At 50.3% G+C, this 895517-nt stretch overlaps 5 protein-coding genes and 2 non-coding genes across 22 annotated transcripts; 1 reads left to right on the forward strand and 6 right to left on the reverse strand.

Moving 5' to 3' along the window:
* Positions 1–30364: 30364 nt before the first annotated feature.
* MTSS2 (MTSS I-BAR domain containing 2) lies at positions 30365–113705 on the reverse strand. Of its 7 annotated transcripts, none has more exons than XM_050922371.1 (15): positions 113298–113704; positions 91209–91270; positions 87563–87636; positions 59614–59698; positions 59187–59278; positions 58065–58139; positions 52642–52799; positions 51069–51176; positions 47308–47405; positions 45094–45304; positions 38712–38759; positions 38236–38301; positions 35877–36053; positions 35388–35553; positions 30365–33409 (listed from the first exon to the last, which is right to left on the reverse strand). In XM_050922371.1, the coding sequence occupies exons 1-15, from the start codon at positions 113364–113366 to the stop codon at positions 32637–32639; spliced, it is 2262 nt and encodes a 753-aa protein (XP_050778328.1). In that variant the 5' UTR covers positions 113367–113704; the 3' UTR covers positions 30365–32636. The 7 variants fall into 7 exon arrangements, with proteins under 7 accessions (XP_050778328.1, XP_050778326.1, XP_050778332.1 ...); XM_050922369.1 differs by having other exon boundaries at positions 38685–38759; positions 113298–113703; XM_050922375.1 differs by having other exon boundaries at positions 38685–38759; positions 45094–45220; positions 113298–113696.
* Positions 113706–131219: 17514 nt separating this feature from the next.
* On the reverse strand, positions 131220–337469 carry VAC14 (VAC14 component of PIKFYVE complex). Of its 4 annotated transcripts, XR_007769263.1 has the most exons (21): positions 337274–337372; positions 324508–325043; positions 321403–321553; positions 318033–318200; positions 316432–316494; positions 315077–315184; positions 314311–314420; positions 312941–313047; positions 309617–309751; positions 308599–308748; positions 300910–300970; positions 286673–286817; positions 284638–284703; positions 258350–258503; positions 224784–224916; positions 160058–160232; positions 155371–155489; positions 151073–151152; positions 141683–141833; positions 139844–140740; positions 132071–132164 (listed from the first exon to the last, which is right to left on the reverse strand). XR_007769263.1 is itself a non-coding variant. In XM_050922364.1 (20 exons), exons 2-20 carry the CDS (start codon positions 324720–324722, stop codon positions 132002–132004), a joined length of 2454 nt encoding a protein of 817 aa, XP_050778321.1. In that variant the 5' UTR covers positions 324723–325043; positions 337274–337372; the 3' UTR covers positions 131220–132001. The 4 variants fall into 4 exon arrangements, 2 of the variants coding, with proteins under 2 accessions (XP_050778321.1, XP_050778322.1); XM_050922364.1 differs by lacking the exon at positions 139844–140740 and having other exon boundaries at positions 131220–132164; XM_050922365.1 differs by lacking the exons at positions 139844–140740; positions 324508–325043 and having other exon boundaries at positions 131220–132164; positions 337274–337469.
* TRNAG-GCC (transfer RNA glycine (anticodon GCC)) lies at positions 302846–302916 on the reverse strand. The gene has a single exon. It is a non-coding gene; the product is annotated as a tRNA-Gly (tRNA).
* Positions 337470–340878: 3409 nt separating the features above from the next.
* Positions 340879–340949, reverse strand: TRNAG-GCC (transfer RNA glycine (anticodon GCC)). Its single transcript has one exon. It is a non-coding gene; the product is annotated as a tRNA-Gly (tRNA).
* A 4672-nt stretch (positions 340950–345621) lies between these two features.
* HYDIN (HYDIN axonemal central pair apparatus protein) lies at positions 345622–727746 on the reverse strand. Of its 5 annotated transcripts, none has more exons than XM_050922316.1 (86): positions 727656–727746; positions 709535–709677; positions 707961–708086; positions 703960–704079; positions 697303–697437; positions 686919–687118; positions 679963–680087; positions 654773–654974; positions 644755–644938; positions 631837–631936; positions 626063–626181; positions 614306–614529; positions 605413–605480; positions 596295–596530; positions 590550–590650; positions 588507–588642; positions 586386–586550; positions 582048–582200; positions 534391–534629; positions 525547–525802; positions 522197–522340; positions 518996–519139; positions 514059–514372; positions 485613–485726; positions 485222–485324; positions 482046–482165; positions 481009–481218; positions 478768–478905; positions 472927–473104; positions 471377–471507; positions 468589–468722; positions 467194–467330; positions 463370–463497; positions 463020–463211; positions 460694–460843; positions 458978–459217; positions 458112–458280; positions 454866–455069; positions 453102–453272; positions 447796–447969; positions 445669–445904; positions 443010–443147; positions 442362–442545; positions 440165–440306; positions 438771–438939; positions 437209–437883; positions 434989–435204; positions 433371–433564; positions 431169–431351; positions 429512–429631; positions 427669–427828; positions 427391–427563; positions 424638–424836; positions 423307–423406; positions 422573–422672; positions 419195–419363; positions 417084–417322; positions 416592–416712; positions 415676–415880; positions 413652–413887; positions 412432–412583; positions 412144–412333; positions 410699–410807; positions 409734–409994; positions 409120–409262; positions 407609–407827; positions 405781–405941; positions 393828–393943; positions 390451–390685; positions 382396–382608; positions 381631–381769; positions 378039–378204; positions 376269–376416; positions 371791–371998; positions 369638–369859; positions 368852–369021; positions 367717–367915; positions 367390–367548; positions 363719–363999; positions 363028–363247; positions 362117–362329; positions 355670–355833; positions 352395–352545; positions 351830–352060; positions 349417–349641; positions 345622–346966 (listed from the first exon to the last, which is right to left on the reverse strand). In XM_050922316.1, the coding sequence occupies exons 2-86, from the start codon at positions 709652–709654 to the stop codon at positions 346478–346480; spliced, it is 15447 nt and encodes a 5148-aa protein (XP_050778273.1). In that variant the 5' UTR covers positions 709655–709677; positions 727656–727746; the 3' UTR covers positions 345622–346477. The 5 variants fall into 5 exon arrangements, with proteins under 5 accessions (XP_050778273.1, XP_050778272.1, XP_050778275.1 ...); XM_050922315.1 differs by having other exon boundaries at positions 363719–364035; XM_050922318.1 differs by lacking the exon at positions 727656–727746 and adding an exon at positions 709349–709391 and having other exon boundaries at positions 363719–364035; positions 707961–708062; positions 709535–709613.
* A 31807-nt stretch (positions 727747–759553) lies between these two features.
* On the reverse strand, positions 759554–779045 carry CMTR2 (cap methyltransferase 2). 3 transcript variants are annotated; one of them, XM_050922368.1, is made up of 3 exons: positions 778411–778432; positions 773323–775538; positions 759554–760261 (listed from the first exon to the last, which is right to left on the reverse strand). In XM_050922368.1, exons 2-3 carry the CDS (start codon positions 775517–775519, stop codon positions 760206–760208), a joined length of 2253 nt encoding a protein of 750 aa, XP_050778325.1. In that variant the 5' UTR covers positions 775520–775538; positions 778411–778432; the 3' UTR covers positions 759554–760205. The 3 variants fall into 3 exon arrangements, 2 of the variants coding, with proteins under 2 accessions (XP_050778325.1, XP_050778324.1); XR_007769265.1 differs by lacking the exons at positions 759554–760261; positions 778411–778432 and adding an exon at positions 771123–771441 and having other exon boundaries at positions 772919–775538; XM_050922367.1 differs by lacking the exons at positions 759554–760261; positions 778411–778432 and adding an exon at positions 778995–779045 and having other exon boundaries at positions 771123–775538.
* A 59373-nt stretch (positions 779046–838418) lies between these two features.
* Positions 838419–891536, forward strand: CALB2 (calbindin 2). The gene is made up of 11 exons (XM_050922444.1): positions 838419–838579; positions 867259–867335; positions 873479–873568; positions 878683–878763; positions 881867–881923; positions 883828–883905; positions 886050–886105; positions 887038–887077; positions 887177–887230; positions 888185–888256; positions 890960–891536. Exons 1-11 carry the CDS (start codon positions 838489–838491, stop codon positions 891074–891076), a joined length of 813 nt encoding a protein of 270 aa, XP_050778401.1. The 5' UTR covers positions 838419–838488; the 3' UTR covers positions 891077–891536.
* Positions 891537–895517: the final 3981 nt, after the last annotated feature.

Raw genomic sequence — 895517 nt, forward strand, 5'->3', positions numbered from 1 at the left:
GTTGGGAGACTCCAGGGGCTGGGGCTTAGCATGGTCCTGCTGGGGGCTGAGGGCCCGTGTCAGACCTGTCCATGCTGGAGATGGCCTGGGTGGTTTCCTGGGAGCCTCACCCCGCCCCTATGCTGCACCATCAGTGAAACCTGCTGGAGCTGTAATACACACCGCTGGGAAAGAGACCCATGGCCAGGAGCCGTGGCGACACAGGGGAGTTACTAGGGAAAAGACTGGTTGCAGGCCAAGGGGCGGCTCTGCTGGGAGGAGGGAAGAATCTGTTAAAATAACATGCAGACGCCCCAGGGACACGTTGCAGGGTGGCAGGTGGCTGCCAACCAGCAACTGGTTCGCACTCTACACGCAGCGGGGAATTCAGCCCATCCTTGGGAGTCACATCCTGTGTGGCTCAGCGTAGCCGGGGTGCTATAACACACACCACCCACTGGAGTTACACTTACAAGCAAAATAAATAAGACAAAGGATGGGAAGGGAAACTGAGCCATGGGGCAAGGAAGGGGCACGCCCAAGTTCACCCAGCAGGTCGGCTGAGCTGGCATAGCATGCAGATCTCCTGATCCCTAGCCCAGGCCACTGGCCCACAGCACTGGCTCTTTGGAAGCCTTTGCCTCCAGCACTCTAGGCAGCCCATCCAAACGTTGGTGAACGAAGCTGCCCCACCGCCGTGGGAGGGGGAATCTGACAGGAAATGGAAGCACAAAGAGAGAGGGGCCCAATGGGGCTACAATACCCCTGAGAGTTCCACTGGCTGCGGGAGGAGACTCTGAGGGCCTGACTCCCCAGCGTGCTGTGCCCCAACCATCAAGGCTCAGTGAACTGGTGCTCCCAGAGTCAGAGGCCACCACTGAAGATGCTGGTCCCAGTGATCTGCCCAGCGTCTCACAGGCAGGCCATGCCGAGCTGGGTCTCCTGACTCCCAGCCTGGGCCTCGATCACAAGGTGCTGTGTTTATCGGGGTGGGGGACTAGGAGAGACACTGAGCCCCTGGAACACCCCCTCACCCACTACCACTAGGCCTTCAACATCCCAGCACCTGGGAACATCAGAGCAGCTGCACCTGAACCCTGGGCTCCCTTGGGCCAGCTAGTCAGCTCCTGGCACTCGCCCCTTGGTCGCACAGCCGCCGTGCTCCCCTTCGGCTGTACGGCCTCCCCGTGAGCGAGGCGGGCAGGTCGCCGAAGCTGCAGCATTTGCCAAAGAATCCATCCCTTGCTGCAGAATTGTGCCCCAGAAGCTAATGTCTCCTCTAAAAGAAATGCTAGGCAGCTCCTCAGCTGCTGTGATTGGCACGTCTCCACTGGCGCCAGTGCTAGGCTGCCATAGCCCAGTGGAGTGTCAGGCTCTACATTTTCTAGCCCTTGTGGTTGATGCCAACTCTGTTAGCTGTTTCTCTGTTGATCATTTTAGCAAACGAGCCAGCCAATGTGCTTATCTCACAGTCCCAAAGGCCAGGGGCCAGAACAAGCCGTTTCCCTAAACCTCCAGCTTACCCGTCAGATTCCGGAAGGCCATGGTGTATTTCAGTGCACAATTCTGCAGCCCCTGGCAAATTCGACCTCACGGGGCAGCGTGAAACCAATCGACTCGGATGGCAGATTAAACAACAGAAGGGGGACCCTGCTGACTGTATCAAGAACTTTCAGATGGAATCTCACTGACGTTTTTCTCATTGGTGGTGCAGAATGAGGGTCACTCTTTCTGCACAGCATGTGGGGGGCCTTGCTCTTAGGAACGATGGCTAAGCCGTGGAGTCCGAAGACATGAACACCAGCACGGGCTTCCAGAAGCATGTGTCCAGTTTGCGTTAGGGGCTCTGGCACCTGCAGGGGGCACTATTCTCTCTCCTATCCCACATGCAGCTGCCCATACACAACCTGAGCAGCCTGTGGGTGGGTTGGTTATTTCCGATTGAACAGACCATGCAGCACCCAGAGGGCATTGGGCAAAGCGACACCCCAGCTGAGTCCTCCCATCCTGTGTGCCTGTCCCATGCCCATTGGCCCTGAGATGAAGCTGGAATGTTTTCAGTCTGGGATTGGGGGGGGGGGGGCGATGTCAGAAGCTAACAGTGTAACGATTGCCTGGACTCTGATCATGCAGGGATCCCCCAGCCTGGCTTGAGAGGTGTCAGGTCCCACAAGAGGCAGATAATTCCCTATTCATGTCCCTGTATTCAGGGCCTGGAGTAGTGCTTTATCTGAACAGCACTTGGCCACACTAGCCGTCAATCAGCCCCACCTGTGCTCATTAACAGACTCTTAGCTAAGAGGGGGGCAGGACTAACCGGGCTCAGGTGATGGCCTGATAAACCCCTGGGCAGAGAACCCAGTTTGGAGGGGGAGTCCAGGGGGTTCTGCAGTAGGCCTGGAAGAAGCTGCCCTGTCCCAGAGGCTGGAAGCTGCAAAGGCAGCCCAGAGCGGCTGAGATGCGAAAGGTCACTAGGGAGTCGGACCCTGAGAGGCCAGGAGAGCAGCAGAGAGCATTTGCCTGCTGGCCTCTTGGAGCTGGAGGTAGACAAGGCAGGCAGAGGCCTGTGGGAGGACTCCAGCTAGAAAGGGCCGGGAGTGGTTCTCTGGGGATTGTGCCTGGAAGATCATTTTGCCAATAACCCCCCAGGGGAATTACAGAATAGAAAACTGCTGTGAACCAGTGAGAGGAAACTGAGGTGGAGCCATACTTGGCCAGCAGGGGGTGCTAGGGTCTGGAAACCCCACTGTGCTCCTGGTCCATCAAGCTGACTTGCTGGAGAGCTGGCTGCCTGCTGGAGTGCTGCCCTGCTGTGGCTGATGAAGAGGCAGGGGGGCGTCTGCTGGAGGAGGGGTGTCAATTGCCCCAAATGGCTGTTTGGGGCCCACTGTGCCCGCTTGTTGCAGAGGCCTAAGTAGTGGCTAAACCGGGGCTCCCATGCAGCCCATATGGCTTCCCACCTGGCCTGTCCCTCCTTCGCTCTGCTGCTGGGCCAGTCAGGGCATGCATGAAAGCTGTGACGCTCTGGCTGGGCTTGGCCCCTACCTTGACAAAGGGCTGGAGCAACCCCCTGCATCCAATGTCCCTCTGGACTTCAGATCGGCGTCTCCATGGAGACCCGCTGCAGGGCGGTTCATTAGTGGTGCCTGGTACCAGAGGGTACCAGCAGCCATGGGGCTGCAATTAGTGATATCCTGCAGCTGGCAGTGTGACTGTACTTAGAGACCCTACCCTTGGCTCCCTGTTCCACGTGCCATGAGTCCAAATGCCAGCGGTGGTGCCAACCCCAATGCTACCTACTCAGGCGTTTGTCCCTTTAAACGATGCCTGTCCTCATTTAAAGCCACTCCCTCCCCCATCCTTGCCCCTGAGAGCCATTCACCACCCAGGGGGCTGAACTGGCAAATACAGACTTTGCTACCCAAAATAGAGTCCCCCCCCACCCACTGGAGTGTGGGCAGGGTATCCATGCCGGTCAGGGGGAGAAATGATTGAGAAGTCAGGGGATGGCCCAGTGCAATGGGTCCAGGTTCCCATGAGCCCAAGGGGGGAGCATTCACAGCATGGCTGGCCCCTTTAAATGAAGCCAGCCCAGCACCCCCTGCCATGCAGCTGCTCCCAGTTTGGCCAGGTAAGCAGGGGGCCAGCACCTGGGGCTCTGAAGGGTCGGGGAGAGTCAGAGAGGGAGGCCCTCAAAGGAAGCTGTAGGCGGTTCCTGGGGCAGAGGGCTGAAGGCAGCAGAGGGAGTTACCTGCTGACTCCAGAGCTGGAGCTGAGAACATCTGAGATGGGAGGTTAATGGAGCAGCGGGTGAGGGGTGCCTGCTCCCAGGGGCCCGTTCCTGCAGGAACAACTGGGGTGGCACTCTGGTGCCGGGGCAGGCGTAGCTCTCCAGCAGACAAGAGCCCAGGTGTGGTGTTGGGGGACTATCTGGGCTCTTTGGGCCAAGAGTGAGATGTGGTCTCTGCCCTGGATTATTTACTCTGGGTTTGTGTAATGAACCAGCCCCAAGGAGGGGTGTTACTGAGGTGGGGGAGGCCCTAGGTGCCCGAGGGGGAAGGAGGGCTGTAACCCTGGCCTTAGGGTGCCCGGGCACAAGAGGGCACTCGGAAGAGGGGGAATCACCTGCTGAGCACAGACTTGCTTCAGGGGAGAGGCAGCAGCTCCTGTGACTGGTGTTCTGCACCACCTGATTGCCTGGCCTGCCCTGGCGAGTGAGTGGGGAGACCTGGTCTTTACTGCCCCGTATGGGCAGTGCCTGGGCAGCCCTCACACCATGGTAGGGGGGCCATGAGAGGGCATTTATGCCGCAGGTCTCTGCTCTCCCTGGGCCTTAGTTTCTCTGTGCCTCAGTTTCCCATTTGCCCTGCCTCTCAGGTGCATGTGGGGATAAATACATTGAGGATTGTGTAGTGCTTTGAGTTCTACTGACGAAAAGTGCCATGTAAGAGCTGGGGAATATTATTATCCAAGTACCCACTGCCTGCATTTCTTTCATGAGGAACTTTTGTGTCATTTTGTGTCCTCTCTGCAGTTTGCCTCTCCTCCCAGTTTAGTGTCCTCTGGGAATTTCATTCAGCCTCTTCTGGACCATCAAGGACTGTATCTGAAACGGGTTCCTGCAGTAGCTCCATAAAGACAGACTTCCCTGCAAACCAGCCCTTGGCCCTCTTCCTACCAGTTTGGTTATGGGCCATTAGTCTTGTGAGATATTTGCTCACATGCCTGACGTCTACAGCTCCACACTTCTCCACTAATGCTGTGGTTTACAAAAGCAATCCATGATCATTCAGCAGCATGGTCTGGCCAGACAAATGTAATTGCTTTTTAAATCAAGGCTGCTGAATGCTCATGGCTACGTTATCCTCCAGACGGTCAGTGATTTTTACCCTCTAAATAGTTCTCCATTGTTTTCTTGGGGATGGAGGTTAGATTTATGGGACAGTAATTGCCAGCATCTCTCTTCCTACCTTTCTGAAGCTCGGGACCACCTTTGCGTGTATTCAGTCTTCTAGCTACCCCCTAGACCTTTACAGAAATAACTTCCAGTTGTATATTGAGTTCATTTGTTAATTCTCTTACTCAGGAACCCGGCCTGACCAGTACATTCGTATTCCTATTTTCCAAGTTTCCCCAGGCTTCCTCTTTATCGAGGCTGCATTCATCAGATCTTCCTTGTGCTGCAAGGGCACGATTGTCAGAACTCGGTATGCTGAATGCTAGATTCTCCTGCCACTCGGGCCCAATGGGGGCTGCAGAGCCCTTGTGATAACCTGCCCGTATTGAGATCCCTACCGAGGAGCCTAACTCTTTCCAAATCTGGCTTGGACTGTGGGTTCTCGACACTCCCCCACTTTTTCTGCCTTGCAGGACAGAGTTTAAATTGGCGCCAGGTGCCTCCACCGCCTCGGAGTCACTAACTTCACCCCTTCGTCATTCATTAAGGGTGATCTCCTTTGACTGCGTCTCCCACTGGGTATATGTGTAAAAGCCCCTTTGCGCATTCACTTGCTCTGTGTTTGTGCAGCTCTGGTGGGTCCGTGGGGGCTCACACCTAGTGGGAGGTTTCGGTTCTTCACCATTTATACAGCACCATGTGCATGGCGCTGTACACAAATAACAGCTGGTGTCTGCGAGCTCAGGGTGTGATCCCAGGAGGCGGCTCTACAGTGGGAGCTGGGGTGAGCTGTTGGGCTGGGAAGACATGGGAATTGTCACTGAAAGCAAAGGGTGGGCAGGGGCAGCCTGGGAAATGGCCCAAGGGGCGCCCCTGCCCGGGCACTGGTTTCTAGCTTCACATACTGGTGTGAGCAGCACCTCGCCCAGGGATCCTAGAGCTCTGAGTCCCTCGGGGAAAGCTGGCATCTGCCCGCTGCGTGACCCGCATCAGCAACAGGCTCTGCAGATGAAAGGTCCGAAATGTTCTGATCTGGAGGAGGGAGAGAGGGGCTGGTGCCAAGGGAAACGTTTCCTACCACCCTCTGCTCTCCCTCCCCCCGAGCCAATGGAAAAACCAACAAACACATGGCTGGGAGGATAAATTGCAGCCTGTGGCCAGCAGGCGCGAGAGTAAGGGGTTGCAAGCCAGGAGCCTGCATCTTACAAACAACCTCTGCTTCTCTGCCTGGCCTTCCCCTGTGCCAGGGAGAGGCCCCCACTGCTGCAGCAGGTGCTCTCTCTTCCCAGGGGCTGCAGGAGGCTCTGAGCTGAACCTTCCCAGAGACTCAGCCACAGCTTGCTCAGTCGGTCTGCCTGTCACTCTGGCTAAAGTAGGGGTCTGCAGGGGCCCCAGACACAAGGGAGGGGAGCAGAATGCAGCATCTTCCCGCAGGGCTCTGAGAGGGAGAAGACAGGCCCCCTTGTGCAGGGGCCGCCTGGGCCTGCAGGAGCACTAGCCACATGGGGGCAGCTCCTAGCCCGGGAGCAATGCAGCGAGCATGCCTGCTTGTGTGGGAAGGAGGCTTGGATCTTCTCCATGCTGGCTCCTTCTAAGGGAGCAGGGCTGTTCCCACGCCTGGGGGTGCTGGCACCTCTGCCATATGCCAGCCTGCCCCTGTCCTCGAGAACCGCCCTGAGGGCTCACACCGGCCCTGGTGGCTGGGGCAGCAGCAGGTTTGGGTGGCGGGCATGGAGCAAAAGGGCATCCTCAAAGGCTACTTTCAGCCACGCTCCTGGTTCACCAGGACGATGCCATTGCAGGGGAGGAATGCCAGGGGGCAGTTGCTGGGAGGATCCTATCATGGGAGAGTTGCTGAAGGGATGCCATCTCCGGGGGATGCCATCATGGAGGAATGCTGGGAGATGCTATCACCGGGAGGCGTTTGCCAGGGGATGCCATCATGGCGGAATGCTGGGGGATGCTATCACCGGGAGGCGTTTGCCGGGGGATGCCATCATGGGGGAATGCTGGGGGATGCTATCACCGGGAGGCGTTTGCCGGGGGATGCCATCATGGAGGAATGCTGGGGGATGCTATCACCGGGAGGCGGTTGCCGGGGGATGCCATCATGGGGGAATGCTGGGGGATGCTATCACCGGGAGGCGGTTGCCGGGGGATGCCATCATGGGGGAATGCTGGGGGATGCTATCACTGGGGTAGGGGGTTGCTGAGGAGGATACTATTGCTGGGGGATGCCATCACAAGAGGAGGATGCTGGGGGGATGCCATCACAGGGGGACTGCCAGAGTGATGCCATTGTGGTGAGGGGAGGAGGGTTTATCAGGGGATGCCACCACAGGGGAGTTGTCAGGGGGATGCGATCGTGGGGGTTGTTTCTGGGGGATGTCATTGCAATGGGAGGTTGCTGGGGGGATAGCACCGCAGGGGGACTTGCCAGGGGTATGCCATCACTGGGAGGGTTGTCGGAGCCATTGTCAGGGGGATGCCATCATGGGGGAGATGCCGGGGAGATGCCATTGCATGGGGGGATGACACCATGGGCAGAGGGGCTTGGGGGGGGGTTCAAGGGAGCCATTGCAAGGGGAGTTGGTGGGGGGATGCTATTGCTGGGGGGGGTTGCCAGGGGGATGCCATTGCTGGGTGGATGCCATTAGCGACTGGTTGGTTGGTGAATTCTGAGCCATATTTGGGGCGTTCTAGTGATTTTTCTGCCTCCAGCGAGTTATTTCTGAAGAGCCTCTGGTGGGGAAGCCCCATGGAGGGGGTGGTGACTGCAGCAGGAGGGGGATGATGGATTGGGTGTTGGGCAGCAGGTGACAATGCAGACCACAGGGAAACCTTGGGGGGAAAGCCCAGGGGTTGGTGCCAGGGCAGATGGGGCCAGTGGGACTGACCCTGGCCCACCAGCTGCTGTTCCCGTTACTCCATGTGTTCCCTTGTTCCCATCTGTGTAGTGGGTTGAGCCATTGCCAGGGAGGAGCCAGCCCTCAGCTCTTCTCAGGTGTCACAGGATCTTCACCCCAGCTCAGCTCCCGCCTTATGCGGCTCCTTGCGGTGCAGGCCCTGGTGGCCCTGTGCGTCCTGTACCTGCCGCTCAGCAGCACCCAGGTAAGGAGACCGACCAGAGAATTGCTAACAAAGCCCCACTTTTAAAGAAAGGGGAAAAAGTGATCCAGGAAACTCCAGGCCTGTTAGTTTGACCTCAATTGTATGCAGAGTCTTGGAACCAATTTTGAAAGTGCAAGTAGTTAAGGACATAGAGGCGAAAGGTAATTGGAATAAAATACTACACGGGTCTACAGCAGGTAGATGGTGCCAGACCAACCTGCTCTGCTTTGAGATGAGATGGATGTTTTTAGACTAAGGAAATGCACTAGATCTAGTCTGTCTGGATTTCAGTGCCGTGCTGGGTATAGCTCCACTTGGGAAATATAGTTAAACTTGATCTTCAATGTATACCCCAAATTAAGAAACACAGTAAAAGAGCTGAAAAAGAGCCACCGTGGCTTAACAACCATGTAAAAGAAGCAGTGAGAGAGAAAAAGACTTCCTTTAAAAAGTGGAAGTCAAATCCTAGTGAGGCAAATAGAAAGGAGCACAAACACTGCCAGCTTAAGTGCAAGAGTGTAATAAGAAAAGCCAAAGAGGAGTTTGAAGAACGGCTAGCCAAAAACTCCAAAGGTAATAACAAAATGTTTTTTAAGTACATCAGAAGCAGGAAGCCTGCTAAACAACCAGTGGGGCCCCTCGATGATCGAGATACAAAAGCAGCAAAGAATCCTGTGGCACCTTATAGACTAACAGACGTTTTGGAGCATGAGCTTTCGTGGGTGAATACCCACTTCCTCAGATGCATGTAATGGAAATATCCAGGGGCAGGGATATATATGTGTGCTAGCAAGCAAGCTAGAGATAACGAGGTCAGTTCAATCAGGGAGGATGAGGCCCTGTTCTAGCAGTTGAGGTGTGAAAACCAAGAGAGGAGAAACTGGTTCTGTAATTGGCAAGCCAGATCCAGACTAACACGGCTACCCTCTGATACTTGAGATACAAAAGGAGCGCTTAAAGACAAAGTCATTGCAGAGAAACTAAATGAATTCTTTTCTTCAATCTTCACGGCTGAGGACGTTAGGGAGATTCCCAAACCTGAGCCGGCTTTTGTAGGTGACAAATCTGAGGAATTGTCACAGATTGAAGTGTCACTAGAGGAGGTTTTGGAATTAATTGATAAACTGAACATTAACAAGTCACCGGGACCAGATGGCATTCACCCAAGAGTTCTGAAAGAACTCAAATGTGAAGTTGTGGAACTATTAACTAAGGTTTGTAACCTGTCCTTTAAATCGGCTTCGGTACCCAATGACTGGAAGATAGCTAATGTAACGCCAATATTTAAAAAAGGGCTCTAGAGGTGATCCCGGCAATTACAGACCAGTAAGTCTAACGTCGGTACCGGGCAAATTAGTGGAAACAATAGTTAAGAATAAAATTGTCAGACACATAGAAAAACATAAACTGTTGAGCAATAGTCAACATGGTTTCTGTAAAGGGAAATCGTGTCTTACTAATCTATTAGAGTTCTTTGAAGGAGTCAAGAAACGTGTGGACAAGGGGGATCCAGTGGACATAGTGTACTTAGATTTCCAGAAAGCCTTTGACAAGGTCCCTCACCAAAGGCTCTTAGGTAAATTAAGCTGTCATGGGATAAAAAGGAAGGTCCTTTCATGGATTGAGAACTGGTTAAAAGACAGGGAACAAAGGGTAAGAATTAATGGTAAATTCTCAGAATGGAGAGGGGTAACTAGTGGTGTTCCCCAATGGTCAGTCCTAGGATCAATCCTATTCAATTTATTCATAAATGATCTGGAGAAAGGGGTAAACAGTGAGGTGGCAAAGTTTGCAGATGATACTGAACTACTGAAGATAGTTAAGCCCAAAGCAGATTGTGAAGAAATTCAAAAAGATCTCACAAAACTAAGTGACTGGGCAACAAAATGGCAAATGAAATTTAATATGGATAAATGTAAAGTAATGCGCATTGGAAAAAATAATCCCAACTATACATACAATATGACGGGGGCTAATTTAGCTACAACGAGTCAGGAAAAAGATCTTGGAGTCATCGTGGATAGTTCTCTGAAGATGTCCATGCAGTGCGCAGAGGCAGTCAAAAAAGCAAACAGGATATTAGGAATCATTAAAAAGGGGCTAGAATAGAGGTATATAAAATCATGAGTGATGTAGAGAAAGTGGATAAGGAAAAGTTATTTACTTGTTCCCATAATATAAGAACTAGGGGTCACCAAATGAAATTAATGGGCAGCAGGTTTAAAACAAATAAAAGGAAGTTCTTCTTCATGCAGCGCATATTTAACTCTATGGAACTCCTTGCCTGAGGAAGTTGTGAAGACTGGACTATAACAGCGTTTAAAAGGGAACTGGATAAATTCATGGTGGTTAAGTCCATTAATGGCTATTAGCCAAGAGGGGTAAGGAATGGTGTCCCTAGCCTGTGTTTGTCAGAGGGTGGAGATGGATGGCAGGAGAGAGATCACTTTGTCATTGTCTGTTAGGTTCATGCCCTCTGGGGCACCTGGCATTGGCCACTGTCGGCAGATAGGATACTGGGCTGGATGGACCTTTGGTCTGACTTGGTATGGCCGTTCTTACTTTAGCTCCAGGATGACAGGGTGAGGAAGGGCTCTGGGGACAGAGGGAGGGAGGCAGAATCCAAAATCACTGTGACACTCCATGCATCCCCCTCCGCCTGCACACATGCCACCCCTTCTCTGCCTGTGCAGCCCCCTAGGGCTCGGTCCCATCCCCCCAACAGCCCAGTTAGCAGCCTTGCTCACACCAGCCTGACCCAGCACGTTCCCGCACCCCTCACACAAAGCTGCTCCTGTGTGCAGAGAGTGCACAAACCCGCCCACAGAGGTCTCCTTATATAACACAGAGCACTTTGCTCCAGGCCAGCCAGGTGCCCACGGTGGGCCGGCTCGGCCAGCGTGCCTGCCAAGGACAGGGCATCCCCTCCAGTGTGTAGCAAAGTTTATTTACTGACAGGGAGTGGCCTGGCGCCAGGAAGAGATGCGCTGCTGACAGACACGCAGACCGTTATGCAGCTACCGGCGCCTTTACTTCACCCCCCCAGCACAAGACTAGCCTGGCCCATTTCTAGTCAGTGTCACGGCCTGCCCCAGGATTGAATTAAATGCCCCACTCCTAACAAGAGAGATGGAGGCAGTTGATGCGTGATGTTTAATAACAAGGCATTCAGTATTGCAGGGGGTCTCAAACTTCACTGCACTGTGACCCCCCCACCACAACAACAACAACAACTACACAACCCCGGGATGGGGGAATCGAAGCCTGAGCCCACCTGAGCCCCATGCCCTGGGTAGGGGGGCCCAAGGGCTTCATCCCCAGTCAGGAGGCCTGTAACCTGAGCCCCACCATCCAGGGCTACAGCGCTCGGGCTTCAGCCCCAGATCCCAGCAAGTCTAACGCCAGCCCTGGTCACCCCATTAAACTCACTTTGGATTCCTGACCCAGCTTGAGAACCGCTTCAGTATTGTCACCAGCCCCCCCCAAAATCACAGGATTGGCTTAAAACCAGGAGAGTTTGAAAAATAATAATACATTTTAGGTGCTTCTGATTTGTCTTCTGCGTTTTGAACCTGTAAGGTTGATGTTTTCTGGCTTTCCCCCCACACCTGGGAGGGTTAGCAAGGTCCCTTGCTACTGGTGAAAGCAGAGCTTCTTGGTTAATCACGGGACTCCAGGGGCTGAGGGGTTTAAAGAAGCTCCCACTCAACTCACCTGAGTGTGCAATACTGTGCCTGGAGTGAGAGCGGCTGGGGCATGCTCAGGCCCAGAACCCTCTCACCAGCCTTCATAGCCTGGCACTTGAGCGCTGGGCAGAAGAGCCCCAGCCCTGCGCTAACCGCCGCTGCAGGCAGCCAGCTCAGGCCAGCGTGGGTTCCGGTTGCTTTGCTCCAGGTTCCTCTCTTGGGGGCAGTACAGGCGCCTGCAGCAGAGCAAGCCCCAGCCAGTGCTATGCAGCTGCCCACTGGGGCTCTGGCTGCTTGACCCAGCGCGTGTATGTGTGAATGGGGGGTGGGCCCACTATGGTGGGGAACTTCCCTGGCTTAGCCACGACCCCGATGAACTGGGCTGGCGAAAGGCTCCGATTCCTTGCTCCCACTCCCTTTACCCAGAGGCTGCCTGACCGCGAGGGCTCCCCTTCCGCCCTCCTGTCCAGCAGAGGCCTCGTAATCCCAACACGGCTGGGCCCAGGGTTCCTGGGGGGCTCGACCCCCAACCTTGTTGTGGTCACTTAGGGCAGGGGGTAGGGTGTCCCCACTCTGGGGGGGGGGTCTCTCTGCACGGGACACTTCCCTGACCCACTGATCACCGCATACAGTTCAAAGCAAATACAAATGATTAAACAGCAACTAATTAAAAAATAAGGAGAAAATGGCAAAGGAAAACCCATCACCCCGCTCTGTGTCATGGGGATGTCACACCCAGCATCTCTGGAACGTAAGGGAAGTTCAGTCTGTTCCTCACACATCCCAGGCCCCTGCCCAGGCCCTAGCTGTGCTGCAGGGATGCTGTGGGTTGGGCACTTGCTCTGGTGGTGGCCACACGCCCTCAGGCTCTAGGTGACAGGACTCTTCTTCCCAGCATCGCCCCTGCTCTGTTGGGGTTACAATCCCCCTCCAAGTCTGGCCTGTGCTGGGCCTGCTGTACAGGGTCCCCCTCGTCCTCCCCAGCTGCTCACTGCACCCGGCTCCAGAATTCCCCAGCTCCAGCTCCATCCTGTCTCAGCACTGCTGCTGCTGCTCTGCCTCCAGCTCCCTGGGCTGCTTCTCTGGCCTCCCCTGGCTCTGGTTGCTGCAGCTCTGCTCCCAGCACAGGTTAGCTCTCCGGGCTACATCTGTGGCTCTGCTCCCAGCACTGACCTGCTCCCTGGGCTGCTTCTCTGGTTCTCTCTGGCTGGTACTACCCTGCTCCCCCCGACCCTTCCCCTTCCTTTTGGTACTGGGAGCTAGCAACCAGAACACCCCATTGAGTGTTAGCAAGGGGCCAACAGCCCCCTTTCATATGCCCAGCACTGGAAGTCAGTGCTGCCGTGTGCTGTATCACCAGCCCTCTTAGAGCTGGGGGCTCCAAGCTGCCAGCAACAGACGCAGGGTCCCACTCCAGGGACAATAATATGCCCCTCAATAGTTCCTCCCATAAGAGGGTCGCAAAGCACTTTACTGGTACAAATGACTGGATCTGCTTAGCCCCCCTGGCAGCTGGGTTAGTAGTATCATCCCTGTTTCACAGATGGGAACCACAGCGAAGCCAAGGCAGAGCCAGGAGTACAGCAGTGCGCTCAGAGCTCACAGGCCTGTGCCTGGCCACTGCAGGAGGCTGGGAGAGCTGGAGGAAGAGGATCAATCCGGTTTCAGAGGGGCCCTAGCTTGGTGTGACACGAGGGCAAGCTGGAGCCATGCGTTGGAGCCTCAGTACTTAGCCCTGGCCTCTGGCAGACTCCATACTGATCTTGTTCCTGTAGCCGGGTTGCCCCAGGAGGCCATGTCGTCCCCAGCCCGTGTAGGGTTTGCCTGGGCAAGTCCACGGCTCGGCTCATAGTCCGCTGCCACAGCAGAGTCGCCTGGTTCTCCCAGTTTGCTGTGGGAAGCCAAGCATGTGCTGTGATGCTGGAGGCCCTGTTTCAGCTGTGCAAGGAGGGGCTCTGGAGCTGGACAAGGCAAAGCCTAGGAGCCACGCGCCCTGCTCGGCTGCTTTGCGCCTAGCACATCCCTGGCTAGGCTGGGCTCTGCCACCCACCATGTTTCCATGGGTGATGGGTTTTCCTTTGCCATTTTCTCCTTATTTTTTAATTAGTTGCTGTTTAATCATTTGTATTTGCTTTGAACTGTATGCGGTGATCAGTGAGTCAGGGAAGTGTCCCGTGCAGAGAGACCCCCCCCCCGAGTGGGGACACCCTACCCCCTGCCCTAAGTGACCACAACAAGGTTGGGGGTCTGCAGCATCATGGTGCCATCTGCTGGGCAGCAGAAGCTGTTGGAATAAGTCCAAAATGTAACACTGGCTAGAAATATCTGCGGTTAAAGAGTCTATCGCAGGTTTAAAAGGACCAGGCCAGTCCTGCTCCCCATTGCACGGGGATGAGTCAGGATTGGCTCAGGCGCAGCCAATGGAATTACAGCACCTAAAACCTAATGTATGCAAATAATGCAAGTTCCCCCATCTCCGTGGTTGACATCGCCCATTATTAGCAGGAGAGATTTAACAATCGGATTCATTTTTCACCAGTGAGGCTGTTAATTCCTTTGTACAATTTCTCTTGGCCTCCCCAGAGAAAACAGACTAGTCAGATTTTAGGCACATTCTAGGCACTAGCTGCAGTGTTTGCATTGCAAACCGGAAAGGGGGAATATATATTTTTTTAATTTCTAGTTTGACTGTTGACAATAAATGCGGGAACCATAGCTGCTGGGCTGAGCATCTGGCAGACCTTTGTACAAACCAGCCTTTTGCAGCATGGTTCGTTTCCTTTACCCCCCAGCCCTCCCCTGGATAGTACAAGCCTGTACAAAGTCTGGTGTTTGATTAGTAGAAATGCTGTGCACACATGTTGTTACCCAAATGGCATTTCTCAGCACTTCAATTCAAACACACTGGATTAGATAAAATGAGTTTATTAACTAGAAAGAGGGAGATTTTAAGTGAGTCACAGTAATGAGCATACAAGACAGACATGGTTACAAGAAAAATAAAGATAAAATACAACTGATTTCTAACTAAAACGATGGTAAATTCGCAGGCGTGCGCGGTTTTTCTACCCTTCCTCAGCCACAGCCATCTTGCAAGGAAAGAGAACAGTCAGGCTGGAGCTCTAGGTGCATGAGACCAACAAGGGCACTGCTCTGGGAAGCAAAAGTGCTCACACTTTCTGTAGGACTATCTAGCAGCTGCTTCCTGCCTTTCATCCAGCCGGCTTCTTCCCCACCATGAGCCTAACAGCACGGAGGTGCCATAGGGCCAGGAGCTCACTGACATCAGGAGGTGAGATTCAGCTGGCTTGACCAGTTCAGCCTGCCCCAATTCACTGATGTCACACTCTGTAGCTAATAGGTGTCATGTAATGCCTCCCCGATCCTTACTGTTCTTGCATGCTGTATGCACACAAGGGTATTAGGAGTTGGGGGCTGTATGCTGGAATTATGACTAAAGTGTGTTTATACCAGGCATGCCAGGGGAAGTGGCTAAACAGCTGTGCCCTAGACAAAAGCACGTGTATTTGCTTCCCTAGCCAGTGCGGTCATCAGGCAGAGACAACAAAGGTCTATTTACATATTAGGTAAACAAAGCTATCACATGGGGGAGGGGTCAGCATGGCAGCTACACTCGAGCGAGAGCCAGAAGTTTGGTCTGGTTTTTTACATTGCAAAGGTTTACTGCTCTATAAAGATGGGGTGAGGGGTGCTGAACCTTAAGTGACGAGCAGTTGATTCAGCGGATTGGACACAACGTTACTGTATTATAAAAGCATGGCGAGGGAGGTGTGTTCTGCCAGCCTATGACACACTGGGGATTAATATCAACATCAAATGTCGCTCTTGGTGGTTGATCTGGCCTCATGGCTACATGTTGATATTAAGCTTTGCAAACAAAGGGTGAGCCAGTGTCTCCCAAAGAGGAGGGCATGTCACTGCTATTCACTCATCTGGTGGAATCAAAACAATGGCCGTCCACTGAAACCAGGTCATTGAACTTGGGCAGACCTAGGCAAAGACCAAAGCCATCTTTGGCACCCTCACTAGCCAGACACAAGGGATCAGAGCTCTCTCAAGCTGAAAAAGAAGGGCCCTTCAACTAAGGGGGAGGGCTGAAATCCCTGAATATTGATGCTAGGTGAGAAACCTGCCTAGGCCACGATCCTTCACCTAGCAAGCCAAAGGGAGCCAGCCCCTTGTTCCTCTGTGGAAGGTCCCGATGAAGGAGAGTCAGCCATGGCTGGGAAGAAGGAGGATTGATAAGAAAGCTGCCTTGAACAAGACTGTAGTTTGTTAAGTCTTAATCAGTAGAAAGTGTATTTTGGTTTGTTTTACGTCTAACTCTTTCTGGCTTCAATTCTGATACTGGAACTCACTTTATCCTCAGTATATTTTGGTACAACATCTGTACCAAACCAGATCAGTGCTGGGTTTGACAGGAAAGGGGTATTTACCTCAGTTACGTTAACAAGCTGTAATGTGCTTTTGTCTCCTTAAGAAGGAACCAACCCCATTATTTCCCTGAGTGCCCAGGTGAGGGCTAGACACTGCACACCGTTTGGGGAATTCAGGCCTGGGAGTGTGCTGGGGACACCCTGCTGGTGGCAGCCAGCATGGGGCTGTAGCCATGCTGCTGACCCAGGGCTGTCTAGCACACAGACACCCGGCAGTCTGGGCTAGGAGCTACAGCAGCAGAGCATTGCTAGGCACCCAGGGTTGCTGGCCTGGATTGTGCCCCCAGAAGCGTGACACCTACTCAGAAGCAGTCACTCTCCGCAGCTCCCCCAGGAAAGGGTGCAGCTGCTGTCACAACAAGAGCCTTCCTTTGGCTAAGGGAGGTTCACAAGGCTATTGATGCCAAGCACCGAACCAGGGATCTTGGAGGTTACACATTAGCAGCCTCCGAACTGAGTTACTCTGGCTGCTGTGCGCTCCTCAGGGTGTTCCTTCAGGGCTCACACAGACAAAGAAAGATAGTCAAGGCAGCTCTTGTGTGGCTGGGTTTATCAGAGCAAAGGAACGTTTTCTGCATGCTCTGTGTCACAACCCCAGGTTTCCTGTACCCAAGACTGGAGGAAAACTGCTACTGCCCCCAACTCTGCAACCTGCTCTTGTGTCATGCCCCTCACTCCGCTCCCTTTTGCAAAGACCCTGGCCCTGGAGTCAAGTGACTGCTGAGGAATCCGGAAAGTGCTCCTTGAAAGCCGCTCCAGGAAAACCCTGTCACCACATCCCCACCAGGCTTGGCTAACACACTGGCTGTATCAGTTACAACTAACCTTGTTAGGGAGCTTATACCTTCACCCTCTCGCTTTCCTGGTCCTTCTCGCATGAACAGAGAGCAACAATACCCGAAGTCCAAAGGCACAAACAATTCAATGTTTATTGGGGTGAACTTCCAGCAAACATGATTCCAGTTTCCTTCCTCAGTGTCCCCCTTCCCAGCTCTGACACCACAGAGCCTTGCCTGTGTCCCTGTTCCTGTTCCCATCCCCTGTTCCCATTCCCCCTTTAGCAAAACATGATCCCAATTCCCCCACCCCCATCCCCAGTCCCTGTTCCCATTCCCCCTTACTTCCTGATTGACTGCAGACTATGCAGTAAAACTTGAGTTCTGCTTAGCTAGACCTTAACCAATTTCAGTAAAATGATTGAATCAATCTTAACATACTGTAACATGATTATTTAACCAATTATATCCCACCACCTTAATTGGTTTACGCCCAATAAAATGAGTTATACAGCAGCCAGAAACAATCACAGAACCAGACAGATTATACAGACAAACAATAGGGAAGTGGAAACTACGGGGATAGAACAATACAGAAATGAGGATTTCACATCCTAGCTATTGATAAGTGAGTTCTTGTCAGACAGGATGTTATCAAACTTAAGTTTCCTTTTACATCTTCTAGGCTCTTCTCTGTCTCTGGAGGTGACAGGAATATCAGGACAGGACTGTATTCCTAACAGCCCAATAGCACCTTATTTCAATGTGACTAGTTTAGAATGTGAGGATGTGACCATACACTTCCCAGCTTATGGCTGCCTCTGCTGCTTAGCCGAAGAACCAGGCCTCAGACTGTCACAGTAAGAGAAGGCCATTACACAGACAGACAGTGATTTTGATTCTTTCTTTTATACCTCTATGACTAGCTAAGTGATAAGAATACACCTAAATTCTTAAAGTGTAGGCCTTTGCAGACAGGCCTAAATATTTATCCTAACAAACCCCACAAGTGAACTCCTGTAGTATTCATCTAGAGGTGCCCTCTTCACCTTTTCAAGCCCTGGAAAGTCTTATGACAGAGCCCAGGTCAGACGTCCTCTTCAGAAGCTTCTGGGTCCTATGCTCCCAGCCCTGGTCTCAGTGCCGCTTTCCTGGATGGACAAGTCTCTGGTGTCCTGAGCATCCAGCCCAGGATCTTCAGCCAGGTCCTGGAAAAACCCAATTCTAGATGCCCAGCCTCAACTACCTCTCCTCCCCAGGCCTCTCCCACCAGCCAGCATTTGAACAAGCAGTCCATGGCAGCTCCTAGCAACTGAACAAGTCTGGACAGAGTCCTCAAATGTCAGGTTGTGGGCTGACGGCCAATCCCAGCTTTACTTCCCACAGCCTCATGCGAAAAACAGCAGTAACTCCCTGTCATGTGACCGAGACATGGGTGGTTGGAGCAGGAGTCAGGGCTAGAGACTGGAGCAGGACTCAGTGGCCAGGAATAGAAGCCCAGGGACAGAGTCAGAGGCCAGAGCCCAGGGTCAGAGCTGGTTACCTGGAGTGAGGCACGGCGGGTGAGGTGGGCACAGGCATGGTCCTAGCCAGGCCAGATGCTTTGACCAGGTGTTGAACTGCCTGCTTAAGAGTCAGTCTGCTGCCTCCTCCAGCCAATCACATGGCCTAACCAATCAGGCAACCTACAATGGGCTGGCTGTGCCCAGAGATGGTTCTGCTCCAGGCCCTGAGGCCTGAGTCACCATGTTACCTACGCACAGGCTGTATCAACTGCTGTAATTCTCCACCAGGGCTAGCAACAGTGGAGGCTGCAGCACAGATGGGGCCTGGGTACTTATCCCTCCACCCTGTGTAGCTTATCCAGAGCAGCTGCAGCGACCCAGTGACAAAACCGCCGCAGAGCTATCTGTGCCGCAGGGTCTGGCGGTGGTATTGCTGTGCTGGTGGAGAGTGACGCCCTCAACTTTGCTAGACAAGGTCCACAAGGAAGGACGGAGGGGCTGCAGCACCGATGCACATTTTAAGAAAGCTGTGGCCAGACTAGAGCGTGTTCAGAGGAGAGCCAGAAAAATGAGCAAAGGTTTAGAAAACCTGACCTGCGAGAAACGGGGCCAAGACCTGGGCATGTCTAGTGTTGAGAAAAGATAACTGAGGGTGGGGACCGGATAACACTCTGGTAAGGGCTTTTACAAAGAGGCCAGTGAGCCATTGTTTTCCAGGTCTACAGAAGATAGACATGAAGTAGTGAGCTTAATCTGCAGCAAGGGAGATGGAGGTTCAATATTGTCACAGAGTGTGGGGAAGTCAGGGCCCTGTACCTCCCACTTCCTGCGATTTACCGTGGCTCTCAGCCAGCCAGGAAAACAGAAGGTTTATTAGATGACAGGAACACAATTCCAAGCAGGGCTGGTAGGTACAACCAGAACCCCTCAGCCAGGTCCCTCTGGGGGGCAAGAATCTTAGACCCCAGACTTGGGGTTCCCTGCCTCTGCCCAGCCAGCCCAAAACTGAAACCAAAAATACCCCTCCAGCAGGATCTCTCCCCCATCGCTTTGTCCAGGTTCCCAGGCAATGGTCTTAACTCACCCCACTCCCCTTCCTGACTTAGTTACAGTTCCTCACCTAAAGTCATCCCCTGCTCGCCCATCCCCCATGCAGACAGACCCATTAAAACTAAACGACATTCCCAGGTCAATTCACCCTGCTCCCTATTGCAGCACAGACAGTAGAAAAACTTTCTAATGCGAAGGGTAACTAAGCTCTGGAACAGGTGTCCAAGGTTGGGTGTGGAATCTCCGCCGCTGGAGGGTTTGAAGACCAGGTTGGACAAACACCTCTCAGGGCAGGTCTAGGTTTAATGGGCCTGCCTTTGCGCAGGGGGCTGGCCTAGAAGCCCTCTCGCGGGCCCATCCAGCCCGACGTTGCTGTGATGCTGAAGGGTTGGCTCTAGCTCAGCTGAAAGCCAGGGGCTAGCGGCAGGACTAGGCACTGAGCGACATTCTGGTCTGTGTTCTGCAGGAGGTCAGAGGGCTCTGGCAAAGCAAGTATGACTTGTCATAGTGCCATTGACTTCAATGGCGAGCTGAGAGCCACTGTGAACGTGTGACCAAGCCGCCTCATCTCTCACTCCGACGCTGCGCCCCTGGGTGAGCCTGGCCTGGAAGGTGGCACATGCAGCCTGCTGGGCTGCAGCCACACATGGGCAGCAGCGAAGGACAAGGAAGAAGCGAAAGCAGGATGGAGAATTAAGGTGCGTGAGAGAGAGAGGAACTAGGGTGGGTCATTTCTCTATTTTACAATTCAGTGTTTTGCTCTCTATGGTTTGTAATGGCCACCTAGAACTGAGACTGGGTTCTTTACTGCACTCTATTCTGCTGCCCCACCGCATGCACACCCATTGGCTTATTAGGGTATGGTTCTGCTCGAGAATGGGGCTGCGGCTTATCGATAGGCTCGTTGTACGTGTGGGGCGACACAGCCTGTTCTTGCGGGGCTGCTCACGAACGCCAGCTGTGCCTCACCTGGTTTGTTACTGGAGGGCTGAGCGGCTGGGTCCTTGCACCCTCCCACCCCCAAAGGCGTACTGGCCTTTTCCCAGAGCAGCTGAGGGTGCGGTCGGTGACCCGGCTGGGTCTCTTTAAGAAACCAGTGAACTTCCCGGCCTGCCTGAGCACAGGGCAGCAGTCTGACGGGAAGTTTGTCGTGGTTCATGGGGTGGTTCAGAGGCCTGCCTGGAGATGTAGGTGGACACTGGGGCTTGACTCACCGCTAGGCTGGCGTCTCCTCCTGGCAGCTCTGGGGATTCGCTTCGCGAGGTCCACGCACCTTCCCGCGGTTGCAGGCTGGCTCTCCAGCGCTCTCTCTGAGTCTGCAGCTATGTGTTTTCCCCTTCTGTGACACCAAAGGCTTGTTTCTGCAGCCCTAGGCAGACCGCCCATTCACTGCCCCAGGTGCCACCCCCTCAGCAACGGACAGGGAACCTGGGCCCACCCTCTGCTCTGGATCTGACTCAGGGACCCTTCAGGCAGCAGCCAAGGTCTGTTCCCTCTGGACTCTCACTGTCTTTCCCTGAGCCCGTTCCTTAATGCCTGGCACTCGAGGCTTGCCAGGCTCCTAACGCCCTCTTCCCAGGGTGCCTCTGCAGCCTCCAAACCCTCCCCCCGGGGAGTGACTGCAGCCTTCCCAGCAACCCCCTCAGCTGCCAAGCTCCTGGGCTCCGGCCCTCCCACGGGGCCTTGCTGAACTACCTGCTTCCCCAGCTGTGCCCTGCTGGGTTAATTAGCCCCTTTCTCAATCTACATTTACCTCTTCAGAGCAAGTGTGGGGAGAATCCTGCTTCTGCCCTCATCCTGGCTTAGCCTGCAGCCATAGCAAGATCAGTGGTTTCCCCAGGAATTGAAATTGGGGGGGTGTTCAAATTTACAGGGGGGGTGTCAGGTCCAATGAGATATATAAAAGAGATATGAATAAAGTAAATGTTTTGTTAGGATTATGCAAATTTAACATAAGGAAAATGCAAGTTACACCAAAACACATAACAGATCTAGATTTCTAAAAAAAAAAAATAATTAAAAAAATATATTTAATTTAAATTGACTTTTGAAAAGTAAGCCATCATGGGATAAGAGGGCAGTCCTCTCATGGATCAGTAACTGGTTAAAAGATGGGAAACAAAGGGTAGGAATAAATTATCAGTTTTCAGAATGGAGAGAGATAAATAGTGGTATCCTTGAGGGGTCAGTACTGGGACCAGTACTGTTCAACATATTCATCTGGAAAAATGGGTAAACAGTGAGGTGGCAAAATCTGCAGATGTTACAAAACTATTCAAGATAGTCAAGTCCCAGGCAGACTGCGAAGAGCTACAAAGGGATCTCACAAAACTGGCTGACTGGGCAACAAAATGGCAAATTAAATTCAATGTTGATAAATGCAAAGTAATGCACATGGGAAAGCAATCTCAACTATACATACAAAATGATGGCATCTGAATTAGCTGTTAACACTCATGAAAGAGATCTTGGAGTCATTGTGGATAGTTCTCTGAAAACATCCACTCAATGTGCAGCAGCAGTCACAAAAGCAAACAATGTTGGGAATCATTAAGAAAGGGATAGATAATAAGACAGAAAATATCATATTGCCTCCATATAAATCCATGGTACGTGCACACCTTGAATAGTGTGTGCAGATCTGGTCACCCATCCTAAAAATATATATATTGGAATTGGAAAAGGTACAGAAATGGGCAACTAAAATAATCAGGGGTATGAAACAAGAGGAGAGATTAAAATGACTGGGAATTTTCAGCTTAGAAAAGAGATGACTAATGGGGATATGATAGAGGTCTACAAAATCTTGACTGGTACGAAGAAAGTGAATAAGGAAATTTTATTTAATCCTTCACGTAGAAGAACTAGCAGTCACCCAATGAAATTAATAGGCAGCAGGTTTTAAAAAAACAAAAGGAAGTACTTCTTCACACAATATAAAGTCAACCCAGGGAACTCTTTGCTAGGGGATGCTGTGAAGACCAAAACTATAACAGGATTATAAAAAGAACTAGGTAAATTCCTGGAGAACAGGTTCATCTGTGGCTATTAGCCAGGATGGGGAGAGATGCAATACCATGCTCTGAGGCCATGTCTACACTTACAGTTTTGCAGCGCTGGTAGTTACAGCTGTGTAGGGCCAGCACTGCAGTGTGGCCACACTGACAGCTACCAGCGCTGCAGTGTGGCCACATTTGCAGCACTTGCAGCGCTGTTGGGAGTGGTGCATTGTGGGCAGCTATCCCAGCATTCAAGTGGCTGCAATGTGCTTTTCAAAAGAGGGGAGTGGGGTGGAATGTGACAGGGAGCGTGGAGGAGACAGACAGAATGGATTTTTGGAGTTGACACTTTTCTCAGCTCCCTGCCTTGCAAGTTCTAAGGACTGGAAGACACACAGTGCCTACCTTCAATCATTTTAAAAGTTCTAACTCCCTTCCCCCACTCCTCTCTCATTCACTAAATGCAAATTATGTACTTCTAAATACCCGTCAGACCAGATAAGCAACTGCTGAACACGGACTTCCCCCTCCCCCTCTGCCGTGTGAGAGTGCTGTTTCTCTCTTCAAGCAAACAGCTGTGAACATTCCAAAGTAATTCCCCTGCCTGCCTCCGCTCGCTCAGCAAACAGGAGCTGTGTTTGTTTTTTAAATAAGCAGTTTGGCTGAACTCCGAGCTCTCCCTTTCTTCTGGTTTGTTGTGGACAGGAATTCTGGGATACTTCCTTCTACCCCGGAGGTCAATAAAAGCGCTGGTGGGCGTCCACACTTGCTGACCGGCGCTGGATCACCAGCGCTGGAATCCCTACACCCGAGGCTCGACCGCGTGTACAGCCAGCGCTGCAACCAGGGAGTTGCAGCGCTGGCCGTGCTTTGCAAGTGTGGCCACATCCTAAGTTGCAGCGCTGTAACCCCCTCACCAGCGCTGCAACTCTCTAGTGTAGCCATGGCCTGAGTGTCCTTAGCCTGTTTGCCAGAAGCTGGGAATTGGCAACAGGGGATGGTCACTTGATGATTACCTGTTCTGTTCATTCCCTCTGAAGCACCTGGCCTTGACCACTGTTGTAAGACAGGGTACTGGGCTATATGGACCATTGGTCTGACCCAATATGATCATTCTAATGTAAAAATTAATTATAATAATAAAAATGTTTAGTACAGAAACTCCCCAATATAATGACCTCCCAAGATAGCAACAATGTGAGATAACAACCTTGGCAAATAATGCATTTTAAAAATCTTGGCCTACTAGGAAACATATTTATATAAGTTTCCATTCCCAGTCACAAATCTAGCACTCTCAAAAGTCACTAAAATATAGTCCAACAAACAAATGTTTATTTAACATGCCCCTTGCTTTTCCCTCCGCCGCACTCCACTCACCGCTGTTGTCCTTGGTTAGTGGAGACTCAGAGTTCAGAGGTGCTTTCACGTGAGTACACCTTCCAGGTGGGGGACAAGAAGGCACCTTGCTCGTTTCTCCAGCTGCTCACTGTTCGCTCTGGCCATAGCTGTTTGTTGTGCCACTGTTCACTCCACCACTCTGTTGCCAATGGCCCTGCACAGTAACCTTCGGCTGCCACATGCCACTGTGACCTCTGCAAGTTGGTCTTTTGAGGTTCCACCAGCTCTCAGTGATTTCAGCTGAGCTGTCAGTGAGGGAACCTCGCTGCTAGTGCAGTCTGGGCTGTCTCTTACACAAAAACACTGTCCCCACAGGAGCACTGTCCCCACTGCAGGACTAAACACTTAGACCTGATTATCAGTGATTTCAGCTGCAGTGGTCACTTAACAGAACAAAAGACTCTCTATGGAGCCTAATCAGCTCTGTCTTTAAACAGTGGAGAGGGACAGGTCCCCACCCTCTCTCTTGATATCTTCAAATCATCACAGGCTACAGTTCTACTGCCCTTTACTCATACAATAAGAACAACATGTCATCCCCCAGCCCCCACATTCAAGTGGTTTGTAACCCAACCCCAGCCAAAATCTATCACTTGGACAACACAGCTCTGTTTGCTGGATACCTAGGTAGATTAGGTGTGAATGTAAATATAATCTGGCCCTGAAGCCTTTCTCCGCAGCCCCAGCTCATTACTAGCTGTCAGGGAGAGCTCATTTAGACTTTGCTTACAAATCATCATTTGAAATTATTAGGTTGGCCAACACCACCAAAATGAATGCACTGACATCATAAAAAACAGCTGTATAAGGAAGCAAGGAAGCTAGTCTATGTTCAAACTTTTCAAATCTATTCTACTTTTTCAGATACACATATTTTATCATACACTGTATAAGCTTTTAAGGTGTGTATTAATGTTTCAGTTTAAATTCAGATTTCCAAACGGTCACTGAATTGGTATGTAACTAGCTCAACAAAACTGGGGGGAGTGTTGGGGAAATTCAGGGGGGGGTGTACACCCCTCCCCCCCGGTGGTGTGTAGGGAAATCACTGAGAGACATAGACCAACCTCCTAAAAGATGGGGGCACCCAGTTATTTGCACGACCCCCCCTTTTACTGGGCACCTGGGTCTGGGCTGTTTGGTCCATTGTGTTTGGTGATTCATCAGCCTGGAGGCCTCCCTGAGGAAGAAGGGTCCCACAATCTCCCCAGGAGGGCCTGCTCCCCTGGTGAGGATGCTGTCAAAGCTGCTGCTGCTGCCTCTCCATGAGGAATCATAGCAAGGCCCTGGCACGCATAGCTGGAGAGGTGAAGGGGGATTTTACCTGGGAAGAGACCAGAGTTTCCCATTTCAGGCCTGAAATTCACCGAGCAGCTGAACTGAAACTGTCACAAGCTGTGACATGCTGCATGTCTATTGACCTGTGCAGAGAGACCCAGCTCCGCGGGAGCACCAGGCAGGGAGGTGGTGGCTCTCCAGGGCAAGCAGGCTGGGTTCTTTACACTCCCTCTGTGAACTGCGCTTCTCTTCTGAGAGGTGGCAGTGGGTGCAGGGGCACGCCAGTCTCGGCTTTCTCCATGCATCTCACTGCTGACCTGCCTCACCCTAGTTCTGACAGCATTCCCCATCCCTGACCTGCCAAAGCTGCTGTGTGCAACACAGGCCTCCAAAATCCTTCTCCTCTAGCCTGATCCGCAGCATCACCCTATTATTCCAGTGCTGGGACCCCCACCCACATCGCCTGGCCAGTGTGTTAGCCCCAACCTGCAACAGGGACAATGGGCATTAGGCCCTCATCTAGCCTGTCAGCCACATATCTTTGTGAAGAGCCTTCAGTTCAGCAAATAGGCTTGTCTCTGTTTTGACCATATCCATGGCATGAGCGTGGTGCATTTCACCTCCGTTTTGACGCTGAGCACTCCTCGGCATTGAGATTATCACATTAAAAAATTGAGGCCAAGAAGGCGAGAGCCAAAGAACCCAGTGGCCCCGGGTGAGAAACGAGGAGAAAGAAGAAGTGCCATAATGGAACTAGAAGAGGGGCAGGCCCAGGAATAAGTAGTTACGGATTGTGTGGACTATGCCTTAATCATCATGCCAATTCAGATAGGAGAGTGGCAGCTCCTGATAGACTAGGATATGAGCAAATCTGCCAGTAGTTACTGTGATGAACTGGGAATGTTCTTAATGTTTTCTCTGAATACTGTCTTGGTGCCTCAGTGTCCCCATGGCAGTTCTTAAGTATCTGGCAGAGCAAAAGGCCAGTGCACCTAAATTCCTAGCACTCTGTCTCCTAGCAACTGATGGCCTGGGCCCCTCCTCTGCAAAGGTGCCAGCTGAAGGTGTTGGAGACAAAGAGATCAGGTGACCTCCTGGCCCGGGAAAGGGGCTGAGCAGAAAGGAGGGGCTGGAGGGGGTTGTTAGTCTGGAGCTGGCTGGGGACGAGAAATGTAGTGCAGATGTGGGGGTCTGGCTCACTGTCCCCCAGAATGGACCCGGCCGAGGGGTCCTGTTCGCTGTACCTACAAGCTCTGTTTTAGAGCCTGTTCCTGTCATCGAATAAACCTGTTTTACTGGCTGGCTGAGAGTCACGTCTGACTGCAAAGTGGGGGTGCAGGACCCTGTGGCTTCCCCAGGACCCTGCTGGGGTGGGCTCGCTGTGGGAAGCGCACGGAGGGGCAGAGGATGCTGAATGCTCCAAGGAGAGACCCAGGAGGTGAAGCCATGTGAGCTTCTTGCCCTGAACAAGTCTGCTCCAAGGGAGAGGAGGCTCCCCAAAGTCCTGAATGGCTTGGTGGGGAGCAGTTCCAGAGCATCGCCCGGGGACTCCGTGACAGTTACGCGTCCAAACCAATTGATGTCCCACAATGTTTTTGGTGTCTCAGTTCAGAGAAGTCATCAAAAAACGAAAAGGCCTCAAAAGTTTTACACTAGAATATTGCAGCAGGTAAAAATACAAAAATAAAAATAATGCTAATTGTGTCTTTTAAGCTTTGGAAGGCAACTCTTGCATGAATTGACCATAATTAAATTTTAGAATTTTTTAACCCCTGGTTTCCCATCACTTAACCACTCAACACTAGCAAAATGAGACACTTGTTTGGTAATACCATCCCAGCTACGGTTCAGGCACTACCCTAGGCTAGAACCAATTTGCTGGCAAGCCTTCAAAAAGAACAATCACCCCAATGAAGCATGTCCAGATCAAGTGACACATTGTCTCCTGTTCGCTAACAAGAATCAGCCACCTCAGCAGGACGCGAGGAAGGAGGACAGGCGAAAGAATAGGTGAGACACAAAAACACACATGTGAGTCCCTGGTATTAATTACAGTACAACTTTTATTAATACTGGAATCTTCACAGTGCATTCGTTACTTGTAGCAGTGACTATTTAAATCAAGGGCGGGGTGGGGAACAGGATAATTGTCCGAAAAAGAAAAGAAAAAGAGAGGGTGAGGAAAGGGTAGCGGAGGGGGAGAGACAGGAGCACAGGGGGAAATAAATTAAAAAAAGGAACAAGTTAACAACAGCACCAGAAAAGTTACTTCAGTCAAAAGACATTTTTTTAAAGGAAATTTTTCTCTGTACAAAATGAAAAATAAAACCAAAAAACAAACAGTTGTCACGTGTCGTCATCAGCTCTGGTCACAATAAGAGGGGCGGGAGAGACGGGATGGAGAGAGGTTATAACTAATCTTTATTACACAGTGTCAGAGTAACAGGGTTGAGATGCAACACACACACACACACACACACACACACATCTGGGCTGGTGGGGCAGACTGGGATCTCCCATTTCGAGCTATGTACATCGTGGTGATCTGCTGTGCTTTGCATGAGGAGTGGGAGAGAGGAGAAAGAAAAGGTCAGGGAGGAAGAAGACGTTGTGCTTTCTTAAAGGCCTTTTACAGATCCCTAAAAATAACCATTTTCAAAGACTGACTAGGGCCTTCGGCGCCCAGGGACATGGCTCCTTGGCTGCAGTTCAGAGACCTTTGCTTTTCACATCAGAGTTGGACTGCACATGCTACTAGCTTGGCCTTTATTCTTAATGTAATCCCTCCTCTCCAGCCCCACCCATCACACATCTGCTTCAGAGAGGCACAGGATTGCTCTGCTTGGCCGAAGTGTTTCTCAAAGACCAGGAGAGCCAACCCCCTGCATGCTGCTGAAAGCTTGGCAGGCTACAGGAGAGATGAACAGTAAGATCAAAACCACAGGAGTCAACGATAGTGCAACTCCACCAAAATCAAAGGGATCTACTCATCCCCAGTGCGACTCACTGAAATCAACGGGCCCTGCGCATCTCCGGTGCAACACACTGAAATCAATAGGTCCTGCTCATCTCCGGTGCAACACACTGAAATCAACGGGCCCTGCTCATCTCCGGTGCAACTCACTGAAATCAACAGGCCCTGCTCATCTCCGGTGCAACTCACTGAAATCAACAGGCCCTGCTCATCTCCGGTGCAACTCACTGAAATCAATGGGCCCTGCTCATCTCCGGTGCAACACACTGAAATCAATGGGCCCTGCGCATCTCCGGTGCAACACACTGAAATCAATGGGCCCTGCGCATCTCCGGTGCAACACACTGAAATCAACGGGCCCTGCTCACCTCCGGTGCAACACACTGAAATCAATAGACCCTGCTCATCTCCGGTGCAACTCACTGAAATCAACGGGCCCTGCTCATCTCCGGTGCAACACACTGAAATCAATAGGCCCTGCTCATCTCCTGTGCAACACACTGAAATCAATAGGCCCTGCTCATCCCCGGTGCGACTCACTGAAATCAATGGGCCCTGCTCATCTCTGGTGCGACTCACCTAAATCAATGGAGATCCCCAATCATTGGGTTATTATATCCATAGTAGCTCAGTCTGCGTATCCAGGGTCTGACATGGCTCCCATCGCCGTAGGATCCCCTCTGCCCAGCTACTGTTCAGTGCAAAATACACCAGGCCAAGGGCAGCCCTCGTGTGGCTCCCTTCGTGGTTCTCTGTCCCCATCCCACTGTGGTCAGCCACCTGGTGACGATGGTACCACTGAGCTATTGGTCCTTCGGAGGGTGTAAGGCCAGGGCTTCCGGCTGCCTAAGGTAAAGGGGTGAGGAAGGGAGGGGGGTGGACTAGACCAGCTCTCAGCCAATCATAACTCAGCATTTCTCTAGCAAGCTGGTTGAGTACTATTCATTCCTAGCCAATCAGATACAGGGAAAGACCAGCTCTCCCCTTTCCAAACCCAAACCCTATAGACCACATGGCCACTGCTGTTCAGCCAGGACACCCTGCCCCAGCTTCCTCCCCTCCAGTCACGCATCCACTCATCACAAATCCCTCCACCTTCCTGACGGCACCTTCCGTTAGCCAGCACACATGTTGTAGGTTGGGGGGGGGAGGGCAAGAGGCAGACAGCTTGAGCACCCGCACGCTCTACCAGCTCGACATGCATGGCAGGGGCATGGAGGAGGCCAGGCATAGATTCAGATTCCAAGGCCACAAGGGCCCACTGGGATCACCTGGTTTGAAACCTCAGCACGGCACCAGCCATAGGACTTCCTCACAGTAATCCCTAGAGCAGAGCTTTTTTGAGAAGCAGCCAGTCCTGATCTTAACATTATCACTGACGGAGAATCTACCTCCACCCTTGCTAAATCGCTCCAATGGCTAATTACTCTCCCCGGGAAACACAGAGACCTCCTCTCCAGTGTGCACGTGTCTAGCTTCAACTACCAGCCACTGGCCCGTGTTAGACCTTCATCTGCTAGATGGAAGCACCCATTCTTCAATGATTGTTCCCCATGTAGATACTTACAGCCTGTGATCAAGTCACCCCTTAACCTTTTCTTTGTTAGCGAAATAGACTGAGCTCCTTGAGTATGTCACTCCAAGGCAGGGTTTCTAATCCTTTAATCAATCTCATGACTCTTCTCTGACTCTTCTCCAATTTACCCACATCCCTCTAGAATGGTTAGCACCAGACCTGGACACAGGATTCCAGCTGTGGTCTCATCAGTGCCAAATACAGGGACAAAAGAACCTCTCTGCTTCTACTCGACATTCCGTTGATGCATCCCAGGGTGACATTCGCTCTTTTGGCCACAGCATTGCACTGGGAGCTCACATTCAGCTGATTATCCACCCCCACATCTCTTCCAGAGCCCCTGTGTACCAGGAGAGAGTCCCCAGGCCACAAGCATGGCCTATGTTCTTTGTTACCAGATGTGGACATGGACATTTACCCTTATTAAAATGCACATCGTTTGCTTGCACCAGTTTACGAAGTGATCCAGATCACGCGGAATCAGTGAACCCTTCCTTTGGCACAGCTGCTGCAAGGTCTTTATGGGAGTGCACTGGCCTGGTTCTCCCACTGTATTTATCCAACCAACACGGCAAAGCCCTGCTTATAAGTGAGGGAGATGTATCTATCAGACCAGGTTATGAACAGAACACAGATAGTCATCCCTAAATCTGTCCCCACCCCCCCAATTAATGGGGGGGATAGCTCAGTGGTTTGAGCACTAGCCTGCTAAACCCAGGGTTGTGAGTTCAATCTTTGAGGGGGCCACCTAGGGATATGGGGCAAAAATTGGTCCTGCTAGTAAAGGCAGGGGACTGGACTCAATGACCTTTCAAGGTCCCTTCCAGTTCTAGGAGAGTGGTATATCTCCAATTATTATTTTATTATTATTATTTATTAATGCTTCTGTGGCTCTATTGCCTCTGACTCGAAATCCAGTTAATAGGGGGACAGTGATCATGCCACGGTCTATGGTTTTGCCATTGATTTCTGAGGAAGGATGCAGCACCCCATCAGGGTGGCAGGAGTGGGAAAGCAGATTCCCAGGAACCTAGTGCTGGGAGATGCCAAGAGGCCATGATTATTGGGACACTCATGACCATTAGCTCTAGGTGGCCTTGGGCGAAGCAGCGTTACATTTACCATCAGAGCTCAATGACAAGGAGCTGTGACCTAGGGCCCCCATGTGTCCCAGTGAGAACGGTGTCCTCACTGAGGCAGAACTCCAGTGGGGCTCGTGGGCTCTGGCTGCCAGCTCTGCTCACCTTGTAACCACTGAAGCTAATGGGTGTTTTGTAAAAGAAGCAGGTCTCATTCTGCCACCTTTATTCCCACTGAGTAACACCTTCCTGTGTGAGGAGTCCCCATGCTTTTCAATGGCACTGTGTGTGGAGTAGGTGTGACTGGCTGTGAGTCTGGGAGGGTCTGGGGGAGAATGGCCCTGAGCAAGACCTGAGATTCCCATTCCTCATGGGACAGCATCTTACTGGGAAAGGGACGGTTCAGGGCACCAAGTCCCAGCGGCACAGCCCTGCGTAGCGTAATGCCAGCGATGGGCCTCTCAGCTCCAGGGCCCTTTGCCATGACACATCCACTGGGGCCTGGTGCTGACCGTCCCGGCCCTGTGCAGCTGAACCACTGATGTCAGCGTGCTGTGTTTGTGCTGATCTGGTGGCTACGACTGTTGTGGTGAGCAGGAGTGAGTGTGGGCAGATGCACTCCTCGCCACACTGCAAAATCCTGCATCCACCCCCAGCTGGGCACATGTGCACCCCCCCCAGCCTGACACACACTCATTCAAACACCCAGATGGGGACTATATTGCACAAACAGCTTCAGGACACCCAACCCCAGATCCCCTGGGACACTCGCGAGCACACCGAGCAGAAGCCTGCTGGATTCATAGCTATCTGGCAGCCCCTTTACCCTGTACTTGGGTTACCAGTCCCAGGCTAAGGCCGACTGCGAAGCTGGATGCGGGGAAAAGCAGGCCGGTTCCTTTAAATTACCAACGCTGCTGTATCTGAGCACCTGGCACAGAGCTGTGACTGGGCACCCTGACCCCTGCCTTGTCGCTTTATGGCTAGAGACCCACACAAGCAGTCTAACCTCCTGAGAAACACCTGTACCCCATGGCCACTGGCCTGAAAGCTGGACACGCTGGACAGAGCCGGGGAAGTCCTTCCGCAGCTCAGCTAATCGGGAGGGGAGGAGAGCCTGGCCTTTTGCACATTGCCAAGTTTTCAACAGGAGACTGTGAAGTGCTAGCCCCAAAACCCGCTCCCAGGGGGCACACGTGTGGGGGCAGCTGCTCCCCCAGCAAAGGCCTGTGACACCAAAGCACCTCAGAGTGTGCCAGGAACGCTCTCCACTCCGCTGGTGCTCTGGTGACTCTTTTCACTGCAGCCACGAGGGAGGGAGGGAGGGAGGAGAGAGGAGGGAGGTGGTCAGATGCTCAGCACAGGACTCCGTGCATCTTCCGTCCAGAGGAAGAGGAGGGAGGTGGCTTGTGGAGGACAGCAGCTAGCGGTCCTTGGCGTTGTGTGTGTGTCTATCTGTGTGTGTTCTTTATACTTATTATATAGCTACTTATTCGAGTCCAGGTTTGTGCCCCCCCAACACACAGTGGGGGTGCCCCCTCTTGTAGCGCTGACTCCTGCTGGCAGCGAGGAGTCTTTAACAGCCAGGAGCAAGGTGTGGGCAGGGGATGGGGAACGACGAGGGCGTGAGAAATGAAATATAAAATAGGCTCCAAAACCAGTTCAGTGCCTCCTAGGCGGCGCCTTGTGAGTCTGTTAGCAAAGACTTTTAATTTCCATTTAAATCTAAATTGGTCTCTAGCTCCATAAAGTGGCTTTGCCTCTGTGATTCTTTACTGGATTGATTTCTCTTCTACACTCAGCCCGGCCCTGTGTTTGCTCTCTTCCCATGGGGTGCGCTGGGAGGGAGGGGCGGCAGCGGGGTGTCATCACAATATCCGGGGGGCGGATCTGTCGTTGGTGATGGTTCTGCGCAGGCGCACGCCGCGCCGGATGGCTACCAGCATGTCTTCAGCGGGGGGCTCGCTGGATGCAGCTGGGGGCAGAGTGGGCGTCTCCTCTCCAGGGCCAGGGACAGAGAGAGCGGTGGGGAAGGGGAACTGGCCCTCGCCCAGGGCATGGGCACTGGCCACCAGCTCACCAATCTTCTCCACCAGGCTGTGCCGGTTGGCGGCCAGCTGCTGGTCCTCCTCTTCCTCGGCAGAGAGGTGCTGCCCTGGCCCCGGGTACACCGAGATCTCCATGGCGTTGCTGCCCCAGGCCGTGTTGGGGAGGCTCAGCCTCTTGGGCGAGGCTTTGGCGAAGTCCATGGCGTTTGGTGAGGCGTCATCGGCGTAAAACACACACTCTTCACTGCCCACCCGGGTGGGCCCAGTGTAGCCAGGGGAGTCGGGCACCGTGGGGGTCTTCACTGGGACAATAGGGGGCCGGATGGGGATGGGCCCAGCGTTGGAGAGGGTGCGACGCACTGAGGGCTTGGTGGAGGGCGTGCGGCGGATGGTGGCCACGCCGGGGGGGGCGCTGGCCGGCAGGGGGGTCCCGGTGGGCAGCCCGGCGGTGGAGGCGGGGCGCTTGGTCTGGATCATGCGGCGGTAGTTCTGGGCGATGTTGCTGTTGCGTGGGATGGTGGAGGATTTGTCAAACTCGCTCTGGCTGTCACACTCCACATCGCCGTTCACCGAGTAGCAGTCGTAATCCGAGCCTGGGGGCAACACGCAGCGTCAGCGTGACACAGGCACAACAAACACATGCAACACAATCACCAGCAACGTGCAGCGTCAGTGCGACACACCACCACAACCAACATATACAACACAATCACCAACAACACAGCATCAGTGCGACACAGGCACACCCAATACATTCAACACAATCACCAACATGTAGCATCAGTGCGACACAGGCACAACCAACACATGCAACACAATCACCAACAACACGCAGCATCAGCGCGACACACCACCACGACCAACACATGCAACACAATCAACAACATGCAGCATCAGCGCAACACACCACCGCAACTAATATGTGCAACGCAATCACCAACAATATACAGTGTCAGCACGACACAGGCACAACCACAACAACTAACCCATGCAACACAATCAACACCATCTAGCATTAGCATGGCACAAACACATCACAAAACCGCCAGCAGTAACACAACCACAGCCGCAACATGTGCAACATGACCACCAGCAACACAAATGACACCACATATCATCAGCATGGCACACACACACCACAACCACACCACCAGCAACAACGCAACCACATGTGCAACACAATCAACACATAACATCAGCATGACACACAACAACCACCACACCACCGTGAGCAGGAACTCAACCAGAGCCACAACACAATCAATACATAGCATCAGCATGTCACACACATGCCACAACCACAACACCAGCAGCAACACAACCAGAGCCACAATACATGCAACACAATCACCAACATCAGAATGACACACAAACCACAACCTCCAGCTACAAAACCACCAGCCACAGCATGCACAACACAACCACAAAACATGAACCAGCAAGAGAACCACAACCGCATTACATACACAGAACCACCAGCAACAAAACCATTCCAGACACAATGACCACCAGCAACTCAATGACACCACAGAGCCAAAACGCCGGCACCTATAATCAGCATGATCCAAAATACACATCATCACACATAACACAACCACAACTTCCGATAAAAAACACAATACAAACTTAACAACCAGACTACACGCCACACAATCAAAGCATCACATCACACACCAACAACCACATTACACACAACACAAACATAACACAATGCAGAAATAAGCAAACAAAGCACAACACAAAAATCATACAAAACACACACACACCACTTACAACACAGCCACAACACCCCACCCCACAGTCAAGGGTGCAAATATGCCCAAAGCCCACCCACCACACCATGCAAACACAAGCTGGTGGGCAAACAGAAAAGCACATTTTGCAACAAATGTTGAAAAAGCTGAAGCCATTGTCTCCTCCGGCTTGTGACAAGGAACCGTTATTTATTTATTCAATACCAAGGTCACCAAGCAAACCCCACCTCTGGGGGTTTAAAGAGCAGGTAGGACAAACCCCTATGCGGGCTGGTCTCAGCATACCCGCTGGTCCCTGCCTCTGCGCAGGGGGCTGCACTCTCGAGGTCCCCTCCAGCCCCCCAGTTCTATGAATCTAGAATACATTTGCAGAACTGGATGTAGAGAATGCCCTGCAGCATGATGGGAGCTCCCGGCTCCCTCCCAGATCGGCCCCCAGCTCGGCCCCAGCCTGCAGCTCCAGAGCAGCATCTGATTTATTCTCCCCTGTTTGATCCCTTCAGAAGGAACCCACAGGGCTGCCTGGGGGGGGCAGGGAGTGGGGCAATTTGCCCCAGGCCCCGCAGGGGCCCCCACAAGAATATAGCATTCTATAGTATTGCAACTTTTTTTTATGGAAGGGGCCCCCGAAATTGCTTTGCCCCAGGCCCCCTGAATCCTCTGGGTGGCCCTGGGAACCCAGTGGCTCCATCCTGAGATCCCTGCAGCAGTGACCTGGCCATGCGAATGGTGGATCTCAGTGAGTCCTGGGATCAGCCCTGGCTGAGCACTTAGCTCCAAGGCCTGGACAGCCCAGCCCCCTTGCCGGCCCGGCTACCTTGAGACGGGATGGTGTCTTCTGAGCAGGACGGAGTAGTGGTCTGGGTGCTGTAGCCACTGGAGTACTGCAGGGAATCCCGGCTGCTCTTCTGGTGTTCGAGGCTCAGGCCGCGGGTGAGCACCATGGCCAGGTCGCTGGCAGCAGGGGACACCTCCTCGCCATGCTGTTGGCGAATCAGTGAGACCCGTCACAATCTGCCTCAGCTCCCAGTCAGAGAAGTTTGCTCCTCTCACCCTGGTCTCTGGGCACGACTGGGAGTCAGGAGCAACTGACATGAATACTGCAAGTTGGGTGGGGCCGATTCCCAGCCAGCAGGTCTGTGCACACGGCCATCCCCAGCGACGGGGAGGGCAGGGTCTGGCCATCCAGGCCCTCCCAGGGAACTGCAATGGAACTGCGCAGGAGCAGAGCTCGAACCCGGCACTCAGTGCTGTAAACAGTCGCCTTGGTCCCATGTTGCCCTCCCCTCGCTCCTAACAGCTGTACCTTGGCAGCGATGGTAGCCGGGGACATCCTGGGCCTGGGCACATCTTCCAAGTTAATTCCCGGATACCCCACGCTGGCAGTGCCCAGCTCGGCCTCCCGCAGATGCTCCACACGGTCCTTCCTCCGCTGCAGTGTGCTGACCACCGGCTGGTCATAAGGACTGGCCTTGGACCAATCCTGCAAAGGCAACGCAGGCCTGGTAAGGCAGGGGGCTCGGCCACAGGGGGACAAAAACGTAGCAACAGATTAGTGAGCATGGAAAGAAAAAGAGGAGAGTGTGGGGATGGGGGGGAGGGAGGGGTCCTGGTGGTAACTGAGGAATGACTGGCTGGCTGCTTTGGAGTGACCCCTGCAAAATGAGGGAGACCACATTAGCAGAGGCAGCGGCTGTGTGAATCATCCTGCCGCTACCCTGGATGGATGGGCTGCTACACCAAGGTCTTGCTTCCCTGTGTACCAAAGCCTCTCCGCGGCCACATGTAGTGTACAAAGGCTGTGCATGTGCACGCGTGTGTGCGTGTACAGGGAGTCCCGAGGGGGATCTAGCCTGGACCATTCAGCCCAATGCCTAGTAATAACCTCCAGCCACAATCACACCATCATCTGGGCAAGATACCAACCCCTCCCATTCCTTCCACCCTCTTCCCCACTCATCCTTGCCCACCCCTCTTCCTGCCCATCCCCCTCCCCGCCCATCCCTCTGCCTGCCCATCCCCCTCCCCACCCATCCTTGCCCATCCCCTTCCCCGCTCAACCCCCTCCCCACCCATCCTTGCCCATTCCCTTCCCCGCCCAACCCCCTCCCCGCCCATCCTTGCCCATCCCCCTGCCTGCCCATCCCCCTCCCCGCCCATCCTTGCCCATCCCCCTGCCTGCCCATCCCCCTCCCCGCCCATCCTTGCCCATCTCCCTGTCTGCCCATCCCCCTCCCCACCCATCCTTGCCCATCCCCCTGCCTGCCCATCCCCCTCCCCACCCATCCTTGCCCATCCCCTTCCCCGCCCATCCTTGCCCATCCCCCTGCCTGCCCATCCCCCTCCCCGTCCATCCTTGCCCATTTCCCTCCCTGCCCACCCCCTTCCATTTTCCTCCCTGCAAATTCCCACCCATCCCCCTCCCTGGCCTTTCCCACTGACCCCCATCTATCTCCCTCCTGGCCACATTTCTATCCATCCTTTGCATTCCTTACCCCATGTCCCATCTGTCCCCACACGCCTGCTTAGCCCCTTGTGTGAGCCCCACTCCTTGGCACCGCAGAGCCCCTGTTCCAGCCTCCCGGCAGTCAGTGAAATGACCAGGGCTGGGCCCCTTCAGGGCAGTCCCCAGTGTCCCCCGTGTCTCAGCTTCCCTCTGAGGTTGGCCTATGGAATGGCCTGTGACATCCTGCCAAGGCCAAGCTCAGCCGGGGTGGGAAGAAAGGAGGCATTTGGTGGCTAGAGAAAGGAGGAAGGGGCTGAGAGGGGGGGTGGCTGGAAGGAGGGATCCCCCCACCCCCTTGGCAGCAAGTCTCAGAGCCCGGACCTACAGACCTGGGCTGAGGCCCCAGCGCTGACACTAGCTGTGTGGGTGTTTGGCTGGGCTGGAGCCCTGGAGAAGGGGTGGGTTTGTGAGCACCAGCCCGAATGTCTGTACAGCTATTTGCTGGAGCGTAGCGCGAGCCGGGCGGCAGAGTTGGGTTCCAAGACTCGCTGCCGTTGCTCCTGGAAGGCCAATGTGTCCTGGAGCTCTGGGTGGAGCCTGGCCCCCCAGCCCCACAGGAGCCAGAGAAGATGTGCAGAGAGGATGGCCTGACCCCCAGGCAGCCGAGTGACAGGGCCTGGGCTGGAGACCCCAGGGTAAGGGCTGAGAGGTGACCCACGGGGCAGGCAAGGGGAATGCAGCCCCACTCCCTGTCATACGGGAAGCCATGGGGAGGCCAACTCTGCTGTCACAGCCAAGGAGCACAGAGGGTGAAGACCCCAGGCCAGTGGGCCAAGCAGCGGGTTTGCTGGCCTGGAGCTCCAGGCTGCTCAGTGAGTGCTGGGGTAGCTCAGGGAGCGAGAGAGACAATTATCAACACTTAACGTGGCTCTGCTCATCCATCCCTGCTGCCTCACTGCCCCACCAGCGCAGCGTCGGAAATACCCAGCACACAGCCAAGACCCATCGTGCGGGCTGCCCTGACACTCAGGTACAGCAAGTACACGTCCCGCTGCTCCACCCGCTGGCCTGCCAGCCTCACCCCGGTTGGGTCAGCGCGGGCAGCATAGCCTGGCCCAGGTCCGGCCCGGGGACGGAGAGCCAGCCCTCCAGACACAAAGCACAGGAGAGTCTCCAGCCAGGGAGGGCCCTGCCCACTGACACGCTGGGAAATACACACCAGGCTCAGGCTTCTTCGGGAGCTTCTGTCAGTCCTGGCCACATGAGCTACATTCATAGGTTTCAGCTGAAACACAGCAAGAAACCGGTGGTGAAGAAAATCCTGCGCTCACCTGCGTGCCATGTCCCCCCAAGCCTGGGAGCTGAGCAGCATGGCGGGCGGGGGGAGGGAAGCCAGATGCACGCCAGGGCTTCAGAGCCGTGACAAAGCACAAAGCCAGCCGAGAGCCAGGGCAGCCCAGGGGTGGAGATGGAGGGGGAGATTAATGGGATGGGAGGGGTGCGTCTCCCAAGAGCCCCACAGGTGCCCTGGGGATCTGCATGGGAAACGTAGCCCCCGTGAGGTGAGAGACAGAGCGAGGCAGAGGGACAGAGAGAGGGGGACATTGCTGATGAAGGCTTCACCTTTTCACCGCCTGAGCACGCCCCTGCGGTAGAGCTAGAACTAACCGAGGTGGGGGAGCTGCATTCACTAACTGATTGGCAGGTTTCCGAGGCCTCGGAGGATGCGGAGCTGGAGGACTTCTGCCATGCCCAGAGTCCGGCAGCAGGAGCGGCAAACAAACACACAGAGAAGGAAGACAATAAACTGGTTACAAAGCCAAAGGCATGCGGCAGGAGAGGAGAAAAACGCCACCCCCAAGCCCGGGAGCGTCTCGACCAGCCCCACAGCCAGCAGCGCAGACACAGCTAGAGTGCCCTGCAAGTGTTAGGTACAGACAGCCAGCCTACAGGCACATGCGCACACCCCCTTCCCTGTACTTACACACAACCATGCACACATACCCTCCTTCCTTGTACATACATACATACATACATACACACACAGACACACGCACACATACCCTCCTTCCCTGTACATATGTACACACACACAGACCCTCCTTCCCTCTGTACACCACACACACATATCCCCCTTCTCTGTACGTGCACACACAGACACACACACAAATCCTCCTTCCCCGTACATACAAACACACTCTCCTTCCACATGTACGCGCACACACACATCCTCCTTCCCTGTATGTACATATATACACAAATACCCTCCTTCCCTCTGTACACGCGCACACACACACACTCACATCATAGAATCATAGAATATCAGGGTTGGAAGGGACCTCAGGAGGTCATCTAGTCCAACCCCCTGCTCAAAGCAGGACCAACCCCAACTAAATCATCCCAGCCAGGGCTTTGTCAAGCCGGGCCTTAAAAACCTCTAAGGAAGGAGATTCCACCACCTCCCTAGGGAACCCATTCCAGTGCTTCACCACCTTCCTAGTGCAATTTGTTTCCCTAATATCCAACCTAAACTTCCCTCACTGCAACTTGAGACCATTACTCCTTGTTCTGTCATCTGCCAAAACTGAGAACAGTCTAGATCCATCCTCTTTGGAACCCTGTTTCAGGTAGTTGAAAGCAGCTGTCAAATCCCCCCTCATTCTTCTCTTCTGCAGACTAAACAGTCCCAGTTCCCTCAGCCTCTCCTCATAAGCCATGTGCTCCAGCCCCCTAATCATTTTTGTTGCCCTCTGCTGGACTCTTTCCAATTTTTTCCACATCCTTCTTGTAGTGTGGGGCCCAAAACTGGACACAGTACTCCAGATGAGGCCTCACCAATGCCGAACAGAGGGGAATAATCACGTCCCTCGATCTGCTGGCAATACCCCTACTTATACAGCCCAAAATGCCATTAGCCTTCTTGGCAACAAGGACACACTGTCAACTCATATCCAGCTTCTCATCCACTGTAACCCCCCTTTTCTGCAGAACTGCTGCCTAGTCATTCGGTTCCTAGTCTGTTACAGTGAATGGGATTCTTGCGTCCTAAGTGAAGGACTCCGCACTTGTCCTTGTTGAATCTCATCAGGTTTCTTTTGGTCCAATCCTCTAATTTGTCTAGGTCCCTCTGTATCCTATCCCTACCCTCCAGCGTATCTACCATTCCTCACACTTTAGTGTCATCTGCAAACTTGCTAAGAGTGCAGTCCATGCCCTCCTCCAGATCATTAATGAAGATATTGAACAAAACCAGCCCCAGGACTGACCCTTGGGGCACTCCGCTTGAAACCGGATGCCAACTAGACATGGAGCTGTTGATCACTACCCGTTGAGACCGACGATCTAGCCAGCTTTCTATCCACCATATAGTCCATTCATCCAGTCCAAACTTGCTGCCAAGAATACTGTGGGAGACCGTATCTAAAGCTTTGCTAAAGTCTGTCATAAACAGATAGCTAAGGGTTAATGTCTCTTTCACCTGGAAAGGAGTGACCTGAAACACCTGACCAGAGGACCAATCAGGAAACAAGACTTTTTCAAATCTGGGTGGAGGGAAGTTTGTGTGTGAGTCCTTTGTTCTGGTCTCTCTCTCGGCTATGAGAGGATTTCTGTCTCTTGCCTTCTAATCTTCTGTTTCCAAGTTGTAAGTACAAATATAGTAAGGCAGTAAGGTTTATATTGTTTTCTTTTGTATTTACATGTGTGTAGTTGCTGGAGTGTTTTGAATTGCATTCTCTTTGAATAAGGCTGTTTATTCATATTTCTTTTAAGCAATTGACCCTGTATTTGTCACCTTAATACAGAGAGACCATTTTTATGTATTTTTCTTTCTTTTTACATAAAGCTTTCTTTTTAAGACCTGTTGGAGTTTTTCTTTAGTGGGGAACTCCAGGGAACTGAGTCTGTGCTCACCAGGGAATTGGTGGGAGGAAGAAGTCGGGGGAAATCTGTGTGTGTTAGATTTACTAGCCTGACTTTGCATACCCTCTGGGTGAAGAGGGAAGTGCTTGTATTTCCAGAACTGGAAATAGGAGAGGGTGGAGTCCCTCTGTTTAGATTCATGGAGCTTGCTTCTGTGTATCTCTCCAGGAACCCAGGGAGGGAACACCTGGAGGGGGGAAGGGAAATGGTTTATTCCCCTTTGTTGTGAGACTCAAGGAATTTGGGTCTTGGGGTCCCCAGGGAAGGTTTTTGCGGGGACCAGAGTGCCCCAAAACACTCTAATTTTTTGGGTGGTGGCAGCTTTACCAGGTCCAAGCTGGTAACTAAGCTTGGAGGTTTTCATGCTAACCCCCATATTTTGGATGCTAAGGTCCAAATCTGGGAATAGGTTATGACAAAGTCAAGGAATAGAGCCAATTATCTCCTCATAGAAGGCAATGAGCTTAGTCAGGCATGACTTGCCCTGGGTGAATCCATGCTGACTGTTCTTGATCACTTTCCTCTCCTCTAAGTGCTTCAGAATTGATTCCTTGAGGACCTGCTCCATGATTTTTCCAGGGACTGAGGTGAGGCTGACTGGCCTGTAGTTCCCTGGATCCTCCTCCTTCCCTTTTTTAAAGATGGGCACTACATTAGCCTTTTTCCAGTCATCCGGGACCTCCCCTGTTCGCCATGAGTTTTCAAAGATAATGGCCAATGGCTCTGTAATCACATCTGCTAACTCCTTTAGCATCCTCACATGCAGCGCATCCAGCCTCATGGACTAGTGCTCGTCCAGCTTTTCTAAATAGTCCTGAACTCCTTCTTTCTCCACAGAGGGCTGGTCACCGCGTCCCCATACTGTGCTGCCCAGTGCAGCAGTCTGGGAGCTGATCTTGTTTGTGAAGACAGAGACAAAAAAATCATTGAGTACATGAGCTTTTTCCACATCCTCTGTCACTAGGTTGCCTCCCCCATTCAGTATGGGGCCCACACTTTCCTGTACGTATGTATGTATGTGTACACACACACACACACACACTCCTTCCTTGTACGTACATATACACAAACACGCTCCTTTCCTGTGTGCACACACACCCACATACACCCTACTTTCCTGTACGTACGTACACACACACCCCCTCCTTCCCTGTGTACACGCACAAACCCTCCTTCTCCCCGTATGTACGTGCACACATACACACACACACACTCTCCTTCCCTGTCTACACACGCGCACGCGAACACATACACACACACACACACACTCTCTTTCCCTCTAGGTATGTATACTCAAACTCCTTCCCTGTGTACACACACACACACATATTCTCCTTCCCTGTATGTACGTACACAAACGCACTCCTCTTTCCCTGTACATACACACACACCCTCCATCCCTGTACGTACGTATACCGACACTCTTTCCTGCCGTGTATTCACACACATGCACACACATGCACACACACTCCCTGTGTATGTACACATGTACATGCTCACTGCTTACGCACCCCCACCCACCATATGTCATACACCCAACACACACAGATATAAACACCATAAATATACTCCTGCACACGTACCCAACCACACTCTATATACACTTCTCAGACAGGTACACCCTCCATGCACCATCCAGATACACCCATGCCATCCCCACACAATCAAACAGTACAACGCCCGCCTCCCTCCATTTACCCATCAAATACCACAGCGGATACACACAGGCCATGCACATATCACACTCATACATACACACTCCCCATCCCTGACACAGACAACACACCATATGCACCACCCCGTACCCGTACCCGGTTGCTGCATCACACCCAAACCAAGGCACAACGACACAGTCACAGCACTGGCTGAGGGGGTGTGTGTGGCGCAGAGGCTGCAGTCTCTTTCCGAGGAGCCTCTCCTGCTGCCATCTCACAGGAGGGAGGGACAGAGCTGCCGCTCCAGACTCCATCCTGAGAGCCCACACTGGGGAGTGTACCCTGCACTGACTGGCCTCCAGCTCCTTCTCCAGGGGACAGAAATCAAGCGTGGGATGCTGCGCCCTACTCTCTCCCCAGCCTCAGCTGCCTTCCCTCTGGGCTTGCCTAGGATTCCCGAGGGACAGCCCTGGCGTTGCCTGCCGCACTGGCCCTGCCCTGGCTGAGAGCAGACTCGCGGAAAGGATGATGGGCAGGTCCCCTACCCCTACCGTAGTGGGGATGGAACCTGCTTCTGTCTTGTTCACGCAGGCGGTGTCCAACCCCCAGCCGGACCAGCAGGAAAGCTGCACAGTGTTAGTGAGACTGGCTTAGCGCATTCACATTGCACGGTACCGCCCGGTTCTGAGCTCAGACACACCCAGCTGGGTTAGAGCCAGAGCCAAGGGCATGAGCAGCTGTCTGAGACGTGTGTGCAGCCTGCGGGTGCCTTGCCCTTTGCCCAAAGTGTCCCCGATCATCCTGCAGGAGCCACGTCACTGCCAAGCCAGGGCAGGCAGAGAGCGAGCCAATCACCACATGTGGAAACTCAGCACAACGCCAACCCTGGCTGACCTAGCAGGGCCAGCTCTGCAATGTGGGCCTCGTGCTGCTGACAACATGTACTGCCCTTAGCACGCTTTGCACACCTACCATGCCCAAGCAATCCAAGCGCCAGGGCTGCCTGTTCAGTGCTACAGACTGAGGGCTTCTGGCTTTCACACTTCAGACTTGAAAAATTAGAAGGAGGGTAACTACTGGCAAATAAACCGAGTGGAGAGCAAGCCCAGCTTCCTAGGGGCTGCTCCTGAAGCCAGCAGCCCCAGGTGAAGATGCTGATGGGCAGGGAAGAGAGCAGGAGCTATGCTACACCCGAATCCCGTGCACCACTGGAATTCCATGCCCAGAACCCGGAGCCTGAAGGCACAGCAGGGGCAGTTGCCTAAGCCATCTCATCCCTCCCTGATGCCGGCTCTTCTGAGTCCTTTGCAGTTCCATGCTAAAGGCAGGATGCCTGTGGCATGGGTCACTCTGAATATTTCAGGGCATGTCATGGTGAAGTATGGGTCCTCTCCAGAAATTGTCATTCCAGGGCTCCAGGCTTCCCATCTCTCCCTGATGCAGACAGAAAGTGCTCAGCTTAACAGTAAAAAGATGTTTCTTGTCTACATCCAAATTTGCACTGGGGTAGTTAAATCAGTGCAAACCCACGTGTACGCTCTTATTCCGGATTAATGGTGGTTTATTTAGGTTAGTCTTAAATTTGTTTCTAGGTGACTGACTTCTGCTGACTAGAAATAAGCCTGGTTCCAACCAAAACAAGAGCGTCCACACAGCCCTTGGCACTTATGTCAGTTTAAATTTATACCCGAGGCCAACACGGTACAACTGCCCTACTGCCCTGCCCTGCTGAGTCACCCTGGGCTGGGCTCGGCTCGGCCGTGTCCTCAGCAATACAAGCTGCCCGTGGCTGGGAGGCGTTCTGGGGACGGTGCAGAAACCCAGCCGCCCTCTCAGGTCCAGTGCCAAGGGCTCGTGTCTGCCACTAAGGTGAGCAGGTCGGCCTGGGGCACACAGGGACTAAGAAGGGGCCACGTTTTCTGACTCTAATGCAAGTGTGATTCTGTCTATTTCCCCTCCCATGGTGCCTGAGATTGTATGGCAGTGGTTTCTCCCCTAAATCTCCTTACTGGGCTTCAAAACGGCTTGTTCAGCCAGCTGGCACGAGAGGCACTGGGGTCAAGAGACCGCCCAGAAATCTGCCCAGTTATCTCGCATGGATTCACTGCCATGCTATGAGCTTCCACCTCCTGGCGCTGGACAACCCCTCCCTAGTGGGAACCGGGTCAATGTGAATTAAAGCCATGCCCCACCTCATCTGCATTAACCCTCACTGTGCCCGAGGCGGTCAGCGAATGTTCCCCTCTCTGGCAGATGGGGAACCTCAGGCACTGACCAGTGGGCGCAGCTTGCCCTGGATTACATGGCAAATCGGTGGCAGAGGCGGGAATAGAAGCCAAGAGTCTCGAGGTCCCTGTGCTCTACTCACTACCACCCGCTGCTTCGCTCAGGAGGCTTGAGCACATGTGATCTGACATGGATCTCTGAAACGGCGACTTTCCCTCTCTTTTTAAAGGGATGTGTGGAATCCAGAGGGCATTCACTCACCATGGCCCCCTTACCTGACTAGTGATGTCAGATGGCATCGGCGAAGGTGGCTTGGAGTATGTGGCATCCTGGGAGATGAAGCCAGAGTCATGGGAGGAGACGCTGGACAGGCGGGTGTTGGCGTTCACCGGCTGCGCCAGGCTGTGGTAGCGATAGGTGGAACCTGGTGAGTATGTTTGGGACGTGCTGGACCAAGCGGTGCCACCCTTTGTACTGTTAACACTGCTGGGGGGCGGTGGGATGAGAGGGAGGAGGGGTGGCAATCAGGAGAGAGATGCATGTTGTCAGGGTGAGAGGGGTTACGAGGAGGGCAAAGGAAGGAAAAGACAGTTTCAGACAAAGGTCCGCCACACAGATTTATACACGACAGGACTAGAGTTACAGACCAGGGGGGTGGCAGGGGCGGGAGGGAGGGTGAGGGGCAGGAAGAGGGGTGCACTCCTGCATTTCCGTCTCTGGGGCAGGCCCAGTTTCTGCCCCCATGCAGCATGCACTCTCCAGCACACACTCATTCTGTGGGTCCCCCTACTCACTGGCCCCTCTCTAGCCCTGGCTGCACCAAAGCACATTCTGGGGTGAAGGGAAAGAGCCAGCAATGGAGGTGCTATGGAAGGCCAGCGGCTCAGTTCAGATGTGCACCCACAACAGCTGGGGAGCTGTTCGTCCCTAGATCTCACAGCACCTCCCCAGAGGAGCCTAGATCTTCTCTAGGAATTATTTTGGGGAAGTTCTGTGCACTGTGCTCTAAAGGAGGCCAGAACAGGTGAGCACAAGGGTCACTTCTGGCCTTAGAATCTATGAATGAAAAGGTGGGTCGGTATCGTTACCCCCATGTTTACAGATGGGGAAACTGAGGCAGAGGGACACACCCATGGCCAAAGACTCTCTTAAAGCACAAACAAAGAATCTGTGCAAACTGGCAGGGGTGCTATGGGCCCAGGAGACTTCATCTCCTCCTCAGCAACCCTTGAGCACTCCCTTAGTGTGTGATGGTGCCTGGGAGAGCTGGTGCTCCTGTGATGTACCCAGCCTGGCTCCATTCCAGTACATGATTATAAAGACTTGAGTATTGACCAGAATTGGCCCTCAAAGCTGCAGGATCGGGGATCACCGCTGGCAGGCCTCTCACACTTGCCTCTCTACATTCTGCAGCGCCACGGGAAATCTTGCAAGCTGTTTCAGACATGTTTTTAAAATGCAGGTTTTCACTAAGTATTAAGATGAGTAAGACGCTGGGTGCCCAGGAGCCCTGGGGAGGCTGACTGGGAATTCAGTTCCATTTATTGGGTGTCTATCTCTAGGTTCCAGGGCCAGCTGATGGGGCCAGTTCACGTCTGGCAGAGTGATCGCTTCAGGCTGTTGGCAAACATCTCTGAGTGGGTGACACTCAGGTCATGTTTTCAAGCTTTTCTTTGCAACCACCAGGGCAGGAAACAGTCACTTTTAAGTATCAGAGGGTAGCCGTGTTAGTCTGGATCTGTAAAAGCAGCAAAGAATCCTGTGGCACCTTATAGACTAACAGAGGTTTTGGAGCATGAGCTTTCGTGGGTGAATACCCACTTCCTCAGATGCATGTCATCTGAGGAAGTGGGTATTCACCCACGAAAGCTCATGCTCCAAAACCTCTGTTAGTCTATAAGGTGCCACAGGATTCTTTGCTGCTTTTACAGTCACTTTTAAGAAAGCTGAGATTCTGGATCCCAATTTGGTGGCAAAGGGGGAATTCCAGGGCAATTCCTAGCCCACAGGATGGCGGAATACATGGGGCCTGACCCTTATACTTCTGATAAAGGCTCAAAGCCTTGCAGGTGTGTGAGTGAGTCGGGTCCAATCATATACTCCAGGAGGGAGAGAAGAGGTGGACAGTTCAATTAACCATTCTTCGACCCCAAGTGTTCCACAAATTCTCCCTCCACCGGGGCCCTTCCTATTGTATTAAGATTCTCACATAAGCAACTCCTCTGGGGTTACACAAGCACTGATTGTGAAAAGCAGTTCATCTGACAGAGGATTAAGCCGCATGCCACAGATAGGGATCTATGCTAACCCTCAGTGCAATGCTTTGATGATCAATTAGCATCTGATCCACAGGGAGTCTTGGGGACATTTATCAGCGTTACCAGCTGAGCACTCAAGCACTTATACAATGAGGTTGTGAGTATTAAAGCAGAAACTCCTTCGTCCCAATCCCAGGTGTGTGTGAGGTCCCCTGTACACTCTGTACATACCTGCACATGCTGGACTTGCGGGAGCCAGAGCTGCTGGGGGAGGATGGAGGAGTCTGGTAGGACCAGCTGTAGTCAGAGCCTTTCAGGTCTTTGATTACCTGAAGGAGGAAGGAGCCCGGCCACGTTAGCCTTGTAGCTTATCAAAGAGCAGGCAAAGGGGCGACTCACTCGCTGTCTGTAAGTACCTCCATGGGGAACAAATATGGAATACTGGCCTCTTCGTCTAGCAGGGAAAGGCCACACATGATCCAATGGCTGGAAGTTGAAACTAGACAAACTGAGCCTGGAAACATGGCATTACAGGTCTAACAGGGAGGGTAATTAGGCACGGAAACAACTTCCCAAGGGTCACGTGGAGTCTCCATCACTGGCCACTTGTCAGTCCCAATGGGCTGTTTCTCTCAAAGCTCCACTCTGGGAATGATTGTGGGTCTGGCCTCTGGCCCCTTCCATGCACGAGGTCAGTGTGACACTCTGCATTCGGGGGAATACCCTGCTCCCCATGTTCATCCTTATAATAGGGTTGTGCGGTATCCAATGCAAAGTTGGTCATGTCAGGTGTCTTCAGAAGGCTCATGATGTACTGAGGATTGTTCTTATAGTGATGTCATAGTGAGGTTACAGGTTGTAATTTCATGTATATAGTTATGAGGCTGCAAATATGCCCTCATGGCTTAAAACAAGCCCAGGCAAAGCTCTCCAGGATCAGAGGGGCAGTTCACACCTCATCAGGGCATGGACGGGACAAACCCAGCCCAGCCTCAGTAAAGCAGTGTCTATGGGATAAAAATGCAAAGACTGGGGATGAGATGGCTCTTAGAGCTGATGCCTTTGAACAGACTCAGGCATCTACTGAGGGCAGGCCACAGAGAGAGGGGTTTAAAGCTGGTGGGATGGGAAGATCCTGTTTTATCCCTAGAAAGACGGAGAGTGGCTGGGAGGCTGGGTACTCACCTCCCCAAAACCATTCCTCTAACCCCCATGCCAAACCTCCTGTGAAAGCAGAAGAGCCCCAAAGGTGCTATTGGTGTAATTCCACTGATCACCTGAGGAATAAATGCCCTGTGCTAGGAGGAAGCAGGCAACCAATAGCTCATGTCAGTTCTGCTGTCCTCAACACAGAACCCCCCAAGCAATCGAAACCTATCATATTGGTTTTATGAGATTAGCCTCTGCAGAACCAGACATCGAGTATGTTAAGGTTGTTGTAATTAATGGCAGGGAGGACTTGGGGCAGAGGGATACAGGGGCCCAGATCTCTCTGGTTAAGCAGCGAGTGAAACCTGCTTTCGACTACCCCCACAATCTCTGCCATTTGACCAGGTAACTTGTGACCCAGGTTTTGAGAAGGATCTGTGTACCTGACCTCCAGGGGGGCAGTCACATAGCTGACTTCTCAGGGACAGAGAAATGGGGGCAGAGGGTACCCTAATCCAGGTCCCAGTTTTTCAGGATGCTATTTCTGAGAAGTTTTTGGAAAGTAACTGTGTCTCTTTAAATGAGGATGCAGCTCCAATGCCTGTGACAACAGAGGAGTTGAGAGCAGGAAGTTGCCAGGTGGTAGTTTGTGAGAAAACAAATGGCCCAGCTGACAGCCAATGTGCAGGATCCCCCTAGAACACATATCTTGCCAGATCCTGAGGCACTAAAATTCCAGAAACATGATTAAATTAAGAGTCCACACAGAGGGGAGCACTGGAGGGAAACAAAAGCCAGTGACTGATTACAGGAACTCCTCACTTAAAGTCGTCCTGATTAAAGTTGTTTCATTGCTGATCAATTATGGAACATGCTCATTTAAAGTTGTGTAATGCTCCCTTCTAACATCGTTTGGCAGCCTCCTGCTTTGTCCACTGCTTGCAGGAAGAGCAGCCCGTTGCAGCCAGCTAGTGGGGACTTGGAACCAGGGTGGACCGTCAGCCCCCCATCAGCTCCCCCCTCCCCTAAGTTCCCTCTACAGCAGCTGCCTGCAATTCAGCTGTGTCCCTCCCCTCACTGCCATGTGCTGCTCCTGCCCTCTGCCTTGGAGCTGCTCCCCGAGACTCCTGCTTGCTGGGGGGTGGGGAAGGGGAGGAAGAGGGAAGCTAATGTCAGGGTGTCCCTCACCCCCCTGCTCCTGCACCCCGCTTACCCCATCTTCCCTTGAGCAGGGGGGACAGACCAGGACTCAGGACAGAGGGAGCTTGCAGCAGCTGTCTATCAGCAAGCTGATCTAATTAACAAGGCAGTGTACTTAAGGGAAATGCGCATATCTCCCTCCATTCCTGCTGCCTTGTGCAGAGAGAGAGAGTTAACCCTTGAGGGCTCAGCCAATTGCTAGTTCATAAATTAGCAGTAAGGCATTCCCTGGGAAATATCCCACCCTCTGACTCTTCCACCTCAACCAAGCTTCACAATCATCATCACTGTGTACTAGTATTAAATTGTTTGTTTAAAACTTTGTGTGTGTGTGTGTGTGTGTGTGTGTGTGTGTAAAATATAGTCTCTTGTCTGGTGCAAAAAATTTCCCTGGAACCTAACCCCCTCATTTACATTAATTCGTATGGGGAAATTGGATTCGCTTAACATTGTTTTGCTTAAAGTCGCATTTTTCAGGAACAGAACTACAGCGTTAAGTGAGGAGTTACTGTACATACCAATTTCTTTGTTAAATTGATGAACTGATATAAGCTTGTGGTGTCCAGCAGGCATAACTGGACACTGCAAGACGGAGGTTCCTAGGGTTGTGTCTGGGACCGGAGATACTGGCTAGTGTCATTTGGTTGCACAATCCAAGGAACAGCTTACATGCCAGAGGCTGTGCGTGAACAGCCCAGGAGTGGGGGTTCTCACAGCAGAGCAGGGTAAGGCTGGCTACCAGAGTCAAGGATAGGGGTGACCTAGCAGATCACCGGTCCGGATAACACCAGGGGAACATCACAGTCAGGCTAGGTCAGTGGTTCCCAAACTAGGGTTCACAAAATGTATCAGGGGGTTCTCAGAAAAAATTCTGTAATGGTGGACAGAACCTTCCCTAGGAACTCCGGGTGCGGGGAGCCCCATGACCATGACTTCCTGGCAGAACAGGTTTAAGCTTTGTTGTAGTCCTGCATTGTTCTCCTGGACTGCTCAAGACTCTAATGCTTGTGGGAGGAACTCTTTAATTGAGTTGGAGCCTTAAATACCTTCCCGCTGTTTCACGGCTGGTACTCCTTGATGAAACATGTAGGAGGCTTAATCCAAGTGATATGAGCTACATAAGTGAAATCTTGGAAGTATGTTGCCATTTTCATAATGTAATAAAATTAATACTGAAATGATAAATAATAATGTAATATCAAATAGTGTGTAATAAGCATGTAATTAAAAAAATCATTTCCAAGATCACTGCTTCTATCATTTATGCTCAGGTAAGGGAGAAAATCCCTGGAGATATTCATTTTTAGGAGGGAGTTTGTGAGATTTTATATTTTCATGAAAGGGGTTCGTGGGTTGTTAAAGTTTGGGAACTACTGGGCAAGGTGATTGCAATGGTCCTTTCTGGCCTTGGCATCTATGAATTGATGAAACTGTTGATTTAGAACAAAGTGCTTCTGTTCCTCTCCCCTCTCTCCAGCAAGACCCTCGATGGACATCTGGGTTAGCGCTGTCGGGGCCAGCTGCTCTCTGCTGCCAGTGGACATGCTGCTGTCTTTCCTCCTGGAAATATCCCCCCCCGAACATTCCCATCCCCCACCCATGTACTCCCTCCCCCCGGCACAACCCATCTCTGCGCCCCTCACCTGCTCGCTGGCAGGCGGCAGCTTGTGCGGCTCTGCCGTCAGCACCACCAGGTCCTCCATGATGCCCTGCAGGTGAGTGATCTCTCCCAGCATGGTGATCTCTCCAGTCTAAGTGGCAGGAGGAGGAAGCATCAGCAGTCGGTGTCGTGGGAACCAGGGCTTTCCCCTTCCCTTCCTGCCCTGCTTGGCTTCCTCCAAGTCAGCAGTGGCTTATGGGACGTGTGTGAAACCCGCTCTGCCTGCCAGCCGGCTGGCCCTGACTGTTCTGCCAGCCCCCCAAGCAAAACATCTGCAAGACCCAGCATCAGAGAGGTGGGGCAGCCAGAGTAGCTCATCAGCCCCTACTTGGCAAAACCCCAGCAAAGTAAAGAGAATCCGGATCCCAGCCCCACTCGCAAAGCCAAGGGAGGGCCGTTGGTTTACATCAGTGGAGGATTTGGCTCTGGAAGTGTAACTGGAACCTGCCATTGCACCAGCCCCTGAGTGAAGTGAGACTGTCTGGCCTCCTGGGGAGAAGCAGGAGCATCGAGCCACTTCAAATTCCCAGCCACTCCATGGAGCAATTGTCCTTTCCTCCGCCACCAGAACCCTCCTGGCAGCACAGCTCCAGGAGATCCGCAACCAGGGAGGGGCTAATGTCAACCCCTCCAGCATTCGCCTCCTTGGCATTTCGCCTCGGAGCTCTGCAGCCGGGGATGGAGTTCGATCCATCAGTCACCATACACCCAACACAGCCAGTTCCAATCCATTACATGGGACAATAAAACTGATCAGTATCAGCCACTGCCATGCGTGGCTCCTGGCAAGCTGAGACAGGCCAGCACCCTAGATACATACTGGGAGGGCTCGTCTACCCCCGCCATGGAAGTGCAGCCAGCTCAGGGGGAGAACAATGCCAGCAGCTGCCGTAACGGGGCCGGCAGCACCGCTCAACAGCATAGAGACAAGAAGGGAAGAGAAGAACATGTCCGGTTCATGCTAAAGGCCCTGGGGAATCCGAGAGGGCAGGTTGTAACTGCCCCGCTGGAAGGGGCCAGGACATGGGCTAACTTCCCTACTCTTGTGAAACGTCTCCTAGCATCTTTAATGCCCTCACCCCTCCCAATTTTTCACACGTGCTAGTTGGTCACCCTAACCTTGGCTCACATCTCCCAACGGTTCCAGCTTTCAAGGGACTCTCACGCTGACCCCCAAAGACCCTGTCCTGGTTGAAGGACAGTTTTCCCTGAGACCCTCATCTGAGGGTCCACCCCTAAACTGAGCAGAGGGCCTGGCTTGGCTCCCTCTACGGAGGGCAGGACAGGTCAAACCTGCGTGGCACCATGTCCTGTTGGGAGGGATGCCGTAGAGACGCAGAAGCCTGCCTCCTCGCATCTCTAGGATGAGACTGCAGGTTCCTCCACGCTTGTGAGAGGGTTTGTTGCTGGGGAGACAGTTGTGGGCAGTGGGGAAGTGGCTGTTGGAGGATCCAGAGCAGGAGCTGGTTGGCTTCTGGCTTGCTTGGCTGGTTGATCTGAAAACCAGCCCGCTGAGCTCTAACACACCCCTCCCCAGAAGGGCCTGGAGCACTTACCACCACTGGCTGCAAGAAGGTGATGAAGGTGCAGAAGCGGCCCCGCTCCTCAATGAGGGCCTTGCGGACAGCCTGCTTCTCAGTCTCTTCCATCAGGAGGTACATGTCATTGACGTCTTGGAGAGCACTGTCCAGCTGGGGCTGTAGGTCCCCCTTCCCTGCAAGGAGACAAGGACACAGAGACATCATCCCCTCTTCACTCACCGGTCCCGAACCTGCTGCCTCCCAGAGATTGTCCCTCTTCCATGCTCTGCTGCTGTGAAACTGAGGCAGGCAGTGGAGGACATCAGCCCTTGCGCGAAACACTGCAGAATTTTACCCGAGCAGCCGCCAGCACAGCATCTTGCAGAGCATTTAGGGTGACTGCTACCAGACTGCAGATGATTACAGCTTACGAACTGCGGAACGAGCTCCCCCACTGCAGGCAGCCCGCCATGCAATCCCAGTTCCGCTGAACACCCAGCGCCAGGTCACTTGTGGGAAAGTCCCTCAAGGACCGGAAAGTAACGTAACTCCAACAAGCCTTCTGCCAGCATGTCAAGGGCTCTCCTGAGACACAGCCTGCTGTGAGAATCCCCCTCTGCTGGGCTGCTCTGGGCACACTGAGGGATGCCACGTTTGTCTACGTAAGGGGGAATCAGCACAGAAAAAAGCCAGTGGCTGGCTTTGCTCAGGATCCCCACGGGGCAATACAGCTCTGGAGTCCTTCCCGAGGCCTACGAAGGAGCCCTTCTGCCCAAACAAGGAGGCTGCGGGTTACCTCCTGGGCTAATCATCCACCATGACAGACACAACAGGCCATGTGCCATCTGGCCGGTGAGTGGAGCTGCCCCAGAGAAGGACATCGCTCAGCCTGTTCCTAGCTACAGTGCTAGAAAAGAACCACAGGACAGGGAAAGGTGCTGGCTCCATCTGCTGGGTTCAGAGATCTCCAGGATCCATGTGCCCCTCCACTGGCTTCCTTCTCTTGTGAATTTCACAGCAGAGGCAGCGGCTGACCAGTATCCCAGCTGCCTTCCCCAGCTCAGCGCTCTGAACCTCTCTCGGCGTGGGCCCCAGCAGGGGTCGGTCAAGCTGACCTAGAGGCTGGGTCATGCGGCAGAAAGCCCCGTCCTCACCTGTGTGGTCTGGCCTCCGTGTCAGGCTCCAGCCCTACCCAATCAACCCTGGGGTTTTGCTTTAGGTTGGCAGATGCAGAGCCCTGCTTTGTCCAGCTGGACATAGCAACCGGACCAGAGTCATAACCTGGCACGCTGGCTCTGCAAACGGATCAGCTATCCTCCTCCTTCCAGCCTCCACCCCAGCCCTCTCCAGTCCACGTCGGTTCCACACTCACCTTGCAGGAGTTTCCCTTGCTGGATTCCCCCTCCACCCCGATCCCCCCAACATCACATTTAACAACATGGGTCTAAATTCATCCCTGGGGCAGCCCCACCAAAGCCCTGGAGTTGCACCAGGGAGGAATTTGCTCATCTTGTGGCTGGAGGAAGGCACAAGCCAGTGGAATGTGGAGAGCTGCGAGGTCTGGGTGAATCAGTTCGTCCAATGGGGGCAGAACGTGACCCATGCAGTGGGTGCAGGAGTGCCCAGGCATTAGTCCAGGGTGGGAAGATGAAACACACATGCATAGACAGAGCAAGCCAAGCGAAGAGGAGCCGAGGAGTGAGCGCTTTAGGTGGGCAGGGCTCCCAGCTTCCCTGCTTAGGGGCCACGGTGCCACCTGCATGAAACAGAGCAGATGGCATCTACCCCAGCTTCACTCTGTAGGGGCAGCCTGTGAGGATGACCAATCCCAGCTCAGAGGCTTGATCCAAGCAGACCAGGCTGAGCACTGGGTGTGGGGCTCTCTCTTGTGCATGGGTTTCCCCAGTCATTGATATGAGGGGGCCCAGGGCGGCGCTGGGGACATTAACTTCATGGAGTTCTAACAAGCCACCGCCCCTCAGCGATTCCCATGAAGAGAGGGTAAAGCCGGACGACCGAGAGGCTTGGCAGGCGGAAAGACCAGGGGAACGGAGGAGAAAGATGGTGACACAAGGAGCTTCCAGGATGAAACAGTTAAGAAGCTAATCAGGCCAGGAGGTGGAGAGATGCAAACTTGCAGTGGGTGAGTGCTGAGACCGCGCTGCACAAGGGGGCAACAGGCAGGAGGCAGAGTGCCAGAGAGGGCCTGCCTGGGCACAGAGAGACGGGTCCGAATCAGCCCCCTGGCCAAGTCTGTGGCAGCTTGGAATGTAGACCTGGATCCCAGTCTGAATTTCCCGTCTGGCCAGCCCCAAAGCCCAGAGCCAAGCCGCCAGGAACGTGGGCACAATGGCCGGAGTGAAGAGCTGGCCTGGGCAGTTGGAGTGGGGATCCCAGAACAGACCTCTGGCTGGGAGGGCTGGGGGTTCTCTGACACCCAACGGTTTAGAGACAGGTCAGCGGAGGGGACTCACAAGCCAGTCCTGCTGGTACAAGCACCGCAGGTCAGCTGTCACCGGAAGGATTACTCGGGGAAAACTCCTGCCTCCTTGACATCAAAAGCCCAGCGAGGGTGGGAGGAGGCAGCAACTAGAGACCCTGCTAGTGGGCAGCAGACACCAGTGACAGAGCCACATGGGAGCAGGGCAAGGGGAAATGGCTTCCCCTAGGCCCAACTGGGGCTGGAAATTGGTGTCACTCTCCAGGAGGGAGCTGGGCCTCCGGCAGGGAAATCTCAGCATTCACCACATGGCTTACAGCATGTGAACCCTGGAGGAACAGGGCAGAGAGAGAGAGGAGAAAGCCAGGGCGGGAGGGCTCGATATGAAACCCACACTTGCTGGGTGTAGATGGGGGCTCTGACCCCCTAGAGGGGCTGCCATGTCCTCCACGTTTCCAATGTACCACAGGGAGGTCAGGCCTGCTCACCTGGCAGAGGGACGTAGCCAACACAGGGGGCAGGACTCCAGAGGCTGGGGCATGCGGGGGACCTTGCTATCTGTGGGCGCTGTTCCTCGCCCGCACACGAGCGGGCACTCTCTCCCTGCAGCCTTTGGGGGTGGAGACGGGGATTCTCCGGGATCCCCCAGCTCTCAGCTGGAACCTAGACATGGCACCATTGTAGCAGACAGCACACAGCCGAGGTGCCACAGGACGGAAGGGGCCACCCCACAGCCCGGGAACCAGAGCTGAACGCCTGGGCCACCCCCTGGACCAGGCTCTGGAGCGAGCACACGGCACGTGCCTTGCTGCAGCCACCCAGAGATCAAGGCCCCACTGGGGCGAAGCTCCACGCCCACCCCAGCGAGGGGGCATCAGCCTAAGAAGCAGGCAGGGAAGGGCTGGGATGGCCATTGCCGGGTATGACAGCAGCCTGGGCCAGTGCGATCTGACTCAGGTTCGTTTCATTTCAAGCTCAGGCAGAGGGGAGACAGAGCTAAATGAAGCGCAGGTCACAGGAGAGGGCGGGGGGGAGCGGGATGGAGCTGGCTCGCACCGATTGACTTACCAAGTAGCTCTACAGGAAGGATGTGGAAGGGAGGAAAGAGGAGAGAGAGAGACAGAGAGAGAATGTGTGAAAGCCAGGCTGACGTCCGGACACTCTGCCCCCCTCACCCCCTCCAGGCCGGCAGGTCAGTCCCCCTCTTCCCAGACATGGCTCAGACACGTGTGGGCCCCCCGCATGCCCCCATCCTCTGTGTGTGTGTGGGGGGGTATTAACTCCTTGTGCGTTGGGTTGGAGTGTGAGGAATTGAAGGGAGCTAGGGGGAGTGGCTGGACTGTGTGATCCACCCCCACCCCTGGGTGCCTGAGGGTAAGGGAAGGTTCCCTGCAGGGAGTGAATTGGGCCATCTTTCCCTGCAGAGAGCCTTTGGAGAGGATATTTAAGGGTGCTGCTGGTTCTTATCATTGCAGTAATGCCACAGGCCCCAACTGGGGGTTGGCGCCCACGGGGTCCCCGTCTCCAACAAGCCTGCGTACCACTGATCTGCTACTAAACCCTGTGCTGAGCAATGCTCTGTCATGCCCAGCAAAATTCTTCAGATAACGTCCTCATGCAGTGCTCTGCGAGTGCCCGGCTGGGACTCCCCAGCCTGAACTTCCTCACAAGCAGTGCTCATCGGTAGGGCCGGCTTTAAGCTGATTCACCTGATTCCCCAGAATCAGGCCCCGCGCCTAATGGGGCCCTGCTCCGGGGGTTTTCAGTGGTATTTTGGTGGCGGGGGGTCCTTCGGTGCCATGGAAAACCCGGAGCAGATGCCTCACTGCCGAGTATTCTAGTCGGGCCCCGTGGGTCATAAAGCCGGCCCTGCCCATCGGTGCCAGCCGGATCCCCAGTGCCTGAGCCACCTCCGCTCCCTGCCCTTCCCAGCCCACCTGGAACCCTCCCAGCGCGTCCTACTTCATTTGCGACTGCTCCTCATGGCCATCTCCACCGCAGGATTCTTCTGATGGGATCCAGGGGCAGAGACTGTGCTGGGGTCATGGCCACAGGGCGTGGTGAATGCAGCAGGGTTGTTCACCCACTGAATTTTGTCACTGAGCCCACAAACCCCCAAAATGGATCCCCATTGTCAGCATCAAGCCACCTTTCCAACACCTAGAGGTAAAGAACCAGGCTGGTCTGCTACCCTCTGCCCCAGGAGCACTAATGGCGGCAGCACTTGTTAATTAAACCTCCTCACTGCCCTGTGAGCTACAACAGAATGCAGCCAACTCTGGGGCGGAGCAGACTGGCTGCTTCACAGCACACACACTGCAACCTTGGGGGCAGGAGCGGGAGGAAGAATCCTGGTCCCAGCTCAAGCTGCAGAGGGAACCGAGGGAGGCAGGTGTCACTGTCTGAGCTGGAACGTAGCTAGCAGGACGAGGAGCTCGCTTGTACGCTCAATCCCGAGCCAGGATGCCCAGGTGGCACTGGGGTCTCTGTCCTGCCTTGGAGGGGAGACCGTGAACTGGGGTCCTGACTACTTCCTCGCCATCAGAGCCCCCGGCCTCAGGGAAGGTCTCAAGTCGAAGGCAGCGCAGTGATCCCTAGAGCCATAGGGCACCAGGGCCTCTCCAGCCATACCTGACCCCAGGGCTGCCCAGAGGGGGGGCAAGTGGGGCAATTTGCCCCAGGCCCCACAGGGGCCCCCACGAGAGTTTTTCAGGGCCCCTGGAGCCGGGTCCTTCACTTGCTCCGGGGGCCCCGGAAAACTCTCGCGGGGCCCGGGCCCCTGGAGCTTCTTCCATTCCTGCTACAATTTGGCGGCAGGGGGTCCTTCTGCTCCGGGACCCGCCACTGAAGACCCCAAGCCCCCTGAATCCTCTGGGCAGCCCTGCCTGACCCAGCTCAGCCTTGCTTCGGTGTGAAAGCAGATGAGACCCCCACAAAGGGGCAGGCCCATAGCTCATGGAGGGGCAGGCTGTCCTTCCAGGCGCGGGCACTGGGCGGGGTGTGTGTGCAGGGCTCTTACCTTTGCGGGCCTTCTTCTGCAGCTTCAGTGTGTCAGAGGATTTCTTCTTTATCTCATGGCGGGCTCGCTTGTACTCTGAAGACATACAACAGATCCTGAGATGTGTCATGGCCGCCAGGCGGGGGCACCAGTCCCCTCCACCCAGCCAGCGCACGATTCCTCCTGCCCTGACCCAAGACACTCCCCTAACCCACCTCTCCTGGCACGGCACGGTCCCTCTCCCTTCCCAGGCACGGCATGGTCCCTCCCTCCTCTCCCCTCCCAGGCACGGCATACAGTGCATCCCCCCTGGTGGATAGGGCATGCCCCCTCACCCCCAGGCACAGTGCACACACCCCCAGTGGATATGGCGTGCCCCCTCCCCCTGGGTACAGTGCATCCCCTGTGGTCAATAGGGTGTGCCCCCTCTCCCCGGGCACAGTGCACATACCCCCAGTGGATACGGCGTGCCCCCTCCCCCTGGGTACAGTGCATCCCCTGTGGTCAATAGGGTGTGCCCCCTCTCCCCGGGCACAGTGCACACACCCCCGGTGGATACGGAGTGCCCCCTCCCCCTGGGTACAGTGCATCACCCCAGTGGATAGGGCATGCCCCCTCACCCCCAGGCACAGTGCACACCCCCCCGGTGGATACAGCATGCCCCTTCCCCCCGGGCAGAGTGCACACACCCCCGGTGGTTACGCCATGCCCCCTCCCCCCGGGCAGAGTGCACACACCCCCGATGGTTACGCCATGCCCCCTCCCCCCGGGTACTGTTCATCCCCCCTGGTGGATAGGACGTGCCCCCTCCCCCCGGGTACTGTTCATCCCCCCTGGTGGATAGGACGTGCCCCCTCCCCCCGGGTACAGTGCATCCCCCGCTGGTGGATAGGACGTGCCCCCTCCCCCCAGGTACAGTGCATCCCCCCCCAGTGGATAGGATGTGCTCCCTCCCCCCAGGCACAGTGCACCCCCCCCGGTGGATAGGGTGCACCCCCTCCCCCTGGGCACAGTGCACCCCCTCAATGGATAGGGCGTGCCCCCTCCCCCCGGGCACAGTGCATCACCCCCGTGGATAGGCTGTGCCCCCCCACTATCCCCTGGTGAATAGCATATCCCCCCCGCCTGTCACCTGGGCTTTACCTTTCGCATGGTCCTTGTCCAGTTGGTTGGCCGTTTTCTTCCAGTCCTCAATCCTGTCCTGCAGGGGGTTGACGAGACTCTCCATCAGGGCGCTGCACCAAGGAGACACCGGAGTCAGCCCGGTTAACGAGGCCGGTGGGAAGGAGGTGGCTAAAATGCCTTTGCAGACCCGGGCGCTGGCCTTGCAGTGCTGAGCAGGGGAACCCCTAAAATACCTTTATAGCTGGGGGCCTAAGTCACCTCAGAAATGCGGAGCTCCCAGCTGCACCCAAGGACTGTACTGGGGGCTCCCTGGATCAGGTCCTGGGCGCGACAAAGCTGTCTGGGTGCCTGACGCAGTGTGAAGAGACTTACTGCCACGTCCTTCAGCCTTAGGCGGGGAGGCTGAGGCTGGCAAACTCGTGTCACTGGTGCCCATCAGACTTACTTGGTGAACTGCCTCAGCTTGGCCTCGATGCTGCGGTGCCGCATGCACATCCGGGTCAGGGCCGAGCCGATGTCTCTCGTGGCTCCTGCAGGGAGAGGAAAGCTTTGTCATGGGAGCATCTTCAGTGAACCACAGGGCAGCCCCTTGAACCTGGGCACCAGCCTGGCACTATGGCTGCACGCCATGAGGCAGCACATGCACCTGAACGAGGCGCCACCGTCCGTTCCTGTTGGGACATCGGAGTCCAGGGCAGGATTTCCATGTGGCTGTTCCAAGCGAGGCGTGACCAAGGAAGGTTTCAGAGGAGCAGCCGTGTTAGTCTGTTTCCGCAAAAAGAACAGGAGCCCTTGTGGCACCTTAGAGACTAACAAATTTATTTGAGCATAAGCTTCTGTGGCTACAGCCCACTTCATTGGATGCACAGACTGGAACATATAATGAGGAGATATATACACATACAGAGAACATAAAAAGGTGGGAGTTGCCCAACCAACTCCAAGAGGCTAATTAATTAAGATGGTCTATTATCAGCAGGAGAAAAAAAACTTCTGTAGTGATAATCAAGATGGTCCATTTCAGACAGTTTGACAAGAAGGTGTGAGGATAATTAACATGGGGAAATAGAGTCAATGTGTGTAATGGCTCAGCCATTCCCAGTCTCTATTTAAGCCTCGTTGATTGTATCTAGTTCGCATATTAATTCAAGTTCGGCAGTTTCTCATTGGCGTCCATTTTTGAAGCTTTTCTGTGGCAAAATTGCCACCTTTAAATCTGTTACTGAGTGGCCACAGAGGCTGAAGTGTTCTTCCACTGGTTTTTGAATGTTATGATTCCCGATGGCAGATTTGTGTCCATTTATTCCTTTGTGTAGTCTCTAAGGTGCCACAAGTTCTTTTTGAAGACCAAGGCACAGCGCACTAGAGTCAGATGGGAATCAAGGTGGGGGGGGAATGTAAGTACTGGAGCTGGATTTTCCTTTCCAGCTGGAAGAGACTCGGTGCAGGGACTCCCCCCACATTGGGCTGTCCAGCTGCAGAGCTCTCTGGGTGCAGCCCAGCTTTGCTGAATCAGAGCCCAGGATATACATCATAAAAAAGCAGCAAGGAGGCTCTGGCTTTGAGGGGTTTACAGTGACTAACGCCATGGGCTAGGCTGGGAGCACCCCGACACTTGAGTCCAGACCCATCCCATTCTCACAGTAGCCTTCACTGGCAATGCCCCTGAAATCTGCTGCAAATAGCCTGGCATTCAGGGGCTGAGGCGGAGCAGGGGGCACAGGATGAGCAGCAGGACAGACGGGCAGTCTCACCTGCTCCCTACTGTAAGCCAGACAGTGCAAATCCTCTCATGTAGCCACAGCAGGAACCAACCCCCTGACTGGGGAAGGAGGTCTCCAGAGCCTCAAAACCCGTGGGGAGCTGAGGGCTGAGCCCATCGGGGCACTGGTGTTATGGGGATGGATGGTGTTACTCTAGGGATAGATTTGGCCCAGGGAGTCTATCTCATGGGCCAAGACAGAAGCGCCTGCTTTATCCCAGCCTTCCTCACTCGAGAGCCCCGTTCATGGCCACCAGGGGGCAGCCCAGGCCCGGAGATGGCTGGCAGCCGGCGCCCAGCATCCAGGCGGAGACCGTGAGAACAGGCGAGGAGAGCCAGAGACTGCTGGGGGAGCGCGAGGCTGTTCTGGGGCTCGCTGCCTGGGAAGGGGCAATGTGATCTCAGGCTGCTCTCCAATCCCACCGCTGCAACCAGGGGTGTGCAGGGAGGGCCTCCCGCGCTCTGCCTCAGGGACGGGGCAGGCACCGGGGGCTCCCACTTCTCCTTGTGCACCCAGCTGGGAGAGCTGAAGTGCCCCAGCAATCGGGGGTTAACCCCCTGCTCGATTCCCCATCCCCAAGTCTCTCTGACCCAGCGGGGGAGTGGGGGGAGAGGGGCCAATCCCATTCACACCCAGGGCACTGCTGGGGTCTGACACAGGCTTTAGAGACACTCACAGGCTTAGCCCATGATTCCCACCAGCAGCCCAGTCCCTCCTCAGCTGCTCTGTGCCCGAGCCTCAGGCCTGCTCCCGAGTCCAGCTGTACAGGGGAAAGGCCCATCTCCCTTCCCGCAGCAGGAGACCCCCCCCCCCCCCGCTGCCTCCCCACCAACCCACCTACGCCTCCGCCCAGCAGGGAATCAGCATCTGCCCCTTGAACTCTCTCCTAGCCAGTGCCTACCTGTCCCCAGCCAGACTCTGCCTCCTTGTGGCCTTCGCTCCTTTGAGCCGGGTTTAACGGCCCTGCCTCAGCACAGGGGACTGGACTAGCTGGCCTCCCCAGTCCCTTCCAGCTTGACATTTCTAGGATTTTGGCATCAACTCCTAGCCCCCGCTGCTGGGCTTCACCCCACATCCACCCAGGCCTTTCCAGCAGACCAGACTCAGATACTCGTGCTCCAAAACAGGCCCCTTCCTGCTCCTGGAAAAGCACTGGCAGGGAGGAGCAGTATTGGGCCTATGGCACACAGCTGACCAGTCTCCAGTACAGGGCAGCATCACCCAGACTGGGGCTGGAACACCCACATGGAAAAATTAGTGGGTGCTCTGCATCCACTGGCAGCTAACCTCCCCCAACCCCCCTCCCCAAGCGCGCAGCGTTCCCGCTCCTCCTCCTCCCTCCCAGTGCTTCCCGCTGCCTAACCTGCTAAACCCAGGGTTGTGAGCTCAATACTTGAGGGGACCAATTGGGGATTGGTCCTACTTTGAGCAGGGGGTTGGACTAGATGACCTCCTGAGGTCCCTTCCAACCCTGATAATCTATGATTTTGGGGAAGGGGTGGAATGGGGGCGGAGCGGGGGTCAAGCACTCACCGGGTAGAGGGGAAGTCGGTGCCTATGTCAAGGACTCAAAAATCATGGGTCTGGCCCCCAAAATCACAAGACTGGGCTTGAAATCATGAGATTTCAAAATACAATCAACGTTGGGTTCTCTATCAGCTTTCTGCTGTTGGGGACTTAAAGGGAACCTGTCACAGACTTTAAGGCTAGATAGGCACACCAGGTCATCAGTCTGACCTCCTGTATCTCACAGGCCTCCCGCACCATGCACTGACCCAGCAACAGAAAGTAAACCAAGTATCACAGCTCTCAGGGACTAAACTGCTGCCTAGCACAGGCAGAGACCAGGAGGGAGCAAGGTGCACCAGTGCCCGTGGCCCCTGCAATGCCTGGATATAGCTCAGCTGAGATACACCATGACCCTGATGATCCCAGCAAACAACCCACACTTCACTCTGCAGGGGAGAGAAAAACATCTGAAGGTCCCAGATAATCTGACCTGGGGAAAAATTCCTTCTCAATCCCAAGTATGTTTTTAAGCTTTTCTCTGCAACCACAGGGGCTTTTTCTGTTGAATGAAAGCTGAGGTGATGGCTACACATAAAACACAACAGTGGCACCACTGCTTCACGGGGAGGGGATATCTTCCTGTCCCGGGGAGATGTAGGGAGGGTGGTCTCTTTTCAGTGTAAGCCAGCTCTGAGATTCTCCCCAGCTCACATGGGGCTTTCAGAAAAACACCAAATCTTACAGAACTCCTGATAAAATGGACACAGTTGGCAGCACTGCGGTGGGGAGTGAACAAAACTGCTCTGTAAGGCACACAAAACTGGCACGGCTGGCTCTGGTGCGGAGCCCTCAAGGAATATCAACGACCAAAACGATCTCATTGTGCTCTGCTGACCTGGAGCGGCACTATGCAGATGACACTTCCCCACTGCGAGAGAACCTCCATGGGGCTGCAAGGCAGAGAATGCAGCAGGCGGCTGCGCTGTCCCTGTCCCTGCAGCCCCTGCAGAACGCAGCTTTCTGCAGTTTAGCCTGACCAAGGCTCGCCTGAGGCCATCCACGAGTCAAGAGAGACTCGGGACTTGCAATGCTGTTCACAGCACAGGGCTGTCTGCGCAGTGACTGCACACACACAAAGCCCCAGCAGAAGGGTCCCTGGGACACACTGTGCTGCTGCAAATCTTGTCCAGAGTCGGAGACAGTTTTCCTGTTTAAAACTAAGCAGGGTTTGTTTATAGGGAGATATTTCTCCCACGGGAGGAGGGCGGCTGGGGCTGGTTGGAGTAGAGGATGGAGGTGAACCCAGGGTTTGTCAGCACTGGAGAGGAGAGGAGAGAAAGCTGCTCATTCCTTTCTCCTCTGTTTTCTCTTTTCTTTGCCTCCCTTTCTCGTCTCTCCTCCTCCCTTCCTGCCATCCTCTCCCACTCTTCAGCGCCAGTCTTGCCTATGCTGGAACTCTCTGCAAGCGGAAAGCCACTCGGGGCTGCATTCCCTCTCAGCCCTTGGTTTCCTCCTGGTTCTCACCCAACACCCCACCGCAATCCAGTGGGAGCAGGGGAGGAGAGAAGAAAGGAGACCACGGACTTCCAGGCCTGATCAGTAGCCACTTGCATGGGGCTAGCCATAGGCTCGCCACCTGCAGCCTCCCCATGGATCTGGTGCTATGGGGCCGTCTCCATTTGAGTGGAGAGGGCTGATTCCCAGTTCACTTAGACGTCCCCGCGCCCTGCTCAAGCTGGCATGCTAAAAATGGCAGTGTAGCTGAGCTAGCACAGGCAGCGCTCCCACTAGCCCCGGAGTCCAGGCCTGCCCAGAGCCCGGGTACACACCGGGGCAGCTCGCCAGAGCTGCTGCCACAGCCACACCACTAGCACAGCTCCCGCTGCATACGCTGGGAATCACAGAGCCCAGCTCACATGCCAGCCTCCCTGACGCGCAGGGCAGGGCTGGCGGGAGGGAGGAGCTCGCTCCCTGGCAGGGCATCCGCAGGCTGGGTGGCAGCATCTCTGTGCGGTTGATCTGGGGGGTTTCTTCTGGTGCAGCCTACTAGCAGTAGTACCAGCTAAGCTACCAGAGGCCCCTGCCTGGGGGCTAGGCTGCTGGGCCTTGCAGCCAGCCAGAGTGAAACCCTCCAGGCCACAGACAGGCCTTGAACTAAGGGACATCTGGTTCTCAGATCCATCCATAAATGCCAGCGATGGGATTCCCTCCTCCACTGGCCCTAGCTGCTGCGACAGGGAGAGGAGTGTGGACTGTGGGAATACGCGTGCTCAGGTCCCCCGAAGCTGAGGGAAACGCCAGCAGGCCGGCCTTGGTGCAAGATATGCGAGGGCTGGGTGGAAAGGACAGCCCAGGGGCTGTAACTTCAGGAGGCAGCCAGGCACAAATGGATCTTTGTCCCAGATGGATGCCGCTCTACACAGCGCATACACTACAGAGGGAGAATTCATCACAGCACGGCCTAGGGGAGGTAGGAACTCCTGTGTCCAATCCCGGCCGACTCCCGGCTCGCTGCAGAACCATTGCTCCGGGGTCAGCTTCCCTACCTGTGTAACCGCAAATACCAACCTTGGGGACACCGAGCCTTGAAGGACAAAACAACCGGGCTTGCCTCCTCCTGACGGAGACAGGCCCCACAGAAAAGTGCTTGTTTTTAACCTTTGGAAATTCAGGGTCTGTCTAGGCTACGAGATTCCCCAGTGACATGAGAACTCGTGAAGAGCCAAGAGAGAAAGTGAGCAAGTGAATGGAGAAACGATTTTCCGTCAGACTGTTTCAAACTCTCCAGACCTGGTTCTCCTCTGACTCTCACTGGCGTAAATCAGCAGTAACTGCACTGAATTCAGTGGAGTTACACCGGGTAAAACTGGTGTCAAGTGAGAGGAGACTCAGGGCCTTTGCTTTCAGTTTGTTTTTGTTAACACATGATTAACTCCAATGCCTAGTGCACACTTGGGCGGAAGGGCGTCTTTGCTAAATCACAGCTCTTGGAGGGAGCCCAGGCTGTGGGACATTCAGGGGGTTTGAGCAAAGCCAGACTGGAATGCCTGAGATTCTGACGGTAGAAAAATAAGCAGGATTGATTTTATTTTTCTACCACGCCCGTTTCCGTCTTCATTGTAAAGGAGGAAGCAAAAGGGCACAAGCTCATTTGCACAAACCCATATGCAGGCTCCCGTTGGTTAACAAATGTCCAAAAAGGGCTTTGAGATTCTGTGCTGAAAGGTGCTAGGTGTTCTTCCTGGGAAGTGTCCTGCCAGCACCGGACAGATCGCCTAACAGGCTCGCCTACCCGTGCACTGAAAACATGGCGGGATTTGCAACACTGCCTCCTGCTTCCCACATTCCCCTGCAGCCGCGCACCCAGCCCCTGCCGGGCTGATCGGCCTCAATGCTCTGTTTCCAGGCAAGTTGCCATCTTCAGCCATGGTCTCTATTCTGATTCAACAGTGACAGGTGCCCCTGAAATGCACATCAATAGATCAGATCCCCACAGAGTTGGCTTCTCTATGGATGTTGAAGAGGTCACCAGACCCTAGTCCCAGAGCCACCACAGACAGGCGGTGATGATGTCCTGAAGCATGGTACCCTTCCTGGGGTGGAGATCTGGTGCATCTTGGTTCCCTGGGTTTCAGCCAGGACACCAGCTCCTTTTGCAATTGGTTCTACATGATCTCCTTTGTGCAGCCTCTCTCTCCCCCACATAGTTGGGGATTTCACCATGTGACCAAGCAGGCAGTCTGTGGGGGATGTGGCGGGGAGGAACTGGAAGAGGGAGAGTCCAGGATGTCTGGTCCAGGACTCCCAAGACGGACTTGGCTGAAAGTCACTGATGTCTGGAATAGCAAGCTCTGTTCTACACTGTGTTCCTGTCGACTAATAAACCTTCTGTTTTACCATCTGGCTGAGATTTGCATTCGACTACAGAACTGGGGTGCAGGGCCCTCTGGCTTCCCAAGGAGCCACATCCAGGCGGACTCGCTGCGGGAAGTGCACAGTGTGGAAGGGGATGCCGAATGCGCCGAGATCAGATCCAGGAAGGTGAAGCTGTGTAAGCTACTTGCCCTGGAGACAGTCCGCTCAGAGAGAGGAGGCTCCCCCAGAGTCCTGGCTGGCTTCTTATGGAGCAGTTCCAGAGCATCACCCCGGTGACTCCGTGACATCTGGTGGTAAAGGTGGGATCAACTGCATCCGGTGGACAGAGCATCCTGCAGTAAGTGACTTGGGAGCAGTAGAATGAATGGGGATTAGCTGGCGTGCTGAAGGCTCAGAGAGGTGCAGTTCCAGGAGGCAGAGGAACCTACAGCTTAACCCTGAGAGAGAGTGGACCCCCAAGAAGAGGAGTCGCACTGAAGTGGTTCCTCCCAGGGATCATGGGGAGCTGAGAGAGCACAGGCCTGTGAGTCTGTGACCACTGGCAAACAGCGTGGAGAGGGCCTATAACCATCTCCTTAAGAATGACATTGTAGAGCTGTGCAGAGAGAGAGAGGGTTGTACGTTAGAAGATTCACCAAGGCACAGCTGATTGTCGAGTGGAAGAGAATGATCGCTGTAAGGAGCTGGCTCCTGACCCAGCTGGGGCCGCAAGAGAGGCTGGGAGTAGCCAGGAAGCCCCAGGGGTCACCCCAGCCACCGACCCAACCAGGGACGCGGGAGGGGCTGAAAGCAGCCAGGCAGCCCCAGGATCCACCTACCCGATCAGCAGTGCATCTTCATGGCCGAGTTCCCTGCTGGTGGAGCTGAGACGGCTGGAGTTGGAAATGGAACTGAAACAGAAGGAGTGGAGGATCGTGAAAGACAGAGGCAGCATGAGCTGGTGATGGCGGAGCTGAGAAGCAGAGAGACCCCTACCGTGGTGAGTGGGGATGAGCCCCGGGTGGCTAAGCCCGCAGAGAACTCCGATATCAAAGTGCTGCCTCGGTTTAAGGAAGGGGATGATCAATCCCTGCTGTGCAGGTCTGAGCTGACCCCTGAGGCGTACAGGAAAAGGTTCCAGAGTGTGCAGAAGACCCAGGGGATGACATATCTGGAACTGATCACGCTGATGGGGGAAATACACCCCAAGTGGGCGAATGGGCAGGGGTCCAGACCAAGGAGGACGTGATTGAGCTGGTGGGGCTGGAGCGATTATACGAACACTGTCCCCTTGAGCTGAGGATGTGGCTGGTTGACAAGAGGCCAAAGGACCTGCGCCGCATAGGGCTGCTGGCTGGCGAGTTTGTAGACAGCAGGAATTCAGAGTTTAGAAATGGACCAAATTGCCAGCAGTCAGCTGTTTCCCCCACAAAGTAAGCTTGAGTCTGAATGACTTAACACTGCCATACATCTGTGTTATCACCTGTTTTCTACCCTGAAGCTTCAAGCTCAGTGCATTCAGGTGATCAGTTACATCTGTTAGAAAAGCAAGGCTGCAGATAAAAGTGGAATCAGCAAGCTGTGGAACCTCCTTGTTTTTCATTTTCATGAAGGAATCCATCTCCTCTCTAAGTGCAAAAAAATGCTTCAAAACATCTCCAGGACTCAGCCATCTAACTTGAGTGTGATACAGAAGTTCCGCATATTTGCTATCCATACTTGCTAGAAAAGAAGTGAATAGTCTGTGATTCAGCCCTTATGCATGTATAAAATTAACGGGTTTAACAACTACACCCATAACTTCCTTCATTTGTAGACTTTTACCACACAGGGCTTCTTAGTGTAAAATGCAGTGTATACTGCTGAAGCTAATTCCTGGCATACTGAGGCTGTTCAGTTTGGTCTTCAATAATCCAACCACACCAACGTTTTCAGAGCACATTGATGGCGAACCGTCCGTAGCCAAAGATACAAGTTTGTTCCATGGCAGTGCAGCTTTTTCAATGCACTCTTCCAGTCCCTGAAATATGTCCCGTCCCATTGTGGTATCCTTCAGTAGCATTAAATCTACAATTCTTCAGTTACATTCAAATTACAATCCACACCTCTAATGAACACTGCACACTGTGCAGTATCTGATGCATCTGTACTCTCATGAAGAGCAACTGAAAATGCTTCCAAGTCTTTTGCCATTTGAATCAATTGTTTTTGCACATTATCTGCTAAACCCGTTATCCTGAAGGCAACTGTATTGGCAGACAAGCTTACGCCTTCAAAAACTTTCTTCCTATCAGGACATAAAATTTTGCTGGCCTTCACAAGACATTATTTTACGAATAGGCCTTCTGTAAAAGGTTGCGATGATTTAGCTGTCATTTCGCTTGTCGCAAAACTTCCTCTTCCTGCATCTTCGCTAGACTTGTTAATCTCCGAAAAGAAATGTCTTTGCTTGGCAAATGCTGCTTTAAGTTGCTGACCTTTTTCCTCTCAGATTTTTCCAGTGAATGCATCATATTTTTCACAGTGCATTGTGTTGGAGTGCCGACGCATGTTATACTCCTTGGGAACAGCAATCGTTTGCTGACAAATTATCTTTCACCTCTGTGAAAAAATATAAGTTCTCCCATTTGTCTTGGAAAACTCTCTTTTCTTCCATGAGTGTTTTTTTTTGTTTTTTTTTTTAAACACCAAAGTCATTTCCGAAGGGTTTTAATAAAATATAAACACCTGGTAATGCACCTCCTTCAAACGACAAAACACACATTTACCTTTAGATTACTTCCATTCAAGATGGCGGTATCATCAGAAAGACAAAGATTAAGTAAACAAACACATTTTAAAATAATTAAAAATAATTTCAGTTAATGTTATGTGCATAAATTCGTTGCTACAAGCCATTGTTCACAGTATTTTTGCTAAGAATTGGTCCAAGGCTGTTCGAAAGTTTATCTGTTCTATTTTTAGAATGATCAGTGACAAATGAGCCACTGGGGACAGGTCTTGGTGGGGCTGTGGCCTCGGACCCAGTCACTAAGAAGGAGCAGGTCCCCACCCCTTCCCCCACCGCTGAATTCCAGGCCGAGCTGCGGAAGGATCCATCCTTAGAAAAGCTGAGGGAACTTGCTGGCCACAGCATGGCGGAACCCCTGGGGGAAGGCTGCCGGGAGAGAGTCCTGTGGGAGAAGGGATTCCTGTACCGGGAATGGGCTCCCCAAGGGGAAGTGGAACCGTGGGGGATCAGGAGACAGCTAGTGGTCCCCCAGAAGTACTGCCACAGGCTACTGTACCTGGCCCACAATATCCCTCTCTTGGGACACCAGGGGATCCAGCGCACGAGGCAGAGGCTGCTACGGAACTTTTACTGATGCCATCCAGCAGTACTGCAGGTCTTGCGACCCCTGCCAGAGGGTGGGGAAGGCCCTGGACAAGGGGAAAGCGGCTTTGAGGCCCCTGCCCATCATAGAGGAGCCTTTCTAGAAGGTGGCCGTGGACATAGTGGGACCCCCCAGCAAGGCAACTCGGACAGGGAAAAAATACATTCTGGTGGTGGTAGATTTCGCTACTCACTATCTTGAGGCAGTGGCTCTGTCTTCTATCTGTGGCAGACGCATTGCTGACCATTTTCAGCAGAATGGGGTTCCCCAAGGAGGTCCTTACAGACCAGGGCCCTAATTTCATGTCAACTCTGCTCCAGTGCTTGTGGGAGAAGTGTGGGGTCCGACACACCTGGGCCTCAGCGTATCACCCTCACTCCAATGGGCTGGTGGAGAGGTTCAGTGGGACCCAAAAGATGCTGCTGAAAACCTTTATGAACCAGCACCCACAGGACTGGAACAAGTATTTACCCCACCTGCTGTTTGAGTACTGGGAAGTGCCCCAGGAATCAGCCAGGTTCTCCTTTTAAGTTGCTATATGGGAGGAGAGTGAGGGGACCCCTGGACTTGATGAGAGACGAATGTGAGGGGAAGGCCTCCCGCGATGGAGAATCAGTGGTAGAGTATGTATTGACTTTCCGTGAGAAGCTTGCTGAGCTCATGGGCTTGGCTGGGGAGAATCTAGCCAGGGCCCAAGGGAAGCAGAAGGTCTGGTACCACCGCTCACTGTGTGCCCGCTCCTGTGCCACCGGGGACCAGATGATGATTCTCATCCCTGTGAGAAAGAACAAACTACAGGCTGCCTGGGACAGGCCTTTTAAGGTCATCGAGCAGCTGAATGAGGTGAACTATGTGGTAGAACAGCCACCGGGTGTACCATGTCAACATGACGAAGCCACACTGGGACAAGGAGGATTTGGTACTGGCTGTGTGTGGCCAGTGGGAGGAGCAGGTAGATAATCCCTTAGTGGATCTATTCCCTGAGATGGGGCCGGCCCTTGGCTGGAATCATTTCTCCTCTCTGACCAGCTAACCCCCGCCCAGCAGGCAGAGATCCGAGAGGTGCTGGGTTCCTACCAGCAGCTGTTCTCCAACTGGCCTGGGCTCACTAACCTGGCTGTCTGCCAGGTGGAGATAGGAGCCAACCCTCCTGTACGATGCTCCCTGTTCCGGGTCACTGGGAAAACAGCCCAGACCTGGAGAGAGAGGTCAGTGACATGCTGGCTTTAGGGGTGATCCAGCCATCTTCCAGCCCTTGGGCCTCTCCTGTGGCACTGGTCCCCAAGAAGGATGGGTCAGTCCAGTTTTGTGTGGATTACCAGAAGCTTAATGCCATCACCAAGCTCAATGCCTACCCCATGCCTAGGCTTGACGAGCTCGTTATCTCACTACTATGGATCTCATCAAGGGCTACTGGCAAGTACCTTTGGATCCGGATGCCCGGGTGAAATCTGCTTTTATCGCCCCTCTGAGCTTATACGAGTTCCTGGTCCTACCTTTTGGCCTAAAGGGGGCACCTGCCACCTGCCAGCGCCTGGTGGAGGTGATCAGAGACAGTCTGGGAAGCGGGCCAAAGAAGCAGGTCCAGGCTTTCACTGGGATGGCAGGCTACTACCGGAATGCTCCGAGGCCAGACCCAGGAAGGTGAAGCTGTGTGAGCGTCTTGCCCTGGCGACAGTCTGCTCAGAGAGAGGAGGCTGCCCCCAGAGTCCTGCCTGGCTTTGTAGGGAGCAGTTCCAGAGCATCGCCCGGGGACTCCATGACACACCATACTGCCAATGGATAGAAAAGGTGAGGCTAGGGCAGAGACCAGAGGGCCTGAAGGCGCTATGGACAAGCGATAACCCAGCCGGTAGCATGCTGAAGTTGATGAGAGCTGAGTCATTGACTTAAATGGGGATACGAAGCAAACACACGTGCACCCTGCCTCATGGAAGCAGTCTCAGTGATTTCAGTCTGACCTAGTCACATGTGTGAAACTGAGCAGACGTGTGGCTGTTTGCAGGCTCAGGGCCCACATCAGGTCCCCTCTCTTTGCAGCACCATGCAGAGCTAGTGCTAAGTGCTACGGAAGCTGTGCTACACACATCCACCTGCTAGAATCGCCACTCTTTCTGAAAAGAGGTCACAGCCCTAAGGGTTGCTGAGCAAACCCTGACAGCCTGAATCAAATGTAACCAATGCAGAGTTGTCTTCCTGAGTCTACATACAGCCTGAAACAAGAGCTCATCGAGAGAGAGAGATGAACTGCTCCCATTAGCTTAATGGACATTGTCTCTGAAGTCTAATGATGATCACAGCATATCAATATAGTTCATTCTTTCACCCCCATCTGTTAGCAAACACATCCAGCTAGTGCACTGAGTAGGGGGCTGGTTGTTGTCCAGGACTGCGGAGGCAGTGGGCTAGGAATTTCAGGCTCTGAGCCTTCTTGGGAAGGGCAGAGATCCATCACATTCCCCTCTCCCCTACTCAGACCAAAAGCTCCCAAAACCTCAAACTGACTGCTGACCCCTTCCAGATACCAAATGCTCCAGCTACCAACAAGTCCAGCTTTCCCGACAACGTCCCCAGCCAAGCTGTGTGCTGTCAATCCAATACGCTGCAGCACACCAGCAACTTGCACTGAATCTTGTAGTCATGGGGCCACCACAAGGGCAGGACGGTGAGGATTGCATGGCTCGATTCCCCCCAGCGGACGATAAAAGCCTGTGATTTGGAATGCAGCCCCAGCTGCTGCAGGGGGTCCGGTGTGCGGCTAAGCACAGTGCCCTGACAGCACAGAGCTCAAAGACTTGGCTGCATAGCTGAGGTCTGGTTGTAGCAGAGCGCAGACGGCCCCAGCGGACACAGCAATAACGAGCACACCTGAGCCTCGTATCTGTTGGGTTTCCGGGAAGTGGGCGGGCAAAGCCCGCCCACTGCTAAAGGATCCTCCCCCAGCCTAAGGGGAGGACCCACAGGACCACACCTGAGCCTCGTAGGCACGAAAGTAAAACTGCTGCATCGGTCACAGGGGCTGAGGCATTCCCCCTTGACTTCCATGGAAATTAGATCAGGCCCTTAATTTCCATAGCATCTTTCAGCGCAAAGTGCTTTTTTATGTTGTAGCAGAGTGGACCCCTGCTCCTGCCCTGAAGGGGTTAAAAACAGCCCTGGGAAGGGGCGGTAGCTGGAGAAAGCAGCCTTTAGGCTGGGGCAAGAAGCCTGGGCTGATTGGGGAAAGTAGGCTCAGCTGTGGCCATGCTCTAATCAGGCCCAGCTGGCCCCTATAAGAGGCTGTGAGACAGAAGCCCAAAAGTGAGTCTCTCTCTAGATATAGAGGGAGATGGGCCTGGCTGTAGGGAGCTGGACATAAGGTACCTAAGTGAAGCAGGGCTGGGGAAAGGCAGAGGAGCTGGGGAGCTCTAGCCTGGAAAGCCCCAGGCTGTGGCCTAGCATTGGGCTAACAGGTACAGGGGTTGCAGAGAGCAGCCCGGGGTAGGCCAAGGCAGCAGGTCCAAACCCAACCTTGCCAGTGATGAGCAGGCTGATACTGCAGTCTGCCCCACGGCGTGGGGCTAGACAATGACTGGCAGGAGCCATATACTGAGGCAAGGTGGGGATAGAGGGTGGGGGTTTCCCGGGGAGGGGAGACCCAGAGAGAAAGGGGTTACTGCCAGGGGCAGCAGCCCATGTAAAAGCGCACCGGGTCCAGGGAGGGACACGGGGGCCAGAGGACAGATGGATCACCGGTTTGCAGAGGGCGCTCCAGAGCTGGAACAGAGCTAATTCCCATGAGTCACCAGCAGGAGGCGCTGCAGGGGTGAGGCCGGCCACTCTACATATGTACATACAGCATTACTGAAATGCAGTCACCCAGGGGAGGAGGACAGCAGCCACCCAGGCAGAACAATGCACAGCTGTGGGGGAATAAGGGCATTGGTCAAGCATGGTTGGGCAAGTCCCTCCTTTACAGACAGTGCTGCAGGATCTCTGATATACACACCACACAAACATGAACTCAGTTTTTAAGTCTCCACCTATGGTGTGATAAAGCACATATAAAATGCCCTGCAAAGCCTCAGAGCATGTGTCACAAATATTAAGCACACTGGCTGGATCTGCACTGGTTTAAGTTACATATTTCAGACACATGCAAAGCCAAGAAATAAACCCATGTATGGAGACAGCGTTGTTTCTGCATCTCCCCTCCCCCTCTGCGAGTCTTTTCGCTTGTGCTCCTTATTTCTGACCCATCCCAGACTCTGCAGATGCCAGTGGTAGAGCCCTGTGCTGCATTCCCAGTGATCCTAGAATAGGGCACTGGGATCCATTGTGCCATGCAGCAGCAGGACTGCATAGGGGATCGTTTCCATAACTCAGCACAGCCCAGCTCCCTGGCTGGCTTTCTGTCTGATGGAACAGCTGGGGGATTGAGGGGCGCGGGTCGCAGGCAGACTGGGGTGCAGGAAGGAGCACGTGGACTGCAGGGGAGGGGAGAACATGAACCATGGGGGGGGGGAAGGGCTTATCATATTTTCCACCCCCCAGGAACCAAAATACCCCGAGGAGACCAGATCTCACATTAATCCAGTTACATCCATTTGGCATTAAAAACAGACAGTGAAAAATGCAAACACCGTTACAAACTCCCAGACATCTAGGCACAGGCACTGTGGGCCTGGGGAAACATGCCCCCCCCTCATCCCCTCAGACTTTTGAAATATATTTCTTTACTGAAATGGGCATCCAAGGCATATCGGAGATTCCTGCTCCAGCGAGCTGGACTTCACTTTTCCAAGCACAGGCCCTGCTCCTACCTTGCTAACACAGGGATAACCCAACATTTGCTCATCTCTGGTACATATTACGGTTTCCCTTTTGTTGGAGTTCAATACAGATCACAAATCAAGAATGAACGTGGTACAATTATTTTTCATGATGATTATTTCTTGGGATGTTTTCCTTTGGAACACAAGAGCCTCCCGTTCTTCTAGCCCCAGTAAGGTTTCCCATACATGGTTTCAGGGTCCAGTGTTATTTAACCCATTCCAGCAAAACATGAGTAACAAGTGTAGATACAGCAGGTGCATTTAGCATAAAGGATCATAGCCAAAGAGCAAGAGGTGCTTTCTGGCAGGGAGCTCCGGGTCATGAAGTCCAGACCCCTGCTATCACAGGCAACCCCTCAGTTCATCCCCTTCATACGTTTATCAAGCTCCATCTTCATACTAGCTGGATTCTTTGCCCCACTACTCTGTTTGGGACACTAGTCCAGCACCTCACTCCTCTGACAGCGAGAAATCTCCTAATCCCATGTGTACAGAGTCACAAGCCAGCAAGTGCTTGAACTACTGCCCTCTACTGGGCAGGATCAGGGCTGCGCCAGTGTGTTAATGGAAGGGACAGAATGGACACCGGCTTTCAAGCACCTTGCTGAAAGCGCAGGGTGCTCTGACCTGCCATTTGTGGTGCGACAACAGAGTGATGGGCACTGGAAATTACAGACTCAATGCTCAGATTCCATGTTCCAATAACGGCACTGGGGCAAATGTCCCAAACTCTGGTGGAGCTCCATCTGCAAGTCATTTGGGGAGGGGTGGGGGGCCTCTGCATGTGTGCAAATCCTCTAGCGAGCACCTTTACGCAGCTGCATAAGGTGGGTCTGTGCCCTCTGGGTACCAGCCAGCAGATGCTTTGCACAGTGACCCAGGGCTGTGCGAACCCTGACAATCCCCAGCGTTCAGCAGCCTGGGGGGGATGGGCCTGGTTGTACAGGATCCGTTTGAGCTTCGCAGCTGCACTGTAGATGCCATTGACCGATGGGAGATGTAGGTGCTCAGCCTCTGCTCCAAACCATGACCACAGCCACGTCTCTCCCCCAGCCCGGCCTGCTGCTGTGTCTAGCACAGAAGCAGCAGAGCCACACCTGCTGTAATGATGGGCAGGGACAGCTGGATGTGGAGGCAGGGCACGGGCACAGCGGCAGGATGCAGAAACTGAGGCAAGGAATAAAGCCTGCTTTCAGTTGGGGTTGCTGACGTGCAGAGACTGCCCTTCCCGCCTGCCTGCTGGCTGGGCTGAGAACTTGCCAGGATAGCTCCTTTGGGGAGTAAGTACAAGTGGCAGCCCCCGCCCCTTTTCCCTTCAGGGCTTGGAACCCAGGCAACATCCAGCTCAGTCACTCTGGGTAATGTGGCCACCCCCAGTGAGGCCCCATCACCCCCACCATGCCAGCCAGGAGTCAGAACTACAGCTCCCAGTCCCCCTTTCCTGGAGCGCTGGGAATTAACATCCGGGTTGGAGCGGGGGTTGCGTTCAATAACCCCCATGCTCAGCCAGCCAAGAGCCGGTACCGTGCATTTACAAGCGGCTGGGGCACATCTAAACGCCATCACTAGCGTCCTCCTCAGGCTGCAGGAACACAGCAACGGCTGTCACAACTGAGCCTCTCTGGCTCCTGCCATCGCAACCCCTCCCCCTCAGGGGGCTGTGGTGGCACTGTGTGAACCCTGCCCCCCACGGGCTGCCCCTTGTAGGCCTGACACGCTCATCCTCATCAGCCCCCAGGCCCAGACAGTTGCCATTTTCACACTAGGGTATCACCACACCACCCCCTCCAGGGCCAGCTTCGCTGGGCATAGGCCCCCTTCCCCCTCTCCCATCTGTGCCCTTCATCCCTGTCGCTGGGACCTCCCCACCCAGTCCCGTGCCCCGTTCCCTGCCTGCACTCTCCACCTCTGCTCCCTCTGCAGAGCAGCTCGGCGCCTGTCCCCGGGGCTGTGCTAGGGGCTCCAGGGCAGGTGCTGGTTAAGGGCAGCCCACTGCCTGGCGGAGAGGGGCTGGCGAATGACCGATGGGCTGTCAGGCAGCGCTCCCCACTCCCACTGCGTGGCAGGTCTGAGCTGGGGCTGGCCCTTCCCACTGCTCCCTGACTCTGCCCCGTTGGTCCTTATGTCCATCTGGTGTCTCCTCTCCATCCCCTGCCCCCCCCCTTGGTCACTTGCTCCTCGCTGTTCTCACCCTTGTCCCGACACTCCTCTTTCCGTCTCTCTGCTCCCACACGGGTGACTCGCTCAGACCTGGTGCTGGGTTCCATGCCTAGACTCAGCCTGTGTTCCCATGCTGCACGCCCTGGGTTTCTGCTGTGCCCTGGCAGCCAGGCTGTGGGGAGCAGCAGGCAGCAGCTGGCATCCTGCAGGGCATCCCGAGATACGGCAGGCTCAGAGAGGGCCAGGCGCATGCTGCCGAGAGGAGTTTAGTGTTTAACCAATCTAATCCATAGCAGTGCAGTAGGCTAGTGTGTCTGTAGACAAATCTGATTCCAGCTAAAGCTGCCTCCTGCCTGCACAGCTCCAGATGGCCTGGATACCGAGTTCTGGAAAACAGGCTGAGACCATCTGCTGTGAACAAGCCGAGCAGTGGAAAGCGGGGCTCTGAGCTGCCAAAAGCGGGAGCCAGGCGCCCCAGAAATGCCCATCCCCCAGATTGCCAGCTGGGTAGCTGACAGCAGAGGAGTGGGCAGTTTGGAGCACTGGGGTTTATGCTTTTCACAGGGGTTCATTGTCTTAGGGAGACATTTCGAGGGGGGGGCGGGAACTGAGGTGAAAGCTGGTCTCCTCACAGCATTTCTGTGCCTGGGCAGAGGAGGTCCCCTAAGGAGGCTGGATCCCACACGCAGCCCTCAGAAGGCACAAAGCTCATAAGGACAATCAGCTACTGACCTACAGAGACCAGTCCCAGATTATTATGGGACCATGATGATCATCCAGTCTGAGCTCCTGCACAACACAGACAACACACCTGGGAAGCCAAACCTAGAACCTCGGTTCTTCTGCTCCAAACTACAAACCCCTCCCCAGGATCTCCATGCCCAGCCCTGCTGGAGAAAAGCAAGGCTGCCCAGACGGGGGGGCAAGTGGGGCAATTTGCCCCAGGCCCCGGCCCCCACGAGAATGCTCCAGCTCCAGCCCCGCCTCCCCCATCACGCCACGGCCAGGAGCAGCCCTGGACAGAGCTAAAGCAGTGTGGCTCCAGCAGGGCCTGAGCTCCTCTCCGCTCAGAGCCGCATGGTAAGGGGGCAGAGCTGCGATCTCCAGTCCCCCCGAGCCATGCTGCTGCAGCGCTGTCCGGGGCCAGGGCAGCTCCTGGACGCAGCGCTCCTGAGGCTCTGAGAGAGGGGAGAGGCGGGGGAGAGCGACCCTGCACAGAGCTAAAGCAGTGTTGCTCCAGTGGGCTTTGAGCTCCTCCTCGCTCAGAGCCATGTGGTAAGGGGGTGGGGCTCAGGCCCTGCTGGAGCCATGCCGCTGCAGCGCTGTCCAGGGCTGCTCCTGGACACGGTGAGCTGAGGCTCCAGGAGAGGGGAGAGGCGGGGGTAAGCAGCATGGCAGGGAGCCGAGGGTTTGGATAAGGGGCACAGAGTCCCAGGGACAGTCTGGGGGGGGGGCCAGTCAGAGGACAGGGAATAGGGGGTTGGATCATGGGCATTCCAGGGGTCTGTCAGGACTTGGCGGGGGGGGGGGGGGTGGATAGGGGTCGGAGCAGTCAGGGGACAGGGAATGGGGAGGTTGGTGGGGAAGGGAGTCTCGGGGGGGGGGCAGTGAGCAGACAAGGAGCAGGATGGGTCAGGGATTCTGAGGGGGGAGCAGTCACGGGGCAGGAAGTGGGTGGGGGTCAGATAGGGTGTAGGGCCAGGCTGTTTGGGAGGCACAGCCTTCCCTACCCTAAAGCTCATTCAGCATTTGAGGCTTGCAGATAGCTATTTAACACAAAGAGACAAGATGTTATCTTTTCCATGGGGGAGGGATCACATGAGAAGAGCAATATCCTACACCACCTATCTCCTTCCCAACCCTACCAAGGGAGACCCCCCCCCACATTCCCTGAGGCTCCAGAGGGGTTAATTCAGTGGTTCTCAAACTTTTGTACTGGTGACCCCTTTCACATAGCAAATCTTTGAGTGTTCCCCACCCCTTATAAATTAAAAACACTTTTTTACATATTTAACACGATTATACATGCTGGAGGCAAAGCGGGGTTTGAGGTGGAGGCTGACAGCTCGTGACCTCCAGTAATAACCTCGTGACCCCCTGAGGGGTCCCAACCCTCAGTTTGAGAACCCCTGGGTTAATTTAATTTTAGCACCCTGTGTCCATTCACATGCATGTGCTATTTTAAGCATTTCAGTTTTCACAACATAGGCTCATCCCAGATTCTGGAACAAGCTCAAATGCTCAGTTCGTGGAGTATGTCCATAAGCTATACTAAAGACAAACCCACAGTACCCGTCTCCAGTTGGTGAAGGATCCCACGGAGCCAGTCTCTAGGAAACAGATGCATTCATGGAGCTAAGTCCATTAATGGCTATTAGCCAGGATGGGTAAAGAATGGTGTCCTTAGCCTCTGTTTGTCAGAAGGTGGAGATAGACGGCAGGAGAGAGATCACTTCATCATTACTTGTTAGATTCACTCCCTCTGGGGCACCTGGCATTGGCCACTGTCGGTAGACAGGATACTGGGCTGGATGGACCCAGTACAGCCGTTCTTATATTCTAAGCTAAATGAACCCAAAGTTATGGAGACAGATATGAGTCAAGGAAGCCTGCAGAGTATCAGAAACCTGGAAAAATCTCTGACTGGATGGGCTCAGGCAATTGGTCACAAACTGAGGTGGTTCAAAAGTTTTGGATTTTTTTTTATGCAGAATTTTTTTATTGTTTCTTTAAACAAACACAGCAAGCAGCATGTATTTGGCCACACACTTCTGAAACCCCAAATCAAGTTCAGGTTTTGGCAGACTAATTTCAGCTTTTCAATTAAAAAAAACACAACAAATTTTGAAGGAAAGCAGACATTGTCCGTGATTTTTTTCTGTTTTTTAAAAACCCCTTGTTTTCGATCCAAAAAAAGTTTTGACAGAAAATATTTGTCCAACCCTTTTAATGAGCTTTAGTGCCTTTCAGCACTAACTGATGCTGAGAACCAGTGATACCTTGTAAAGGTGACTTGAAAAGAAGTTTTCTCAAAATTAGGTTTGCGCCGAGATGTGGAAGGTTTTTAAATGTTTATTTTTCCCAGGGCTGCCCGGGGGAGCAAGTGGGGCAATTTGCCTCAGGCCTCACAGAGGCCCCCACGAGAATATAGTATTCTCATAGACTCATAGATTCTAGGACTGGAAGGGACCTCGAGAGGTCATCGAGTCCAGTCCCCTGCCCTCATGGCAGGACCAAATACCGTCTAGACCATCCCTAATAGACATTTATCTAACCTAATTCTATAGTATTGCAACTTTTTTTTAATGGAAGGGGTCCCTGAAATTGCTTTGCCCCAAGCCCCCTGAATCCTGTGGGCGGCCCTGGAAAAAAAGGGGCACGTCCTGCCCACACCAAAGGCAGGAGAATGTGTTCATTCAGCCGTAGCAGCACCTAGTCCATGAGCCCAGCACCTCCCTTCTGGCACCTACACAGCAGCCCCAAGCCAGCACTCAGCCCTCCAAAGGCAAAAATCAGTTCTCCCAAACCCCAATCCCATGATCCTTTCCGTCCCCAAAGCACTGCTGGATTGGGCTGGGCCTTGGCAAGCCAGCACAGATGGTTTGGGTTCTAGCTTGCTAGAGGTGGAGAACCACTGCCCTATCCTATGGTACTGATCCAGGGCCTAATCCTGCCTGGTGCAGAGCATCCGCAGTGCCAGCGAAGTGGGCTGCGCCCGTACTCACAGCATCAGGCCTCCAGGGCTGGGAAGCCCAGAGCCTCGCTGCCACCCATGGGTCTAGACAGCCACACGAGAGAGGGAGAAAGAGAGCGAAAGACAGTAGCTCCAGCAGGGCTGGGAAATAAGGGAGTCGGGGAAACGGCTGCTGCCTCTTGTGGGCAGATCACTTCAGGTGACGGGAAGCCGTGCAAGGAGACACAGGGCGTAGAGAGAAGCTGTGTGGCAACGTGGGGCATTTCAGCAGCATCTCCTGGACTGTGCCACATGCCACTAACTCGGCTCCTGAAGCACCCCGGGGTGGGAGGGAGGCAGAGCCCTACAGCTCCATGTGGTTGGGGCCAGACGGGAAGAACGCCGTCTCTTGTTACACCAACCCTCTGTGGTCGGAGGTGGGAGCCCTGCGAGAGGCCACAGACCCGGGTCTGGCTCACCTTGCCCGGGTCTCTTTGGAGGGTCACACTTCAGATGGCGCTTTCTGTGGGCTAGGGAGCCAGAAATGGGGCTGTGCGACCTTTCCCCTCAGTGCTGGCTCAGATCCAGGCCAGGCCTGGCCACCCATTGTCACCATCTTGATGGTTGGTGGCCAGCGTGAAACAAGCTGGGAGCCTGTCCCACACCAAGCAGCTGCCTCAGCAGAGCGGCCTGAATGGGCCATGCAGCCTGCGTCCTCCAGGGCAGGGCTTCGGCAGGGGCGTCTTTCCACGACAGCGCATGCTGCGCCTCTCCTGTGGTATGTGACCCGGTGCTCTACTCACTGCAGGACAGCGTCTCCTCCTGGCCCTTCTGGGGATGAGCTCTGCACGGCCGATACCACTTCCGGCAGTTGTGCGCCATCTCTTCCTCCCTCTGCGGCCCTGCTCTCGCTTCAGGAACCGCAGCACCTCTGCATGACTCGGCCCTCTGGCCAGGTCACTGTGTAACAAAGGCCGGCAGCCCTCCCGTCCCAGGTGCTGCTCTCTCAGCAGCTAGCTGGGCCTGTCCTCTACTGCGGGTTCCAGCTCAGGCACCCTCCAAACAGCAGCCAAGGTGTGGGTCTGCCCCTGCCTAGGGTTGTGAACTTTCCAATGGTACAAAAACGAACATCCCTGCCCCACGCCCTGCTCCTTCCCCGATGCCTCATCCCATCCCTTCCCTGACACCCTGCCCTCCCCCTTCTCCAAGGCCCCATCCCTGCTCGCTGCATCCCCTCTCCCTCCGTCGCTTGCTCACCCTCTATTCCCACTCACTTTCACCACTGCGGCAGGGGCTTGGGGTGCAGGGGGAGGTGAGGGCTCCAGCTGGGGGTGCAGGTTCTGGGATGGGGATGAGGGGCTTGGGCTGCAGGAGAGGGCTCTGAGCTGAGGCAGCGGATTGGGGTGTGGGAGCGGGTATGGGCTCTGGGCTGGGGGGTGCTGGCTCTGGGGTGGGGCAACAAATGAGGGGTTCAGGGTGCAAGAGGGGGCTCTGGGATGGGGTAGGGGCCTGGGGCGCAGGGGGAGGTGAGGGCTCTGGCTGTGGGTAAGGCCTCTGGGGTAGGTCCGGGGATGAGGGGCTTGGGCTGCAGGAGGGGGCTCCGAGCTGAGGCAGGGGGTTGAGGTGTGGGAGGGGGTACAGGCTCTGGGCTGAGGGGTGCGGGCTCCAGGGTGGAGCCAGAAACAAGGGGTTCAGGGTGCAGGAGAGGGATCCAGGCTGGGGCAGGGGGTTGGGGTGAGGGCTCCGGCTTGGGGTGTGGGCTCTGGGGTGGGGCCAGGGTTTAGGGTGCAGGGGGGGCTCCAGGCTGGGGCAGGGGATTGGGATCCGAGGGGGGGAAGTGAGGGATCCGGCTGGGGGCATAGGTTCTGGAGTGGGGCCAGCGTTTGGGGTGCAGGATGGGGTGTGGGGTTCGGGCTCCAGTTAGTGCTTACCTCAGGCGGCTCCTGGGAAGCTGTCGATATCTTTCTCCAGCTCCTAAGCAGAGGCGTGACCACATGGCTCTCTGTACTGCCCGTGCCTGCAGGCACCGGCCCGTCAGCTCCCACTGAACACGGTTCCCAGCCAAAGAGAGCAGCTGAGCTGGCGCTGGGGTCAGGGGCAGCGCACACAGCCCCGGCGGTGGCTGTCCCTCCACCTAGGAGCCAGAGGGAGATGCAGGCAGCTTCCTGGGAGCCATGCGGAGGTAGGTAGGGAGCCTGCCTGCGCTGCCAACCGGACTTCTAACGGCCTGATCGGAGCTGCCAGGTGCCTTAACCCTGCTGCCTTTCCATGATCCGTTTCCTCACCTTCTGGCCCTCACCTCCCTTCTCCCCAGAGTAACCGTGGCCTCGTTTCTATAGCCTCCGACTCACCTCCCTTCCCCCAGGAGTGACTGCAGCCCCTCCTGCTTCCACTCTCCTAGAAGAAGATAGAATATTAGGGTTGGAAGAAGCCTCAGGAGGTCATCTAGTCCAACCCCCTGCTCAAAGCAGGACCAGTCCCCAACTAAATCATCCCAGTTAGGGCTTGGTCAAGCCTGACCTTAAAAACCTCTAAGGAAGGAGGTTCCATCACCTCCCTAGGTAACTCATTCCAGTGCTTCACCACCCTCCTAGTGAAAAAGTTTTTCCCTTCCGCACCGCAACTTGAGACCATTGCTCCTTGTTCTGTCATCTGCCACCACTGAGAACAGTCTAGATCCATCCTCTTTGGAACCCCCTTTCAGGTAGCTGAAAGCAGCTATCAAATCCCCCCCACCCTTCTCTTCTGCAGACTAAACAAGCCTAGTTTCCTCAGTCTCTCCTCCTAAGTCATGTGCCTCAGCCCCTTGATCCTGTCTTTATACAAGCCCTGCCTGCTCCTCATAGGTGAGCTCCCCTAATCAGGGCTTTCCTCCAGGCCTGATTTGCCCAGATTGCAGCCAACTGGCCCAATTCAGCTCTCGCAGGACCAGCGTGGGGAGCTCACTCTGCCATGGGCTAGCGCAGGCTCCCGTGCTGGCACGTTTCACTAGCTGTTCACTGAGAGAAGACAAGGGCCCAACAGAAGAAACGCTGCTTTCTTTAGAGGAAAGAAGGGGAGGTGGGCAGCGCTAGCATGTGGAGTGTGCGATAACTGGTTATAGTGCAGGGGAATGTGTCTCCTTCATCCCTAACTCACACACTGGTGCTGAGAGACTTTGCTCCCCAGGCTGATGACTCCCAGCTTCTGGCCTCAGAGAGACTTTTGCTTTTCTGCTCACGCCCTCTGTCACTGCAGAGGATCGGGCAAAGGCAGAGTCCATTACATGTCGGCCCAGTGATCTAGTTCATGGTCTTCGCCTCTCAAAGGCTACCCCACAACCCACTCCAGCCGAGCACCAATATTCAGGTTCTCCTCTTTGTAGTAATACCCAGACTTCATTCCACGTGGAGGTCTGAACCCATTTCCGGCTCTTTTTCCAATGACATAGTGACACATGCATGAATTGACTCGTGAACTGCTTTCACAGCTGATTCTCACAAGTGAACTTGGCCTGGATTTTCTTGTCCTCTTAGAAGAGACCCCAGGGAGCCAGATGGCATACTGATCAGTGACAGCCAGACAACACAATGGGCCAAACCGAGCCCTGCCGCCACTGCGGAGCTCCATGGCAGAGCAAACCCCAGCTCCAAGTGCCACCTCTGTGCCTTAGTTGAGAAGACAGGGGTCAGATTCAGCCCTGGTGTAGCCTGAATCCAGCCAAGGCGCAGCGCCCCGCAGCTGGCATTAGCAGTGTCTTGTGTGGTCCGAATGTGTCAGAACCACGCCGTCCCCAGAAAGCAATCTGCCCTGTCCCCTCCGGCCCTGTCTGCCATTGCAGCTCTTCCATGCCCTGCAGGGAAGCGTCTGTGCTCCGAGAGCTCACCCGAGGGTCCCACCGTGTTCGGGAGCAAACCTAACAAACTATGGGGAAAAACACACTATTGGCCCCAGCTGCCAGCACAGCCTGGCCATGCCGCCCGTCAGCCCTGCCCAGCCGAGTCTAGCGCTCTGGGAGGAGCAGCTGCCCCACGCAGTCACGGTCCACACTGCTTCCCTTCGGCTGGGCCAGGGAGACAGCCCCACCGCATGGAACTGCACTGTAGCCCTGGTGACCCAGTCCAGAGCTACGCCTCAGCCACGGACCCCAGCCCTGCTTGAGAGACCAGGCCCTGGCCTCAAGGAGGCAAGACAGCTTGGGTTCGCAGACTGGTTACCAACGAGGGTTTTTAACTGGTCTGACAATCCCAGCCCTCGGCACACCGTGTCCTGGGTCTTAGTCCCGTCCGGTTCTCCTCAGCCCACCCCAAACCGCAGCGCCTGACCGGGTCAGAGTACTGGGCGCATTGTAGGTTAAGCCTCAATTATATTCTCTCTCTTCAATCTGGGTTTGCTGGCTACACTGAGGGTAGCCGCTGTCACAGGGCCAGGCGCCGTCGGACGCAGATCAAATCCAATCAGATCTGGAGAGGCCAGTGCTGTAGTCACCTAGTTTCCCCCCTGGGGGAGGAAAGTATGGATCTCATTTGCCTATGCAAATGATCACCCATAATGCACTCTGCCAGGCCCACCCCTGGCACACCCAGATAGGTGTGTCAGGAAGTGCATGTCACTCGAAGGGTCCCCTCCCCACAGCTGCTCCCTCACAGTTTGCATTGACTACCCCTCAATGGTATCACTGGCAGGGCCGGTGCAACTCATTAGGCAACCTAGCCAGTTTCCTAGGGTGCTAACATTTGGGGGGTGGCGGCCGCCCCGGTCGTCAGCGGTATTTCGGGGGCGGGACCTTCCACCACCTAGGGTGCCACAAAGCTGGCGGCGCTCCTGATCACTGGGCAGAGATACAGTGAGCAGGAGGCCAGTGGGGTGTGAGGATGAGTAGGAGGTAAACACACAGGGATGTCACAGGAGATTAGTGATGTCCTCATGCCACTGGCCTCTCCCCTCCTGGTCGAAAACCAAATCAGCCCATGGATCAGGCGCCAAGCAGCTCATGCACCCAGGCTATCCGGGAGAGCAACCCCGGGATAACTCGGAACAACACAAGCTCTGTGAAGAACAAGTCTCTGTGTTTTGGGTTGTCCCCATCTCTATGACTCCACCCAAACCTCAGGGCCCAGCTAGGAGCTGCTGGAGCCAGCAGCCTTGGCCTGAGCCCTCCCCCCAGTCCTCAGTGGCATCAGACCTCCTTTCTAAATCCCAGCCTTGCTTTGCTGGCTTTTCTATTTCCTGTGCCCCAATCTCCAGTAATCACACTGACATCTGTGCACGGCTTCGCTTCCTGCCCCTTCGCAGGGGGTCCTGCACCTTGACTGCAGTCAGGGAGGGGGAAGGAGGCGGTGAGGCGGGGCGTGGGGGGACAAGACACACAAACATCTGTAGTGTGGTGCAGCCCAACTCTCGTTAGCACTGCAGAGAGGCCAGAGGGCCTCTAAAGGTGAAGGAGCCTTCGCGAGTGGAGCCAGTGGGGGTCAAGGCAAGCTGAGCCCAGCTTCCAGCCAGGCTCCTGGGAGTGGGTCAGTAACTCCCAGGGGGCTGGCGAACCCCCTGCCCAGCGAGATCCTGACACCGGCTTCCACTCTTTGCTTCTTAATGTTGAAGTGGCTGCTCAGGTGAGAGAGGCAGGAGAACGGGGATGCTGCAAACATCTGATCAGCAGTAGAGCACTGCCCTGCCAGCCCCCGCTGCCCTCATCACCAGGCAATCCCACTGTCATCGCTCTGCCCAGCCCCAGCCGCTCTGCCCGGGGAGCCCAAAGCACCTGGCAAACATGAACAAACTCACATTGCAGGCGGGCACCATTGGCCCCGTTTTACAGATCGGGAAACTGAAGTGCAGAGACGCTCAGGCCTGAAGCCAGGCAGCACATCAGTCAGGAAGAGAACTCAGGAGTCCTGGCTCTCCTGCTCTACGCATACAGCGCTGCCTCTCTCACACACAGGTGGGGAATCCTGTGTATGGCCTAATGCAGTTGCTCCTCCCACCGCTCCCTTCAACAGCCATTAGGCATAAAATGACGGAGCAGGTGTTTGAAGTTCACGCTCGTCCTCGGTGATGCGCTCTAGGGTGTGCGACTAGAGCAACACAGAGAAAGAGACTCACTTATAGCCCGACCTGATACAACACATGCCAGGCACAGTTTGTCCACTCACCCCGTTCACTGCATTATATTTGTACTATGACATTTGTTCTAAGAGATCATTCGAGCGACCAGCAACAACCCACTGCCCAGTAGCTGGTCTTTACCCAAACTGAGGAATTCAAGCCTTGTCTACACTAGGAAATTGACTAACTGCTGAAGGCAGATGTCAGCAACGGGTCCCCCAAACCAGTGCTGCAAACACTGAAATTGCTCATTTGGATGGAACAAAACCCTCCCAGCACCTTCACAGAACATGTGACTGAGACTTGGTCTATGCAGTCAAGGGCCTGAGCTTTAGAGATGCTGAGCAGCTGCAGCTCCCGTGGGCTTCGGCTGTAGATGTGAGTGTTCAGCACACCTGAAAATCAGGCCCTACATTCCTTTGGGGAAAATGTCCCAAGTTTTCTCTCCAGCTCTCTGAAAGGAGCGCCGCTGCATAGAGACCGTGTGGTCTGTAGCATCCCACAGTAACATCCAGGGACAGCCCAGCCAGCTTCCTGAGCAAGAGGTGCCACCAGAGAGAATCCAGGCTGGGTTCACAGGATGCCCCGGGCATGTCAGACTTTTGGAGCACAGACAGTGCTGCGTGCATGCCCATGTAGTGCGCCAGCATCGATAGAGCTCACAAGGGCGAGGTTCAGTGCCTTGGGTGGAGGAGCCCCGCGGAACCTCAGACCCAACACCTACCTCTGACTGCTCTTCTTTTCAGCCCTGCCTTGGTCTCTCCTTCCTCTCCCATCCTCCTGTTTATTGCAATCCTCCCATCCCCATGTCCCCATTCTCCCCTCATCTGTCCATCCACTGCCTCTCTGCACTTCGCCCATCCTTCCTATCTGATCTTCTCTCTTCTTCCCTCCCTACTGAGGGACAAAGTCGCTCTGTCTGGGCTCCCTTTCACTCCCCAGTAGCCTCAGAGCTCTGTCCCCTGAGGTCCACGCTTCACGCTGGGTGACGGACCAGCTTCATGACCGGTCTTCCATGGACAATATTCCTCCCCATCGCACCACACACACACTGAAAAGCCCCGTGAAAGCAAATCTCTGGGCAGGGAGTCTGCTACGGGCGTGTCAGTCCTACTGGGTTTGAGTGTGCTGTCTGCAGGGGGGTTTTGAGCCATAGTCCTACCTCGTGTGTTGGTGGCCATGTCTGCCACTTTCTGGAAGGCATCCAGGAAGGCGACTGCTGCCAGCACCGTAGTCCTGAGGCAGAAAGAGATGGATACGTAAGTCAGCTGGGAGTCCGAAGGACTAATGCAGTGCACCTTCTGCTGATCCCTACACACAGGAATGCCCACACACTCAAATCACAACGGGCCACCCCACCATATCCTGTCTCCAGCAGTGGCTATTATCTGATGCTTCAAAGGAAGCATAAATAACATCCCTTAACAAGTTGTCCAGTATTGTACATAGGGGAAATGCCTTCTCGACTCCTGCTGTGATCGTCCTTCGCTCTGAAGGGCAAGATTAGCTCATCCCTGCCCTAGCCAGCACAGCAGCTACCTTTGCTAACAGCCATGCCGTTATGCAGCCCCAACCTTTGGCTCAATGTTCTGATGCAGCAGTGAGTTCCACATGTTGCTTGTCAAGAGAATGGCTGTGACCCTAGGCACCCTTGTATTCACATCCTACGCACAACTGCAGTAATATCTGAACAAAATACACCTTGTGAGATATCCTATGAAAGCTAACAACGCATTGGTTACTAATATCACTGTAACATGCATGTGTTAATGTTATACGTGAAGTTATGGATTCCCTCTGTATGATGCGATTAGAACATGTTTAAGATCAGCAGGCCTAGCCTTGGTAAAGGTGACAAACTGGTCAGTCCTAGACACAGGAATGGGGCTTTACCTCAATTTACCTATTAGCAGTAAACAGAGCCCTCAAGCTGAACCGAGGGTTATCCCGTTCCTGACCTCCAGCGACAGGGAATTAACATGGCTCCAGCACCCCAGGGAGACACAGGAGGCTGAATCCCCAGCAGCCTTCCTGATTTGTAAGACAAAGGGCTAGTCTACACTAGAGTTGCTACATCGGTGCAGCTAATCAGAAAAAGGGGAGCTCCCGACCGCTTCCCAAGCTGCCTGCATCAGCGCTGGCGGTGCCCATAGCACGCCAGCGACGTCTGACTCCCCAGCTGACGCTACAGCCTCACAGATCCCCCAGATCGCCGCTGGTTGGCACCCTCTGCTGCCTCATCACCGACACCCCACCGAGGCTGGAACCCTACAACGTCAGCAGCCTGCGCTGGCTGCTCCAATCCCGGGCTTCAGCCCCCACACAGCTGGCCCCATGGCAAAGCCCCTCCCTGCCTTGCACCTGGGACTCTGCTGAGCAGCTCAAGCTGAGAGGACCGGGGACTAGATGCTACCTCACAGGCAACACCCAGCTGGGTTACAGCTGGTCAGAGACACAGGCAAGCTGCTGTGAAGGAGGGAGTTGGCACCGACACCGGCCAGCACTGCGGTTGGCGTCGCTGATTCAGGATAGCGCTCCAAAGGAATCAACTTTCGGGCCAGTAAGTGATCAGGAAAAAAAGGCTCCACTTGCCTGGAGAGGTTGGGGGGCGGGGGGGAAGATCTTCTCTGCTAGAGAGGAGGGCAGAGACCTGAAGCTGCTCTGGCTCTTACATTGGTTGAGGACAGAATTTCCTGAGTTTATAACAAACCGTCCAGGCTGTGACTGCTCCTTTAACTCCATTTCGAAGAGTAGCGCTTCCTGAGGGCGGACAGGGGAGGGGATTTTTCTATCAGACGTCGGAAGCAGAGTGGAAAACAAGGTGACAAGGCCTGATGGTAATAAATAAGGCCTTCCATGGCCCTGTCCATTGGCAGATCTCAAAGCGCGTCACAAAGTTGGGTAAGCAGCATTACTACCCCCAAGTCACAGATGGGGAAACTGAGGCACGGAGCGGCCTATGGCCTCAGTTTCAGATGGGCTGAGCTACTATTGACTTCAGCTGACACTGGGGAGATCAGCACATCTGAAAATCAGTCCCTACGGCCCAAAGCCTCAAAAGTTTTTAACACCCAATCCCCTGGGGATTCAAGGAACCCTTGGAGGAGCTGGTTTTAGGGATTTGCCCAAGGGCTCCTGAGGCCCAGCCCAGCAAGCCACGCTGCTGCCCGTGTCTGCAAACTGGGGTGCGCTGCGTGACTGTGGCAGGACCTGCAGGAGCCAACCAGGCCTGGCCCCAGAGGTGTGTCCTGGAGCAGCAAGACTGGCAGATCCAAGGCCTAACAGGAAACCTCCCACCTCAGCGTGAAACACAACACACACCCCTGCCCCAAGCACATGCTCCTGTGCCCCACACGTGGGCATCACGGCACCCTCGCAGCTAGCACTCTGGCCCGAGAGGAGCCAAACGCACAGAGCAAAGGGCCCCTGTCTGCCCACACTGCTTCCCCATCACCAGTGCCTGAGAGCCTCACCTCAGCATGTTGGGGTGGGGAATCAGCCAGGTCTGGGGACTCAGCCCCGGGGGTAGTGGTCCCCCACCATCAGCCACTCGAAAACCCGTGGGAGAGAGCCACGCTGTGGAGAGTGAGCACTGAGAGGCGCCGCAGAGCGCAGAGGACGAGTCAGAGCGTCCTGAGCAGAGCAGGCAGGCGCACAAAGCAGGCAGAGGAGGAGGCCAGGCAAAGCCCAAACAGCCAGGAATATCAAATGCCCCTTTATGTGGAAGGGGGGCCGGGAACCACGGCCATGGGGCTAATAGCCTGGGGCTATTAGTGGGGCGCTGAGGGAGGCATGACTGGGAATAAGAGACGATGAGCTAAATGCGCCCTTTGTATGGAACAAAGTGCGCCCAGGAGAGGGGGTTGGGGCTCAAGGGAGATCGGAGGAGCCAGGCACCCTGAAACCAAGGTAAGCAGGTGTTCAGAGAGCACCCAAAGGACTGGGCAGCTCTGTGTAATGCTTCTGGGTAACTGGGCACTGGGAGAGCTGATCGGGAGGGCAGTGCAGGAGGGCACAGCCCGGGGCAGCAGGGAAACGGTGCTTTAAGCCACCCTCGTGCCCTCGATGCTGGGCTGGTTGAGGGCCAGCTGGTCGCTGATGTAGCAGACAGGACACGGAGCCACTCTGACTCCTAGTAGCCCTGCCTGGGCAACCCAGAGCAGTCCAGTCACCAGAGCAGTGTATGCCATGGCTCCGCCCCAGCCACTCTGCCCCAGGGCTTCCATCGGGTCCTGCATCCGGCTGCCTCTAGGAACAGCACATGGCGCTGGGCCGGCAGTCAGCCAGGGGCTGTACGGCCACAGTACAGCTCAGGGGCCTAGAGGGGGAAATCCTTGGCTTCTAAGCCTGTGCCTTCCACTGCCTTGCTCTGTATCCTTGGTCAGCTCCCTTATCTTCTCTGTGCCTCTGTTTCGCCATCTGTCCCGGGAGGCTATTGAGACTGGGAGTGCTTGTGAAGCTCTTGGAGCTCTCGCCTTTGCAAGTCACTAGTTCAGTCTCTGTGTCGCATGCCCAGCACATGGGGGGGTTGGAATGACAAGTTCCTGGACCCTCCTGCTGCCTGGTGTGTTGGGCTGCAGAGCCGCGGCCAGCCCCTGCGCTGGGGCTGGAGCTCGACTCTGCAATACCCGGGGAGGCTTCGCCACTTCTCTTCTTACGTTCGTCACCCAAATTCCCTAGCAGCTGGCCCTGGCCTGGCTGGAGAGTGGAGCTGCTCTGCACTGCCTCCTTCAGTCAGCTCTGTGGGACAGCACGGTCCTTCCCAGCTGCATTCAAACCACCCTGGTGCAGATCCTGGGATGACTCACCTGAGCTGGGAGTGCAGCTTAGTTGCCTTGGAGTTGAAATCTTCCCAGATGGGGTAGGAGCTCTGAAACAAGAGAAAGCAGAGAGCCATGAACCACCAGAGGAGAGTTCTCAGAGCCCCGGATGCATCCAGCGCCTCACACCGGTCCTCAGGGATGTCCCATACAACCCCAGGCACTTTTATGTGCACAGCTTCCTCCTGGGAAGGGAGGGCGCCTGCCCCGGTGCGGCCTGGCTCTGGCTTGGCCTGCTCCTCGCTCACACAGCAGCCTGGCCATGCGGAGTGATTCGAGAGAGATGCTCATCTGGCCCCCAGCCCCATAGGAGCAGAGCTGCTCACCCAACCCGGGAGCAGGGCAGGGCTGTTCCCCCATGGGGCACAGCGAGACTGAGCGACTTGCTCCTGGTCACACAGGAAATCTGTGGCAGTGCGAGGAACTGAAGTCAGGCCTCACAAGGCCAAGGCTCTTGTCCTGACCACCAGCACCCCTCCTCCGGGCAGAAAGCTGAGCTCCCATCAGGTATGTGGCTCACAGCATTCGTTCCCAAGGGTCCCCCAAGCTGCCCTCTCGTTAGCCGAACAGCAAGCTAGTTTTGTGGCAGAGACGACCAGTCTGGGGCTGTTTCCCTTCCCCACCCCCGTTCAGAATCCCAGGGTCTCCTCTGTACAGTGTAACCCCCATATCACTGGTGGTCCTGTCACCCCAGAACCATCCCACTGCACTCCACAGAGCTACCCCAGGGAGGACATTGACCCCAGAATTTGATCTCACAAAGAGCTCCGACTCCCGGGTGCTGCGGAGCGAATACAAGCTCAGGATTTCTGCACAGGCCCCTGAGGCCAGAGAACCCAGCAGATCCTACAGGAGAGCTCAGGGCTAGACCACAGCAGGGGCTGCTTTACGGCAGCCAAGGGCAGGGATGCAGGAGAGACAGGGCCTGAGACTGGAATGATCCATGAATTGCCATTCAGGAAGGGTCGATCCCTCCAACTCAGGGTTTGCTTCGTCACACTCACAGCAGCAACTCAATCAGCCTCTCCCCCGCCCCAGCAAGCCCAGCCTAACCCAGCTCAGCAGCCTGGCCAGCCGCAGGTTGGCACCGCCAACGTGGTGGTGCATGGGGTGAAAGCGGACAGCAGGAGCAGTGATTTACAAGTGGGGAATCCCAGCAAAGGGTTCCCCGGACCCCATAAGAGCAAAGCCCCCTCCTCTGGCTGCACCTGGCCTGTGTGTGTGGGGGGGTCTTAGAGTGCAGGGAGCCAAGAGGGACTGGGTGTTTTAAAACAACTCACACAAGCAGAGGCACTTAGTGCAGAACAAACCTGCAGCTGGCTGATTAACGCTGCAATCAGATTACAGCGCACTAAGCACAGGGAGAGCTGGGGGGAGACATCTCCCCGGCCCACTAACATTTTCGAGTGTTTGAATGTTTTTCCCATCATGAATCAGCAGGAAAAGATGAAATCTCAAACATTTTTGGAAACTGAAAATCCCCCCCCACCACCACCATCACTTCCCCCTCCCCAACCCTCTGACCCCCCACAAAAGATTTTTTTTTTAATTTGGGTCAACTGAAACATTTTGCTTCAATTATGACTATTTTAAAAAGCAATTTTTACTCCCATTCACTTATGTTTTGACATGAAAAATCATTGTGAACTGGAAACCAGTTCTGAACGGGTCCAAAGGAAACGACCATTTCAAAACTTAGTTCCGAGTTGAGAGCTTTGGCCAAACCGACCCTTTCCCGCAAAACGGTTCACTGTCTATGCGACATTCCCCTGGTGTTGTCTGGACCGGTGATCTGCTAGGTCACCCCAATCCTTGACTCTGGGAGCCAGCCTGACCCAGCTCTGCTGTGAGAACCCCCACTCCTGGGCCGTTCTCACACAGCCTCTGGCATGTCAGCTGCTGCCAGCTACTTGCAACCGAATGACACTAGCCAATATCTCCGGTCCCAGACACAACCCTAGGAACCTCCCTCTTGCAGTGTCCAATCATGCTCACTGGACGTTGCAAGCTTATACGAGCTCATCAATTTAACAAAGGGGAGTCTCTTGACAAACCTCAAACCAAACGCACTGCTTCAGGCAGAACAAACAACAGACTTATTAACTATACAGATAGATTTTAACTGATTACAAGTCAAAGCACAAGAAGGCAGATTTGCTTAGATGAAATAAAAGCAAAACGCATTCTAAGCTGATCTTAACGCTTTCAGTGCCCTTACAAACTTAGCTGCTTCTCACCACAGGCTGGTTGGCTGCTCTTCAGCCAGGCTCTCCCCTTTGATCAGCACTTCAGTTGCTTGGTGGTGGTGTCTGTAGATGGAGGTGGAAGAGCCTGGCAAATGTCTGTCCCTTTTATCATGTTCTTTCTTCCCTATTGGCTTTGCCCCCTTCCTCGGTCAGGTGAGCATTACCTCACCGTAGTCCCAAACTGACCAAGAGAAGGGGGCTGACTCACTCGAGAGTCCAACAGATCCTTTGTTGCTACCTAGGCCAGTGTCCTTTGTTCCTATGAGGCTGGTCTGGGTTTGTCCCACACATGCCCTGATGAGGACTGAACTTCCCCTGCTTCTGGAGAGATTTTGCCTGGGCTTGCTTTAAGCCACGAGGACACACTTTCAGCCTCATAACGACATACATGAAATTATAACCTAGAACCTCACTATGACATCACTGTAACAACCATGCTCAGTGCATCACGAGCCTTCCGAAGCCACCCGACATGACAAACTTTGCATGGGATGCCACACAATCATTTTACAAGGATGAAGATGGGGGCTCTGGGCGTTCCCTCGAGGTACAGAGTGTCACAGTTTACAAACAGGTGTTCCCGATAAAAGGCATTTTTGATGAACAATTTCCCAGGCTCACAATCCATGAGACCGTACTGCCTCTCCCGTGCTGAGCACACACAGCTCCCATTGCAATCATCGGACACTGTGGGGGCTCAGTTCCTCTGAGAGCCAGGCCAGACCAGACACCGCAGGGAGAGGCAGGGCTGGGACATCGAATGGCTTGGGTGAAGCAATGGACTATGAAGTCTTTTGTCTCTAGGTCACCGAGTCCAATTTAGCCCACATCAGTTCCAATGGGCCGGCTCTCTCCTGGCCTATCACCTCTGTGCCTGGAGCCTGTCTGTTGGGATGTACCGATTCCCTGCTTGGGACCTGTAATGCAAACCATTCTAGCTGGCCCAGTCCCGGCCAAGCTCCAGCTTCTGCAGTAAGGAATGAGGGGTGGGTGCGTTCCCAGAAGGCCTGGTCCTGGTGCCCCATGGGGCTTCTCCTGCTGCAGAATGTCTCAGCATGAGCCGGTGCATCAGAGTGTGGCCAGAGAACCTAAGCAAGGAGCAGACCTGGCACCACGCCGGCAGGAGCAGCTCCTGGGAACAGGCCAGGGCGCAAGGAGAGACTGTTTATTCCTTGGTCCCAGGCACACGACCCAGGTAGGAGTTACAGCCACGGATGGACACAATGAAAAGCCCAAGGAAGACTGGGATGGCAGGAGGCGTGTTTCCTTGCCTTCAACTCAGCCACTCTGCAGTTCCAGCCTGACAGCAACAAGCCGTGCACAGCTGGCAGGTCAGCCTGGGACAGAGGTGCTTTTGGGTCTGCGTGAGGGTGACCAGGTGTCTGGCTTTGGACTGGAACGCCCAGTTGAAAAGGAATCCCGACGGCTCCGGTCAGCACCGCTGCCTGGGCTGTTGAACATCTGGATCGCGGTGCCATAGCAGGGCTGGCAGGCTGCCTGCTAGCACCACGCCATGGCCTGTGCAGCTCCCAGCTGGCACGTCCGGCTCCCAGCCTTAGGGGCTGCCGGGGGCTCGGCGCAGCTCCCAGTGGCTGGGTCAGGGCAGGGGAGGAACTAGCACCACTGGGGAGCGCTCAGCAGTCGGCTGTTGAGTGGTCGCGTGGTGCACGCTTCTCCCACCACTGCCCGGCCTCTTCTCCTTGCGCTCCTCATGTGGCTGGGCTCGAGCTGCGGCACGTGTCCTGCTGCGAACTGCGGTCTGTAGCCCCAGCGCCAGCACCCAGGAGTTGGAGGTACGTGTATCTCTGTCTCTGAGCGCTGGGAATGCAGCTGCACACCCATCCTCCTCACTGCATCCTCTGCATTCAACCCCCTCCCATACCCCATCCCCCTCACTGCATCCCTCTGCATCCTAACCCTCCTCACTGCATCCAACCCCCTCCCGCACCCCATCCCCCTCACTGCATCCCTCTGCATCCCAACCCTCCTCACTGCATCCCTCGGCATCCCAACCCCCCCGCACCCTATCCCCCTCACTGCATCCCTCTCCATCCCACCCCCCCAAACCCCCATCCTCCGCACTGCATCCAAACCCCCTCAGTACCCCCATCCCCATCACTGCATCCCTCCCCATCCCACCCTTCTCCCCACACCTACCCATACTAGCCCTGTAACCCTTACAGCGCTCTCCCACCCATCTTCTCCACCCCATGTCCCTCACCCCCTGCACTTCATTCACCTCCATACACTGCTGCACTCCCATTATGTCCCTAAACACCACTGTGCCCCCCACATCCTCATGCACCTGCAGCCTTCTGCTTCCCCCTGCATCCCCATCTACCACACATACCCGCCAAGTCCCCTCCTCTCTCCTTCATTGCCCCCTCTCACCCCCGCCCTGCTCTTGTCCTTGGCCTCTTTCCCTCCCCATCCTCTCTCCCTGCCCCCACTCCCACCCATCTTTTCCCCTCCAGCCCACCCTCCTCCCTTCCCAGCTGGGTAATTTAGACACTCTTCCAGGGGCTGCCTCTGTGTGTGCAAGTATGGATTGTGCATGTGTATGAGACTGTCTTTGGGTAGCGACGTGCGTGTATTGCTGCATGTGAGCACACCTGTGTGAATAAAACTTGCACCTAACTCTGCCTTGTATTCCTTTTGCTGGCTTGTGCACGAAAACCCCATGACATAAAATGTGTGGGTAGAGTATTAATTTCATAACAAGTTTTTAAAGGAGACGGGAACTCTAAATGAAATGTATCATTTCTTAAAAAGTGAATGTTGTTTACTAGTAATTGCAGAAGAGTTAGTGTATCAGACATTTCTCCCCCCTTTCTCTAGCTCAGCAATGGGCAAACTACGGTCATATCTGGTCCGCAGGACCGTCCTGGCCTCCCCTGCTGTCCCCCCTCCCCTACAGCCTCAGCCGGCGCAGTGCTCTGGGCTGCGGGGCTGTGAGCTCCTGGGGCAGCACAGCTGCAGAGTCCGGCCTGACCCGGTCTCTGTGCTGCACGGTGGTGGCAGCGTGACCTGGCTCCAGCTGGGTGGCGCAGCTATAGTGCCACCAGCCACTGGTGCTCCAGGCAGCACGGTAAGGGGGCAGGAAGCAGGGGGGTAGGATAGAGGGCAGAGGAGTTCGAGGTGGTGATCAGTGGGTGGGAGTGTGGATAGGGGTCAGGGCGGGGAACAGGAGGTTGAATGGGGGTGGGAGTCCCAGGGGGGCAGTCAGGAAGGGGGGGGTGGATGAGGCAGCAAGAGGCAGTCATGGGCAGGGGTTCCAGTGGCAATCAGGGGACAGGGAGAAGGGGTGGATGGATGGGGCAGAGGTTCCAGGAGGGCCGTCAGGAATGAGAGGAGGGGTTGGATGGTGCGGTGGGGGTCCGTGGGCAGTCAGGGGACAGGGAGCGGGGGTGTGTGGATAGGCAGGGATCCCAGATGGGGCAGGCGTCCAGGGGGGAGGGGCAGACAGGAGGTGGGGGCAGACCACGACCCCCTCCTGTAATGGGCCCTCCATAAAATGTATGAAACCCGATGCAGCTTCCAGGCCAAAAAGTTTGCCCACTCCTGGTCTAGCTACTTTATAAACTCTTTGTTGCAGACTCTCTCTTTTTAGGTGTAGCACTAAACAACAACTGCAATATTAAATAGTGTGGCAGTCTGTGTGTTAGTGCACGCGAGCTGTGTACACACGAGTACACGTGTGGGTCTGCATGGAGGGTGGGAGTCCGTTTCTACAGATTTATTTATACTGGTCTCTGGGCAGGTGCATTTCTGTGGTTGTGCTCTATGGATTTGTATTTGGGCTTCAGGAACTGGCCTTTAATGGACCCACAGCAGCTGTGATAATGTACGGTCCTAATTCCACACACAAAATTATAATAACAATCTAAAAAAACAAAAACAAAAACCAAACCCCATCATGGAGCTGGTTATGAAACATGGGAAGAGGGGAGGGAAAGAATCATGAAAATCTTTGAGAAATTTCATTTTTTTTAAATGACCCTTTTTGACTATTTTGCTGCCAGCTCTAGTGTCCTGTAACAAATAAAACCTGAATTTAGCACAACACAATAATATGCCTGTTTGGGCCCTGCAGTGAAAATGAGCACGTGAGAGGGTGAGGGAGAGCAAGTGATGGAGGGAGGGGGGATGGAGTGAGCAGGGGCGGGGTCTCAGGCAGGGGCAGGGCCTCAAGGCAGGGGCAGGGCCTCAGGCAAGGGCAGGGCAAGGGTGTTTGGTTTTCTGGAATTGGAAAGGCGGCAACTCTAGTGATGTCCCGGTTAAGCGGGCAGAGCTAAGAGGCGCAGCTGGCACCTGGCCGGCCCCTGTGAAGAAGACTGCAGGTTACTGAACTGCAGCGAAGACACACCCTGACTTGGCAATGGTGAGAGGGATGGCCCATGCATCAGGGAAAGCTCCTTGGCTCTTGTCACCTTCACAAGCTCTTTATGTCCCACGGCTTCCTTGGGGGGCAGGCATTAGCCCCATTTTACAGCTGGGCAAACTGAGGCAGAGAGAGGTGTTAAGCCACTAGCCCCATGGAACACTGATGGTCACTGTCAGAGTTGGGATTAGAACTCAGACAACTCTGCTCATGGTGCCTTCCCCGCCCCCCCCACTACATGGATGTAAGTGTCACTGACTTAAAGGGAGCTTCCGCCGTTCCCACCAGCTGAAGATCTGGCCCCAAATATAGCAGCTAACAAAGGATTTTCAAAAGAGCCTTTAAGAATCATTTCACATGGGGGTGGGGGATTGGCTGGTTCAGATGGGGGATTGCTGACAGGCCATGAAGTCTTCCCCCCACCTCCCTCCAGGTCTAATCCAGCCTAGATTAGCAGTGAGTGAGCACAGGAAGGCCTTTGTGAAACACACATGGGAGTCTCGATTCAGATCCGCATGGGCAAGGGTACATCATAAATAGCACTGCCGCAACGGGCACCAATCGAGACCCTTGTTGCCAGTCTCTCTGGAGAGCCCAAGGGTTGAATGGGCCTTGGAGACAGAACCATTTCCTCCCTCCAGCACTGACGCAGCGTGCAGAAGCCTGCACTGTCACGGCCTCTGCACTGTACCTGATTTGAGGATAGAGGACTCCGGCTCCAAGTCTGTGGATCTGGCTCTGAATTCCCCTCCACCCCCCTGGATTATTCATCTAGAGAAAACAAGAACCATCTGTCACTGCCTGCATAACTCACAGCCACCAGCTCCCTGATTTTTCCGGGTCAGAAGTCCAGGCAGCCCACCTTGCTGAAAACCCAGCGCGCCGGGTAGACCATGCAAGCGCGAGCCCCGGACGCCCCAAGCAGCCGAGAGGGACATTCCGTCATTCACCTGACGAGAGCTGCGGCTAGCAGCAGCAGTTTCCATTTAACGCTTGTGTGTTTCCAACACAAAAAGACACGGCCTTGAGCAGTGCTGCAGCGCAAGACAAACTCCCGGAGCAGCTCAGAAAGGCCCTAGCTACACTCCAGCCTCCCGCTGGGGAGCCGGCAGCTTCGCCAATAACCGCTCACCTCTACCATAAGGAAGAGTTTGAGCAGAGACGAGCGATATCACAGGAGGTCAGAGGCTCAACCAAAGCCCCGGATGCAATGGAGATCCTTTGGATCTGGAAGGATAGAGCGGGTTCAAAGCTGTCCATAGCACACGGCAGCCTATTGCACAGGATCCCCTGTACAGACATCGTAGGGCAGCGGAGATGATCGCTCAGTGGAAACCAGGTCTGGAGAAGCCAGTGACTTAGCTAAACTCATGGCTCATGTAAAAAGCCACAACACTAATTAATTAGGCCTAATTAACTCAAAGAACTACAGTCCATGGGGCTGTGACTGCCGCTCCCGGTCTGGACCGCCCCAAATACCGGGGAAGCTTGGACCCAGGGCTTCGGTTCGAGCCCATCGCTAATACAGCTGGACTGGCTCTCGCTCACTTCACTATATTGCCAAGGCTTCAAACGGACTGGACTAGCTGACAAGGGGAAGCGACCCCAGGATGTGTAACCTGCCTCCCCTGATCACAACTAGCAGTCTGCTCCGCTGGGAGTGCCACGGTCCCTGAGAAGGGAAATCCTGCAGCTCATCTGACACCACGAGGGGCAAGGCACCAACTGCCTGTTATAATTCCACTGTGGGGGGCCTCAAAGCCTTGGTGGGGGCTCCATTGTGTGACTGCCCCTGCCCCAAAGTGCTGATGCAGTGCCCCGAGCATGGGTCAAACATAGGGGCAGCGAGATGCTGAGCAGCCACTGTGATACGAGTGCTAAGCATTGTGTGCAGCCAACCTGCTGTCCCATACAGCGAGCGCATGAGAATCAGTCAAAGCTGCTTTGTAATAACTCCATGGGCTGCAGGCAACAGACAATTATTAGATGAATCACACACACACACACACCCCAGGCGTTCAAGAATCATGAGTCAGGCCCCCCAAAAATCATGAGACCAGCTGAAAAGCAAGGGCAGTTTGTTTAAAATGCATTTTAAACAATAATAAATGTTGGTTCTTTGTGTTTGCCTTCCCGGGCTGAGCCCAGGTTACCCTTGGGGCACTTTCCCAGCCTGCCCTGGCAGCCGGCAGGGCTACAAAATGAAAGCTGTGGGTCTCATGAAGCCAGGAGCTGGAGATTTAAGAGCACAGCAACCATCAGGCAAGAGCTAGCAGCACTAGGCAGAACCACCACTATCATTTGCAGTACTGTATTGCAGTAAGTACCCAGGGCCCTACGGTGCCAGGGGCTGTACAGACACAGAACAAAGACCATCCTTGTCCTGAAGAGCGTCCAATCTTGGTAACAGCTCACACTGGAGCCTTAGGCCTCGATCCTCAAGGGCATTTCAGCCTGCACTGGGTTTACAACTGCTAGGCTGGGAACTCATCACCGAGCTGACATATTCACACTGCACTGCGCAGACCTGACTTGGGTCCGCCACCTGAGCTGTGTCCACACTGCACTGCGCAGACCTGACTTGGGTCTGCTGCCTGAGCTGTGTCCACACTGCAGAATGACAGGGCTTGGAAAGCTGGACCCGCCTCACAGCAGGACCCACCCCCAGACAGGCTCCTAGGACCTAAGTCCTGAATAACTGCTGATCCGAGTCAGACTGATTTGTGCGTGGACAGAAGGGAGGCTTGAGCTCAACCCTGAGTCAGGGCCCAAGCTGAGCATGCAGCGTGGACATAGGTGCTGAACTGGCCTGGATTTCAATGGGAGTTTGGAACCGCAATGCCTGTGAGGATCCGGGTCCTAGCTCCTCCACTTCCCCACATGAGCTAAAGGAGAACTCCCACCGGTGGCAGCGGAAGTGAATCCTTTATCTCGCCCGGGGCCCACACAAACACAGTCACCCACAGCAAGCACAACACCAGTGCATTGTCCTACCATGGCCCTTCCGTGGAGACAGACATATGGGGAGCAGAGTCCAGCCTGTCTTCCACGCTTACACCAAGCTAGCCAATCTATCCAGCTGGGTATCTGGGTACTTCCAGAGCAGCTGAAGGGACGGCAATAGGATTATTTTCTTGAACACAGGATTTGGCTCAGTCTAATTTAAAAAAAATCAAGAGAAGGAAAATAAGCAAGAACATAGAGAATCTCTCTCTTGCCCGCAGCACCGCCAATGGAAATATTTTCCAAGCCTTTCCATGGAGAGTCAGCGGCTCTTTATGTGCCTCATGGAATATTCCACCAAATTCACTGATTATTAGGGTTTTTTTTTTAAAAATCAACCTAATTAAGGTAAAAGCAAAAAATAAACAACTCTCTCTCCTAGTGACAGCCACAAGGTTGGCAATGCAGCGGCGCTGGGGAACGTACTCTTCAGCAAAGCCAGCTCGCCATGGGCAGCTCTGCCGCATGCCAGAACGTGAAGGCACCAGAGGCCAGCTCTGAAGTCTGGTGGTCGTCTGTGCAATATTTGGAAAAAGAGAGCTTGTGCCAGCCAGGAAACCGGGCTCTGCCGAAACGCTGGATTTTGTAAAAAACATCTAATAGCATGTTCAAAACCCTCAAGCACTAAGACGCGTGGAAGCGATTCTATCGGTTCTAAGGGCTCGGGAAGCTAGCCGGAGTCTGACGACAGCTGTTAATTACAGCACTACTATATCTCTTTGTCTCTGCAACTCAGAGCCTCTGAGTCACATTCCCATTTTACCCAGGGGGAAATCGAGGCAGGGAGCGGGGACGTGATTTGCTCCAGGTTGCACAGGAAGCCAGTGGGAGAGCTGGAATAAGAATCCAGGTGTCCTGAGTTGCAGCCTGATCTATGTTGCCACTCGCACGGCAGCTCCCACCACTAGGTGCCAAAGGACTTGTTTAAAAAACAAAATGAGGAAAAAACTAAAAGAAAAAAATATCCAATCCAATCCAGCTGGAGCAATGGGTTGGCGGGCGCCCACCACCCCAGCCAGGCCCAGAGGTAGAGATCGCAGGGCGCGGGAAGGGCTCACACAGGAGGATACCCCTCGAGGGGAGGGTGCTGTCTAACAGCTAGGCCCCCATGCCAAGAGACCTCCTTGGCTAGCTCGTAGCCCTCCTCTCAGCAGACGGGGGGAGGGCAGAGCAGGGCTGCGGGCTCTCCCCTTTTCTCTGCGCATTCCCAGGCTCCGGGGCATCCTCCCCCCCGACCGGCAATGCACTGGAGTGGGGTTTGTTCTCTCTCCTTCCCAGCTCCAAGCGGCTGTGGTTTTCCAAAGGCTCATTCAGGCAGCCTGCGCCGGGCCCGCGGGCACATCGAGCTGCCTACCCCTGAATGAGGCGGTTGTGCAGGGCACAGAGACATCTCTCTGCACAGTCCCTTCCTCACTGCCAGGGGCAAACAGCAACTCTTTCATCCGCAGATCCCTGGCAGGTCTTGCATCCAGAGCCAGCTCCATGGAACGTGTGAACATCTCCCCTGGGGACTGAATAGTCATGCAGAGCCCGGCCCTCCCCATAGGCCGCAGCAACTGCCACAGCCCTGGGAAAGGCCAGTGGGGCAGCAGGACGAGACCCAGCTCATGCGGGGTCAGAGGGGCAGGACTGGAGGTCAGAGCCCCCAGCAGGGTGGGAAATGGGCCAGGAATGGGGGCTGGACTCTACTCTCTGCCCAGGGATTAGAGGCCGTGGGCCTGGTTTACTGAGACTCCTTAGCCTGCTCTGACTGTCAACGAACCCCACCCTGCCAGGTGCCATCCCGGGTGCTGAGTATGCTCAGGAGCATGGAGGATTGGGCCCCTGCCGCAGGTCCCGCTCAGTTTACTTTTCTCTTCTCCGCTAATCCCGTAAGTGTGAAAATGGGAAGCGCTCAGCTGTGCAGCTAATCCCTTGCCCTGGAGCTGGTTGAGGGTCGGACCGTGGGACCCTGCCTGGCCTGTGTGTTCTGGGGCCCAAACCGTGGGTCAGCATGCGAGGGACTGAGGGCAGCTGGCCCCCGACGGCCGGTCAGTGACTTGCACAATGGAGGCTGGTCTGGTTTCTAGCTGGACAAGTGTCCTCGTCTCTTTGCAGGCACCGTGTGGGCCATGAAGACTGAAGTTCTGCAACCCTGCCTGCGAGCAGCCTGAGCACAAAGCCAGGGTTGTGTCCTGCCTTTTGGCCACGTTGGATATTCCCCCCGTGCCTCTGAGGACAACACGGATCTGTTCCTTCGCATCCTCCTGTGTGCATCGCCCTCACCACCACCACCAGCATGGCTCTGTGCAGAACGCTTCACTTCAGAGGCTTGGAATTTCCCAGCAAGCTTTCTGAGGTTCTGGGGCTTTTTTAGAATCAGGAGGACAATTGCTCTGCCCCGGATTCCTAACAGCTTCAAGGCAGGTCAGACACTGAGCCCAAACTACATGCCAGCGTTCACCCTACAGAGCACAACCCCCCCCCCGCCCCCGCCAAAACGGGAAAATGTACAGCAAAGTTGCCCCCTCCACTTGCTTGGCCGGGGCTGCAGCAAAGATGCGAATGATGCAGAGACTGATGATGCATGCCAGACAGCCTGCAAAAGACATTGCTCCTGAATACAAGCCAGGAGCATGGGACATTGCATGTGCAGGGGATTTGGGATCTTCCTGCTACTAAGGACACAGGCCTCAAGGTTTGCTACAAACAATCCACTCTGCTGTGTTTTCCCATTCCCCTTCCTGCTAGCCCCCAAAGCTATTTTCTCCACCAAGAAGTATCATAATTCAATCTTCCACTAGAGGGAACACCAGCCACTACAGGCCAGACCCTGCCACCCTTGTGGGGTGCTGCAAAGCGACCTTACCACTGCCCTCCAGAGCAGGTGAGGATTCCCTGGTATGCGGAGACTCACGGCTGGCATAGCTGACCAGCCCCTCCTGGGCAAACCCCATCCCATGAAGGAGGCATGCTGGCGGCAGGGCCAGCGTGCACAGCACTCCGGTGCACCTCACCAGCAGAAGTTAGAGCAGCCCACAGGCGGCTCTGACTTGCCTGCAGCAGAGTGAGGGGGTGGCACAGTTTGGCCCCACAGCCAGCCCCAGCTTTGGAGGAGACATAAAGGCAGCTTAGAGCCACCACCGCGACCAATGGGCTGTCAGCAATGCCGAGCCCAGGCAAGGCCCCAAGTGAATGCCCAGCAGTTCACGGAACGGCCCAGCACTTGAGGCTCCATGGGTGGGTGCGTGAGGCTGCCGGACAGACAAGCACAAGAGGATGAATTTCACGGCGCCGTGCGTGAGAGGAATCCTGGGAGGGGAGCGCGCCACGGGCGGGGACGGTGTCAATAAACATGCATGAAATTAAGCAAGACTTTGGCTTACTACAGTAGTGGGGTTTGGGGCCCTTGCAGGGCCCTCTGTGGGGCTGAGGAGGGAATGGCCACTTGGTCACCCAGGGTTTACTGGCAGACTGGCCGTAATCCCACACTGTGTGGCTGGGCTTTGCCTCTTCTGGCTCTAAACCAGTACGTTTCAAATACAACATTTACTTCTTTAACCAGCACAAAGCTCCAGCAGGCAGTGGAGCTCCCAGCCGAACTCCTACTGGGCCCACTCTCAAAGCTCGGCCTGAACCTCTCTGCAGGTCCTCAGCTGGCTTATTTCCTCAGCTCTCCATCCCCCCAGTGATTCCCGGCTTGACCTGCTGCTTGTACGAGGAGGAGGGAGGGAAGTGAGGAGCAGTGGGACAAGATTAACCCAAGGACAATTGCAGAGGTACAGTTATGACAGCCTCTGTGTGGGTCTGGCCCCAAAGGCCTCACCAGAGATCCAGCCCACTCAGCCAGTTCTCCAAAGGGAAGTGGTGGGAGTGACACCGTGTGGGGCATTTCAGAGAGGGCTGGGGGAACAGGATGCTGTGGGGATGTACAAAGCCTTGGTCAGGGCAGGGCTGCACCCCCCAAACAATGGAGCTCCCGTCACATCCCCGTCTTCCCCCATGGAGCCACCAGGCCTCAGGTACACACATGGCGAGCAGGTCCCCCCGCTTAGCCCATGCTCAGCTGAGCTGGCATATTGCCTTCTTTGAATCCCTTAACCCCTCTGATAGGTTTTAAAGGTCAGGCTTGACAAAGCCCTGGCTGGGATGATTTAGTTGGGGTTGGTCCTTCTTTGAGCAGGGGGTTGGACTAGAAGAGCTGCCCAGACGATTTAGGTGACCTGGGGCAAAGCAATTTTGGGGGCCCCTTCCAAAAACAAAGTTGCAATACTGTAGAATACTATATTCTTTTGGGGGGCCCTGTGGAGCCAGGGGCAAATTGCCCCACTTGCCCATCCCCCTGCTGGGCAGCCCTGTGGACTAGATGACCTCCTGAGGTCCCTTCCAACCCTGATATTCTATGATAGGTCCTTCCCATTCCCCATGCCCACCACACCGCCAGACAGGCTGTTCCTGGGGCATGGCTAACCTGGCTAGATGCAGCAAGGACCCGAGTGCTAGCCCTGGGGAGCGCAAAGACATTCCGAGAAGCAGCCTAGTTTGGGGGGTTCTTTCACAGACCTCCTGAGCCTCACCCACTGCTTCCCCACCAGCCTGGCCCAGGGAATCGGCGACTCGGGAGCGGAGTCAGGGTGCCTGGGATAATTCGCCGTGCTGCCACTGACCTACTCTGGGCAAGTCATAGCACCACTCTGTGCCATGACTCAGTTTCCCCATCTACAGTAGAGGGATAATGCCATTTACCAACCAACATAAAGCGCTGTGAGATTGGCAACCAAAACAAGGTCTATGGAGACAGTGTGGGCTGGTGGGCCAGGCACTGGATTGGGTCAGGAGAGACGTGCACTATTCCTTGTTTGGCTTGTAACCATGGGAAAGTCCCTTGCATCTCTGCTTCCCCTCCTGTCCCGCATCTCTCTCACCAAGTTAGACTGCAAGGCCCAGATCCACAGAGCTAGTCAAGCATCTAACGCCCACTGAAATCAACCACTGGGCATGGTGGGCGTTTGGTGCCTAGATACCAGTCAGGCCTACACTCTCTGAGGCAACGCCTATCTCTCACTATGCGTTTGTACAGCCCCTTGCACAGTGGGGACCTGATTCATGCTGGAGGCTCTAGAGCTAGTGTCAGACAAACAATCACTGAGAGCAAAGTACGGGAGGCCCAGGTCAGAGAGCGGGGGGACTGCAGATGGACCCTCCCGGGCTGAAGCAGTAACGGCATTTGTCAAGAACATCCACATCAGTGGGAATGGAGGGCCTGGCACGGGAAGGGTCACCTGTTATTAGAGAGAAGGAAGAATGGAGACAGAGGGGCCTGGAGAAACCTGGGTATGTCCTGAATGATGCAATTTAATGCAGGGAAAACGCAAGCGAGGTGAAGCCTGGGGAGGAAAGTAGGGTCACAAGAGCGTGAGCAGGATCAGGGTGGCTGGGAACTTGCAAACCGCTGCTCGGTGCCTGGTAGCAGGAAGAGAAGTGCACGCTGAAGGAGTGAGCCGAGGGAGAGGTTTGCTCCCACTAGAAAACAGAGCAACCTGGAGGGAAGGTGACCGATCCAAATGAAGGTGTAGAGCAAGCTGGGTCAAACGGGCTCGCAGCCACAAAGAGAAGCAGGGGATGGGAGCGGAAACAGAGCTGGACACGGCCACAGACACTGAAGTGACTCTCTCCCGGACCAGGGTGGGTGCAGCTGGAGCCAGGGCAGTGGCCACAGGCTGGAGTTCCCTCTTGGCCATGCCCTTGACCCCAGACTCTCTCGCTCACGGGTCTCCATCTCCACTCCCCCTTGCTGGCTTGGTGCCAGCACTGTGCAGGCCCTCTTTGCTTAGTGGTCTTCAAACTCTGCCTTGACTAGGAGTCACGTGCCTCGGGCAGCGATAGCCTATCCCTCGGGGGTGTCTACACTGCATTGCAAACCCCGTCTGTGGGACCCGCTCTTGCACATTCAGGGTTTCCCATCCACAGTGCATTGCAAACAGAGGTTACAGTTACTGGACCCGGATCTCCCAGTCCTGCTAATACGTCCATACTACACTGTGCAGACCTGACTGGGGTCTGTGGCTTGAACTGCGCCTAGACACAGCTTGGCCCCAAGTCACGAGGGGGTCAGATCCCTTCTTGGATGGGATCTAGGACCTGGGTGTGGACTGACCTGAGTCCGACAGACTTGTGGGAGGCTTGGGCTCAAACCTGAGGCTGAGCCCAGGTTTATAAAGCAGCAAAGCCAAACGCTGGGCTGCTCTGCGGCACCCTCCCTCGCCCTCCAAAGCTAAGAGCACAAGGAAGAAGATCCGGGAACCGTGCAGAGGAGAAGGGCGGTGGCTCGCGGGGGACTGAGGATCCCTCGGCAAGTGCAGCAGTTGGAGCAGAGTCTCACACGTTGCTTCACATGAGCCTGGCTCCCGGCTGGCTGAACGCGGGTGTGGAACCACTCCGCGGGGATCCAACCCAACGTGCACGGAGAGGGCTACCTCCTGAATGACAGCAGCTGAGAGCAATCACAAGGATCAGTCACCATTGGTGACCAATCAGGTCACACATGCAAATCTCAGCTTCCTGATTGGCCCATCAGAGGTGAATAACAGTGTTTTGCAGCCCCATTGGCTTCATTGCCTGCTCAGAATATTAATTTAAAACAAAGATTCTTCCTCCTGAGACAATCATGGGCCATACTGGAGCGACTTCCAGCGGACACCATCCAAATGTCTGTAACCATCCTAATGCAGACGCTGGCTTCGTGTTTGATCAACATCGAGTTTCCATGGAAGCAGTCACTGCCCTCAGTTTTGCATGGGTCAATATTTGCCTCCCAGGGCCAATGAACCTTAATGTTCAACTCCACAGAAGTCAATAGCCACATACTAAGCAGAAATGGCCTGGCTCGGCGAATCAGAGCCAGGGGAACTTGGACATTCACTGACTTTCATCCAGCTGTCGCAGCTTGAATCAATTCTTGGTGACTACGAGATGCAAACTCTGGTGCTGTGATTGTTGGCAGTGTGCAGCTAGCTAATCAGAGTGCTGAGATTTGCATCTCAAATGGTCGTTAATTGGAATGCAGTTAGCAATTGTACAATATGCAAATCCCAGTGCGCTTGCTATTAAGTGCACTAATTGCAGGATCTGTGCTGTATGCAAATCCTGGAGCTCTTACCTTCACCCATATGCCCACAACAAACATGGCCACTGTAATGCCCCATCCCATCCAGCTGACAGCGGAGAGAACATCTCATCTGAAATGTTGGGTCTCCAGACAATGTAATCCCAGAGACCTTTTGCGATAGCAACAACCTGAGCAGTGTCCCCTGGGCACGTCCTGCTTACAGGCGTCCATGTAGCCCCAGTCCAGTTATCTTGTAAACACGAAGCGCCTTGCATTCATCACTCGCTTGGTACAGCTCTCTGGCTTCAGATCTGCCCTCCTGTCATGAGGACTGGGAGGAGGAGCGGTGCTCGGAAGGGGGCAGCATGTTATAAAACTCTCCCCCTGCATGGAGCACTAATACCTGCAGTCTTCAGGCAAAAGCCAGGGACGTGGCAACCATTTTGCATAGTAGACCTACCGGAGATGTTGATATAGGGTTGATCGGCGTGATCCAGTGGAGAGGGTACTGGAGTGGCTTGTGAAGACCTGGGTTCTATTCACCGCTCGGTACCTCAGTTTCCCTCCCTGGCCTCTGCCTGTCTATTTAGCGAATACGAGAGAGACCCTGTCCCAAAGAGCCTACACTGCGTTTGCACAACACGGCCCTGATCTCAGCTGGAGCCTTTAGTGACTATTATAATAGCAACACTAACAGGAGCCTGGGCCTCTCTTAGCTGTGTATAACCCCCGGGGGAAGCACATGGGTTTCAGAGCGGGAAGGCCCAGAGAAGGTCCCAGCTCACACCATCTGTGCTAGTGTGTGTGGTTCTGCAAAGCAGCAGGCTGGCTGGGAACTCACCTGCAGGAGCGGTGGGGCTGAGGAACGGTAACAGAGCTGCATTGGCTTTGGGATACACAGATGGGGAGAGGATTTCCCATCATCTCACATGCAGCCTGCGTGTTCCATAGCTGGGGCCAGAGGGTATTTAGGGGTGTGTACGTGCAGCTGGAAAGCCGACTTACCCCTCCGACAAGTTATAAACAACAGCAGCGGTAGCAAGCCAGCATAAGGTAACGCAGCCTTTATCCTCCAATGGCATCTCCACAGACCCTCATGCTGTTCACACAAAAGGGTCAAGGGAAGGCCCTTCACACACGTGCTAAGCCAGAGACGCCACGATGGGCCGTGAGATCAGTCTGGCTTTCTCTGCGTGGAGCGGACACCACCGCTGAGTGTGGCAGGGATGCTATCATGTGGTCTCTATGGGGTGTGCACGTACACAGCGCATCCATACTGCACCTGAGGGGCGAGTCTGTGCTTGTGCTATTGCACACACACACAAAGCACCCGAATACCCACCGGGCAGTCTCTGCTCTCGGTTTGCCTCCCAGGTGTGGGGAAAAGCCTGGCACGGTCTGTTCACAAGCCGTAAGAACCCGCCTCACTAAAGCAACTGCCACTCACAGCCTTTGTCAGCCAGACGCCAGAGAGCAGCTGACTTGCAGAACCACAGGAATCAGAGCTGGAAAACAGCCATTAAATCAGAGCGTCTGTTCCCTTCGAGCCAATGCAGCGCTGTCCCTACATCCAGCGCTCTGCCCGGTCTGGCTTGAAGTGACTCAGGCAATGAGTCTTCCACCACTCCCCTGACAGACAGTCGCATGCTCTGCTAGACAGTAGGGGCTTTGTTGGGCAAACGTTGTTCCAGCCCTTCAGCTGGTTTCCTTGTGCTCCATCTCCTCCCAAGGTCCTGAGCGATGTCCCTTGGCCCAGCCCAGTCAGGTCCTCTTGCTCCTTGGGGAGAAGAGCAGCCAGGTAGCAGCATGGATGTGCCTTTAGTCCAGATACACTTGGGTAGTTCTTCTAATCACCTCCCCCAGCTCTTGGGTGCTTCGAGCGCCTTTCAGTTAGTCCACACCTAGGAGCGCCCCCCGGCAACTGACAGCCAGGGCTGGGCCAGCCCACAGCAGAGGCAGAGTTTCTGTTCGAGCTCTGTGCCAAGCCCACCACGTGACACAAAAATGTGCCCGGGAAATGTTATTTCAAGACTCTGAGAGAGTGATGCCAGCCCCGCCCTGGCAGGCACACCCCCGTACCACCCCAAATAAGCAGGGGGCAGCAGCCCTCGAGTGGGAAGCATTACCCCCAGGGAGGGGATTCACCACAGCTGGACCCTGGCCACTCCTGAGCCCTGCAGCCAAATGACTTGGCATGCCTCCCCACAGGGGGCAGCCCCCATGTGCCCCACCACTGGCGCTGGGCCAGCGCCCAGAGGGGGAGCAGGTGCCCACAGGAGGCTGCTGTTCTGGGAACACTGACCGTTCTGCCTGGCACTGCGTACAAAGTGAGGCCATGGTGCAAGGCAGGGCCCTGGAGGCCATGTGGATACCAGACAGAGAGAGCCAGAAGAGCAGCCAAATTCCTCCTCATGGCAGGGGCTCCTGCTGAGCTGTGAGTAACCACCCATCGGTGCCCGGGGGGGAGGGGGCACCTGCAGTGCTGTGCCGGGGTGCCAGAGGGCATAGGAAAATGCAGAGCCTTGTGGTCTCTTCCTCCCTCTATCCCCTCTGACACACACCCTGCTCCCCCTGCTTCGGCACAGCGCCTCCAAACAGGCGAGCTGCCTTTCTCGGAGCCCAGGACAGGCGGGAGAGAGAGAAGGGCGAGTCCCTCTGTGCAGGAATGACGCATTCCCTGCTCCACTGCCTCAAATCCCCTTGGGAACTTGGCTCCTTCCAGCTATTCACCACGAGCCACCTTTCTGCCACTAGCCTGGGAGAGAGCGCCAGGGGCATCTCCCCTCTCAGGCTGCCATGAGCCAATCTAACTAGAAACACCCAAGGGTCCTGGCGATGGAGGAGAGCTGGCGTGGCTGGTTCCAGGGGTCCCACCTTACTTCCCTGCGCTCAGCTTTGGAAAACCTTCCCTCGGCTCCCCCAGAGCATACAGCTCCGGGGTGCAGGTACCACGCTGCCCTGCCTGCCTACCTAGTCTGCTCTGCAAGACATCGTGGTGTAAACGGCTCCCAGTGCCCCACGTTCATTGCCTCTCACTGCCTGCAGCTCGGATGATACGAAAGAAGCCGGCTCTCCCAGTGGCCAGGCCTGCAGCTCATCCTGTGAGTTTTCCTGCTCACACAGTAGCACCTGCAGGCCTGTTATCCTCTCGGGTCAACTCAGGGCTGTGCAGATGGGTACCCAGGTATAACGGAGCAGCACCCAGCAGACAGCTCTGGTGCTCCTGCAGTCCGGCCTGGAACCCAGCTCACCTCCCCAACCCCCCAGCCCCAGGTCAGCTCCTATGGGGCTGGCTGGAGTCGCACGCAGCAGAACAATCCCCACTGCACGGGGCCCTATGCCAAGCCAGCCAGTGCTAGACGGCCTGTCTTCAGGGCAAAGCTGCACTTGCAGCATTCGGACAAGCCTGGTGCCCCTCGCACCCACTCCCCAACTGAGCTCAAGTTTCCCGTGGAGCATGGGCTGCTCCAGCGCTCAGCCCCATGGCCAGTGTGGGGAAAGGGCACAGTGCAGTGGGAGGGAGAAGCAGGCTGGAGCTGGCCCAATGCAGATCTTAGCCTACCAGGTAGGCACAGAAGAGACCGGCCTGATGGGTCTAAACCCGGAGCTCTTCCACAGTGAACTGACCGAGGGGTGCAGCCAATTCCTGAGCCCTGTCAGGCAGCTGAGCCGGCCTGCGGCATTGCAATTCACCCACCCCGTGCTGGAGAGCAGGGAGCCCAGCAGGGTGGTGGGCAGGGGGGCCTGGAGGCAGAGAAAATACACCCAGAGCTAGGGGCGGCCAGGGGAAAGAGAGATGGACTCTCAAGGCCGGGAGCATCTCGAAAGCTGGCAAGGAGGGTGCACAGGAACCAGCAGGCTACTGAAGCTGTGGAGGTTTGGCTTTAGCTTCCCAACTGGCACCTCTCTCTCTCTCTCTTTGAAGACCCCAGAATCCCTCCAGCAGCTACAGGCAGCCCTGGGGAAACACCAAGGATGACCTGTCAGGTCTCTCCTGCTCCAGCAGCACTTGGTAACAAGGTGCCTCTGAACCAACGGCTGCATTTGTCCAGGCAGCCCAGAACTCTGCACAGCAAGGGACAGACAGACAGGCATTGGGGCAGGGGGCCGAGGTGGCAACCGGCCAGTTGTACTGCTTGCCAGGCTAGCGGGACATAGGAGCTCGGACAGTGCGGGGGGGGGGAGGGGCACACGGTCCAACCTCTGTCCCACAAATGCAGTAAAAAATACAATCCACTTGCTCAGCCCATCCACCCCACTGCCCACAGGAGCCCCACAGCAAAGTGAGCCAGGGAAGACCAATGTAGTGCGGTGCCCTCTCCTCAGTCAGCTAGTTGGGGCCACTGAGGCACTAGCTGGACTGCGCTCTGAGCCAGGCTGGCCATTCTGACCTGCCTAGGTTTGAAAGTGGCCAGATCCCAGGCTAGCCGGCCCTGGGGGCAGCAGCTGGGCATGCAAATGGTTGACACCCAGACAGTCCCTCAGTGCTTGAGAATGTTATAGGCCGACATGACTGACTGGCTTCTCACAGCCCCCTGTTCTCAGTGTGGGAATTAACCACCAATTGGTTAACGTCCCGCCAGGCGACCCTGACCTGGATGCAGGCGTGGGACCCACGGCCCTCAGCACTGCAGGCCAGAGTGGGGCTCTCCCAGGTACGGGACAGAACCCTGGGATCTGCGCTACACCCCGCTGCCCCAGGGCCGTCCCTTCAGCATCCTGCGGCCTGCACCCCCAGGGCAGTTAACCGATTTCCCCCCGGCCTTGCCAGTGACAGCACTGGCCGGGCTCGGGGCTCCTCCAAACACCCCAAGTGGATGATCCCAGAGCCACAATCCGCAGCCCCTTGGCAGGGAAATCAGAGCCAGGTCGGGCTGGAAAGAGCTGGAGAACCCCCCAGGCCAGCCCCCGGCTGAGGCAGGACCAAGGGAACCCAGAGATGTTGCGCCTTGAGAACATTCAGCCCATTCTCTCTCTTCCCCCCAAGCCAGCGCTAAGCCCGATGTCAAGTGTCCCCCCAGGTCCCGAAGCGAGTCCTCAGGTGAGCTCCCGGGGACTCCAGGCTGCGAGGAACGGGCCGGTTGGGTGCCCGCTCCCCGGCAGTGCGCGGAAAGGCAGCGGTCCGGCGCGCTGCTCTGGGGCCCCTTCCGCGAGGGGCCAATCCGGAGTAAAGCCCCAAGGGGCCGAGGAGCTGCTCAGCGCTCCCGCAGCCTGGCTGCGGATTTTGTTTTTCAGTCAATATTGTTTACCGGGTTTCCAGCGCCGCAGACCCACCCGCCTCCCTTTCCCTGCCGGGGATCGGAGGCAGAGGAGATGTCCCGCTGGCTGGAGGTTTCTGACTGGGGGGGGGGGGTCCTTACCTTCATGTCATTGACGATGGCTTGGAAAAGGCCACCCAGGGCCCCGCACTCCTTTTCCACCGTCTCCATAATCAGCAAATCCCAGCGCGCCCAGCCCGGGGGGAATCGGGGGCGATCGTGCAATCCTGGGGCGGGGAAAATCCCCCGGGGAAACCACCAGAAACCGGGGCAGCCTTCAGGAGCGCTTCGGCTTCCAGCTCCTCTCCCTGGGCTCCAGACTGGGACTAAAGCAACCCCCCGCCGCAGCCAGACCGCGGCGCTTCCAGGCGAGCCGCGGCTCGGAGCGAAGTGAAGCGAGCTCACGCCTGCTCCTTTTGTCGGGCACTTTCACCGCCGGGCAGCGGCTCCGCGCCCCAGGGCCGAAGCGAGCCCCCCTTCCGCAGCCATCGGGGGGTCCGGGATCCGGGGAGCGGCTGCGATGCCCATGCACGGCCCCCGCCCCCAGCCCAGGGCTGCCCGGAGCCGGCTGGAGCGACGCAAAATGGACCCGCTGCTTCGTGCGCTGCGCCGGGCGCCGTGTGGCTCGGAGCGGGCAGCGGAGGCGCTGTAACCCGAGAGGCGCCGCGGTCACATGGGCGGGGAGGGACCGCGCGGGGCGGGGGGTGCCCGGCGCCGCAAGCCGAGGGGGTTTGCTCCGGGGATGGGGCCCTGGGAGTGTCACCCCCCCCCCAGTGCACGTGGGCGGGGTTTGGTCCAAGGCCGCTGCAGCTCCTGCCTCTTACCTCCAAGGTGCGGCGGGGAGGGGCGCAGCTGGTTATTTTAGGGCTGAATGGAAGCGCACCCGGGTGACCTTAGTCCCGTGGCAAGCTGCAGCCAGCGGCGGGCAGCCCCACGGTGAAGGCCAGGAGAGCCTGCAGGGCCTAGTGCTGACTGAGAAGTAGCCCCTGCCCCCAGGAAGGGGCTGATTGCACTGGGCCACCCGCTCCTGTCCAGGAGCAGGGGATCTGCTAAGCCTTGGAGTGTCTCTTATTAGCCACTTGGGAGCGGGAAGCCTGCAGCCGCAGCCACGAGGGTGGGGGGCAGCCGCAAACACTAGGTCAGGGTTCCAAATTCTTGGTCAAGTTTTAAGCAAGGTCCAGACTCCAGAGAAAATAATGAAAAACAACCAGTAAAAAAGATTGATGGGTCCATTCAGAAGCACCGCGTGGCTGGCTTTGGCCCACTGCCTGCCTCAGGCCTACTCCTGCACTGAGTCAGGCAGCGTGTGCTGCTTATCAGAAAATTAGCTGTGGTCTCCTCCTGAGGCCTCTTCCAACCCTGATCATCAATGATTCTAGGATTACGGTTGAAAGAGGCCTCAGGAGGTATCTAGTCCAACCCCCTGCTCAAAGCAGGACCAACACCGACGAAATCATCCCAGCCAGGGCTTTGTCAAGCCGGGCCTTAAAAACCTCTAAAGATGGAGAATCCACCACCTCCCTAGGGAACCCATTCCAGTGCTTCACCACTCCCTGAGTGAAAAAGTTTTTCCTAATATCCAACCTAAACCTCCCCAACTGCAACGTGAGACCATTACTCCTTGTTCTGTCATCTGGCACCACTGAGAACAGTCTAGATCCATCCTCTTTGGAGTCCCCCTTCAGGTAGTTGAAGGCTGCTATCAAATCCGCCCTCACTCTTCTCTTTTGCAGACTAAATAACCCCAGTTCGCTCAGCCCCCTAATCATTTTCATTGCCCTCCGCTGGACTCTCCAATTTGTCCACATTCTTTTTGTAGTGGGGGCCTAAAACTAGACCCAATGCTCCAGGTGTGGCCTCACCAGTGCCAAATAGAGGGGAATAATCACGTCCTTTGATCTGCTGGCAATGCCCCTACTAATACAGCCCAAAATGTCGTTGGCCACCTTAGCAACAAGGGCCCACTGCTGACTCATCAAGAGGAAGCAAGGCCCTGACTGTGCAACATCTTGTACCAATCACTGGGGAGTTTTGTAGGTGTGAAGATCCTCTGCTAATACAAATGCTTGAGAACGTGCAAGCCCTTTGGTAGCCCAAGCCTCAAATCAACCAAAGAGGGGAAAGAGTTCCCACTGATGTTCCCTATCAAGCCAGAAGCACTGAGCACCTGCTGCACCAGAGATTCCAGCCACCCACTGGTATCTACAGAGAAAGAGAGAAAGTTCTGGGCTGAGCAGCAGCATCTGGTTGTGGTCTCAGATCAGATAAGTTTAGGGGTCAGTTCCCCACCTGGCTCCCAGGTCTACAACAGTCTGACCCAACAGACCAGAATAGACCCTCTCCCAAGCCTCAGGGAAATTCAAAGCCCAACACCACACTGGGCTGCTATTTCAACACCAGAGCAGATCATTGTCTCTTCTTCAAACTTTGGGGAAATTTGGCTCAGGATCCATTGGCTGCAACTCTAATTCTAATGAAATGCCTCCCAGTTTTGCAATCAGCTGGTCCATCCACTAAGAGAGATGCTGTCTTCATTCTAGGCTTGGGGGAGGTAGATTTCCAAGCCTTAAGAATGCACCTCCTTGGCATCTTCTCTCTTGCTACATGTGGCCTTGTCAATCTTTTTTCTCCCCTCTTGGTGAGATTCCAGAACAGGAATTAGGCCAGGACACCTGGCTTAGCCTTCTCACTCCTCCAAAAAGTGGCCTGGGAGCAGCTGTGGTCAGGACCTCTCTTCTGAACACAGAGGAAGGGCTGAGCTATTTTGTAAAAGCCAATGATTTAAAACCCAAGAGCAGCACTGCTGTCCGTTGGTTCAGGAAATAAAAGGCAGCTGCTATTCTAGCGAGAGATGGGAAAGTTCTTAACTGTCTGGGTCCAGCAGGCAAAACTACCTGGCATTGTAGGAAACAATGGAAGGTGCCAGGACTGGATGAAGGTTACGAGGTGCCTAAGGCTAATGGGAGTAAAGGGCCTAGGTATGAATTACACGTTGCAAAAAAAATTATGGAGTCAAACCACATAGACATTTACATATTATTTATTCATGTAAAATTAACAAGTCTATTCTCGACACTCAATTCTCCAAACAGATACTTATGAGTAAGAGGTAGCATGAGGGATGCTACGCTGTCCTTCTCCTGGGCCTCCTTCCTCCTAGGTCGTGGAGTGCTTGTCTGTCTGAGGATGAACCTGCAACATTTCCCCTCCTGCTCACCTCTATGCACCTTGTGCTGCTACCCTCAGCTCTCCCCATGGCACAGCTGCAGCACTTGGCTTTGCAGTGTTTCCCCCAAGCTATGGACTTTACACCACACACCCTGTCTCACTCTGGGAGGCAGCCAGCTTTGATGATGTAAAAGAAAACCACCCAGGTGTAAAATCCACTGAAGTAGAGGAAGTAGCAGTGGGAAAATGACATTGGGTGGCATTGTATTTTAGGCTGTCTTGCTCCAAACGCTGCCTCCCAGTGTTGTGCTGGCTGAGGACAATGAATTATTGGTTTCACATTGAACCCAAATATTATTTGTGGGATGATACCCAGTTTGTGTAATTAATCTCCAGTGATTCACCACATCAGGCCATTCTGTCACCAAGCTCTGCCACAATGAGAATCATAGACTAGAATCATAGAACTGGACGGCACCTTGAGAGGTCGTCTGGTCTAATCCCCTGCACTCATGGCAGGACTAGGTATTTATTCCCTATGGCTGGCATTTGTTTGTTTTAAGCTTCCTGTAACAAAAAGGTAACAGCTAGAAGGGACACAGATCTTCAGAGGGTGCCCAGTCATAATCTTTAGCCCTTCTGTACTATGTTAGCTCTTCAGAATCACTGTACCAACATTAAACACACAATCTAAAGCCTTCCAGCTTTCAAAAGACCAGGAGCTGACAAAACAGAGCTAGTCCCTGGTGTGTTCTCTGAACAGAAAATCAGCATCTTCCAAAAGAACAGTCCAACCAAGGCTGCTGTAGTCCCTTGTTACATCAGGGCTGGCGTGGAATGAAGGGAGAGCTTTCTGTTTCGTTTGCATGTGTAAATCAAGCAGAGCTTGCTTATTTTTTCCCATTAAAGTGCTCAGAGTTTAGGAGAGGAAAGTGAATGAGATTCTGCTCATACCAGGTGTGAAAAAGCAGAAGGGACCAAAATCTATTCTTGTTCAAAAATCTGTTCTCCCTGAAGTCAATCAGGCTACACAGGTGTATCTGTCAGCAGGAATTGGCCCGTGTTCTCATTCCCTTCTCGAATCACATTCCAGGCTCACTCAACATTTTCCCCTTGGGAAAGACGTTAGTTTGAGGTGGGGCAGAACAGTGAGGCCTAACTTCAGGTTTATTTAGCTTTACGTTTTTGGAATGAAACTCAAAAGAAATCAAACGTGAGGTACTTTGATGATGGACTGAACTGCTAGAGAACCAGCAGATGGACAGAACCTGCCTTTAGCCTATCCCACCAGTCTCTGTATCACAGCCTGCTGAGAAGCGGAGTTAAAATCCTTGAGGGCGAATCCTACACCATTGTGTGTTGAGATCCCTCCAGTACTTTTGCAACCCCATATAAGTACAAAGCTGCGTTGGCCTGTGGAACTAGGCTGAGCGTGAGGAGAGAACTTGGTGACCTGTGCATCCCAATACAGAAAAATACATCAAAGAACAACGTTGGATATCTGTTTTTTTGTACAGTTCAATACAATGTTGAACACGGTGCATCATATATCTGAAGCTCCTCGATGGGAGGTCCTGTAAAAGTGAAAGGCCTGGTATCCAGAATGGGATGGTATGTTTTGTTTTTCCTACAAATGCGTGGGAATTCGTTCCTTATACTTGGGAGAGGCCATAGGTGCCAACTCCATGGGTGCTCTGGGGCTGGGCTCCCCAACCCCGTCTCATTTCCTCCTCCCCTGAGCACGTCACAGCCTCGCTCCTCTGCCTACCTCCCAGCGCTTGCCGCCACCAAACAGCTGTGGCAAGCTCCAGGAGAGACGGGGGGGAGCCGCACACTCGGGGAGGAGGCGGGGCTGGGGTGGGGATTTGGGGAAGGAGTCCAATGGGGCAAAGAGGGGGCGGAGCTTGGGAGCAGACTTTGGGGAAGGGGTTGGAATCGGGGCAAGAGGGGCAGGGCAGGGGAGAGGGGGGTTGAGCACCCATCGGTGCCATTAGAAGTCAGCACCTATGGGGGTGGCAATCGTTCTGGCTGGAGCTGGATAGAGCGTGGGTAGGTTCTTGCAAGCTTCCCACCCTACCGCTCTGGTACTGCCCCTTCCCATGCCACCCCCTTGCCCTGCCCTCCACAGGAACTCACCACTTGTCCAGAAACGGGACCCAGCACACATAGAAGATGATGGGACGAGCACTAGGACCCAGAAGCAGCAGCGTAGCTGGGGGGGAGCAGGGGAGCGGGTGCTCCCCCACTGAACACACATGGCTCCTTGTCAATTTCTTGGCACCTTTTTACTCACCTGGGGGAGCGATAAAAAAAAAAGGTGCCACCCACTGCGGCGCTTTTACTCACCCACCGGCGCTCTGGGACTTTGGCGGCGGGACCTTCAGTGCAGCAGAAGACACCCAGAGCCAGTGAAGGTCCCGCTGCAGAAGACCCGCAGCGCTGCCAGGTGAGTAAAAGCCCCGTAGCGGGTGGCACCTTTTTTTGATTGCTCCCCGTTCCCTCCACCTGGCTATGCCACTGCCCATGAGGCAGCATCCTGGAGCTGTCTGCCAGCCTCAGAGGAGGAGGGGGACAGAGGGAGCCTCTTCCCTCCCTGGCAGCTAAGCAGAGCTCCCGGGAAATCGGGGGTGGCAGGCACGGGGTGGGGGGGCAATGCCTGCTCAAACTACACCCATGGCTGGCACAGGTTCCCATGGTAACCGGATTGTTAGTGCCCCCTCACCAGTGTTAACCGGGTTGCTGGCAGCATGTTCCTGCAGTGCAGAGAGATGCAGGTGCTGGCTGAGCTCCTGCCAAGCCCCAGGGGGCTGCTTCGCCATCCCTGCTGGCAGGAGCACTCCCGACGGGCTGCGTAGGCAAGCTCGCTCCCCCCTCGCCCCACCCCAGCTGCGCCCCCATCGCCTTGTTAGCCTAATGGTTAAATCCTGCCCTGGGGAAGTGCGATCGAGGAACACTCCCTCCAAGGCCGAGGCTGACAGCGAGTCACTCCCGCTGTGCCTGGGTAGCTCTCGCTCTCCTTAGCGCTGTAGCTGACTAGGAGGCTTGAGCTCCAGCAGCTGGATTCCCCCTGCTCCAAACCACAGGCTGGAGACAGAGGAGAGCAAGTTGATTTGAGAGAGAGGAATTCAATCTGCCCGGATCATCTGTCCATTCAGTCGCTATAGCAACTTGAAATGCACCCAGGTCTGGTCCTACAATGCAAACACGGAGCCGGTGCCAGGGAAGGCAAAGGGCACCTTGTTGAGCTGGATGGGCTCACAAAAGGCCGTCTCCAGCCAAGAGCCTCACAAAGCAGTGGCCTAGCCAAAGGGGATTTCGCTTGTGTCAACGCCATGGAGAGAGACACCATCCCCCTATGCAGCCCGGCCCCCGAGCATAGGGCTGGGACAGCCAGACTCCCGGCCGAGCAGGGAAGCCATTTAACCAGCTCCCTGAGGGGAATTAGGCTCCTTTTCACAGGTGCCAAGAGCCAACTCCTGGGCCCAGAGGGGGACGGCTGGCCTAGTGGTTAGGGAGCGAGTCTGGGATGTAGGTTCAAGTCCCTGCTCTGCCCTAGGCTGATTATTAGGCAGTCGCTCGCTCGGGCTCAGCTCCTCAAAGGCCTTTGACACTGAACAGCCCGAGTTCGAGGGGAGTTAGGCATCTAAGTACCTTTGAGGGGCTGGGCCTCAGTGCTTCAGTCCCTCCTCTGTACAATGGGCACAATAGCCCTGCCCGGGGGGGCTGTGACAGTGCATTAAAGGGTGGCAGCAGCTCAGATAGTGCGGAAATGGGGGGCACGTGCACCACAGGAGCCAGATGTTGCTTTTTAAAATAAGGAGGTCACCTGTCTGTGGGGGGAGGGGCTGGACTGATGGTCTCACTTGCATCCGCTTCTCAAGTAATCCCCGGCGGCTGCTGGATGCCTGGTTGGGACACCTGCTAGGGTTGTTCAGTAGGTGATGCTCTGCCCCCTGACTCAGCACTGGGCCAACGCACCAGCGTGGGGCTGGGGAAACTGGTGCTCCAGGAGCTGTAAGAAATGGGTCCAGGCACTGGAAATTCCCACTCCCACAGCACTCTTAGCCCTGGCACTCCTGCTCTTGCAAATTCCCTCCTGGCTCGAGACTCTCCCCTGAACTGCCCCTGGCTTAACCTGTTGCCATTTTGTAGTTAAACATCCATCACCTTCCGCAGCAGGAGTGACTGCATTTGAGTGGGAGAAGCAAAGCAATTCCCAGTAGCATAGCTCCAGGTGCTGTAGAAATGGAAGAGGTTATATAGGTGGAGGCTGCAGGACAGCACGAAGCAAGCAGAGGAGGAAAGCACAGGGTTTTAGGGCAAGGGCAGTTTCCACAAGTAGCACAAGCCGCTCAGGGAATTGGGTTGAGAGGGAGAAGCTCCTCACTTCTATCTAATTAACTAACTACTAAAACAAACACTAACCAACCATTTACAGGATAATCAAAAGTCGGATCACTAGGGGAAATGCTTGCTGAGGCAAGAGGGACATGCAGCTCCAATGACCGTCACTGGCAGTAGGAAGGAACTTAAGAGCCAGCACGTCAGCAGGGACCTACATACACTGCCATGAAGGCGCGACTCCAGGGGGCTCCACAGCTGACCCAATGGGTGCCGCTAGGGTAAAAACTTTCCGATGACCGTGCACGCGGCGCGTACACCTACTTGGAATCGACATGAGCAAGCACTCAAAGGAAACGTAAAGTGATGCACATTGGAAAACACAATCCCCAACTATCCATACAAAATGATGGGGTCTAAATTAGCTGTTCCCACTCAAGAAAGATCATGTAGGAATCATTAGGAAAGGGATAGATAACCAGAAAATATCCTAACACCACTATATAAATCCATGGTACGCCCACATCTCAAATCCTGCATCCAGTTCTAGGCACCCCATCTCAAACAAGATGTATTCAAACTGGAAAAGATACCGAGAAGGGCAACAAAAATGATTAGGGGTATGGCACAGCTGCAGTAGGGGGAGAGATTAAGCTGCCTGGAAATGCTCCGCTTAGAAAAGAGACGACTAACTGGGGATATGACAGAGTTCTGATCACATCATGACTGGTGTGGAGAAAGTGAACAGCGAAGCGTTATTTACCCCTTCACAGAACACAAGAACCAGGGGCCACTCAATGCAATGAACAGGCAGCAGGTTAAAAAGAAACATGAAGTATTTCTTCACACAATGCAGAGTTAACCAGTGGAACTCCTTGCCAGGGGATGTTGGGAAGCCAAAACTATAAGTGGGTTAAAAAAAGAACTTGACACATTCATGGAGGACAGGTCCATCAATAGCTATTATCCAGAATAGGCAGGGATGCAGCCCCATGCTCTGAGTGTCCTTAAGCCTGTTTGCCAGAAGCTGGGAATGGGCGACAGGAGATGGATCACTTGATGATTCCCTGTTCTGTCCATTCCTTCTGGGGCACCTGGCATTGGCCACTGTCGGTAGACTGGATACTGGGCTGGATGGACCTGTGGTCTGACCCAGTCTGGCTGTTCTTATGTTCAGATACGGTAATTTCTGTACTATCCTGGACAAGCCTTACTGAATGACATTTGCATATCATTGTCAGCCATGTAATTCCATTGGGCAAGGGGACTGCAATCCTCCAGGAGATAAGCACAGTGGGAGTGGAGGTGATTGAGCAAACTCACTCAGGGTGTAACCTCTCCAGAGATGCTGCATACACTTGTTCAAAAAAAGGCCTTTTGGATAAATAGCCGAGTTTAAACTGACTCAGAGTTTGCTTTCGGATCTAGCGAACGGACAGGACTGTCCGTCCAAGGGGGAGCCCAATCCTGGAAGGATTGACACCAGCCGAAGTCTGAAGTGACCTCTGGGAAACTTCTCAACGGAGGGGAGAGATAGCCCAGTGGTTTGAGCATTGACCTGCTAAATCCAGGGGTGCGAGTTCAATCCTTGAGGAGGCCACTTAGGGATCTGAGACAAAAATCAGTACTTGGTCCTGCTAGTGAAGGCAGGGGGCTGGACTCGCTGACTTTTCAGGGTTCCTTCCAGCTCTATGAGATAGGTATATCGCACTATATTATGAGTGCTGGTTCTTTTATAGGTTTTCCGTACTGCTTTCACCCTAAGAAAAAATGGTTACTCACCTTCTTGTAGCGATTGTTCGAGATGTGTTGCTCATGTCCATTCCAGTAGGCGTGCGCATGCTGTGCGCACAGTCTTCAGAAAGTTTCCCCCCGCAGCAGCACCCGGGCAGGTCAGTCATGGAGCCCCCTGGAGTGGTGCCTCCACGGCATTCAATATATGCCCCTACCAACCTGGTGCCTCCTCAGTTCCTCTTTGTTGGTTACTCCAACAGAGGGGAAGTGGGTGGGTTTGGAATGGATGTGAACACCACATCTCGAGGAACAAGTTACGGGAAGGTGAGTAACCATTTTTCCTTTTCGAGTGCTTGCTCATATCGATTCCAATTAGGTGACTCCCAAGCCCTAGCTAGGCGGTGGGGTCGGAGTTATGGAATCACTGACTGGAGCACCACTCTGCTGAAGACTGCATCATCTCTGGCGTGCTGGATGATGGCACAATGAAAGGTGAACATACACACTGAGGACCAAGTCGCTGCCCTGCAGATTTCTTGGATTCGGATCTGGGCCAGGAACGCCCCTGATGAGGCCTGGGCCCGTGTGAAGTGTGCTGTAAGTGCCAGGGCTGGAATCTTGGCCAGCTTGTCCTAGAAAATATTCTTTGAGATGAGACCAGGAGACCTTTCATCCAGTCTGCTACCACAGTGAACAGCTGGTTCGATTTCCTGAACAGCTTGGTGTGTTGATATAGAAGGCTAGTGCTCGCTGAACATCCAGGGGGTGCAGCCTCCTGACATGAGGCTTTGGATTAAAAATCAGGCAGGAATATGTCTTGGCTGGTATGGAAATGAAAGACCACCTTGTGCAGAAAAGCCGGGTGAAGTCTCAGCTGCACCTTGTCTTTGTGGAAAACTGTATAAGGTGGGCCTGAGGTAAGGGTCTTTAACTCAGACACCTTGCTGATGTAATGGCCACTAGGAAGGCTGCCTTCCACAACCGGTAGAGCAGTGAGCAAGTCGCCAGTGGCTTGCATGGGGGCCCCACTAATTTGGAGACGACCAAGTTAAGATCCCAGGCAGGAACACACTGTCTGATCTGGGGACGTAGCTGGTCCAGGCCCTTCAGAAACTGGCCAACCATGGGATTGGCAAAAATGGAGCACCCCAAGAGTCCGGGGTGGAAAGCTGAGATAGCCGCTAGATGTACCTTTATGGATGACACTGCCAGGCACTGTTTCAGATGCAGAAGGTACTCCAGAATAAGAGGTAATGTAGCCTGAAGTGGGGGCATATGATGCTGGTCACACCAGCAGGCGAACATCTTCCACTTTGCCAGATATGTGGTCCTCGTGGAAGGCCTTCTGCTGCAGAGTAAGCCCGCCCTCACCTGCTCTGAGCACAGCATGGAGTTCAAGCCATGAAACTTCCAGGCTGTGAGGTGGAGGGACTGAAGGTCTGAGTGATGAAGACCACTGTGGTCCTGAGTGATAAGGTCGGGGAGGAGCGGCAACATGATCCAGAAGTGGGGTGTACCAGTGTTGTCGAGGCCATGCTGGTGCCACCAGAATTATCTCCGCCCCATCCCTTGAGTAGGACCTTGTGCAGGACCTTGTGCATGAGAGGGATCGGGGGAAGGCGTAGAGCAGACAGCCTCCCCAGGGTAGCAGGAATGGATCCGCGATTGAGCCCGGGCTGCTTTTCTGGAAGGAGTGAAACACTGGGCACTTCCTGTTACTGCAGGTGCTGAACAGGTCGACCTGCAGAAACCCAGCTCTGGAAGATGGGAGTGAATGACGTCCAGCCAGATGGAAAACTCGTGGCGGTGGAAGGACCTGCTGAGGTGGTCCGCCAGTACGTTCTGGACTCCTGGCAGATAGGATGCTTCCAGGTGAGGGGAGTGGGCTATACAGAATTCCCAGAGCCTGGGAGCGTCCTGACAGAGGGGCGAGGACTGGGTTCCACCCTGCTTGTTGATGTAAAACATTGCAGTGGTGTTGTCCGTCATGACTGCCACGTTCTGGGCTTGCAGACGAGTCACACAGCTCTCAGCTCCTTGATGCTGATCTGGTGAGAGAGCTCGTCCTGTGCCCAGAGGCCCAGCGTTTGGAAAGCTCCCAGACGTGCACCCCAACCGAGAGCTGACGCATCCGTAGCTAGAGACAAGGACGGCTGAGGGCTGTTGAAGGGGGCTCCCTCACAGACTATTCGAGCATCGAGCCACCGCTGGAGAGAGACTAGCACCTGCTGTGGCACCATGAGCACTAGACCCAGGCTGTCATGCCCTGGGTGGTATGTTGAGGCAAAGCACGTCTGCAGGGGCCTGAGCCTCAGCCTGGCACGCCTGACCACGTACGTGCAGGCCACCATGTGACCAAGGAGACTTAGACAACTCCTCACTGCAGTGGTTGTGTACTTCCTCAGGCCTTGAATGACGCTTGTCGTGGCTTGGAATTGGGACTCCGTCAGACTTGCTCTCGCCTGGACTGAGTCCAACACTGCTCCGATAAACTCTATCCTGTGGGTCAGAGAAAAGGTTGACTTGTTCACAGTGAGGAGGAGACCCAGTCTCTCGAATGTGGATCTCACCAGACGGACCTGTGACTCCACCTGCTTTCTGGAGTGCCCCCTGAGCAGCCACTCGTCGAGGTAGGGGTCTATCTGCACCTGCCTCCTTCGGAGGAAGGCTGCTACCACCGACATGCACTTGGTGAACACTCGTGGGGTTGTCGACAGGCCGAAGGGAAGGGCCGTGAACTGATAATGGTTTTGATTGATCATGAACCTTAAAAAGCATCTGTGTGCAGGGCGAATGGCTATGTGGAAGTACGCATCTTTCATGTCAAGGGCGGCGAACCAGTCTTCAGGGAAGGGATAATTGTATTGAGGGAGACCATGCGGAACTCCAACTTCACCATGAACTTGTGGAGTCCTCCCTCACAGATCTAGAATGGGTCTGAGGACCCCCCCTTTGCCGAGGAGATTAGGAAATAGCGAGAATAGAATCCCCTGCCCCGAAGAGCCTCCTCCACTGCTCCCATGGCGAGGAGCGCCTCACCTCCTGGATGAGGAGTTGCTTGTGAGAAGGGTCCCCTGGGGTCTGCCAAATGGTCCTTGCATTGCCTTGTATAGTTTTGATGAGGTGTAGAGCAACCCTGAATTGTCATTCTGGTGCCAGGATGTCCACCATAGGGTCCTCTGACTCTACCACCTCCTCAGCCAGCAGGTTCATATTCCGAGCCACCCTGCGCAGGAGTTCCTGGTGGGCACGGCTATCTCTAGGGGGTGGCCCTGAGGCAGAGGTGCCCGCCACTGCCTTGTCCAGGGAGGATGACGAGGAGACTAGTGAGGGACCTGGGTTCTCCTGACCCTCTTGGTCCCCAGCGACCTCCTGCCCTGCCTCTAGTTCCATGCCAGCCACTCCAGGTCTGGCTCAGGAACAAGGGTGGGTTCCAGAGGATGTGGTACAACCTCCGACTCCTCTGGACCCCTAGGAGTGGGGTGACTGGCCGCTGCCTCGTCATCTAGGTTCGGATGCCACCAAGCGTGAAGCCTGGGACTGTGTGTCCTGGGCCTGATGGTCTGCCCACAGGGTCCAAAATGGCCACTGCTGGATTGGTACCGCAAGCGGGGTCTGTGCAGAGAGCCGGATCTGTGCCAATATGAACGGTGCAGAGATTGGGACCTACTGCACAAAGGTGATCGGCGCCGTGAGCAGGAGCGGCGCCATGAGTCAGGCCAGCGCTGCGAGTGTGAACGGCGCCGAGATGCCGAGTGGTGCCTCGCTTCTGCAGTCTGAGTCGAGGGGAAGAACATCGCTGGCTCCACTCGAGACAGTGCCGCCTGTTGTGGTATCGGAGGCCGTAATTGCAAGGAGTTCTCTCGCAGCCTCGAAGGGTCTGGGGTGGAAGGCAGTTCTCTGTCCACCACCACCTGACACGGGGAGTCCAACTGCACCGGACTCAACGATTGCCCTCCTGAGGCCGAAGTCGACGGTGCAGGCTCCAAAGTTTTTGGCACTGGGGGCTCCTCCCTGGGACGCGCCCCATTGGCCGGCTCTGAGGGGGCGAGTCCCGAAGTGCAGGAACCATTCTTCCCCTGTTTCTGGTGCTGCTTCTGCGCCGGCGAATGGTATCAGTGCTGGGTCGTGCCCGACGGCTTCGGTGCCGGGGAGCAGCAGTGCCGTGGGTCTCGACTGGAGTCCTGCTGTGGTGCCATCACCACCACTGCTGCTGGGGCACTGCACACTGAGGAACTCGGTGCTGGGTCCTGCCACGCCGATGCGGGGTATGGTCTAAGTGCCGCCTCCATAAAGAGCTGCCTCAGTCTAAAGTCCTGCTCCCTCTTGGTTCAGGGGCTAAAGCCCTTACAAATCCTGCACTTTTCGGACTGATGAGCTTCCCCCAAACACTTTAAACAAGCGTTGTGGGGGGTCATCCATTGGCCTGGCCTTGTTGCAGGACTTGAACTCCTGGGACTTAGGCATGTAAGTCCCCCACAGAGAATGCGGTCACGGGGGGGGGGGTAACCCCTCAGCCCAACAGCTAACTGCCAACTAGAACTACAATAACTATGAACTAACCAACTAGGGAATACGAACAGTCCGAAAGAGAAGCTTGGGAAATGTGGGGACCTTGCTGAGCAAGACGCCACAGTTCCAACACCCGTCACGGGCGGTAAGAAGGCAGCGCCGGGTCGGCTGGGGCATCTACAGAGCGTTATAGAGGCACCACTCCAGGGGGCTCCACGGCCGACCCAACAGGTGCTGCTGGGGGGAAAACTTTCCGACGACCGTGCATGTGGCGCGCACACCTACTGGAATGGACGTGAACCACCTCTCGAAGAAGAAACAGGCGCTTGCTTAGAGAGCTGCGTGGTACCTTCCACGCACGGGCAGTTATGCTGTTACAGCCTCTGAGGAGAAAGCGACACGCAACCCTTGGCCTGCTCAGGCAGCCCGGCCTGCTGGGGTAACAGTGCAAACGGAGCTGTGCAGCCTGCAACTCCCTGGGCAGGAGGGGAAGAACAGGAGGTGCTGGCTGGGAGCTGGGAGTCTAGAGCGGGGGAATATGGGGGCAGCTGCCCTGAACTGTGACACGCGGGACCAGCTGCTGCTCTAGCCAAAGGCTTTTGGGAAGTCACTTGAAATGTAGATCTCATGAGGTCTAAAGCCCAGGACAGGTGGCCACAGCAATGGCCCCAAACACTCCATCTTAGAACACATGGGAACCTGGCTCCATGCCCTGGGACAGGCTCCTGCTCCATAATCCCCAGCCCGCCTCACTGCACCGCAGACAGGCCCAGGGGCTCCGGCAGGCCGAACGGCACATAGCAGCGTCACGCGCGCCCACTCCTCCTGTTCAGACACAATCCCTGCGTTACAGACCTATTGGAAACAGGCAGGGCGGGATGAGAGACCCTGTCCCCACTCCCCCAGCCAAGCCTGTCATGATCATGCTCATCAAAACTGCAGATGGCAAACCAGGCCTGACATCTGCTGTCCCCACTAAGAAGGGACACGACTGCACCATGGATGCTGGGATGCTCTGCCCCCAGGTACCACCCACCAGTGGGCAGCCCATCATTAGAGGCTGTGGCAGGGGCCTGGACCTGTCTCATCAATGTGACACACAGCGTGAAGGCCCCCTGCCCGCCCAGCTCCCTCCGCCACTGTAGCCTCAGCCCAGATTTTGGATTGGGCTTTATGCAGTGGTTGGCCCAACAGGCTATGGTCAGCGCTGGAGTGGGACATACCTGGAGCTTGGGGAGGAGTTAGGGGTCTGGTGCTGCTCAATGCTAAGGACCGGCCCTTTGAGCCTGTGCAAAGCTCTGGGTTGTTCCCATGTCGGGTGTGACTCCTTCCAGGGATGGGTAGCTCAGGTCTGGGTCTGAGCTTGGCTGATGCTCATCTGGGTTTTGCAGGCAGGTTGAGAGCCTGTCCCACTCGGGGGTGGGGGCTCACTGAGCTTTCTCCAGGGTGTGGGAACTGGTGGTTCTAAGGGCTGGTGTGCAAAACTGATCCCCACTCTCCTCCTGGTGGACAGATCCTGACCCTTTTCCCATAGGAGCCAGGCTCCTCCGAGAGTAGGGGGATATTGTACAGACGGGCTGGAGGAGGTCGCTGCATTGGGGACCCCCTGCCCCCCAGACTCCATGTATAAGCAGTTAAAGGGACACTCAGATTAACTCCCTCTGCTTTCCCTTGGCACTGGCAGAGCCGGCTTTGGGCACATGCTGCATGGGGAGGCAGGTTCAGCAGCAGCTGATGGGGAAGGGATGCGCTCATGGGTCAGGCACTAACGGCACACGGGAGCTCAGTGTGGCCGTGGGCGGGTTCCTTAGGGTGAGTTGCAAAGGGGACCCTCACGCCCACCAGGGCCATCGAACATCGGCCCCCGCCCAGCACCTCAGCAATGGAACAAGGATGACGTCACCGCCCTGCTTCCCACGAGTGCTGAGGGTAGGGCCAGCTGCACGGGGCCGGCTCGGACGCTGGGGCGACAAAGGCCAGGGCGAGGCCTGGAGAGAGAGGTGGAAAAATGAGAAAAACTCAAATGTCCCCAGAGGTGACTTCCCATCCCCCAAATGGCCAATGAGCCTGTGCTGAGCATGGGTCAGCACTCCACTGTCTGCTCCCAGGACGGCGCTGACACTGGCTGTGTGACTCAGACCCTGGGGCCTAGCCGCGGCCCTCCAGCGGCCCGCTCCGACCCCCCGGGCGCGGCTCTCCAGCGGCCCGCTCTGACCCCCCGGGCCTCTGGGTCGGCTCTCCAGCAGCCCGCTCTGGGCCCCGGACGTGGCTCTCCAGTGGCCCGCTCCGACCCCCCGGGCATCTGCAGAGCCCTCTGAAGCTTACAGTCTGATCTGAAGGCCACAGGATCTTTTCCACTCCTTTCAGTGGGCTCTGGGGCGGGCGGCTGGCCTGACTCTGTATGGTGCTGAGTGAGTTCAGCTCCCACTGGTTGCAGTGGGGGTTAGAGGAGCTTGGCACTGGCTGGATTTGGCCCTCTGCCCTTCCCCAGTCAGCAGACACTAGTGCTCTGAAGGTACCCCAGCTCCTGGAGGTGAGACTCTTGGCACTACCCCACCAGGACAGGGTTTTGAAGATCTCGCCTCAGGACTGAGAGGAATGGATTTATTTTATGCAAGCCACTCCTCAGCACAGGACTATTAGGATGAGCCAGCCCCACTCTAAACAAAGCAGCAGCCATAAAAGCAGAGGGAGAAGAAATTCCTAAGCCTCCCACCTAACTCAGGACAACTCCAAGTCATCCAGAGGAGGGTCATTTCTAGAGGAGCCGCCACCTTATAGAGGGTCCCCCTAAGCACACCTGGCCTTGTTCCATCTCTGTGCATCCCCTCTCGGCACTGCTCCGGGAAGGGCAAACTGCAGTTATCTCCTGCTGCACAGCAAGCCCCCCCCTTGCTTTGAGCTACAAGGTCAGACTGCGATAGGAGGCACTGACACAGGCCCCACTACAAACAGACACTGGGGACCCAGAACATTGTCTGCCTCCTGTTCCAGTTTCTGATTGGGGCCGCCCAGAATCCTGGCCAGTGCTGGAGGGCGTAGCAAGGGGAACCCAAGGCACAACGCCCAGGGGCCCTGCTGCTCCTTGCTAGCTTGTCACACGAGGAGGGCTGGACTTCAGGAGATCAGACCACAGGCTGCATCCTGGTGCTGCGGAGCTGGGAATGCCACCCAGCCAGCAACTGGCAGGAAGTTAAGCCCAGCAGAGCAGCAGACTGCCCAGGGGAAAGGCATTTCTGCTGCACTTGTGACCTACCCAACCATGCAAGAGGGGGGCGAGTGGGTGGGTGCGGGGTGAAGGAAATGGGCAGCCCGAGGATTAAACGTTTCCATGGATAATGAGACCATCTGGTTATATGTTCTCCTGTTTCACAGCCCAGGTCAAGCTCTGGCAGAAAGGAGCTGGAAAGACACTTCCCTGTAACGGAATAGCCTGTCCTCAGGGGCCCCTTCCCATTCCTCAGACACTGGCCACTACCAAAGCAGACAGACCCCTGGGCTCCTGGCCTGCATTGGGAATAAACACACCCAACCCTACAACAGTTTGCTCTCACTTCACAGTTTCCTCCCAGCAACTCCACCAGGGCGTCTCCATGGGCGTTTGCAGCAACTCACCGCTCAGGGTCCGTCTGTCCTGCAATCCCAGGATGTGGCTGCAGCTCCTTCGGCCTGCTCGACGCTGAGCGTTTAGGCTGACACAGCTGGAGTGTGAAAAGTCCAACCCCTGGGCACCGTAACTCTGCCAACCTCACCCGCCCTGTAGAAACAGCTTCCATTGACCCAGCTACTGGCGCCTGGGGAGGCAGAGTTCCTGGAGCGATGGAAAACCCCCTTCTGGCCCTGCAGCCAGCAGCTACATGACAGGTGCTCCAGCAGCACGGCAAAGGCGCCGAGCGGTGCCACTGCAGCACCAAGAGTGCAGACATGGCCTTAATCTAGCTGGCTCTGGCCCCAGAGCATGGGCTAGCGCCATGGTAATGAACGCAGGCCTGCCTGGCTCTGGGACCTGAGCATGTCTATTGGAGCTGCAGCTACCCCCTAGGATTTCAGACCCCACCATGCACAAGGGACACTCAGCGACCCCCTTCGCCCTGGGGAACAAATGGCAGACATGGGCCAAATCTCCAACCCACACAGGAAGTTTGGGAGATGCTGACCCAGTCAGGGGAGAGTGCCCCCGAAGGGCTCAGTGGGTGTGGAGAGCAGCCTCAGCCTGGGCAATGGCCATCCCGGGGGCCTTCCCCCAAGGAGCAGCAGATGCCAGGCAGGGACTTTGCCATAATTCTTTTATTTCAACGTGGGGAGCTTTTACATTGGTACAAATCTATTTTCAAGCTAGAACTTGGACTCAGACTGAACCCCTCTATATACACATACATGATGCTTTCAGGGGGGCCATACATACAACAGGAGCTGGGTCTGAGGGGGGTAACGAGGCAGCTGAGAGACGCACACACAGGAATGCGAGTCCACAGGGCCAAGAGAACTGGAGGATTAGATGGTGCTGTTGCCACAGGGAGGTCAGGGCAGTGCATGTCTGAGGCCGAAGGGCCAGCTTTCCTTTCGGGACTGCAGCACATGACCACTTGCCTTGAGGGAGTGATGGGGGGGTGGGGGTGGGGGGAGGTGAGGCCAGTCCAGTCACACGCCCACAGACACTCGCTTGTTTGAGGCTGGAGGTAGCAGAAAATGCTTTAACGTGCCTTCCCTTTGGCCTTACTGGCCTGGCTGTGCCATCAGCTGACTGCTGCCAGGAAGGGATTAGTAAGGCGGAGTGCAGGGGCGGGCAGGTAGCTTCATTGGTCCATCTAGTCCCCTCCTGCCACTTCCCCACACACTTGCTTGTGATGCTCTGGAATTTTGTGCAGCTGGGGTGCTGGGCTCTGGAAATCCTTCCCCAGCTGAGCATCGTGACCACCTCCACCGCCTCTCCCCTGAGACAAGCCCCCCACTGGATCAGACACCCTGGAACCCACGGCAGCAGCCAAGCCCCTCGGCTCCCCTCCCCTCGCCAGGTCACTGTCTCCATGAACGCCAGCAGCGGCTGGTGCTCAGAGGACGACCCTTCGGTCTGAGGGCTCTCCCCGGCCAGCCCGCTGGTGTCTCACTTCCAGGTGCTTGTTCTGGACTCGCTCAAAGTGCTGCAGTAGCTCCAGGTAGTCGATGTTGGTGGTGGTTGCTTTCTTGAAGCCCAGGGTGGTCTTAGTGCTGTCCCTGGGGAGAGGAAGCAGAGAGAGATGAGAGGGCGTGTGCCAAGCACCCGGTCCGTTACCACCCCCATGCAGACACCCCAGGGGCCAGACGCTCGTGCTTTCCACTACGAAGCGCTCCCCGCTCACTCCGGCCTGGGACACGGCTGGATAATGGCTGTGGAAGAGCCTACAGCTAGGACCAGGCCAAGGTTGCTTAGCAGCTGAGAAGGGGCCAGGGAGGAAGAAACTGGGTATCATGGCAGTGACCCTATCTTTCTAGTGAAGCAGCCGAGTGCACGGGGCAAGTGAAGACCCTGGTGCACGGATCTATCACCACGGATCAGAGTGCCCAGCCTGATGCTGGGCTGAGCTAACCAGGCAAGCAGCAAGAGGCTTGGAGTAGAGGGTGCTGAGCCTCTCTCCTGAAATGGGCCCTGGGCTGAAAGCTGGAGAGCACTGCCCCCACTCCTGATGGCACCCTGTGCTACGAGCCTCTCCCGCTCTGAGCAGAACTAGGCCCCAGGAGGCTGGCTAGCGTTTCGGATGCCAGAGACTGCAAGGAGCTGGAGCGCCCTGCGGAGTAACGCTCAGTACCTGCACCTGCCGGTGTTTCCTGGGGACAGTGTGCTCCAGGCTTGTGCTCTGCTCGATGCCTGCCAGGAGCCACCCCTAATGATAAGCCTGGTGGGGAGTTCAGTGCCCGGCACCTCACTGCCTGAGAGTTGAGGTCACCTGGCAACAGAAGTCCCCACAGGATCCAAACAGTGGGGCCCAGCTTGGTCTGTGGCAGAGGGATCCCAGACTGGAACCAGGGATGCCCCCCAGGCCAGGCAGGAGGAGTCTGGCAGAGCCCAGCTGGAGCACCGGAGGCGGCTGCAGAGGCCTGGTCTGACCCTGGTCTCTCAAGAGTCACCCCCACAAATCTAAGGTGGGGCTGACACCAGCAGCATTAGACAGAGCGGCTGCCCTGTAGGTGCAGTTCCTCAGGTGCCATTCGTGGCGTGTGACGCACCCTCCCAGGCCGAGGGGCCCAGCGAGCTGGGGCACCAGGCTGCTTTTCTAACCCCAGGGTTCTGTGGAGCCCCAGCTGCGAGGCTCTCCCCCGGCCGAGCAGACAGCGCGGCAGGTCAGCGCCCTGGAACGACAGCGCAGGGCGGCCTGCCTGAGCGGGAAGGGCACGCCAGGATAAGGTGCTGCAGCCAGTGCAGAGGAAGCCTGCAGGCTCCATTTCTGCGCAGCGCTGAGGAAGTTACTGACCCTATGGGACCAAGGACCAGAGCACCCAGCCGGGCTGTGGCCTCGTGTCCTTTCAAAGCCAGTCCCACACACCCACCAAGGCCACTGCCCTACAACCCTGCTGGGATGCCCCCCCCCCATGCCCATCTGGCTCTTCGCTCCTGTCTGACTGCACCTCCAGCAGGGCCGGCCAAATCCTGCCTCGGATAACATAAGAGCATAAGAACGGCCATACCGGGTCAGACCAAAGGCCCATCCAGCCCAGTATCCTGTCCTCTGACAGTGGCCAAAGCCAGATGCCCCAGAGGGCGTGAACCTAACAGGTAATGGTGAAGTGATCTCTCTCCTGCCATCCATCTCCATCCTCTGACAAACAGAGGCTAGGGACATCATTCCTAACCCATCCTGGCTAGTAGCCATTAATGGACTTAACCTCCATGAATTTATCCAGTTCTCTTTTAAACCCTGTTATAGTGCATGCACCAGCCCCCCTCTGTCTCAGGAGTCGCTGCTGCCACATGTCCCCGTCCCCCCCCCAGAGCAGGCTGCCCTTGCCTGCACTCCCCACCCTACCCATCAGCACAATGGGACAGGCTCCTGTCCCACCTCTTGCTCCCATCTCTTCCCAGAAGCCCCAAGGGTGGGGGGAAAACAGTCCAGCCCAACGTTATCCCCCAAGCCCAGCTCCAGCTGACATCACAACAATGGGGCCGGTTGTGTCGGGGTTTCTGGGTGAAGCTCAGGCACAGCCCCTCCCTACTCCCCACAGGGCTGGAGGGTTGGGTGAGGCTGCAAGAAGAGACGACAAACATACATGCTGGATCCTGTGGCTCGGAGCCAGACACGCTGCCTGGGAAGGGGCATCCGGGCAGGCTGGGGCGCTGGCCCAGGGCTCAGATGGACCCCAGATGCAGCCAGTGCCGCACAGCAGGAGAGGTGGGAAGAGCACACGAGCAGCAAATCCGTCTGTGACAGAGCCAGGAGGGTGGGACAGTCTGCCCAGGGCTGGGAGTGCTGATGGACCTTGGGCCTGGCCCTGTGCAGGAGAGAATGAGCTGCCGGAGGGGGAAGTGGTCTGAGCAGCCATGGGCTGATCTCAGCTGCCTCCACCCTCCCCTGGCAGGGGAGAGAGCCTGGCCTAGTGCCAGGAGGGAGCATGGGAGCTCTCCCTGGGGCTCACCGAAGGGGCACAGGTCCAGGCTAGTGCAGGATGGCTCAAGGGGGCTCCAGACAAAGAGGGTCAAAGCGCTTGGACTCCTGCCGCCAGCGCCCACAAAAGCCACGTGTGCTGCTAAAGACAGAGGCCGGCAGGGCGGTTCAGCGGCTCGCCAGGGTCACGCAGGGGCAGCGGTGGCACTGGAAACAGAGCCTGGAGCCTTGACTGTGAGCCAGCAGCTCTAACCACAGGCCAAGCCTCTTGCTCCGAGGGCAGCAAAGCAGCGACTGCAGCAGGATGATCCTGGGTGGGAGACTCCAGTTCTCAGGTACAAATCCCAGGACAAGGCAGTGGGAGACCAAGCCCTGTACATTTCAACTGCCAATAAGCTGCATGGGCTCCACTCAGTTACTGCTGGATCACAGACACCAACTTAGCGGCATCTGCTTTGCAATTCTGAGGCCCTGGCTACACCCAAATTGCCCCGGGTTAGTGGAACCAGAGCAAAAGGCCCTGGGCACATGCTTGTTCTGGTTTATTGAGGTTTAGTTTCAACCCAGTTCTAAGCAACTTATGCCACATGGAGATAAAAGCCTCCCCCCACGCATGGGGTTGGACTGGTTTGACTCAGGGCAGGTCTCCACTTACAACGCTGCAGTGGCGCGGCTGCCCCTGTCGTGCTCCAGTGAAGAAGCTATGACACCAGCAGGAGAATGTCTCCCACCTCGGGAGTAGCTATGGCAGTGGGGAAATGCTGCTACCAGGACAGTGCTGCCTACACTGCGGGTTAGACTAGGGTAACTGGTGGCTTTTTCCCACCCCTGAGCGACAGTTCTACCGACGTACGTTTGTAGTGTAGACCAGCCCTAAAGTCTGTTTAGACTCACACCGGAAGTGAAATCCGCTGGCACAAGGAGGGTGAGGGATCACCCACTGGCGCCATGGCACTATGCGACAAGGCTGGCAGGGCGAGATCCCTCAGGCTTAACTAACTGATTTACGGGGGTGGCAATTGTGGTGCTTGGGAAAGGGAGGGACCTAACAGCACAAACAGGCGCTGAGTGACCTGCCTCAGTGCAAGACACGAGAAGTAATTCTTCCGCTATACTCTGTGCTGATTAGGCCTCAGCTGGAGTATTGTGTCCAGTCCTGGAGACACGTCAGGAAAGATGTGGACAAACTGGAGCAAGTCCAGAGACGAGCAACAAAAATGATTAAAGGTCTAGAAACCAGCTATGAGGGAAGACTGAAAAACCTGGGTTTGTTTTGTCTGGAGAAGAGAAGACAGAGGGGACATGGTAACAGTTTTCTAGTACATGAAAGGTTGTTACAAGGAGGAGGGAGAAGAACTGTTCTTCTGAGATAGGACAAGAAGCAATGGACTTAAATTGCAGCAAGGGTGGTTTCGGTTGGACATTAGGAAAGACTTCCTGTCAGGGTGGTTAAGCACTGGAATAAATTGCCTAGGAAGGCTGTGGAATCTCCATCATTGGAGATTTTTAAGAGCAGGTTGGACAAACACCTGTCAGGGATGGTCTAGATAATACTCAGTCCTGCCAGGAGTGCAGCGGACTGGACTAGATGACCTCACAAGGTCCCTTCCAGTCCTACGATTCTACTGATGCCCCTCAATCCAGACCTGCAGCCCCTGAGTAATTCCAGCCCGAGAACCCCCCAACAGCTCTGCCAATACCTGAATCCAGACCTGGCCTCTGCTATGCCACTTAGTCCCCCCTCGAGCTCTTCTGATGCCCCTCCATTCAGACACCCCCTGCTATTCCATTCCTAGTCCCCCAGCTCTGCCAAAGCCCCTCCATACTTATGCTCTGGAAAGGCCCCACTGTGCTGGGTGCTGCCCTGAAGAACCTGCAATCCAAGTCTAAGAGCACAGAAGAGGACGATAATGCACAGCTATTCCAGCCCATGTCTCCTCCCACACAGCTCTGCCAAGGCTCTTCATGCTGTGCACCAGCCCTGCTATTTCAGGAGGGGAAAAGCGCAAGGCACTAAAACGCCAGCGTTTAATCCTTTCCCACAGCAGTACAGGAATCCCGCCTCCCAGCTCCTGCTGGCTGGCTCCGCCTCTGGCTGCACGGCTTAGGAAGCTGTACTTGGCCAGATCATAAAGAGCATTTGTCTCCTCAAGATTCATTGGAATTAGGAGCAAACCTGAGACACGCATGTGTGTCTGAGGTAGTGCTTCCCACCCTCGGCAGTGCAGAGACACTGCCAGGAGGAGAGGTTTCCCCTGGCCTGGATATTTAGGGGAGGGAGGCCAATCCACAGAGCTTGACATTTGGGAAATCAACAACCCCAACCTACACACACAAGGTGATTAACAGAGGAGGGGAAGAAATCGACAGGGCCTGTGTTTAGCTTTGAGGAGCTTAGAAGGAGAAGAAAAACCACCCCCCACTGAAGGCTTAACCCTTCAGACACCCACTACATGATGCAGAACAGCAGAGAACATCTTCGAAATGCTTAGACAGACAGTGCTGAATGGCCCAGTTTCTCCTGCTGAATCAGATGCCGCTTGAGTTCCTGTTTCCAGCCAACAGCTGGGGTATCTCCGCTCAGTATCCAGGACCTGCTCAGTGGCTGGGAAGACAGAACTGCTGGGCGAGGGGGTGGCAAGCAGCAGCCCTGGAGAGGAGCAAGGTGCCAGTTTGCTGGGAGGTCAGCACTGATTGGGGGCCCCTGGCAGAGGACAGGAACAGACACTGCCATTCTGCTTAGCAAGTGGCTAACACTCCCTTGAGAGCCAGGCATCTGAGCCAAGCAAGTGGCCTGGGCCATGTTATGCCTGGAAGCGCCATGCAGCACTTGGGGAAACTCCTGCCCTGGCTCTCGTCTCACAGGGTCCCTAGGGCCCCTGCTGATTCTCCCTCCTGGCCAGCTGAAGGCGAGCGTGTCTGCCCAAGGCCGTGTCTGCACTGGGCCAGGACAGTGGTGGGAAACATGCGGCCAAGATCCAGCTCCTAGCGCCTGCGCTGTCAAGAGTAGGCAGGGCTCAGGGGCTGACACCATGTGATTACCTGGGTTCCTATCATGACCACAACAACATACTATTCATTTTCTCTAAAGCCATAGATCTACCTGGTTTGGCTGGCTCTGCTCCCAGTCTAGTGTGGACGAGACATAACAGAGCAGGCCACGCACTGAGAATTAACACTTCCTGATCCCCCAACGCCCCACTGCTCCACCGAACTCAGGGAATGAGTTTCTGCCAAGCCCTTTGCTCCACTGAACTCGCTAGGGAAGTGTGGGGCAGCAGGCCCTTGCTACTCCCTTGGTAGGTACAGCATCCCCACAAGCCCAGTCCCACTGGCCAAGTATGGTGCACACCTTGGGTTACTGCCATGGGGCAGGACCGTAAAACAAATGCTTTGAGGCTGGGGGAATTCCTTGCCCCTGGCTTTCCAGCTGCACTGCTCAGAGGCTGAGGGGAAGAGCACAAGGCAAAGAGAGAAGAGCTCCTGCCTGGAGACAGAGGAGCACCAAAGAGAGCTCAGCAGAGTGCAACCCCACAATGCCGGCTGAGAGCTGGTCACCTCCAGTACACTGCACTGGGCTGCTGCTGGCATTTACTTGTGGGCAAGCGTCTGTGAAGCCGAAGTGCCAAGAGCACTAGCCTGAGACAAGTGTCATCTGGGCAGGCACTGAGTACTGCAGGTAGATGCCAATGGGACGCCGCACCCCTGTAGCACCACCACTGCTGTTCCAGTCCTGCGAAGGGATGGCCAAGGGGAGTGGAGAAGTCAGAGCACCTGCAATGAGCCTTTTGACACGAGGTTTGGCCTCTGATTGCTAGTGACCAAAGTGTGTTACCAGCTCCTTGGAGGCTCATGTAAGAAGAATCGATGCCCTTAGTCTTGTTCCTAGGGGACAGGTGGCCTTCTCAGCAGACAGGCTGAGATGAGGAATGGGGCACAGAATGCCCCTCAGCAGTGAGACCCTTCATGGGAGGAAGGACACGCTGGAGGCCATGGTACATTTGTTCAGGATGGCCAGTTGTGCTGCAGTTCGGAGATGTAAAGTCTACAGGAAGTGAGAGCACCCAGCTCCCTTTCCCACGCACTGTGGCACTTGCAAACCCGGCTCCCCACAGCAGGATGGCCAGCATGCTAAGCCACTGGGCTGCAGTTCTTTGAAATGTGGTGTTAGGCAAGGTTCTGGCGTGCTCTCTCTGGAGTTGGGTATTCCTCTGAAGATGACTGCCGCATGGTAGCTGAAACCTCAGGAACCACGGCTAACAGGTAGGACAGTGGATTGGCAGTCCTGGGTTCTAATTCCAGATGTGCCTCTCTCTAGGTCACCCAGCAGGCCAGTGGCACACCTCGGTGCTTTGGGTCCCCACCCCCTTGTCTTGTCTATTCAGACTGTAAAGCTGTGGGGGCAGGGATAGCCTCTCACTTTGTGTCTAGTGCAATGGATGCATTTGGGTAACAGGCTAGAACGGACGTGCAACTCTCCTGTGCCGACCCCCACTCTTGGATTAAGAGATTAATCCAAGAGTCAGTGATGGTCAGACTGGGAAACCCAGGGAAATTCAGATACAGGGATAAATGTGACAGGCTTCTCTCCAGAGACACGTTTAAAAAGAGAGCTAGTCCGTACAAGGAGTGCAGACAAAGGAGATGGGACACCTTGATGGAGACGGAAAACCTGCCAGGTATCTCTGTCCAGGCAGCGGGCCGACACCTTTCGCCCCGGCTTCCCCCTGCCACAGATGACTCTCCCAAGGGGGGCAGCTTGGTCTGTTATGAGAGTGGGTTTCGATGTTTAGTAGAATGTAGGTCACAGTTAATCAGATGCTCAGTCTGACAGCTCTGATTGCTCCAAAAGCCCAGTAATCGGGGGCGAAAGGAGGAAAACCCTCCCCCCTCCGAACACACACACACACACACACACACACAACTGCTTACACTCATAAAGAATACCCTGGCTGAGAACAGAGGCCAATACTCCTGAGCACACAGGCTGGGGAGCGTGAGGCCCCGGATAACATCCTGCCGAGGGACTAGTTAAAAGGCAAGGATCTGCCTGCGGCACATCTTGGAACACTGTCCCCATGGCTTTGCAGAGGAGGAATAAGTCTTTTATGTCTCCAGAAGGGATGTGCGGCTGCTGAGGAGCAGCCCTCCCAGCTCATTAGCCTGGACTTTGAAAGAGCTACTTCCCCAGCCCAGCCAAACGGCGATGGGGTGGGTTCACCTGGGCCAGGGCGAAGATGTCCCTAGGAGCCCTCCCCACCCCACCACAGCCAAGAGACGCCTCCTCACTGCCAAGAGAAGAGGAGAGCCACGTACACTGAGACATTTTATGCCTGGCATCGGTTTTATGGTAGCGAAGAATTAACAGCACAGGCTGGAGACCCTGGCATGCCACAGCTTTCGTCTCCCAGGAGGTCTTGCATGGTTGGCGACCTTCAGCCTTAGCTGCATTCTGCTCCAGAGATTTCATAGCATCGTGGACAGATGTCTAGCAAGGATCAGAACCTGGGTGCCCTGGGCCAGCCTGAAGAGTGAAGCACCAAGACAAGTCCTGATCTCTGGCTCCAAGTTGGAGGGCCCCAGCCACTAGGTCACTGGGTCAGCTCCCGTGCTGTGCTGTGTGCTCAGCTGGAGAGCTCGCTGCCTGCAGCAAGATGCAGAGCTGGCTGGGTATACAGTAGACGGGCATGCTGGGCTGGGACCAGTCTGCACAGCTGATTTCTAGGTCCCTGCCCCCTAAGCAGTGTCCCAGCCAGTCCGTAGAGTTAAAGCCAGAAGGGGCCATTACGATCACGTAGCCTGTGCTGCTCCCCAGCAGCGTAGGGGCCAAGAGCAGCAGATGCACCCCAGGCAGGCGACTGCTGGCGAGACGGCAGAGCAGGCAAAGACGATCGATGGTTCTCAAAGGCCAGAGTAGCGCAGGCCCAGTAGCCCACCAGACTCGCAGGGCTGCTAGCACTGGTGTGTGCGCTAGCGGCCGGCTAGAGTGAAAGGGGCTGAAGCAGCTCCCAGGGTAGGAGGCCCGGTGCTGGCGCACACCAGGCAAGCCTGGTGCAGGCAGCCCCTGGGTAGGCTCCCGGTGGCTGTTCCTAACAAGCTGGGGCAGCTGAGGGGAGCTGCGCCGGTCTCCATTCAGTGTAAATCTGCTCCAGGGCTCTGCTTGTTTCCATGGCGACCCTGCAAGTGAAATTTTCCATCCCGGATGCCAAATGCCTGTGGATGAGGCACAGCCCTCCAAGGGTTACCAAATATAGACAAAAGCTGAGCGACGCTGCACAGTGCAGGGCAAGGAGCGCGCCCAGAGCACTGGCAGGTGGCAGCGCGCGCAGGAGGAAGCCTTAGGCCTGACACCCAGCGCTGCGGGCAGGTGCCTTAGAGCAAGGCCCTGCTGCTGCTCGCACAGAGAGGGGGTCAGGTCTGGGCTGCCAAACGGCTCATGCGCCTGAACGCTCCAGAGCCCCACACGTACATGGTGCCCGCACGCTGCTCTGCCACCCTCGCCTGCTGCAGTGATGTTACCGGAGGGCGAGAGTCGCAGCCACCGCTCTGCTATAAACACATGCCCCTGCCCGTGCCTCTCGCCAACCACCCACTGCAGAGGGGGCAGCTTGAGCCCATGAGGTCCCAGCATGCATTGCTCCATCTTGATGCAAGCAGCCAAGTCTCAGGCCCTTCGGCCCCTACCGGCCACGGCTTTGCATTAAGGATAAGGGCTGCCACGCTAAATCCAATCAGCCGTGTCCCTGGTCACTGCCCCACAACTGAGCCCAGTTCAGGCCCCCCCACCCCCGATGCCACTATTCTTCCTCATCAGGATTGCCCTTTGACCTCCCCACACCGGGCTGTGAGGGCCCAGCCCATGCTGCATCACCGAAGGAGTGGAGGCAGCTCAGCACCTGCAGGACTGGACCTGCATAAGGGATGTTGCCAAGCCAGGTGCATAGTGTGTCGGGAGCTCTAGGCTTAGGACCAACGTGGGCTGTGCCCTGAGGATATCACAGACACTGCTGGCAGGAATGCAAGAGGACGGCGTGTGCTCCCAGTGCCTCTAGGTCAGGGCAGGCTCTGCAGAGGGCTGGAGTCCCAGCCTCCCTGTGACACTGTGGGAGCCATACTGAAAGGGGAGGAGTGACTCCCCCAGCTGGTGTCACTCACGTGGTCTGCAGGAGCTCGGGGTTGGGTACGCACTGCAGCCGGTGAGAGAGGAGCTGGAAGGCACTGCTCTGAGGCAGAAGCATCAGCAGTCCGTACAGAGCCTTGATCAGGTAGGGGTTATTCTTCACGTCCAGCAGCTGCAGGCGCAGATCTGTGGCCAGAACAGACAGGGAATCAACGGAGGTGAAAACAATCATTCCATCCGGCAGCCAGACCCCCCACCAAGCCCTTTGCGTGGGTGCAGAGAGACAGCTGGGTCGTTCTTTACAAACCACCCCAAACTTCTCCCAGTTGGCCCAGGAAAGCACCTCCTGGGTGCCACGCACTCATCTGCTTTCAGAGAGCCTGGCAAGCATAACCCCTGAGGTCCTGTTATTCTCTTTCATGTACCATTGCATCCAACACCCAGGGGTGATCGGCAGGAGTCCCCTTCCAGCATCTCTAATGCCACAGCAACTTCGGTGCTACCCACTCTCCCCCACTGCTAAGCATGTGGGCTTCCCGCAGCAGCACACCCAGTCTGAGTCAGGAAGAGATGCTCCCTGCTAGGCCACTGGGCTGGCACAATGGCACCTCTCTAAGCCACTGCTTTTCTCCCTGGCCTGCAGGCCCGCCACCTTCCCCAGCTCCTGCTGCAGCGTCTCTGCACGGATGTGATGGCATTTCTCAGGCACGGCCTGAATTTGGATTCCTGCACCAACTGAGGCAGGCTCAAAACAGGGTAAATGCTGCATCTTTTCAGACCAACTGCATTTACAAAGCACCCAGAATGAGATTGCTATGGAACCCCTGCAGAATGAGACCCGCCAATGAACCCCAGCCAAGGAGGGGGGCTGCAGCTCACAGACCCCTCTCCTTTTTGATTTGGGAAGCAAATCTACCAGAGTCTGCTGATTGGATGGTTTCCCTTTGCCATTTCCTTTCTAGGCCACCCCTTGCTGCACATCCCTTCACCATCTTGCAAACAGGTTGCTCACAAATTAAACAGTTTACGATGTAGTTCTACATTGCAAAGCAGCTCTTTTCTGTTCCACAGATCTACTCTTTGCTATATCCAGTCAGAATCATAGATGATTAGGGTTGCATCTGATTATGTGGGCTGTAGCCCACAAAAGCTTATGCTCAAATAAATTTGGTAGTTTCTAAGGTGCCACACTGTTCTTTTTTTGCAGATACAGACTAACATGGCGGCTACTCTGAAACCTAGGGTTGGAAGAGACCTCAGGAGGTCATCTTGTCCAACCTCCTGCTCAAAGCAGGAACAACCCCAACTAAATCATCCCAGTCAGGGCTTTGTCAAGTTGGGCCTGAAAAACCTCTAAGGAAGGAGATTCCACGACCTCCCTAGGTAACCCATTCCAGTACTTCACCACTCTCCGAGTGAAATAGTGTTTCCTAATAGCCAACCTAAATCTCCCCCACTGCAATGTGAGACCATTGCTCCTTGTTCTGTCATCTGCTACCACTGAGAACAGTTGAGCTCCATCCTCTTTGGAACCCCCCTTCAGGTAGCTGAAGGCTGCTATCAAATCCTCCCTCACTCTTCTCTTCTGTGGACTAAATAAGCCCAGTTCCCTCAGCCTCTCTTCATAAGTCATGTGCTCCAGCCCCCTATTTATTTTTGTTGCCCTGTGCTGGACTCTCTCCAGTTTGTCCACATCCTTTCTATAGTGGGGCCCCAAAACTGGACACACTACTCCAGGTGTGGCCTCACCAGTGCTGAATAGAGGGGAATAAATCACTTCCCTTGATCTGCTGGCAATGCTCCTACTAATGCAGCCCAATATGCCGTTAGCCTTCTTGGCAACAAGGGCACACTGCTGACTCATATCCAACTTCTTGTCCACTTAATCCGCAGGTCCTTTTCTGCAGAACTGCCGCTTAGCCACTCGATACCTAGTCTGTAGCAGTGCATGGGATTCTTCTGTGTTTAGAATGGTTTAGTCATCTCACAACAGAGTTAAACACACTGATTTCTACCTTCTAGCCCTGCAGAGCCAACACAGCTAAGAGAAGGAAGCTGGATTCAATTCCCTGTTGAACGTCAAAATAGAATTTAGTTAATTCCAACCATAGGATCAAATCCCACCTCCAGTTGCACAGGTGACAGGAAGGGAAGCTTGCAACCATGGATGAGGCACTGGACTAGGGGCTTGTCTATGCTTCAGAGTTAATTTGGATTAATATGTGCTGTGAATTTAAAGGTGCAATAGCTGCTCCAGAAGAACTGTATGCGTAGACAAGCTCCAAGCACTTAGCTTGACTCTCAGATTCCAGGCAAGATTGCAGCTCCAGCAATTAGGAAAAGCCATCTCTCTCATACACCGAGCATGTCTGATTTGATCCGGAGGCAGTGAGACATCACAGACATGGAATTGCACGGTGCCATTTGCAGTAGTGCTGTTCTGAATAGCATGACACTGTGAATCTCCCAGAGTGGGTGCTGAAGAGGAACAAACATACACATGTAGAAATCAAGCAGGGATTACAACTGCCACCACCTGCATTAGAAAAAATTGTTGGGAGTGCAGAAATCCTACAGAGGGCTAGGTGGCTTGTGCCATCAACAGAGACTCTTTAGGAATGAAAATCACCTCCAGGCCTACCCCAAAGCCTTGCCAGCTGTGAACACGGCACAGCCCTTCCCAGCTACTGCACAGCACAAGCCAGAAGACACAACATAGCAGCAGCAGAGTGAAGAAGAAACCAGCACTCCGATTCTTCAACAATAAAGAGAATGTGAGCAGCAACTCTGAGTCCCCCGCGGTGCTGCAATGACTCAAGAGTCAGAGTAGCAACCTCCGGGCAGACTCCTGGGCAACGGCCGCACCCCACGCTGGAGGGGAGTTCTAGCCTTCGATTTCACCAACCAACCGTCATGTTCATACTCCTCGGGCAATATAACAGCCTCAGCAGGGAGCCTCCCTCTGTCCTGCCACCTAGGCAAGCCTGCCTTTGGCACAGATGGCCCCTTAGCCAGGATCACAGCAATATTCACGTTACTCCCAGGTCCAAAGGACTCGCCACTTACCCCAGCTTCATTGCCCCTTAGATCCCACACAAAAAGACAACATTTGTAGTCAGTACGATAAACTACCTAAAGGTGCATTAACTAGGAAATAGAAACAAGAGAGGGCCTGACAAGGTTAAGGCAGGCTAACATACACACAAACCAGTTCCAATCTTAAGTTTCAAAATGAAACAGATGCTTCTGTACTAAGGAAGTGCTACCCGTCCTTCAGGGTTGACCCAGGCTAAGCACTGGGGATCTTTTGCTTATGCCTGGTAATCCCTGCCCCCCAGACTCCAAGCAGCAACTAGTTCCTCCTTGTTAGCAGTTTTTATTCCCTTCCCCCTTTCTGCTCAGAGCTGCAAACTCAACTGATGAGTCATGCAAGCGAATTCCTCCCATCTTCACGGGGCTGGGGAAAGTAAACAGCCTTTTGCCCTCTAAGGTTTCGCACTAGCCCCTCGGGTGTTGCCAGCAGAAGGTAACACCTTCCACTGGAGACCAGCACATCACACTACTTAGTGGCTCTCCCCATCTGGGGAGCTACCCAGTCACAGAGGCTTACAATGCAAACGCCCCATACTCCCTTGCAATGTGAGAGACGGATGCTAGAAGTGAGATTAATGCAGGCAGCAATTTACAATCATTCCATTCACACTAACACACACTTTGAATTGTAGCACCTATTTTAACAACACTAATACACGAGCGAGCCAGACTGGCTGCAGCTCTGTATGTGTCATTGTTCAACTGAGACTTGGGCGTGAGCTGGCACCTGCCTTGCCAGCATCACAACGAGTACCACCCACGTGGACTGGTTTTCCGGTCACTAACCTTTCTCTGACTTACAGATCTAGCTACAGGCAGGACGAGTGTTGGATCTGAAGAGCAATCCTTACTCAGCAGCGTGCCTGCGAGGCAGAGACCTGCTGCCCCTGTATTTCTTACAGATCTATGCTAGTCGTAGTCCTGGATCCCCTGGTGAACTGGCCAAATCACCCTTCTGGGCCTCTGTTTCCCCATCGGTAAAATGAGGATGAGGACATGGACCCACCTTTGTAAAGTGCTTTGAGATCTCTGCCTGGGAGGCCCTGCCAATCGCCTCTCCCCACCCACTCTGCTAACGAGCCTCCCTCCCGAAAGGGGGCAGAGCCATGGCACTCGCATTTCCGTGTCTGCCTGCCCAGCCCTGCCAGCTCCCTGCAGGGCTCATGTGCAGGTCCTTGGAGCTCTTGGAGCCAGACCCACAGGAGAGAGGGCTGGAGAGTCCCTCCCTTCCCAGCCTAGGGCTAGGCATTTCCCTGTTTCCCACTTGATGTTAACTGGTTCCCCATCTCAGGGACAGGCAGCCACCTGGAGCCCCCAGAGCTCAACAAGCTTCACTGTAGGGGGAGGGCTTACAGATGTGCACGTCCTTTCCATCTTTAAATTTAACCCATTCCCATCTCCATTAACCAGCCAAGACCATCTCTTCCCCCTCCTCACTCTATGCCGCCCTGCAGTCCTGGGCTTGTAGCATTACAGGAATTTCCATGGCAACAGGCTGGGATGCAGCAAGATTTCGAAACAAAGCCAGGCAGAGAAGGGGATAAAGGAGGAGATGGACCCAGGGACCCCGGAAGGAGATCATCTTGAAGGCAACCCGAGACTAGGACAGATTAGGAAGTGCTAGGTACTGTAGGGTTTTAGCGTGGATGGGGAGGTGATGCTGCACAGAAATCTGTATTTCACATCCTGGACCCATGGCTTGGGTGGAGCAATGGTGTGCATGTGGCCTGCTGAACTCCCAGGGGCCTGAAAGGAGGCATATTCAGCACTGACACCTGTGACGAACTGCGAAAGTTCTTAATGTTTTCTCTGAGTTTTGTGTTGGTGCCTCAGTGTCCCCATGGCAGTTCTTAAGTATCTGGCACAGCAAAGGGCCAGTGCACCTAAATGCCTGACACTCTGTCTCTTAGCAACTGGTGGCCTGGGCCCCTCCTCTGCAAAGGTGCCAGCTGAAGGTGTTGGAGACAAAGGGATCAGGTGACCTCCTGGCCCGGGAAAGGGGCTGAGGAGAGAGGAGGGGCTGGGAGGGGTTGTTAGTCTGGAGCTGGCTGGGGTCAAGGGTGGAGGGCAGACCTGGGGGTCTGGCTCACTGCCCCCTAGAATGGACCCGGCTGAGGGGTCCGGTTCGCTGTATCTACAAGCTCTGTTTTAGACCCTGTTCCTGTCATCGAATAAACCTCTGTGTTACTGGCTCGCTGAGAGTCACGTCTGACTGCAAAATGGGAGTGCAGAACCCGGTGGCTTCCCCAGGACCCCGCTGGGGTGGACTCGCTGTGGGAAGTGCACGGAGGGGCAGAGGATGCTGAATGCTCCAAGGAGAGACCCAGGAGGTGAAGACATGTGAGCTTCTTGCCCTGAACAAGTCTGCTCCAAGGGAGAGGAGGCTCCCCAAAGTCCTGACTGGCTTGGTGGGGAGCAGTTCCGGAGCATCGCCCGGGGACTCCGTGACAACGCTCAACCCAGGCTGTTCAATGGAGCTGGTAAAGAGCATCCATTTCCCAAGAACACCAAACGTTGCTATGGAGAGCCAGCGACTTCGCCACGTTTGCACTCTCTCATCAGGCAGCACCGGGAGCCACTAGTCACACTAGGGCTGAGAAACGGAGCTTAAAGTTCGACTCCATTCGCTGCTCAAGGAGAGAAGTGGGCAGGAGAAGCAGCACGAAGCAACCACTACCCACAGAACAGGGCACCCAGCCTGGTACCAGCCATGATGTGATGGTTGGAGGGACCGCAGCCCAGCTCATTTTAAGGCACTCTCCTGGTGCACGACAGCTCAGTGCAATGAATCTGCACACACGGCTTGAGCGCTACCAACCCGTGTAAGGTGCAGCCCGAGACGCTAGGGGCGAGGGCCTGGGTGCACGTGAGGTCCTTTGGAACAGGTTTCCCTGCAAGCGCAGCTAGCATCAGGCAGTCCTAGCTCTCGGCTCTGAGTGCTTAAGGAAAGCGTCTGTCACAGATCACATGTTCCTCGCTCTGCAGATCCTGCTGACCTGTCCCACTGATCTAGGCGGAACTGGGCCAATGGCACAGGCAGCTGAAATCAAAGGGCTGCTAATGCTGCTACACAGCTTGAGCGATGGAGCAGAGCAGCGGGTATGAATCAGCCAGGGTGAGCATACCCAAGCCAGTGCACCCAAAGCAGGCAAGGCCTGTGGCTTGGGGCTCCCACTCACCCTGCATGGATGAACATGCCCCGGTCAAGTTGCCATCTGCAGTTGCTGCGTGAAGTGTGTCACAAGATTTAATATGGTCAAGGGCCTGTCTCCTACATGGCACTGGGATCATGCGACACCAACACCCAGAATCGGGACAGGGAATCCTCCAAACCCACAGCCACTACTTCAGCACACGAACACCAGGACATGGAGAGGGCACCCGCAGCTCAACTGCTAGGCCCCACAGGGCATCGGTAACTGCAGCTTGGCACAGGTCCCTTGTCCATCACCCAATTCACTGTTGCCCACTGAAGTTTGCCACGTAGGCTCTCTGGTCCCTTCCTGAGCAGCTGCCGCTGGGTGTGTCAGGAATGTGGTCACAGCTCCAGCACTGCAGTGCTGCCAACTCAGGTGGTATCTGAGGTTCCACTCAGAGTTCCAGCTCCTGGAGTTGTGATCATGCAAAACTCAGTTTTCAATCAAAAGAGAAGTTTCTAGTCTCATGGTTGTAGAGAACAGCTGGACCATGAGCCTCGTGTGTACCCGATCAGCTCGGCCCAGAAGGGGAAGGACCAAGCCCAAACTACCTGCTTTTACATGTCATGATTTTAGGCCAATCTCATGATCTTTGGGGCCCTGACTCCCTATCTGTGTATGTTGGGGGTTGGCGATACCATGTGTGCACAGGCTCTGGGACATCATCATCATTTCTGGAGCAGGGCTGGACGAAAGCCTGTCATGTCACCGCTACAGCCCCACCCCTCACTCGGCAGCAGCCATGTGGGGTCTCCTTACCGACTACTGGAGCAGCAGCAGCGGGGTACCCTTCCCATTAGCACCCCTCAACCCACTCACCTCAGCAGCCAAGTGTCTCTGATGGGGGGGACAAGGATAGGCCTGCTGCACTCTTCTCCTGCCATATATGGAGTCCTCTTCTGGGGTGGGGTTAGTGGGCCTGCTCTCAGAGCAGTGGGCCTTGGAGCTGGCACCCACTGAGAAATATGGGACAGTTCATCCTCCTCTGAGCAATTATTTCAGGCTCTCTCAGACGCAGGCAGACATTGCTGCACTGGTTAAACTCAGGGCACATTTTCAAGCTTTTCTTCCCATTCACAAGGGCTATAAAGTTCCTTGGTTTTAAAATGAAAGCTGAGATTCCAGTGTAACCACATGACTCCAGCAGCTGAGGCCCCAAGCAGAGACGTGTAATACTGTGCCTTGGTCCAGCCTTGAATTTCAGCACAGGTGTTCCGCGAAGCTGACCTTTCGCTCTGCATCCACTGTGGCAGCTGTTTTCTGCAGTGAGTAACCGTATCCCTTTGTTACCATCACTTCAGGGGTTTCCCACTCCAGTGAGGCTGTTACATGTTGTGTCTTGCAGCCACATCCCTTTGTGCTGAGATCACAACACAGCTTGGAAGTTAAGCAGTGTCAGGTTGGTCCAAGAGCTGCAGAAAGCAGTTGGGGTAACTCAGCAGCCTTCTGCTCTCTGGGTCTCAGACAGGAGGGACAAAAGAAATCTGCTGGCTGAGCCAGTTCATCTGACTGAAAAGACAGTTACCTTTTCCCCCGTAACCGGAGTGCTTCGGGATGTGTTGCTCATGTCCATTCCATGACCCGCCCTCCTTCCTCAGTGTCTGAGTTTCCGGAAAGAATGAACTGAGGGTTGCAGGGAGCCGCAGCGCCCCTTATTCCGTGGCATACACGCGCCACATCAGAGGGCACCAGACCTGGTCCACTACGGATACCACAGAGGGAAAAACTTCCGGTACCGGTGCATGTGGCGAGCGCACACACCTAACACGGAATGGACACGAGCACCACCTCTGGAAGAACAGCAGCTATTTGCTTTCCTCTGATCACACTCAGTCCCATTGATCAGGATGACTACACAACTCCTAGAGAGTCATCTCTTTCCTTTATTCTATTAAAGCTCATTTCCTCGACAAGACTTCTCAATCAGAGTCTGCATGTGGATTTTAGAGCCCTTAAAATATCGCTCTTAAACCAGAAATTTTGGTCTCTGAGCAAAACTTCCCAAAGGAGCAGGCAGACAGCAAGGAACATACACAACTTACATTCTGTGGAAGCTACCAAAGGTAGGGCTCAAACCTACCGTACATGGGTTGAGGGTCAATGACCACAGCACGTCTTCTTGAGCCACATAGTTCCCATGACAACCTACTACCTGGAAATCCTTTGGCTCTGAACCGAGACCTAGACTTGCTGCGTATGAACATTTCATTGTCTTTGGCTCAAGCTACTAACATGCCAACCTGGAGTCCATTAACTTAACCCTGAATAGCTTGAATATAAATCTGCCCTCCTCCCGCAAGGAGCAGTGGGTGCTGTACACTAGCCAAACTCAATCCTGTGTGGCTGAGACAAGTTTGGGGATAATCTGAGCCCCAGCTGTGCACAAAACACAGGTGATTTTTGTAACATGATGATTTTTGGGGGGGGATCTCAGGAACCCCATGCTTAGATGACCCCAAATTTGGACCATTAACCTTACCCCACACTTCCATGAGGCATAGCAAATTTTGAGACCATCTGCATCAGCAAGTAGATTTTAGAGCACTTAGAATAGACAAACACAATAGCAGAGCTGCCACTGCACTACGCTGCTTCAGATACATTAGTTTTTTACCCACGAAAGTTTATGCCCAAATAAATCTGTTAGTCCTTAAGGTGCCACTGGACTCCTTGTTGTTTTTGCACTATAATGTTTGCCATCTCTCCATGTATACATTTTCACACAGAGACAGTTATCAGCTTTCCCATGCCACTGCCCTGAGCAGCATCACATATGCACAGACTACGTGCAGAAGCCACACACAGGAATGGGCTCCCTCTGTTCTTTCCATCTCTTTGTTCGGCGCCAACGCTCTTAGTACTGTTAACCTACATTCGGAGCGCCCGCCCTCCACGGTGCAGCGATCCAGTGTGTCCCTGATGGACCGTTCCACTGGAGGTCTCACACCGCTCACAGCAAAAAGTCTCATAACTTCTGCTCTATTTATTTGTGCAGCGCTGCCACTTGTGATGAAGGAGCAGGGAGGGGACATGCCCAGGGAGCCTGAGCATGCGGACACAGTACATGCACCGGGCGTGCCTTCCCCCACACATGTACACATGCGCTGCGACTAGAAAGCTCCATATGATCCTTACACGTGAAAATTGGACACTCAATGAGCTGCACCAGCTTGTCTACCTCCGTGAGGAAATCCACTGTGACCTCCAGGTCCCCGCTGGACATGTCTGTTAAGGAAATTCCACCATAAAAGAGGAGCAGCCTTGGTCACCGCTGACCACAGTTTAAGTAGCCACCAAAGAGGCAGATACTTACCTGTAGCAATAGGAATAAAATGCAGTGCAGATTACCCCCTGCTTCTCTCCCATGCGACTAATTACTGTGTATCTGCTGGGGTTGCACTGCACATCAGAGTCAGGCTTCCAGCTGTACCTATCACACCTGCATCTGCAGATGGGAACTCACTGCCCAGCAACCAGTGCGTGCATAGAATTACCTGGTTGGGTGCATGCAAGTGCTGACCTGGAAACGTGACCGAGTCTTTTCTAAATATGGGCAGTAAAATATTACTGAGTTGTGTGTGCGCGTGTCTCTCTCTCTCTCACACACAAACACACACACACTCTCTTGCTTATTTGGGTTTCTGCTCTAACAACCCCCCGCCCCCAAGCTCCTACATCTCTACCCCAATATAACGCGACCCGATATAACACGAATTTGGATATAACACGGTAAAGCAGTGCTCCGGGGGGGTGGGGCTGCGCACTCCGGTGGATCAAAGCAAGTTCGATATAACACGGTTTCACCTATAACGCGGTCAGGGTTTTTGGCTCCTGAGGCCAGCGTTGTATCGGGGTAGAGGTGTACTTCAATGTAACTGCTCCATTCACCACCCATCCACACATACCAGCAAGCTGCAAACAGCCGGCTCCTACGGGAAGCTGCACAACAAATGAGAAATTTGTCCTGGGTGAGGGGCAGCTGCATGATTGGGCAGTGGCTCAAAGCAGGAGATTGAAGGAGGCTGCAAGGAGGTGGCCTAGAATTCAAGGGGGCTTGGAGTCAGCTCTTTAAACCAAGAGTCTCTCTAAGCTCGGAGGAAGTCGGGCTGCCCTTCAAGCCAGCAGTGGGTTTATGAAATGTGGGCGACAGAGATCATTGTGGGGAGCTCTCTGTAAGGAAAGCAAATGTTCCCACTAATAAAGTGACAGCCTTCCCTTGCAGCCAGCACAGGGCTCTCGCGGCACCAAGCCAAAGCGTTCCCATCTCCTAAGATGAACTCTCGTGCACAGCAGAGGGGATCGCTCAGATCACTATCAAGCCTGTGCTTGGGGAAATGTACTTCGGGAGTTTCATGTTTTGCTGGCACATGGAAATAATCATTATGCTCAACATAAACAGTGATGTCAACGGAACTACTGGAGAACCACAGAAAACCGGCCTGGGTCCCGCTAGCAGAGCCCTCAGCTGCTGCCTCTGCCCAGGGCTTTCTAAACAAGAAGCATTTCTGAGGCTCTGGATGAGCCGGCCAAACAAACCAAGTGCAGAAACACTCAGCTTAACTAGCAGCAGAGGCCAAGGCGAGCCGAGAATCTCACAGGAAGGGCGACAGCTTGATCACACTTGTGCTGAAAACTAAAATAAAACAACAGACAGAGCGTGAGCCCATAGGTCCCTTCTCTGCTGCAGGAATGGCCACGAACAACCCTGGTTCAGATCCAACCAGGAGGGAGACAACCCCTCCCTCATGTTATAACACGAATGGACCAACCCCCAAGCTGCCACAGGGTGTTTCTGTAACACAGGTATGCCGCCCTGGGGCATGTGGCAGGGTCTCCACTGCTTGGTGTGAACACTCTTCGGGGCAGTGACTCTTTCTACAACACCCAGCAATAGGTGCTACTGTAACATTAATAGCGTATGAACAGCATCGCAAGCATCAGCACTAGGAACGCAGCGCAGGAGCCACCAGCCAGCGGTCAGAGCAGCAGCTGGGGGGGCCCCATGGATCCCAGGGTGCATCTGGGATCAGGAGCAGGGGAGAGGAAGGTCAGTGACATCAGCCAGCTGGCACAATGCCATCAGCTGCTCACTGTGTGGGGCTCCTCCCGAGTGAAGGGTCTGGGACTGGAGACTCCTGCCTTCGTCTTCACCCTGCCCAGGCAGCCGTGAGGCTAAGGCAGGCTCCCTGCCTTGGCTCTGCACAGCTCCCCAGAAGTGGCTGCAGGGGCGATCAAGGAAGCTCTGCGTGCTGCCCCCGCCCCAACGCCAACTACGCAGCTCCCATAGGCTGGGAACTGTGGCCAATGGGGCCTGCGGGCAGTGCACACTGCGCAGAGCCGCCTGACTGCACCTCCGCCCAGGGGCCGGACAGACAGGCCGCTTCCCGGAGCAGCGCCGAGCCAGGGCAGGGAGCCTGCCTTAGCCCCACTGCGCTGCCAACCAGGAGTCACCTGAGGTAAGCGCTGCTCATCGGGAGCCCGCATCCCAAACCCCCTGCCCCAGGTCAGAACCCCTTCGCGCACTCTAACTCCCTGCCAGACCCCACACCCCAACCCCTGCCCCAGCCCAGTGAAAGTGAGTGAAGTGGGGGAGAGCAAGCCCGGAGGGAGGGGGCTGGAGTGAGTGGGGGGCGGGGCCTCAGAGAATGGGCAGGGCAGGGGTGTTCGGTTCTGTGCAATTAGGAAGTTGGCAGCCCTACGTTATCTACCTCTGCACGGTCTGAGCATTCACCATTGTTCTCCCAGCTCCTGCGGCCGAAGGAGCTCAGGCGTGTGCTATCTAATGCACTTATAGAGCAGCAGGTGAAGCAGCGTGTCCTGCCATCCCCTCAGAACGGGCGCTCGCGCCTCTGGATGATCCTACACCCGCAACTCCACTCGCTGTCCCATGTGAGCCAGAAAGACTAGGGTCACTGGGAACTGTGGAAGGCTGGCTTCCTGCTCACGGCGGAGGTTACGGGAGCGTCATAGCCACTGGCCCAGAAGCAACGTCTTTGCTGCAGTCTGTCACCAGTCAGGTCATTCACTCCACTGTGGAGCAGGAAGGAAAATGCAGTTTCTAACCACATCATACAGCTCCTCGCTTAAAACCATCATGGAGCAGGGCAAGAATGCTGCTTGGAGCTGCCAGCTCATCTGAGGGGAGGGGAAATAATGGCAGCCAGATGAGGGGAAAGGTGGATGAATTCAAAGGAGATGCTCAAGTGTTTGCATGTGTGAACAACTCCCGCGAGCCGTGTCCTTCGTAGCAACCTGTCCTGGCAAAGAGATGAGCCCCTGGCTGGCAGCGTCTAGGCAAATAGCTGAAGTGCTGCTGACCCAACCCTGACTGCCACCTTTATGGGGCTGCTCTGGACACATCCTGTTTCTTGGGGAAAGCCATGCAAAGGGATGAAGGAGAGAGTGGCTGTAGTTGTGATGTGTGCACATCACACCCAGGAGACGACGTGTATGAAACTTGCCCTCTCAAAGAGATTCTGAAAGATGCTGATCCAGTGGTTCTGAAGGGCTCTTCAGCCAATGCCCAGGCAACAGGGCAAGCCTGCTCCTGGACGCCTCCCACCAACAGGCCCCAGCCTTGACACGCAGATCTAAGTGGGTCCCCCATTAAGAATGGGCAGAATAGGATGCCCCACGCCCTTCAAGTTCTCCCTCCCCATCCTCACAGAAGCACCATGATCGAGGAAAGAAACTGTCCAAATGAACACCTCAGTGCTCCTCTGCTCCTCAGCCTCCCCAAATGTCTTCAGGTCTAATGAACACAGCATGAAAACACTTGCACAAGGGATCAGAAGATGTCTGTGGCGGAGCAAGAACTTGAAGAGGCCCAAAGAGGAGGGGCTGGAGTGTTGGTTCACTGCTTTCTCTGTGCTCTGCTGGACAGAGAACTCGTTTCACAAGCAGGGCCCAGCAGAAAGACTATCGAAAAAGTGACCTGCTGTTCCAGTCATGAGCACAGAGCAATTTTGACCCAATTCATCCCACAGGCTGCTCTTTCAACTTGCAGATGCCCCTGTATTTGAGCTTTGTTTGTCTGAAAAGCCCCATGGGCTGGTACCACACCAGAGGAGAGAGTTTCAAACTTTTTCAGAATTATTTAGGCTTCTTGCAAGAGTGGGTGTAGGCAGTGAACTCAGGTCCTTGATGCAGTTCCCTTACACAAAGCAGCAAACAATATATCAAGGCTCCTTCCTGGCCCAGGGGATGGCAAATGACCTTGTTAGGGACCGTCCTTAATCAGCTGTGTAACTCCACCACTGTGTGTTATGAAAACAGAGGCAAGGCTGGCTCCTCAGCTCTGCCCTTGTGAGCGAGGGAGAGTCAGCTTGGCAGGTCTGCTGCCCTGTTTAGGCTACACAGTGTCACCACTGCTGCCCTCCTGCTCTTCCCCTGCCCACTCCCTCAGAGACCCCCAGCAGCACCAAAAAGGATACAACTTCTGGATGAGATCGTAAGCATGTTTGTAGTTCTGGGTGAGGAAGCAGAGGGACACGGTCGTCACAGGGTTGTGGCACCAGGAGCGATAGAGACAGCAGAACAGGTTACGACTCTCCTGGGGGAAGAGAAAGCAAGCGGGAGTTAGACCCATGGATGGAGGGGTGGTGTAGTGTGCAGGGCCTCAGGTTCAAAACACAGGGTGCCTGCAGCCAGAAGGTCACTGCTCAGCAAGACCAACTCAACCCTGCATCCATCCAAATCTGGATTCTGTGGGTCCCCTGGAACAATAGCAAGGGCTAGATTTCTGGACTTCTGAACATACCAATACACTCCTAAGTTGTGCAATGGTGCATGAAGCTGTGGTATTTATAAATGCAAATGACCATCTCCAGCTCCCTGGCTATTTGCATGTGCAATTACCATAACTGTGCACAGCTGTGGTCAATGCCAGAGAAACTCATGCACAGCTGTTCATACATTTTCATACAAGCATCTGTGGAACAGGCTGGAAATGGGGTCTCAAAGCTGTTATAAGAACACAGGGTTTGCTCTGGGAGGTTGGCAGATTGTTGTGCATCGTGGCACTAGGTTGTTGCCCTCCACACCAGCACTGGCTGCGTTTCGATCGTGTTATAGGAAAGCTCTTCGAAATAAGGGGAGTTCTATGATTGTAAAATATCATGCACAAGTTATCCAGTATTATCCAAAATTGGGGTGGAGTGGAAGAAATCTCCCTTGGGCTGGGATCTTCCGGGCCAAGTTTCAGGCCAGAGGGAATTGGTTCAACTGACTAATAAAAGGTCATGAAGGAAACCAACAGACCCTTAACTGTGGTATCATCCCGTGTATGCTATTGTGTGCGGAACCGGGGAACTCTGAGGTGGGGGACCACGGGCACAGCAAGGGGTCGAAAGGAGGGGCCGACATCTGTTTGGCTGTTTCCCTCTGCAGAAATAGCCAATAGTCGTTAGTGGTTTGGGAAGGCTGTCTATTGTGGCCGACAAGCTGAGGCATGTCGGCTCCTTCTCTGCCCTGGCCCACAGAGGAGTCGTCTGAACCCCTCAGAACAGCAGGGCATGGCAGGGGTCTGCACTATCTTGACAGACATGAAAGGCAGGAGTGCAGTGGCTGCTGACAGAGCCTGCTGCGCTCCTGTGTGTGGGCGGCAAGCTGCAAGATGCACCGAAGGACTGGGTCTGAGGGCTGTCTACCAACACAGGCCTGATTACAGAGGAGAGCTCTGAACTGAGTGTCAGGGAGACAGGACACAGACCTCACCCCAGACTGGCAGCGGGACGGAAAGGGGGACGCCAGTCCCAGACCTAGCTCTGGAGCGGAGCTGTATGCAGGATGCCCTCGGAGTGGGGACGGGTGACACCGAGGGCCCCAGAACCAAGGGCCCCAGAACCGATGCCCCCTTCAGGAGATGCTGGCTCTTTACCTAGCTCTCGGGGGCGCGTTCACCTGACTGATGGCCAACAGGAAGGCAGGGGGAGGGCTCTGAATGAATAGCTCCCAGGCCAGAGCAGCCAGCCCCTTTAGACACCAAGGAAACAGCAGTGCTGAAGAAATCAGGGCAGTCTCAGGAAAACAGATGATATCTAGAAAAGAATTCAGCTGATGCCAGTGTCCCAGGGAGCTACAGGGCGACTGTCTCCTTTGAGAGCAACGTTACAGCTGCATTAGCGCTTCCTCCATGAAGGGCAGAGGCTCAGCGCGCTCCCAGGCAGGCCTTGCTAATGCTCAGTCCCCACCGCACAGCAGCGCCCACTCCCACTAACTCTGGAGCCACAGCTGAGGCTAGGGAGCGGTCTTCGACACAGGGACAGTGCAGGGTCGAGTCTCCAGCTGGCACGGGGGAGGCTCTCCACATTTCAGTCCCCAGAACTGCCTTCCAGAGAGATCACCCCTGCACCTTGCCCCCCAGGGCCTTCATTTCCCCAGGGAGCAGCGCCTGCTTTGGGACCCAGGAAGCACAGCAAACGTCTCAGGGGTGAACAGCTGAAGCAGAGGGGCTTTGAGAGGAATGTGATAGGGTGATGCTACCACCATCACCTGTTCCCTTCCTAGCATGTGCCTGTTTTGGGAACGGGGGGGGGGGCAGATATCAGCTGCTAGGGAGTGCCCACGGCTGTGGAGGACCCATGACAGAAAGGCTCGTGTGTCATGGGATCAGCTTACACAACAAAGGCTGCTCTCTGCTCAGCAATGTGCACCAGAAACCCCCTCAGAAGAGGGGGCCGCAAAACTTGGAACTGCCTCCAAGCCCCCTCAGGCATCACCATTGGTGATTGCCTCCAGCGATTAAAAACATTTGCTCTCCAGCTTGGCAGAGAGGGCCCTGGCACCAGTTTCCACTGGGGGATTCGTGTGCACTCAGGGGTACTTTAATACCCAGCCCAGGGAGGGAGGGGGTCTGGAGCTTGGAAGATCTGGATTCGATTGAGCTCTGCAATTCTTCCTATGGGACCTCAGCTGGTCTTGGTGCACCTCCATCTCTCCCCACTTGTGTCATCTATTTAGATCCAAAGCACTTTGGGGCAGGTACTGTCTGTGTCTGCAAAGCACCAGCACAATGGGAACTTGATCTTGTTTCAGGCCTGTAGGAAGTACCCGAATACAGAACAGGTTGAATGCAAGGATCACTCCTCTGGGGAGAGACTGATCCCAGAGATTCCAATCACAGGAGACAGGGGAAGGTCCAAAACTGGATTTCAATGGAACTTGCAATGTTCAATCTGGATTCATGGCTTCCTTGACATAGTAACCTGCTTTTCTCTTCCGGCGTCATGATGCACTGTACAAAGACAAGTACACACTACCCCTAACTGCTCAGTCCCAAACTAAAGTGACTGTTTTTCCTGAGATATCAGCATCTTTCTTGGCAACAGTTAGCCACATTACTGAGGATTATGGCTTCCAATAGGAGAGGAAATGTGTATACCAGGGGTCGGCAACCTTTCAGAAGTGCTGTGCTGAGTCTTCATTTATTCACTCTAATTTAAGGTTTTGCGTGGCAGTGATACATTTTAACATTCTTAGAAGGTCTCTCTCTCTAAGTCTATAATATAGAACTAAACTATTGTTGTATGTAAAGTAAATAAGGTTTTTGAAATGTTTAAGAAGCTTCATTTAAAATTAAATTAAAATGCAGAGCCCCCTGGACCGGTGGCCAGGACCTGGGCAAAGTGAGTGCCACTGAAAATCAGCTCGGCACGCGTGCCACAGGTTGCCTACCCCTGGTGTATATGGACCCTACATAAATCAGGTCTAGTCACACACTGCTCTTGGACTCATCTTTCCTTCCAGCAATAGCAAAGAACAATGGTTACATTTTGCACACAGATAGCCCCTTCCAACCAAGGACAGAAAAGCAAACAGCCTATTAGGAACCATTAGGAAAGGGATAGATAAGACAGAAAACATCATAATCCCACTATATAAATCTGTAGTACATCCACACCTTGAACACTGCGCGAGTTCTGGTAACTCCATCTAGAAAAAGATACGCTACATTTGGAAAAGGTTCAGAAAAGAGCAGCAAAAATGATTAGGGGTATGGAACAGCTTCCATGTGAGGAGAGATTAAGATGACTGGGACCGTTCACCTTAGAAAACAGATGACTAAGCACGGATACGACAGAGGTCTAACCCATCATGAATGGTGTGGAGAAAGTGAATAAGAGTTATGTAAAGGGGTAAATAACACAAGAACCAAAGGTCACCCAATGAAATTAATAGGCAGAAGGTTTAATACGAACTTAAGGAAGCACTTCTTCATACAACACACAGTCAACCTGTGGAACTCATTACCAAGAGCGGTTGTGAAGGCCCAAAGCATGAATGAGTTAAAAAAAGAACTAGGTAAATTCGTGGAGAATAGGTCCATCAGTGGCTATTAGCTAAAATGGTGATGGATGCAACCCCATGCTCTAGGTGTCCCTAAGCCTCTGACTGCCAGAAGCTGGGAGTGGGCAACAGGGGCTGGATGACTTGACGATTCCCTGTTCTGTTCATTCCCTCTGGGGCACCTGGCACTGGCCACTGTTGGAAGACAGGATATTGGGCTAGACAGACCTTTGGTCTGACCCACTATCGCTTGTTATGACCTCAAAGCACCGTACAACTGTTAAGCCTCAACATCTACCAGGGAAAGCTCAAGCCAAGAGTAAATCAACTGAGTCAGGAGTAGGTTAGAGGACTCCCAAGGCCACACTGTCAATGGTACAGCGAAGAATCGGACTCAAGTCCTAACCCCTGCATGATGCTCTCTTCCTCCTTGAACACTAGCCCCTGGACAGTACCCTGTGGGGAACACGAGTGTGAGGCAGACACCAGGCAAAATACCAAGCAGCTCCTTACTATCAAGTCTTAAGATGGACGTCTGTTCAGGGCACCAAGAGGCAAGTATGTTAGACTGACAGGAGACGCAAAGCGGCGCGGAGGTTATGTACTGGCCAGAGAAAAAGGCTACGCATCTCCTTCCCCTCAGCCAACATTAGTCTTGTCCCTTAATTCATTCTGAGAGAAACCTGTCAGATGTCAGCCTATGTCCTAGGGGACAACTCTGCCCTAGGGTTGCTAGGGGCTCTGGGTACTTGGCAGCCTCGGTCACGTGCACACACGGAGAGGTAAGGGGTGAGGAGAGCCTGTTCAATGAGGAAGTGTTCTTGTTCAACATACCGGGGTCTTCAGGTCCTTGAGCTGGTTTCGCAGCTGGAAGAGCTCGGAGGAAGTCAGCAGTATTGTGTTGAGAGTGTGGACCATAGTCGAGGCAAACTTGAGGTCCTCTTCCCGCAGCAGGATGTCTGCCATGGAGTGGAAGATGTTTTCAGCATTGAGAAGCAGACAAAGCTGCCTGTGTGTCAAAAAGAGAGAAAAGGGGAGAAAAAGGGTTATTTACTCCAGTCTGTGACTATCATAGCAGATCCGTACACCACACCCCTCTGGGAACGTGCCCCTGTGTGGTGTAGGGACATCGGGCATGGAAGAGACTTATCTGGTCACATCCAAGTGCTTCCCACGGGGCCATGACAGCAGTGCCCCCTGCAGCCTGTTCTTCAGTGCTGTGTTCAGAACCAGCCCAGTGTTCCAACCAATGGCGTTTCCACCTCTCCCTTGGGAGAAGAGTCCACAGTCCTGTGGACAGACCTCATCATGCAGAAAGGTGCTGAGACCCTCTGATACTCGCAGAGATAGTCATGCCCACAATCCTTAGGGGTTGTTTGCCCACGTTACTCGTATCAAGCACTTCACCCCTCCCCAGGCGGTAAGTCAGCCTCTCTAATGCACTCATTTTTGTTGCCTTTTCCTGACTCTCTCTTTTGGCCGTGCCCCTTGGAGCCAAGATGCTCAGAATGGAACAGGGTATTATAGAGCCGCGGAACAGTGTTCTCTGCCCTCCCCCTCCTGCAACTCAAATATCACTTCTGGCATTGTGTGACCTGGCGGGAGCATTTCCTGACAGCTGTTCAAGGTACCTGCGTGCAGATCTAGGGGTTAGTGCTCCAGCCGAGGACTAGTTCCGCTACCTTGACTCCCATGGGGCAGTGCCTCCCACCCAGCTCCCAGAACACTTCACAGAGGCAGGTAAAAACTGTCTCCACGTTACAGGTAGGGAAACCGAGGCACAAACCAGTTATGAGAGTTCCGCAAGGACACCCAAAAAATATGTGGGAGTCAAGAGACAGATCCAGATCTCCTGACTCCCAGTCCACTTGAACATGGTGGTCGGGGGGATGTGCTCCTACAAATACACTTTCTGCCACTATTGTTTCCTTTATAACAGCCCAGCTCCGCACAGTTCTGCTGATACAGGGTGCTTCATAAGCTGTATCACGGGGGCTCAGCTGATCACAGCCGGAATGTTCTGCTTAGCAAACTGCAGCATTTGCCAGGTTTTTAACATTTTTCACTAGAAACCAAACCCCAGATTTTCCTCAGCGTTTGTTTGGATTTTAGGATTTTCTGTTTGGTCTGTGATGCCTCCATGTCTCCCTAGCTCTTGCGGTTCTGGATGGTTTGTTCAAGGACACCTGAAATGCTGCCCAACACTGGCTTTGCTATTCTGTGCAAGCAGAAGCCCTGATCCAACAGCCTTCAGTCCCTTGAGAACCTGGAGAAGGACGTGATCATTCCCTTTTCGTCACTGGGCGAAAAACAGGCTTAAAACCTTCAAATCTCATTTTATTTTCAATGTAGAATAATCCATACAACACACCTTCTGCTGGAGCCCACTCAGTGACATGCAGAGACTTGGGGGAGGAGGGGGGAAAGAGAAGAGGCTTCCCTCAACATGTACAACATTCATTAAGAATTTCTTGTCCGAGTTCATTAAAATTACAGGGAGGCATTTCAGCGCAGAAAGTCCCCAATGTCTGAGAACCACACTAGCAGAGGTCAGCTAGTTGAGCCAGCAAAGTGACGCTTTCCCCCTTGTCTACACAAGGATTTTCCACCAACATTTCCTCACTGGATCATGGACTCAACTTGACCAATATAGAAAATACCCTACAGTAGACACAGCCACTAGCAACCTGCTGGGCCAAATCCTGCCTGGTGCTGGGTTCTCTAACTTGACTTACTTCACCAGATCTGGCTCTCACCAGAATCCTATTCAGATAAGCTCTGGGTGGGATTGGGCACCAAGGATACCACTTATAGCCTGTTTGTATAGCGTGCACCGGGGTAGTGCTGAGTGCTGGAAATATGTCTCCTTTCTAATCCTTAGGCTGACAGGACCCAAGGACATGGAGAGGGAGGGGAAGGACAGTCTGAGAGTGACTTCCAAAGCTACCTATAAACAACATTCCTTAGTGCACCACTGGGACTCTTCCAAGCACTCATGCCATAACCTGGCACTGAGCTCTTAACAGTGGGGTGCTCCGTGATACAAGTGCTGTAGGGTTCTCTCAGTTGCAGTCATAAAACCCCCTTTCCTTCCCTATTAAAGTAGGGAGCAAATTCCTCATCCAAGATTTAATCAGACGGCGAAAGATGAACACATTGTCCAGCTGATTGTATGACGGCGTTCAGCACGCCGGCCGTCTCCGTGTTTGCATTCCAGTACCCAGGAAGTGACACTCACCATCAGGTAAACCAAACCAGCAACTGGAAATATCACCTGGAGGCATCCGATGAACATTTATGAAGGCAAAAGCAACAGCATGTGTGTTCCTGAAGGGGCTGGGGTGTTAGCAAACTGCTTGGCGAGTCTTTGCTTTGACTGGCTGGGGGGTCGGGGCTGTCGGTATGCCCGTGGAACACTTCCAGCAGGCACCGCAGGATTAAACGTGCCAGACGGGTGCTGCTGCAGGAGCTCTGAGCTAGTTCTCCTTGCCAGGGCCATGCCCATGCTCTCCAACGCAGCAGTGGCAGCATATGGTGACTTCTGATAGCACGTGCTGGATCCATGGCTGAAGGCTGAGGCCTCTGGCTTAGAGAACAATAAGCATCATCCGTTGTATATGGCTTCAAGCTGTGATCTCGTCACATCCCATAAGCTAAACAGGGTCAAAGTAGGGCAGTGATTTCACAGGAAAACTCAAGGGCAGTAGGAAGTGGTGACTCAATAGGTGGCATTTTTCTCTCCAATGTCCCTGGGGAACTAGTGCTCCCACTTGGCTCGGGTGAGGGGCTGTGCTGCTGGAGCGCTCATCTTTTGAATGAGATTTTAAACCATCTTACGACACTTTTTGCATGAGCAAAGGCTGACAGTTCTAGTGTCTTGGCCAAACATGCTCTGCCTAGACTCCTTTCCTGTAGTTTCAGTTAGACACCATCCTTCACTTCTTGTCCTAAGGTTGTGCAGTCGTTCATCCCCTTCTGGAGAGCCGTCCCATCTCACTCTAGGAATGGCTGCACTTCTGTACTGGGCAAAGGGATTTCAGTTTGTGATGCCAGGCAAAAAGTGCTTCAGAATCTCTCTTGGCTGAAAGGCAACCCAGCGATGCAGGATTGCTATCTCTGCTCGGTTGGGCTAACCGTCCCCTCCTTCATTAAACCTCCACTACACCTATGCCGACACAAGTTACTTGATCCAGGGCATGCTTGTGTGTTGCTACAATAACGTGACTGTTTCAACTACAATCCTGGCTTTTGTTAGAAGTTTCCTGAACAAAAAACAACAGCTTCATGGTGCTACTGTACTCCTAGCTACAGGATAGAACTGTGATATGCGTTGGTCCTTCCTTGTGATACTGCTTATTTTAGGACAATCCATATTCGATTTGATCAGTCCCTTTTGGCCTTAAAAATCTATGAAGATGGTTCACTGTAGAAAGTTACACCTCTTGGCAGGTGAAGAGCAGATTTTGCTAGTATGTTTTTTAAACAAATTCTTTAAGCAGAAGGAAACTGTCCACGAGTCAGATGAGGACATAGTCATGCAAGACTTGGGATGAGTACACAATGAAGTCAACGCAGCCCAGCTTCGAGGAGGGCAAACCCTGCCTTTCTAATCTGCTCCGGAGTCTCTGAAAGCTTTGGATGATGGAGACCCTGTTGAACATCATTTGCTTGGATTTTTAAAACGCTTTTGACAAGATCCCTCACCAGAGACTATTAAAGACAATAAAGAGCCAAGGGCTGAAGGCAGAAGTGTCCCAAGGTGGCTCAAAACACAAAAGAAACTCTGATGAACAGCTGCTACTCAAGAGTCTGGGGAGGCTAATAGCAGGATACCACAGGGAGCAGCACTTAATAGATTACGGACCTAGAGGAGCAAGTAGGCAGTGGTGAGAACACCTCTGATGACAGAGCTGTTTACAGCAGGTTTGTTAGAGCTCAGGGCGAGTGGAAGATGGGAGACTGAAGTGTACTTCAGAGGGATGAAGAGAAGACTCAGTTCAGTTGGTGGGTGATGGGCTCCCACGTCACTAAGGCACTCTTACAAGCACCCACCTTTCTGTCAGGATTCCAAGGGCTGAAGCTCTCTGCAGGGAGGAGTGGAGAAACACCAGTGGGGGCTAAGAAATCAGCCCTGCCACATTCCATCTGCAGGGCTGTCAGCCCGGCAGCTTTCACCAGCACACAATTCCTGGCAGTATTTTGGAAAACCAGTGCCACAGCATCCTCCGCACTCTCCTAAACAGGAGAAGGAAAGTAGTGCTTTCATGGCAACTTTCTACCCTGGGTCCTGCTAAGCTCAGCATGCACAGTAGAATCCCTCCACCCACGTGGCTTTCCTATGCTAGGAGCAGGGTGGCTGGGACTCCGAGGCAGCAGGAGCAGCTCAAGACGCCGCTAGTACAATTAGTGACGCAGTCCTGGCCGACAATTAGATCCTCTGTGTAGAGCTTTACGTAACCTAATCTAACATTCTTCATGGACTGTGTTCAAATGGAACAGGCAGCAATAAATAAGCCCATTGATATCAATGATTCTTGCATAACTGGCAGCAGACATGTGCTTTTGGGATTAAACACTTCCCCCCCTCGGAGGCAGAGACCAGCACCGCCACAAACAGGCCAGGAGGGCGCCTGGCTCAGGATCCTGCCCCTAATGGCACACCATGGCGAGCGGCAGCCTCAAACAGGAGCTCGTGGAGGTTGCTGGGAAGGAAGGGAGACAGCCCTGGGATGAGCTGCTTGCTTATTTCAAGTCAAGCCTGATGCAGTGCAGCAGGAAACAAACCTCAGTGCCACAGCGAACTGCCAGGGAGGAAACACAGCACTGCAGGAAGCCAGAATCACCCCAGCAACCTTCGGGAGAGGGCTGGGACTGTTAACCGAACCCAGCTGTCCTGGCTGAGAGAGATGATCAGCATTCAAGCAGGGCACAGGACTCTAGAGCCGAGGGCAAAAATATCCTTCCTCCTGCTATCAGGGGGCAGCCGTGTCAGTCTGCATCCACAAAAACAACGAGGAGTCCGGTGGCACCTTAGCGACTAACAGATTTATTTGGGCATAAGCTTTCGTGGGTAAAAAAAAACAAACCTCATTTCTTCAGATCGTCTCCTCCTCCTGCTGTTACCCCTGACTCCACACCCCGTTCCTCTGGCTCTTCCTGTATGCAATAGCCTTGGGGAATAGTTGTTTGACAGGGAATGCCATTACCACAGAGCTCTGAGCACGGAACACCAAGATCTAACCCCAGCTCCTCTGGCAGTTCTGTGCCCATCTCTCCCCACCCGTGCAGTGGGACAGAGCCCAGCTACACGGGATGCCAGTAAGTTGCTGTGCAGAGGAGACGTATTACGCCAGTACTAAGGACGAGATTTTCAGAAGCACGCAGGACTGCCCGGCTCTGCTCCCACTGAATGGAATTTTATCACCCTCTTCATTAGGAGCAGAGTCAGGCCAATACTGAAAATGTCACAAAGCCCCATTCTCTTGTAAGCCACCGAATCAAAGGGGAAGGAAGTTATTCAGGGTAAAAAAAGAGCCACATTAACTTGTCTGCCACAGGGACTGAGTGCCATTTCCGGCGGTGAGCCCGCAGCATTTATTCCCTCTGATGATGGTGGAATACGGTATTGTCACAGTTCAGGGCACCTGGCCCTGTATTTCCCCCTCTATAGTCCAGCAAGGGCCCCCTACTTTTAGGTTCCCTGCTCCTCAGACATCACCTCTCTTCGGCAGCAACGTGCGTCACTCCCGCCACGACCAGGATTTTCCCAGGCTGCACAGTTCCCTGCCTGCACTGCAAATTCCCCAACAAGCTTGCCGAAACAAGTCTGCTCTTTCCGCTCCTCAGAGTTATAAAGGTAGCACAGAGCTTTTCCTACAACGCACATTTATTCTCCAGGTGAAAGCATTACAGAGAAAACATATTAACCAAACGGAGAACCCACACGCCCGCTAATAAGCTTCCCAGAGATATGGTAGGAGTCAGTCCTTCAAACCCCACACAGAGGTTTTCCTGCAGGCACATGTTCGTAAAACCTTTGGCTCAGAACAAGCACCACCTCTGATCTGGGAGTCACCCCTGCGTACAGTTTGGGGTTTGCTCTTGGGACCCTGGGAGCAGGTGATCAGCAGGCCCTGGGTTTCTTCTCAAGGTAGTTTCACAGGAAGGGCTGGGCGATGGGAATTTGCATTTCCCACAAAACCCACCTCACCCTCAAGTTCCCTCTTGTCCTGCACATCTGGTGGGTCCTTGAAGTTCTTAACACTTCCCAGGGTTTACATTGTCCTAGATCCGCTACAGACGATCCCACAGTAACACAAACATTTGCATTTTTAATACAATGAGCTACTAAGATACTTAATTCCCTCAGGTTTGTCCAGAACATTGCAGGAAATGGCCATGCCTGTCACAGGTACAGGTTAACAACCAGGTGCCTAGGGCATCCAGGGACAAAGTCTGCAAGGAGGCTCTTCCCCTGGCAGACAAACATCAGTGCCAAGAGGGTTGCTTCCGGGCTCTGGGCCCACCCTCTAGGCACCTCGAAAATACACAAACTTCAGCTAGATCAGCAGCCACTGAGCATCTGCCCCCACGCCCCTTTTCAGGCACAAGGGACCATACTGGGCATCCAGTCTTAGTTGCATGAGGCTCAAAGCCACTCCCTCCCTCCCTCCCTCTGGGAAAGCCAAGGGCACAGATGGGCTCTGAACATGTCCCAAAGGCAGAGAGACTTGGTTCTCCTGAATCCATCACTTCTGTAAGCACAGGGGAGCACATTTTCCAGTCTATATGACAGCTTCCTGGCACCAATTCCTCAAGGAGAGATGCTGAATGGGGCAGAGGAGAACAGCCTCCAAAAGGGCCCAACAGTGTCTGACCAGGATAGAAAGGACACCCCACCCTTCAGCCTTCCTGATGGTCCATTCCACCCCTGCCATGAACGCCCAGCTGGCACACCGAAGGGATCCCCCCCTGAACGCCCAGCGGGTACGCCGAAAGGATCCCGCCCCCCCGGCTCCCTGTGAACCCCCAGCCGGCACACCAAAGGGATCCTCCCCCTCCCCCGACTCCCCGTGAATCCCCAGCCGGCATGCCGAAGGTATCCCCCCACCCCGACTCCCTGTGAATCCCCAGCCAGCACACCGAAGGGATCCCCCCCGACCTCCCAGCCGGCAAACCGAAGGGATTCCCAGGCTCCCCCAAACTCCCAGCAGGCATGGCGAAGGGATTCCCCGGCTCCCCCAAACTCCCAGCTGGCACGGCGAAGGGATTCCCCGGCTCCCCCTGAATTTTCAGTGGGCACGGTGAAGGGATCCCCCAGGCTCCCCACCCCCTGAACACCCAGGGGGCACGCCGACAGGATTCCCTAGCTCCCCCTGAACTCCCAGTGGGCATGCCGACAGGATTCCCCAGCTCCCCCTGAACTCCCAGCGGACACGCCAACAAGATCTCCCGGCTTCCCATCCACAGCTAACGTAGCATGGAAGCGGCTCCTCCGCATGCAGTTGCACAGGGCAAGTGACCCCATGCCTATCACTCTTTCCAGGCCCATCCCCACCCACTGCGGAGTTGCCTCTGGTCACAGATCCCCACATCAGCCCTGGGGATCTAACACTCTGGCTTGAGCACCTCTGGGGGCAATTATAGCCAGTCAGGGCCCAAATCCCATGATCCAGTCGGTCCTGAGGGGAAAGGAGAAGAGCCCTTCATTGCCCTCTACCCTGACGGTCTGCGCTGCCCGAGCCCTCCGCGGTGCCGCTCAGCACTGCCTTGGCCTTCAGACAAGCCTCCTCGGCAAGGCTGGGGCAGCTGAGCAGGGCTCTCCGCAGGCCACAGAGCAGCGAGGAGCCAGTTTCTATGGCTGCAGGCTAGGATGCCCATCAAGCAGCCAGGGCTGCAGAAGCAAGAATTGCCCTGGAAAGCTTCCTGGGAACCCGTGTAGGGAGCCAGGAAGGCACTTGTGACAAGCCTGGTGACCTCTGACACTCCCCTCACACGCCTACGCGCTGGAGCAGGCATTTTAAGGCCAATACAATTCTGGTTCTCCCTCCCTCCCCCCACCCTCGATCAAAACCAAGGGCTCATTTTCCATAAATAGAAACTCTGACATTTTGCTGGCCGACGCCTTGTTCCCTCTAGCAGAGTATGAAGCAAACTGCTGGCCGCTTGCAGGCCTGGTTTTGATCAGCCAGGATGGGATTTTGTTGTTGTTTTTGTGTGTTTTTGCACTATCATTGGGAAATCTGGAAACATTTTGCATTAAAGGAACAGCGCACACATCACTCCCCTGCGTGAGGCAGATGGGTGCGCCACTGCTTTGCCTCTGCAACCTTCCTAACTCCATCTCTGGGTCTGAGTCTCAATCTGTTGAGTGGGAACAGAAACAAACAGTGCTCCCACCCCCACCCCCCAGAGAGACAGTGGGAACAAACTGTTCCCTAGTGGTTATAGCGAGGATCCGTGGGAACCCAGGATCCAGCTCCTCATGGAGCAATAACAAACAGCAGCATGTGGGCAGGAAAACTTGCTCCCAGCCAGCACTTTGGTGATGTGACTGATCTCCCCCGTGTTTGAGAATCAAAAGCTTTGGTCCAATCTGGGTGCACTGGAAGGAATTTTGAGGGCTCCCCAGAGTTTGGCAAACCTACCCCCTATTTAGGTGTAGACAGCCTGCTGGGAGTCAGGGCTCCTGGGTTATATTCCAGGCAGCCAGGCAACTCCACTCCCAGCCCCTGGGTATCTCAGTTTTCCCCCAGGGAAGTGGGGATAAGCCTGCCCCACTAGGGTGTACTGAAGTGCCCTCCTGTTTGCAGGGACCCCTGAACTTGTGGGGTGGAAGGTGCTACAGAGAGGTTGTTCCAATGCATGATCGGGGGTTGTGGCAGGGAGCAGCCTCTACAGAGGGAACCATTTACCCTCTGTAAGCACATCAAAGAGCTGTGATGACCTGTCCCCATGCACTGGCACTCAGGTACAAGCCAGCCTGCCCAGCACTACAATACAGGAGTCAGTCCCTCCCAAGCTGCCGCTGGGGACGTTGGTCCCACCTGAGGTGTCCAACCCTGGTAGGTGAAGGGAATCTGCCCCCTGCAGCCACAGCTGGGGGCTCAGCTCCCCTCCTGCCTGCAGAGCAGCAGGCGGCCTCGCAGTAAGCTAAAAGCTCCACATGCTCCACCGTGAGGCAGAGCCGAGGTCAGCAGCAGGCAGACACTTTGCAGGGACACTTCCAGGAAGGGCCAGCACCTCCAAAGCTGCAGCGGCTCTTTGTTACCACACACACTTGGGGCTAAGCCCTTCAGCTTATACAGTCACTGCAGGAATTTTCCACCTCAATTGGGGGAGGGGTTGCTTTGCATTCGAGCCCATTTATAGGCACTAATATACTCTTTACAGACAAAGCCTGGGCCCCTTTCACCTTAAATGCCCACGTCTAATCTCTGCAGACCCTGGTGCATTTGCGGCGAGGAGACACGGCCTGCTGCAGAACTCCGCAGAGAGCTTCAGAGCGCGCCGGCAGTGGAGGAGCAGCAGCTGTGTTCCGCCCTCCCTTTTCGCCAGGATCGCAGCCCATGCTTCAGGCACAGCGCTTTCTCCCCTGCGGCAGTGCCCGAAAGCTTCTGAAGACAATACTGGGGGAGGGGCAGGGAAGAGGAGAGAACAACTGGCCAAAGAGCATCAAGCAACCAAGTGCAGCTGCTGGCCCCATAACAACAGCCAACAGCTGAAGCCATCAGCACAGGGACTCCCAGATCACATGCCAGGGCCATGGGAAACGCAGAGCAGATCTCCTCTGGTGAAGGGTTTCCACTGAGTGAAGGACTGCGGAGAACAGGCATCTGTAACACGGCAGATGGGGAAGTGGGAGGGGAAGGCGCATGAGAAAACAGGTGGCTTTAACTAACCAAGCAATACTGGAGATTCCAGAGAGCTGCTGGGAAGGGGTCTAGAGAAACAAGACTCTTGGCAGGAGGGCAGGAAAAGGGACAGCGTGGCCATCCTTCCATGCGTATGCTCTTTTCTGCTCTGCCATTCTCGCCCCTCACCTTGGCACCGCAGGCCAGCACACAGCTTTTCGGATTTGCTACTACTGCAGCTCACAATGAAGCAGGCTTGATGCAATCATCCAAGGAGCATCTGCATAGCTAGGGGTAAGGTGGCACACCAGGCTCTGCATCTCTGCAGACTGGGTTAAGTTCCTGCACTTCAGTCTTCGAGGGGAAATGAGTTGGAGGCTGTAATCTAGTCAGTCTCTCCCTACCTGGAGAGCAGTGCAGTGAGCTGCCTTGTGAGAGTAGACGCCCAAGTCAAGTAGGAAGGTTACAGAGAAGGATTTTGATCCAGGCGGCAGAACTGGGGGTGGGAGGAGATTGTGCTGATTCTGTCTGCACTACATCTGGTTCTAGCTGATACTCTCTGCTTCTTGCTTTCCATCAACATTGGAATCCATTCAGGGACTTGTCTGAGAATTCGAGAGTTCAATGGCACAATCACACACCCGGAGTGAGAGAGGTGGGGGTCTTCCAGCCACCTCCCCTTGCCCCCAAACGGCCTGGGAGCAGGAGCAGTGCCACAGAAACGGGAGCCGGGTGCATCTCCCTGGTGGTGGCACGTCACGCAGGAAGATGGATGGAAGTCTCAATGTCACGCAGATCCCAAAGTGCTGAGGGACAGAGAGCGGAAGCAGGACACTGCAGGATCATGCCATACAGGATCCATAGCACTAGCAGAAGCAGCTGCACTTGTTGGCAAGGTGAGGGTCTAGGAGTAGATTCCAGCAGACACCCTAATCCCTCCCCTCCCTGCAGTCAGGGCCCAGATTCTGCTAACACTGATTCCCAGGTGTCGATCCCACCACCATGACTAGATGCACTGACTACAAAGGCTTGGTAGTGTTTGCAAGACCCTTCAGGTGCGTCGACACTGCAGCTGGAGGGGCATCTTGCGTAGCTGTATTCTGCTTAGCTTGCTAAAAACAGAAAGAGGCTGCAGCAGCGCTGGGTTTGGAGCAGGCTGCACAAGCAAGTACATATGCAAGGGGAACAGGTGGGCTTGTACTGCATCCTCACTCCTAATCTTAGCAAGCTAGCTAGACTACAGCTAGCACAGGCCCTTTTCCAGGAGCTGCCATTCACACGCCTGGCTGCATTGCACATGTACCCTTAAGGCTGCAGCTCTTCGGGTTGGGACTGAGCGTTGCTGATCGGCTCCTTAGGGACTGGCACATTTTAGAACTGTACTAGGCACTAAATAACCACTGATGAGCCTTAGAAGGTCTTTTTGGGTTGAAGCTGTTCGTGCAGAGGAAGCCAGTCTTTTTCGAAAGGAGCATCAACTTCAAAAAACCAAACCCAGATGTGATTTCAAATGTACCGTTGTGACAAGCAGCACCAAAATCCAGCAGTTCTGTTCTCTCTCCTTTGTTATAAGCAGTTTAGTTGCTTGTGGATTGTACAGTGCTCTGCATCGACTCAGTGTCAGTTACTCCTTCCGTCTGCCTGGGTCTTTCATCCAGTAATGGCAGAGAGAAAAGCCGTAAAAAAATACAGGAAAATGCATCAGCCACTGAGGAGCAGGTGGAGCAGCTGAACTGTTTCGGGGGCGGAAGTGACTAGATTTCAAGTCCAGGAGCCTTTACGACAAGGTTTGAGAAAGTAAATCTATTTAGCAGGTTTGGCTGTACAGCTACAGCTGCTTATCATCTTGCAGCTTTGTAGGGCAGAGGCTGCTCCTAGAGGAAGGAACTCGTTGCCTTGAAAGCCTGTTCAGCAAACCAGTTCTTGTTCCGAGGCAGGGGCAGAGAAGGGCTGTGATGCTCGAGAGAAGCAGCACAAGGCGAGCTGATGTGAAATTGCCGGCTGGGGCATGCCGTGACAGCCAGAGGCTGGCCAGGGATGGGATGCAGCAGAGTGCCCGGAGGCGGTGCCTCGTGGCTGGCAAGAGGCAGGACCACCCAATACAAGCATTAAAAGAAATTGTAATGTGAACCAAAGTGAGGGGCATCCCTGTGCACAGGGCCCCATTGCCAGTGCACGTACCCTGTGTCACTGGTAGAGCTAGCACTGGGTCTCCTTGTCCTTGGGCTGCCACCGTCACATGGTGGAGCAGCTTGCGTATACTCAAGACCTTAAGAGCGATGCCGGCTGGAGTCCTGTGCTCCTGGCAGGGTCACCCATGGTGGTAAGGTTGAAGGCGAAGTACCAGACAAAGTGCAGCCAAGCACAACACAACCCAGTACAAGACCTCGACAGAAGAACAAGTGGATGAAGCAGGATCACCTCTCAACGGCTGCAACAGAGAAGAAACTCCCCGTCGTCTTGGACCTCCTTGCCACCAGACACAGGTGCCTCGTCTGCCAAGGTGTGTGGGGCTGCTGGTGAGCATTAGCTCCCCCTACATTAAACTACTCACACACAGGTTTCTTTCACAGGATAAACTTCTCCCCCACCCCTACCCATAAAAGTCCTGCGGCAATGGGCGAGTGGCGATGAGGATAGGTGAAGAGATCACCAGGAGTCCTTAATCACAGACCCACACGCAGGCAGTGACCACAGATGGTTGTCATGTGCCCCTGGACTGGGAGCGGGACATTTTCGGCTGCAGCAGTCATGACTGAGCAGGCCTTTTTAGGAACCCCTCTGCTCACCCCATATGGGGAAGGAGCTAGAAAATGTGTCCCAAACATAGGCTGCCCCACCATACCTGACTGGAGGACCCCGTCCAGAGGGATCACGCCCAATGCGGTCGAAAACCAAAAATGTTTCTTGCAACTTGGAATGTCTGTACCCTGCTAGATGAAATAAAAAGTGAAAGACCCAAACGCAGACCAGCAATTGTCGCCCAAGAACTCTCGAGGTACAACATTGACATCGCTGCTCTCTGCGAAACAAGATATGCAAATGAAGGTCACTTGCGGGAAGAGGGCAGCGGTTACACTTTCTTCTGGAAAGGAAAACCAGCAAGCGACAGGCGAATACATGGTGTTGGTTTTGCAATCAAAACCTTCCAGTCAGCCGGCTGACTGAGCTCCCTGTCGGCATCAAGGAGCGTTTTATGACCCTCCGCATTCAACTGATCAATAAGTCATTTGCCACTATCATGGGTGTATATGCACCAACTCTTGATGCTGAAGAACAGAAAGAATCCTTCTATACAGACCTCGATAAAATGTCATCCACTCCAAAAGCAGATAAGATAATCCTCTTAGGGGACTTTAACGCAGGAGCTGGCCAAGATTCTAACATATGAAGTAGCACCGTTGGGAAGGAAGGAGTATGCGAGACCAAATTCCAGTGTCATCCTTCTATTCAGAAAATGTGCAGAGCAAGACCTTGTGATCACAAACACAATCTACAGACAAAGCAACAAGTACAAAATCTTCACAGAATACATCTAAATACAAAGTAAGCGACTTCTAGGCCTTCTCATTAAAATACATAAGGGCTACCAAATAGCTATATTTTTGTGCAGACTCCAACAGTATCTGTCTTTCCCACTAGAAGAAAATTTAAAGCTTGGTTATAGGTGCAAGTGAAAAGTTTGCTGCCAATTTCACTTTATGTGTTGCTTTTTGGCTGGGCTGTCCATTGCTTCCTTGCTTAGTTGAGTTTCAGAAGAAACTCAAAACAGTGGTACCTGCTAGACTACGCCATTGTAAGAACACAGGATCTAAGATGTCCAAATCACTCATGTCATGAGAGAAGCTGACCATTGCTGGACTGACTTCTGCCCGGTGAGGTCAGTCATGTCCATCAGGATTGCATCAAAACATAGAAAGCATCCAAATCATACAGAGAGCAATATAATATCCAAATCACACAGACAGCAATACAACATCCAAAGACTTCAATCCTCAGTGCACCAAGAGAACTTCCAAACACTTCTCAGTGAAAAACTGGCCATATGAACACCAGAAAATGACAACACAAGTGTCGAAGACGACTGGGAAGCCCTAAAACGGACCATCCATGAGGCCTGCGAGGAATTCACTGGCCTCGCTACCTGCCGACATCAGGATTCATTAGACGACAACAACGAGATTACAGCCCTTTTGGACCAGAAGAGAAAAGCAAAAACCAACCACTATTCAGTCAGAAGCAGAGCTCTTTCCATCAAGTTCAAAGCTGAAGTTCAAAGGAGGATCTGAGAAATCAAAAACAAATGAGAGGACAAAGCAAAAGAAATCCATTATTTGCTGACAGACATGATATGTGAAGCTTTTTTGGTGAGTCAAAGGTCTTGTACAGACCAAGCTCATGTGGCCTCACACCTCTGAGCTCCAAAGATGGTAATGCCCTTCTTAAAGGTAATGAATCCATCAAAGAACACTGGAAGGAACACTACCAAAAGCTTCTAAATCAAGAATCAATTGTGACTGACGACACCATTGACTCCATCCCTCAGCACCCAATCTGGGAAACTCTCACCAACTCACCAACACTTGAGGCTGTCTGCAAAGCAATTAAACAAATGAAGCACAATAAAGCACCAGGTCCTGATGGCATATCAGCCGAAGTACTGAAAGTGTGGGGAGAAAAACTGACTAACAAGCTTCACTTGCAGCAGAATGTCCTGTGGCACCTTATAGACTAACAGACGTATTGGAGCATGATCCTTCAAGTGGGTATTCACCCACGGAAGCTCATGCTCCAATATGTCTGTTAGTCTATAAGGTGCCACAGGACACTCTGCTGCTTTTACAGATCCAGACTAACATGGCTACCCCTCTGAAGCTTCACTCGCTGTGCCTCAAAATCTGGTGCACCGAAGAAATCCCCGCTGACTTACGTAGTGCTAATACCATCATCATTTTCAAAAACGGAGACAGGGCTGACTCTGGCAACTATCGAGGCATTGTCCTCCTCTCCATCACTGGGAAGATTCTTGCTAGAATCTCACGGAATCGCCTGCTCCCTCTCTGTACTGCCAGAGTCCCAGTGTGGCTTCAGACCATCACGAGGCACAACTGACATGATTTCTGCAGCCAGGCACAAGCTAGCACAGCTCTCCTTTAGCTGAAGTAGTTGAGGCCTGGACTCAAAAGGTCCAAGGTTCTAGTCCCAGTTCTCCAGGGATATGTGACTTATACAGCTGTGCCCACTGTCTACAGAACCCAAATTAGCGACATCAGCGAAGTGTCTCCTCTCTCTGGCCAAGCTGGTAGATGTTACCAGGTCCGCCTGGGGGAGGGTAAAGAGGGCAACTGCCCAGGGGTCCGGGCCCTTTTAAATTGGCCAGACGGGCTGCAGGGCTCCTAGGCATGCCCCGCAGGCTGGCGTGATTGGCCAGTGCAGGCAGTCCCGGAAGTGACAGGTTCATCTCTTCCGCCCCAGGCCCTATCCCCCAGAGATGGCCCCAGCCCCCGGAATTTCTGTCAATGGGCCTGGATTTTACACTAAGCTTTAGTCAGCCAAACATCAATGCTGCAGAGCTTACCATACACCAGATCAACAAGCAACCCAGCAGGGCTGCTCTCAGAGATTCCTGGCTATGCATATGTGCGCTAGTCTCCATCATGCCAATTCCCAGGGAAGATTCAGTCTGCATGTGCGTTCTACCAACGTCACAAGAAAAAACACAAGTGCTGGCAGGAGCAAAATGGGCCTGAACAGGTTTTATTTCAATCCTTTATTAAAATTCCCTGGCTGCAGATCAACCCCCTTTGTTCCGCACTGATTGATTCACCTGCGTTGAAATGAGAAACTGCAGGCCCTTTGATGAGAGGATTGAAGGTCTGTCTCATTTCCCTGCAGCCTCTTATCCCTTTCCTGGAGTGACAATGCTCTCCGTGAATCACAGACAGCCCCCCTGAGGTATTCTTGCCCTTGGGGTCAGCGCAAGCCTCACCCTACTTCTCCAGCACTGGGAGATCACTACTGTCAAAACCAACCAGAATCCTTCCCACAGCAATACAAACAGGCCTCTGTACTTCAAGTGCAGAGCTACAATCCACTGCTGACAAACACTGCATTTGAGCCTAGGAAACTGGAAATTCCAGATACATGCTCTGTGCCTCACAACTCAGCTCCCTGAACGTGGTGACACAATGCTCACCACCCCATCATGCCAATACTTGGCTGAAAGGATGTGTCAGCAACACGCTGCAGCTCCTGCTGAGTTGTAGAGGGTTGGTCCCGGGAACACGGGGAAAGGGAGTGTTCGCTTGGAACCGTTGTACCAATCGATGGTAGCGAGGAGAAGGCCAGACAAGCAGCAGATAGAGCTCAAGGAAACGGCCTGCATGGAGGGGAAGGGGACATTGCCGCATACAGGGGACACACTTGGAGCTCGAGAACTCCCACTGGAGACTGCAATGGGGAAGGTCTCTCCTCACAGAGAAGGGCCAGCCAGCCTCACACTGGATTCTTGGGAGAGAGGGGAAGAGGAAAATTGCTCCGTTTCCAGTGTGCGGCCAGCCTGTAAAAGGCTCCTCATGCTGCATCCCCGTTACGGAGCAGCTGCGTGCGCTATGCAGAGCTCACAGGCACGCAACAGCAGCAGCGAAAGGCAGGCTTTAGGTCATTACAAATTAACTCCTTCCATTAAAAGGGTTATTCCTCCTTTTATGCACAGCAAGAGGGGGTGGCACTAGCCCTTCTGGCTGAGTAATGGTGCAAGCACCTGCCTGCTGTGAGCTCAGCGCCTTTTGCATGGATGTGTCTGAGGAGCGCGGGGGCACACGCTGAGGTGCAGCTCGCATGGCAGGCCAGGGCTGAACAGGGCAGCCAGCCCTCCATGGGAAGGGCAGCTCACAGTAGGACACCTACTTCTCCCCTCTCACAAAGCGGCCGTGGAACCCAGACGGGAGCTCCCTCCAGCACAGAGGATTCTGCGGCCACCTGCAGAGCCCAGGGCACAGGGAAAGGGTGGGTGTCCTCCCAGCCAGCTGCCGGCTGATTACTATGAATCAGTTCCCAGGGGGGCGGGAGGGGCTGAGAGTCGCTCACCGGAGGGTTGTTCTCCTTCGCTTTGCAAGCAGAACCCACCTGGAAATGCCACCCCAACACTGCCCAGTAATTAGGGGATGGGGGATTGTCTGTGTTGGAGGTGGCAGGTGGAATTCAATAGGATGCAGGAAACCGCTCCAGCAGGGGGGCAGTTGTGGGGCAGGACTGGTTGAAAGAACAGCACACAGGGTTGACTCTAGGCTTCGCGGCCTGACAAGGAAGCAAGTGTAGGGACACTGCTCCAAGGGAGCACATCTCCAGGCTAGCCTGAAGCCCCCTGCTGCAGGCAGTGGCCCAGCAGCCCCGAGTCCAGGGGAGTAGCCGAAGAGCCAAATGCCGCATTGGCAGGAGTAAGGGGCCCCAGGAGAGCACAGAGCAGTGGCCAGGAAGTTTGGAGCCCAGCAGGTGAGTTGTTTGTGCTGACTGACATCGTCCAGCTCCCTGCTGCTGTTCTGGACCTGGCGCTCGAGAGGGCAAATGGTTTCTTCTCCTCTCCCCCGGCCCATCCCTGCGAGGATGTTGGAACTGCTGCGCAGCAGGGAGAAAAGCAGCTGCAGTGGTTACGATTTTTACAAGGCAAACATGCTGGCAGCCAGCCAAGACAGATAACGCAGCAGCTGGCTATCAGGCGGAACCAATCAGAAGGGCCAGCGCTGCGGCTGCTGTGTGCAATGTACCCTCCTTCCTTCATTGTAAGGCTCCTGTCTCGCATTCCCTGACGTGTGCCTCCCAAGTCCATGCCGCCCCCTCCTCCCTCACAGCATAGCCCCTTCTAGCAGCGAGGTGCACGCCCACACCACCAAGCGAGACAGAGCCACGGTTCAGCAGATGCTGCCAGCACAGAAGTCATCTCCTCCAGTGGGAGCTGGACTGAAAGTGAGCTGTGCAGGGGAGTGGGGGCAGACAGAGGGAGCGGAGCGGGGAGAGGTTAGGGGACACGTCTGTTTGGGGCTAGTTAAACTATCTAACTGCAACAGCTGCTCTACTTGGGTGATGCGCTGCCCCTGCAGCTCAGAACATTCTCTTCTCTTGGTGCTCTCACCTGATCCTCCTCTGACGGATGCACTTATGAGTCAAATCTGAAACTCACATTCAACATCCTTCCTCGGGACTCCCCGCTACATCGGCGAGCCATGGCCATTAGACTGGGCGTTCCTGGCGTGGGGGAGGAGCACTACTGAGGCTGGGGTTTGCGCATAGACACTCCTGCAGACCGTTCTGGGGAACTCACAGCAGAGTGGTGCATCTCCGGGCACCTCTCCACGGCAGTTACCCCAGGCTCTTAGCTGGGCTTTAGCCTAACCCCCTAGGTCGACACAGATTTGGAGTCTCTTCAAAGCCTGGGCTAGCTGACCTGCCTGGGGTGTGGTTAAACCCAGGTTCTGCTTCAACTTGGGCTGGAACCCATCCACTTTGCAGTGAGGACACAGGCTAAATCACTCGAGAGCTGATAGGCTCTAAGGCACCTTCCCACAATCCCCCCCAGGGACTGACTGGGAAAGAACCATGAGTGCCTCAGCCCTGGGATATGGCCCCAGACACAGCGAGGGCACAGGCTCCTCTTGGCCAAAGATGGGGGGGGGGGTGGAAAGGAGGGAACAGGGAGAGGTCCTCGCCAGACTCATTTCCTGTGGGAGGGGTGGGGAAATAGGTCCAAGACAGTCCCAGTTTCTCCAGTGGGAGGGAGAGAGGTCACAGCAATGTGTGTGGATGGGGGGAGGGGACTAGCGTTGCCAACCATCCAGGATTGCCCTGGAGTCTCCAGGAATTAAAGACATTAATAAAAGACATCATGTGATGAAAACTCCAGGAATACGTCTAACCAAAATTGGCAACCCCAGGGGACCCCATCACATGCATGCCTCTCGGGCTCCCTCACAAAACATCTGGCTGTGCTGGGCACAGTAACAGCTGTTTGCACATGAGCGAGGCTAACCCGGGTTAACAGTGCAGCACAGACAAACTTATCCCAGAGGTTTACGGGAGTGCAGCCTGACTGATGTCTGCTCCAGTGTAACACCCAGATATACTATGACCACAGGACGGTGATTCAGAACCAGGAACAGCTTCATTTTCCTTAATCTAAGGCCTGGTCAAAACTGGGTGGGATGGGGGAGGAGAAATATCGATCTAAGAGACGCAACTTCAGCTACGAGAATAGCGTAGCTGAAGTCGACGTATCTTAGATCAACTTAGAATCACTTACTTCGCGTCCTCATGGCACAGGATTGACAGCTGCTGCTCCCCCGTCGACTTTGCTTCCGCTTCTCGCCAAGCTGGAGTTCAGCAGTTGACGGGAGAGCGATCAGGGATCGATTTATTGCGCCTACGCTACATGGGATAAATCAATCCCCAACAGATTGATTGCTACCTGCCGATCTGGTGGGTAGTGTAGACGTACCCTAAGGCTCCTCAATCCAGAGTCAGGCCAGAATTTCACAGCACCCCATCTCTCACTGCTCTCCGTGGCAGCGGGGGGAGTTGCACTAGTATGGATTGAGGAGCCTAACATTAGGCTTCTCCTTTTAAAAATCCCAAACATTTTGGCCAAGACAGCAAACCCCACAGCTCTGAGTTCCCCCCAACTGCCTGCCACTGAAGCCCGGTAAAACATTCTCCACCACTTCCCAGGTGAGCTGGGGTTTACATGGCACAGTCGGGTCCCGGGAAGTCTGAGGCATGGGCAGGTGGTGGGAGGCAGAGATGCCTGGGAAGAGCAGAGAATTCAGCGCAGGGGAAGGAGAACAGTGTGATGGACATGGGGGACAGAACACAGGCTGATGACAGTTCAGCAAAAGCTCTATCAGAAAGGAAAAGGGACGAGGAGACAAGAGGGTCAGGATCAGGAAGCTGCACTTGGAGATGGAGTGAGTAGAGAGATAGTTCGACACTGTGTTGCCATTAAATACAGCACCCAGCTGGTGAGTTCCTTAACACTGGAGGGAATGGGATTGCACATGCCCGGCCAGCCCTGGCGAGCAGGCTTAGCCCGGGGCAATGGGGCAAGGCCTAGCCATTAAGCCCGGGGGCCATGGGGGACTGTGTGTAAGGGGAAGACTCAGTGCACCTTTATGCATTGTACTTTATTCCACTGCTGAGCAGCTGCACAACCAAGAATCTGCCTCCCCCACACCACAAGCCAGGCCGACACACAGCTACAGCTCCTTCAGGCCGGCCTGGCCCCTTCGAAGGGCGGTGGGTTTCGTGCAGGGATTCCCGTAGAGTAGCTTGTTGGGATATCTCCTAGCTCTCCACCGAGACAGACAGACAGAGACACCTCCAAGTAAGGCCAGAACCTGCGTTTCCTCCCAGCTGCCTTGGCTGCTGCAGCTCTGTGAAGGTCTCTCTTGGAAATGAGGTTAATCTAAATACTGCTATTGCGAGTGGTCAGGGCTCCCTTTGCCTCCTGCTCCCCCTTTCACTGCTCCGTCCCCAGGCCTCCCCCATGGCTGGTCAAAGGACCATGCCTGAGGAGATGTGTTTAACTGCACAAAACTGTCACAATGGCTGTCCGGTAACTCTGGCGAGGCCTTGGGAAGACTGGAGGGTCTAGGTGGCCGCTCCCAAGTCACAGGACCAGTTCCCACAGAAGGAGACGGCTTAGAAAACTTTTGTACATTTGCAAGACAGGAAGAGAACAGAACACATGGCCGATGGCAAATGGGATCCAAAACAATCCCCAAAACTGCTGCCTCCCCACTACCCTTCTCTTCCTGCATGGTACGTCTGCGCTGGATTTGGTCTCAGTAATCCAAATTCACACCATTTTAACATTAAAATCTGCCCCTTTCCCTGGCCCAGAGGGAATTTATGCCTCTCTCTCACTCGAAAAATCAGCTCTCCCTCGCAGATCCAGCATGTGCACGGTGGTGAGCTTTCTGAGACACATGGGCAAGCCCTGTTATCAGCGCACAGCTGTTGGATGGGAATTGGGATTTAGAGACACACCACATCCATTTCAGCTGAAGGCAGAAATGCCTCCTCCTGGTGATGGAGTGGAATCTGCTGACCTCGCCAAGTACTGTGGATAGGAATGGCTGCCCCCACACCTACTAGCATTCCTTTGCATTATTTAATAAAGGCGATTTTCACTTTTAAGTAAGAGTCGCTTCTGCATTTTATTGCTAATGCACCACAACTAATAGACAGCAACAACAATAAAATATCACACTGGCATCAAATTCCACTTAAGCATCTTCCCCTGCCGTAGCCACTTAGTAAAGAGTCACTTGATTTATTTAGCAAGTACCAGTTAGCTCTCTAGGAATTTGGTCTATTGTGCGGGATACACACGTAGGCAATGGTGCAGACACCATTATTTCTGCTCCCTCTTTAAACAACTGAAACAGAGAACAGTAAGATCAGGACGTAATAATTCCCCAAGACCGACCAATGAAACGCACTTTGTGGGTGACGCTCACCCTCCTGAACATGTTCTAGATGGGCTAAATAAGGCACAAAGGTGAAAAGACGGTTACCTTTCCATAACTGGTGTTCTTCGAGAGGTGGTGCTTGTGTCCATTCCATTGTAGGTGTGTACGCTCGCCACATGCACCGGTGCAGAAGTTTTTCCGTCAGTGGTATCCGTAGGGGACTGGCTCCAGCGCCCTCTGGAGTGGCGCACGTATGCCACGGAATAAGGGGTGCCGCCGACTCCCCCCACCCTCAGTTCATTCTTGCTGGAAACTCCGACAGCATGGAAGGAGGGCAGGTCATGGAATGGACATGAGCAACACATCCCAAAGCACTCCCGTTATGGAAAAAGGTAACCGTCTTTTCTTTGAGTGCTTGCTCATGTCCATTCCATTGTAGGTGACTCCCAAGCACTACCACTGGAGGCTGGTAGGAGTTCATGGACGTGTCGATTGCAACACAGCTTTGCCAATCCAACGTCATCTCTGGCTTGCTGGGTGATGGCGTAGTGCGCTGTGAACGTGTGTACCGAGGACCATGTCGTGGCCCTGCAGATGACCTGGATAGGGATGTGCACTAGGAAGGCAGCCCTCTTTGAGTGAGATTTCATTGTCGGTGGGGCGCAGCCTGCACCAACTCATAACAAGTACGGATGGAGGTGATGATCCAATTCAAAATCCTCTGAGAGGACACTGGAAGGCCCTTCATTCCGTCTGCTGTCGCGATGAAGAGCTAGGTCGACCCACGGAAGGGCTTGGTGCACTGCAGGCAGAACGCCAGGGTGCAGTGGACATCCAGAGTGTGCAGTCACCTCTCCTCATTGGTTGAGTGAGGCTTGCCACAGCACCAGGAGGAAGATGTCTTGGTTGACATGGAAGTGTGACACCACCTTAGGCAGGAAAGCCAGATGGGGCCGCAGCTGGACCTTGTCTTTGCAGAATGCTGTGCATGGAGGCTCCAAAGTGACGGCTTTAATTTCAGAGGTAAATGCTACAAAGAATGCAACCGTCCACAACAGATGGAAAGGAAGCAAGAAGCCATGGGCTCAAAGAGGGGGCCCGTGAGCTAGGAGACTACTAGGGTGAGGTCCCATTGAGGGACCAGGTCCCGGATTGGAGGAAAGGCCCTTCAGGAACCTGATCAACATCTCATGAGAGAATATCTATTTACCCTGCATGCGAGGACGGAAGGCTGATATGGCTGCCAGGTGCACCTTGACTGAAGAGATGGTGAGGCCCTGGTTCTTGAAGTGAAGCAGGTAATCCAGGATGGACTGCAGAGACCACTGGGTCAGAGAGATGTTAAACTCCGATGCCCAGCAGGAGAAGCGGTTCCACTTTGCCAGGTAAGTCGCTGTGAGGGCTTTCTGCTCTCCAGGAGAACCTGCTGTGCATGCCTAGAGCAGGCCTGTTCCTCCAGGTTCAGCCACACAGCACTCAAAGTTGTGAGGTGGAGAGAGGCGAGGTTCGGGTACAGTAGCCGTCCGTGATCCTGCGAGAGTACGTTCGGGGGGCTGGGAAGTGGCCACAGGGCTGCCACGGCCAGGTCTGAGAGTGTGCCGAACCAATGCTGGCGAGGCCATGCCGGGGTGATCATAATGACTCACACCTTGTCCCTCTTGATTTTACTTCCCAGGGGAATAGTGGGGGCAAAAGACATATCTGGCTTTAAGACTAAACTTGATAAGTTTATGAAGGGGATGGTATGATGGGATAGCCTAATTTTGGCAATTAATTTGGCAATTGATCTTTGATTATCAGCAGGTAAGTATGCCCAGTGGTCTGTGATGGGATGTTAGATTGGGTGGGATCTGATTTACTACAGAGAATTCTTTCCTGGGTGCTGGCTGGTGAGCCTTGCCCATATGCTCAGGGTTTAACTGATCGCCATATTTGGGGTTGGGAAGAAATTTTCCTTCAGGGCAGATTGGCAGAGGCCCTGGAGGTTTTTCGCCTTCTCTGCAGCATGGGGCAGGGGTCACTTGCTGGAGGATTCTCTGCACTTGAGGTCTTCAAACCACAATTTGAGGACTTCAATAACTCAGACATAGGTTAGAGGGTTGTTATAGAAGTGGATGGGTGAGATTCTGTGGCCTGCATTGTGCAGAATGATTAGATGATCATAATGGTCCCTTCTGACCTTAAAGTCTATGAGAGGACTTTGCTGATAAGCAGAATCGGCAGGAAGGTGTGCATCAGGTCCCCTGACCATGACAGGAGAAAGGTATCAGAAAGGGAGCCTCTGCCGAGGCCTTGGAGAGAACAGAACTGATGACACTTTCTGTTCTGTCTGGTGGTGAACAGGTCCACGCGGGGAGCGCCCACTTCTGGAAGAGCATTCGGATGACCTCCAAGTGGAGTGACCACTCATGGTGAGAGAAGGACCTGCTGAGGCAATCTGTCAGCGTGTTCTAGACACTGGGGAGGCTTCCAGGTGGATCATGTGCTGAATGCAGAAGTCCCACAGGTGGAGGGCCTCCTGGCATAGAGCCAACGAACGCGCGCCCCCTTGCCTGCTGACATAGAACATGGAGGTTGTGTTGTCAGTCAACACTTGCACCACCCGACTGGACAGCTGTGGAAGGAAGACATCCCAGGCTAGACAGATGACCCTGAGCTCCCTGACGTTTATATGCAACGCAAGCTCCTCTTAAGACCATGACCCTGGAGTCCACAGTGTACCAAGATGTGCTCCCCAACCGAGGTCAGATGCATCGGAAATCAGGGAGACCGTGGTTTGTGGACTCGTGAATGCCACTCCTTCCAACACCATCATCAGGTTGGGTCCACCATTGCAGAGAGGTAAGGACCCTCAGAGGGATCGTGACCACCTGGTCTAGGTGATGTCTGGCTGGGGAGTAGACCGAAACCAGCCATGGTTTGGAGGGAGCGCAGCCTGAGTCTTGCTTGGCGGACAACATGCTGCCATGTGTGACCCAATAATCTGAGACAGACCTGGGCCATGGTGAGTGGTAAAGCTGGCAATGAGATCTGACATTGCCCTGAACCTGGCCTCTGGCAGAAATGCTCTGGCTCAGGCGGAGTCGAGTACTGCTCCGATAATCCTGGTCCCACGGATAGAGTTTAACGTTGATTTTTGTTTATCAGCAGACCAACAGCTCGACAAGTGGCTTGCAGCATCTCGATGTTGCACTGGACCTGGAGCGGCCCTCGATGAGCCAGTCATCAAGGTACAGGTAAATCCAGATACCCTGACGTAGGCTGCCACGACCGACATGCATTTTATAAACACTCTTGGAGCTGTTGCTAGGCCAACGGGGAGGACCAAAATTGGTAGTGGGTGGTCTCAACTATGAAACATAGGAACTATCTGTGAACATGGAATATTGATGTGTGAAAGTGAGTGTCTTTCAGATTGAGGCCAGTGTACTAGTCTCCTGGATCCAGGGAAGGAATGATGGAGGCCAGGGAGACCATGCAGAACATAACTTCTTGAAATACTTATTGAGGTTCCAAAGGTCAAGGATGGGGCGTAGGCCCCCCTTGGCCTTTGGGATTAAAAAAATGGCAGGAGTAAAACCCTTTCCCTCTTAAATGCCGTGGAACTTCCTCCCACCCGCAGAAGGTCTTGTACCTCCTGAGAGAGCAGATACTCGTGAGAAGGATCCCTGAAGAGGGACAGAGGTGGGGATAGAAATAAACAGGAGAATATACCCCCTTGCTACTGTGCTGAGGACTTCCCGGTTTGATGTTGTACTGGCCCAGGCAGGGAGAAAGGGGGGCAGGTGGTTGGAAAACAACAGGGGAGCAGGATCCAGGACACAGTCTGGAAGGTTGCCCTTGAGCGCACCCTTCAAATACCTGTTTACTATCAGGTTGGATATAGGTGGAGCTCGAGTGAGCAGAGGATGTCGGCTGATGGCCTTGCCGGCGCTTATACTCCTTGACCTCCTTGCAGAAGGGCTTCAACTGAGGTTGGCTCCTGAACTGTGGGTCTGCAGCAGCTTAAATGGCTTCCTTGCTGGCCCCGGCATGTACAGGCCCAGGGAGTGCAAAGTAGCCCGAGTCTTTCAGGCCATGCAATTTACTGTCTGCTCAGAAAACAGCACCAGGCCATTGAACGGGAGGTCCTGGATGAATTGTTGAACCTCCGTGGAAAGGCCTGATGACTGCAACCAGGACACCCGCCTCATCGAAACGGCCGAAGCCATGGTCCGGGCCACGAAGCTCTGCCACATCTGAGGCTGCTTGGAGGGCTGCCCTGGCCACCACCCTTCCCTCATCTAGGATAGCCACCCAGGAATTCCTTCCTGGGTTCCTCTGGCAGCAAACTGAGAACTTGGCCATGGACTGCCATGTATTAAAATCATAACGGCCAAGCAACACCTGATGGTTGACCACTCTCAGCTGGAGGCTGGACGCAGAATAAATTTATCTACCACAAGAGATCAAGCCTCTGTGTTCTTGGGCGTCGATCCCAGCTGGTCCTGTCTATCAGGTTCATTGGCTACCGACACAACCAGTGAGCTTGGCGCAGGGTGGGTATAAAGATGCTCATACTCCTTCGCGGGGAGGTACCATTTTCTTTCTGCCCACTTGGAGATGAGGGGCAGGGAGGAGGGTGTCTGCCCCAGGGCCTTAGTGATTTTCACCACTCCCTCGTGCATCAGCAATGCCACCTTGGAGGGGGCTGCCGCACTCAGTACATCAGAGTCAAAGAGCTCTGTCAGTTCCTCGGCTTCCAGCCTCAGGTTTGAGGCAACCCTCTTCAGGAGCTCCGAGTGGGCCCTGGCATTGTCCTGGGGAATCAAGTGAGAGGGGCCCACTATCACCTCATCAGGCGAAGAGGAGGCGGCGGCGGCAGGTACAGGTGAGTCTGCCAACTCTGCCACTTCTGCTATCGGAGCTGAGGCTGGATGGCCCTAGGGAACCTTCTCTGACTCTGCGTCCAAGTCAGGGGGCAGGTGGGAGACTGTCGCTGATCGTCTGTCGGATGCCACCAAGGCTTACCTATGCCACTGTGATGAATGGGGAAATTCCCAGGGGTCCAGAGTTGCCAGGGGCTGGCCACTGCCCTTGGGGCCATGCTGCTACTGGTGCCCCAGTGGGGAATGCTAATGTCCCCGATGGGTGGCCCTGGCCTGCGGGCAAGGTCTCCTCCTCGCTGTCAGAGCCTGAGGAGGGGGAGACTTGTCTGGGTGACCAGGTGTCATGGAGTCCCCGGGCGATGCTCCGGAACTGCTCCCCATCAAGCCAGTCAGGACTTTGGGGAGCCTCCTCTCCCTTGGAGCAGATTTGTTCAGGGCAAGAAGCTCACACGTCTTCACCTCCTGGGTCTCTCCTTGGAGCATTCAGCATCCTCTGCCCCTCCGTGCGCTTCCCACAGCGAGTCCACCCCAGCAGGGTCCTGGGGAAGCCACCGGGTCCTGCACCCCCACTTCGCAGTCAGACGTGACTCTCAGCCAGCCAGGAAAACAGAGGTTTATTCAATGACAAGAACAGGGTCTAAAACAGAGCTTGTAGGTACAGAGAACCGGACCCCTCGGCCGGGTCCATTCTGGGGGTCAGTGAGCCAGACCCCCACATCTGCCCTCAGCCAGCTCCAGACTAACAACCCCCCCAGCCCCTCCTCTCTGCTCAGCCCCTTTCCCGGGCCAGGAGGTCACCTGATCCCTTTGTCTCCAAAACCTTCAGCTGGCACCTTTGCAGAGGAGGGGCCCAGGCCATCAGTTGCTAAGAGACAGAGTGTCAGGCATTTAGGTGCACTGGCCCTTTGCTCTGCCAGATACTTAAGAACTACCATGGGGACACTGAGGCACCAACACAGTATTCAGAGAAACCATTAAGAACTTTCCCAGTTCGTCACATCTCTCCCCCCTTCGAGACCGAACTGAGCGAGGTCACTTCAGCCAGTGACCTGGGGAAGTTCGAACCCACCAACTTTCCCATGGATGCCCCAGCATCTCTCCCATTCCTCGGTGTGAGTTACACCAGGACAATCCAGTCTCATGCCCTCCCTTAGGTCGGGTGCGCTTGATGGCACTTGCAGGCCGCATGTGGGAAGGTTTATGCGGCTTGTACCCTTTTGCTACCCCAATACCCCTGGGGTTCAAACTGGGACGGGGTCTTCTCCCAGCACTCTGGGCTGCAATTCAGGCTCTCTTGGTAAAGAGCCCCCATCTTGGCCTTTGCCAGCTCCGGCCTTGGGCAGCCGCTTCCCACTTTGTGGCCCAGACACAACACCTCTGCCGTCCCCCCTTGCACTTTCCAGCTTTTACCGTCAGTCCCACCTCCTTGAGGCAGCCCAGCCCCTTCTTCACCTGGGACACCTGTTCCTCCCAGGTCTGGCTAAAGATGCACATGTTATCAGTGTCTGCCCGGGCCAAGTTCTCCATCGCCCTTTGCTTCTCTAGAGTCTCCCCAGGCCTAGGCATGGGGTCAGCATCAGACACTGATGGCTTTAAGCTTCTCACAGCCCCCACAAAACCAGGTCTTCCTGTCTCCCTTGGGGATCAGCCCCACAGGTGAGGCCCATGGGCTGTAAAACGGCTGGATCCCATCTAAAGCCAGCATGTACCTGACCTCTCTCTCCAGGTTCTGGGCTGCTTTCCCAGTGACTCTGAATGGGGAACACCTGATGGGGAGATTGTCTCCCACCTCAGGGAAGAGATCCCCCAGGGGGTCTTCCCCCTTCTCCTCCTCATCCTTCCTTTCCGAGTCCAGGGGTCCCCTCACTCTCCTCCCATCCAGCAGCTCAAATGGGAAGAACCCTGTGGATTCCTGGGGCACCACCAGCTGCCTCCCGATTCCCCCCAGTTCTACTTCTCCTTGGGGAGCCCATTCCCGGTACAGGAATCCCTTCTCCTGCAGGACTCTGTCCCTGCAGCCTTCCCCAAGGGGGTTTGCAGTGCTGTGGCCAGCAAGTTCCCTCAGCTTCTCCAAGGAGGGATCCCTCTGCAGCTCGGTCTGGGATTCAGCAGCTGAGGCAGGGAGTGGGACCTGCTCCCTCTCGCTGGCTGGGCCTGGAGTCACAGCCCCCCTGAGCCCTGTCCCTGGTAGCTCCCTCTCTGCTGTGTAATCACTTCCCAGCAGCACGTCTGGACCAGGCAAACCTGTTTGGCAGCTGACCTGCCCTGCCCGGGTGTCCCCCCACTCAGCTGGGGTCTCAGCTCCCCCTGTGCTCAGCGCTGCCCTTGCTGTCCCAGTGGGGGCAGGTAGCGAGCTCTCTGCTCTGGTCACAGCATCAGAGCCAGTGTGAGCCCCCTCTCCGGTGTGCAGGGAGGCGGGGAGCATCTCTCCCTCCCCCTCAGCCCCAGGGGGCTGGTTACAGGTAGGCAGGTATCCTGAGCCCAGCAGCCCCTCCCCCCTGCCAGCCAGGTTATTTGCATTTTCACTGACCATTTTCATCCTAGCCAATTGGTTCCCTGGATTTGAATTTAAACCCTCGGCCGTTACAGGAGCGGGGCCTGGATCCTGTCTCATGGGGAGACAGTCACCCCCCAACAGGGCCTCCCAGCCGATATCCTGGAGAACCCCAACTACCAGCCAGCCCGACCCCTCCTGGGTCTGCACAGGGATCTGGGCCATAGGCAGGGCGAGGGGCTTCACCTCGGGGACCTTCACCCAGGTCCCACAGTCCCTCAATATCTGGGGCTGCACCACCACAGTTCTCTCTGTCCCAGGGTCTCGCCACCCCAGGTGTGTTTCCCCACTGACCCCTGGGCAGCCCCCTATGTCTCTCCGCTCCACCATCACCAGTCCACGCTGCTGCTGCTTCTCCTGCAGCTTTTCCTCAGGCTCTTGCTTTCTCTCACAGTCCTCTCGCTCTCTCGGGCTCTGCTCCCATCCCATCCGTCTCCAATCTCCTGATAGGGAACCCGATCGTGAAGACCCTTGTCTGATTGGGGACCAGACTCCCGGGATGCCTGGCTGATGCTCCAGCTGCTCTCAGATCCTCTTGTAGCCCCATCTGGGCCAGGAATCTGCTCCTCAGAGCGGTGCTTCTCCTCCAATGGCACGATTAACTGTGCCTTGGTGAATTTCCTCATGCGTAACCCTCTCTTTGTGCACAGGATCACAATGTCCTTCTCAAGGAGATGGTGATAGGCCATCACTTCACCGTTCCCAAGTGGCTTTGGACTCACAGGCCTGTGTGCTCTTGGCTCCCCCATGGTTTCCAGGAAGAACCCCTGGTGTGCCAGCCCTTCTCGTGATCACCACCTCTTTGCCAGGGTCGAGCTGCAGACTCCTCCGCCCCTGGGACTGCTCCTGCAATCCCCCGGGGAACCCTGCTACTGCAAAAATCCTTCTCTCTCCCAGGGTCGAGCGGCAAGCTCCTCCACCCCTGAGACCGCTCACTGCAGTCCTCAGGGGGACCCCGTTACTCCAACAGTTCTTCTCGCTGGTCACACACTCCCAGAGGTTAACTGCCCCCTGAAACTGTCCCTCTCTGAGCCTTCAGCACGCCTGGTCCTCATTATCCCTCCTTTGTTTTACTGCTCCCCAGTCACTTACTGCAAGCAGTGCCATTCACGGGGTGCAGTACATCCCACCACTGCCACCAGTTGTCACGGAGTCCCCGGGCGATGCTCCGGAACTGCTCCCCACCAAGCCAGTCAGGACGTTGGGGAGCCTCCTCTCCCTTGGAGCAGACTTGTTCAGGGCAAGAAGCTCACACGTCTTCACCTCCTGGGTCTCTCCTTGGAGCATTCAGCATCCTCTGCCCCTCCGTGCGCTTCCCACAGCGAGTCCACCCCAGCGGGGTCCTGGGGAAGCCACCGGGTCCTGCACCCCCACTTTGCAGTCAGATGTGACTCTCAGCCAGCCAGTAAAACAGAGGTTTATTCAATGACAGGAACAGGGTCTAAAACAGAGCTTGTAGGTACAGAGAACCGGACCCCTCGGCCGGGTCCATTCTGGGGGTCAGTGAGCCAGACCCCCACGTCTGCCCTCAGCCAGCTCCAGACTAACAACCCCCCCAGCCCCTCCTCTCTGCTCAGGCCCTTTCCCGGGCCAGGAGGTCACCTGATCCCTTTGTCTCCAACACCTTCAGCTGGCACTTTTGCAGAGGAGGGGCCCAGGCCATCAGTTGCTAGGAGACAGAGTGTCAGGCATTTAGGTGCACTGGCCCTTTGCTCTGCCAGATACTTAAGAACTGCCATGGGGACACTGAGGCACCAACACAGTATTCAGAGAAAACATTAAGAACTTTCCCAGTTCGTCACACCAGGATGGTGCCAAGGTCACCTGTCTACCCCAATCCCGTCACTCTGGCTGCGGATCTCCACTGAGGACCTGTACAAGGGCGATTCCCTGCAAGCTGTGCAGCCACGCAGCTGGCTCTTAAGGGTCATGCAGGCAGGCGAGGAGAGGAGCCCCTCCCGTGGCCTGGCCCAGGCCCACTGGAGCTGCCGCAGCTGGGGAGAGGTGCCTCTCACGGCCCCGAGCGGCTGCAGCGAGAGAGGGCTGGGAGGCGTCCTCTCTCCCTGCCGCAGCCCTGAGGGAACCTGCACCACAAACCCCTCATTCCCAGCCCCACCTCAGAGCCCTCACTCCCTGAACCCAACTTTCTGCCTCAGTCCTGAGCCTCCTCCCACACCCCAAACCCCCACTCCCTGGCCTCACCCCAGAGCCCTCACCCCCTGCACCCAACCTTCTCCCCCAGCCCTGAGCTCCCTTCCCATACCCCAAACCCCTCATCCCCGGCCCCACGCCAGAGCCTTCATCCCCAGCCAGAGCCCTCACCCCCCCAGCACGCAACCCTCTGCCCCAGCCCTGAGCCCCCTCCCATATCCCAATCCCTTAATCTCTGGCCCCACTGGAGCCCACACACCCCCTGCCCACAACCCTCTGCCCTAGCCCTGAGCCCCAATCCCCTCATCCCCGGCCCCACCCCAGAGCCCGCACCTCCCCACATCCCAGCCCTCTCCTGCACTCCGAACCCCTGGGTCCCACCACAGGAATTTTGTTACACTCACCAATATGAAGGTGATGTGTATATCACCTTCCGGCCTTTCTTTGCTTTTCCGCCAGGACTGGGGGTGGGGACTGGCACGCCTGAGGCCGGAGTGAGGCCCGACTCCATAAGGGTGCTCTGAGATGAATGTCCCGCTCCTTTTTGGTGTAAAGCTCTTGCAGATGCGACCCTTGTCGCTAACATGGGTTTCCCCTGAGCACTTCAGACAGCTTCTCTGGGGATCACTGTCTGGCATGGTTCTCTTGCCACAGTCACAAGGTTTGAAGCTGGGGACTGGGGCATGCCCTGCCCTGAGGCTAAGTCCTGTTCAGGACTAAAACTATTACTAACATTTACACTAAGGGAACTATCAAAGTTTTTAACAACTATATACAAAACGTTCATACTGAGGCGCAGTTGAGAGGAGTAAGCTTGCCAAAGCAAGGAGACATTCCAGCACCAACACGGATGGTAAGAAGCAACTGAGGGAGGGAGGGAGCTGGCAGCGCCTCTTATACCACGGCATACACGTGCCACTGTGGAGGGCGCCAGAGCCGGTCCCCTACGGATACAGAGGGAAAAACTTCCCGTGCATGTGGCAAGCACGTACCCCCACAATAGAATGGACATGAGCAAGCACTCGAAGCAGCAACATCTTGTCCAAGGTTACAAATAGCAGAGTTAAGCCCAGGATGCAGAACCGGGTTTGAGCTGCTGAACTGCACGGTTCCCCATTTACACACGGCACTTTGGCCCACGCACTCCAGCACAGTAAGAACCCAGTGTTTGTTGCTGCCATTCTTGCTCCACCATCCAACCTCCACTTTTCTGTTCTCAATAACCACCCTCCACACTTTCTGTAACAGCTGGCAGCCGTGACCCGAGCACAGTCGGCCTGTTCTCAGAGCAGACCCCCGCTGTCTTATCCCACAGCATATCTGCAGCAGTCTCCATAGCTGGGTTCTTCATGCCACACCTCAAGGAGGGCTGCTCCCCTCCCTGCTTCCTCCCCACCCTGTGCTTCCTGCACTAATGCCATTTGGCTGGACCTCGCTTTGCAAATTCCTTCCTGTGGCCTCCCCACCTCGCCTCCAGCAGCCTTTCACCACCCTTCCCACCAGCTCTGCACAGCAGCAGAGAAAGGGGCAGACCCCTGCACCATTTCCTCCTAACTGGTCCATGCAAGATGGGTTGTGGCTATTCTAATGGTATGAAGCCCACACTGCATTAGTCTCGCCAAGGCAGCCACCTGTTGCTTCGCACCCAAGCAGCGCAACCACCACATGACATATGGACGAGCGACCCCGTCTCTGCAGCCAGCCTCCAGGACGCACTGCATCCATGCCTTGATCACCAGCTGTGGTCCTTTAGGAATTTGAAGAGGAAGCAGCTCTGTGAGCAAGGATAAAACTAGGACACCATGGGGAGCAGAGAGAGAGGAAGTCAGAAGTCAAGAGAGCTCTGAAGCTGGAGAGAGGATTTTTCCCACCCCACTAAAGTAGGAAAATTGTAATTCTCCATTTTTTAATTTTATTTACTTCCAATCAATCCTCAGAAGCGCAGCCCTTAGGGCAAATGAAACCATGGCAACCCTGTCAGCTCCCGCTTTAAAAATTCATAGTGCTCAATACAGTAGATTTCTAGGTGCACGTTTAAAGTTCCAGGAAGAGAGAATGGGGTCTCGTTTGGGGGAGGGGGAGAGCTCTCTATTCCCCACCCCCTCTTGGGGAACATGCACCGATCTGCATTTTAAAGAGAGCCTCCCATTAGACACTTCCCCAAATAAGCAGAGATGCCTAGTCCAAGCTGGGTGCCACATGCTGAGCAGAGCATGCTCAGGTTCCAGAGGGCCAGATCCACTGATGTCGCTGCACTGTTACTCCCTTACATATAGGCAGATAAACAGAAGAATTAGACAGTGAGCAAGAACGGACAGGGGGCAAATGGGCAGCAGGAAGAGAGGCAAGGACAGGACCTGCCCCAGGAAGGACCCAGCAAGAGGGCAGGACAAGAACCACTAGCTCCCATCGCACAGTATCCAGAAGAGGGGTGCTACCCCCGTTGGGGCATGGGAAGGTTAACAGTGTGACCCACCCAAAAGGAGCAATGTGCTCAGGATGAATGGCCCCTTGCTAAGGAGGCACCGGTGGGCCCCAGGAGCAGGAAGTAATTGTGGACCTCCCAGAATGGACGGAAATCAAACTAGATGCCAGACAGTGATCAAATCCAGGACCGTGGCAGTGCCTCTGTTCTTTAATGCAGCTCTTGGACAGCATTTTGATGCCTTGATATTTAAGCCCTTGGGCTTCTAACAGCTTACGCCTCACGCTTTGCAGTGTCAGGTTAACTAAGAATAAAAGTGTTCGATCAAAGGCAGATGATCAAGGGAAACGGTGAGTGTCTCCTCTGGAGCCCTAGTTTAGAGGTGGGTAGTTGAGCTCAGGAAGAGAAGATTAACTTTCCTCTCTAGAATATTTCCACACGCTCACTATCCATAACCCACTCACCATCAGAGAACTGGGGCCTGTAGTGAAGCTCCTGCCCCTGCAGCACCCAAAGCACCTCCTTTCCCTGAGGCCCAGGAACCGACATGCCCCAGCGTGTGGCCAGCGTCCAGGCAGAAATGGCCATTTATCACAGAGCTGTTGGATGACCCTCACCAGCGCCCTGCTTGGGATGACTTCCAAAGGGACTGCTGCTGGGCCAGATTCGAGCCAGCTGCCACCGACAGCAGAAACACACTTCCTCCCCCACCCACCCCCTGTCCCACCCACCCCCTGCCTGAAAGAGAACAAACCACGCTGGTCAGAGGTGCACCCGGGGCAATATTCACAGCTGGAGCAGTGACAATCTGATGGTTTAGAGGAAGCTGCATTTCCTAATATAGAGCAGAAAGGAAAGGAAACCAGCTGAGTCTCTCCAGACACACACGCACACACACACACCCACACACACACCCGCCCCCAGGACAGTGGTCAGGGCTCTGACTCCCTCGTCTCTCTCTGATTTGGGGGAAGGGGCTGGCAGGGAGCAGAGAGGCACTCCCCAGTGGCTCTGCATGGCAGCTCAGCCGGCCAGTGAGACTCCATGCTGGGCTAGCCACTCCCAGCTCAGGGTCTCACATGGCCACAAAGGTTTCCCCCAGCCTGGCATCCCTCTGGAGGCAGGGGGCATCTGAACAGGCTGGGGGAGAGCGAGAAGCAAGCTATGGCTTGTCCTCCCCATCCATTGGGTGGTGATCTTAGGGCTGGTGCTTTGCAAAGCTTCTGAAGAAGATCGGCAACTGCAACAACTGCCTGTCTGCTGCTGAGGCGGTTTAGATCCTTAGAAAGGGGACTTCGTCCAGCCAGCTGTCCCTTAATGGCAGGCCCATACATCAGCCCTCGCTTGCATGTAAGGAGCTTTGCCTCTCCAGGGGCCCTGTTCAGTTCTGAGAGATTAATGCCATCAGTGTCAAATGGAAGAGGGAGGGATGGGCCTGGAAGCAGTCCCCAGCTAAATCTGTGGGAGTCTTTCCACTGGGGCCCAGGCCAGGCTGATGTGGAGAGGAGCAGGACTCCCTGATGCGGTGTGGAGACCCCATAGGCACTGAAGAGCCCTACTCACAGCCCCTGGAGTCAGCGCCCCAACGGCTCGGGGAAGAGGTGGATCAACTGATCATGGGGGGGCGGGGGGGGTTGCTGCACAAGAGAGAACCCTCCTACGCAGCATCTGCTTGTGAGGAACAATTCATGTACGAGCTGCTGAACAAGCCGTGCTAGTCTATTCGGTACAATCTGGGATCCCCAGGACTGAAAGAGAACAATGAGGAGGAGAGAATCGTTACCAAGGAGGCTGCTGCTCTCCCCTCAGAGCAAGTTTACAGAGATTCTAGTGACTTGGGGAGCTGAGTTTACATAGGGACAGGGCTGGGGTGCTTCCCCCTCAGGATCATCTCCTCTTCCTGGCCAGAACCATCCTTTGGCAACTGCTTAAAGAGAAGTGACTCTAGGAAAACGTTAATGATTTCACGACATCCACGTTTGCTTGCAGTGATTAAAGTTTAAGACTGGAGGGGTACAGATTAGAGATCCTAGTACTATGTAACATTTGAAATACCTACATCAAAGAACTGTGGGTTCAAATCCTGATAGATCCAATTAGCTCTTAATTCTTCCATGTCGGAGACTGAATTCCATCTACAGTCTTTTGGGCATCTTCTTTAAAAACCGAGGTCTTAGCTGCTAGATGCCGATACTGGATGGCACTTCATAGGAGTATGTTTACCCCAGAGTTTTTACCCCTGCCCAGCCTAGACGTGGCTGCAATTCAGTGGTGCTGTACATTACCCGTAAAACACTTTAGGAGCTACAGAAATGCAATATACACACTTTAAAGGAATCATGCTAACGTCTGCTTGAGTTTGATAGCTTGTAAAGGAGGCAGTATGGGCCTAGTGGACAGAGCACTGGCCTGGATTCAAGAAACACGGGTTCTATTCCCAACTCCACCACTAGCCTGCTGAGTGACCTTGGACAATCCTTCTCTGCTCCCCAGGTCTCAGTTTCCCCAACTGTAAAATGGGGATAATGATACCGACCTTTTTTAAGTGCTTTGAGATCTATTGATAAAAAGTGCTACACCAGAGCTCGGGATTTGTAGAGAACAGCTATCTGCAGCAGAGAGCAAGAGAGGGGCTTGGCAGAATTCAGTGTTTATTTTTCTTGAATTTTGACTCATATCAATGTTTATTTTTCAGCTTTTTAGGTCAATTTAAATTTTCACAATTGCGTGAAATTACAAGGGAGTGGGGGTCAGACAATTATTTAATGACAGCTAATGTTGAGATTCAAAAAATTAAAGCTTTATAACCATTAAAACAAATTGTCAACATCACGTCAAAATACACAAAGTAAATATCCTTAAACTGGAATAAGAAAAATGCAACTTAAGAACCTACTTTGCCTATTTGTAAATTTTGATCATTGTCCCTGGAAATATTTTTTTATCGGTTTGCTTGTGTACAATGAAACTGACATTTATGGATGTTCACCAATAAAAATCTAATCCTTCCAAGCCTATATATAGCTGCAGTGTTTAGCTGAAGTGAAAGGCGCACACATGCTCTGCATGCTGGGAAGGGGATAGGGGGGAGTAGGACTGCAATTGCAAAATTGCTTTGGTTGGATGTTTGTTATTTCGCAATTTGTCCTTGCTGAGTCTGCTTAAAAGTGCGCTGCTCCCAAGCTCACCACTTGCAGTGTCAGTGCAAAAAACGAAGCACACTGCACGGCTAGATGGCTTGGACCGTGCGCTACTAGAGGTGGTTACTGGCTAACCTAGGCTAGCCACCTCGTGGCAGCGCTGAAGGGAGCTGGAGTCCAAGGACCCTGCTCACTGAGTGCTAGGAGATGGGAGCGCTGTGGAGGCAGGGAGTTCAATGCTCCAGGACACATTTGCTGGCTGCAGAATGAAGGATACCACAAAGCATGGCAGATCCCACCAGAGACCTCCCAAGTGCTATTCAACTGGGGAAGGGGCGGCTGGAATGCAGCCCCAGCCCGGACCTGCCGCAGCTGGGAGAGGTGCCTCTCCCCCCCAGTCCAGGTGCTGCTGTGGGGGAGTCCTTTCTTCCCACTGTAGCCCCAGATCTTCCTCTTGCACCCCAAACCCCTCATCCCTGGCCCCACCCCAGAGCCCGCACTCACAGCTGGAGCCCTCACACCCCTTCTGCCCTAGCCCTGAGCCCCCTTCCACCCTTCAAACCCCTCGGCCCCACCACATGAATTTTGTTATGTGCACTAACGTGATGGTGATGTGTCACATACCACCTCTCTATTGGTGCACAGAACAGATTTCATTCTGCACATGGGTGGGGAAAATGAGAGGGAACCCCACTGCACAAACTTCGTAACACGGCACCTCCTACATAGGACAGCTTTTACTGCATCCCAGCGTTCACTTCGACTGTTGCCTGCATCAGCATGTGGCTCCTAGTTACGGGGCACTCTTCACTCTTACCACGTGCACTCAGGGAGCCAGCTCATGGGCCCATTTTAAATGTTCTGGGGCTTGACGGGATTGTAGCCATTTCTGACCCCTCTGACAGCCCCATGACTCTGCATCTAGATCAGGGGTCTCAGTCCCGGCCCGCAGGCCATCTGTGGCCCCAGAACCTCCCCACTGCATGCATCGGAATGAACCCCGTGGCAGAGCTGGGGCTCAAAGCACTGCTTTTCTGCCTTTGCAAACTGATCGCCCGGGGCCAGGCTCCAATGAGAGTCAAAGCTTGAAGGAGGCAGCAGCTTGTTTTAGTAAGTATTTGAGAAAGCAGGATTAGGCATTCCTTCATGGAAGATCTAGCTGAACATGTGCCTTGCAGTGTCAGTCCAATACCTCCGGGAGAATTCCCGGCAGCGTATGCACACTGGCTAAGTGGAGGTCAGGCAAGTGGCTGTGTTCCCCTTGGCTAAGAGAGCCAGGGATCAAAGATGCTGCTGCATCAGGCTGCTAGCAAATGTTGGCTTGAAAGTTCTCTGGAAGCTGGCTAGCCTGCTGAGCCATCATCCCAAGGCCTTGGGGAAGTCCTTCCTGTGTTCGAGTGTTCGCCGTTCCTTACGGATGCCCAAAGAAGAGCTTTGTTCATCTCTAACACACAGCAGCTCTCCTCCAAGAAACCACTATGAAACAAGGTTTTGGATATTCAACACCTCTAGATAATTATGAGACCAGCAAAATAACCACAGTTAAGTACGCCCCAGAAAAGGAAGCGAGCACATCATATTAAGGAGAGGGAAAGGGAGAGGGAATGGAGAAGAAACTCTGCCATTGATGCTCTCGGGGATTAGTGGAGGGAAACCAAGAAGAGCTAAAATACAACGGGGGGCCAGTCAGGCCCAATGCACAGATGATCTGCTAGAGCAGCCTTGCATAGTCACAGGCATGGAGGTGCTTTGAGATTTCAGTACATTGAAAAGGCATTCAAAGCCTGCCTCCTGCCCTCCAGGAGTGCTGTGCCCCAAATCTCCCCACACCATCCAAAAACAAACTAGATAAACTAGAAATGGTCCATGACCAAAGTTACCCAAGGCAGAAGTGCATCATGACCAGCAATCAGGGATCATGCAAGCAGCAGTAGGAAAGGCTGCGTTTCTACAGGAGACTCATCTGAAAGAGAACAACTACTAAACAATTGTTACCTCCAAGCCCTGTTGGAAGCTTGAGTCACTCACCCTGCTTTTTAACCATACATCTTCACACAGCAAGCCAAGGGTCTTAACTCAGCAATACCTGTCCCCGCCCTATGGAACAGGATTTCAGACTTTATGTTACTGAGAACCCCTCGGCATTCTTACAAGGTCACTGTGAGAAAAAGGTGAAAGGCCTGCAGGTGTCATGGCCTCAACACACAGCTAGGGAAAGCCAAGCTGTGCCAATCTTACCACTGAAAATGGAGAGGCACTTTTCAGCGTGCGTTGCAATTCAGAGGGGCTGCAGGTTCCACAGAGCAGGACATGCCACTCTGTGCTTTTCAGCCGTCTAGCCTCGAGAGGGAAGAACAGATACACGTGCCTTTGAGGCTGAATCCTAGGCACAGAACAATATGCCCAAAGGCCCCTGACATGTGCAATTCAGCTCCGAATGCTCAAATGCCTTGGACCATCCCGGCAAACAGGGATGGCTTCAATGAAGCATCATCCTCCGTACACCTTTTAACTCAAGTTAGTGCTGCAGTCACCGTTCAAGCTCCTCCCTCGCTCCACGTTCCTTTTTCCGCTTCATGGCACCAGGTTGTTATTGATATTTCAGAGGGTTAAGCAGCAGCAGATCTTGGTAGATTTCTCCTTGGAGATGGATGCTCTCCTTTCACGCTGACAGCCGTGGCCTAATTTTTAAGGAAACTGACAAGCTTCTTATTTCCACCCATACAATTTCTTTCATTACAAATAAAATAGGTTAGGAGCTGGCTGCAAGCCAGGGTAACGACAGCTCATACTCAGATGTTTATCCAATTGCAGGGGTGTGTCTGAAAGGGGGTTGCTGGATGCAGCATGAGAAGGGCCAATGACTTAAGAATTTCACAGAGGGAAGGGGCCATGGTCTCGCTGTCAATGCACTCAGCACAGCCTTGGGGCTGTCCTGGTTTTTAAGAAAACTCCTCACTGCCGCTGCGGAGCGAGGAGCAGACAGCTGTCCTTAGGCAGCGTGGGCAAAGAATCAGTGTAGTCACACAGCCAGGAAAGAGTTCCATTTTCCCATCTTGAGCCCAGCAAAGAAAGAGAGGGGCTCCCTCACATCTGAAAAGGGGCTAACATGTAGACCATCTCCTCCATTTTCAGCCACACTCCCGCAGTAACCTCATGTTTGGGCTGGCTTTTAAGCTAGTGAACTCCAGTTCAGGGGGAATTGCACATGTTCTGCTTAGCCCAGCAGTATTCAAGTTCAAGCAGCAAGAGGCACTGATCAGCGTGAAGGAATTGAAATGCCCTTGACATGAAAGCTCAGGAGAGGCGCATGGTGGCGCCATGCTGGCTACTCGCTGGAAAAGGGACTTGAGGCCAGCATGGGAGCCCAGCGCTGGAAAAGGCCAGACTGGAAGCAGACAGTGCGCGGGAGGGGAGATGCGGTGGAAGGTGAAGCCAGGGGAGTGACTTTTAAGGCAGGATTTGAGGAGAGGGGCCACCTGGCACCCCACGGGTATGGCTATCCCACCCCGGCAGCGAGCCTTGAGCCCAACACAAGCTAGCTAGGCAGATGCTGTGGCTAGGCCTGGGGCTCAGGCTCAGAAGCCTCTGGCGGGGGGTGGGCTTCAGAGCCTTGACCGCAGATGTGCTGCCTGCCCAGCTATTTTTAGCGACCTGGCCCAGAGGCTGCTGCCGCAGGCTGTGCAGACGTACTCTAGCCGACCTCAGAAGGCAAAGAGAAAGGCATGAATGACACCAAGATGTGTGCAGGAGACAAACAAAGGAAACACTATGATGGGGCTGGACAGAGCTACGGCCTTGCAGCACAGGAGAGGAGTGAAAGCAGATATGGAAGCAGGACTAGGATACAGCAGCGTCAGGCCTGAGATGCACAGCTCTGATCTGGCTCCAAACTTCCCCTACGTTCGGGTTCAGGTCCATCTCTTCTGCCAGCTTAAAGAGAGAAGGTGAATTTAAGGTTGAGGAGGAAAGAGGAAGCCAGCGAATGAATTGTGGTAGGGGAGAGAGATTCAGACTGGCAGGACGAAATCTGGCACAAAGTATTCGGGGAACTGGAAAGTGAAGCAAACCGTCAAGAGGATCAGTTATCGGTTCTAGCCGAGGCTGGGGACTTTGGCAATGGGAACAGCTCAGTGCTCTGATGGCTGGAACAGCTCAGTGCTCTGATGGCTGGGGCCAGTGTTAGCCAGGAAGAAGCCTCAGTGCGGGTTGCAGAGACTTTACAGCAGTATCGAGGGGGAAATGGATAAGCCCTCCAAAATCAGTGGCTGCACGGTCCACTGCCAATGCCGTTCTGATTGCGAGCGCAGGACTCACCATCTGCGTGAGCTACTGGGAGCGTGTCTGATACAGCGCTCAGGAGAATTAGCATGACAGAGGGCAGCAACCAAGGGAAGGCAGTGCAAAGAGCTGATGAATGGGAGGCAGTTTCCAGGAGATTCCAGCTACTCATGGAAGATGAGCTGGTAAACAAGGGGAGTCCAGGCAAAGGAGGGTGAAATACTTTGATGGGAGGAGAGCATACTGCTTAGAGGTGCACTTTGGCTACACTCAGCTATAGACAAAGTCTGCCCAACTCCGTGGTGGCTACCAGCAGTAATTGGCCTTCCAAGGACATATGGGGAGGGTAAGTCAGGAGACGGGACATCAGCCACAGTGCAGACTGGGATAAGATACGAGGCTGTACTTGAAAGAAAACAAAGGAGGCGTAAAGTTGGTACATTTTAGTTCCTCACTGATCAGTGGCAGAAATCAGCAGGACCTGAGTGGGATGTAAGGAAACAGTTGGCACTGGCCAAAAATTTGGGGATTTTTATTGAGCAGCCAGGATTTCTGGAGTAGAGGGAGGCTTTGTCTGCATTTGCGGTGGCGTCTAGAGCACATGCCCTGCATGCCCCCAGCACAGGTGGAAATGGCAGTGTAGCTGGCGAGGCACTGCTCAGATGAGTGACAACGTGGCAGAACATTAGGGTCTATGTGGCTCTACATGCCCAGCAGTGCCTCTCACAGCTACCCTACTATCTTTAGCAGTGTCGTGTGCCCCTACCTCCTCCAGTGCCGGGAACGGCTCAGCACAGCTCCCTACAGCTTAAGTCTTTTCCCACGGCCTCCCCCCACCAGAGCCTGTCGCCGCTGTGTGTAGCTACACAACGCAATGGGGGCCCAGCCTACTATTCACTGCAAGGGGTACAGACCCTACACGCCCCCACTAGTGCAGATAAGGTCTTAGCATCACAGGAGAGATTCTCCAACTCATCCATTGGGGAGTTAAAAGCTAGTATCACAAGCTCGTTTGGGCCTTATTACCATAATATGTAAGCACGTCACCATCCGTCAATATTTAACCCTGTAGCACCCCTTGAAATACATAAGAACGGCCATACTGCATCGGACCAAAGGTCCATCTAGCCCAGGATTCTGGCCAATGCCAGGTGCCCCAGAGGAAATGAACAGAACAGAGTGATCCATCCCCTGTCACTCATTCCCAGCTTCTGGCAAACAGAGGCTAGGGACACCATCCCTGTCCAGACTGGTTAATAGCCATCGATGGACGTATCACCAATGAATGTATCTAGTTCTTTTTTGAACCCTCTTAGTGTCTTGGGCTTCACAACATCCTCCGGCAAAGAGTTCCACAGGTTGACTGTGCGCGGTGTGAAGAAATACTTCATTTTGTTTGTTTCAAACCTGCTACCTATCAATTTCCTTTGGTGACCTCTCGTTCTTGTGTTATGAGGAGGAGTAAACAACACTTCCTTATTTACTTTCTCTGTAGGGAAATCCCCACCTGTACAATGAGGTAAATGAGGCTCAGTGAGACTAAGTCACTTGCCCAAGGTCACCCAGGAAATCTGTGACAGAGCAGGGAATTGAAGACCCAGGCTAGCACTCTAACCACTGGATCATCTTTTCCCTCTCTCAGAGCTCGGTTGCTAAGGTGGACAGTTAGCCTGGTCAGATTTTCAAGTCTGAGGAAAGAACAGCAGTTAAAAACTAGGCTTGCTTCTAAAGGGAATGGCCCACTGAAGGAGAGAATGAGGGGGATCAGGAAACTGCAGAGCCAAGGAAACTCCCAGGCAAATGCCAGTGAAGTATGGAAGGCAGCTGGTGGAGGTGGAGGAGAAGGGCATTACATGCTTTCGAGGGCTAAGAGACACATTACTGGACAACACATGGATGGATCAGGAAAATGTCACAGGATACAAAACCAGAGAGCACAGTTTGCTAAAGGGATGGACCAAGCTGAGTCAGAACCAGCTGACAGTGGAGACCGGACAGAACTGACAGATAAAGCTGCGCCTTGGATACTAGCCAGAGGAGAAGGCTCAAACCTCCAGCACTGCAGCCCAACTTCTTGGAGAAGAGCTGGCACTGGGGGCAGGCCGCTTTCTGGTCTCCCAGCCCTAGAGCCCAGCTGGGCTCTGGGTTTCCCAAGGCCGAAGTGCAGCGACGAGCATGCTGGCTGACTGGCTCCAAAAAGGGATGCACTAGCTACAGCACATCCCATCCGGAGCCAACTGGCCCGCTGATCAGGCTGGCTCCCCGCAGAACCCAAGCGGTCAGTCAGGGCAACGGAGGTGGTGGAACAGGATCAGGGAAAGGAGTGGAGTTTACACAGTTTCCATCCTGCTGCTCAAAAGCCTTAAGGTTTCCAATGCGTTAAAACCCTTCTGCTTCAATCCTGGCTTCTCACATACCTGTACTTAACCACACTGGCCTCCGCTGCCCTTTCCCCAGCTCAGACTGAACGGGGGTACATTTTGCACTCAGCCTACTACTTAGATCACTCATCTGTGTGCCAGGCATGTCCTGAGCCTCCCGGCCCTCGAGCACCAACCAGGATTCTGGGGAACGTAGCATCTCTTCAGAAATCAGCTTTCCTAGCGTCAAAGCAAGATGGCGTTTGGCTTCCTCTCACCTCTAGTCTTTGAATTATTCAAACACGTCGGCCTGCTCACGAGATTCAACAGGCTCCTGAACTCCGCTCTGTTATTTGACTCATGCTCGGCCACTAGGCCCATTGCTACTGCTGACCTGACTAGGAAACAACCCTGCCCTGCTGCTGCACAATCCTCTCCAGCCGCATCTGCTATTACCAGGCTTCTGGCCTTGCTAACCTGCCAATGAACTAGGGAAGCTGGAGTACAGTCATGTCATAAGGGACAGGGCTGGAGAGGTTATCCAGAGTTCCACTGCACTTGGGGCTTTACTTGTGGGGTGACCACATGTCCTGGAAGGCACCACATTGTCCCCAAGACCAGGGCCCAGGAGAATCAGACAAACAGTGTTGCACGGAGACTGGGCACCTGAGCCAGCAAGATGGAGAGCAGGCTGGCTGTGTACAGGGCATCTCAGTCACACTCTCCCCCTCCATCAGTTCCTCAGTTCAGAGAGTGAACACGGGAGGGATGCTGCTTGGGTGACGGAAGGACCAGCCTCAGCCTTCCCACCTCTGCCAATGTAGCTTGTAAGTACTCCTCTGCCCTGAGCCCCTCACACTGTGCACGAGCAGGGCAGTGCTACTCTCCCCATTGTGCAGATGGGAAGCAGAGGCCCAGAGACCCCAAGTGATGTGCCCAAGGTCACACAGGAAGTCTGTGGCAGAGTAGGGAATTGAAGCCTGGGTTCTTAGGCCCAGGCTAGTGCCATAACCCCTGGCCCTTTCACCCTCACACACACACACTTCCTCCCAGGATGCCCCCTCACCCCCCCCCCCCCCACACACTGGGTTTGGTTTGACAATCTGATCAGCATTTTGCAATTCACTGCTAGTCAGGCTGAAATAGCTCTGCTTGAGTCCCCGGCCAGGAGCTCGACATTCCAGCCGCACTGAGAACACTCCTGTCACCACCATCACCAGAACCAACTGCAATGGGTCCCAGACCAGGCACCAAACACAAGATTCTGCAGACTCCATCATCTGTATTAGACGTGCTCACTGGGCACATCTGGGCCAGAAGCACAAGTTGATGACCCACCTACAGCCTTGGCTAACAGGGCCTTTTAGCCCAGGCAGTAGAGGCTCATGCATTAAGATCCAGAGGTGCCAGATTCCACTTCCACTGCCGATGAACAACCCAAGGGAACAGCATTCCACATGCAGTACCATAAACCAGTGGTTCTCCACCAGGGGTACATGTACCCCTCGGGATATGCAGAGCTCTTCCAGGATACAGCAACTCATCTAGAGATTTGCCTAGTTTTACAAAAGGCGACATAAAAAGCACTAGTGATGTCAGTACAAGCTAAAATTTCATACAGACAATGACTGGTTTATATTGCTTTATGTTTCAGTGTATAGTACATAAGTATAATATTTATATTATAATTATATGCTCAAAATGAGAAAGTCAGCAATCTCCAGTACTACTGTGCTATGACACGTCTGTATTTTTATGTCTGATTTTGTGAGCAAGTAGTTTTCAAGTGAGGTGAAACTTGGGGGTACACAAGACAAATCAGACTCCTGAAAGGGGTCCAGTCGTCTGGAAAGGTCGACAGCCACTGCCATAAACCAGTCTCCTGTCTTAAGTATGCTAAACAGGAGAGAATCACTCTGTGAGGCTGCCAGACTGCTACCACTGTAGTATCTTCAGTACTCCCTCTCCTGCGTTCGTTCTCTTGCCGCTCCACCTGACACCAAAGAGGCATCTTACCAAGTGTCTCTAGTCAAGCATTTAGCTTCTGGGCTCTTGGAAATTGTCCCTGCTTTTGCTCCATATGCTGTGGCTGGTAATATGCTGAGACTTCTCTTCAAGGAAAAAACTGGTTCTCTACCTTCTTGTAGCTGTTGTCCTTCGAGATGTGTTGCTCACGTCCATTCCATGTTAGGTACGTGCGCGCCATGTGCACAGCTGTCATATCTGCCTCAGTGGTACCCACAGGCCCGGTTGCGGTGCCCTCTGGAGTGCTGCACTCAGGCAGCCGTATAGCAGCTGCTGCCGGCCCTGTGCCCTCTCAGTTCCTTCTTGCCAGCAACTCTGACACAGGGGCAGGAGGGCGGGTCATGGAATGGACATGAACACCACATCTCGAAGAACAACAGTTACAAAAGGTGAGTAACTGTTCTTCCTTCTTCGAGCGATTGCTCATATCAATTCTATTTTAGGTGACTCACAACCAGTATCCACAGAGTTCACAGCTTAGCGGCTGCAGTACTGCCCTACCGAAGCCAGCATTGGTCCGGGCCTGCTGAGTCAGTGCACAGTGGGACGTAAAGTTGCAGGCAGTTCAGCTGAGGCACTGAAGAGGGTGCAGAAATCTCTGATAACTGTGCACATGGGTGCACACACCCCTAGAACAGAACTGACATGAGCGAGCACTTTAAGACAATCATGACACTAGAGAGTTTGGGTTCTTGCCTCCCCAGCTTGAGGACCCAAGTATCACTTAGAATGATAGGGTGGGCAGGTCTGAGTTTCCCTGCATGACAGATCCTTGTTACAAGCCTTGCAAATAAGAATTTCTCATGTTCTATAATTAGTTGAATTATCAGAATTGCTCCCACCTCAAGGAAGTGAGAGGAAGTTACCATTTTTTAAAGCTGTTTATTTACCCAAGCTAACAGCTCCAGTGCAGCCACTACACTCTTTGCTGGAAATAGGTATTTGGCCCGCACACATTTTCCCCGTCGACCACACCAGCTGCTTTGTGAGTGGTTATGAGCTGCCCTGTAAATCTACAAGGGGTTTTCCAACCAGACAGCCTGGTTAAGATCTAATCACATCAATGACTACTCAGAGACCGCTTAACTAGCGGATTATGATTTCAGAGAGACTGCTATGCATGCGCACATACCTTACATGTTATAAATCTGTACAGGGCTGAGGTGGGGAGAAGAAAATGGAGCCAAGGATCAGAAAACAAAAACTTAAGAGATTTCTCTAGGAGAACCCGGACCACATTTCAAATTCCAGTCACAGGTTCAGCTGAAGAAAACTATTCAGTTTTAGAAGCATCACACATTACTGCAAGCACAATACTGCGGAACTCAAGTGTAGCTTATCACATAGTGCAGCTTATGCATGAAGCCCGATGATCACTTTATACAGCTGAAGTGGGTGAAATCCACCAGTCCAGCCTAGGACCAGCCTGCGGCCCAGCCATCCTCCCTCCGCCAACCCAGCCCTCTCCTAGCACCCCTAGAGATCCTTGTGCTCATTGATCTGAACCCTTCTGCCTTCAATATCACCCTCCCTGCAAGCCTGTTCAGGGCAACATGGACCCCTCAGACTGTGCAGTCGATGCAGACACAAGCACGGCTGCTCTACCCACAAACCCTGATTCAACGGCCTGAAGGGTCAGTTTGATTTGCCCCAGGGGAATTGTGCCCAGGCTCTCTCATACAACCACATGAACAAATCAGAGTTCAATAGGAAACTGCACTGGGGGAGAGGCGCTGTTTCAGCTGGAAGAGAGTCAGCACGGCACAGCCATGCAGGCTAAACGAGACAGCAGCAGCAGAGGAGACGGGACGGCTCTTGTGCCAACAAGCCAACCTACTGCGAAGAGGGACAGAAACGAGGCCCCTGCTGGACGAGGAGCAGGAGGGGAGCAAAACAAGATCAGTGTGTCGGGGCAGAATACTTTGCACTAAGGTTTGAAGTCTGCAGTTGCAGCGAGACTTTCTTGTGCTGTGTTTTGGCCCAAAGCGAAGCGCCAGCGTCTAGCCTTAACCCGCAGAAAATATGACTAATGGGGATGCTGCTGCACTCTCAACAACAGCCGCCTCTTTCCTGTGTGCTGCTGGAGCTGAAGAGGCACAGAGTGAAAAAACAGATGATAAACTGACGCCTTGGGGGTACATCGTCAGCGAGGGTTCCAGAGGTACCAGGACGCACAGCCTCGCCCTAGAGACCTGGAACAAAGCGTGGTCAGTGAGTCTAGAGCCCCATGCAAGAGCAAGGCGAGACAAACTCATTCCCAGACTGATTTCCCCTCCCCTCCTCAGTCACTCTGCTGCCCAGTAACCAGACATTCCACTGGTGGCGATACAAAGCCAGGAAGTGCCTGAGATTTGCAGCAGCTCAGAGGACGACACATGACTGGCCTAGTCAGGACTGAGGCAGGTTAGACTCGTCTCTGGTACTTTCGTAGTTAATGCTTCACTTCTTCGGCCCCACCTATCCTGATCTTTCAGCACTGCTGCAACCCCCACCCCCCATGCACATTTTCCAAGGCAGGCAGAGCCAGCTGGGTCCCCCACACTTAACACAAGGGAGGATCAAAGAAGCCTTTCCTTGGTCAATCATTTAACTTGCCCTGGGTGAACAGAATTTTGCAGGGTAGCTTTAAATCACATTTGAGAGCTATGAGTAGACACTGTGGCCAGCAATCCTACTGTTTTTCTCTCCCTGCGCCGGTATAAACCGCAGTGACTCCATTGAACTCAGTGGAGCTACACTGGTGAAAATGAGAGGTGAATCAAACACAGTTTACCCAGACAGGATGCATGGGGCCAAAGAACCATGTCAGAACAGTTGTTCAGAAATTCTTTCTATCTTCCCTCTCAGTTCTCCAGGCTAAGAATCCCAATTCCCCCACTAATGCAGTCCACGCAGCGTGTGCTGGGGGCTAGGAAAACTACTGGGAAGAACTGCCCCCACCCTCATCTCCTTACCAAGGACACGCAAATAGGAATGCTGCCCTTTACAGAACTTCTGGCATATTTCGCAAGGGTTCTTTCTTCTAGCCAGCACTTCCTCTTCCTCTCCTCCACACACTCACCAAATTTAATTAATCCCAGCCCATTGCAGTGATGTTGATCACATGTGTTTTCCATTTTTCTCAAGAAAAAGACATCCAGTTCTTACAGGCAGCTTGGAGTAATCTGGGTCACAGAGCAACTTGAGCATGTAGGACAGTTAGCTAATTTCAACCGCACTCTGGAGGTATTTTTAAACGGACACAGTCACAATTCCCTGGGCACTATTGAGAGAGGGGGCGTTGGAGGCTCCGCTTTCGTTCCCCTACTTACACTCCTCTCAGAGTCTGCCAGTGGTGGCACCTGTCCCAAAGCTCCAGAGGTTGGGCATGGAGGTCTCCCAGTTTCAGTCATTGCTATGGACCAGGGGAGCCCTATAATGAAGGTTCTCCTATGCAGCGACGCTGGGCTCCTGGGGCAGGAAGGTTAGACAGTCACTGCTTGTTTCCAGCTTCCTAAATACAGGCGCCTGGTGCAAGCTCTAACCCCTGTAGAAATCTCTCCCCGTACCCTCGGCTTGCAGGTCTGGTTGGCTTCATATACACAGTAAATTTCTTACGCTACTGGCCTGCCCCCCTGTGCTCATGAAGCTTTTGCTGTGTGTAAGCAACCGTACTCAGCTGCAGTCCAGTTGTAAGAGTCCAGCTCTACAATGCACCGGGGTTCACGTAGGATATTGCAGAGATGAGAACACAACGACACTTTGGGGCTCCGAGTGACCCTGCAGGAGGAAAGAAGCCAAACTGACTGCATGGCCGACACAAGCCAAAGCCTTCTCGGGGTTCTCCAGAAATAATCTGCCAGCATCCATGCCACATATTAAACCCCCAACAGTAAGCACCGCAGCCCCTACACGCAAAGGAAGTGATACATAAAACTGCCGAGACACCAGAGCACCTGTGCCATCAGTTGCTGAGCCCATTGCATCATGGGAAGTGGGATCATTCTTACAAAAATTAATTCCGGTCACAAATTAACCTAACCCATCAAACTCTGAGAGGCTCCATCAAAGACACCTCCCTGCAGACTCAGAACAGCACGTGCACCAGCAGCAGGAGCTCAGTCCTGACGGTGCCACTTAATGAACACTGCTCTTCGTCCTCAGCTACCAGGGCTAGAGTTCAGCGCATGCAGAGGGAAGAGCTGGGATGGGGGCCGCTGGAGGAGAGACATATGGCAGGATAATTTGCAGGGGCAGGGAGAGAGGGGGATGGAACGATATCAGCTGACTGACTCCTGGTCAGCTACCATAATAAATTGGACATGATGATTAACAGGAACATCCATTCATTGCCAGAACTGACCAGTTCAGCAAAGCTGCAGTCCCTCAATTACTGCTTGAAAGGCAGGAGTTTTTTCACGTCATCTTGCAGAGCAATTAAAAATGAATCCAATTTTCAACTACATCAGTGCAACGCACGGATTACCACCAATTCCCCTGCCAAGTCAAAGGAAACCGAACAGGCCACCGAGTGCACTAATGACTCTTACATAAAGTGCACTTATGAAAATTAGTGTCATGCTGACCAACAAAGGGGGTGAAGAATGCAGAAGACGACAGACTTGGCAACTGAATTGACCATCATGCAGGTCTAAACTAGTGGTGGGCCTGGCCCAAGACTCTGCATCCAAACACCCCGGGACCTATGGGAACATTCGTGTTTGAACTTGGTGGCTTGGCCCTTTAAGTTGACTCCCTGCCTCTGCCCCAATGCACTCACAGTTTTCAACTGCCCTGAATTCAGACCGCACATTCCTAGCTCAGACTTTGTCCATCCTGCCACCCCCTGCCCTGTCCTGCAGGGAAGTCAGAGCTCAAAGTACATTTCTGGCTGCACACTGCACCATTCGGAGCCCCACAGTTCACTGAACTAAATTACACTGGGGTTGAGGATTTTTTTTAAAGGAAAAAAGATAAAAATAAAACTCTCCAGTTACTCCTTCCTGCAAGGCAACAGGGGCGGTGGGGGAGAATGCACAGTTCATTAAAGCAAAAAGGGCAGTCGGCCAGAGAGCATCTTGGCAGGCAGCGCAGAGCATTTTCACAGACTTTCTTGCTTCCCAGCACAGAAGCAACCCTTGTAAAGATCACAGCTGTTTGGATTATGCCTGAGTTCATATCACAGTTTATCAAAGAGGCTAGGGTTTTTTATTTTTTTTTCGCTTTGCCTAGTACAAGTGGAACAGTTCACATGAAAACAAACCCAGGTTTTGTTCTGCATGCATTACCACGGAGGGTGGGAAAGAGGAGGAAGAAACATGGGCCTCGTTGGAGGGATTTTCAGTGAAAGGGTTCCTGGGGTCTCTGAAAAATGCGTTGCTGTGCACAGGGCTGGAAGGGTTGACATAGCCTAACTCAGAAGACTAGGTTACAGCAGGTCAAATCTCTGGAAATCTATCGCATGTCATGAGTTTGATGTTCTCAACCTAAAATTCCAGTGGGATTTGAAGTGCATCCCCAAATGGCCAAACAAATCAACAAGTGGCAGAGCATTCCGCAGTGCGGGCAGCAGCAGCGGGACAGAACAGATGTGTCTGTGGAGAGCTGTGCACATCCATGGCTGCTGCTGACCTGGGAGAGCTGCATGAGGGAGAGAGGACTGGAAGCGCAGGTGGGGCTGAAGGGCATGGCCAGAGCTTCCCACAAGGAAGCAATACTGGTAATAGTCATCCCTAGACCCCAGTTCGTTCCAATGCACGAGGATTCTGCATTCTTTCCAGTATCATAGACGGGCCCACACCACAGGGGTCCAATGCAGATCTGTTTCCCCAGAATCTGAGGAGTTTCGATTTGGGCGCCCTCTCTATGCATGGGGCACACTAAGATTCTGAACTTGCTACATACTGAGTTACTCTGTGTGACATCTGCCCGCCCCTCCCTGAGCTTTGGGGGTAATGACCGCTCGAGCTCCTTAAACACAAGGGGATGCAGCCTGTTACAACTGGCACAAGAAAATCCCAGGGGAATTCTCCCTTTATCCAGCCTGAAGAGTCAGCAAAAGCCTCTAACTCAGGGGTAGGCAACCTATGGCACATGTGCCAAAGGTAGCACACAAGATGATTTTCAGTGGCACTCACACTGCCCGGGGCCTGGCCACCGGTCCGGGGGGCTCTGCAATTTAATTTAATTTTAAATGAAGCTTCTTAAACATTTTTAAAACCTTATTTACTTTACATACAACAATAGTTTAGTTACATATATAGACTTATTGAAAGAGACCTTCTAAAACGTTTAAAATGTATTACTGACACGCGAAACCTGAAATTAGAGTGACAAAATGAAGACTTGGCACAGCACTTCTGAAGGGTTGCCGACCCCTGCTCTAACTCAAACAAAAACTCCTGCCTTTGCCAGCTAGTTTTCAGGGGCTCTTGTCCACGTTGCAGCGCCATGGCTCTTCCTGGCCATGCTCACCAGAGCACAGAGAGCACGGGTATGGGAAAGCTCTGCAGACAGAACGAAAAACAATTTAACTCATGGCTTAGGGGGAAAAGCCCCTCTGCTCCATCCTGCCTCTGCCCAGCAAGCATCGGATGTTTTTCTACCATAGAAGCCAGTTGCTTCTGAACACCTCTGCCCCACCCCCGCCCCATTTTTTAAACACAACATCTTGGTTAACAGGTTTGGTCAACTTGTCAATCTAAGGCCTGGTCTACACGGAAGCTGGGTGTCCCACACCGCAGGCAAGTGCCCACCACACCTCTTCCTCCGGCGTGTGTGGGGCTCCAACAAGGGACAGCTTCCGAGCACACCGACTGGCTCGTGCCCCCGGGTGAGCCGGGCAGGGCAACGCCTACTTTGAGGAGCCTGCTGGTGTTCAGGTGTGAGCCAAGGGCCCAGGTCTCCATGCCCAGCAACACGTTTTGGTGCTAAGGGGGCTCGACCAGCAGAAACTTAAGGACTTTAGGTGTCTACATCCAAAATTTTGATCCCAAAACCCAGCACAGCGGTGGCTTGACCCCCTTCGTGCATCTAGCCCTGAGTGACTTGCCCAAGGTTACAAAGCAAGTGTGGCAGAGCAAGAAACTGAACCTCCCCGACCCACCAGTTATGCAAGAACTCAGTCTTCTGACACTGTGCCCTGAAGAGGGGAACTTTGTCTGCTGATTATGTGTTCCCAGAGGCCCCAGCTGGAAAAGAGAGTGACTTACAGCTGTTAAGAACAAACTTCTGGCCACAGAAAAAAGCTCAGTGACGCTTCAAAGACTGATCGCCTGCTAGAGCCCTTGCACAACGTGGGGTGATCTCTGGTAAATCTATTAGCATGCGTGTAGGTCAGGGGTCAGCAACCTTTGAGAAGTGGTGTGCCAAGTCTTCACTAATTTAAGGTTTCGTGTGCCAGTAATATCTTGTACATTTACAGGGGCCGGTGGATGGAACCCCAGACCTGCCGTGCAGGCGGCAGACAAAGCCCCAGGCCGGCAGTGGGCAGAGCTGCTCAGCCTGCTGCCAGTCTAGGGTTCCGTCCACCAGCCCGTCAGGTGGGGTCCTGGCCTCCAGCCCCGTTCAGCCCACTGCCGGCCTGTGGGTCTGTTCACGAACAAGGTCAGCTCCCAGACTGCTGCACTGGGCAGCACAGTATGGGGAGAAGGTGACCACCCTCTGTGGAGAAAGAAGGGGTTCAGGACTATTTAGAAAAGCTGGACGAGCACAAGTCCATGGTGCCGGATGCACTGCATCTGAGGGTGCTAAAGGAGTTAGCAGATGTGATTACAGAGCCATTGGCCATTATCTTTGAAAACTCATGGCGAACAGGGGAGGTCCTGGATGTCTGGAAAAAGGCTAATGTAGTGCCCATCTTTAAAAAAGGGAAGGAGGAGGATCCGGGGAACTACAGGCCAGTCAGCTTCACCTCAGTCACTGGAAAAATCAAGGAGCAGGTCCTCGAGGAATCAATTCTGAAGCACTTAGAGGAGAGGAAAGTGTTCAGGAACAGTCAGCATGGATTCACCAAGGGCAAGTCATGCCTGACTAACGTAATTGCCTTCTATGAGGAGATAACTGGATCTGTGGATGAGGGGAAAGCAGTGGACATGTTTTTCCTTGACTTTAGCAAAGCTTTTGATACGGTCTCCCACAGTGTTCCTGCCGGCAAGTTAAAGAAGTATGGGCTGGATGAATGGACTATAAGGTGGATAGAAAGCTGGCTAGATCGTCGGGCTCAGTGGGTAGTGATCAACGGTTCCGTGTCTAGTTGGCAGCCAGTATCAAGCGGAGTGCCCCAAGGATCGGTCCTGGGGCCGGTTTTGTTCAATATCTTCATTAATAATCTAGATCGGTGTTTTTCAAACTGGGGTCGCCGCTTGTATAGGGAAAGCCCCTGGCGGGCCGGGCCAGGCAGGTTTGTTTACCTGCCCCGTCCGCAGGTCTGGACGATCACGGCTCCCACTGGCAACAGTTCGCTGCTGCAGGCCAATGGGGGCTGCTGGAAGCGATGGCCAGTAAGTCCCTCGGCCCATGCTGCTTCCAGCACCTCCCGTTGGCCTGGAGCAGCGAACTGTGGCCAGTGGGAGCCGCGATCGGCCAGACCTGCGGAAGGGGCAGGTAAACAAACCGGCCCGGTCCACCAGGGGCTTTCCCTACACAAGCGGTGACCCCAGTTTGAGAAACACCGCTCTAGAGCAGGGGTCGGCAACTTTCAGAAGTGGTGTGCCGAGTCTTCATTTATTCACTCTGATTTAAGGTTTCGTGTGCCAGTCATACATTGAAATGTTTGTAGAAGGTTTCTTTCTATAAGTCTATAATATGTAACTAAACTATTGTTGTATGTAAAGTAAATTAAGGTTTTTAAAACATTTAAAAAGCTTCATTTAAAATTAAATTAAAATGCGGATCAGTGGCCAGGACCCAGGCAGTGCGGGTGCCACTAAAAATCATCTTGCGTGCTGCCTTTGGCACGTGTGCCATAGGTTGCCTACCCCTGATCTAGAGGATGCTGTGGACTGCACCTTCAGCAAGTTTGCAGATGACACTAAACTGGGAGGAGTGGTAGATACGCGGGAGGGTAGGGATAGGATACAGAGGGAACTAGACAAATTAGAGGACTGGGCCCAAAGAAAATCAGATGAGGTTCATCAAGGACAAGGGCAGAGTCCTGCACTTAGGACAGAAGAATCCCATGCACTGCTACAGACTAGGGATCGAGTGGCTAGGCAGCAGTTCTGCAGAAAAGGACCTAGGAGTTACAGTGGACGAGAAGCTGGATATGAGTCAACAGTGTGCCCTTGTTGCCAAGAAGGCAAACGGCATTTTGGGCTGTATAAGTAGGGGCATTGCCAGCAGATCGAGGGATGTGATCATTCCCCTCTTTTCGACATTGGTGAGGCCTCATCTGGAGTCCTGTGTCCAGTTTTGGGCCCCACACAAGAAGGAAGTGGAAAAATTGGAAAGAGTCCAGTGGAAGGCAACAAAAATGATTAGGGGGCTGGAGCACATGACTTATGAGGAGAGGCTGAAGGAACTGGGATTATTTAGTCTGCAGAAGAGAAGAGTGAGGAGGGATTTGACAGCAGCCTTCAACTACCTGAAAGGGGGGCTCCAAAGAGGATGGATCTAGACAGTTCTCAGGGGTGGCAGATGACAGAACAAGGAGTAATGGTCTCAAAAGTTGCAGTGGAGGAGGTTTAGGTTGGATATTAGGAAAAATTTTCACTAGGAAGCACTGGAATGGGTTACCTGGAGAGGTGATAGTGGAATCTCCTTCCTTAGAGGTTTTTAAGGTCAGGCTTGACAAAAGCCCTGGCTGGGATGATTTAGTTGGGGTTGGTCCTGCTTTGAGCAGGGGGTTGGACTAGATACCTCCTGAGGTCCATTCCAGCCCTGATATTCTATGATCCCAGCTGGCAGCAGAGTGCCACTAAAAATCAGCTCACATGCTGCCTTTGGCACATGTGCTGCAGGTTGCCAACCCCTAGTGTAGGTTATTTTATTATTGTAATTTGTTTTCTCTGTACTGCTTTCACCTTATGACTAAGTGTGCTACCTTATACCTACAGGCAATTACACCATTTATAGCCTCTGAGGGAATCCCGTCTAGGCAGTCTGACTTGCTGGGGAACTTGCAGTATAGACAAGGAGCTTTGCAGCCTAGAAAAACTTCCATCAGGAGAGAGAGAGATGTACGTCTCCACCCAAGAGGCGATGGCTGAGATCTGAATTCCTATTGGTATCTTCACTTCCTGTCCTCAGCTGCTGCAGCACATGGTGGAGGAAGGCAGTCATCCCCGAGGAGAGTATCGAGCTGAAGCTTGAAAAGGGCTTTGGGCTCCTTTGGGAGCAGAGGCACTTTGCAGAGGGGAATTTTATTGAACCTGCAAAACTGGCATCTGTGAAGAGCTCCAACAATGTGGGTAAATGGGCCCTTTCCCCACAGGCAGGCAAACTGCCGAATCAGGAGCCATCTCTTGACCTAGTGGGTCACTGCTGATAAGTACATAGGAGCCACTAGAGCGTCTAGATTTAACACACTAACAAACCTGGTTAACATCAAGTATGCCAAACAGAACAGGGCAAGCACTCCCAAACCCACTGAAATGCAGAGAAAGGTTCACTTCTCCACACAGCAACACCCCCAGATGGGCTCTGAGCAAGAGAACCGCTGTGTACATGGGGTAAGACATGCCCCTGAGGTTTTTACTGGAGCAGATGACTGCACTGCAGCCCTGAGAACATGGTGCCTTAAGGCGTGCCCATTAGAGCAACGTCCTACCTACGATGCTTTAGTGAAAGCATGGATGAACTTCCAGGAGCCATTTGCTGCCCAGAAGCCCACCTGACTCTTTGTCTGATGAGCTTTAGTGGCAAGGGATTTCATCTTGTTTTTATGGTTCAAGAATAGCTGGATGGATCCAGGGGGAAATGCGATGCTTTGGAAGCTGCTTTGCATTTTTGTGCTGCTACGAACCATCTCAGCAAGCCAGTAGTTGAATATGAATATTTTGTTCTTGCTTAATGGCACAGCCCACAGCTAGTGAGTGCAGGACTCTTTCCTTGCCACGTGTCAGGCTAGGGCAGAGGGAGGCAGGGTCGATCTCTCCTAGTTAGCCTGAAGGCTGGTATTTCTCAGGGCCACTTTCACACACTGGATGGCAATGAGAAGCAGTGAGCAAAAGGCTGTTGTGACTCCTACACCTCTCGCCGGGGCAACAAAAGCAGCCCCTTGAAATGTAAGAAAGTCTAGCAGCAGAGTGTCTGTGGGTTCAGAGGGAGAGAGGCAGTGTCTTGAGCACTAGACTGAGTTTCTGAGGTGCAGTAATCCCACAGGGTTTGGGCTTAGGGTGCTCAAATGCCAAAAGAAAACATCTGGATGAGATCCCACAGGGAAGCCATCCATCTGCTGAGACAGATGCTTGTCCAGGTGAAAAGGTGACCCACCAAGGACTCTATGAAGTTTGGTGTTTGCCCTTTGCTTCTGTAGGGTTATAAAGGCTGTCTGAAAGGGCTCGTCTTCCCCAAGGATGGGGCTGTATAAAGAAATATCAGGAATTTCAGTCACGTGTTCCCTGGAGGAAGATGAGTGGCTACTGGGAGCAGCCAGTCCTGCAGGGAAGCAGTGAGGGTGCTGAGTCTTGAATAAAATGGCCTCTCTCAAGCGTTCTTTAGACCTTGGAGACAAGTACGAGCGAATGCTGATTACAGCTCCCCCCCCCCCCCCCCCCCCCCCCCCCCCCCCCCCCCCCCCCCCCCCCCCCCCCCCCCCCCCAAATGCTCGGCTTTCATTCCCTTCTCTGCTGGAGTCAAATTCACTCACTCTACAGTCAGTGCAAGTGGGGCCCACACCAGACTTCTTCCCATGGAAGAGTTCTCTCCTTTGCTGTCACTGGGCCAGCCCCAGCGCTGGTAATGACAGGTACTGCTAGTGCAGACAGGGTGCGGCGTAACAGCCTACATTTTAACCACACATCTACTAAGGCGACTGTGCTTGGGATTTCCTCCCTGCTGGAGCCAGCCATGAGTTCTCACTCACCAACATTTGAATGAAAACTGGCCCTCCCCGTGCCACTTTCCCCTTTCGTCGCTGGAGGGAGGGAGAGGCAAGGGGGATTTTTTTTTTTTTGGAACTAAAACCCAAAGTACAGACAATTTTGGAACAAACTGTTCTGAAGTGTCCTGTGAGCCAGCTCTGATTTTCAGCCAGCTCCGCCTCCAGGTCGTCTCTGGCCCCTCGGGCCAGGCACATCTGTCATGCTGGCTAGCACAAGCCTGGGCGAGGCCTGCCTCGCTCTGGCAGTGTTTAATTGGGGGGATTGGCCTCTAGGGTCGCGCTGAGCAGCAGTGGAAGGATCGGGCTTCCTTGAAGGCCTTGTGGCAGCTAGCCAGCCTTGGACTTGAGGTGGCACAGAGCAAAGCGGGGCATGCTCAGGTGGCAGCAGAGGGGATGTCTGAGCCCACCAGCACTCGATGTAGTGGGAACATGGCCAACATGGAGGGTATTTCTGTGGCTCCTGCCAGACGTTAGCAGAGAACGTCCTGGTTGTAAGGCAAGAGGCTTCACTAAACTGCAGCCTGCTGATCTGATCTCACACCTTTCAGGCACACAGGGGCCCCAGAGCAGATGAAAAGCTCCTCTTACTGCATTTCCTTTCCCCAGACCCCTTCTGAAGAAAGCAGGACGCTAAGGAGAGCTTCACGGAGGGGGAGGGGAGACTGAGTTCTGTGTATTCCTGCAGCAATGCCCCCTTCTGTCAGGAGGGGGGTTAGGGACAGGCCTGTAAGGTACCCATAGAGGGGAAGCCATTAGCAGAAGGATGGGGAAGTGGAGCCACACAGTGCAGAAATGGAAAGGTAGCAATATTACTATTCTGTGTCCGCGGTGACTGTTCAGTTCTCCAGGGCTGATTTCCTCAGTCTCTCAAGGTCACAGGAAGCCAGGGCATAATGTGACTGAGCAGTACCCACCCTGGTTTGCTGCTAGGTCCAGGACCCAGGCACGATACCCGTCCTCTGGCCAGAAAGAAGGAAAGACCCTCCGTCAGAAGTGAATGCCAACATCACTCCAGAGACTGTCCTGCAGAAGATGCTTTGCATTTGTGACTTGCCAGAAATTCATTTGCCTCTAGGATCACTGAAGAACTACCCACCCGAGTCACATTCCCTGAACTTCATACACACAACATATCTTCAGCCTCCTGGGGAAAATGAAGACTTAGCAGAAAAGAGGTGAAAGTCTTCCATAATCATCAGCTACAAGGGGCCATTGCTGAGCCCCAGAGAGGGGTTAGGAAATAAACTATGATCATTCCAGACATTGCCTGGCAGCCTCCATCTGACCCTTTGGACTTCCTCTAGTGTGGCCAGTGTTGTCTGAGCTTGGAAAAGAGGGGAGAGTCACTGCTTTGTTTTCTGAAGCTTTCTATCCCATAATTCCTTGTCAACTCATGTTATTCTTCAGCCAGAAATATTCTTCTAAGTGTAACCATTTTGTTCGCATTCTCTGGTCCCAAGCCAGGTTCCAAGAGCGTACAGCAAGTCACTGAAATGCACCTTGAGCAACACTTCGTTTTAGCTGTACCTGGGGGTGCAGGCAATCAAAGCAGACAGAATCTGTGCCCTGTGTGGGGGATAAGGAATAAAAAGAAAGGAAAAAGGCTGGAGCCTTATGGTTAATTTGGGGTGCAACACGCACTTGTCTCTAATAATGGGGTTTGTTCTTTGGTGGCTACCTGGAGATTAATTAAGAAGATGATTGTTGAGACACACGATCAATATAAACAAAATCTTAGAACTTGAAAAACAAGATAAGAACAGCAGCAGAATCTGCATGTCTACTTACCAATCTGTGGGCTCAGGGTTACCCTTAAGGCAGGGCTGGGCAAACTATGGCCTGCGGGCTGGATTTGGCCCGCCAGACATTTTAATCTGGCCCCCGAGCTCCCGCTGGAGAGCAGGGTCTGGGGCTTGTTCCGCTCCGGCGCTCCAGCTGGGGACCAGTGTCGGGGCTGCTCCACACAGCTCCCAGAAGCAGTGGCATGGCTCCCCTCCAGCTCCTACACATAGGGGCACCCAGGAGTTGCAGGGGCAGTGTCTGTGGACGGGGAAACGTGCAGAGCCACCTGGCCACGCCTCCACATAGGAGGCAGAGAAGGGACATGCCACTGCTTCTAGGAGCTGCTTGAGGTATGCACCACGCAGAACCTGCACCTCTGAGCCTCCCCTCACGCCCCAAGCCCCGACCCAGCCCTAATCCCCCTCCTGCTCTCCAAACCCCTCGATCCTAGCCCAGAGCCCCCTCCCATGCCCTCCTCATTTCTGGCCCCAGACCAGATCCTGCACCACCAAACAGAGCCCTCACCCTCTCCCCAATTTTGTGAGCATTCATGGCCCGCCATACAATTTCTATTCACAGATGTGGCCCTTGGGCCAAAAAGTTTGCCCACCCCTGCCTTAAGGTGAGATTAAACATTAAGGTTGCCACCACCCTGCTATCCTGAGATCCTGCCATGGGTTGGGAATGAGTCCCCATTTATGCCCCTATTCTCTTACAGAGACCTATTTCTGAGACCCTATGGCCCCTTGTTCATACTTGCCATTTCTGCTACCCATGGTTGGGGTTCCGACAATTGCCGTAAGCATTTGCGCAGACAGAAGGCTCTCTACACAATGCGGTCAGGGAACTCAGGCTAAAAGGCTTTACAGTCTTACAGTTTGTCACAAAATAGATATTGTTAAATCTTATGACCCAAGGTTACTTGCTAATGCTAACTTACTGCTAACCATTGCTACCACTGGGCCTCGAGCTGAATTCTACGCTTCAGCCTCACTGCCAAACCCATTTGAAAACAATCTTAAAGTTTCTTTGCTTATTCCTATTTGCATCAGAGCATTTTCATCTACACTGGTTTAGAAAGCATCTTAACTCCTTCTAAGATACGATTATTTCACCGATCACCTGAGCTCAGGCCATGGGTTAGAGGTCAACAGGATAGTAATGGGGACACCATTCTGCGTTCTTCTGTTAATGATTCACTTGTGGGAACTACTTTGTTTATCCTTATAACCCAGTGCCCATTAGCAAGAAAGAGAAACTGTTAGGACGTCAGTGATTGTCCAACACCTGCACATCACATTCTCCGGTACCAACTTACCACCCTGCCTTCACCCTAGAATCAGCCTGGCATCTGCAGGACGTTAGCACGTTATGCAGTGGCAGGCAGGCTTGCTCAGTGAGTACAGAACTGGACTGCGGTGTTAGCCAACACACATGTATTGCACAGCACATTAATATATATGACACACCAGCTTACCATTGTGCAGCTGATATTAATCTTGGTATGTATAGTGTTGGGACATTAGGCAAACGGAATTGTATTGTGCTCTTCCCACAATTCTGTTCACTCATGCTAAGTATCCCACAACACTTTGCAAAAGTGAACTCAGCTTTAGCACTAGCAAATATAAAACCTGTCAAGACAAGATACGTTCATTCTGTGTCTCAGTACAGGTTGGGATGTGCCTCCACAGCACAACGAGAACTTGGAACGTGAAACCCAAAACAAAAAAGGTAAGGAAGGAATAGGCGGGTAAAGAAAAACAAGGTAAAGAGCTGATTGGTGGATTTCAGTCTTAGGAGACGAATAGAGAGAGCTCTCCACTACCAATATTGCCAGTCTGAATGCTTACTTTGGAGCACACCTTCTGTGCAGGATGAACTGAAACTGCAAGAGAACGGCTTCCCACGAGGATTGGAAAAGTATTAACTTGTTGCTTTCTGTATTGTAAAGATTTGTCATTAGACAATAAAATTGGCTAACCACTCAAACTACATCGAAGATTTCCAAAGTGTCCTCACTTCCATTTGAAATTTTGTAGGGGTCTGCAAATGAAGGAAGATTGAAAAACCACTGGGCGAAGGCTTGGTTATCGGTTTCTTGAACATTTTTAATATCAAACTACAATTATAGTCAAGCAACTGGCTCTACTTAAGAAAATAGTTGGAACAAATACACTGAAGACAATCTGAAAAGATTGCACTGAAGATAGCACCAGTGGTTCCTATGATCTGTGGGTCTTGGTGACAACAGAACAAATACTGACAGTCCAGTAAACTGTCCTGTGATGGGTTAGATCACAAAAACCCCCTTGGGAGCTGCCACCTGATGTGCCAGGACTACTTCTGCCTCTGCTTTCCCTGCCAGCTTGGGACTCCAGCACCCTGTCTTGTTGAGCCAGACGCGCCTGTCTGCTCCAATACAGACCCATGGTCTGAACCCCGTGCCTCAAAGCTGCAGACTTAACTGAAAGCAGCTTACCGAAGTGTTCTTGCCTTTAACACTCAGATGCCCAACTCCCAGTGGAGTCTAAACGCAAATAAATACCTTTTACCCTGTATAAAGCGTATACAAGGTAAACTCAAATTGTTCACCCTCTAAAACACCGATGGAAAGATATGCACAGCTGTTGCCTCCCCCCCCCCAGTATGAATACATATTCTGGGTTAATTAATAAGTAAAAAGTGATTTTACTAAATCCTACTTTCTGTATTTAAGTGGTTCCAGTAGTAACAGATAGAACAAAGTGAATTACCAAGTAAAATAAAATAAAACACACAAACCTGCAGCGTGGGGCATGGGCATGCTGGTGGATTCTCTGCAGCTTGAGGTCTTCAAACCACAATTTTAAGACTTCAATAACTCAGGCATAGGTTAGGGGTTTGTTATAGAAGTGGATGCATAGGGTTCTGTGGCCTGCTTTGTGCAGGGGGTCGGACTAGATGATCACATTGGTCCTTTCTGACCCTAGAATCTATGAATCTAAACCTAATACAGTAATACAACTGAATACAGGTCAAATCTCACCCTTAGAAATGTTTCCGTAAGTTTCTTTTCTCAGACTAGACTCCTTCCTAGTCTGGGCACAGTCCTTTCCCCAGTACAACCCTTGTTGCAGCTCAGCGGTAGCTAGGGGATTCCTCATGATGGCTGCCGCTTTGTTCTGTTCCACTCACTTATATATCTTTTGCATAAGGCGGGAATCCTTTGTCCCTCTGGGTTCACACCCCTCCTCACTGGAAAAGCACCAGGCTAAAGATGGATTCCAGTTCAGGTGACATGATCACAAGTCACTGTAAGACTTCAAGCCTTCATTCCTCCCAGCCTGACTCACAGGAAGACCTGGCTGCAAACAGAGCCATCCACAGTCAATTGTCCTGGTTGATGGGAGCCATCAAGATTCCAAACCACCATTAATGGCCCACACTTTGCATAATTACAATAGGCCCTCAGAGTTACATTTCATGTTTCCAGTTTTAGATACAAGAGAGATACATTTAAAGAAACAGGATGACCCCACCCAGTAGATTATAAGCTTTGTAATGATACCTTACAAGAGACCTTTTGCATGAAGCATATTTCAGTTACATTATATTCATTCATTAGCAATAATTTTATAAAATCATATAGAGTGCAACGTCATATCTCCCTCCTCCTCTTTTCTCACTTGCTTTAAACCAGTGAAAGTTAATACTAGCATTGAAACTGTCCATATTAAGCTCAAGAATTAACACTTCCTGAGATCAATGGGGCAGTTCATATCTTTCCAAGCTATTGCATCATGCTGCGTGCAGACTCAGGGAGTCATCATTGTATCGGTTACGAGAGTCACATTGTGAACATATTCTTCATAGCCATTAGGGCTGGAGACTTCATTTCTCTGTTAATTGGAAGGCTGGATTCTGGAGCCACAAGTCAGCATGAAAAGCACTGGTGCGTTAAACTGCCATGGCTTGGCCCAATTTCATCTCTGTTGGCAAACAGCACAGCAAGCCCAGCTGCAGGAACCTTTGGTCCCCATGCCATTTGCCCCACGCAAAATAGCCCAGCTGACCGTAGTTCAGAGGAATGTCTGGCAGGAAATTGTACAGCCCTCAAACCAGAATGAGACCCAGGCATAGTTCTCTACTGTGCCATGGCCCTCTAATCAGAAACCGGACCATTCTGCCGCTCCCTCTCAAGCACTGTGCACACAGGCCATGGCCTTGTGTTCCCATTTGCAGAAGGCATGGAAGAGAGAAAGCATTTGCTGTTACAAAAATCCCTCATAGTATAAACGTCTACAGGAGAAGGCCATTAGCACATGCCAACCTAGGCTTTGGGAAATGAGTTTCTCCTGTGATTCCTGAGATCAGACACTTAGCAGAACTGACGTGTAACATAAGCGTGGAGTGGGGGATATACTGGGAGAGGTGAAAAAAAATCTTACAGACCTTCCCCCTGCTGGGGAAAAAGAGTGATGGCACTCGTGCCCCACCCACAATCTCCGTGTACATGGATGTTTCATTGCTAATTGTTTTAGTAGGAATATTTAACACAGATCTAATGGCAACTTCAAACCCTAACTCCCCCTTGAAATGAATGGAGGAACTCTTTCCTCTCCTTTGTTGTTTCAGGCTGTCTGCAGACTCAGGCAGACATCGCTGCTGTTAGACACACCTTGAAGGTTTTCTTTGCAGACATAAGGGTTCGGCATGCACGTGCAGCATGCTAACTAGTGCTGCAGCCTCTGATCACTACACTCCTTGTAAGCGACATGGTTAATACTTAACCCTGGACCTTTCGCAATTATTCCATCCATCCAGTCTGCCTCTGACCTCCTCTTGCCCTGCAAGAGGGAGTTCCATGGAATTCAATATCCATGCTCATTCGGTGCCCAGTTCAAGCATACCTCAATGATGCTACACAACTGGGCTCTACCCCCATTGAATTTCCCCTTTGCCTCCCCTGTGACCTTCACATTGATTCTTTCTGAGCAAGCACAGTAGAATTTGCTGCCCCCACCCCAGATCCGGTGTGTTAAGGATACATACTGCCAGCAGTCTGTCACAAAGCATGTTTTTCCAGTATCCACCACTTAATCACAGCTCCTTGGAAACAGAAATCAAACCACACAGGGGACCAAGACACCGATCCCACAGTTCCGTTTGCCTTCCCAGTTCAAAGCTCGCTCTTAAAGTGACCAGTTTTCCCAGGCGGTGCCAACTGCTGAGTGTACACATCTCACTGCCAATGCTCTGAACAGATTATCAATGCACACAAATACTGCATCACACTGTACCCTGCATCAGCTGAAGAAAGAGGGTCCACAGACCCACAGAATAGCCTGTTTCACACTCCCACTGTTTTGTTAGTTTCTCAGCAAGATAGGATCTGAAATAAGAGCTTAATTAGGAAATATTTAACCTCAGGGGATAGGAGTGAAAAATATGGTGTCTCAACATGTGAAAAATTAATTCATTTGCTTTAAAATCATCAACTGCAATGACTGGCAAACAAAGACGGCTTGCAGAGAGGTCTTTGACCACAAAGAACCAGGCAAGTGTTAGCTAAAATGCCACATACCACCTAGAAGGAAGATGTTCTTAGCCTAAGCTATGGTCTGAGAAAGACAGAGAGAAATATGGTGTTCTGACCTGATGATGAATGCTCCTCTGGTCTCCAGCAGCTTCCGCTCACTGCTGAATCTCTTGAGGAGGTTGATCATGAATTTGTAGAAGTAGGAGTTCATGGTGGGGGTGGAGGGGGAGCACTCCATGCCTTTCATACCTGGAGGGGGAAGGAGAGCAAGTTACAGAACACAGTCACAAGTACAGCTGTCTTTGAATTGTAATTCTGTCCATGTGACATGCATTGACTCTTCTGGCATGAACCTGTCAGGGTGGGGGAAGGAGAGTGGCAGTGAGAGTCAGGTAGAGGATTTAAGGCAAGATCCAATGGTCTTTCCTTGAAGTACTTATCTATATAGCTTATTTCCATAAATGCCTGGTACCTTTATACCAAGATAACCGCATCCACACAGGAGGTTACATAGATTTACGTGGGTCAGTTTCTAAACAGATATAGTTAAATCGATGCAAAAACTATGCACAGACCAGCTCACCATGTAGTCTAAACTTTATCTTTACTATGATTCTACACACCAGTACATATACCCCTCTGCCCCACCCACGCACTGCCACTTTGAATAGATAGTTCATTCAAGTAGCTGAGCCAGGGCTTCGCGCAGGAACTGAATTAACGAAGATATTCCTTGTGCTGCTGATTTCATTTCTTTAAGTTCTCCTTCAGGAAGTTTCACGCCGGGGTCTGGCACTAGTGAACACAGCTCAAGTTGCAGCATTTGGTGATCACAAAGTGTAATCTTAAGAACTACTAACTAGCAAGCCCGAACTGAATGCTGACTTACAAGTGCCTTTATTAAGGACTTTTTCTTTTCCTCTTTACAGGGAATTTGTTGGGAGACAGGTAGGTGTGTCGGGAAACGTGCATCAGAAAGATACTTTCATTTGGTGATCAAAAGCAAAGAGGTTAGTAGTGAGCATAGAGGCAGTGCAGCCCAGTGGATAGTGCACCTCATGTTGGGCTCTGCCCTTAACCTGCTGAGACAGGCTCTCCGGGGCAAATACTGTCTTTTACTGAGTGTCTGTATAGCTCTTAACACACTGGGCCTCAATCTCTATTTGGGGCTTTAGATGTTACTACTATAATTTATTAGCATTATAAAGTTATTACCATGGGCACCATTACTTTACAAGCCTATGGATCTGAGGGTTTTTATACACTTGAGAGAATTAGAAGCCTCAATTCACATAGCCTAATCTCACTGAGAGACAAGTGATAAGTTGATAAGATACTATTTGCATGTTAATTGAACTGTGTAAGGGTGTTGGCATGCCAGTTAGCTGGAGAGGCGTGAAAAATGCACTTCCAAGTTCAAGATACCCAGACAGACAATGTTTAAGACAATTTCACCCCAGAAACAGAAACTTCACCCTCACAGAAGTTGTCCAATAACGACTGCTTTCAAGTGATGGAACTAAGGTATCTACTTCATTTATTTAATTACTAGTAGAAGTAATTAGGAAGAATTGCTGTGAGAGAGGGAGAGATCCATAATGATACAGCTAGGGCACTGCTAAAGAGCCCATCCAGAGAGGAGTAAAGTCTTCGGTACTTCTCAATAGATCGAGTGATAACTTAGAGTTTGATTTTTTTTAATCCATTTGTACTGAGCTGGGAGTTGGTTATCAGGCCATGGTGTATCCAATTAAAAGCACAGTGAAAAGTAAGACTGAAAATTTACTGAATGGTGTCTTGCTGGGCCAGCATGGTCTCCATGCCAGTGATCCAGATTTTGGCACAAGTGGGTAATGTTCAGCCTCCCAGCTGGCACAAGCTAAACACTTACAAATTCCAGGGGGAAATGAAATGGGACATCAACATGGCTGGGATGTGCAGAGGAATCAGGCATCGATTCCCACTGAATTTCACCCATTCCCTTAGGGGGCTTTGAAATCCCAGCCCATGCTCTTAAATAACCTTGAATGGCCAGCTCCCAGAAAGCAAGTGCTAACCACAGCAGTGTATTCCCTCTCAGCTGCAGGTAAGATAATCCAGATAAAAAACAAACTAGATTGCCAAAACAAAAGATTCCAGTACAAAGGTGCATGTGTTCAAGTGAATACATTAACCAGAGCTGAAATATATCCATACCCTCCACATAGCCAGTACAGCTGTTCCTCATTGTTCACAGGAGATTCAAAATAGAAACACTTCAGATGCTACCATATGCGGCAGCCCATCTTTAAACACAGCGTGTCACCCCAGTGCTCTGCAGACCGCACTGAGTAGCTGTTCGTTACCGGATCCAAATTAGAGTCCCAGCAGCAGCAGTCAAAGCTTTAAATGGGTAGAGCACCCTGTGACAGGCATGGCAAGTCCCTGCAATATCCTGGACAAGCCTTATTGAATGATGTTTGCATATCATTGTGGGCCAGGGATTGTATATAATTCCATGGGGTGGGGGGCCTGCAATCCTCCAGGAGCTAAGGACTGTGGGGTTGAGGTGACTGGGCAAATTCATGCAGGGTGTAACACCTCTGGAGAGGCTATATATTTTGGTTCAGAGTGGATTCTCACAGAGCAACAAAGAAAGGACTTTTGGATAAATAGCTTGAGTTTTAACCGACACAGGGCCAGCTTTCAGATCCAGCAAATGGACTGGACCTTCTGTCTAAAGGGGGCCCCAATCATTTCTGGGAGGGTTTGGAAGGACTTGAGCTATTCATGGGGGGTGCTTGGTTGAATTAAGAGCTGTCATGAACTTGGGGCCACAGAAAATGCCTTGGTGGGGTTTGAAGGATGATCACCTGCCAGAGCCCTTGCTGGAGTTAGGTGATCTCTGGCAAGCTAATTAACATGTATGTAAATTCTTTTATTGTTGTAATATCTTTTGTCTAATGCTTTCACCTTAAGAATAAATGTGCTTGCTTAGAAAATCTGGGTGGTACCTTATACCTATGGGAAATTATGCTGTTTATAGCCTCCAAAGAGAAGGCAAAGCTGGCCTGCTAAGACAGTCTCACTTACTGGAGAACCCACGAGGAGGCAGGGAGCTGTACAGCCTGGAAAAAAACAGGTCAGGATGGAGACAGACATGTGTTTCAGCACCAGAGAGGTTGATAGTTGGGGATCTGGAAGCTTGAAAGTGGATGCCTTCCATCCACTGAGGCAGCATTTTCCCCAACCATACTCCATTCCCATCAGGCCCTCATCTCTTCACCTGCTCAGGCAGAAATTTGGACTACGACCCTTCTTAGAGGAGGCCTCTCTCTCCTCATGACCATGTCTGCTGAGTTCCTCCAGCACTCCAGAATGGACGGTGTCAAGGACACAACGAGCCTTTGCTGGGAAGTGGTCTCTCTCAGCAGCAGGCCCCCAGATACAAGGCTCCCTTCCACAAGAAAGGAACAAACTATGATCTGCTCTTTGACTCTCAATGCAAGGCCCACCGACGTCTTAGCATTGCGTATCGCTAGGCTGATCTATTTAATGCAGCCTTCTCGAGATTATCTCGTTTTATTGCACCACCGTGTGTGCTGTTCTTCATGCTGTCCTTGTAGTGCTTTCTGGGGCAGCCTTGATTCCCGTGTCCTTGTGCCAATTCTCCACAGAAAATTTTTCTGGGGAGTCGATGTTCAGGCATCCGAATGATGTGTCCAACCCAGCATAGCTGGGCTTTTATCAGCAAGGTCTTGATGCTTGTGGCACTTGACGTTTGGAGAACACCCAGGTTGGTAATTTTGTCTTGCCAGCGCTTCCCCATAATGGCGCAGAGACCGCATATGGAAGGCCTCTAGCTGTTTGATATGTCATTTGTATGGTGGCCAGGTTGCACAGCTGTGAGCACAGAAGCATTGTAATGTTTTATTCTGGTGAGAGGGTTTTGTTGTGGGATTGCAGGACTTGGTTGCTAGTGACTGAGAAACTCCCTCCCCATGTCGCAGCAAAATTTGAGATCAAGAAGGAATGGTTCTCTCATGGTACATTGCATACGGCTGAGCTCTCACACAAGCATCACCATCAAGCATTTTCCCTTCATCTGCATTCTGCAGAGCCACTGAGATCCAAATACTGGCCCAGTTTTAACCCTAGGAATCCAAGGAAGGTAGGGTGTAACAGAGCCTCCAGGGGAAGAGCATCCAAAATGCTGATCAGGAGGGAGAAGGGAAGAAGCACCTATGTGCAGTTAGGCTAAACATACCACTTTCAGGAGCAAGCTGCTGCTGTAGGAAGTCCATGATTACATGGAGAAAAAGGGGAAGTTATCTCCCATTTTGGAGGTGGGGAAGCAGAGGTACCTTGCCACCTATCAAGGTCTTTCAGTGCTTAATTATGTGTTTAACCAAAACTGCACTGGATTTTTCTCAGCAACATAAACTTATGCAAAAAAAGGTCAATAGCTATAGAATATATCAACCATAATTTTGGACAAAAGAGCTATCCCAGCTTCACCTTCTTTCTCGCAGAGGGAGAAATATAAAGATGCCAGGTTGGGAACAAAGGCAAACTTTGAAAAATGTAGCATTACAACTGTACAGGGCCAAAGAGCTGAAAAGACCTCGCATTCTTCTCTTGAACCTTTTCAATGAAAAAGGTCCATTTGACAATAAATAGCAAGAGACTCCTTGTGTCTAGGAGCACTGTGACTGAATCAGAAAGGGAAGGGCACTCTCACTTTACACACTGGTGGAACAGATGGGTACTGAACAACAGCACATTCCCCTTAGAGAATATCTTGAGCTTACTCGGGTAGAGCACTGTTGGATCAATACCTTCCTTCCATGCTCCCTTTAATTCTTGGTAGCCCTCTCTGGGGGGCTTCATTCGGAAAGCTGTAGGGTTTTCTGACAGGCATTGTATAAGCTCTGTACATGAAGATCATTTTCACAATTAGATTTCAGAGACTTACAGGTTCAGTTGTCTCTTCTATCTCCTTTGCGGTGGAGCATCATTGCATCCTAAGTATTCCCAGCCAGCAATCAGCCACATGCCTCTCTAAGATGTCTTTAAATACTGCCATAAAGTTAAACCATTGGAGTTCTTCTTGCCAGCTCCTTATTTCATTAGCTTCCCTGCCTCTCATTTTTAGTCCCCTCCCCAGGCCACCTTGCTGAGCTTAGCTCTACAGCGAACCCCAAACATGCAGCAGCCTATTCATGTTTATTATTTGTATTTCCAGAGCACCTAGGAGCCCTAGTCACAAATTAGGACCCACTGTGCAAGGCGCTGCACAAACAGAGGACAGTCCCTGCCCCAAGGGTCTTACAATCTAAGTGGACTACAAGATGGCCATAGCTCCACAGCCAGAGAAGACATCCCATAGAGCTGAAAACAACCTACGTGCCATAAGATTTCATTTAGTTTCAGGTACGTTCCTTCATCCTGCAAACCAAAGATCAAACATTTTCCAGCCTGAATTATGTATCAATTTAGAGGCACTGCAATTGAAGCAGATTGAATAGTGTTTTCACAGAGGTATGTTTTCAGGAGAAGTGTCACCTGTCTCCAGAGTTCTCAAACCCTCTGAACATCTGTTTTGCATGAAGGTGAGTCCCCACGACGACAGAGTTCACAAGCTTTGTATATGGAGAGCTTCATGGACCTATAAGATTGCTACATGGAAACAAGATGTGAGCTAACAAGGTTAGAGAAGACAAAGCCATATCCCCACAGAATTACGCACCTACCACACAAGATCTCATTCATATTATGGTTTCAGTGCTATTTTAACTCCAGGGCCTTCCCACTCACCTTCTGTCACCGCAAGGTACTTGCACATTTTAGAGCAATAATATCCTAGGATCAGCACTCAAGTATTTATATGAAGATGCGTGAGACACAGGCGGGAAGAGGTGTTAAGAAAACTGTGGATTAATTAATTGAAGTTTACACTATTTCCTTTTTTTTTTTTTTTTTTTTTTTTTTTTTTTTAAGCCTAGACTTTGCAGACTTGTAACCTGCCAGATTGGCTGCTAACTTACTGATCATGATGCAGACAAAGATCACAAGCGCTTCGCTGCTCTTTGGTGGGAGTGTGGGTAGCTGTGTGAAAAACCATCTCTGCTCATACGCGCTGCAAACACCAGCCCTAGAGCTTGGCTTCAGTGGCATTAATTAGAGCAAACGGGAACATCCAATGTTCCTGTGGACCACAATGAAAAGTGCAGGCATTTAACATGGGTGCAGACCCTGTACTCTTCTCCTCTCTCCCAAAGCTTGGCTGAGAAGTCTCCCTGGGACACAGTAAAATCCTAAATCTTCTCTTGACATAGTTCCTAAATGGGATCCAAGAAAAATGCCAGACCTTTCCCCAGAGAGCGGAAGCATCTGCACCCTTGACACAGGATGAGTCGTGTAGGTTAGAAAAGGAAGTTGCAGCTCTGAAGAGTTCATGACCAGATATGATCCTTATAACCACTTTGGCTAAGTGCTGATGGCTGGAAGGAAGTAGGAGTGATGGGGCAGACAGCTCCTTCATTGTAGAAGGAACAAAACGAAGAGGTGTGGAAAGCACATCTTCCCCTTGAAAGGAGTGACCCTGCAAGACCTGAAGAACGCAGAATTAGAACCGCAGGCAGAGTGCACATTCTCAGCTCTCCAGAAAGTATCTGGAGAAACCCAGCCCAGATGAGGCTCTGAGCTCCCTTTCCAGATTCTCAGTACATAATGTCAAACAGCTCATTTGAACTGTAAAGCTGCAAAATCCCTGCAACAATGGCCACACCAGCTTTAAAGCACTTCCCCCTGCTGACTTGCGCACGCAAATCAAAGAAAAGACACTTAGAAAAGACACATGGTATTTGCAATGGTCAGCTGTTTGGAAGAAAAAATGGTTACCTACCTTTCATAACTGTTGTTCTTCGAGATGCGTTGCTTATGTCCATTCCACTCTAGATGTGTGCACGCCCACGGGCACCGCTGTCAGAATTTTTTGCCCTGGGGTATTCATAGGGCTGGCTCTGGCGCCCTCGAGCCCCACGTTTGCGCACCGCCGGGCCTGCGCCCTCTCGGTTCCTTCTTGCTGGCAACTTGTCAGTGGGAAAGGGGGGCAGGTCATGGAATGGACATGAACAGCACATCTCAAACAACAACAACAGTTACAAAAGGTAGGTAACCGCTTTTCTTCAAGTGCTTGTTCATGTCGATTCCATTCTAGGCGACTCACAAGCAGTATCCCTGGAGGTGAGCTCAGAGTTCGCAGTTGTGCAGCTTGCAATGCTGCTCTGCCGAAGCCAGCATCGTCCCAGGCCTGCTGGATGATCGTGTAATGGGACATGAACATATGGATGGATGTCCAGGTAGAGGCCCTGCAGATATCCTGAATTGCCGCGTGGGCCAAAAAAGGTTGCTGATGAGGCTTGTGCTCTGGTCGAAGGATCGGTTACGATCGCTGGCAGTGGCACGTTTGCCTGTTCATAGCAAAACCTGACGCAGGCGGTTATTCATGATGAAAATTCTCTGAGCAGAACAGAAAGGCTCTTCATTCTGTCTGCTACCGCAATGAAGAGCTGCATCGACTTACGAAACAGCTTAGTCCTTTCAATAGAAAAGGCTAGTGATCCCCTGATGTCAAAAGAGTGCAGTCTATGCTCCTCGTCTGACTTCTGAGGTTTTGGAAAGAAGACCGGTAAATACATGTCCTGGTTAGTATGAAGCTTGGACAGAAAGGCTGAGTCCGGTCGCAGTTGAACGTTGTCCTTAGAGAACACTGTATTTAGTGGTTCTGAGATGAGTGCTCCAATTTCAGAGACCCTACAGGCTGATGATATCGCTGCCAGAAAGGAGACCTTCGATGAGAGCCGCAGAAGGGAACAGAAGCCCATTGCTCAAAGGGAAGACTTGAGAGCCTTGACAGCACAGGGTTCAGGTCCCAAGGTGGGACAGGGTCATGGACTTGAGGGTAGAGCCACTCCAGACCTTTCAGAAACTGGATCATCATGTCATGAGCAAAGACTGAGCTGCCCTGTACCGGAGGGTGGAAGGCTGAAATAGCAGCCAAGTAGACCTTAAATCAACAAAAAAGAGACAGGCCCTGGAGCCTGAGATGCAAAAGATAGTCCAGGATTGACTGGAGTGAGGCCTGTTTGGGACAAAGATTTTGGTCTGAAGCCCAACACGTGAACAGTTTCCACTTGGCCAGGTTGGTCGCCCTGGTGGAGGGCTGCTACTCATCAGGATCTGTTAAACACTGGCCAAGCATGCCTGCTTTTCCACATTTAACCATGCAACAACCAAGCCATCAGGTGCAGAACTGCTAGATTCGGGTGCAGTAGTCAGCTGTCATTCTGGGACAGCAGGTCCAACCAGAGAGGCAGCTGCAGCAGAGCAGACACAGAGGTCCAGCAGGGTGCCGAACCAGTGCTGGCGAGGCCAAGCCAGAGCTATCAAGATTACCTTCGTCTTTCCCTGCTTGATCTTCATGAGGACTCTGTGGATTAGAAGCACTGGCGGGAAAGCGTATAGCAGATCTCCTGACCACGAGGGTACGAAGGCATCTGACAGGGAGCCTCTGTCAATCTCACAAATGGAGCAGAAGATGTGACATTTCCTATTTTGCCTGGACACGAATAAGTTCCACACCTCTGTAGATCACGCTGAGCACTTCCAGATGGATTGAACACTCGTGGCGAGATGAGAAGGTCCTGCTGAGGCAATTTGCTAACACGTTCCTGCCCCCAGAAGGTGCGTGGCCATGAGATGGATGGCCTGCTGTACACAAAAGTCCCACAACCAGAGAGCTTCTCAGCAAAGGGCTGACAAGTGGGCTCTGCCCTACGTGTTGATAATAAACATTGTGGTGGATTATCCATCAGGATTTGGACAACCTTGCCCCTCAGGTGAGGCAGGAACGCCTGGCATGCCAAGCACACCGCCCTGAGCTCTCTGACGTTTATGTGGAGAGTGCGATCATCTTGCGACCAATGACTGCATGCTGAGATCACAGAGGTGAGCTTCCCCATCCCAGGTCCGAAGCATCAGCGGCCAGGATCACTGACGGGGGAGGAACTGCAAAGAGAACTCCCTCCGACACTGAGCCAGGGGCCAACCATCACTTCAGGGATGACCAGCTGTGATCTCATACCATGACTACCTAGTCCAGATTGTGTCCGTTGGGGACACAGACCAACGCCAGCCATGCTTGCTGGGGTCTCAGCTAAAGCCGTGCACGCCCTGTCACGTAATTACAAGCTGCCATGTGGCCCGACAGCTTCAGGCTCATGCAGGGAGTAGTGAGTGCGGTGGGTCCTCACATGAGAAATTAGGTCGGACATAGCCTGGAAACAGGCCTCCGGGAGGAAGGCTCTGGCTTGTGTAGAGTCAAGTATGGCTCCTATGAACTCTACACGCTGCACAGGGGACAGAGGTGATTTCTTTTCGTTTATCAACAGACCCAGATCGTGACAGTTGGAGTGCACAGATCGAGGGTCCTATGCACCTGGGCCTGAGACCTTCCCGTGATGAGCCAGTCATCGAGCTACGGACAAACCTGAACACTTCGACACCTCAGGTAAGCAGCCACTAGTATCATACCCTTTGTGAACACACTCGGGGCAGACAAGAGGCCGAAGGATAGTGCCATGAACTGGAAATGGCGCTGGCCCACCATGAAATGGAGGAACCGTCTGTGCCCCTAGAAAATGGAAATATGGGTCCTTCAAGTGGAGGGCGGAGTACCAGTCTCAATGATGGAGGCCAGGGAGACCATGCAAAACTTCAACTTCTTGAGATATTTGTTGAGGTGGCACAGGTTCAGAATGGATCTTAGGCCTCCATTTGCTTTCGGGATTATGAAATATTGGGAGTAGAACCCTCTCCCCTTCATGTCTCAAGGGAACTCCTCTACCTCCCCCAGCCATAGGAGGGTTTCGACCTCCTGAACGAGGAGTTGTTCGTGAGAAGGGTCCCTGAAGAGGGACCGGGAAGGGCGGTGGGAAGGAGGAGTGGTCAAGAACTGCAGGGCGTAGCCCAGGGATATTATGCTGATCACCCAATGGTCTGAGGTTATTTGAGACCATGCTGACCATGGAGGGTGGATCCTGGAGTCTGACTGGGGCACTGTCCTCGTGCACACCACCAAAATGCCTGTCTGTCTCGAGCCCGTTGGATGTCTTGCAGGACCACACTGGGCAAGCAAATGGGAGAAAGAGGGGTGACTGAGTTTAAACCCCGTCTCTTTCTCTTAAATGCATTTTGCCGAGGAGGCCCCCAGACCTGGGTGGCAGAGGCAGCCAGAACTGCATCCTTGCAGCGTGTGGAGGCCAAGCGAGCGCAAAGTGGCTTGAGAATCCTTCAGGCCATGCCACCTCGCATCAGTCTGCTCTGAGAAGAGAGCATTCCCTTCTAACAGAAGGTCCTGGATGGAGGACTGCATTTCCTGGGATAGACCCAAGGATTGCAGCCAGGAACTGTGCCTCATTACCATGGCTGAGGCAACTACTCTGGCTGCTGCGTCATACGCATCTCAGGCCATCTGGAGGGAGCCCCTCATGACCATCTTGCCCTCCTTCAGAATGAGTGCAAACTCCTGGCCAAGGTCTGAGACAGGGAGTCCTTGAACTTCTTGAGGGAGTCTCATTAGTTAAAACTGTATCTCCCCCACAAGGCCTGACGGTTTGACACCCGGAAGTGGAGACTGGCCATTGAATAAATTTTTCTTCCAAAAAGGTCCAGCCTCTCAGCGTCCTTATTTTTAGGCATGGCACTTGCCTGCCCCTGCCTATCCCTCTCATTAGCCACCGATACCACTAGCGGCCCAGGGGGCGGATGGGTGCACAGGTTTTCAAACCCTTTGGCAGGGACATAGTATTTCTTTTCAGACCACTTGGATGTCAGTGGAATAGATGAAGGGTTTGCCAATGTGCCATAGCAATCCTTAAAACCCCTTCATAGGCTGGCAGTGCAACCCATGTCAGGGCTGCTGCCGTTAAGATGTCAAAAAGCGTCTAGCGGTTCCACTAGCTCTTCAGCCTCCGAACCCAGGCTGGCAGCCACCCTCTTACATAGGGCTTGGTGCGCCCTGAAGTCATCCAGACAGGTGGCGTGCCAGGGTCCCGCTACCGCCACGCCCGGTGACGAGGACGAAGACAACACTATGCGGGGAGGGCCTGGCACACTATCCCTCATTTGGAAGGGCTCCTTGACATTGGCACCTGTCCTACCATCCCTGCGTCAGAATCCGTGCCATGTTCTGAACCTGGCACCAGCAGTGCAGGCAGTCGCTTCTCACGGCAAGGGAAGAGCGGTGCTAACACGGCATCAGCATCAATGGCAGACTCCTGCTGTCAAGAGTCCACTGCAGGTGCCGTGCTGGTCCCCGGAGGCTAAGGGGGTGGGGACGTGGAAGCTTGTGTTTGGCTACTGACTCTAGGAATGGGGGACCAGTGCCTAAGAGGTGATGACTGGTGCCATGGTAGTGAAGAATGATCCTGCATCAGTGGTGACTGATGCACCAAAGGCCATCTGGGGGATGGAGACCTTCGCTGAGGCATTGGCTGACAGGAGGAGGGCGGGTACCAGGAGTGTGGAGACCGGTGCCTCGATGCAGGTGATCTGCACCGCATTGGCAGGGACTGCGAGTGCACTATTGGTAACAGGGGACATTCGGCTGGGGACCGATGCCTCTGCTCCAGAGACTGATGACTCTCCACTGCCCGTTGAGGACTGATGGCTGGCTTGCCCTTGGACTGGGGACCCTAGCTGTATCTACTGCTGGACATGGCATAGGTGGTGCCAGAAGGCCTATAAGGCCCCTAGCCGCCTCAGGTGTTGAGGGTACTAACAAGTGCCAGGGTCCCCTACCGCTCCCAGGAGTCAGAAGTCGATCTCTGGGTGGGCTGAGGGGTCCAACTGGAAAAATACCTCCTTGGAGCTCTGGGGTGGGCGAGAGGCCCAAACAAGGTCCTTTGCTCAACACCCCCTCTCCTTTTCTCTGTGCCAGGAAGCCATGCTGCTCTCTCTGGCGCTCCTTGGGCCTGTGAGAGGGACTGGGAGGAAGCCAGGAGGGTGCTCTGCACCAATGCAAACTAGGTGTTGAATTGCAGTGGGACGGCTCCCACACCAGGCAAAGTGCAGCCTCCATGAGAAGGGCTTTAAGACAAACGTCACACTCTTTTTGGGTTCTCGGCCAGAAGTTTTTGCAGATTCTGCATTTATTTTTCATGTGCAACTCCTCCAAACACTTTAGGAAACTGCTGTGGGGGTCACTAACCTACATACTTACTACATGCTGAGCACGGTTTGAAGCCCAGAGACCGGGGCATGCCCTCCCCGGGGCAAAGTCCCTGCTGGGACTAAATTAACACCTAACAACTAATTACTAATTAACTATTGTCAACTTTATACAAAAAGAACAGCTGGTAGGCTAACAGAAACCGCAATCACTCTTGCAAAGCAAGAGGAAGATGCCCCGACCAACTGTTACACGGTAAGAAGGAACAGAAAGCGTAGGGCTGGCAGCGCCTCATATACCGACGCATGAGTGGGGGACTCCAAAGGACATCAGAACCGGTCCTACAGATATCACCAAGGCAAAACATTCTGACAACAGTGCACGGGGGTGTGCATGCAACTAGAAGGGAATCAACATAAGCAACACATCGAGGAACAAGAAACAGTTCCCTACCTTCTTGTAACTGTTGTTCTTCGAGATGTGTTGCTCATGTCCATTCCATTTTAAGGTGTGCGCACGCCACGTGCACAGTCGTCGTAAGGTTGTCTCTGGGTAAGGTCGTAGCAGCGTAGTGTGATGTAAAGGTGTGGATCGACGACCATGTCGCTACCCCGCAGAGGTCTTGAATGGGGACTTATACTAGTAATGCTGCTGAGGATGCCTGCACCCTTGGGCTGTGTGCTGTCAGTGCAGGGGCAGGTATCTTTGCTAAGTCATAGCACGCCTGGATATGCGACGTGATCCGAGAAGAGATCCTTTGAGATGAAACTGGAAGCCCCTTCATCCACTTCACAATTGCAATTAAGAGTTGCACTGATTTCCAAAATGGCTTCATTCTTTCAAGTAGAAGGCTAATGCTCGTCTGATATCCAGGGAGTGGAGCATTTGTTCCCTGTTGCTAGCGTGCAGCTTATGGGGGGAGGGACGGAAGAGGAGGAGAACCACAACAGGAAGACCAAATATCCTGGTTCATGTGGAATTGAGAAACTACCTTTGGGAGAAAGGCTGGCTGCAGTCGCAACTGCACCTTGTCCTTATAGAAGGCCATGTCTGGGGGCTCCAAGGTTGAGGCCTTAAGCTCAGACACCCTCCTGGCTGAAGTTATAGCCACCAAGAACGTTACTTTCCAGGAAAGGAAGAAAAGAGAGCATGTTGCTAAGGGCTTGAAAGGAGGACCCATTAGCCTAGAAAGCACCAGGTTGAGATCCCAGGGGGGAAATGGCTGTCTTACTTCGGGGTACAGCTATCTAATTCTTTGAGGAAGCGGCACACCATGGGCTTTGCAAAAACAGAGCAACCAGCCGAACCAGGTGGAAAGCTGAGACAGCGGCCAGGTGCACCTTTACTGACGATACTGATAGACCTTGCTGTTTCAGATGCAGCAAATAGTCCAGGACAAAGGGAATTGATGACTAAGGGTGGAGTGTCTTTTTTTAACGCCCAAATGGAGAATCTTTTCCACTTGGCCAAATAGGTGGTCCTAATGGATGGCTTTTTGCTGCTAAGGAGGACCTTTCTAACAGGCTCTGGGCATGTGAGCCCTGAGGGGTTAGCCACAGAGTTTCCATGCCGTGAGACGGAGAGACTACAGATTGGGATACTGGAGGCGGCCGTGGTCCTGGGTGATCAAGTTCGGGACCAGGGGCAGGGTTATGGGCATGTCCACCAACAGATCTAGAAGCGTGGTGAACCAATGCTGGTGGGCCACGCTGCTATTAGGATCACTGATGCTTACTCCCTTCTCACTTTCAGCAGGACCTTGTGTACAAGTGGGAAGGGCAGGAATGCATACAGCAGATGATCCTTTCAGGGGAGGAGAAAGGCATCTGCAAGTGAGCCTGAGCTGTGATTCAGGAAGGAGCAAAGCTAGTGATACTTCCCATTGTACTTTGTTGCAAACAAATCTATTTGGGGAAATCCCCATTGTTGGAAGATGTTGATTACAACATCATTTCACAACCACGCATGGATCTGCTGAGATGATCAGCCAGTTTGTTCTGGGAATTTGGAAGGTATGATGCCTCTAGATGTATCAAATGGGCAATGCAGAAGTCCTACAACTTGAGGGCTTCCTAGCATACGGAACAGGAGCGAGCACCACTCTGTCTGTTTATATAGAACATCGCTGTTGTGGTGTCGGTCAATACCAATACACATCTGCCCTCCAGGTGGGCCTGGAGCGTCTGGCAAACAAGGTGGACTGCTCTTAGCTCCCTGACGTTGATGTGAAGTGAAAGTTCTGCCTGGGACAAGAGGCCCTGAGTCCTAAGTCTTCCTAAGCGTGCCCCCATCCCATCACTGACGCATCCATGACTAGCGACATCGAGTGTTGGGGCCTGGAGAAGGGCACTCCCACGCACACCGCTTGCAGGTTGAGCCACCACAGGAGGGACTTGGTAACCGGAGGAGGAAGTGTAACTAACTTGTCTAGGTGGTGCCAGGTTGGCCTGTATACTGAGGCCAGCCAGGCCTAAGGAGGCTGGAGCCGAAGTCTCACCTGCTGTACTACATATGTACAAGCAGCCATGTGACTGAGCAGCTTCAGGCAACTTTGCACCGTAGTAATGGGGGTATTGCCTTTGGTGCTCTCTGATGGTGCCCACAGTCAGCAAATAGGATTCCGGAAGGAATGCTTTGATCCGAGTCTAGGAGAGCGCCAATAAACTCTGCCCTCTGGGTAGGGGTTACAGTTGATTTTGGCACATTCAGTATTAGTCTAAGCTGTTTGAAAGTCAATCTTATCATGTGCTGGTTCCATCTGGGCTTTGGTATGGTCCCTGATAAGCCAGTCGTCTAGGTACGGGAATACTTCTACCTATTGCCTCCTCAGAAAGGCGACTACAACCAACACGCACTTGGTGAACACCCAAGAGGCCACCGATAGCCCGAAAAGGAGAACCATGAACTGATAAAGGGCGTTGTTGACCACAACGCAGAGGAACTGCCTGTGAGATGGTATTATTGACATGTGGAACTATGCATCTTTCAAGTTGAGAGTGGCAAACCGATCCCCCAGATCCAGGGAAGAAATAACGAAACCAGGGAGACCATGCAGAACTTCAGCTTGTTCATGACTCTGTTCAGGTTCCACAGGTCCAAAATTGGCCTTAGTCCACCTCTGGCTTTCGGCATTAGGAAAGATCAGGAATAAATCCTCTTCTCCAGCTCCAGCTTCCTGTATGAGAAGCTGCTCATGAAAAGGGTCCCTGAAGAGGGACTGGAAGGGGGATGAGAGGGAGGAAGGGAACAGAACTGGAAAGAATATTCCAATTATACTGTGCATAAGACCCATTGGTCTGAGGTAATATGGGCCCAGGCATGGTAGAAATGGGATAAATAATTCATGAAACAAGTAGAAGGATCCAGGATTCTGCCTGGAGTGTCACCGCCAGGTGCACCTTCGAAAGTTTTGCTTGGGGGCTGAGCATTGCCTTGCCGAGCTCCGGCCCTGGTTGGAAGAGGGCTATGGAGGCTTTCACCTATTACTCCTGCCCTGCTTCCTGTTGTAATCTTGTTAGGCCTGAGTGGGGCAGAAGTGTGGTGGATGCTGAAGCTTGAAATGCTTCCTTTCTGGGGCGGCTGGTGTAGGGAGCCCCAGTGATTTTAACATCGCTCGCAAGTCCTTGAGACTATGGAGCTTAGCGTCTGTTTGTTCCGAGAACAGACCCAAGGTGTCGAAGGGCAAGTCTTGAATTCTTTGTTGGACCTTGTGTGGGAGGCCCAAAATCTGCAGCCAAGAGTTTCTTCACGTGGCTATAGCGGTGGACATCATGCAGGTCGCTGAGTCTGCTGAGTCCAGTGTAGCTTGCAAGAAGGTCCTTGCAAGAATCTTGCCCTCTTCAAGGATGGCTCCAAAGTCGGACCAAGAATCAGCTGGGAGCAACTCCTTGAACTTGGACAAGAAGTGTCCCAAGAGTTAAAATTATAGCGGCTGAGAACCACTTGTTAGTTGGCAACCGAAGCTAAAGCCTCCCAGTGGAATAGACCTTTGGCCAAAGAGGTCCAGCTTCTTTGCCTCCTTACATTTGGGCATCAGTCCCTGCTGCCCTTGCCTCTCCTTTTCATTTGCCACCGCAACAACCAGTGTGCCCAGCTGAGGGTGAGTGAATAGGTATTCATACCCCTTCCAGGGTACAAAGTACTTCCTTTCCACTCCTTTGGCCATGGGAGGGAGAGAGGAAGGAGTTTGCCATAGAGAGTCTTGGTGGTATTTTGGATGGTCTTAATCAGGGATCAGGCCACCTATGAAAGGTCTTCGGGAGTTAGAACGTCCACAATAGGATCAGTTTCTTCTGACACCTTCTCTGCTTGGAGGTCCAAATTTTGTGCCACTCTTCTAAGCAGCACCTGGTGGGTTCTGTTGTCCATAGCTGGCAATGTGGCAGACGAGCCTACTACTGCCTCGTTTGGGGAGGATGATGCCCTTGGCAGCACCGGATCCTCGTGATCCTTCAACTCACAGGGATCCTCCCGCGCTGATACTTTTTTGCAGGGTTCCGGGGACAGCCCCAGCCCCAGTCTCCGTGCCGGCATCAGTCTCGGTGCTGGCTTGGACGCTGGTCTCAGACTCATGGAGGTTCCTGCACCATGGAGGATGATGGGGAGCCTTCCTTTCCAAGGCGATTGACAGTGATCTGGACCTCAGCTCCTGGGCTTGGTGGTATGCCCACGGGGAGCAAAAGTGGCACTGTGTCAGCACCTGCCATTGTGGTGACCATGGCACCATAGGGATTTGCTGCCCCTCCTCGTCTCGAACGGTGATGAGAGCAGTGCTTCAAGATGTAGGACTCTGTGTCTGACCCCAAAGACGAATCCGACTGTGATGACCATGGCGGTGCCAAATGGGACAGTGCCGGAGAGTTGTGCCGAGGGGAGGGCAACCGGTGTCGCATCCAGGCCACTTTACCCTTGGAAACATGGCTCCTGTGTGTGGTTCCGGTGCTGCGGACTGTGGAGCTGTCATCGCTGTCAGGTCTCTGGCCGCCTCAACCTGTCCAGGGCGGATGAAAGATCCAGCTCCTCCATCTGGCTCTCCCATTCGGGGAGTTCAATGGAACCAGACCTCGACAGACCTTGCTGGTTTCGCCAGAGCAGGGGCAGAGTGTTCCAGCACAGGAAGCACCTTGCAAGTGCTTTCGCGCTCCAGTGCTCTAACTGTGAGAAAACACCCCTTCGGCTCTCTTCTGCTTTTTGTGTGGCACCAGCAAGTGCGAGCAGTGCCAGGTAGCCACAGAGCTCATCTTCGGTGCCAGAGAGTGGTGATGCTGTGGTCTCTAGATCACAAGTCCTTTGGCAGCGTCACACCTCCCTCACTCAGCACCGAAGTGCTGGGCTTAGGGCCCGACCCACGCGGTGCCGGCTAGGGACAAAGCTGACTCCATGAGGAGAAGTTTTAACCTAACGTCCCTCTCATCATTGGTTCTTGGGTGGAATTTCCGCCTCTGCAGGTCTTACTTGTCAGTCAGGTGGGCTTCTCCCAAGCACTTTAAGCAGAAGTTTGAGGGTCTCCCCTGGGCCTAGGTTTCTGGTAGGACCCACGTGGTTTGAAGCCTTGAGACCGAGGCATAGAATCATAGAATATCAGGGCTGGAAGGGACCTCAGGAGGTCATCTAGTCCAACCCCCTGCTCAAAGCAGGACCAACACCAACTAAATCATCCCAGTCAGGGCTTTGTCAAGCCTGACCTTAAAAACCTCTAAGGAAGGAGATTCCACCACCTCCCTAAGTGACCAATTCCAGTGCTTCACCACCCTCCTAGTGAAAAAGTTTTTCTTAATAGTCAACCTAAACCTCCCCCACTGCAACTTGAGACCATTACTCCTTGTTCTAGATCCATCCTCTCTGGAACTCCCTTTCAGGTAGTTGAAAGCAGCTACCAAATTGCCCCTCATTCTTCTCTTCTGCAGACTAAACAATCCACGGGGCATGCCCCAGTACCTGGGAGGTGAGAACATGATGGGGGAAAACCCCAACAGAAACTTAACTATAAAATACTGAAACACTAAGTAAAAACTATTTAAGGGTACAGATAGGAAAAGTCTTCTAGGGGATCACTTGCCATAACAAGGAAGAGAAGAAGCAGCTCCAATGACCATTGTGGGCGGTAGGAAGGAACTGGAGAGGTGGCGGATAGGCAGGGACCTGTGTACACCGCCACGAAGGCACGACTTTAGGGGGCTCCACAGCTGACGGGTAGCACTAGGGGAAAAACCTTCCCACCACTGAGTGCATGGGCGCACACACACCTACTTGGAATCGACATGAGCAAGCACCCAAAGAATTCCTCTTTCTTACCATGCAGTGGCACATAGCACTTTTCCAGCACCTTCCATCCAAGGATCCAAAAGCAGTTTCTAAATAATGAACCAAGCCTGGTATCTCCATTTTACAGATGGGTTTTTAAGTCCACACTGAGTCGAAGGTAGAGCCAGGAACATAACAACCGAGACCTTCCGAATTGTCTGTAACCAGAGCAAGCTTCTCCTGCCACATTCAGTCACAGCACAGCACATCACACCTTGTGTTTCAGCGCGTGTCAGCTACTTGTCTCTTTCTGGAACTATCAAATACCTCCTGCTGCCTGGGCAATTCCAAACATTCATCTGCGGTCATGGCGCTGATATGCTCAAGAGACAGGCAATTAGAAATCTACATTAAAGTCCTTATAAATATATATTCTATAGCAACCCTGAATGTGCAGCCAATCAGCTCACTTGATGGACTGAGCAATCTCCATAGCTCTGGCTGGGAAGGAAATTTCCTTCAATTACTTGAGACTTTCAAAAAGTTAAAGGGATATGGACTTTGAAAGGAGAGTTTCTTTTTCTGAAAGCCTGCCGTTGTGTCAAACACCTCTGGAAGCTGAGTCTACACACGAAGTTGCACTAGTTTAACCAAAATCAGTTAAAAACCAGTACAGTTAAACTCGTTTGGACCCTTTAGAATTGCTTTAAACTGGGGTTATATCAATTTAGCTTCAGCTAATTCCTTACTGAATATCAATAAATATTTAAATCAATATAAGCCAGGTTTAAAATCAGTTTAAGAATGTCCACACAGGCATTTGCAGTGAGGTTTAACAAAAGCTATGTAAACACGCCTTAGTTGAACTGGCGCAGCGGCATGCATGCACCAGGCCTGACAGACCAGCGAAATAATTCTGTTCTTTCCAATTTACTTTATGCATTTGTCTAGTCTGTCACACTCCTCCCCTTGAGCAGTCAGCCCCGTTTCCCACTTTGTGTGGGCCGTTCACACCAGACAGAAGGTGAGGGAGACAATTACAAATCAAGGTGATTCTAAAACCATGGCAGCCACTGGTGTGTGTGGGCAGTTTCTGAAATTATGTTAACTCTTTAAAATTGGCGAGATTTGAAGTTGACAACACCTCCTCGTTTGTTAAAAGCGGAGTAGGTGTGCAGAGACTGGGATGCTTTACACTGCCAATACTGAGAGCCTGCTCTCCGATGGAGAAGAGGAGACTAGCAGGATAAGATCAGGGAGCTCCTGAGAACTCTTCCTGTTACTGGAAAAAAGGAAGAGCTGGGAACATACAAATCCGTTTATTTATGACTGACAGAGGAAAAGGGATGCAATGCTGATGGGCACAGAACAAACAGATATGGGTCAGGTATTTAGGTGCTTACGGTGCCCATTATCTCTGTACCAGTCAAGATATCTCAGGTACCCATCTGGATCCTATGACTGCAGTATCTGAGCCCCTCCAAATCTTTTATGCATATATCCTCCCAATAGCTCAGGAGCTACTATTATCCCCATTTTACTGATGGGGAAACTGAGGCACTGGCCGGGACTGGCCCAAGATCACACAGGAAGCCTGTGGCAGAACAGGGAACTGAATACCTGAGCACTCTCCTTGGCTTGTCTGATCTCAGTCGAGCTGAAAACGTGACTCTCCTTTGGGTCACACCTGGACAACTACTGCAACAGCTCAAGCAGACAGAAACCTCGTCAGGAGCACTTCACATGCACCAGGCCCAGTTCACGCGCTGTCGAAGGCACGGGAGCCAGCATCAGCAGATGTTAAGTGAAACCTGATGTGCTGGCACGAGAATCTGCAAAATGTCTCCCCAGCGAACTTCTCTGGGATGTTTTGGGTTTTAGCTTTGTAAATACAACATAGAGGAGCCTGGTGTGGCAGGATAAAAATAGATCCATTCAAAAACAAACGCAATTTGCAGTTCAGCAAAACAGATGCTAAGATGTCAGCCACTCGGCTGTGCCAGGCAGCTCCTCCCTCCCTGCAGGGGACAGGATATTCGTGAGAGAATCTAACACCCATGCAAACATCTGAACTATACCTGTACCCTTTTGTGGTCACAAAAGCGCATACATTGTATGAGCTTCCCATATGGAAAGGAGTCATGGGAAAACCTGTCCCCCTGCTCTGCCCCTCTAACGCGATCAAGTAACCCCAGCGTACTAATTGGCCTCAAGAACTGAAGAGTGGTTTCTGCAGTGTGCTCGAGAGCCTAATGAAACTATGTCAAGACCAAACTAATTTCACTTGTGATTCCTTGTACTCAGGTTACACCTCTGGGTTCTCAGAGACAAAATGGCTCCGGGGACTGGCAATAGGCTAGAGTACCTCTCGTGTCTAGAGTTCAAATCCAGCCTAGATCACCAGTGACTGAAAATACTCACAGCACGACCTGGTAGTCTATGGGTAGTCTCAGCCTGGGTCCTCACACCTCAAAGCCACCGCCTCTCTCGGCAGCCACAAGAGACACACCAAGGACCGAAGGAGCACAGGTACTAACTTACCTCTTTACCGCAGACAAGGCACCTCCCCAATCAGGGTTGAGGCATGCTGGTGTGGGGTGCTGTCCCTGCTGCTGTCCATTTTTCATCTGTTCCAGGGGAACAGCCATTTAAGGGTATGTCTACACTACAAAGCCGCAGCCGGCATAGCCCCACAGTGTAGATCTGGCCTACGCTGCTGGCAGGAGTTTATCCAGTGACATAGGAACACCAGCTCCCCGAACGATATTAGCTATGTTGATGGAAGTCCAGTGTAGACACATCGAGGTTGGCGCAGCTATGTTGGTTGGGGTGTGGTTTTTCAGGCCCCCTCCCCTGAATGACACAGCTATGCAGATCCAGCTTTTCAGCACAGACCAGGCCTCAGGCTCCAGAGCTGTCCATCCAGAACCAAATGCATATTTAAGAAAACCAACACTGGGTGGCTGTGCCTTTGAGCCCTGGGCTTCATATGCACTGCTACGCTTTTGCAAACAAGCACTGGCAAGGCAGCTACCGAATCTCTGCCATAACCAGTACCCCATAGCTTTCTCCTCTGCATTTCCTTCCCCAAATGCTCTGCTCACCAAGACTTTAACATGTCAAACTGGTGACTCTACAGCCTCCCACAATATCATCAAGCCGAGCTCAGGGCGTTACAGAGCCCAGCCACAGACCCAACGGGGGCTGCTGCAGCATCACAAGATGAGTCGGGCAGGATGAAGCAGAGCGCATGGGAGGTTTTTGTTGCTTGGACACATCTTGGCAAAGAGCAGGGAGGGCATTTTCCACAGGCTCATCTAGAGGGTTTAGTAGCATTTTAATTCAGTGTTAAAGATCACTAATGCAGCAGTGGCCCTTTCAAAGCCAAGCCATGCAGTGAGGGTGGGGGCAGGAAATAAATGCCCAAGACTCTGATTAAAAGTAGGTAGAGGGCTGTATCCCCGTCCTGCAGAAGGGAGGCCCATGTCTAATCTGGGAAAGCCGTGTGAAGCCACCACAGAGTTACTCTGTTTTGGAAGATAAATCAATAAGCAACAATAGGAACACAGCAGGAATACGTAGCAGATAATTTGCATGAGAAGAAAACATCTGGCACAGCTGTGGGAGGGCCAGCAGCCAAATTTGATAGAGAGCTTGGAGCAGGGCAGTGGCTAATACTGCCTCCCTACTATGCTTTTGTCCATATTCAGGGTGGCTCCAGTCAGTGACTGGGGATCTCAATCCTTGTGGTTTAAGGTTTCCCCCTCTTGAAACCCAAAGCAGCTCTGAGATGAAGAAGGATTGTGTCCCAGGGTTCTTTTACATTTCCTGAGGCCTTTTGGCCTGAGAAAACATTAGGCTTAACTCCATCTCCCAACCATCCTGGCAATTAGCACAGGGTAATTTATCCATTAAACCCTTCAGATACAGGTTACCACAACCTTCAAAGAGACAGAGACAATAATACTATTTCACTCAAGTATCTTCCTAAATGTTAATATTCCCTTTTTGATCTTTGAATCAAAGCTATAGCAATAGACAAGACTTGTTTGCTTACATCACAAGACCTGAGCAAACATCTCCCCTTCTACCTCTAACAATGCAGGCTGCATTTCAAAGCTCTGTTCATTTACAGATCTTCCTAACCAGTCTCTAAAATTTGGCCATGGGTCAGGTCAGTCTATGAGTTAATTAACTCTTTCTGGCCCTGTCACCTTTCAATGAGATTATATCACACTCAACGTCACAAGATAATAATGTATTAAATGTATTGATGTCTGATATGATTTGACCATATTGTGTAAAAAAATGCTTTTAGGAATGATTGGGAAGGGGTTTCAGAGAAGCAGAGGGATGCAGTGTAGTATAGAAGGGTAATTCAGGGGATATATAATGAACCCACAGAAGGAATGAAAACAGACAAATGAGACATCATCTGGATATTTCAGTTCTATATCTACATTGCATCAAAACACAGTTCTATTGAAGGAAAGGAAACAGTCAAGAAATAAATATGGTGTAGCACTTAAACCAACAGTCCCCAAACTTCTGAGGGTCACCCGCCCCTTGGCACTGTCCGTGGCTCCCCACCCGGGAGGTTGCAGGGGGATAGGACATACGAGGACAGGAGTAAGGGAGCCAAGACTGGGATGCAGCTGGGGATGGGTTTGGGAGTGGGGCCCCGGCCAGGGGCAGGAGCAGAGCCACAGCCTGGGGCCAAGGCTGGGAATGGGAGCGGAGTCACAGCTGGGCCGCCTTGGGGGCTGGTAGCTGGGCCTGGTGGCCAGGTGAGGCTCTGCTCCTGGCCTTGCCCCCAGCCTCAAACCTGGGCCGGGACCCTCACCCAGAGGAAACTTCATGAGTAGATCTCAAAGCATTTCACAATCTAATACATCAGCCCTCAACACCCCTGTGAGGCAAGGCACTGCTACTTCCCCATTGTACAGAAGGGGAGCTGAGAGTCTAAGGCCTAGTCTACACTACCAAGTTTTGTCGACAAAACAGTGAATGCGTACACACAGCAATGCAACTTTTGTTGGGAAAAATGCCCTGTTATGGTGACAAAATATTACCACCCCAACGAGAGACATGCGTCTTTTTCCTCTACATTTGTGTTAACAAAGTGCCAGTGTAGACACCACGTTTGATTCCATCACGTTAATTGGCCTTCAGGAGGTGTCCCACAATGCCCATTGTGACTGCTCTGGTCAGCAGTTTGAACTCCACTGCCCGGCAGCCAGGTAAACAACCATCCGCCCCTCCCTCGCAGAAGCTCCAGGAAATTTTGAAATTCCATTTCCTGCTGGCTTAGAGTGGAGAAGTCTCATCGCACCTTCCCAGTGCATCTGGTCAGTATATGGGGAGCTGTGCTTGAGCTGTAAGAATTGGGATATCTACGGGCAGATTTCTCGAGGCTTGTGTGCAAAGGGCTATGACGGAATACGCTGCAGTGCAGAGTGAAGATAAAGGAGCTGAGGTAGGCAACCTGTAGCTCAGGTGCTTCACCTAAGATCTCCATGTTCTATAAGGAGCTGGACGCTATCTTCAGTGGCCACTCCGCCTTCATCACCAAGAGCCCCATGGATACTTCAGCAGGCCTGGAGGTGGTGGAAAGGGGACCTAACCCAGAGGACAAAGTCATTGATGAAAAGGTGGAGTTAGATGATGTGGAGCTTGCGGCGGGGTTGCCCGGTGGGGCAGGCAGCCAGGAATTATTCTCCACTGCAGAGGTGTCTAGCCAGTCTCAGCAGTTGCTTCCTGGCAAGCAAGAAGCAGGAGAGGAGACACCTGGTAAGTGGCTGTGGCTTGTATAGTGCAGAGGTAGGTTCAGGGTATAAAAATGTGGGAGTTTGGCTGTGTTTCTGTGAGCTGCACATTTCCCTACGTAGCTATTCAGTACGGTGGAACAAGGTGTTGATGCACACTGAGATCTTACAGGAATCATCCAGAAAGATCTCCCAGAACGTCTCCTGGAGGTACTTGGTAACCTTCTGCTGAAGGTTCCTTGGCAGAGCAGTTTTGTTCCTTCCTCCATTGTAGGAAGCTTTCCTGCGCCATTCAGCAATCACTTGTGCCGGGATCAAAGTGGCACACAGGTGAGCTGCATAGGGAGCAGGGCGGAAGCCACAAGCATGGAGTAAACACACTCTCATTTCCCTGCTTATCCTTACCAGAGAGATATCTGCTACAATGACCCCCGCCTGTGGAAACGTGCAGGAGAATTTTAGAGTTTTTTCCCTAGTGGCTGCACCATGACCCTTGCAGAGTGTGTGCTTTTTTCCTCACGTGGAGAACCCCCGCCAGCACTTACCATGCTATGTGAGTTCGCAGAGATGTTTGCTTACCAAGGGTCAATGACAAAGTGATTGTTATGTTGCAAAAGGTGTATTTAACTGAAATGTTTCAATGCTGTGCGTGAATTTAACAATCCTGTTTCTGTGCATTGTCCCTTGTCCTTTGGCAGATGTGGCCTTCAGGAACACCCCACGCACCCCAGCCGAGCATCTCCGCCAGAAAAGAAAGTGCCCCAGATGCAACGAAGAGGCCATGTTCTGGGAGGTATTGCAGTGCAGAGAAAAGGGAATGCAAGGAGTGCTCGGACGCTGAACGGCAGGACAGAAAAGAGAATCAGGAGTCTGTTAAGGATGCTACTGAGCGGATGATTAAAGTAATGGAGAAGTAAACGCAGATGTTGAAGTCCTTAATGCTTCAAAGTGAGCAAATCCGTGCTTGCCCTCCCCGGCACCACATTCAGAACTCTTTTCCATGCCCCCCCATATTCCTCCTGTACAGTCCTTTCCACTTTCCAGGACTTCAGTTTCCCCTTCACTCCAGCCGCTCAGACAGCTTTCATAATGATAGCTGGACTTACACACATTTGTGAAAGTCTTCCCTTGCCTGGCTCCTCCTTTCCCACCAAGCATCTGTGTGTGCTGTTTCTTGTGCAATAAAAGCAAAGTTTTTGAATGCTAACTCATCTTTATTTGTTTTCTACACATTGAGATAGCAGGCACTACCAATACTTGCACTGGCAGTTTATTCATGTGCTTGTTGGAATGTAAGGCCCCAAATGTCACCATTACTTCCTAGAAAACTACATGTAATGTAACATTGAAGCACCAATCACCAAGATACACATTACTGGTTCTCATTTTCAAAGTGTTGCCTCAAAGCCTCCCTGATTTGAATTGCCCCCCTCTGATAGCCCTGGCATCTGGCAACTCAAATCAGCAGCCAAGTGGTCTGCCTTAGCACTCCACCCGAGTAAACCTTTCACCCTCAGCGTGCAATGTACAGCACATGGCTATGACCACGGGAATATTATCCTCATTAAGGTCTAACCTGCCATAAAGGCATCACCAGTGTGCTTTTAATCTGCCAAAGTCACATTCAACTGTCATCTTGCACCTACTCACACAGTTCCAGGAAGGTGGCTTTCCGCATCTGAAAGTTCTGTAGCCACTGCTCATCATCCCATAACTGCATGATGATACAATCCCACCATTCAGTGCTTGTTTCCCGAGCCCGAAAGCAATGGTCTACCATATGCAGCTGTCCTGTGAATGCCAAAAGCAATCTGAAGTTCGTTCTACTCATATCACGCAGAATGTCGGGCGATTGGGAGTATTATTCAGTTAGGAACTTCACGATTAAATGCACTGCCATCCACGATGTCTTCACGACAGATAAGAGAACACAGGAGAGCAGTGCAGGATCCTTCCCTTCTCACAAAGATGCTGGGGTGCACATCAAAGAAGGGCAGTTGAAAAATGCCGCAAAAGAAAGCTGAAAGCCCATGGAGTGCTGGGACAGAAAGCAATGCATCATGGGACATTGAACCCGGTCCCAAGATGCTTTGCGATCTGCTCTACCTTCACACAACACAGCGACAGAAGGTGTTGAGCTGGATTGTAGGACAGGTACCCACAGTGCATTGCTCACACTGTTGATGATAGTGTCCCTACACTGGATGTGCTTTGCCGACAGAGGAAGCGAGTGTGAACATTACATTCTGATTTTCATTATGCCGATTTTTGAGTGTCAACATCACCTTTGTCGACAAAACCTGGTAGTGTAGACAAGGCTTAAGTGCCCATGGTCATGTAAGAAGGTAGTAGCATGGCAGGGTATTGGACCTGTGTCTCCCAAGTCCCAGGCTAGCACCCCTATCCTGGACCAGCCTTCCTCTGATCCACTGCCACACCTCTCTTCGAGAGAGAATATTTGGTTTAAGGAGAGACCCATTGCAGACACACCTGCATGGCTGCACTAACCTGGGGCTGGAATCTTGCAAGCTACAGGACTTTAGGAACTCTCTGCTTTTGGTTGAGCAAACCTGTTACTGGCAGTGTGATAAACTCCCTGGTTGCTCTGTCCTGCCATGCCTGGCTTATTTAGTGCAAGTGGCTGGCTTTGTAACATCTGCTGCCTTCCTGACCTTTCCTGTGCGAAGAGGACTATGTTTTTTTTGCGCAACTGAAAATGAAGTGGGAGGAGTAGGAGCCTGGTAGTTGACATTGCATGCATCAGTCTTTTAATTATCCCCTGATTAGGCTGGCACCTGGAATGGGTTTGAAATAATGGGATGTAGTATTTGGTATGATTATGTGCCACTTCACTAGAATTCAGAAAAACAGGCCCTGATTTAATCAGATCTAGACCATTCAAGCATTTTCCACACTACATTAACCAAGTGATGCCAGAAATTGAGAGATTAGAAGAATTGGAATGAAGCCCAAGAGAGCGTTTTCATTTTGCTCTAAGGCAGGATCTACAAGCAACGAGACCCTGCATTGCATGGAAATATTCAGATACGCCTCCCCTGCCCACAATCGGTATTTTCAGGCCCTATAGAACGTTTTCTGCTCCTCTTCTAGATTAACATGGTGACAGTTGGGTTGTTGGGAATGCACCATATACTGTATCTTCTGAAGATGTTGGTGTTCTGCAAAGCCAGACATGGGATACTAGACAATCCAGTGGGGCAGAATGGCTCACGAAAATATAAGGGCTGAGGAGAAAAGTCCATGCAGACAGGAAGATATCTAGAGCATATTCATATATCAACCTACAAAGCCAGGCTAGCAGTGAACATCCCATAAGGACATCGACCCGGGGAGGGTGGAAGGCAGGAGAGGCTGGGGAAGGTTCTAGAGACAAGGGGGCTTTAGGGATCATACTGTTTCTTATTCTAATAAAGTTCCTTGTTCAGTGCTGGAAAACAGACCTACACAAACAGCTTCTCCATGCCCAGTACTAAGTACGGTACCTGCACACTTTTGTTGGAGGCCCTCTATACGCGTATGGGACACAGTAGAGGGTCTATATACGAAAGGCTGGATTTACATCTTGCGGGCCCCTAGGCATCCCCGGTGGCTGGACAGCTATGGGGGCCCCGGCTCCAAGCTCCCCATCATGACCCAAAGGGGCTCCGAGGTCCAGGGTCCCCTGCCACCTGCAGTGGCTGGGAGCTGTGGTGTGTGTGTGTGGGGGGGGAGGGGGGCACTTAACTTTTAGGCGCCCCACAACTCCCCAGCACCCACTCACAAACCCCCCACTGCCCAGCACCCCACCACAAGCACCCAGAGACCCACTCTCCCCTGCCCCTGGCTGCACTCACTGGCCTGCTGGGAGGTGACTGTGTTTGCCAGGCTAAGCTGGCAGCATGGCCAGGGATTGCCCTGGCCCCTCAGGAGCAGTGTGATCAGCTAGGCTGGCACAGGAGTGAGGCCTGCCCAGGCCAGGCTCCCCTAGAACCCACTTGCCCAGCAGGCCCCCTGCATTGGACTGCTGAGCTCTTCCCCTGCCACAGGGGCTGCTTCGCCTTCCCTGCTGGCAGGAGCACCCAGCAGGGCTGCATGGGACCGTCTTGCCCTCAGCTGGCCCTGCCCTGGGCCAGGACCCGGGACCAGCAAACTTTGGATTTTTAGGCACCCCTAGAACACCGGCACTCTAGGCACGTGCCTATTGCACCTAATTGGAAATCCAGACCCGTATGTATGGTGCAGACTTTGATGGAACACCTGAGCCAATGCATAGATTGTTAAAAACTCATCGCTGAGAAGGTTAGATGAGTAGGCCACCAATCACAACCCAGCTCTCTAGTACGGCTCTCAATAGACACGGTGGCTAAAGGCTACAATCCAGATTCTCAGTGTGTTCTTGGAAGGGTTGCTACTGTTCACACTGTTTAACCAGGAACAGGAGTCCAATGACTAAAGCCAGAAACAAGACTGAATCTTGGGCTATGACACAGCCCAAGCTTTGCCCTGGCCTACAGCAGTCACTTGCACGTTCACCTCATACAGCTGCCGGTGAAGATTTTCAGAGCACTTGTGTCCAGCAAAGTGGCTGTAGCTGATGTACAACAGAGGCTTGGGATGGGTGATCAGAAGCCGGAATACCTTCTGAGCCTGCCAAATATGAGCATGTTTAAAAAAAAACAGACAAAAACAAAAAACCCACCCAAGTTGCCAGTGCTCTGCTTCCCTGAGAATGGAAGGGCTTGTGCAAAGGACTGGCAGTCATCAGGCAGGGTGGAGCCGAGCAGTGCTAAAATAACCTTAATGCCACCCAGACCACTTGGGCTGCGTGCGTCTCCCCTTGGGGTACTCTCTGGGGCAGGGACCAGAAAGCACAGCGCACATCGTAAATAAGGGACACAAGGGAAGGAGCTTATGAAGCCAGGCTCTGCTACTCTCTGGAGAGCAAACCCAGCCACCGGCACCACTCTCTGCTCCCCTCCCGCCCCCAACACTTCCCATCTGTTCTCCCTGGGCCCACTGCAGGCCCCTTGCCTAGCATGGTCACCTCTGGCACTATCGTTCCCTGGGACTGAACCCTATCTCCCTCGCTGTGGCATCCCTCTCTGCAACAGGGATCAGACTAGCTTTCAATCCCCTCTCCCCCACCTCCTGGCTCTCACTACAGCCAGCTAACACCCCGATCACACTGGGCCCTCTCCAGTCTCTACTGATCCCTTCCACCTCTGGAGAGAAACCTAGTCATATTCCCCGCACTAAGCACCTGCCCGCACTATACTCCTCATTCCCTGCTCTCAGCTCCTCCCTGCAATACACCCTTATTGCACGCCAGCTTCCTCCCACAGCAACGCGTCACAGTTAATGCACTCCCATCCACGGCTGGCTTTACCGGCACTGCCCAGGAAGCTGCGGCACTCCCTTCCGAGCTGAGATGAAGAGTATTTGGCATGAACGATGTGCTGGCTTTTTGTATTTTGCACAGCATATTTCAGTAACTTTACTTACTTCCCTTCTATCCCCCTGCCCAATCATCAAGGACCGACCGTCGTATGCCCCCAGAGGAAGCTGTCCCTGGAGCCAGGATTGCTGAGAGCTAAGAGATGCACAGCTGTGCCAATGAATTCCTGTATCAAGGAGATCATCTAAGTCCAAGACTGGAAGATTAGAGAGAGAGAGTTCTGCCCCCACAGAGATCCAGACCCACATGTAGCATGAATGGACATAGGGGTTGTGTGAGGTGCAGTGGGACTGTGGCTTTAGCCTCCCCCCTTTATGTGGCTTAGGGCACCAATTAAATGAATTCAGTGCACCTCACTAGTCCTCTATTCGCTCACATCACAAAGCCGGCACATACTACGGCCAGTGTGGCGAAGAAAGGCCCAGAAGGCTGAGCTAGCAGGGGTCAATCAGTCTGCACTGAAGTGTATCGCTGCAGACTATGTGCATAACAGATCAGTTGCGCACCACCACTTTGCACTCTGACCAGCTCGAGCTGCTTCCCTACAACCCCCTCCCAGTTACGCAGTTTGCTCTGGCTATGCTTAGACAGTTTGCCAAATACCAGGCCATCCGCTGTGCAGAAAGCTAGCTATCGCTACTCTTCCCGGCTGCAGGAGTCTGGCCATGTGCTGAGGGGTGTGTGCGCCATAGCAAGGTCCTTCCACCTGGCTAGCAGCAGACATTCCCCTCTCATGCCAATGGGAGCTGGTCTTCCCACACACAACGCAAGTGACAAATGGGACGTCATGTGCCCCACACAGAGCAGGTCCTTAAAAGGCAGCTGCAAGTTCATTGAATGTTGAGACGGTGTAAGAGCACAGCTAGCCTTATGTCATGGGAGAACAAAGCATCTAAATAAAAGCCAATCTGGGAATGAACTCAGGAAAAGGGACGCTGCTTTCCTGATTGCAACCAGTGAATGGTTGGAGGAAGCCAATCTCAATGGCAGGGAAACGACTGCATAAACACATCCCGGGGAAAACATGAGAAAGGAAGCAAGAGCATGAACGTGGCACAGCCCATTCCCCCACACCCCTCACCACTCTCTTAGGAATGGGTGACAAGCTTGGATCAAAAATAGCCACATTGCATGAACAATGGAAATGTGCTACGACTTTCTGGACTTGCAAGAGTGCCTGACTTAGTGACCTCCAGCCACAAACAGGTACCCTAGCACTCAGGGACACTGGAGTCCTCCGCTTCCTTACCCTGGGCAGGCAGCTCCTCTCCTCCTATCCCCACAACTCCCTGATGGCTTTTCAGCCTGCCCTTCTCCTATCACAACAAATCACACAGGAAGAACATCGGCTAGAGCTCTACTGGCCCCCACCACCAATACTGAAGTTGCAGCAGTGTCCTACCTGTAAAGCTTCAGCAGTCTGAGCAGATGGCTGCAGTATATGCATCTGCCTCATGCCTAGGGGAAGTGGCACTCTCATCTCTTTGGTTTGGGGGGGGAGGAGGGGAAGGTTTGATTTCCCAGCAATCGGGATATCATGTTTGCATCTGTTCTGACCAGCCTGTGCAGGCAAGTAGCCGGGAACTAGCACACCCTGCAGACAGAGGCTGTGTCGCTGTGCTCTACCCCAGCGGAGTGCGAGGGAAATGTGAGAAGAAGCAACAACCCCAGCAGTGAGATGGGACCCACGCAGCCACTAAGGAGCATATCCACACAGACCAAAGATTTTCTATTTATCACGCTCCAAAAGGCCATAATGTTACAAATTCAAACCCCGGAGTGTCCTAGCCTAGCAGCAACCCCTCACCTCGCTAAGGGCTAATCCTGTGCTAAATCCGAGCCGTCAGTCACTGGAGCGGTGTGTGAAACATGCAGGCAGTCACAATAAGGAGAGGGTGGTACTGCCACCCTTAGAAAACTCCAGGCAAACCAAAACACAACTGGCTCAAATCTCCCCTTTCCAAAAAGTTGACTTTTGAGCAAAAGCCAAATCATGAGAATTTCAGCCCAAAAAGAGTAATTTGCCGGACAGTTATAAACAAGTGACAAAAGGCTTACAAAAGGAGACCAACCCAAACCATAGCACCCACCATTAGCACCCATTATACATGCATCCTGCATACCCTACACACACTCGACACTGTAGCGACTTGCACTCTAAATACAGAAAACAGCTAGACATGGATGTAGCCAGATTCTTCCAAACCCTTGATTTTTTTTGTACTATGCTTGAATAATTGAAGCCTAGTTTCTGTTCCAGTTAAAGGGGCCACGCAGTCTTTAGGATATGTGCCATACTGCGGGCTATTTTTAGATAATCCACAAGGAAGGAAACCTCAGACAGCCATCATCAGCATGATCTAAAATGCAGCTTTGCAGCTGTTTGGCCAGTGCTGCATAAGCGACTCCACCCACAGAGTGTCAACCTTGGACATAAGAGAGGATCAATAGCACTCGCAAAGCGCTGCATTAGGCTTCAAAAGTCACAAAAATCTCTGATGAGGAGGCAGTGTTGGCTCTCTCCAGACTAGCTCATTAGGCTCGTCAATGCTTCTAAGACTACAGGCCTGCACAGGGGAAGCAGGGAGGGTTGTGTTAGCTGAACTAGTGCAACAATTCTAGAGGGGTCTGCGTAGGCTTTTGGGCCCGTACTCTCCTGGCAATGAGGCAGTCTGTGGGCATCGAGGAAAAGAAGGCAGGAAGGCATGTAGGTGGCTGCACCACTATTTATTAGCATTTGTGCAAAGTCCCAAGGATGTGCATGGCTATTTACAGAGAGAGCAGACAGCCCCTACCCTGAGACGCTGCCAGTCTAACTCCAGCAGGTAATGGATCCAAGCAGGATATGCCTGGCTCTGAGGGTGGAGAAATGTGCTCATGCAGGCTGTCTACACTAGGAGCTAGGTGTGTGACTCCACTACTCACACACATGCTCACGCTAGCTCAGATATAAATCGTGTAGCCACAGTAGCATGGAGAAAGGCAGCGGAGACATGGCTGAGCATCTCCTCACCAGTTCCAGGCGGACTTGTACCCAGCATGGCTCAGCCCATTGAGAGCGAGCGCAAGTGAGAGCCCAGGAGCAGGGAATCACATCCCTCGCCCGTAGCACTAAGGCAGCTCCAGAGAACTGCAGCACGAGAGGGGAGTGAGATGTAAAGGTCTGGAGGAGCTGCAATGGCTGAACTGCTGTTCAGGGAAGCGGGTGGATTCCAGAGGTACATGAACAATTGTAAAAGACGTTTTCTATAAAACCTCAAAATACAAAGATTCCCCATCTCCAGTTTTAACATTTCACCTGCCCTGGCTCTCGCGACAATGTACTACTTCATTTTACAGATACATTCCAAGTGTCCTTGGCTTCATCTCTGTGTAACACGATGGACACAGGTCAAAACATTTTCAACTGGGGCCTTTATATTTTGGATGCCTCCATTTTTGGAAGCCCCCAGCTTAACATCCTGGACCTCGCTCATCTAGTGCATTTTCTGTGAGGCTCAGAAACTGTAAAAAAATCAAGGTGACTTAAACTGGGCACTCAAAAGCACAGGTACTTTTTAAAGTTTGTGGCCTCCATATTTCTATGGTATCTGATCGATGAATGGCTCAGCTCACTGGTCCTCCTTCCCCAGGTCTCCTTTCTATTAATTGTTCTGAACAGAATCAGTTCGATTCAAGTGTGGCACTAACGTGATCAGTCCATCAGATATACAAATATTGCAGGACCCGTGGATTGCTGTCGTGGCTGACTCCACAGATGGGTAGATAGGATCTGAAGTAGATTGCCATGAAGCAGCTGGAGAACAATCTTCTGCAGCCCAAAATACCCAAGTGATGTGGGGGCTGGAACTGATATATTGATTCACTACTCCAAGAGAGTCCCTCTCCGCCAAACCAAATCTGACAGGTGCCACTTTACCTCAAGGGAAATGAAGCAACTAGGAAGTGAGAGGATGCCTAGCCATTTAGATCACTGTCAGGAAGGTGTGGATGGAGGGCACTTACCAGAGGAGCTCAGCTGGCTGGCTTTGACGACGGGAACGTGTAACTCCGATTGGCCAGATCGCGTATCGGAGCCATCACATGGCCCCTGATCTTCCGTTTGACCTGCAGGAGAGGAGGCGATCTCAGCCAAAACTTCTAGGTCCTTCAGGATAACCTAGTAAGAGGCACAGACAGCAGAGAGGTGAGCAATGACAATGCAGCATGGTGAGTCTGCAGAGGTGGCAGGAGACTAGAGACTTTGAGCCTTTTCTCTTTGAAGTGACTGAAAGGAGCTGGGATCCAAAAGGCCAACCCTAACCCTACTGATACGGCCCAGGTAGAAGCGGGGAGGCCAGGACTCCTCTTCTCTGTGACGTTTCTGGCACACACCTGCCAAGGAAAAGGGCGGGGCAGAGAAATGGAAGATCTATTGTGTGACTGCAAAAGGGCAGGTGACCATTAAACTTAGCCCAAGCTTCTACAGTCAACACGAACTAGACCAGGACTTGCTGCCCTCCACCCAGAGTGTATCTGGTAAAAGCCAGTGGTTTAACTTAGCTTCACTTCACAAGAGAAGGGAAAATTTCAGGTAAAGGAGGTAATTGAATGAGGCATTTTCCCATCATGCAATGAATGCTGCAAACCAGCCTGGACAGCCAGCAAAGTTACTAGAGGGAAATCTGTGCTGAGGATTTCCAGGCACTCTGCAGCCAGCCACAGAGTTCTGCTATTCTTGAATGTAGTTTTCATCTAAACAAGAGTTAGCAGCCATTTGGTTTGCATGGAAAGTCTTTCAGGCACCAGCCAACGCAGTGCCACCTCACTGAGCAGAAGGACAGCTTAGAGAGCTATGAATTGTGTCAATCAATCTCAATGGATCAACTCCGAAGACTGTTTAAAATGGCAACATTAATCCAGTGCTGATCAACTCAAAAGAAACTTCTAGCTAATGGGCTTATCTAGCATTGGCCACCTCACTTATCTGTAAAGGAGTTTATGGTGGATTGAGGTTGAATGCTTTAACAATGAGCGTAACAGCTTTATCCAACACTGGTCATTCTCTTCCCACCACCTGCTTTCCTCTCTACCCCACCACAGTGGTAATTTACAAGATGAGGAGGAAAATTATGGTTTTCTACAGTTGTCCTGATGTCCCAACCTGTAATGATGGACCTTTCTCCACCCCTGGCTGTTTTATTGGTCACCTGCCTCTCTCTCACCAACCTCCTCCTTACTGGAGATTTGTGAAGCATGGAAACAACTAGACACATAGGCTGTAGCCTTTGGGGAGCCCTGCGGCACCGACCAGTGTGCAGACACTGGGCAGAGGGGATCCCATATATATCACAGTGTTGCCACCTCTTGCTATTTTATTGCAAGTCTGAGTATTTGGCATTTTACTTGTACATTTACAGCTCCTGGAGTAGTGATTATTTGGAAATTTCAGCTATTATTAATTATTATTAGTAGTATAATCCTTATGGCTGCAGAGAAGAGCTTGAAAGTGACCCAAAAAAGCTCCAAAGCCAGAAGGCAAATGAACACCCCAAATGTTTTTTTTTTTTTAAATCATGAATTTCAAGCGACTTGTGATTTTTTAAGTCTTGGGGGTGGCAATCCTGTGTCTCAGAGTGCTTAGACAAAGTCGCAGGGCACTCAGGCAGTGGGCATCACCCCCATTTCACAGATGGGGAAAGTTCGGTGCCAAGACTCAGGCTTTAAGGCCAGAAGGGACCGTCGTGATCATCTAGTCTGACTTCCTGCACACTGCAGGCCACAGAACCTCACCCACCCACTGCTGTAACAGACTCATAAACTGGCGGAGTTTTCGATGTCCTCAAATCATGATTTAAAGCCTTCAAAGTTACAGAGAATCTTCCATTCACTCTAGTTCAAACCGGCAATTGAGACAAGCCCCATGCTACAGGAAAGGTAACACTCCTCACCCCAAGTTCTCTGCCAATCTGACCCAGGGAGGAATTCCTTCCCAACCCCAAATCTGGCAAATCAGTTAGACCCTGAGCATGTGGGCAAGACCCACCAGCCGGACACCTTGGAAAGAATTCTCTGTAGTAACTCAGAGCCCTTCCCATCTAGTGCCCCATCTCCAGCTGTTGGAGATATCTGCTAACAGAAGTCATGGATGGGCCATATGCCATTGTAGGTAACCTCAGCAACATGTATGGAGAGTCAGGACATGAATCCAGCTCTTCTAGGCCATCCATCTCCCTTAGCCTCCAGGCCAATCTCCTGCACAACACAGCATTTCTCAGACAGGTTCTCAGGGCTGATCTACACAGTAAAGCTAGTGTGCGGAAAGCCAGGGGGAGACTCTCCAGCTCCTCAGCTTGCTGCACAGTGATGTCCCATGCAGACAAGCCCTCAGAGTGTCAGCCAGAGCCGCTCTGAGCAGATGCAGGAGACAAAACAAGCTGATTTGGGGAATGCAAATAGCAGCTCTCTCCTGATTACAGCTTCTGTTTCCTTCACAAAAGCCTAAGGAAAATAGGCAGATGAACAGGCACAGCCCTCCTCTCACTCACTGTAATTGGCGAACGCTACCAGAAGCAGCTCTGCTCACCAGCACTCTTGCGCACTGAAGTAGGCAGCAGTCAACAAAACAAACCCTGGTTGAAACCATTCCCTCTTAGTGCTGGCCAGGGGCTGGGAAGGAGTAGGGGCCAGAAAACAGAGCACCCTCTGGGCTCAGATCTCACTGAACGGATGCAGCCCCTCCAACCAACTCCCATCCCTGCTGGGCCATGTGGATTTCCAGCTCAGCGGGAAAGATGTTCAGATGGCTCTGAGGGAGGGGAGAAACACACCTACATTTGGTTTAGCCTTCGCTGCTGTGAAGCTACAGAGACCGAAGCTTGGGAAACTGGGAAAAACAAAAGGCTCCAATACACACGAGAGGCCCCTGTGCACACAAACATGGTTAAGTAATTCCATGCAACTCCCTCCGGGGGAAAATAAAGGACAACAACAATCTTAGCACTACAGAGCAACAACCGTGCACAGAAGGAGAGGAAAAGCAAGGCCCAACACAGCTGTGTGGTCACTACTACTTTGAATATAGGACAAAACCGTGGCAATGATAGAGCCAGGGCTGGGCTAGCACAGCACAGCCCTTTCAAGCCTCATTTTAAAACAATGTCCTTTTGGGGCTGAGATTTCTCATGTGTTAGCCCAACTCCGAAATACTTTATTTGGGGGCGGCTACAGGGCAGAAGGCAGGTCTCAAACCTAATCAGTCCTTTTGGAGTCATCCACACAGAGGAATATCCTCTGCACATTTTCACCTAGTTTCTCACTCTTTTGGGGGTTCAGATCACTCCAGGCTTGTCTACACTACAACCTATGGCGGTATAACTTATGTCACTCAGGGACGTGACTAAGCCGCCCCCCAAGCAACGTAAGCTACACCGACCTAAGAGCCTCTCGCGGAGGCGGTTGTATTAGGCTGACGGGAGAGCGCTTTCCTGTCGGCACAGGGCTTCTTCACCAGCTGTGCTACAGCTGTGCCACTGTAGTGCTCCTAGTGTAGACCAGCCCTCGGATACGGCTTTGTTTAAAAATAGGAAAGTGACTCAGCTCGGGTGCATCCGGAATGAGGATCGTGAGAGCAAGAGCTGCCCTCTAGCTAGTGAAGACACGGTATCTGAAAATAGAAGTTACCAGAGTTTAAGAACGGTGCTCCAAAGTCATCCCAGGTCTGTTGGAAGCCAACAAAGTCTCCCATTGACTTGAGGGCCTGGTCCCAAAGCCCACAGTGCATGCCCATAAAGACCACCCCCTTCCACGGGGAGTTAAACACACAAGGTTCCAATGACCCGTGGCGACTGGGAGCTGCGGGATTCCCCGCTTCCTGTGGCAGCCGGGAGCTGTGGGGTAACCCCACTGCCTGCAGCAGCTTGGAGCTCCAGGGGCTGCCAGAGGCAGTGGGGTACCCCGCAGCTCCCTTTCTGGGGGCGGCAGGGGATGCTGCAGCTCCCAACCGCTGCAGACTGAAGTCACAGAGATTGCTGGATGTGACGGATTCCGCGACCTCTGTGACTAAATCATAGCCTTGTGTCTCACTCCTGAACAGGAGCCGCAGTGATGCAGCGTTCCTGCATCTCAGTGACGACCGCCTGCATTTGCCCTCTGAGCCTGTATTGGCTCAGCATGCACTTCATGCACAGAACTGATGTTCTCCACTGTCGCTCCCCCTGAGAGGAGTCCATCTGGGAGGGCAGGCTGAGGGGTGTTTTGTATGCAGCACACATCCTTCTGCAAAGCGCCGCCGAAGCACTTGCTTTCTTTGTGTGAGCAAGAGAATGAAGCAGGGAGGTTATAGGAAAGCAATATCCTGCAGGAGCACAAATGCCTGCCATTGCCATGGCAACAGGCTGGGTGCCAGAGAGGCACATCAGCTGGGTCCCGTCATTCCGGAGCTTGGCTGCCATTAAAACCTCCAGCACTTGCAATGAACAGGACTGGAGCCCTCAGTCTCCCCGGTGGGGGGTGAAGACTGTGGGTTCTTACATGTGGGGGTGGGAGAGACAGATCCAATGGCATTTCAGATGGAGGATTAATCACTCAGGGATCCACTCCTGATGGATGGAGCAGCACAGCTGGGATAACCTTGCCCTCGCCTTTAACAACAGAGCCCAGAGAGCACTGGCAGCTGTGACGCAAGCTCTCTCCAGTGTGGCTTGGGGAATGAACAGGGGTTAGCAGCTTTAGTCTACAAGGCCAGATGTTCCTAGGTCTGCACTGACGGTTGGGTGACTTTGGGCAAGTCATTTTGCCTCAGTTTCCCCATCTGTAAATTGGATGATGAATGCTTAGCCATATTTAAGATAGTGTTATAACCCAGGCTCAAAACTAGCAGAGGCCAGCTGTACCTCCCAGTCAATTACCGAGCTCATTCTGGTAACAAGAAAAGCGATGAACATAGCAAAAAAATCTTTGTCCTACAATCCCTGCAAAGAAATTCTGCCACTGCACATCTCTTTGGCTACAGCCCCTGGCACCACTGGCTCCAATGGTCACTCAGACCTAGAGTCCCCTACTAGCAGAAGGGCTAAAATCATTTGAGAACGTGGAGATCTGAAGCACCAAAGTGAAGAGATGGCATTTCACCTCCACTCAGCATGAAGTGCCCCTCTCCCCCACCACACGCATCTGCCATGGTTGCTGAAGCAGAGATTTCCTTTGCTTCCCCTCCACCATGTGCGTTTCTCCTCACTCCTCACCACTACAGAATCTGAGCAGCTCACACGCTTTAATGTACTCTACCCCGCCCCCCTGCAAGAGGCAGGGACAGCTGTCTCACAGAGGAATGGAAGTGGGCACAGAAAGGTTCAATGACCTGCGGAGGAACAGAAACCCAATCTGCCGACTGTCAGTACGCTGCCCTTAGCCCAAGACCATCCTTCCTCTGTCCCTCCCATCTTGTGTGCTAGCCTATTCTCCACATAGCTGAACCAAGGGGCAACTGTTGCCACTTACAAACCTTGCCAGCCAAAAGAGTTTTCCTCGGTGGGTTTCCTAGATTCCAGGAGGCGAGGCTATCTGGAGGGTGCTCTCTGCAGTAGAAACAAGTGGAGCTTATTCTCAAAAAGGAGAACATGCCTCTTAGGAAATACGAATAGTAACCAGGTCAAAACGTTCGGCGGGCACCTCAATTAGCCAGAGCCAGCAATGGTGGGGCTGGAGAAGAAAATGACCACTCCGCATGGCTGCAAATGGGCCTGAGGGGGTGGGGACAGAGAGGGAATTGTAAGACAACAGGAAGATTGTAACCAACAACTAGATGGTTTCCTTCCTTGTCGGGAGTACAGATTTCTCTCTGCATTGCCCCCAAGCAATGGTTTTAAAGGCACAGAAACCAGGGATTTGTAGGTCTCTTCTGTTATCCAGATCTAGGTCAAGTTAATTTTTCTCTTGTTCTGGTTGAACTGATCTGATACTAGCATCACTGGTTTCTGAGGAGGCTTTCAGGCAGTGTGAGGAGAAATCAGCCCCCACCCTTCATCTTCCTCTGCAAAAGGCATCACCCGTCGCTTAGAAGTAATGTACCATGACACGTGAGCCATTCCCTAGCAACTCAGCAGCGCATCCTGCTGCCACCCAGTAACCCTGCTCACGGGGGGAGCGTACACTCTGCGGGGCAGCCCTGCTGCTCACACGCTGATTCGGGAAGGAGAATGGGAGGAGAGGAGAGTCAGCAGGACCACAGATGCTGAAAGCTGAGACACTTGATGGGTGCTGCCCCACTGCTGGTTGAGCACGTCTCCCTTTGGCACCTGGAGGGAAGGTCTCCAGCTGCTGAGGGGATGGCGGGGGGAGGACAAAAAGCCTCAATTCTTGTGGAGCCTTCCCACAGTAAAAGCGCTGAGCAGATTCCCCAGAAGCCTGCAGCAGGCAGGTCCCTTTGGGGAGCGCAGCTTCTCATTAAGGAGTTCTGAAGCCTTTGCCCTGGTGGCAAAGAGCTCATCTCCTTCTACAGGCAGCATGTGAACATCAGAGGAGCGTGTCTCTTCCATCAACCTGGAAGTGCTTTCATCACCTTGGAACGAGAAGAGCCCCACGTCTCTCATTAAGGGGATTCTGAAGAGAGATCCCATTGCCATCTACAGCTCTGCTCTCCTCCCACTCACACAGCAACAAGTTCATTCTAGCATTTGCTCTGGTGACTGACTACACTGAGATCAGAAACATGAGTGTATTAAATGCTCAGTATAAAGAAGTCAAAAGCATAAGAGAGGAGGGATCAAGATCATTTTGCCAGCACGTTTTGTACCCGCCTAAGTAACACACACAGATGTAGCCTGCGCCACACAATGTAGGTCCTGGAATGGCCTGGGTTAGCCAGACCTCCCCATTATCCAAACAGCATTACAGCCCCACATATTAGCATAGAGGCACAGGGTCCACCTCCTGCACGTCAGAGGCCACTGAACCCCAGGCAGTTACCCCTGCACTGAGCCCAACAACTTGGATTAGACCAAATTATTATAGCTGTCTGGAGACTAAGCTACAGTGTGTCACAGGCAGAGAACAGGAGGGACCAGGGTGCACCAATGCCCCTGCGATGGCAGGGAACGGATCTGGTGAGATACGACCAGATGAACTTGTATTCCAGTGGCACCTAGATACTAGAAGAGATGAGGGCCCCAATGTACACACACAGCGAGAGTCCCTGTCCCAAGGAACAGAGGCCTAGGTGACACAGTTTTTGTACAAGTATAACTGTGTCTGTTTGTGATGATATGTATTTATCAGCATAGTTACACCGGTACCACCCCAGAGTGGGCACAGTTCCACACAGCTTTAGAGTGCCCTACGCTGGTATAGCTCATTGCTGTACAAGAGGAGGAATAAGCTAGACAAATAAGGCATCTTCAGACTGAGGTCCTTTATTCCCCTCCTCACACAGAAATAAGGCATACTGGGATAATGCATCCAGACTAGGGCCTGTGCAGCTTTAATGCTACAGCTAGGTGGTACCAATCCTGCCCAGAGAAGCCTTATAGTCTAAACAGACAAGAAACCAAAGCTGGAAGAAAGGAAAGATCGTCTTGCCCATTTTACAGATGGGAAACTGAGGTACAGAGAGAGGAGGGGTATATCTGCACAGTGATTAAACAACCACGGTTGGCCCAGGTCAGCTAACTTGGGCTCATGAGGCTGTAAAATTGCTGAGTAGATGCAAGTGGGGAGGGACCCTGAGCCCAAACTTCCACACAGCAATTTTTAAGCCCTGAGAGCCCAAATCAGCAGACCTGGGCCATGGCGGCCATGTTGCGAGTTGTTTTATTCCAGTGCAGACATACATGGCAGTGGGCAGGCCACTGATGGTAAGAAATCTATGCCAGAGGCAGGAGCTGGAGTCCCAGTCCAATGCCTTAATCACGAGGCCTCGCTTCCTCACTGAAATTCCCTCGGCCAGCCAGCTTCCTCAACATCTGCAGGAAGTTCAGACAACCGAGGAACAAAGCTTCTCTACACGCATGACACATGTATGGCACAGACACCCTGCACTGCAGGTGAGACAACAGGGCTAGTGGATAGGACTCTAGACAGCCAAGTTTTACTCTTGGCCCTGCCCCCAACTCATATTTTGGGTATGTCTACACTACCCGCTGGATCAGATCGGCGGGTAGTGATCCATCTATCAGGGATCAATGTATCATGTCTCGTCTAGACGCGACACATCGATCCCCGAACGACTCCAGAACTCCACCAGGGTGAGAGGCAGAAGTGGAGTTGACAGGGGAACGGTGGCTGTCGATCCCGCACCGCGAGGACGTGCAGTCAGTCAATCTAAGATACGCAACTTCAGCTACGAGAAAAGCGTAGCTGAAGCTGTGTATCTCAGATTGATCCTCCCACCCCCAGTGTAGACCAGGCCTTTGTCTACACAAAAGTTACACCAGTTTAGTTACACCAATTTAACTAAACCAATACAAACCCGGGCATCACCACTCTTACTTCTGTTTAAGTTGATTGGGAAAAGGTTTAAGAAACTGAAATAAGCAGCTCTTAAACCAAATCCCATCCACGCAGGAGTCTGTAGGGGTTTAACTAGAGCAGTTCATGTTCACATCTGCAGCTCTCTGTGTAGACAAGCCCTCAGTGTGACCTTTAGCCTTGGACTCAGTTTCTTCAGCTGTGACTCAGGGCTAAGGCCCATCTTTGTAGAGTGCTGCGAGATCCAGCGATGAGAAGTACTTTTGATGCATTATGTATCACAGCACTGACTGTGCATAGGATGCTACATAGGCAACTGAGCTAACTTCACTCACACGCGTCCCCACCCCAAGGATTCCAACAACCTGGCAACCACAAGAGCAAAGCTCCAGTGGTTTGTGATGTTATCAGGACTAATGCGACTGTCAGAATTACCGTGTTTTATGCCTTTGAAGATCTGTAATAAAAGCACATTTTATCTGATGAGATGCCCCTCATTCCTCCTGCACATGTAAGATTCTTTTTTAAAAAAACAATGTCAGCTATGAAGAACTGTCACTACTGGCTGATGGTCTGGGACATCAGAGGTCACCTCACCAGTCACCCCTTGAATGAAGTTCGGCAGAACAGCGCAATTGTCATTCAAACACTTGGACAGCTGCTACAGTGTGAACTCTGCATTCACCTGAGTGAACAATCCTTCGTTTGCCGTGCTGGCCCCAGGATCGGAGACACACAGTGTGGGTGAGGTAACAGCTTTCACTGCAGCAACTTCTGTTGGGGCAAGGAACAAGCTTTTGAGCTACCAGAGCTCCTCCTCAGGTTCTCCACTCCTGGTGCCTCTCAGCATATGCTCAGGAAATCCAACAGCCCCCCACTGAGTCAGGACCCCACTGTGGCAGGCCCTGAATTGTGGCAAACCCCCACACAGATCAGGGCACTCCATACCAGATGCCACTCAAACCCCATCGTGCCCAGGGGGAGCCCTGCCCGGAGCTGCGGATTGAGCAGAGCACACACTGAGTGGCACCAGGAATGGGTAACCTGAAGAAGAGCTGTGTGCAGTCAAAGACTGGCGCCTTCCACCACCAGCAGCTGGTCCAATAAAAGACATTCCCTCATCTGAATAATCCTTGACAACATGCCCAGGGAACCCCCTTTCCACTATACCTGGGGCTGACCACATGGGAAGATTAATGTTTTAGGATGAACTGGAGGAACGGAGCATTCCATAGTTATTTCAGCTTTCAAACACCAGAACAAGTGCTCCAGGCCTCTGGTATTGTTCCAGTGTGTAGGGTATATCCCAGAGCAAACAGAGCTCTGCTCTCTCATTCTTAATGAGGCAGGGGGGAGCAACAGATGTCCCAGAGCCAGCTCGGGTCAACGTTGCTCAAAGGGGGGCCACAAGCCACTGACCAGGCTGTATAAAGATTACGCAAGGCTATTCAGTGATGAGCAATCCCTGCTCTGCTAAAGGAAAGGGGTCAGGGTCCCTGTAATGCTGCAGATTGCTGGGAAGTGGACTCCGCCGCTGGATGCTACCCATGTGAAATTGCTGCTGCACAGTACTGCATTTTGTTAAAACTAGCACAAGGATGCCAAAGTGTTTCACAAGCTGCAGTGGCAGCCACCTGATAGGCACAAGAGTTGTAAAAAAGATGCCCAAAGATGCTCAGTCCTTGCACAGTTAACTATGAAAGGCCCTAAAGCCAGAAAAGGAGATGAAAATCCTGCCCTCAGCATGGAGCTACTTAAGGAACCCTAAGTGTGCCTGCAGGCACATTTCCTGAAGGGTAATGGCACCAACTGCACAGTTGAGGAGGTTATTCAAGTCCCACAAGTATCCTCCAGAAAACAGAAGGGATCCGAACTACACAGGTAAGAGAGTCAGGAGGGAATCTGAAGAACAATTAGCCAGCCACGTAAAGGCCATCAGAAGTAGGAAGGCTGTGAAAGAATCTTTAGACCCACTAGATCACCAGGGAGTAAATGGAGCAACTAAGGAGGATAAGGACAACGTGGTGAAGCCTGAAGCCAAGCAGAGCGCATCAGGAAGGCACCCATCTTGCATTTGCTCTTGCCAGGCAATAAGGAGGACATGTCAATTGGACAGCATCCTGAGAGGAGATAAGAGAGCAAATGAAAAAATAAAGGCAAGGAGGGTCCAGTAGTTAGGATGCTAATCTAGAACTCTAGAGACCTGGGTTCAATTCCCTGCTCTGCCACAGACTCCATGTGTGTCTTGGGTGGGTCACTTAGCCCAGGTGCCTCAGTTTCCCCATCTCTAAAATGGGGATAATAGCACTGCCTTGGCTCAGATGGTTGGGATGATAAATAAATTGAAGGCTGCGAAGTACTCAGATACTACGGTAAGAAGGACCACGACCACCAGAGACAGCAAATGCAACAAGTAACCAGGCTTCTCCCTGGTGGATTAAAACACTGCAAAGCCGCTCAGAAAAGATGCCCTCAAAATGCAGCTGTTTTCCCCACGCTCCAGGAAGAGAGCCTGCAGCGCAGCGCTGAGACAGCCCTCAGGAGGCTTGTTGTACACTAGCAGCACTTTGCACCGTAGCACAGCCATACTGGTGCGCTACACTGGACGCAGCTTATACTGGCAAAACCGCGTATTCCAGCGCACACATCCCATCCCATCCGAACAGCTGCAGCTTTGCTGGTGTAATTCCCTCTCCACTCGGGGCTTTTGCCAGCACAGCTGTCTCACTCCATGATCGCCCCTCTTCACGCTCCTGCCCCACACAGCTAGGTGGGCAACAGTGCCTTGTGCAGACCTAAGCATCATGCTTGCAGCCTGTAACTATCTACTGGGCTCCAATTTCCCCGGCAGCCCCTGGGAAGCAGGCCTCAGTCCCTAGGACAAGCTCTGTCCTGAGAGAGGCAACTGCAGCATGTTAAGAGATGGTTCAGAGACTCTGTTCCCCTTTGTCACCTCATGCCAGACCCCTCCTGTTCTCTTTTCAGCCTGCAGTGAATGAAAGGCTGCCAGAGCCTCACTGCACAGAACAAAGCCCTCCAAGGACCCCTAGTGGTGAGATGCCAGTCAGAGCTCCACTGCACTCGGCATGGGGTGGTTAGGAATCAGGGCACATACCGTGGTGTTGAGGGCAGTGGCTATTCATCCCACACGAAAGCTGGCTGCGCTGTGACTTGAATGCAGCCTCATTCTGTAACAGTGGGCAACGAGGTTTCTTCCCGACACATTTGGAGGTTTGGGGGATTTTTAATTTATTTTCCTTCTAAATGCAGTCCGGAGGGGTGAGAGGTGAGAAGAAACCAAGGGAAGGCAGCACAAGAGCCAAGAATGAGAGCCCCATTGCTGGCAAGCCCCCACACCAAGGCAGTGTGAAAAGTAAACTTGCATTCCGTCCTCATCGGTGTTAAAAGAGAAACCCCCATCAATCTTCCCACGACAATTTCACTGTACCTCTTTTCAAACCTCCATCACCAGGGAAGAAAGGGGATGGCGACCTTTGCCCTCCAACTGAGACAATTTCACAGCTACCAAATTTCTGCTTCAGCTCAACCCTGATCCAAATTTCTTTTATAATGAAGGAGGATGCAGGAAGGGAGTATGGAGGGGGGGCATAGGAGTGGGAAGTTTCTCCCCATCCCTGACGGAATCGGTACACTTAAGCCCCCCTACCCAAAGAGCTGCACACAAGCGTGGCATGAATTCCCTAGCTGATCCTGTGTGCACAAATACCTGACTACACAACTGTGGTAGCTGTATGTGCAAAGTCTGATGCAGAAATGCACACGAGTTTGCTCCCCTCAAACTCTCTGAAACTGAAGCCTGCTATATAGTGAGACAGCGAATGTGCAAGGAAGGGCATTAGGGCTGAAATGCATAAAGCAGTGAGGCCATATCTGGGCAATACATTCAACATCAAGCAGCAATAGCCTTTAGCCCTTCAGGAGAGTGATGATGGTAGCTGGCTGATCAGGACTGAAGCCATTTTGTAACACTGACAGACCTGTCATCTCTCAGGATGGGTGCCCAGATCATTTGAGGCAGATTTTTGGAAACGTGTGTAATTAGTGCACAGAAAGTTTCACACCCCATCTGATGCCAGATGGTGCACAGAGCACCACAGAGGCTGGGTATGAATGCACTGCAACCACCAGCACTAGGGGCCCATTGATGTCTCGGTTCTACACCAGTACAGAGATCTGAACTGTAGGGTGGCCTGGAGGGGTCAGACCTTGCCCACCCTGCACTGCTGTGCAGCAGACACAGCAGGATGCATGATGCCTGCAGCGTCACATGAATCAGCAGCATGTCAATCAGCATGAGTAACCTCTTGGGAGCAGAGGGACAAGAGCGCAAGATCTGCTAAAAGCCACTTCGACTTCCCATCTGCAAACACCTGCCTTTCTCCCAGATCCCTCCTCCTGATACAGGGGCAGCATGTGACCATCATAAGAGGGAGCCTGCCACAGAGCACAGGACAACTGGGACTGAGCAAAGGCTGCTTCCATCGTAGGACGGCCAGTGAAATCGTGTGCTGGGCTAGGCAGCAGGCACTATAAAAACCAGCAGCACAAAGATGGGTCTGGGGTGGGACAGCAAGAAGCTGGAAGGCTGGAGCACCAGCTACTGACAGTACTTGACCCTTCTGCTCTGCCCAGCCTGGGGTCTCAGGGCTGCTTAGACAAGCCAGTGAATTCACATTTGTTATAGGCAAGTCACATCCTCAATGTGCATGTGGAGAAACTGCCTCATCTTTCTGTGCCTCAAAGCACCAAGCCAGTGGCAAAGGAACAGAACGAGGGATGCCGGAGTCCGAATGCCATGCTTTAACCAGCAGACCCTGCCTTGTCTCCAAAACACAAGGACACCATGACTAGGTAAGTGACACCGAAGGGCACTATTTGCAACCCCCGCAGGCTGCAGCAGCTCATTTTAAGACATGCCATGATCAGCACCTGCTGAAATCTCCCATGTCACAGGCCGAAGTAACATCCCCAAAAGTTCAAACCGAGAGCATATACCCGGCTTCTGGGCGGGGTGGGGGAAGGGTGCCTGGCTGCTTTGGTCAAATAACTGCAGCCCTACTGGCACAGCTGGCAGCTTCCTGGTCACGTCTTCCACCTGGGCCACTCCTCTGTATCGCTAGAGGCTCATGCACAGTTTTCCTGGCAGGGCCTTGCTTTGCCCTTCAGTCTCAGCGAGTGGGGGGTCTTGGGAAAGGGCATCCCCACACCCACCTCCATCAGGAATCCCATACGGAAGTGCTACTTGCAGGCGTGTCAAATTGGATTGCAAACATCTTCCAGGATCCAACTTACATCTGATTGAATGAATTTCTTTGCATTCACCAACACCTCCAGCTGCCCTTAAAAACAGCAAAGCTGGCCTCCCTGCCTCCTTGAAAGCAAATATCCCCCCAAAATCAGTCCCTAATGAGCTCAATACTCCCAGGGAAGTTTTGTCACCAAATACAATTACAACAACAGTCAGTCTCACACACACACACGTCCCTTCCTCGCCTTGCTGGTAAACACCACAACGTTCAGTTTAGAATGCCAAGCTGTCAGCATTCAGCCCCAGGCCTGGACGAAGCTGCTGTACAGAGCTGACCAGAGCCAAGAGCAGATGAGACCTGTAACAGCTGTGCCATCTCACTCCCGCAGAACTTGCGTCGATTTCCTTCTCCAGCAGACAAGGTGTTATCACACTTAAAAAGCCAGGCATTTACATACAGGCTGTCTATACAAATGAGAAATTAACAAGCCCCACATGCTAGATTCACTGATCAGTCACTTGCTACTGCGGCCCATGGACTCCCCTGCCAATCCACCCCCAGATTAAGTGCCTTGGGGCAGGCATTCTGTTTGGCAGACGTGCTTGTGAAGCACCTAGTGCACTTTGGGTGCTCTGTAAGCAATAAAGCTGAATCTGAGGCCGGAGGCTAGAACAAAGGAGTAAGGAAGTGAATCTCAGGTCATGCTAAGTTCCCTGTACTCTCCTTTTGGTGCGCCCTTTATTTTATGCTCTTTGCTTCACATGGGGTCCCATATTTTGGCCATGGCAAGTTGAAAGCTTAGAGCTGCAGCACAATGGGCCTAAAACCAACAGAGCAAAACTAAAAAGCAAACTGAACAAAGAGACATTCACTTTGGCGAAAGTTTTTGTTTAGCGTCATTGTGCTTGCAATCCGTGCTGCACTGGGAGAAGTTCTCTGGGCTTTAGAGAGACCAGGCAATGCACCAAGGTTTCTACCGCTGCAGGGCTGCAGAGACGCATGCAAGGAGAGTGGCTGGTGGTGGGCAGCTTAGCAGCATAGGGGAGCGGGGTCAGGGTTAGGGTGAGTGGGCAGGGGATACGATGTCACAAACTTAAGCAAAATGCAGAATTCTCCATCACTCATCAGGGATTCCCCTCCCCTCAGGTTTAACATTAACAGCACAAGTGGCACAATATATTTAATACAAAGCCATCACCCTTTTCACAGCTGGCTGAAAGTTATATGGCAAGTCCTCAGGTTTATTTTTTCCTCCCCAGATGTGAATATTGGAAATCTGTGGTAATGTTAAATCAACCACACCACCCACGCAAATAACTGACTACCAACTGACTTGTCAAAAACAACTCTGTTCTCTCCCTGGAGCCTCCAAAGCCCTCTCTCCTTTTGAACGGTTGGTTGCTTCATGAGAAAGGATGGATATTCTTTGGAAACTCATGCCCACATTGGAGGGGATTTCTGAAGGAGCCATTCAGAATGACTGACTAACAATCCATCTACTGACTTGGCACTTCAGTTAATAGCAGGCATCATTGACCCAAAAGGTAGGAACTGCCTGAGATACCTGTATCTTCTCCTTGCTCTTCACTGGAAGAGAACTGGAGCCAGTTTGTCCTCATGCCACACTGGGATCATTCACTTTGTGATCCCTCCTCAGTTCTGATGCCCACTCAGTTGGCTTGCCTTAGGCTGATGAATTTTAAAAGAACCATTTAGCACCAAGTAATTCTCATGTTCCAAGTGATCGAAGCACTAGCCCTCAAAGCAGCTGAGGGAGGAGGTGGGCACCATCCCTATTTTATGGCTGGGGAATCTGTGGCGATTGGTGTAAAAATGTGACTTTGTTCACACAAGGATTGGCTATAGCTCTGAATAGCCAAGGAGAAAATCTGAACAAGAAGTGCAGTCTTCACAAAGTCATTTTAACCGTATGTTACGCAGCTTCCTTTGTAGGCAATAGGACAAACCTGCTTGCTTGCAGAGAGAGATATATATTAGTTTATTGTAATAGGTTTATAGATTTATATTAAAGTAAGTTTGGCTGTAATGCAAGAGACCTACAGGCCATACCCTGTATGTTAAGCTAAGGCAAAGTTAGCATATCTAGATTAAGACCTTTTACTCAGAAAGCAAAGTTGACCTATATCTTGTTGCCTAAATAGACGAGTACCCAGGATTGTGTCCATGACCTTTTATCTAGACCAACAGACAGTGAAGAATGGCATGGGGGGGTTTCAGTGCTGTACCCATAGACTTAACAAGTACACCACCAGAGACTGATGTGCGTACATACCTGTCACCAACACACACATACATACTAGCCTATGGGGTAAGTGCACCCTAACATCTGTGGGTGAGGAAGGAAATTTGGGCATAAGAGGAAGGATTTCCAGCATTTGCCCTATAAAAGAGGTGACCCACCTCAATAGAGTATCTCCATATTTCATTTTACTCCACCTCCATTCTCACTTACTTCCTCCACTCTATCTATTCTAGCTATCTATGACGACTGCTACTATTAGTAGGCTGTACTTGTTCTTCTTAAACTTCAAGTTTCAAATGAATAGACTAAGCTTGGTTTCCCTAAGCTTTATTCTTAGTTTATTACATTGTGAGTTAAGTTAGTCAAGTAAACCCTAGTCAGCTCTGATAGCTCTTAGCATTTTCTAAGCACTGCATCCCTCACTCAAGAATTGAGAAACCTGAACTGCAAGGCTGGTCCTGTGTCTCTTACCACCAGGTTATTGAGGAAGGGTGCGAGTATGTTAACCAAAGCTTTGTTGCATATAATACTATATCATCATGTGTATCTTTTGAACAGCAGTAATGCAACTGTAACTTTGTAACTCTGGGTATTTTACCATTTACTTACTATTATTAATTTTAATAAAAAGTCTTTAAGGCTCTATCTGTCTCAGTGTCAGCTTCCTGTCATACCCCCCGGGGGTCCTTCGTAAATTCTGTGGAGACTGATTCAGGACAAGAGCTTTTATCTTCTGATCAAACAGATTGGCAAGCCTAAGACCCATACTAATTAATATTAATAATAATTTATTATTATTATTAAAATCAAATACAAATATATTAAATCCCAATATTATACAAATTAATACCACCACTACACCCTAAATCAGGCTACATCTTTTGAAGTCTCTTTGCTTCTAATAGCAGTAAAACGAAGTAGAAGTAGGAAATATTCTCTGTTGGAAGGGTGAGCATCTGAGACTGGGTGGGAATCAAAATTCTTGTTCTGTGGCCTTGGGGAAGTCAGTGTGACATCTGATTCTATCCAGACTCGCATCTCAAACATACTAACTCATTCAAGTTCCAGATTTCAGAGCCTTTGTTTCTAGTGATGATGCACTAGGCAGAAAACATATCCCAGCCAGACTCCCACCCCACAGTGACGGTGCAATGCTTTTAGTTATGCGGGAAGAAAAAATATATTTACTTGTAAAGTGAACAAATTTGATCTAGAGTCATTGAAGGAAACAAGAAACTCAGCAATGCCATTTTCACAGATTTGTTTTTCAGACTATCCCTGAACTTTAAGTTTGCCACGTTCACCTGAACAGATCATTTAAGATTTTTCTTGGGGGGTGGGGGAGGAAAGGGGAGAGTATTTAGACTCTTGAGCCAGGAAAAAATGGTTACCTACCTCATGCAGCTGTTGTTCTTCAAGATGTGCTGCTCAGGTCCATTCCATGTCAGGTGTGTGCGTGCTGTGTGCACAGTCATCAGAAATCTTCCCTCCAGTGGTATCCGTAGGCCTGGCTCTGGTGCCCGTTAGAGCCCTGCACTCATGCACCAGTATCTTGGGCAGCGCTGGCCCTGTGTCCTCTCAGTTCCTTCTTGCCATCAACTCCGACAGCAGGGAAGGGGAGTGGGTCAGGAATGGATAAGGGTAACATCTCGAAGAACAGCAGTTACAAGAGGCAGGTAACCGTTTTTTCTTATGTCGATTCCATGTTTGGTGACTCACAAGCAGTATCCCCGGAGGCGGGCTCAGAGTTAATTGTCATGGGTGCCTGGAGAGAATATGAGCCCAGCATTGGGAGGGCACCCCCAAGAAGTCCAATACACCCATTGATGATGTGGCCATTGAGTGGGTGGCTAGAGACCAGACGTCGGGCCTGCCGCAGGCTTCAGCCCGTAAGACCAGTGCCGGCGATGCCTCGGCAGCGGGGAGGGCTCACTCTCAGACCCCAAGGAGGACTCCTCCCTAGGAGACCAGGTTGAAGCAGAAGCGGTCGCGTGCTGATAGCTGTGGCTGGCTGGGGAGCGGCACTGCGAGGTTGGTGACTGGTGTCTCGGTACCAGAGGCGTACTTCACGGTGCTTGCAGGGCAGAGACTGTGAGCGATAACATGGTGATGGGGAGTGCTGGGCTGAGGATCAGTGCCATGTCAGAGGTGCAGCTAGCGGTCTCACCGCAGGTTTCTCTTTAGAGAACCACCTTTGAGGAGTCTGCTGAGGATGGGCCTGGGTATCGAGACGTGGGTGGCACAGGGAGGGACATCAAGTCTCTTGCAGCCTGAAAGTCCTCCAGTGTTGAAGGGGCCAGGAAATGTTGTGGGTCCCAACCACTCCCGGGAGTTGGTGGTGGCTCCCAATTCGATCTCGGTACCCTAGGCGAACTGACCACTGCCAGATGCGGCTCCAGGGAAGACGAGTGGCCCTGCACAGGTCTCGGCTCCTGCGGGGATCCCAGGTAGCCATGCGTGGTGCCATGGAATGACCTCCGTCAGACCGCGACTTCTTTTGCCTTCTCTTAGGCACAGGAGAAGGGGAGCGGCACCAGGAAGGTCCCAGTATCGGTGGAGCAGTTCACACAGATGCCAAAGGGCTCAGTGCCGAGTCGGAGCAGCAGAGTTCCAACATGGGGACCAGGGCAGCCTCCACCAACAGGGCTTTCAGCCAGCTGTCCCTCAGAGTCCAGGCAACATGAACTACTATGGGACTCACAAAAGCAAGGTACATTCCAACCACTATCACTGGCAGAAAGGAGGAACTGAGAGGGCACAGGGCCAGCAGGGCCCAATATACTGGCACATAGAATAATAGGGGGCCACTTAGGGATCTGGGGCAAAATCAGTACTTGGTCCTGCTAGTGAAGGCAGGGGGCTGGACTCAATGACCCTTCCAGTTCTAGGAGATAAGTTTAAATAAATTAATGCAGATATACCTATTTATTTATTTAGAATATCAGGGCTGGAAGGGACCTCTGGAGATCATCTAGTCCCACACCCTGCTCAAAGCAGGACCAATCCCCAGACAGGATTTTTACCCTAGTGCCCAAATGGCCCCCTCAAGGATTGAACTCAGTACCATGGGTTTAGCAGGCCAATGCTCAAACCACTGAGCTATCCCTCCCATCCCATGTGCATGGGATTCCAGAGCCAGCCCCACAGATACCACTAGGGTAAATATTTCCGATGACAGTGAACATGGAATGAACATGAGCAAGCACTCGAAGAAGAATGTAACTTTAACCCCTGTGAGGTTTTCCAGCTGAAGAAGTGGGTTTTTTTTGGCCCACGAAAGCTTATGCCCAAATAAATCTGTTAGTCTTTAAGGTGCCACCGGAGTCCTCGCTGTCTTTGCAAAATTTTTAAGTGAAAAGATAGAGCATATGCAGCGTCAGGCATGAAGCTACTTGTTCGGGTAAATTAGGAAATGGTGTTACAATGGGAGTTCGAAAGCTTTAATCATTTTTGAAGAACAGGTTTCCAAGACAATTAAGGAAGTCAACAGTATATTTAAACTGAAGCATTATAAAGATCAAACATACATTCTCCTTTGCTTTAAACCATTTGCTTTTTGTAGTGTTCCTCAGCTTGACAATGAAACTCGCCTGTTTCACTACTTACAGAGTTTCACTGTCAGGTTTTCATGCCCTAGCATAATGCTGCAATGTTTGCACTGTAATGCTGCAAGGAAATGGGCATGTTTAAAATTATATTTCCAGTGGAAATTAACTAAGTCTTATGGCAATAGAGGCTTTAGTCTTGAGTTCCATAAAAGCTGGGTTTTACTACACAAGATTTTAGCTCATTTAGAGAAAACATTGGATCAAATTTGATCCATGTTAAAAAATCCCTCAGCCTGAACAGGAGCAGAACTGCAAGGAAAAACATTGAGTGTTTGTGCTGAACTAGTGATACCTACAATGATAAAACCGTGCAAGGTTTTAGATCAGTGGTTTGCCCAGCTTGCTACTGTATCTGCTGCTCTGGAGTTCCAGAAAGGGAATCCCCTGCTCCAAATTCATTCCAAGTTGTTCTTCTGTGTCACAGTGCCACTGACTCTGGGCTGCGCTGTCTCTAAATATCACCGGGCTGGCTCTGCTCTACTGACTGTTTTCAGCAGGATTCTGAGAGCTGGGTCAGGGTGGGGAGAGGGAACGAAGAGATGAGAGACAACGATGATTCACAGCAAGCTACGGGGTATCCTCAGGTACTGGGCGCTGTCCTGTGGGGAACACCTGGTCTGGCAAATCCGGTTTGCAAGTCGAACTTGTGGGGGGTGAACAGCATGTAACACGATCAACTCCTACCTCACTGTCTCATCGAGTGCATTTCTTTCCTTCCTCTAGGACAGCTCAGTTGGGAACATGCAGGGAGTGATTTAGGAGCAGCTCAGGAGGACTGGGCTGCAGCAGCAAGGCATTAAATACTGTGTGGACACCTTGAACGTGCTGATCCTCAGAAGCCAGACATCCCTTCAGCGTAGGACGATCACTCCAAATCAGCTGGAGGGTGTGCTAGCAGGACAATTTCTAACCACCTGGAGGATGAGTGGCTAGCACTGCTGCTTCCTCTTTGAGGGGACAAGTACCCCTGGGCGGGGAACACTGCACTCCATTGTGTCACACTGCAGGCCAACGGGCCACCTCCCCCAGGGAAGTGTGGGGCCACAGGAAGAATGCTCAAGCTTCTAGCCGGTACAAGGCTGGACTGTGCATTTGATGTTGCACCACATGGCGTGTGCAGCCTTCTAAACACAAGGTGCCAGATTCCTGCCCTCGTGGCCTTAGAACATACTGGAGAGGTGAAAGCGAATCTCGCGATGCGAGCATACTTAGAAACCCTGGTAAGGTTCTGTGCATCTGCTCCAGATTCACGCAGACCCTACAGACAAGTCATAGCTCACAAATGGCTGCTGTGAAACGGTCTAGAACAGGGAGTAAATCTAGAGCAGCGGTTCTCAAACTGTGGGTCAAGACTCCATTTTAATGGGGTCGCCAGGGCTGGCTTAGACTTGCTGGGCCCATGGCCAAAGCCAAAGCCCAAGGGCTTCAGACCTGGGCAGTGGGGCTAAGGTTACAGGTGCCCTGCCTAGGGCTGATGCCCTTGGGTTTCGGCCCTACGGCCTGGGGCAAGGGAGGCTGGGCAGGCTCAGGCTTCAGTCCCCCCTCCTGGGGTCATGCAGTAATTTTTGTTGTCAGAAGGGGATTGTGGTGCAATGAAGTTTGAGAACCTCTGACCTAAAGACAAAGCTACCCTGAGGCTCTATAGCGCCACTTATGGCAGTGTCAGAAACTGAATCCTACTCCCTTACTGCACAGTCACATTAGCAATCTCCTCCCTCTCCCCACCCCTTCAAAAAGGCTAATTCAGGCATTCCCGTTTCCACGGCAGCAGGAAGTGAACAAAGCAGGTTAGAAGCCAGCTGAGCAGTGTTATTTAATGGACTGAATCTTCTATGGGTTTCCTAAGTAAAAATCTATTTACATAAATAGGCTGGATTAAATAAATCATCTTCAAATTACTTTTGAGCCGTTCCCAGTTATGTCACATGGAGGAAATGCATCACCAGGGTCCTTACAAGTATGTGTCTTTTTAATATTTAAAAATAAGCAATGCAGAAACATGACTCATTGCCATTTCCTGCCAAGCCAGAGTCTATCTGCAAGTTGTGGGCTTTTTAGAGCATTGCACATGCAGATGGGATGCTTTGGAAATGCTTGCCTCAGAAGCAGCCCGGTATGAAATGCAGCTATGCAGTCGCTTGGATCTGCAAGTACACCTCCACCTCGATATAATGCTGTCCTTGGGAGCCAAAAAAAATCTTACCGCATTATAGGTGAAATCGTGTTATATCGAACTTGCTTTGATCCACCGGAGTGCACAGCCCTGCCCCCCTGTAGCACTGCTTTACCGTGTTATATCGGATCGCGTTATACTGAGGTAGAGGTGTACAAGTCATTCCCTTGATATTACTTATCTTCCCCATCTCTCAACAATGCCCTTAACCAAGGATTTATTCCAGACCGGGCAACTTTGCCTTCCTAGTCATGCAGTCCAAAGCTGGTATTTCATGATTTTTAGACCTCTGATAAAGTCTGGACTATGAGTCTACCAAAGACCACTAGCAGGGCCATGTGCATTAGGCATTTAACACTGGTTGCACTTCTGGCTTCTAACACGGCTAACATTAGCATCAGAAGTTAGAAATGCTATCTGCCTCTGATGGAACTACCAGATCCGTTAGTGTCTAATGCAGAAAGTGCTTGACGAAGTAGTGAAGGGAAAGAGGTGAATGTTAGGGCCTGTGAGAATGGACCAGGGAAGGGTGAGGCAGAGAAAAGAGAAGGAAGAGGAAATGGAGACTAGACAAGGAACAGCCAAGGAGCACTCAGGAATGGGAGCATCTTGTTAGACAGGAAGCAAAGTGCCTCCAGAATGCCAAGCCAGGCACCAGGAAGTGACAAAAGAATCATAGACTATCAGGGTTGGAAGGGACCTCAGGAGGTATCTAGTCCAATCCTCTACTCAGAGCAGACCAACCCCAACTAAATCATCCCAGCCAGGGCTTTGTCAAGCTGGGCCTTAAAAATCTCTAAGGATGGAAGGTTTTGAAGGGCAGGGCCAAATTGCTGGGCCCAAGGCAGGGAGCAAAGACTGGAGCATGCATGTTCTTTTCGGAATACTGACACCTACTTTGCTCATGGCAGAGACACTCTTGCTGACAGGTGAGAGGCTAATCCTGTCTTTCCCCCACAATCAGCAGAGAGACCCAGCAAAATGCCAGGCAGAAGAGACCTCACACACTCCCGTTACAAGGTGCAGAGTCATCAACTCTGCAGCAGGAGCAGCTCAAGAAGAATCGCCGGCAGACAAGAACAAAACATTCATCTAAAGAGGTCAAAAGTGCATCACTCACCCAGGTTAAAATCCAAGCCCTCCCCTGCCTTGAGGTAAATATTCCAATTTCACAGGCAAGAGGTCAGTGAAGTGAAGCGAAGCGAAGCATCTTTCCCAATGTCCCAGGGGGTCAGCTTCAGAGTCAGAAATAGAAGCCAGGAGTCCAACACCTAGGCCCCAGTTCTTACCACTGCAGGCAGTACTGCCAGCTGCTGTATTCTCTTGGCAGTAGCAGGTTACCCTGGTATATTGGGTTAGGTGTCTGTGTTACATGGCTCTAAACCTAGAGCCTCAGCCATTAAGCAACACCATGGTAAGTCAAGACACCTGCCATTCACACGACCAGGCAGGGCAAGGCCCTCCTCAGCTCTGCTCCTGCCTCATGTTGCTAGTCAAAGTCTCAGCACACAGGCCAACACAACCCCAACGTTGGCTGCTAAGCCTGCCTCACACTGCCGCAGCACACAAGCCAGGCCCAGTCGCCCCACTCTCATGATCTCCCTCAGGCACAAGTAATGAGGTAGCGTCTGATTTCTGAGCGAAAGGATATTGAAAGCAGCTAAATGTAACACTGAGTCTGACTGATAAAATACTGGCTGCCACAGTAGCCTATACCCGCACTGCCACGAAAGGCGTGTTAACCACAGCACATCACACATCAGCCATCGAGCTGCAACATCCTGGTGGAGAGAAGGGACTGCAAGGCAGCCAGGTCAGGCCAGCCATGGGCGAGTAGAGGGTTGACCTCGAAAAGCTGCAGGGGCCTGCTCTCCGCTAGGATATAGCAGTGGGCTAGTTCCTGCATACGAGTTATCCTTTTGTAACCCTTTGCTGGGCAGTGCGGAAACCACAGAGTCAAGCAAGTAACCAACTAAGAACCAGGTAGAGGCCCCTCCATCTAGGTTGGCCTTGTGCTGGGTGACTTGGTTCCGCTCTGCCCCCTGCCACAGGTCAGTGTGGGAGACAGCAGGGGCACTCACCCCCCACGGCCAGTCAGTAACAGATTATCACCAGTCTTTAGGCTCAGCAGCCCACCGAGGGGAGTAGGGAAGTTCACACTCTAGAGTCACGGGGGTCATCTCAGGCTTGACTGTGGGAGTTGGTGAAATTACAGCTAGAGATGGGTTTGTCAGGAGACTCAGTGAGACACACTGGATTGGGTCACGTGCAGGGAACTCTCTGCAGCCACAAGGGCTATACAATCCTGCAGAGCCAGAGGCCTGATCTACACTGTGCGTTTATACCAAATTTAGCAGCGTTAAACCGATTTAACCCTACACCCGTCCACAGAACGAAGCCCTTTATATCGATATAAAAGGATCTTAAAACCGATTTCTGTACTTCTCCCCGACGAGGGGACTAGCACTGAAATCGATATTGCCATGTCGGATTAGGGTTAGCATGGCCGCAATTCGACGGGATTGGCCTCCGGGCGGTATCCCGCAGTGCACCACTGTGACAACTCTGGAAAGCAATCTGAACTCGGATGCACTGGCCAGGTAGACAGGAAAAGCCCCGCAAACTTTTGAATTTCATTTCCTGCTTGCCCAGTGTGGAGCTCTGATCAGCACGGGCGGCCATGCAGTCCCAAATCCAAAAAGAGCTCCAGCATGGACTGTACGGGAGGTACTGGATCTGATCGCCATATGGGGAGACAAATCTGTTCTATCAGAGCTCCGTTCCAGAAGACGAAATGCCAAAGCATTTGAAAAAATCTCCAGGCTATGATAGACAGAGGTCACAGCAGGGACTCAACACAGTGCTGCATGACAAGCGTAATGGAAAGCCAAAGAATCAAATGGACGCTCATGGAGGGAGGGAGGACTGAGGACTCCAGCTATCCCACAGTTCCTGCAGTCTCCGAAAAGCATTTGCATTCTTGGCTGAGCTCCCAATGCCTGAAGGGTCAAACACATTGTCCGGGGTGGTTCAGGGTATATCTCGTCAATTTACACCCCCCCCCCAAAGAAAAGAGAAAAAAATCGTTTCTCGCCTCTTTTCAATGTCACCGTACGTCTACTGGATGCTGCTGGTAGACAGGGTGCTGCAGCGCTAAACAGTAGCATCCTCTCCCCTTCCCTCCCCGGTGGCAGACGGTACAGTACAAAATGACTGATAGCCGTCCTCGTCATCATCCTGTTAGTGCTCCTGGCCGGCCTCGGTGAGGTCAGCCAGGGGCGCCTGGGCAAAAATGGGAATGACTCCCGGTTATTCCCTTCTTAAAGCTTTGTCCTGGCGATTCAGTCCTGGCAGATGGTGCAATAGGGCTGGTAAACGTCCTCATCATAGCAGTGGGAGGCTGTGCGCCTCTCCCCCCCACCCTTTAATGAGTAATGGAGATGTCCTGCCTGGACTATCATAGCAGCTGGAGGCTGCCTCCCTCTCATTTTATCTCACTAAAAAGTCAGTGTTTCTTATTCCTACGTTCTTACTTCATCACACAAATGGGGGGATAACTGCCACAGTAGTCCAGGAGGGGTGTGGGAGGAGGGAAGCAATGGGTGGGGTTGTTGCAGGGGCACCCCCTGGAAAGGCATGCAGCTCATCATTTCTGTGGCATATCTGGGGCTCTGACCCGGAGCGGCTGTGCTCTCTGGTACTCTAGTAGACTTGCCCCAAATTCTAGGCAGGGCTGACTATTTTTAGACAAAACAAAGAAGGGAATGACCTGGGAAGTCATTCCCATTTTTGTCCATGCGCCCCCAGCCAACCTCAGTGAGGTCAGCCAGGAGCACCCATGATAGCAGCAGACGGTACAATATGACTGGTAACCGTCATCGCCAATTTCCAAAGCAGCAGACGGTGCAATAGGGCTGGTAACTGTCTCTGCTATCTTGCAAAGGCAAATGAATGCTGCTGTGTAGCACTGCAGTACCGCCTCTGTCAGCAACATCCAGTACACATACTGTTACAGTGACAAAAGGCTAAACGGGCTCCATGGTTACCATGCTATGGCATCTGCCAGTGCAATCCAGAGAAAAAGGGCGCGAAATGATTGTCTGCTGTTGCTTTCACGGAGGAAGGATTGAGTGACAACATTTACCCAAAATCACCCACGACACTGTTTTTGCTCTATTATGCATTGTGATCTCAACCCAGAATTCCAATGGGCGGGGGAGACTGCGGGAACTATGGGATAGCTATGGGATAGCTACCCACAATGCAACACTCTGGAAATCGATGCTAGCCTCGCTACATGGATGCACACCGCTGAATTAATGTGCTTAGTGTGGCTGCGTGCACTTGACTTTATATAATCTGTTTTAAAAAACCGGTTTATGTAAAATTGGAATAATCCCGTAGTGCAGACATACCTAGAGAAGAGCTGATACAGCAAACTGGTGCACTGGTCTGGGCGAGCCCAAAGCTAAGGTGAGAGCATGACAGCTGGCAAGCACAGCCGAGGGGGTTTGTATACAAGATGTAATACTCACCTCGTCTGACTCATCCGACAATGTCCGTAGCAAAATGGGAAAGAGGCTGTCTGTATGCCGGAACATCTGAAACCAGAGAGACATGGCCTCAGTCACACGGAGTCTGGAATATCCCTTCCCACACACCACGAGCCATCCTCGTCATTGCAGGCTACTGCAGCTTTGCAGGCATTTTTCAGTTTTACTTGGGAAATTTCCCTCCCAGCTAGCTGACAAGCTCTTTGAAGTAGGGATCGAAACAGTAGCGCTGCTGCAAGTATCAGTAGCAAACTTATTAGGCCAACAAGAACAATCCCAGAAGGACACACGGTTGCTTGTTTGCTGAGCTGATTCCATATCTACGTAATGAGAAGGCAAGTTTCTAGTGTGGGACACTGTCACTTTCCTACCCTTCCCAAGAGAGGAAAGGCCGGAAGAGACTTACAAGTGAAGGGTTTCTTATTTAAACCATGGTTAGTTTTGGGATGAATTTTTGGGCTTCTCTTTATGAGGAGCTGCAGCCACCATGGCATTGATTCAGATTCCACCTCCTGTCTGATTAGACACATGGTCAACTAGACCTGACGTGCAGCAGGCAATGTGAATGATGGCAGCTGCTCCCGCTTGAGAACTTATGACATAACCTACTAGGACTGATCTAGGGTAGGCAGCACCCCAGGGGAAGGAAGAGGGAGTGTCTTCCACTCCACCTTCTCTTGGAAGAGCCTCGCCATCTATAAAGGCCAAGCCCCTTCCCTTCTCCTCCTCCAGAGGATTCTTGGAAACCCCTGCCAAGCCCCGATATTCACCAATACCCACGCATGGACCATTCCGCAGATGTGCTGTAACTGCCAGCCAAGCTGCTCAGGATACGGACTGCGTCTCTTGATTTGGACACCTACCACCACAGAAGCCTAAATTCATCTATAGCACCACCACCCAAGCACTCGCTCTCCTTACAATGAGTCCACTGATAGAGGCTCATCTCGATAGAAGGGCTTCCCAGGCACTTCTCCAAACCTACTGACATTTCGCTCCCCCCCCTCTCCCCAGCCTGTCTACCAGGAAGAATCCCTGTGCCAAGCACGATGCCTGTTAGGCTGGCCTGTCCAGAGTCCTACACAGTGTCCAATGGGAACCAATGACCTGCAAAGGAAGTCAGAAGTTTCAGCCCTGAAGGAAGAGCCCCAGAAACCACATGCGGCTTTAAGAGAGAAGCCAGCCCCGGTCTACCCCAGAGATGCTGGGCAGAGCAAAGTTTTCAGAGGCCTCTCGCTAGCAGTCCAGTCCCCCCAACAGATCTACAGAAGTACATATGGGAGGTCTGTGGCGGCCTTCTCCTCCCAGGGAAGGTGGTGGCAAGGGACACGAGTCTGAAGGGCTGGGAGGGTGTGATAACTGGCAGCAGAATAGGTAACGTCCAAGTGAACCCAAAGCTCGGTGTTTGGTTCAGAAACAGGGCAGAGGCTCAGCTGAGTTTTTATCCCTCACCCAGGAGCAGCGGTTTGCCTACCCGTGCTACTAAGGTCCCTAATGTCAGAAGGGCTCGTTTTGATGGAAGCCGGAGTATTGCTCATGTCTGTACGGAACAATATCTGCAGCTAGAGCCGCCTTCAACGCACTGCAGCCCAGCTAGGCTAGTGGCACTTTTAGAAAGCGCAGGAAGGCCCCCAGCTGATGACAGGACTCTGTTGAGAACAAAGACGGTAGCTAGAGCCAAGTATGCAGCACTCTGCTGAAGTCACAACCCCACTGGCTCATCCCCATGTCTGCCAATGCACCTCAATGCTAAACTGAAGCACTCCCGTTATTCTAGCTCTGCAGCAGTTCCTTGCTATTGCAGCCAAAGGCTCCCCCATACAATTCTGCCAGCGCACCTCCTCCCTACCTGCAGTGCCCCCTGCTGGTCACAGAACATCGCTGAGGCACTGAGCCAGGACTGGCTTTGCAACAGACACAAGTGGTCAGCGATAATGAGGCTGAGACCAAGCAGCTCCAACCCAGCTCCGCAAAGGCAGCAGGATATTGCCCCAATGGTTTCACAAGCCAGACTTACCTTCCGCGGAGTCTTGATGTACAAGTGATAGAGCCATTTCAGGACTGCAATTCTGGTCATCATCCCGATGGCTGTGTCGTGAAGGTGACAGTCCAACACCTGCACTATCCCATCGAGGTTAAGGGTCACCGGGACCCGCTCAGTGCTGCACAGAAAACCAGGGGCACAAAGACAGTAGTTTGTGTGTGCACGTATCCCCATAAGAACATAAGAACGGTCGTACCGGGTCAGACCAAAGGTCCATCTAGCCCAGTATCTGTCTACCGACAGTGGCCAATGCCAGGTGCCCCAGAGGGAGTGAACCTAACAGGCAATGATCAAGTGATCTCTCTCCTGCCATCCATCTCCATCCTCTGATGAACAGAGGCTAGGGACACCATTTTTACCCTTCCTGGTTAATAGCCATTTATGGACTTGGCCACCATGAATTTATCCAGTTCCCTTTTAAACATTGTTATAGTCCAGCCTTCACAACCTCCTCAGGCAAGGAGTTCCACAAGTTGACTGTGCGCTGTGTGAAGAACTTTCTTGTATTTGTTTTAAACCTGCTCCAGCCCAGAAGTGTGGCCCCAGCACCCTCTCTTCCACACATCAACTGGCAGGTGATCCCAGCTGGCTACGCTTGCTGTCTTTCAGAGCTACACGTAAGAGCAAAGGAGCAATTTCACAAAGTCCACAACTGACAAAAGCTGCTGAGTTAATGGACTGGCTAACCAGGAACCGACTGCATTGGTGTGGGGGCAGGGGTGGGGAGGCGGATGGAACAGGCAGAGCCTGTTAGGAGGAAGCTTTCCCGGGGGTGGGTTGTCCCATAACTGCCTCTATTACAGTTTCTTGAACTTTTCTCTAAAGCATCTGACAGGACACTGCACTTGAGGGACCTGCCACGGCAATTACTAGGTTGAGAAACTAGAATATGCTACAACATAGCCAAAGGCCATCAAACCCGGGCTCCAAATAACAAAGTAATGTGTGCCAGATGCATTGAGAGTCCAAGCAGGAACAGCATAGGCATTCCCACATGCTGACCCTGCCAGGTGGCTCAGAGGTGCCTTGAAGGGGCCACGTCAATGAGTCAAGGCACTTGGTCTCCATTAACCTTCCCGCCACGACTCCTAACAAGGGGCCCAACTGGTGCCACGCATGGCAGTTGTTTCTGTGATGGGGACACCTACTCAACTAGACCATGGCCTGAGAGCGCCAGCTTTTCCCAAAGGCCCCTGGCAATTGGTCAGAGGCGCAATGGCTTTCGGGTACCATCAACCTGGGCTGAATTCACAACTACTCAAGTTTACCAAATGATAATCACCACGGACAGACCAGAAAACCCTCAGCTTCCACCCCAGCATGACCACCTCCTCTACCCCAAAGGGGCTAAATGAACAGCAGGGAGATTGTGAGTCCAAAGAACTTGCATTGCAAGATTCCCAATAACGGCATTTGCTAGATAAACTTTGCCCTCCTTTGGATGTAATGACTCTCCAGTTTCCAACTAGGATCTGAAAGTCTACCTGGAGCCCTAGGAGTTCCCAGCATCTGTATTCTCCTGCCCCCAGCAGTAAAGCTTTCAAAGCTTTCTCTCAAAGAGTTCCACATGAGGAATCTTGTCTCTAGCTATTCCTGTTGGGGCTGGCTGGATCTCAGGGGTGGGGCAGAGTTGATGGCTGGGGCCCAATCTTACATTCAAGGCCAGATGGTCAAAACAGATGCCCAAGAGAAGATGCTCTGAAGATCCAGAAGGGGCGATGCGCTCTTGCCTTCCAGGACATACAGGGGATTTCTAAGAGACTGAATTATTCAAGTGTGTGCTGAACTCATGGTGGCTCTCTCATTTGCTTGGAGTTTTTCTGCAGCTTATTTTATGGGAATTCCTAAAGGGCAAATTTCTCTGCAGAAACTGCTGTTTCATAGGGTTTGATTTTCCCCCGGACAGGCAGTCTAAGGGTGAGACCGGGAGATCCTTGCCCTCTAGTAGCTATATGAATTGTTTGATCTACATCATGTCAGATGTTTGTTCAGGTTTCTGACCGAGGTTAGTGAGGATGGCAGAGGCAGCAGCCATGGCCAGCTGATCCAGCATTTCAAGCCCTCACCGAGAAGAAGTCAGGGGAGCATAAGCGAGGTAGGTCCGAATGGGGTCGCAGCACTTTTGGATATCAGGCTACTGTATTTAAGCATGCAAATTAGGTTTGGAATCTAACTTTAAATCCAAGTTCCAAAGCTTTGGTTGCAGCACATGCCAGCACGGTAAATTGCTAGAACAGCGTTGGGTAATGGATCACAGTGAGGCAAAAGCTCTTCGTGTGAAATTTTTAGAAGTCTATCTCCATTATTCTGAGAAAGCGAGCCTAATAATGAGCTCGGCCCCTTTGGCAAGGCCGGTCCAAAGCACAGACCAGTTCTCAGCCCAGGGAAGGCCTGCCATTCCCAAAGGCAAAGCTCTTACGGGGCTCCGAAATCAGGTGCCAAATCGCCAGTGAGTATGGGCAGCACCCTCCATCTGCAGTCGTGCAAGACTGAGCTTCTGCTGAGGGTCAGCCAGGCTCACTGGTCACCATCTATATCCCATGTTCATTGCTCTTGTCCTGCTGCCAGCATCCCTGGGGCAGAGCAGGGCTGGCGCAGGCTTTGGGTGGTCGCCATCTATATCCCATGTTCATTGCTCTCGTCCTGCTGTCAGCATCCCCGGGGCGGGGCAGGGCAGGGCTGGCACAGGCTTTGGGTGGACAATCCCACATGACTGGATTTAGTAACACATTGCTGCACCATGCTCTGCAGCGTGCCCACACATTTCTCTGCTCTTCCTTACTCCACAGCAAGCCTGACACAGGCGCTTCATTGCAGTAGCAACGGCATCGCTTTAGTCAGACCCTCCTCGGCTGTGACATGGGCTCTCAGCACTGAGATCTTGGCCAGGGCAGGTGCTTTGGCTAGCTCATCACCCTAGATTTCAATCCACTGCTCTGCAGCCCTGAGAAGGTGCTGTCATGTTCGCTCTGGGTACTGTATTAAGGCAAGCACATTTTCCTTTGTGAATTTAGCTCTGCGAGATGTGCCAGGCCTGAGACTAGAGCGCTCTATTCATCCCCAGGAGTGGTGTGGGCAGCCTCAGGGCAAGCTTGCCCTCGCATGGCCCTGCCAGCATGCCTCTGCCCTGACCTCGCAGGGCATCATGTAGCAGTGAGAAGTTCAGCTTCAAAGCCATTCACTCCTTCACCCCCCTCCACAGCCAGCGGGACTGCCTATTAGTGCCAGTGGCAGTGCATATTTATCAACTTGTGAAAGGGAAAATGAATGGGTTCTCAAGCTGCCTAATGGCGACTGATGCACACAGAAGCCAGCGCTCCCTCCCTGGGGAAAGCGGGGAGGGGGGTTCCCATTTGTTTTGGCGTGAGAACATCCAAGCCACAATTAAAACAGATTTAAAAACACAAACCACTAAAGTTACTCTCCCTGGTCCCACTTGTACATTAGTGTATCTTCCTCAGCCTTAGTTTCCTTGAAACAGTGTTTCCCAACCCTTCGCTTTCTTCAAGGTATTTCTGTTTGGGCCCTTCCACTCACCCTCTGTTATCTTCAGCTAGTGCTTTTCCCTCCCCTACCCCATCTGCATTCCCCTCGCTCCGTTAGGTTTCCAACCCTTTGGACGAGGGGCTCAGGGCCCAGGCCAGGCTGACCCTTGAAACGTAGGCAATCAGTGTGCTTGAGGAGAAGATGGGAGCGAGCCTGTGGTCGGTCACCCTGCTCCAGGTGCGGCTGAGCTGAGAGCCCTATGATTGTAATGATACAGGTGTTTATCCCCTGGGTACCTGGCAAGGTGGTAGCAGCTTTCACTCTCTGCTGATCTGGGCTGACTTTGAGCCAGTGACTAAGAGGTGAGTGGTCCTGTCTCTCTCCATTAGCCCGCCCGCCCGTCCCCCAGTGCTTCCCTGGCTATTTAGTTTGCTGCAATTTCCAACGCCTGAGTAGCTGACCACACTCCCTGGTCTAACCAGAAAACCATACTTTAGTCTTACAGTCATAACTAACTGCACCAGGATCGGGCTGTGGCATTACACCCCATATTCTTCATAGTAATATTATGGTAAGAGTATGGCATGATTCTGATGTCTTTCGTGCAAGATAAGCCGTGTGAGATATTGAGAAGGTTATGATTTACTGAACACGATTATCCTACTTGTATGCATGTATCATTTTGGTATCTGAAGTTAGGAATACGGTCTGTATCTATTACAAATGTGTTTACACCGGGGGAACACCCACTAGGCAAAAGATTCTCAGTCTAGATGGGTGGCTGGGAAGGGCCATTAGGGAGAATAGGTCTTAGAAGAAGCTAATCTCTCAAGCAGGAGCCTTCCTAAGGAGCCTCTTTAAGGGCAAGCAGCAAAGAGTCCTGTGGCACCTTATAGACTAACAGACGTTTTGGAGCATGAGCTTTTGTGGGTGAATACCCACTTCGTCAGATGCATGTCGGATGCATGTTGCATCCGACAAAGTGGGTATTCACCCACGAAAGCTCATGCTCCAAAACGTCTGTTAGTCTATAAGGTGCCACAGGATTCTTTGCTGCTTTTACAGATCCAGACTAACACAGCTACCCCTCTGTATCTTTAAGGACACTACAAACAGCCTTGAGTCACTGCTGCTATGATCCTACAGGGACATTTGACTAAGTCACCTGGTATTGACTCCATCTTGGAATACCAGTGTTTTTCCACTGATTGGAGCTGGGAGCCAGGCTTGGAGACAGAGTTCCAGCCACATACAAAAGCTATTTAAGGCAGGGGAATTACATCATCATAGTTCTTCACTTAAGGACAGCTTAAGAATCCCTGCAACCAGCTCAAATCACCATTTCGGGTGAGAAGTTGCTACTCTTATCCAATCTCTAGTATATTAAGCTTAGATTTGTGTTGTTTATTTGCTATGTAATGTGCTTTGATCTGTTTGCTATCCCTTATCACTTAAAATCTCCTTTGTAGTTAATAAATTTGTTTTGCTTTATCACAAACCAGTCTGAGGAAGTTTAACTTGGGGTAAAAAGCAGCTGTATATTTCTTCTCCATACTGAGGGAGGGGGCAAATTTCATGAGCTTACGCTGTACAGTTCCCTGTGCAGCACAAGTCGGTATAATTTTGGGTGTACTCTCTAGAGGAGGGTGCATGCCTAAGTAGCTGGGAAGTTCCTTAGCTGAAGCCTTCCCTTGCAGAGCTGATCACAGCGTCTGGGTGTGTCTCTAGCTGTGTGTGTGCTGGTGAAGGTGCAGACTGGAGGGTGGGAGAGGGCTTGGCAGGCTGGTCACAGCAGTACAGTGTAAAGGGAGCCCAGGCTGCTGGGTCAGGCGGGCTCAGTGGTACCCCAGTTCCAGGTGGCACCCTGGGGGGAAACCCGTCTCTGTTCTGGGCATCATACCGTCACCGTGAGACACCCTGCCCAAAGAGCTTACAGTCCAAGTACAGAAGCACAGAGCCCAAGGATCACACAGTCAAGTACAGAACCCAGATCTCCAGACGTTCAGGCCAATCCCTATACTGCGACCGTGCTGCATCAAAGCAGGAGGATGTATGCATAGACCCCTTGGTGTGGAGTGGACGTGCCCTCCATTCGAAAACCAGAACGCTGCTGTTCTCTGACCAGTGTGGCCCATTAACCTAGGTACATAAGGCCGTGATGACAGAGGAGAATTTTGGAGGAACACACGTCTGCAGAAACCCAAAGCTTTTCCTCCTCCCATTTTTTTTTTTTTTTTAAAGCCACAGCATCACAACCCTACTAAAGTCCTACTAACGAGGGATTTCACACTAGGGAGTGGATGTGCTGCGAAGTGCTCTTCACTTCCCTGGCAGGCTCTAACTGTTCCCTCACCATCTGAAGAGGACATGGAAATACTCCTGTTGCCATGACCTAGAGGCCCAGCCAGCTGAACACTAGAATGAGGATTCCTAGATATCGTGACAGGTGCATTAGGAGAACCTAGTGGGCAGGCTGCAATTATGTTCCTTCAGCACTCTCCTCTGCTCCATAAAGCCTGCTCCTCCCACCCCCGGATAACTTCTCCCACAGCCTGTCCCCACCTCACACTCCGCCAAAGGCCCTTTCAAGGGTTTCCTTTGTCTTCTTCACCAGCTTCTACATTCATTCCCCCCAGTCCCATGAAGGCAGTTCCAAGCAAGTTGTGCCGGTCATCTCAGCCCCTTATTCTGAAAGCATCGGCCTCACAAAGCATTCCAACTCCACCATGCCCCCGAGCATGGTAATGGGCCCATGTTCTTGCTTTTAGAGGGGAAGCTCTTTGGTGCATGAACTCCACCATTTGCTGCCAGCTCCCGTGCACTTATACCGCTGGACAAGCAGAAGAGGTATTTTATATGGGGGTCATCCCAGAGCTGCCCTAACAAACAGCACGCGCCTTCATGTCTAAAGGTGGGAAGAGACGTTTTGGCTGCCACGTGGCAACACTCCTCTCTGCTCTCCTCCAGGCGGAGCAGCAAATAAAACATCTGGCCAGACTGGAGAAGGCAGCATTCCCAATCCCCCAAGACATATACTGCAGATGAGTTGTGTAAGACTGAGCACTGGGAGGGTCATTTATAGCCCACGCAACCTAAACAACGTCCATGCATTGTAGTAGTCTGCAGAGCTGGGATTGGGAGCTCGCTCTCCCGCAGATCCGCAGAGGAAGGGTAAGGAGCTTGTGCTGCAGGGAGGGGTGCGAAGCAGCACCACACCACTGCTCCCAATAGCCCTCACTACCGTCAGATGAACTGGGGTGTGCAATACATGTCCTTGCCAACAAAGAAACAGTCACCTAGCCCATTATGAAGTCTGGACTAAGCCAACTAGAATGAGCTAAGACCATGACTGACTGAGGCCAAGCGAGCTGGACAGGAGGCCAGGGCTCAAAGAATGGTCAAATCTTGAATTCCGCTATCCTGTTTTATGCTATTTTACCGGTACTGATGTCCAGCCATTTTGGGAGGTGGGATAGACAAACAGGTCTTCTCTTAGCACCTAAGACTGACAGAAGGAATTGCCAGAATTATGTTCCAGCAGCCAGATTTCAACCTCCTCTTCATGGTCTGGGATCTTTGGATCAATTCTGTTGTTGTTAAGTTATGGCAGATCCCACAGTGTCTCTAGTTCTGTTCGATCAAGCCAGATTTCCACCAAGACTGAAGGCAGGGTCCCAGTCTGGTACTGACTCTACAAAATCCCTCCCAAACGTCCTTTGACCTGCCTACACATGATGTGGCTTAGCAGATTCTAAGGTTGTAGAAGACATGTTCTATTTCCATTAGAGTGCTCCTGGCACTCAGTGCAGACTTCTACATGCTTATGTAGCTGAACATAGCGATCGTCCTCCTGAGATTCTACCAAGGCCCATGATCCTTTTTCAGTCACCCGTGAGACTGGTGATTGTTGTGGAAGAGTTTTTGAATGTTCACTGAGCTTTAGGGTGGCATCACTTTCTGTTCCAACAAGGCAACACCCGCCCAGAGGTCAAACGTGCAGCCCTCCTTTTCTCTACGTTCTTGGATGGCATCTTCAGCAACCTGGACACAATACTGTGCAGCTTCTCAGACACCGAACTGGCGGTGGGAAGTAGGAACACCTTCCCCCTGCCTGAAGGCTTGTAGCCACTGAGGGCCACGTCTCTCGTCCTGCTCACCATCTTCCATTGATGCCAACACTGGTTTTTCAGTTGCTACTTTGGTTTTGCCTTTCCATTTGCAGCCCCTAGGTAGGAGACCTGCAAATTAAGTGCCGAGAGAAGTATACAGAGCAAAGTGACTGATTGCTCATTCTGTTCTATGCTTAGAGTGATATCAAAAAAGGCAGCTGGAACTTCCTGAACACATTGTTCTAAAGTTGTTCTCTTCAGCTGTTCTAAAGAGCAATTCTCTCTCTCTCGCTCGCTCATGTGGCCTTGGGTAGATACACCCAATCTGGAGCTCATCAGTTGATTTGCCATCCTGATACCAACACCCACAAAGGGGGAGAAGGAACCTTTCTAACCTGCTCCCCTCACCCTTGCCCACTTCTAAGAAGTTATGGACTTTCAGCATCTGCAGCTGAGAGGGGAAGAAACGTGGAAGCCAAGGTCAGATGGTAAAGTACGGCACTGCCTGCAACACCGGTATTGAGTCAGGAATCTGTTTTCTTCCTCTCACTTTGTTTTTTGGGAGGGACACCTATACCCAGCAGCAGGCAGTAAGAACTGAGCCTCATTACTTTCAGCTGAGCTTCACTTCCCTGTATAAAGCCAAGCGGCTACTGACTTCAGGAGTAGGAAAGCCTGCATAATTCAGCCCCCGCCCCCAAACACACTCCTCACCAGAGCACAAGCTGAAAGGCCCTTCCACTAAAGCCGAAAAGACGCAAACCAAGTAGGGCTTAAGGAAACAGCTTTCACAGATTCATTCAATCTCAAGCCATTTTGAAAGCAGCTTTTCTAAGAGCAGCCTTGCGACTATCTGCTCCTCACAGATGGCTTGAAGAGCCTCAGCCATTGCAGCTCATAGTGCTCCCAATAAGCACCTCAAAGTGTTCGTGCTCTGGCGGGTGCAGTTTGGATAAGCCGGCACAGGGCAATACTGAGTCTCACAATATTCTACTGCAACGGGTCACTCTGAGCGATAGACAGGAACACGCAGTGCGTACGCAGCTTGCGGGGTTTCCTTTGCTTAGCCTCTTCCCTTCTCTTCCATCACCTTTTCCCCTTCCTTCCTTGCATTGAGCTGAGACAGTCATGTTTTTCACTCTCCCTTCTCTGTACATGTCACACAACCCCCAGCCCCACTCTCTCCTCATCCGTTTCTAACCCTACCTCCATAGCTCTGTAACAACATTAGACAAGACCCCATCCACCCCTGGATGGAGTTCACCCCAGTCCCTGTTTAGGGATGAGAATTTTTTTTTAAAATCTTCCTTCCATGGAGGCCATGGACAGTGAATACTGGGGCCAGGGGCTTCTGCCCCAAGAAGTGGGGTGTATTGAGGGCTTCTCTCGCTGTGTCTCTGGGTTCCTGGATTCCTTCCCCTTCCTATCAGATGGGAGGGGAAGGGAGAGCCTGGAGTGCGGTGACAAGGATTGGAGGCGGATTTCAGCCCAGCACCAGTTCCAGTGTCGCTGGGCCTCTGGCAGAGCGAGCAGGGGCACTGCCTCGAACACGGATAGCTACAACGCTGCCTTGCACTCTGCTGAGCTAACGTCACTGCTCGCAAGCAGAGCTGGCATGAGGAGTGAGTAAAGTCCAGCTCAGTGCTTCCTGGCAGATGGCAGTGGTCCTGTCTCACAGTCCGAGCTAGGGACCAAGCAAGAGCCAGCCTGCCTGACAGTCCAGTTTGCAAACAGGACAGCTGGGTGCTATGCTGCAAATCACTCCCTTCCACAATCTTGGCATTCAAGTTGTGACTCCCGGCAAAGTGGCTGCAGAGGAAGTGCACGGCCCAGCTCAAGATCTGGAGCTGCACAGCAGCTGGATGGCAAAGCACTAGGAGCAAGGGGCAGTGTTGGCTGAAAAGAGGAGATCTGGCCACTGTAGTGACTGGCACTCTGTGACCCTCCTGTAAGAGCACATGGCTGAGTTACATTTGCATAAACACCCGCAGCCACCTGGAACTGGAATCCCGAGAAGCTAAACGAATCCCTTGTTATTCCTGCGGGATGGGGAAGCTGATCTAATGGTTGGCAAACCCACTGCTAATTCCTGCCCGGCGTCTCCTGTTTCAAAAGGGTTAGAATAGCTCCAAAACAAGGCTCCCTGCAAATCCTGCTCTCTGACTGCCACGCAGCTGAGACACCGCCCGTTACATCCGCTCTCTGCGTAGCCCTAGCCCCAGCGGTGGATGTCAGCTGCTTGGGAGGAAGATTAATTATTATTTGTGGTACTGTAGAGCTTAGTAGCCGGAGTCATGGACCAGGGCCCCACTGTGCGAGGTTCCGTGTACACACAACAGCGGATGGTCCCTGGCACAAGGAGCTAGACACCCCCGGGGGAGGAGAGGCAGAAGAGAATGAGTTCAATGCTGCTTCGTGGGGACAGGCTAATGTCACCAACAAGGGATTCTGCTTCTCTCATTCCAGTAATGGCTAAAAAACCAAGAGAGCCTGACTAGCACTGCAACCAGACAGCGGCAGCAGAGCTCAGCATGCAAGAGAAGGAAATGCCTGGGGAAGCCAGTGGACAATGATTACCTCTGAGCTGGCTTTGCATCAGGGCCTCGATTACCCCAGTTAGTCATTCAGTGCCGGGAAGTGGCCTCCTCACCCACTGCTAACATGTCCTTCCTTGATTTGTTGTGCATCTGTAGCACCCAGAGCACCCCAGCTTCAGGTCCTTGTAAACATCTAGCAGGGGAAAATCCAAGTAGCTCTGCCCCTCTGCAATCTTGGGTCACTTTTTAACCCCAAGTGGTGGGATTTTACACAGGAATTGCTATTGCAGATCAGCCCATCAAATCTGAGATGGTATTTCCCGCTCCAGGAGAGATACCTGCCGCTCCCAACGAAGGCAGTGGTGCACTGGGGGATGGGACACTTCAGGATTGGCCCACTGGTGAGTAGTTAACACTCGGCAGCGTAAATTAGCTTGTGTCAAAGCTGCCCAGTACTTGCTCCATACCTGGGCCTGAAGCCATCCACCTTTTGCAAACACTGCAGGATCTCGCCTCAGCAACACTGGCTCCTACGAGCACATCACACCTGTCCTCCGCTCTATGGGAAGCCAGTGGAGAGTCACCTTCGAGGTGCTCAGTACCCTGGGCCCAGGGTACTCAAAGCTCCAGGATAAAGAATGGTCAATATCTCCACTCCCCTGCTACAACGGAACTTCCTAGCACATGGGTCGAACTCGTCTGCGCAGGAGAGAGCACGTTCTAGGGGGCCACTCTCAGACTCCCCCAGGAATTAAGTAGCATCAGAAACCTCCCCACCTTGCACTTCAATGCAACCTGCCTTCTCGACAAACAGAGAGCAGCATGGACATCTGAAAACAAACAAAACCAAACACGCCACGGCGCACACATCTCCCCGGGGAGAGGCTGAGAGCAAGGGCAAGCCCCATGTGACAGTCACATCACTTAATGCACGACTGGATGACGCTCAGATACGAGGAGGCTGAAGGCAGGACAAGAACCTAGGCAGCGTTTTAAAAAGACATCCAGCTACACTGTTCTAGAAGCCAGGAATGGGGGAGGCCTGTGAGATCACCCTGTCCATCTGCCTGAGCTGATCTGCATCCCTTTGCAAGGCACTTCAGAGTAGGGGGCTAATGCTCCAGATCCATCAGCATCAATGCATCACTTGAATGTGTGTGACTGGATGGGTTATGGTACTGAAGCAGCTTTTCCTCTCTCGGGCATCAGCTTGTCTCCAACCCAGATGGAAAGCAACCAACAGCAGTTCACATCCAGCAGCTGACTCAGTCCGTTTCCTAGTTGACAAAGGCCTTTGGTACAGAAATGGACCAATGCTTGCATCCTCTCAGAATGTGGAATGGGTGCAATGGCAGGGTGTGGGGCAAACTTGCCCTGTGAACAGGGGGCTCATTTCCAGTGTCCACACACCACCTGCACTAGCTACTTAAAAAAAAAGCTCCTGAGAAATCAGTTTTACAGACTGGCAGTATCAGTAGTGGATGCTCGGCTTGAGTGGGCTTTGAAGTGACAGGCCACTAAACGAATTCTATTTAAACATCTTAAGTGCAAAGTCCAAGGATGAAACTTGCATCAGCAACAGCTTAGGTATAAAAAATTCACTGCACTATTAAAGAGACACAGTTTGGTGGTCTAGCGCAGGGGTGGACAAACTTTTTGGCCCAAGGGCAACATCTGGGTATAGAAATTGTATGGTGGGCCACGAATGCTCAAGCAATTGGGGTTGGGGCATGGGGGTGAGGGCTCTGGTTGGGGGCTCAGGGGTAGGGTCAGAAATGAGCAGATCAGGGTGCAGGAGGGGGCTCCGGGTTGAGTCAGGGGCTTGGGATGTTGGGGGGGAGGTCAGGGCTCCTGCTGGGGGTACAGGCTGTGGGGTGGAGCTCAGGCTGAGGTATTTGGGGTGTAGAAGGGTACTCAGGGCTGGGACCACGGGATTCAGAAGGCAGGAGGAGGATCAGGGCTGAGGTAGGACACTGGGTCGTGGGAAGGGGTCAGCGGTTCAGGCTCCAGGCAGCGCTTACCTCAGGCAGCTCCTGGAAGCAGTGGCATGTCCCCCTCTGGCTCCTATGTGGAGGCACAGCAAGGCAGTTCTGCACACTGTCCATCTGCAGACCTCTCCCCTGCAGCTTCCACTGGCCACAGTTCTTGGCCAATGGGAGCTGCAGAGGTGGAACTTGGGGCAGGGACAGCATGCGGAGTCCTCTGGCTGCCCCTAACCGTAGGAGCCAGAGGCGGGACATACCGCTGCTTCTGGGAACTACGGCATGTGCATACAGAATGGTCCCCAACCCCACTCCCCAGCAGGAGCTCGAGAACCAGATTAAATCAGCTGGTGGGCTGGATGTGGCCTGCGGACTGTAGTTTGCTCACCCCTGGTCTAGTGGCTTGAGATCATGCTGGAAACTCAGGGTATGTCTACACTACGCGCCGGATCAGTGGGCAGCGATCAATCCAGCGGGGGACGATTTATCGCGTCTAGCGTAGACGCATTAAATTGATCCTCGTGTGCTCTCCCGTTAACTTCTGTACTTCTCCAACGCGAAAGGCAATGGGGGAGCGGCAGCAGTCAACTCATCGCAGTGAAGACACCATGGTAAGTCAATTTAAGTACATCAACTTCAGCTACGTTATTCACATAGGGTAACCTTGGAACAAGTCACTTAACCTTGCTAGGTTTCTTTTCCCCCTCCTGCCCATCTTTGTTGTCACCTTTGGTTGTAAACACTTCAGAGCAGGGACTCTTACCACCTTTGTACAGCACCTAGCACAAAAGGGTTCTGATGTCGGGCAGGGTCTTTGGGTCCCCCGTCACCTCACTGCAGATCAGCACATCAAATCTGGGATGGTATTCCCTTCTCCAGGAGAGATACCTGCTGCTCCCAAGGAAGGCAGTGATGCACTGGGGGATGGGACACTCCAGGACTGGCCCACTAGTGAGTAGTTAACACTCGGCAGTGTAAGGTTGCTCCAGGTTAAGGATGATATTTGACAGCCCATTGGCTAGTCAGTCTCCAGGCTGTGTTACACACAGGGGAGAAGATATGGCCCAGAGCTGCACACACTGACACGTACTTCACTTAAAGCGAGTGACAAGTTGCCACTGACTTCTATGGCGACTGTTGCTGCACTTACTGTTAAGCACAGGTGTAAGTGTCTACGGACTCAGGGCCTAGGACTGTAAAGGCACAAACAAGGGGACTCTGGCAGGTACAGTACCCCATGCGATCGGGCTGCAGTTTGATTCTGTGCCTTTAAATTAGTGCAAGGGCCTACTGACACCTGAGTTACAGTGACACTCTGTGGTGAGCTGCTGGTGTTGCAGTCTATTGTTCAGGTTTTACCCTAGCATAGAACAAAGCCTTCCATTAAGCTGTGCATGCGTAACCAAGGAGCTGACCGTTCATACCCCCAAATGGGCACCCCATGGAGAGTTTCTGTAACTTCACCCCAGCTGTGCAGAGCACAAATGTAGAGCAGCTATTCCAATTCTCTCTAGGTTTCTAGAGCAGCACCTATTGCTGGGGGATCTCCTGAATGGAGCTGAGCTAACTAGACTTGCAATAGGCCAGTGATTTCCTTGGCTTCCCTACTCCCAGCCAAGCAGGCAGGGCTATGGCTGAACTTGCTTTGCCCTCTCCCCTCCTCTAGCAGGTCTCTTTGAATTCAGCTTTGAGCCCCTTTCATGCTGGGTGGAGTGAAGGAGGTGAGCAGGGAAGGCTGGGACAGGTGGGGTCGCAGTTCTGCCCCTAGAGTGTGTGAAGTGCTGAATCCTTCACCCCCTACAGAACTCCTGCCTCACAAACGCCCACCTCTCCTTGAGCATGCCAGGCTCCCAAAAGGCCAAGTGTCTTGTTTTAGTGGCCTCCAAAGGAGCAGGCACTGGTTAGAGGCAGAACCTGCATGGCCAGGCCTCCCTCTGACAGTCCACCTCTATTGGTCCTGCAGCCCCTATTGCAGCCCTGACAATGCCCCTCCATCCTTGTCCCTGCAAAGTCTCTCCCACCTCAACAAAAGGAAAAGAGGGTCTCACAGACCTATATCCCATGAACGCCATTCTCAAGCAATGACCATTACTTACTTGCTTACATTGAAGACACTGGCGCTGCTGAGGTTGGAATCACTGGAGGCCTCCAGGCAACCTAAAGGAGGATCAAAGGGACACTAGTTAGACCCTTCAATGGAGCAGACAGACATCCCCCTGGCTGGAGAACAGCACAGTACCCTGTAGATCTGTGCAATCAGGACAGTCATTCAGGCCTTTGGAAGCACTCAGCCCCAGATCCATCAGCACACTGCAGCAAGCACTTTACATTGTGTATGGGCTCATATTATATAGGAGCTATCCCATGGTCCCAGTGCCCTATGCTGAAGGAAGGCGATCATGAAGATATTTTCACTAGCACAAGCTTGAGCTATAGCTCTCCAGGTCCACCTAGCATTTAGATGTTACTCACCACCTCAGCCCAGCCTTCCTCCCCTTCTAGCCCTTACAGAAACGGAACCCAGGCAGCACTATCAAGGCTTGCAAACTGGTTTCCTAACTTCAGAGGAAGGAACGCCAACCCTGACCCCAAAATTAAGTTCATGGAACTGAACTAGATGATCTGGTCATTTCCCCATCCAGTGACTGACACATCTGAGAACAGACATGTTGGGTCTCAGTCCAATTAGTAATGGGGCAGGGCGTCCCATCCCAAACCACCCCACCTGCCACTAACCAGTCCCTCCATGGACAGGCAAGGGAAGGCCTGAATGCCATGCAGGCTGACTGTCTCAGCCCCAGAATTGGTCCCATTTGGGTTAGGGAACAGGCATGATGGGAAGTTTCGTACTGTAGCCAGTTTGGGCTTAACAAGGCCTCTGGCTGCAGGGCTCTTAACGCAGCACATATCACTAGGAATTGCGCTGCTTTTTAAGCCATTCAATAATAGGTTATGAAGAAGAAATCCAGCTCCAAGTCAGAGCCTTCCCCACCCTGGCCAGATGTGACTCTGTACAAGAAGCGGGTGATCTGAACGCTGTTCATGCTGCTCCTGATCAGCTCAGAGTCCCTGGAGAGCAGATTCTGCAGTGCCCAAACCAGCACCCTGACGGAGGGAGAGAGCAGCACCTGCTCTCCCATGGTTACCAATGGCTGGCAGCCTGTCAACCAGCAACTGACACAGCAAAGCTGGTTGAAAACCTCAGCTGAGGAAGAGCCATCTGGGGCTGTGCACTTCGCACTGCAGTCCCACGCCCCTCCACATAGACTGGCATACATTTCACAAGGCTGCTCCTGCACTGGCCAGGAATCGAACGCTGGCGGCCCCCGGGGCAAGCGAGAATTCTGCACCGAGCCACCAATCCCCAGCTGCAGGAAAAGGCTGCACCAGTCGTTTAAGGACTGAGCCCTGGTCTACACATCATTTAAAATCAACCTAGCTATGGCACTCGGGGATGTAAAACATTTACATCCCAAGCGCTGCATGTAGGCCGACCCGACCTCGCTGTAGATGCAGTTAGGTGAGCGAAGGAATTCTTCCAGTGACTTCACTAGGGCCACTTGGGGAGGTGGATTAGTGACACTGATGGAAAAACCCCGACCATCGATGTCGAGAGCATCTCTGGTGCTCGCGTGGTACAGCTGCAGATGTGCTTCCATAGCCTCCATAGCACAGAGAGGCCCTGAGTGCCAGGGATCCCCCCGGGCCAGGAACTGCTAGTCACATACACAGAAGCTGCTACACCAGCAACTGAACAGAGAAGGGCTGGGGCCATTAAAGAGCCCTGTGCCAGAGGTTTCCCTTGGGGTAAGGGGTGATCTAGTGAGAACACAGCACCATTGCAACACTAGAAGCAGTGTGATTCACAGAGGTTCTAGTATTTCATGTGAATGCTCCTCTGCCCTGGTGCTAGAAATCTGATGTAATAGGTTTCCTAATTGTTCAATCAGTCCCCTGGAAAGGACGGACTAGGACAGAGGGTTAGGTTGGCGCAGGGCAATTATTTTAATTAAGAAAAAAACACCAGGCTCTTGCATTGGCCGGGAATCGAACCCGGGCCTCCCGCGTGGCAGGCGAGAATTCTACCACTGAACCACCAATGCTGCAGCTGGTGAAAACTGCTTCTCCAGCTGTTTTGTTCACGCTGCACATATGGTGACAGTTAGAAAGCATCCGGTTACAGTCCTGCTCTGGGACCATGTCATTCTGGCCTTTTACGTCTTAACCCTTTCACCGTAGATTGTGGAAGAGCACCCCCAGGCTCAGCATTTCAGGGTCTTGCTCTTCATTTTAGGGCCTTGATTTCACTTCCCAACAGGCCATTTGCAAAAGTGCGCAGCTCAGCCAAGGACACGTTTGGCTGAACTAACAGTAGAGTGAAGGTCTCTGCAAGCCGGGATCTCTGCACTCCCTTGGGGAAGTGAGGGGAAAGGATCGTAGCCTGCAAACAACTGACAGCAAGTCTGACTGGGCCACGAGTAACACCCGAGAACATGCAGGAGCCACATGACAGACAGACAGACACACACGATGGTGACAAGCTCCATGTGACAATAGCAGAGGCTCTTGGGGGATAGGAAAGCACCCTGTGCGTGGAACTGTTGAGGCAGAAATTAAAACTGCCTCCATTGGTCTGTCTGAATGGATGCCCTGGACGCCAAGGAGGGCTCAGGCACCCTGAGGGTTACTCACTCACATGGGCTAGGACAGGGGAGGAGCTGGGCATTGTGACTCATACCCAGCCCCACCAGTGGGGAGTGTGGCACTGCCAACTAGGCACAGGCTGGCATGGAGCCATAGGTGTGAGCAGGAGGCTCCTGGGTTCTGGGAAGTTGGCAGGGCTGCGCCAGGCAGAGGAGAAAGTGCTGGGAGGTGCCTTCCCTGGCTGCAGCCCTGCAACCTCCCAGGACATGCCAAGCCTGGGCCCCCAGTGCCGGTGCAGCCTCCGTGACACGCACACATTTTAACTCTGAAAGAGCCACAGGCGGCTCGCGAGCCACTGTTTAGCCACCGCTGGCATATACCAACTACACTACCAACACCTAAATCTCAGACAAGACAAGAGCGATTACACTCCCGTGTCTTTCATGGATTTTGCTATCTTGGCTACTAGGAGAATGGTGTTGCCAGCTGTGGGTGTGCCGCCTGAAGGCCCTGTATGCACTAGAAAATTAATTTGTTTCTGACAGCAGCCAGCTGCATCAGTTTGTCCTGACCCAATGGCAAAGAGGTAACGTAAACTAGGTGAACCTATTTTCAACACCTCTGCAGAACATGTGATTGAGAGTCAGTGGATGATGGTCTTGATTGTGTGCAAGAGCATTAACTGTTTTGGCAACAGGCACATCACAGGGGACCTGTTGCTGACAGCCATTGTCAGCAATACATTAGGTCATTTTCTTAATGTAGATGCTACCTTAAAAGCAAGTAGTATTCAAACCAGTGGTGGTGAGGAGCCCTAGTCATGGACCCCACTATGCTATGCATTGCACAAACACAACAAAAAGCTGAGGAGGACTCCCTGTGGCACCTTAGAGACTAACATTTATTTGGGCATAAGCTTTCGTGGGCTACAGCCCACTTCATTGGATGCACAGACTGGAACATATAGTGAGGAGATATATACACATACAGAGAACATAAAAAGGTGGGAGTTGCCCAACCAACTCCAAGAGGCTAATTAGCTAAAATGGTCTATTATCAGCAGGAGAAAAAACAAAACTGTAGTGATAATCAAGATGGCCCATTTCAGACAGTTTGACAAGAAGGTGTGAGGATACTTAACATGGGGAAATAGAGTCAATGTGTGTAATGGCTCAGCCATTCCCAGTCTCTATTCAAGCCCAAATTGATGGTTTGCATATTAATTCAAGTTCAGCAGTTTCTCACTGGAGTCTGTTTTTGAAGTTTGTCTCTTGGTCACTGCGCCAGACCACTACGTGAGGAGGAGTTAACTGCTAAACACACCTCTGTGTCAACTGTTGGCTATAAGCAGGACAGCCCAGATAAATAACTTATTGGGTGACGATCAAGCCATATTAAAAGATCCTAAGGACCTACCATGTAGTGACTTGACAGAGGACTTGTGAAATACTGTTGCTCATCTTATGAGCATTGTGAACACTTACATGTCCTCTTACATGCTGTCCCAAAGACTCACTGAGTCCTAGGATTAAGATAGATCTGGGAAATTCGCTACACAACACCAGGTGTGATGCCATTGCCTGTGGTCACTGACACACAGTGTACTAAGGCCTGTTCTCTCTCTTGGGTTGCCCCACCAGCGATGCCAGGCAGGGTCAGAGTGTGCACCCCACGGAGATTGGAGGGCACAGTGTGCTGGGATGCTTTTGTCCATCCTGGCGCCGTGGCTGAAAAGCATGCAATGCCATTTTGGGATATGATGAGTGACTGAAGGGAAGCTGGGTTTTTGCCAGATTTTGACGTTTTGCACAAAGTCAAACCACTTTTTACTCAGGACTTGGTGCTGACAGCACATATAGAATGTCACTAGCCGCTCCAAGTCTGCCTGTAGCAGGGTATGGGTTTTTGACCAGCCTAGCAAATCTAGCAGGTTTAATAGATCCTGAAATTTGGTAAAATGTATGTTCTTCAAAAATGACTAATAGGCACCATCAAGTTGATTGTAATTAGTTTCAACAATTATTTAGAAGTAGTTTTAATGTATTTCATCTGTGTTGTGATTTCTCCAGGTAGTTTATGGTTTTACAGTCATATTTGTATTTCTTTCCTCTGTTTTTAAACACAAACAGGAGAAACAGACTATGCAGCAGAAACAGTGACAGACTATGATACTGCTGTCAAGCGTGCAAAGACAACAAAATGAAAAAGGGAGGGAGGGTTATTCTCTAACCTTTCCTCATTTATCCTAGTTGTCAGCAGACATGCCAAACGCATGGAAAAAAAATGCAGAAATTGGACTTTTTTTGGCTTAATTGGCTTGTGGGTTGCTTTTTGGCTAGTTTTTGGCTTGTAGCTTATTGCTTGTTTTTTTTTTTAATTGGCTCCCAGCAAGCAGGGGCAAGGAGGGGGACAGTGTCAGGGGTGCACAGCGGGTCCATTACAGTCCCAGAGTGCATGCTGGGCGGATCTAGTCACAGAGTGTTGGGTTCTTAGAGATTGGCTTGTTTTGGTCTTGTTTTCTTATCTTGAAAGATGCTTTATTTTCCACTGCTGCCCTGTAAGAGAAACTCTCACAAACCATACACGGGAGCCATGAAATTGACTAACCTACAAGCGCTTTGGGGCAGAGACTGTCTTTTTGTTCTCTGTTTGTACAGCACCTAGCACAATGCAGTCCCGGCCTCTGACAGGGGCTCCTGTGCATTGTCAATCACAAATACACATGGTTCTGGCAAGTGCATAAAGGAAACCGGAGAAAAAAGTCTGTCGATTACAGTGGCCTTGGGTTTTACATTAAGACCATTAGAAGGCAAAATAATTCGGACAGAAATGTGATTTTTCAGAGCCCCTTTAAATACTCCGGTAGCTGGCAAGTGACAAGGTTTAGGGACACACGCGCACACTACTTGGGTTGTGCTGGCACTTGAGTGAGGTAATTACAATTCTCATCAAGCCCAAATAACGACGCTTAGAGGGCCTATGAAGAAGGCTAGAGCCGTGTCCCTAGACTCCATGTTAATTACGTACTGACCTAACCCACAACCAGGAAGAAAGAAAAATCATTTCACTGCCACGATGTAAATACTCAAACAGCTTCCACGGACAACCACTGCATTGCAGCATTTGACTTCAGACTGAGCAAGGGCTATGCTGAGGATACTTTGCTCATTGTAAAGGGGCATGCCACGTTACAACGCTCAGTGCTGTCTGGGATTTAATTTTATGGAAGCACTCAGGCCTGGTCTACACGTACAATCGAGTTTGACATAGTAGCATCGCTGAGGAGCGTAAAAAATCCACACTGCTGAGTGCTGTAGCTATGCCGACCCAACCCCCAGTGTTAAGGTGGTTTTCCTACACCAGATGGAAAACCCCTTCTGCCGGCACAGGTTGTGTCCACACTATGTGATTAGGCCGACATAGCTATGGTGCTGTAGCTGTGCAGGTACAGTCCCTGTGGTGCAGACGCAGCCTCAAGCTCTGGTCAGGATGAGCAGATCCTCTGTACTGCGTACTGTACGACAAGAGAGATCAGAATGTCTCTCTTGACTGAGGCCACAGCTGTGAAATAGAATTTGAAGTGCCAGAGAACCCAACGTTTTATACCGCATTTAGCCGACTGTATTGCAGCAAAAAAACCGAAGCCAGTGGGGAAAGTGTTGACTTAGTTGATTCTGATTATTCTTTGACTTTGGCGAAGCTTCTGATACGGTCTCCCACAGTATTCTTGCCAGCAAGTTAAAGTATGGGCTGGATGAATGGACTATAAGGTGGATAGAAAGCTGGCTAGATCGTCGGGCTCAACGGGTAGTGATCAACGGCTCCATGTCTCGTTGGCAGTCGGTTTCAAGTGAGTGCCCCAAGGGTCGGTCCTGGGGCCAGTTTTGTTCAATATCTTCATTAATGATCTGGAGGATGGTGTGGACTGCACCCTCAGCAAGTTTGCAGATGACACTAAACAGGGAGGAGTGGTGAATACGCTGGAGGGTAGGGATAGGATACAGAGGGACCTAGACAAATTAAGGATTGGGCCAAAAGAAACCTGATGAGGTTCAAAAGGGGAGGGATAGCTCAACGGTTTGAGCACTGGCCTGCTAAACCCAGGGTTGCAAGGGGGCCATTTGGGGGCAAAAATCTGTCTGGGGATTGGTCCAGCATTGAGCAGGGGATTGGACGAGATACCTCCTGAGGTCCCTTCCAACCCTGATATTCTATGAGTAAGGACAAGTGCAGAGTCCTGCACTTAGGATGGAAGAATCCCATGCACTGCTACAGACTAGGGACCGAGTGGCTAGGCAGCAGTTCTGCAGAAAAGGGGGGTTACAGTGGACAAGAAGCTGGATATGAATTGACAGTGTGCTTTTGCTGCCAAGAAGGCTAACGGCATTTTGGGCTGTATAAGTAGGGGCATTGCCAGCAGATCGAGGGATGTGATCATTCCCCTCTATTCGACATTGGTGAGGCCTCATCTGGAGTACTGTGTCCAGTTTTGGGCCCCACACTACAAGAAGGATGTGGAAAAATTGGAAAGAGTCCAGTGGAGGGCAACAAAAATGATTAGGGGGCTGTAGCACATGACTAATGAGGAGAGGCTGAGGGAACTGGGATTATTTAGTCTGCAGAAGAGAAGAGTGAGGGGGGATGAGATAGCTGCTTTCAACTACCTGGAAGGGGGTTTCAAAGGAGGATGGATCTAGACAGTTCTCAGTGGTGGCAGATGACAGAACAAGGAGTAATGGTCTCAAGTTGCAGTGGTGGAGGTTTAGGTCGAATATTAGGGAAAAAAAATTCACTAGGCAGGTGGTGAAGCACTGGAATGGGTTACCTACGGAGGTGGTGGAATCTCCTTCCTTAGAAGTTTTTAAGGCCCGGCTTGACAAAGCCCTGGCTGGGATGATTTAGTTGGGGATTGGTCCTGCTTTCAGCAGGGGTTAGACTAGATACCTCCCGAGGTCCCTTCCAGCCCTGATATTCTCTGACAGACTGATCTAATAAACAGGTCCTATGTTGCACCTCGCAAGTGCTCTGCCCATCCGCTCTCCAAGGCCTTGACCGGAATGTGTCTCAACAGGCAGCCCGGGGACCAGAATGCTCACTATTTGGATGCCGTCCTGACAAAGCCAAGATGAAAAAGGACTCACCGCTGGAAGTCACCTCTTGCTGGGAGAGGGACTCTTCCTTGGGCTCTATCTGGAGGCTCAGGGACTGCTTGCCCTCATCTGTTTCGTCATCTTCTGGGATGACCAGCTTCATCAGGCTCTGGTTACACACATTAGCTACCTCTTTGATGCCTGAGCAGAGAGGATGTAAGGAACACTCTAATCCAAGACGCTTTACGCATCACCTTAGACAAGCCACACAGCAGGGACCCAGAAGAACACATCAGAACCATTCCTCCTCCCCTACCCCACCTAGTTCCCACTCCCGTCCAGTCATGACGGCATCCCTGTAAGCTACACATTCCGACAGCTGTCCCACCACTTTGTGGGGAAAGGTGGAGGGAACTATATATTTGTGGCAGGAGGGTTGGCTAATTCCTTATGTCCCAACTCGGTAACCCCGAACCCAGTAGCTCTCTTCTCCCACACCACACCAGAGTGCACAGCTGGAAGTGTCTGCTCAGGTGACCAGATATGTCCTGTGAAGTGATCAGATGTCAGCGCTCACACTCCAGAGATGGGGCAGCTCATCCCGCTTGGAGGCAGTGCTGCAAGGGGACTCAAGCATCACTATAGGAAGGGGCCATTCCTGAGTTCACACGCTCATGCCCCAAGATGGTGATTTTCCCAGGCTAACCACTGACTGACACCAAGGGCCAGTAGTGGCCCCATTACACATGCAACATGTGATTTCCCTCTTCCCCAACAGAGATCTTATCTAGTTGGATTCCCCTCTTCCACAGGCCTAGTCATGTCATTTAAATCACCTAGGGGTCTAAGGAGGGGTAAGATTGTAACAATTTCTGTTTCTTTCCCACCTTCCACCAAACCCTCTCTGTCCAGGAGTGCTGGAATTAGCTCCCTGAGGAGTTTTGCCAAGCCCCCAGAATACCCGTACATAGCTACATGCGCCTGGTGACGACTGTATGACCAAGAGGAAGCAGAGACCTCGGGGCTTGGCAGCAGTGCCTGCTTCCCCTGATCTGGATAAAAAGGATACTCTTCTTCCGGTCATCGTAGGATAGGCACGGCAGAACGGCAGTCAGGATCCCTGAGGAGTAGGGCAGCATCACCCGGCCAGCCAGTTGGATGAATTCCCTCATCCAGCACATGGCTGTCAGCTGAATCAGATCATCTGGAAGACAGGGACCAAGGAGAGCTGAGGAAGAGGCAGGTGGCGCCCAGATGGATCAAACTCAACAAATTACGCAACAAGTACAATGAGATGACAACTGACTTCTGGTTTTGGTGTCATCAGCAAGGGTCATCGTGAGGGATGCTCTCCTGAAGATTCATCCCCCAAACACCCAGAGCAGCTGGATGTTAAAAATGCTTAGTGAAAATGCTACATGCAGATGTGCTGGTAATCATTAGGCTTCAGTGTTAACCCCCACTGACATTCATGAGAACAGCACATGCCTCGATGCTAAGCATTTATAACATGCTCCTCACCACAGTAATTGTAGAGCTAAGTCACCACCACAACACCTCAGCCCATGTATGCGCTACATGCCTCCGTCCTTCCCCTGAGGCCGCATGGGGATTTATTGCTTAACTCTCCATGTTCTGCCGCAGAGCAGCACTTGGAGAGGCCTGTCCGCAAACACAGGCAGACAGCATTGCACTGGCTCCCACTCAGGGGGTCTCCTTCAGAACCACAAGGGCTGGGGAGGTTGCTGTAAAGAAAATTCTGAAAAAACTAATGAAACCAGCAGAAGGGTGAGTGCTGGCTGCCCACCCAGATGGCCTCCTTCCTCCCCCTTGGCCTCCAGCCTCCTCCACACTGATCCAGCCACCCACTCACCAGCAGTGTGAACACCAGTCCAGGAAGGAACAGCCTCTGTTTGCGCAGATTGTGCAAGCCCCGCTTGAGACCTGAGTAAACTGCACCCTGGCAGATCACGGCTTAGAGCAGTTTACCCTGTCTCCACCCAAGGCTTGCAACATTAGTGCAGCTAAGGCAGCGGGAGCTGCCAATGGCTGAAGTTGGGTAAATCCCCAAAGAGGCCACACACATAGCAGGATGCACGGAATCAAACGGAACCCTTTTAAACTGTTCCATCAATAACCCAACGAAACCGGATTCAGCTGCTCAAGCCTGGGTGCCACAAAGTTACACCGGTTTTACTAGAGGTGTTATTTTCTAATCAATACCAATTTAGACAGAGATGAAACTTGCCATTCTAAAACTGAGGCAGATCTAGTTTACAGGCTTAGCTGGCGTATGTAAATTCAGAGATTTTAAATAGATATAATTGCTTTCAATTCAAAATACGTGTGCCCCCATGGTTTGCAACATGTAATTAGATTGCTTGTAAAGAGATGCCACCTTTGTGCAGACAAGCCCTTTCTCAGAGTATCAAAGCGGTCTATCTGCGTCCATGTCTCGTACCTGCAGGGTCCACTGGATGGCACTTTGCCGGAGAAAAGCGTGCAGTATATTTCAGAGTTTCTTTATTTCTATGTAGATGTCCAAAAAAATCAGGGTTTTCAGGGCTCTCTCTGTACGTACAAGTAGCACTGTTTCAAACAGCACTCCTCTAAACCGCACTAAGGAACCTTTAGCGAGCACCAGGCAGGGACTACATGGACCAATTAATGCACAACACTTTATTACGCTTTAGAAAATCACAGCTCATAGTCCACATCACTGCCCTGTGTAGACCAACCCTCGGATACAAGCCACAAAGCAGGGACATCACGTATCTGAACAATCTGCATCGGGAAAGGGATGAAGCCAACATGAATTGAGTAACCGTTTTTGCTGGGTTTTGTATGGGGTGTTTTATCTGTGTTTATCAGGTAAAACCTAAAACGAGAAACTCTAAACGTATTAATTATCTCCGCCACAGAAACCCTGAGGCACTTGGCCCTAATTTTCAGTCCTTGGGACACCTAAATTCAGTGGTGTGCCATGGCATTTTAGCAAGGCATGCAATTCTACAATGGCGTGCGAGGTCACGCTGTGTGGAGGACACCATTTTGTTTTACACAGTGATAACTCCATGCATGCCTGGGGTCTGACAGAAGCGTCTCATGGCCACAGTCATATTCAGGGCTTTTGCGTTCTTGTGGCACTGAATTCTGGAGCATGCAATGCAGGCAGTACACACAGACGACACGCTACTGCCTAAATCTCTAAAAAGTGTCCTTGGTGCTCAGTGCCTGCAGATCCCATTCAGGCCTGTCTAGATTGGGGCATTTTAGGCACTGCTGGTTGGAGGGCCATATTTCCGGTGTAATGGATCAGCGATGTAATGCAAGCAGTACTTCACAGGGGTGACAGCATTAAAGGCCATGGGGCACAGCAGCATGCCCAGAGACCCAGACTTGCTGGCCATGCTTGCAAAGCTTCCAGCCCTCTGGCCACTGCCTGAGCCCACCTTCCAGCAGGGTTTCACATGGGCAGCTCCAAGGTCTTTTCATCTAATTAAGTCAGAAGGAACCTGTTTGAGCCAAGGCATGTTAGCAGAATCCTGTGCTTGGCAAGAGTGTGAAAAAGCATTTCCCAGCATGGGACAAACCAGGGCATGGATCTGCTGCAAGGTCTCCGGTCACTCGAAAGTCACTGGTCCAAACCGCCCTGCTGAGTCGTGACATTTGGAACATCATTACTGAGGGATCCTGGTGTCGGGGCAAAGCCCCTGCTACTGTCACTATACAACACTTGACACTCAGGCAGAAGGGGCTATAGAAACAGCACCCTGCTCCATTTTACTGGCGGAGAAACTTACAACTGGTAGGCTACAGTGGTGAATCAACCTGAACAGTAACCTGCCAAGGCACTCCCTGACGGTTTCACACTGTGCCCCTGAAGGCACTGGTTCCATGGGAGCAGGTGGGGGCAGTGGTGAGCGTTTGTGCATCCCACCCCCTAACATCTCTAATTCCAGACCATGCTGGTAGGTGAACGGACACTAACTGTGTATGGAGCCTGGCTTACTGAACTCTAACACACGGATCCCACGCTTCGGCCAGGAGCGCAATTCTCCGCCAGCCCGAATCAAAAAGCTTTCCAAGTATATTCCATGGTGGGAAGTTCCCCAGGACAGGATTTCCAGAGCCCCACACAAGCAGCTCATCCTCCCTTTGAAAACACAACCCTCGTCCACGGCCTGGTGCTGGTTCAGCCATGAGCGAACCGTGATCGAAAACAAGTGCTGCGCTGGTGCTGGGACTGTAGCCTGTTTTCCCTGGGCAGTGGGGAGCTGTCGAGGAGAACTGTGCCATCTACACCATTAACAGACTTCAGTCCTGAATCAAAGGTGTGATCAGAGTCACAGGGACTGTGGCTGCCATGCAGCATGCTGGGCTTCGCACTCACCAGAAGCCTGACAGTGAATCACTAGAATATTGGCCATTTCTGCAAACTTGACGCTGGAAGGATTCTTCTTGATCTCTTTGAGGAACTCCCCAAGGGCCACCTCGCACCTGCAGGGCGGAAGGACAGCCAGTTAAGAGATTCATTCTTAGTCGGCGTAGCACAGGGAGACACACAGCAACCTTTCTGGGTACATATGAACTGACACCAAGAGCGAGATCACCACCAGTTACATGCACAGACTCACTGCAGCTATCTTCTGCCACCAGCTGGGCTGGTCAGCACTCCTCATAACAGGGGGCTTGAGCGTTTCCATCACCGGTCACATGTCTGTGAGTTATCCACACTCATCTTAACTCCCCTTGAGTTAGCCCAGCCACACTACAACACAACACTGGCTGCGCCGACTTACTGTTAGCTGCACAGAACAGCTGCGTCCCCACCGCATTACTGAGCCTGAGCATCAGCAGCACTTAACCTTCAACCCACGTCCCGTGCCAGGCCAGCGAGCTGGAGTTTACAGCACTCCTGAGCTCGAGGTAGAGACGTGTGTGTGGGGACAGGAGCTGGTTACTCTAGTTACACCTCAAGCTAACTCTGCAGTGAAGACAAACCCATGGAGAGCTGCTGCCTCACTGACCCAGCAGTCAGCACCTTGCCCCTCAGACACCATCTCTGCCTGGATCAGGGCAGCAGGAGAACCATGCTCTACATCGGGGGTTCTCAAACTGGGGTCGTGACCCCTCAGGGGGTCACGCGGTTATTATGTGGGGGGAGTCATGAGCTATCAGACTCCCCCAACCCTGCTTCACCTCCAGCATTTTGTAATAGCGTTAAATATAAAAAAGAAGCGTTTTAAATTTATAAGGGGGGGTCACACTCAGGTTGGTTGGGTGAAAGGGGTCACCAGTGCAAAAGTCTGAGAATCATTGTGCTCTGCACAGCATGACTTCGCACGTATGGTGCTTGCACGGTCATGGTGTACTGAGGGCACCATTTTGCTCTTCCAAATCCCACCCTCCATCCTGTCTGGCATCCTGGAAGGAAACTGTTCATTAAAATGGGGTCATGCCAGCAAAAAGTTGGGGAACTGCTGCTCTACAGTCAACTCTGGCCAGAGTGAGCAGGAAGCAGCGGCATGATGCTGGCCTAGACTTCAGCCCATTTATTAAGACAACCAGTTTGCTCCACCTTGCAATGCACACTCCTTTGTGCCTTTGTTACATAGCTCTGGTTTGTGGACAGTGGAAGAGTCTCTGACTATGGAGCAGACAGCAGCATTTCACCCCAGCCCCAAGGCAGGGAAATATGCACATCTCCCACCAGCCCCCCAACAAGTGTTTACCCAGTGCTCCGCGCATCCCCAAACTCACATTTTCCGGATCTCTTTGCTGTTGTCTCCCAGGATCTGGAAGAGCCCATCCAGGATCTCCGGCAGGTAATCCAAGAGATTAATGTCAGGCACTGACTCTAGCACCAGGATCTAACTCAGGGAAGGGGCAAGGAAGACAAGAGTCCTGGTGAGTTTCAGAGAAGACTAGAAGTTAAATAAACTACCCCAGATCTAATGGACTCTCCATTGCAAGGGGCAGTGCTGGCCAATGGACTAAGTACCAGGGAACATGGCAGTTCTCATCCCAGCGCTGTCACCATGTCCATGACAGCTGCCCCAGCTGTAAAACAGAGGATACTGATCCTCCCTCCTGGCACTGGAAGGGTTGTTTGCTCTCTTACTTTGAACGTAAAAAGAGCTATGCAAGTTAGGCATGTGCTACGTGTTTTCATTATCTTCTAGGACTCTACAAGTCCATGGCAACAGGAATGCCAAAAGCTAATCAGCCAACAACTATGGCCAACTGCAGGAAATAAGCCAGAAGTGATTCAACCTTTTAAGAAGCAAGTGAGTTTGAGGACAAGACAAGTGAACCTCATGCATCTGCATCTGCTAAGTTAGTGCAGGACACGTGCCTAGACGCTATGATGATGGGCACACTGAACCCCAGCTGCAGTGCAGCCACCGCCGTTGGATAGCTTTCGCCAGGACAAGAGCTCGACAGCCCTGGGCTACAGCCATGTCGCCCCTCGCTAGAGCCTCAGCAGTGGAGCAGATAGCACAAGTGCTGTGCCGTACGCACTTACCCAGGATATGATGAACTGCCGGGCATACTGGTTGTTGGAATAAATCCTCTCCCGCAGCAGCGGGATGAAACCCACGAGGTCAAACTTGTTACTCTCAGTCACAATGTCCTATGAAACAAACACCATTGGCAGACATTAGGGCAGCAGTGGGACTCACCCCCCCAGCGCTCAGATCCTGTGCACCAGCGCAAGCACCAGCTGGCCACATCCTATTTTTAGCGAGTTGGGGGCTGAACATATTTTAGAAAGTGAAAAGTCACCCACAGAGGATGGGGCTCAAACCAGCCAATTCCAGGCCCAGGCGATGACTCTCAGCTATCGGTCCCTGACCCAAAGGGCCACAGGGTGTGTCCTAACTGGTCAGAGAATCAGGCATCCTCCCTCTGGCAGTGGCCAGTACTGAGGTGTCAGAAACAGGTGAAGACTCGCTCCCCACAATGCACAACCCTGAACATGGAAGCGGGGGGAAGATTTCCTTGATTCACACACTGACCAGTTCATGTCCCACAGCATGTGACTGAACCACCCTGATATGTAATGAGAAGTGTCCCGAGTCCTTTTCAGGGCTCACCTCCACTGTATGACTAATCTCCTGCAACAGCGAATCCCTCTGCTCCAGTCTGATGGGACAGTGGACAGGAGAGTGTGAGCAGGGCTGGGCTCTCCCACAGTGACCCTCTGCTACCGCCCCAGCAGGGATCTCTGCACCATGCCAAGCGCTGGGCTGGCATTTGGGAGCAGGGAAGGGAGTGGGCAAGGGCCCATTAGTCCGATGAGTGAGGAGGAGGAGGAGGAGGAGGAAATAGGAGCAGGAAGCATTTGGAGGTTTGCGCAGGTAAGAACCACACTGTGTATAGATCAGGAAATGGAATTAATGGCTCCAGACAGCAACTTCTGCTCTTCAGACAGCAGTTCAGCTCACCTGCCTGAACAAGGAACCCGGAGAAGAGAGACAAAAAAAGGTAGAGACCCCACTCTGTACTTGGTGAGGGAGATGCAACCTTCTGATCACACTGGAGCCTTCCCCTTGGGCAGCATGGTGAGGACAGGTACTCCAATAAGCTTTTCATTAACATTCACCCATTACTGTGTTCAAGGCAACTCCTCCCCGCCCCTAGTCACACGTCAAGTGTATGCAGCCTTAGCAATGAGATGGCCAGCAAAGCAAAATCTCATTCCACCAGAGCAGCAGCCAATAGGAAAGAGAAATTTCCACAGCCACAGGATGAGGTTGTGATGGTACTGGCTGGTACAGCTTCTTGGAAATGTAACAAAAGTATAACTCTGTCCCACTCCGGGGCCTTCTGACATGGGTCCCTAGGAGAGTCAGCTAAAAGAAGGGAAATGGGAATTACCTTGAGAAGTCGGTCCAGTAGTTCAGAGCCGCTTTTCACATTTGGGTCTGGATCAGCGGCAAGCTGCAAGTTACAAAAACACAAATGCCATCACAGGTTCCAGGGTTCGAGAGAGACAGACACACACAGACAGACCGACCGACCAGTGTACAGGAACTCCTCACTTAATGCTGTAGTTCTGTTCCTGAAAAAATGTGACTTTAAGCAAAACAATGTTAAGAGAATCCAATTTCCCCATAAGAATTAATGTAAATGGGGGGTTAGATTCCAGGGAAATTTTTCTCAGACTCTCTATTTTATATATGTATATGCACATACAGCATAAATTTTAAACAAACAATTTAATACTGGTACACAGTGATGACGACTGTGAAGCTTCGTTGAGGTGGAGGAATCAAAGGGTGGGATATTTCCAGGGAATGCCTTACTGCTAAATGAACTAGCAACTGACTGAGCCCTCAAGGGTTAACTCTCTCAACACTCTACAAGGCAGCAGGAAAGGAAGAAGGGCAGACAGAGACACACACCCTGTGTGTGAGAGAAAATATGTGCATTTCCCCTTTAAGTGGCTGACCCCAGGCTTAAGTACACTGCTTTGTTAATTAAATCAGCTTACCGAGACCTGAGACAGTGGCTACTGCCTAGAAGTTCCCTCCCTCCGTTGTGTGTACTCCCTGCTCTATGGAAGATGGGGTAAGTGGGGTGCAGGAGCAAGGGGGGATGAGGAGACACCTTGACATTAGCCCCCTTTTTCCCCCTCCCCCTGTACAGCAAGCAGGAGTCTGTCAGCTGATCCAAGGCAGAGGGCAGGAACAGCACATGGCAGTGGGGGGAGGGACAGCTGCTGCACAGAGAACTTTGGGGAGTGGGGAGCTGATAGGGGGGCTGCTGGTTCACCCTGGCTCCAACCACCCACCAGCTAGCTGCAAGGGGCTGCTCTTCCTGCAAGCAGTGGACAAAACAGGCGGTTGCCAAAGACGTTAGAAGGGAGCATTTCACAACTTTAAACAAGCATGTTCCCCAACTGATCAGCAACTTATCAAAACAACGTTAACCGGGACGATTTTAAGTGAGGAGTTCCTGTATTTGTGCTGGGTTCCTAGCAATGCCCAAGGTCGTTAGCCATGAGAAGACATCCCTGACACTTGCATAGGTTAAATCAACTTCATTGCTTGCCAGCAGTTTCCTTTCAGACTAGAAATTGAATGAGTTTCCAGGAAGGGACTGGGGAGATGGTTGCATGGGGCAGTGCTGGGCTCACACCACCTTGAGTGGAAGGTGTGCCCCAGGCAAGAGAAGGTGGACAGACACTAAGCCTGATCTGAAATGCCTGACCACCACTTCCCAGCTGCATCCTCAGCTCAGCTCTCTTCTTGCAACCACAGTGAGCAAGGGACAGACATGGCGAGGCTAGCAGCCTAAGCCTTCTGCAGACATTCCTACAACAGCAGGGACGAGTGTCACCAAAGCCAAAGCCTACACCCTGCCATTCGGCAGGCGGGATCTGCACTGGTGGCCCCTTTAGTAGGGTGACAGGTGAGGGCTCCCACTCTGCACTTTCGTGGGGGAGGGAAGGCAGACACAGGGGAAAAGCTACTTACCTTACTCAGGCCATCAAACAGCACGTTGAAGTGTGGGAGGACAGAGCCCCTGGCCACCTTGACGATATTATATAGGGCCTCGCAGGCATAGTACCGCAGTCGGCTGTCAGCATCGTTAAAGCACGTCAGCACCGGCTCAATCAGCTCCTTCAGGTACAGCCCAGAATCCTGATGGCAGAAGAAGGCTGGGGGTTAGGGCCAGTCCCCACTGCGGTCGGAACAAACTGACCTCTAGCAATGCACGCCATACAACAGAGCACCAGGACACGACCACAGGTGGCAGTGCCATGAGGCATCGCCTCCTTCGCGTGCATTGGCTCGTACATCAGATCATACCAAGCGAGCCTGAACCATCTCGCCATGGCTCCAGATTCACAGGGAGCTATCAGATTAGTATTGTGAATGCCCCTGGAGGATTGTAGGCCTTGTGCTGCAAGTGTCAGCACAGGAATGGAGATCACTGCATTCTGGCTCCCTGATAACACCATGATCATCATTATGATGTATCCATGGAGAGACAACAGGTCATTAAGACTTCTTTGGAATAGTGATAATCCCATTCCTGAAACCAGAGACTTCAGAACACATTCGTCCCATCACAGGAGATCACGTGGCTGAAACCTGATAGCGACAGTGTTTGGGACTACACTTAGCCCAGGCTTGTAACCAAAACTAGGCCTCAGAGGGAAATGTGACCGCATGGGTTACTACCCCCAGCTCTTGGACCCTCCTGCATTAGCTATGGTGTGACGTTATCTGATTAGAATATGACGATATGAATCCTTGTTGCCACCACGGTTATATATCGAAGCAAATATTGCACAAAGATTGTTGAATGTGGAGTCTATGAAAAGGTTATGTTTTGCTGGTTATGATTATGTTATCTGTATGCATGTATCATTTTTGTATGTGAAGTTATAAGTACTGGAATATCCACCAGCTCTATGGGGATTGTCTGCCCCATTCTTTGCAGTTCACAGTAATTGAATGACCATAGTTATCCCACACTGGGACAACGGTCACAGTCGGATATGCCATGTAAGATATCTGCAAAAATGTCAATTTGCTAGATATGAACCTTGTTTATGTTTATATCACCTGTGTATTATGGGTTATAGACATGTATGTATGCCTGTATTTCAAACCTGTGCTATGCTTCTGGGTGACAACACTCCTATTGGCAACAGCACTGTCTAGCCTGCTTGATGGCCCATTTGTGATGTTGCACTCCATATGTTTTATGGAAATATGCTTATGAATATGACATAACTGGAACATGCTTTATGCCAAATACCCCCTGTATGGTGTCATTAGAAAGCTTGTAATCTATGAAGTGTGTTCATCCTATTTGTTTGCATGTCTTATTTCTATATTGGGAGTTAGGAGAATAGGATATAAACCTGTATCACTGATGTAAACGTATTAAGTGTAGGCCATTAACGGTGCTCCAGAAACAATCAGTTGTAAATTGCCTTAATTACTTGAAAGCCTTCCTGTGTATGTGTGGGCCAGCCCACGGTGAATGGAGACTAGGGGTATTACAGTGACATGTAACCATGTCATCTGATAATGAAATCCATCTTAAATCTGGTACTTTTCCATTTAGTAGGAGGAGGAGGGACCCAGAGAGACAAACGATTCCCACCTTGTGCCAAAGCTATAAACAGGGGGTGGAGCAGGACAAAGGGGGCTGCCAGTGACAAGGAAACCCCTGCCTACCACCTGAGATGTCTGCTGGATCTAAAAGGCTGTACCCAGAGGAAAGGATTGGGCCCAGACTAGGAAGGAGTCTAATCTATAAAAGAAGCGTATTGGAACATCTGAGGGTAAGACATTATCTGTAATCAGTTTCTTAATGTATTAGGCTTTGATTTGCGTGTTTTGTTTTAATTTGCGTTGTGACTTACTTTGCTCTGTCGGTTATTACTTGAAACCACTTAAATCCTACTTTTTAAACTTAATAAAATCACTTTTTGTTTATTAATAAACCCAGAGTAAGTGATTAATACCTAGGTGAGCAAACAGCTGGGCATCTCTCTCTATCAGTGTTATAGAGGACGGACAATTTATGAATTTACCCTGTAAAAGCTTTATACAGAGTAAAATGAATTTATTTGGGGGTTGGATCCCATTGGGAGCTGCGTGTCTGGGTGCTGGAGACAGGTAACCTGCTGAGCTGTTTTCTGTTAAAGTCTGCAGCTTTGGGGGTATGGCCCACATGCTAGGCCTCTTTTGCAGCAGGTTACCATGTGTGATTTCATACAGGGATAGCTTGTCTCTAGAGTGGTGCTCTGTGCTGAAATGCAGAACGAAATGCTATAAAACCGACTGCCTGACTTTTTCCTTCCTCCCTCATCAAGACATTTTTCATAACTAAATGTGTGTCAGATGCAAAACCCATTGTGACTTCAGCCTGTGGATCAGCCTGTTCATGCACAAATCTCCCTGGTTTACTGGGCACAAAGCTGGATCCTGCAGCCATTACTCAGTGCTCTCACTGAGGAGAACAGCGTAAAGGACCTAAGGAAAGGGGAACAGACCCTTAATCTGAACAGAAGCCAGTTACGTTTTCCCTTGCACACACCCGTTACAATAAGGTGGCAGTGCAATAGCACAGCACTAGGATTTCAGTGAGTACTACAAGTAGCCTAAAGTCTTACTCTGAAGTCCAATGGAAAGATGCAGTGTAAATTGATGCAATGGTTTACCCCTGTCTGTGCAGCCCAACATGGTTTGAGTAAGCCTCTGGCCCCTGGGGCTGGCCTCTGTTCCAGCTATGTTCAGGGCCTGCATATGCTGCAATAAGCTACCATGTTGTGGAGTGAGTGGTGCAGGGCTATGTTTGATCATCAGCACGTGGCACTGGCATATAATTCACACAAAAGATTGTTTCCCTTTGGTATCTTCCAAAGCCCAGGCAATGCTGAAAGGTCTACTAAGCTCCCAGACCTGATCCCACATCTCCAGCATTTGGTGGAGTTCATGGCTTTTGCCTTGAGCATCTCATAATGAGCAGAGTAACTTCTGCTGCCTCTTCTGAGGTGGACAGAACTCAGTCTCCTTAGACATGGCTTGTCACGTGCCTGTTCACCTCCTTCCCTAGCCCAGCACCAATGTTAATTTTTCATTTTCTCCCCAGCAGCTGGAGTTTGCCAATTACAATTAAATGTTTCCATCAAGCAGCCAGGACCTAATGCAGGGCTAGGATGCACACCCCCTCCTGGGTGCACTGGTGAGCACTACCTCACGGAGCAGGGCGTTGACATCAAGGAGACTGCTGGAGGAGCACTTTCCAGCAGCCTGTAGACCATAGGGAGCAGATGCTCACATGCGACAGTGACAGGTGAAATCAAAGAACTGGTACCCCTACCTTCCCGAGAGCAATGGAGCAGGCTGCCAGGCCGATGAGCCCCCCTTTCCTGCTGTGAGGGTGCTGCGAGAGTGCGAACTCTTGTGACAGGATCTGGATGACATGCTTGATCTGTGCTGTGTTGTTCTGAGCCACAAATTCTCGCACCAACCTAGCAGAGAACAGAGGGGAGGACAGGAAGCTTTAGCTTCTGTATGACAGAATATCTTGGCCTGGCTTCCACAATGCATGAGATGCTGGCCCCAATGACATTTGCTATGGTTTAGAGTCTTGTGCACTGGCTACCAGACTCCTTCAGCCCAGGAAACATGGACAGGACGGGAAGATTCATTACAAAGAGCCTCAACTCGCTCCCCCCAGGGAAAGCCAGCAACTAGAAACAAGACAGATGAACAAGTAACTGGCTGCTCCTCATTCCTACCCCCTCATTTACCCCTGCCCTGCCTTGAACTGGTCCAATCTCTTCATGAGACAGACACACATTCTGCCATGGCAGACTCCTGAAAGCGGCATGAACTCACTTCCTCAGGGGGAACCCCGCTAAAGATAAGTGGCTCATCCTCTCTTCTAGTCCTTCAACTATCCCAAAAATCTCCCTATGCACTGGGCTGGGGCAGGCTCCCTAAAGATGCCCAATGTCTACACAGCCTTAAACCCAAAAGACTCAACACAAGCATTAACTGCTTTCTACAGTTAACACCCACTCCCCAAAGCCTTCCTAACAGCTAAAGGACTCCTTCTCCCAACCAAGTGAGGAACACGTGTGGCACTGACAAACCACAGAGAGTGGGAGTGACAAACGCTTATTTTTCTTTCCATGAGCTCTATTGTACCAAAAGTACTGCTGGCGCAGCAGTAACTGTGATGCAATGGAGCTCATGGAAAGAAAAATAAGCGTTTGTCGCTCCTATTACTGCACCCATTGTCTTTGGCATAGGAAAGAGGACATGGCAGAGTTTATGGAAGAACGGTTCAGAATACACGTGGCTCACTGGGAGAATTCTTCCCTGGCATGCAGGAGGCCAAGGTTCAAGTCCCAGTCAGTGCATACATAAGAACAGCCATCTTGAGTCAGACCAATGGTCTGTCTAGCCCAGTGGTTTTCAAACTGCAGGTCGCGACCTAGTCTGGGGTCGTGGAATATCAGGCACTGGGTCGCGCCGGCTCTGGTCAGCACCGCAGACTGGGCCGTTAAAAGTCCTGGCGGCAGCGCTAGGCTGGTCCCTACCTGTTCTGACACCGCGCTGTGCCCCGGAAGCGGCCAGCAGCAGGTCCAGCTCCTAGACGGGGAGCCACAGGGCTCAGCATGCTGCCCGAGCACCGGCTCCGCACACCCATTGGCCGGTTTCCGGACAATGAGAGCTGGGGTGGGGGCAGTGCCTGTGGGCGAGAGCCATGTAGAGCTGCAGATGCGCCTCTGCCATTGGGCGACTGCTGGTTCTTCTGTTATGTGAAGGGGGTAAATAACACTTCCTTATTCACTTTCTCCACTCTAGTCATGATTCTACAAACCACTATCATAGCCCTCCTTATTTGTCTCTTTTCCAGATTAAAAAAAGACTGGGACTATTCAATCCCTCCGCATACAGAAATTGTTTCACATCCTAATCATTTTTGTTGCCCTTCTCAGTATTTTCTCTCTTTCTAATATAACTTTTTTGAGATGGGGCTACCAGAATTTCACAGTATTCAAGGTGTAGCATGGATAAACTTTAAAAATAAAAACACCTCACACCTCCCTCTTTTTTAAGGCACTATTTGCAAATTATTCAATTTCCTGCCATGAAAACAACACTTGAAACCAAAGAGATTTTAGGACATGCACTCTGGACAGCCATGAGCAGAACCTCAACTCTTTAGAGCAAAGTGAACAAAGTTTTCATCCCCTCCTTTTCAGAACCCACGACCAAGCTGTGCTTATGCAGTTACTGTACTAGCCTACAATGGATTTAGATCAACATATTCCTACACCCAAAACCCAGTGGAACGTGACTGAACAGTCACCCAAATCCTCAATGCCACATCTGCATAAAGAGCTGAAGCAGCATTCTATAGACATCAGATGAATGGAAGGGAACTCTCTTCCCCTCATTAGGCCTGTCTCATACTCATCCCCCCTCCACTGCTGCTGATGGGGTTGCATCACTGCAGCTGGATAGATATAATGCTGCAGACTTGGGAGAGGGCTCCAGGCCAAGGATTTAGGCACCTGCACAGAGAGGTTCAAGAATTTGGACCATTGGTGATGCAGTGGTAGAATTCTCACCTGTTCCAGCACCATTCGTGCAGGCTACAGGGATATCACCACGTGCTACTCTCACTGCCAGCCCGACGGAGCAGCAATGAGTGCAGGGACAGAGAGAAATATCAGGGCTTGTTGACACTGGTAAGTTTTGTCGCCAAAAACTGCCTTTTGGTGACAAAACTGTGATTGCGTACACACTGCAAGGTCACTTTTTTTGAAAAAACCGCCTAGATTTGGCGACAAAAAACATCCACCCCTGCGAGACACTTGTCTTTTCCTCTCCCTTTACGGTCAACAAAACAGCCAGGGTAGACACCACAGGGCTTTTTCCGATTTTATTGCCTTTCCAGAAAGTATCCCACAATTCCCATGCTGCCGCTCTGGTCAGCGCTTTGAACTCCACTGCCCTGCAGCCAACCCGCCCCACCTCCTTGCAAGCCCTGGGATTTTTAAATCTCATTCCTGCTTGCTGGCTTCCCAGAGGAGCTTCCCAGGGGAGCATGGCTGAGTATTGCACCAAACGCACTCCTGCTTGGATCACCGCTGAGCTGTTGGATCTGATCAGTATATGGGGAGAGGAGTCTGTTCAGTCGCAGCTGTGAGTGACCCATAGGAATCGGGACACATATGGGCAAATTTCTCGGGGCTTCTGAGGAAAGGGCTACGATCGGGACACGCAGCAGTGCACTGTGCAGGAGGCAAGGCGAGGCCACAAGGCGCAGGAGGCAAACCATCGCTCCAGCAGTGCACCTAAGACTTGCCGCTTTTATAAGGAGCTGAATGCTATCCTCGGTGGTGACCCCACCTCCATCGCCGATTGCCCCGTGGATACTTTGCATACAGCAGAAAGAGTGGGTAACCTGGAGGCTGAAATTGTGGATGAAGAAGTGGAGCTAGAAGAGGATGTGGAGCTCCCAGTGGGGTCGCCCAGTGGGGCAGGCAGCCAGGAACTTTTCTCCACTCCAGACGTGCTCAACGGGGAGCAGGAAGCAGATGAGAAGGCGGGTAAGTTGCTGTGGCTTGTGTAGGGAATCGAAAAGTGGGAGGCAGGTAGTGTTTTCTGTGAGCTGGACATTGCCGCTTGAAGCTAATCTGCACAGCCAAGCAAGGTGTCAATAGACATCGAGACCTGCAGGGAATCCTCCAGAGAGAGGCTCTCGAAAGTTTCCAAAAGGTACTTGTTAATCCCCTGCCTCAGATTCCAAGGGATTGCAGCCTTGTTAGTTCCTCCATTGTAGGAAACTGTCCCATGCCGTTCAGCAACCACTGGAGCTGGGACCAAAGCAGCACATAGCTGAGCTGCATATAGACGGGGCTGAAAGCCGCCAGCATTTAGCAGCTGAGCCCTGGTTTCTCTGGTCACTGTCAGTAGCGAGATATCAGCCAGCAGGTTGGCCTGTGAAAAAGTGTGGGATAATTTTAGAATGAGATCCCTGCTAAGGTGCCCTGAAAGCCAAGACCTTTTTGTCCATACACACAACCACCTTCCCCCTACTCCCGAAACTCACCATGACTGGGGTGCTCACGGAGCTGTGTGCCTGCCCAGAGTCTCAGAGAGAAATGCCCTTTATACTAAAAGGTTTCAATCGTTTGCTGGAATGTAACACGCCCTCTTCTGTTCAGCACAGACCTTGAAGAACACACCCCGTACCCCCACGGACCAGATGCGGCAGACAAGAAAAAACCCTAGTGCAGCAAAGACGACATGTTCCGCAAGGTTATACAGTGTGATGAGAGAGACCCGGCAATGGAAAGTGCTGGGAAGCCGAAAGGCAGGACAAAAGAGAATGCTGCTTTTGCTAGGCAAGCGACAGAGTGGATGATAAAAATTATGGAGGATCAGACAGAGATGCTAAAGTCTCAGACAGCTGCAGACTGAGCAGATCTGAGTTCGAGTGCCTCTGCAGCAGAAGCACAATTCTTTGCCAATCCCACCCCCTCCACGCCCACACAAGTCCTTTTCACTTCACAGCACTCCTGAGTTGCCCCATCACTCCACCCCCTCTCACAGCTTGCACAATGATAGCTGGAGCTACACACATTGGCGAGGTTTTACCCTTTTTAACAATAATTAAAGGTTAAGGTATTTAATAGTATAGCGTTTTTATTCCGTGTTCTACAAAAGCGTATAGCAATCAAATCACTCTCGGGAACAGGTTCCTAAAGCGTTGTGTTGCATGGATCTTGGGCCCCAAAATTGCACATGGATGCACCAGGGAAGCAACTCCGAAGCAGACATGTAACTGCCCCTTCTTGTTCAAGTGGTTCCTCAAAGCCTCTCTGATGTTAATAGCAGCCCTCTGGGCTCCTCTGACAGCCCTAGCATCTGGGTGTGCAAACTGTGCAGCGAAGCGCTCTGCCTCAGTGCTCCACACCTCAGCCAACATTTCACCCTTAGATTCACACAGATTATGCAAAGTGCAGCACGCGGCTATGACCACGGGAATATTATCCTCAGTAAAGTCTAGCCTGCCACTGAGACACCTCCAGCGAGCTTTCAAACAGCCAAAGGCACATTCGACTACCATGCGGCACCTGTTCAGCCTGTAGTTAAAACGCTTCCTGCTGCTGTCCAGGTGCCCTGTGTAAAGTTTCATAAGCCAGGGCTGCAAGGGGTAAGCCGGGTTTCATGCGATTACTATGGGCATTTCCATATCCCCCACTGTGATCTTCTGGTCTGGAAAGAAAGTCCCCACCGGCAGCTTTCGTACAGGCCACTGTTCCTGAAGATGCACGAGTCATGCACTTTTCCAGACCAGCCTGCACTGGTGTCCGTGAAACGCCCCTGGTGATCCACAAGCGCCTGCAACGCCATGGAGAAGTATCCCTTCCTATCGATGTATTCAGAGGCAAGGTGGTTGGGCGCTAAAATTGGAATGTGTGTGCAATCTCTGCAAAGCCATCAACTATTCTATGCACATTTCCCAGAGCCATGGTCCTCCACAGCAGGATGAGATTTATTGCCCTGCACACTTGGAGTAATAACGCCCCAACAGTGGACTTTCCTACTCCAAATTGATTTGCGACTGACTAGTAGTAGTCTGGATTCACCAGTTCCACACGATTGCAACACGCTTCTCTATGGGAAGGGCTGCTCTCAATCTGGTGTCCTTGCGCCACAGGTCGGGGGCCAGCTCAGCACACAGCTCTATGAAGGTTGCTTTACGCATCCGCAAGTTCTGTACCCACTGGTCTATGCAATCCCACCAAGCAATGCTTGTTTCCCAAGCAAAAGCGATGCTTTACCGTATGCAGTTGCTCTGTGAATGCACAAAGCACTGATAAGTTGCTGCTGAACATTCTGTGAGCCCAGAAGAAAAGTCACCTAATAGGGTCATGCATTTGGTTTGTTTTGAGCAGGATTAACATTAGCTCTGGTCTCGTGCACGGGTTTCAATGAAAGCAGCTGCCCTCTTTCCATTCAGGGACACCCTGGACACTCACACGAAGAGAAGAGAAGAGAAGAGAAGAGAAGAGAAGAGCTTCCCACAGGGTCTAAATGAGGAATTCCGCTTAGAAATTGCCTTTTTAAATCAAAAGCTTCCCATTCTGCAGGGTAATGCAGTAACTACATCTCTAACGAGGGAGAGGGCTGTTTGTAACTCAAGCAGCATGAGACCACCAAGCCAGAGTAAGTGTTTTTCCATTTGGATTTAATAACCAAAAAGAATTTATGGGGGCAGGGGGAAGATCTAAAAGCTTTTCTATAGGGGGAGTCTTGGGATAGTTAAGGCAAATTAAGTGCACTAAGACTCTGTGTGGATGTTCTCCCTCAGTTTTAAGTTAGGTATGTTTGCACTGCAGCTGTTTCACTGTCGTGCTGTACTCAGAGGCAGCTCTAGGCATTTTGCTGCCCCAAGCACGGCAGGCAGGCTGCCTTTGGCAGCAGCCTGCGGGAGGTCCGCCGAAGCCACGGGACCAGCGGACCCTCCGCAGGCATGCCACTGAAGGCAGCCTGCCTGCCGCCCTCGCGGCTATCGGCAGAGCGCCCCCCGCGGCTTGCAGCCCCAAGCACGTGCTTGGCCTGCTGGTGCCTGGAGCAGCCCCTGGCTGTACTGTAGACACCCACTACCGCAACAGAAGGGGTTTCTCTGCTGCTGTAGTCAATCCAACCCCTCTAGGCCAAGAGAAGAATTCTCTCTTTGACCTAGTGGTATCTACATCAGGCCTTAACTATGCGTCTGAGAGTTGTGAATTTTTCACACCCTTGAGTGACATAGCTAGTAGAACCTACAAATTTTAGGTGTAGATCAGGCCTTAACCCCCTTTGAAAGAAGGCCACTTTACTCCTGAATGACAGCATCAACACAGGGGCTTCAAACACACTAACTTCACAATTCTACTTAATTTCCCTTAACTTTTCTGGGTTTCCCCATGTAGACAAGCCCAAAGTGTCTTTTCCCTTATCCAGAGTTTGACAACTACAGAAGAACCTCAGAGTTATGAACACCAGAGTTACAAACTGACCAGTCAACCACACAACTCATTTGGAACTGGAAGTAGCCAATCAGGCAGCAGCACAGACAACAAAAAACCAAAAATCTAGTACTGTGTTAAACGTAAACTACTGAAAAAGGAGAAAGAGGCATTTTTCTTCAACACAGTAAAGTTTCAAAGCTGTAAGTCAATGTTCAGTTGGAAACTTTTGAAAGAACAATCGTAATGTTTTCTTCAGAGTAACGAAGATTTCAGAGTCACAAACCATCTCTGAGGTGTTTGTAACTGAGGTTCTACTGTACTGACCACCGTACTAAATCTACTAGCCAGAGAGAGAGAGATGAAAGAGGTGGACAAACAACCCATCAGAAGCAACACAAGTGTGATATCAACACAAACCTCCGCCTTGCTGCAATACCCACCAGACAGGTGTCTCCCAACCATGCTTGAGGGTTCCAGATTACAGATCAGCTTCTGGCTAGCATATTTTGGATGAATTTAAAGCTTCACAATTAATTGCACTGTTAAACAATAATAGAATATCATTTATTTAAATATTTTGGGTGTTTTTCTACTTTTCAAATATATTGATTTCAAATACAACACAGAATACAAAGTGGACAGTGCTCACTTTATTATTTTTATTACAAATATTTGCACTGTGAAAATGATAAAACGAGAGTATTTTTCAATTCACCTCATACAAGTACCATAATGCAATCTCTTTATTGTGAAAAAAATCTACATTTCTAAGTTTCACTCTTATGTAACTGCACTCAAAAACAAAACAAATGTAAAACTTTAGAGCCTACAAGTCCACTCAGTCCAACTTCTGGTTCAGCCAATCACAGACAAGTAAGTTTGTTTACATTTCTGGGAGAATGCTGCCAGCTTCTTAGTTACAATGTCACCTGAACGTGAGAACTGGCATTCGCAGGGCACTTTTGTAGCCAGCATTGCAAGCATTACGTGCCAGATATACTAAACATTCATATGTCCCTTTATGCTTTGGCCACCATTCCAGAGGACATGCTTCCATGTTGATGATGCTCATTAAAAAAAATAATGCATTAATTAAATTTGTGACTGTACTTCTTGGGGGGAGAATAGTATGTCTCCTGCTCTGTTTATCTGCATTCTGCCATATATTTCATGTTATAGCAGTCTCAGATGATGACCCAGCACGTCTGTCATTTTAAGAACACTTTCACTGCAGATTTGACAAAACGCAAAGGTGGTACCAATGTGAGATTTCTAAGGAGAGCTACAGCACTCGTCCCCAGGTTTAAGAATCTGAAGTGTTGTCCCAAATCTGAGAGGGATGATGGGTGGAGAATGCTTTCAGAAGTCTTAAAAAGCAACACACCGATGCGGAAACCACAGAACCCGAACCACCAAAAAAAAGAAAATCAGCCTTCTGCTGGTGGCATCCGACTCAGATGATGAAAGTAAACATGCGTCGGTCTGCACTGCTTTGGATCATTATCGAGCAGAACCCCTCATTAGCATGTATGCATGTCCTTTGGAATGGTGGTTGAAGCATGAAGCGACATATGAATCTTTAACGCATCCGGCATGAATATTTAACATATCTGGCAAGTAAATATCTTGCCACGCTGGCTACAACAGCGCCACGCGAACACCTGTTCTCGCTTTCAGGTGACATTGTAAACAAGAAGCTGGAAGTATTATCTCCCAGTATCTTGTCATAGATTACCTTCAATAAGCAATTCTCGTAGCGGATATTCAGTAGACAGCAGAAAAGCAGAACCACAGGACAGGGTCTGGAGTTTGGCTGCAGTCAGAGAGCTACCGTAAGTAATGAAGATTTTAACTGAGACTAAACAAAATGTGCAATCCATCCTCTCAAAAGATGGGACCATAAAGATTTCTCAGCCACTCAACAGACATGGCCTTGGGGAAAAGACAGCTTTCAGACACAAGCTTCATGTTTGCAGCCTACACTCAGCATGAAGTCTGCATTTCCTATTTGAGAAACAAGGGGTATGTCTACACTACCTGCCGGATGAGCAGGTAGTGATTGGTTTATCGGGGATCGATATATTGTGTCTCATCTAGACATGATATATCAATCCCCGAACGCACTCCTGTTGACTCTGGAACTCCACCAGAGCGAGCGGCGGTGGCGGAGTCGACAGAGGGAGCCGCGGCCGTCGATCCCGTGCCGTGAGGACGGCAGGTAACTCGATCTAAGATACTTCAACTTCAGCTACACTATTCACGTAGCTGAAGTTGCGTATCTCACATTGTCCCCGCCCCCTAGTGTAGACCAGGCCTAGGGGAGTTGCTTTCACTAATCAAGTCAGCTGCTTAGAAGGATAAGTGTCATAACAAGCAGGGGGAGTGGTAGCATTACCAAGCATCATTTTCCACGGCCTGCATTCCCTGTACCCACTTTTTCATGCTCCTCTCACAGCACATTAGATCCTTGACCCCGAGCTTGTTTGTAGCCAGGCTTGGAAGGATTTGATTTTTATCGATGTGTATATGTACAAACCAACAAAAAAAATATTTCCAACAACCAAAGTTCACAGATAGGCAAACTAAGAAAAATATTGCTTGAGAACTTCTTGGAGTTTGATTTAAGGCCAAAATTTTGACATATGGCTTTGAAAGAGCTGAACACAATTATGGAACAAATAACCGGGGAGGAAGAATTTAATCAGAAAAATGTAACTGATCATTGGAGATCTTTGAAGAACACCTTACTGCATGGAAGAACAAGGCTGTGCTGGTTAAAAATCAACTGGGATCTGAGGGCAAGTGAAGGCAGCAGTATACATAATATATATTAGATGCAGGAAAGGAGACGTTGATAGTAATGAATATAAATCAATTTAGGAACAGTAGAAAATTGATAAGGGAAGAAAAGGAACATAAGGAGAAATCTATGGTGAGCAGAGTTAGAGAATAAAAGGAGTTTTTAAAATATATTAGGAAGACAAAGAATCCTGACAATGGTATTGGTCCATTACTAGACAGAAATGGTGGAATTATCAATAATAATGCAAAAAAGGTAGAAGTGTTCAGTATTTCTTTTCTATATTTGGGGAAAAAGAGAAATGATGTAGTGATGATAATACTCTTTCCATTCCACTAGTATCTCTGGAGAATGTTAAACAGAAGCTATTAAAGTCAGATTGCTTCTAAGAGCAACTTGTCCTGGAACCCAGAAGGGCTGAGGCGATTCTCCATTTAGTCCTAAGAGTAACACAGGATCTGAGCTAAGAGGTGAATATAGCTGACCCACTCAGCAATAGCAACCATAAAGTAAACTTAACACTCTAGCAGGGGGGGAAATGCCAAATAAACCCACCATAGTAACATTACCTTCTGAAAGGGGAACCACACAAAAATGAAGAAGCTAGTTAAACAGATGCTAAAAGGAACAGTCAAGGGTGAAATGTCTGCAAGCTGCAGAGAGACTATTTAAAAACACCATAATAAAGGCTCAAACTAAATATATACCCCTCCTCCCACGAAAACAAACACAAAAAAACCACAAGGACCAAAAAAAAGTGCTACAATGGCTAAACAAAGTAAAAATACGGTTAGAGGAAAAAAGCCATCCTGTAAGAATTGAAAATCATTGTGACATTGCACCCCATAGTCTTCACAATGATATTATTAGGAGTATGGCATAATGATGATGTATTTTATGCAAGATAAGTCATGGGAGACGTCATTGGAAAAGTTATGAACTGTCTAATATGATTATCTAATTTGTATGCACGTATCATTTGTGTGTCGGAAGTTATGAACTTTGAATTCGTAACTGTATTTCAAATGTAGTTACACCTGGGTAACGCCCACTAGACAAGATGCTTTCAGCCTAGAGAGTGGACAGGGAAAGGCCTATTCAGGGCAATGGACCATGAGGAAAACATAATATGCCATAGGAGAAGATCATCTCTCACCTGATGAGCCTTCCTGTGAATGCTACAGACAGCCTCCAAGTAATGGCTGCTAGGACTCTACAAGGACATGCGATGAGACCACATCTCTAGACTCAAACTTGGGATGTCAGTAGTCCCCACCCCCTCAAGACTAGTCTTGGAACCAAGCTTTGAAACAAAGGGTTCCCACCACATGCTATATCAGGCAGGGAGTGACATCATTTGTGGTTCTACTCCCCACACAAGACGACTCCGGGAAACACCTGAGGAACAAAGACTGAACTGGGAGGAGTTCTGGACCCAGGCTAAAGGGATTTCTAGCCTGTGAATGAAGCACCTGGAGATTCTAAGCTTAAAGCAAGCACAGCTTGCCCCTTAAGAATTTGTAGCCTGCTTGTATCATCTCTTAGGTTGAGAATCTGCTATTCATATCCAATCTATTTAGTATATTAAGCTTGTTTGCATTTTTTGTTTATTTGCTAGGTAAGCACTTAAAATCTCTCTTTAGTTAATAAACTTGCTTTTGCTTTATCTAAACCAGTGAGTTGGAGTGAAGTGTATGGGAATCTCGGCTCAGGGGCAAGACGCTGTTGAAAAATTCCTCCCTACATTGAGGGAGGGGGCAAATTTTAGGAGCTTACGACGTACACTTCCCTGTGCAGCACAAGACAGTATAATTTTAGGTTTATCCTCCAGAGGGGGTGCGCACTTGTGGAGCTGAGAGTTGCCTTAGTTGTAGCCTTCGTATGCAGGGGCTAGTCAGAGAGCCCGGATGCAGCTCCAGCTGGGTGTGTCCCTGCCTATATGTATGCTGGTGAGTGTGCAGACTGGAGGACTTTGCCGCTTGTGACAGCAGTGCAGTGTGAGAGAGAGCCCAAGCTGGGGTCTCAGCGGTATCCCAGTCCCAGATTGCACCCCAGGGCTGACAACCAGTCACAGTCATATCCTCCTGAGGAAAATAGAAAGGAGCATAAACTCTGGCAAGTCAAGTGTAAAAGTATAATTAGGCAGGCCAAAAAAGAATTTGAAGAGCAACTAGCTAAGGAAACCCCCCCGCCCCTACTTTGCTGTTAGTTTTTGTAAGTAGTTCAGAAGAAGGAAGGCTGCCAAACAGTGAATGAGGCCACTGGACAACCACGGTGCTAAAGGAGCACTCAAGGAAAATGAAGCTGTTGCGAGCAGAGGACATAGGCGAGATCCCCACACTTGAGCCATTCTTTTTAGGTGATAAATCTGAGGAACTGTCCCCAACAACCAGTAGAGGAGGGAAAATATCATAATGTCGTTAAATAAATCCATGATCCACCCATATGTTAGATATTGCATGCAATTCTGTTTTCCTCATCTCAAACAAGATGTATTAAAATTGGAAAAGGTGCAGAGAAGGGCTATGAAATTCATTCGGGGTGTGGAACAGCTTCCATGAAGGGAGATTAAATAGACTGGGACTGTTCAGTTTAGAAGAGAGATAACTAGGGGAGGTGGGGAGAATAGGACAGAGGTCTATAAAATCATGACTTTGAGGAGAAAGTGAATAGGGAACTGTTATTTACCCCTTTACATAACACATGAATTAGAGGTCACCCAATGAAATTGATAGGCAGCAGGTTTAAAACAAACCAAAGTAAGTACATCCCTACCCCACTATAACGCGATCCGATATAACATGGGTTCGCATATAGCGTGGCAGCAGCAGGGCTCCCTTTAAATCCCGCGGGAGTCCTACTGCCGCTACCTCGATATAATGGGGTTTCAGCCATAATGCGGTAGGGATTTTTGGCTCCCTATGACCACATTATAGTGGGGTAGGGGTGTACTTCCTCACACAATGCAGTCAACCTATGGAACCAGTCAAAAGTACAGCTGGGTTCAAAAAAGAACTACATGAATTCATGGAATATGGGTCCATCAATGGTTATTAGCCAACATGACCAGTAAGCTTAAAGTTTGTGTCACGGTAATTTTTAGTAATAGTCACAGACAGGTCACAGGCAATAAACAAAAATTCACATGAGCCCATGGACTGTCTGTGACTTTACGAGAAATAACCAGGCGGCAGGGCTGGGAGAGTGGGTTAAGGAATGACAACTGGAGCCCCCCCCCCCCCGGGGAGGGGGGGGGCAGGAGGACTGACAGTCTGAGCCCTGCTACCGAGGGGGGAGAGGGTCCAGCTCCACTCCCAGCTGCTAAGAGCTGAAGCTGAAGAAGTCACAGGGGTCCAGTGAAGTCACAGAATCCCTGACTGCCCTGGCCAGTGTTTTAACGCTCAGGGATGCAAGTCCACACACTCAGTGTCCCTACACATCCAGAAGCTGGGACTGCAGGACAGGGGATGGATCACACAAAATTGCCCTGTTCTCGTCATTCCCTCTGAAGTTTCTGACAGTGACCAGTACCAGACAACAGGGTAGTGGGCTAGAGGGATCGCTGGTCTAACCCAGTATGGTCAATCTTCTGATACATAAACAGGGGAATTTCAACTAGAAGTAGAGAGGTTATTTTAACCTCTGGTGCACCCACTGCTAGAATACCGTGTCCAGTTCTGGTGCCCACAACTCAAGAAGGACGTTAACAAATTGGAGAGGGTTCAGTGAAGAGCCACAAGGATTAAAGGGTTAGAAAACAAATCTTACAGTGATAGACTCAAGGAGTTTGATCTATTTATCTCAGCAAACAGAAGGCTCCTGGGTGACTTGATTACAGCCTAAAAGTATCTAAATAAGGAACAAATATTCAATGATGAGCCCTGCAATCTAGCAGGGAAAGAGCTAACACGATCCAATGGCTGGAAGCTGAAGCTAGACAAATTCAGACTGGAAACAAGGCGTAAACGTTTAATCCTGAGAGTAATTAACCATTGGAACAATGTAGCAGGGGTCATGGTGGATTATCCATCACCGACCATTTTAAACCTAGATTAGATGTTTCTCTAAAAGATGATGCCTAGGGCATGTTTTGGAGAAATTCACTGGCCTGTGCTACACAGAAGGTCAGGCTACGTGATCACAGTGGTCCCTTCTGGCCTGAGAATCTATGAAAGTTTGTGATTTATTGGTTATAAAGCTTTAACTATTGCAATCTCAATGTCTCCTCATTAAATAATTATTGTCTGCCCCTCCCCACTTTCTGATCCCCCATAATTTCCCACAACTATGACAATTTAAATAAATTTAAATGGAAAAATGCCTAAAAATAAACAGATCTCTCAAAATTATAAAAAAAATTTGATTTCTGCCAAGCCTGTTAATAGCCATTAGCTGGCCTGTCTCTGCTGTGCTGGTGGAATTTTTTGGGGGTCCCCCCTGATTTATTGAAAGCTTTTATTTGAAGGGGCAGAGCTGTTCAATCTTTAGCAGAGTCCTAAAGGCTTCCTGTCAGTTAAATAAGTATTCCTGACAAACAGTTTGAAGTAAGCAATCTAAGAATCCCATCCTCTCGGTTCACCTTTTACTCGATACTTGAGATGGCAGTTTCACTACTTTTCAGGATAGTGCCTTGTGGCAGAAAAGACATGAATTTCTAATGCAAAAAAAAAAATCAAGCAAAATATTTTTCGGGGTGGTGGTGATGAGGATTGCAAACCTTGCAGGGCCTTCTTTATTCAGAATAAAGTAGCACAAAAAAGAAAAGAAAAAAACACCTTAAACTTAAGTATGGCTACACTAGAGACTTACAGCTTGCACGGATTCAACTGTGCACTGTTCTGCATGGTACAGTGGTGCAGCATTCCCCCAGGAGTAAGACACAGCTTTGAGCCTCCTTCTGTCCTTAAACATGGTCAGTCCTGACAACCCACGTGAAGTGGTTTCTGAGCTCTCTTCAGCATTGCTGCTAGACACTTGCCATTGACCAATGCTCAGCACAGCCCGCACTGGCTGCCTCTGTAGTACAAAGGCTTCATAGCTGCAGTTCACCACTGACCATCGCTTACAAAGCGTGCTACTGTAAAGAAGTCTTTGGAAGATTATTACCTAGGCCTGGGATATCAAATCCCACACACATTGTGACTGCTTGGAAGGACTGAGAAAGTGAGTGAAAAGGGTATGATGCTGCCTTTAGGGTGGGGAGTGAAGGCAAATGTGAGAGCACTAAGAAAGCTTATGCTGGAGTAAGTAGAGTGGGCAGAGAAGGAAAGAAGACCGGACAAAAACAGAACTAAAGTAACCATCTGCACGTTAACATTTTACCTTCCTATAAGATCTCAGCCAAAAACCAGTAAGAAATGTCTATAACACACACCCCAGTACCCTGAAGTTTAATTCCCTGTCAAATGTGCTCCATGGAAAAGGAACACATCAATACTTAAAGAGCTAGACAAGTTTCCATCTCCAGGCAAGCAGCAAAAATGTCCGCTGGTTTCCATTGCACAGCACCTTACACTGATGAGCAATTTAACAACAGAGCAATAAATTCTTTATTGCATCATGAGAGGTTTTATGGTTTTGAATCTCCAATTATGTAATAATCGAACTGATTTTTCACAGCTGATGCTCTGCTTTGAGCACTCTACCCATGTCCTGACAGTGAAACTGGAGCTACACTGGAAATGCTTTTGTGTTTAGAATCACAGTTTCACAGGGAGACTGAACATACTGCACTGTTATGAAAGACAAAAGAATTTCTTGATCAGGTTTTACACAGCTCTGTCCTTTAACTGAGTGGTTCTCAAACTGTGGGTCACGACCCCCAAGTGGGTCACAACACAGTTTTAATGGGTTTGCCAGGGTGCGCGCTAGACTTGCTAGGGCCTGGGGCATCACCTTCAGCCCAGGGTGGCAGGGCTCAGGTTACACACCCCCCAGGACTGAGGCCCTCAGGCTTCGGCTTTGGCCCCTGCATCCCAAGCACTGGGGGTTCGGTGTCCCGCCCCCTCGCTCCTGGAGACATGAACTAATTTTTGTTGCGGGAAGGGGGTTGAGGGGCAATGAAGTCTGAGAACCGGCCTTAAACTCTGTCCCGGACTTTAGGGACACCGGCCCCTTGAGCGCCAGCTCGTGTGAACCCCGCGCTCCTGCTGCGAGCCCCCCGCTCCTCGTGTGAACCTCCCGCTCCTGCTGCGAGCCCCCCGCTCCTGCTCCGAACCCCCCGCTGCTCGTGTGAACCCCTCGCTGCTGCTGCGGCCGCCCCCGGCCGCCCCGAAGATTACAGCCCCGCCCCCGTGCCTGGCGCTGCTCTGCCACAGGCCGGACCCCGCGCCGGCTCCGGCTCAGCCCGGCCCCAGCCCCCCGGCTCCGGCTCAGCCCGGCCCCAGCCCCAGCCCCCCGGCGCTCACTTCTCGATCTCCAGCGCCGCCACCTTCCGCTTCTCGTAGAGTTTGTCGTTCAGGGCCCGCACCACGCTGGGCGCCAGGGGCGAGAAATCCTTCTCCGGGTTCATGGTCCCGGCGGGCCCGGCCCGGCCACGGCCCCGCGCCGGGGGCTCCGGGGAGGAGGAGGCGGCACAGGCCCCGCGCGGGTCTCGGGGCGGGCGGCGGCTCGCGGGCGGGCGGGCGGCGGCGCTACAGGGCGGCAGCCACGTTAGCTCGGGCACGTGACACCGACCCCCGCCCCGCCTCTTCCGCCCGCGCCCCCGCCGCGGAGCTTGGCCCCGCCCACATGGCCGCGGGCGGGTGGTTCGATCCGGCTCCTCTCGCTGAGACGCGCCCCCCGCGGTCCGTACTGGCACGTTCCTGCCGCCCGTTCGTTCCCTCGCGGCCCCGCCGCGGGGTGACTCGAGCCCGGCCCCGCCCCCGCCGCGGGGTGACTCGAGCCCGGCCCCGCCCCCGCCCCGGGGTGACTCGAACCCGGCCCCGCCCCCGGCCCCGCCCCGCCGCGGGGTGACTGGAGCCCGGCCCCGCCCCCGGCCCCGCCCCGGGGTGATTCGAACCCGGCCCCGCCCCCGCCCCGGGGTGACTCGAACCCGGCCCCGCCCCCGGCCCCGCCCCGCCGCGGGGTGACTCGAGCCCGGCCCCGCCCCCGGCCCCGCCCCGCCGCGGGGTGACTCGAACCCGGCCCCGCCCCCGGCCCGGGGTGACTCGAACCCGGCCCCGCCCCCGGCCCGGCCCCGCCCCGCCGCGGGGTGACTCGAGCCCGGCCCCGCCCGAGGGAGAGGCAGGAGAACGGGGATGCTGCAAACAGCTGCTCAGCAGTAGGGCACTGCCCTGCCAGCCCCCGCTGCCCTCATCACCGCGCAATCCCACTGCCATCGCTCTGCCCAGCCCCAGCCGCTCTGCACCTGGCAAACATGAACAAACTCACGTTGCAGGCGGGCACCACTGGCCCCGTTTTACAGATCGGGAAACTGAAGTGCAGAGACGCTCAGTCCTGAGGCCAGGCAGCACATCAGTCAGGAAGAGAACTCAGGAGTCCTGGCTCTCCTGCTCTACGCATACAGCGCTGCCTCTTTCACACACAGGTGGGGAATCCTGTGCATGACCTAATGCGGTTGCTCCTCCCACCGCTCCCTTCAACAGCAATTAGGCATAAAATGATGGAGCAGGTGTTTGAAGTTCACGCTCGTCCTTGGTGATGCGCTCTAGGGTGTGCGACTAGAGCAACACAGAGAAAGAGACTCACTTATAGCCCGGCCCGATACAGCACACGCCAGGCACAGTTTGTCTGCTCACCCCCTTCGCTGCTTTATATTTGTACAATGTGGTCATTCAAGCAACCAACAAAAACCCATTGCCCAGTAGCTGATCTTTACCCAAACTCAGGTATTCAAGCCCTGTCTACACTAGGCTATTGGAAGCGCTCAGCCCCAGGTCCATCACCACACTGCAGAAACGGGCAGCTCCAGGCCCACGCACGGCAAGCGCATGCTTGGGGCGGCATGCCACGGGGTGCACTCTGCCGGTCGCCGGGAGGGCGGCAGCCTTCGGCGGCATGCCTGCAGAGGATCCGCTGGTCCTGCAGTTCCAGTGGTTCACTGAAGCCGTGGGACCAGCGGACCCTCCGCAGGCATGCGGGACCAGCAGAGCGCCCCCTGCGACATGCCGCCATGCTGCGGGCGGCGAAATGTCTAGAGCCGCCCCTGTGCAGAAGGCACTTTACACTATGTATGGGCCCATGTTAGACAGGAGCTCTCCCGTGGTCCCGGTGCCCTCTGCTGAAGGAAGGTGACCATGAGGATATTTTCACTAGCACAAGCTTGAGCTATAGCTCTCCAAGTCCACCTAGCATTCAGATGTTACTCATCCACCCCAGCCCAGCCTTCCTCCCCTTCTAGCCCTTACAGAAACGGAACCCAGCCAGCACTATCAAGACTTGCAAACTGGTTTCCTAACTTCAGAGTAAGAAATTCCAACCTTGCTCCAAAATTAAGTTCATAGAACTGAACTAGACAATCTGGGCATTTCCCCATCGAGTGACTGAGTGGTACATCTGAGAATGGACATGTTGGGTCTTAGTCCAATTAGTAATGGGGCAGGGCAGGGCGTCCTGTCCCAAACCACACGACCCTGTCTGCCACTGACCAGTTCCTCCACGGACAGGAAAGGGAAGGCCTGAATGCCACGCAGGCTGTCTGTCTCAGCCCCAGAATTGGTCCCTTTTCGGTCAGGAAACAGGCATGATGGGAAAGTTCATACTGTAGCCAGTCTGGGGGTGAACAAGGCCTTTGGCTGCAGGGCTCTTGACGCAGCACATATCACATTGGTTTTTAAGCCATGAAATAATAGGCGGTGAAGGGGAAACATTTTCCTCCCTACACCCCTTCTGACCTATGTTCCTGCATCCTCCCCTCCCCCCACTTCTAAACCCATCTAGCTGAGCCTGGACTGTACCCTGGTAATACAATTCCTTAGCCTGTGAGATACTGGTACATCATGAAATCCAGCTCCAAGTCAGAGCCTTCCCCACCCTGGCCAGATGTGACTCTGTACAAGAAGCTGGTGATCTGAACGCTGTTCATGCTGCTCCTGATCAGGTCAGAGGCCCTGGAGAGCAGATTCTGCAGTGCCCAAACCAGCACCCTGACGGAAGGACAGAGCAGCACCTGCTCTCCCATGGTTACCAATGGCTGGCAGCCTGTCAACCAGCAACTGATGCAGCAAAGCTGCTTGAAAACCTCAGCTGAGGAAGAGCCATCTGGGGCTGTGCACTTCACACTGCAGTCCCACGCCCCTCCACATAGACTGGCATACATTTCACAAGGCTGCTCCTGCACTGGCCAGGAATCGAACGCTGGCGGCCCCCGGGGCAAGCAAGAATTTTGCACTGAGCCACCAATCCCCAGCTGCAGGAAAAGGCTACATCAGTCGTTTAAGGACTGAGCCCTGGTCTATACACCATTTAGATCGACCTAGCTATGGCACTCGGGGGTGTAAAACATTTACACCCCAAGCGCTGTATGTAGGCCGACCCAACCCCGCTGTAGATGCAGTTTGGTGAGCGAAGGAATTCTTCCAGCGACTTTGCTAGGGCCACTCAGGGAGGTGGATTAGTGACACTGATGGAAAAACCCCGACCATCGATGTCGAGAGCATCTCTGGTGCTCGCGTGGTACAGCTGCAGATGTGCTTCCATAGTCCCCATAGCGCAGACAGGCCCTGAGTGCCAGGGATCCCCCTGGGCCAGGAACTGCTAGTCACATACACTGAAGCTGCTACACCAGCAACTGAACAGAGAAGGGCTGGGACCATTAAAGAGCCCTGTGCCAGAGGTTTCCCTTGGGGTAAGGGGTGATCTAGTGAGAACACAGCACCATTGCAACACTAGAAGCAGTGTGATTCACAGAGGTTCTAGTATTTCATGTGAATGCTCCTCTGCCCTGGTGCTAGAAATCTGATGTAACAGGTTTCCTAATTGTTCAATCAGTCCCCTGGAAAGGACGGATTAGGACAGAGGGTTAGGTTGGCGCAGGGCAATTATTTTAATTAAGAAAAAAACACCAGGCTCTTGCATTGGCCGGGAATCGAACCCGGGCCTCCCGCGTGGCAGGCGAGAATTCTACCACTGAACCACCAATGCTGCAGCTGAGGAAAACTGCTTCTCCAGCTGTTTTGTTCACGCTGCACATATGGTGACAGGAAGTATCTGGTTACAGTCCTGCTCTGGGACCATGTCATTCTGGCCTTAGACGTCTTAACCCTTTCACCATAGATTGTGGAAGCAAGAGCACCCCCAGGCTCAGCATTTCACGGTCTTGCTCTTCATTTTAGGGCCTTGATTTCACTTCCCAACAGGCCATTTGCAAAAGTGCGCAGCTCAGCCAAGGACACGTTTGGCTAAACTAACAATAGAGCGAAGGTCTCCGCAAGCCGGGGTCTCTGCACTCCCCTGGGGAAGTGAGGGGAAAGGATCGTAGCTGGGCCACGAGTAACACCTGAGAACATGCAGGAGCCACATGACAGACAGACAGACACAAACGATGGTGACAAGCTCCATGTGCCAACAGCAGAGGCTCGTGGGGGATAGGAAAGCACCCTGTGCGTGGAACTGTTGCTGCAGAAATTAAAACTGCCTCCATTGGTCTGTCTGAACGGATGCCCTGGACGCCAAGGAGTGCTCCTGGGTTCTGGGAAGTTGGCAGGGCTGCGCCAGGCAGAGGAGAAAGTGCTGGGAGGTGCCTTCCCTGGCTGCAGCCCTGCAACCTCCCAGGACATGCCAAGCCTGGGCCCCCAGTGCCGGTGCAGCCTCTGTGACATGCATACATTTTAACTCTGAAAGAGCCACAGGCGGCTCGTGAGCCACTGTTTGGCCACCGCTGGCATATACCAACTACACTACCAACACCTAAATCCCAGACAAGACAAGCACGATTACACTCCCGTGTCTTTCATGGATTTTGCTATCTTGGCTACTAGAAGAATGGTGTTGTCAGCTGTGGGTGTGCTGCCTGAAGGCCCTGTATGCACTAGAAAATTAACGTTGGCTTGCAGCTTGTTGCTTCTTCTTTTGCTCGGCTCCCAGCAAGCAGGGTCAAGGGGTGGGGGGGAGAGTCAGGGGTGCACAGCTGGCCCACACAGTCCCAGACTGCAGGCCGGGGGCGGGGGGAGGGATATCTAGTCACAGTGTGTCGGGTTTTTAGGGATTGGCTTGTTTTGGCCTTGTTTTGAAATGGGATTAGCTTGATTTCTGATATATTGTGAAAGTCGGGTGCTTATTTACCATGTGAAAGTTGGCAACTGTGCTTGTTATTTGTATAGTAGATTGTTGTTTGAAAAGGAGTTTTTAAGGTTACCTACTATAATGGTGTCTAATCTTCCCAGGTTCCACTGGAGGACCTCTGCAGGGTCAGGGTCTCAGGGTTGTCTGTGAACTCTTAACACCTTAATTGAAGGGGACAGAGGTGTCCAACCTTTCAACAAACGCTTTCTTTATCCAAATTTAGTTGCTTAAAAAAAAAGGTCTTCTGGAACTGAATTGCATTGTCTCTCATTTTCCATTGGTAGCTATAATCAGGCCAAGTCAATGTTAACAAGGAATCAGTTACACACTTTGTATTCTGTTGACTCTTGTGGTGTCCCCTTTTTTCCAGCTTTCAAATAGCAGCGTTTTCCAGTTCAGACACTTCCTGGATTTTTGATTGTGGTGAGGGAGGAGACTGAAAGAACCTGTGGGAAGACAAAAAGGTAATTGGTTGATAAAGGTAATAGTGTTGATGTAGGGAATTAAACTTCTGTAAGGGGGTTGATTTGTTCAGAAAAGAACTAGATAATTCAGGCAGGATGGGTCCATCAATGGCCTTCAGCCAGGATGGGCAGGGATGCCAGAAGCTGGGAATTGGTGTCAGGGGATGGATCACTTGGTGATTCCCTGCTCTGTTCATTCCCTCTGGGGAATCTGGCACTGGCCACTGTTGGAAGACAGGATACTGGGCTTGCTGGACCATTGGTCTGACCCGTCTGGCCGTTCTAATGTGCAGCCAGAGAGAGGAGCCCTTGCAGCACTGTGGTTCCCCCAGCATCCTCGCTCCCCATGGAAAGCCCAGACTCATGTGCTGCAGCTTCCCCCACCTCTGCTACTGCCCTGCCCTCAGCTTCCCCTCTCAGCATGCAGTGCCAGGACCACAGCAGGGGCTCTGTCGCTGGACAGGGATGCAGGTGCTTCGGCTCATTACTTCCCGGTGGTAGCAGCCTCTGGCCACAGGTAGATTCAAGGGGCTGCAGGCAGGGAAGCCACATCCCAGAGCTTCCTTTCCTGCCTGCATCCCAACAAACCTGCCTTTTGTCTATTGGCCCTGGTGCCAGGGAAGGCTGCAGCCCAGAGGGGGCAGGGAGAGGTACCATGCAGTCCCAGTGTTTCCTTCCCTGGCTGCAGCCCCACAAACCTTCCTGTGGCCAGGGCCTTTCTTCCAAAAGCAGTTGTTAATAAGCAGCTTGGCTGCTGCCGATGTCTGAATCGCATTCTCTGCTGACTGTGAACCGCTCTCCACTGGTGCACTAGGTGGTATTTCAGGTTCCAGCTGAGCCTTTTGTGCCGGTGTAGCTGCTGCTGCAGGTGCAAGCTCTGTGGCGCCCTTTGGTGCTGGCTCACCGGACTCTGGTAGGGTTGTAAGCATGGGCTCTGCTGCTGACTGCTCTGCCAGTTCTGATCTTCTGGCTGGGTCCCAGAAACTGGATCTTCAACTGCTGTCATAGACTCTGATCTGGGGTCTGGTTCCACCACCTCTGGCTGGGTTCCTGTAGGATGCTCAGGAATGGAGTAGGTGTGGAGGCCTGTTTAGCCTGGCTGTGGGTGACCATCTCCACCCTTTTTGTTAGCCTCACATGGTTGGCAAAGTCTTCTCCCAACAGCATGGGAATGGGATAATTGTCATAGGCTGCAAAAGTCCATATCCCTGATCAGCTCGGCTGCAAGCAAATTAAGAGTTGGCCTTAAAGGGTTGCACCTGGGCCTCTGAATTTGGGGTCCACCAGGGATTGGTGGATAGCTGACACCTGTGCTCCAATGTCTCTCCATGCAGTAAACTTCCTCCTGCCCACAGTCAGTTTCCCCTTTGCTCTGGGGGTATTTGCAAGACATCTGGGCCTGAAGGCTCTTGGATGATTAACTGTAGTCAACTGGTGCTCTTGGCCTTCATAGAATATCAGGGTTGGAAAGGACCTTGGGAGGTCATCCAGTCCAACCCCATGCTCAAAGCAAAACCAATCCCCAGACAGATTTTTTGCCCCAGATCCCTAAATGGCCCCCTCAAGTATTAAACTCACACCCCTGGGTTTAGCAGACCAAAGCTCAAACACTGAGCTATCCCTCCCGCCACTGCCAGCTGCTGGCAAGCAGGCCAGGGACATGCAGAACATGGTGTTGGATCCCTGCCCACCCTGGCTAATAGCCATTGCTGGACCTATTCTCCATGAATGTATCTAGCTCTTATTGAAATCCTGTTATAATTTTGGCCTTCACAGCATCCCCTGGCAAAGAGTTCCACAGGTTGACTGTGAAAAAATACTTTTTTCTGTTTGTTTTAAATCCGATGCCTGATAATTCCATTTGGTGACTCCTAGTTCTTGTGTTATGTGAAGGAGTAAAGAACACTTCCTTATTCAATTTTTCCTCGCCATTCATGATTTTATAGACCTCTAGCATAACCCCCCTTAATCATCTCTTTTCCAAGCTGAAAAGACCCAGTCTTTTTAATCTCTCCTCATACAGAAAGTGTCCTATACAACTAATTATCTGTTGCCCTTCTCTGAACCTTTTCCAAATCCAATATATCTTTTTTGAGATGAGGTGGCCAAATCTGCACGCACTATTCAATATGTGGGCGTCCCATGGATTTATATAGAAGCAACATAATATTTTTCTCTTTTTATCTATCCCTTTCCTAATGATTCCCAACATTGTTCACTTTTTTAACTGCCACTGCACATTGAGTGGATGTTTTCAGAAAACTGTCCACAATGACTCCAAATCTCTTTCTTGAGTGGTAACAGCTAATGTAGACCCCATCATTTTATACGTATAGTTGGGATTATATTTTGCCAAGTGTGTTACTTTGCATTTATCAGCATGAATTTCTTCTGCCATGTGTTGCCCAGTCCCCCAGTTTTGTGAGATCCCTTTGTAACTCTTCGCAGTCTGCTTTGGATTTAACTATCTTGACTAATTTTGTATCTGCAAATTTTATGACCTCACTGTTTACCCATTTCTCCAGATCATTTATGAATATTAGAATAGGACTGGGCCCAGTACAGACCCCTGGGGGACACCACTATTTACCTCTCTCCATTCTCACCTTTTATTCCTACCCTTTGTTTCCTGTCTTTTAACTGACGCGTCTGCAATGCTTTCGGGCTCATCTAACCAGCCTTAATTTACTTTCGGATAACAAAAGGCTTGTCATTAATCACCCTGCCTCTGTTTATAAACAGACTCCCTGCTGCAAAGGCTGTCCTGCTCCCAGCTTCTGAACTCATCACATATCACACTCAAGCTATTGCAGTTAAGAGCGCTGTCTGGGGCAAGGGTGCGTAGACCTCCCCTACAAAACTCAGGGGTGGGGGGCGCTAGAGCCCTCTCCTGGCCCCCCTGCTTTGACTCCTTTCTAGATAGTCATGAAACCTCCAACTTCTCTGGATTCTTTCTCCATCCAAATTTTCCCTTGTCTTGAGGCACAGGGTGTCTGTGTGCTAACTATGGTACTATCACATTAACCAGATCCACGCCAACATATTGACCAGAATCTCTGTGTCTGCTTAACAATCTTTATTCCAAAATACATTTTCATACAACAAACAAAGAAACCATGATGCCAACAGTCATCCTAGCCTCTGATCCCAGAGGGTGAGATCAGCTGGGAGGCATGATGGAGTCCTCATATTTCTGGGATACAATGTGAATGTTTTCATGAACTCTGCTCTGTTCTGTTGGGAAAAGCTGCAGCACCTTTGGTGGCTTGTGCACAAGATGTATTTTTAATAAATCCACAGTAAGTGAATCCTCCTTCAGGCAGGAAGGTTTGTACTTTGAAGGCAATATGAAGGCAATTCTATTGGTTATCAACTGAGGGGGGATAAATGGACTGAGTCTTGACACATGCAGTCAGACATATACACAGATAGCTGGGATCTTCCCCACTGATCTTTATATTGTAACTTTCATATAATTTGACTAACAGATCAGTGACGCTATCAGGCCAAGGACAAGTGACACGATTGCCAGGTCACTTCAGTAGTAATGAGATCTGTTAGCCTGCTCTTTGGGAATTGTCAGCAACAGCCCCTGTTATATACAGGTGAGTGTGTTCTGTGCATGCCCCATACGCAATCCTGCAGTCGCCCAGTGCTTTCAGTAGGCGTGTAGATCCAATAAACATTTTCTGTACTGGCAAAAACCCTGGTGAAGAGACTCTGGAGCTGCTTTTCACTGCGAAGGCACATCTGTGTTGTAGAGCGAGTCCATTCTGTACTGAGATGGGGAGGGAAATAAAGACCAGCCAAAGTCAGATCCTAGGAGGTGCATGACTACGCTTGGAGTTGCGAGTGGCTCAGCAAAGCGGGGGAAAGGCCCGTTTAGGGACTGGGACACTGCTGCTCCGCATGCGTGCCACTAGGTCACTTCTCAGGGGTTACGCCCTTCAAGTAATAAACCCAGGAAATGCCTGCCCCCATGCCTGATGCCCGGGCGCAGGAGACGACCAGCTTGCTGGTGACGGGCATCTTGCTGCCAGTGGGGTTCCCCTCAAAGCTGACGGTGATGAAGATGTTCTTCTTGGAGCGTATGGTCTCAGCAGCCTTGACGGTAAAGGCTGGGTTCTCCACGTTGTAGGTGAAGGCTGTGTGCTGCAGGAACACGTTCTTGAAGGGAATGGCTGTGCTGGAGCCAGCCTTGATCTGAAAGGGGCCCTGAGGCTTGGGGGGCACTGACACGCCAAAGAGCGGGATGCTGTATTCTCCTCCGATGGGTGAAGACAGGATGAGAGTTCCTCTTGATTCACCCAGCTGGCAGGGTTCATAAGTTATGTCCACACTGACCTCTGTGCCCCCCTGAGAGCCCGCGGCTGCATTGATGATTTTATCCGTGTGGAAATCTGAACAGTCGATCTGCAAGGGGAGAGAAGGCATCACTCGGATTTAGAGAAGGCGTTTTAGCCTCTGTGGCCCAAAGTCTGACATACCCCAGAGCTCAGGACCAGGAACAGCAGTAGGGTAATTTAGTATCACAGGATCCTGATACAAAATGTATGGGGGGATCTTTACCATTTTCTACATGAAATGCACATTCCAGCCCCCTTCACGGGGGGCCTTTCAATGCACACAGGGACTGCTCAAACCTCCCCCTCCCAACTGAAACTCTGGGAAAGTTTGGCTCTGGGGCTGGCTTAAACATTGTGGTTTAGGCACCTTCTATTGCCTTGGGCAGTAACACCAGGACTAATGTTGCCACAAAAGGGGACATCTTCCCTCTAGACTAATAGTAGCACTAGCTAGCACATCAGTAGATCTCAAAGCATTTTACAAATAGGACATTCAACCCTTTTTAACAGATGGGGAAACTGAGGCACAAAGCAGGGAAGTGACTTGTCCGCAGTCATCCAGCAGGCCAGTGGCTGAACCGAGACTACAGCCCAAGCCTCCAGTTCAGCACTCTGTCCGCTAGGCCACACTGACGCCCTAAGCACCATTGCACTGCGATGGCAGCTCTGAGTGACCCCACAGGGGAAGATGTCCCTGCAGAAGGCTCAGCCTTGGCGTGAAGTCAGTGGGAAGGCTGGCTACATTCACCACAACCTCACCATTCACCTGCATTGGCCAAGCTAGGAAAGGTTCCAGTGGGGAGGGCAGAGCAGTGCTGAAGGGGCATGTACTGCTCGAGGAGGCTGATGCAGGGCCGGCTTTAGGAAGTGCGGGGCCCAATTCAAACATTTTTGGCTGGGCCCTGGCAGGGATGACTTAAAAAAAAAAGTGGAAAAAAAAGCCTTTAATTTCTTTCATGTATTATTTACTTTCCATAACTCTATAAATAATAAAATTATATATTATGTACATTGCATCATATATGCTGTTGATCGGTTATTAATGACTGTGGTGTCAGATGTGTGGGTCCCAGCTGCTCCCTGCCCCCCTCATTGAAGCAGGTGTGCAGGGTTACTGCCCTGGGAACTGCAGGGCACAAGTGGACATGGGGCTGGCTGGAGGCAGGGCAGGGGCTGACTGGAGGTAGGGTCTGGCTGCAGGCAGGGCAACTGGTGCGGGGCTAGTTGGAGACAGGGGGTGTGTGGGGCGGGCTGGCTTCAGGCAGGGCCGCGGGGGGATGCAGCAGGGGTTGGCAGGACTGGAGACAGAGGAGTGTGAGACTGGCTGGCTTCAGGCAGGGGGGTGCAGCAGGGTTTGGCTGGAGACAGGGCAAGGTGTGCAGGGCTGGTGTGGGCAGCAGTGTGTGTGGGGCTGGCTGGCTTTGGGCAGGGCCACAGGGGTGTGTGGCAGGGGTTGACTGGAGATACGGCAGGGAGTTTGACAGGGACTGGCTGTGGGCACGGGGTGCAGAGCTGGCTGCAGGCAGGGGGAGCGGGGCTGGTGTGGGCAGGGCAGGGGGTGCAGCAGAGGCAGCTGGAGCCCCAACCCTTTAAATAGCCCCCAAGCTCCCTGCTATCCCAGGGCTTTGGGGGCTATTTAAAGGGCCCAGGGCTCCCCAGCTTCTACCCTGCCCTGGACCTTTTAAATAGCCATGGGAGCCCTGGGGAATGCGTGGGGGTGGCGGGGCTCTGGCAGCTATTTAAAGGATTGGGGTGGCAGAGGCAGCTGGAACCCTGACCCTTTAGACAGCCCCCGGAGCCCCTCACTACCCCAGGGCTCTGGAGGCTATTTAAAGGCCCGGAGCTCCAGCTGGGAGAGCAGGGCCACGGGGCTTGCCGCACTCCAGCCGGGGCTCCAGCCAGGATAGCAGGGCCTCAGGGCTTGCTGCACTCCAGCCAGGGCTCCAGCCAGGAGAGCAGGGCATCGGGGCTTGCAGCACTCCGGCTGGGACTCCAGCCGGGAGAGCAGGGCCGCGGGGCATGCTGCGCTCCAGCCGGGGCTCCAGCCAGGGCCGCGGGGCTTGCCGCGCTCTAGCTGGAGCTCCAGCTGGGAAAGCGAGACTTGCCGTGCTCCGGCCAGGGCTCCAGCCAGGAGAGCGGGGCTTGCTGCACTCCAGCCGGGGCTCCAGCCAGGAAAGCGGGGCCGCGGGGCTTGCCGTGCTCCGGCCAGAGCTCCAGCTGGGGCCGCGGGGCTTGCCGTGCTCCCGCCTGCGCTTTGCTCAAGGGAGTGGGACCACGGAAGACCCCTGAGCAGATCGCAGCCAGGGACCCAGGGTAAGTTTAAAAAAAAAAAAAGTGTCTAAGGCACGGGGCCCCCTTAGGCGTGGGGCCCGATTCCTAGGAATCGGGCGAATCGGCCTAAAGTCGGCCCTGGGCTGATGGGACAGGTAGACCGAGTTGCCTGCTGAATGTTTGTGATTCCACCCGTGAGCACTGGTGGCTTCCTTACTCAGCCCCAGAGCAGGGGGCCCTGCTCACCTTGCAGGTGTACTCCGTTCTCTGACGGGTGTAGTTAATGAACTTGGTGGTGATGCTCTGGCTGCTGCCCAGCATGGCACGGAAGTACAGCGGCTTCTCCGGCCTAGCTGCAATGGCTTTCAGGTTCAGGTCATACTGGAAGGAGCCCAGGTCGCTGCTCTGTAGCACCAAGCGCCCACTGACCTCTCCGACTTTTAGGGGCTGGAATTCGAACACAAGCATCCCCTGGGGGGGAAGAGAGAACAACCTAGTCCAGGGGTGGGCAAACTACGGCCCAGGGGCTGCATCTGGCCCTCCACTCATTTTAATCTGGCCTTCAAGCTCTTGCCGGGGAGCGGGGTCAGGGGCTTTCCCACTCCACGCAGCTCCCGGAAGCAGAGGCATGTCCCCCCTCTGGCTTCTGCGTGTAGGGGCAGCCAGGGGACTCCTCATACTGCCCCTGCCCCAAGTGCTGCCTACGCTACTCCCATTGGCCAGGAACTGCGGGGCAGCTCCTGCAGACAGGGCAGCGCACAGAGCCGCCTGGCCGTGCCTCTGTGTAGGAGCCGGAGTGAGGAGAGGCCGCTTCTTCTGGGAACTGCTTGAGGTAAGCACTGCACAGAGCCTACAGCCCTGACTCCCCCTGTGCCCCAACCCCCACCACAGCTCTGATCCCCCTTCTGCCCTCCAAACCTCTCAGTCTCAGCCCAGACCCCTCACCCCCCCGGCACCCCAACTCCCTCACCCAGTCTAGAGCCCCCTCCCATACCCTGAGCTCCTCATTTCTGGCCCCACCCCAGAGCCTGCACCCCCAGCCAGAGCCCTCACCCCCTCCCGCACCCCAACCCCCAATTTTCAGAGCATTCATGGCACACCATACAATTTCCACACACAGATGTGGCCCTCGGGCCAAAAAGTTTGCTCACCCCAACCTAGTCCATCTGTGTGAGAACAGAAATGTTAGTGCCCAGGCCAGGGATGGAAATTAGCACTTGGTGTGCTGCATCATGGACAGTCAACAGCTGCTGTAACACCCAGCGCCCTTGCAACCCAATCAGTGCTCACTTGTGTAACACCAACAGATGCTCGTTGTCGGCAGATGGAATCAAACCTGGGACCTCTCGAGCTTAATAAATGCATCTCTACTGCATAAAAGCCAGCTGGCCCTTGGCTAGGGCTGTAGAGCGGATGCATTAATCTCTCCCAGTGGTTTCGGTGCCATTAGCTGGGACAGAGCACCGCAACCAAGAGGTGTGTGGGTTATACTTCCTCAGGGCATTTATCATCTACAGCACCATGGGTTTACATGGTGGGCATGGGGCAGACGGGGTGTGAATTCATTAATCGATGATCATTATTTATCAATTCATAAGACGAAATGACACACCTGCACCCCAGACAGGGGGACAGAAAGCAAAGAAATTGTGGAGCTAACAAAAGTTGTTTCATTGTTCTGATCACTCTGCTTGCGTGTTACATCTCTTCCCCCCATCCACCCTGAGCCTGGCTCGTCAGCATTTTGGGACGGGGATTATCTTTGATAAGTTTGTACAGGCTGAGCCACAAGGGTGCGTGTCTCCAGGAATTACTGGATATAAAGAACGACATTTCTCATACCCAGCCCTTGGGGGTGGGGGATGCATTGACGAAGTGCGTGGAGAGCTGTGGCAAACCATGTAAAGCAGGAGGGAGGGGGATGCCTGTGCCTGTCCATGTCTGTATGTTTGTGAATTAACTATTCATTTATCAGAGAGGTAGCCGTGTTAGTCTGGATCTGTAAAAGTAGCAAAGAATCCTGTGGCACCTTATAAACTAACAGATGTTTTGGAGCATGAACTTTCGTGGTGAATACCCATGAAAGCTCATGCTCCAAAACATCTGTTAGTCTATAACGTGCCACAGGACTCTTAACTATTCATTGTGTCCTTCCTGCTTGGTGGAGAATCTGCCCCAGAGAAAATGAAAAGCTCCCCACTGGCCCACAGACAAAGCGGCAACATTTTCCAAAATAAAGCTGTATTCTTCATCAACTTGTGTGTCCGTTTGCTCTTTGGGCATGGGGAGCTGGGGCGGTGAAGGAGATTGGTAGAGCAGAGAGCAGCTCAACCCCACTTCCGCTGCTCTCGGCCTACCCAGAACAAGGGTGCAGGGAGCTGGGGTGTTTAGCGCAGCCAAGGCCTGGGCAGGGGGCAGAGATGGTGCTCAGAAGGGCAGGCGGAAGCCTCGTGGGATTGCACTTGGAGAAGCAACGGAACCAGTGCACAGTGGTTAGCACAGTGATTGCTACCTGCGACAGCACTGCCCTGGAGGGGGCTGACACGGAGGTGATTGACTCAGTAGCTGGACTTGACATTCTTGAAGGTCACAGCAATTGCGCTACTGCAGAGGGAAGAGAGCAGGGGAAGCCGGTTTGCTGTGCAAGGCTTTGTCCTACCTCGGACTGGGCGGGCACAACGAACTGCGGCGGGAGGTTGACATCGGGCACTTTGCAGTCTGTAGTGAACGTTACTGGGAAGACGAGGGGGTTTTCCACCTTGACGGATGAGGACGTGCTCTGCCGAACAGGGGTAACCATCTCGATGGTGCTGACCGGACCGGAAGGGATGGCCTTGAACGTGACCAGGTAGAACAAGTACTCCTGTGTCGCCTCATTGCGAAAGGTCACCTGAAATCAAGTACAAAAGAGGTAACAGTCAGACCTAGGGGAGCTGGGAGCTCCTTCTGGGCCGGGGGCTGGTTCTGGTCAGAGGAGAAATGAACTCATCTTGGACTCTTCCCACTTGCCTCCCATGCACACCTGGCAGAGAACAGGTGCCCTGATCAGCTTCCAGGGGAGCTTTACTGTAGATGCCTAACTACCAGAGCAGTCTCTTCATTCTGGGCACCCAAAAGTTTCAGTGTTTTGGTTTAGACTCCTAGAGACACCCACCCTCATCCCCACACGCGATCAGCAGGCAACCCTTCCTTTGCAGCACCGCAGGGCCTGGGAGTGGGTCTACCTTAGCACTGAATAGTCCTTCCTTATAGGAGAAGAAGGTGAGTTTATAGTCCTTCTTGGAGGAGGCAGGCACTTCCGTGTAATCCAGCCCCTTCAGCATGGTGGTGATGTCCAGCTTTTCTGGTTTGATCATATCCACTATCACGTGGAATCTGGGGAGAGACAAACGAGAAAGGTCAAAAGGCCTCATGTCCACTGCAAACAGCCAGACATGCACCAGGTGGCAAACGTTTACGCAGGCTGTCCGACTGGTGCAGCTATAGTATGTCTACACTGCAGTAGGGACACGGGCGCTGACACATGGCTACGCCGTGCCCTAACACCCACAAAGCCCTGTGACATGCACCCGCACCCCTCATAATACAGGCTGACTGGCTCGCCCAGAGTAGAGGTCTGAGCCCACGATCAGCTGTAGTGTCACACCTGCCCACTTCCCTGAGGCTCTTGTAGCCAGGCTTGTGTTCGGATAGTCCACCAAAGCTATCCCACAATTCCTGGGCCCTGCACAGTCTGGCCCTTCTGCTCCTCAATAGTTGATCCAGTATGCGCTTTGTGGTTCCAAACCATGTGACCAGGGCCGGCTTTAGGGAAAATGGCACCTTGGGTGAACTTACATTTTGGTGCCCCTGGCTCCTGTGTACATGGCACCCCCCATTGTTGCTGGCTCCTGTGGGCTCCCCAGGCTCCCCACCCTCCCTTCCCCCCAACCCCTGTACTGTGCCCGCTTTGCCCCTAATGCCTGTTCCCCCTCCTGTACCCCTAATCTCTACACCCCCTTCATGCCCAACCTCTGCCCCCTCCTGCACCCCAACACTTGCCCCCTCCTGTGCCCCTCACCCCTGCACTGTGCCCCCTTCAGTCCTAACTGCTGCACTCCACTCCTGAGCCCCTAGCCCTGCCCTCCTGCACCCCCAAACCTGCCCCTCCTGTGTCCCAATCCCTGCACTCCACTCCTGAGCCCCAATCCATGCACCCCTTCACCCCAACCCTGCCCCTCCATCCTGTGCCCCAATCCATGCACCCCTTCACCCCAACCCTGCCCCTCCATCCTGTGCCCCTAACCCCTGCACTCCACTCCTGTACCCCAATCCATGCACTCCTTCACCCCAACCCTGCCCCTCCATCCTGTGCCCCTCACCTCTGCACTGTGCCCCCTTCACTCCTAACTGCTGCACTCCACTCCTTAGCCCCTAGCCCTGCCCTCCTACACCCCAACACCTGCCCCCTCCTGTGCCCCAACCCCTGCACTCCACTCCTGTGCCCCAATCCATGCATCCCTTCACCTCAACCCTGCCCCTCCATCCTGTGCCCCTAACCCCGCATCCCCCTCCTGCAATCACATGGGGTAACTGACCTGGATGCACACAGCAGCTAACACTGCTGCTCGCTTCCCCACTGGCCTCCTGCTCTTCCACCCCCTGCAGCCCTAGGGGGCTGGGAGGGGGGAACAAGGAGCTGTCAGTGCTCCCTGCATCCAGGGCAATTTCCCTGAAGGCAGCACAAGGGGAGAGCAGGAGAGCAGCAGCTCCTGATGCCTCAGCAGCACAGCCCAGGTGGGGAAGATACCTGGACGCAGGTAGCCCTGGTGTGTGTGTTGGGGGGAGTGTGTGTGTGTGTGTATTGAGAGGAGTGTGTGTGTGTGTGTGTGTGTGTGTGTGTGTTGAGGAGGCAGTGTGTGAAGGAGTGTGTGTGTGGTGTGATGTGGTGTGTTGTGTTGAGGGGAGTGTGTGTGCGCCTGAGTGAGTGACTGCGCTGTCTCTTTAAGAAATCACTCAGGATCAGGAGCCTGAATTCGGCTTGTTCAGACACAAGCAGCCGCCCAGCAGCACACACAGATCCCCCTGTCCTGTCACCTCAGCTTAGGGGAAATGGGGTACACGGGTGGGGGAGGGGGACACCCCACCATCTGCCCCCCTTTCCCCCCCCACAGAGCAGACAGGAGACACTCCCAGTGCGGAGTGGCCAGGGGCGCCTCCAGGGACGAAGTGCGGAGGGCGGGACAGGAACAGCAGCAGCTGAGCATGTGTAGTGGGGGGAGGGCACCCCTGCTCTGGAGGAGTCACCCAGCTCCTAGGTTGTTCCTCCAACTGCCCCTGCCCCCCGCTGCTGCTCTCCCGCCTGCCACCCCCGCTAGCCCAGCTGGCTCTCAGCAGCAGGTCAGGTGGGAATCCAAACCCTGCGCACGGCACCCCCTTGGGCGGGCTGCCCTGGGCAGGGGCCCATACGGCCCACCCCAAAGGCCGGCCCTGCAAGTGACCCATCTGAATTCTAACGAGGATGGACCAAATCCTGTTGGCTCATTTCTCTGATCTGTAAGAAACACAGATGGGGCCTTGTCATCCTCATCTGTACAGCCCATTGTTATCTAACAGGCGAGGGTCTGTGGGATCTCCTGAACCCCAGGGGGAAGTGCATAAGCTAGGGCATAGGCGCCGACTCCGTGGGTGCTGCGTGGCTGGAGCACCCACGGGGAAAAATGAGCGGGTGCTCTGAACCTACCGGCAGCCGAGCTCCCCCCCACCCCCCCATTGCCTCCTCCTCTCCCTCCCAGCACTTCCCGCTGGCCGCCTAACAGCTGTTTGGCAGCGCTTAGGACTTTCTGGAAGGGAGGGGGAGGAGCGGGGACACGGTGCGCTCCAGGGAGAAGGCAGTAAAGACGTGGAATGGGGCGGGACTTGGGGAAAGGGGTGGAGTTGGGGCAGGGTGAGAGTGGGGCAGGGGTGGGGTCAGGAGTGGGTGGGGGTCGAGCACCCACAGGGCAGAGGGCTATGAGCTAGGGCAGTGGACGCCAGCTCCAGTCCCTGGAGCACAGGGCTCCTAGGCCACAGTCTGCTCAGCCCTTGGTGTAGTATGTGATGGATCAAAGGTAGTGACTAGCCCTATGGCAGGGTGTTATTACAGATGGCGGGGATGGGTGACATCCCTGTGACAAGCTTGCTGAAGGCCTAATCACGTATTGTTTCTAGAAAGCTCTTGCCCTGCCAGACTGTTGGGCAAATTTTCCCCCAGCTACTATGGGGAGGGAGATGGAGTTTATTAGCATAAACCCCCCCAAAGCAGAGCTGATTGTCAGCCAGGTCCATGCTTCCTGAGACAGGAATAAGGGCCAGTCTGAGTGCCTGCAAACTTGTGGCCTAGACAATCTCTCAGAGGCTTTCTGGGAACCCTAGTCACAGCACACAATGACTGATGGCTGGGAGTTGTCAGGGTAACACCAGTCTGGAAAGCCCCCCTTGGTGCTGCTAGCTGTGAACAGCTAGGCCCGTCCCAGTTTACCTTTGTGGCTTGTTAAGCCAGTTCGCAATGGGGAGCAATTCAGTGTAGGTAGTTTTGCACGGCACCTCTCGGACAATGGTCCCTGAAGACTTAGGGGGCTCTGCAGTCCCCTGCAGGAGGTACTGCAAACCTGTCCCATCGGGAAGCGGAAAGAAGATGGAGCCCTAGAGACAATGCAAAAGGTTGGTAGCTTCCCCTGCCTTCAGGGTCCCCGTTCAGCTTCTCTCCTGACCACATACATGCAGGGGCCAGAGCTGCTGGTATGAGGACAACTGCTCTGTGCTGCACTGCCAGGGTAAGCCAGCCATTTCCACCAGCCCAGAAGGACGCATCCCAATGCAAGGCTGATCCTGCAACAGTGAAGAATCAACAGAGGGGGTTCCTACTCTACCGCTCATTCCTCCTGCTGGTGTGGCAGAGGAGAGGTGGCATGGCTGGAGAAAAGCAGGCGGGGTCAGGCTGTCATTGCACTATGCTGATTCTCAGCTGTGGTACAGTCACTTTGCGGCTGTGCGCAGCTGGCAGAGGGACTGGTCGTGCCCAGAGATATAGCAGCAGCAGCGGAGTGCAAAAGTGAGCTGTACTCTGTGCAGATCTGCATCCCGGGTTCTGCCCCCCAACGTCTCCAGCAGTTGCCTTAGAAGCAGTCTTGGCAGTGACCATTGCTAATAAAGCTGGGGAATGGTGAGCTTTCTCCCATGGCCCTCATTATCCCTGCCATGATGCTCCAGCTCCCAGACAAGCCTCTCTCCTGCAGATTCCCCAGGTGAGAGTGTGCAGCCTCCCTCCATCCTCACTCCTGATTTATAGCCTGCCTCCCCTGCACACCCGACCTTCTCTTCCCTCTTCAGCACTCCCAGGGAGCTGCTAGTAGGCTGCAGACTGGCATCCTTGGACCAGCAGAAAGATTCCCCAGCAAACCTCCTTGGGGCAGTGGCTGTGACCTCCAAGTATGGGGGACATCTTGGAGAGGCCTTTTAGTGGGGCACAGTGCTTAATTCAGGCAGCAACAGCAGCTCTCTGTGAAAGCTGCCACACCTGGTGCAGTCCTGGTTCAGTAGCTCAAAGTCTGTCTACACTGTAATCAGAGGGGTGACTGCGGCATGTGCAGCCATATCCAAGTGAGCTCTGAGAACAATAGCAGTGATGTCTTGGCAGCATGGACTAGCAGCCAAGTCCAGTCATGATTTTATAGACCTAAGTCATATCCCTCCTCAGCTTTCTCTTTTCCAAGCTGAACAGTCCCTGGCTTTTTCCATCTCTCCTCACAAGGAAGCTGATCCACACCCCAAATCATTTTTGTTGCCCTTCTCTGTACTTTGTCCAATTCTAGTAAATCTTTTTTGAGATGAGGCCACCAGAACTGCATGCAATAGTGGCATTATTATATGTTCTGATTATCTATCCCTTTCTTAATGGTTCCTAACAGTCTGTTAGCTGCTTTGACTGCCACTGCATATTGAGCAAATGTTTTCAGAGAACGATCAACGATGACTCCAAGATCTGTTTCTCAACAGCAGCTAATTTAGACCCTGTCAGTTTATATGTATAGTTGGGATGATGTTTTCCAATGTGCATCACTTTGCATTGATCAACACTGAATTTCATCTGCCATTTTCTTGCCCAGTCACCCAGTTTTGCAAGATCCCTTTGTAACTCTTCACAGTCAGCTTTGGACTTTACCAGTCCATCTTGAGTAATTTTGTATTGTCTGCAAACTTTGAGACCTCACTGTTTACTCCTATTCATAAGTTGACCAGCACTGGTCCTAGTACAGATACTGCTATTTAAAAACCCCAGGGGTACCCTGCTATTTACCTGTCTTCACTGTGAAAACTGACCATATATTCCTACTTTTTGTTTCCTATCTTTGAGCCAGTTACTGATCCATGAGAGGATCTTCCCTCTTATCCCATGACAGCCTACATTGCTTACAAGCCTTTGGTGAAGATCTTGCCAAAGGCTTTCTGAAAGCCCAAGTACACTCTATCCAGTGGATCACCATTGTCCACATGCTGGTTGTCACCCTCAAAGAATTCTAATGGATTGGTGAGGCATGATTTCCCTTCACAAAAACCAGGCTGACTCTTCCCAATATACTGTTGTGATGCTGAGCCTGAAAGGGTTAAGCAACCACAGGGCAAATGACCAAATCCAACCTTTATAGACATGTTAGAAAAGTATGTAAATGTTAATTAGGGCTATTACATAGAACTAGTTACTATAGCCACGCTAAGTGGACTAGCGCTTTGAAATGCAAACCTGTATTGTTAGAGAATTAGAGGTAATACTAATTGTATGTGTTTACTTAGAGCTTGCTAGAGGTTAGCCATGTAAACAGACAGCTCCTGCTGTTAGTACAGTTTGGGAGGAGGGTTAGCTCAGTGGTTTGAGCATTGGCCTGCTAAACATAGGGGTGAGAGTTCCACCCTTGAGGGGGCCATTTAGGGAACTGGGGCAAAAATCTGTCTGGGGATTGGTCTCACTTGAGTAGGGGGTTGGGCCAGATGACCCCCTGAGCTCCCTTCCAACCCTGATACACCTCTACACCAATATAACACTGTTCTCAGGAGCCAAAAAATCTTATCACATTATATTGAACTTGCTTTGATCCACCAGAGCACACAGCCCCACCCCCTCAGAGCGCTGCTTTGCCACATTATATCCAAATTTGTGTTATATCAGGTCACATTATATCAGGATATAGGTGTAGTCTATTGATTCAGCGATCAAAGGGGAATATTAACATTTAGATGGAATGTGGGAGTGATAACACCATTGTCTATATTTCATTTTAAAGTTTGTGGCAAATTGTCTATAGACTGCTGAATGGATAATTACCTTAAGCTGATGAATGCAACTAATTACTCGGGTATGCATATAAGATAGTTAGTTCTACTTCAGAGCTGCTATTCTTCACCCAAGGAATCCCTGCTGTAAAGAGGCTATCACAGCCTTCCAGAAAACGGTATAAAAACTCTTGGGACCTGATCCTTTTATCTCAGATCCGCTTGATGCTTCATGCGGGGGAAGATTGAGTCAAAAGACTGAGATATCCAGTCCCATCTGGATCACCCTGTGTATGGAACATTGGCCTGAAACTATGGACTAATTCTAAGAACTAAAAGCAACTCCAAAGCTCCCCATCTCTGCTATGAAACTGATCTCAGAACAGTACTCATGTCTGTATGGATACTGATCTCAGAACGGTATTCATCTCAGAACGGTACTCATGTCTGTATGGATACTGATCTCAGAACGGTATTCATCTCAGAACGGTACTCATGTCTGTATGGATACTGATCTTTTAACCAATACTCACTCCATTTTCTTTTTCAATAAATTTTAGTTTAGTTAACAAGCGTGTATTTGGCTATAAGCGTATTTGGGTAGGATCTGAAATAGTCATTAACCTGGGAGGTAATGTGTCTGATCTTTTGGGATTGGTAGAATTGACTGGGCTATCTGGGAGGGAGCCCAAAGGCTGGGTTGCTTTTAAGGGAATTGTGTTTTGACTTCTGTGTAACCAGTAAGATATTATAGACATTGTTTTGTGGCTAACTTGGTGGATCTAAGTATTGGAATAATCACCAGCTTTGGGAATTGTCTGCTCCATTCTTTGCAGTTTGCCCTAATTGAATCTCCTCAGTGTGGCCCCTCTGGGTCCCTGGTCACAATCGTGTTCATCTCTGTGTCTATATTTCTCTTCTTTACTATAGTTTCAACCAATTTATCTGATACTGAAATGAGACTTACCGGCAATTGCCAGGTTGTCTCTGGAGCCCTTTTAAAAAATTGGCTTTACATTCCAGTCATCTGGTATAGAGGCTGATTTAAGCAATAGGTTACATATCACAGTTAGGAGTTTTATATTTGAGTTCCTTCAGAACTGGGCCCAGTGACTTATTACTGTTTAATTTATCAGTTTGTTCCAAAACCTCCTCTGTTGACACCTCAACCTTGGACTGTTCCTCAGATTTGTCACCTAAAAAGAATCACTCAGGTGTGGGGATCTCCCCCATATCCTCAGCATTGAACACCAATGCAAATAATTCATTTAGCTTCTCCGCAGTGGCCCTGCCTTCCCTGAGTGCACCGTTAGCACCTCAATCATCCCATGGCCCCACTAACTGTTTGTCAGACTTCCTACTTCTGATGGACTTTAAAAAAATGTTGCTTTTAGTTTTTGTGTCTTTTGCTAGTTGATCTTCATATTATTTTCTAGCCTCCCTAATTATACTTTTGCACTTGACTTGCTAGAGTTTTTGCTCCTTTCTATTTTCCTCAGGAGGATCTGACTTCCAATTTTTAAAGGACGCCTTTTAGTATCTAACCACTTCTTCGACTCTGTTGTTCAGCCATGGTGGCAGTCGTTTGGTCCTCTTGCTGTTTATTTTTTTATGTGGGGAATATGTTTACTTTGAGCCTCTATTACAGTGGTTTTAAAACGTTTCTATGCAGCTTGCAGGTATTTTTGTACTCTTGTGACTGTTCCTTTTAATTTCCATTTAACTAGCTTCCTCATTTTTGTGTAGTTCCCCTTTCTGAAGTTAAATGCTACTGTGGGTGTTTCTTTGGTATTTTTCCTCCTAAAAGGATGTTAAATTTAATTACATTATGGTCACTATTAATGAGTGATTCAGCTATATTCACTGAACCAAATCCTGTTCTCCACTTATGACTAAATAAAGAATTGCCTCTCCCCTGGTTTGTTCTAGGACTAGCCATTCCAAGAAGCAGTTATTAATTGTGTCTCAAAATTTTATCTCTGCATCCCATCCTGCTGTGTCATGTTCCCAGTCAATAGGGGGATAGTTAAAATCCCCCATTATTATTGGGTTATCTGGTTTTGTAGTCTCTCTAAACTCCCTGAGCATTTCACAGTCACCATCACTATCCTGGTCAGGTGGTTGGTAGTACATTCCTACTGCTATATTCTTATTAAAGCATGGAGTTTCTATCCATAGAGATCTGATGGTACTGATTCAGATTTTTACTATATTTGACCCTATGCTCACTTTCATCGCCCATCTGCACAACCTGCTCTGTCCTTCCAATATATTTTGTACCCTGGTATAACTGTGTCCCATTGATTAACATAATTCCACCAAGTTTCTGTGATGCCTAGTATATCAATATGCTCATTTAGTATAAGGCATTCAAGTTCACCCATTTTGGTATTTAGACTCTAGGATTTGCACACACGCATGTATAACATTTGTCAATCCTATATTTAGTTGTCTGCCTTCCTGGGATGTAACTGAACTTCTTTGGTTGACGGTTTCTCTTCAGTTCCTACCTATACTTTATCAACTTCTATCTTCTCCTCTTTACTAGGAGAATCCCCATTAATAAATCTTCCTCTGTGGATGTCAGAACCATGTGCTGCTCTGCGCCTGTCGGCTTTTCCCCAACTCTTAGCTGAAAAATTGCTCTACGACCATGAATAATTTTAATTTTACATGCCAGCAATTCGGCTCTGTTTTAGTTTAGGTGGAGCCCATATTTCCTGTATAGGCTCCCCCTTTCCCCAAAGGATCCCCAGTTCCTAATAAATCTAAATCCCTCCTCCAAACACCATTGTCTAATCCATGCATTGAGACCCTGTAGTTATGCCTGTCTTCTCAGCTCTGTGTGCATTTCAGAGAATGTTATTGTGGAGGTCTTGGACTTCAATCCAAATTTTGCCTCCAGGACCTCTCTCCTACTTTTCCCTATGTCATTGGTACCTACATGAACCATGATCACTGAATCCGCCCCAGCACTGCATATAAGTGTATCTAGATGTATTGAGAGGTCTGCAATCTTTGCGCCTGGCAGGCAATTCAGCATGCAGTTCTCCTAGTCATCACAAACCCAGCTATCAATATTTATAATAATTGATTTCTTCATTACTATTGCTTATCTCTCCCTAATAACTAGTGTCCCTTCTCCCAGAGGGGTCTCCTCAGTGCAAGGGATACCATGACATGATGTGAAGGCCAAGACTATAACAGGGTTCAGAAAAGAACTAGATAAGTTCATGCAGGATGGGTCCATCAACGGCTATTAGCCAGGATGGGCAGGGACACAAAACCATGCTCTGAAGGGTCCCTAGCCTCTGTTTGCCAGAAGCTGGGAATGGGTGAGGGGGATGGATCACTCCATGACTGCCTAGTCTGTTCATTCCCTCTGAAGCATCTGGCATTGGCCACTGTCAGATATGACTACTGCGGTAGAGGGACCATTGGTCTGACCCAGTATGGCCATACTTATGACATCACCCGGAAGGATGGGGCTCATTTCAACACTCAAATCCTCTGAAAATCTTTGTTTGAAAGCTTGATACACCGGTTACTCTCTCAGAATTAGTACTCTGTGTTATCAGGTCTCTAGCAGTGGTTACAAAGGTCTGGTGCAATAAAAGAAATGGCAGCCAGTGCTCTTACACCTTCACAGCTCACATACCTGATGCTTCTTGTTCTCCATGTTCATGGTGAGGGGTCTGTAAGTGATCTCGTAGGGTTTGTTTTGCTGATGGGCCTCTACCCTGATGAATTCAGGACCTTTCCATTGTTCCCCCTCAATGATGGGCTGCAGGTTCCATGACTGGTTGCTCCGGTTGGACAGCATGATAGTCTGGGTGTGTTTTCCACGCACCTGACATGTGAAATTCATCACCTGCAACAGAGGAACACAGAGAGACCTCATCTCCCGTAGGGAATCCATTCCATTCACCTATGGCGTAGTGGTGTGTGGGGGTGCAGGTACTCCTCACCCATATGCAGAGACACGAAAGGGAGAGGTGTGGAGGACAGACAGGGAGGCAGGCATGTATAAACACAGAAACGGAGCTCTCCCTTATAAGAGCATTTTGCAGATTTTCATGGAGGGCCCAATTCTGCAGTTCTTATTAACACAAGCAGGTCTGCTGAAGGCAGTGGGGCTACTCACTGCAAGTGCTGCAGAACGGGCAGGGATCAATTACAGTCTCCTTCGTGAACTGGCTACTTGGTTTGGTTTGAGTTCTGCTTTTGGAATTCAGGAGGCCTGGGGGATCCAGCACTCAGTAAATGTCCGTCAGTGCCAGAGCTCCCATTCATGGCCTCTCCCTTCACAGGGTGCTGTCAGGCCCACACTGGAGCTACAAAGCTGGGCATGAAGTCCATGTCATTACGGAAGTTGAAGATCCTCATTTGGACCTAGTCCTAGAATTAAAGCTCTGTCCTGCAGCAGTTTCCACCTGTGCTCTTGCTGTTCCTATTTGGACACTGGGGGAATATGCTGTGCGTCCACAGGTACACTGCTGGGTTGGGAACCAAGCCAGCTTCTAGGTTGGTCTGGGGAATGGCACAGCGAGTCCCTCTCTGCTAAGTTACCTCTTTTGTCATAGGCACCACCACGCAGCATCCAGTCAGAGTGAGCCTGAGCGCTTCACTGCCCTGGATGCAGCACTGCAGGTTGTCATAGTGGATATCCGGGTTCAGCTCACAGGGATGAAAGGTCACTTCGAAGGGGACTTCCATGCCTGGGGAGAGGTAACCCTCCACCGGGCTGATGGAGAAATCTGGCTCAAAACTCTTGATGTCCCATTTAAATCTTTCCAAGAAAAGCAAAAAGAAGAAAAGGAGAGATTTAAAGCTGGGCTCACTGTGCATCCCAGGCCATGCTGGGAAAGATGGGAGCACGGTTCTCTAAGCATCTCTATGACTTTCTGTGCTGTCAGTCAGCTATAGATACAGCCCTTGGGCACAGCTGCAATAGCATGAAAGGGGCTATGGGCCTTCACAGACACGTTGGTCCACGTCTGCAGCCCTTAGACACGTGGCAGCGTGCACTGGGCACTGAGTTAAATGGGATGATTTGGCTGGCGTGTGTATCTCAACAACACTGGGGGCTACAGAACTGGGCCTGTAGGGAGGCCATGTTCCACCACCCTGAAGGCAGGCGACACACTGTTCTGCTATCTCTGGGTTCTGGGGACAGCACGACTCAAGTAAAGAGCTCCTGGGGATCAGGCTCACCACAAACCCTCAGTGAAATAGGCCTTGTACAAGGATGCTACATCACCTGACTCCTACGTCTCCCGTGTTCTGCATGAGGATGCGCCGGGAAGCCTGGCTCCGCTGCACCACTGCCCCAAAGGGGATATGATCCTGGTCCAAGCTCACTTCAATGCCCTGGCAGCAGCCCCGCACCACAAAGAAGGAACGCAGCAGCCCCATGCACTCGAGCATCACCTCCTCCATGAACTGCGGGATGCGGCACTTTGGGGAGAAAGTCACCTCTACGCTGCAGGTGCCCCCTTTGGGCTTCAGAGTTATGTCGCTGGATGGAGACAAGCTGAGAACCTGCCCAGACAGATGGCCAAAGGTGATGTTTGACAGCTGGGAACACAGAGCCCTCAAGAGCTATTGAGAGTAACAGGAGAGCTTTCCCAGAGCTACTTATGTCATTCCTGTGCTGCTCCCATCATCATTAGCCCAGTCCCAATCGCTCCCTGGAATAGTATGTCCCTACAGTGCCTCTCCTCAGCTGCCGTTACATCTATGCCAAGAATGGACCTGTTTGGTGGATGGGTGGGAAGGAGGGAAAATACTTGCTCTTCCATAGCATCTTCCATCCAAGGATCTCGAAATGCTTCACAGACCCCTGGGAGGTGAGTTAGCTTTAGTTTACAGAAGGAGATACTGAGTCACAAAGAGACTTTAAGTGACTTGCCCAAAGTCACCCAAGATTCAGCAATGAGTCAATGGCAGAACTGGACCATTGGAGGAAACTTCCTCTTCTATTTGTCAGTGTTGCATTGTTCATGTCCCATGTTGTTGTTACCTAACTTCATAAACAAATCTAACCCACAGATGGGACTGAAACTCAAAATTCAAATCCAGATCTGCATCTCCTCCAGGTTCAGTGGTGGGAGTTTGTATATGGAGCCTTTGCCCAAGCCCATCTCTACTCTAAGCAGAACCACTCTAACCCTTAATGCTTTAGAGAAGCTGTTATCAGTCCTCTGCAATATGTTTTGGTCCATTCTTTTTGTATATTCAACTCCCACTGCTCTCCCCATCCTGGAGTTCAGGTCACAGCTTTCAGGAGGGCCTGGTGTGGCGACTGTATCATATTGAATAGTCATTTCTTTATTGATCCTTAAAATGCTGTGTCTTTTCCAGGAGAATCACACCTGGAACGGGGGTGCTCAGGGGCTGGCAGCAATTCTAGTGGGGAGATGTGCCTGGAGTTTTCAGGACGGATTCTGACAGCTGGGAAATGGTTTGGAGCTCTAGTCTGGAAAAGGGGAGGAAGGAGGTAAATCTGCAAGTTGGAGATGGTTAGTGGCTGGGGAGGGAATTAGTACCAGGAGGCAGATTATGAGGTATTTGTCCAGATTGGGATTGGTAGCTGGGATGTTTTAATGTGCCTCATTCTTGACCTGGAGAAATCAACTTTAGGGGTAACAGGGTAGTTCAGTCTCCAGGGCCAATTCATACCTTAGCTGATTTGCTAAGATTGGCAATAAAGGCAACAATTTGAGCCAATTGCAGGAGTGTTTTCTTATGCTATTAACACTTGTTCATGGGAAACTGGACTGAGTCATTTCACACGTCACAAAATAGCCTCCGCTCAGCAGAGATTTCTGGTCAGTTCTAGCCGGAGCTGGATTTGAACATGCACTGTAGAGGTGCAAGGCGCCAGACCCTATTAATCCCCAGGGCCTTCCATCCCTTTCCTGCTGGCAAATGTCACTGAAACATGTAATTCAGAACAGGGAAGTGGAAACCCTGAAGAAGCTAAGGCTGGGTCACACTCTTCATGGACTGTTCGAACATATTCCGCTTTAACCCGTTAGCATCTGTGATTCATCGCTCTCAGAGTGATGGAAAATCCAAAGTCCTTAGGTCAAAGGCTTTGAGTTCATTACTGTATGAATTTATACGCTAAGCTAGCACAGAGGGAACTCTCAGGATGGGAGCCTCATTACCCTCACAGCAGATGGACTAGTTACTACTGTAGATCTCAAACTCATTGTCTTGCATGTCCAGGAAGCCTGTAACCGAACCTTGGAGTCTATATGTTCAATTAACCAGCACAAAGGAATCCAAGTTCTTGTGGGCAGGGACCAGCCTTTTAGTGTTTGTACATGTAGCCAGCTATGCTGCTATAGCTATATGGGTACATGAGAAATAAGATCTAGGTATGGCTCAAAGCAGTCATGCAAAAGCCTACAGGCCGCAAGCCCGTAATATAATAGCTTAGGCAAAGTAATCAAGGCCTAAAGACTCAACATAAGCAACCAGAGGTGATGCATGGGTGGAGGGTGCAGAGCAATGTGCCCCCCAGACTGGTCTGTTGGGTGCGGGGAGGGAGAGGGGCGCTGTCCTTCTCACGCTGCACCTGCCTCCGGCACATTTGGCTCCTGTTCCTGCAGGCCCGGACATTTCTCATGCCAGCTGCTGGGTCCCTGCTCTGTGCAGTGCAGCAGCTGCCTGAGAGAGCCTGGCTGGAGAGGTGGCAATGGGGGGCTGCCCCCCACCCAGGCCAAGCTGCTGGGGACGGGCTGAGCAAGCCAGAGCCCCCTTCCCTGGCATGCTTGGTCCATCACTGGCAGCTGAGCCCAGGAAGGGAGCAGGCTGCCGTCGCCTCCTCAGCCTTCCCAGCCAGGCACTTTCAGGCAGCTGCTGCGCTGCACAGAGCAGGGATCGAGAGTGGCCAGCTTCAGCTGTGTGAGAAGCGGCTCCCTCCTGCTCCCTGCCCGGCCCAGCTGTCTGGGAGAGCAGCCGAACATGCTGGGGGCAAGTGCAGAAGAAGGACAGAGCCCCCCACCCCAGGCAGGTAATGTGGGGTGAGGAGAGCACAGTGGCCCTGTGCTAGGCCTGGGGGAGGTCTCTGGGCAGAAGAGACATGTGGGGCAGTCACGTGCCCTCCCCTTTAGATTGTCCCCCTCTGGTATGGGGAGACATGAATCGTCTATGTAAGCAACTAACCAGTAAGTGACCCTATATCACAGGTTGTCACAAGACAGAGTGCTGTTATAAGCAAGTGTTGCTGAACTGCTGACAGGTAATGACAAGGTGCGTTTATACCAGCTTTAGATATTTTAAGTTAGGAATATCCAGCAGATGTCCAGTCATGAGAATGCCATGGTAACTGAGAGATGTTTTTGCTAATAAGCTTGAAGTAAAAGACCTAGTAATCTATGGGAGAAGGGTACCCAAACATCAGGAGGGTGAGGAAATGGATAAGGAAAAGGGGCTGAGAACCCTACTGAATACGAGTTAGGCATTAGTATCATCTGTGATTCAAGGTGGCACTCTGTCCAGGCACTTCTGCACCCTGCCAGGGCAAGGACCTCTCGTGGGTCATCTTACCTACTCAAGGGCTGTGAGCAAAGACTGGTGTGAGAATGCAAGTTCTAGGGGTTATATTCTCTCTGTCTCTCTTGCTACATTGTAGTGTTTGTGATATTGCAATAAAACAATTGCGAGTTCTGCAGGTCTTCCTAAGCGGAGCGTCTCTGCCGCATACAGCAGGAGACTCACTCCTGTACTGTACAGTACCTGTACTGCTGTGGCCTGTCTCTCAGGAGCTGAGCTCTGCCAGACCATATCATCTTGCCTGTAAACTCTAATAACAGCTACCCACTAGGTCAGACAACCTACAGCGCCTAGCCATGACTGGGCTCCTCACTACGCTGGCAGTACAAATAACAAATAATTGACAAGATAAAGAGCACTCCTTACCTTAGATTCCAGCAGCTCTGGAACAGTGAACATGAAAGTTAGGTTAAAAGTGAGAAGGGCAACGCTATTGTTCACTATTGTGACAGTCTTCTTCATAGTTTGTCCAACAGACAGCACGCCCAATCTCACCACTTTGCTGGGCGGTTCCAAGATGTCAATCTGTGGGCAGGAGAACAACAACAGGATGGGGAAGACGCGAGCATCGGTAACAGGGGTATGGGGGAAAGCGGAAGGAGAATGGCAAAGGGTGGATGACTGAGGAAAGGAGAAAGAGATTCACTCTGACTGTGTGACATATGGAGCTAGAGAACAATGGTCTGATCTCACCTTCATCTCCGTGCCCTTCCCCAGGACCTCAATAGTCTGTTGGGAGAGCCCATTGATTTCAAAGGGGATGATATCGTGGTAGGAAACAGCCTCTCGGGGATAGAAAGTGATTGGCACCTCCATCTTCCCTCCAGGACTCAGCACTTCAGCCTGGAAGCTCACCTCAAGGTGGGCCGTGTTGGTGTACAAGCAGTCTAAGCTGTGGAAGGCCAGAAAAAAACCCTTTCTGAATGTTTGCCTGGTGACCATTCGGTACCTGAGAGCTGTCCCCCCTCCCGCTTTGACCGTATCCATTCATTTTTATCCAGAGGAGTTGCTAGTGGTCCACCCAGCTCTGCTAGCTATGCAAACTGAGACAAATCCAGCCTGATGGCAATGGAAGCTGGGTTTGCTTAATGCCAGCAGGGTTGAAGTGGGTCTGTTCTGATGAACATAACCCCAAAGGGAAGTAAATATGGGCATCTTCAGGTCGTCCTGGGGGAAAACGCCTGGCAGGACTCCCCCGGCTGAATGCACTTATTTATACAGGTCAGTGATTGAAGGCACCCTCTTATCTCGCATGAAAACAGAAAAGAGGGTCTCTCACCTAGGAAAATGTGTCCTTTTCTGTGTGATTTATGTGCCTATTAGGCAATTTGGAAGCTGACTACAGAAGTACCTGTCCTCTCACCCTAGGAAAATGGCCCAGTGGCGAGGGTGCTAGATAGGGACTGGGGAGACATGGGTTTGCTTCCCTCCTCTGGCATAGACTTCCTGTGTGACCAGGTCACTGAGCTGCTGTGTGCCACAGTTCCCCCATCTGTACAATGGGAATAACAGCACTGCCCTGGTTCATGGGGCATATACGTAAGAATGGTCAGGATTTCTTTGATAAAATGGTTTTCTGTGGGAAAATTCTGATCTGTGATGGGAAAGAGTTGGTTTCCATGAAACTTCCATTGGGAAGGTTTATCAAGGCCAGGATGGAATTTCTGGCCAAATCCAGAGATAGAGACTCTCACCCCAGAATAGCCAATTGCCCGGTGATTAGGGCGCTCCTCTGGGATGTGGGAGATCCATGCTCGAACTCTGCACTCTCTGACTTGGGCCAGGGAAGGTACTAACATGGGTAGCTAGTGTCCCACTGCTGCCCTACCTAATATCCTTGGCCTCCTTGTTTGTGATGGTAAGGATGTGTCTGGCAGGGGGCATCCCGGCATAGTAGATGAAGCAGGTTCCGAAGTCAAGCTTGGTAAAGGAGAAGTGGATCGTGGGCATCACCACAGAAGCCAGGAGGATGCAGCTAAACGTGGGCCCGTTGCTGATCTGGGGAGAGAAGAGGCCACAAGGTGCCTTGCTGAAGAATCTGCCAGGAAGAGTGACCCAGTGATACAGGGGGTGCACTCACACAGATGCTGCTGCCCTGCGGTGGGAGACCAGCACCCATGGGAACCTGCAGCGGTGACAGCCCAGAAAAGCTTCTGCAGTGGGAACTGAACATGGAGTGTGAAAAGAGAGATCCCTTGGCTTAATGAGTTAACATTTAAGGGGACTTTCATCACTGTCTTTATACAGATTTTGGTAGCTGTCAGTTTGCAGCACAACAAGCCATGGCCACGCTGCTCAGTCTCAGAGCAGAGTCTTTCTCCCCAGCAGGTGTCTAACAGGAAGGTCCCAGTAGACACCGTGTCAGTGCCCCTAGGACTATGGTGGAATCAGAAACTCTGCTTTTGGTGGGTGCCATCCGCTACCTTGGACAGTCCCAGGCCTGCAGCTTGTCGTGGCATTCAGCTCCGATGCCCAGTGTGGATCCAGGTGGGGCACCCCATTTTTCAATGTCAGATCTAATTCAGGCTTTGCTCTAGCAAGCTCTCCCCTGCCAAAAGGGTTGGCTTGGCTTTTGTGCCCTGCAGGGAGGAGAGCGTAACACCCCTGCCCTGACCTTTAGCTTAAGCTCCATGTCCTTTAAGATGCATGTCTTCAGTGGGTGGAAGGTCAGCTGGGCCTGTACTCGCTCTCCTGCCTCCACAGTGCCGGTCTCGGGGGTGATGGAGAGGTAGTGCTGCAGTGCTCTGGGTCCGGAAAACTCCCATGAGAAGCGGAAATTGAACTTGCCAGTGTTCAGGACACAGAAGTTGCGGTGAGCAGATTCGTTTATTTCCACCTGTATGCAGGAGAAGAGCACACACGGGGTTAATACCTGAAGGGCTGGCAAACATAACATGAATGGACAGAAAACCAAGACACCTCCTGCCATAGGCAGCCCTGAGCCAGAGAGAGGGCTTGGGCTCTTAGTGCCTATGCAATGCACCACCACATAGCACACACATCAGCAGGGATTGGATCTAGGCATGCAGGGCCAGGATGCTTGGACGTATCTGTGAATACAGTTCTCTACAGAGCGACAGCTTGGATGGACCACAGCTGCTCAGGACAAGCTTGTCCAGGGAGCTCCGCAGCTGTGCAGTGCATGGGGCCTGGTAATGTACTGGCCTACTATGCCGAAGATCCATCGGGCAGCTAGTCCCAGAGTACGTCTACACTACAGGATAAATTCGAATTAGCTTAAACCGATTTTATAAAACAGATATTATAAAGTCGATTGTGCGCGTCCACACTAGGCACATTAATTCGGTAGTGTGCGTCCATGGTCCAAGGCTAGCGTCGATTTCTGGAGCGGTGTACTGTGGGTAGCTACTGTAAAAGAATGAGGCCAATAATGTTGATTTGCCTCCACACTAACCCTAAATCGATATAGTAATATCGATTTTAGCGTTACTCGTTTCGTTTTGTAGGAGTACGGAAATCGATTTAAAGAGCCCTTTAAATCGATATAAAGGGCAGTGTAGTGTGGACGGATGCAGCGTTAAATCGATTTAACGCTGTTAAAATAGGTTTAACAGCGTAGTGTGAACCAGGCCCCAGAGTCTCTAACAACTTGTTGCTGTCTTATAGCACACGTACTTGGTTTAAAGTGAAATCTGATCCTTACAAAATCATTGTACCGACAGCACCAATGAAAACATATGCAGGGCATGTCTCACGCACACAACTCTGTGCACCTCCATCATGACCTGCAATATTCCTCTATCTTCATCACTTCTCTTTCTGGGAAGACACCTTCTTGCCCTGTTGGTAGCATGGGATCCAGCAAGGATCTAGCATCATTTGCATTATCCTGGGCTCTTCTGCAACTGTGCTGGGTCACGTACAGCTGAGGTGCTAGGCACAGAAGGGCTTGTGAAATGCCTTGCTTAGGGCCTGATCTGAAAGGATTCCTTGGGGCAACAGCTACTCATGAGAGAAAGGGTTGCCAGGATCAGGCCCTGAGTTTGTTGCTATTTCACTGAAGACTGTGGAAGATTTTCAGAAGTGCCCAATACACTGGGACATGTGCTCCTAAATCCCTTAGACACTTCTGAAGCATCCCCCTTGGACCCGAATGCAGCAGTAGTCACCACAGTGGCCCTAACCTTCCCTCCCCCCCCCAACACTGCAGATCGGTCCATCCCTTTTATTGACTCCTTTCTCACTGCAGCAGGATCACTTTTCATGCAAGGATGCTTGGTAGGGAGCACTGGAGTTGTCAGTTTCACAGCAAAGCAGGGGCCATGCAGTATTTCACAAGCGTGGGAGCAAGATATAGTGCCACAAAGCGTGCAGAGAACACATGGACAGTGGGTCTTTGCCTCTAGGAGCTTACAGTCAAAATGGTAGATTGAGGTCTGACTAGATGACACTAATGGTCCCATCTGGCTTTAAATCGATGAGTCTAAGGCAAGACAAAGCAAGTTGGCTGGAAGTGACCATTGGGTGTGGGGTTAGCTGGGAAGGTCTGCACACCAAGAGCAAACTCACTGACAGCTGTCTCATCAAGGCATGGCAAGGACACTTCCACCACCCCCAGCTGCATGTGGCTACATCTGCTCTGTGACGAGAGGGGTGGGTGCTCTGCCTGGCGGGCCTGTTTCTACTGCCCCACAGCTGCATTCTCCTGAGACGATCTCACAAAGCACCATAGCCTGATGAGGGCTGCAGCTGTCTGGGCGCTTTTCACCTTCTCCTGCCCCCACCCCCCCGTCTTCAGCCTCTTACCTCCTCAAAACTGATGATGCTGCTCTCCTGCAGGCTCAGCTCAGTGAACAAGCCGTCGTTTTCTTCGCACCTGACGCACACATTCATGCTGTGGCCAATGGCTTTGACGTTTAAGGAGAGCGGCTGGATCTTTCTCTTGACATCACAGATGAGGTTAAAGTTCACCTCCCCCTCCAACGTTGGGGTGAAGAGGATGGTAACAGGAAGCCTGGGGAGATGAACACTCTGGCTTTATTTGCTAGCTCTTGGAACTCTATGGCACTAGAGGTTGTGAGCAAGCGAGGAAGGAAGGCCCCGAGGTTGGGCACTAGCGTTAGACTCAGGAAAACTGAGTTTAATTCCATGCTCTGTCCCAGAGGTGACCTGGGGCAAGTCATTTAGTCTCTCTCTGCTTCAGCTCCCCATCTGTAAAACAGAGATAAGAGCCCTGCCTTGCCGCACTAGGGTATGTGAAGGATAAACACGTGAAGGGTTTTGAGGTGCTCATGTATGACGGTAATGGGGCCAGAGAGATACCTAAGACAGACATGGGAGAATATTCCCCTATATTCACAGCCTCTACACTATTGTAGTAATCTTTGTACAAGGTATGCCTTGTGAGCTATCACTGGCAAACTCATAATCTGCTGGTCAGGATTGTCCTGGTAAATAATGTGCAGAAACATTGTATGTGACATTATAAGATTCACCTGTGCATGGTTATTAACACACCTTCCAAACCCCACAGCCCTGCCCACGCAGATGTTGGCAAACAGGTCGATCCTAAACAGGAATGTGGGCTTGTCTGAATTTGCACTTGAGCAGTAAACAGAGTCATCAAGCAGGAAGGGACAACAAAGGAAGTTCAAACAGGTGAAAAAAGCAGCAGGGAACAGACTCTCTGGCTCCTGGTCTCAACTGGAAATGTTTTCAAAAGAGGGACTGACACTATAAACAGGAGACAAACACCGCAAGGCACCGTCGCTCTCTCCCTTTCTATTGCATTCACGGCATCCAAAGAGACAAAGGAAGCATGTGTTGGATTCTGGGGGAGGAGTCTTGGCTGAGAGTTTGGTCACTCATGCGCTGGAGCATGTAGTGAGGGACTCTGCTCGAATGCAATATAGGTGGTTAGGTTAGGCATTAACAAGTGTTTTAGCTTTATTTTTTGTAACCATTTCTGACTTTTATGCCTCATTGCTTGGACTCACTTAGAATCTCTTGCTTTCTAATTAATAAACTTGATTTATTATTTTATCTAATCCAGTGTGTTAAATTGAAGTGCCTGGGAAACTCCATTAGGGGTAACAAGTTGTGTGGATATTATTCCCTTAAGGGAATAACAGACTCAGTATAATTGCACTGTCTAGGGGGGAGTAGGGTGCTGAGAGTACAGGACAAACATTTCTGGAGAAAATCTAGGACTGGGAGTGTGCTGGGGTCACCCTGTGGTAATTTGTAAGGCTGGTAAGGGCCAAGGCGGGGCTGGCTGGCTGCAGCACAGACCCAGACACAGCTGGGAGTGACTGGCCTGCTGGGGGCAAACCGCAGCAAGGCATCGTAAAGGGCACCCCAGGTTAGAGGGCAGGGGTGACACAGCTATTCATTGGTCTGGATTGTACCCTGCTATGTCACAATAGATAGCTCCTGGGGATTGATGAGGACTCAACTCCCATTGACTTTGATGGGAGTTCAGACTCTCCCAGGAGGCAGTCAATGTCTAAGGGCCAGGATCAAATGAGATCAAAGGTCAGGACACCCACATGCCTTCCTTACAGGTCAGCAGAAGGCTCTGAGGAAAGTGCAGTTCAACAAACTGTTCTTAAAAATAAGAGCAACTTTATTTAAACCAATGTGAGTTCACAGGTAGAATATTTCCCCATGGTACTGCCGTGGCAGTGGAGAGCCAGGGAAGTGATGGAAACAAAGGGGAGCACTGAGACTGAGCATTCTTTCCTTTTTCAATGTGTCACAAGCTCACAAAGTGAGAAGACAACACATCTAAAAGGGAGATTAAAAATCAGGCAGCTGATTGAGTGAGCGCCCTGCAGTGACTTCAGAGAAACATGCAACTCTTGAAGCGTGGGGCTGCTCTGGAAAGTGACTCGGCAGAAATGGCACCAGGATCAGTGGCTCCATTTTGTTCATCCCTCAGTAATTTCCAGATCAAATGCTTGGTTTACAAGCCAGAAGATGTGTTTTCTGACGGCAAAGTGGCAAACTCAGCCTTGCCTCAAGCTGGGATCGGTCCTTCTCATGCATCATCACCGGAAATAAAGCTTTTGCAGGCCAAATTATGGCCTTGGTAACACCTGTACAGTCCCACTGAATTCAAATGATGTCCTCAGTGCTACCTGGGCAGCCCTGCTGCTTTCAATGGGCATGCACAGGTGTAAATGACTGAATGGCCTTGTAGCGGGAAGGGAGACAAGGAAGAGAATCCAGCTTGCTCTTTCATAGGGTATGTCTATACTTGTGACCCTAGGCACCCCTGTGTTCATACCCCACACACTACTGCAATGATATTTGTACAAAGTACGCCTGGTGGTCAGTAATACCATTGTAAAATGCATGTGACAATGCAGTGTGTGAAATTGTGACTACTCCCTGAAATTAAGCTTTCAAGTCTGTAACTAAACGGTGTCTTAAGCAGGCACATCAGGGAGATTTGCCAAACAGGTTTTCTCAAGGCAAAGGAAAGAGGCCAACATCTCAAAGCAGGTGTGGCCACATTCAATGGACTATTCATTTACATCGGAGGTTACAGTGCAGGAAGAGAACATTACGGTCACGTCTACACTGTACTAATACAGCTGTGCCGCTGTAAGATTGCCCATGTAACTGCATTATGCCAACGAGAGAGAGCTCTCCTGTCGACATAATAAAAGCAGCGTAATGAGCAGTGGTAGAGCATCTCCTGCTGACAGCGCTGTACACACGAGCACTTATACCAGCAAAACTTAGGGGTGTGTTTCTTCACACTCCTGGGCAATAAAAGTTTTGCTGACATAAATGCTCGTGTAGACGTGGCCTTACGCTGTAAAACTGCAGCAGGAAGTGTCACTGTGGAACACACCAGGGGACACATTAATCAAGATGGAGTCAACCCCCCAGAGTAGATGGGAGACTGAACCTCAGGGGCTAAGTTTGATCCTTGCAATAAAGGCAGATTGGGACATAAGAACACACAGAAAGACTCTGGATCATCCTTCACCTGAGGAGACAAGGAGAACCAGCACCTTGGACTCTGCAGGGAACATAGCTGAAAGCAAGTCAGCCATTGCTGGATGAGGAAAGTACCTTGTAGAAAGGCTGTAGCTTGTTCAGTTAGGAGTTAGCCATTAGAAAGGGCATTTGTACTTCTGGCTGTCTGTAACTCTTTCTACCTTTATTCCTTCTACTTGGTATCACTTCACCTATAGCCTTTGGTTAATATACTTGTTTTATTTTTCATATAAATCAACTCTGTGCTGGGTTTGAAGGGAAAGGTGCATTTACCCCTATAAATAAGCTGTAATGTGATGACTCTTTAATAGAGCCGCAAACTTAGTAGCTTCTGTGCATGTACAGTGGTAGGGGCTGTGCATCGCAGAGAACCATCTCTGATGGGCTCAAGGGCTGGTGTTCACTGACTGTTACCTGCTGGGCGAGGTCTGGTCCGGTCTGGCTGCATCTGAAGAAGTGGGGTTTTTACCCACGAAAGCTCATGCCCAAATAAATCTGTTAGTCTTTAAGGTGCCACCGGGCTCCTCATTCTTTTTGTGGATACAGACTAACGTGACTACCCCTCTGATACCTGTCTGGGCTTGGAGGGCCTTGAGGAGTTTGCTGGTGATGGGCACAGGCTGGTGTGGCAGGGAGCTGACAGTCTGCTCTCCAGCAAAGCTCATTCTTGCAGAGGCAGAGGGGTAACAGTGGCTCACAGCTCTGGGTATCCCCAGCTGCATGTTGCAGCCCTGGAACTGGAGATGTAACTTCCGGCTTGAGTAGACATACCTGTGCTAGCCCTGACTGAGCTAGCCTGCTACAAGTAGCAGTGTCTCCGCCGAGTGGGCAGCATGACGGGCTAGTTGCCACATACGTACGTAGGCTTTCAGGGACTTGGATGGCTGTCCCATCCAGCCACCCAGGCAAGACAGCTACACTGCTACTTTTAATGTGATAGCTTGATCAGAGCTAGGTGGGTACGTCTAATGGAGCTGGAATTACACCTCTAGCTCCAGTGAGGATCCCCTAGGGCTGTGCTGGCTTTAGGGCTAACAGGAGTGAAAAGCAGCAGCAGTCTCTAAAGGCAGCAGATCTGACCCTGAATGCAAACGGGGAGCCTGACAGTGTAAGAAGACGAACCAGTGTGTCCCACCAAGAGCTGCCTGCTGGCTGGCTAAGAGCTGATGCCTGAGGTGAAACCACTGTACAACGTGGAAGGAATCTAACACAGCACTGTGCTTGGGAGCCACAATCTAGCCCTGCGAGCCCTAGACATCTCTGTCCCCCTTTACCTGGAAAGAGGTGGAATGCAGCCCTCCATGGGCTGCACTGTTAGGTAGTTAACGTGTCCCTCTGAATAGCGCGAGCGGTCTCTGAAAGCAAAGCTGAAGGCCTCATTCTCATTGTTAATCATGTGAACCGTCTTGTGGGCCTCATGTCCTTTGGGAGAAACACAGGAAGGAGACAGCAAACCTTTAGTTCTCCTGGCAGGTTGGCATAGAATCAGCCACCACTCGTCTATCTCACAGCAAAGTGCATGGCTTGTCCAAGTCTTTTCTACTAGGCCAGGTGTGCTGCAGGTGGAAAGAACAAGGCCAAAAAGCTCCCCCTACCGGAGCATAGTTAATACAGAATGTAAAATAAATTAAACTTCTGTACAGGCAGAGGGAATCACTAGGGATGCTAGTGAACAATATGGCTGTCTATCATTGAGCTGCACACGAGAAATACAGCATCTGAGCTAACCCAGAATTCGGTACCCTCATCAGTATTATTATTGGTATTTTGTATTGTGGTAGCACCTAGGAGCCCCAGTCATGAACCAGACCCCATTGTGCATAGCCAAGGACTAAGGGTATGCCTATGCTGGACCTGGGAGAGCACAAGCTAGCATGCTAAAGATAGCACTGTGGATGTTGCTGCTTGGGAAGCAGCTCAGGCCCTCCAGCTCGCTCACCCCCTGGTCTGAGCGTGGGTGGCCAGTCCCAATCTCCATCAGAGCCGCAGCGTCCACACTGCTATTTTTAGCACTCTAGCTCAAGTGGAGCTCACACGTATCTGTCTCCCTGGACTGTGAGGCTCCCTACAGCTGCAGGGTAGACATACCATCACAGTTTGACAGCAGAGCTTGGTTACATTGAATGAGCAAGGAGATGGGATGGGTAAAATAGCCTGACGAAAATTTCCAAAACTCTAAACCTTTTGCAAAAGCAGCTTTTCTCTAAAATGCACTAATGCCAGATAGTGCATGTGGCATGACATGAGTTACCAACGAAAATCGCTCACGAATGTCCCCCCACCAGGCATGGACCAATGAAACCTTTACATGGGACTGACCCCTTGACACACACTCACATACTGTACTGGTGAATGAATGGATGGACTGGGATTCAGCTGACAACAGAAACTCTATGGAACAAACTGGAAATCTTTTCAGTGGGTGACCCTGGGTGCTTGTGTTCTGTGAAGGGGTGAATAACATTCCCTTCTTCACTTTCTCCACACCAGTCATGATTTTATAGACCTCTATCAGACCCCTCCCTCTTAGTCGTCTATTTTCTGAGCTGAACAGTCCCAGTCTTTTAAATTTCTCCTCATATGGAAGCTGTTCCCTATCCCTAATCATTTTATTGCCTTTTTCTGGACCTTTTCCAGTTCTAATATAGCTTTTTTGAAATCGGGCAACCAGCACTGCACGCAGAATTCAAGTTGTGGGAGTATCATGGATTTATATAGTGGCATTAAGACATTTTCTGTCATAATTTCCCGTTTCTAAGGGTTCCTGACATTAGCTTCTTTGACTGCTGCTGAACATTGCTATTGTTTTACATGGAAGGTGCTCAGATACTAAGGTGTTGGGCAGCAATATAAATCCATAGAGAGATGGACAGAAATTGTCTTTCTCCTTTGAAGTGCTCTTTTCAGCCTCTCTTTTTTAATGCTAAATAAGAGAATTAGGATCAACAGTAACTATAGAACATTACATTTCTGAATGGAGAGAAAAGTGGAAGGTAGCAGCAATCACAGGCTCCCATTGTGCGGGACACAGTGTCTGTCCTTACCGACTAACAGAGAGAAATAGTTCAGGTGCGATCTGTCCAGCGATACTGAGGGGTCGGTGGTGTTGCCCACCAACAGGAATGGGACTGAGATTTTCTGTTCAGGGATTGTAAAGGTCCAAAACGATTCTGTGGTACCCAGGTGCTGTGGGATGAATTCAAATGTGACCTGAGGAAGAAGAGGCAAATTAAATCAGGTGCCTAGCCACAGAGTGGTGGTGAAATGGGTGATACACCAGAGTTGGATCAGGAAAGGGACAGGTGTAATACCAGATGTGGCTCTCTGTCTCCACCTAGTAGCTAGATCACAGAGAATAACTGAGTTGAAGAGCCTCTGCAGCCTATGCTGAAGAACCCGGCTTCCACAGCTCAAAGGCTGTAGCAGACTAATACACATGGACTAGCCCCCAGAGGAATACACAGTCAGACTGCGCAGGCCGGGTTACACATACATTGGGGTTGATCAGAAAGGCCATCTTCTTATGGTGTGACAGCCCCATTTTCTTGCTCTACAGGTACACTACAAAGGGTTTCTCATTCCTCTGGGCTCTTGTGCAAACCATTGCCTCAGTGAGGAATGAATGCCTGCTAGCTTTCCTGTGAACTGCAAGCCGCTTGTGAGCTCAACCAGTTGCACAAAATAGCCAGCAGCATACCTGACCAAGGCAGACATCTCTAACAAGTAAACGGAGCTGCAGGATTAGGTCATATTGATTATGCTTTGACTTTCTCAGATGCTCAGCTTAGGTGTGCCAAAAAAAAAAAAAAAAAGGCAGAGTACCATAACTCCCAGGTCAAGAGAACAGAACACCTGCTCTGGAGTGAAGGAGCAGGTGGCCAGCCAGTCCCCACACTGAGTGAGACAGACTTAGGGCTTCTCTACATAGGCGCACTCAGGAAACTTAATCCAAATAATTTTTTTACGTGGATTAGTTAAACTGCATTAAACCTGTGTGGACATTCTTATTCAGAATTAAAGTGGACTTAATTCAATTTACCTTAATTCACTAAAGTGATATAATAGTAATCCAATTAAGGTCACTAATTCTGAATAGGAGTGTCCACACAGGAGTTTAATGTAATTTAATTAATCCACTTTAAATTCATATCTTTAGTTAATGCAGATTAACTTTCTTGAGTGTCCTTATGTAGACAAAACTCTTCCCTTCCATTCAAGAATTTCCTGGTGCAGGATTTTTCCACGTGCAAAAGGAGATGCCCAAAGATGGTTTTAGCAGAGAACACTAAGACAATGGGCCAGATTCTGTGCTGACTTCCAGCCTGTGCAGGTTGACCCAATGAAAGATGTGGAGCAGTGTAGTGGGGCGCTTGCCCCACTCCTGCAGAACAGGGGTTGAAAGCAATGAGACCAGCTGAGGGAGTGGCTCACCACAGGAGTGGAGGAGTCTCGCTCTTGCTCTGGAGAGGGGAGGACCTGGCTGCCTGGGAGCTTAGGGTACTGGGAGTAGAGCAGGGCTGGGTAAAGGCCAGAGGAGCTGGGGAGTTCCAGCCTGGTAAACCCCCTGGCTGAAGGCCTTGCTAAAGGCCAAAGCAGGTACTGGGATTGGACAGTTGCAGCCCAGAGATAGGCAGAGTCCAACCTCCTTGCTGATGATGAGTGGCCTTTATGGACTGCAGTTTGCCCCAGTGAGCAGGGGCTAGATGACGACTGGCAGTAGCCCCTGAGGCAAGGTGGGTGAGAGGGTTGGGAGTTCCCCTGGGAGGGGAGACCCAAAGCGGGTGTACTGCAGGGGCAGAACCCTGAGGTAAAGGGCACTGGGCTTCGGGCAGGACATGGGGCCTGAGGCAAGTGAGCCACTGGCCAGTAGAGGGCACTCCAGGCTGAACTTGAGCTAATTCCCAGGATAACCAGCAGGAGGCGCTGTGCCAGTGAGTCCCGCACCGCTACAAGCAGGAAGTCTTCATTTCTAGAACAGAAAGTTCTTTAGGGACTCCCTGTATTTTACCCAGGCACTTCTCTGTCCTCCCACCACTATGGTTCTCTTCCCTCACCCTCGGATATGGCTATTGCTCATGAGGAGAGATACCCACACTCCCGACTGTAGTTACAGCATCCTGTCTCCAATAGTCGGCTGTCATACAGACTGGAGCCCTCCAGTTAGCCACAAAATAGGTGAGAGCAAACTTCCCCTCCAAAACGTTCTCACTTCTGACCATGGCAGCTACCCGAACAGGTCAGAGGGCAGCTTCCATGCCTGCTTAACACACAACCTCCTGGGCAGGACTGGGATGGCACTGTGCTAGTTTGTTATAGCAGACACGTGATTTGGCTAATCACAAGGATCTGAAGTGAGACAATATGTTGGCCACTAGGGCTTGCTGTCACACAGACAACAGGCAGCCCCTAACGGCTTTTGAGAGATTCAAACCAGGGGGCAATAGCGGAAATACTCTGTATCTCAACACTGCTCAGCTGGGTCATCCAATCCCTGGGCTCCACGCGTTGTCTCTGGTCCCTATTCATTTCTGTTCTTGGAGAAACCTCCTTCCTTACCCTCACCCACCTGGCCATTTCATTTCTTACTCACCTACGTCAGAGGCAGCTTGTGAGAGGCCCCCCGCCTGCCCACGTAGCCTGGGGTGAGTTCAAAAGGCTGCCTGCACTGAGGTGTTGCAGGGGAACAAGCTGCCTGTAGTCCCTGCTTAGCCAAGGCTGCTAGAGCAGGCTGGCACCGCCTACGAAGTGGGCAAGGCTGGCCAGTGAGTGGGCAGGACCATGGCAACCAGGAGATGTGCTGATTCCATTAATCTCTGGGGCAGTTTCCATCCGTGATGCACCAGTGGCCACCCAGATCGCATTTACACCTGCCCTTCCTCTGCCAGTCCGTCCCCATGCCCTCTCCTCAGGTGGTGGCAGAGCCGGTGCAAGGATGTTTTGCGCCCTAGGCAAAATTTCCACCTTGCACCCTCTCCGAGCCCCCGCCCTGAGGTGCCCCCCCCCACGGCAGCTCCCTCTCTGCCCTGAGGTGCCCCCCCTGCGGCAGCTCCTCACCCCCACCCTCTGCCCTGAGGTACCCCCAGTCGCAGCTCACCCCTGCTCTGCCTCCTCCCCGAGCACGCCGTCGCTGCTTCACTTCTCCCGCCTCCCAGGCTTGCGGCGCCTAAGCTGATTGGTGCCACAAGCCTGGGAGGCGGGAGAAATGAAGCAGCGACGGCGTGCTCGGGGAGGAGGTGGGGCAGGGGTGAGCTGGGGCGGGGAGTTTCCCTCCATGCCTCCTCCCCCCTTACTTGCTGCAGGCGGCCCTCCCCGCGCTCCCCTGCCCCAGCTCCCTCCGCCTAAATGCCGGCGGCGACTGGGGCGGCCGAAGATCCGGCCGCCACTGTCACTGTGGAAGAAAATGCCGCCCCCCAAATCCTAGTGCCCTAGGCAACCGCCTAGGTCACCTAAATGGTTGCACCGGCCCTAGGTGGTGGGGATGCAAGTTGGCACCACCTGCGCCTGCAGGATTGAAATAAGCTCAGCTCTTTCAAGTGCTTGAAAACAAAGTGCTGCGTCAGAGCTACGTGTTACAGTTCGAGCAGTACTGTACACGGTGAGACCTGCACACCACCAGATGAGACACCTCCCTCCTACCTCGGCCTTCTTCTCAGGCCGCAGCTGGCCCATTTCTGTCAGACAACTGAAGACTGACTGTTCTCGCGAGTCTTCTGGCTGTTCACAAGCCCACTGGAAGGAGTAGGTGGAATTGGTGGGGTTCACAAGCATGAAGGTCCTGGCCACAACAAACAGAAATTGCCATTAGAAAGGGAACAGTGAACAGCTCTAGGAGCTAGTGGCTTCACTGGTCTGCAGACACCAGGCACTGCCAGCTCCTCCGAGGGAGGATTCCTTGGCACACTCCATCTACCTCCACTGCTATGGACATGACAGCTCCATCCCACTACCGGTTCTGGAGTCCCCACAGCCCTCTGGGCTGGCTGGTTACCTTTATCATCTGTAAACAGATACTAAGATCAGCCCGATGTAAACCCTAGCACCAGAGTGGTGAGGATAAAATCCAACACAACAAGGCTCTTTACTAAGTGGCGTGCTCTAGAGGGGTTATTTCCTGTGCTGACTCAATCAACTATTCAAAGAGTCAAAAGAGGCCAAACCCATGGAGAGAAAGGAGAGTTACACTGGACGACACCTATGGGCTGGGGACCAGCTCTGTTTGTCGCAGGACCGGATGGTGGAAGCAAAGGCTAGTCTATGTTGCCCCAAGTGATCTACTGGGAGCCGGACCACAGGAACTGTGCAGCTATTCCATAAGAAGTTTAGAAGACTGAGATGACTGGTCTCCGGCTGAGTTGTTGTGACTAGCCAGTAGTCAGCAAGTCAAGCCTTCTCCATGCCCACCTGCTGTTCCGAGTGTGCACTCCGACGGATGCAAACTCAATCACCCTGGTGTTGGGATCCAGCGCAGTCCCCCCGGGCCCTCGCAGCTCTGGGTTGCGCCTGTTTGCGGTGAGGTAGTCAGAGTCCTCCAGCTCGAAATGGCAGTATGGCAGGAGGCTTCTCCCCTTCACAGCCACTAAGGGGCATTGGTGATTGGGCTTCAGGTTGGGGATACTGAGAAGAAATGGACCAGTCAGTGTTATGAAAGGCAGCGGGGCAGCTTTATGGCTTTGCTGTACACAGCTTTCATGTCCTCTCTCTCAGTAGGTGTACCGAGCAGTGAATCAAAGGGAAGCTCACTCTGTGGTGATGAGGCAGCAAAGGAGACACATGTATAGTAACTCCTCAGTGGGAGAAAAGTGGCACCTTTACTGATAAGCACACTGGAGGGCGTGCTGGTGACTCAATACGGCTAAGCCCTCACTAAGTTTCCATACTCATCCAAAAGCCGGTACTAGTGATTGAACCTCTTGGGGCTTAGATGATTTCTCATACCCAAGGTAAATTTGTATTAGTCATTAGGACTCCACCAGAATGGTACAAGCCAGGCAAAGGGGCTGCGGGAGGACTGTGAATTACTTACCCTCCATCTCTGAAAGGTGGAATCCTACTTTTACCCAACCCTCATTTTTAACATTTTTTTTAAAATGAGTTTTCTCAGGTTCCCAGGAAGAAGGATTGCTAGGGAGAGATGGAATCCACCTAACGAAGAGAGGGAAGAGCATCTTTGCAGGCAGGCTGGCTAACCTAGTGAGGAGGGCTTTAAACTAGGTTTGCCGGAGGATGGAGACCTAAGCCCAGAAGTAAGTGGGGGAGTGGGATACTGGGAGGAAACACAAGGAGGAGGATGCAACAGGGGAGGCCTCCTAATTCATACTGAGAAAGTAGGGCAATCGGCTAGTTATCTTTGGTCCTGCTTTGAGCACGGGGTGGGACTAGATGACCTCTTGAGGTCCCTTCCAACCCTAATATTCTATGATTCTATTCTATGATCTTAGGTGCATGTACCCAAATGCAAGAAGCTGAGAAACAAGCAGTGAGAACTGGAAGTCCTGGCACAGTCATGGAACCATGATGTGATTGGAATAACAGACTTGGTGGGGTAACTCACATGACTGGAGCACTGTCAGGATGGGTATAAACTGTTCAGGAAGGACAGGTTGGGGAGAAAAGGTGGAGGAGTTGCACTGTATGTAAAGGGGCAATATGATTGCTCAGAGATCCAGTATGAAACTGGAGAAAAGCCTGTTGACAGTCTCTGGGTTAAGTTTAGAGGCGAGAGCAACAAGGGTGATGTCATGGTGAGCGTCTGCTATAGACCACCAGACCAGGAGGATGAGGTAGACGAGGCTTTCTTCGGACAACTAACAGAAGTTTCCAGATCACAGGCCCTGATATCTGCTGGGAGAGTAATATAGGAATGAACAGACAATCCAGGAAGTTTTTGGAGAGTATTGGGGACAACTTCCTGGTGAAAGTGCTCGAGGAATCAACTAGGGGCAGGACCGGCGCTAGAGTTTTTCGCGCCCTAGGCACACGGCCATTTCGCCGCCCCACGCGCCGCTGCCGCGGCTCCGGTGGAGCTGCCGCAGCCATTTCTGCGGAAGGTCCGTTGGTCCGCGGCTCCAGTGGAGGTGCCGCAGCCGTGCCTGCAGGAGGTCCACCGGAGCCGCGCAGGACCAGCAGACCATCCGCAGGCATGCCTGCGGCAGCTCCACCGGAGCCATGGACCAAAGGACCCTCCGCAGACACGACTGCGGCAGCTCCACCGGAGCTGCCTGCTGTCCCTCCACCCCCCGGCAAAATGCTGCCCCCCGAAAATCCTGGCGCCCTAGGCTATTGCCTAGTTCGCCTCAATGGAAGCGCCAGCCCTGACTAGGGGGCGTCCTCCTCTTGACCAGCTGCTCACAAACAGGGAAGAACTGGTAGGGGAAGTAGAATTGGGTGGCAACCTGGGCAGTAGTGAGCATGAGATGTTTGAGTTCAGGATCCTGACACAAGGAAGAAAGGAGAACAGCAGAATATGGACCCCGGACTTCAGAAAAGCAGACCTTGACTCCCTCAGGGCACTGACGGGCAGGATCCCCTGGGAGGCTAATATGAGGGGGAAAGGAGTCCAGGAGAGCTGGCTGTATTTTAAAGAAGCCTTATTGAGGGCGCAGGAACGATGTGCAGAAAGAATAGCAAATATGGCAGGTGACCAGCTGGGCTTAACAGAGAAGTCTTCAGTGAACTTAATCACAAAAAGGAAGCTTACAAGAAGTGGAAACTTGGACAGATGACTAGGGAGGAGTATAAAAATATTGCTCAAGCATGCAGGGTGTAACCATGAAGGCCAAAGCACAATTGGAGTTGCAGGTAGCAAGGGATGTGAAGGGTAACAAGAAGGGTTTGTACAGGTATGTTAGCAACAAGAAGATGATCAGGGAAAGTGTGGGACTCTTACTGAATGGGGGAGGCAACCTAGTGACCGATGATGTGGAAAAAGCTGAAGTACTCAATGCTTTTTTTGCCTCGGTCTTCACAGACAAGGTCAGCATGCAGACTGCTGCACTGGGCAGCACAGTATAGGGAGGAGGTGAGCAGCCCTCAGTGGCAAAAGAACAGGTTGAGGACTATTTAGAAAAGCTGGACATACACAAGTCCATGGGGCCACATGCGCTGCATCCGAGGGTGCTGAGGGAGCTGGCGGATGTGATTGCAGAGCCATTGGCCATTATCTTTGAAAACTCATGGTGACTGAGAGAGGCCCCGGACAACTGGAAAAAGGCAAATATAGTGCCCATCTTTTAAAAAAAAGGGAAGAAGGAGAATCTGGGGAACTACAGACCAGTCAGCCTCACCTCAGTCCCTGGAAAAAATCACTGAGCAGGTCCTCAAGGAATCCATTTGAAGCACTTGGAGGAGAGGAAGGTGATCAGGAACAGTCAGCATGGATTCACCAAGGGCAAGTCATAAGAACATAAGAATGGGCATAATGGATCAGACCAAAGGTCCTCCAGCCCAGTATCCTGTCTGCCAACAGTGGTCAATGCCAGGCCCCCCAGAAGGAGTGAACCTAACAGATAATGATCAAATGATCTTTCTCCTGTCATCCATCTCCTCCCTCTGGCAAACAGAAGCTAGGGACACCATTCCTTACCCATCCTGGCTAACAGCCATTAATGGACTTAACCTCCATGAATTTTTCTAGTTCTCTTTTAAACCCTGTTATAGTCCTAGCCTTCACAACCTCCTCAGGCAAGGGGTTCTACAGGCTGACTGTGTGCTGTGTGAAGAAGAACTTTCTTCTATTTGTTTTAAACCTGCTGCCCATTAATTTCATTAGGTGGCCTCTAGTTCTTATATTATGGGAATAAGTAAATAACTTTTCCTTATTCACTTTCTCCACATCACATATGATTTTATATACCTCTATGATATCCCCCCTTAGTCTCCTCTTTTCCAAGCTGAAAAGTCCTAGCCTCTTAAATCTCTCCTCATATGGGACCCGTTCCAAACCCTTAATCATTTTAGTTGCCCTTCTCTGAATCTTTTCTAGTGCCAGTATATCTTTCTTGAGATGAGGAGACCACATCTGTATACGGTATTCGAGATGTGGGCGTACCATGGATTTATATCAGGGCAATAAGATATTCTCTGTCTTATTCTCTATCCCCTTTTTAATGATTCTTAACATCCTGTTTGCTTTTTTGACTGCCGCTGCACACTGCGTGGATGTCTTCAGAGAACTATCCACAGTGAGATCTCTTTCCTGATTAGTTGTAGCTAAATTAGCCCCCATCATATTGTATGTAGAGTTGGGTTATTTTTTCCCATTTCATTTATTCACATTAAATTTCATTTGCCATTTTGTTGCCCAATCACTTAGTTTTGTGAGATCTTTTTGAAGTTCTTCACAGTCTGCTTTGGTCTTAACTATCTTGAGCAGTTTAGTATCATCTGCAAACTTTGCTACCTCACAGTTTACCCCATTCTCCAGATCATTTATGAATAAGTTGAATAGGATTGGTCCTAGGACTGACCCTTGGGGAACACCACTAGTTACCCCTTTCCATTCTGAGAATTTACCATTAATTCCTACCCTTTGTTTCCTGTCTTTTAACCAGTTTTCAATTTATGAAAGGACCTTCCCTTTTATCCCAAGACAACTTTATTTATGTAAGAGCCTTTGGTGAGGGACCTTGTCAAAGGCTTTCTGGAAATCCAAATACACTATGTCCACTAGATATCCCTTGTTCACATGTTTGTTGACCCCTTCTAAGAACTCTAATAGATTAGTAGGACATGACTTCCCTTTACAGAAACCATGTTGACTTTTGCCCAACAGTTTATGTTCTACTATGTGTCTGACAATTTTATTCTTTACTATTGTCTGAACTAATTTGCCCGGTACCGACGTTAGACTTACCAGTCTGTAATTGCCAGGATCACCTCTAGAGCCCTTTTTAAATTTTGGCATTACATTAGCTATCTTCCAGTCACTGGGTACAGAAGCTGATTTAAAGGACAGGTTACAAACCCTAGTTAATTGTTCCACAATTTCACATTTGAGTTCTTTCAGAACTCTTGGGTGAATGCCATCTGGTCCCGGTGACTTGTTAATGTTGAGTTTATCAATTAATTCCCAAACCTCCTCTAATGACACTTCAATATGTGACGATTCTTCAGATTTGTCACTTACAAAGGACAGCTCAGGTTTGGGAATCTCCCTAACAACCTCAGCCGTGAAGACTGAACAAAGAATTCATTTAGTTTCTCCACGATGACTTTATTGTCTTTAAGCACACCTTTTGTATCTCGATCGTCCAGGGGCCCCACTGGTGGTTTAGCAGGCTTCCTGCTCCTGATGTACTTAAAAAGCATTTTGTTATTACATTTGGAGTTTTTGCCTAGCCATTCTTCAAACTCCTTTTTGGCTTTTGTTATTACATTCTTGCACTTAATTTGGCAGTGTTTATGCTCCTTTCTATTTACTTCACTAGGAGATGACTTCCACTTTTTAAAAAGATGCCTTTTTATCTCTCACTGCTTCTTTTACATGGTTGTTAAGCCACGGTGGCTCTTTTTTAATTCTATTATTGTGTTTTTTAATTTGGGGGTATACATTTAAGTTGGGCCTCTATTATGGTGTCTTTGAAAAGTGTCCATGCAGCTTACAGGGATTTCACTCTAGTCACTGTACCTTTTAATTTCTGTTTAACTAACCTTCTCATTTTTGCGTAGTTCCCCTTTCTGAAATTAAATGCCACAGTGTTGGGCTGTTGAGATGTTCTTCCCTCCACAGGGATGTTGAATGTTACTATTTCCAAGCGGTTCAGTTATAGTTACCTCCTGGACCAGCTCCTGTGCTCCACTCAGGACTAAATCGAGAGTTGCCTCTCCCCTTGTGGGTTCCTGTACCAGCTGCTCCAAGAAGCAGCCATTTAAAGTATTGAGAAATTTTGCCTCTGCATTTCATCCGGAGGTGACGTACCCAGTCAATATGAGGATAATTGAAATCCCCCACTATTATTGAGTTCTTTATTTTGATAGCCTCTCTAATTTCCCTTAGCATTTCATCGCCACTATCACTGTCCTGGTCAGGTGGTCGATAATAGATCCCTATTGTTATATTCTCATTAGAGCATGGAATTACTATCCATAGGGAATCTATGGAACGTGGATTCATTTAAGATTTTTACTTCATTTGATTCAAAATTTTCTTTCACATATAGTGCCACTCCTCCCCCGGCACGACCTGTTCTGTCCTTCCAATATATTTTGTACCCTGGAATGATTGTGTCCCATTGATTGTCCTCAGTCCACCAGGTTTCTGTGATGCCTGTTATATCAATATCCTCTTTTATCACAAGGCACTCTAGTTTACCCATCTTATTTAGACTTGTAGCATTTGCGTACAAGCACTTAAAAAACTTGTCACTGTTTGTCTGCCCTTTTCTGATGTGTCAGATTCTTTTTTATGTGATTGTTTCTTGTCTGATCTGACCCTTACATTATCCTCTTCCATCCTCTGCTCCTGACTATAACCTGGAGATTCTCTATCATTAGACTCTCCTCTAAGAGAAGTCTCTGTCCGATCCACATGCTCCTCTGCAGCATTCAGCTTTCTCCCATCTCCTAGTTTAAAAACTGCTCTGTAACCTTTTTAATGTTAAGTGCCAGCAGTCTGGATTCACTTTGGTTTAGGTGAAGCTCATCCTTCCTGTATAGGCTCCCCCTGTCCCAAACGTTTCCCTAGTTCCTAATAAATCTAAGTCCCTCCTCTCTACACCATCGTCTCATCCACACATTGAGACTCTGAAGCTCTGCCTGACTACTTGGCCCTGCGTGTGGAACTGGAAGCATTTCTGACAATGCCACATAGAGGTCCTGGATTTCAGTCTCTTTCCTAGCAGCCTAAATCTGGCCTCCAGGACATCTCTCCTACCCTTCCCTATGTCATTGGTACCTACATTTACCATGATCACCAGCTCCTCACCAGCATTACACAGAAGTCTATCCAGATGCCTCAAGAGATCTGCAACCTTTGCACCAGGCAGGCAAGTCACCATATGGTTCTACTGGTCATCACAAACCCAGTCATGCCTGACCAACCTGATTGCCTTTTATGATTAGATAACTGGCTCTGTGAATATGGAGAAAGTGGTGGACGTGATATGCCTTGACTTTAGCAAAGCTTTTGACACAGTCACCCACAGTATTCTTGCCATCAAGTTAAGAAGTATGGATTGGATGAATGGCCTATAAGGTAGGTAGAAAGCTGGCTAGATTGTCAGGTTCAACAGGTAGTGAGCAACGACTTGATGTCTAGTTGGCAGTGGTATCAAATGAAGTGCCCCAGGGGTCTGTCCTGGGGCCAGTTTTGTTCAACATCTTCATTAATGATCTGGATGATGGCATGTTCGCGGATGACACTAAGCTGGAGGGAAGAGATAGGGTCCAGAGTGACGTAGACAAATTGGCGGATTGGGCTAAAAGAAATCTGATGAGGTTCAAAAAGGACAAGTGCAGAATCCTGCACCTAGGACAGAAGAATCCCATTCACTGCTACAGGCTGGGGACCAACTGGCTAAGTAGCAGTTCTGCAGAAAAGGACCTGGGGGTTACAGTGGATGAGAAGTTGGATATGAGCCAGCAGTGTGCCCTTGTTGCCAAGCAGGCTCATGGCACATTGGGCTGTATTAGTAAGGGCATTGCCAGCAGATCGAGGGACGTGATCATTCCCATCTATTCGGCACTGGTGAGGCCACACCTGGAGTACTGCGTCCAGTTTTGGCCCCCCCACTACAGAAAGGATGTGGACACATTGGAGAGAGTCCAGCAGAGGGCAATGAAAATGATTAGGAGGCTGGGGCACATGACTTACGAGGAGAGGCTGAGGGAACTGGGGTTATTTTCTCTGCAGAAGAGAAGAGTGAGGAGGGATTTGATAGCAGCCTTCAACTATCTGAAGGGGGGTTCCAAAGGGGATGGATCTAGGCTCTTCTCAGTGGTGGCAGATGGCCGAACAAGGAGTAATAGACTCAAGTTGCAGTGGTGGAGGTCTAGGCTGGATATTAGGAAACACTATTTCACTAGGAGGGTGGTGAAGCTCTGGAATGGGTTACCTAGGGAGGTGGTGGAATCTCCATTCATAGAGGTTTTTAAGGCCCGACTGGGATGACTTAGTTGGGGTAGGTCCTACTTTGAGCAGGGGGTGGGGCTAGATGACCTCCTGAGGTCTCTTCCAACCCCAATCTTCTATGATTCTAAATCATCCCTGATCACCTCCCCTCCAGAACTAAACAGCCTAAGGGATCCTAAGGGATGGCACAGGTTTCGTCCCAGGGCTGATGGTTTCCAAGCTAGGACTAAACAAAGCAATAGGTTTTTGATGCCCCACCTTTCCTCGACTGCATTGTCGGCCCATCCATTTCAGGGAGCACCGAATTCCATTCACACCAAAGTACTTTGGACAATAATTCCCTGTTACTAGCACTTGTCAAGATGCAATCCACCCAGAGTGCTTCCTACCTGCAGAGTAGGTGGCCCTCAAACTCTCCCACTTCCAGTGGGGAGAATTTCAACAGGAACTGCTGCTTCTTCCCGGCTGGGATGATGCCACTGCTGGGTTCCACTGAGAATGGAGGGAGAGCAGCAACAGCACACAGGAAGGATGAGACACTCTCCAGAACACTGCCTAGCTGGCTAGCGGGTCGACTGCATGGTATTTTGGTGGAGGCAGCAGATGTGGCAGATGGGAACTCTCCTGTGTTAAGGAATGGGTGGTTAGGTCAGTTTCACTGGATTTATCTTTGAGGATGAAACCTCTTGTTCTGAGCTCAGACCCCATGATTCAGTACGATAGACAGAAGGCCGAGGGGATTTGGTTTAAAGACCACACAAGGGCTATCCCCCTTCGCAAGCCCTTTCCAAGGATGATTCCAACCAGCGTTAGTGAAAGGTGTAATGTAGCTTCATGCCATCACTTCTGCACTGCCTCTTCCTAACTCCCCATATGCTGAAAAAGATCTAGAAAAGTTCCATATAAGGGCATGAAATCAAAATGCTGAAAGACATTCCATCACACGCTGGTCTGAACGTGGTGCCCAAAGACCACTGTGACCAAGGCTATGTATCAGAGGGGTAGCCGTGTTAGTCTGGATCTGTAAAAGCAGCAAAGAGTCTGGGGCACCTTATAGACTAACAAACGTATTGGAGCATGAGCTTTCGTGGGCGAATACCCACTTTGTCAGTACCTATAAGGGCCATATCATGCCCGCATTACATCCATGCCTGGTTAGCAGGGTTGCACAGATGAATCTGAGGGCAGAATGTGGCTCATTTTGTGTATGTGCTTTCAGCTGAAAAGGTAGGCAGACATTAAGTGATCAAGGAGCAGCATTCGTGCATATTGCAGTGTCTGGTCTTCTCTTCCTCTGTTTATCATGCTTCCACAGCCAGCCATAGCCATCAAACCACAAAGCAGGGGTATAATGGAACAGCCCAATGGTCCAGAGCACCCTGGCTCAGGGCATGGCCGTTGCCAAATGTTAAATTCCATCAGTACACCGATTTATGCATTACACTGTGAGAGAATTTCCATCCTGACCCATGTGGTGATGAGTTTATGCCTTGAGGCATGAGGATTGAGAGTGCTTATTTCCATCCTAGCGAATTTAACTGCTGGTGTTAGTTTTACTCATAAAAAGTCTAGTCCTTGTCCTTCTCACCCTTTTAGTAGCTGGCTGCATAATATGCTGCACAGCAGCTGAAGACATGTTAAAGATGCACAGAAGCATTTAGCAAAGCACCCTCATGCCTCAGAGAGAGCAGGCTAGGCCATGTTGGAAGACAGCATTACATAATTGAACAGACCCTGCAGCTACATGTATGGGACCATCTTAAAAACAAAAATGCAGCTTTAATTACAAATACTTTTCCTCCTGCTTGCAAAATATGTCTATATTATGGCCCCAATTCAACAAGGCTATTAAGCGTGTGCATAATAAGCATGTCTGTGTTTGAAGTTATGCACATGTTTAGGGGCCTTGTTGAATCAGGGCCTAAGAGGGGTGAAAACAATAATTCATCAATGTGTGCGTGTGCTGGCGGGGGAGGAACAATACCAGAAAATGTGGAAATGGCAGACGTGCTAAATGACTTTTTTCTTTCAGTTTTCACCAAAAAGGTTAGTAGTGATTGGACGTCTAACATAGTGAATGCCAGTGAACATGAGGTAGGATCAGAGGTTAAAATAGGGAAAGACTAAGTTAAAAATTACTTAGACAAGTTAGATATTTTCAAGTCATCAGAGCATGATGAAATACATCCTAGGATACTCAAGGGGCTGACTAAGGAGATGTCTGAGCCATTAGCGATGATCTTTGAAAAGTCACGGAAGACGGGAGAAATTCCAGAGGGCTGGAAAGGCGCAAATATAGCACCAAGCTATAAAAAGGGGACTAAGGACAACCTGGGGAATTACAGACCAGTCAGCTAAGCTTCAGTCCCCAGAAATACAATGTGGAGGGGACTGGACTAGAAGACCTTTCGAGATCTCTTCCAGTCCTACGATTCTACGATTCTACATCTCTGCCATGAAAAGCTGAGTGATTACTCGGAATCCAGGATGTGGGAGGGGCTCCGGGCTGGGGCAGGGAGTTGGGATGCAGGGTGGGTGAGAGCTCTGGCTGGGGATGAGAGGTTTGGGGTGCAGGAGGGGGCTCCAGGCTGGGGGGTAGGGCTGAGGGATTTGGAGTGTGGGAGGGGGCTGCAGGTTTAGGTAGGGGGTTGTGGTTCAGGAGTGGGTGATGGCTCTGGGGTGGGGCCAGGGATGAGGGGTTCGGGGTGTGTGGGGTCTCTGGGCTGGGGCAGGGGGTTGGGGTGCAGAGGGGTCAGGGCTCTGGGCTGGAGATGCAGGATCTGGGGTAGGGCCGGAGATGAGGGGTTTGGGGTGCAGAAGAGGGCTCCAGGTTTGAGGTGGCTCAGGGCTGGGGCAGGGGGTTGGGGTTCGGGCATGGACTTACCTCGGGTGGGTCCCAGTCAGTGGCATAGTGGGAAGAGCGGGGGGCTAAGGTAGGCTCCCTGCCCGTCCTGGCACCATGCTGCGTGCGCCCTGAAAGCAGCCAGCAAGTCCAGGTCCTAGGCTGGAGGCCAGGAGGCTCCGTGCGCCGCTCACGTCCACAGGTACCAACTCCCGCCCCCAGTGTGCAGCTGGTGCTCGGGGCAGGGGCAGCACGTAGAGCCCTGTGCCCCCCGCCCACCTAGGAGCTGGACCTGCTGGCTGCATCTGGGGTGCAGCACAGTGCCAGCCAGGGCAGGTAGGGACTAGCCTGCCTTAGCCCTGCAGCACTGCTGACTAGACTTTTACCAACCCAGTTGGCGGTGCTGACCGGCGCCACCAGGGTCCCTTTTCGACCAGGTGTTCCAGTTGAAAACTGGACACCTGGTCACTCTACCAGTGACCTTGATTCCATTACCCTGAGACCCTCCAACAGGACTCCCCCCATGCTCCCTTTTCAGCTCCTGACCCCCCACCCCCAACGTGTGGCTGACCTCTCTGACCTTTGCTGACCTTTCCACAGTGCCCAGCAGCTCTGCCATACCAGTCCTGGGCACTCTGAAGGTGGGGGAGCAGGAAAGAAAGCAATAAGAAGGAAAAAAGGAAAATTCTTTATCCAAACCTGAAAGAAGCCACTTGCCTCAGGATGATGGGGGAGGACATGGGGAAGGGAGCAGAGTTATGATGTCACCTTCAGAACTCTGCTGTGTTGGTGCCTCAGGCAAAGAGGCCCAGCCTGCTCCCTGAGCTCTCAGGTTCCCTGAATGCTGTAAAGCCCCTGTGGGTTACAGAAGGAAGCTGCTGCGGGGAGCGCCAGGTCGGGGGGAGAGGGGGCTGATTGTTATACCTTCAGGACTGCATGGCAACGGTTCTTCAGTAAAGTTGACTGCCCTTCTGCTGTCCTCCATGACCACCTTCCAGGAGTACTCCAGCGCCACATTACCCTTATTGGACAGCTGGAACCTGCAAAGGCAGCCAGGGAAAAAGGAGAAGAAATAACTTATCTAACAGAAGGGCTAAGCAAGCACTGAAAAATCATCGAGGGTCAGATTCTGACACCCTTACTCATGCTGAGTAGCGCTTTGCTCTGCAAGCCATGGCATCAATTGGAAGGGGTCCACAAGTATCATTCAGCTTGCAGAAGGGGAGCAGAATGTGGCCCATGCATTTCAGCAGATGGTTCTACAGCGTATCCTGCCTGCCTGGAGCAAGGGGCCCGCGGCAATCCTAGCACCACCCCACGTTATACCGGAGGGGCTGACACCGGTGGCTCATGACAGCAGAACGATTTCTACTTCTGCGTTTTGCAGCTGACAAACCTGTTACACGTCTGGTAACTTTGGCATTCGCCGTCAGTGAAATGCGGCCTGTTTTTAGGACTGTGTAGTAATTTGGGCTGAACGCTGGCAGTGTGTAATCAGGGTAAGAATCACTCCAACAGGAGTTTGGAACATAAATGGCTTGTAGGCTTGGGCCCTGACTGGTACAGGAGTCACTCTATGGACCAAAATAAATGTAGTCAGCTCTAGGGAGGAGTGTGGCAACTATCTGGCGTCAGCCATACTGCACAGCACCTTGCTTTGTTTATGGGACTTATTTATTTCAATGACACCAGGCTCTGTGAGACAGAATGGGATCAAGGACGATTCCTCCAGTGCAAAGGAGAGAGTTGGGAGACAGAACGTAAATGCCAGGATGTGGGATAATGTCTGGGCTCCAGAAGACAGTGCCATGGCAACCCTTGGGACTGAGACTTCTGACAGGCACCCAGAGCTCTGGCACAAACAGTAGCAACTCTTCTGCCTCCTGGTGCTTATCTGCTGTCGGAAACAACAGCAAACAAACTAAACTTCCATATATACTCAATCATAAGCCGGTTCCTTTATAAGCCGACCCCCCCATGATGGATAAGTAAAAATGGAAAATTTGTATAAGCCAACCCTATAATTCAGGGGTCAACAAACTTTGGCTCCCGGGCCATCAGGATAAGCTGCTGGTGGGTCGAGATGGCTTGTTTACCTCAAGTGTCTTCAGGCACGGAGATAAACCTATGTAAACAAAGTGTCCCAGCATGCCAGCTGCTTACCCTGATGGGCCAGGACAGCAACTGGTGGGGAAATTTTGGGGAGGGAGAAGCTGAGAGTTAGGGGAATAACCCACCCCTAGCCTGGAACCCCCACACTCTTCCCATCCCATCCCTTCCCACCTTATCTGGGGAGGGCCGGGGAGGATGTCTCTGACCTGGTTGGAGCTGCTCCGGCAGGCTGGGCAGCACGGCCACAGCATGTTCCATGGGCTGGGCTGGGCAGCATGGCCGCAGCATGCTCCAGGGGGACCGGACAGCGCATGGCCGCAGCCTGCTCTGGGGGGGCAGGGCCAAGCAGCACGGCTGCAGTTTGCCAGCTGGAGCGGCAGCTGCTTCGGAGGCTGCTGGAGAGCAGTGTGGCCAGAAGGGGAGAGACTCTGGCCCCGACTCTTCCCTTCTGGCTGTGCTGCCTCTCCTTGCTCCCTCTGATGGGGGGAGGGGCTGCGTCCCACCTCTCCCTCTCTATACCCATTCATAAGCCGACCTCCTTCTGTGGTGCTTCCCTTTTTTACTAAAATAATTCAGCTTATGAACAAGTATATAGGGTACTTCCCGGAAGCTCTAGGGACATCGCAGGCTAATGTAAGAGCACTGAGCCTCCCACTGTCCCAGGGGGCTGGGAAGACGAGCACTAACACCTGTGGCTTAGTAGTACTCTGGAGTGAGTTGGCCCTGGCTCTGCAACACCACTTCCTTCACTGGTAGCAGAGACGGTTACTCACCCTGTGCAGTAACTGAGGTTCTTCGAGTGCTGTCCCTGTGGGTGCCCCACTTCAAGTGTTGGTGGGTCCCAGTGCCGTTGATCAGAGATTTTTGGTAGCAGTGTCCGTCTGAGTCACACAGGCGCAGTAGTCGTCTTGTGGCATCATTGGTGCCTCTTCTAGCGCACGCGTGACCCAACCCTCTCTGTTCCTTCTCTACTGTAGAGTCCTTATTGCAAACTCTGAAGTAGAGGGGAGGAGGGTGGGTAGTGGAGCCCCCACAGGGGCGCTCATCTCGAAAAACCTCAGTTACTGCACAGGGTGAGTAACCTCCTCTTCTTCTTCGAGTGATGTCCCTGTGGGTGCTCCACTTCAGGTGACTGTAGAGCAGTGGATGTAAGGGACTTCAGATTCGCTTGGGCCATTGAAGAGAGCATGGTGAGGCCTATTATAGCGTCTGACCTTGAGCTTTGAGTGATTGCATAATGGTTTGTGAACATGTGCACAGAGGCCCAGGTAGTCACTCTGCATATGTCTATTATCGGTACATTGTTCAAGAACGCTATGGATGTTGCTATTGAGCATGTAGAGTGGAATCTGATCCCCTCTGGGGATTCTGTGTTATTCGTACGATAACGGAGTGGATGCAGGCAGAGGTTGTGTGGAAATTGTGCTTCCCTTAGAGCACTCTGTTGTGGAAATAAGTCTAAGGACTTCCAGAAAGGCTTGGTTCTGTCTAAATAAAAGGCTATTGCTCATCTGACATCTAGAGTATGTAAGATAGTCTCTTGTGAGCTCCCATTTGATTTGGGATAAAACATAGGGAGGTGTATGGGTTGGTTTATATGGAAGGATGTTGATATTTTAGGTAAGAATTTCAGGTGTGGTCTCAATGTGACCTTGTCTTTAAAGAATATGGTATAAGGGGGGTCAGCCATGAGCACCCCATCTCACTTACTCCTTGAGTGGAGGTGATCGTCACTGATGGATGAAGCAGGGAGCAGGTAGCTAAGGGCTCAAATGGGGGTCTAGTGAGGCATTTAAGCACTAGGTTTAAATCTCATGCTGGCGTAGGTTGTCGGACTTCTGGGTAAATGTTCTGTATGCCAGTGAGGAAAGAAGTTGGTATTGGGTGTGCAAATATCGAGATTCCCTTGATCTTATGGTGGAAGGCTACAATAGCTGTGATGTGTAGTTTAATTGAACTTGTTGAGAGACCTGATTTCTTCAGTTCTAGTATGTAGTCCAGCACTAATGGGAGTGGGGCTGTAACTGTGGTTAACTGTTTTTGTTGACACCATACTATGAACCTTTTCCATTTTTGGAGGTAAGTATTGCGAGTGGTCAATCTCCTGCTATTTAGTAACATAATAATAATTGGAGATATACCTATCCCCTAGAACTGGAAGGGACCCTGAAAGGTCATCAAGTCCAGCCCCCTGCCTTCACTAGCAGGACCAAGTACTGATTTTTGCCCCAGATCTCTAAGTGGCCCCCTCAAGGATTGAACTCACAACCCTGGGTTTAGCAGGCCAATGCTCAAACCACTGAGCTATCTGACCCCCTGACATGTGTTTAACTTGTTCTGAACAGGCTAATTTGTCATGTTGGAACCATGTAGGAGCCAGGCTTTCAGGTGAAGTTTCTCTGGATTCGAGTGGAGAGTCCTGCCTTTGTTCTCTGAGAGGAAATCGGCCTGCAGTGGAAGAGTTCATGGAGTGCATACTGCCATCGCATCAGGACAAGGTACCAGGTCTGCCTGAGCCACATTGGGACTATCAGTACGATGTGGGTCTTGTCAGCATGTATCTTCTGTATCACTCGTGAGATCAGTGAGATCGGTGGGAATGCATACATGAGTGATGCGTCCCATGTGATGAGGAAGGCATCCCCCAGTGATGGGGGTCCCAGTCTCATAGACTCATAGACTTTAAGGTCAGAAGGGACCATTATGATCATCTAGTCTGACCTCCTGCACAATGCAGGCCACAGAATCTCACCCATCCACTTCTATAACAAACCCCTAATCTATGTCTGAGTTATTGAAGACCTCAAATTGTGGTTTGAAGACCTCAAGCTGCAGAGAATCCTCCAGCAAGTGACCCATGCCCCATGCTGCAGAGGAAGGCAAAAAACCTCCAAGGCCTCTGCCAATCTGCCCTAGAGGAAAATTCCTTCCCGACCCCAAATATGGCAATCAGTTAAACCCTGAGCATGTGGGCAAAACTCACCAGCCAGCACCCAGGAAAGAATTCCCTGTAGTAACTCAGATCCCAACCCATCTAACATCCCATCACAGACCACTGGGCATACTTACCTGCTGATAATCAAAGATCAATTGCCAAAATTAATCGCCAAAATTAGGCTATCCCATCATACCATCCCCTCCATAAGCTTATCAAGCTTAGTCTCGAAGCCAGATATGACTTTTGCCCCTACTCCTCCCCTTGGAAGGCTGTTCCAGAACTTTACTCCTCTAATGGTTAGAAACCTTCGTCTAATTTCAAGTCTAAACTTCCTAGTGTCCAGTTTATATCCATTTGTTCTTGTGTCCACATTGGTACTAAGCTTAAATAATTCCTCTCCCTCCCTAATATTAATCCCTCTGATATATTTATAAAGAGCAAGCACATCCCCCCTCAATCTTCTTTTGGTTAGGCTAAACAAGCCAAGCTCTTTGAGTCTCCTTTCATAAGCCAGGTTTTCCATTCCTCAGATCATCCTAGTAGCCCGTCTCTGAACCTGTTCCAGTTTGAATTCATCCTTCTTAAACATGGGAGACCAGAACTGCACACAGTATTCCAGATGAGGTCTCACCAGTGCCTTATATAATGATACTAACACCTCCTTATCTTTGCTGGAAATACCTCGCCTGATGCATCCTAAAACCGCATTCGCTTTTTTAACAGCCATATCACATTGGCAGCTTATAGTGATCAACCAATACTCCGAGGTCCTTCTCCTCCACCGTTACTTCCAACTGATGCGTCCCCAATTTATAACAAAAATTCTTGTTATTAATCCCTAAATGCATGACCTTGCACTTTTCACTATTAAATTTCATCCTATTACTATTACTCCAGTTTACAAAGTCATCCAGATCTTTCTGTATGATATCCCGGTCCTTCTCTGTGTTCGCAATACCTCCCAGCTTTGTGTCATCTGCAAACTTTATTAGCACATTCCCGCTTTTTGTGCCAAGGTCAGTAATAAAAAGATTAAATAAGATTGGTCCCAAAACTGATCCCTGAGGAACTCCACTAGTAACCTCCTTCCAGCTTGACAATTCACCTTTCAGTACGACCTGTTGTAGTCTCCCCTTTAACTAGTTCCTTATCCACCTTTCAATTTTCATATTGATCCCCATCTTTTCCAATTTAACTAATAATTCCCCATGTGGAACCGTGTCAAATGCCTTACTGAAATCGAGGTAAATTAGATCCACTGCATTTCCTTTGTCTAAAAAATCTGTTACCTTCTCAAAGAAGGAGATCAGGTTGGTTTGGCTCGATCTACCTTTTGTAAAACCATGTTGTATTTTGTCCCAGTTACCATTGACTTCAATGTCCTTATCTACTTTCTCCTTCAAAATTTTTTCCAAGACCTCACATACTACAGATGTCAAACTAACAGGCCTATAGTTACTCAGATCACCTTTTTTCCCTTTCTTAAAAACAGGAATTATGTTAGCAATTCTCCAGTCGTACGGTACAACCCCTGAGTTTACCGATTCATTAAAAATTCTTGCTAATGGGCTTGCAATTTCATGTGCCCATTCATTTAATATTCTTGGATGAAGATTATCTGGGCCCTCTGATTTTGTCCCATTAAGCTGTTCGAGTTTGGTTTCTACCTCGGAAGTGGTAATATCTACCTGATCAGTCCTGATCTTGAGCAAAAAAGAGTGGGTACTTGTGGTTTAGTGATGATGCAAACAGGTTGACGAGGGGAAGCCCCATCATTGAAACATTGACTGTAGGAGTCAGTTATTTCCCATACATGTTCCTGGGAAAACTGTCTGCTTAGTGTGTCCGGTGCCATGTTCTGGCATCTGTGGAGATAGGAGGCCAAGATGTTTACTTTGTGGTGTATGCACCAGTTCCACAGTTTCATGGCCTCAGTGCAAAATGAGAAGGAGTGGGAGCCTCCTTGGTGACTGATATAGAACATGCATGTTATATTGTCGGTCATTATCCACTGATGGGTTCTTTATCCCTGGCAGGAAGTGCCTGCCGGCATCACATACTGCACGTAGCTCTAGCAGACTGATGTGTAGTCAGGTTTCCACTGTTAACTACCTGCCTTGAACAGAGAGTTGGTTCAGGTGGACTCCTCAGCCTCTCAATGAAGCGTCTGTCGTGATTATTATTGATGGTGGATCCTGCTGAAAGGGGATCCTCATGCACACATTCTCTGGTTTTGTCCATCGCTGTAAGGAGACCAAGACTTCTGGTGATGCTGTTAGTCTCTTGTTCAGGCTGTGTTTGCTGGGGATGAATGCTAAGCTCAGCCAGCCCCGTGGGAAGCACGTATGAAGTCTTGCAGGTCTTACGACAAATATTGTGGCTGCCATGTGACCTAATAGTTGTAAGCAGCTTCATGCTGATGTTTGAGGGCTGTTGTTGACCACTTAGATGAGGCCGGTCAATGTTACGAATCGGTTCAGGTAATGATACTCGGACCTGTGTGGAGTCGAGGTGTGCCCCGATGAAGTGCAGTTGCTGTATTAGAAGTAGGGTTGATTTTGTTCATTTATTTGTAACCCTAGCTTCTGGAAGCGTGTGATAGTCTTCTGCACTATGTTTATCACTTCTTCTCGAGTCAGACCTTTCAGCAGACAATCATCTACATATGGGAAAATCATTATCCCTTGTTCCGTATGTGTGCCTCCACTACTGCAAGCGTTTTGAGAACGATTCTTGGTGAGGTGGAGAGGCCGAAAGGTAGTACTCTGTATAGATAGAGATCACCCACCACTGTGAACTGTAGAAACCATCTGTGAGGGGTGTGTATGATGACGTGAAAATATGCATCTTGTAGGTCGAGAGCTGAAAACCAGTCCCGGCTGTCTAGCGCTGGTATTACTGTCGCCAGTGTGACCAACTTGAATCTTTGGGTTTGTACAAATTTGTTGAGCTTTCTGAGATCCAGGATGGGTCTCCAGCCACTATTTTTCTTCTGGGTCAAGAAATAGTGGGAGTAAAAACCCCTCCCTCTTTGTTGTGGGAGAACTTGCTCCATAGCACCTAACTGTAGAAGATGGTTTACTTCCTGTCTTAAAAGGTGCTCATGAGAAGGGTCCCTGAAGAGTGACAAGGAAGGGGCTGAGGTAGAGGGGTGGGAGAGAAAGGAGATGGCATAACCCAATCTTACAGTCTCCACAACCCATTGATCCATTGTTATCGATGCCCAGACTTGGTCAAATGGGTGTAGTCAATGGTCAAAGAAACACGATATTGGCATTGTATAGTGGGGGAGGTCATTCAGACCCTAGACCAAATATTCAAAACTGTTGTTTGGAGGAAGCCAGTTGCGATGTTGAGGGCTGACTTTGAGGTATTCTCTAGCTCTGTAATTGCTGTCTGTTTCTTTGTAGTTTGTATTGTCTTTGTTGTGGGCAATGTTTTTGTGTCCAAACCCACGGAAAACAAACAGAAATTGGGCTTGCTTTAGGCTAAGTTGGCTAGTGTTGGCTAGTTTTTGGGCTTGCTAGGGCTTTTAAAGTAGCTTGTAATTTGTTGCTTCTTTTTTTTTAATTGGCTCCTGGCCTGCCCTGCCCCCAGGCCCAGCCAATCAAAAAGCTGGAATGGTGATTGGCATTTGGCTCCAGCTGCTGCATCGCCTGTGTGCCTGTGCGTGGTGACCTGCACGGGGGGTGACATGATGTGCATGTGGACTGTGCTTTAAACAATTTGAAGGTCCTGATTCTTGCCTGGCTAGGCCAGATATTAACTCCCCAATAGCAAGGAAAGTAATCAACACCCAGGGGGGTGTAAAACAATCCATCAACAACCATTGCCCAGCAAGGGAGCTACAATTCAATGACTTGCCTGCATGAGGCCACACCAGGGGAATTGCTCAACCTTGCCTGGAGACTCAGCAATGCCCCTAGACATATCTGGATTTGTGCTCCCCAAGCACATGGACTGAGGGTATAAAACCAAACACAGGGGGGCCATGCTTGGCCTTTCTCCTTCACCTATCTACACTGCAAGCAACAAGGACACTCTGAAGTCGCCAACTGAGGGGACTGGCCCAGATTTCAAGAGTGAAATCTGTGTACTATGAACTGCAATATCCAGTGGGGTGAGAAAAACTGCTTAATCTAGATGTTGCCCAGTCTAATAGGGTTGAGAGTTTAGACTGAGTGCTTATATTTTGTTTTCTTTTGGTAACTAACTCTGACTTTTTGCTTATCACTTAAAATCTACCTTTTGTAGTCAATAAATTTGTTTTACTGTTTGTCTTTAACAGTGAGTTTGCATGAAGTGTGTGGCAAATCTGCTCATGTTTTGCAAAGGCTGGTGTATGTCCACTTTCCATTGATGAAGTGGTGAACCAATTAATAAATCTGCATTGCTCATCTTGAGCAATGCAAGATGGTATATTCATGGGGTACAGTGCTGGGAGCCGGTGGGGGGATTTGGCTCTGGGAGCATTCCTGCAATCTATCTGGGTGTGGGGCCCCACATGCGGTTGTGCTGAGTGATCACAGTGCCTGGAGGGGTTTGCTGCTGGTCCCTAGCAAGGCATTGTAAGAGACAGCCCAGGCTGGAGAGAGTTCGGGGGGGACAGTGATCCCACAGTCCCAGACTGCACCCCGGGGATCCCGTCACATAGAGTGTTGAGGTTCTTTCAGGGCTTGTTTTGGTCTTGTTTTGACAAGGGATTAGCTTGTTTTTTGGCTTATTTTGAAATCCAGGTTGCTTTTTTTAAAGTGTGAAAGTTGGCAACTTTACGTAGTGTCACTGAGGAGTACACTTTTTTCAACCGAAAAGGTCGAGCCTTTTGTGGTCCTTGACCTGAGTGGTGGACCTGGATTGAGGCTCTTTGCCGCGTTGATTTGCAGCTTTGACCACTAGAGAGTTGGGTTGTGGGTGGGAGAACAGGAAATCCATCCCCTTGGTGGGGATACAATATTTTCTGTCCACTCTTTTGCACATTGGTGGTTCCATCACCAGTGTTTGCCAGATCATCTCCGCCCATTCCATGATGTCATCATTTATCAGGAGAGCTATCTTGGAGGATGAAGATGTGTGGAGGATTTGTAACAATTTATGTTAGTTATCTTGAACCATCTCCAGTGGGATATCTGGATATCTTGACTGATGGCTACTTGTTTAACAGTTATTGAAATTGTTTGAAGTTGTCAGCCGTGGTAGAGGGTTGTGGCATTGTGGCGAACTGGGAATGTTCTTAATATTCTCTCTGAATACTTTGTTGGTGCCCATAGGTGGCAGGTTATATACATTTGCGGTGCTCAGGCACCAGGGATATTCAGGGCTGGGTGCCCTGCTCCAGCAATATTTGGAGCTGGGTCTCTCCCCCGGCCTTGCCTGGATCGGGCCCCAGCCCCTGCTGGCCTCACCCCTGCCGCGTCCCTGCCTGGAGCAGGTCCCAGCCCCCGCCTTCCACCCCTCCCCGATTGTCCTCCACCCCTCACCACGTCCCTGCCTGACAGAAAGCAGCGCGGCGCCTCTCCCCTGCCTGCTTGTGCTGCCGGAGTAGAACGGCTCTCGGCAGAACTTCTGTCTGCTGCCCCAGGGTCCTAGTGCCTGCCATCCCCTACTGGCAGGGCAGGCTGCCCTTACCCTGCCCTTTGGCCCTAGCCCTAGCCCTGAGCCTCTCCAACACCCCAAACCCCTCATCCCCAGCCAGAACCCTCATCCCCTCGTATCCTAATCCTCTGCCCCAGCCCTGAGCCCCCCCACATCATGAACCCCTCATCCTCAGCCCCACAACCCTCACCCCTGCACTCCCTCCTATCCCCAAACTCCCTCCCAGAGCGTGCACCCCCTCCCCCTTCCCACACATCTCTTCCCACCCCCAAACTCCCTCCCAGAGCCTGCACCCCTCACCCCTTCCTACGCCCAACCCCAGCCCAGAGCCTGCACCCAAACTCTGTCCCAAAGCCTGCACCCCTCACCCCTTCCTACGCCCAACCCCAGCCCAGAGCCTGCACCCAAACTCTGTCCCAAAGCCTGCACCCCTCACCCCTTCCTATGCCCAACCCCAGCCCAAAGCCTGCACCCCTCACCCCCGCTTGCACACTCACCCCCTGCCCCAGCCCAGAGCCTGCACCCAGCACCCAAACTACTTCCCAAAGCCTGCACCCCTCCTGCACCCTAATCCCCAGCCCAGGACCTGCACCCCAGACCTCCCCCACAAGCCCCCTCCCAGAGCCTTAGGCAGGTAGGGGCAGAGTTTGGGGGGGTGGAGTTGGGGGGTGGGTTCTGGGCACCACCAACATTTCTACAAACTTGCCACCCATGTTGGTGCCTCAATGTCCACTATGTAGTTCTTAAGTATCTAGGTGGTGGAATAAGGGTGTGTGATTGCTGCAGAGCAAGGGGCCAGTGCACCTAAATGCCTGGCACTCTGTCTCCTAGCAACTGATGGCCTGGGCCCCTTCTTCTCTGCAAAAGGGCCACCTGAAGGTGTTGGAGACAAAGAGATCAGGTGACCTCCTGGCCTGGGAAAGGAACTGAGCAGAGAAGGAGGGGCTGGAGGGGTTTGGGAGTCTGGAGTTGGCTGGGGACGAGGAGTGAGGGCAGACGTGGGGGTCTGCCTCACTGGGCCCCAGAATGGACCCAGCCGAGGGGTCCGGTTCTCTGTACCTACAAGCTCTGTTTTAGACCGTGTTCCTGTCATCGAATAAACCTCTGTTTTACTGGCTGGCTGAGAGTCACGTCTGACTGCAAAGTGGGGGTGCAGGACCCTGTGGCTTCCCCAGGACCCCGCTGCAGCGGGCTCGCTGTGGGAAGTGCACGGAGGGGCAGAGGATGCTGAATGCTCCAAGGAGAGACCCAGAAGGTGAAGACGTGTGAATCTCTTGCCCTGAACAAGTCTGCTCCAAGGGAGAGGAGGCTCCCCAAAGTCCTGACTGGCTTTGTGGGGAGCAGTTCCAGAGCATCGCTCAGGGACTCCATGACAGGCATTACGGCTTTATCTGGGGACAATGATGAACTGTGTGCAGGTGATGTGACCTCTGGTCCATGCCTCCTTCCAACCTGATTGGAGACCCCTTCTTTTTCTGTCTCTCTCTATGTGGGGAGGTTGCGGCTCTTGCTGCGTATTTTTGGAGGACTGGGTGCTCTCCTTTGCTGAGGCTGTGCCTAGGGAGCCCCTGGAAGGAGAGGTTTTCTCTCCTGTGTCAGAGGCTGGCTGAAGTGATTTTTCCATCAGGATCAGCTTTAGGCATAGGTTTCTGTCACACCCGGTTCTCGCTTTTAGCTTGCTACAGTGAGTCACTTCTGAGGGATGTGCAACTCCCCGAGGCAACAGACTCAGAAGGAGAGCCCATCAGAGATGGACATTGCTTCGCAGCATGAGTCACATCTCTAAATCCTGGGGAACCAGGCCTTTTGTAGTGGGGACAGGTTTCCCGCTTCAGAAGAAGCTAACGTAACAAAGAAAAGTTTTTTTTATTTTTTTTTTACTGAAGTGCTAAGTAGGTACTCCAGTACTAACTGCACTACTTAACTACTAAACGATCTAATTTAATTTGTTAAGGTTGAGCAAAAGGTGTTGGGACACTGCCACAGAGCTCCGTCTCAGGCCAAGGGCGGCTGAGAAGGAACTGAGGGGGTCGGACGGTGCACGCACTAGATGAGGCACTAATGGTGCCGCAAGACGACTACTGTGCATGCGGTACCCAGACAGACACTGCCACCGAAAATCTCTGATTAACGGCGCCGGGACGCAGCAATACCTGAAGTGGAGCACCCACAGGGACAGCGCTCGAAAAGCCACCAGTTTTTCTGAGTAGTCCCTGTGAAATCTCAGTTACTCACTTGAACACCCTGGTCTGGAAGAGCAAGGTCTCCTTGAACTGCACCAAGTTAGCTTCTAGCTTGAACTGGGTGTAATCAACAATGGCACTGACTCGAAGGTCTAGCTCTCGGCTGCTGTCTTCCAGAACAGTGTGGGCGGGTTCGGGGTCTGTCTCGATCACCTTCAGACAGAAACGAGAAAAACAACAGTAACCTGACAAAGCCCTTGAGCCCCTCAAGCCTCTAGAGCCAGACTTTGTACCACCATCAAAACAGCGAGGGCCATTCAGACACAACCATCCTGAACTTTCCTTCTGATACCCATTCCTCCACCACTGATTATCTGGACACAGGTGCTGGAACTAGGGGTGCGGGGGGTGCTGCAGCACCCCCTGACTTGAAGTGGTTTCCATATATCCAGGGTTTACAGCTGAGTTCAATGGCTCTCAGCACCCCCACTATACAAATTGTTCCAGCCCCCCTGGTTCTGGAGCAAACAGATAGCACCTGGATGACAGGGAGAACTGTCCGTGGGAGCACTATGAAGTGGCTGAGCCTCAACCATGTATCTCAGCAAAGAGGGTGAGGAAATGGTGCCTGCAGATCAGAGTTGGTGAAGAAGCAGAAAGGAGCCCAGGCCTGAATGACCGATATCACATTGCTCCCACCCTTTGTAAATACAGCGGTCCCACCACTGCAGACACATGGGTAAAGAAGCCCATGGCTGAATGAACACACAGACTGATTTTCCCCTTTTTCTTAGCAGTGGGTGTTTTACTCCAGTTCCTGGCGGGGAGTAAATGAGACTGAATTTTCTTTCCATCCCAGGTGAGGACAAGTGTGTCTGGATCAGGGTGGAGGGGAATTGATTGGTAAGGCCTGGAGGCACTGCTACTTCTTATGGATAAAGAAAAGATTTGGCTTCTAGGCCATTCAACCTTCCAAAACTTTGAAATATTCATCACCAACTGTTTTTTGGTTTGACCTGATAAACGCTGTAAAGAGAGAGTTCCTGAAGAAAATACTTCTATGGATACCTGAGATGACCTGCTAAAAAATAAAAAAAAACAAAATATAGAGATATACCTATCTCATAGAACTGGAAGGGACCTTCAAAGGTCATTGAGTCCAGCCCCCTGCCTTCACTAGGAGAACCAAGTACTGATTTTGCCCCAGATCCCCAAGTGGCCCTCTCAAGAATTGAACTTACAACCCTGGGTTTAGTAGGCCAATGCTCAAACCACTGAGTGATCCCTCCCCCCTATATAGCTAATGAAGCTACCTGCTAACACTTGTTGTATAATACGACCCTGCACACAGTAATGATTTTATGAGGGAAATCTCAGCTGTTAAAATGTGGAAAGTGCTCACCTCAAAGTACAGGTAGGGTAACGGAAACACACAATTGGGAAGTAGGGTCATTCTTCCACAAGGAACCTGTAACTAGAACCTGCTGGGTCTAATTCCCTCCTGACTGAAATCAGACTAAGACATTTTAAAGACAAAATGGACCATTAGATCATCTAGTCTGACCTCCGTTATAACGGAGGCCACAGCATTCGAGCCAGGTGCCTAGGCACTGTGCTCACCAGCCCACCGCACCACTAGGCTAATACCTATTTACAGAAAGGCATCCAGTCTGGATTGGAGGACATCCAGAAACGGAGAATCCACTTCTTCCCTTGGTAGCTTCTTCTGATGGTTCATCACCCTGGCTGTTAAACATTTGTGCAGAGCAGCTGGAGCTGCTTGGTCAGCAGTGAATGTGACCCTTTGTCTTTAGGCTTTACACGGATGGCTCCAAATGCTATTGTGTTTGTTTCACTTGCTCTTATAATCTCATTCTTACCTTCCTCTTTGTTGGGCGTGTGGTCGTCAGGCTCCTCAGAGCATCCACCCACTTGACAGTATGCAGGCGGTCATCCCAGTCAGGGACCTGGTCCGCAGGATGCTGGAAGGTGATTCTGGACACTTTACACTTAACTGTGTGCATTTTGAAGGTGACAGGAACATTAGATTTCAAAGTCACTGTGATATCCTTAGCACATTCAGCATGGAGGTGGCCGACCTGGAGAGGATCAGAGAGCCAATGCCATTAGTTCATCCATGGTCAGTCTGTGGCCAGCAAAGGATGGAGTGCTATTGTGAGCTACATGGAGAAGAAATGGAAGGGCTAGAATGTGAGTCTGCATTTTTCCATGCAGTGAATTTGGTGCCAGATTCACCTCTGTTTATTGCTAGCCTAGGCAATGGTGGTGTATACTTCCCCACGTAGACACCAGCAACAACACACTCATGGGATCACCTCTAGAAAGCTGCTCCACCTGGGTCTAATGGAAAGAAGATGCAAAGCTGGATATCAGCATACAGATGACACCAGAACCTATAGCAACTCAGTCTCGCTCAGTGGCCTCATGTCACAGGGTTTCTGGCCCCGTAAATGAAGGAGGCTCAGCTCACCTGTGCCAGAACAGCCATTCTCAGTTTGGCCAATGAAGATGGTGGAGTGGCACCTGGAGGGTTACAAAGACTAGGGACAGCCGTTGAGTCAGGAGGCCAGAGAGGTCTCTGAGGCCAGCTGTAGAGAGCCTCCTGCAGGAGGTATCTCCAGGAAGCCTGCTGACTTTCAAGAGCCAAAGCCAGTGCCAGGAGGTTGAAAAGGGCTGAGGGCTTGGGAGCCAGCAGAGGGGCTAGCTGGCAGATCTTCCTGAGCCAGAGAGCCAAGCCAGAGACAGCCAGAGAGGGCTGAAGGCTGAGAGCAGCGGAGGGAGGCACTTGCTAGCTCGCTAAGCTGGAGAGCTGAAGACAGCAGGCCAGAGGGGGCTGAAGGCTGGGAGTGAAGTGTGGTGAGGGGTGCCAGAGTCAGACTGGTGAACGGGGGCAGAGTGAGGGTGGCAGGGCTCTCCTCGAGGTATTATTATGGTTTATGTGCAGGGGATGTTTGTAATACATTAACCCGATAGGGCTATTTCTAGGGACTGTGGTGGAGGGAAACTGAGGCAGGCGTGCCTGTTCTGCTGCAGGAGGGCGCTCCAGGAAGGCGCAGCCCTATCACACCTTACTTTAAAAAGGGAATGGCCATTCTGAACCAAGTGAAATTCTGCAATCAAGAGCCCTCAGGGAGCAAGAGCAGTTTCCCAGCAGGATAGGATCCCACGACTCTCCCACGAGGGCTGATAGTTCTGCCTCTCACCTTTGCAAGCCCAAGGATTCAGAGAACTGACGCAAGACACAAACCAGAGCGTATGCATGGCAGCGAGGAGCACTGCCACCTAGCGCTGGGTCAGTGCTCTGCTAGCTACACATAACTTGCTGAGCAATCTCTTGTGCATGGGATAAAACAAAGTGGTCCCTGTATACCTGGGGAGAGAAGACAAGCGAAGCTGCAGCAGGCCATTCAAACCTCATCACATCTGCTTTGCTGCGGTTGGTTATCGTGAAGGTCACCTGGTAGGGCTTCCCGATGTGACAGTCCCCAAACTGGATGTGATCTTCTCTGGCAGCTAGGAAGAACGAAAACGGGGTGCTCACTGATTTGGCTATAGCACTTGTAAGGCAGTGACGACTCGCACAGCACCCTTCCTCTCATACATGTGACTCTCTTCCCATCCATTGGCACCAGAGAGGGGCCTTGGAGTAGCCCCTCCTCAAGCAGTGCATCCAGCTCTCCACTCACTGAAATCAAAAGGCCTCCACAATACATTACAGCCTGAAACACACCTTTCCACTTGGCGGACATAGGCTCAGGTGTCCTGTGTAACAGAGACACAAACCCAGCTGTAGAGAGGGCACAATAAGTAGGGCCCTACCAAATTCACTGTCCATTTTGATCCATTTCATGGCAGAGGGTTTTTAAATTGGTCAATTTCACAATTTCAGCTGTTTACTTCAACAGCAGCAGGCTCAATCCAAAATCCTGATTTACCTTCTAAAAACCTCAAAGGGGCCAAATTATTCTCAACAATGCCTCTTACCCTCCACTCTGTCCTCCTCCAGCTGCCCCTCTGCATTCTCCTCGTTGCTCTCGGCTACCAGCCCATGGATGTTATCCAGTGTGATATCGTCTTGGTAGCCCTCTCCCACCATCTGAATGCAGGTTTCCTCATACTGATTGTCCACCACTGACAGATGGATCTTCCCTTCCACCCGCTGGGCCAGGCTGGGTTTGAAAAGCACATCAAACTCAGCCGACTCACCATTCTGCAGGATTAGGGAAGCTGTGTGGGGTTTCCTTCCTGCAAAGGAATGGAGTGTTTGGGCTGGAAATCAGAACTGAGAGTTGCAGACACACAGAAGGAAACATTCCTAAGAGGTTTGAACAGGAAAACCAGCTAAAGCATGTCTGTCTCCAAATCATCGTTCTCCTGGAGGGAGGAGGTCTCATGACAGACTCAGTCCATACTGCAGGCTCTGTGAGTATGTCTTTGCTGCAGAGTTAACTTGGGCTCTTACTCAGATGCTGGTTCCAACCTGACTCCCATCCACACACAAAACCCTCCTCACTCCATCCAGTGTGATGGTGCTTTCAAACTCGGCTAGCTGGTCTGTCCATGGTTATCGGCTACAGGTGAGGCACTGCTTTCTCTCAGGCTGGTAACCCACCCACTCTGCAGCAAGTACTCAGGCTAAACCATTTGAGTGCTGGTAATCCTCAAATGCCTTCCCACAATTGCCCCATGTGCCAAGGACAAATTCTCCCATAATTCACTGGGAAAGAATCACAGAGCAGCTCAACATGCTGCGGCACAAAGATCCATGGGAAGTGCCCCAGAAGTCCCAGTGTCTGCAGCACCAATGAGGACCCAGTAACTCAGGCAGGACTTTCTGGCCTGGCTGCTCACTCCTGGGCTAGGCTAGTCTTGGGGCTCAGACCCAGGTGCCAATCACCCCTACGAGAGCTGCTGGAATTCTTCACTCCTGCCAGGCTCACTGCATTTACCTTCTCTGCCCGATTCATCCCCCTCACTCTGAGCCATATAGAGGCAGTGAGTGGTAGGCCTGGATTTCAGTGAGAAAACTCCATAATCATCCAGCAGGTCAACCATCACCTGGAGAAGAGAAACACAAAGCATGGCAACATGGGCTAGGATACAGGGCAGCAAGTGGAGTCATCGAACGTTACCGATGTTCCAGAGAATCGAACACTCATTGCTTTCACCGTTAGAATGTATTAGAATGTAATCGAACAGAACAGCCTATACGCCTCTGAAACTGAACAGACTATCGTTAGAATTCAACTGAATACAATAGAATGCGATTAGAAGGTAATCAAATAGAACAGATTGTAATTAGAAAGTATAAAAAGGTAACTATAGAATAGAATTAAAATAGAATTCATTTTAATACTTTCTAATTACAAGCAAGGAGAATAGCATGTAATTATACTGTAACAGCATGTAATTAAATAGACTAGAATGTAACTGAGTAGAATGGAATTAGAACATAATAGAAGGTAATTAGAAGGTAATCAAATAGAATAGAATGTAATTAGACAGTATTAAAATGTAATCACGTAGAGCAGAATGGAATTAGAATGTAATAGACGCATTCTCATAATTAGAACCAAACGGTGAATAGGAAAACAACAGTTTTCTTCTGATATTGTTAAGTAAGAATGACAAATTGGTCAGAAAATCACACACCTCTAAGGGCAAGTAAGTGGAAGTCAGTCATTTGCTCTCTTGGCTGACTGACACCCATTTCAGGGTATGTCTACATGGGAAACTTCAAAGCACTGCCATGGGAACACTCCTGTGGCAGCGCTTTGATGTGCGAGTGTGGTTGTGCACGAGCGCTGGGAGAGAGCTCTCCCAGCGCTCCTGGCAATCCACCTCCACGAAGGGATTAACTCCGAGCACTGGGCTTGGAGCCTGTCTACACTAGCACTTTAAAGCGCTCAGACTCGCTGCGCTCAAGGGGGTGATTTTTCATATCCCTGAGTCAGCAAGTTAGAGCGCTATAAAATGTAAGTCCGTAGCGGTTTCTTAAGGCACAGAAAGGAGAGCTGGTACATAGAGCCATAATATCAGACTGGAGAAGACAGTGAAGAAATTATTGGAAAGGAGACAAAGATGAACAATCAAAAGCTTTCCCCTTTGGAATTGTCCTATAGAATCTGATAGAAAATAGGACCTTTTCTGTTGGTCTCCAGAAGCATCCTATGGAGTTTAATAGAGAATTATAGCCTTACTATGGAATTCTATAGGATGGTTCAAAACACACGCAGAAAGGATCTCATTCTCTATTCGATGCCACAGAGTTTTAATGTGCTTTCTAGACATCTCTACTGGCTTCATTTGTATTAAGTTCTATAAGGCTTGTTCATAACAGGAGGAGAATTTGCTTCAGTTCCATCTTTTAAGCTTTTGCCTAGCAAGTTATTACCTGGACGGGTATCATGCCACTGTTCTTTAGGACAAAAGGGAGTTTCTCTGATCGCTCGAGCAAGAGCCTCTTGAAGAGGAGCAGTGGGTTCCCTCTTTTGTTGCGGAGGACAGGGCGCAAGATGGTCACTCGGGGGAAGTTCCCATCCCCAGTGATATCAAATGTTAAATTTCGTGATTTAGCGACCAAGCTGCAAGGAGTAGGAAAAAATCATTGTTCCAGGCACATGCCTGCTATGTACACAAAGGACAGGAAAGCCCATCCCCAGGAAGCAGTGGGTTAAATTACCTTGGCAGTCCATCAATGAAAGCCTCAAAAACGCACTGGTAGCTCTGCATTGTCTGTGGGGTGAAAGTCACTGTAGCAAAGGCATGGGAGCGGCTGGGGACGCACATCCGAACGGGATCCACCTCGAAGATGTCGTTAATGCGGGCAGCAGCCTTAGGGAAACCCAGACAGCAGGGTGGCTGTGAAATACTCCTCCCATAGCCACAGCCAGTGGAATTCACACACACAAAACACACACAGTGTAAGAGCCACAGGGGCAAGACTCTTCCCTCAGCTGTCAGGAGGTTGTCCACTCCTGTCACAGGAATGGATGTCAAACAGCAGGTTTCTTGACTTAACAAATGTGCTGTCAGGATCAGAAAAACCACATCCTATTCCAAGTGGTGGGAATAGTGGGGTATTTGAGACAACAGTGTGCGATAACTGAAGGCAAGGGCCCACCGCTGCAGCACAGCAGATAGCTGTTTGTATGGCTGTATTAGTCACTCAGTTAACTCCACATTTCAGTGCCCAGATTATGTATTGCTCATCAGACTCTGTGTGCCTATGGTGAATCTCACTAGCCACCAGACTAAAGGAGGGAAAGCCGTCCAGCTCAAGAGGAGGAAAAGAGATCAAAAGGCGCTGAAACCAACCCAGACTGGCTTTACGCCGGGGCAGACCAACACATCAGGGCCATTCCTCTGGGTATGATTTTGTCAAGAGTCAGGATCGACTTAAGGAAGGGGCTTGTCACAGCGTGGGATGCTGGCAAGTCTGGTAGTGGAAGGAGGGATAATTAGGGTTTCTTATCACAAAACCATTTGCTGGGTTCTTCTGACTGGCTGCTGTGAGGAATGGGGTCCTTATGTCACCCCATGGGAGAGAGGGGACATTTCTCTCTAGGACTCCTTAGGGACTGCTTTCTTCTTCCTCCAGGAGGTGGTTACTAATCAGATCCATATCTTATCAGATCCCATGTGATCAGTGCCCAGCTTCCTGTATCTCATTCCAGGCACTGCCAGCACTGAGCTGCACAGAGGCTTCACTGTGGACCTGGCAGCATGGATCAGCATGGGCAGCAGTCTAACACTGCTGGGCAAGACATTCTATTACCCTGCACTGCTCCAGACCAGGCAAGGCCGAGACACACACCTCAGAAACCCTGAATGAAGCTCCAGCTTGCTTGTGGGGCCTCCAGTGGATGGTCCCACACCCGTCCCTTCAGCTCTTATTCTCACCTTGCTGGAGACAGGCTTGACTGCGAGTACCACGTCACAAGGAATTCTGCCCACATTGGCAATCTTGAATCGAGCTGTTGCCTGGTGCCCAACCAGGACGTTACTGAAGATGAATTTGTTCTCATCTGATACAAACACCCCACCGCCTTCCACTGTCTGCAGGATCTGGTAAAGGTTGATGTTGCTACAGATCCGATGTTCCTCAAAAATGGACCCGATGTCATCAACCACAAAGGCTGAGGGAAGAGAGACATGACAGCTGAGATGGTGTGTTCTCTTCTGGCTGAGAAACATAGGCCTAGTTTGTCTTGGGAGCAACTCTACCGACTTCAGTGGCATTAATGCAGGATGAACTTGACTCCAGAATCCTTTTTGCACAGTCAGGGTAATGGCACACCCCTGAGTGAGTTGTCAGCAATTTGTATTGAACCTCAGACCTCTGGATCTTAAGGCATGTGCCTCTATCACCTGCATTTGTCTACCCTGCATCCACTCATGGTGGCTGGGCCACTCTGAGAGGGGTCGATGAGGCCAGTACAGTCTGAGCCAACATTTATTTCCAGCAATAGCAGCTCAGGCTTTCAGAACCAGAGAGCCCAGGTTCAATTCCCACTGCCAATAACCCCCCCAGGGGTGTGGTGTTACACTAGTGGCAAAGTTAACAAAGACCAGCTTTCCAGGCTGTATTCCTGTATGGAGGGGCTTTCCCGTGGGGCAAAACTATGAGGAAGAGAGAACATTCGTTGTGCACAGAAACAGTAACTGACATCACAGGTACATCTCTGTGCTTTCCCTGCTGTCATGGCTCTCTGGGCAACCTGGCACTGCACTGCCCCATAAACAGGCCTGATCTGGTCCTTGAGGTTAGCATGATGCATTCTTCCACTACCCCAGGGTAGAACTGCTCCCTAATGCCCTTGCTCTATTTGCAGCGGGTCATACCCTGAAGCCCTTATCCGTTCCTTTGACTTGGATACATTTTGCTCGAGTGAGGATGGAGCACAGCTGAAGCACACACTTCAGGGTTTGGCCCAGAATCTATTCCTCAGGCCAACTCTTTTCTCATGATCTCTCATGGCAAAAAAGCAACAGCAACTGGGGAATGGCAGAGCAGATATGCTGCAGGCCTCTCCGTCAGCCTATCCAGCCCTTCCAGACACCAGCCTCTCTCTTGGGAACGAAGCGGATAGAAGGCCCAATCCAAAGCCCATGGAACTCGGTGAGAGACTTTCCACTGACTTCAGCTGGGCTTGGATCAGGCCCAGAAGGAGCTGTGCAAGACCGTGCTGAGAAACGCTATCTATTCAGCTCCTGCTGGAGCTCTGCATTGGTGATTGTTGTGACACCAGGCTTTGAAAGGGTGACCCAAGCTGGGGGCAGTACAGAGGAGGAGGCTGAAAGATTTGACCTGTGGAGTTTGGGAGAGTAGGAATGTTCAATCTAGAGAAAGGGAGGCCAAGAGGTGCCTCAACAGCTGTGGACAAGACCAATGGGGAACGGAGAATGTTCGTTCTCTCTAGTCAGCCAGGACTGAGCCAGAAGCAAGCAGTGGAAAACACAGTGAAACATTAGGAAATACCTGATACCTCTGTGACAGCTAAATAACTGTATAGGCTGTCAGGGGTCACTGTCCCTTCTCCTTACTGCCCTGGTGGATAAAATCGCTGGTTCGTCAGCTTCTGCCCCCTACCTCCAGCAGTTGCCAGCTGATGCCTCAAAAGAAAACGGTCCTCCCTGCTCCATACAACACACCTAGGTTGGACACTAGCGAGGGGGAATGCCTTCCTGAGCATGCCTGCAGTGATCAGTTTACACTCTGAAGCATGAGAGTTGGTTACCTACTATCCCATAATGTGCTGCCAACTCCAGCAAGGATTGGAGGCAAGCAGTGGAGATTTTCAAGATGAGCCATCTTCTCTCTCAAGGGGGGTGTCAGGAATAATGCAACCCCACTCCACATGCTCCTTGGGGAAGAGGGAGTGGACGCAGTGATTCAGCCAATGGCTGATGGAACATGTCTATACCTGGTAGGCATGACTCAGCAACCAAGGTGTATGGGATGCCTCCCGGATTATCGTCAGGGTCCCTGTCGGTGATGTCAATGGCCAGGTATTCCTCACACTTTCCCACTGGCTCTGCTAAACAATCAACTGTGATGATCTGCTGACCTCCTGCAGGGATGGATCCAAATCCAGGATACACTGTGAACATACCTAGAGTGAAGCGAGCCTGCAAAAGAATCCAGGGAAAGCCTGCCTCAGACATCCTGACATGGCTGCTACTCTAAGTCCCAGGAGAGGAGCATTCCACTCCCTTCATTTCTCCCTGCTTCCCTACAGCCAGTCATTACCACGGCACATTCCCTGGGGCTGCTAGGACATGGAACGAACTCTTAGTACTCCAACAGCCTCCTAAAGATGATGCACAAGGCATTGGGCTCTCAGTTTAATGGTCATGTCACGTGTACACAGCCAAGTTCAGGAACCTACCTCAGTCCCCCTGCCCCAGGGCGGCAGGGGAAGCACCAGAAACCTTCTGGTCAGCGTAAGAGTGATGTTGACAAACTGTAGAAGAAGCAGCATCTGATCCTCCCTAGTCAAAGGAAGGGGGATTGGGAAGTAAAGGGAGGGGAAAAGAGCAAGGATCCTGATTTCTGGTGGGGAGCGAAACAAAAAGGAGAAATATAGTCCTGGAAACATAGGAGGGAGGAATGAGAGTAGAAAGGTTGAGGAAAAGAAAGGGGAAAGTACATGAGAAAGAAAATCATCCAGAGAAAGAACATCAGCTCTGGAGCAGACATACCGTAAATGACAACAGCACATCCTCTGATCTAGCTGCCCAGGCAGGGTCACCCCTGGGGGAGCGGAAGAACTCAGACTGGAGAAGGGCCCTAGCAGACACTGCAGTGGATGTGAGGAGCGGCATGGAACATGCACCCACCTGCGCAACAAGGTTGATGTCCTTCTGAAGAGATTCCGTGCGCTTGCTTTGTTTGCCAACGGGAGGGATCTTGCTTAAGGTCTCGCTGTCACGGGAACGGGAGTGCTTGATGTGAGATGGTCTGGAAGAAATCAGCAGAAATACATCACGCTAGGGTCTCCACTGTGTCCAATCCCCTCCTGGGTTTGACTGTCCCAGAGCTGGGACTGCCCTAGGAAGGGGCACACCCATTCTGAGCAAGTGCCAAATTTAATACACACACGAGCATGCCTGGCTGAAGGCCATTAATAACACTGACCACGTATGCAATCTCTCATCCATAAACCCCAGCACTTTACAAAGAAAGGCACTCATAAGCCCTATCTCTTCACAGCACTTGTCATCAGCAGAGCTCAAAGTGCTTTACAATGGAGGTCAGTGTCATCACCCCCATTTTATAGATGGGGAAACTGAGGCCCAGAGTCGTCAGCATTAGCTGGTGCTTTCTCTTACCCCTTTTTCGGTGGGATGGGCAGATCTCGTATTAGCTTGCCGATGAAGTACTTGAAATCAAGAGCACCTTTGTTCTCCAGAGTGAAGGTGCAGGTCTTACGGGTGCTGTTCATCATGGAGCCAAAGTTGACGAGCGAGGCAGGGGAAACGCTGTACTTGGTGAACAAAGAATTCACTGACACTTTCACTGGAATGCTGGCAATGGTCTCGCCTCCTTCACAGACATTGGGCTCGATCACCTGGGCAGAGGAGGGTGGATTGGCAAGTGGAGTTTAGAGGCCTCTGCTGGTCTGTCTCATAAATCCACAGAGTTGCTTCCTACAGGCTGGGAGCCATAGCACACTTGGCCAAGCACTCTCCCCCACCTCCCGGCTTGTGTCAGTTCCCTGGTGACTTGAAGGCCTTTGTCATTCCTAAGATTACCCGTGCAAAGACTTGGCAGAAGTCCCTAGGAGCTTTCAGAGATTCACAGATTCCAAGGCCAGAAAGGACCACTAGGGTCATGTTGCCTGACCTCCTGTGTAGCACAGGCCAGAGAACTTCCCCCCAATAATCCCTAGAGCAGAGCTTTGAGAAGAACAGCCAGTCTTGATTTAATGATCACTGATAGAGAATCCACCACGACCCTTGGTAAATTGTTCCAATGGTTAATTACCCTCCCTGTTAAAAATGTACGACTTATTTCCAGTCCGAATTTGTTTAGCTTCAACTTCCAGCCACTGGATCACGTTAGACCTTTTGTCTGCAGAGCCCATTATCAAATATTTGTTCCCTGGGTAGATATTTATGATATGTGATCACGTCACCCTCAATCTTTTCTTTGTTGAACTAAATCGATTGAGCTCTTTTAGTCTCTCGCTATAAGGCAGGTTTTCTAATGCTTTAAGCATTCTCATTGCTCTTTTCTGAATCCTCTCTAATTTACCAAAATCCTTCTTGAGTTGTGGGCACCAGACCTGGACACAGGATTCCAGCAGTGGTCGCACCAATGCCAAATACAGGGGTAAAATAAACTCTCTAATCCAATTTGAGATTCCTCTGTTCATGCATCCCAGGACCGCATTAGCTCTTTCGGGCAGACCGTTACATTGGGAGCTCACGTTCAGCTGATTATACACCAGCATCCCCAAATCTTTTTCAGGATCGCGGCTTTCCAGGGTAGAATCCCCCATCCTATAAATATGACCTACATTCTTTGTTCCTAAATGAATACGTTTAGCTGTATTAAAATTCCATTTTTCCTTGCACCCAGCCTACCAAGCAACCTAGATCACTTCTGAATCAGTGACCTGACCTCTTCGCCACTTTCCACTTACCCAATTTTTGTGTCATCTGCAGACTTCATCAGGGATGATTTTATGTTCTCTTCCAGCTCACTGATAAAATGTTAAATAGCACAAAGCCAAGAACTGATCACTGCAGGGACCCACTGCAAGCACATCCACTTGATGATGATTCTCCATTTGCAATTACATTTTGAGACCTATAACCTAGCCAGTTTGAATCCACTGATTGTATGCTAGGTTCTTTTATATCATTCTAGTTTCCCCACCGCCAACACTCTTGAACTAATTCCCACTGGAGAACGCTTGACGTGGAGTCCCTGGATATGAACGTTCTTACAGTCAGCCATCCTGAACCATCCTTCTTACAGAAACCTATGACGGAGCTGCGAATGCCTCTCCACTCCAATGACTGGATCAGTGCTACTCCTTGCAGTGACTCCTGCTGAAAGGGGCTTAGAGTGAAATCTTCTATGCTCCTGCATTATTCCTCTTATAGGGACTTCTTGGCTAGGAAAGGCTAAACCTGGAGCGGCCTCGAGCTTTTTCAAGGTCAGGCTCCTTAATTCCAATCCTAGGAGAAGCTAAGCCTAGAGAGGCCTGGACTGCTGGCTCTTTAAATACCTGTTCCAAAGCTAGAGATGGATGCTCATCCCTGGTTCGGGAACATCATGACAAATACATGGATGGTAGCACTGGATCCCTCAGTTAAGCACTGCATCCTCACTTGTGTGTGACTAGGAATATACACAGCACACAGGGTGCCGTCAGCTAGCAGTCGTAGCCACCACAGCTTGGCCTGTGCCAATGTCTTTACAAACATCTCACCTGGCAGTACAGGATAGGCTTATCTTCAATTTTCATTTCCTTCTTGGAGCGAAAGGTGATCTGGATCTGAGTGGGGCGGTCAACAGCGGCTAAAGTCCCCTTCTGGGGCTGGATGCTGAAGACGGAGTTCAAATTTGGCATGTTGGCGTCAGGGCATTCTAGAGTGAAGCTGAAGGATGGAGACAAAACAAAGACTCCTGTTCGGTTAAGGATGCTAGAGCCAGTCACATAGCCAGGAAGCCCAGTTAAGAGCCTCTGCACAAACACTTAGGAGTGTGAAAAGGGCCATTAAGATCTCACTCAGCTTTGTTCAAGAGATTCCAGATGGAAATTAAAATTGTGGACTTTAGCTTGATTTACTTCCAAGGCCAGATTTTCAAAAGCTCTGAGTTTTCTGTATGCACCTGTCTGTGCATGTAAGCTGCATTTTCATGCCTAACTTCCTCGTTTGTAGGATGCAGAATGTGCCCATGCTTTGCAAAATAGAAGTTCTTTAAAAAAAAACCTGACACCTTGTGATGGGGCGTACCAGACCCTCTGAGGCCCCCTGCTGGAGGCCTCATGGCCCTGACACATCCCACCCCAAAAAGGGCAGTGGAGAGAGTTCTCCAAGCTGCCTAGAGTGGCTAGGGCAGGGGAAGGCAATCTATGGCACGGGTGCCAAAGACAGCACGTGAGCTGATTTTCAGTGGCACTCACGCTGCCCGGGGCCTGGCCACTGGTCCGGGGGGCTCTGCATTTTAATTTAATTTTAAATGAAACTTCTTAAACGTTTTGAAACCTTATTTACTTTACATTCAACAATAGTTTAGTTACATATTATAGACTTACAGAAAGAGACCTTCTAAAAAGGTTAAAATGTATGACCGGCACGTGAAATCTTAAATGAGAGTGACTAAATGAAGACTCGGCACACCACTGCTGAAAGGTTGCCGACCCCTGCTCTAGATCATTAATGAAGATATTGAACAAAACTGGCCCCAGGACCAACCCTTGGAGCACTCTGCTTGAAACCAACTGCCAACTAGACATGGAACCGTTGATCACTACCCGTTGAGACCGACGATCTAGCCAGCTTTCTATCCACCTTATAGTCCTTTCATCCAGCCCATACTACTTTAACTTGCTGGCAAGAATACTGTGGGAGACCGTATCAAAAGCTTTGCTAAAGTCAAGGAATAACACATCCACTGCTTTCCCCTCATCCACAGAGCCTGTTATCTCCTCATAGAAGGCAATCAGGTTAGTCAGGCATGACTTGCCCTTGGTGAATCCATGCTGACTGTTCCTGATCACTTTCCTCTCCTCTAAGTGTTTCAGAATTGATTCCTCGAGGACCTGCTCCTTGATTTTTCCAGGGACTGAGGTAAGGCTGACTGGCCTGTAGTTCCCCAGATCCTCCTCCTTCCCTTTTCTGAAGATGGGCACTACATTAGCCTTTTTCCAGTCACCCGGGACCTCTCTCGATTGCCAGGAGTTTTCAAAGATAATGGCCAATGGCTCTGCAATCACATCCGCCAACTCCTTTAGCACCCTTGGATGCAGTGCATCCGGCCCCATGGACTTGTGTTCGTCCAGCTTTTCTAAAGAGTCTTGAACTCCTTCTTTCTCCACAGAGGGCTGGTCACCTCCTCCCCATGCTGTGCTGCCCAGTGCAGCAGTCTGGGAGCTGACCTTGTTTGTGAACAGATCCCCAGGCTGGCAGCGGGCTGAGCAGGGCCGCCGGCCAGGACCCCGCCTGGTAGGGACCGGCAGATGGAACCCCAGACCGGCACCAGGCTGAGCGGCTCAGTAAAATGTATTACTGGCACATAAAATCTTAAATTAATGAAGACTTGGCACACTACTTCTCAAAAAAGAACAGGAGTACTCTTGGCACCTTATAGACTAACAAATTTATTTGAGCATTAGCTTTCGTGGGCTGCAGCCCACTTCATCGGATGCATAGACTGGAACATACAGCAAGAAGATATTTATACATACAGAGAACATGAAAAGGTGGAAGTAGCCATGCCAACTGTAAGAGGCCAATCAATTGAGATGAGCTGTCATCAGCAGGAGAAAAAAAGCTTTTGAAGTGATAATCAAGATGGCCCATAGAAGGTGTGAGGGTACTTAACATGGGAAAATAGATTCAACTAGCATAATGACCCATACTTAATGTTAAGTATTCTCACACCTTCTATGGGCCATCTTGATTATCACTTCAAAAGTTTTTTTTCTCCTGCTGATGACAGCTCATCTCAATTGATTGGCCTCTTACAGTTGGCATGGCTACTTCCACCTTTTCATGTTCTCTGTATGTATAAATATCTTCTTGCTGTATGTTCCAGTCTATGCTGCCGATGAAGTGGGCTGTAGCCCATGAAAGCTTATGCTCAAATAAATTTGTTAGTCTCTAAGATGCCACAAGTACTCCTGTTCTTTTTGCAGATACACGCTAACAAGCTGCTACTCTGAAACACGTCTCAAAGGTTGCTGAACCCTGGGCTACGGTGACCAGGTATCCCGATTTTATAGGGACAGTCCTGATATTTGGGGCTTTATCTTATATAGGTGCCAATTACCCCCCACCCCATCCCGATTTCTCACCCTTGCTATCTAGTCACGCTAAGAGTAGCTGTGTGGGGCACAGCCAATCAGGGCCCAGCAGCCTAGTATAAGAAGAGCTGCAGGCCAGAGGGAGTTCAGTTCCCTGCTGGAGCTGTAGGAGCATGGATGGGGTGTGGCCGGGTGATGGAGCTGCAGAACCCCAGACAGGGGAGTGCTGCCAGAATCTGGAGCAAGGAGGAGCCCTGAACTGGTTGCTGGGACTCCATTAGGACAAGGCCCTGAGGTAAGGGTGAAGGCACCAGGGGGAAAAGGCCCAGGGAATTAGAGCAGTGGTGTGACATAGTTAAAGGGACACAGCAGATGGCTGCGATCTATAGGGTCCCTGGGCTGGGACCCGGAGTAGTGGGTGGGCCCAAGTCCCCTCCACCCCCCATTAGCCACTGGGGGAAGTGGCCTGGTCACTGAGGCACCCCGGAGGGGGAACTGAATTGTAGTGCCCAGCGGGAGAGCTGCAGCCAGAAGGCCCGAGAGAGAGTATGCAGGCACATTCACTCACCACTGAAATCTGCAAATAAATCACAGCCATGCCCACTGGGGAATGATTTACATTTTGTTGCGTTTCTTCCTCAGGTGTCACGCTGTGTAACATACGGTTGTTGGTGTGTTGAACATTTGAAAGTGGTGACCTCTGAGCTTTGCTACTTACACTGATTGTGATCTAGCCATTCCAGGAAGAGGTTATAGCAAGGGGAATAACGGAACGAAGACTGGACTGACGGGGACATCGAATGCTTAGACATCACACAGCTGAAATAGTTAGTTTACCTGTATCCAATCTCATATTTTCCTTTGTTCTTCAGCGACACCATTTGCCGAGCTTCATCCAATACTCTAATGACCCCGAAATCCAAACCACCATCTGTACCTGAAGAGAAAGCCACACGTGGGAGGAGAGAGGGTGATGAATACTCAGGTCTTGCATGAAACACCCCCGCAAATCACAAGATTTCAATCTCCAGAAAGTCAAAGTTTTCCAGAGAAAGTCTTCTCAAAATTCACCCTGGGATGCTTCACTGCACTTTTTGTTATGTGGAGGAGAACTGCCTGGCTTAGTGCTAAACACTGTGTTCATTTCCTTGTAGTGCTACATGCCTAAAAGTATATGTCCTCTCCAGTCTGTGAGCGGTGCAGCCTTGCCACTTGCTTGCTTAGATAGCCTACATGTCAGAAAGCTGGAAATGTTTTTGTACGGGCTTATTGCTATGGTTTCCAGCTCAACAAATGAAATAAATTGCATACAAAAGCTGCTTTAACAGAAGGTTAAGGTGAACTCAAGCACTCAAAAGTTAGGAAATGCCAGTATTAAGGTGACCTTAATGCATCCCCTTGGTGTATATATATCATGCTACAGTCTATAATGACATGGTCACTGATTATTTGTTCTACTGGATGCTTGCCTCGTTCAGTTATACATCTGAACCCTGTGCCTAATGAGGGCAACCTTAGTTCTTCTTACTGATTCAGCCAGGCCATCCTGAGTGTGGGGAACAAAGACTGACCTCTGGGGAAGCTGATGTCCAGAGCAACGTCATAGGACTCGGCAAGGATTTGGATGTTTTCGTACTGAACAATCCCCAGGATGTTTTCCATGTCTGAAACCTTAGGCAACAAGAAACAGCTGTCACTCAGCACACCTCTGACCTCTGCTGATGAACATAACGAGTTCTTCATACTGCCAACGGCACCCACCTCCTTCTTTGCCATCAGATTCCAGCATCAGCAGCAATGCAGCTGCAAGGCATTTCCTACCCTGCTAACCTCCTGGGCTGTCCAAAAAGGATTCTGCTGCTGTGTGAAACATCAGCCTAGTTCTCCACCCTTCCAGCATGAGACATTCACTACTAATGATGCTGTTGATGGTAACCAGCATAGTTTGCAATAAGAGATGTTCCTAACAATCCCCAGCCAAGCTCACGCCGAGGCAGCCTTTCTGAACACCAGCCCAGCCGCAATGTAGGAGGTAGGAAAGGGACGCCTACATTGTGCCTTTTCCTGTGATTTGTTGCCATTTAAATTTCAAAACCAAGCTTGTTTCCAGCAGGGCCCTGCATTTGGATTCTCTGGCACAGAAGTGGCAGAGGCTGTGCAGGAACCCTAGAGTGACTCCTGATGTGTCCCGTGGCACTAGCCAATGCCAAACGGAGAGCACCATGTCAGCAATCCTGAATCAGCCCAGTCACTGCTCCCTTGACCTGAGCCAACCTGCCTTGAGGGGGGGGGGGTTGGATTTGTCGTTGGATGGCTCTATCATCTAGGCTTTAGCCCCAGATGACTGGTGGGAACTGGGGCTGCCCCAGACTGAGGGGCAGAGTTGCACAGGGCCGCCCCTGTTGGAGGGAGAGACCAGACTCCGGTCCAGCTGGGCTAGCCCACCTGTGAGACTCAGATGTTCCAGGATACACTGGAATATTTTGATTCAAATAAAGAAAAGTTACAGAAACATGAACAAAAATAGCCATCTGTCCAGCTGCCTGCGGGTGCTGCCTCCCCAGCCCATAACACCTCGCTTACCCAGCAGGGCCTCAGATACAAGACGGCTGCCTCACTGCTTGCTTCATTTCCAGGATCCTGCCCTTCTACAAGCTGGTCCCTTGGAGAAAGGCCACAGGCCAGAGCTGAGGTGGAGAGGGGAGCTAGAGAAGTGCTCCTTGCAGGTAGATGGCTGTGTCATTCACAACACCTGTTCACCACCACCCCACCCATCTCACCTGCCATTGGTGGTAACTGCCAAGTACAAACCTTAGTGCCAACCCTCACCAATGCCCTCCAAGGAGTCGGAAGGCAGGGCTACTGGGTTCATAGGTGCTGGGGAGGGAAGCGTCTGCCTCACCTCCAGTCGGATGACCTTCTTAATGTTGAGAGGTTTCGTAGCCTTAAAATGCAGCTGCAGGCAGTACTCTGAGCGGGGACCGATGATGCCCTGGTCTTGTGAGACAGAGAAATCATCTCCCAAGTTCTCCAGGCCACTGAGCCGCCAGGCTACAGGCATTGGGGAGGTGTTTCTCAGGAAAAGCATCTTGGTGTCCTTTCTAAAAGGAGAGGAAGACACTCAGCTGTTGTTGCCAAAGCAGCCATTTTAGTGTTGCATTTGAATGGGGCCCAGGCCAATCCAGTCTCACATGGCCTCTTAAGTCACAGAGATCCAGCTGGACCCACAGGGTTTAACCATATTCAGTTCTTTCTTACTTTGTGTGTGCCAGAATCTTAAATTCAAGTTTTGGGGAGAATCACAGAGTTTTACTTACAATGAACACAAGCAAAATAAGAACTTAAGTGGCAGATCAACATCTGACAGGCATGGATCACTTTAACTAGCTCCATTCCTACACATGGGAGTGGGGGCACTTGGGGTCATTCTGATGAACCAGCGTGAGTGGGTCACATCCAGACCCCAGCTAGGAACAGGTGCACCGGGAAGTATTCATCGGTATTCATGGGAGGACAGTGAATGAGAAGGGATTGATGCAAATATTTGGATCCTAGGCATGTGAACGGGATGTCACCATTTGCGTTCTACATTGTAGACAGTAGTCTATGTATACGTAATCCTGCCTCAGCACGGGAGGATGGATTAAATGACCTCTTGAGGTCCCATCCACCCTTATATTTCTATGATTTCTCTGTCTGTTTTACTGTGACATTTAATCACTTGAACTTGTGGAATTTAGAGCTAGAAGCTTAAAATAAGGACTCGTTCAACCATAGGAAGGTGGAGGGGCGGATTAGCTGAGGAGACGTGGGATGACAAGTTGCGTTCAATGAGTCAACATGCTCCAGTCCTGGCTGGTGAGCAGGAAAACAGCCCTGCCTCCAGGGTGACTTGCGGGTGTAAAAGCAGACAGAATGAAGCCCGACTGCTTGCTTTCTGGTCTGTGGGTACGTCCAGACTACCCACTGTGTCGGTGGGTAGCGATTGGTTTATCAGGGATCGATATATCGCGTCTCATCTAGACGCGATATATCGATCCCCAAACGCGCTCCTGTCGACTCCGGAACTCCACCAGTGCAAACAGCAGTAGCGGAGTCGACAGAAGGAGCTGCGGACGTAGCTCCTGCGCCGTGAGGACGAGAGGTAAATCGATCTAAGATACTTCGACTTCAGCTACACTATTCACGTAGCTGAAGTTGCGTATCTTAGATCGATCACTCCCCTCCACCCAGTGTAGACCAGTCCTGTTAGATGCTGCAAGCCTAGAGGTGGTCTGTGAGAAGGTGGAGGAGATGAGCACTGAGCTACAGAAACCCAGACAAGCAAAGATGAGTCCCTTCTGTTTCCTGTGACATGCGCCTCGCTGGAGGAAGGGTGCTAAAGGACAGGAAACCGGCAGGAGCACTGCAGTCTCACTGGAAAATAAGGGGCTAAAACACAGGAGTAATCCCTTGGGAGCTGCAGCATGAAGCATATTGGTGCAGCCAATACAAAGATTTGTGAAAAGCCCCAATATCACCGACTGCTTAAAGAGTCCAGCCCAAAGAACAGGGTAATAATTTGGGTCCTAAACATGGGTGTAGTTTGGGGAGCGCAGTGGGGCACATGGGGTCATGTGCCTCTCCCCCCTATTTCTGCGAGCATCGAGCTGCTCCCCATCCCGCAGGCCAGGCAGAGCAAGCCGGGCAGCCTGGCCAGAGTGGGGAGCAGGATGGAGCAGATTCTCCAGGTTGCTACCTTGATGCCTCCTGGGTCCTATTGTTCACCTGTTTCCTGTACAACCATAGTGGGGATGACAGACCGGGAGGAGGGGGATGAAGAGAAGAGGCAGTGGGGAAGGGGGGGATAGGGCAAGAGAACGAGAAGATTTAGGAGTAGGGGGAAGGGGATCAGGTGGGGAGGGGAAGGGAGATTGGAGCGGAAGAGAAGGAGATATGGGAATGGTGTGTGTGAGGGGGGAGCCTGGCATGTGGCATCCCCTCAGCTGCAGCAACAGCCCCAGCTGGGAGTCACCAGAGCAGCTGCAGCGGCTGGTGCCAGAGTGGCCGCAGCTCCCATGCTCAGGTCACCACAGCAGACAGCAGCAGCTGGGGCTCCCCCATTAAGCTGGCCTGGCCTGTCCCCCCTGTCCTGGCACGTGCAGCCCAGGTAGCACTCCAGGAGAGGGGAGAGAACCAATGAGCCAGGGAACAGGCTTCAGCATGTGCGCCTGCGCTTTGACCCCCCAATACAGCAGTCAAATTAGGCAGTAATGGCAGGCAGGGTGCCGTGAAGAGCCCTCGCCATGAGCACACAGCTACAGTGCAGTGGGGAGGTGTGGTTCCCAGACACATGCTAGCTCTGCTCTAGCTACTGCCTACAAATAGCACAAACTAACCGCCTGACTCCAACTCTGCCCAACCAGTTCCTGCTGCCCCAGCCACACTGCTGGATTCAGTATGCTAGCTTGAGGAGAGCTAGAGCACAGGTGTCCACTAGTGCTGGGAATTACGCCTCCCAGCTGCAGTGTACACATACTCGGAGTGAATGAGGAAAGAAACTGGAGATAAAAGGCAAGCCCTTGAGTCAAAATAAGCAACTTGGAAAAAGCAAACAAGGCCTGGCCTGAAGAGCAGGCTCCAGACTACGTTCTGACCGCCCTTCGGAATCCCAACCTGTGCAGCAGCAGCTTCTCAAAATGCAACTGCTTGCGGTCGAGCTCCAGTTCAGGACGCACCCCGTGGCAGCAGATTCTGAAGACCACTGGCTCTGGATTCTCTTTAATGCAGCAGACGATGCTGTCATCAAATATGCCAGGTGCGGTGGGGTATGCCCATATGCTCAGCCCCTGGCACGGCACCCCAGAGAGAAGGAGAGAGAGAACAGGGCATTCATTCAGAGGGGAAAACAGCTCCCAAATCTCGTGAGACTGCGATACCTGTTTGTCTCTTACCTGCTTCTCATTGGGTTTCAGCGTCATGGTGGGAGGATCCAAGAGGTATGTATTTGCCTTGATGTCATGCTGGAAGCAGAAAAACACTTCCGCTTCCAAAGGGGATGGGTTGAGGATGGTTATCTTCTCAGAGTTGTTGGGGTATCGGAGGGCCTTGTATCTGCAAATGAAATGCACTGTAGAAGAGACAGTGGGCCCAAGAAAGTGCTGCACCTTCACCCTTTCTTATGCCACAGATACAGTACCTCCTTTCATGCACCTGTACACGCACCAAATCCTGTTTTAAAAACATTCTTATAAAATAGCCCTCTCGTAATCATCATTGGTATAAAGAACATTATAGAACTGAGGGTTACTTCCTTGTAACTGAGTGCTGCGAGTGACCCCTGCAGCGTCACGCTAATGGGATCAATTGACTCTGAAGAGGCCACTCACAGGAGAAGTGCCAAAAATCGATCTGGCTTGTGGCTTTTTTTGTTTGTTTGTTTTGCTTCTTTATGAGGAATAAATAAGATCTGACAGGCTTTTAAAAATAGTTTAAAACTAGTTCACTTTTTCTGCTTGGTTTTCACCTGAGAAATACCAGAAGATTTCCTTGTGTTCCCTGTTTTGCTGGATATTTCAGGTGCGTGTTCGCACCTTAACTGAAAGGGTGGGAGAGGAAATGCTGAATCCCAGAGAAAGGCATCCTTTTCCCCAAAGTATGCAATAGGCTTTGGCGTTAAATGGTTAAAGAAACAAAAGAGAAGCACAGCATGTTAAAATAATCGCACTAAAAGTCCACTCTGGCTCTCGCTTGCTTAGCTATCAATGCCAAGGGACAACAGAACACCACTAGTTCTCCAGTCATCCCTAGAGTTCCCAAGCAGAACAGAACTGACTTTTTAAAGTTAAAACCAACAACAACACAGCATTCATCACCCTCCCTGGCCAGTAACAGCAACAACTAACACCTTGTAGCCCTTCTTTCTGGACTGTTGTGTTGCTTACAGCCTCTCGGGCTTAGGATGCACAGCACTGGCAGAACAGCCAAGTGGGCACGTGCTCTACTGATGTAACAATGTCGGCAGCAAAAGTAAAACCTCCTAGCATAGCTATAACCTCCAAAACAAACCACCACCACAGGGCGGGAAGCCAATGTTCATTTCTCTGTAGGTCCCCTTTCGAAAAAGAAAGGTGCTTGTTAAAAAAAAAAAAAGCCTCCAACACTGTGGGCCAAATCTGACATGCTGACTAATCACATTGTTGATGCCCAGTAACGTGTGTCTGTTACAACACCCCCAGCTCTTGCATAGCACTTCCTATCAGTAGATCTCAAAGTGCTTTACAAAGGGAGTCAGTGTATCCCCATTACACTGATGTAGAACCCCAGGCCCAGAGAGGAGACGTGATTTGCCCACAGTCACTCAGCAAAGCAGAGTCAGAGCTGGGAAAAGAACCCTGGTCTCCTGAGTGCCGGCCCTGTGTGCTATCTACTAGGTCACACTACCTCCCTGTGCTCTGGCTGGAGCCTGGAGCTGCTTTGCCTGAATTAGAATTTGGCCCACAGACAGGAATCTCTCATTATAAAACATGTGCACGCCTTGCTGAGTAACCAAGGGAGCTCATGAATGTCCTCCCTCTTCTGTTCCCCACTCCTCTCTTTGTGTCTGTCTCTGACTCTTGCCTGTGCCCACCTGGATTTAGACTGCAAGCCCTTGGGGGCAGGGGCAGGGGCAGGGGCAGCATCTCCTCTAGTTACCATGCATTGCCTATCACTCTTTGGGCCATTCAGAATAATAAGGCATCATTCATAACATGCAGCAGCGCTAGGATTCTAGACTCTTGCTCCTTTTGTTGGTACCTGTCTCTCGACTTTCCACAGAGCAAGGGGCCGAAGTGGAACACCCCCGAGCTCATCACGTACTGTTTGAAGATGATGTCGTCAGGCTTCGCACTCTTCCTCCGGTGGGGAAATACCACCCTATAGCAGAGAAGCAGAGTAGTGTGAGGAGCTGCAGGAGCTAACAAGCCTGTAGCTAGAGGTAGCCAGATAAATTTCGGTGAAACATTCTCATCTTAATTTGCTGATGCAATGAAATCAAAACATCGTGTGGGTTCCTGTCAACTTACCCACCCAACACCTCAGCAGCCCTGGCTTCCACATGGCCTGCCCCAGAGCTGAGTCTTCATTCTTTGTCACCAAAAATTTGGTTTTCAGTTCAAATCAGAACAAAATCAAACTTCAAGCTAGCAAAAATCCTCCACAGAACAGACTTCCCAGGTCTCCCGTAACCCTTAGCGCCCTCAGGAAGAGCAGAATCATGCCCAGCATCCTGTGCTCAGGCACAGCGGATATTAAACCTTCTATCCTCCCTCCCTGCCCTACCAGCACAAGGCCAAGCCTCTTTCCTGCTCCAGTTCTATCCCGTATCTCGCTGAGAAGAGACATCGCACTCTTCCCACGCAACAAGTATGGTTACAAACTGACACTGCCTGGAGGCTCATGCTCAGTGTACTCAAGGCCAGAAAGCAGACTCTTTCCCGTGCAAACGTGACCATAATCCACCACGTGCCCTATGCGAGGTTCATCCATTCCTATACAGTAAAGCTCTTCCATCTTTGTGTTTCTGTTCCCTGCCCTTGTGCCCTAAGTACTCAGCTGGTGATTGGGATTCATCAGAAGTGATGTGGAAAGAGCAGTGCAGGCTGGATTCCCTTGAACTTCATCTAAGCAGGAGACCAGTTACAATATGGGTGTGCCCTGAAGCTGGGAGAACATGGTTAAAAGGGGAGTGTAGGAAGCAGCTAGAGAAGAAGGCTGGTTAGACCAGTGGTTAAACTGACTAGGGCCTCAGAGACGTGGGTTCAACTTTAGACTCTGCTGTTGACTTCCCTATGTAAACTAGGGAAATGGCAATGCCCTACTTCACACGCATGTTGTGAGGACAGAGCCATCAGAGACTGTGAGGTGCCCAGATACTGGGAGGGTCACATACATAGCTACTTGTTTTCACTGAACCATATTTAAAGCCCAGACAGCTCCAGGCTTCAGCCCTGTAATGTGGATGTGTTTGGGTCTCACCTACCCCCGACTCAGTTACTCTCAGACTCCATGACTCACTCCGCTCACCGACAGGCCAGGAAGCTGGAATATGGTGTCAATTAAAGCTGGGGTGTCCCACTTGAACTTGCCTGTTCTCTTCCCCTCCAGTTTTGTGCTTTACTTCCTACTCTCCTGCCTTCTGGCCCCTTGACATGTGAGTTACAACAATGAAGAGGAGGTCTCCACTGCGGGGGGGGGGTGTGTGTGTGTGTGACATACGTGAGCTAACCAGCTCAGGTACTGTGGCAGTGGTCACCTGAGTGATCACCCAGGGCCCTGGGTGAGCTGCCACAGCTTCCCCACTGTCAGAGTCTCGAGGGTGAGGCTGGAAGGTGGTGTCAGATTCAGCAGCTCGGACTCCCTCTAGCCCTCAGAAGAGCAGCCCAGCAGCTTTACCAGGCATGCAGGTACTGACCTGGGGTCCTGGCTGATGGTAGGGTAAGTGCAGGTGCCTCTGCAGTAAAGCTGGTACTGCCGGCGAGTGCCGAGGATCTCGAAGTTCAGGGTCTGATCAAACTGCCCTGCCACGGTGGAGGAGAAGTGTATCTTCATGACAACCTCTCCGTTAGCAGGCACCGTCCAGCGGAAGCTGCTCAGCCTGGCGGTGAGAGAGAACACTTTGTGTGGGTCAGACACCCAACAGGACGAGACTGAGAAAGCTTGGGTAACTTGTAGAACATAAAATCCTAGGAACCCTGCCAGACTGGCTTCTGGGTCAGGACCTGGCACGAAACAAGAATGTGGACACTCCAGCGTATGGCCTGTTAGAGCAGAAGATGGCACCGTACGTGTAACTGCGGTACTGGATTCCTACCATGTGCTCTACATGAACAGTCCCTGAAGCCTAGCCAGTCCCGCGGCTAGTGCAGAGCATGGCTGCTCCCCTGCTCAGTGCCAGTAGCTCAGGGGAGTCCATTATACCAGTCGTTCTCTGACAACGGCTTCCTCTTTGCTTCCGAGAGAAACTCAAGGAGTTCACTTTGAAGACTGATCCCTGTGAGGCTTGGATGAGAGGTCATCTCTTCCCATGACCCACTGGAGGCCTGGCATACTCAGCAGAGGGCCCTCGGGACCTTAGCAATTTGCTCTCACAGCCAGTCTGACAGTGTGCATTGGCTGATCTACAGGGTATGCCACAAGGTCCATCTTTTCTGAGGCACTGCCCTGACGGGCGGGAGCTGGGCAGGTTGGCAGCAGGTGAAGAATGGTTGTTTTCAGTATCTTGGCTTATTTCAGAAGAGCCAAGGGAGAAGCCTGTATTAACCCCAGGACCTCTGATAAACCTTCCCAATACATGCAGGAAGATGGCTCCTGCACTGCAGCAGGGTCTGGTGCTGGCCCTTTGTCCCCAGGAAGGGAAATTCCCAGTGAACAGGAGATTCCATCTGACCAGCAGTGTCGCTGTGGGTGATCTGCTCTGATGGGGAGCTGGAAGGAGGCACTGTCTGTGCTGAGTATAGGGAGTGAGCCTGCTTGCTGCACATATGGGCCAGCCTCGTCACCGGCATGGGAGTGAAGAGATTTTACTCTTTCTGCACCTGTCACAGCTAAAGTGGGAGCAACAGACCGATCCAGCATGAGAATGAGACATACAGAGTAGGGCTGCCAACTTCTGACTCTCACAAAACTGAACTGCCTCTCCCTGCCCCTGCTCACTCCATCTGCCCCCCCTCTGCCCACCCTCAGGGGGTTGGGGTACGGGATGGGGGTGAAAGTTCCAGCTGGGGGTGCTGATTCTCAGGTGGGGCCAGAAATGAGGGGTTCAGGGTGCAAGTGGGGGCCCTGGGCTGAGACCAAGGAGTTCAGGGTGCAGGAGGGGGCTCCAGGCTGGGACAGGGGGTTGGGGTGCAGGGGTGTGTGAGAGCTCTGGCTGGGGGTGCAGGCTCTGGAGTAGGGCTGGGCATGAGGGGTTCAGGGTGCAGGTGGGGGCTCCAGGCTGAGACCAAGGGGTTCAGAGGGCGGAGGGGGATCAGGGCTGGGGCAAGGGGTAGGGACATGGGAGGGGGCAGGGGTGCAGGCTTCAGGCAGTGCTTACCTCGAGCAGTTCTTGGAAGCAGCGGCACATCTCTGCTCCAGCTCCTATATGGAGGTGCAGTCAGGCGCTCTGTTTGCTGCCCCATCTGCAGATTCCCAGCCCTTGTATGCTGCGTTTGGGCAGGGGCAGCGTGTGGAGCCCCCTGGCTGCACCTACGCATAGGTGCCAGAGAGGGACATGCAGCTGCTTCCAGGAGCTGTGTGGAGCCAGGGCAGGCAGGGATCCTGCCTTAGCTCCACTGTGCCGCCAACCGGACTTTTAATGGCCCGGTCAGCAGTGCTGACCAGAGCTGCCAGGGTCTCTTTTTGACTTGGCGTTTCGGTCAAAAACCAGACACTTGGCTACCCTAACAAAGAGCCCTAAGCACCTCCCTGCTACATGGAATCATCCACTGTCTCCATTGAGCAGCACCCACTGCTGTTCAGTGTGCCTGGGAGACATGTCCTGAGTGAGCAGAGTGGCCTGGTGGGATCCCTAAAAATCCCCAAGGCAGAAGGAATATCACCAACCTCCAGTCTCTGTGGCTCGTACTAATCAGGCTCCCTGCTAGAATGCATCAGGCTAAGCTGCTTGGTAGCTCACCTGAGGATCTTTTCCTGGGACTGTTCCCCAATCAAGTTGCTTTGATCCAGCTCTGATAGTGGTGCCAGTGCTCCGGGGCCTGGCCCCTGAAGACCCTTCTTGCGACCTGTGCTGCGCTTATCCTTCTGAGCCTCACGGCTGGGCTCCGCTTTGTCCTTCTTCAGTCTACCTCTGGTTGGGGTGATCTGTTCTTCCTGCAACCCAGTGCGAGGGCAGGAAAAGACAGTCAGAAATAGCTCAGGAGACCCCAGAGGAGCGGCAGCAAAGTACTGTACCAAGGTGCATTAGTGCTTAGCCAAGAGCAACGGCACTGAGATGAAAGAAAAGCCAAGAAAGGAGGCAAAAGTCTTCTTTGTGCCCACTCATGTTTAAGCAGCAGCAGTCCATGGGTAGGGTCACTGTGTGCTTAGCCCTACATCCCTGAGATAAGGCCTCCAGCGTGTTCAACAGGACAGATAACAAGTAATGAGTATCCACTCTACGCTGGATTAATGGCTTCTTTTTGCGTAGGGTTTAGATCCTTTGTTGTTTTTTATTTCATCAAGGAAACCTTTCCTTGTGAAATGTTTGTACAATACTAACCCAGGACCGGCGCTAGGGTTTTTGGCGCCCTAAGCGGGGGTCCTTCCATGCTCCCGGTCGTTGGCGGCAATTCTGTGGTGGGGTGGGGGTCCTTCCGCGCTCCCGGTCTTCGGGGCACTTCGGCGGTGGGTCCTTCTGCGAGTGAAGGACCCACCGCAGAATTGCCGACAACCCAGAGCGCGGAAGGACCCCCCCACCGCCAAATTGCCGCCGAGGGCAGCAAAATGCTGCCCTCCCAAATCCTGGCGTCCTAGGCGACCGCCGGCCCTGTTCTAACCACAACAATGAGGTTGGTTAGTTTGTTGCTTTTCATGTTTTATAATAGTCTTTCAAAGGCTTTTCTTCCCCTTCCACCTCTTCCCCTTCTTTGCTGATTGACATTGATTTCCCCCCTGTGCTTTGAATTGAGCTGCAATGAAAATGGGTCTTTATTTAAAGGAAAATTGGAAAGAGGGTGTTTTTTTTAAATCAGCTAAGGCCCGAGTTCAGGTTCACGACCCAGCACTAACCCTCAAAGCAAACAAGGGAGCGGTGGTTCTTTAGAAGTTAGCAATGTCAGGGTCAGTGGGTAGGAAACAGCATGGCTAACATCTTCACAAACATGCACATCCAACTGCGATTCTAATCTGCACGCACAATTACCATGACTCTGCAAGGGATCGGGAAAACTGCCTGTGTAGCTGACCGGTTGGAAGTGCCATGGCTCAGCTGGGTGTGAAGTCATGGTAACTGTGTGTGCAAATCAGGTGCACAAGCACTCACACCTTTCAGAAAATCTAGGCCTTAAGGCTTACTATTATTTATTACCACAACACACACGACTCCAGTCAGGGAGCAGGACGCCATTGTGCAGTGCACTATACAAACACGGAGTATGGTTAGAGGCTGATGTCAGTCCAAATCTTCCAAGACACAGGGACATGTCATGTCTCTGCTGCTAATTTCATTTTATGGTCAGGCCTTGCAGCTCACCAGCCTGATCATTCCCATCACCATGGGACCTTCTGCAAAGCAACATTTCCACTTAGCCCTGTACCTTCACCACAGGGACAGCAACAGAAGCATCTGCACTGCCCTCTGCATCCTTCTTTTCCTCATCCATATTTGTATCTTCAGGCACAACGAAGGTGAAATGCTTGAGGGCTTCTCCTGCCACATGAGCCATCCGCTTCTCTGGGTAGGGAATCACGGAGAAAAAGGCGGTCGGAGGGATGGGTGGCCCTGAGGGACCGAGCCCCAAGCCGTCCAGGATCTAAGCCATGAGAGAAAGCCTTTCCTTAATGCCTCATTCATCATTAATAAGGCAGCGAGTCTTTCACAGAGGTCATGGAAGTCATGGATTCTGTGACTTTCTGGGACCTCTGTGATTTCTGCACTGGGCCATGCAGCTGATCCCAGGGTCGCCTCAGCTGCTCAGGTGGCCCCAGGCAGCTGGTCCCAGGTGCTGCCCTGGAGCAGCAGTCCAGGAGCAGCAGCAGTGCCCCAGGCCACCCCCCCCCTCCAGCAGCAGCAGAGGCAGGGCCCCGAGCCAACCCCAACCCAAAGGAGTAGTGACGGGGCCCTGAGCTGCCCCGCACCCTGGGGCACCAGCGACAGGGCCCCAGGTCACATCCTGCCCTGAGCAGCAGCGGTGGCATGCCAGAGGTCCTTCCGCCCCTTCAAATCAGCAGCCACGGGAGCCCCTTCCAGAGCACCTAAGGTTCAGTCAGGCATATTAATATAGTAAAAGTCATGGACAGATCAGGGCCAGGACTTTTTGTTTATTGTCTAGTATCAGAGGGGTAGCCGTGTTAGTCTGGATCTGTAAAAGCAGCAAAGAATCCTGTGGCACCTTATAGACTAACACACGTCTTGGAGCATGAGCTTTTGTGGGTGACCCACGAAAGCTCATGCTCCAAAATGTCTGTTAGTCTATAAGGAGCCACAGGATTCTTTGCTGTTTATTGTCTGTGAGCTGTCCATGACTTTTATTAAAAATACCCGTGACTAAATCATAGCCTTAATCACTAACCTCCAACTCTTTCCTCTCCAAAGAGGAATGGAGTGATAAACTGCCACCCAGGAGACAGGTGTGATAGTGGGTCGTTGCATAAGTGTAGTGGAAAAGCCCCAGAGCATGGCCAGCCTGTGGAAATCCTTCCTGCATGGCTCTGGGAAGAAATCTTTCGCATAGTCAGTTGCCTGGTAAGTTACAGATGTCAGCACTGTGGCACCATGATCCGCCTGGCTCCTGTGTCATTTGCAGCTAACTCTGTGGTGCTGATAATTCCATTAGAAAGGAGGAGCCAGGATGGCAGGACCAGAGAAGAGGAGAGGAGAGAAAAGAGACACATTCAAAGGAAAGAGGATGGCAGGAGAATGAAAAAAGGAGGACTAGGAAGAGGAGGACAAGAAAATGAAAGTGGAAGAACAAAGACGGAGATAGTACTGGATAACACCACTCAGCATTTATTCAGCCTGAGCAGCAAAGAATCCTGTGGCACCTTATAGCCTAACAGACGTTTTGGAGCATGAGCTTTCGTGGGTGAATACCCACTTCGTCAGATGTATTCACCCACGAAAGCTCATGCTCCAAAACGTCTGTTAGTCTATAAGGTGCCACAGGATTCTTTGCTGCTTTTACAGATCCAGACTAACACGGCTACCCCTCTGATACTATTCAGCCTGAGGTGCTTCTCAGGGCTGGTCTACACTAGGGGAGGGGACTGATCTAAGATACGCAACTTCAGCTATGTGAATAGCGTAGCTGAAGTCGAAGTATCTTAGATCGAGTTACCTACTGGAATTGACGTCCGCGGCTCCCCCTGTCGACTCCGCTACCGCCGTTCACGTTGGTGGAGTTCCGGAGTCGACAAGAGCGCGTTCGGGGATCGATATATCGTGTCTAGATGAGACGCGATATATCGATCCCTGAGAAATCGATTGCTACCCGCCGATACGGCCGGTAGTGAAGACGTACCCTCAGACATGCAGCGCTGAACCTTTATTAACAGTGGGAATCATCACCCCCAGTTTACAGCGGGGGAAACCAAGGCAGAAAGAGGCTATGTGATTTGCCCAATCCTGTGAGGTGCTGAGCTCCCTCAACTCCTACCAACTCTCAGCAGGTGCTCAGAATGGAGCCCCCAGCTGCAGAGCCTGGAGCGAACGTATGTAACAAACAGCCTGCCTTAGAGCTTTGCCACTGCAACCCTAGGCTGAGCGCGCTCCGAAGCCCAGTAACACCTGCTCTTGCTCACCATGGACAGTGCTTTACCTGCTCTACTTCTGGCAGCTTGCCACTCTCCAAGATCCTCTTCCCACTGGTGTCCTCTGAGTTCAGTACATGGAAGTCCAAGCATGGCACCCCCACGTCTTTCTTTCCATCCTGGTCTTTGTCTGCTGCATCTGCCCCTTCTCCCTCCAGCCCAGACACCTTAGAGTCCTCCAGGGCCTTTAGCTTTTCCAGGCGCTCCTTCTCGGCTCTCTCTTTTTCCAGCCGCTCTCTCTCAGCTCTCTCCTTCTCCAGCCTTTCCTGGCGCTCCCTTTCCCTGTCCTTCCGGCCCTTGCGGCCAGACGGAGCCTGACGCTGATCTTCTGCTTCATGCTGGGTCTCCTCAAGGCCTGGGGGCGGCAGTTGGACACCCTGCACCCGGTCCCAGAGTGACAAAATCTGGACAATTTCCCTCTGTGCGGCCTCATAGACTTTAAACCTCTGTCTCAAGTTCTTCTCACTGTCACTTACCACCTCCTTTTCCGTTTCCTCCTGCTCTGGGATCGGAGGCGGCATCGGCCCTAGCGGCAGGACGTCTGGCAGAATGAGTTTGCTCCGCTTTTTCTTGTCCTCCTTGTCACATGCCACAGAATCTGGGCGCTCTCTCACAGACACTTTCCTCTCCACCCCTTCGTTCAGTTTGAGGTCTGACCTATTGACAGTGGAGATACTGGCACCCTATGCGGTCAGGATTATGGAAAAGGAAGGGAACATTTTTCAGTACTAACTCATAGCTTGTAAGATTATATTTGTATTACTTCACTGTGCTGGGCACTGCACAGACACAGAACAGAGATGGGCCCTGTCCCGAAGAGATTCCAGTCTAGCTTATTTGATACAGAACCTTCCCACAACAAGTGTGCAAGGGCTATCGCATCCCTGCACAATTATGTCCTCAACATCTCTTAACGGGAAGGCTACTGCATTCTCCTGGGTCTGAGTTCGAGATGCCAGCAATGCGGGTAGTGCTTTGGACAAGCCCAGGTTTCAGACAAAATTACTCTCTCCTGCAGGAGACTTCAATGAAGTCAATGGGACGAGTGTGTGCCCTGCACCTCTGACAATCGGGCCCTAGTGAATGGACAGATCTGGCAGCATACCCTGAATGTAAAGTGATTCTGGCCCTCTCAGTCTATGGCGGGAAGCTGACGGCTGTCCAGTGCTTCCAGCCCAAAGCTGTATGAATCTATGGCTTGCCACAAAGAGCAGATCAGATGCCACCATGCAAAATGAGAAGAAAGGTCAACTCCAACATACCAGGGACTAAAAGCACATGCACTTTCTAGGTCAAAACCAACCAGTGCAATTGCCCCCGGAAATGAACTAGAGGTCAGCGTGGTCTATAGAGACCAGGGGTCCTATGCTGAGCGAGCACAGAGCTGCGCATGAGCTGAAGTTTCCCAACAGCCTTCAGGAACAGACCCTTGTAATATATTCATCACTAGCTGCTGATTCCCTGGCCTGGCAAATCACATGTGATACAAGCTGCTATGGTGCTGGCTTGTGTCCCATGACAGGGTCAGTGCAGAGGCGGTCGTAAACACCTTCATAGCAGAACCACATACCTGTTTGCCTCCCAGCTGGCTTTTCCTTCCCAAGGCCTCATCTTTGTCTTTTCCAGACTCCCTCTTCCACCGTTTGGTTTTCTTCCTCATCTCTTCTTCCTCTCGCAAGCGCTCCAGTTCCTGCTGGTGCCTCTTTTCCTCGAGCTCTCGAGCCAACTTCTCCAGCTCCCTTCAGCAAAGCAGACAGAAAACTCACTCAGCATAAACTCTCAGCTCTGCTGCAGTCCTGGGAAATCTATACTCTTAGAACACCAGTCTGAGCTTGAGGCCTTGCTCCATAGTTCTCAGGCCAAAAGGGACCATCAGATCATCTAGTCTCACCTCCTGTAGTCTGCAGAGCTTCCAGGTCAATAATGCAGCCATTCACTTGGAAGCCCACACAATATATAACTGAGCTCACGTCAATTTAAAAACAAACACATTGATTTTTCTTCTTCTTTTTGGGGAAACAAAATTTGGCCTCAACTGAGGAAAGCACTCAAGTATGTACCTAACTTTAAGCATGACCGTAAGTCCCACTGACTTAAATGGGACTTAAATACATGCTTAAAGTTAAGCATATGCATAAGTGCTCCTACTGAATAAGGATGATTACCTGAATCAGAATCTAATTCTCTATCTCACACTCCTTTGGCTACAGTTAATATTTATGGCCAGTGCCACTATGCATATTAAGTCAATGAGAGGGGTACTATGAAAATAGCAGTGTAAGAACTTATCTACTACGAAAATAACAGCAAACCTGAGCCAGTATAGTTCATATGTGATTTTCAAGGAATAGGAGGAGTTTCTGTGTCTCTAGAAGAGTTACAGTTGAATTTGCAGTGTTGTCCTTAATTTAGGGTTGTTAAAGCACAATAATATGCAGTTTTATCCAACACTTCTCAAAGTGCTTTACACAGGAAGGGCAGTATTATTATCCCCATTTTACAGATGGGGAAACCAAGGCACAGAGAGGGGAAGTCACTTGCCAAGGTCACCCAGCAGCAGAGCCAAGACTAGAACTCAGGTCTCCCAAGTCCCAAGCCAGCACACTATCCTCTGGCCACCAACCTACAAAATGGGTAAAAGCAGGAGAGTCATTTGGTCCTTAAGAGTTTCCTACTATGCAAGAACAGAGTCTCCATCACCTCCTGTGAGCTGCTACTCCCACTTCCTGAACCGCTGAGGAGAAACAGAACTTCCTGCTGCTGCTTCTGAGCTATTCTTCCCACCATCCCATTCACCCATGCTCAGAACCACGACTCCTGCTTGATAAAACCAGACAAACCCACTGAAAAGTGGGTAATGCCAGTGCCTGGTGCAGGAAAAGAAACAACAGACAAGCCCAGAAGTATCCCATGTGGAGGGTGGTGCAGCACTCCCAGGCAGCTATCCAGAGACAATTCACACACCTCTTTTTCCGCTCCCGTAGCGCTTGGAGCAGTTCACTATCAAACTGAATTTTCTGCTCCTCAGTGAGAGCGTCATACTCTTCCTCATCCATCTCCTGGAGACGAGCCTTTTCCCTCGCAATGGCGTCTTTCTGTTCCTGTTCTGTCATACCAAACAGAGAAATGCACCAGCTGAAATCATAGCTCAGTGCTCAGGACAGGCCTTCCCCTGCTGCCAGCTTGTGCAGCGCCCCAGGGTCACACAAAGGTATGTGTCCCTGCTCCGATTAGCAGGCACTGAGTTAGGTGCTGGGGGGGGGGGAAGGCAGGGGGCCTCATACATCTACACTGAAGTGTAAGCCCAGAGCTCAAACTCAGGCTTTACCCCCCGTCCGTCCACACACAAATCACGCTAAACTAGGGCTCAGACCCAGACTCCCAGGACCCCACGGGGTCGAGGGTCCGAGCCTGAGTCAAGCTGGGACCCAGGGTTCAAGCCCTCTTGCTTTGCAGCACAGATGCAGCCCCACTGGGCTTGTTCTTTGGGAATCTGCCAATAGCATCCCAGAATCCCATGGGCCAACTCTCTGTGACCTCCGGACTGTCAAGTTTCCCACAAAGCACCTTGAGCAAAGGGCTCGAGTGACCACGTTTTGGGAGAGCGCTAGGAAGTCTGGGAGATGGGGGCTGGACTGGAGCCCGCATAATGCAGTGTAGGGGCCCAGGGTTCAACAGTTCCTAGCCTGGGGTTACACATGGGTGTAGCTGCTCAAGCTCTAGGTTAACACATCCTGGGTCTGCTGACTTGAATTCTGCCACCCCTGGGCTTGCATTGCAGTGTAGACAGATCCTGTGAGTCCTACAATGCCGGCCCCACTGTATTTTGTGCATTGTGAAGCTGGATCCCGGGGCAGCTTTGGCTCTAAAACTACAGGTGCTATGGGAGAGAGGGCAGCAGGTTCTACCCATATAACTATGTGAATGGGATGTCCCACGAGACCCAGCCTCAGCAGGAACCCAAAGAATCCACAGACCTACTTGATGGCCCTAATGCAAGCAGCATAGCTACCCCAAAAACAGAGCTAGAACTCAGATTCGTCCCAGGCACCTGGACTGTGCCGATCTCTTCCATGAGAATTTCTCTTCCCCATTCCAACTGCCAGTGTCCTCAGCACACTAGGGGGCTCTGAGTATACGCCCCTAAAAACAGCTCCCCTGTTAGGCTTAGCAGCCCTTTGACTCCTGGAAGCCAGTCCACCTACACCCTGTTTCCCTGCCAGTCTCTCTGCCAGGCCTGCGCTGCTCCGCCCACTAGCTGCCTGACAGTGACTGCCCAGAATCTGCTACCAGCTGCCAGGACAGCCTTCCACCGGTGAAGCTAGATCTTTTCTTTCAAACAAAGCTGTAACTCTTCTGTGTCTCTGCCCAAGGATAAACACCCTTTCAAGTGCTATTTAAAAACATGTGACTATAGGTGTGAAAAGCTGCAGTAACTCCTGTGAAATGACCAAAAAGAGGGATCCTGGTGTTTAGCTTGTATTGCTTCCTAGATATGGTGATAGGCACTCTAGAAATTAGGACTGGTCAAAAAATTTCCGTTGAAACTGTTCTTCAATGGAAAACTGGGTTTAGGACTAACCAAAACATTCTGAGAAAAGTGTCTGCTTTCTGCAGGAAATTTCAATTTTTGTCAAAAACCCAAATGCCCAAACATGGAAATATTTCAGTTTGTATATTCTGCCACAGTGCTTCATGGGAGTTGTACCTTGGTTACCGTGTGTCCCCATTTGCCTTTAAGGGACAGGATCCTGAACTGGACTGCATCTCCCATTACGCACCACATCCAGGGATACCCGCGATGCACTGCCTCCCTTCTCCAAAAGGAGAGATTGTGATGCATCATGGGAGATGAAGTCTGACAGTGACCCTGGCCTGTAAATGAGAACAGGAGCACAAGACACCTGAGCTACAACTCCAATGAGGTTACACAGTAACAATTCCAAATTGAAATATTCTGGTATCTGAATTTTCACCCCACAAAAAATCAAAATTTTCTGTTGAAAATGCAGATGAAATTGTTTTTTTTGTTTTGGTGAAAATTTTCTGAGGTGGAAAAATCCCCCCAGTTTTCTGACCGCTGATATTAGAACTGCCCAGACAGACATACAGATGTGTAGAGGTGTGAGTGTCAGGGGGTTCAGAGAAGAATCCTTCTCACCTTCCTGCTCTTTCTTGGCCTTCTCCCTAGCCTTCATGGCAGCATAATCCTGGAACAGGTTCACCATGTAGATGTAACGCCGGTTGTTGATTGCTTTGAGCAGGCAAAGGAGAGCAGAAGGCATATTGCGGGCAAAGAGTGTCTCTAGTCCATCAAACACCACTCCCCGATAGCAGTCACTCAGCTGTGAATGTGGAACACAAAGGGCATAAATCCATCCTAATGAGTACACAGTATTGTCAACAGCAAATAAAACTGCTCTGATGTAAAAACGTATTAGCAAGCACTATCCCCAATTATCTGAAATAGTCACAGATTCCAAGGCCTGAAAGGACCACTCTGATCACCTCCTCTAACCTCCTGCACAGGCCAGAGAAGCTCACCCACTGACTCCGCCATCAAGTTAAAAATTTCTGGTTGAGCTAGAGCAGAACAGCAGCACATCTCCACCCGTTTTGATTTTCTCTGCATATTTCTTTCTCTCTATGCCCCTTACTGCCCTGGCCTGTCTCTCCATTGCCTTAACCTATCATTTAAATCAAACCTTGACAACACCACATTCCCCATCCCTTCACACAAACATCCTCACCCAATACACTAAGCTTCCTGACCAGCATTTCCTTCTACCCAGGTGAGCACCTGCCATACCTGCAACCTCTCTGAAAGGATCTCCACCAGTAGCTCCTCGGGAAGCATGCAGCTCATCAGGCCCGATTCTCCTGCCATGCTGGCACTGACGCTGAGCCGTCGCTGGACAGGAGCACTGGGAATAGGGCTGGGAGGAACCTGCAGCATTCACCACCCCAAGGAAAAAAATGCTTCAGAAAAACCCATATAATTCCTCTGGAGATCAAGCTCATTTCTTCTGCCCACCACATCAGCCCCTTCACCCTACCAGCTAAGACTGCGGTCACATGCCAATGGTGCAGCTTAGCCCAGAAGTCATAGGACTGGAAGGCTCCTCAGGAGGTCATCAAGCTCAGCCCTCTGTGCTGAGGTAGGACCAAGGAAAACTTAGACCAGTCCTGGCAGGTGTTTGTCCAGCCTGTTCTTAAAAACAAGAATGCTGGGGATTGTACGCCCTCTGAGTCTGACAGCGACTCACTGGTAACTATACTTGGAGTACAGCCTTCCAACCAGTTGAGCACCCACTTCCCTCCAGGCTTAGTGTTGTGAGTTCTCGAGTTGTGAGGCTGCTGCTCAGTCCATGGCCATGGGAAGGGAGCTCAGGACAGGAGGAATTTTCTTCCCATGAGTAGGCAAGGGCTAGGGACAACCGCAGTCCTGCAGTCTGGGGGAGTGTGGGGACTGCTCCCTCACTGGGGGCAGCACACACCTGCTAGGACAGCAAAGAGGAGGTGGAACTGCTCCACCCCCGCACTTTGGCAGGGCATGGAGCAGGAGGAGGCTGCCCTGTTCCACAGAAGGGGGCAGCATGCCCATTCCCACTGGGTCTGGGAGCTGTGTGAAGGAAGCAGGCTGATGAAGTTCCTTAATACTGACCCTAACACAGTGGGACTCAGACGGCCTCCTGGCTGCGCTGGTTGTGGATACCCGAGACCCTCTATTACTGTGTCTACACTAGAAACGTGAGCCGGTTTAATAGAATCATAGAATGTCAGGGTTGGAAGGAACCTCAGGAGGTCATCTAGTCCAACTCCTGCTCAAAGCAGGATCAATCCCCTGACAGATTTTTGCCCCAGATCCCGAAATGGCCCCCTCAAGGAGCCAATAAGGTCAGTTAGGGGCATGATTCTTTAGGACATTTTCAAACTGGAAGGACGTTATACTGGCTAAAATGTGCTTTTGCTGGCGTAGCTTATTTTGTTCAGAGGACTAGTATGAGCTATACTGGCTTAGCTGCTAAGCTGAGTCCCCACGAGGGGGATTTGCCACGTAGCCATATCAGTACAGCATTCCCTTGCTAGTGTAGGCTAGGCCCTTTTCCTTAAGCTCTCTCAGGAGCCAGATCAGGCATTTTTTTTATGTCTCACCCTACATATTTATTAACAAAAAGGCAGGTACTACCACCTGTGTAGGATGTCTGTACCCAGGGTACTGGACTGGGACACTGGAGACCTGGGCCTAGTCCTCATTCTCCCACTAATTTGCCATGTCACCTTGGGCAAGACACGTAGAGACACATTTTCAATAGGGCCCTCTCATTTTGGGTGCTTTGGTTTGGCCCAACTGTCAGAGTGGCTGGCCCTCCAAAGGGGTCAGGCACCCAGCTCCACAAGAGGGAATGACTGATGCACCTTTGGTTAACCTGAGTGCACTTAACTGTTGAGTAATAGGGAAAATGTCTGCGACTCTCAGAGCCCAGGTCTACAGACTGAGGCTGCCGGGGCTCTGTGTCCCTCAGACCTGAACTTTAGCGCTACTTAGCACGCACTGCCCACTCTGACTTCACTGGCATGGTGGGTGCTCAGGCCCCAGGTGTCCAGAGCTGAGCACTCAAAAATGGTGGCAACGAAAATTAGAGGCCACACTTGAAAACTTGGACTTTCAAACTTCTCTGAGCCTCAGTTACTCCGGCTATAAAAGCTGAGCAGGACAACGCTGACACCTCACTACGCTAACACACAGAACACACTGAGCCAGATCCGCACCAAACTCTTCAGGACGTGTGTGCACATTGCTGGCGCTTAACAAACAACTAACCCCCATCAAACCCTTGGAGATGCACCTCAGCCCTCACTCCTAGCACAAGAGACTGCCCAGCCCCAGGTCTCTCGAGTAGCTAACTTTGCCTAATTCAATAGTGCTTTATCACATGGACTAAGCCCACTAGAGACTAGAACAGGGATAGGCAACCTATGGCATGTGTGCCGAAGGCGGCACGTGAGCTGATTTTCAGTGGCACTCACACTGCCTGGGGCCTGGCCACCGGTCCGGGGGGCTCTGCATTTTAATTTAATTTTAAATGAAGCTTTTAAAATATTTTTAAAACCTTATTTACTTTACATACAACACTAGTTTAGTTATGTATTATAAACTTATAGAAAAAGACCTTCTAAAAACGTTAAAACGTATTACTGGTACACGAAACCTTAAATCAGAGTGAATAAATGAAGACTCGGCACAGCACTTCTGAAAGGTTGCCAACCCCTGGTCTAGAACAAGACCACCAGGCTTATTTTTACTTGTGAGCACACAGGTCAAAACCCTAAGTCAGCAGAGATGAAAGCCCAGTGCAGTAACCCACTGGGCCAGTGTAGCCCCAGTGCAGGAGTCAGTTTCTCACACATTGTTAGAAGAGTGGTGGAATAATCTCATCTGTTTACTGATGTGAATTGTCTCTCACCTGTGATCCTGTTTGATCTGACTGGTGCTGCTGTTTCTGTGCCTGCGAGGCATGGCCTTCTGACTTCCCCCTGCCTGTTGCTGCGCTGCCCCTGTAGCCCTTGGAGGTGATGGACTGTGGCCCGGTTTTGGTCTCAGAGCTTGGCTGGCTAACCTCTGTGGTATGCTTGGCCAAAGCCTCAACACTCAGTCTTGTGCTCAGAGCTGTCTGTCCCGCAGAGCCCTCAGAAGACTGACCTGCAAGGATGAAAGAGGAGTTCAGCCTCAGGGGGAGAAGGGGCAAATCACATCCAATCCGCAGAAGACTGGCTGCAGCAGTTAGCGTTCCTCGAACTGCCAGGGATGAACATGCTTCTTCATCCAAGTCACTGAAGCTGAACCTGCTGGCATCCTGCCTCTGCCTGCCAGCGGAGCTGATCAGACACATGGGGGAGCATGCCACACTCTCCCAAAGGACCCTCCCCGGGAGTTTGGAGCTCCAGAATGGATTAGGCCATTCAGGCACAAGCTGGCCATTAGCACCAGGGGTCATATCTGATTGCACAGAACACACATTCCTGCCTACGTTTCTGTCATTGTCGAGGTAAAGTGCAAAGGAGGATACATGGGTTCTATGGCCAGAGACTTTTAGTTCTCAAATGCTATGGTGACAGACAGTTATAAAAGCCTGTGTAGAGAGAGAAATACTAATGTCGAACAAATAAATGAACGATCCTCTGTCAGACTGTCACTGACTCCAGCGAGACCAGGACTCAGTTGCAAGTGGCTCTGTCATTCATGGTTTGTCCAGGGAGATGGACAGCAGAACAGGAAAATCCAAATCCACACCCCTTCCCCTACTGCACCATGAGGAGCAGAACCCAGGGTAGAGAGGGATTAACGTGACTATTTCATAGAACTGAACCACTCATCCTTCTGCCCCACGAAGCAAGGAACAGAGCCCAGTGCTCCACCAAGTGAACAGGAGATGAGCCCCAGAGCACACATAAAGGCCTTTCACAGCTGCTGGCGCTGCTCGTGCTGTATCTGTTCCAAGGGGAACCGTGAGGCTTTGTTCTCCAGGGCTGTCAATGCAGCACCTCTTGCCTGCACCATGTTTGGGCACAAAAACTGTTGGGAAAATCATTCCTATTAACCCTCTCTAGCCTGGGGGTCTCCTTGTCCCTCTGCTTGGGATTTCAGTCCTCAAAGCAGGACCCCATGAGGGTGAGCAAAACCCTCAGGCTGCCATCTCCAAGCTTGCTAGTGTGCACAGCTCACCAGGTCCCAGGGGTAATGGCACAGGACCTAAGAGCAGGAGTCTAACTGAGAGAATTTGCAGGAGCAACTTCTCTGCACAAAACCTTCAAAGATGTGAAATGAAACCATTCGTATTTTTTTGTAACTCGCTGTATAACTGACCTGGGGATTATGTTTCACACACCCCATGCTCATTAAATCACTATCTTTTCAAGCCAATCATTTTGGATCTTAATGGGCACTGCAGGGGACTTCAACTTCAGCAACAAGATATCATGAAAAGCATTTCTCGACGATCATAGCAGGAAGCCTGGGCAGACTGGCTGTAACCACCCATGAATTAGGGCAATCTCTTAGAAAAGCACCAGAGTGTTTTACCTCTAGTATGAAAAGGAATACATCCAGAGCATTACAATGGAATGACATGCCTAGGTTCTAACATCAGAGACAGAGAGATTTTTAACAGGCAAGAGCCATTATAGACTGCAAGTTGGACTTTGCATTACTGGGGATTCTGCATCTCTGAACCCTCATATTCTTCTTGATTTCAAGGCTAGAAATCCATTATTGTCCAGCATTACGGCTATTCAACTAGAGTGGTAATCTAACTGCAAACTGAGAAGATCACTTTACGCTCCAGCTTCTACCGTCTGTGGAGCTCCCCATGGGATTTCATACCCAGATGCATCAAAGCTCTCTCCACCCATCCCCGAGGTTACCAAGAGCCCCTGTGGGTTGCTGAAAAGTCTTCATGACAATGCACTAGAGGGAGAAAATGAATGGAGGGGATGGCAAGACCCTATGATCGAAATGGTGCTGGGGTCATGCCCAGCGTTTCTGTGCAGCACGGCTGTCCAGCCTTTGTGCTGCTGAAGGTCTGAGCTCTTACCAGCTTCCTCTGACTCCCGATGTGCCTGCTCAATGGCAGCCCTGATGCACAGCTCCCGTGCGCGAAGCCCCGCAGAACTGCTCCTGTCGGAGAGGGCTTCCAGCACCACAGCGTCGATGGATAGGCAGGCAGCACTGTAGTGTTTGGCCAAGGTGACAGCTGCAGTTGTCTTTCCTTTACAGAAAGGGAAGTCTCTGATGAAATTCATGTGTGGTGCATCTTTATCTAGACATTGTATGAGAAAGTGCTTTGAAATGGCCTGGTGTGGGATTTGTAACCCCTGTGAATAGCAGAGCAATTGTCACTTTAAAAAGAATGGCCAGTGATGCCAGTGATGAGATGGACATTATGGGTATGGGCATAAATCTAATCTATCTCACACTGGTTATGAAAGGGGATGAATTTGGCCCACTAACTTCAATGGAGTTACATCAGGGATGAGTTTGGCTCAGGGCACCAAACTAACAGGTAGTTAAAGGCAGCGCAAATCCCACTGATTCCTCCATATAAACAGCAGCATCAGTCACACATCGGAGCCAGGCTGGTAAGAAAAGCAGTGTTAGTGGTTAAGTGATATAGCTAGCACCGTTTTTGGCACTGAATAGTGTGCAAATAAAACTGTTACTAACCTTTCCATAACTGTTGTTCTCTGAGAGGTATTGCACATGTCCATTCTGATTTGGGGGTGTGCGTGCCCGGAACACAGGTATCGGAATTTTTTTCCCCTACTGGTATCCGTCAGGTTGGCTCTGGTGCCCCCTGGTGGCCCATGCACCTCAGTTTCTTCTTACCAGCCACACCGAGAACGGGGCCGGTGGGTCAGTCTTGGAATGGACAGGTGCAACACATCTCGAAGAACAACAGTTACAGAAAGGCTAGTAACCATTTTTTCTTCTTCAGGTGTTTGCACATGTCCATTCAAATTGGTCTCGGAGTTCAAGGGCAAGCCGACTGTAGCATCGCTTGGCCAAGCTGCGCATCGTCTCTGGCCTGTTGAGTAATGACACAGTGTGTAGAAAAAGTATGTGCCGAGGACCAGGTTGCTGCCCTACAGATATCTTGAATAAGGACTTGGGCCAGGAAAGCCACCGCTGAGGCCTGGGACCCCGTAGAATGAGCAGTCAGGTTTGAGAGACAGGGAATGCCTGCAAGGTCGTAACACGCTTTGATACAGGACGTTATCCACAACGAGATTCTTTGAGCCAAATGGGGAGCCCCTTCATCCTTTTGACTATCGCTATGAAGAGTTAACGGAGACTTACAAAATGGTTTGATCCTTTCGATATAAAAAGCCAGGGCTCGTCTAACGTCCAAGGAGTGCAAGTGTTGTTCCTCCCCATTTGCATGCAGTTTAGTGTAAAAAATTGTTAGAAAAATGGGCTGGTTGCAGTGAAACTGGAACATCACCTTGGGAAGGAAACTCGGGTGTGGGAGTAACTGCACCTTGTCCTCAAAGAAGATTGTACAAAGAGGCTCTGCTGTGAGGGCTTGGATCTCCGACACTCTCCTGGTCGAGGTGACTGCCACTAGAAACGCCACCTTCCAAGACAAGTGCAGCAGTGAACATGTTGCTAGTGGCTTGAATGGTGGCCCCGTCAATTTCAAAAGGATAAGATTCAGATCCCGGGGGGGAATGGATCTCTTATCTGTGGGAATATCCTCTCTATGCCTTTAAGGAAGCGAATTACCATCTCATGTGAGAAGACTCACCAGGGCCGCCCAGAGGATTCAGGGGGCCTGGGGTCTTCAGCAGCGGGGCAGTAATTCAGTGGTGGGGGGCCCCCGCTTCAGCGGTAATTTGGCAGCGGAGGGGTCCTTCCACTCCAGGACCCATTGCCAAAGTGCCCCAAAGACCCACGGCGGGGGCCCCCTGCCACCAAATTGCTGCCGAAGACCTGGCACTTTGGCAGTGGGTCCCGCTTTGGTGGTAATTTGGCAGTGGGGGGTCTTTCCACCCCTGAGTGGAAGGACCCCCACTGCCGAATTGCTGCTGAAGACCCAGAGCAGAAGCAGCTCCGGAGGCCCAGGCCCCACGAGAGTTTTCTGGGGCCCCTGCAGCAAGTGAAGGACCCCGCTCCGGGGGCCCCAAAAATCTCTTGTGGGGGCCCCTGAGGGGCCTGGGGCAAATTGCCCCACTTGCTCCCCCCTCTGTGCCACCCTGAGATCACCTACTGTCTATTTTCAGGTGGAATGCTGAGATGGCTGCCAGGTGGACCTTGACTGAGGAGAGGGCAAGGCCCTGCTCCTTCAGAGATAGGAGGTAGTCCAAGATGAGCTGTAGTGAAGCCTCCAGTATTTAAAGCTGTGGAGCCTCGCATCAGTTTGCTTTGAAAGGAGCGAAGGGCTTTCAAAGGGCAAGTCCTGCAAAGTCTGCTGAACCTCCTGCAGGAGCCAGGATGTCTGTAAGCATGAGCTTCTGAGCCGCAGAATCAGCCGCATCCAGGCTGCTTGCAGGGAGGCTCCGACAACTGACTTGCCCTCATCCACAAGAACTCCTGCTGATTGTCCTGTGGGAGTTTGTCTTTAAATCTGTTCATAGTCTCCCACATATTAAAATCACAGTGACCCAGCAGAGCCTGCTGGTTTGCTATGCAAAGTTGAAGACCTCCCGTTGAATATGCTTTCCTCCCAAGCAGGTCCAACTTTTGGAGGTCTTTTGCCCTTGATGTATGTCCCGTCTGGCCCTGATGGTCCCTCTCATTCATGGTTGCCACCATGAGTGACCCAGGGGGAGGGGGAGAAAATAAATTCAGAGCCCTGGGCAGGCACAAAGTATTTCTGCTCAGTTCTCTTGGCAGTGGGTGGGAGGGAGGCTGGGGTCTGCCAGAGGACCTTGATGGGTTTCATAATTGCCTCGTGCAGTGGAAGATGACTCTTGCGGGTGTTGTTGCTGCCAGGAAGTCCAAGAAGCCTTGGAATGGTTACTTGATGGCCTTTGCCTGTAAGCCCAGATTGGAGGCCACCGACTTCAGCCCTTAAATTGTCCGGAGAAGGAGACAACCCCTTTGACACCACTTCTTCCTCTGGTGAAGAAGAGGAAAGGGCATGAAAAGCTGTCCCCACCTCCAGCTCTTCCTCTGCCTGGGGAACCTGTGCCTGCTGATTGGCACTGACTTTGGTACCGGATTGTGCTCCAGGTTCAGTATTGGATTGTGTGCTGAGTCCAGTGACCAGCTTGGTACCGGAGCCGGACCTCTGCATGTGTACCAGGTGATGCTTCCGGGGTCACTCGGTGCAGCATCAGCGGTGCCCTACTCTCTTAGATGACCGAGTAGGAGCATCACTTTGACTCAGGGGGAACCCCCAGGGTTCCAGAAAGGCCACTGCATGGGAATCGATCCCCATGGATCCAGGGGCCAGGCGCTCTGTGACAACATTGCACCTGAAGCTCCCAGGGTCACCAATGGTCATGGGGAGTGGAGTCCGTAGCGCCGACAGTGCCGTCGGTGCATGGAACAAGGTCCCAAGTCCAACCTTGAAGAGGACCAGGAACGACGAGGAGCAGGGAGACCATGGTGGTGCCAATCCTCCTGGTGCTGGGGAACAGTGCCGCAGCGATGTCGCAGATGAAGCGATTGGGATAGGCTTGCCCATGGAAAGTGGTCTCAGCACTGGTCTGGAACTAGTGGAGATCTCCATGCCACCGGGTGGTGCCAGAGGTGCTGCATCTTGGCTTCCAGGTGATCCTGGTATTGGCAGAGTCAATAAGTGTCTCTCCGCTAGCGTGGAAGAAACTGCAAATTGGGCAGCATGGTGCTGCAGGTGGTGTTGCTCCCTTTGCGGGATTTGCGATACCGGTGTCGCTGTTGGGAGCAGTGGTTGTTGCCGTGCCAGAGAGGGAGAGTGGCCGGCCCCAGGGCTTGCTTTATCTTGTTCTCCTTTCGTGCTTCCCTCTGGTGCTGGCGAATTACTCTTTTCATGGTGTCTATGATGCCTCTACTATATCAGCCACAGGTGCATTATGCACCAGAGCAGATGTGTTCCATGCCAAGTTGGATCTCAGCTCTGAGGTCAGTCTTAGCACTGCCTCCATTTGAGTCTCGCTGCCTGGTCCTTTTGCATGTGGGGTTTAAACTCCTGACAGATTTGGCAGCAGTCTGGCCTATGGCCCTCCCCTAAGTACTCAAGGCAGCTCAAGTGTGGGTCACAGGCAGAACACACCTTGAACTACAGTGACTGAGGCATGCCCTGATACCAGGGCCAGAGGAGGGTGGGACCTCCTTTCCAAACGTGGAGAAGTGTCTTACTATAACACACTAAAACTTACTAAAATTAATCTAACTCATTACAACTATTTACAACTAGATGAAGAGAAAACCACGATAATGTTTTGCCAAGGGAGAGGGGAGTTTCAATAGCCATCACAAGCAATAAGAAGGAACTGAGGAGCATGGGCTCAGCAAGCCCCTTATAACGGCACTATGAGCATGCAGCACCAGCGGGCACCAGAGCCAACCCGACGGATACCACTGGGGAAAATATTCCTGGCAGCTATGCTCGGGCATGCACCCACCCAAATCGGAATGGACATGTGCAAGCACTCGAAGAACTAGAGTAACTTACACACAAGGCTATGAAAGATAGGAAGGTCTGGGAAAATGATGACCCTTAGAGCATTACACAAAGCACCAGGGGAGGCTTTATCTCTAGCCTTCCACTAGCCGCTTTTCCTGTACATGCCTAGCTTCTTTCCCCATGTCAGTGACCCCTGTTTTGCACACCCATGGAATGCCAAATCCGTGCATCACCATTTACACCTCTCTTCAGATCAGCTGCACTGAGATGTCTTTCCCCACTAGATGGGGTGTAGTTTGTTCTCACCAAGCTGGTTCTGATACAAATTGGGGCAAAGGGTGTTTGTTTGTTTGTTTTTTGAAAGGAAAATTCAAAGTGCACTCAGGCATAATCCTCCCCAGCTCCCTTCCCCAAAGATGGGGCCCTCCACTTCCAGGGTTTGGAGCTGCCATGTCTGCTCCACTGCAGCCTAGTGTCTGCCAAACAAATTCTCCTCCCACATATACTGGTGTAATCACAACTAACTCCATTGATGCGAATGGTGTTATGCTAATGTCAGATGGGGTAACTGAGGGGAGACTCAGGCCCCCTATCTCAGAGTGGGACTTCTATTTTCTCCATCTCAGGCCCAGCTACCACCAGTTTGGATCTTAGTCTCCTACCCAGCTCCAGGCCACGTGGTGAAGACGCTCCAGCAATGACAAATTTTTTTGGATTAACTGAGATAATTTTCCCTGCCTTTCCCTTCCTCCCGCACCATCCTCCCAGCCAGAAGAGAACAGTCTCTGCACCTGTAAGGGGAGCGCCATGGATTATGATGACAATGCCTCTGCGGTTCTTGGCTGCACGACCTTCTGGAGAGATATCGATGCCAAGGTGGCGTGCAATGGCTCTGGAGACGGGGTTGTTGTCTAGTTCTCCAACAGCCTCCTTGCAGCTGCCATCAGTGCTTCGCTGACACTCTACCACAGAGAAACAAGGGGTCAGATGACTCTTTCAGATGCCAGTGTCTCAGAGAATCCTTCCCCGTTCCCTGACAGTGCACTCAGCGCTTTGGGAAAGTCCTCAGGAAAAGGACACTCGCCAAGTGGGGACAACAAGGCCTCAATCCTGCCTTCAGCTAAGGGTGCTCAGACATTCCTGGGTGCTCCCTGGTGTCCTCTCAGAACATCGTCTCACTGCTGTAAGTGTCCCAGCTGCTGGAAGGTAAGTGAACAGGGCGACAGAGTGGGGAACGAACAGCCAGTCTGTCGGCCATAAAGAAGCTAAACGAACAGCCAGTCTGTCACACCCCAATGTATCCCCCCACTCTCCACCAGCACTCCAGGAAATGACATCACACGGCCTGCCTGGCAGCACCTGTGGGTTTGATCCCAGGGGGTATGAAGTATAATTACCAGGCACATAGCAACAGACATTTAATGCACTCACAGCTCTGGGGACTGAAGGTGTGGACCAAGCAAATCATTTGCTAGGGGAGTCAGACTGCTGAGGCCCTGCAGGTATCCTCTGCAGTTTAATGATCTCCAGCAGAGAGCTGTTTTCCTCTTCTGCTCAGTCAAATGGTTAAGAAAACACAATACAGGGACATTTGACTGTGAAGATTATTTTCATGGCCCTTCTATGAATCGACTGCAGTGTTTGAAAACAATCATTTGCTTCTTTACAGCTCCCAGCTTCTCCAGTTACCAGCCCACTGAGTGCTGCACACCTCAGCTCCTGACACTGTAAGCAGCTGCCACACACATGACAGTGACAGAGCTGCCCTTGCTGGAATGCTCTGTACTGCCATGCAGGAGACCCACACTCAAATCCTGGGGGTGGTCTCAGACTCCAAGTGTCCAGAGCTGAGAATGACGGTGAAGCCGGGCATTGGCAGGGGAAAAGCACCTCCCGTGCCTCAGTAGTGACCTTTCTGGTCAACAAAGAAGTGGTGAAATGAGGGAGTGATGCAGGAGTTTCAGACAGCCCTCCAGAGTCAGTGGCAATGTACACTAAGGAGAAGGAAGTTAACATGGAAGCAAATGGAAGGATCATGAGGGGTCCATCTGAGAGTCTGGGGATCTTGTACAGGGAAAGGAAAGGATCCCAGACTATGTTACAGACCACGTTATGCTACAGGAGCAAATTTTGCACAACCAGAGGAAAAAAATCCCTCGCTGCCTCCACAGCCAGGGAGGAGCCTGGGTGCAGTAGGATGGATGTGGTTCTGTGGAGTGAGGGGAACGCAGGATTTGGGGAGCTCACTCAGGAGATCCTACTGGTTTTGTGCACAGTGGAGCTTGGAGTGGCAGGGTAGAGTGGGCCAGGCTGAGGGCCAGTAAAACCATTGCCCCATCGATCCACTGGCCGTCACCCCAGTAACCCTCCAGTCCAGCAACATAGGCATGACATGGAGGAGAGGATTTGAGGCCTGATGACTTTCAGAAGGTGACAGATGTGAGCAGCTTAGGAGGCCAAGTCTGCAGTGAAATGATTGAGGAAATACACGAATCCTCTCTGGGTCATTCCCACCGTGATGGATGGTGAACTGCTGGAGAGCTGGGCGTAGTTACCTAGCCCCTGTCCTTTTTCAGCACCTTCCTTCTCCTCCTCCTCCTCTTCCTCCTGCTCGAATTTAGACTCCATCTTGTGAGAACGGCTTTCCTCAAAAACGGAGATGGAGGGAAAGATGGTGATACCAGTGGAGGCAGTGTGTGTGGTCCCAGAAGGGTTTTGCTTCATTCTGCACTCAGAGAGAGAGGGGTTCTCTTCGTCATCTACTCGGGGGGGGAGGGGGAGGAAGAAGAGGGAAGGGAGGAGAGATTGAGTGCAGGAAGACAAGGTGCTACTTGGCTATTCACTGTTCGACATTTGTTATTGCCTTGCTGTACAAGCTAGGTTCAGGCGATGCCTAAGCCACATGCAGCCCACTGCCCCTGGGGGAATTTCACCTCATGGCTTTTCCTCAAACCACTCTCTTTGACTAGGGACTCTCTGGGGTCAATCACATAATATGATTTCTGCCTCAGTATCAGGTCACTGAAACTTTCACAGCTGGAGAGCAGCTCGTACAAAATGATGAAAGCAAATAACAGCCCTTGCAGCAGGAATTTTTGGTCAAATGTTCATTGGGCATGTCTGCAGCTACTGCAGTAATTACTGGGGTGGTTCATGGCCACACTGCCCTTCTGTCGGTGGTGCGAGTCCTCACCAGAAGTGCTTCCAGCCACTTAAGAAGGGCAGTGTGGGGGGCTGATAGCCTGGGCTCTCTTGCACAGCTCCCCCCGGAAGCTGGGCTGCTTCCGGGGCTCTCAGATCCCTGCTCGGGAGCCCAGGTGCTGCCCTGAGGCTCCCAGCTCTCCACTTCCCACTGCCGCACTCCCTGCAAGGGGCATGGAGTAGGGAGCAGGGTGGGAGCAGCCTTGGGCTCCTGGCAGGGAATGGGGAGCCTCAGTCCAGCCAGACTCCTCATGGGGAGCGGGAAGCCAGGACCCCGGGGGGCAGCTTGGCTTGGAGTATGGTGGGTGCACCCTGGCAGGGAGCCTGGGGGAAGCTGGACTGTAGCTGGAGCCCTCCCCCACCCCCAGCTTTCCTGTTTATTTCATGGCAGTAGCATGGAGCTGTGAAGTTGACAATGAAAGCCAACAGGCGATGTAAGTAACCCGCAGCGTCCACAGGGACATTGCATTGCCCTAACTACTCCGACATAAGCCCCACACCTCTCGCGGAGGTGGAGTTATGATGTCGGTGTAGCAGGGCACTTACATGGGAAGGAGCAAGGCTGTAGTGTGTACGCTGACATAGCCCATCAGTTGTCCAAGTATTCACAAGTAATAAATAATACAGTCCCAGGAATAACAGTGAATTAGATAATTTGCAAACATATCCACACCAAGCTTTCAAAACTACATGGCTTTGGTTTTTGTATACGTTAGAGTTTGATTTATTGCCTAGAAAGCTTCACTGTCCAACCACGTAGAGCAAATCAGCAAGTAAAATAGCAGCCAGGTGTAGGGTGAGCACGCTCAGAAATCTGACCTCAGCCGTGCTTATCAGCCTCTTCTATTTTTATAACTAATTCCTGTTTAACAGACAAGAGGAATTTGGTGCACACAGAGCAATGAGCCACCAGCTGACCTGAAAAGCAGTGCCCTTCACGGTGTGAACATAGTGAGGAAATACATGCGCCAGATTGCTAAAGCCTGCTGGCCTGTACCTCTCATGCCCTTGCAGTGCAGTAGTGACTCATTACCTGTAACTGCACATGGTTCAGGTAAGTCTCTGTTGAGAGACGTGTTGTGTCCTGTCATGTTCTCGGAACTATTGTGGGGCACGGCTCTTCCCCCACAGCCAGGGAGGGGCATGGATGGGTGCAGTAGGATGGATGTGGTTCTGCAGAGTGAGGCGAAGGCAGGATTTTGGGAGCTCACTCAGCGGATCCTCCTGTTTCTGTGCACAGTGGAGCTTGGAGTGGCAGGGCAGAGTGGGCCAGGCTGGGGCCAGTGAAATCATTGCCTCACCGATCCACTGGCCATCACTCCCGTGACCCTCCGCAACCTAGGCATGACGTGGAGGAGTCTCTTGTACAAGCGGTCAGACTAAATGATCACAATGGCCTCTCCTGGCCTTTGAATGGACAAATCTATTATTTAAGCTAACAATGGGTGGGAAGAGGTAGATCTGGGTGGGCATGAAAAGAACCCATGAAATCCCATCATTTGGGCTCTGGCTCCAGCACTACACAAGAGTCTAAAGGGCTGGATTCTGCTCTCAGTCCGTCACACTGCAGTACAAAGGGGGAGTGACATCAATGGAGACACTCCTGATGTACACTGAGCATGGGGCCTACAGCTCCTCTCATAGCGGGTAAATCAGAGTCCACAGAGACCCACCAGTGTAGGTCAGAGCAGAACTGGGACCAGTATGTACAGTGCTCAGTGGGGGAACGACTGGCTGCTGCAGAAGGCCAGCTAGTCCAGTGTTTCCATGCTGTAGATGTGCGGACTCACTCCTGTGGCGCCTCCTGCTGGTTGTCCTGGGGAACTAGCTCACTGCCAGCCAGGAGCACCCTCTGCAGGCCAATGATCCACCTGGCCTCTGGCCCCATGTCCCTCCCTGGACCCCGGTGCCCCTTTAGCTGGGGTGCTGCCCCCAGCAGTACCCCACCAATCTGGGTCTCCACTCTGGGGAACCCCCAACCCACTATCCCCACTTTGCCTCAGTTTTGGCTACTGCCAGTCTTCATCTAGCCCCCATTCACTGGGGCAGACTGCATTATCAGCCACTCATCATCGGCAAAGGGGTCTGGACCTGCTGCCTTGGCCTACCTCTGGGCTGCCCTCTGCAACCCCCAGTACCCCTTGGCCTTCTGCTAGGCCGCAGCCTGGGGCTTTCCAGGCTGGAGCTCCCCAGCTCCTCTGCCTTTCCCCAGCCCTGCTTCACTCAGGTACCATCTCTAGCTCCATGCAGCCAGGTCCATCTCCCTCTACAAGCAGAGGAAGACTGACTGGGCTTCTGGCTCACTGCCTCTTATAGGGGCCAGCTGGGCCTGATTGGTTCCTGGGCACAGTTGATCCTGCTTTCCCCCAATCAGCCTAGGCTTCTTGCCCCAGCAACAGCCCTCTCCTGGGCTGTTATAAGCCCCGAAGGGCAGGAGCGGGTAACCACCCTGTGACACATGCAGATATCTGGATTTCCTCCACCAGCGTCTGCACTCACATTTAGCCTTGGAAAAAATCCTAGACACAGCTAAGGTCAATGCCGGACATTTCTGTTCCTTGAAAATCTAGAACAAGCTGCCCTTTGTTCAGAGTCCTCACCATTCTCTTGGCCTATTGCCTCCATCATTTTGGCCTTAGCTTGCTCATCTGGACTCCTCTTCTGGTCTTTGTAATACTCCAGCACCTCCGGAGGCAGCTTCTCACCTGGGATGCGAGGGGGCAGCAGCAGAGTGTTATGGGAATCGTAGCCCTTCAGCGTCCGCAAAATCTGTGGCCAAAGAGAAGAGAAGCCACAGACATAGGACAGGCTTCCAGGAATCCATTCCCTCCTCCCCCACGGTGCCTCAGAGAGAGCCCAGGGGGCTCTCATATCCTCTCTTCCTTCTCCTCTCTCCCACAAAGGCCATGCGTTGTACAGACCTCCCCTCTAACTGAACTGGGTTGGCCACAAACCCCTCTGCAGCCCATCAGCACAGCTGCCTGCATCTGCAGGATGGGGCTACAGAATAACATGAGGTGCTGGCCTACTAGGGCTGGATACAGCCTCCTGCCCCCAGGGGTAGATCGAAGTCAACCTGAGACTCGTTGTGACACCATTCACTTGAAGCCTGCCTCTGGCCCTATGATTCAGTGTGAAAGGTCTCCCACCAGCTCCAAATTGCTCTGCCAGGAGGCACTGGTGCCACAGGGCAGTGGAGGAGGGAAGGGGGCATCTCTTTGGAATAGCACATGGAAGGAGGGGTTCGTGGGACTAGGGAGTGACTCCAACAGGGATAATCCGTGGGAGTTGGAAAGCAAGCAATGAAATGCAGCTACTCCTTGATGCCAGCATCCCAACTACTGGCCCTTTGGGCTCTCCCGCTAGAGCTTGGTCCCGCTTAGTAAAGAGCTGGAACTCCAGGAACTTTGAAGCATTCAGAGGTTTTCAGTGACAAGTGGGGCGCCAGGGCTCCCTCTCCTCTCACCCTCTCCTCAGTCAGATACTGCTGGTCAAACTCCAAGGAGTAGAACTCAATGGGGAACTTGCATGGGTTCTTCACTACCACCTCTGCCTCGTCCCCCACACCGTACGGCAGCAGGGGCCCCAGCTCCAGCACTGAGGGCGTGAACTCCAGCCGTGGCTCCAGACCGTATCCGGAGACGAGCAGCAGCCGCCGGTCACTGCTCTGGGAGATGTTCACTGTTAGGTGGTTGCTGTAGAACCTCTGGGAAGAGAGAGAGAAACCTGTGGGATTCCTTCATGCCCCTTGCTCCACAGGAACATACAGGGCTCCAGTGCACCACTGGCCTATGCGAGATCACGGCCCCAGGGGCCAATGAAGCGGCCCCCATTTACTTACATCACCGGTGAATTTGGCCCGTATCTCAGTGCACTTGCATTCAGGCCCTGGTTGGTTCCAGGACCCAGCACTATATCTGGGTACTTGGATAACAAAGCCAAGATGATGTTTTGGGTGATTTCATCCTTGCCCTTGGTGAATATACAACACAAAACTAGTGGGGAAATGAGCTGTATCCTTAACAGAAAGGCTCAAATGACACCCAATGCGGAGAGTGACTCACCTCACTCGCTGGGTCAGGCTACCTGAGCATAATGCCCGGCAGCACTGCCTCAGAGCAGGGTGAGACCTACGTGGGGGGGATCAGCCTGCATCTGCCCACTGAGGGGCTCTTACACCTTCCTCTGAAGCATCTGACACTGACCACTGTCAGAGCCAGGGACCAGGCTCGACGGCCCTTGGGGTTTCCCCTCTTCAGGGGACAGTTATCTTAGGAGGCAGCCCTGATGGGGAGTCTAGGAGAGCTGTGCTGTTAAAGGTGGAAAGGCTGCTCCCAGAGTGAGGGGGCACTCTCCCAGTTATAAAAGCCACAGGAAGGGGATCATCAGGGCCGTTCCGAGCAGGATGTGGGGCCTGGGACAAATCGGCCTCCCCCTTAACATTTTTAAACACGTGAAATCTGGTGTATGCAGGGGACAGCAATGCTGGGGGGCGAGGGATGATGGAGAGTCACAGGACTGCACCTGTGCTCGGGGTGAGGGGGCCCCCTGTGCTGGGAGGTCCCGGAAAAGGGAAGGGTCTGGGGCAGGAGGGCACTGGATGGGGTCATCCTGGCACTGGCGTGTTCTGGCGGCACTAGGATGCTGGCGGTTGGTGCGGTGGCGAGCGACACTGGGAGCCAGCAGGTCAGGGCAGAACGGGGAGAGCTGGGGTCGCTGCTGCTGCTGCTGGAGACTAAGCCAGAGCCTCGTGATGCCGAGCACAAAAAAGAAACACAACGTGCACTTCCTGCTGGTGAGTGCAGGCCTGACCCCTGCTGCTGGCGCCAGGCCCACCGCTGACCCCTAGCCCCACTCCCGGGCCAGCCTGGCCCCCCAGGCACTCCTAACTCCACCCCATCGGGCTGGCCTATAGGGCACCCCACATGACACGTGCACACTGAAGCAGAGGGGCCCACAAAGCACAGGGCCCGGAGCAGTCACCCCGATTTGCCATACCCAATAGACAGCTCTGGGAGTCATAGAGAAGTGGTAAGATAGCAGGTCTTTGCACTCGGGTAGTACTGTTCACCTGTAGATCTCAAAGCTCTTTACTGAAGGGAGCACAAAGGAGGAAACAGAGGCACCAGCCCACCACACCACACTGCCTCCCCCTTCTTTGGTAATTACTAGACAATCTCACCTCTTCCACTGGCGCAAACTTGACCTGCACATTGAGTCGCTCCCCTGGAGCCAGCATTCCAGATGAGGGGATCATCTCAAAGATAGGGGGCTTTGATTTGAATTCCTGACGTAGCTTCCGCCGCAGGCTGGCTGGCAAGTGTTTATCCACCTGATTGCCCAAACCCAAATGATTAACTCAGACCCTGAAATGCTGCTACAGCCCCAGCCTTCCTAGAACACGGACCAGCCAAGTAGCCAGTCAGAAACAGAGCTGTTTCAATTAGCCAATGAGAAACACAGAAGCATGTTACAGTTCAGGCTGGGGATGAAGAATGACGGAAGGAGATGGCCTGGGAATTAGTAGAGAGACAAGGTGCTAACAGATGACAAGTTCCAAACAAATACCCAGGTTCTAAAACCACTTTACTCTTGCTGATAGTTATAAGAAATAAACAGTATGGGTGGGAACTTCAAGGGGATGCCGAGAACAGGCCTTCTCCCACCTCCTCCACCATCTCCAGCTGAGCAATTGCTCCTCTTCCCTCCTCTCTCAAAGTCCCTTAGTGCAGGGACCAGCCGTGACTGAGGAGGGCTGCATGAAACTTTCTTCAGAGCTCATCAATGCTGGCCCTTGCTTCACTACCAGAGGTGCTGCAGAGTATCATTCCCTCTTCTCACAATCCCCTGGGCAGCCTTGTGCTCCCTGCGTCTCCTGGTCTGAGGAGTGACGCATGGGGCTCAGGAATCAAGCATGCTCCTGTTTGCAGAACTGAGCATGAAAGAGCACTAGGCTGTCCCATGATGTTCTTAAAAGGGGAATTCCCACTTGGCTCACAGCTTTGACATTAGCAGCAAATGTCGTCAGCTGTTTGCCTGTTGGGTCTTAAAATGCACCCAAGGCCTAGTAAGCTGACTCTATAGCTGGAGCAGGCTGGTACTCTGCTGTAGGTCCTGGAACTGCAATCCTCACTCACTGAGGGCTTGTCTACATCAGAAAGTTGCAGCGCTGGTGAAGGAGTTACAGCGCTGCAACTTAGGAGGTGTACACATCTGCAGGGCACCACCAGCGCTGCAACTCCCTGTTTGCAGCGCTGGCCGTACTCCCGTTTTGTCTCGGGTGTAGAGGATCCAGCGCTGGTGATCCAGCGCTGGTAATCAAGTATAGACACTTACCAGCGCTTTTCTTGACCTCCGTGGAATAAGCAGGTATCCCAGCATACCTGAGGAAGCCTCTGGTAATCAAGCTGGTCTCCTTCCCCGGCTTGCTCTCGCGTTCCCCGAACCCCGAGCAAGCAGGTCTCCTTCCCTGCGGTTTGCAGGGTGGTTCCGGGAACGCGAGAGCAAACCGGGGAAGGAGACCAGCTTCGCCGCGGTTTGCTCTCGCGTTCCGCGAACCACCCTGCAAACCGCAGGGAAGGAGACCTGCTTGCTCGGCGGTTCGGGGAACGCGAGAGCAAACCGGGGAAGGAGACCAGCTTCGCCGCGGTTTGCTCTCGCGTTCCCCGAACAAGCAGGTCTCCTTCCCTGCGGTTTGCACGGTGGTTCGCGGAACGCGAGAGCAAACCGCGGCGAAGCTGGTCTCCTTTCCCGGTTTGCTCTCGCGTTCCCCGAACCCGAGCAAGCAGGTCTCCTTCCCTGCGGTTTGCAGGGTGGTTCGCGGAACGCGAGAGCAAACCGCGGCGAAGCTGGTCTCCTTCCCCGGTTTGCTCTCGCGTTCGCCGAACCCCCGAGCAAGCAGGTCTCCTTCCCTGCGGTTTGCAGGGTGGTTCGCGGAACGCGAGAGCAAACCGCGGCGAAGCTGGTCTCGTTCCCCGGCTTGCTCTCGCGTTCGCCGAACCCCCGAGCAAGCAGGTCTCCTTCCCTGCGGTTTGCAGGGTGGTTCGGGGAACGCGAGAGCAAACCGCGGCGAAGCTGGTCTCCTTTCCCGGTTTGCTCTCGCGTTCCCCGAACCCGAGCAAGCAGGTCTCCTTCCCTGCGGTTTGCAGGGTGGTTCGCGGAACGCGAGAGCAAACCGCGGCGAAGCTGGTCTCCTTTCCCGGTTTGCTCTCGCGTTCCCCGAAACCCCTTGAAGCCGCCCAACAGCGCTGCAGTGTGGCCACATCTAACACCACTTGCAGCGCTGGTTGCTGTAAGTGTGGCCACTCTGCAGCGCTGGCCCTATACAGCTGTACTAATACAGCTGTAACAACCAGCGCTGCAAAATTTTAGATGTAGACATGGCCTGAGTCACTACTGAGGTAAGCGCTACTCTCTGCAGTAAGGATTGTGGAACAGAGGCCTGAGGGCACAAAGGGGAGCGGTGGTAAAGGAAGGAGGCAGGACATCACTGGCTGTCTTTGCTTTACCTTTTTGATGTGCTCTTTGCTGGTGATGAACCATTCGCAAGCGACCTGCAGTTGATTGTGGAGCTGGATGGTCTCCACCTGGCACTGCCCACACTGGACGGAGGAGAACTCCAGCTTGTTGCTGGAGATGCAGAGCGAAGGCATGGTCACCTTGGCACGAAGGCAGATGAGAAATGTTGGGCCAGCCACAACCTGAGTACGTAACATAGCCCCCGGTGAGAAGTCTGGAGGAGAACTAACTGCAGACTTCAAACGCGACAGGCTGGGGAAGTGGGGCTAAGAGAGTGACTCAAACCTTTACCAGCAGGGGATGCAGAGTGAAGGCTACGGGGCTGAAGAATACCTCCTACCTTGATGGGCAGGAGCACTTCCACATCTCCCAAAGGCAAGCTGGCACTGCGGGGATCAAACCGTACTTCAAACGTTTCTGTCTCACAGTAGGGCAGGTTCTTCACGCGGTCCAGTTCTACGCTGAAACCTTGAACAACAGATAACAAGCCACTTAGAGCCTAAGGTCTGCAGAAAGCATGATGCATGTGAGTTGTAGTATAACTAGGCCTCGCAGCTGTCACAGTACAGCCATCCAGAACTTACCAGTGACAGAGTGACGGAAAGCCGATCCCTCTGCTCCAAAACCATAGGTACCAGAGGGAAAGGAGAATCTCCACTAGCTGAAAGCACTAGGGCCTATGACACAGCACAGCAGTTCTGATTCTACTTAGCCAGGGGTGAAAGTATCTTAAAGGACTTGCCGGTACTCTGGAATCCGGAGGGGGGGGGTGGCCTCCACTGGAAGAGGCGGAGTCTTTAAATCCCCCCTGGGGCTAGGGCTGTGGTAGCAGCAGCTGGGAGCTCCAAGCTCTTTAAATCACCCCCTGAGCTTCCAGCTGTAGAGGTGGGGGAGCCCTGGGGTTCAGGGGCAATTTAAATGGGATGGTTTAAAGGGCCCGGGGCTCTAGCTGCAGCACAGCCCTGGGCCCTTTAAATTGCCGACGGAGCCCCAGGGCTCCAGCAGCAGGGCCTGGGGCTCCTGCTGCCGCTACCCTCCAGGGCCCTTTAAATCATCTCTGGAGCCCTGCCGCTGGAGCCCTGGGGTAGCAGTGGCAGGGCTTCGGTGGTTATTTAAAGGGGTCGGGGTGGTAGAGGCAGCGGGAGCCCCGAACCCTTTCAATAGCCACCAGAGCCCTGCTGCTGCTACCCCAGGGCTCCGGCAGGCTCCGGGGGCTATTTAAAGGGCCCGAGGTGGTAGAGGCAGCAGGAGCCCCGAATCCTTTCAATAGCCACCAGAGCCCTGCCGCTGCTACCCCAGGGCTCCGGCAGGCTCTGGGGGCTATTTAAAGGGCCTGGGCCCTTTAAATTGTCTTCGGAGCCCTGGGGTAGCGGCAGTGGGGCTCCAGCGGCGATTTAAAGGGCCTGGGGCGATAGTGGCGGCAGGAGCCCTGGGCCCTTTAAATCGTCACCCAAGTCCCACAACCGCTACCTCACGGCTCTGGCAGCGGGGCTCTGGCAGCAATTTAAAGGGCCCTGGGCTCCAGCCCTTTAAATTGCTGCCACAGGAAGCCGGTCCACCACAGTATGGTGCACCAGCTCTTGCCGGCAGGGGTGGCAGGTTTGTAGAAATTTTGGTGGTGCCCAGAACCTGCCCCTGCCCAAACTCTTCACCCCCAAACTCCACCCCCACCTGTCCAAGACTCTGGGAGGGAGTTTGGGTGGGGGAGGAGATCTGGATTGCAGGCCCTGGGCTGGGCAGGGGACTGGGGTGCAGGAGCGGTGCAGGGTGCAGGCTCTGGGAGGGAGTTTGGGGATGGGAGGGAGTGTGGAGGGAGGGGGGAGCAGGAGTGAGGGCTGTGGGGTGAGGCTGTGGGTGGATTTGGGATGTGGCTGGGGATGAGGGGTTTGGGGTGTGGGAGGGGACTCAGGGCTGAGGCAGAGGGTTAGGGTGCAGGGGGGATGAGGGGTCTGGCTGGGGGTTTGGGCTCTGGGGTGGGGCAGGGGTGGGGATGAGTTTGGGGTGCAGGCAAGCTTCCCTGGGACTGGAGCCAAAGAGGAGGACTCCCCCAAGCCCTCTCCCTGCTGGCAGCAGCGAGCTCTGGGGTAGGGACCCCCTTCTCCCCCTCCCCCCGGAAGCACACTCACCACCCCCATCACTGCACATGCTCCTAGGGGATCCCCCTCACCTTCCCTGTGGTGGGTGCCATGCCGGGGCGGGGGGATGGCTGCCATCACAGGTGCGCCTCCTCCCCGCTGCTGCCCCTCACTGTAGCCTCACTGGGGCTGCCCCTTGCCCAGTGTGGGGCAATAGGAGTGACTGCGGGCAGGGGGGCGACTGTACAGGTGGAGGGTCCCACTGGAAAATGAAAGGGTCTGAGAGGGAAGGGCAGCCTACCCTGGCAATTGTGGAGTGGGGCACTAGGACCCTGTGGCGGCAGTTAGTGCAGGCAGGCAGCATGGAGCTGCAGGGGATGGGGAGAGACAAATGCTCTGCACAGGGACGCAGGGAGGTGCATGGGGGCAGCAAAGGGGGGCTGGGGCACACTCCGGAGAGGCGCAGGGGGCAGCAGGTGGGGCCAAGGGGGAGACCAGGCCCGGAACATTCGTGGAGCTGGACTCCTGGACCCTCAATTTTGCTGGAGCCAGGAGGCAGAGTCAGAGAGGGAGAGAGTGCTCCATTTTCTTGCAGGTAGCTACTGCACCTTTTCTTACCGGTCCTCCGTACCGGCCCGTACCATCTTACTTTCACCTCTGTACTTAGCAGAAACACCCACACACTCGTTCATTATAACACAGCAAAGCTGAGCCAGTCTGAATGCTTGTACACATCCTGGCTAGTCTCCTGAGTTATGAGTGATCCCTGTTAACGCAAAGAGCAACTTTACATACAAAGCACTGCACATCAGAGTGTGGAAATGCAAGTCACTATTCAGCCAGTAAAGCACCAGAAACCCCAGCCCACAATAATGAAGCACAGGAGAGACCCATCTGCTTTGCTGTACCTGGGCAGGCTCCCTCACTTTGCTCTTCAGCATCCCAAGTGTTTGGTACAAGTTACTGCAGCTGCTGAAATCTGACTCTCTTCTGCAGAGACTCAATTTCAGCAGCTCCCTACTAGACACCCCAGAGGTGGTTTTAAGGACCTTTCTCCCAGCACAGTCTCTGCCTTCTAACAGGACTTGGCTAAGAACTGGTAGACCCTGTAATTTTAAAGCAAAATGTTGAAAACAAGTTTTCATTAGTGTTATAAAAGGGGATGATTATTTACTGTTGGTAGCACTGGAGCAGTGAGGGCCCCTAGTGACAGATCAGAACCTCATTGTGCTAGGCACTGTACATACACCGAACAAAGTAATCAGAGCCTTGCATGCGAGCCTAAAATGCAGGTTTAATAACAAAATAAGTGCTGTGCTCAAGTCTGCCATGAGTGAGGTGTGTCTGTGTGCTTTCATGTTGCAAACCTGCATTCCAGCTATCACACGGAGGGAGACCAGGCCACAGGCCAAGCTGCAGCAAGGGGAGGAAAGAAGGAGCTGACTGCAGCAGCATCTAATTCCCTAATGACTGATCCCTGGAGAAACACTGACACTGATCATAAAGGACCCAATCCTGCTCCCATTAAAGTCAACAGTAAAGTTTCCATTGATCACTTAGGGAGCAGGAACAGACTTGATATAATCTGGTCTAGATTCTCTCCTGCACTCAGAGACTCTCAGCCCTGGGGGAGCCGGGGGGCTTAGGGGCTGCTCTTATTTATGCCAGTTGGCTATGATCCCTACGGGACCATTGGCCAGCTGAGAATCAAAGGAGCACAGACACACTCCAACTTCTCCCCACCAACAGGGTATGTGGGCGGGGCATTGGCTAGGCGCTGGTATGCTGTTTTCCATCAGCTGAGAGCTGCCCTGCACCAGGGGTGGAGGGGAGGGGAACCTGCTCTCTGGCCCTCCAGCTGAAGGAAGAGTTGGCAAAAAGGCAGCTGGTAGAGTGGTGGATGGGGTGTTACTGGACGGAGGAGAGCGTAAGAAATAGCAAGCCCTAATGGGAAGAGGTGGGATTTCCCATAATACATCTGCACATTCAACAGATTTTGAACTATTGCATCAGACTGAGATGGTTCATTCCAACTTTGACTCCTGCTGCCATTTAGTAAAAGCCCACATAAGCATCTCATCCCCATTACCTGTATCATGCAGGGTCCGTCTGTCTGCATGGAAGGATACAGGGAACTGGCTAGTGTTGGTGATTTTGACAATGTGAGTTCGGATGTCACCAAGAATGATGTAGCCAAAGTCCAAGATGTATTCAGGCAGCTGAGCTCTGAAAGAGTTAACGAGAGCTCAGTTTCAATCATAGCCTCCTGCTCAGCTGGGCTGCATTTTCAGAGAGGAACAAGTCCCGTGGTTATAGCACCATTCACTGCTTTGAAAATTCAGCCCTAAGTGCCTAACCCCAGGTCTAAATTCACAATGATGTGTCATTAACGGCTTGTCTACATGGGCAACAGCACACGATTTCTAAAGTACACCAATGTGTTGCATGCTAACAGGCCCGTGTGGAGCCTGCTGGCGTGAACTAAAAGTTCCCTAGTGCATATTAATGTAATGCTGGGTCAGCCAAAATTGCTTCAGTACATTTCAGTGAAGTTTCTCTGCATTGTAACCAAGCTTCACCCATGCCAACGCCCTCAGAATGCAGCACTGAGCCCCTATAGATAGGAGGTGAGGCTCTTCCAAAGCAGGCCCATCCCTCGTTGGTGCTTGGGCCGCAATTCAGGAAGGCATCACTATTCCGGAGAGCACTAAAGCATACCAATAACCCTTCGCATGTGCTTAGGGGCAGGTGAAAAAAGCACAAGCATGTTCCTGAATCAAGGCGTAGCTGACCAGGGGACATGTCTTTGTCTCATTTAAGGAGGGGTAATAAGAAGACTTGTTGGTCTGTGCACCCCTGTGATCCCACCAATAACCAAACTCCTTGGGCTAAGTCTTGTACAGTTGAGATCTGTGTAATTCCCAGTTCCTAAACTCAGCAGTGGAACATTTTCCTGCTGTTATACCCAGTCTGGTCAGCTTGTCATGTGAAGCCTTCTGCTCCATGGCCCACCAGCAGCAATGGTTATTACCCAGTCTGAACTGGTTTGATGGTCTCCGGCTGTTGCCAGTAATGATGCATTAACCTGGCAAAAGGCAATTTGACTTTAACAAATTTGACTGACTCTGCTGGGCTGAGACCTGGAGACAAAACCAGCCCAGCAACACCAGGAAGACGTTTGTAGTCAGCAGTGGAATTGTTGAATCTTTTGCAAGGAATGCTACACAGTCCAACCAGCGAGCAGCAGAGGGACCCCCAGGAGTTGGAATCGGAACCAGTCCTGAGTTCCAAACTCTGGCAGTGTGAGGTGCTGAGCACCCGCAGGTCCCAGCAATGTCAGTGGGAACTGAGGACACTCAGCAGCTCGCAGGAGTGTGCAGCATCCCAAAGGAACAGGCCCCTGCTGACGTGCAGAGCTATTGCCATGTGGTTCCGTGGATGCAGGCTCCCTGAACAGGCCAATTGGCAACAGGCCATCACTAACTTGACAAGTTTTCGGCGAGCACTCTGGCTGAGGGTGGAGTCCTCCGCGGGATCAGAGAGAATAGCTTTCTGCTGCTCCAGGGCATGTTCTTGTATGAGCAGCCGCTCCACTTCCATCTGCAGCCAAGTGTCAAACTGGGGAAAGCAAAGAGTAGCTGGTCAGCAGAAGCCCTCTAGAAAGCACGAGCTTTTCCCGGAAGGCAGGCCCCCATTCTCATTGTGTGCGATCTCTGATGGGGTTGGTGGTGTCATCCCTTCCACAAGGCAAACACCTGTCTCACTGCTCAGTCTGGATGTAGCTACCCACCATCTTCCCTACAAGTGCAACAGTGGTGCCGTGCAGTAGCGTAGAAACTTCGTACATCAATGGAAGTGTTTTTCTGTCGATGTAGGTAATCCCCCTCCTCGAGCAGCAGCAGGTATCATAAAATATCAGGGTTGGAAGGGACCTCAGGAGGTCATATAGTCCAACCCTCTGCTCAAAGCAGGACCAATCCCCAACTAAATCATCCCAGCTAGGGCTTTGTCAAGCCTGACCTTAAAAACCTCTAAGGAAGGAGATTCCACCTCCTCACTAGGGAACCCCGTTCCAGTGCTTCACCACTCTTTGAGTGAAAAAGTTTTTCCTAATATCCAACCTAAACCTCCCCCACTGCAACTTGAGACCATTACTCCTTGTTCGGTCATCTGCTACCACTGAGAACAGTCTAGATCCATCCTCTTTGGACCTCCCTTTCAGGTAGTTGAAAGCAGCTATCAAATCCCCCCTCATTCTTCTCTTCTGCAGACTGAACAATCTCAGTTCCCTCAGCCTCTCCTCAGAAGCCATGTGCTCCAGCCCCCTAATCATTTTTGTTGCCCTCTGCTGGACTCTTTCCAATTGTCCACATCCTTCTTTTAGTGTGGGACCCAAAACTGGACACAGTACTCCAGATGAGGCCTCACCAATGTCGAACAGAGGGGAATGATCATGTCCCTTGATCTTCCAGCAATGCCTCTACTTATACAGCTCAAAATGCTGTTAGCCTTCTTGGCAACAAGGGCACACTGTTGACTCATATCCAGCTTCTCATCCACTGTAACCCCTAGGTCCTTTTCTGCAGAACTGCTTCCTAGCCATTCGGTCCCTAGTCTGTAACAGTGAATGGGATTCTTCCGTCCTAAGAATCTTCTTTCCGTATGTTGATGGAAGAACTCTACCATCAACTTAGCCATGTCTACAGCAGAGATTAGGTCAGCTTAACTACGGTGTTTGGGGAGGTGAATTTTTTCATACCCCCGAGTGATATAGTGAGGCTGATCTAATTGGTAAATGTCGATTTGGCTGTAGTCTACCGGCAAGCCACCTTGCCTGGAGATAGCATAAGACATCAGTCGGTAAATGACCTGGTTTTCTGTCTGGCTAGTCACAATTAAAAACTGAGTAGCCAGGCAAATATACAGGCCAATTACCAGACAAGCCAGGAAACTCAATATTCCAAGCATCTGTCTGTCCCTGGTGGAGGACTGGAATGCATTAAATGGTCACCATTAAAGACAAATGCAACAGGCCCCTGCAAGGGAGGACCACCCCAATCGCTGATAAGGCTGCACTGTAGTAAATCTGCTGGCAGAAGGTTGAACACTTGTCTGTCTAACACAGCTAAGTGTGGGAGTATAGATTTAAGGTGTGATATGATACAATGTAATGCAATTTTATGTAGGTTTTCCCACCCAGGGAACTATTTTAAATGCTCTTTGCCATTGCCATGAGTCTATACAGAATATGGACTGCAATGCATTGAAAACAGAAAGATCCAGGAACTAGCATACAATCAAGAATTCAACTGAATTCATTATAGAGACCTAAGGGAATCGAACTACTGACAAGTGGGTATTTGTTATAATGGAAAATCCCACCCAGAGTTGTTTGTAACTTCACATAAACCGTCAGGGAGAGGATGAGAAAGAGAACAAACCACACATGACAGATGTGAGTCATATCACTTCATGCACTTCTGATACTACCATGATGAGCATGGTTATAAGAACATACGTAAACAAGACTCTGGAATAGATTTGACTGGAGACTCAAATAGTTCAATTCTCTAAGATCAGGTAAACCTAGAAATATTGGGTCTGAGTAGGACACATAGCCCTGCCCACATCAGCAACCAGCTAAATCACCATTACAAAACATTGATACCGCACCAAAGGTTTATCAGCCCTTTACACAGCGGAACGAAGGCCTGCTCCCAGCCTGGAAGAGCCACTGCCTGAGCTCACTGAATACAATACACCCAAGCTACCACAGATCACCTGTCATACGGTACTTCCTTGCATAAGCTTCTACATGCTACACACCAGTAGCAAGCTGAGTGCTGTGCTGCACCAGACACTTAGAGAACCAGGCACAATGTTATGCCTTTGTCTCATCCCTTTCTTGGCTGTGCACTTCTTTGGGCTCAGCCCTGCAATGTTTACTTGCCCAGTTAGTCCTATGGGACTACTCAGCTCAGTATGGGCTGCAGGGTCAGGCATGTATTATTGAGATTGTTACATTTTCTGAAGAGTGTTATCCAGTGCAACTACAGTAGTTACAAACTGTGGGCACGTTCAACGTGGCAGGTGACTGTGGTGGTAGATAACCTACCAGGGATGCAGCTGCAGTGACACAAACTGGATACAGCGTCAGTCACACTGTGGAGGTGGGGACATTCAGAGTCAGTACAGACCAAAATAAGGGGGGCTGCAGAGTGGTGTAGCCAGGGCAGCAGGACACACTTAAAGGAAACAGTAGCCTCTCTTACCATGGTGCCAGGATGGTCCATGGATAGCTCTGCAGCCATTGCATCTGAGTGGCCAAGTGCCTCATCTCTCTGAGTCTCTCCTTCCACTCTTTGTTTTGCCTCCTTGAGGACATTCTCATACCTTTTGTTTCCTGTAGGAGAACCAATGGGTGGTCAGGAAAAAAGCACAGGTTATAGCCAGATTCTACCCCAGTTACACCCAGACAACCTCGCTGAATCCTACCATGACCCCCCACCTCTCAGACCCACTGAGGAAAATGCAGGGACAGTCCATACTTCCTTCCCTACAGATTAGCTCTTTCCTTCTGCAGCTCTGCCATCAGTTCTCGTCTCTCCCAATTAGGCCCAGCGCTTATGATCTCTGCTCAACCTCTGACTTTCTTCTTAAAACTCCTCCCCTGCTTCTGTCCTCCTCCCTTCCCACCTAGGAACTTGCTGGTTCCTTCATAATTAAAATAGATACAACTGGCAAGGGCTCCTCCCCTGTCTTCTCCATCCCCTTCTCCATCTTCCCCCCGTCTGACTCTTCTTGTCCCTGGCTCACTTGACATGGCTTCTCCCCGTACTGATTCCCCCCAGATCTACCTCTCCGACTCCATGTGTTTGCACAACGGTCACTGCCTCTCAGTCTTGCTGTCCTGCCTCCAGCTCAGGCTAAGCATGACCCAGAGTGAGCCCCTCATCTTTCCTCACAGGCTCGCTCCCTTCCTCCATTGTTCTCCCTGTCACTGAAGCAAACTACCTCAATGTCTGATCTGAGTCCTCTCTTCCCCCCATAAACCCCATTCAGGTTATTCCTAAATCCTTTCGGCTTTTCCTCTCCAGCATCGATCAAACCCATCCTTCTCTATGCAGCCCTGTGGCTAAATTGCTTCTCTATTGCTTGGGGTCTTCTCCTGCCTTGACTGACCCCCATCTCCTCTCTGGCCCCCCACTTCCCACTTCCCTCCCCTCCAGCACATCCCAATGCTGCTGTGAAAAAGACCTCTTCTCACACTCCATGCAGAGCATGAGCCTTCCTCTCTGAATCCCTCCACCGGTCCCATTCATTTCCTCCTCAATACAAGTGTCTCACTGAGCTGTTCCCCTCCCTGCCCCCATTTCCTCCTCCCCTACAACTTCTTGCCCACCTGGACCCTTTCTGGCCTATGTGCTATCACCTGGCTCTCTCAACAGTACGGTCTCTGGGGCAGAGACCACATCCTCTCCTGCATTTGCTGCCATGTCAGTGCTCAGTAAATACCACATGCCAATAGCAGCAGTTGAAAGGTTGAAGATTTCGTTAACAGACTCCTGAGCCAATAGACAGAGTGGGGCCAAACAACCTGCCTAGTGCTAGGATTGAGCTTGATAAATTTCTCCGATGGAGTTGCCTGCCATAGCAGGGCGTGGACTCCATGATGCAGGAGGTCCCTGCCCAGAACCTACATGTTCTTTGGAAGTACATGGGATGGTGCTCTATGAATGCGAGGCCAGGCAGTACTGGAGAGAGCCTTCAGCGACTGTCTGGAACTGAGAAGAGGAGGGAGTGGTGGGCAGGGTGTCCCTACCTTTGATGTTTCTGGGCAGATCCAGGCAGATCCTGGGGAAGATTCCCTCTCCTTTCAAGGTGATGCTCTCTGGCTCCAGGTGGGCCACCTGTATCTGGAAGGTCTGTTGGAAGACCTCAGGTACGCCAGGCAGGTAATAGACCTTCAGAACTTGTTCTTTTTTTGATTCAATGTAACCCTGCAGCAGGAGGGAGACAGCCAGGACATGGGACCGGGCAGAGAGTTCACTGAACACATGGGGATGCTGCCAAGAGCTGGGGTGGGGGCAAGAGGTGAGGAAGGGAGGGCATCGAGCTGAAGCAAACAGAACAAGTGAAGTTGCTCTCACTGGATTCAGGCGACGTGTTGCAGCTTCCATACACCCAAAAGCACTCCAAAGCTCAAGCCTCTGTGTCAGAATACACCATGCGGCCTACCCCCTCAGACCAGTACTAATGCAGGACTGGATGTGCCCTGGGTGCCTTCAGGGTGCACTGCTGGCTGATTTGGCCCCAGTTGTGGCTCAGAGAGGGGACAGACTATGCCCAACCAGCTCCACAGCTCCACTTTTACCCCACTCCCTTTCAGGCAGCTTGCACCCAAGAGGGTAACAGCCAACAGGGATCAGGCCCTGTGCCTCCACCCTCATCCACATTGCACAGGGCTGTGAGTGGGGGAAGAGAGGCTGCCTGTGCCCTTCACACTTGGTCACCCAAGCAGGCCCACAGCTAGGTGCTATGCTTGGTAAAGTCTTTTCTAGGAAAATACTTCATTCCTGCTGGCAAAGGGGAAGTGTTTTCATTCACCTGCATGGAATCCTGGGCGTGGCAAACCACTGAGGAGCTGGGCACATTTCAACACAGCAACTTACTGGAGAAGCTCACCCAGGGCAGCGAGAGGAAGTGGGGTTGAGTGGCTAAGTTGCTAGCCTGGACTGGGGGAACCCACGCTCAATTCCTTTCTCCCTTACTGACTTCCTGTGTGACCTTGTGTCAATCAGTGAAGATCTGTCTGACTTCACAGCAGCTGGGAGATATAATTCCCACTTCAGGTAGATGTACCTATGTGATCACCCTTAAAAATAGCAGCGTGGCCCTGGTGGCACAGGCTAGCCACCCATGTATGGAGCCGGAAGCGTTGTATGTGGATGGCGAGCCCATGCTGCTGCAGCCACACTGTTATTTTTAGGTGCTAGTACCTGAATGTCTGCCTGAACTGGGGATTACACTTCCCAGCTGCTATGGAGATGTTTCCTTAGTCTCTCTGTGCTGCAGTTCCCTGCCTCACCAGGGTGCTGTGAGAATAATGACATGACGCTCAGATACTATCGCTATGTACGTACATGTGACAAAGCGTAGCATCACCTAGAATGTACTGTCCCTGCCAAACCCCATTCTCTAACATGGATCTTTTATTGTACCTCCCCCACCCCCAGCTCCACCAGTTAACATCCAGGGCCTGATTGTCACTAACTAGAGGCCCATTTGCACAACCACCGCTGCCTGCACACTTACAGCCCGTGTGTGAGTAAAGCAGGGATGATGCCTGTGCTCTTGACTAGATAAGGGATGGCTGGCAAAGACTCTGGCCATCACTTTAGGAACACAAGGGCCTGAATGTGGGAGGAGGTTTTGCTTGAGTTGGCCCAGAAGGGGAAAATAACTCTGACTCCCATAGCACAGAGTGATGTCCTTGGTTTCTGTAATGGCAAAGGGCAGAATTAAGGTCACTGATCTTCACTACCCCATAGCAGCACATATCACATGATCCATCCACTCCTCCCAACAGCACCGAGGGGGAAGCACCATGAGACAGAAATGAGAAAGGACACATTGGCTCTGCGGTAGGACATTCAATGGACTCAGGGAGCAAAAATGGGGCAATTTGAGAGAAATGTGCTGGGATATGCTGAGAGGGAGGCTGAATTGCTTAGGAAAGTGTAAAGTACCTGAAGGGATGCTGGTGTCTCTCCAGTGGGCTGCATGGTGTGCTTTGTTATTATTTGTATTACAGTAGGGCCAACAGTAATACAGGCAATCATAGCCCCATGGAGCAGGTGCTATATACACAGAATGAGAGACAGTCCCTTCCCCAGAGAGCTTATAGTCCAAATAAACAAGGCAGACAATGTGTGGAAGGGGAAACTGCGGCACAGAGAGGGGACTAGCCAAGGTCACACAGCAAGTCAGTGGCAGAGCCAAGAGCAGAACCCAGATGTCCTGAGTCCCCAGCCAGTGCCCCATCCCTATAATACACTGCATCCCCGAGAGGTGAATACTTTTTAGACAGCTATAGGTAGTTTGGGGCCAGGAGGTGGCATTATTGGAGAAATGGGCTAAGGCTTAGATTGGTGAAGGTGCACAGGTGCTGCTGCAGTCAGTGTCACAACAGCTAACTCAATTAGGAGCCTGCATTTCATTTGCAAAAGGAATTTAGGCACTTAGGAGCCAAAACCCCATTGCCAGTTGATGGGATTTATAACGCCTACAAGGGTAAATCGCTTTTGAAAATGAGACTAAGGCTCCTCCATCGGTGAGGCGCTGCAACGCTGAGTGCAGCAACCCCGGAGTAGCTTTAAAAATCTGAACCCAAAGGACAGCTCAGCAGCTGGTGTATAGAGGTTACCTGGACATTTACTTAAACTAAAGGATGGCGAAGGGAGGAATACAAGAGAGTCCACTTCAGAGACCAAGGGAATTTTCTTACCAGCAAAATACAGGAGTCAGTGGGGAAAAGAGAGGAGCAAATGGAAATGAAAAGCTAACTGTGTTTTGTACAGATCCCATCCCTGGAGCACACACAACCGCAGGGCCATATTGGATGCAAACACCCTAGGCATGTATGTAATTCTAAATGCAGAGGCCCCTGTGCTGCAGGCTCATGAAGCTGGACTGGAAAGGAGAAGGCCCTATGAGCCGGGATAGCAAAACACAGGCAAGTCCATGGCTCTTCTCTCGCGAATTCCAGGCCCTCTGTTGGGGATGTGTGGGGGTCACCCAGCAGAGCAGTGAGATTGAGGACAGCCAGTGTGCACTCCAGCATGGGCACCGGGTCTTTCATTAACTCGCTCTGACATGTCAAAGTCACAACAGATCGGCAGTAGCCAGTGGACATCGTGTGGTTAGCGCTGACAAGGCAGCACCTCAGACAGTCCTGCAGAACAGCAGGTAAGAGAAGGTGCTGGCTTCCAGAGGTAGCTCTGAGGACAGCTGTCCAGCCACAAGGCTGGTAGGTGCTGTAGCCTTTAGAACTCATGTATGGCCAACATCTATGAGAAAACCAGGGGATCTCCCCAATGTGGTCCTCCCTGCCTGGCCCCCAGCACCAACCACCAGCTTTCCTTGGCTCCTCGTGTGCTAGTCGAGGGGCAGGGAGTGTATATATCAGGTGGCAATGCTGCTCTGAGCAGCAGGAAACTTCTGCAGGTTCTCTTGGCTGACGCTCTGCAGGGTTGATTGTCAGCCTTCCATGCAGAGTGGCTATTCCCTGGCTCTGGCAGCCCCAGACCTGGAGTCCCCCTCAGGCAGGGTCTGTCAGACAAAGATACTGGCACCTGTGCAATAGGGAAGGTGCCGCTTTCCCCTCCTGTGTTACCCCTCTTCCCCATTCCAATGGAATTTCCTCAGCTTTGCTCCCCACAGTACGGTGTTGGGGGGCAGAATCTATGTTGAGCAGAGCAATCAGCCAGCACGCTCCCTGGGCACAGTGCAGCAGAAATCCTGGGGAAACACAAGCTTAGCACGTAGTAAAAAGCCAGCCAGACCAGGTCCTTGGCTGTGTTAGCAGAAGGGCAGCAGCCGTTCCAAAGCACTTAGCCTCCATCCAGTCCTGCTTGCTGTTCCTCAGGCAGGAGATCAGAGTCTCAGAGAGGCTGCCGCAGAGGGCATCAGAGACTCATCTATGTGAGGATACCAGGCTTCATGAAGGGTAAATATTAGAGCCATTTGGCTTCCTCTCCTTGGGAAAGAGGAGACTTGAAATGAGCAATAAACCTGAGAGGTACCATGGTGTTAGTTCAGTGTGTGGCAGTACATGGCTGGTGTAAGGTTTACAGCTCCGTGTCTCCAGTGATTTCTTCCTGAAACTGCTGCTCCCAAGGATATAGCAGGTACATTAGTCACACTGCCGAGGGGGACAGAGAGGAGACATCACTGCAACATGAGGGGCAGGCTGTGGCTTTCCCAGACCTATACAGAGGCAGTGAGATGAGGCCTAAGAGGCAAGCACTTTACCAGGGCTTCTCCTTGTGTTTGGGGCCGAGCAATCTGCTTAATGGCATGGACGGGTTCCCCCCCCTGCATCGGTCTCGCCTTGTGGGCAGGTGAACAGGAGAGAGGGACTGGCTCCAGCTCCTCCTGGCCCCCTCTTGCCTTATTCTTTAATGTTTAATAATTGTATTGGTTGCCAAGGGATACTAATGTAATAAGCTGGAGGAACCAGGGTCTAGCTACTGCTAAGGAAAAGAAAAGGCCAAGCTCTATGGGCTACACCCCCTAACATCCTGCTGCTCTGCTGGGGGCCTGTTGCAGAGTCACGGGAGCAGGGGAAGCCCTCCCAGTCCCCAGCCCAGCCCATCCAGCAGCACAAGGACCAGCCGGACCTCAGGCGGTACTATGCGCTAAGGAGAATAACACAAGCTGCAGGCAAAGCCCATCAAAGCAGAGAACACAAGCAAATGCAGAGGCACGCAGCTCTGTGTCTAGTGGAGGTGACTCAGAGCTCTGCTGAGCAGGGCCGGCGCAAGGAAGTTTCGCGCCCTAGGTGAAACTTCCACCTTGTGCCTCCCCCCACAGCCGTGAGGCACCCCCCCACCATGGGAGCTCCCCCCCAATTCTGACGCTCCCCCGGCGGCAGCTCCCCACCCCCCTGCAGCCCAGGGAGAAATGCGGTACCTCCCCACCCCAGCTCACCTCTGCTCCGCCACCTCCCCGAGCACACCGTCCCCGCTCTAATTCTCCTCCCGTCCCAGGCTTGCAGTGCCAAACAGCTGATTGGCGCTGCAAGCCTGGGAGGTGGGAGAAGCGGAGCAGAGACTGCGTGCTCGGGGAGGAACTGCTCTAACAATAAATTGAGGACACTGCTTTTTGGCGCCCCCAAATCTTGGTGCCCTAGGCAACCGCCTAGTTCGCCTTAATGGTAGCACCGGCCCTGCTGCTGAGAAAGCAGGAATGTGCGTGAAAGAGAAACTGAGCAACAGAGACACACTGGGCTTTCCTCACTCCTGAGATCTCTGAGCCCATAAAGACAGCAAGGACTGTTCCTAAACGAAACGTGCCCGTACAAGTATCCTCCTGAGCACTTGAAAGAGACGCCAGCACGCTCGTGCTGAAGGAGCGGGTGGATAAGCTGGCGTCTGTGATTGGGCAGGTGGGGAAGGAGTATATCTTGCTGGGTTACAGACCAGGATCTGAGATTGGCTGGGCTGGGCTGGGCAATGTGACCCAGGTTCTGTTGGGAAGAAAAAAGAGTCTGTGCAATCCAGTTCCATCGTCAGCACAAACCCAAAGCTCCCAGAAGCCAGGGCTCAAAGCGTGGCCAAAGCACGTGAGCCGCCTGCAGCTGGTCGTTTGACAGGGGAGCCACCTGCCACTCAGAATATATTAAGGGAGTCTATTAAGGAGCATGTCCATTTGACTTTCACAAGCTCCCAGCAGCTAAAACCTTCCATCATCTGCCCTGCTGGATTTACATCCTCATCCTCTGGCAACACAGCTAGACAATCGCCCTTGCCGTGCCAAGGAGGGGGCTTCCCTTAGGAATGGTGATCAGCCCAGCCACCAGCACTCGTGGCGCCTCTGGCACGCAGTACCAGGATTTTAACTCTAGCCCCTCAGGGCTCCATCCCTCTGTCACAGAACTCACAGTGGCAGGCAGGATCAGTGGCACTCCTGGCGGAGGGTTGTCGGCGGAGGTCTGGCTCATGTTCAGTACCATGTACCCAAATCCAACCTTCCCGCTATTGCATAGCGTGATTTCAGCTTCAATGACTTGGTCAAATAGCTGAGGGGAAAGGAGAGGAACAGGAGTGTCAGTACCAAGGCTTTTTTTCAGATTCACTTCCCACATACTCGTAACAGGCAGATAAGCGGATATTCATTGAAAGCAAGAGACTGGCCCAAAGGAAAGAGTCTTCCAGACAGTGCACAGCTAGGCTGTGGAACTCTTTACCACAACATGTTGCTGTGGTCACTAGCTCAGCAAGAATCCAGAACGGACTGGATATTCTGTAAGAACATGCAGACTTATGAGAGAAAGGATTTAAATAGCAATCAGGAAGCAAGAGAAGTTTTGGAGGGGATGTAAATCCTCCTGGCTTCAGGGCGTAAATTAGCCTCTAATTGATGGGGGTATTTCCTGGGGGAAGTTTGTCCCATGACTACCTGCTTCAGGATCCTGCACCTTCCTCTGAGGCCTCTGAGCCAATATCAGAGACAGGACACTGGACTGGCTGGCTCTGGGGTCTAATCCAGCCTGGCAATTCCTATCTGGTAAGCAGGAGAAGCTGTGAACGAGCACAGAAATAACTGGGAGATCCCCTTCAGCTCCAGAAAGCATGAACATTTCCTATTCCTTGCTGCCATTTTCCAAATGCGCCTCTTATGGGAAAGATAAGATAGGTGAGATGATATCTGTTTTTGGACCAACTTCTGTTGAAAGCTTGTCCCTTCCACCAACAGCAGTTAATCCAATAAAGATTGGATTGGACCCACCTTTGTCTCTCTCATAACTGGAGACCAACACGGCTACAACACTTCAAACCATTTATTTTGGAAGACAGTCCTGTATTTCGGACTCCCTGGGTCAAACTGATCCCTGGTATAACTCCCCTGAAGTCAAAGGAGATAGATCGGGGCAGATTTGTCCCATTCCAGTGATAGCATAATCCAATGTATGTGATGTTAGTTGACATTATCATTTTAATAATGAATGAACGTATCATTCACTCTCAGGGAAAGCATTTTTTAAAATGTTGTAAAGACTCGATTCTGTCCAACACTGCTTGGATGAGCCTGGAGGATGTATACAGGAAAATGCTCCTATGCCTAAGTATTTTTGGAACCTGCACTGGTAGGAAAAGGAATACAATAGGCGCGTTAACATCTAAAGAGATTTCTATAATACTCTCTTTGGTCTTTTTTAGTTGGTTTAAGTGAACCAGTGGTTCTTTGAGTTTTGATTCTGATATCTCAGTCTCACACCATTTGGTCTACAATTACTGGGTTCTAGCTAAATACACTATTAATGGTGAAAAGGCAACACAGAAAACTGAATGACTGGTTAAAGGAAAGGAGCTCAATTCATCTGTGGTGCTTTAATACATGGATGAAACTGCCCCACTGCCTTTAATTTGTTTTCAGGCATTTGCAGAAGTAGAAACCAAATGTCACTAATTACTAAGTATTCTCCTACAGACTCTGAAGGCATGTCATGTGTCTCTAAACTCCCCCTCCTCTGTCTTTCTCTACATGGTCAAGGAGGCTGGTCTCTAAGTAACGGAAAACCTCAGATTTCCCATATCTCGCTGTCACTGGGGCTGCCACGTTTTCTAATGAACAGCTCCCTCCATGGGCAGGATGAATCTGAAAACTAACACAGATCCTTCAAGGGTTTATTTTTCCTTCATTAATGTGCAGGTTCATTAAAATTCCTCTACAACATAGTACATTCGTCCTGTTTCCTACTGTACCAGCAAAGGAATCCCATGCACAGGACTGATCATGGCATGAAACTGACTGACCTTTACTAGTGCGGCTGGAGTTAATCGATAGAATCATTTTTCCTACAAGCAACAGCAATCTTACTTCTACTGCTTCCCTTTTACTAAGCCCAAGAACAGTAGATACCAGAATATGCAGGGCTTCATGATGGCCAAAGACTGAAGAGGTTATGCTGCCCTTAAGAAAGAGATTGTTGGGATACAGGTGTATATTGCAGAGGAGGTTCTGCGGACAGTGAGAGAGGGGTTGTGAAGGCTGTATAACGGTATCCAGAGATAGGGGCAACCTGTCAGAAGGGGACATATGACAGCACGGGATGATGGCACATCCGGCCAGTTGAATGGAAGTTGGTGGCTCTGAAACTCAGGCCTCTCCTGTGTTTTACCTGCAGCCCATAGTCAATCTCCTTTATGTCAAAGGCGTAACTGATGAGTGAAGCCTCTCCGCTCAGCATGATCTCATAGGTAGGGCCTCCCTCGACTTTGCACAGCGCCTTGGCCCGGGCAGTGATGTCGGCGTGACCATAAAAGGTGAATGAGACCTGCTGACTCTCGTTGGGTTGCAGCATTCCATAGAGGGGCAAGATGTCAAACACCTGGTGGCGGGGGGTAGGGGGAGAGGGCGGAGCATGGCAGATACAACACAGTTAAACATTTCAAAGTGCAGAAATCAATGGATAGCAACTTCAGAAGAGCTTCATCCTTCATCCTGTCAAATGCCCTGGCATTCTACTCTGACAGCAGCTGTTTGGAGCAAGGCACAGACGATACTGGCTCCTCCAATGGGGCAGGCACTAATCTCCGGCTTACAACCTCCCTGATCTAAACTGAAGGGGCATAGGGGATACATAGTCTCCATGGTCATAAGGCATCAATAGTGCAGCCTTGGAGACCTATGGGTGGCAGGATGTCCCCTCAGGTGATGTTCCTCTTCACTGGAATTCCCAGCCCTTGAAGGGCCTTCAGACAAAGTAAGAGTCAGCAGAGCCCAATGCAAGACATAGTGACTCAGTTTGGCTTACTCCTAACACGCTATTCTCCATTCCAGTGCTAAGGAAATAGGCACTGCCAGAATTGTTATTATTAACCAATTAATTAGTGAAGGGATGTGTATTGAAGTCTTTACACTCTATCCAGGCAAAGCTTTTACTGAAATCAGTGAAAGGGAAGTCAATGGGAGCTTTCCCTCAGAAAGGTGTTACTGCTCTTCAGAAGAAAGGTTCTAAAAGATACATAGACTTTAAGGTCCACGAGACTTAGAACCAGTTAACACATGTTGCAATGATGGCAGCATCGTACAGTGTATGGTATAGGGCATTTTGTGGGGCTGCTACAGGAGTGTCCCTGGGAATGATCCTTAGAAGTGAGGCAAGAGACAATGGAGTGAGAGAACAGTCTTAAATCCAGTGAATCTCCTGCTTACTTCTTCCACCCCTGTTGCAAGAAGGTCTTCTGGCTCCACAAACCACAGTGATTCCTTGAGCTCTGCCGGGCTCTGAGTCCGAGAAATACTTTCCACTTCATCAGCACCCACCATTAGCATCTATGAAACAAGCAGCACAAGCTAGGGTAGTGGTTCTCAAACCAGGTGTACGTGTACTCAGAGCTCTTCCAGGCAGTACATCAACTCATCTAGAGATTTGTCTAGATTTACAACAGGCTGCATAAAAAGCATTAGTGAAGTCAGTACAAACTAAAATGTCATACAATGACTTGTATATACTATACACTATATACTATACACCGTATGGGTCGCCTGTGCAGCCACAGCAATCGATTTATTTTATATTTTACGATTATATGGTGTGGCAAATTGCCGGCACTATTATGATGGGTCTCACGCTTTCTCTTCTTTGGGGGGGGGGGTGTTCAGGGCGCAATTTCTTGCCCCGAATTGGAATATTAATTGCCCCACTAGTGTCCTAGAGGAGGGGAGTGGAAAGGGAGGGACCTGGGCCCACCCTCTACTCCAGGTCCCAGCCCAGGGGCCCTGAGGATAGTGGTGAGCCACTTGAACTGATGGTTCCTTCTCCTGGGCTACTTTCCCTCTCCTGCCCTTCAGCTTGTGGAGGGCTTCCTGCCCTCCTTCTGCACAAGCCAGGTGCCCCTTACCTAGGGTCTTGGACTTCTCAGCTCACCGCAGCGCTTCTCCAGACTGTCCTCTGCTTCCCTTCAAACTGTTCTCTGCTCCAACACCAATCCTTTCTGCTCCAACTCCTTCAAACTGTTCTCTGCTCCAACACCAATCCTCTCTGCTCCAACTCTTCCAAACTGTTCTCTGCTCCAACACCAATCCTCTCTGCTCCAACACCAATCCTCTCTGCTCCAACTCCTCCAAACTGTTCTCTGCTCCAACACCAATCCTCTCTGCTCCAACTCCTTCAAACTGTTCTCTGCTCCAACACCAATCCTCTCTGCTCCAACACCAATCCTCTCTGCGACAACTCCTTCAAACTGTTCTCTGCTCCAACACCAATCCTCTCTGCTCCAACACCAATCCTCTCTGCTCCAACTCTTCCAAACTGTTCTCTGCTCCAACACCAATCCTCTCTGCTCCAACTCCTTCAAACTGTTCTCTGCTCCAACACCAATCCTCTCTGCTCCAACTCCTTCAAACTGTTCTCTGCTCCAACACCAATCCTCCCTGCTCCAACTCCTTCAAACTGTTCTCTGCTCCAACACCAATCCTCCCTGCTCCAACTCCTCCAAACTGTTCTTTGCTCCAACACCAATCCTCTCTGCTCCAACACCAATCCTCTCTGCTCCAACTCTTCCAAACTGTTCTCTGCTCCAACACCAATCCTCTCTGCTCCAACTCCTTCAAACTGTTCTCTGCTCCAACACCAATCCTCCCTGCTCCAACTCCTCCAAACTGTTCTTTGCTCCAACACCAATCCTCTCTGCTCCAACTCCTTCAAACTGTTCTCTGCTCCAACACCAATCCTCTCTGCTCCAACTCCTTCAAACTGTTCTCTGCTCCAACACCAATCCTCCCTGCTCCAACTCCTTCAAACTGTTCTCTGCTCCAACACCAATCCTCCCTGCTCCAACTCCTCCAAACTGTTCTTTGCTCCAACACCAATCCTCTCTGCTCCAACTCCTTCAAACTGTTCTCTGCTCCAACACCAATTCTTTCCGCTTAAACTCCCACACTGTCTGATTGAAGCAGGGGTTTTTATCATATGACTGACTGCAGGTGCTCTGGCTTCAGGTGCTCTAGTTAATCTGTAGCAAACTTTCTTCTCCTTACAGGAATAAGGCTCCCTTCTACCCGCTCCTGCTGCCCTCTGGCCATGCTGTATCACAATGGTCAACAAGGCCGGCTCCAGGCACCAGGGCAGCAAGCAGGTGCTTGGGGCAGCCAACAGAGACAGGCGGCATGTCTAGCTCTTCGGCGGCAATTCGGTGCAGGTCCCTCAGTCCCTCTTGGAGGGAAGGACCTGCTGCCGAAGAATGATGCGGTGGTGGTAGAGCTGCTGCCGATTGTGGCTTTTTTTTTTTTTTTTGCGCCGCTTGGGGCAGCAAAAATGCTGGAGACGGCCCCAATGGTCAAAATGAGAAAGTCAACAATTGGTCCGTAATAGTGTGCTGTCACATGTTTGTATTTTTATGCCTGATTTTGTGAGCAAGTCATTTTTAAGTGAGGTGAAACTTGGGGTACAGTTGTCTGGAAAGGTTGAGAGCCACTGAGCTAGGGCAATCAAACTGCCACTCCCAATCTTGAGCCCGGCCCTTCCTTTTCACAACGAACACTGCAGCCATTTTGCTCCTGGCTGGGTCTGTCTCTGAACATAGCATGCCTGCTGCATACATTATTGTACTGCACGTACATAGGGACACCTCATCAAAAGGCAAAGGCCCAGACCCAGGTTCAGAAAAGTGTCTGCACACAACAGATGTGCAAATGAAGCAAGAGGTGCAGTTAGGTCCATACTTAGCTACTAATATATGCATTTACCTGGTTCACCTAGCAACTGTAACCCACACACCTCCTGGGTGTGGTGTTCTGTCCCATCTAGTGGCACCGAGACCACTTAGTGAGAGAGAATTAAATGTGTCTGCTCTACAGCCTTAGCTAACAGCCCGCTGGCTTTCAGCTTATGTACCAAGCTCCAGAGGTCGCAAGTTCAATCCTGCCTGCCGATGACAGGGGTCTGTCAGCGTTACACAACGAAGCAGACAATGCTGAATACACTAGAGGCCTGTATTTGAAAATGTGGCTCACAATGTATTTAGGGTCAGTGAGCACCATTTTTCCCAGTCAAGAGAAAATTTTCCAGAGTGAATACTCCATTATGACAGTTAAATTCTTATCACTGACCACCTGGCAACCCTTAACCAGAACATACTGCAAACTTAACTTTGCCACCTCTTGAATTCTGTGTGCTTCACAACGTCATAATGACAATACCCAGCTCTTTGCCACTATTTTTCATCATTCTACCTCAAAACAAAGGAAGTCAGTAGCACTACCCCCATTTTACAGGTGGGGAAAGGTAGGGAAGGGGACTAGTAGGGTTCTGCTGGAGTGAGCAGGTCAAGCAGGTGAATGACTCGGACTTCATGGGATCCAGGCAATAGGGCTAGAGGAATTGCTACCTTTATTTCTGAGGAATCATTTCTGTCCAGCGGCTCTTTGCATTGGGTCTCCTCTTTACTCGTCCCATTGGCATGTTTCTCCACATCCATCTCTCTGGAGTTTCTGGTGAAACATTCGGAGAGAAAAGGAATAAGTCACCAGAGCTTTGCAGTTTTGCCAAGTAGCCAATAGATGTTTACCTTCTGCAGCCTGCATTAGGGGGAAATCTAACTGAGAAGAGCTCAAGTCCCACTGGGCTGCTGGGAAAGGCCATCTGTGACAGCCAGATCCTCTAGGATGGCCCTGGTCGCACTCACTGAAATGCAGCTGACAGCTCACAGACGGGACGGCTGTGGTAGAATGGGTCCCCTATAGAATCAAACTCTTGAGGCTGATGATTTCTGTACAAACCTCACAGAAATGCTGCTGCCAGTTTGTTCTGAGGCTGCCTGGGACTCCTGCTGAGTTTTCTGCTCATTTGTTGGTTCGGGTTCAATGATAGACTTATGTCCTCCAGGGCTGAACCTTGAAAATGAAATTAGGTTTAAACATAAGCATACTGTGAAAATGCCTGCACCCGAGGGGGAAAATATTGATGTGAAATTCCCAAAGCTACCCCGTCCATCCTCTCCATGCAACCACTCCAGAACTTGGCAGAGTGAGGTCACAGGACGGGTGCTGATGTCTCTATGGGTACATCTACCTGGCAATCAGGAGGCACAATTGCTGCATATGTAGGCATATCACAGCTAGCCTTGACTGAGCTAGCTGGCTAAAAACAGAGTAGCTGTGGCATCCTGGGCTAGCTACTCGAGTACAATCCCACCCAGGATCCGGGTACATACTTGGACAGCTAGCCCACGCTACCATGGCAACACTACTATTTTCCCTGAGCTCCTTTGATCAATGCTCACTCACGTGTGCCTATGAATACTGTCCGGATTGCAGTGCAGACACACCGTATGCATGAAACTGCTCAACTGTCACTGCTCCCAGCTGCTGCGGGAACCGAGTATGAGTAACTAATGGACCACATCTGAGTATTTTAGGCTGTAAAGAGGAGGGCAGGTCATGCTGCATCTCACAGAGAGATCACTTTGCATGCAGATACAGTGTGGCCGTGTCCTGGAAGGGCCTACTGGGAGCCAATCAAGTGGTGGCTTGAAAGCAGCCAATCACGGCCAGGCGGGGCCCTATAAAAAGACTGCAGGGCTGAGAGGAGCTCAGTCTCTCCCTGGAAGGCAAAGGAAGAAGAACTGACTCTTAGAGAAGCACTAAGATACAGCAGAGCAGAGCTGGGCAGGGCAGGGCAGGGCAGGGCCAGGCCAGCAGAGGATGGGAGAGCTCTGGGTTGATGACTGCCAGACTGGGACCCTGACACAAAGGGGCAGAGAAGGTGCTGGGGTGACAGGGAAGTGGCCCAGGGAAGTAGGTAGTAGAGGAGAGTTGGAGGAGGGCAGTAAGTGGCTGAGGCTAGAGGGTCCCTGGGTTGGGGCCTGGAGTGCAGGCCTGGCCTCCCCTCTTTCCCTCAACTTGCCAGTGATGAGAGTGGCTAAGCCAGACTGCAGTTTACCCTTGGGGGAAGGGGCTAGACTGAGTACTGCAGTGAGCCACTGAGGTGAGGGATAGATCCAGAAGCTGCTGGTCCCCGGAAGGAGGGCAGTGTCCAGAAGCAGATGCCGCAGTGGGTCTGACTGTGAGGACAGTGGAGAACACGAGAGTAATGGTGAGTGAGACACCACTAGCGAAGGCGTACTGCTGAAAGAGCTAATTCCCAAACCAACCAGCAGGAGGTGCCGCTGTGATGAGTCTGCACCCTGTTACAGGCTGATGTTGGTGTCTTTGCATTTCATTGGAGCAAAGAACTAAGGGGGAAAGATACTGATGTATTGCGGGGCAGTGATGTGTTGGGAAAAGAGGGGAGGAGGGCACGTTAAAGATTTTTTTCTCTTGCCTCACCAAAAAAAAGAGCTATGCTGAAAAATGAGAGACAGTGCAGTTTCTGTGCAATGAAACTATACCTGTGGAGGAAAGAGGTGTGTGTGTCATCACAGAGGAGTCACCTTCCAGCTAGCGCATTGCATCCCAAAGAACACTACATCCAGAGCCTTAAAAACAGTCACTCACCCAAATCACACATGTGCATCACAGCTAAATCTCTACGTGGCAAGGCTAAGCACCTGTAAGGATCTTGGTGGCATTGCACCGCAGTCTGTCTATAAATAGCTCCAATTAGTCACACCCACTTGCTGTAACTTTCTTCTATCTGGAGGCCAGTGGCCTTTGAAAGGGTGAGAATTTCTTTCTGACAGGTCTTTCTGGCTGCATCTACACTAGCCTTTTATCCCTGAAACGCCCATTGTAGCTGCCACAGGTACAGGGCCCCTGGTAGCAGCAATGATCTGAACTCTAGTGTAGACATACTGCTGGCACCAATGGCCTTCCAACCACATCACCTAGCTCTGCTCAGAGCACGTGCAGACAGCTGAAAAAGAGCAGCATCCCCCAGAGCCTTGTTTACACTACAGCAAACCACCACTGTGCTATATCTGCTGTAGTAATGATGGGAAATTCCCTGGGGGGGGCAGAATCTAATGTTAGAAAAGGCTCAGAGCTTCCAGTGACAGCTTTACAACCACATATGCTGCTGACTAGCGTAAGTGAAGAGCAAACATAGCAGCAGCAATACGAACTGGCTTTGAGAGTAAGCTTTGGTCGTTCTAGGTTAATATCCACAAATTCCTTACAGACACCACCTGGGTTACGCAAACCCGACTTATGCAAATCCGCATTTACGGAAAAAGTTCCGTAAGCTAGAAATATGAGGTGGGTCTTTTTTGTTTGATTTTTTTGTGTAATGGTCGGGTATAGTTTCCAACTTACACAAAATTTGAGTTACGCAAGGTGTTCTGGAATGGAATGCTTGCATAAGTCGGGGACCATCTGTATTTGACTGTATCTGTAATATTAGGTGCCTGTGTCACTCTTGAAAATGGAATTTAGGGCTAAATTTCAAAAAGATGCAGACAGACACCCGGAGGGATTTATTCCTTACGTGCCTAAATAACTTTGAAAATCTGGCCCCGGGAGCCTACATCCCATAGACTCTCAATGAAATTTAGGCTCCAAAGTGCCTAAGTCACTTTTGAAAATGGGATTTCATCTCCTAAATCACTTAGGTACTTTTGAAACTTTGACCTTTCATCAGCTAGTCAATACTTGGCATTTGCTAGTTAAGTGTTGTGCCTCGTTCCCAAAGTTCCATGGTGCTGTTTCCGTTTTCTCATTGGCTGACATGTCCTTTGCAAGTCACTTACATTTCCACCTGAAACAAGTTTCATTTTGCCATAAAATGATCTTTTATTCCCTTAACTCGACTGAATCTTGGCTACAGGCTTGAAATCAGGGTTGTTCTTTCAGAAAAATTCTGGCAGGGGGAAAAGTTGTGTCAGCATATAGAACGTTACATGTGATTAAATGATATCCCATAAAAAGTTGGGGCGAGGGAGAAGTGGAGCATATAGACAAAAAATTGAGGACAGTGGGGCAAACCAAAGTCTTGGGGGGAGGGAATTGCACCCCTTAATCCATAGAAAATGATGCCCCTGTCTGAAATGTGCTTCTGATGAACATTTCTCATCTCAAAACTTCGCTCATATGAACTCTCATGAGAGGAGAACAAAAAGTGTGAACATTTCTGAACTGCAGTCCAGAGGGCCCAGAAATGACTGTGAATCCTTCACCTGCCCATGTGCTAGCTAGAGTCTCATCTCCTCTTGGTTCCACTGATTTCATTCTTTGATTTCCATGGAAGAGAGAAGCCTAAATGCCTTTGAGGATCTGGGCCCAGAGGCCCTGCATCAGCCACCTAGGCCAGAACATTTTGACCATCCCTTTTGCTTATACACACAGTGCTAGCTATACTGCCTTCTAACGAGAAGCCTCTTGTGATAAACACTGCAGTTAATAGCAATTCATGAGAAAAGTAAAGCCCCCGAGATGGAAAATCTATAGTCACTTATTAAATTACGCCCAGATTTATAGAACAGCTTAAAGAATTTCATTGGACCACAGGGCCTAGATAATAACAGTATCTTTCATCCTAAAGTGGAAGCCCTCTGGGATGCCACGCTGGAAGCTATGACTGGGAGCATCTGCTAAGGAGAAGCACAAAACCACTAAGAGACATTTACCAGAGGAAAAAAAATGAATAACAAGAAATGAAACACTTAAAATATGGGAGTGAGATCATCCTCACGGAACTAAGAGCGGCCAAAGGAAAACTTATTACTCACAGGCAAGACAATAAACTCCATAGGGTTGAAACCAAAGGGAATTGCTGTTTTAGAAAGGTAAAAGGGATGGGAAGGGATACAAGGTGGAGAGGATACCAGAATGAAATTCCAGAATCCTCAATCAGTCTATAGGCAACTCTCTCACTGAAATTAATGGGAGTTTTGCCTAAGTAGGAACTTCAGGAAATGGCCCAAAAAAGAGGGGAGGAAGTGGGAAATGGACTTAACAGTGGCTCATCTCCTCCAAACTCCACCAGAGTTGTTTTCACGGAGGCATCCCCTAAGCTGCTCATCTGATCGTTCCCCTTATTTCCCTTTCTGCCTCACACCTTCAATTGTCCAGCATCACAGTGATCAATCGTCCTTCTGGAGCAGGGCTGGAGAAGAGCAGAGGAGAGGAAGGCTAGTCCAGAGACTAATGTGCTAGCCTGGAATTCCAGCCACCCAGAGTCAAGTCCCTATTCTGCCAGAGACCTTGGGCAAATAGATTAGGGCACACGGCACTCAGGCAGTGTGATTGAAGCATGTGTAGATACACCTGAGTTAGCTGGAGTACCAACAGCAATGAAGCAATGGTAGCACACAAGTATGTCAAATGAAAGAGAAGCCCATCCAATTACATCATGTAATGGCAGACAGCTAAAAAGTGACAAGTTGTTAAAATGCTTATATACAAATGCTAGAAGTCTAAATAATAGGATGAGTGAAACTAGAGTGTCTCGTATTAAGTGAGGATATTGAGATAACAGGCATCACAGAAACTTGGTGGAATGAGGATAATCAATGGGACACAGTAATACCAGGGTACAAAATATATCGGAAGGACAGAACAGGTCGTGCTGGGGTGGGAGTGGCACTATATGTCAAAGAAAGCATCGAATCAAAAGAAGTAAAAATTTTAAATGAACCAAAGTGTACCATAGAATCTCTATGGATAGTAATTCCATGCTCGAATACGTAGAATATAGCAGTAGGGATATATTACCGACCACCTGATCAGGATGGTGATGGTGCTAGTGACTATGAAATGCTCAGGGAGATTAGAGAGGCTATAAAAATAAAAACTCAATAATAATAATAATGGGGGATTTCAACTATCCCCATATTGACTGGGTACATGTCACCTCAGGACGGGATGCAGAGATAAAGTTTCTTGATGCCTTTAAATGACTACTTCTTGGAGCAGCTAGTCCTGGAACCCACAAAGGGGAGGCAGTTCTAGATTTAGTTCTAGGCAGTTTTAGATTTAGTTCTAAGCAGAGCACAGGATCTGGTCCAAAAAGTCTTTATAGCTCGACTACTTGGTAATAGTGATCATAATGTAATCAAACTTAACAACCCTGTGGCTGAGGAAACACCACAGCAGCCTAACACTGTAGCATTTAATTTCAGAGTGGAACTACACAAAAATGAGGAAGTTAAACAGAAATTAAAAGGTACAGCACCAAAAGTGAAATCCCTGAAAGCTGCATGGAAACTTTTTAAAGACACCATAATAGAGGCTCAACTTAAATTAAAAATACAGTAAGAGAACCAAAAAAGTGCCACTATGGCTAAACAACAAAGTAAAAGAAGCAATTAGAGGCAAAAAGGCATCCTTTAAAAAGTGGAAGTTAAATCCTAGTGAGGAAAATAGAAAGGAGCATAAACACTGGCAAATGAAGTGTAAAAATATAATTAGAAAGGCCAAAAAAGAATTTGAAGTACTGCTAGCCAAAGACTCAAAGTACTAGCAAAACCATTTTTAAGTACATCAGAAGCAGGAAGCCTCCTAAACAACCAGTGGAGCCAATGGACGATCGAGATGTAAAGGAGCACTCAAGGACCATAAGGCTATTGTGGAGAAACTAAATGAATTCTTTGTGTCAGTCTTCACGGCTGAGGATGTAAGAGAGATTCCCAAACCTGAGCCGTTCTTTTTAGGTGACATATCTGAGGAACTCCCAGATTGCGGTGTCATTAGAGGAGATTTTGGAACAAATGGATAACCCAAACAGTAATAAGTCACCAGGACCAGATGGTATCATCCAAGAGTTCTGAAGGAACTCAAATGTGAAATTGCAGAACTACTAACTCTAGTTTGTAACCTATTATTTAAATCAGCTTCTGTACCAGATGACTGGAGGATAGCTAATGTGATGCCAATTTTTAAAAAGGGCTCCAGAGGTGATCCCAGCAATTACAGACCAGTAAGCCTGACTTCAGCACTGGGCAAACTAGTTGAAACTACAGTAAAGAACAAAATTGTCAGACACATAGATGAACATAATTTGTTGGGGGAAAAGTCAACATGGTTTTTGTAAAAGGAAATCATGCCTCACCAATCTATTAGAATTCTTTGAGAGGGTCAATAAGCATGTGGACAAGAGGGATCCAGTGAATATAGTGTACTTAGATTTTCAGAAAGCCCTTGACAAGGTCCCTCACCGAAGCTCTTAAGGAAAGTAAGCTGTCATGGTATGAGGGAAGGTCCTCTCATGGACTGGTAACTGCTTAAAAGATAGGAAACAAAGGGCAGGAATAAATGGTCAGTTTTCAAAATGGAGAGAGGTAAATAGTGGTGTCCCTCAAGGGTCTGTACTATAATAATATGGAGATATTCCTATCTCACAGAACTGGAAGGGACCTTGAAATGTTATTGAGTCCAGCCCCCTGCCTTCATAGCAGGACCAAGCACCATCCCTGACAGATTTTTACCCCAGATCCCTATATGGCCCCCTCAAGGCTTGAGCTCACAAGCCTGGGTTTAGCTGACCAATGCTTAAACCCTGGAGCTATCCCTCCCCAGTCCTAGTCAATATATTCATAAATGATCTGGAAAAAGGGGTAAACAGTGAGGTGGCAAAATTTGCAGATTTTACAAAACTATCCAAGATTGTTAAGTCCCAGGGAGACTGTGAAGAGCTACAAAAGGATCTCACAAAACTGGGTGACTGGGCAACAAAATGGCAGATGAAATTCTATGTTGATAAATGCAAAGTAATGCACATTGAAAAACATAATCCCAACTATGCATATAAAATGATGGGGAAATTAGCTGTTACCACTCAAGAAAGCGATCTTGCACTGTTCTCAGTGGTACCAGATGACAGAACAAGGAGTAATGGTCTCTAGTTGCAGTGGGGGAAGGTTTAGGTTGGCTATTAGGAAAACTTTTTTCACTAGAATGGTGGTGAAGCACTGGAATGAGTTCCCTAGGGAGGTGGTGGAATCTCCTTCCTTAGAGGTTTTTAAGGTCAGGTTTGACAAGCCCTGGGCTGGGATGATTTCGTTGGGGATTGGTCCTGCTTTTAGCATGGGGTGGGATTGGATGACCTCCTGAGGTCCCTTCCAACCCTGATATTCTATGATTGATTCTATGATCTTGGAGTCATTGTGGATAGTTCACTGAAAACATCCACTCAATGTGCAGCAGCAGTAAAAAAAAGAGAACAAGAATGTTGGGAATCATTAAGTAAGTGTTAGATAATAAACAGAAAATATCCTAGATTATTAGGGTTGGAAGGGACCTCAAGAGATCATCTAGTCCCCTGCTGCTCAGGGCAGGACCAATTCCCAAATGGCCCCCTCAAGGATTGAGCTCACAAACCCTGGATTTAGCAGGCCAATGCTCAAACCACTGAGCTATCCCTCCCCACTAATCATCATGCATCCTCAAGTCATGTGCCCCAGCCCCCTGATCATTTTTGTTGTCCTCTGCTGGATTCTCTCCAATTTGTCAGCATTCTTTCTGTACTGGAGGGCCCAAAACTGGACGCAATACTCCAGATGTGGCCTCACTAGTGCCAAATAGAGGGGAATAATCACTTCCCTCGATCTGCTGGCAATGCTCCTACTAATACAGCCCACTATGCCGTTAGCCTTCTTGGCAACAAGGGCACACTGCTGACTAATATCCAGCTTCTCCTCTACTATAATTGAGTTCGGTATTGCCAACCCCAAGCTTTCAAAAATCACATGCTTGGTTTTAAAATTATGGGACTTTTTAAAATAATAAATGGGAGGTCCTTTCTCGGTCTTCTGGTTTCTGGCCTTTAGGTCATATTCGCTTCACATTTTCAAGCACAAGTCACGTTTTGTTTTTTTAAATAAAAGCTGAGATTTCTTTTGTAATGATATGGCTCCGGCAGCTGGGCCCTTACGAACAACACCAAGTACTGAAAGACTTGCGATAAAATTCCAAGAGATTGCAAGATGGCAAGGGGATGCCTGCAGCCTGTGTGTTACTTCAGAATTTTCTGCCAGCACAGGAGCAAGGGAGGAAGTTGTGTTATGGACTCACTGTGGGTACCTCTACACTGACATCAGGAGTGTAACTGCAGCACGTGTAGACACCCTCGAGCTAGCTTTGATCGAGTGGCAGCACAGCACAGGCTGGATCAAAGCTGGCTTGGGTATGACACACCTCTGGCTTGCAGTGTAGACATACCCTGGGTGGGAATGTGCTGTACTAGTACTCCGCTGCAGAGCTGGCCCAGTATTTCAGGTGACGCTGTTTGTTGCTTTCACCAGCACTGAAGGGAAGAAGAGGAGTTCCTGGAAAATACCTGATTTTTACAGTAATTTCCTTCTCTGTAAATCAGAGCTTACAATGCAGGATCAATAAAAATATAAAGATAATGGGAATACACCATGTACGGCAGGCAGGACTGAGGCAAGCCCAGAGCACACACGGGCAGGCACAATAGGGAGAGTTTGCACAAGCACTAAGATGCACAAGGCTGGTTTGCACAAGCATGGAGCACACAACAACCAGCCTGGAAAGCAGCGGTTTATATAGTCATGGATTGCACATTGATTATGCAATCACTGAAAACACAGAAACCAAATGAATGCAAGAGACTTTATCCCTTTTCAAGTTATTTCTAGTGCAAATGATGGGCTTACAATGACATCCCTTGGTATAACAGCTCCATATGATGTTCTATGCCAGGTGGCAAATTGAAAGTAGATTCTCTCCAGTGCTACCTTCCACCATCACCAATCTATCATGCAACAATGCATAAGATAGCTGACCAGCAGGAGTAATTTCCTAGCACTCACAGGGATCGTATTGATTGGTTCTGTAAAGCACAGAATCCCTGCTTGTAATTTGATTCGCTGGGAGACAGGGGTGATTTTTAGGTTGACAGGACTTTAAAACAGACCTCTAGACTTCCTACATTCTAGGCTGCCTGGTGTGCGATTTCATAGGCAAGCAGGGCACTGGAGAGGATAACGTTACATCAACACCTACAAACTTTAGGACTGAAACAGGCTTTTCCAGGCTGCACTGTAACCTTAATGAAACCAACATACACGTTTTATTCTGGGGTTCAAGAATAATTCTGTATAGAACCACGAAAGGTTAGATCATCAAGACACAAAAGATCACCCATTTGTTATTTGTCAAGGGGGAGCCAGCACTGAAACAGACTTAGATACTATCTAAGCAGCAGTAGTTTTGGCTCAACAGTCTCCACTTCCTTATAATATTTTCAGCTCCTGTTTACATAAAAACAATCAATAAGAATCTGCTAGGTTGCAAATATAAACATTAAGAAACATTTACTTCTCCCTCCCCCATTCACGGGGGGGAAAGTACTGTGCCAAGTTTCCGATCATAAAGAATATTTAATTCCTTTGTTAAGATAAGATTTGTGTTTACTGAACCATGCATTGAAATTCAAACCAGACCGTGGAGAGGAAGAAAAGAGCAGCAGCAGCAGCATTGCAGTGAGATTTTAGGTTTCCTGCATCAGTTTTCTATTTGCTGGAATTAACTGGCAGAAGATTTGGTGTTAATGTGAATACAATGAGCAGTCCCGTAGATATTTCATTGTGACTGAGTATCAGTTAACTAGCGGTTAGAAAGCAGTGTTGAGAGAGACTTATTTTAGTCAAAATGTCACCTTCAGGGAGCATTTTGATTTCGTTCTTTTCTGGAAATGCAGAAAGATTGGGATAGGAGCAGGGACTCAGAATGTTGCTAAAGAAATGAAATACCTTTGGTTCCACATTTACAAGAAAAATTCCTGACTACATTTAAGCAGGGTTATGTATTATGGGTTTGGTTTTCAGCAGCCTTGAGCATCCACAGCTCTGGCTGAAGTCCAGAAGACACAGGTGGTCAGCTCTTCTGAAAACCAGGCTTCATCCGTACCTCCATTTCCAATGACAGCAATCAGAGAAAGGTCAGTTAGGTCATTCCGTTCATTCCTCAAGGTCCTTAGACTACATTTTCAAATGCTTTATCTGGTGCAGTTTCACATGATTCAAGAAATTGAGCCACCACCATTTCTGCTAAGAAGCTTTTCCAAAGTCTAAGAAATCTCACTGCTCGCAAATGCAAAATAATCCTTCACTCAGTTCCATCCCATTTCTCCTCATTAAACCCCCTTTAGATCACTCTACAGTTCCTCAGCCCCAATGGTGTTTAAATCCCTTAGATGCTTCTAGAGTTACATTTTCCCTCTGGGCTGCCATTTGGTCAAACCACAGGTATTGTGGGAACAACAATGACATGTGGGGAGGCATGTGAGGTAATGTGCCCCCCTAGATTTCTGCCCTCCATTTAGCAGAGGTTTTCAAACGGTGAGGTGTGAAGCCTGCTTGGGCCCCTGGCTCTCCATGCTGTGGGAGCTGGGGCAGTGGCTGCCTGCCCAGCAGCTCTCCCTGCCCTGCTTCCCGAGCTGGGCCCCTCTGCACAGCTGGGCACTCTTCAGGCAGGGCGGGCAGCGCAGCCACAATCTGCGCCTTTGACATGCTTTTGCCTCTCCCCTGAAGGAGCCCAGCACTGGCCGGTGATACCCCAGCTCCAGCCAGCCCCTGCCCATGGAGCCCGGCTGCCATGAGACACTCCGAGGCACTCGTTAGCTGCTGCCCTGGCACTCCTGGCTCCACTCCTGTTCCTCCAGAGGCAAGGCATGAGGCAGTCACCTGCCCCTCAGAAACTTTACATTGTGCCCAGGAGTTTCGCATCATCTCTACAAATTTCTACGGACTTTAATGGAGTTACTCTGGATTTACACTGGGGTAATCAATAGGAGAATCTGACCCATTCAGTTCTCTTCCTTCCTTGCGCTTCACATATCAGTTACCTAACCCAATGAAATTACAGACTAATGGTGATGCCGTGAGAAGTAATTCCCGCCCAGCTCCTGGGAAAAGAGGTGCTTCTAAATCAGTCTTCATCCAAACAAATGAGCATGACTCCAATAATAAATACAATGTAATGTCTTTTGTTAGAAATAAAGCAATCCATAATTGGGAGGATGTTATTTAAAGTAATCAGCAGCAATTACAATTGTATCAATTACTTCAAATCACTCCTACAGATATCTGGTGGTATTAATTTCTATAAATGATAACAAAGAGTGAGTGATGTGTCTGAACAGCACAGTTCACATCAGAGATCTGGACATCGGCTATTTAACTGCATACATTTCTCATGCCAGGTCTTTAGTATAATTCACAACAGGCCCAATCCTGACAAGTGTTGAACCTCCTCAATTTCCACTGTGAGTGTTGTATCTCTCAGCATTGGGCCCTGAATAATAGGCTAGATCACTGCATTCAAGCACAGGAACAGGTCATCAGAGAATGAGTAGAGGTGGCTCCTATTCTCTCGAAATCAGTGGCAAAGCACCTGCTGATTTCAGTGGGGCCTAATTCTCTCAGGCACCAATTCAATGAACCAGCCCTCTTCAGCAGATCACCTAAGCATGTGCTTAACTTCAGTTGACTTATGAATGCGAGTTATGCATGTGCTTAAAGCTAAGCCAGATGTAAGTGCTTTGCTAAATAAGATGGACCTAAGCAGATGCTAAACTGCTTGGCTGTAAGTTCCATTCTGTGAAGTGGTGGGTATCCTTAGGTCCCCATGACACCAATGGTAGGTGAAGGACCCTTTGCATCTCACAGAACCAGGCTCAAGAGTACAGACGTAGCAGCGTGTCTAACAACCGAGCCACACTGCAATAGGACTGAAAGGAGCATTCTGGAGATTGCAGGACAACTGTTCTTAAAATACACCACAATAAGGGGCTTGGGTTTTGGCGTGGGATACTGCTATGCTATTTGGGGCTGGGTTACTGATCCTCCCCCCCTGTGGTGGTGTATCTCGGGAACAGTGCAGCAAGAGAGGGGGGAGCTGAAATAAGAACCACTAGGTCTACATCTGCACTGCAATCATGAGCTGTGGCTGCAGCTGGAGTAGACGTACCCAAGCTAGCAAGCTCTGGTGCCAGAGCAGCAAAGCGTGGCAGCACAGGCTTCAGTGCAGGCTTTATAAGCCCACCTGGAACGCTGGGTAATTGTTCAGGCAGCTCCCCTGCATTGAAGCCTGTGCTGCTGCAGTGTTGCTGCTCTAGGAGCCGAGCCAGCAAGTTTAAAGCTAGCTCATGTATTTCTACACGAGCTGCAATCACACCTCGATTGCAGCAGCCATACCCCATGTCTCGAAGCCAGGGAATATTACCCCCTCTTTTATCCTCTATGCTTACATCAGTCAGTTCTGCTAAAGCCCCAGAAGGGATCTCCACAGCCACACTGTCTGGCGCAGGCTACCCAGCTGGTGGAGTTGTGACATCACTTTTCAGACTTGGCTAGCAACATCTTCCGAGCAGGACGCTCATTTTGACAGGATTGTTTAATGTTTATAATTGACAGAAAAGGCAGGAAAAATAAAAAAAAACCCAAAAAACTATGAAGAAAAAAACAGGAGCATTAAATGCAATATACTCATTAGGGTCAGGCTCTGAAGTGAACTAAGCAGGTCCTACAACATAGTCCCAGTGTACATTCTGATATCCAGAGCTGATACCTTGTTCAAAATAAGTGAAGTTCTACTCAGAAGCAAGTATTTAGGGCCAAATTCAGTTCTTGCTGTGATTTATATACCCCCTGAAGCCCCATGTACATTATTAATTTAACCTTAAGTTTACTTATGGCTAAAGGTCAGGTATACAGCGCAATTCATTTACTTCCCACTTTAGCATGACTAAGTAAAACATCCTGCAACATAAAGGTTTGTAGTCTGGGTCTGATCCTACAAACCCTTATTCCCAGAAACAATCCCATTGAATTCAAGGGACTCAGGTGAGTATGCTGGACTGGCCCTAATCCACACTAGGTGAAATCAAGACATAGAAGGACAGTTCAGGAAAGATGATGGGTGGGTGGATAGGTTAATAATCAAGAGAGAGGAGGAGGCTTTGTGCGGAAAGGTGGTTTTCAGGGAGGCGGAGTAAAGATGCTTGGTGATCAAGAGCAGGGTAACTGTTCCAAGTCTAAGAGTAGCATGAGAGACGGCACAAAGCAGGCCTGGGGCTAGGAACGAAACACTTAGCTATGTTTACACTGCAATCAGAGGAGTAGCTACTGCACTGTAACATACCCAAGCTAGCTCTGATCCAGCTGGCTCTGATCACAATAGCAGTGCACCTGCAGCAGCACTGGCTGTAGCATGGGCTAGCACTCAAGTACTTGGCCTGAACAAGCCCATCCATGAGCCTGGGCGGGCTTGTACAGGCCATGCTGCCCTGGCTTTGCTTCTGTTGTTGCTGGAGCTATCTAGATCCATGCTTGTGCTGCAGAGCCACCTCTGATTGCACCCAGGGCCACCCGGGGCGGGGGAGGCCAAGTGGGGCAATTTGCCCCAAGTCCCAGTGTGATGGAGTAGGGGCTGTCTGTGTGGGGAATGGGAGAGCAGGGGAGGACTTTACGGCATGGACGATACCAGAGCCTGTAATCTGGCTAGGTAAGGGAGGGGAAAGGTCAACACCTTTGCCCGGGAAGGGGAACAAAGGAGGGGAGTGGCAGGAGGGAAGCAGTTTGAGTTTGGGTTTGGGGCTGGATGGGTGGAATTCAGGGTATCCTAGCTAGGATCCAAGCACCCTGAAAGCCCAGAAGGACTCGATGGAGGGGTCCTCACTGTGCCTGCAAGCTCTGCTGTAACCTGTGTTCCTGTTGTCCAATAAATCTTCTGTTTTACTGGCTGGCTAAGAGTCACTGTGGGTCCCAGGAAGCGGGGTGCAGGGCCGGACTCCCCCACACTCCGTGACACCCAGGCCCCGCAGGGGCCCCGTGAGCCCTGGCCCGGAGATGGTCTGGGTCTTTGGTGGCATTTTGGCAGTGGAGGGCCCTTCAATGCTGCTGAAGATGCAGAGCAATTGAAGGCCCCCCCCACCACCGAAATGCCACAGAAGACTCGGAGCAACTGAGGGCCCCCCCCGCCGCCAAAATGCCACCGAAGACACAGAGCGACTGAGGGGCCTCCCGCCGCCGAAATGCCACCGAAGACCCGGAGCGACTGAGGGACCCCCTGCTGCCGAAATGCCGCCAAAGACACGGAGTGACTGAGGAGTCCTCTGCCGCCAAAATGCCACCGAAAACATGGAGCTACTGAGGGGCCCCCCACCGCCACCGAAGACCTGGAGCGACTGAGGGGCCCCCCGCCGCCAAAATGCCGCCGAAGACCCAGAGCAACTGAGGGGCTCCCTGTCGCTGAAATGCCGCCGAAGACCCGGAGCAACTGAGGGGCCCCCCACCGCCAAAATGCCGCTGAAGACACGGAGCGACTGAGGGCCCTCCCCCACCGAAATGCTGCCGAAGACACAGAATGACTGAGGGGCCCCCAACTGCCGAAATGCCGCTGAAGACATGGAGCGACTGAGGGGCTCCCCACCACCGAAATGCCGCCGAAGACACAGAGTAACTGAGGGGCCCCTCACCACCGAAATGCCGCCGAAGACACAGAGTGACTGAGGGGCCCCACACCGCCGAAATGCCGCTGAAGACCTGGAGTGACTGAGGGGCCCCCCTCCGCCGAAATGCCTCTGAAGACACGGAGCGAGGGGCCACCCACCGCTGAAATGCCGCTGAAGACACGGAGCAACTGAGGGGCCCCCCACCACCAAAATGCCGTCGAAGACACAGAGTGACTGAGGGGCCCCCCACCGCTGAAATGCCGCTGAAGACCTGGAGTGACTGAGGGGCTTTCCCGCCACCAAAATGCCGCCAAAGACCCGAGCGCCACTGGGTGAGTACAAGCACCGCAGCTCCCCTGCTTTGCCCCAGGCCCCCTGAATCCTCTGGGCAGCCCTGACTGCACCGTAGGTATAACCTAAGGTAGAAGGATGGAGGAGAAGACAGGGAGCAAGACTGGGAGCAGGAAGGAAACAGCAAAGACAGAGCAGGAGACAAATGAGTAAACAAGCAACATTTCAGGCTACAGCCTGATTCTCCTGGATGCTGAGCACACACAGTTGCCATTTATTGCAGTCAGCGGCAGGTGCTCAGCACCTCTAAAAATCAGGCCATTGGTTTAGTTAACATTCAGACTGTGGCAAACCTACAAGAATCTCACCCCAGAAACTACCTGATCGTACTCAGCCCGAGTCTGGCATGTACCTGATCCTTCCACGAGCTCACGTTTAGGGAGATTTTTCATGGGGGAGGAAGTTACAGTTGCTCTTGTGAGAACAGAGCGGCTGCAGATGATGTTAATGAGGCACTGTCCATTATTACTGCTACACTAGGCAGAGCAAACAGCCTCCATGACACCACGTGCCTCAGAGCACTCTAGCCTAGGCTTGCCTCTACTCTGCAGACTGAAAGGAAAGCAAACGCTTCAAAGAATGGTCGCTAACCTGTGTAACTGTTCTTCGAGCGGTGTCGTTCATATCCATTCCTCGTGCGCCGTTACCAGAGATTATTCCCTAAGCTGCATGCATCGGGCCAGCTCTAGCACCCTCTAGTGTCGTGCATTTATGTGCCATTATAAGGGCTGCCACCGGCCCTGCACCCTCTCACTTCCTTCTTGCCAGCTAACTCGGAGAGAGGGGCGGGTGGTTGTGGGGGTGGAATGAACATGAACAACGGATCTCAAAGGACAAGTTGCGCATGTCCATTTCATGACAGGTGACTCCCAAGCAGTACCCCAGGAGGTGTTCATGGACATGTTGACTGCAATACCACGCTCTTGAATCTGGGGTTGTCCCGGGCCTGTTGGGCGATGGTTTAGTGGGATGTGAAGGTATGTACCCATGACCAGGATGCAGGACTGAAGATGTCCTGGATTGGGACCTTTACTTGAAACACTGCTGAGAAACCCTGGGCTCTTGTGGAGTGAGCATTTAAGATGGCCAGAGGCAGGACATTCGCCTGCCACTTGCAAACCTGAATACAGGTGATTATTCAGGATGAGACCCTCTGGGCTGATACAGGAAGTCCTCTCATCCTTTCTGCTATTGCTATGAAGAGTTGCATTGATTTGCAGAAGGGTTTAGTCCTCTCAGTATAGAAGGCGAGGTCACGCCTAATATTCAATCAGTGAAGAAGCTGATCCTCAGAGTTCTTGTGAGGCACTGGGAAGAAGATTGGCATGAAAATGGCCAGTTGCTATGGAATTGTGACACCTGCTTTGGCAGGAAAGCTGGGTGAGGGCGCAGATGGACCTTTTCCTTGAGGAACACTGCATAAGGCGGTTCTGACATAAGGGCCTTGATTTCAGAGACCCTTTTGGCCCAGGTCATTGCCACCAAGAACGCAAGCTTCCAAGAGAGAATCAGCAGGGTTGAAATGGATAATTTCAGGGTAATGCTAATGGTTCAAAGGAAGGACCCGTGAGTCTCAACAAAACCGGGTTTAAGTCCAATGGGGAGATCCACTCGCAGACCTGAGGATAGAGCCTCTCCAGCCCCTTGAGAAACCATACCATTGTCTCGTGGAGAACACTGACCTGCCATTCACAAGACAGACTGAAGGGAAGATTGAGTTGGAGAGACTGAGATGCTCATATTGAGAAGTGCTTCCACTTGGCCAGGTAGGTAGCCCTGGTGGATGGCTTCCAACTACTTAGCAAGACCTCCCAAATCTGTTTCAAACAGGCCTGTTCTTCTGGGTTCAGCCATGTAGCATCCATGTATTTAGGTGCAGGGAAGCAAGGTTTGGGTGAAGCAACCAGCCATGCACCCCGGAGCCCTCACCCCCAACCAGAGCCCTGACTTGCTCCTGCACCCCAATCCCAATTTTGTGAGCATTCATGGCCCACCATACAATTTCTATTCTCAGATGTGGAAGTTTGTGCACCCCTGCTCTAGATGGTGCCAGGAGGCCCAATGCCAGGAAGGAACTCAGTGCTCCTTGCTCTTTCTTGCTTCTGATCATTAGAGCTGGCAGGTGTCCCATTGGAGTCTGGGGAACCGGGAGAGACAGTAAATCCCTGGCCGCTTGAAAAGCCTCTAGGGTTGATAGGAAAGTCAGACTGCTGGTGCCACAGTGGCTTCCAAGTGTCGGCAGAGGGTACCGCATCAGACTCAACACTCTGGACGGAGTCAATAGTGCCATCATGAGATCAGGAGTGGAAGGGTGGTCTGACACAAGTCTCACTGTGCTTCCTTCCCCCCACTTGTTTGGTTTTTGCACCAGCGAGCGCTCCCTGTCAGGGCACTGCTTTTTGTGCTTGTTCCTCAGCAGTGGAGATGGTGAACGGTGCCAGGAAGAGCTTGGTGCTTGGGAAAGGGCTTCGCACTGACGCCAAAGTGTTTGGTGCCGAATCGGAGAAGCTTAGCTCCGAGGCAGATCTGAGGGCAGCTTCCATCAGGATAGCCTTCAACCTGATGTCTCCGTCTTTTTTCAGTAAGAGGTCTGAAGTCCCGACAGATCTTGCACTTGTCCCTCACTTGAGTTTCCCCCAAGCACTTCAAGCAGCTGGAGTGCAGGTCGCTCACAGGTATAGGTTTGCCACAGGAAGCATGAGGTTTGAAGCCTGGGGACCAGGGCATGCCTGGCCCCTGGGACGAAGACATCCCTCGACGATAGGGACTAACTATGTACATTAACACTAATTACAACAACTATATACACTAAACTATGATAAACTAAGAAACTAAAAGTTATAGTCAAAAAACAACTGGGAAGAACCCTTGCTAAAGCAAGATGTGTCATTCCAGCGACCATCACAGGCAGTAAGAAGGAACTGAGAGCATGCGTGGCTGGCTGTGCCCCTATACTGGTGCATTAGTGCGCAGCACCAGAGGGCACTAGAACTGGCTCAATGGATACCACTAAGGGAAAAACCTCCGGCAATGGTGCACATGGCATGCACACACCTAACATGAAATGGACATGAGCCAGCACTCAGAGAAGAACCATGCTGACATAGTCAAAAATATCACTGGAGGGGTCTTGAACCGACAAAGCACATTAGCTCTTCCACCTGGGCTGCTAGCAAACCTCCTCTGTGAACACCAGACTGGCGAATGAAACTGCACAAGAGTTGTGCCTTCGTTTTCTGCTCAGCAGACAGCAGCCGTTCTGCTATAGGAGATGGCAGTTAATAAGAGAGAGCAATCAGTTCTCTGCTAATATCTGCAATGTGGGGAATGCCCCTGGTCCCTCACATTCCTACAGGTTCATTGTGAAAGTACTAACTAGTCTATAGACTAGTAGCTACCTAGTGTCAAACTCACATCATAGGCTCTTTGGGGCAGGGATTGCATCTTATTAAGAGGACATACAGCACTGAGCACAATAGGGCCTTGAACCCCAGTGGGGCCTTCAGGATCTACCTCAATGCACATAAGACATTTAATAACAATAATAAATAGCATGACAGGCAGAACCCAACTATAGTCAATGGAGATGCAACATTTAAACCAAGGCTGAATTTGGTCTGCACAAAATGTCATCCTCAGGGAATGCTTGCTGTCTGACAGCCCTTCCTCTGACTAGCTCCCCACCCTGGCTGAGCAGACTCCTCTGAGGCAGGGGAAGGTATTTTCACTTCTCTGTGCTCTACACACAGAGGATTGAGGAGGAGCTAAGAGACCTTTAAGGACAACGTGAGACCTCACTGCTGTTGTTTCCTTTTGCCCAGCTGATGCCCTCTTCTACAGGACTCTGCTGTCTGATAAAGCAGAAGGAACAGTGCGATGAGCCTCAGGGACTGTGTGCACAACACTGCTCACTACTACAGGACTGCAGCCAGGAGACAAGCGTCTGAGACTTGCCTTTTTACGGGTACAAATGTCACCCTCACCCTTGGCTACACTCTCTGTGCCACTTTGCTTTAAAGAGCTGAAGTGTCTTCTCTCTTTGCATCCAGCTGCCTACCCCACCAAGACAAAATCTGTAGACTAATGGCAGTGTAGCCCCTAAGCCCTGAAGTTCTCAGCTGGGATGTTTCAATAGGCTTTCCCAATGTTTATGAATCCTAATGACCGCTCCGTTTTCTCCCTTGGCAAGGACAATATACCTGCTTCAAACAGCAGCATGGAAATCAATGCTTCTGCAATGCAGCTAGAGCAGTGGTGCCCAAACTTTTCCTGTTGCGCCCCCCCGTTACCAGTAATGGAATCTATCTGCATTCTCTCCCCCCACCCCGCATTACTGCACAGTCAGCTCAGCAGAGGAGCTTAGGTTGACAGTGGAGCTGGAAGCAGAACTGGGGATGGGGAAGGAGCTGGGGGCTAGAGGCGGAGCAGGGATCGGGAGGGAGCACTACATAGGGAGCTGCTCCCCCATCTGCCCAACCCCTGTGCATCTGGAACCACCTCATACCCAGATCACCCCACCAAACCTCACCCCTTGCACCTAGAACCTCCCACACTGAGCCCCTTGCACCTTAAACCCACACCCTGACAAGCCTCACCCTCTGCATCCAGAGTCCCCCTGCACTCTGACCCCCCACTGCGCCCCACCTCCCTGCCTTCAGACCCCACCCCTGCACCCAGACCACCCACTACAACCAAACTCCCACCCTACCTGCACATGGAGCACTCCGACAAGCTCCCCGCACCCAGAGCCCCACCCCACTGAGCCACAGCAAGCCAGCACCCAGACCCTCACCCCATGAAGCCAGCACTCACTCCCCGCACTGAGTCCTCCACACCCAGACCCCCCCAACGAGCCCCAACCATCTTCACGTGGACTCCCTGCAGAGTCCCAGTACCTCTGCACCCAGTATTCCCCCAACAAGCCCGTTTATCCTGATCCTCCGCACCCAGGCCCCTCCCAAGCAGCCTGGACCCAGACTGCTCCACACAGAACCCTATCACCCAACATCTGGATCGCCTCACACTGAGCCCCCTCCACCCTGCTAGGCTGAGCCTGCCTGCCTACATCTAGTGTGCTTGGCATAGAGGGGCAGGGCCCTGGGGTGTTTCTGGGGCAGGTCTGGCCCATGCACTGTGTCAGGGTTGGGTGCAGCCTCACCACCGAATCCATGTCTGGGGAGATGGGCTGCAGGGTGATCTCCCACCTCTGTGCCTGTGCTCCCATTGCCAGGCTGACAATATTGACAAACAAAATTTGCAGAATTTTCAAATATTGTGTGCGAAATTTAAAATTGTTTGGTGCAGAAAGCCCTCAGGAGTAATGACAGGCTGCACAAATGCTAGTATGTGGGAAATGGCACATGGTGGGAGAAATGAATTGCTAAATTGTGGCAACTGGGGGGATGGCATTTATAATTTCCAGAAGCGCTCATATAAGCTGACTGTACTGTATTGAGCTCTCTCTGCCCCGGTGGGTCAGTAGTACCAGGCACTTTGAAAGACTCACTCAAAGCAGCAGCCAACAAGCCCTAACTCCTCCCTTACTCTCTGTCACAAAGGTTATCTAGCAATTATCTTGTAGCTTGTGTTCCCCTGTGCTGCTGATTCCTTCACTGGTCAGCCCCATCACTATCTCTGCCTTATGCTGCATGCCTGTTGGACTAAATTTGGGTATTACTTCTGCTCTGAGCTAGGCCTACCTCCTGCTTCCTCATTAACACATGTGGATGACAGAGCTCCAGCGCGTAACTGGTAGATCCCTTCTGAATGGGAACCACATGACTGAATTTCACAGTGAATATTCTCTCTGACTGTGATAGTCTTTTCACTTGCGCTAAAAGCATCTGATAGGATCCTGAGGTACTTTACAAACAAACTGAGATGCACACTATACAAGGAGCACTTCACCCACTAAAGGCCACCACTTCTGGGGTGAAAAGCCACAGTGTTAACAGAAGTAAGTCACAAGAGCATCTGTGTCGCTTTCTTTGGATGGGCCAAGAAAGAGAACACTTGATGGCAACAGGAACATTATTTTCCAGTGGTCTAGTGTATAAGATTCCTGAGCCCATCTCAACAGAACTAAGCCCCATATCCTCAAAAGTATTTCAGGCACCCAATTCACATAGAAATCAATGGGAATTAGGTGCCTAAAATACCATTGAGGATTGGTTCGAAGTCACAATTATCCATAGGGATCTGCAGCCATACCACCTTCTGCCATGATGGTACTGTCTGAGCTCACAGGCTACCTGGGCTGTGCTGAGGCAGTCCTTAGATTGGCAAACCACTGATGGCAGGTGCTGTAGGGTGCACCCTGCCCACTCAGGACTGCTTATTTATTTTTAAAGTGTATTTACTTTTGATTAGACATAAATCAGAACCAAAATCTCAGGTACAAAAACACTCCCAAACTGAGGGTTATAGAACTCTGGATCCAAATTCCATGGCTTGGCCCCATCTCCAAGCCTTTAATAGCACTCAGATACTACAGTGATAGGTGTGATATAGAATACAGTAGACCAGAATAAGACGAAAGAATATCAATAATGAAAGGAACAGCATTCCTGGACAGAATGATGCCGGAGGATCTGAGTAGCTCTCCGGCACCAAATACTCAGCGTGATCTATAGTACTGGGTCACATGCTGCAGGAGATACCAAGACGAAGTGGAGAGAGGGAAAGAAACCACTTGGAAAATAAGACAGAGTAGGTCTGGAAGATTGTGACACCCCCCGTGTCATTGCTTCACACAACAGCAGACAGTCAATGAGCAAACAGAAGCAAATACCATATCCTGCCATAGAAATTTCATCAATAGCACATGTAGTTAGTGCGCAGACAGAAAAAAGAAGGGAAAGAGACAGTAACGATTCCTAAATCGATGCCAGTGCCTGAGCTCAGCCCTGACAGGTACCGCAGCACACTGCTCCCAACAGCTGAAATCAACCTTGTTTCATAAATAGCCAATAGTGTTACCCCTGTCAGAACCATGCAGAGCACAGCCTCTGAGTTTAAGTCTTATATAAAGAGAGAATGAGAGCAACAGACGTCTACTTACTACAGGAACAGCGGCATTTACATGTGGGAAATTTCAGTCTGCAGTGGAATTGTACTGAAGTTTCAAATATAAAATAAACCATTAAGAAATTCATTCAGAGAGCAAAGAAAAAAGTCTAATTCTCTCTGGCTCAACTGGTTCTCCTGTCACTTGCAGTGTCTGCAGTAGTCACTGGCACAAGAGAGGAGAAAAGTCACCATACATCTAAATGGAGTCAGAGTTGTCGTATTCTAAATATCTAAAAATAGGAGGAGAGAACAGCAGCACAGTCACTGCCACCAGCAGCTAACTGCAGACCACGGGGGATATGGGTACCTTGCAATGTTCTGTACTGGAGACTCCCATTACAACTGCTGGTATAGGATGATGTACAAGAGATGCCATCAATTCTCTGATTCTATCCTGTATGGGACTTGCAGTGCTTTTAATCCAAGCTGTGTGTTTTCTACAACCCCCAAATCCTTTGTACTAATTACATCACACTCCCCATTCAATGGTCTGCTTACTACTCAACCATGTGAAAGCATGACACGAGCCACACTCGTCTAGGTGGGAGCAATGCAGTGCCCATCAGTGCCAAGCTCTCAGCCCTGAAAAAACAAGTAATACATTCAAAGTCGCCCCCAAATTACACCCTCCTGTGACATTGCACTCCATGTGTTTTATGGAAATATGCTTATGAGTGTAAATATGATATAAGTGGAATATGCTTTCTGCAAAAGGTCTCTTGTAAGGTATCATAACAAAGGTTATAACCTACTGAACATATTCCTCCTATTTGTATGCATATATCATTCTTGTATCTGAAGCTAGAAATATGAAGTATAACTCTGAGATCCTACTGTAATTATGCAAAGTGTGAGCCATCAGTGGTGGTTTAGAATCTTGATGGCTCCCATTGATTAGGACAATTGGTTGTAAATGGTTTATTTACCTGCACACCTTCCAGGAAGAATGGAGACTAGGAATCTTACAGTGACATGTGATCACGTCACATGATACTGGAATCCATCTTAATCTTTGTACTTTTCCATTGATGAGGCAGGATGGGGGAAAGCACATACAAAAGATTCCTGCCTTGTGCCAAAACTATACAAGGGTGTGGAGCAGGACCAAGGGGGCTGCCGGACATGAGAAAACCCCTGCTTAGCACCTGAGATATCTGCTGGATCTAAGAAAGACTGTACCGGGGAAAGGATTGGGCCCTGACTAGGAAGGAGTCTAGTCTGTGAAAGAAGCTTATTGGAATGTCTTTGAGGGTGAGATATTACCTGTATTCAGTTTCATAATGTATTAGGCTTAGACTTGCATATTTTGTTTTATTTTGCTTTGTGACTTACTTTGTTCTGTCTGTTAATACTTGAAACCACTTAAATCCTACTATTTATACTTAATAAAATCACTTTTGTTTATTAATAAACCCAGAATAAGTGATTAATACCTGGGGGAGCAAACAGCTGTGCATATCTCTCTATCAGTGTTATAGAGGGCGGACAATTTACTAATTTACCCTGTATAAGCTTTATATAGAGTAAAACAGATTTATTTGGTGTTTGGATCCCATTGGGAACTGGGTGTCTGGGTGCTGGAGATAGGTAACCTGTTAAGCTGTTTTCAGTTAAGGCTGCAGTTTTGGGAGCGTGGACCTGACCCCGGGTCTGTGTTGCAGCAGACTAGTGTGTCTGGCTCAATAAGACAGGGTTCTGGAAGTCCCAAGCTGGCAGTGAAAACGGGCTCAGGGGTAATTTAAGCACATTGGGTGACAGTCCCAAGGGGATCTCTGTGACTGAGTCCATCACACCTCCCACAGAGTCATTCTGAAGTTTTTGATCTCTTTTGCACAGTTGTGCTGAATCCGGTGGAATTACCCCAGGTTTGCACAAGTGTAGCTGAGATCCAAATCTGACCCTCAGTACCTAGAGAGTGAGAGGACTGCAAACTTCAGTTATAATGCTGGACACTTAAATAGAAGGGGAGCAGTGATGTCTACATGGCACATGCATGCCATAAATTCCAGTTATTCAGAGAGCAGCAAAGCACTGGAGAGGAAGGAGGGGCAGAATAGTGCAAACTGATCCGCGTTAAGAAGATGAACCCAAACAGAGAGGGAGGCTTGCAAAGACACCGAGAAACAGCAGATAACCCTCCCCTCTCCTCCTGCTTCTCCTCCCAATATCAAGCTCTCTGCGTTTATGTCTTAAGATAAGCTCGGCAGTGACACAGATTTTCTTGCTCCTAGCTCTGGTTCCTTTTTGTGCACTCATATTTTATTTATTTTTAATTTTCTTTGGGGAGCCTGGTATCAAAGCTGCAATAGACTTGCTCTCTGCCCATGTGTTCTGTTTGATGACATCTTCTCAAGTTCCCTAATATCTGTCCACAAGTACAGAGACACTCATAAGCCACTCACAAGTACAGAGACACCTGTTCTTTTCTCTTGACATTCATGATATTCAGACTGGCACATCAGAAGAAAAGGTTGATTGAAGCCCAGAGCCTTAGTTACATGAAGCTCCAGCCATATGAAATGAAAGACCATTTTTTTATCATACCGATCTGTCAAACTGTTCCTCCATTGACAGGAGAGACAAACACCGCTAACGAGTGTATTCTGTTGTCAGATTTATTCCAGGATTTCTACCAGCATTCACTTGCCCGTACCCCAGTCATTATTAGTATTATTTATACAGCATTGCAGGTGTCCATGGGGTAGCTTACAGTCCAAGTAAGACATAACAGAGCAAGTAGTAACAAATAACAGCAGTGATGGGGGAAAGGGGTGAGAAGGATTGAATGCCCCTGTCATTTATCTCAGGCTCTCCCATAGCAGAACCCTTTCCCCGTGAAGTCTTTCTGTGGATTCCAATGTATATCACTGCTGCTTGTCTTAATATTTTTTTCTATTCATTGGCTGTCAGTCCATTACTGTTGCATGTTTGCCTTGTCTTGTTTTTCATTGCATATATTTTTTCTCTTTTTTTTCCGTAAGAAAATTAAAAAGGAACAAAGGATTCATGCCAGCATCGAGGCTGAAATGTGGATTGCAGGGCCTTGTAATGTGACATGCCAGGTTATGGGGGGAGAGCAAGGAGGATTACTGGAAGGTGTTAACACCACAGGAAGCTCCATCAGGGAGTGGGAAAAGATCCTATTCTGTTAAAAGGAATTGGCTGGGAAAATCCTAGCGGGAGAGGGAAAGCTGACATAGTTTGATCCTATATATTTAACAAAGCAAACTTTGAACTGAAGTAAGAACTGGATCAGGCTCTTAGGTACTTTCCATTAAGAATGACCTCTAGCCAAAGGGTTCATGCTCTCTACAGATGTCCAATCCTGCGGCTGTGTGAGAACAGAATCCGTCTCCCTCTCTCCTCCAGCGCAGATTGGCAGAGGCCCTGGGGGGTTTTCGCCTTCCTCTGCAGCGTGGGGCACAGGTCACTTGCAGGAGGATTCGCTGCACCATGATCTGAGGACTTCAATAGCTCAGACATAGGTTAGGAGTTTATTACAGGAGTGGGTCGGTGAGATTCTGTGGCCTGCGCTGTGCAGGAGGTCGGACTAGATGATCATAATGGTCCCTTCTGACCTTAAAGTCTATGAGTCAGTTCAGCAAAGGGAAGATGTTCTATGTATGGCATTCAGACACTGGTAAGACCACACACAGTGATGCAGAACCATTTTCTGCTGACTCACCTGGCAACTAGATCTGGTGGTTCCTTTTAGCTCTAAATCAGGTGGTTCAAAAGTTGTCTCTCTCAGGCAAGAGGGAACTAGACACTGGGGCAGAGGAGTCATGCAGGAATAAACCTCAGGAACAGCAGTGCTCTGGAGGAAGTTGAGGCTTGTTATTTAAGTTAAAAAAGAAGGGAAACCTTAGGAACCAGGTAAATCTGGAGACTCTCCAGGGTGCGTGCTCTAGTAGAAGCAGGGAGGGAGCACTACCTGCTTAGAGGGATATAGCCAGTTATTTAAAAAGAAAGTCATGTACATCCTTTGAGTTTTGCTTCTTCAGTCCATAGAGGATTCCAAACAATGTGGGGGGGTGGATTGTAGAGTTTGTATTCAGAAGGAGATGTCAATCAGCCTTCTGTCCACAGTCCAGAGGAATTCATGAGAAACTTGACAAGAAATACGACACAACATTTGGATCTGGATCCAGCCCCATCCTAAGATAAAGTGCAAGGTTCTAAGTATGGTTCTGGAGTTTTGTTTCAACTCAGTATTTTATTAGGGGTCTTCTGCAAAACCTGGATTCAGATCTGATCTACCACAATGGTCAGGGATGTTTGGGTCTGGGATTTTGCTTCAGGTCTGTCTATAACTACACAGGTACAGAACAACAAATGCCAGGCTCAATAACTCATAGAGGCAGCTGGCCGATCAAAGACAGAGAAGGCGACTGAGCTTTGGAACCACGGGTAATAGTGCAGGAATGATTTGGCAGGGGCTGATTATCTGCTGTTCTGTTCAGAGTGGGAACAGAGAAGCAAGAGGGAAGGAGAAGAAAAATAAAAGGCACAAATCAATTAAAAGAAGAAAAATCTGATTGCAGGATCCTGTCTAGCCAAAGGAAGTAAAAGTAAAGACACAATCTTCTCTCCCAGCCACAAGGGACATGTTAATCTCAATAAGACTCAAAAACACTGGTGGTTGGCAATGGGCGGATGGGTAGACAGATGGCTAAACTACACTGATTTCAATTCATGGAACCTGGTATTTAACTACCACAATGTCAGGCCGAGTTAGCATCACATGATTATTTAGACTGTACAGGACCAATAGTGTTTAATGCAGAATAAAAATATCTGAGACAATGCTCTGAGACTGGCCACTTAATGAGGAATTTGAGGTGTTAGCTCAGAGATGGACTTGGGGCCGCAATTCTGCCATGGAGAGTAATGTAGTGTCTGCTGACGGACACAGAGAGTACAATGCTGCTTAATTAACACGCAGAGCAGAACAGAGAACAAGCCTCTCTCCTAAATTCCATCACATTAACAAGCAGGAAAAAGCCAGAGTCAATTGGAGCATCGGGCCCCATCCTGCCAGGTGCCCAGACCCCTCAACTGCCTGTGGAGTCAGTAGGAGCTGAATGCACTCTGCACCCAGCAGGAGGTGCTCTGCACATCACAGGCTCAGACTCAATGGAACAGATTTAAATGGACACGGGTCATTAAAACCTGGAAGCGGATATGGGTGTTGTGTTTCCAAAAATGCAATGATATTTAAAACAACAACAGCTACCTAGGCACTCAGCCAGCGAATGGTCACAGATTCAATTAATTCCATGCCAGCTTCAGAGTAATGTGTTTACCTCACTTACCTTACTCTAAAATGTATAACCACTGTTCAATAACCAACATTAGAGTCCCTCTTTAGCTTGTAATTAAACATTAATCTAATTTGCCTGGAGATGACTGGAGCCACCAAGCATTGCTATAACAGCCCATGCCTTTCCCCCAGCCCACCGTATTCCACCTGCTTTCCCAGCCTTTTCTCACGCTTCTCTATCCTGAGATCCTTGCTAGCCTGATTTTGCAAGAGACATGAACTTCAATGGCTGAGTTTACTCCCCAAACTCTGCAAGTATCAATATCTGATCTCCTCTACTTCCGGAAAGGTCCCTCCTGTGGACCAGACCTCAGTTTCCTAAATGAAATTGTTTACTGATGGTCTATGTTATTCAGAATGGCAGCACAGCAATACCCAGTGGGTAAGTTTGTTAGGTTTTCTGGGGCATTCTGGAAAAAACATTTGCTACTGTAATTAGAATAACTGCCCAAACTCTACTTTTGTATTGTGCTGAGCTGGGGAGAGCTGCTGGGCATGTATTTACAGAAGTGCTCAGATGGTTATAGTGCAAGATCGGATCAACCCATCTTCCTTGGCTTGGGGACCCTCAAAACAAAGCTGAGCAGTTCTGATTCCCTAAGGACGTTCAGGCAGACAACACCGATAGCTGACCAGAGAACATTTATGACTGAGCTACAGAACTCACTATTCCTTTACGGGTTGTTTTTAACAACAGTTCAGTGCATGTGATAAGCACTTTAATAGGTTAGAAAAAAAGCCCTATTGGGGCAGAATCCCCCACTGGGCCAGGAGCCCTGATAAAGCCCTCCCCACCACCTCCCACAAATGATATGAAAGGGCTTCAGTTGCGATTGAGTCCATCGATTAGACAAGCAGCTGCAAACTCCTCTGCCAACTCCTATCGTGGCCTTGGGTTAGCAGGATGGATATTACCTGCCCAGCACAACCTCCCAACACCTCATCTATCCTCCCCCAGTCACACTGGCAGGTTGTCAGAGCAGAGACAGTGGGAACTATTTCCAAATGGAGGAAGTTTAAAGCAATCAGTCCAATTCCAAGCAAAGAATCTTGGGTTTCCCGAAGGAACAAAGCACTAACACAAGAAAGAGGAAAGCTCCAAGGATAACAGATGAGGCAATGCCGCATCTACCTTATCTGGTTCCCATAGATGTCTATCAGGAAGGACCAGTGGTACTTGACGAGAAGCGGGCTGCAGTTGGTCATTTTGATGTAACGTACAACCTCGGTGTCGTTCAAGATGCAGCCGAAATCCAAATCCATAGTCTGGAAGTGAAGGTTTGGGAAGTGCACTTCACCCCGAAGGGTGACCTGGTCCTCATGAGGGTGTTCCAGATACCGGATAGTCAGGACCTCCTCTGCAACCCGGGTGTTCAAATCCTTTCTGTAGGAAGGGTCAAACCTGATGGAGAGATGCTGCTCCTCTCCGGTCTCTAGTGTCCTGGGCTGCATTGAGACAGACAGGGATTAATCATGGTTGGACTGAACTTTACCAGTCCAATGGTGTGAAATGCACAAACACACATTGACAATCCGTGAAAAAAACGTGGACATCTCAGCCCATCCATCTCTGAGCCTCATTATAGCATGTCTAAGTGTCTGGCAGATCAACCCACAATGAGTCATGTTTCAGACCTTCTCAGATTCACACACATTCCTCTATATTGCATCAATCCAGCAGAAAGTAGTTTTGCTGAATTTTGAACCCCTCAAAGTTTTGAATAACCAGTACATTGCTGGGTTCATGTTGAGACTAAAAAAAAGCAAACAGTACAGAGAGAAAAAAGCCAATGGAAGAAATAAAGATGGCATATGTCACTATTGCTCCTGTATAAAAAACTGTATAACAATGTCATAAGCTCTGTACTGTTAATATCAGAGGGTAGCCGTGTTAGTCTGGATCTGTAAAAGCAGCAAAGAATCCTGTGACACCTTATAGACTAACAGATGTTTTGGAGCATGAGCTTTCGTGGGTGAATACCCACTTCCTCAGATGCATGTAATGGAAATATCCAGGGGCAGGTATATATATGTGTGCTAGCAAGCAAGCTAGAGATAACGAGGTCAGTTCAATCAGGGAGGATGAGGCCCTGTTCTAGCAGTTGAGGTGTGAAAACCAAGAGAGGAGAAACTGCTTCTGTAATTGGCAAGCCATTCACAGTCTTTGTTCAATCCTGAGCTGATGGTGTCAAATTTGCAGATGAACTGAAGCTCAGCAGTTTCTCTTTGAAGTCTGGTCCTGAAGTTTTTTTGCTACAGGATGGCCACCTTAAGGTCTGCTATAGTGTGGCCAGGGAGGTTGAAGTGCTCTCCTACAGGTTTTTTTATATTGCCATTCCTAATGTCTGATTTGTGTCCATTTATCCTTTTCCGTAGAGACTGTCCAGTTTGGCCGATGTACATAGCAGAGGGGCATTGCTGGCATATGATGGCGTATATTACATTGGTGGATGCGCAGGTGAATGAACCAGTGATGGTGTGGCTGATCTGGTTAGGTCCTGTGATGGTGTCGCTGGTGTAGATATGTGGGCAGAGTTGGCATCGAGGTTTGTTGCATGGATTGGTTCCTGAGCTAGAGTTATTATGGTGTGGTGTGCAGTTACTGGTGAGAATATGTTTCAGGTTGGCAGGTTGTCTGTGGGCAAGGATTGGCCTGCCACCCAAGGCCTGTGAAAGTGTGGGATCATTGTCCAGGGTGGGTTGTAGATCCTTGATGATGCGTTGGAGGGGTTTTAGCTGGGGGCTGTATGTGATGGCCAGTGGAGTCCTGTTGGTTTCTCTCTTGGGTTTGTCTTGCAGTAGGAGGCTTCTGGGTACATGTCAAGACAAAACCCCTCCAACGCATCATCAAGGATCTACAACCCACCCTGGACAATGATCCCACACTTTCACAGGCCTTGGGTGGCAGGCCAATCCTTGCCCACAGACAACCTGCCAACCTGAAACATATTCTCACCAGTAACTGCACACCACACCATAATAACTCTAGCTCAGGAACCAATCCATGCAACAAACCTCGATGCCAACTCTGCCCACATATCTACACCAGCGACACCATCACAGGACCTAACCAGATCAGCCACACCATCACTGGTTCATTCACCTGCACATCCACCAATGTAATATATGCCATCATATGCCAGCAATGCCCCTCTGCTATGTACATCGGCCAAACTGGACAGTCTCTACGGAAAAGGATAAATGGACACAAATCAGACATTAGGAATGGCAATATACAAAAACCTGTAGGAGAGCACTTCAACCTCCCTGGCCACACTATAGCAGACCTTAAGGTGGCCATCCTGCAGCCAAAAAACTTCAGGACCAGACTTCAAAGAGAAACTGCTGAGCTTCAGTTCATCTGCAAATTTGACACCATCAGCTCAGGATTGAACAAAGACTGTGAATGGCTTGCCAATTACAGAAGCAGTTTCTCCTCTCTTGGTTTTCACACCTCAACTGCTAGAACAGGGCCTCATCCTCCCTGATTGAACTGACCTCGTTATCTCTAGCTTGCTTGCTAACACACATATATATACCTGCCCCTGGATATTTCCATTACATGCAACTGAGGAAGTGGGTATTCACCCACGAAAGCTCATGCTCCAAAACGTCTGTTAGTCTATAAGGTGCCACAGGATTCTTTGCTGCTTGTACTGTTAATAGTTATAGAGCATCTTCTGCAACTGAAGTTCTAGGGGATGGTGCTTTTTGAGCTGGAGGATCTGAGGGTTAGTCCTGTTGTCACTATTAAGTGGCTACTGTTTGCAGCAAATTGGTAACCATGAAGTCCCAGATACGAGGGGTCATTCCCCTATCACTAATACACAGCACAGGATTCCCTATGTTCCCGGTTTTGTAAGTGAATAACTATTTGGGTGGGGGGAGGAAACATGAGTCAAGAAAAAGGGTCAGGAACTCAGACTAATTCTGTCAACCCCAAAATTAGTGTGAGGTTTGCACAGCCTCAAGCTCCAAAGGCTTTGCCCAACCCAAACCGAGGAGAACATCTCCTGCCAGGAAACAATGTGGCAATTTCATGCAATACTATGGCAAGTGTGATGAGTCAGCAGGCCTGCTTCTGATCTCACCTGCACTGGTTTTACTTCCGTGTAACTCCATTGCTCATCATTTGCACAGGCGTGTCAGAACACGAGGCTGCTGGCTGAGGCTGGAGCTGTGGCTGGCTAGCGTGAAACAGGCATGGACTAGGGCAGGGGCTGGAGCAAGGACAGTCACCAGAACTCCTAGGCAAGGGGAGTGCTCCTGGCCAGGTAGTCACACTGAGCAAACTGGAGCAACGGCCTCCTTTGAGCAGCCTAAACACCAGCCTTGGGATCATTGGGGCCAACTTCCTCTCTACCCGGGGGGAGCTCCATCCCCCCATATGACCCAGGTCCCCACTCCACCCCTTTCCCCAAGTCCCCACCCAGCCTCTTCCCACCCTCGCTCCGCCCCCAGCCCTGCCTCAACTCCACCCCTTCCCCCAAGCTCCTTCCACCTCTTCCCACCCTCACTCTGCCCCCAGCCCTGCCTCAACTCCACCCCTTTCTCCAAGCTCCCTCCACCTCTTCCCACCCTCGCTCCGCCCCCAGCCCTGCCTCAATTCCACCCCTTCCCCAAACCTCCACCCCGCCTCTTCCCACCCTCACTCCACTCCCAGCCCTGCCTCAACTCCACCCCTTCCCCAAATCCCCACCCCGCTTCTTCCCATCCTCACTCCCCCCCAGCCCTGCCTCAACTCCACCCCTTCCCCCAAATCCCCATCCCGCCTCTTCCCACCCTCACTCCGCCCCCAGCCCTGCCCCAAGTCCCCACCCCGCCTCTTCCCATCCTCACTCCACTCCCAGCCCTGCCTCAACTCCACCCCTTCCGCCAAACCTCCACCCGACCTTTTCCCACCCTCACTCCGCCCCCAGCCCTGCCTCAACTCCACCCCTACCCCCAAATCCCCATCCCGCCTCTTCCCACCCTGGCTCCACTCCCAAGCCTGACTCAATTCCACCCCTTCCCCCAAGGCCCCACCCCGCCTCTTCCCACCCTTGCTCCGCCCCCAGCCCTGCCTCAGCTCCACCTCTTCCCCCAAATCCCCATCCCGCCTCTTCCCACCCTGCCCCAACTCCACCCCTTCCCCCAAGCCCCCACCCCGCTTCTTCCCACCCTCACTCCCCTCCAGCCCTGCCTCAACTCCACCCCTTCCCCCAAGGCCCCACCCCGCCTCTTCCCACCCTCACTCTGCCCCCAGCCCTGCCCCAACTCCACCCCTTCCCCCAAGCCCCCACCCCGCTTCTTCCAACCCTCGCTCCCCCCCAGCCCTGCCTCAACTCCACCCCTTCCCCCAAGCTCCCACCCGGCCTCTTCCCACCCTCAGTTCACCCTCAGCCCTGCCTCAACTCCACCCTTCCCCCAAATCCCCATCCAGCATCTTCCCACCCTCACTCCACCCCCAGCCCTGCCCCAAGTCCCCACCTCACCGCTTCCCCCAAGACCACACCCCACCTCTTTCTGCCCCCAGCCCTCCTCTTCTCGCCCCTGCTTTGCCTCTTCCCTGCCCCTTTCTGCCCTCTCCCCCAAGCACGTCCCTCCCCCTCCCTCCAAGTGTAACCCACACACCTCCTGGGTGTGGTGCTCTGTCCCAGCTAGTGGCACCAAGACCACTGGGACAGAGATAAAAGAGTCTGCTCTGCAGCCCTAGCTAAGGGCCACATGGCTTTTAGCTCATGCAGTAGAGGCTCATGCACTAAGCTCCAGATGCTCCAGGTTTGATCCTGCCTGCCGATGACCAGGGTCTGTCAGTGTTACACAAGCACCAAAAGAAGGCATTACTCTGCTGCTCCTCAACCCTCCTAGCCTTCAGAACAGCTACCTTAGACCGAGTGTATTTCACAAACCCAGAAATGTGTGTCTCAGATGATCCAATAGTTTGCTTTGCTTTCAGATTTAACTCAGCCCAACACACTGATGATCATAGAGAATTAATCTCAGTGCTACCCTTTGGAAGCTATCTGTTCTTTGCTCCTCAGACCAAACACACCAAGGAGCGTTGCATGAAACCTACAGTCTGCTTACCTGAGCATCTGCAGGCAGTGTTTGCTGGTCTGTATCACAGAGGAAGAAGGGTGCTTGTAGGGACAGGAGAATGCTGAGTGGCAGGGGGGAGATGTTCTTTAAGATCAGAGGTTCATACTGCGAAGTCAGGACATCACTGGGGTGCTGTGTAGATGCAAAGCTATGTGAGAAAGGAAGAGAAACCCCAAGACAAGCACATGCTCACTATGACTACTGTGCTGCAGGCAAGCAGCTGGGACTGGAAGGGAGATTTCAATCCTCCGCCACAGCACAGCAGCTCATTTCTACAGCTTTTGTGGCATGAGCAAAGTCCAACATGCCTCATCAAATCTTTGTGTGGACATGACAATGATGGCTTTGTTAGGATGACGATAAAGCATTTTGTGTATGAAGCAGGGTGTAGCTTTGTGTTTCTACAATGTCACAAGAAAAAATAAGGATAAGGAAGTAAGGCATACAATTTTAAGTGAGAGTAATTAACCGTTGGAACAATTTACCAAGGGTCATGGTGATTTGATTTTAAAATCAAGATTGGATGTTTTTCTACAAGATCTGCACTAGGAATTATTTTGGGAACGTTCTCTGGCCTGTGGTATACAAAAGGTCAGACTAGATGATCACAGTGGTACCTTTCTGGCCTTGGTATCTGTTATTCTTTTTCTCATTTCTTCCTGAGTTCCTTTCCCCAATTTTCAAAATGTTCCAATTTGAAATGTCATCAAAATTCAAAAACCATTATGACCAGCTGTGTAACCAGTCAAAAATTGGGAAAACTTTTCAATGACTATTTTGTCAATTTCTTCCTCTCTCCTCCTTTTCTTTTTCTTTTTTTTTTAATTTCAAAATTTTCTCACACGCCCAAAATTGGCAAAGTTTGAAAAATTTCAACCCACTCTATCACTATCAAAACTTTCTAGTCCTTTTCTCCCTCAAATGCATTTACTTTACAAACCATAACACGTGAGGCTGGGGAGGTATTACTATCCCCATTTTACAGATGGGGAAGTAAAGGCACAAAGAAGTGACATGACCAAGATTACACAGGGAAGTGCTGTGCCAGAGTAGGGAACAGAACACAGGTCTCCTCACGCCAAGTCCTATACTTTAATAGACAGTGAATCTTTCTCAGCCTAACTTTTACAAAGGGCTTTTATTCACAGAGTAAATCCTGCCAACCTTACTGATCTGAGGCATCCCATTAAAGTCAGTGGGGCTACTTGCATAAGAAAAACAAGCAAGAAAGAAAATGTTTCCTGCATATGCACTAGGCTAAGATCCTGCATAGCTCAGGTGCAAAGTGTTTTCTGTCCTCTCTGCTATAAAAATCTAGCCTGTTTGTTCCTGTTTAAACCTGGCATTTATGAAACTGGTTATGATCAGTTTCTACAAAGTAGATGGTGTTTGGGAAACTAAATGTATTTATCTCAAGCAGTGATAGTGTCATTCCAGCCAATAAATCAGAGTGCGTGGCACCAAACCGAATGCAGAGAGACAGTTGGGACAACTGGATGGCACCAAATTAAACCTGAATGTTGAGTTCTAACAGCTCATTCACATGGGCTACATCAGTGGTTCTCAAACTGTGGGACGGGACCCCAAAATGGGTCGTGACCCCATTTTAATGGGGTCGCCAGGGCGGACTTAGACTTGCTGGGCCCGAGGGCTTGGGCTTTGGTCCCCCAGCCTGGAGCAGTGGGGCTTTGGCTTTGCACTCCCCACCCCCAGGGTGGCGGGACTTAGGTGGCCTCAGGCTTCTGTCCCGCCTCTTGGGGTCCTGTAGTAATTTTTGTTGTCAGAAGGGGGTCGAGGCACAATGAAGTCTTGGAAGTCTGCGGTTCTGCAACATTGCTGGCTGTGGAGAATAGAGAATAGGGATGAACAAGCAGGAGTGGGTCGGAAAATTGCTTCCCATCATCAGATGTCTTGCAGGATAGGGGATGAAGATGCAGGAATCTGGCTGCAGAGATGAGTGGGACCGAACTGCTCTGTGTATGAGAGTTACATTTCCTAACACAGCAGTTGCTTAAGAATGTTTCCGAATCCTTATGAATACAGAGGGAAATGCAATTGGCAAGAATGGAGATGCATTAACACAACAGTTCATATATCAATAGTGGGGAGAGCAGAGTTGGACCCAGAGGGAAAGTAGGAAACTACAGTTTCTCTTGTCAACCTAATTTAAAGTATAGTGGGGCAGAACCTCAACTGGTATAAACTGTCATCGCTCCAGTGAAGGCCTAGGAGTCTAGTCTAGTCCTGGAAGGACCTGGTATAACAGACTGCCATGTCATGACAAAGTTAGGTGTAGAACTGATACTTTTGTGAGGTTGTCATGACTCCTCCAGTACTGATGGACTCATGGTAACCAAGGCACCTAGCTATACTGGTGGAAAGGAACAAAAAATAATCTCCACAACATTTTTAAAAAGTCTTTGAATCTTTCCTAAATCAGATGCATAGAGAGCTCACATAATGGGGTGGGGCAGTGGTTTTACTGGCATTCATGTGTGATAATCTGGAACCCAGCTCGTGGCCTCAGCATTGCCAGCTATGGCACTATCCCACACTTAACTGCTCTTGCGGTTTATCTACACTCCAGCTGGGAAGGTGTAATTTCCAGCTCAAGGAAACACCCCTGCCTTAGCAAGAGAGGTAAAAATAGAAGTGTCGCCGCCATGGCTGGTCGCCCTAAGTAGGATCCTGGCCAAGATGAAAAGTAGGTACTCAGGGCAGCTAACCCCTCCCACTGCTTGCATCGCCGCAGCTGCACATTTTTAGCATGGTAGCTCAATCACAGCTAGTGCAGGTATGTCTACTGCAGCTGGTAATGACACCTTACAGCTCCAGCACAGAGATGCCCTGAGTGTCGCTTGGTGTAGATACGCTTGGTGTAGAATGGACATAATGATAAGGACATAATGATCCTTATCTATCCACAGCTACAGCGGGACGGTGAGGAATAATTAATTAATGCTTCTAAAGGAGGCTGATCATGTAAAACACTATTGAAGGTGAAATCCTAACCCCACTGAAGTCAATTGCAAAACTCCCATTGACTTCAAAGGGGCCAGGATTTCACACACAGTCTTTGCACACATCTGTATATATATGCACACGCACATGTGCACACACCCCATATCCTTTCAAACAGTCATTTGGCTGACTATCTATTAAATGCCAGCAGTCAGCCTAATGCTTTACCTTCTCCACTCGGAAAGTGATCTCTTTGGAGGAGAGGTGCAGAATGGGTGCGATGAATTCACATGTGACATCCACTTGCATTATCCGTTCCTTCCCAGACTGCTTCCCTATAATGGCATGGCAAATCAATCGTTCCTTCACTACCTGTGCAGGAAACAGTCACAGCACATGGTCAGTGTGACACTAGCAGCAGTACTGAGATATATTTTGGCTGCTGGTACAAAGTCAATGGGTTCCACGTGCACAAACAGCAGCCTGTTACCTGTTCTTGACACTCACTGGGCACCATAGCCTACAGTAATAAAGATATATAAATTTCCTGTGTTTCTTTATACTGCACTCTGTTTTTTCAATACTAACATTTCCATAATACCATGTGTTCTGCAACTCTTGATGAAGACACTTCTGAGTTAGGTGCTACCTACGACCATAATAACTAAAGCATCAAATTAATATTTTTATGATCTATCCCTTTGCCAAGCACAACAATTTTATAAAACTAGAGGGAATCGTTTTTTAAAAAATAGGTGCTATATTAAGGAAAATAGATAAAAAAGGAATCCTGATGCCAGCAAACCTGCCCTCAAAACCATCATAGAAATTATAGGCAGAAAGGACCCTATAATCCAGTCCGCTCTTTTCCTTGTCAATGCAAGATTCCTTCCTCCTCTATGTTTGTGTTTGTCTGATCCAGTTTTAAAAGTCCTCTGCATTGGGGCTTGCAACACATTGCTTGGCAGTCAACTGGACAACACAACAACACTCATGTCAGGAGATTTCTGTGAGTCACCTTACACAAGAACATAAGAACAGTCATAGTGGGTCAGACCAAAGGTCCATCTAGCTTAGTATCCTGTCTTCCAAAAGTGGCCAATGCCAGGTACCCCAGAGGGAATGAACAGAACAGGTAATCATCAAGTGATCCATCCCCTGTCGCCCATTCCCAGCTTCTGGCAAACAGAGGCTAGGGACACCATCCCTGCCCAGCCTGGTTGATAGCCATTGGTCCATGAACTAATCTAGTTCTTTTTTGAACCCTGTTATAGTCTTCGCCTTCACAACATCCTCTGGCAAAGAGTTCCACAGACTGACTGTGTGTTGTGTGAAAAAATACTTTCTTGTGTTTGTTTTAAACCTGCTGCCTGTTAATTTCATTTGGTGACTCCTAGTTCTTGTGTTATGAGAAGGAGTAAATAACACTTCCTTATTTACTTTCTCCAAACCTGTCATGATTTTATAGACCTCTGTCATATCCCCCCTTGCCATCTCTTTTCCAAGCTGAAAAGTCCCAGTCTTATTAATCTCTCCTCATATGGAAGCTGTTCCATACCCCTAATAATTTTTGTTGCCCTTCTCTGAATCTGTTCCAATTCCAATATATCTTTTTTGAGATAGCGTGACCACATGTGCACGCAGTATTCAAGGTATGGGTGTACCATGGATTTATATAGAGGCAACATGATATTTTCTGTCTTATTATCTATCTCTTTCTTAATGATTCCCAACATTCTGTTCACTTTTTTGAATGAATGTTTTCACAGAACTATCCACAATGACTCCAAGATCTTTCTTGAATGGTAAACGCTAATTTAGATCCAAGCATTTTATACGTATAGTTGGAATTATGTTTTCCAATGTGCATCACTTTGCATTTATCAACACAGAATTTCATCTGCCATTTTGTTGCCCAGTCACCCAGTTTTGTGAGATCCTTTTGTAGCGGTTCACAGTCTACCTGGGACTTAACTATCTTGAGTAGTTTTGTATGATCTGCAAATCTTCTTCAATTTCATCCCATTACTCCTAAGCTATCCCATATAGTGCTATAACAACACAATTTCCTCCTTCCCTGGAGTTTGGCACCCTCCCGGTACTTGCTAAAGTTGTCACATAACCAAGCTATGTACGCAGAGCTCCTCTCAGTCTTGAGACAAGGCCTGCATGCTGCCACCCAGCAGCATCTATAACCAGCTCATGCTCCACTACCCATGCCTGCTGCAGGCACAGACCATGGAAAGTCCTGCCTCAAGGGATCTGAGAGGCAGCAGCCTCATGACTCCTGATTGGCTTCCCACTCTAGGTAAACCCAAGGGATGGTCCACAAAGTGTCTAGGCAACAGTGTGGATCTCCTGTAGCTGCCATGATCATTCCCATTCTTGAATTCCTGTCTTTGACCTTGGCTTGACTTGGATCTCGCCTCCTGACCTGGATACTGGTCCCTGGTATTGACCCCAGTCTGGAATTTGACCATGAACTCTTCTGCTACTCTCAGCCCCAGGTTTCACCTGTCTCTGACCCTTGGTCCCAACTGCCCTTGCCAGGATCCTGACAGCAAGTCAGTCCCTCTAGCCTCCTGATCGTTTGATTCTCTTCTTTAGGCCCAATCCAATTTGTCAACATCTATCAGGTAACGAGGTGCCCATAACTGAATAGGATACCCCAGTAGCAGTCCTAACAGAACCATACAGCGACCAGAATCTCTGCTGCCTGGAAAAAGCCATGCAGAAGTGTGAAAAACTGGGTTTTCTTCTGCCACCAATTGGGACAGACTCCGGACAGTGTCTCATCCCTATGACATAGCACAAGATTTCTACTTCACTAAGCTCATAGACCATTGGGGATCTGCCAGAGGGAAGGGCAACCACACTGACTGGGTTTGGTGCCTTTCACAGAATGCTGCACTGCTATACTTGATGTCCCACGCTGTCCCTGGGACAGAAGGGCAGGGCATACTGGGATGGAAAATATTGATGAGAAACAAGCTGTCAAATATAATGATCTGTGGGAACAGCCTCTTAGAGTGGAAGAAATCACTCTGCGTTCTTTAAAAACAATGCATTCGGTCTAACGTTTCCCAACAGGACACAGCATGTTAAATGGACATTTTAAAAATTTCTTTATAACTATAAGTAATGTCTGTGTTCGAGGTTACTCCCCCCATTATATAGCTGTGTTTTGGATTATTCCCCTCTCCCATTATATTACCTTGCATTTTTCTCATTACTTTCTGCCCGTGATCCTAGTCTCTCCAGACACCGCAATATTATTTCTTCAGACTTCCCTTGTGCCTCAGCACATGACTCCCTGTAACTTGTTGCTTGCCCCAGAAGTCAGCTGGTATTTTGGCATTTGAATGTTGGGTTTATGGTAGCTATGGTAACAAGAAAAGCCTTAGCGACTAATAATGCCCAAGCAAGAAAAGCAACTGGTGCTACCATGGTAACCTGTGGCATTACAGCAATTCTTGAAAGAAATTGATCATTTTCTAAGGCTGGTCCCTTGACATTTATCTAAGAAATACCAGTGGCAACAATCTAATCGAAATGCTGCAGCTCTTGCAGTCTTTTACCTTAGGGGTGTCAGAGGAGCCTTCCAGCATCATATCCACAGTCTTGCCTGGGATCAGCTCCATCCTTAATGGATGAAGCTTAAACACCGGAGAGGGAGTCTCTGGTCTCTGGGGGGAGTTCTTGCCCTTGGCATTACTGATAGCAGGGAAATGGTTACGCTGGCGAAATGGAGGGAAACCTTCTGTCATCCAGTAGAGCTGATGGGTTCGTCGTCCACGGTTGGTTATCTTGAAGTGATAGCAGCAAGGATCCAGACTAGAAGAACAGCAGAATGGAGGCAGATTGAAAAGGTTACTGATGGTGGGGTGTCTCTACCAAGAGAGAGCAAAAGGTCATGTATTTAACATGAAATTTGCCAATACCGTGTGTGTGTGTTTGTGTGTGTGTGCGCGCGCGCGCAGGGGTGATCACTAGCAGCCAGCACAGATTTACCAAGAACAAATCATGCCAAACCAGCTGGATTTCCTTCTTTGACAGGGTAACTGGTTTGGTGGATAGGAGAAATGCGGTGGACATAATATACCTGGACTTCAGCAAGGCTTTTGACACAGTCCCACATGACATTCTGATAAGTTAGCTGGAGAAACGCAGGTTTGGCGGAACTCTCATTAAGTCGATACATAATTGGTTAAACAACCACAAACAAAGAGTAACTATTAATGGCATGATGTCAGGTTCGAGGGAGGTCTCAAGTGGGGTTCCACAGGGATCTGTTCTGGGTCCAGTGTTGTTTAACATCTGTATTAATGACCAGGATGTAGGAATAGAGAGCATACTGATCAAATGTGCAGATGACATAAAGCTGAGGGGGCGCAGGGAGGGACTGCCAATACTTTGGAGCAGTGGTCCCCAACGCAGTGACCACGGGTGCCATGGCACCCGCAGGGACATCTTAATGCGCCCGCGTCCTGGCCCCTGGGAGAGTATCCGCCAAAATGCTGCCGAATTTCAGCAGCATTTCGGCGGGGATACCTCTCGATGATGCCACTTGCCATCGACAAGTGACATCATCCAGAGGCATCGCTCCCAAATTTCAGCAGCAATGGCTCTCGATGATGCCGCTTGCCGCCGACAAGTGATGGCATCGAGAGGCGTCACTCCCGAATTTCGGCGGCGATGCCTCTCGATGATGTCACTTGTCAGCGACAAGCGGTGTCATCGAGAGGCGTCGCCGCCGAAATGCCGCCGAAATTCGGCGGCATTTCAGCGGGTGCTCCACTGCCGCAGTGGTCTTTCGGCTGGTGCCCGCCAGCCAAAAAGGTTGGGGACCACTGCTTTGGAGGATAAAACTAAAATTTAGAGGGATCTTGATAAATTGGAGAACTGAGCTAAAGACAAAAAAAAGAAATTCAACAAAGGCAAATGTAAGGTGTTACACTGAGGGAAGAAAAACCAAATGCACGAATACAGAATGGGGGACAACTGGCTTGGCAGCAGCACTGCTGAGAAAGATCTGGGAGTTGCGGTGGATTACAACCTCAACATGAGTCAGCAATGTGATGTTGTGGCAAAAAAAACAATTGCAATTTTGGTTGCTTTAACAGAGGCATCGCATGGGAGTGATAGTACCGCTCTACTTGGTGCTGGTTAGGCCTCAGCTGGAGTAGTGTGTCCAGTTTTGGTCACCAATGCATAGAAAGGATGTGGAGAAACTGGAAAGGATCCAGAGGTGAGCAACAAAGATACTCAAAGGGCTGGAATGCAAGTCATATGAGCAAAGGCTGAAGGAACAGGGTAGGTTTAGTTTGGAAAAGGGGAGATTAAGAAGGGACATGATAGCGGTCTTCAAATACTGAAAGGCTGCCATAAAAAGATGAAAAAACATTGTTCTCTCTTGCCCCAGAGAGCAGGACAAGAGTCAATGGGTTCAAACTACAGCACAGCAGATTTAGATCAAACATCAGGAAAAGCTTCCTATCTGTAAAAACAGTAGGCCAATGGAACAGACTGGAAGTTTCCTATCTGTAAGAGCAGTAGGCCAATGGAACAGAGAGATTGTGGAAGCTTCTTCACTGGAGGTTTTCAAAAGGTTGGTTTAGACTCAACAAATCTTGCATCTTGGCAGGGGGTTAGACTAGATGACCCTTGCGGTCCCTTCTAACCCTGTGATTCTATGATTGCTGGAAAGCACTGCACCCACAGCATTAACGCTAACTCTTAATAGGATGCCATGTTGTGACATCCAAAGAGATTTGTAAAAGCAGCAAAGAGTCCTGTGGCACCTTATAGACTAACAGACGTATTGGAGCATGAGCTTTCATGGGTGAATACCCACTTCGTCAGATGCATCCACGAAAGCTCATGCTCCAATACGTCTGTTAGTCTATAAGGTGCCACAGGACTCTTTGCTGCTTTTACAGATCCAGACTAACATGGCTACCCCTCTGATACAAAGAGATTTGTGTGGCTTGAAGCAATGGCTAACACAAAATACTTTTTAAAGAGCCACTCTCTGCCAAATGGCCCCCAGTTTATGAAGCTCCTCCTGCAGCTGGCTACCTAACAAGCTGCAATAAAGAATCAAGAGGTGGCTCCAGGCACCAGCACAGGAAGCAAGTGCTTGGGGAGGCCAATGGAAAGGGGCAGCACATCCGGGTCTTTGGCAGCAATTCAGTGGCGGGTCCCTCAGTCCCTCTCAGAGGGAACGACCGGCTGCCGAATTGCTGCCGAAGAATGAAGCAGCCCGGTAGAGCTGCCGCCGAAATGCTGCTGATCGCGGCTTTATCTTTTATTTTTTCTTTGCTGCTTGGGGCAGCAAAAAAGCTGGAGCTGGACCTGTAAAGAATGAAACAGAAAGGACCAAAACTCAGCATTTGCTGTAATTATGCTTCTCCTTACCTTTATCTCTTCAATATCCTCTATGTATCTGCACAAAGCTAGTCCCCAGAGTCCCACAAAGTGAGCTGGGTTATCCTGGCCATGGCAGGAGAGGCAAGCAAGTTCCCATTCCTGCTGTTTGTTACAACTTCCCTTTAGCGTAGCCGCCGAGCACAGGTGGTGGCTTGGGCTAGGCACATGAGTACAATCTCGCCTGCCCCTGGTATGAGCAGCTAGCTCAAGCCACTGCGGCCAGACTGCTGTTTTTAGTGTGCTAGATCAATCAGACTGTAGACACCTCCCAGCTGCAGTGTAGCTAAATAAATATCCATTTACATTTTACAAAATAAACCTTGGAGGACTGGAGGGGAAATATTGACCCTTTTCCAACATGCCCCCGAAAAGACTGAATCCTGTCTGTGATTCCTTTCATTAAGATCTCTGCCCTGCCAAGCCAATGGAGCTTGACAAAACCCCAAGCCTCCCTACGGGAACTGGCTGAGATAACTGGATTCATGCATCACCTCCAGGGATTTCAGACTAAAGGAAAGAAAGGGCACTGGGTGGCCTGCATCTCACAACTTTATTTCCTAGAGAAGTTAAAGCTTTTTTTGCTGCTAAAGAGATCCTCTTTCATTGCAATGAGAAAACACCGTGTGCATCGGTATTTGACCATCTGGGTAGACTGTCACCCTTTTCTTCAGATTAATGGCCTGCTACAGATTAATGGCCTGCTCTAGATAGGAGCTGAGTGCCTTTAACTTCTACCCCAACAGGAGCTGCTCACCACCTAGCACAGTGGTCCCTAACCTTTTTGTCTGGCTGTTCCTACATAGAGGATATTGAAGAGATAAAGGTAAGGAGAAGCATAATTACAGCAAATGCTGAGATTTGGTCCTTTCTGTTTCATTCTTTACAGGTCCAGCTCCAGCTTTTTTGCTGCCTCAAGTAGCCAGATGAAGAACCGTGGTGGTGGTGGAGCATCCGCCAAAATGCAGCCGAATTTTTGCGGCATTTCAGCGACAACGCCTCTCGATGACATCACTTGGCAAGTGGCGTCATCAAGAGGCATCGCCACCGAAATGCCGCAGAAATTCGGCAGCATTTCAGTGGATGCTCCACTGCTGGCCAGGAGGCGGGCGCATTTAGATGCCCCTGCAGGTGCCATGGCGCCCGAGGGCACTTCGTTGGGGACCCCTGACCTAGCAGGATTGGGCTCTTGGTCTGTTCCCATTGAAGAGATTCTAAGAAGAGGGTAGTAAGTGTGCTACAAGAACTAGACAGAGTCAATAGTTTTCCCATTAACTATAGTGAGCACAGGGCCAGGCCCTGTCTCCTGTCAGACTGCAGTGACATCAGGGGCTAAATAACCAGAGCTAACATGAAATGAATAGTCAATGAGACATTGATTCCATTATGCACAGAAACATCAAGTGTAAGGTAGTGATTATTTCACTGTATACGAATATAAGCATGACTGGCAGAGGAATTGTTCGTGGCAGAGTTACTGTCTTGTTTTGGAGGTAAAGAATATGCAGCCAATGAAAAGTGGGTATAACATACCTGGCTAAATACAAAAACAGAATTTACACCATATTCCAAGTTAGTCTGTGAAATAAAATGTTAAAAATGCATTTGAAGCATACAATGGCTATATGAAATACGCCATCTCATGCAACGTGCAACGACAGTTCTGAACTTTAAATCAAGTTCTGTACAGATGCCTAATTTCTGGTTCAGTAAAAGCCAAATTCATCTTACTATCTATGCCCCATTTCACTTTATTTAGTTGCAGTTTTGCAGCTAGTTGCAATAGTGGCTTAACCCCAGGACAATGCTGCGGGATAGGAGGAGAAAGACTGTCAGAAGAACTGAACTGAGTAATGCTGCCAACATCTTATCACCATGCATTGTGACAAAGTTCCTCCTCTACCTTGGTGGGTCCTGCGCTTATTGGCAGCTTTATTCACCTCAGTGATCTCCCCCCACAGTCTGGATCAACTCCTCCTGTGTCTGATCAGGAGTTGGGAGGTTGGGGGGAACCCAGGCCCGCCCTCTACTCCGGGTTCCAGCCTAGGGCCCTTTGGATTTGCAGCTGTCTATAGTGCCTCTTGTAACAGCTGTGTGACAGCTACACCTCCCTGGGCTACTTCCCCATGGCCTCCTCCAAACACCTTCTTTATCCTCACCACAGGACCTTCCTCCAGGTGTCTGATAACGTTTGTACTCCTTAGTCCTCCAGCAGCACACCCTCTCACTCTCAGCTCCTTGTGCCTCTTGCTCCCAACTCCTCATATGCACTTCCTCTCCTCTGGCTCCTCCCCATCTGACTGGAGAGAGCTCCTTTTAAAACCCAGGTGCCCTGATTAGCCTGCCTTGATTGGCTGCAGGTGTTCTAATCAGCCTGTCTGCCTTAATTGGTTTTAGCAAGTTCCTGATTACTCTAGTGCAGACCCTGTTCTGGTAACTCAGGGAACAGAAAACTACTCACCTAGTGACCAGTATATTTGCCCTCTACCAGACTCCTGCACCCCACTGGCCTGGGTCTGTCACAGCATCCAATCTGGCCATCAGGACATGGCTGATCAACCATCAGGAATAGCCATGTAAACAGTGGTGGACAAACCCAAGCCTTTACGGAGCTTATAGTTAAGGCTGCAAGTTTGTCCCAAAAGTCACAGAAGTCATGGACTCCGTGACTTTCCAGGACCTCCATGATTTCTGCAGTGACCGCTACACCTAGCCCTGGGGCAGCACAGGCAGCCTCTGGGCCAGTCGCACCAGCCGCTGCTGGGGAAGTCTCAGGGCACTGTGGCCCCTTCCCCCAGAAGCAGCAGGAGTTTGGGTGTGGGAGGGGGTAGGGGGTTGGGACAATGGATAGGGTGAGGCAGGCTCTGGGCAGCGCTTACCTCAGGGGGCTCCCCAGAAGCAGCAGTATACTCCTTGCTCAGCTACTAGTCAGAGGCATGGCCAGGTAACTCTACATGCTGCCTCCGCCTGCAGGCACCACCCCCACAGCTCCCATTGGCAGTGGTTCCTGGCTAATAGGAGCTGTGGAGCCGGCGGTCTGGCCAGAGGCAGCACACAGAGCTGCCTGGCCACGCCTCTGCCTAAGAGCTAAGCAAGGGGGATGTCGCTGCTTCTGGGGAGGCACTGAGCCAGGTAGGGAGCCTGCCAATCCCGCCAGCACCAGTGGGGGTCCCGGGCTGCGCTAGGCTTGCCAGGCATCTGGTTTTCAACCAGAATGCCCGATCGAAAAGGGACCCTGGCGGCTCTGGTCAGCACCACTGACTGGTCCGTTAAATTTCCGGTCAGTGGCACAGCAGGGCTAATGCAGGCTCCCTGCCTGCCCTGGTTCTGTGCAGCTCCCAGAAGTGGCTGGCATGTCCGGCCCCTAGATTCAGGGATGATCTGGGAAGCTCCACATGCTGGCTCTGCCCCCAGCACCAGTGGCCAATGGGAGTTGCGGGGGTGGTGCCTGCAGACGCAGGCAGCATGCACCACAAAGAGCCTCCTGGCTGTACCTCCAAGTAGGGGCTGAACATGCCAGCCATTTCCGAGAGCAGTGTGGAGCCAGGGCAGGCAGGGACACTGCCTTAGCCCTGCTGCGCCGCCGACCAGGAACCGCCTGAGATAAGCGCTGCCCATCTGGAGTCCACACCTCAAACCACCTGCCCCAGGTCGGAACCTATTCCCGCACCCTAACTCCCTCCCAGACTCCGCACTCCACCCCCTGCCCCAGGTCAGAACCCCCTCCTGCACCCAAACTCTCTCTGAGCTCGCACCCCCTTCCACATCCCAACCACCTACCCCAGCCCTGAGCCCCCTCCCGCATTCCAAACTCCTTGGCCCCAGCTCAGAGCCCCCTCCTGCACCCCAAAACCCTGATCCCCAGCCCCACTCCAGAGCCCATACCCCCAGCTGGAGCCCTCACCCCTCCCAAATCCCAGCCCCTGCCCCAGCCCGGAGCCCCCTCCGCACCCTGAAGCCCTCATTTCTGGCCCCACCTGGAGCTCTCACCCAGAGCTGGAGCCTCACTCCCAGTGAAAGTGAATGAGGGTGGGGCAGAGCAAATGACAGAGGGAGGGGGGCTGGAGTGAGTAGGGGCAGGGCCTCAGAGAAGAGGCAGGGCAGGGGCGAAGTCTCAGGGAAGTAGGGGCAGGGCAAAGGAATTTGGTTTTGTGCAATTAGAAAGTTGGTAGTTCTAGGCTGTGCACTGCTGCCTGTGCCTCCTCAACACCAGTGGAGGTTCCGGGCTGCGTGCCGCTGCCTGCGCCCCCCAGTACCAGTGAGGGCTCTGGGCTGTACACCACTGCCCACCTCCCTTCCAGCACCAGCGGGGGTCCTGGGCTGCACACCACTGCCTGCTGTCCCCCCCCCAGCACCCATGGTGCCCCTGGGCTGTCCCCCCTGTGCACTCACAGCACCCACGTGGGTCCCCCTGATCACCCGTGGCATCCCTGGACCACTTCCCCTAGCATCCCGGGCACCCCAGCGCTGCTCCCCAAGCATCCTGGGCACCCCAGGGCTGCCTCGTTCCAAGATTTGTTCAGGGGTATATAGTAAAAGTCATGGACAGGTCACGGGCCATTAATTTTTGTTTACTGCCTGTGACCTGTCCATGATTTTTACTAGAAATACCCGTGACTAAACCAGAGCCTTACTTATAGTTAACCAAGGATCACAAAACTCCCCAGACATCTACACTCAAATGGAACTAAAGCTCAAAACTAGTGCAGGGGACTGAAACTACTGTATCTCAAACACTTAGAGCTAAATTCATCCATTTGAAACTCCTCTCTTTTCCACTCACCATCCAGGGTCAATGGACTTTTGCTTTCCCCCAACTATTTTCAGAACAGGACCTTTCAGTCATTCTCCTTTTTCCAATCAAGAGAGAAAGCTTTTCTTCCAGCTTCTGCCCTAAAGCCAAGGGAGACTGGTGGGAACAGATAAGGAGCAAGAGGAGGGGAGACAGGAAGAAAGAGGAGAAGAGAGGCTAACTGTCATGACTCGCAGGTCTCTAACCTGGATCTGCAGGTTTCTTGGGCAGCCTCATGCCCCAACCTCCCCACTGATGACTTACTGGTGTATGCTAGAACCAGGACTCCTTGAAACCCAGCTCACGTAGAACTTGCCTCTGGGCCCCGACTGTTGGAAGACTGGGGCTCCTGACTGGCCTACTTCCCCTGTTTAAGCCAGAAGGAGGAATACGAAGTCATAGAATGATAGAATCATAGGACCGGAAGGGACCTCGAGAGGTCGTCTAGTCCAGTGCCCTGCACTCATGGCAGGACTAAGTATAACGGGTTCCATCCTGCCCTGGACTGCACATCCTGCTCCTGTCTCCTGATCTCAATCACCTGGTTTCCTGACTCGGCTTGGTTCCTGCTATCTAACTTATAGTTCCTGACCTTCTAGTTCTGAACTCCAGCTGGCAATAGGGACCTGCGCCCACCTCACAAGATAACCACTAGGCCTGACTGCTTATGTCCCAACCCTGACACTAATAGACAGAATTCCAGCAGGGGATCCATGAAATAAAAGTGAGCTAGGGAAGGTTAAAGGACAAAGACAAATGTTGCTGCTCCCTCAAGGCACTGAGATGTGGAGCATGCTGCAGGTAGAAAGAAAGCAGTACTGTTAATTTAGAAGAGGGGCTGCTAAACAGCAACAACAAGGTTTACTGAAAAAAGGAGCAAAATGTTTGAATGATCAAAAAATATGAGGCTTTTTAATGTATCGTTTGTCAATCTTCAGGACTGACCTTCTGCAATTTCCACTTAGTGACATTTTGTCAACTACCTCCCATCTTGTTAGCATTCTAAAGTGACAAGTGACTTTGAAAGGGCTACAATATGTCTTCAAATGCACTTATGCAGCGCCTATTTAACTCAATTGGAGCCATGTCCTTGTAGCTACAGTCCTAAGGGGCTATAATAAAAAATGTCCTTGCTGGGGCTCTTTATTTGGTCCATGGACATGAAGGAGCATAGGAAAAGATGAGAGCCAGAGAGATGACCTACCTGAAATGGGGTCCCAAGTTGAGTGCTGGAGCAAAGGGTTTGTCTGTGACAATCGTGGTACCAATGCCAATAGCCTGGACTGGGATCACATAGGTATTGCTGTTTTGTATGAACAAGTTCACCTTGTCTTGGAATTTCACTGTGTCATCCAAGTTAGCAATCAGAGTCAGCGATACCTCAGCCTCCGGGGGGACTACACCTTCACTGGGCTCAATCCTCCACAACGAGTGACTGCGAGCCTGCAACAAGATCCAAAAGCTAAGATCAGAATAGAGGCACTTTAGGATATGGTTAAAAGGAAGAGAAAGCAATGATGGGCAGGGAAAAAGCAGCATCTCAGCTGAAATGATTTCTTGAGGAACTCTAGGTTTTAATGTGCTAATTCATCACATCTAATAATGAAGACTGAAACCCCATGAGGACTGTTGTAATAATCGAGGTCTAGCAGGCCTATGTGAATTGTGAGCCAAACTGTTGGAAAGTAGGTAAAGGTTCATGAATTATTACAATGACCTGTTATATAAAAATTGTTTAAGAAAGATTTGGGAAGGAGACAGAAAGACTGAATTAATTTAAACAGAGATGGTTTACTGATGCCACTCAAGGCCTGTGTTAAGATCATGCCTGGTAGACAAGAAAAATGTGAGACTGGAAATCAGTGGACCAAAATTAGTGCTTCAGAAATTGGGCCTAATTGGTAGATACAATAATGAGAGGATGGGCTATTCTGCACTTTTTGAGGCTTGTGGAAAGGGAAATGGGGGTGAAACCATCACCATGGCTGCAACGGAAAGATTTTTTTCAAAGACACCAACCCTGAAACTCATCACACCACCAGTGAGGATCCCAGCCTGATGCATGTGAGATCCTGCTCTGTCTTCCCCTTCCTCATGTGTCCCTTTCTGTCCCCTGTCCTACCCCCACCATGGTTTCTCACTGGATCCCAAAATCAACTGCTCACAAACTGAGAAGAGTTAGCAGGGGAAGCAAAAGTGGATGGGAACCTGGGAGGCAGTGACCCATGAGATGGTCGAGTTCAGGATCCTGACACAAGGAAGAAAGGAGAGCAACAGAATACAGACCCTGGACTTCATCAAAGCAGACTTTGACTCTCTCAGGGAGCTGATGGGCAGGATCCCCTGGGAAAATAACATGAGGGGGAAAGGAGTCCAGGAGAGCTGGCTGTATTTTAAAGAATCCTTATTGAGGTTGCAGGAAAAGAACATCCCAATGTGTAGAAAGAATAGTAAATATGGCAGGCGACCAGCTTGGCTTAACAGTGAAATCCTTGCTGATCTTAAACGCAGAAAAGAAGCTTACAAGAAGTGGAAGACTGGACAAATGACCAGGGAGGAGTATAAAAATATTGCTCAGGCATGCAGGAGTGAAATCAGGAAGACTAAATCCCACTTGGAGTTGCAGCTAGCAAGAGATGTTAAGAGGAACAAGAAGGGTTTCTTCAGGTATGTTAGCAACAAGAAGAAAGTCAAGGAAAGTGTGGGCCCCTTACTGAATGAGGGAGGCAACCTAGTGACAGAGGATGTGGAAAAAGCTAATGTACTCAATGATTTTTTTGCCTCTGTCTTCGCAAACAAGGTCAGCTCCCAGACTGCTGCACTGAGCAGCACAGCATGGGGAGGAGGTGACCAGCTCTGTGTGGAGAAAGAAGGGGTTCGGGACTATTTAGAAAAACTGGACGAGCACAAGTCCATGGGGCTGTATGCGCTGGATCCAAGGGTACTAAAGGAGTTGGCGGATGTGATTGCAGAGTCATTGGCCATTATCTTTGAAAACTCATGGCAAATGGGGGAGGTTCCGGATGACTGGAAAAGGCTAATGTAGTGCCCATCTTTTAAAAAGGGAAGAAGGAGGATCCGGGGAACTATGGGCCAGTCAGCCTCACCTCAGTCCCTGGAAAAATCATGGAGCAGGTCCTCAAGGAATCAATTCTGAAGCACTTAGAAGAGAGGAAAGTGATCAGGAACAGTCAGCATGGATTCACCAAGGGCTAGTCATGCCTGACTAACCTAATTGCCTTCTATGAGGAGATAACTGGGTCTGTGGCTGAGGGGAAAGCAGTGGATGTGTTATTACTTGACTTTGGCAAACCTTTTGATACGGTCTTCCACAGTATTCTTGCCAGCAAGTTAAAGAAGTATGGGCTGGATGATTGGACTATAAGGTGGATAGAAAGCTGGCTAGATGGCCGGGCTCAACGGGTAGTGATCAACGGCTCCACGTCTAGTTGGCAGCTGGTTTCAAGCGGAGTGCCCCAAGGGTCGGTCCTGGGGCCGGTTTTGTTCAATATCTTCATTAATGATCTGGAGGATGGTGTGGACTGCACTCTCAGCAAGTTTGCAGATGACACTAAACTTGGAGGAGTGGTAGATATGCTGGAGGGTAGGGATAGGATACAGAGGGACCTAGACAAGGACTGGGCTAAAAGAAACCTGATGAGGTTCAACAAGGACAAGTGCAGAGTCCTGCACTTAGGATGGAAGAATCCCATTCACTGTTACAGACTAGGGACCAAATGGTTAGGAAACAGTTCTGCAGAAAAGGATCTAGGAGTTACAGTGGACGAGAAGCTGGATATGAGTCAACAGTGTGCCCTTGTTGCCAAGAAGGCTAATGGCATTTTGGGCTGTATAAGTAGGGGCATTGCCAGCAGATCGAGGGATGTGATCATTCCCTTCTATTCGACATTGGTGAGGCCTCATCTGGAGTACTGTGTCCAGTTTTTGGGCCCCACACTACAAGAAGGATGTAGAAAACTTGGAAAGAGACCAGCAGAGGGCAGCAAAAATGATTAGGGGGCTGGAGCACATGACTTATGAGGAGAGGCTGAGGGAACTGGGATTTTTTAGTCTGCAGAAGAGAAGAATGAGGGAGGATTTGATAGCTGCATTCAACTACCTGAAAGGGGATTCCAAAGAGGATGGAGCTAGACTGTTCTCAGTGGTACCTGATGACAGAACAAGGAGTAATGGTCTCAAGTTGCAGTGGGGGAGGTTTAGATTGGATATTAGGAAAAACGTTTTCACTCAGAGAGTGGTGAAGCACTGGAATGGGTTCCCTAGGGAGGTGGTGGAATCTACCTCCTTAGAGGTTTTTAAGGTCAGGCTTGACAAAGCCCTGGCTGGGATGATTTAGTTGGGGATTGGTCCTGCTTTGAGCAGGGGGTTGGACTAGATGACCTCCTGAGGTCCCTTCCAACCCTGATATTCTATGATTCTATGATCTAGTTCTACTCATCTTGTGAAGGACCAGTGAAGGAGAGGAACCTGACCAGACCAACCAGATGATGTCCCTGACCAGGCAGATGAGCTGGGGTCCAGAGCAACAGCTGTTATGCCCAAAATGCCAATCCAAAGCACCATCCAGGACTGACCTGCTGCCCTGTAGCCTGAGAACATAAACAAAAGCCATATTTCCCCATCCGTTCCTACCCTATCTCTTCTCTCTCTTTTGCATCTGTTTTGTCAAAAAGCAGGAAAATTAATATTGTTCCCAACTCAAAATTGAACTGAACTAATCCTTTCCTCTCCACTAAGGAGGTCTGTTTGACAGCATGAGAGACACTAACCAACATTCACCCTTTCTAAAAAGAGATGTTGACAGGTTTTGATTTTTGTTTTACACAGCCACTCAATTTCAGTTTCAATCCCTTTTGCCTTATTTGATTCCTTTCCTTTTGTGTATTTCAGTCAATAAATATCTAATTCTGGCATGAATTTTCTGGTGTGCTTGCCATGGAACTAAGCAGGCCACGGTCTCTACATACCAAACCCCAAACCTTGTTTTAAACACTTTTGTGTTGGACAGTTTCAGGCTCATGTTAACACTTTTGGCTCTTTGGGCCCATATAGTCCAACTAAATTAATACAACAGGACCCAGGGGACAGAACCTTTCACCTGCAAGTCACTATTTCAAATCCAGCTCACGTCAGTAGTGACCACAAGTGATTACCTCTGATGGCTTATGGCCTATGTGACCTCTATAAAATTAGTTTGATGGTCCTGTTCCAGTTCCTCGGGGAGATAACCAGATTAAAAAAAAACCAACCTCTACCACTGACACTAGCTAGCATCCTTGCTGGCAGGGTAGGTAGAGAGGCCACACCCTAAATGAGCCATGGAATCGGAACCCTCTGCTGATGCAGAGGTTACATAGTTTGACAATAAAGCTGTAAACTAAAGGAATGACTCTGCAAAACCAACTAATCAAAATCCAGATGCAATCAGCAAGGTCTTTTCTCAAGAGTTAGGCTGTGTTTTTCAAAGGCATCTAATGGACTTTGGCATCCAATTTCCAGTGAATTTCAATTGGACTAATTCTCTAATTCCCTTAGGCTTTGGAGAATCCAAGCCATCAAGGTTTATGACAAAACAGTACATGAGTTAACGATTAGAAAGGAAACCAAAACTGAGCCCTGTGATCTGACTTTCCCAAGTACTCTCCTCCTTCTGTCTCCTACGCAGCCCTTCTCAGAGACCTGCCCTTGAAGTCCTGTGCAATGAGGGTGGTAGAAACCGAGCTGAGTTCTTCACAGGGAGGCCAGGTAGTGACATGGACCCCGTCAGAGTTGCTCTGCAATAGAAACATTTTAATTGGCTCTTGGCCAGTGCTAGGATAAGCTCAAGATGGAATGCAGAGTAAACCCTAAAGATCATAGCTGTACCAGAGGGGGTCTGTGGGCCATTTGTGAACTCTTAGATTTATTCAGAAGGACCCATACAGGTCATTTCCACCAGCATCATCCTTAGGCTCCTGTTTTAAGAGAGACTAACTGTCCTCAACAGAATCCCTCAGTAAGCTGTCTCGACATCTGGAGTAGAAGACACAATCTCCGGCATCTTTTAATTGTACATTTGTGTTTTACTGCTCTGAATAATGCAGAAAGACGGAAAGGCCATTAAACATGGTCACTCTAGGAGATGCAGAAGGACTCTGTGGCAGGGCAGAGGTAAAACGCTGGCTAAGCCCTGCTTTCAGGTGGAGAGGCCAGAGGCAGAGGCTCAAAGCAGCCAGCAGGGAGCCCAGCTGCGAGCCCTAATGAGGGCTGGCTCACTGCAATAGGCTGAGATAAGCAGTGACAACTGGGCTGAAGGCTGGGAGGGCTATAAAAGCCCTGAACCAAACTCAGTCAGGAGGCTAAGTGCTGTCTCCTCATCACAGGAAGGGAGCCTCAAGGGCCAGGAGTCCCTGGAACGGGTTGGAAAGGGGATAACTGTTGGGAGATAAAGGAGACTGCACGGTGGCACTGGAAAATAAAACACAAGGGTGAAGCACCAGAAGAAGGCGTGAGGACTCATTTTACCAGCCTAAGCACAGGGTGAGAAGGCCGAAACCTGTCCGGACCCTGTGACAGACTCATTCACAACCACCTGAAACAACATGGGAAATATTTGAGAACAGCATTTTTATGACAAGCAAGGATTTGCTCACTGCTTGAAATGGACTGAAACGCTGTTTGCTTCAAGTGAGATTAGCTCTATGGAGTTTCCGTCCATCAGCCATGGAGCTCTAACATTATGACAGACAACTAAATGAAGAAACACATCAGAAAACAAAACAGCACATCAAAGTGCAGGAGCATTTAAAAGGATTCCAAATAACCTCCCTAAACAGTTTTAGGTTACTGAGGAGAGGGTGTCTGAGGAAGTGAACAGAGCCAGATTTTAACTGGAAAGTGAAAATAATCCCATGGAACAAGTCTTTTGGGGGCTGTGCTGGTTTCTGACAGAGCGTAAGGGCTTCTCCCCAGTTCTGTGACAGGTTTGCTGCATTGGAAGCCACTGCAGACTCAGGGCTTTTAAAATTACATTAAATACATTACACTGGCAAAATTAATAAACTCAGTCAGATCCACTTGATTTGTAGCTCCCCACAGCCTCAGGGAGAGGAATCCTTAAAATAGAACTGCAAAGCAAGAGGAGACAATATAGCAGAGGGTGGTCTGTTATGTCTAGCTCCAGTGCCATGCTTCACTGTCTAGATAAGGATGGATGCAGATCTAATTACCGGACCCACTTTGCTCCTGCACCTGCTGCACTGTCTCTTAGATACAGTCTACTCTTTATTCTTTGGCTTTTGGATCTTGTGTTCCATAACTCTGCTATTTGGACAGCTACTAGGGTGTTATCTGCTTCTTGTTTCAGATTCCAGGACCTTGTGTTTGGATGTAAAAAAAGCCAAAATCATTCTGAGATGTATTAGCAGGAGTGTTGTAAGTAAGATACGACACATAATTCTTCCTCTCTACTCTATGCTGATTAAGCCTCAACTGCAGCATTGTGTCCTGTTCTGGGTGCCACATTTCAAGAATGATGTGGACAAACTGGAGAAAGTCCAGAGAAGAACAACAAAAATGATTGAAGGTCTAGAAAACATGACCTACGAGGAAAGATTGAAAAAAATGGGTTTATTTAGTTTGGAGAAGAGAAGACTGAGAAAGGACATGATCATAGAATCATAGGACTGGAAGGAACCTTGAGAGGTCATCTAGTCCAGTCCCCTACACTCCTGGCAGAACTGAGTATTATCTAGACCATCCCTGACACCTGTCAAGGATGGTCTAGATCAGGGGTAGGCAACCTATGGCACGTGTGCTGAGGCGGCACTCAAGCTGATTTTCAGTGGCACTCACACTACCCAGGTCCTGGCCACCGGTCCGGGGGACTATGCATTTTAATTTAATTTTAAATGAAGCTTCTTAAACATTTTAAAAATCTTATTTACTTTACATACAATAATAGTTTAGTTATGTATTATAGACTTATAGAAAGAGACCCTCTAAAAATGTTAAAATGTATGACCGGCACGCAAAACCTTAAATGAGAGTGAATAAATGAAGATTCGGCACAGCACTTCTGAAAGGTTGCCGACTCCTGGTCTAGATAATATTGTCAGGGTGGTTAAGTGCTGGAATAAATTGCCTAGGGAGGTGGTGGCATCTCTGTCATTGGAGATTTTTAAGAGCAGGTTAGACAAACACCTGTCAGGGATGGTCTAGATAATGCTCAGTCATGCCATGAATACAGAGGACTGGACTAGATGACTTATCGAGGTCCCTTCTAATCCTACAATTCTATGATTCCATGTGAACATCACCACTCTAGTACTGTCATTGAAATGCATGGGTACTAAAGAAATCTGTGAATAAAGCGGTAACCATTGCTCACTCCCCCAGCCAGACCACTGATGTTGCATAAAGCCTTCTGAACCTTCTTCAAAGCAGTACTGACCAAATGCATTCACTTCTTTTAAGCTCTTGATCATTTAAAATCGATGACTTGAAGATAACGCACCACAGAGGCCAGGAGAAGCCTAGCTTGTTCAATACACACATGGTGCCGCCATCCCTCTCCACCTCTTCTGCAACTATTACACATCTGGTCACTAGCACTAGGGAAATCCAGTAGGGTGCAGCAAAGCAGAGACTATTCTATTAGCATTTTCTGTTTCAAGCCTGAAGACATTAGGCTTAGATTGATAGTAATGTTCAATCTATTTTCTGACACAAGGTAGCTGGCCTGAAAAGGAGACCTGATAGCTTTGCTGTAGAAGTGAATCTGCGAATCTGCTATCAGATGTAGGTTTTTTATCAATGCTTGGCACAAAGTCAGGCAGCACATTGTACCACAAAAACTAACACTGAGGAACAGTGATGGAATGGTTAGATGAAGGCAGCTGTGTGCATTTCCCACCGTAACACAACGCAGACCCACAGTGCTCCAGCATCCCTATGGCTGACCGCTTCAGAGTGAGGACATTAACTCTGGATAAAAAGGATTTGCATAACATACTAATTAGTTTGGTGCAGGTCCAAAGGAAGGACCTAGTGTTAGTGAACAAGACACTGCAATGACAGGAAAAAGATGACGAAGACATATAGGGCCAGATTCACTCCAGTATCTGTGTTAGCTTCTGCCAACATATATCCAAGGCGTGGCCCCAGAGACATTAAATCTGCTACAGGAAGAAGAGGTCACAACGTCCCCACCCCACACAGTGCCTGCAGAATTCCAGTGCAGCTCCCCCCCCACCAAAATGGATATTAATAGCCAGGAAGAGGTTATGACCAGCACAACTGGAACAATTAACATCCTCAACCAATGAGGTTCCTATGGCGCTCCAGCTGTAACTTAAAGTGTTCCCAAGCAAGGCTGGCAGAAGCAATGACACCTGCCCTCTCTCAGTCCAAATTTGCACAGTCAGAAATAATTTACACCACCCCGAACCAGGCTTGGACAACCACATTTGGAAATTACTGCCAAAAGGGGAAGAGTTGGCAATAAAAGAACTGGAGAGAGTAGGAACCAGAGGAGTGGGCTGATGATTTATGACCAAGAGGGGAAGGAGAAGCTGGAAGGGCTCAATCCAGCTAGTAGTATCCAGTCATTATTAGATACTCAGCAAGTCAACTACCAAGAAATCTGTCTCTGGAAGAATGGAACAGTAAGCTACAGGGGATATACTTGATGAGTGTCCTTGCAGTATGAACCTAGCAGTTACCAAGAGCAACTGTTTAACCATCCTAAGAAGACAAGCAACTGTCATCGGTGACTCCATACTAAAAAGAATGGACAGAGAATTCAGCAAGGGCACAAGAACAACAGGACGGTGTGTTGTCTCGCTGCAGTGAAAATATGAGATGTAGCCAGCAAGATTGGACAGGATTATGAAGTCATTTGGCAAGTCTCCACTGGTGATGATATACTTGGAACCAATGACTTCATATTTTGTGGAATTACAACAATTATAGAAGACTTCAGGGACCTTGGAAGGGAGCTGAAGAAGAGAAAAGTCTGGGTGGTATTCACAGAATTCCTACTGGTCCCATGAATGACAGAAGGCAGAAAATACTGGATGAGACCAGCACTGGCTGCACGACTGGCCTGTGAAGCTGAAGATTTGGGATTTGTGTCACATTGGTCCATACTCCAGTGGGAGAGAGTGCTGTACAAAGAGGAAAGCCTGCCTCTCGCAGGTAGGTGGCTAAACTCCTTGGCTGAAGACTAGCTAGAAGTCTTTGCTAAGAAGGCAAATGCAGAACCAACTGAAATTCAGCATGTTATAAACAACTTGAGTTGATGTGACAAAGAATGTGAAGGGAAGCATTATTTCAATTGCTGACATACCAATTCTAGGAGGCTGGGTAACAAGCAAGAGGAATTGGAAATTCTCATTGATGAGAAGAAACTTGAGGTACTTAGCATTTACTGAAACCTGGTGGGATGAGTCACATGACTGGAATATTAAAATCATTGGTTATAACTCAGTTAGGAAGGATAGAGGGAGCAGAAGAGGTGGCACTTTACATTAAAGACACCATTATCTGTTTTAGAGTGATCAATAACTCAGAAGTGTAGGATCTTGAATGCACATGGGTCAATGTGCATCTTTGATTACCATGGTCCTGCAGACAGTGACGGATTTTGAGTTAGTGGGGACCTATGCTCAGCTTAATTTTTGGGGCCCCTCCTTGGGACCCAGCCAAGAAAAAGAACATTCTCTCTCATCTCCTCCCCGCCCCCGTTTTTCATTCTTTTCCCCATCCTCCTCCTCCTATAAGTAATAGGAAGAAAATGAAAATAAAGTTAGGTACCTTGATTGTTTTTGTAATCTAACTTATTTTTCTACAGACCACTTGAAAATCGCTGAGGGTCTCGGTGGCCCACTTAATGATCTTTCCAAACATTGTTTGTACTGTAAGCTAACTATTGTAAAGCACTTTGGATAAGAGTGCTTTATAAAAAAAATTGTAAAAAAATGTTGGGGTGCAGGGTCTGGCCAGGACTTAGGGTGTGGGAGGAGGCTCAGGGTTGGGGCAGGAGGTTGGGGTGTGGAGCGCTTACCTGGGGCAGCTCCCATTTGGTGTGAGGGGTGCAGAGGGAATGTGGGGGGGTGCAGGAGCTCCCTTTAGGTGGGAGTGAGTATGTGTGGGGGGTGCAGGAGTCAGGGAGGTCAGAGGGCTGGGTGTGTGTGGGGGGTGCAGGAGTCAGGGCAGGGAACTGGGAGTGTGGGTGCTCCCTGCCCCACGCCGGCCCCCTGCCTTGAGCGGCTCACAGCAGGGAGTGGTATGAGTAGGGAGAGTGCGGGGGCCCCACCTTTACTCTGCCCTGCCCCAGTTCCAGCCCCAGAGTGCACTACGGCCCCGCTCCTCCCCCCCTCCCCCCTGGAATGCCCTGGACACCAGAAAACAGCTGTTTGGTGGCGGGGGCAGTGCTCAGAGGCAGAGGGGCAGGAACACAGCATGCTCAGGGGAGGAGGTGGGGAATAGGCGGAGGAGGGGGGAGATTGGCTGCCAATGTGGGTGGAGCCTGCAGCAGGGGCCCCAGGAGCCGGCAGGACCAAGCTTCTGCCCCTGCAGCTGCCCAGCCCTGGGGCCCCCAGTCATTGCAGGGTTCTGTGCCAGGGCACCCTGTGTTTTACTGTAAATCCGCCACTGCCTGCAGATATCAACAACAGCCTGCTGCAGGTCTGGTGGACTTTTTAGAAAGCTCGACAGGAAGTCTTTCAAGCAGAACTAAAGATGTCTGTTAACAAACTCATCTGACTTGTCTTTTTTTATGTCCAGCCAACATAAATTACTCCTACCAATCTTTCTGTGAATAAGGCCTGGTCTACACTTGGGGAGGGTGAATTGATCTAAGTTATGCAACTTCAGCTATGTGAATAACACAGCTGAAGTCGACGTACTTAGATCTACTTACCGCGGTGTCTTCACTGCAGTAAGTTGACTCTGTCTGCACCTCTCACTCCGGTGGCGTATCGGAGTCGATAGGAGAGCGCTCGGCAGTCGATTTATCGCATCTTCACTAGACATGATAAATCAACCCCTGCTGGATCGATCGCTCCAGAAGTAAGTGTAGACATGCCCTTAGTTAAGGCAGCTGCTAAGAAGTTAATTCCTGACAATATATACTTGGGTGGTCACCAGAGGCAACTAAGCTTTACCAGAAATTCATATCTGCTGGTAATGCCCAAGAGACGTTCATAGAAAAAAGGAATGCAGTCAATTGCAGGATCAAACCAGGTGCGACTGATGGAGAGAGAACAAAAAAAAAAAAAATTGGAGATATACCTATCTCCTAGAACTGGAAGGGACCTTAAAGGTCACTGAGTCCAGCCTTCACTAGCAGGACCAAGTACCAATTTTTGCCCCAGATCCCTAAGTGGTCCCTCAAGGGCTGAACTCACAACCCTGGGTTTAGCAGGCCAATGTGCAAACCACTGAGCTATCCCTACCCCAGTGACAAAGCTTCATTCTATTGGAAAGCCTGGCAGACCATCAAAACCAGCCTGGGCAAAAAGGAGTTTCCAGTCACCGCAAACACTATCGCATGCCAGCTAGTGGTTAATAGTTTTACACAGAACTTGGACAAGTCTTTCAGCCCTGTGGACAAAATTGAGGTTACAGAGAGGTGGCAAGTTCCTAGTGTGGATTAAAGCTTGACGGCTCCCTTTTCAGGCAAAGGGCTATACCAGGCCATAAAGCTTATGGGAACAGGAAAGGCTCCATGCCAGGATAACCTTCATCTGGAACTTCTTCATCTAGGCCCAAAAGTTGTCTGCTCTGTTTCTTTAATTGATATTTCCTGGGCAACTGCATCCCAAAAGTCTAGTGCATGGCAAAGGTCATAGCTTTTCAGAATCCAGAAAAACTGCTGGAAGATCCTAAGAGCTATCAACCCATCTTTTCCTTTTTGTTACGCAGAAGCCGATGGATAGCTTGATTCTGATGTGCATCAACCAGGTTATTGAACCACAACAGCCTTCATTTGAGGACATTGTTCAGACTGGCTTCATTTGAGGACATTGTACCCAAGATAAAGTAATTCACTTAACACAAAACATCAAAGGTTCCTTTGAGAATGTGGGTGCCGTTCTGGTGAACTTGTCAGCCACAGATGACACTGTCTGACATGTGAGGCTGAACCCCAAGTTGTTGCAGACTATTCCCGATAAGCTCAGGGTGTGGTTCATTATGGAAATGATAATGAATCAGAAAAGACGGTTACTCACCTTTGTAACTGTTGTTCTTCGAGATGTGTTGCTCACATCCATTCCAGTTAGGTGTGCGCGCCGCGCGTGCACGTTCGTCGGAAACTTTTTACCCTAGCAACTCCAGTGGGCCGGCAGGTCGCCCCCTGGAGTGGCGCCGCCATGGCGCCCAATATATATCCCTGCCGGCCCACCCGCTCCTCGGTTCCTTCTTGCCGGCGACTCCGACAGTGGGGAAGGAGGGCGGGTGTGGAATGGATGTGAGCAACACATCTCGAAGAACAACAGTTACAAAGGTGAGTAACCGTCTTTTCTTCTTCGAGTGATTGCTCACATCCATTCCAGTTAGGTGAATCCCAAGCCATACCTAGGCGGTGGGGTCGGAGCGAGAAGTCGCGGCATGGAGCACTGCAGATCCGAAGGCCGCGTCCTCTCTAGACTGCTGGACCAGGGCGTAGTGGGAAGCAAAGGTGTGGACCGATGACCAGGTCGCTGCCCGACAGATTTCCTGGATGGGCACACGGGCGAGGAAAGCCAGCGACGACGCCTGCGCCCTGGTAGAATGCGCAGTCACACGGCCCGTAGGGACATGGGCCAAGTCATAGCAGGTCCTGATGCAGGACGTTACCCAAGAGGATAACCTCTGGGAGGAGATAGGAAGCCCTTTCATGCGGTCCGCTACTGCCATGAAAAGCTGGGGGGATTTGCGGAAGGGCTTGGTCCTCTCCACGTAGAACGCGAGAGCCCTACGGACATCAAGCGAGTGGAGCTGCTGCTCCCTGCCTGAGGAGTGAGGTTTCGGGAAAAAAAACCGGAAGGAATATCTCTTGGTTGACGTGGAAGGCTGAGACCACCTTGGGGAGAAAAGCAGGGTGTGGTCTCAGCTGCACCTTGTCCTTGTGGAAGACCGTATATGGGGGGTCTACCACAAGAGCCCGGAGTTCCGACACCCGTCTAGCTGAGGTGATAGCTACTAGAAAGGCCGTCTTCCAAGAGAGGTAAAGCAGGGAGCAAGTGGCTAACGGCTCAAAGGGGGGCCCCATGAGCCGGGACAACACCAGGTTAAGATCCCAGGTTGGAGCAGGGGGACGGACGTTAGGGTATAAACGTTCCAACCCCTTAAGGAATCTAGACACCGTCGGGTGAGAAAAAACAGAGCGACCATCCGCACCCGGATGAAAGGTGGAGATAGCTGCTAGGTGGACTCGCAACGACGATATGGCCAGACCTTGCCCTTTAAGGGACCAAATGTAGTCCAAGATATCGGCTACCGAAACTTCCATAGGGCGGAGATTTCTCTCCACGCACCAACAGGAGAAGCGCTTCCATTTGGCCAAATATGTCGCTCTTGTGGACGGCTTCCTGCTGCCCAAGAGCACCTCCCTCACCGGCGAGGAACAGCGCAGCTCAGAGCCAGTCAGCCACGCAGGAGCCACGCTGCTAGGTGCAGCGACTGCAGGTCCGGGTGACAGAGGGTCCCGTGCTCCTGGGTAATCAGGTCCGGATGAAGGGGCAGGGGAACTGGGTCGGCTATAGTCAGGTCCAGCAGCATGGGGTACCAGTGCTGTCTGGGCCATGCCGAGGCTACCATGATCACGTGAGCCCTGTCCCTGCGTACCTTCAGAAGGACCCTGTGGACCAAAGGGAATGGGGGAAACGCATAGTACAGGTGGGTCGACCACTGGATGAGGAAGGCATCCGCTATCGACCCGGGCTCCCTGCCCTGAAAGGAGCAGAACGCTTGGCACTTCCTGTTCCCCTTGGATGCGAAGAGGTCCACCCGGTGATAACCCCACCTCCGGAAGATGGAGAGGGCGACGTCTGGGCGAAGGGACCACTCGTGTGACAGGAAGGATCTGCTCAATCGATCCGCCAGCGTGTTCCGTACTCCGGGGAGGAAGGAAGCCATGAGGTGAATGGAGTGGGCTACACAAAAGTCCCAGAGTCGTATCGCCTCGTGGCACAGGGAGGAGGATCTGGTGCCGCCCTGCTTGTTGATATAATACATGGTCGTCGTGTTGTCGGTGAACACCGCGACACAGCGACCCTGAAGCTGATGACAGAACGTTTGACAAGCAAGACGGACCGCTCTCAACTCCCGCATGTTGATGTGTAGCCCCACCTCCTCCTGGGACCACAGGCCCTGCGTCCTCAGGGTCCCTACGTGGGCCCCCCAGCCGAGATCTGAGGCATCCGTTGTTAGGGACACCGAGGGCTGAGATGGGTGGAAGGGGAGACCCGCACACAACACTGACTGGTCTAGCCACCAGCCGAGAGAATCTAGGACCCTCTGGGGGATTGTGATTAACATATCTAGTGGCTGTCTTGTCGGTCTGTAATGACTGATGAGCCACAACTGGAGGGGCCTCATGCGGAGCCGAGCGTAATTGGTCACAAAAGTACAAGCCGCCATGTGGCCTAACAGGGTTAGACATGTCCTCACTGACGTTAAGGGGGCTGTCCGCAGCCGATGCACGATCGCCGACAAGGCCTGGAACCGCTGCAATGGCAGCAAGGCCCTGCCCACAGTGGCGTCCAGGACGGCCCCGATGAATTCCACCCTTTGTGTGGGAACCAGGGTGGACTTGTCTGTGTTCACCAAGATGCCCAGAGTGGCGAACATGTCGGTGATCACGCGGACATGGCTGCAGACTTGTTGTTCCGACGTGCCCCGAATCAACCAATCGTCCAGATACGGAAACACGTGGATACGACTGCGCCGGAGCTGCGCCACAACAACTGCCATGCACTTCGTAAACACCCTCGGGGCCGTGGACAAGCCAAATGGGAGGACTGCAAATTGGTAATGAAGAGACCCCACAACGAAGCGAAGGAAACGTCTGTGACGTGGCCAGATAGCAATGTGAAAATACGCGTCCTGCATGTCGAGGGCGGCGTACCAGTCTCCCGGATCCAAGGATGGGATAATGGTCCCCAAGGATACCATGCGGAACTTCAACTTCACCAGGTACTTGTTGAGCTCTCGCAGGTCGAGGATAGGCCTGAGGCCCCCCTTGGCCTTGGGGATCAGGAAGTAGCGGGAATAAAACCCCTTGCCTTTCTCGTTCTCCGGCACCGCCTCTATAGCTCCTTTGCCGAGGAGCGTCTGCACCTCCTGCCGAAGGAATTGCTCGTGAGAGGGGTCCCTGAAGAGGGACGAGGAAGGGGGGTGGGGAGGAGGAAATGAAACAAACTGCAGGCGGTATCCCGACTGCACCGTGCGTAAGACCCAGCGGTCTGATGTTATTAGGGACCACGCCGGGAGGAAAAACGAAAGGCGGTTGGAAAACGGGGGGGAAGGATCCATTGGGGAAACTGTTACTGCGCCCTCGGGCGCACCTTCAAAATGAAGGCTTAGGTCCAGGCGGGGGCTTAGAGGAGCCTTGGTTCTGCCCCCCTTGGTTTCCCGAGTGCCTGCGCCTTCCGTTCCTGCCGCGGCGCCTGTTAAGGTCCTGCCGCTGGCGGAACTGGGAATACGGCCTGCGCTGTTGTTGTTGTTGCTGCGGCCGGAAGGGTCTGCGTTGCGTCACTGGTGTGTGCATCCCAAGTGACCGCATGATGACTCGGTTGTCTTTCAGACTCTTGAGTCTGGGGTCTGTCTTGTCCGAGAATAAGCCTTGGCCTTCGAAAGGAAGGTCCTGTATAGTGTGCTGGAGCTCCGGCGGAAGGCCAGAAACCTGCAGCCAGGAGAGGCGACGCATTGTTACACCCGACGCGAGGGTACGGGCAGCCGAGTCCGCAGCGTCCAAAGAGGCTTGCAAGGACGTGCGTGCGACCTTCTTGCCTTCCTCCAAAATGGCCGTAAACTCCTGACGAGCATCTTGTGGCAGCAGCTCCTTGAATTTATCTGCTGCCACCCAGGAGTTGAAGGCGTATCTGCTCAGCAGGGCCTGCTGGTTGGAGACCCTGAGCTGCAGCGCCCCAGCCGAGTACACTTTACGGCCGAGGAGATCCATCCGCCTGGCCTCCCTGGATTTGGGGGCTGGAGCCTCCTGGCCGTGACGCTCTTTATCGTTGACTGATTGGACCACCAGGGAACACGGGGTCGGGTGCACGTGGAGGTACTCGTAGCCCTTAGAAGGAGCCATGTACTTCCTCTCTACGCCCTTCGCAGTGGGAGGAATGGAGGCCGGAGACTGCCAGATGGTGTTGGCGTTGGCCTGGATGGTTCGTACGAACGGCAGGGCGACTCTGGTGGGAGCGTCTGCCGAGAGGATGGTCACAATTGGATCCTCTATCTCCGAGACCTCCTCGGCTTGCAGACTCAGATTTTGAGCTACTCGCCTGAGGAGGTCCTGGTGCGCCCTGAGGTCCAGCGGGGGGGGGCTGTTGGAGGAGGTCCCAGCCACCGCTTCATCCGGGGAGGAGGATGAGGAGACCCCCGGCAAGAGAGTGTCTAACGGCGGGTCTCCTTCGGCCCTCGCCTCTGCCTCAGGAGCCAAAGCGGAGTCTTGATGCTTGGACCCTTCCTCCCCATCCGGGGAGGGAGGGGGGCGAGACAACGAGGCTTCAGGTGCCCTGCGCTCCGCAGTCGCCGGCCTAGCAGGGAGCTGTTGGGGGCCCTGGGCCTGATGATATGCCCAGGGTGTCCAGAATCCCCATTGCTGCGGGCCTTGGTCCTGCTGTGGCGGATTGCTGAACAGCGCCGCCTGCCGGTCGGTGCCCAGCGCGTACCCACTGTCCGTCAGCGAGGATACGGACGGCTGTCTGGAGGGCCATGGCGGGGCGGGCCCTGGATGGTAAGGGTCCGCGCGGGCCGGCACGGACGATCGTCTCGGTGCCGGGGACCGGTGCCGGGAGTCATATCGGTGCCGGGACCGGGACCGGGTTCTGTCACGGTGCCGGGATCTGGACCGGTACCGGGCGCCGCTTCGGTGCCGGGATCGGGACCTGCCACCAGCTCGGTGCCGGGAGGTCGACCGGGACCGGGACCTGCCACCAGCTCGGCGCCGGGAGGTCGACCGGTGCGGCGAATAAAGTCTGGATCGGCTCCTGGAATCGCGGTGCCGGTATCTGCGGCTGGAGTCCGACCGCGATCGTCGTGATGTCGACCAGTGCCGCAAGTGCGACCGGTACCGCTGAGGGGAGCGGTGCCGGGACTGCGAGCGGCGGCGGGATCTGGAGCGACCGTGACGTCGGGACCTGGATCGAGAACGTGAGTCCCGGGACGGTGCCGACATCATAGGTTTTCCTCTGGACACGACCCGCACCGGCGGTACCGGGGGTGGCCGCTGAGTGGGCTCAGTCATGGCTATGAGGTCCCGTGCCGAGGCGAAGGTCTCTGGTGTGGATGGCACCACTATCTCAACCCCAGATGTCATGGGGGAGCTTGGCGGCACTGGACTCGACGGACCCGCCGGGCCCGGAGTCGACGGTGCCGGCGGCGCCGCGGCCGATGTTGAGGCCGGGCGCTCCAGTCGGGTCTGCCTGGCCGGAGTAATAGACTTCGACGGCCTAGGCTCTGTCCCCGGTGCCAGAGAAGGTCGGTGCCGGGGAGTCTTCTCGGTGCCGGTGCGATCCGGTGCCGGCGCCGAGATCACGGCCTGCGAAGCCGCCGGGTCAAGTGCCGCCTCCATAAGGAGAGTCCGGAGCCTTTGATCCCTCTCCTTCTTAGTCCTTGGCTTAAAAGCCTTGCAGATGCGGCACTTGTCGGATCTGTGCGATTCCCCCAGGCACTTCAGGCACGCGTCGTGGGGATCGCTGGTGGGCATGGGCTTCTTGCAGGCCGCACACTGCTTGAAGCCCGGCGAACCAGGCATGAGCCTGGTGCCGGGTGCCGGGAAGGGCTAAGCCCCCGGCGAAGAACTATTTACAAACTACTTAACTTAACTACTACTATCTACACTTAACAATCTAATTAACAACTACAATAGTGCTAGAGATAAACGATAGAGAACAAGGAGAGCTAGGGACGTGGAGGACAGCTATGCCGCGCTCCACAGTTCCAACGACCGACACGGCGGTAAGAAGGAACTGAGGAGCGGGTGGGCCGGCAGGGATATATATTGGGCGCCATGGCGGCGCCACTCCAGGGGGCGACCTGCCGGCCCACTGGAGTTGCTAGGGTAAAAAGTTTCCGACGAACGTGCACGCGCGGCGCGCACACCTAACTGGAATGGATGTGAGCAATCACTCGAAGAAGAACTTCATCTTGCAAGGTAGAGACAAAGTTAGCCAACTTAGGCTGCTCCATAATTGACTCCTACAAGGATCCATTCTATTTACTCTCCTTTTCAACATATATACTTATGACTATCAACAACTAAGGCAAGTAAGTACATATATGTGGATGACATCTGTCTCTCTGATGTGGGTAACAATCTACACAATAACAAAGGGTCACCTAGCCAGGACATGAATGTTCTGGCCACCTACCTTCCTCAGTGGAGATATATACTAAGTGAGTCTAAAACGGTGGCCACAACCTTCCACTTGAGTGATTGTCTACTGTGACAAAGAGGGCAGTTTTCTTGTTTTTTCAATAGTTTGCTTGCAGAGGGTGTGGGACTCACTTTCCTTGTTTGTTATTGGTTTAACAAGATGGTGGGAGAGGGAGTTTGTTGTTACAGAGAGCCAGCGGTGGCACTTGGGATCCTGGACAATGACTGGAGAATGAATACCCTAGCAACTGGTGACCTGGTGACTGGGAGGCCCAGCTTGGAGTCACAGCCGGTTCTGGCCAGTGGGAAGACAAAGGACTGAGGGGAGAGGACCTCAGTGACCTGACCAGCCAGTTCCAGCCACTGGGGAAACGAAGGATGGATGAGAGGAGAGGCTGAGAGAAGAGGAAGTCCATTCAACCTGTTTATCTGGGACAGAAGACAAAGGACAGAGGTGGGGCTTGGGGGAAGGTGACATGGATGCCCAGCTGGAAGGAGTGGATTTCTGGACTGAGAGATCAGCCGGAGCCCACCTGGATGCAGAAGAGACCTAGATGTACTGTGCTGAGGGTTCCCAGGGCCCGGAGAGTTTCTTATGCTGTGTTCAGATATTCAATAAACCCTCCTGTTTTATGCTGCCTGAGACTCGCTCTGGTCTAGATATCAGGGTTGCATCATTCTCCCTGGGAGTGGAAGCCTTGGGAGTCCAGAGCGAGTGGACTCCCTGAGGGGGCCCACGGTGAGAAACAGGCTGCTGAAGGCTCAGAGAGGTGCAGTTCCAAGAGGCGGAGGGGCCTACGGCTTAACCCTCAACAGAGAGTGGACCCCTGAGAAAGACTGTCACACTGAAGGGAGTTCCTCCCAGGGACAGTACGGAGCCATGAGAGAGCACGAGTCCTGTGAGTCCATGACCACTGGCCAATCAGCCCCTTACAGTTTGTGGTTAGGACCAACCACTCTCTTTCCAGACAGTTGTCACTTACTTCAGAGCCAAACTGGACCACAGTCTAAGGTACCTGTTCCATTTAGTATTTTAAAAGAAAAAGTTCACCTCCCGCACTGCCCTGGCCCACAAGCTAGCAGGAGAGGCAAATGTCTACAAACCTCGGTCCTGGCACTGTTATTTACTCCAGTGGAATATTGTGCAGCAGTTTGAGGCAGAAATCAGCATAGGCATCTCATTGATTTGGAGCTGAACAGAGCCACCTATAGACTCACAGACTTTAAGGTCAGAAGGGACCATTATGATCATCGAGTTCAGGGGTCGGCAACCTACAGCACGTGTGCCAAACATGGCACGCAAGCTGATTTTGAGTGGCGCGCTGCTGCCTGCCGCAGTCCCGGCCCCCAGCCCCACTCAGCCTCCCCGCCCACTGCTCTCCCCTGCGGGGGCTGGAGGCAGGTCCTGCAGCAGCCAAACTTCCCCCCTCCCCCGCTTCTTCCCCCAGCGTGGTGATTTCCTGCCCCACCCTCTCTCCCTCCCTGCACCGATCAGCTGATGGCATTAGCGAGGGGAAGGGGGAAGAGTGGCAGTGTGCTAGCTGCTCCGTAGAGGAGGCAGAGAAGAGGTAGGGACGGGGCCTTGGGGAAGAGGGTGGAACAGGGCATATCCCTTCCAGCCCCCTGCCATGAGCTGCTGCCCTGACCTTTGAACCACCCCACACACCCAGCCTTCTGCCCTGCACCCCCTACACCTCCCAGCCATCTGCCCTGACCCCTAAACCCCCACACCCAGCCTTCTGCCCTGCACCCCCTACACCTCCCAGCCCTCTGCCCTGACCCCTGAACTCCCACACCCAGCCTTCTGCCCTGCATCCCCTACACCTCCCAGCCCTCTGCCCTGACCCCTAAACCCCCACACCCAGCCTTCTGCCCTGCACCCCCTACACCTCCCAGCCCTCTGCCCTGACCCCTGAACTCCCACACCCAGCCTTCTGCCCTGCACCCCCTACACCTCCCAGCCCTCTGCCCTGACCCCTGAACCACCACACCCAGCCTTCTGCCCTGCACCCCCTACACCTCCCAGCCCTCTGCCCTGACCCCTGAACCACCACACCCAGCCTTCTGCCCTGCATCCCCTACACCTCCCAGCCCTCTGCCCTGACCCCTGAACTCCCGCACCCAGCCTTCTGCCCTGCACCCCCTACACCTCCCAGCCCTCTGCCCTGACCCCTAAACCCCCACACCCAGCCTTCTGCCCTGCACCTCCTACACCTCCCAGCCCTCTGCCCTGACCCCTAAACCCCCACACCCAGCCTTCTGCCCTGCACCCCCTACACCTCCCAGCCCTCTGCCCTGACCCCTGAACCACCACACCCAGCCTTCTGCCCTGCACCCCCTACACCTCCCAGCCCTCTGCCCTGACCCCTAAACCCCCACACCCAGCCTTCTGCCCTGCATCCCCTACACCTCCCAGCCCTCTGCCCTGACCCCTGAACTCCCGCACCCAGCCTTCTGCCCTGCACCCCCTACACCTCCCAGCCCTCTGCCCTGACCCCTAAACCCCCCCACACCCAGCCTTCTGCCCTGCACCCCCTACACCTCCCAGCCCTCTGCCCTGACCCCTGAACTCCCGCACCCAGCCTTCTGCCCTGCACCCCCTACACCTCCCAGCCTTCTGCCCTGACCCCTGAACCCCCACACCCAGCCCTCTGCCCTGCACCCCCTACACCTCCCAGCCCTCTGCCCTGACCCCTGAACCCCCACACCCAGCCTTCTGCCCTGCACCCCCTACACCTCCCAGCCCTCTGCCCTGACCCCTGAACCACCACACCCACCCTTCTGCCCTGCACCCCCTACACCTCCCAGCCTTCTGCCCTGACCCCTGAACCCCCACACCCAGCCTTCTGCCCTGCACCCCCTACACCTCCCAGCCCTCTGCCCTGACCCCTGAACCACCACACCCACCCTTCTGCCCTGCACCCCCTACACCTCCCAGCCCTCTGCCCTGACCCCTGAACCCCCACACCCAGCCTTCTGCCCTGCACCCCCTACACCTCCCAGCCCTCTGCCCTGACCCTGAACCACCACACCCACCCTTCTGCCCTGCACCCCCTACACCTCCCAGCCCTCTGCCCTGACCCCTGAACCCCCACACCCAGCCTTCTGCCCTGCACCCCCTACACCTCCCAGCCCTCTGCCCTGACCCCTAAACCCCCACACCCAGCCTTCTGCCCTGCACCCCCTACACCTCCCAGCCCTCTGCCCTGACCCCTAAACCCCCACACCCAGCCTTCTGCCCTGCACCCCCTACACCTCCCAGCCCTCTGCCCTGACCCCTAAACCCCCAAACCCAGCCTTCTGCCCTGCACCCCCTACACCTCCCAGCCCTCTGCCCTGACCCCTAAACCCCCACACCCAGCCTTCTGCCCTGCACCCCCTACACCTCCCAGCCCTCTGCCCTGACCCCTAAACCCGCACACCCAGCCTTCTGCCCTGCACCCCCTACACCTCCCAGCCCTCTGCCCTGACCCCTAAACCCCCACACCCAGCCTTCTGCCCTGCACCCCCTACACCTCCCAGCCCTCTGCCCTGACCCCTGAACTCCCACACCCAGCCTTCTGCCCTGCACCCCCTACACCTCCCAGCCCTCTGCCCTGACCCCTAAACCCCCACACCCAGCCTTCTGCCCTGCACTCCCTACACCTCCCAGCCCTCTGCCCTGACCCCTAAACCCCCACACCCAGCCTTCTGCCCTGCACCCCCTACACCTCCCAGCCTTCTGCCCTGACCCCTAAACCCCCACACCCAGCCTTCTGCCCTGCACCCCCTACACCTCCCAGCCCTCTGCCCTGACCCCTGAACTCCCACACCCAGCCTTCTGCCCTGCACCCCCTACACCTCCCAGCCCTCTGCCCTGACCCCTGAACTCCCAGCCCTCTGCCCTGACCCCTGAACTCCCGCACCCAGCCTTCTGCCCTGCACCCCCTACACCTCCCAGCCCTCTGCCCTGACCCCTGAACCACCACACCCAGCCTTCTGCCCTGCATCCCCTACACCTCCCAGCCCTCTGCCCTGACCCCTGAACTCCCGCACCCAGCCTTCTGCCCTGCACCCCCTACACCTCCCAGCCCTCTGCCCTGACCCCTAAACCCCCGCACCCAGCCTTCTGCCCTGCACCCCCTACACCTCCCAGCCCTCTGCCCTGACCCCTGAACCACCACACCCAGCCTTCTGCCCTGCATCCCCTACACCTCCCAGCCCTCTGCCCTGACCCCTGAACTCCCGCACCCAGCCTTCTGCCCTGCACCCCCTACACCTCCCAGCCCTCTGCCCTGACCCCTGAACTCCCACACCCAGCCTTCTGCCCTGCACCCCCTACACCTCCCAGCCCTCTGCCCTGACCCCTAAACCCCCACACCCAGCCTTCTGCCCTGCACCCCCTACACCTCCCAGCCCTCTGCCCTGACCCCTAAACCCCCACACCCAGCCTTCTGCCCTGCACCCCCTACACCTCCCAGCCCTCTGCCCTGACCCACCACACCCAGCCTTCTGCCCTGCACCCCCTACACCTCCCAGCCCTCTGCCCTGACCCCTGAACCACCACACCCAGCCTTCTGCCCTACACCCCGTACACCTCCCAGCCCTCTGCCCTGACCCCTGAACTCCCACACCCAGCCTTCTGCCCTACACCCCCCACACACCCGAGCCCTCTGCCCTGACCCCTGAACTCCCACACCCAGCCTTCTGCCCTACACCCCCCACACACCCGAGCCCTCTGCCCTGACCCCTAAACCCCCACACCCAGCCTTCTGCCCTGCACCCCCTACACCTCCCAGCCCTCTGCCCTGACCCCTAAACCCCCAAACCCAGCCTTCTGCCCTGCACCCCCTACACCTCCCAGCCCTCTGCCCTGACCCCTAAACCCCCACACCCAGCCTTCTGCCCTGCACCCCCTACACCTCCCAGCCCTCTGCCCTGACCCCTAAACCCGCACACCCAGCCTTCTGCCCTGCACCCCCTACACCTCCCAGCCCTCTGCCCTGACCCCGCACACCCAGCCTTCTGCCCTGCACCCCCTACACCTCCCAGCCCTCTGCCCTGACCCCTAAACCCCCACACCCAGCCTTCTGCCCTGCACCCCCTACACCTCCCAGCCCTCTGCCCTGACGCCTAAACCCGCACACCCAGCCTTCTGCCCTGCACCCCCTACACCTCCCAGCCCTCTGCCCTGACCCCTAAACCCCCACACCCAGCCTTCTGCCCTGCACCCCCTACACCTCCCAGCCCTCTGCCCTGACCCCTGAACTCCCACACCCAGCCTTCTGCCCTGCACCCCCTACACCTCCCAGCCCTCTGCCCTGACCCCTGAACTCCCACACCCAGCCTTCTGCCCTGCACCCCCTACACCTCCCAGCCCTCTGCCCTGACCCCTAAACCCCCACACCCAGCCTTCTGCCCTGCACCCCCTACACCTCCCAGCCCTCTGCCCTGACCCCTAAACCCCCACACCCAGCCTTCTGCCCTGCACTCCCTACACCTCCCAGCCCTCTGCCCTGACCCCTAAACCCCCACACCCAGCCTTCTGCCCTGCACCCCCTACACCTCCCAGCCTTCTGCCCTGACCCCTAAACCCCCACACCCAGCCTTCTGCCCTACACCCCGTACACCTCCCAGCCCTCTGCCCTGACCCCTGAACTCCCACACCCAGCCTTCTGCCCTACACCCCCCACACACCCGAGCCCTCTGCCCTGACCCCTGAACTCCCACACCCAGCCTTCTGCCCTACACCCCCCACACACCCGAGCCCTCTGCCCTGACCCCTAAACCCCCACACCCAGCCTTCTGCCCTGCACCCCCTACACCTCCCAGCCCTCTGCCCTGACCCCTAAACCCCCAAACCCAGCCTTCTGCCCTGCACCCCCTACACCTCCCAGCCCTCTGCCCTGACCCCTAAACCCCCACACCCAGCCTTCTGCCCTGCACCCCCTACACCTCCCAGCCCTCTGCCCTGACCCCTAAACCCGCACACCCAGCCTTCTGCCCTGCACCCCCTACACCTCCCAGCCCTCTGCCCTGACCCCTGAACCCGCACACCCAGCCTTCTGCCCTGCACCCCCTACACCTCCCAGCCCTCTGCCCTGACCCCTAAACCCCCACACCCAGCCTTCTGCCCTGCACCCCCTACACCTCCCAGCCCTCTGCCCTGACCCCTAAACCCGCACACCCAGCCTTCTGCCCTGCACCCCCTACACCTCCCAGCCCTCTGCCCTGACCCCTAAACCCCCACACCCAGCCTTCTGCCCTGCACCCCCTACACCTCCCAGCCCTCTGCCCTGACCCCTGAACTCCCACACCCAGCCTTCTGCCCTGCACCCCCTACACCTCCCAGCCCTCTGCCCTGACCCCTGAACTCCCACACCCAGCCTTCTGCCCTGCACCCCCTACACCTCCCAGCCCTCTGCCCTGACCCCTAAACCCCCACACCCAGCCTTCTGCCCTGCACCCCCTACACCTCCCAGCCCTCTGCCCTGACCCCTAAACCCCCACACCCAGCCTTCTGCCCTGCACTCCCTACACCTCCCAGCCCTCTGCCCTGACCCCTAAACCCCCACACCCAGCCTTCTGCCCTGCACCCCCTACACCTCCCAGCCTTCTGCCCTGACCCCTAAACCCCCACACCCAGCCTTCTGCCCTGCACCCCCTACACCTCCCAGCCCTCTGCCCTGACCCCTGAACTCCCACACCCAGCCTTCTGCCCTGCACCCCCTACACCTCCCAGCCCTCTGCCCTGACCCCTGAACTCCCGCACCCAGCCTTCTGCCCTGCACCCCCTACACCTCCCAGCCCTCTGCCCTGACCCCTGAACTCCCGCACCCAGCCTTCTGCCCTGCACCCCCTACACCTCCCAGCCCTCTGCCCTGACCCCTGAACCACCACACCCAGCCTTCTGCCCTGCATCCCCTACACCTCCCAGCCCTCTGCCCTGACCCCTAAACCCCCCCACACCCAGCCTTCTGCCCTGCACCCCCTACACCTCCCAGCCCTCTGCCCTGACCCCTGAACCACCACACCCAGCCTTCTGCCCTGCATCCCCTACACCTCCCAGCCCTCTGCCCTGACCCCTGAACTCCCGCACCCAGCCTTCTGCCCTGCACCCCCTACACCTCCCAGCCCTCTGCCCTGACCCCTGAACTCCCACACCCAGCCTTCTGCCCTGCACCCCCTACACCTCCCAGCCCTCTGCCCTGACCCCTGAACTCCCACACCCAGCCTTCTGCCCTGCACCCCCTACACCTCCCAGCCCTCTGCCCTGACCCCTAAACCCCCACACCCAGCCTTCTGCCCTGCACCCCCTACACCTCCCAGCCCTCTGCCCTGACCCCTAAACCCCCACACCCAGCCTTCTGCCCTGCACCCCCTACACCTCCCAGCCCTCTGCCCTGACCCACCACACCCAGCCTTCTGCCCTGCACCCCCTACACCTCCCAGCCCTCTGCCCTGACCCCTGAACCACCACACCCAGCCTTCTGCCCTACACCCCGTACACCTCCCAGCCCTCTGCCCTGACCCCTGAACTCCCACACCCAGCCTTCTGCCCTACACCCCCCACACACCCGAGCCCTCTGCCCTGACCCCTAAACCCCCACACCCAGCCTTCTGCCCTGCACTCCCCCACCCCCCCCAGCCCTCTGCCCTGACCCCTGAACCCCCCACACCCAACCTTCTGCCCTATACCCCCCACACCCCAGCCCTCTGCCCTGACCCCTGAACTCCCCCCACACCCAGCCTTCTGCCCTACACCCCCCACACACCCCAGCCCTCTGCCCTGACCCCCACACACACCCAGCCTTCTGCCCTACACCCCCCCACACCCCAGCCCTCTGCCCTGAATCCTGAACACCCCCCACACCCAGCCTTCTGCCCTGACCCCTGAAACCCCCCACACACCCAGCCTTCTGCTCTGCACCCCCACAGCCCCCATCCCTCTGCCCTGACCCCTGAACCCCCCCCACACCCAGCCTTCTGCCCTGCACCCCCATAGCCCCCATCCCTCTGCCCTGACCCCTGAACCCCCCCCACACCCAGACTTCTGCCCTGCACCCCCATAGCCCCCATCCCTCTGCCTTGATCCCTGAACCTCCCCACACACCCAGACTTCTGCCCTGCATCCCCCACACGTCCCAGCCCTCTGCCCTGACCTCTGAACCCCCACACACACCCAGCCTTCTGCCCTGAGCCCACTCCCAGCCCTCTTCCCTGACCGCCCCCCCCCGGTCTGGGGTCCTGGCTGCCGGCCCCTTGCCAGCCGGCATCCCGGTCGCAGGCCCCGCTCAGCCCGCTGCCGGCCTAGGTGAACAGAACCCCAGGCTGGTGGTGTAAGAAGAGCATTTTAATTTAATTTTACATGAAGCTTCTTAAACATTTTGAAAACCTTGTTTACTTTACATACAACAATAGCTTAGTTATATAATATAGACTTATAGAAAGAGACCTTCTAAAAAGGTTAAAATGTATTATCGGCAAGCGAAACCTTAAGGTAGAATGACTAAATGAAGACTCGGCACAGCACTTCTGAAGGGCTGCCGACTCCTGATCTAGTCTGACCTCCTTGCACATTGCAGGCCACAGAACCTCACCCATCCATTCCTGTAACAGACCCATAACCTCTAGTTGAGTTACTGAAGTCCTCAAATCAAAGTTTAAAGATTTCAAGTTACAGAGACTCTGCCATTTACACTAGTTTAAACCTGCAAGTGACCCATGCCCCATGATGAAGAGGAAGGAGAGCCCCCCACCCCCACGTCTCTGCTAAGTGGAGCTGGGAGGAAATTCCTTCCCGAGCCCAACTATGATGGTCAGTTAGACCCTGAGCATGTGGGCAAGACCCCTACCCAGACACCTGGGAAAGAATTCTCTGTAGTAACTCAGAACCCTCCCCATCTAGTGTTCCATCACTGGCCATTGGGTATATTTGCTGCTAGAAGTCACAGATCGACTACATGCCATTGTAGGAAGTTTCATCAGACCATCCCCTACATAAAATTATCAAGCTCGGTCTGGAAGCCAATTCAGTTTTTGGTCCCCAATACTCCGCCGGGAAGGCTGTTCCAGAACTTCACTCCTCTGATGGTTAGAAACTTTCCCCTAAATTCAAGCCGTATTATTAGTAGTTGTCTTAGCCACACACATACTTTGACTAAAAGTCCATCCTGGTTCAGTGACCAAGAGAAGGCAGCAATTAGAAATAAAAAAGGAATACGTACTCAGTGGAAAAGTACAAACTGTATACAATTATTATACATTGGAAGTTATGAAGTGCAGAACATTGATAAGGGAGCCATGACACTCAGTTCAGTTATAGCCAGCTAATTAGAAGGATTTGGCCACTCTGATCAGGGCCTTGCACCAGTGAAACAGAACTTTGGCCCTTCGAATCCAGCAGTGTTTAGTTATTCTTACCAGTCCATCTACCCAGAGTGACTACATTCTCTCGGGGGATTTTTAAATGAGTTGGCAATAGGCCCCAGTCCATCTCCAATACGGCTTTCTTGCATGAAGCAACCTTTTCTCTCTCGCTCTCTCTCACACACACACACACACACACACACACACACACACCAGTGAGGGCTATGATGGTGAATGAACAGTTGTCAGTTCAGAGTCTGAACATGATCAAAGTAACTTTTAGACAATTACAAACACAATGCCCAGATTACCAGGTACAGTCTGATCCTGAAGGACCATCACTGCTAGCAGCAGTTCTTCAAGAAGAGTCAAAAAGAACAATGGAGAAGAGCACAAGAGTGACAGCAGAGTCTAATGCAGAGCCAGTGCTAGGTATAAGCAGACTAAGCAATTGCTTAGGGCCCCGAGCAGCTCGAGGCCACCCCCCCCCCCGCTTTAGTTATTAGTATGTGTCCTGCTTAGGGCCTCCAATGGTCTAGCACCATCACTCCAATGGGACATTAGCCTGGCAGGGAGATACAGTCCAACTTTCAGTTGCACAATGGCCCCAACCTTCAGAGTGGCTCCTCCACAACACCCATCTTCTCCTAGCAGGGGAGAGGACAAAACCTTCCCCAGAGAGCAGACCACTTGCAATTCAACATATCACTAGGCAACAAAACATCGTAACCAATGAGGCCCTCATCTTGCCAACACACAAAGCCCTAGGCTTAAATCCAGAAATATTGGCTGCACTTCTAAAAACGGAGAGACTTGGTGCAGAAAAGAGAAACAGCTCCTTTAACTGCAAAAATTAGAGATAGGAGCTTCCTCTTAGGAACTCCAGAAACACCACTGTAACAATGTGGTGGCTTCTAGGACCCTGAATCAGAATGGGGTGGAGCTAACCTAAGCTCCAGCACTAGAATCCTAAATAAAGAAGCAGAGCAGTTACTGCTGACTCATGCTGATACGTGGATCATGTTAGCTCCACCCAGGATAAGATAAATTGGAGAGTCTCTCTGAGACAAAGAGAATTAGGCATTGAGACAGAGATGCTCCTGCAAGGAAATCCTAGGAGCAGCCTGAGAGAAAGGATGGTCTTGTGGTTACAGTATTCAACAGGGATCTGGGTTCAATTCCTATCCTTGCTACAGGCTCCCTGTGTGACCACATACAAGACACTTATTATCTCTTTGCCTCAGTTCTGTATCTACAATCTTCCTTTATTTCTTGTCTAGTTAAACTGCAAGCTCTTTGGGATAGGGACGATCTCTTATGATGAGTTTGTACAGAACCTACCACAATGGTGCCTTGATCTCCGTTCGCCTGTCTAGGCACTACTGGAATACAAACAAATGGCAGCAGCAGCAGCAGCAGCTCTGGGGAGCAGTTAAGATTTATTTTTATTTTTATCAGAGTTACCAATAAAACCAAACCCAGGAAATATTTAAGTTTCATCACCCACTCAGATCAATAAAGACTCCTATTGCCTTTACTGAGCATTGGGTCAGGTCCAGAGATGTGGTATACAAATGGCACAGCAATCAACTGATCAAGTTGACTAGCTTCAGGATTCACAGCCTGCAAATTTCTGTCCTCTGGCAAGTTTTAGAAGGTAATTTCCTTACTCACTATAGAGACAGGCATTCCATCATGTACCCCAAACCGAAGATGATTGTCCACAACATTTTGGAATTTGGCAGGATAAGGAACAGCATGTCCCACTGGGCCAAGTGCCATCCTCAGATGCACCCACACTCTCCCAATGAACTGTCCCGGTGATTTTAGCCTTTGCTCAAATGGTGCAAAATGTTCCCCCGTTTCAGCATTCTGGAGCGTATTGAGGATAGAAGCTGATCTTGGCATCAGGCAATTTGAGCATATCCATTGGTTGCAGGAATCTCATTAGCTTGCTCCATAGCAGGCAATCTGCACAGCAAAGTAGAATTATCTGCTGAGATGAGGTCAGTGCAGGTCTTTCTTACTGATAGTCTCTCCTAACTGCTCACAGAGAAGTCAGCTCACAAAGGAAAGGTCCAGCTGGGTCAACTTGCTATTGTCATTATGCTCTAATTCCATCAGGATTCCTATAGCCCGAAGCTGACATGCATTCATCTTTGCAGAGACAGTAATACTTAGCGTTTCATAGATTCATAGAGCTTAAGGGCAGGAGGGACCATTAAAGCATCATATACAGTATAGAGCACCTTCCACTGTCAAAGCACTCTACACATATTTATCAACTAATCCCCATACTGTCCCCAGGAATGAGTTCAGTATTATGCTCATTTTATAGATAGGAAACTAAGGAAGAGAGCTGAAGTGGCTTATTCCTGCCCTAGAGAGAGGATTAACTCTCAAATTCCTGGCTTCCAGTCCAGGACCTAGACCATTGGTTCTCAATCTTTGCAGACTACTGTACCCCTTTCAGGAGTCTGATTTCTCTTACGTGCCCCCAAGTTACACCACACTTAAAAACTCCTTACTTACAAAATCAGACATAAAAATACAGAAGTGTCACAGTGCACTAGTACTGAACAATTGCTGACTTTCTCATTTTGTCTGTATGAAACTGTAGTTTGTACTGACTTTGCTAGTGTTTTTATGTAGCCTGTCATAAAACTACGCAAATATCTAGATGAGTGATGTACTCCTGGAAGACCTCTGCATAACCCCAAGGGTACATGTTGAGAAACACTGACTTAGACCATTCCTCTCTCATGCTATATGCAACTAACATGCCACAAACTCACACTAGACTTTTGGATTCTGCAGCATTTAAGCCTTTAGGTCACATTTTCAGATACTCTCTAATTTTGCAGGCACAATAAATCGATGGTGGAAAAGTTAGAGGTGCACAATTGCACGTATACGTGCATAAATGACTAAACTGAGTGTGCAAATCAGTGCATGTGGCTAATCAAGTGCTTCAATAAACAATTATCTTTCATCACTTATCTCTGCAACTTTTTCTTTACAGAAGTGTTTTTGCTAATAACTTAATGGCCAGAGAGAATCCCCTGAGACTGAGCTGTGCCTGTCCTGTAGCCACATGAGAGGAGGTGCTGTCCTTGTTTTTACTTGGATGTTTTCTTCTTTGAAATACACACAAAAAGAGAAGGCAGACTGAGCCCTGCTATTTACCTTCCCTCCTTATGCATGAATAAGAGAACATGCTATGAAACTGAAAGGCAGCACATTTAAAACTGGTAAAAGGAAATACTGTTTTACACAAGGCATAATTAGCTGTGGAACTCATTGCCACAAAGTATCAGTGAGGCCAAGAGCTTAATAGGATTAAAATAAATGAGAATTATTATAAATAATATACTCAGCTCTTTTAATCAGTAGATCTCAAAGTGCTTTCCACAGGAAGGTCAGTGGAACAGACTGGGAAATTGAGGTACAGAAAGGTGAAGTGATTTGCCCAAGGTCACCCAACAGGCCAGTGACAGAGCCAGGAAGAGAACCCAGGTTTTCTGAGTCTCAGTCCAGTGCTCAATCCCTAGTTACTTTAGGATGAACATTTCTGATGGATATGAAGGCTTATGCTTCAGAGCATAAGACAGGTACTAACTGATGAGGGGGTAGAAGAATCTTTCCAGTGGGCGAATTATTCCATAATTTTCCTGCACTTTCCTCTGTATCATTTGGGACAGGCTACTGCTAGGTTGCTGGTTTAGAAGAACCCCCAGGCCTGAGCTGGGCTGGCAACCCTATGCTGCTACGAGCATTTTGCCACGTAATTTTTTCTGTAGGAAGTTGAGAGGCCCTGGAGTTGATCTCGCTGATAGCTGCAGGGTCTGTATGTTTGCAGTCACGGTTTGTTACACAATCCCCTGCTAGGTGTAAATCAATATATCTTCATTTACATCAATGGAGTTGTACCAAAGATGAAGATTTGGCCCTTGAAGTCTTTAGGGCAAGGACTAGGTCTTCATGTGTGTTTGCCCAGCACAACACTGGGGCTATAAGCTTGATCAGGGACTCGAGGTTCTACAGCAATGGAAATATTCAGTAATCATAGTGCAAACTACAGGTCTCATCCTACAAATCTTTGCTCACCTTGCAAAAGGCCACACCATCCCATTTTCTTGGCCGGTGTTCACAGCACCTTGGAAAGCTAATTTAACGCTCTCATTTCTATAGACCGGGGTAGACAACCTATGGCACACGTGCCAAAGGCGGCACGTGAGCTGATTTTCAGTGGCACTCACACTGGCCGGGTCCTGGCCACCCATTCGGTGGGCTCTGCATTTTAGCTGAATTTTAAATGAAGCTTCTTAAACATTTTAAAAACCCTTATTTACTTTACATACAACAATAGTTTAGTTATATACTATAGACTTATAGAAACAGACCTTCTAAAATCTTTAAAATGTATTACTGGCACGTGAAACCTTAAATTAGAGTGACTAAGTGAAGACTCGGTACACCACTTCTGAAAGGTTGCCGACCTCTGCTCTAGAATATTGTAAATATACTTGATTGCTGCAGTAGAGCATGCCATTGTTCGCCTGCATTCTGCTAATAGAAAGGAGCATGCAAACACTGCAGACTAATTGTTCAGCTGTGTAGCAAGGTCTCAGTTGGTCCCGCAAGCCACTGCGCAGCGGCAGGGAGCTACTGCCTCACTGAAAAGCCGTGGTCACACCTCTCCATCGACAGGGACTTAGCAGAGGGAGGTGTGCCATAGCAGTTGGTGCAACACAGGAGTACTGGCAAGAGTCAGTGATGTGCCCCTCTGGCAGGGGAGTGCTGACGAGGGTCCATGACATGCCCCTCAGGCGAGGGGGGCACCAGTCAGAGTCTGTGATGCATCCCTCAGGTAGGGGGGCACCAGCAAGAGTCTGTGACGTGTCCCTCAGGCAGGGGGCGCGGACAAGAGTCTGTGACGCGTCCCTCAGGCAGGGGGCGCTGACAAGAGTCTGTGACGTGCCCCTCATGCGGAGGGTGCCGGTAAGAATCTGTGATGCGCCCCTCAGGCAGGGGGCGCCGGTAAGAGTCTGTGATGCGCCCCTCAGGCAGGGGGCACCGGCAAGAGTCTGTGACGCACCCCTCAGGCAGGGGGCGCGGACAAGAGTCTGTGACGTGTCCCTCAGGCAGGGGGCGCCGGCAAGAGTCTGTGACGCGCCCCTCAGGCAGGGGGCGCCGACAAGAGTCTGTGATGCGTCCCTCAGGCAGGGGGCGCCGGCAAGAGTCTGTGATGCGTCCCTCAGGCAGGGGGCGCCGGCAAGAGTCTGTGACGCACCCCTCAGGCAGGGGGCGCCGGCAAGAGTCTGTGATGCGTCCCTCAGGCAGGGGGCGCGGACAAGAGTCTGTGACGTGTCCCTCAGGCAGGGGGCGCCGACAAGAGTCTGTGATGCGTCCCTCAGGCAGGGGGCGCCGGCAAGAGTCTGTGACGTGCCCCTCAGGCAGGGGGCGCCGACAAGAGTCCGTGACGCGTCCCTCAGGCAGGGGGCGCCGACAAGAGTCTGTGACGTGCCCCTCCACTGCGTTCCAGCCCAGGGCCCTGACAGTGGTGGTGCGGGGAGGAAGGTCCTGCCACTGGGTCAGCAGGGATCCATCTACAACAAGCTGACCAAACACCAACTCACTGCACTGTCCATTTCCACCCCTGGGCTACTTCCTATCCAGTCTCTCGAGTGGGTCCCTCTGGTTCTTCCAACTCGTCGGGGTATTCAGCCACCGGTAGCCTCAGCAGCTCCAGCTTTTCTTCAGTGTCAGGTTCACTCGGGCTTGGGTCACTGCCTGGCCCCTCCAGTTCCTCAGGGTACTTTGCAGCTGGCAGTCCTGGTAGCCTGAGTCCTTCCTCTGGGTCAGGTTTCTCCTGGTCCAGGCGTCCACAGGGAGTAGCCAGCAGCCTGTGTCTGTCTCCCTCTCTGGTGCTGCCCTCCCTGGGCTAAGGACCCGCCTTTTGTACTTCCTGTTCCAGCCTTCCCCTTCCGGGGGGTGGAGTTAGCTTGGTCTGGCCTTGCCCACTCAGGCTGAGAGTGTGGTTCCTCACCCTCTGGTTCAGAGGGAGACCACACCGGCTCCCTATAAGCTGCTTGAGAAAAATCATAATTTACAGCACACTTAAAAACAACTAATCTGCCAACTGCAGGCTGCTCGGACTTCATTCAGAGCAGATACAGACAGGAATATAATTTGTTGGGGAAAAGTCAACATGGTTTTGGTAAAGGGAAAGAGCCTTCTCTCCCCCACACCCATCCAATTCTGTCAGCTGATAATGAAATCTTCAGTCAACCAGAACAAGTAATGGAACCACTGAGGCAGCATTCATTTATCTGTGGCATTTTTAAGTTTCACTAAAAGTCATTGCTTCTATCCATATGGCCACCTCTTTATTAAAGCCAATCATGGGAAAAGCTTGAAACAATAGGGTGTGACTTGGTAAATGAAACAAATTCTGCACTAATGAGGAGAGATGTATGGAAGGGAAAAGGATGCCTAACAAACTTCTATTTCCCTGCGTGCTCTGTGATATTGACACCCCTGTGCCAATGAAACCTATCAATTGCATAGATATTAGCTATACTTTTGTACGAGCTAAACCCTGTCTCTTCCTCCAACTGAATTTGAACCTACCTCCAGTGGCCGGTCTGCTTTGGGATTAAGGTGGTCCATTCTCCTCCCACTCCCCCAGTGCCAAGTGTCTTCAGAGGTGGCTTTGTAGCTGGCTCCCAAGCAAACTGAGCACTATTTACTGCAGGGGTCTCCAACGCGGTGCCCACGAGTGCCATGGCAGCCGCCAGGGCATCTAAGTGCACCCGCCTTCTGGCTGGCAGATGAGCATCCACTGAAATGCTGCTGACAAGCTGCGTCATCCAAAGGTGTCGCCGCCGAAATGCTGCCAATTTTCGGTGGTATTTCAGCGGCAACGCCTCTGGATGACGCTGCTTGTCGGCGGCATTTCAGTGGCAACACCTATTGACGTTGATGCTTGTTGGCAGCATTTTGGTAGATGCTTGTCCGCCGCAATGGTCCTCCGTGGCTCCTTGTCTGGCGCCTGCCAGGCAAAAAAGGTTGGACACCACTAATCTACTGGAATCCTCACTTCCTCCCCCTTCAGTCCAGCCAGATCTCCAAGGATGACTCAGCAGCCCACTCCCCTGTCCCTCTGATGCAGCAAAAATAAGTGCCCCTGATTCCTGAACTCCTCATCAGGTGGTTTTAAAATGTAAAATAGGGTGTAAGTTAGGGGTGGGTCACAGAGTGTCTTGACAGGTTAAAGTAGCCAGTCAGCAACCCATTGGAAGAGCTTCCTGCTGCAGCAAAATGAGGAGGAAAATCAACCACCAGCCTGCCCTCCCAAGCTAGGAGACTCTCCCCTTGAAACCTGGAGATAGGGTCCTAAACTACAGGGAGTGAGTGGTACCATGAGGAGTGGTACTCCTGGATTAGACCCGTGGGAGTGGGCCATCGGACTATGCCCACAAAAGAAGACATAACCATGGATCATGATGGTTTTCACCATTTCTTCTATATTTTTTCTTCTCTCACCAAGAGCAAGTAGGAACACAAGGTTTGCCGTACTGCACCACTCCTGTAATCACCATCAGAGGCTGAGAGCTTCTTAATGAGGCTTTGATCCCTAAGCCCTTTGGCACCCATCAACCCTTAACCAGGACATGGGGCTACGCAGGAAGACCAGGACTTTAAAAAGCCCGCTCCTAAGCAACCAGTGGAGCTAGCGAACAGGAGCAGCTAACACAGGAGTTTTGTGAGGGACTTCTCCTGTGAAGGAGGAGCGATTACGTGACCCAGGGACGGCAGGGGGAAGTCTGTAGTGTTGTCCGTAGTATATATTTGTGTTTGTGGTGTGCTTGCTGCTTGACTGAAATATACCATGTGGCCTGTTTGTTTGGGGGACCGTGTGCTGAACCTAGTGGCCTGCTAGGCAAGGCTGACAGCTTCTTAATGAGGCTGTGATCCCTCAACTCTTTAGTACCTACCAACCCAGGGTGCGGGGCTACTCAGAAAGGCCAGGGAGCTAGTGAACAGGAGTGGCTAACAGGGGAGTTGTGGGGGGGGCTGGATACACTTAACATTCCTTAAACTTAAAGCCAAAAACACCCCAATAAAAACAAAACATCAACAAAGGAACAAGCTGCAGGACTAAAAAGAGAATACAGGCAGAAGTCCAGCAACAGAGTGGGAGCTATCCAATTTATTGCACCCAATGCAGCATGTATGGGCACTTGGCATTATGTGTGCATTCAGTGCAAGGAGCTTCTGGCCTTGAGAGACTGTGTATGGGCTCTGGAGACCAGAGTGGCTGAACTGGAGGAGCTGAGGGAGACAGAGAGGTACACAGATGAGACTTTCTGGGACACAGTAGAACGGTCCCACCCCCGGTCTGACAGCCTCTGTGCTGTTAAGGAAGATGAATGTCTCAGGGAAGAAGAACATCCAACTGGAGCAGAGGGAAACAATCCCATAGTTGTGACCATCCTTCCAGATGATGTTGTGGTACCCTCTTGCACTGAGGATACCTCTCCTGGGGTGAGGGGCGGGGGTAGGGGTGGAAACTCCAGTTATTAGGAAGAGACAGGTAATAGTTATGGGGAATGAGATCATCAGAAACATAAATAGCTGTTGCGATGACCGGAAGACCCGCATGGTGACTTGCCTGCCTAGTGCGAAGGTTGTGGATCTCTCAAGACATCTAGATAGACTTATGTGTAGTGCTGGGGAGGAGCTGGTGGTCATAGTACATGTAGGTACTAGTGACAGAGGTAAGGACAGGAGAGAGCTCCTGGAGGCCACATTTAGGCTGCAAAGTAAGAGACTAAAGTCCAGGACCTCCACAGTAGCATTCTCTGAAATGCTTCCAGATCCGCGTGCTCCAGCTTTTTAGCCATCCCAAGTGGCAAAGCCAAAAAAAAAAAAAGATAAAGCTGATCGGGGGCAGCTCAATTGCACCACTTCATTCTTCGGTGGCAATTCGGCCTCGAGTCCTTTGCTCCCTCTCTTCCTCTTCGACAGCAGCTCAAAGAGGAAGAGTGGGACTGAGGGACCCGCCACTGAATTGCCACCGAAGACCTGGACGCACCGCCCCTTTCCGTTGGCCGCCCCGAGCACCTGCTTCCTGTGCTGGTGCCTGGAGCCAGCCCTGCACAGTCAGACGGGCAGAACTGCAGGATCTCAATGGGACAATGGTGTAGGGAGGAGGGGGTTAGATTTATTAGGAACTGGGGAAACTTTTGGGAAAGGGGGAGCCTATACAGGAAGGATGAGCCCCACCGAAACCAACATGGAACCAGATTGCTGGCACTTAGTTTAAAAACTGCTCTATGACCTTTTTAATTTTAAGGATGGAGGGGGAAGCCGACAGCTGTGGAGGAGCACGTGGTTTGGTCAGAGACATCCCGTAGGGGAGGATCTACTGATGGAGATTCTCTAGGTCCTAGTAAGGAGGAGAGGATGGAAGATGATAAAATAGAGAAAGGATCTGATGTGAAACAGTCAAATGAAAAAGTTGCCCATTCAATTACATCATGTAATGGCAGAGAGCTAAAAAGTGACAAGTTGTTAAAGTGCTTATATACAAATTCTAGAAGTCTAAATAATAAGATGAGTGAAACTACAGTGCCTCATATTAAATGAGAATATGGCTATAATAGGCATCACAGAACCTGGTGGAATGAGGATAATCAGTGGGACACAGTAATACCAGGATACAAAATATATCAGAAGGACAGAACAGGTCGTGCTGATGGGGGAGTGGAACTGGGTGTCAAAGAAAGCATAGAATCAAAAGAAATAAAAATCTTAAATGAACCAAACTGTAGCACAGAATCTCTATGGATAGTAATTCCATGCTCTAATAACAAGAATATAGCAGTAGGGATATATTACCAACCACCTGACCAGGATGGTGATAGTGACTGTGAAATGCTCATGGAGATTAGAGAGGCTATAAAAATTTTTAAAACCTCAGTAATAATAATGGGGGATTTCAACTATCCCCATATTGACTGAGTACATGTCACCTCAGGACGGGATACAGAATAAAGTGTCTTGAAGCAGCTAGTCCTGGAACCTACCAGAGAAGAGGCAATTCTTGATTTAGTTATAAGTGGAGCACAGCATCTGTTTCATGAAGTGATTATAGCTGGACTGCTTAGTAATAGTGACCATAATATAATTAAATTTAATATCCCTGTGGTGAGGAAAACACCACAGCAGCCCAACATGGTATCATTTAATTTCAGAGAGGGGAACTACACAAAAAATGAGGAAGTTAGTTAAATAGAAATTAAAGGGTACAATGCCAAAGTAAAATCCCTGCAAATTGCAAGGAAACTTTTTAAAGACACCATAATAGAGGCTCAACTTAAATGTATACCCCAAATTAAAAAATACAGTAATAGAATCAAAAAAGTGCCATTGTGGCTAAACAACAAAGTAAAAGAAGCAGTGATAGAAAAAAGGCATCCTTTAAAAAGTGGAAGTTAAATTCTAGTGAGGAACGTAGAAAGGAGCATAAACTCTGGCGAATGAAAGTATAATATAATTAGGAGGCCAAAAAGAATTCGAAGAATAGCTAGCTAAAGACTCAAAGTAATAGCAAAACCATTTTTAAGTACATCAGAAGCAGGAAGCCTGCTAAACAACCAGTGGAGCCACTGGACAATTGAGATGCTAAAGGAGCACTCAAGGACCATAAGGCTATTGTGGAGAAACTAAATGAATTCTTTGCATCAGTCTTCACGGCTGAGGATGTGAGGGAGATTTCCAAACCTGAGCCATTCTTTTCATATGACAAATCTGAAGAACTGTCCCAGACTGAGGTGTCACTAGAGGAGGTTTTGGAATCAATTGATAAACTAAACAGTAATAAGTCACCGGGACCAGATGGTATCACTGAAGAGTTCTGAAGGAACTCAAATGTGAAACTGCAGAACTACTAACTGTCATCTGTAACCTATCATTTAAATCAGCTTCTGTACCAGATGACTTAGCTAATATGATGACAATTTTTTAAAAGGGCTCCAGAGGGGTTCACGGTAATTACAGGCCAGTAAACCCATTTTCAGTACCAGGCAAACTGATTGAAACTATAGTAAAGAATAAAATTGTGAGACACAGACATGAACATAATTTGTTGGGAAAAAGTCAACATGGTTTTTGTAAATGGAAATCATGCCTCACCAATCTATTAGAATTCTTTGAGGGGGTCAACAAGCATGTGGACAAGGGGGATCCAGTGGATATAGTGTACTTAGATTTTCAGAAAGCCTTTGATGAAGTCCCTCACCAAAGGCTCTTAAGGAAAGTAAGCTGTCATGGGATAAGAAAGAAGGTTCTCTCACGGACTGGTAACTGGTTAAAAGATAGGAAACAAAGGGTAGGAATAAATGGTCTGTTTTCAAAATGGAGAGAGGTAAATAATGGTGTTCCCTAGGGGTCTGTACTGGGACCAGTCCTATTCAACAGATTCTTAAATGATCTGGAAAAAGGGGTGAACAGTGAGGCGGCAAAATTTGCAGATGATACAAAACTACTCAAGATAGTTAAGTCCCAGGCAGACTGCGAAGAGCTACAAAAGGATCTCTGAAACCTGGATGACTGGGGAACAAAATGGCAGATTAAATTCAATATTGATAAATGCAAAGTAATGTACATTGGAAAACATAATCCCAACTAGACATATAAAATGATGGGGTCTACATTAGCTGTTACCACTCAAGAAAGAGATCTTGGAGTCATTGTGGATAGTTCTCTGAAATCATCCACTCAATGTGCAGCGGCAGAATGTTGGGATTCATTAAGAAAGGGATAGAAAAGAAGACAGAAAATATCATTTTGCCTTTATAATAAATCCATAGTACTCCCACATCTTGAATAGTGTGTGCAGATATGGTCGCCCCATCTCAAAAAAAGATATATTGGAATTTGAAAAGGTTCAGAAAAGGGCACCAAAAATTATTAGGGATATGGAGCGGCTTCCATATGAGAGGAGATTAATAAGACTGTGACTTTTCGGCTTGGAAAAGAGATGACAAGGGGGTATATGATAGAGGTCTATAAAATCATGACTGGTGTGGAAAAACTAAAGAAGGAAGTGTTATTTACTCCTTCTTATAACTCAAGAACGAGGGCTCACCCAATGAAATTAATAGGCAGCAGTTTTAAAAGAAACAAAAGGAAGTATTTTTCCACACAAAGCACAGTCAACCTGTGGAACTCCTTGCCAGAGGATGTTGTGAAGGCCAAGACTATGACTGGATTCAAAAAATAACTAGATAAGTTCATGGAGGATAGGTTCATCAATGGCTATAAGCCAGGATGGGCAGGGATGGTGGCCCTAGCCTCACTTTGCTGGAAGCTGAGAATGGGTGACAGGGCATGGATCACTTGATGATTCCCTGTTCTGTTCATTCCCTGACATTGGCCACTGTTGGAAGACAGGATATTGGGCTAGATGGACCTTTGGTCTGATGCAGTATGGCCGTTCTTATGTTTTTATTGTGATTGCAATGAGGAGAAGAAAGTTTCTGATAATTAAAAAAATGACTTAGTAGAGCATGTCTAAGGAGGAGTATAAAAATATTGCTCGAGCATGCAGGGGTGTAATCAGGAAGGCCAAAACACAACTGGAGTTGCAGCGAGCAAGGCATGTGAACGGTAAGAAGAAGAGTTTCTACAGGTATGTTAGCAATATGAAGAAGGTCAGGGAAAGTGTGGAATCCTTAATGAATGGGGGAGGCAAGGCAATGACAGATGGTGTGGAAAAACCTGAAGTACTCAATGCTTCACAGACAACGTCAGCTCCCAGACTGATGCACTGGGCAACACAGTATGGGGAGGCGGTGAGCAGCCCTCAGTGATGAAAGAACAGGCTAAGGACTATTTAGAAAAGCTGGACGTGCAAAAGTCCATGGGTCCAGATCTAATGCATCCGAGGGGGCTGAGGGAGTTGGCTGAAGTGATTGCAGAGCCATGGCCATTATCGTTGAGAATTTGTGGCGACTTGGGGAGGGCCTGGATGATTGGAAAAAGGCAAATATAGGCCCATATTTAAAAAAGGAAAGAGAACCTGGGGAACTACGGACCAGTCAGCCTCACTTCAATCACAGGCAAAATCACGGAGCAGGTCCTCAAGGAATCCATTTTGAAGCACTTGGAGGAGAGGAAGGTGATCAGGAACAGACAACAAGGATTCACCAAGGGCTCCATGTCTAGTTGGCAGCCGGTATCAAGCGGAGTGCCCCAGGGGTCTGTCCTGAGGCCAGTTTTGTTCAACATCTTTATTAATGATCTGGATGATGAGATTAATTGCACCCTCAGGAAGTTTGCAGATGACATTAAGCTGGGGGGAGTGGTAGGTAGGCTGGAGGGTAGGGATAGGGTCCAGAGTGACCTAGACAAATTGGAAGATTGGGCCAAAAGAAATCAGATGAGGTTTAACCAGCACAAGTGCAGAGTTCTGCACTTCGGAAGGAAGGATCTCATGCACTGCTACAGGCTGGGGACTGACTGGCTAAGCAACAGTTCTGAAGAAAAGGACCTGGGGATTATAGTAGATGAGAAGCTGGATATTAGTCAGCAGTGTGCCCTTCTTGCCAAGAAAGCCAACAGCATATTGGGCTGTATTAGCAGGAGCATTGCTAGCAGATCGAGGGAAGTGATTATTCCCCTCTATTCGGCACTGGTGAGGCCACAATTAGAGTATTGTGTCCAGTTTTGGTTCCCCCGCTACAAAAGGGATGTGGACAAATTGGAGATAGTCCAGCAGAGGGCAACAAAAATGATATGTGGTTAGGGCACATGGCTTACGAGGAGAGGCTGATGAAACTGGGGTTATTTAGTTTGCAGAAGAGAAGAGTGAGGGGGGATCTGATAGCAGCCTTAAGGGGGGTTCCAAAGAGGATGGAGCTCGGCTGTTCTCAGTGGTGGAAGATGACAGAACAAGGAGTAATGGTCTCAAGTTGCAGTGAGGGAGGTTTAGGCTGGATATTAGGAAACACTATTTCACTAAGAGAGTGGTGAAGCACTGGAATGGGTCACCTAGGGAGATGGTGGAATCTCCATCCTAAGAGGTTTTTAAGGCCTGGCTTGACAAAGCCCTGGCTGGGATGATTTAGTTGGGGATTGGTCCTGCTTTGAGCTGGGGGTTGGACTAGACACCTCCTGAGGTCCCTTCCAACCCTGATATTCTATGTCCCTTCCTTGCTGATCCCATAGGCCTGATATACAGGCACCTTACATAACACTGAGAGATGTCAGTAATAAGCAGCACATAAAAGAGCCCCAAGGAGACAGAGCAACAGACAAAGAACGAGTGTGAAATGATCAAAGAACGACTCATTTGCTAATAAATCTTTCCCTTTCTGGAGTGTGGGACAAAACACATTCATTGACAAATGCAAAATGTTTGTATTGATTAATATGGCAACATCATCAAACATTTAAGGAAAAAGGAAAAGAAAACGACAACAACAAAAAGGAAGAGAAATAATCACCAGATACATCTCCTTCCCTGCTAAGCCTCACCTATTTCTCAGCCTTTTTATCCAAGCAGTGAAACTTCTCACTGAATTCAAAGGACTTTGCTGCCTTTATGTGTAAAGAGCTATATTATCTATAGCTAGGGAAAGAGAAGCTGCAAAGCATGAGAAATGTTAGGTGCTGTATGGCATTTATCTTACATGAGCGGTGTGGATGCATGGAGTTGTACAGGGCATGCTGCTGGACCCAAGCGACTTGGATTATACAGAAAGCCAGGAGGCTCAGCTCCACAACACCTGTCTCACAGGCCTGCAGATATGGGGCTGATGAGGGAGGGGATGGATGAATGGGATAGTGCTCTCATTCTAAATATGCTCTCCCTATATTTAAATTCATAAGCATCAAAACACAAGAGAAGATATCCCCAAATTCATCTTTATTTATGGCTAGCAGCAGGATGCCGCTGAGTTTACTGACTGCACACCCATCCTGGGCCCTTACATGCAGTTTTCATTCGCCATGGCACCACATCAACTGGTTGTGGCCATCCAGAGATATTAGAGATGGGGGGGAATGTATTAGTTCATCTAGTCCAGCCCCCCACCCACTATGCAGAATTGTTCTTAAAAGGGCAACTAGAGCATCTCTTTGCTTGGAAGACTATTGTTTTGGGGACACATCCTGAAGTCTTTACTCAGGGCTTGTCTGCATGGGAAGTTACTCTGGCAAGGCTGGGGGTGGATCTCCAGCACACTAGGTTTCCATGCAGTAACATTCCATGTGGACACTGCAACAGCATATGAAAGTCCTGCTGTGCAACCTGGCTTTGTACTTCTTGAAAGTGCTCCTTAGCAGTGCCCATATGTGGTGTTACTGCACAGCAAGCTGGTGTACCTTGGCTTGCTGCCAGTAACTCACCATGTATGCAAGCCCAGAGGCCTGGGCTACACTAGCGGGGGGGTTCGAACTAAGATACACAACTTCAGCTACACGAAGTATCTTAGTTTGACTTACCTGGCCGTCCTCACGGCGGCAAGTCGACTGCTATGGCTCCCCCACTGACTCCGCTTACTGCTCCTGCCAAGGTGGAGTACAGGCGTCGATTTGAAGATCGATTTATCACGTCCAGATGAGACACGATAAAGCAATCCCCGATACATCGAACATTACCCGCCAATCCGGCGGGTAGTATAGATGCACCCTCAGTCAAAACTCTCCTTGAAGTCACCAGGGACTTTGAAATCAGGGGGGATTTTACAAGAGTAAAAACTGAGTAAGAGCTTTGGAATTTTTATCCAAGGAATTATTTGTGCTAAATTTCTCTGGTACTTCCAGAGCTCTGGTAGCTGAGGTAGCAGAGCTCAGAGTGGAGTCTCCGTGCTGGTCTCTCACTATGCAGCTGTTTGGATTTTGCTGCAGGGAAGGAAGGTTGCTTTATTGGCTTTGTGCAACCTCCCTTGCCCTGCCAGTGCACTGGCCAATCTCTGGCTACGAAATCTCTTTTTGAACCTTTACTTGAAGGAGGAAAACAGAACCCAAGTTTACTTTTGTTTCACCCAAAAGGGTTCCCCCTCCCTGTCTCATGAAATCTCTCTCATTGATCCAGTGCCGTTTTATTCAGGTTTCCTTGTTTTATTCATCTCCTGTGGCAATACTGGTAAGAAGGTGCAGTACCGAAGGGTTCACAGAGTTATCTGTCAGCACACAGTTGGCAGTGTTGAAGTGGCTGTGTCGGTCGCAGGAAATCAGAGAGACAAGATGGGTGAGGTAATATCTTCTGGTGGGGAGAATGTTCTTTCTGCTGAGTCATTCCTCCGGACTATATTGAACAGAGCCCTACCAGAGCAGTGGTACAGAATATTGAACCTCCTGCTGGGTCCCAGGACAATGATCAGGAGGAGACTGAACACGGCACACAGGATCCCTGCAGAGGGACTCAAACGCCGGGCTCTTTGGAAGGCGATGGGTGGAAGAAGGAGCGTGTGAAGCATTTACAAGAAAGGGCAGTGCTTGCAATTACAGCAGCAGCACAGGAATTCTCCTCTCGTAACCGCACGCAAACACAGTCAGGTGCCGCGGAGCTGCCTTGCCACAATGGGAGTCTTGAGCTTCCCATGCACAGGCAGCCTGCTCCCTCCTGGCTGCCAGGCCACAGATCCCCCCCCCTTACCCTGTCTGGGGTGATGTGCACCCCGATGGTGTGTGCAGAGCAGATCCTACTTCATGTACAGATGTAATATGTATAAATTCACACACCAACTGACAAAGTTTTTGCTTTTAGATTGGTGGTTTTGGTACAAACAGGCTTTGCATCTTTACTGATCTGCTGATGGAAGTGACTCAGCATCCTATGCACACCAGTCAAATCTACCTGTCCATGCTGGAGTAGCGTAAGGGCTTCTACAGAAAGGGGATCCTGATAATTATTCACCTAGTTATTTAGTTTAGTTGAGTTGCTACCAACATTTAGGGCACAATATTCAAGGGATCTGAACCTGGCCTCTAAATTTGTGCCTGAAGACCCAAATTTGTACATATGCATGACAACGGTACACATGAACTGTTATCTCCAACCACCCGCTCTGAATGCACAACTTCTGAGGCCATTTTAGCCTGAACTCTCTCTCTGTCTCTGGCTAACCTCAAAGCTGGAAACAGGACATCACATAGGCTGTTTGGAGGCATCCACAGGACCTCTGAGCAATTCCACTGGGGACATCAGTCCATGTAAGTTTTAACGTTAGTGACAATGTTTGTGGGGAGAAATGCTTGGCTGAGTGAATCCCTGAGTCCTTGCCCACCCACAGTGACCCAGCACTGTGAGATTTCAACCACACCTTTCATCTTGATGGAACAGGGCAGTGCTGCTGAAAGCAGTTCACCCCGTGACAGGTCTGGTGAAATTTAGAGGCCCTAAGCAGGACTGTGTAGATTTGTACATTATGGATAGTTTTGGGTAGTTGTGCATTCTATACCCGCATGATCTCCAATCATCAGACCTTTTCAGTGTGTTTTCATACAGACCTCCTTCCCCATAAAGCAAACAAGATACTGGCAAGCTGGCTGACCGGACAGAAACAACAACTTGCCTACACTAATTAAGACCAAAGCAAGTAGGATGAAGGTGGACATACCCATGGAGGCCTTTTCTCTTTACATTTTGAACGCTACCACCTGCCTTTATCTTCTGCTGCTGTTTGCTGCTAAATCCAATCTTCTTCAATCAGCAGAGCTGCCCATCTGAACCCAACAAAGTGGATGACCCTTCATTGCTCCATAAACTTCAATCAATAACCATTTCTTCACAAGTGTGAGCTGCAATCAATAGGCCTGACTTCAAAGATCCAGGGTTTCTTGATTTGCTACTAAAGGAGAGAAGGGTATCACAACGGTCTGTCCTGCAGAAATATCTAAGCAGTGAATGGCAGCTATAGGCACCCTCTAAGCCAATAAAGGAAGCACTGGGTTTCTTCAGAAGTTCAGACAGTCATCTTGAAAGGAAAGGCACCTACTATGGGTTGCTGCCTATTTTTTTTTTAAATTTTCCATATCTGTCCCTCATTCTTGTATCTACCATTTTCATCACACCAGAACAAGTGAATAAATGATGGATGATCTACCAGCTAAACTGATGGTGTGGTGCAAATCCTGCTCTCAGTTGCATGTGTAAAGTACATCTGAGATCAGATTTCAGCCCTTTGGGCAAAAGTGAGATCTTTCATCTTCCCTTTCCCTACAATACAGACACAGTGCACCATCCACATGGCGAGCTGTCCACTAGCCATAAGGGAAGTGTTCCAGTTGTCCAGTGCACATCTTCCTGCCATCACTGTTATCAAAGCTGAGGATCACAAAGTGTTCTGATCACCAACTATAAGGGACACAGAGAGGGATTTCCACAATCCATTTCACTAGCGGGGAGCATGCCATGCTGGTTAAGCTCAAGGAAACTCCTCAGGCCAAACCCAGGCTGACACAAGAGGGCCCAAGACTCCTTGACCTCCTTGCCTTCAGCAGCCCAATCAGCCACTCTTAAAAACCTTCCCTTCAGCACCTGCTCAGGAGGTAGCTGAGCTGAAGTTACTCCCCTGTTCACTCAGAACCAGGTCAAGCCCCTGCACCCCATCTCAGGGTACATCTATATTGCAGCCGCAGGTGTGATTTGCAGCTTGTGTAGATGTACCCTTGCTAGCTGTACTCTAGCTAGCCTGGTAAAAACAGAAGTGAAGACATGATGGCAGGGGATGGGCTGCACAAGTCAGTATGTACCCAGGGCAGGCAGGTGGGCTTGTGCAGCCCACAGTAACGCTCACCCTGCTATGTCCTCACTGCTATTTTTAGCATGCTAGCTAGAGTCTAGCTAGTGCTGATACATCTACACCAGCTGCAAATCACACCATGGCTGCAGTGGAGATGGACCCGTAGACATCTCTAGGTACTGTGGAAACTGATATATGAGGAAGTGCAAGAAAAATATTTCTTCAGATGATCAAGAATCATAAAGGACATCTCACCAAAAGAGTACTAAGGAAAAACTGTGCCTGACATGGGGAGACAGGAGAGACATGGCAGAGATGGCAGCACTGTGAAGCAACCTGTCACCAACTGGGGAGAGACCAACGGACAGAGGGGTGCAAACTCCAAACAGAGCATGACCCCCTTCTTGGCTAAGGATCCCCACCCCGACAGACGCTGGAGGGGTCTGACTTAACACTTTAGAACACCTGTGTAGCCTGTCAGGTTGAAAAAGTCTCACTGAATTGAACTGTCTTTTCCCTATAACATTCCCCAAAGACCCAGAAATATTTTGCAATGCCACAAAATACAAAGATGCTGCAGTGCATTCTCAGCATTTATGTAACCTAACTACACAGCTCCCTTTACAAACAAAATAGCTTCTATGCTGCAACTGAGCTGCCAAAACTCCCAGTGGAAGTAATACCACTAAACATCCAGCTCACCTCCCCATTAGTAATTTGTGGATGATCCCTGGCAGCTGAAAGCTTTGCGAGCCAATTTTGAAGCACAAACCAGAAGTCAATGTGTGTGGCCCAGCTGAGGGGATCTATGCGGAAGTGCTTACCTTTCAGGAACAAAGAGATAAGATGTCTCTCATACAGGTACATAAACATGATTAGCACAGCTAAACTCCCTGTCAAGAGAAAGGTTATAAAGAAGATCAAGTGCCAAATTCTGCTTTTAGTTGCATCTATGAGATCCCACTGACACTAATGGGGTGACTCAGGTGCACTTCAGAGCAGACTCAGCCAACCACTTGGGGAATTACGTCACACCCATTTCATCCTCTCTCAGATAATTTTAGGAGAATGCTGCATATAAAGTCAAGTCATAGACTGTTAGAGACCATACATTCCAAGCGACATGTTCATTAGAAAATAGCCCCACAGTTCACTTACCATCTGTGCCCAAAATGGTGCAGGAATAACAGTCTGATTGGAGAGGTGGAGTGTACAGGAAGCATCCTTTAGAACCTGGATATTGCCGAAATCGATCTGAGCAGGATCCACGTAGACAACTGGACCTTCACCAATGCTCACTAAATGAATCTTCTGCTCCAGGAAACAGGGGGAAACAAAAACAGGGGAAGTTAAAAGGGGCCAGCTAGCTCTCATTGTTCTCCTAGACTATTCTCAATCCTTGGACACAGAATGGTAGTGAACGACTGGAGTAGACCTGGGATGTTGAGTGATCTTCATGTGAAGAAGGTCATCCATTCAGAATGGTTATCTGGTGATAGAGAAATCCACCTCCCTGTTTGCCTTGTTCCACCAAACCAACTGCATTTGTCCTGCAGCTCTCCACTTGTACCTATTCACCTCTTCCTTCTCTTCCTTTGACCGTTGCCACCTCATCTTACCCCTTCTCAACATTTTCCCATCCTTCCCTCTAACTTCTTCTGCTGTCACACACTCACCACTGGTGTAAATGAGGAATACCTCCATCAGACTTATACCGGTGTGAGTGTGAATCAGACACTTAGGTTTTAAGCTCTTTGGAGCAGGGTTCATGTCTTTCTTGTCTCTGAAGTGCCATGCACATTATGGAGCTGTATAAGTAATGGATATTAATGATGTCACCTGAGCTGTAATTGTGTCTCCTGAATATCCGTGATCCTGACAGTATTCTCTGCCTTCACATGGATCAGTCCCAAGGGTCATGGAGGGGTGGGTTGGAATGGTGATCCATTATCCAAGTCATCTTCCCAGAGCATTAAAAGCAGCTAATGGTTTAAAAGTTTACACCAGTCTTTTTGCTGTAGGATACAGACTGCACAGGACCAAACAACCTTACTGTCATGGACCAGGTCACAGGCAGTCAGACCCAGTGGTCAAAGCAGTGGTGATCGGGCCTAGTGGTCAGAGCAGAAGTCAGGAATCAGAGGTCAGCGACAGAGCCAGAGGCAGGAGTTAAGCCAAGGCTCAGAGCCAGCATCAGTAGGCAGGGGTGGGGCTCAGAGCAGGAATCTGGAACAAGGCAAGAGGGAAGGGACAAGACAGGACAGGAATGCAAGAATCCAGATTAAGGCAGGGCTCAGGAGTCAGGCGAGAAGGCAGGGTCCAATGTATCAGCCACCCAGGGATTCACCTGGTTGCTCAGACAAAGTTCTGTGTCTCCTTCCAGCTTAAATAATGAGTCTGAGCCAATTGGAGAGGTCAGACATCACCCTCAATTGAGATCTTTGTGGGCGGTGCCTATGGTGAGCTGAGGTCCATGAGTCCACACTCCCTGCTGGTGAAGGTGTCAGATGATGGCTGTGATCTGAGGCTTGTCTACGGAGCCATAGACCTGGGTTCAAGACCTGTGATTCCCTCATACCTTCTTCTAAACTGAAATCAAATAAGTAATAATCCCTCCTAGTGACAAGATGCTATGTGACTCATGAAAGGGCAAAGCATATTATTTCAACACAACGTCCCAGTCTGTCCTGTAGGGCACCCTGAATGACATCTGGTTCAAGAAATGGCATTGGCTGCTCCCAAAGTGACCCACATCTAGTCCCACTCCACTGGAAAGACTGTCACCAAAGCCTAGTGTACTCTGCATGGGTTCCTATACCAGCCCCATCAGACTGCCTAAGAGTAACATCCAGCAGCTGCTGGTGGCTCACTCGCCTCCACTGCAGACCTGCAGTGGCTGTTTCCCCCAAGAGCAGGAGCACAAGAAGGAAGCCATTGATAACTCATTTCCCAGCCCTGGAGACATCAGGTTCACTCATTTCCAGTACTTCCTGGAGAGCAGGATTTTGGGGAGTGTGGAGGAAGAGGACGGGGCTGTCAGCCTGGCTTTCCCTTCTGGAAACGGCAGTACTGTTGGGGGAGCTAGTGAAATCCCTTTCTAAAGACATCAGGATCTTTCAAACAGATCTTTTTCATACTAGATCTCATTATGAATGGAACAATAGTTGTGAAATTGTTAGGAAAACTTGTGTTTGTCTTTCGGGCTCTGAATACAGTTGGAAAGCACTGCTCTGCTACTGTACTTGCACTTCAATGTTTGGAGAGGATACCCTTTTAATTGAGAAGACTGAAGAGAACAAAAAACACATAGGAAAGCGTCACTGGAGAGTGTGCATTGATAAACACCTCTCCTGAGAGCATATCTAAGTTTTTAGTGTGCTCTTCCCCAGCAGAGCAATCAAATGTAGCATGTGTCCTTCCAGGACGTTAACCTTTACTGTTCTGTCATTCAACTCCTACAGAACATCCAGTCAGGAATTCCTACCTGTGTCAAATTGCACTGGACATGTCCATGGTATGTCATTCAGCAGGTAAGTGATTAGTATTTTGAAAAATGCTTCACTTAAACCATTCGGAAAAGTGCTTTTAGTAGCAACAATTAACAGGCCATTGCTCACAAGCAAAATTATATAAAAGGAAAAGGAGGACGAGGGGGAAGATATTGCTATCGGTAATACTTCCATGGGCTCAAAGGTCTTGCTGGCTCTGTTGATGGGGACATAGTGTCAGTTTCAATCATCTGGGAATGAATAGTCTGTCCTCTGGCAGTCAGCTGTAGTGCTGAATGACCACCTGTTTTGATAGCAGCCAGCTGTAAAATTGCTGCCTGTGGCAGGCTGCAGGCTAATACGCCACAGGTAAACCCCAGGCTGTATTGTACCAGCTCCCTAACACACAGGATTACTTTCAGCAAATTGAAACTGACATCCCGTCACTTGCAAGTAAAACACAAGGCAACAGCCATGAAGGGTCAGCTTAGAGAGAAGGATTTGTGAAACACTGCACTCTGAGAAGGGCTATAGCAGACTCAAGCAGCTGGGCATTATTAAGCATAACATAAGAACATAAAACGGCCGTACTGGGTCAGATCAAAGGTCCATCTAGCCCAGTATCCTGTCCTCTGACAGTGGCCAATGCCAGGTGCCCCAGAGGAAATGAACAGAACAGGTAATTAAGTGATCCATTCCCTGTCACTCATGCCCAGCTTCTGGCATAACATAAGATCATAGGACCATGCTCTTCTTTCTGTTTCACTGGCCTAAAATTAGAGTGACTCCACTGAACTCAGAGTTACATCAGTGCAAGAGAGAGCAGACTAAGGCCCACACAGCTGAAACCAACCATCAGTAGAGTGCTTAGCAGGCTCCTGGCCATACTGCTCACAATGTCCCACTAGCGGGGAAAAGTCTGGATGGCCAGAATGGGACCTACTAAAAGTGTGTCAAAGCTGCAGGGCAGAGCTTAGAGAAAATTCAAACCTGTGGCAGCATGAACAACGAGACATGCAAGTGTGTACTGTGCTTATGCATGGCGAGCTTTCTATTAGCACAGCTCAGATGTCTGGAGTAATTGAGTGAAAGCCAAATGCTGTGCATTAAACTCCAACTTAATGGGCGCACTTATGAGCTTACTGAAGTGCTTAGTTTTCCCTTAGAAATTGTTAAGATCCCACAATTCACAGGGCTTCCACTGGGGTAAGGTCTGACATATTAATTCACATCGTTAAAGCGAGGCTAAGGCTGAAAGTACACATCATTAATCTAAAGGTAAAATCTTTACCAGATCACCATAGTTTGAAAAACAAACCAACCGCTAAAAGGTCAGAAAATTCTAACTGCGAGACGTGGCAATGAGTTCTACAGGTAGTCATGTAAGGTGAAGCACCTAGAGGGGAGTTAGGTGCCTGCCTCCCAGGGACTATCCTTAGGTGCTTCTGAAAACCCCAGCCAAGCTATGTAACAGATTTAAATTTGTGGCCTTCCATTGCACTGTCCCTTTTGATGTGAACTACAGCAAACGGTCTATAGAAATGCCTAATCTACCTTCTCTGCACCAGTCATTACTTGTATACTCCTCTCATAGCCCTTCAAAAGACACAGTCCTGCAAGGTTCTAAGCTCCCTCCATTCACCTTGACTTTATACAGTAGTGAAGGGCACTCAGCACTTTCTGGGATCAGGCCCATATTCTTCTTGCCAACTGAAACAGGTTTGATCTTTCCTGACTCTCCTCGTTATTGGTCTGAGCAGTGCAATTAACCTCAAAACATCTGACTTCTATCACCAGTGAGGTGATATCACAGTGATATTCACTCTCTAATGACATGAGTTTACTACTGCAGCTTTTGAATTCACCAGAAAAATCCTTGGCATTGTAAAGAACTAGACTGTACTGTGTTCACTGTCAAACGAGCAAAGATCCCCCTCAGTACAGGTCTCCACACTCCAGAGGGAACACCGATTCAGACACAAGGCATATTTCATCATCAGGGTCTCACCAGGTGCGGTTCTTCACTTCCAAACGTGGCTATGGAAGCCACAGTGTCCTGCTGTCCAGTCACTTGGGTTTCCAGTGCTAAGGGGATCTCCACAGTGCTATGAGGTTGAATAATGCCACAAGGCCTGGGGCTGGAGTACAACACAGAGGGCTTCTCCTCATACTCCTGAGCAGAGACATAACCAGAACATTATCTTCACCATGACTTCTTTGGAAACTTTCCATTCCTTGACATTTAAAAACATTACAATTATTGCAGAGTTAAAAGAATCACATGCAGAACACTGGGTTCAAAGGGGGAGATTGACTGTGGTGCAGAGGACGAGCACAAAGCCTATGCTGACCCCTATTTTGAGGACTTATGTGGGACTGAAGTGATGCACAGACAAGTGCCTGCCTTCTGCATGGGGGGAATTTCACCCAGAGAGAGACTATAAAATATGCAAAACAGCACAGCTGAAGGCACACATTTCTAACATGGAGGGTAATTAACCATTGGAATAGCTCACCACAGGATGTGGTAGGTTCTCCATCACTTGCAGTCTTTAAATCTCTTTCTAAGGGACCTGCTATTGCTCAGTAGAAGTTATAGGCATGAGGCAGGAATTACTGGGTGAAATTCTCTGGCCTGCGTTACAATAGCCCCTTCTGGCCTTCAAATTTCTAAATCTCTCCAGGAACTAGTACAGACATTTACTTGCCCGAGGCATCACCTAAAAGCGATCCAGCCAATCGAACAGATTGAATACCAGGGGCACCTGTTCCAAGCATCTCCAGGTTTCATTAGGAAAGAGTTACTCAAAACAATGAAAAAGAGAACACAGTGGCTATGTTGGCTGGTGCCCCAGAAAATATGGAACCGTGTCCAAGTGTGCCAGATGGAAATAGGAAAAATATGAGGGGAAGGACATTATTTTCAATCACCTATGAGGATATTACAAGCAACAGAGAGTAAGTAAAAATAAAATACAATGGACTACATTTAACAGTATGTAAAAGAGGGAGTAAAGTTAGCCAGAAAGTAGTATAAACAAGTATAAGTAGCAAAATTTGCACCATTTTGGTATTCTGCGGGGTCCAAATTTAGCTCTGGATAAACAGGTGCCATTTCCATTATACCAGGGCTAAATCTGGTCTCAGAGAATTGGAGAAGCAGTGGCCTAGCTGCTTTATCTTACACTCTCCTGTGAGGTAACAAGGAAAGCAACCCTCCCCTTCAGCTCCTTCAGCGTGTGACTCATCCATGTAGGCACAGGAGTTCCGTTGCTCTCAGGAGAGATGTCTCCAAGAGGGATTCACCCTAGGTTCCTTCTGGGGCTCTATGGGGCTCACCAATGGAGGCTCCCAGGAATATATGCTGAGTCAGTGTACCTTCCAGGCACTCTGGCCCCAACTCTTCCTTGGCTGGCTCCAGTCCTCATGGGGGATATGTAATCGTGAGGCCCCCATGCCCACATGCCAGTGACCTCTCTGTTGCCAGAGACTGCAGCCTGGTTTTTACAAGTAAAGTGAAATGGGCCCCTGGCTCACTTGCTTTGAAAATCTTGTAGATTAGTGCAAGTCGACACTGACAACTGCTTTCTAACCAACTAATGCCTAATGTGTAACTATACCACCATTGAATCTGGCCCAGTGGCTTCCGCAGCAGCTGCACCTATTCAGCCCAGCCTACTGCTGACTCATAAACAGAGCTCACAGAAGGCTTTGAATTGTTCCTCTTCCCTGTTGTAGAATAGGTTACACCATGAAATATTAGGAAATGCCACACAGACCACCAGCTATGGACTCAGCCAGTGGCTTTCTTCCCTTTCCTCTTGTGAACTACAGCCTCTCAGAAAGAAACCCTTGTGGTTATAATGTCTTGTATCTTTCAAAGAATCACTCCTGCTTTCAATGCTGTGGGACCCTCCCCTTTAAGAACTTTTAAGTTCTCACTTGCAAGAGAGTTCCAAAGAAGAGAACTTAAACATTCTCACATCAAATGCTGGTGAGGCTAGAGACAACAATAACACAGCGTTTAATACTATCTGTTATGTGCTAGTTGGGAAATACCCCTTCCATTCTCAGAGAGCCCCATGGAAATGGAAGAGAAGCAGTGGAAAGGGAGCGTGAGATGACAAACCTGAGGGAGAACCCCATAGCACCCTGGAAGCTCAGCATCGTTCACAAGCATCACCATCTGCTGGTAAGGGAATTTCAGGAAACATCGTCCAAACTTCACCACAGGGTTAACCACACGCAGTGGAGGAACAACACATCTAGCCACCAAAAAAACAGCATTAGATATCAAGAGAATATAGTGTTTGTTTACTCCCAGAATATGGTGAAATGGAGTGCAACGTATTTGTCATTGTCACATGGAGGCTTTACACCCATACAGTCATTAATCATCTTAAAATTCTTTGTATTCCCTTTTTAATCAACAGTCTCTGTTAAAGGACATATGGGGAAACTGCCACGGGTCTCTACTCAACAGTGTTCTGTTAACACCAGCAAGCATTCAAGCAGGGTGCAATTTCTCAGACTGGAACTCTGCTAACATGCTGAGCTTTCTTAGCCTGGACAATATGTACTGGTTGCTTCATATTTTTTGTTTTCTGCGGGGAAGGAATATGCAGCTAGAGACTTCTGCCAAAACTGTGTTCATGTGAATTAACTTGATACCCCTGCCCTAAAACCCTACTTGGAAAGGGTGATTTTGGGTTTGTATCTGAGCCTCCAGGGAGCTTTCTATCTCTTGTCATTCTGCAACACCTACCCATTAACCCAGAATACAAATCTTCCTCCTTTATCTGGATTTGAGCAGCCATTTAGCTGATAGAAGGAAAACATCTTAATTTACAAACTGGGGCAACTGCTGCCTTCTGCAGGATGTATCAGAGAGGAGTCAGGGGGACCACCAGGCTAATGAAAGTCATGTCCATTAGTGTTCCTGTACAATGATCTCCTAATTATCCTACAAAATTGATTCCAGGTGGGATTTTTCAGACTCAGTGTTGGCCTAACCCTGTTCCCACTGAAGTCAATGACAAAGTTCACATTGACTTTAAAGGGAGCAGTGCTAAGCCAGTACCAAGGTCTTTTAAAACTGCCCTCTCCCCATCTATATATACAGAATTATACATACAGGGCCAAATGCATCCCTTTTGTAACCTCACTAAAGTCAACCGAGTTACAACAGTCCTACAGTATCTGACCCAGGAAAAATGACCCCTGGCTCAAATCATAGATTATTAGGGTTGGAAGGGACCTCAGGAGATCATCTAGTCCAACCCCCTGCTCAAAGCAGGACCAATCCCCAATTAAATCCCTAAGTGGTCCCCTCAAGGATTGAACTCACAACCCTGAGTTTAGCATGCCAATGCTCAAACCACTGAGCTATCCCACTGCCCCCCTAATCTGTGATGGCAAATAACTAAAACTAGAGGAAAGAAGATGAAGCTGAGCTCATTCTATAAAGCAAATACTAATAATAATACTCTTCCCTCATCATTATCTTTTGTTTATTTCTCCTAGCTAAAATTTAGAATTTTCTCTGAAACTCTTCGGTATTAATCCACATACTAATTGTCTGAAACTAGCCCCATCATTGCATTGCCATCCATGCCTCAGATGTCTTCATGCCAAATAGATTTTCCACTGCAGGAAGTGCATACACCCCTTTTGTTACAACCTGAGTTAAGTACAATACTCGGGATGAAATAGGGTGACTAGACAGCAAGTATGAAAAATCGGGACGGGGGTGGGGGGAAATAGGAGCCTGTATGAGAAAAAGGCCCAAAAATCAGGCCTGTCTCTATAAAATCAGGACATCTGGTCACCCTAGGATGAAAAGGGATGGCTGTTGGGCTCTTCACACATGAAATCTGTTGCAAACACTGAAAGTCACGGACAATAATAAATACTCTTACTCTTCCCATGTTGAAAAAGGCCCAGGGCCCTTCCCTTATCTTTAGTACAGGTGCTTTTCAGCATGTGTTGTTTACAGTACTTTGCCACTCCCGTATCAGATTTAGTTCTAGTGCCCAGCTATGCACAATAATCATATAAAATAGTGGTTCTCCTTTCGGAAGGGAGGGATAAATCCAGCATATTGTGTATATGGCGGCATAGTATAGGTGACACAGAGACAAAGGGGGAATGGATGTAAAGGGAGTGTCAATACCTCGCTGTGATTAGGAGTGCCAGCACTTCCTCTCCAATACCATCCACATCCACCACCAATGCCATTTCATATTTCTTCACAGTGTTGGAACATAAGGTCACCTAATGCAGGAAAAGGGGAACAAATACTTTATTTTCTTACGCAATCCCTCAGATGGGGTGCTCATTCAACAGCCTCTAGTATCCCCTTTGTTGGGCTTTTGGAACTTGGAGATCATTTGCTGGAGAAGGACTCTGCTGAGTACGGTTGCATTGTCTGTATCAATGGTTCTCAGCTGAGGATCTTTGGACATCACAGGTCCAGGAAGCCTTATCTGGTGGACCATTAAGGAAGCATTTTGAGACCAAAATTGTAAGGAATTGGAAAGTCTAGGACCAAAGATGGGCTCCAAGATTTTTTTTTATATAAAGTGATCCATAGAATGGAAAAATGGGGAAATGTGGCTTTAGCAAAGCAACTGATTTTTCTTTTCACAGAATCACAGATTAGCATTGGAAGAGACCTCAGGAGGTCATCTAGCCCAACCCTTGGTCAAAGCAGGACCAACCCCAACTAAATCATCCCAGCCAGGGCTTTGTCAAGCCAGGCCTTAAAAACCTCCAAGGAAGGAGATTCCACCATTCCCCTAGGTAACCCACCCTCCTAATTAAATAGTTTTTCCTAATGTCCAACCGAGACCTCCCCCACTGGAACTTGAGACCGTTGCTCCTTGTTCTGTCAACTGCCACCACTGAGAAGAGCCAAGCTCCATCCTCTTTGGAACCCCCCTTCAGGTAGTTGAAGGCTGCTATCAAATCCCACTTCACTCTTGTTTTCTGCAGATTAAATAAGCCCAGTTCCCTCAGCCTCTTGTCATAAGTCATGTGCCTCAGCTCCCTAATCATTTTTGTTGCCCTCTGTTGGACTATCTCCAATTTGTCCACACCCCTTCTGTAGTGGGGGGCCCAAAACTGGATGCAATAACCCAGATGTGGCCTCACAATTGCCAGATAGAGTGGAATAATCACTTGCCTCAGATTTCTTTTAGCCCAATTCTCTAATTTGTCTAGGTCACTCTGAACCCTATCCCTACCCTCCAGCGTATCTACCTCTTCCCCCAACTTAGTGTCATCCACGAACTTGCTGAGGGTGAAATTAATCCCATCCTCCAGATCATTAATGAAGATATTGAACAAAATCGGCCCCAGGACCGACCCTCGGAGCACTTCGCTTGAAACCGGCTGCCAACTAGACATGGAGCCGTTGATCACTAACCGTTGAGCCCGACGATCTAGCCAGCTTTCTATCCACCTTATAGTCCATTCATCCAGCCCATACTTCTTTAACTTGCTGGCAAGAATACTGTGGGAGACCATATAAAAAGCTTTGCTAAAGTCAAGATATATCACATGCACCGCTTTCCCCTCATCCACAGACCCAGTTATCTCCTCATAGAAGGCAATTAGGTTAGTCAGGCATGACTAGCCCTTGGTGAATCCATGCTGACTGTTCCTGATCACTTTCCTCTCGGCCGAGCGCTTCAAAATGGATTCCTTGAGGACCTGCTCCATGATTTCGCTAGGGACTGAGGTGAGGCAGACCAGTCTGTAGTTCCCTGGGTTTTCCTTCTTCCCTTTTTTAAAGGTGGGCACTATATTTTCCTTTTTCCAATTGTGGAGGACCTCTTCCAATTGCCATAAGTCTTCAAAGATAATGGCCAGTGGCTCTGCAATCACATCCGCCAACTCCCTCAGCACCCTCGGATGCATTGCACTGGACTTGTGGACTTGTGCATGTACAGCTTTTCTAAATAGTCCTTAACTTGTTCTTTCGCCACTGAGGGCTGCTCACCTCCTCCCTATACTGTGCTGCCCCGTGCAGCAGTCTGGGAGCTGATCCTGCCTGTGAAGACCGAGGCAAAAAAAGCATTGAGTACTTCAGCTTTTTCCACATCATCTGTCACTAGGTTGCCTCCTCCATTCACTAAGGGTCCCACACTTTCCCTGACCACCTTCTTGTTGCTAACATACCTGTACAAACCCTTCTTGTTACCCTTCACATCCCTTGCTACCTGCAACTCCAATTGTGCTTTGGCCTTCGTGGTTACACCCAGACATGCTTGAGCAATATTTTTATACTCATCCCTAGTCGTCTGTCCAAGTTTCCACTTCTTGTCATCTTCCTTTTTATGTTTAAGCTCACTGAAGATTTCTCTGTTAAGCCAAGCTGGTCACCTGCCATATTTGGTATTCTTTCTGCACATTGGAATGGTTTGTTCCTGCATCCTCAATAAGGCTTCTTTAAAATACAGCCAGCTCTCCTAGACTCCTTTCCTCCTCATACTAGCCTTCCAGGGGATCCTGCCCTTCAGTTCCATGAGGGAGTCAAAGTCTGTTTTTCTGAAGTCCAGGGTCTGTATTTGGCTGCTCTTCTTTCTTCCTTTTGTCAGGATCCTGAACTCAATCATCTCATGGTCACTGCTGCCCAGGTTGCCACCCACTTCTACTTCCCCTTCCAATTCTTCCCTCTTTGGGAGCAGCAGGTCAAGAGGAGCACGGACCCTAGTTGGTTCCTCCAGCACATGAACTTTTTCCCAAGGAGGATCACTTTAAATAACAATGGGCATCCATGATGGCGTAAAAAGCTGCAGTTCTTTTCCTCAGCAAGCTCTACATCTTGGTACTGAGCACTCACAGGGTCTGAAGGGATGGTCTTCCTAAGTTTGCCGTCATTAAGAATGAAAAGGAGCCAGGAGTCACCCTAGTCATCCTTATGTTTTAGCAAACACATCATCATCTAGAATCCTCCCATACTGTGTGCACATCAAGGATGACACCTATTGTTGCCTGTTCTCTCTGATTTATTTTAGCCACGACTTTTAAAAAGGAATGTGTCTCTCTCCTTCGATCTGTCTGGAGATGAGTTCACAGTTGAATAATAAGTTAAAATTCCCAGAGAGATCAGACACAGTGCAAAACAGCTATATTTGTTAAAATTTCTTACTTTAGAGAGCAGAATAACAAAGCCAAAATGCCAAAGACAAAATGTGTCCTGTCCTATGCAGGTGGGTTAGTGGAGGAAGAATGTCCGCTCCCACACAGCAGCCATTCTAGCCTACAGCTGTGGGATGGCTAATGATATCTGCATATGCCCCATGTCACAATGGGCCATAGTCTGCAGGCTCAGGGATGTGACCAGCCCAATGGACTCCTGAGCAAAGGTGCTGCAAGGGACGTTACCATATGGAATAACAATAACGTGTGCTGCAGCATACATTTCCGGTGCTGTGCTCCTGGGCAGGAACTAATGCTCAGAGAGGATGCACAGCTCAGGACCTATGGCACAACCAAGCTTGCTGTAACATGTTGCCCCCCCCTTCCGAGGTGCCACCTGATATACTGGGGTACCACTGAGCCTGCCTGTTCCACCAGCCTGGCCTCCCTCATCCTGTCCTGCTGAGCCAGGCCCTCAAGTCTCCTCTAGCACACACACAGGTAAACACACCCCCAGCTTCAGAAAGACACAGACACTGAAATCAGTACTGCATGGGAAGACTTTCAGCCAAGGAATTGCCCAGTACTCAAGTGCACTCCCCCTCTGGAGAGTAAACCCAGAATTATATTGTCTTGTGCTGCACAGAGAACTTTAGTGTGAGCTCACTGAAATTTACCCTCTCCCTCAATGTGGAGAGCACAGCTTTTTTGCCCCCCACCCCAGTTATGAATTACACAAACTGGGTTAAAAACAAAAACAAGTTATTTAACTACAAACAATAGATTATAAGTGATAGCAAACAGATCAAAGCAGATCACCTAAGTAAATAAACAAAAACCGTAAACTGAGCTTAACACACTAGATAAGTAGGATATAAATTAACAAATTCTCACCCTGTGTGATAAACAGGCTGGCAGAGTCTTAAGGCACAAGTTGCCTTGGCTTTCCCAAGTTTTCATACACAGGCTAAAGATCCCTCTAGCCTGGGACCATCACTTCCCACAGTTCAGTCCTTGCCCCTCAGGTGTTCCCAGGTGTGTCGTTGCAGGGAGAGCGAGGTAACATCATGCTCTCATTGTCCTCCTTTTATATCTTCTTCCCACTTGCTGGAAAGCTCTTTTGCTGTGACCTGGGTCACACAGTTCCTATTGTGTAGGGCTACCTCTGAGAGGTTTCTGTTGTACACAGTTCTTGGGGCAATCCTTGTGCTTCTGTGGATTTCCTCAGTAAGCCGTTATCGTTTGGCCTTTTTACTGTCGTACCTGAAAGGCTGCCTGTGGGTGTTTTCAACCTCAGGACATGTTTCAGTGACACATATACAGCCAAACTTCATAACTTTACATACGATGATAGCACATACAATCCAACAAGATATTAATATGTAGCAGATTAAAACTTTTAGAATGATACTTCTCAAGACATATTTTGTACAAAACATATTCTAATTTCATGACAGTGGTGAATACTGGGGTGTCAGGTTGTCACACTTGCCTTTTCTCCTCTTCTCCTTTGTGTGGGTCTGATGATTAACACAAGGATTTTGACCTAAATCTTCATCTGTAGGTTTGCTTACAACTGATGGCCCCTTGGAGTAAAGTTACATTTGGACAATTTCTGAATTGAGATACAAGGCCAAATACTAGCTTAATGTTACCCGGTGCAACTCCATTGACTTCAATGGGTCCACTTGCCCAGGCTGAATTTGCTCCATAAGTGAATACTTTGGTCGCTCTGGGATGTTTGAAAAACCAGGTTAAGAATCGAGAGATCTCACAGGTTTATTGCCTCCAAACTTCCACGTTAAAGCATAAGGAGACAGAGGATTCCGCTCCATAACCCACATCAGGATCCTTACACAGCTGCAGATCTCTACGCCAGAGTTCAGCTTTGCCTAAAACCTCCCTCTCATAAAAAGACCTTGACTTTCAAGCTAATGTTACAGATATGGCGGAAATCCATTCAATAAATCACCTTCAGCTGTAGCTGAATATGAAAGTGGAATGTACCATATTTTGGCTACGAGTTGAAATGCAAACCAAAAACTACACATTGTCACTAGAATGAGATAATGGCTTTGTTTTGTGTGTTACATGACAAAATCTCGGTTACAAAAATGGAAAAAATAGTTATTTCCATGATGATATTAGCTTCTTCAGGCTGGTAGTGAGACTTAAAAAGCTCCCTTAAACCCAGTCTCCTGAACACAAATAAATTAAATAAATTCATTGTGGCTTCAAAATCAAGGGGCCAGATTTTGCTGTCAGTTACACCAGTATAAATCCAGAGGCAGTCTGCTGACTTGAATAGAATTATTCCAAATTTACAATGATAACTGAAAACAAAATTTGGCCTAAGAGCAGCTGGGATCATTAATGGATACCCTAGCTTTCACTGTCTGCCCTGGAGATCATTGTATTTGGGAGAGTGAACGTGAGAATGAGAAAGAGAGTGAAGTATTTTTGCTTACATACTGTAAAGCATTACTTTTTAACTATTACTTTCCATCCTATTTCTTCCTCCAGCTTCTCTGAGAAGTTCTCTAAACCCACATCAGGAAACGCATTAATATGTGACTACTGTGGTTGAAATTCATAATCTGGATTTGCAGTTTTGGAAACTGAACTGCACCTCCTTGAGTGCCTCTGAAACCGGGGTTATGAAAAGCTCTTGGATTACTCACATTACAATAAACCCAATAGTAACAAAAGCCTTGTTTTAGCTTTGCAAACCATCAGACACTTCCGTTCAACTGCAGTTTGACATATACTGTACCTGGATATCCAGGAGCTCATGAGAGCGGATGGTACCTCTACTGGGTGTTATGGTAAATTCTTTTGGCTTGACACTTCCTTGGGCTCCCTTTCTCCAGGATGTTCTTGTGATGTCCAAGGTCTGAACAGAACTGGTAACACTTGGATCCCCAGGGCCATCCCCAGGGACGCGAAGGTTGAATGTCATGGGGATCAAAGAAGTGTTACTGAGGCAACATGATAAGGACCGAGGAAACCCTATAAAAGAATGTCACTGAATGTGAGTTTATGCATGAATTATTCCTTGATTTCTAGTGTGCGTATTTCAGAATGATAAAAGCTGTGCTTGGAATTTAGCTCTTTTCAAACTGAATCATAGTTAATTGAGACGCTAGGCAAGTAATTAATCTTCACTTGGTTTCCTTGTAAACCGATCACACAGCTTGACTCCGTGGGAATACTCACGTACCACTCCTGATCACCAAATACAGGAAGATTTTCATTACAGCTTTAGTTAGGAGATGTCCTCTCTAACGAGCACTGACTGTTATTCATTTTTGAACCAATGTCTAGAGAGAACGTGATGGGCATATTGGAATAAGACCCAGATTCTGCCACCCTTGCTCATGCTTTTCCATACATAAAACACAGCGCACAGCACTATTCATTGTGAGAAAGGATGGCAAAAGAATCAGAATGACGAATCCTTTGGGAACTACAGCACCATGGAAAGATCCTTCCACTGCAAGTTTGCTGTTATCTAAGACATGGTCCTGTTCTCAGTGGAAAAAATGGTGAAACTTTGGTCAACTTCACTAAGAGCAGGACTGGATCACTAGTGACAAATATAAGCAAAACTGCTACACTCCTGCTACCTACTAAAAATGCTACCACTACCAAGGCACATCAGCCTGATCTTCAAACCTTTGCTTGTCCCATTAATTCAGTTGAAGTTGTATTATTTGTCTGGATTAAAATCAGTCTGGAAAAAGAGGAGGTGATGTCAGCTGGCAGGGGAAACATTCTCAAGAACTGGCACAAAATCTGATTGCTCCCTCAAACATGGGTGTCAGCCCATCTATTGCCAAATGGTTTGAAATCTGGGAAGAATCTAATAAACTTACTTCTGCTCATGGATTTCCTGATTGAAACTGGAAACATCAGAAACACTCTTTTCTTTCTTCATTTGGTCAAGAAATTGCTCCCCTTCCTCTCTGCTATAGATCTCACTACAGTCCCCATGTGACTTCCTGCTGTAGCACACGTTACTAGGACAACCCTGAAGTCCACTTGGAAGCAGGTTCAAAAGACACCTACTCACTTGCTAGGCAAGACAAGGCAGGCTAGTGAATACGTACAACACCTACATGGTGCACTGGCTGTCAAATTCAGTTCCAGGTGAAATTCAGGGTAATGGCATCTACCGACAGCCCTCTAAATGGTTTAAGCTCCAGCTATCTCACATACTGGCTCTTCTTTACACCCCAATATGACAATTGTACTTGGCAAGAATGTTCTATCACTTCTGTAGTTTACAGGGCATGCATAGGGCAGCAAATAAGGGGGTTAACTCATGACAGCAGACAGAACTGATCTATTTGCTCAGTCAGCTAAACCTGTGGGAGAAAATGGCATATCACCCACTCTCCAAAGCGTTAGATGCATTCAAGTAAGGGTATGTCTACACTATGAAATTAGGTCGAATTTATAGACGTTGATTTTTTAGGAAACAAGTTTATATAGTCAATTGTATGTGTCCCCACTAAGCGCATTAAGTCGGCAGAGTGCGTCCACAGTACCGAGGCTAGTGTCGACTTCCAGAGCGTTGCACTGTGGGTAGTGTGATAGACCCAGGCCAGTTGGGTACAGCAGAATAGCAGAAGGCAGATATACTGGCCACTGGATTAACAGTTTTCTGTTCCCTGACTGACCAGAGCAGCGGCTGCTCCAGGCTAATGAGAACACCTGACTCTAATTAACCTGCAAAGAGTCAGGTGAGGCCATTTAAGTTAATGTGACCACCTGACTCTAATTAAGGCCCTGCTGATACTATAAAAACGGCTCACTCCAGTCAGGCAGAGGAGAGCCAGGGAGCCAGAGGAGAGGAAGTGCGGCTGAAGGGCTGGTTACTGAAGACACCCTCAAACCATCGTTAAGGGAGCCCTAAGGTAAGAGTGAAGAAGGGAGAAGCAGGAGAGCTGTGGGGAAGTGGCCCAGGGAAATGTAGCAGCTCTGGCAGTGAAAGGTTGGCTGCCAACAGCTGCTACCATTAGGGTCCCTGGGCCGGAACCCGGAGTAGAGGGCTGGCCCGGGTTCCCCCCAACTCACCACTACAGGAACATCTCCTGGGAGGGGAAGTCAGGCCTCTGTCAGAACAGGAGGCTAAACAGAGACTGGGAATTCTCTCACCAACCTCCTTGCTAACCTATGATGAAAAGGGCTCAGTAGACTGTAACCCTGGCCCTAGAGAGAGAATGGCTACATGGAGGGTCACAGTGAGCCACTGAGGCTAGCATAAACCGCCTAGAAGCACAGGACCCACGGGAGCAAAGTCAGAGCTCTGCCACAGTAGTTATCACACAGTTCCCACAGTCTCCACCGCCCACTGGAATTCTGGGTTGAGCTCACAATGCCTGATGGGGTGGTTTTGGGTACATGTCATCAGTCACCCCTCCCTCTGTGAAAGCCATGGCAGACAATTGTTTCGTGCCTTTTTTCCGTGCAGGAGCTATACTGCTTTCAGCAGACTGTGCAGTAGAACTGCTAACTGTCATCAGCGAACTACCGCTTCCGGTGCCACTCTGCTCTCCTGCTCTGGCAGCAGATGGTGCAATAGGTCGGAAAAACTGGTCTTCCAACCACCACTTCCACTGCCACTCTGCTCTCCTGCTCTCCAGGTGGTCCCGCAGATCCTCTATATGACTGTTGTCATCCGCCGCTTCTGCTGCAACTCTGCTCTCCCGCTCTTGTCCCGCCATACCACAGCAAGCGTGCAGCCTGCTCAGCTCAGCAAACGGACACCACCGCTGTTGTGTCCTGGCAGCAGATGGTCTTCCAGCCACTGCTTCCACCGCCACTCTGCTCTCCTGCAGACGCCATACCACGGCAAGCATAGAGCCCGCTCAGATCACCGCGGCAGTTCTGAGCATTGTAAACATCTCGTGCATTATCCTGCAGTATGTGCAAAACCAGAGCCTGCAAAAGCAGGCAAGGAGGCAACGGCAACGCGGTGATGAAAGTGATGAGTACATGGACACAGACTTCTCTCCAAGCATGGGCCCCGGCAATTTGGACATCCTGGTGGCAGTGGGGCAGGCTCATGCCGTGAAATGCCGATTCTGGGCCTGGGAAACAAGCACAGACTGGTGGGACTGCATAGTGTTGCAGGTCTGGGATGATTCCCAGTGGCTGCGAAACTTTTGCATGCTTAAGGGCACTTTCATGAAACATTGTAACTTGCTTTTCCCTGCCCTGAAGCGCAAGAATACCAAAATGAGAGCAGCCCTCACAGTTCACAAGCGAGTGGCAATAGCCCTCTGGAAGCTTGCAACACCAGACAGCTACCGATCAGTCAGGAATCAGTTTGAAGCGGGCAAATCTACAGTGGGGGCTGCTAAAGCAGCAAAGAATCCTGTGGCACCTTATAGACTAACAGACGCTTTGGAGCATGAGCTTTCGTGGGTGAACACCCACTTCGTCAGATGCATGTAGTGGAAATTTCCAGGGGCAGGTATATATATATGCAGGCAAGCTAGAGATAATGAGGTAGTTCAATCAGGGAGGATGAGGCCCTGTTCTAGCAGTTGAGGTGTGAAAACCAAGGGAGGAGAATCTGGTTTTGTAATTGGCAAGCCATTTACAGTCTTTGTTTAATCCTGAGCTGATGGTGTCAAATTTGCAGACGAACTGAAGTTCAGCAGTTTCTCTTTGAAGTCTGGTCCTGAAGTTGTTTTGCTGCAGGATGGCCACCTTAAGGTCTGCTATAGCGTGGCCAGGGAGGTTGACGTGTTCTCCTATAGGTTTTTGTATATTGCCATTCCTAATGTCTGATTTGTGTCCGTTTATCCTTTTCCGTAACGACTGTCCAGTTTGGCCGATGTACATAGCAGAGGGGCATTGCTGGCATATGATGGCGTATATTACATTGGTGGATGCGCAGGTGAATGAATCAGTGATGGTGTGGCTGATCTGGTTAGGTCCTGTGATGGTGTCGTTGGTGTGGATATGTGGGCAGAGTTGGCATCGCGGTTTGTTGCATGGATTGGTTCCTGAGCTAGAGTTCCTATGGTGCAGTGTGCAGTAACTGGCAAGAATATGTTTCAGGTTGGCAGGTTGCCTGTGGGCAAGGACTGGCCTGCCACCCAAGGCCTGTGAAAGTGTGGGATCATTGTCCAGGATGGGTTTTAGATCCCTGATGACGTGTTGGAGGGGTTTTAGCTGGGGACTGTATGTGATGGCCAGTGGAGTCCTGTTGGTTTCTTTCTTGGGTTTGTCTTGCAGTAGGAGGCTTCTGGGTACACGTCTGGCTCTGTTGATCTGTTTCCTTATTTCCTCGTGCAGGTATTGTAGTTTTGAGAATGCTTGGTGGAGATTTTGTAGGTGTTGGTCTCTGTCTGAGGGGTTAGTGGGGGCTGCTGTGATCCAAGCAGCCAAAGCAATCACTAAGCTGCTGCTATCAAGGGTAGTGACTCTGGGAAATGTGCAGGACATAGTGGATGGCTTTGCTGCAATGGGATTTCTTAACTGTGGTGGGGCGATAGATGGAACCCATCTCTCTATCTTGGCACCAGAGCACCAAGCCAGCGAGCAGATAAACCAAAAGGGGTACTTTTCAATGCTGCTGCAAGCACTGATGGATCACAAGGGATGTTTCACCAACATCAGTGTGGGATGGCCAGAAAAGGTACATGACGCTCGCATCTTCAGGAACTCTGGTCTGTCTGAACAGCTGCAGCAAGGAACTTACTTTCCAGACCAGAAAATAACCATTGGGAATGTTGAAATGCCTATAGTTCTCCTTGGGGACCCAGCCTTCCCCTTAATGCCATGGCTCATGAAGCCGTACACAGGCAACCTGGACAGTAGCCAGGAGCTATTCAACTACAGGCTGAGCAAGTGCAGAATGGAGGTAGAATGTGCCTTTGGACATTTAAAAGCGTGTTGGTGCAGTTTACTGACTCGCTTAGACCTCAGCGAAACCAATATTCCCATTGTTATTACTGCTTGCTGTGCGCTCCACAATATCTGTGAGAGTAAGGAGGAGATGTTTATGGTGGTGTGGGAGGTTGAGGCAAATCGCCTGGCTGATGTTTACATGCAGCCAGACACCAGGGCGATTAGAAGAGCACACAAGGCGTGCTGCACATCAGAGAAGCTTTGAAAACCAGTTTCATAATTGGCCAGGCTACAGTGTGACAGTTGTTTGTTTCTCCTTGATGAAAACCTGCCCCCTTGGTTCACTCTACTTCCCTGTAAGCCAGCCGAGACCTCCCCCCTTCGATCACCACTTGCAGAGGCAATAAAGTCATTGTTGTTTCAAATTCATGCATTCTTTATTAATTGGTCATACAATAGGGGGATAACTGCCAGGGTAGCCTGGGAGGGGAGGGGGAGGAGGGAAGCACCAGGTGGGGTGGGAGAGGAGAGGAGGAGGGAAGGACAAGGCCACACTGCACTTCAAAACTTATTGAATGGCAGCCTTCTGTTGCTTGGGCAGTCCTCTGAGGTGGAGTGGTTGGGTGCCCAGAGGGCCCCCCACCCGCATTCTTGGATGTCTGCGTGAGGAGGCTATGAAACTTGGGGAGGAGGGCGGTTGGTTACACAGGGGCTGTAGCAGCAGTCTGTGCTCCTGTTGCCTTTCCTGAAGCTCAACCTTATGACCGAGCATATCAGTTTGATCCTCCAGTAGCCTCAGCATTGCATGCTGCCTCCTCTCATCACACTGCCGCAAGCTATCATCCTGCTCCAGCCAGCTCACCTCTCCTCTCGTCTCCTCTCCTCTCGTGCATCTGTCCTATCCTTGCATTCATTTTCTGCTTTCCTGGACTCTGACATTGTCTTCCTCCATGCATTTTGCTGGACTCTTTCAGTGCAGGAGGACTGCATGAGCTCAGAGAACATTTCATCATGAGTGCGGTTTTTTCACCTTCTTATCTGCGCTAGCCTCTGGGATGGAGATGATAGGGGGAGCATTGAAGCATTTGCAGCTGCAGGGGGAAAAAAGGGAGAGTGGTATTTAAAAAGACACATTTTAGAGAACAATGGGTAAACTCTTTCACAGTGAACCAAGCTATTAACATTACATAGCACATGTGCTTTCGGTACAAGGTAGCATTTTGCCTCTTATATTGAGGGCCTGCTGGTTTGGTGTGAGAGATCACACACGCAGGGCCAGGCAACAGAATTCGGCTTGCAGGTAGCCATGGTAAGCCACAGTCTTTTGGCTTCTTCAACCTTCATAACATGTGGGAATGGTTTCAAAAAGCAGTGCCCTCCTTTCCCATACCTGGCACCCCTTTGGCTGGCCATTTAAAAGGAGGGGCTGTACTGGCCGCAAATGCATCCCAATTCTTCAGGGCAAATTAATCATTAAACACACTTGCTTTTAAGCCATGTATTATATTTACAAAGGTACACTCACCAGAGGTGCCTTCTCCGGCTTCATGGTCCATGAGCCCGCCTTGGGAGGGTTAGGAAGGTGTTGGTTCCAGGGTGATAAACAGTTCCTGGCTGTCGGGGAGAATGGTTTCTCTGTTTGCGTGCTGTGCACTATCCTCATCCTCCTTATCTTCCTTGTCCCCCAAATCCTCATCACTGTTGTATAAGACTCTCCCCTTGCAGGTGTCCATGGACGGGGTGGGGTAGTCGTAGGGCTCCCCCTAGAACTGCAAAGAGCTCATCATAGAAGCAGCATGTCTGGGGCTCTGACCGGAACAACCATTTGCCACTTTGGCTTTTTGGTAGGTTTGCCTGAGCTCCTTAATTTTCACGTGGCACTGCTGCGGGTCCCTGTTGTAGCATCTGTCCATCATGCCCTTGCAGATTTTTTCAAATATTTTGGCATTTCGTCTTTTGGAACAGAGTTCTGATAGCACAGATTCATCTCCTCAAACAGCAATCAGATCCAGTACCTCCCATTCGGTCCATGCTGGAGCTCTTTTGCCATTCTGGGACTGCATGGTCACCTGTGCTGATGAGCTCGCCATGCTGGCTAAATAGGAAATGAAATTCAAAAGTTTCCAGGGCTTTTGCTGTGTACCTGGCTAGTGCATCGGAGTTGAAAGTGCTGTCCAGAGCGGTCACAATGGAGCATTCTGGGATAGCTCCCAGAGGCCAATACCGTCGAATTGCATCCACACTACCCCAAATTCGACCTGGCGATGTCGATTTCGGTGCTAATCCCCCCATCGGGGAGGAGTACAGAAATCGATTTTAAGAGTCCTTTAAGTTGACAAAAATGGCTTCATCGTGTGGATGGGTGCAGGGTTAAATCGATCTAATGCTGCTAAATTCGACCTAAACTCGTAGTGTAGACCAGGGCTATGAAAAGAAACCACTTGGAGATGCAGATGTCATTTATCCAAGTTCTACAGTGATGAATTCCTGTCTCAGACCAGCACTGTGGAAATCTTCTGTGGAAGTTATTTAGCAAGGAGGTTGGAGATCAGTTTGGAGGATACATGTACACTAGAATCCCAAAACTGGCTGAAGTCGCCAGACAATGGCTATAGTTAATAGTATATTTTAAAAGGAGCAAAGATAAGAAAGTCTCTCTCTTACTGCTCACAGAGCCTCATTACTGAAATCAGATTAAAGGAAATGAAATTCACATTACCTAATTGTTTTTGCACCTATTCCTTTTTTTTTTTCCAGTATGAGCTGTCTGGAGTAATTTTATTTTTTTATTCAAAAGGAAACAAGGGTAAAAGACAGTAAGGTGATGCATGGAAAGGAAAAAAGTGCTCAGAAATGGTAATTAGTTTTCTTAAAGAATCCATGGACAGCATGAAAACACAGATGCACTAGGCAAGAATGATAATGTGCCTTCAATCAATCCACAATTGATTTCACATTTAAACTTTAGATCATCTCTGTGAAAAGACTTTTGTAAGGCTGAGATGGAGAGTCAGAATCTGCATTTCAATGGAGATGTTCTGAATGCTTGGACACAAGAGTATGTCAGCACTGCCATGCTTTCAATGAAGGATAAACCAGAATCTAGGACATCAATGCCTACCATGGAGCTATTGAGTGGGCATATTAGCTGGCAAGCGATAGCGAGATGTCCACACAGGATGAATTAACTTCTCACACTAAAGGACAGTGGAATAAGTAATTTCTTTGCCTTGGATTTCAAATAATTGCCCAGGACAGGTATAGATTAGTGATATGACTAACTCTCCTCCCTCTGAGATGTACAGAGAACAATTAACTCTGCTTTCCCAACCCTTTCTCCTTCTTAAACCAGACCATTTCTAGCCACGCTACTGTCAAGGTCGGCATTAAAAAAACAACAACACTGGTGGATACTGTATAATATTGACACTAGCTACACTGGTTACTTCCTCCTATTTGACATGTCCACATGAGAAATGAAATACAAAGAGCTCATATCACTACTTACCATCAAACTCTGACTTTGGACATTCTATGGCACATAATATAATGTGATGTAACCTGAGAACTCCTAGTTTTCTCTCAGCATTCAAAAACTTTAAGAGGTGTTAAATTCCTGCTCTTTTCAGATGGTGCTGAACGTTTCCCATCATTCCTGACAAAGTCCAATACATTCTAGTTTCTTTTCAAGAACTTTGTCTCATTAATGTGCATGTGTTTGTGACTAAGAGCTGCCCACTTGCAGGGTGGGAAATTTGGGTAGTTCCAGATGCAATTATTGGGATTGTCTCCTAGGTACCTTGATCCATCAGCAAAGAGCTCTCCATGCTTGTTTTGCAATGTGGAATACTTCTATTATGTACTAATCTTACAAATCAGCTTACTCTACAAAACAAAGATTGTTTCAGTACCCCAAAGCCTTATGCAAAGGATCTCATGCAGTGGATGCTCTTGCATGAAAATGTTTCATTTTAATATTACAGTAGACCTCACCTACAACTGGCAACTAAGAACGATACACTCACCAAAGGAGACATCGCCAAAATTTAGGGATGGTACGCTGAAATGAAACGTCGGTCCGATGACACAGCCCCTGGGAGGAAAAAGACACAGAAGGAGGAAGTGGTTAGCAAGAAGAGTCCATAGATTTTAGCTGCTGCTACAGTTAGCAGTGCAACTAGGGGAATGTTGGTCTTAAATTCACCAGTGTCAAATCAATACACCTTCCACTTGTGCACAGCAAGGCATCAGTGTGGAAGCTAGGCAGCCTAGGTGAAGTGATGAAGAAGTGGAAACTGAGGAAGGCTGATTCTATTTAGTCCTATTTATCAATCTGACTGGTCAAGTCAAACTCTTTCTGTGAGGGAGGGAAGTTGGGATCAAGTGAAATGATTTGGAAAGTCAGGTTTCCTTCCCACCCTTGCCAAGGATCTGGAGTATAACAGTTTCACTTGTATTTGCCCTTTTCTCAATGTACTGCAAGTGCCAGACACTCTAAAACTCAATCCAGTGATGCTACTATAGGCAAGGTTCCAGACCAGGGTCCACTGGCTTGATGTTCTTCAAAATACCAGCAATGTATCTGAGCTGTAATAGGTGTTCTTCTGATGGACAAGGTTTGTCTTTCACTTGACGAATATTGGCCCAAGCAACCAATGAACTTGCAGAATTCTGAGGCATGGATTCAGGGAGCTCAAGACACCTGTCAGCATCCCAAATGCAAGTGAGATAGCACTAAAGAACATGGTTGCTGTACTGGAGTTGTGGCTAATGGAGAAATATGCCAATTGGCCACATATACACTGGTTGACAATTAAAACAATGACCAGTGCATATCTGAATTAAGCTGCCAGCAATCTGAACTGCTCTGATTCCAGGTCACTTTCTTACTTCTCTCCTCCCTCTCACTCATCCCCTTCTTTCATCCCTCATCCCCACAGCCAGGGCATTTGCAGATTCCACTGAAACTAGTGACTGGAGCTGCACAAAGCTAAATAGGTATTTCATGTGTGCTACCTTCCTGGTGCAAAGAACTGAGATCTCTGTCTTTCTGGACTGAATAAAGGGACCACAGTCCTTGCACTGTGCCTTCAAAGTTTGTTCTCAGGATTGTGACTGCAGCCATGATGTGTTTGCTGCCACTGTAACAGGGTGATAGGATGGTTTCCAGTGTCCTGCTAGAGGGAATTTATATTAATTGTGTGTGCAGTGCACATTATTCCCCCTTTTTCCAACACCAGTGTCCTTTCTGATACCAGCTTCACCCTTCTGTTGAGCTGGAGCAGATCATAGAATCATAGAATATCAGGGTTGGAAGGGACCTCAGGAGGTCATCTAGTCCAAACTCCTGCTCAAAGCAGGACCAATCCCCAACTAAATCATCCCAGCCAGGGCTTTGTCAAGCCTGATCTTAAAAACCTCTAAGGAAGGAGATTCCACCACCTCCCTAGGGAACTCATTCCAGTGCTTCACCACTCTCCGAGTGAAAAAGTTTTTCCTAATATCCAACCTAAACCACTCCCACTGCAACTTGAGACCATTAGTTCTTGTCCTGTCATCAGGTACCACTGAGAACAGTCGAGATCCATCCTCTTTGGAACCCCCTTGCAGGTAGTTGAAAGCAGCTATCAAATTGCCCCTCACTCTTCTGCAGACTAAACAATCCCAGTTCCCTCAGCCTCTCCTCATAAGTCATGTGCTCCAGGCCCCTAATCATTTTTGTTGCCCTCCGCTGGACTCTTTCCAATTTTTCCACATCCTTCTTGTAGTGTGGCGCCCAAAACTGGACACAGTACTCCAGATGAGGCCTCACTAATGTTGAATAGAGGGGAGTGATCACCTCCCTTGATCTGCTGGCAATGCCCCTACTTATACAGCCCAAAATGCCGTTAGCCTTCTTGGCAACAAGGGCACACTGTTGACTCATATCCAGCTTCTCATTCACTTTGTCTATGTCATACGATGACATTATTCTGATTTTGCAGCCAAAAAAGCCAGAAAGATTGCTTTTGATTAAAAACAAATCCTTCTTTCAATACCTCTTCATAGAAATTTCCAATAAAATATTGACAGATTAAAAACATTATATTATTTGCATCATTCTGTCAAATCAGAATTTTTTCTATAGTGCTACTTCTTTAGTGCTAGTCCATCAGCATTACAGTGGCTTAACTATGTTAAACTGGTTTTAATAACATGCATGTGGCAAGTTTTCCAATAGTGTAAGCGTATGTTTGTGTTGCTAAGAGCAAGACAGGCACTGGGGCACCAGTTTAATAATCCCGCCTAGGGCACCATAAATGCTAAGGATGGCCCTGCCTCTCCCCCTATATTAGTGCTATCTGCAAAATTAATGATCTTATAAATGAATGTTTCTTTGGCTGAGGTTTATGGATTACCCCAGCCGTTGCTATGCTAAGAACAGGAAATATCACAATCATTTCCAATACTACAGCACGGGAGATGTTGCTGTGCTTTTGTATGAATCATTAATAACATATTAACAGACTTCTGGTCTCAGAAACAGCCCATGCTAGAGCCCACTCTGCAGCACTGGCAGCTGCCAGGACCTTACTCACAGGTGCCCCGGCAGGAGGCACAGCAGCCGCAAACTGGGCACTCTGGAGATTCTGGGCTGGGGGCAGCTTATTGGTAGCCCTGGGGAAGCTCCCCCTTTCCCCTCGGCTGTGGGTTTGGGAAGATGCCAACTTTCCTTGGTGCCGGTTGGTGCTTGCCTCCCCCCGCACCGCCTCTGGCCCTGCCCTGACTTCGCCCCCTCCCTGTCCCTATTGGACCCCTCCCCAAATCCCTGTCCCGGCCCCGCCTCTTCTCTGAGCACGCTGCGTTCCTCCTTCTCCTCGTCCCTCCCACCGCTTGCTCTGCGAAACAGTTGTTTCATGGTGCAAGCACTGGGAGGGAGGAGGAAGAAGCAGGACTCAGCGACGTGTTCAGGTGAGGAGGCGGAAGTGGAATGGAGGAGGAGCGGGGAGCTGCCAGTGGCTGCAGAGAACCCACCAATTTTTCTCTGTGAGTGCTCCAGCCCCAGAGCACCCACAGAGTCGGCACCTATGACCTCACTATGTATAGTTATCTGGTTTCCCTTGCTGCAGGTCCAGTTCTTCAAATGATCCTCATCTATTTCAATGGGGGCCGAAGCACTCAGCACATTGAAGGATCAGACTACCTGTTACTTTCCCCAGTGAATTAAGTCTACCAAAGTTTAGGTTGCTCCAGAACTGGAAACTTGCCTGACACCCAAGCAGTCTTGAGATGACACAATGATTCTGTTTGATAAGGTCTGAGCAGTAGCCTGTGTTATTACCCTGAAGACTAAGGATTTAAGTTCCTCCACCTCCTAACTCCTGCAAAACTACAGCTGGGGCACTGTGTATTTCCAATGGTACAGGCCTTACAACTATTAGAAATCTAAGAGTTCATGAGCTACCGCAGTTCTCCCTGACTGGACTATTTCCTGAACAATCCTCCCTGAAGCAGTTCTCCAGAATGAGCAATTATACTAAAAACACTAGTACCCTTTTTGCAGCTCTCTGCATGAGGCCAGGTAATGGTCTCAGAAGGGACTTATCACATTGCAGAAGTTTATGCAAACAAATTATTCTGAAATCAAAAATACTGATTGGCCTGATTTTTAAGGAAGCCCCAGTTGTTGCTGGTTTATTGAAAACTAGTAACGTCCTGGTTTAGTTATGAGCAGAAATGAAGGAGACTGGGGTCCTTGCTTGCAGAATCTTTTTCCCTCTCACAGAGCATTACATTTCCCCATATGAATGCTGAACACAGTTGGGAGATCATGGCGTCTAAACGATTAGAGCAGGGGATAAGGAATCACGGGTTCTAGTCTTGGCTCTGACAATGGTTCCTTATGTGACCATAGACAAATATCTGCTCTTCTCAGCCCTGGTCTACACTGTGAGTTTGGGTGGACTTTAGCAGTGTTAGATCAAATTAACCCTGCACCCATCCACATGACGAAGCCATTATTTTCGATTGAAAGAGCTCTTAAAATCGATTTTGGTACTCCTCCCCCAACAAGGGGATTAGCGCTGAAATTGACCTTGCCGGGTCGAATTTGGGGTAGTGTGGTCACAATTCAACAGTATTGGCCTCCAGGAGCTATCCCATAGTGCTCCATTGTGACTGCTCTGGACAGCACTCTCAACTCCGATGCACTGGCCAGGTAGACAGGAAAAGGCCCACAAACTTTTGAATCTCATTTTCTGTTAGGCCAGCGTGGCAATCTGCAGGTGAGTGCAGATCTCATCAGCAGATGTGACCATGATGGAGTCCCAGAATCGCTAAAGAGCTCCAGCTTGGACTGAACGGATCTGATCTGATCGCTGTGTGGGGAGACGAATTTGTGCTATCAGAACTCCGTTCCAAAAGACAAAGTGCCCAAACGTTAAAAACATCTCCAAGGACATGAAGGACTGAGGCTATAGCAGGGACCCGCAGCAGTGCCATGTGAAACTTAAAGAGCTGAAGCAAGCTCACCAAAAAACCAGAGAGGCAAACGGCCGCTCCAGGTCAGAGCCCCAGACATGCCGCTTCTATGATGAGCTGCATGCCATTCTAGGGGGTGCCCCTACAACTACCCCACCCCGGTGCTTTGACTCCATTAATGGAGTAGCATGCAACAGGGATGTAGATTTTGGGGATGAGGAAGATGAGGAGGAGGAGGTTGAAGATAGCTCACAGCAAGGAAGCGGAGAAACCATTTTCCCCAACAGCCAGGAACTGTTTCTCAACCTGGACCTGGAGTCAGTACCCCCTGAACCCACCCAAGGCTGCCTCCCGGACCTGCCAGGCAGAGAAGGAACCTCTGGTGAGTGTACCTTTATAAATATTATACATGGTTTAAAAGCAAGCTTGTTTAATGATTAATTTGCCCTGGCATTCACAGCCAGTACGTCTACTGGAAAAGCCTGTTAATGTGTCTGGGGATGGAGTGGAAATCCTCCAGGGACATCTCCATAAAGCTCTCCTGGATGTATTCCCAAAGCCTTTGCAAAAAGTTTCTGGGGAGGGCAGCCTTATTCCATCCTCCATGGTAGGACACTTTACCACACCAGGCCAGTAGCATGTAGTCTGGAATCATTGCATAACAAAGCATGGCAGCGTATGGTCCCGGTGTTTGCTGGCATTCAAACAGCCTCCGTTCTTTATCTCTCTGTGTTATCCTCAGGAGAGTGATATCATTCCTGGTCACCTGGCTGAAATAGGGTGATTTTATTATGGGGACATTCAGAGGTGCCCATTCCTGCTGGGCTCTTTGCCTGTGGCTGAACAGAAATGTTCCCCGCTGTTAGCCATGCAGTGGGGGGCGGGGTGAAGCGATCATCCCAGAGAATTGGATGTGTGTGTGTGGGGGGGTTTAGTTGGGTTTTTGTTGCATGTTAACCTGAAAACCACAGCCCCTCCTTTTAAATGGCCAATCCAATGGCTGCTTGGTATGGGAAAGGAGGGCGCTGCTGTTTGAAACCATTCCCACGTGTTATGAAGGTTAAAGAAGCCAAAAGACTGTGGCTTACCATGGCTGCCTGCAATCCAAATTCTGTTGCCTGGCCCTGCGTGAAAGATCTCTCACACCAAACTGGCATACCCTCAATAAGAGGCAAAATGTGACCTTCTACCGAAAGCACATGTGCTATGTAATGTTAACAGCAAGGTATACCGTGAAATAATCTACCCATTGTTCTCTAAAATGTGTCTTTTTAACTACCATTCTCCCTTTTTTTTTCCCACCACCAGCTGCAAATCTTTCAACGCTCACACTATCTTCTCCTTCCCAGAGGCTAGCGAAGATTAGAAGGCGGAAAAAAATGCACTCGTGATGAAATGTTCTCTGAGCTCATGCAGTCCTCCCACACTGAAAGAGCCAGCAGAATGCATGGAGGCAGACAATGTCAGAGTCCAGAAAAATGCAATATGAACACGGGGACAGGTGGTGGGCTGAAGATGATAGGTAGCATCAGCTTGGTGACAGAAGGCAAGAGGCAATGCTGAGGCTACTGGAGGAACAAACTGATAGGCTCTGGCATATGGCTGAGGTTCAGGAAAGGCAGCTTGAGCACAGACCACCACTACAGCCCCTGTGTAACCAACAGCCCTCCTCCCCAAGTTGCAAAGCCTCCTCACCCAGATGCCCAAGAATGCTGGGTGGGGCCTCCAGGCACCCAACCACTCCACCCCAGAGGACTACCCAAGCAACAGAAAGCTGGCATTCAATAAGCTTTAAAGTGCAGTGTGGCCTTGTCCTTCCCTCCTCCCTCACCCCTCCTGGGCTACCTTGGCAGTTATCTCCCTATTTGTGTGATGAATTAATAAAGAATGCATGAATGTGAAGCAACAATGACTTTATTGCTTCTGCAAGTGGTGATCAAAGGTGGGAGGGGAGGGTGTTTAGCTTTCAGGGAAGTAGACTGAACCCGGGGCGGGGGTGTCATCAAGGAGAAACAAACGGAACTTTCACACCGTAGCCTGTCCAGTTGTGAAACTGGTTTTCAAAGCTTCTCTGATGCGGACCGCGCCCTCCTGTGCTCTTCTAACAGCCGTGGTGTCTGGTTGCGCGTAATCAGCGGCCAGGCGATTTGCCTCAACGTATCCCCCTTACTCTCACAGATATTGTGAAGCACACAGCAAGCAATAATAACAATGGGAATATTGATTTCGCTGAGGTCTAACTGAGTCAATAAACTGCACCAGCGTGCTTTTAAATGTCCAAAGGCACATTCTACCCCCATTTTGCACTTGCTCAGCCTATAGTTGAACAGCTTCTGACTACTGTCCAGGCTGCCTGTGTACGGCTTCATGAGCCATGGCATTAAGGGGTAGGCTGGGTCTCCAAGGATAACGATAGGCATTTCAACATTCCCAATGGTTATTTTCTGGTCTGGGAAGAAATTCCCTTGCTGCAGCTTTTGAAATAGACCAGAGTTCCTGAAGATGCGAGCGTCATGTACCTTTTCCAGCCATCCCACACTGATGTTGGTGAAACGTCCCTTGTGATCCATTAGCACTTGCAGCTCCATTGAAAAGTACCCCTTTTGGTTTATGTACTCGCTGGCTTGGTGCTCCGGGTGCCAAGAGAGGGATATGGTTCCGTCTATCGCCTCACCACAGTTAGGGAATCCCATTGCAGCGAAACCATCCACTATGACCTGCCCATTTCCCAGAGTCACTGCCCTTGATAGCAGCAGCCAGTGATTGCATTGGCTACTTGGATCACAGCAGCTCCCACTGTAGATTTGCCCACTCCAAATTGATTCCTGACTGACCGGTAGCTGTCTGGTGTTGCAAGCTTCCAGAGGGCTTTCGCCACTCGCTTGTGAACTGTGAGGGCTGCTCTCATCTTGGTATTCTGGCGTTTTAGGACAGGGGAAAGCAAGTCACAAAGTTCCATGAAAGTGCCCTTATGCATGCAAAAGTTTCGCAACCATTGGGAATCATCCCAGACCTGCAACACTATGCAGTCCCATCAGTCTGTGTTTGTTTACCAGGCCCAGAATTGGTGTTCCATGGCATGAACCTGCCCCATTAACACCATGATGTCCACATTGCCGGGGCCCGTACTTTGAGAGACGTCTGTGTTCATGTCCTCATCACTCTCATCACCGCGCTGCCGTTGCCTACTCGCCTGCTTTTGCAGGTTCTGGTTGTGCATATACTGCAGGATAATGCGCATGGTGTGTACAGTGCTCATAATTGCGGTGGTGATCTGAACGGGCTCCATGCTTGCCATGCTATGGTGTGAGCGCTGAAAAAAGGTGCGAAATGATTGTCTGCTGTTGCTCTGGGCAACTGACGACACGGCTTACAGGGTTTGCTTACAGGGTTTTCACACACAATGGCCCCCTCAAGGCCTGAACTCAAACCACTGAGTTAGCCCTCCTCCTACTATTCACAGAGGGAGGGAAGGAGGGGGGAGCAAATGCATACAAAACAAATCTGGTCTCTTTATTGTTTTGATCCACTCTATCTCTCTTATACATCTTGGCTGGCAGCAGACAGTGCAGTACAACTGCTAGCCATCATCATCTCCTTGCTGCTTGCCAGAAGATGCTGCAGTACAATGGTTAGCCATCGTTGTCTCTTGGCTGCTCGCCAGAAGACGGTGCAGTACAACTGCTGGCCATCGTCGTCTCCCATTTATGTCCAGGCGCCCCTGGCCGACCTCACCGAGGCCAGCCAGAAGCACACATATCTGCCCAGGCGCCCCCGACTGACCTCACTGAGGTCGGCTAAAAGAGCACCTAGGAGACGACAATTATGGCAACCAATTGTAATGCACCATCTGCTGCCAAAAAGCAATGAGCTGCTGCTGTGTAGCACTGCAGTCCCATGTCTGCCAGCACGCAGGAGACATACGGTGACGGTGAGCTACGCGGGCTCCATGCTTGCCGTGGAATGTCGTCTGCACAGGTAACCCAGGAAAAAAGACGAGAAACGATTGTCTGCCGTTGCTTTCATGGGGGGGACACCTGAAGACATTTACCCACAACCATCAGCGACAATGTTTTTGCCCCATCAGGCATTGGGATCTCAACCCAGAATTCCAATGGGCAGCAGAGACTGCAGGAACTGTGGGATAGCTACCCACAGTGCAATGATCCGGAAGTCGACGCTAACCTCGGTACTGTGGATGCACTCCGCCAAGTTAATGGTCTTAATGGTCTTAAGTGGGGACACACACAATCGACTGTATAAAATCGATTTTTAAAAAAATCGACTTCTATAAATTCGACCTAAGTTTGTAGTGTAGACATACCCTCAGTATCTCCAGCTGTAAAATGAGGATTAATACTCTACCTCACAGGGGTGCTGAGGATCAAAACTGTCCTAAGATGAAAGATGCTACAGAAATGCCAATTATTAATGAATACTCATTATAGCCCCGCTTACCTAATAGTCAAGTCCACAGGCTCGGGGGCTCCATTCACACTGAATTTAAACTCCTCTGTGAACTCCCCCAGGATGGTGGAACTGAAGGAAATCTGGATGGCTTGAAGTCCACCTGGCAGAATGATGCCCTCTTTGGGATCGAGGGTAAAACAGGCGCCCAGGGCAGTAGCTGGAGGAATCAAGTTAAAGAGGGCATCAATGGCTCCTTTGTTACACAGGATGGCCTGCAGCAGTAAAAGGGAAGGAATGGAAACATACAAGGAACTTTTACTTCTCACAGACTGAACTGATTTGTTTTCTAATTAAATGATTAACATCTGAAAAGGGAGAAGTGACAAGACGTTGCCTGTCGGAAGCCAAGGGAAATACAATGGGCTAAATTCTGCACTCAATTATATCTGCAATAATTCCAAATAAATCAAGAGAGTTGCTCTGAATTTACTCCAGTGAAACTGAGAGCAGAATACCCTCCACTGTACCTGAATGTGCAGTACAAGATAGACACCGAACACATATCTGGGCATTCAGAAAAGTCCCCAAGAGCAGCAAAGAACAGTCACATTGTTTCTGACGAAACATCATACAATCATATTGCTCCCGGGGGCCAATCCTGCAACATGCTGAATGCATTCCACTCCTCCTGGAGCCAGTAAGCTGAGGGCACTTGGCACCTTGCAGACTTGGGTGCACTGGGTTATGACACTGCTAATGCCCACTGTTCTTGTTTAGAACTGGGAGCATAAACCAGATTGCAAATAGAAAACATATGACCTTGTCATGATTAGACAGACAGACACATTTGTCAGACATCCTTTCCTGGGGACTAGTCTTGTATTTATAAAATGGTTGTTTATCCCTCCTTTGAAAAGCACTTTGGGGTCCTCAGATGAAAGCTTCTATAGACAAAAATGCAAAATATTATGAGTTCATTTTTATTAACCTACTTAGCTTATTTTTCTGGAAGCTTTTCTTTTTATGTGAGGAGGGCATCTGCTATTTATTGTATAAAGTCAAGTAGTACTCAGAAACCTGGGTATTGCTAATTTCAGAAGTATCCAAAAGTACACTGCTACCGGCTATAATGCGGTCATGGGGAGCCAAAAATCCCTACCGCGTTATAAGAGAAAAGCCGTTTTATCGGGGCAGCGTTGGCAGGGCTGCAGCAGTGATTTAAAGAACCCGGGGTTCCAGCCGCAGGGAGCCCCAGGCCCTTTAAATCGCCGACGGAGCTCTGCTGCCACAGCCCCGGGGTAGAAGCGGCAGGGCTCCAGTGGTGATTTAAAGAGCTCCAGGCTCCGGCCACTGTGGGGAGCCTGGGCCCTTTAAATCCCCGGCTGAGCCCCACTGCCGCAGCCCCAGGGTAGCAGCGGTAGGACTCCAATGGTGATTTTAAGAGCTCCGAGCTCCGGCCACTGCGGGGAGCCCGGGCTCTTTAAATTGCCAGCCCAGTCCCGCTGCCACAGCCATGGGGTAGCAGCAGCAGGGCTCTGGCGGTGACTTAAAGGGCCTGGGGCTCCCTGCAGCAGCCGGAGCCCTGGACCCTTTAAAGCGCCGCCAGATCCCCGCTGTTACAGCGCTATATGTGAACCCGTGTTATATCAGGTCGCGTTATAGAGGGGTAGAGCTGTACTGGTTCAATACAGACCTTTTTTATTTTCCTCTATCTTGTTGGATCAGCTCTGTCTTAGCTAAACTATAAAGGCCAGTGAACAAGGAGGGCAAATATCAGCATGACCTATTCCAAACAATTTTAATCTCATAAATATTCACAAGCACAATCTAAGACTTTCACAATTGTTTGTGACACACTGTAAGTTTGGGGCTAATTTTGTAATTGCTGTGCACCCACAAATCCCATTGTCTTGAATAAGAGATGTAGGCCTCAGCTCCTCTCCAGACCCAGACCCTTTATACTGGTCAAAAAGTCCCCACTACTGTCAACAAACACTATTGTTTCACTGATACATTTTGCTTTAGGCAAAATTATAAATTTCTTCAGTGCTGCAGGCTGACTTCCTGCCATTTCCACAGACACATTTCATCTGTTTTACAATCTCCTGCCCCCTTTTGTCCTTGTAGAATCTAGCAAAGAAACTGAGGGAGAAGCATGAAAATGTGACTTGTTTTTTAAAATTCTGGTACTGCTTCAAAGAATAGTTGCACATCCTCCTCTTCCTCACTGAGGAAAGAATACAAATAATGATATACACGCTCATGTATTTTACTGCTTAGTTACACAAGGTCCTAATATAAGCTGCCCCAAAGTTGAAGTTTACTCACTGCATAGCTGCCAAGAACACTGACTAAGGGCCAGGGCCGTCCTTAGCATTTATGGTGCCCTAGGCGGGATTATTAAACTGGTGCCCCAGTGCCTGTCTTGCTCTTAGCAACACAAACATACGCTTACACTATTGGAAAACTTGCCACATGCATGTTATTAAAACCAGTTTAACATAGTTAAGCCACTGTAATGCTGATGGACTAGCACTAAAGAAGTAGCACTATAGAAAAAATTCTGATTTGACAGAATGATGCAAATAATATAATGTTTTTAATCTGTCAATATTTTATTGGAAATTTCTATGAAGAGGTATTGAAAGAAGGATTTGTTTTTAATCAAAAGCAATCTTTCTGGCTTTTTTGGCTGCAAAATCAGAATAATGTCATCGTATGACATAGACAAAGTGATGTCTTGTTTGATTGCAAGACTAGCAAGACCAGTCAAGTGTTCCTGACTCCTTGTAGAGCGGAGATAGTTTTTAATGAGCCTTAGTTTTGAGAAACTCCGTTCTCCTGACGCTACTGTTACAGGAATTGTCAGTAGAATACGAGTGGCAATCTACACATTAGGATATATGTCAACAAGTTTGCTGACATGAATAAACTGTACAAAGCCCATCATCGATTTTGCATGTGGCAACATTGATGACAGTGTACTCAATTCTTCATACAGGTCAAGTCCATTTAAACCAAAATGATTGCCGTGCTTCAGGAGGCTCTCTAGGTCAGGGGTCCCCAACACGGTGCCCATGGATGCCATGGCGCCTGCTGGGGCCTCTCAGAACACCTGCGTACTGGTCGGCGGACGAGCATCCACCGAAATGTCGCTGAAATTCAGCGGCATTTTGGCGGCAACGCCTCTGGATGACGCTGCTTGCCGCCGACTAGCAGCGTAATCCAGAGGTGTTGCCACCAAATTTCAGCAGCATTTCGGCAGATGCTCATCTGCCGCCATGGTCCTTCGTCTGGCACCTGGGGGATCACTGCTCTACGTTCTTGCACTTTGTCATTAGTTGCTCTTTTTTTCCTATTTCGTTGAATTTAGTCCTGCTCAGCCCGCTACCAGCTGAGTGAATGGAACCCCAGGCCGACAGCGGGTTGAGTGGCTCAGTCAGGGTATCAGCCACCGGCCTGCTCAGCCCACTGCCAGCCTGGGGTTCCTTGGGGGTCCCCAGACCAGCAGTGGGTGCTGAGTGCAGGGGCGGCTCCAGGAACCCACGCTCCAAGCGGGTGCCTGGGGCGGCAAGCCGTGGAGGGCACTCTGCCAGCGCCGCGAGGCTGGCAGGCAGGGTGCCTTTGGCAGCATGCCTGCGGAGGGTCCGCTGGTCCCGCGGCTTTGGTGGACCTTCCACAGGGTGCTGTGGGACCAGCGGACCCTCCGTGCTTGGGGTGGCAAAATGTCTAGAGCCGCCTCTGGCTGAGTGGGGCCGGCCGCTGGGACCCCAGGTGGCAATGGGGCAGCAGCCGGAACCCCAGAGCAGCGGCGGGCTGAGCTGTTCAGCCCGCCGCTGTGTGCAATCAAAAATCATCTCACTTGCCACCTTTGGCACATGTGCCGTAGGTTGCCGACCCCTGCTCTATACACTAATAAGGAGATGAGCATATTACAGTTGTTGGAGGGCTCTATTTAGCAGTAACAGGGCTATAGGAAAGTCAGTCCACATTTTTTGTTTCTCTGATGAAAACTGGCCCACTCCCTTCCCCATACCAAACTTGTCACAAATAATTGTCAACAACTTAATTTTCTGGTTTTGGCAAAGATATTGATTTTTTAAAAAAAAATACTGAAATTGAATTCAGGATTGTTAGCAAGCATTTTTGGCGAACAAATTTGTTAAGTGACGATCTAAATGGCAACACATGCTTTCATGCTTGGCTCAACCCCCCAGCCTGCTGGTCCAACAGCTGCAATAGAGGAGGAGATAGGTGGAAAACTGCAGGACCCCAAAATCCACCTCTTGGGGTGCAGAGTGACAACAGCAGCAGCAAACCCTCAGGTCCTATCACATGCCAGTTGGCACCACTGCCAGCCCAATGGATCACGGTGAAGTTAGCACAGCATCTGATTTCAGGGACGGGACACCCATTTAGCCACAGCAGCTCATCCTGCCTTGTGCAACTCCCCCCGGATGAGATGGATCACTGCCAGCCCGGGGGAGAGACGCACTCCCCAGCTAGGGTGATCAGATCCAGATGTCCTGATTTTATAGGGCTAATCCTGATATTTGGGGCTTTGTCTTATATAGGCACCAATTATCCCCATCTAGGGTGGCCAGACAGCAAGTGTGAAAAATCAGGATGGGGGTAGGGGGGAATAGGAGTCTATATAAGAAAAAGACCCAAAAATTGGGACTGTCCCTATAAAAGTGGGACATCTGCTCCCTACCCCAACTCCTTGTCCTGATTTTTCACACATGCTATCTGGCTATCCCCAGCACAGCCCTCTGTGACCATTCCAATCCTGGCTGCCTGCGAGGAAGTGAGTTACTTTCACTGTCATTTCTCAGCAGGCAGCCAGCCTCCCCTCCACTTGCAGCACCTCACCCAACCCAGCCCTGACAGAGGGGAGGGGGGAGAGAGGGGTGCTCCATGGGGGGGAGGGAGAAAGAGGGGTACTCTGTGGGGCAGGGGGGAGAAGAATGGATGTTATGGGGGACAATAAAGGATACTGCCAGAGCTCCTGAGCCTGTCTCACCTCACGCTGGGGTAAAGAGTCACACTCACAGGGGAGTTCCTTCCCAGAGATCCCAGCAGCCAATCCCCTCCCTCAGACTGTGCTGCATTCGTCTCTCTAGGACCCAGCAGCCCTGCTCTTACATGCTCCACTGCTTCCCATCTGTCCAGGCTCCCAGCAGAATGGGGCCCCCAGGCAGAGTGGTGCCCTAGGCGGCTGCCTGTTCTGCCTATGGCTAAGGACAGCCCTGCTAAGGGCAACATCTAGTTGTTTAAATTTGTCTCAAGTAAGGAAACTAATAAATTGATAGCGAGAGATGCAATAAGGCATCAGCATGGAAAATGCACAGAGAGATGCAGTAAGGCATCAGCATTGAAAATGCACAGAGTACAAAATATTTCTGTGAAGAAACACCTTAAACATGCCCTTCCTCGCCACAGCAGGGCTTCAGAAATGTCCAACATGATGCATTGCCTCATTTAATACCTCTTTAGGTTGCTGTGTTTTTCATTTTTGCTCATATTTGATGCCATTGCTATTTGCTTCACTTGCAGAAACTCTTAACTCTTTCAGATTGATTCCTAAAGTGCTCGCTGCAAAAAGAGCAAGGGGTGGGAAGAGATTGATTGGCAGTGAACCTTAGCCTCAGGAAGCGGTAGGATGCACTGAATTGGGGGTTGTTTGAAAGGACTTCCACAAAATTGAGTTCACATGCAGCAAGCTTGTTCACGCTACTACTGTTGTTCTTCCAGATGTGTTGCTCATGTCCATTCCGATTAGGTGTGTGCGCGCCGCGTGCACAATTGTCGGAAGATTTTTACCCTAGCAACACTTGGTGGGTCGGCTGCGGAGCCCCATTTACGGTGCTGGATATATACCGCAGCCAACCCAGCACCCTCTCAGTTCCTTCTTGCCGGTTACTCCAACAGAGGGGAAAGAGGGCGGGTTTGGAATGGACATGAACAACACATCTCGAAGAACAACAGTTACAAAGGTGAGTCTTTTCTTCTTCGAGTGCTTGCTCATATCGATTCCAATTAGGTGACTCCCAAGCCTTACCTAGGCAGTGGGGTCGGAGTGAGACGTCGCGCAGTGCAGAACCACTGAGCCAAATGCCGCGTCACCCCTTGACTGCTGGATGATAGCATAGTGGGAAGCAAAGGTATGTACCAATGACCACGTTGCTGCCCTAGAGATCTCCTGTATGGGTACATGAGCCAGGAAGGCGGAGGACGAAGCTTGAGCCTGAGTGGAGTGGGCAGTAAGGTGCATAGTTGAGACACTAGCCAAGTCATAGCATACACGGATGCATGATGTGATCCAGGACGAGATGCGCTGGGTGGAGACCGGGAGGCCCTTCATCCGCTATGAACAGCTGGGATGTCCTCCTAAAAGGTTTAGTTCATTCGATGTAAAAGGTGAGGCCCTGCGAATGTCCAGGGAGTGCAGCTGTTGTTCTCATCGAGAAGCGTGCGGCTTTGGATAGGAGACCAGAAGGAATGTGTCTTGGTTGACATGGAAGGCAGACACCACCTTAGTAACACAGGGTGTGGTTGCAGCTATACCTTGTCCTAATGGAACACCGTATACAGTGGGTCCGAGATGAGGGCTCTAAGCCCCGACACGTCTCGTCGAGGTGATAGCTACGAGGAAGGCTGTCTTCCAGGAAAGGTACAGGAGCAAGCAGGTGGCCATCAGCTTGAACCCATGAGTCTGAATAGGCACCCATGAGCCTGGATAGGACCAAGTTGAGGACCCACATAGGGGTCGGATGCCGAATTTGCAGATACAGACGTTCTAGGCCTTTGAGGAACCTGCTGACCATGGGATTGGAGAAGACCAAGCATCCATTTTCGCCTGGGTGGAAGGCTGAAATAGCTGCTAGGTGTACTCTGATGGATGAAACTGCCAGGCCCTGCTGTTTCAAGGACAAGAGATAGTCTAAGATGGTAGGTACTGGCGCCTCCAGGGGGACAGTATTGCTCAGAGCACACCAGCAGGAGAAACACTTCAACTTGGCCAAATACATGGACCTAGGAGAGGGCTTTCTGCTACCCAAAAGTACCTGCTGCACTGAGCAGGAGCAGTGCAGCTCAGCTTGAGTTAGCCATGCAGCATCCACACTGTGAGGTAGAGGGATTGTAGGTCTAGATGACAGAGTCGTCCGTGTTCCTGAATGATCAGGTCTGACCACAACGAAAGTGGGATTGGGGTGGTCACTGAGAGATCAAGAAGAGTGGTATATCAGTGCTGCCTGGGCCACGCTGGGGCGAGCAGAATTAAGCAGGCCCTGTCTCTGCGCAACTTGAGAAGGACCCTGTGGACTAACGGAAATGGAGGAAAAGCATAGAACAGGTGGTCTTTCCACGGTATCAGGGAGGCCTTCAACAGGGAACCTGGGGAGAAACTCTCAAGAGAGCAGAACACCTGGCAGTTCCAATTCTTGTGAGAGGCGAAGAGGTCTATCTGAGGAAATTTCTACTTCTGGAAAACAGAGTGGATGATGTCCGGGAGAATTGACCACTCTTGAGCCTGGAAGGACCTGCTGAGGTGGTCCGCCAAGGTTTTCTGGACTCCTGGGAGAAACAACGCCACTAGGTCGATCGAGTGAGCTATGCAGAACTCTCACAGGCGAAGGACTTCCTGACAGAGGGGGGCGATCGTGCTCCCCCTTGTTTGTTGATATAAAACATGGCTGTTGTGTTGTCTGTAAAAACTGCAACACAATGGACCTGAAGGTCCTTGTGTAACATTTGGCATGCCAGGCGCACCGCTCTCAGCTCCCGTACATTGATGTGTAGGGATCTCTCTTGTGTAGATCAAAGGCCCTGCATGTGAAGGTCTGCAAGGTGGGTGTCCCAACCCAAAGATGCATCCGTGGTTAGGACCAGGGAGGGCTGCAGGGCATGGAATGGTACCCCTTTGCATATTGAGTTGGGGTTCAGCCACCAAACCAGGGAGGTTAAGACTTCCAGTGGTACCGTGACCACTGTGCCCATGTTGTCCCGGACTGGGCAGTATACGGTTGAGAGCCAGGCCTGAAGTGAATGGAGGCGCAATCTGGCACATCTGGTCACGAAAATGCAAGATGCCACGTGTCCCAGGAGACCAAGGCATGTTCGTGCTGTTGAGGTCGGGAAGCTTTGGAGGCCGTGAATAATGCTCGCCATGGACTGGAAGCAAGTGTGTGGTAGGCACGCACGGGCAAGTTTTGAATTCAGGACTGCTCCGATGAAGTCTATTCTTTGGGTCGGCTCCAAAGTGGACTTTTCGAGACTGAACAGCAGGCCCAGCTGTCTGAACAAGCTCATGGTGAACATGAGATTGCACCTGGTCCTTGGAGTGATCCCAAATGAGTCAGTTATCGAGGTACGGAAACACTTGGATCCAATGTTGACGGAGTGAGGCAGCTATGACAGCCATACACTTTGTAAAGACCCTTGGTGCCGTGGATAGGCCGAAGGCAAGGTCAGAAAATTGGAAGTGCTGTTGGTTGACCACAAAGCGAAGGAAACACCTGTGCAGCGGGTAAATCGCTATGTGGAAGTACCCATCCTTCATGTCGAGGGCAGAGTACCAGTCTCCAGGATCCAGGGAAGGAATAATGGTCTCCAGGGAAACCACATGGAACTTCAATCTTACCATGAATTTGTTGCGTCCGAACAGGTCCAGGATGGGCCATAGCCAGCCCTTTACCTTGGGAACTAGAAAATAACATGAGTAAAACCCCTTGCAAGGATGTTCTGGCTACCTTCTTGCCCTCCTCTAGTAGGGCCCTGAACTCTTCCCTGGACTGCTGAGGAATACGTTTTTTGAACTTTTGCACTGAGTTCCAGGTATTATAATTGTAGCGGTTCAGGAGGGCCTGCTGGTTAGCGATCCTGAGCTGCAAACGCCAGTAGAATAAACTTTGCCCCCAAATAAATCCAGGTCTAGCATCCTTGGATTTAGGAGTGGGAGCTTGTTGGCCGTGTCTTTCCCTCTCGTTAACTGACTGTACAATGAAGGAGCACAGCTGGGGGTGAATATACAAGTATTCGTGGCCCTTGGAGGGGACCAAATACTTCCTCTCCACCCCTTTGGCAGTGGGCGGAATAGAGGCTGGAGATTGCCAGATCATAGTGGCATTAGCCTGAATAGTCTGGATAAAGGACAAGGCTATTCTGGTCGGGGTGTTGACCGAGAGAATGTCCACTACAGGATCCTCGACCTCCACCACGCCCTCCACCTGGAGGCTCATGTTTTGTGCCACCCTGCGGAGCAACTCCTGGTATGCATGGAGGTCTATAGGTGAGGGGCTAGAGGAGGACATACCCTACACTGCCTTGTCGGGCGAAGAGGAGAAGAAAACACCTGGGACTAACAGGTCCTGGGGAAGGTCTTGTTGGAGAGGGTCTGGCTGCCCTAGGTCCACCATGCTAGTGGCATTGGCCTGAGCTGAAGGCAGAGCCGTCGCCTCCGAACCACCCAGGGGAGGGCAACTCACAGTAGCCTCCGGCAGTAGGGGCTCCGAGTGGGCAGAGCGAGAAGCCCCTGAGGGGACACTTTGGCCTGATGGTATGCCCAAGTGGTCCAAAAGGACCATTGCGGAGGTCCCTGACCAGGGTCCTGTCCCTCGTCGTGCCATTGGCTAGCACCACCTGCATCTTGGTCCTGGACACGGTAGCCACTTTCTGCCTGGGACGACCTCGAGGTGGGACGGGACGGCCAAGATGGAGCCGAGCATGTATGCTGGGTCGCCTTGCCGTGTGATACTGCCCCGTGCCGTGATGGGGATTGGTGCCGTGGTCTCGAGCGGTACCGCGATTCTGATTGGGACCGATAGCCATATCAGTGCTAGGAGGCAGATCTGGACCTCAGCAAAGATCTATGGGCGGAATGGTGCCGGGATCGACTCCGAGTAGATCGGCGCCTGGACCAGCAGTGAGATGGGTGCCAGGAGCTGGACCGGTACCGACCGTACTGGGAAGAAGATCTTTGCGAGGCGGAGTGGCGTTGCAAGTGCGACTTGTGCCGGGATTGTGAGCGGTGCTGTGAACACGACCAGCATCTGGACAGAGACTGTGACCGGGATTGGGACCGGGATCAGTGTCGTCCTGTGTCACTCTGCGACGGAGGACACATTACGGAGGGCTTTTCTTTTGAGGGAATAGCCCGTACCAGCAGCACCAAAGGTTGCGACGGTCTCGGCTCGGTGAGTGCCATCAGGTGGCATGCCATGGAGAAAGTCTCCGGAGTGGATGGCAGCCCGAGCTTGACCACAGTATGCACCGAGGAGGTTAACTGTTCCAGACTCGACAGCCCTTGTGGTGCTGGAGTCAACGGTACGGGGTTGGTGCCTTTGCGAGACGGTCCAACATGGGATGCGGCTCTGAGGGAGGCACAGGTGGTGCCGGCAACTGCAAGGGGCAGCAGGTTGTTTATGCTGCTTCTTTGGTCCCGGAGACAGCGAGCGGCGCTGCACTGGTAGAGGTGCCGGAGATGTCCGGTGCCGGGAGTCTTTGCCGGTGTCTGGACATGGTGCTGACCCTTTCGGTGCCGCAGCCGCGCTTCGAACCGATGAGGACATCGGAGCTGCTTCAAGTGAAAGTCCCACTCCTCTTTAGTCCGTGGCTTGAATGCCTTGCAAATGCGCCACTTATCAGACTGATGGGATTCCCCCAGGCACTTCAAACAGGAGTCGTGGGGATCTCCATTAGGCATCGGCTTAAGGCAGGCCGAGCACAGTTTGAAACATGGAGACCTAGGCATCAGCCTGGCTACCAGGAGGGAGGGAAGGGGAGGAGCCCCTTACTCCCAACAACTATTTACACTAAAAAACAATAACTATTAACTACTACTAAAGAACTAACAACAACTACTTTTAAAACTATTTACAACTATAAACGAGTGCTATACTATAAGCTAGGGAAGTGGAGTTCAGCTACGCCACACTCCACAGTTCCAACAACCGTCATGGGCAGTAAGAAGGAACTGAGAGGGCACTGGGTCGGCTGGGGTATATATCCGACGCTGTAAAGGTGCCATTCCAGGGAGCGCCTCAGCCAACCCACCGAGTGTTGCTAGGGTAAAAATCTTCCGACGATCATGCACGCGGCGCGCGCACACCTAATTGGAATCGATATGAGCAAGCACTCAATGTTAGCATAGCCCTCTGGCATAGACACCATGTACACTGACAGGGGGAGTTCTTCTGCCTACATAGAACCACCACCTCCCCTAACATCAGCAATGCTGACTGAAGAACTCTTCTATCAGCACAGTTGCATCTATACTGGGGAGTTTGCCGGCAGAACTACATCAGCTACAGGCATGGATTTTTACACCCTGACCAACATGGCTAGGCCACCTGTGTCTTCTTAACAGCCATAGCACAAAGGTACATTGCATTTAAGGCCTGAACCAAAGTCTACTGAAGTCACCGGAGTCTTTTTGCAGAGGAGTACCTATGTCCTTATCCTATTTTAATGTATAAATTTCTTTGTAAGCCACAAAACACATCAGACATAGAAATCCTGCCCTAAGGATACTGCAAGGAGACATGTGCACCTAGAAGTATGCAGTGGTCACTTTGTATGGGAACATACACACCATTCAAAGGAAGATGAAGCCTGGGATTTGCTCATTCTGAGCTTGCACTCAGGACATCCAGCCACTCTCAAATCAAAGTGACCCAGCTACCAAAAGCTCTGGGTTCAGGAGTCTCCACACTGTAGGATTAGCTCACCTTTGGCTGTACAGTAAGCAGTCAGACTCTGTAGTTCACATGCCATGAGCCTATCAACACTGCCCTATCTGCTTACCTCGTAACTGTGTGTTGACCCAACAAAGACCTTTCCAATATCTAGCTGGTCAAAACTGAAGAGCAGCTTGGGGCCCATCCCTTCCCCTTTGATGCGCAGGGGGAGCCGGGTCTCACGGCCTGTGAAGAAGATCCAATTTTCAGTAAACAAAACATAGGAATTGCCAGACTGGGTCAGTCCCATCTAAGCGCAGTGTGACCCTGGCTGACTAGGGCATGCTAGAGTGTAGTTAGGTTAATTCACTTGTGTAGATCAAAGTAATGGTTAGATGTATATGTGTGTATTCAGATGTTTAAACTTCATGAAAACTAGTGGAATGCTACTGGTATTGTTTTTGCTTATCTGTTCCTGTCATAATGTAACAGCAAACATTTACATGGTAAACACCCTTGTAACTAAATTACCCATCAAAGAAATCTTGTGAAAAGCTAATGAAGGACTTAAGGACTTTAACAGAAATGCAGATTTCACAGCAAGTGGTCATTATATATATAGTCAGAGGTCAAAGGTCTAAGTGCTTTCCTCACTCACCATCAAAAGAAAAGACCACGTTAACAGAAACACTCTCAGCTTGCTTTCTGTGTGAAGAGACTATAAATACCATCAAATGAAAGATCCTGTGTCTCTGGACTGTTTGGATCCTAACAGGACAGAATAACCGAACGAGAAGACAGAGATTCCCAGAGTTATTCTAAGTAGCCCTGACAGACTTTTGGGAAACCGGCAGTTTATTACATCATCGCCATCACTTGGAGTTACAAACTGTCACCTATCTATTGTTATATTTTACCTGCTTTAATCTCTCAATAACTGTAATTCTTTTGTCTTAGCTAATAAATCTTTAGTTAGTTTCCTATAGAATTGGCTGACAGCATTGTCAGAATCCTACTTGGATTCCATGCATGCTAGTGAATTGCCCTATAGCCACTTGAATTTGATGGGAATAATATATGGGCACAGGCCCCGTTACAGAATTGTGGGAGCCTGTGCACTATGGAAATTAGGTCTCCCATCTTCACTAAACTAAACAACCAAGCACCCTAGTCCCATACAGGCCCCAGAATGCCCCTTTCTTCAACCCACAAAGAGCTCCTGAAAGCCTCTCACACACCCCTGAATGCCCCTCTTGCTCCATGCACAGCCCCCTGAATGTCCCTCCTGCCCCCCACTTCCCCTGAATGCCCCTCCCCCAATTCCCCCTGAATGCTCCTCTTGCTCCACGCACAGCCCCCTGAATGTCCCTCCTGCCCCCACTTCCCCTGAATGCCCCTCCCCCCAATTCCCCCTGAATGCTCCTCTTGCTCCACGCACAGCCCCCTGAATGTCCCTCCTGCCCCCCACTTCCCCTGAATGCCCCTCCCCCCAATTCCCCCTGAATGCTCCTCTTGCTCCACGCACAGCCCCCTGAATGTCCCTCCTGCCCCCCACTTCCCCTGAATGTCCCTTCCCCCAATTCCCTCTGAATGCTCCTCTTGCTCCACGCACAGCCCCTGAATGCCCCTCCCTCCCTCCACTTCCCCCTAAATGCCCTGCACACACCCCACAGCCCCCTGAATGGCCCTCCCATTCCCCACAGCCCCCTGAATGCTCCTCCCATCCCCCACATGTACACCATCAACCCTCTACCAGCCCCACCTATCCCGACCACCCTCACACACATCCCAGCAGTGCTGACATACATCCCGCTCACCACAGCTCCCAACACCTTAATACCACTGGCCACAGCCTCCAACATCCATCACTCACCCTCAACATCCTGGCCCCCATCTCCATCCCCCCCAACATTCCCCCCAACTCCTCCCCACCATCCCCCACTCATTCCCAACCCCTCACACCATAGCCCACCTACAGCTCACCCTTACCCCCACACCCACCATCTCTGGGACCTTCCTAAGTACTCACCAGCGCCGCTGCGCCCAGCTCCATGCTCTGCTACCATCCTAGGCTAAGGCGGATCCTTTCAACCCCGGCCAGCCAGCTCCGTTCACTCCTGCTGCCTGCGCTGCACTCACGTGCTCTTGCACCATTCAGGTTTGGCACAGCCATCTCTCCCTCCGTCATGACGGGGGCAGGGTGGAGAGGGGGCTGGGCCAAACTTGAGTGAGTGGTGTTGCGCTCTGATGCAAGGGGCCACTGCGCTGTTCAGTTTTGGGATATTCTGCTGGTTGTTGGAGGGGTCCCCTGAGATGGAAGCTCTGTGCAAGTGCATAGAGGACACATTGGTTAATCCAGGTCGGTGTGGGCATAAGATTTATAGTGACCTTAAATGGTCACATCCTTGCTTTTAAATCCTTGGGTTTTATAAATGACATGATAAGCAAGGAGACTGTGGTCATTTAACAAATTTAACCTGTTTTTTAAATAAAAAAATATTGTTTATGGAAAAACAGTATTTTGTGGTTTCTTTATAACTTTCATTTTAGCTATTCTTTACAGTGCAAATAAATGAGATGGACATAGCACCAGATTATTAAATTAAAGGAGTGACTGGCATTAGACTCAGGAATCCAATGGAGCTTTTCCATACTGAGCTAATATGATCTAATCTAGGGTTCAGTCCTACAAGGGGTGCTAAAATAGAGCTTTACAATGGACGCTGGATGCAATCTTACCTATGAAAAGGCTACTTTCTTTCCTTAATACCGCCCGACTTACTTCACAGGGTACAGAACCCTGATATGTGCTGTGTTGAGCTAATGGAAAAGTGGAAGAAATCTCTGTACATACTTAGTCAAATCTGAAAGTGAATTTTAATTGGACTGTTCTCAGCTCTTCCATGTTTGTTTTCTACAAACACTCAGAGTTTAAGTTTTACTAGCATGTATACCTAGAAAAGCTTATTCTGAGCTCAAATATTTGCCAAAAGCAAATTTCAAAAGGCCTCTCTCCTTAACTGTCAAATTTGCAAGCAATGCTGTACTGGCTAGTTATGCAATCACCTGATCCAGAGACAGAAGGACACAGAGTAATGAGCCATGGCCTCTGTGCAAGTGGACCTATGCAGAGCCCCACTCATGCAGGTGCAGGGATTTGCCTACATAATTCTTCTGCAAGATCAGGGCCTAATAAAGTAAGAACTGCAAACATTCATAATCAGCTGCTTGCCAGCACTCTGTGCATTAGTCACTGAGGAAATTTGTGAATGGTACTCACTACACATGAGAAACTGGTGAACTAGAAGATGTAAAATTCAATGAATAATTATTATTTGCATTATAGTTACCCCCGGAGACCTCAGCCAGGATCGGAACCCCATTGTGACAGTCCCTGCCCTGAAGATTTTATAACCTCCATAGTTAAGACAAAGGAAGGTTTGTTATTGCCATTTTCCAGATGGACTGCAGGGGCACAGAACGATTAAGTGACTTGCCTGAGCTCACACAGGGAAGCTGTGGAAGAACAAAGATCTCCCAAGTCCCAATCCAGGGCCTTAACCACAGGACCATCCCTCCTCTTAATCACTGCAATTATTTGCCGAGTTCTAGTTCTGCTATTACTGTCACTCTAACTGGGTGGATTTCCCCTGCCTGTAAATAGCTTGCATCATGCAGTGGCTTTCCTTCTTTCTCCTTTCCCTCTGCAATCTGCTCATTTATTAAGGCTCTTCCCTGACTGCCATATTTTGTTCCAGATGTCAGCAAGGAAAAAGCCTGTTCCCTTTGCAGCATACTGGGGACTCCGGTGGAAAGCTGAGTAACACTCCACTGGTGGGAGACCTAGATGCTCAGGATAAGGAGCAGAATGTCGAACGTGGGATTTCTTGGCAAGGGCTTTTCAAACAAATCTTTCCTTCAGCAGGGCTGAGGAATGAAGACCAACCCTTGCAGCTGGTGGGTGGGAAGACAATTTGTTAACAGAAGCCCTCTTTAATTACTGGAGATGCTGTTTGCCAAGTAAACCCTATGCAATTACTACGTAAGTAAAAAGTACTTGCATGACATTTCTATCCTTTATCTTAAAGCCTTATGGAAGTCAACAAATGACTGTGCACAGACCACAGATTATACTATCCAGCAGCTCAACGGGAGTTTGGCTGCCATCTCAGAAACCCACAGGCAGGGAAATACTCCACTAGGAAACCCACAATGTTCCACTGATACCTCCACAGCCTTCAACTCAAAAGGAGTGCCTTACAGCAAGCTGGGCAGGACCAAAAACAAGCCCAGGAGGAACTGCCCAGCTCCAGGAATGTTTCCTGCTGGTTTCAGACAGCAGAGTTTACTGGCTGTCTCCACAAGGGCTAACAGGCAAGGACAGTGAATCAGTCACGCCTATCAGAAGATGCTTCCATGCCAGTGTCAGCTGAGATGTGCAGACAGTCACAGAGGGAGAAGGACACAGGCGACTCTCAGCTGCAAACGCTGGGGAGCCTCCACTGCACTGGGTCTGGAAAGCATTGCACTTGGTCCCTAGGGGGCTGCATGCATCTAGACCAGAGGTGGGCAAACTTTTTGGCCCGAGGCAAATTGCTGGTGGGGAAATTGCATGCAGGGCCATGAATGTAGGGCTGGGGCAAGGGGTGTGGGAGGGGGTATGGTGTCCAGGAAGGGGCTCAATCAGGGCAAGGAGTTGGGGTGCAGGAGCGGTGCGGGGTTTATAAGGAGCCTCAGGGCAGGGGATTGGGGTGTGGGAAGGCGTGGGGTGCAGTGGGGAGCTCAGGGCAAGCAGTTGGGGTACAGGAGGGGTTTGGGATGCAGGGGGGCTCAGGGCATGGAGTTGAGGTACGGGGGAGTGGCAGGAGGCTCAGGGAAGGGGGTTGGGGTGCAGGAGGGGACTCAGGACAAGGAGTTCGGGTACAGGGTGCAGGACAGATTTGGGGTGCAGGAGGGGGCTCAGGGCAGGGGTGCAGGGTGCAGGGTGCAGAAGGGGTTTGGGGTGCAGGCTCCGGCCCAGTGCTGCTTACCTGAAGCGGCTTCATGGTGGCAGCAGTGCACAGTGGGGCTAAGACAGGTTCCCTGACTGCCCTGGCTCCATGCCGCACCATTCCAGGAAGTGTCCAATACCACATCCCTGCGACCCCTGGAGGAGGGGAGCCAGAAGGCTCCGTGAGCTGCCCTTGCCTGCGGGTACCTGCCTCAAAGCTCCCATTGGCCGTGGTTCCCTGTTCGTGGCCAATGGGAACTGCAGGGAGCAGGGCCGGGGCTGCAGGGATCTGGTGCCGGCCGCTTCCTGGAGCAGTGCGGGGCCTGTGGCACCATGGGGTGGCAATCCCGCAGGCTGGATCCAAAGCCCTGATGGGCCGGATGCGGCCCGCGGGCCGTAGTTTGTCCACCCTGATTTAAACTCACTTTTCCTCCTCTCCACCCACATGCAGGGAGAGAAGCATTAGGATTACAGGACTTGGTCCTGCTAGTACTGACAAACATGCCAATCCATTCCGTAAGGCTCTGCAAGAATGCCTAGGGAGAGGGGCTGCTGCTCGGCTGTGTGGCAACATACTTTAGGATGGGGCCCTGCCATGTATGCAGTCATGCCATATGAGCCATAGTCAAGGCAATGACTGGGAGCCACAGGCCACGTTTGTAACTGTCTGAAAATTTGAGTGAAAGCTACTATATTATGTGGTCCATATAACACAATGACGGGCCTTATTTTGACCTAGATGATTTCTGTGTATTTAGTGACTTCCAGACATTGCATCCTGAAGCCTTGCCTCTGGGGTAGCTTAGCACCACCAGGAAAGCCTCACACCAGGGCTAGTGCTGGCAATCCCACAACATGAAGACCAAACACACTAGTATGCTATGCTTATTGTGCCATTGGGAATGCTGTACCTGAGATGTCACAGTAGACGGTTCTGTGATAGACTTTGGCTTCTCGGGGCTTAAAGATCACATTAATTTCAGCTGTAGAATTTGGCCAAACATCTCCCTCCTAAAACAAGAAAGGATAGAGCAGTTTCAACTACAGATACCCACATTTTTAAAAACAAAAACAAAAAAAAAACAAAAAAAAAAGGAAAAATTGAAGGTATGAAGCCGTTCGGATTTACTATTAAACACACTGTAAATATAATTGCTTTATTAATAGCACTTCATGGCATAGGTTTCTACCATGAAATAACGAGGATAGCATGAATATTATATCCAGATACCACTGCCTGGTTAACCATACTAGAGAAATTTAAGAGACTGACCTTTTAAACCACAGACAGGCAAAGTGGGTGAGGTGAGATCTTTTACTGGACCAACATCTATTGGCGAGAGACAAGCTTTCAAGCTAGACAAAGTTCATCTTCAGGTCTGGGAAACTTAATCAGAGGGTCACCGCTAAAGACAAGGTGGAACAGATTGTTTAGCATTAGTAATTAATAGATGTTTCAAGGAACCATTCAAGGTGAAGTGGTCTGTTAACACCCCTCTCACCATAAGGAGGAAAGGAAGTGGGGGGGAGCAGTTGGTGGGGGTTGTTAGTGGGTTATAGATTGCTGTCATAAACTAAAGCCAGTGTCTCTATTCAGTCCATGATTTTTAGTGTCTAGCAAAGTTATGAATAAAAGAGCTCTGAGTAAGCTCGAAAGCTTGTCTCTCTCACTAACAGAACTTTGTCCAATAAAAGCTATTATCTCTCTCACTTTGTCTCTAATATCCTGGGACTGACACAGGTACCACAATACTGCATACTACTTGTAAACCATAGACAGCATCTCGTTTCATTATAGAGCCATTGGGCCTAATTTTGATCTCACCCTGATTCAACAACTTCCAAGGAGTTACTATGGATTTACACAAGTTTAATGAAATGTAAAATCTGTCCCAATTGCTCCAAACAAAACAAAACCCAGCCCAAGTTGTGCACAACGATCTACCCCTGTTTTGAAGCAGCATAGATCAAAGCACATGAGGAAACTGTTTGAGCACATCAGCAGGATGCACCCGGACACTTAGTGGGCAACAGGCTGGGGTGAGGGAGTTTTACACTCCAGTTTTACACTCCAGCTTGCCATGAACTAAGCTGGAGCGTTCATGTAGACAAGCACAAAGTGCTTGTCCTATTTCAAAACTGTCAGCCTGGGGAATCCATAGTATTTTCTTCGTTAGCGTTTGTAGGGCCTACCATACAAGACAGCAAACTGGTGATGGTGCACGAGGGTACTGTCAGTGTGAGTCTGTGTGTGCCAAGGTTTATGGACAGTTATGTCAGGGCCTAGGGCCTTCTCAGTGAGGTTGTCAGGGCTCAGCAGACTTTGGGCTTCACATAGCCAGGCACGACACAGTTGCAGATGTCAAACAAGGTTTCCTCTAGATGGCTGGAAGGGTTAACTTGCAGCTAATACTTCCAGCTCACTGGGAATCAGCACCATAACGTCAGCCCAGTGAGTCCAAAGCAAGCTAAATTCTGTGTCTCTTAACATCTGTGCTGTTCAGCCCAGGTGCAAAAGTCCTCTCAGGCCAGGGTCCAGGCAGTGTGCTTTCCGCCCTGAACCCAGGGCCTCTGCCATAGCCCAAACACTACTCCTTTGTGAGTCTCTGCTCTCAGCCTCACCTTTCAGCCATGGCAATTTGATTCAGGGCAAGTATTTACCCTCCCCTTCAGGGGAGTGAAGGTGAGGATACATTCACCCCAACACTGCGGGGTTTAAAAACATCAGAAAAGGAGTAGTAAATGCAAAAATTCCAGTGGAATGCTTCCTAGAGCATATCAAAAACCTAATCAGTCCATCATCGTAAATACAAAACACATTGTCCAGCTATGATCACTCTTACATTGATTTCAGTGGGGTTATTTACACCTAGGTGAAATCCAAATCAGGCTTGGAACCTTTAGGGCTCGATCTGCTTCCATTCAAAGCAATGGAAAATCTCTCTGTAACTATAATGGTGCAGGCTCAGGCTCTCAGACTGACTGCACAACAAAGTGCCTGTTTACTGTTGATTTAGTGTGGATTGCGAGCCAGTCGAGTACGATGGTTTGTTCAAATATCTTGGCCCTAAAACCCACTCTCCCCAAGCTGGCTTCCTCATTACTCAAAGGCTGACAGGTGTAATGGAAGCAAGTGCAATGAAATTCATAAGCAAAAACAAACGTATACAGGAGAGAGAATTAAAAAGTACAGGCGCCCTTGCTAACAACAGTGTGGTTTTCTAGCTGAGTGGGTTTGGTTGACTTTGGAATTTGATGAAATCCAAGGCCAGCACGTCTGTGACACAGTTATGACTGACACTGCACTCTTACCCTGCCGTTTCCGAGTTCAGTAATGGGACTGACAGGGAGACAGACTCGACAGGATGCACAGGTTAGGGAGGCCGGGTCTAGAGTCAGGGATAGATATGGTAAACAGGCCAGAGTCAGCAGACACTCCCAGGCCATGCCAATTTAGTCTCGTTATTAGTGCCCCCCAAAACAAGTTGCAGTCTTTTCCCGTTGTGAATAGGTCTGGATTTCAGGTGACTGGCCCGTGCATTGTGAGCTCTTACTTACCACCTACATTAACGTGATCAAGGTAAGGACAGGTAAGCTATGGTGCCAAGTGAGATTCATACTCTGGGCACTTCAATCCTTAGCACAACTTGGATGCTAACACTGCTGGCTCTGAATAAAGACAATGCATTTTGTTGAAAGCAGGAACTAGGAAAAAGGGCTACATTAAAAAACAGCTGCTTCCATCAGAGGTTTTCAGAGCACTTCACAAACTCTTAACAAATGTTGCTTCACAATCCTGCTGTGTGGGAAACATAGGTTTCTTCCTGTTTTCCACTACAGGGAAATTGAGACACAGAGCAGGTCTTGCCCAAGACCAAACGGCATGTCAGTGTCAGAGCTGAGAATCTCTCTGTCTATCCTATTGTACTTCTCTGGCCCCATTACCAAAGTATCTGAGCACCTCACGGTCTTTCCTGGATTTATCCTCACAACCCCCCTTTGCTGGGGCTCTTGAGACACAGAAAAACTAAGGACCAGATTTGTAAAGATACTTAGGCATCTACATCCCATTCAGGAAGTTAGACACCTAAATGTTGTTATGAGCTGGGTTAAACCTTGTTATGGGTTGAGTTAAAACCCCATCAAGGTTGATATGTTAATTGAAGGGTGAATTCACACCTAATTGTAAGCATAAGCCACCCTCAAAGACAACAGAGCTGTATGAACTGCCCAGAAGCTTTTGATTGAGCATTGTTTTGGGTAGGGGAGAGAGAGAGAGTGTGTGTGTGTGTGTGTGAGAGAGAGAGAGATTGAGATTACACAAAAATTGAGGACAACAACAGAGAGAGAGAGAGAGAGAGATTACACAAAAACTGAGGACAAGAACAGAGAGAGAGAGAGAGGCAAGAAAGCAAATGTGAGCACAGTGCGACCCTGGAGGAATCAAGAGAGAGAACTTTTGGGTCTCATATTTGCTAAAGAGACTTGAGGGCTGTAAGCTAACAAACTGCTCCTTTTATTCAGTGGTTTCTGAGTTCAGAGACATATAACATTACATCAAATAGCATACCAGACTCCATCAATTTATGCTCCCAGCTGGAATATTCCCAGGGCCCCAAACTTTGACTAGCAATTGGATCGAAAAAAGGACAATTCCTTTAAAATAGGATTGTGACTTCCCCAGGGTGACTTCCCCAGGGTCACACAGGGAGTCAGTGGAACTCAGGGGTCCTGGCTTGTAGCCCTATTAAACCAGATTCCCTCCTTGCTCTAGAAACAGATGGCAAACTGTTACTCCAGAATTGCCATTCCTTAGCGTACTCTAGAATTTGACAGAACTGCAGTCAGCAATTTCGTATGTTAAGCCACTGCCAGCTGAGAACCGCACATCACGTAGCTAAGAAAATCTTAGGCCTAAGAGACAAGGCCAAATAACTGCATGTTTGCAGTTTTGTTATCAGAATGGAAGGTTGGGACAAGAAGTGAAAGTTCCATGAAAATATTGTAGAAGGATTGCTTGGACAATGACCTTGGTTTTAGGTGCCTCTAATATGTAAGTTTTATTGTTGTTATGATTACAAATGCTTTGCTGATAAGGAGACTAATGAATTGTTATTGGCAGTTGCTAGGGAAATTGTTAGCCTATTAGAGGCTATTATGAGTCATGTGCTTTGTTTGGAGAAAAATTATAAAATGTTTAGTTAGAAAGCGTGCTTTGAAGTAGTCCAAGGTAGCTTTCCTCTGGGCAAGGATTTGACACCTATGTTCCCCAGCAGCCAGACGGAAGGAGCCCCCACCCCTCACCCAAAGCCTGGCCACTGATCTCTCAGAACCATTTCAGACTTTGTTTGTGCCAATCATTTATTAGATGGATGAGCTGTGCCCCCATTGGTTTATTCCTCACATCGCCTGGAGAAAAACAGATAAGTTACCACTGCTTTGGGTTCCGAAAACCCTGGGTAACAACACCAACTATCTGAATGGTGGGGAGATAGGGTGAGTTCCAGAGGCTGAGTGGACAGACAGCCTGCTAGGTTTTCTGAACACAGACTGGACCTGGCTAGGAGGAAAGATGAAGGAGGATGGTGGAGCCACATGGCCCAGTTTGCTGGGAATCTCCCGGTATTGCATTCATTTCCTGCTGTGATTCTTCTTTTGGCCTGCAATGATGGAAAAGCAGACACAGGAGAGAAATGTGTAGGAAAGGGAGAGGGTGGACATGGGAGAAAGTGAACATATCACCTGACCCTTCCCAAGAAAATATTTGCTTAAGAGTGAAGGTTGAAAGTGTATTGAAGGGAGTGCGGCTAACACTCTCAAACAGTCCAGTGCTTCCTTTACAGAAATGCCACACCTAGTAAAAACCCAAACTTTCAAATGCCTGGAGACAACCAGCTGGCTCCCCAGTGCCATGTCATTTGTCACTCACTATCACCCCACCAAAATGTAACTTCCAAGCTGCTGCTCTCCAGTATGCCTGGCTTCGTCCTATATCCCTGCTCTGTTCACATCCCCTTGCCAATCCCTGACATCCTTGGTAGTTTGTACCATCTACAGCTTGTCCTGCCTTCCAAATGCCTTATGTACAAATTGGAATGGGTCCCAACCCCCAGCAATGCAAGATCCCACTCCTTTCCTTCCATATGCAACTGCCCTCTGCAGCCTTCCCAATGGCCAGTTTGTGATCCAGATGATCAATGCCTGTCTTTTTAGCTTTAACTACAAGATTTCTATGTGACATTTTATCAAACACTTTACAGAAATCCAGACAAATGAGGACTGCTTTTCCTTTATCTATTTCATCGGCCTTTCACAAAAGTCAATCAGATTTAGCTGACAAGATTTAGCCTTCTACAAACCAACGCTGATGTCTGCCTGGCAACTCACTTCCAGCTAAACCACTCTACCATGTTATCCCTAATGACAGATTTACCTACATTACTTGGAACAGAGGTTGAATCAACTAATCTGCAGTTACCAGCATCACACCTGCTGCTCTTTTTTTAAAGCTAGCTTTACATCAGCCTCCCTAAATGCTTTGTTCTCTGCCTTTGCTCTATGACAACTTCAATATCTGAGAGCTTGATTCTGAAAGTTCTACCCCTTCCCTCCTGTAATTCCCTTGGGGGAATCCCATCTGCTTGTGGTGACTCTGGAATCCATCTGTGTCTCGGTGCAGTGACGGGGTAGTTCCTCTGGATTTCCAATGCCATCTGCCATAATTCTGTTCTCCAGTTTTCTTCTGCTATGAATAGACTTGCAAAGCAAAGGCCGCATGGACTGAATTGGAGTCGCACCAAGGATGGACCTGGCCCTATGCACTTAGCTCCTCTTTTATTTCCTTTGTCCCCCCGCTTCCTCCATTATGGCATCTGTACCAATTTCCAGCAGACCCAGAACATTTTGAAAGAGTCTGTACTGAACTCCATACAGCTGGGCAAAAACAGCACTGGGTCATCCCAAGCCAGACAATTGGAGGGAATATTCTGATTCATGGTGGAGCACCAAGGACAGTTTTAGGCAGGGAATGTGAGTCTCGTGTACTGGATAGTAAAGAATGTTACATGGCTTCTCATTCAGCCCAGCTAGCTCAAGGTAACATTTCCAGGAAGCTTTCAGAGTGCATGCTCCAAAAAAGGAGATGCACCTGCCATGTGTCTGGCTAGGAAGTTATTACCTTTCCTTTTGGATGCAGGCCTTGCCACTGTTATCCATGCTTTTGTTATTGCAGGATTAGACCATTGGAATGTGCTGTACCTGGGGTTGCACCAGAAAGCTATTTGGAGACTAACACTGCTGTAGAAATGCATAAACATGCTTGGCTGGCAAAGCATTATCTGCTCTGGCTGTCTGCTAGTCTCCAGGTGCAGTTTAAGGTGCTGGTTATAACCTATAAAGCCTCGAGGGCATGTCTACACTGCAGCTGGGCCCATGCCTCACAGCCCACATGGACAAACTCATTCTCGCTCCACTTGCACTAGCACACTAAAAACAGCAGCAGGAACATTGCAGCATAAATGGCACCATGAGCTGCCTGCCAAGCCTTCTGGGTGTGAGCCCGGGTGGCTAGCCCCAGCCACAACCTCCACACTGCTATTCTGAGCATACTACCTTAAGCAGAGCTTGCACGTGTCTGTCTATCCAGCTCCCGGCTGTAGTGTGAACATACTCTAAATGGCTTGCAACCAGCCTGCCTGGAGGACCACTCTCTCCTCTAGATCATATTGCCATATGCAGCATCAAGGGCAGTGGAGCTGGATCCCCCTCACTAGAGAGGGCGGTTGGCAGGGCATTCTCTGTGTGGGCTCTGGTAACCAGCACTTGCCCCCCCTCTTGGTCCAAAATAGCCTGCATTTGGTGACCTTCTGGGAATGCTGCTACCTGTTTGAGAGGGTTTGGGGAGAGGGCCAAGGAAGCGCTTCCCAGAAAGGCAAAGGGGTGGAAATGAATGTTTGTAGCAGCCTGTCTGGACTCCTGAGAGACTGATTATTTCAGTGCTACTAGGATCTCACTGTCACGCAATCAATGTGTTAGGATGCCTACATCCTTGGATAGGCTCCTTTTTATCCTTTTAAATATAAATGCATTCATAAAAAACTATATAAAATGTAGGCGCATCATGCACATGTAATGCCGACAGACCCCAGTTGTTATTGAAGTGCGTCCCAAGCTTCAAAGACTTCCCAGCTGACATTGTGGACCAGCCCCACTTGTAACACCGACAGACCCTGGTTGTCAGCAGCTGGGATTCAACCTGGGACTTCTGGAATTTAGTGCATGAGCCTCTACAGCAGGCGCTAAAAGCCAACTGCCTGTAGAGCAGACGCATTAACTCTCGCTAAGTGGTCTCAGTGCCACTATTGGGATAGAATACCACACCCAGAAGGCGTTTGGGGTACACATATGCCTCTTTTAGGTGTGTTTACTTGGTATGCTTCAGAAAGCCGCACAATGACACTTCAAATTACTGATAGAGGAGGTGCTGGGAGAACCTAAGGCACAATCAGATCCAGTTTTTCTAAGAGCCCAGAAGAACCCTACCCTCAAATAGTCTAGACAGTTCTCCCAGGGATTGTTTTAATGTGGCATTATTGCTGGAATGTTTCACACATACTTTCAGTCAAAAGCAAACCTGCCCATACTATTACGAGGCCTGATAGCTCAAAGCTTCTGCTATAAAATCAGTGACCTGTAGAATTCTGTGTGTTTACAGTGAAAATTTCAGCAGAATTTGGGGGGGGAGGGGAGACAAAAAAAAGCCCCCTTCACTGCAATTGTCAGTGGGCTTGTCAAGCGACAGTCAGCGTGACTCCAATGCTAGCTGGATGGATAATCTCCCTGAGCACACATGCACACCCAAACACACTTTTTCAAAAGGAAAAAATTCTCAGTAATTTTCACCATTTTTTCTTTCAGTGTTAGCATGTGCCAGGCTGTAAACTAGAGAAATACTGAGAGTTATTTCTCCTGGGAAATTGCAGAAATGTACAGAGACTCTTTTACAGCTTATTTTAAAGCCATAGGAGAACAGGAACTGCTGGTTAAAAGACTATGCTTCACTACATGCCCTTTGAGACTAGCTGTTACAGGTATGTGTGCTTCTAAACATTTTTAGATGAGGATAGGTTAGCTTGGGCAGCCAAGTCCTCTTGAATCGACATGTGGAAAGCTACAGGGGACACCTACTCCTAAAGAAATAACAGATACAAAACTGCAAGCATGATAGTTTAGTGTATCTGGCTTAATGGCAGTCAGAGACAAGATACAACACCCCTTTGTGTTGTATACCATGTGGCAGTTGTATCATGATACAGCACAAAAGGAGGTACAAGTGTAACCCACACACCTTCTGGATGTCGTGTTCTGTCCCCTCTAGAGCCACTGAGACCACTTAGAGAGTGTTAATGAGTCTGTTCTACGGCCTTAGCTAATAACTATGTGGCTTTTAGCTCATGTCATAGACTCGTGTTTTTCGCTCCAGAGGTTTCACGTTCGATCCTGCCCGCTGACAGACAAGGTCTGTCAGTGTTGCACAAGCGTTGTTACCTTGCTTTGTTACATAGGGTGTAAAGCAGTGCAATACAGGCATTCTAAGCAATGTTTAGCACATATAGCACTCTACAAGTCCAAAGCACTCTTGGATATGTGGCCTGTAACATCTATAAAGTGGCGCTACATTTGAGTGCCTACCCTTAAACATCTAGGGCCTGATTTTCAGAGATGCCGAGCACCCAGAACTCTAAAACAAGCCAGTGGCTCCCATCAACTCTGAAAATCAGAACCTAGGCTATCTGAAGTTAAGCACCTCAAAACCGAAGCATCTATAATGAAAGGCCGTTGTGTAAAGTTGGTCCTCATTGATTTATCTTCACACAGCCCACATGGGAGGGAGGTAGAGCATGGCTAATACCATTGTATAGAAGGGTGAAACTGATGCAAAGAGGTGAAGTCATCTGCCCAAAGCTATACAGAAAATCAGCAACAGAGCTGGGAATGGAGCTCAAGGAGGAGCTACTGACTGCAAACACATCCCTTCAGACCCATCATATAAAAAGGAGTGCAAAAGCCACCATTTGTCCTGTGTTTTTCCCCACAAGTAAGTGAAGCCTCATTGAAAACACAATGGGATTGTTGGACGGATGCTGTCACTCACAATAGTGGTGACTCCTCTTGGCAAAGACTTGATCAGAAAAGGCCTCTTGTTCTAATGAGTGCCACTAAACAAGTCATTTGGGTCTCCAGCTGATTTGGAGAGCCTCTGGAATACTAACAATTCCTATACACACTTGCCTCTCCTTCCCTACTGCAAAAATGGCAGCACTATCACAACCTGGAAAGGAAGATTTCCAGAGAATCAGTATTAATCAGGACGGCAATGACAAGACAGTGGTGACTTGTCAAGGACAGTGCAATGGTAGCAAATCCCTGTCCTCCTTGGTTTCCATTTCCAAGGAGTCAGCTCCCTCGTGCTTCCAATGTGACTCACAGCTAATGGCACAATATGCTGCAAAAAAAAAAAAAATCTGCAGCAAACAGTGAGATCAATGTCTTTGGTAGCCACCTGGGCTTCTATCGCAGCTATTGCTGCTGACATATCATGTCTATTTGAAAAAATAAATCAAACCAAATGCGAGATGCAGTTGGAAAGTCAGAGTTGCATAACATTTTGTTTTCCACAGGCTTGGAAGGCTGCTCAAAATGTTTTATTCATATGATAATTAAGACATTATTGATCTTTTTTCCTTTTTATTGTCAGTCAAGTTAACTCTGTATCAATCAACATTTCTATGGTCATTTCTCTAAACATAACACCACCTGCAAATAAGGGCAGAGGTGCTGACTTGATCCAATGAGCCACACACACAGCTTCAGCAGATGCTTCTGCAACCAAAGCCATATCTCCCTTTAGGAAGAGGCTACATTTAGTCAAGATCTGGATGCTTTTCCTCAGTGCAAAGCCTAACCCAATAGCACTAGAACCAAGGAGGAGAGATTTTAAATGACAAAGAGTCAGAAAAACAAAGAGACAGAGGATGAGAGTGCAAGAGAGTTGGGACTAGATGAGCAAAATTGTGATCTTTTGAAATGGTAACAAGAATGAACCAGAGAAAACGGGAAGGTACAGAGTCAGAAGGGAATTAAAAATGGCAGTACCTGTTTGTACAATAGAGCGGCTGCAAATCCGGAAGGTATAGTATAATCTATGGACATATGACTGAGTGAGTAGGATGTTACAGTTAAGCTCTGTCTACACCTAATGGCGATGTGTAGAGCACAGCCACGCGCTGCAGGGAAAGGCAGGAGTGAGAGCTGCCAGAGCCTTCCCAGGCCAAAGGCTTTCACTTCAGCAGGGGAAAGCTCCAGCAGTGGGGAGGCACTGAGCCATTACACTGCTAACAATAGCAGCAGACATGGGATACACCGCTTGGGCAGCCCAGGACGGGTCTGTATCCTGAGGGTTCAGGAATGCAGGGCACTATTCTTCTCTACTCATCCAAGCCCCGCCTCACCGCCTACACCGCTATTTATACAGTGCATTGTCCGTACGCTACGTGCTGCCCTAAACATTCCTGCACAGTGACCAAGGGTAAAAGTCAAAAGCACATAAGTGCCATTTTCAGAAGAGACTTAAGCACTTGGAAGCCAAGTCCCACTGACTTCCATTGAGAATTAAGTCCCACATGCACCAGGATATTTTGGTTCCTAACTTCCACTGAAATCCCTGAAAGTCAGGAGCCTACACACCTTTGAAGATCTAGGGCTAGATGCCTTTTGGATATCAGGTGCTTTGGATATTTCCCCTTAGTGGTTAGAGCCAACCTCTTCTAGACTCTGCCGCTGGCCTGCTGTGTGACCTTGGTAAAGCTACACTGCCGCACTCACGCTGAGCGCAGCACACGCCACTGATACAATGACTGCACAGCATCTGCTCTCAATGACAGCAGTGTCACTCTGGAGTGGCTCTATGGCAGTGACCGGTCGATCCTAGAGGATCTCCCAGTTGATCGCAATCTCCAGTGGCACAACGGGGCTGCCACTAAGACAGGCTCCCTGCCTGCCCCAGAAGTGGCCAGTGCTGCCCCACAGCTCCAGGGACAGGGGGGCAGGGGTCTCCCTCGGTGCACTGCTCCTGCCTACAAGCACTGCCCCCGCTGCTCCCACTGGCCAGAAACGGGGAGCTGTGGGGGTGGTGCTTGCAGAGAGGGGAAGCGCATGGGGCCATATGCTGCCTATCCCCCCCATCCAGGGGCCACAGGGGCATGTTGACCCCTTCCAGGAGCGGCGTGGGTCCAGGAAAGGCAGGGAGCCTGCCTTAGCAGCAGCCACGCTGTGCCACCGACTGGGAGCTGCCGGAGGTAATTGCTGCCCGACAGGAGGCCACACCTCAGCCCTGAGCCCCCTCCCAGAGCCAGCACTCCGTGCCCCATCCTACACCCCAACAGTCTGCCCCAGCCTGGAGCCCCCTCCTGTACCCAAACTGTCTCCCTCCCTCACCTCCTCCTGCACCCCAACCCCCTGACCCAGGCTCAGCCCAGAGCCCCCTCCCACATTGCAAATCCCTCAGCCCCAGCCCAGAACCCACACCCCCTCCTAAACCCCAAACCCCCAGCCTAATGAGAGTGAGTGAGGGTGGGGGAGAGTGAATGACAGGGGAGGGGGGATGAAGTGAATGGGGCAGGGCCTCAGGGAAGGGGCAGGGTAGATCCTGGGTTGCTCTTAACTCAAAAAGTGATCTTGGGTGTAAAAAGGTTAGGGACCACTGCTCTGTGGTCATAAATGGCATTATTTCAGACAAACAATGGAGTAACTGAGAATAGAATTTGACCCATTTAGTTTCCTATATTTTATTAGAAAGGAGCTGTTGGATTTATTCCAGTGTTTATTCAAAAGAGAATGCTGTGTCATTGCTCAGCAAAAAGAACACATATTGCTGGCATCAGACAGTGAAAACATTCAGAGAATTAGGGCTCCAATTAATTGCAGTGCCTCTTTTTCACATAGCTACACTAGATATAAACAAAACGGCGAGGATTTGAAAAGTACAGATCTTTACAATCAAAAGCCTAGTCCAACGTGCCATTTTATAGAAGGATTCATGAATGACACCTTAGGGCAAATTCAGACATAGGGTGAGTCAAAGTTGTATGGACGGAATTGCATTGAGTTAACCCTCCATGCTTCTGTCTGGACTGAATTTGACTCTAAGACCAAGAGGCCTTTTAGGGATACAGGGCCAATGTGTGTCCTGCATTGGCCAACGTATGATTTATTAATCTTGAAACACCACATACGCAAGATGTGCCCAAATCAGCACCTCTCTGAACCATGCAAATTGCAAGTGTATGTTATGTAGGTGCAGAGAATAAATAGCCACATTTCCAATAACACCTGCTATGGAAAGAAAGCTAAATAAATGTAGAGCTAAGTGTCCTAATAATAACACTTAGCTCCTAAGTATAAGCGTTTCTTTACAAAGAAGGTCAGTATCATTATCCCCATTTTACAGATGGGGAAATTTAAGCAAAGAGCACTAAAGTAACTTATCCAACTCAGTCATGGAGCTGAGAATAGAACCCAATTCAACAGACCCCCTAACCACTGGACCATACTGCCTGCTAGAAACCAACCGGTAGATCTAATGCAACAGTTTGGATGAGAGCACTTATCCACTGGAAGCCCCCAGTTCAGAAATGACCTTACAATTTGCCCTTAAAATCTAGCTGCAAAACCTGCAAAGCTGACATCCTCAGTACATCCACTAATCAATGTCTTTATTTGTTTATGGTCTGATCCATTCTGGGGAGTGTTCTCAGTCTGCTATCACTTACCACTGGCTCAATAGTGTAGATATTATCAGAAAAGAACATGGAGTCTCCTTGCATCATTGTCCTGTGGTTCTGGAAGGTGCGGGAGAGAACGGAAAGGCGCTTTCGGAACACAGGGTCTGCATTGCATTCCTCCAGAAATGGATCAGTCTCATCCTTTTCCTGGGTCTGCAGTTGGTAACAGGGCCTGAAACCAAAGGGAGAGAAACAAACAAAGCAGATAATTTAATAAACAACAGATTGCTAAAGGCTGTCACTCGAATACATGGGTGATGGCCCTTGCTGTGTGGTGCATGAGGAAGCATCTCACGGCACTACAGAGGAGGTAACTGAATCAACTGGTTTCCACACTGGCATGGTGGGGAATTATTCTCCAAGTTCCGTTGTCAGTAGCCTCCTGTAACTGGGCAGGACTCACCCCTGTGGCGCCTCCTGCTGGTCATCTCAGGGAATTAGCTTCCAGCCTCCAGAGTGCCCCGCCAGCCAGTATCATGCTACCATTGGCCCCCCCCTCGAACCCCAGGTGACTCTTTTAGTGGGTGCTGCCCCCTGGCAGTAACCCCACTGTTTCTCCAGGTCTCCCCATTCAGGGGAACCCCCACCCACTACCCCGACCTCACTTCAGTACAAGGCTACCGCCAGTCATCATCTAGCCCCATGCCTTGGGGCACACTGCATATCAGCCTACTCATTACCGGCAAGGTTGGGTTTGAACCTGCTGCCTTTGCCTACCCCTGGGCTGCCCTCTGCAACCCCCAGTACCCGTTGGCCTTCCGCTAGGCAGCAGCCTGGGGCTTTCCAGGCTAGAGCTCCCCAGCTCCTCTGCCTTTCCCCAGCCATGCTCTACTCAGGTACTCTGCTCAGGTCCATCTCCCTCTACAGCTAGAGAATGACTGTTGAGCTCCTGGCTCCCAGCCTCTTATATAGGGCCAGCTGAGGCCTGATTAGGGCATGGCCCAGCTGCAGCTGCTTCCCCAATCAGCCTAGTAGCTGCTTCCCCCTGCAACAGCCCTCTCCCAGGGCTGTCTTTATACTCCTCAGGCAGGATCAGCTCCAGGCACCAGCACAGCAAGCAGGTGCTTGGGACGGCCAATCTACAGCTCTTAGGAGGCAATTTGGCAGCGGGTCCCTCAGGCCCTCTCGGAGGGAAAGACCTGCCACTGAATTGCCACCGAAGAATGAAGCGGCATGGTGGAGCTGCTGCCGAAGTGGCACTGATCGTGGCTTTTTTTTTTTCCCTACTGCTTCGGGCAGCAAAAATGCTGGAGTCATCCCTGCCCTCAGGGCAGGAGCAGGTGACCACCCCGCTGCACCTCCCCATTTGATGCTGCTGAAGAACAGGATTTTTGAAAGTCAAGATCCCTGAATAACAGTGGGAAAGTCAACAGGACTTGTGTGTCTACATTCCTATTGCTCCACAGCTTCTACCAGCTGATGGTAACATGTGGAGTCCACCTACCCCTTCAAACAGAATGTCATGTACACACAGCTACAGGAAGCGCGGCATGTGGCAGTCAGGTAGGATAAATTAGCTCAGCACAGCAAAAAAGGCCATTATCACTGGCAGGAGCAAAAGCAGCAGTGATCATCAGAAAGGATAATATTTGGATAAGGACTGGGTGGATTTTCAAAAGCAAGTTAGAGGCACAAGTCCCATTGATTTTCCTATCCCTGTTTCGGCTCCTGATTTTCCCAGGATAAACAGACGTTATTTGGCTTGCCCAATGAAATAATATTACCCATGTCTATAGCACCTTCCATCCCAGGAGCTCCAAGCATTTTGTGAACAGTAAGGAATTAAGCCTATGAGGTAGGTCTCTCCATTATGCAGATTGAAAAACCGAGGTAGAGAGCTTAAACGACTTGCCCAAGATTCCATAATTAGTCTGTGGAGTTAGGAGCAGCATCTAGGAATCCAGCTCCCCTATTCTATACTTAGAATCATAAAATCATAGAATATCCGAGTTGGAAAAGACCTCAGAAGGTCACCTAGTTCAACCCTCTGCTCAAAGCAGGACCAATCTCAACTAAATCATCCCAGCCTTAAAAACCTCTAAGGAAGGAGATTCTACCACCTCCCAAGGTAACCCATTCCAGTACTTCATTACCTTCCTAAGAAAATATTTTTTCCTAATATCCAACCTACACCTCCCCCACAGCAACTTGAGACCATTGCTCCTTGTTCTGTCATCTGCCACCACTGAGAACAGCCAAGTTCCCTCCTCTTTAGAACTCCCCTTCAGGTAGTTGAAAGCAGCTATCAAATCCCCACTCACTCTTCTCTTCTGCAGACTAAACAATCCCAGTTCCCTCAGCCTCTCCTTGTAAGTCATGTGCCCAGCCCCCTAATCATTTTCTTTGCCTTCCGCTGAACTCTCTCCAACTTGTCCACATTCTTTCTGTAATGGAGGACAGAAAACTGGATGCAATACTCCAAGTGTGGCCTCACCAGTGTTGAATAGAGGGGAATAATCACTTCCCTCGATCTGCTGGCAATGCTCCTACTAATGCAGCCCAGTATGCCATTAGCTTTCTTGAAAACAAAGGCACACTGCTGACTTCTATTCAGCTTTTCATCCACTGTAATCCCCAGGTCCCTAGCCAGTCGGTCCCCAGCCTGTAGCAGTGCACGGGATTCTTCCGTCTTAAGTGCAGGAATCTGCACTTGTCCTTGTTGAACCTCATAAGATTTCTTTTGGCCCAATCTTCCAATTTGTCTAGGTCACTCTGGACCCTAACCCTACCCTCCAGCATATCTACCTCTCCCTCCAGTTTAGTGTAATCTGCAAACTTGCTGAGGGTGCAGTCCACACCATCCTCCAGATCATTAATGAAGATATTGAACAAAACCAGCCCCAGGACACACCTCTGGGACACTCTGCTTGATACTGGCTGCCAACTAGACATCAAGTCGTTGATCACTACCCAGTGAGCCTGACAATCTAGCCAGCTTTCTATCCACCTTACAGTCCATTCATCCAATCCATACTTTTTTAACTTGCTGGCAAGAATACTGTGGGAGATTGTATCAAAAGCTTTGCTAAAGTCAAGATATATTACATCCACTGCTTTCCTCATATCCACAGAGCCAGTGATCTCATCATAGAAAGCAATCAGGTGGTCAGGTATGACTTGCCCTTGGTGAATCCATGTTGATTGTTCCCGATCTCCTTCTCTCCTCTAAGTGCTTCAAAATGGATTCCTTGAGGACCTACTCCATGATTTTTCCAGGGACCGAGGTGAGGCTGACCAGTGTGTAGTTCCCTGGATTCTCCTTCTTCCCATTTTTAAAGATGGGCACTATATTTGCCTATTTCCAGCCATCCAGGACCTCCCCCGATCGCCATGAGTTTTCAAAGATAATGGCCAATGGCTCTGCAATCACATCCGCCAACTCCCTCAGCACCCTCAGATGCATCAGATCCAGCCCAACGGAATTGTGCATGTCCAGCTTTTCTAAATAGTCCTTAACCTGTTCTTTCGCCACTGAAGGTTGCTCACCTCCTCCCTATACTGTGCTGCCCAGTGCAGCAATTTGGGAACTGACTTTGTCTGTGAAGACTGAGGCAAAAAAAGCATTGAGTACTTCAGCTTTTTCCACATCATCTGTCACTAGGTTGCCTCCCCCATTCAGTAAGAGTCCAACACTTTCCCTGACCACTTTCTTGTTGCTAACATACCTAAACAAACCCTTCTTGTTATCCTTCACATCCCTTGCTACCTGCAACTCCAATTGTGCTTTGGCCTTTGTGGTTACACCCCTGCATGCTTGAGCAATATTTTTATACTCCTCCCTAGTCATCTGTCCAAGTTTCCACTTCTTGTAAGCTTCCTTTTTGTGTTTAAGCTCACCCAAGATTTCTCTGTTAAGCCAAGCTGGTCTCCTGCCATATTTGCCATTCTATGCTATTGGTATCCTTAAACTACTAGACCTGCCTTCCTGCCATATGTATTTGCTCACAAATGCCTGGTTATTTAACTAGCCTTGCCCAGTTGTAGGAACATAGGGAAAAAATTAAATATATTTTTGGCTAGAGCCGGGGAAGGTTGGAGAAAAAGAAGAGGTGGCTCCCTCCCCTTTGCCATAGATGGTGACCCTGCTTTCACAGCTGGTCAGCAAACATTTGTTTCATGGAGTAAAGCTCTCTGGGCTCTGCAGGGGAAAGCTTAACACTCCATCTCTCCAGGGCAAGTCTCTTCCTGCTTGAAATATTGCTGTATCCAATCAAAGAGGTGCTGCATGCCCCACTTTCCTAGCTAGAAGCAGCCACAGGGAGACAGTTCTGTGGGAGAGAGCACAAGGCACCATATGTAACAAAATGAGCAGGGAAATGAAAGCAGAAGGACAGTGATTATTGCACTTCAAAAGTCAAATACAATTAGAAAGACAGTTCGCTCATGGTTGGTGCTAACTTCACACAGACAGTGCCTCAGGCAGACCCTGTCACCAGCACCAGTGCTGAAAATATCCCTTGGACTAGCTCTGCATTTAGTTCAATAGGAAAATTCTCTCTACAGCTGATCTAAAATGCCCTGTATCAGGATAGCTTCCTGCCACAAAATTCAGGGCCCCTGAACCCAGCCTATATCACTGTGTGATAGTCCCAAGACTTCCTCCCAGGACAGTCCCAGGACATAGGTAGCAGTAGAGAGCTGACTGAATGGAGAAGTGGCCAGTCCTTGGGTGCCAGGTTTCCTGGGCACGGCGACTGGCCTTGACTCTCTCTTTCTGTTCATGCTCTTGGTCAGGGCTCTGCCATGTGGTCAGCTCTCTCCTGACGCACCCCCTCCCCCCGCCCCCAGTGATGGGTTTGTGTCTTCAGGCTCCTCCAGCCAGGCAACAAACACATCATATTGTGATGCCAAGCAGGGCTGGTCTAGACAATGCTGCCCTCTCGGGTCCTGTCTGCTCCGCAGAAGCCAGGCTGGATACTCGGGTGAGGATTATGCTCATCCTACAGTGTCTGGATGGTGTGGAGTACATGATGCTGTGTTCGGAGAGCTTGGTGGGGACAATAATGTGGGCCCTTGGGCACATCCTGCTTTTTATTGCATCTGTTCAATAGGAAACCTCCATGCACCAACCCCCAGCTTCCTCCACAATAGCATTGCCAACTTTCTAATTGCACAAAACCGAACACCTTAGCCCCACCCCTTCCCTGCCCCATTTCCCACCCCTTCGCTGAGGCCCCCCCACTACATTCCCCCTCCCTTGGTGGTTCGCTTTCCTTTACCCTCACTCACTTTCACTGGGCTGGGGGAAGAGGTTGAGGTGTGGGAGGGCTCTAACTGGGGGTGCAGGCTCTGCGGTGGGGCAGGGGATGAGGGGTTTTGGGTGTAGAAGGGTGAGGGCTCCAGGCTGGGGGTTGGAACTGAGGGATATGGAGTGTAGGAGGGGGCTGCAGGTTGAGGCAAGAGGTTGGGGTGTGGGAGAGGCTCAGGGCTGGGGCAGGGATGTGGGCTCTGGGGTGGGGCTGGGGATGAGGGATTTGGGGGGCAGGAGGGGGCTCCAAGCTGGGGGGTGGGATGGAGGGACTCGGAGTGCGGGAGGGGGCTGTGGATTGAGGCAGGGGGTTGGGATGCAGGAGGGGGTAGGGACTCTGGGGTGGGGCCGGGGATGAGGGGTGTGCGGTGCAGAAGGTGGATCCAGGTCAGGGGGGGCTCAGGGCTGGGGCAGGGGGTTGGGGCTCCGGGCTGGGGTGGACTTACCTAGGGTGGCTTTGTTAGCAGCGCAGCAGGGGGGCTAAGGCAGGCTCCTTTCCTGTCCTGGCTCCGTGCTGTGAATCGGAAGTGGCCAGCAGCAGGACCAGCTCCTAGGTGTGGGGGGGGCCCAGGAGGATCTGCACACTGCTCTTGCCCACAGGTACCGCAGCCCTAGATCCTATTGGCCACAGTTCTTGGCCAATGGGAGTGCGGAGCCTGTGCTCGGGGCGGGGTCAGCCTGCAGAGCCCCATGGCCCCACTGCCTAGAAGCAAGACCTGCTGGCTGCTTCCAGGGTGCAGCACAATGCCAGGACAGGTAGGGAATAGCCTGCCTTAGCCCCCTAGCACCGCCGACAAGACTTTTACGAGCCCAGTTGGCAGTGCTGAGCAGAGCCACCAGGGTCCCTTTTCGACCAGCTGTTCCAGTAAAAAAATGGACACCTGGCAACCCCACTCCAGAAACTCTCCTTTCTCCATTCTAGGTGCTCCACTGAACCTGCAGCTGGCACGGGAGAGAATTCAGACCAGGCGGAGTATGGAAGATGCATGCTCAACCTTTAGCCTTGCAGACAGATGAGCTGAATAAAATGGCTTCACGAGGGCCCCCAATTGGCTTGAACTAGCCTTGGAACCAAATGTGTAACTCCTGATATTTGGATTCCATACAGCTGGCTGATCTCAGTGTGTGCTCAGGGAAGCTCAGCACAATATCTCATATAGCATGTTTTTTGAGCCTGAACTAAGTTGGCAGTTGGGCAGCAGTTCGGGGCACTTGGTGAGGAGTCTGTAGGGCAGGTTGCCAGCAGCTGGTAAGGTATGGGTTAGGGCTCTCATCTTTGGGAGCCTCCAAGATGGGGGAACAGGAGCATGTGCAGGGGTGGCAAGCAGGGGCATGGGGCCCCCCAATAATCCTTGGGGCACAGAACTTCTCTGGCTCTGGGGCCACAGAGGCAGGGAAGGTCGAGTTCTTGCCAGGACCGGGAAAGGGGCAGGGTGGAGGGAGGGAAGATTGAGCTCGTCCTGGGGCCGGGGCAGGGAGGAGGGAGAGCAAGCTTCTGTGTCTCCCCTAAAGGGGTCAAATTGAAATTCCTGTGAATGTCCCTGTGGGAGAATCACTGCAAACAGGGGAGCGTTGTACTGTAGGGGTGTGCTAGGAGGCTGATGGGGTGTTGTAGGAGGCTGATGGGGTGTGCTAGAAGGCCATCCCACTGGGCTCACCACCAGTAGAAAGCAAATAATCCAGAATGGAATCTTGAACTGGAAGTTATCAGAAAATCCAGTACAAAATCCTGGTTGGGTTTGGCTATAGGGAAACCTTGCCATTCCTAGAGGGGGCCATTTAGGGACCTGCCTGGGATGGAGGAACATCAAGGGGTGCAGAAGAAATCAAGGAGGGAAATACCAACAGAAGGTCATTGGATTTCCTTTGGAACACTGAGTTTGCACAGAAGTCATATACTGTGTAATTAAACACAGAGAACAGTGGAAAACTAGTTATGCCCTTCAAGGCATGGCTGACCTAATTATGTTGATCTTTATTTGCTCAGAAGCCTTTAAAAACTTGCCTCCGGTCTAAGGCACCTCCCGGATCATCAATGGGCTAAAGTGTAGTTTTTTGACACGTACTTCCATCCAAGTATGAAAAGCTACGGACAAGATCCCCAAATCACCTAGGCTTTTCAGTGCAATTCCCAAATTCACCTCTGAAGCTGTTAAGTGCAACCATTAGTGTGCACTTGAAATGGGACATATGACAATAGCTGTCCCATAGTGAAGAAAGTCCCCCTCCCCCTCTATTTTATCCCAGATGAGATCTTTGTCCCGTGCTCACCTACGCAGGACTTTCCCCTCATACTGGCCCTGTGACCTACGGATGTTTTTGCTGGCCATATGTCCTTGCAATTTTTCTCTGTCTCTTGCTGCACTGTTGTTCTGTGCTAGCAACTCTCACTATACTAGAATGGAATGCCATGCAAACACAGGGAGCAAGCCTACGAGAGCAGCAGAACACTAGTTACTCTGCCAGCACACTTCTCATACACACCTATACCTTTCTGCCGTGACCTAATACCTGCAAATGGAAGGGAAATCTCAGGTGCTGCGTATGTGTGCAGGGAGGATATCCCTAACTCCTGAGTTCCGAGAGAGAAACACACACACACTCCACTCCTGCCTCTCTTTGGTCTTCTTTTATAGTTTGTGATATGATTGAGGACCTAGATATCATACAAAATACCCACAAAAGACTAGGAAAGGCTCTCTGGCTGTTCTGTCAGGGAGGGTGGGAGGGAACCCCAGATGGAGCCCACAGAAACAAAACCCACGCAACTCCCAAGTATCCTTCTGTGGCCACCAGCCAGCCTTTGCTCCTCTCCCCTCCCCTCCCATCAACAGAGGGGTGCAGGTGGCCCTAAGCTATTTGATATGTGCAAACAAGTGTTGTTGGCAAGTGGAAAACCTAGAGCTCCCAAAAGTGCCCAGTTCTAGGGATGCCAAAGTACAGGCTTCGTCAAGACTTTGAAACATCCCTTTGTCCATTTCTTTGCAATGACATTTTGAGGAATGAGTCTCTGATGCCTTCAGCAGGGGATGGCAACAGCAATAACATCCCCAGGTCACTGCTGCAGGCTGAACCACCATTTTCCCCACATGTTAAGTCTGGATGTTCTCCAGCTATAAATTCTCACTGACACGAGACGAGTGTTCCAAAAAAGTGCCAAGCCCTTAAATTAGCCTTCCTATGGAGAGCAATCAGCCTGAAAGGCAAGAGGGGCCCAGGGAAGAAGAATGGCTAGGAAAGAGATGCCTCATTGGTGGATACATTTTTTCAGAGGTTGGCTTTGTCATTGCTAATGCTTTATAATAGAAATATGCAGCCATTTCAATATGGAAACCATCCATCCATGGCATTTATTGGGTGATAAACAGAAAGGCTGTATGAGAAGTGGGGCCGGTATGGAAAATGCTGAGAACCACTGCCCTAGAGGCCAATGACACATTCTCAGCCTTGGATGGTTAGAGTGAAATTTAATTTGCCCTAATCCATTCAAGAACAGGAAAGACTGAACATGGGATTTAGTCAAGACTGAGTGTGATATTGAAAACAATCATAGAATCATAGAAAATCAGGGTTAGAAGAGACCTCAGGAGGTCATATAGTCCAACCCCCTGCTCAAAGCAGGACCAATTCCCAACTAAATCACCCAGCCAGGGCTTTGTCAAGCCTGACCTTTAAAACCTCTAAGGAAGGAGATTCCACCGTCTCCCTAGGTAACCCATTCCAGTGCTTCACCACACTCCTAGAGAAAAAGTTTTTCCTGATATACAACCTAAATCTCCCCCACTGCAACATGAGACCATTACTCCTTGTTCTGTCATCTAGTATCACAGAGAACAGTCTAGATCCATCCTTTTTGGAACCCCCTTTCAGGTAGTTGAAAGCAGCTATCAAATCCCACCTCATTCTTCTCTTCTGCAGACTAAACAATCCCAGTTCCCTCAGCCTCTCCTCATAAGCCATGTGCTCCAGCTCCCTAATCATTTTTTTTGCCCTCCGCTGGACTCTTTCCAATTTTTCCACATCCTTCTTGTAGTGTGGGGCCCAAAACTGGACACAGGAATCCAGATGAGGCCCCACTAATGCAGAATAGAGGGGAATGATCACATCCCTCAATCTGCTGGCAATCCCCCTACTTATACAGCCCCAATTGCCGTTGACCTTCTTGGCCGCAAGGGCACACTGTTGACTCATATCCCGCTTCTCGTCCACTGTAACCCCTAGGTCCTTTTCTACAGAACTGCTGCCTAGCCACTCGGTCCCTAGTCTGTAGCAATGCATGGGATTCTTCTGTCCTAAGTGCAGGACTCTGCACTTGTCCTTGTTGAACCTCATCCGATTTCTTTTGGCCCAATCCTCTAATTTGTCTAGGTCCCTCTTTATCGTATCCCCACTCTCCCACGTATCTACCACTCCTCCCAGTTTAGTGTCATCTGCAAACTTGCTGAGAGTGCAGTCCATGCCATCCTCCAGATCATTAATGAAGATATTGAACAACACTGGCCGACCCTTGGGGCACTCCACTTGATACTGGCTGCCAACTAGACATGGAGCCATTGATCACTACCCATTGAGCCCGACAATCGAACCAGCTTTCTATCCACCTTATAGTCCATTCATCCAGTCCATACTTCTTTAACTTGCCAGCAAGAAAACTGTGGGAGACTGTATCAAAAGCTTTGCTAAAATCAAGGAATAACATGTTCCCTGCTTTCCCCTCATCCACAGAGCCAGTTATCTCAATCTATCTTTCAAATTAACCTTAGCTTCTGTCGTTCCTCCTCTTCTTGAGTAACAAAGACCTTCCACTGGAAGTGTGCTATGATGTCGCTTCGGTTGTGTATAAGCACCAATCTTTGGTTTGCTAAAGTAACGTATGTCTTCTCAATCGTCAAAGTGTTCTTGTCCAGTCTGACATTGACGTCTGTGGCTGCTCCATACAAACTTATGTGGATATCCTCACCTAGGACAGAGCAAAGGACAGAAACTCAATGGCCTTTGCTAAGTGAATTTTTTTTTGGTTAGAGCAATACCTAAATATGGATGGATCTGTTATGAAATGAATTGATATATTTAACATATCCTCATGGCAGACATGGCCAAGAGCAACGTGGATTCAGCTCTCACTACTGGATGTACTCATGTTCTCTCTCCAAGGAAGAGTACAAGGTGGTGATACACTGAGACTGCAATGAGTGGGACCCCAGTTCTGCAGCTTTGTGGAGATGTCCACTCCCCAGGCTGCTAATAGTTTAGGGTGAGATTTTCAAAGATGCATCAGTGATTTAGGCGCACATGTTCCATTGAAAGTCTATGGGATCTGTGCTCCTAAATCATTTGGGTGATTTTGAAAAGTCCCACGTTACACACCTCTTGCTCAGGGCCTCCAGTGTACTTCATGGACCTGAGCTGATCACTGCGATGCCCCCCTTCCTGATCACCTTACACTGACCGGACCTGGGACACATGGTGGTTCAGACTGACAGGAGAAAGGATTATTTCTCCACTGAGTGTAGGATCTGGCTTGCATAACAGACAATATATCACAGAAAACAAGTGGATTTCTCTTTAGAAGAATCTAAGTGGCTGACATTTTTTAAAGTGAGTATACCCAATTAGGACACACCAGGCCCCTGATGTGTGTTCACAAGTTGGGGAATGGAGCACACCAAGGTACAGGTGACATGTGCACCAGGCTTTGTGTACAGAACCTGACACATGTCAAAGCTCATGGGGGACCAAATACTCCACTGGTATAAATCATCAGTGTAGCTCCACAGAAGTCAACGGCCCCACATCCAATTACAGTAGTTGAGGTTCTGTGCCACAATCTTCTCTTTTCAAAGTGTTGGCCTGGGTAAAAAGTGCAGGGATTCCACTGAAAGCTCCAGGGCTGATGGGAGTAATTCTTGCTGCAAGAGATGCATTTGAAAGCATACTCAATATATCGATCCATTAATAGCTTAATATACAATAGAAAGCCCAGATCCCAGTGAGTCAGCAATATGCTGTGGATTTCACTGTGAGGCAGATGAATTGACACCAAGCATGGAGCTGTCAGGGTAAGCGGAGGGCAGTTGCAGGCTTCATGTCTTGGGCACCAAATTAGATGACACATTTCATTTAGGACTCTTTGTATCTTAATATTTAAGGAAAATAAAATTCTTGACTGTGTAACAGCGGTTGAAAATTTCAGTTGACAGGGTAGATTTCTGCAGTTTAGTAGTTTGGGATGTTTCTGAAGCCATGAAGCCACATGTTTACTGAAACTGAGTATGTTAGCCCTGTCCTTATTTACAGAATACATCCTTATTACAGAGACTGTCAATCATCTTGCCCTTAGATACTGTCAAATAAATTATTTACATAGAGTCAGGACAAATAAAAGACAAACTCACTCAACAGCCAGTTAGGAAACTATGCTGGAAATCTAAATTAAAAGGGACTTTTAATACATTAGCAAACCACAGTAACTGGAGCGTGGGGCTTTTGAAAGCTAGTTTGACACAGCAGGCACCAAGCTATGTTTGCAGTTTGCATTTAACTGCAAGCCTATGGACACATGCAATTTAGCACATCATGGTACCTTCTTTCCTTCGAAAGATCGAACCACCTAATTATCTTTCCTATGCCATAGGAAACAACTGATTGTCTAAAATAAACAAGGTGATACAGAATCCCAGAGAACTCCTCTAGTAATACTGGAACTGCCACCCCGGAACTACCAGACATAAGGACTTTCAGAACATCTCTCTTCATACCAATCTTACAACAGAGTCAGAGAACCTTGTTTATCTGAATGCCTGTTTGGATGAATGGATGAAAAAACCATTGGACAAACTTCCAAAATTAATTTGGGATTTTTATTAAAATTTGCAGCAAATATTTCATCATTAACTGCTCCAGATGTTAGGGGAGGATAAACAGAGTCATTAGACAGACATATTGAATAATATGCTGCATGCTCATCTTCATTGATATGTACTGCTCCTTTATTCCTTAGCACTTTCTTTTTGCTGTGATTTGTGATGAGAATCTCTTAAGAAGCTAACATGAGCAGATGTCTGCAGTTTCGAATGCCTGGGAAATATGGAAATTCAGATTTAACTCTTTTTGTCCTGACTTTCAAAGGTTTAATCAGGCTTTGCTGTCACCTCTTTAAGCAATAACTGCAGCTGAAGATTTACAGGTATGAGAAAGTCCTCACAATGAAAATAAAAATTATAGCCTGTCACTCAGATGGGCATTAATATGGCTCCATATCTGTCTGGTTTGGTACTTACATGGCCACAATTACCACAGTATGTGAGCACCTCACAAGCGTTAATGTATTTTTATCCTCTATACTCCCTGCTGTACAGATGGGGAACTAAGTGACCTACCCATGATTACACAGGGAATCTATGTCAGAAAGGAGAAGATAAGAGAACCCAGTTCTCCCAAACCTCCGCCCTATTCACTGGACCATCCCTGGAGTCACCAGCAGGTGATGCTCAAGAATGAGGCACTTGGTCCTTGTCACTTCCAGGGAGACTAACTGCATTGCCTCAGAGATCTACTTGATCTGCATTGGGCTGAGGAGAGGCCATATATAAGCTCCCATACTCAAATTTCCTTCATGGTAGTACACCAGTTACAATTCTTGAAGTGAGAGACTTCTACAGGCAGGTAATTTCAATATTGTTCCCACCAGCCTATATCCAGGAGCTTCTTTTGGACATTGTTAAATCACTGCATTATTTATGCTGGCCTTCAGCAACTGCTCATTTATAAAAGTCATCCTTTAATAATTGCCACTGATAAAATCTACAGTTTTAAAGAATTGTTTTCCAGGCTGGAATGAAAACTCAGGAAATTCATCGATTTATTACTTGTATTATGGTAGTACTGAGGCACTCGCTGAGGACCAGGACCCCCGTGCAGACACAAAATAAACAAATGGTCCCTGCCCCCAAAAGCTCAAAAGCTAAGCAGAAGACAAGAGACACCAGCTGGAGACATCAGATGGGGGAGTACAAGGAAGCAATGAAATAATACTGGCAGAGGTGAAAGTAAGTGGGTACGGGCCAGTACGGAGGACCAGTAAGAAAAAGAGACTGCCTGAGAGAGGGAGAAGCCTGCCCCCTGCATAAGAATAGTTTAAACTCAGCTGTTCCCTGAGTGGTTCAGCCCTCAGGGTTAGGAGTGGTTTCTGGCATCCTTGTTAATTTCACTCACAGTAACTAGGGGGAGTGGGGAGGGTGTGTTTGACCATGACAGGGGCAGTCCTTGTCTGCCCCCGGGATGAGGGGATCTCCTATACACAAAAAACATAATCAAAATCAGGAACCATTTCCAAGTTCAAATCTATCCCATTCCGTCCCCAGCAGAGGATCATGGTTGTGATGTCCAAACTGCTTGCAGATCCCCTTCGAAATGTTACTGAACCACACAGGGAACAGCTGAGTTTAAACTGTTCTTATGCAGGAGGCAGGCTTCTCCCTCCCTCAGCCAGTCTCCCTGCTGCAAGCTAGAGGGAAGCCCCTGCAGCTGCTGCTCAGTGCCAGGCAGGGAGAAGCACGGAGCCTAGGGTCCACAGCCTGGCTGGAGGAGGAGGGAAGACACGGAGAAAAATGTGACAGTGAGTTTTCACTTTTTCAGGCTTATTCCAATAGTAAAGTTTTATTACAGACAGTACTGGTGGTAGTAATAGTAGCTTTATTTTCTCTAGCTATGTCATGCAATGGGAGGGATCCATGAAGTACGTAGGAGAGGTGATTTGCTTGCGATTGGACCATATGGGTAAGAAATGTAAATTACTTTCACCTCTGCTCAAACCCCAGGGCTCCCAGCTGTCTCTGCAGCTGGTAGCTCTGGGGGTGATTTAAAGGGCCTGGCTCCTAGCTTCAGCTGAATCCCTGAGCCCTTTAAATCCTGATTTAAAAGCCCTGGGATTTAAAGGCCCCATCTCTTCTGATAGAGGCCACGCCTCTTCTGGTTGATGCCCCTCCCCCTCTGCAGGACTCTGGAGTACCGGCAAGTCCTTTAAGTTACTTTCACTCCTGAATACTGGTCAACAGGATAAGCTGTGTTGTCCTCGGGCAGCGCTCTGATCTATACACTATGCTCCAACCGGTTTTGGGGACAGTCAAAACAGTACCCCCCATCCTAGCCCTTTCTTTAATTGGGCGGACAAAAGGGGCCCATCAGCTGCTCTGCACCACCCTTGGGAAGCAGAGATGTCTCCTGCAAGTCAACCACTCATTGTGTCACTGGAATTACTGGGAGTCATGGAACAGGCTTCACTACCAAGCAGGGTGGAGGAGTCTCTCAGAATATATTTGAGGAAGAGCCCAGAACTATCAGAGAATGAGGAAGCTCTGAAAGACGTGGCTGCAATATATACAGGATGACGGTGCCTATTTTTAACCATTATTGATGCTGTAATAATGACGAGCTATGGTACTCGCCTGGCTGAAATATCAATTTTGGCAGACGTGGAAACAAGTGCAAGGACTTTCATCCCAATAGCCTGGTAAACAGATGCACAATACACCACTTAACAAATCAATCCATCCTTCAAGCAGCTCTCCCCTTCCCAAGCAGGTGCTGATTGATCAGAAGGAAAATGTGTCAAACAATTCAGATGCAGTTCAAAGCAGCAATGACTAAGGCTGTGGCTACACTTGCAGATGTAGAGGGCCGGGAGTTAAACCAGCCCTCTGAGACAGCAGCAGGGAAAGCGTTGCCGTGTGTTCACAGTCAGTTGCAAGAGCAATGGCGTGGCCACATTAGCAGCTCTTGCAAAACCAGAGAGACCTGTGTATTGTGGTAGTATCCCAGTGTGCAAGTGGTTGCAGCATGCTTTTCAAATGCGGGAGGTGTTGTGTGACACGGAGTTGTGTGTATGTGGGGGAAGAGACAGTGTGTTTGTGGGGACAGAGTGTGTCAGCATACTGTCTTGTAAGTTCAGACAGTGGCAAGAGGAAGGGGGGAAACCCCAACATCAGCCCCTACCCTCTCGCCTCTCTCTCTCTCTCTCTCTCTCACACACACACACAACCACAGATGCCTACTTCTGCAGCAGGAGCATTCCACAGTAATGGTTTGCTTTGTGTCCTGGAGCAGATAAGCACGCCGGCTGTCAGAAACGGAGCTTTGAAAGGGGCTAGCCGCATTTCTGCAGCCGACTTCAAAACAATGACAAGAGTGGCCACTTGACTTCAAGGGATTGTGGGATGTTTTGGAGGCCAATCATAGCGCAGTAATGCAACACCTCATCCACACTGACACCCTAGTGTGGCCGCCAGGTGCACCTTGACTCACAAGGGCACCAGGCCCTGGGCTCTAAGGTGAAGGAGGTAGTCCAGAATAAGCAGGATCGGGGCAGCCACCGGGGAAACGCCTCACTCATCCGTCCATCTGGAAAACCGAGACCACTTTGCCTAGTAGGCTCAGTGCGTGGAGGGCCACCTGCTTTCTAGAAGGATGTGCTGAACCCCTTCCAAGCATGTCCTTTCCTTCTTACCTAAACATTGAGCAGCCATGTTGTGAGGTGGAGTATCGCTAGGTTGGGGTGGAGGAGGATGCCCTGGTCCTGGGAGAGCCGGTCCGGGCGGGATGGCAATGGCCACGGCGGGGTGACTGCCAGGCCCGTCAGGGTCCTGTACCAATGCTGCCTGGGCCATGCTGGGGCAACCAGAAGGACCCTGGCCTTGTCCATCTTTATCTTTTCCAGGACCTTGCCGATCAGCAGGAACAGGAGAAAGGCATAGAGAAACTGGCCTGACCAGGACAAGAGGAAGGCATTGGAGATAGTCCCCTATCCCAGCCCTCCCCTGGAGCAGAACTGGGGACAACAACAGTTTTGCCGAGTTGTGAACAGGTCCACCTGGGGAGTTCCCCACACTTGGAAAAGTCTGTGCACCACCTGTGGGTGGAGAGACCTCTCGTGCTGAGAGGAGAAGTCCCTGCTCAAGCGATCCGCCCATGTGTTCTGGGCACTAGGCAGATGGAAGGCCTGTAGGCAGATGTCGTGGGCTACACAAAAGTCCCACAGCCTGAGGGCTTTGCAGCAGAGGGCTGAGGATCGATCCCTGCCTTGCCTGTTGATGTAGAACATCAAGGCCCTGTTGTTCGTGAAGACCCTGACCACCCGGCCCTCCAGGTGTGAGTGGAAGGCCATGCACATCAGCCATACCACCCTGAGCTCTTTGACGCTTATGTGGAGGGTCAGATCCCGAGCGGACTACAGACCTTGGGTCTAAATATTCCCCACATGGGACCCCCATCCCAGGTCCGACGCATCAGACACCAGTCCAGCAATGGGGCCCTGCCTCTGAATGGGACCCATTGGAGCATGTTTCTTGGGGAGGACCACCACCGTAGGAAGGTGATCACTGGCTCAGGTAGGACCGTGAGGACTTTGTCCATCCTGACCCTGGCCTGGGAAAACTCCAAGGCCAACCAAAGCTGGAGGGGCCTCATCCTGAGTCTGATGTGACGGACCACATAACTGCATGCCGACATATGATCCAAGAGCTAGAGGCATGCTCTGGCTGTTGTCACCGGAAACCTTGTGACTGTGTTGATGAGCCCCTTCAGGGTCTCGAACCTGTCCATTGGGAGAGAGGCTCTGGCTGACGAGGCGTCCAGGACCGCCCCAATAAACTCTATGCGTTGAAATGGGACTAACATGGACTTGGTGCTGTTTACCAGCATGCCCAAAGTGGTGCACATAGACAGAAGGAGCACCAAGTGATCCCGCACCTGCGACCGGGAGCTGACCTTGATCAACCAATCATCCAGACAGGGGAAGATCTGGACCCCCTGGTGCCTGAGGTAAGCCTCCACCACCGACATACATTTTGTGAATACCCTGGGGGCAGTGGACAGGCCAAATGGGAGAACCGTAAATTGGTAGTCTTCCTGCCCCACCGTGAAACAGAGGAAGCGTCTGTGCCCCTCAAATATATGGATGTGGAAATACGTATCCTGCAAATCAAGGGCGGTGTACCAGTCCCCAGGATCCAGGGAGGGGATGATGGAGGCCAGGGAGACCATGTGGAACTTAAGCTTCACCATGTACCAGTTCAGGCCTCACAGGTCCAAGATGGGCCTGAGCCCCCCTTTCGGGATAAGGAAATAGTGGGAGTAGTACCCCTTGCCTTTGAACTCCCCCGATATCACTTCCATCACTCCTAGGCCCAGGAGCTGCCCCACCTCCTGCTCGAGCAGAGCCTCATGCGAGGGGTGCCCCAGAAGGGACAGGGGTGGGGGGTGGTTGGGCAGGGAGGAAGTACACTGGAGGGTGTAGCCCTGGGAGATGGTGTTGAGGACCCATCGGTCCAAGGTCAGCCGCGACCACTTCGGGAGGAAAGCACACAACCGATTGGAGAAGGGAAGCTTTATTGAGGGTGGATCCCTGATGAGAACTGGCAGGGCACCCCCAGGCATCCCGTCAAAACCACCTTTTCCCCTCTTGCTTTCCTTTGAAGGACCCAAGCTTGGGGGCAGGCTGAGACTGCCTTTATGGATGCCTCTTATAGTCCCATGACTTCTTATAAACGGTCTAGTATTTTGGGTGGGTGGCCTGAGCAGGAGTCTGCTGCAGCTTGAACTTAGGTTTAGCCAGAGCCGGAACATAGAGACCCAGAGTCTAGACAGTCGTGCAGGAGTCTTTCAGGCCATGCAGCTTTGTATCTGTTTGTTCATCGAACAGCGCTTTGCTGTCAAACGGGATGTCCTGTGGGGAGGTCTGCGCTTCGCTGGACAGCCCAGAGAGCAGGAGCCATGACGCCCTTCTCATGGACACCACGGAGGCCATGGACCACACGGCCATGTACGCTGCATCCAAAGCTGCCTGCAAGGTTGCCCTGGCAGCCGCTGTACCCTCCTCCACCAGAGCTTTGAACTCCTTCCTGTCGTGCTCCTGGTGGGAGTCCTCAAACTTGGGCAGGGAGCCCCACAGATTGAACTCATACTGGCCCAGAAGAGCCTGGTGGTTCGCCACACGTAACTGGAAGCTCAAGGACAAATACATTTTTCTTCCAAAAGAGTCCAGCCTCCATGAATCTTTATTTTTCGGATAGGGGCTGGCTGGCCCTGCCACTCCCTGTGGTAGAATGACTCAACCACCAAGGGAGTTAGGAGCAGGGTAGGTGTATAAATATTCATGCCCCTTGGCGGGTACAAAATACTTCCGTTCCACTCTCTCAGAGATGGTGGACAATGAGGCCGGGGTTTGCCACAGGGCATTTGAAATTTTTGCCACCCCTTCATGGAGAGGGAAGGCCACCCTGCCCGGTGCGGAGGAGGACAGCACATTAAACAGGAAGTCCGAGGGCTCCTCCATCTCCTCTGCTTGGAGATGGAGGCTTGATGCCACCCTTTTTAAGAGTTCTTGGTGGGCCCTAAAGTCCTCCTGCGGGACGGAGGGAGGCGGGGCCATAATCGCTTCATCCAGGGAAGGTGAGGATGCCGGCATGGTACTTTGTGTGTCCACCAGCACTGGAGGGTTCACCACCTGATCAGTCTCCAGGCATGGTGCCAAGGATGTACATCTCACTGACTCCTTCCTTGGAGGTCTGGAGATGGAGGACGATGGCCCCGGTGCCCACTGGTACCATTGGACCGACCACTGACATAGTTGGCTGTTTGGCCTGGCCCATTGATGGATGACTACGAAGGGAGGCCGGGCTGACATACGACCTGCCGCTGTCCCCAGACTGGGAGGAGCGGTGCCGCTGGGAGTGATGCTGATCACGGGACTGTGATCCTGATGTGGAGGACTGATATTGTCAGTAACAGCTGCTCTGTGATTGGCTCAGGCGGGCAGCCCCACAACGGCGAGACGCCAGCGATTGATGGCTGGGGCTGCGGAGGCAGTGCCGTGGCAGGGTCCTGGAGTGGGATGCCAAACAGGAATAACATCGACGTCCATGCCATGACCAGCTGCAATAACCCCTCTGAGACGACGACCTTTGGCATCGTCTGCCTCGGTCCCGTCGGTGTTCACTCTTTGAGGCGGAGGATTCCTGAGAGTTTCGGTCGGATGGAACCCAACCATATAGCCTGGTGCGCGTCGAGGGCGATCCATGTGGACTTTGCCCTGAACGGTCACTGGGCGGCAAATGGCATCGGGAATATTCCATCGATCGAGACCAGTATCGAGCTGGGGGCGACTGTGGAGATCCCAGCGGTAGCTTGCCTCTGGAGCGCGGGGCCGACATCGGAAGTGCTCCTGGTACCAGCATGGACATAACATCCTGGGCCACCTGCAGGGCCTACAGCGTGGAGAGCTTCCAGACATCCAGGGAGGCCTGCTCTGAATAGGCCAGGCTACTCCACTCAACTTGAGTCGGAGGCCTAGAAGCCAGTGGGGATCAAGGACTGCCCAACATGGGTCTAGCCTCTGTCCCACGTTTACTCTGGTGCCGCGGCGAAGAAGGCCTCTTTCTAGTCTTCTTGGATGGGGGGCGGTGCTGACTAGTCAATGGTGCCTAAGGGTCACCACGCACCAACTCCGAGGTGCCTGGTGCCAACTTGGAGTGGCACGCCGGAGCCAGGGTCAGTGCCAACTCCATCAGAATAGCCCGGAGCCTAATGTCCCTTTCTCTCTTGGTCTGTGGCTTAAACGACTTGCAAATCTTGCAGCGAACACTGAGATGGGTTTCCCCCAAACAGCACAAACAGTCCGGGTGCGGATCACTCACTGGCATAGATAGCCTACAAGTGTCGCACGACTTAAAACTCGGCACAGGGCAGGCCCCAGCCTGGGCGCTCTAGCTAAACTAAACTACTAACTAACAACAGGTACCATACGCTGAACGAACAAGCAATTTTGGGGATGAGCCACAGGAAAGCTGGAGCAGAGTTGTTCCAAAGCACCTTCAGTGGCAGCAAGAAGGCACTGAGGGTGGGGGGAGCGTACAGTGCCCCTTATATTGCGCCATGGAGGCGCCGCTCCAGGGGTCACTGGGGCACTCTCCTATGGGTACTGCTAGGGGAAAAATCTTCCAGCACCGGTGCACGTGGCGAGCATGCACACCTATTGTGGAATACACATGAGCAATCACTCGAAGAAGAACAGAGACTTTTATATCCATCAGCATATACAGATGTGATCAGCAGAAGCTCAAGGTTTGCCTCAGTGAATTTAGTATCTCAGTGACATCTCTTCTGCACATAGGAAAATGGTCCAGTTCCAACAGGAATTCGAGGTGTGGGTGCTAAGTTTGTAATGAATCCCACTGTACACTGAAATGACCCCTAACCAGTAGCAGAGCTTTATCAGCAGTAAACCCCACACATTATAAAGAAAGCTAAAGCACAAAGTCCCAGTAACCTCCAGATTTTCGCTCCTAAAGCTCTGCCTTCTGTGATTCACCACCCTGATCTATGCTGTGGACACAAGCCACTTGTTCGTGCCATTCCTTAATGCACCACTGGCACAGAAAGAAAGGCCAGCCTATTGGTACAGAAATGGCGGGCAATGCAACGCTCTCACACTGACCGTGTAACCTCAGCTTTCTACAATGGACACTGACATCGCTAGACATGGGTTAAACAATGTGGCGCTAAATGGATTAACCAAGGTAAAGTAAAGGGAGTTTTGAAAACCTATGCAAGGACCAGGGTGACTATTTACTGCACTGAATGCACTGAAGTCTCAATTTGTCCTCAATCTTTTGCTTTAGGGCTAGGAGATAGATGTGCTACAGACTCAACACGCTATGTGGCTGAGATGAGGGAGGTGCATTGCATTGCATTGCACAGCAACCTACCCAGCCAGTTCAGAAGCAGTGCTGACAGGTTTGAGGGAGACTAGCAATCTCCACAAAAAGGATCATCAGCGTGACAGGAGCCTTGAACAGTGAACGGAGAAATAGTGGGGTCAAGGAGAAAAGTAGGGAGGAGCCCTTGGGACTCGAAGAAAGGCTCAGAATGTTGTCCTCTCTGGGAGATAAACCTTCATGTAGCCTCTAATTCTTGTTAACCATCGGAACTCAACAAATGTTGAATGATTTTTTTTCTCTATTCCTCTGTTTCCAGATTAGTATCACATTTAGGGCCTGTCATGAGACGTACCTGCTCTGCAGCACCACCTGCTAACTGACTGCAGCATGCCAGACATTCCCTGCCTCAGCTTCCCCCTGCCCACCTTTTGTCTCTCCCAAAGGTTCCTGTGGCTCATCTCTACAGTTGGGTCACTCTGAGTTCAACCCCCTTTTGCAGTAACAAGTCCAAACAAATAAAAAGCATTTTTTCTCCTCAGTTGGACTCATCTTCAGCTTGCCTTGGGCTCAGTTCCCAGTCCCCTCTGGGTTCTTTCAGTCTTTGGCTCTGGGACAGAGGCCTGACTCCCAGACTCCTTCCCTGCAGCCCCCTCAGTGTCCTGCACTCCCTCACTGAGGGCCTTCCACAGAAGCCTGCCCGCCCTCTGTGGTTCCACTCTCAAACTCAGCACCTCAGTTCTTTTAAAGTAGTGGTCTCCAACCTTTTTATGGCCAGGATCACTTTTTGAATGTAGGAGCAATCCAGGATCTACCCTGCCCCTTACCTGAGGCCCTGCCCCTTCCCCAAAGCCCCGCCCCACTCACACCATCCCCTACTCTCTCTGTGGCTGGCTCTCCCTCACTGTCACCGGGCTGGGGTAGAGGGTTAAGGTTTAGGAGGGGGCTCTGGGCTGAACCTGGGGCAGGGAGTTGGGGTGCAGGAGGGGATGAGGGGTGCAAGCTTTGGGAGGGAGTTTGGGTACAGGAGGGGGCTCCGGAATGGGGCAAAGTGCTGGGGTGCAGAGGGGATGAGAGGTGCAAGCTCTGGAAGGGAGTTTGGATGCAGAAGGGGCGTCCGGGCTGGGGCAGAGTGTTGGTGTGCAGGAGGGAGTACAGGGTGCTGGGTCTGGGAGGGAGGTCAGGGCTGGGGCAGGGGGTTGAGGTGCTGGAGGGGGTACAGGGTGCTGGCTCTGTAGTGGGGATCCAACCAGGCAGCACTTACTGCTGGCAGCTCCCAGTCGGTGGCAGCTGCAGCAAGGCTAAGGCAGGCTCCCTGCCTAACCTGGCCCCACACCACTCCCAGAAGGGGCCAAAGCGCCCCTGGGAGGATGGGGGCGGGGCACGTGGCTCTACATGCTGCCCCTCTCTACAAGCACTGCCCCCACAGCTCTCTCAGCCAATGGGAGATGCAGGGGCGGTGCTTGCAGGCAGGAGCAGCGTGCAGAGGGAGACCCCTGCCCCTCTACCCCCGGTGCCGTGCCGGCCACCTCCGGGAGTGGCATGGAGCTGGGATAGGCAGGGAGTCTGCTACAGAGGCAGCCACACTGCACCACCACAGATTACAATCAGAGGGGAGAGATTGCTCAGTGGTTTGAGCATTGGCCTGCTAAACCTAGAGTTGTGATCTCAATCCTTAAAGGGGCCATTTAGAGAGCTGGGGCAAAAATCTGTCAGGGGCAGTACTTGGTCCTGCTGTGAAGGCTGGGGACCAGACTGGACTGGGTGACCTTTCAAGGTCCCTTCCAGCTCTATGAGATAGGACTACTTGATCACAATTGACCAGTTGGTGACCACTGTTTTAAAGAAATGACCCAGCTTGGAGCAGGGGAGCCAATGTGGCACAGGTGTGGCTGAGCCCAACTATCCTTAACGGCCCAGCCAACCTGTGGCAAGCCCAATCAGAGATCCATACATCTCAGGGACAGAGAGTGGCCATTCTGATCATCTAGTCTGACCCTCTGCATCACACAGGCCAGAGATTTCACCCAGTGATTCCTGAACCTAGCCCAACAACTCCTGGTCAAATCAGAGTGTGTGACTTAGAAACACAGCCAGTCCTCATTTTAAGACCCCTAGTGATGGGGAATTGGTCCCGTAAAGTGCTGAGCTCTCTGAAGTCAATACAACTTGCGACCACTCAGCACCTGAGTCAACTGAGCGCTAGTGAATTCAGGTATTCAGGGACACAAATGCAACATGGCGAAGGCCTGTGTCAACACGCCCATACTCCACATTTGTGTCCACAGGTAGACTCAAGAAGGAGCAATGTGCAGGCACGTACTGTGACAGGAAAGGGCAAACTCCAAATGAAACAGAGAGAAAAATGTTTCAAGATCAATGGGATTTTTATATTCTTTTAAAAACAAGTTCCTGGAAGCCATCGATTGCAACACCAGCTCCGTGAGACAGATGAGGGAGCTTTTGGTGGAAGGCAGATTCTTCACATGACCTTTTTTATTTAAGAAGCTGTTTGAGTTCTGGGAAGTTGTTGACTCAACAGGTGAGGTGACTAACACAGCAGGATAACATCTGTCTGGGATTTTTACAACTGTATCTGCTAAAACCTCCTACCGGGTCCCACAGACCCTTGAGCCCAGCACTAGTGTGCAGCTAATCTGTTTCAGTTTTGCTCAGCTGATAGCACTCTCCCTTATTGCCAAGAAAGGCCGGGGACGAGGGCTCTAATTCGGTGGTGACACAAGAGCTTATTACCGTGGGAATGCTGCTTTTGTAGACACGCTGTAGATTGGATTAGCCTGAAGTGCTGCACATTAGTTTAAAGGGGGGGGGACTTCTGTTGTATCTCTGTGGCTATCCAGGTACAAGTTAATGCTTCCATGGAATATTTCAAAGACCAAGAATTCCAGCACCCCGGACAGCATATTTTCTCCCAGCAATGGAATTGTTAATGATTAGGAGGAGGGCAAGACATTGCAGAGTACAGCAGGTTTGCCCAGATGGTCACTCTACTGCTGGAAACTCTCTCATTGCTTTGGGAAGCATATGAACAGCATTATTCATGCACAAGCAATTATTTTGAGCACAGAAGAAGCTGAGTACCTCAGAATTTTTGTATTATTAGCCACGGAACCTCACACCCACCCTGTATGTAAAATGGCACTAATTTTAATGTTGTTAAGATTTCCTTTCATCTATTGTTAAAGCAACAGCCTTGTTCTGCTTTCATCCTTGCCAGTCATGCATATTATATACTGTTGTTACCCACCATTCCCACCAAATCTGAATGGCTCTAATGTCACATCAAACTTGCTATCATTCTGCTGCAGACTGAAGAACTCCATGGCAGCCTCCTAATTAGTGCCTGTGGAAATAAGCCTTAATGTTTCCTATGATCTCATAGTTAATTCCTGGTTTCACCATTTGTGACCAAATGTCAGAAGAGATTTTTCAAGTTGGCAGTTGTCACATATGACTCCACATGCTGCTTTTGCTGCAAGGCGATGGGATAGAAGATGGCAATAAAGAACTGAATTCTAATTGTAGCCAGAGGTAAGTGATAAGGCATTTTATCTCGGAGGACAGAGTATTGGCCAGTTCTAATCCTTGCTCTGATGCTATTCATTGGGTGAGGTAACCGAGAGTCATTGCAACAGTGGGTGTGAAGATTCTCTATACAGCTCTTGGGCAGCTATCAATGAAAAGTGCCTTGTTACACATTTTTTCTATTACACGGCCTCAAACAAAGCAGTGTCCATTCCACAACATTCACATGGGCTCAAAGGAAGGACCCAAACAAGAGTCCAGGTGGTGAAGTGTCATGGGACTATCCTGCAAGCCCAAGATGGTGATACAAATAATATAATGGAGTCTGGCACCAGCTTCTTGTGCTCAAGTCACAAAGGAAGAGGTCTGACCAGACCATGCTCATGTTTAACCCTTTGCAGCTTGATGTTGGAATTGATGTGATGTACTAAGGGCTTGGGACTGGCCCCCCGAGGGAGTGCTTCTTTCTCTGTACCATATTGCCACAGGATGACAGTCAGCTGGGACAATCAAGATGGACCCCACTCATTATAAAAGACGAGGCAACTGGCAGGTCCCAGGACTCTAGAACTCACTCCTCATTTGTTCCAAAGGAGTCCATGCTGCAGCAGATCTGTTTGAGTGGGATTTTGGAGAGGGCTGATGGTGTGCTTCCCTCACTAATGAAGGGGCAGAAAGGAGTTTCTGTAGGTGTCTGCCCATTGCAGTGATTACTTTAATACTGCTGAGCTATTGATGATATTAGGGTGCCTAGAGCCTTAGAAAGGTATCTTTTATTATTTTAAATCCAAATAAACAAACAAGAAACCATGAATGAGTGTCATCTAATTTTAGCAGTGGGAATGTCAAACCTTCCTGTACATAGGGAATCGAGTGGACATTCCTATCATCCCTTTTAAAGAAGCATCAGATTCATATAAGCTCTCCCACAAACTGGAGACAATTAGGGCTTTAGTTTCAAAGGATGCAGAAGGGGAGGAAAGGGGTGCCCCAGACGTAGCTACCCTGAAGGGAGCAGGGAGTGGTGGGGAGGAAGCACGACCATGTCCCCAGCAACCCTTGAACCTGTTAACAGGTGCGAGTCTGGCTCAGGGTGAAGTAGCACAGCAGCTGTTCTTCCCTGATTGAGGTACAGCTAGGGAAGTGCATAAGACAATTCCTTTTTCCGTAACTGGGGTTCTTCGAGAGGTGGTGCTCATGTCCATTCCATTCGAGGTGTGTGCACTCGCCACATGCACCGGTGCCACAAGCTGACTGCTGCCCCCACCCTCAGTTCATTCTTGCCAGAAACTCCGGCAGTTGGGAAGAGGGGCGGGTCATGGAATGGACATGAGCAACACATCCCAAAGCACACCCGGTATGGAAAAAGGTAACTGTCTTTTCTTCTTTGAGTGCATGCTCATGTCCATTCCATTGTAGGTGACTCTCAAGCAGTACCACTGGAGGCTGGTAGGAGTTCATGGACGTGTCGACTGCAACACAGCTCTGCCAATCCAGCGTCATCTCTGGCTTGCTGGGTGATGGTGTAGTGCACTGTGAACGTGTGTACCAAGGACCATGTCGCAGCCCTGCAGATGTCCTGGATAGGGACATGCACCAGGAAGGCAGCCGAGGACGCCTGATCCCTAGTCAAGTGAGCCTTCTCTGCAGGCGGCAGTTCGGCCCAAGCCAGCTCATAACAGGTCTGGATTCAAGATCCTTTGCGAGGACACCGGGAGACCCTTCATTCTGTCCGCTGTTGCAATAAAGAGCTGGGTCGACCTGTGGAAGGGCTTGGTGTGCTGAAGGTAGAACGCCAGGGCACACCAGACATACAAAGTGTGTAGCTGCCAGTGACCCAGTAGCCTGAAGCAGACCCGGGCAGTAGTGAGCGGGTGTACGGAGATGCTGGCAATGAGATCTGACATTGTCCTGAATCTGTCCTGTGGCAGAAAAGCTCTGGCTCGGGTAGAATTGAGTACCGCTCCAATAAACTCTATTCTTTGGACCAGGATTAATGTTGATTTTTGTTCATTTATCAACAGGCTCAGAGCACGACACATGGCTTGTAGCACGGTGACGCTGTGCTGGACCTGGGTCCTGGAGCAGCCCTTGATGAGCCAGTCGTTGAGGTACAGGTAAATCTGGATACCTCGATGTCTGAGATAAGCCGCCACCACTGACACGCACTTGATGAACACCCTTGGCGCTGTTGCTAGGCCGAACGGAAGCACTGCAAACTGGTAGTAGGCGGTCCCCACCGTGAAATGCAAAAAACGCCTGTGTCTGTGAAATACTGATATGTGAAAGTAGGTGTCCTTCAAATCAAGGGAGGTGTACCAGTCTCCTGGATCCAAGGAAGGAATGATGGAGGCCAGGGACTCCATACAAAACTTCAACTTCTTGAGATACTTGTTGAGGCCTTGCAGGTCCCTAGGAGGGCTGGTTGGCCTAGTCAGCAATGACAATGCCTGGCTGGGCTCAGGAGATTTACTACCCAGCAAGGGTCTATGCTCCTTCCCAGACTTTCCCTTTGACACATAGGAGGTTGGGGAACACCCTCTCCCTGGGTGCTTCTTTTGCTTCTTCGCCAGCACTAGGGACTGGGACCGGTCACGGGAGGCCAGTGCCAGGGGTACAGATCACATTGATGCTGCCGTCCTTTGTGCCAAGTCCAATTTTTGCAGCTCGTAGACCGGCACAAGGGCCAACGCCAGGAGGAGCACTCTCAGTCTTATGTCCCACTCCTCTTTTGTCCTGGGCTTGAAGCTCCTATAAATGCAACACTTATCACTGATTTGGGCTTCTCCCTAACACTTCGAGCAACTTTGATGAGGGTCACTAATTGGCATAGGCTTCCAACAGTGATCACAAGACTTAAAGCCTGGGGAGTGGGACATGCCCTGTCCCTGGGCTAAGTCCTGAAGGGGACTACCTAAGCTATCTCACAACACTAATACTAACTAACTATTAAGAAGACAAAGAACATAAAAATGGCCCTACCAGGTGAGACCAAAGGCCCATCTAGCCCAGTGTCTTGTCTGCTGACAGTGGCCAGTGCCAGGTGCCCCAGAGGGAATGAACAGAACAGGGAATCATCAAGTGATTTATCCCATCGCTCATTCCCAGCTTCTGGCAAACAGAGGCTAGGGACACCATTCCTGCCCATCCTGGCTAATAGCCATTGATGGATCTATCCTCCATGAATTTATCTAGTTCTTTTTTGAACCCTGTTATGATCTTGGCCTTCACAACATCCTCCGACAAGGAGTTCCACAGGTTGACTGTGCACTGTGTGAAGAAATACTTCCTTTTATTTGTTTTAAACTTGCTGACTATTAATTTCATTTGGTGACCCCTAGTTCTTGTGTTATGAGAAGTAGTAAACAACACTTCCTTATCTACTTTCTCTACATCAGTCATGATTTTATAGACCTCAGTCATATCCCTCCTTAGTCGTCTCTTTTCCAAGCTGAAAAGTCCCAGTCTTATTAATCTCTGCAAACATTATTAAAGGTGTGGGCATACCATGGATTTATATAGAGGTACCATGATATTTTCTGTCCTATTATCTACCCCTTTCTTAATTATTCCCATTATTCTGTTTGCTTCTTTGACTGCTGCTGCACATTGAGTGGCTGTTTTCAGAGAACTATCCACAACGACTCCAAGATCTTTTTCTTGAGTGGTAACAGGTACTTTAGACCCCATCATTTTATATGTATAGTTGGGACTATGTTTTCCAATGTGCATCACTTTGCATTTATCGACATTAAATTTCATCTGCCATTTTGTTGCTCAGTCATCCAGTTTTGAGAGATCCTTTTGCAGTTCTTCGCAGTTTGCCTGGGTCTTAACTATCTTTAGTAATTTTGTATCAGAAGAACTACTTATCTAACTATTTACAACGCTAAGAGAAAACCACTGGGTAACTAAGTGCTTTCCAAGGCAAGGAGACATTCCAGCACCGTCACTCGCGGTAAGAAAGAACCAAGGGTGGGGGGAGCCGGCAGCGCCCGTTATACTGAGGTATACGCACACCACTCCAGAGGGTACTAGAACTGGTCCCCTATGGATACCACTGAGGGGAAAACTTCTGGCACCAGTGCATGTGGCGAGCGCACACACCTGCAATGGAATGGACGTGAGCAAGCACTCAAAGAAGAACTCCCAGGTTACACCTTCAAGGCGCCTCTAAGCTCTTGAGCTTGTGCACACAAGATGATATTCTTTGAAGTTTCCTTAGTTTGGGTCCAAACAGAGGACAGAAATCAATCTGAATTTGTTGGAGGCCGAACATTTGATTGCAAGACCTCACGATAGGAGGGCCATTGCGGTATTTCCTTTCCAGGAGGACACTCCATGGCTGCAGTAACGCAGGGTACAGCAGGATTCATCCAGCCTGGCAAAGGCTGCTATAAGCCTCGAATGCTGCCAGTAACACTGGGCATTCTCTGAGACTCTGCTCTTTCAGCAGCCCTTGGAGTAATTAATCAAATAACTGATGCAGAGTAGCCCTTTTCGTATTCTGTGCACATGGATCCATGAAGTAGCTGCCAACAGCGCAGGTCTGCTAACAACAGTGAACCAGGCTAAATTTGCCTTAATGGAGCATTAACTAAGGGACTGTCAGGTTTCTAGAAGCTCCGCAAGACAAGTGGGTTGTTAATCTGCCAAATACCCAGACAGCGGCTAGCTCTACTCGGGAGCAATTCCAGCTAGACTAAGGGCATGGCTACACATGCAGATGTAGAGCGCTGTGAGTTAAACCCGCCTTCAGAGAGCGCAGTAGGGAAAGCGCTGCAGTCAGTCCACACTGATAGCTGCAAGCGCACGGGTGTGGCCACAATTGCAGCACTTGCAGCGGCATTGGGAGCGGTGCATTATGGGTAGCTATCCCAGCATGCAAGTGACTGCAACATGCTTTTCAAATGGTGGGGGTGGGGTGAAGTGTGACAGGGAGTGTATTGTGTGTATGTACGGGGACAGAGAGTGGGGTTTTGGGGGAGCTGAGAGTGTGTCAGCGTGCTGTCTTTTAAGTTCAGACTCCCTTCCCCCCGCCTCTCTCTCACTCACTCAAAGCAAACAGTAAATGTTTGCTTGGAGCTAATAAGCAGCCGGCTTCTCCGAAACGGAGCTTTGAAAGAGCATTTCCACATTCCTGCAGCCTATTTCACAACAATGACAAGAGTGGCCACTTGACTTAAGGGGATTATGGGACATTTCCAGAGGCTGATCACGGCGCAGTAACGCAAAACCTCGTTCACACTCGCTCCAGTGGGAGCGCAGCAAATGTTATTCCACTGGCCGAGGTGGAGAACCAGCAGCGCTGTAGCTGCGGAGTCAGAGCGCTCTACGTGGCTTGCCAGTGTGGACGGGGAGTGAGCTAGGGCACCCGGGGCTGCTTTATTACGCTGTAACTCGCAAGTGTAGCCAAGGCCTAACATTGCAAACCTGAGTGAGCTGTGTGACGCTACTCCCCATATTCTTCATAGAGATATTGTTATGATATGAATATGGAATAACTAAGATGTGTTTTATGCAAGATGGATCATGTGAGGTATCATTGGAAAGGTCATGATTTACTGGATATGATTATCCTATTTGTATGCATGTATCAATTCTGTATCTGAAGTTAGGAATATTGATTATGTAACAATTACAACTATGTTTACACTTGGGGAACACCCACCAGACAGTATGTAATCAGCCTAGATAGGCCAATAGAAAGGACAATAGGACTTTGAAGATGTTAATCTCCCACCTTCCTGAGAAGTCCTGGGATGCTGCTTTGACACTGCAGGGTCATGTGATCATGTCACCTGGTACTGGACACATTTTGGACTTCTGGTATTTTTCCACTGAGGTGGGGGGGATCACACTGAGAGAGAGAAAGGATTCCTGCCATATGTAAATCTTATTTAAGGCAGGGAAGTGAAGTAATCAGGGTTCTTCTCCACTGCCTCCCTGCCCAAGAAGGAAGATTGCTGAAAACATCTGAAGAAACAAAGGAACTAAGCTGCTGGGGGCCGCGGGGGGAGCAGGGGCTGAGCCCAGGCGAGAAAGGTCTAGCCTGTGAAAGGAATCCTGGAGATTTAAGCTGCTAGCAGTGCAGTTTACCTTCAAGAAACTCTGCAACCTGCTTGAAACAACATTTAAAGTGAGAATTTGCTACTATTAACCAGTTAATTTAGGGTATTAAGCTTAGTTTCCGTGTTTTGTCTTATTTGCTCATTAATTTGCTTTGATCTGTTTGCTATCCATTATAAGCACTTAAAATTTATTCTTTGTAGTTAATAAACTTGTTTTGTTTTCTTAAGCCCAGTTTGTGTAATTCATAACTGAGGGGAGGGTAAAAACCTGTGCATCTCTTCCCCCACACTGAGGGAGGGGGAGGATTTCCTGAGCTTGCACCGTAAGGCCTCAGTGCCGCGCAAGACGACTCAGTTCTGGGTTTGCTCTCCAGAGGGGGGGTGCACATGAGTGCTTGGCAATCCCCGAGCCGAGTCTTCCCACACAGAGCTGGTCTCAGTGTCTGCGTCTCTCTCCAGCTGGGCGGGTCCCTGCCTGTGTGTGCTGGAGAAGGCTGGAGAGCCTGGCTCAGGAAAACAGTGTAAGGGAGCCCAGGCTGGTGGAGCAGGCAAGCTCAGTGAAACCCCAGTACATCAGGCGGCGCCCAGGAAGTGGGGTCCAACCCGTCACACTGTGCATCACTCATGTACTTGGGAAAGCCACTTTCTGAAGATCTCCATTCAACAGAAGGCAAAACAGCACTGCCATGGATCTTTTTTTAAAATAAAGGCTTTTGATGATGCCTTTCATCCTCAGAGCTGGCTCCCCTTTCAGCTTTGTTCTCTCCTACTTTTCACCATCACGTCTGATTCTGCTCCCATGGAAATGAGCTGGTATTTGCTAAGGTTTCACAGTGCTGCAGTGCTATCATAAGAAAATCCTCTGAGCAATTACTCTTTTCATTGAAAAACTCATCTAAGTATATGGTATCTGTCAGGCTGTGAATGAGCTGAGTGAAACATATGGTCAGGACGTTCCTAATTAGCCACAAAGATTAATATATTGGCACTGGAAGCCCAAGAGATACTGGGACTAATAGTAAACAGTTCTGGTGCTGTCTGTACTGTGAGAAATTCCAGTGCTGCACAATGAATCTCTGGAATGTAGCAGCATCTATTAGCACCAGCTCTGTGATTGAAATTTACCCCTCTGCACAAGGCCTATGCGACACTTACATCCTGCTTAAGCCCCACTTTTGAGAGCTAAAGTAGTATATGGGCCTCATGCTAGGTGTCTGCACGGGGTAATTTAACCCTGTAGACATTATTTGTCCAGAGCAATATGCAGATATCCAAGCCAGGAAGGATACTTTTGTAGCTGTCCAACCAGCAGACCCAATTCACTGATGAATCCTGGTCACAGGCCACTTTAGGCACATTGTGCATACTCTAAGAAAAAGTGAATAAGCAAAACCCTTTCCCAAACTGGTACTAATGGACCCAGAGAATTCTCTCTGCTATAGCAGTCTGCTGCTTACCTTATAGGGTGATGAACTGGGATTTTCAGTGGCTCTTAAGGGGGATTAAACTGCTTTCACTTCAAATACTTGAGTGGATTTTTCAAAGTGTTTAAGGAGCACAAGTCCCACTGAAAGTCAACAGAAGAGGCAGCCCCACTGCCTGGAATGTTTAAAAGACTAACGATTAGTTGCATTTCATGCCACAACTTTCAGTTGTATGTTGTAAGCTCTTTGGGGCAAGGACCTTGTATTTGTATTTGTCTGTGGGTTTGCCTATTTGGCGAGTTAGCGTTGGCCAAGCCAGGCTGCGGATCTAGTGTCCTAGCTTGTGGCGCACTAACTGGCCACGTGGACCCTGCTACTGTGCAGTAAAAGTTCTGTAGTGCACACTGATGTACGGCAGTCAGTGCACGGTAGGCTCTGGCGCGCTGTAGATTCACACCCTGGCTTGCCATGCACTAATTCACCATGTAGCAAGACCCGATTAATAGAACTTTTAGCATTATTATGGTTATTTAGAGTAGAATCCACTATGTTCTAAGTGCCTTCCAGCTACTCAAGGAGATCTCAAAGAGCTCACAATCCAATTAATAAGTCTGGGCCAAATCTTGACTTCCTCGCACATTGGAAGCTCCACACTTGCTTGAGTGACACTAAGGACAGATTTGGCTCAACACTGGCAGATATTAAATAATGTAACAATAATATAACAGATGGTAGCCCTTCTCTAAATCACACGAAGACCCAATGAGAATATAAGTTAGTGAGGAATTGAAGAAAAACAATAAAGCAAGGAAAGTATATCACAATTACTGAAAGGCCATTTAGTCTTTATAGTCTGTATTTCACTAGAAAATGATCTGTTGTGCAGTTTTGTAAGAGAGACGTGCCTGCTTTTGGTTTGCGTGTTACGGGTAAATGACTCAGTGCAGTATAAATTAGCAAGGGTCTGCTGTGTTAGGTTGTGTAATGGAATATTGGCTGCTCTGTAATACACTTGCAATAAGCAGCTTTTGAGACTGATTAATAGCTGAAATGAAATTGAAACATTTAATCAATCTCTGCAGTTATTTATTTCTTTTTATGCTACAAAGCAACAGAAATGATCCCTTAATTTTTCCCTTGTTCTTTATCTCTCTGTTGTTTTGCTTTAATGAATTTAGTTCTATTCAGAGGTGTCACAGTGGTGGGGAGTGAAGTCCTGTATTTATTTGCAGAACGTGCAGTGCAGGCTTCCCCCACATCACTCCTCAAATGTATTTCAACCCCATTGAGGAAGGACCACCCCCTGGAGGAGTGAGACACTAGTTCTATCTAGCTCTGTGGCCCATCCACTCTTATCTCCTTTGTGCCAGCAAGGGGACCAGCTGTTAGGGGTGCTGGAACCATTTTATAACGGGGGTGCTAAGAGCCATTGACACAAACTGTAAACCTTACATATAAAGGAAACCACTTCAACCCAGGGGGTGCAGCGGCACCCCTAGTTCCAGCACCTATGCCAGCTGTTGTGGGGGACTAGATTAGATGAAGGGGGTTTCTGTGCAATAAGAATCAGATTGAAAACCTCAGTCCTGGGCCTGATTCTGATCTCATTTATAAGTCAGGTGTTACCCCTATTGAAATCAAAGGGGTTACACCAACGTAGAAATAGTGTGTGGTTAGGCCTCACGGCACGTTCACTATTTTTCAGAATATCCAGCTAGTTTTATCATTAGCATCTTTGATATGTAAGGATACAACTCCCCCCGCTTTCCCCTCAACCCAGATCTCCAACTCAGCTAGTTCTAATTTACACCGTGAAGGATCTGGTCCTTCGTTTTTTATCCTCTAGTTTCATTAAAGAAGCAGTGAAAATGGTGCACACATACAAATGAGGCACTGTAGTTGCTTTCCATCTTGAACTTTTAACGCTTTTCTTTTAAAGGACAATGTGATCAAAAGGAGGAAGTATAAGACTGAACAATTCTCAGTCAGGGTACCAGAAAATTCCAAATATTAAATAAAGGCAGTAAGGCCGATCGCATTAGAAAGGTTAGTCTGAACACATCAAAACTTCTTACCAATCCACATACATTTGGGACAAATAGAACAGTTTCTTACATTTCATGGTGTTAACCGCATTAATGGAGATCAAGCTTCTCAGGACCAAGAATGAGGAATAAGGGACAGAAGATGATCTGTCCTTCAGACAAAGGTAAATGCACCAATGGTTCTTTATTGATACTGAGATTTATTTGGTCAGCCAGCACAAATCCTCATTCCTTCTGGAACATGATGAACAGAAGGATGTTAACTTGCCTCATCACACAAGTCAAAGTAACTTGTAACACTTCTTCTGCAATATGTTCTCCAGCTCAATGTTGGTCTGATTTACACAACTGACAAGCTTCTATTCCTGTCCTTTGCGGCTTCTTCCCTATCACACCAAACTTTGGGCCTGATCTTTTGAGGGGATTAGCACTTTCTTCAGCATGCTGAGGGACCTCAGCGCCTACGTACTTCAAAACTGGTCTTGGTATGAGGGGCATCTGGGGGAAAACATGAGGAAGGGGTCCATGGAGGGTGGCATGGAAGGAGTCAAGGGAATGGGAAGGGGCACAATAAAAAACATGCAGAAGATGAGGGGATAAGGAGAGGAACAGGTAGCAAGTGTTTAAACTTATCACTTTTTTGGTTTAAAATGAAGAACTTAAAGATTTCAATGTAGATAAAGGCCCCCTTTTCTTTCCCACACCAACTAGCCCCCAAAGAATAAGTTACTACAAGACTCCAAAATCCTATTTCCTATTAAATGGAACCATTTTTATTAATCCCCTAGTCACCAACTATTTTGACCTTGACTTTGATTTGGATACAATCGAGCTGGTAAAGTTACATTTGGATGGGTGGGGGCAATAGCGAGTGATGAAGGATTATATCACTATGTAGTACAACAGAACCCCAGGTGTGGACCAAGATCGCATTGTACAGACAAATATGTACAGGCTGAATCCTTTGACTGTTCATTTCCAGGCACTTGAATGTTTCGAAGTCTGAAAAGGGGCAGTTTGTGTAAAGCTATTTTAATATCATTTTGGGGCATTGTCTGGTCTCCACTGAAACACGCTACCAGCCTTAACTCTTTTTTAACCGCAGGTTTTTGATTGCAAATATATGGAGTACTTACACAGCACAGAACTCACCGGTGTCATAATGAACAATCAAGTCCTTGGAGTGATCACCTATCTCCAGCGGCTGGAACTCTACCGTTAGCTGCATGGTCTCCCCTACACCCAGTGTCCCAATGCAGGGCTCTACAGAGAAAGGGCTGCAACACAATGAAAATGACACATCAGGCCTAAACTGGGATACACCCTTTGGTGGCGAGCAGACATGGAAACTGATTATTAGGCCTGGTTCTCCTTTGTTACACCTGTGTACATTAGGAGGTATTTAAATCAGGGTTTATAAGATCAGAATCTGGCTTAGTGACCCCAACTTTCTGCAGAGATCTCATATCTCAAATTACCACTCTGATGTAATTGGTCTGTAATCAAATTAATTCCCCACCCCTAGCCCCTTGTAAATTTCCATTTGCATAGGATGATTCTGTGATGTCTATAGAGTTCTAGAATTAGGCCCACTGAGTCCAATTCTAGCAGCTACTAAAAAAAAAAACGAGTCAGCAAGTGTAACCCACACACCTTCTGGGTGTGGTGTTCTGTCCCATCTAGTGGCACCAAGACCAGGTAGAGCAAGAGAGAGAAAGAGACTAAGTCTGCTCTACAGCTTTAGCTAATAGCTAGTTGCCTTTTAGCTCATGTGGTAGAGATTCATACATTTTGCTTCAGAGCTCCCAGGTTCAATCCCACCCACTGACGACTGGGGTTTAATCAGCATAACAACTGGGGGCTCATCCAGGATTTCCCCTGGGAAGTCTCTGAAGCTTAGGATATGCTTCCTCAGCTAGGGGAACTATGTAACCTACACACCTTCTGGGTGTGGTGTTCTGTCCCATGTAGTGGCAATGAGACAGCTTAGAGCAGTGGTTCTCAAACTTTTGTATTGGTGACCACTTTCACATTGCAAGCCTCTGAGTGTGACCCCCCCTTATAAATGAAAACATTTTAAATATATTTAACACCATTATAAATGCTAGAGGCAAAGCAGGGTTTGGGGTGGAGGCTGACAGCTTGCGACCCACTATGTAATAACTTTGCAACCCCAAGGGGTCCCAACTCCCAGTTTGAGAACCCATGACTTAGAGAGATAGCAAGAAAGAGCTTGAGTCTGCTCTATAGCCTTAGCTAATAGGCAGTTGGTTTTTTGGCTCATGCACTAAGCTCCAGAGGTCCCTGGTTCAATCCCACCTGCTAACAACTGGGGTCTGTCGGTGTTATACAAGCACAATTGCACAACTTTTTTTTTTTGAAGAACACAATAATCCTAACAGCAATTAACTCATATCAGAGACTAGACTCTGGCTTAAAAGCTGTTTTTTTATCTGAGGTTTTTCCAGCTGATCTTTTAGACTAACTATTTTCACAAAATGAAATAATTATTAATTATTTGCTGAATACTAGCAAGGAACCTTGCATTGCACAAGACATAAATATCGGAGCTAGTCCCTCTTACAGAAAGTCCACACCCTAGAAGGCTGACACAAAGAAGAAAAGACTGCTAGGAGACCAGAGGAGGGAATGATTAATGGGGGGTTTAATCTATAGTTTTCATTTTTTCAATTTTAATAATATCCTGTTTATATTTAAGAAGGATCAGAACTTATTGGTACTTCAGTAACAGTTAATTCTAAGTAAAGGACTTGAATCAATGCAGATAAAAACTGTAGCTAGAGTGGTATCTCGGTGTGTAAATAAGTCAAAGAAGAGAAGAGAATTCTTCAATTACAACCTCAGCAACTGAGTCTCTAAGTAATTGAAGCGTCCTTAACAGGAGGATTTCATTTTAAGTGAATTTAATGGGAGATTCTCTATTTAAGCACAGGTGATGCAAGTTGTAATTCTGGATGGCAGGAATCAAGAGTTCAAGGGACACCGTCAAAGGACGTAACAACATCAGCCACACCATCAAGGGCTTGTTCACCTGCACATCTACCAATGTGATATAATCCATCATGTTCCAGCAATGCCCCTCTGCCATGTATATTGGCCAAACCGGACAGTCTCTACGCAAAATAATAAATGGACACAAATCAGACATCAAGAACTGCAACATTCAAAAACCATTTGGAAAACTCTTCAATCTCCCTGGACACTCAATAACAGACTTAAAAGTGGCCAATCTTCAACAAAAAAACTTCAAAAACAGACTTCAATGAGAAACTGCAGAACTGGAATTAATTTGCAAACTGGACACAATCAAATTAGGCCTGAAAAGACTGGGAGTGGCTGGGTCACTACAAAAAGTCATTTTCCCTCTGCTGATACTCACACCTTCCTGTCAATTGTTGGAAATGGGCAATGTCCACCTTGATTGCATTGGCCTCATTAGCACTAAAAAAGTAATTTTCCTCTTTGTTGATATTCACTCCTTCTTGTCAACTGTTGAGACTAGGCCACTTCCACCTTAATTGAATTAGCCTCGTTAGCACTGACCCCCCCATTTGATAAGGCAACTCCCATCTTTTCATGTGCTGTAATATAGATACTGCTTAGTGTATTTTTCACTCCATGCATTTGATGAAGTAGATTTTAGCCCATGAAATCTTATGCCCAAATAAATTTGCTAGTCTCTAAGATGCCACAAGGATTCCTCATTGTTTTTGCTGATACAGACATGGCTACCACTCTGAAACTTGCTAAATGAGTTTGTAAAGAACATTGGCCATGCTTACTAGAAGTACTTGGACTGCTTAAGCTCTTTCTAATGTGTTAGAAGTCATTAAATGAATCTGTTGTGCATTAATATTGACATAAAAACATGCTGATTTGAGACAACATAAGAAGGGACTCCTGGTTGATCAAAGGGAAGTCTCAGCATCTTAATGTCTTGGAATCGTTTTCTGGATAAGTCAGATGAAATGCATTTCTCGGCAAGGACTTCCTGGTTTGTGGGGGAGAGGCTTATGGCATCCATTGAAAAGATCACGGTCTATTTGTTTTTAATATTTTGCTGGTAGTTAAGTTATCACCCTGAACAGCACAATCTGGACTGTCTCACTGTGGTTTTGAAATGCAATTCGTATATAAAAACAAGATGAACAATTGAAGCATGGCATACACTGAGTGTTATGGATAGGAACCCAGGGACAGGTGAGGAAATTGCTGGAGTTTTTGCTCATTAAGTATAAGTAGCTCCAAATAAGGGCCATTAGTCAGTGAGAGCTTTGCCACTGACTTCAAAAGGAGAAGGACTGGGCTTGCAGTTATGTCTGCACTGCAGCTGAGAGTGAGCCTCATAGCCCAGATAGACAGACTCTCACTAGCAGGGCTTGAGCTAGTGGACCTAAAAATAGCAGCGTGGATGTTGCAGATCAGGTAACAACTCGTACTCTCAAGCCCTCGGGCCTCAGCTGAGGACAGCCCAAGTTTGCACTGGAGCCACAAAATCCATATTGCTATTTACAGCACACTAACTTAAGCCTCACTAGCTCAACTCTGGCTACCTGGGCTGGGAGGGATAGCTCAGTGGTTTGAGCATTAGCCCCCTAAACCCAGGGTTGTGAATTCAGCCCTTGAGGGGGCCACTTAGGGACCTGGGGCAAAAATCAGTACTTGGTCCTGCTAGTGATGGCAGGGAACTGGACTCAATGACCCTTCAGGGTCCCTTCCAGTTCTAGGAGATAGGTATATCTCTATTTATTAGATACCCCCTGCCTGCACACAGCCCTACCTCCTCCCAGCACCCTGAGCTACCCCCCCCACCTGCACCCTGCAGTAACCCCCTGCCCATGCACAGCCCCTAGGTACCCCCTCCCTGCACCCTGAGCTACCCCCGTGCCTGTACACAGCCTCAGCTACCCCCTCTCTGCACTCTGAGCTATCTCTCTGCCCACACACAGCCCCAGCTACCCCCTCACTGCACCCTGATAACTCCTTATCTCAAGGCAAGGTCAAGCAACCAGCTGGAACGGGCAAAAGAGGGGTGGGAAGTAAAACACTAAAAGACCAGAGAAATGCTTGCCCCTGACTGAAGTACAACCTCACTCCTTACCCCTCTCATGGGGTACAACAGAGGTGAGAAGGAAGACCCTAGCCGGACGATCCCCAGAACGGAACATGACCATAAGTTGTAAGAGGTGGGACTGTGGGCATGCATTTCAGGTATAATTATGCCTGCTGAGGAGGGGGAAGTGGGAACACTGGGAAACAGGGCTCTGCAGTGTCGAGTTATGGTATACATATGCCTGCTGGAAATTAATCCCAATAAACTTTGCATTGCTTGCACTTTGGATTTCTGGTCTGCTTTCCATCTGCATGACAAGAACCAGAGGAGAGAGTGAAGGGAAAAGCCTCTAACACAGATCAACAAGGGTGATCCCTGTCTTCAACTTACGTTGGAGGAAAATTGAGTGATGCTGGTTATGCGGGAAGTGACTCAAAATGGTTCTTGTTGTGGCCAGTGGAATACCTGTGCTGCTACAGGTCACAGAACACAGGTCAGGGCTGTGATCCAGACCGAAAAGATCTGGATTGCTTCAGATCATAGAGCAGGTGGAGGTCTTTGAGGGAGACCCATTCTGTGATCTGATCCCCAGTTGTGTCATTTGAGCAGTATCCCCAGTCTTCATGATGGCTGTTAAAGTTGCCTATATAGATGGCTGGATGAGGAAGGGAAGCGTAGTGGTCCATCACTCTCAAGTGGGGTTGGAGGCCACTACACCTTGCTATATTAGGCAATAATCCTGAGGCTCGGGCCTCACTGCTGGTCGAGCTGTATGCAGTCTGTAGTTCTGTAGCGACCTAGCAGAGGTAAACCAGCAGGAACAGTCTGGTGCTCTCCCCCACCCAGGCAGGGGGAAGCAGTATTTAGCTCGCAGCCTCTTGGCTGGGACAGAAAGCAATTACGAGTTCAGGCTCTGTCCCTTTGGGACAGGGCAGAGCAGGGAGCAGGCTTTAGTCTCAGTTTGTAGGCTAAGGCAGCCAGCAAACACACAGTCTAGGCTCTGGCAGGGGTGAGTGCTCTAACAGTCTAGGGGTTCAGGTAGGGGTGAGCACCAGCACAGTCTAGGGGCTCAGGGAGAGGTAAGTACCAACACAGACTAGCATCCTAGCTTGGCAGACCGTAGACTTACACAAGCTTCCTGCCAATGTTCTCTCTAATTTTTTCCATATATGCGTGGAATGAATTTTGTTATGTGCACCATATCGAGGTAATGTGTGGCTGTGCGCCACCAATAGAATCAAAAAACCTAGATATAATATATATTTTTAAAAAGTTACCATAGGGATAATTACTCCAGCCAGCACAGGTTAGGCATTTTAGAACTCACTATTCAAAGAATTAAATTTAAGCAAAGGAGGGAAATAAAAATAATGAAATGCAAAGCCCAGTCAAAACACTAAAATAACACACTTTGAAAGAATAAGATTACAGAGAATATATATGCATTGCAGGAAGTATCAAGAAGTAAAAACAACAACAACAAACAACAACAAGAAGTATGTGTTGGGAGGCGAGTGTGAAAGAGTGTGTTTGTGAGACTGAGATGCACAATGTGTGTGTGTGTGTGTGAGAGAGAGCGAGACACACAGTTTGTGTGTGTGTGTGTGTGTGTGTGTGTGTGTGTGTGTGTGTGTGTGTGTGTGTGTGTGTGTGAGAGAGAGAGAGAGAGAGAGAGAGAGACAGACAGACAGACAGACACACACACACAGGGCCAGCTCCAGGTTTTGCTGCCCCAAGCAGCCAAAAAAAATAATAAAAAAAAGCCGCGATCGCAATCTGTGGCAATTCAGTGGGAGGTCCTTCGCTCCGAGTGGGAGTGAGGGACCCTCCGTCGAATTGCTGCCGAATACCTGAAAGTGCCGCCCCGCTCTGGAGTTGCCACCCCAAGCACCTGCTTGATAAGCTGGTGCCTGGAGCCGGCCCTGGAGAGACACAGTGTGTGTGTGAGGGTGAGAGACATATGCTGTCCCTTTAGGTAGATCACCACTCAAGCAGCAGTGGGGGGAGGGACACCTGAAGTGCATGGCACTTGATAGATTGCTGGGTGGCCACGCAGCCAGGGGTCAGCACCTGGAGCCGGCACCTGCTGCTGTGTGACCAGGGCGACGGGTTGGCACCCAGGGTCGGCACTTGGGGTCCATGCCCGCTGCTGCACAGCAGGGGTTAGGAGTAAGTGTCTTGGGCCAGCACCTACCGAAGCCTGCTGCTGTGCAACCGGGACTGGAGGTCAACGTCCAGGGCCAGCACCTGCCAGCGCCTGGGATTGGTGTCTGCTGCTGCATGCCCAGAGCTGGGCATCTGCACCAGGGCTGGCGCCTGGGGCTGGGGATCAGAGCCTTTGGCCACCAGCACCCGCCAGAACCCAGGGTCGACATCCAAAGGAGCAGTGCCCAGGGTCAGCAGCCAGGGCTGGGGGTTGGAGCACATGGCCAGGGGTTGGCTGCTGCAGGGTTTGGGGCTGTGCTTGGGGCCCATGTGTTAGTGTACCTAGAACCATTGAGCCAGGGCACTAGGACTGTGCTTCGTTGACAATAAACCTGCCCAAGTGCCTTCGCTACTGAACCGAGTCTGTGGTCTTCTTAGGCAGTTCGATTGGAGTCTGCTGTGCTGGCTGCCAGGCCAGAGCTGGTGCAGCACACAGAGAGAACACATATGCAGCCAACAACTGACAACAGCTCCTACCCATACCTTCCATAGTGGGAGGACTTAGCTACCATTTTCCTACCTGTATCTTTAACTACAGGGCTGCAACAAGATTTTTTTTCCCTTTAAATCTGACAAGCTTGTGCATGGTATTTCCATGGAGCACACACAACAGCATGCCCTAAAACTCTGCAACCTACCATGGACAAGGGTTGGAGGCTCAGACAGACACTTTTCCATCACACAGCAAGTGACAGTAAAAAGTTGGTGTGCAGGACATACTGCAATGTGCAAGTTATCTGATTGTTCTGTTCCTCTTTGCTTTCCTACATTAACACAGCCTTCGGCAAGTAAGGTGAAGCACATGAAGACCAACCAAAGCCCCATTTACCTCTGAAGGCTGGTTCTGTAGCGGGCCTCTCTATTGCCAATGTTGCGAACCAGCAGAGTTTTCTGAGTGCTGTACTTGACGGGGCAGGTGGAGAAGTTCAGTTGGTCAGGGAAGTCCAGTATTGCCCGAGCCCCTATAGCTCGGATAGGCACAATAAACTTTTCTCTTTCCGTGATGCAGGTTACCTGGTGGATGTAATCCTATAGGGAAATAACACACACATCAGTCTGGTAAACTCAGGCATCATTCCCATAAGAAAGCGAGCAACAGGAGGAACTGGCTCCAACTGGCTTCATGAACAACAGAATCCACAGTTACAAGCAGGGAACATTAAGGCATTTCAGGTGCAGCGGCCTTCACTCTTTGTATCATGGGTTAACAATTTTTCTACAGCATATTCTTCCCAAACTGGAGACAAGAATTGCTCCCAGTGTTTCAGGAGTTAGCAAAATAGCACTATTCCCTACTACTATGATTTATGATTAATCCCCTTTATAGAGACACGTTCAAAAACGGTACCAATTTTTCTGCAATGGTAACGTAGCGAAAGTACAGATATTGAAAGCAAGCAACTGCAAGCATGTACGTCACCTAATCCTAATTGACTTTTTGATACAGTTAGTATGGTGAGACAAGTTAATTTCACTCTCATCCTTCTCCCTGACACCTCATAGGGATACCAGATCCTTCTTTGGGCTCAAACCCCCCTAACCATCCAATCCTTTTTCTTCCTCGTCCCCTGCCTCAGCTCGGAGCTCCCACTCTGATTCCCCCAAACTGGACACGATAACTCTTGTTCTTCCCAACATCCTGTGTTTCTTTAACCTTCCTCAGCTCCATTGGGGCCCTCCCTTCCTTTGCTAACAGTTTCACTGTAGGGTCTCTTTCATCAGAGCTGGCAGTTTGAGCCGAGACTGAGTGGCTGCTGTAACCTCATGTGTATTGGGGCGTCCCTAGGTCAGAGGAGCTCCCAGGATACACTGTGTATCTGAGATCCTAGACCTGACAGATGGGGCGTGCATACCCTGCACGGGAGAGGGAAGGATTAACTCCAACTATGGGTGGCGGAAGTCCCATGCTGGGCATGCTCCAACTGCTCCCTCAGTATAAAAGGGAGCAGCCCGGTTCATTCTGGGCTGATTGCTGGAGGGGAAGGCCCTTCGGCCAAAGCTCAGCTGAAGAGCTGCCAAGGCCCTTGCCTGCAAGAGCCAGAGACCCTGCGAGATGGATTGGAGGCCTGGAGCCCTGGAAGACCATCCACGCTGAGGAGCTCAGAGACCCTGACGCCCCACTAACAGCAGCATCTGCAACTATGATAGGAAGAGACCCAGGGAGGGTGAGCAAGTGGTATCTCCCAGCTGAATGAGGTCAGCATATTTCGGTGGGATTCCTCACTGACCCAGTGATGGACCACACTGTCACTGTTAGGGCCCTGGGTCAGGGCCCGGTGGAATCAAGCAGGCCTGGGCCCTCCAATCCAGGCCCTCACCCCTCTGGGGGTGGCCCCCACCTTTCCCCACCATATTGTCTCTGCCCTGTGTCCTAGGGCCACCATATTGACTCTAGCCATTAGGCTATGCTGCCCTGTGTCCAAAGGCCGCCATATTGACTCTGGCCATTAGGTCGCGCTGCCCTGTGTCCGAGGTCTGCCATATTCACTCTGGCCATTAGGCCATGCTGCACTGTGTCTGAGAGCCGCCATATTGACTCTAGCCATTAGGCTGTAACCCTGGCGTCTGGCCCGTACTGTGGACTCCCCAAGGGCCACCAGGGAAGGTAACCGCAGTATATCACTGCCCTGCCCTGCCCCAAAGGGGGATGGGTGTGCATACACCGCGACAGGTCTGCTGAGACTCAGACATCCAGAGATGCCAGCAACGTTAAGGTTTGAGGGTTTGAGACCCAGAAGATAATTGGGTTTTGAGGAGAAACAGATAATGGCTGAAAGTCCAGGTTAGTGTTGGGGAGATCAGGTGATTGTCTTTGAAGGGAAGAAGAAGGGAAATTGGAATACTAAAGAGCAGCAGTGCTAAGGAAGATTATCAGTTTGTTAGAGAAAAAGAGTTCAGGTTTCATCTGAGTCCCATCTTCTCTAACACATGAACCCATCTACAATCACACCATTATGGAAGCCTCTGATTAACAGTTTAAAAACAAAATGGTCTGACATTTAAAATGGTTACATTACACTATGTGATATAATATGACAATGTTCTAATGGCTTTCAATTCCAGTGGTATGGCTTATTTATCAGTTTGCAAATGAGTCAAACATTCCAAACAATACATTTTATTTCACTGCACCCAAACATTCAGGAAGACTCAACGGCTAAGCAATTGTGATAAAAATATCTGATACTCCTATTTCGATACACTGTGAAAGAGAATAATTCCATGTACTGGATTATAAGGATCACAGGTGAAACCTCAGAGTTTGCCAGAAATTACCAGAGCCTGTTCTGTTCATTACAGCAGCTGACTAGCAAAGCCAGTATAAAGTAGTTGTGCTGAGATGGTAAGTCCAGTGACAAGGGTATCCCAGTCATTCCAATTGGGTTGGATCAGGTCTTTAGCAAGGTTGGCAGCTATCACTTTCTTTGTATACCCAGATGCATGTTCCTGGTAATGTAGCCGTGTGTATATTTTATCATCCTATAAAGATCAGCCAGTCTCCAAAGAAACACCAAACAAGGCAAGCACAATAATTCTGGTGTTGAGTTGTGGGAGGGGAAGACAACAATCTGAGGTTTTATTAGTTCAAAAGTGGGATGAATTGGACAAGCCAATGAGAGAACAGTGAGAGCCAACCCAGTTGCGAATCAGAGATGCTCAGTCTTCTCCCAGACTGCTCTGCCAACACATGCCAATCACAGCAAACCGAACGGTGGGACTCTAAGGCCTTGGCTTTTTCGGAACAGAGCTGGACAATCCCAGCCAGCTGAGTGGTGGTTTGGAGACCTGGATAAACATAGCTGGGACCAGAATCAAACCAGCAAAATCATTCTACTATACACTAATCAGATTTTAGCTTAGCCTCCAGAGCTACAGACTTTGTGTACTGAGGTGAAATCTTGGTCCCACTAAAACCAATGGCGCAACTGGCCCTACCTTCCAACTATCTTCTGTTCTTAACCTGAAGAAGTCTGTGACATGAGGAATGAAAAGCAAGGTTGCTCTAAGAAACAATAGTCGAAATTGATAGCCAAGCCTGCGTCTTCTTAATAATTCCGCCATTGCCTAGCATTTCTATAGCACTTTTCATCAGGAGATCTCAAAGCACTTTAAAAAGGAGATCAGTATCATTATACTAACTTTACAGATGGGGAAACTGAGGAACAGAGAGGGGAAGTGACTTGCCCAAGATTACTCAGCAGGCCAATGGCAGAACTAAGACAAGAACCCACATCTCAAATTGAAGTTAGTGCAGTCCTTTATCCACTAGGCCACACTACCTACTCATTTATAATGGTGGTGCTCTTCCATGGGTACTTAGAAATCAGTGAAAACTGTCTCCTTGCTACTACTTCTGTTAAATAAATGGCCCCAGCGTTTTAACTTAAACACATTTCTAATGCAGTAACAATCTTCCCTAACACTATATTACCCAGCACATGGAATTTACTACATTGGCCTGCTGAGTAATCTTGGGCAAGTCACTTCCCCTCTCTGTTCCTCAGTTTCCCCATCTGTAAAGTTAGTATAATGATACTGATCTCCTTTTTAAAGTGCTTTGAGATCACTTGAATGACACATTTCTTCTTAGCGGTGCTGTTTTTTCCAGGTGCTGTCTAGTGTAGGATAAACCCAGGCACACAGACACATGAATAAGTTTAGAAATATTTTATTACCAGAGCTGCAGCAGCTAATGGTTTGTGCATTTTCTTGGTTCTCATGCCACATGGACTGCCAGCCCAGATGGGATTGTCAGGTTACAACAAAAGACACTGTTACATTCAGCATCAGAAAATTGTTTTTTAGAAACAAATTTCAAATATTCAAGCTGCAAATTTCAGGGGGATTTACTCTCTCCATACATGGAAAGATAAAGAAACAGAACATTAGCTGTGATGCAGTTCTGCACATTCACCTGTACCAATCCTCCCTGAATAATTTTGCACTTAATCTGCAGTCTAACCTTCTAAAAAAAAACCAACCTTCTAATAAAATGAAATGCTAAGGGTAGCCAGTGTGAATTCACTGCACCTGTTAGCTGGGTACTTGGCATTCCTGACTATTTATATCTTCAGGAAGCTGTATTAGCAAATGACAGAAAAATGTACATCTTATTATCATTTTGGACATGCTGATATAACCAGGGAGTTGTAAACCCAATTGGAAAGTGAATGCCTTAGGCCTGGTCTACGCTAGTCTGTTATTTTGAAATTAACTGAGTTAATTAAAAAAAAAAATTCCGTCCACACAACCAAACCGGTTTTTAAGATTTAAAGGGCTCTTTAATCCGATTTCTGTACTCCACCTCAGCAAGTGGAGTAGCACTTAAATCGAGATCACAATCCCGGGTTAAAGGTATTGTGGAGGCAATTCGGCGCTATTGGCCTCCGGGAGCTATCCCAGAATGCTCACATGTGACCGCTCTGGACAACACTCTCAACCTGTTTGGTCACCATCAGTACAGGTGACCATCAGCACAGTCCACCATCACAGGTGATCATGCAGAGCCCATCATCACAAGAGATCACGCAGTCCCAGATCGCAGACAAGCTCCAGCATGGTCCAAATGGGAGGTACTGGATCTCATCGCAGGTTGGGGAGATGAGTCTGTTATGGCAGAACTATGTTCCAATATATACAGCAAAAATGAAGAGCAGTTCTCTTAGCGAGCTACAAGCAGCAAGGAATGGGGTTCTGACGCTGGCCAGGTGGTAGTAAGAGGGAACTGGAGCGGCATCAACCAGCACAGCCTCTTAAAGCCTTGGACATGTCATATGGCGGACACACAACACATGTACAGGTCAACAGACACTTCAATGAACAGTTCCAGCTCCGGTGCATGGCATGCATGAGCACCTGTGTTTGGAATCCACACAGGGACCATCACTCAAAGAACTATTGTTTCATAATCTCTGCAATCTAAGGCTTCATTTCTGTACCAGTTTGATGATTTGCATGTTTTCATTTCATAATGGCATGTCTGATCACTACCCAGGTGGCTCTCGTCTGTCAGTTTAACTCTATAATTGAGTACAAATACTGCATGAGGTATTTCCTGATTATAGCTTCTGTGATAAATGGGGGGGCAGAAGTAGCTCCCTTTTGTGGACCCCCAGCCAGCCAGTTGGCTGTGGAATCCCTCTTGGTGGTTGTTCTCTACTTGCTTTACCTGTAAAGGGTTAACAAACCCACAGGTAAAATGAAAGGAGTAGGCATCTGACCAAAAGAGCCAATGGGAAGGTTTGAACTTTTTAAAATTGGGAAAAAACTTCCCTTTGTGTGTGTGTTGTGGTTCTCTAGGAAAGACGGGAACAGGGAGCCGCGGTGCTGTAAGAAGCTGAAAGCCAGGCATGAAAAACCGTCAGATCATACCCAGAGATTGCTTATCTGAAACCCCAGATGTGTAAGTAAATTAGGGAATGTCTAGAAAGACATGATTAGGTTTATTTCTGTTTATTTCTTATTGGCTTGTGGACTCCTCTGTGCTAACCCCAAATGCTTCTGTTTTGTTTGTAACCTTTAAGCTGGACCTCAAGAAGGTTATTCTTGATGTTTTATTTTTGTTAGTGGGTTTTTTAAATCTAGTAAAAGCCTAAGTTCCAGATGTATTTTCTTTCTTTTTGTTTTTAATAAAATTTACCTTTTTTAAGAACAGGATTGGATTTTTGTGTCCTAAGAGGTTTTTGCATGTGTTGTTTAATTAGCTGGTGGCAACAGCTGATTTCCTTTGTTTTTCTTTCTCAGCTCTTCCCTCCCGGGGCGGGTGGGGTGAAAGAGCTTGATGGTACCCCATAGGAAGGAGTTCCCAAGTGTATCTTTCTGGTTTCAAAGGTGTTTTTCGCACTTGGATGGTGGTAGTATCTATCCATCCAAGGTCAGAGAGAAGCTGTAACCTTGGGAGTTTAATACAAACCTGGAGTGGCCAGTATTAATTTTTAAAATCCTTGCGGGCCCCCACCTTCTGCACTAGGAGTGCCAGAGTGGGGAATCAGCCTTGACAGCTGCAAACATCACCAGGTCCACTTCAATGTAATTAAAAGTCAGGTAAGAATGTAGAGGAACCACTGGGCCCCGGAGGCAGGACTGTGCGGTACTGGAAAATAGTGCAGAGACTCTGGAGATCTCATAAATACCCCATGACAGTTCTGCTGTGTGGGGGACATCCCCCTCCCACAAATGAACAATTCACAGAGAACTCTGCAATTAGGGACTATGTTTTTCTTGTCCTTTATAAGGGGATAATTTGGTACCAATTCAATTTTACAGAAAGACATTCCTCAAAGTGAACCTGAGTGCTTCCCTCAGGAACCCTGTCCCTGAAGACATGCTACAAATGCCTTCAATATGCTACAAAACATCTCTAACAGGTTGGAATGAATTTTAAAAGGACTTAATTCTGCTAATTCAATAACTCATTGTCCTGTCATAGTTCATATTAATCAACAAGCATTATTTCAGTCATCACTGGCGGCAGTAATGAAATTTGCAAACTCTCCCGTCTAAGCTGGTATTGCCTGAAAAATGTGGAATTGTTATGGCGCAAAGAGTAGGAGTGGAAGATAGAATAAACTGTGCTGTAAAATGGTTTTATATGCCTCTTGCTTTCCCTTTAGCATAATCTATTAATAATGCGGAAGGACACATATAAAACGTGAAGATTCCTGTCTGTTGTTTATTTGCCCATCAGCTCGGCAAAGGTTTCCAATTAGACAGATCCTGTCACACAGAAATACAAGAGCACCCTGGAACACTTTACAGAACAAGAACACCCACATTAAACAAACTGAGCCATAAAACACAACAGTGTAAATTAGAAGCAGTTAGAGGAATGAACTGGAATTGTTGCCAAGTGGAAAGATTTGTATTTCATATTTACAAAGCAAATGCCAATAAACAAAGCTACATATCAGCTATTTATGTATGTACCAACTGCCTAGTTGTGTGGCAGACCCAGAGGGCTAAGGGATAATATGAAAATGCTCATTTCTCAGGAAGAAGCTGCATGGCGCATGGCATTCCAGCCACTGACAGCGCCCAAATTCCTTTTCTTTAGAACACACAGGCCCTGATCCTGCTTCGTGCTATACCTCTGTAAATCAGGAGTACCACACTTAACCAAGAGTCACAGATGCGTATGCCCAATGTATGGAAACTGAACTTTTATTATCATAAAGTGGGATAATTCAGTGCTTATCCCTGTAATCCCTCTTCAGGCATATCACTTATACGTGTGTTTGTGTCTGTGTGTGTGCGTGTGCTGAAACAAGTGATATGCCTGAAGAGGGATTACAGGGACAAGCACTGAATATATACTGTATATATGCATATACATATATATATTACACATATGCATACATACACACACACACACAAACAGGTACCTACATTTTGTCCTAGTGGCAAAATGTAGGTACCTCACAAAACTAAGTGATTGGGCAACAGAATGGCAAATGAAATTTAATGTGGATAAATGTAAAGTAATGCACATTGGAAAAAATAACCCCAACTATACATGCAATATGAGGGGGCTAATTTAGCTACAACAAATCAGGAAAAAGATCTTGGAGTCATAGTGGATAGTTCTCTGAAGATGTCCACACTGTGTGCAGAGGCAGTCAAAAAAGCAAACAGGATGTTAGGAATCATTAAAAAGGGGATAGAGAATAAGACTGAGAATATAGTATTGCCCTTATATAAATCCATAGTACGCCCACGTCTCGAATACTGTGTACAGATGTGGTCTCCTCACCTCAAAAAAAGATATACTGGCACTAGAAAAGGTTCAGAGAAGGGCAGCTAAAATGATTAGGGGTTTGGAACGGGTCCCATATGAGGAGAGGTTAAAGAGGCTAGGACTCTTCAACTTGGAAAAGAGGAGATTAAGGGGGGATATGATAGAGGGATATAAAATCATGAGTGGGGTGGAGAAAGTAGATAAGGAAAATTTATTTACTTATTCACATAATACTAGGGGTCACCACATGAAATTAATGGGCATCAGGTTTAAAACAAATAAAAGGAAGTTCTTCTTCACACAGTGCACAGTCAACTTGTGGAACTCCTTGCCTGAGGAGATTGTGAAGGCTGGGACTATACCAGCATTTAAAAGAGAACTGGATAAATTCATGGAGGTTATGTCCACTAATGGCTATTCGCCAGGATGAGTAACGAATGGTGTCCCTAGCCTCTGTCAGAGGGTGGAGATGGACGACAGGAGAGAGATCACTTGATCATTGCCTGTTAGGTTCACGCCCTCTGGGACACCTGGCATTGGCCACTGTCAGTAGACAGGATACTGGGCTAGATGGATTATTGGTCTGATTCAGTACAGCCATTCTTATGTTGGCATAATTTACATATTAATTTACTGGAGTATTTCAGCATCAGGAAGGTTCCCCTATTTAAAAAAGGATTCTAGTGGCATGATCCTGCTCCCACAAGATCAACCATGGGAGCACAAGTGGGCCATACATTAGTACGTACAAAGTACAAAGCCTAAGGTGCATGCATCAGTGTTACTTTACATGACACAACTGCAAGCACAATGCAGACGGCTTTCAAAATATCACTCTAAGGAACCATTTTTCATATTTGTAACGTTAGGACCTGGTGAATCAGGCTGAACCCTGTAAGGATTTAAGGTTCTGGGTTTGATTTATAAAGCCCTAAATAACATGGGTCCTTTCTACTTGAGAGACCACCTTGGGAGCCTAAGTCACTTGGGCACGCTTGAAAATTTCCCCCCATACCAACATAGTTTTACTGCAGACATTAATGACTTTCAATAACTTCTCAGTCCTGTCAGAGGAAAATTGATTATTTCACAGACTCCTACGATGTGAGAAATACTGGGTTTGGGGCACCACGTATGAGAGAGATAACATGGCAGTGGGAGAATGTATATGCCCATTTATTTCTGCACAGAATCTTTCAGATAGGAAATACCATTCAGCCCTTTGCAGCACACTGAGCGCCTTCTTAATGAAGAAAATCTAGAGCTGAGTTTGCCTGTGCCAAACCGGCTCTCTGCCACACACGTAGCACTTCCTCTCCCTGATTGACAACTGGAATGTAAGCAAGCAAACGTCTGCAGGGGCAGCATATCTGTAAGGCCTAAAAACAGAGTTTTTAAAAATCATCTCCTTTTCCCCAGGCCAAAATGAGGAGAGGGAGACATTAAGAATAGGTTTCCCTAATCTACTGCATTCCTACAGGTATAACTGAATATCTGTGTATGTGTCTTCCCACTCATACATACAGATCCCATATAAAAAAGGAGAAATGAACAGCAGCAATGTAATCCCAACTGTGGCCTATCAAATACCACAATTCCATGCTGTTCCTAGCCAGTTAGTCTAAAACAGTGGTTCTCGAACTGTGGCACATGGACTGCAATCAAGACATACACAGATTGGTTAAAAAAAACTTTAGGCCTAAAGAACTATCGAACTTGAGTGTCTTCATTTTTCGGTGTCCAACCTGAGACACCTTAAAGTGGCCAGATTTTCAGAAAGTGCTGAGCATCCCTCCACTGGAAATCAGGCCTCTTTCAAAGGTCCTATGTTGGGCCCCCAAAATCACTGATCACTTCTGAAAGTTTAGGCGCTGGTCTTTATAATTGACTCAGTAAGTCAGAATATGTACAGTCATGTAGAAAGCTGTACGTTTGACTGTATGGTGCATAATCTATCAGGAGTTACAGTCCAGTGGTTCTCAAACTTTTGTACTGGTGACTCCTTTCACAGAACAAGCCGCTTAGTCTGACCCCCCCCTTATAAATTAAAAACACTTTTCAAATATTGAAAACCATTATAAATGCTAGAGGTGAAGCGGGATTGGGGGGGTGGGGCCTGACAGCTCACAACTCCCCATGTAATAACTTCGCACCCCCTGAGGGGTCATGACCCCCAGTTTGAGAACCCCTGAGTTACACCTTAAATCCCTTAGGTGTTGAAGGATGAAAAGAGCCCCCAAAATAGGTTGATAGATTACAGAACAACAGGCAAAGAGAATGTACAGTTTGTTAAAGGAGACCCTTCACCAAGGAGCAGTGGGTGCTCTACTGCTATTGCAGGAGACTGGGTCCAGAGTAACGCCACTGAAATCAGAAATGTTACTCTGGATTTACACCTGTTTTGTTGGCCAAAATCTAGCCCCTTGTGTGCATACTCTATGTTTAAAGGGCACCATCTCTTCAAGGGCGGCGATGTTACCTTGTTTTCCTCAGGAGTGAAGAGGATGCGGAAGGTAGACGCCATGCCTGGTGCTACTTTGTGACCCACATCATTGGGACTGATAACTCTGAAGTAAGGAGAGCTCTCCAGGATGACTTTCACCAACCGGGGAATCTGTAGGAGACATGTAAAATATAAGATTAGGCAATCCATATGGAAGGGCAAAGAGAAAGAAATCATCCTAGCCATCAAATGGGGATATTGAAACTTAGCCACCTTTGTAAAGCACTTTGTGATCTAAAGATGGAAAGTGCTCCCTAAAGGTTAAGTGCAATTAGTTTACTATAGGGGAAATGGAGAGACATTAAACTTTTTGATGTGTTGAGTTGAGTTGGCAGTGGGCCATCTATTCTATTCTATGTCGGCTCTTGCACTGCACTCATCACCACAGTACCTAAGCACCTTCCAGTACCTATTGAGCATCTGGGGCTAGGTTTGCGTGAACCTGCCCACATTTAAGGGTCCCTCCCCCAGTCTAAGAAGAGGCGCTATCAGACCCAGATCTCAAACAATTCTGGGGGGGGGGTAGAGGGACAACAAATGATAAGACAGGGATGAGAGTGAGGGTCACAGGATCAAAAGCAGGGAGCCAAAGGGGGACACCTTCCAGTAGTGCACTAAGCAACATGATTAACATTGTCACATGTTGTTTGTTCTCTCATCCTCTCCCCAGGGGCTGGCGGGAGTGTGTACAGTGGAATCTTTTACTGTGGTAGAGTTTTTCTGTTCCAAATAAAGATGCCACAAAGATGCATCTGGGCAAGCAAAAGGAAGAAGACAGTCAAGGAATCCTCAGCATACACATAAGTAACCGGAGCTGTGAGAACAAAGGAGTTCATCTAGGGATGAGGAGCAGAGGGAGAAGAAAGGGAGCAAAACAGCCTTGGGAAAGCACTGACTGATGGAGGAAGAACCACCCAAGAGGGGACAAAGGAACAGCTGAAGAGAATCAGAGGAGAAGAGTCACAAAAGCCCAAAGAGTGGGAAGCCAGAAGCAGAGAGTTAATGACTGTCTAAAGAAAGGTTGAGGTTACTTGGTTTCTCCTCGGGCACGCCAAAAAGGCTAATGGCATTTTGGGCTGTATAAGTAGGGGCATTACCAGCAGATCGAGGGACGTGATCATTCCCCTCTATTCGACATTGGTGAGACCTCATCTGGAGTACTCTGTCCAGTTTTGGGCCCCACATTACAAGAAGGATGTGGAAAAATTGGAAAGAGTCCAGCGGAGGGCAACAAAAATGATTAGGGGGCTGGAGCACACGACTTATGAGGAGAGGCTGAGTGAACTGGAATTATTTAGTCTGTAGAAGAGGAAAATGAGGGAGGATTAATAGCTGCTTTCAACTACCTGAAAGAGGGTTCCAAAGAGGATATATCTAGACTGTTCTCAGTGGTACCAGATGACAGAACAAGGAGTAATGGTCTCATGTTGCTGTGGGGGGAGGTTTAGGTTGGATAATAGGAAACACTATTTCACTAGGAGGGGGGTGAAGCACTGGAATGGGTTCCCTAGGGAGGTGGTGGAATCTCCTTCCTTAGAGGTTTTTAAGGTCAGGCTTGACAAAGCCCTGGCTGGGATGATTTAGTTGGGGATTGGTCCTGCTTTGAGCAGGGGTTTGGACTAGATGACCTCCTGAGGTCCCTTCCAACCCTGATATTCTATGGTTCTATGATCTGTTGATTCTGTTCTTTAGGGGGAATGCTATTTTAGTGTGTTTCCTGCCTCAGTCTATGTTACTGTCCTTGACTTGTATTCCAGTTTCATTATTAAAAACTGGCATGACTTCTCTCAGAAGATTCTGCTGGTTGGTAAGCTCATAACCAGATGGCAGTTAAAGCTCAGTGCAGCCAGATTCCCGAGTATCTTGTTAACACACAGGAATCCTTGCATGGCATTTTGCAATGAGAGCTGCCCTTCATGATACTGGAAACAAATAGAAAACAAACAGGGGTTTACTGGTACTGGCACAGCAAGCCTAAAGCATGAAATCTACCACTGAGAGAAACTCGAATGAAAAACGTTAACTGACAAGCCGGAAGAGCTTCACAAATATGCCACAAAATCCAATTCATACGTAGGAACATAGGGATTTCCACATGGGATCAGACCAGTAACCAGTCACTGATGGTCACCATCACTGTAAATGCAGATGATCCTGAATCCTTCAAATTATACCTTGAGGAAGTGAGTTTCAAAGGCTAACTGTAAATAGTGTCCAAAAGTCCTGTGTAATCTATTATCTAGTAAAGTGAATGTACAGAAGCATTTTCTGTAGAGCAAACAATGAAAGCCTCTCTAAGCACTGCTCAGAAAGAGCCAGAGAAAAAGAAAGCAACCTTTCAGCAGTGGTGTGCAGAGTCTTCATTTAGTCACTCTCATTTAGGGTTTCGCGTGCCAGTAATGCATTTTAACGTTTTTAGAAGGTCTCTTTCTATAAGTCTATATTATATAACTAAACTATTATTGTATGTAAAGTAAATAAGGTTTTTTAAATGTTTAAAAAGCTTCATTTAAAATTAAATTAAAATTCAGACCCCCCGGACCGGTGGCCAGAACCCAGGCAGCGTGAGTGCCACTGATCAGCTCGCGTGCCGCTTTCGACACCCGTGCCATAGGTTGCCTACCCCTGGACTAAATCTTTCCACCTCTGTATTTAAAATATTAGAGAGGCCACATTCGGAATACTCGATGCCTTTAACTTGATTTTCACAAAGCAGAGGAGAGTTATAATCACAAGTGCATTGTGTGCAGCTGTCAATTCAGAGATCTGAAAACTAGAAATAAAACATTCCAAACTAACTGCTGGAGTGTCTTGTTACTTTTATACAATGAAAACTATTTACAAAAATAGTCAAATTAAAATGTAAGGGCATCTTTTGGGGATTTATTAACAACATCTTTATGGTATTCAGCAAAGATGTATGTGGAATCTTCAAGACTGTTTATGCTACAGTATGTGTCAGGGTCCCTATTACACCAGCACTATCGAATGACTGAGGTCTCACTAGCTTTCAGAACAGATTCATTTTGGAACAGCAACAATTCCACACCGTCTCATTCATACACAGTCTCTCCCTCCCTCCCATAACATACACCTCCCCAGCTGCAACTGTACAAGTTTATTCATTTTGCTGGGAGCTGCAGAAATATTTATGCAGCCGTTCTTTTCCACGTAAAAAGAGTTAACTCTTTGTCTGCTGGCTGGTATTTGGCAAAGATGAACATCTACATTACTGCCACATCTACATTACTCTGAAGCAGTGCCTGTCCTCCAAAGGACAACTGTAGGGGAATGCAGCAGAGAAGTGGTCGAAGAGGGGAACTGAGGCAGAGTTTGTTGGAGAAGTGAATACAGGCAGGGTCAACCCAAGTAAAAACTGGGATTATACTGTAGATCATACACAATCTCACCAGGAAGCTCCTTCCCTTTTGTTTTGGGAATCCACGTGTATGGCTCAGCCATATTTCCAATATTCCTCCACTACCAAAATGAATGTAGCCCTAAGCTCCTCACAGCATCTTTCTCCTCTTCTGGGTCACTCTCTAGCATTAGTTCCCTTTAGCCTCCCTTGTCAACACAGCATTTCCCGCAGCATCTAGTATTCCTGTCATCAAATTGCCCCAGGAGGCCCTACGACTCCTTCCACAACCTCCTACTGCCTCCATAACAGCAGAGCTTCTCGTTAGCCATTACTCTCAGGCAGGCTCCATTTCATTCTCTGATTTGTCACAGTTTACAAATAGAACTGGAGAAGGATTTGTTCCTTTCCACTCTCTCCTATACACTTTGCCATCCTCCTTGTACCTGAAGTTTTATCACTAACATGCCTTTTCCTTACAGGACTAGACCTCTGATTACTTTTCACGCTTTCTTGTTCTTGTTCAGATGTCAAACAAAACCCTGGGGCGTGCAATAGTCTGGCCTGGAACACTTTCTAATTCAGCTCACTTTCTCCCTCCTTCTCACTATCTTTTCCCATGGGATCCTTTCCGGCATACATCTCCCTCAAGCAAGCTTATTCTCTGCTGAAATTTCAAGTCCTCGTTTTCTCTCTTTTCAGTCCTGATTTTCAGCTCCCCTCCCACTCCTTTCAGGGAAATCTCAAAATGATCACAAAGTTATTTCAAGCAAAGGCAGACACTGTGGAAAGAACTGAGGTGCTGGCCATCGTGAGTGCTCAGAAGGTAAAACAGAGCCACTCCTCTCAAAAAAGGCATGGCACTCAGAAGCAGACAGGTTCCTCCCCAGGTGAGTGACAGCCAGGGGGCGTGAACAGGCCACATAGCTCAAGATGGCTCACAGCTCTGAAACAGGATTGTCAGTGGGGAGAGGAGACGAGACCATTGGGAGAAAGATCTCCCCGGACGAAATGACAGGGTATGGGAGAATCTCCTCCAGCAACTCTCACTAACCCAGCCTCTTCTGTACACAATACCTGGAACTCTCCCTTCCCCATGCAGGCGAGGCAGCCCTAGGGTGGCACGGACTTCTGCCACATCACATACTGACAGACAGAGTCAGGATTGGACAGGGCTGCTATGGGCAGGACAAGGGAGCTCCTCTGCCTACTTGCCCACCCCCAGCAGCTCCACATCACCCAGTAGGGTCAGCTGACTTCAGAGTCATTCAGTGAGGTGCATCGCTGGCGCAGTGATTTGGCCCCATACAAATCAGGAACATTTCAAAGGGGAGGGAGAGCCTATATGAGCTGAGGCTGACTCATCCATCCCCAGTTGAGCAGTGATGCAGAGACAGACGCTGGTAAACGGATTACATCAATGTGAAGAGATCATATTAATTACAGAGAGGGAATAAGCATGAAGGAAATCACCCTATTTTAAGACACAATCCAAGTGAACAATCCTGACATTAACAAGCAGGAATGAGGACATCAAGGCTGGGGCCCCACTGTGGCCATTCTTGAGTAAAATAGAAGACATCTGTCAACACGGAGCATTTGCAGACCAGAAGAAGATGAGCTGAGACACCCTAGGAGTCACCACACAGCAGCATGGTAACCTGCTGGCCCCAGAGGGTCTGGTGGGACCCTAAAAAGAATGTTGAAATTTAAAGAACAAGGTTAAAAAGGGTCTTGACCAGAGTCAGGATGCTCTTGGTTCATGCCAATCCATCACGTAGTAGGCAGGCAGGGAACATGTGGTGGGTGTAGTCAGAGTATGGCTGATCAGTCAGGCACGCTGCACACTAGCTGCGAGTAGCAGAGAACCCTGCCGGGAATGCTGCAAAGAGGAAATTACTGACAGAAATTGAGCCTTCTGGCCACATGGGCTTGTGCTGTTGTTCCCTGGCCATGGCAGGACAGAGAAGGCCACAGTATGTGCAAGGCTGAAGCCTAGCTCTGCACAACCTTAGAAACACAGCTCTCCAAAGGAAGGAAATCACCAAAAATGGTTCTTAATCGGGCTAACTACTTTGGAACAGACCCCTCCATGAGCAGGGACACAAAGGAGGAGTGAGCCAAGAACCCCTCCCAAGACTTCCATCTTCCCTGGGTTAATACAAGGCCCCTCTGTGTGGTTCAAGCACAAACTAAGCAGAGTTCATGGAATGAGAGGTGTATGGGTGAGTGTTATCAGCAAGCAGGAAACTCTTCTTTCACTTCATCACACGGCAAACCTAAGATGTCCTGCACTTCCTGTCAAGGCCCACGTCAACAAAGGGGACCAAAAAGGAGGACAAAATTAGCCTGGAAAAGGAAGAGGTGAGCTTTAAGAAGACATAAAAATGGGCACTTGGCACATCAAAGGACAAGGGCCTACATCAAGAAAGCAGGGAGCTTCTTACCACCACTCTATAAATGGCATTTTCTCACTGTGTGGGGCAGCTACAGAAAGGACAGGCCAAAACCAAACCCTAAGAACGGGCTCCTTTTGGACTTCAGGAGGAAAGGCGGTTCGGACCCTATCCCCACACTGAACCTGCTCCTTTGGCTTGGGCTCTAGATCCAAATACCAGAAAGACACTCCTCTCCCAGTCCCGGGGCCTGTTCCAGCCCTGGTGTCAGAGGAACAGCCCCCAATGCAGACAATGAGCTTGTACCTCCTTCCACCAGAGCGACATTTGGACCCCGGTTCAGAACAATTCATGAAATTTTGGCACCATCAAATGCAAACCTTGCCCCAACTCAGCCTTGGTCCCTTAACCCAGAGTCAACCTAATTTGGATCCTAATCCAAATACTATCCCCCTGAGGCAACACAGTCACAAAGCAGGTCACACAAATGAGAAAGATTAGACCTAATCAGTCTGGAAGTTTGATGTTCAGGCTCACACCTTCACACGAAGCCTTTCAATGTCAACTGGCATTTATGCCTTCCAGTGCAGTAGTTAAACATCTAAATACCCAGGACAGGGGAGCAAGATCCATTTGCATCAACAAATCAGAATTTTAAGATGCAGAAAAATATGTGTGCTGCACACTGAAGCATCAGGCACTTAGGTGCACAAATTTAGCTGGTAGGTTACAGTCACTTTGTAACTATAACTATCAGAAGCATCTTATTGTATGCCGTGCTCCAACACTGAGCTGATAACAAGGAGATCAGTGCAGCACACAACCTACCGAAATTAGACAACACCATAGACTGGTAAAGATCCAAGTGATGGCTCTTACCTTGTCATTGTTCCTCAAAATCAGCGGGACTTCATAGATCTCACAAGGGGCATAGTTCTGAAATACCACCTCTGATGGGAAGGGCTGAAATAAGCTCTGCTCCAGGTCAACTGAAGAGAACTAAAGATGTAAAGAGACACTCAGTAAGTAGACACAGAAATGCTGGGAGGAATGGGGTCATGAATGCAAATTCTGCATTGCTCTTTAGCAGGAGGCAAGCTAGACCATCTCTATAAGCAATTATATAAGGTTTGTGGTGAACACTCCCCAAAAGAGCTGTGGAGCAACTGAGATCAATGCATTTACTTGAGGACCCCAATGAAGATACCCTAGAGATGATTGTTGTCCATTGGCTTAATAGCATGCATTCACCCTGATATAAAGACATCATGGTCCAGATCCTCAGATATTTAAATGCCTAACTTGCATAGGAGTAAGGCATGGAAATTAGGCACTTAAATGCCTTTGGGAAACTGGGAGGATCCTATGGGAGTAAGGTACTTAAATGCCTTTTAGGATCTGGGAGGATCCTATGGGAGTAAGGTACTTATGCCTTTGAGGATCTGGCCCAGGAGACTAGAGGGCAGAGAGATTTACTGTCAGTAAGGAAGGCGACCGAGAGAAGCAATGCAGCAGCTGTTCAGAGTTCAACAAACGATGATAGAGGACAAGGCTATATGATTTCACATTACCTTGGTGTCACTGGAGGATTTGAATGAGGACAGAACTTTGGTTACATAATGTTTTCTGGTGAGTTTTAAACCAGAGCAAGGAGTACTCAACTTTGTCCTTTCAAGCCTGTGTTATTTCACGCTGTTCTCTGAGCATGCCCAGGAACGTGCACAGACACACAGGGCAGGGGGTTGTGGGGCAAAGCAGGACATATTAGGAGGAGATTCTTAGATTAGCCCTAAATGTTTTAATCTGACTGTGCTGTTCTTGCACCAATAGGCAGGTACCATCTCCATATTCTAATAAGGATGCATCCTGCGCCAAGACCCTCGAGGGACATCTGAGTCTAGACCAGTAGTTTTCAACCTTTTTTCATTTGTGGACTCCTAAAAAATGTCAAATGGAGGTGCAGATCCCTGTGGAAATCTTAGACCTGGTCTGTGCACCCAAAGATTACAGGTTGGAAACCACTGGTCTAGACAGAAAAGGCTCGTGTGATGAAATCCTTGCCCCACTGAAGTCAATGGGAGTTTTGCCATTGACTGCAGTGGGGCCAGGTTTTCATCCACAGGTGGGGGAGGATTGTCAGTGTGTGCTGTCAACTATTTCTGGTCCCTGGAGTTTGGATTTGTTCCAAACTTAGGATAGTTCTCAATCAATTTGTTACAGGTTTCAGCAGGGGATTTTCTGCTCAGAAGAACACTTCAATAGTGTATCCTCTTGAAACAGGTATTACATAGTGAGCAATAAACCAAGTTTAAATGTTTATCCTGCTGGGCATGCATCCAAGCTGTCAGAGGGGCATTCCCCTATGCAGCCTCCATGGTATCATGACCCGGAATGTCTCCAACCTGGGTTCACCTGCCTATTTTACCCAGCAGCTTGGTACTAAACAACCTACAGAGAGAGCATGAAACCTGAACCTATATCAGGAAGGCCTCCCCTAGGCCCTGACTGGAGAAACAATGGGACATCTGATTGATCAGAGCTTCCTATTGAAACCCAAAGGGAGGCACAGGAAGTTATCTGCACAACTGGCTCTACCTGACTGCTGCCTGGAATGCTCGCCAAGCCCTATGTACTGTGACCTGCCTAATTCCCAGTATCCTCACCTTGGCCTGATGCCTGGTGACACAAATAGTGTCTGGCCCTATCCAAATTAGTTCATCTGGTTCCCCATAACCTGAACACAATCCTTCATGTCAAGAGCTGAGAACCAGGCCCAAGTAGGGGGAAGAGGAAGGGGATAATAGAAGCCAGCATCACCATTCATAATTTGGACTTTCGGATAAAGCTATTTAGTATAAACAGGTCTAGAATGGGGCAGCACCTCCATCCTTCCTGGAGATGAGGAAGTAAGGGAAGTAGAAGCCTTTGGTCTCTATGGTGCCCATTGCAAGAAGAGCTTCGGCCTCTTGTTGGAAAAGGCACTGATGGGTAGCGTCCCCTGGAGGTGTCTGGGTGGGAGTGGGGTGAGGGAAATTATAGAAATTTTATGGAGTGTCCATGGTGGATTATTTCCAGGACCCCGTGGTCCATGGTGACCTTGTCGCAATTGTGGGCGAAAAGGGCAAGACGGCCCCCAAAGAAGACGTGTGGGGCCACGGATGGCAAGGGGGAGGGTTCACAGCTCTCAACTAAAACATCAGAAGCGTGCCTGGGGTTGCCGGTGGGTGAGGGTCGAGGAAATGGCTGTGGCTGAGGTCATGGGTCGCTGACGCTGGGACTGGTGGTGCTGGCGTGGGAGTTCCTGGTGCCGTTGCTAGAACAATGGGTAGGGTGCATATGGGCGGGGGTGGAATTCTTGGAGCTGCTGTTTGTGCTGCGGGGCTGGAGTATAGATCCCCAGGGAGCACAGCGTAGCCCCCAAGTCCTTTAACGAGTGATGGTGCTCGTCAGTCTTACCATAGAACAACTTGTCCTCGTAAAAAGGGAGGTCCTCTGTGGTCATTTGTACCTCTCAAGGGAAACCAGAGGACTGTACCCAGGACTCGTGGTGCATGAGGATGCCTTTGGCAAGCGTGCGCGAAGATGTGTCAGCTGCATTGACCACCTTTTGGAGGCTGACTTCATCTACAAAGGTGCCCTTCATCCACCGGCGCCTGCAGTTGGGGTAGATTGTCCTTGAACTCTGCAAGCGTAGGTGTTAAAATCGTATTTCACCAGTAGAGCCTGATAGTTGGCAATATGAAACTATAACACCGCAGACGAGTAGTGAAGGCAGTTGGGAGCAAGAGTCAGAGCTGTGCCTGGATATCGGAGAAAATGTCAGCTCTGGTTCAGAAAAGCCCTCGGAGTCGAAAGATGCCCTCGGCAGCGGGAAGCCAGCAGTGCGGACGGACCATGGTGTAGCATGGGCATGGCCCTCTAAAGCAGGAGCAGGACCAGCTTGTCTCCACAGTGATGGGCCGGAAAGCAGTGGCGAAGATGGATATGGGAAGCTCCAGTTCCTCCATGGAGAGAAAGGGCTCCAGACCACCAGGTGTCCGAGGAGTGTCTCTGGAGGCTGCTGAAGACTGTGGTGGGGTCCATGGAGTCAGCTGCACTGAAGATCTCGGAAATAGCAGTGGAATAGGCTGTGCAAATGCAGGAGAAGGCACAGGGCCAATGGGTATGGGGGCCATCGACAGGGCCGCTGGATCCTTTTTCTTCTTACTCTCACCCTCAAGATGGGAAAGCCGGGGTGTAAGTGCAGCAGTGTCAGTGCACAACATGTCACCTGACCTGGCACGGCTCAGGGAGGAAACGCTGCCCTTGATGGGGACTTGCGTCTATGCCGATGAGAGCATTTTCTAATCTTGTGCCTCGGCCTGTCCAGAACTCCCAGGTCCGAAGCATGGGAAGTGCTGGGAGGTGCACTCATTACCGGTGATGGACATTGTACCGCCAGTTCCAATGGTAGAGAGCCTGAGGAAACGCATGATGTACATGCAGGTCAACAGTCACTGCTATGGAAACCTTCCAGCTCTGGCGCATGGCACACATGTGCACCCATGATTGGAATACATATAGAGACCATCACTCAAAGAAGAAGAAATGAAAATCCAGACAAACTCCATTCATTTCAGCTGAGATTCTCTGCATTCATACTGGTGGAAACAAGATCAGAATCTGGCCCTTTGACCACAAAAGACATGGAGCCTGAGACCCCTCTGACTTACACCAGTATAAACTAGGAGTAGCTCCACTGAAATCAGTGGTTTGAGAGGACAGTCAGGCCCAGTGTATGCAGGATTTAAACAAGTTGAATCCCATGTACTGCATCACTGTAAACATCACATAAAATCGAAAGAAAAAGGGAGCTAGAAGGAAGGGCAGGAAAGTGCTACCTTTTGATGGGAGGTTTCACTCATGTCTAAAAGCTCAACAATCCGAGGTGGCCGCATCTCATGAGTACTAGCCAGCTTCTGCTCCGTAGTAAGAGACATCTCCTTTAGGAAGGCAGATGGAGTGAGCTGCAATTCAAAACAACAGGAGCCAGAACTATACAAATGGCTTGTCTCGTTACAGTGCTGCTGATAAATAATTTGTGTTCTCAGCCGTTAGGGCAGTCCTGGAACTCCACTAAGTTCCCTGCTGAAATATTTAAACCTGGTAAATTAATTATACCGAGCGGAATATATATGCACTACCCGAGAGATTCCGTCCTATTTGTCTCTCTGTCAGCCATGATTTGAAATGACATCTGGCTAAGGAATTTGATTTCCTGGGGGTGGGGGAGTGTTCCTTTAACTTTCCTGGCTCAAGCACGTGACTTGAAAGGAAAAAAGTCCGGACAATCCCATGGCTACAATTTTACACATGCTCACGCAAAGACCCACGTAGGGACAACTTCTCTGAGGGAATTGTCAAGGCAAAGCATCAAAGAAACGGAACGACAAAGTTCAAGGAAAGAGGAATGGCCCAAGTTTAGATCATCTCATTTTAATCAGCAGTTGTCTGATCTGGCTTTGTCCTTATAGCCTTCCTGATGGAGCTCTGAAGAGCTGTTTCCATGGTATGAGCTAGCATTGGGCTGAATCCTGCTCACCTTGTCTCAAACAGCAAACCCCATTCACTAAACATGTGCGTGAAAGGGGCAGGGTTTGACCCCTGACCCTACAAGCCCTTTATAACATGATTAGTCCTCACTTCACGTGACATGAAGTCAGTGGCCCAGTGGATCCCTGCACTGGAACTGAGGTTGGCACAGGGTTCATGAGAGGGCAAGTATGATGTCATTTCTGTGTTCCTCTATTCTGGACTTGGTTCAGCCCCAGGCACAGATTACAGCAGCCTGAAAACTACCCAAACTTATGCCCAGCTGCCAAAGGCACTTAGGGGCTACTGCATCAGCCAGGAATGGCTGGAGTGCAGTGGCACTCGGGCCAAGCTCCCTTCTCTCCTAGATCATCCTTGACATTCCCCAAGGACTAGTGCAGGGGTAGGTGTAGGCCATTATCGTGTCTTGGTGCCAGCTGGAGAAGCCCCTACACCAGGCAAATTCCCCAGGGCTACTGGATCTTACAGCAAGGCGGGATGAGTTGAGCCTAAAAGAAATAGTCTCATCAGCTATGGCTTGCACAGCAAGTTCCTACTACACCAATCACTCCACTAGTTAAGGACCTGCTTCCGGTTTAAACTCTGAGGAGATGCTTGTTTTGCTGGGGTTCTCCTTTACTGCAAGGTCTGTGGTGAGGGATGATGAGACTCCTCCCACTCCTTTCCTCTTACCCACCCCTTCCTCATCCGTTGATCCTGGATCCCATAGAAGGGGCTTCCTGAAGTCAGAAGACAAAACAAAAGGGGGGGGTTACCTTCTCCACCTCTTTGTGGGAAAGGTGGGAGGCGGGAACTGGCACTATGGGGTCCCTCTCCACCGCTGACGTTGATCAGATATTCTAGCCATGTGTTAGGTACTTACAGTAACAGCCATTTCTTCCTCTCTGACAAGCTTTGGATTACGGGGGGCCACAACTTTGCTCTGGAATCCTTCAGGCATCTTGGAGGGCCCCAAGGAGTGAAGAACCTTGCCGGACGGCATCCTTACATAATTTCTTAGCTCACCTGGAATAAGCAATAGTGTGATTTTTAAAAGCCAAAAAAATCCTTGGAATTAAAAGTCCTCAGCAACAACAGGTACTGGGCCCAATTTTCACCTCCTGCGTGGGACAGAGTGCAGACTCCACTGACTCAGAGTGGGCATTTTACAATCACTTTACTCAAGAGCAAATGATGATACAAGGTGCAACGCTGCAGAAACTGAAACCTGAGATACCCTGAGAGACCCATGGGAGAGTTCTAGTTTACAGGGCTTTAATTTTTAAACTTCTACTACTAGATTCTCCTCTCATACTGGAACAAGCCAGAATAACACCCCTCGAGTCAATGGAGTTACACCAGCATAAAATATATGTCAGAGGTGAGCCATGCACACAGCCTCCCTGATCTCACTCCCTTCTCTACCATAAATGCCGTCTGCCCCGTCACTAACATTGGCAGCGGAGTATTCCCATAGTCACTGGTGTATTTTCTTTGGGAGTTTTGATCGAGTAAGGACTGCAGCACCGGGGTGGGACTGAGTGTAATCCCAAGCCGTGAGCACCAATTAAGACACTAAAGGGTGACAGCAGCCTCCACTGTGAACCTCATTCTTGGCAGCGAGTGGATCTAGAGAGACAGGGATTCATTGACCAAACCCTCATCCTGTCCCAGGAAACCCCTTCAATACTATCTCAGATCCAGCCTCTGTGGAGCAGAGTATGCGACAGACACAAACACACTGACACTACAGCCAAACTTTGCACCACACAGGCCCAGCGGTTTTGCTCTTTGGGTCCAACATGAAGAGCAGGGACAGGGGATTTTGGCCCTAGCAATCCAGGGCTGATCGGGTACAATGGCAGCAGCTCTTCTGGATGGATATTTCTCTCCTGAATAATCACCCACTTTACAAAGCATGGACAGAGGGCAGTGAAACCAGAGGAAATACGCTCAGAGCCAAACTGCCCAATGGTATCAGTGAGATCCTAAGGAGGAGGGGAGAATAAGGAAAAGCTATTTGAGTTCACCTAAATAATACATTTAAAAAAAATACAGTGGGAGCTGGCATGCACCCAGCTCTGCCATGTCTGGAAGGAAACCCTCACATCATTTCCTTGACACATTAATACTGTTTAAAACACTCATGTCGCTCTCACCTGGCTGCTGAGGAGGTGGGGCCTATAACAAATATTCTATTTTTTACCATTTCAGGAAGTTGTTAATGTTTTTAATTGAGAGGAGGGTGAAGGGTCAGCATATTTAAAAAAACATATTTTAAAAAGGGAAGAAAGAGAACCCGGGGAACTACAGACCCGTCAGTCTCACTTCAGTCCCTGGCAAAATCATGGAGCAGGTACTCAAGGAATCCATTCTGAAGCACTTGGAGGAGAGGAAAGTGATCAGGAACAGTTGACATGGATTCACCAAGGGCAAGTCATGCCTGACCAACCTGATTGCTTTCTATGATGTCATAACTGGCTCTGTGGATATGGGGAAAACGATGGATATGCTATCGGCGGTGGGGAGGGATAGCTCAGTGGTTTGAGCATTAGCCTGCTAAACACAGGGTTATGAATTCAATCCTTGAGGAGGCCATTTAGGGAGCTGGGGCAAAAATCTGTCTGGGGATTGGTCCTGCTTTGTGTTGACTAGATGACCTCCTGAGGTCCCTTCCAACTCTGATAATCTATGATCTACCTTGACTTTAGCAAAGCTTTTGATACAGTGTCACACAGTATTCTTGCCAGCAAGTTAAAAAAGTATGGATTAGATGAATGGACTCTAAGGTGGGTAGAAAGCTGGCTAGATTGACAGGCTCAAAGGGCAGTGATCAACAGCTTGATCTCTAGTTGGCAGCTGGTATCAAGCAGAGTGTCCCAGGGGTCGGTCCTAGGGCCAGTTTTGTTCAACATCTTTATAAATAATCTGGATGATGGGATTAATTGCACCCTCAGGAAATCTGCAGATGATACTAAGGGGAGAGAGGTAGATACGCTGGAGCGAGACCCAGACAAATTGGCAGATTCGGCCAAAAGAAATCTGATGAGGTTCAACAAGGACAAGTGCAGAGTTCTGCACTTAGGATGGAAGAATGCCATGCACTGCTACAAACTAGGGACCGACTGGCTAGGCAGAAATTCTGCAGAAAAGGACCTGGGGATTATAGTGGATGAGAAGCTGATTATGAGTCAGCAGTGTGCCCTTGTTGCCAAGAAGGCCAATGGCACATTGGGCTGTATTAGTAGGAGCATTGCCAGCAGCTCGAGGGAAGTGATCATTCCCCTCTATTCGACACTGGTGAGGCCACACCTGGAGTACTGAGTCCAGTTTTGGTCCCCCCACTACAGAAGGGATTTGGACAAGTTGGAGAGAGTCCAGCAGAGGGCAATGAAAATGATTAGAGGGCTGGGGCACATGACTTATGAGGAGAGGCTGAGGGAACTGGACTTACTGAGTCTGCAGAAGAGAAGAATGAGGGGGGATATGATATCAGCCTTCAACTACCTGAAGGGGGGTGTCATAAACAGATAAGTAAGAGTAAATAGAACAGAAGTACTTCATATCTCTTTTGCCTTTAAAGGGTTAACAAGATCAGTGAGCCTGGCTGTCACCTGACCAGAGGACCAATCAGGGGACAGGATACTTTCAAATCTTGAGGGAGGGAAGTTTTTGTGTGTGCTGTTAGAATTTGGTTGTTGTTCTCTCTGGGTTCTGAAAGTGACCAGACATGCAACCAGGTTTCTCTCCAATCTCCCTGATACAGTCTCTTATATGTCCAGAATAGTAAGTGCTAGGTAGATAAAGCGAGTTAGGCTTATGTTTGTTTTCTTTATTTGCAAATGTGTATTTGGCTGGAAGGAGTTCAACTTTGTATTCTGCTGAAAGGATTTTAATTTGTACTTGTATACTTAGGCTGGGAGGGTATTCCCAGTGTCTATAGCTGAAAGACCCTGTACCTATTCCATCTTAAATTTACAAAGATAATTTTTACTGTTTTTTCTTTCTTTAATTAAAAGCTTTCTTATTTAAGAACCTGATTGTTTTTTTATTCTGGTGAGACCCCAGGGGACTGGGTCTGGATCCACCAGGGAACTGGTGGGGAGAAAGGGGGGGAAGGGGGAGAGAAAGGTTAATGTCTCTCTGTGTTAGGATTACTTTCTCTCTCAGGGAGAATCTGGGAGGGGGAGAGAGAAGGAGGGGGGAAGGTGAATTTTCCTCTCTGTTTTAAGATTCAAGGAGTTTGAATCACAGTGATCTTCCAGGGTAACCCAGGGAGGGGAAGCCTGGGAGAGGCAATGGTGAGGGAAAGGGTTTACTTTCCTTGTGTTAAGATCCAGAGGGTCTGGGTCTTGGGAGTCCCCAGGCAAGGTTTTGGGGGGACAAGAGTGTACCAGGCACTGTAATTCCTGGTTGGTGGCAGCGCTACAAGTACTAAGCTGGTAATTGAGCTTAGAGGAATTCATGCTGGTACCCCATCTTTTGGACGCTAAGGTTCAGAGTGGGGAATTACACCACGACAGGGGGTTTCAAAGAGGATGGAGCTCAGCTGTTCTCCGTGGTGGCAGATGACAGAACAAGAAGCAATGGTCTCAAATTGCAGTGGGAGAGGTCTAGGTTGGATATTAGGAAACTCTCTTTCACTAGGAGGGTGGTGAAGCACTGGAATGGGTTATCTAAGGTCTGGTGTTGTTTAACATCTGTATTAATGACCAGGATGTAGGAATAAAAAGCATACTGATCAAATGTGCAGATGACACAAAGTGCTGCCAACACTTTGGAGGATAAAGCTAAAATTCAGAGGGATCTTGATATATTGGAGAACTGGGCTAAAGACAACAAAATGAAATTCAACAAAGACAAATGTAAGGTGTTACACTAAGGGAAGAAAAACCAAATGCACGAATACAGAATGGGGGATAACTGGCTTGGAAGCAGCACTGCTGAGAAAGATCTGGGAGCTGTGGTGGATCACAACCTCAGCATGAGTCAGCAATGTGATGCTGTGGCAAAAAAAGCAATTGCAGTTTTGGTTGCATTAACAGAGGCATCGCATGGGAGTGATAGTACCGCTCTACTTGGTGCTGGTTAGGCCTCAGCTGGAGTAGTGTGTCCAGTGCATAGAAAGGATGCCGAGAAACTGGAAAGGATCCAGAGGTGAGCGACAAAGATGCTCGAATGGCTGGAATGCAAGTCTTATGAGCAAAGGCTGAAGGAACAAGGTAGGTTTAGTCTGGAAAAGAGGAGATGGGTGGGGGGGACATGACAATGGTCTTCAAATACTTGAAAGGCTGCTGTAAGAAAGATGGAGAAAAGTTGTTCTCTCTTGCCACAGAGAGCAGGACAAAAGGTGATGAGTTCAATCTACAGCATAGCAGTTTTAGATTAAATCTCAGGAAGAACTTTGTATCTGTAAGAGCAGTCGGCCAATGGAATAGACACCTAGGCAGCTTGTGGGAGCTTCTTCACTGGAGGTTTTCAAAGGAGGCTGGAGCCATCTATCTTGGATGGTTTAGACACAACAAATCCTGCATCTTGGCAGGGGATTAGACTAGAATACCCTTGGGTCCCATCTAACCCTGTGTTTCTAAGTGCACTACCCTGTACTGCACTCAATGCTTCTAGTGGGGGAAATCCAGCTGTGAATTGCCTGGCTACTGCGCATGTAAAATCTCAGCCACACCATTGCATTTACATGGGGATTCCCATTCAATATCAGGAAGTTTCCCAGGGACATGTCTGTTCAGCCAAGTTAACATTAACACATACATTGTTTTGGGGGAAGGGTAAAATGTCACTTGGGGTCTGTCTGTCTAAACTACAAAGGAAAAACCTGTGGCACCAAGTCTCAGAGCCCAGCTCAATTGACTCAGACCCACGGGGCTCAGGCTGCAGGGCTGAAAACAGAAGTGTAGATGCTCAGGCTGGGGCTGGAGCCTGGGCTCTAAGACCCTCCCCCTTTAGGGGTTTCAGAGCCTGGACTCCAGCATGAGCTCAAGTCAGTTGACCCAGGCTCTGGCTAGGGATGACAGGTGTCCAGTTTTCGACTGGAACGCCCAGTTGAAAAGGACCCCGGCGGCTCTGGTTAGCATAACCACTAAAAGTCCGGTTGGCCACAGTGGGGCAGGCAGGCTGGCTCTGTGACCGGCTCTGTGCAGCTCTCAGGAACTTCAGCCAATGAGCAAATGAGCAGAGGGCGGGGAGAGCTAGCAAGGGAGGGAGGGGGGAATGAAGTGAGTGGGGGCAGGACCTCAGAGAAGGGGCAGGACAAGGGCAGGGCCTTGAGGCAGGGGCGAGGCAAAGGTGTTTGGTTTTCTGCAATTAGAAAGTCGGCAATACTAGCTCTGAAGTCACACAGGGCTCAATTGGTGTGAGTTGCAAATATATTATACAGAAGACATGCTAGAAAAGAGAACTGCAAAGAGGACAATACAATTTTAAACAGCCTCAGTGGCTGGATCCTATAAGGTATTGAGGACCATCAACTTCCCTTGCCCACAGCTGGACTTAAAGGCACTCAGCATCTAGCAGGATCTGTCCCATATACAGTTGGCTTTAAAAAGAATAGCATCATTCCAACGGCAACCTATGGAATAACAATTACCCCTCTCTGCCAAAGAATACAGCAATGCGAACTGGTCTGCACTGACAACGGACATCAGCATAGCTACATTTCTCAGAGACGTAGGTAAGCCAACCTAACCCCAGGTGTAGACAGTGCTAGGTCAACGGAAGAATTCTTCTGTCAATTTAGCTACCACCTCTTGGGGAAGTGGATCACCTACACCAACAGGAGATCCTATCCCCACACTGTAGCAACTGTCTACACTAGGAATTCTCAAACTGGGGATCAGGACTCCTCAGGGAGTCACAAGCTTATTACATGGGGGGTCACGAGCTATCACCCTCCACCCCAAATCCCGTTTTGCCTCTAGCATTTATAATGGTGTTAAATATATTAAAAAGTGTTTTTAATTTATAAGGGGGGGTCGCACTCAGAGGCTATGTGAAAGGGGTCACTAGTACAAAGTTTGAGAACCACTGGTCTACATAGAAGCACTACAGCAGCGCAGGGGCAGCTGTGCCCCTGTAGCATGTTAAGTCTACGCAAAGCCTTAATGAGGAGGAGCTCTGCCCCCCTTGGGAATGTACCAGAATACGCCACGTTACAACACCATAAATGTATAAGCTGCAGTGTGTCAGAGGAAATCTGAGATGTTTAGAGAAGGTAAAAGAACAGGTTATGTAAAGATTATTTTAACTGAAGAGATTAAATAAATACAGTCACATCATTCCTGATAGCAAAGTACTACTCACAGCAATCCTCAAGGGAAAATCCACAAGGAGATGCTGTATCCCAGTCCTGTGAACAATGACATGCGCCTCTCCAGATCTACTTCAAGGGTCGTCATTCAAGTTCATTCTAGTCAAGAACTAAACCCCTTTCCCACTTAGCCCATCTAAACTTCACTGATCTGTATCAATTGTCATTAAACACACAGGAGCAGAATATCAAATAAAAAGATTTTCAGCTCTATTATTCAAAGACACTGTGATTTACAGCAGAGTCCAGCAGTCAGGGACTAGGACTGCCAGTCAGAAGGTCTGAATTAGGAACATGGGCCTGGGCCATTGATCCGGTCCCCTGCTATTGCAGGCAATCCTGTCATATAATCCCATTCATTAACTCCTAGTCTCAGCTCGGCCACTGATTTGCAACAGTAAGTTGGGCAAGTCATCTACCCTTTCTGTGCCTCAGTTCCCCATCTGCAGAATAACAATAATGATGGGCTAGCCACTTACGTGACCTAGGGATGAAACGTGCTGAGTGGGATGGTCATGTAGCAGGCGCTCAGATCAGCAGTGTGGCCGGATAGCTGACTATCAAGCAAAATAACACTGAAGTTGAAAGAAATTTGTCTACTTAAAAGTTTTAATGTTAGATGCGCCTAAGAGTAAGACAGGAATGCGGTTTTAGGAGCTAGTGTGATTGTCTGGTTATTCTGCTCCTTCATGCCATACGTTAGTAAACTGCATAAGCACTTAGGGAGGCGATACATTTACCTTCCTCCCTAGCACCCCCCTACTCACCTTTTTAAGCTGAGAGGGGAGAGAATAAACATTACAAAGCAGTCTAAAGCAGGGTGACTTCCAGACTGAGACTCGGGAGTGGCAAGTGGCTCTTTAATGTGTCTCCTGCAGCCCTTTGCAGCACAATATTAAAACACTGTGATTTGATTATTAACCAGTCTAAGTTATTAGCCAATCAGGATGTTTTACTATGTTATTAACCAACTGTAGAATACTTGGTCAGTCTTTTTGCTGTGACTATTGTGTATACAATAAAAACAGTCAATGAAACAATGAATTCACACAACTGTGGCTCTTTTGGGTAACGTTGATTGCTAATTTGGCTCCTGAACCACTGAGGTCTGAGTATCACTGGTCTAAAGCAAGGACTGTAAAGAAGCTGGATAAAGTCCCATGGCCCCAGTCCTGCGAGATGCCAATTACCCTCAGTTCCCAGCTTTTCACTGAATCAGGTTCTCACTTTGCATGTCTGAATCCTGTCCCCCCACCAGTCACTGTTTGTTGACATGAAGCTGAAAGCTACTTTCAGAAGGCTCCCAGGATCAGGCCCTTGAGATGTAAGACCACTTGCTAATAAATGGTCAAACTATGGCACTGCACAGAGAAGTAAGGGGGTGCAAGGTATGTGGAGGGAGGTAGCAGCATGTGGAGGGACATAGCCTGTGCAGAGCTGGTACATTCGTCCTCTACACACATTGGTGGGGTGGGGTGGGGGAGGGAGGGGAACAAGAGAGGAGACATGGTTCCAACCCCCAGCCGGTGTACCTGCAGCAGTGCTCCATGGGGTCTGGCATAGGTTACTTCCCCCTTGGAGAAAGGGAAAACCCAGGACTCTGGAAATCAGTGTCTTCCTTCTGGTCTGCTCCATGGGCAACACAACAAGGGCAAAGCCACCATTTAGTCTTAGTTAAGAATACACGGCCCAACCCAGTGAGATAATGAGCATGTTTTGATTTCAGTGGGATCTGCAAATACAGTGCAGAGGCAGCACCTTGCTGGGTTGCGTGCATATTTTAATCAAGAATAAAGAAACAGGCCTATTCCACTGTTCAATTCAGCGCCTGCAGCGTCAAGCACATTATAAGAACTCTGATAGAGAGAAAGGCCAATCTAAAAGTCAAAAAATGGACAACGACATTTTTAGGGCATCCCCACACATTGACTGTATGAGGATACTTGGGTACAGCAGCTCAAGGATTTATAAACCGTAACACTATGCCTTACAGGCTCATAGTCATTCTAGAAGGAGACCTAATGGCTCAGGCTGAAAACACAAACATAAAAGAATCACCCTTGACGTCTCTATAGTGAGAGTTTATAACAGTATTTCAATGATAACTGGATTATTTGTTCCAATCTTTAACTGTAACTTGCTCCACTTTTTCCTGTAATTCCCAAGTTTATATCTTGTACTTTGCCAACCCCCAGCTCCACACACTTCTCCTGCCATAGAATGGGGACACCCAACTTCCCATGGCCATGGAGCTCCTCCCTCTTGTGGCCTGTTGTATGTCATCCCCCTCTGCTTGGGGAGGAAGAAGGCATTTCACACTTGTCACCAGGTAGGGCTCGTCTACAGCCTGCTCTTAAAGGCCCCATCTACTCCAACAGCTGCCACCAAGTCACAAGATCCGGATACAACAGTTCAAAGCTACAGTCCAATTCCATAACTGGTAAAAACCCTGGAGTGTCCAAGACTTTACCCATAATACTGGCCCACAGTTCAGTCCTGCCTGTGACACAACTGTTCACCATGTGGTAACCGAATTGCCTGGCTCAATTATGGCTGGACAGCAGACAGTGCCTTATTCTCCTTTTGCTTCGTCATTCAATACCTTGGGAAGAGCAACTCAGTCTCCTCCTCCTGCCTTCATAAAGGCTGGATTTACTTTTTGGGAGGCACTGCTGCCTGAGTGAACTCAGATTTCTGAACTACTGCCTGCTAGATGGCCCAGAGAACTAGGCGCCTTTCACCTGTACGGCTGGCTCTACTCCATCTCTGGTCAGCTGTGACTGAAAGCCGTTACCTTCCAATGACCATCAGTGGCCTGACTCAGAACATGGAACACAGCAGGTGGAATTTAAAAGAGGCATTGACAACACCAACTGCTGCAAGGCACCTTCTCTTCCCTTTGCAGGGAACTTCTCCTTGTGTGTAACTGACACGCACCTAGTGTGCTGCTCCATCCCCGTCTAGTGGTGGCTGGGCTACATATAGAGGTTGATGAGCCTGCTACAGTCTTAGCTAACAGCTGAGTCTTTCAGTTCAGTCAGAAGAGGCTGATGCTTTAAGAACAACAGGTCAGTTTCAGTCCTGCTGCTGCTGACTCAGCCACGATGCAGCATTATGGTTGCAGATCCATTGCAACGCAGGGCTCCAGAGATACCCATAACAGCAGATTAACTTTGAGAAAAGACATCTTCAGCTTCCCTTGTTCCTTGTCTATTGATCCCCTTAAGGACTGTTTCTGGTCACGTCCCCTGATATCTACTACAACCTCTCTGAATGACCCTCAGAGGTACTTTTCTGGATCAGGCTCTCTCTGTGCCAAATAGAGGGGAATAATCACTTCCCTCGATCTGCTGGCAATGCTCCTACTAATGCACTGCTAACTACTACTAACTACTAAACTAAACTAACTAAAACACTGCTGACTCATTGCCAGCTTCACAGGGGTGTTATGAGAGGTGCTCAGATATTGCACAGCTGGGGGCCAGACAAGCACCTAAAATAGACAGCTGAACTGCTCGGGGTGTAAATCTGCATGTTTGACCTACTGCCTTGCTTTTGGTTTGCCGAGACTCCTGTAAAAGACAAGTGTTCCCATTGCACAATCCCTCCACTCTGCCCACCTACTCTGTTCTTGTGAGCGGCATGTATGTTTCAGGACCCCAATGGAACCCAAGAACAGAACAAATGGCAAAGATATACACAGGACAACTGCAAACAAGCCCACCCACCTGGCTTTACTTTTACTGTGGTGGGTCACCCAGCAAAGGAACAGGGATTTTCTTATGTTTACCATCTTCATGTAAGAGCACTGATTTGTTTTCAAGTAGCTGTATGCTTTGGGAGTTTTTTAATTTGAGGATGGGGGGGCATGGATCAGCGTTCACATCGCACTCCCTGTCAGTGCCCAGCCCTAGCCAGGGAGCTAATGATCCAACCAGTGGACCAAATTCTATTTTGAATCCTGGTCACATCCCCCCTGAGGCACAGTGTGCATATGCTAAGAAAAATAATTTGAGGATAGGGCAAGTGTTGGTCTTTAACTTCCATAGTAGCTGTTATAGTCTTTAAGTGAGTTGTTGCACTAATTAATGTTTTAGAGGTTTTTTTTTTTAATTTAAATTCCCTGTTAGATCCATCTATCATTGAACAAACAGGACACACAGAGTTATGTGGAATTAATTCTTCCTTGGGTGAGCCGGTGCCTTGGCCTCTGCTGCTATGCTTTATGTCACCAAGATCCCTTGACAGAATTATTTCCTTGTAAATCACAGTAGCCCATCTATTATAATGAATGCATCACTCTGCTATGAATGATTGCAGCAGCATTCCAAAGAACGCCTTTGTTAACGTTACAAGAATATCAGATAAGTTAATTTCATCACTGCGGACAAGCTAGATATTTCTTTAAGAAAAGACGTTTCCACATTGACTCACAAACTAGGATCCAAATTCTGTTTTATGCAACCAGCAAGGACGTTGATAATATCAAGGCAAAAGGCAGAACAGGGTGATAATCTTTTTCCTACAGCATAGCATGCTCTGACCGTTCCCTGGGGTTGTCCTCTTGTTTCTATATGGTGCATGCCGTGTTGATGAGTTTGCTTCCATTAATAGCAGGCTCACAAAAAACAGACAAAGGCACCCAACTTCACAAACTCCTCTTGGATGCCAAGGAATTTGCAGCACAGCATAAGTTATAAACAAAAACAGCAACTGGGAACCAACCCATTTAATCTGTTAGCGAGGAAACCTAGTTTGAAAACTAACATTCGTTATTCGGAGGTTTACAATCTAACCAAGAAGGGCTCAAGACTTAAAAATAAAAATTGGCTATAGACCCAGCCAGTTGATTCAGCAAGAAACTGGCCAGACTGTAGGGATCCATTCCAAAATATGTCTCTCGCATGGCACCCAGCCACACAGCAGCATGGGCAATGGCAGGCTCATGCATATAAGCAGTCAATAACGCTCTGTGTCCCTAATTGCTGCAACGAACTGATTACGGTGTGCTGAGCACCATATCTCCCACAAATCCATGGGAATTGTGGGTACCCAGCACCTTAAAGGTTCTGAGCCTTTGTCAGCCTGTGGAGATAAACAGTCAGTGAAAATATCTTCCCTTCCACGGATGCAGAGCTGCCATGTTTTGCACAGCTCCATAGAACAGGTAGGGAGAGGCAGGACACTACTCCTCAGAGGCAGGTGTAGGAACCAGGGGCAACTGAGTGACAAAGGGGCAGGCTGAGGGGTCGAAAAGCTGAATGAAACCTGAAGCAAACTCAGCAGCTGGTGGACATGTGGGCCCTTAAGAAGGAAAGAAGAGAAGGTTGGTGGATTGAACCAGGGTTGATTGGGAGATCCTAGAGCAGCCTTGTTCATTCTGCCTCTATCCCATCTCAGTCCCTTCTCTGCATGCCGTCCCCCACCTCAGACACAGCTGCTCCACGCTGACTGGGAACTAGCAAGGGGAGCAGCAAGAGCAGAGCACAGGAAGCAGCAGCTTGGCTACCTACAATGCCATTGCCAGTGTAGGCGCTAGCCTCTGGTGGCCAAGAGGAGAAACTACTGGAAATCCTGCTAGCTGCCCGAAATTCCAGCAGGGCTGTGTGGAGATATGACTGGGCTGCCAAAGGTGAATGGGCATTCTGACTCATTCTTAAAGTAGCTCATCCGGAGCTCCTGCCTGCTGCAGCCGAGCTCCCACTCTGTGGGATCTGCTTCTGCAGAGAGATAGTTGAAACAACGGCATACAGTAGGTCCATTTCTCTTTGCTGTGAGTGCAGGGGCACAGAGATGTGCACTCAAAGGTGGTTGCTCTTTGTGTGAAGACAACTGAGAGGCCATAAACTCAAAGCAAGCTCCAACGGGGGAGAACAGCAGAATGGGAAAGGGGAGGAAGCCTGCCCCAGGGGCAAGAGCACCATATGTTTCCAAGCTACAGTTCCCCTTCTCTCACTTAGCTGTGTCTCAACGGCACGGCCAGAGAGCGCGGCCCATTACCCATCTAAGAGGAGCTCCACACTGCTTAGCACTCCTCTGACTAGTGCTGGGTTAGACTTTACCTCTCTATTCCATCGGAGCGGGGAGAGCAGCTAGTCAGTGACCGTATAAGAGCAGTCCAGCAGAGTCAGGAAGAAAACAGGCAGAAGGGAGAAAAGCTTTCAATCTTCTCCACCCCTTGCACTTTCTCCACCCCTCTGCAGACACTGGGTAGATTTTGACAGCTCTATCTGTGGGACACAGACTCAAAACAAGATGGACAAAGAAATAATGATGCAAGTTAAGCATCCATTCATTAGCCTAAATTCAATGACTCAGCATATCTGCTCTTATTAACTTAATAGAACTGGATCCCAGCTAGGGTGACCAGATGTCCCGATTTTATAGGGACAGTCTTGATTTTGGGGTCTTTTTCTTATATAGACTCCTATTACCCCCCACCCTCTGTCCCGATTTTTCACACTTGCTATCTGGCCACCCTAATCCCAGCAGCTCCAAGAAAGGTATCGTTCTCCTCAGTTCTTAACAGCATATACACACTCAAGGTCTAAATATACCCCATTCATGGGCCTGACTCTGTTGTTGCTCTTTACCTGACACCAATAATATATACTGCAGCCTACATTCCTCCCCAAATTTTGCTGTTCCTTAAGCTTCCTTATCCTAATACCCTCTATCCCAGAAAGGGAGGAGCTCTAACCCTTCTTACAGCCTGGCTGAAGCTAATCCGAGCCACCTGTTAACATGGGTCAGCAAACGCTATGCTGCATCTACAGACAAGGCTCTTAAATTTAGGCTGACTTTACAAAGGAGCCTGCGGGGTTCTTGAAACTGCCAGTCTGGTACAGAAGGTAAAGGTAGATTTTAAATGAAGGATAGTTGAGAGGTATGAACAGGAAAGCCAGCCAGGTAGAAAACGCCCAGCCCCGGTTAGTAAAGGAATAGCTGAGTAGTTACAGCACTGGCCTGGGACACCAGAGACCTGGATCAAATTCCCTGTTCTGTAACAGGCTTCCTGATTTTAAGCAAGTTACTTTGTCTCTCAGGTCTGGATCCTCAAAGGTATTTAGGTATTTACTTCTGAGGATTGTGGGGATCTGAATTCAGTGGGAATTAGGCACCTAAATACCTTTGATGATCTGGGCCCTAGACCTTTGTGGCTGCTCCTGTACTACAACCTATGGTCATTCAGAATTTTCCTGTACCAGTGAAGACAGAACTCGGATTCTCTGGTTCTAAAAGAAGAAGAGGTCCCTGCCACTTCAGCTAAAGGAGTATCGGCCTCTGACACACACAGATAAGCAGTTCTGAATCCAGCCAGTAACGATCAGGGCCCAAGTTCTAATTAATTTACATTGTATTGAAATTAATCGGTGTAAATCAGCATGGACTTTGGCCCATAGTGTAGAATATCCAGCTCTTTCTCTCAGTACAAAACAGGTCATGGGTGTGATCTTGCCCATAAACACACAATAAATTTGCATGCTTTCCTCCCACTTACCCTGGAATAAACCATTCCTCTGGAGTGATTGGTTAATATGCCTTTCTTGTTTTATTTTGCTGGAGAGTGCATTAGCAGATTTGTTAAAAATTTTAACCAAGATGCTATCAAACAATTTCATTTAGCTAGACAACCTTGTGTTCAGGTTTAAATAGCAATATCACAGTTCCTACCTAGAAATCACCTGCTTAGTTATAATTATCATACAAAAGGCATTGTAAAAGCAGCTACAAATATTAACAAAGCAGCCACAGAAATTCCATGACTCTTCTCTTTTCCCCCTTCACTAACAGTTATATGGCCGACTGCTGTTTAAATCAAACCCTGCAATCTGGGATGCATGACCCGCCACCTCTACATTCCAATCCCTCCAATATTTTACAATTTATTACTGTCAACCTGCAAGTTACTACAGAAACAAACTCTTCCATAGCTGAGATTACTAATTAGGGCTCTCAGATCACATCGTCCTGTTATTCTTTTTTATTAAACTTCCATTCTCATCTGACAGTGACATGGATAAGAAAGCATCAGAAATACAATGCCAACAGCATTTCCCACCCAAGTTCCACTACAAAGCTGAAATTTCATGACTTCATGGAACACCTATAATTAATATCTAAACCCATTTCTAAGTATTTACAATATTCCTTTCCCTTTTACAGATCTCTGCTCTTCAGTTTTTCTAAAATGCCTCAAGTCCTCCATTATTTAAAGCCATTTATTTCTGGCATGAATAAAACCAGCTGAACCTTGGAATATGTTTGTTAGGTTTTGAATGTTTCCAACCTCTCATGAGGCTAACCTCTTTGGGAAGGAGAGGAGGGAACTAAATAGATAAGAAGGTGCTTTAGGATTGGGCACAAATGTCAATAGACTGGGCCAAGGAAGCAGCAAAACTCTGCAGGGTGAATTCTATCAGAGTCTAATCCAAAGCCCATTGAAATCTACAGAGAGACTCCCAGGACAAGATCCTCATACACATTTGGACACCTAACCCCTGCTGATTTCAGCAGGAGTTAGACACCTAAATACCTCTGAGTATCTGGGCCCCATTGACTTTGGTGAGCATTAGATCTGGTCCAAAGCTTCCTGCACAGGGGGAGGGGATTAAGAAAGGAAATGGAGCTTGTAGTGTGTTAGATCTACCGAGGCAAGAGCCATCAGCATGGGCTGCTCCTTCATGGAACATCACTGCTCCCTGGCAGCATGGACTTTGAAGCAGTTCTGCTGCTACTGCCTGGGATCCCTTGCCCAGAGAGAACCCAGTGGGACATCATACTTATCCAAGATGTATTAAGTTCTGGATGGATTTCCACCTGGAAATCTAGCAGATTTCCATTGGAAGGCAACTGTTCCTTTGCTCTGCCACCATACAGCATGGAGAGGCATCCACAGGGTGTTAAGAGGTGGAGGACTGAGCCACAGAGCTGGATCTACACCCATTCTGCATAGGCAAAAAGAGATTTGCCTACAGAGGCAGAGGACTCTGGTGTATTTTTATTAGGGCGAGGATACCTAGGTACAGTGCCTTGCACCAGCTGCTTTGAACCAGTATATGGAGCTCTAATGGAATATTTGTACCAGTGTCATTGGGATGGGGTCACATTACCCTAATAAGGTACTCAGAAAAGCAACAGGTAAGATGCAGATTCACTTCATCTTCATGAATATATGGAAAAGGAAGTGGTTGAGCAATGGAAATACCACACTGGATCAGAGCACTGAGCCACCCAATTCAGAGTCCTGTTTCTCATGGTGTCCACTACAGCTTTCTGTCACAAACCCCAATTGCTTCGTGACAGAAACCTGTAGTGGACAGTTACTGAACAACCTCCCCATAAGGAAAATTTCTTCCTGACCCCCTAGCAATTGGTTTATGCCCCGAAGCATGAAAGTTTACAACCCTTAAAATATATTAGCCTCTCTAATTTAACTGAGGATGTTCTTCTTATCCATATAAAAATCTGATCTTTTTATAACCCTATGGGTTACAGAGTGGGAAACGAGGCACAGAAAAGTTAAGGCTAAAATGTTCCAAAGCGACCTCTTGGGGGTCCACTGCATGATGGCCCTGTGCACCTAATCCAACTTCAGGGGCCCTTGCAGCTTATCCTAGCTCCTTGGGCTCCCTCCTCCTGCAGCAACCCTCAGGGCCCCCTTTCAAGTGGGTTCCCTGGAGGGGAAAGGACACCCCAGGAGTGTTAATACAGTAGGACACCCTATCAACATGAATGCAGAATGCCCAGGAGTGCTGGGGAGGGAAGAATACATGTGAGCCCAGTGCACCTGCCTCATCCCCTTCCTACCCTAGGATCTCTGTGACTGAGCTGAGCCCCCCGTGGGAGAGACCACTGCTTTCCCTTGCAGCTTTCCATGCTGAGGGTCCTAGCCAGGCACAGCTATAACGATCAGGCACCCTTGGGTCTTCTAACATGTTACCAACAACCCCTCCCTTGGACAGCCAGCATGACAGAACATTAACCCCCGCCACGGCATGCCCAAAGGGCAGAGGGGCAGCCTGCCCATCCACTTCCATCCCATGCCAAGAGCAGGGTCAGGGACTCCTATGCGACTTGCAGAGGGGATATATCCACCAACATCCAGACCCTCCCTGGGGCTGTGTGCTGAGCCCTCCCTGGAATCCCCTGCAGAGCGGGACCCAGCTCCCCAGAGCTCTGCCCCCCGTCTCTGTGCTGAGCCCTCCCTGGCATCCCATGCAGAGCGGGACCCAGCTCCCCGGAGCTCTGCCCCCCGTCTCTGTGCTGAGCCCTCCCTGGCATCCCCTGCAGAAGGGGACCCAGCTCCCCAGAGCTCTGCCCCCCGTCTCTGTGCTGAGCCCTCCCTGGCATCCCATGCAGAGCGGGGCTCAGTTCCCCGGAGCTCTGCCCTCCGTCTCTGTGGTGAGCCCTCCCTGGCATCCCCTGCAGAGCGAGGCTCAGTTCCCCGGAGCTCTGCCCCCCGTCTCTGTGGTGAGCCCTCCCTGGCATCCCCTGCAGAGTGGAGCCCAGCTCCCCGGAGCTCTGCCCCCCCTCTCTGTGATGAGCCCTCCCTAGCAAACCCTGCAGAGTGGGAGCTCTGCCCCCTCCCCCCATTCTCTGCGCTGAGCTTCCCGCTGCCCCCCAGGCCTACCCTGCAGAGCTGGGCCTGGCTCCCCGGAGCTCTGCCCCCCAGAGCTCTGCCCCCTGTCTCTGCACTGAGCCCCCTGCCATCCACTGCAGAGTGGGGCCCAGCTCCCCAGAGCTCTGCCCCCCGTCTCTGTGCTGAGCCCTCCCTGGCATCCCCTGCAGAGTGGGAGTTCTGCCTCCTCCCCCACATCTCTGCACTGAGTCCCCCACCCCAGGCCTACCCTGGAGAGCTGGGCCTGGCTCCCCAGAGCTCTGCCCCCCGTCTCTGCGCTGAGCTTCCCCCCACCCCCCAGGCCTACCCTGCAGAGCTGGGCCTGGCTCCCTGGAGCTCTGCCCCCAAGAGCTCTGCCCTCCGTCTCTGCACTGAGACCTCCCTGGCATCCCCTGCAGAGCAGGGCCCGGCTCCCTGGAGCTCTGCCCCCCATCTCTGGGCTGAGCGCCCCCAGGCCCACCCTGCAGATCGGGGCCCAGCTCCCCGAAGCTCTGCCCCCCATCTCTGTGCTGAGCCCCCCCAGGCCCACCCTGCAGAGCGGGGCCTGGCTCCCTGGAGCTCTGCCCCCCATCTCTGGGCTGTGCCCCCCCAGGCCCACCCTGCAGAGCGGGGCCCAGCTCCTCGAAGCTCTGCCCCCCATCTCTGTGCTGAGCCCCCCCAGGCCCACCCTGCAGAGCGGGGCCCGGCTCCCCGGAGCTCTGCCCCCCATCTCTGTGCTGAGCCCCCCCAGGCCCACCCTGCAGAGCGGGGCCCAGCTCCTCGAAGCTCTGCCCCCCATCTCTGTGCTGAGCCCCCCCAGGCCCACCCTGCAGAGCGGGGCCCAGCTCCCCGGAGCTCTGCCCCCCATCTCTGGGCTGAGCGCCCCCAGGCCCACCCTGCAGAGCGGGGCCCAGCTCCTCGAAGCTCTGCCCCCCATCTCTGTGCTGAGCCCCCCAGGCCCACCCTGCAGAGCGGGGCCCAGCTCCCCGGAGCTCTGCCCCCCATCTCTGTGCTGAGCCCCCCCAGGCCCACCCTGCAGAGCGGGGCCCGGCTCCCTGGGGGAGGCAGCTGGACACTTACCTGCTCAGTCCTTGCTGCTGCAGCCTGTTTAACAGCCCCCCCAGCACCACAGCCTCCCCCTCTCTGGCTCCAGCCCTGGCTGTTACCCTCGTTCCCGTAGCAACCAGGGCCTGCCAGCCCTTCACAGGGAGCTGCAGCCCAGGCCCTGGGCTCCATGGCAACCGTAGAGACGCCTGCAAGGGCGGTGGCCCAAGGGAGGAGGTGGAGGCGGGTGCTTGGGGCCCTGCAGGAGAGGCAGGAGAGGCCAGCTTCTTAAGGGCCCCCCCCCCATTGTATTTCATTGTCATGAATGGAGGTTGTAGGTAGCCTAGGGGAGGGAGACTCTGCACAGGGGGCTGGACTAAGTGACCTCCTGGGGTCCCGGCCAGCCCTATGCTGATTTGGATGACAGTGCACTGTGCACACACCAAGTACGAGACAGCCCCCGGCCCTAAGAGCAGACAGCGCTGCTATCACCTCTCCACCGGGAGAGCCAGTGACTTGCCCCAGGTCAGAAAGGGAGCCTGTGCCAGAGCTGGGGCGTACGCCCAGAGCTGCTGAAACTCAGCCCAGTGCCTGAGCTGATGAGAATTTTATTTCCTTTCACGTATCAGATGGTGATGGATGCTTCCAGTGCTTTAGCTTGGTCCCACTGGTGATACATGGCAGTTGGAGGAGGGTGACGATAAGACCCCAAGCCAAGACACACGCACACCAGGACTCACCTTCTCCCAGCTTGTCCTGGGGGTTCAGAGATTGCAACACCACAACCAGGCGCAACATTGACAAACAAAATCATGGGGCCACACAACAGGGCTGTTCCTGGCCTGAAGGGATTCTGCAAGTCCAGGATCCAACACTGTGGAAGATTCAGGAGCCAATAGCTATCCTGCCCAAAACATAAGATATTCCCTTATTGGAATCTATTCGGTAATTAAACAAATAGTCGTGTTTTACCATTTACAGAGGCTCTTTGCTGTTCCTCAGGTTAGCTTTGGTAGGTGTTGCATGAAGAGAGATTTGTGAGCTTTTTAGACAAACTGATGGATCTTAAAAGTAAAATGCTGCCAGGGTCCAGTCTAACAGTTTAAAGGAAATCCAAGAGGAGAAATGAAGCTCACACTGTGCCTTCCACATAGACAAGAACATACTGAGCATTTTCTCCTCAGGAGACATGAAACAAATGCCTATCTGTGAATAACTCACCTTCCATTCCCTGTGGAGGCTGCCATTTCCCTCCATGAATCCTCTTCCCACACCAATCACAGTTTTAACGTCCTGAGCACAACAGCTCCAGATTTCTGATCAGGCCTTTGGAACAACCCATGAGACTACTCTCCAGCTAATCAAACATTAGTATGGGCTGTGACAGGACTTTGGGAGCTTGGTTACTGCCAGGCAGATATGCATGCAGTGCAGACAGGATCAAGAAAGCCCACAGGGCTAACCTATCATTTTGAGTAAGGGTGCTCCAGAAACAAAATTTCCAACACGAGCTAAAGCAGAATCTTCATTTACTGTTAGCAGTACCCGTCCTCTGGCACAGTGTTTAGCAGTTCCAGTTCCATCCACTGAAGGTTTGCTGCACAGATGTAAACTGACCAGTGTGATAGTATGTTAAGCTTTGAAATTCATCAAAAAAACTAAATCCTTCTGAACATCCCTCCCCCACCCCACCCGAATACAGCCCACAGGGACCAAACCCTAAAAACATGAGCCTAGATTGCTCGAGCTAAAGGGCTAAATCATTTGCTTAGAGCAGTACTTTCAGAACTGAGCCATCGTGCTCTGTGTGGCTCACCACATGTGGATGAGGGAGCCATGAGTGAAAAAAATCTTAATCCATCTGCCTGCTTGTGTTTTTTCAATTAAGAGACTATTTAAACTAGGCTTAAAAATCACCTGCATCTTATCTATATGGTCTGCATCTTACACTCCTACTGCAGCTGCTGGGGCTGAGAGCTTCTCTGCCCCCTGGGTCTCCAGCAAACAGCTTCCCTGCTGGGGGAAGCATTCAGCAGGAAACCTCTCTGCAGCAAACCCCCTGCTGGAGCTAAGGGCAAAGAGAGGCTCCCGCCCACACCAGCTGCAGCACCAGCAGATCCAGGAAGGGGAGTGAAAGAGAGACAGGTGCATCTTTGTAATGGAATGGTTTTTACCAAGTGCTAAGCCTACAATGCAGCATACGCTCAGCTGAAGAAGATTGTAATCAAGTTAGATGGAAAAAGAAGAAAAGCAGACAATACAATGGTGCATACATATTGTGGCTCGTGTCCAGAAACTAGTGGATAGAACAAGTTAAGAAGAGTCAATATTTTGCACTGCAGCTTGATTAATCTACGGTGATAGGGGAGTATGGGTATGCCTAGTGGTTGGAGCAGTGCTGGTTAGATTTAGTTGTCAGAGTAGTGGCAATTGGCAGAGCTCAAGAGGTGGGGAGCCAGGCTGGAGCAAGAGCAGGACTAGGGACAAGGCTGGACTTGGAAAAGAGCAGGGCTGGAGCAGGTTAGGGGATAGAGAGTCTGATACCACTAGCAAGAAGAGAAGAGTTCCAAGCCATGACATGACATTAAGCAGATTGAACTCATATGCCTCCTGCGAGGTTTATATACCTGTACTGAGAGTCACCAGACCAGCTGCTGGCTTGTGGATTGGCTGGAACCTAACACAGGAATGACCCATCCCTGCATGTGGCTCAGGCAGGATCCAGTTCAGGCATGACTCATCCCCTCACACAGCCCACATGGCTCAGCTTCTGCTTCAGGAGAGTTGTCTAAGCAGGTACAATAGCCAAAGAACTTTTATTTAAACAGGCCCATTCGTCTCACTAAAATCTTAAGCTGTGTCTGAGCATTCCAAAAAATCCACATTTTTAAATTGTAGTCTTAAAAACTCAGAGTAGATCATATTATGTAAACAAACCATCTATAGCTGAACAAAGTTGCAAAACCATCCAAACTCTAATGTTCCTCTTGAATCTGGTGACCTGAATTTTTCAATCTAATGTCTTAAATTGGTTTAAAAAAACACAGTATTTGGCTGTGAGGAACCACAGCGCTAAAAAATTTGGAAGCCAAGGGGTTAAAGGCAGTAGCAGATTCCCAAAGCTTCAGACTTGTTTTTGCCACTAGAGGGAGACAAACAGCCACACGATTTTGGCATGGGTTATACTTCTAAGCCTAATAAATAACTAATAAAAGCCCTGATGCGTTTATTAGTTCAGATTGGGAAGCAGGGCCAATCTCCAGTCTAGAACCTTATTCCACTCAGGCAAAGGTCATAGAAATCAGAGAAGTGAAGTACCCTAGGTCAAGAAGGGATTGGGGGGGTAGCTCAGTGGTTTGAGCATTGGCCTGCTAAACCCAGGGTTGTGAGCTTAATACTTGAGGGGGCCACTTAGGGAAATAGGGTGAAAATCTGTCTGGGGCTTGGTCCTGCTTTGAGCAGAGGGTTGGACTAAATACCTCCTGAGGTCCCTTCCAACCCTGATATTCCATGATTCTAAGAAGGCTGCATAGGACCTCTTAAGATTAAATAGAAGATAGGGTAGTTATTTGCTCTTTCCCTACAGAAGACTTTTATTGCACAATGCTGTTTTGCAGGATTCAGTCAGTATTTGCATATAAAGCCCTTCGCCTTGCCAAGGTGTTTTGTATATTCTGCCTGCAATGTTTAATTTCTGGAAAAAATCATTTCAGAGTAGATTATCTTTGCAGCTGACAAGCGCTTTGGGGGAAGGAGTACATTGTGCCTCCAAAAGGAGAGCTAGTATATTGGTTGAGTCACACTTGTGCAGGTGTCTGGCTGTCAACATTGCTCCCGCTCTGTCCTGGTAGTTGGTATTGAATGAGTGGAGAGTTCCTGATGCACCCAATTGTACCCAGCACATTCTGTACCTATTTTATTCTTGTTCTGCAGTTCTCACTGGACAGGGAATGATAAATTTGTAAGCTCTGCATAACCTATTTCAAGGCAGATGTAGGCCTGACATTTAAAAAAAAAAAAGTCCAGATCTAAACACTATACAGTTTGAGAATGTGAACCTTATTAGTATTTATCACAGTAACTCCTAGAGGCCCCATTGCCGAGAGAGTGGAAGCCTTTAATCCCTTCCAGAAATTTTCATTATCATCAACTGTAGGCATACCTCTCTTGGAGACACTGCTGAAGTTTCCCACAAGACACTATATCTTGAAGGGACTTGATGTTGAATTTCTTTCATACTGATTTTGCCTGCTTATGATATCTTGAGGCGAGCTGGAAATTCATGATAGATCTAACAAGGCGATGGTCCGTCCAACAGTCATCGGTTCCATGCATGGCCCTTCTGATGTGGACATTCTTCCGATCTTGAGCTATGACAGTAACATAGTCAAGAAGGTGCTAATGCCTGGAGCGAGGGTTTCTCCAGGTGGTATTATACATTTTCTCACCATGTGCTAAGTCCATTGGCTATGTCAATCACCATTACCAAGACTGGTTTGATGAGAATGATGCTGAGATTCAGGGACTGCTCAACCAGAAAAGAAAAGCTCATTGCATATGGCAAAATGACATATTAGACCAGCAGAAGAAAGCATCATACAAGCAACTCAAGGCTGAAGCCCAAAGGAAAATCCACAACATCAAAAATAAGCGGTAGCAAGAAAAGGCCAAGGAGACTGAGCTTTACACTGATAAACATAACACGAGGAGTTTTTTCAGGCAATAAAGGCCATTTATGGTCCATGCTCCCATACCACTCCGAGCCCAAGACATATTTTAAGGACAGTGAAGCTATCGGAGCCAAATAGAAGGAGCATTTTGAGTAACTCCTGAACCATAAGTCAACTGTCTGTGATGCCACTATCGAATCTATACCTCAATGACATGAGAGAGACTCTCTTGTTGACCCCCCTGCCCTCAAAAAAGTAACAAAAGCCATTATGCAAACCAAGAATAACAAGCCAGCCAGGCCAGATGGCATACCAGCTGAAGTTACAAGTTTGGAGGTGAAAAACTGTAAAGAAGCTCCACAAACTTTTTCTTCATATCTGGTATAATGAGAAGATTCCAGAAGACTTGAGAAATGCCAACATTGTTACAATCTTTAAGAAAGGAGATGAGTTGGAGTGTGGAAATTATCGAGTCATTGCCTTGCTATCTACAGCAGGGAAAATTCTTGCCAGTATCCTCTTAAACCGATTACTTCCCTTGCTGAGGAAATATTGCTGGAACCTCAGTGCAATTTTAGACCATCCTGCAGGACAACCAACATGATCTTTGTTGCTCGCCAAACCCAGGAAAAGTCTCAGGAGCAAAGTCAAGACCTGTACATGCCCTTACTTGATTTGACAAAGGTCTTTGACTCCGTCAATCAGGAAGGCCCATGGAAAGTGCTGGCCAGAGTTGGCTGCCCTCCAAAATTTATTAAGGTTCTAAGGCTTCTTTATGATCAGATGACTGTCACTGTTCTCTGTAATGGAGATGGACACTTTTATCATCAAAACTGGGGTTAAGCAAGGATTTGGTATTGCGACCAACCCTGTTCTCCATCTATTTAGCAGTCATTTTTGTCCTTGTTAAAGACCTCTTCCACAATGGAATTAGCATTCAATACAGAATGGATGGGCAGCTTTTTAATCTTTGCTATCTCTGCCCAAAGCTCAAGGCCTCAGGGTGTCCATTACTGATCTTCAGTATGCTGATGACTGTGCCATCCTCACAGACACTGAGAATGACCTTCAGTCCACACTGGATTTTTTTGTACAAGCTTACTGAAGCCTAGGACTCGCACTCAATATTGAGAAGATTAAAGTGCTTCATCGGCATCCTTCAGGCCTTGCACGTGACCCATCACAAATCACCATCTTTGGAGACAGTTGAGCACTTCTGCTACCTTGGTAGCCAACTCTCTCAAAACCCAAAAATCGACAGTGGGATCCAGTGCACAAGTGCTTCCTTTGGGAAATTGCTCCAACATGTTTTCACAGACTGTGACCTATGGCAGGACACAAAGATCCAGGTCTATAAAACTATTATTATTTCTACACTCCTTATGGATGTGAAACCTGGGTGATGTATTGACTGCACCTCAAGAGTCTGTAGACATACCACCAACAATGCCTCCCAAAGATCCTTCACATCAAGTGGGAAGATCGCTGCACTACCACCAGCATCCTCACTGAAACCAATGTCACCAGCATTGACCAGCAATGATCCTCATGCACCAGCTCTGCTTGGACATTGTATGCAGATGCCAGATTCTAACCTCCCAAAACAAGTCCTCTGCTCTCAGCTCAGAAATCCAGTGATGGTCAGAGGAAATGCAACAAAGACACTGAAAGCGTATCTCAAGAAAAATTATGTGGAAGGCACAAGCTAAGAGGAGCAAGCTACCAACCAAGCTCATTGGTGCCACATCCTCCATCAGGCAGTGGCCCGCTTTAAGGAGAAGCACCTTGCCCTCAAAGCCGAAAAGAGAGAGAAAAGGAAGGAAAAAGAAAGAACTTTCTCCCAGCAGGTAGCTGGTCCATCAGGAAATGTCTGTACCTATTGCAGGTGGATCTGTGGTGCCAGGATCAGACTCCTGAGTCATCTCAGGCCCCATATATAAATCTGTGGTAAAGATCATCCTTGAATCAAGGGATCACCAATGAGTATGAGAGGCCCCACTGTTCTCAGCGCTGTACAAATACAGGGTGAGAATGCCTTCCATAAAGAACCCACAATCCAAGAGACATGGCTGGCAAAGGGTGGGAGAGGAAAGAAGGAAGGTCCCTGGGCCACGGTCATGCCACAGATCACATGGAGAGCTGGGCCTAGAACTCAGGTCTCCTGACTCCTTGTTTCCACTTTTCTCTTCTGAGCTCTCAAGCCTCAATACTTGGAGCCAAAGTCTCGAGCACACTCATCTCGTGGAAAGGCAAGGAGCAACGGGTCTGAATTTCACAGCTGGGGCCCATCTGTAATGTTAATGACTGTTGGCTCCCTCTGTAGAAGCACAGAGAGAAGCAAGGGGGAGAAATCAGTGCACATCCATGGCCAGGGGCACCAAACCATGCTGATGTGCTGGCCAAGCGCTCCCTTCCATTTTAGGTAATAGCCACTACTACAGGCTTGATTATTATTCTACAGCTGGGGTAAGCAGTCGCCCAAACCCCAGGGAGATCCCACTGACACAACCCTCATCATTCTGCATCACATGCAGAAACAAAGATGTGTGTAAGTTGTTGGCAATGGGCAGCAATATCAGTGCTTCCCAGCTTAATCTTCCCAATGCTGGAGAGAAAGTGAAGGATACCTTAGCCTGCCCACTCAGCAACACCTCTGTGGAGAAGATGGGCTTTACCTCATACTCAGAGAATTAGCAACCTTGATCGGTGATGGCTTCCTGGGGGCATGAGATCTACATGCAGAGACTCCTCCTCAGGAATAGGCAGCCCACAGCCCTCAGGACCATGCATTGCAAGTGAACCACAACCTGGTTATTCCCTAAAAGGTGTTTGGCCTGTGTCAAACTAGTCCTGTAATTGAGCCTGCCTGTCAAAGTCAGGAATGGAGCAGGGGGGGATTTGCACTAGCCCAAGGCAGGCTCTGTGAAAAATGGGATATCAGTAACTCCTTCTCAGAGCAGACTTTGACCAGAACATGTCAAATTGGCAAACAGCTGTGACAAAGTTGTGGATTTTTGTAGTGTTTTATAATTAATAGTGTGCGCGCCTCAGTTTCCCTGCATGCTGCATATTTAACAAGGTGGAGGGAGAGGGTTTGTTGTTGCAGAGGACCAGGTGTGACCTCGCCTGGCAGCCAGGACCCCCAGACAATGGTGTGAAGATGGGGGTACCCTAATGACTGGTGACCTGGTGACCAAGAGGCTCAGCCCAGCTTGGAAGACAGCTGGTTCTGGCCAGTGGGAGGACAAAGGGCTGAGGAGAGAGGACTCCAATGACCTGACCAACCAGTTCCAACCAGAGGGGGAACAAAGGATGAAGGAGAGAGAGCCCCAGTGACCTGTTTACCTGGGATGGAAGACAAAGGACGAGAGGAGCTGTTGGGGGAGATGATATCGGATGATTGGCTGGAAAGAGGGGGCTGCTGGACTAGGGAGAGAGAGCAGCCAGGGTCCCCCTGGATCTGGGATAGACTTAGATGTACTGTCATGAAGGAGGCCAGGCCTGAGGCTCTGAGGGTTTCCTGTGCTGGGTTCAGATGCTCAATAAACCCTCCTGTTTTACGCTGGCTAAGAGTCACTCCAATCTAGAGATGGAGGTTGCATTATTCCCTCTGGGTGTGGAGACCCCAGGGGTCCAGAGTGAGTGGACTCCCTGAGGGGGCCCATGGTGAGAGACAGGCTGCTGAAGGCTCAGAGAGGTGCAGTTCCAGCAGGGGCGGCTCTAGACATTTTGCCATCCCAAGCACGGCGGCATGCCGCGGGGGGCACTCTGCCGGTCGCCAGTCCCGTGGCTCCGGTGGACCTTCCTCAGGCGTGCCTGACCGAAGCGGCAGGACCAGCATGTGTATCAGTGGGGCCCATCTCCACCACCCTGTGCTGGTCTCCAAGCCCAGTATGTCTCCAGGAGTGGACACCCCAGTAAGATGATCAGAGCACCTGCCGCGGCATGCGGCCCCAAGCACGCGCTTGGCATGCTGGGGCCTGGAGCCGCCCCTGGGTTCCAGGAGGTGGAGGGGCTTAATCCTCAAGAGACAGTGGACCCCCGCGAAGTGCTGTCGCACTGAAGTGGGAGAGAGAGAGCATGAGTCCTGTGAGTCTGTGACAGCTGCTCAGCAGATACTCTGGTTTGACCCTGATTCACTGTTCATTTCGGGGGCAATAAATACCCCTGGGAGAGTGGGGCACACAGAGGGCATGTCTACACTGCAGTCAGAGGTGCAGTAGCAGCCAGGGTGGGCATGCCTGTGCTAGCTTTAGCAGGGATGAGATCACAGCACAGACCTCACATACAGGCCCACACAAGCCCCTGGGTACATGCTCACAGTGCTGCCACCACAGCTTCCCTGCTATTTCAGCCACACCAGCTAGAGTAAAGCTAGCACAGGAGAAGTGAGCACACCTCTACTGCAACGTACACAGAACTGTATGTGCCACCATCACTCCTGGGCTTGCAGCCGAACCCTGCTGGGTCCCTGGGCAAGAGCACAAGACAAAAGGGGTTTGTTTGGCTGTCACTAGGCAAGGCACCACCTGCAGCCAGAACAGCAGGCAAGTCACTGGCTGCAAATGAAAGCAAGAGCCCCACCCATCAGGCTTATTGTGCCCACAGCAGGGAGCCCGCCAGGATTCGCACACAGGGTGGCAGCTAAGGCTGGGCATCCCTCCCAGCTGGGCCCCAACTGCCCTAGGCACTCCCCTTTTAGACCCTCCCTCCAGGCCTGACAGCTAGTGCAGGTGAAGTGGACAGGAGCGGCTCTAGACATTTTGCCGCCCCAAGCACGGTGGCATGCCGCGGGGTGTGCTCTGCCTGTTGCCGGTCCCGCGGCTCTGGTGGACCTCCCACAGGCATGCCTGCAGAGGGTCCGCTGGTCCCGCAGCTTCGGTGGACCACCGGAGCTACGTGACCAGCGGACCCTCCGCAGGTATGCTCCCAGCGACCGGCAGAGCGCCCCCCGCAGCTTGCCGCCCCAAGCACGCACTTGGCGTGCTGGGGCCTGGAGCTGCCCCTGGAAGTGGGGCAGGGCTGACAAAGGCCACAGCAGCTTATTAACCCTTGCCTGGCCAAAACAGGGTTTGTATATGACATTACATAGTGATACAGATACTGGGCTCTCGTCACTGCTGGCCCAGGTGGCAGCATCATGGTTGTGATCATCTTACTGGGGTGTCCACCCCTGGAGGCATACTGGGCTTGGAGACCAGCACAGGGTGGTGGAGATGGGCCACACTGATACACATGATTTGGGGAGGTCAGTTTGGACTGAATGCAGCAGCTAAACCAGGAAGAGCTGGAGCCAAAATTAGCTAGATTTGGAAAATATGTCATAGCCACCCAAGGACGCTTATCCTGATACAAGGCATTAAGCTTCCTGCAGCCTGATCCTGATGGTGACTTCAGTGGGGAGTAGGATTGAGTCCCTAGTGTCAATTAAAGTGTCTCCGTGTACACCACCAACCACACCCCTGTTGACATTCAGAGTAACCCACAGCCAGATTCACAAGCTCTTCACACTACGGATTCTTCTCCTCCATTGCAGTGGGTTTGACTGGGATACGTTACATCACAGGAGATCACATCAGTCCCCTCGGTGCCACTGGGGCAAAGTTTGGTGGTAGCACATTATGTCTTTGGTGCATTGCAGTTACACAGCAGGCTCACACTGTGCAAGTGTGTGCAAAACTGATCACTGGCGTCCTCCTTTGTCGTGATACACAGCGTTCTGCGGCGGTGAGTCCCATGTACAGGAAACGAGCCTGGCATGAAATCATTGTAAACATCACCGAAAGCTGCCGAAGTGAAAAACAAACAGAGTTGGACCAATTAGCCATTAGAGCCCCACCAAATACCAAAGCCCAAAATAATGGTCCATCCCTCCATCCCCAAATTTTGCCATCATCTTTATTTTATTTATTTAAAAAAAAATCTTCGCCCCTTTGTAACAAGGTTTTTCCTGTCAGATGCTCCCGTGTGCAATGCAACACAAGCGAGAACACTGCTTTTTGCCTGGCACAATTACTGCACAGCAATGCGGCTGGGCTGTCTCCCTACGGTCCATGCTGGGAGTCCATGTGGTTTCTTCACCTTGCGTTTACTTTCCAATGCATTTGGCTCTTGCTCTTGTTCACATCAATACAATTATATGGGCCATTTTTTGGTCAGCACTATTAGAAAATATTGCTCCTCAGAAGGCTTTGACATGGCCTGCACAGGCATCAGGGCCGGCGCCAGCGTTTTTGCTGTCCCAAGCGGCAAAGAAAAAAATGAAAACAGAAAAAGATAAAGCTGTGGTGGGTGGCATGTCGGCAGCACTACTGCGCCACTTCGTTCTTTGGCGGCAATTTGGCAGCTGGGTCCTTGCCTCCGAGGGGGACTGAGGGACCCGCCACCGAATTGCAGCCAAAGACCCGGACATGTCGCCCCAAGCACCTGCTTCCTGTGCTGGTGCCTGGAGCCGGCCCTGGCAGGCATGTGACTGAACAGGGGGTTGTCATCCTGTTTTCACTCTACTGCCCAAATGGAGAGGAGGTCCCTGCACCCAGCTACCAGTTTGTATTTCTGTTCAGACACAGAAAGTTACAGCCCAGCGAGGGTTTTCAGCCTCAGTTTCTCCATGAATCTGGGTGCTAGCGTCCTAGGTTTCCCTTTCTCTCGTAACACAGAGACACCCCACCAAAAAAACCAAATAAACTTTGATGATTAAAAGAAATGGAAAAGGTACAAACCTCAAGAGGTAAAAATCGATTCAAGAGCCATTCTAACCTGCCAGACACTGCGGAAAGCAGCGAGAGCAGCACCTGGCTGAAGCCCCTGCCACAGGCGCCTGCGGAACAGGATGGGAAAGGGACCCCCATGGGCACATTTGTTGTGCCTGGCTTCAGTCCCATCCAGCAAGGTGCTAAGGCAAGTGCCTTACTTTAAGCATGGGGGCAGTGCCATGGAGATCTGTGATAAATGAAGAGGGAGGTAGCTCCCTTTTCTGGACCCTCAGCCAGCCAGTTAGCTATAGAATCCCTCTTAGTAGCTGTTCTTTACTTACTTTACCTGTAAAGGGTTAAAAGTCTCACTGTGATACATCCAGCCAAAAGAGCCAAGGGGCGGTCTAGAACTTTTTAAAATTAAAGCAAGACCCCCCTTTTGTCTGTCTGTTGCTGTTCTCAGGGAGAAGCAGACAGGGAGCAGCGATTCTGTAAAAAGCTTTGGGCCAGGTTTGAAAAATCATCAGCTCATACCTAGAAACTACTCATCTAAAACCCCAGATATGTAAATAGATGAGGAAATGTCTAGGAAGACACAATTAGGTTTATCCCTTTTATTTTTATATGGCTTGTGGATTCTTCTGTGCTAACCCCAGGTGCTTTTGTTTTGCTTGTAACCTTTAAGCTAGACCTCAAGAGAGCTATTTTAATGCTTAATTCTTGTATTTGCTCTTTTTAAAATCTAGCAATAGCCTGAGTTTTCAGATGTATGTTCTTTCTCTCTTTTTTTTAAATAAAATTTACCTTTTTTTAAGAACAGGATTGAAGTTCCGTGTCTTAAGAGCTTTGTGCATGTTTGGTTTTTTTTAATTAGCTGCTGGCAACAGCTGATTTTCTTTGTTGTTTTTTTTCTCAGCTCTTCCCCAGAGGAGTGGGGGGAGGGCTTGAGGTCAGTGGTTACTACCTTGCTGAACTGGGGCCAAATTCATGTCAGCACATCTCCTTATAGTGACTGTCCCCAAAGCCTACAGGCCCAATCTAAAGCCAGTATGTCAAAGAAAAGCCGCTCATTGACAGAAGTGGGTGCCAGATCAGGCTGTATTACTGCCTGCTACTTACTGACAACTCCAGTTAGCTCTGGTAACATTGCTTGTGTTTTCCAGGCCTGATCCAAAGCCCACTGAAGTCAACAGAAAGACTCCAATGGGTCCCGGGGGCTGAACTTATCTGATTCATTCCCTCATCAAAGCCCAGGTTGTCTGCATGAACGTAGCCCCAGTTAGAGCTCTGCGCAGCACTGTTGGCTTGCCCTGTGGGGCTGGAGCATGGAAATGTTAGGAAAGAAAGATGAAAAGGGATAGAAAGGAGAACAACAATAATAACGGGGGAAAAAACAGAACAGGAACACACATCTTCCAAACTGAGCCTGCATGAGAGCGCTGCATGATTAAACAATGCTTACAGCGGACGCCGAGCACTTGGGGTATGTTATAATTGTTGCTGTGAAAAAAGCAGCCTGTTTTATTTATCACTTGTAAAGCACTCAAACAGAAACGGCTTGTTTTTCTACCCTTGCACTGCAGCCGGGTGCAGGGCTCCATGGCAAACAGACACAGCAGGTTATATGGCTAATCCATACACTTGCTTTCTCCTTCTAAATCAGTTTCCAAGCTGTCACCGGGTGAGTGCTATCACTTAAAAACTGTGGTGGGAGGCAGGGCATCAGTAACCGTCTCTAACTCATCTGATAACTATGTGCCCCAATTTGTTTAAAATTATATATGTGACACTCTATACCTCGGGGGAGCACCCTGTAACCCCCATATTCCTTATTTATATATAATTGTGATCTTGCATATAAAGCATGACATGCAAGGTATCGGGGGAAAGGTTATGATCTGCTGAAAGTCACTGTTCTGTCTTACTATGTACACCATTAGTGCACATGAAGTTATGAGATTGTGTTGTACGGTTGTCAGTAAAACATGCTGTAAATTGGGGAATTGGCCAGATATTAGCTCCCCAGAGGCAACAGCAAGGCATGGACTAAGGTCTAAGGTTAGCCAGGGGAGTTAGGCCCCTAAATAGCTTTGAGGATTTGGGCCTTAGTGTTCTTTTAGGGCCTGATCCAATGTCCAGTGACCTCTGCAGCCTGGGGCATGGGTCACTTGCTGGTGGATTCTCTGCAGCTTGAGGTCTTCAAACCACAATTTGAGGACTTCAGTAACTCAGACATAGGTTAGGGGTTTGTTATAGAAGTGGATGGGTAGGGTTCTGTGGCCTGCTTTGTGCAGGAGGTCAGACTAGACGATCATGTTGGTCCCTTCTGACCCTAAAGTCTATGAGTCTAAATGGCAAGACTCCCACTGACTTCAGTGGACTTTGGCTGATGCCATTAAGCATGAAATTGACAAATGATATAACTATACATTTAGAGCGGTGTTTCCCAAACTTGGGTTGCCGCTTGTGTAGGGAAATCCCCTGGCAGACCGGGCCGGTTTGTTTACCTGCAGCGTCCGCAGGTCTGGCCAATCGCTGCTCCCACTGCCCGCGGTTCGCTGCTCCAGGCCAATGGGAGCTGCTGGAAGCAGCAGCCAGTAAGTCCCTCAGCCTGTGCCAGGGGCTTTCCCTACACAAGCAGCATCCCAAGTTTGGGAAACACTGATCTAGAGAGGGATGTTGTGATGAACTGGGAAAGTTCGTAATGTTTTCTCTGAATACTGTGTTGGTGCCTCAGTGTCCCCATGGCAGTTCTTAAGTATCTTGCAGAGCAAAGGGCCAGTGCACCTAAATGCCTGGCACTCTGTCTCCTAGCAACTGATGGCCTGGGCCCCTCCTCTGCAAAGGTGCCAACTGAAGGTGTTGGAGACAAAGAGATCAGGTGACCTCCTGGCCCGGGAAAGGGGCTGAGCAGAGAGGAGGGGCTGGGAGGGGTTGTTAGTCTGGAGCTGGCTGGGGTCAAGGGTGGAGGGCAGACCTGGGGGTCTGGCTCATTGCCCCCCAGAATGGACCCGGCAGAGGGGTCCGGTTCGCTGTATCTACAAGCTCTGTTTTAGACCCTGTTCCTGTCATCGAATAAACTTCTGTTTTACTGGCTGGCTGAGAGTCACGTCTGACTGCAAAGTTGGGGTGCAGGACCCGGTGGCTTCCCCAGGACCCCGCTGGGGTGGACTCGCTGTGGGAAGCGCACGGAGGGGCAGAGGATGCTGAATGCTCTAAGGAGAGACCCAGGAGGTGAAGACGTGTGAGCTTCTTGCCCTGAACAAGTCTGCTCCAAGGGAGAGGCGGCTCCCCAAAGTCCTGACTGGCTTGGTGGGGAGGAGTTCCAGAGCATTGCCCGGTGACTCCGTGACAGATGTACATTAAGGAGCTTGAGTTGGCATTTCCTCATGCGAGAATTTCTCATATCTCAGACCTGATGGTCCTGTGAAATGAGCAGTGTCTCCAGTATGGGGCCCTTGACCTTTCCCTCGAATCCACTACTGAGACCTACGTTCCCTCTAAGCAGCGCAGCCACCCAGCAGCCTATCAAGTGTCGTGCACTTCAGGTGCCCCTCCCCCCACTGCTGCGCTGCTCCTGCCCTCTGCCTTGGAGCCCTGGTCAGCTGCTCCCAGGAACCTCCTGCTTGCGATGCAGAGTGGAAGGGAGGGGAGGCGCTGATGTCAGGATGTCCCCCTTCTCCCTCCCCCCATGCCCTCTGCCCCTGTACCCCATCTACACAGAGCAAGGGGGGCTGACACGACAGGGCTCAGGAGTGGGATGGAGGGAGCTTGCTGGCAGCTGCTGCTGTGTCTGAACAAGCAGACTTCAGACTGGTGAGTGCTGATCTACTTAAAAGGGCAGCGGACTTAAAGGGGAAACGGGTCTCTCTCTCACACAGTCTTTCACACTCACCTCCCAACACATACTTGTATTATTGTTGTTATTTACTTCTTGATACTTCCTGCAATGCACATATATTCTCTATAATCTTATTCTTTCAAAGTGTGTTACTTTAGTGTTTTGACTGGGTTGTGCATTTTGTAATTTTTATTTCTCTCTTACGTTTCAATTTAATTCTTTGAGTAGTGGGGTCTAAAATGCCTAATCTCTTCCTGGCTGGAGTAATTCTCCCTATGGTAACTTTTAAAAATATATATTATACCTAGGTTTTTTGTTTCTACTGGTAGTGCACATCTGCACATTACCTCGATATGGTGCATGTAATAAAATTCATTCTGCACATGGATGGAAAAAAATAGAGGGAACATTGCTGCAGACCCTTGCCTGCATGTGGCCTCCCCACTGAAATGCATAGGGAGTCAAAGTGGAGCAGGAACCCGTGCTAGCAGATCCAACTGAAGAATCAGGTCCTAACCTTTTGCTCAGGCAAAACCCCAAATCAACAGCAATTTATCCAAGAAAAGGGCTTCAGGTCTGGCCCATATGGATTAAATAGTAACATCTATGGGCCAGATCCTGCATATCCCCCACTGAAGTCAATGGGAGCTTCTGCTATGTGACCCCGGTGCGTTGTTGGTGGCAGGGATTTCCGGATCTTAAAGGATGAGCCTGTACTGCCTGAGCTAAAAGGCCCTGCTCATTTGGCCCAGGCAGAAGCAGGGTCATCAACCTTTATGTAACCCAGCCACCACTAGGGGGAGACAGAGTGCCACACTGCATAGGGGACTGATGGGTTCTCTTTCCTGCCCACAAAACTTGTAGAATCGAACCCTAGTTTTTTAAAAAATCCCTAGTTTTCCTTCAAATTGGATCCAAAATACCTCCCCCTCCACTACACGCAGCAAGAACAGTCACGAAATCAAGACACCCGTGATGTAACCAGCTCCTCCAAACTTCTGCTGCAGCCTCTGCTTGGGAGAAATGTTCACCCATTCATTACAGTTCTTCAGGAACCAAAAGACTGGCTGTGTAATAAAGGTGAGGCTCATCTCCCAGGAAAAGTCTCAAACACAAAGAGGGGCTGGAGTAGGGCATAAGATTAAAGAACTATAAATCATCAGGGCTGAATCATCTGCACATCAGAAAGGCATGAAATAATGAAGCTGTCAAGCTACTGATATCATTTAAAATAGCTACGATGCTTGGACACTGGGTGGCTGCTGCCATGGCAATATTAAAAACAGCCACTGAGTATGGTCCCAGGCATGCCAAGCTTATCTTAGTCCCTTGAAATGATCATTCAAGGCAGAGCTCCCCTCTGTGCGGCTAAGTTAGGAGATCTATGAAATGAAATTGCCTGGCTTCTGGGTGTCAGTGTTGCTCCATTTCTGGGGCAACCAGCAGCTGCTTCTGCTGTGGCACGCATCTTTGGTTTCCCTTGGTGAAGGCTGTTCTTTGAGCAGATCAAGAGGGTGCAGGTTTGATTTGAGAATCCTCTCTGCCAAGGATGAAAGCAAGGACCCGCATGCCCATTTGTGATTTCCTCCCACACTGAAAATCTTTCCAGTGCACTTGATCTCATTAGACAAAAAAGAGAGAACAGATGGAAACATAAAGGACTCATCAGCTGTCAACCAGTGACCCCTTGTGACTCTGTCCCGCTCCCCGCTAGAGCGAGAGCATGGCAATGATGATGAGCCCAGAAATGGAGGAAGGGGAGGATTTCAGGTGGGCAGGTGAAGTGGTAAATAAAAGAGCTCATGTTACAAAGCTACTCACCAGTCACAAGAATGAAAGGGGAGCGAGATGGACAGCAGTTGCGATGGGGGCACCATAGGCATTTCCCCTCCCTTCACCAGGTTTGCTGTCGAAGAGCAGGGAGTGTGTTATAGCTTTATTGTGACTCAGCTGAAAAAGCTCTGGTCTCTTGAGCCCCTCTGGCCTCCCTCAGCCGCTGGGCACCAGCAAACTATTAACACAGACCTACGAGCAAACCCCAAACATAGCGGCAGCCATCTTCATTGGGGCCTAAGGGAGTCTGGCACTCAAACCCCATTCGGGTTCAATGGGATTTGCAGTGCAGGTGCCTAATTCCTTTAGGAAAGAGAGCCCTGCTCTGGTTACTTGACCGGCAGATAAAACAGGTCCCACCTCCTTTTTGAGCCGCGATCCCATGTCCCTTTGAGCTCTTGCTGACAGTTGCCACCAGGACCCCAGTCCTGCAAGGACACACTCACGTCTGCCACTTCCTTTGCCCATTCACTTCCATGGGATTCCTCGGGTGAATAAAACTATCCACGGGCAGAGCTGCCTGCAGGGCCGGGGCCTGGACATGCTTTCCAAGCAGAATGCTTTCCAGCAGGCATCAGATGAACTTTACATGAGAAACAAGGAGCTGTGGGCTCCTCCTTTAGTTCATCCACATGGCAGACATGGCTTGAATTCAACTTGTTAGCCACTGACCCTCCTCCCACACTCCTTTAATTATTAATGGATGCTAATTGCTCCAAGCCAGTTTTGAAGCACGTTGCTGGATGGCATTGAGTGCTGGAAGTTTGCCCTCATACTGCTGCCTGTGCTGTAACCTTTTCTGTGGCTGGAGGACTTTGGTTCCCAAGGCCATCTGTCCTGCACTAACTCCCTAAGGCCTGGTCTACACTACGATTTTAGGTCGAATTTAGCAGCGTTACGTCGATTTAAGCCTGGACCCGTCCACACGACAAAGCCCTTTTTTCCAACTTAAAGGGCTCTTTAAATCGATGTATTTACTCCACCTCCAACGAGGGGATTAGCACTGAAATCGGCCTTGCCCGGGTCAAATTTGGGGTAGTGTGGATGCAATTCGACAGTATTGGCCTCCGGGAGCTATCCCAGAGTGCTCCATTGTGACTGCTCTGGACAGCGCTCTCAACTCAGATGCACTGGCCAGGTAGACAGGAAAAGCCCAGCGAACTTTTGAATTTCATTTCCTGTTTGGCCAGCATGTCGAACTGATCAGCACAGGTGACCATGCAGAGCTCATCAGCATGCTGTGCACATTGCCCGGCCCGTACTTTGTGAGAAGTCTGTGTCCATGTCTATGTCCTCATCACTCTCGTCACCGTGCTGCTGTTGCCTCCTCACCTGGTTTTGCTTTTGCAGCTTCTGGTTCTGCACATACTCCAGGATAATGCACGTGGTGTTTACAGTGCTCATAATTGTGGTGGTGATCTGAGTGGCCTCCATGTTCCCAGTGCTATGGCGTCTGCACTGAAAAAAGGCACGAAACAATTGTCTGCCGTTGCTCTGACGGAGGGAGGGGCGACTGACGACATGGCTTACAGGGAATTAAAATCAACAAAAGGGGTGGCTTTGCATCAAGGAGAAACACAAACAACTGTCACACAAAATGGCCCCCTCAAGGATTGAACTCAAAACTCTGGGTTTAGCAGGCCATTGATTTCACAAAACAAATCGGGTCAATTTCTTGTTTTGATCCATCTATCTTTTACATCTTAGGCTGGCAGCAGACGGTGCAGTACGATTGCTAGCCATCGTCATCTCCTGGCTGCTCACCAGAAGACGGTGCAGTACGACTGCTAGCCATCATCATCTCCTGAGTGCTCGGCAGAAGATGGGAATGACCTGGCTGAGTCACTCTCACGTCTGCCCAGGTGCCCCTGTCTGACCTCACTGAGGTTGGCTAAAAGAGCACCCAGGAATAAGACAACAATGGTTAATCGTAGTGCACCGTCTGCTGCCAAAAGGCAATGAGCTGCTGCTGTGTAGCAATGCAGTCCCATGTCTGCCAGCACGCAGGAGACGTACGGTGACGGTGAGCTGAGTGGGCTCCATGCTTGCCATGGTATGGCGTCTGCACAGGTAACCCAGGAAAAAAGGCACAAAACGATTGTCTGCTATTGCTTTCATGGAGGGAGGGAGGGAGAGGGATACCTGACGACATGTACCCAGAACCACTCGTGACACTGTTTTTGCCCCATCAGGCATTGGGATCTCAACCCAGAATCCCAATGGGCAGCGGAGACTGCGGGAACTGTGGGATAGCTACCCACAGTGCAACGCTCCGGAAGTCGACGCTAACCTCGGTACTGTGGACGCAGTCCGCAGCCTTAATGCACTTAGAGCATTTTGTGTGGGAACACACACAATCAACTGTATAGAAACAATTTCTAAAAAAAATGACTTCTCTAAATTCGACCTAATTTCATAGTGTAGACACACCCTGAGAGATTTTTAAAAGGAAATAGATCCTGGGTTATTTCTCATGAGAGCCCCACAGGGCCTGTTACAAGCAGCCTTAGGAGCGCCTTTCCATGTGATACAGCAGGTAAAAGCCAGGTCTGGGGTTAACCCAGCCAGGTACCGTACCACCTTGGAACAAGACAGGGCTGGCACAGGCCTCTGGAGTTCTCCCTACAGAGCAGCTCTGGGTAATTAACCCAGCAGTGCTAAGGGTCAGGAAGCTTCACTCTCAGCTGATTCGTGTTCACCAAGAGCAAAGGCAGCAGCTGCCCTTTGTAGGCTGTTCCAGGTGCTGCTCAGGGCCCAACTCCTCCGTCTGTTGATAGGTTTTTCCCGGGGGGATGCAGCAGATTAGATTTGGCAGCGTGTATTCCAGTCTGTCATGGCAGCCCCAGGCTCAGCCTCTCTCCTCTGCTGCTGAGGGCGCTTTTCTGCACCACTGGGTGTAGCTTGGGGCTTTCTGAGTGGACCACAGAGCATTTAGACCGATCCCTGTGCCTTCCGAGCCTCCTGGGCTGTCCTCTACAGCCCAAGCCCTGACTTCCCAGCTCACTGCGGCTGTGCTCTCCATGCCCTCTCCAGCAGCTTGAACTACAGCGTGCAAGCCCTGGCTGGGGAATGGTTGGCTGGGGAGGGCAGAGTTAAGAGCTGAGTGCTCCTTTCCGAGAAGCAGCTGTTCCCAGGGCACCAGATTAATTAGTGACTGTTTAGACAGCGCTTTGAACAGGGACGGTGCTAGAGCAGTGCTTCGCATTGTTATTATTGGCCTACGACAAAGATTGTTTATTCATCTTCAACAACAGCTGCAACAAGAGAGCTCAGGTCTTATGCTTGATTCTCCCTTTTACCAACACATACACACCCCCTTATAGACAACGAACACTATTCGTCCTCCTCGCCTTAGCCGTCAAGCCAAGCCAACAGGAGAATGGCAATGGTTTAGCAGGAAGCCTTGCCTACCAGATACAGCATGAAACTCAGGTTCCATCTCTGGCTCTGTCACCAGCTTGCTGTGAGGTTTTAGGTTTTAGTCTTTCTGTGCCTCACTTCCTTCCTCTCTAAAATGGGGTTAATAATGACTTGCCTTACAGGGGTGTTATCAAGATGTGCTTCGAGATCCTTGAATTTAAGCTGCTGTAGAAGCATAAAACGCTTTTGACCATGGTTCATCGCTGATCAATATACTGTTAGAACTTCGCCCCTGAAAGCTGTGTGAGCCCACAGGCCATCTGATGTGCTGCCTCTGGTCGAAGCAGAACTCTGTAGACTACTTCTTCTTTCCCCTTTTTTAGGCCTCACGCTTCAACAAAGCACTTACGCACACATTTAATGTTAAACAGGTGCCTATGTCCCATTAAAGTCAGCACCTTAGATAAGTTCTGTATATCATTTGGCCATCCCACAGCAGTCCTTTCACTTCCATCTGGGCCACTCCCATTGTAAGACTTTCCTGTGGGATCTCTCCACTAGAATTTTATTTACATTGATGGGATACGCACATCTGGCCAAATTCAGGCCTGGTGCAAGAGAACACAATTTCAGGGACTTCAGTGGAGTTACATCTACTTATAACTAATGTGAAATTTGCCTGTGCTGCACATATATACCCCAGCCACGCACCCACCCTCTTCCGTTGAATACCGAGAGTGCAAGAATAATATTGAACAACAGAGAAATTACTTAGTTCAGGGCCGTGTGCTCCTTATTTTCATTGGAATATTTGAGTCTCCCCGGTACTGTGGTTCTTATTTCATTTGCCTCTGGTATCCTTGTGCAGATGTTACTAATTCCTCATCTGTATAGCACTTGTTTGGAATATCTCTCCCTGTTTGAAGGCTGCTAGCATTTAGATTTCAGACAGCACTGCTTCTCGCTTCTCCAGTTGCCATCTATCGATTTCCTTTCAGGGAGTGAAAAGTCACAAGGAGCACACTGAAACCTAAACTACAGAACAGGGGAGCAACAGCCACAGTAGCCCAGATCTGGGGCACAATTGAAATCTGCACCAGGCCACTGGAAGGCCTGGAACCAATGGGATCAGAATAGCCTAGAGCCCAAGGCAGACACACATCACTTTCTAAGTGAGCACTGCAGTAAGGGCCGAAGATGAAGGACATTGTGATAAAATGTGCAGTGGCTTCTCTGAACGGTGCCTGCTCCTCTTCCTGACCTCTGGCACAAGGCAGCTAGACAAGTAACACATTTCCTTGTCTGCTGCATCCTCTGCCGGGACCAGATGGCAGCTCCCTTCTTCCTTCCAGATGCATTTATTTTAGTGGAAAGGTAACCGCTGCCACTATGATGATGACAGGTGGAAATGGACTGTAGGCTTCACAGAGAGCGGTGAGAGCTCAGGCTTGCCTCTGCCTGTTGCCTAGGCTGCTACTGCATTGCTGTGGGTGCGGTCCCCAATGGCCCACAGCATATGATGTTTCCCTACTTCTGCCCCCTCAGTACAGGCAATGGGGCTGAGGTGAGTACCTGCACCAATATATACACACAACTGTGTGTGTTGCAGGCCCACATAGGATTGTGACATCACTGCCTGTACAGTACCGGCATTGGCGTAGAACCCATCTGACCCACTGCTACCTGGCTGGCTAGCAGGCACTGGTCCAAGCTCAGATGCTGGCCCGTGGCAGCCCAGCTCTATAGTCTGATAATTATTGTGCCTCTTGTTGCGCTGACCTATCCAGGTAATGCTTCAGCAACTGAACACTGGTGCATCAAGAGAAGCAAAGAGCTGGTTCCAGAAGCATCAACAATTGTTCAATTCCCCCTTCCTGAGCTTCAACCCAAGAGCCACCAGATTTCTGGTCAGCATGAGGAGTACTCCTCTCAGCTAGCCTGGCACTGGGATATGGGGGAGAAGATGGCACCATGAATCTCAAGAGACTAAAATGTTATGTGCCGTCACCAGAGAATAGGAGGGAGGAAGGTTTCATCAGTGGCTGAGGCCCCTACAATGGGAGTAAATTGGTTAAGTTATATGTACCCAGATAATCTTAGCTAGTTACCCCACACTGCATAAGAAGGTGACCCCCACGCCCACCCCCACCCCCAGGGTACTACCACCCTGATCTGAGGGAAAATTCCACGTGAGGACCACATAAATGCATGTATGCACATAAATGCAGTCTCAGGCATGTGTGGGTGGTGCGAGCAGTTAGGCTAGCAGAGACGAGATGAGGTCCACCATGGCTTGGAACAGAGTCTCAGGGAGGAAAGCTCTGGAACGAGTAGAGTCGAGTACCACCTCAGCAAGTGGGAAGAAGCCATAAAAGGGATAAAATAACATCATGGGGGACCTCACTCTCCCTACAACACACTTGGAAACACCTGAGGAACAAAGACTAAACAGGGAGAAAATGATGGTCCCAGGCTAAGAGATTTTTAGCCTTTGTATGAAAACCTGGAAAACCGAAGCTGCAGAGCCAAGGCAACTTATGCCTTAAGAATCTGCCATCCTGTTTATCACTCAGGTGAGAATTTGTTATCTATCTAGTGTGTTAAGCAAAGTTTGCGGTTTTGTTTATTTTCTAAAATAATCTGCTTTGATCTGTTTGCTGTCACTTATAATCACTTAAAATCCATCTTCTGTAGTTAATAAACTTGTTTTGGTTTTGGCTAAAACCAGTGTGTAGAAATGATAACTTGGGGCAGAAAGCTGTTGCTTCTCTCTCTCCACATTGAGGGAGGGGGTGAATTTTATGAGCTTATGCTGTACAGTTCCCTGTGCAGCGCAAGACGGTATAATTTGGGCAGGGGCGGCTCTAGGCATTTTGCTGCCCCAAGCATGGCAGACAGGCTGCCTTCGGCAGCGTGCCTGTGGAAGGTCCGCTGGTCCCGCGACTTCGGCAGACCCCCCGCAGGCATGCCTGCGGGAAGTCTGCTGAAGTCGCGGGACGAGCGGACCCTCCACAGGCACGCCTGTGGGAAGTCCTCCGAAGCTGCGGGACCAGCGAACCCTCCATGGGCAAGCTGCCGCAGGCAGACTGCCTGCTGCCCTTGCAGTGCCAGCAGAGCGCCCCCCGCAGCTTGCTGCCCCAAGCATGCACTTGGCATGCTGGGGCCTGGAGCTGCCTCTGAATTTGGGGTTTACACTCCAGAGAGGGGGTGAGTGCCTTAGCAACTGGGAGGTGCCTTAGCTGAGCTTTCCCATGCAGAGCTGATCGCAGCATCTGTGTAGAGCTGCAGCTGGGTAGGTCCCTACCTGTGTGTATGCTAGTGAAAGAGCAAACTTGGAGAGCTTGGCAACTTATCACAGCACCACAGTGTGAAAGGGAACCCAGGCTGGTGGATCAGGTAGGTTCAATGGTACCCCAGTTCCAAGTGGCACCCTGGGGGGAACCCGTCACAGAATCGACATGAGCCAGCCCTCAAAGAAACCCAACTGTGGAACAGTTTGTCAGAGCTCTGACTGAACCTAGGACTGATAGTATTTAGAGCTCAACGTCAAACATACCTCATAGAGGAAGCTTCCCCCCAGGAAGTGCAACCCCAAACATGCTCATGTTCAGCTGCCCCAGACTCCAGAGGAAGAGAAAGAAATAACATCACTTGTGTTTGCTTTTCCATACTGGTCTGGCACTTCAACACCAAGGTGACAGGCACCTTAGCATGGAGATAATTGGTTAGCACAGAATGCCTCCCTTGTAGGCCGGAATACAGCAGGTAATAGACACCTTTTATAAAGTCTGTATCTAATGATTCCATGAAAGGCGTCGTCAAAATGTGCCCTTGAATCTGTTCAGATGTTACTGTGCCAGGGGTGGTTTAACATTAGAATCCATCGAGAGAGAGAGAGAGAGAGAGAGAGAGAGCGCACGTGCACAAGCTTTATAAGCAGCCACAAAGCACAGTGCTTCAGAGTAACTCTTCAAAACCACTGGCGAATACACGCCCCGGGGGTTTCTGTAATTGCCATGCTGCCTACCCATAATGATAGGGGGAGTGAATCGGGGCAGCTGCAAGGATTAAATGAGACACTTGTCTAAACAAATCCAGGATGCTCTTTTCCCCGGATTTTTCTGTGCCATGGTGACAAGAGATGCAATTACATACAATACGGTTTAGATGAGATCCAATAAAGTTAAGGTGAAGAGTACTCAGTCTGAACAATATTTGATGCATTGCTTTGCATTAGAGGAGTGGCTTGAGGTCCCAACTGAGTCCAGTGCTCCATGGCGTCAGATTCTGTGGAGATAAACACAGCCAGGCCCTAGCGGAAGAGATGGCAGGAGGCCAGAGGGAGAGAAGGGAAATGCCACTGCTCCCATTTGACAGGCGGAGGGAGATAAAGGGCCCAATCCAACACCCACTCTTGTCAGTTGGAAAAATCCAAATTCACTTCAACAGGTGCTGGGTTGGGCCCCCGGTGACTTACCCAAGCCCATGCAGGAAATCTATGGCAGAGACAGAAGCTGACCCTGGAGCTCTCGAGCCCTAACCACAAGACCATCCTGACTCTATGGGCCAGGACTGTACTGCAATGCAAGCAGGTGTGTGCATGCAGCCCATACAGGTATACCTGTGCTAGCTTAGATTGACACTACGTCACGTAACCATAGCAGCACAGTGTGTACTCAGGGTCCAGGGCGGGCCTGTACTCCAGTTACAATGGCAGCGTAGCCATGGTTTTGGGGACGGCAGCCTGAGCTGGTCTCTCGTGTACAACCCCACCTAGAGCATCCATCTAGCTAGCTCAGAAATGTCCACACGACCTGCAATCACACCTCCTGGTAGGGTTGCATGTAATTCTGTATCACTCTCCATTTAGGGTTCATTGTTCTTTGTCCCCTTGGGCAAATTTTTCTGTGAGTGCGGGGGGTGGGGGGCGGCGGGCAGTGGAGAGAAAGGAAACTATTATCTAAAGAAAACATTCACTCAGCCCTCACAAACATGGGGGAGGCAGATTCTCTGCATTCAGATTTGGCCCCAGGGCTCCAGTCTTCCAATCTTTCAGTTAATAGATGCTCAGTATCTGACTGCTGACTTGGAGTTCCAGAATAAAAAAGGATTCACCAGTAAGGATAAGACCATGCCTTCCACTCCCTTCTCTTGGCTTCCAGAGCAGAGCAAACATCCAGGAAAAATAAGAGCTTAGATTCATTAGAGACAATGTCTCATTTGTTCCTCACAGCTGCCCCATTCTATCCCCCCTATCATTACGGTCAGGCTCCATGGCAATTACAGATCCCTCCTGCAGGTGTATTCTCTGGAAGATTTGCTCTGAATTACAGCTCCTCCTACATAGAATCTTCTTTAGGATCTACGTCCAAAAGCCATGCAAGAGGTTGGCAAGCAAAGCCCATGAGATGAGGGCCGTCTGCCTCACCAAGGCACCTGGGATACAGATATTTTTGCCCCATGCCCAGCCTTCTGACAATTCCATCTGTCACATCAAAGGCCTGCATTGTTTAGTGGCAGCAGTAGACAATTTGTTTCCTGTTGTGACTTTATGGCATTCCTGTTGTCCCAACGATGCCTATACACCATTCTGTTAGCAAGGTTATCTACTCAGTTATATATAGCAACGCAGACTTGCATGATGCTTTACAGGCAAATGAGATGCGGACACTATATGGATAGAGACGTGCTATTGAAAGGGATGATTCTGAGAGGTGTTGAGCACCCTTCTGTCTCTCATGCAGCTTGGTGGGACTTGAGAGCACTAGCACCTCACATAGTCAGGTCCCAAGTTAGATTTCACAGTGTAACAGAAATAGCCCAAGACCACAGGCGGTGGGAGGTGGGCTGGTTAGAATCGAAGGCAAGAGCTGAAAATTCTTTGGGGCAGGGAGCAGCTTTGTGTTCTATTTGTACAGCACCTAGGACAACGGGGTCCTGGTCCATGGCTGGGTCACCTAAGTACCTCCACAATACAACCAACCACCCACCAATAGGAGCGCAGAACTGTTCCTGGGGAAGTGTTAATGGTGAGTAGATCCTAGGGGATTAGGGTGACCAGATGTCCTGATTTTTGGGTCTTTTTCTTATATAGGTTCCTATTACTCCCCACCTCATCCCGATTTTTCACACTTGCTGTCTCGTCACCCTGCAGCGGATGGGGATCATTATAAGGTGGCTGCCCCTCCTGCTCACAGCTGCACTCGCAGTGGCCTACATTGAACGCATGTCACAGTTCAGGCTGCGTTGGGGAGGGCTCCCCAACAACTGCTGAAGAGAAGGACGAGGCCACCAGAGCAGTCAACAGAGAGGAACTAGAACAGTGGTTCCCAAACTGAGGTTCGTGAACCCCTGGTGGTTCGCAAAATGTTACAGGGAGTTCTTGGGGAAAAAATTCCTTAATGGTGGACACAGCTGTCCTTAGGGACCCTGGGCAGCATGGGGCCACAACCTGGAGTCCTTGGACTTCCAAGAGCTAAGCAGATCAAAACAAGTGTGTCTATCACACTGAGGAGATTTAAACTTCAAGACTCCTTATAAGAAATAGAGAGGGAGGTGGATATTTTTTGCTGTTTTTTAAATTAAATAGATAGCTACTGTTGATTTTAAAATTATTAAGAAGATCAAGTTTAAGCTTTGTTGCAACATGCGTTGTTTGCCTGGACTGCTCCAAGACACGAATGCTTGTGTAGGAGGAACTCTGAGTTGGTTTCTTCAATACATTCATGCTTTCACATCTGATAGTCCTTGATGAAACATAGGAGCCTCGTCTTATAACAGGATTATTCAAAGTGATACACGCTGCGAAAGTGAGAGCTTGGAAGAGTGTTGCTGTTTTCATAATGTAAGTAAAAATACTGTAACATTAAAAAACTAATAATAAACAGTGTGTAATAAGCACATCATAAAAACAAATTTTATATTTCCAAGATCACTGCTTTTATAATTTATACTCAGGTAAAGGAGAAAATCCCTGGAAATATTCATTTTTAGAAGAGGGTTCGCGAGACTTTACATTTTACTGAAAGGGGTTCACAGGTTGTTAAAGTTTGGGAGATACTGAACTAGATAATCGTCTTTCTTGCTTTTGTCACCTTATCCTGGTTTTGCCTTTGTTAGTTGGGCATTTCAGCAAAGCTGGGTACTGGCTCCTTATAAGATTACTTAGTGGGTTTAAAATAACTAACTAACTAAAATCAAATTTACCTTGGGTATGTGGATGGGGGAGTGGCCCAGGCTTCCCCAAAGGGTTATATTACTAATAATCATTTGTATTACGGCAGTGCCCGGAGACCCTGATCAGGGATAGGACCATCTTGGGGTACGTCCAGACTACCCGTCATAGCGGTAGGTAGCGATTGATTTATCGGGGATCGATATATCGCATCTCATCTAGACACAATATATCAATCCCCGAACGCGCTCCCATCGACTCCGGAACTTCACCAGAGTGAGCAGCGGTAGCGGAGTCAACGGGGAAGTTGCGGCCGTCGATCCCGTGCCTTGAGGATGGGAGTAAGTCGAAATAAGATACTTCGACTTCAGCTACGGTATTCCCGTAGCTGAAGTTGCGCATCTTACATCGACCCCCTCCCCAGACCCCCACGTGTGGACCAGGCCTTGCACTTAGATGAACGTAGTGAAGAGATGGCTTCTGCTCCAGACTGTTAATCTAGTTTATTAAGATCCTGCAGGAAGGGACCTTCATTATCTCCTAAATGGCATTCTGCCTAGACCTGGAGTCCTGGGAGGGCATAAAGTTGGGGTTTGAATGCATTTGCCCTTAAAAGGAGGCAGGTACATTGGGGAATACCCTTATGGGAATGACCAAAAGGAGGCTGGATCCAGTGAGTCCTGAACACAGACATTGGGAAGCCTAATGCTTTTTTCCAGTTAGCTTCCATGAGACCTGACAGCAGTGCAGAATTATTCAGCTGCTTACCATGTGCTTTATCATCAGTGATCCCTCTTGTCTGTGACCTATGAGATAGGCTCTTTGGCTCCTTTCACATAATGTTTAACCTGTTTAAGAAGATGTGCATTACATACAACATAACCAACAGTCTTCTCCCTAGCCAGGTACAGTGAAGCACTTGTAAGGGGGCTGTTGTCCCAATACTAAAACTCAGTGGAGGTGTTTTGGTTGCTAGCTCCCAGTACCAAAAGAAATGGGAAGGGTCGAGGGGAAATCAGGACCCTGAGACTGACTGTCCCCAGGGGAGACAGGGAGAGGCCAATGCTCCAGGTCAGCCTGATTGACCGGGCAGGCAGGCCAATGAGGGAGTCAGGAGGCCAAGGGGGTCCCATCCTGTGTGTGAGCTGGAACTGCCTGGGCCAGAATGGGGCCGAATTCAGAAGAGAGCAGGGGCCCAAGCTGAGCTGGGAGCAGAGCTGCAGCAACCAGAGGTGGGGGGCCAGAGAAGCAGCCCAGGGAGCTGGAGGCAGAGCAGCAGCATCCGTGCTGAGTCAAAGTGGAGCTGGGGCAGTCTGGAGCCGGGTGCGGGGAGCAGCTGGGGAAAGCGAGGGGCACTCTTGGCAGCAGGCCCACTGCAGGAGACATCCCAGCCAAGAGGCCTTGCAGGCCAGACTTGGAGGGGGAAATCACAACTCCGATGGGGTTGCTGATGCTGGGAAGAAGGGTCCTGCCACCTTGAGCCTGAGGGCATGTGGCCATCGCCAGAGCAAGTGTCCAACCTGCAGCACAGCCAGGGCCTGGGCAGGGGCTTGGGACGTGTGAGGAACAGACTGAACTTCCCTTAGGTTCCAGAAAGGCTGCTGGTCTGATGTCCCATGTTTTCCTTTAACCTGTCCCAGCTTTCCCTTATTTGTTTTAATTGATTGTTGTTTAAATTTTTTGTTGTTGCTTTGAACTGTATGCGGTGATCAGTGGGTCAGGAAAGTGTCCAGTGCAGAGAGAGCCCCCCTGGAGTGGGGACACCCTACCCCCTGCCGTAAGTGACCACAACAAGGTTGGGGGTCAAGCCCCCCAGGAGCCCTGGGCCCAGCTGTGTTGAGGTTATGAGGACTCTGCCACACAGGAGAGCGGAAGGGGAGCCCTTGAGGTCAGGCAGCCTCTAGGTAAAGGGAGTGGGAGCAAGGACTCGGATCCTTTTGCCAGCCCATTTCACCAGGATAGTGTGTAAGCCAGGAAAGTTCCCCACCATAGCAGGACCATTCCCCCACTTACACATTGGTGAAACACTTGGGACTTCTAAACCCTGCTCTGCTCTCCCAACAGCACAATCCAATTGTAAATATACTCAGGGTCTTTCCACATTAACGATGCAGCAACCAAAGGGTACGTAACTAATTCTGTGGAAATGGAAATTTCACTTCCTTTATAAACAGTGCTGCTCCTGCAATACATCTTCCTAGTGCACCTTTCAGGGCATACAGATGCTGCACCTGGCCATGCCGCTCTTAGTAATAATTACATAGCTGGAAGGATCATTTTGGTTTTAAACACATAGCCCCTGGCAAGCACTAACAATACCTGTGCTACCACTGTTTACACTTGGAACCCACTATTCTTCTCTGCCCCACAACCTGATTCATTGGCCTGTTTTCCACTTTCCATTTTCCCCTTCATCTTGCATTGCCAATCCCAAGTGTTCAAAAATCACATGTAAAGGCCCCCCCAAAATCATGAGATTAACAAAAATATTTGGGGTTCTTTTATTTGTTGTCTAGATTGAGCCTCTAGGGGTACATGTTTTTAAGCTTTACAAAGCAATCATAAGGGCTAGAAACTCATATTTTAAAGAAGTTAGCTGAGTCTCTCATGTAATCAGGTCTCCAGGACTGGGGCTCTTAAGAAAAACAACACATCAAATATGGAGAGCCTCACAAAAAAAAGTCTTGAGTTGGAAACACTGTCACTCCTGTGTGCAGCGTAAATTCTTCAAAAACTAAGAGAGGACACAACTCGTGTGCAGTCAGCACAGTTAGAACTTTGCAGTCACACCCCTGTCCCCTTTTCCACTGTGCTAAACCAGACTTCTGCCTGATTCCCTGCCCTCTACCCTACATTAGGAACAGATTCCAGGCATGCCATGTCTTCTCAATATGGGCCTTCACATTTCTCCTGCAAATCTCCCTCTTCCATTATGCACTGCTGGTGAGCAGTCTACATGCCACATTCCATATAGTATTACTGTATCTGTCATTGCTACCTTTGGGCAAAAGTCTGGGTCCTTGGTTTGCATTCAGCATATATTTGACTTGCACAGCACTGTGCACATCTAGAGTGATGCTGTGGAGGTGGCAGCAGCAGCCCCACAATTAAGCTTACAATGAGAAAACTTCCATGGGCTGTGGATCAAGCCCTTAAACCATTTTATGAATGAGAAGCAAGTCCCTGGGTCAGATCTTCAGCTTGTATAAAACTAGCTCCATGACATCAATGCTGATTTACATCCGCTAAGTGGAAATAAAGACTGTGGGCTTTGGCCCAACACTAAAAGGTTTTATGCTTTTAACTTCACATATACCAATGAGATCAAAGTTAAACACCAACACTTCTGTGTAATTCTGCTGTGTCCCTCCATAGCACAGAGCCTGTCTCTGAAGCAAGTCTCTGCAGCAGAGCCCAGCCCAGCAAGCTAATATTTCCATCCAGCGCCACCAGCTGCCTCTTCTTTTCCTCCCCATCCATTTGTTTCCTGACATATTGTTGGTACATCTGCTCATTAATAAAAGCTGATTTGCACAAGACAAACTGAATCCTGAATGCAGCTCTTTGGTGGAAAAAAGCATGACGTTATAAAATTGCACACACTCTCTAGATTCCCATGTCCCATTTGCTCAATTTACTTTTTAAAAATGCTGTGCTCTGTTCAGGCCCTTAGGACATCTTCCATGGATGAGAAAGAGAGAGAGACTCCAGCACAAGCTGACCTTCCTGAAGCTTTTACAGCCCCAGACATTAATGATTTGTAAGAGCTTGGGTTTTTCCCATGATCTTTGAGGGAAGTGAGTGGGGAAAGGCAATGTGACTGATTTTTCTTGGAGCGAGAATGACCCTGTAGTGCTCAGCGAGGCATAAAACACATTTTGACTGGTAGAGCAAAGCAGCAGGACATGGAAATCCTTGAGGGGCAAAATATATATATATATATATATACACACACACACACACTTGGGACAGGAGGGTTTTTTTCCCCCCACTCACCAGAGTAACTTTATCCAAATCCAGCTGTTGAACAATAGCCATCAGGCAGACATCACATCTTGATGGCAGGCAGCAAGTCAGACATTCAAGTGCAAACTTAACACCTCTGTGTGTGTCTCAGAATTTCCTAGTAGAATTAAGAAAAAGCAGTTCCTCCTAGGCCAGAGAAGTCATTTCAAACTTGTTCTGTTACAAAAATCAGTGCCTATTGGACCTATAAGGTTTTGCACTGTAGGGCTCCACGAAACTGTCTAAGAGAGGGCTTAGTGAATGCGCTGCAGCCAGGATCTGCAAAATCCAGTTGCCCATGGAGACTCATACAATAACTGTAAGCAATAATCGATGAACCAGGGCATGTAAGATAGTCCATTCCAAACCTTTGCCCTAAATTAAAACCCAGTCATTGTGGCGCCCTTTCCCCGCCCCAACTATCTTGCACGGAATTCTGGCTGGGCCAAAAACCAAAATGCTGTAGAAAAAAATATGTACTTCTTACAGCATTTACTAGCAAAAATACTGCTAATGGGCTTCATAATCCTCCTGCCCCAGTGAAGACAGGAACAGTGATCCTTATTTTACAGCTAGGGAAACCAGGAGAGACAGAAGTCATGGCTGGAATTTTCAAGAGAGGCTTTGACTATTGAGGCAGCTAGATTTCACTGAAGCTTGAAGGGCGTTAGACATCTCGCTCTGTTGAAAATCTCTACATAAGTGACTTGCCAAAGGGCAACCAGCACCTCAGTGTCGGAGCCAGGGTTAGAACTCACGCATTCCTGGCTCCTAGCCCTGTGCTCAGTCTATTACATCATGCTGCCCTTTCTGTACCAGAAGCCTAAAAAAGAAGTCCTAAGTTGCGATGTCTTGCCTGAGGGCCAATCCTGCATCCCCTTGATCATGTGATTCGTCTAACTGAAGCCAATGGGAATATGCATTGTAGGAGAAACTGTGACTGATTACAGAACAGACTCCTAGGTCTCCTGGCTTGAAGAAACAGCCGAATCTTTGGCTTTCGTCTCATCAGTATCTGCAAGTCCCATCGTAGCCCATTTCGTCATCCTGCCTTGTTACGTCGCCTTCATTTTGGAAAAGAACATTGTAATGGATTAAAAACAAAAACAGAAAAACAAAAAAACCTTCCTCACCTGGGGAGGGGGGTGGGGAAAGAGGAATACAAATTTGTTCTAAAGATGGATGGTGTCTAAAGAAAATCGATGGCAATTACACTACAGAGTTGTAGATTTCCAAGGGATTTGTACATTTCAGCACCAGCCAAAGCCCTAGGCAATGCAGTGATTTAATATATAATAAATTTCACCAAACTTTATTAATCAGTTCTTACTGCTTCATTATCTCCACTCATGCTCCTGGCTGCCACTCCTGTTGCTGTTTCCTTTGGAAAGCTGCTTGGTCATCCCCTGATTGCAAGAGAACAGTTGCAATGATTAAAGTCAGAGTCATCTAAACAAAACTAATGGCCCTGACCAGGAGCAGAGTTAAGTCAATCCCTACTGAGAAAAGCATTTACACATGTGCATAACTAACTGGCTTGGTCACGGCCTCACACCCAGCAGCCCCAATCCACCCGGAATACGACTGAATGGAGCTTTGGGTACTATTCGGTCTCTGCACCAGCACAGCTCACTGGCTCCAAGGTTGGATTTCACTTCCCTGAACCCTTTGCACTCCACCAGTATAGAGGAGAGTAACTGGGCTGTATGTAGGTGGAATGAATTTCACTTTTAGGACCCAACCCTGTTCCCATTGGAAGTTTTGCCACTGACTTCAATAGGACCAGGCCCAGGCCCAGGCCCTTAAGTGCTCAGTGTTCCCCATTTGGATGATGGGGAGGATACTTACTTCACAGAGGGCCTGTTGGGCTTAATTCATTAACACTTGGAACATACCCAGAGATCCTGGGATGGAGGGAGTCACAGAATGGAGACCTGTAAGCCTAAATCTGCATGTCTTTACTCAGGTGAGCAGTTCCATTGATCTCCATGGGACTACTCGTGTGACTATGTATGTGGATGAGTCAAGATTTGAAGGGTCAGGTCCTAGTGTGTATTACTAACAGCATAATGGCTTTACACAGACCTAGCCAGCAGCATTACAGCACAGCACTGGCACTTTCAAATAATGAATTGTGCAATACAAATCTAAAGTGGCTACCAGACAGTTAACTTTGTGTAGTTACTTGGTAATTCATAGCCCAAGCCTTTATAATGTCCATTGCTCAGTGTTTGGTGCGACAGATACTGCAGCCACATGTACTGGAGAACTGAAGTAGGTGCTTGAGAGAGCACAGACGGGGAATACAGCTGCAGCTACCCTGCAACTGTGACAGCTTGATTTACATATTACATAGGAAGTATACACAGTAACTGGGCATAACAGTTGAAAGTCGGCTCCCTGGGTATTCTCACTCTCAAAGCAGAATTAAATTCTTAAGCCATAATGAATAAATCCTTACCGTATCCAATTTTCCCCCACAATATTGGAAATACTCTATCTGGGTTAAGATCACATTTTCCTTAAATATCCATCCAAAATTATTTCCAAAACAAAAACATTACACAATTATGGGTAAGTACTTTTGACATATTGACAACACAGTGTGATGTACGCTGCGGAGCTTGGATCCAATGGTGGTAAGCTTTTTAAACTATGTCTGTACTCACTTTTGTTGGTATAATTTATGTCACTCAAGGGTGAGAGAAAACATCCCCCTGAGCAACATAAGATACACTGACAGAAGCGCCAGTGTGGACAGTGTTGTCAGTGGGAGACACTCTTCTGCCAACCCAGTTACTGCTGCAGGATGTGTTTAATTTTATCGACTGGAGAGCTCTCTCCCGTGGCCACAGAGCAGCTACACGGGAGATTTTACAGTGGCGCAGCTGCATAGGTACAGCTGTACCACTGTAAGCACTCTAGTGTAGACATCTCTGGGGTGCATCAATAGGCATAAACTGGCCATAGTGTGGCCAAGCCCAGTCCAACTTGCTGGGCGTAGTGGGGACATGCTGCATAGGAACCCTTCCCTACAGGGTGTGCAGAGAAGCAACGGAACGGCTCCATGGGTTGCTAGTGCAGCTCTGAGGGTGAAATAGTTGCTGCAGCTCTCTGCAGGGATGGAGGAGATCTATGCATGCAGTGGATCCACTAGCCAGTCCAGGTCATTGATGCATCATTAGGGCCCTACCAAATTCACAGCCATGAAAAATGCATGACTGACTATGAAATCTGATCTTTTGTGTGCTTTTACCCTACACTATACAGATTTCAGGAGGAGACCAGCGTTTCTCATATTGGGGATCCCAAAAGGGAGTGGGGGGGGGTCGCAAGGTTATTTGGGGGAGGAGTCTCATGGTCTTGCCACCTTTATTTCTGCGCTGCCCTCAGAGCTGGGCAACCAGAGAGCAATGGCTGGTAGCCGGGAACCCAGCTCGGAAGGCAGTGCCCCCGCGGCAGCAGCGCAGAGGTAAGGGTGACAATACCATACCATGCCACTCTTACTTCTGCACTGCAGCCTTCAGAGCTGGACGACCAGAGTGGCGGCTGCTGACTGAGGGCCCAGCTCTGCAGAAGTAAGAGTGGCAATACCATACCATGCTATTTAAATCTGAAATTTCACACTGTTGTAATTATAGGGTTCCTGACCCAAAAAGGAGTTGGGGGTGTGGGAGGCTCCCAAGGTTATGCCATCCTTACTTCTGCACTGCTGCTGGCAGTGGTTCTGCCTTCAGAGCTGGGATCCCAGCTAGCAGCCACTGCTCTCCGCTGCCCAGCTCTGAAAACAGCACCGCTATCAGCAGCAGCATAGAAGTAAGGGTAGCATAACCTTGAGAGCCTCCCACACCCCCAACTCCTTTTTGGGTCAGGAACCCTACAATTACAACACTGTGAAATTTCAGATTTAAATAGCTGAAATCATGACATTTACTATTTAAAAAATCCTGTGATTGTGAAATTGACCAAAATGGACCATGAATTTAGTAGGGCTCTACGCATCATGCACAGCAGCACACTCTGTATGTTCCCCAAATCTTTCCTCAGCTCTACAACTGAACTGCACCAGTTCCACTGGAATGGATTCCGCCACAGGTTTGGAGGCAGGATTTACCCCCCCAAAATGGGGCCATGCAGACAGGATTCCCTCCAGTAAAAGCAGGTACAAGACTAGTTTTCCCTTCCACACACAGAGCTCTAAGTCTCACACCTGCTCTGCAATATTTCTGCTCCTCCACACTTGCACTGAGCAGATTGCAACTCGGGCAAATGTCCATTGGCAACTCTGCCAAGACCAAACTCATTTTAGTTATAACCCATGACAGATTTTCATTACACCTCAACTTAACAGTTAAAAATGTTCTGCTTGTCAGCTCATGGGACTGTCACCCCATGTACAAAGCTGAAAGAATGTCAAATCTTCAGCGTTCTCCAGACTTAAACTTCACCACTTTAGGGCACCCCCACTAGCTAGTCTGAGATTAACAACTCATTGCCAGTACCTGTGTATGATAACAGGGAACACTGCTGCTGGGAACCGAGGTGCAACCCCAGTGAGACTTTTCATTTATTGAGTAAAGCATTCACCCATTTTTATTTCTTAGCAAGGCAGATAATTTAAAAAACAAAACAAAACTTATTCATAGCTGAAGCCAAAGATTATTCAGATCAATTTCTTCCCCCATTTAGACCAATTAGTTAATGAGTCAATCCTCATTTAATAACATGGTCTGAAGATGCATTTTCATAAATGCATTGGAGTCTCCGATGCAGGAAGAGTATTTTTCTAATAAATAAAAATGGCCACTAATTGATGCACACTAATTACATGAGTATGAAGAGCTATAAACAACTTCTATTGTTCCGGCCTGTTCAGCAGAGTCCAGAGTGGCTGATACATGGGCATCAGAGCAGAACAATTTGCTGAATTACTTACTTCAGGCAATGGCCAGTTCAATTGCATATTTTTAAGTCTGTTCGGCTTAGCCTTCCATACTAAGAGAGCACCACTATAGTAAAGAAAGGGACACTGGCGGGCTAAAATCCTACACAATAATCATATTTCAAATATATGGGTGTAACTGGGCAGACTCACCACCGCGGCGCCTCCTACTGGTCATCCTCAGGAATTAGCTCAAACTCCAGTTCAGAGCGCCCTCTGCAGGCTGGTGATCCGCCTTGTTCTCAGCTACTGGCCCCGTGTCCCTCCCTGGACCCCGGTGCCCCTTTTACGTGGGGTTCTGCCCCCCTGGCAGTGACCCCTTTCTCTTTGGGGTTTCCCCCTCCTGGGAACCCCCCACCCTCTATCCCCACTTTGCTTCAGTATTGGCTACTACCAGTCATTGTCTAGCCCCACGCCTTGGGGCAGACTGCAGTATCAGCCACTCATCATCAGCAAAGGGGTTTGGACTGACTGCCTTGGCCTACCCCTGAGTTGCACTCTGCAACCCCAGTACCTCCTGGCCTAATCCTAGGCCGCAGCCTGGGGCTTTCCAGGCAGGAGCTCCCCAGCTCCTCTGCCTTTCCCCAGCCCTGCTCCAAGCTAGGTACCTTGTCTAGTTTCTCAGCAGCCAGGCCCTTCTCCCTCTGCAGGCAGAGGGAGACTGTCTGTGCTCCTGGCTTCTCTACCTTATATAAGGGCCTGTTGCTCAATTTGGGGCATGGCCCCAGCTGCTGCCACTTCCCCCAATCAGCCCAGCCTAAAAGGCTGCTTTCTCCAGCCCCAGTCCTTTATCCAGGGCTATTCCAACCCCTTCAGGGCCGGAGCAGAGATCCACTCTGCTACACACCTCCCCCCTTAAAACCCCCACCCTGGGGGATCAAGGGGCCTTCTGGCCTGCGCCACCCGGAGGTGTCCCACCAGCCGCGCCCACTTCTCCTCACTGTCTTGCAGTTCAGAGGCCAGGGCTTTCTTCTCCTGGTGGGCTTTTTGGAGCCCTGCCTGTGCCGCCTGCTGGGCCTGCTCCGCAGCCTCTAGCCGCGCCCGCAGGTCCTGGTCCCCCAGGTAGTTTTTCTGACCCTTTACACTCAGGGTCTGGGTTCCCACTGTCACCTTGTCCACCTCCACCTGGGTCCCAGCCTCCTGCTGGGCCCCGTCCCTTTGGGTCTCCTTATTGATGACCTCCCTGGCAATGGTCTGGGTCCCACCCTCTCGCAGGGTCCCCATCATCCCAGTTACCGTCTTCACCACCTCCTCTGGGTGGCCCACTGGCTGGTCAGCCACTCCCTCAGCTGCCTCCGGCTGTGCTGCCCTCCCCACTAGGGGGAAATCTTTCCTCAGGTGGCCCAGCTCTCGGCAATGCCAAGAGGCTCCCCGTCTCCGTGTTGCCCGGGCCTCCTGCTTCTTCCCATTGTCCCTCCCTGGGCCAACCCTTCCTGGGTTGCCCTGGGTCGTGTTCCTTGGGGCCAGGCAGTCCCGACAAAGATGGCCCCGCCTTCCACAGGCCCAACACGCCCGCTGCCGCCAGGGTTCCCTTACCCAGCGCACCGTCCGAGGGACTGGGTGCTGTCCCAATCCGGGGTGAGGCACCCTGCCCCCAGCCCCATAGGGACAGTCCCGTTTTACGTGCCCGCTCCTGGCACAAACATAACAAGTCCTTTGTTCTGCTCCAGGCCTCCTGGCTCTAGAGCCGGGCTCCTCCTTTGGCCCTCGGCAGTTCCTCCTGAACACCTGCCGCAGGAGCTTCCACAAGGCCCACTGTTCCTCCACCAGCTGGGCCATCCGTCCTTGGAGGGCCCACTGCGCCTCCTGCAGTCCCGGTGGGTCCTCAGTCCCCTTCCGCTGGGGTGCTGACTCCAAACCCCACCCATGGACTACACCTGGAGTCTCAGCAAACAAGACCCCAGTGTAACAGGGATCCATCACCCCTTGCCTCAGTTTCTCCACCTTCTCAATATTCAGGCCTTAGTTCCACTGTCCTTTTTCTAGCCCCTTGTATCGGGGCGGACCGCTGATGCCCGTGTTCTCCACGTGTAACCCAGCGGACTCACTCCCGCGGCGCCTCCTACTGGTCGTCCTCGGGAATTAGCTCAAACTCCAGTTCGGAGCACCCTCTGCAGGCCGGTGATCTGCCTTGTTCTCAGCTACTGGCCCCGTGTCCCTCCCTGGATCCCCTTTTATGTGGGGTTCTGCCCCCCTGGCAATGACCCCTTTCTCTTTGGGGTTTCCCCCTCCTGGGAACCCCCCACCCTCTATCCCCACTTTGCTTCCGTATTGGCTACTACCAGTCATTGTCTAGCCCCACGCCTTGGGGCAGACTGCAGTATCAGCCACGCATCATCAGCAAAGGGGTTTGGACCTGCTGCCTTGGCCTACCCCTGGGTTGCACTCTGCAACCCCAGTACCTCCTGGCCTAATCCTAGGCCGCAGCCTGGAGCTTTCCAGGCAGGAGCTCCCCAGCTCCACTGCCTTTCCCCAGCCCTGCTCCATGCTAGGTACCTTGTCTGGTTTCTCGGCAGCCAGGCCCTTCTCCCTCTACAGGCAGAGGGAGACTCTCTGTGCTCCTGGCTTCTCTACCTTATATAAGGGCCTGTTGCTCAGTTTGGGGCATGGCCCCAGCTGCTGCCACTTCCTCCAATCAGCCCAGCCTAAAAGGCTGCTTTCTCCAGCCCCAGCCCCTTATCCAGGGCTGTTTCAATCCCTTCAGGGCCGGAGCAGAGATCCACTCTGCTACAATGGGTAACAGACTACACTGATATCTTCGTTGTCAGAGATGTGTTTCAAAATTGTGCATTCAGTTAGATTTTTTTGAATTATTTCACTAATAATATTTTTCTTCTATTTAACCCATTTTAAAGGGTTCTCAGGCACCAACTTTGTACTGCACTGTTTGCAATGGAATTACTGCAGAGGAACATTTAATGTTTTAAACAAAAAAGATCATGCCAACATTTGTATTTGTCTGCAACTTGGTAAAGAGATGAGTTTACAGAACTTAACATTTTGGACCAAATTTGACCTGACTGTCTTCTTAATGTATTCTTCCAAGCCAATTCCCCCATTTTCAAGTCCTTTGGCTTCCAAATTCCTTGCAATCCCCTGAAGCACATTCTGAAGATAATATCCAATGTTTATTGTCTACATATTCCTTCAAATCAAGGGAGTCATTTTCCATGTATTTCACTATGCATTGCTTTCAGCTGAAAGATTTCCCCAATAATTGTCTGCCTATGCAAAGAGAACTGAAGCATCAAAACAGTTTACATTTCTCCTGTTATTTCACATACAGCTAGAGACAAGACCTTCCTCCTCCACTTACAGAGCAGTAAGGGGAAAAATTAGTTAAATATTCATACAATTTAACATTCTCTATGTTTTGAAAGCAGACCCGGGAAAGATCTGCCATTCAAGCAGAAAAACGAAGTCAGCTGGAACTCTTGGTAGTACAGTAGAGCTGACCTTGAGAAATAAAAGGCATGCAGCTACCTCTGCACAATACCAGTCATTGCTATCCAGCACTTAAGACGACCAGAAACACTAGGCTAGGGTTTTATAAAAATACTCGGCAGACAGAAGTATATCATAATAGGCTTCTCATAGCTGAGAGGCTTTTTGTGACCAAGAGAGACTGGAGATCCCCAGGACAAAATGCTTGCTTTTAAAGAAAATTACACTATATGGGAGTGTGCGAGCAATATTAAGCGAGGCATAAGAAACTGGGTTCTATTCAGGCGTCCAGCACACATTTCTGCCCATGTCTCCATCTGAAAGTTACTTGTTTCTTAATGGTGAACTGCAAAGGTAAAATTAAAAGTGAAAGTTAAAGACTAGAAGTGTACCGAATGGCCACCACTAACCAGGATGCTCAGACAGCCATTGTGATGAACATAGTATACCTGCCTGGAGACAGATGAGATTGGCAGGCTGGGGATAGGGTTGCCAACCCTCCAGGAATTATAAGATTATGTCATGTGATGAAATCTCCAGGAATTCATCCAACCAAAGTTGGCAACCCTAGCTGGGGAAAGGAAAACAAGTGACTCAAGTAACTGAAAATAAATACGTAAATATTAAAACATTTTTATGCCTCTCTAGTCTGCTACTCAGTTTAATTTTTCTGTTCCATACAGAGATAGGCGTCTAAACACGGAAATGAATGGTCAGAGAAAAATAAGATTTTATTTCCAAACACACAAGTGTCATCCTGCCCCTTAAAAAAAACAAAACAAAAAACAAAACACAGTATCTTTTTACATGCACAAATTTACAGCAGTCAACAGAGAAATGCAGTAGCCAGCTTCAGCCAGCATTCCTTAATCTTTATACCCATAAATACTCCACCCCCAAACAAAACAAACACATCCACTTAGTTATAAAGCAAACCCTTTCAATCAGATGTAGGATTGCAAATATCTCAGCAGCATTAACACATGCACACACACACACAAAATGGTCACTCAAGGCAGTAAATCCCACAGAGCCCACTTCTCAAGGAATCTTTATCAAGCAAGGTTGGGCAAATCTACTGGACAGTGGCCCAGCAAGCAAGTTTAATCCGCCTGTACAGATGGACGGAAAGACTGCTTAGCGAGACAGTTACTGTAACAGCAAATTTTGCTTTGTTACAAGCCAGTTGTCTCTGTAACCATCCAGAATTTCCACACAAAGCTGGTATACTTTTAAAGCTCAGAATAAATTTCAAATTGCCAACATTTGTGTAACTGGAGGAGAATTACACAGCAATCCAAATTACTGTATAATAAACAATTACTGATAGGCAATCATGGGCTGAATTCACTTCCGATATAAATAGATGCAACTCCACTTGGGCCTATATGTTTATTTCATCCTGTCCATGCCAGCTGAGCTGAAGTTTAAAAGGAAGAAACAAAACCAACTTTTCAGCAAGACAACCACGGAAATGTTTTCCCTTATCTCAGTCTTGTAATATTGTCATGACACTTTAACAATCCAGGCACAAAAATCTTTTCACCCACCCTTTACACCAGTGATTCAAGATATTAGGAGAAAAAAAACAAAAAAACTAAATTATAGTTCATATGCCCATTGTAAAGAAAAAAAAGTTACTTTCCATATGCAAGTAGAAAATTTGCAAAGCTGTCGTGTCCAGAAAACAAGTGCCTCCTACAATTTGTCGGCCTACATGAATAGCCACACTGACATATTTTAGTGGCACCCAAATACAAATAGCAAGAGAAACAAACATTATACTACGTTTATTTTTCCAAAATAAGGGGCTGAAAATAATTCCCAAACTCAAGGACTAAAATATCAAAAGAAACGTTACAGAATAAGGTAAAAAGACTTCCGCCCCATAGGCTAGAGCGTTATGGTCACACTGTGCATCTCAATGAATCAGTATTTAAGAATATTCCACACCCTAGCTCAAGATCTCAGTTCAACAACCAGAACATAAGACTTTTCTCTTCTTTCTGCATAAGCTATTCAGATAGCTCATACCAAAGTCCTTTTCCTTTAAGTCCCAAATTGCTCTTCTAATGTCCAGTAATTCTACCACAGTCTATTTATTCTACTAGTAATTTGACTGATCTAACTTAAATTAAGTTGAATAGACAGCAATTAGTATAATTTTAGCAGAGGACAAGACTTCATACAGTAAATCTCATTATGCCTTATTGAAATCAAACTGGAAAACCAGCAGGCTTTTTATATAACTTCATTTGAATATGCACAGGTATATGCACGTGTGTATACATATACACACATAGGAAGTTAAATGCAATAATTTCCAATACAAATTAAAAGTGGCAAGTCTCCAAACCTTAATGCACTCAACTAAACAGAGTCCTTTCATTGGGTAGATACTGGATTTAAATTTCACCTACTCTTATTCCAAAGCAGTGTAACTTTTTGAAATCAATAGCCAAATAGGCTCTTAGGCAAGAGCCAAATCAAGTACAAAATCTTTACAAATTAAACCTGAGACCGACAGCCCTATCCTTTCATCTAACAATCACTAGGGCCTAGCTATGAACTCGTAATTGAAAATCTAAAAACAGTAAGGCTGCCAAATAAACCAAATCCATCTCACATTCTCATAACTCATTTGTATTTATCATCTCTGTATATTATATAGCTTGATAGATTACTCGCTCCCTCCCCTCCTTTCATTTGTAACTTGTAGCTTCTAAAACATTGAGACCAGCATCCAGTTCCTCTTCAATGGTAGAAGGCAGAAAAAATAAACTTGCCGTTTAAAAAAAAAAAAGGGGGGGGGGCCCATCTCCCACCACTGCTATGAGAAAGGCCCATACAAATGGAGAATCCTGACTGATGCTGGAAGGAAAACAGTGAATTGACAGAGTGCTGTCAAAGGTACAAAGCAGACAATTGACACCAAAAAAGAGAAAAACGTTTTTTCTATTTGTCCTAAAGGTATAGTCATCTCTGGGATTTACTTGTAGCAACAGTAGGTTTACAAAAAACAAAAACAAGACAGAAGTCAGATTTCTAAAGTTACAGATGTCCCGTTAAGCCCAGAAAGAACTGATGTCTAGATTTGAGATGTCCCGTTAAGCCCAGAAAGAACTGATGTCTAGATTTGAGTTGACCAATTATATGGGGGCCCTTTTGACTTTTCAGTACTCCAAAATATAGATTGTGACAATGTAAACATATATCTACAATACTTCCAGATACATGGGTATGTGATCCTGCTTCAGAAGAGGGGCTCTCCTAGATGGTTGGCTACAGCAGGATACAAACAGGTTAAGGTAACCCTCTAATCCCACAATTACAAAGGGGACAGGGAGAGGGAACACTGCTTTTTGATGGACAGCGATACTTCTATTTTGTTCGTTCTCCCAAATATAGGGAAACAGAAGGATTATTTGTGAAGACTGAATTTATGGTACAGTTCCTGAAGTTTTTACCATGCTGTCCTCTCAGATCCATTATACCCTCATATATCCTTTCCTCCTTTTCTTTTTCACATTACAGGTCTCTGTTCCTTTCCCCTTCATTTTCTTTTGTTCCTCAATGTTGCCTCCTTTTTGGCCCCTCACGTCCTCTTAAAAAGTTTCCTAAGCTTTCAGAATCACTTACTGCAGAGGCTTTTGCTGCCTCTAGTCTCTTGATCCCAAGGATCTGCTGAACTGTTTTGCTTGCCTGTGATGGCCTTGCATTCTGTCACTCTTCATCTCCACAGAGCAACTACAGGAAGTTAATTTAAATTAAGTTTAAATGAACAGTGACCAATTTGAGAAGTTTGAGGGAAGCCGGAGTCAAACAGATCCTCTTCTGCGTAGTTTCAGAAAGCAAAGTCTGTATAGAATGTTATAAAATGAGTTAGACTTCAGCTAACAATTCACAAACCTTTCAAACACAGTAAACAAAAAGCAAAACAAAATGATAACTACACTCCATCCCTGCCAAAGTGACAAGAAAGACTATTAAGTGCACAGCACCACCAGACAAAACCATTTTTCAACAGTGCTTTTAATCCCCCTGGTAATCAAAAATCCTTCAAGCTCCTACCTTATGTAATTAGAAGTACTTCCACAGGTGACTGGTAATTAATCAGGAGGCTGTCTTTTCTTTTACTAACCCCTTTCTCTCACATGCACTCATTTATGCAATTGTTATACCAACATTAAATCCATAAGTTTCCCCTTTAAATACCATTTCTCTCTCTCTGGGCAGGTCTTCTATGTAAATTAGAATCCTGGAGACTAAGTTTTAAAGAAAATTAATTAGATATCAAAATGTGATCTTAAAGGAGCAATATGAAAAAGTAAAACCTGATTTTCCTTAAAAGGACAGCGGCGTCAATTACTCATTTTCTCTCTCATTTTACTCCTAGAAGGATCAAATCAAGTAACACTTTTTTCCTAACAAGTTTCATTCATTTTTCTCAGTTCCATGTTTCCAACTTTCACACAGTGGGCTATAATATTTGCTGTTTATAAACTGCACTTGATAACGTTTCTAATTAAAAATCAGTAGTTATGGGTCACCTGACAACTACCACAGTAGACAACAATAGGCAGTTCTCACTTTCACCCAAGGTTCTCAAATTCTTTATGAATGAATCCTCACACACTTTGGAAACTCAAATGGTATTATGGCCATTATACTGATGGGGAAAGGGAAGCATAGGAAGGTGAAATGACTTGTTGAAGGCCACGCAGCAAGTCAATTTCACAGATGGGAATAGAACTCAGAAGTCTTGATTCCGTCCTATACACTGCTAAAAAAGCAAGGATTTGTAACTCGGGATTCTGCAAAATTCCTTATTAAGAAAACCAGTCTCCCTTGTGCTTTACATCTGAGCTTGGGCCTACATGGTGGTATGTTATAAATGGCATCAGTTAGCATTCTGGCAGCTACCGGCAGGTGCCCAGCTTGAAATTAAAGGGGGGCTAAATTTTCAGAAAATGGTGAAGACCTGAAATCTGAAAAGTCAACCTTCTTTATTTTTAAAGGTTCCCAATTCTTTCTGCAGGGAACAGCACAGACAGCCTTTCCAAGCTAGCTAATCTTCTCTTTTGATTAAAAAGAGGCTATCAGCTACCAAGTTTGAATACCACATTTGGGTCCCCAAAACTCTGGAATTATCAGTGTGTGACAGCGTGAAAGGGGTACAACTAGCAGCCTCTATTGTCTGATAAGCGGCGGCATCAAATAAGCTCCATTCAAATCTCTTCACAGAAATATAGTCATTGTGAGGTTACGCCTATATGGAGGGAAGAGGACCTAGATGGGGAGAGACAAGATTGTACAAAGGCACAAAAGGTATTACCGAGAAGGACTCCCCTTTCTCCAGAATTTCAGTCCTTCATTTTGCTTCACAATTTCCCCACAATGTAGAATAAACTCCATGATTACAGGATTGTACAGCAACACCTAATAACATAAGGCAGTACTGTAGAACCATCAGTCCAAAACAACTGGATACCAACATTAAAATAATTCCCACTGTTTTAAAATGAAGTGATATTCACACTAGCAAAAGAAAAATGAAAAAATTAAGAACTTTAAACAGCCAGTGAAGTGAATCTTCTTTGAAACATCTACTGATTTGATCCTAGAATCACTAAAATTAAAGATTACTCGACATTTGCTGCTGCTCAACTTGTACAATCAAATGGAGCTGCCTCTTCGCAATGGCAGTATTCAAATCCCATAAAAACTCAAGCAGCACACCTTTCAAAAGCATCTCCATAGGGACAAACTGCAAAACCTGCTGTGGAGAGTCTGAGCTGAGCAAAGAGCTCATTAGTTTATTCAGGTGCTGCAGGTACTCAACAACTGGATTTGGAAGACCTCGATAGCCAATACACAATAGAACAGCACTGGTCCCAAGAGGTTCAGAGGATACGGGGCAAGCAAATGTGATGTAGCTGAAACAGCCATGCAGTACAAAAATCAGGCCAGCTGTGAAGCGTGTAAAACAAGAAAGAACAGGCAGAATCAAAGCATCTCCCAGCTGAAGCTGATTAATCGCACGCAGAAGGCAGTCTAAAAGATGCTGCTGATATTTTGGCTCTCCGTCATGAAGCAAAGAACAGCAGAAAGTCAAGAGTGTGGCTGACTCCAGGAGCCTAACTTCCATGTTGGACTGGCTTTTGATGTCACAAAGAGACGGAAAGCCCACCACAAGACACTTGATTTGGTCACTGCATCCTTCATTTGGTACCTTCTGATGGTACTTGGTAAGGCTAGACAACTCAGATAGTATCAGTGCCTCAGTAAGAACATTGCAAGAATGACATGGTTGTTGTGTTCGTCTGGAAAGGGAACTAGTTTTTAGTCTGCCTACTAATGATTCTTTAATGGCTTCATTGAGATTCTTCAAGACATCACCATCACAGAATGGAGAGCATTTTACTCTTGGCAGCCTCTTTCCCTCCAGGATGTACCATAAATTACATTCAAGGTTACGGGAAGACCCTTCCAAAATGCAGCTTTTCCCAATATTACTTAAAGCGTGCTCTTCAGCCCAACGATTAAGATAGCCTTTGGCCACCTTATCTTCCCATGTCAGGGATTCCAGCATCTTCCTTTCATTGTATGTACTAAAATATTCGTTCCTCTGTCCAAACCATTTTGCATTCATGCTGCAGCCTACATGAGATTTCTTCACTAGCCAATTATTTCTTGTAATGTATTTCAGGTGAAATTTTTGCATGAAAAATTCCACTGCACAGTCCCTTAAGTTATTCAGCTTTACTTGTTCTGCTTCCCCAATGCACTCAAAGAGTCGGATGTTCTCAGATATAGTCTCTATTTGGTACTTGTGAAAGAATGCACAGCATTCTTCATGCATTTTAAGAAAAGATTCTGGAATCACATGTTGGGGAAAGAGTGCTTTGTTAACCATTTCTGTTCCAAAGTTCTGCATCATCTTGGACAGCACAGGATGGATGGCCTCTCTGCCCATATAATGAAGACAAACTACATAGACCTCAGAGTTCCCGGCTTTGCTAGTTGCAGGTTTAAAGACATGGACCTCCTCGAAGGAACAATTCAGCAGAAAAAGCAGATTGGCAGAACAATGTTCAAATAAAGTGAACATCTTCAAAACAAAGGAGCCACCATTGCCAAGGATCATTAAAGCAGTGACTGCTTCACAGTAATGTAGAGGTGAGACAAGCGCTTCTTGTTCACCTGGATTTCCTTGGCAATCAAAACTCCCATCAGCAGTTACCAAGTGAACAGTGGTCATATTACTTATGAAGTGCTGAAGTCCAGTTAGATGTTTCAATGTCATCACATCCCCAGTATTATCTGGGCCAAAATACCACCATGGCAAGGTATTTGCAATAAGTCGGTCATCCATAATCATCACAAGGGTGTCATTTGCTTCATGATATGGGTTTAGGGTATTGGCTACCCAGTTCCAATCGCAGGGAATGTGATGGGATTTTATGTAGTGGTTGAGACTCGCTATAAAAGCACCAGGTGCTTCACAGAGATGGACAGAATTGAGTTCTCCATTCTGAAGGGCTTCTTTTGGGAGAAGGGGAAAACTGCATAAAATCTCATGGAATTTGCACCAAGCCTGGGTACACAACTCAGCATTCACAGATTTCTTCACATGAGGAATGATTATCCCAGCTCTGTTGGTGAAGGAAGTGTGCTGATGCCATGCATCCAATTTCTTATCACTCAGTTGGTTTTTGACTTCATTCATGGAGTCCTTCAGAGCAAGGAGTGTATTGAATTCTTTGTGATTGCAGGTAAACACATCACTGGAATCTGGCAGCTTCCATTCACTATTCGGTGGTTTTGTATATGAGAACCTCTTCTCAAAGAGCTCCTCAATTTCAGCAAGAATCACAGGGCTGAATTTTTCAAGATTTGTGGTCTGCTCAACATAAGACTTCGTATATTTGTTCATTCTCGGACTAACCCACAATCTGGGGAGGGGAAACAAAGAAAAGATAAGGGGATTAACATGAACCGAACCAATGACACCTTCCCAACCAAAAGAAAAAACAGAACAAGTTAAAAAAAAAAACCTAAACAGATCATGCATTTGTAAAGTTTAAGAAAAAGTTAGCTATTTCAACTTGTCTGGTTTTAGAGTTTGTGTTCCAGAATGAGAATTGGAAAATACTTTACTGAGACACTCTAAGAGTGGAATAAAAAGTTACACAAGTAGTACTGTTTTGGAGTAAGACCCTCTTTTTGACCCAATGCATACACATTTAAACAGAAAATAGACTATGCCTTAAATTCCCCAAGTGCTTATTAACTAGTAAAAGTTATCCAACTAATATAGAAAGGTAACATTAGGGAGAGATCTGGGAGAACTGGTGTGAGGCATGGTTGGAAAAGAGCAGAGGCAAGGCTGGAACAGCAGCAGGAAGGAACCAAGCTGCTACAGCATGTGTCACAGAACTTTAAGGGACAATTCAGACTCTTGGCAGGGTAACAGTTGGGTTCTCAGTTCAGAGCCAACATTTTAACTCAAGAAGCATTATTTAAGAAAAATGACCAGCAGTTTGGGAGCCAAGAGTTCCCTCTCTCACCCCCCAATTCTGCATACAAAAAATGCAGCAATTTAACAGAAACACTGCAGAACAGTTTAGGAAAAGCAGTGAAAAATACTATATTGCAATTGAAAGGAATAGAGAGGGGCAAATTGTAACTATCCCAAACAAGAATTTTGGCCAACACATCTGGGCTGACACAAAAGATGGAAGCTGGAGACTTCATCCTCATGACATAAATGCAAGCTGGATTAATTTCTTAACAAGCTCACTTTTTATCCAGACTTCAAACTTTGATTTCACAAATTGAGTGTGTCCTCTTCTACCACCACCCACACTCATACCAAGCCCGCACTTCGAAAATGGCAGTAAGTTCTGGTGGTCCCCAACTCAAAAAAGATGTATTAGAATTGGAAGTAGTATAGAGAAGGGGGGTATGGAACAGCTTCCATATGAGGAGAGATTAAAAAGATAGGTACTGTTCATCTTAGAAAAGACACAACTAAGAGGGGATAAGAAAGAGGTTTACACACACAAAAAAAGAAAAACGAAAATGGTGTGGAGAAAGTGAATAGGGAAGTGTTATTTACTCCTTCACACAACACAAAAATTAGGGGTCACCCAATGAAATTAATAGAGAGCAGCTTTAAAACAAAAATGGAAATATTTCTTCCTGAGAAAGAAGTAGCATGGTTTTGCAGCTAAGGCACTAGGGCCTTGGCTACACTGGAGAGTTGCAGCGCCGGTAGTGGCTTTACAGCACTGCAACTTACTCCCCATCCACACTGGCAAGGCACATACAGCGCTGTATCTCCCTGGCTACAGCGCTGGTTGTACTCCACATGGACAAGAGGAATAAAGAGAATAGCGCTGGTGCTGCAGCGCTGGAGTGCCAGCGTAAACAGCGATTAATCTTACTGCGCTGTAACTGACCTCCGGAATTTTCCCATAATGCTTTTAACTAAAGAACTCTGTTTTGTTATGATGCCTCTCTCTGTCTTGTTGTGAACTCGGGGCTCTGGGAGCTGCTTATCTAAAAAATAAACACAGCTCCTGTTTGCTCGAGCAGAGGCAGGCAGGGAATGTCCACAGCTAGTGTTTGCTTGAGGAGAGAAACAGCACAGCCGGGAGGGGGGCAGCGGGGAGCAGCTAATTATCTGGTCTGAAGGCTATTTGCATTTAAGAGTGAATTAGAGAGGGGTGGGGGAAGTGGTCGGAATTTGCCAGGCAGGGAGCTGACACAGTGTGGGCTCCAAAAATCCACTCACTCTCTCTCCCTCATGCTCCCTGTCACACTCCACCCCACCCCCCTCTTCTGAGAAGCACGTTGCAGCTTTAACTCCCAGCGCTGCACACCTGCAAGTGTAGCCAAATCCTGGGTTTACTGAAAATCAAGCAAAAAAGGTTCAATGTGGACTTATTTTATAGCCCACCACAGCCCTCCTGTGACAGTAGGGGAGGTGTAATTTCCAGTTCAGGTAAACATATTGGCATTAACGTTGCTCAAGTTAGCACACTCTGGGTGTGGCTATACTCGAAACTTCAAAGCGCTGCCGTGGGAGCGCTTTGAAGTGTGTGGTCGCAGCGCCAGCGCTGGAAGAGAGCTCTCCCAGTGCTGCACGTACTCCACATCCTCATGGGGTTTAGCTTGCAGCGCAGGGAGCCGCGCTCCCAGCGCTGCGGCACTGTTTACACTGACGCTTTACAGCGCTGTATCTTGCAGTGCTCAAGGAGGTGTTTTTTCACACCCCTGAGCGAGAAAGTTGCAGCGCTGTAAAGCGCCACTGTAGCCATGGCCTAAAAGTCACAGTGTAGCCACAACTGCACAGGCACCAGGACAGGCTAGTCACTCACATACAATCCTGTCTGAAACCCTAGGGGCACACTCCAGCTCCAGTGCAGACATACCCAAAGAGACTTAGGGACAGCTACACTAGAGCTGAGAGGGAGCCTCACAGTCCAGGTAGAAAGATTCATGCTAGCAAGTATACTAAAAATAGCAGTGTGGACACAGGGGCTTTCAAGCCCAGCCGACCCCCTAGGTACACACTTGGGTTGCTTCTAAAGCCACAGAATCCACACTGCTATTTTTCCTGTGCTAGCTGAAGCCCTTGCATCTGAGGAAGTGGGTATTCACCCACGAAAGCTCATGCTCCAAAACGTCTGTTAGTCTATAAGGTGCCACAGGACTCTTTGCTGCTTCCACTAGCACAAGTGTTTCTAAGCAGGGTGGGAGTTTTGCTCCCTGGTGCAATACAGACATACCCTCTGTGCCTTGAGGATAACACTTTCCTACCTTATGGGAGCGATCAGAGACTATAGGGATGGGGTCAAAGAAATCACGAGAGCATGAAAAACAGCACAGCCAGTGTCTCCCAGGGACCCCACGATCAAACAAATCACTGCTAGCAGGGTAGACATTTGTCAGTCTGATCCTGACAATATTTAAGCACCTGAATAACCCCAACATTAGTTTTAAACGCAGCCCAATGGGAGTAGGGAAGCAGGCTCGGGCAGCCGGAGAGGGAGGAGGACAGGCCGGACCGGACGGACCGCCCCTGTTATTCAGACGGGCTGGAGCAGCTCGGCGCGGGCGGTTTCCGACAAGGATCCGTGGGACTCCCCAGCCTGTCTGAGCGGTGACCGCTCACGGGAGCCGGCAGCTGCCCAGGGATTGGGGTCAGGGCTCCGCATGGGCCCCACTTCTCGGCGGGCTGCCCCAGGGGCTCCGCGCGCTCGGCAGAGGCCCGGGGAGCCGCCCCTGCGGGGAGTCGGGCCCGAGCGCTTCCTCCCCGCGCTCGGCTGCTCGGCCCCGGCGCCGCTGCCGCCCGAGCCCCACGCGGCCCCAGAGAGAGCGAGGCCGGCCCGCGCGCTCCTTACCCGGGCCGGCGGCTGCGGCCTTCGGGAGAGGCGAGCCCCGCGCCAGGCCGAGAGGCGGGGCCGCCGGGAGCAGCGGCGGGGCGGGTCGGCCGGGCCTGGGGACTCCGGGGCCGCTCGCCTCGGCCCCGCCGGCTACGGCCCCGCCCCCCAGGGCTCCCTCAGCCGCCCCCTCCCCTCACTGGCCACAGACCCGGCCCTGCTCGCCAAGGGCGGCGCCGTCCCCTCGCCTCAGCCTCCGCTCCAGAGCCTCCTTCCCCAGCCTCCTTCCCCCACTCTGTAGACTCCCTCCCCCTGACCCCCCCCATCTCAGCTCCCCGCTCCAGAGCCTCCCTCCCCCTGCCTGACCGCCCACTCCAGCCTCCGACCCCCTGCCTGACCCCCCCCCATCTCAGCCTCACACTCCAGCCTCGGACTCAGCTGTCTGACCCTTCATCTCAGCCCCCCACTCCAGCCTCCCTCCCCAGCCTGACCCCCCCACTCAGACCCTCCCTCCCTCCACCACCAGCCTCCTACCCCCTGTCTGACCCCCCCACCCCAGCCTCGGACCCATCTGCCTGACCCTTCATCTCAGCCCCACACTCCAGAGCCTCCCACCCCCTGCCTGACCCCCCCCATCTCAGCCCCTCAGCTCACAGGCCAGAGCCTCCCTCCCCAGCCTCCTACCCACCTGCATGAGCCCCCATCTCAGGATCCCCCTTCCTGTGCCCTGCAATCCCCCCCGCCCCCAGCTGCTCCAGCCCCTTCCTGTGCCCCACAACCCCCCCCACTCCCAGCTGCTCCAGCCCCTTCCTGTGCCCTGCAACCAGAGCCAGCCCACAGCCCCTCGCCTCCCTTGCCAGATCTGTCTGCCACAGACAAGCATTTAGCCTCTCACCCCCCATGTCCAATGCTGTGGCCGCACCCCTCACATGCCTCTGAGCAACTCACCATTGCCACTCACCTCCTCCCCCAAAGCCATCTGCCTCTACCACATTCTCCCAGTTTCCATATGTGTTGCATCCCATTGCCACCCCCATTCTGATCTCCTGCCATGACCACACATATTGTGTGCTCATTCCCGCTACAGCCCCCCACCAGCAGGGCTGGCTTTAAGCCAATTCACTGGAAGTGGGCCCTGTCCCCCCCAGGGGGCCCTGCTCCAGGGGTCTTTGGCAGCATTTCAACAGCTGGGGTCCTGTAGTGGCATTTCAGTGGCGGGTGGTCCTTTGGAAAACGGAGAGCAGGCCCCCCCACTGCCGAAGCCCCAGACTGCCGCCGAGTATTCCAATCAGGCCCTGCACACCATGGTACATCTATATCATAGAACAGTAGGGGTAGAAGGGACCTCAGGAGGTCAGCTAGTCCAACCCCCTGCTCAAAGCAGGGCCAATCCCCAGATAGATTTTTGCCCCAGATTCCTAAACGGCCCCCTCAAGGATTGAACTCACAACCCTGGGTTTAGGAGCCCAATACCCAAACCACCTCACCCCTGCCCCCCCCCCCCAATGCATTGGAGGGCAGACCCCAGCACCACACCATCTCTCCTTATTCAGGGAGAACTGTCCCTGATTTTTCAGCAGAACTTTCGTTTGTCTCCTTAGAAAGCTCCCCAAGTCCAGCACATTTCCTTGGCATTACATAGCATGATCCTATTTCCTTCTCAAATGTCCCACTGGAGGTTAGGTGTCAGCAGGTCTGACACACACTTGCTGTTTATGCAGTTAGCTTCGGTGCCAATAGCAGCTCTTACCTTGACACTAATTATTCAGGTCAGAAGCGGTAAAAACAGGCAATTTTTTTCATTGTTCTATGGGAAATGAATTTGGTGGACTCAATCCAGTTCCCACTGGAAAGGTGAGTATACCATTAAAATAACGTGAGCATGGAATGAGCAGGCCACAAAATAGAAGCAATTCCTCCAGCTGTGGGCTCAGGCACATTGAGGGGGTGCTAAATGGAAAGTTTGCACTGATTGCTAAGCCCCAGCCCTCTGAGAGTTTGGCAACTAATTCTGGGCTGCAAGGAAGTGCCTATCTTTTCTAGCAGTCCATGAACTGGGGGAAGAAAGGCACTCCTCTGCCTAAATCACACACAGAATCATAGAAGATTAGGGTTGGAAGAGACCTCAGGTGGTCATCTAGTCCAACCCCCTGCTCAAAGTAGGAGCAACCCCAACTAACTCATCCCAGCCAGGGACCAATCCAGTAGATGAGCTTAGAGGATGCCTAACTCCATACAAAAGACCAGGGGGAAGAAAAAAGCAGAAGGGTAGGAGAAGGTGACTCCCTTCTAACTTTTAGCCCAGAGGTGAGGGTACTCATGTGGGGAAATCCCTGGTTCAATTCCCCCTGTGACTGCTGAGCCAAAAGGATTGGAACAGGGCTTTGCCATCTCTCAGGTGATTAGTGCCCTAACTACTGGGCTATTGAATCATTCTACCTCTTTCTCTGGTCCAATTAATATTCAATTATTTAATTAAACTGGAACAACTTCAGTATGAGAGATTGAGAGAACTTTACATCAGTATGTGCCATAGCTTAGTGGTTCGGGCTCTCACCTGCAAGGTGGCAGATATCCATTCAAATTTCTTCTCAGGCAGAGGGCAGGACTAAGGGGTATCCCAAGTCCCCACTGAGAACTTTAACCACCAAGTTAAAGGTTATAAACCAGTGGTTCTCAAACTTTTGCATTGGTGACCCCCCTTTCACACAGCAAGCCTCTGAGTGTGACACACACACCCCATATAAATTAAAAATACATTTTTTATATTTAACACTATTATAAATGCTAGAGGCAAAGCAGGCTTTTCGGGGTGGAGGCTGATAGTTCACAACCCCCCCATGTAATAACCTTGTGATCCTCTGATGGGTCATGACCCTTAGTTTGAGAACCCCTGTTATAAAGGGAGTCTTCTCCTCCAATGCATTCTGGCTGTTTTGTATGGAGCTAGGCAGCCTCTGAGCAAATCCACTGGAGTGGGTCCCACACATGATTTAGGCCAAGGAGTGCTTATCTTTTCCTCAGTCCATGGATTGTTCTGGAGCTTAGGGGTGAAATAGGTGCCTAAGCACTAGAGAGAGGTTGCAGCTCATGTCCTCAGAGGCAGGAACACAGATGCCGAAGGAATTTTTACTGCAAAAACTTGGGTGCTGAGAGTGTTTAGATGCCTATGGAATAGTCAGCAGCCAAATGGGAGTTTTAAAGGTTGCAGTGGTACCTAAAAATGGGACATAGGCACTTAGATATTAAAGATGGGATCCACAAGGGCACTTAAGGCCCAGAGTCTCAAAGGGGTTTAGGCTCCTAATTTCCATTGATTTCAATATAAATTAGGAGCCTAAGTACCTTTGAGAATCTGGGCCTGCGTGTTTTGGAGAGCAAAGAGCAGAGCTGTGGAACAGACACTCTCTGTAGCATCATATTCCTGGAAACCTCCAGGGACTTTCCAGCTAAACAATCACTTGCTCTGCCTTATCAGACCCACAAGTGGGGGTGGTTGGAGTAGATAGCTAGGCAGTTGTTCTGCTGTCATGGTAGGCAGAAAGAGAACTAGAGGGTCCCCTAGGGCCACAGGGATTTCTCTGGAGAGTTCAGCAATTAAACCATAGGTTAGGCAAACAAGGTCTGTGCCAGCTCCATGGGAGCCAACAGCCACCTACCTTGTCTAATTTGGCAGAAACTCCTTGGTTTTAAAGTAATGGATTTTCCTGCCTGACTTTAGCCCTCACCTGGGTTTCACTACAGGAGGGCATTATCGGTACCTAAGAGAGAATCAATGTGAACCAAATACTGTAGCAGAACATCAAGAACCCCAGACCAGATGCAGCCAGAGAAGCCTGACATTTCCATATCGATTAAGGATAGCTGATTAATCATTTAAAAACAAATCTTTCCTCATGTTCCAAGAATGAAGATCAGCAGCGTGGGTTGGGGGATCTTGTATTCTGACTGTAACCCTTTGCCTTGCATGTTAAAGGAACAAAAAGGGACCTCGTTTGGAGCCATTCACCTGCAGCCAAATAGAAAGGCTCCTGCTATGTACAGAGCATCCTGGATTACATGGAATTTCATAAAATATGGGACAAGAAACTGTGCTGTCTGGAAAGAACATCAACATGCAGCCATCAAACTCTTACTCCCTAAATCCCTGGACAGAAGAAGGTAGAAACAGTTCATATCACAGCCAAAATAGACACATTTTCCCCAGACAAGCAGATTTATCCCTGTGATAGCGTTAGTAATGAAAAGATACTCACAAGCTTTCCTTCTAGAAAAGCTCATTATGCAAAAAAAGAGAGCTTTAATGTGGAGAAAAGATATAGATATTAAAGCATGGTCTCCTTTGATGGATTTGTTTCAAAATCATCACCCAATCAATGTAATGTAAATGGAAGAAGCCTGAGCAAATTAAAATACTACCAGGCAGGTAGCTGAGGGTATAATTGGCTCTCCGGTTGCTTTAGCATTTTTCTCCTAGAATATTATGAATTAGATTGTACAGAACAGGCAGTAGAAATATCAGTGTCAAAACAGTCTCATTCTTAACGCATGAGGATTAATGTTAGTCAGAATATAATGAATATATTTTTATCTGAAGGAAGAGTTTCTCTTTTCTTGTATTAGATTTGCCATAGGGACCTGGGGGAAAGGTTTCCCTTAGTTTTGGCTTGCAGATTGGCACTAGTTGCAGTAAAGATGGGTTTTTAATTCCTTTTTTTCTAGGAGAGCCAAGATTCCTAATGATCAGATCCTTTGGCCAAGGGACGGACTGCTTAGTACAAATCAACATGCAATATTTTCTGAAGCTTGGAGTGGTTTGTTACAAGCCACCTGGATCATCAGTGTTTGGATAGCACCTAGAAATTGATTATCTAGTGGTTAGAGCAGGGGAATGATAATTAAGACTCCTGGATTCTGCACATCACTGTCATAGCTTCTCGGTGCCTCAGTGTACTCATCTAAAGGCTGGGTCTGATGAAGGCATCTCACAAGGTGCTTTAAGGTTTTAATTCATTAATGACTGTAAAGCACGTTGAGATTCTCAGATAAAAGGCATTATTGTGGTACACAGCACTATTATAGCTGAGAAAGATATTTCCCTTTTTCTGAACTCATGTTTAAACTGTTTAATTCACATTGTGAGCTGTAGTTTCTGCCAAATAGAAGGCCTAATTTCTTAAAATTATTTCAGATTTTAAAAATTCGACTGGACATTTATGTATCAATCTAGACCCTACCTGCCTGGCTATGAAAAATTTAGAATTGGGCCACTTGGTGCAAGCTCACCGAAGTAGATACATTCCTATATGTTCCTGAGTATGCAAACAGATACAGCAACTCTTCTACCCTCCTCTCCTGTCAAATGACATGTGATGTATGCAGTCATGGTTTTCAAAGTCCTGAACAGATCCACTGCACTCTTAAAGGGAGGGACAGTATCATCTCTTTAAATAAAGACTGAAAGCCTTCCTAAATTAAGATGAATGATGTAGTATTTTATATTTAAATAAGTAAAAACATACAAATGCAATCTAACCATGTTGATGCTTATTTAAAAAAATCACATCAGATTTGCAGGAATATTTACTATAATGCCTTCTGTGCTGAATCTGGGAAGAAAGTTAATTTCTACAGCGTAAGCAGTTTTCCAAAAAAAAGAAAAACACCCCCCCCCCCACCAATGAGGAGTCCAGTGGCACCTTAAAGACTAACAGATTTATTTGGGCATAAGCTTTTGTGGGTAAAAGACCCACTTCATGAGATGCATGGAGTTTTCAGCCTCACTCATAAGTATCAGCAGCACAAATATATATTCTTTTGGGTCAACACTTGCATGTTTTTACCATTTGTATTTAGTTGTGCAAGTCTGTTTTACCATCTGTAAAATGGGAATGGTGACAGACCAAAGATGACACTGGCAAATGTACAGGATTTACGTTCACAGGCATATCCAGGGGACAAATCCTGTTCACCTCATTTATTCAAGAATTCCGCTGACTTCAGTAGGACAAAGTAAGTAAGGTAAGCAAAATTCGGCTCTGTGAGGTAGGCAAGTAACTGCCTCTTTTACAGATGGGGAAATAGACACAGAGAGGTTAGGGCCAGATTTTCAAAGGTATTTAGGCACCTTAATATTTAGGCAGCTGTTAGGATTTACAGTCAAGTTAAGCACCTAAATCCCCATGGTTTCAATCTGCTTAAGTCCTTTGGGGAACTGCATCAGGGCCAAGAGCCTCAAAGACACCTAACTCCCACTGATTTCAATGGGAGTTAGTGTGACAGGTCAGACCCCTTGGGAAGGCACCTGATGTGCTGAGATACCACTGAGCATGGGCCCCCCTTTAACCTGTCTTTCTGATCCAGGCTCTTAAAACCCCCCTCTAACACACACACAGGCAGGGCCACACCCAGCTACAGATCAGCTCTGGGAAGACTCAGCTTAAGGGACTTGCTCCAGCACTCAGCTGTCCACCACCCTTGAGGGTGCAGACCCAAAGATATTTTATGAAATTCACCCCCTCCCTCAATGTGGAGAAAGGTGTATACATTTCTTACCCGCCCCCAAGTTAGAAATTACAGAAAAAGGGTTTAATCAACAAATTTTATTAACTATAAAAAGTGCAGATTTTAAGTGGTAAAAGGGGTAATGAACAGAACAAAGCAGATTACTAAGCAAATTAAATCAAACATGCAAATTCAGCTAGTTTCACTAAATAAATTGGTTACAGGTAGTTCTTGTTCCAGCTATATTCCTGTTCCCCTGTCTCAGGCTGGACTCCCCCCTTGCCTTCCCTTTTGCAGTCTTTCTTCTTGGGCACTGTAGTGATGTGACACCCCTGTGGCACCTCCTGCTGGTGTCCTGGGAATTAGCTCAAATTCCAGCCTTGGAGCACCCTCCGCAGGCAGCATCCCAGTGCCAGGGCGAGGGCAGTTCAGGAGGGAGGTGTCACAGGGTCTCAGGGGAAGGGACAGCAGAGGGGCAGGTCCACAGTTCAGGCAACGGTGGCCTCCATGCTTTTAGAGAGCGTCCACCGCTTCTGACCAAAAACTATTTCAATATTCCACCATTCTGGAAGGGAAGGGGATGTGAATTCACATAAAATAAATTGGCAAAAAAGTTGCACTTTTTTTAAAATAAAATTTTAACCAAAGTCATCTAACTGCTGGGAATACTAAAAAACTAAGTTAAAATATCATTACATAAATTATCATGCTCATTATCCTTAATTCAGGCCCCTTGTGCATATGCTTTATGATACACAATAATTTGGCCCTGCACAGGTCTAGCTCTTGTCCCCTTTGCATATAAATCAGGTAGCTTCCTGCCTGGGCCCACCCAGCAAGGGAATCATTGAAAGCACAGGACCAACAGGTTCCCTGCTCTTGGTTCAGGTGCCCAGCCCGCAGCAACCCAGAGTTACAATTTCAGGGAAAGTCCTGCTCAACCTGGGCTGATCCATACCAAGTAGGGACAGAATCTTCATGGATTAGCTGCTAAAACCAAAGAAGTCTCTACTGAGTATGTGCGAACTGCAATTTTTCAAAGGCTTATAACTGGTCCTAATTTGGGCAGATTTTCATTGGGACAGCAAAAGGCACATCTCTGACACAGAGGCCACTCTCCTGCCAAATTACTGCCCCATTTTTTAAAATGGGTAAAACTGTGTCATTTTCCCTAGTCTCGTTTTCAGAAATGGCTGAACCATTTTGGAGAAAGCTTTCCTCCTCAAAAATGTAGCCTGAGGCAGACACCAAACACAGGAAAGCACAGCCTAAATCATGATATTTTGGCAAATTTATAAGCAACTGAAAAGAGGATCTTAAAATGAGACGTGTGGGGCAATCATAATTGTAGCAGTGTTGCCAGCCCTGCTTAAGTCATTCTACTTCATTGCCCATCATGCAATACCTTACACCTGTATATTAAAGCAGTATGTATGCTCCATGCATGGATGTATGTTACCAAGTAGGTTATAAAGCACCAAATTGTATTATGATGACTAATATGTATAAAGGGAATGGTGCTATAAAGTATCTGTAATGGTTCTCGGGGTACCCAGGACTGAGATTCACCTTGTTAATCACTTGCCCCCAGCATGAGGGAGACTTGCTTGTGATAACTAGGGGTTAGCCCCCCAACCACCAGCCTTTCAGCCACTCAAGCAATCCCCTCTGGGTTTATGACAGCCCTGTCTTTGCCTTGCAGCTTAACTAGAGGTGCACCCCAGTCCCCTTGAAGTGTTCCCCTGTGGGATCCAGTCCATGACGCTAGTTGTCCATAAATTCCAGATCCTCTGCCCCCAAAGGAGCAGTGTACCCCAGCTTACCAATTGTATCTTAAACCAGTGCTCCTGTATCACACCCAGCACTTGTAATGAAATGAAAGGTTTATTTAAGAAAGCATAGAGATTACACTAGAAACAAGACAGAGTGATCAAAAGAGAAGGTTACAATATAAAACAAAATCATAAAACACAAACTAGGGCCTATATTTGTTAATAGTTACTCTTCCTATCTGACAAAGAAGGTTCCGCTCCCCATGTTCCCAAAGTTCAGTCTGTTGCGGCACTGGCTGGCTTCCCAGGACCCAGGATCCAAACTTTAATGAAAAACACCCTCACACAACAAAATGTCTCCTCAGTGAATGGATGCAGAATGCCTCTCCCCATCCTGTGTTACACTGAAACAGTCTTTTGTTTTTCTTCATAGACCGGGGTATCCCCCGACTATTATAGTGTTCATTTTTTTACCTCCACGGGGTTTTGATTTGTTTTTGATGGGTTTCCATTGACTGTTCTGGGATGGGGCAATGGTAGACAATTTAGCCTTGAATTAGATCACCGGCTAACCAGAGAGAGATGGCAACTCCCTCCTGCATGAAAGGCCAAAACTGAGTAATAATACTGCCTGGTAACTCCTTTTAATCTTAAAACCATAAAGGCATAAACAGTAATATAGTTACACTATTCCTTAAATATTACTTGTACACACCATGATTATGAAGATTGATAAGTTGCAAACTTTCAACAGAGACCTTACGTGTTACCCTTTATGGAGAAATACCCTGTCAGCAATGTATTTGATGTAGTGAGTTTGTCAGGTCTGTGACAAGAGTTGTTTGCAAAGACCAGAGGACCCTTTGCCAAGGTGTCTAGGTGTCATAGTATCTTTCTCAGATTGTGAGCTCTTTGGGGAAGAGGCCATCTCTTTGTTCTGTGTTTGTACAGTCCCTGGCACAGAGGGGCCCTGATCCATGACTGAGGCAACTCAATGAAGTGTTATTGGGCATTTTTAAAAGAGTGAGTTGTAGCACTGTAGCAGTGTGGTGGTGCTGCACTGTGAATGTTCCCTGCTAGGGAGCACTGATCCTGTTGGGACATGCTAAGTCAGTCCTGATGAATGCATGGTGGAGTTCATGGTGATCAGGGGTGGTTCCAGGCCCCAGCACGCCAAGCGCGTGCTTGGGGCGGCATGCCGCGGGGGGGTGCTCTGCTGGTCGCCGGTAGGGCAGCAGGCGGCTCCAGTGGACCTCCCGCAGGCGTGACCGCGGAGGGTCCCGCGGGACCAATGGACCCTCCACAGGCATGCCTGCGGAAGGTCCACCGGAGACGCCTGCCGCCCTATCGGCGACCAGCAGAGCACTCCCCCGCGGCATTCCGCCCTGCTTGGGGCGGCGAAATGTCTAGAGCCACCCCTGATGGTGATTGCATGGTGGAGTGCATGGCTGCAGGTGGAGTTTGTTAAACTGCTTCCTGAGGACAAGAGAGGTGGGAATGGTATTCTAAAGAGAGGGGTCAGCAGAACAGTCCTCAGAGAGGAAGTCTGGGAGTAAAAAGTCCTGCTGAGAATACTTGGGCAGGAATGTATGTATTGGATTGTTACTAGTTTATTGTGATTAACACCGTGTGACAGGAAGAGCAAACTTTGACCACATATGACATTTGTAGACTATTTTGGAATGTGGTGGGAAAGCCCCTCAATTGTAGTCATTCTTGGTCTGGAGGTGCATATGCAGCTCCAGCTGAGGGCAAGGGAAATGCAACACATGTATCTGCTGCCAGAATACAAACTATGTATCTGTTCTTGGTAGAAGATTGAAGGATAATTATCTACAAGAGAATACTCAGTGAGTGTCAGTAACTTTATTCGGAGTGGTAGCCGTGTTAGTCTGTATCAGCAAAAAGAACAGGAGTACTTGTGGCACCTTAGAGACTAACAAATTTATTTGGGCATAAGCTTTTGTGGGCTAAACCCACTTCATCAGATGTCATATCACATAACTACATGAGAATTTCTATTTTTCTGGGACAGGACTGTAAGACAATGTTTCTTCCTTGTCCTCCTGATTTTTTGGTTATATATTTAAAATGTTATTTTTATTTATCATGAAAATAGCTGCACAAACAGACATAACACAAAATCTTCATCTGCTCTCTGTGACCTTCAATCCATCAGAGACCAGGACTGCTGCTCACTTCCCCTCACCCATCTGCAGTGACTGAGCTGCTGAATCCCTCCATTATAAGCTCTCCTCCACCCTCTGTTTTTTTGTCATCCCCCCACCCTCCCCACCACCACCACCAATTTGTCTTGCTTGTTCTGGATAGGAAGAACAAGGTACCTTTTAAGTAACATTGCTTTAAGGTGCAAAAAAGCACAGTGGCTGTTAGGGTGACCAGACAGCAAGTGTGAAAAATCGGGATGGGGAGGGTAATAGGAGCCTATATAAGAAAAAGACCCAAAAATCATGACTGCCCCTATAAAATCGGGACATCTGGTCACCCTGGACTGGATCCTAGCCAATGCAGTGCAGCCCACAGCCACCGCCTCCCTGGATTGGGCCATTACATTTGAACTCTTCCTACTTCAGTTGCCCATGAAGATATGAAAGATACAAACTCCAAATTGAGAATGATACATACTAATGCAGGGAGCATCAGGGGCCGGAGACCTCTCCAGAGTGACCAGTGAGTGTGTTTGCATGGGTCACATTAAAAAAGGAAGCGCGCCAGCTGGGCAGTTTCAAAACGGGGTGGATTGCTTTGTTAGTGGGATTCTGATATGCTCCTCACTCTTCATCCTCTGCTCTATATTGGGATTGTGACGGCAGAGTAAGGTCCATCGTCCCCTCCTCTCCTCTCTATTTCCTCTTAATTAGTTCACACACTACGACCGTATTTGCGAGTAAGCATCAGCTAGTCAGAGACTGGGTGCCAGGACCTTTCAGTACTATTCCCATGTCTAAACAGACTCTCTGTGTGCCCTTGGGGAAATCAGTCCATCTCTCTGTGCCTCAGCCTCCCCACCTGTGCAATGACGTAAGGAGGGTCAGTGGGTAGAGAGCTAGCCTAGGACTTGGGAGATCCAGGTCCAATTCTCTGCTCTGCCGTAGGTTACATGTGTGACCTTGGTCAAATCACTTTGTAGTTCAATTCCCTTTCTGCAAAGTGGGGACATTAGTACTTCCCTGCCTCAAAGGGGATTGTGCACTTGAAAAGGTTGTGAGGGATTCTGGTACCAAGGTAACATGGGGCACACAAGTTTCATTGGGCAGACAGACCCAGGGTCGCCCGGGGGGGGGGCAAGTAGGGCAATTTTCCCCAGGCCCTGGGCCCACAGGAGCCACCACAAGAGTTTTGTGGGGCCCCTGGAGTGGGGTCCTTCACTTGCTCTGGGGGCCCCAGAAAACTCTTGTGGGGCCCAGGCCCCCAGAGCTTCTTCCACTCCGGGTCTTCGGTGGTGAGGGGTCTTTCTGCTCCAGGGTGGAAGGACCCCTCCCCGCCCCCCGCCAACAAATTACAACCGAAGCGGGACCCGCCGCTAAAGTGCTGGGTCTTCTGCGGTAATTCGGTAGCAGGGGGGCCCCCGCTGTGGGTTTTCGGGGGACTTCAGCAGCATGTCCCAGAGTGGAAGGACCCCCCCCCGGTGCCGAACTACCGCCGAAGTGGGGGCCCCCCGCCGCCGAAGACCCCAGGCTCCCTGAATCCTCTGAGTGGCCCTGGACAGACTTACCTCAAATTTTTCATTAATGGTTTAGTAAAGTGTTTGTGAAGTGCTTTGAGATCCTATAAAGGGAAATGCAAATTATAAAGTCCCTTCATGTCATTAGATCTTACAGTTACTGAAATTGTGTCTAGCCACAGAAACACAGGGTTTTAATGGCACTCCACTCGTTCAGAGCAGAATTGTACCTATAATTTGCTGCACGCAGAGACATACAAACTAACAGACAACTGAAATGGTTACAGGATGCAAGATGCTCAGTAATCTTTTTAAAGCCTTAATCTATCTATTCAGAATTGAAGTTTAATTAGTTTTTTCTCTTCCTCTCCATGGTATTGTTAGAATGAATAGTCTCTATCTTTGAATTAGTTTTGTCTACTGGGGTGAGCTTTTGGCTGATGTTCGTCCAGCCAAAGTGCCATTACAGGTTAAAACTAAGTCATTTTTGCTGTTGCTAAATCACAGACCACTGGAGATAGATAAGAAAGGTCCCTTCCTGAAAATGTTGTTTGCCATCTAAATCCTGACTGAAGGAGGAGATTGTCTTAGACAAGAACAAATTGGAACGAGCTCATGGGCTTTCTGACCTTGTTTGCTTTGGGAAAAAAAATCTAATTCATGCTAAACAAAGGGACAGATCAGGAGGGTGGGAGGCTCAGGAGTCCCCCAAAGAGCTGTAAGGAAAATCAGTATTTAGGACCTAGTCTTGCTCACTGGGGTTGCCTGCCTCCATTTACTGCAATAGGAAAAAAATTGGTGTTAAAAAGAAATCCCAAGTACTGGGAAGAGAAGTAGTGGATCTCCAGAGAGCCAAAAGGCTTGAGCTGCTAGGGAGGCTCTCTGCTACCCGCCTAATGCGTTTTGTAAAGACAAATGACCAAGAGGGGAGAAGAATGTGCCTGGGGAGAAGGCAGACAGAGAGGAGAGTGCAGAGATAAGAGGGATGAAGAAGCAGAATGGCAAGGGGTGAGGAGAGGTGAAGAGAAAAGGGAAGATATCAGAAAAAAGGGTGGGAAAAATGAAAATAGGAAGTGAGGAGGGGATATAAAGGCAACAAAACTAGAGGAAATAGGAAGCTAAATCATTGGTGTGGGGCTGCCCTAAGACAGGGAGCAACCTAGGACTTCTTGGATCGCAGGCTCACAGAGCTCAGAGGCATTGTGGAGGACAGGGCAGGCTTTAGGAAGTGCAGGGCCCAATTCGAACATTTTCGGCGGGGCCCTGGCAGGGATGACTAAAAAAAAAAAATGAAAGTGTAAAAAGAAGCCTTTCATTTCTTCCATGTATTATTTACTTTCCATAACTATATAAACAATAAAATTATATTATGTACATTGCATCATATATGCTGTTGATTGGTTAGTAATGACCGCCGTTTCACATGTGTGGGTCCCCGCCACTCCCTGCGGGTGTGCACATGTGTGGGTCCCAGCTGTTCCCTGTCCCCCCTCATTGAAGCAGGTGTGCAGGGTTACTGTCCTGGGAACTGCAGGGCAGCAGTGGACATGGGGCTGGTTGGAGGCAGGGCAGGGGCTGACTGGAGGTAGGGTTTGGCTGCAGGCAGGGGGTGCAGGGCTGGCTGGAGACAGGGGTGTGTGGAGTGGACTGGCTGGCTTCAGGCAGGGCCACAGGGGCGTGCGGCAGGGGTTGGCAGGGCTGGAGACAGAGGAGTGCGGGACTGGCTGGCTTCAGGCAGGGGGGTGCAGCAGGGGTTGGCTGGAGACAGGGCAGGGGTTGTGGGGCTGGGTGCGGGCAGGGCAGGGTGTGCAGGGCTGGTATGGGCAGGGGTGTGTGGGGGGCTGGCTGGCTTTGGGCAGGGCCACAGGGGGTGTGGCAGGGGTTGGCAGGAGACAGGGCAGGGGGTTTGACAGGGACTGGCTGTGGGCACGGGGTGCAGAGCTGGCTGCAGGCAGGGGGCAGGGCTGGTGCGAGCAGAGCAGGGGGTGCAGCAGAGACAGCTGGAGCCCCGGCCCTTTAAATAGCCCCCGGAGCCCCCCGCTACCCCAGGGCTCTGGGGGCTATTTAAAGGGCCCGGAGCTCCAGCCAGGAGAGTGGGGCCATGGGGCTTGCTGCGCTGTGGCCAGAGCTCCAGCTGGGAGAGTGGGGCTGTGGGGCAGCCACGCTCCCGCCGGTGCTTTGGTCAGGGGAGCAGGGCCACAGAAGATCCTGGAGCAGACCGCAGCCGGGGTAAGTAAAAAAAATTTAAAAGGCGCTTAAGGCGCGGGGCCCTCTTAGGCGCGAGGCCCGATTCCTAAAGCCGGCCCTGGTGGAGGAGACATTTTAGGCTCTGTGGAGGTAAACAACCCAGTCAGCAGCATCAGAGGGGGTCATTCCCCATCCTCCCAGGTGGAGGAAGGACTCCACAGGCAGCTGTCACTAAAAGAGGAGCCCCTGGAGGTGGTGATGCCAGAATGAAAGGTGGCGGGGGGAGTGTGTGTGTATGGAGGGGGGAGGAGAGAGAGCGAGTGTGTGTGTGTACGGGGGGAGATGGGGTGGGAAGGGGACCCACGGTTCTGTTTAGATCCACTTTGTGGGGGGGAGTGAAAACTCACACTTTCCGTATCATGCTGTGACTACTTCTGTGTCAGTTGTACCCCTCAACAAACAGATTCTATTGACCCACTGGCTCACGAAGGCCTAGATCCTGCAAGCTGTTTTGGGCAGATGGGCCTGCATTGAAATCAAGAGGAGATGGGGATGACTGTGGAGTATCTTGAGCTCTGTTTTGCTTGCTTTTCACTATTCACATTTTATCCTATTTGAGTTTGAAATTTGCTATGAGAACTTCTTGGGGGAACCCAGAAAGTGTCCAGGGTGTTCTCTCAGATCAGAGAGCAAACACATGCAGAAATAAAAATGAGGATGCAATATCTGGGGTCCCCAACTTCCCAGTATATGCCCTTCAAGACGTTATACTCTGCTGAACAGAACTGTTCTGAAAGACCTGCCTCCGCATTTCCTTTCGGCATGGCTGGAGTTCAGTAATGTCAGTTACACTAGATGGAATATTACAGTAACTCCTCACTTAATTTGTAGTTCTGTTCCTGAAAAATGCAACTTTAAGTGAAACGATGTTAAACAAACCCAATTTCCCCATAAGATTTAATGTAAATGCGAGGGGTTGGGTTCCAAGGAAATTTTTTGGGGGGCAGACAAAAGGCATTATATACTGTACAGTACTGTACTGTGGTGGGGAGGAGCCCCTGCCTTACCCCTGGGGCTCAGGGTGGGGTGTGGGGTCTGAGAGGGAGTTAGGGTGTGGGGGGGCACAGGGTGGGGTGTGGGGTCTGGGAGAAAGTTAGGGTGTGGGGGGCTCAGGGTGGGTGTGTTGGGTCTGGGAGGGAGTTAGGGTGCGGGAAGGCGCTCAGGATTAGGGTGTGGGGTCTGGGAGGGAGTTAGGGTGCAGGGGTGCTCAGGGTGGGTGTGTTGGGTCTGGGAGCGAGTTAGGGTGCGGGAGGGCACTCAGGGTGGAGGTGCGGGGTCTGGGAGGGAGTTAGGGTGTGGGAAGGCGCTCAGGGTGGGGGTGCGGGGTCTGGGAGGGAGTTAGGGTGCAAGAGGGCACTCAGGGTGGGGTGCAGGGTCTGGGAGGGAGTTAGGGTGCGGGGTCTGGGAGGGAGTTAGGGTGCAGGAAGGCACTCAGGGTTAGGGTGCGGGGTCTGGGAGGGAGTTAGGGTGCAGGGGGGCTCAGGGTGAGGGTGTGGGGTCTGGGAGGGAGTTCGGGTGTAGGGGGCTCAGGGTGGGGGTGCGGGGTCTGGGAGGTGTCATAAACAGATAGCTAAGGGTTAATGTTCTTACACCTGGAAAGAAGTTCCTGAAACACCTGACCAGAGGACCAATCAGGAAACCAGACTTTTTTCAGATCTGGGTGGAGGGAAGTTTGGGTGTGAGTCCTTTGTCTTCTGTCTGCCTCTCTCTCAGCTATGAGGAGTGATTTCTGTTTCCTGCTTTCTAATCTTCTGTTTCCAAATTGTGAGTACAAATATAGTAAGACAGTAAGGTTTCTATTGTTTTCTTTGTATTTACATGGATATAGTTGCTGGAGTGCTTTAAATTGTATTCTTTTTGAATAAGGCTGTTTATTCATATTTCTTTTAAGCAATTGACCCTGTATTTGTCACCTTAATACAGAGAGACCATTTTTATGTATTTTTCTTTCTTTTTATATAAAGCTTTCTTTTAAAACCTGTTGGAGTTTTTCTTTAGTGGGGAACTCCAGGGAATTGAGTCTGCAGCACCAGGGAATTGGTGGGAGGAAGAAGTCAGTGAGAAATCTGTGTGTGTTAGATTTACTAGCCTGACTTTGCATTCCCTCTGGGTGAAGAGGGAAGTACTTCTGTTTTCCAGGACTGGAAATAGAGAGGGTGGACTCCCTCTGTTTAGATTCACAGAGTTTGCTTCTGTGTATCTCTCCAGGAACACTTGGAGGGGGGAAGGGAAAAGGTTTATTTCCCTTTGTTGTGAGACTCAAGGGATTTGGGTCTTGGGGTCCCCAGGGAAGGTTATTGGGGGGACCAGAGTGCCCCAAAACACTCTAATTTTTTGGGTGGTGGCAGCTGTACCAGGTCCAAGCTAGTAACTAAGCTTGGAGGTTTTCATGCTAACCCCCATACTTTGGACGCTAAGGTCCAAATCTGGGACTAAGGTTATGATAGGAGGGAGTTAGGGTGCAGGGGGGCTCAGGGTGGGGTGCGGAGTCTGACAGGGAGTCAGGATGCTGGGAGGGGACTCAGGTTTGGGGTGTGGGGTCTGGGAGGGAGTTAGGGTGCAGGAAGGCACTCAGGGTTAGAGTGTGGGGTCTGGGAGGGAGTTAGGGTGCAGGGGGGCTCAGGGTGGGGGTGCGGGGTCTGGGAGGGAGTTAGGGTGCAGGGGGGCTCAGGGTGGGGGTGCGGGGTCTGGGAGGGAGTTAGGGTGCAGGGGGGCTCAGGGTGGGAGTGTGGGGTCTGGGAGGGAGTTAGGTGCAGGGGGGCTCAGGGTGGGGGTGTGGGGTCTGGGAGGGAGTTAGGGTGCAGGAGGGAGCTCAAGGTAGGGTGTGGGGTCTGGGAGGAAGTTAGGGTGCAGGGGGGCTCAGGGTGGGGGTGCGGGGTCTGACGGAGTCAGGGTGTGGGAGGGGACTCAGGGTGGGGTGCAGGGTCTGGGAGGGAGTTAGGGTGCAGGAGGACACTTAGGGTGGGGGTGCAGGAGGAGGCTCAAGGCTGGGGCAGGCAGGAGGTGCAGAGCACTAACCTGGGGCAGCTCCTGTTTGGTGCAGGGCTGTGCAGGTGGCTCTGCACAGCATGGAACCAGGGCCAGCTTTAGGCCTACTCCACCAATTCCCCCGAATCGGGCCCCGCGCCTAAGAGGCCCCTGCACCCAGTGAGAATCCCTTCCCTGGCTAGAGGCGCCTTCTTAATTTTTCATTTTCACTCACCTGGCACTGCTTCGGGTCTTCGGCGGCACTTCAGTGGCAGGTCCTTCACTTGCTCTGGGTCTTCGGCAGCACTTCGGCAGTGGGTCCTTCAGTGCCGCTGAAGACCTGGAGTGAATGAAGGACCCACCGCCGAAGTGCCGCTGAAGCCTTGGAGCACCGCCCAGTGAGTACAAGCCCCAAGTGGTTTTTTACGTTTTTTTTTTAAGTCATCCCTGCCGGGGCCCCGTTGAAACTGTTCGAATTGGGCCCCGCACTTCCTAAAGCCGGCCCTGCGTGGAACCGCCCCCATGGCCGCGATTCTGGGAGCCGCCCCCACCAACCCGAGGCAGGGCCACCTAGAACACAGGGGCTTTAGGGGCTGCAGGGCCCTGGGCTAAGGGGGCCCCGGGGCCCTGGCCTGCAGCTCTAAAGCCCCTTTTGGAATGCGGCCCTGCGAGCACGGGCCAGAGGACTCAGGAGGAGCAGGGGCAGCCGCGCAGCCAGCAGCCGGAGAGAAGCACCGCTTTCCCCTTCCCAGCTCTGAAGGGAAAGCGCCGTTTCTTTCTCACCACTGGCTGCACAGCTGCCCCTGCCCCTCCACGGGCCGAAGGACTCAGGGCTGCATTCTGAAAGGGGCTTTAGAGCTACAGGCCAGGGCCCTGGGGCCCCCTTAGCCCAGGGCCCTGCAGCCCCTAAAGCCCCTGCGTTCTGGGTGGTACAAGGTCTAAGGCCTGAACTAAAGTGAGGAAAAGTCAGGCCCTGCTGATATAAAGCACAGTTCGCAAGCGTCAGGCTATGAGTGAAAGTCAGGCCCTGTTACAAAGCAGATGCCTGCCTGCAGGTTCACTGTCCGATACATGAACTTGACAAGAACAGGGCTGGTGTTGTAACAACACAAGCACTCCTAGGCACTAAGTTCTCATGTAAACACATTCCAGAAGGCTCGTGCCAGAACACCCCGAATCAAATGTATGGTGTACACATGCTCCCTGAAGATGATACAGGGACACGCTGACCCCTCCGAGACGTAAGGTCAGGATGACAGAGTGATGGATGGAGATGTTTTGATCAAACCAAGAGGTACAGGGTATAAGGTGGTCACTAACCATGTCAGAAGGGTACCACGTAACTTGTTTGTATAAAAGAGGGGTCTCAGGAGGAGTGTCTGTCGGGCCAAGGTGGGAGCAGAAAGTCCCACCGCTCCCCAAGCTGGTCCATTGTCATGAGTACCGATGTATTAGTGTACCTGTAGCATGTATAGGGCACTAGGACCGTGCTTTGTCGACAGTAAGCCTGGTCTAGTGTCTTTGCCACTGAACAGAGTCTGTGGTCTTCCTGGGCAGTACAACTGAAGTCTACTGTACAGGCTATCTGGCTACAGCCAGTGCAGCATGCAGAGAGAATACACACGCAGCCAACAACTGACAACACAAAGGACTGAGGGGGGTCTGGGGTGCGGTGGGGGGTAGTTACATGTGAGCTGCTGGAAGCATGACACACTCTTCTGGACTGGGACTCAAGGTGGGTCAAAGAGATTTCTGGGCTCTGAACTGACCCAGATGGACCAGGCTGTAACTTTCTGTTCTCTGTGATAATCAAGAACTTTCTATGCTGTTTTCCAGACATCTAATAGACCCTTCTGCTGGCTGAGAGTGACTCCTGAGTCCGGAAGTTGGGGTACATTGCTCCCTCTGGGCGTGCAAGTCTTCCTCAGGGGTCCAATTCAAGTCAAGCTCACAAAGTGAAGCAGGAGTGGAAGGCTCCGAAGTTCAGTCCCAGAAGGCAGAGAAGCCAAGGGGCTCAGCCCAGTGAGAGAGTGTGACCTGAAGGGACTGACACACTAAAGGGGTCCTCTCAGGGACTGTTCCAGAGCTGTTCAAGAGCACCGGACTTGTGGATCACCTGGCACCTCCCAAACTCTGCAGGCTCCCAATAAACACAATCTATACTTACTCTGGGCTTTGTCACAGGAACATTTCAAACAGGAAGACAAATGCTTCTGATGGCTGGTGCCTGAGTTTATGGAAATATGTGAAAATCTATGCAAATTTGCAGGCTGCTATTATTTTGTCAGGCAGGCAGCCCTACGTTTGTGCATGTATGAACTTGCTAGATAAAATCTGCATTACAGTGTCTGTATGTTTGTGTGTAAACTTTCTGCAAAGATCTAAAGCAATGGTCATCAACTGGTAGATCGCGATCCTCTGCCAGTCGATCACAGTCTCTGGTTGCTAGAAGTCCAGTGGCGCAGCAGGGCTAAGGCAGGCTCTCTGCCTGCCCTGGCCCTGCGCCGCTCCTGAAAGCAGCCAGCACGTCCTGTGAGGGGTCTGTGCACACCACTCCTGCCTGCGGCCAATGGGAGCTGAGGGGACGGTGCCTGTGGAGAGGGGCAGCACATGGAGCAACATTCCCCCACCCCAGGGGCCACAGGGATGTGCCAGCAGCTTCTGGGAGCGGCATGGGGCAGGCAGGGATCCTGCCTTAGCCCTGCTGCACCGCCGCCTGAGGTAAGTGCCTCCCAGTGGGAGCCCACACCCATTTTGCACATCTCCCACCCCCCAACCCCTTGCCCCAGCCCTGGGAGGGGGCTCCGGGCTGAATCTGGGGGGCAGTAGTGCAGGAGGGGGGGGAGGGATGCAAGCCCTGGGCAGGGCTTTGCGTGCAGGAGGGGGCTCTGGGATGGGGCAGGGGGGTGGCATGCAGGAGGAGGTTTGGGGTTCAGTCTCCACCCCAGAACCTGTACCCCCTCTTGCATCCCACCCCAGTGAAAGTGAGAGACGGTGGGGGAGAGCAAGTCATGGAAGAGGAAAGATGGAGTGAGTAGGGTGGGGACTTGGGGAAGGGGCAGGGCCTCACGGAAGGGGCAGGGTAGATCCTGGGTTGCCCCTAGATTCAGAAAGTGATCTTGTGCTTAAAAAGGGTTTTGTTTTTTTTTTCATAGAGTTAAGGTCAGAAGGGACCATTATGATCATCTAGTCTGACCTCTTGCACAACGCAGGCCACAGAATCTCACCCACCCACTCCTGTAACAAACCCCTAACCTATGTCTGAGTTATTGAAGTCCTCAAATTGTGGTTTGAAGACCTCAAGGTGCAGAGAATCCTCCAGCAAGTGACCCGTGCCCCATGCTGCAGGGGAAAGTGAAAAACCGCCAGGGCCTCTGCCAGTCTGCCTGGAGAAAAATTCCTTCCTGACCCCAAATATGGCGATCAGCTAAACCCTGAGCATGTGGGCAAGACTCACCAGCCAGCACTCAGGAAAGAATTCTCTATAGTAACTCAGCTCCCACCCAATCTAACATCCCATCACAGACCACTGGGCATACTTACCTGCTGATAATCAAAGATCAATTAATTGCCAAAATTAGGCTGTCCCATCACACCATCCCCTCCATAAACTTGGAGACCACTGCTCTAGAACCCCCTGGCAGGTGTCCTGGACCTGTCCCTCCTGCCCTGGGAAGAGCAGAGAGATGCAGAGATGCATTTCCCTGACTTCCTGCCAGAAATAGGAATGGCATCTGCAGGCTATGTGGCCCACTGATGCTTGGCCTTCCACATACACACAAAGTTTGCAGCTTCATATCCAGCAGAACCTAAAAGAGGAGATGACTGATGCAGGCGATGACAGGTAAGGGACTCTGTGAAATAGGGGATGCACAGGCGCCAGAAGGGGGACATGCCGCTGCTTCCAGGAACTGCTTGAGGTAAGCGCCATCCAGAGCCTGCAACTCTCATCCTTTCCCATGCCCCAACCCCTTGCCCCCCACCCTGATCCCCCTCCCGCCCTCCGAACCCCCCAGCCCTAGCCTGGAGCACCCTCCTGTATCCCAAACCCCTCATCTCCAGTCCTACCCCAGAGCCTGCACTCCCAGCTGGCACCTGACCCCTGACCCCCAACTCCCTGTCCCAGGCTGGAGCCCTCCCCCCCACTCTGAACCCCTGATCCCCAACTGGAGCACCCTCCTGCACCCCAAACCCCTCATCTCCAGCCCCAGCCCCATCCCAGAGCCCGCACCCGCAGCTGGAGCCCTCAACCCCTCTCCCATGCTCCAACCCCCTGCCCCGATCCACCTCCTGCCCTCTGAACTCCTCAGCCCCAGCCCAGAGCACCCTTCTACACCCCAAACTCCTCATCCTGAACCCCACCCAGAGTCTGCACACCCCCAGCTGAAGTCCTCACCACCCTGCACCTCTGAACCCCTCAGTCCTAGCCCACAGCCCTCTTCCACACCTTGAACCTCTCATTTCTGGCCCCATCCAATACTCTGAATGCCTCAGCTCCACCCCCCAGCCCAGAGTCCTCTCCTGCACCCCAAACCCATCATCCATGGCCCCACCCAGAGCTCGCCCCCCCAGCTGGAGCCCTCACCCCCTTCCTCATCTCAACCCACTATCTCAGCTCAGAGCCCCCTCCCGCACCCTGAACTCCTCATTTCTGCCCTGCCCCCAGAGCCCACACTCCCAGCCAGAGCCCTCACCTCCTCCCACACCCCAACCCCTGGAGCCAACCTGGTGAAAATAAGCGAGTGGGCGAGGGTGGGGAGAGTGAGTGACAGAGGGAGGGGGGAATGGAGTGAACAGAGTGGGGCCTCAGAGGAGGGGTGGGGCAGGGGTGGGGCAAGGAAGGGTGTTCGGTTTTATGCGAGGAGAAAGTTGGCCACCCTAAGAAGATTGCATCAGTTTCCAGTAACAGACAACCCTTATTTTTCTCTTTTTCTTCCCACCAGGGACTCAAGAAATGTCAGGCACAGGATCCATAGAAGTAAACACCTTATTATTAAAGAGGGAGCTGGCCATCTGCCTCGTGTCAGGTGCCTGAATTGTGAAATATGGCAATGTGCAGATGACCTTGGGAAAGGTTATACACACACATTATAGGTCAGAAGATATGGGATCTTGGAAAGGCAAAAATCCTTGGATTATTATATAGAGAACGAGAGATACATTGCAAATGAAAAAAAGATATTTGCTGGTACAGTCCTTTCTGAAACTGAGCAGTTAATTTGTATTGGATTGGATTTTAGACAGTTTTGCTTTCAGCTGGGCTAGGAGTATGTGTGTTTTCAAACCACAAAAGATCTGTCATGTTGACAATCCTGTGTTTTGTATCAGATGTGTTTCTCCAGTTAGTGACAGGGGATTATGATTTCAGCTGATTCCATGGTTTAATCTAAAGTGATGCTATTATTAGATGGGCATTGTTGGGGACCAGCAGTATATAGGGCACTATGTTACTTGTTTTAATCCATGTTGTCACAACACTTGCACAAAGCGACAAAGAGTCCTGTGGCACCTTATAGACTAACAGACGTATTGGAGCATGAGCTTTCATGGGTGAATGTGACATGCGTCTGACGAAGTGGGTATTCACCCACAAAAGCTCATGCTCCAATACGTCTGTTAGTCTACAAGGTGCCACAGGACTCTTTGCTGCTTTTACAAATACAGACTAACATGGCTACCTCTTGGATACTTAACACTTGCACAGACCACTGAGTCCCTCAGTTCCAAACAAAGGGTGGAATTCAGTGACCCTTAGGCCAAAGTTTTCAGGATTGGCCACTAATTTTCAGGGCCCTGCTTGAGACTTCCCGTCCTGACTTTCAAAGTGCTCAGCAACTGCAGTCCCCTTGCAAAGCTGTGAATTCTCAGGCCTTCTGGGAGCCAGGCACGAAGTGTCACAAGCTGGGCACCCCCATTAATAACTCCTCACTGGTTCATGAGCATTAGTCCAGTCAGCACCAAGGACAGTTCCAACAAAGTGAGAGAGGGTGAAGGAAGAACCTTGCTGTGACTCGCTTGAAGTCAGAGAGGAGTTTGACTCTGGATATTACATACTGAATAAAAGTTACTGCCTCCTGCTTATAAGGAAAGCCTTTCCTCCTGAAACTACACACTATTATCCTTAGTCGACCACATGGTCTTCACTTCAGACCCAGCCCAGGCTCCTGCAAATACTGGGGATGGGGAAGTAATATCCATAGCTATCTGCTGCCTTTTTGCCTGCATGTGTGCTTTACATATATATATGCACAAAAATCTGGATCGGATAAAGTGCAAAGTCTAGTGATTAGGGCACAGGACAGGGAATTTGGCAATATAGATTCTGTTCTCAGGTTTGTCTTGTGTGCCCTTTTGCAGGGTACGCAGGCTCAGTTTCCCTACTCACATGTAAAATATGGAACATGCTTAACTAGCAGAGGAATTGTGAGGATTCATTCATTAACATATGGGAAACACTTCGAGGTCTTTGGCTGGGATCTCTGATGTCACTTTTGCCGGTTTAAAGAGTTCATGGCATACCTAGGAAAATTCCAAGATAGATGGAGTTTTGATAATCCTATCTTACTGGATATGTACTCTCTTTTTCATTTCATTATTGTTCCTTGGCAAAGTGTTTCTAGATACATGTGAATTTCCTGTTGTAAATGCCTTAAGCCTTTGCTCAGATTATATGATGATGTAATAATCCAGTATTTCCACAATTCACAGTAATCCACAATTCACTGCCATGGACATAGTTGTGATGGACTGGGCCACCAGTGAGTGAATCAAGCAACAGGAGTTGAGCAATTATATAGGAAAAAGCATCTATTGTATAGACAAATATTGCTTGTCAATAGGAGAGGAAAAAAACCAAACAATGTAGTGATTGAGTTAACATCCTGCCACAGGATATGCAATGCAACATCAGCATTCAAAACCCTATTTGCCAATGGTTTAGAATTTGCTGGAGTGTGGAGCAGCTCTTTATGGAAGCCTCTTCATGTTGTCTTTTAAAGCTGCAAAAAGCAGAATCCAAATCTGAATGAAGTTTGTTCCCTACACGGATATGTTTTTAAAAAAAATCTTGCTAAGAGACACAGCAGTACAGTTTAGCATTGTATCCACCTGACTTGCATGCCTTGTTCTGGCCCCTCTGCATGGGAATGAATTTCAGCCTATATTAGCCACACACTCTACTGCACAGCCATCCAGCCAATAGTTATTAAATGTATTTCAGCCATTTGGAACAATAGGAATAGTCATTAAGGAATATTAACAGTACATTCTCCTACTTTTGAAGAGTCTCTGATTAACCACAACACTGATTTCCAGAAATCTCTCAATTTTGCTAATTGAAAGTAGGATGATACTTTCAAAGAACTGACTTGACAGCTGTGGACACTGAAGGGCTCTCTCCATGACACAGATACCACACAAGCATCAGCAGAACAAGCTTCCCTTATAAGGTTCTCTGTCAATGTGCCTCATCTCTGGTTAGATCTAGCCAGGTATTTAAATATGTGAGTAGTCTGGCTGAAGTCACTGGAACTACTCACATGTTTAAAGTTAGCAGTGTGCTTAAGTACCTTGATTTAGCCGGGGATTGGTCCTGTTTTGAGCAGAGGGTTGGACTAGATGACCTCCTGAGGTCTCTTCCAACCCTGATATTCTATGATTCTATGATTCTACCTCATTGAAGTGGGGTCTAAGAGAAGCCATCTTTTGTTATGAATCAGTAGTTTACCAATCCACTGCTAAGTCTGTCTTCCAGTAAGAGAGATCAGTTGTATGCTAGAGAAGCACCCAATAATCCCCAGATGTTCCCAATCAATGAGCAATATGAGCGGGCTAGATCTGAACTGCAAAACTGGAGGTGAAAGTCCTGGATTGCATTAGGCCAAACTCCTGAGCCATCCAGTCCCACTATAATAGAACTGACTTCTAAATGTACGTTAATAGGAATAGCAAATATCCCACTGTGAGCTGGTGAAAAAAGGTTTATTTCAAAGCTGTGGTATAATCAGAAATGTGGATTTCCGGCTATGACCTCACAGGCCTGGGATGATGTTTTGGTGTAAAAAACCTAAAACAATCTTTAGAGACTTGAAAAAATGCCACAGTGCTGTGGTATGGAAATGGATTAATAGCTTTGTAGATCAGAACAGGCAAGTGATCTAAGATGAACTCCTGTATAACACAGGCCAGAGCAGGGAATCTGCAACGGAGGGAACTCTGCTTCTTGGCTTCCCTAGTTGAGTAATTATGCAAATGATCGAGTTATTATTTGATGGCAGCAGCACCCAAGAGATCCGAAGTGCCAGACAAACACATCTGAAGACCTCACATATGATCAACTTAATCCAGCTCCTCTGGCTATTCCCATCGTTCATACTGTAAATGTCAGTAGCACATGTGTTTCAGCCTAGGCAAGGAGTAGGAAATTAGTTACCATCTGATGCCTTTTGAATGACCTTACATATTTGGTGGTCTGTCGGTACATTTCCTAGCAGGCAGATGTCTACAAGACAAGGACCCCCCCCCATTCATATATGGTCCATTCTCATCAGTATTATCACTGGTTGTCTTTGCAGGAGGGCCAGGAATTGAATGAACCATGAAGACTGAGCTGTGCTCTGACCTCTAGAAGTAGATCTTCCAAGTCAAGATGGAGGCATGTTAGCAAAACAGGCTGGAGGAGCCTGTGCCAATGCTCTTTGATGTTCTAATTTTCAGAATAGAAAGATGGCCTCTATTTCTCACAGTCACTCCATTCACACAAATATTTTATAAATACAAGAGATCAAGGCTGAAATCCTGGATCCATTGAACTCCCCTTTGTTTGTTGCCCCTAAGCTCACTTCCGTCCACACAGAAGAAACTCTAAGGTGGCTTGAGGGTGCTTTAAGCCTGGGCTAGCCGGCCTGGTGAGGGTATTGGCTTGTTGATCAACAAGACTGGATATGAAGGGTTAATTTTTTGTTTCTATTACTTTAGCACGCAGGTATCCTAACCAGGATCGTGACCTTATTTTGCTGGGTGCAGCAAAATATAAAACATTACAGCCCTGTCTAAACATTCAGCTGGAAAGATTCTAAAGACAGATGGAGCCAGAGGCTAGATGAGGTTGTGGGGGCCTGAAGAATTTCTGCTGAACCAAATGTAAAGATGGTTAAAGGTTTGTGTTTGAAGGTCCCCAGTGGCCATTGACCACGTCTTACTGCCCACAGAAAATGAATGAGGGACCCAGTCATCGGTTCTGTCAGCTCCCCCAGACTAGATCAGGGTTGCCTGAAGCACAGCCCGTGGAGTCCCAAGCTGTGCTCCAGAGTCACCCTTTCCATGTAACTGCTGGATGATAATAAACTAACCTACACTGGTGAGCTAACTTGTAGTCAGAGTTACCCGGTGGTGCCAGAAACCCAAGCCAGAACCAAATGCTCTTTCTTTGGCAAGGTTTTCCCACTGCAGAACAGCCTCCCAAAGCAAGCAGTGGAAGCCCCGTACTTGAGACATTTGAAAGTAGGCTCTAGTATGCACGGCAGAGGTGAACTCAAGTATCCAGCAGTTTCCCTCCATCTATCAAAAATTATCCAAATGTTAGCAAATACTCCAAGCCTGTGCTTCTATTTAAGATGGGTGGATGCAAATTAGTTTCCCCCCTCCTTGGGCTGCTGGCAAGTTTGCCAGTGCAACCCTGTGTGTTGCAAAGTAGGGGCATCCCTGGAGCAAAGCAGTCCTAATGGCTGCATGATACAGACATTGCCCTAAGGTACAATTACCCATCCTCCATCAGACCCTGCACAGCACTCCTCCCTGGGGACGGCCATAGGGACCAGCAAGGGAGCCCTGTCCACAACCTGAGGTGCAGTGAATAATAACTACGTGACACAAGATTTTAAACAGTTACAGCATGTAATTGAGGAGGAGGTGAATAAAGCCAGCAATGATTCCTGCTGTGACCAGGACCAGCTCAAGCATTCTGGCCATTCCATTTTTTCTTTTTTTTTTTTTTGCTTGGGCAGTTGTGCTCTCGGAGCTTGGGGTGGCAAAAAACCTAGAGCCGGCCCTGCCTGGGACCTGGAGGGTGGGTGCCCCAAATATACAGAGACCACTCTGGAGCATTGCTGCTGTAGGAACAACATGCCAGCTTTACCATCACAGTAGTCCCACTGGCAGACAGATGGTTGGGGGATTAACGAGGGCAGGAGTGAATGTGTCAATTGTGCTGGCTGTGATTAGTGAGGCTCTGGACTGAAGGAGTCCACCCTGGAGGTCTGCCTTCCATTCTGAAAGGTGAACACTGCTGAACCCTTATGTTATGGAGGAATCATCAGCAGCACACAGGCAGAACTGCCTGTCTGCGCTCTTCCCTCCCATTCATGATTGGAGTGAGATTTCCTTGCATGTGAGACATGTACACAACAGAGATCTGCTCAGCCTGCCTAGAAAGAGTGTGCAGGAACTGGGCTACCTGGACTTCATCCAAGAGGGTGTGTACTGCATATTGTCAGGTCCCTCTTATGAGACCATTGCAGAGCATCACATGCTCCCGACTCTGGGAGCAGATGCAGTGGGTTAGATGCACAGGCTGTTAGTGGGTTAATTCAGACAAAGTTAGGAGTACGGAGGGACCACAAGTGGGCAGCATTCCCAGCCTGCTCCTAACACTGGATATTCACACACTGGGCATTCCCCAGGCTTACCCTATCACTAGGGTTTGTCTTTATTGTTAACTTCAATAATAAACTCGGCCCAAGCCTGACTGTTCCTAGGACTTCTCCTCTAGGACCCATCTCTGAGAGGGAACAAGGATCTAAACATTTCTGATTTGGTGCTAATAGGATCCCCCTAGTGCAGCTGCCAGGCTCAGTCAGCAGCACGGCTCTGTACCTCTGTGCAGGGTTCCAGGATCCTGCCAGAGGGCCACAGTCATCCCTGACTGGCTCCACTGGAGCAACAGGAGGAAGAGGTTGTAAATCATTTCCTAACAAGTCAGAGATTGAAGGAGTTTTGATTTATACTTACCCCTTTTCAGAGCTTCCCTCTGAAGATCTCGTGCTTAACAAGCAGCAATTACTGACCCCTCACAAAGCTTTTGCAAGGAGGATTGGACCTAATGACCCACACAGAGTCCAACAGCCAAACACCTGGTTGAGGTGAAGCATTTTGTGTCAAGGACCAAGAGGCACTTTTGTGATCTCACACAGGAAGTGAGGTCACTCCTCCATGAAGCCATGCCTCCCGGTGACATTCCTTAGGCAAGGAAGACAAGGGCTGAATGAAATACCACATCAATACTTCTCCTGTAGTGGAGCAGTTATCTCACTGTGCTTCAGCAAGGGTTAAAAGCCAGCCTTGGAGAGGGCTGGGGCTGAGAGCCAATCAGAAATGGCTGAGAGGCAGCCAATCAGGGCCAGGCTGGGCCCTATAAAAGGGCTGCAGGGCCAGAGGCAAGGAGGTCTCTCTCTAGCTTTGGAGAGCAAAAGGTACCGCGGACAGAGCAGTGCTGGGGAAGGGGCAGGCTGAGCTCGGAAACTCCAGCCTGGTGACCTCCCAGGCTGTGGTCTGATAGGAAGGCCTAGAGAGGTACGGGGCTGCAGGGAAAGGCAGCAGGTCCAAGGCCCGCTTGCCAATGATGAGTGGCCCCCACACTGCAGTCTGCCCCAGTGAACAGGGGATAGATGATGACTGGCAGTAGCCACTGAGGCAAGGTGGGGATAGAGGGTTGGGGGTTCCCCTGGGAGGGGAGATCCAGAGCGTGGTGGGGTACTGCTGGGGCAGAACCTTGAGGTAAAAGGGACACTGGGGTCTGGGAGGGACATGGGGGCCTGAGGCAGGCGAGCCACTGGGCAGCAGAGGGCACTGTGAGGCTGGAAAAGAGCTAATTCCTGAACAACCAGCAGGAGGCACCGCACTGCACCGGTGAGTCTCGTCATCGCTACAGCCACAAGCAGAGTGATACGAAGCATTTCATCTCAGGCAGCGAGACTGAACGTGGTAACCACAGTGCTACTTGGCTAGCCCGTTCCCCACACAGGTAGGAAAGCTGCAAGGGTGTCAGAAGGAGAGGATGAACCAACCTTAGAATATAAAACACTGGGGTGCCCTGTGCCTTTAGAGTCTATCAGAGTTTTGTTCTTGGAGTCACTCCCAACTCATGCTCTCCTTGACTCTTTTAGTCAGCTTCCTCCCTCTCCCGCTGCAGCGAGGAGCATTGTTCCAGAGGTAACTATGGCTAGGCACAACGACATCTATGGCTTTCCTGACCACCAACAAAGCAGTGATGAACTACAACAGCCAGGAGAAAGCCAACCCCAAGGAGATGCTGCATACCAATATGGTCTCTGCTAAACTGGGCACATTGTTGGGACAATGCGGGAGACCACGGATGCTTCAAAACCTCCCATCTCAAAGCCACCATCTCTGCCATTGTCAGGTGGCGGGTACAGAGCCATTCACATCTCCTGCACTCCAAAGTTTAATGTGCATCAGGGTATGTTGAGGGAGGGTAGTTGGTGGGGTCCCCTTCCTACCATCCGCTTTTAGACATTTCACATGATCTCTGGTCCTATGCTTTAGATGATCAGGACCACAAACATTGCTTTGAAGTTTGTTAGAATAATCTTCTCCTTGGCAAGAGCCGGCTCTCTCTGCACTCTGCTCAGCGAATGCATATCCAGGTTTACAGCTTCCACTGACAGAAGGCAGGGCCAGCTGAAACTGGTGGGGACCAAACTGTGAAGCCAGCCATGTGCCTCTCTGTAACACAGACTACAGCACATAATTGAGTTTCCACCCCTTGTTTACACTGCTCTGTACTCAGCAAACATGCACAGACACACACAGAGTCCTCTATTGATGTGTGCACCTGCTTCCCCATTAACAATACATGAAAGCACACTCCTGCGATGACTCCATCCACCCCCTGTCCCCTTAGCCCTCTACACTATGCTAAAGCCTGAGGGCTCAATTCAGCCCCAGAGTGCACTAGGTCCTCTTAGTGCCCCAGCTATTGCAATGATTGATGCCCTATAAGGACCTCAGCCAAAGCCAGTGGAAGTCAATGGAGAGACTCCCATGGGCTGGAGATCAGGCCCTAAATACATCAAATAGATGAGACTGAAAATGAGATCTGTCTGGAGCAAAAACTAGTGCTTATTATACAGATTAAAGCTAATCTTACAACAATATTGAAAATGATTTTCCATGCATTGAAAATGTGATTTGCATTTCCTCTCTTAGTCTGCATCATCTGGCTGTCCAAGATGGGAGCTCTTTATTCGATTGCTAATTTCCATATGTGATTTGCTCTTTGAGATTAGATGTGGTGCCTGGGACTTCTTTTATAATACTTTAGCATTCTGACCCACAGATCTTGACTCCGTTTACAAAACTGGACCATGCTGGATATGAGCCAGTGTGCTCTTGTTGCCAAGAAGCTGATGGAATCTCCATCTTTAGAGGTTTTTAAGGTCCTGGCTGGGATGATTTAATTGGGGTTGGTCCTGCTCTGAGCAGAGGATTGGACTAGATACCTCCTGAGGTCTCTTCCAACTCTAATATTCTATGATCATCTTCCCCATTAGATTTCAAAATGACCTTGACAAATTACAGAATTAGTCTGAAACCTGCAAGATGAAATTCAGTAGAGACAAGTGCAAAGTATTTCAGTTGTGGAAGGGGGAAAAAATCTAATGCACAACTACAGAATGAGGAATAACTGGCTAGGTTGTAGTACTGCTGGAAAAGAGGCGGGAGTTATGGTGGATCAAACAGAATACAAGTCAACAATATGATGCAGTTGTGAAAAAGGCTAATATTAAGGGGCATATTAACAGGAGTATCATATGTAAGACACAGGAGGCAATTGTCCCATTCTACTCTGCACTGCTGAGTCCCCAGCTGTAGTACTGTGGCCAGTTATGGCTACCATAGTTCAGGAAAGACGTGGACAAACTGGAGAAAGTTCAGAGGAGAGCAGCAAAAATGATAAAAGGTCTAGAAAACCTGACTTGTGAGGAAAGGTTAAAAAACTTGGCTTGTTTAGTCTTGGCAAAAGACCGTGGGGGGGAGGACTCAATAACAGTCTTAAAATATGTTAGGATAGTGACTAATTGTTCTCCATCTCCACAGTCAGCTGCAGCGGCACAGGAGGCGGCGAACAGAGCGGCTAACGGGAGTTTCAGTGGGAGTGCTGTTGGAGGAGCAGGTTTTTGTGGTTTGTGTAGTTTGTGGTGTTTGTGTGTGAGTGAGTGTGTGTGTGTAGGCTGCTAGGGGCTGTGTGCTGAGAGCGAGGCTGAGCCCTGAGTTGGGGGCGGGGCTTACCTGATTAGGGGTCCTATATAAGGAGCCAGGCACTCAGGCAGCGGCACAGTCAGCTGCAGCGGCACAGGAGGCGGCGAACAGAGCGGCTAACGGGAGTTTCAGTGGGAGTTTGCAGGGGAGATCAAGGCAGAGGAACCGGGAAGGCAGACCAGGGAAGAGGCAGCCCAGTGCGTGTTGGTGGCCTGTGGTGTGGTGTGAGGCGTGGATTGCCAGGCACAGAGTTGGAAGGGTATGATGGAGGCGGAGGCAGCAGGTACAGATACACTGAGGATGACTGGATGCGGTAGCTGTGGCATGTACATGGTCCTAGAGGGAGCACCTGAAAGGAGTTTCATCTGCATGAAGTGTCGTCTGATAGAGCTGCTGGAGGAAAAGGTAAGGGGACTGGAGATGCAAGTGGAAACTCTGGCTGAGTTTAGAAGGGGATTTGAGCAGATGATGGAACACAGACATGATGAGGCACAGGGGACAAGCTCAGGCGAGCGGACAAAAGCAGGACCTAAGAACTCTGAGGAGGGGCTGCTGGGTGAGGAAAGTGGACGGTGGAAGCATGTGACTAGGAGAACCAGGCAGAGGAAAAGACGGGCCAGCGATGGAGAAATAGAACTCAGGAACAGGTTTGCTGAGTTGGGAAATGAAGATGGAGCACAGCAGGTTGCTGAAGGAGAGAGGGCAAGGAAGAAGAGGCAAGCAGCTAGTCCTGCAGATGGAGGGGAGCAATCAGTGGAGGCAACATCAAGTACGAGCCCTAGGAGGATTGTGAGGGCAAATACAAATCGGGAGGAATCACAGCCAGCTGCTGTGGGGGATAGACCGGAGAATCGCATTGTCACCAGGAAAAGGCAAGTCTACGTGATTGGAGACTCTCTACTGAGAAGAGTTGACAGGCCTGTAACTAGACCTGATCGGGAGAACAGAAGAGTGTGCTGTCTGCCGGGGGCTAAGATACAGGATGTGGACTTGAGCCTGAATACGATCTTAGCGGGAGCGGGAAAAAATCCGTTGATTATCCTTCATGTGGGAACGAACGACACAGCTAGTTACTCACTGGACTGTATCAAGGAGGACTATGTCAGACTGGGGAAGAGGCTTAAAGACATCGAGGCTCAGGTGATCTTCAGTGGGATTCTGCCGGTTCCTAGAGCAGGGCGACGAAGGAGGGACAAGATTATGGCGATCAACAGATGGCTCAGGGAGTGGTGTTATAAGGAGGGCTTTGGGATGTACGGTCACTGGGACGCATTTACGGATAGACAACTGTTTGCTCAGGATGGACTTCATCTCAGCAAGGAGGGAAATAGAATTCTAGGATGGAGGCTCGCCGACCTCATCAAGAGGGCTTTAAACTAGAAAGTTGGGGGAGATGGTTGGGAAATGTTCGGGAGATCTCCACGCCAGAACATAACCTGGAGAGGGAAGTAAACAAAGTGAGCGGGGATACCCTTGCGGCCCCAAGATTTGATCCAAGGAGGAATAGTGGAGTAGAAACCAGAGTAACGGGTGATGCTGGTGGTAGAAAGTTTGTGCACGACAGGGGAAAGAATGTCACTGACGCCAAACGCCGAAAATTAAAAGGTTTGTACACTAATGCAAGGAGCCTAAGTAACAAGATGGAGGAACTGGAGTTACTCGTGCAGGAAGTGAAGCCAGATATTATAGGGATTACCGAAACCTGGTGGAATAGTACTCATGACTGGAGCACGGGTATTGAAGGCTATGTGCTGTTCAGAAAAGACAGGAAGAAAGGCAAAGGTGGGGGAGTAGCCTTGTACAACAATGATGAAATTAAATGTAGCGAAATAAGATGCGATGGAATGGATAAGACAGAGTCCGTCTGGGCAAAAATCACGCTGGGTAAAAAAGCAACTAGAGCTTCCCCTGAGATAGTGCTTGGGGTGTGCTACAGACCGCCGGGATCGGATTGGGATATGGATAGAGACCTCTTTAATGTCTTTAATGAAGTAAACACAAAGGGGAAATGTGTGATTATGGGGGACTTCAACTTTCCAGATATAGACTGGAGGACGAGTACTTGCACGAATAATAGGGGTCAGATTTTTCTGGATGTGATAGCGGATGGATTTCTTCATCAAGTAGTTGAAGCACCTACGAGAGGGGATGCCATTTTAGACTTGGTGTTGGTGAGCAGTGAGGACCTCGTAGAAGAAATGGTGGTAGGGGACAACCTTGGTTCGAGTGATCATGAGCTGATTCAGTTCAAACTAGATGGAAGGATAAACAAATGTAGATCTGCGATTAGGGTTTTTGACTTCTCAAGGGCTAATTTTAAAGAGTTAAGGAAATTAGTTAGGGAAGTGGACTGGACGGAGGAATTAGTGGATTTAAATGTGGAGGAGGCCTGGAATTACTTTAAGTCACAGCTGCGGAGACTGTCGGAAGCCTGCATCCCGAGAAAGGGGAAAAGAACCATGGGCAGGAGTTGTAGGCCAAACTGGATAAGCAAGCAACTCAGAGAGGGGATTAGACAAAAGCAGAAAGCTTACAGGGAGTGGAAGGAAGGCAGGATCAGTAAAGAAAGCTACCTTGCTGAGGTCAGAACATGTAGGGATAAAGTGAGGAAGGCTAAAAGCCACATTGAACTGGAACTTGCAAAGGGAATCAAAACCAATAGTAAAAGGTTCTACAGCCACATAAATAAGAAGAAAACAAAGAAAGAAGAAGTGGGGCCGCTATACACTGAGGATGGAATGGAGGTTAAGGATAACCTAGGCATGGCCCAACATCTAAACAAGTACTTTGCCTCAGTTTTTAATAAGACTAGTGAGGAACCTTGCGATGATGGAGGGATGATAAACGGGAATGTGGATATGGAAGTGGATATTACTGCAACTGAGGTAGAGGCCGTACTTGAACAGCTCGATGGGACGAAGTCGGAGGGCCCGGACAATCTCCACCCGAGGATATTAAAGGAACTGGCGCGTGAAATTGCGAGCCCGTTAGCGAGAATTTTTAAGCAATCGATAAACTCGGGGGTTGTGCCGTATGACTGGAGGATTGCTAATGTAGTTCCTATTTTTAAGAAAGGGAATAAGAGTGATCCGGGTAATTATAGGCCTGTTAGCTTGACGTCTGTAGTATGTAAGGTCTTGGAAAAAATTTTAAGGGAGAAAGTAGTTAAGGACATAGAGGTCAATGGTAATTGTGACGAATTGCAACACGGATTTACTAAAGGTAGATCGTGCCAAACCAATCTGATCTCCTTCTTTGAGAAGGTGACGGATTACTTAGATAAAGGAAATGCGGTAGATATAATTTACCTAGATTTCAGTAAGGCGTTCGACACGGTTCCGCACGGGGAGCTGTTAGTTAAATTGGAAAAGCTGGGAGTGAATATGAAAGTTGTAAGGTGGATAAGGAACTGGTTAAAGGGGAGACTCCAGAGGGTCGTATTGAAAGGTGAACTGTCGGACTGGAAGGAGGTCACCAGTGGAGTCCCTCAAGGATCGGTTTTGGGACCGATCTTATTTAACCTTTTTATTACTGACCTTGGCACAAAGAGCGGGAATGTGCTAATAAAGTTTGCGGATGACACGAAGCTGGGGGGTATTGCTAACACGGAGAAGGACAGGGATACTATTCAGGAAGATCTGAACCACCTTGTAAACTGGAGTAATAGAAATAGGATGAAATACAATAGTGAAAAGTGCAAGGTCATGCATTTAGGAATTAATAATAAGAATTTTGGATATACATTGGGGGCGCATCAGTTGGAAGCGACGGAGGAAGAGAAGGACCTTGGGGTACTGGTTGATAGCAGGATGACTATGAGTCGCCAATGTGATACGGCTGTTAAAAAAGCAAATGCGATTTTGGGATGCATCAGGCGGGGTATTTCCTGCAAGGATAAGGATGTGTTAGTACCGTTGTATACGGCGTTGGTGAGACCCCATCTGGAATACTGTGTGCAGTTCTGGTGTCCCATGTTCAAGAAGGATGAATTCAAACTGGAACAGGTTCAGAGACGGGCTACGAGGATGATCCGAGGAATGGAAAAACTGCCTTATGAAAGGAGACTCAAAGAGCTTGGCTTGTTTAGCCTGGCCAAAAGAAGGCTGAGGGGGGATATGCTCGCCCTATATAAATATATCAAGGGGGTTAACGTTAGGGAGGGAGAGGAATTATTTAAGTTTAGTACTAATGTAGCCACGAGGACGAATGGGTATAAACTGGATATTAGGAAGTTTAGACTTGAAATTAGACGAAGGTTTCTGACCATTAGGGGAGTGAAGTTCTGGAATAGCCTTCCGAGGGAAGTAGTAGGGGCAAAAGACTTTCCTGGCTTTAAGACAAAGCTTGATAAGTATATGGAGGGGATGTTATGATAGGATCGTTAATTTGGGCAATTGATCTTGAATTACCACCAGACAGGTCTGCTCAATGGTCTGCGGGGAGATGTTGCATGCGATGGGTACTGAGTTGCTGCGGAGAATTCCTTCTTGGGTGCTAGCTGGTGACTCTTGCCCACATGCTCAGGGTTTTGCTGATCGCCATATTTGGGGTCGGGAAGGAATTTTCCTCCAGGGCGGATTGGCAGGTGCCCTGGAGGTTTTTCGCCTTCCCCTGCAGCGTGGGGCACGGGTCGCTTGCTGGTGGTGTCTCTGCAGCTTGAGATCTTCAAACCATTTTTGAGGATTTCAATAACTCGGTCCTGGGATAGGAGTTGTTATAAAATTGGATGGGTGGGGTTCTGTGGCCTGCCTTGTGCAGGAGGTCAGACTAGATGATCAGATTGGTCCCTTCTGACCTATGAGTCTATGAGTCTATGAGAAGGTGTGATGAGAAACAATGAGCTTAATCTGCAGCAGATACTAGGAAAATCTTTCTAACTCTACGGGTGGTTAAGCTCTGGAACAGGCTTCCAAGGGAGGTTGTGGAATTCCTGTCACTGGAGGTTTTTAAGAACAAGTTGGACAAATATCTCTTAGGGATGTTACTCTCACTATTCTCTTTTTGGCTTAACTCATAGGATCTGAGCGTCAAACTAGCTTCTTTTCTTCTCATGCATAATCAATAATAAATGTTCTGCAGGCCGAGTTATCATCTCAGCAACTCCAGTACAACCCCATAAACTTTAACACTAGGTCCCTCAATGACATTGGATTGCAGAGGGGTAGCTGATTGAGTCTCAGTAACCAGTTCTGCAAGGGACATCCAAAGAGCAGACAATGCCTGCTCCCTTTCCCATAACTGTGTCAGTTCTGCAGGGCTACCAGGAGCGAAAAGCAGTTAAAAAGAATTGGTCACTAACGTCAGTAGATGTGACTGACTTGAAAGAAGTTCTGCTGAGAAAGAACGTGTAATTTTTACTTACCCACTATTCAGAGTAGAACAGTATGTTAACAATTGTCAGTTTCAGGGCACAAGATAGAGACAAGTGCTCTACGTCCATGTAATAGTACTTAATATTTATTAAATATTATGTAAATAGAAGTCTCTGACTGAGAGTGGAGATCATATGTTCAGTTAGATGTAGCTAGCATGCAGCCATAGCAGCTAAGGCTGAGATCTTGTCAGATTTTGTAAATTAATCAGGGTCAGGCCAGATCAGTACTGAGAGAGGCAACATCCAAGCAACCCGTCATTGTGTTGGCGACTGAAAAGATAGTGTTCCCTGTTTGTCAACTGGAGTCAGTGAGAGGATGATGCTAAGGGACATTGGAGGCGTGGTCTTGCAGATAAGATGTAAGAGGAGGTCTTAAGCCTGTATGTTCTTTGCAGATCAGCTGCAAACTTTTCAAGTTAGTGTATATGTCCTAGCCAAATTCCAATTTGGTAAGTACATTCTGGTTAGCTAAATACCCTCTGTATTTGTACATAGTTGGATATACTCTTCACTTCCAGTCCTAAAATGGTGTGCGTATTGCTGCATTTGGTTACACAGCTGGTATGTCCCACCCCAAAAGGGTGGATAATAGATTTTAACATTTCCAAGCACTTTGGGGACAGACTCACCAGAGACTGCTAGCACTGTTGAATTATGACTTGAAGCAGGTCACACTATGGGTGGATTTTTGTCACTTGCACATGCCAATGTTAGACCTGCAATAGAGGTTTCCCTACAGGATGGGGCGCAGCCAGATACCGGACACAGTATTGGTATATAATACTTTCAGTGCTCTTTATTAATTAAACAAACCTTACTTACTCTACACTCATACCCCAAACATACTATACCAGAGTCCAAAGGTCAGATTGGTCCCAACGGCCAGTCAAGATTCCTTCCAATCATAAGATGCGGGGAGCCAGTGAAAACCACATTTATATCCATACGGAACTCTGGATCAATAAATGACTCCAATTTGCAGAAATCACAGGCAACTATTTATAGTCCATTCCGTCACATCATCGGTTCTTTGCCTTTATTTACTGGGCCTTCTATCCACACAGTTCCAAAGAGACAATCCTGGGTGGGCCGCCATGATCACAGGTGTGCCATTTCCTCCAATTCTTATACTATTTTACATCAGTCCAGCTGGTGGTGGTTACTTTTCTGATAGATTTTCTGTATTTTTCTCAGAACATAACAAGATTGTTTTTGCACAAATAGTTCTAATAGTCCTTGACTCTAAGTTTTTGCTTCGATTGTCAACTTGCAACGCATGTACTCATGTGAAGCATGTGTCATTCATACCAGGCCTCAATGACCTATAACATATTACATGGATATATGAACCACAATGTGTGTGTGTGTGTATATATCCCAACACCAGGACAATATGCGCAAGTGTGGACCAAGTGAGAGTTTGAACAGAAGATGAAAGACAAATGCCCAAGATTCTGTTTGGCGAAAGCAGCTTTAAAGAAGTCAAATCTGGGGCTTTTGGAACCCTGCTGGCGGATGCAGTGTTGCCAACTTAAGATTTCATCGTGAGTCTTGCAGTATTTGGTGTTTTTTCAAAGCCTCAGCTGCTGAAATCAATAGATTACATTCAAATAAAGTAAGTTTCCAGCCCTTATGCTTTCTGAGGAAGCTTGAAAACATGAAGTGAGTTCACCCTAAAGCCAGAAAACTGAAGACAAAAAGAACTCGACGTTTGTTGTTTGTTTGTTTTTTAATCTCCTGATTTGGAAGCCTGACTCATCCTTTTTAATGCTTGGGCTTGGTAATATGGCAATAGGATAGGTGCTGCCTGGTGGCTACTTAATCAGCACAGCTCCTGAGCAGCTGGGCCTCATACCATCCCAATGGGCAGTCCTGCCACTTTGAAGTCAGGTCTAGACCCAGACTTACCACTGCTGGGGGGCCATCATCCCAGGAGCGAGCCTGGCCCATCATGTGTGCCTGCCATTTAACTTTACCTGTTCATCATTACACAGAAAACTTTCATGAAAGCTGGATCTTCCTCCCCTAGGTGGTCAACTGCTGCTGCCTTTACCTCACTGACATTATGGATAATCCTATCCCTATGCCATCACGACTGTCTTGAATGGAAGTGATTATGACAGAGGACCCCAATAACAACATGGGCCAGATCACACCATTAGAAATCCCCATTGTCAGCAGGAAAAAGATAAAAACAAAACCAAACAAACTGATGATGAGATTGGCCCCCATATATCTTGCAAGGTTTCATTTATCAGACACTCTCTCTTACACGAGAATAGCTATTGAGGCTTTTTTTTACCATAAAAATAAACAGAAAAACCTTTTTAAAATGCAACTTCAATCACCCATCTCAGTAACAGGACACATGTGCTGCTTTCAAAATTATCAATGTCCTTCTCCGATTTCTCTATACCAGAAATCTGCATTTGAATGTTATTTTTAAAGCTCTCTCATTCTTCACTGGAAGGATTTAATACAGATGAAGAATTTAAATCCTTCATTTTAAGGATGAATCCATGAAACTACAAAGAGGTGACACAATAGAGCTCAGACCGAAGAGAAGTAAGTAAAAGTGGTGAGCTGAACTAAGTTAATTTAATTTAACTATACAGAAGATACACTTTGGGATCTATAGCTTGATCTCACATGCTTAAAATTAGACACATGCTTAAGTATCAGAGAGGTAGCTGTGTTAGTCTGGATCTGTAAAAGCAGCAAAGAGTCCTGTGGCACCTTATAGACGAACAGACGTTTTGGAGCACGTCACATGCATCTGACGAAGTGGGTATTCACCCACGAAAGCTCATGCTCCAAAACGTCTGTTAGTTTACAAGGTGTCACAGGACTCTTTGCAGCTTTTACAGATGCTTAAGTACTTTGCTGAACTGGGGCCTTCTGCAGACTGACTTTGCAGGCAGAGGGATACAAAGTTATTTAAAACATAAATCTCAAACATTTCTAGAGGGAGTGTTACTTTAAGGTAGTAGCACACAGAGAATACACCAGACACAGCATGGTTTCATTGTTTGGCCTTAAAAATCAAACAGGCTCATCAGATTATCTAGTCTGACTTCTTCTGTAACTCAGGACTGACTCGTCCATGGCATACCTACTTGTGGAGATCTTTTACACAGGCACTAATACTCTCCTTTCCCTGCCAGGGGCTGTATTCCCCATTCGATTAAATTAGCGAAGACCCTCCCTCAAAGCCTACACACAAGAAAACACAAAACCAAATTTTAAAAAAATAAATAAAAACAGAAATCAAAACCAAAAAAGGCTTACTTCCAGAACTGCCTCTCAGCATGACCCACTCCTCCTACAGCTCTCCTGGAATGTGCTTTATACAGGCCCTTTAAGTCCCAGCATGCTTTGCTGCAGGCTAGAACTATGGTCATGGCTGCCCAGGGGACTACATTTCCCAGTACTCTCTGCTTTCCAGGACAGCTCTCAGGGAGGAATTGGCTGCCAACTCTGCTGAGCCCAGCCTTGTCCCTCACTGCTGAGGGCCCTAAAAACAGCATCAGCAGCACATGTTTTTTCATAAACCCCAAACTGCCTTCATGAGGCCAGCGCCACTGTCCCACAGATACTGATCCTGGGATGAGGAGGAATTCACACATGCTGGTTGCCTTCCTGAACCTTATAGTGCACCATTACAACGAAGTAAATTAGTAGCACATTATTACAAGCAATCCCAAACGCATGATGCTTACACCGCACCATTCTCCCTCAGATATGGCAACACTATGTTTATACCTGCACACAAATGCATGCACATGCAGTTCTGGAATAAGATTAGATCTAGCTGGTTTTCCTCTCCCTGTCATGTCGCATTATATCGTTGGGCAGTGCGGTTCCTCACTATCCATTGGATACCTGGCAGTGCCCAGCAACTCTGCATCTGTTTCCATGGAAACCAGCCTGAGCCCTCAGAAGTGAGCTGCAGCATGCTAGGCCTTGTAACCAGAAGGCCAGCATCTTCACTGCTACAAACAGTAGTCAGGCCAAGGGTGACCAGACAGCAAGTGTGAAAATCGGGACGGGGTGGGGGGTAATAGGAGCCTATATAAGAAAAAGACCCCAAAATCGGGACTGTTCCTATAAAATCGGGACATCTGGTCACCCTACCCAGGCCTGACCTTTTTAACAAGTCAAAATCAAGTTTAAAAAGAGCCAGAAGAAGAAACGAGATGGTGGAGGATGGGGAGGAGGAATCAGGCTCAGTTTCTGCTGAGCGAAAAGACCAGCCCCAGGTATCCGAACGGAAGTCCTGCCAATTTGTAAACCCAGATGAATTCAGGAGCAATTGCCTGCAGCTTTCTCTCTCCTGTTCTACCAGCCTCCAGATCAGTTGAGAGGTCTCCCTCCATCCCCCCAGAAATGCGATCTTGCAAGTGACTGGTGTTTTGCTGTCAGGGAGGGGAAAAAAAGGCCTAGTATTAAAACAGACAGTTGTCCTGTCTTTGGAATCAACCGTTTTGACTGTGGCTAATTAGTGGACATGGAACCCTGTGAGGTGACTGTGCAGAGATTAGCACCTGCAGTAATTACATCATCCAGCAGTAGGTTTAAGACACTGGCAGTTTTGACCATCTGTGCATAAATCCTCTCTGAGCGATTACTCAGCTGAGAACAGACTCTGGCCCAGGATTGCTATTTTGTAGTTCGATTTTTTTATTTAAAATATTGCATTGTGCAAGTAAATTCCTTGAGCCAAATCTTTCAGATCCTTATTCAGCTTGCACACAGGCAAAACTCTCCCTGCCCGCAGAAGGCATCTTGCCCAAGGAAGCAGGGAGTAGACACTGAAGAAGGATCTCAGGATTTGGCCCTAAATTTGCTACCTGCCCTTGGCGTTTTAGAGCAACTCCATGTTCACTCACTGGGCTCCTGGCGTGTCTGAGTTGAGAGCTGATGGCAGATATGATGGCTGCTCAGCTGATGTGTTGGAGTGAGACTTGGGGACCTAGGAGCCATGGCTGTGGCACTGTACTCTGGATCCCAAGCACCAGAGAAGGGACCGAGGTGACTGGTTCCCAGAAGCAGGGTACTCATGGCCTGATCAGAGACTAAATTCATGCAAGTACAACTCTATTGAAACCAATGGAGCTGCACCCACTTGCAGGAGTGGGAAGTTTAGCCCCAGATCTTTGGGTCATTTTGTCTGACCTCAGGCAGTAGCTGACATTGGATGTTCTAAAGAATGGTGACCCTTCCCTTCCCTGCCACTCCTGTATAAAAGGGCAATGTGATGCCCTGGCCTGTGAGAAACTCTGTCCCTCCCACTCCACATTAATTTCTGACTTAGCTAGATGGGCTGCCAGTAAACCTTGCTCTTTGCTACCAGCAAGAGCTCGGAGCACTTCACAAAGGAGTAGAATAATTCCTGGTTTTCAAATGGGGAAACTGAGGTCCAAAGAGGTCCAAAGTCACACAGTCAGTGGTACAAGCGGTGTTAGACTCGGGGTCTCCTGTCTTGTAGTCTTGGGCTATTGCCTCAACCCCATTCTCCCCCTCTTGCCTAATCCTTTCATGGAAACTCTCTGTCTCAGTTATTTCCCCGAGGCAATGAATACAAGCTCAATTAAAAGCTTTTTCCTCTGACTGGCAGTAGGGAAGAGGCCAAGATGGAAGGCAGGAGCCATGGTGGTCCTTATCCATGCAGCAAAGCTGGTACCTGGCCTGAGAGGAGGACCTAGTTCACTAAGACATGGTCCTTAGCCAGCCCTTCAAAGCACAGAGACAGAAAGGTGATGGCTGTGGAAGGTGATTTGAGATGGGGGACAGAACGCCAAGCTGAGTGGGCCACATAAACATTATTACTATTATTTACTTGTATCGTCTCAGTGCCTAGAAGTCCTAGTCCCAGTCCAGGACCCCACTGTGCTAAGCTTTGTACAGACACGAACACAAAGTGGGTTCTTGCCCCAATGAGCTTCCCATGTAAATAAAGAGGCAAAAGATCCCAAAGGCTGATTTTAGAAAAGATAAGTGGTTGGTCTAATTTTTTCAGCCCAGTTCCACCTCCCCCTGCAAGTGCTGACCTCCCCATCCTCATCATGCAGCTGCAGGATTCCCTACAGCAGAGTGATAGCAATGAGATCATTGATCCCCCAGTGTGTGCTGACTCAACTCGTCAAGCTGGAGCTATAACCTCCTCCCTCTTGGTTTCAGTTCCCCTTCAGGAGGTCTCTGTTCCCACGAATGACCCACTTGTCTTGTGCTAGAGATAAGCTCTGGAAACGCTCTGACAACTAATGTGCACCAATAACCTCTTTTTAAAGCAGTTCAGAGAGTGTAGAGGTGGTCTCCTTGCAGTAAGCCACGAAAACCAGGGCAAAGCTTTACTGAAGGGTCTGGCCCCCAGCAGCTGAAATGGCCCCAGGGCTGATGGTGACTGGCATCCTGCGGCTTCGCAAATCAGCCACATGATGGGGTTGGTACTTAGAGGATCAATGTTCACTCTCACTGCCCTGACCTCTCATTGGCCAATACTGTGCTGTATGCATGTGAGCTGGGGAGGCTGCTACTGAGGTCAACTCCGAGAAAGTGGTGAGTTTCCACTCCTGGATTATGGAAGCATTCTCTCCTGGAAGATGAAGACACACATGGAAAAGAAGCAGGCTCAGGTTCCCAGAAAAGGGCAGATGGCAGGAACAAGAAAAGAGAAACCCCGGAGATGGGGAAATGAAGCCTTCCCTGCACACTTAAATGGGCACAGCTTGAGATCCTCCATGCAGCAGGACTCCACAGGGGCAGGCACAAGTCAGTGCTAAGCAGATACCCTCTGAAGATAAAGGGTCTGAGTCTCAGGTAGCAGACATGTTAGTCTGTATCCGTAAAAAGAACAAGAGTACTTTTGGTACCTTAGAGACTAACAAATTTATTTGAGCATAAGCTTTCGTGGGCTACAGCCCACTTCCTCAGATGCATAGAATGAAACATGTAAGAAGAGTATCTATATATACATACAGAGAAGATGCCATACCAGCTCTAAGAGGCTAATTAATTAAGATGACCTGTTAACAGCAGGAAAAAAACCATTTGTGGTGATAATCAAGATGGTCAATTACAGACAATTGACAAGAGGTGTGAGGATAGTTATCATAAGGAAACAGATTCAAGTAGTGTAATGACTCAGCCATTCCCAGTCTCTATTCAAGCCAGAGTTAATGGTATCTAATTTGGTCTGATTCTCAGTTACTCTAAGACCCCTTTATACCATTGTGCACCCACTTTAAGGCCCTTTTGCACAGCCAGAGCTGGGGAGAGAGTCCTTAGCATAAATGAGACTCAGGCCTGGCTATGGTGACAGGTTTTTTTTATTTCATGGTGTCACACAGTGACAGGTCCAATGCTCTGGAACTGCTCGGTATGAAGCCAGCCAGGACTCTGGTGTAGCGTAACTCCCATCAGGGCATGCTGTCCAGGGCAAAAAGCCTCCTTGGCTGTGGCCTTCCTGGGTCTGACCTCAGAGCGTTCAGCACCCCTGTTCTCACTGTGCACATCCCGCAGCGGGCTCTGAACCTCAGCTTCGCAATCAGCCGTGAACATAGCATAGAACAGTTTGCTAGCACAAAAATCAGGAACTTTCAGCAAAGTCCACTTGGGGGGACCCTAGTGCCCCTAAACAGCCCCCATCTAAGTCCCAAACAGGAGACTGACTGGATCCAGCTGCCTGGCCTCCAACATGCCCATTGCCCTTCCTCTGGTCTTTGGCTTCCCTGGCAGTGTCATCTCCCTCCTGGTTCTCACATGCCCATATTCCCACCACTTAGCCTTTGGTGCAGCACACAGGGAAACTGAGGCACACACCGCACTCATCCAAAACAGTAAAACTCACATACAACATAACAAGGGGGAAGACCCCACTTTGTCACACATGTTTATTGAGGAAGGTGGAAGTCACAGACCCGAGCCAGGCAGTAGTGCACACTGATAGGCATTGTGCTAAAGCACTCCAGTCCTCAACTGCAGCCAGTCTGATGGAAATTAGAATCCAACCCTTGTGTCTTCACTAAACTAAGGACTCTTCCATTGTGTAACGTTGCACCCAGGGGAGGGAAAGGTGCCCATGAGCTGCACGGATCACACCTAGGACCTCTGAATCTTAAAACATGAACTACTACTGCCTGATCTAAGAGACTTGGCTCTACTTGCTACGGCTGTAGTAAGCTCATCAACCTCTATATGTGGCCCAGCTACCACTGAAATGACAGAGCACCATGCTGGGTTGGTGTGGGTTATAACTGCACCTCACAGTGATGAGAGCTGGTAGAAACAACGTACCACATCTGTGCTGCTTCCTGTGACAAGGATGGGCGCTCCATGGGGAACTGAGCATTATGGAATGTGTGCTGCAGGACAGAACACAGCCTAGCAGAAACAAGTTAGTTAGCCCACCTGTTCACTCTACTCATCTTGTACACACTTCCCTGCCTGACTTATGAACACACCTTACCAAATGGTATCAGGAAAGCCCGTGTCACCTGCCTTGGCACTATCCCAGAGCAGGTCTCATTTGTTATCAGAATTGAGGCAGGACTGTAGCAGCAGTACCAGAGGGAACCAGAGCTCACACAGCACACACTGCGGGGAACGTACATTTGTAGCTGTGGCGAATGTATTTTGTATTAATAGCATATGTGCCTCAGTTTACCTGCTTAAGATTATTTCATCTAACGACATGGAATCAAATCAAAGGATGCCGTTAGGGAGAACCAAGCAGGAACTGAAACAATGACTGAGAGAGAGAACTAAAAGGAAAATACCAACGGGACTTAAAGGAACAATGAAGGCACTGTTAATTAGGAAATGCCCATCTTCCTGGCTTCAGTCAGGCTTGCAGTTTTATTCTTCATTGGTCCGAGCCCAGGATCCAAAACCTTTGGCTAGAGAGGAAGGACAGGGTGAGTGGGCAGCAGCTGCTCAGGCGAGACACAGCAAGAGGCAGAGAACTCTGCGAAAACTGCCTGTCTCTCCTAGCCCAGGACTAGGAGTATCTGGGTTAAGCAGAGCTTGTCAAAACCTGCAAAGGATAAAGTTTGGGTGAGACCAGATGCATACAGACTTTTGTTGTGTTAACTCACTTCTCTGAATGGTACATACCTATAGGTGAATAAATAATACTTGGCTTTCAAGGAGCTGTTCTGAATTACTTTAATCAGCCACTGACCACAGACTCCCAGAGACAACTTCCTTTCTTTATCTCAGGTAGTAAACAGGGGCCCTGAAGCCCAGGGACTCTGGTGGGATCTGGGACTCCACCCAGAGAGGGAAGGCAGCAGGGCTGGCCTTAGGGAAAATGGTGCCCTGGGTGAAGAGCGGGAGGGAAGGGATGGGGCAGCTCCCCGTACAGTGACCCCTCCCCCCACAACTGGGGAGCAATGGGGGCAGGAAGTGGGGGTGAGGGGAAGAGCTTCCTGCAGCTGGAGGAGGAGTTCCCAGAGGTGGGTCTGACCCAGCTGTGGGCCTGTGCACGGGATGAAGAAGTGCTGTCCCTCCTCATCCTGGCCGGGACTAGCAGCAGGAGCCTGGCACACAGTAGGAGCTTCTCCCTGACTCCAGACCCAGAGCTTGGGGATTAAAGAGGTCTTGGGCTGGCTTGGGGGTGGGAGTTGAGTGACCATGGTGCAACCCTGACCAGTTGCTCATGTCACCCACATGTAAGGCCGGCCCTTGGCAAAGGTAGTGAAGCCTGTCATCTGTGGGGTGCACTTGGAGAGACTGTAAAAGAGTCTAGAGCACAGCTTGCCCTGTAATCATGACAGTGGGGAAAGCAGGTGCCTGTGAAATTTATATTGATGTAAAACCAGCATAAGAGGGTAAAAAGATCCCATCTTGAGTAAGGGCATGTGTAACTCACTGGCCCATGCAGTATGTGTCCTCTCCTGTACACAAGACCACCACCCATCTAGGCTGGTTGCTGGGCAGCATTTTACTGTCTCCTGCTTGCTGCGCGTGGGCCACGTGGTGCTGTTTGGCCAAACAGAACCACTGGGCAAATGGCCAGGACAACCCAGGCTGCTCTGTGCTAGGCCTCATAAAATATAGAATCATAGAAGATTAGGGTTGGGAGAGACCTCAGGAGGTCCAACCTCCTGCTCAAAGCAGGACCAATCCCCAACTAACTCATCCCAGCCAGGGCTTTGTCAAGCCTGACCTTAAAAACCTCTAAGGATGGAAATTCTACCACCTTCCTAGGTAACCCATTCCAGTGCTTCACCACCCTCCTAGCGAAATAGTGTTTCCTAATATCCAACCTGGACGGTCCTGATTTTGTTTTTCCCTAAATTGAATTCATCTCTCACTACTTCTTTGCCTTTTATTCTCCTCCTCAACCCCAGCCTAAGCTTTAAACACAAATATTGTAACAGACGGGCCAGTTTGAGTGTGCACATCGCTGTCTTCTAAGGATAGACTTAGCACAGCTCAGATGTGGCTTACAGCCCTGATAGCGCTAATAGACGTTCTCCTTTGGTTCAACCAATCAAGGGTGGCTTCAGGCACCAGCACGGCAAGCACATGCCTGGGGCGACAAGCCATGGGGGGTGCTCTGCCAGTCGCCACGAGGGCAGCAGCCAGGCTGCCTTCAGTGGCATGCCTGCGGAGGGTCCGCTGGTCCAGCGGCTTCGGCAGACCACCCACAGGCGTGCCGTCTAATCCGTGGGACCAGGGACCTCCCGCAGGCAAGCCGCTGAAGGCAGCCTGCCTGCCGTGCTTGGGGTGGCAAAATACCTAGAGCTGCCCCTGGAACCAATCACTGCTTGTGCTCCTTGGAGGAAAGAAAAGGAGTTCTAGCACCATCCTTGCCAAGAGCCAAACTGCTATTGCATGTAGCGTGAAGTCCTCGACATCTTGTGATAATAAATTCTATGTAGATAACTTCTTAGCATCTGTTTGCCAGTGATTAGTTTCCTGTTCTGTGCCTGTATGAACTTTTCTATAGTCCTTTAATTTTTAATTAATCACTTACTTTGGACAAACCTCCTCTTTGGATCTGGGTTCCTGTATCCATGGCAACATCTCTTCCCTGAGGCACGTTTTGTTAGAGCAAGTGATAAACCTCAGGTTTCACCTGTTTGTTTGGGTCTGGAAATCTTCCTATAATTCTGAAGCTGACAGGAAGCAGAAAAAAAATCCACCAATAATCTGACTAGATCAACAAGGAGTCCGGTGGCACTTTAAAGATTAACAGATTTATTTGGCCATAAGCTTTCGTGGGTAAAAAACCCACTTCTTCAGATGCACGGAGTGAAAGTTACAGCTACAGGCATTATATAATGACACATGAGGAGAAGGGAGTTACCTCACAAGTGGAGAACCAGTGTTGACAGGGCCAATTCGATCAGGGTGGATGTGGTCCACTCCCAATAATAGATGAGGAGGTGTCAATTCCAGGAGAGGCAAAGCTGCTTGTGTAATGAGCCAGCAACTCCCAGTCCCTGTTCAAGCCCAAATTAATGGTGTTAAATTTGCAGATGAATTTTCCTTCTGCAGTTTCTCTTTGAAGTCTGTTTCTGAAGGTTTTTTGTTCAAGAATAGTGACTTTAAAATCTGTTATAGACTGTCCAGGGAGATTGAAGTGTTCTCCCACTGGCTTTTGTGTGTTACCATTCCTGATGTCCGATTTGTGTCCAGTTATTCTTTTACGTAGGGACTGTCCGGTTTGGCCAATGTACATGTGTCATAAACAGATAGCTAAGGGTTAATGTCTCTTTCACCTGAAGCACCTGACCAGAGGACCAATCAGGAAACCGGATTTTTTCAACTTTGGGTGGAGGGAAGTTTGTGTCTGAGTCTTTTGTCTGCCTGCCTGCTTTCTCTGAGCTTTGGAGAAGTACTTTCTACTTTCTAGTCTTCTGTTTCTAAGTGTAAGGACAAAGAGATCAGATAGTAAGTTATATGGTTTCTTTTCTTTGATATTTGCATGAATATAAGTGCTGGAGTGCTTTAATTTGTATTCTTTTTGAATAAGGCTGTTTATTCAATATTCTTTTAAGCAATTGACCCTGTATTGTATTATCTTAATACAGAGAGCCCATTTGTATGTATTTTTCTTTCTTTTTATATAAAGCTTTCTTTTAAGACCGGTTGGAGTTTTTCTTTACTTCAGGGAAATTGAGTCTGTACTCACCAGGGAATTGGTGGGAGGAAGAAATCGGGGAGATCTGTGTGTTGGATTTGCTAGCCTGATTTTGCATTCCCTCTGGGGGAATAGGAAAGTACTTTTTGTTTCCAGGACTGGGAACAGAGAGGGGGGAAGGGAAAAAGGATTATTTCCCTTTGTTGTGAGACTCAAGGGATTTGGGTCTTGGGGTCCCCAGGGAAGGTTTTTCAGGGGGACCAGAGTGCCCCAAAACACTCTAATTTTTTGGGTGGTGGCAGCAGGTACCAGGTCCAAGCTAGTAACTAAGCTTGGAGGTTTTCATGCTAACCCCCATATTTTGGACGCTAAGGTCCAAATCTGGGACTAAGGTTATGATATGGTGTAGCAGTGGTGGGATATAGACAGAATCCAGAAGCCAGTAGGAATATTATATTTTTCTCTTCTCTGCTAAGGGCTTTTTAGCAGAGAGAAACAGTTTGGTTTTAAAAGGGAACCAAAGAGTATTTTTTTTTCTGCTCTCTCTGGCAGTTTGTGGCTTGCATGTTAAGCAAGAAGCCATTACCAGACTGTTAAGGGTCTTTTGTCATGCAATAGCCCTCCCATTAGGAGGCAAGTACCAGCACTATAGGCATGCAAATAAAGTGGTTTTTCAGGTTTACTTAACATTGAAGATTAGCTAAAAGCATTGTTGCTAGGCAGACTTCAGGAGGCAACAGAGAGCCTGCAGTTCAGAAGATAAACACCGGAGGGCACCCCAACACAAGAAAACAGGAATCATGACTTCTAAGGCAAAAATTGAGGCCGAAGAGCAACTCGAAGAAGCTGAACACAGGCGACAGATGGAGATGAAAGAAAAGGAAGAAAGCATCAAACTGGCAGCCTTCCAAAGAGAACAGGCAGCCCAAGAGGCAGCACACAAAAGAAAACTAGAAGAAGAAGAGGTGGCCTACCGAAGGAAACAAGCAGAAGAAGAGGCGGCCCACCGCCGAGACATGGAAAAACACCAAAAAGAAATGGAAAAACACCAAAAAGAAATGGAAAAACAACAAAAAAAAAATGGAAAAAACAACAAAAAGAGAATGAAGAGAAGGAAAAACAGAGAAAACATGAACTGGAGTTGGCAAAAGCTGGGCTGCATGTGCCAGCCAACCCTAACAACCCGGCGCCAATTATTGCTCCACAGCACAGGAAATTTCCCACCTACAAGGCAGGTGATGACACCGAGGCCTTCTTGGAAAATTTTGAAAGAGCCTGTCTTGGGTACAACATCCCCGAAGACCAGTACATGGTAGAATTGAGGTCACAGCTCAGTGGACCTTTAGCAGAGGTGGCAGCTGAAATGCCTAAGCAGCAAATGAATGACTATAAACTTTTTCAAACCAAGGCCAGATACAGAATGGGGATAACCCCAGATCATGCCCGTCGGCGCTTCAGAACCCAAAAGTGGAAACCAGAGGTGTCATTTCCCAAACACGCCTACTACATTGCAAAAAACTATGAGGCCTGGATAACAGGAAACAACATTCAAACCTTGGAAGAACTGCACCTCCTCATACAAATGGAGCAGTTCTTGGATGGTGTTCCTGAAGACATCACACGGTACATACAAGATGGAAATCCCAAAGATATCGCTGAGGCGGGGGAGATTGGAGCCAAATGGATGGAACTGGCAGAAAGCAAGAAAGCTACTGTCAAGGGGAACGATTACCCCAGGGGGCACACAGACCATAAACCCTACAACCGAGGACAGCCAAAGACCCCACATACCACCCAAGTAAAGCCACAGATACCCTACCCTTCAACCTCACCAGTCTCCAGTAACTCACCTCGGCCCAGTGACCCATCAGATGGAAGATGCTTTAAGTGTAATGAACTGGGACATATCAAGGCCAAGTGTCCCAAGAACACCATGCGAGTGCAATTCATTACACCACCATCACACCAAAGATCCCCAGGCCCGGATGCCTCTCAAATACCCTTGGAGTGAAGGGAAAATTTGAGAGTGGGCGGAAAGAAGGTTACTGCGTGGAGAGACACGGGGGCACAAGTGTCAGCTATCCACCAATCCTTCGTTGACCCCAAATTCATCAACCCAAAGGCCAAAGTTACAATTTACCCCTTCATGTCACAAGCTGTAGACTTGCCTACAGCTGAAATGCCTGTCCAGTACAAAGGCTGGTCAGGAATGTGGACTTTTACAGTCTATGACAATTATCCTATCCCCATGCTACTGGGGGAAGACTTGGCCAACCAGGTGAAGCAGGCCAAGAGAGTGGGAATGGTTACACGTAGCCAAACCAGGCAAGCTTCCAAACCCATTCCTGTTCCTGAACCGTCCACAGACACCCCGTCTGGGTTACCAGAGACCCAGACAGAGGTAGGGAACCCGAATTCCATGCCTACCACTGAAACAGCCACAGCATCTCCAGTCCCAGGCCCGGAACTGGAACAGCAACCAGCACCAGCAAGTGCAACCACATCTTCAAACTCAACGCCAGAGGGCGCCAGCGAGCCAGAATGGCAGAAGCAACAGACAGCCATACCCAAAAGGCTCAGCCAGAGCCTGAAATACCCTCAGGTGCACCAGCGGAGAGCGGTTCACCAGCAACGGAAACAACCCCATCACCTACATCGCTTCCAGAGGGACCAAGCCCAAGTCCACAGTCTGAGGAAGAACTGGTGACCCCAGCCTCAAGGGAACAGTTCCAGACTGAGCAGGAAGCGGATGACAGCCTTCAGAAAGCTTGGGCGGCGGCACGGAGCACCCCACCGCCTCTCAGCTCTTCTAATCGATCCCGGTTTGTTATAGACCAAGGACTTTTATACAAGGAAATTCTTTCTGGTGGACACCGGGAAGAATGGCAGCCGCAAAAACAGTTGGTGGTTCCAACTAAGTACCGGGGGAAGCTCTTAAGCTTAGCCCATGATCATCCCAGTGGCCATGCTGGGGTGAACATAACCAAGGACCGGTTGGGGAAGTCCTTCCACTGGGAGGGGATGGGCAAGGACATTGCCAAGTATGTCCAGTCTTGTGAGGTATGCCAAAGAGTGGGAAAGCCTCAAGACCAGGTCAAGGCCCCTCTCCAGCCACTCCCCATAATTGAGGTCCCATTTCAGCGAGTAGCTGTGGATATTCTGGGCCCTTTCCCAAAAAAGACGCCCAGAGGAAAGCAGTACGTACTGACGTTAGTGGACTTTGCTACCCGATGGCCAGAAGCAGTAGCTCTAGGCAACACCAGGGCTAACACTGTCTGCCTGGCCTTAACAGACATCTTTGCCAGGGTAGGTTGGCCCTCTGACATCCTTACAGATTCAGGGTCTAATTTCCTGGCAGGGACCATGGAAAAACTGTGGGAAACTCATGGGGTGAATCACTTGGTTGCCACCCCGTACCACCATCAAACCAATGGCCTGGTGGAAAGGTTCAATGGAACTTTGGGGGCCATGATATAAAAATTCATCAACGAATTCTCCAATAATTGGGACCTAGTGTTGCAGCAGTTGCTGTTTGCCTACAGGGCTGTACCACATCCCAGTTTAGGGTTTTCACCATTTGAACTTGTGTATGGTCACGAGGTTAAGGGGCCATTACAGTTGGTGAAGCAGCAATGGGAGGGGTTTACGCCTTCTCCAGGAACTAACATTCTGGACTTTGTAAGCAACCTACAAAGCACCCTCCAACACTCTTTAGCCCTTGCTAGAGAGAACCTAAAGGATGCTCAGGAAGAGCAAAAGGCCTGGTATGACAGACATGCCAGAGAACGGTCCTTCAAGGTAGGAGACCAGGTTATGGTCTTGAAGGCGCAACAGGCCCATAAGATGGAAGCATCATGGGAAGGGCCATTCACGGTCCAAGAGCGCCTGGGAGCTGTAAACTACCTCATAGCATTTCCCAATTCCTCACTAAAGCCTAAAGTGTACCATGTTAATTCTCTCAAGCCTTTCTATTCCAGAGACTTACAGGTTTGTCAGTTTACAGTCCAGAGAGATGATGCGGAGTGGCCTGACGGTGTCTACTACGACGGGAAAAAAGACGGTGGCGTGGAAGAGGTGAACCTCTCAACCACCCTGGAACGTCTGCAGCGGCAACAAATCAAGGAGCTGTGCACTAGCTTCGCCCCATTGTTCTCAGCCACCCCAGGACGGACTGAACGGGCATACCACTCCATTGATACAGGTAATGCTCACCCAATCAGAACCCCACCCTACCGAGTGTCTCCTCATGCCCAAGCTGCTATAGAACGGGAGATCCAGAACATGCTACACATGGGTATAATCCGCCCATCTACCAGTGCATGGGCATCTCCAGTGGTTCTGGTACCCAAAACAGATGGGGAAATACGCTTTTGCGTGGACTACCGTAAGCTAAATGCGGTAACTCGTCCGGACAACTATCCAATGCCACGCACCGATGAGCTATTGGACAAGTTGGGACGTGCCCAGTTCATCTCTGCAATAGACTTAACCAAGGGGTACTGGCAAGTACCGCTAGATGAACCTGCCAAGGAGAGGTCAGCATTCGTCACCCATGCGGGGGTGTATGAATTCAATGTCCTTCCTTTCGGCCTTCGAAATGCACCCGCCACCTTCCAGAGGCTGGTAGATGGTCTACTAGCTGGACTGGGAGAATTTGCAGTTGCCTACCTCGATGATGTGGCCATTTTTTCAGACTCCTGGCCCGAACACCTACTACACCTGGAAAAGGTCTTTGAGCGCATCAGGCAGGCCGGACTAACTGTTAAGGCCAAAAAGTGTCAAATAGGCCAAAACAGAGTGACTTACCTGGGGCACCAGGTGGGTCGAGGAACCATAAACCCCCTACAGGCCAAGGTGGATGCTATCCAAAAGTGGCATGTCCCAAAGTCAAAGAAGCAGGTCCAATCCTTCTTAGGCTTGGCCGGATACTACAGGCGATTTGTACCACACTACAGCCAAATCGCTGCCCCATTGACTGACCTGACCAAAAAGACCCAGCCAAATGCCGTTAAGTGCACTGATGAGTGTCAAAAGGCCTTTACCCAGCTTAAGGCGATGCTCATGTCTGACCCTGTGCTCAGGGCCCCGGACTTTGACAAGCCATTCCTAGTAACCACAGATGCATCTGAGCGTGGTATAGGAGCGGTGCTCATGCAGGAAGCAACAGATCACAACTTCCATCCTGTCGTGTTTCTCAGTAAGAAACTGTCTGAGAGGGAAAGTCACTGGTCAGTCAGTAAAAAGGAATGCTATGCCATTGTGTACGCCCTGGAAAAGCTACGCCCATATGTTTGGGGACGGCGGTTCCAACTACAAACTGACCATGCTGCACTAAAGTGGCTTCATACTGCCAAGGGGAACAACAAGAAACTTCTTCGTTGGAGTTTAGCTCTCCAAGATTTTGATTTTGAAATTCAACACATCACAGGAGCTTCTAACAAAGTAGCTGATGCACTCTCCCGTGAGAGTTTCCCAGAATTCAGTAGTTAAAAAGTGTTCTTAAAATGTAGAGGTCTGTTAGTTATATACTTATAAGTATATGTAAAGGTGTATGTGTTGTATTAATCTGTTTATTTTCAAGTTCTAGAAGGAAATCGCCGCCAGTGAGCTTCCCCACTGTCTGCAATTTGGGGGGCGTGTCATAAACAGATAGCTAAGGGTTAATGTCTCTTTCACCTGAAGCACCTGACCAGAGGACCAATCAGGAAACCGGATTTTTTCAACTTTGGGTGGAGGGAAGTTTGTGTCTGAGTCTTTTGTCTGCCTGCCTGCTTTCTCTGAGCTTTGGAGAAGTAGTTTCTACTTTCTAGTCTTCTGTTTCTAAGTGTAAGGACAAAGAGATCAGCTAGTAAGTTATATGGTTTCTTTTCTTTGATATTTGCATGAATATAAGTGCTGGAGTGCTTTAATTTGTATTCTTTTTGAATAAGGCTGTTTATTCAATATTCTTTTAAGCAATTGACCCTGTATTGTATTATCTTAATACAGAGAGCCCATTTGTATGTATTTTTCTTTCTTTTTATATAAAGCTTTCTTTTAAGACCGGTTGGAGTTTTTCTTTACTTCAGGGAAATTGAGTCTGTACTCACCAGGGAATTGGTGGGAGGAAGAAATCGGGGAGATCTGTGTGTTGGATTTGCTAGCCTGATTTTGCATTCCCTCTGGGGGAATAGGAAAGTACTTTTTGTTTCCAGGACTGGGAACAGAGAGGGGGGAAGGGAAAAAGGATTATTTCCCTTTGTTGTGAGACTCAAGGGATTTGGGTCTTGGGGTCCCCAGGGAAGGTTTTTCAGGGGGACCAGAGTGCCCCAAAACACTCTAATTTTTTGGGTGGTGGCAGCAGGTACCAGGTCCAAGCTAGTAACTAAGCTTGGAGGTTTTCATGCTAACCCCCATATTTTGGACGCTAAGGTCCAAATCTGGGACTAAGGTTATGATAACATGGCAGAGGGGTATTGCTGGCTCATGATGGCATATATCACATTAGTAGACGTGCAGGTGAATGAGCCCTTGATGGTGTGGCTGATGTGGTGAGTCCTCTCATGGTGTCGCTGACTTGATGTTACTAGATCCGGGTGGGGGGAAGAAGATCTCATGCATAATTTGCAGCTGACCCCAACTTCTGTATATAATCTTTGTATTGTTTTCCTTGCATGAAAATGTCTTACAAAGAAGATCTCAAAGTAAGATTTAGGCCCAGATCCTCAAAAGTATTTAGGCAACTAACTCCCATTGACTCTGGTCTTTAGAGGTCTGCTCCTTCCTCTCATCCATATCGATTTAGCTGCACTGATTTCATAGAGTCTATTTCTCATTTACACCAGTGGGAGAGGAGAATCAGACCCTAAGATTTTATTAGGATTTAATGCTAATTGAAAAAAAGCAAACATTGCTAAATGCAAAGACACCCATGGGAAATTTTGGAAGGGAGAGCAAGGAGAGGACATTTTCAAGATAGCAGAGAGTCATATATTTCTGAGAGCTGCTTGAATAAAGACTCCACTGTACTCCTAGAGACTGCTTGCTTACATCATCCGAACTACAACTCCATAGGCCCTGCAAGCTGCTCTATGCAGCCACACCTGTGAGCCTGCATGGAGACTTCAACAGGGCTCTTTTGGGGTGCAGGGGTCTAGCTGCAGGGAGTAGCTCCCTGCTTCTGCAAACAGTTACATGCACGGTTAACTTTACTCAGGTGAGTAGCCCCCATTGACTTCAATGAAAGTATTCACGTGCTTACAGTCAAACACATGCCCTAGTGTTTGCAGGATCAGGGCCTTAGTTTGGAGAGGGAAATAATGAGGCAGTACAGAAGATCAGGCATTTATAGGGACAATAACCGTATTGGCCTCTATATTAGATAAGACCAGTGGCCTGCTGGTTGACCTTGGGCAAGTCATTTCGCCGCTCTGTGCCTCAGTTTCCCCATCTGTCAAATGAGGATAATGATGCTTCTCTCCTTCCTTGCTTTGAGATCCATGGCTGAAAAGTTCTGTAGAAGAGCTGGTGGTATTATTATTTAGAGCTCAGTTAATGTTGCTCATGATCAGCGGGCAGATATTTCTCTAGCAGGCCATGACAGTAACCCGGCCACGGGGAAGTTGATCATGCTTCCACCTCCCAGCCCTTCTGGTCCCACTGGGTTGGAGAGCAAGAGATCAGAGAGTCCGGTCCTCACAACAGTGGACAGTGATATTTCCCAAGGCATGCTCAGTCTGATTTCTTACAGCAAGATCCTTGTGTGAGGGTGGGCCAGGAACGAAGATACATCCCTCGCTCTGGCCTGGCCTGGCCTGCTCGGCGTGGATCACATGGTCTCAGTGCTATTGAGCGCCACGGTCTCTGATCCTGTCATTTGTTACACAGCACAGCAGCTGGGCCAGTTTGAGTCTCTCTTTTAATTGTCAATGGCCAGTGTCTGTTAATGTTCTGGACTGAGAGCCTCAGAGCCCTGCATCCCCTCCCCAGTGACCAGGCCCATCAGGGAAGAGGCAGCAGCAATCCCCCACTGATCCCACCAGGAGCTGGACCCGCGCTCTAGAAGGGCTGCTTTGTAAGGAAGGCCTGTTGCAGATACAAGGTAGCACAGCCACATACACTGGGGAAGGACAAGCTGCAGAGCTGAGGGGGGCAGCATTCCAGATCACACCAGCCTCCGAGGGTGAGAGGGGACTTCAGTCTCCCCAGCCTTCCCAGGCCTTGGTTTCTCTGCTGAGACTGACAATACAGAGGCCAACGAGTATCAGTTTGGGGTGGTGGAGCTGGCTGGAGACCCACAGTGACCACCCATCAGCCTCCAGATAACTATGTCTCCTCACTACCCAGCTGGACCAAGACAGAGCAGCACTGAATTCTCTTACCCCGGTCCTGTCTAGGGGCTTGGGTGCCACAACCCAGAGGAGTCTTGAAAGTCTTTGAGCTCAGCCCAGTTTGCTCTGGGCTCGGGGTCCAACTGGTCCATCTCATCCCAGAGCACAGCAAGCGCTGCTGGCCAGTTTGCTCTGGAGCACACAGCGCCACTTTAACAGGGAGGGTACCATGCTAGGGCTGGTGAGCTCTCAGCAGGCTGCGATATAGATCAGGGACAGGGCCGTCCTTAGGCATAGGCAACATAGGCAGCTGCGTAGGGCACCTGAAAATTTGGGGCACCACTGGGTCTTAGTGCCACCCTCTTGTTTTCCTATCCCTGTTCTGACCCTTCCTGCAGGCTCCCACAGATGGCTGCTCTAGCCTGGTGAGTCTTCCTTGGGAGGGAATCTAGTAGTTAAAAGTGAAAAAACCTCCAGCCTGCCAGACCTATTAGCACAACATTGAAACTGTTAAAGAGACATTCAAGGGGTAATAAAGCCATTTAACAGGCATTTGCCAACCCCAAGGTATATACTGACAGGTTTCAGAGTGGTAGTCCTGTTAGTATGTATCAGCAAAAACAAGGACAAGTCCTTGTGTCACCTCAAAGACTAACAAATTATTTGGGCATAAGCTTTTGTGGACTAGAACCCATTTCATCAGATGTCCACGAAAGCTTATGCCCAAATAAATTTTTATACTGTCAGTTTCTGACTTTACTGACAAAAACAGTTGTGCATTAATGTAATATTTACACAGAACATGTCAGTCTAGAGGACCTTAGTTTAAAATTTGCTTTAAAAATATTTCATTAGTGAGCTGGTGAAGATTATAAAATCACATTTCTAAAAAATGCTTGCATAGAGTTTTAGATGCACAATCATCTTTAGCCTTAAATGTGTGGATCTTCAGACATACAGTTTTTTAAATAAATCCTTCAAAAGACCTCCCTTATCTAAAATACACATTTTAATTACTATAGTTAAAAAAAAAAGTGCTTCCAAGTCTTCCTGTGTCCTTTCTGTCCATCCCTTCACCACCTCCCCCCTCACTCCCCACTGAAGAGAGCCCTTAAAGGGACAACAGTCCTTCCCTTCCAGATAGCTGGACAAAGAGTTTCCCTTTCTTTACTTCAGACTATCCAACGAACTAGTTTTAAAAGAACTCTCCAGCAAAATCAGTACCTTAGTAAGACAAAATCCTTGTTATACCTAAAATCTTTGGAAACATATTTTTTTAAAGTTGGTGAAATTTCATAACCATGTCTCTTGTTATGGAGATCACACAAAGTAAATTACTGTTCCCTTTTTCTAAAAGCAATGAACATTGTTATGAACACACTAAACCTCTCTGATTAATTTAAAAGAATGTCTTTGTTTCAGTGAGTTAAATATGTAGTAATCTGGAACGCTGGCTTAAGATTTGAGTACATTTAAAATATAAATTCAGTTTAGAAATACTGATTAAGAAAATGTAAAACAGAGAAGAGCTGCATCATGTATTCCATTATATGTAATGTTGTATTCAGCAGGACAGCTGACTCACCCTTACTATGAAGTTTTTGCAAATAAATCTCTGACAAACTTCAGGGCATATCAAAAAACCTGTGACTGACATTTTTTATTCCCAAATTTTAGTGCTTTTAATTAGGTACTTTCTTCATGTCCATTCTGCATGAGGGAGAGGGCATGGAATTCTCTGCGGGGAACTGTGACTCTCTGCCACCATGAGGCAGGCCGGGCATCTCATTATCCTTTGCTGTCAAGTCCCTCCTCCCCCTCCCCCACCAGGCTGTGAGCTTGGGCTGCCATCCGGCATAGGGGCACCAGTTTAATAATACTGCGTAGGGCCCCATAAATCCTAAGGACGGCCCTGATCAGGGACATCAATCCCAGAGAGACAACTGGACCTTTTTAACTAGATCGGTTGGCTCCTGCTACGCAGAAACCCCCGGATGTTAGCGAAATCCTGGAAACTCAGCTCCTGCCTTCGGCTTCTCACCCCCTTATGCTCCACACCCCCCCTACCCCCATCGCTACCCATTTCTCTCCTGCATTCCCTTCCTTTTTCTGGCTGGAGCTTAGCTTCTCAGAGACTGCGCGCCCCCTTGTGGCTGCCAGGGCCCTGTGCAAGCTCCGGAGGGTTTATATAAAGGCGGAGCAGAGAGAGGCTGGAGATATTGGTGGCGAGATCACTGGAGCTGAAGAGGAGGCAAAGAGCAGCACTGAGGGTTGCCCTGGCAGCTGACCATGGCGGTGAAGCAGCAGACCCCTTACCTGCACCTGGCTGAGCTCACAGCATCCCAGTTCCTGGACATCTGGAAACATTACGATTCTGATGGTCAGTAAGAACCTCACCCCCAAAACTTCTTTTAAATCTCAGATACTTTTAAGAGGATTTTTTAAACAACTCTTAAATATTTGATAAAAATCCATCCCTGTGTGCTATTGCTAGAGTCAGAGCTGTGTGCATTTGGGCTTTGGAAATGTATATTGTTCTGTTGGGACAGCTGTAAAAAAAAGTTTTCCTAACTGCACATTTTAAGGGGCTTTTTATTGTTATTAATTGGAGGAAACTTTTTCAATGGACGCAGCTCCAGCTAGGAGACCCAGGCGCTAGGTATTGCACCTAGTCGTCTCTCGGCCCCTCTGCTCTGTTTGGCGTGACATTGCCGCCAGCATCCTAAGCTGCACAGGATGAACTCCTATCACTGTAACATGCTGGGTCTGGCTTTGCTTGTGCCAAGGCTGTGCCCTTGTGGGAACCACACAGCTGCCTTTTAAAATACGGAGCTGGCTAGTATTTTGCTTTGTTGCCCCAATAGTTCTTGCTTGCTGGACTCCCCCAGTCTTAACTCCAATCCCTTGTGGTGCTGTTCTGTATTCCAGGTCAGGCAGCCCAGTAATCCTCTTTCCGCTGGTTCTGTTTGGTGTTCAGCAGGGTCCAGAACTGATGGGGAATAAAAGTGACACTTGGACTAAAATTAAACCCTGGGGTAACCCAGCATAATGTAGCTGAAGTCAGCGGTGTTGTACCTGTTTGCACCTGGGCTGAATTTGACCCCAGTCTTAAATCTCTATGTGAAGAGTCCAGATCTTTGGTCAGTTCTGTAGCTTTTGTCCTCTGTGCAATAGGAGGGGGAATGGAATGTGGATGGTTACGCTGGTAGCAAGCTATGCTGAGCGGATGGCTGAGCAGGTAGGGGTATGCTAGGATGGGATGAGCTGTCTGCAGGCATGACAGCCAGCACCATCTCCTAGCTAAAGGTTTAGGGGTGTCTGTTGTGTCCTTTCAGTCAGCTGTTGGCTTCAAAACCAGATGGCAAGTGAAGTTTTTGCAGTTTTGACCCATCTGAGCCCAGAGATACCAATGCAACCTGAAAATGAAAATTGGCTTTAAAGTTTCCTAATTTGAGCACGGCTTTGGTGGAGCAGAAAGAAACCCCCTGTGCATGTCCGATCCCCTTACTTCCTCTCCGTGTCCCTCTCGAAGCAGGGAGTGAGCTTGGCTGTGCAGAAGGGTCTCTATACAGCTGGTATTTCAAAGTGCCCAGCTTCTCTGTCACGAACAACTGCTATCAAGGGGTAGTTAGTCAGGTAAGCCAGCGCTGAATCATAGCCACTTGCAGACCCTTGTAATCTGTCGATTTACTGGTCCTGAAACCTTGACATACCACCCATCCTGCACAAAAGGAATGTCCTTCGTGGGAATTCCATTATATAATTTATTTAATGGAATTCCCCATACACAGCAGGAGGAATCTTAAGTTTCCAGGACTCCAGGATCTTCATTCACAGGGGAGCGGGAGCGCTGATGTACAGGCTGCCTGAGTGTTTACAATAAATAAATAACTTCTTATTAGTTTCAAGCCTCTCCGCCTCATAGGCTAAAGGTGTTGAAGGGCTTTCCTGGGACATGGATCTGTAGCTTCCATCAGAAGGAAACAGCAGCCCTGAAGCGGGAGAAAGACTCGGATTCCCCCAGGAATAAGCTGGAACGCTAGCAAAAGGCAGGGAGTTCCATGCACAGCATCAGTGTGATGGGTGTGCAGGTCACCAAGATACAATGACCTGGTGCTCAGCTACTTAAGCTCTCCTCAGAAATCTCCTTGTAGAGCTTTCATCTCTGGAAGTATTTGCTAATTGGAACAGACTGGTGGGGAGCCTTGTATTTGTGGAGGGGTTAAAACATCAGTCCTGATACATCTGGAACATCTAATAACACACACAGTCTGGGTAAACAGAGTGTTGATGTGTAAACTGCAATTTATGAGTGAATCAGTACAGATGGATAGGGCAGGAGAGCAGAGGACTTCCCCGGAGACCGGGGGGCACTTACTTGGCATGGCTGCCAATTATTATTGTCATGCTAGCTTAGCATTAGCCATATCCTTGCCATTACATCACACTTTGACAGCAATTAGAGCAGAAGGCGAGAAGCAGACGTTTGCCTGAAGCAAAGCCCCAAATTGAAACACCCCTGAATCTGGAGGGACTCCAGATGATCCCAGTTTAGCCCATCTCTAGCAGAAATTCCCAGCTTGGTAAAGCTGGGGTGAGACGGTGAAGTTGAGGCTAGGGGGGAAGAGGCACTAGGGAATGGTCGTGGAGGGGTCTTTGCTTGTGAGTCCAGGGAGCCTCCAGGCACTTGGGGTCATAAACTAGGGAAGGGAAAAGACAAGAAGGTTTAAAATCCTGTAGCAAGAACCAGAGTGAACAGCAAGCCTCAGGAACAAGGGAGAGGAGTCAGTGGCAGCAGTGAAATAGTAATTAAGTAAGATCCAAAGATAGAACAAAGATTCCATGGGAGTGTCCCATCCACCTTTATCTCCATCTCTTTCCATCTGTGGCTCAAGGTTTGTTCAGCCAAATCATCATTTTTTGTTTTCAGCCTTGTCCTTGGGGCCCTTCTTTTCCCCCTCCCTTCTCCACCCTTCATCTCACCAACACCTGTGAAGGAAACCTCTCCTGATTATCATCTCTCCCTTCAGGGCATTGTAGAGACCAATTAAACAAAGCCACCTGCTTAAGAAACACTCTCACTCCAGAACCCAACAAGCCTCGGTAAACAAACAGCAAAAGTGAGCTTGGGAAGCATTTACAGAAGGTAGTGGCTTGGGTTCATTTGCTTTCAAAATCTGCCCACATTAGTTTCTATCTCAGTTTGAAAGCACTTGTGATTATTTTAAATCAGACAGTCAGGAAAAATATGCTAGATGTTGAGTGCAAAGCAATTCAAAGAATCATTGCTGGTTGAGCTAAAATAACCGCAGAGCTCTTTGCACTGGCAGAGTCACTGCAGCTAGGGGAGAGCTACCTGGGTTCTCGTTAACATCTAACAGTACCAACTCGATTCTGTTCCAAAACCGTGAGCTGAGTTCTGGCTGCAGAAACTTTATTATCAGCAGTGATGGAAGAGGCAGAGAGAACCCCGCTGGAGGTTTCCATGCTGCCGGGTATGAGAAAAATCATGGCAAATTCTGCTCCTAGTTACATTGGTATAAATTTGGAGTAATGTCACTGAAATTAGTGGTTTGATTTGGATTTACACCACTGCCACCAGGAACAGGATTTGCCGTCCTCTGCCTTCTTTTGATTTATAAACTGAACAGATGTGCTCAGCATTCGCTGAGAGATTCAATGTGGAATGTCACAAAATCATTTCTGGTCAATCACTTTTCCAACCAGCGCCCTGAATGCTGCAAAAGGTTGGGCTTTAACAACTCCAGTTCCCACTGCAGCAGCATCCCCTCGCCCACTTTCCTCCTCAGCATCGAAAGCAAGGAGTACAGCTGGGACTGAAACTGTCTTAATTTACATTCATAAGAATTTTTCGCACTAAGTCTCAGAGAACCGAAGGCCAGAAGGGACTGTTGTGCTAGTCCAGCCTGCCCTCCTGCAGCACACAGGCCAGAGATTTCACCCAGTGGTCCTGTATGGCAGAGTCTGGGGGTTCGACTGAGGGATTTGGGAAATGTGATGTCTCTGCCATCTGCCACACAGTAAGCCCCAAGGGAAGCATATTCAGTGCACCATTGGAGTGCAGAGCTGCTATATTTTGGTCATTTCTCTCCTTGACAGTGGCTGCACATATAAATGAAAATATTAACCCATCCGTTGGGCCCTTGGAGGGGGCCATACTTGCAAATAAGAATGGCAGAGGTTACCCGACAGGTCAGCACACAGCACGGGTGTCTGACGGGTCGATGTGCCTTGTTTACTTTTGCACCCAGTTAAAATGGTTTCTCAGCCCCAGCGGAGTTGAAGGTTTTCAGGCTAGAGGCAGCCAAAGGATTGAGTCTAATGGCCAGGGAAATGCAATTAAAACATGAGGTGCATTAGCGCCAAGCAGAATCCAGCTCACTGATCTTCTCTGAGATTTCTTTCTCTTTGTCATTTCATCCTTTCCCCCACATTCACTCCTTACCTCTTACAGATGTGTCAATTTCTAGTTGGCTTTTCTCTCTCCCACGCTTTGTTCCTCTGCCTGTGTCTCTTGCCTTTTTACTCAGTCCCCATCTCTCTCTCTTTCTGATTTCCCAGGTCTCAACATCAGCTACAAACTCCTCTGCTCCTAGGGCTCCATTTCTCCTTTGGAAGATACAAATGTTAGCCCAAGAAAACTTATGCTCAAATACATGTGTTTGTCTCTAAGGTGCCACAAGGACTCCTGGTTGTTTTTGCTGATACAGACTAACGGCTACCACTGAAACCTGACTTCAGTTAGTTACTCATGCATGGACTGAGTCAAATCCCAGTGAAGCAAATAGGATTCTTTCCAATGGATCCAGTGGGCTTTAGAACTGGCCCACACTGCCCTGGGGCCGAACAGGGCCACCCGGGGAGGGGGGGGGGAGGCAAGTGGGGCAATTTGCCCTGGGCCCCACAGGGGCCCCCACGAGAATATAGTATTCTAGAGTATTGCAACTTTTTTTTATGGAAGCGGCCCCCGAAATTGCTTTGCCCCAGGCCCCCTGAATCCTCTGGGCGGCCCTGGGGCCGAATGAGGCTCCAATTCACCTTTCCCAGTGTTGGAAGATTGCTGCAGAAGAGCTATCTGTACATAGCTAGTTAATATGGTAATATGCCAGTATCCAGCATTGCTCACAGGTTTTCTTGGACCAATAAATGTTGAGCATTGCAAATGGTCCCTGCTTGGAGCTCTTGTCTTGCGCCGGATGCAGTGGGATGCTACACGGTGTTGTATTGTTCAGACACTAGGTGGCGCCATGTGTAACATACCTTGCTAGGCTCACAACTGGGATTCCTGGCAGGGCTTTAAAGGATCTTATGGGAGACGCATCTCCAGTGTCGCTCTCTGAGAAGGAGCCTTGGTAGCCTGCCCAACTCTGGTACAAGAGCCCAGTCTGTTAGGAGGAACCCTGCAGCCTCCCGGGTACAAAGCTAGTGCCTCGGGTCCTCACCCATCTGAAATACTGGCCTAGTCAGGCAGCACACTGGCATGGAAAGGCCAGGACACCTCTGGGCAACTGGCAGATTCCTTGCTCCTGGGAGACCATCTCATTTCCTCTTACCTTGAAAAGCAGCTTGTGTGTGTTTTTACCTAAATTAAGTTCCCTCAGACTGGAAACCCCCAGCCTTGCCAGGGGCTGCCTGGACGTGCTAGTGTCAAGAGAGGGCAGAGGGAGGGATTTGGGCCCCATTGCAGAGCAGGAGTCTCCCCCAGTACTCAAAGTGAGGCACAATGCCAGGCAGTTCACCATGGAGATGTGGCCAGTCGCCCTGCTGCTTGTCCCATATGCTGCGGGGTGCACCAAATGGGGCAGCAGGGCGCCGTGCTCCATTACAAAGGGCTACCACCCATGCCCAGTGTGCCTGCCCTAGAGTCCTAATCTGGCTGCAGACTCCAAGGGCAAAGGACACACCATGTAGCATCCCTGCTTCCTCTCAGTGACAGCCAGCCACAGCACTGACAGCACTGGCCAAAATGTGGTCACTTCCTGGTGAGCAAAGGGTTAAGTTGAGCTCAGCGTGGGCAGGTGCTCAAGGAAGAGTCTGAGCAGTGCCAGGGTGTGGTCATGCTCACGGCTCACTGGGCTGGGTTGAACCCCGCACTGAGGAATTTTAGTTTAGAAGAATTAAGCCTTGAGATAAGACCTTGCTAATGGTGACTGTTTTATTCCCTGCTGGCTTTCTCCACCAGTTATAGCCTCCCTACCCTCTGCTTTCTTTCCCAGTTCGGAGGGTTACTAAGAGTCAGTGGTGCCTGGGTCCCTTCATGGACTTAAAAGCCAGAATGGACCCTAACTCGCAGCGTAACTGGTCGGAGAACCTTGCCCAGCGAGTCCTGCATCACGCCCAATAACTTGGAAGCTCCAGTATCCTGACTGATGAGGCACTGTCCCATTTGGTTTTACTGCCCCCCTCTCTGTAAGATAGTCAGGAAGCGATTATTTGTTGACAGACAAAAATTCTGTTTAAAATGCAGATGCCTCAGAGCATCTAGCAGTCTAAGCTGGACCTGCCGTCTCCATGTTGGAAGACTGGGGCTAACGCTACGTGAATTCTTCGCTGAGCTGGTGGGAGCTATTTTTCCTTCTGGATGTGAAGCCCTGTGGTGTGTAAAGGAAAACAGATGTGTCCATTGGCATGTTGCTGGACACAGCAGTCCTGTGGTGAGTGTTTGGTTAAACCCAGTCTGCTGGACTGATTCAAAGTCCACAGGAGCTTGCAAGAAAAGGGAGAGAGAGATAAGGGCCCCAGCCCCTCTGCCCCTGCCTGCCTTTTCCCTCCAGCGAAGGAAGGAATAGCATCCTGGTGGGCCTGACCTGGATTTTCATGGAGTGTCCATTGGGTGCAGAGCTCTTGTGAAAATCTGGTCCTTGTTTCCCTGGGGCTGAGGAGCCAGGGAGCAGAGAAAACTGAGCCAGCCATGGTTTGCTCAGAGAGGTTGGGGACACTCCTCTGCCTGCCAGTATATCCAGGACATTAGCCAGGACAGTAGGTCCCCAGGACATGAAAAGCCGGACACCGTCCACCCAACTCAGTGCTATTGACGGGTACAAAACACGATTAGGCAGTGCATGAGGTACGGCCACCCAACCACAGCTCCCCTCCAGCTGAGAGGCAAGACAGCGGCAGCACAGATACGGGTCTGTCATGCTGGCCGAAAGTGGGTCAGAGGAGCAGCACAAGCTGCCGCCAGAAACATGGCTGTGGAGACGGACAGCATAAGGTGGCCAGTGAAGTCAGAGGTGCTGCACCTGGCCCACTGAGCTGAGGATAAATTGATCCAGCCATTAATTCATGTCTACACTAGAGCCTTTGCATTTCCCACCCTTGCTAACACTACAAACAGTGAGTCTGTTGAAACAGACGGCAGCTAGTGTAGATGGCCTCTGGCATTTTACCCACTATGTCATCTCTACTTGCTCTTGGCAGGACTAGCCAGCACGGTGGTATGAAGGTTCCCATTGTCGCTAGCATGCTGGGCTTCCCCAGTGACTGCAGTGGTGGGCGACTGGAAGGGTAAATGTCCCTAGTGCAGACAGCTGCAGCGAGACCCACAGAAAAGCAGCTAAATCTTTTATCTTTGCAAATAGGCTGTTTAACAAGGACTGTTCAGCCCATTACTATTGCATCAAAGAGCCCAGCCAGAGCTGGAAAGAGCCACGCTCGCTTCTTGCCAACAAAGGGGAAAAATTGTATAAAAATCATCATTTTAAAAAGATGTGAGCCAAGCTTGGCTGGGACTCCCTGCGGCTCAGACACAAAAGGGGAAGCCATTGACGTAACCATTGTCCTTTGCACCCCTCGACTCCCAAGCAGCCATCGCTCAAAAACTATTGAAACAAGGGAATGGATCAACTTAGAAACTGCCATCACCCAAAAGACCACTGTCCCATAAGGTTCTGTCCACAGCACCAGAAGCTTAAGAGAAAGAAGCTTCAGGTATTTCAGGGACTCACACGGCCCTGTTACTCTAGTATCTGAGTACCTCACAGTGTATTTATCCTCACAGCACCCCAGTCCCACAGGGAAGTACTAGTCACTCTATTTTTATGGATGGGAAGCTGAGGCTCAGGAGACTAAGTGACTTGACCAAGGTCACACAAGAAGTCTATGGCAGAGCAAGGTATTGGACCAAGCTCTGTGGAGTCCCAGGCTAGCGCCATGATCACTGGACCGTCCTACATTTCCCATAAAGCTGTTGTAATGAACTGGTTTATATGTGCATGACTGCCTTCTACTGGCAGCAATCAGAACTGCTCAGCTGTGTGCCATCAACCCTATATTACTTATGCTTAGAGGAGATTTTCATTGAATTCTAATGGCAGGTGCCTGTGCTGTCTGTGATAGGAGCATCAGAGTTCTAGCCTGCTGTGACTGTGAGGTTCCAAGAGGGTGTGCTCAATGGTTTTTGTCCATGGCTGCTGCTCAGATGTAGAGATTTTTTTCATGAAGGGAATTTCCTAGCTGGGAAATGTACACCTCTACCCCGATACAACGCTGTCCTCGGGAGCCAAAAATTCTTACTGCGTTATAGGTGAAACCGTGTGATATCGAACTTGCTTTGATCTGCTGGAGTGCGCAGCCGCCCCCGCCCCCCCGAGGGCTGCTTTATCGCGATATATCTGAATCCATGTTACAGCGGGTGGCGTGATGGCGGGGTAGAGGTGTATTTTCCCCCAACTTCCACCCCCTTCCTCTTGATGTGACAACCATCTATAAATACATTGCAGCACATTCATTTCGCTCAGCCTGTAGCCCTGGTCTGGACTGTTGCCTGGTGAGGACATTCACCAGTAAACCACTGACCATTGCGCTCCCAAGTGCAGCAGGGTTGATTATGTTGGCTGTGTCTATCCTTGTGAATGGCACTGCCGCTCTTATGTCTATTCATTCGCTTCTATTTTGTGCTCGCTGGCTTGAAGGCTGTCTCAGCTGATATGAAAAAGAACGGCCGCACTGAAGCACTGGGATTCTTGGGACCCAGCTGAGAGTCAGTGACTGTGGATAAATCTGCTGCCCCTCTGGCTATGCCCACTCAGACCTCAGAACACCATGGGACAGTGTCAATAACCATCTACCTCTGCTCTGTCTGGGCTCCTAAGCAGAGGCCAGGGCAGTGGGACAGCAGCAGAGCCCTTCAGTGCAGCAGCTCACTGCCGAAGCTCGAACATCTCATTTACGTTGGTCTCATTTCCAGGGCTGGGTTTAGTGTGCAGGTGTTGGAGGTCTGTGATCTATCGTCGGTCAGGTTAGATGAAACTCATCTGAAGTCAGAGCAGGGTGGACTCAAAGTGATGGCTCTGAAATAAATAGCCACAGCTATCTCCACCAAGCTCTCTGGCCTCTCTTCTCACTGGGCACAGATACCAGGGCAAGGTTCTTCTCACTCCAAGTAAACAGACCGCAAAGCTCTGCGCCTGGCTGCCGCCAGCATGAGGTCCACTTGTCAGCCACTCTCACCTTTGACGGTCACTGTGGATAGCTGAATCCTGCAGGAATGTGAACTAGCTGGGTACAGAACTCACAGTGCAAAATGGAGTCACTAAAACCAAACCGACTCCCCAGGCTTGCAGTGCCTGCCTCTGTGGTGACACAGATGGAGGGATGCACAGGAGATGGAGGATGGCCCAGGGGTTATGGAAGTAGCTAGAGAGCAGAGTTCAATTGTCTGCTCTGCCACAGACTCCTTGTGTGACCGTAGGCAATTCATCTAGCGTCTCTGTGCTTCAGTTTCCTCTCTGTAAAATGCAGATAATAGCAGAGCCCTACCTCACGTGAGGGACTGTGGGGCTCAGATGCTGTAATGGGGGCCAAATACGTACTCTAGCAAGGAGACCAAAATTCTGGACTGGGCCACTTAGTTGAGCAGGAGCCATGGTTTTTTAAAAAAAAAAGGGTCTGTGAAGAGCAGAATCTGAACTACCATGTCTGTCCATGGAACAACTAAATAACTCTATGGGTGAAACTTCTGAAGCCATCTGACACTGGGCTGTGGGTCATTTACAGTGCAGTAGTGGGAGGGTAAGATCCACCTGCTTTGCTGAGAGCTCTGACGTGGCCATGGCAAAAGAGAATCCAGTGACTTGGAACTTTTCCTGTTTTTCTTTTCAATTTGCTGAACGAATTGCTGCTGTTTAACTGAACTGAAAGGTGCTTGGGACTCCTCTGCATTTTTTATTGATAAAGAGGATGATGAATGGTGTCCTGGTTAAAGCACTGGCCTGGGGCTCAGGTTATCTTCCTAGTGGTGCCATAAATTTCTCGTGTGATCTTTGGGAGGTCACGGCATCACTCTGTGCCTCAGTTTCCCATCTGTAAAATGGGAACATGGGGCAGGGGGTGTTGTGAGGCTCAATCCAGACACAGAGATGCTGTGGTCCATAGAAGTACCTAGACAGATTTTACATAATGATGACAAATCCATCAGCTCCTTGTCAGTCAAGGGTGGGTGACAATGGAAACCCCACATACAGGAACCAGCCGACTGGGTGAGCAATTGCCTAGCCCAGTGCCCTGGGGTCTTTGAGAGGCAGGAATGGAAGCACTCTAACCTGGTACTTTAGCATGCGTGAAAGATGACCTTTCCAGTAAGGCACGGCATGACCTTCAATCCCTAATAGTCTTAGGGTCTGTCTGCACTGCAACTAGACACCTACGGCTGGCCCATGCCAGCTGGCTTGGGTTCGCGGGGCACGGGCTCAGGGGCTGTTCGATTGCCATGTAGTTGCCATTGCAGAGTTCAGACCCAGCCTGAACATCTACATCACAGTCAAACAGCTCCTAGCCGGAGCCCAGAACCTGACATACCCGAAGGAGTTAGTCATTCCCAAACAATTCAGGAAGAAGGTGGGGGGGTGGGAGGAGATAAGCAAGTGTCTCCCTAGCTTTTGCCTCTGGGTGTTTTCTTTTCCAGGGCTTCCCTTTGGTGCAGCCGAGAGAAAATATGGTCACAGCTTCCTCTTCTGTCTTCTAGGCAGGGCGTGGGTAGAGACACTCAGATGTGTCCTTGCTCCTTCCAGCCCCAGCACAGCCCTGTGCAACGCAAACCAGCCTGGTACGTGTGTGTCATTCCGGGCATGGCTGCAGGACAAGCCTCATTAGTCACCGTGCTGGGAAAGCGCAGACACAATCCCACTGCTCGCTGTTCCTAGGGGCCTGGTGCACTCACACGCCCAGCTGCTGGCTGGGGGAGGGGCGCGGAGGGGGTGTCAGCGGCACAGCTATTTGTGTAGCGACTTGGATAGGAAGGGGGCAGGCGCTGCTGGCAGGCGATAGTGATCGCTGCTCCCCGGATTCCTAGCTGAGCGCCGCAGCCCCACGGTCGCTTGATTAAATCTTCGCTGAAGCCTCACCCCGCTTGCGCTGCTCCACATGAGAACGCCCGAGCACAGGAGCCTTTCAGATGGCAATTAGAAAGCGATGGCAGAGAGATGCGCTGGAGTTAGAGAGAAAGGAAGGGAGGCCGAACGGAAACTAATTGGGCATGGATTCATTAAGGGAGCGAGAAGGCACTGTTACCATAGGAACCCCAGCTTTAAGTGTACAGCAGCGTAGAAGGCCAGTAAATGTTTTGCAGGCCAGACGGCAGCTCCTTCCAGGGCCAAAGCATCAGCCATACTCTGTGCACTGACCCTTCCAACCTGACTGCCCAGCGACTGGGGAAAGGCTGCTGAAAAATCTGCATGAGGCTCAACTGGCAATGGCTTGCCTGCACCCTTCCTGGGAGGACTATTTTTGGGAGGGCAGCAAAGAGAGGGGGCCTTTTCCAGGAAACCACTCGTGCAGCTCTGTGTATTGAGGGCCCAGAGCCAAGTGGCCAAACGGAAATCAGCAAGGGACTGGAATTTTCAAAGTACTTTTCAGTGCTAGCGAAAGGCTCTGGGCTCTTTGATTTCCAGTGGAGGGAAGGCCACCCACTTCGAAGTGGGGAAGAGCCAGAAAAACCCTGAAATCAACTAATGGGACAAATGAACAGTGCAGAGATGGGTCAAAGGTACAACGGAAGAGCATCAGTGCGAGGCACCAAGCGGAGACCCCCTGAGAAGAAGGGAGCTAGTGGAACGCTGCTTGGATGTATGTGTGGGTGCAGGGTACCAGCCTTTCTGATCGGTGTGTGGTGGGGCTCTGCTCAGGGAAACAAAGAGGTCACAAGAACACAGGAGCCAGCGAAAAACAAAAGAGGAAGGGGGGTGCAGGTCCTGGGAGCAAAACAAGGGATCTACAAGGAGACAGCATGCGGAGAATCCTGGGCAACATCCATTGCTCCAAGAGGATACCGAGGGAGTTAGTGGGTGCCGTCCAGTGGAACACTGCGTGGATGAAAGGTGCCAGCAAGACAGTCATGAAGACTGATGTCTTCTAGCCCCACGAGCTAGTTACTGCAGGGGCCATGGCAGTGCCAGCCTCCCCATGCACAACAGCAATGATCCCTGCGACTAAGACACACACAGGTCCGATTCCTTGCTCTGCTGTGGGTCCCTGTGTGACCCTGAAGAAGGGCCTTAGTCTGTCTCTGTGCCTCACTTCCCCATCTGTCAGATGAGGGCAATAGCACTTCCTTACCTCCCAAGGAAACTGCCAGGACAACTCTGGTTCACATTGTGAGTGCTCAGATAATAGAGGCCATAGCAGGACCCACCAGTGGACATTTGTTAATGACCAACCCTCAAGGGAAGTTTCTGATTAACTCCTCCAAGAGGTGTTTGTTTAGCCCCAGAAGCAAGGCAGGCTTCTAGCCCTTCCCTATTCTGGAGTTCGTGCATGTATATTCCTAGATAATCTAAGCGTGGATGTTCTCACTAGCCATATAAATGTCCGAGTTTTTTCTGAATCCTGGTAAGCTCTTGGCTCAGTGATATCTTGTAGCAATGAGTTCCACAGGCTAATTATGCATTGTGTAAAAATGGTCTCTCTCTTTTTTTATTATTATTTTGGTAAAAAGTAAGTAAACAAAGAGTTCTAGTGGTAGATACTGAATGTATATATTTACAGAAAATTGGCACAGCCTAAACACCAAGTTATGCTGTTAGCTAAAGAACATATGGGCTGTTTTTCTATAACTAAGGAAATTCATCCGTTATCACGAGGAGCCATTTATCTCCTTGGGAATTTTAACAAGTGAGTCTCTGTTACTGCAGCATGTCACAAAGCACTGGGGCACTAGCCCATTGGCCCATCAAAAACCATCTTCCAAAGCAGTCAATGCCAGAGAACTCAGAGGAAGATAAGAACTCCTAATGATGCACAGGAATGCCTGTATAGTTTGTGGGAGATTAAGGGATGAGGACATTATTCCTCCTGACCATAGCAGCAATCAGTGTATGCCCAACCCCTGAGCCATGAGACTGATTTATCTTTTGCTTGCAATAGCTGCAGATGTTCTTTATAAAATCATCTTGGTAAGTTCCAGCCATAGCGTCTGACACAATGGCCTTCTGTAGCCGTGAACTTTACCCTATAGGGAGAAGCATTTCCAGCTGCTGACCCCCACCATTCTCATTATGGGAGAAAGAAGGAACTGGTCACTTTTCACTGTGCCGTTTGTAACTGAATCTCTCAGTCACATCCCTTCTTACTCCTTGGCCCTAGTCTTTGCAGTAGGTAAGTCCCACAAACCCCTTCCCGCCAATCAAACAATGCCAGGTGTTCAGCCAGGAGCTGCCATGTGGGGAAGGAGATAGTGACCAGGCAATGGAAGCCTTGTAGGGCCTGGGCTGTAATTATGGTAGATTTGTACAGGCCGTAGCACTGTGGGGCCCCACTTGGCTGTGGCTGTTGGGTGCTACCACATTATAAATGCTAACGCTGGACACCCTAGGGCAGGGGTGGGCAATTGGCAGCATAGGGGCTGCATCCAGCCTGGCAGTCATTTTATTTGGCCCACCACAGTCCAGCTTGGGGCAGGTGATCTGGCAGCGCTAGGGCCAGCAAGGGTGGAACATGTGTCATGTGACACTGGTGGGAGCCAACGGGCCAGCGCAGGAAGCTGTGCCCAGTGCTGTGGGACAGGAGCTGCTGCTGCAGGGTTTGCACAGGGCTGGCTTGGTCACCAAATCCACTCCCCAGGGGCAAGACCCAACACCCCCCCACACACACAGATCACACCACCCAGAGGCAAGACCCAACCATCCCAGCCCGCCAAAGGGTTTTTGTGGGTTTTTGTAGCTCTCTGCTACCTTAAAGTGCCCTAGGGAATGGGAATAGACTGGATGAGTCGCTGCATTTGGCTCCTTCCACTGCTCACTCTAGGAGCCTAGGCTGTAATTCCGAGGAGGACAAGCACACCCTGGAGGTCTCACCTGCAGCCCTGTGGCTGGGCAGCATGCACTGGGTGGGCAGCTGGGCTGATTTGCCTGGGGGAGAGCCGCAGCTCAGTCATATCCAGCAAGAGAACATCATGCAGGGAGCATGGTGTTCTTTACATTCAAACAATGAGAGCTTGTAGTTAACAGCAGCTGTGGCTGCAGCCAGCCACGGTCTGATCTCCCCCTCCCCTGCCTTCCAAGGTCGAGGGCACTTTTGTCTCTGCAGTCACACGGTGCATTGTGCCACAAAGGCAGCTGTGAAGGAGGAAGAGCTAGCGAAGGGGCAGGTCTAGGGGTGGAAGGAGACCAGCAGGAGGCGCTGCAGACAGCAAGCTCCGAGCAGAATGGCTACACTACTCCTTTTAGCCCTGCTGCAGCACAAGCCAGTCCGTTGACCCAGGCTCTGAGACTGGCTGCTGCAGGGTTGTGGTACCCCTAGTCTCTCCCTCCTCTCTGTCAGACAGCAACTCCCAGAACTGGATTCTGTCTGGCTGTCCACAGGCTTCTGTTTGCTCTCCACCCCAGAGGCTCTGATTTAGGCATGTGACCTGCCTGTCATCTGACTGTTCATTTTCTGCACTTGGGGCTGGAAGTAAGTATCACAGGTGAGCTCTGCAGCTGTTTCCCCTTAAAGGGCCAGTCACCCTGTTATAGTGGCCATGTAAATACCATTCATAGATATAACAAACAGGCAAGTTCCTGGTATCCTCCCAGTCCTCGCACAGGCAGAATTCCCATCACCTTCAGGGTGGTTTTTAACTTGACTAAGGGCTTATCCCATCATGGGAGGGCAGATGCTTTAATGGCGACTCGGGACTCGCAGCAATATTGTCCCCAAGAGGCCCTGCCCAGGTAACCCTGTCCCAGAGAGGGAGGCACATGAAAGGAGCTCTCCACAAGAGCTTCACTTCCAGCAGCAGTGGCTCTCCGAGATTCCCCCCACATCAGCTTCCTGTCTGTGCTGCAGTTCTCCCAGTGACCTGCTTGCCACGGCTTGGTCAGGCATTTTCAAGTTCAGTGTTCGGTAGCTAAGCCTAAAGCCTGGTCTACACTACGTGTTTATACTGATTTTAGCAGTGTTAAACCGATTTAACGCTGCACCCGTCCACACAACAAGGCCCTTTCTATCGATATAAAGGGCTCTTTAAACCAGTTTCTGTACTTCTCCCCGACGAGAGGAGTAGCACTGAAATCGGTATTACCATATCGGATTAGGGTTAGTGTGGCCGCAAATCGACGGTATTGGCCTCCAGGCGGTATCCCACAGTGCACCACTGTGGCCGCTCTGGACAGCAATCTGAACTCGGATGCACTGGCCAGGTAAACAGGAAAAGCCCCGCGAACTTTTGAATTTCATTTCCTGTTTGCCCAGCGTGGAGCTCTGATCAGCACGGGTGGCGATGCAGTCCCAAACGCAAAAAGAGCTCCAGCATGGACCGTACGGGAGATACTGGATCTGATTGCTGTATGGGGAGACAAATCTGTTCTATCAGAGCTCCGTTCCAGAAGATGAAATGCCAAAGCGTTTGAAAAAATCTCCAGACACAGGCCACAGCAGGGACTCAGCATAGTGCTGCGTGACAAGCGTAATGGAAAGCCAAAGAATCAAATGGACGCTCATGGAGGGAGGGAGGTGGTACTGAGGACTCCAGCTATCCCACAGTCCCCGCAGTCTCTGAAAAGCATTTGCATTATTGTCTGAGCTCCAAATGCCTGTAGCGTCAAACACATTGTCCGGGGTGGTTCAGGGTATAGCTCATCAATTTACCCCCCTTTCCTCCACCCCGTGAAAGAAAAGGGAAAAAAATAGTTTCTTGACTTTTTTATATGTCACCCTATGTCTGCTGCATGCTGCTGGTAGACACGGTGCTGGGGCAATGAACAACAGCACCCTCACCCCTCCCCGGTGGCAGATGGTACAATATGACTGCTATCCATCGTCATCATCAGCCTGTGAGTGCTCCTGGCTGGCCTCAGGTGAGGTCGGCCAGGGGCGCCTGGGTTAAAATAGGAATGACTCCCAGTCATTCCCAGTAGATGGTACAGAATGGCTGGTAACCGTCTTCATCATAGCAACTGGGGGCTGAGCTCCATCAGCCCCCTCCTTTCATGTGTAAAGAAAAGATTCTGTACTGCCTGCACTATCATAGCAGCAGGATGCTGGGCTCCTCTCCCCCGCACCGTTTAATGTCCTGCCTGGACTATCATAGCAGCTGGAGGCTGCCTCCCCCTCATTTTATCTCACTAACAAGTCAGTGTTTCTTATTCCTGCATTCTTTATTACTTCATCACACAAATGAGGGGACACTGCAACGGTAGCCCAGGAGGGTTGAGGGAGCAGACAAGCAACGGGTGGGGTTGTTGCAGGGGCACCCCCTAGAATGGCATGCAGCTCATCATTTCTGCGGGATCTGACACGGAGCAGCTGTGCTCTCTGGTACACTGGTTCTCTAGCACATTTGCCCCATATTCTAGGCAGGACTGACTCTATTTTTAGATAAACCATAAAGAAGGGAATGACCCGGGGGGGTCATTCTCATTTTTGTCTTTGCGCCTCTGACCGACCTCAGCCAGGAGCACCCATGACAGCAGCAGACGGTACAGAACAACTGATAACCATCATCTCATCGCCAATTTATAATGGCATGGTAGACAGTACAGAACAACTGATAACTGTCTCTGCTATCTTGCAAAGGCAAATGAATGCTGCTGTGTAGCGCTGCAGTACTGTATAATACGGTGACAGTGACAAAAGGCAAAATGGGCTCCATGGTTGCCATGCTATGGCGTCTGCCAGGGCAAACCAGGGAAAAAGGGCACGAAATGATTGTCTGCCATTGCTTTCGCGGAGGAAGGAATGAGTGACGACATTTACCCAGAATCACCTGCGACACCATTTTTGCACCATCAGGCATTGGGATCTCAACCCGGAATTCCAATGGGCGAGGGAGACTGCGGGAACTATGGATAGCTACGGGATAGCTACCCACAGTGCAACGCTCCAGAAATCGACGCTAGCCTCGGTACATGGATGCACACCACCGAATTATTGTGCTTTGTGTGGCCGCGTGCATTCGACTTTATACAATCTGTTTTACAAAATGGGTTTATGTAAAATCGGAATAATCCTGTAGTGTAGATGTACCCTCAGCACCATGAAACTGGGAGCAATTCCTGACACAAGAAGCAGAGAAGAAACAGGCCCCAAGAAGTGACTTCCCAGTGAACAAGAACTGGTGCAAGAGAGAAGAGCAGCTAGTGAGGGTATGTACGTTTCCATTAGATCATTTCATCTGGCAGCAACAGATCATGTATCTGATCTGCCCTGGGACATTACAGCAAACTGCCCCGACCCCCCCGCAGCAGCCACATTCACTGCAGTTACAGCACTGAGCACACAGTCAGGAAAGTGCCAGCCCTGGAGGCTTACAGTAAAGCAGGGGTGAGGGGTATGCATGGAGGGGTCCCCACTCACTAGCCAGCGCACACCCTCATGGCCAGCCATGCTGCTTCCACAGCCCTCAGCCTGCACTGGTCTGTCCCATCTCACAGCTAAGCCCTTCAGCCAGGCGGACCTCACGGCCTTGCTGGCCCAACCTGCGGCTCTATTAAGACATGGACACATTACGCCCCTGCCCATATTAGAGAAATCTCCCCTGTGTAACTAACCAGGGCGCTTTACTTTCGTAAGTTACCAGGTTAAGCTGATTTTGTACTAAAATTTCTGTAATGCAGACAGGGCCTATCAAAAAGTTTGAGATCCTGTGCTGAGGTGTATAAATCCCATCCTGCCCCAGCCACTAAGGGGCAGAGTGACTCCTCTTTAGCTGTGGTTAACTCGCCGACCAGCAACAGCTGGGCTGAGAGCCTGCAGACCAAGGATAAGGAGATGCTAGGGAGCCTGGCTAGAATAATCTGCAAAATGGCAGGAACTTGTTTGAGGAGCTGGACCCTCCAGTGACAAACCACTGGAAGGCATCGCCCTCTGAACAGCACTGGGAGGCAGCGAAAGGAGCCCAGGGAAGCAGTAGGGAGTCTGAGGAAGCACCTTTAGCCGTTTAGTACAGGGTCGGTGGCCTAGATCCCAGAGCAGAGGGAGGCGTCTGGGTTCCCATAGTGACCCCAAGGCAGGTGATATAACACCCCCTCCATCCTCCCTGATGCAAGGCAGGGACAAGGACTGTTGAGCCCTGGGTGAGGCTGAAGGCCTGGCACAAGGTCATTATCCTCTCTGTTTGCTGAAAACTCTTTACTACTGGCCAGCCTGGATTTGAGCCAACAAGTTAGTGAAAGGGAGAGCCAGGGCATTCCCATACCTGAGCTCAATGCTGCAGGGAACCAAGAAAATAGATTTAAAAACAAAAATCTGCCAGCTGGACCCCTTCCCAACTACCCCCTAGCTGGGCAGCTAACCCCAGGCCAGCCAGGGGAAGGAGTAAAGGGGAGATGAAATCAAGCTAGCTCTACCTTTGATCCTGTAGTAAAGGCTTCCTCCCTGGAGACACGGTGCCCTCCACCCTATTGGGGCACATGGCCCTGTCTCATCCCACCCCACCTTCCATCCGTGCAGCTCTCCTCACTGGCTAACCTGCCTGCCCTGCCCTGCCCACTTCAATAGCCGTCTTTCCCTGCATCGCAGGGTGCGCTACGTACTACGGAGCAGCGAGAAAGAACACGTGGATAAACACAAGCCCTGGCAAAGTGCGCCTGGCTTTAGCAAACTATTTAATTAGCCTCCACAAACTTTTCCTTGCCTGCAGATTATAGTGATCTCAGCCCAAGAAGCCCTGGAATGCGACTCCTTCCAAACACATGCTCAGTTGAGACATAATGACATTGACTTGGTGTGCAACAGAATGTAGTAAGAACAGCATGGAATGGATTTTATTAACATTACTGAGCTGCTTGTCAATGATTTAGTGACTGGGCGCATATACAGATAGAGATATATGGTAGATATACGTTGAATTCTCTCGACGTTTTTGTTTAGTGACATTTTTTACTCCTTTTGAGTGCTTAAACAGCAACATCTAGCGATTTTTCAGGTGACTTCCTGCTGTGTGGAATTGGCAACCCTGCCTGGTTTCTTGGCACAATCCCTGACCTGCTGTGTGATCTTGGGCAAAACCTTCTCCGCGCCAGGCCTCAGTTTCCCCCCCCCCCCCCTTGTCTGTTTAGGCTGTAGGCCAGGAACTGTCTCTCACTGTATGTGCTTACAGCGCCTGGCAGAACTCAGAGATTCTAAGGACAGAAGGGACCACGGTGACCTCCCTGCAGAACACTCGTCCCTTCCCTGAACTAACACCTGTTAGAACTGGAACAGATCTTTTAGAAAAACATCTGGTCTTGATTTTAAAAATTGCCACAGGTGGAGAAGCCACCATAATCCTAATAAATAATAAATGCCTATTTCCTGTGTAACACTTTGTGACATGCCTTGAGTTGTCCAATGCAATCTTTAATGTCTTTATCTTCACAACATCCGTGTCAGGCAGGGAAGCATTATTATCTGCATTGCACAGAGAGGCTAAGGGCCTCCCCCAAGGTCCCACAGGACACCACGGCCCTCAGTACATTGCTCCCATGATTTGTTATTTCACTGGTAAATCGTACAACTTCGTTCCAGTCCTAATTGGTCTAGCTTCAACTTCCAGGCATTGGCTCTCATTGGTACCTCTCGGGGAGGAATAAAGAGCAAGGTTTTGCCTCAGTTGGGATTAAAAACAAGTGAATCCAGAGGATCGGGCAGGTTTGCTGCTCAGAAACTTAACACCAGCCCAGGGTTGGTGGAATCTTGGCCCAGTTTTAAGAATCTTTTGGAAAACGTGAGCCGAGTTTCAAGTCTGAAACCATAGTAAAGCTTCCTGTAACTCTAGGCTTCAACCCTGGCATCCTCCCTCCCCACCCTTCCATTCCTAACAAAGAGTAATTGTAGGGTAGAGCATCAGGATACAGGCTATTCGATATCCCAGGTGAGAGGTTGGATTTCATTTTGTTGTGACTCTTTCATGAGAAAGATTCCTGAGCCATTTCTGGAGGTTGGATAAATATGGATTAAGGCAGCTTTTTCCATCCATAGATGTTCTATCCATCAGTTGCAGAGATTCCAAATGGTGTTTCGGGCCATTTACGCAGGCAGATGTATGGGATCATTCCAGCCTGTGGCCTGGTAACACCCGAGTCAGTATTCAGCATTCAGATGAGATGGCAAGGGACAAGGACCTAGCATCATGGCAGGGATGAGGGTCTCAGTGTGCTGGACAAATTCCAGTTTGGGGACTTACATCCTGCCTCCCTAAACTAATCCACATCTTTATAGCCTCTCGGGTGGACGCTCTGCATGGCCACCTTAACGCTTGGAAATGGCAGAGATGCTTAATGACTTCTTTGTTTCGGTCTTCACTGAGAAGTCTGAAGGAATGTCTAGTACAGTGAATGCTTACGGGAAGAGGGTAGGTTTAGAAGAGAAAATAAGGAAAGAGCAAGTAAAAAATCACTTAGAAAAGTTAGATGCCTGCAAGTCACCAGGGCCTGATGAAATGCATCCTAGAATACTCAAGGAGTTAATAGAGGAGGTATCTGAGCCTCTAGCTATTATCTTTGAGAAATCATGGGAGACGGGGGAGATTCCAGAAGACTAGAAGGGGGCAAATATAGTGCCCATCTATAAAAAGGGAAATAAAAACAACCCAGGAAACTACAGACCAGTTAGTTTGACTTCTGTGGCAGGGAAGATAATGGAGCAGGTAATCAAAGAAATCATCTGCAAACACTTGGAAGGTGGTAAGGTGATAGGGAATAGCCAGCATGGATTTGTAAAGAACAAATCATGTCAACCTAATCTGATAGCGTTCTTTGATAGGATAACGAGCCTTGTGGATAAGGGAGAAGCGGTGGATGTGATATACCTAGACTTTAGTAAGGCATTTGATACAGTCTCGCATGATATTCTTATAGATAAACTAGGAAAGTACAATTTAGATGGGGCTACTATAAGGTGGGTGCATAACTGGCTGGATAACCGTACTCAGAGAGTAGTTGTTAATGGCTCCCAATCCTGCTGGAAAGGTATAACAAGTGGGGTTCCGCAGGGGTCTGTTTTGGGACCGGTTCTGTTCAATATCTTCATCAACGATTTAGATGTTGGCATAGAAAGTATGCTTATTAAGTTTGCGGACGATACCAAACTGGGAGGGATTGCAACTGCTTTGGAGGACAGGGTCAAAATTCAAAATGATCTGGACAAATTGGAGAAATGGTCTGAGGTAAACAGGATGAAGTTCAATAAAGATAAATGCAAAGTGCTCCACTTAGGAAGGAACAATCAGTTTCACACATACAGAATGGGAAGAGACTATCTAGGAAGGAGTATGGCAGAAAGAGATCTAGGGGTCATAGTAGACCACAAGCTTAATATGAGTCAACAGTGTGATACTGTTGCAAAAAAAGCAAACGTGATTCTGGGATGCATTAACAGGTGTGTTGTAAACAAGACACGAGAAGTCATTCTTCCGCTTTACTCTGCACTGGTTAGGCCTCAACTGGAGTATTGTGTCCAGTTCTGGGCACCACATTTCAAGAAAGATGTGGAGAAATTGGAGAGGGTGCAGAGAAGAGCAACAAGAATGATTAAAGGTCTTGAGAACATGACCTATGAAGGAAGGCTGAAGGAATTGGGTTTGTTTAGTTTGGAGAAGAGAAGACTGAGAGGGGACATGATAGCAGTTTTCAGGTATCTAAAAGGGTGTCATCAGGAGGAGGGAGAAAACTTGTTCACCTTAGCCTCCAATGATAGAACAAGAAGCAATGGGCTTAAACTGCAGCAAGGGAGATTTAGGTTGGACATTAGGAAAAAGTTCCTAACTGTCAGGGTAGTTAAACACTGGAATAGATTGCCTAGGGAAGTTGTGGAATCTCCATCTCTGGAGATATTTAAGAGTAGGTTAGATAAATGTCTATCAGGGATGGTCTAGACAGTATTTGGTCCTGCCATGAGGGCAGGGGACTGGACTCAATGACCTCTTGAGGTCCCTTCCAGTCCTAGAGTCTATGAGTCTATGAGTCTATGAGCCATGTGGAAGCTGACGCAGAACGCAGCCGTCAGCTTGCTAGGTGGAGTACTTGCCATTATAGAGTGCCAGACCAGAAGGGAGCACCAGATCATCCAGTCTGACCCCTGTATAGCACAGGCCACTGGCCCACTGACACAACAAAAGAAAGGAGACCAAGGTATTACGGCCCCCAGAAGAGTAGACTATGATGTGCCACAGGCAGAGAACAGAAGGCCCTTAGGAGGGCAGAGAACTGCTTACGTGAGATACACTCAGATAATCCTGGCAAGTGACCTGCACCCACACACTGCAGAGGAAGGTGAAAACCCCCACAGTTACTGCCAATCTGACCTGGAGAAAACTCCTTCCTGACCCTACATGTGGCCATCAGTTAGACCCTGAGCATGTGAGCAAGACCCACCCATCCATGATCAGCAGTGGCTGCTTGTTGGTTTCTGAGTGGAGTGCAAGATGTTGGTGATCACCCACGAAGTGTGGGATCTCAAAGGCAGGGTGACCTAATGGATGGAGCACTGGACTGGGACTCAGGAGACCTCCCTTCTATCCAGCTCCGCCACTGGCCTGCTGGGTGACCTTAGGCAAGTCATTTCCCCTCTCTGTGCTTCAGTTTCCCCGTCCCCCGCGGGATAATGATTCTAACCTCCTTTGTAGGTGCTTACGGAGCTGCAGCCGGACAGTGCCAGATCAGAGCTAGGGATTAATAGTAGTTGAGAGAGGCCTCTAGCACTTCGCCAGGCTGCTACAGCAGTTGTGAACATTGGACGTGGCCAAGCTAGTTGAAAAGACGATGCTTCTGACAGTGCATTTTCCATGAGCACCTGTTGATTTAGGAATTCCCTCCCTCCTGTGTCTGAAGCAGTCCTAGTCTGGCCTTTGGGGCATGCTGCAAACTCCATCTTTCTGAGCGATGTTTGGCCTCTTCTTGGGAGTCAGGGTTGTGGAGATTTTGGTTACGTTTCCTTCTGCCTGGCCAGTTTCCATTGTAGAGGGGCTTGTTGCTGGAGGGTTCTTTGTTTTCATATCTCGGGTTTGTATTTAATGAATTGTAAAATGGCTACAGACTGCCACATTCCACACCTGAAGTGGCCGCATTTTAGTGGTGATCAGAATAATTCCTCTGGTTCTGCAATCTTTCAAGGCCTCAGGAAGGAGCAATATCACTGCAAGGTGTCATTATGCACAACCAGAAGGCAAATGAAAGTGTTTTTAAGACAAGTTGCTGCGTAGTCAGTGGCTGATTTTCTTTTACTATTCGTGCATTGATTGATGTCTAATCTCAGAATATAAGCAATGATCTGATCAAGTTGTGGGAGACTCACTTACCACATTTCTTCTTCTTAACAAAGCCATTTTTGTAGCCTGACTTCTACGAAGGATCAGGACTGGACCCATCTTTCTTTCCCCCCTCTCGCCTGCAATTTCAAAAAGGGCCATGGTTAACACTCGTAGGCCATGTCTGCACTACAGCTGGATTGACACTCTGGCGACTGACACACTGGGAGTTGATTTAGTGGGTCTAGTGGGTAGACCACTGCGGGTCTATGCTGCGCTAAGTCGACCTAAGCTACATAGACTCCTGTTGTGTTATTCAGGTGTCTGGAGTGGCGTGACGTAGGTCGACTTACTGCTGTAGTGGAGACATAGTCTCAGATTGGTAAGAAGAGAGAAGTAGGGGAGTGGGCTGACACCCTGTGCAGCAAGTCACAGCCCAGACCGAGGAGCTGGGGCTGAGCTGTATGCCCCTGAAATGAGAGTTTGTAATGGAAATGCTGCCAGACTGTTAACTACAGAGCCAGGGTTGGAACAAAGCTACATAGGCCCCAGATCGACCCAATGTAAGACAGCCCTGGGCTTTCGTTCTGAGTGCTTGGAGACCAGGAGAGAGAGGCGAGATTCTTTCAAACATGGGGAGGAGGTTCCAAATCCACTGGATTCCATCATAACTTGACACTAATCACATCACACACCAGCCACCTGTTACGCTCAATACGGGGGACGGATAGTTCAGCACTTAGAGCAGAAGCGTAATACATAGGAGATCTAGTGCTGTGCCACAGACTTCCCATGTGACCTTGTGCAAGTCACTTAGCTCCATTTGTAAAATGGGATAATAGCACTTCTCTGCCTCCGAGGGTGTTATGTGGATCAATACGGTAATGGACTGTGAGGTGCTCAGATACTACGGTATTGGGGGCCATATAAGTACCGTAGAAAGACAGACTGGTCCACTGCTGCAGGTTACAACAGCCCACAGGCCTGCTTAGGGCTATAAGTCTGAGTTTCTGGAAAGGCTTTGGCTGCTGTAGCTGGCCCAGACAGGCTAACCTGGGAGGCTGGCAGACTAGGTCTTGCTCTGCTGGATGGCACCTAGTGAATCTCTGTGTGAGATCTTACCAAGTTGTTGACATGCTGTGGCGGGGTCCCTGAGGTGCATCCTGAATTGTGGACTCGCTGAGTCCTCCAAAGCCACCACCCTGGGCTGTCTCTCACACTGTGATACTGACAGGCCCTGCACTCACACAGCCATCCACTGGCAGGGACACACTCAACTGAGTTGCATGAATGATCTCCCAGCCACTCATGACCCATCAATGAGGAGGCTCCAGCCAATCCCCCCCAGCTCCCCAGTCTTGCACCCCAGAACTGTACCAATTTGCACTGGTCAGGAGCCTGGCCAGTGTAAGTTCATTATCTAGTTCGCCACTTCACCAAAGGAAAGTGGGCTGGCGCTAGCCTTTGTGACATGAGCAGATTCCCCAAGCACTTCAGACAGACTCGCTGGTAAGGGGAACATTAAAATAAGTTTGTTAATGACCGAGAGAGAGATTTGAAGTGATTGTTAGTGGGAGGCATAAAGTCAGAGATCGTTACCTCAAGAAAATTAAAAGGTAACATTCTAAATTCTAAATGTTTAGTCTAAGCAGGAATTGAATGAAACAGCTTTTCTCACCCTGACAGAGGGTACAAGCAGGTTACAGTTCCTGAAGTCTTTGTCCTCCAGACCATCTTCCAGGTGTTGAGTTGGGTGGGGGCAAGGAAGAGGCCAAGTGATTATGTCAGTGTCTCGTTTTATACCTTCTTCCAGCTGCCAGGAAGGTCCTTGCTGTGACGCATGGATCAGGCGGTCTCCGTTGTGTACCTGCCTTCTCTGAGAAGCCTCTGGGCTAGTGGACTGTGCGTTGATGAGCCATTAACGACCATCTGGCTATTGATGGTTACGCCTTTGTTGTAACTGAAAGACTGGCTGTGGGTGTTCCCAACCTCACAGCACATTTCAGTAAAGCAATACCTCGGAGCTTTGCACACAGTGATAGCAGACATAATCCAACAAGATATTATTGTTCAACAAATCAAGACTTACAAAACGAGACCTCACAAGGCATCCTTTGTACAAACACATCATATTCCTATCACAGTGGTGAACAGGGAGTTCCAGGGTGCTCCTTTGAGGTACAGAGTGTCTCACATGGCAAATGACTTTGATTTGGTTTCCTCCAAGTCACAAGGTCGCTGTAAATTCCAGGTACTGAGCTTTAGTCCTCGGGATTGCTATCTCCCCCCCGGATCGGGAAGGGTTATTCACGAGTTACCGGCTACCATGCTAGCTGTGGTCAGCTCCTCCCTCTTGCTTCAGAAATCAGACAGATTCCAAGCCACTAGGCACATTATTCCCATTCTTCCTGTAAATGTTAAATGGAGATGGCACCTGAGCCACTCACCTGGACCCCAAACAGACAGGGTGGGATCGAAGGCCCTGGTCATTCCAAGTCAGTGATCTGGGGCTTGCATAAGGCAGCTATGGCACTACATACTCCTATTTGGAAGCTAGTGCAGGAGTCCTGCTTCCTGACCTAGTGAAGGGCAGACATGCCACAGATGGGCGCGGAAAGACGGGGGCCTAAGCAGCACTGGAGAAGAATTTGTGCTGCATTTCACAAGGTGCCATGCTAATCTTTGCTTCCCTTCAAGTGTGTTTACAGCTAAGTAAGGCGACCAGGTTTTGTGAAATGGGCATAACTGGCTTGGCAGCAGCACTTCTAAGAAGGATCTGGGAGCTGTGGTGGATCACAACCTCAACATGAGTCAGCAATGTGATGCTGTGGCAAAAAAAGCAATTGCAATTTTGGTTGCATTAACAGAGGCATCGCATGGGAGTGATAGTACCGCTCTACTTGGTGCTGGTTAGGCCTCAGCTGGAGTAGTGTGTCCAGTTTTGGTCACCAGTGCATAGAAAGGATGCGGAGAAACTGGAAAGGATCCAGAGGTGAGCGACAAAGATGCTCTAAGGGCTGGAATGCAAGTCATATGAGCAAAGGCTGAAGGAACAGGGTAGGTTTAGTTTGGAAAAGAGGAGATCGGGGGAGGGACATGATAGCTGTCTTCAAATACTTGAAAGGCTGCTATAACAAAGATGGAGAAACATTGTTCTCTCTTGCCCCAGAGAGCAGGACAAGGGGGAATGGATTTAATCTACAGCGTAGCAGATTTAGACTAAATCTCAGGAAAAACTTCGTATCTGTAAGAACAGAAGGACAATGGGACAGATACCTAGAGGGGTTGTGGAATCTCCTCCCCTGGCGATTTTCAAAGGAGGCTGAAGCCATCTGTCTTGGGTGGTTTAGACCCCCAAGAAATCCTGCATCTTGGCAGGGGGTCAGACTAGCCCAGGGGTCTCAACCTTTGTGAGCTCAGGATCCCTTTGTAAGTGTTTATGGCCTGTCATGGCCCAGTAAATAGTCTCGGGGTGGAGGCCTTGGGGTGGTTTTGGTCAGATCCTACCTCCCAGGGGATTGGGTCCTGCTGGCCTCACCCCACAGTGGTGGCTCCTACAGCACCTGTGGGCTTGGCTTTCTGCTCCAGATGGTGCAACCTCAGGGGTGCAGCACCAGTCCAGTTTGGCCCCGCCCTCCGACTGGACCACATTTGTGTGAGTGGAGTTGTGACCTAGCTCATGGCGGTTGGGCCACGCCTGGGTGGTGCTGGGAGTCAGAGGTTGCAGTGACTGCGGCAGGGAGGGGAGCCCAGCTCCCCACGGACTGAGAAACCCTGAACGAGAGGACCCTTGCGGTCCCTTCTAACCCCGCGGTTAGATGCAAAGCCGTGACACCCCTCACACTGTGCACTGGGCAGGGGGCCGGGCTGTGGCAAGGCTTTAGCTGTCAGCGGGGGGGTGATGGGCAGGAGGGGATGGGATGAGGCAGGGTGAGGGTTAGACAGAGGCATGTGTGGGAACAAAGTGTTGCCTGGAGCAGGAGCGGCGCCAGAGTTTCTGGCGCCCTAGGCAGAATTCGGGGGGCGGCATTTTGTGCGTTCCCCGTGGGGCGCGTGGGAGCTTCCGGTTCCATTCCCATCATGCCGCCGAAGAAGGACCCTCCGCCGAAATGCCGCAGGCAACAGCAGCAGTCATTGAGCTGCTCAGTCGCCTGCAGCTATTTTCAGCTGCACATTGGCAGAAGATCCTTCTTCGGTGGTGCAACGGGAGTGGAACCGGAAGCTCCCGTGTGCCCCGTGGGGAGTGCACAAAATGCCGCCCCCCGAATCCTGGCACCCTAGGCGACTGCCTAGGGTCGCCTAATGGAAGCACCGGCCCTGGCCTGGAGTTGCACCAGATGTGATGCTTTCAGTTAGCAGAGGCTGCGTCAATTGGTCTGATTTTGGCCCAACCCAGCAGGGCTCTGCCTGTCTTCCAATGATGAGGCAAGAGCCTGGCTGCAACAGCCTCACGCTTCCGACCTGGATCGAAAATGTTGTGCCGTGGGCCCATAGCCAGTTCTCTCCTGATACAAGCCCAGGCCCTTTGGCCCAAGTTCTGGGCCTCGTTTGGAAGGTTCGAGCCCCAGCTGCGCCAGTCTCTGCCCTCGCAGGAGTGAATAGTGCCAGAGGAAAATCCAGGGAAGAGACACTGCCTGAATCTGTGCTGCTCTCTCCTGAGCCCGCTCCCTGCCCCGACTGAGTTACTGGCTCCCGAGCTGAGTGTAGGGGACAAAGCCTCCTTCCTGCCTGTGCTCAGGGGCCGGGGGAGTGTGGCAAGGGTGGCGTAGACACACGAGTTCCTCCTGTTAGATGGACTAGGGGATGGATAAGGCAATCTGGGACCACAGGCCCCTCATGGCTCTATCCCCAGAACCCTGTGCCTTGGCCCAGCCCCAGCTGGGAGTGGAGGTGGGGGGGCCTCCACTCCCAGAGAGGCAAGAGAAGCAGTATGGAGCCTGCCCTGTTTTCTCCACCATGAGCAGCAGCATAGGCTGTGGTGAAATTCAGGACATACTTCCGCAGCCAGGTGAAACCACTTAGATACATGGGCCAGGCCAGCTGCACTCGACTCCTCCTGTTACACCCAGTCCTCTGACAGGCCGGGTTTGGTGGGTCACCCTGGAGCAGGTCTTGGAGTTAGCCCCCTATTGAGAAACAAGGGGCAGTCTCCCTCTCCACGCAATTGTTGCAGGCTCTCTGCAGACTCAGGCAGACATCACTGCATTGGTTACTCTTGGGCAATGTTTTCCCAACCACAGAGGCTAGAAATTCATTTTGGTTTTTTCCTGAATGTTTAAATTATGGTGTAATCACAGGACTCCAGGAGCTGGGCCTCTCCGCACAGGCCTTAATCCAGCACTGCCTTAACCCCCTCCCTGGCTCCACCACCATTAACCATATGTTTGTTTTCCTTGCAGGAAATGGCTACATTGAAGGCAAGGAACTGGAAAACTTCTTCCAGGAGCTGGAAAGTGCTAGAAAGGGGGCTGGAGTGGTAAGAAAAACACATTTCCTTTCCTCTTCCTGCTGTTCTTCCTCCTCCTCCTTTGTTCCCTCCTTCCCTGTTCTTCTCCTGACTTGAGTCTCCCGCACAGCCCAGTGTTGCCTCATTCCCTGTGAGGGTTGCAATGAAGAGTCCTTCTCAGGGAGCTGGCATCTGTGCCCGTCACCAGCAAGTTTTAGGGGCCATGCCCAGAAGTGAAAAGCAAACTTGAAAAGGACTCAGGGGCTTGGGACTGACTCAAGCTTGGTGTGGTGTCCCAATCCTGGCTCCAAACAGCTCTGGACATTGGAGCAATCTGGTTCTGAATGCTCTGTCTCAGGCCCACTTCTCGGGTACTTAAAATCCCAGTGTGGGTGCCAAACTACACCTCTTGGGTTATGTCTACACTACAGGATTATTCCGATTTTACAGAAACCAGTTTTTGGAAACAGATTGTATAAAGTCGAGTGCATGCGGCCACACTAAGCACATTCATTCGGCAGTGTGCGTCCGTGTACCGAGGCTAGTGTCGACTTCTGGAGCATTGCACTGTGGATAGCTATCTCGTAGCTATCCCATAGTTCCCACAGTCTCCCCCGCCCACTGGAATTCTGGGTTGAGATCCCAATGCCTGATGGGGCCAAAAATTTGTCACGAGTGGTTATGGGTAAATGTCATCAGTCAATCCTCTCTCCGTGAAAGCAATGGCAGACAATCATTTCGCGCCCTTTTCCCTGGATTGCCCGGGCAGACGCCATAGCACGGCAACCATGGAGCCCGTTCAGCCTTTTTTCACTGTCACCGTATGTCTACTGGATGCTGCTGACAGACGCGGTACTGCAGCGCTACACAGCAGCATCCTCTTGCCTTTTGCAAGTTAGCAAAGATGGTTACCAGCCATACTGTACCGTCTGCTGCTTTGCAAGTTGACAATGACGGTTACCAGTCACACTGTACCGTCTGCTGCTGTCATGGGTGCTCCTGGCTGGCCTCAGTGAGGTCAGTCGGGGGCGCAAGGACAAAAATGGGAATGACTTCCCAGGTCATTCTTTTCTTTACGTTTTGTCTAATGGAGAGTCAGTCCTGCCTAGAATATCAGGCAAGCCTACTAAAGAACCAGAGAGGCAAACAGCCACTCCGGGTCAGAGCCCCAAACATCCCGCAGTAATGATGAGCTGCATGCCATTCTAGGGGGTGCCCCTGCAACAACCCCACCCGTTGCATCCCTCCTCCCTCACCCCTCCTGGGCTACCATGGCAGTTATCCCCCCATTTGTCTGATGAAGTAATAAAGAATGCATGAGTAAGAAACAACACTGACTTTATTGCCTCTGCAAGCAGCGATCAAATCGGGGAGGAGAGGGCAGCCTCCAGCTGCCATGATATTCCTGGCAGGACTGAATCTCCATTAGACAAAGCTTAAAGAAGAGAATGACCTGGAGTCATTCCCATTTTTGCCCAGGTGCCCCTGGCCGACCTCACCGAGGCCAGCCAGGAGCACTCACGGGATGACGATGACAGATACCAGTCCTACTGTACCGTCTGCCCTCCACAAGGGAAAGGAAGGGAAGGGGATGTTGCTGTGTAGCGCTGCAGCACCGCGTCTGCCAGCAGCATCCAGTAGACATACGGTGACATTGAAAAAAGGCGAGAGAGGATTTTTTTCCCTTTGCTTTCATGGGGGGTGTGGTGTGTGTGTGACGTCATATACCCTGAACCACCCGCGACAATGTTTTTGACCCTTCAGGCTTTGGGAGCTCAGCCAAGAATTCAAAGGTTTTCGGAGAGTGCAGGAACTGTGGGATAGCTACAGCCGTCAGTCGCCCCTCCCTCAGTGAGCGTCCATTTCATTCTTTGGCTTTCTGGTACGCTTATCTCAGCTCCTTAAGTTTCACGCAGCACTGTGTTGAGTCCCTGTTGCAGCCTCTGTCCATCATAGCCTTGGAGATTTTTTGAAATGTTTTGGCATTTCGTCTATTGGAACGGAGTTCTGATAGAACAGGTTCATCTCCCCATACAGAGATTAGATTCAGTATTGCCCGTACGGTCCATGCTGGAGCTCTTTTTTTGATTCTGGGACTGCATGGTCACTTGTGCTGATCAGCGCTCCACGCTGGGCAAACAGAAATGAAATTCAAAAGTTCGTGGGGCTTTTCCTGTCTACCTGGCCAGTGCATCCGAGTTCAGATTGCTGTCCAATGCAGACACAATGGTACACTCTGGGATAGCTCCCAGAGGCCAATACCTTTGAATTGCGGCCACACTAACCCTAATTCAAAATGGCAATACCAATTTGAGTGCTAGTCCCCTCATCGGGGTGGAGTACAGATATCATGAGCCCTTTATATCGAAATAAAGGGCTTCGTTGTGTGGACAGGTACAGGGTTAATTCGGTTTAATGCTGCTAAATTCGAGATAAATTCATAGTGTAAACCAGGCCTTGATAATGATTGGTCCTGACTCTTCAAAGTCAGCAGGATTTGGCTAGTAATCAGTCTGTGTCTTACCAATTTTACTTGGGCAAGTATTTCCATGTCCTGAGAAGTTAGGATATTTCCTCCACATGTTCACATTATTACATGGCTCACAGTTAGGTCTAAAAAACCTATGGCCTCTCTGTAAACACTGGAAACATCTGTTGCAAATATGCATTTGTAGGCTGCACTGTCTGTGTTGCCATATTTGATGTTTCACTTAAAGCCCCAGCTACTGGAGTCAAGCGATTACATGAGACTCTTTTGCAGCCCCAATGCCCCAGCTACAGGAAGTGTGTGTGTGTGAAAGGTTCAGTAGGTGGGATACTCCCCTCCACGTCACTTTTGACCCCACTAGCCCAGCATAGAGCTAGAGGTGCTGTGCTGCAAGGAGCAGGGTGGTCACTCACTCTTCTGCATCACAACTGATGTTAAGGCCCCAGCAGCTGGCAATGGCATGTTGCAGTTGACGCTGGGAATTCAGGCCACGATTACTTCTGGTTAGAAAAGAACAGCTTTAAAATGGTCAATACAAATACGTTTCTAGCCCTCAGGCTTTGCGCACAGCAGCTTGAGAACGTGACCCGAGGACAACCTGAAGGTTCCGATATCAGTAGGCAAATAAAAAGCACCCCAAATGGGTTATTTTTCCCAAAAGCTCATGATTTTGGAGGGGGCCGACTTGTGATTTTGAAACATCTGGGGTGGGTTCAGTCGCCAGTCCTCGCTGGCTAAGGACCAGGCTGAAAGCCATTCAGGCCTCAGTCAGCTGAGAGAGCCACTGCTGAGCAACTCAGGAGATTTGCTACTTTCAGACCCTAGCTACCAACTCTGCAGCCCGAGCGCAGTCCCTGCTAGTCCCAGCTGGACCCTGAAGCCACTTGTCCTGCATGACAGCACAGAGCCCTGCCACCGAGCCAGCTCTGATCTCCTTCCTTATGAAACCTTTATTCTAGCCCTAACATCCGGGAGGGGGTTTTGGGAGGGGGGGTTGGATCCCCAAAGAGCCTCATTTATTCTTCTCATTTTCTACTCCCCTCCTCCCTAGTATCACCCTCATATTCTGGGTCATGGGGCCATCTCTCTGGCCAAGGCAAGCCAGAGACGAGCATTCCCTGCAGCTCAGCACCCTTCTCACACCATTGTGAGACTGAACTAGGCTCGCCCGCTGCCACGTGATCATCAGGCTGGCACAGGTGGCACGGAGCCTGGCAGCCTGCCGGCGGATGTCTGTGCAATATTCATTGGAGCATATGCAAGGCTGCAAATGGAACTGACAGCATAAATTATGGAATCACTGGAAACACGATCTCTTCTTCCAAACAGCCTTGCAGAGCAGGGCCTCACTGCCTCGGAGGGGCTGTGGCATAACCAGGCTGCTGTTTGATTGTTCTTGCCTCCTGGGGCTGTGTTCTCTTTACAGGAGGTTGGATGTGAGCGCTGAGAGGGCAGTGAACGAGCTCCACTCTGTGCCGCTGGCCCCTCCACACGCAGTTTGGGGTCCCCATCAGCCAAGGTTTGCTCACTCAGGCCAAGTCATTTGACATGGCGTGAGCCCAGACAGGGCGACTTTTTTTTATGGAAGGGGCCCCCGAAATTGCTTTGCCCCAGGCCCCCTGAATCCTCTGGGTGGCCTGAGCCCAGACACATACTGTGTGTATAAGCCTGTTGCTTAGCAGATCCATTGCCCATCCCCTGCTGACCAAACGCTGCTCAACCCCAGTCATCACACTGCCCCCTGCTGGCCAGGGAAAACCCCTCACCTAACCAGGTTTAGCCCAGGTGGCCTTTTCTACTGCTTTGGCTGTGCAAAGGCCAGAAGGTAAGAAGGTATGGCAAGCCCATGCTGCTTTAAAGAGGGACCCGCCCATCAGATTATTCACATATGGAAGAACTGGCCCCAAACAAAAGTCAACACAATTTTAATAGCACCTGGCATTTGAGGATCTCCAGCCACTGTGTGTGTGGAAATTAATTAAGCCAGACAGCAATCCTAGGAGAGAAATATTATTAGCCCTATTTTAACAATAGGGAAACTGAGGCACAAGGAAGGTGAAGAGACTTGCTTAAGGCCATGAAGCAAGTCCGTGGCTGAATCAGGAACAGTATTCAGGAGCACTAGCACCTAGTCCCCCCTCCCCTAACCACTCGACTGCACTTCCTCTGCACATCAACTTCTTAACCGCTGCTGAGCAGTTGTTTAGCATCTAATTCGGTCTCTTCTAATGGCTGAGACACTCTAGCAACAAAGCCTCATAACTTGTGATCATTTCTTGTAAGTAAATGACAAGCCAACTAAGGAAGAGGGTGCTGAAAAGAGGGTGACCATTAGACTCCTGTGTGCTGCTTGGGGAAAGGCTGGGTTATTGTTTTCCAGCTCCTATAACTTGCAAGCTGAGTAGAGCTGGATATGGGTAGTTTGATTGTCTTTTTCCCCAGTACACACAATATTCTGCTTGTCCATGTAACCTAAGTGTCTCCAGTATCTGGCCCTCCAGGCTTGGTCTCAGCCCCAAGGTGATGTTTGTTTAGGAAAGTTTCTGCAAAATCTACTTTGCCATTTTTGAGTCATTAACAACATTGCCAAACGCCACCCTGCAAAAATCACAGGCCAATCTCCGCCGCCCACCCCTCCCAATCACAAAAATAAGAGCTCTGGGGTCTTTATATTTGTTGTTGGAGCCTTTAGGGGGTCACGTTTTCCAGCTTTTCTCCACAGACCAAAGTGCTCAAATCCTACTTTTTTTTAAATGCAAGCTGCAATTCCCCTATAATCACATGACTCCAGGAGCTGGGGCTTGAAGAGAAAACACCGAATAGTGTGAGCCTCATGATAAATCATGAGAGTTAGCAACGCTGAGCTAACATTGGAGCCATGAGGTGTAACAAGTCAATAGGAGCTTTAGATAGAGTCACCTTAGCACAAGTTATATTAATAGATCCTGCTCCTGCAACCTCTCCCCACCCAAAGGACCCTCAATGGCATTAACAGGACTTCTCTGGATAGTACATGTTACACTCACTGCTAAAGTTTGCAGCCTTTGCAGAATAATCTGTAAAGCCGGCGTTAGCTGGCCAGGGACACATGGGCAGCTCCCTTTCCTGGTTTGATGTGAGGCTGGGTTGTTACGCACCTCAGGCTCATTTAGATGAGTGTTCCCTGCTAGCTGGCGATCTGCTCTCTTGGACTAGACGGAAGTCCTCTTGGGGTTAAGGCACTGGCCTCAGATGCAGAAAATCTGATTCACTTCCTAGCTCTACCCTTGCCTCCCTGAGCCTCCCTCAGTCTCACTGTGCCTCAGTTTCTTAGCTGGGAATGAGACTAATTCTTCTTGTCTAGTTAGACTGTAAACTCTTCCAGGAAGGGCCTGTCTCTTTGTGCATGTCTACAGAGCCTAGCGCAATGGGGCACATAGACATTAGTGTAATTTAACCCTAGTGCACTGAGGTAGGATATTCTGTTGGCTCTCCTGCCTTGGGTTAAGAGGGAAAGGGACTCCTCTCTGATGTACTGGCCTGTTCAACATCCAAGCAGTGTCCTTCCCATTTGCTGTTCTCTCTCATCCTTTCCTGGCTCAAAGCCAGTGCACTGACCAGGCACAGTCACAGAGCGGGAGGGGTTGGTGGGCACAGAGGCCCTGCTGGAGGTCAAGAGGGACAAACCTTCTTGCTTTGTTCACAGGACTCTAAGAACGGTAACTTTGCAGAGAAGATGAAGGCGTTCATGCAGAAGTATGACAAGAATGCAGATGGCAGAATTGAAATGGCAGAGGTGAGTGGTGCTAGCGCCAGCATCGCTCCCACAAGCTGCTCTCATCCATACTACTATGCTCGGGGAATCCTGGCCCCACTGGTGTCAGTGGGTGACTTGTCATTGGCTTCCTTGGGACCAGGATGTTCCACCTATGCTGGGGGATTAGATCCTAGCATGAACACATGGATCGGATCCTCTTGCACTCCAGAAGTGGGGAGTGGGAATCCTGCCGCATGCTGCATTAGGCTGCCTTGTCAAAGCAGCCTCAGAGAGTCCGGTGTCCAGATCCCACTGGATTTCCATGGGATCTGAGCGCCTGATTCCTTTAGGCACCTTTGAAAATGCATCCTTGGTTCCCTACCACATGGACAACAGTACAATACAATAGCCATGGGAGAAACATCTTCTGAACCCCTGGCAGCTAATGTGGTTGCCTCGTGTCCTGAAGCATGAGCAGATGCTCATTATGGATTGTTATCTCAGCTAGTGTAACTGCTGTTGATGTTCTCACTATTCAGATACATGTTTAATTCCTCCTTCTATCCCACTAACATATTGTGGCAGTGAGTTCCACTGGCTAACTATGCATTGCATAAAACAGAATTTCCCTTTATCAGCTGTAGAAGTTGTTGATTTACATTTCATCGGCTGCCATGTTATGGGATTGGGCAAATGGGAATCCTCCTCTCTCCCAGTAATGATTTTATATCCCCCTCATTCATCTCCTCTCTAAAGGAAAGCATCTTAATCTTTTTAATTTATCTTCATATAGTCTCTACAGGCTTCTAATCATTTCTGCTGCCTTTTCCTGGACCATTTCTGTTTCTGCTCTGTCAGAGTGACAAGAACTGAACCCAGGAGGCCTGGTTCTCACTGCTGCAGGAAATGATTAAATCCAAGAGCTTAGTGGGATGTAGGGAAGGATTAGACATTGATAGGAACAATAAAAATGACATAGCTAGAATAAGATTTGAGAAGGGCTATAAACTCTTACATCAACTATCAGGTCAAAGAAGAACCTGATTGTTCAGGGACAGTGGTATAAAATCATACCTGGGATGAGGTATCAAAGTTGTATCTATTTTGCATATTGTTGCAATATGAGAGAGAACTGTGGGGCATATTGTTTTAATGAGACAGTAGTCCCAGACTACGGTCTGCAGAGCACTTCATGGTGACCAGTGCGGAGCTGGCTGGTCATGAAGATTTGGCTTCTCCGTGTTTCCATTCAGCACTAATATTGCCTGCCCAGGTAAGTGTGGTCTGCACTCTGGGTAGTGAGGAATCTCAGTCTGTTGCCCTCTAATGGCTGATATACAGAACAGCAGGCTCTTACACTGATCATCATAATCCCCATTTGACAGATGGGGAAACTGAGGCACAGGGCAGCAAAGTGACTTGCACAATGGCACCCACCAGGCTAGTGACAGAGCTGGGAATATAACCAAGGTCTCCTGGTTCCCAGTTCAGTGCTCTGTCTGCTAGGCCACACTGTGTCCCATAAGAGGTGTACAAGTCTGCTAATGCTTACTTCTTTAGCTCCAGTGGTGGCAGTTCATTGCAAACGGGGGAATGGTCCCACTATTGTGGGGAACTTTCCTGGTTTATGCACTACTCCAGTGGAATCAGATAGAGAAAGGACCTGAATCCTCACTCCCACTTCCTTTACCCAGAAGCCTGCCTGACCTTGAGGACACTTCTTCCATGCTCCTATGTGGCAGAGTGCTTGTTACACTCCATAGAGCTGGGCCCAGGATTCCTGGGAGGTTTAACCCCAGTCTTGTTGTGGTTGCTTAGGCCAAGGGATAGAGGTGCTCTCTCTGCACCAGCACCATCCCTGGCCCACTGATCATTACTTACAGCTTAAACCAAATACAATTTACTAAGCAGCAACTGTAAGAAAAATGAGAGAAAATAGAAAAGGTTAAAGGAACAAGGACACACACACCCCCACCGCCCATGGGCCAAAGGACACTCCTCACAGCTGGCTCCGGGCCTGCGCTGGGCCCTCTCCCCAGAGCCCCTTGCTCTCCCCAGCTGCTCACCACTCTTTGCTCTGGTGTTACTCGTGGCATGAGGGATGCCTGCCATCCCAGCTCAGCCCTGGCTCCCATTGGCACGGCTGGTCTGCACTGCACCAGCTCCAGCCCACCTCTGACTCCATGCTGCTGCTCTCCTTAGCTCTGCCCTACTTGACTCAGGCAGCTGCACCTCACAGGGAGGACGGGACCCCAGGCTCCTGACTCCCTCATTGGCTCGGCTGCCCTGTCAATGGGGCTGACTTGGAGTGTTAGCCTCTCCCCATTGGCCCTGTGGACTGACAATCTCACAATCCTGATTGCTCTTTGGCCCTTCCACTTTCTTTTGATAGTGGGAGGGACCGACCAAAAACCCACTAAGTTTCAGTGGGGGGCCAGCCCCCCACTTGCTTTCTGCTTTTGGCTTGGTAGGTCCTAGATTCGAATCCCACGACTGCCCCAAGTACTTTGGCTACATAAGTAGTTACTGTGGTTGGCCCAGGGCAGCTGTTCAGTCGCCAGCAGGGGAGCTGGGTGCACACAGTGATTGATGGGCGAGAGGATGGTGGCAGAGAGACGCTCCCTGTTGTGATGTGGTCCACACATTGTGACGATGCTGGCAAGTCCCTGTGCTGTAGGAGGCTAGGCACCAAGGAAGGGATGTCCCTGTAAGATAAGGGCAGCGTGTCTGGCTCGCTCCTTCCTCAGAGATGGATTAGCGTTTCTGTACTCTGCCCTCCCTCTGAGAGAGGAGGCACTAGCTCCCAGAGCATGTATTTCGGTCTCTGCCTCTCCTCCCATTCCCTTTTCCCCCTTTGCCATCAGTGATTCTGACTCCCCGTCCTCAACCCTTTCCCTACCCTTGTGCCTGTGTACACCCTCATTTTTTCCTTCCACCCACTTCCTCCCTGTGACCATCAAGGAGGCACTGTTGGGTCAGAACTGATCCTGCTAGCCTGACTCACACTGACTAGTCCCATTAACTACTCATGGACCAAAATGCTACTCAGCCTGAGTCAGGCCCCAGGCCTGGGCCCTGCGTTTCAGCCAGCACATGCAGAGGGAGCAGTAATGGCCTGACTCCATCATATCCCAGCACGCTTCGCACTGTGCGTCCTGCTGACCATACCAACGAATGACCAGTATTTGTGTCATTGCATCTCATGTGCAGTTGCTCATGGGCACAGCAGAAGCCGAGCAGGGCTTAGGATGGCAGAAATTCAGCTGAAGCCAGTCACATCCATAATGGGTGGGATGTGCATGAATCCACTGTTGGTTTGCAGAACCGGACTCCATTTCTCTTTCCAAGGGGAGGACTCTGACTGGGGAGCAGGGATACTGTATATACAATGGGCAGTGGGGGCTATACGATCTTTTGCTCCCCAGTCTACGTCCTTCCAGCTTTATAGTATCTGGGAACTCGTCAGGCCAAACTCCTCCCTGTTGAAGTCACTGGAGTGACACCAGGTCTAAATTTGGCCCTACCTGCAGAGGGAATGAAATTGCTCTGGTGAGTTGCTGTCATGACAAAGCCAGCTATATAGCCAGGATGTTCTCAGTGGCTAGGACATGGTTCCTTTCAGCTGTTACCACTGAGTGAAAAAATCAAGGAAGCCAGTCACTCTGTCTCCTGCCGGTCTGCTGCCTGCTCTCTCGATTTACCAGGAAGCTCCACATTGTTATTTTCCTAATAAAAAGGAGGCTCCTGCCAACCTGAATTTCCGAAGAAATCTGTCCAGCTGCTCGCCTGCACAGGCCTTATTAAAAGTTGTCCAGCCCTTTGATTAAGACACTGACACTATCTTCGGAGAAATGACTCAAAGTTAAGAAGACAGCTGTGAAAAGGGCACTGAAAGGCAGGCAGACAAGGAGAACTGAACTGATTGGAAAAACAGAGAGACCTCACAAAGTTTAGGTCTGTTTTATCTATGGCCTTTTCAAATTGTTAATCTTCTTTGGAACGATTCTCTTTGGTCCTAGCTGCCTTGATCTTCAAATGTTAAAAAGTTCCCAGCCCCCTTGCTAATGTTTTCATGGGTTTTCCTTTAAAAATGTCACTAACGAGAGTTTTTTGTCCCTCCTGTGCTTCAAACCCAGTTTCTGCCTGAAACTGACTAGGAACCACATGTGAACTTGTCTAGCTTGTTTCCCCACCCAAATGGAAAAAAGCTCAAATTGTAAATAGTGTCGATGAAACTGAATTTCTTTAGGATTCTTTTGCATTCAGTTGTCCTAGGTGGTGTCAATAGTACACGTAAGGACTTTTTTTGCCCTACTTTTAAATCCTCCTTTTCTTGATCACCAGAAATTAAAGTGTCAAACAGCCACTTTTACAAAAGCTTTAGGTAGAACAAAGTGTTTAGTGTGACTGGCCTTCCCCGGTTAGTTCTGCGGCAGCATTTAACCGCCTAGCGCGACTCCGAGAGCTGGGCTCAGCCTCAGCAAGGATGCTGGTGCACCAAACAAGGAAGTAAAAAAGAGCCACAATACTTTCAAACTCCCTTATTAACGCATGGAGCAAGTCTGTTGAATTACAGTGTAACAAACCTCATTCGTAGCTATCAGCAGAATTCAAGGCCAGGATCTTCACACAAAAGCACAGACCTCAGTCACTGGAGCTAGTGGTTTCACTCTGTTAGCTGGTAGCAGCAGTAGGCTGTTATTGACTAGTGGCCTAGTCATTAGAGTGGAATGTAACATGCACTCTGCTAATGTGTTTCATCAGGGGATGTTTTTCTAGGGAATTATTGCAAACAATGGAGATGGGACTTATGTTCTTTCCATGTGCAAAGAGCAAGCATATTATTTCAGTCTCAATGACTTATTTTAGGTTAAGCAAAACAACAAAACAATTAAGAGCGAAAGTAAATTTGCAATGAGAGAGAGAGAGCACAACGTATGTGTCTCCTCTGCAACATTCTGCATTGACTCTCCCTCGCAAAATGGCAGTGGCCTGTGACAGCAGCAAAAATTACAAAGATGCAGTAAGAAAGGAAACACAATCCTATTGTGTCACCGTCTACACGCACCAGTGGGATGGGCCAAGGATTCTCTGTGTGTTGTGTGACTTGCCTTCTACTCACTGATGGCTTTGCTGTCTCCCCCACCCTCCAGCTGGCTCAGATCCTGCCTACAGAGGAGAACTTCCTGTTGTGTTTCAGACAGCATGTTGGCTCCAGCTCTGAATTCATGGAGGTGAGCCGAGATTTTTATTATTATTATTCTAACCAAACCAGTTCCAGAAGCCATTTTTAGGCTAAATTTCCACTGACATCAAGGGCTGAATAAGGAATTTGGCCTGTAATTTCTTTAATTCTGATCAGTTAGGTAGAATGTTTCTCCTGCATGTTAAGAGGCTGGGGATGGGGGGAGCATGAGGCAGGCAGGCAGAGCAGGGGGAATATACTTGAGCTATTACCAGGGGAAATGCATTGAGTAACAAGCTATTCCTAATGAATACAGCCTGGCCACACTCTCTAGGTGAGTGGTTTCTCTGTCCAGCAGCCATGCTGGCTTCCTCTGAATGTTTTTACCTGGAAAAGAAATAGCTACATGCCAGCTGTAATTCTATCCTCCCACTGAAGGCAAGCTATAGCTATGGACACAACAAGCCAAACCGTGATGCCATTAAAGTCCAGGGATGTTTTGCCACAGACTTCAGTGGGAGCAGCATTTAGCCCTATACACATCCACACAGTAGTTTTGTCCTTTTTGTTGCTTGTATTAAGCAGTTCAGGACTGGGGCCATATTGAGCGATGCTGTAAGGACAGACAGGGTCTGCCACAGAGCCTGCACCATAATTCTGGTGTCATAATGCACTTTGTTAAGGGGACAGGTACTCTGCAAGTCCCTGAGCTCGTCAGATAGTTTATGACAAGTACAAAGTGGAGTGTGGGAACATCCCTGCTCCCTCTTCCCAGAGTGACAGGTTGGCTGGTTTCTAACCCCCAAGACCCAGTGACTAAGGCGCACCTTCAATCCAGGATCTTCAATGATCACAACTGCACAACAATGGCATCCAGGAACACTCCCTAATCTCCAAAGGCCTGGCCCAGCTCACACTGGAAAACCTGAGAGGGAGTTTTGGGGCAGGAGCTCTCTTCTTTGATCAGTCCCAAGTCCTAGCCAGGAATCTGGACTTGACACCCTTGTGCTGCTCATTAGTGAGATGTTTCCTTGTGGAAGGGGAAGAGGACTTCCTTGTGTTGTGCTGCTGAAATTCACTTTGCAAGAGAATGTTCTAAATTTCCGGGTGCTTTAAATCAGTTATTTAGCCTCTTTCAAGAATTTGAAGAGGAAGGGACGAGCAAGGAGATAGATCTGGGCTGCGGGAGGTGATTAGTGTCTATAGGCATATCTGTCGGTGGGTGCTGTGCTATTGGAGGTGCTGTCTGTGGCACTTCTCAGAACAGTAAGGAAGTTAGCTCCTGTGTCTTGCCCAAACTGCAGGTTAGATATTTATATTCTGCCTCCCTAAATTTCACTCCCAGTATTATTTGGATGGTCTTTTCTTCACTGTCAGTCCTAAACTATGTAGTGCTACTTTGTGCCATCAAACAGCAGTTGTGTTCCACACAGAGGTGGCAGCATTTTGGAGGAGGGTAAAAAGACCTTTATCTCCATTATCTACTTCAGAGGGACATTTTTGGGCGTAAGTAGTTAATATTTAAACGCTCTTTAAGAGGATAAGATAAAAGACCCTCTCAAATAATAAAGTAATATGGCATCTCCGTCTGACAAATTCCAAAGTTCTTCATAAATATTATATGTACATGAAAGGTTTCACCAGCTAGTGAAGTGTAGCAGCTGTTTAGCATGCACAGCAACACTGCAAGAGTTTAAAACAATTATTGGAAAATGAGAACAACATGCAAATGTGATGCTGTTCGATGAAACGGGAGCCTACCTGTTGCCATTTAATAGACAAGTGGAGTTATTGCTTAATAAGCACGTCATTAAATATTAAATTCAGCCCACTCCACCAATAGCGAGTATAATAATGAGCATGAACTCTTGACACCGTTTTTCCCTGAGTGCACCCAGCTCTACTAAACCAATTCCCCTCACGACAAAAACCTGTCCCCTGAGAGATGAAGCTTCAGAAAACTCCAGAGACCAATGAGGAGCTGTGCCCTCCCTGTGCCAGATGGTGATGGAAAGCTACATAGGCAGGCCCTATAGCTTAGAATAGCACTTAGCAAGACCTCTTCTGACACACCGTGTGGGGGAGACAATGTAGGATCTGCAAAGGAAGAAGGAAAATACTTTGATCAACCAACTCTGAACAGATAAATGTCTTTTGATTTGTTAGGTCCATATGAATATCTGAGACAGAGAGAGACTGTAAACAGGATCCTGCTCTATAGGGCCTGACTTCGATTGGGGACTCAGCTGTCATGGGAAAGGATGAGATAGACCTGAGATAGAGAGAAACTTACAATAAACGCTAAGCAAGTGTGAGGCAAAATGCACATTTCTACTGCCCTTCCCTCCCCCTTTGTCACCTCTGTTGTTTATGGGTAACAATCTGTCTCCTCCACAGCTACAGAACAGGGTCATGCTCACTGAGCCAAATGCCACAACAGGTTGGGTTTCATTTGCATTTGGTGCAGGTGGTTGTGGGGTAGTTCTTATTGTATTTGAGATGGATGCGCCAATGTTGAGACAACACACAAATCACTAGGAGAATGGACCTCATGCGTTGTAGGTCTGTTGTCGTGGTAGCTTTAGTTATTCCCATTCCCAGTGCCATGAGAGAGGCTACCTAAAAAGGAAATGCTGACGGGTAGTCCCAGTCCATTCACTGCTGTGTACAGATGTACCTCAGGCCAGATCCAGCCCCAATGTTCAGTGGATGCAGTTCCCAGTAAAATCAGTGGATTCCCAACGAGTATGTCATGAAGCTGCTACGGCCAGAAGGGACCATTATGACCATCTAGTCTGACCTGTATAACACAGGCCCTAGGACTTACCAAGTAATTTCTGCATCGAGCCCATAACTTCTGTTTGACCTATAGTAGATCTTTTAGAAAGACATCCATTCTAGATTTAAAGACTTCAAGTGATGGAGAATCCATCATGTCCCTATGTAAGTTCTTCCAATGGTTAATTACCCTAAGGATTAAATTTTCTCCTGATTTCTAGCCTGAATTGGTCTAGCTTCAGCTTCTAGCCATTAGATTGCATCCATACCTTTGTCTTCTAGATCAAAGAGCTATCACTGTCTCACTATCCAAAATCTGTTACTTTTTTCAGTAGGGGAATCACTTGTACTAACATGTGGCATTTCCGTTGCAGGCCTGGCGGAAATATGACACAGACCGCAGTGGGTATATAGAAGCCAATGAACTCAAGGTGGGGGATGACTGAAGAGTGTCTTGGAGATATGACTTTAAAGGGCTGTGCTGTTGGTGGGGGCTATTCTAGGGTGGCATTCTATACCATGCCTCTCTTGAGAGTCATTCTCTAAGGAAAGCAGCGTGTGCATGGCTGCAGTTCGTGTCTGTCTTATGATCACTCAGCCTGTAAGAAGCTAGGCTTGATAGCTTACACTGTCCCTTTGCAGCTCCTGATCACTTCAGCCTGCATTGTACATCACAGCATAGCACCTGCTCCTGCTGCCATTGAAGTCAAATGGGAAAACTGTCACTGACTCTGGCAGAAGCAGAGCTGGGCTCTGGTTACCCAGCACTAGGGGCTGTGCAGCATTCAGGGAGATGGGAGGCTCTTACTGGATGTCCTACATTAGAATAGCTTGGGGAGATGAGCTGATAATGATCAGAGGTCTGCAACTGTCCAGAAACACCAAACACACCCAGGGTCAAATCCTGCCCAGTTACTTCCCTGCAGCTCCACTGAATGCCAATAGGGTTGCACAAATGCAGGCAGCAGAATCTGCACTAAGGACCCACTCCCCGATGGCATTGCATTGTCTTAAGTCACCTCTGTAAAGGAACCCCAACATTTCCATGGCAGTTTGGTGTAGTCCTTAGAAAGCCATTGCTCCTAGGTAGGCAACTGGTTTCTGCTTTGCCCTGTGGATGGTGGCTGAAGGCAGGTTTCACTGTGTATTGTCTATATTGCCCCACATTATAAGACTGTTTGCAGACTGCCTGTGTTAACATATTGATCTTAAAATTCCACTTACTGTGACCTACTGGCTTCTGCAGAGCCAGTGGCCTCATTTCAAGAAAGCTTCATTCCCTTCGTAACTATGGGCTGTTCCTGTAAAGTACTGAGCAACGTCAGTTGCCATCAGCGTCCAGGGGCGTTGAGGGCTTTCTGCACTGTACAGAACCAAGCCTACTAACACCAGCTGTTCCGGTGAAATGGCAGGTCACTCTCCGTGCACCTTAGGATATTAAGACCTGTACAGTGCTGGAAGCTGCCCCTTCCTCCTAGCTTTGCCTTACTCGATGGGTTGCTCAAGTGCTCCTGATCTGAAAAACCTTGTGAGAGACTGGGCACGTCATTTGGGCCAGTCCCCTTGGCTGGGTGCCATGTACCTTTCAGAGGGTGAAGAGCCAGCAGAATGTTTTGGTGCACATCAGCAGGGCTGCACTGGAGTCGGTCAGAGCTGTGGTGCAATTTACCTTTGGGTTGGGGTGTTTCTCAAGGCACATAGAATGAAGCGGGGATCAAGCAATTCCCATTCTGGAAGGGAATTTAGAGCTCTTTTAAGAAGGTTCTGTTGGAGGTGATTCAGAGTGAGAAATGCCTAATCTCATGAGTGATGCTGTGAGAGAAATGCTCACTGCGGATTACACCAACAAACCTAAAGACAAACTCAACCCCAGTGGAAATGGGTCCAGCCCCACTGATGTCGCTGTACACTGGGTCTAAATCTGGCCCCAAGAGGCAAGAGGAAACGCTACTTCCTATGGAGCATGTAAGGAGTAGGCACTTCACTCTAAGCGCTCATTCCCCAGGCTTAGTCCGAGAGGAATTTGTGCCAAGCACTGTGCTGCTTTGAGACTGGCACAGCGATGGGGGTGCCAAGGTACTAGCCACTGACCACTGCGTCCCCTTGACGTTCCCACACTAACATTTTCAGACGTGCTCTTGCATTGTGCCCTTGACTGGACAGGTGGGACACGTCTCAGCACCATTCCTAGACTGCCCAGCAGTGAATGTGCCTTTTTCCCCAGTGACGAAAAACAAGGGGCATGATTTTACTACAGCAACGCAGGTAGAATTCTGCCTTGGTAAGCCAGGGTCTGTAACCATGACGAAGCTTACGTGGTCCTCTCCTGTCGCAGGGGTTCCTGTCAGACCTGTTAAAGAAAGCGAACAAGCCCTACGATGAGCCAAAGCTGCAAGAATATACACAGACCATAGTAAGTGAGACCAATCCTGGGGGGTACTGCTGCTGCTGCCTCCCCTACGGCAGCTGACCCAGCTCCCTCCCTTCAGAGCCCATTCTGCTTCCTGAGGAAGCAGCTGCAGCAGAGGAGCAACCTGCTCAAAGAAGTTGTGGGGACGAGGAGTCAGTCTGCACGAGTCCAGCTGCCTGAAGAAGTGTGAAAAGCCTAGGGGTTAGAGCAGAGGGAACACAGCTCCTCCCTCCACTGCTAAAATCAGAGATGCTCCCACATCCCCCGCCTGGTTTGGGCAAACATCTCCCCCCACCCACTCCTCCTCTTCAGCTGGTGCAGTGAGAGCAGCTCCATTAGCCAACGTGGGGAATGTGTCCCTCGCACGAGTGACTGAGCCCATGTGCTGCAGTGCAGCTCCTGGCCTGGCTAGGTGTTCTGTATTACAGTTGTGGTAGCACTGAGAGGCCTGCTCAGGCCCCCGTTGTGCTATGCATTGGACACGCACATGCCCCAAAGAGCTTGTGGCGCCCGTAGCAGAGTAGCACTGGGATGAATACTATCTTCTGCTTGGACTGGGGCAATTCTATTTCTGTCTCAGGACCCTGAGCCTCCCCAAGGTCACCGCTAACATCTTCCAGCCAAAAAACTCCCAGAGCTTGTCAGAAGTACTGCTGTGTCTAACAGCAATGGTAGGCCCTCAGAGGATGGGTGCACTTGTTCTGCAGCACTCCCTGCCCTGAGTCCCCGGGGCAGTAAGAAATCTGGCCCAGAAACGTGAGCCCATTCTGTTGTAGGAATGTGAGCAGCACGCCCCTGGGCTGAGCCCTTGAGTCACAGGAAAGGGCAGGCTGGGGCCAGTGCAAAGTTCTCCGGTGCTCACCCTGGAGAACGGAGGCCTGTGTCTAACCACAGAATGGTTGGCAGCAAGGCAGGCTTCCCCCACTGCCCCAACAGGTCCACTCTTAGCACAAAAGGGGAGTTCGGTGTCTAGGCCTCCAGCAATTCCTTGGCCTCTCTGCTGAGATTCCCAACAGAATCTGGCTAGTGGCCTGTGATGTGGAAAGTACACTTGTTCCACTTGTCGCCGTTTGTCCTAATGAAGAGTGCACTAGACTGGAAGTGTGGAGACCTGGGGCCTTGTCCCAGCTCTGACACTGATCTGCTAGGTGACCTTGGGCAAGTCCCTTCCCGTCTTGAGCCTCAGTTTTGCTCTCTGTATAATGGGGATAATGATAATGGCCTCCTGTTTAAATTGCTTTGAGCTCCACTGATTAAAAGTGCTATGTAAGAGATTGGCATTGTTAAACCTGTCCCAGGCTTTACTAAGAGTAAGATGCAGACACACAATCTATCCCTGGGGTTTGCCCATTACAGTTACACTAGGGAACAGTTTGGCTCAAACTTTTCTCCCTACAGTTCATGTAGCTATAAACTCAAGCTTCTCTGGCTGACGAGAGCTTTCCCCATAACACACCCTGGATGAGGCCTGCCCTCCTCCTGGGGTTGCCAACTTTCCAACTGCTGAAAACCGGGCACCCAGCCCTACCCCTGCCTCCCAAGGCCTCACCCCTAGGCCGTGCTTCCCGCCTGCTCCTCCCCCCGTTGCTCCCCCTGCCCCGGGACTCACCTGCCGCCAGCAGAGCTGGGCTGGGAGGAGCGGACGCAGTGCCTGCCTGCCCATGTGGGGCATGGAGGGGGTGGGGGTCCGTCCCTGGAGCAAGAGGCCAGGGTGGGAAGAGCAGGGCAGAGCAGGGCAGGCAGGTGCTGGCAGGATTCCCCCACACGCACCAATCTGTCTGCTGGAGATGGCTAAGAGCCAGCCAGCACTTCTCTCCATGAGCAGCTGAGCAGGGAGCAGCTCCTCCAGGCTCCAGCCGCAGCTGCGGCACTTCCCGTCCTGCACTGGCGGAGTCGCGTTACTGCAGGAGACCAGACTCTGCCAGGTTCCCTTTCTGACTGAACTTTCCAGTCAAAAACCAGACCCCTGGCAACCCTACCTCCATGACTCTGAATTTAACAGGCCCCATTTCCCTACCCCCAGTAGAAAGCTGGCGAGGTGTCCGCTGACCCCCTGCTTTGCCAAAGGCTTAGATGCAATCCCAACTGGGGACGTTGGTGGAGGAAAGAGCCGGTCACTAACAGACTGCTGGCTTGTGTCCCATCAGCTGCGGATGTTCGATATGAATGGGGACGGGAAGCTGGGCCTGTCGGAGATGTCCCGGTAAGGGTCCTCTTGCACTGCTTACTACTTGGCCTTCTTAGTCTTCCCCTGCAAGAGCGAAAGAAAACTATGGGCCCTCCCCCCAGGCAAATCCATCTTCCCCCTTGCTGAATTACAGCTCCATCTGCATGCAGCCAGGTAGCCTCTGCACTTGTTCAACAAGCCACTCCAGTCCTGCCTCAAAGCCATTCTAAACGAAGGGCCTCAGACCCTGCCGCGGTTAGTCCGGGAGCCTGACTCCCTTCCCAGTTGCATCAATGGAGCTCCATGGAGTTACTTCTCATTCACACTAGTGCCACAGAGGAATCAGCACCAGGCATGGAAGAGATACTGTGGCTTGCCCAGCTGCAGAGAAAGCATTCCATGCGGGCTGATACCGTGGGCCTTATGGCTCTGTGAAAGAACAACATTAATCCCCACCGCCCATGACTGGAGATTAATCACCAATAGCTGCAGCCTGTAGTACAAACTGCTTCCTGCCCAATTCCTCCAAAGCACCTCGCTGCCAACCTGTAGCACCCGTTGCTATTCCTCATCTGGCCTGACTCTCCTCAGCATGCCAACTCAGGGTGCAGACAAACACCCACTGGAGTCTGGGCTGTGACCAGCCGATCCATCTCAACAGCGTTTAACCCTCGGTCTCCCTGAGTGGAGGACCATGCCCTTCCTGAGCGGGCTGCGTGGCAAAACAGGGAGGCCCCCATTCAGCAGCCGGTTGGTGCAGACTGTAGGCCCATCTTTACGGGGCTCCACTAACTAGCTTGAGTGCAGGACATCCACAGAAGAGCAGGCAAGGCTGATCGCTCCAGGGCAGCATCTGTGTAGAGCGCTGAGGATGATTCCCGCCCTCCCCCACCCCCCGCCCTCGCCACATGTGCAGGGTGAGTGTCTCCTCTCAGCTCCCTATTTACCCTTTCACAATCTCTCTGCAGACTCTTACCCGTGCAGGAGAACTTCCTACTTAAATTTCAGGTAAAAAAGATGGCTCTCTTTTTCCCCATTTGATTGTTTTCCCCCTTATCCCTCCCTGTGTGCATGGCTCATTTCTTTATTCTTCCTGTCATTGTCCAGGGAATGAAACTAGCCACTGAGGAATTCAACGCTATCTTTGCATTTTATGACACGGTAAGAGGCTTGCGTGGATGGGGTGAGGGAGCACAAGGGGATTTGAAATCCCATGAGCTTGGTGCAGGAAGAACTCTTCCTAGCACTTTATTTCCTCTAGTCTCTTTAGCCTGCTGCGACTGGGAAAGGCATTTTGGCATTTTCTCCTATTCACCGTCATAAAACCAGCCCAGAATCAAAGACCCTCTAGCCAGATCCTCTGCTGGTGTAAATCCGCAGGGCTCCATTGAGTTGCAGCATAATTATGCTAATTGATGCTAGCTGGGGCTCTGGCCCACAGCACGCAGTCAACCACTCTGCTCATGGAAGGGGTGTGGAGGACTCTTGTTTCAATGTGAGCAGGGGAGTTGTGCCCGCAGAGGACAGAAGAGCACATTTTAAAGTCTCTGTGAGTCCAGGGATCTGAACACAGGGAATATGTGTATTTAGAGACAGAATAATAATGGAGAATGAAATCCTGCTTTTCTGGACCACTGTTGCTGCGGGCCTTTATAGCGAGTAGAGCTGGCACCAGCCAGTATATAGGGCAGGATTCTCCTGTCACTTACACTAGTGTAATGCCTTTTATTTCAATGGAGTCATGCCAGTGGACTCTGGTCCAGGCCATATACTCAAAGCCTTTCTGGTGCCTGCAATGGGCTTTGACTCAGGGCCTTACCCCAGTGAGAGTGGCAGTGTCTGCGATGGTGGCATCATCACATTATGAACAAAGTCAAAAGTGAAACCAGTTCCCCACTGCTGCCCTCTGAGCTAAAAAGAGTGCTGCTGTGTTGGGTTTCCTGTAGCTTACAGGCCCCCAAACCTGTGAGTGATCCAGGGGAATGGCAGGTCTGGTGGTTGACAGCAAGGCCACTGCGGCCCTAGGGAGCAGAGGCAGGGAGATGATTGCAGGGCCCCTTGGGTTGGATTAAGTGTCCACTAATGTGTGTGTATTCTCCTGCTCTTGCTAACCAGGATGGGAGTGGCTTCATTGATGAGAATGAGCTGGATGCCCTTTTGAAAGACCTCTATGAGAAGAACAAGAAGGTGAGCTTCTTGTGGGTAAACAGATGGAGACAAACCTAAGGGCTGCTCCTGTTAAAGTCAACAGGCAAATCCACTGGAGCAGCTTTGCTCCCTAGGTCTGCCATAGCAGCTGTTGCATCCTCTGCGACTAGTCTATGTCTTGTGTGGATGAAGTGCAGGGCAGTGCCTTAGTATGGATCAGTGCATCACAGGGTCATCCTTTATACCTGCAGCAAGCATGGGGAACTCCTCTTGGGGCCAGCTGGCTGCAGACCCGTGTGGTGCACAGAAGCTGCACTGGAGTATCTGGCCCAAAGGTTAACATGCTGGAGTCCTAGCTGAACCCTAACCCCTTTAGGGTTCAATCCTGCAGGGTGCAGAATGGGGCCGATGCAACCATTTAGGCGACCTAGGCAGTTGCCTAGGGCACTGGCATTTGGGGGACGCCATTTTCTTTGGCAGCGACCACGGCAGACGGATCTTCGGCCACCCCGGTCGCCGCCGGCATTTAGGCGGAGGGAGCTGGGGCAGGGGAACATGGAGAGGGCCGCCTGCAGCAAGTAAGGGGGGGGTGGCATGCAGGGGAACTCCCCGCCCCAGGTCACCCCTGCCCTGCCTCCTCCCCGAGCACGCGGTGGCTGCTTCATTTCTCCTGCCTCCCAGGCTCGCAATGCAAATCAGCTTAGGTGCCGCAAGCCTGAGAGGCAGGAGAAGTGAAGCAGCCACGGCATGCTCGGGGTGGAGGCGGAGCAGGATGAGCTGGGTTGGGGGGGCTGCCTCAAGGTGGAGGGTGGGGAGCTGCCGCGGGGGGGGCACCTCAGGGCAGAGGGGGAGAGAGCTGCTGTGGAGGGGGCGCCTCAGGGCAGGGGCGCAAGGGGGGTGCATGGTGGAAGTTTCACCTAGGGCGTGAAACATCCTTGCACTGGCCCTGGTGCAGAAGGTGGGCCAGAGTGCTAGTGCTGGGCATCTGGGGTTTGCTCAGCACCCGATCAGATGGCTGTGAAGAAGCCTGCGCAGTGCTGGCAATGTCTGCCCTGAGGAATGCAGGAACAGTGGAGGCCAGGAGCTTGAATCACTGTTGCCCTGCACTTGCTTGACCCTTTGCAGCAGTGCAAGGTGCTGCTCAATCAGAGTGGCACAAAGGAAGCTGCTACTGCCAGTGAGCAGGTTTATTATTATTAAGCTTAGAAAGCAGAGACTCATGGTTTTAGATCCAGGTCCAGTCCCTGCAGATGACCCAGCCAAGAAGCCATTGAACTGGGCATTGTGAATATGGCCCATTGCCAAGTCAGGACATGGGTGCTTACCTGCAGGCCGCTCAATGCACAGAGTTTGCCTCCGTGCAGAGGCCTGTGCTCCACTGAAGTCCCACATCTGCTCTGTTCTAAGAGTTTGGTGCTTCTGACTCTCTGTGCAGGGGTGAGGGTCATTCTAGCTAGAGTATGACCAGCTGCTCCAGCTGTTTTGCGGAGTCCAAGAGGTACTTAAGGAAAGAGTAAGCAAGTCTGCAGGCCAAATGCAGAGACTGGGCCTGATTTACCCATCTTGCTCCCGCTTTACGCTGGGGAAACTGCACTGCTCTCAGTGGTGTTGCAGCCGCATACCACGGTGGAGTTCGAGTCTCTGGGCCTGGCCCCCACTAAGGAATAAAGCAGCTCACCTCTTGCCTTCAGACACAGCTGCTGTCCATTTCCCCTTGCTGGCCAAATCGCATTAGCCCTCCACCCAAGGGTCTCCTACAGGGCCGCCCAGAGCGGGGGGCAAGTGGGGCAATTTGCCCCAGGGGCCCCACACGAGAGTTTTTCAGGGCCCCTGGAGTGGGGTCCTTCACTCGCTCCGGGGGCCCTGGAAAACTCTCACGGGGCCCGGGCCCCCAGAGCTTCTTCCGCTCCGAGTCTTCAGCAGCGAGGGATCTTTCCGCTCCAGGGCGGAAGGACGCCCCACCGCCGAATTACCGCCAAAGCGGGGGCCCACCACCACCGAAGAGCCCAGGCCCCCTGAATCCTCTGGTCGGCCCTGGTCTCCTATGAGGGGTTCTGCTCCCTCCTTCTCAAGGTCTCCCCACATTCAAGCTTCCTCCCATGGAGAAAGCCAACTCTCCTCTTTTTTTCCCCCTCACTAGAGGGAACTGCCACAAGCAACCTTTATACTGCCTCTCTTCCCAGCATGCTTTGCTACCAGCCTACATTGCCCATGCTCCCTGCAACTTACAATCCCCTAAATCCTTCTGCTCTGGGAGTAGGATAGCCAGGTGCCTGGTTTTCAACCGGAAAGTCCAGTCAAAAAGGGGACCAGACAGTGTCCGGTCAGATCTACTAATCGGACACCAAAGTCTGGTTGCTGCAGATGGGAGAGGTGCCAGGTCTTCACCCACTCCAGCCCCCCTACTCGGCTGTGCCTGCCTCTTGCCTATGTCGGGCAGCTGCAGCTCCCACCCCCAGCTCAGCGGGTGAGTCCCTCCTGACCCAGGTGGGAGGGGGTGGGAGAGGAAAAGCAGGAAGTGATGGGGGGGCAGGGCCTTGGGATGAGTGGAGTGAGGCAGGGGAGGTTCTGGCATTGCTGGTGGTAATATTTAAGAAACAGACACTCCAAGTCAGCAACCCTATCTGGGAGGTCCTTGAACCCCACTTCAAAGGGCCAGCTCATCCCATGACACACCATTGAAATCTAGTCCTGTGTATGCAGCCATTCTATATCACGTTCCTTTCTGTTACCATCTGCCAGGAAATGAACATCCAGCAGCTCACCAACTACAGAAAGAGCATCATGAACCTCTCCGACGGGGGGAAGCTATACCGCAAGGAACTGGAAATTGTACTCTGCAATGAGCCCCCCATGTAAAGAGGCACCACCCCCACTCCTCCAACACCTCCCCTCCCCTGCCACCTTCCACAAAGATGACTAGAGAGGGCAAGTGTGAGCAGGTGAGGAGGGAGAGCAACTGGGTGGGTCCCTGACCAATCAACTCCAACCCCCCCTGCCCCGCTAGGCCTGCTGATCTGCTTGTGACCCAGGTCACAGAATCTTTGCCAACAGTAGCGAGAGGGGCAGTGGTGCATGACCCCATCCACCAATGGCTCTGTGATTTAGGCTAAGTATTCAGTAGGGTGATAGTCCAGTTCTCTTCCTGGGTACAGCCTGTGTCCCTTGCGTTGGCATAGTTTGTTTCCTGTGCATTCCTGAATCTGGAGTGAATAATTTTTCTTTGTCTCTTTTTTTTGTTTTGTTTCGTTCTTTTCAAGTTCTGTCTTATTGTTTACCAAAGAACAGTTTACAAATAAACTTAAGTACTGCTACTGGGGCTGACAGCCTGCGCTTGGATCTCCTTTCTCTGGGACAATGAAGGCCACATCTGCAAGCAAATAAACACTCGGTTTTCAAAAGAGCTCAGCTCCCAATTTGGAAAAATCCAGCTGGTGCCTAAGTGCTCAGCACACTGGGTGCTGCACTCAGTTGAAAATCTCTCTTGAAGAGTCACAGGAATAGAAGGTGCTGGGTACTGAGTAGAACAGTTTGGAAAGTGGTGCTGGTTAGGAAGATATTCCACAGAAAATTAAGGGATTCTTGGAGAGGGAGGGGAAAGAGGTGGAGGGTTTGCAAAAAACACACACGTGATATTGTGGTGCATAGTGGGAGTTGTAGTTCAGATGCCTTGTGAGCCCATTCTCATTTATAGACTGGTCTTCCTGGTCAGACTACCTCTCCCATGATGCATCACCATCTCCTCCTGGTGAGGATAAGTAGTACATCATGGCCATTGCTGGATTTGATGCATCATGGGAAATGTAGTTTGACCAGAGAGACCAGCCCATAGAGGAGAATGGAAGCATGAGGCTCTGAAACTACAACTCCCACAAGGCACCACGAGAGCAATTCTGAATTGAAGTATTTCAGTATTTGGGTATTCAGTTTTTCAATGGCGGGGGGCGGAGAGAATGAGAATTAGAATCTCCCTGTGGAAAGCAGATATTTTTAATTCAAAAATAATTTAGTTAAAACCCTAATCTTCCCTCAAAAGAGCCTCAGTGCAAAAAAATCTCACTGGCTGTAATGCTGAGCCTTTGAAATTCCAGCCCTGAGCTCTTCTGAAAATCTCACTGCATAGGGGGATGTTTTGTTACTTTTTGCCATCCGAATTCAGATTCATGATCAGGGTTGAAGGCTGGTCAGTGTTTCTGTGGTCCTGCAGCAGCCTTGGGGCTGGCTTGTCCCACTGCCAGTGTCTTAAAACTCTGGTTCTAGTTTTAAAAGAAGCTATGCAAGAATGATTTCTTACTCAGATTTTCTCCTTGCATGTTTATCATCACTTATACCTGTCTGAGGGGGGCATAACACCAGGGGGCAAATTATCTGCTGATAACTCCCCTGAGGTCAGTGGTAATATGCCTGCAGAGAATTTAGCCCTGCAACTGTGATTTGGTAGCATCTGACACTCACTTAGCAAAGGTATTGGAGAGAACACAAGAGGCAAGGCAAGGCAAGGCAGAACTGGGGCCCGAGTGGTTTTCTCTCCAGCATATTCGCTTGAGTTAGCGGATAAAAATAAGCTCTCATCTTGTTCCTGGTGCTAGCTCGGCACTGTGTTGACGTGGCAGGGAGTGAGTTGCATCGTCTGTTCTCCCATGTGCGCCATCAATAGAACTGTTCGAAGTTCTAATCATGGACACCTGTGCAAACCCAGGGGTGGCAGGGTGATTACATGAACGTACCTGCGGACCTGATCTGAAGACTACAGGGTTACACAGGTATTAGGGGGTTTAGTTTGGGCTTAGGAACATTTTTACTGGTGATGATGCATGAGAAAGATCCCACCTTGATTCTCTTTGCCCTTAGCAAGCTGACAGCAAGGCTGTATATACACTAGCCCTTACTGCAGTATAACTTAAGTCACTCGGGGTGTAAAAACGCAACGTAAGTTACACCAACCTAAGCACCGGGGTAGACAGCACTCTGCCGGTGGGAGAGCTTCTCCTGGCGACATAACTAGCACTGCTCACAGGGCGGAAGTTGTGAAGCTGAAGAGAGCTCTCTCCCATCAGCTTAGAGCGGTTACCTTAGCTTACAGCAGTGCAGCTCCACCACTGTAAATTCTCTAGTGTAGCTGTAGCCTAGAAATAACATCCTTTAATTTGTAAGACGACCATACTCGCCATGATGTCATCTGTGCTAGGAGGGTTTGCTGGTGTAGTTATATCAGCAAACCTTTCCTAGTGTAAACAAGGCCTAAGTATGGAACCACACAATGCCATTCTACAGAATCGCTTGCAGAGCAGGGATGCACTTGAGTGCCAATAAGAGGAAATATTTTATACACAACATAGTAACTTATGGAACTTGTTATTGCAGGACACGGAAATAAATAACTTAGCGCAATTCTCAACGTGATATTGCTATAAATTAAATACAAAAAACTAAGTTACTACACCACTAAAGTTCCCATTTAAAATGACAAAGTCCAGAGTTACAAAATAAGTTCATTGCAAGATACCTTACAAGGGCTTCCATCAGTGAGCAGGGTCAGAGGCAGGGCACCGGTCTAGACAGACCAGTGACCTCTGGTCTATTCCAGCATTGCAGGTCATATGTTTGACCAGCATCTACTGCATTTCACCAGGGATGTACCAGGTTCAAGGGAACAGAACAATGCACCAGCTCTGGCCCACTGTATTTCAGCAAATTTCATTTCATATATGTTATTCCAGCAACATTCCAAAATTTGGGGGGAAAAAAACAGGAAAGATAACAAGAATCTTTGCCGGTTTTCCTATTTTTTGGACCAGCTTGATCAAATACTGAGTGGAAGGGAAATTGTCTTCACAAACATGTGTATTCCTCTCCACTTTGTTTTCCAGTGGATGTCAAAAAAGTTATGAATTACAGTGGAGTTGCATCATAGGTGCATTTAACTTACGTGATTTTAACTATACACACTTGGCAAAACAAAACAAAAAAGAGAACAATGGTAATTTACATATTGTACCTGTAGTGCAAGTGATTCCGCCCACCATTCCACTCAATGAGTGTTTGACTATACATGATTTTCGCCTTATGGCAGTGGGTCTCAAACTTCTGTACTGGTGACCCCTTTCACATAGCAAGCCTCTGAGTGTGACATCCCCTCCCCCCCTTTAAATATATAAAAAAAGTGTTTTTAATTTATAACACCATTATAAATGCTGGAGGCTGACAGCTCACGACCACCTGAGGGGCCCCAACCCCCAGTCTAAGAACCCCTGCCTTACGTGCTGACTTCAGAACCTAATCCCTGCATAAGATGCGACTCCCCTGTAAATATGGCCTTTTTATGGGGTGCACTATGGCGCCTCCTTCTGGCTGTTCTGGGGATTAGTACCTCCCAGGAGCAACAACGCTTTGTGCTATGTATTTGTGCACCCTGCCGCCTCTTTCTCTCTGCAGCTCAGTGCACCATCTCTTCATGGCTTGGCCCTCTAACCAGATTACTATAGTCCTCCCCTTTCAGGGTAACAAAGTCCTGTTGGGCAATCATCCCAGGCAGTTTTCTGTTCCCCTCCTCAGTCGGTGCCACTTCTCCTAGATCAGGGGGCAAACTACAGCCTGTGGGCCAGATCCGGCCCCTCAGGGCTTTGGATCCGGCCTGCAGGATGGCCACTCCCTTGGCACCGTGGGCCCCGCGCGGCTCTCAGAAGCAGCCCCTGGGCGGGGGGGGGGGGGGGGCCAGAGGACTCCATGTGTTGCCCTTGCCTCCAGACCCCACCCCCCACAGCTCCCATTGGCCAGGAACAGGGAACTGCAGCCAATGGGAGCCTCCGGGGAGGTACCTGGAGGGACAGCAAGGGCAGCACACACAGAGCCCTCCGCCCCCTCCTTCCCCAGGGGCTGCAGCGCCTCCTGCAGCAGCGCAGGGTCAGCGCCAGGGCGCCTGCCCTGGCCCCGGTGCACATCGCTGCCACCCCAGAGCCCAAACCCTTCCTGTACCCCATCCGCAACTCCCTGCCTGCACCATGCACCCCAACCCCCTGTCACACCCCACACCCCTCCTGCCTGCACCATGTACCCCAACCCCCTGCCCTGAGCTCCCTGCCACACCCCAACACCCTTCCCTGAGCTCCCTTCCTGCACCATGCACCCCTCCTGCACCCCAACCCCCTTCCCTGAGCCCCCTCATACATCCCACACCCCTCCCCCTGCCCTGAGCTCCCTGCCACACCCCAACACCCCTCCTGCATCCCAACCCCCTGCCCTGAGCCCCCTGCCACACCCCAGCACCCTTCCCTGAGCTCACTGCCTGCACCATGCACCC

This window comes from Gopherus flavomarginatus, chromosome 14, assembly GCF_025201925.1.
Source record: "Gopherus flavomarginatus isolate rGopFla2 chromosome 14, rGopFla2.mat.asm, whole genome shotgun sequence".
NCBI classification, from domain to species: Eukaryota; Metazoa; Chordata; order Testudines; family Testudinidae; genus Gopherus; species Gopherus flavomarginatus.

Coding starts and splice junctions, on each gene's coding strand:
- MTSS2 (XM_050922369.1), bottom strand. CDS start 113,366: ATGGAGACGGTGGAAAAGGAGTGCGGGGCCCTGGGTGGCCTTTTCCAA. Junction 51,177..52,641: donor CCTTCTTGCAGCCAGTGGTG/GTAAGTGCTCCA, acceptor CCTGCCACTTAG/ACTGGAGAGATCACCATGCT. Junction 33,410..35,387: donor AGACACCATCCCGTCTCAAG/GTAGCCGGGCCG, acceptor TGTTGCCCCCAG/GCTCGGATTACGACTGCTAC.
- VAC14 (XM_050922364.1), bottom strand. CDS start 324,722: ATGTCCAGCTCACAGAAAACACTACCTGCCTCCCACTTTTCGATTCCC. Junction 309,752..312,940: donor GATTCACTGTCAGGCTTCTG/GTGAGTGCGAAG, acceptor CCTGTCTTCCAG/ATGATCTGATTCAGCTGACA. Junction 300,971..308,598: donor GCAAGAGGTGACTTCCAGCG/GTGAGTCCTTTT, acceptor ATCCTCCTTTAG/GTTGCCTGGAGGCCTCCAGT.
- HYDIN (XM_050922315.1), bottom strand. CDS start 709,654: ATGCCGTCCGGCAAGGTTCTTCACTCCTTGGGGCCCTCCAAGATGCCT. Junction 369,860..371,790: donor GCATCATCAGTTTTGAGGAG/GTAAGAGGCTGA, acceptor TCCTGCATACAG/GTGGAAATAAACGAATCTGC. Junction 367,549..367,716: donor GGAAGGGCACGGAGATGAAG/GTGAGATCAGAC, acceptor TCCTGCCCACAG/ATTGACATCTTGGAACCGCC.
- CMTR2 (XM_050922367.1), bottom strand. CDS start 775,519: ATGAACAAATATACGAAGTCTTATGTTGAGCAGACCACAAATCTTGAA.
- CALB2 (XM_050922444.1), top strand. CDS start 838,489: ATGGCGGTGAAGCAGCAGACCCCTTACCTGCACCTGGCTGAGCTCACA. Junction 886,106..887,037: donor GGCCTGTCGGAGATGTCCCG/GTAAGGGTCCTC, acceptor ATCTCTCTGCAG/ACTCTTACCCGTGCAGGAGA. Junction 887,231..888,184: donor TCTTTGCATTTTATGACACG/GTAAGAGGCTTG, acceptor CTTGCTAACCAG/GATGGGAGTGGCTTCATTGA.